At 46.9% G+C, this 1,153,433-nt stretch overlaps 1 pseudogene; it reads right to left on the reverse strand.

Moving 5' to 3' along the window:
- Positions 1 to 637,244: 637,244 nt before the first annotated feature.
- LOC144762190 (beta-1,3-galactosyl-O-glycosyl-glycoprotein beta-1,6-N-acetylglucosaminyltransferase-like) lies at positions 637,245 to 653,735 on the reverse strand (annotated as a pseudogene).
- Positions 653,736 to 1,153,433: the final 499,698 nt, after the last annotated feature.

A 1,153,433-nucleotide genomic window follows, 5' to 3' on the forward strand; every position in this document is an offset into this window, starting at 1 on the left:
TAGCTCTCGGTGATTGTACTCTTCCAGTTTTTCCATCTGGAATTTCTCTGCAGATCCGCTCTCTCTGGTCGTCATTGTGGATTAGTCGTAGGGTGAGTTACTCTCTGTACGGTTACGCGTTGGTTCGGATCGCGCCGCTGGCCACCAATGTTAGACGGGAACCTGGAGGGTCGGCCGAGCACAAGGGGAGAGGCCTCCGGGGAGGGCCGTCTCCAGCGATCGTACAGACAAGTAACTTCCCCCCCACAGATGGACACCACACGAAGATCAGCTTAACACCTTTTATAGGCAATTCTTGAGTAAGGTGGTACGATACAAGGAGATCAGGACACGATGATCCTCTCAATTCTAGTCTCTGTTAGGGAAAGGGGGTAGCGGGACAGTCTTGGTACCTACGGGTACTGAGGTGAAACGGGGGTAGCTCACAATCCTCGAGCTTGGCGTTCGGACGGGTCAGACCGCGGCAGCGCCAGCAGGTCCCGAAGAGGTCGTAGGTGGCAACGGGCCGCGGCAGCGCCAGCAGGTCCCAACGAGGATGACGGTTACACCGGGCCGCGGCAGCGCCAGCAGGTCCCACGAGGATGAAGGTTGCAGAAGGCCGCGGCAGCGCCAGCAGGCAGGACGATAGTTCTCAATGCAGGGCTGCGGCAGCGCCAGCAGGCAGGACGATAGTTCACAAGGCAGGGCTGCGGCAGCGCCAGCAGTCCGTCAAGGATGAGTTCTTCTCGGTGTCTCTCGACTCCAGGATACAACTGCCTTCCTGCTCTGGAGCTGCCTCGGTTATAGGTCTGGCGCCCTTTGATGTCCGGACCCTCGCACTGGGAGGTCGGGAGGTCCGGGATGAGGGAGTCCAGACACCCAGCAGGGGGGTGGAGCCAGCACCCGGGGAGGCTGGGGCGATCGGCACCTGGCGGGGGAGAGCCATCGACACTTCTTTCTCCCATTAACCTGCCAAGTGGTCCGTTCATCTCCTGGGTGGATGGTGGTGCCGGGATGTCGGGGCCCGGCCAGGCCCAGGGTTGGGGTCGAGCTGAGGCCACGCGGCCGCATGGTGCAGTGTCCAAGATGGTGGCTGGGCCGGGCAATGGGATTGCCGGGGGCCGGGGCCCGTGGCACAGAGATATCCGGAGCAGGCGTCCCGGAGGGGACGGGTTGCGGGTTGCTTCTGCGGGTAGCACCCGGAGAGCCGATGTCGGGGCCCTGTCATGCGGGGAGGGAGCGAGCCCTTCGTGGGGCCTGTCCAACACACCATAAATCAAACCAATTCCTATACACTGTTATGATGTATTTGGTATCTACAGTGCAGTATTGCTCGTGATTATATAAGGACCATGGGCACCAGTGGGCCACATATACTGTCGTCTCCAATCGAGGAGTGAAATGGGTCTATTAAGAACGCCTCTTCACAATAATGGTCATTGATGTGTGAGCATATCTATGTATATCAAAGTATGCTTTTAATATGAATTCCAGCGGTGGGGGCTGAAAGGACGAGCAGGCTGGGAGAGGCGATGTCAGAGGCTTCTGTGAGTTCCCAGCCTGTCGTTTCCAGTGTCTCACACTCACTCTGCACACACTCACTATGCACACACTCACTCTGCACTCACTGTAACTCTGCACTCACTTTGCACTCACTGTCACTCTGCACTCACTCTGCACTTACTTTCACTCTGCACTCACTCTGCACTTACTGTCACTCTACACGCACTCTGCACTCTCTGTCACTCTCGCACTCACTGTCACTCTGCACTCACTTTGCACTCACTGTCTCTGCACTTATTTTGCACTCACTGTCACTCTGCACTCACTCTACAGTCACTGTCACTCTGCACTCACTCTGCACTCACTGTCACTCTACACGCACTCTGCACTCTCTGTCACTCTCGCACTCACTGTCACTCTGCACTCACTTTGCACTCACTGTCATTCTCACACTCACTCTACACTCACTGTTGCTCTCACACTCACTGCACACACTCACTATGCACACACTCACTCTGCACTCACTGTAACTCTGCACTCATTCTGCACTCACTGTCACTCTGCACTCACTGTCACTCTGCACTCACTCTGCATTCACTGTCACTCTGCACTCACTCTGCACTCACTGTCACTCTACACGCACTCTTCACTCTCTGTCACTCTAGCACTCACTGTCACTCTGCACTCACTGTCACTCTGCACTCACTTTGCACTCACTGTCTCTGCACTTATTTAGCACTCACTGTCACTCTGCACTCACTCTACAGTCACTGTCACTCTGCACTCACTCTGCACTCACTGTCACTCTGCACTCACTGTCAATGTGCACTCACTGTGCACTCACTGTCACTCTACACTCACTTTGCACTCACTGTAACTCTGCATTTACTTTGCACTGACTGTCACTCTCACACTCACTCTGCACTCACTGTCACTCTGCACTCACTGTCTCTGTACTCACTCTGCACTCACTGTAACTCTCCACTCTGAATCTGCACTCTGAATCTGCACTCTGAAACTGCACTCTGAATCTGCACTATGAATCTGCACTCTCAATCTGCACTCTGCACTCTCAATCTGCACTCCGCACTCTCAATCTGCACTCACAATCTGCACTCTGCACTCAGAATCTGCACTCTGCACTCACAATCTGCACTCTGCATTCACAATCTGCACTCTTCCCTCTGAAACTGCACTCTGCACTCTGAACTCTGCACTCTGCACTCTACACTCACACTCTTCACTCTGCACTCACACTATGCACTCTGAATCTGCACTCACACTCTGCCCTCAGAAACTGCACTCTGTACTCATACTCTGCACTCTGAATCTGCACTCTGCACTCACAATCTGCACTCTGCACTCACACTCTACACTCTGAAACTGCACTCTGAATCTGCACTCTGCACTCACAAACTGCACTCAGAATCTGCACTCAGAATCTGCACTCTGCACTCACAATCTGCACTCAGAATCTGCACTTTGAATAATCTGCACTCTGCACTCTGATTCTGCACTCTGCACTCACAATCTGCACTCTGCACTCTCAATCTGCACTCTGCACTCTGAAACTGCACTCTGCACTCTGAACTCTGCACTCTGCACTCTGCACTCACACTCTTCACTCTGCACTCACACTCTGCACTCTGAATCTGCACTCTGTACTCACACTCTGCCCTCAGAAACTGCACTCTTTACTCATACTCTGCACTCTGAATCTGCACTCTGCACTCACAATCTGCACTCTGCACTCACACTCTACACTCTGAAACTGCACTCAGAATCTGCACTCTGCACTCACAATCTGCACTCAGAATCTGCACTCTGCACTCACAATCTGCACTATGCACTCACAATCTGCACTCTTCCCTCTGAAACTGCACTCTGCACTCTGCACTCTGAACTATGCACTCTGCACTCTACACTCACACTCTTCACTCTGCACTCACACTCTGCACTCTGAATCTGCACTCTGCACTCACAATCTGCACTCACAGTCTGCACTCTGCACTCACACTCTACACTCTGAAACTGCACTCTGAATCTGCACTCTGCACTCACAAACTGCACTCAGAATGTGCACTCTGCACTCACAATCTGCACTCAGAATCTGCACTTTGAATCTGCACTCTGATTCTGCACTCTGCACTCTCAATCTGCACTCTCAATCTGCACTCTGCACTCTGAAACTGACTCTGCACTCTGAACTCTGCACTCTGCACTCACACTCTGCACTCTGAATCTGCACTCTGCACTCACACTCTGCCCTCAGAAACTGCACTCTGTACTCATATTCTGCACTCTGAATCTGCACTCTGCACTCACAATCTGCACTCACAATCTGCACTCTGCACTCACACTCTACACTCTGAAACTGCACGCTGCACTCACAAACTGCACTCAGAAACTGCACTCAGAATCTGCACTCTGCACTCAGAATCTGCACTTTGAATCTGCACTCTGCACTCTGATTCTGCACTCTGCACTCTCAATCTGCACTCTCAATCTGCACTCTGCACTCTCAATCTGCACTCTGAATCTGCACTCTGCACTCTGAATCTGCACTCTGCACTCTCAATCTGCACTCCGCACTCTCAATCTGCACTCACAATCGGCACTCCGCACTCTGAACTCTGCACTCTGCACTCACATTCTCCGGATGATGCCATCATTGATATCATCAAGGATGTCACTTGATTTGTCATTAGTGATGTCGTTAAGGATGTCATTGACGGAGGGGGGGGGGTTGGGGGCATCTTATTACTAGGTGCAAGATGGCCACCACCTAGTGAGGCTCTGCTGGCTGGACGGTTCATCCACCATAAATCAAACCAATTCCTATACACTGTTATGATGTATTTGGTATCTACAGTGCAGTATTGCTCGTGATTATATAAGGACCATGGGCACCAGTGGGCCACATATACTGTCGTCTCCAATCGAGGAGTGAAATGGGTCTATTAAGTACGCCTCTTCACAATAATGGTCATTGATGTGTGAGCATATCTATGTATATCAAAGCATGCTTTTAATATGAATTCCAGCGGTGGGGGCTGAAAGGACGAGCAGGCTGGGAGAGGCGATGTCAGAGGCTTCTGTGAGTTCCCAGCCTGTCGTTTCCAGTGTCTCACACTCACTCTGCACACACTCACTATGCACACACTCACTCTGCACTCACTGTAACTCTGCACTCACTTTGCACTCCCTGTCACTCTGCACTCACTCTGCACTTACTGTCTTTCTGCACTCACTCTGCACTTACTGTCACTCTACACGCACTCTGCACTCTCTGTCACTCTCGCACTCACTGTCACTCTGCACTCACTTTGCACTCACTGTCATTCTCGCACTCACTCTACACTCACTGTTGCTCTCACACTCACTCTGCACACACTCACTATGCACACACTCACTCTGCACTCACTGTAACTCTGCACTCATTCTGCACTCACTGTCACTCTGCACTCACTCTGCACTCACTGTCACTCTGCACTCACTCTGCACTCACTGTCACTCTGCACTCACTCTGCACTCACTGTCACTCTATAAGCACTCTGCACTCTGTCACTCTAGCACTCACTGTCACTCTGCACTCACTTTGCACTCACTGTCATTCTCGCACTCACTCTACACTCACTGTTGCTCTCACACTCACTATGCACAAACTCACTCTGCACTCACTGTAACTCTGCACTCATTCTGCACTCACTGTCACTCTGCACTCACTCTGCACTCACTGCACTCTGCACTCACTCTGCACTCACTGTCACTCTACATGCACTCTGCACTCTCTGTCACTCTCGCACTCACTGTCACTCTGCACTCACTTTGCACTCACTGTCTCTGCACTTATTTTGCACTCACTGTCACTCTGCACTCACTCTACAGTCACTGTCACTCTGCACTCACTCTGCACTCACTGTCACTCTACACGCACTCTGCACTCTCTGTCACTCTCACACTCACTGTCACTCTGCACTCACTTTGCACTCACTGTCATTCTCGCACTCACTCTACACTCACTGTTGCTCTCACACTCACTCTGCACACACTCACTATGCACACACTCACTCTGCACTCATTCTGCACTCACTGTCACTCTGCACTCACTGTCACTCTGCACTCACTCTGCACTCACTGTCACTCTACACGCACTCTTCACTCTCTGTCACTCTTGCACTCACTGTCACTCTGCACTCACTTTGCACTCACTGTCTCTGCACTTATTTAGCACTCACTGTCACTCTGCACTCACTGTCACTCTGCACTCACTCTGCACTCACTGTCACTCTGCACTCACTGTCAATGTGCACTCACTGTGCACTCACTGTCACTCTACACTCACTTTGCACTCACTGTAACTCTGCATTTACTTTGCACTGACTGTCACTCTCGCACTCACTCTGCACTCACTGTCACTCTGCACTCACTGTCTCTGTACTCACTCTGCACTCACTGTAACTCTCCACTCTGAATCTGCACTCTGAATCTGCACTCTGAAACTGCACTCTGAATCTGCACTCTGAATCTGCACTCTGAATCTGCACTCTGCACTCTCAATCTGCACTCCGCACTCTCAATCTGCACTCACAATCTGCACTCTGCACTCACAATCTGCACTCTGCACTCACAATCTGCACTCTGCATTCACAATCTGCACTCTTCCCTCTGAAACTGCACTCTGCACTCTGAACTCTGCACTCTGCACTCTACACTCACACTCTTCACTCTGCACTCACACTATGCACTCTGAATCTGCACTCACACTATGCCCCCAGAAACTGCACTCTGTACTCATACTCTGCACTCTGAATCTGCACTCTGCACTGACAAACTGCACTCAGAATCTGCACTCAGAATCTGCACTCTGCACTCACAATCTGCACTCAGAATCTGCACTTTGAATAATCTGCACTCTGCACTCTGATTCTGCACTCTGCACTCACAATCTGCACTCTGCACTCTCAATCTGCACTCTGCACTCTGAAACTGCACTCTGCACTCTGAACTCTGCACTCTGCACTCTGCACTCACACTCTTCACTCTGCACTCACACTCTGCACTCTGAATCTGCACTCTGTACTCACACTCTGCCCTCAGAAACTGCACTCTTTACTCATACTCTGCACTCTGAATCTGCACTCTGCACTCACAATCTGCACTCACAATCTGCACTCTGCACTCACACTCTACACTCTGAAACTGCACTCTGAAACTGCACTCTGCACTCACAAACTGTACTCAGAAACTGCACTCAGAATCTGCACTCTGCACTCACAATCTGCACTCAGAATCTGCACTCTGCACTCAGAATCTGCACTATGCACTCACAATCTGCACTCTTCCCTCTGAAACTTCACTCTGCACTCTGCACTCTGAACTCTGCACTCTGCACTCTACACTCACACTCTTCACTCTGCACTCACACTCTGCACTCTGAATCTGCACTCTGCACTCACACTCTGCCCTCAGAAACTGCACTCTGCACTCATACTCTGCACTCTGAATCTGCACTCTGCACTCACAATCTGCACTCACAATCTGCACTCTGCACTCACACTCTACACTCTGAAACTGCACTCTGAATCTGCACTCTGCACTCAGAATGTGCACTCTGCACTCACAATCTGCACTCAGAATCTGCACTTTGAATCTGCACTCTGCACTCTGATTCTGCACTCTGCACTCTCAATCTGCACTCTCAATCTGCACTCTGCACTCTGAAACTGCACTCTGCACTCTGAACTCTGCACTCTGCACTCACACTCTTCACTCTGCACTCACACTCTGCACTCTGAATCTGCACTCTGCACTCACACTCTGCCCTCAGAAACTGCACTCTGTACTCATACTCTGCACTCTGAATCTGCACTCTGCACTCACAATCTGCACTCACAATCTGCACTCTGCACTCACACTCTACACTCTGAAGTTGCACGCTGCACTCACAAACTGCACTCAGAATCTGCACTCTGCACTCAGAATCTGCACTTTGAATCTGCACTCTGCACTCTGATTCTGCACTCTGCACTCTCAATCTGCACTCTCAATCTGCACTCTGCACTCTGAATCTGCACTCTGCACTCTCAATCTGCACTCTGCACTCTCAATCTGCACTCCGCACTCTCAATCTGCACTCACAATCGGCACTCCGCACTCTGAACTCTGGACTCTGCACTCACATTCTCCGGATGATGCTATCATTGATATCATCAAGGATGTCACTTGATTTGTCATTAGTGATGTCATTAAGGATGTCATTGACGGAGGGGGGGTTGGGGGCATCTTATCACTAGGTGCAAGATGGCCACCACCTAGTGAGGCTCTGCTGGCTGGACGGTTCATCCACCATAAATCAAACCAATTCCTATACACTGTTATGATGTATTTGGTATCTACAGTGCAGTATTGCTCGTAATTATATAAGGACCATGGGCACCAGTGGGCCACATATGCTGTCGTCTCCAATCGAGGAGTGAAATGGGTCTATTAAGTACGCCTCTTCACAATAATGGTCATTGATGTGTGAGCATATATATGTATATCAAAGCATGCTTTTAATATGAATTCCAGCGGTGGGGGCTGAAAGGACGAGCAGGCTGGGAGAGGCGATGTCAGAGGCTTCTGTGAGCTCCCAGCCTGTCGTTTCCAGTGGTGGGGGCTGCAGTGAGGAGCAGGCGGGGAGAGGCGATGTCAGAGGCCTCTGCGAGCCGGCATCTGGCGAAAGGCCAACACTTACACATGAAAGGATGCAGACGAACGCGCGCCCGCAAAACTCACGGCACACTGGTGAACGTGCCCCGACCATCTGGATTCTATTACCGCAGCACCCTGACAGCTCTAATTGATAATTTATTGCACTCCTGTGCGCATAACCAAACAGAATATGGCGGAAATGCCGAAGCGAAAATCCATATGGCCTATTGCGTGAAGGCTACTAGAAACACGGCACCGCGAGGACCAATTACCATGCAGATGGCAAAACAAACTACTGAAAAATCTCGCGCACTGAGGAATTTTTACTGCACGATTCGGAGCCCCTTAACAATACGGCTCGGAGCTCCGCCCCACTGCTGACACAGTGGTGACGTAAGCCGAGCCCTAAAAAGAGAGGTTTGACTTACTCTTCAACTTGAAGCTGTGGGAGCAGGCAAGCCCGGGCCTTCAATCTCTGTGATCTTACCGGTCAGGCTCAGCAGCAGTTTTCCCGAAATCCCGACCCGCTCCTAGTCTTGACAGTGTCACGGCCCTGGAAACAAACACCACTGTGGGGGCTGTGTGACCTTACGCGCGGCCGCGGTTCTTTGCAGCGTAAGATAGGTAGCGCAGCACTCTGTCATGATGTCATGACAGGGATTTGCTGCTGCTGCTTGCCGGCCTAAAATTATATACAATGAAGAGGCCTGCTCACAAAATTAAAAGATCCGATCATCCATGCTTTCTAACAATGGAAATAAAAATGGAAAATGCCTCTCAACAATTACATTTGAAAATACACCAGCACCACAGCACCAGATATGGCGGGCTGGTGATCGGGGGGGGGGGCACGTGCCCCCTCTTAACCCCCCCTACGAACACCCATGACCTCAGATGCATTCTTCTCAACACCCGCTCCGCCCGCAAACACGACGTTGAACTCTGGGACCTACTCGACTTAACCTTCCCAGACGTCGCTGTTAGACGGGGACCCTGAGGGTCGGCCGTCTACTGAGGGAGAGGTCCCCGATGAGGACCACCTCCGGCGATTGTACAGATATGTCACCTCCCTCCCCACAAACAGCCACCACACCAGGTTGAGTTCAATACTTTTATATAAGGTTTGTAGAGCACGGATATTGGCGATACAGGATATCTCGGACCCGAGGGTCCTCTCACTTCTAGTCTCTGTAGGGAAAAGGGGGTAGCGGGACAGTCTTGGTACCGGGTCGGTACAGGAGGTGGCAAGAGGTGAGCTCACAATCCTCGAGCTGGCGAGTCTGCAAGTCGGGCCGCGGCAGCGCCAGCAGGCCAAGACGATGGTTTCACGAGGCAGAGGGCCGCGGCAGCGCCAGCAGGCCAAGACGATGGTTTCACGAGGCAGAGGGCCGCGGCAGCGCCAGCAGGCCAAGACGATGGTTTCACGAGGCAGAGGGCCGCGGCAGCGCCAGCAGGCCAAGACGATGGTTTCATGAGGCAGAGGGCCGCGGCAGCGCCAGCAGGCCAAGACGATGGTTTCACGAGGCAGAGGGCCGCGGCAGCGCCAGCAGGCCAGTCGCGGATGAGTTCTTCTCGGGTCTCTCGACTCCAGGATACAACTGCCTTCCTGGTCTGGCCCTGCCCCAGTTATAGGTCTGGTCCCCTTTGATGTCCGGACCCTCGCGCCTGGGGGCCGGGAGGTCCGGGATGAGGGAGTCCAGACACCCAGCAGGGGGGTGGAGCCAGCGCCCAGGGCGGCCTGGGGTGATCGACACCTGGCGGAGGAGAGCCGTTGACGATTCCTTCTCCCATTGACTCGCCAAGTGGTCACTCTGCCTCCTGGGAGGAGGTTGGTGCCTCGATGTCGGGGCCGGCCGGGCCCAGGGTTAGGGTCGAGTTGAGGCCACGCGGCCTCGTGCTGTAGTACCCCAAAATGGCGGCTGGGCCGAGGCCGGGGTGCGGATGATGACCCGGGCCAGCTGGGTCCGGAGCTGGTGTCTTGTGGTGGAGGGATTGCAGGTTACTTCGGGTGGTCGCCGGGGACTCTGGGTGGGGATTCAGGGAGAGCCAGGGTCCGGGTCCCGTTGCGGGGAGGGGGGACAGCCCGACCATGCGGCCTGTCCAACATGCGTCCCCCCCAGCTGAAGGCGGGGAGAGTCAGCCATCTTCCTGGGGACTCTCCTCGCTGAGGCGGAAAAAGCGTGACAGGCCGTCTGCGTTGGCGTGGTCCTGGCCTGGACGATGTTCCACCGTGAAGTCCATCCCCTGTAGGGAGATGGACCAGCGCAACAGCTTCGGGTTCTCCCCCCGCATTTGCATCAGCCATTGCAGGGGTCGGTGGTCTGTTTGCACCCGGAAGTGGGTGCCGAAGAGGTAGGGCCGGAGCTTCTTGAGTGCCCAGACTACGGCGAAGGCCTCCCTCTCAATGGTGCTCCAGCGCTGTTCTCGGGGCAGTAGGCGTCTGCTGATGAAGGCCACTGGTTGGTCGACCCCTTCGGGGTTGAGTTGGGAGAGGACGGCCCCCACACCATGATCGGAGGCGTCCGTCTGCACAATGAATTCCCGGCTGTAGTCGGGAGCCTGGAGCACGGGGGCCGTGCACATGGCGGTCTTCAATTTCTCGAAGGCCGATTGGCAGTCCGGGGTCCAGTTGACTGTCTTGGGGCTCTTCTTGGAGGTGAGCTCTGTGAGGGGCCCCACGATGCTGCCATAGTCCTTCACGAACCGCCGGTAGTATCCGGTGAGCCCCAGGAAGGCCCGGACCTCCGTTTGGGTCGTAGGGGGTTGCCAGGCCTGGATGGCAGCAATCTTGAGCTGGAGGGGGGCCACCAGCCCGCTTCCCACTTGGTGTCCCAGGTAGGTCACGGACCCTTGGCCAACCTGGCACTTGCTGGCCTTGATGGTGAGCCCGGCTTGCTGGAGGGCGTGTAGAACCTCCCGCAGGTGGCGGAGGTGGTCGGTCCAATGATGGCTGTACACAGCAATGTCGTCCAGGTAGGCGGCGCTGAAGTCTTCCAGGCCCGCCAGTACCTGGTTCACCAGCCGTTGGAACGTTGCCGGAGCGTTTTTCATGCCGAAGGGCATTACTTTAAAGTGGTAGTGCCCGTCCGGGGTAGAGAAGGCGGAACGTTCTTGGGCCCTAGGGGTGAGGGCGATCTGCCAGTAGCCCGCCGTTAGGTCGAAGATGCTCAGGTAGCGGGCGGCCCCCATCCGGTCAATTAGCTCATCTGCCCGGGGGATGGGGGAGCGTCGGTCCTGGTAACTGCATTCAGCCCCCGATAGTCCACGCAGAACCGGAGCTCAGGGGCAACGCCCGGGGCGGCCGCCTTGGGAACCAGGACGACTGGGCTTGCCCAGGGGCTGTCTGAGGGTTCGATCACTCCTAGGGCCAGCATTTTGGACACCTCGGTCTGGATGCAGGCGCGCACCCGGTCTGGTACGCGGTACGCCCGGTGTCGAATAGGAGGGCTGTCCCCGGTGTCCACATCGTGAAGGCACCAGGGGGTGACTCCGGGTGTGAGGGAGAACAGGGAGGCGAACCGCCTCAGGAGGGCTTGACAGTCTTGGCGTTGCTCCGGGGACAGGGCCTCAGAGAGCTGGACCCCTTCCACTGAGCCATCCCGCTCGAGGGTCCTCAGTAAGTCCGGAAGGGGTTCGGAGTCTTCTTCCGTCCCGGTATCGGTAGCCATCAGGAGGCTGAGTTCGGATCGCACAAAATGGGGTTTGAGCCTGTTGGCATGGAGGACCCGTAGAGGGTTCCGGGCAGTCTCCATGTCGATTAAATAGGTGACGGGCCCCTTGCGTTCGATCACCTTGAAGGGTCCGGACCATTTGTCTTGGAGTGCACAGGGTTCAACCGGGGACATCACCCAGACCCGTTGTCCCGGTTCGAACTCAATGGAGGATGCGTGCTGATCGTACCATCTCTTCATGTCCTCCTGACTGGCCTCGAGATTGGCTTTGGCGGTTTCTCGGAACCGCCGGGTCTGGTTGCGAAGAGCCAGGAGATACCTGTAGATGTCTGGGGGAGTTTTCTGGGGAGGCTGCTCCCAACCTTCCTTGACTAGGCTGAGGGGGCCCCGGACGGGGTGCCCGTACAGGAGTTCAAATGGGCTGAAGCCGAGGGATTTCTGCGGGACCTCCCGATAGGCAAACAGGAGGCATGGAAGTAGCACGTCCCACTGGCGTCGAAGGGGTTCCTCTAGGCCCATAATCATTCCCTTGAGGGTGCGGTTGAACCTCTCGACCAGTCCGTTTCCTTGCGGGTGATAGGGGGTCGTGAATTTGTAGGTGACCCCGCATTGTTGCCAGAGAGACTTCATATATCTGGAGATAAAGTTCGTGCCCCTGTCGCTGACGACCTCCCGGGGGAACCCCACCCGGGAGAAGATCCCCATCAGGGCTCGGCCCACCACGGGGGCCGTCACAGTCCGAAGAGGGATGGCCTCGGGATAGCGGGTGGCGTGGTCTACTAGGACCAGGATGAACCGGTGTCCTTGGGCTGTTCGGGGGTCGAGGGGCCCCACAATGTCTATTCCCACTCGTCGAACGGGGTGGTGACGACAGGAAAGGGTTGTAAAGGTGCTTTGATTTTTCGGCCACTTTTTCCGCTGGCCTGGCAGGTGGGGCAGGCCCTGCAGTGGTTGGTGACATCCTTTCGCATTTGGGGCCAGAAAAAATGGGTCACCAGGCGGTCATAGGTTTCATCCTGTCCCAGGTGTCCGGCAAGGGGGACATCGTGGGCTAAGTTCAGGAGAAAGTCTCGGAAGCAAAGGGGCACCACCAGCACCCGACTGGCTCCTAGTTCTGCAATTTTCTGCTCGCTGTAGAGCAGGTCTTGGTCCCAGTAGATCCAGTGGGCCCCCGAGGTATCCCCTGTGCTCTGGGCCAGGGCTTGCTGCCGGAGTCCTTCGAGAGAGGGACATGTTTTCTGTTCGGCCCGGAATTGTTCCTGAGTGGGGCCTCCATCCTGACGCCATTGTGCCAGGTCAGGGACATCCCGAAGCTGGTCGGATCCTTCTTCTGTTTGGGTCGAGGGACTGGCTTCTGGGGCGGCCTCCTCTGGGACGAGCGCGGGAGGAGGTTCCGGCCACTCGGGCTCTTCTAGATTGGGGACCGCGCGGGCGGTCATGGACCGGGTCGTGACACAGACCCATTCGGGGAGGCCGAGCATCCCCAGGTGTTCTCTCCGTTCAACGGCTGCCCAGGGAGAGCTTTCGAGGTCGTTTCCTAGGAGGCAATCCACGGGGGCATCATCGCGGACAGTTACCTTTAACATCCCTGTTACTCCTCCCCACTCGAAGGGGACGCAGGCCATGCGACACAGACTTTCGGAGTTGTCTGCTGATCGGACAGGGCAAAGAATGTTCGGCAGGATTTGGTCTGGAGTGACAAGGTGGCGTCGGACCGCCGTTACACTGGCCCCGGTGTCGCGGAGGGCTTCCGCCCGGCGGCCATTAATGTTGACCCACTGGCTGTACTTCTGCGTGTTGGCGGGAAGGGGGGCCCGCGGAATCATCTCTCTCTCCCCCAAGCAGACCAGCGCCATGGCGGCTGGTGCCCACTCAGAGGGGTCGGTCTCGTACTCTTCTTGGTCGTCCGGGATTAGTTCTTCCCCTAGGGCGGCCGCTGCGACCTGGCGGGGGGTAGTGTTCGGATTCTTTGGGCAGTTGGGATCACTGGCGTAGTGGCCGGGTCGCTGGCATCTGTGGCACATAACGTTGGCCCGGAAACCGGCCCGGATGGCCGGGCTCCCTCGGCCGGCCGGGGTCGAGGGGCTGCTTGTGGGCGACAAGGGGCCGGGGTCTCTCCCCCGACCCTGGCCCCCTCCTCCTCCTCCCCGGGGGCGATGGGGCCCTGGGTACGGTCTGGATGATTCGCTGGGTCCGTTCCGGCCAACTCGGGTGCTTTCCCACCGGTCGGCTTCGGCGGCGAGTTGTCGAGGTTCGGTTAGTTTACTGTCCAAGAGGTGTTGCCGGAGTTCCACGAAGCAGTTGTTAGACAGGTGCTCCCATACGATAAGGTCAAAAAGTTGTTCGTAGGTGGTCACTTTGTTGCCCTTGATCCACCCTTCGAAGGCTCGACTAAAGAAGTTCACGTACTCCACCCAAGTCGTACCCGGAATCCGTTTGCAGTCGCGGAACCGCTGGCGGTACATCTCGGGTGTGAGCCCGTATCGAGTGAGGAGGGCGGCCTTCATGTGGTCGTAGGATGTCATCAGATGGTCCGGGAGTTGCAGCAGGGCGTCCCGCCCTTCGTTGACAAACCTCCCCCATAACCCGGCTCCCCAGTCGCTCCGTGGAATCCGGTGGGAGGTCATGGCCACCTCATAGGCTTTAAACCACTGCTGTATATCATCGTTCTTGTGGTATTCCCGGATGACATCTTTGGGGATGTGAACCTTGGGCTCGGTAGAGGCAGGCAGGGTCGGTCGTTCGGGGAACCCGAGTTCTTTATTCTGTTTCTGGATTTCCAGTTCCTTGAGATTGCGCTCATGTTCGTACGCTAGTTTCTTTTCCTCTAGCTCTCTCTGTTTTTGCTTCTCTTCTCGCTCCTCTCGGAGCCGTAAGTGTTCCAGAGTTATTTTTTGTTCCGCCAGTTTGAGTTCTCCATCCAAGCGAAGTCGGGCCAGTTCTAATTCGTGGAGTCTGCTTTTTTCTCTTTCTTGGATCTCTTCCAGGGAGAGACCCGCTCTTCTTTCTTCAATTGGTGCGGGGCCCGTCTCGGTTGTTCGTGTTCGGGGTACGGCCGTACCCGTTTCTGCCCAAGCTTCTAGGGCTCGTTTGAAGTCTTCCTTTGTGCTCAGACCTGTGGTTGGAAGGCCAAGTTCTATGCAATATTGCTTCAGTTCCCGGTGGTTGTAGTCTTCCAATTTTTCCATCTGGAATTTTTCCGTTGTTCCGCTCTCTGTTGTCATGGTGGTTGTGTGTCATGGGGAGAGTGACTCTCTGTACTATTATGCGTAGGTTCGGATCGCGCCGCTGGCCACCAATGTTAGACGGGGACCCTGAGGGTCGGCCGTCTACTGAGGGAGAGGTCCCCGATGAGGACCACCTCCGGCGATTGTACAGATATGTCACCTCCCTCCCCACAAACAGCCACCACACCAGGTTGAGTTCAATACTTTTATATAAGGTTTGTAGAGCACGGATATTGGCGATACAGGATATCTCGGACCCGAGGGTCCTCTCACTTCTAGTCTCTGTAGGGAAAAGGGGGTAGCGGGACAGTCTTGGTACCGGGTCGGTACAGGAGGTGGCAAGAGGTGAGCTCACAATCCTCGAGCTGGCGAGTCTGCAAGTCGGGCCGCGGCAGCGCCAGCAGGCCAAGACGATGGTTTCGCGAGGCAGAGGGCCGCGGCAGCGCCAGCGGGCCAAGACGATGGTTTCACGAGGCAGAGGGCCGCGGCAGCGCCAGCAGGCCAAGACGATGGTTTCACGAGGCAGAGGGCCGCGGCAGCGCCAGCAGGCCAAGACGATGGTTTCACGAGGCAGAGGGCCGCGGCAGCGCCAGCAGGCCAAGACGATGGTTTCACGAGGCAGAGGGCCGCGGCAGCGCCAGCAGGCCAAGACAATGGTTTCACGAGGCAGAGGGCCGCGGCAGCGCCAGCAGGCCAAGACGATGGTTTCACGAGGCAGAGGGCCGCGGCAGCGCCAGCAGGCCAGTCGCGGATGAGTTCTTCTCGGGTCTCTCGACTCCAGGATACAACTGCCTTCCTGGTCTGGCCCTGCCCCAGTTATAGGTCTGGTCCCCTTTGATGTCCGGACCCTCGCGCCTGGGGGCCGGGAGGTCCGGGATGAGGGAGTCCAGACACCCAGCAGGGGGGTGGAGCCAGCGCCCAGGGCGGCCTGGGGGGATCGACACCTGGCGGAGGAGAGCCGTTGACGATTCCTTCTCCCATTGACTCGCCAAGTGGTCACTCTGCCTCCTGGGAGGAGGTTGGTGCCTCGATGTCGGGGCCGGCCGGGCCCAGGGTTAGGGTCGAGTTGAGGCCACGCGGCCTCGTGCTGTAGTACCCCAAAATGGCGGCTGGGCCGAAGCCGGGGTGCGGATGATGACCCGGGCCAGCTGGGTCCGGAGCTGGTGTCTTGTGGTGGAGGGATTGCAGGTTACTTCGGGTGGTCGCCGGGGACTCTGGGTGGGGATTCAGGGAGAGCCAGGGTCCGGGTCCCGTTGCGGGGAGGGGGGACAGCCCGACCATGCGGCCTGTCCAACAGTCGCCTTCCTGACAGAGACCTGGCTGAATCCCTCCTCGGCATGTGACATCACCATAGCCATCCCGGACGGCTACAAGATCACCCGCGGGGACCGCACCAACGGAGTAGGAGGAGGTATCGCCATCGTCCACAGGAACACGCTCAGAGTCTCGACTAACACTAATGACACCTTCAGCACTGCCGAACACCTGCACACCAATCCTAACACCACCCTCTTAGGAACCCTCTTCTACAGACCCCCGGACTCCGACCACAGTTCATCGACTCCATTGCCGACTTTATCTGCACACACGCCCTCGCCTCCACGGACAACATCCTCCTCGGGCATCTGAACTTCCATCTCGAGAACAACAACGACACCAACTCCACCACCCTGATCGACAACCTCACCAACCTTGGACTCAGACAACTCGTCACAACATCCACCCACTCCGCCGGCCACACGCTTGACCCTATCTTCTCTGCAAGCTCCCACGTCTCCTTCAACCACACCACCGAGCTCCACTGGACCGACCATCGCCGCATCCACTTCACCTTCTGGAAACCCACCATGTACCACCGCACCCTACAGATCCCCCGCCGCTTCTGGAGCAAAGTCACAGAAGACCAGCTAACCACCACCCTCAACCGGAGCCCACCCGCTGACACCACCGACCCCGACACCGCCGCCCGCAACCTCAGACAGTGGATCGGCTGCTGCGCCAGCAACGTCACCCCGATCAAGAAACCATCCAACAGTCACACCAGCAAGAAAGCCAGCTGGTTCACTGAAGACCTTCAGGCCTCCAAACAATCCTGCCGAAAGTTAGAGAAGAAATGCACCGTGATCGGACACCAGACATCTACGCATCCCACAAGAACGCCACCTGCAGACGCCATCACCTCATCAGATCCGCCAAAAGAGCCTCCTTCAAAGACCGCCTAGACAACAACGTACACAACAGCAAATAGCTCTTCAGAATTGTGAAGGAACTCTTCAACCCCAGCTCCAACACCAACACATCCAACCCTCGCAAGACCTGTGCGACTCCCTTGCCACCTTCTTCCATCGCAAGATCGCAGACATGCATGACAGCTTCAATGCCATGACCTCCCCGACAACCACGAGACCTCCAACCCCACGACCACCACTCGCACCGACCACCTGCTCTCCTGGACCAACATAAACAACGACAACACCATCAAAATCATGAACACCATCCACTCCGGATCTCCATCAGACCCATGCCCACACCACATCTTCAACAAAGCCAGCACCACCATCGCACCACATCTCCGGAAAGCCATCAACATCTCCTTCGAGACAGCGACCTTCCCGGAGAGCTGGAAGCCCGCCGAGATCAACGCCTTACTCAAAAATCCAAGGCAGACCCCAATGACCTCAAGAACTTCCAGTCCATCTCACTGCTCCCGTTCCCGGTGAAGGTCATCGAGAAGACTGTCAACAAACAACTGACCCGCTACCTCGAGTAGGACAGCATCCTGTACCCGTCCCAGTCCTGGTTCCGCAGCAACCACAGCACCGAAACTGCCCTCATCGCCGCCACAGATGATATCAGGGCACTGCTAGACAACTGAGAAACCGCTGCCCTCATCCTCCTGGACCTGTCAGCCGCCTTCGACATGGTCTGCCACCACACCCTACGCACGCTGGGATCCAAGAGAAGACCCTGGACTGGACAACCTCCTTCCTCTCCGGCAGAACCCGGAGCGTCCGCCTCCCCCCTTTCCGCTCCGAAACCACTGAGATCATCTGCGGCATACCCCAGGGCTCATCCCTCAGCCCAATACTAATTAACATCTACATGGCACCGCTCGCCCACGTCGCCTGACTGCATGTCCTCAACATCATCTCCTATGCGACGACACCCAGCTGATCCTCTATCTCACCAAGGACCCCCACACCGCCAAAAACAACCTCCATGAAGGAATGAAAGCTGTCACAGAGTGGACGATGAACAGCCGACTGAAGCTAAACTCGGACAAGACGGAAGTCCTCATCCTCGGATCCACCCCCTCGGCCTGGGACGACTCCTGGTAGCCGACCGGTCTGGGATCAGCTCCAACACCCACAGCCCACGCATGCAACCTAGGGTTCATCCTCGACTCCACCCTCTCCATGACTAAGCAGGTCAACGCCGTCTCACCCTCCTACTTCAACACCCTCCACATGCTCTGCAAGATCTACAAGTGGATCCCCACTGAAACGAGAAGAACACGTAACCCGGCCCTCGTCAGCAGCAGGCTGGACTACAGCAACACCCTCTACGCAGGAGCCTCGGCCAAACTCCTGAAACAACTTCAACGCATTCAGAACGCCTCTGCTTGCCTGATCCTCGACATCCCTCGCCGCAGCCACATCACACCCCACCTGAGAGACCTGCACTGGCTCCCCGTCAACAAGAGGATAACCTTCAAGCTCCTCACCCACGCACACACCGGACCAGCGTACATCAACAGACGACTCAGCTTCTACACCCCCACCCGCCAGCTTTGCTCCGCCAACCTCGCCCTCGCTACAGTCCCCTGCATCCAAAGAGTGACCTCTGGCGGCAGATCGTTCTCCCACCTCACCACCAAGACCTGGAACACCCTCCTGATCCCCCTACGGCTGACCTAAGACCTGCTGACCTTCAGAAGACTCCTTAAGACCTGACTTTTCGAGCAGTAGCAGCATTCCTCCCCCCGCAGCGCCTTGAGACCCGCACGGGTAAGTAGTGCGCTTTGCAAATGTTTTTGATTGATTGATTGATTGATTGATTGTCACTATCAATAATACAGGTGCCTAGGCGCAGTATTCTGCGCCACGAGGTAATAGATCAGGACCCTTGTTTTACTTTTGCGTTAATAAAGCGGCTCAGCATTCCAGCTTAATGTATTCACCTGAACTCATTTTGTGCATGTAATCCTTCACTTGTTTAATTTCCTAATTTAATTTTGTATTTGTACCTTTTATTATTTACTTATTTATTTTTATGTGGGAGACACACTTAACTCCCCACAACACCATCCCCATCATTCCTTCCTATTCTATCCCTCCACACTTAACTCCCCACAACACCATCCTCCATCATGCCCCTTCTTAGGACAGGGTACCATCAAACTTTACTGGTGCCAGAGTCATGCCCTGTCATTACTTTCTCAACCCACCTTGTGCTAAGGCATTACAAGCCCCTCAACTCTGGCATATCGTGTGATGCCAAATTTTTCCAGGACATTATCTGAGGTGTGTTGGCTGGCCTCCCAAGGGTGTTAAATATCACCAACAACATTCTGATACATTCTATGACTCTGATCAATTAACTGACCCACCTGAAAGCAGCATTCCACAGGCTCATGGGCAGTGGGCTTGAATAGAAATGTGTGTTCCTGAGGAACAAAATCAGTTTCTTTGGCTACAGATTCTCAGCGACAGGGCTAGCCCCAGACTCAACAAAGGTCTGAGACATTCAATCTGCCCCAGCCCCCAACACAGTGACAAGTGTCCAGAGTTCCCTGGGCATTGTCACTAACTGTGGCAGTTTCATACAGAACTTGACCACCCTAACAGGGTGTTCACAAAAGAGGTCCACGATGTGGACCTGGGAACCACAGAAGGAACAAGCCTTCCAAGGCATGAAGAATACCCTGTCCGGGAACACAAAACAGGCATAATTCCATCTGAGGAAGGACTTGGATCTATCTGTGGACGCTAATCCCACGGGACTAGGGGCTGTACTGTCCCAGAAACAAGAGTTTGGGCCCCAGTAGCATATGCAATGAGTGCACTCACGACCACTGAGCAGCATTTACATATTAATAAGTAGGCAATAGCTATTCATTGGGGTGCAAGAATTTTAATTTAGCTCTGTATGGGCATCCATTCACAATGCACATAGACCCTCATCCATTTGTTCCAAGGGTCATCATCTAAACCACCCACTCGCATAGTGAAGTGGATATTTCAGGTGCAAGAATACTGATTCACTGTAGAATACAGGGAGAAAAAGAAAAATAAGCATGTAGTTTTAAAATAAGAAAAATATATTATCACCAGAAGAGAAACCAGTTTCAACCAGTGAGGTGCAGAAAAAAATGAGATTATTCTTCTTTTTCTCCCTTTCTTAGGTCCTTATGTCTTTCTGGACGTATAGGTATCCAGCGGTGGTTCTTAGCTCTTCTCGTTGTCGTCTGCATTTGTCTATTGATCTGAATTTTTCTTGTGTCTTTTTTCATGTTGTTCTGTTGGGCAGTTATTCTACAACATTCCAGTTCAGACACAAGTCTGACTTTTGCTCTGTTAATTCAGCCTGCATCTGGACCTAGGGTGATGCATCACAATGTGTTCCTCTTGAAAGAAAAATGTTTTTTTAATCTCCTTGTAAGTATTGTGTAAATAGACTGATGTATATGTCTTATATTTGCAGCCCTGATGAAGCTCTGTTTAGGGAGAAACGCGTTGGCTGCTTGTTTATCTGGTTCAAGCAAATAAAGAAGAATGTTAAACTTCACTAGAAGACTCAATATCTTGTGTTCTTGCTGGTTTAATTGAAATTGTGTGCTGCCACTCTGTTGTTATAGTTAGTGTATTATTGTATGGTCTGTAAGCAGCAGACTTTAGAGGTGGGCAACAGTCTTTTCTGACACTACTTTTGCAATTATACATTTGAGTGACTCTCTGGGCTGTGCAGCTTTAATTATCTTTTGTTGCTTAGTTTGGTTGGAAAAATATCGAAAGAAGACACTCACCATAGGGGTCAGGCGGTGCGTGTCAGCAGAAGCAAACCCGTAGCATGGGTGACTGGCCAAGGTCAGGAAGGTGTGATCTACCATCAGGCGAGTCCCATAACCAGCGAGGGGACACACAGGTACAACAGAAGGACTGACCCCACGACCTCTCAACAGTATTGGGATTTTGTGTAGGGTAGGCACAGGGTCTTCAGGGACTAATCAAAAGGAGAGGAGAAAAGTTGTCTTTTTTTATTCAAGTTTGGTTTCCATTTCTTTTTTTTGTTTATCTGCAGTTTAGGACGAATGTAATGTTGGGCGTCACAAATCTTCTCACCTGGACCCCAGGTCGGGAAGAGAGGCATATACGCTCTGCGCATGCTGGACCTCTTAGTAGGGGCAAGCACTATGTCATAAGGTTAATAAAAGGTCCTGGGAATGAGGTGGAGTCAGGCAAATAAACATATGCAATGTGTGGTGGTGGTTATTACCGCGCATGTGCCTTGCAGTGCTCCAGGTCGTCCTAGCAGGCTCCCTTCAGGCTTGATGGGCTTTTTCTCTCACTGTGGATCAGCCCACAGCGTATCACGGATTTTTAGCATGAAAAAATATTGGTGCACCTGTGGAGGGCGCATACTAACATGCATACACACCTAAAAATGTACTTTAGGTGCTACCGTGAAATGTCAGCCACAGAACCACAGAGACACTGGTGAAAATATGCTTCACTTTGAGAAACTACAGGGTGTTGCACTTGGTAAGACATACATCCTGGTCACCAGTCACAAGGTGGCTACTAACATTTGCCTCATAAGGTCTGTTACTAACAGCAGTTGTAGTGTAGTTCCTATATTCCCAATAGGCTCTGCGCATTGGAATAATATAAACTGCTGTGTAGACGTAGGACTGAGGTCGACTAGGTCTCTACTGACTATATTAGACTTAATTAGTTTTGCCAGCTATCTCAGAGGTCACTAGAAACGAGGAGTTTAACTTCCCTGGATAGACAAGAAGGGATTAGCTTCTGACAACCATATAACATGACAACTTTGCTCCCTCAGAATGAGTGTATCTCTAGAGTCGTGTGAAAACAATAGACAGTTATTTCACTCAGTCAATCGTGCGTACTTAGATTCACCAGAGTGCAGAGAAATAGAGAGACAGGCGTTTTCAATAAAATGTGTTATTTACTGAGCAGTCTTCTTTCTCATGCAAGAGAAATGAATTGCCACAATTGCAATACTTATCATAAAGTAAAGTGTGTACAGTAAAAGGAGTATTATGAAATAATACTGTAAAAGCATTGATATGGTTTCTTAGCCATATGATACTTTAAAATGGATAAAATATATACATACATAAAAACATTGACTAACGTACTCAACTGGTGCTTCTAAATACGCCTACCCCGGTGTACCTGACCTAAGCCTAATACGTGGGAAGGAGTAAGTAAGTAGCAGTTTAAGTTAAGTTGGTTTTTGCAAGGAATCTGAATCAAGAATTCTCTTAAGGGTTTAGTCAGCTCCGTACCTGGGTAAAAGAATGTAGGAGGTCTTGTATCTCTCTCTCAGGACTCGATATCCCAGAAACCCGCAAGGGTGGCTGGAAACACCGGAGCTGGATTTTCTCGGCTGGAGAAAAAGACAGCGTCTTTCTCAATGCGTCAAAAGGGAGGGGCGGCTTCCGTGGGCTCTCGCATCAGCTGGGCTCTCGGGTAAGTAGATAGCCGCTCTGCTCCAAACCACCGTGTGTTTGCTTAAGGCAATGTTGGTATATTTATACCTGAAAGGTGCCGGGTTTGACGTAAGGTTGGACATAAGACGTCAATGAAAGATGTCACTAAGAACTGGCCTTTCTTTCGGTGCTCGCAGGAGTTCTAGGACAAATCAAAACAGAAGCATGGGGAATTCCCAGGTTGCTGGAGATTTGGTTTGTTTAAAGAACGCGTTGTACTTTCTAGGAGTCTAGGGAAGTAGCCTTGCCTAATTTGGACTGCATGGGCTACGACTAAATATGGATATGATTCTTATGCCTTTATAAGGATATTATTTATTATAGCCATATAAGGGCATAAATTGGGAATATCAAATTAGGGTCCTAGATAGAAATACAACACAGTAATACTAGCGCTCCATGCAGGCATGACAATGGGATGTTATGAAGGGTGGGAGCGGTGTCTCTGGGGCTAGGGAAAGTGTATTTCCAACTCCACCTGGACATGCACAGAAAGCCCAAGTGATATATGATAGATGGATGAGGCAAAGTAAATACAAACGGCATCTACCATTATCCCCTAAAGTCATGTCAATAATTATAAATTCACAAATGAAAGAAGAAATTGGTGCACAGGTATGAGGGAACAGCCACCACAAACCAACTACCTGTCAAGGAATAAATCCCTGATATTTAAACTAGATAATGCTACAAAACATTGTCTACATACATCACTTCAATATATTAATAACCACATAATATTGGTCAGTATCCTACATTTGTTAATTTTTTTGATAATTTAACAGTTGTCCAAGATGCAGTTTATATTAGCTCCTTCCTTTTTCATTCTTCATAGAAATTTGATTTGATTGTAGACAAATGTAGCATCTATCCTGAAAGCCAATGCTTTTCGTCCCCTTGGAACTTCTTCAGGGATACAAAATGTACATAAGTACTCAGTATGTTTATGCAAATAAAAACAATTACATACAAGTTAAAAGTAAACAAATATGTCCCCGCCCAAAACTGACTGGTAAGGAATACACCAAAAGCTTCATTGAGCACTGCAAGTCTTTCGGGCAGAGGTCCAAAATTCATTAAAATGTCAATAGAGAATGGGTAAACATTACTTAGACCACAATGTTATGTGTACATCTAGAACCAATAGTCATAAATTCAAATTCAAGCATGATTGCAAGGCCAATGCTGAAACCCAACCCAAGAACATTCCACTGCATATTCCTTACAAATTATTGCAAGGTCCATAGAGTGACCCAACCCGTATACATGTCCACAACCTGTGTCAGAGAGTAAAACAATATAATAGAGAGCAATAATACCTTATACATCCATATCATTCTTGAAGTCTCACTGAAATATCCATCATGCTGCATTTGTATCTAAACAAAAATCATTTTGAAGATTCAATACCTGAAATTCCAATGATGAATAAATATTAACACGCGTAGATTGTAAGTGCCGCAGTTCTTGATAATGCAGAGTAGATCATATCTGTACACTATTACGAGTATTACTAAGTCTACAGCAGGGATTCCAAGAAAATACATTTACAAATCACTCCCCTTTATATATAATCGATAGAAAAAGCAATATCTTATACACTTATGCCATTATTTGTAGTCCTGTATGGGTAGTCTTCATGCTCCCTGTATAACAAAAGGCCACCAGTGCAGCCCTGTGGCAGGGGGCTGTCTCGCAACTGCTGGTGCGCTGCCTCTGTTACTTTTGATACCTCCGCTGATTACGAGCAGTATTTTAACATCACTTTGGTCCTGCTGACCGCTAGCAGTGACCTTTACTATTTTTAACCCCCTACCTTTCTCCGCTGAATACAAGCGGGGTTGCTCTTCTCCCGGTGACACCGCCTCCCGCCTGGTGCCTGGCCGCCGGCTGTGGTCGCCCCGCCTAACGGGCTTCCCAGCGGCCGCCATCTTGTAACGGGTTGGCTCGAGCTAGAGCCTCGCCACACCCCCTCGCCATCCTCCTATTTTAACGGCCCCCATGTGTCAGCGCAGCGGACGAGCGCAGCGGGCGCGTCGTAGGCGCGCCGGAGTTGCGCCTGAGTTAAGCCCGTCTGCGCCCGTCCGCGGCCGGCCGGGGCTAGGGGCGCTCCACTCTGCCCCTCTTCTTACGTATACCCGCGCATCACTCGTTGCATGTCATAATCCTGCGCTTCCTCCACCTGGATCTGTTCCTAGGTTGGTCTCTTTAGGCCTGCTTACCACCCGCAGCTCTTTTCCCGAAATAACACGGCCATTTACCATCTCGAGGCCCCTGGTCTCCGACCCCAGACCTGGTCCTCATTTACTGACAAAACCCCCCCATCATTCCCTTTCAGTCTTTTATCTCAATACCCGGTCTCTGGTCAGTCACCAACTCGACATTTTCCATCTTCTGGAGTCAGAACAACCTGACATCCTATTTTTGACCGAGACCTGGTTAACTGACGACTCCGCCCCTGATATTTTGGCTGCCACCCCCCCCGGTTATCATATATTACAAGCTAATCGCGCCTCCGGCAAAGTCGGAGGGGGAGTTGCCGCCCTTTTTAAGCACCCGATTCGCTTCTCCACAGTGCCCACTACCAGCATTCCCTCAGTAGACTGCCTGGTAATCCGGCTGGAACTGCCAGGATCCTCCCTTATATGTGCTCTGACCTACCGTCCTCCCTCATCCATGCCTAACTTTCCTGCTCAGTTTGGGGACCTCATCGCCCAGCTCTCCATTAATAATTCTAACATATTAGTCTTAGGCGATTTTAATTACTGGCCCTCGGACCCCAACGAATTTCCCAGTTCATTAGCTTTTACGGACCTCATGTCAGGTCTGAATTGCATTCAGCATATTTCCTCGCCTACGCACTCAAAAGGGCACATCCTAGACCAGGTGTGGTCATCTGGCTTGGACATTTCAGCTCCCCTTATTCTGCCATGCCTGTGGTCAGACCATTCTTTAATTACATTTACGCTAGGGATTCCCTGCCCCACCATTAAGCCTCAAGAGATGAACTTCCTGGCCCGCAATTGGAATAGGTCTGACTCAAATACTTTCCATTCTATTCTTGGCTCCTCTGCTCCTTTTACTTCTGATCCACCTGTCTCTATTGATACCCAGTCACTAGACCTTAATCGCTGGCTCACCTCCGCCGCTGACGCAGTAGCTCCGCTAAAATTAGTTAGAGCCAGACGTTGCCACGATGCTCAAAGGTGGTTCACCGAGGACCTGAGAGCCCTTAAATTAGGCCTCCGCCAAGCAGAACGACGCTGGCGTCGAGGTTATTCCCCTGAGAATAAGGAGGTATTCTCCTCTTTACTGAAAAAGTACAAAATCGCCATAGCTTTTGCTAAATCCTCCTATTTTTCCACCAAAATTATGGATTCTACAAATAAGTCGAAGGACATATTTGCCATTGTGGAGGAACTATCTAACCCAGCCAGACTTACACCAGGGCCACTTCCCTCCCAAATTCTGTGCGATTCCCTGAATGTTTTTTTTATTGAAAAAATAGCTAAAATTAAATCTAGTATTGCTGCCCAAACTTTACCTGTTCATTCCCTAACCCCTGAGCTCTCTAAATACTCCAACTCTCACACTCTTACTGCTATTCCCCCCATTCCGATGACTACTTTTCTTTCGCTTCTGCACAAAATTTCTTCTGGTTCTCCTCGTGATTGCTGCCCCCCTTTGGTCCTTCGAGCAGCTTTCATTTCCTGTCCTGAGCCCCCTCTGGCCCTCATTAATAGCTCTTTGGTCACTGGGGCTGTCCCCTGCTCTTTCAAACAAGCTGAGGTGGTTGCCATTTAAAAAAAACCTTCAGCAGACCCCTCCATCCTGAGCAACTACCGCCCTATATCCCTTCTCCCCTTCCTCAGCAAAGTTCTGGAATCACACGTGACTTCCACACTTAGTTCCTTCATCGAGGACTCGTGTGTCCTGGATTCTAAGCAGGCAGGGTTTAGACCTGCGCACTCAACGGAGGCAGTCATTCTCTCCGTGATGGATGAATTGCGCAGAGGGGCTGATGTTAACATCCGACAAGCCCTGGTCCTTCTGGATTTATCGGCCGCCTTCGACACGGTCGACCATGGGATCCTGGTCGACCGTGTCGAGGAGGCCGGCATCCGAGGGACCGCCCTTGACTGGGTTCAGTCCTTTTTGACGGGACGACAACAAGCTGTCAGGCTGTCTCAGTTCTCCGCCACTCAGGTTGAGCTGTCCTGTGGTGTTCCTCAGGGCTCTTCATTATCCCCTCTTCTTTTTAATTTGTATTTGGCCCCGTTACTCCGTGCTCTCCGCGGGTTGAACGTTATTGCGTTCAACTACGCGGATGATATCCAATTGATTTTTAATATTGACTCTTCTGAGGATTCCATCTCTATTTTTCAAAATACACTTTGCCTCATCAGTGACTGGATGAGCTCAAATCATCTGAAGCTCAACCCCGACAAGACTGAACTAATTCTTGTCGGGGGAGCCTCCAACCCATGGCAACCGTCCATCTGGCCTGCCAGTCTTGGAAGCCCTCCTTCTCCAGTCCACTCTGCCAAAAGTCTGGGTGTCATTATCAGCAATGATCTTTCAATGACCCCCCAGATCAGCGCAGTGGTGTCCGCCAGCCACTTCCAACTCAGGAAACTCCGGAAAATATCTCGCCTTCTTACCACCGAAGCGCTCACGTTAGCACTCTTGGCGTTAGTGATCAGTCGACTCGACTATGCCAACGTGCTATACGTCGGTATTCCTGAGTACCAACAGAGAAGACTCCAGCTGATACAAAATCAGGCTGCTCGCCTGATTTTTCACCAGCCCAGAGATCAGCACGTTCGCCCACTCTTAAAGAGCCTTCATTGGCTGCCGGTTTCTGCCCGCTGCCAATTCAAGTTAGGCTGCACCATTTATAAGTCTCTCTCTGGTTCAGGTCCTTCTTTTATCTCCTCTCTCCTTCACTCTTATACTCCGTCCCGTACCTTACGCTCATCCCAAATGGCCCTGCTATCCATCCCTAGGTTCAAGAGGAAAAAACATGGGGGCCTGAGGTTCTCTCTTTTGGCCCCATCCTTCTGGAACTCTCTTCCTCTTTCTCTTAGACTAGCACCCTCATACTCTGGCTTTAGATCTCTTCTTAAAACTTTCCTCTTTACTATCTCGTATCCTTAGATTCTGCTTCCTTTCTATTTATTTTCACCACGCCCCAGCACAGCGCCAAGAAACCTAATGGTGTTAGCCGCGCTTAACAAATTCTTTTCAAATCAAATCAAATCAAATCAACCCTGAAAATCATTAAATTAATATGCATTTTAATCTTAATTTCCCCTCTAAAACTTCTACACCAGCCTGAATGCAATGATGTTGCATGTATTTCTTCTCGTGAAACCAAATGAGGAGTGATCTAATCATTTATCAATTTGCCATTTAATCTAGTTTATGCTAAGAGTTTAATTACTAAGCAACTCTTTTAGTTTCTCCTTGTTGATGTTTTCATCCAGGGAGAAGTATTTTTACACAGAGACAAACCATTTCCACATCAGCTCCTAATTTTAAGTGGTGTTCTCTGCCCATCCCACACTGGGAAGGATTTACTAATGCCATTGACAGGAGTAAATTACCCGCCGTTTCCGTACAAGGAATGGGTTGGGGAGAAGTTTGTGAAGCCTCGCAAACAAGTACGTAACTGTGCACACACTTTCCTGGCATTTAAGCCCTGGAATTCCCACTCACCACCCCTGAGAATAGGTTTATCTACATAAAAACATTTGTATTGTACTTGTATAGCACTTTATGCCCTGATGAGGTTGCAAAGTGTGATTCAATCTTGTTATGAATGTAAAACCACCTTTTGTAAATAATAAAAGACTACTGGTAAAAGAAAGCTAATTTACTTCTTCAAAAGCTTCGTGAATCGTGTCTTTGGTCCTCCGTCTGTCAGGAGCTTGGAGTGGTCGAGCGCCCACCACTTCTCATCCCAGAAGTCCTTATTAAGAAGGTTTGGGAGATCCCAGGGTTTATGGGTTAGTCTGCTCTCCAAAGACTCAAATACTGTGATCTACCTTAGTGGAAGCACGAAATGGTGTGATCATCCAACCGACTGTCACCGGAAATTAACACAGACAATGGACCCACTTTTCACAGAAGTGAATGTCAATACAGGTATCCCCAGTATACAGGATCATGCACACCCTTAGCATGTCGCTGGCTATTTGATTGGTTCAGGAAGACGGTTGCTACATCAGTAGAGCAGGGCAGGGACCAGGGACTGGGACTTCAGAAAGGAGTTCCAACACACTTCTCACTCATCCACCTTATGCACATTGATTAAAATGATCCTGAGCCGGCCAGCGTCAGGGAGCACGCCATGTCATAATCTGGTGCCTCAAGACACCACAGAGGTGGAGAGATGAAGAAAACTGAAAGAGAACATAAGTAGCCAATCACAGAGTCATCAAACGCTAGACATATGATGGGGTGGACAAGCACTGGGGACACGTTCTGTCTACTCAATGAGCACTATCCAATCACATTCATCAGGAGATACTATTTCTCCCACAGCTGCTTGAGACTGTTGCCTACATTAAGCCTTGGTTCAAGAAGTGTAGGATGAGGTGTCATCGGCAGATAGAGTCTGGGAACGGAGGCTCGAGACTGGATGGTCTGAAGCTCAACTCGGACAATACGGAGGTCCTCATCCTCGGACAAGCCCCATCTGCTTGGGACGACTCCTGGTGGCCCACCACGCTGGTCACCGCACCGACACCCACAGACCACGCACGAAACCTGGGATTCATCCTGGACTCCTCCCTCACGATGACCAAGCAAGTCAACGCAGTCTCAGCCTCATGTTTCAACACCCTGCGCATGCTCCGAAAGATCTTCTGGTGGATCCCCACCGAAACCAGAAAGACGGTCACCCAGGCCCTCGTCACCAGCCGACTGGACTATGGAAACGCCCTGTATGCAGGAACCACAGCCAAACTTCAGAAACGCCTTCAACGCATACAGAACGCCTCCGCATGACTCATCCTCGACATCCCTCACCACAGCCACATATCCACCCACCTGAGAAACCTGCACTAGCTCCCCGTCAACAAGAGGATCACGTTCCGGCTGCTCACCCACGCACACAAAGCGCTCCACAACATGGGCCCCGAATACCTCAACAGCTGCCTCTCGTTCTACACTCCCACCCGAGAGCTCCGCTCCACCAGCCTCGCCCTCGCCAGCGTCCCACGGATTTGCAGAACCACCACCGGAGGAAGATCGTTCTCCTACCTAGCAGCCAGGACATGGAACTCCCTCCCCGCACACCAACGACTGACCCAAGACCAACTCACCTTCAGGAAACACCTCAAGACCTGGCTGTTTGAGCAATAGTAGGCACCTCCTCCTTCACTCAGCGCCTTTAGACCCTCACGGGTGAGTAGAGCGCTTTACAAATGTATTGATTGATTGATTGATTGATTGATTGATAGTGTAAACAGGTAACATGTCACTACTCTTGATCGATATGCCCACAGCAAATATTCCTATGGTTGCGTCTACCACTTCTAACTTGCTGGCAAGTTAGCTAGCCTCTGGAATAACAAGAATAGGGCCTCAACGAGCTTTGAAGATACATACCAAAGTTACCCATCTGTGCTCCTAAGACATGATGAGGGCTTATAAAGGATGAGTTATGCATGAACCTCACGGTAGCGTGTAGTCACAACTTTTAAGTGATGAATATTTCAAGAAGGTAGTTTATTCATAACGAAGCCCACGACCAGAATAGCATCCAGGTGATCTGAGGGATCAGCAGCAACTGACCCAGTAGATTCCAAACACATTCTAGAAGCAGAACACACTTTGAAACAACAACACATGTGTAATATAGAACATTACTATGGACATGTGGACCACAGAATGTGACTATGGAAATAAGAACAGCGCACAACATCACCCGCTTCATGGATGTCATTTGGAAGTAGTCGGGGTCGCAACTGAGACCTCTAGCTTCCTCCCTGCTACTTCTGGCACTTACTTTCCGACCTCTGGCCTCAGAGAAGGCAGATGTTTTGCCACCTTTGAGGCCAGGGGTTGCAAAGGAAGTACCAGGAGTAGCAGGGAGAAAGCTAAAGGTCACAACTGCGACCCCTGACTACCTCCAAATGAGGTCCATAACCCCATTTTCTCTAATTAAACACAAAAATAATTTGATATACTTATGACAAGTCATAATCAGCTAGTTTTACAGGCAACTTGATAACAGGACTAACACGGGTCTCCCCCCCCCCATGTGTCTTCAACAACTTCTTGAACTTTCCCAATCAAAGGTACTTCCTCCACATCAAATCTTGAGGATGGTGATGTAGGATTGTAAATAGAGCAGGGCAATGGAGAATCCTCAGAAACATTCCTCTTCTGTAATGAGGTGTTGCGAGAGAGGAAAAAGGAAGATTGTGTGGAGTGACGTGAACATGGGGAAGATTGCATGGAGTGACATGAACATGAGAAAGATTGTGTGGAGTGGCATGAACATGAGGAAGATTGTCTGAAGTGATAAGAACATGAAGAAGATTGTGTGGAGTGGCATTAACATGAGGACGATTGTGTGGAGTGGCGTGAGCATGAGGAGGATTTTGTGAAGTGACGTGAACATGAGGAAGATTGTGTGGAGTGGCATGAACATTAGGAAGATTGTGTGGAGTGGCATGAACAGGAGGAAGATTGTGTGGCGTGGCATGGACATGAGGAAGACTGTATGGAGTGGCGTGAACATGAGGAAGGTTGTGTGGAGTGACATGAACATGAAGAAGATTGTGTGGAGTGGCATGAACATGAGGAAGATTGTATGGAGTGGCAGTGGCATAAACATGAGGAAGATTGTGTGGTTGCATGAACTTTAGCAAGATTGTGTGAAGTGGCGTGAGCATAAAAAGATTTTGTGGAGTATCATGAACATGAAGGAGATTGTGTGGAATGGCATGAACATGATGAAGGTTGTGTGGTTGCATGAACATGAGGAAGATTGTGTGGAGTTGCATGAACATGAGAAAGATTGTGTGGTGTGGCATGAACATGAGGAATATTGTGTGGAGTGGCATGAACATGAGGAAGATTGTGTGGAGTGGCAAAGCATAAACAAGAGGACGATTGTGTTGAGTGGCATGAACATGAGGAAGATTGTGTGGAGTGACAAAGCATGAACATGAGGACGATTGTGTGGAGTGGAAGTGCCATGAACATGAGGAAGATTGTGTGGGGTAGCATGAACATGAGGAAGATTGTGTGCAGTAGCATGAACTTGAGGAAGATTGTGTGGAGTGGAAGTGCCATGAACATGAGGAAGATTGTGTGGGGTAGCATGAACATGAGGAAGATTGTGTGGGGTAGCATGAACATGAGGAAGATTGTGTGGGGTAGCATGAACATGAGGATGATTGTGTGGGGTAGCATGAACATGAGGAAGATTGTGTGGGGTAGCATGAACATGAGGATGATTGTGTGCACAGGAGGAAGATTGACTGTAATTGCATGGACATTTCACATCAATAGAAAAGGAGTAAAATCTGTCTCCCAACTCAAATAGAGGCACCTGAAACTTTGAGGATGCAATACCAACGTAACCCATCTGTGCTCCTAAGAAAAGATGAGGGCTTATAAAGGATGAGTGAGGTATGAATCTCACATTGCCAGAAACTCCTAAGGAACTCCAGCCTACATTTTCTTTTGGAAGGAAATAGTTGTGGCTAATTACGGCCAAAGCGTAGGGCATGGCGTTACACATCTTTCACCCGGTATGATGAGCGAGTGGGTGGGTTACAGCAGGCCCTATTGAGGTACTGACTCCATACACAGTGATGACACGTGTTGTGACTGTGAAGCCACTTCTGTCAGCCATGACACACAACCACAGATGCAAACGATGTGTAACTGAAAAATGGGAGATTTTGAAGAAAAAATGGGGGGGGGGGTGTTCTTTTCCCCATTGACGTATATTAAATTTAAGGGAATTTTAGGCAGGAGTTAGCTAAAGCACACTTTGGGCTTAATCAATTGGGAGATCATCGGCCTGAATCGGGTCTGTTGTGGTGTATGCTGAACAGACACGGACACCAGTCTTTGCCACAACGTAACTTTACAGCAGTGTTTATCAGCATTTTCCCCTCCCACAAGGCAGTGTGACTGGAATCAGCAGTAAGCAGCAGCACGCCACTGAGTGGTCACCCTGACACAGGAGGCTGCAGGGAAGCGGGCGAGAACATAGTGCCGATATTGGCAGCCACCCCCCTCCCCATTCAGCAGTAATTAGTCGCACTGCGCAAATAAACAGTCCACACAAGATTTTGTTGGAGAAAGTTTGCTGCAGGTTTATTGCATACAAGGAGTATGCCAACTTGGTGGGTTAACTTATGGGCGATCCAAGCTGCCCTGCCCACCCGATGAGCCAAACTGCACCGTGTGGGCAAACCAATTGGTACTACCATTTATGTGGGGGTTGTCCAGTGGAATCAGCAGTAAACAGCGGTTGCCACTGAGTGGCCGCCCTGACACAGGAGGCTGCAGGGAGGCGGGCGAACACAGATACTTGATACAGCTGCTCCATCAGAGGCCTCTTGGCGCTGACTGAACTGCCTCATGACGACAGGCTTTTAAAAGTGCATTAACATTAGCATTTCCCTTTTCTTTCTCTTTGTTGTGTTATCCAAACGAGATTGAGTGAAAAGTAAAAGCAAAGCATAAAAAGCCTGGCCCGTCAGGCATGGCTCGGCCTCCTCAGATGGCCCCCGCAGCCCGGCCCTGGCAGGGGCCCAGCGCGCTCGGGGCCCCCCGTGTGATGGCCGGCCAGGCCCTGGGAGAGCTGGTGCGGTGCCCTGCAGGCCTGGCCTCCGGGGAGCCGAGACAAGAGCTGCAAATGAATGGTTTATATGGAGTTTCCTCTGCTAATGCGGCCCTGCAAGGCCCGTGAGCCCGTAACGAGAAACACCTGCTTCCGGCCCTGCTGAGGGTCGGCTTGAACCAGTGCCCGCCCAGGGGGGCCTTACCTCCTGGGGCCTTTGGGTCTGTACATTTGCAAGGCCCCGCCTACGTCTGTCGACTGCTAGGCGACCTTCTACCAGTTCTGGGTTTTCAGCAAATAGCATGATGCATGCTGGGACTTGTAGGCTTATTCTGCAGCTGGTGGACACCAGCATTCATTTTTTGGGACTTACTTTTTCATCATCAGACTTTCAAACAAGTGGGAGAGAGAAAGGCAGAAAAGTGAGAAAGAAGGAGGTAAAAAGGTAGGAAAACAATGACAAGATGTGAAAGAAGAGATGAAAACTAGGCTGTGACAGATAAAGAGACAGGAAGTATAGGGTGGTGGAAGAAAGAGGTTTGAGGGAACTCCGGCACTTGGAACCAGTGCTTAATTTGATCCAGTGGTTGCTGGTGGGGGCCACTGGCACTCATTTTGAAGACCATCACTTATTTTTTGTCTCCACACTTAGACAATGAGCAAGAGAGACAAAAACACACCAGGGGGGAAGAAGGAGTGAGTTAAAGACGAAAATCATGTGACAAAGGTAGAAAGTAGTCACAAAAAAGAACCTGCAAGAGTGACATGAAGGGGCAGGGAGGGCCAGGTGGTGAATTAAAGAGGTATGAGGTTAAATCTCAACTCCGCAGCCTTGGTATTCAACACACCTTCCTCCAATGGTGCCAGCCGCGGGCTTCTAAGCAAACCTTCGGGCCTGCCACTTAAACCTTTACAAATTAAGTACTTGGGTAGCAGGCTTCTGAGAAAATAAATTCCAATTTATGGGAAGTTCACAAGGTGAAAAAAATCAGTATTACTTTCTACACTGAAAATCCTGGCACAGTTTCTGCTTCCACGCATATACTTTCAATGGGGTAGGCAAAAAGAAGTCCCAGCTTGCTCAGTAGTGTTGGCTGAAATGCAGGACTTGATAGTGGTTCTACTGTTGGCTGGTTGTCATTTGGTTAACTTGCCCATGTTTGAAAATATAGTAAAAACTGTAAATTACTTCATTGGATCTGGAAGGGCAATATTATTCTGCACCCGCACCCTTTGAACAGTGGGCGACTTAACCCCTTCGATGCTGATGACGGAGCGGTTCCGTCATCAGCATCGGTTGGGCTGTGCTGATGACGGAACCGCTCCGTCATCAGTACAGCCCTGGGGGAGAGCGCTGGCGCTCCCCCCCCCTGTGCAGCGATCTTGTTTTTTTTTGCTGGGGTGGCATCGGAAGACTTTCCGCTGCCACCCCCTGGCCCCCCCACGCTTCCTGGTGATGTCAGCGCGCACAGCGCGCGCCGACGTCATCAGGAAGCGCTGGACGCGCTGGAAGCCATTTGTTTCCAGCGCGTCCAGGAACAAGGTCGGTGTTTGGTGCTCCGGTGGGGCGGGGGGGCCATTTCTCGGTGCCTTGAGGCATCAGGGGGGAGGAAACACTGTTTCCTCTCCCCTGATGTCCCAATGCTGGGCATTACTGGTTCAGGATCGCGCACAGCGTCGCGATCCTGCACCAGTAATGCCCCCACTAGACACCAGGGATGTTTTTTGTTGGAAAGGAAGCGACCCCTTGGGCAAGGGTCGCTTCCAGGGGCAAATATTTTGCAATTCAGACTTTTCTGCCCCCCTTGGGTCGACATCGCTCTTTTTAGCGAGCGATCTCGACCCAGGGGGGGCAGAAAAGCCCACTAGACACCAGGGATTGTTTACGTTTGAAAAGGAAGCGACCCCTTGGGCAAGGGTCGCTTCCAGGGGCAAATGTTTTGCAATTCAGACTTTTCTGCCCCCCCCTGGGTCGACATCGCTCGTTTTAGCGAGCGATCTCGTCCCAGGGGGGGCAGAAAAGCCCACTAGACACCAGGGATTTATGTATAATTGCAAAGGAAGCGACCCCTTGGGGAAGGGTCGCTTCCAGGGGCAATATTTTTATAATTCAGACTTTTCTGCCCCCCCTGGGTCGACATCGCTCATTTTAGCGAGCGATCTCGACCCAGGGGGGGCAGAAAAGCCCACTAGACACCAGGGATTGTTTATGTTTGAAAAGGAAGCGACCCCTTGGGCAAGGGTCGCTTCCAGGGGCAATTATTTTATAATTCAGACTTTTCTGCCCCCCCTGGGTCGACATCGCTCGTTTTAGCGAGCGATCTCGACCCAGGGGGGGGGCAGAAAAGCCCACTAGACACCAGGGATTTATGTATAGTTGTAAAGGAAGCGACCCCTTGGGGAAGGGTCGCTTCCTAGGGCCATCATTTTTCAATCCAGACTTTTCTGCCCCCCCTGGGGGCAGATCGCCCATGTTAGTGCGTTATCTGGACCCGGGGGGGGGGGCAGAAAAGCCCACTAGACACCAGGGATTTATTTCTAATTGTAAAGGAAGCGACCCCCTTGGGGAAGGGTCGCTTCCTAGTGGCCCATAATTTTTTGTAGACTTGTCTGCCCCCCCCTGGGGGCAGATCACCCATTTTTTGGGCCACATCTGGACCCAGGGGGGGTAGAAAAGCCCACTAGACACCAGGGATTTTAGTATATTTATAACGGAAGCGACCCCTTGGGCAAGGGTCGCTTCCAGGGGGCATTATAAATATTGTAGACTATTCTGCCCCCCCCCCCCCTGGGGGCGGAGTGGCTGTTTTTTTTTTACAGTTTCTGGTCCCAGGGGGGGGGGTAGAAAAGCCCACTGTACTCAAGGTTTTTGTTTTTTATAGGGAGCGACCCCTTGGCCAAGGGTTGCTTCCTTGGGCCCATTTGTTTTCAGTATGTTCTGCCGTGTCTTTATTTGGCCTCTCTGCCCTCCGTAGGGTTGCTTCCAGGGGGCCCACGTTTATAATGATTTATAATCTTCCCCCCTTGGGGACAGACACCCCATTTGTGACATACCCTGTGACATAGCCTGTTGTAATGTGTGTTGTTTTTGTTTCTTCTAATGTGTATTGATTTTTTTTCTCTTTAGATTGTTGCAGTGTGCGGTTCTGTTGCTGGTGGTTCTGTTGTTCTGCTGTTTCTGTAGTTGCATGTGTTTGGTAAGAGACTTTTTTTTGTTCAATTGTAATGTAATTGTTTATTTTGCAAAGTGTGTAGTAATACGAGTATGTGTTGTTGCTGTTTGTTGTGATTGTAAAACATGTTTTGCATTTGTTTTTGATGTGTCCTTCTGTAGATGTAAGTTTTTTTTTTTCTTCTTTCTAGTGGGATATCGTTGCCTATTTGCTGTGTCTTTGCAGAGTAGGTGCTGGTGAGTGTAGTTGTGTCTTGTAAGTGAATTGTATATTTTTTCTAAATATATTTTTCGGTGAAAAAGTCTTACTTTTTTATCTTACTTTGCGCAGTGTTGGGGTTGTTGAGTTGTTTGTGCAGACTCCTTTATTTGTAAGGATAATGGCTAGCCGCCGGATTACTGCTCAGCAAGTTGTTGGAATGCTTTTTGATTCTTCCTCTGACCATGGTCCAGAGTCTGACTCTGATTCTGAGCCAGAGGTGGGAGGTGAAGATTCAGGTAGTGAGTTTTCTCTACACATGGCTTCATCTGATGATGAAGACACTTTGAGTGCTGATGAAGCTACTTTTGGTGTGGATGATGTGCCTGTGGTTGGGGAGGACATTGCTGTGTTTACGGTTTTGGAGGACATGCTTGTGCCTGTGGTTGCGGAGGACAGTGATGTGCCAATTGTGCGGCAAGAGACATCTGGGCTGCAGCCTGGGGCTGCTAGACTTCCAGTTGGTGGTGTGAGACAAGGGTTAGCTGGGCGGCGGCCTGCGGCTGCAAGACTTGACGATGAAAGTTCTGACCTCTGGGTTGCACCAGGCATGGTGCAGCCGGCATTGCCTGAATTTACTGGTGTTCCAGGGTGTAGGGTGAACACTGAAAACTTTTTGCCTATTGATTTTTTCAAGTTGTTTATGGATGATGTGTTTTTGGCAGAGATTGTAGAGCAGACTAATTTGTATGCTGAAAATTTTTTGAGGGTGAACAGTGCCAGCCTTAAGCCCCACGCTAGAGCTACCCGGTGGACTCCCACAAATTTGGAGGAGATGAAAAAGTTTTTGGGTTTAACTTTTTTGATGGGCTTGCTTAGGAAACCATCAATGGCTTCATATTGGTCTACTAGTCCCTTGATGGCAACAGCTATATTTCCGGCAGTCATGAGTCGTGATAGGTATTTGCTTCTGCTGCGGATGATGCATTTTGTTGACAATAGTCTTGCTTTGCCACGAGATCACCCTGATTGTGACCGTCTTTTCAAGATTCGGCCTGTCCTTGATCATTTGGTTGATCGATTTTCTGAGATCTTTTATCCTGGGAAAGAAATTGCAGTGGATGAGTCTTTGCTGTTGTTCAAGGGCCGCTTGGTATTTCGGCAATACATTCCTAGTAAGAGGGCACGCTATGGAATCAAACTGTATATGCTGTGTGACAGTGAGACTGGATATGTCTCTAATTTCAGGGTGTACACTGGTAAGGAATCCAGGATTAACCCCCCTGGTTGTCCGTCGACTTTTGGAGTGACTGAGAAAATTGTGTGGGAACTTGGTCGTGGATTTTTTAACAAAGGCCATCATTTGTATGTCGATAACTTCTACACTGGTGTGCGGTTGTTTAGGGAATTGGCCAAAGTGGACACTGTTGCTTGTGGCACAATCCGCTCAAACCGTAAAGGTTTCCCAAAAGAACTTGTTTGTCGAAAGCTTGCTCGGGGACAGTGCAGTGCTTTGCGTTGTGAGGAGCTTCTAGCTGTGAAGTTTACAGACAGGAGAGATGTCTACATGTTGAGTACAATACATGATGAAAGCACTGAACCGCGGAATGTTTGGGGTCAGGTTGCAGAAGTGCGCAAACCTGTGTGCATACTGGACTACAATAAGTACATGGGTGGTGTTGACAGAGTTGATCAGAGGTTGGAACCGTATGCTGCTCTTCGTAAGGCTTACATTTGGTACAAGAAGTTGGCTATCCATCTTTTCCACTTGGCAACCTTTAATGCTTTTATTGTGTTCCAGAAATCTTGTCCCCAGTCAAAGTTGACTTTTGTAAAGTTTCAGGAGTCTGTAATAGGCAGCCTTGTTTTAGTGGAACAGGCAAGTGTTCCTAGAGTTGGAGTGGTGGAGGATGTTGCCAGATTGAAAGATCGCCACTTTCCTGATACAATTCCTCCTACAACCTCAAAAGACTTTCCCAGTCGGAGATGTAGAGTCTGTTGGCGAAGAGGTTTGCGGAAGGAGGTTCGCATGTACTGCCCCGACTGCCCTTCAAACCCCGGGCTGTGTGTACCTGCTTGTTTTAGATTGTACCACACGCAAAAGAATTTTTGGGAGTATCAATGAGTGGTAAAGTGAACTGGTTGGTCTTTATTCTGTAATAGTTATTGTTCAGTTTCAAAGTTTGTATTTGTGTAGTCTTTTTAGATTTAGTTGTCGAGTTAGTAGATTTGTTTCAATTTGCAATTTGTTTTTGTTTCTCTTTTATTTAAAAAAAAAACTAATGTATGATGTTGGTTTGCGTGTAGTGTCCATTGTCTGACTGTGTGCATGGTTTGGCGCTTGACTGCCGGTGTCTGTGGACAGATGCTTGTCTGGCGGTGTCTGCGGACTGGTGCTTGACTGGCGGTGTGCGTGGTCTGGTGTTTGGTTGGCGGTGTGCGTGCTCTTGCGCTTGCCTGGTGTTGTGTTTGGATTTGTCTTTGGCTGGTGGTGTTCGTGGAGTGGTGCTTGACTGGTGGTGTGTGTGGAGGGGCGCTTGGCTGGTGGTGTGCATGGAGTGGTACTTGGCTGTCTGTGCACGGAGTGGTGCTTGGCTGGCGGTGTGTGTGGAGTGGTGCTTGGCTGGGGGTGTGTGTGGAGTGGCGCTTGGCTGGACGGTGTGCGTGGAGTGGTACTTGGCTGTCTGTGCACGGAGTGGTGCTTGGCTGGTGTTGTGTTTGTGGAGTGGCGCTTGGCTGGTGGTGTGTGTGGAGGGGCGCTTGGCTGGTGGTGTGCATGGAGTGGTACTTGGCTGTCTGTGCACGGAGTGGTGCTTGGCTGGCGGTGTGTGTGGAGTGGTGCTTGGCTGGGGGTGTGTGTGGAGTGGCGCTTGGCTGGACGGTGTGCGTGGAGTGGTACTTGGCTGTCTGTGCACGGAGTGGTGCTTGGCTGGCGGTGTGTGTGGAGTGGTGCTTGGCTGGGGGTGTGTGTGGAGTGGCGCTTGGCTGGACGGTGTGCGTGGAGTGGTACTTGGCTGTCTGTGCACGGAGTGGTGCTTGGCTGGTGTTGTGTTTGTGGAGTGGCGCTTGGCTGGTGGTGTGTGTGGAGGGGCGCTTGGCTGGTGGTGTGCATGGAGTGGTACTTGGCTGTCTGTGCACGGAGTGGTGCTTGGCTGGCGGTGTGTGTGGAGTGGTGCTTGGCTGGCGGTGTGTGTGGAGTGGCACTTGGCTGGACGGTGTGCGTGGAGTGGTACTTGGCTGTCTGTGCACGGAGTGGTGCTTGGCTGGTGTTGTGTTTGTGGAGTGGCGCTTGGCTGGTGGTGTGTGTGGAGGGGCGCTTGGCTGGTGGTGTGCATGGAGTGGTACTTGGCTGTCTGTGCACGGAGTGGTGCTTGGCTGGCGGTGTGCATGGTCTGGTGCTTGGATGGTGGTGTGGGTGGACTGGCGCTCGGCAGGCGGTGTGTGAGTAGTTACTTTCTGTTGGTCACTACACACACTGCTAGTTGAGTGACACTCCACACAGTCCATCATTTTGTGTAGTTGCAGTGTCCGAAATGTCGGCGTGTGAAAGTGATGGGCCCTTGAATGGCGCTGTTTGCTGGTGTGAGTGTTGGAATGTGATGGGTCCGCGGCTGGCGGTGTGAATGTTTTGTATGTGTCACGCGTACGAAAGGTGTATGAATGGCCTGTAAAGAGGTTGGTGCCTTGACGTGGCTTTACAGCTCACGAGCTGTGAGTCAGTGGTTCAGTTTATCATACTTTCAATTATACACAGTGTATTTCATTTTTGTGAAATTACTTGCGTATACAATTGTATGTACTGAATCATCACTCACCCTCGTGCCAAATCCAACCAGTATGTGTGTGTGCTTGCGGATTAGATGGGTGTGCAGTAATAATTGTTTTTTTTCTCTTTCTGCAGTAGGGTGTACCTTGCCCCTTATTGTGATTGTTGTTATGTGTTGCTTTTCCATTCGGATGGTGTCAATGGTCTGGTTTGTATCAGGTATGAAAGGTGCGTGAATGGCCTGTAAAACGGTTGGTGCCTTGTCGTGGCTTTACAGCTCACGAGTTGCGAGTCACTGGTTCAGTTTTTATGCATTTATTTATTGACAGAGCATTTCATTTTTTTGAAATATCTTGTTAATAAAATTTTATGTACTGAACCATCACTCGCCCTCGTGCCAAATCCAACCTGTATGTGTGTGTCTTTGAGGAATAGATAGCCGTGCTTGAATGTTTGACTTTTGAGTAACTCTGTTAAGGTGTGGTATCCTTTTACTCGGGAGAACAAGGGGAGCGCAGGGTGGTAGGACTTTTTTGCCGGCACGGCGATCCCACGCCAAAATGTTTGGAAAAGTGCTATTTTTACCTATTTTTAAGGTTTGCAAGGAGTTCTGGGTAGGAAAACATTGGTGGACCGACACATGCCATACCTCCCTGGACTCTCCCGGGTGTCTAGTTTTCAGAACTGTTTGGGTTTGCTACTTTCCAAAGAATACCACCCACCCCGGGCCAAAAACTCAGGTGCTTCTCCCCCAAAAAATCAAAGTTATATTGCTTCAGGGTATTTTATATTCACCACTGTTAGATTTGGACCTTTTCCTGTTGCAGCCACTATGGCTACCCATGCAAGTGAGGTACCGTTTTTATCGGGAGACCTGGGGGAACGCTGGGTGGGAGGTAATTTGTGTGAGCCCAGTGATGCCACGCTTTCCCAGACTACAATGTGTGAAAAAATTGATTTCTTTCTGCTAAAATTGAGGTTTGCAAGGGATTCTGGGTAAAGGAACGTTGGCGGATCCACGCAAGCCATACCTCCTTGGAAGCCCCCGGGTGTCTACTTTTCAGAAATGTGTGGGTTTGGTAGGTTTCCATAGATGGCTGTCTCGCACGGGGCCAGAAACCCAGGTAACCCCTCTTGCAAAAGCTGGTGAATGTAACAATGGTGAAAATCTTGAGTCCACCAGCTTTTGCAAGAGGGGTTACCTGGGTTTTTGGCCCCGTGCGAGACAGCCATCTAGGGAAACCTACCAATCCCACACATTTCTGAAAAGTAGACACCCGGGGGCTTCCAAGGAGGTATGGCTTGCGTGGATCCTCCAACGTTCCTTTACCCAGAATCCCTTGCAAACCTCATTTTTTGCATGGAAAAAATCAGTTTTTTCACACGTTTTAGTGTGGGAAAGCGTGGCATCACTGGGCACACACAAATTACCTCCCACCCAGCGTTCCCCAAGGTCTCCCGATAAAAATGGTACCTCACTTGCGTGGGTAGGCATAGCGGCTGCTTTAGGAAAAGGCCCAATTCATACTGTGGAGACGAAAACATTACCTTTAGCCAAATAATCTTATTTTTTGAGGGGGTCACCTGAGCTTTTGGCCCGGGGCTTGGCAGGCATCTTTGGAAACTACCAAACCCAAACAGTTCTGAGAACTAGACACCCGGGGGAGTCCAGGGTGGTATGGCATGCGTGGGTCCCCCAATGTTTTCCTACCCAGAAACCCCTGCAAACCTGAAATTTTGGTCAAAAAACCCACTTTTCCATACTTTTTTGGGTGGGATCTCGCTGCCGGAACAAATGTCCTACCACCCAGTGTTTCCCTTGTTCTCCCGAGTAAAATGATACCTCACTTGTGTGGGTGGGCCAAAGGCATGTGACTTAGGCTGGGGTGCTTAATTTGTAAAACGTAAATATGAGTAAAAACTACTTTTTTCAAAATTCATTTTTGGCGTGTTCTGCTTTGGGGCACCCACACAAGTGAGGTATCCTTTTACTCGGGAGAACAAGGGGAACGCAGGGTGGTATGACTTTTTTGCCGGCCCGGCGATCCCACGCCAAAAAGTTTGGAAAAGTGCAATTTTTACCTAATTTTAAGGTTTGCAGAGAGTTCTGGGTAGGAAAACATTGGGGGACCCATGCATGCCATACCTCCCTGGACTCCCCCGGGTGTCTAGTTTTAAGAACTGTTTGGGTTTGCTACTTTGCAAAGAATACCACCGAGCCCCGGGCCACAAACTCAGATGCCCCCCCCCAAATTCAAGGTTGTTTTGCAATAAGGTATTGTAAATTCACCACCGTACGATTTGAACCGTTTCCTGTTGCAGCCACTATGTCTACCCACGCAAGTGAGGTACCGTTTTTTTCGGGAGACCTGGGGGCACGCTGGGTGGGTGGAAATTTGTTGATCCACGCAGATTCCAGAACTTTCCACCACAGAAATGTGAGGAAAATGTGTTTTTTTGGTCAAATATTTATGTTTGCAAGGGATTCTGGGTAACAAAACCTGGGGGTAGGCAGGCGAGTCACCCCATCCTGAATTCCCCTGGGTGTCTAGTTTTCAAAAATGTATAGGTTTGCTAGGTTTCCCTAGGTGCTGGCAGAGCTACGGCGCAAAAACAAAAGGTAGTCTTTTTGTCCGAATCGTGCTAAATTTGACTGGGAAATTGAGGTGCGACCATGCTGCGTTTTGCGCTGTTTCATGTCGCAGCCACTATGCCTACCCACGCAAGTGAGGTACCATTTTTTTCGGGAGACCTGGGGGCACGCTGGGTGGGTGGAAATTTGTTGATCCACGCAGATTCCAGAACTTTCCACCACAGAAATGTGAGGAAAATGTGTTTTTTTGGTCAAATTTTTATGTTTGCAAGGGATTCTGGGTAACAAAACCTGGGGGTAGGCAGGCGAGTCACCCCATCCTGAATTCCCCTGGGTGTCTAGTTTTCAAAAATGTATAGGTTTGCTAGGTTTCCCTAGGTGCTGGCAGAGCTACGGCGCAAAAACAAAAGGTAGTCTTTTTGTCCGAATCGTCCTAAATTTCACTGGGAAATTGAGGTGCGACCATGCTGCGTTTTGCGCTGTTTCATGTCGCAGCCACTATGCCTACCCACGCAAGTGAGGTACCATTTTTTTCGGGAGACCTGGGGGCACGCTGGGTGGGTGGAAATTTGTTGATCCACGCAGATTCCAGAACTTTCCACCACAGAAATGTGAGGAAAATGTGTTTTTTTGGTCAAATTTTTATGTTTGCAAGGGATTCTGGGTAACAAAACCTGGGGGTAGGCAGGCGAGTCACCCCATCCTGAATTCCCCTGGGTGTCTAGTTTTCAAAAATGTATAGGTTTGCTAGGTTTCCCTAGGTGCTGGCAGAGCTACGGCGCAAAAACAAAAGGTAGTCTTTTTGTCCGAATCGTGCTAAATTTCACTGGGAAATTGAGGTGCGACCATGCTGCGTTTTGCGCTGTTTCATGTCGCAGCCACTATGCCTACCCACGCAAGTGAGGTACCATTTTTTTCGGGAGACCTGGGGGCACGCTGGGTGAGTGTAAATTTGTTGATCCACGCAGATTCCAGAACTTTCCACCACAGAAATGTGAGGAAAATGTGTTTTTTTGGTCAAATTTTTATGTTTGCAAGGGATTCTGGGTAACAAAACCTGGGGGGAGGCAGGCGAGACACCCCATCCTGAATTCCCCTGGGTGTCTAGTTTTCAAAAATGTATAGGTTTGCTAGGTTTCCCTAGGTGCTGGCAGAGCTACGGCGCAAAAACAAAAGGTAGTATTTTTGTCCGAATCGTCCTAAATTTCACTGGGAAATTGAGGTGCGACCATGCTGCGTTTTGCGCTGTTTCATGTCGCAGCCACTATGCCTACCCACGCAAGTGAGGTACCATTTTTTTCGGGAGACCTGGGAGCACGCTGGGTGGGTGGAAATTTGTTGATCCACGCAGATTCCAGAACTTTCCACCACAGAAATGTGAGGAAAATGTGTTTTTTTGGTCAAATTTTTATGTTTGCAAGGGATTCTGGGTAACAAAACCTGGGGGTAGGCAGGCGAGTCACCCCATCCTGAATTTCCCTGGGTGTCTAGTTTTCAAAAATGTATAGGTTTGCTAGGTTTCCCAAGGTGCTGGCAGAGCTACGGCGCAAAAACAAAAGGTAGTCTTTTTGTCCGAATCGTCCTAAATTTCACTGGGAAATTGAGGTGCGACCATGCTGCGTTTTGCGCTGTTTCATGTCGCAGCCACTATGCCTACCCACGCAAGTGAGGTACCATTTTTTTCGGGAGACCTGGGGGCACGCTGGGTGAGTGGAAATTTGTTGATCCACGCAGATTCCAGAACTTTCCACCACAGAAATGTGAGGAAAATGTGTTTTTTTGGTCAAATTTTTATGTTTGCAAGGGATTCTGGGTAACAAAACCTGGGGGTAGGCAGGCGAGTCACCCCATCCTGAATTTCCCTGGGTGTCTAGTTTTCAAAAATGTATAGGTTTGCTAGGTTTCCCTAGGTGCTGGCAGAGCTACGGCGCAAAAACAAAAGGTAGTCTTTTTGTCCGAATCGTGCTAAATTTCACTGGGAAATTGAGGTGCGACTATGCTGCGTTTTGCGCTGTTTCATGTCGCAGCCACTATGCCTACCCACGCAAGTGAGGTACCATTTTTTTTGGGAGACCTGGGGGCACGCTGGGTGAGTGGAAATTTGTTGATCCACGCAGATTCCAGAACTTTCCACCACAGAAATGTGAGGAAAATGTGTTTTTTTGGTCAAATGTTTATGTTTGCAAGGGATTCTGGGTAACAAAACCTGGGGGTAGGCAGGCGAGTCACCCCATCCTGAATTCCCCTGGGTGTCTAGTTTTCAAAAATGTATAGGTTTGCTAGGTTTCCCTAGGTGCTGGCAGAGCTACGGCGCAAAAACAAAAGGTAGTCTTTTTGTCCGAATCGTCCTAAATTTCACTGGGAAATTGAGGTGCGACCATGCTGCGTTTTGCGCTGTTTCATGTCGCAGCCACTATGCCTACCCACGCAAGTGAGGTACCATTTTTTTCGGGAGACCTGGGGGCACGCTGGGTGGGTGGAAATTTGTTGATCCACGCAGATTCCAGAACTTTCCACCACAGAAATGTGAGGAAAATGTGTTTTTTTGGTCAAATTTTTATGTTTGCAAGGGATTCTGGGTAACAAAACCTGGGGGTAGGCAGACGAGTCACCCCATCCTGAATTGCCCTGGGTGTCTAGTTTTCAAAAATGTATAGGTTTGCTAGGTTTCCCTAGGTGCTGGCAGAGCTACGGCGCAAAAACAAAAGGTAGTCTTTTTGTCCGAATCGTCCTAAATTTCACTGGGAAATTGAGGTGCGACCATGCTGCGTTTTGCGCTGTTTCATGTCACAGCCACTATGCCTACCCACGCAAGTGAGTTACCATTTTTTTCGGGAGACCTGGGGGCACGCTGGGTGAGTGGAAATTTGTTGATCCACGCAGATTCCAGAACTTTCCACCACAGAAATGTGAGGAAAATGTGTTTTTTTGGTCAAATTTTTATGTTTGCAAGGGATTCTGTGTAACAAAACCTGGGGGTAGGCAGACGAGTCACCCCATCCTGAATTGCCCTGGGTGTCTAGTTTTCAAAAATGTATAGGTTTGCTAGGTTTCCCTAGGTGCTGGCAGAGCTACGGCGCAAAAACAAAAGGTAGTCTTTTTGTCCGAATCGTGCTAAATTTCACTGGGAAATTGAGGTGCGACCATGCTGCGTTTTGCGCTGTTTCATGTCGCAGCCACTATGCCTACCCACGCAAGTGAGGTACCATTTTTTTCGGGAGACCTGGGGGCACGCTGGGTGGGTGGAAATTTGTTGATCCACGCAGATTCCAGAACTTTCCACCACAGAAATGTGAGGAAAATGTGTTTATTTTGTCAAAATCTTAGCTTTGCAAGGGATTCTGGGTAACAAAACCTGGTGGTAGGCAGTCGAGTCACCCCATCCTAAATTCCCCTGGGTGTCTACTTTTCAAAAATGTATAGGTTTGCTAGGTTTCCCTAGGTGCCGGCAGAGCTAGGGTGCAAAAACTACAGGTAGGCACTTTGCCAAAAAAGGGTCAATTTGTAACTGCTAAATTTAGGTGTGACCACGTTGCATTTTGCGCCGTTTCCTGTCGCAGGCACAAGGCCGACCCACACAAGTGAGGTACCGTTTTTATCGGGACACTTGGGGTAATTCAGATTTGTAAATCAACTGTTATTACCAATTGAGCTTTCATGCATTTCTCCCTTTCAATGAAAGACATTGTGTAAAAAAAAAATCTTTATGAAAAATGACTAATAATTCTCATGCTAGTATGAGTATTCCCAACTTTGAAAATGTGCAATTATATACTGTTTCTGAACTCTATAATTTGTACCCAATTCAAAAATACATAGGTGTCTTTCATACAGATTATTCCATGTATACATTTTCCAAGACAAAGTGCACTATACCCAGTAAATGAAAAAATACCATTGCAAGTTGCTGCTCAGTTTTTGGATCTGGGTTCGTCGGGTTCTTGGTGAAACTACAAGTCCTATATATCCCCACAACCAGGAAGGTCTAACAAATGTAACGGTATATTGCTTTCCAAGAGCTGTCAAAATTAGAAAAAGTTATAGGTGAAAACGTTGAGACAAAAGGCTGTTTTTTTCAACAAAATTTCAAATATTCCAATATCTAACTGTTAGTTTCTATAACGAAACCTTCATGGATTTAGACAAATGACCCCTTTCTGAATTCAGAATTTTGTCTACTTTTCGAAAATGTAAAGCTTTCCAGGATCCATTATTGCTTTCAAACTCATTTCTACCATTAACTGGAAGGAGGTGGAAAGCTCTAAAAATAGCAAAAATAGGCTATGTCCCAGAAAAATGCCAAAACTGAGTGAAAAATTTCGGTTCTCTGACAAAAGTCTGTCATTTCCTGAAAGCTGAGAAAATGGAGATTTCAGCCCCACAAACCCTTTTGTGATACCATTTTCAGGGAAAAACCCAGAGGCTTTCATTTGCAGCCCGTTTTTCCCATTTTTCTGAAAAAAACAAAAATATCACTATATTTTGGTTAATTTCTGGGACCCCTCCAAGGGAATCCACAAACCCTGGGCGCCTTTAGAATCCCCATGATGTTGGAAGAAAAGGACGCAAATTTGGCGCGAATCCCTTATGTGGTCAAAAAGTTACAAGGGCCTAAGCGCGCACTACTCCAAAACGCCAAAAAAAGGCTTAGCACAGGAGGGGAAAAGGCCTAGCAGCGAAGGGGTTAAAGAACAGAGTACCAGGAGTAAACTAATATTTTTGCTAACTTTGTGAAATTATTTTTATAAAGTAGGCGAAAGTAGTAAGTGAAAAATTCCTAAAATGGTAGATTTTGGTAGAGAAATAACTCACCAATCCTGTTTATGTGGGCAAATTCGCCTGTTGAAAATTCAGTGAAAACATGTTTTACTCTGAATTTAGCCTTCCGTGCGCACTGCTAACAACAATTTGCTTGTTGCCTGACAAAAGTCGCAAAGTCAATCTAAGCAAATCAGTTGTAAAGTTGGAACCTTTTTTACAAAGCAAAGTCTGAAGGAGTAAGGGCATGACCTGGTAGCAGATCAATCTAGGACATCAACTTTCTATTAGAGCTGTCAGTGATATTACCAGGAGACCTTGCTTCAGGCCTGGGCATTGATGGTACAACCTGCTAAGTTTTAGGAAGCCAGGTCCTAGTAAATGTCCTGAAATGGCTTAGATTCCATAGGGTTGAGAAAACAAAACTGGGACTGAAATATGATGTGGTTGACTATAGATTTGTGTATGTTTTTGACTGGGGTGGGATACACAAGGAATGCATAGGGAAACCCCACCCATGCCGGGGGGAGGGGGGGGTTTACTGTCATCGGAGGCACCATGTTCCAGTTCTGAGCTTGCCCCATACCAACCATTGTTTGCAGGTCAGTGGTTTATTTTGTAAAAAAACATAGGTGCCGGGCTCTCGCCAGGAGGCAACTTGCACCAGTCCATTTCCTACTAACCTTAAAAGTGGGGAGAGGATGGGACGTAATGGCCAGAGCTGCCAAATTTAATGCTGGGGAACCAGGTAAGAGTCTCAGCATTGGCTCAACATCCTGTGATTCTGGGCAAATCACTTAATCTCCCGTGCCTACCATAAACAAATGTGTCCTTAACTGGTGCTCCTGAAGAGTGCCCCAGTGTAGATGATTACGTACCGGTACTGAGCACTGGAAACCACTGGCTCAAATTAAGCACTGCTGTTAGTCTAGGTGGTTCAGTGAAAATGAAGCCGGGTTACAACTTATGGGGCACTGACATGTGAGTGACAGTGAGTGTGCAAAGAGGCCTGGGTAAAGAGCACTATCGTAAAGAGGGGGCATTGAAGGTCAGGTGTTACAGATGTATCAATGAGATGTACGAGTTAGCATCCTTTAATGACAGGTGAAGGATACAGGTGTTTTGAGAGGGGACAAGGTGTAAGTGGTGGATTACAGCTTATTTATGTCCCTGAAAGCAGTGTGCCACCTGCTGGGCAGGGTTGGGATTGGTGGAGGGTCTGCCAGGGGATGAGCAAGGGTCTAACAGCACTCATAAAGTATGTCTAGGGCCTCCTAGAAGAAAGCTTTTACCAGCTAGCTTGAGTGGTTCTGGAGGGAAGTTTTTGTTGGTGTGAGAGGTGGGTTGTGAATTTTTTACTCCAGCAAAGTTTTGAATTGTTCACATTTTTGCACTTGTTTCAGTTTGTTTGCCTTTGCCTATGTAAAGTTTTTCTGCACATTTCAAGATAGTTTTTACTCTAATCAAACCCAATCACGAAGGAAAAAGTAAGCAGATTTTATTTTTGCAATTTTAAGTTTTGTAGAATTTTCTAAGGACAATATCCAAGCTGGGCAAATTTTTTCTTCGCAAGTTTACCTTCTGCGAAATAAATTGTTGCAAAAGTCATAATTCTCACACAAATATAGTAAAGCATACAACTCCACAACTTTTTGAAGTTGTACAAACTGCAGCAGAACTTTGTGGAGTCCTTGAGAAAAAATACACTATGCAACTTAACACACCCCATATTGAGAAAGTTTATGGGAATTTAGATTTTTGTGGAGTTGACATTGGTAGGCGGATTCCCACCTCATCCAGAAAACAGCAAGAAGCTTGGTAATGATAGCAAGTGAAAGGGCAGGAATGGGGGAATGATGCACCTCTTTTGGAGAAAAAGGTGCAGCTACCAGTGAGGCGGCTCCCTATTCTTCCCTGGGGATCACACAGGTGTCGGCTCCTCCGTTTAGGCGGAGGAGCGTCGCCTCACTAACTAAATTGCCCCCAGAGATAAAAAATAAAACGGCATTTAAGTTAATTTATTATAACTCCGTCCTGCGATAAGCAACGGGACGGGGTGGGGTCGCTGCTGACTGGCAGCAGCAGAGAGCAGTGATGGGCAGAGTACTTTAAGTTTAAAGTGCGCATGTCTCTTTGCCTGGCTGTTTCGTGACGACCAGCCAGACATGCGCATTTTAAACCTCTCTAACCCAGCAGTCTAAGAACGCTGGGTTAGAGAAAGTATAGGGCTCCAGTGTCCATGGGAGCGCCAAAAAGGCTGCTCCCTCCAATCCTGGTACTGCTCTCATGCTGTATGAAAGCAGCGCCAGGATTGGTTAGTGCAGTTTCCTGGGTCGCGCATTGGAGCCTGCCCAAGAAGACCCGAGAGAAGAGGATGTCACGCCAGGAAGATACGTGTAATTAGATTATCACTTATTTATTTTTGTCCCACCCGCCTCGCCACCTTCCGTACATGTCAGCCACCATTTGATCACTCGGCTCAACTTCTCTCATTATGAGGGTCCTAGACTTTAACAAAGCGTGGGAATTCCCTGTAAGGGATACAGAGTAATTTCTCCAGGGGACATCTCAGTCGACCAGTTACATATGTTTTCTTTCACATCTACTGAACAGCAATGAAGGAAATTCAGGATTTTGTAATTAGAGTTGTGTTATTAAACTGCTTATTGGTGTCTAATGGCTTCATTTGGTAACTGTATTTAGTTACTAGAATTTCCTTAGTTTGTGCCACTGGTCACATATAGTAAATGTAACCCAAAAAATCTATATGCTACATTTTGATCCAGTAAAAACCATTTGTAACTGTTGAACTCGAAACTTGGCAAAGGCTGTACTGGTATCGTCACCAGTGAGGCTTGTTCCCGGTATCCTTTATCAGTCAGTGTCCACCGGGCATTCTCCAAGGTGGGAATGATGGCTTAATGGGTACCACTGCACTTCACATCCATAACCAAGTCACTCCCTTTGGGTGCTTGACTCTCCACGTGCACCGAGGTCAAACAGATGAGGTGTACTCCGGGAGGAGGTAGAGACGTTGGAACTCAGATACTGTACAGAACAAGTGTTTACACTCAACAAACTCAGGGTCTAGTCAGAGCTACATCTTTTTTTAATGAGATATTTTATTTATATCTTGGAAAAAAGGACAGCTAAATGATGTGTATTTGATTTACCCAACACTCACTTGCTAATAAGCAATTTTTTGAGGGACATACAACATGGATGCCGGGTGCAGTTACTTGATTATCCTGTAGCCTTTGTTTGAATCACTAAGTCATTACTATATTTTCTTTGGTATAATGAACATTGGACCAGCAGACATTGCAGGAACAAGTGAGTTCTACCCTGCAGGCCATTTCAGGTGTGTGGGGAGAGGCTATTGCAGAGGCGAGGGTCGCGACTGAGGCTCCCTTATTACTTCTGCTTTCACAGGTGATCCTGGGTGGTGGCCGGAAGGAGATGGCAGCGGGCAAAAGAAGCAGCTCAGAACCTAGAAGTGAATACATTGTTTTCTGATCGTCAATGTCTGTCCCACGTAGTTGTGGACACCAGAGTGTGGGGCTGTGTGCACTGTGCAGGCCATGATTTAAATACCTCAGGCCTTAATCGCCAGCCTGTAACTTTGCCCTAGAGGCGTGAGGTGTAACTGGGGTGCTCAGGAGTATTGTTTTCCCACCTTCAAGTCTAGATAGGGATAAGAGTTTAACTAGTACTTTCAAATCAATTTCCTGGATATAAAGTCTTCTCCAACGCAGGGGTCTTAGCTGGTTTGCGCAATTCTGGACAGATAGTTTCTTTGAGTACAGAGAGCAGGGCTCCTATAAAGAATGAACCTACAGGTTTCATGCTGTCATTGTTGTTTGGCTTGCAGTTAAGGAAGTTCAGGGAGTCAAACTATGACATGACCAGAATTAAAGGGTTGGGGGGGGGGGGTAAAACCAGTCAGGTGGTGCTCAATATTTGAAGTCGATAGGAGAGGAGACTTTCAAATAAAGTTGAACATGTGGAGTATAAAGAAGGTATGAACAATGTATTTACCAAACCAGCACTGTTTTTGCAAAGGTTACCTCATGCAGAACGCGCTGTTTGTGTTCAATAAGGACATATACAACATAAATTGTTTCAAATAAGCAAATATGGGAAAGCAAAAAAACTTTGTATCCTCCATAAAGTTGTAAAGTTTCCAGAGAACTTTGCAAAGGTTGCCAAAAATACTTTGCATATATACTGATGCTCCAATCCTTGATTTCTGCTCAGTGGGTGAAAATTGGTGGAATTACCCAGATTTGGAGCAGAGTGGGTCTCACAGAAAGGATAATCCCTGTCTCTTTAATAATAAAAAGTGAAATTTGTTCCACATTTTATTGGAAGGACCAATGTATGAGGGAGGAGGTGAAAAAATCTCAATAAACAATTGCCTAAACCCTCTTGTAATAGGAAGCTTTATCATGAAGGCAGAGAGGACACCCAGGCTAGCTGTCTGGCATGTTCACTACTGTTTAGGTAACAAGAACAATACATACTCATAACATAGTATGGTAAAAGATACCATAAAAATATATTGCCGTTCCTCAAATGTTTTTCTAGGTCTAGTTGCGAAACCACTTTGTTTTTCTCTAGGTGCTTTTTTCATGAGGCACTTTACACAGACTTTACCTTCTCTGTACTTTTCATCATTTCAATCTTACCTCCTTTTTTCCATTTACCACAACTAAAGCACATGACAAACCTTCAATGTCTGTGGAAGGAAGATGAGACTGGACTAAAGTTGCAATGCCGCTGTGGAGTGTCACTCAAATGCTTTACTTTATTTGAATTTGGTTATTCAATTCCCTCTTGTACATTGTACATTGACTAAAACACATCCCTATTAACAATATACAAATGAATTAGACAAAATGTAAGGCTGGTAAAATCAAAGACTTATAATTCAAGAAAAGAACTAAAAATAGAACCATATTTAGAAAAAGATAATAAAGGTAAACGTGAGAAAGAACCAAAAGCAGTAAAAAGGAGAAAAGATGAGAAAGTCGGGGTAAAAGAAAAAGAGCTCGAACAAGGTGTAAAGAAATAAGAGGAAGAAGAGGGAAGAAATAAAAGAACACAGGAAACGTATTTACAATTGAATTAGAAAAAAGCACATACATTCTAGTGCCTAATGGAGATAAACGACTTGACACAAAACAGCGAGAAAAGAGTAGGAAAATGGCTAGCCTGGAAATCTGTCATTATGGCCTGAACACAGCTGGTATGGGAGGGGAAGCCTGCTAGAACAACTAGGCCTCAGCATCGCCTTTGACACGGAAGACCATGACATGTAGCTTCATAGCTTCCCGGAAGTAGTTGTGTGTACTGCAATAGAACCAAAGCTGTTGTCTTCTTCAATGGACTAATGGACGCCGGTAGAACTACAGCTCTCGCGATACTTCTGCGTTTACACTCTTGGCAGGCCTAAGGAAGGGGGGTTGCAGGTTAGAGGTAACGAATAAACAGCTATGACCTTGATAAGCCTCACCACGTCGTACCAGGGTTGGCTTTATTGCCCACGGAATATTCCAATGTGAGACATGCAGTTTCACTTATTTTAACATTGTAAAATAAATCATGTAGCGTTAGTTAAGAAGCCAGAGCTGGCTGACGGTGGGGGCCCAAGCTGCTCAGTTTGCTGCATTCATTACCAACGAGTCTTTGTCGAATGCCCGGTCTGCTGCCCCCCTCTGCACGTAGGCAGGCCCTCAATGTCGGCTTTCTTCTCCCACCACTAAAAGTTAGCTTCTGTCCTGTGTAAACAGCTGCGTCCCCGTCACACCTGCCCTGTGCCGGCCATGCGCGAGGCTGCTTCAGCAAACATCATGGCCCGGCTGATGGGTGGTACAGCGTGCTGAGAGACAGTGATGCTACTGCCATGGCAACCGGCAGTCAGCCAAAGGTCCCGCTCCCGGCGCTTCCTTCGGCCGCATCCGGGGCAGGTGACGGGCTCCTGCTCTGAGACTGTGGTGGGTCTCACACGTAACTCAAGCAAACTGTCCCACAAAGCCTGGCTGCCCCTGCTGACTATATCTGAAGGCCTCTCACAGACTGTGCGCCCAAGTGGGCTACGTTTCTAGACACCATATTGCATACACTGCATGCACTCCATTAACTGTTGACTGTTTGAATTGAATTCCACTTATATAGCGCTTACTGCCCTTGACGAAGCGTCGAAGCCCGCTAGCGGGGAGCCCAAAGTTAGTGGTCAGTCCATTGGGGTTAGTGTTGCATGCTGAAGGAAAACATTACATGTACTACAGTTTATTTGTGGACATGACTGGCAGGTGTGGTCATTCGAGGGGGCTATGTGAGAAGCACATGATTGGGAAAAAAGCAATAAGACAGGCATGAAATTTAGAATAAAGCGTCCATACACAGGAGAAGCACATGGAAGGTAAGCAGAGGCGCATTCAAAGCAGAAGAGGGAAAAACTCATTCAAGGTCATGTCTTCATGCAGGGTTTGAAGGAATGTAGCGGGTGTAGGTGTTTGCAACAGCATGCAATCTGTGGATGTAAACCTATGGAAAAATCAGTTTCAACTTCAGCCTTAAAAGAATGTAACTTTTTAATGACATGGCAGTTACTTCCCTCACTGCAAAAAGCAAGCCAATGCTTGCTGAGACCCCGTTACCCGTGACCGTCAAGCAGTGCTATATTTAAGCACATCCCAGTACCCGTAATGACAGTTTGACACTGCCTTCGCCCCAATGTATGCATTGCAAGTAATACTTTTAAACCCAGAAAGTCCCCTATATGTACCTACTACAGCACTATGGAGGATATTCTCAAGAATGTGTGATAATCATCGCCAACCTAGGCTAATGCAATTTCACATAACGCCGTCTAACGCAGGAGATTAACGCCGTGTTAGCGGCGTATTCTGAAACACGCCGACAACAGGCGATAGTTCCTCGATAACGTGTCAAATGTCTGTGTTAAAATAACCAGGACGCCGATAAAAAAGGAAACCTGACGTGAAAAAAGTTGCGATGGGCCCAACAGTGATAAAAATATCTGCGATAATCAGAGCCAGGCTTGCTATTCCCACGTCAGGTGTGAAAATTCACCATAAAAGCTGTCAAAAAATAAAAATAAAAAACCAGAACCCAAAGAACTGAGAAACACTGTGGAGGAAGCTGGAGCAACTACAGAGGCCAACCAGAACCCCACAAACCCCCCAGAAGACCAGCCAGGAACTTCGGAGAAGGAGAAGGGCAAGGAGAAGGAGAAGAGAAACACGTGATTCAGTCCGCAGGAAAACAAGATCCTGATTACAGAGGTGATAGAACACCACCAACAACTGCTTATCAGCTCCACGGTGCCATTGGGAACTAAAAATGCAATATGGTAGTCCATCTTGGCCAAGGTGAATGCAGTCGGAGTGAAGAGAAGGGAAGTGGACGACTGCAAGAAGCGCTGGAATGATGTGATGCTCAAAATCAAGCTGAAACTCGCTAACAACTGGAAGGCAGCAATGCAGACTGGAAGTGGGAGTCCAGCACCACAGCAGGAGCTGGATGAGATGGAGGAAAGGGTGTCCACAGCCATCAGTGGGGAGACGGTGGCAGGAGTTGGGGGACCGGACACTGCTCAACATGACCTGACCGAACAGCAACAGGGTGAGTAACGACAAAGGACTGGGGGGACGGGGTAGATGGGCACAATGGCACACATGCACAATTAAGTACAGTACAGTGCACACCCACAATGACTCTGGATCATGTCTCCTTGGCATAGAACAGCAAGTAGGCCCCCGTCGACAATGTGCCCAGAGGGGGCCCTCCCCACACATCACTAATCTCACAACAAACCCATGCACATGTGCTGAACCCAGCAAAGCTGCGGGTCCATGAGCCACACTGACAATGCAAGTGACACTGCATGACGATTAGCATGACTGCAGTCCAATTATCATGAGATAGTGCACGCCACGACCCTGAGGTGGCTGAGTGTGGAGTCGGACCACATCCGTAAAGGAGCAGGTCACACTCTGACACATCCACAAATAACCCCTGATGTCAACAAGACATCTGTGGACAAACCATGCCCAAGAGTCCCAACTCCCACCAAGAGCCCAATTTATCCAAGTCTGCAACATCTCAGCACTGTATGAGCACAGAAGTGAAAGGCACACCGCCTGAAAGAGATAAGGGCCAGCAAAATTATGGCTCCGGGGGCTACTTTCCCACAATGCAGCACACACACATAAGAATCAGAGCACAGCAACATTGACAACAATGTGGTACAAACTGCAACACTTTCACAACAGAACAGAGGACACAACTGCTGCTGCTTGTGTGTAGAAACTGGCCAATTACATTTGGCATAGCAGGAAACTGCGAGATGATAATGTACAAGTACAACCTCACTTACCTGATGGTGTAGAAATGTCCAGTGTCCCGCATCAAATAGGCATCTCCTCCCAAACGGTCACAATGTACATTGTCATGCAGTCTGTCTAAACTTGTCCAATGCGTGAACATACATGGAACACACTGTTAAACTGCATCTCCCCTTTACAATGCAGAGGGAGAATCAGCACCTCCTGCAGAGCAGACCCAACAACACAGCACTGATGATGAAGAGGACCTCCCCAACATCGACACCGACGCACTCCAACAGCTTATGTACACACTCAGCACCCCACCCCCAGGAGCAGGGCAGCCCAGCTGCATCGAGGGGACCCCACCCCCTGCACAGACCACACAGCAGGAAGCACCCACCACCATGGCTGTCTCCCAGGACCCCCACGACCAACACATGGCATTCCAAAGCCGGGTGTTAGAGGGCCAGACGGAGATGGCTGATACAGTGCGGGTGGGGTTCGACCTCATGGCAGCCAAAGTAGATGCCATACATGGGTGTCTAAGTCCCATCAGGGACCACTTATAGACCCTAACGGACACCCACAGTCCGCTCCATGCTCTCCAACAATCCATGGCTGACATCGCTGGAGTCATGACTCTGAGACAAGAACAGCTAGGCAGAGGGGCTCCAGCAATGTCACCTGAGAGTTGGGACACATGCGGAAGATAATGGAGACCATGGAGCGGATGCAGGTGGACAGAATGGCTGCCACGGCTGCACACCAGCGCAGATGAATGCTGCTGCTACTACTACATCCATATCTCCGCCCCCTGATGTGTCAGTGCCTCACAGTGCGGCAGACAATCCACCTCCGGTCCCTGATGTGGTACTGCCACACAGTGCGGCAGACATTCCACCTCCGCCCCCTGATGTGTCAGTGCCACATAGTGCTGCAGACGAAACACCACCACCCACGTGTGAGGCACATCACGCATCAGAGGACGATGATGTGGATGTTTGTGCCATTCTAGTAAGAATGAAGCAGTAGCATTCATCTCCGCCATATGGCATGTTTCAGCTTGGTTCTGCCCTCTGCATCATGCCCTGGAATAACACCTTCCACTGTCCCTCGATACATTCTGCAACACTCACCTTGGTCCTCGACATGGACTGCCATATTTGGTTTGGTTACCAATGACACAGTAATCAGACTGCCGACTGAACTCTTCCTCTTCCAATGAACTTGCCAATCCCTAAAGGACTCTGGCTGGCCCTCCTCGGGGCAACAATGTAAAGTAGGGTTTGCATGGCCATGTACTGGTCCAGCTTCAACACTCCTCCGAATGTGATAAAATCATTCTAATTCACACAGATGTTTCATGTCTATGATCAAGCAAGTATGCAATTGAGGCTAGGCCTTTGGCTTTTGCTGCGGCAATGAAGACACACGGTATACAACCTTTACCACGCATTTTTTACCACGCAATACCATTACAACGCAGGCATTACAACGAAAACCATTACAACGCATTGCGCTGGGGGGCGCTCTAGGATAGGGAATAAGTTTAATTTTCTATCCAACACCTTCCCTAGTGTCCACGGGGACTGGAGTTGGAATAGAAAATTATACTTACCACTATCCAGCACCTCTAAGCGCTATGCGTTGTAAAGGTATGCGTGGTAAAAACCGCGTTGTAAAGGTATGCGTGGTAAAAGTATGCGTTGTAACGTCATACATCCAAGACACACACACAACAGTTGGCATGTATAAGCCAAGACCCCGAGTGTTCTTGCACTCTTTATTTATCCATTCAGTTGAGCCCGCCCTCAGGGTGCATGCTACATTGCAACATTGTCGATCAAGGTCCGGGTGGCGCTGACACTACAACAGAGGCACACACCATAGTTACTTTTGTGGCCAGCCCAGAACTGAACCATGCCCAGAGCCCAGAACTGAACCATGCCCAGAGCCCCGGGCCATATCTTCACACTCCTTACACGCCTACGCATGTGCCGGCGCCGCAGCACTGGGATGTCCTGCGCTTCGGAGTACATCTCCAGACGTTCCATCTAGGCTTTCTAGCAACCTGCCTGGGACGGGGGGTGGCCCAGTGACTGTAAAGGGCTCCAGTGGAATTACAGAGGACATGCTGTTGGCTGTTGGCTGCAGGAGGCGGACTTGTGGGGCAGCACCATGGGACGATGACTTGCGATGCACTGAGCTAGTCCCCCCGGAAGAGCTGAGTGGGTGTGCAGCCTTTGATGATGCAGTGGCCTGGAGGCTGGATGGTGATTTGTGGTGCACAGAGGTAGTGGCACCAGAGGCACTGCATCTGGCACGGGCCTACCGCCACGTAGCGATGACTTGCGGTGCACTGAGTTAGTTCCACTTGAAGAGCTGAGTGGGTGTGCATCCTGTGATGATGCAGTGGCCTGGAGGCTGGACGGTGACTTGCAGTGCACTGAGTTAGTCCCACTTGAAGAGCTGAGTGGGTGTGCAGCCTGCAAAGTAGGCCTGGAGGTCGGGACTGGATTTGATTTGTGTGAGACCTGCTGGACTGCAGTGTAGGCTGAAGGGAGCAGTCAGCACACACAGAACTCAGCTGTGCGGTGCCGCAGGGTGCGCTGGGGGCCTGTTGCGCGTGTGTGTAGGCCTATGGTTAGGATATGGTGGACACAGAGACACATGCAGTAGGTCCACTGTCTTGTTCTGTGCTACCTCAGTGGTAGTCAGGGGGGGTCTTGTGGGTGGGGGTGGTCCTGGGGGTGGTGGCGGTGGGTGTTGTGGCCCTCTTGGGACTCCAAGCTGCATGATTAGTAGCTCCATGGCATCTGATGGTCTTCAGATGTGGCGCTGGGCTGGGCTCCCTTTCTACTACGATCCCCGCCAGAGATGCCGCGTCCTGCGATTCTGCAACCGGCACAACTCGAGCCGTGATCTGGACGGTCTAATTGACTCAAAAGCGGGATAATCTGAAATACACGCTATCATTGCATGAAAGGCAATTGTTTATAATTCCAAGACAAACATGATTTATATATTTGTCCTGAAGATGATGCCATTTATCTTGTTTTTCGGCATCGAAACGTCATTGACACAATAGGATCATAATTACTGAATATGCTTGTGAATACTATGTACAATGGTCACTCAAACTACAATCAAGTCTGTTCACTGATTATAAGTATACAGACCGATTTGCTCGTTCTTGCCTATACTTGTTGTTTTGTCTTGTTCACTGTGGGTCACGAGCTGTGCCCCCTTGACATTACTTTCTGATTGTGTGCATCGCCAAATAAATTCCTGTCCGGCTGGACAAAGGACATAAATACTATTCCAGTTTGTGTCTATTCTTACCCTGATCACCCAAACTACTAGGGTCCACTGTTTTTTGTAATAAGCTAAACTCCCAAGGTCCCTAGTGTACTACCTTCGGGTTCCCTAGTTTCCTATAACTGGGCTACCTTTCTACTGCAGTTTTTCATCCTACTTAAGACCAGAAAAAAGTAGGTCCTAAGCCCTTGCTGCTAACGTGCCTTATCGCCTGTTTTCGGCCCGCATCGCCGTTCTGGCTGGTCGTTGAGAATATTGCGAAGTGGTGTTATCGTGAGTTTTTGGACGGGAACGCCTACTCAGCATATGATTAGCATTAGTTGTCGCTGTCAACCGTGGCGATGTTTATAGTGGCAGCTATCTCAGGTAAACTGACAATGTCGGCTGTTAGCGCAGGCTTGTGAATAGGCCGATAAATCTATCGCCACTTTTGTGGCGGAAAAGTGCCGCTAAATTGGCAATGTGTCCTTGAGAATATGCCCCTATATCTATACCATGAAGTATTTTTACAGTGTATGCAAATCATTTGACACCATACATAAACTACACATATAAAAGAAACATGTTATGCCTAACACCCACCAACTTAACATATACAAGGCAGCTGATAAAGGCATGACAGCAATCAAAATCCAGTACATGTCATGTGCCTTATTCACTACCTGGCTTGGAAGGTGCTGTCCCCAGTTCTCACTCAAACAGCAACGGGCCCCACAGAGCAGACACAATGTCCTGCAAGTAGAATGGATGTGACGGAGGCCACCTTGAGCATCCCACATCCACCTATGCGCAGAATGGTGTTACTGAATGTTGTGCATAGAACTGAGGATGCAGATATAGATCCTGTATCATAGTTGTCAACAGTCTGTCAGCAAAAGAGGTGTGATTTTTCAGGTTCAAAAACAGTCATTTTCTTTTTCATAGTGATCACATCACCAACCAGCATTGGCAAAGTCAATAAGTCTCGCCTATGTGTGAGCTAGTGGCCTTGTCAATGTGTTATAGCCATGTTGTGCAGCAGTGCAAATGCTCTTCAGCATGGCTTAATACTAGAAAAAAACACTTTTTTTCTGATGGGAGAGGGATGTGGCAAGCAACAGCATGGGAAGGGAAGGAGCCAAGAAGAGAAAGGAGCCAAGCAACAACGTTAGAGGGGGTGTGAGTGTTGGGGCAAGCAGGAACGTGAGAGGGGGTGAAAGGGACGGGTAAGCAACAATGGGGCTTTCAGGAAAGTGGAAGGAGTGGGAAGGACTGGGCAAGTACCAATGTGGGAGTGGGTAGGAGGGACAGAGCAAGCAACAGCAAGGGATGCTTGCGGGAAGGGCAGGGCAAGTAACAATGCAGGAGGGGGCAGGAGGGACTGCACAAGCAATGGTTATGGGCAAGCAGCAGCATGGGAGAGAGCAGGTGCAAGTAAAAGAAAAAAGTAACTCCAAAAGCACAAGCAGGGGAAGGACACACTTGGCAAAGAAGCAGTACTTGGGCCATTCTCCAGGGGACGGACAAACACACATAGAGGAAGTGGAGCTGCAACCAGCTGAGCAAAGAGAGGCAAGGAAATGAGAGTATATAAGGCCATCCAATGGTAAGCAATGGGCTCTAAGCCTCCTGGAAGTAAACAAAATGTCTCACAAGCCCTGTCTTAGGCGAGACATAGAAATGACAACGCTTCTCATTTGGCATGATAATTTACCCACAGAAAACTTTACAAGGGGAGTTGTAGCTTTTGACCCAGATGGCAAAATGTGAAATAAGTAAAATGAGGAAAATGAGTGACATTTTATCGCAATGGCTTTCTTAAAATAACAGATTTGTATCTTTAGTTACAAGCTTATCTCTGGTTAACAACTGCAGCACCTGTGCTTTTGTCTTGTTCTTCCTATTTCCCTGGTGTGTTATACCTATTCCGTTGATGACATAACAGTTTTTTTAATCCCAAGTATTTGTTTTTCAATTTGTACATCTGTGTGTACTCTTGTGATGGTGAGTGTGTTGACATATGACGCATATAACTAAACAATTATCTGTGCTGCCTGTAAAATCGTGCCTGATTGTACCAGCGCCATTACCGTCAGCTTAGCGCCATTCACGAGTGGTCAGCCCAATCCTGAAAGTAGAATCCCTGCGGCCATTTTAGTGTTGTTGTTGTGCCCCCCTGACCTGAGCTCCACCCCGCTCCCGCCTCCCAGCTGACCCCCCCCTCCCACGGATAGTGCTTTCCTCACTCCACCGTCCTTGCGCTGTGACCGCCCTGCTCCTCGCAGAAGAGGTCGCTCCAACGCTGCTCCCTGCTGATCCCTGCTTCGCTGCACCGCCAGACTGCTAAGTGCTTAACCTGCCGTGCTCGCATTAACCGGATTATTTATTTAATAATTGCACATAGATCGTAGCGCTAGACTGCCTCGCCTTGTGTATCATTATAATATCATTGCTTGCGCTAGACTGCCTCGCCTTGTTCCTCATAATTATTTCACTGCCTAGAAAATACTCGTAGCGCTTGTCTGCCAAGGTGCGCTTTAACTAAACAATTATCTGTGCTGCCTGTAAAATCGTGCCTGATTGTACCAGCGCCATTACCGTCAGCTTAGCGCCATTCACGAGTGGTCAGCCCAATCCTGAAAGTAGAATCCCTGTGGCCATTTTAGTGTTGTTGTTGTGCCCCCCTGACCTGAGCTCCACCCCGCTCCCGCCTCCCAGCTGACCCCCCCCTCGCCCTTCCCCTCCCACTATCCACTTATGACAAATGCTCCAGCGCGCAGCGGTGACGCGCAGCGGTCGCGCCGAAGGTGCGCCAAAGGTAAGCCCGTCTGCGCCCGTCCGCGCCTGGACCGCGCCCAGCGCCCGTCCCCCTGCCCTATGCCGCTCCCAACCCCCCAGAGTAACTTATGATGCCGCTACTCTCCTCGCCCTCAACGCAGGACGCACCCAACTATGCTGCGTAGCTACCCCAGGACGCACCCACGGCCCATTCTCCTGCCTCTCCTGTAAGTTCAACTGCTTCAGGACCCTCTCCAAACACACTTCCTCCACACTCAGCTCCGAACACAACGACTTGAAATGCATCCTACTGAACACCCGCTCGGTCCACAGACACGCAACCGAACTCTGGGACCTAATCGACACCGTGTCACCTGACATCGCCTTCCTCACTGAAACCTGGATGAACGCATCCTCTGCCCCTGACATCGCCACAGCCATACCGGACACTTACAAGATCATTCGAAAAGACCGCACCATTAAAAAAACTGGAGGTGGCATCGCCATCGTCCATAGAAACACCATCAAAATTACAACCAGCTCTGACGACAATCTTGCAACCGCCGAACATCTCCACTTTCAGATCCACACCGACCCCAGGACCACACTTAGAGGAACCCTCATCTACAGGCCCCCAGGCACCCGATCTCAATTCAGCGACGACATCACAGACTTCGTCAGCCCGCACGCTCTCGCCTCCGAGAACTACATTCTTCTAGGAGACCTCAACTTCCACCTTGACAACATCCTCGACAACAACACCACCACCCTCCTGGACAACATGTCCAATCTCGGACTCAAACAACTTGTCGACACCCCCACTCACACAGCCGGACACACGCTCGACCCTATCTTCACCTCCAGCAAGCACATCTCCTTCGATCACACTACAGCTCTCCACTGGACGGATCACAGCTGTGTTCACTTCAGCTACAAAACAACCATGACCCACAACCGCCCACAACCCATTCCCCGAAGAAATTGGAACAAAATCAGCACCGACCAACTCCTCGCATCCCTCAGCCAAAACATTCCCACCCTAACAACAGACCCAGACCTAGCGGCCACAAACCTCAGGCAATGGATTACCCACAGTGCAGACGAACTAGCACCCCTAAAACAACACCAGTTGAAATCATTCAGCAAAAAGGCTCCCTGGTTCAATGATGACCTTAAAAAATCCAAGAAAACTTGCCGCACCCTGGAGAAGAATTGGAGAAACGAACCAACCTCAGACAACATGACCTCCCTCAAATCAGCCACCCGCAAACACCACCAACTGATTCGTGCCGCCAAGAAATCAGCATTTAAGGACCGTCTCGACAACAACTCTCATAACAGCAAGGAACTCTTTAATATCGTCAAAGAATTCACCAACCCTCCCGCAGCATCCAACGACATCACTAACTCCCAAGACCTCTGCAATGCGCTATCCTCCTTCTTCTACAACAAAATTGCCGACATCCACAACAGCTTCAAGAACACTCCCAATGACCAACTCACCCCACCCCCTTCTGATCCCACCCCCCCAACTAACTACCTCAAATCCTGGAACCCAATCACCATTGAAGATACCATTCGCCTCATGAACTCAATCCACTCTGGTTCACCTTCTGACCCCTGCCCCCACCACATCTTCAACAAAGCCGACTCCATCATCGCTCCCCAACTCCGCGATGTCATCAACTGCTCCTTCAACTCAGCCACCTTTCCAGAAATTTGGAAACACGCCGAACTCAGCGCCCTCCTGAAAAAACCCACAGCAGACCCCTCAGAACTGAAAAACTACCGACCCATCTCCCTCCTCCCTTTCCCGGCCAAAGTCATCGAGAAAGCCGTCAACAGCCAACTCGCAGCCTTCCTTGAATCCAACAACTCCCTGGATCCTTCACAGAACGGCTTTCGAGCCAAACACAGCACCGAGACCGCCCTCATTGCGGCGACTGACGACATCCGAGCACTCCTGGACAACGGTGAAACAGTGGCCCTCATTCTTCTCGACCTCTCCGCCGCCTTCGACACTGTCTGTCACAGCACCCTCATACAACGCCTCAACAACATCGGCATACAAGGAAAAGCCTTGGACTGGATCATCTCGTTCCTAGCCGGGAGAACACAGAGAGTCCGACTTCCCCCTTTCTACTCAGAGCCCACGGAAGTCGTCTGCGGCGTACCCCAAGGATCCTCACTCAGTCCCACCCTCTTCAACGTCTACATGAGTCCCCTCGCCCCCATCGCACGTCGACACAACCTCAACATCATCTCCTACGCCGACGACACCCAGCTGATACTCTCCCTCACCAAAGACCCCAACACCGCCAAGGACAACCTTCACGAAGGTATGAAAGAAGTAGCCGAATGGATGAAACAGAGCCGCCTAAAACTCAACTCAGACAAAACTGAGGTGCTCATCCTTGGATCCTCCCCCTCAGCGTGGGACGACTCTTGGTGGCCTTCCGCTTTGGGATCAGCACCCACACCCACTGACCATGCACGTAACCTTGGCTTCATTCTAGACTCCTCTCTCTCAATGTCCAGACAAGTCAACGCCGTATCGTCCTCCTGCTTCAACGTCCTTCGCATTCTCAAAAAGATCTTCCGCTGGATCCCCCTCGAAACAAGAAAGACTGTCACCCATGCACTGGTCACGAGTCGACTGGACTATGGCAACACTCTCTACGCCGGAATCACAACAAAATTGCAGAAAAAGCTCCAGCGCATCCCGCGCCAAGAGCACATCACCGGTCACTTAAAAAACCTCCACTGGCTTCCCGTCAACAAAAGAATTACTTTCCGCCTTCTTATCCACGCACACAATGCCCTTTATAATCTAGGACCAGAATGCCTCAACTCCCGACTGTCCTTCTACTATCCCACCCGCCAACTAAGATCATCCACTCAAGCCCTCGCCGCAGTCCCGCGCATCCGAAAAACCACCATGGGCGGCAGATCCTTCTCCTTCCTGGCTGCCAAGACCTGGAACTCACTCCCCACCCACCTCCGCCTTACTCAGAATCACATCTCCTTCAGAAAAGAATTGAAAACTTGGTTCTTCGATAAACAATGAACCCCTCCCTCTAGCGCCTTGAGACCCTCTGGGTGAGTAGTGCGCTTTATAAATGCCTGAACTTGAACTTGAACTTGGTTATGTGGCCATATAATGAAGGGTGTGTGGATGTGTTGGAAATTGGGTTACTGGTGAGGGGGTCGAAACCATACTCATGCAGCAGTCACAATTTCTGTCGGGCTGAAGTCACAAACCAACTCAAAATTAACTTGTGCATTGGCCCTCATGTAGCTTGGCACATAGCAGTCAGGCTTAATTTCGAGGCAACGTGTGTAGTATTTATGAATCACTTGAGATAGTAATAAAATGAGAACACAACACGAGTAAAATCCCTCACCAATGTAGAACAGCAGAGCAAAGTTGTATAACCATTTTGACACAAAAAATACAAAAATCCAATCAGCAGAACCGGAGATATCCAATTTCAAAGGTTTAAGTAAAAATAGTGCCTAGAAGCACAAAGCGCCATCTGTGGTTATCTGGTCCGCCAGACCAGGACAAAGTCACAACTTTGTCCTGGTCTGAGACAAAGCTAGGCCAGTTGAACAAGAGTACCTTAAATCCTGGTTGCAAGATCCCATGTCGAAGACCCGTCGCGCAGCTTCAGTTCAGAGGAGGTGCAAGGCTGCGATGCCAAGCCCTGCATTGTCAAGGATACAGTCGCCAAGAGGCTTGCGATGCAAAGTCCTGCATCAAAGATACATCATGCAGTGATGGTTCAGAAGAAGGTCCTGGGCTGTGTTGTGAAGTCCTGTATCATCTGCAAGTGGCTTGCGAAGCGAAGGCCTGCGTCGAGGATGTGTCATGCAGCAGTGGTTCCAAGGATACTGCGGGCTGCGATGCAAGACTCTGCATTGGAAATACGTTGCACAGTGGCAGTTCTGAAGCTGAGCTGCAAGAAGATGCGTCGTGCTGAGTCCGTTCTGCCCACAAGGACCACACCTGGGCTGGCAGAACACCTTCAGGCTCACTTCCAAGGGTCCAGGACTGGAGTGGCACCACTTAGAGGGCAAGACTCACAGCAGCAAGTAGAGTCCAGGTGCTGGATTCAAGATGGTTGAAGCCTTTACTGTCCCTGAGGCTCTGATCAGGAGGCCAGCCAACTAGCGCTTGGAGTCACTCTGGTGGATATGGGATCAATATTCAGGTCCAGTTTTCTTGCTGAGGCAGCAGAACAGAACTGTCAGCAGAGTAGCAGTCCTTCTGGCAGAGCAGCACTGCCGTCCTTCTGAGTCTTCGACAGGTCCAGACTTCAGAGGTGTACTGAAAAGTTGGGTTTGAGGGGCCAATATTTATATCTGGTGCCCACTTTGAAGTAGAAGGTTCTGGAGGTTTCTACCCCCCACAGGTGTTTGGAATGTACTCCTTCTCTGCCCTGGCCCTAGCCGCTCTGGAGTCACAATAGACTAGTGTTAAACCCTTTGTGAGTGTGCTGAGGCAAAGTTCTTGTGATGTGCAAGTGTGGTAGGTGACAGTTCCTCCCACTCATCAAGTCAGAGATGGCCCATCCTGCCAACACCTATGCTCCAGATTCATCTGATCATGTAACCCAGGAACAGGCTGCATACACCAAATGATTAGGACAAGAAAATGCCAACCTTTTAAAAGTGGAATTTTCCAAATTGTGACTTAAAATCTTACCATTGAAAAGGACTCTAAATTACAATTCGGTAAACGCAACATTCCTACCTGCTCCCAATTGAAAGTTATCACTAATTAAATGTAATAAGTTAACTCAGTGTTATCCTATAGGAGAGGTATACCTTGCAGTAGTGAAAAACGAATTTAGGAGTGTTTCACTAACAGGACATGTAAAAGTTAAAAGTAAATGTCCAACTTTTTAAATGCACTGCTATCTGCCCTATGGGCTGTTTAAGGCCTACCCTAGGGGTGACTTATATGTGTTAAAAAAGGAAGGTTTCAAAATGGCAAAAGGTTATTGTGCCAGGTCAAAAGTGCAGTTTAAAACTGCATACACAGGCATCTTTAAAGGGCTACTGAAGTGGGTGGCACAGTGTTGCAGGCCCACTGGTACCATTTAATTTACAGGCTCAGGTACATGGAGTGCCACCTTACTAGGGACTTACAAGTAAATAAAATGTGCCAGCCGGGTGTAAGTCAATGTTACTATGTTTAACAGAGAGAGCACATACACTTTAGTACTGTTTATTAGTGGTAAAGTGCACCGAGTCTTAAGGCCAACTAAAACGAGATGAGCAAAGGTGGAGGAAGGCAAACAGTTTGGGGGAAGAGCATCCTAAGGCTGCCAAGTCCAACAGGATGTATGAAGATGTGTACTTGTATGATTTTTAACGTGCTGTTATGTGATGGTGGGTGTGTGGATGTCTCATGGTACTTGTGCTGGCAAATAATAGTGAGTGTGAACATATAATGGTGGCTGTGTGCATTTTTGATGGTAGTTGTGTGGTTCTATGATGGTGGCTGTGTGGCCATATGATGATAGTTCTATGTGTGTGTGTGTGAATGTGGGGTGCAGTCTATGGGTTATCCGTGTGTTGGTGTATTATGGTGGGTGGGTGGGTGCGTGGGTGCATGATGATTGGTGTTGGCTTGTATTATGGAAATGTGGTATGATGTGCGTGTGTAGGTGTCTTGTTGGTGGAGACATCTTTTAAAGTGTGTGTTTCTTATGATGGGTTGTGCGATGCATCTTTGGGTGCCTGATGGTGGTTGCATGGTTGTAAGCTGGTGAATGAATGGTCATATGATGGTGGATGTGTGGGTGTATAATTGTGCCTAATGGTGGGCGTGTGGGCATCTGATAGCGGGTTTGTTCAGTCATGGGGTGATGGTTGCTTTATTGGCATATGATGGAGACTGTTGGTGTTTTTAAGTTGGTTTGTGGGTATTTCATGGTGACTGTATGGGTGTCTGGGGTTGTAGGGGAGTATGATGGTGGGTGCATGGGTGTATGATGGTGGGGATGTTGGCATATGATAGTGTGTGTGGATGTCTGGTGGTGGCGGGGTGTATGCCATTGTATATATGATGGTGGGTGAGTGGCTGTATGATGGTGGGAGTGTCATTGCCTGAAGTTCGTTGTGTGCATAGTTAATGGTAGATGTGTTGGCATATGAAGGTGGGGGTGTGGCCATTTGAGTAGCAGGTGTGCTAGCAAATTATGGTGGTTGTATGGTCTTATTATGCAGGTGTGGGTGTCTGATAGCAGGCAAGAGGATGTCCGATGGTGGCTAAATTGTAATTTGATGATGGTCACTCAATGATGGGTTTGTGGCTGAGTGATGGTGGGTATATTTTTGTATGATTGTAGATTTGTTGCTGCATAATTTTGGTTGTGCAATCGCATGTTGTTGGTTGTGTGCACATTTGATGGCGGGTGTGATGGCATATGATGGGTGGTTTGGAATACAATGGTGGGTTTAATGGGTTTTGATCATTGCAGTGTTGGTGCATTATGATAAGATGTGTGCGTGTATGATGGAGCTGTCTGGGAGTGTGACGATGGGTGTGTGGCTGTCTAAATATTAGAATTATGAGATCTTTGTAACTTTTAATTTCCTCAATCTGTCCCATCCAAATGGAGTCTCAGGTGGCAATTTAGTTTTGGCATTGAATAAAGTGAAGTACTGCACAGTTTGTGTTTTGCAAACAGGTTTTTGCATTCTTCAAAGCACCTCTATTTACGCTTAATATTGACCTTTGTTCTATCGTTGTGTGTTTTTTCAAGATCCCCTATCAATACGAAAACTTGCTCTTTGCTTGCAATACCATCATTCTACCTTGCTATTATGATTGGTATGTTCAAATTTACAACTGATGACATTCATTCAATTATGACACTCAAGCGATTAGTTGCACACGCGTGCAAAAGTGGGTACCAACAAATGATACAACTGAAGAGAAATGTTATACTTGTTGACATCTACAAGTGAGGCAATATAACTTTTAAACACGGGACCCAAAATTGTCCTATAGATTATGTTTTTATGCCGGCATGGAATTTTGAACTAGTAAAAGACTTTAGGATTAGTCCTACGGAGGGTAGTGATCACAAAAAACTAGAGCTGGTAATTTCCCAACAGTCTGTCTGTGATAAAGTTCTTACTCTCCAGATGGATTACCCGAAGTGGATAACAACACGGTTAACTGATGAATTTATAGAAAGGTTAACTAGATTGCATCAAAACATTGAGTTAGGATGTGTGAGCGGCCTAAATTTAACTTGGTACGTTGAGAAAATAAATCAAGTGGTTCAATGTATAAGTGTAGAATTAAGAACTGATGCAAGGGCACCCAAGTACAAACAAAACATACAGGTTAAACAAGGAAATTGGTTCAATATAGAATGCTTAAATAAGAAAAGAGTATTAAGGAGAGAAGAGCGTAGTTTACGCAAATAAATTGACCAGGCTAGGGCCGACAGTCTGGCCAAAATAAAGAGAGAATATACCTCACTACTCCATAGTACTAAAAGGGCCCATAAAGTAACATGTAGGGGGAACTACTGGAGGTAATCGAAACTAAGAACATACGTCAATTCTGGAAGCTAATACAATCAGCAACTGAATCTTCGGTTGCCTCAATGGATTGTGTAGTGGAAGAGGGTGCATGGGAAGATTATTTGCAGAAACTATATACCCCCGGGAGAGAAACTGGGGAGGAGGAATTAAGGGATTGGAGGGGCCTGGTATAGGACCTAAAACCAGATTGTTAACAGTAAATGTGCTTAGTACAATAAGGACTCTGAATTTAACAAGAGCAGCAGGCCCAGACAACCTATCAGCCCAGAAAATAAATTCAAACTCGCCCTGGTGGGCAGTATTCTTCTCTCAAATGTTTTAGTAATCTTAGAATCAGGGATGATCCCCACAAAGTGGAAGGGTGCAATAATAAGGCCGATACATAAGAAAGTGGATGTTTATGCCCCTAAGAACTACAGACTAATTAACTTGCTAGATATAGGAGAAAATATTTTTGTTAAAATAATATTAGGCAAGTTAAAAGATTGACAGAACAAGGATCCATTGTGCCAGTTGAACTGGGAGGTTTTAAAGAAGGACACTACACTATAGATCATTGCTTTGCCCTGTGGGCACTGGCCAGGAAATCGATAGAGCAACTGTTTTGTTGCTTTGTCGATTTCCGGGCAGCTTTTGATTCTGTGGACCGTAACTGTCTCTGGGAAGATATGGAAAAATATGGAATACCTGATGGCATTCTGAATATTTTAAAAGAACTACATAGTGGGAATTGGGCCTAGGTCATTCTTTACCGGTATTTTATGGGTTAATGGGTCATTAACCCATAAAATACCGGTAAAGAATGGCCTTAGACAGAGGTGCGTTTTGGCACCCTTGCTCTTTTCAATTTTTTTAGCAGACCTCCCAGTAGTGCTAGAAATAGAAAGAAGTGCAAGTCCACGTATGAGTGGAAATAAAGTGTGCTGCCTTTTATATGCAGATGACCTTGTGATCCTGGATCAAACTGAAATGGGACTTCAAAGGAAATTAAATGTGTTTAAAAATTACTGTGACAAAAAGGTTTTAATTGTTAATATGGAAAAAACAAAGGTCTTATGTTTCGGGAAGAGAAGTACAAATTTTAATTGGTTTTTAGGACAAGACAAACTAGAAATAGTTCTTGAATATAGATAACTAGGCCTTTGGTTTGATAGCGCATTGAAATGGGGTACTCATCTGGAGGCTCAAGCAGCGACAGCCTTCTCGTCAGTCTGTGGACTGAAAAAATGTAACAAAGAATATGGCGATATGTCCCACAGACCTATGTTAAAGGCATTTGAAGCAATGATCCCCCCGCAAGTACTGTATGGTGCAGAAGTGCTCTATTTGAGTGGCAAAAGGGGGTGAGATTGTGAAGAAGGAAAGATTCTAAAAATGCTGTTGTCCTTACCAAACTGTACTATGATTCAAGCAATCAGAATGGAGGTAGGGCTAATAGCAAGGAGTGTAAAGACCCAAATGTCCTTATTAAGATTTTGGAAAAGCCAGGCTTTAGGTGGTGTGCAGAAGGACTCAACATGGTGCAGAGAGGAGACCCCAATTAGTAGCCTTGGTTGGGCCCTGGAAGAACCCTCCAGAATGTAGCAGCGCACCTTATGCTGAGCATTTCGCAACCATCCCTGGATGTAGTCTTCACAAAGAGAACGCTTAGAGACCAAGGGCTCTTATACTAAAGATCCACGATCTGGATTATTTCAGTGAGAAAAAATCTGTAAAATGGGTAAAAAGCGCATGGGAACAGGAAGCTTGGTTCCCATACTTGGACTTTTTGCCCAACAAATGGTTAAGACACGAAATTCTAATGGTTCGTGTGGGTATTAACCCTTGGAAGACGGAAGGAAAAATAAAGGCAGCATTGATCCAACCAGATGGTATCTGTAAACGCGGCCTAGGAATAAGAAATTATATCCTGCATATATTACTTGATTGCACACTGATTTTAGCAATACGGAAAGTATTTTTATGTCCAATATTTTTAAAATACAAGGTGAATTTACGTGTTCAAGCGGTTTGTCTTCTTACGGACATGTGATCTCTAGATATTACAATTGCTTTGGGGAAATTTTTGAAAGCAACAAAAGACTTTGTAAGGGAGAAATTAAAGGAGGGACATTGATTGTAAATCTTTTTAGAGGTCTCCCAATAACGAGAGTTTTATGGATTTACATTGTAAACTGTGTTAAATGAATTATGGTTGTTGTAGGGGGTTTTTCCCCCTGTGTTTTTCCTATAGGTGAAATTTTGTATTTCTTTTTTTATAGAATAAATAATGTTATCACTATGAGGATCCCAATCATGTTTTATGTATGGTTTAAATACTATGGTCTAAATAAACATTGTTTATCTCTCTCTCTCAGAGGTCTTTGTAACTTTTAATTTCCTCATTTTGTCCCATCCAAATGGAGTCTCAGGTGGCAATTTAGTTTTGGCATTGAATAAAGTGAAGTACTGCACAGTTTGTGTTTTGCAAACAGAACCCTGGTTTTTGCATTGTTCAAAGCACCTCTATTTACGGTTAATATTGACCTTTGTTCTATCATTGTGTGTTTTTTCGAGATTCCCTATCAATACGAACACGTGCTCTTTGCTTGCAATACCATCATTCTACCTTGCTATTATGATTTGATTGGTATGTTTCAATTTACAACTGATGACGTTCATTAAAGTATGACGCTCAAGCGATTACTTGCACACGCGTGCAAAAGTGGGTATCAACAACTGATACAACTGAAGAGAAATGTTATACTTGTTGACATCTACAAGTGAGGCGATGTGAAAAAAAACATTCTTCATTTTCCAAAGGAAAGAGAAAGGCTGCTGCATCTCTTTTTTCGGCAATGAGGCGAGCGCAAGTTTAGTGTTTTGTCTTTAATTTAATGTTACCTATTCTGTCATTGGTCGACATTTCCTCTTCACCCTGCCGCAAACCCGCCCCGCACACCCGAACTTGCCTGCTAGGCTTGCTGGTGCGATGGTTATTTATTTATTTGTTATTCCGAGCATGTATTATAAAAAGATAAAAACAAGAAAACATGCTGGCCTCAAAATGTGGCTGCCTTATGCTTGCAATAAACATTTTACATTAAAATAAAAATCCACTGATGTGTCTTTATGGCTGATGTTTTTAGACAACAAGCTTTTCTGTTGTGCAATGTATTTTATTATTATGTATGAAGAAGACAAGTTTTGTGGGCGGTAGTTCTCTTTTCCCACCCTAGGTTTGTATGCACTCCTGACCTTCACAACAGTTGTTGGGAGTTTTGCCAACTCCGAGAAGCATCCTTTCACTGAATGCCCCTTCCTGCCCATGAGAGCAAATTTACTTTCACCTAATAATCAGCCATATTGATTTAACATTATGTCAGAGTAAATCGATTACGAGTGCCTGTTCACATTTTGTACATTTTAAAATTATATTTGCTCTCATAAACATTGCCAGTTGTTCAAGAACATTGGCATATAAATAAATGGCTTTGTGAAGCGACATTACATCTTTCAGCTAGAAGCCATCTGTAACTAGTGAACTGGAATGTCCAAGGCAATAGGTTTTAGTTTTTTTTTAAACCAGAAACATATGTGATGATCCCCAGAAGATGGGACTGGAAGTATTTGCAGTTTTTTAGGTGCTAATGCAGCAGGGTTCTCACAATGCCAATAATGTTGCAAATTGAATAAAACATTATGCACTGGGTTTGCCTCTGAACTTGACCACTGGCAGCTGTGTGTGGTTTCTGCCCCCACGCCTCTTGTCAACGCCATTTTTAATTAAAAAAACACACTTTCTCCAGAGGGCTGTCGGATGATAAATGGGAAAGGAATGGTGTCTCTGCTGTCAGTCCTGGGGCAGACTGTGTGAACCCCCACCCGCCCCCTGTCTGCTGCTTTGTGCAAAACAGCTGTCGCTGTGGGTTTACATGTTTTCAATCGATCACTCACATCTTTATTGTATCAGTTAATTAACCACCCCACGCACACATCATGACATAGTACCCGCCCTCCACCGAGCCCTGAACCTCTGGGGGTCAGCAGGACTCAGTCACAAAGTGCTTGAGGTCAGGGCGCAGGGACAGCCCTATTAACATTCACGCATCAGGGCACTGAGTGACACATTCCAGTCTGAGCCTAATTGTAAGTGTAAATAAAGCTGTGAAGATGTGTGTCTGTGGGGGTCTGGTTAGAGGGAAGACAGGCAGCCCTGAAAATATGTTCATTCCGGCGTCCTTTGCTCTTTGCAAGCACGAATTCTCTTGAAAATGAGCACTGTCAAAGCAAATAGGTCTTGCCTTTTTAGCCATGCTTCACAACCCTGATGCAGGGCTGCATGGCTCAAAAAAGCTTTTGACATGGCCTGTCATAGGCAGGGCCGGACTGGCCATAGCGGGCACCGGGCTTTTCCGCGGTTGGCCGCCAGTGTGGGGGGCTGGTTTTGGGCCCCTGGGGGTCTGTTTTTGTTACAGGGGGCGGCAATATCGCCCCCCTGTAATAAAATCAGCCGAAACTGACCTCTGCAAACAGCTCGCCCCCGACCCACCCTCCCCCACTGGGTGGCCCGGACGAGCAGTTTGCCAGGGCTGGTTTCGGTTCCCAGTCGTAGGTGTGTACCACACATGCACAAGATACAAAATGGCATGCTCACTTTTTAGGTCTCGTCCTTTACCATTGCGAAGCAATGGGAAATGGGGGAGAATTATAGTGCTTGATCGGCTAGTGAAACCACTGGCGTTTCTTCACAGTGCATGTGAGGTCACGTGGCCACAAAGCGGGTCACGTGACCACACAAGCACGAGCATCTCCCTAATCCGCCTGCCCCCACCAGGCTCGCATTCCCGCCCCCTCACCAGGCCGCACATCTGCCTGCCACACTTCTCCTCCCCTCGCACGCATTCCGCTGCCCCTCCTTTCTCCCCCTGCCAGAAGCCTCGCAAAATCACCCCTCCTGCTCTACCTCCAAATAACGCCTCTCAGTCGTCTTCAGCGTCTTCTCTCTTGCTTCCCTCCCTCTTCCACCCTATCCCATTGCCAGGGCTCCCGCAGTCTTTTTTGTCTCCTCTCTCTCGCTGTATGTCCCCTCTCCCTCTTCTTGCCTTCTTGCCTTGTTTTTTACGCTCTCCTCCTCTCCTGTCGGACCATGCCTCCCTCCTCTCCTTCCGTACCGCAACCTCTCGTCCTTTTCAGCCCCACTCCTCCACTCTGTTTTCCTAAACCTTCCCTGCTCAGCTTTCTTCTCTCTTTCTTCCCGTCTCCGCTTCCCCCACCAGCTTCTCCTGTTCGTAAACAAGCTCGGCACACACAACTCAACTGCCCCGGACTGGTGCGAAGTAACGCACAGCATTGCTTCAAGTTACTTCATTCTCAAACTCCCATGGGCATGATGCGGCTGCCAGGCCGTGTTTCGCATTTATCCCCCTGCTTTCACTTTTTCTTTTCGCTCTCCTCCTCTCCTGTCGGACCATGCCTCCCTCCTCTCCTTCCGTACCGCAACCTCTCGTCCTTTTCAGCCCCACTCCTCCACTCTGTTTTCCTAAACCTTCCCTGCTCAGCTTTCTTCTCTCTTTCTTCCCGTCTCCGCTTCCCCCACCAGCTTCTCCTGTTCGTAAACAAGCTCGGCACACACAACTCAACTGCCCCGGACTGGTGCGAAGTAACGCACAGCATTGCTTCAAGTTACTTCATTCTCAAACTCCCATGGGCATGATGCGGCTGCCAGGCCGTGTTTCGCATTTATCCCCCTGCTTTCACTTTTTCTTTTCGCTCTCCTCCTCTCCTGTCGGACCATGCCTCCCTCCTCTCCTTCCGTACCGCAACCTCTCATCCTTTTCAGCCCCACTCCTCGACTCTGTTTTCCTAAACCCTCCCTGCTCAGCTTTCTTCTCTCTTTCTCCCCGTCTCCGCTTCCCCCACCAGCTTCTCCTGTTTGTAAACAAGCTCGGCACACACAACTCAGCTGCCCCGGACTGGCGCGAAGTAACGCACAGCATTGCTTCAAGTTACTTCCTTCTCAAACTCCCGTGGGCATGTTGGCAGCCAGGCCGTGTCTCACATTTCTCCCCCTGCTTTCACTTTTTTTCTTTCGCTCTCCTCCTCTCCTGTCGGACCATACCTCCCTCCTCTCCTTCCGTACCGCAACCTCTCGTCCTTTTCAGCCCCACTCCTCCACTCTTTTTTACTAAACCCTCCCTGCTCAGTTTTCTTCTCTCTTTATCCCCTTCTCTGCTTCCCCCACCAGCTTCACCTGTTCGTAAGCAAGCGCGGCACACACAACTCAGCTGCACCGGACTGGAGCGAAGTAACGCACAGCATTGCTTCAAGTTACTTCCTTTTCAAACTCTCGTGGGCATGATGCAAAAGTGCGCAAAGCCACCCAAGCAACCCTTAGCAATAAAACCTACACTGTCTCAGAGTGCTTTGAAGTGGCCATCAGGCACCACAACAGCACTATATACAACGAACAATATTGGCCATTATCTCTGTCCAACGCTCCCATCATTTTCACTATGTCATTAAGATGCTACTGTACTGTTTTCACTCATGTTGTTATTTTAATACTCTTCGCATGTCTAATTTGATTAAAGATGGGCGCATCATCTCTGAAGTCATTTGCACAATTTGTTTAGCAAACTGCATTTCGTGAATGGGCCGTCTGCACTCCAGCCATCTGGTTTCTCCTTCCCTCCCTCCTTCATGCACTCCTTTTTCAACGAGTGCATGAGGTCTCGTGAACGCGCTTCAATTCGCCCGAGCTGCCTGCCTCCACATCAAAGCCATCTGTTGCTTTGCGCTCGGCCTCAGGCCGGCATTTCTCCTCCCCTAATTATTCACTGCATGGCCGGCCGGCCGGCACATCAAAGGCTGCTGCTCCCCATGCGTCTCGTCAGCCCCCCAATAAACAGCACAAGCGTCAATCCTGGTTTCCTCTATGCAGCGCTTCTTCCCCTCAACATGCCATGTTGACCAGACCACCAAAACCTTTCACCACTGCCTCCTCTCCTTATTTATTTGGGAGTGATGCCACAAATTATATTTTTAGGGCTCGTCCTTTCCTATTAAGCGCAAACTCGACCAACGTAATTGGAGTGCTTTACTTGTCCTAAAATGCCGTGTTGTCTGTCCCTCGAGCTTGCCGTTTTTTTTCTCCGGGTATCCTCCCTTGTTATAGTAGTGTAGCGACGTGTCTCTTCTTTAAGCAACTTCCGGGCCCAGGCTTTACCCCCGTCCCCATGACATGCTGGAATCAACATGGTGCCAGTTACTGGTTCAACTTTATTTATTTTCTCCCCATTTTCCCCCGTTTGTACTCATCTTTTTTGCGATTCCCACTGTCCATTCCAGTTTATCCCTTCTTCTCTGTTCGTCTCACAGTCTTTCTTCCTTTCTGCCTTATCAAGCATGCATCCTGGTTCCCTAACAACCATCAACGGGAGACTCCGTCTTTTTATACTCTTCTCTCTCCGCCCTGGGCTTGGTCTCTCGTCTCTCTGTCCCTCCTTTCATCCTATGCTCTGTCCCCTCATAGTCTTCCTCTGTCCGTGGCGGGCTCGATCTCTCCTCTCCCTGTTTCCTCCCTTCATCACATCCGTTATCTTCTCATACTCTTCCTCTCTCCATAGCGCCCTCTGTCTCTCAGCTTCCTATCCTTCCTTTCATCACATGCTCAACCATCAACGGGAGACTCCGTCTTTTTATACTCTTCTCTCTCCGACATGGGCTTGGTCTCTCGTCTCCCTGTCCCTCCTTTCATCCTATACTCTGTCCCCTCATAGTCTTCCTCTGTCCGTGGCGGGCTCGATCTCTCCTCTCCCTGTTTCCTCCCTTCATCACATGCGCTATCTTCTCGTACTCTTCCTCTCTCCAAAGCGCACTCTGTCTCTCAGCTTCCAATCCCTCCTTTCATCACATGCTCTGTCTCCTCGTACTCTTCCTCTCTCCGTCATGGGATCTGTCTCCTCTCTCCCTGTCTCCTCCTTTCATCACATGCTCTATCTTCTCATACTCTTCCTCTGTCCATAGCGCCCTCTGTCTCTCGTCCCTCATGTTCACGAGCTGTCTGTCGTGTCGCTCTCTGTCCATCCACTCCTCGCAGGATCTGTAATGCCTGGCTGTATAGCGCCTAGATAGCTCGAGCTATATTAGTGGCTCTCCACAGCTACACACATTGTAGAAGGGTGAAGTGCGGGGGGTCTGCGGCTCAGTGATGAGCCTAATGCATGTAGCAGACTGCGGGAGGGGTGGGTCACGTGACAGGCAGATAGGGGTTCCAGTGTGTAATTCTGCAAGGTGCTACAGAGCCAGTCCTCATCAGATGTCCAGACTGACTGCTGCGAACCGTCAGTAGGCTGGTGGGGCTTTTGGTATTGTAAATAACAATGCCTTTTCATTTTTGTAAAGTAAACATTGATCAGCGTGAAGGGAACTATCATAGCAATTTATTTTTTGTTGCATTCTATGGGGGATTACAGGAAGTATAGAATCTTTTTGCATTTTTCTACCCGTTCACAACTTATTTTTTTCTTTTGGTTTCCGATTTTCATTAGGATGATTGTGATATATTTGGAGCAGATTACTAACTGCTTTTTGGTGTATTTAATTGTGTACTACAGATCAAAATTGTAATCTTCATGCATGCATCCATACTATCATTTCATCTGACAACACAAGACAACAAGGATGTATATGGTTTATGGGAAGTGTGATGGTATGACTTTGTATGATAAGCTATAAAATACCTTCTGCCATACATTAAAAGGGTATTAAAAGTCACCTCTGAGTTTCATGCTCTTATAAAGGAACTTGGCCTTCCGTATCGCTCATATGCACAGAATATGCCTGAAACAAATGTCTGCATAAAAATTATAAATTATGGACAATACTAATTAGATTTTAGGTAGCTTTTTCAACACACTTCTGCTGTGTCTATGCCTTGTAAGAAAGTTACTACCAAAACCAGTTTAATGGTACTAAACTCACTGACCTCAGAAGGATGAAAGGCTAAATTGGCCTTACCAGGATTCAAAAGTGTAAACTGCTTGCTATCTACAAGTCATGAATGGACATCTAGGGACACACAAGCATACGTTTCATTTCACAAGTTTTTTTGTCCCTATGGTCCAAAGTTGAAAATGCATTGAAAATGCAATAGGTCTCGCTTTTGATTAAGTTAAAGCGATTTGCTTTGCTAATGGTATTGTATAGCAAAGCAAATGGCTTTAACTTAATTAAAGGCGAGACCTATTGCATTTTCAATGCTTGTTTTTTCTTTCTATTTATTTATTTTTATTTTTATTTTTTATTTATGAAGTTTTCTATAGCGCTGTCAAGACCCAGAGGTAACAGAGCGCTTTACAGTAGAGAATAGCATATAATCAACAAAAGCAACAAAAGCATGACATATGACGGGTTTTCGACAATCCACGAGTGTCACAGTGAGCGCTGCATATGTGTACTGCAGAGCTTATTTGGTATCAAGGGTTCAATACACTTTACAAAATCGCATGTAATCCCCAAAGGCATGACATAGGAAAGGTATTGACAATCCACGAGAAAAAGTAGGAGCTGCATAAATGTACTGCAGAACTTCTTTGGTATCAGGGTTCCATGGGGGCACAAAGTTTTGGTGTTGCAGTCTGTTACATCTTATCCACAGCCAAGAGAACGGATGAGGAACAGGGACTTGAGTTGAGTTTTAAATTCCACAAAGGACGGTATGGTTCTGATGTGTGTGGGGATGGAGTTCCAAATTTTAGGGGCGTTTCCCGTGAAAGAGCAGTCCGCTGTTCTTTTCTTTTTGGTTTTAGGTATGATGAGCAGGAGGGAGTTAGAGCTTCTCAGATTCCTGGCTTGACCAGCTTTTTGAGTTTTTTTGCCAGGTATTCGGGTTTGCCGGTATGGAGGGCTTTGTGGGTTAGGCAGGCCGTCCTGAAGCTACTTCGCATTTCTACTGGTAGCCATTTGAGTTCTTTGAGTGCCGGGGAGATGTGATCAGATTTTTTGATGCCGGTGATCATTCTGGCTGCCGCATGTAATGTTCTTTTGATCGGTGCCAGGTGTGATTTAGGAATACCTGTTAGAACTGCGTTCCCATAGTCCAGTCTTGACAGTACCAGGGATTGAGTGACCAGTTTGAGATCCTTGTTATGAATGTAGGGTTTGATTTTGTTCAGAAGTTTGAGGTTAAAGAATGCGCTCTTGGCAGCGCTCTTAATGTGTTTCATCATGTTTAGTTTTGGGTCCAGGGTGACGCAGAGAGATTTAACAGAGTCTGCTAGAGTAAGATTCCCTTTGAGTGCATTGATTGCCTTTAGCGATTCAGTGATTTGAGGGTTGTCATCCTTGTTCGAGATGAGGAGTGTCTCAGTCTTGTCTGGATTTAGTTTCAGATGGTTGTTTGTTAGCCATTCTTGAACATCTTTCAGGACATCATTTAGTCTTTGGATGTCAGTGAGAGAGGAGGTTTCCAGGTAGATCTGCGTAGAGGTGGAAGCGGATGTTGGTTTTATTGAGTAGTTTGGCGAGCGGTTCCATATAGATGTTAAAAAGCTGTGGAGAGAGCACCGATCCTTGGGGGACACCCTTGTTAACTTGCTGGGTTTCGGAGGTGAAGTTCTTGATTTTTATTAATTGGGTGCGGTTGTTTATAAAAAATGAGAACCACTTGAGAACTACCTCGCCGAGGCCAGATCTTTCTTGGAGAGCCTTGATGAGGAGTTTGTGGTCCACTGTGTCAAATGCTGCAGAGAGGTCAAGGAGAATGAGGAGGCAGCATTTGTCTGAGTCTAGAGAACCATGTATGTCATCTATGATGTTCAGCATCGCGGTTTCTGTACTGCAGCCCTTTCTAAAGCCAGACTGGTGGGGGTCTAGAAGGTTGATGTTGTCCAGGTGCTGTGTCAGTTGATGAAGAACGCAGCGTTCAAGTGTTTTTGAGAACAAGGGGAGGTTGGATATAGGTCTGAAGTTGTTCAGATCTGTCGAGTCTAGACCAGGTTTTTTCAGCAGGGGGGTGACTTGTCCCATTTTTAGGCAATCAGGGACCACTCCATTTTTTAAGGAGCTGTTTATGATTTTGCCCCAAATAGGTGCAAAAGCGTGTTTTAATTTCTTGATTAGTAGGGGAGGAATGGGATCAGAGATGCGGGCTGATGGTTTGGAGGACACGATCAGCGAGATTATCTCTGTTTCTAGAACAGGACAAAAGCTGAGCCAGGGGGTGGGAGAAGAGCCAGGAGAGAGGGCAGAGGGTACAGCCGAGCTGCTCTTCTTAGGGAGTGATTCATTGATGTCTAGTGAAAGTTCGATTCTTGCTATCTTATCGTTGAAGAAGTGAGCAAAGTTATCACAGAGTTCTTTGGACGCCTGTACAGAAGAGGACACTGGTTTGGAGGTTTGTTGTCTGATGATGCTGTATAGTTCCTTCGGTCTGTTTTTGGCCTTGTCCAGTGACTCGCGGAAGAAGGTGGATTTCTTATTTTTGATGTGATTGTTGTACTTCCTAAGGGCTGATTTCAGTTGATCACGAAGGATGGCAGTTGGGTTATTTCTCCATTTTCTTTCTTTGGCTCTTAGGATTCTCCTTTCTGTGTTAAGGTCATCGTTGAACCAAGTTCTAGAAGGAGTGGTTCTGCTTCTTTTGAGCTTTAGTGGAGCTAGCTTGTTGAGAATGGCCCCTAGCTCGGAATTGTACCGATCAGTGAGATCTTTGGTGGAGAGGTGGGCTTTTTTGTCCGGTAGGAGTGAGCTTAACTGCGCTGCCAGGGTATCCAGGTGTACATGGGAGATGTTTCTCGTCCATTTTGGGGTGTCGTGAGGAGGTTGGTAGGAGATAGTGTGGTGGTTAATATGAAACAGGATCATGTGGTGGTCTGACCAGTCGACGGGAAGTATGTGGTTGATCATGATAGAGTTCTTTTGTGAAATGATGGCATCCAATGTGGCTCCTTTGTAATGAGTTTCCTCAATGCAGTGTTGTTTAAGGTTGTTATCCTCGTGGAGGCTAGATAGCGATTGGATTAGAGGGTTGTGTGTTTCGTTCCATCGTAGATTCAGGTCCCCAAGTATTAGGCTATTGGAGTCGCCGAGTGCACCTTGTGTTCTCAGGTCGGATAGTTGTTCTCCAAAAGTGTTGTTTCTGCCTGGGGGGTGGTAGAGCAGGTGACATGGTAGAGAGTCATTGTCTTTGGTCTTGAGGATGGCGGATAGACATTCAAAGGAATTGTATTCGAACGAGGTGGTTTCCGAGTTGGCCAAACTATCCTTGTGGATGATAGCTACCCCTCCTCCTCGCTGCTCTATCCTGTCTTTGGTGATGAGGGAGAAGCCAGGTGGTACGAGCATGTCTAAACAGGGAGAAGATAACTTATTCAACCAGGGCTCCGTGAAGAACGCAATGTCAATATCATGAGTGAGGATAGCCTCGGCTAGTTCCGTTGCGTGTAGTGAGGCCGATCTGCAGTTGATTAGTAGGCAGTTAGTGAAAGATGTCTGATTTCTGGCAGTTCTATCTTTAGTCGCCCTCGGTATGGCGGTCAGGACAGGATGTCTCAGTGGTTTGGTGCAGGGAAGGTCTTTCCGGTGTCCTGTGATCACTTGAATTTTGGATTTAGGAGAGTCTGAGGCGGGAGTGTGGTGTGCAGCAGCTAGATGGGCTGCTTCACAATCTGACATTGGTGCTTCTGTTCTGGAGGGCCTTGAGGTCGGGAGTTTTGTATCTGATAGAGTATGGATCTTGGTCTTAGGGAAGGGGGCTTTGGTTTTTGGGTCCTTAAGTGCATATGGTTCTGGTACCCAGTCGGGGGGACCGTGTAGATGGGTACTAGTGGATTCTGTGAGCCCAGGGGGACGGTTGGGGCTGACGGCGTGGGGAGACCTGGATGGGAGTTTCAGGTGTTTACGGGCTATATCTAGGTTGGAGAGGATTTCCGTTAGGCCCCGGGAGATTGCGTCTATCTGGCTTTCAAGAGCCGCGAGACGTTGTGGCACGGTATCGAGGGAGGAGTTGGGGGCATCTAGGGTGTTGTCGTTCAGGTTGAGGAGTTGAGGTCTTTTAATGGTGGAACAAGTCGGGTTATCCTTTTTCGGGAATGAGGGAGAGGTCGGAGATAGCGGAGGGGACGGGACAGTGAGATGTTTTGAGTGTCTGAGAGCTGGGATGAGGCTCGTGGGGAGGGTGGTCCCTGTCGGCATATCGTATCTGTGGGTTTGCTGGGGAGGGATCCCATACGGAGGCGGGGTATCGTTATCCGTACAGAGCTGAGGGACATGGTAGGTGTGGGAAGTAGGATGGCTGGCATGGGGAATTGAGGATGTGGTTAGAGTTTTCTGTTGTGGTCGGTTGGCTGTGAGCGTGTATTGGAATGTGGCGGGGAGAGGAGGAGTGTGACGGGCCGAGTCGGTATCGCGGAAGGGAGGGACAAAGGCTTCTCTGTAGGTAGTGGATGTGGGCGAGGTGTGGATAGGGGCGGGGTGCGGTAGGGATGGGAGGGCTGATCTTAATGTGGGAAATAGGGAGTCGAAGGCTTCAAGGTTCTTATTGTTAGCCTGAATGAGGACCATGCCGTTCGTGTAGATGGTCACGGAAGTGTACCCTCTTCCAACCGAGCTCATAGGGAGTATAGAGGTTAGTTTGCAACGGTGGGAAGTGGAGGTTGTTTTGGCAATATACAGTTGCCTTCTGATCAAGGAGATCCAGTCTTCCGGTCTCTCAGTGTGGAATATCAGGTCTATCTTAGTCGGGCCATTGGAGGCCGAGTGGTAGATGTCTGTGATTAGGGTTTCTTTGTGTTGGCGGATAAGTTTCTGTTTGAAGAGGCGTCTCATTTTTGTAGAGAGGTGAGGGGGGAAGAAGATGGTGAAAGAGTTCTGGCTGTAGGGTATTAGGTGGGGAGTTATGGCTTGGGTGGGAAGGGAAGGCGAGTCACGAGCCATCGTGACGGTATAGTGTCCGGTGGGGTGCACGTGTGGGGAGAGGTGAAGGGATAGGAACAGGGGGTGACAGGATGAGACGAGGGGCTGCTAGGGGAGGAGGGAGAGAGTAGAGTTCCAGAAGCCAGGGCTGAGCGCCGGCGTCTGGAACGATCCAAGTTGGATTGGTACCTAAAAGGGGGAAAAAAAGCATTAAAGTGTATTTTTTGGGGAGGGAGAGAGGAACATGGAAATCAGTAGAAGGGGGAGAGCACCACACGAGGGAGACAGCTGGAAAACACATGTACTCTGGCAGAGTGCTTAACTTAAAATAAGTTTGCGAAAAACGAGGAGATAGGTCCCGGGACACAGGGTCAGCTGGACCATAGAATAATTTCAATAAAAAGAGAGATGCCGGCCCTGCAGTTTTTAATGGCTACTTGATTCAAGCAACAAACCAAATCTTTGTTTTGATTTGTATGGTCTGATTTATTTAAACCATTTACTTTTTTATATAAATCTCATCAACTTAAGACATTAATTGCATGAGAAAAACACTACATCTATACAATAAACCATATACATATTTTGACAAAAAACATTTGACTAAGAAACATTTGACAAAAAGTATTTGACAAAAAACATGTAACAAAGTAACATACGATCATTCAGTGTACATAAAAATGTAAATACAGTAATACGAGAAACGTTAATCTTTATATGATGTTTGCAAAACTAAATTTTGAAAGTAAAGCTGTTCGCAGTAAGGAAAAAGAGACAAATAAATTGTAACGAATACAAATTTCTCAATGGTCTGGTTAATACACAGATCAGTTAAATCCTTCCTGCTTTTGCCGACGCGTTTCGAACTTGCTTTGTCATTTGACAAGTTCTCATCAGGGCTTTCTCGTTCTAATCGTCTGAAAATTATGTACAAAGAAAATGAGTGAGATATTATGTTCCTCATTTTCATCCCCTATGTAAATTGCCCTCTACCAAAACTTTTTCGAAAATATATGTACCTTTATTTTCGGGTTGGCAGCGAGTTTCCAAATATTCAAGAATTCTTTTTCAGTCAGTGTTGAATGTTTTCTAAAAAATTATGACAATCTCAATTAAGATATTGTAATGGTTGGGTCAGCCCATGCCTGTAATGCCACTGAACACTCTTGGAAATTACCTTAAAATCGATGGTCTGTGACTTTACTTGGTGTCTGTTCCAATCAGTAATGTGCTGGTCAACGATCTACTCCCAACCGCCAGCCGGCGGTGGTCACGTCTTTTTGCTCCTATAAAGAGGTTTAAACTAACTAAACTATTCAAATGCGTGTATCAAAGAGAGGTCAAAACGGGGAGCGGTACCAAGTGCCTACCTTATCCTTGGCGCTCGGATTGATTCCCTTGCAGTTCCCCTGTTATTCTGACCTTTGGCGGATCTGCGTTCGGTATTTCTAATTCTGAAGTGAAAAGCACGATAATGAGCGACCGCTGCTCTGTATTGTGAGGCGTTACTTAACATTTCATGTCTTTGCGCTTACCTAGATGTTGTAGATCTCAAAGTTTAACTCGCTCCCAAATGAACTCCACACCAGTTCGAAGAGTCACTCGGCAGACTGAGTCGCCATGTTAAAAAGGGACACGTGATCGATTGTTTGTATCACGTGACTCACCGGGCTTTGTGGGCAATGTAGTCCCACTTGACATTCCAGTATTTTTTCATGAAAGAATGCCTGCTGAACCGATTGCACGCGTGCACTGCATATTATATCAAGCGGTTATAGTCTTGAAATTTCAGACATCGAATTAAGTCCGGTTTGCAGACTATTGAAACGCAATATTAAGTACGCTTCTTTCCTCAATAAGACATCGTCCACATCTTTGGCATGTTGGGCTTGAGTCAATGTGTAAAGGACCGTCCACTTAAAATCAGTTTCAGTGTGTCCGCTGTCAAGGAAGTGTTGAACCATTGGGGCGGTTAACACTTTTGTTTTTATTCGCGACCTATGCTGTGTTATGCGGATGTTCACCTGCTGGTTGGTCTTTCTTATGTACAATTTTCCGCATCCGCAGATAATTGCGTACACGACATTTCGTGTTTTACAGTTCGAGAACCCTTGGTTCTTCCACCTAACATTTTTGTGTATGAATTCACTGCCCTCGATTGTTGTATCGCATGAGACACAGTTACCACACCTGTGGTGTCCCTCAATCGGCTTGAATCCCCACATTGACAGTAGGTCGTGTTTAGGTTTTTCAATAGTGACATCTGCACGCACTAGTTGTTGTCCAATACTGCGGTTTTTTTTGTATGCAAAAATCGGTCTAGGAAAGGGGCATTCTAGTCCCTCCAATAGGTGCCAATTTTTTAGTATGGTCTGTCTGATTTTGTGGGTATGGGGGCCAAACGTTGTAACACAGACCAGTTTTTCCAGTTCAGGCTTTACTTTGCTTTGTAATAGGCATTCCCTCGGGGTATAACGTGCTCTTTTGAAGGCATGTTTTAACAACTTCCTAGGGTAACCTCTGCTTTTCATTTCCTTACAAAACATTTTTGCGTGTAAGTCGTAGTCCGCTAGCTCAGAGCAGTTCCTCCTAATGCGAAGTAGCTGCCCGTAGGGTAGATTCGTTTTTAAATTGCGTGGATGCGCACTGCTGTGATGGAGAATGGTATTTTTATCCGTCTTTTTTCTAAAAAGAGATGATTTAAGGTGACCGTCAATGCAGGTAACTTCCACGTCTAAGAATGTCATTTTCGTGCTGCTTTGTTCCATTGAGAATTTGATATCACAATGTTTGTTGTTTAACCATTGGTGAAATTCCATCAATTCAGTGTGGCTCCCCTGCCACAGGAGCCACACGTCATCAACGTATCTTAGTCATTGTTTTATACATTTCTTGTAGGGGTTATTGTTTGCCACAAATTTCTCTTCATACTGGGCCATAAACAATATGGCCATCTCCGGCGCATAAGGACATCCCATGGCTGTCCCCTTGATTTGAAAAAAGAACTCGCCATTGAAGCAGAAATAATTCTTTTTCAAGGTTAGTTCAGCCAGTTGCAGAATAAATCTAGTGGGCACTCGATGGGGGCGGTCTCTTGTGTCAAGGTACATCTCCATCACCTCCAACGCTTCTCCTTGGGGGATTTGCGTATAGAGGGACGTGACGTCCATAGTTACCATTATTTCCTCGAGTGGATTGAATTCTAACCCCTCTATTTTATTCAGGAAATCGGTGGTATCTTTCAGGTATGATGTCACATTACAGATGAAGGGCTTTAGGAAAAAATCCACATATTTTGACAGCGGCTCTAAACAAGAGTCACACCCCGAGACGATAGGACGTCCGGGGGGGTCATTCAAATTTTTGTGGATCTTGGGCAGAAAGTACAGTATTGGGGTGCGTGGGAATTTTTTGACCAAAAAATCACCTTCCTTTGGACCCACAAAGCCCTCTTCAACGCCACTTGATATAAGTTGCGCAATTGTCCCTTGTATTTCTTTAGTTGGATCTGCGTTTACTTTTCGATACCATATCTGGTTATTGACCTGTGATTCACCTTCCCCAAGATATTGATCCCTTGGCCACAGAACAGTGGCCCCGCCTTTATCGGCAGCTTTGACTACAATAGAAGAATCTTCTTTCAGACTTTGTAATGCTTGACGTTGGCCTCTACTTATATTAGGTTTAACAAACATTTTGTTCTTTTCAAGTTTATTTATAGAGGACAATACCGCTTGTTCAAATGCCAAAATCTGTTTGGGGATATTATGGCTGGGAATAAAGGTGGATTTATTCCGCAATCCTGTTGTCTCAATCTCTAAAGGGGGCGGCTGGTTTGCAAAAAAGGCCTTTAGTCGCACCTTTCGACAAAAGGCAATGGCTTCCATTTTGGTTTTCGTGAAATCAGGTTGGTGGTTAGGGACAAATTTTAAACCCAGATTCAGGACAGACTCTTCGTCTCTCGTCAAGATTTTGTTTGACAAGTTGACAACGGAAGAAGACATCTCTATGTCTTGTAGACGTTTCTCCGGGTACGCATTTCCCATGGTATTTTGTTTCGTGGTTTTCCTTGTTGGCCCTTCTCTAAAAAAGAGACCTGTTTTTTGTTAGTGTTCCCTCTTGCCTCTGTGCCTGATGAATCAGATGAAGATGATGTCTCGGAGAATGTTTTAAATCGGTTGCGGGACCGTCCTTGATAATTATACAGTGCTCCGCGTGAATCAACTTGTGAATAATAATCCTCTTTAAGAAAAGGATAGGCTTTCTCTAATGTAAAGGACTTGGAGTCCTTCTCGTATTGAGCGGTCTTGTTGTTTATCGTATTATCTCTAAATGTAAGGATTTCTTTTTCAATTTTTTCCAAGAGTGCCTTGGCATCAGGCACCAACTGGCTGTCCTGAATACTTTTGGTCAGTTCTTCAATCTCTTCTAGTTCTTTTTTACAGAGACGTTGTGCCGTCTCAATTGTATGGACCATAAGGTCCCGGCTGCACTTGGTATTTATACAGCTAAAACCCTTTTTGTAGTCTGCATCCTCTGTGAAGATCACGGGTATATTCTTTACCTGAAGACCCCAGGGGATAGTGCCTCCCCTGAGATGTTTCAGCAAAAAATGCCCGTGGAGCTCTGTTCTTATGTGCTTCTTGCTCAATCTGATTAATTTGTCAGATTCGTTTTGCTGTTGTGCAGAGGTGCTCAAGGCAATATTGGAGAATGGGGATGATTCAATTAAAGACTGAATGTGACTTTCAGAGAACGATAATGTGTCTTTCTCAGACATGCCTTTCGAGGGATAATAGGTCCCTCAGTGTGCTTAATCCCACACGAATCCAGAGCTCGTATTATTCTGATGCCCTACGGACTCTCGCGGGTGTACTACCCGCCCTAAAGTTTGCGAAAAACGAGGAGATAGGTCCCGGGACACAGGGTCAGCTGGACCATAGAATAATTTCAATAAAAAGAGAGATGCCGGCCCTGCAGTTTTTAATGGCTACTTGATTCAAGCAACAAACCAAATCTTTGTTTTGATTTGTATGGTCTGATTTATTTAAACCATTTACTTTTTTATATAAATCTCATCAACTTAAGACATTAATTGCATGAGAAAAACACTACATCTATACAATAAACCATATACATATTTTGACAAAAAACATTTGACTAAAAAACATTTGACAAAAAGTATTTGACAAAAAACATGTAACAAAGTAACATACGATCATTCAGTGTACATAAAAATGTAAATACAGTAATACGAGAAACGTTAATCTTTATATGATGTTTGCAAAACTAAATTTTGAAAGTAAAGCTGTTCGCAGTAAGGAAAAAGAGACAAATAAATTGTAACGAATACAAATTTCTCAATGGTCTGGTTAATACACAGATCAGTTAAATCCTTCCTGCTTTTGCCGACGCGTTTCAAACTTGCTTTGTCATTTGACAAGTTCTCATCAGGGCTTTCTCGTTCTAATCATCTGAAAATTATGTACAAAGAAAATGAGTGAGATATTATGTTCCTCATTTTCATCCCCTATGTAAATTGCCCTCTACCAAAACTTTTTCGAAAATATATGTACCTTTATTTTTGGGTTGGCAGCGAGTTTCTAAATATTCAAGAATTCTTTTTCAGTCAGTGTTGAATGTTTTCTAAAAAATTATGACAATCTCAATTAAGATATTGTAATGGTTGGGTCAGCCCATGCCTGTAATGCCACTGAACACTCTTGGAAATTACCTTAAAATCGATGGTCTGTGACTTTACTTGGTGTCTGTTCCAATCAGTAATGTGCTGGTCAACGATCTACTCCCAACCGCCAGCCGGCGGTGGTCACGTCTTTTTGCTCCTATAAAGAGGTTTAAAATAACTAAACTATTCAAATGCGTGTATCAAAGAGAGGTCAAAACGGGGAGCGGTACCAAGTGCCTACCTTATCCTTGGCGCTCGGATTGATTCCCTTGCAGTTCCCCTGTTATTCTGACCTTTGGCGGATCTGCGTTCGGTATTTCTAATTCTGAAGTGAAAAGCACGATAATGAGCGACCGCTGCTCTGTATTGTGAGGCGTTACTTAACATTTCATGTCTTTGCGCTTACCTAGATGTTGTAGATCTCAAAGTTTAACTCGCTCCCAAATGAACTCCACACCAGTTCGAAGAGTCACTCGGCAGACTGAGTCGCCATGTTAAAAAGGGACACGTGATCGATTGTTTGTATCACGTGACTCACCGGGCTTTGTGGGCAATGTAGTCCCACTTGACATTCCAGTATTTTTTCATGAAAGAATGCCTGCTGAACCGATTGCACGCGTGCACTGCATATTATATCAAGCGGTTATAGTCTTGAAATTTCAGACATCGAATTAAGTCCGGTTTGCAGACTATTGAAACGCAATATTAAGTACGCTTCTTTCCTCAATAAGACATCGTCCACATCTTTGGCATGTTGGGCTTGAGTCAATGTGTAAAGGACCGTCCACTTAAAATCAGTTTCAGTGTGTCCGCTGTCAAGGAAGTGTTGAACCATTGGGGCGGTTAACACTTTTGTTTTTATTCGCGACCTATGCTGTGTTATGCGGATGTTCACCTGCTGGTTGGTCTTTCCTATGTATCCGAGCGCCAAGGATAAGGTAGGCACTTGGTACCGCTCCCCGTTTTGACCTCTCTTTGATACACGCATTTGAATAGTTTAGTTATTTGAAACCTCTTTATAGGAGCAAAAAGACGTGACCACCGCCGGCTGGCGGTTGGGAGTAGATCGTTGACCAGCACATTACTGATTGGAACAGACACCAAGTAAAGTCACAGACCATCGATTTTAAGGTAATTTCCAAGAGTGTTCAGTGGCATTACAGGCATGGGCTGACCCAACCATTACAATATCTTAATTGAGATTGTCATAATTTTTTAGAAAACATTCAACACTGACTGAAAAAGAATTCTTGAATATTTGGAAACACGCTGCCAACCCGAAAATAAAGGTACATATATTTTCGAAAAAGTTTTGGTAGAGGGCAATTTACATAGGGGATGAAAATGAGGAACATAATATCTCACTCATTTTCTTTGTACATAATTTTCAGACGATTAGAACGAGAAAGCCCTGATGAGAACTTGTCAAATGACAAAGCAAGTTCGAAACGCGTCGGCAAAAGCAGGAAGGATTTAACTGATCTGTGTATTAACCAGACCATTGAGAAATTTGTATTCGTTACAATTTATTTGTCTCTTTTTCCTTACTGCGAACAGCTTTACTTTCAAAATTTAGTTTTGCAAACATCATATAAAGATTAACGTTTCTCGTATTACTGTATTTACATTTTTATGTACACTGAATGATCGTATGTTACTTTGTTACATGTTTTTTGTCAAATACTTTTTGTCAAATGTTTTTTAGTCAAATGTTTTTTGTCAAAATATGTATATGGTTTATTGTATAGATGTAGTGTTTTTCTCATGCAATTAATGTCTTAAGTTGATGAGATTTATATAAAAAAGTAAATGGTTTAAATAAATCAGACCATACAAATCAAAACAAAGATTTGGTTTGTTGCTTGAATCAAGTAGCCATTAAAAACTGCAGGGCCGGCATCTCTCTTTTTATTGAAATAACTTAAAATAAGTATCACCTGAAAAAGAAAAGCAAGCAGTACAAAGACACAGTAATGCTTCCATGCTCCGTGGAAGGGATAAAGACAAGAGGAGGAAAGGAAGCCCACACAGCTGATGAATAACAAGCATATGTGACAATGAAGACAGCTAATGGTAAGCAATGTGCGGGCTCTAAGCCAACTGTAAGCTAACAATACATCTCACAAAAGACAAAGCAATTGCTGTCTAGTAGGCAACACCTAAAGAGGGATCAACTGAGACATTTTATAGCACAATCTCACAAATGTGTTTTGTTGCAAACCACAGCGGTTTGCTGCCATTTCTAAAAGAATCGAATGAAACATTACGGTGTTCCAGGATCTGCGGCAGTACAGAGAAGTAGTATTTTATTCTCCGTACCAGAAAACAATGTATGTATGGCCCTCATTACGATTGGCCTCTTAATTCTGATCCGGCCGGTAAGAGTATTTACTGATTCCTTCAGAATTGTGTGGTCTCCAGGAGCACTTCGGATCTTTTAACTTTCACACTTAGAAAAGTGAAGGCAGAGGGAAATATTAGGAATTACTGTAGGAATCGGACTTGGAATTATAAATTCCCCTGTACTTCGTCATTTCTCAGTGGGGGCCCATGACATCAACCAGAGATGGGCTAGATTTTCCCCAACCCTGTGTTACTGATACACCCCTGGTATTGGTAACCCTTGGATACTCTGGTCCGTTTCCGGGCCACATTTCATCGGGGCCTATGAGCTTATGAGAATACTATGGGGTGTATGCCATTGACGAAGCAGCACATATCCAACTCGCCTGGGAAACAAAGTAATTAAAAAATGCTATGTCAGGAAACAACACCAGCTGTAGATGACCATCACTATTCCTGTGACAAGGAACAGCTGCTTACATTTTCTGTGCCAGAAAATAAAATGCCATGAGAATTGATGCCATTATGGGTCAGGGTGTTGCCACTACAGCCCATGACTGTTTGCTCAAATATTCCTGTGATATGTTGTACTATTGCTCTGCTTAAACATTCTTGCTAATAATGTGATGACCAATGGGTCATTTCCAAAGAGTGCTGTTTAATGTATTGTATTGTATTGTTATTTATATATTGATATAGTGCAAGGCCCACAGTGCTTTCTGGCTTCATATGGTTTCAAAGCATAAAGTATCGATGTTGCAGAAAGTGTGAGAATAGATGTATTCACGCATCACAGAGTTTTTTTATAAGCAGACGTTGCCATTGATGGCCATGTCTGAACTGGGGTGGCTTGGTGAGCAAAATAACGATGGATTAAACCCAGATCTGTGACTGGGGGTGAATGTTTTGCCATTGTGCAACATTCCGTCCATTATCTTGTGTGTTTTGCCATTGATGGTGCCTCAATGACCCACATGGTAGATTATTACACAAGCCATGCCCAGTTGAGGCAAAGAAACTGAGGGGCTTATTTTCAAGCTTGTTGCGCCGCCATACAGTCACTTTTTTAATGCACCGTCAGTGCAGCGTGCTGGCCCATGTTTACAAGGCCCCGCAAAGCCGCCCTGCATGGTTTTTCATGGGCTTGTAAATACGTCCCCTTTTCTCGCAGCACTTTGCGTGAAAGGGGCGTGTGGTGGGTGTTGTTGTGGGTGTTCCCATGCAAAACACCCATGGATTCTGCCGAATTCCCAGATTTACAACATTTCATAAACCTGGGAATGCGTCAGAATCCGATAAGGCGTTAGGAGGCACAACAAGGAGAAATACTTTTATTTCTCCTCTTTTTTTCCTCTTTCTATGTGTGCTGCATTCGGAAGCACGCATAGAAAGAGGAAAACACCATCAAAGATTATTTTTGTGCCTGAAGGTGTCCATTCCTGCACAACAACAATCATCCCCGCAACACAGGTACCCTTGCATCATGGTGCAAGTGCCTCCCTTGGTGCCAGTGCAGGGGAAAGCTCAGGGATGCATCGTATTTTTGTAAATATGAGGTATCCCTGTGCTTTTAAAATGATGCAGCTAGGCACAGCAAAATGGGTTTCGGCACAGCACTGCATCATTTTGTAAATGTAAATGTATTGCGACTTATATAGCGCACGTATCACCCGAAGGTATCAAGGCGCTTGCTTAGGGAACCCGTCCTGGTATTCCCCTGTGAGATACCCCGGCAGGGTATCCACAAGGTGAAAGCCAGGCATCCCGCCGCGAGGGGCCGTAGTGGAGATTAAGCAAGCTATTGCCCAGAGTCGCAGAGTGTGACCCCGTGTGTCAAGTAGGCACCGGAGCGAGAATTGTCGAGTCCATGGAATTTTTGAGCCCGAGACCCGCCGAGGCGGGGAATCAAACCCTGGTCCACGGCCGATCTCAGCTTCCGGGTCTGCCGCCTCTAACCACTGAGCCACGCTTCTCCACATTTTGTTGTAAGTGAGGCACAAGATTCCTTGGATCTTTTTCTTGTCCACCCCTCAGGACTCTCTGTTTAACCCACTAGGACATGGAACACCGAGCGAGTAGCACTTTATATGATCTGACAAGCGATGGCACTAGGGCTGGTCAATGAGTCGATGCATGCCATGTCAAGAATGGAGAAAGAATAGGATTTTCTAGAAGCTGAGTCATGATTTGATGTTGATGATTGTCCACTTGGTTTGCAGGTCTGAACAAAGAAGGAGCAATCACCACTTTGGGTTCTGTTGATGGAGGAAGGATTAGCTGCAGATCCAATGCTGATCTAAGGTTCTTCCGTGGGTTTAGAGTTTGAATTTCGATCTTAAGAAAACTGGAACAGGCCTAGGAATAGCCCTGTTTCCGGTCTGCACAGTCGAGGGGCGTTTGCGTCTGGATCTCCGATCGGGCTGTACATCTTCTTTGTGCTACCTATTTGCAACATGATGCCCTGAATCAAAAGCTTCCGTTAGTTGCGCTGTTTTCATTTCCGGTACACTGATTTAACATGGTCTGGATCTCGCATTGACCTCTGGTGCCCCTCAGGTCTCGAATCCTTAACCCCACTGTGTACAGCTACCACTTTATCGTTTCCTGCATTCTGTCTTTACCTTTGAGTGATTGCATATTCAGGACTTATGACTAATATCTAAGCCTTGACCGTCTTCATCAATTATTTGTGGCTCCTCCGGATTTGAAATCCTGTTTTTTCCCGCTATCCGTGTTAAGACTGAGGGCGAACTTCTCTCGCCTTGAATACCCATGACTTATTAAGGGCCCTGCTTGCAGACATTCTGCATGACAAGTTTTGCCAGCCTTGAATGTTATTAGGACTCCTTCCCAGGATTGGGTTGTTGGATCTTGTAAGACCTCGCTTATCCATCCCATCAGTACCTTGCGCCCTGATGAAGGAAGCCTGTATTGGCACTGTTCCGAAACGCGCGTCGGCGCTTTTCTTGGATGATTCTTGTTTGAATGTGAGTGTGAGTTCCGGTATGGGTATGTTTTTGGGTTGACTGTAAGAGTGAGTGAGCTGTGTGCCAATTTTTATTTCTTCTTGTTGTCCTAAGGCTGTGTCTATATATCTTGTTTGTACTATTTATGATGACCTCATACAAAATTAAGACAAAGAAATGTACTGTATATTAAATTTCAATAACTGAATTATTTTTCTATGTTAATAAAAAGAAACATTTTGATATATACTTTAGGTCTTTTGTGGGCTTCTGGCTCCTTTTCTTTATTTAGAGAGTTTTGAATACCTCCTCCTTACCATTGGGAACCCCCCTTTCATGGTCTTTTGTCAATGAGTCGATGCATGCCATGTCAAGAATGGAGAACGAATAGGATTTTCTAGAAGCTGAGTCATGATTTGATGTTGATGATTGTCCTTATTTTCTTGGTTTGCAGGTCTGAACAAAGAAGGAGCAATCACCACTTTGGGTTCTGTTGATGGAGGAATGATTAGCTGCAGATCCAATGCTGATCTAAGGTTCTTCCGTGGGTTTAGGGTTTGAATTTCGATCTTAAAAAAACTGGAACAGGCCTAGGAATAGCCCCGCGTGTGAACCAGAGCTCAGTCTTGGCTGACAGGGAAAGACCTGTATTGATTACTGCCAGATCATGCAAAGCTGATGATAGCTGTCACAATATGTTGAGTCAAACAAAGCAATCCTCTTAGTTGCATTAAGTAACTAGTTGGCCTCCGATAAAGTGTAACTTCAGCAAGTTATTATTTGGTGGCACTCAGGTTGACCCTTGTTAGGCTGCTTTTGTTACACATAGGCCTTTGTAACTTGCTACTTGTAAAGCTGCATTTCTGAAGAACATGCAGTGCTTTGGATGAGAAGCCGTGGAAAACCATTGCCTCAGGAGATGACTAGACGCTTGCTTCAGAGCCCCTAAATTTATGTGACAATGCGAATATATATAAAGGTGCCCCTTCGTGTCTCATGATGGAAGTCTGCTTCTGCCTGGACAAAGGCATGCCACTCCTGCACGCAGCATCCGGATTGGAAATAATGGAGTAGCCACACAACTGAAGGCATTTTCAGCTTTTTTCATGCTTACTTCTTTTGGCTCCATAACTTGTGGCAGAATGCCCTCCTGGCAGTGCTTAATTTGTGACTGTGTTTTCCGGTGCTCGGCACTGGCTCTTATTTGTAAACACCAACACATATTTATGAGAAACCACCACATGGTGGCGATATGCGTATATTTTTAAGCAGGGTTTAGCAATTCAGGGTTAAATGATAAAACGTGAACTTAATCTGGAGTTTAAATGACATCTGTAGTGATTTAGAGAGTAGTACCTTGAGCCTTGGTATTAAATTGTTTACAAATTAAGCACGGCCTCCTGGACCCCAGGCACTTTCCATCCCCTTTAACCTCTTGCAAGCTGAGTGGTCGACTCCAGGCCATCTCTGTCACTTCAGATTTCCACCCATAAGACCAGAGTGAGGGGCACCTGAGTCAATCTCAGTGGTATAACGGGTCTTGCCTTTAGTATCTATTGAGGGTGAGGGCTTCAGTGCAGTGAGGTCATCAAGCTCCAAGTGGTGAGACTCCAGCACCAACTAATGGTCCTCCAAGAACAGAGAGTAGAGAAGGCTACTACAAGGAGCTGCTCCCATCTCTCCAGCTACCCGCGAGCATCTCTCCTGTGTCCAGCCCAGCCTACTAAACTGAAACTTTGTACTTGGTCGAATTAATATATGTGTATGCAAATATAAATACCAAAATTGCGAGTGTATATGCAAAACGAAAATGTTTGTATTTTCAGAACTCATAAGCTGAAGTTTGAGGAAAAATTGAAGAATTTCGAATATCTGTTTAAAGCCATTATCTGAGAGATAAATCATGCTGGATTAGGGTGATCTATTACTATTATCATTACCTTGGTACCAGTGGCATTGTGTGACTCTTACATAGGAATCACGTAGAGGGCATTCAAAATGTAATTAGGGGGCGTGACTTGGACGGCAAGGGGAATGGCTGCCTAAATCAATCGCTCCGTAAACCCGGCAGAAACAACAATACTTCCCGCAACACCCAGCGAGTGGCCCTAAGCAGCAAGAATGGAAAAGGAGGGCAGAAGGTCGCTGCAACGTAGAGGACAACTTTCGGGGTGACCCTGCCACCGGCGATACTTAAAAAACAACCTGGGCCCCTCACGAGCCCACCCCATCTGAAAATGGCGGAACAGAAGCGGCGCTCTGTATAAGAGAACCCAGGTCCGGTACTACTAACCGCAAAGTGAGAACAAGCGTAGAGCGGGGGAACCCTGAAAATGCCCGCCACCAGAAGCGACATTGCGCATGCAAGATAAAAGAATAAACTAACAGAAGGCGACACAAGAGGGCGGGTGAGTGAAGAGGGGAGAGAAGTGCGAAGGGATCCCCGAGCGCCAAGAGAGCTGTAAACCGAAGCCCTTAACACAGCAAGCGTCACGGGTGGCAGAAGAATCCAGAGGGGGCCCTCAGAGGAGATCGCGCAGACACACGCGCTCGGTGCAAGAATGAAACTGAAACTACGGTGACGAGAGAGAAGGGAGAAGCCATTTTAACGAGCGCACAAATCGAAAAGCGCGGCGCTGCATTGATCACTGTAGCGGACTCAAACCGAGTACTCAACTCATCAGAGTAAATGGCAGACGGGCCCTTGAGTATAATGTAGCGGCCCTTGAATCTAAGTCGAAATCTACACTAGCGAAAGCGGGAAGCCACCACGCCCATTAAAATTGAAACCAGAAGGAGGGTAGCATCGGGCGGAAGAGAAGCGCTAGCGGCCATTTTTAGAGAACTCTCGCTTCGCGGAGTGAGTCAGAAGCACGCTAAAACGGAGGGGTAGCGGACAACAGCCAACATCACACTACGGAGGAGCAAGAACTGTTACAACAGCGGAGGTCTCGCAATAGTAACAAAAAAAGCCAAGTTTTATTCGAATAGCCCGGGCTATGGAACAGAGTCCCAAGCTCGTCGGAGACAAGACAGAGGAGGCTGCTGCTTCACTCTGCAACTTACAGGCCTTATATACACATTTCCCAACTTAAGAAACCCGTTTGGGTGGGGGCCTGGCGCCCCAGATTCAAAATACAGTTACACCATTCTTTGTTCAGGCAGGACGGGGGCTGCAACAGATGGTATAAAAAATTACAGACAGGTCTTGCAAAACAGGATATGCACATGCGAGAACAGACAGATCTTGAACAACAGGATATGTGAAAGAAACAAGTTCTTTGACGGTGGCGTGACCAAGTCTTGCGAAACAGGGTGGAAGTGTGCAGGAGTTTAGTCCGAGGATGGTGAGGCCAATTCTTTGTTCCCTTTTTCGAAATTGGCTCAACCACAAGGAGCAGGAAGGGCAGGGTGGTCGTGACTGTTAGAATTTCATCAGACATCAGCAGAAATGACCAGGAGGGCCGTGCAGAGGTGTTTGACACGAAATGGCAATGCAAAAATAAAGGAGTCCTGACACAAAATAAATGCCGACAAAAAGGGCACTTTTCCTCAGGAGGTCCCGCAATAGTAAAACAAAAAGCCAGGCTAACGTGCGCACATTGCAACGGAAGAGAACAGAGGAGGCAGGCGCAACGGAGACAAGTGCCAGACACAGAACAGCAGCGGTTCTGAGCCCCGGGGGCTACACTGCCCCACACATCAACTCGGCCACACGGTGGAAACGGGGTGGAGAGGACAACAGACGGCACCTATCCAAAAGGCAGCGGTCCTGGAAGAATATAACAGGGGGTCAACAGGCCATCAAATGAGAAACTGAAACAAGGGCAGCGCAGCAGAGTGGAAAGCCATGAAGCGGTAGCAGGGCGCTAGTGACAGTAAGGAGAGGGCAGAGACTAGCGCAAACGACTGAGCGCACCAATTAAAGCAGCCACATTGCCCAAAACAAAAGCACATCACTGGCTAGGTAAATGCATATAAGGCACTAGAACTTCCATAGCTAATACCGACCAAGAACTTATGCACTAACCAACACACAGATTTACATAAAAGCACGCATGGACACTCTGCATGCAAATTGCGATCCCGAGTGAGCAAAGTGTGGGATCAAACCCAGGAAGGTTACTAATAGCCCAGTGGGGGACCACCACGGCTAGACCGAGAGCAGAGCGGCAATGTTGCACCCAAAAAAAAACACGAGGGAGTAACCAACCCGTACAGCCAAGCAGGTCTAGCAGCATAGATACTGGAGAGAAGGTCAACCAGCACATCGGAAGTGGCGCTCCCACAGACACTAAAACATGGCGGAGGGCAGGAAAAGGAGACACAGACCCCACGGGAAGTCTAACCAACTAAACGAATCGCTACCTTCACCCACCAACAGGCCTAACGCCTAGGATAAATCCGACCAGCACCCCAAAGCGGAGCCTAAGACAACAGAAACTAGAGGGGGAACACAAAGCACAGACAGCCTCCAATAAGGGAGAGGCCAGGTTCGAACTTTACCAGGCAAGAAGAGGGCTAGCGACCATGGCAGGCAATGAAGGAAAAGGACAGCAACTACAACAACAACAACAAAATAAAGAAGTTCTACTAACCGACTCTCCAATTAAACAAAAAGCGGACATGAACAGCACCCTGGAGTCAATCCTCAAAAAACTAGCCGACGTCCACGAACTAGCGAAAACGACAAAGAAAACCACCGAAGCCATTCAACTTGAGCTAGCAGCAGTAAGAGCGGATATCCATGTAGCGAACAACAGAATAGCGATCGCGGAACAGAAAATCAGTGACACAGAGGATGCTGACCTCACCATTAGCAAAGAAGTAAAGAAGATCGCCTCGGCAACAACAGCCCTACAGAGACAAACAGCTGAACTGGAAGACCGCAACAGAAGGGGCAACATACGAATCCTGGGAGTGCCGGATGGTGAAGAAGACAAAGTGCGCTCCTGCCTGAAACTGATCGAAGACATGATTCCAAAGATCACGAATATCAAATGTGATCAACCCTTGGAACTGGATAAAGGATACAGGGTTCCGGCCTTCAAAACTTCCACGGATAGGGGGCCACGACCAATAATCTGCAAGCCATTAGGATCACATCACACGGAAAGTATCTTCGCCGCGGCAAGGAAGAACCAAAATACTGCTTGGAATGGTCAGAAAATAATACTGACCCAAGACTGCTCTAAACCAACAGTGGACATAAGGAAGGGGTTCTTAGCCCAAAGGGATAAATTGAGAGGGAGGAACATCCTCTTCTCATTCACTGGCCCAACAAGATTCAGGATAAAAGATAGAGGAAGGTGGCAGATCTTTGACGACCCATGAGCACTAGCAAGATACCTGGACGGCCCGACGCACCAAGAAATGGAAACATCACAGACAACAACAACCAAAAGAACAGCGTCTCCAGAACGGACAGGGGAATAAATAGACAGAGACTGCCTGGACGTAGCAGGAAGGCACCGAACAGAGGAACCTGGACTGAGTCACTCAGGACTACACAGCAAGGCTACATCAACAAGAAACGCAAACTACCTCAACCAATATACATCACTCAGGAAAACTCATGAGTACAGCCACAAACTTTGCTGAGTAACTTGGGCCCATGCCTCGTGGACACAGTTCAACAAACGCGGGAGGATCCCATAAAGGAACTATGCTTACCAACTACAATATGCGGAGCAAGCGCAATACTCAAGATACCTCAGCCGCTCCATCAGCAGGTGACAGAGGAACAAGGAATTGAGACAATCATCAACACAGCATGGACTTTATATCCTTTTTGTACAAAGTAGATGAAGAAGAGGGAGTGTAATAAGTGATGATAGAGACTAACAAAAGCATGGACTCAAGACGAATAGTCATTAAGGGGAACAGTCAAATAGCGGGAGAGTATAGATGCCTTAACACAGAACATTCTCCCGGGGGACGGTGTGGCGATCTTGCCGTCGCACGTTCTACACACGAGAATATGTACAAGAGGGGCTGGGGGGGTGAGGAGGGGGTGTGGGGAAGGGGGGTTATTTACTATGCATAAAAGTCCTACTTCTTTCTATTCTTTTACATACTTCTAACACCAAACTACACATGCGCAGCTGCACAGGGGTTAACGGTTCAATAGGGGCACGCAGCCAAACACACACAAGCCGACAAAGAGGGGTCAACTCAATGGAAGTACAAGGAGGGCCAAGGCAGAGAGAGGACAAACACACGAAACATAAGGGGGAGCACAATACAAGAGTGCACAGCGACTACACCAAACATCAACGACACACACTAGCACACAAACCCTGGCTACAAGCTTAAAAATAGTCTCCCTACACGTAAAAGGCCTCAACCACCCAGTCAAAAGGAGGAGAATCCTAGAATACCTAGCTAAGACCAAAGGGGATATCATTCTACTGCAGGAACTTAAACTCTCCACAGAAGACTCAGAGAGAATGAAGGCAAAATGGATAGCCCAGGTAGCATGCTCACCAGCAGTAGGAAAAAAGCGCGGGGTAATCACCCTGGTAACAAGGAATTCTAGGCTATCTATTATAGCTCAAGACCATGACGATGAAGGGAGAACTCTAAGAACCCACCTGAAAAGGGGGGAAGAGGACATACACGTGGCAAACTTATATGGCCCGAACACGGATAACCCCGAATTTTGGGAGGGAGTAACACGTAAGCTGGGAAACATTCCGCAGGACGATCTCATTGCGGATGTCAGGGACTTTAACATTGCGCTCGACCACACGCTAGACAGACAAACACATAGCCACTCCCAGCCCCCGACGGCACAAAATACATTAAAGAACATGTGCTCCGACCTCAAAGACCCATGGAGACTCCAAAACCCAGATACTAGGGACTACACATTTTACTCCACCCCACACAACTCATACAGTAGAATAGACTACATACTGATTACAGGAACGCACACACACCTGATAGAGGATGCAACCATAGCTCCAAGACTAGTCTCAGACCCCTCTTGCATCAGCCTGAAGCTGAGTGGTTGCCACAACGAGTACACCCCCCACAGATGGAGGTTCAACAGTGATGTCCTGAAGGACCAAGGAAATAAAACTAGAATAGAAGAGGCAATACAAGACTACCTCTTACATAACGATACCATTGACATGGACCCTAGGGTTGTTTGGGACGCCCTAAATGCGACAGTAAGGGGGACAGTAATAAACATCAAAGCCAACATCAACAAAAACACAAACCAACACTTATCCGAACTCGAGACCGACATCAAAAGACTAGAGAGGACCCATGCAGACGACACACAAGGCACAGCAACACTACAAGAACTCACCAAAAAGAAATACGAATACAACAAAATACTAAGCGAAAGAGCGGGCATATGGGTGAATAAATACAAGGCTATTAACCTATGTGAGGCAAACAAAGCGGGGAAACAACTGGCCTCATACTTAAAATATAAGCAAAGGCAATTCACAATATCAGCTATCACAGACCCATACAATAATACCCACACCAGGCATAAAAAAAATCCTGCGGACATTCCAGGATTTTTACCAGGAGCTATATAAGGCAGACCAGATGCTTGATCGGGGAGGATGTGCAGATTTCTTAGACAAACTCAGTCTCCCTAAAATTATGAATGGCGAGGCACAGGCGCTGGGGCAGGACATAAACACAGCGGAAATAGAAATGGCGGTCAGGTCCCTGAAAGATGACAAAGCACCAGGACCGGACTGGTATACAGCCACCTTCTACAAGGCGCTACTACTAGCCTTGCTGTCACCCATGAAGAAGGTTTTTTAACCACTGTGCGGAGGAAGGGCTAGTTTCACAATCCATGTCGAGGCAAATATCATAGTGATACCGAAAGAGGGCAAAGACCCATTGCTCCCCAAGAACTACAGACCCATATCCTTAATTAACGTGGACTGCAAGATGTATGCAAAAATTCTAGCAACAAGATTAGCTAACATGCTGCCTAAGCTGATCTCCAACTCACAAGTAGATTTCCTAAAATCGCGCATGTCACACGATAACACTAGGCTCCTGTGCCACATAATTGAACGCACATCCATATCAGAAGAACCGGCAGTGGCCATTACACTCAATGCCGAGAAAGCATTTGACAGGGTGTCCTGGGACTTCCTGGAGGAATGCATGAGATCATATAACTTGGGAGAGGCTCACACTAGGAAGGTAATGGCACTCTACGGGGGTCCTAGGGCATGAATAGTAATAAATGGAGCTGTCTAAGAACCCTTCGACTTATAACGCGGTACAAGACAGGGATGCCCCCTTTCTCCCTCTCTCTTCCTGCTCGCAATGGAGCCTCTAATCAGGGACATCAAGGATGATAAAGAAATGAAGGGGATCTGCATCAACGAGGTAGAGGTCAAGGTAGCCGTGTATGCAGACCACATCCTCATTGTAACAGAGCACCCAAAGAGGTCCATCGAGGCACTGATTGGGGTAATTAATTCATACTCAAAACACTCAGGATACAAATTGAAAGAAGACAAATCAGAATGCAAACCCCTCAACATACACACACATAAGGATACCATAGGGGATTCAGGGCTGACCTGGCAAAGGGGGTCCATCAAGTATCTGGGGATCCACTTTGACACTGACCTGAAAGCGACACTAGACAACAATGAGGCCGGCCTGTTAACAAAGGTAAAATCCCTGTTAGAATCCTGGTCGCCCAAATTTACCACCTGGTGGGGGAGAGTGGAAACAATAAAGATGATGATCATACCACTGGTCAACTATTTAATGACCATGCTTCTGCTTACACTTACGGATGACTTCCACCGCAAGCTAAACAAACTGATCAACAAATTCATATGGAGAGACAAAAGAGCCAGGATACATAGCAAAACAGGGAGCATATTGGCTGACACCCCCCCAAGAGTACATGCCAGTATGGCTACAAATAGAGCGAGAAATTCTGGACACACTCGAACCAATGGCACTACTTACAACCAATAAATACACGCACAACAGCAACTCTATACTCAAGAACACAAAGGCGGCCCTGCTCAAGGTAGACAAAATGTTGGAACACAGTATAAAAGGCTCGAAGTGGGAATCCCTATGGGGCAATAAAAAGATTAAATACAAAGGGAAAGCCCTGGACATGGAGGTATGGAAAAAAAGCGGAATCTTATTCCCAGCGCAACTAGAAGAGGGGGATACCCCTGCAACATTCAGCACGCTAAAAGGGAAGCATAATCTCGCAGATATTGAGCTATACAGCTCCTAAAAATAAGAACGGCACTGACAAAGGCTAACCTAGGCAAGCAAACCCCCTCAAACATACACTATATGTCCAGGCTAAACAGACTAGGCCACCAAGTTTCACACCTCTATAAACTACTATGCCCTACCATGTGGCACCATGACAATAAGCGTATTGTCTAGTACCAATCCAGCAGATTGGCGAATAGAAACTGCTGCTGCTGCTGTAGCTTTCAGACAACTAGGTAATGCATTAGCTACAGGGTCTAACGTAGCCGAAAAATAAGCACATGGGCATTGCTTGTCACCAAATTGTTGTGTCAAAACTGACAACGCGCAACCTTCTCTCTCGTGCACATAAAGTGTGAAATGTTTGCTGTAATCCGGAGTACCCAACACAGGAGCAGAACACAAGGAAGTACGCAAATCAGTAAAACTTTTCTGGCATTCCTCTGTCCAAGGGAGAGGTTGGGGTGTATCTTTAAGGGTAAGTGCTAACAAAGGTTTCGCTAACAAAGAAAAATTCGGAATCCATTGTCTACAGTAAGACGTAATTCCCAAAAAGGCACGCACCTCTCTCTGTGTGCATGGTATAGACATTTGTGCAATTGCTTGGATTCTTTCTGGGGTCAATCGCCGTCCCTCCTTCGACAAGAGATGACCTAAGTAGGTAACCTCTTGGCAACAATATTGTAATTTAGAGGGCGAAACCTTATGATGAAGATTAGATAAATGATGCAACAGTGAAACAGTGACTTGTTTACAAACGTCCTCAGAATCAGCAGCAACCAATAGATCATCTACGTACTGAATAAGGGTGGCACCTGGAGGCAAAGTGAAAGCATCGAGCTGAGTTTTCAAAGCCTGACTATAAATGGAGGGACTTTCACAATAGCCTTGAGGTGCACGCGTGAACCGGAAACTTCGGCCTTCCAAAGAGAAACCAAAAATATCCCTACTTTCCTCAGCAATGGGAATGCTAAAGAAAGTATTCTTAAGATCAATGACCGAAAAACAGGCAGCCGAAGCAGGTATCATTGTCAATAAAGCAGTGATATCTGGGACGACAGGAAACTGGGGTACAACAATCTTGTTGACCTCCCGGAGAACGATCACAAAACGATAAACAGGTGGCTGGGAAGAGTCAGTACGTTTAAGGACAGGCAGGACAGGAGTATTGCGTACATTTCCTCTAGTCTCTTCAACCACACCTTTCTCAAGCAAATCATAAATGATAGCCATCAGTGCTCTCTCACCATCACTAGAAATTCTGTACTGAGGAATGCGAGGTAACCTAACATTAGACTTGAGGGTGACAACATAGGGTGGAATCTGCAAGAGACCAACATCATTGGGGCCTGTAGCCCAAAGAGTAGAAGGCAGGGAACGTAATTCAGAAGGGAGTTGGTCTCTAGACAAATTTGTTGGGGAAGTCAATCTCTTACCTAAAGTAAGATGTACACCAGAAGGAGAACAATGTAGGGTCGCATACAGTCTTTTAAACAAGTCCAAACCCAACAAATTCTCACCACAACCAGTCGTTAAAATAAGCGGAGCCTCCAAATCATAAGGACCAATCGAGATAGGCAAAGGACAAGAAATTGGGTTACGAACTGGGGCGCCAGATAATCCTACAGTAACATTTGTTAAGCCAGACAAAGGTGCCCCAGGGAGTTTAGAGTGGATGATAGAACTCTTCGTTGCACCAGTATCTAAGAGGAATGGCTCTGACACACCTAGCGCAACGACATCAACATAAGGCCCATTTTGGTCCACTGGAACTGAAATGACTCCCTCACTTTGTCTACTAGAGTTAAAATCCTGATTCTCATCCTCCATATAATAATCATCATTATAATAATGGGCAGACTGAGTATTTTGCTGATCAAAATAATTCATGGAATTTTGAGGCGGAAAGGAACGTTGATCCTGGGACATTGTACTTGGGCCCCTCCCCCTAGGTGTTGACTGGAAGCCACCTCGGCCTCGCGGCCCAGGCGTACCACCAGCACGCTGCAATAAAATCGGGCAATTATTCTTGAAGTGACCTTCTTCCTTACAATAGGTACATTGATTAGGACCCAGTGGAGGCCGTGGAACAAAGGGCTCAAGTTTCTGAAACACCTTCTGAAACTGGGGAGTCGGCTGAAACTGGCGCTGAGCAGGACGAGGAGGATAAGCCTGTTGCAAAAGAACCATCGTCTTTAAATCTTTAGTCTTTTAATCCAATTTGTCCATCTCCTCCTTATCCCTATTTTCATAATATTGGGCAGTAGCCAATATCTGGGCTAAAGAAGAAACAGCCCATGAACTTTCGGAATCTTTTAATTTATTAGAGAGTTCGGGAAGCAGATTAAATACAAATTTATCTACGAACAATCGCTGTCCCCCCTCTGTGCTCATATCCTGACCACTGTGATCAAGAAACGTTTCCTCAAAATGAGTAAAGAAGTCAGAGACACTCTCATCCTTCTTCTGCTTACAGGCAGCTAACTTATCCCAATTAACTCGCAGAGCGGGCATCATAGTTTTCATTAAGGTGATTATTCTACCAGGAAGTTCTGCAACTAAATTATCGGGTTTAGCACCACCCACTTGGAGTCTATCAGCAGCCAGTATAGCATTCCAATCACCTCCTAATTCTTGGGCATGGTTCTCTTTCCGAATCTTAACCCACAATGGTTGTGGGACAACATTTCCCATCAACATATCTATGTCAGCCAAATTCATAATACAAGCATCAACAGTCTGAGATAATTCTTTGTAGTAACTAGCAGGGTTTTTACGGGGGTCAGGTAAGGACTGTTTAAGGGCCAGCACCTCAGATCTCTTCCTAGGTACATGTACCCATATACGTTGGAAGTGAGCTGGTATAGGCTGATTACCATCCTGGGCTGTAACCGCTTCTCTCCACACTGGGGGAACCTCTCGCATAGGATAATGTTTCAGTTTGCGCCTAACAGAAGGATCAGGTTCAGACAAAGACCGGGAAAAGAACATTGATCTAAAAGTGATAAGTGTCCGTACAGCATTCTCAGCCTCAGGACCCACAATAATTCCTTTATCAAAATCCGTCCGAATATCCAGCAAACCCATGGGAGCTAAACCCAATCCCGTAGCCTCCCATTCCTGACCTAAAATGCCACACATGGCGTCAAAAACAAATCTCTGTGTAGGGGCATCCCACTGCCCAAACGTTTCCATGATATCTTGCACGGTATACTCTGGACCCTGCATGATCCATCTGCGAGCAAGGAGATCTAACTCATCTCGTTCTTGGGAATCAAGAAGTAAACTACGGGTCTGCCTACGGGGAAGAACATGAGTCAGACTTACTGACCCAGAGAGAGGAGAAAAGAGACCAGAAACAGTCTCAACCATCCGCTGACGGACAGAAGGGGAAGTTGGCAGAAAACAGGAGATAAGGTATGAGACGGAGCAGGAGAAGAGGCAACAGGTAGAACGGAGGTCGAGGGCAAAGGAGACTGAGGCAAAGAAGTCAGAGGCAGAGGAGCTGGAAGCAAGGGAGCTGGAGGCAAAGGAAATGGCGGGAGTGGTAGTGCCACAAAGGGCTGTGGTGGAGGTGCAGGAGCTGTAGCTGGTGGGAGAATAACAGGTTGCTGGACGGGTAACAAAAGCGGGGGTGCATTAGCACCTTGTACATAGGGCGGGGGCGATCTTAACAAATGAGACATTAAAGGATCCTTCTCAAGATCAGCATCGGGATTCGGGGAAGAAGTTGGCAGCACCGGGTAACATTTATCAATCGCCATGCGATGTTGCCTATCTGAGATCTCTATCGCATGATCTATTTCATTATCTTTAAACTGTTGGGCAGCCTGTATAACAGTCATGCCTCTTTCTTTCCTATCTCTTTTTGCCTGTTTAATTTCTTTCTGTTTGGCTTCCTTGCGCCAAAGGCAAAAAGAGTCAAACATAGCCGGCCGGGCTTTTCTTTTAAACAAAGTAGCTTCTAAATTGTCTAAAATATCAGGCTCAAAACTACCATTATGTGGCCACTGTAAAATACCATCTTTCTTCGTATAGCGGACCCATACTTCATTAAAAGTGATGGGGCCCACACCATGTTTAGAGTAAAGCTCATAAGTAGGAGTTCCAGCCGGAGGAATTGGACAAGAGTCCTCCAGTCAGGAGTCCATATCGCAACAAAAACAACACCATTTTTTAAACTTACTGAAACCAGGCATCGTTACTTCACTGGCTTCCTACAAACAACAAGGGGCTAATCAAAACAGCACAAACGTACTCACCCCTTGGCTTCGAAAAGTGCAATTGTCGAATCTAAGAACCCAAAAACAAAGAAGTGGGCGCTACCCACCAGTACTTAACCAAATGTCTTCTCACGCCAACAGAGGTCCGTCTAACGTCTCGCAATACCAGTCATCACCAAAAAGGGACCAAGGCAGGGCAGCAGTCACCAGCAGCCGTTGGAAAGGAGAAGCCACACTTCAAAAGACCATCAATCCACTTTTCGACATATAGGGGTCGCTGGTGTGGGGGCGCCTCCTCTGGAATTTTCCTGCAGGGCTCCTCACGATCCTTGGGCTCAACCGCTACCTCTGAAGCCGCCCCATGTTTGGCTGCCAAGGCGGAGCAGGGCACGCCTGAAATCTTCGAGTTCACCTGCCTTGTTGCACAGAGACACGGAATTCTCTGTTGGTGAAGAAAACCAAGTTTATTAGCTGCAGCTAATCACAGTTGTCCAAGAAGTACACCAAGTAGGTTCTCAGGAGACTGCCACTTTACTCCGTGGCTCACAAGCTTTTATCGCCAAAATACATCTGTACAACCATACACCCAATGCACAAAGTTTTAGCCAATCAGAAGAGTTTGAAAACAAGGTGTTGTGCAACCAGAATGCTCTCTGCTTACATGTTGTGTGTTATCCAGCCCCCAAAGATAATCAATACTGGTATCCATGGTTCAGTGTAGCAATGGCAGGACATGTCCGTATGCTTCAAAAGAAAGGTTGTGAAATAAGAAAACACAGAGAGAGAGGTGTGGCTCAATGGTTAGAGCGGCAGACCCTGATGCAGAGGTCTAGCCCGGGACCAGGGTTCAATTCCCCGCCTCGGCGGGTCTTGGGCTCAAACATTCCACGGACCTGATAATTCTCGCCTCGGTGCCTATTCCAATCATGGAGTCCCACTCTGCAACTCTGGGCAATAGCTTGCTTAATCTCCACAACGGCCTCCACAACGCTAAGGATGCCTGGCCTCCACCTTGGGGGTGCCCAGGAGTGGACATCTCACAGGGAAAGCCAGGATGGGTTCACACAGCGGTATTCGTACAAGCGCCTTGAGACCCTTGAGGGTGAGTAGTGTGCTATACAAGTATCAATTTACATTTACATAGCGAAGGCCAAAAGATAAGATATGGCGAGAGAAGAATACTAAAGGCTAACAGATAGTTGATACAAGGATTAGGTAGTCCAGACAAGGATTAGTTAGACCGGCTGGTGTCTGAGATTGGTTTAAAAACAAGGACGGAGGGGGGTTTTCGACACGTTGCAGTCCAAAAGGGCAGAGACACTTCGTTCATCGAGCAGCCTGTGTAAAGGCAACACAAAATGGCAGCGAATGTAAGATGGAGTCGAAATTAAAGAACCTCATAACCTATGCTGGAACTTCGAGAGGAAAATGGAGATGTAGCTCACCTCATCTCCCAATGCCATAAAGTTAAAACCTTCTGGGCAGAGATATTTATATTTATCCAAAAACTACTGGGGTGCACACTAAGACCAGACTTCCCAACCCTCACTACAGCATTTATAACCACTAACTTGAACTCACAACAAGACAGGGACCTTCTAGACCTCTTGCTAACGTCGGCAGTTAAGATGGTGGTCTCCAAGTGGAAGGATACAGGGAGGGCATCATTCAAGGGGTGGCTCAATTGGATAACTCACCTGAGAGGCGCGGACAGCATCGCACTTCACAACTTACCCAGGAAGTCAGCAACCAGGGGCATGTGGGATACACTAGATGAGTTCCTGGGACACTACGAAACCCCGTGAACACCGGAATTGCAGCCCAACCCACCAAAAGCAGGCTATGCCCACACACGAAGGTGTAATACGAGCATATCACCCCATGCACACCCCCTTCTCTTATTCTTTTTCTTTCTACACACACTTTTTCTCCTTTCTACCTTCCACTTACCTTCACAATTATAGTAGGACAGTACTAAGGGGGGGCATCCAATCAAATATAAGGTAACTTGTACCACGAGCAGGTACCCCCAGCCAGGGATGCTACCCCGTGAAGAACGACGTCTAAAATGTATGTGTAAAATTCTTAATTAAAATTATTTGAAATTATAAAAAAAATTTACTAAGCATTTTTTGGGTTTTACTGCTGGCGACCTAGCCTTAACCACTGAGAGGATCACTCCTGCTAATGTTGCACGGGGCAGCAGATGTAATCTGGCCTGCCTGGTGCGGTCACTAGTACAACACTAATATAGAAGCTCAGGATGATTTACATTGAATATAAGTAGCTCTTATTGCAGAAAAGGTTGCCCCCCATTTTTCCCCACTGTCACCTTGCACAGTGCCCGGTGCCATCCCCCGCTTTCCTCCACCCGCACCTCTTACAGTGCCCTGTGCCCTCCCCCGCTTTCCTCCACCCGCACCTTGTACAGTGCCCTGTGCCCTCCCCCGCTTTTCTCCACCCACTCCTTGTACAGTGCCCTGTGCCCTCCCCCGCTTTTCTCCACCCACACCTTGTATAGTGCCCTGTGCCCTCCCCCGCTTTTCTCCACCCACTCCTTGTACAGTGCCCTGTGCCCTCCCCCGCTTTTCTCCACCACGAACCTTGTACAGTGCCCTGTGCCCTCCCCCGCTTTTCTCCACCACGCACCTTGTACAGTGCCCTGTGCTCTCCTCCCATTTCTCCGCCCCTCACCTCGTACAGTACCAGTGCCCTCCCCGTGTTTCTCCACCCAGCACCTTGAACAGTTCCCTATGCCCCCTGCTTTTTTCCATCCCGCACTTTGTACAGTGCCCTATGGCCACCTGTTTTTCTGCACCCGTACCTTGTACAGTGCCCTGTGCCCTCCCCCGCTTTTCTCCACCCACACCTTGTACAGTGCCCTGTGCCCTCCCCCGCTTTTCTCCACCCACTCCTTGTACAGTGCCCTGTGCCCTCCCCCGCTTTTCTCCACCACGAACCTTGTACAGTGCCCTGTGCCCTCCCCCGCTTTTCTCCACCACGCACCTTGTACAGTGCCCTGTGCTCTCCTCCCATTTCTCCGCCCCTCACCTCGTACAGTACCAGTGCCCTCCCCGTGTTTCTCCACCCAGCACCTTGAACAGTTCCCTATGCCCCCTGCTTTTTTCCATCCCGCACTTTGTACAGTGCCCTATGGCCACCTGTTTTTCTGCACCCGTACCTTGTACAGTGCCCTGTGCCCTCCCCCGCTTTTCTCCACCCACACCTTGTACAGTGCCCTGTGCCCTCCCCCGCTTTTCTCCACCCACTCCTTGTACAGTGCCCTGTGCCCTCCCCCGCTTTTCTCCACCACGAACCTTGTACAGTGCCCTGTGCCCTCCCCCGCTTTTCTCCACCACGCACCTTGTACAGTGCCCTGGGCTCTCCTCCCATTTCTCCGCCCTCACCTCGTACAGTACCAGTGCCCTCCCCGTGTTTCTCCACCCAGCACCTTGAACAGTTCCCTATGCCCCCTGCTTTTTTCCATCCCGCACTTTGTACAGTGCCCTATGGCCACCTGTTTTTCTGCACCCGTACCTTGTACAGTGCCCTGTGCCCTCTCCCACTTTTCTCCACCCGCACCTTCTACAGTGCCCTGTGTCCTCCCCTGCGTTTCTGCACCCTGCATTTTGTACAGTTCCCTGTGCCCTCCCCGCGTTTCTCCACAACGCACCTTGTACAGTGTACTATGCCCCCCGTTTTCTCCACCCCGCACCTTGTACAGTGCCCTGTGCCCTCCCCCACTTTTCACCACCCCAAACCTTGTACAGTGCCCTGTGCCCTCCCCCGCTTTTCTACACCCACACCTTGTACAGTGCCCTGTGCCCTCCCCTGATTTTCTCCACCCCGCACCTCGTACAGTGTGTGCCCTCCCTGCTTCTCTCCATCCCGCACCTTTTACAGTGCCCTATGGCCCCCCACCCATGTCCCTCACTTTTCTCCATTCCGCTCCTTTTACAGTGCCCTATGGCCCCCCACCCATGTCCCTCACTTTTCTCCACTCGCTCCTTGTACAGTGCCCTATGGCCCCCCACCCATGTCCCTCACTTTTCTCCACTCCACTCCTTGTACAGCGCCCTATGCCCGCCCCCGTCTCTCGCTTTTCTTCACCCCATACCTTGTACAGTGCCCTGTGCCCTCCCCCGATTTTCTCCACCTCGCACCTCGTACAGTGTGTGCCCTCCCTGTTTCTCTCCACCCCGCACCTTTTACAGTGCCCTATGGCCCCCCACCCATGTCCCCAGGCCCGGACTGGCCGTTGCGGGCACCGGGCACTCCCCCGGTGTGCCGCAAGGGTGGGGGCCGGTTTTGGCCCCCTGGGGGCCGTTTTTGTTACAGGGCCGTTTATGCAGCATAGCTGCAAAATCCATGGGCGTAGGAAGTGTGGGGGAAACTGGGGATATATCCCCCCAGAATTTAAAGAGGGGGGGACACGGGGGACAAGCGTGGGGGGGACACGGGGGACAAGCGTGGGGGGGACGAGGGGACAAAAGAATTTCTCCTCTCCCTTCTGTTATTCGCAGGGCCATTAGCGCGCGAAAGCGCTACCCAATGGCCCTGCACTTGACCTGCCTGGAGTCATAGAGGCCACCGCCCTCTGCCCTTTCTTATGCTGCAGTAAGGCTCGGTGTCCTGAGAAGGGGAAAACAACCCTGTCTCCTTTCCTTCATGCCCAGAGAAAGCACAGTGTCAACTTCTCCTGATCTGCCTCTGGCACCGGCCCTCCTCCGGCTCTCTCTTTGCCAGTGAAAGCGCTACTTTCTTTTTTCTTCTTTCTTTGAACAACATTGTTTTTCCAGGGTGGGAATGTCAACCATTCCTAAAGGGACTGCAATACCTGGTTGATGAGTGGAGTAGAAACGTTTAATATGATCGTTTCAACTGTTTTAATTATTTTAGCTTATAAAATGTGTACTGCAGCTCTGTGTTCGGGGATGAGGTCTTTTTAAAACCAAACTGCTTAGATTTTGAAAAGATATAAGCAATGGACATTGAAACGGGTGCCTTCCTGCCTGGTCCTGTAGCCATGTCCTGAATTTTACAGGCAAAATCACTTACTGATTTCTGAATAATGAGTTTAAAACTGTTAAGGTAACCATGTTGTTCCTGAATACATTTCACATGCTTTGCTTATTCTTGCATTCCTTTTGAGTGTTTGCTTTTTCCAGGGTGTTATTCGTTTTTTTCAGGCAGCATTTTACTGTTGTCTAGTGCATAATTTTAATTTCGTCGCAGCACATTTGAGTTGTAGCTTAAGGCAGCGCAAATTACTCTCAGTGGGGCAGTATGGTGTTCAGTGTGGGAGAGGATGTGGCACTCTGGCCAGAGCTGCTGAATTTGGAACTTGAGCACCATTTTCAGCCTTCATGACCAGTCCACCAGACCACACACCTGACAGAGCTCATTCTGATGCTACACCTTAGAAGGCCCGATAGACCTTAGAAGCCCTGGTGTCTTAGCACCCGTAGGTGGACCCTAATGGCGGCAAGTGTGAGTTAACCTTTAAGGCCTGTCTACCACAATCCATACTGCAGTTCACCTCCAGTCTTGTGAGCAGGCATACAAAGAAGCACACCCTAGACACACCATCGACAGCGACTGTCACTGAGGTCACAAGATACTTGAGGCCAGTCCACCGCACACATTGGTACCTCCATTGTCCTTTTTCAGCAGTAGTGGTGCAACTCACCAGGGATCAGCAATGAAGGATTTGCATGCACACCAAACTTAGAGGGTGATTACAATGGAGGTGGGACTGCCACGTCACCCCGTCAGTGGCGGCTCCAACACCATCAGTGACTGCATTACCGCCAGCTATATTACAATGGCGGGTGGTTCCCTGGCGGTCGGAAAGACCACCGCCACACACCCAACTGGCGCCTTGAGCACGCCAGTGCGGCGGAGGGGCTTGTGGTTCCTACCATGCTGGTGGTGCCTACCAGCCACCACAGTAGGGATTACGATACCCTTCACCCGCCAGCCTATCCATGACGGTTCACCCCCCATGGAAAAGTTGGTGGAAAGGGACATTGGGGGCCCGTAGCAGGCCTATGTCCCCCCAATCCCCAGACATGGGACCCGGGGGGTATCTAAGATGCCCCCCTACATATCACTGCACCATGTGTCAGGCACCTCATTGTGCCTGCCACGTTGTGCAGTGATATATGTAACATGTCCTTTTTTACATTGCGGCGGATGATGCAGCCAGCAGCACCTGCTGCAATGTAAAAGATAGGCACTGCGAATGCCATAGTGGCGGTCACATTGTAATGCCTATCATGGGGCCGCCACCTTGAAGGCCAGCGGTCCCATTCCCCGATTCGATGGCGGACGGACTGAAGTCCGCCTGCCATTGTAATCAGCCCCTAAGTTTGGAAACTTCATGGCCTCTGCTTCATGCACAAACACTTTTAACATGTGCAACCTGCTTTCGGGCCACTGGAGTTATGCAGCAATGGAGGCCAAAAAGATGTTGCAGTGTTGACTAAATTATGCAACAATAAAAAGGCTGTAGCGTAATACAGTGCAATTTATGATACTTTATTATTTTTACATATTTATACATACTAACAGCCTCTGCAAAGCTTTTGCTCATTAGTACCTGTGTAACATACAAAAGCAGCAGTGGGAAAGGTGACAGTCAACCGTTGCAAAGGGCCCTACACTTTACAGCAACATAAGTCACATTTCTCTTAGTAATTTTTGATCCGTTCGAGCAACAAAATTGTTTTGGGTCAAATCGTTAGATTATGCAGCAAATGATGTATTATGTGGCAAATATGATACAGCCATAGTTAAGTGGAAAACATTTTTCCACTTAACTCAATTTTGCCCCAGCATTGTAGTTGATCAATTTGCAAGTTCCCCAAACCCAAAAGTCGAGTTTGGGTACAATTTACATTTTAAAAGCAGTCCTACAACACAGGGCTACTTTTAAACTGACCTCAGGCTTCAGCAGTGCACACATGCAAACGCAGAAAGGGCTGCTGGCCTCAAAACTGCCATGCCCTATCATATTCTAGGGACTTAAAGGTAGTTCTAATCCCCTGCCCTATTATGTACTAGGGCCTTATAGGAGAGGTCATGCCAATCATAGGGGTACCCTATCACATAGTGCACCCTAGTGTATGTAGGTGTTTTCACAGTATCTTTAGGTGTCTCTTTCAGAATAGCACTGGCCCTGTGCCTGTTCAGGCAGAGGCCAGGGTCAGGTACCACCAGTACCACTCAGCAAAACGTTGGGGAGTGCCCAGGGCAGAGAATGGCTTTGCAACACTAAAGAAGCACAAACTCAGAATTTAAACATAACACCATGGTTGAAGGGTTCTCTTTAATAATCAGAATTGATTTCTATCCTAATGAACCCATTTTCCAACATTAGGATAAGGAAAGACTGGGGAAAAATCATAACGTTCTAATCTATACCTTGAAGTTTTCATGCAGCTCTTTGATGACGTTTAATAGCTCACTGTTCTATGTTAGGATTTTAACTTATAAACTGCAAATACCGAAAGAATCTCTCAGACAAAAGCAGTAACTCACTGACCTATTTACATGATATGCATTTTGTGATCTGTGTGGTACACGTTCTTTGCAGCAGGCATATTACCCCACTGTGGCTACCTTACCATGAGTCAAGACTTCCACTAGACAAACCTCCGATCTCTCTCAATAAAGGACATTAATCACCAAAGTTATCTTCACATTTTTATTGTTGCATGAAAATTGCTGGAGACCAGGAATGCAGCAGCAGGTATTTTTCAAACCATAATGCACTTGCAAACACGACGCCCCCCACCCTAAGTCTGCGACCTTTGTTTGCTTGGTGCATGAAGATGCAAGATTCATATACATGTTTTTTTAACATTTGGTCTGATTACTGTATGAAATAACAAACAAGCATACATGCAGACTGTGATAACATGCCTGCTTTTCTCAATATTTCACTTTGAAGGTATGCAAATGTATTTGTTTAACAGGCGGTGATTTGTATAGGATCACTGGGAAGTCCACAAGGTTGTCCCTGTCCCCCCCAGAATTTTAGTGTCTCCTACACCCCTGGCAAAATCGGCCCTATAGCAAAATCGGCCGAAAACCGGCCCAGACAAAGAGCTCAGACCCCCCCCCCCGAAGAGGCCGGACGAGCACTTTGCCGGGGCCGGTTTTGGTTCCCAGTCCGGCCCTGCATGCCCCTCACTTTTCTCCACACCGCTCCTTGTACAGTGCCCTATAGCCCCCCTGTCCCATGCCCCTCACTTTTCTCCCTCCGCTCCTTGTACAGTGCCCTATGCCCCCCCGTCTCTCGCTTTTCTTCACCCCACACCTTGTACAGTGCCCTGTATCCTCCCTGACACCTGTAGCCAGTGATGGCCTCTGCTGCAGGACGCCCCGCCCACAGGACATCTTGGAGCCAGAAGTCCTCCGTAGGAGGGAGGCCAGTGGTTGGCAAAGCGGATGAAAGCAGGAAAGTGACTGCTTGGCAAAGGTCTGTATTTCCAGATTGCGCTCAAGGATGAAGGTGTAAGAAAACATGGGCCACTTTACCCATCTGCAGCAGTGACAGGAAGCCTGAGTGAAGCCTTCAGCAGACACAGGATGGGCCCGGGGATGCTAGAACTGTTATATCAGAACTGAGATCCCTCTCTAGACCTGCAGCTGAGGGCCCTGCTTCTCAGGGACAGTATCACAGCACTGCCAGGGTTAGTGATCTAAGTATCACTTCAGTGAACTTTTTTTTTTTCATTTCAAGAGGATTTTATTGAGAGAAAGAATGATCCAAATAATATCCAAAACAAAATACAAAGATGCGATACATTCCAATATGAGCAGAAATGTGAAAGCATGGGCAATATTTGAACAATAACAATCTCAATGTAAGTAAAATTGGAGAACAGGCACCTAAAATGAAGATAATGAATTGAGCCAAAAGAGGAATACATTGTTCAGAACGTAGAACGTATCAGTCCATAAGATGAGGACAGGGGCAGGGGGAGGTAAGAGGAACAACAGGAAGAAGGAAGGAGAGCAAGGAAAAAAGCAGCAGAAAGAGGGAACAGGAAGAGAGGACAGGAAAGAAGAAGAAAGAAAGAAGGAATCCCACAGGAACAACCCAATGTAATGTAACTCACGAAAAAAAAAAAAAAAAAAAAAAAAAAAAATTAGGTAGACATAACAGCAGGAAATTGAGGGACTACACCATTCGCAGAGAGTTCCATATATTCATCCAGAGTTGCCCAAACCCCACTAGAGATGGAAGGTGACAGATGTGCTAGATCTACTGAAGTGTGAGCACTGCGTAAGAAGGAAACCCATGCCCACCAAGTGTGATAGGAGACAGACGAGAAAGACTTCCACTCCATAACAATAACCTTGATCGCTACAGATAAAAGAAGGTCTAACAGCTGTAATTGTAATGGCTCAAGGGGAAGAGGCGTAGGAGCCGCCCAGGGGCCTAAAATAACTAAAGGAAAAGAGAGCTGGAGCTCAATTTCAAAGATAAGAGACAAATGTCGCTGAATAAGGTCCCAGAAAGATTTAAGTAAGGAACAATTATAGAACATATGAGGAAAATCACCTGCCTCAACGCCACAACTCCAACAGAGGTCATCCTCTTTAAGGTTGAGAGAATGAAGACGCACCGGAGTCCAGTGGAGAAGATTGATCGAGAAAAACTTGGACTGTATTAAGGAAGGAGCAATTTTGTGACGTAACGCTAATTTGCCAATGGATTGCCAAGCTTCGGAGGAGATATGGTCCGTAATATTGTGATCAAAATGACGCGACCATTTTTGCTGTGCAACCGTCTGATCAGGAAGCGAAGAAGAGGAGAGAAACCTATAAATGTGGGAAGCAACATGACCCGCTTTGAGCCAGATAGAAAACAGGGAGATGGTGGACGAGGAGGGGTGAAGACGAGTTTTCGAGATCGCAACCTTGATTTTAAGAAAAGTATAGAAGTCTAGATTTGTTAGAGAGTGTTTGAGCGCTAAGTTAGAGAAAGGTAAGGGCTCACCAGACTCATTATACAGATGTTGTACAAGAGAGACACCCTTCATTGCCCAATACGACATGAGTGCGGGAGCGATATTGATTTTAATTTTGGAATTACGCCAAATGGAAGACCATCTAGTCTTGTGTAGAGGAAATGCCATTTTCTTATCCACTTTCTTAATTGCGATGATTGTATCAATGATGATAGATCGGGAGAATAGAATATGTAGAGTGGAAGTAGTACACAAAGAGGCAAGTGGTAAGGGAGCAGCTAAGTCCTGTTCTATGAGGAGCCACATAGGGATATGACGGGTTGGGGGAGAAAACCAGAGGGCACCTTGAGAGGCCAAAAAAGCAGTCTGGTATTTTTCCCAATCCGGGAAGTTACAACCACCCATATCACAGGGTCTACGTAAATATTTGTATGCTAACCGAGCACGTTTCCCGCTCCATAAAAATTTGGAGGTGACACCATCGATTTCCCGAAAAAAAGAGTCAGATAATTTAATCGGAATCATGGAAGAAACAAAATTGATAATCGGCGTGATCATCATTTTAAGGGTTTGTAAGCGCCCCCACCATGAAATATGTTTGGGAGACCAAGTATCCAGAAGACGACGAACTTTAGCCAGAGTTTGAGACTCATTATACGTAACCGTGGTATGTAGTGACGAACAAAAATAAATGCCTAGATATTTAAGATGGGAAGCTTGCCATTTAAAGCCGGCCGAGCCCATATGCGCAGGAAAGCAGTAGGCATTTAAAGGGAACAGTTCTGTCTTATCTTTATTTAGGGTATATCCCGAAACTTTAGAGAATAAAGAAATGGTGTCAGAGATAGCAGGAATGGCTAATGCGATATCGTCCGAGAAAATGAGAACATCATCTGCGTAGGCTGCAGTTTTTAGACAATGAGGGCCAAAAGAGAACCCTTTGATATCGGGGTTTAAATCAATCAGCCGAAGGAGAGGATCGATAGATAACAAAAACAAGAGAGGGGATAAAGGACAACCTTGTCTCGTTCCCTGGCAGAGATTAAAAAAAGAGGATGTGGAACCATTAACTCTAATATTAGCTTTAGGTTGGGAATACAAAGACATTACCATGTTAATAAATGATTCCCCGAGGTTATGTGCATGTAAAACAGCTCGAAGAAAAGGCCAAGAAACCTTATCGAAGGCCTTCTCCGCATCGAGGGCCAAGGCCGCGGCCGGTAAGTGGGATCGCTTGGCCGCCCCAATAATATGGCAGAAAGTGCGAATATTATCTCTTGCTAGCCTACCTTTAACAAAACCAGTTTGGGAGGGATGGACTAAATGGGGAATAAAGGATTCTAGACGTTTCGCCAGAATTTTAGCAAAAATCTTCGCTTCCATATTGAGAAGCGAAATAGGGCGGAAATTCTTAGGGTCCGAATGGTCCTTCCCGTCTTTTGGGATCACCACTATGGTGGCTTCGGCAGCCGTACCAGAGACAGATCCATTACGAACAAAAGCGTCAAAGACCGCCTGCAACTTAGGAACAAGCAACGGGAGAAAGGTTTTATAAAAGAAGATCGGATACCCATCAGGGCCTGGAGCTTTCCCCGAACGGGTGGCCTTGATTGCAGAAACTATCTCCTCAGGTGAGATAGGTTCATTTAGAGTGGAGCGATCTTCCTCTGATACTGATTGAATCGGAACTGATTTTAAAAAATCTTGGCATTTGTCAAAAGAGGCTTGGTTAGAAGGGGTATACAATTTGTTATAAAAATCACGAAAAACTTCAAGAATTTCCTCAGTCTGGAATTTTTTAGAACCATTATGGTCCTTAATAGAAGAGATCTGAGAGGATCTAGAGGAGGAGTCTTGGAATTTTAATGTAGCAGCCAAAAGTTTGCCAGCCCGATTCTTTAAAAGTAATTTTTTGGACTTTTGTGCTTGGAAACCAATATGAGCTCTTTTAGTGACAATTGTATTATATTTGTATTTTAGCAGCTTAATTTGTTGTAGGACAGTCGGTACCTTAGTATGTCTAAAGGAAGCCTCCAAAGTCTTGATTTCAGATGATAACACAGTAAGTTCCTTTTTAATCGCTAAATTGCGTTTGGACATGCATGCAATAACTTGGCCACGGAAAGTACATTTAAAAGAATCCCAAAGAATTATTGGAGAAGATACAGACTCCTCATTTTCACGGAAAAAGGTATTTATATCCTTGGAAAATTCTTCCACTTGGGTAGAGTCATATAACACCTCCGTATTAAGTCTCCAGGAACGACCACGTGGTTTCGGAGCAAAGGATGAGAGCGTAAAAGTAACCGCAGCATGATCCGAGATAACAATGGGATGTATAAGCGGGGAGGAAGAGGCTGCGACAAGAGAAGAGTGAACTAGGAGATAGTCAATGCGAGAAAATGAGGAATGAGGGGAGGAAAAGAAAGAAAAGTCACTACCAGTGGGATTATGGAGACGCCAAATATCATGCAAATTAGCAATGGAGCACATGTTAAGCATCTGTTTGTGTGCTTTAGGCGGACGAAACTGAAAAGCGGAATTTCTGTCCAATAAAGGGTCCATAGGTAAGTTAAAATCCCCACCCACAATAAGATTACCAGCATGTGGGGTATCATGCAGTTTTTTAGAAATGGATTTCCAAAAAGCAGGGTTATCAATATTCGGAGCATAGATATTCATAACAAACAGATCATGTTGTCCATCTGATAATTTAGATAGAAGCCATCGACCATCAGAGTCATGCTCAGAAGAGACAATCGATAAACCCGAATTTCTCGAAACCAACGTAACCACACCATTGCGTTTACCAGAAGCATCCGAACAAGACACATCCGACACCCATTCTTTCTTCAAAAATAGCGCTTCTCTACTAGTGATCTTAGATTCTTGAAATAGGACTAAGTCCGCTGAGAGAGATTTACAATAATCTAAGATTTTAGATCGTTTGACCGGATGATTTAAGCCCTTAACATTAAGGGATAAAACATTTAAACCTGGCATCTACCTGAAGGGGATACACTCGAAGACAACAATGATAACAGAGAAAAGACGAAGTGCAAGACTATAGTAGACCAACCACAAAACAAAATAGATGTTACGGGAGCCACCATGTGGGAAAACCATGAAAAAAGAAAAGCCAGAAGGAGAGAAGAAAGATTAGAAAGGAGAGAGAAACGAGGCAGAGGGGGAGGTCTAAAAGAGACCCATAACATGCAAGGGAGAACGTGGAAAAGGCGAGTCGAAAACCCGTACTAGGAGCAAAAGTTGGTAAAGAAGAATAGCCCATTATGAAAAAAACGACTCACAGTGAAGTAAAAATCCATAGAAAATGCATACACATAGAAATACATTTTATAGTGAGATATTATAGTGCTATTAGAAGAAAAATACCACTCAGAGTAGATTGACATTACCCCAGCAAGCGCAAGAGCATGGCATAAAGAACAATACCATAAAATATAGGAAAAGCTGCATTATGTATGAAACATCTTAAAGAACATATACCATTTTGTGAATAGAGGAACAAAGAAGTGCTAAAATCGCATATGAATCAAACCAAAACACCTTAATTCTAACTATACTATAAAATGGAGTAACAGAAGAGGAAAGATAAAAGGTGTATGAGAACAGCCTGGAGACACGAGGAAGAAACCGAGAGGGAAAAAGAAAACGAGCATAAAGAAAAATGAGAAGTCTACACCACGATACTACAATGCTACATAGTATAATGCAAATATAATAAACAATGCTATCGAAAGGAATAATAATACTTGATTAAAAGATAATACATCTGCAACTAAGAACTCTAAAAAGTGCAGGTAATTAGTAGGTATAAACAGCAACAATATAAGAGAAACACACCGTAATAAAAAATTGATAGGAGCAAGAGAAACAAAAACAAGGAGTTGAAACAGAGGTACACACGAAATCAGAGAAGACGGGTAAAGGAAAGAAGAAGAAAAAATTGAAAGGATCTACCAGAAGTTTCTCGAAGAATACTGAAGAGAAAAAAGAAGGAGAGTACGGATACTAGAAAGAAAGGAGAACTATGAGATTGGTCTAGAAAGAAGAACAGAGATAGGACATACGAGAGCAGAGGAGAAGAACAACATGAAAACATGGCTGGAGAAAGAAGAGAAGGTAACCATGCAGAAAAAAGACATAACCAGAAGTAAAGAGAACAATAAATCAGGTCCCTGAGGCCCCAGGAGTCTGCGTCGTTGCACGTTGAATCTCCATCTCTATCTCCTCCTGGTTGTCCAAGAACGCTGTCAAGTCTGCCGGTTCATCGAAGATTCTGGAACGCCCTTTATGAGTAATGCGAAACTTGGATGGACCAGAAAAGGAAAAAGAGATGCCCAAGTCAGTGAGACGTTTTCGAAGATTCAAGAAACCTTTTCGTCTTATGACCGTATCTCTGGCAAAGTCTTGGGAAATGGATATGCGATGACCCTCCCAGTTGAGTTGTTTAATCTTGCGCATATGTGACAAAATCAGCTCAGTGTGTTGATGTCGTAAGGGCTTAAAAATGATTGCTCTTGGCTGGGTGGCTGCCTTAGAACGAAACGTTGGAACACGGTGTGCTCTTTCAATCTCAAAGTCTCTGTGGAAAGATAGTTGAAGTGTATCAGGAATCCAATGAGATAAGAATTCAATCATGGAGGAGGATGATTTCTCTGAGTCCTCCGGTAGGCCAAAAATACGCAGATTAGATCTCCTATTACGGTCCTCCTGCTCCGTGAGGTCTCTGCGCATCGCCGCCATAGACCGCTCCATCTGAGAAAGGGACCTGGATTGCTTTTGCATACCATCCTCTGCGGAACTTATCCGTGTTTCTGTTGCTGATACACGTAGAGAAAGGGCTTTAAAATCATTCCTGATGGCAGATACTTCCACTTGTAGTAAGTCAGTGTTAGTCTTGGTTGACTGCGCAATATCATGAACCTCATTGAGACGCGCCAATATGGTGTCCAATGTGGAAGTATGGTCTGCCTGAGGTGATTCAGGAGTAGGAGAGACCGACTTAATTCGCTTCAAAGAAGTGCCCGGGTCTTTAGAGTCTTTGCTGTTCAAGGAGCGACTCATAATGACAGTGTTGTAGCAGGAGACTAACAAAAATGTCACAAGGATAGAGTAAATCACCAGAGTTGCGCAAAATATCCAGCAACAGTGAAAACAGTGAAAAAAGAGACAATTCACGCTCCAAACACGCTATGGTAATCTAGCGGTTGAAAAATGAGCAAAAACAGGAAGACACCTCAGGATAACAACATGAGCATCTCAATGAATCATGGAGAGAGAAAAGACTGCGAGCACTTTTAAACCCAGCCAAGCAGCAAAAGGTAGCATTAGAAATAAAGCATAACTGTTACCATTGTATCCGTCTTGTGAAGAAACCCTTAGACATACACGAAAGGCTGTCAAAATGTATCCGCAGCGGCGCCTCAGAGAGCAGATGACAGGAACGTCATACGCGGCAAAATGGCGGCCGCTCCTCAGGAATGCGAGCGCCTGCGAGTATGGAAGCAGAACGCACAATTCCGGTATTTGAAATCGCGGAAAAACAGCGTCGTGCAGATCAGCGCATGTTCCGCCGTAGGTGTGTGGTTTTTCCGCTTAAAAGGGCATGAAGAAACGGAGAAAAACGCTCAACGGGATCAACTCACCCCGGAGTTCAAGCGCAACACGCCATATGACAGCGGCGCGCAAGCCACGCCCCCATCACTTCAGTGAACTTTAAAAGAAAGAAAGTGTTTATGGATGAGATCAAGCTATTTCCATACAATGGTTGCTGGTCAGAGGAGAACTCTACCACTGGACCACCAATGCTGGCCAGAAATGGCCATCATTTTGGCTAAATGTTACATTCTCACGCCTCCCCCACTGAACATTGTACAGCACGTCCACTCAGGGTATGCAGACACAGATGCATCACATCGCTACATGTCTCCCCTTCCATACACACAAGACAAACCTGATGCATGCACCGATGCAACCTGCCACTGCATCACCTCCGTTCCGTACACACAGGGCAATCCTGATGCATGTGGGGAGTTCTAGCAGACTGAGGAGGCAGGGGTGGACGTTATCGAAAGTGTGGAGGACTTCACCAATCACAGTGCAGATCCCCTACTGTGTACTGCTGTAAAGCCGGACTGGAACTTGTCCAATAGTGTATTCTCCTGAATATGATCAGCTTAGACTAAGTGCATTTTTCAATTACCTTGACTAGAAAAGGCGAGATAGGGCATTACTTTGCAACACTAGAGGGACCAAGGTTGGTTTCTTTAGAAGAGGTTTTTGGTACAATGCCATTCAGCAGAGACACATTTTTGAGGGCACGTCAATGAGGATGAATGGTCTGAGTAAGGCCTTTAACCACGGTAGAACCGATTCGATCAGCCAAGTAGAAGAAGCGTTTGGTGCGGGACCATGCTGATGGAAGGTTTTCTTCTGAAATGAGGGAGAAGGAAGTCTTCAGAGAGATGGGTTGTTATTGAAATGGGCAGTGGACTGGGGAGCAGTATAGTGGAGAGTTCAGGAGGAAGGGTGTGGCAGAGCTCCACCATGATGAAGAACAATCTATTGGATATGAAGAACAAATAAAGAGAATTTATTGCATCTAGATTTTTTAGGTGGGGAGGATGCAGTTGTTTGTGAGCAGATTATTTCAAACAGTTTCTTAGATCTGTTCTTGGAGTTGTTGATTTGAGAGTTGAAGCGAGAAACTTTGGCCAAAAGGACAGAGAATTTGTAAATTCTCCTTTACCAGTTGAGCTTGGAGAGTAACAGAGGAATTTTCTTAATCCTTTTTTAAAAAACTTTATTTATCATTTAAAAAACAGTAACAAAGCAGTGTCATCTTCAAGATTGTTCATTTACAATCAGTTAACATTCAACCAATATAGTGCCGTTATGCCATGATGTACACACAAAGAAATGTAGCGAAGCGGAACAGAAGATACAGTGGCTGACCAGTATATATTTGTCTCCTTACGACATACCCAACCTGAAGTGCACATGCATACATCTCCAAAGTAGACCTCAAATCAATAGAAACAATTACATATTGTGTCTGACCATTTATCCCACACCAGTTGGGAATATCCCTCAAGAATAGAGCTAGGAGTATGAGGTTCCAGGTTCTGTTGGTAAGTCCTGAGTGGACCCCATATGTCCTTTGGTCGGGACTTGTGTGTGAGCAGTGTAGCATACAATTCACAGTTCGTATTGCAATATGTAAGGCTAGCCAGTCATGCATTTGTAGTGGGGGTAGCTTGCTACCCCATCTAATGGCAAGCTCACGCTTAGCCAATAACAGCGCCAGCGCAATACATTTTTAGAACCATTTGAGATATTATACCAAAAATAGCTGTCCAAAATCCCCCTAACCTGGGGCAAGTCCACGTCAGGTGGGGAAAGTCGGCATAAGGACTACCACACTTGGTGAGGCCTGGATGAGTCTATAGCGTGTAGTTTAGTCGATGTCATGTACACTTACCATAAGAATGTTAAATGTATCAATTTAAAATGCCTGCTGTTGAGGGAGATTTCCCTGATCTGTGAGCAGCAGAAAACCCACTAGTCATCTAGAATAGGGTGACCTAGGTCTCGCTCCCAGTCATCACGAATCTTGGCATCGTAGCTCTGGACCATCGTCATACAAGCCCTATATAATCTTGAAATCAATTGCGTGCCGTCGGTGTTAGATATTGATAGGGATAAAGGCACAAAAAACTGTGGCTCCAGTGGGTACTCTAATATTTTAGCACGCACAGCTCTGTGGACCCTGCTGAAAATAAACTGATTCATGAAGGGCAGTCCGGCTCCCATGTCCCTCCCAGCGTTGTCAAAAACATGCCCATCTGGGAACAAGTCTCCAAATTTCAAAATAGAATGCGACCGAAGGACACGGAGTACTAATTTCTCTTCTGTAATAGGGAGCCATGGGTTATGTGCTAAGGAAATTTGGGACAAATACAGGGAACCACACCCTGTCACTCGCGAAACTTTGCGCCATGCCCAGCTTGGGGTGGACACCATCTGAATCTCTCTAGGGTCGCGAGGGAATCCCTGAGAGAGAATAGCATGTAGCGGGTTGAGGACACCTGATCAGATTCCAGCTTACTGTAAGGGATACGAGCATCAGGATGGTACCATGAGTGAGCAATTCTGCACTGCACCACCAAATAGTACATACTGAAATCTGGGGCCCCTACCCCACTCTCATATGGCAGAGTCATGGTTTCCCACCATATCCTATGTCTCCTACCACCCCACACAAGCCTGATAAGGTGTGATCTGAAGATCTTAAAAAAACTGTCTGGGAGTGGGATGGGGATATTGTGAAACATGTAAAGAAATTTTGGAAGAACTACCATCTTCATCAGTGCAATTCTGCCGGCTATAGAAAGCAGGAGCTTTATCCAACTTTCCACCTGCGTTTCTAAGTTTTGTATCGCTGGTCCATAATTTAGTCTCACCATCTGGTCCATTTCCCTATGAATCTGGATACCCAAATACCTGACCAAGTCCCAACACCATTTCAATGGGAATTCACAATCCCATTCGGTGGTGCTTGTCTTTGAAGGAAGCAATGCAGATCTGCCCCAATTAATATCCAGTCCCGAATTACCACTGAAGCGCAAACTCTCTCTAATGAGTGGATCTAGGTTGTCTTGCGGGCGGCGGACATATAACACGATGTCATCCGCATAGAGCGAGATAAGGAGGGGGCCAGTATTGAACTGGATACCTCTATGGAGGTGTTTCTCCTGAAATTGGCAGACCAGCGGGTCGAGGGCCAATATGAAAAGTAGAGGAGACAAGGGGCAACCCTGTCTGGTACCTCGTGTAAGAGTGAACAGTGTGGCTAGTGTACTGTTTAAGTGGAGTCTCGTGATTGGGTAGGCATAAAGCACTGCTGTGAGGACTATAAAACCTTTAAGGGTGCCTAACTTCCTCATCACGGCCCATATGAATGGCCATTCCAAAGAGTCAAACGCCTTTTCTGAATCCAGTAGGACCGCAGCTGCTGGAACCTCCGGCAAATTTTCTTAATCCTTTACAGTCTTTGAGCTCTTCTAACAGATGGTCTCATAAAACTGAGGATGGACAAGAACCATCCAGAGGCCTTAGTTTTGTAAGTTTTGTGTTCGGATTTCATGTTGGGAGGAGTGAATTACTGCTTTAATTAGCCAGGGAGAGGCAGGAGGATAGTGAAGATGGAGGTAGACAGGTCATTTCTTTCTAATATTCTGTATTCACTGCACCAAGTGTAGTTTGAGACCAGATGCTAGTGCTGGTGGGGCAAATGGAGACGGGATAAGGAAATGGTCAGACCAGTCCAAGATAGGTAGATCTAGAACTTGGACATCGTTTTGTTTGGAGATAATACTGTCTTGGATGGAGCCATCAGCTGAGACCCGACTCCCGCTCCATTCCTTTCTTTGTCTGGCACACCTGGGCAACATGAAGCAAGACCTCTTTCATCATTGGCCATTTGTACTTTCAGTCCTTTCTCCTACCATCCACTGCCATCACGGTATCACAGCATTCTGGAAAGTCTCTAAGGACACTATTACCGCTGCTAGCCTGTGCAGAGCACACCACATCGACCCGGTACCATCGACAGTCTGCCTCCTCATCGAGATATCTATCACCACAACCCCTGCGCCCCTGCTGAACCCCCTGACACCTTTGTATGTATCTCCCTTGGAATCCGTACATGTTTTGAAATGCACAGAATCATAATATAACATCTTTCTGAAAAGATCAGATCTCTTTTGGAATGCGATTGATAGTATCTTGGATTCTCTCTGCCCACTTATCAGTCCTAAAGCCCTCAAACTCAACCTCCAAAATGACCCAACAAATAACCCTGCAACACTGAAAAGTGAGGTTGAAAAATAACCCTCCAACACTGAAAAGTGAGGTTTACTAAATATATGTATTGTGGAATTTTCAGGTAGGATTTCAACCAGGCACACACATACTTAAAGTTACATGGTCAGAGGTACTTTCCACACTTGCATGTGGAGCAGAGGCTTTTCCTGCTAAACTGGGGTCCTTTTTTTAATGTATCGCAATGTTACATACACAGGCTCCAGTTTATGCTGCCATAGAACTCATCGCAGTCCCAGATCAGAAAGGAGTTAGGAGTGTTGAAACAACAACTTGCAGTGAAATTGGATTTCCTGAATTATTGTTTTAAACTGAAAAATTATCACAATGATTCCCTTAAATATTACATCTGGGAACAAATGGAGACTGGTCCTTGCCCGCTGAAAAACTCATGGTGCATTTTAATAATCCTGCCATAAAACCTCTAAAGGCTCACTGGCTGTGGGATTCTGACTTCAGGTTTACTGCATTCAAAAGTGCTATAAATAACATTACAAAAAACATTTCCCTTTCCCAAGACAAATCAATGTTTAAAAAAGATGTGACACGTGGCTACAAACCTCTTGCCCACGAACACCTCTATCTGAGCCTACTCGACTTATTACAAACTACGAATAATGCAACACGTTTCGGTCACGTTCGAACTTTGGACTTTCTCCCTTCCTGGGCGCAGCAGCCAAGCACACAGGAACGCAGGCCTAGCGGTGGCGCACACTGTGTGCACTTCAATCAGAAAGTGGCTAGCACTGCTTTCAACAAGTTTAATATCCGGAATTGTCCCCACTCTGCTATTTCCTGTTTGGAAGGAGAACACCCACAAGTGGTGACCAGATTTATTAAACTCGTAAACTAGACCAAAAGGATCTCGGATAAATCAAATGAGCTGTCGCCAATTTTACCCTGCTGTGATGGAAACAATTATTCTAGCGGGCTGTGAGGGCCTAAGTGGTTCGGTTTTTCACACAGCAATTTTTTGAACATGCCCTTTTCAAATTATTTTTAATCCCATTCTATGACCTTATGGGATCTTTTTATTATCTTGGCATTTTGTTATTTCCTTATTATTCTCGTTTACCCTGCCTAGAACGTCTTTCTTTCCGCCATAGCGGACTTGTGCATCTCCCAGACCCTCCTACCTAAGGTCGTAGTATCCATTCTCAGACCCGCAGTACGAGCCCCTCTCTCCATTAATGGCCCGGATGGGTTATAAGAAGGTCTGCTCTGCACAAGAACTCTTTCTGAATGTCGTTTTGCTGTCATTACCTGCAACAACATTTCATAGCGCCTATGGAGACTGGCCGGCACTCTGGCACTTTGGCACTTCGGCACTTTACATGCTTAATCCACTCGAAAACCCTGTGCAGACCGAGCAGCAATCATTAAGCACTTTCCCGCAGATGCATCAAGAACCCATTTTGCTATTCCTTAATAGCGAAAAATACCGATTCGCTATTAAGGAATAGCAAAATGCAATGCATGAAGAAATCACAAAAAAATAGCGATTTCTTAAAATTCCTTAATTGCGACTCGCAAATTGCGAGTCGCAATTAAGGAATACCTCCCCATTCATTCCTATGGGCCTAGAGGCCCATAGGAATGAATGGGAAGCCATTTTCGATTTGCGAATCGCAATTAGCGAATCACAAATTGAGAATGTGATTTCAAGGGTGCAGGGGTGTCCAAAGGACACCCTGTTGCACCCCTGAAATTGATCTGTGCACATATGTTGCACAGGGCATGTGTCTGCACAACATGAAACTTTTAAAAATGCACTTTAGTGCATTTTTCAAAGTTTTTGCAAATTACCATGAATTTCAACTTCATGGTAATTTGCGATCCCTTTTAGCGAAATCGCAATTTTTTAAACTTTAATGCATTGCATTTAAGGAATCTCAATTTGACATTCCTTAAATGCAAGTAATCGCAATTTTGCGATTTCTTAGTTTACGATTTTTGCATTTGGGATGATGCATCTCAAATGTAAAAATACCGGTTGGAAAGGGGCAGATTCTGAGAATCTGCCCCTTTGCAAGCAGATTTTTGTTTGATGAATCTGGGCCTTGACAGCCTGATTCATCATTCACCCGTTTTGCGAGCCCCTAATAGCGATTCATAAGGAATCGCTATTAAGGACTTGCAAAACGGGATTCATGTAGAAATTGCATAAAGAAATGCGATTCCTACACATTCCTTATTTGCGATTAGCAAATTGCCAATCGCAAATAAGGAATAACTCCCCATTCATTCCTATGGGCCAAAAGGCCCATAGGAATGAATGGGGAGTATTCCTTATTTGCGATTAGCAATTAGCTAATTGCAAATAGGATAGCGATTTAAAGGGTGCCAGGGGTGTCCAAAGGACACCCTGTAGCACCCCTTAAATGCAAATTGAAACAGGTGTTGCGCACACACATGTCCAAAGGACATGTGTGTGTGCAACATGCAACTTAGAAAAATGCTTTTAAAAGCATTTTTCTAAGTTTTTGCTATTTACTACGAGGTTTGACCTCGCGGTAAATAGCGGGCCGAAATTGCGAATTCGCAATTTTTAAATGGATGATGAATTGCATTTAAGGAATCTCAAATAGAGATTCCTTAAATGTAATTCCTCGCAAAATAGTGAAATCGCTATATCGATTTTTGCATTTGGGATGATGAATCCCAAATGCAAAAATAGCGCTCGCAAAGGGCCAGATTCTCAGAATCTGGCCCTTTGCGAGCCGATTTCGGCTTGATGAATCAGGCTGTAAGTCCACAGAATTCATGCGACCTGGTGAAATTCCATTAGCCAACTTGGCAGTGGTTAGTTTTATTTTACGGAATAAATTATCTATTTTTGAACAAGGTCACTATACTAGGAGGAGAAATTGCAAAAAAAACTTCTAGTAACTCAAGTGGCATTTGTACAGTGACCTTTGCATTCTAACTTCTAACCAACCATGAATTCTTGCTTGAGTAGATGCTAGTCACCTGCATTTAGCAATAAAACGCATTTTTAATGCTGATGGTCTAAGTCTGCTCTGTTTTAAAAATGTTAGAATGGGTTATTATTTTACCATTTTTGGTTTTACTTATCAACCAGTATTTGTGTTCCAGTAATATTCACATTGGCTTTAAACCAAATAAATGTGACTGAACTTGACATATGCACCCACACATGGACACAACACACACCACACACAAAAAAGAATAGCAGCTGAGGAAAAAGAAGACAGTCGGAGCCAGGGATTTAAGTGGGATAAAAAAAGTAGAGGGTCCCTTAAAGAAGCATGGGTTCTCTACTTATAGGCGTGACTTAACCAAGTAAACTACATTTCTTGGATTCCCATAGTGTGCCACCCAATCGGTATTTTGGTGTCTCTCTCTGAGCTTTCTGTTATTGACTCCAGATATAATAGCGCAACAAATGACATACACTTAAAACCAATGAGGACTATTGACTTTGACAATGCTTGTCTGTGTGTGCTCTGCAGAGAGAGGCCAAGGATTGGATGACCTTGTATTGTGAATACCTTTCTGGCCCACTGACAAGCACCGAGATAAACGCCTCTTGCCTTCAGCTTCGACTCTAGCCGTCTTAATCGTGGCTGTTATCATCACCGTGGGGGTACGGGGCAAATTTACAACAAAATGGTGTGGCGCTGCGAGCAATTTAGCTGCGCTGTATTATTTCAAAAACACAGGGATGCATCTTATTGACAAGAATATGGGGCACCTGTGTGTTTTCCCCTGTGCCAGTGCTAAAAAAGCTGCCTAGCGCCAGCGCAGGCACCTTGCACCATAGTACAAGGGGGCCTGCGTTGCAGGGATGATTGTGCTTGTGCAGGAAGATAAACCTTCCTGCACAAAAACAATAATTAATGGCATTTTGATCCTTCTATGTGTGCTGCAGAATGCTGCACACATAGAAAGAGAAAAAAACGAGGAGATATAAAATTATTTATCCTCATTGCGCCACGTTAACGCCTCCTTTTCAAAGGTGTCTGTTTGTGGTGCTGCCTCAGTGCCAAAAAGCTGTGGGTGTTGCGTGGGTATGCCCACAACAACACTCTTTGCATGGCGTGAGGAGGCCCAAATTTACAAGGTGGCGTTAAGTCACACGAAGTGGCTTAGCGCCGCCTTGTAAATATGGAGTAGGGCATTGGGCCACTGGAGTGTCCGAAAAAACAACGCTCCGGGTGCGCAATGCCCTTGTAAATTTGCCCACTGGAGGCGCCCCATCTCAAAGCATGTGCTATATAAGAGTAATATGCTGAATGTAAAAAAAACACACAACATCCGGGGAATTCGTAACACTCTATTTAAGTGCAAGAGTCAAAACACGTGTGACACATAAACTGAACGTAAATCATTTGATTGCCTGAATATTCATTACAATAATTGTCCATAAATCGTCAGTATTTTCCCACTGAAGTTAGGGACGTGAATATAGGGCCCGATAGGGACCTGTTTCAATGTTCATTCTAAAATACTAGAGTCTGAGGAAACAAAAAATTGGTAACGGAAGATTGTAGAGAAAAATTGTGAACAATTTTTGGTTAATATCTTCAAATGCACTGTTTGATATTGAATACATTTTCCACCCCGACCAACTCCCTGTTTTGGGATGAAGCTGCTGTCGTGAAATACCCTGCACATCCTCAGTTCTGCTTGCGGTTTCGATAGTTTACAAGTCGAGCAGCAAACTTTGTTCATTCGCCAAACAATAGTGATTTACAACAGACCCATATACACATCCCAGACAGACCCGCACCATAGGATGGGAAAAGAAAAGCAGATATGGCAATGGCGTAACAAAACAAGCATTGGTAAATGCAGGAAAATATGCTACAGCCAATAGAAATGGAGGAAAAGTAAGTGACAAGCACATAAACTAACGAAAAGCCAGAATAGAGAGGGAGGCAGGATGTAAGCCCCTTTTAAGTTTATATTAAAAGCAATAGATTGCATTATCAAGCGCTGTGCAGGTGAAACTTAATGATGGGGCCCCTTTGCAGAATGGGGGTCAGTGGGGGCCCCTGAACAGTTGGAGCAACCCTACACTGCAGGGGCCTGCTCGGGAAAGCAGAGTGGCGTTCCAGAGCAGTTAACTATTTCTTATTCCATGCCGTGGCACACATTCTGCAAGGCATGCAATGGCATGTCTCAGAGGATGAAGGGGGACCCCTCCAAAACAAGAAACCGTGGGTACCCCCGCTCCGCAACGGTTACGGGGGCCTCTGTTATGCCCCTAAGACATGGTAGTGGTTTGCAGGACACACATTTCTTTCTATCACATCGATGACAATGGTAGTGTAGCAGAAGGGTACACAAACACTGCACATGTGAGTGTGTTCTTTGTTTCCACACTCATGCAGTTTGTGTATCATTTATTTTGCTCACCATGCCATTCCAGTTTGGAACTAGCCATATGCAAATCAGTCTTGACCCTGCGCCCAATGGGAACAGTCCAGCTCGAACTGCCAAACCAAGTCCTCCCTGGACCATAAACAAGCATCCTGGGACTAGTTTCCGGGCTTCACCCCTCATCAACCAGGTTAGCTTGACTCCGGTGGCACAGTGAGCCCAGGACCCACGTCTGGGCATACCCGTCCCACTTGGGGCAACAAATGCAAAAATAACAGATGATGGACTGAATGGCGAACAAATCACACATTCATCCCCAGTCACAGGTCTGGTTTAAATCCATCATGTTTTTGCTTGCAGTGCCATTCCACTTTGGACCCCGCCAGCTCCATACAGTGCCACCGTTTGCCACACGATATTGGCTTCTGTTACATGATCGCTAGGTGAGGCCGATATCACATAAAAAGGAGGAGAAGGTGAAACCACTGCATAGAGTGGATTTCTGGCTGTCTTAGGAGGCTTTAAACAGCCAGGTCCATTAACGCCTTAGCTGCAGCCGTTACTTCGGCGCAGTGCTGGGCGTTCCAAAGAGTGGGCGGGGCCGCGTCGGCCGTTGAACGTTCGCAGCACCAGCCAGGTAGTGCTCCGAACGTTCAGCGGCCGACGGCAGCAGCAATGGGGTTAAGGGGTGTGAAAAACTCCCCACCACAACAACACCAGCAAGCTTGCTTTTTTCTTGGAGGAGGTAAAGAAGTTCTTCTTAGGTAGCTCTTGGCACGAGACCCCGCCCCTCCAAGGCCCCTCCCCCATGCTGTGTATTATTTTCTTAAGTTGGCAGCTCTGGACTCCAATTCTAAGATGCAGCTAGAATCAACTGGAACCCTCAAAGACCAGGGCCCCAACCCCTTCATGTGAGGACTGAGCTGTTTCCAGTCATTAACGGTGCGTTAATCTATGAAGGAAAGAGGGAAACTCCTAGAACGCACTGAGCTGGTAAATGATGTTTTAGGATGATAAACATGGTGTTTCCTAGCTTGAAGCAATCTGCTGGCACTGGATCTGAGCCCCAAGAACCAGGTTTGGAAGTGGCTTTCATCAGAGTGAAGACTCTCACCACAAGGAAGGAAAGTGAAAGCCAATGGCCGCAGGTGGGAGAAATTAAGAAACTTAAAAGGAAAAAGCAAAAAAGCGAAAACAGAAGTTACAGTACAAAACAGAGGGCGGTAACAATAACAACAAAGCCAGACAAACAAATAACACATGGGACCATGATGTGTAAAATATGTTTATTTAATGTGCACGCAATATGTCGCGCGCCCCGGGCAAGTGATCCATGCTGTTTTTGAGTCACGGCCCAACAAGCTGGAAAACAGCTGTCTCTGGGAAGCTCATTGGCTCCTGTCCAACTCGATGATGCTCGTTTTAGCAACCTTCAAATGATGAAAGGCTGAGCCTGCCCTGACTGGATTCTTCCTATGGCTTGATGGTCACACCAAGGCTTATTTTGTAGGGGAGGTCGGATCCGCAAAGCAGCATGACCGTGTATTAAAATAAATTGTAGAAAAGATTAAGAACAGAAAAAGAAGCGATGGTAGGCTGGAAGGCAAGGACCTGGCTGAGTCCACACTGAGGCAAAAACAAATATCATTCCTGCATGCTTAGACAAGTTTTAATTTCTCTTAGAAGTTCTTCTTATTTGTGGCCTCCACATTGTTTCACTCCACAGCCTCCAAACATGGACATTTCACCCACGTGTCACGCCCCACATCCTTACCTTCCCCAGTCACCCAATTGTTCATCTTTATATATGTAAATAACCTGCCCAGGAAAGGCTTCTTGCCTAAAGATGATAATGCATTTTGAATTGCAACTAGTGAAAACAATTAATGAAAACATTTAAAACACTTTAGGACTAATTATGAAGTCGGGCGGACTTAAGTTTGCCCAACACCGTCTCGGTCCTGGGACCGAATGACCTCTGGTCGGTGGTCCCGACCGATTAATTAGGATGCGACCGAACACTGTTTGGTTGCATTCCGACATTTCCCTATGGGATCATGAATTACGACCATAAACTGGCCGTAATACATGCTCCCAGAGGGAAATGGGAGGTGCTGTTCATCCCTGCATCCTGTGGCAGGCACCTTGGTGCTTACTACAGGGTACAAGGATCAACAGGGGAGCACCAAAGGTCCCCCCACGGCCCCCAACCATAGGCCCCATGCTGGGGGCTCCCAAACACGCTATCCGACATGGTTTCCATGTTGGATAGGCTGGCATGGAAACCATGCCGTAAACCATGCATCGTAATCCCAAGGGCAGAAATGCCCTCCCTTCGGGATTACGAGCCGGTTCTGACTGGCCGACAAGCTCTTTGACTGGCCGGTTTAGTTTCTGACCGCCATCACTGTAATGCGGCTGTCGGAAAGTAAACGAGGGTCCGATTACGACATGGCCTGGAAGGCTCAGGCCGCATCGTAATCGGCCCCTTTATGTATTTTCTTGTCCTGAAGTAAATGGCCTAAGCGGGATAACATAAAATACATCTTAAAGCCCATAAAACTAGGGCTGGGTGTAGTTTGAGGAGTAGCGCTACGCGTAGCTACGCGAAGTGCACTTCGCAAGCTACGCGTAGCACTACGTGAACTGCGTAGTAACCTGTTCGCACTGTGCAAGATGCCATTTTCAATGATTGCACAGTGCGGACAAGCATCTGGCACTGTGCAATCTTTGAAAACAGCAACTTGCACAGTGCGAGCTGTAGTTTTCTGGCTCTCAAAAAGATTTTTTCTCGAGGGGCAGCTTTCTCAACGCAGACTAGTAGTCACTCATCGCGAGCGGTCGCGAGCATACGCGACCACTAGCAATGAGATCCCTGACCTCTCCGCGTTGAGAATCTCGCCGGGAGGTTTATTTTCCACGCTCGCGATCGGCAACTTGATTTTGCTGATCGCAAACGAGGAAAAAGTCTCACCGGGATGTCATTTTGCTTGCTCGCGGTCGCCAACTTGACGTTGAGGACCGCGAGCAAGCAAAAAATGACCGCTGCACAACGCTACGAGTGTTTGCACTGTTCTTCGTGCAGTTCACGTAGTGCGAAGTAGCGCAAACTTCGCAAACTACGCAAGCGTAGCGTAGTGCTTTGCCCAGGGTTACATAAAACACAAAGGAAAATGCTGAAATATACTCAGGTTAGTTAGACAATGGGAAGGGGTAAGGTGCAGGTTGTTTGTTGAAAGAATCACATAATCCCACATCCCTCATTCCTCGTCCCTCATCCCTCACTCCTCATCACTCATTCCTCATTCCTCATTCCTCATCCCTCACTCTTCCTCTCCCAGTCTTCGTCCCTTATCCCCTTACTCCTCTAGCCTCACACATCAGCCCTGATTTCTCATCTCTCGGTCCTTAACCCTTGCTTTTGATCCCACACTCCTGATTCCTCTCTTCTCCTTCGTCGTGCCTCACTTTTCATTCCGTCCTTCTCACTCTTAATCCCTTGCTTCTCCTTCTTTATTCCTCACTTTACATTCCTTGCTTCTCAGTCCTCAGCCCTTACTTCTTCTTCTTTGTGTCTCACTTTTCCTTCCTGGCTTCTCAGTCCTCATCCCCCACTTCTCCTTCTTTGTGCTTCACTTTTCATTCTCCCTTCTCACTCCTCATCCCTCGCTTTCTCCTTCTTTGTGTCTAACTTTTGATTGTCCCTTCTCACTCCTCATTCCTCCCTTCTCCTTCTTCGTGCTCCTTTACTTTTCCTTCTTTGTGTTCCTCTTTTCATTCCTGGCTTCTCACTTCTCATCCTTCATTTCTCCTTTTTCGTGTCCCACTTTTCATTACCAGCTTCTCACTCCTCATTCCTTGCTTCTCCTTCTTCGTGCCTCACTTTTCATTTGCCGCTTCTCACTCCTTGTCCCTCGCTTCTCATTCTTTGTGCCTCACTTTTCATTCCCCACTCCTCACACCTCAGCCCTTCCTTCTTCTTCTTTGTGTCTCACTTTTCATCCCCGCTTCCCGCTTCCCACTCCTCAGCCCTTGCTTCTCCTTATTCGTGCTCCTCTTTCATTCCCACTTCCTACTCATCTCTCGCTTCTCCCCCTCCTGACTCACATTTCATCCCTTACTTCTCACTCCTCACCCCTCGCTACTCCTTCTTCACTCCTCATTCCTTAGTCCTTACTTCTCCTTCTTTGTGCCTCACTTTTCATCCCCTGCTTCTCCCTCCTCATCCCTCACTTCTCTTTCTTTGTGTTCCTCTTTTCATTCCCAGCTTCTCTATCCTCGCTCCTCGCTTCTCCTTCTTCGTGTCTCACTTTTCACTCCCCCTTCTCACTCCTCAGTCCTCTCTTCTCTTTCTCTGTGCCTTAGTTTTTACCCCCTCTTCTCACTCCTCATCCCCAGCTTCTGCTTCTTCGGGCTCCTCTTTTCATCTCCCACTTTTCACTCCTCATCCCTCGCTTCTTCTTTTTCGTGCCTCACTTTTCATTCCATCTTTCTCACTCCTCATCCCTCGCTTCTCCTTTTTCATGCCTCGCTTTTCATTCTGCACCTCTCACTCCTCACCCCTCACTTCTCCTTCTTCGTGCCTCACTTATCATTCCCAGCTTCTCACTCCTCATCCCTTACTTCTCCTTCTTACTGTCACAATTTTCATCCCCGCTCTCACTCCTTCGTCCCTCGCTTCTCCTTTTTAGTGCCTCTCTTTTCATCCCCACTTCTCACTCCTCATCCTTCGCTTCTTCATCTTCGTGCCTCACTTTTTATTCCTCCTTCTCAGTCCTCAGCCCTTGCTTCTCCTTCTTCATACCTCACTTTTCATTCCTAGCTCCTCGCTCCTCATCCCTCACTTCTCCTTCTTCGTGCCTCACTATTCATTCCCTCTACTCACTCCTCAGTCCTTGCATCTCCTTCTTTTTGCCTCACTTTAAATTCCCTGCTTCTCAATCCTCGTCCCTCGCTTTTCCTTCTTCGTGCTTCACTTTTCATTACTGGCTTCTAACCCCTCATCTCTCGCTTCTCTTTCTTCTTGCCTCACTTTGTATTTCCCCTTCTTGCTTCTCAGCTCTTGATTCTACTTCTTTGCACCTCACTTTTTACTCCTCATCTCTCACTTCCACTTTTTCATGCTCCTCTTTTCATTCCCAGCTTCTCACTCCTTATCCCCTGCTTCTCCATCTTCGTACCTCATTTTTAATTCCCACTTCTCACCCCCACTTCTCCTTCTTTGTGCCTCACTTTTCATCCCATCCTTCTCACTCCTCGTCCCTCACTTCTCCTTCTTTGTGCCTCACTTTTCACCCCTCACTCCTCGTCCCTCACTTCTCCTTCTTTGTGCCTCACTTTTCACCCCTCACTTCTCAGCCCTTGCTTCTCCTTCTTTGTGCCGCACTTTTCATTCCCCGCTTCTCATACCTCAACCCTCGCTTCTCCTTCTTCTTGCTCCTCTTTTCATTCACATTTCACACTTCCCACTTCTCAATCCTCATCTTTCGCTTCTCTTTTGTGTTTCAATTTGTATCCCCCACTCCTCACTACTCCTCCCTCGCTTCTCTGTCTTTATGCCTCACTCCTCACTCCTTGTCCCTCGCTCCTCCTTTTTCGTGCCTCACTTTCATTCCCGGCTTCTCACTCCTCATCCCATGCTTCTTATTCTTTATGCATCATTTTTAATCCTCCACTCCTCAGCCCTTGCTCCTCCTTCTTCATGCCCCACTTTTCATTCCTGGGTTCTCACTCCTCACTCCTCATTCCTCGCTTCTCCTTCTTTGTGCCTCACTTTTCATCCCCCCTTCTCACTCCTCAGCCCTGGCTTCTCCTTCTTTTTGCCTCACTTTTCATCTCACTCTTCAGACTCCTCATCCCTCTCTTCCCCTTTTTCGTGCTCCCCTTTTCATTCCCACTTCTCACTCCTCATCTCTCACATCTCCTTTTTCGTGCCTTACTTTTCATCCCCCATTCCTCGTCCCTTGCTTCTCTTTCTTCATGCCTCACTTTTCATACTCGGGTTCTCACTCCTCATCCTTTGCTTCCCCTTCTTTGTGTCTCACTTTTCATTCCCCCTTCTCACTCTTTATCCCTCACTCTCCTTCTTTGTTTCTCACTTTTCATTCCCCCTCATTATCCCTCGCTCTCTTTCTTTGTGTCTCACTTTTCATCCCCCACTCCTCATTCCTCATCCCTCGCTTCTCCTTCTTTGCACCTCACTTTTCATCCTACTTCTCGTCCCTCTCTTCTCCTTCTAGGTTCATCACTTTTCATTTCATTTCTCACTCCTCATCCTTTGTTTCTCTTTCTTTGTGCCTCACTTTTCATCCCCCACGTCTCACTCCTCATCCCTCGCTTCTCCCTCTCTGTGCCTCACTTTTCATCCTACTTCTCGTCCCTCTCTTCTCCTTCTAGGTTCATCACTTTTCATTTCATTTCTCACTCCTCATCCTTTGTTTCTCTTTCTTTGTGCCTCACTTTTCATCCCCCACGTCTCACTCCTCATCCCTCGCTTCTCCCTCTCTGTGCCTCACTTTTCATCCTACTTCTCGTCCCTCTCTTCTCCTTCTAGGTTCATCACTTTTCATTTCATTTCTCACTCCTCATCCTTTGTTTCTCTTTCTTTGTGCCTCACTTTTCATCCCCCACGTCTCACTCCTCATCCCTCGCTTCTCCCTCTCTGTGCCTCACTTTTCATCCTACTTCTCGTCCCTTTCTTCTCCTTCTAGGTTCATCACTTTTCATTTCATTTCTCACTCCTCATCCTTTGTTTCTCTTTCTTTGTGCCTCACTTTTCATCCCCCACGTCTCACTCCTCATCCCTCGCTTCTCCCTCTCTGTGCCTCACTTTTCATCCTACTTCTCGTCCCTCTCTTCTCCTTCTAGGTTCATCACTTTTCATTTCATTTCTCACTCCTCATCCTTTGTTTCTCTTTCTTTGTGCCTCACTTTTCATCCCCCACGTCTCACTCCTTGTTGGACAGGCCGCATGGTCGGGCTGTCCCCCCTCCCCGCAACGGGACCCGGACCCTGGCTCTCCCTGAATCCCCAACCAGAGTCCCCGGCGACCACCCGAAGTAACCTGCAATCCCTCCACCACAAGACACCAGCTCCGGACCCAGCTGGCCCGGGTCATCATCCGCACCCCGGCCACGGCCCAGCCGCCATTTTGGGGTACTACAGCACGAGGCCGCGTGGCCTCAACTCGACCCTAACCCTGGGCCCGGCCGGCCCCGACATCGAGGCACCAACCTCCTCCCAGGAGGCAGAGTGACCACTTGGCGAGTCAATGGGAGAAGGAATCGTCAACGGCTCTCCTCCGCCAGGTGTCGATCACCCCAGGCCGCCCTGGGCGCTGGCTCCACCCCCCTGCTGGGTGTCTGGACTCCCTCATCCCGGACCTCCCGGCCCCCAGGCGCGAGGGTCCGGACATCAAAGGGGACCAGACCTATAACTGGGGCAGGGCCAGACCAGGAAGGCAGTTGTATCCTGGAGTCGAGAGACCCGAGAAGAACTCATCCGCGACTGGCCTGCTGGCGCTGCCGCGGCCCTCTGCCTCGTGAAACCATCGTCTTGGCCTGCTGGCGCTGCCGCGGCCCTCTGCCTCGTGAAACCATCGTCTTGGCCTGCTGGCGCTGCCGCGGCCCTCTGCCTCGTGAAACCATCGTCTTGGCCTGCTGGCGCTGCCGCGGCCCGACTTGCAGACTCGCCAGCTCGAGGATTGTGAGCTCACCTCTTGCCACCTCCTGTACCGACCCGGTACCAAGACTGTCCCGCTACCCCCTTTTCCCTACAGAGACTAGAAGTGAGAGGACCCTCGGGTCCGAGATATCCTGTATCGCCAATATCCATGCTCTACAAACCTTATATAAAAGTATTGAACTCAACCTGGTGTGGTGGCTGTTTGTGGGGAGGGAGGTGACATATCTGTACAATCGCCGGAGGTGGTCCTCATCGGGGACCTCTCCCTCAGTAGACGGCCGACCCTCAGGGTCCCCGTCTAACATTGGTGGCCAGCGGCGGGATCCGAACCTACGCATAATAGTACAGAGAGTCACTCTCCCCACGACACACTACCACCATGACAACAGAGAGCGGAACAACGGAAAAATTCCAGATGGAAAAATTGGAAGACTACAACCACCGGGAACTGAAGCAATATTGCATAGAACTTGGCCTTCCAACCACAGGTCTGAGCACAAAGGAAGACTTCAAACGAGCCCTAGAAGCTTGGGCAGAAACGGGTACGGCCGTACCCCGAACACGAACAACCGAGACGGGCCCCGCACCAATTGAAGAAAGAAGAGCGGGTCTCTCCCTGGAAGAGATCCAAGAAAGAGAAAAAAGCAGACTCCACGAATTAGAACTGGCCCGACTTCGCTTGGATGGAGAGCTCAAACTGGCGGAACAAAAAATAACTCTGGAACACTTACGGCTCCGAGAGGAGCGAGAAGAGAAGCAAAAACAGAGAGAGCTAGAGGAAAAGAAACTAGCGTACGAACATGAGCGCAATCTCAAGGAACTGGAAATCCAGAAACAGAATAAAGAACTCGGGTTCCCCGAACGACCGACCTTGCCTGCCTCTACCGAGCCCAAGGTTCACATCCCCAAAGATGTCATCCGGGAATACCACAAGAACGATGATATACAGCAGTGGTTTAAAGCCTATGAGGTGGCCATGACCTCCCACCGGATTCCACGGAGCGACTGGGGAGCCGGGTTATGGGGGAGGTTTGTCAACGAAGGGCGGGACGCCCTGCTGCAACTCCCGGACCATCTGATGACATCCTACGACCACATGAAGGCCGCCCTCCTCACTCGATACGGGCTCACACCCGAGATGTACCGCCAGCGGTTCCGCGACTGCAAACGGATTCCGGGTACGACTTGGGTGGAGTACGTGAACTTCTTTAGTCGAGCCTTCGAAGGGTGGATCAAGGGCAACAAAGTGACCACCTACGAACAACTTTTCGACCTTATCGTATGGGAGCACCTGTCTAACAACTGCTTCGTGGAACTCCGGCAACACCTCTTGGACAGTAAACTAACCGAACCTCGACAACTCGCCGCCGAAGCCGACCGGTGGGAAAGCACCCGAGTTAGCCGGAACGGACCCAGCGAATCATCCAGACCGTACCCAGGGCCCCATCGCCCCCGGGGAGGAGGAGGAGGGGGCCAGGGTCGGGGGAGAGACCCCGGCCCCTTGTCACCCACAAGCAGCCCCTCGACCCCGGCCGGCCGAGGGAGCCCGGCCATCCGGGCCGGTTTCCGGGCCAACGTTATGTGCCACAGATGCCAGCGACCCGGCCACTACGCCAGTGATCCCAACTGCCCAAAGAATCCAAACACTACCCCCCGCCAGGTCGCAGCGGCCGCCCTAGGGGAAGAACTAATCCCGGACGACCAAGAAGAGTACGAGACCGACCCCTCTGAGTGGGCACCAGCCGCCATGGCGCTGGTCTGCTTGGGGGAGAGAGAGATGATTCCGCGGGCCCCCCTTCCCGCCAACACGCAGAAGTACAGCCAGTGGGTCAACATTAATGGCCGCCGGGCGGAAGCCCTCCGCGACACCGGGGCCAGTGTAACGGCGGTCCGACGCCACCTTGTCACTCCAGACCAAATCCTGCCGAACATTCTTTGCCCTGTCCGATCAGCAGACAACTCCGAAAGGCTGTGTCGCATGGCCTGCGTCCCCTTCGAGTGGGGAGGAGTAACAGGGATGTTAAAGGTAACTGTCCGCGATGATGCCCCCGTGGATTGCCTCCTAGGAAACGACTTCGAAAGCTCTCCCTGGGCAGCCGTCGAACGGAGAGAACACCTGGGGATGCTCGGCCTCCCCGAATGGGTCTGCGTCACGACCCGGTCCATGACCGCCCGCGCGGTCCCCAGTCTAGAAGAGCCCGAGTGGCCGGAACCTCCTCCCGCGCTCGTCCCAGAGGAGGCCGCCCCAGAAGCCAGTCCCTCGACCCAAACAGAGGAAGGATCCGACCAGCTTCGGGATGTCCCTGACCTGGCACAATGGCGTCAGGAGGGAGGCCCCACTCAGGAACAATTCCGGGCCGAACAGAAAACATGTCCCTCTCTCGAAGGACTCCGGCAGCAAGCCCTGGCCCAGAGCACAGGGGATACCTCGGGGGCCCACTGGATCTACTGGGACCAAGACCTGCTCTACAGCGAGCAGAAAATTGCAGAACTAGGAGCCAGTCGGGTGCTGGTGGTGCCCCTTCGCTTCCGAGACTTTCTCCTGAACTTAGCCCACGATGTCCCCCTTGCCGGACACCTGGGACAGGATAAAACCTACGACCGCCTGGTGACCCATTTTTTCTGGCCCCAAATGCGAAAGGATGTCACCAACCACTGCAGGGCCTGCCCCACCTGCCAGGCCAGCGGAAAAAGTGGCCGAAAAATCAAAGCACCTTTACAACCCTTTCCTGTCGTCACCACCCCGTTCGAACGAGTGGGAATAGACATTGTGGGGCCCCTCGACCCCCGAACAGCCCAAGGACACCGGTTCATCCTGGTCCTAGTAGACCACGCCACCCGCTATCCCGAGGCCATCCCTCTTCGGACTGTGATGGCCCCCGTGGTGGGCCGAGCCCTGATGGGGATCTTCTCCCGGGTGGGGTTCCCCCGGGAGGTCGTCAGCGACAGGGGCACGAACTTTATCTCCAGATATATGAAGTCTCTCTGGCAACAATGCGGGGTCACCTACAAATTCACGACCCCCTATCACCCGCAAGGAAACGGACTGGTCGAGAGGTTCAACCGCACCCTCAAGGGAATGATTATGGGCCTAGAGGAACCCCTTCGACGCCAGTGGGACGTGCTACTTCCATGCCTCCTGTTTGCCTATCGGGAGGTCCCGCAGAAATCCCTCGGCTTCAGCCCATTTGAACTCCTGTACGGGCACCCCGTCCGGGGCCCCCTCAGCCTAGTCAAGGAAGGTTGGGAGCAGCCTCCCCAGAAAACTCCCCCAGACATCTACAGGTATCTCCTGGCTCTTCGCAACCAGACCCGGCGGTTCCGAGAAACCGCCAAAGCCAATCTCGAGGCCAGTCAGGAGGACATGAAGAGATGGTACGATCAGCACGCATCCTCCATTGAGTTCGAACCGGGACAACGGGTCTGGGTGATGTCCCCGGTTGAACCCTGTGCACTCCAAGACAAATGGTCCGGACCCTTCAAGGTGATCGAACGCAAGGGGCCCGTCACCTATTTAATCGACATGGAGACTGCCCGGAACCCTCTACGGGTCCTCCATGCCAACAGGCTCAAACCCCATTTTGTGCGATCCGAACTCAGCCTCCTGATGGCTACCGATAACGGGACGGAAGAAGACTCCGAACCCCTTCCGGACTTACTGAGGACCCTCGAGCGGGATGGCTCAGTGGAAGGGGTCCAGCTCTCCGAGGCCCTGTCCCCGGAGCAACGCCAAGACTGTCAAGCCCTCCTGAGGCGGTTCGCCTCCCTGTTCTCCCTCACACCCGGAGTCACCCCCTGGTGCCTTCACGATGTGGACACCGGGGACAGCCCTCCTATTCGACACCGGGCGTACCGCGTACCAGACCGGGTGCGAGCCTGCATCCAGACCGAGGTGTCCAAAATGCTGGCCCTAGGAGTGATCGAACCCTCAGACAGCCCCTGGGCAAGCCCAGTCGTCCTGGTTCCCAAGGCGGCCGCCCCGGGCGTTGCCCCTGAGCTCCGGTTCTGCGTGGACTATCGGGGGCTGAATGCAGTTACCAGGACCGACGCTCACCCCATCCCCCGGGCAGATGAGCTAATTGACCGGATGGGGGCCGCCCGCTACCTGAGCATCTTCGACCTAACGGCGGGCTACTGGCAGATCGCCCTCACCCCTAGGGCCCAAGAACGTTCCGCCTTCTCTACCCCGGACGGGCACTACCACTTTAAAGTAATGCCCTTCGGCATGAAAAACGCTCCGGCAACGTTCCAACGGCTGGTGAACCAGGTACTGGCGGGCCTGGAAGACTTCAGCGCCGCCTACCTGGACGACATTGCTGTGTAAAGCCATCATTGGACCGACCACCTCCGCCACCTGCGGGAGGTTCTACACGCCCTCCAGCAAGCCGGGCTCACCATCAAGGCCAGCAAGTGCCAGGTTGGCCAAGGGTCCGTGACCTACCTGGGACACCAAGTGGGAAGCGGGCTGGTGGCCCCCCTCCAGCTCAAGATTGCTGCCATCCAGGCCTGGCAACCCCCTACGACCCAAACGGAGGTCCGGGCCTTCCTGGGGCTCACCGGATACTATCGGCGGTTCGTGAAGGACTATGGCAGCATCGTGGGGCCCCTCACAGAGCTCACCTCCAAGAAGAGCCCCAAGACAGTCAACTGGACCCCGGACTGCCAATCGGCCTTCGAGAAATTGAAGACCGCCCTGTGCACGGCCCCCGTGCTCCAGGCTCCCGACTACAGCCGGGAATTCATTGTGCAGACGGACGCCTCCGATCATGGTGTGGGGGCCGTCCTCTCCCAACTCAACCCCGAAGGGGTCGACCAACCAGTGGCCTTCATCAGCAGACGCCTACTGCCCCGAGAACAGCGCTGGAGCACCATTGAGAGGGAGGCCTTCGCCGTAGTCTGGGCACTCAAGAAGCTCCGGCCCTACCTCTTCGGCACCCACTTCCGGGTGCAAACAGACCACCGACCCCTGCAATGGCTGATGCAAATGCGGGGGGAGAACCCGAAGCTGTTGCGCTGGTCCATCTCCCTACAGGGGATGGACTTCACGGTGGAACATCGTCCAGGCCAGGACCACGCCAACGCAGACGGCCTGTCACGCTTTTTCCGCCTCAGCGAGGAGAGTCCCCAGGAAGATGGCTGACTCTCCCCGCCTTCAGCTGGGGGGGACGCATGTTGGACAGGCCGCATGGTCGGGCTGTCCCCCCTCCCCGCAACGGGACCCGGACCCTGGCTCTCCCTGAATCCCCAACCAGAGTCCCCGGCGACCACCCGAAGTAACCTGCAATCCCTCCACCACAAGACACCAGCTCCGGACCCAGCTGGCCCGGGTCATCATCCGCACCCCGGCCTCGGCCCAGCCGCCATTTTGGGGTACTACAGCACGAGGCCGCGTGGCCTCAACTCGACCCTAACCCTGGGCCCGGCCGGCCCCGACATCGAGGCACCAACCTCCTCCCAGGAGGCAGAGTGACCACTTGGCGAGTCAATGGGAGAAGGAATCGTCAACGGCTCTCCTCCGCCAGGTGTCGATCACCCCAGGCCGCCCTGGGCTCTGGCTCCACCCCCCTGCTGGGTGTCTGGACTCCCTCATCCCGGACCTCCCGGCCCCCAGGCGCGAGGGTCCGGACATCAAAGGGGACCAGACCTATAACTGGGGCAGGGCCAGACCAGGAAGGCAGTTGTATCCTGGAGTCGAGAGACCCGAGAAGAACTCATCCGCGACTGGCCTGCTGGCGCTGCCGCGGCCCTCTGCCTCGTGAAACCATCGTCTTGGCCTGCTGGCGCTGCCGCGGCCCTCTGCCTCGTGAAACCATCGTCTTGGCCTGCTGGCGCTGCCGCGGCCCTCTGCCTCGTGAAACCATCGTCTTGGCCTGCTGGCGCTGCCGCGGCCCTCTGCCTCGTGAAACCATCGTCTTGGCCTGCTGGCGCTGCCGCGGCCCGACTTGCAGACTCGCCAGCTCGAGGATTGTGAGCTCACCTCTTGTCACCTCCTGTACCGACCCGGTACCAAGACTGTCCCGCTACCCCCTTTTCCCTACAGAGACTAGAAGTGAGAGGACCCTCGGGTCCGAGATATCCTGTATCGCCAATATCCGTGCTCTACAAACCTTATATAAAAGTATTGAACTCAACCTGGTGTGGTGGCTGTTTGTGGGGAGGGAGGTGACATATCTGTACAATCGCCGGAGGTGGTCCTCATCGGGGACCTCTCCCTCAGAAGACGGCCGACCCTCAGGGTCCCCGTCTAACACTCCTCATCCCTCGATTCTCCTTCTTTGTGCCTCACTTTTCATCCCCCTTCTCATTCTTCACTACTCATACTGTCCTTCTCCTTCTTCATGGCTCTCTTTTCATCCACCCTTCTTACTCCTCATTCCTCGCTTCTCCTTCGTGCCTCACTTTTCTGCCCCACTCCTCATTCCTCATCCCTCGCTTCTCCTTCTTTGCGCCTCACTTTTCATTCCATCCTTCTCACTCCTCATCCCTCGCTTTTCCTTCTTTGTGCCTCACTTTTCATCCTACTTCTCATCCCTCGCTTCTCCTTCTTGATGCCTCACTTTCCATTCCTCCCATTTCACTCAGTATCCCTCGCTTCTCCTTCTTCATTCCTCACTTTTCATTCCCTTTCTCACTCCTCATCCCTTGCTTCTCTTTCTTTGTGCCTCACTTTTTATCCCTTCTCACTTTTCATCCCTTGCTTCTCCTTGTTCATGCCCCACTTTTCATTCCCTATTTCTCACTCCTCATCCTTCGCTTCTCCTTCTTCGTGCCTCACTTTTAATCCCCTTCTCATCCTTCACTACTCATACTTTGCTTCTCCTTCTTCATGACTCACCTTTCATCCCCCCTTCTTACTCCGCATGCCTCGCTTCTCCTTTGTGCCTCACGTTTTCTGCCCCATTCCTCATTCCTCATCCCTCGCTTCTCCTTTTTTGCGCCTCACTTTTCATTCCATCCTTGTCACTCCTCATCCCTCACTTCTCCTTCTTTGTGCCTCACTTTTCACCCTACTTCTCATCCATTTGGAGAAGTGTGGCTCAATGGTTAGAGCGGCAGACCCTGATGCAGAGGTCTGGCCCGGGACCAGGGTTCAATACCCGCCTCGGCGGGTCTTGGGCTCAAAATTCCACGGACCTGATAATTCTCGCCTCGGTGCCTATTCCAATCATGGAGTCCCACTCTGCAACTCTGGGCAATAGCTTGCTTAATCTCCACAACGGCCCCCACAACGCTAAGGATGCCTGGCCTCCACCTTGGTGGTGCCCAGGAGTGGACACCTCACAGGGAAAGCCAGGATGGGTTCCACAGCGGTATTCGTACAAGCGCCTTGAGACCCTTGCGGGTGAGTAGTGCGCTATACAAGTATCAATTTACAATTTTTATTTACAATCCCTCGCTTCTCCTTCTTCTTGACTTACTTTTCATTCCATCCTTCTTACTCCTCATCCCTCACTTCTTCTTCTTTGTGCCTCCCTTTTCATCCTACTTCTCATCCCTCGCTTCTCCTTCTTCGTGCTTTAGTTTTCATTCCTCACTTCTCACTCCGCATCCCTCACTTCTCCTTCTTCGTGCCTCACTGTTCATTGTTTACTTCTCACTCCTCAACCCTCACTTCTCCTTCTTCATGCCTCACTTTTTATTCCCCACTCCTCACTCCACATCCCTCGCTTTTCCTTTTTCCTGCTCCTCTTTTCATTCCCCACTTCCCACTCCTCCTCTCACTTCTCCTTCTTCATGCCTCAGTTTTCATCCTGTTACTCACTCCGCATCCCTCGCTTCTCTTTCTTCATGCTCCACTTTTCATCCCTCACTTCTCACTCGTCATCCCTCACTTCTCTTTCTTCATGCCTCACTTTTTATTCCCCACTCCTCACTCCTCATTCCTCGCTTTTACTTTATCGTGCTCTTCTGTTCATTCCCCACTTCCCACTCCTCCTCTCTCACTTCTCCTTCTTCATGCTCCACTTTTCATCCCTCACTTCTCACTCCTCATCCCTCACTTCTCTTTCTTCATGCCTCACTTTTTATTCCCCACTCCTCACTCCTCATCCCTCGCTTTTACTTTATCGTGCTCTTCTGTTCATTCCCCACTTCCCACTCCTCCTCTCACTTCTCCTTCTTCATGCCTCAGTTTTCATCCTCTTACTCACTCCGCATCCCTTACTTCTCCTTCTTCATGCTCCACTTTTCATATCCCACTTCTCATTCTTCACTCCTCAACTCTCACTATTCCATTCTTCTACTCATGTCAAATGATGATGCCCTAAAATGTGCCCTATGGGCATTCCTGAGTAAATGGAGGATCACTTCACGAGGTATGTTCATACATACAACACAAATTTCCTGGATAAAATTTGCTGACCCAAGGAGTGTTACTGTGTCCCTAAGAAAGAATCTGTTCTTGTAGGACAGAAGCCCTCGCCTACAGAAAGGTGCCATGCGTCATCATAGGGCCCTCCTCATGAAGGCGCGTCCGCTACAACCCTCCTTGGAGGGGAGCTGTCAGGAGGATGTAAGGCAGGGCATAAGTCCCCATGACAGTGGTATGGGTGGGGTGTATCAGTGGTGCAGAGGGGAGTTAGTGATAAAGGAAACAGGAGTACATCTTCTTCTTGGTGGTTTATTGTTGTCTCAAGTGGGCAGGATTAAAGAGTCAGGGATTCAACGCTTCCAGAAAGAGTGGACAACATGTTGCTGCCTTAGGCAAAAGCCCTCTCAGCAGTGCAGCAGGGTTCATCAGGACCATTCCCTCACTGCTTGCTTAAATATGTAGTGAGAAGAGTGAGAGAGCGCCAAACAAAAGTAACATTTGTAGGGGTGTATCATATGTACAAGTAGTTAACACCCGCATATATAGAGGATTTACTAATCGTGTTCAAATGCAATGTAGGGCTGAGAACTGATGTACTTGGTATTAGAAATACATGGAGAGCTAATGTTAAGAGTTTTGAAAATCAATAATGCCGTTTTAACATAGAGATGTCGTTTGATGTGAAGTCTTTCACTAATAAGAGGTGTGTTTTAATGGATCGCCATTGTGATTCTAGATCTGCTTATTAAAACTCATAGTTGTATCTTTTAATTGTGATGAAAATGTTTGAGGTAGAAAATGTATTTTGCTTTTAAGATGGAGGCTTAAAGAACGAAGGATATTGTCCATGTTAGGATGTTGGGCACATAAACGTGCAGAGGCCCAGTTCATGGAAATCGTGTAGGCCTGACCGAAGATGCTTTGCTTAGCATTAAATCGTAGAAATGTTTTGGAGAAAGCTGCCTTTAGCTAAAGTCAATTGCAACATTAAGAAATTGTGAGCCGATTCACATGCCTTCCTTTGCAGGTGCAGGACCAAGTAGATAGTGGAGTAGAAGGGCCCATTGTGTATGAGCGTTAGGATACTAGGCTCAGACGTGGAGGAGTAGTCGAGGAATTTAAGGAAGCAACTTGAAGCGAAGGAGAGCCTGGGACCCAAGGACGTTTTAACGGACAAGGATGGAGAAGTGCCATAATGGAAAAATCTGAAAACCAACACCTTCGAGAGGGGTGTACCGGAAGGCGTGTCGTTCGTATTGTGGGGTTTTGTATTAGGGACAGCACCCGAGGGAGAAGGCAGAGTAGATGAGCTGAGGAGCGAGAGGGAGCGGTTGACTAGGCAGAGAGTTTAGCTATGACTGAGGAGTCTTGAGACTAAGTCGTAAGAAAGTGAGTGAACTTCTTTGGAAGTCACCACTGCTGACACCTTAATTAGGTTGGGCTATTGTTGAGTAGGGATGTCACTTAGTATAGTGTAGGGACAGATTAACCTGAACTTATATCTTTTATCAATGCATACTAAAACTCAAGTTATAGCAATTCTTGTTAGCCTGATGATTCTTGAATTGATTTTTGTATTATTCTTGAGCCGTCTGAGACTCTTCCGTAGGATTATGTTTGTATTAGTGCCTGTTTATCTTCTAAACCTTTTGCTGCGATGTTTATACACTCAGTTGTTGTTGGCTTTGTAATAAATCTTCAAACTTAGTCCTTAGTCGGTGGTTCTTTGGGGGGAAACAGCGGGAATCGTTGAAATTGATTGACTATTGGTAGACAGATTGCCTAAATCATTCTATGACAGGTAAAAAGGTCCAGTCGACCTGAGACGGGATTCTGGAGAATGGTATGCAGACTCTAGAAGGAAAATCCCGCCCTTTCAGTGGGTAGCAGAGTAGGATGGTTTCTCTTCTGGAGTGAGGGCAATCTAGAGTAGGTTGAGATTTCCCCGAGGCCCATAGAGATCCAATGACGAGCGCCCAGAGGGTCCGGACGAAGGATGGCGTTCCTTGGAAACTGACAGAGAGTGACGGTGCGGCAGAAAGCAGCAGGTCGGGAAGAGAGTGAGTATGAAAAGGGTCATGCGTTGTTAGATTGCGGTGTTATGTTTTTATTGTTGTGTTGTATTGTCTTGCGGAGTTGAGTGCCTGTAGTGTGAAAGGAGATCAGGTTGTGAGCGCGCGCAACCAGTGAAAATCTTAAGCTCAAGGGGAGTTTAAGTGGTTCGGGTGTATCGAACACCCATAGTAATTGTCGACCATTGTTAAGGGGGTCATGAGGTACCATTGATCGCCCGCAGGACCGAGATAGGGGGAACGAATGTTTGAGTGCGTGGGTAACGGACGCTGGTCGGAAGTTGCCGTGTGTTTGTAACCTATCAGTTGAGGCGATTGTCCGGTCGTTTCGCGGACAGATATTTGCCAGTTCGGTGACAATTACAGTCAGACTGTGGACGTACAGTCAAGGAGGTGGTTGCTTGGTCGGAAGTGATCATTTCCAGTCTATGATTGGGACGCTTGCGTGACCGGGAGACGAGCTGAGAGAGGAGGGGAACTGCTGCGAAACGGAGGCGAGTGACGTCAGAAGGAGCCGCGCTGGGATAGGGCGGTTAGTGAGAAGCCGCGCTGGGATAGGGCGGTTAGTGTGGAGCTGCGCTGGGATTGGTGGATTGTCATTGGGAAGTAAAAGAGCGCTGTAAACAAAGAAACGTTGTGGTTTTCATCATAAAATGGTTAAAAGAGTTGCGAAATTGTTTCAAAGGTGAAAAGAAGTTAGAACCTCGGGGTGGGGAAGAGGCTCCACCCGAGGATACTCCAGCCCATTATATGGCTACGAATGTTGGGTTGCATACCATATTGTGGCTTGAGAATTGGTGTAAGATGACTGACGGAAGTGAGGAATTGACTTTTCCTAAATACGGAACATTTAGATTGGAGGTGCTGTATCAGTTAAAAGCGACTATGGCTTCTTTGCGGCCTTTGCCCAGAACAACACAGTTTGAAGCACTAAATGCATGGATCAGGGCAGCCTATGAAAAGAACAGAGATAGGAGACAAGAAAGAGTGAAAAGATCAGTTAGGGCAGTTCAAGATGCGAGATGGGATGCACTAGCCAAGAGGTGGAGAGTGCAGACCATCGAAGGGGACAGATTGTACCAGTTGTTGGTCAATACAGGGGAGGCGCAGAGAAGGGGTACTGAGGATGAGGACAGTGAGACAGACGACAGCCTAATAGAGAGACTGTTGTCGGAGAGACCACCTCCATATAATCCTGAGATGGAGGAAAGGCCAGCACCAGCAATGGGCAGGGAAGCCTCTGTCGTGGACGGTGGCGTCCCAATGGAGAGCGGCTTGGGCCCCTTAGGGGACAGGTTCGGCTCTGTGGAGGGAGGAAGAGCACCTCTACTTTCTCCAAGGACGAGAGTAGTGGGAAGATTTACGGTAGAAAATATACAGAACGAAGAGGGTGTCAATTCTCAGAGACTGCCAGACGCTCTTACGGTACCTGTTACCATAGGTCCCATAGTATCAGTGTACAATCCAGAACAGACACAAAGCGAGGGTCCGCCACAATCAGAGAGAATGGGAAGTGTCAGTGAAGGAAGGAGTAGTGTGGCGGACGGATGGAGCCAATTGCCAAGGCCTGTAGAAAGGAGCACCCCTTTGGCAGCATCGGCAGACTCATCTGGAGAGCAGGGGGGTTTGAGAGGACCAATGGACTTGAGAGGACCACGGCCAAGGTCACTTAGAGAATTAAGGCCTGATTTGAGAACTTGGGAAACGATCGCGGATACCCAGAGCAACAGGTCGAGGGATGATTTTGGCCATGGAAACCAGGAAGATAGGGGGGTGTCTCACTGCGCGCCTAGCGGAAGCAGGCAGGTATGGGATCGCGGGAGTGTGGAAAGTAGGGGGGCGTCCCACCACGCACCTAGCGGTAATAGACAGGAGTGGGACCGCGGAAGTTGGGAAAACTGAAGGGTTCCCCCAACACACCTGAAGAAGACAGAAGAGTGAGTCAGGACTGTGGCGGGAGGGACCCTAATGGAACTTCTAGCCAAGGTACATTGAGGGCGGCGATAAAGGCAAGAAGGATTGACGTGTTGAGACTTAAATCAGAAATGGAAGAAATAGTGGAAGGCAAATTGCCACTAGAGAGAATCGAACTCTATGAACCAGATGAACTGTTGTTTGTGGCGAAAGATGTTACTCTAAGGGCTAGGACAGCTCATGAGAAATTGTCTGAATTAGCGAATAAGTATGCTGTGGATTTGACAAGGACAAAAGCATTACAGGGTGGCCATAGGTTGCAGTACTCGGACCAAGATCTAGAAGAGAAGAGGGTTATCGGATTAAAAACTCACATCAGGGAATTGGTTGTGGGACTCCAAACTTGGATCCAATTGGACAAATGGGAGGAAAGGTGGTCAAAGAAAAAGAGCGTTAGGCGAAGCGCAATTGAGACATCTCCGGGAGGAGGGCTGATGCATGTGGAAGCGTACCCCTTGCGGGAGATGGCTCACGGGGGATATGTACATGTACCCTGGAGTAGGGGAGATTTGGCTGCCTTTACGAACTTGTTTCCGAAGTTGCGCGAGAGTCCAGTGGAGTGGTACAAACAGGTAGAGAGGTTTGTTAAGATCTCAAAGGTACTGTGGATAGATCTAAACACACTGTTTGACATTGTGGTTCCAGGAGACCTGTGGATAGCATGCAAGGTCAGTGTTGAATGGCCCACAGTGGAGCCAGAACGAGATGCTGCCACAAATGGACCCTCACCCAGGGTGATGATAAAGTATGAGCAGGCGATCACGTGGTTGAAGACTAAGGTACCACCACAGGACATTGACTGGGTGAAGATAGATCGGACTAGGCAGGAACTGAAGGAGACAGTTCACGAGTATTATGAGCGACTATTGCAGATTTTTAAGCAGTACAGTGGATTGGATGTGATGGATCCAAAGGACATGGGACAGTTTGTGTCTAAGTTTGTTCTGGGACTGAGACCTGATATCTGTCTCATGATACAACAACATTTAATTTGTTGGCAGAACAAGCCTCTGGACGAGATCTTGAGGTACGCGAGGTATTGCAGTGATGAGATAGACTCTAAGACAAAGAAGCTTAAGGATAAACTGATGTTAGTCCAGATGCAAACGGGAGGACAAGGTCAGTCAGGGAGTGGAACATTAGGGAGAAAATCGGGGGGACAAAAAAGGGACAACGAGGATGGCCCAAGACCCAGGATAGATCTGGCGACTCTGAAAAAGACGACCAAGTGTCATCAGTGTCATGGGGTCGGACATTGGAGACGTGAGTGTCCCCATAACCCAGAAAATCAAGGACAGGGAGAAGAGGAGGAGGAGGTTCAAGCCCCTCCGTTGCAGAAAGTAATAGTAACCAAGTTCAAGACGGCTAAAGGGGGGACTTCAGCCCCTAGGGCTCCGGTTCCCCAGCCACCGAAGATTTCGACAGGGAACAAGGTTTACAAGCAGATGCCTTTCATAGTCGAAGGGAACGAGTATTATTACTTTGACCCAGTAACAGGACGGTGCCTGAGCGAGGAGGAGGAGGACTGTACCCTCGGGGCAGTTCTGGAGGTAGACCAGAGAGGACCATTCGTAGAGGCTGATGTAGATGGACATCCCACCACCTTTTTGGTTGATAGTGGTGCTACCCGTTCTACTGTACGGTCTGCGGTAGTCCCCAACTTACCCCTCTCAGGACAGATTATCCAAGTTGTAGGCGTTGCAAACAGAAGAATGACGAACCCACTGACTGAGCCGGTCCCAGTGAAGATCGAAAGTTTCAGGGACAAACACCAATTCGTAGTGTGTGATTCCAGTCCTGTGTGTCTGTTAGGGAGAGATCTCCTGTGTAAACTCAATTGTACCATCTACTGTACCCCCAAGGGAGTGGAGTTGCAGACCAATGATGATGATGCTGACTTTAAGGTTGCAAATACGCGTGTGTGCATAGAATTGTATCCTGCTTTAACTGTGCAGGAACTCCCTTGGGATTTGAGGGATACAGTCTCACAGGAAGTGTGGGACTTTACAGGAGAGGAGATCGGTTTGATTAGAGGAGTAGAGCCAGTTAAGATTCAAGTAAGACCGAATTCTGAGTTCCCAAGAACACCCCAATACAAATTGACTAAGGAAACTATTGCAGGAATAAAACCTGTGATCGAATCCATGATTAGACAGGGAATTCTGAAGGAAGTCATGAGCAGTCCATGCAACTCCCCGATCATGGGTTTGCAGAAGCCTAGCGGGAAGTTCAGGATTGTGCAGGATTTGCGAAAGGTGAACAACATAGTTGTTCCATGCTGTCCAGTGGTACCGAATCCATCAGTGATACTGTTTCAGATACCGTTCCAAGCTGAGTGGTTTAGTGTGATTGATCTGTGTCAGGCTTTCTTCTCGATTCCCTTGCATGAGGAGAGCCAATTTCTTTTTGCGTTCAAGCTGGAGAGTCGCGTCTTAACGTGGTGTCGTATCCCTCAGGGGTACACGGAGAGCCCATCGATCTTTAATCAGTTGCTGAAAAGGAATCTTGAGAGTCTGGTACTGCCGCAGAACTCCGTTCTCGTACAGTACATAGACGATCTCCTTGTTGCGTCAGAGACAGAAGATGCTTGTAGAATTGACACCATTGCCTTGTTGAACCATTTAGCCGAGAATGGACACAAGGTATCTCCCAGCAAGTTACAGTATTGTTTGTCTGAAGTACAGTATCTGGGTCACAGGATAATAATAATAATTATCCACATTTGTAAAGCGCGAGCAATCACCCGTAAGGGTCTCTAGGCGCTGGGGGCCGTCAGGAAGATTAAGCAAGCTATTGCCCAGAGTCACATGGTGCTGGGCTAACCTGCCGCCGGACCCGGGGATCGAACCATGATCCCCAGATTCCAGCGTCAGTCGCCCTGGCCACGGCACCACACTAGAGAAGGGAAAGAGGAAAGTGTCGCCCAAAAGGATTGAGGCGATCATGAAAATGATGGTGCCTTCGACCCAGAGAGAGGTTAGGATGTTCCTGGGTATGGGTGGCTACTGTCGCCAGTGGATTGCCAATTTTTCCCTGAAGGCGAAACCATTGCAGAAACTGATGCACAAGGATGTGAGTGATCCGGTACCATGGGACAAAGACTGCATGATGGCTTTCCTTGGGCTGCGAGAGGACCTGTGTCGCGCTCCGGCTCTGGGAATGCCCGATTACACCAAATCATTTTCACTGTTCTGTTGTGAGCGGGAGGGGTGTGCTTTGGCAGTCTTAGCACAAGATCATGGAGGAGTCCGTAGACCAGTTGCTTACTTCTCGGCTACCTTAGACCCAGTAGCCGCAGCGTTGCCCGGATGTCTTAAATCCGTTGCCGCAACAGGTGTCAGCATTGAAAGGTGTGAAAGCATTGTGATGGGTCATTCACTGACGGTACATGTTCCCCACTCAGTGGAATTGTTGATGACCAGGACCAAGACACAGCACTTGACAAATAATAGGCTCACACGCTACGAGCAGGTTATACTTGCTGCGGAGAATGTGACCCTTAGGAGGTGCTCGGTCTTGAATCCTGCTACTTTGATTCCATTACCAAATGTCTTAAACGATGATTGTGAAGACCATGATTGCCTTGATGTGACTGAACTGTGCACCAAACCTAGACCGGATATTGTTGATGAGCCACTGATAGACCCTGATGAAATTTTCTTTGTTGATGGCTCATGTGTAAGGGACAATACTGGTCAGTTGAGAGCAGCTTTTGCTGTTTGTACTATTTCTGGAATAGTCGAAGCGGCCTGCCTGGAAGGAGTACACTCCGCGCAGGTGGCTGAGATAATTGTGTTGACGCGTGCCTGTTTGGCAGCCAACAAGATTCGGATCACCAGATATACTGACAGCCAATATGGGTTCGGTGTGGTTCATGACTTCGGTCAGTTGTGGTCTCAAAGGGGTTACATGACATCATCGGGTTCCCCTATCAGGAATGGAGAATTTGTCAGATTACTGCTGGAAGCTTTGCAGGGTCCAGCAGAGATAGCCGTTGTGAAATGCACTGCACATAGCAGGGGTTCTGACTTTGTGTCCCTGGGTAATCGTTATGCTGATGAAGTTGCACGTTACTGTGCCGAGCAGGGATACTCGTTTACTGAACAAACAGTCGAAGGGGCGCAGGGACGGACTAAGTTAAACATGATGCTTGAGGTGGCTGATACTTGGGAAGAGTTGAAGAGCATGCAGGAGCAGGCGTCAGATTATGAGAAAAAGGTGTGGGGGACAGCTGGTTGGTCAAAGGAGAGTTGGATTTGTGGGTTTCGGCTGATGGGAGAGCGGTGTTGCCGAATGAACTGGTGAGTCCTATGGCACGACAGATACATGGTCCTGTACATCTGGGAAGAGATGCGATGATGCGTGTGTTCAGACAAACTTGGTACAATCCGAAATTCCGAACAGCTGCGGAAGCAGTATGTCAGAGGTGTGTTACATGTCAACAAATGAATGTTGGGAAAAGAACACCAGTCACATTGAGTCACATTGGGAGGTCCGGCGGACCTTTCAATAGGATGCAACTGGATTTCATTGAGATGCCGAGGTGCAATCGCCTCAGGTATGTCTTGGTGATCGTGTGTGTGTTTTCCAGGTGGGTTGAGGCATACCCAACTCGTAGGTGCGATACACTCACAGTAGCAAAGTTATTGTTGAGGGAGCTTGTGCCACGTTTCGGGGTTCCGACCTCTTCGGAATCGGACAGAGGAACGCATTTTAATAGCGAAATTGTGAAAATGCTCTGCTCTGCACTGAACATTGACCAGAGACTGCATTGTAGCTATCGACCAGAGGCTTCTGGCATAGTGGAGCAAATAAATGGAACCCTCAAGGCCCGAATGGCGAAAGTGTGCTCATCTACGTCCCTGAAATGGCCAGATGCATTACCGTTGGTGCTAATGAGCATTCGTAGTACGCCAGACAGGAGACAGGTCTCTCACCTCACGAAGTATTGATGGGGAGGGCTATGAGGCTGCCATCTGTTCCTTCAACAGCCTTGCTAAATATCACAGATGATCTGATTCTTGATTATTGCAAAGGACTTTCTGATGTCATCCATTCTGTGTCCCTTCAGGTGCAGACTGCTGAAATTCCGGCTTCTAGAGACCTTTGTCACGACCTGTGTCCGGGTGACTGGGTCCTGGTGCGAAAACACGTAAGGAAAAGCTGCCTGGATGTACGCTGGAGAGGACCGTTTCAAGTTATTTTGGTGACGAACACTGCTGTGAAGTGTGGAGGATTGCCAAACTGGGTCCATGCTTCTCACACCCGACGAGTTCCAGCACCTCTGGAAGAAACAGTTCCTCTTGTAGACGAAAATCCAGCCGTGGAGGAAGATCCATTGGAGGGGACAAGTCAAGCTGTGGGGGTGTCTGAAGAGGCTGGTAACTCATCTGATCGAGCTGAAGGAAATCACGACGACAGTGACACTGAATCTGACTCTGAATGGGGAAGTTGCTGTGAAGGTGATTTGAGCGCAGAACAAGCTGAAAGCAGTGATGAGCAGGGTGTGCAAACGAGAAGCAGAAGAGTGAGAAGTGCAGAGGCTCATTGGCCTGAGAGGCGGAGGCGATTGAACGTACGACTGGCTTCCGAAAGAGATCTTGCTCACGTATCAGAAGAATCAGACCAGGAAGAGGGAGAACAAGAAATAGAGCAAGGAGGTCCAAGAAGGTCCAGGAGGGTGAGAGTACCTTGTCGAAGATACGCCACTCCTGAGTGGACTTATCCTGTGACAGATGCCCGGTGTACTGAGATCAGGGAGGGTGAGGGCTGTGACAGTGATCAGTACGACTCCCAATGTTAAGTTGGATGTGGTGCTGTTGGTACCAGGACTTGAGATCGAAGGCGTACTGACACTCACAGTTCCTAATCCCCCTTACCTAAGCAAGATACGTGATTTAATTCTGAATAGACTGATTTTTCCTACATTTGGTCCGGAAATACCATCTCACGAATCGATTGTGCTTCGCATGGAACTTCTGGAATACGTGCTAAGTGCAGTTGGAGCAAGTATTATCATTGATTACTAAAGACTTTTGTAAATAGCTGTTGAACTAACCTAGAGCTGAGTGGAAGAAGAAGAAATTTAGAGACTTTCCACAGAGGCCGGAGAAGGGTTAGGGTTGTCCGTCGTTGATGCAAGTGAAGAACAAAAACGGGGATTTCTGCTTTCAGAGGTGTGGTTCGAGAGACTCAAATAGCCAAGAAAGAGACTTTGGATTGTTGTTGAGAATGAACTGCATTGTTCCGAGACCATGGAGGCTGGAAACCCGACTCGTAGGGCTAAGTGCATTGTAGGCACCCTTATAGGAGGAGTGATATTCTTTATTTTCTTAGTAGTTATAGTTTCCTATTTAGTACCACATGAGCAGGCAGTGGAGATTGAGGGAACACCGACACCTACCACTCCTAGCAAGAAAGAGGTCAAATTAGGAGCAGAGAAGGTTTAGCTAGAAGAGAGTCGTAGGTTACATGCAGATCTGTCTAAGGGCAATTTTAAGCAGAATGCGTATGCAAAGTTGTTGTATGAATACATTGATGCGATGGATGTGAAAGACTGCTATTTGTGCATGCAATTGCCGGCTTCAGTAGATGAGGGTATTAGATACCATCACCTTCCATTGACATATGGAATTTCATGGAGTTTGCTGCTTAGCATATTTTATGGGCGAAACCATTTTGAGTATTTCTTTTCGAATTATGATGTTGTGCTACCAGAAGTTCCGGCTTATAAACACCTGAATACGTTCGATTATTATAAGTCAGAGGACAGACTTGGATATTTCTTCATTCCAACACAAGAGTTAGACACCTCATATGCTCACGGACACAATTTGACATGTTTGCTATCAGAGACGGAGAAAATGTTCATAGAACAAGTGGAGGACAGGTACAAAAAGCAAAAACAGTTGCAAGATTCAGGGCAAGGTAAAGTTGATTGGACGGATGAGGAGAAGCAGCACAGGTCAAGAGGGAGTTATGGTCCGATAGCTTTAGATGAAGTGCAGAAAGGGAAGTTGTGCATTCACAGACCACAGACGTATTATGAAAATGTGTATGTGGGTCATACTACATGTGAACACACTTTCACATTGGAGTATTACACGAAGGATTTCTTGCAGAGCGTGGTGCAGGTGATTCCTACAGTTTATTTTGTCTGCGGAAGGAATGCGTATGTACGATTGCCGGAGAAGTGGTATGGAACGTGTTATCTAGCGATTATTTTTCCCAAGATTTACCATACTGAGGATTTTGCTCTCCTGGAGGGAGGACATCAGACGAGGGTGAAGCGAGGTGCAATAGTTGGAGACGTGTTTAGAGCAGTGATACCCATGTTGGGAGTGATTTTGAATGACGTGAAGATACGGCGGTTGGCAACTGTGGTGGATGAACTGTCAATGAGTACAGCTAAGTCATTAGTGTTGGTTGAGGGTGAGATGTGGTCGATAAGGACAATGGTTTTACAGAACCGTCTTGCCTTAGACGTCCTTCTAGCAAAAGAAGGAGGAGTCTGTAAACTTTTGAAGGTACAGGAATGTTGCACGTATATTCCAGACAATTCCAAGGATCTGGAGAAATATATAAGTAACATTACTGCCATTCATTATGAGATTGAGGATCTAACGCAAGAGAACGTGTGGGAGAAGGTTGGCAAGGGATTTGGAAATGTTGGAAACTGGTTTGCAAATCTGGGAAGGAGTTTCCTTGGGTTTGTACTGAAACCCCTCATCATAGTTGTGGCATGTGTGATTGGGTTGTGGGGTTTGGTAAGAGTGTACAAGTGGTATAGGTCAACTAGATTGGAAAGATCGATGAGAGTGCAAGAGCAAAGAATGGAGAGACTGCGGGACAGTCAATATCGAAGCTTGAGAGCGATGGAGATGCTCAAACGGGGGAAAGTGGCAACAGGCTCTGTTTAACTCGGTTCTTACCCTCAGGGATGGTGTGATGATGGTGATGACACAGGTCATCAAAGGGGGGAACTGAGAGAGCGCCAAACAAAAGTAAAATTTGTAGGGGTGTATCATATGTACAAGTAGTTAACACCCGCATATATAGAGGATGTACTAATCGTGTTCAAATGCAATGTAGGGCTGAGAACTGATGTACTTGGTATTAGAAATACATGGAGAGCTAATGTTAAGAGTTTTGAAAATCAATAATGCCGTTTTAACATAGAGATGTCGTTTGATGTGAAGTCTTTCACTAATAAGAGGTGTGTTTTAATGGATCACCATTGTGATTCTAGATCTGCTTATTAAAACTCATAGTTGTATCTTTTAATTGTGATGAAAATGTTTGAGGTAGAAAATGTATTTTGCTTTTAAGATGGAGGCTTAAAGAACGAAGGATATTGTCCATGTTAGGATGTTGGGCACATAAACGTGCAGAGGCCCAGTTCATGGAAATCGTGTAGGCCTGACCAAAGATGCTTTGCTTAGCATTAAATCGTAGAAATGTTTTGGAGAAAGCTGCCTTTAGCTAAAGTCAATTGCAACATTAAGAAATTGTGAGCCGATTCACATGCCTTCCTTTGCAGGTGCAGGACCAAGTAGATAGTGGAGTAGAAGGGCCCATTGTGTATGAGCGTTAGGATACTAGGCTCAGACGTGGAGGAGTAGTCGAGGAATTTAAGGAAGCAACTTGAAGCGAAGGAGAGCCTGGGACCCAAGGACGTTTTAACGGACAAGGATGGAGAAGTGCCATAATGGAAAAATCTGAAAACCAACACCTTCGAGAGGGGCGTATATGAAGGCGTGTCGTCCGCATTGTGGGGTTTTGTATTAGGGACAGCACCCCGAGGGAGAAGGCAGAGTAGATGAGCTGAGGAGCGAGAGGGAGCGGTTGACTAGGCAGAGAGTTTAGCTATGACTGAGGAGTCTTGAGACTAAGTCGTAAAAAAGTGAGTGAACTTCTTTGGAAGTCACCACTGCTGACACCTTTATTAGGTTGGGCTATTGTTGAGTAGGGATGTCACTTAGTATAGTGTAGGTACAGATTAACCTGAACTTATATCTTTTATCAATGCATACTAAAACTCAAGTTATAGCAATTCTTGTTAGCCTGATGATTCTTGAATTGATTCTTGTATTATTCTTGAGCCGTCTGAGACTTTTCCGTAGGATTATGTTTGTATTAGTGCCTGTTTATCTTCTAAACCTTTTGCTGAGATGTTTATACACTCAGTTGTTTTTGGCTTTGTAAAAAATCTTCAAACTTAGTCCTTAGTCGGTGGTTCTTTAGGGGGGAAACAGCGGTAATCGTTGAAATTGATTGACTATTGGTAGACAGATTGCCTAATTCATTCTATGACAGGTAAAAAGGTCCAGTCGACCTGAGACGGGATTCTGGAGAATGGTATGCAGACTCTAGAAGGAAAATCCCACCCTTTCAAGAGTAATAGGTTAGGCTATACAATACTACATGTCTTTTCTGGCACAACTCCACAATTGCATATCCTGCATAAGTCAAGGTCAGTGCTCCAACTCACCAGCTAGACAAGGCATGGGGAGGGGACCTCCCCCATCCTGTATGAGAGCTCAGCGTGCCTTCCATAAAAGGTGAGGTCTCTTGCAAAAGACCCCATAAAAGGCAAGAGTGAAGGATGCGCTGAACTGTTTCTCTTCACAAAGGGAAAGACATAATACACTCGGTAATTGGGCAATTATCCCAGGTAGTTTATGAATATTCATTAACATCTTTGAGTCAGAACTGTAATGTGAACCCCATGCCCAGCCCAACAGGGCTCTCTGAACCAGGAAGTGATTAGTGCAATACCTTGATCATGACAATTAGCAAAACAACTGATCACAGTAATATATATGCCCTTGTGTAGGATTTTGACTTCCATGAAACCATAAATTCCTCCAGAAGGACAAGCATTGATTTAGAGAGAACCAATCTGCTCTCCCTTTAAAATTTCTCTGAAATTTCCAAAAGGGCTCTTTTAAGCATATCTAGTTTTCTTAGACATGGAAGTGGCAACCAATTTACTCAAAGCTGGGTACCAAACTTTGAAAGTTCTTCTGTGAAGTCTTCACATCACATATTGACATGCTAGCCTGTTGGATAGGCACATCTGTGTTTATTTGTGCCTCCCCATAAATTTGTGTCCACCTATACTATTTTCCTACTCCAAATCTGGGCATTTCCAAGAATTGGATGAGATGGCCTCACTCACGTAATGTGGCATGCTTCATCACAGGCCACCTCATCCCACCCTGGTAAGATGATACTACCAGGGCGGACTCAACCTCAAGTGGGACTATCTTGAGGGGGTTCTTAGAAATTGATCATCTGGATAATTATCTGAAATCAGTTATCTTGGCTAAAAATACCTTGGAGTAAACCACAAGAAATCCTTTATTAGATGGTACCCTAGGTATATATAAAAATACTTAAGAATCATGTTCAGCGGACGTTATTGGATACCATGACCCATTTGTACCTCTGTGGTGCCAACATGTTTGTGCACTCAGTTAGTCTAACTTGGTCTTGGGCATTCGTCAGGACTTGTTTAAGGATCCCTATATTAATCTATGTGGTAATGTAATGGAAAGGACCTACCTATCATTGTAAGATCAACGGTAATTTACCTTATTCAGAGAGATCCTTTACCTCATGGTGTGTTCAGGGGTGGGTGACTCCTTTTGTCACACTTTCATCAAGAAGATTTACCCTCTGTATTCCTATCCTGACCCCAAGTACAGCCGTCTGGTAGGTCTGCCATCACCTCTTCTGCTCCTGGGTAACATCTTTGGAATTCCTGCAGCTTAGAGTGAGACAAATTACTGCAGCATTGTTATATACACCTAGGATATACGTTGCTTGGAAATAAGTGTATTCATAGCCAAACACGACAACACTAGTCGATTCAGCAAGCCTAGCACAAACTTGCATGTGACTCCCTGCCTATTGAATGTTTCGACCACTAACATCTTGCCAGACAAAAGAATCACTCTCCTGTTTCTCAAAACCTTGGACCAAATGGAATGGACCACCACAATGGGAAACAATTCAAGGAAGGCTCTTTTCCTACCTAAGTCTGATTCCTGCCAATCACCCCGCACTTTTCTTCCCCCAAAGTTGCTCCAAAGCCAATACTACCCACCGCATCTGTTTGTAATCCCAAGGCAGTACTATATAATAAAAAACAAAGGAGGCCAGACGACTGAGCTACTGAATGGACTAAGGAAAGACCACCATATCAGCAGATTGACCTTCACCTAGCAGCCAATCTTGTATGATGATATCTACTCTTAAGCCCTGACATCGCCCTGGTTATGGACTTTGAAAAAAGACACCCCATCGGGATTATCCGGAGCGCAAAGCCCAACCAGAGTCTGCAACTGACTTTATTGTGACACAGACAGTACTCTACTGATTTGATGAAAGTACCTATCTTATCCAGGGAGCCAGCACTCTCCTGCCACTGAATCAACTTCGATATCAAGAAGGGTGTTGTATCACAGCATTTATATAGCACTTACTACCCCTACCTGGGGCACTACACCATGTAGGATATGTGGTTGAAAGGATCTTGTCTTTGCTTTGATCCTATGTGGGAAGTGTTTCCATGTCATGCGTGATGACCACTGAGGTGCGGTTATCGTATTTTGGGATGCAGGGCATGGCAGTATGTTGGAGGATCAAGTGTAAGAGACAGTATTATGGTTTTCAGTGCTCTGGTAGCTTAGAACATCTCTGCACATCCCTTCTAATGGTATTTCTTATGATTCAGTTTGCTTAGCTGCCTACTGCACTGGGCTGCGTGTTGTCCAATCTGAGATTTTGTGTATAGTTGTAGTGCTGAGCTGGCGCGGTTGGAGGGAGAGAGAAGTGGAGAGATCTGTTAGGATGGGTATTTTGATCACCATTCCATATCTGAATATCTTTGTGAGATGTACAAATGCTGTCAAATTGTATAGATATTGGGACCTGAAGGGGTGGATTCTATTTAAGTCCTCCGAACTATCCAGTTACAATTTGCTGCTGACTGCTAGCATTATAATCTGAGTATTATTGTGGGCCATATCTGTTATATATGCAAGTACATAACAATATGATGCCACAGTGAAGCATAGGTCAGCCCTTCTTAGCTTACCTGTATATTAACCCCTTCGCTGCGGCCACGATTTTTCCCCTGTGCTGTAAACAAACGAACAGGGCGGGGCCGTAACGAACCTCAGCCGTCATCAGCACACGCCCACTGCGGGGCGTGACGGCTGGGGTTCGTCACCAGCATGGGAGGGGTTAAACAGAAGTTTGCTGGTTGAATTGTTTCCAGCTTGTTGTCAGATTACAATCAGGGTCGGACTGGACATAGCGGGCACCAGGCATTTCGTCTGTGGGCTAGAGAGGTGGGGGGCAGTTTTGTGCCCATGGGGGGCGATTTTGTCACTGGGGGTGCTGCAATATCGGCCCCCACAAAAGCAGGAGCTGTGCTTATTCCTAACGCCCCTGTCTTCACTCACCCCACCCCGCTCCCAGGGCCGGTCAAGCAACAATCTGCCAGGGCTGGTTGCTGTTCCCAGCCCTGGTTACAAGCTGAGGGTTGCGCTTGAGGATGCAACTGATTGTGAGCTCTGCTGCCGGGGTGTGGGTGGTGCAGCTATCTAAGAAATGGCCATGTTTTCAACAGTCTTCTGAAGTGTATGCACTCCTGTGTTCTTCTAAAGTTGTCTGGTAGTGAGTTCCCGAGCTTGGCGGCTTAGACTGAGAAAGCAGGATGTGTTATGGTAAGGCGGCATGATGATAAGGGGTTCAAGCCTGGAGCTCAGTGTTCTATTTGGTTTGTATTGCTTGAATTTAACTTGTAGGTTGAGCGATCCTTTTCCTTGGGAGGCTCTGTGGACAATGCAAAGTGCCATCAAAATTGTCCTTCTAGCTATAGGTAGGCAGGATTCCCAGGTCTGATGGCTCAGTGGACTATTTCGTCCACTGTAGGGGCCTGTGTTTGACCTCATGGTCACAGGTTCAAATCCTGGCAGGTCCACCCAGCCTTTCATTCACCTTAGGCTGATAAAATGATTACCGTTGAGATGGGTAACAATAAACATCTGTTATTCAGCGCCAATATACACTTCTGGTTGTGCTTAATTTGTTAAAATATATGTGCCAGTGCTCTTTTCAGCAGGCCGCTGCAGCTTACACCACACATTTCCCCTGCTATGCTGCCAATGACAGTAACAACCCAACTACTGACAATCACACTCCTACAAGTGTGACAATTCAGACTATTTCTGGCCCCCAAAGCTTTAAAAATGGTTAGGGCCGCAGGTAATAGTCATTTAAAATGTATATGGAATTAAGAATAAACTGTTGTGATCATCTCTAAATTAGCAAGACAGCACCACCTTTTGGCAGACAGCCACCAGCACCGGTGTTGATGATTAAGTGAGCCTGGAAAAACAGTGGCTCAAATTAAGCACTGCTTCTGGGCGAAAACAAACTTTACAAATATACTTTAGGAGGTGATTTGAAAGGTGGTCAGTAGACGGGAAACAACCTTTACAACGCAACTTTTACAAAGCACTACCATTACAACGAAACATTTACAACGCAACATCCATTACAACGCATGCATTTACAACGCAACAATTACAACGCATGACACTACAACGCACACCACTACAACGCATGTCATTACAACGCAGTCTTTACAACGCATACCATTACAACGCATAGCATTACAACACATAGTACCCCTACACTATCCAACACTTACCCTACTGTTGCACCCCCTGGAGTTAGAATAGTAATTTTTACCCCTACACTATCCAACACTTACCCTACTGTTGCACCCCCTGGAGTTAGAATAGTAATTTTTACCGCTACACTATCCAACACTTACCCTACTGTTGCACCCCCTGGAGTTAGAATAGTAATTTTTACCCCTACACTATCCAACACTTACCCTTCTGTTGCACCCCCTGGAGTTAGAATAGTAATTTTTACCCCTACACTATCCAACACTTACCCTACTGTTGCACCCCCTGGAGTTAGAATAGTAATTTTTACCCCTACACTATCCAACACTTACCCTTCTGTTGCACCCCCTGGAGTTAGAATAGTAATTATTACCCCTACACAATCCAATACTTACCTTACATGCAAAGTAATATTATGCGTTGTAATGGTATGCGTTGTAAAGGTAGTATGCGATGTAAGGGAATGCGTTGTAAAGGTAGTTTTTAAAAGTTCGCTGTAAATGCATGCGTTGTAATGGAATGCGTTGTAATGGATGTTGCGTTGTAAAAAATGCGTTGTAAAGGTAGGCGTAGTAAAAGTATGCGTTGTAACATCATACATCCTCGGTAGACTCAACTTTGCTTGTCTGTGAGATAAGAAACAATCCACTATAAAACAGTTTCACAGATTCCTAGATTTTGATGTCTATATAATAGTGTGTGGTGGTTGATAGCATGAAACGCAGCTGATAAATCCAAAAGCAATAAGGCATCTAGTCTGTTCTTGACCACTGTGAGTTTTCGATCATCCCAGATGCATATGATGGCGGACTCTGTGTCACTGCCTGGTGTGGAGCTGGACTGTTGGTCTGACATCAAGCCGTACAGTTCAGTAAAGTTCCGTGAAATTAGAGACTTGAGTAAACACTGCTCTCACAAATGTTTTTCCATTTGATACAGACTTGTAGTTTTCTGGTTTGGATGGGTCAAGATTTTTCATTTTAAGGCGAGGTCTAATGAAGGCGCTATTCAGCTCAGGTGGGAACAAACCCAGTTGCAAGGACTTGCTGAGTAGGCATCTGGCTACGTACCACACACAGGGTGAGCGAAGGATAGCGTTAAAGGTTTTTGGCGGTGCTGGGTCTGACAGTGATCCTGATGGTCTGACTTCTATGATAATATTGAGGAAATCTTTTTCTTGCAGAGTATTGAAAGTATGAATTGATGGATAATTATTGCTGTCTTTTTCTACATGGTTAGGTCATGTGTTGTTGTGGTGTTGTCTGTGTTCTCCTTAAGGTAATGTTCGACCTTTAATTTTTTTAGATCAATTGACTTCATTGGAGATTTTGGCACAAAAGTCACGTGATTGTGGTAATGCATGTTCCTGAGCCGGCTGTCTGCTCAGCTTCCAAAGGGATGCCCAGCTCCTTCATCAGGGAAATGAAGATCCTCAGTGCAGTGTTACACTAATCAGGTCCCAACAAAGAGAAGATCATCCTGGTAGTAAATGACCCTTTGTGAACCAGACACTAGACAGAATATCCATTCTAGGCAAGAGCTGAATCTCTCCAAATAAGCAGACGAAATGGCACAACCCAGGGTAGACTGTACCTGCAAATTGAAAACTCAAAAGATTTAGGGGCATATTTGAAAGGAGATTGCGCCACTGGAATGTACATTTTTTTCATATTCTGGTAGTGCAATACCCTGCACCATATTTGCCTAGTGGTGAGAAGTCACTTTTTGTGGCTTAAAACTGCTTTGTAAATATGGTAACCTTTCACACAGGTGTATGCAGGAAAGGGGCGTGCAATGGGTGTTGCTGTGGGTGTTCCACTGCGACACCCATTGCTTTAGGACGCTGCCCAATATTTATAAGGATCTGTATATCTGAGGCAGCGCCAAAAACAAACGCCTTTCAAAAAGAGGCGTTATATATTATTATATATATATATATATATATATATTATACTTTTATTTCTCTTTGTTTTTGCTTTTTCTGTATTTTATTTATTTTATTTATGTTATTTATGGGTTTATATAGTGCCAGAATCGACTTGGAGGAGTATCTCTGCGCTTATATGGATGCATATTATTAAAGGGGAGACTGTTGGTTATTTACGGACACAAGAGAGTGGTTTTAAGTAATTTCCTAAAAACAAGATGGTTTGAACATTCTCTTAATGGAAGAGGGAGGTTATTCCAGTGCTTGGGTCCAAGGTATGAGAGAGATTTACCCCCCAATATCGCTCTCCTGATTCTGGGAACTGTTATCAGAAATTTGGTGCTGGAGCGCAAGGCTCTCGATGGATGATAAGGAATAAACTTTTCGAATAGATAGCTGGGGCTAAGATTGTGTAGTGCCTTGTGAATGGTACAGCATATCTTGAACTTTATTTGTTGGCGTATTGGAAGCCAATTCAGTTTTAAGAGAAGAGGGTGGGAGGCAGATCTGGGCGGCATATTTAAGACCAAACGTGCCGCCGTGTTTTGCACCACTTGTAATCTGCTAAATGATGCTTCATTAGCAGAGAGCAGCAGGCCATTACAATAGTCTAAGCGGCTCAATATAAGTGCCTGGGTCAGAGTCTACCGAACAGAGTCTGGAAGTAAAGGAAAGACTCGTCGAAGTAGGCCCAGGGTGTAAAAGCATACACCAACTGTCTGACCAACATGCTCTTTAAAAGAACGAGCTTGGTCTAACCGAACTCCCAAGTTTTTAACAGAGGTTTTGGGGATAGGGGACATTCCAAGATTAATGGGCCACCAATTTGGGGACCATAGTACTGGGGCCTCTCCAAAAAGTAGGAGCTCAGTTTTACCAACGTTGCATTGGAGGAAATTGCTCCTCATCCATTGTGAAATGGCATTCATGCCCCGAGAGTAGGTCTCCAGGATAGTCGGAGTGAGTACATCGAAGGGGAAGAGCAGCTGCGTATCGTCTGCATACGATATTGGAATAAACCCATGTTTTCTTAGAACATTAGCCAAGGGAGCCACATAGATGTTGAATAAAGTGGGGCCCAAACAGGAGCCCTGTGGAACTCCCTTGGTAAGTCCCATGGGTGCAGAACAATACGCGCCTAGAGTAACCGACTGAGTCCGGCTAGAAAGGAAACTTGCCAACCAGCAAAAGGCGGAGTCCCTTAATCCCACTTCCTTCAGCCTTCCGAGCAGTATTTGATGGGAAACAGTGTTGAATGCGGTGGATAGGTCCAATAGCACCAGCATCGTAGAATGGCCCTTGTCTCGGGTCATTCTGATGTTATCTGTGACCCCTAGCAGGGCTGATTCGGTGCTATATTTGGGCCTAAAGCCTGACAGCTGACTGGGAAGGGTCTAGGCTGCCTGAAGATTCGACAAAGCTAGAGAGATATTTGCTGACATGTCTCTCTAATACTTTACTCGGAAAGGGCAGGAGTGAGATGGGCGAAGATTGGTCAAGTCGGTCAGAGGGGCCTTCGTGTTCTTTCGAATGGGCATTATCTGTGCTGCTTTCCACTGCGATGGAACATGACCTTCCTTCAATGATAGGTTCAGGAGATGTTTAAACAATGGTGCAAGATGAGGGATAAGAGTGTTAGCTATTCTGGCAGAAATTATGTCACTAGGAGAACCAGACTTCACTTGGTGCATTAAAAACTCTACATCTGTGATGGAAAGTGGAGGAAAATTTTCGAGTGGCGTAGAGGTAATCTGTCCTAGTACATCTTCCGACACAGGTGGTTGAGAAGGCTACTCGAGGAAACGATACTGTCATAAATTGATTCAATTTTTTGCAAAAAATTTAATGCAATTTGGTTGCAAAGTAGTTGTGTGGGGGCTTCTGCGTTTTCACAAGCCTTAGGATTGATAAATTGCTTGAGAATGTTATATAGAACCTTCGGCGCATTACCAGCCAAAGAGAGTTGGGTGGAAATGTGATTCTATTATGATAGTTTGACATGGATGCTAAGAACTGGGTTTTGTCACTTTCCTTGTGGGAGATACGCCATCTCCTCTCATGTTTTCTACAAAGTTTTTTCAACAAGAGTAAGTGGGGTGTGTACCAGATGGCTTGCTGGTATTTTGAGTGAGTGGGAGAACATTTCGCTGGAGCAAGATGGTCTATAGTTTGAGTAAATACTAGGTTATGGTTTATAAGCGCTTCTTCTAGACTATCAGGAAATTTGTTCCAATGGACTTTCAGGGAGGCTTGGAAATTCTCTGGGGTGATCTTCTGCCATTGTCTACGGGTCTTGCTAGCCTCTTGATATTGGCCCCTATGTTCTATTTTATGAGTTTTAATTACAAACTTAATTAAAGCATGATCTGTCCATGTGAGTTGCTCTGGTGTCTCACAGTGTATGTTAGGGGAATTGGATAGGATGATGCCTAAAATATGGCCAGCCGTGTGGGTAGGGCCTTCATTCAGGTTTTTTATGCCCAAAAGTGCAAGATCGTTCAAAAAGGCAGATGCCTCCACATTGTTAGAACATTCACTGTGGATGTTAAAGTCGCCTAATAATAGAAAATTGGAGCTGACAAGTACATGGGGGGCTAAGAGTTCAATCAGTGTATTTGAGAGATCTGCCAAGGGGCCAGGGGGGTGATAGACCAGAGCCCCCTTCCAGGTGGCTTGCGCTGACAGGTCAATTCGGAAAATAAGAGCTTCCAACTTTGAGTCACAGTATTCATCTAAAACGGAAACTTTGATACTATCCTTATGTATAATAGCAATCCATCCCCCCGTCTTGGCTAGTCTATCTATTCTAATACCCTTATAACCATCTGGTATGGCCAAAGCGATGGAAGGCGTAGAATGGGGCTTAAGCCAGGTTTCTGTTAGAAACCCCAGTTCTGGCTGTGTTGAAGAGAGTAAATCCCAGATTTCCGTAGAATGCTTGGGTAATGAGCGAACATTACAGAGTATATTTTTCCATACCCTCTTGTTCCTAGTTGTAGGGTGTGTCCCACCTAGCAGGGGGGCGTGCATTGTATGGAGGGGAACCTTATGTAATAGGCAATGGTCAGAAGTAACCCAGATTTGCTTTAGATTGGCAAAGTTACTTTGATATTGACAAAATCTGCACGAAAAGGGTCCTTCTAATACTGGTGGGAGGTAGAATTGGCTGCCCGGGGTGTTGCTCTTCCTAAGATACAGTAATCCCTGTCTGGAGTATCTCTCAATTTTACCTGTGGTCTTAAAATCTGTATTGGCACGACCAGAGGTTCTGGCCTCCGGCGTCTTCCTGGCGTGGACGGGCCCAGGCGGGCTTGCCTTTGGCGCGCCGCCGGCACGCCCACTGCGCGTCGCCTGAAGCAGCCCTTAAATGAGGGTGGTTGGGGCACTAGAGCGCCAACCACCTTCCGCCGGAAGTGAGGAAATTAGCAGCAACAAGGTAGGTCTAAAACACAGTTAAAATAATAATCTCCCTCCACAGCAAACGAGCAATGCTCTTGGTTGACCGGGGAGTAAGCACACACACAGTAAGTTTAAAAAGATTCTATTTATAGCAGCAAAAGAGAGGTTGCATGAAAATCCAGCATGGAGTATCGCCCACTAATAATAGCGCATATGTATGTGCTCCTGAATGTGGGACACATAGAAGTAACAGATCGCCAACATTGATTGTTTATGTGCAGGAATGGACACCTTCCTGCACATAAACAATCATTACCTGCAATGCAGGCACCCTTGCACTATGGTGCAAGGGAGTCTGTGTTGACACTAGGCAGTTATTTTTAGCATCAGTGCTAGGGAAAACATAGGGGTGCACAGTATTGTTGTAAATATGGTGCATCCCTGCATTATGGAAATGGTGGAGCGTGGCGTTGCAATATTAGCAGCAGCTCTGCGCTCTGTCATTTCCTTGTAAATATGCCCCTTGTCTTCCTGGAGGACTGGCAACATCCTAAATGCAAACTCAGGGGCATATACATAAGAACTGCAGCTAAGTAATGCTAATGCTAGTTAGCTGCAGTTTTCTTAACACGGCCTATCACTAAAAACTATCGCCCTGCTGGCGATGTATTTACAATACGTTGCTACATGGCGATAGTTTCAGGTAGCTGCAGTGAAAATTGCTGGTAACACTGCTGTGAGGGCGATACAATTTCTGACGTTAGCGGGCAAAAACTGAAGGCCCATTAGTGGCAAAAAACTCAAGTTATTCAGCCCAACTTGAGTTACAAATAGCCTATAAGTCCACCTCCAATGAAAAATAGGAAATAAAACCAATGGAATGCAGAATGGAGCAGCCAGGGGTACGTGCAGCACAGATCAACACCTCCCCCAAGCCCCCCAACAGCCAGGATGACCAGCCAGAGTCCCAGGGGAAGGGGACATTCAGGGCTACATCTAAGAAAAGAGGTGCATCGCTGTGCCAAACCAGCCTCGCAAAGGCTCATCGGAGAGCCTTAGGAAGAGAGCGCCGTTGGACCAGCGTTGCAGCACGACGTGGACTGTAAAGTCCATGCCGTGCAGCAAGTGGGGATGCAGAAAGACAGGGGGCTCACCACGTGCCGCCCTGCATGCCCCCCTGGCATGAGAGGGCCCTGTAGAGCCCCTTATGCTTACTTACCACCACCCTTTTCATGGAGGGCTCACCGCCATGGAAAGGAGGGCAGAGAGGAAACTCTTAATAGCTGCACCGCCAGCATATTGTGGCCTCAGACCGCTGCAAGACCACTAGGGATCATGGATCCCTGATGGTAGCAGCGATCCTCTGGTGCTCTGACCGCCAAAGTCGTAATACGCGGGTTTGGCAGTCCGTCGGACCGCCAACCTCATAACCAGGCCCTTAAAATCCCACCTGCGATGTGAACACCCCTGATGTACCTTCCTGCGATGTTACATCCACAAAGATGAAACTGTGAATTAATGGTATCACGCCTTACAAAAGCTCGGCTAGGCCTGCTCCTTGCCTCCATTCTCTAACTCCAAAATGCAGTTTGGAAAAATATTTTTTCAAGTTCAGACTATTTACTTTTTATTTAGCTGTGGTGTCCTATTTATTCTCTCTTTTTTGTTGTCTTGTTCATTTATGTTATGTGATTTAGTGAAATGCGTTTAATGATACCTTTGTTTTATTTCTTAGGGTCCTCGGAGCTCGAATTTACTGTGTTTTGTTCATGACGTGTAGACAGATATAAATAGACCCTGTCCGTGTTTGCATAATGCTTTCTGCGGTCGGGATGGCTTCATGGCGCTTTCAGCGGTCCAGTAACACTCTACATGGCCCTGAGATCAGCGTCATCAGTTCTTGAGGGTGAGTGACAGGTGGCCGGGCTGCGGGCTCACGGGTTTGGTGTGCAGTTCTCACGACAGAGGACATTTTCGATCGCTGACATTTCTTCAAGATCAGCGCAAACTTAAGTAAACGAGGCCTGGCACGGCAACTTGAACTGGCATCATGGCGAGCAAAGTTAGCCTGGACACTGCCAAGGAGCTTCTTTTAGGATACCTGTTTTTAGAGGACCCTCTCTGACCTTCTCGACTGAGCAGATATTAAGGGGGTTGTGGCCAGTAAACACTCCTTGAAGTCGGCGCTGTATGGAGCTTGTCAACTCATCATACACTCCCCACACCTCTGCTGCCTCACCTTCCTCTCACCCCCCAAGGGTGTGACGCTTCGGTGGCATGCCGCTGTCCCGTGTCCTCCTAAGTCCTGCAAACACCTAAAGGTGTGCCGAGCAAACACTGCCTGAATGCCCCGTTCTGCCCCCTGAGAGCAGGCTCAGCCTCTGAAACGGGAGAGGCGCCGAGTGGGAAGGTGGTGAGCCTTTGTTGAGTCAAGGAGGGAAGACAAGGGGACAGGATTGCAGGGTGTTGAAAAGCGAGAGGTGATAAGGTGGGCGGGTAAGGTGAGACCACCATGGAGTGGGCCTCTTTGGCTCAGCGTCCAGGGGAAGTCGGCCATGACAGATGGCTTTTGTTCTCTTGTTGTTGGAGGTGGCGGGGAGGACCCCTGGCTCTGGGGGCATCTGTTGACTGTCGAGAGTTTCAGCCTCACCACCTTGTAAAAGCCTGTCATGCCCAAGTGCCTTCAGACAGATCCCTTCTAGGTGACGTCACTTCCTCTCGTGGTATCTCTTTGCCAATCGGATTCTCAAAGCATTCATCACGGATCAGAAGGGTGGTCGTTGTGGTGTCCATCTCTGTTGGCCGTGGGAACGAACCAGAAGCCGTCTGATACATTTAGCAGCACTTTTAGAAAACTTTTGAAAGACTATCCTCCAGATGCATCAACAACCCATTTTGCGATTCCTTAATAGCGAAAAATAGCGATTCGCTATTAAGGAATAGCAAAATGGAATGCATCAAGAAATCACAAAAAAAAATAGCGATTTCTTAGAATTCCTTAATTGCGACTCGCAAATTGCGAGTCGCAATTAAGGAATACCTCCCCATTCATTCCTATGGGCCTAGAGGCCCATAGGAATGAATGGGAAGACAATCTCAATTTGCGAATCGCAATTAGCGAATCGCAAATTGAGATTGCGATTTCAAGGGTGCAGGGGTGTCCAAAGGACACCCTGTTGCACCCCTGAAATTGATCTGTGCACATATGTTGCACAGGGCATGTGTGTGCGCAACATGAAACTTTGAAAAATGCACTTTAGTGCATTTTTCAAAGTTTTTGCAAATTACCATGAAGTTGCACTTCATGGTAATTTGTGTGCCATATTAGCAAATTCGCTATTTTTAAAACTTTCATGCATTGCACTTAAGGAATCTCAATTTGAGATTCCTTAAATGCAAATAATCGCAAATTAGCGATTTCTCATTTTACGATTTTTGCATTTGGGATGATGCATCCCAAATGCAAAAATACCGGTCACAAAGGGGCAGATTCTGAGAATCTGCTCCTTTGCGAGTGGATTTTTGTTTGATGCATCTAGCTGTATATCCGGTGCAGGTTCTAAAACCGCTGCAGCGTCCTGGTACATGGGATTAAGTCAATATTTAACAGTGCTGCGCTCCGATGCCTTTTGTCTAGGGTCACGCTATATATGTGGTACATGTTTGCACACATGTAACAGGCATATTGTTACAAAGTAAATACCTCTCAGGAGTCCAAGTAGTTATTCCATGAAGTATATTTATTCCAGTTGAAGTACCGAGGTGGTATATAGGTAGGTAGGTAAATAGTTGGTAGGCCAAGATGTAGATGGTATGAAGGCCCCACCAGGAGCTGTTTTCCTCAGCTCAGAGAGGAGTCAACTGTCCTACAGCAGTCACAGAACATTCTATGACATCAATGAAGATTCTAAGTGCTCCCAGGCTGAACCAGAAGGAAAGACAGGGTGGAAGAAAGAAAGAGGAGGAAAGACCTTATAACACATATATTCATCTTGAAAAATAGACATATAATCTTGGTTTAGTGGATGAAAAGCCACCCGTCTTCTGCACACTTGCATCCATTGCTAGATGGAATTTTTGCCAACATCTTATGACTCCTTGATGTATGCACAAAGGAGAGGTGTTTTCATTTCTTCACGGTTTCCAACTTTGCATGCTTGCTGCATTGTACAGCACACAGACAACGTGGCAAAACCTTAAAGCATAGCTATGTACTTGAAGGGATCCCCTCCACCACAAAGAGAACACACATCCCGTTCACTATGGTGCAAGGCTGCCAGGCTGCCAAAAGTGCAGCAGTGCACAGGGAGAGAAATAAGGCACCACATCTTAGTAGAGATGGAGCATTGTTTTCTCTCTCCCTTTGGCAGAAGGCAGGCAGCATCTTTGGTGCAGTGTTGCTGTGCGTCAAAGAATAGTAAATGTTGACCTCAGACTCACACAGTCTCACTCACTACTTGTCACTGACTCTCACTCACTTTCATTTACGCACTCATGCGTACACCTACAGACACAAGTGTACACAGACACATTCTATTTCCCGTAAACACACTCGCAAGCGCGCACACAACATACATTTGGAAGCATTTCTAGTTACCATAGCTTTCATCAAAGATCCAGTTCCAGCTAAGTGCACTCCATTTTTTTATTGCACTAATAGTGAATAATCTAATACTACTCACTATTAGTATAAAAAACATAGGCTGAAAATAAAGAATGTGGAGCTACCATGTGTTCTTGGCACTGATCTTTCCACCCTGAGGCCAGGGATCACAAAGGCAGTGCCAGAGGTGACAAGAGACATGCCAGGGGTCAGAACTGCGACCCCTGACTATATCCATGGGTCCTGCACCCAGATTTAGTGAGTGTGGGAACACCAGGTTTACCAGGTGCATTTACACACCCAATGCAAATACATTTGGATCCACTGGCATTTTCCAACTGTTGAGAGCAGGTGAAATGTCAGCCGAAGGTGCTTGGAATCTGGAATTTACATGCGGGAATGTCTCAGTGATCCTGGGTCTGAAAGTAACTCCCACCTTTCACGTGAAATGACTGGATGCAGGGCTGGGACATTGGCTGGAATCCTTAAGTCCGGCCCCAGTATCTGCGCCCTTTAATTCTGGGCAACTCATAATTACGCATTGGGCAAAACCAAAGTCTATTTTCCTACCATCACTATGACTGAGGCTGAAACATTAGTAAGCCAGGTTAAGTCTGGCTCTCCTTCCGATTGCATTCCTGCAATGTTTCCATCCTTATCTAATTATAAAAACAACGGGGTTGACCCTGTGTCCCTCAGAACCTGGGTAATTAATAATTAAAAAAGAAAATGGTTCTGTCGGGTGCGAACAACACTTATTTATCAAAAAGTATTTTACTTCTTGTTCAATTTTCAAACCAGAAAAAACAACAACAAAACAACTCAACACAACTCGAACCCCCTCTGAAAGAAAAGGCAAATTCTAACAATAAATGAAAAGAAAGCCTGTAAGTGACTATATATTCTCTTTATATATTTGTATAAGTCACACTCTTACAAAAAATCGTTTCTATACAAAGACTGTCAATATCTCCAATACAGTGCAAAACAGTGACAACAGTGAATAGTGATCACGTGACAGAGACAATATATACAAGGTTAATACATTCAAAAATAGACAATCTATACAAATATACAAAAAATACAAAATTCTTATTTCACAAAGGCCATCCGCTGGTATAGACTTCCTGAACCCTATTAATTTCTTTTAATTCTATGGGGTTCTAGAGTTATGAGGCCTTTAAGGAAATGTCGACGTTTCGACCCTGTTATGCGCCAATATTTAGGTCGCGGCGGGTCTTTCTCAAGACGAATATAGGCATGACAGTCTGCAAATAAGTCAAATGAGAATTGTATCAGAGGTTTTTTTTTATTAAGTGATTTAACTACTATCAAGGGCAGTTGGAGTACTCACCCTCGCTTCCAAGTACACGAATGTCACCTGGAATCACGATAGCATAGAATCCTCTAGTCTGTGAAAGGAGGAAGAAGAGTATATCAGTCTCTACAATGGCCTATTATTCGAGTTATGGTAATACATGGTGCACATATATGGTAGCAAATTTGATAAACAATATATGTCATCCTGTATGTGCACATGGCTGGAACGGTTTCAAAAGCATATTGAATTAAAGTGAATTGAAAATAAAGGACGTGAATACTATGGCAGCCCTACGTGGTATGTTAGTTATATGCAGCATGGATGGTGACAGTCTGTACCGTACGTTTGATGGTCTTAGAGGCAATCTGCGTATACCTAGAGTGGATTCTAATTTACAGGATGACACTTCATTGAGAATCCAGTACAATTAACACTGAAACTTGTTTACTCATAAATGATTATCGTTTAAAACACAATTTACTCTAGACGGAATACATTTCAAATAATATCATAATCCTTAATGGCAACTGTTAGATGAATTGTCAATAAAGCTTACATCCTGATAGACACAGCTGAAGGTGTTATGCAATATTGATGGTTACGTTCTACCCCATGTTTGATTCTATATGCCTTTGTACACAATCCTAATTTTTTTTTGTTTTTAAATTTTTTGGGGGGATAACAGAACTAAAGTTGTGTGATCTCAACATTCATGATTGTGTCTATTCTGATGCTAGAAAGGCTTGAGTGATATGGACAGATCAAGATCACAGTAGGACCATTTGCTTAGCGATCTCTTCGTGCTCATAAAGTCCACGTGATACCGAATCTAAAGTGTGTATCCATTTACATTCTTTTTTGTTTAGGACCAATGACATCGATCCACCCCTTGGATTAGCTGTGATTTTTTCCAGTATTCTCCACCTCAAACTTTCTGCAGGATGGTCATGGATCGTGAAATGTTCAACTAATGGGGCTCCTGGCGTTTTGCATCGGATGCGGCTCATATGTTGTAAAATCCTTTGTTTAGCTTTTTGTGTGGTCTGCCCAATGTATGGTTTGTTGCAAGGGCACATGATGATGTAAATTACATTGGATGTGTTGCAATTGGTCAGAGATGGAAGTTTGTATGTTTTGTTCTCATAGGAAAACGTCTGACCCTCCATACTCAGTGGACAGACCTTGCACGTACCACATTTAAAATGTCCCACCACAGGTGGTAGACCTAGTTGATCTCTCAGATTGGGTTGTTTTCGGGGTGCTAGGTAAGCTTGTACCACATTGTCTTTAAGATTGCTTCCTCGTTTGAAGGCAAACAGAGGGCCTTCATCCATCTGGAGTTTTAATGCTACCAAATTCCAATGTTTTTGGATGATTTTCTTGATGTTGTTACTTCTTGGATTGAATGTTGTAACGCATACAAGATTATCCGTCCCATCTTTCTTTTCTTTTTGGATGAGCAGCTGGTCTCTTGAGTAATACCAAGCCCTCTTTCTGGCGCGTTTAAGAAGGCCCAGAGGGTAGCCCCGTTCTCGGAGTCTTGTGGTAAGTATGTCAGTTTCCCTGAAGAAATCAGCTCTCCTAGTGCAATTACGTCTCAATCTAAGGTATTGGCCAAACGGTAGATTGTCACGTAAATTACGTGGATGACATGAATCGTGTTTCAATATCGTATTTCTCTCCGTCGGCTTCCTAAATAGGTAACAGTAGATGAGATTATTTTCCACTTTGAATGTTAAATCCAGAAAATCGATGGTGTTGTTGTTATGAGACATGGTGAATTGGATGTCTTCACTCCTCTGATTCAACCACTCGAATACATTTTGTAAATGGGATTCAAAACCTGACCAGATCATTATAACGTCATCTATATATCTTTTCCAGACAGCTATGGAATCGATGTACGGATTGTCATGTGAATAGAGATGTTCTTCTTCATAGCTGTCCATATAGATGTTTGCCAGGCTCGGTGCATATGTGGCTCCCATTGCTACTCCCTTGCACTGGAAGTAAAATTGCTGCTGGAATACAAAATAGTTTCTCTTCATGGCTATTTCCAATAGGTCCACTAGAAAGTTCGTTGGCACCCAGTGTGGTGCAGGGCGTTTTTTCAGTACATTTCTAATCACATCTATGGCTTTATTTTGTGGTATTGATGTATAGAGAGAACACACATCCAGTGTTACCATCAGTTGTGTATTACAATCGAATGGCTGATTTTCCAGTAACTGTTTAATGTGTGTGGTATCTCGTACAAAGGACTTGGTTTGTAAGACGAGGGGTTGCAAGAAAAAATCAATAAACTGATTCGCTGGTTCCAATACTGATCCGCAACCCGATATAATCGGTCTTCCTGGTGGTCTTTCCAGCCGCGTATGTACCTTTGGTAAGGTGTATATTGTGGGAATACGAGGTTCCTTTTTGATCAAAAATTCCTTCTTGGGTTGACTGAGGAATCCGTATTTCACACCCTCCTCCGCCAGGGTTTCAATAAGGGACTTGATGCTGTTAGTTGGACCTTTTGCAATGAGTTGGTAACTATCTCGTGCCTTCAATTGCTGATCGATCTAACTCACATAGTCACTAGTGTTTTGCAACACGATAGCCCCCCCTTGTCCGCTGCCTTCACTATGATTGATTGATTTTCTCGTAGTTCAGTTATTGCAGCTCTCTCCTCTTTTGTCACATTGTGTTTTATGTATTGTCTCTCGTTCAATGTGTCCATCACTTCTTGCATAACGATTTGTTCAAAGGCCAAGATTCGCTGGCTCATACAGTATGCATTTGGTGTGAATGTTGAGGGTGGCTTAAAAGGTGTGGCCGTGGGCTTTGGTGTATATATGTTTCTTCCAAAATGGTACTTCAACCTCACTTTTCGAAAAAACTTTTGTAGCTCCAGTTTAGTTGTAAAAGAGTCTGGTCTACAAGTAGGCACGAAAGACAGTCCCTTACTGAGCACTTCTCTTTCCGCTGCTGTGATCATGTGATCCGAAAGATTAATGATGGGGTCAGTAGGGTTCAGATCGGATAGCAACTGTCTAGTCATCCCCAATTGTTGTGTAGTCATCAGTTCTTCGGTATTCGATGTTGTAGCCGATATCGTAGTGGCTGATGATATCTCACTATTTCCATGTTCTGTCCGTTCATTCACTTCGTCTAGTCTTTCGATGGCCATTACCATCGGTACGTTTGTCTCCGAGTGGAGATCTCCCCATGTCCCTCCAAGGGGTAGAATCGTACTTGTGATGCACCTCTCCTGGGACCTCCTCCTCGGTTCCATCTCCTCTGGGATCCCTAGCCTTGATCGGCCGAACCACCCCGGCTGGTTTGGCGGTAGCCCTGATCTAAAAAATGTTGTTGTTGCTGGGGAGGTTGGAATGATTGTTTGCTTGTGGAGGTACCTTCACCTTCTGATTCCGAACCACTTCCAGCTGAAGAGTGCGAAAAAGTATAGAAGCATCTCGCTCCTTGTCTGTTCTTGTTAGTGAAGAACCCTTGTTGATCTTGATGGTAATGATCGTCGGATAAATAAGGATATGTTAGATTTTTATCATAGTTTTTAATATCCTTTGCCAATTTGTCTAATTTTCTATTGAGAGTGATGGTATTAAACTGTACAAGTGCTTTTTTAGCCCATTCTAATGCTTCTTTGGCGTTCGTTAGAGCACTATCCTCTAGGATTTCCTTTCTGAGGTCTGCTATTTCCTGTGTAAGCTTCTTAACGTACTCAATAGCTGTCTCCACACCTAACACCATCCAGTGTCTTGAACAGTTATTCGCCACGAAGCTGAATCCTTCTCTGAAGCGTGGCACCTCAATGAAAATTGCAGGTTCGTTTTTAACTTGCAAGCCCTTAGGAATTATGTTGGCTGTTAGATATTTTGTGGGAACATGACCGTGAAGTCGAGCCCTCACTAGTTTCTTTTCTAAACGCTCTATTTTTTGTAGTTTTTCATTGAGTGTGGTGTCTACTGAGGTGTGGTTTGCCCCTAGCAAAAAGTGTGATGTCCCCTGGTCTTGTATGAGTTTGGCAATGTAATCTTCACTATAAGATAGAGTTTCTTTTTCTGCCATATCAGGGTTACTATATCATAGGTGACAAACACTAAACTTGATATTCAATATCACCAATGAATAAGAACTCTCTAATCATTATGACAATACAAATAAATGAAGGTAAAGCAAACCCTCGCAGATCAGCACCTGCTAAATCAAATTATAAAAACAACGGGGTTGACCCTGTGTCCCTCAGAACCTGTGTAATTAATAATTGAAAAAGAAAATGGTTCTGTCGGGTGCGAACAACACTTATTTATCAAAAAGTATTTTACTTCTTGTTCAATTTTCAAACCAGAAAAAACAACAACAAAACAACTCAACATAACTCGAACCCCCTCTGAAAGAAAAGGCAAATTCTAACAATAAATGAAAAGAAAGCCTGTAAGTGACTATATATTCTCTTTATATATTTGTATAAGTCAGACTCTTACAAAAAATTGTTTCTATACAACGACTGTCAATATCTCCAATACAGTGCAAAACAGTGACAACAGTGAATAGTGATCACGCGACAGGGACAATATATACAAGGTTAATACATTCAAAAATAGACAATCTATACAAATATACAAAAAATACAAAATTCTTATTTCACAAAGGCCATCCGCTGGTATAGACTTCCTGAACCCTATTAATTCCTTTTAATTCAATGGGGTTCTAGAGTTATGAGGCCTTTAAGGAAATGTCGACGTTTCGACCCTGTTATGCGCCAATATTTAGGTCGTGGCGTGTCTTTCTCAAGACGAATATAGGCACGACAGTCTACAAATAAGTCAAATGAAAATTGTATCAGAGGTTTTTTTTTAATTAAGTTATTTAACTACTATCAAGGGCAGTTGGAGTACTCACCCTCGCTTCCAAGTACACGAATGTCACCTGGAATCACGATAGCATAGAATCCTGTAGTCTGTGAAAGGAGGAAGGAGAGTATATCAGTCTCTACAATGACCTATCATTCAAGTTTATGGTAATACATGGTGCACATATATGGTGGCAAATTTGATAAACAATGTATGTCATCCTGTATGTGCACATGGCTGGAACGGTTTCAAAAGCATATTTAATTAAAGTGAAATGAAAATAAAGTTAAAAATCGGGCTCCCAGGGGATATGGTAACACCGAGTGGTGGGCCATGCAGAACACGGCGAGGTGCTATCAAATTAATAAATGGCACTGCTCGGTGTCTTCCGTTTAGAACCACAGTGAGTGCTTACCGTTAGATTAAAGGCAGAGTAGCTCTATGTTCACCGGCGCGTCTACTAGTGAAGGGGCTGCAAACAGTCAGCTTGCTGCCGAAGCCGAGGCGCGAAATTTAATCGTCATGACGTATGCGTGCCTGCTCGTCACTGTTAGAACGTGGTTACTAGGGCAAACCTACGTTGTGTATTAATTCATTGTCGCCTACTGAATGCTAAATTGCAGATAAGTTTAAGTGATCGCAATGAGATTGACTCAAAACGTATTACGAATATAAGCATGGAGCAAATGCCAATGATCGGCCGCCAGGCACATAGTTTATCTCTCATGACATATGCACGCTTGCACGTCACCATTAGGACGTGAATACTATGGCAGCCCTACGTGATATATTAGTTATATGCAGCCTGGATGGTGACAGTCTGTACCGTACGTTTGATGGTCTTAGAGGCAATCTGCGTATACCTAGAGTGGATTCTAATTTACAGGGTGTCACATCATTGAGAATCCAGTACAATTAACACTGAAACTTGTTTACTCATAAATGATTATCGTTTAAAACACAATTTACTTAAGACGGAATATATTTCAAATAATATCATAAACCTTAATGGCAACTGTTAGATGAATTGTCAATAAAGCTTACATCCTGATAACACAGCTGCAGGTGTTATGCAATATTGATGGTTACGTTCTATCCCATGTTTGATTCTATATGCCTTTGTACACAATCATATATTTTTTTTTGTTTTTTAAAATTTGTTTTTGGATAACAGGACTAAAGTTGTGTGATCTCAACATTCATGATTGTGTTTATTCTGATGCTAGTAAGGGTTGAGTGATATGGACAGATCAAGATCACAGTAGGCCCATTTGCTTAGAGATCTCTTCGTGCTCATTGAGTCCACGTGATACCGAATCTAAAGTGTGTATCCATTTACATTATTTTTTGTTTAGGACCAATGACATCGATCCACCCCTTGGATTAGCTGTGATTTTTTCCAATATTCTCCACCTCAAACTTTCTGCAGGATGGTCATGGATCGTGAAATGTTCAACTAATGGGGCTCCTGGCGTTTTGCATCGGATGCGGCTCATATGTTGTAAAATCCTTTGTTTAGCTTTTTGTGTGGTCTGCCCAATGTATGGTTTGTTGCAAGGGCACATGATGATGTAAATTACATTGGATGTGTTGCAATTGGTCAGAGACGGAAGTTTGTATGTTTTGTTCTCATAGGAAAACGTCTGACCCTCCATACTCAGTGGACAGACCTTGCACGTACCACATTTAAAATGTCCCACCACAGGTGGTAGACCTGGTTGATCTCTCAGATTGGGTTGTTTAATCTAACGGTAAGCACTCACTGTGGTTCTAAACGGAAGACACCGAGCGGTGCCATTTATTAATTTGATAGCACCTCGCCGTGTTCTGCATGGCCCACCACTCGGTGTTACCATATCCCCTGGGAGCCCGATTTTTTAACTTTATTTTCAATTCACTTTAATTCAATATGCTTTTGAAACCGTTCCAGCCATGTGCACATACAGGATGACATATATTGTTTATCAAATTTGCCACCATATATGTGCACCATGTATTACCATAAACTCGAATGATAGGTCATTGTAGAGACTGATATACTCTCCTTCCTCCTTTCACAGACTAGAGGATTCTATGCTATCGTGATTCCAGGTGACATTTGTGTACTTGGAAGCGAGGGTGAGTACTCCAACTGCCCTTGATATTAGTTAAATCACTTAATCAAAAAAAAAACCTCTGATACAATTCTCATTTGACTTATTTACAAACTGTTGTGCCTATATTCGTCTTGAGAAAGACCCGCCGCGACCTAAATATTGGCGCAAAACAGGGTTGAAACGTCGACATTTCCTTAAAGGCCTCATAACCTTAGAACCACATCGAATTAAAAGAAATTAATAGGGTTCAGGAAGTCTATACCAGCGGATGGCCTTTGTGAAATAAGAATTTGTTATTTTTTGTATATTTGTATAGATTGTCTATTTTTGAATGTATTAACCTTGCATATATTGTCTCTGTCACGTGATCACTATTCACTGTTGTCACTGTTTTGCACTGTATTGGAGATATTGACAGTCGTTGTATAGAAACGATTTATTGTAAGAGTGTGACTTATACAAATATATAAAGAGAATATATAGTCACTTACAGGCTTTCTTTTCATTTATTGTTAGAATTTGCCTTTTCTTTCAGAGGGGGTTCGAGTTGTGTTGAGTTGGTTTTTTTCTGGTTTGAAAATTGAACAAGAAGTAAAATACTTTTTGATAAATAAGTGTTGTTCGCACCCGACAGAACCATTTTCCATCCTTATCCAAACAGCTCAGTCCCATGGTACAGTCCCTTGTTAACCTCTCCCTCACGGGGGGGGGGGGTGGGGGGGCGGGAGAGGGGAGGCCGCAGGAGTGGAAGGCGGCCCAGGTGAGACCCATTCGTAAGAACTCCAACGCTCCATGGACAGAGTTATCGAATCTCCGCCCCATCTCACTTCTCCCATACCTGAGTAAGCTAATGGAGAGAAGACATGTAAACACCCACCTGTCTAAATTTGTCGAACAAACTGGATGCTTAGATCAATCCCAGTCCGGATTCAGGCCCAAATACAGCACAGAATCTGCACTGCTTTCTGTGACTGATAACATCAGAATGTCCCTTGATAAGGGACATTCTATGATTCTGGTGCTGTTGGACCTGTCCGCGGCGTTCAACACAATCTCCCATGATGTCTTGCTCAGACGTCTGGAAGAGGTGGGGCTAGGGGGATCAGCCATGTCATGGATGAGAAGTTTTCTGTCTGGCCGCTCAAAGAGTGTAAGTATCGGCTCGTTTCGCTCAGCACCTCTGGAACTGCCAAGGGGGTACCACAGGGCTCTTGCCTGAGCCCTACACTTTTCAACATTTATGTTGCCCCCCTGGCCGGTCTCCTGATGTCAGACGGGTTTATACAAGATTGGGAGGGAAGGCCCTATCCTACCTTGGCCCTCTCCTTTGGAATGAACTTCCTGTTTCCCTCAGGTTATGCCTAGAACACCCCAAGTTCAGGAAACTATTAAAAACCTTTCTATTCCGCACTTACTAAGTATTCCAGAATCATCAGCTTCCTCAAGGGCCGCTCTAAGCGCAGAGATACTCCTTCGGGAGTCGATTCAAGCGCTATATAAACATAAATAAATAAAAAATAAATAAATGACTTTGGAGCCAAGACAGTTCCCTTGATCATGACTATGGAGTCCAGACAGTTCCATTGATCATGACTCTGGAGCCCAGGCGATTCCATTGGTTATAACTCTAGAGTTCAGATGGTTCTATTGATCATGACTCTGGAGCCCAGATGGTTCCATTGATCATGACTCTGGAGTCCAGATGGTTCCATTGATCATGACTCTGGAGCTCAGACAGTTCCATTGAACATGACTCCAGAGCTCAGATGGTTCCATTGATCATGACTCTTGAGTCCAGACAGTTCAATTGAACATGATTCTAGAGTCCAGGCGGTTCCATTGATCATGACTCTGGACCCCAGACAGTTCCATTGATCAAGACTCTGGAGTCCAGACACTTCTATTGATTATGACTTTAGAGCCCAGATGGTTCCATTGAGGATGACTCTGGAGCACAGGCAGTTCAAATAATCATCACTCTTGCTCGAGTTTGGCTCATATCATTAGGGAGACCAAAGTCAAACCCGTAGAGCTGATAGCCACTCGTCACTTTACAATATTTCCACTCGTGGACTGGGTGGGCCAAATTATCACATCAGCCGCGGTCTGTGCAGGTAACAGCGGTGGGGCAGGGATTCGAGGGACGATGCAGAGGGAAAATCAAATAAATAATTAATTTTCCCTCATAATAGTCCTTCGAAATCCCCCCCACCCGGCCCCACCGCTGTTACCTGCATGGGCTGCGGCTGTATCCCATTGAATTCTGCATTTTTAATTGGACATGTTATTCTACTACCGTAGTAAGCACCGCACAGCCTATGTAAAATGGTTCTGTCTTTGCCATTGGTGATAGCCCACAGCCAACACCTTGAGAACTACTGCATTGGACAGCCACCATCTTAATTGCTCCCATTAGGACAAGGGCTGACGCGTATCAGCTCTGACGCGTTGGTGTCCACCCTTGCATCTGATGGGTGGGGCTCGTCTGGGTCAGTCGCAAGGTTAATATTGTAAAGGGTCCCACCCAGTATGGCTGGTCAATTTGGCAGCACTCCTGCATATTTTAATTAATTATCTGTTTCCTGCCAGCATTTTGTCATAATTTATTCCAGTGATAATTATAAAAATAATACATCTTTTCTCCTTCTTCTAAATATTGTGTTACTCTTTTCTAATTTTGCTTTAATTTTTTATCAAAAGATCACAGGGCTGATTCACAGAACTAATCTGAGACAAAATCCTAACCTTACTACTTTTGGTATTCACAGAAGGCATTTAGTAGTCTTAAATTAGGATTTTGTCTTAAATTTGGATTTTGAAGTTTAACTTAAATTTAACTTAAGACAAAATACTAACTTAAGACAAAATACTAATTTAAGACTACTAAATGCCTTCTGTGACTACCACGTATTTTGACCTGTTTTGTTGGATACGGGTCAAAATCCACAGATTGTACCCTAAGAGCAGTCTGGGGTATGTGTCCTAAAACCTTTTTAAAAATCACCTACTGTAATATAAAAGGAATCATGCCCTATAATAAATACCTGAAAAATAATTTCATGTAATAAATGTTTCTTCTGAAATAAAAAGAAAATCATCAGTTTTGATGCACAAAAAAAATCATCTTCAGTAAACCAAATTCACAACAAATTACCTCCTGGAAAACACAAAGAATCCTACATTCTAATACACTACGAATCACTACAAATCCCCACCAGCGTTAGACACCAGTGTGCGTCCCACGCCCCAAAACGAATCATATGCTGTTATACACAAAAAAATCATGTTATAAAAAATCTCCTCTGATACTTAAAATATGGCTTACCCTTGCAGCATAGAGCAAAATATGCCCCTGGAACAGACAAAACACAGTGCCCTGTAATGCACACAAATCATACTCTGACATTTATACATAACAAACCACCTTCGAGACACACAAGTAATTTCATCCTGAGATACACAACACATCATGCCATCTAATCCACTATACAGCACCCCTTTATTAATTAACACATCTACGGCCAGATGTAGGTAAGTTCCATTTACCGATTCTAAAATACCGAATTTTACCGATTCGGTATTTTAGAATCGGTAAATGGTATATAGGTAAGTATTCGGTAAAGTTTACCGAATCGGTAATATTCGGTAATAACCGATTCGGTAAATACCGAATCGGTCATTCCCATACATTCCTATGGGCCTGGAGGCCCATAGGAATGAATGGGAATGACCGAATCGGTATTTACTGATTCGGTAATGGGGGAACACATTCAAGGGTGGCAGGGTGTCACATTGACACCCTGTTGGACCCCTGAATAGTGCATGGGTGCACATGTGGCACACATACATGCCCTAAGGGCATGTACGTCTGCCACATGGCACTTTTGAAAAAGGCACAAATTTGCTTTTTCAAAGGTTTTTCATATTTACCACCAACTTTTATTTGATGGTAAATACCGAATCCTTAACCATGCAATGCACTCATTTGAGTGCTCCCTACATTTCAGATTCGGTAATTTACCGATTCTGTATTTTAAGGAATTGGTAATTTACTGATTCCTTAAATTACCGATTCGGTAAATTACCGAATCTGAAATGTAGCCACCTACATCTCAATAGCCTAATACCGGTCGTTAACGGCTGAAATTCGGTAATTTCGGCCGTTACCGACCGGTATTGGGCTACCTACATCTGGCCCCTTATCAATGTGATACTTGTGGAGGTGGTTCATAACCAAGAAGAAGATACCTTTGACACAAAGATTTGTTTTCAAAACATCATTTTTAGTTTTAGGAGTCTACCCTAATGACTGAAATATATGGCCTTCTTTCAGTGACTGTGTGTGATAACAGTGATCATTTGACTCCTTTTACTAGAGCAAGGTGTGGTTGTGTGGCCCTATTCACCTCCATGAATATTGTAATGTGCACACTTTTCAATCTGCCAGTGTGTGTGTTAAAAATGTCTACAATAACAAAGGCAGGATCATCCCACAGTCCTTTTTCAGTTTTCAACAATATAAAAACTATGGACAAAGTGGCGTCTACCTGACTCTTAGCACTAACTCCAGATGTTTCCTTAACTAATTACTAGCACACATCTGACACCCGCCCAAGGACCAGAGAGTTCTCAAGATTTCTGTGAGTAATTAGGAATGGTTTTGAACATTTTCTCCACCGAAGGGTAAAAGGGGGTACTCGAGTCACAGTTTCACCTTTGCAGAGCGCCGGGTGTCAGTTTTCTATCCCAAGAACGGCAAAGATGACAATTTGGCAAACCACTGGATGAGTCAAAACAAAAACAAAAGAACAAAGGAAATCTATTAGAGTGTGTAATAAAAACACGAGAAAAAAAAGACGCAGAAAACAGTTAGGGTAGGGAGAGTGACAAGGAGAATTTAAAAAAAGAAATTAACAGAAAGCTACGTGGGTAAAGGAAAGGAGAAAAATTAGAGTGAGGGAGGTACGGATAAAGAAAGGGTGGAGAGGGGTAAAAGAAGGACTGAGAGAAGGAAGCAATAAAGGAAGGCATGAGGGAAGGAAGTAAAGAAGGAAGGGATAAAGGAAGAGATGAGAGCAAGCAGGGATAAAGGAAGGAAAGAGTGACAGAAGGATAGAGTGGCAGAAGGGGTAAAGGAAGGAATGAGAGAAGGAAGGGATAAAGGAAGATAGGAGAGATGGACAGAAGAAGAGAGGAAGAGATAAATGAAGAAAGGAGAGATGGAAAGAAGGAGAGAAGGAAGGGATAAAGGAAGGAATGAGAGAAGAAAGGGATAAAACAATTAATGTGAGAAGATAAGGGAAGGAATGAGAGAAGGAATGAGTAAAGGAAGGAGTAAAGGAAGGAATGATAGATGGAATGGATAAAGGAAGGAAGGAGAAATGGAAGGAAAGAAGGAAGGGATAGAGGAAGGAATGAGAGAAGAAATGAGTGACGGAAGGGGTAATGGAAAAATAACAAGACGGTAAAAGTAAAAGCAGGGGTGCGTAAGCGTGCGCCAGAAAACATGCGAGTGGTGCTCGTGCAGCGGTGCCAAAAGTGAAAGTAATCAGCTCCAGATGGCGCCTCGCACGCTGAAAGGTGGCAGCTGAGCACGTTCACGCTCGTGTGAACGCAAGCTTTAGGCCAGCAAAAGCCGGTGGGCAGCCCTTTGAAAACGCACTTACTAAATGTCTCGCCTGAAACAGCGCATGCACTGGCTCACGCGAGACCTAAAAAGTGGGAGGGATTAAACTGCTTTTTCTTTCGGCTGCTCTACTCGGGAGGCAGAGCCCGAGGCACACAGGAGGGTTACTGAGGGAGGGGCTTTGTGAAGGTGCAGTGGTTGAGGGGAGGGGAGTCTGAACAGCCAACAGTGCAGGCAGCATTCTGAGGTTCTTTAATTTTGACTCCATCTTACATTTGTCGTCATTTTTGTGTTGCCTTTACACAGGCTGCTCTATTCATGAAGTGTCTCTGCCCTTTGGACTGCAACGTGTTGAAAACCCCCTCTGTCCTTGCTTTGAAATCAATCTCAGACACCAGCTGGCCTAACTGCATACAGACATGTCCTGCCATTACTGATTGACCTATAGGTGCTGTAATTGATTTACTTGTGGGTTGGGCAGAAACACGACGTAAGGGGGACGTTCTGGTTATATGATGCCTTGTTCTGAATGTTTTCCTATTGGCTAATATTTTGCAGATCTTGTATGTCCATATTAGGTATTTTGCATGCTTGCAAAAGCTAGGGATGCCCCTTACTTTTGTGCTGAGTTTGTAACCCTAAGCATATAAAAGGCCTCTGTGTTTTGTACTCTTTAGACTGCCTCATTTAGTTGTTAAGGCTCCTGTGTGACGTAGTCTCACTTAATTAAGTTTAATAAAGATGACTTTTCACATTTCAGCTTCTGTGCCAAGTTCTTTGTATTAGTGAGACCCCTGAGAATGAAGAATACAGTTCTTCAAATGGCGCCCAACAACGCGGGCCTCATCAGAGAAGTGACTTTCTGAAGGAGTGATCTTGTCAGGAGACTGAAATCTACTGAGGAGGACAGGACGGGACTCTACTACTCTGTGCACAAGGATTCTGGAGATTCCTTGTCTTTGCAGCCCAGTATATTTCTGATCTTCCTGATTTTGATCCTCCACACGATGTCACTCCTGACTGAGAACCTTTTTGGCGTGAGTATTCTAAAAAGGACCGTTAGGTCATTTAGAACTTTGCAGTTAGAATTTGGACAACTTTTTGATTTGTAAAAGTAAGATAGTTTAGTAACGCTTACTGTAGCTTTGGAATTTTGGAATTTGTGTTGGCCAACTTTTGATTTGTATGGATTTGATATGCAAATTGCAATTTGTGTAGACAGGTAATAAAGGAGATTTTTCTCTATTTGGTTGGGTGCACGTACGAAAAGTACATTAAGCACTACTTTGATTATAATATTGTATATTCTGCAATATTTTTGGAATGCCTGTTTCAAAGCTCACATAGAAGAATGCGTTGCTTTATTTGGAAGGTACCATAGTGTGATGTGAAATTAATTAGCCGGCTCTCCTAGAAGGAATACCGAAATAGGTTTAGGTATACAAACATAATTCTTCCTTGGTGATTCTGTATCCCCAGGGAATTAAAATATGGACATAATACATACAAGGATCCTTTGTTCTGTGCAATTTTATGAATGAAGATATGCAGAGCGATTTTTGGTGTTCTGCTAGCCAAAGCTAGTGAATTGAGTGTATTTTCGCTTCTTGGACATACATCAGTCTGTTGGGCTGTTTTTGCAGTCTTTTGGAACAAAATTGAGAAGCGCTTCTTGTAAATATGACTTACAACTATTATTTACAAATGGTTTGGTTTAAGTACAGTCTGTGGGCTGTCCTTTGTTTCTGTTCTGAGTATTGGTTTGTGGGTTAAATGTGTGTTTAAATGTCTATGTGGTTTTCCCATTAGTACAATTTCTGTAAGTGAATAGCGATGGCGCTATTCACAAAATAAATGGCTAAAGCGCGCCGTATTGTGTGTCCTGAGTGTTTGACCCCTTTCAGTTTATGTCTGAAATGAGCTCAATGTCTGTTCGTGGTTTTTCTTGATGTTTTCAGTCTATTAAGGAAAATGTCTAAATGCTTAAAAACTAAAATGTAAATTCACATTCACTAGGAATAAAAAAAAGCCTCAAAATCGAAATTTTGTGTTTTGTAGAAAAATAAACTTATAGTATTTTTTACTTACATACATTGTGTTAGATATTAACAGGCAAACACATCAGCTGAAGTAAATTTTTGCTGAATTCAAACGCATATTATAGAATTAATATGTTTTAGTTTTAAATAGATTGCCACCGTGCTCATGTTATAAACATTGAGAGACAAGCTAAATAGACAGGAATATTTACTCAAGCCAGGACTTTGCCCTCAGTTGCACGGGTGAAACTTTGCATTTCAGAATGTTGTTTTAAAAAGGTTCCAAAACTAAGGTTCATTATTTTGTATTATAGGAAGACATTTCAATTAAGGGTTTTCCTCTCTTTAAGCATTTCTGTAAGTATATTCTTCGCTCTGTTGCTAAATAATAATTAACCTATGTAATGAAGAAACATTTTTAAAAAAAAGAAACAGTACCAGATGCTGAAACAAGATAAGGCATGTGCAAGGAAACTAAAAAGTTAACGATGTCTTGAACATTGATTGGCAATCTCAGATAAAGATCAATCAGGGAAATTGGCTTTGCGAGGTCAGTTTCTGGTGAAGAGGTCAGTTTCTTCCAGTACATTTTAGAGTAAACCTGGTTAATGTGTACCAACTTGTTCGCCAGGCTATCTTTGCAGGCCTACGTGGCACAGAGCAAAAAAAAATAAAGAAAATGAAGTCAGATTCGAGGAATTGCAGAACCTTAATGTGTGGAATTATAAAAAATGATTGGGTTCATTAAAAATTATTATTAATTAAGCAAAATAATTATTAAAAATAAGTGCTACAAAATTCGTTTTTTACTATTCATGAAGCTTAAAACTTATACTGTGACCTCCTAGCATTATAATTTAATTTAAGTTATGTTATACTGCATAATGAGGACATTAGCATATAGAATTTCACTTGGCGCAGGCGTGACAAACTCATTTTTCTAAGGAATTGCATGAGATATGTCTAATGTCCAATCTCTGCAATTTGTAAAGAACATTCTGAAGATGATTAATATGTATCACAATTATAGGATATTTATTTTTAAGTGCCCCAAATATTAAAGTCGAATTTGGTTAAAATTTGGGCATTTTTGCCATTTACAATAGCTTTAAAGTGCTTTAGGCTTCAGTAAATGCATACATTTAGGTATAATACAAATTTGCAGGTTGTTCCCATTTGAGTTTGCTTTTAAATGGCTCAGTGAGCCAATGTGTCCAGTACAGAGGTTTGAGTTTAATATCAGGGTGGAAGGTTTTAACTTTAGCTGGACCTACTGAGACCTTTATCTATTTAAGGTTGATGAAATAAGTACCATTGCAACAAGCATTTGTTCTCAATACATTAAAGAACTTAATTCCAAAGGGAAAATATGAAAAAAGGGTTTCTTTGAAAGTCTCAACATCATGCTAAATGCTCTGCAGAAATGATACATTTGTATCTCTGCTCTAAAAAAATAATGTCCGCTAGTTGCTTTTATTTGACAAAACAAATTAGGTATTGTATTAAGTCTTAGACAGAAAATAAGACAAAGCTCTTTATTAAAATTTTGAAGGCTACATGCCTAAGTGAGAACGATTTGCCAATTAAGAATTATTTTTCACAGTGGAAATTGTGGCACAAAGCTAACATGGAGTGTCAGTGAAACAATTTTACTTTTAGAAAGTTAAAATCGCTTAATGTTGCAAGCTGACTGACAAGATGGTAACAGTTAAGTAATGGAAATTTATTTTTGTGTTTATTAATGTGTATCATGTTTTATCTTCTGATTAAAAGTTATAAAGGATATTTGTTTGTTATGAGAAATGTCTTTCTTTTATGTGTTGTGTATTTTTTTGCTTCTGCCCACAGATCATTCATGGATTGTTCTGGGTGATTTTAAGGCTGACAAGACACGTGAGTTTGGTTGGTTGAAAAGAGATGTGTTTTTGCGTAATTCCTTTGGAAAGAAATGTTCGTGTGTTTTACATATTTTTGCATTTTATCCTTTTATGAATTGTTCCTGCTGGTCCTGTGTGTCAGAAGCGACACAGTAAGTTGTGTTTGACAGCCAAATCTCCACTAACTGGTGATCTGCTGTCAAAAGGAGGGTGAGGTTTTTAAACCTGACAAATTAAGCAGGCCCGAATATTGGGTTTTGGGCTGCAGGTTCACAGTGCATAAAGTGCATACAATGGTGTTGTGTGTCACCGCTTATTTACATATGCTATTGTACTTTGTCTATGCTTTTTGTGCTTGATATACAGCGCGTATATCTGATGGCTTGGCATGTGTGTGCTTTTTTAAATTTTATGCATGTTTTTGTTTTATATTGCTGCTTTAGATACTATTACAAGTTCACCTGTGTTGTGAAGGGTTCTACATGACGATGTATAATTGCTGCACAACAGTTGGGTGAATTTGCGCTGATACTAACTTTCACAGATATGATTTTTTATGCTGTGAACAAGACAGACAACACTTCACCAGTGTATGTCAAATTTGGCTATATAGTATTGAAGTAAAATAAAAGAGATATACAGGATCAAAGTGTGTCAACTGCTGTTAGTCACGCTACTGCCCCTCTTCCCTTAAGGAACAGGCAGCCCTAGATTTATGTTTCCTTGATTGGACCTAAGGATGAAATTATAGATTTGTGGCTCTTGCTAAAGGTGACCTAAACTTTTCATTTTTTCCCTGAAAAAGGAACTGGAACATTAGCTGAGATTACCGTATATGGTGTAGCGGCCAGCGGTAGAGCTAACATTTGTGAACTATTTTGACTTTTGTGCATCACCCATACTCTTGGTATTATGTCACAAACTTGACTATCACCAAGTAATTTTTTGTTCTTCCTATAGATTTTTCTTTTGCCGCTTCTCCCCTGACTGATGTTGCATTGTGCCTAGTTATTGGGGATTTTAGCTGTGTCCTACTCACATTTCCCTTTTCCGTATTCTTTTCACCAGTCAGCTCATTTATTCCTTTTGTATGACCAGACTGGTTTTCAAGAATTTTCTTTAGGCCTACTTTGATGTTTTCCAGCCTGACTGTCAGGGTAGTGATGGACTGGTTAACTGACTCAATACTATAGTAAGATAAGTTTTCCACCTCAATAGGAAATACCTTACATTTATTTTTTTGAACATGACAAATGTTCAATGACTGTTTTATTTGGATATTTACCCTTTTGTTCCTGCTTCTTTAATTTTTGGTGGGATCAGATGTGTTCCAAATAATCGAAATACCAGGACTCTCTAGTTCTTGTCCTTTGTTTCCACATTTGATCATTAGCCTGTGTATTGCATAGTCCACCTGATGCACAATTATTAAAGGGAGGTATCTACATGTCCCAGATAATATGTATTATGCGATTTCTCTTTTGAGGTGTTGTAGATAAGGAATTTAGGAACACCTATATGTAATCATTTAGAGAAACAAAATGTGTTTACCCCATTAGACGATGCCACCATATGTGAGGACATCCATTCAGATAGAATTACCATGTCGCTATCTACCCTTAGATGGTAGAGGATATGCTCTCACATGGAAACCAATTGAAGAGGCTAGAGGCACTGTTTTGCCTACTGCCTTTGTCTTTGTATTGCCTTTGAGAATTACAGTGTATTCTAGACCAGAAATGTCCCATGACGTATGGCCACTCGTTTAAAGATTGCAGGCCACCTGCTTGCAGTCCCCTTGTTATACAATGAACTGTTTTTGTACTTAATTGAAGGAAACTAACAACTGTGTCACATTTCCTACGTCACTAGGTTCTGCGGGATTAAGTCATAATAACCTGCGGAACTCACCCACAATTTCCATTAGTGACAGCTACAGATGAATGGCAGACGTCTTGGCCCTACAGTCCCAGCACCCAGAAAAGTAGCAAGACTGGACAGCGATCGCCAGCGTGCCATCAGTGGTATCTTCAACGTATTGTGCTTGCTTCATCAGAAGGGGTTGAACATCAGAAAAGAAGGAGGAGCTGGTTTTGCCACAGAACCAGAGTTTCAGTGCAAAAGAGCGAAAGAATTGAGGCTTCAGTTTTTCACCTGTCATGTGCTGGTAACCTCTGACAGTGTGCAGTCCCTTGAGCCCCTTGGCCTGAGTTTTGGCCACACACACCCTTTTCTTTGCACCAACGGAAAGGCAGTGCACCGGAGGATCCAAGATTGGCAACAGGCACTACATTGTGGTACCTATGATTAAATGAAAGAATAGCCCGAGCATCCTCTGACACTGAATAGAGAGTGTTGGAGCCTGAAAGTGTTGGTGAGTGTGAAAGTCTGTTGCTCTTTCCCGATTAATAGTACTTGGGTCTTCATGAGATGATCTGTATCCAAGACTAACGAAGAGCACAATATCTGTAGTGCCTGCAGCACAGGAAATATATTGGTGTACTACATTGAGACATTGAGACTTTCAAGTGAGCTGTGAGTGTTTGCCAGGAAGGCAATCCAACGGATACTAAGAAACACCATTTTCATGAAAGGCCTGCATGAAGAGGCCCATGCGGAAGAAAACAACAGAAGCAGATTTGATGGACAATAGAAACCTGCCAGAGAGGCTTCGACGGACTCTGGGTATTTCCCGTGCGATTGCATAGAATGGGTGTTTGGAGACTGATTCTTATTGTTTTACTGGCATTGTCTATAGTCACTGAAATAACTAGGAGCCCTGAAAATGTTTGCAAAATAATTTTAGGATTTGCTTTTGCCTAGGGTTGTGAAAAAATATGATAAACCTGTTTGTAATAGTGGTCATTACTTTCTTTTGCTATCTGAATGTTAAATGCTTTGTTCTCTTTGTATTCCTGCTGATAGTTTATATATACCTGTTTGTATAAAATGAGTAGAATGCTCACCCAGCAATGAATTAGGATTTGCCTTTGTAATGGCAAAAGGAGGGTTTGAGGTTCTTTAATTTTGACTCCATCTTACATTTGTCGTCTTTTTTGTGTTGCCTTTACACAGGCTGCTCTATTCATGAAGTGTCTCTGCCCTTTGGACTGCAACGTGTTGAAAACCCCCTCTGTCCTTGCTTTGAAATCAATCTCAGACACCAGCTGTCCTAACTGCATACAGACATGTCCTGCCATTACTGATTGACCTATAGGTGCTGTAATTGATTTACTTGTGGGTTGGGCAGAAACACGACGTAAGGGGGACGTTCTGGTTATTATATGATGCCTTGTTCTGAATGTTTTCTTATTGGCTAATATTTTGCAGATCTTGTATGTCCATATTAGGTATTTTGCATGCTTGCAAAAGCTAGGCCTGCCCCTTACTTTTTGCTGAGTTTGTAACCCTAAGCATATAAAATGCCTCTGTGTTTTGTACTCTTTAGACTGCCTCATTCAGTTGTTAAGGCTCCTGTGTGACGTAGTCTCACTTAATTAAGTTTAATAAAGATGACTTTTCATATTTCAGCTTCTGTGCCAAGTTCTTTGTATTAGTGAGACCCCTGAGAATGAAGATTACAGTTCTTCAATTCCCCCCCCACCCAAACACACACATGGACAAGTAAACATATCTGTTTGGAGTCTAAATTACTCGCGCCGCATCAGACTACAGAGTGCCCCTGAGGAGCATCCAGGCCCCAGAGCGTGGCGCAGGAGCACACATTGCGCTAACGGAGGCACTAACACCTCCGCCTGTCCCAGTAGCCGACACCTCTCTCGCCTCAGCCCGAGGGCACTGAGGATACTCTGGCTCATGACACTGAACTCCCGCTTCCCGTTTACCCCCCGCAGGACAAGCACTGAGGATACTCGGGCTCACGACACTGAACTCCCGCTTCCCGTTTACCCCCCCGCAGGACAAGTTCTTCGTTGTTCCCATTTTTCAGTGTTTAATGTTTGCAAACTCTCCAGGCTCCCCTCATGCGCAACCTCCAGGCTCCCCTCAAGCTCAACCTCCAGGCTCCCCTCAAGCGCAACCTCCAGGCTCCCCTCACGTGCAACCTCCAGGCTCCCCTCACGCGCAACCTCCAGGCTCCCCTCACATGCAACCTCCAGGCTCCCCTCACGTGCAACCTCCAGGCTCCCCATACACGCAACCTCCAGGCTTCCCTCACGCGCAACCTCCAGGCTTCCCTCACGCGCAACCAGGCTCTCCTCACACATAACCCACAGGCTCCTCTCACAAGCAACCCCCAGGCGCCCCTCGCGCATAAACAATGCTTAAACTTACCGCTTTGTTTAGCGGTTTGGGCATGGCTGGTGTTTACGAAGGCAGAGTGACTCGACAACATGTGATAGCACCCGTTCAGCGATGGCCGCCTCAGTACCTAGTAATTACGATCTTTCTTCATAGCACACCTGTCCCGAGTCTAAGCTCATTATTCAATTAATCAAACTATATAAGGCCCGCACGATTGTGGCATTCCACAACACGGAAGCCACGGACGAAGGAGGAAGCAATGAGCTGCTGGGGTTGAGTAAGTACGGCATAGCCGACTGGGAGAAACTACTGTGCATTTACCAATTAACCTCCTAGAGCCTGGACACCAGGGCTACCATTACAAACCAGGGAACTAGAATATATTCCTTTTTTTCCCTTTTTCCATCTGCAGTTGGACCCTAATATACCCTTTGTCCAGACTTGGCTAATGGGGCACTGACTCCATTCTCTCTCAGTATGTATTTTGACAATAGTACATGCATTTAAAGCTAACTTACTGTGTTTGAATGTTTGTGTGTTCCACTGTACCTTGTCCAAGACCCAACTGTCCCACTAATGGGTATTTTCCATTTGACAGGGACCTACAGTACTACTGTCTCTATGTGTGTTTGCCTTTTTTTCTTGCCTTTTTTCATCCCTTACAGGTGACATAAGTCAAGCGCAATGGGATTCGCGCATTAGTAATCACGTGCTCTTGTTTTTCAGGCTTATTACATCAGGATTTCTGACAGAGCTAGGGAAACTAATGATATAAACTATATATCAAAACACATTGATAATGACAATATTATCACACACCTTTGTACATACACTTTGAATTATTTTTCTGTGGTAAGACATTAGTGAGTGACAGGGGGATCTGACCCCGGTCCTGACGAAGGGGTACGGCGCCCCGAAACATGTTGACCCGCACAGGAGAGAAAGCCCATTAACTTGCTTTATCTCTCCGAATCACTTTTTTTAACAATACCAGCCAGTGTCTATTAAAAACAAATTCTACCACTAGGCCAGGTATTTTTTAACATCACCTTTTATATCACCCCTGACCCTACTGACACTCACTCCAATACACTCACATAGCACCCACATAAGAAAGGTGCTCCAGCGTAGTCGCTTGTTGCAGCACGCCCCGTCCCGCAGCGGGGCGGGAAGGCCCCAATGATGAAGCATGACACCAAGGGCCCTTTTGGTGTGTGAGGGGTATTTTAACACACATTGTGTATTCCACGAACATCTGGACACACATTAACTCAGTTTGAGGTGGACCTTTTTGATAAACCTCCCCTCACGCGCAACCTCCAGGCTCCCCTCACGTGCAACCTCCAGGCTCCCCTCACGTGCAACCTCCAGGCTCTCCTCACGCGCAACCCACAGTCTCCTCTCACACGCAACCCCCAGGCTCCCCTCACGCGCAACCTCCAGGCTCCCCTCACGCGCAACCTCCCGGCTCCCCTCACGCACAACCTACAGGCTCCCCCTCAAGCGCAACCCACAGGCTCCTCTCACACACAACCCCCAGGCACCCCTCACACGCAACCTCCAGGCTTCCCTCACGCACAAACTACAGGTTCCCCTCATGCACAACCTACAGGCTCCCCTCAAGCGCAACCCACAGGCTCCCCGCATGCGCAACCTCCAGGCTTCCCTCACGCGCAACCTCCAGGCTCTCCTCACGCGCTACCTCCAGGCTTCCCTCATGCGCAACCCACAGGCTCCCCTCACACGCAACCCACAGGGTCCCCTCACACGCAACCTCTAGGCTCCCCTCATGCGCTACCTCCAGGCTTCCCTCATGCGCTACCTCCAGGCTTCCCTCATGCGCAACCCACAGGCTCCCCTCCCATGAAACCCACAGGCTCCCCTCAAGCGCAACCCACAGGCTTCCCTCACGCGCAACCTCCAGGCTTACCTCACGCGCAACCTCCAGGCTTCCCTCACGCGTAACCTCCAGGCTTCCCTCACGCGCAACCTCCAGGCTCCCCTCACGCGCAACCTCCAGGCTCCCCTCACATGCAACCCACAGGCTCCCCTCACACGCAACCCACAGGCTCCCCTCACACGCAACCTCCAGGCTCCCCTCACGCGCTTCCTCCTGGCTTCCCTCACGTGCTACCTTTGCAAAGTATTCCTGTTCATCGACATGGCACTGCCTTCCAAGTCGGAAGATATATGAGATGTGAGAGAACTATTCTCTGGAAGTTCCCTTGTACTCTTCACATATCACACACAAAATCAACCTTTCAGTGTTAAGTAAAGATGTGACACACATCGTGGCAAATGTCAAGATGTTGACACAAATATGAGAAATGAAAAAAACCTTACAACTTTCACTAAATTGCAAATAACTCCACAGACCACAGCGAAGGTTCCACAAAAAAATCACAACTTTCCACTTAATTCCTGAAAGATTACTCAGTGGTTTAAGCGCCTGTTGCAAACTATTTATGTAATATGGGAGTTCAAGGTGGGTAGACTCGCCTTCTGCATTCTTACATTATCTCATCAGCACGGGACAAGTTATAAAGCAATCCAGCCCACCAACTCCATCTGCGGCTGGAAATTATCTCATGTTTTCCGCTCAATTCATTCCTGCCCGCCCCTGATAAACTGCATGTCTTTTAGGATGAAAGCAGTGCCTCTGATCAAAAGAGGTACTATTCGGGGTTTGCTGTCCTATTAATTTATTTCAACAAGATTGTAGAGCAGCCGGGGATCTAGTCTGATGCATTTTCCCTAATGATACCTTTGGGTAACAGATGGGCTTTGCACATAAATAAATGCACAAGCATATACATAAATACATACATACAGAAATAAACAAATAAATACATAAATAAAGTTGTCTGTAGCCTAGTAGTTGGGTAGTGCTGCCAGTTCTCACGCTACCCTGTGCAGTAGGGAGTCGAAGTTGTAGGTTTCAGCAATAAGCCACTTGAACGTAATACGGCATACAGGGGTAGCACACACACAGCAACACACTACAGTGGAGTGTAAGTTCTAAGAGACTGATTCAGCGCGGTTTCTTTCACAGATCTCATATGATTAATTTATTTCTCTCATGGGTGCTGCCATTGAGTTGCAATACGGCACAGCCGTCACGTGTTTCGCCCCGCACGTTGAGACTTCTTCAAGGCTGTAAGAATGTACATTGTAATTTTATTGAAGCGTTTATGCTTCATGATGGTAATATATTCACATCACCAATGCTATTATACTTAGAGAAGAAACTGAATTTAAAAAAAAGAGAAGAAACAATATTTACACATGAGCGTAGCTGAAATTAAAGAGTTTCCCTTATGGTGAAATAACCATTAGATAAGAATCCCAACATCATGAGAACTCAGCCAATCTTAGAACCGTTAAGCATTTCTTCTGTGGAGGGTGAGAAAGTTGGAAAATGTATAGTGAAAATGATAAAGAGACCTTAGTCACAGGAAATCACCCAATTGTATAAAGTTAAAGATCAAAGTTACATGTTTTAGTAAAATTAGCGCCCAAATCATGCAATAATTCTGGTCAGTTACCCAGACTTGCTGTTGAGAGGTCCTATTAGTGGCATAATGTCAAGTCTGTCTGCAGTACTTAAAATCTGGCCAGTAGAAAGCGAAAGATACAAAATCTGGAAAAGGTATGATAGAAGCACGGTGAATATGTACTCTGAAATGCATCTGGAGCCATCCTGTCAGGCATCTGACATTTGGGCATGGAATACGCTACAAGCCGTGATAGACCCTCTCGAGGGTCTAACTGTAGTCCGTGATATCCCCTGCTGAGGAAATATCTGGAGTCATTGATATACCCTCTTGTGGGGCTATCTGGAGTCTGTGATATACCCTCTCGAGGGGTTATTTGGAGCCTGTGATGTCCCCTATTGAGAGAATATCTGAAGCCTGTGATATCCCCTCTTGAAGGAATATCTGGAGTCCTATATACATCAGAGCATAGAGGTAAAGAGTAGGGACAAAGTCAGTAACATTAAGAACCCCAATATTTATTAAGGAGGAGAACTTTGAGACTTTTTTTGAAGAGAGGGTAAGAGGGGTTACAGCGAAGATCCTTGGGGAGTGAATTCCAAATTGTAGGAGCATTGCCAGAGAATGCACGTGATTGGGTCTTATTACATTTTAGTTTAGGAGGGATAAGGACAAGGGAGTTAGTGCTCCTCAGGGATCTGGAGCACCCTGCCTTCTGTAGTTTGCTCGAAAGGTAGGAAGGGGTGTTTTGGTGAAGGGCTTTGTGCGTGATGCAGGCGATCTTGTAGGTGGATCGACCTTCAATTGAAAGCCAGTTTAGGTTTTTGAGAACAGGAGAGATATGGTCAAATCTTTTACAGTCAGAAATAAGTCTGGCAGCTCAATCAATCAATCATATCAATCATAACACTTGTATAGCGCACTACTCACCCGGAAGGGTCTCAAGGCGCTTGGGGAAAGGGGTCCGCTACTGCTCGAACAGCCAGGTCTTGAGTTGTCTCCTGAAGGCGAGATGGTCCTGGGTCAGCCGAAGGTGGATGGGGAGGGAGTTCCATGTCTTGGCCACCAGGTAGGAGAAGGATCTTCCTCCGGCGGTGGCTCTTCGGATGCGTGGTACGGCGGCGAGGGCGAGGCTGGTAGACCGTAGCTGGCGGGTGGGCGTGTAGAAGGTCAGGCGGTCGTTGAGGTACTTGGGGCCCAGGTCGTGGAGAGACTTGTGTGCGTGGGTGAGGAGCCGGAACGTGATCCTCTTGTTGACGGGGAGCCAGTGTAGGTCTCTCAGGTGGCCGGAAATGTGGCTGCATCGGGGGATGTCCAGGATGAGTCGGGCGGAGGCGTTCTGGATGCGTTGGAGTTTTTTCTGTAGCTTGGCTGTGGTTCCGGCGTAGAGGGTGTTTCCATAGTCCAGTCGGCTGGTGACGAGTGCTTGGGTGACCGTCTTCCTGGTTTCGGTCGGGATCCATCGGAAGATCTTTCGGAGCATGCGCAGGGTGAGAAAGCACGATGAGGAGACGGTGTTGACTTGTCTGGTCATCGAGAGTGAGGAGTCCAGGATGAAGCCCAGGTTGCGTGCGTGGTCTGTTGGCTTGGGTGCGGTGCCCAGGGCGGGGGGCCACCAGGAGTCGTCCCAGGCGGAGGGCGATGGTCCCAGGATGAGGACTTCCGTCTTGTCTGAGTTCAGTTTCAGGCGGCTGTTCTTCATCCACTCGGTGACGTCTTTCATCCCTTCGTGTAGGCTGGTTCTGGCGGTGTCGGGGTCTCTGGTGAGGGAAAGGTTCAGCTGGGTGCCGTCGGCGTAGGAGATGATGTTGAGGTTGTGTTGGCGTGTGATGGCTGCAAGAGGTCTCATGTAGAGGTTGAAGAGGGTGGGGCTGAGTGAGGATCCTTGCAGTACGCCGCAGATGACTTCGGTAGCCTCGGATCGAAACGGGGGGAGGCGGACTCTCTGTGTTCTTCCGGCGAGGAACGAGATGATCCACTCCAGTGCCTTCTCTTGGATGCCGATGTCGCTGAGGCGTTGAACTAGGGTACGGTGGCAGACAGTGTCGAATGCTGCAGAGAGGTCCAGGAGGATGAGTGCCGCTGTTTCCCCATTGTCGAGCAGGGCTCGGATGTCGTCAGTGGCTGCGATGAGGGCGGTCTCGGTGCTGTGGTTGGCTCTGAAACCGGACTGCGAGGGGTCGAGGGATCCGTTCGTCTCGAGGAAGGCGGCAAGCTGTCTGTTGACGATCTTCTCGATGACTTTAGCAGGAAAAGGGAGGAGCGAGATGGGGCGGAAGTTTTTGAGGTCGGTGGGGTCCGCTGTTGGTTTCTTCAGTAGGGCGCTGAGCTCGGCATGCTTCCAGCTCTCCGGGAAGGTGGCGGTATTGAAGGAGGTGTTGATGATGTTCCGGAGTTGGGGTGCGATGGTGGAGTCGGCCTTGTTGAAGACGTGGTGGGGGCAGGGGTCGGTAGGAGATCCGGAGTGGATGGTGTTCATCGTGCGGGCTGTGTCCTCGGTGGTCACCGTGGTCCAGGTGCGGAGGGTGGTGGTGGGGGACGTTGGTTCGACGGTTGGGTGCGTGGATGGTGCGCTGAAGCTGTTGTGGATGTCGGCGATCTTGCGGTGGAAGAACGAGGCGAGGGAGTCGCAGAGATCTTGTGAGTGATGTCGTTGTTGCCGGTGCTGGGGTTGGAGAACTCCTTGACGATGCTGAAGAGTTCCTTGCTGTCGTGGGCGTTGTTGTCCAGTCGTTCCTTCAGAGATTTCTTCTTGGTGGTGCGGATAAGCTGGTGGTGCTTGCGGGTGGCGTGTTTGAGGGCGGTCATGTTGTCAGTGGTCTGGTCGAGGAGCCAGGCTTTCTCGAGGGTGCGGCAGGTCTTCTTGGAGTCCTTGAGTTCGTCGGTGAACCAGGATGCCTTCTTGCTTCTGGGTCTGCCGGGAGGGTTCTTCAGTGGTGCGAGGTCGTCAGCGCAGGCGGTCAGCCACTGCGTGAAGTTGCGGGCTGCTTCGTTGGGGTCCGTTGTGCTGGCGGGTGGGTTCTGGCTGAGGGAGGTGGTGAGCTGGTCGGCGTGGATCTTGCTCCAGCTTCTGTGGGGAACCTGTAGCGGGTGGTGGTGGGTCGTGGTTCTTCTGAAGCTGAAGTGGACGCAGCTGTGGTCGGTCCAGTGGAGTCCGGTGGAGTGGCTGAAGGTGATGTGCTTGCTGGATGAGAAGACGGGGTCAAGCGTGTGGCTGGTGTAGTGGGTGGGTGTGTTGACCAGTTGCTTGAGTCCGAGGTTGGCGAGGTTGTCCAGCAGGGCGGCGGTGTTGCGGTCCTTGTTGTTCTCCAGGTGGAAGTTGAGGTCTCCAAGGAGGATGTAGTCAGCGGAGGGGAGGGCGTGCGGGCTGATGAAGTCTGTGATGTCTTCGCTGAATTGTGTGCGTGGTCCTGGGGGTCTGTAGACGAGGGTGCCTCTGAGGGTCGTCTTTGGGTCGGTGTGAATCTGGAAGTGGAGATGCTCGGCTGCGGCGAAGGTGTCGTTGGAGTCGGTCGTGATGCGGATGGTGTTCCTGTGGACGATGGCGATGCCTCCTCCGGTCTGGTTGACGCGGTCCCTCCTGATGATCTTGTACCCGTCCGGGATGGCGATGGTGATGTCGGGGGCTGAGGAGACGTTCATCCAGGTTTCCGTGAGGAAGGCGACGTCTGGTGATGTTGCGTCGAGGAGGTTCCAGAGTTCCACGGCGTGTCTGTGGACGGAGCGGGTGTTGAGCAGGATGCACTTGAGGTGGTTGCTGCTGGTGCTTGGCTTGGCGGGTGCGGTGCAGGTTCGGAGGGAGGTGAACTTGCATGCCTTGCAGGTGAAGGGTCCGTGGATGCGTCTCGGGGTGGCTCGGCAGCAGGCGGGGTTCCGGCCGGCATTGAGTGTGTTGAGGGCGGCGGCATCGTAGGTCCGGCGGGTCGTCTTGTATCGGCGAGGGCCAGGGGTCCTGGCACTGGGCGCGGTCCAGGCGCGGACGGGCGCAGACGGGCTTGCCTTTGGCACGCCTTCGGCGCACAATCGGCGCACCCACTGCGCGTCAACGCTGCGCGTGCGTGGGGGCGACATAAGAAGGAGCCGGGAGGGAGGAGCAGCTGGGTGGCGGGAGCAGGGCGGCGAATGGGCAGGAGGGGGGCGGGGCCGCAGGGAGGCAGCGGCGGGAAAGGAGGGCAGAGGGCGGCTCAGCGGCGGCTGGGTCACCCTTTGAAAACGCTGGGAAAGGAAATAAAAAACGAATAAAAACGAAGGCAGCAAAATCCAAGTCAGCAAAAGGGCACAAGGGCACAGCAGATGGAGGCAGTAGCAGGGGTGTGTGGGGGCGACCTCGCCTGGTTACAGGCTCAGCGGTCGCTCCCTGCACCTCTGTGCTGTCTCCTTAAGAAGGAGCCGGGAGGGAGGAGCAGCTGGGTGGCGGTAGCGGGGCGGCGAATGGGCAGGAGGGGGGCGGGGCCGCAGGGAGGCAGCGGCGGGAAAGGAGGGCAGAGGGCGGCTCAGCGGCGGCTGGGTCGCCCTTTGAAAACGCTGGGAAAGGAAATAAAAAACGAATAAAAACGAAGGCAGCAAAATCCAAGGCAGCAAAAGGGCACAAGGGCACAGCAGATGGAGGCAGTAGCAGGGGTGTGTGGGGGCGACCTCGCCTGGTTACAGGCTCAGCGGTCGCCAAAATCAGCTAGGTTGAGAACAGATTTAATCGGTGCTAGGTGGACTTTAGGGGTGCCAGCAAGAGTGGCGTTACCATAGTCAATCCTGGAGAGGATAAGAGATTGGACAACGATTTTGAAATCATCTGTTGAATGAAGGGTTTAATTTTTTTGAGGTGATGAAGGGAGAAAAGAGCATTTTTGGCTGCATTTTTTATGTGGGGGATGAGAATAAGATTATGATCGATGCTGATACCTAGGGATTTGACAGAGTTGGAGGAGGAGAGGGAGCAATTAAGTGCATTGATATGGTTGATCCAGAGTTGAATGGGAAGGGAATTATTTTTGGGAGTGAAAAGGATGATTTCAGTTTTTTTAGGGTTAAGTTTGAGATGATTTAGATGGAACCATGATTGGACTTTAATCAGGGTGTCATTGATGTGGAGGATGTCATTGTGGGATTTGATCCTGTAGTATAGTTGAGTATCGTCGGCATAGAGGTGGTAACTGATTTTGGCTTCATTGAGTATGTGGGTGAGTGGTTCCATAAAAAGATTGAATAGGGTTGGGGAGAGGATAGACCCTTGAGGGACACCGAGTGAGACAGGTTGAGGTTTGGAGAGACAGTGACTGAGCTTAATTTGTTGTGATTGATTTTGAATGAAGGAGGAGAACCATTTGAGTACAGTGCCTTCAAAGTCAAAACGATCTTTGAGGGTGTTAAGAAGGGTGGGACGGTGGACAGTATCGAAAGCAGCTGAGAGATTGAGGAGGATTAGTAGTGAGGATTCACCTTTGTCTAAAGAGCGATGAATGTCATCTGTAATATTGAGCATAGCTGTTTCGGTGCTGCAATCCTTTCTAAAACCAGATTGGAAAACGTCAAGGAGATTGAAGAAGTTGATATGGTCATTTAATTGAGACTGGCCACATTTTTCAAGGGCTTTAGAGAGTAGCGGAAGGTTCGAGATAGGGCGTAGATTGTTCAGGTCATTAGGGTCAGTGGTTGGGTTTTTAAGAATGGGGGAGATTTGACCTAGCTGAAGGGAGGGAGGTACACAGCCAGTGGAAAGTGAGGAGTTGATGATTTCGGTCCATAAAGGGGCAATGATGTATTTGAGTTCCTGAACTAAATGGGCAGGGAGAGGATCTTTAGAGTGAGAGGATGGTTTGAGTTTAGAAATGATGTTGATGACAGTGGTTTCTGATATTGTACTAAATTCGCTCCATAGAGCCTTGTTTTTAGAGAGAGGATCTGTCCAAGAAGTATCAAGAAGGGGAAAATCAGGGAGGTGTTGAGATGAGTCGAGATGTGGGAGAGAGGAGGACAAAAGTGAACCAGGAATGTTCGGGAGGGTATGTTGGTTGAGGGGAGGTTGGAGACCGGGAGGGGGGGGGAGAGAAAGATAGTTCGATGTTGTTGATTTTATTCGAAAAGAAGCAGGCAATTTCTTCGCATCTTTCCACAGAGGTTTTTACAATAGGAGGGCCAGAGGAAGTTTGTTTTTTAACGATGTTAAAAAGTTCTCTAGGGCGGTTTCTTGCCTGGTCAAGTTGTGACCGGAGAAAGGAGGCCTTTTCGTTAAAGATATGTTTTTTGTAATGAGCTCTGGTGGTTTTCAGGAGAGCCAGGTTGTCTGACGAGGGATGGCTTTCATTATTGAGTTCAGCATTGAACCAGGATTTGGGAGGGATGTTTTTTTGTTTTTTGAGTTTAATTGGGGCAATTAGGTCAAGGGCACCTAGAATAGATTTATTATAATGGTCAGTAAGGTCGATGGTGCTATGAGAGGAAGGGGAGAGAAGTAAGCGAGTTTTAATTGCGGATTCCAATTAGCCAGGAGGAATAAGGTGAAGGTTGCGAGTGGGTTTCATAGGGAAAGTTCTAGTAGGGGCGGTGCGAGTAATGGGGTTATTCAGGGTGAAAAGGATGAGGTGGTGATCAGACCAGTCTACAGGAAGGATATTAGAGAGAGAGGCCAGATCCTTGCTCGTCACAATAGCATCGAGGGTGGCACCCTTGGTGTGAGTAGGGACAAGGCAGAGTTGAGTCAGGTCAGTGATGTACAAAGTTTCTCTAAATCGGATGACAGCAGGGTCATCACTTTTGTTCCAGTGGATGTTGTAATCACCAAGGAAGAGATTCTTGGAGTGGGAGAGCGATGCTTGGATAATAAGATCGGTCATCTCTTCGGTGAAGGGAAGACAATTTCCAGGGGGGTGGTAAATGGTGTGAAGTCGAGTGGTGGGAAAGCCAGGAAAGGAGAGGTCGGCGCAAAGGTATTCAAAGGATGAGGGATCTTGGAGCTGGACACGTGAGATGACGAGTTGATCCTTAAAGATAAGGGCAAGGCCTCCTCCTATTTGATCGATTCTGTCTTTCCTAATGATAGAGTAGCCTGGAGGGATGAGCTAGTCGAGGATAGGAGTGGAGTGGGTGGAGAGCCAAGTTTCAGTAAGGAATGCGATGTCTATGTTTTCATTGAGAATGGTTTCCGCAATCTTAGTTGCGTGGTAGGAGGCAGATCTGCAGTTAATCAACATTCAGCAGAGGGGAGAGGGGACAGGTAAAGGGGTGGGGGGGCAGGGAGGGATAGTTCTAAGTAGTTGGGGAGGTCTAGGAGATGTCGGGTAAGGTGGGAATCTGTTCGTTCCTAAGAGAACTGGGATAGAAGATTGACAGATAGGGGGGTAGTGTGCAAGGTTGGAGAGGGAGAGACAGGGAAGTTCCTAGAAAAGTTAGCTCCTGATGTAGTAGGGGAGGTATCCCGTTGCGGGGGGGAAGTCGTGAGGGTATCACAGGGTGGGACGCTTAAGGAGGGATCTGTGTGATAGGATCGGATAGTGTAGTTAGAGGGCAGGGCAGGAGTGTCAGTGTTGGTAACAACTTTAGGTGGTCTGGTAGTGGTGGTGGATTGAGATGAGTGTCGAAGTGCAAAGGTATGGTGCATTGTAAGGCAGTTGATGTGTGGTCAAGATCTGAGGGATGGGATTTTAGAAGGATTGAGATGTCTCTTCTGAGTGAGGAAAGATCTAAAACGAGGGATGAAAGGAGAAGTTCAATTTTAAGAAGTGTTTGAGTGGAAAAAGAGGAGTGAAGTGCATCGGTTATTTTAAGGAGATTGGTAGGGTTAGAGTTAACAAGGGGGGTATATCAAGGGGAGAAGGGGGGGGAAGCCTGGAGGAGGTGGGGGGAGTTATAATGAGGGGGAGGAGCATTTTTAGTCGGGGGTATACAGGAGGTAAACGTAGGAGAGGTGTTCAATTTAGGAGGCCTGCTAGGTGTATGAGGTGTAAATCCAGTAAGGGTCGATGTACCTAGTGTATTCTGGATTGTTAGAGGGACCAAGGGAGAGTGAAAGGGGGGTATCGGTGGAGGATGAGTAGCATCAGAGGATGAGGTGGTGTGGGAGTGGGAGTCGAAGGTAGGGAGGAGCATAGGAGAGAGAAAATTATTAGAATGGGGGATATCATGGGGTAAGTAGGTGAGGCTGGAGGAGTCACTGAGGCGTTGAATAGGGTGGAGGATGACGTGGGAATATTCTAGATGTGGTCAAGAGGAGGGGAGTGAGTAGCAGTGCTTCGGGAAGACGGGGTAAGCGAGGGAGCCTGAGTAGGTGTGCGGGAATCAGGGGAATTGGGCAGCTTAGGGGAATCATGTGGGGGGGTATGAGAGACACATGTTAAGGGAGACGTAAGGGGGACAGGTACATCGGAGGACTTGTAGACAGAAGGGGACTGAGAGATATTAGGGGACAGGGAGACAAGGGTGTCGTAACAAGTTATAATGTTGAGGGCGAGGGTAGTGAGTAGAGATTGAGAATAATCTGCTTGATTGGGGGAAGAGGAGTGTGAAATGGTGAGAGGGGGTAAAGGAGTAAGGAGGGGAAGGGAGTCGTTATTAGAAAACGCAATGGAGGCAGGGGGGGTCAAGTGCTGTTGGGAAAGGTTAATGATGTTGGGTGTAAAAGAGGAGGAGGGTGAGTCAGGGGGAAGAGATAGGGGGGTAGGAGAGACGATGAGAGATGGAGGAACTGAGAGTTGAGGAAAATCCAAGAGAGGAGACAGGGGGGCCGGGGACAAGATGGGGTTATCTGGGACTGGGGGTTGAAGGGGTGAGAGGGAAGGGTTCAAGGATTGTGTGAGGGATTGGGATAGAGAGCTGAAGTAGGATTCAAAGATGTGGAGATGGTTTTCAGAAGCTTGTATGAGAATGTTACCAGATTTGAAGATGGAGATATCAATTTCTCCCGGAAAGGAAGGGGAGGGAGTGGTGGAGAGTTTCAGACCATATGGGATATTGTGGGAATTAGTGACAGGGAGGTGTCGTAGAAAAAGGCTTTTCCATTTAGAAGTGCGTTTGGTAAAGAAGATGTAGTTGGTGATAATGGAGGAGTTAAGGTTATTATGGTGATCACCAAATAAGGTTTCTGGATGGAGACAGAGTAGTTTATGCTTAAAGTTTTTCTTACCATGTTTGGAGAGATGGGAAGGGTAGATGATAGACCAAGAGTTAGGGCCGAGTTTAGAGATGGGTGAAGCTGAGAAAGTGGGTGGAAGCGAGTGGGGAGGCATGATTAGGAGTCTGCAGAGAGAAAGTAGGAGCGAACAGGTTAGACTATATAAACCACAAAGCAAGACTGTGAAAGGAGGAAGTGTGGGGTGTCGGGTAGCGTTTTAGGCAAAGCAAACTCAGACGGTAAGAGGAGAGGGAGAGGCCAGACGGCGTGACAACGTGTGGGGGGGCAGCGTATAAGCTAAAATATACGGGACAATTCTAAAGAAGTGGATAACCAAAAGGTGTCCGGTAGCGTTAAGCCAAAGCAGACATATACAGTGAGAGGAGTGGGTGAAGCCAGACAGAAGGACAACGAGTAGAGGCGCAGCGTATTCAAATAAAATATACCGGAAAAAAAGGGGGGAGGTATGCAAAATTAAACTCACGGGGTATATCGAAATAATAAAAATAATATAATGTGTGGAGTACATTAATAAGGTTTGTAGTGCATGACAAAAAAGACGGGGAGTAAAAATATGTATAGTCAGGGGCAGATTACAATAATAGGGACTGGGGTGGGCTACATAAAGGACAACCTAAGGGGGGATAGTGTTGACATACAGAAAGTACAATGATAAAATGACAACAAATCGCAGCAAAGCTATAATAAAGAGCTTAAAATAACGTAATACAAAGTAAATATAGACAAATTACAATTAACAGATTACAGAGTCTAGAACGCAGGGAGCCAGCCTCGTGACAAGCTGAGCCATGGGGAGAAAACGCAGACAATATTGTAAATATGTTGGAGGCAGTTCCCCTTCATTGCAATTGAAAAGGTTCTGTTTTTGTAGAGTGATTGTCATGGTCAGCTCAGCTTCATTGATGTATTTCTTCTCTCTCTCTCTACTAACGTCAGTGCTGCAATACGTCCAGTTGTTCAATAATGGGGCATTATTGTGTCAGATACAAGCGCTGCGTATCTGCACTTCTACAAGTGTCTCCTTTCATGGTGTATCGCTAGGTCACAGAGAGATTAAATAGAATTAATATTGGTAAATAAACTGAAAAATCTCACAAAATGTCCAAAGCGGAAAATCCATAACTGTGGTTTTAAAACAATCATCCGGAAAATACACCAGTAACAAATCACAACGCCTACTTCCACTCAGAGTTCAGTACCTTTAAAAATGCTGCAGAACAGTCATGCACAAAAGGGAGAGATCAGCTCCTACAACCATTTAGCCCTAGGTAGCACCCCACAACTTTAGGGGCTACTAAAGGTGTGCTTAATTTGAACCTATGATTTCTGGTGCTCGGCACCGGTATTTATTTGTCAACAGCTGCACTAATGAGAGTCTACCACATGGTGGCGCTATTTGTATAATTTGGAGATGAGCACAACAGCAGTTGTTGAATAATTTGATAAACAATATAATGTCTAAAACCTGCCACTCAGGCCAGTCTTATAGCTTTGGATGGCCCTCTGTTTTGTCACACTTCTAGCAGTGCAATGGTTAGTAGTCGTGTTGGTACTGTCATTGGCAACTTGGCGGTGGCAATGAGTGGTGCAATCTGTTGCAGCCTCCTGACAATAGCCCTGGCATTTATATTTTTTCAAATTAAGCACTGGATTCAGGAACACGCCCACAGTCACCTGCTGCTAACTGTTGATAGCGTCATGGCCTAGCCTAAGGGGTTCTACCCACCTAGGAAGAAAGGGGGACCCCTACAACCCAATAGTGTGTAGCGATCCGTGAGAGAGCAAAAACACATATCAATGTAGAGCAGTGGTTCCCAAACTTTTGACTCCTGAGGACCCCCATTGAGTCACCACTGGAAGCTGGGGACCCCCAAGCAATTTGTTTGAGTTACATTTCAAACATTAAAACAGTAATTCGAAAAAAATACACACGTGTGCACACAAAACAAGTACTCAAAGTACTAAGGATTTTGGGGCCAGATGTACGACCATTTCATTAAGCGCCTCGCAATTGCGACACATTGCGAGTGGCAAATTGCGAGTCGCTAAATGAAATGTACAACAGTGTGTTTAACACTGTTTGGGATTCCCAATGGGGTCGCAAATTGCGAGGTTCATTAATATTAATGGGACTCTCGCAATTTGCGAGCCCCTTGGGAATGCCAGCCCTCCCAGCGATGGTGGCCTGCAGGGCTCTGCAGGCCACCATGTCTCGGACTGCTTTTAAATAAAGCAGTTTAAAAAAATAATGCAGCCTGTTTACCATGCATTTAAAAAAAAAAAGAAAATTAAACGTTTTCCTTTCATTTTCTAAGGGCAGGCAGAGGTCCCTGGGACTACTGCCTGACCTTAAAAAATAATTTTGCAAGCATTTGCAAAGGGGAATGGGTCCCCTGGGAACCCCTTCCCATTTGCGAATGCATTACCATCTACTTGAAGTAGGTGGTAATTGTGACTGTTTTGCGACCACAAAACATTTGTACATGGTTTTGAGACTCGCTATTTGGAAGGGAATGCCCCTTCCAAATAGCAAGTTGCTAAACCTATTTAGAGAGTCGCAAACAAATTGTGACTCGCGAAATAGGCTATGTACATGGCCCAACAGGTTTTTGCATGCGCAAACGGGTTCGCAAACCCGTTCGCGCATATAAAAACAGATCGTACATCTGGCCCGTAGTATTTTATATTGAAGTAATAGCCCCTCTGTCACATGTATTTCATTTGTTTTGTAGCATCTCTCATACCATTGTAGGATGTCAGAGCACTTTACATCACACACATATAGAGACATTGAATCATACATGTAAATCAGTGTGTATATAAAATGTTTAAAGAGTGCTTGGTCTGGAAAAGCACAAACTCAGGATTCAGAGCATAACACAGTGGCTAGCATTGGCTTTAACATTAAAAATGTATTTCCACCCAAATATATCTTTTTAGCAGCATCAGGATAATGAATAACTGGGACAAAATATAAGTTACTAACTGGTTCCATGCAGTTTGCAAGCGGCTCTGATGACAGTTTAAAGGTCCCTCTGCTAGATCACGATTGTCACTTATGAAGTGCACAGTAATAAAGGGATCTCTGTGACAAAAACAGTAACCACAAACCTAGGCGCATAAAATGCTGCTTTTTAAGATGCATGTTACACGTTCTTTGCAGTAGGCACATTAACCCTCTGTGCTACATTAGGTAAATCAAAGCTGCCACTGAACAAAACTCTCCTTGCTCTCCAGCAGGTACATTAATCACTGGCATTCTCTTGACACTTTTATTGTTGCTGGAAAGCTGCTAATTATACAAGAAATGTTTCTGTGCTTTTAAAATGGTTGCCTACGGACCCCTAGGGAATGTGTCATGGACCCCTGGGGGTCCACGGACCACAGTTTGGGAAACACTGATGTAGAGCATTTGTCAGGAGACTTGAGACACAGGTCTCCTACACGAGGAAACACACTGAGTCCGCCAGAATGGTGAAATGCAGAGAGGGTGGGACTTTAGACTCTAAAGCCTACAATATTCCTTTTGAACAAGCGTCCCAAGCACCCCCTCCTTCCCGGGGTCTGTCTATCCACTCATTGGACGCTCTGGCATCATCAGTGCATGCACCTTGCAACCCCTCCTTCCTGGGCTCAGTTGCAGTTCCGACACCTGCCTGGGGGCAGGGGCGTAGCTTGGTCAATAAGACTTGGGGGGGGGGGGGGGTGAGCTTCAGCATTTAGGGCAATCATGCTGGCATATCATGCAGGAGCGGCTCCTCCACTAAGGCGGAGGTGCGTTGCCCCACTGAGTAGGTCAAAAAGGAAAAAATAAAATGTTAATAACTCATTATTATGAGACGCGCGAGCGCGTCAAACAACATGGCCGCCGCCGTTTGAGCTCCGTGACATCGTCGGCCCGTTTTTCATAAAAACTACGATTTTTTGTCAGAATTTGAGTGCAAATGAGGTCCCTGGACTATTGAAGGGGTTTTTTACCTATTCTGCGCTTTTCAAGAAGTTCTGTTTGTCAGAAGCCTTGTTTCCTTCCTCCTGGTTCCTGCTCCCAGCCTCTCTCTAAGGTACTGCCTGCCTTGTGTGCTCAGGGGAAGGAGTGCTTCTAAGGAAAGGGCCTGGCTTGGGCCTAGCCACGCCCACAGTGCAACATACCTGCTGCACCAGAGTTTTTCATTGCTCTCTTCACATATTAACTCTAATTTCCCACATTTGTGTGTTATTTACGACTATTTGTGGAGTTTTTCACCTCAAAATGGAAAATAAAAATCCAGTCAACAATAAAAGGAGACAGCAAGTTTCTCCTCCTCCAGTTAAATCTAAGGTGGTAGAGTCCTCTGAACCTTCTCTTTCATTAATTTTGGAAGAAATTCAGGCATTACGTGTTAATACTGGCACTATTGCCTCAGAAGTTAAAAGTGTGCGTAAAGATATGGCTTCTCTGTCTATGAAAATTTCTGATAATTCCATCAAAATACAGGATAATAAAAACAAAGTGGACGCTTTCACACCATTAGTGGCTAAAATACGTCCTATGCATGCTCAACTTTTGGATATGGAAAATCGGAATAGACAGTACAACCTTCGCATTTTTAATTTGCCTGAAGAAGTTGAGGGTTCTAATTGTCTATTATATCTGGAATCTTTGCTGCCTGGCCTTTTGAATATTAAGTTCCCAGAAAAATTTGAAGTGGATAAAGCCCATAGAGTCCCTTCTCATCGTAACCCTTGCCATACGAAACCTAGGCAAATGATATTTAAAGTACTGCGTCATCACCATCTTGTCTTGATAAGAAAAGCTGCAAGAGACATTCCCTCACTAATGGTTAATGGTAACAAAATGTTTATTCACCAAGACTTTGCCAAGGAAACTGTTGCTTTACGCAAGGGGTTCTCTGCCTGTCGTCCACAGTTAAGAAGCCTTGGTTTCAAGTATGGACCTTTTGATCCTTCTACAATGCGCATATGGAAAGATAATTTTTCCAAATCCTTTCAACGGCCGGAAGAACTGCGACACTTTTTTGACCAATGTTGGACTTTGGCCCTTAGGGCAGGTTCACCGCTAGACTTTTTGCGTGAAATGGTGACCTGGTAATGGTGATTTTAGGGATTCTGCGCACTTTCACTGTGTCCCAGTGGAAAGTGCGTGCGCACTCTGAGTACATGTGCTGAGCTAGGCCTGCCCGCCCATAGGAATGCATGGGGAATGTATGTGTCCCTGGTAGTTCCTGATGCGTGGGGTGTACAGGCTTGAGTCTGGTATGTGTGAACTCGTGAGAGTGAATGCTGCGAGATGGTGTATGCAGCATGTATGTGTCTAGTGGGGAAGTATCATTCCTAGACATGGCTGTACGTGTGCAGTGAGGGTGCTGGCGTGTGATTGGCTGGAGCTGGCTGGCATGCCAGGCTCCAGGAAGTCTGGATGGGTCTGCCCGGTGGTGAGTGGGAGATTTGCATGAGTAATGTGTGGGAGGAGTGTACCTGTGTCCTGGATGGGCTGGGTTTTCCCCACACAATGCTGGCTCCGCCCCCCTTGGTGTGTCTAATGACCCAAGCCCTGCCAGTGAATAGAGAGGGTGGTTGAAGTAAACAGAGTACTCAAGAACCAGCTGCGACTGGTTCCGCCCCCACTCTGCACCTTCAGACAAAGGGAAGCACTGTATAAAAATGGGGCTGTGTCCCCACAGTTGTTGTTCTTTTCCAGGATCCTGAGGGGGCTGCTGCTGTCGCTGGGCCATAGGACCGCCACTTGGGGTGTCTCCCTGCCTGGAGGCCCAGTGTGCTGGCTCTGGGCCCAGCCTTGCCCCCCCCCTGACCCCCTAGAGGACTTTTGCTGGACTTTGGGCTGTCCTCTAGCGCTGGGAGCGCTGGAATTGCCTCTTAGCGCTTGGAAGCGCTTTTGTTCTGCTATAGCGCTTTGGAGCGCTTTCTTGTGGCTTGTAGCGCTGGGGAGCGCTTTATTTGAAGAGGCCGGTGCCCACCCGGCATTGGCCGCCCCAAGCGAGTGCCACCTCGCTTATTCTCGAGTGGTTCGTCGCCTGGCAGGTGCCCACCCTGCCAGGGACCTTGCCGCCCGTTTTTCACTTTTACTGCGAGGGTGCCGACCCCTCGGTAACTTCAGCCCCCGCCTAAAAGTGCCTGGAACGGGTCGCCGCGCTGCCTGCGACGACCCGGAAGTGGTTTGTCAGGCCGGCCAACCAGAGCGCGGCCCGACGGAAGTCCCGCCCCCGCAGCCGCGACCCGGAAGTCAGGCAGGTCGGGGGCAGGACAGAGAGGCAGGCGGAAGCTGCTGCCTGCCGGGGCTCCCATGTGAAGGGAGAGCCCCGGGGAGAAGTGCTGCAGGGAGCGAGGCTCCCGTGAGAAGAGGAGAGCCCCGCCCGTCCCGAGGAAGCCGAGGAGCGAGAGCTGCAGCACCCGGTGAGTGGGAGGCGTGAGGGTTCGAGAGGAGGGGGAGGCATCGGGGCACATTGCCGGTGCCCGCATCCCCCCCCCCCCAGTGCGAGGTCCAGGGTGTTTAGAAGCCCAAGGGGCCCTCCCTCAACACAGTGTTCCCCAGAGCAGGGCCCCTAGATCGCAGGGGCATCTCACCAGAGCCTGAGAGGCTCCATCCGGGGGCAGTGCTGCCTGTGTTCCGAGCCCAGCGAGGCTCCAACGACGGGGCATTTCTTTAACCCTGAGTGCCCCCATTTCTGTGGTCAAGAGCCCTGAGGGGCTCTGGGAGGGCCATTGTTGCTTTGAGCCCGGGGAGGCTCGGGGGCAATTATTTCACGAGCCCTGAGAGGCTCAAGGCGCCCCAGTGTTAAGGAGCCCAGAGAGGCTCAGGGGGACATTTTGTTGCTGCAGAGCCTGTGAGGCTCCCACATCGTGTTCGCCCCACCAGTGTTCTGAGAGCCCAGCGAGGTTCCCACATTGGCCCCCTTGTTGTTCTTGAGCCCTGGAAGGCTCAAACCTCAATTGCACCAGTTGCCCAGCACTTTGTGGGCAACTGCTACGTTTAGGACCCTGACTTTGGACACAGGGCGTCCTAGCCCCAACAAGGCCAGCTGGCCTAGGGACAGTCACAGGTGGTGACTTACGTGAGTTTGGCGCAATTGTACTTTCTATGCACCTCTGAATGTATTGTTTATGCGTCATGTGCCTTTACACCTCTGAATGAATGTTATGCATTGCATCATGTGTATGTTCTTACACCCCTACAGGTATTGTGATACATAGGTGGTTGTTTTCTCCCTAGTACAGGTGGTGCTAGTGAGTTCCTGGTTACCAGTGATTACTGGTTGTGTGCTATATTCTATGTACTAAGTGCTATTTCTGAAAGTGCTACTTCTGATTCCTGACAGTGGCCCAGGTGGCCCTGTCTTGTACATATCCCCTGTAAATTCTGCCCGTGCCTCTGGCACATTGTAAAGTGTGTGTTTTATCTAATGTGTTTTGGTGTAATACAAAGGCTATTTTTCTATAACCTTGTGTGGAGTTTCCTTTGTGGTGGGCCTTTGGGTGTTGTTGCTGGGGTGCGTGCGCAAATACTTAACTTACATCGCCTCCAAGTTTAGCCTTGCTGCTCGCGCCACGTTACCTAGAGGGTGAGTAGGGGTTATCTTGGCGTGTAACTCCCTTGCCCTGACTTGGGAGTGGTGGTCTCTGACTGACTTTGGCGAAAGCCCTGGCCAGCCAGGGATCCCATTTCCAACAACCAACAAGTTCCGCTTTCAATGGATACTCATGACCCTAATACCTGACTCCTTCTAATCAGAAATTTACTGGCAAGTCTATGAATAATCTCTATATTTATGGGCTTCAACGGTTCTGGCCATGCTTGTAGAACGTGTGTGCGTTTCTATGTTTCTATTTATGTATCTTGTTTGTCCTTTTTTCCCTCTTTTCTTTTCCTCCTCTCCTATTCTCAAATATAGAGTTACTATTTCTAATCTATTTCTCAACTATGCTTTTTTTCGCCTCTTCTTGTTCCAATACCTTTCTTCCCTGTTTTCTTATTCATAATGGCTACTGTTCACAATATTAAAGTTATTTCTCTTAATGTAAAAGGTTTGAGACACCCAGTTAAACGTACCAACATTTTGGATTATTTAGGAAGTTGTAAAGCAGATATTTGTTTTATTCAGGAGACTTATATTGACGATAAAATACTACATTATATGCAAAAAAGTGGGTTGATACTTGTTGTATTCTCTTACTCTTTTATAACTTGCTTTTCTCTTTAAATAAGAACATTCTAACTTCGTTGATGTCACGATGCAACTTGATGCTCTGGTGTTCTAAGTCTGCCAGTTGCTCCTCAGCCTTGGATGGGATCACCAGCTTGTACTCTGTTACTTACATTAAACCATCATTATAATTCATATAGTTTCCTTGACCATTTATCTTTGTTTATATCAATACTATTGTGTCTTCTCCTGCTAATGGAAAGAAAAATGGGGTTGCTATTTTCTTTGCGAAAAGATTACATTGTCAAGTTTTAAATAAAATATCAGATTCAGAGGGTAGATATATTATAGCTAAAATTAAAGTTCATGACTCTACTTTATTTTTGCTTAATATTTATGGTCCTACGGCTGATGACCCTACTTTTTAGTCTAATATCACTACTGAAGTTTTAAAGTTGAGTAAAGTTCCGATGATTGTTGGGGATGATTTTAATGTTATTGCAGACCCATTGTTAGATAGGTTGCCTACTACTAAATTTCGTCCTCCTAAGGTGTTTCATGCTTTTAAACCTTTTATTCAAACCACCAAATTAGCTGACATTTGGCGTTTACACTTCCCTACTGATAAATGTTTTACCTTTTTCTCCAACCCCCATAATTCCCATTCTAGAATTGATTATTTTTTACTTTCCCTGTCTCTTATCCAATCTGCAACTAATCCAATCATTGGTAATATTGATATATCTGATCATGCTTTAATTTCTTTTGTTTTAAATATTTCATCCTCTTTTACTAAGCAAACTAGATGGCGTATGAATACTGGTATTGCTCTCAATGAGCATAATAAACCTAAATTATTACAAACTATTCAAGATTATTTTTTGTTTAATCCGGAAAATTCTACTTCTGTAATCAATAGATGGGACGCATTTAAAGCTCACATTAGAGGTGCTACAATCTCTATTATGGCTCATGACAATAAATTATTCAATGCTAATATTAAAACCCTAGAGAAACAAATAGCTACATTTGAGCGATTATTTATTACATCCAATAATCCCCAATACAAAGTTAAACTACTAAAACTTCGTTATGAATTTAATTCTATCCTCAGTAAAAGAGCTGGTGTCCAACTTACTAAATCAAATGCTAGATTTCGTTTCAATGCCAACAGGTCTGGGAAACTCCTCGCAAATTATTTAGGCATTAAAAGAGATAAAACACAAATTACCTCTATTCTTGGTCCTCAAGGCAAGATTGCGTTGTCCCATAATGATATTGTTAAAGAATATCTGGATTTTTATTCAAACTTATATAACAATTCATTAATTGACGCTTTTTTGAATACTTGTGATTTACCCCAAATTTCTCAATCAGATAGACTTGGATTAGATTTACCCATTACTACTGATGAAATGCGGAAAGCCATAAAATGTCTTAAAAAAAAATTAGTCTCCAGGGCCTGATGGTATTCCAGCTGAATTTTATAAAGAATTCCAACCTCATCTTTTACCTTATTTATTTCAACTTTTTTCATATTTTGGCTCTTCTGGGACCATTTCAGGTTCTTTTGCTGATGCTTTAATTATTGTACTTCCCAAGCCTGATAAAGATTCTACCCTAGTTTCAAATTATCGTCCTATATCTTTAATAAATCAAGACTGTAAATTATATGCTAAATTTCTCGCCTCTAGATTAGCCCCTGTACTTCACTGTATTGTCCACCCAGATCAATCAGGATTTATGAAAAATAGATACTCCGCTAATAATACAAGAACCCTATTACATGTTATTGAGCAGAGTCCTACTCTTATTGTTCCTGCTGGGGTTATGGCTTTAGACGCAGAAAAAGCCTTCGATAAAATTCATTGGCAATTTTTATTTAGAACTTTAATGTCATTTAATTTAGGTCCCTCTTTTATTCGTATGATTTCTGCCTTATATTATGCTCCCACTGCTCGTTTATTTATCAATGGCCAAATATCGACTCAATTTTCCCTTTTTAGAGGAACACGACAGGGTTGTCCCCTTTCACCACTTTTATTTCTGTTGGGAATTGAACCTTTTTCTTAATTATATACGTAATTGTGATGATATTCAAGGTATTACAATTAAAAATTTTACTATTAAAACTTTAGCTTATGCGGATGACGTGTTATTATTTATCAGTAATCCCATTTCCTCTGTCCCGTCCTTATTAGACATTATTACTAAATATTCCGCAGTCTCAGGATATAAACTTAATGTTAATAAAACCGAATTTTTCCCCTAAATATTTTTTGTACCCCTGATATGTTACCTGTGGCAGATATTATTTGGCAAAAAAATAAACTGAAATATCTTGGTATTTTATTTTCATCCTCTATACCATCAACATTAAAATTAAATAGTAATTTTATTTTTGATTACGTTAAGACTAAAACTTCTAGATGGTCTACCCTTCATCTCACTTGGTGGGGGAGAATGGAATCTATTAAAATGAATATTGCTCCTAAACTTTTTTTTACTCCCTTGCTATGATCCCTACTCAATTTCCACTAAAATTCTATAAAGATATTGATAAATTGCTATCCAAATTTCTATGGAACAATAAACCACCTCGAATTTGTTAAAAAAATTAAAAATACCTAAATGCCATGCAGGATTTGGTCTTCCTGACTTTTTTCTTTATCATAAAGCATTCATATTGAAACAAAGTTCATTATGGTATAATGCCTCCTCTGTAGTTAAACCTCCTATTTGGTTTGATATAGAGAAATCACTTGTTTATCCTTTTCCATTACCCACCTTGCTTACAATGTCTCATAAATTCACTATTGTGCACCATTCATCTATAATCAAATCTTCAAGATTAATATTTAATGATTTAGATTTAAATGTTGCTTCTCCCTTAAATTCTACAACGGATTTATCATTATGGCATAGTTCTGTTATTAAATTAAAATATAAATGTGAATTTCTGGAATTCATGGATTAAGGCGGGCATATTTTATCTTAAAGATTTATTTTGTGATAATGCCTTTATTCCCTTTGACAGTTTACAATCAAAATTTAAGTTACCTAATACTGATTTTGTTAAATGTCAATCTTTATGCAACTCAATTCTAGACTCATTCCCGAATGGTATCCCATCTACTGTCACAACAGATCTGGTAATTTATCTTCAAATGCAGTATCTATTTTGTATACAAAATTTGCTACTTCAATAGGTACCAATATTAATATAATTTCAACATTTTGGAACACTGAGCTTTCCATTTCCATATCAAATGACTCTTGGAAGGAGGAGCTACGCTAGCAAGCAAGATGGCCGCATAAGCTCCCGGCTCCGCAGACCTCCGCCAGCAGCTCGTATATCCTGCAAGTTATCCTGTTTTCCAACCGGACTCCCGTATATATGAGGAGTGACTGACTCTGAAGGCGGAATTCCGAACTTTTTAAGACACCGGATGACGGAGATACGCCGTGTTTCATTTTCGGCCTACCTGGGAGTGGAAGCCGGGGCCTCGATTTCTAACCCATCCGGGCTGGAATTGAACAACATCGGCTGTGAACCTTGGGCTTTGTCCGGTCTCCCGAACGGGGACATAATCTACCTGTTTTAAACGGCGATTTTGTATCCTGCCTGCAACGCACACGCCACGGCGTGACACATCGGTTGCTGCGGCCCTGTATCCGACGCCCGGAGACATAGTAAGCTTGTCGGGGGGGGTGCGGACGGGAGCCCCGACCAGCGGCGAAGGTGCAAAATTGTGAGGTGAGAGCGCCCGTGGTTGGTGTCCGCTCCAGATTTGCCTGCTTCCCCGGAGTAGCCGGCCTCCGGGGTCTGCAACCTGATCTGTTGCTTACGAGAGGAGATGGAGGGGACGAAAGACACACCACCGCTGCGCGCCGTAATGGCGGCCATTAGAGCGCTCCACTCACAGATCATCGTCAACTACCAGGCACTGTCGGTGACAATGGATGATCTTTGCCGGAGACCGGACAGCGGCTTTTTGCCATCATCGCAGCCAGCGGTGCCACCAGTGAAACATCGTGTATCCAACTTCGAGGTCCCTGTGCAGACGCCGGATCCCTTTCGCGCTGCTGATTCCTATGAGACAGATCGCGCGCCCGTGGACATTGTCAGCGTCCCTTGCTTGAACCCTATCTCGCCGAATATCACTATGGACAACTTTGACTGCCTTAACAAGATCACCTGTGACTATTGGAAAGTTTTATCATCCTTCCACGCTTTTCCTCGCTTGCTCTGTGGAGATCGTGAACTTTTATCCTTTATTTGGCTTGCTCATACTGACTTGAACTTTCATGGAAACTTTACCTCTCTCATTGTTGCAGTGGCCTGGGTTATAAGTCCTCCAGTGGACATTCGTACTGGCCAGGGTTAACTTGTGGGACTTTTTAGGATACGTGAAAATAATTTAATCTGCTGCTGGGATTGTGACCTGTGAAATGCGGGAGTCGGGTGGTATGTTTCGTACTTCCCGGATTGATTGTCCATCTCGCTACATTTATTTTGCACTTGTTTCCGGGTGGTTGCGTCTGGTGGAGGGTAAGGGAGTCCGGGAGTGTGTTTTTTTGTCTCTCCTCCTCCGCTTCTTTCCTTCTCTCTTTTAGGGACGTTTCTGGGCGACAGGCACGCTGCTAGTGGGTTAGGCCGTAGCCATTGCAGGGGTGCAGGGTGGTTTGTTATTTTGCCTTTGTTTTGTTCTATGGCCCCTTCTTTCTTCTCTTTCTCTCTCTTTAAGGTATTCCTCTGGGCGACAGGCACGCTGCTAGTGGGGTAGGCCGTAGCCATTGCAGGGGTGCAGGGTGGGGGGTGCGGGGGGGGTTTGTTATTTTGCCTTTGATGTGTTCTATGGCCCCTTTTCTTTTTTCTCGCAGGGTCCGGTGGCGATACTTTCGATCTCATCCTGCAGCATATGAGTGGGCGGGGTTTGGGGTGGGTGGTTATGATGATAGATAGGTAGCTTTGTTCTTCTCCCTTAGTGAACATACTGGCGCTTGCATTTTTACTGTTGGTCTATCTTGATCCACGACTGCCTTCTAACGCCTACCCGCATTTTTATACCTCCAGTGTGTAGCTCCGGATATCCTGTATCTTCTTCTTTATCTTGTTTTTTGGGGGGGGGGGGTTTAAATATAAAATGAAACCTTAGGCATATCCTTGATCTCGAAATGTTTTCAATACATCGTCTATCCTCTACCGCTGCCGGACCCATGGGTTGTCGGCTGAAGAGCTGTGTTATTGGATTTCCTGATACGTTCTGCATACATGTGGTGATGCAGGGCTACTTCTGTAGTTTGTGTTGAACGATATAATAAAGGTTTTCAAAAACAAAAAAAACAACAAAAAAAATGACTCTTGGAAAGTTATTTGGCTTAATAGCATTTCTTTATCAGACAAATGCATATATTTTGTTTAATTCTTTATGGACACCGCTACGTCTACATCGTGCTAAATTACTTCCATCTGATATTTGTTGGCACTGTAACCTGCATCCTGGGTCCTTACATCACATGTTATTTGATTGCCCTATAATTTCGAAATTGTGGTCTGAAGTTTGGGACATTATATTGAAAATATTACCTCTTCAAGATGTTCTTTCTTATAAATTTTTAATTTGTAAATCAGTTGTTCTTGTACATCCTCTTAATGATTCAGAAGCAAAATTGTTTGGTTTCTTAATTTAGACTGCTTTAAAATCAATCACTTTTTGTTGGAAAGATGCTTCTTCTCTATCTATTCATGCTTGGTGGTCATGGATCATTTTTACAAGAAGAGGTGCCCAATTATCATTACATGGAGTTAATCATAATCTGCTTTCTTATCAATCCTTCAGCTCACCTATAGATTCATATTTATTGTTATGATAATAATTTTCATTATTATTCTGTTTAAATTCATAATTTGTATATAAGCAATATTCTTATGTTAATAGTAACTCTACTTTCCATATAATATGATATAATATGTACCCTCTTCCTTTACCCCTTTCCCTTCTCTTCACAAACATTTTCTTTTTCCCTTTGATTCATTATTATTTTATTGAAATCTAATGACCTATTCTAATTTGCTATTAATTTGTATTTATCAATTGATTAGGTGTTATTGCTATTTCACATATTTTTGAATTGTCTATTTATGTCACTTTTTTTGAAAATTCAATAAAATTATTCTGAACATAAAAAAAAGAACTCATTATTATTATTTTATTTAATCGTCCTTGCTCTGCTGGGTAGGGGCGGGGCTGCTCTGCTCTGCTCATAGAGCAGGGCAGGGGAGGAGCTGTTTGCCCACTCAAAGTGCGCATAAGGCTTTGGCCGGCTATCTTGGGCCAGTCAAACCGTAAAGCGCACTTTGCATGTTCTCCACCGAGAAAATGCCCAGGCTCCCATTACCTGGCTGAGCGCCGAACTACGGCGCCCAGACTAATCACAACGCTGCATTGCAGCATTGTGATTGGCTATGGAGAGCCTGGGAGACAGGTGCTTCTTGCCCTGAAGTCCTGGAAGCGGGTGAAGAGGACCGAGAGGCAGTGGTGCTACACAGATAAGTGTTCAATTTTTTTCTCATTCCCTCCCCCTCCTCCCACAACTTGCCCCCCCACCACCGGTAAATACCAGCCACCACTGATTTCATGTTCATCAATATATGACTGGTGTGGAGGGGTTTAAGGGCCAGTGGAAAGGAAAAGGAGTGTGGATTGTGATGGGGTACTTAAAACAAAGTATTTTGTAAAATAACCATGCTTAAGGCCTTCAAACCAGAGACAAGGGTGGGTGTGTGTGTTTTTGTCTGACTATTTAAAAATTCCAGGTGAAAACTGACAGATACCTTACTCCACCCGACTGAAAGCACCTGTCTCCAACTATTTACTAAATAATACATTTATTAGGGGAGTGTAACACCCCTTGAAGCTACACCCCTGCTAGAGGGGGAAATATGCCACAGGTCGGAGGTACCGTGGAAGAGAGGTAAGGTCCTCTAATCATTGCTGTAGTGCTTTGTTATTTCAATGTTGTTTGAGCTGGAGTTTTTGAAAATGTAGCATGGTGATTTTAATAAAATGTTTCACTGATTAGGCCTAAAGTTAAAGGGTCTAAGGATAAAGAAGCTGCAAAAGAGAAAAAAAATCAAAGAAAGTAGAACCCATTGGTTGTTGGGTTTTCATATCTTCCAGACAGTGTTGTTGAAGGAGAAGTTGGAACTGACCTTTGAGCTGCTATTTTATGCAAATGAAATCCTAAAGCAATAACATAATTAAAGGAGCAGTGTCTGGTTAGATCAAGACAAGGGTCACAGGTGGGAAAGTTTGATAATTCTGGCATCCTTTGGGATCAGACTGAAATTTCAGGGTGGGTAGAATCTGTTATATCCTAAGGTTTTCATTCATATGTGAATCAGCCTAGGTCCTCCTAGCTGCTCAGCCAGAGTGAGAGATGGTGACGGAATGTTGGTGTGACTCTGATGAATGGAATGCCTGGGTGCCTGTGTGGATGTGTGGTGACCGTTGGAGATGGGCTGAGCAGCTAGGCAGGCTGCTCCTGGTGGGGCTGTCGTAGGATATATTGGAGCTGGGTTAAGAGCTGTTAAATGGCTGATCCTTGTTTGATACCACTTGACATGGATTAATAAAGAAGACTTTAAGAACTTACAACCTGGCTACCAGTGTCTTCATGTACTGAGTACAACATATTTTTGGCGACGAGCGGACCTGGACCCAAGCGTACTTATGGATTGAACAGAAACCCAGAACCTACATAGAAACCAATGTAACCAGCGCAACTACAAAGAAAAAAGAAAGGAAAATACATGAAGAAGAATGGAGTAAAAGGCAAGCCCGCCCCACCAGTGTCCTGTCATCGGACGGCCCCAACCTGTGTCCTGCCTGATCTTACTCCATGGACTTGACCATAGGTATGGTCTGTATTTTAGGGTATGAATGTACTGACTTTCACCCTACCACTTCCCTTTGAACCTGCTGTATGGATGTATCCACTGCGCAAGGGAACTGTGGCTGTTCAAGATATGAGTTATGGTCTAACTCAGTGAATTTATTCACATGTACCACACAGGAACTATGTGGTTATGCCAAGTTTGGTGTCTTTATTACGTTTGGAGAGGTGTAATTACATCTGTCAACTCCGGCAGCTTGTAAATTTTGCTCTGCATATGGATTCAGTGAGTTGGAGATGAAGTAAAACTTTGGCCAGAAGTAGGTGTTATAGCCACAGTGTTTTTTTATTATAAAAAAAGGGATTAAGTGAGTTGTAGGAGTAGTTACCCTACAGCCTCATCTGGAGTTCCAGCCACAGTGTTTTTACAAAGACTACAGCAATTTTAAAGGAAATCCATATTTTGGAAATCTGATCTAATGTGAGTACATATCAGCGCCACACAGGGGTGTTGTGGTTCTGTCTAGATTGGTGTATTCTTCACATATGGATAGCAAAATTAAGTAGTTAGTTGCTTGTTGCTATCTGGAGGTGTACAAATACTGTGTTTGCCCTGTGTGAGATGTTCCTACCACAAGGAGTGGTTCCACAACGTGTGCTTATTCGCAGTCATGTCATTTTGTGATGGTGCAAGTTGAACTGACTGGCACGGAGACTATCTTTGACAATTTCTAATCGGTAAATACTGTTCTAATTCAACCTTTTGGAGAATCTGGAAATTCTGATGTGGAATACATTGACACAGCTAATGCTGTTATAGAGGGTGTCTGAGGTGAGCTTATTGATTGTTTTTTTCGATCTTGACTACAGATTACGTTTGCTAGTATAACCGCTATTTTGCGGTTTGAAAACCTTGGCGTGTGCTCCCACAGCCGCGCGTAGCCTTACCTGTTGGAATCACGCGCAGCTGCTGTGTGATCTTCTGTGACGAGCTGGTGCCTTCGGAGATGCCGGCTGCTTCTAAACGCTTTGTTACAGCAACGTGCCGTGAGCCATCCAGTATGACGACGAAAACGTGCCGCCATCTTGTGGTTGTCTTCTAACCACGTTGCCATTCACGCTGTTCATCGTAGTTTCAATAAAGTTTCAGTGACTCCAAATATGTCTGGTGACAACGCGAGGAATACTACATCGACGATTCTACTTTTCTGAAGAGATTTTAGTTGTGGCGCGGGATAATGTCAACTGTGCTGTAGTGTAGTTCCTATATTCCCAATAGGCTCTGCGCATTGGAATAATATCTTCAATAGTATAGATGTAGGACTGTGGTTAACTAGGTCTTCTACTGACGATATTAGACTTAAAGTTATGTGTGCCAGCTAGCTCAGAGTTCACTAGAAACTTTCTCGAATAAGCGAGGAGGAGTTTAACCTCCCTGGATAGACAAGAAGTGATTTAGTTTCTGACAACCATAGAACATGACAACTTTGCTCTCCCCTAATCAAGAGTATATCTCCAGAGTTGTGTGAAAACAAAAGACAACTATTTTACTCAGTCAGTACGTGCATTCTTAGTTTCACCAGTTTGTAGAGAAATAAGAGATGGGCGTGGTTCAATAAAATATGTTATTTATTGATCAGTCTCTTTTTCTCATACAAGAGAAATGAATCGCTATTATTGCAATACTTATAGTTAAGTAAAGTGCATACAGTAAAAACAGAATTATAAAATAATACTGTAAAAGCATTTATATGGTTTCTTAGCCATATGATACTTAAAATGGATAAAAGATATACATACATATATACATTGACTAATCGCTCTCAACTGGTGCTTCTAACTACGCCTACCCCGGTGTACCTGACCTAAGCCTAATACTTGGGAGGGAGTAAGTAAGTAGCAGTTTAAGTTAAGTTTGTTTTGCCAAGGATCTGACTCAAGAATTCTCTGTAAGGGGTTAGTCAGTTCAGTACCTGGGATTTAGAAGGCTGGAGGGTTGGTATCTCTGTCACAGGACTCGATATCCCAGTTACCCGCGAGGGCAGCTGGAAACGCCGGAGGCTGGATTTCTCGGCAGGAGAAAAGGCAGCGTCTCTCTCAGCGCGTCAAAAGGGAGGGGCAGCGTCCGTGGGCTTTTCTATATCAGCTGGGCTCTCCGGCAAGTAGCGCTGCTCCAAGCTCGTCACCACCGTGTCTCTGCTTAGGGCAGCTTTGTTATATTTATACCTGAAAGGTGCCGAGTTTGACGTAAGGATGGACATAAGGACGTCAGTAAGAATGTCATAAGGACTGGTCGTTCTTACATTCTTTGCAGGAGTTCTCGAGCGAAATCAAAACAATAGCTGCGGGGGATTTCCCAGGTCTGCTGGAGGTTTGATTTGTTTTGAGAACTCGGTGTGCTTTCTAGGGGGCTGGAGGGATAGTGCTTGCTTAATGTGACAGCATGCGCTATGACCTAATCTGAAAACGGGTTTCTGTGCCGGTGTATGGACATTAGTGAATTAATAACCGGACAAGGGTCAGAAATAGGAGTATCAATATAGGTACCTAGATAAACACACTACACCCGCTCCACGAATTTATGTACATATTTACTAAACTAAACAATAGTAAACATAACTAATAGTGCATGTGTATACCGAACCACCCCAAAAATAATTTAGTATGTTTTGAAAAATGGCGTATGCAAAATGCACGAAATGAGTATAGGTACTGTATGCATTCAAGCAGTATAATCATTCAAAAAGGAGATGCACATTTTATATCAGCATGAATGATTTGCGAAATTACACATGAAATGGCTCTTGATTACAGAAAAAAATTGCGAGACCATCTCATCACATATAAACACAATTAATTGTATGTAAGCTAGAGGTTGAGGTAATGTAATGTCTCTAGTATTCCTAAGAATAGAAGCTCTGTTCTCTAAGAATAGTTTTACTTTAAGCAGAAGATAAGTGCCAAAAAGGTAAATATTTTGAAATTGGAAAAAAAGTTTTCGCTTTTCAGGGGAGAAGAAAAAAAATAGTTCACAGTCACTTTGTTTTCAAAAGACTGAAGGCCAATTTTAGAGTTCAGGGATCGCCGTGTGCAAGTTTGTTTAAAGTTATTCTCTCTGTTCCGGTGAAAACATCATTTCTGACAGACTCTCGAAAAAACAGTCTACAGCTTCTGGTGAAAGTTCGACTAGGTTGGAAAATGTCGCTATCATGCAGTCATGCGCATGATTGCTTTCAATGATGGTTCGATCAGAACTGCTTACAGAAGGTCGTACCTGGTCGATGCTGCTTTCATCTTGTACTTCACTACCCTTCAATCGTAGTGGTGAAGTCTCCACGAATGCCGTCATCAGGATAGGTAGCCGCTGGGGACAGCATAATGCATGAGCCTTTACTGGACCCAACAAAGTATCTGCATCCAATGGTACTTCCGATTGTAGTGTAAGACAGGTGTCCAACACGCATTCTTCGCCGCATAGCATGCACCTTAATACAGGCATAACACAATTCTGCCAGATGGGTCTGAATGAAAGAAACCAGGTCATATTTAGATCTCGTAGCCGGGCTAAGCCAAGGACTTTAGTTATGCGGTCCCGGTAGCGGATAGCTAGGATCGTTTCTTCCATTGTTGCTGGAGTCTTGTCTGTGACATGGCTTGCCATAACAAATCATGAGTAGCAAGAATAAAATGCCTGCTACGAGTCCCAACAGGAGTGGAAGTCCGCCAAAGATGGAATGGACGAAATTTGGAAAAATACCCAGGATCGCTTTGAATGGTGTTAAAGCTCCTGAAAAAACTGTCTTAAATACACTTGCGATACCACTTGTATCAGAAATATTTAAGATTTCGTTCAGCATTTCTGCGAAGTGTAGGGGGTAATTTGTTGATAACATTGAATGAATCTCTGCCGTTGTCCTTGCAACTTGGAGATCATACATTTCTTTTGATGACGTCAACTGGGTTGGCGTCTGTAGGAGCACAGTCTTCATTCTGCTTAAAGTATCAATTCGAATAGAAGAGATTTTTAAACTGGGCCATAACCTTCCCTCCCTGTCTGGAGCATCATTCGGGAACAATACTCTTTCACAGCACATGACCCTGGAAGTCACGCTTACAAGATAAGGTTTTCCTGGCAGCAAGCCACAACATCTGTGATCTACAATTAGAATGTAACTCCCGTTCGAAAGTCTTCTAAAGAATGGTTCTATTTGTGTTGCAGGTGTGCCTAACTGGTGACATGAAAGGTTATTTGAAGTCCCTTCACAGGCCCCATGCAAACTAATACCCTGACACAGAAGTATGCCACTTAGTGATTTTTCACAATTATTACCACTAAGAAATACACTCTGTCCGTTATTACTGACACATGTGTGTGTATAGGGCAAGTTCCATGTGGACTTAATATATCCTTTACCCAACCTTTTATACTGGCCTGCCTGTATATATTTTTGGCAGTATTTAAACTGGAAAGTTGTTATCGGAATATTTATTATCCCATGTATTATCCATTCAATGACAGGTCGTTCTGACATTGTCAATGGTAATCTCTCAAGTTTTTCAATGCTCAGAATTGTATAGTCAGCACCCTTTTGTGCCAAACTGATTTGTTTATCAGTAAGGTTAAAGATATTAAATAGTGACGTTGTGTTGATTAGACGCCAAGGCACATAGCCTGAACGCAGATTCTGTAACGTCCAGCCAAGCTGTACAATAGAACGTAATTGAGACTGACCGTGTTGCAACATCAGTAAGTCTTGTTCTATTATATCGATTGCAGAAGATACAATACTGTCCAGTGAATATATTCTGGAAGACAGAGTCATTAACCCATTGTCTACAACAGAAAGTGATTTTTCCAAATTAACACGGTCAATTTCCCGTATTTTTTCTGCTGTCTCAATTTGCGTTACTTTCCAAGCTTCGTTGTAAGCTGCATATATAGAGGCCGCTATGAAACATTTTTGACGCTGTTTGCGTGGTCCCATGATGAAATCACGCAAGTCAGCACCTTCTTTAAGTAAAGTTAAGTGTTGCTTAATTTCTGACAGTGTGGATGTATGTAGCCATTGAAGGCAGAGTTTCCCCACACTGTAAGTAGTTACAATCCCTGGATGTTGTCTCTGGGAGTATGTTGGGTCTGGCCTGGTCAATGTGAACCCCTGTATTTTGTTCAGGAATCTGTCTTGACAGTTATTTGTGTCTGTGGGCCAGATCAACCATTGTTTCCAATCAGGATGTGTTCTGTTTTGGTTTAAAATATGGGATATGTCTATCTCAACATCCGTAGTGCTATTACTGTTAGGTGTTGGTTTTGGAATAGACGGTTTATTTAAGTCTTTAATTTTGGCTAGGCGAAGACAGGATGTCTGTTGAATTGTATCATTCAAAAATATAATTTGTTCCGGGATCATGCAGGCTCTAAATAATGATTCTATACCTTGCACTTGCCAATCTTTTGTGCCCCAGATCGTTTTTGTTTCGATGTTATTGTTCCAGAAATCAAAACCGAATGTATTCATTTTTTCAAAAAATGAGTCTGAATATATCAATTTTGTGTTTGTAAGCATGGTTTTCACTCCTGTCTTATTTAACATTTTGAAATAAAATGATTCTGCATTACTTGTGTTGAACCCTGAAAAGTATGAATATTTATCAAAAAATGTCTTTGAACTGCCTTTTGGTGGAGTTGCACAATGTTCCCATTGGTTAAAATTTAAAACATTTCTAGGTTGAGTAGATTTATGCAGATAATGGTTACCATAATGGTTGTAACAAAACATTTGATCGTAATTAGATGAACCTTGCAAATAATATTGTTCTGTAAATTTAGCTGACATTACTAGATCAGACATCATATCATTAATACTTTCAAAGTCCCAATCATCAGCAAACGTGCTTGGTTTTACAAAGTCACTTAATGAAATCTTGAATTGATGAGGATACTTCAGGAGCTCAACCGGACCATAGATTTCGTAATCAGTTTTGTCCCATGATACCCCACCGGGTATAGGATTGGCTGTGAAGTTTACTGAAGAAAGTTCTCTTTTCTCGATGTGTGAAGACTTGTGTGGTTTCAGGACCAAGTTGATATTCTGACTTGCTGTGTCCATTGTAGCATATTTTCCCTCAATGAAATGTCCCAAGCATAGTACCATGATGAGCCAAAGTATGAGGATGAATACTCCTAGTGCCACCCAAAGTTCAATCCATGGAGAAATCAGATAGGTTTCTTTTAGTTGATGATAGAGTTCCTTTGCTTTATCTTTAAAAGTTTTTATTGTCGGCTGTTCCTCAGGTTCACTCAGATCTTCAGAAAAATCATCGAAGTTGATGAAGTAGCCTGATGCTGTTCTGTCAATTGTTTCAATTGCTTCTGGATTCCTATTCGTTTTTTTAATTTTCTTTGTTTCATTAGTTAGTCTGTGGTTACATCATTGTGGACTGGTGTTTCTTGATTTAAGATTTTAATTTGGGTTTCAAGAGGTTTAAGTTCCAGGGCTTTGTTGCATAGTCCTTGTTGTTTCATTGTAGGTTGATCAATTGTGATTAGTCTTTCAGTTTGAACCTCTGTGTTTGTAGCAAACTTTGGTGTTCTACTACTTCTTGGGAGTCCACTTGGCCTACTACTTGTTATCGGCCACATGATTGTGGTTTAACCAGGTCGATGGATACAACTCGGTTCTCCTTTTTACCAGCAAGGGGCGGTAGTACTACTGATCTTGTCCCATTGACAGACAAGACAGGAACTGCTTTTCTGTAAGAAGGCCCAAATTCCTTCTTCACCGCGATCTTCTCTCTGACCAGATCCCCGATTTTTGGAATCCAGACAGGCCTTGCTGGGACAGGTGGTTTCTCTTCAGTGGTTATTGGCTGCTGTTTCAACTTTATGTTGCTCAGGTCTTTTCTTGTTTCGTTTAAGTCCTGTAAAATAGCCAAACGATCTTTGATATCAAAGCATTTTTCTTTAACCACTGAATTTTGACTATCAAGGTCCTGGATTAACATTCTAGTCCCAAACAATAGTTCGTACGGACTGAGACCTCTCAGAGAATTTCTTGGCAGATTATTAAGACTACGTTGGACACTTATTAAATGTTTGACCCACCCAGCTCCCTAACCTAATACCTTTGCTGTTATAGATTGCTCTGTGCCCTGGTTTTTTCTTTACACCATCCCGTTTCCCTCAGGAAGGAGGTGACAAGAGTACCGCAATGCTATGCCCATGCCGGCCATGTCCGCCTCTTAAGCTCGAGAGCTAAAAGCAGGACCCTGGTCAGAATGTAGCATGCCAATTGCGTATATGCCATTATAGACTCGCAAATCTTTGTATAACAGTTCAGACGTCAGCCGAGAGCTGGGGTCTACATTATAAGTGAAAATAGTCTCTACATGTTAATATGACGCATTATTCATACTGTGTATTTTATGTCGATAGCCTAATCCTTATTGGGTGAAACGCCATGGCAATACACCGTCTCGTTCACCACTGCAGTGTCTGTTGCAGTTTTGACAGTTTTTTGCAAATATGTGATGATGCAGGCTCATTCCTGGCCACCAGTATGTTGATTGTAATTCTTCTAGAGAATCCTTAAGTGTAAGGTGACTAAGACCCTTACCCATATGTGCGTCTGCTATTAACAAGCCTCTCCTGTCCATGTTTGGAATCACTCTATCCCCCACTCCAGGGATTCGAGCAAAAGGAACGGAGTTTGCATCGGTTATGTATGTATAATTGAGTGGATACATGAGGGGTAGCGCTGAGCAGTCGCCTTTTGTAGATGTTTTTACCGCCTGCATTGTTTCCCCGTCAATGTATTTTACTGAACGCTTTTTTGTAGCTACGGAAGCCGATTTAGTTGTTTCCGCTGTGGCTGTCTCAGCCAATGAATTCCCTGCAACGTGAACGCCATCACGCTGATGACTCAGTGAGTGTATCACGTGAGTCTTTGGTAGTTCTTTCTTTAAAAGAACTATTTGTTCCCAAAGCGATTTTTGCTTTATTGTGGCACCTGTGTCATCTTTGTACCCGTTTTCAACCCATTTCTGCAAGTCGTTATTGTATGATTTAACGCAGTAATATGAATCGCACACTATTAGTGTCGGGAATTCACGATCCGCATTATCTAGCGCCATTTTTAACGCTATTATTTCAGTTTGTTGTTCTGAATTATTTTCCACTGAGTGTGTTTTTGTAAACAGAGGTTTCAATTTACCTTCGCGCCACACGTCTTTTGTAATCTCGCAAGTGGCGTTATAAGCTTGTTCTCCCCAAACTGAGGGCTGAGCATGTCCGTCTGTATGTATTACACAGGTGTACTGTCGTATGGGCAGAATGTCGATTGGCAGAGGATATTCTCTTTCATATTCTAGATTTTTTAATTTTGTCATTTCTGGATCAAAATAGTATTTTACTTTGTCTGTAGCAAGAGAATCTTCCCATTGTATCCATTTTGGATTTAGTGCCATTGTAGGTAAATTACATGGGCTTGTTAATGCCTCAAAGGCCGATTCTGCTGTTCTGACTGTAATCTGTCTGCCGTCAGCTTGGTATCTTTCTCTTGCTACAGCTGTTTGAACCGCGTGTACAATGTTTTCCTTAATGCTCAATGTTTTTTCAGCTTCTGTGTACAAATGTGATTTGTATGCTATTGGTACCTTTTCTCCCTCATTAGAGGTTAGGTACGTGAATCCGCATCTTCCTGGGATGACTCTAATCACAAGGTTGCGTGTGTTATCGCGTGTTTGCAGTTTTGTTTTAACTAACATGTCTGTTTGTAAAGATCTCAAAATTTCTGTGTGTTTTTGAGTCCAATTGATTCTTTTAAAATCTGGTTTTATTAGATCATAGAGAGGTTTAACCCTCTCTGCATAGTTTATAATGTAAGTTCTTCCGAAATTCAGGAAACCTAGAATTGATTGCAAGTTTTTCAGTGTTCTAAGTGCTTGGATTACAGCACATTTCTCTAGGAAATTGTCAGCCAGGCTTTTGCCTTCACTTAATAATTCATATCCTAAAAATAGGACAGTCAGATGGGCTATTCTTGACTTCTTGAAGTTGAATTTGTAACCCTCTGCTGCGAACCCAAGTATTATGGTGTTCACTCTTTTCAAGTGAGTATCCAAGTCATCATCTGTTAGATAGATGTCATCGACATAAGATAATGCCTCATCATCATATATTTGTAGTAACTCTGTTACTCTCGCTGAGAATAATCCCGGGCTGTTCTTGAACCCTGCGAGCCATTTATTGAGAAAGCGGTCAAATATCTGCTTTCTGGTGCTATATTTTGACAAAAGAATCCATTAGAGATGTCTAATGTTGTTTTGTATTTTTTGCGCACTATGCTATTCATTAGTGCCGCACTGTGTGAGTTTTGTACTGCAAACGTTTTGCAGCATGAGTTAAGGTGTCTGTAGTCCAAAACTAGACGATATGAATCATCTGGTTTGGAGACAGGAAACAAAGGATTGTTCATTGTGAGGTGCATGTTTCAATCACCCCCTGGTATTCAAGTTGATCTTGTTGTTTTTTAGCTTCTTGCTTAATTGGGTACTGCCTCTGTGCAGTCGGTTGAGATTTTAACTGGATCTTGTGAGGAGGAGAGTCCTCATCCCATCCCACATGATTTTTATATAGTGCAGGAGCCTGGGCTACTGCCCACTTTCTTGCAAGTGTATATTTTTTATGAATTGGAATATGATTTGAGAAGGCAGGCATAATCATTTCTTCGCCATGAGGGCACTCCCTGACAAACTCTGGTGGCCAGTCTTTTTCAGCTAGAAGGATGTCATAGCCCTTGGAGATATTATCCCAAAATAGACCCCTTATCTCCCTCTATACGTAAAGTTATTTCATATATTTTATGAGGTTTGCTAACTCTGGTATCTGCAGTTTCCACCTGAATGTACTCATTCGTGTCCACTGTCTCCAGATGATTCATCAGGATCTTGCGAGCTATGCTCACTTCTGCTGCGCTGTCTAGCATTGTCTGAGCCCACTCTCCGTTTTTCAGCTGAGTCCTCAGGATCCTCGGCATGTTTGATTATTTTAATGCTGGCTACCTTCTTCTTTGGAAATTGTAACTTTTTACTTTGATGAGCAGGTTCTTTGTCTTTGGACTTGACGTGCTCTTCCCTGTGTTCTGACCGTCCTCTTCTTTCCGATTTCTGCGAGGAAGTCTGAAAAGATCGAGAGGGACGTGTATCAATATCTTGATATCTATCAGGTTTCTTCAAATTATCCCTATTTCTAAGGTTGTATTTTTTCTCAGAGGGCTCCCTCTGGGGAGACTTGTGTCCTTGGTCCAGAGATCTTTCTCTCCGCCGAGGAGACCTTCCTCTGGACTGGAATCTTTTTTCTTTTTTCTTTGGGAGTGGATTGTTTATTTCCATCCCAGTTCTTTTTTGAAGTGTTTAGATTATTTTTAATAAATACCTTTTCAGGATTTTCTATTACTTGGGGTTTCACTGGTTTCCCACCCAAACTATCTCTTCCTAGTTCTTCATAGGATTTTTCTATGATTCTGGCAAGTTCAAATGGTTGTTCTGCTATATCTGTTTCCTTCAATCTCTGGCGGATTGCCACATTTGCTGCTTCCCCCTTTATGTTTGCTAGTAATATTGCCGAGACCTGCTTTCAGTAATTTCATACCCAGAGTTAAAGCGGGTTCTGGACCGTATTCATTTTGAATCTGTTTTAGCATCTCTGGTATTACCGCCATGGACGGAACACCATGTGTTTTTGTGTAAATGGAAGCAAAGACTGTACCCCAAGTGTCACAGTCCTCCACATGTGGTGCGATCCCCATTGGAAGGCAGATAGTCAGAATTCTGTGTTTCTCCACAGGGGTGGTATCTGGAAATACCGCCTCTATTTGAGTGATTTTCTGTGCTAACCAGAATGGAATTTGTTCCCTTTTAATGGGTACTTTACCTAGACAGGACTGTATGTTCTGTGGTGTGATTTTATTTGTGTTCCCCTGATGAGGGGTCAGCTGTGGAATTGTAATAGCTGTTTGGACTGTTGAAGTCCGCATTACATATTGGACTAGTTGTCTGTGTATTTTAATCAGTTGTTTTAACTGTGTTAAAAGTTCTGGTATTGACATTTTTTCAATGTCTGGATGTGGTGTGTAGCTGGCTAGAACCGGCCACGTTGCTCCTGGTCTACCTAGTGGACCGAGCCTGGTGATGTGATCATTATTAGGGCGCCTTTAAACCAGAGCAGGTGCTCTTGGTATTTGAGTGGTATTTCCACCTCCTCGAAAGGGGTGTACTCATCCGGAGGTTCCTCTATCTTGTAATAATGGAACTCCTTTGTTACAGCGTTCGCTGCTGGGAAATTTATCCATGAATAGAATACCTCTGTCTGCCGATATTCGTGTGCCTCAATTACGAATATGACTGTACCACCTCTTGGTGTCAGTCCATTTTCTATAAGTTTTAAGGTTATAGTTTTTCTTATGCTGACCGGGATGAGTATTGCATCCGGGTCTTGTTGTACGAGACTTGTGCCATCCGCTAGGAGTTGAGCTGCTACTCTAGCTGTCTCCCTTTCTTCTTCAGTTTCTGACATTTTACTGTCAAGAAGGGTTTTTGTTGCAGATCAGGTTTCCACGGAAACAAAGATTAGGTGCACAATATTTTGGAACACTGTATCCTTCAACGTTGAATAAACCAAAAACCACACATAGGAGTCTCCTCCTACTAAGTTTGGCGGATTTAACCGTTCACCCACTCCAGACGTCTTTGGAGTTTTATGGAAAAAAGGGTCTGTGTGAAAAAGCACGACTGAGTTACTCTAATGTCTTGCGTTAGATTTATCGCCTATCCAAATCGTTGGGCGCCATGTAGTGTAGTTCCTATATTCCCAATAGGCTCTGCGCATTGGAATAATATCTTCAATAGTATAGACGTAGGACTGTGATTAACTAGGTCTTCTACTGACGATATTAGACTTAAAGTTATGTGTGCCAGCTAGCTCAGAGTTCACTAGAAACTTTCTCGAATAAGCGAGGAGGAGTTTAACCTCCCTGGATAGACAAGAAGGGATTTAGTTTCTGACAACCATAGAACATGACAACTTTGCTCTCCCCTAATCAAGAGTATATCTCCATAGTCGTGTGAAAACAAAAGACAACTATTTTACTCAGTCAGTACGTGCATTCTTAGTTTCACCAGTTTGTAGAGAAATAAGAGATGGGTGTGGTTCAATAAAAGATGTTATTTATTGATCAGTCTCTTTTTCTCATACAAGAGAAATGAATTGCTATTATTGCAATACTTATAGTTAAGTAAAGTGCATACAGTAAAAACAGAATTATAAAATAATAATGTAAAAGCATTTATATGGTTTCTTAGCCATATGATACTTAAAATGGATAAAAGATATACATACATATATACATTGACTAATCGCTCTCAACTGGTGCTTCTAACTACGCCTACCCCGGTGTACCTGACCTAAGCCTAATACTTGGGAGGGAGTAAGTAAGTAGCAGTTTAAGTTAAGTTTGTTTTGCCAAGGATCTGACTCAAGAATTCTCTGTAAGGGGTTAGTCAGTTCAGTACCTGGGATTTAGAAGGCTGGAGGGTTGGTATCTCTGTCACAGGACTTGATATCCCAGTTACCCGCGAGGGCGGCTGGAAACGCCGGAGGCTGGATTTCTCGGCAGGAGAAAAGGCAGCGTCTCTCTCAGCGCGTCAAAAGGGAGGGGCAGCGTCCGTGGGCTTTTCTGCATCAGCTGGGCTCTCCGGCAAGTAGCGCTGCTCCAAGCTCGTCACCACCGTGTCTCTGCTTAGGGCAGCGTTGGTATATTTATACCTGAAAGGTGCCGAGTTTGACGTAAGGATGGACATAAGGATGTCAGTAAGAATGTCATAAGGACTGGTCTTTCTTACATTCTTTGCAGGAGTTCTCGAGGGAAATCAAAACAATAGCTGCGGGGGATTTCCCAGGTCTGCTGGAGGTTTGATTTGTTTTGAGAACTCGGTGTGCTTTCTAGGGGGCTGGAGGGATAGTGCTTGCTTAATGTGACAGCATGCGCTATGACCTAATCTGAAAACGGGTTTCTGTGCCGGTGTATGGACATTAGTGAATTAATAACCGGACAAGGGTCCGTAAATAGGAGTATCAATATAGGTACCTAGATAAACACACTACAGTGCAGTGGACATTTCGTTTATGGACAGTGTGGCAGCAGAATTTTGCAGCGAACTATGGGAATATGTAAGAGGTGGTTTACAAGTCTTTTCTCTGTTTCATGTATGTCAGAGGTAACGGACAAGCCATTTATGCCTCGTTAGTAATGTATACTGCTATCACAACAGAATATTCTCCGTTTCATGTAAGATGGAGTACATTTTCTTTCTAGCTCTGAAATGTCACTTTTGTTTTGTTGCACTCATGACTGGCCTTATTACAAGTCTTGTGTATATTTCCACAATCTGTGATCTTTCTACAGCATCTGATTTTCTCTAGGTACTACCTGTTTTTATCTATTCTCTTGAATTTTGTCATGTGTGGGACTAGGACATGTCATTTTATTAGTACAAGTTGCACTTATTGAGTGTTAATAACATTATAGTGTTTCCACTGTGCAGCACAACTCGGGTGAGAGATCTCTCACCGGCGTGGGGCACAGTTCACTAGTTCTAGTGTTAGTGGATTTGTGTTAGGAATTAATACTATTTTCAGTTTAGTATGTAGTGATTTTTACGCTGTTTATTTTGGGATGTCATAGTTTCCTGGAGGGTGGACATCACATGTTATCCCCACTTGTGGGTGGTTCTGGTCTTGGTGGGTGGTTCCCATCTTCTTGTGTAGTGTTGGTAAGTCGCCTTGCACTGCACGTCTTATATGTTTGTATGTGTGTAAGTCGCCCTGCGCCTCACATGTTGTCCTGTGTAAGTCGCCCTGCGCTTCAGATGTTGTTGTGTGTAAATCGCCCTGCGCCGCACGTGTTGTCCTGTGTAAGTCGTCCTGCGCTTCAGGTGTTGTCCTGTGTAAGTCGCCCTGCGCGTCACATGTTGTCCTGTGTAAGTCTCCCCGCGCTTTTGTCGTGTGTAAGTCACCCTGCGCCTCACTGTGTGTACCCTCTATGTGGTCCATATTCTGGTACACGTGTATTTGTAGTGTTGGTTCACTCTTGTTGTCTGTTTCTGGCCTCGGGTGTTTGTTGTGGGGTGTGTGCTTCCTTCACTACATCACTTTCTTTTGTGTTATTGGGAAAGGATGGGGTTATTGCTAGTTTGAAATGTTTTATTGCTGTTTTTCCTTCCCAATTTGACATTGTTTGATGGTTTAATATCTAATTAATCTTAACAATTTTCATGAGGGAGGATGGGGGATTTTGATGCATGTTTTTAATATGTCATATTCTGCCCATCTTTTCTTGTTTGCTTTGTTCTCTCTTTGGTGATGTTTTGAATTCATTTTCATCCCTCAGTTATGAACATTATTGCCTTTTGTGTATAGTTCTTTTCTTTAAAATTGTATGTTTTGTTTTCATTTTAAAAGGAAAGGGATAACGTTATATCCTAAGGTTTACATTCATATGTGAATCAGCCTAGGTCCTCCTAGCTGCTCAACCAGAGTGAGAGATGGTGACGGAATGTTGGTGTGACTGTGATGAATGGAATACCTGGGTGCCTGAGTGGATGTGTGGATGACAGTTGGAGATGGGCAGAGCAGCTAGGCAGGCTGCTCCTGGTGGGGCTGGAGTAGGAGATATTGGAGCTGGGTTAAGAGATGTTACATGTCTGATCCTTGTTTGATACCACTTGACATGGATTAATAAAGAAGACTTAAAGAACTTACAACCTGGCTACCAGTGTCTTCGTGTACTGAGTACAACAGAGTCCGTTTTCAGTTCTTTTCTCAGGGGGTCACCCTTTCCCTCCCACCAACAGGAGGGGACAGGAGAGGGACTTTTAGTAGAAAGCTATGTATCTGGCCAAGTGTCACTTGCAAGCTCAAGGGCAAGTGCTTGTCGCATCCCAGGATCAAGTGCTTCAAAAAGAGGAGGGATTCCAGCCAGGGTTCTAGAGAGGCCAGTCATGCCCACCCAGTACAAGGTGTTATGGCTACCCCTATGGCTGCACCGGTATCCTAACCCAAGTGAGGCACGTGAACCTTACTGTGGCATCCAGGGTGGCAGCTGTGTCACACTGTAGGAGTCCTAGATCAGTTTTGAGACACCCTGGTGATGGAAACAAAGTTAACAACAGAACTGCATTTGGGCCACAATGTGTGTTTGTTACTCCTTGGGAGTGGCCCCCCCAAAAAAAAACAGGGCAATTTAGAATGATGCATAGTTTGCCCTCTCCAAAGAGTTATTCAGGCAATGATACCATGGGGCATTATCAGTGTTATGTCCAATATGTTTCATGTGATCAAGCTGTGCTCAAACTTGGAGAATTAGGAAAGGAGGCCTTGCTGGCAGAAGATGCCACTGAGGGCATATGCACAAGGAGTTAACACCGCCACAGCGTCAATTTTTTTTACATTACGGCTGCTTTTTTTTGATCACCTTATTTACAAGTTGCCGCTAACCTCAGTTAGCAGCAGTTTTCTGGCAAAAATGTGAATTATTAATATCGCCCCGTCTGTTAGTGGGAGCTAACGAAAATGAGATGCAAGGTAGGTGTTCCTGTGCAAAAAATGCCCCTAACCCCAATTCGATGTATTTACAAGGAATTCCTTGTATGGTGCAAATCCAAAAAACTGCAGTTATAGGCAGTTTTTTAAGACCAGAAAATAGATGGTCTTAAAAATGGTGCAAACACTTGGGGCCTCATTTCAGAAGGTTTTGGTGCTGGACAGCGCTGCAAGGAATGTTGCTACGATGCCCTGCGACAAAACTACAGGCAAGGAATGCGCACCATCAATAAGATAGGGCGCATTCCTGGGCCTCATTCATGTAAAGTGTTGCATCGCTATGACAAAACAGCGTTCCAACACTTTTCACTACGCCCTTCCTGCAACACCATGGATGCGCTGTATTCACTGTATGGCGTTCCATGTCGCAATTAATGACAGACATGTCGGGAATCCTTACGTATCTGTTAGCGCTAAAGTCACGCATTGCTGGAGTTGTGTCACAAGCATGACACAACTCCAGCAATGCATGGGGCCAGTCCATCTCTGTGGCACTGAGTTACCCTTACGCCTGCCAGGAGGCAGGAGTAAGGTACTGACGCAGAGGCATCCTACAATATGTGCAGCGAAATATGATGGATTACACTGCGCCACTCCCATGAGGCTTTGTTGCGTGAGAACACCCACCCTGCATACATCATACCTGATGCAGGTATAATGTGGCACAGGGCTTCACAAGGTCACGCATATGCCTTGCATGCAATTGCTTTTCCATAAGGGGAGCTGCATGTCATCAGCTCCCAGTGTGGAAAGCAATGCTGGCTCTAGTAGGAGGAGGCGAGCCGGCGGGACCTTGCGAAATTGGGTTACCCCCACTGTTCCCTGAAGTGGCCGGGGAGGGGGGCACCTGCCCCCTCCCCTAATTTATTTTTTTTTAAAAAGGAAAGGTCGGCCCTGGGGAATGGGGTCCCCGGGGACATAAATGGCCTAAGGAGGTGGGCCCCGTAGCCCCCTCCAAATAAATGAAAAAAATGTAATACCGGCCATGCCCCGGGGGATGTGGTCCCCGTGGTTGAAAATGGCCTCGGGAGGGGGGGCCCGCGCACCACCCTCCCAAAAATATATTTTTTTTAAGTATGGCCATGCCCCGGGGAATGGGGCCTCCGGGCCGAAATTGGCATCGGGAGGGGGGCCGCGTGGCCCCCTCCCGTTTTTTTAAAAAAGGAAGAAAAAGAGCCGGCCCTGGGGGATGGGGTCCTCAGGGCCACAATTAATGTAAAAGAAGGGGAGCCACACAGCCCCTCTTGTAAAATAAAAAAATGTATTAAAAAAGTTGGCATCGCTGTTAGGCCCCGCCCCCTCCCTGCAGCACTCAGCAAACGCGCCCACTGGCGGGTTGTAAGTTGGGGAATTAATTCCGCTTAAATACTGAGGGTCCCTGGGGGCCCACTAGCCCATCAGGTATCTCCAGTATGCGCCAGGGAGCTGTGTTGCAGAGAGGTGTTCAGAGGCCACGCCCCTTTTTACACCTTTCTGCAACGCAGCTCTGTGGCGCATACTGGAGGTACCTGGTGGGCTAGTTGGCCCTCGGGACCTTCAGGACTCAAGGAGATTTAATTCCCCAATTTACTACGCTCCAGGGGGTGCGTTTGCACAGTGGTGCAGGGAGGGGGCCTGGCATGATGTGACAAGTGTGCAAACTACCTGGGGTGCATTTTAAGTTGGGGGATTAAGTCCCCTTGAATCCTGAGGGTCCCTGGAGGCCAATTAGCCCACCAGGTACGTCCAGCAAGTGCCACAGAGTTGCGTTGCATACAGTTGTAAAAAGGGGCATGGCCTCAGACCACCTGTCTGTCTGCAACTCAGCTCTGTGGCAATTACTGGAGGTACCTGGTGGGCTAGTTGGCCCCCAGGGACCCAAAGGTTCAAGGGGAATTAATCCCCCAACTTAAAACCCACCAGGGGTACGTTTGCATAGTGGTGAAGGGACTGATGTGACATGTGTGTACTTATGCAATCACTCCACCAAAACCCAAGCACTTATACATTCACCATGCACTCTACTTGCTGTACTCTAACCTTCCAGTCAGTACCCATGTACTTATGCAATGACCCAGGCACTAACACATGCACTGCTACAATCCTTTAAGCACTACCCATGCAGTCCAGCCATCACCCTGTCAGTATCCATGCACTCTTTCAATCACCCAGCCAGCACCATGTACTTATCCAATCACTCCACCAAAACCCAAGCACTTATAAATTCATCATGCACTCCCCTTGCAGTACTCTAATCTTCCAGTCAGTACCCATGTACTCATGGAATACCCAGGCACTAACACATGCACTGCTGCAATCCCCTGTGCACTACCCATGCAGATCTCTAACCAACTACACAGTACTGATTCACTCCTCCAATTTCATTACAAGACAGGAGGCTACATTATGCATAAATTCTTTTAATGCAGCTCACAAACAGCCGCTTACATCACAAAGGCTAGAATAAGAATAAGTGACATCACAGTATCCATAAAAGGCATGTGCCAGAGAAGATCAGCCTCTTTTAAATGCGGCTCTCAAACAGATAAGTTGCCTTTACTGAAGTCTCCTTATACTTGCTTATCCTCTTTGATATTGATATTCTTTGATATTGTTTATTGAAATCTTTTGATATTTATATTCTTTGATATTGTTTATTGAAACCTTTTGTTTATACAATATGTTTAAGCTTTGTGATATTTTCTCTACTTATGGGCTTCCTTATGTTTGCCATGGCTGATTATTTGAATTATTTGTGTTCGTGTTACCCTCACTGTAACCCCCCTCCTTAAGACTTCCAATTTACGGTCGTCTTCCCCTCACCGTGCGTCTTTCTTTGTCTTCCTAAGCACACTCATTTACGTCCCCGTTTAAATGCGCGTTCTGCTCGCGACTTATGTTTAATTCTGAATACTCTAGTAGTTCGTCATGTGTTTAATTTTGTTTACTCACATTCCGCTGTAAAGTGCTGCTCTTTACCCCTCGCGCTCTGATGCTGATGCCTCCATACCGATGTCTTGCGATGCCTCGCGCACGCTCCTTCCCGCATTAGAGGAATGACCCTCGGCAGCGGCGGCGCCCCCTGCCTCCTAAGGGTCATTCCTCTTTCCCTCGCATCCCCACTGGCTCGAGCGTGTCGGTTTCTACGAGAAGCCGTCTCTCGTTACCGATCAGCTGTTCACCTGTTCTTACTCGCGCATAACTCATCTTTTGGCAATCGGAGGCTTGTACTATAAAAAAGAAAAAAAAAAGAAAGAGGGGTAAATCTTAATACAAGTAGTTTGACTGGACTACATTTAAAAGGGCAGTTTAAATAGGGAGTACATCGAATTGGAACTCCTAATTGAACTCTTGTAATATTACCGAATGTACTCTCACTTCCAACCCTCTACCCCCCTTTTATATATTGTTTTATACCTATCATACATTGCCATTATGTCTGATTTGGAATGTGACGACGCTGTCGCAAGTTCCCCTACCCACACTAGCGATTCTTTTAAGAATTTTCTTTAAAAAGAGATGAGATCATGCATGATTAATACTCTAAAGGAAGTCATGTCTCATAAAAGAGCGCTATGTACTGAAGGCGATACGATTCATGACTCTTCCATATCCAAGGCCACTAAAAAAGTCAAGCACAATCAAGGCACTACTGGTTTTATTCCTAACCCAGTTGACATGGGAGGTCCTAGCACCTCACGCAGTTTGGGAGGCCATAGCGCCTCAAAAGGTATTGGTGTCCCTTGCGACACAATAAGGATGGGTGCCCCTAGCGGCGCAGTTTTGGGAGGTGCCCTTAGCGGCACAATTGGTGAAGACGCCTGTGCTGACTCAGACTCCTACTCAGACGTAGAGGAAGTATATGATGAACCTTACGACGAGTTCGTTTTTGATCTCGATGATAAGGACTTGGATGACATAGATCTAAATGCGCTTTCTGAGGCGGACTCCTCCCCTTCCTTTAAAGATGCCATTCTTGACCCCTTAGGTGGTGAAATGTTCTCCCCTAACAATATCTCCCGTCCAAATAGCTCTAGATGGTTCTTTCACGACCATGTCTCTAAGTTTATTACAAAGTGGCTAAGGAATACTCTTGAAACAGACACACGCAATACCATGCGATCCGAATGTCCGAGACCATGGATTGACGACAAGGTCTGCCAGACCCCCAATTTAGATCCAGATCTAATAAAAATTTTATTTAAACTGGGGAAAGATCCCAGGAAAGGCCTGGAAAGGGCCCTCAAGGCTTGCCAAGACCGCCTCCTCGATGTCCTCGGCCCACTTACTAAAATCCTTGATTTAGCAGAGGAATCTCATATCTCTAACACACCCCTTGACATCGGGTTAATAAGAGGTTGGAGCCAAAGGGCGATTGTGCTCCTTGGGAACGCTAACTCCAGTCTTAATATGGAAAGAAGGAAAACTATCCTTAACAGGATTAACCACAAACTCGGGGACCTCGCCGAAAAAGAACCCTCTAATAGGCCCAAAGGTCTATTATTTGGCGAGGATATGATTAAAACAATTGGAAAATATGTCGCCACTTTCACTGCCCTAGATAGAGCCCAGATCAACATGAAAAAGTCTTCCCTACAGATGTTTTTGGACAGGCCGGAAGAAGGGGCCGCTCTTCCGGCCGTGGAACCTTCCGGCCCTTCTCATCCGGCAAAGGTAGAGGTGCCAGCGGTAGAGGCTTCTACCCTTCCAACAAACAATTCTACCCTCAACGAGGACGCAGTTCCCGTGGCAGAGGCTTCTCCCGTGGAGCATCAAACAACAATTCCCAAAGTAAGTGCCCTTTCTTCTCTCTCACCTCCCAGGGTCGGGGGAAGACTCAAACACTTCTTTCACGTTTGGAAAAGAGTTACACAAGACCCGTGGGTCTTAGAAACTGTTCGGGGATTCAAGATAGACCTCGTAGACACTCCTTACCAGACCGCTACTCCCAGACCTCTAGACCTCCCTTTAGAACATCTAGCGATCGTCAAAGAGGAGGTTTCCCCTATGCTCAAGAAAGGTGCCATTATCGAGGTGCCTTGGTCCCAAAAGAAATCTGTAAGTACCCTCTTCTTAGTCGAGAAGAAAGACAAAGGTTGGAGACCAGTGATAAACCTACGGGAAGTAAACAAATATCTTGTTTATCGACACTTCAAGATGGAAGGAATCCATCTTCTCAGGGACCTTCTCCTTCACGGATATCGGCTGGTCAAATTTGACCTAAAAGACGCCTATTTTACGATCCCTATGGCCCAGGAACATCAACCCTTTCTCCAATTTATTTGGGACGGCCACCTCTATCAATTTCAAGCTCTCCCTTTCGGTCTCTCGTCCGCCCCTTGGTGTTTCACCAAGGTCATGAGAACGATTGTCTCTATTCTGAGAGCAAGAGGTATTCGTCTAATTATCTACCTAGACGACATCCTCATCATGTCCCAAACTCATGCACAAGTTCTAGAGGATCTCAAGGTCTCCATGGACCTCATAGAGGATCTTGGCTTCATTATAAACAGGGAAAAATCCATCCTGACGCCCTCAAAATCCCTAGAGTTCCTAGGTTTTACTGTGGACACCTCCAGTTGTCTCCTCTTTCTTCCCAAGAAGAAGATTGCCAAAATTCGGAAAGAGATCAGGTTTGCCCTGAGACAAGAATCTCTCTCTCTCTGAGAATTGGCCAGACTCCTGGGTCTACTTTCTTCTTCGATCCAAGCTATCTTCCCAGGTCCACTGAATTATCGCGCTCTCCAGAGGGTGAAAGCCAATGCACTTCGCTCCGGTCTTTGGTACGGAGACCACGTCTCCCGAGATCAACAAGCGAAGCTAGAACTCTCTTGGTGGCTGGACAATTTGGACGCCTGGAATGGAAGGGCTATTTTTGGCTCGACCCCAGACTTTGTTTTGCAGTCAGATGCCAGCCTTCACGGTTGGGGAGCTCGTCTCCTCGACCAAGACACCGGCGGAGTATGGACCCCTTCAGAGTCTACTCACCATATCAATTTTCTAGAAATGACTGCTGGTCTCTACGCTCTTATGAGTTTCAGACACTCTCTTCAGGGCAGATCTGTCCTTCTGAAGATGGACAACGTTTCTGCAGTCTTTTATATCAACCGACTCGGTGGTACGAGGTCTGCGGACCTATCAGATCTGGCCAAGAAACTCTGGATGTTCTGTCTGGAACACAAGATTGCTTTGAAGGCGGAATATCTCCCAGGGAAATCCAATATCTCAGCAGATTGGAACTCGAGATTCCTTCAAGATTTCAGCGATTGGAAACTCGATACGACAATTTTCAAGTCCCTGAATCACTTCTGGGGTCCTTTCGACGTCGACCTTTTCGCCAACCGGTTGACCTTCCATCTCCCTCAGTATTTCAGCTGGATGCCAGACCCGGGTGCTCTGGCTGTCAATGCTTTTCTCCAGCCTTGGGCTCCTCTTCACCCTTACGCCTTCCCCCCGTTCGCAATGATTCAAAGGGTTCTACAGAAAGTGAGACAGGAACAGTGCTCTCTTGTCCTGATAACTCCTTTCTGGCCGTCTCAAGCCTGGTTCCCCACAGCTCTGGAACTTTCTTGCGACGTTCCCTTCCTGATTCCCGCAACTCAGGGCCTCCTCTTAAACGCAAACGCAGAAGATCACCACCTGGTTCTTTCAGGGAGTTTGAACCTTCTTGCTTGGAAAGTGTCAGGCAATCTAACCAATTGTCTGGACTTTCGTCATCTGCTCTCACTCTCCTTGGCGAACCATGGGCACCAGGAACCCACTACAGATATAATAACATCTGGAAGAAATGGTCTGGTTGGTGCATGGAGAGGAACTTGGATCCCGTGGAAGCTCCTATCGTTAACATAGTTAACTTTTGGTAGAACTCTTCGACAATGGTCTCTCCTATAGATCAATAAACTGCTTTAGATCTGCAATCTCAGCTGGACATTCTCTCGTCAATGGTAAGACGGTAGGTAAGAATGTTATTATTTGTAGAGTACTCAAAAGCATTAGACTTAAAAGGCCTCCTCGCCCTAAATATCAATCCGTTTGGGATGTTAAACTTCTGCTTGACCTTTTTTGTTCATGGCCTAACAATTCTCTCCTTAACAGGAAATGTCTTTCTATTAAACTTGCCTCTCTTCTTTGTTTAGTCTCTTGTCGCAGAGTTTCAGATGTTAAAGCTCTAGACATCTCTAATAGATGTTATGACATGTTTGGTGTTAAATTTGAAATTTTTAGGAGAACTAAAACCATGTCTGACTTTATCTTCTATCCACGTTTTGATTTTTGCAAAAAACTCTGTGTTGTTGATTGTATGAAGGAATACGACTCCAGGATGTCTAATCTTCGACCCCCTGATGCAAATCAACTTCTTGTTTCCTATGTCAAACCCTTTAAACCCATCTCATCCTGCTCAATCGCAAGATGGGTTAAATTGGCTATGAACTTCGCTGGTATCGACCTTTCTAAATTCCAAGCTCATTCTCTAAGGAGCGCAATGGCCAGCAAGTCATACTGGTCGGGTGGTAAGTTGGATGCTATCCTCAAGGCTGCTGATTGGTCTAATGCCTCTACCTTTGCCCATCATTATTGTAAGCCAATTGAACATGTTTCTGATGTTGTGATTCAAGGCTACCAACATGCATAATGTAGCCTCCTGTCTTGTAATGAAATTGCGATTCTCCTATTAACATGACCAGAGAATCTGGATTTCATTAAAGACACGGAGGCTAACATTATCCCTCCCGTCCCTCCCTGGAGGGAAATTGAGGATTGATGTGGTTTACAATGTTTTCAATGCTTCGTACCTTATGTTATGTTTTTCTTATTGCTTCTTCTGAAGGTTACTTCGTGCCCTTTTTTGATTTACTTTATTTTCTTACAGACAATTCAAACTGATGAATCTCCATGGATTTTCCAAGTTTCGACAATTCTTCCTTCAAGTTTTAAGATGTATTCTTCGTTTGCAGCTTGACCTGTCGTTCGAGGCATTTAAAAGAGGCTGATCTTCTCTGGCACATGCCTTTTATGGATACTGTGATGTCACTTATTCTTATTCTAGCCTTTGTGATGTAAGCGGCTGTTTGTGAGCTGCATTAAAAGGATTTATGCATAATGTTAGCCTCCGTGTCTTTAATGAAATCCAGATTCTCTGGTCATGTTAATAGGAGAATCGCAATTACCGTGGGTGTATCCATGCACTCCAGAAATCCCGGTCACTACCACTGCACTCCTCAAATCATCCATCCAGCATCATGTACTTATCCAATCACTCCGCCAAAACCCAAGCACTTATAAATGTACCAATCACTGTCCTTGCAGCACTCTAATCCTCCAATCACTACTCATGTACTCATGCAATGACCTAGACACTGACACATGCACTGCTACAATCCCCTAAGCACTACTGATGCAGTCCAGCCATCTCCTTGTCACTTCCCATGCACTCCTCCAATCACCCAGCCATACCCATGTACTTATCCAATCACTCTGCCAAAACCCAAGTACTTATAAATTCACCATGCACTCTACTTGCAGTACTCTAATCTTCCAGTCAGTACCCATGTACTCATGCAATGACCCAGGCACTAACTCATGACAAATACAGAGGAGGTCATGCTAATCACAGGGGTACCCCAATGCATAGTGTTCCCTAGTGTACGTAGGTGTTTTCACTGTATTCTAAGTGTCTTTTAGCATAGCACTGGCTCCGGCCCTGGTTAGTCAGTCAGTTACCACCAGCACCCGTCAGTAAAATGTTGGGGGCACAGTAGGTCTTTCTGCTCCTCTGTTGGTTCTTTCTGCACATCTCTTGCTTCTTCCTCCACTTTTCTTTGTCTTTCTGGACTTCTGTTGCCTCTTTTTGCATTTGTCTTGCTTCTTTCTGTGCTTTTCTTCTTCTTTCTTTCCATGTCCTACCTTTGTAGGCATAGTTAGAAATTAGCATCTAAAAAACCTTTGAAATTCACTGAAAAAAAACATAGGTTGCAGACATGTTATAGTTAGAAATTAGCTTGTCTCTCTTTTCAGAAACGCTACTCCCTTCTACAAATTCGGCGGCACTGGTTAGTTGAGGCGGCCACTGATACTAAAATTTAACTTCCTTTGGTCCTGAGGAAGCGCTTTGGATCTCCTTCCGAGGCCACATACAACGCGAAACACGTTGACCGTTATATATGTCCAGTAGGGACATATACCCAGCTACAGAGGGACAAAATATCCCCTAGAAGAGCACCATACACTTAATAATTAGCACCCACTCCCTGCAGTCATTTTCTAACACACCACTTTAGACTTCACTGCCACTTACACCCACGTACCCAAACGGCTTCTCATCAAAAGATCTCCGATAAAGTGACCCTTCGGGGGACCCGTAGGGCATTGCAGCGCTGGCCCGACAAGGAGCAAAGCCCAAAGGATGAAGCATGACATCCTTCGGGGTGTCTGAGGGCATTATGATGAGGACACACTGTCCCCAACAGACAGAGTAGCACACGACAAACGTTTCTTCCCCTTTCTTTCTCTGCAAGGAACAGTGACTCCCTTTGTGTACTACAGTGGCAGCACACCTGGGGATTGCTTCCTCCCACACTGCCACATGGCTGCAGTGGCAACACACGGGGGCTTGCTTCCTGCCACACAGCCAAAGGCCTGCAGGTGCAGCGCACCAGAGACCTCCATACTGCCACAGGGCTGCAGTGGCAGCACACCGGGGACTTCCATCCTCCCACACTGCCACAGAGCTGCAGTGGCAGCACACCGGGGGCTTGCTTCCTGCCACACTGCCAAAGGCCTGCAGGTGCAGCGCACCAGGGACCTCCATACTGCCACAGGGCTGCAGTGGCAGCACACCGGGGGCTTGCTTCCTGCCACACTGCCAAAGGCCTGCAGGTGCAGCGCACCAGGGACCTCCATACTGCCACAGGGCTGCAGTGGCAGCACACCGGGGGCTTGCTTCCTGCCACACTGCCAAAGGCCTGCAGGTGCAGCGCACCAGGGACCTCCATACTGCCACAGGGCTGCAGTGGCAGCACACCGGGGGCTTGCTTCCTGCCACACTGCCAAAGGCCTGCAGGTGCAGCGCACCAGGGACCTCCATACTGCCACAGGGCTGCAGTGGCAGCACACCGGGGGCTTGCTTCCTGCCACACTGCCACAGGCCTGCAGTGTCAGTGCACTGACCCTGGTCAAGGAGCTGAAAAACTGCCCCAAAACTGTGGGCACCACGACATGGGGTGTGAGATCTACAGAAAGAATCATTTTCAGTGCAAGCTGCACGCGGGGTGGAGGAGAACGGAGGGGTGGTGGGGGGGTGAGGGGCTGGGGGTGGTGAGGGGGAGGCGGCTGCCAATACCAGCAGGTGTAGATTCTTGCTGTCTTCCAGTGAGCCCTCTTCCCTCAGAAGCACAAAGGTGTGCCCACCACTGAGTGGAGAAAGGTAAGCTTTTTACTAAAGTCTCAAAGCTTCAAAGGATACTAAACAATGAAAACGACAAACTACAGAAGGAAGCGCACTCTAAAGCCAACAGCACAGCAAACAAGGAAGATAAAAGACAATACGGGAGGAAAGCAGAAACTGCGACAATGTGCCAGCAATATTTGTTTACATTGTAAGATCCTGCGGGATCCAAGAAAGTGTCTCCTTGCATTTCGAAGCCAGAAGCAGCTTCAAACGTTCAACCCTTCTCGACTTTGTGTTTATTTATTCTGGCCCTTGGTGCGCTCCGTACCAGTTGTTCAAACAAAGGTGCGCTGGGCCTTCTCGCGCAGCACCAGTGCCAAGAAGCCTGCGCAGGAAGGAAGGAGCGTTCTGAGGTACTTACCTTGCTGGTAAAAAGTTGCAACGCAAATGTGAAGAAAATACGTACTGAGGAACGAGAGAGGGCAGTTATGATACAACCTGACCTCACAGCTGCTTCTCCAACTGCAGGATAGGAGCCTGTGACGTCAAGGGCTGTGCAGAAAGCGCCTGGACATGGCTGTTACCTGCTAGCCTGAGCTGTAGGTAAGTTAAGTAACTGGTTGCGCTGGAAGGGCTGGCGCAGAGTCAGGTGCGCTGTCACGGTTCATGAAGGGAGTCTGGGAGCTTGTGTATGGTGTCTAAAGTGGTGTGAGGGCAACAGAGTCTCTTAAGACTCATAGGGGCATATTTACAAGAGGATACGTTTAGCGACGTTCTGGTGGCGCTATCCCCTTCTCCCTATTTACAAAGCGTTGTTAAGCCACTTAACGAGGCTTATCGGTGTCTTGTAAATAAGGCCGCTTTTCACGCTTCACTTAGAGTGAAAAAGGCATGCAATGGGTGTTGCTGTGGCCGTTACAACACAACACCCATTGTTTTTGATGCTGCCCCGTATTTACAAGGCTGGGAGAGCACCAAAAACTAAGACTTGGAAATATCTCATATTAGACTGCCAATATGGGGGCAGTTTATAGTCCTTTTTAATGGATTTTGAATTAATAATTCACTGTTGTGTTGGTCATCTGTGAATTAGCCAGATGGCACCACCTTGTGGCAGACTGTCACAAGCGCCAGTGTTGGCAATTATGTACTGGTGCCGAGCACTGGAAACCACCGGCTCAAATTAAGCACCGGAGTATTGAGATTGAGAAGAAGGAGATTGAATAACTCTGCATGCATGTAGCATCGACTGAGGACCAGTGCAGTATCTGAGTGCCAGCTGAGGGTGTCTGATTGTCAAGGTTTGGCCCATGAGGGGTTTCTCAGGTCTGGCTGATGGTACGTCAGGACTGGCAGAGGACGATGGCTGAAACTAGTATATCTTTGGCTGTAGCCAGTGCTTAATTTGTGAAAGAATGAGTGCCTGTGACTAGCTCTACTCAGAAGCACAGTAAGGTTTCTCCAACCCAGCTGTATTGCATAGCCCGCCTGGAGGAATAGCACAACTCCCTATGCCTGAGCGAGCGTTAAACCAGCCCGATCAGGGCAATCCCTGCGCTGCTCTCATGCAGCATGAGAACAGTGCGACGATTGGATGGAGTGTCTCTGATGCTGTCTCAGGGGCTGCTGTAAGCAGAGAAGCACCAGGGTGTGAGGCGGCAGAATCAGCATTAGGCACCTTTTATTCCTTTTTATTAAACCCCTCTGGGCCCTCCCCGTGTTCCCCAGTACCCTCTCCACCCGCCCACTACTTTTTATGTTTCATTCACCACTGTAAGGACATTTTGCAGAGCGGAAGGTACCACACTGGTCTGTTCGGTGTAAGAAGTACAGTACGGTGGAATTCCCCACATGCAAGACTCCTGCCCACACAATTCCTGGCAGCTACACACACTGGCATCTGCAAGCACAGCTTTGATCTCAAGGCAGAGACTGGCCAGTGACAACAATTCACCACACAGGCATTAATTGCTAAAGCACCTCACCCAGTGCCAAACTGGCTCCCAGATGAATTAAATGTGGTTTATGGTTTCTCTTTTTTCTCAGGATTCTTCCTGGCAGGGTAGCTGTAAAGAACTCTCTGACCTTTACACTGAATCACAAGTGCACAGTTGACAGCTTGAGCATACACTCTCCTCTCAGACAGCATGGGAGTGCAAACAGACAAACATCTGACCCCACCAAGTGGACCACAGTCTACAGCGATGCAAGGGTCTCTTCAACCCTAACATTAGGGCTGGAGAAACAGCAGGGAATACTAGGCAGCCGTTGAGTCCTGCTGCTTAGGCCTACGAAAGTACACCAAAAAAGTGATGGATGCAATGGTTGAATTAATCTCAGCCCCTTGGGATCTCTTGGGCCGCATCCCAGTCCATTGGTATTTTACCCACCATGCCACCTCAGTTTGGACCCACCATATGCAAATCAGTCTTCACCCTGCTCCAATGGGAACAGTCCACCCGAACTGCAGAGCAGGTCCTCCCTGAATAAGAACACAAGTAACCCAGGACCAGGTTTGCCCTAATTAGGGCTCATATAGCTTGGTTCCAGTGACACAGTGTCCCAGGACCCAAGTCTGGGCATACCCGTCCTACATAGGATGACACACTAAAGTGTGCAAAAAGTGATGGATGAAATGGTTGAATTAGTCTCAACCATTGGTAATCACATGGCACAGCACCCCCGTCCATCACACTGATTTGCATATATCTGGGTCCAGACCGAAGTGACATGGTGTGCAAATTAACGATGGAATGGGATGCAGGCTGTCACTGTTTTGTATACTTTAGAGCTCTGTCCTACCAAGCATCATATGCAAAGATGATTTTTCCTCTAACACCTTCTGACTACCATCCAGGGTCCCGCAGGGCTCTTCAATGAGCACTACTCTTTTAATAAAAAAAAACTATATTTCTTTTTATTGAAACAAACATCAGCAAAAAATGTTCATTACAGAGGGTCAATTACGGCAGCCGAGTATACATCGTGGGGTCACAGGATAAACAAAACTCGAAATTATAACGGAACTTCTCACAGAGGGGGAATCATCAGGGACAGCGTCCATGGGTGAGGTACAAATTTCTCCTCTGTAACTGTTCCAAGGCCCCCAAATCAATTACCATTTCCGAGGGCGTCCCCTCGCAAGGTAGTAGTTTTCTCCCTAAACATACACCAATCTAAATTGTTTTCCCACCCTTCCAAGGAGGGGGGCTGCTCCGCTTCCCACAACTGTGCGATATTCCGCTTGGCGATCATGTAACATAGAGTGACCCATTGCGTCTGTGAAGTGTTTAAGTCAGTAGGTTCCCATATGTTAAGTAAACATCTCCTTGCCTCCGGCGACAAGGAAACTCCAAGTAATCTATGTATAGTGTTATGTATGCTGCGCCAGTATGTGGTGACGTGCTCACACTCCCAGATAATATGCATAAAGGTACCAACTAGACCACATTGCCTTTTGCACAGCCCCGAGCCTGAAAGCCCCATATGTACCAATCTGGGTCCCGTAAGGTAGATCCTATGTAAAATCTTGAGTCGAACCAGTCTAAGGCGAGCTGGGATAGCAACCTCCCTATGAGAGGACACAGCTGTCTGCCAGTTTTCCTCATCTAGCTCTATGCCGTCTTGGGCCCACTTATCTCTCAGCGCCTCAAGGGAGTCAGTCCTATTATTAATCAGTTTTTTGTATATCAGAGAAATCGTTTTTGTCAGGTAGGTGTCCAACTAATATTCTATCTTCCAGAGGGGAAGCTTCTGAAGGTTCTGTCTCACCGGGCAATAATGAAAGGAGGGAATGCCGAACCTGTCCATACCGAAAGAACTCGGAGTGTGCGAGTTTATATTCCATCTGCATTTCTTCAAACGGTTTGATCTTCCCCTTCCCCCAGATGTCATGTCCCTAACCATGGAGATGCCTATGAGTTCCCACTTGTCAAAGCCTTTCGTCTTCCACAGCTTGCCAAGCTTTTCGGAGTCCCACAGCGGAGTAGCCATAGTCAATCTATTTCTCCAAACCAATGAGCCCGTGGCCACATGCCAGACATGTACGGAGTGTTTAGTGGGTCCTGTTAATGGCACCTTGTTAGGTCGAGAATATAGGGCTCTGTTATAGTTGTTACCGGGAAGAATCCATTTATCCATGGCATAGCCAGGATCATCGACCCGGCGATAAGTGCAGTGGTTAATTGCCACCAGGTGGGCCGCCCAATAATATCTTTTGATATCCGGGAGGGAAATGCCTCCATCATACCAAGAAAGAGTCCGTTTGTGCAATGCAAGCGAGGCCTGCCCTCCCACAACAGACTCTGCTGTAGGTTCTCAATTTCACGGAAATAACTTGATGGTACTACCTCCAAGGTATTTTGCAGAGCATAAATAAAACGTGGGAGAGCCATCACTTTAAAGAGGGCCGCTCTGCCCAATAATGAAAGAGGAAGCTTTTTCCAGTTGGAGACATCACTCCTAAGCTGATGAAGAGGGGGAAGAAGATTTCGAGAGTACCTGATTGAAGGTTCTATGGACATGAAAATCCCCAGATATTTAAAACCCTCTACGCTAAACTGTATGGGACAGTTTCTAAGAGGTACTGGGGGGTCACCCTTTACTACAAACAACATGGATTTCTACCATTAATTGAAAGTCATGAATTTCTCCTGAAGAAGGCCAGAACATCAACAACTACAATAAGAGATTTACAAGGAGAGGCCAAGTAAATCAAAATGTCATCCGCATATAGAGATATGCGGTCCTCCCAGTCAGGGGACCACTGCAGACCCCTGATCGAAGGCTCCCAACTTATCCAAGCGACAAGGGGCTCTATAGCCAGAGAGAAAAGAAGGGGTACCCCGTCCCAACAAGAAGCAAGCAGAGACTCTGTTGTTTACTACCACTTGATCAAGCGGCTCAGAGTACATCAGACGTATCCAACCAATGAACCCGGGCCCAAACCCAAACGTAGTCAATACCACCCATAAATAAGGCCATTCAATCGTGTCAAATGCCAGTGTTGCATCAAGTGACACATTTATAGCCGGTTCCTGCAAAGTCTGAGCCCTAGCCAAAACTCTGTGTAGTATACGTAAATTTAAAGCTGTATTTCTATGGGACATAAAGCCCGACTGGTCAGGGTGTACTAGATCAGTGATGACCTTGATCAATCTATTTGCCAATAGTTTGGCCAGAATCTTGGGCTCGGCATTGAGCAGAGAAATAGGTCTGTACGAGGCACAGTCAGTTTTGATCTTGCCCTCCTTGTGTATAAAAACTATCGATGCGACCCTCTGGTCTCTGGGGAGAGTCCCTCTGTCTCTGGATTCCAAAAACATTTCCCTCAGGAAAGGCGCAAGGCGATCCAGCTTAAGCTTATAAAGTTCTATCGGGAGTCCATTGGTGCCTAATGCCTTGCCGGAGTTTAAGGATCGGATAGCCAGGGCAATCTCATCAGCCGTCAGTTCACTGTCCATAAAATTTGCATCTTCAAAGGGAGAGCCGCGGAAGTTGTATGTCTCGGAGCAACAGATGAGAGTCAGTCTCTGGGCAAGAAGAGACCGAAGTATAAACCATCTGGAAATGTTTGGCAAATTCATCTACAATATCCTGTGGGTCTGTGAGTCTTTCCCCCTCCTCTGTTAGAAGCACAGGGACCAGTCGGCAGGCCCACTCTTTCTTATCCAACCATGCGATAAGTTTTCCTGCCTCATCTCCCAAATCGTAAAGCCTACCCTGCTGCTCCCTACCAATAGCTTTTGCCCTGTCCGTGACCAGCGCTTTGTAGTCATGCTGTTTCAGGCGCAAGTGGTGAAGCTTACACTGCGTCACTTCCCGTTCCAAGTCCCTCTCCAACCCCCCGATTTCAGTTTCTAACTCCATCACCTCCCTCTGCTTCTCCTTCTTAGAGCCCGCTATCAGTGATAGGGCGTGACCCCTGACAACGGTTTTAAAAGCCTCCCATAGGGACTCTGAAGAGGAGACAGAATCCACATTCGTAACAAAATATTCTTCTAATCTGGCAATAAAGTCTTTTGGAATTTTGGGATCGCGTAGATACCATGGGTTTATCAGGGCCACCCGCCCCGTTGAGCCACGATTTACAACTATATGGATCCACAGTTTAGAATGGTCCGAGATGCAAGAGCACTACTCTTTTTAATCTTTATCTTACCCCCCCTGGCAACGCAAATCAAAAACATAGGATTCTCAGTCGTTAGCTATTCAGACGACACTCACATAGTCGTATCAGTGGCCGGCAATCCGGAAGATTCAGCGAGCAGATTCTATAGCTGCATGCTGGAAATTAGTAATTGGATGTCCAATAATTGCCTAAAAGTAAACCCCCGGCAAAACCGAGGTGCTCCTGTTAGATAACAATACATCTTTCCGGTCCCCCCGTTGATGGCCACAGGAACTTGAAGCCCTACCCATGCCGGTCTCCAAAGCTAAAAACCTTGCCATTATTTTTGATGACAAATTGTTTTTTGACAAAAACATCAATGCTGTGACCTCATCGTCTTTTTTCTTCTTTAAATTTTTGAGGAAAACCTTTCCATTTAAGCCGCAAGCCATGCAGAAAATGGTTACCTCAATCGTGCTCTAGAAACTTGATCAATGCACTTTGCGTTAATTTACAGCAGAGACTTGTAAACAAACTACAAGTTCTGCAGAACTCAGCGGCACCTACGCTTCTTAGAAACCCCAAGCATCATTCTGGACCTCAAGACTTGGCTCAGCTAAGAGGCGCAACTAGAGCCAAATTTCAGGGGAGGCTCATAAGAATTTCGGGGTGGGGGAGGGTTAATTCTTCCGCAATAGGCAGAGTGGAGATGCAGGGACTCCAAGAAGGGATGAAAAAACAACAAAGCCTTGTTAACAAGTAAATGGTCTTTTAAAGACCTGTGAAGTGCTCGGATGTAGCTGCAGTAAGACGGACGCCAGACCAGGCAGCCCACAGCAGCCCCACAACAGTCTGTGCGTGTGCCCGGGAAGCTGTCCCAGCCCAGGCTGGCACACACGAGGGGGTGGTCTGAAGCCCTTTGAGCCCTATGGGCATTGCGTGCCTGTCTCAGCTCCACTGGCTTCCTATTCGTAAGCGCATTGACTTCAAAGCACCTTGTAGTGCGTTTGAAGCATTGAATGGTCTTAGTCGCACAGAATGTCTGAAACAGAAATTCATTAGGTACCGCCTGTCTGGAGTCCTACGGCCCTCCTCAGCCCACAATGCCATGGTTCCCAAAGTTAAGAGAGCTCCCTGCTGAGGCTTCATTCACTGCACAGCCAAAGATGGAACTCGCTTCCTCTTCCCCTGAAGAAATGCCCAAGTCTTCCTGCATTTTGGAAAGGCGTGAAACATGGCTTTTTAACCAATCATTGTTAACCTTTCCCCTTGTTAGGATCCCCTCCACTAACCTTATTATTTTCCCGCAGCAATAAGTGCCTAGACAGGGCCGGACTGACCGTAGGGGGCACCGGGCATTTTATAGGTGGGCCACCAGGGTGGCTCCTGGGGGCCATTTTGTGTACGAGGGTCAGCAATATCGGCCCCCTGTAACAAAATCAGCCGAAACCGGCTCTAGCAAACATCTCGGTCGCTCCCCCTCTATCCCCAGGGGGGCCGGCGGAGTGGTTTGCCAGGGCCGGTTTCGGTTTCCAGTCCGGCCCTGCGCCTAGACGCCTTCGGGCAGCAGTGCACTATACAAAAGTATTTTTAATTTAATTTTCAAGTAAAGCCCATTGCCCGAGTAAGTATGGCAAAGGGTGCCAAATCTGCTAACATCTACTCTGCTACAAGCCCAGCAGGAGGACTGAAGGGCACCCTCACACACAGAATAGTCAGTCAGTCAGTCAAAATGTCTTTATTCGACTCATTTACAAGTCATACAAAGAATTTAAAACATTTCATACATGAGTTTAAAAATATTTCATACCTATTAACATACGACACTAAAAACCATCTACGTTACAACAAATCTAGGCATACAAAATTTTAAAGGAAAATAACGATAAAACTAATGGGAATGCTTTTTCAACCTTGCTGCTGCTACCAAGAAATTAGCTGTACAAAAAGTGGTATGTATGTTGGTCAAAGATTGTAAAAAGAGCAGAGCCGGCCTCACTTGTGTGATACCACTCTCCTTCAGAAGTGGTACCAAATATTTTTTCCTTGGCTCTGCATAAAACCGACAAAACATAACAAAATGCATAGTATCTTGGACTGAAAAATAATCACAGCTGCATGGTAAAGCTAATTCCGGTTTTTCCCATTTTTTAAAAGTGCCTAAATAAAAATGTAACAAATTAAACCTAAATTTAATTAAAAGGAACCTATGGAACGGGATTGTGACAAAACCAAGGTAAGGTGCCAAGGAAAATGAGTTAACGAGTAAATAATGGCCCCTCACTGACGGTTTCGTTAATTCCCTCTCTTCACGAAACGCTCTTGCCCTCGCCATAAAGTTCTTTTTTACAAGATCAACGTCTTGGGCCTTAATGTCCTGAGGAGAGGTGAAGAGCTCAGGTCGTCCCAGTTCTGTAAATGCCTTCAGCAGGTAAGCCAACCAAGGGATCTTTTTAAAATGGTCAAGGGACAAAACGTCAGACATGATCCTATGGTTAAGTGGCTGGTCTTCGTTAAGCCACGTCTTTAACCAAAAGATCAAGGGGGCCATATTCAGCCCGTCAGTAACGAAATCTAGGCCCACCTCCATATGTATGGAGTAAATTGGTGTGGACTGTGGCACAGAGAGGAGTGACCTTATAAATCTGTTCTCAGCTCTCTGGATGGGTTCCAGATTTACATAGCCCCAGAGTGGTGAACCATATGACGCAAGAGAAACAGATTTACTCCTATATATTTTTAACAATGCTTTCATAGGCCTAGCACCTAACCTACCCGCCAAGCCCATAAGGGCGGACGACGATCTCGAGACCGCCAGCTTCTTCGCCCTCACCTGAGGACCCCAAGTTCCTCTTTGATCGAATAGGACCCCAAGGGAGGGAAAAGTGGAGACCCTAGATACCATGTCCCCTCTGCACCTAAAGGATTTTGTTCTCCTTTTGCTGCTTTCTTGGCCCACTACCATAGTATGTGACTTGCTGGCATTTATTTTCAAGTCAAGCTGTTCCATAAATGTGCCAAAGGCATTTAGGAGGCGTTGCAGGCCAGTGCCCGTGCGCGCAATTAGCACGGCATCATCCGCGTACAGGAGCGCTGGGATTTTAACTGCTCCTGCACGCGGGATGTCAACTTCCTTCTCCTCCAGATATCTACCCAAGCCGTTAATATAGATGGTGAAGAGCAGTGGGGCCAATATACAGCCCTGCCTTACCCCCTTCAGGGATTTGAAGAGAGACGTGCACCTACCCTCGTTTGTGACTCGTACGGCCGCAAAAGAGCTCCTGGTGTAAGGAGGCCATAAATCTCACCAGAGCCTCATCGATCCCCATCTCCAACAAAATCGACCATAACTTGGACCTATTGACCAAATCGAAGGCCGAGGAGAGGTCCATAAATGCTAAGTACAGGGACCCCCCCTTGGCCACCGTGTATTTTGATATGAGCAAGTGTAGGTTAGAACATTGTTCGATGGTGCCCTTCCTTTCTCTGAACCCGTACTGTATCTCAGACAACCCACACACAGAATAGAAGCAGCGCAGGTTTCAGCATGGGCAGTAGAACAGCGCACACTGCAAAGATCCCTCACACATAGCATAGGGACAGCACGGCTGGTGCACTTCAAGCATCTCTCACATCGCACAGGTGCAGCCTGAGCAGTTTTTGTTCATGCTACCATCACACAAGGCCTGTCACAGTGTGGGCAGTGGCACTGCAAGCATCCCTCACATACTGGATATGCACAGAATGGACAGCAGCACCACAAGCATCCCTCACACACAGAACCGGTCTCCGCATGGACAGAAGCACTGCATGCATCTCTCACACACAGAACCGGTCTCAGCATGGGCAGCAGCACTGCAAGCATCCTTCACACACAGCCTGTCACCTTGTGTGAGCAGCAGTGCAAGCATCCCTCACACACAGAACAGGTCTCAGCATGGACAGCAGCACTGCAAGCATTCTTCATACACAGCCTGTGATAGTGTGGGCAGCGGCACTGCAAGCATCCCTCACACACTGGATATGCACAGAATGGACAGCAGCACTACAAGCATCCCTCATGCACAGAACCAGTCTCAGCATGGACAGCAGCACAGCAAGCAGCCCTCACACACAGAACTGGTCTCAACATGGGCAGCAGCACTGCAAGCATCCCTCACACACAGAACAGGTGTCAGCATGTACAAAGGCACTGCAAGCATCCCTCACACACAGCCTGTGATAGTGTGGGCAGCGGCACTTGCAAGCATCCCTCATACACTGGATATGCACAGAATGGACAGCAGCACTGCAGGCATCCCTCATACAGAGAACCAGTCTCAGAATGGACAGCAGCACTGCAAGCATCCCTCATACACAGAACCTGTCTCAGAATGGACAGCAGCACTGCAAGAATCCCTCATACACAGAACCTGTCTCAGAATAGACAGCAGCACTGCAAGCTTCCCTCACACACAGAACAGGTCTCAGAATGGACAGCAGCAATGCAAGCATCCCTCATACACAGAACAGGTCTCAGAATGGACAGCAGCACTGTTCAGCGCCAGAGCTTAAATCCCCATGCCCACCACGACGGACAGCGGATGTGTGCAGCGGGCGAGCTGATGGGGCGCCGAAGGCAAGCCCGTCTGTGCCTGTATGCGCCAGACCGGGCCCAGGGCCAGAAGCCTATGCCCCAGCCTATGCCCCCCTCCCACCTGCCCCCATTACCTACACGCGGATAGCACTTCTACAATGGAGACCGGCCGCAAATCGTACATGCCTCCACTCACTTACCCCAGAGGGACCACAAAGTCCCTGTGCCTATTGCCAATACTCTTTGTCTACAAAGAAGACTCCGCCCCACACCGAAACCCTAGTTAGCATGGCCCTGCTGAACTGCAGATACCCGCCCAAACACTAATTGGAAATCTCCCTACTTCTCCATGACACAAAACTAGATATACTATTTTTAACAGAAACTTGGTTATCCACTAACTCCGGCCCTGATATAAATCAGGCCCTCCCCACGGGATACCTTATTCAGCGCCTCGATAGATCAAGTGGCAAGGGTGGGGGGATTGCGATTAGCTATAAAAACAATCTCTCCTGCCGTTTGGTAGATCGTCCCATCCTAGGCTGCGAGAACGCTCACTTTACTACCCAGCTCTCCCCTACAAAAACACTCTCAGGTCTCCTCCTGTACCGCCCCCCCGGGTGCACTGGGGCAATTCTGCAGTTCCTTATTAGAGACCATCATCTCTCGAGCCAGCACTTCCTCCGACTTTATGCTAGGTGATCTAAACCTCCACTTCGACGACCCCTCAGATAAAGTTGCAAGCGAATTAACACTTGACCTAATGTCTTACGAGCTCCACCTTAAAAGCCCTCAAGCCACCCATGTAAAAGGGCATCCCTTAGACCCGATCCTCTCAAATATCATTGCATTAGATCCCAGGGAGCCACTACCCATCCCATGGTCTGATCATTTCCTAATTCCATTCACCTGGAAAATCATTACTGAGACCCCCCAGGCACCGGCTACATGCAATCTAGAAACACCCTGGTCCAAACTCCCCCTGGATGACTGGAAACGCCAACTAGAGCTCACAGCCCCCACACACGACTCAGATCCCCTGGTAGCAGACAAGAAATTCACATACTGGATAGAAAACTCACTCGACCAAGTTCTGCCCAGGAAAATAATACCTAAAAAAAGTAGACCTTTCAAATCCCCTTGGTTCACCCCTGAACTCCGAGACTTGAAAAAACAATGCAAAAAGTTAGAGCGCTCCTGGAGGAAAAACTGGGCCACTAATAAGAAAACAGAATACAGAGCAGCCATCAGGTCCTACAAAGCCTCCTTAAAACCACCCAGGCAGCCTTCTTCTATGAGAAAATTCGAGCCTCCACAAACTCATCTAGGGAGACATTCCACATTGTTAAAGAACTCCTCAAAATCCCAGACCCGCTCCCCACCCCGACACCTCAGGCCATAGATGCAACGAACTTGCAGAATTCTTTTCAACGAAAATTCAAAATATCCTAAAAACCCTCCCAACCATCGATCAACCACAAGAACCTAGTTCCCCTGTCCCCCCAAACGTCACGCTTCACCTAGACTCATTTTCTCCTATCACTGTGGATCGGTTCCCCATAATTCTTGAGTCGATAAAAAGTGGCTCCCCTCTAGACTCTGCACCCCTTAACATCCTGAAGCTAGTGACACCAACTATTACCCCATCGGCCACTAACCTAGTCAATGCCTCACTTTCTCAAGGCACTGTCCCGCCAAGCTGGAAAATCGCCATAATAAGACCTCTATTAAAAAAAAAACATCTGGACCCCCTGGAGATGACCAGCTACCGGCCTATCTCTCTAATACCAGGAATTAGCAAGGTAGCGGAAAAAGTTGTCAACCAACAACTGTCCGCTTTCCTAGAGGCCGGTGAACTCCTACGCCACTCTCAGAAAGGCTTCCGCCCTGGCCAAGGCACAAACACCGCCCTGATAGCAGGGATAGAAGAGGCAAGGCAGATCTTGGACTCAGGAGGCTCAGCAGCTGTGATCCTCCTGGACCTAAGCGCAGCCTTTGATACGGTTGTTCACCGTATCCTCATTCAGCAACTCGACAGCCTGGGAGTCACGGGGTCAGCCCTCGAATGGCCAAAATCATTCATAGAAAACAGAACTTATCAGGTCTCCGAAGGCAGTGTGCGCTCCAGGGCAATCCCTCTCCAATGCGGGGTGCCGCAGGCCTCGTCCTTGAGCCCTACACTTTTTAATGCATACATGTCCCCACTGGAGGATATCGTCGCCCCTTTCGGGATCAAACTGATCACGTACGGAGACGACACACAACTGGTTGTCTCACTAAACCAGTCGGACAACTCTCATGTAAAATGACGGTCCTGCCTCTGAGAAATCTTCAGCTGGATGAACAAATCCCTCCTCAAACTCAACGGAGATAAATTGGAGCTACTGGTGCTGGGCTACAAAGCTACATCCATCCCCAATTCCATGTGGCCGACATGCATGGGACCAGCCCCCCTTCCAAAAAGAGAAATAAAAAGTCTTGACGTCTGGCTTGACCAGGATCTCACCTTTCATACCCAAGCCAAGAAAACCGCTGGTGTGTGCTTTGGCCTGCTTCGCACCGCACGGAAAATTCTCCCTCTCCTACCACCCTACTCTAGAAAACTTCTCATTCAGGGTCTCATCCTCTCCAGGTTAGATTACGGCAACGCCCTATACTTAGGTGCCCCGGAGACTGTCATAAACAAACTCCAACTCATCCAGAATTCGGCAGCCAGACTGTTCGCAGGAACAAAAAGTGATTTTCAGCTAAACCCACCCTGAGATCCCTCCACTGGCTCCCAATCTGGGAAAGAATCAAATTTAAGTCCCTATGTATATCGCACAAAATTCTCCAGGGCAAAGGCCCCCCCATTCTGAGAGCCTTGATCACTCCCTACCAAGCCATTAGAGTGTTAAGATCTGATCATCTCTTCCTGGCAAACACTCCCAGAATAAAGAAGGTGGACGTCTCTTCTCCCGAATCTATCTCTACTGATGAGGGAATCAATCCCGAAACACGAGCTAGGCTCGTGTCTAGAGATGACCACAATACAAGTACTTACTTGCACCGATTGAGGTGAAATACTTTGAAATTTGAACTTTGAACTGTTCTGGAAATCACTTGAACTGCACAGACCACGATGCAGTGGGGCGAAACGGCGGAAGAGGTCAGCGGTGTGCTCCCAACTCCGGTATCCACTTTTTCTTGGCTCCCGGTAGCCATGTAAGCTGACGATCTTGTAGATGCACCTGCGTGCCAGAGGGGCAATGAGGCCCGTGACGGATGTTTGGCGACCTGTTCTGCAACCCCGAATCTATCTCTACTGATGAGGGAATCAATCCCGAAACACGAGCTAGGCTCGTGTCTAGAGATGACCACAATACAAGTACTTACTTGCACCGATTAAGGTGAAATACTTTGAAATTTGAACTTTGAACTGTTCTGGAAATCACTTGAACTGCACAGACCACGATGCAGTGGGGCGATACGGCGGAAGAGGTCAGCGGTGTGCTCCCAACTCCGGTATCCACTTTTTCTTGGCTCCCGGTAGCCATGTAAGCTGACGAGCTTGTTGGAGATGCACCTGCGCGCCAGAGGGGCAACGAGGCCCGTGACGGATGTTTGGCGACCTGTTCTGCAACCCCGAATCTATCTCTACTGATGAGGGAATCAATCCCGAAACACGAGCTAGGCTCGTGTCTAGAGATGACCACAATACAAGTACTTACTTGCACCGATTAAGGTGAAATACTTTGAAATTTGAACTTTGAACTGTTCTGGAAATCACTTGAACTGCACAGACCATGATGCAGTGGGGCGATACGGCGGAAGAGGTCAGCGGTGTGCTCCCAACTCCGGTATCCACTTTTTCTTGACTCCCGGTAGCCATGTAAGCTGACGAGCTTGTTGGAGATGCACCTGCGCGCCAGAGGGGCAACGAGGCCCGTGACGGATGATTGGCGACCTGTTCTGCAACCCCGAATCTATCTCTACTGATGAGGGAATCAATCCCGAAACACGAGCTAGGCTCGTGTCTAGAGATGACAACAATACAAGTACTTACTTGCACCGATTGAGGTGAAATACTTTGAAATTTGAACTTTGAACTGTTCTGGAAATCACTTGAACTGCACAGACCACGATGCAGTGGGGCGAAACGGCGGAAGAGGTCAGCGGTGTGCTCCCAACTCCGGTAACCGTCTCTTCTCCCATAATGCCGCAAAGCTCTGGAACTCCCTCCCCCTCAACATGCGTAAAGAAACCAACATTCTTAAATTCCGCAAACTCCTAAAAACCTTCCTTTTTCCCTAGGTTACTCTTGCTCCTTAGTCATGTCCATACACTCAGCGCTGGGACGCCCATGGGTAGGCACGTGCTCTACAGATCCACTACCATTCCATTCCACTGCAAGCATCCTCCACACACAGCCTGTCACAGTGCGGACAGCAGCACTGCAAGCATCCCTCACACACAGAACATGTCTCAGCATGGACAGCAGCAATGCAAGATTCCCTCACACACAGAACAGGTCTCAGGATGGACAGAGGCACTGCAAGCATCCCTCACGCACAGAACAGGTCTCAGCATGGACAGAGGCACTGCAAGCATCCCTCACGCACAGAACAGGTCTCAGCATGGACAGAGGCACTGCAAGCATCCCTCACACACAGAACTGGTCTCAGCATGGACAGAGGCACTGCAAGCATCCTTCACACACAGCCTGTCACAGTGTGGGCAATAGCACTGCAAGCATCCCCGACACACAGGATATACACAGAATGGACAGCAGCACTGCAAGCATCCCTCATACACAGGACCGGTCTCAGCATGGACAGCAGCACTGCAAGCATCCTTCACACACAGAACCGGTCTCAGAATGGACAGCAGCACTGCAAGCATACCTGACACACAGGAAATGCACAGAATGGACAGCAGCACTGCAAGCATCCCTCATACACAGAACCGGTCTCAGCATGGACAGAGGCACTGCAAGCATCCCTCACACACTGGATATGCACAGAATGGACAGCAGCACTGCAAGCATCCCTCATACACCAGTCTCAGTATGGGCAGCAGCACTGCAAACATCCCTCACACACAGCCTGTCGCGGTGTGGGCATCGGCACTGCAGTCCTCCCTCACACACAGGATATGCACAGAATGGACAGCAGCACTGCAAGCATCCCTCATACACAGAACATGTCTCAGAATGGACAGCAGCACTGCAAGCATCCCTCATACACAGAACTAGTCACAGAATGGACAGCAGCACCGCAAGCTTCCCTCACACACAGAACAGGTCTCAGAAAGGGCAGCAGCACTGCAAGCATCCCCACACACTGGATATGCACAGAATTGACAGAGGCACTGTAAGCATCCTTCTCACACAGCCTGTCACAGTGTGGGCAGCAGCACTGCAAGCATCCCTCATACACAGAACCAGTCTCAGCATGGGCAGCAGCACTGCAAGCATCCCTCACACACAGCCTGTCACAGTGTGGGGAGCAGCACTGCAAGCATCCCTCACACACTGTAAATGCACAGAATGGACAGCTGCATTGCAAGCATCCCTCATACACAGAACCAGTCTCTGCATGGACAGCAGCACTGCAAGCATCCTTCACACACAGAACCAGTCTCTGCATGGACAGCAGCACTCCAAGCATCCCTCACACAAGCAGAACAGGTCTCAGAATGGACAGCAGCACTACAAGCCTCCCTCACACACAGAACCGGTCTCAGCATGGGCAGCAGCACTACAAGCATCCCTCACAAACAGAACCGGTCTCAGAATGGACAGCAGTACTGACCGTGTGCCTCTTGGGAACAGTCCAGCCCGAACTGCTAAGCCATGCCTTCCCTGGACTGGAATTAAGCATCCTAGGACCGGTTTCTGGCTATCAGCCGTCTTCAGCCAGGATAGCTGGACTCCAGTGGCTTATTGAGCACGGGACCCACGTCTGGGCATACCCTTCCCACTTAGGGTGAACAGCAAAACACACAAGATGATTGACGGAATGTTGCACAATGGCAAAACATTTACCCCCAGTCACAGATCTGGGTTTAATCCATCATTATTTTGCTCACCAAGCCACCCCAGTTCAGACATGGCCATATACAAATCAGTCTTGACCCTGTGCCTCATGGGAACAGTCCAGCCCGAGCTGCCAAGCCATGTCTTCCCTGGACTGGAATCAAGCATCCTAGGACCGGTTTCTGGCTATCGGCCGTCTTCAGCCAGGATAGCTTGACTCCGGTGGCTTATTGAGCATGGGACTCACATCTGGGCATACCCTTCCCACATAGGGTGAACAGCAAAACACACAACATGATTGACGGGATGTTGCACAATGGCAAAACATTCACCCCCAGTCACAGCTATGGGTTTAATCCATTGTTATTTTGCTCACCAAGCCACCCCAGTTCAGACATGGCCATTTGCATATCAGTCTTGACCCTTTGCCTCATGGAAACAGTCCTGATTGAACTGCCATATCTTCCCTGGACCAGAATCAAGCATCCTAGGAACAGTTTCTGGCTATCAGCCTTCATCAGCCAGGATAGCTTGACTCCAGTGGCCTAGTGAGCACGGGACCCACATCTTGGCATACCCTTCCCACATAGGGTGAACAGGAAAACACACAAGACGATGGACGGAATGTTGCACAATGGCAAAACATTCACCCCCAGTCACAGATCCGTGTTTAATCCATCGTTATTTTGCTCACCAAGCCACCCCAGTTCAGACATGGCCATATACAAATCAGTCTTGACCCTGTGCCTCAATGGAACAGTCCAGCCCGAGCTGCCAAGCCATGTCTTCCCTGGACCGCCAAGACGTGGGTCCCGTGCTCACTAGGCCACTGGAGTCAAGCTATCCTGGCTGATGACGGCTGATAGCCAGAAACTGGTCCTAGAATGCTTGATTCGGTCCAGGGAAGACATGGCAGTTCAATCCGGACTGTTTCCATGAGGCAAGGGGTCAAGACTGATTTACATATGGCCATGTCTGAACTAGGGTGGCTTGGTGAGCAAAATAACGATGGATTAAACCCAGATCTATGACTGGGGGTGAATTTTTTGCCATTGTGCAACATTCCGTCCATCATCTTGTGTGTTTTGCTGTTCACCCTATGTGGGAAGAGTATGCCCTGACGTGGGTCCCGTGCTCACTAGGCCACTGGAGTCAAGCTATCCTGACTGATGACGGCTGATAGCCAGAAACTGGTCCTAGAATGCTTGATTCGGTCCAGGGAAGACATGGCTTGGCAGTTCGGGCTGGACTGTTCCCATGAGGCACAGGGTCAAGACTGATTTGCATATGGCCATGTCTGAACTGGGGTGGCTTCGTGAGCAGAATATAGATGGATTAAACCCAGATCGGTGACTGGGGTGAATGTTTTGCCATTGTGCAACATTCCGTCCATCATTTTGTGTGTTTTGCTGTTCACCTTATGTGGGAAGGGTATGCCCAGACGTGGGTCCCGTGCTCACTAGGCCACTGGAGTGAAGCTATCCTGGCTGATGAAGGGTGATAGCCAGAAACCGGTCCTAGGATGCTCCATTCCGATCCAGGGAAGACATGGCTTGGCAGTTCGGTCTGGACTGTTCCCATGAGGCACAGGGTCAAGACTGGTTTGCATATGGCCATGTCTGAACTGGGGTGGCTTGGTGAGCAAAATAACGATGGATTAAACACGGATCTGTGACTGGGGGTGAATGTTTTGCCATTGTGCAACATTCCGTCCATCATCTTGTGTGTTTTGCTCTTCACCCTATGTTGGAAGGGTATGCCCAGATGTGGGTCCCGTGCTCACTAACTCACTGGAGTCAAATTATCCTGGCTGAACATGGCTGATAGCCTGAAACCGGTCCTAGGATGCTTCATTCCGGTCCAGGGAAGACATGGCTTGGTATTTGGTCTGAACTGCTCCCATGAGGCCAGGGTCAAGACTGATTTGCATATGGCCATGTCTGAACTGGGTTGGCTTGGTGAGCAAAATAATGATAGCTTAAACCCAGATCTATGACTGGGGTGAATGTTTTGCCATTGTGCAACATTCCATCCATCATCTTGTGTGTTTTGCTGTTCACCCTATGTAGGAAGGGTATGTCCAGACGTGGGTCCCGTGCTCACTAGGCCACTGGAGTCAAGCTATCCTGGCTGATGAAAGCTGATAACCAGAAACCGGTCCTAGGATGCTTGATTCCAGTCCAGGGAAGACATGGCTTGGCAGTTCGGGCTGGACTGTTCCCATGAGGCACAGGGTCAAGAGTGGTTTGCATATGGCCATGTCTGAACTGGGGTGGCTTGGTGAGCAAAATAAGGATGGATTAACCCCAGATCTGTGACTGGGGGTGAATGTTTTTCCATTGTTCAACAATCCGTCCATCATCTTGTGTGTTCAGAATGGACAGCAGCACTGCAAGCTTCCCTCACACACAGGAAATGCACAGAATGGACAACAGCACTCCCTCACACACAGAACCGGTCTCAGCATGGACAGCAGCACTGCAAGCATCCCTCTTACACAGAACCAGTCTCAGCATGGGCAGCAGCAATGCAAGCATCCCTCACACACAGCCTGTCACAGTGTGGGCAGCGGCACTGCAAGCATCCCTCACACACAGCCTGTCACAGTGTGGGCAGCGGCACTGCAAGCATCCCTCATACACAGAACCAGTCTCAGCATGGACAGAGGCACTGCAAGCATCCTTCACAGACAGCCTGTCCAAGTGTGAGCAGCAGCACTGCAAGCATCCCTCACACACTGGATATGCACAGAATGGTCAGCAGCACTGCAAGCATCCCTCACACACAGCCTGTCACAGCGTGGGCAGCGGCACTGCAAGCATCCCTCATACACAGAACCGGTCTCAGCATGGACAGCAGCACTGCAAGCTTCCCTCACACATGGAACCGGTCACAGCATGGACAGCAGCACTGCAAGCATCCCTCATACACAGAACCGGCCTCAGCATGGACAGCAGCACTGCAAGCATCCCTCACACACTGGATTTGCACAGAATGGACAGCAGCACTGCAAGCATCCCTCACACACAGCCTGTCACAGTGTGGGTAGCGGCACTGCAAGCATCCCTCACACACGGAACCGGTCTCAGCATTGACAGCAGCACTGCAAGCTTCCCTCACACACGGAACCTGTCTCAGCATGGACAGCAGCACTGAAAGCATCCCTCATACACAGAACCAGTCTTAGCATGTACAGCAGCACTGCAAGCATCCCTCATACACACAACTGGTCTCAGAATGGACAGCAGCACTGCAAGCATCCCTCATACACAGAACCAGTATCAGAATGGACAGCAGCACTGCAAGCATCCCACACACACTAGATATGCACAGAATGGACAGCAGCACTGCAAGCATCCCTCATACACAGAACCGGTCTCAGCATGGACAGCAGCACTGCAAGCATCCCTCACACACAGCCTGTCTCAGAATGGACAGCAGCACTGCAAGCATCCCTCACACACATCCTGTCACGGTGTGGGCAGCAGGACTGCAAGCATCCCTCACACACTAGATATGCACAGAATGGACACCAGCATTGCAGGCATCCCTTATACACAGAACCGGTCTCAGCATGGACAGCAGCACTGCAAGCATCCCTCATACACAGGACCAGTCTCAGCATGGACAGCAGCACTGCAAGCATCCCTCACACACAGAACCGGTCTCAGAATGGACAGCAGCACTGCATGCATCCCTCACATACTGGATATGCACAGAATGGACAGCAGCACTGCAAGCATCCCTCACACACTGGAAATGCGCAGAATGGACAGCAGCACTGCAAGCATCCCTCACACACAGCCTGTCACATTCTGGGCAGCAGCACTGCAAGCATCCCTCACACAAGGAACCGGTCTCAGCATGGACAGAGGCACTGCAAGCATCCTTCACACACAGCCTGTCCAAGTGTGGGCAGCAGCACAGCAAGCATCCCTCATACACAGAACCGGTCTCAGAATGGACAGCAGCACAGAAAGCATCCTTCACACACTTGAAATGCACAGAATGGACAGCAGCACTGCAAGCCTCCCTCATACACAGAACCGGTCTCAGAATGGACAGCAGAACTGCAAGCATCCCCGACACACAGGATATACACAGAATGGACAGCAGCACTGAAAGCATCCCTCATACGGAGCCTGTCACGGTGTGGGCAGCAGCACTGCAAGCATCTCTCACACAGAACCAGTCTCAGAATGGGCAGCAGCACTGCAAGCATCCCTCACACACAGGTTATGCACAGAATGGACAGCCGCACTGCAAGCATCCCTCACGTACTGGATATGCACAGAATGGACAGCAGCACTGCAAGCTTCCCTCGCACACAGAACAGGTCTGAGAATGGACAGCAGCACTGCAAGCATCCCTCACATACAGAACCGGTATCAGAATGGACAGCAGCACTGCAAGCATCCCTCATACACAGAGCCTGTCACACGGTGTGGGCAGCAGCACTGCAAGCATCTCTCACACAGAACCAGTCTCAGAATGGGCAGCAGCACTGCAAGCATCCCTCACACACAGGATATGCACAGAATGGACAGCAGCACTGCAAGCATCCCTCACACACAGCCTGTCACAGTGTGGGCAGTGGCACTGCAAGCATCCCTCATACACAGAACCAGTCTCAGCATGGACAGAGGCACTGCAAGCATCCTTCACAGACAGCCTGTCCAAGTGTGAGCAGCAGCACTGCAAGCATCCCTCACACACTGGATATGCACAGAATGGTCAGCAGCACTGCAAGCATCCCTCACACACAGCCTGTCACAGTGTGGGCAGCGGCACTGCAAGCATCCCTCATACACAGAACCGGTCTCAGCATGGACAGCAGCACTGCAAGCTTCCCTCACACATGGAACCGGTCACAGCATGGACAGCAGCACTGCAAGCATCCCTCATACACAGAACCGGTCTCAGCATGGACAGCAGCACTGCAAGCATCCCTCACACACTGGATTTGCACAGAATGGACAGCAGCACTGCAAGCATCCCTCACACACAGCCTGTCACAGTGTGGGTAGCGGCACTGCAAGCATCCCTCACACACGGAACCGGTCTCAGCATTGACAGCAGCACTGCAAGCTTCCCTCACACACGGAACCTGCCTTAGCATGGACAGCAGCACTGAAAGCATCCCTCATACACAGAACCAGTTTTAGCATGTACAGCAGCACTGCAAGCATCCCTCATACACACAACTGGTCTCAGAATGGACAGCAGCACTGCAAGCATCCCTCATACACAGAACCGGTATCAGAATGGACAGCAGCACTGCAAGCATCCCACACACACTAGATATGCACAGAATGGACAGCAGCACTGCAAGCATCCCTCATACACAGAACCGGTCTCAGCATGGACAGCAGCACTGCAAGCATCCCTCACACACAGCCTGTCTCAGAATGGACAGCAGCACTGCAAGCATCCCTCACACACAGCCTGTCACGGTGTGGGCAGCAGGACTGCAAGCATCCCTCACACACTAGATATGCACAGAATGGACACCAGCATTGCAGGCATCCCTTATACACAGAACCGGTCTCAGCATGGACAGCAGCACTGCAAGCATCCCTCATACACAGGACCAGTCTCAGCATGGACAGCAGCACTGCAAGCATCCCTCACACACAGAACCGGTCTCAGAATGGACAGCAGCACTGCATGCATCCCTCACATACTGGATATGCACAGAATGGACAGCAGCACTGCAAGCATCCCTCACACACTGGAAATGCGCAGAATGGACAGCAGCACTGCAAGCATCCCTCACACACAGCCTGTCACATTCTGGGCAGCAGCACTGCAAGCATCCCTCACACAAGGAACCGGTCTCAGCATGGACAGAGGCACTGCAAGCATCCTTCACACACAGCCTGTCCAAGTGTGGGCAGCAGCACAGCAAGCATCCCTCATACACAGAACCGGTCTCAGAATGGACAGCAGCACAGAAAGCATCCTTCACACACTTGAAATGCACAGAATGGACAGCAGCACTGCAAGCCTCCCTCATACACAGAACCGGTCTCAGAATGGACAGCAGAACTGCAAGCATCCCCGACACACAGGATATACACAGAATGGACAGCAGCACTGAAAGCATCCCTCATACGGAGCCTGTCACGGTGTGGGCAGCAGCACTGCAAGCATCTCTCACACAGAACCAGTCTCAGAATGGGCAGCAGCACTGCAAGCATCCCTCACACACAGGTTATGCACAGAATGGACAGCCGCACTGCAAGCATCCCTCACGTACTGGATATGCACAGAATGGACAGCAGCACTGCAAGCTTCCCTCGCACACAGAACAGGTCTGAGAATGGACAGCAGCACTGCAAGCATCCCTCACATACAGAACCGGTATCAGAATGGACAGCAGCACTGCAAGCATCCCTCATACACAGAGCCTGTCACACGGTGTGGGCAGCAGCACTGCAAGCATCTCTCACACAGAACCAGTCTCAGAATGGGCAGCAGCACTGCAAGCATCCCTCACACACAGGATATGCACAGAATGGACAGCAGCACTGCAAGCATCCCTCACACACAGCCTGTCACAGTGTGGGCAGTGGCACTGCAAGCATCCCTCATACACAGAACCAGTCTCAGCATGGACAGAGGCACTGCAAGCATCCTTCACAGACAGCCTGTCCAAGTGTGAGCAGCAGCACTGCAAGCATCCCTCACACACTGGATATGCACAGAATGGTCAGCAGCACTGCAAGCATCCCTCACACACAGCCTGTCACAGTGTGGGCAGCGGCACTGCAAGCATCCCTCATACACAGAACCGGTCTCAGCATGGACAGCAGCACTGCAAGCTTCCCTCACACATGGAACCGGTCACAGCATGGACAGCAGCACTGCAAGCATCCCTCATACACAGAACCGGTCTCAGCATGGACAGCAGCACTGCAAGCATCCCTCACACACTGGATTTGCACAGAATGGACAGCAGCACTGCAAGCATCCCTCACACACAGCCTGTCACAGTGTGGGTAGCGGCACTGCAAGCATCCCTCACACACGGAACCGGTCTCAGCATTGACAGCAGCACTGCAAGCTTCCCTCACACACGGAACCTGCCTTAGCATGGACAGCAGCACTGAAAGCATCCCTCATACACAGAACCAGTCTTAGCATGTACAGCAGCACTGCAAGCATCCCTCATACACACAACTGGTCTCAGAATGGACAGCAGCACTGCAAGCATCCCTCATACACAGAACCGGTATCAGAATGGACAGCAGCACTGCAAGCATCCCACACACACTAGATATGCACAGAATGGACAGCAGCACTGCAAGCATCCCTCATACACAGAACCGGTCTCAGCATGGACAGCAGCACTGCAAGCATCCCTCACACACAGCCTGTCACGGTGTGGGCAGCAGGACTGCAAGCATCCCTCACACACTAGATATGCACAGAATGGACACCAGCATTGCAGGCATCCCTCATACACAGAACCGGTCTCAGCATGGACAGCAGCACTGCAAGCATCCCTCATACACAGGACCAGTCTCCGCATGGACAACAGCACTGCAAGCATCCCTCACACACAGAACCGGTCTCAGAATGGACAGCAGCACTGCAAGCATCCCTCACATACTGGATATGCACAGAATGGACAGCAGCACTGCAAGCATCCCTCACACACTGGAAATGCGCAGAATGGACAGCAGCACTGCAAGCATCCCTCACACACAGCCTGTCACATTCTGGGCAGCAGCACTGCAAGCATCCCTCACACACGGAACCGGTCTCAGCATGGACAGAGGCACTGCAAGCATCCTTCACACACAGCCTGTCCAAGTGTGGGCAGCAGCACAGCAAGCATCCCTCATACACAGAACCGGTCTCAGAATGGACAGCAGCACAGAAAGCATCCTTCACACACTTGAAATGCACAGAATGGACAGCAGCACTGCAAGCCTCCCTCATACACAGAACCGGTCTCAGAATGGACAGCAGCACTGCAAGCATCCCTCACACACTGGAAATGCACAGAATGGACAGCAGCACTGCAAGCCTCCCTCATACACAGAACCGGTCTCAGAATGGACAGCAGCACTGCAAGCATCCCTCACACACAGCCTGTTCAAGTGTGGACAGCAGCACAGCAAGCATCCCTCATACACAGAACCGGTCTCAGCATGACAGCAGCACTGCAAGCATCCCTCACACACAGAACCGGTCTCAGCATGAGCAGCAGCAGTGCAAGCATCCCTCACACACAGCCTGTCACGGTGTGGGCAGCGGCACTGCAAGCATCCTTCACACACAGGATAAGCACAGAATAGACAGCAGCACTGCAAGCATCCCTCATACACAGAACCAGTTTCAGAATGGACAGAGGCACTGCAACCTTCCCTCACACACTGGAAATGCACAGAATGGACAGCAGCACTGTAAGCATCCCTCATACACCGAACCAGTCTCAGCATGGGCAGCAGCACTGCAAGCATCCCTCACACACAGCCTGTGATAGTGTGGGCGGCAGCACTGCAAGCATCCCTCACACACAGAACCGGTCTCAGAATGGACAGCAGCACTGCAAGCATCCCTCACACACTGGAAATGCACAGAATGGACAGCAGCACTGCAAGCATCCCTCACACACAGAACCGGTCTCAGAATGGCAGCAGCACTGCAAGCATCCCTCACACACAGAACCAGTCTCAGAATGGACAGCAGCACTGCAAGCATCCCTCACATACTGGATATGCACAGAATGGACATCAGCACTGCAAGCATCCCTCACACACTGGATATGCACAGAATGGACAGCAGCACTGCAAGCATCCCTCACACACAGCCTGTCACATTCTGGGCAGCAGCACTGCAAGCATCCCTCATACACGGAACCGGTCTCAGCATGGACAGAGGCACTGCAAGCATCCTTCACACACAGCCTGTCCAAGTGTGGGCAGCAGCACTGCAAGCATCCCTCACACACTGGATATGCACAGAATGGACAGCAGCACTGCAAGCATCCCTCACACATGGAACCGGTCTCAGCATGGACAGAGGCACTGCAAGCATCCTTCACACACAGCCTCTCCAAGTGTGGGCAGCAGCACTGCAAGCATCCCTCACACACTGGATATGCACATAATGGACAGCAGCACTGCAAGAATCCGTCTTACACAGAACCAGTCTCAGAATGGACAGAGGCACTGCAACCTTCCCTCACACACAGACCCGGTCTCAGAATGGACAGAGGCACTGCAAGCATCCCTCACACACAGCCTGTCACAGTCTGGGCAGCTGCACTGCAATCCTCCCTCACACACAGACCCGGTCTCAGAATGGACAGAGGCACTGCAAGCATCCTTCACACACAGCCTGTCACAGTGTAGGCAATAGAACTGCAAGCATCCCCGACACACAGGATATACACAGAATGGACAGCAGCACTGAAAGCATCCCTCATACAGAGCCTGTCACGGTGTGGGCAGCAGCACTGCAAGCATCTCTCACACAGAACCAGTCTCAGAATGGGCAGCAGCACTGCAAGCATCCCTCACACACAGGTTATGCACAGAATGGACAGCCGCACTGCAAGCATCCCTCACGTACTGGATATGCACAGAATGGACAGCAGCACTGCAAGCTTCCCTCGCACACAGAACAGGTCTGAGAATGGACAGCAGCACTGCAAGCATCCCTCACATACAGAACCGGTATCAGAATGGACAGCAGCACTGCAAGCATCCCTCATACACAGAGCCTGTCACACGGTGTGGGCAGCAGCACTGCAAGCATCTCTCACACAGAACCAGTCTCAGAATGGGCAGCAGCACTGCAAGCATCCCTCACACACAGGATATGCACAGAATGGACAGCAGCACTGCAAGCATCCTTCACATACTGGATATGCACAGAATGGACAGCAGCACTGCAAGCTTCCCTCACACACAGAACAGGTCTGAGAATGGACAGCAGCATTGCAAGCATCTCTCACACAGCCTGTGCAAGTGTGGACAGCAGCACTGCAAGCATCCCTCATACACAGAGCCTGTCACGGTGTGGGCAGCAGCACTGCAAGCATTTCTCACACAGAACCAGTCTCAGAATGGACAGCAGCACTGAAAGCATCCCTCATACAGAGCCTGTCACGGTGTGGGCAGCAGCCCTGCAAGCATCCCTCACACAGAACCAGTCTCAGAATGGGCAGCAGCACTGCAAGCATCCCTCACACACAGGATATGCACAGAATGGACAGCAGCACTGCAAGCATCCCTCACATACTGGATATGCACAGAATGGACAGCAGCACTGCAAGCTTCCCTCACACACAGAACAGGTCTGAGAATGGACAGCAGCACTGCAAGCATCTCTCACACACAGAACCGGTCTCAGCATGGACAGCAGCACTGCAAGCATCCCTCATACACAGAACCGGTCTCAGCATGGACAGCAGCACTGCAAGTATCTCTCACACACAGAACCGGTCTCAGCATGGACAGCAGCACTGCAAGCATCCCTCATACACAGAACCGGTCTCACCACTGACAGGGGCACTGCAAGCATCCTTCACACACTGTATATGCACAGAATGCACAGCAGCACCGCAAGCATCCCTCACACACAGGAAATCCACAGAATGGACAGCAGCACTGCAAGCATCCTTCACAGACAGCCTGTCACAGTGTGGGCAGCAGCACTGCAAGCATCCCTCATACACAGAACCGGTCTCACCACTGACAGGGGCACTGCAAGCATCCTTCACACACTGTATATGCACAGAATGCACAGCAGCACAACAAGCATCCCTCACACACAGGAAATCCACAGAATGGACAGCAGCACTGCAAGCATCCTTCACAGACAGCCTGTCACAGTGTGGGCAGCAGCACTGCAAGCATCCCTCATACACAGAACCAGTCTCAGCATGGACAGAGGCACTGCAAGCATCCTTCACACACTGTATATGCACAGAATGCACAGCAGCACAACAAGCATCCCTCACACACAGGAAATCCACAGAATGGACAGCAGCACTGCAAGTATCCTTCACAGACAGCCTGTCACAGTGTGGGCAGCAGCACTGAAAGCATCCTTCACACACAGCCTGTCTCAGAATGGACAGCAGCACTGCAAGCATCCTTCACAGACAGCCTGTCACAGTGTGGGCAGCAGCACTGCAAGCATCCTTCACAGACAGCCTGTCTCAGACTGGACAGCAGCACTGCAAGCATCCCTCGCACAGAGAACGGTTTCACTCCAGTCAGGAGCTGTATGTAGAATGTGTCCTTGCAGCTAGAAAAGCTACAGAATTGGAAGCAAGGGCACAAGCGTGTTTCACTCACATGTACAAGAAGGGCAGTTAGTGCAAGCGTCCCTCGCTTGAAGGCATCTGCAGCACAGACAGTAGCAGTGCACGGTTCACTGGCACACAAAGCAGGCAGAGAATGAGTCAAAAGAGTACCAGCTCCACTCACGGACAGAAATGGGGTCCTAAAGATACTGGGGTCAAGAACGTCAGCTTTAAACGAAGGAACGGGCAGGCTCCCTACACACGCGACACAGCACGCCAACAGCAGTGTTTCCACCAACACACGGTTGTTGCAGTTGTGAGCGTGAGCCTAGTGCAAGGGAATGACAGCGCTTTACACGAGCACCAGGTTACCTTTCACTTGGTCAGATTTGTCTATTTTTATTCAGAGGGAGATTAAGTGATGTGCCCAGAATCACAGGGTGATACGCCGGCGCCGTGACTCGAGCCAGGTTTCCCCGTTCCAAAGACAGCAGTTCTGGCCGTTAGGTCACATCTCCTCCGCCAGCAGTGCCTCGATCGCCTTCTCACACAGAGTACACACGGGACGGTCTATTTTAGGGCAAGCTTCAGCCACATGCACAGGAAAGCTTTGGAACTTGTGGCAGCCAAGCTAACTTTATTTACACATAGAGCAGGTATGTGATTGACAGCCGTGAAGCCCCCCAGCTCCTTCGCAGAGCCTCGAACACAGCAGCAGCGCGCGCTCAGTATATGCGAACATTTGAAACCGTTTCAATAGGATGAAATGAGTCACTAACATTTTGTTGGGAAACCGCTGGAGTCTGCTTCAAACATTGAAGTTCAAAAACAGCTCGATGGGGTGCGAGAAGGGCGGGTGTTGCAGGACACGGGCTCATCAGAATAGAGGCTGTGCTGAAGGGGACACCGTACCGCCGCGTACCCGCTTACTTCAGAGTCCTTTCTTCTCTGGCAAGGATTGTGTATAGGGGCTCGAAGTTTTTGTTAGGAGCTAGTTTCCAGCGCTGATCCTGAATCCCAGTGCCGTTGAGTACCAAGGGTGCCTTGGCCTGAATCCACCCCACACCACTTTCTCCCGTCACCCTCCACTTCCTGCCTCTTCCTCTTTCAGTTTTTTTCATATCAGCTTCCCCCGTATCGCTGTTTTCCTAGCTTTCTATTCACCTTCTGTCTCCCTTTTCTGCATTTCGATCTACGATCCCCCAAAAATTGGTGCCGCTCCCCACTACGGGCAAGCACCTAGAAACACCGGCACAAATTAAGCACTGTCCGGGCGCATCCTTGGTGCGGGCAGTGCCTTCCCTCCCATGCTAGGAAGGGTGGGGGTTGCTTCCGCAGCCTGGTCCTTACCCTGTAAGACGCGCCTTCATGGTCTCCACAGCAGCAGCCCTGATTTTGGACCCCCCTGGCAGCAGAAAGCTGAGTCAGCAGACACGTCCCGCCTCTATAATTCTCATCCTGTTTCCAGGCACTTTAATTAAAGGGGCCGCCCGAGCCCGCCTCGGCACACAATGGCCTCCGTGACGTGTATCTCAGGGACACAAAGAAGGCACTAAAAGATGAACTGCGCCGCCCTGCATAGCTCTGCGCTGCCAAGGCGATCGCCTTAGCGCGCGGAGGAGCGGCCCTGGCACCAGCAGTGCCCTGGGATGGACCTTCACAGACAACCTGCACGCGTTTTGTTTCGTTTCTTTCATGCATTGAATTTAATTACATTAAATAGCAGTTGAATTAAAAGACATCCTGTGCATTTGAAGGCTGCAATCACTGGAGGAACGACTGGCCCACCTTTCAACGCAACCAGGGCACAAGTTTAAACAAAAGAAGTGTGTGGGGACTAACCAGGTTAGGCAGTATGCAAGTGAGAGCATGACACGTGCCATCACAGAGCATGATGTCACGACGCATGACATTGTGCGTGACATAACAGGAAGGGACCTCACAGGAAGTAAAACCAAAGGGGATGCTGCTGGGACCGGTTTCGGATTCATAACCCTCATCAGCCAGGCTATCTTGAATCCAGTGGCAAAGTGAGCAAGGGACCCACGTCTGGGCATACCCTTCCCACTTAGGGCGAACTTAGCACAACCAAAGGGGATGATGGACGGAGTGTTGAACCTAGAAACCGGTCCCAGGAGGCTAGTTTCTTGTCCAGGGAAGACGTGGCTTGGCAGTTCGTGCTGGACTGTTCCCATGCGGCTCAGACTGATTTGCATATGGCCACGTCTGAACTGGGGTGGCTGAGTGAGCTAAAGGATGATGAGGGATTAAACCCAGATCAGTTGACTGGGGGTGAGTGCTTGCAATATTCAACACTCCGTCCATCATCCCCTTAGCTTTTGCTAACCTCACTGGATGTGACATCACAACATGTAACATCAGATATTAAGACCTCATGCATGTTTATCAGGTATATAACGAGTACATTTCAGCACTTAATGAGATTTGGCGTTGGGTTGTGCCAAAAAAGACGCAAAATCTGGGCCTCAACTAATATGTGTATATTTTTAAACCCTATCGCAAAGAAATTGGCATCAAGGAGAAGCTTGGCAGTAGATCTGTTCTGCTTAATTGGTTGCAAAGTCTGCATTTTAAAATGTTTTATGGGTTAAGTTCAGTTCAGTTCATATAGACTTTATTTCGGTCAAAATGACCTAAAGAGTGCAATACACAGTAATCGCACAGTTTAAAATACATCAAGAATTCACTAACGATTACGAATCACATTAATAATTAAACAAATATTATTCATTCAGAGCATCAAAGTTAGCGGTGTGATGCTTTTAGGCGAAGGACACAAAGTTAATTCCAGAAAGTGCGTAGAACATTAATAAATATATAAATTATCTATTATCTAAAACAAACAGAATAAAAAGGAAAGAGTACAATAAAACTCCGATTTGGAAAATATAAAAAAAGACTACAAATGATTAAACCAGCATACTGTAATAGGACTATTAGTTCATTGTGGCGGAATCAATACAGCATTTTCAAGGTTTCAAAAAAAACCTTCTGGTGCACCACATGGGGAACAAGAAGCCTGCAACTGAATAAACTATTGGGATACTCGAATCAGATTTCAGTATCCTAAATACTTCAAGGCAGCGCCTATCACCAAGATTTCTACACATCTGAACCAACCAGCGTTTCCTTGCTTACTGATAGCCTGGACAGCTCAGATTCCTCGGGGTGGGCACACACCGGGCACTGGAGCATTGGCTGATCTCTCCACTTGGATGTAACACAGCGAAGAGGTAGCACCTCAGACCTATACTGGAGGCAAAGCTTCCTAGCCATGGGAGGATTCATTAGAGCTATTACTGACTCAAAGCGAGGGATATCTTTTATTTCTAAGAAGACTCTAGTAAGTTTCCCAATACTGGAGGAGATGTGGATTATGGGTTAAGGCACCTGCTGTAAAGGTGCCCAGTAAATCAAATGGTGAGATAACTCTGGAGGTGAACGCATTTGTTAGAGAGATCTGTGTTTTGTGAAGTCCCAGATTTAAATCAAAGTAGCATAGTGGGTTAACGCGTCTCCTGCAAAGCACGTCATGTAACGTGGAGATGACAGATTTGTATTTTATGTAGATAGTAAAGTGGGTTACTGCTTTTAACACAGAGATTCTTTTGTTACCAGCAGTTCATAAATTGTAATCCTTGTAATATAGCACAGCGAGCTATGAAGGACATGTGACTCCTACACCTTGTAATCCTGTCTCATGTAACCGCCTTGTACATTGATTTACACCTGTACATGATTTATTGTCAATTTATAAGTATATAGCTCTGACACCCTGCAATGGGTTGCATAGCGCTATAAAAGAAATCAAATAGTGCTTTTGAAATTATTTGTGTAAATACTGGGAGAGACCAACACACCTGACATTCTCAAAGTGCCTGCATCTCTTATGTACAAGGACTGAACAAAGGTAAAAAGTGTCTCTCTTGAGTACCTGTGAAGGGATAACAAGTTGGGTGCCTTTGTTTCCCCTCCGTGGCATTTACATTTAAGTGTGAGGTTCCAGGCCACCTCCAGGCAGGATATACAAACAAAAGGAGGCCGGATGGTGCCTTAACTTTGGCCCAGCTGGAGGTGAAATAACAGCCCCCTCACAGCCTGCACCTTGCTGCTGGAAATGGAAAGCGCTGCTGAACGTGTGTACCGGTGTCTGAAAATTGCACTAGGACAAGTTCAGCTTAATTCTGTGGAGCCCACATTCTTGGCAGGGGGGACAGAGTCCACCCTGTGAAAATAGTGGGTGGAAGCTGTGTACCCATGAGTACCCCAGACTTGTGCTCGGAATACAACCTTGTAGCGCTCCATAGCCCTGGGGAGGCACCGTAGCGCTCTGAATTGGCACACCAGGATTGGCGAGTCCCAGGGCAGCAAACTCAAAGCATGTTACACTATCTACTGGTATTAACCGTGTCAAATGACGTCATTATTAAATAGCAGAGCCCTGCTTTAAATCTATGACAGACTGTGGCCCTGCCAGTTCGGGCCCTGAAAAAGAGTGGGGCCCGGGAACTGTGCTGCTCCCAGACCCCTCCCATTCCATTTGTGACTGGCCTGCTGGGCCCTGCAGAATCTGAAACTTCGCAGAAACTTGTCCTCCGATGCAGAGACATGCACCCCCAAAACTTTACAACACATTTTTCTTAAATGCTGATTTATTCTTAGCTCAACATAAGAAATTTATTTGATATTATAGGTGACAGAGGGAGAGAAAAATCAGTGCTTAAATAGAGCAGGAGGTTTCCAGCACTTAATTGTCAACACCAGCACTTATGACAGTCTCAGTCTACCACTTGGTGGCCCTGTTTGTCTAATTTAGGGACGAGCACAATCAAAGTTGTTTATTTATTCAATGTACTTTGAAAATGACTAGTACCTGTAGCCCAAGCCACTCTTATAGCGCAGGGGGCCTGTACTAGCCTCAAGTGTGCCCTCCTGAAGGAGTTGGGTCAATACAGGTATCGGCAGCGCTGGAGGGAGCAATGGGTGGTGGAGGCGCCAATGTATATATATATATAGATAAAAGAATAAAGCACTAAATACTTGCAACAACGCACGTTTGTGGTCTGTACCTGATTGTCGGAGGAGCCAGTAGTTCAGGACTGACGGTGATATATATATATATATATATATATATATATATATATATATATATGTATGCGTGTGTGTGTGTGTGTGTGTGTGTGCCAGGGCGCTTGTGCCCTCCAGGCAGGGATCCCCTCAGCCGGACTCCACCAAGGACCCACCAGCCTTTAAGAAACCTCTGACTGGGGATTTCAACACTTTACCTGGAATCAGAGGGTTTCCTGTTTCCATCCACTTTTAAGGATGGGCAAAGCTTTAAAGAAAGGCATGGACAAGAAAAGCAAAAATGGTAAAATCCTGAAATGTAAGAAGGCAAAAGTGATTGACTGGATAATAATGACTGTAATAAAGTACAGCTGGACGAGAGATGGAAGGGCAAAGTGACTAAGGAGGACTTCACTGCACAGAAAAGGCATGAAGAGAAGTGGAGGGTAAAGAAGGGAGGTGTAGAGAGAATAAAGTGAGAAGGAATGAAAAGGAGAAAGAAACGAGTAAGAAGAAAATAAGGGAATAGGTAGGAAGAATGAAGGAGAGAAAGGAGTGAGGAAGAAGAGACGGGGAAAAGAAAAGGAGGAAGGAGCAGAGGGAGAAGCGATGGAATGAAGGACAGGGGAAGGAAGGGAAAAAAGACACAGAAAAGGGCGGGGAAAAGAAATGAGAGCTGGGCAGACCCATGGAAGAGTAAAGGCGGAGTGAATCAAGGATATAAAAAAGAGTGAGGGGAAAAGACGAGATGAGAGAACAGGAAGAATCATAAAAAACAAGCAAAAGAGAAGAAAAAGACGTGATGAACAGAAGAATGGAAGCAAGAGAAAAGAGAGAAGGGATCATGTAGGGAGGAATGGAAAGTTAAAGGAAGGACGGGAAATTAAGGGCGCAGTGAAAGAACTGAGAAGAAGTCAAGAAGAGAGAGGGAAGACACAAAGACAGATGGAAGAAGCAGAAAATAAGTAAAGAATGGAGAGCAGGGAGAAAGGAAGGAAGAGAGGCGGTTCTACCACAGACCCCTCTCTGATGCCAGACTGCTGGGGGTCCTGATGACGTCACATTGCCTCAATGGCCAACGTGCTGCCAGGGCTTCCAGCCTTAGGACACGCTGCTGATCACAGCGCCCCCAGTGGCAGAGGACGGATCTCAGGGAGTTTGAGAAAAGGGGTGCGGTGATGTCATGAAACACTGCAATTGCTGGACACTGGCCAGAGGGGCAACATGTTGCCAATAAAGCCTGCAATTGGGCTCAAATACTGTTGAGGCATTGCGTTGGCATACAGTGCGATACCCCGCTCCAGACCCTACTGTCACCGTAGTCAAGAGCAGAGTAAGGCATGTTGGCCAAGTGCCTACCACGGACAATAGACATTGGAGCTGGCTGCAAGCCCCTCATCCAGCAAACAGATGTCCCAGGCCACAGGCTTGGCACCCTATGGGTCCAGGGAGCCAGGCACAGTGGCCTGCCAGGTCAGGAATTCTCTGCTCTGTAATCAATCTCTGTGTAATTAATGAGCAACGGGGAAAGATGCTGGTTCATTACTTAAGGCTGTAAATTTAACCCCGTTGAGTGCAGTGCGACAGCATCTCGGACCACCAGAACCGCTCCCATGTGTCAGCACGCGCCTGGCCGAAGGTGCAGAGAAGGTAAAGCGCAGAAGACTTATGGTGCACTGTCGTGTTCCATGGCCCCCAGGAATACACAGGAAACGATCGATGCTTTCAGGTACTCGTTTATTCAATCGTTGATACAGCATGTATGTTCTCTGACCTCTTGCCTCGAGGTCCTGCTCAGGAATGTCCCTTGTCCCTTCCTGTCCTCTCCCCTGACTGGAAGTGGTGTCCGGTGTTCCCTGGCCTCTGCCCTTTGCCCCAGAGTCCTAGTGCCCCTGTCCTGGGCATGACATGCACTTGAGAAGCATCGCCAAATCCCTGGCATGTTAAAGACATCATCCCACATGCATGAGCTGCTGGGGTTTTCTACGTTTGACACATGCAGATGATGGAGGTGAATATTGGCGGTCAGCTAGAATTGGAGCCATCTGTTTGAGCTGGGAACTACTGGAGACATCGGATGTATGACGTTATAACGCATACTATTACTCCGCATACCATTACAACGCGACTTTTACTCCGCATACTGTTACAACGCATAGCGCCTTGGGGCGCTGGATAGTGGTAAGTTTAATTTTCTATTCCAACACCAGTCCCCGTGGACACTAGGGAAGGTGTTGGATAGAAAATTAAACTTATTCCCTATCCTACAGCGCCCCCCAGCGCAATGCGTTGTAATGGTATGCGGAGTAAAAGTCGCGTTGTAATGGTAGTGCGGAGTAAAAAATGCGTTGTAACAGGTGTATACCCGGAGACATATGAAGAGTGTCGATGTAGTTGGGAATTAAATGGAGGTGCTGGAAGAGTGTTGATAATGTTTGGGAGTATTGGATATGTTTGAAGAGTGTTGATACAGTTTGGGAGCATTGAATAAGTTTGAAGAGTGTTGATAAAGTTTGGAGTATTGGATACGTTTGAAGAGTGTTGATAATGTTTGAGAGTATTGGATATGTTTGAAGATTGTTAATACAGTTTAGGAGTATTAGATATGTTCCAAGAGTGTTGATACAGTTTGAGAGTATTGGCTATGTTTGAAGAGTGTTAATATAGTTTGGAGTGTTGGATAAGTTCCAAGAGTGTTGATAAAGTTTGAGAGTATTGGATATGTTTGAAGAGTGTTAATCAAGTTTGGGGGTATTGGATATGTTCCAAGAGTGTTAATCAAGTTTGGGGGTATTGGATATGTTTGAAGAGTGTTAATCAAGTTTGAGAGTATTGGATATGTTTGAAGAGTGTTGATAACGTTTGGAAATATTGGATATGTTCTAAGAGTGTTAATAACGTTTGGGGGTATTAGATATGTTTGAAGAGTGTTGATAAAGTTGAAGAGAATTGGATATGTTCCAAGAGTGTTGATAAAGTTTGGAAGTATTTGATATGTTTGAAGAGTGTTGATAAAGTTTGGGAGTATTGCATATGTTTGAAGAGTGTTGATAAAGTTTGAGAGAGTTGGATATGTTAGAAGAGTGTTAATAAAGTTTGGGGGTATTGGATATGTTCCAAACGTGTTGATAAAGTTTGGGAGTATTGGATAGGTTCCAAGAGTGTTGATAAAGTTGGAGAGTATTGGATATGTTCCAAGTGTGTTGATAAAGTTTGGGAGTATTGGATATGCTGGAAGAGTACCGATACATTTTGAGAGTATTGGATATGTTTGAAGAGTGTTGTTCAAGCTCGGGAGTATTGATAAAGTTGTGACATATTTGTGACACTAAGGAGCAATGGAAAGTGTTCCTAGATATATTCCAGAAGTCCTGCGGAATCATGATATTGGATAGTTTACTGAAGTTGGTGATAGTTGGAAGAAGTTATTGGTTATGTATTGGTATAGCAATAACGTTTGGTTGATCCTCAGCATATTTCATAAGTTGTGCCGTGCTGATGAGCTCTTGGTGTATGTTAAAGGTGATGAGAATTGGTGATGTTCTGTTTTAGTTTTGTTTAGTTTGTTGGTGATGTTGGTGAGTATTTGCGATATTGGGTAGTGTTGATAAAGTTGGTAAGTGTTTTTGAGTTCTAAAAGACTTTATTGAGAAAACATAAAGTGAAAATATACAATACAATAGTTAAAATATATTCATATATGAGAATAATTAAATATTAAAATATAACCTTGTTTAAGTGATACTATCAAATATACATGACTGGAATGGAATTCCTGAATAAACAGAGAAAGATAATCACAGTGTTCATAAAGTACTGTAACCTAGCTTAAAGATATACAAAAATGACATGAAAAGTGGAAAACTAATGTTATTATAGGTTGAGGAATGTCACAGGGGTTGGGCAACATCTTGTTGTATGGGAGTCATAGAGAAAGATTGTCTAGCATTCGCCTCAATATGTCTTGTGACAGGTGACCATAAAATTAAGCGCTTAGTAGCTAAATTAATAGGATGAACAAGGGTCGTATCCAATCTATGGTTATAACACACGGCATACCACCATGCCTGTAAGGATAGCTAGGTTAGATCTTTCCAGTTTTTGGTGATTTGCTGAAAGGCAACTGCTATCAACACATCTTCAATCTTGATATTAAAAGTATGATTATCCCAAACAGGTGATATACTTCCTAAAAATAGGTGAACAATGGAAAAGGGTATTTTAGAACCAAAAATCAAGTTAATTTGAGACCAAATGTTTTTCCAGAGAGTGTGCACATGTGGGCATGTAAACAGTAATTGTTTGAAATCAGCAGACGGGGATGAACAAGTCCAGCAGGTATCAGGGACATTGGGATATCTCTTGTGAAAAATGACCGGATGTAATAAAAGTCTATTATAAATAAAAACTAATGTCTGTATTTTAGTTGCTGCTCTGGATGATTTCCTAAATTTAGACCATATTTAGACCATATTTTGTTCCAAAAGGAAGTTTGCCATTCCACCTTAAAATCCTCCTCCCAAGATAATTCTACTTTGGTTTTCTCTCTATGGTTGTGTAGATTACGGAGGTAAGTATAAATAGTAGATGCTTTAGGATACGAGTGTAAAAAAGTATGTAAACTATTGATCGAGTGAGATGTGTGGTGGCTGAGAGACAAAACATGAATATAGGCAGTCAGTAAGGCTTGCTTTAGGAGCATGTATTCAGGTTGGTAAGAAAGTGAAAAATCAAAAAGACGGCTAGCCTTTGAAAAGGCACAATTTCATTTTGAATAAAAAGCTGGTGTATCCAAATTAAACGTTTCTGTCTCCATGACTTCCAATAAAAAGGTTTACCACGAATTAGTAAAAAGTTATTATGTCAAAGTGTGAAATTGAGAAAAGAGTTTAAATATATGGGAGGTGTCTTCTTGTTAGATTCTAGAAGCTTATAGGAATGTTTAAGACTAGAAGTGGAGACAGATTGTGGTTTGCGGGTGAAGGAAAGATACTCTTTAAAAGAGAAAGGAGAGAGATATGATCTTTCAAGTTCCACCCGTAAAGGACAGTCCAATTGAGGATCAGATAGAAATGGTCCGGTACTGAGTAATTTGAAAAGGAGAGTACCTGTGCTTCTCAGTTCTGCTATAAAAACACTTTAGGTTAGAGTACAAGCACTTATCAGGAGCAAACATGTGCCAGCACTTCTGTATTTCCATCTAAAGCCAGCAAGAAAATGTTGCATAAAAAAAATAAAAATAAAATAGGTTGTGTTTAGTCAGCCCCAGTTTTGAAATGAAAACAAAAATGTTCATGTAACATGACAGGTCTGTTTACAGACCAACAGTACTGATACCCCTACATGTCCCTACGTCCCTTGACATAATACTGCAGACAGACTTACATTACTAACAGCTGTATTTCACTTAACACACCAACCTTATGTACAAACGTATGTTATACACACGTGCATGTCATTTAACATAACAAGACTGTGAACAGGCTTAAGTTACTAACAAATGTGCCATATCATGTCAGATCATAGTGCAGTTTTATGTTACAAGCAATGCTGCATGCCAAACCTAGGGTTACCTATATAGCACTACATCAATTACACCTCAAACTCTTGAAATAACTGGTGTTACTATTACACAAGGCAATGCAACTAGTTTTACCAACTTTGGGAGGATGAAAGTCAAGGCGGTGAGTCAGGACTCGAATCTCTGACTTTAAGGTTGCACACAGATTTTCTGAGCGGAAGCATGACCTTACTAGTGAGTAGAAAAACAATTAGAACAGCAGAAAAACACGCAAATGTGAAGATTGACAATGCACACAGTAAAGCCTTAAGATGAAAAGCAGGAGGACGTAATAAAAATAAAATCAACTTGGCCCTTGCAGATGGTCTTGAAACAGCTGCCAAGCGCTTGCTAAAAACCATTGGCATAAAACTCGGCTAAAATTGCTTGTAGATTAGGGAGAGAAGAACACCTGACCTTACAAAAGAGTCTTAATGCTCCATGGGGCTTCTAAAAATACCACTACCTCTCTCTGCTCGACTCACTGATTTAGGAGCTAGACACATATTGACCTACGTTGGCTTCCCTTCCCCTCCGTTAAACTAGACATCCTGAACCTACTCTGCTACCACAGACATTGCCAGAGAGGGTGATATACGGGACATTCATTTTCTAAGTGAAAAACAGAATGACGCATCTCTTAGAATAATCCCTGAATTAACGATTAGTGCTGTATTATGAAATTACATTTTTAATCCATAGTAAATGTCGAGAACGACATGGAAGCTGTTTATGATATCTTATGTGATCGTATAGGAAAAAAGGTAACTGCTCATTTTATGGTGAGGGGTTTGTTAAAAATAATGTTTCGATTAAACATTCGGTTAATGCGTCTTCTCCAAGTTTCCCGAAGTGGTCCATCATGGACGACATCATGGGCATGCCGATTGTCATGGGGGAAAATATTCATTTTTCTCCTGCTGCAGCACTGTGAATTGAAGTGTTTAAAATGTGCACTGTATGGGGCATGGGACAGGAGGAGTCAGGAGTGGCTATGGCATGGGGTGAAAGAACAATAAAGCCTTTTTAACAAGTAAATGGTCTTCAAAAGACCTGTGAAGTACTCTGGTGCGGCTGTGGTGAGATAACTTTGGATTCAAGCGCGGCAACATTTTCTAGTATTTTGCCACTTTTACATATAAATACAGACAAAGGAAAAATTATTTCCAGTCTGTATTTATATGTAAAAATCCGTTAAAACAGAAAACCGGGAGCCCTAGTTATGAGATAAAAAAAATGGTCTATTCGAGATTGTGATTGGTGAGAAGGAGAATAAAAAGTATATTCTCTTGTAACAGAGTTGCAAATTCTCCTGGTGTCAATAAGCTTATATTGTTGTATGACATCCAGAAAAATGTTATGGGACTTATGTGATTTAAAGGAGACTAATGATAACTATCTATAAAGGGGCCAACAATTTGGTTGCAATCTCCAGCGACGATAAAGTTATAATCAATACAAGATGTAATTTGTTGGGAAAGAGAAAACCAAAAAGAAGGCTCACCATTAGTGGGAGCATGTACAGTAAGCAAAGAAACCAGAGTATTCTCAATTTGCAATCTAGTATATAACCATCGTCCATCGTCATCAGATGATTGAGAGATTAGTTTAACAGACATTGATTTATGGCAAAGTGTCACTACACCATTACGTTTACCAACTCCTGGGGAAAAGAAAACCTCCCCCACCCAGTTTCTTATTAATTTTGAAGACTCAGTTGCTGTTAAGTCAGATTCTTGTATAAGAGCTATGTCAACTTCTAGTTTAGATAAATGAGTTAAAACAAGTTGTCGTCTAATGGGAGAATTCAAACCTCTAACATTCCATGACACAATTTTCAGAGACATGGAGACAATTATATGAATACATAAGAAAGATAGTGATCTAGGCAAACCAACCAACAACATAGAACAACTGTAACAGCAGCCAAGTCATGTGTAAACGTGATATGATTATATGCAGATCTTAAAAGAGAATAGTTCAAATACGAATGTGAAACATAAAATCGGATAAAGAAAAAAAGGGAAGGGACAGGAGACAGAAGAAAAGAAAAAGAAAGAACAAAAGAGAGAAGAGGGGGAGAAAGAAGAAGGCACAGCATTACAGAAAGAGCAGTAAGATCAAAAGTATTATTAAAAGAAACCAGAATGAAAAAGGGAGCAGAGATGAGACGAACAATACAAAAAGAACAGAGGTAGAGAACATACCTTTGAATCCAATTAGGAGTGGAGGGGGAGAAACCATGAGGAGTAGATGAGACGCCCAAGCATGACTGAGGTGAGGACGAGGGAAGATCTCGGCTCACAGAAAAAGGGGAAGGACAAACAGGAACAAGCATGAATAGATCTGTAAGGGAAGCAAAAAAAAGTTAATCAACATAAACAATCAAGTTATACGTAACAACAGCATTAGAGAAACAACATCACGTTAACCAACAACATCGCCTTAAGAACAAGAATATATGTGTTCAATTTAAAAGGATTAAGGTTAAGCAGATCATGCAGCACTACACAGCCCGAGATGTAGATGCTTCTCTATCTTGCATGAACTAATAAAACTTTGAAGTCTGATCGGGTCTTCATAAGTTGTTGTTTTGTTCTTGTAGGTGACTTTGAATAGGCAAGGGTGGAAAAGACCATAACGAGCTCCGAGGGACCTGAGAACTAACCTCAAATTGAGAAATTATTTTCGTCTGTCAGCTGTGTTTTTAGCATAATCCTGAGAGAAATATAAATTATTGCCAGACCAGACAACTTTCTTGGTTGACTTAGCTGCTCAAAGGACTTCAAGTAAAGTAAGTCAGTGTATTCAAATAAGTATAAGATAGCCCTGTAGGGCATCGTGAGTTGGCAGAGGAGGCTTATTGACGTCCTAGGCGATGAGCACGCTGAATATTAAAAGAGGTCTCAGCTGGCATATTTAGAACCATTGGAATGAAGGATTTGAAAAAAGTGAGAGAGTCATTTTCCATCGTGCCTTCCGGTAATCCATAAATGAGTAAATTACTTTGCCTATTTCAATTTTCCTCAACTTGTTTCTGATGAGAGGCGACTTGAGATTGGAGAGTGTTAAGTTTGCCGTCTGCGAGTCCAAGTGAGGAAACATTGTTTTCCACCATAGTTAGTCTTTCATCCATTTTTGACCAATTTTCTGTCAGGAATTGCAGTTTGGCATTAGTTTCCTCCATAAAGGGACGCAATGAGCGAATTTCTTCAAGCAACATGTCTAAAGAGACAGGCGAAGATGACTTTGGAGGAGACGTTTTGTGGAGGCTTTCCCTGCAGTGTTAGAAACAAATATTGAAGAAGTGGAGCCCTTAGATAAAGAAACTAAAGAGTCTGCCATTCTAGAGAATTTCAAAAAGATTGTTATGTTATGTTATGTTAATGGTATTTGTAATGCGCTCAGCTGCTCCAGCGAAGGAGCGTCCCGGCGCCCGACAAGGTAGCCACACAACATAACCAAGGAGCAGATTTATTTAAAAATTCGAGTTTTTAACAGGGCTAAGGAAACAGGAGAGTCTTAACGGCCTTGCGAAAAGAAAGCAGGTCGGCAAGGGTCCGAATTTCGCGAGGCAATGCGTTCCACAAAGCTACTGCCCGCACCTTGAAGGAACGTCCCCCAACTCGACTACGATTGAAGCGTGGAGCTGCTGCCAATTCGTGATCCGAGGAGCGAAGGGAACGGCCTGGGATATATGGGCGCAGAAGATTCTGCAATATGGGAGCAGACGGGCCTTTTAGGATTTTAAAAGCCAAACCAAGCACCTTAAAATGAATCCGCTGCCTGATCGGCAGCCAGTGGAGAGCACGCAGGGTGCGAGAGACCGAGCAGAACCTAGGGAGGCCTACAACTGCTCTGGCTGCTCTCCAGAGTAGAGTAGAGTAGAGTTCTTAACAAATGACTGCGTGGAGCGAACCAGCGGGGGACTTACCTTTTTCAACCTTCCCATAAAAGAGTTGTTGTAAAGTTTTGAGATAGCTCAAAAAGAATTAGGACCGAGTCAATAAACAGGTCTCGAAGTATATTGAGACACAGATGAAGACTCTAGCAGAAATAGGAGTTAGACGGTTGAGTGAAGCATCTTATCTGAGGCAATGTTCATAACATATTGTGCAAGTGAAGATAACGCTGACAAAGAAAAAAGAAAAACGTATAAGTAAAGAGACTGAACTCAGTAAGTCATAGGAACAGCCAGCAGTTTGGTTCCAAAAACCAGGATGAGAAAAAATTACTTCAAACATTCCAGTCGCATATCAGCAGTATTATGAGGTGAAAGCATAACCAAAATAGCGGACATTGGTGGCGCAGCTCCAAGGCAACAGACCTCAATAACAGGAGGCTGGATAGAGTTTCCTCAGATTAGAATACCAAGAAATAAATAAAAAAGGTGTTCCAAAAAGGAGGAGGAGGAAAGAACTGTCATTGCAAGGTTATTCGCGGAAAGCTCGCCTCAGGGAAACATCTTACCTAAAATGGCTGCCGCGATTATTGTGGAGCAGAGACAGGAGCTGTATGTGACAAAAACTGACTCCTGGGTCCCAGAAAACAGCCGCAAAAGCTGCCTCCCTGATCAGGCAAGCATCTGGGTTCAGAGGCGCCCTTCCATGCAGAAAGGAAAACGATGGAGCCGTGCGACTCACCGCGTTGTCCCACGGAGCCTCACTCAGGCGCCGCCATCTTCCTCCTGTTTTTAAAGTTGAGCACATTAGTAAAGGTGGGTAGCATTAGTGATGCTAGGCAATATTGCTAAAGTTGGTATGTGCTGGTAAAGTTGGTAAGTGTTATTAAAGTTGAGTGTTTTGGTGAAAGTGAGGAGTGTTTGTGAAGTGAGGGAGTGTTGGTGAAGTTGGGATGTGTTGATAAAGTTTTGATGTTTTGGTATAGGTAAATATATTGCTGAAGTCAGGATGTGCTGGTGGAGATGGCATGTGTTGGTAAAGTTGTGATGTACTGATAAAGTAGGGTGCGTTAGCAAAGTTGGTAAGTGTTATTAAAATTCGGTGTTTTAGTGAAGATGAGCAGTGTAAGCCAGCGGCGGCTCCTCTGTAATGGCGGAAGAGCGTTGCCCCGCTCAAGACCAGCAGATGGAAAAGAAAATGATAATAAAATAATTTTATTATCATTTTATTTTTCTCTGACATCCGCTCGAGTCTAGGGCGGGGCAGGGCCATCCTCTTGGACAGCGGCAGGGAGGAAGAGTGGTGGGCACTTATGTCCGCATGTCAGTTTGGCCATCTGTCCTAGGCTGGCCAAACAGACATGGACACTTATATTTCTCCAACCCCGGTGTGTTGCACATGAAGGTGGAGAAAAGGTACAGGTCCCCAGTCCCTGAGCAAGATTAAAACCAGCCACCTCAGGCCAATCCTGACACTTCTCTCATGCTTGGTAATAGCATGAGAGCAGCGTCTGGATTGGGTGGGGACTCTGGGAGCCTGTGCTGTGTGGTCCATTCACTGCCATGAGCAGAGGAGCACCGAGGTGGCAGGCTGCATCACGGAAGTTCTTTTTATTATTATTATTTGGCCCCTGCTCCCACCCCCCACCCCGCCACTTTTTATTTGTAGCAGCCGCTACTGGTTTAAGCTAACCCTGGGCGGAGACCTCTGCTCCGCCAGCAGAGATTTGCCTGCTCCACGTTCCGCGGAGAACACGGAGTAGGCAAATCTCTGCACACTCCGCAGCGGAGTGGAGTTGGCCAGCCCCCGCCTCCACCCCCATTAAACAAGTAAATATACTACTTTAAAACAAGTAAATTGAAACCACTTACATGACTTTTGGCCTCCCTGGGCTGCCATCCTCCTCTTCCTCACCGTCTCCGCAAATCCTTGGGAAAACTGCACATGTGTGCTCACCGGCGCATGTGCATTTCGTGTGAGAAATGCGCGGGCACACGCGCATGCGCAGTTTTCCCAGGGATTTGCAGAGACGGCGAGGAAGAGGGCAGCCCGGGGATGATGTAGGACAAGTAAGTGGTTTGAATTCACTTGTTTTAAAGAAGTATAATTGTTATTAATGGGGGTTGGAGGCGGGTGGCGTAGTGGGCTACGCAGAGGGCCACGGAGTTTGTTTGCAACTCCGTGGCCCTCCGCATAGCCCCACTATGCCCAGGGTTAGTTTAAGCAAAGTTAGGGAGTGTTGCTGAAGTTGGAATGTGTTGGTGAAGCTGTCCCGTTCCCCGCCAAAGTCATAGAGAAGACCGTCAACAGTCAGCTCGCCGCCTTCCTTGAGTCTAACAGTTCCCTCGACCCCTCACAGTCCGGCTTCTGAGCCAACCACAGCACTGAGACCGCCCTCATCGCAGCCACAGACGACATCCGGAAACTGCTCGACAACGGGGAAACTGCGGCCCTCATCCTCCTGGACCTCTCCGCAGCGTTCGACACGGTCTGCCACCACACACTTGTACAACGCCTCAGGAACGTCGGGATACAAGATAAGGCATTGGATTGGATCATCTCGTTCCTAGCCGGAAGAACCCAGAGAGTCCGCCTCCCCCCTTTCAAATCAGAGGCCACCGAAGTCATATGCGGCGTTCCACAAGGATCATCGCTCAGCCCCACCCTCTTCAACGTCTATATGAGTCCCCTCGCATCCATCGCACGCCAACACAACCTCAACATCATCTCCTACGCAGACGACACCCAGCTGATCCTCTCCCTCACCAAAGACCCAACCACCGCCAAAACCAACCTACACGAAGGGATGAAAGACGTAGCCGAATGGATGAAGAACAGCCGCCTAAAACTGAACTCCGACAAGATGGAAGTCCTCATCCTAGGTTCATCCCCCTCTGCCTGGGACGACTCATGGTGGCCCCCGGCCCTAGGCAGCGCACCCAAACCAACGGACCATGCTCGCAACCTGGGATTCATCCTAGACTTTCCCTCAGCGATTGTTCAGAAAGATGACCTGAAGTCCCAGAACACCATCTCTGAGTGTTTGCGCAAATTTGTTTTTCTCAGCCTCCCGCTGCGCTAGAGATGGATCGGCCTGTGCGACCATCATCCCGCGTAAGGAAGGCAGACACCGGTCTGTTCAGACCATAAGGAGGAGTTATAATGATGTCACTAGTCTCCTCCAAGCACTGCTTTAATTAGATGAGTGGTGAAACTTTCTTGTTACAAGTGTGTCCTGAAATCAAAAGATCCTATAATAAGAACATGATTTATAATGGATTATATATAGAATAGAGCACCCGCCTGTCCTACATTATAAGGATATTGCAAGTCACCTAGGAGTTCCATTACCGTATAGAGGAATGACGCCGAACGCCTAGATCCTTCATAAGGTTATGGAACTCGAAGGGGACTTGCAAATTATCCTGATAATGTAAGTCAGGGAGACTTTATCACTTTTCTAACAAACCACTTAAATCCCTGGTACATAGGTCTTTCATATACAAGACAGAGCACGTTTGCAAACATAGAAAATACAAATAGAATCTCTAGTGCAAAATTAAACACATCAAAAAGCTGTGAGATGTTTGTTGCATGAAGATATTAGAATCAGCTTAATATAGGGAGGTTTTCTTTTTTTCTTAAAAAAAGGCACTGTAACACAGAATGCATAGAAACATGCAGAAAGATTCTAACGTTTCTATAATTATCTAAGAAGTAGGACAAAAAATGCTGCCATAAATATCTTCTTCCTGCTTGTCACTGTACAGCTGGAAAAACAGAGCAGAAGAAAGAAAAAATGCATTTCATTTTTTATCCCATAAGCAGCTGTTTTAATTATGCTCTGTGACCTGACTTATTATGCTGTGTGCCTTTCCCCTTGGCTGCTGGCATTAGGCTGTGTGATGTCAAAACTCAACTGTAATAAGTTATTACAATTGAGTTCTGACGTCATTTTTTTATAATAGGCGACAGGGTGAGTCACAAACTGAGGATTATAAAGAAACTAGAGACATCCTTTTACACAAGGATTGCAAAATCCTACATATTATAAGCAGACATCAGTTTTAATTTTAGAATATATTTTTGTTCCCTAACTGTCTGGTCTCTCTCCGGAATTATCACCAGTCACTGCCTCTAGACAGTCGAGAATATCAAGGAAGGGACTTTCATCCACTTTCTGTTTATTGCTCAATTTTGGATTTACCAAAACTTTGTTGAATCATCGAATCATATGAACACAACATATTCTTTTGTGCTTCATTGAAATGTGATTAAATGATGACGTGGGGAGCGTACTTCGACAATATTAGCAAGCTATGATGCATCTTTATGCAAATGAGGCTAGCAGGAAATATTTCAAAGGTTTGCCAATTTGTACCCTGAAATATCCTTTGGGGAAGTTGAGGTTTAATTAGGCATGTGTGTTTCTTGGGGAATGTTAGGTGTCAGATTCAGAGAGATTTGTTGTGCTAGAGCAAGAACTTAGGGCGTAGATTTACTGATCTTTCACGCAGCGCAGCAAGGTAAGTTGCTGAGCTGCGTTGCATGAAGGGGAGAGAGCTGAACTCTGCGAGATCTGGTGCTGGTCAGCTCTCTCATGCGCTGGCGCACTTGTGGCTGCCATGCGCCAACGCAGGCACCCTTGCGCCACAGTGCAAATGTGTCTGTATTGTATTCAGCATAGTTTTCGTGCGGGTAGGGGTCATTCCTTGACAAAACAATACTTTAAGGCATTTTTCTCTTTTCATGTGTGGTGCAGAAAGCAACACACATGCTAAGAGGAACAAACAAGGAGAAATGAAAACATTTCTCCTCGTTACGCCTGCTTCAGGGAGGCGCAGGATTTTAGCACAAATCCCTGTGTGCCATTCATTGTAGATAGGGATTTGTTTCAAAACCCATGGGGGGTTGCATGGGCATGCCCAAGCAACAACCATGGGATGCCACCTTAATGCAAAGAAACACAAGGCTGTGCATTGTGCTGCCTTGCGTCAGTATGAGTTACAAACCAACGCAAATCGCCATTGGTTGGTTTGTAAATCCCAGAAGAAGAGTTTGCATTAGGAAATTGGATTGGGTTGCAATCTTTGCAAATCTGGTGCCCAGTTTTCTTCAACATACTCTTACATGCCTTTGTGTATTAGTCCCAAAACATCTCAAATGGGAATAAAAGGGGGATGTCGGGGGAATAGTAATGCACACTTAGTGCAACTAGAAGAACTGTGCCCACTATGCACTTTTATTAATAGGGTTTTGGAAGTTTCACGGCCGGTTACAAGTCTTTCGGAATTCCATGAGGAATTACTTGAAGAAATTCTGAGTGGACAGATATCAGCCAGAATATTCTCATGGACTTCCTGCAATTACTGGTTAATAACCTTGGAATGGGGAATAACTGTGCAGAGACAGTTTTACCGGGCAGAACTCCAAGCAGCATTCCCTTTTTTGCGGGGTTTACTGCTCCTATTTACCCCTGCTCTAGAGCAGCCCTTTCTCGACAACAGTTTTCCCATCTGTAATCAGGCCTTGCTGTTCCCATACTTGGTCAGAGCAGACTTCTATATGGGAATTCCAGTGGCGGCCGGTAAGTTTAGGAGCGAGTGGGTGGACGGTGTCATGATGTCACTGCCTGACCTCTGTCTGTGACAGGGCAGGCAGGAAGGGAAGGGGCGGAGGAAGAGAAAGGAAGTAGGAGGGAGAAGTTAGTTAGGAGGTACACACGCATGAATAAAGACGTGTTTACTTTACCTCCTCGGCTCCCGTGTTTCCTTTGGTGGAGAGCGACAATGGCGACGAGGGTGGGATTATCAGATTGAATCCCGCGTTGCTCCACCACCCTGCTGCTCGCGAGCAGCCGAACACCCTGAGCCTGCGACCCGCGTTGGAGCGGCGAGCGAGCGGATTATAACGCGCTCCCCGCTGCCTGGTCGCCTTCCATCAAAGCGGCAGCAACAAAGAGAAGCCGCCTAACAACTACAGCGACCCTGATTAGCCCGGCGGGTGCGGCCGGAAAAGAGCGCGAAAGACGCTGCGACTGCCTCGACTGCCTGACACAGACAAAAAGGCGCGAGAAGACGCGCGACCACGAGGAGGAGGGCGCGAGAGACGCTGCGGCCACAAGTGGATGGGGTGAGTCCCTGAAATGCAGCGCAAAGCCCCGGAGCCATAATACCCAAGCAAGCACCCTACAGCACGCTCCCACAATTAAACCTGCCTCACAGAAACAGAGCTACTTGTCACAAACGGCGGCCATCTTAAAGTCAGGCATCGCCCATAGAACTGCATGTGCTTCATCTGTGTCGGCCATTTTGAGGTCAGGCACCCAACACTAAGTACAGGATTCATCCAGAAATAGGCACTCACACCTGGGATGTCAGTGCAACCTACATCATCCAGTGATACAGGGGGAACCCCAGCGACACAAGCAGGTGGAATCCCAGCGACACAAGCGCCAACGCAAAATCCTGTAGTGATGAACCCAGGGCCCCCAACAATCATGGGACCATCGTACCTCAGGTCACCAGAGCCTCTGGAACTTACCTCTGGCAGCAGCATGGGCCCCAAATGGAAAAGTTGGTCCGAAGATTTTGAGGACTATATGACTGGGTCGCAAGTTCAGGACCCCAAGCAGAAATTGATTGCCCTGCGCAATCTGGTGGGAAAGACATTGCACAGATCAAGGAGCTGCCGGATGCAGCCACTGCCTCCTATGATGACGTCAAAGGAACCCTTGACCGGCAATTCTTACACAAATACAATCTCGACTATGAGCGATACACATTTAACCTAGCCACGCAGGAAAAAGAAGAACGAATGTGCGACTTCATACTGCGCATACGACGACTAGCTCGCCACTGCAATTTCGATGATTTCAACACTGAAGATGCCCTACGGCTTCGCATAATTGAAGGATGCCAGTCTGAGTCCCTACGGCGGCGTCTACTGAAAAAACACTACTCCTTGGCGGAAATCGAAGAAATGACGCGCATAAACGATCAGGCAGAAGATCACGCCAAGAAAATGGAAACAAACAAATCAGACAAGAAAGAACAAGCATTCAGGCTCCAAGCTCGTAAAGATCCAAAACACAAATCTGATCACCGAAAATCAAGCAAGTCATCATACCACACACCATCTAGGAGAAGATCTCGAGAAACACGACATACCAAACCTCACAAATCTGTGTCTGCGTGCTACAGGTGCGGACAAGACTATCCACACTCCGGCCAGTGTCCCGCTATGGGGCAACGCTGCCACCGCTGTGGCAGGGACAATCATTTCGAAAATGTTTGCCAGTCTAGATCATCAAGACAAAGTTCGCCGCGCTCAGGGCGCCGTTCACCGCGACCTCGATCTTCAGCACGTCATCATGCACGAGCAGTAAGGGAGCGGGAAAGACGCTCGACTAGCTCCTCCAGATCCAGCGACCACTCGCTCAGGTCACGTCGGTCACGACGATCAAGGTCGACATCCCGTGACTCAGCGACACACACACCGGTGTCCCAAGACAGTGACGAATACATCTGCATGGTCTCGGACCCGGACCGCCTGCGGAAATACCCAAAGTTGGACATCCGGATAGGTGATCATCCGGCCAAGTTTGTCCTAGACTCAGGCGCCTCGCTGAACTACATCTGCGCCCTAGAATACCAAAGCATGAAACCACGACCAACGCTAGAACCGGCAGCGGTGAGAATATTCACATGGATGTCCCGGAAACCACTGCCATGTCTTGGTCGTTTTCACACAACCCTATCATTCAGAGACCGAGCAATTCCAGCCTACATTCACGTAGTGGAGGGGCCTGATGTAGCCGACTGCCTACTCAGCTTGCCGACAGCGGAACGACTGAAACTAGTGGAACTCCTCTACATGACCGAGGATGCCCCGGACATCGTGGCTAAGTTCCCAAACTTGTTCAAAGGCCTTGGAAAACTGAATCACTTCAAAGTCAAATTACACATAGATGAACGGGTAACGCCAGTGGCACAACACCATAGGAAAGTACCGTTTCACCTGCAACAAGCAGTAGACGAAGAACTGCAAGAACTACTCCAAACGGACATCATTGAACGCACCTCTGGCCCTACTCCATGGATATCACCGGTAGTGGTAGTCCCCAAAAAGGGCCAAAACAACAAAGTGCGGCTGTGCGTGGACATGCGTGCGGCCAATGTAGCGATTGAACGGGATCGTCACCCTGGCCCACACATCAGTGACATGATTGCCCGTCTCAACGGAGCCACCATCTTCTCGAAGCTGGACCTCAACAAGGGCTACCACCAGCTTGAACTTCATGAAAAATCCCGTTACATCACCACGTTTACCACTCACCAAGGACTCTTCCGCTACAAACGCCTCAACTTTGGCATATCATCTGCCGCCGAAATTTTTCAAGAGACCATCAGGCGCGTAATTCAAGGGATACCCAACTCAAGGGATACCCAACTCCTTCAATTACAGCGACGATCTCCTGGTGTATGGCAAGGATCAAACCGAACATGACACTGCCCTCGACAGAGTGTGCCATGCCTTGCTCAATGCAAACCTGACACTGAACTCCGAAAAATGTGAATTTCACAAATCGCACCTCAAGTTCTACGGCCACATATTCTCCAAGGACGGCATGACTCCAGACCCTGAGAAAGTCTCCGCGCTGGCGGACACACCAACACCACAAGACGTGAGCGACCTTCGTTCTTTCCTTGGCATGGCCAGCTACTGTGCCCGGTACATTCAGGACTTTGCCACACTCAGTCACCCCTTGCGTGACCTCACCCGCCAAGGGCAACCATTTGACTGGACGGACGCATGTCACCACTCGTTCCTAAAGATCAAGAAGGCTGTCAGCTCTGCGATCAACCTGGCCTACTTCGATGCGAAGAAACGTACAGAACTCACTGTGGACGCCAGCCCGGTAGGCCTTGGTGCCATTCTTGCCCAGTACACGGAAGACTCTGACCAACGCCACATCATTGCCTACGCCAGCCGCAGCCTCTCTGATACTGAGACCCGGTACTCCCAACCTGAGAAAGAAAGCCTGGCAGTGGTCTGGGCCTGTGAACACTTCCACCTCTTTGTTTACGGTAAACATTTCACCATCGTCACAGACCACCAAGCCCTCCTCACCATCTTCGGCAATCCCAAGGCCAAAATGCCTCCACGTATTGAGCGATGGGGCCTCCGTCTTCAAGACTACATCTACACCATCGTCCACAAGCCTGGGAAGTCGGAGAATCCAGCCGACTATATGTCCCGTCACCCCGTAGTCACCACCGCTGCACCGCAATCAGTTGCGGAGGAATACCTGCACTTTGTCATTGACGCGGCGTGTCCTCCCACAGTCCCGCTCGCAGCCATCCTGGAAGCTTCTCTCCAAGACCCAGTCTTCCAGAGTGTGACTGAACGCATTCGCGCCAACTCCTGGCGTCACGTGACGGATGACCACGGCGCTCAGTCTCGTGAACTTCTGGCTTTCAAACACGTCCATGACGAACTGTCCATCAGCACCGACGGTCTGCTCTTGAGAGGGGGGAGGATTGTCATTCCTCAACGATTGAGACAAGGTGTGATCAACCTTGCCCACGAGGGCCACCGAGGGATAAGTGCCACCAAGAAAGCGCTACGGGAACGTGTCTGGTTCCCGTCATTAGACCAGATGGTTGAAGTCACCCTCAAAGACTGCATATCATGTCAACTGGTAAGCCGAGACGAACCACCAGCTCCACTACAAATGTCGGAATTGCCTGAAGGGGTGTGGCAACAAGTTGCCGTAGACTTCTTTGGACCCCTGATGTCAAGCCAATACATCCTCGTCATCATGGACGAATACTCCCGGTTTCCATTCGCACACCTCATATCATCCACCAAGGCCACTGCAGTAATTCCAACACTGGACGAGGTATTTGCGGCATGGGGCATCCCACTACGTGTCAAGTCAGACAATGGACCCCCATTCAATGGCCATGAATTTGCAGACTTTGCCAAGCATTTAGACTTCAAACACCAAAAGATCACACCACTCTGGCCTCAAGCAAACGGCATGGTGGAAAGATTCATGGGCACATTGAAGAAAGCTGTACAACAAGCGGAACTGGCCCACAGAGACATCCAACAGGCACTAAATGAAGTATTAAGAGCCTACCGCACCACGCCTCACAATACTACAGACCAATGTCCAGCTACTCTCATGCTAGGAAGGATCCCACGCACTCGACTGCCCACTCTAAGCAATGCGAGTCAGTCCAGACCTCCGAACATTGATCATGAAACATTAGTCAACATTGATCAGGAGAAGAAACTAAAAATGAAAACGTACGCTGATCAGCGCAGACATGCCAAGCACACCGACATCCGAGAAGGAGACTGGGTGGTAGTCCGACGGGATCGAGGAACAAAAGCAGACAGTCGCTACCTTGCCCATCCCTTAAAAGTCAGCCGCCGAAAAGGAACTATGATCACGGCGCAAGGTGATCACAAGAGAATCACACGGAATGTGTCACATTTCAAAAAGTATACTCCACAAGAATCTGAGGATCGCCACACTTGGGAATCGCCAACGGATTCCGAAAGCCAAAGCAGAAACAGCGATCACAGCCAGTCCAGCCCAGCTAGGCGTGCTCACCACTCGCCTCAACGACACACCTCGGAATCATCTGAGAGACCAAGACGTCAAACTCGACGGCCAGAACGCCTCATCGAAGTCATCTGAGATACAGTAAGACTTTATACAAAAGGGGGAGATGTCATGATGTCACTGCCTGACCTCTGTCTGTGACAGGGCAGGCAGGAAGGGAAGGGGCGGAGGAAGAGAAAGGAAGTAGGAGGTACACACGCATGAATAAAGACGTGTTTACTTTACCTCCTCGGCTCCCGTGTTTCCTTTGGTGGAGAGCGACAGACGGGAAACACATGCGCACGCAGACATACACACTCACTGCCATGCATTCACACACACGTACACACACACACAAAAACATCCATTCACAACACTCCTTAGCAAACATTCAGACACACGCACACAGGCACGCACCAAATATTAATTTTTAAAACCACACACACTTACCTGCAGCTCTGCCTCGGAGGTCCCAGGAGGCTTGGGACAGCTGCCTTCCCTCGTTATCTGATATAAGGTCAGCCAACGAGAGAAGGCAGCAGTCCCAACATCATCACATAGTGGGATGGAGTCTGTGAGACTGCTGACAACACCCCACTCTGTGGCGAGATGTCACTGATTGACACTCGACCCTGGGCGTTTCAGGGCTTAAAACCGAAGCACCCAGGTGCGAGGAAATCAGGTACCTTTGCTGAGCTAAGGATGTCACGCCCACAGGAGCCGTGACTTCCTCAGCTCAACAGAGTTCATCTCAGGCAGCCAGGAGCCTGAGCATTTAGCGCATGTCTGGCTCCTGGATGCCTGACATGAAAACTAACAGTGTCTGTCAGGCTAAACAAAGGTCAGCCTGACAGACACTGTTCATGAGGGGCAAAAGGTGGTTGGGCATGGCCCCACAGACCCAATGGACCGGCCGCGGCTGGGGAATTTGGTTCTGTATTAAAACACAAGCTGATGTCATCAGACACAGGGACGTCATAGAATGCCTATTCTTGGTGATTGACAGCGACAAAGGACTGGGTAAAGAAAAAATTTTTGTCTGTTACTGGATGCCCCCCTAAATCCTCCCTTGGAATGCATTGCAGAATCAGAGGCGGCTGCTCCATTAGAGCAGAAGAGCGCCTCCCCTGCTACCACCAGCAAACAAAGAGCTAATAAAAAGGGTTTTAAACCCGTTTTATTTTAATCTCCCAGACCCGCCGCCACGTCTCTGACGAGTCCTGGAGGTGGGTCCAGAGGATGACACCACTGGTGGGGGAGTGGTGGGCACTTCTTCCTTGCACATGAAGGTTTGGCAGGCCATCTTAGGCCGGTCAAACCCTCATGCGCAGTCAAACTCTCTCTAGCTGGGGCTGGAGAGAGCAGGCACAGGCTCCCAATTTGCCTGGAAGCGCAAGTTGCCGGCACTCAGCCCAATCCCAATGTTGCTTTCATACAGTGTCAGGATTGGCCACAGTGCATTCTGGGAGCCTGCGCCCAGAAGCAGGAAGACCGGAGACAGTGGTGGCATTAAGGTAAGTTTAGGTTTTATTTAATCTTTAATTTTTTTGCCCTGAATCCTCCCTACCTCTCTCCTCTGGCCCAATCCCACCCCACACCCCCACCTTGGCAGGGGAGGGACGCTACTGGATAGAATGCCGGGTCTGTGGAGACAGTTTGTACATAGTGACATCCATTGCCTAAAGTCACACTCTGACGTCAGATCACTCCTGGAATGACAAAAGAATTACCCAGAAATATAAGGTGCTACAGATGTCCTTGTTTCTGTCTCCTTCAATGTTTGACCCCAAGTGGTTTCATCCCAGGACTCTCACCTGGATCCATCTTATAACAGTCACTTCCGGGAGGAAGCGAGTCCCCCCTCGCTTTCAATTGTTGCTTAATGGTGGATTCCCCTAAGTAATCTTACAACATCAGATCAAAGGAAGAAAAGCTTCCCTTTCTTCTGCTCCATGAAACTGATCTTGAGGGTGACGTCAGGCGTGGTCCTCTGCAGGGAGGCGTCTCCCTACTTTGCTGCATTTACACTTCCAGGGAGGAGGCAGCCTTGATGTGAGCGAGTCTGACGCTTCAGGAGACAAATGGTGCTTCCATGGAAAACTAGTTGTGAAAGTTTGCCAGTGTGTCCTTGATATGTCCTGTTAGAAAAGAACGGAAAGAAATAGAGCTAAGGTTATTCAATGTGTAACCTGGTATACTTCTCAACAATATACGCAGTGGTGGTTGGTGACTTACAAAAAAGGTGGGGTGCTATACGTAAAAATACATACATAAAATACATATACATAATTATATAACAAATACAAATTAAAATGTCACTTATCTTAGCCTGCAGCACGTCCTCGATGTTCTCCAGTTCCTGGCTCCAGACTCCTCCGAGCACGAGGTCCCATAGCCAACTACCTTATCCAATCCAGACGCTGCTCTCATGCTGTTAACAATGTTAAGCAGCATGAGTGAATGGTGGTGCGCTATACGTAAAAATACACACATAAAATACATCAAAATAAACATTTAACAAATAAAAAATAAAAGTTTCACTTACCTTATCGCCATCGCCATTCAAAAGGATACAAGATCTCCAGGAAGGACCGCCCCACCAGCCCGGGAGGAGGAATCGCCATCGTCCACAAATCCACCCTTCACCTGAGCACACTCCCCGATGAGCCCACAGACCTGATGGAACACCTTCATTTCAAGATACTGGCCAGCCCTACTACCACCCTCCGAGGAACACTTATCTATCGTCCCCCCTGGACCCTGCAGACCTTTCGCCAACTCCATCACAGACACCATCTCCCCACAGGCCATCGCATCCACCAAATACACCCTGCTGGAGAGCTCAACTTCCACCTCGACAACCAACTGGACCCCAACACCACATCCCTCTTGGACAACCTCCACAACATTGGACTTCGCCAGATCGTGACCGAGCCCACGCACTCAGCAGGACACACCCTTCACCCCCTCTTCACCTTAGAAAACTCCATCACCTTCAGCCACACCACCGAACTCCCATTGACTGACCATTGATGCGTCCACTTCACCTTCAGAACACCCACCATCCACAAACATCAGCACCTGCTCCCACGAAGAAATTGGACCAAAATAACCGACGACCAGCTTACCTCCTCACTCAGCAACTTCACCCCAACCGTCACGGAAAATGACGACCCCAACATTACAGCCCGAACCCTGCAGAGATGGATCTCCAACAGCGCTAACACCATAGCCCCCCCTCAAGAAAAACAACAACACCCACGCCAAGAAAGCCAGATGGTTTACCACCGAACTTTCTGAGTCCAGACGCACTTGTCGCCACCTTGAAAAGGCCTGAAGGAACAAATCCACTGAAGCCCACAGCAACTTCAGAGCCGCCATCAACGCCCACCGCCAACTCATCAGAGAAACGAGAAAAAAAGCGATTGAAGACAGAATCTCCACGCACGCACACAGCAGCAAAGAACCCTTCAACATCATCAAGGAGTTCGCCCAACCCACCAGCGAATCTACTGACATCCCCGCTCACTAGACCTCTGTGACAAACTTAGCACCTTTTTCCACCACAAAATCAAGAGCATCTACGACAACTTCGACGAAGACAACCAACACATTGAACCCTCACCAACCACCCGACACCCTGAAGCCAGCGATCTACAACTGGGCAACCCTCTCACCAAAGATAAACTGAAGATAATAAAGTAAATCTACTCCGGGGCCTCCACAGACCCCTGCCCCCATCACATCTTCAACAGAGCCACCGACACCATTGCACCCATGCTCCTCCACACCATTAACCGCTTCCTGGTGACCACCTCTTTCTCCAATGACAGGAAACACGCCATGGTCGACCCCCTCTTGAAGAAACCCTTGGTAAACCCCACCAACCTCAAAAACTACAGACCCATCTCCCTGCTCCCGTTCCCAGCAAAAGTCATCGAGAAAGCCATCAACAGCCAACTCGCCACATTCATCGAAGAGCACAACATTCTCGACTCCTCCCAATCCGGCTTCAGAAAAAAACACAGTACGGAAACCGCCCTCCTCGCCGCTACAGATGACATCCGCACCCTACTGGACAAAGGAGAAACAGTAGCCCTCATCCTCCTTGACCTCTCAGCGGCATTCAACACAGTCTCTCACCGCACCCTAATACACAGACCCCAGGATGCAGGGGTCCGGGACAAGGCCCTCGACTGGATCCGCTCCTTCCTCTCTGGCAGCACGCAGCGGGTCAAACTCCCCCCTTTCCTCTCGGACCCTACACCGATCACCTGCGGAGTCCCCCAGGGTTCCTCCCTCAGCCCAACTCTCTTCAACGTCTACATGGCTCCGCTCGCCCCCATCGTCAGAACCTACGGACTTAACATTGTGTCATACTCAGACGACACCCAGCTCATCCTCTCCCTATCCAACGAACCCAACACCGCAAGACACAACTTTCGAGAAGGCATGGAAGCCATCGCCAAATGGATGAAAAACAGCTGCCTACAAATGAACACCAACAAAACAGAAGTATTCATCATAGGCCCAAACCCCAATGCCTGAAACGACACCTGATGACCCCCGCCCTCGGAAGCCGGCCCACCCCCTCGGACCATGCACGCAACCTTGAAATCATCCTGGACTCCGAGCTCAAAATGGACCGCCAGATCAACTCAGTCTCATCCTCCTGCTTCCACACCCTCCGCCACCTACGTAAGACCTTCAAATGGATCCCCCTCGAACACAGAAAGACCGTCACGCACGCCCTCGTCACCAGCAGACTCGATTACTGCAACTCACTCTACACTGGAATAAACAAAAACCTCACCTGCAAGCTACAGAACATCCAGAATGCTGTCGCAAGACTAGTACTCAACCTGCCGAGACACTGCCACATCTCGGAGCACCTGCGCACCCTTCACTGGCTCCCCATCGAGGCTAGAGTCACCTTCAAGATGCTCACCCATACACACAAGGCCCTCCACGACACCGGACCAGCATTACTGAACAGCCGACTCAAATTCCACTCACCCCAAAGGACCCTACGATCAGCCCAGCTTGGTCCCCGTACCTGAAAGACCAGATCGAGAGGCCGCTCCTTCTCCTTCCTCGTGGCCAGAGCCTAGAACGCCCTTCCGCTCCACCTCAGACAGACAACATCGCTCCCCATCTTCGCAAGAAACCTCAAAACCTGGCTCTTCGACAGACCCCATCCTTGATGGACTGGAGCCAGCATCCCCCTCACCCCCAGCGCCTTGAGACCCTTACGGGTGAGTAGTCGCGCTTAACAAAAGCCTGATTGATTGATTGATTTACCTTAGCCTGCAGCACGTCCTCAATGTTCTCCAGTTCCTGGCTCCAGACTCCTCCGAACGCGAAATCCCACAGCCAACTACCTTATCCAATCCAGACGCTGCTCTCATGCTGTTAACAATGTTAAGCAGCATGAGTGAAGAGTCTGGATTGGCTGGAGCAGGCTGGCTCAGTGCTCTGAAAGGCACTGGAGGCCTGTGCCTGCACTCCAACCAAGCTATCTAAAACAGCTGTTTTGGAGACGTTTGAATTGCGCATGTCGGGCTGGCCGTAGCAAGATAGCTGCCCAATCCGACATGCGCACTTCAAGCTGAAGTGGACACTCCTCCTTGCTGCCAATTAGTTGCAATGATGCACTTGCCTTGCCCTACCACTCCCGTTTGGCAGAGAGTAAAAAATAAAATCGTTACAAAAAGAGCATTTTATTTCCATTTTTTTTATCCTACTTTCTGCAGCAGTGTGGAGGGATGACGCTTAATATATGTGTTTTTGTATATTCATAAAACTGCGGATTGTATATGTCATAAGGTGGATAAAATGTGCTTAGCTATAATTATATAAAGGTTTTGAACATGTGTTGTTTAAAAGACCCTCAGTAGGGTTGTGGTCCCATAATGCCTCATTTTTCAGATGACTGGGGCAGTTTCAGCAGTTCTCCGAACTAACTGGTTCATGAGTACGATGGACAAGTGAACACAGGCTTGATACTCTTGGAAATTGATGAGTACGTCCTCCACCTCCCTCCAGATCATTGCAGTCACTGTTTCCAGTTCTGGACTTTTGTGTCATAGCCTAATGCATTATGGGTGCTGTAGTCTCGTTTTGCTTCCATTAACTCAATTAGACTAACCCACCTGAAATCAGTGATTTGTAGGTGAAAGTTCAGGGTGGAGACAGTGTCCCAATGACCAGGAGTGAGCTGGACTCCACTGTTTAGGAGTGAGTGTGAAGTGCTTCATTCCAACTCACAACATATCGCTGTGAATGATCCAAAAAGTCCTTTTTTCACACTCCGACTGAGGCGTGGGAATGGCTGGAGCACCCATTCCCGGATTTTCCTATCGACTGCGCCCAGCGTAGCTTTGAGGGGCCACTTCCCAGGAGGCGGCTGCAGCAACAGAGTCGTAGGGGGACCAGGAACCTGGAGGATGACCCGACACCGGAGCGGGTTTTGGAGGGCCAACGACGAGCCATCATTTCTGCTGCTACTTTTCATGAGTATAGGACAATAACTGACGAGGAACTTTCTACCGCGGACACGGTCCATTCGGGCCCGGACACCAGCCAGTTGCTTTTTTGTTCCATATCCTCACAGACAATCTCTGACCTGCTTAACTTACGACTATGTCCTCCGTACCTTGGTGACTGATGTAGAGGTATTGGGTGGTTCCTGGTAAGCCATAAGTGAGCTGCTGCCGCCTGGGACTGTGGCACCTCCGCGGGCCTCTCATTGGCCACTGCTCATTGTTGTGGAGAGGTGGGGCAACTGTTTGGGCTCAGCAGCAGCTGCGCTGGGAGGCCCTGAGGTCCGGCGGAGGCAGAGGTAAGACTGTTGCCACTATGGCACACCGGAAACGCTCATTGATAAGGAGCCTCTTATGGCTCTTCTGCGAACTAATTTGATAAACGGCCTGTGGTTTTGAACTTTGCTAATTGGCGGGATTTAAGAGGGTACCCGGGTCGGGGGTTGACGATTTTTCAACGAAGGGCCTGAGGAGGCTAATCAGGTCCCACCTTACTATAGTATCACCATGACCCCTATGGCAATAGCAGAATGTTAGATCATAAGATTGTTAGTATTTGTTTTTGGTTTCGGTTTTGTTAATTGTCGAATACAGTTCTGAAGTTGGACAGTGTATTGGGTAGTTTTAGTGGGCAGCTGACGTGTACTGGAGGGTTTTCCGATGGGCAATATACCTCATTAATACAATGTGACAGCGATACCTATGCATACTATACAGCAATATAAATGTCTCACTTGGAATGCATGGGGCATGGGTTCACAACATAAGTGCCACAGAATACATGCTCAGTTGGTTAGGTGTAAGGCACACATAGTTCTTCTACAGGAAACTGGATTAGAAGTACCTAAATTGCAGAAAAAGTGGAGGGGTCAAATATATAGTATGGTTTACTCCGCTTTCGCCCGAGGGGTGACAGTCTGGATACGCTCAGGAGTACCTTTGTGTTGCAGGAACAGCGCATCGATAAGGATGCTAGATATGTTTTACTGAGAGGCATGTTGGATGGTGGTCCAGTGGTGATCGGAGGTCTATATGCCCCTAATACAGATCAATAGCCATTCTACAGCCAGGTAAACACTGTGTTGGTGAACTGGACCAACCACCCATGGGTCTTGGGGGGGTACTATGAGGCGGTTTTAGATTTAATATTAGAACGTTCCCATCCCCCTCTAGATGGGGCTGATACTAAACGACTGTCAGCTTTACTAGATGACTGGGCGCAGGGCTGGTCCCTTATGGAAGTGTGGCCTAGTCACAATAAGGGGATGCGGGAATATTCTTATTACTCGTCTGTACACGACTTGCATACTAGGATCGACCATATATTTTGCAGTGCATCACTTTTAACACAAATGACAATCTCCGACTATGTGGGTAAAACTATCTCTGACTATAGCGCTCTGGAAATGATGTTTGAATGGGGTCTTGTTCCTTCCCCGGTGCCCACATGGAGACTGAATCCACGACACTTAGAGGATGGAGTATTTAAAGACGCAAGGGCCACCGCTATAACACATTACTTCATAGAAAATGCAGGCACAGCGGTGAACACTGCGACAGAATGGGAAGCATTTAAAGTAGTGATCCATGGCGCGGCTATTAACACCGTCACTGGAGCGCGACATCAGATTAACAGAGAGCTATGTCAAGTTGAGGATCAGTTAGGTGCCCTGGCGACACAGGCAGATCTGGATCCGGATGTGAAGCCGGCATTACAGGATGCCCGCATTAAATATGCAGAATTATTGGAACAGCTGCGGATTATTGACAACCGTTCCTACACACAGAGAATACACATGGAAGCGGACAGACCTGGTGCACTGCTGGCACACATCTTTAGGGATACTCCACCACCTACACCAATAGTAGAAATAATCACACCAGTCAATGCACGGGTTACCTCTCAAGTAGACATTAGCAACACTTTTTATCGTCATTACTAAGCCCTGTACAGGGACCCACAATGGGCAGACCCTCTTGAGCTGCACTCTTTCTTAAGCAAAGTGCGCCTACCCCGAATTACTGACGATGCCAGGAAAACACTTCCTAGCCCCACAACGACCGGGGAAATACACGCTGCAATAAAAAGTCTCCCCAAAAACAAGACTCCTGGTCTGGATAGACTACCAGCTGAGTTTTATGCTGCCTATGAGCAACAATTGACTCCACACTTTAAAAAAACTATATATGGCAACCTATGACACAGGTACTTACCATCTTCAACAGCGCAGGCACTGATCTCTTCCTTACCTAAACTAGGTCGTGATCCCTTGACACTGAATGCATATAGACCACTATCATTGTTGAACACTGAATACAAAATCCTTAGCAAAATTCTAGCAGCTCGGCTGAAACCACTCTTGACGGGCCTAATATATGTCGACCAATGTAGACTTATACCTACACACAACACATCCCTCAATATACGTCGGCTCTGCTCCATAATGTTTACTTGTGCTAGGGACCTACCGGATGCTGGGTGCCTATCACTGGATATCACTCAAGCATTTGATACATTGAGCTGGAGTACATGTTAGCTACACTAAAGAAATTCAGGATCCCTTTGGAATACGTTCAGTGGGCACAAGTACTACATCACCTTCCAACCGCTAGAGTGCGTACCGAGCTACACATTTCAAAACCACTGGATATACAGAGAGACACGAGGCAGGGTTGTCCCCTTTCGCCCCTTTTATTTGCGCTAGCGATGGAACCGCTAGCTTCCAGGATCCGATCCGCAGCACTTGAATGGGGCATCCCCTTATCTAATACACTCCATGCCATTTCTTTGTATGCTGACGACATTATACTGTACATCCGCAAATTACAGGATAATGCCCTGACTGCAGCACAGACCGTTCAACACTTTGAAGCCGTTGCAGGTCTGGTTATCAATTATGATAAATCCTGCTCATCCTCTTCCAATGACACTACAGAAGCTTTAGATATCTCTTTCGGTACTAATCACATAGCATTAGCCCACACCACTTTTCGATATTTAGGAATACAAGTATAGAGGGCCACACAAGATATTATAGATGGGAATCTCCTGAAAGCGATGAACTCTTTGAGAGCACAAACAGCATTCTGGGTGTCCCTATCTCTTTCAGTTACAGGTAGGTTCGCTATCTCCAAGATGGTGGTCCTGCCGCAACTGCTTTCTTTATCTAAATCTGCCAGTAAGGTTTCCAGCCACTGTGATGCATGGAATGTTGGTGTGATGGTCTTGAATGGAATGTTTGGGTGCCTGGTTGATTGAGTGTGTCAGTTGGAGTATGGACTGAGCAGCAGGCAGACTGCTCCTGGTCAGACTGCATCTCTACAACTCAACTACTTGGAATTACAACTAATAAATCTACATAAAACTCCATCTTGGATGCAGACCTCATCACTACAAAGACACTGGTGGAATCCCTAAGAAGAATGGGTTGGGCTGTGTTTATCTTACTGGGGAGAAGTGTTGAGATTGCCTACAGGGCAAACAATATCTAAACATCCTCACTTAGGCAAAACAGGAGTCTCTCATCTATCCACAGACAGGTTGCTGGACATATGGTCTCACCTATTGGATAGAAGGTGGGCATCTTTACTCTCAGGGTCTGTTGGAGGCTAGCGAGTCATGCATGCTGACGAGTGGAGGTCTGCAGAGACCTGTGCATGTCTTTGGGAAGAGGAACTAGAAAGACAGGTGGAGGTGAGAAAAGATCCCAAGCTACAGAGGATGTGGGTGATTGCACAGTTTTAAAACCTCTGGCTTCGCCCCTGGTAAAACATTTGCTTTTGTGTGTAGCCCAACCACTGCCTATCAGGAAAGGTGGAAGGAGACTGAGGAAGGTCGGCTCAGAGTGACATCAAAGCAAGGCATGGAAGGCTTGGTCTGGAGTCAACTTCCGCTAATGAGAGCTGGACCACGTCTAATTTGCTTATGACTGGTCCCTGTCTAGTCTCTGTTTAGCGTCCAACTAGCACAAGGTTCCCCAAAGCTGGTCCTGGAGGGCCGGATCCATGCCAGATTTTTAAGATAACTGCATTTATCTGCATGTGGATGTGCTAAAAATCTGACATGGATCCGGCCCTCCAGGCCCAATGTTGGAGATCCCTGGTCTAGTTGGCAAAAGTGGACAAAGACTGATCACCAGAGGTTGATCACGCAGGTCACCCATTATTTTTTGTTTTCTCAATGACATGCAGTGGTGGGGTTTGAGTGCCCAGATGTGGGCCCAGTTTTCACGGTGACACTAGAGTCCAGCTGCACCTCACTGATGAGGCCCAAAAAGTCTGGAACTGCTCTAGGATTGCATGTGCTCCTGTCTGAAGTTAACTGATCCTAATGGAGCTGCACCAAGTTGGATATGCACGTGTCTAGTCTCTGTCTGATGTGGCTCGGTGGGCACAAAATGATACACTGGAATGTGGCCTTGGGTAATTACCAGTGGCTGAGATTTATTCAAGCATTCAACCAATCAATGCATTGTTTTTCTAAATCCCACCAATATCAGCACAGTGCTGACAGGAGCACTGTCTGGAAGACAGTTTGCATCAGATGTAGAAGGAACACAAGCCACAAGTGACTCACATGATACATCTTCTAAAATCTAGGATTGCAGCACAGCACAGGGTGTGGTGCAGTGACAAACAGGATCCAGGGTTTGTGGGAGGCCATTTATAGAAACAGTATTGTTTAATTTACTTGGAAGCAAGAAACTCTACACCTGTTTCCTAAGCATTAGTGAAAAGATTTTCCTGAGCAGAGCATGGCTTCCCAGATGCTGTGTCTGAGCTGTCCTGACTCACCATCAGATAAGACCATTAAAGTTTACCACATCACTCCGAGGATCTGGCAACGAAAGGAGCCCTGGTCAGGGAAAGACAAATGTTGTTTTATGTTCTACATTAAGAAAAGCCTTGCGGTTTACCGTAAACGGCGTAAAGGAAATAACTGCTGGTAATCCAAGTTCTTCATTGTGGGAATCTTCATTGAAATCAGAAAAGTTTGAGCTGCCCTTCCCATGTATAAAATGTTATTTATAACCCCCCCCCCCAATTAAAAAAAAAACCTCTTTTTATTGAACATACAACAAGATGTACAGCAGTAGGTATATCTGAGCCGCCATGTGTTGATAAAGTTTTGAAACAGAGCACTGTATATTCCCACTCTCAACCTCACCTCCCCATTTAGGTCTCATTGCCAAGTTCTCCAAAAGCAGATCGTCCTGAGGCAGCACCACTGACCAGGGTGGATGGGGGATACATATATTTCCCCTGAAAGCGTTCCATTTTCCCCAGATCTGCTCCCATTTCTTGGGGCACCCCCTGCCTTCATAGACAACTTTCTCAGCCACCATGCACCAGTCCATGTCTTTCTTCCATTCCACTAGAGTGGGTGCAGTCAAAGCCCCCCCATCTCTGGGCAACGTTACGTTTAGCAATTGTCGGCCCCATTGTCGCCCATATTTGCTCTTTGCAGCGGAGATCAGTAGCATCCCATATATTGAGGAGGCACCACTTAGGGAGAGCTGTAGGTGTCTACCGCACACCTCTCGCAAACACTGTACTATGGCCTCCTAGTGAGTTTTGATATCTTTCCCATAAGACATGGTAAAAAGTTCCCTTTTGCCCACACCCTAAGGTGTTACAGGAAAGGTAGGATCTATGGAGTATTTTCAGTTGAATTAATCTGAGTTTTGATGACATAGCTGATTCTATTGGAGGAAACTAAGGCCTCCAACCAATCTTCGTCCTCCAATTTTCCTACGTCAGTATGCCAGTGTTCTCAAAGTCATTGGAGGGGGTCAGGGGAGTTATTTATCAGTTTTTGGTAAGTCAGGGGGATTGCTCTACAGTCCATGTTGTCATTTAGTAGCCTGTTTTCCAATGGGGATGACTCAGGGAGGTCGCTTACCTGCAGAATGGCAGCTGTTAGGGCGTGTCCTATTTCTAGGTATCTGAATGTTTCTATGGCCACCATGTCATATTCCTGTTGCAGATGTACAAACGGGATGACATCTCCTTTAGACTATAGGTCTCCCACTTTAAAGATACCTGTGAGGTCCCATTTGTCAAAACCTGGGCAACTACGTAATATTCTGAGTTTTTCAGCGTCCAAGAGTGGCGTTGCTAAGGTTATTCCAGCATGCCACCCCAACTTCTTGTGCACCTGGTGCAAAAGTATGACAGTGTGGTTCATAGGTTCCGTAATGCAGTGGCGTTTGGGGTTAGTATACAGTGCCCATGTGTATCCCTCCGGACTCAATATCCATCTTTAGGTTCACCGTGTGGTCGATGAACCCACTGATTGATGGCAGCTACGTGTGCCACCCAATAATATGTCTGGATGTTAGACAATGCAATCCAGCGTTATGCCACCCTTGTATGTGCTTTCGCATGGCTATTCTCTGAGGTTTCCCGTCCCAAAGCAAGGTTCTAACCTCGCTCTCTATGGCTCGGAAAATAGACTCTTAGACCAGATACGGTGTATTTTGTACTGCATGAAGAGAAACTTTGGAAGCGCCATCATTTTAAATAGGGCCGCTCGTCCCAGTAAGGAGAGTGGCAATGATCTCCAATGCTTCATGTCTCTTTGTAGTCTCTGTAGGGGGGTCAGGAGATTATGAGTGTGGAAGAGATCAGGGTCTGTGGCTACGTATATACAGAGGAACATGAAACCCTCTGTCACCACCGGTGCCTCACGTTGGTAGAACCAGGATCGGACTCCGCACTATGTACACCGTGGATTTGGATCAGTTTATCGTATCTCCGGAGTAATCACCAAAGTTTGTGAAGATATTGATAATCTGTGAATGGAGGAGTGTGGGGCTGCAACATGTAATAATACGTCGTCAGCATATAGAGATATTCTGTTGTCCCAGTCACCAGTCCAACAGAGCCCCCGTATCAACATGTCTCATCTAACCCACGTCACCAGCGGTTCGAAGATTAATGCCAAAAGGGGTCAGCCCTGCCTCGTACCCTGTCTGAAAAAGAACCACTGTGAAGCTCGTCCATTCACTACTACTTGCGCTAACGGGTCTAATTAAGCAGTCCAAGCATGCCAGAAATTTAGGAGGAAATACTAGTCCCTCCAGGATCACAAATAGGTATGGCCATTCAACAGTGTCGAAGGCCTACAGGTGTCTAAAGACAGCATTGGCGCCTCCTCGCGTATCATGTCTACCCTGCCAAGCACTCCATGTAGCCGGCACAAGTTGAGTGTCATGTTTCGCCCTGGCATAAAGCCGGACTGGTCTGGGTGAACTAGTTTGGATATAATTTGGACTAGTCAAGACGCTAGTAAGTAGCCAGGACTTTGGCCTCAGCATTCAGCAGGGAAATCAGGCGGTAAGAGGTGCATTACTCTGCTGGCTTTCTTTCCTTGAGGATCACTGCTATGGAGGCGAGCCACTGGTCTTTGGGCAGTATACCCTTCTGTGTGCTCTCTAGATACATTTTAAGGAGGTAGGGCGTTATGCAGTAGGCAGTTAGTCTATAGAACTCTATTGAAAGACCGTTTGGCCTTATTGCCTTTCCCGAATGAATACTACGGATTGAATTAGCCTCCTCGATGAGATCGCTCTCCAACAGTATCAATTCATTAGTTGAAAGTGTGGGGAGTGGGAGGCCAGCCAGTAGGTCTCTATTATTGTCTGTTGTGGCCATGGTCTTGGGAGAGTATAGGTGCTGGTAGTAGGTAGCGAAGGGCTCAGCAATGTCCTGAGGGTCCCTCAATGTCTCCCCTGTATCTGTGTGAATGGCGGCGACCCAGCAGTTCTCTCGCTCGTGTCTTTCAAGCCAGTCCACCAATGTTCACACTTTGTCTTCTAATTCATACATTTTGTACTCTGTCACTGAATGCTTGGTCTTCACCGCATCTGTGGCTAGATCTCGGTATTCCTGCCTCTTAGGTCTAAGGCGTGTCTTGTGGCCTCTGTGTTGTGTTCTAGTGGTTTAGTTTCTAGGTCGACTATATCACTTTCCAGCTTTTCTATCACCACCCTTTTGTGCCCAACTGAAATCGGGAGTGCCTGCCCCTTAATCGCCGATTTAAAGGCGTCTCAGAGACTCTTTGGGGGGGAGTCAACGGATGATTCACTGTCTTTGAACTAACAGTCCATTGCTTGCACCAGTCCCACTGTTATATGAGGAATTTTTAAGTAACAAAGGTTTAGTGAGATTGGGGCATATGTATCAAGCTAAATTGAGATCGCAAACGCTGAAATTTACGATTCCCTAGTTTGCGAATACATTTAAGGAATTGCAAATTGCGATTCCTTAAATGCAATGTAGGAAGCACAGAAAAATTACAATTTGGCATTAAGGAATCGCAAATTACCACCAACTTCAAGTTGGTGGTAATTTGTGATTCTTTTGAAAAATGCACTTTTGTGCTTTTTTCAAAGCGCTATGTGGCGCACATACATGCTCCTAGGGCTTGTATGTGTGCCACATGTGCACACATACATATTTCAGGGGTGCAACAAGGTGTCCTTTTGGCACCCTTGTAACCTTGAAATTGCATTCGCAATTTACGATTCTCTAATTACTAATCGCAAATTGAGGATGTCTTCCCATTCATTCCTATGGGCCTCCTAGCGAATTAATGCGAAGGTATTCCTTATTTGCGAATTTCAATTTGTGATTCACAAATAAGGAATATGAAGTATTTGCAATTTTTTTAGAAAATCCTACATACATTGCATTTTGCGATTCTGCGATTTTCTAAAAATCGCAAAAAAATTTTTTGATACATATGCCCCATGGTCTTTTGGGTGTATGGTGTGCCCATTGCGTAACACGCCCATATTGGTGAGTGGTTGTAGATCCCCCATGCCAGGTGTTGAACTTCCCTGAAGTTGAGTGCTCTGTCAGCCAAAGTGAAGATGAAATCTATTTGTAAATGGCTGTTGTGCACTACTGAGTGAAATGAGCATTGTTTCGTTAGTGGGTTGTGTGCCCACCATATGTCAGTTAGCCCCAAGGCCGCCAGGAAGTGGGATAACCAACCGTGGCGGTGCTGCGTGCATCTGGGGTGGCAGCGGTCCACTGCATCACACAATGTCATATTAAAATCTCCTCTTATGAGGAGCTTTCCAGCTGGTAAGTCTAGTAGCAATTTACTCAGCTCTAGCAATCCAATGCTTTGTAATGTTGGCGGTACGTAGGCAGACAATATGTTTACAGTTTTCCCTTCCCATGTGCCTGATATTGCCACATATCTACCATGTGTATCAGCCCAAGACTGTCCCACAGTGAAAGGAAAGTTTTTCTTCAAATGTATTCCTGCACCCCTTGACCCTGATGTGTAACGTGCTTGTGTTATTAGTGTTTATCCCCATCTGTCAAGGGCTTTACAGGAGTTGCCTACTAAGTGAGTTTCCTGTTATCGACCAGGTGAGTGTCGTTTGATGTATTGTAGCACTATTCCCACGGCCATTCACGTTCCATGAGACCAATCGTAGTGTAGGAATGTTCATTACCTTAGCCATGGTTTGGTGGTGGGGCATGTCTGACCGTTTCCCACTTGGAGGAAAGTAAGTCAACAATGGCTACCTGGTCTTGGTATGTCAACTGCTGCTCTATCTTGATACTCTGTGTGTTGAGAAAGTCTGTCTGCTGCCATTCCCGATCTAGAAGGTGGAGATCGATAGCAGACTTTGCCTCTATCCATCTCCTTCCTTCTCCTATGAAACAACTAAGTAACGCTTTCTCTAAACTTGGAGAAAAAAAACACTCCCCACCCTGCCTCCCTGCAAGACGGACTTAGAACTACCCACCTCCCCAACTCTGCAGAGTGTCTGTCCCCCCACCCACCCGAAGCTTAAAGGACTATGGCTCAGCTTTTTCACCCCACCCTTACTACACCCAAGTATTAAATCATGAGTGGTGCCAAGTTTTTTGGGAGACCTCAGTCCGGCTCTGTCAATCAGTCCAGTAGTTCCTTCTCAGGGCTCGGTCGTACACAATTCCTCACCTTAATGAAGTCGAGGCTCAGCAGTCTGTTTCGATGGTGAGTCATCCAGCCATGCTCATCGATCCCTAATGCATCTTAGAGGTCCATACCTCCACCCCCCATCCCAGCAAGACACTCCCTACCTGGTCCTCCCCTCCTGCACCTAGGTCTGTGTATTTCAGAGGTTTTCTCACTCATTTATCCCTCTTTGTTTTCGGGCTGGAGCCCTCGACTCACCGTCATCCATCCAGCCATTCCCATGCCTCATCGGGGTGAGTAAAGAAGCAGGCTTTTCATTCTGCTTCTACCCGTAGCTTTGCTGGGAAAAGCATGGCGTACTTCACTTCCTTTTCCCGCCTTTTTTACTTCCAAAAAACTTCTTCTCTGTATCTGGACTTTGATGGTGAAGTCTGGAAAGTAAGTGATTGTACTGTTCTCATATGCCACTGGTGGGGCACTGTGGTCTGTTTGCAGTATTACATCTCTGTATCGAAAAATGAAAATGAGGGCCAGGATTGGTCTCTGAGGAGCTCCCGGATTTGGTCTGCCACCTGGTACTCGGTACGCTCTTTCTACTGAGAAGTATCTGGAGAGTCCACAAGGTTGTAGGTGCTTAAGGATCAGTTCCTCTACAAAGAGATCAACTGCCGGTCCCTCTGCATGCTCTGGGACTCCAATAATCCTGACGTTATCAAGCATCAAGTAGTCCTTTAGTTAGACCATGTATGCATCATGAAAGCCTGTGTATGTTCTTTGATCTGTTTATTTGCTAACGTAATCGTTTTTTAATTACTAGTTTAAGTTTTTTACCAGTGGCGGCTACCAGCTGTGGAGAGTGGTGGGGAGGGCAAACCACTGCAGTGTGATTTTAGTCAGGGCCTCTTATGTCCCCGGCATACTCATTAAAAGTGCCAAGAGAACCCTAAATCTCCAAAACGGAGAAATGCCTTTAGCTCAATTTGAAATGCATTGTTTACATTCTCTGCTTTTCGTTTGTTTTGGTAGCCATCATACTGGTCAAAATGAGACCCCGAATACATCCACATACAATCCACAAAAAAAAAGAAAAGAAAGTAAGGCACTTACCTGACTGCACTCCTCGCTCCGGTCCGATCTTCTTCTTCTTCGTGCACCATGGGCCAGCCAACTCCCTTAACCAACCCTGGTGCTTCTCTCATGCTGTGAGAGCAGCGCTAGGATTGGATGGTGGTCCTGGCTGGACGTTCCTTCAGGCCCTTTAGGCCTGTGCTTGGTCTCCACCCAGCTGTCTAGCCAAAAGTTATTTTAAGTATTGTTAAGTATATTTTAGTAATTAATTTTTTATATTAATGTAATTAAACATTGTTTTTATTAAAGTCGATATTTTTTACAACTATATTTTTGTAAACGATATTTTTAACTCGATATTTTTGTACTTACCTGTTTGTAGATAGAAACTCGATATTTTGTCTCTCGATATTTTGTCAACGATATTTTTGTTGGTCGATATTCTGTCCCTCGATATTATTTCAGTGATCCCATAAAATTATATGGCGCATTTTACGTTTTGTGCTCCTGTGAATTTATTTAATCATGCTTTAAGTGACTGCAACTTGACCTTGTGGAGCCATTACTGTATTTTTTCTTTGTCACTTTGCGTCATTCACGCTGTTCACCTTAGCACTTGCACGTTCACCTATTGTATATATCACTACTCACCAAGTGCCCTCGGGTTGTCACATGATTTGCTCTGTACAGTGCTGTTTAACTGTATTGCCATGTGAAAGACCCTTCTTTTAATTGGTGAATAATAAGCCTCTAAAAACTTTTCCGAGACTCCTTGTTTCTTGTTGATGTAATGCAGATTGCATACATTGTTTAACTGACTTTTATTGATACCTGTTGGGAATTCTTTCTGTTTATACTACATACCCATCCCAACACGGTCTATGGGTTTACTTCTGTTTTTCTTACACATGCACATCTGTGCATGCACACTTGTGCAATGTGACACACAGACATGCCCTTAGGGCATGTATGTGTGCCACATGTCACACAAGCCTGTACTTGGGGTGCTAGAGGGTGTCAAAGTGACACCCCCTGCACCCTTGCAGGATTCGGTATTTACCGATTCTGTAAATACAGAATCGGTATTTCCTATTGATTCCTATGGGCTTCAAAGCCCATAGGAATCAATGGGAAATACCGATTCTGTATTTACAGAATCTGTAAATACCGAATTTTACAGATTCGGTAATTCAGATTTTAAAATTACCTACATCTGCCCCCTTCCCATTTACAGACTCTTAAATACCGAATCGGTAAAATTCGGTATTTAAGAGTCTGTAAATGGAAATTACCTACATCTAGCCTCTTGTTACAGGCTTAGGTCCTCATTAGGTCCTCATTGGGAGTTTGGTGGATGGCCTGTCCTCATCTAGGGTGGTAAATCCCTACTCTGGCGGCGTACTGCCCGCCATATTTAGAGATATCCGCCTACCTGGGAGCGATCACTCTGTCTTCAGAGGAGCCGCCACACAGTGGCTTCCCTGAAGGCACTGAAAGATTGCAGACCCCCTGCCTTGTTTTCATGCGGCCGCACCACAGTCTTTTTTGTTTTACAAAAACAAGCTCCCAAAGTTAGAGTTTGTTTTTGTAAAACAAAATACTAACACTCAGTGCTTAATTTGAGCTGGTGGATTCCAGTGGTGGGCACCGGCACTTAATTGGTTTCCGATGCTCTGCACCAGCACTCAATTATCAACAGCACACTTATAACAGTCTGCCACATGGTGGCGCTGCTCATCTAATTTAGAGATGAACAGAAGAAAAGTTGTTAATGAATACAATATACATTAGAAATAAATAATACCTGCCTCCCCAGCCATTCCTTTAGCTTAGGGGACCTGGAATAATCTAAACTCTCGCACTTGCAGGCGAGAGAGATGGTTAGAAGTTGTTTTGGCAGCAATGACAGGGGCAATCGGTGGTGCAAGCTGCAGTGGTCTACTCCTCAGGGCCCTGACACCTATTATTTTACAAATTAAGCACTGCTAGTACTAACTATCTAAACAAATTCTGCTCAATTTAAGTTCGTGGGAGAAAATCTACACCCCCAGGGACGATATATTTGCACATGATTTCTGTCAGACAATATTTCTGTAAATGATATTCTGCCATACAGCTTCTTGAGTACATTGCAACCTTTAGAAATATCTGGATACAGCAATCAGTAGCTAACAGGTGACCAAGTGACGCTCATAAAGTGCCAGGAACCGCGCCCTGTCTGAGTTTTAATCGCCTTTGTTATGGTCAACCATACAAACACATTTTTAGTCTGCGTAAAATGCGACAAATTATGTGCAAAGTGCGGCAAAGCCATATTTAAGAACGATGGCGGCTCGCACAGGTAATGCTGTGGGGCGGCGGGCGGGGCTGGGCGGGGGGTAGTGGAGTGTGAAATACGACGGGAAAGTGGAGAGTAAGGAAATAAATAAATAAAAGCACTTACTTTGCGCTCGCAGCATCGCCGACGCTGGCCGCAGCGCCTCAGGACACTTTCCTATGAAGTGGGAGTAAGGATGTTAAGATTCCAAGAGAAAACAGAAAGTGCAATGAAAAGAAGCTCAGAGGTGTCCAGACTAAAAAACTGAAGCCATTATGGAATGACTCCAAGAACTGAAGTGGACAAAAACTGACCAGACTTTGACCATAAAGAGTATTTTATCAAATTCTCTCATTTACTGTAGATTTATTAAATTCAAGTACACAGCAAGTGCAAGGCGACCTCTAAAAGGTATAAAACCCAGACGAGATACATGAGAAACTGCAAACAGTCCAATGACCCCAATGGTATGTTTAATGAAACACATCTGTCCACTTGTCAGTGAATCCCACTCTGATGGCTGCATCTGCCTTCACTCACTCCTGGAGCATCTGGAGTTCACATGCACTCAGTTGCATTTGAAGTTGGGGATGAGAGCTGGAGTTCACAGCAAGGGCCATCCTGGTCAAGAGACGTCTTAGAAGTCTTTAAATGTAACATTGGGGACTGCCTTGGAGCTATCAGGGATCATCGCACGCGCCCTGGCTCAGAAGACCATCTTTGGCCGGCAGAGCTGAGAGTGAACCCAGAACTCTATCACCTCTAAATGTGGCCCTGTGTAACCCTCATCCCAGAAAAGGGTGACTCTGTGAAAGGATTGGAAATTTGGATTAATAGGGCCATGTGTTTTTAATCCACTGCACTTGAAATAATCAGTAAATTTACTCATTCCCCTGTTAAATGACTTCCAGTAATATGAATGCTGGGCTCTCGTTGCCTTGGATAGAAGAAACGTAAACAGTAGTTCATAGGTTGGCTGATGTTTAGAGGTTGGGATGGTCCGCAGGGTCCGCCTCACCAGGGCGTATCTGGGCGCGTCTTCCAGTGGTCTTGAGCTGAGCGGCCTGCTCCCCTGAGCGCGCGTCTGCGCTGCATGCAAGCTGTTGGAGAATGGCTGACCTGGATCGTAGCCACATGTCCTCCTGGCATGAGGAGCCATGTTTACGGAAACCATCTGGCTCCTCTGCAGCACGGCGGACCATGTGGTCTACGGCTCTCCTGCAGACCGAGCCAGTATGGTCGCGGATGAGAGTTCTGATCATTTCTTTATAGACACAGCTTAGAGTTCTCAATGTGACGCCTACCTGAGGTGGACATGATTTGAAACCCGCGTTCAGTGCAAGGTACTTTGAACACTTAGTAATGCTCTTGGCCTATTAAATGTCCCATTGCATCCGTGACTTTGTCAATGATATATTTGTGGATCTGTAGGACACTTTTGTCATTATATATCTGGAGGACAACCTGTGTATTTGGAGGATCCGGTACAACATGGCACACATCTCAGAGTAGAACATTCCCATCTTGGGCACCATTCAGAAATGCCTCTTTGCAGTGTAAACAAACAATTACATAAACCTTCAACCCTCAGAAAAAAGACATTTGCATGGATTTTTCTACAGTGCTACCAGTTCATGAATGGCCTTGTCCCACTTCAGTCACAGATATTCAATGGTTTGTGGAATTTGCAACTTTCTATTGAAATTTTATCCCAGAGTTTGCCACCATTATTTACACTTTAAAGAAGTTAGCAAAAAAGGTGTCCTGTAGTGCCCTGATTGTAACTGTTGTGCCCCTGACTGGTTTGTCCGCTCCATCGCCGTTTTTCTCCCGCTGTTGTGCCCCTGACTGTTTTCCTGCGCCCTGTTTTGTCACTGCTGTGCCCCTGATTGTATTTCTGTTCTCCCCGTCCTCCCGCTGATCCACCCCGCTCCCTGCCGCTGCTCCCCTGCGGCCCCACCCCCGTTCCTTCAGCCTCACCTCGCATCGCTCCCCTCCCCACTCACCACCCCGCTCCCACCTCCAAGCTGCTCCTCCCTCCCACTGAGTACTTAAGGTGGGGTCCGCGAGGCGGGGGCTGTGACCTGACCTGACCTGGTCAGTGCCGGTCGCTCCACCCGCCGCGTGCCCACCTGCGTGTGCCCAGTCCCCGTTTGCCGCCGCCACTGCCGCCACTGCCAGTAACTGTTTTTGTTTTGTTGGATTGTTATTGTATTGTGCCAGTACTCTGTTTCTCCCGCTGTTGTGCCCTGTTGTGCCCTGATTGTAACTGTTGTGCCCCTGACTGGTTTGTCCGCTCCATCGCCGTTTTTCTCCCGCTGTTGTGCCCCTGACTGTTTGCCTGCGCCCTGTTTTGTCACTGCTGTGCCCCTGATTGTATTTCTGTTCTCCCCGTCCTCCCGCTGATCCACCCCGCTCCCCGCTCCCTGCCGCTGCTCCCCCGCGGCCCCACCACCGTTCCTTCAGACTCACCTCGCATCGCTCCCCTCCCCACTCGCCACCCCGCTCCCGCCTCCCAGCTGCTCCTTCCTCCCTCCGCCCCCTCCACTCTCCATTTATGGCAGAGTCCACGCGTACGCGCAGCGTTCACGCGCAGCGGGCGCGCCGATTGTGCGCCGAAGGCATGCTAAAGGCAAGCCCGTCTGCGCCCGTCCGCGCCTGGACCGCGCCCAGCGCCAGACCCCCTGGTCCCCGCAGATGCCATCCCACCCGTCGGACGTACGACGCCGCCACCCTGAGAGGACTCAACACCGGAAGCCTCCCCGGCTGCCACCAAGCCACCCCAGGACGCACCCATGGACCCTTCACCTGCCAATCCTGCAAGTTCGCCTGCATCCGGACCTGCAACCCACCCGCTCCCGCCAAGCCAAGCGCCAACCGCAACCACCTGAAGTGCATCCTGCTCAACACCCGCTCCGTCCACAGACACGCCGTGGAACTTTGGAACCTGCTCGACACCACATCCCCGGACGTCGCCTTCCTCACGGAGACCTGGATGAACGCCTCCTCAGCACCCGAGATCGCCATAGCCATCCCGGACGGATACAAGATCACCCGGAGGGACCGCGTCAACCAGACTGGAGGAGGCATCGCCATTTCCAGATACACACCGACCCCAAGACCACACTCAGAGGCACCCTCATCTACAGACCCCCAGGACCCCGCACACAATTCAGCGAAGACATCGCAGACTTCATCAGCCCACACGCCCTCCCCTCCGCTGACTACATCCTCCTAGGGGACCTCAACTTTCACCTGGAGAACAACAACGACAACAACACCACCACACTACTGGACAACCTCGCCAACCTCGGACTCAAGCAACTGGTGAACACCCCCACCCACTAAGCCGGACACACGCTCGACCCAATCTTCTCCTCGAGCAAGCACATCTCCTTCAGCCACTCCACGGACTCCACTGGACAGACCACAGCTGCGTCCACTTCAGCTTCAGAAAGACCACGACTCAGCACCACCCGCAACAGGTTCCCCGTAGGAGCTGGTACAAGATCACCACCGACCAGCTCACCACATCACTGAACCAGAACCCTCCCGCCAGATCAACGGACCCCAACCAAGCAGCCCTCAACCTCGCACAGTGGATCACCAACTGCGCCGACGACCTCGCACCACTGAAAACCCATCCCAACAGGCCCGGAAGCAAGAAAGCCCCGTGGTTCAACGACGACCTCAAGAACTCCAAGAAGAACTGCCGCACCCTCGAGAAAGCCTGGCGAAAGAACCCGTCCACAGACAACATGACCGCCCTCAAGTACGCCACCCGCAAACACCACCAGCTGACCCACACCATCAAGAAGACAGCATTCAAGGAACGACTAGACAACAACTCACACAACAGCAAGAAGCTCTTCAGCATCGTCAAAGAGCTCTCCAACCCCAGCGCCGGAAACAACGACGTCACCCCCTCTCAAGACCTCTGCGACTCACTCGCCACGTTCTTCCACAGCAAGATCGCAGACATACACAACAGCTTCGACGAACAGACCACGCACCCCACCACATAACCGACGCCTCCCACCACCACCCTCCGCGACTGGACCCCAGTCAACACCGAAGACACCATCCACATGATGAACACCATCCACTCAGGATCACCAACCGATCCATGCCCTCACCACGTCTTCAACAAGGCCGACTCCGTCATCGCACCCCAACTCCGGGACATCATCAACTGCTCCTTCTACACAGCCACCTTCCGGGAGAGCTGGAAACATGCCGAACTCAGCGCCCTCCTGAAGAAACCATCAGCAGACCCCACCAACCTCAAGAACTACCGCCCCATCTCGCTTCTCCCGTTTCCGGCCAAAGTCATCGAGAAGACCGTCAACTGACAGCTGGCTGCCTTCCTCGAGATGAACGGATCCCTCGACCACTCACAGTCCGGCTTCCGAGCCAATCACAGCACCGAGACCGCAATCATCGCAGCCACCGGCGACATCCGAACCCTGCTTGACAACGGGGAAACAGCGGCCCTCATCCTCCTGGACCTCTCCGCAGCGTTCAATACTGTCTGCCACCGCACCATAGTACAACGCCTCAGCAACGTCGGAATCCAAGAGATGGCACTGGAGTGGATCATCTCGTACCTCGCCGGACGAACCCAGAGAGTCCGCCTCCCCCTGTCCAAATCTGAGGCCATCAAAGTCATCTGCGGCGTACCACAAGGATCATCACTCAGCCCCACCCTCTTCAACGTGTACATGAGCCCCCTCGCAGGCATCGCACGCCAACACAGACTCAACATCATCTCCTACGCCGACGACACCCAGCTGATCCTCTCCCTGACCAACGACCCCGCCACCGCCAGAACCAACCTGAACGAAGGGATGAAAGAAGTAGCCGAGTGGATGAAGAACAGCCGCCTGAAACTGAACTCAGACAAGACGGAAGTCCTCATCCTTGGATCATCACTATCTGCCTGGGATGACTCCTGGTGGCCCCCGGCCCTAGGCAGCGCACCCAAACCAACGGACCACGCACGCAACCTGGGCGTCATCCTGGACACCTCCCTGCCAATGACCAGACAAGTCAACGTCGTCTCGTCTTCATGTTTCAACATCCTACGCATGCTCCTAAAGATCTTCCGATGGATCCCCACCGAAACCAGGAAGACGGTCACCCAGGCACTTGTCACCAGCCGACTGGACTACGGAAACACCCTCTACACCGGAACCACAGCAAAACTGCAGAAAAGACTCCAACGCATCCAGAACGCCTCCGCACGACTCATTCTGGACATCCCCCACCACAGCCACATCTCCGGACACCTGAAAGACCTGCACTGGCTCCCCGTCTGCAAAAGAATCATGTTCCACCTCCTCACCCACGCACACAAAGCCCTCCACGACCGAGGCCCCAGGTACCTCAACAACCGCCTAACCTTCTACACTCCCACCCGCCAACTACGATCGACCAGCCACACCCTTGCCGTCGTTCCACGCATCCGAAGAGCCACTATGGGAGGAAGATCCTTCTCTTACCTGGCAGCCAAGACCTGGAACTCCCTCCCCATCCACCTCCGTCCTACCCAAGACCACCTTGCCTTCAGGAAGCAACTCAAGACCTGGCTGTTCGAGCAGTAGCGGACCCCCCCCTCCCAAGCGCCTTGAGACCCTCCAGGTGAGTAGCGCGCTATACAAATTTCCTGATTGATTGATTGATTGAACCTTTCAAGTGGAGGGAGAAACAGGAGAAGGTGGTCCTGACGTTGAAGGGAGGAGTCACAACAGCTCTAATAACTAGACATCTCGATGGGCCTTCGCTGCTGAACCAGATGTCTTATCTGTCGCTGTTGGGGCGGTGCTATCACAGAGACAATCAGAGACTGATGCTTTGCTTGAAGTGCAACATTTCTGTAGACCACTATCTATGGTTGAACACAATGACACCATCTATGGTTGTGAATTGCTGGCAATAGAAGAAGCTTTTACACAATCGCAACATTACCTAGAGTGAATGGCTCATCCAAATACAGTACGGCATGCCACAATTTCGGTTACACAGGAGATTCCACAAATGGACCACCTCCCGCTTCTATTCTGTCAGTGGCTGTCCGTAGGTCGATACCATCCTCTACCTTTTTGAACCAGGTTCTACCAGCACGACAAGAGGTAGTCTCACATCAATGGGTTCATCAAAAACCAATGGAAGGAAAGCGAAGAAAGAACCGCTTATATCAAAGACAGGCTTTACATCTCCCTTCAGAAGAAATATAGCAGCAAACTTTCAGTCGATGGCATCCCTGTTCCACCACAGGACATCTCAGAAGACGAAACATTCTGGACTCTGTGAAAAAGTGTCTACAGCAGAAAATGATTTGTGCTGAAGTCAAGAAAGCATATGCTTTACCTACAAGCATACCTCAACCTTTATTGATGCCTCACTAAATTTGGATCACAATCTCAATAGATTTTATAGTGCAGTGGCCATCCTCCAGAGGCTACACATATGTTCTGGTGGTAATCGATTTACTTCACTGGACGTTTCATACCATTGGAAAACTTCCAAAACTCTGTCTTAGCAAAAGCCTTTTTAAACTGCATTTTAACCCGTCATGGTTTATCAGAGGCACTCAGTTATCCTGGGTCACAATTCACACCCCGTTTCTGGAAAGAACAGAAGCATAAAGTGCGGACTCTTCATTTCTGGTCCACAAGTTATCATCCTCACAGAGATGATCAAGTGGAGAGATTAAATCAGTCACTTGTGCAATATCTCCAATGCTTTCTCATCAACAATCAGATTGGAGATAGTGGTTGGCCATAACTACATATATGTACATCAACTCTGTTTGCTGTTCCTTAGGGACCTTCCTTTACGAGTTTTCCTATGCCACATATCCACATATATTTTTGTCCAAGATATCCCCAGCTATAGTGCCCTCTGTGAACACGAGGTTTACAAAATCCTTCACTTTGGAATAAGAGGGAAAGCTTCAGTATTTAATAGCTTAGAAGAGCTATGATATATGTGAACTGTCCTTGGGACCTGCCTCCAATGTGCATTCTCTGCCATGTGGCTGAGTTTCACAAGCACTTTCTAGCCAGTGGTGTCTTCTGAGGAGGGGGCTTATTATAAGGACTCGAGTCAGGATTTGCCATAAAAACACAACACCTGCCTGGCACTAGAGGTCACACATGAGACATGGTCACACATGTGACATGGGACAAAGTGAGAGAGGGCTTGGCTGGAGACTTTGGTGAACAGGAAGGTGGTGGCTTAGGGCGAATATCAAGAACTAGATCGTTAACATCAGTCATGTATCTTTTACACTTCTGAGTTATGCATTAACACTTCACGGGAAGAGCAGGTATCGTCAGCACAAAAGGTTGTCTACACCATTGCTCAGTGCCTGGCAACTTCTGGAGTGGGTGATTGCCATTTTCACTGGTGCTTCTACTTCGTAGCTAGCATTTCAATCCCAACACCTTTTAGGTCTCGCCTGAGGCAGTGCGCATGTGCTGTCTCTTCCAAATCTATTGTATATTAAACAAACCTGAAACGGGCTTAGAGCCCACCCATTACTTACCATTGGTTGTATCTTCGTCACTCTCACTTCTTTTGTCTTCACTGATCAGCGGAACCTGGGCGAGTTTAATTTTGTTGGTTAAGCTCCAAGCGGCTTTGGAAGGATTTGGGTTTACATACACACACACACACACACGCGTGCGCGCGTGCACGCGCGCATGCTCACACACACTTTTCAATCCGGCACAAATCAAATACATCCAGGGCCGGCTTTAGGGCGGTGCGACTGGTACAGCCACACTGTGCGCTGACCTGTCCAGGGGCGTTAAGCTCAGGGGAGGCGACTGTTCAGCAATAACTTATGATTGAAAAACACATGAGGCACAGTTCCTTCTGCGTCCAGTTTTCAGGCAGCAATAAAAATGTCAAGATAACTCTTGTGATTAATGGTCCTGCTAGAGAGTGTTGTCTAGTGGCAGTTTTCACTTGCCATAAAGTAATAGTTAATATGCCTGCTGCAAAGAACTCTTACTGTGCAGATCACAGATCTCCATTTTATGTGGATAACTGAGTGGATTACTGCTTTAGTCACAGAGATCCTTTTGTCACTGCAGTTCATAAAATACAACCCTAATATAGAACAGTGGCTGTTAAGAACTATCATCAAAGAGCTGCATGCAAACTGTATAAAATAGGTAAGGACATTATGTTTTTTCCTCCCAATTTTTCATTATCTATTCCTAATATTGCTGAAAAGGGTTTGTTTGAGGAGATATACATTCCTATTTGTAAAGTCAGCCTTTACCAGTGTTTTAAAATAAATTAAATGTATGTGTGTGCGAGATTGTCTATGGAGAGATGAGAGGCACTTTTGCCCGGTGGTCATGAGGGTTTCCGAGGAAGAGGTCATGGTGAGAGTACCAAAAATAATTGTCATACCAGGCACCAACAGCGCTAAAGCCGGCCCTCAATGCATCACTCCACTCACCACAATTCCATTCTATGCTACTTTACTCCACTCTACGCCACTCCACTCTATACCACTCCATTATACGCCACACAATTCAACTCTACGACACTCTACTCCACTCTCTGCCACTCCACTCTACCACACTCTACGCCCCTGTACTACCCTTTACATCACTCTACCCTATGCCAATACACACTACACCAATTTACTCCTCTCTACTCCACTCTACAACACTTTTCTCTACTCTATGACACTGTATTCCACTTTACACCACTCCACACTACGCCAATCCACTCTACGCCACTCCACTCAAGGCTACTCCACTCTACACCACTCCACTGTATGACTCTCTACTCCACTCTAAGTCACTTCACTCTACGACACTATACTGCACACCACTCTATGCCCCTCTACGGTGTGGCGCCGCGGCCAGGGCGACTGACGCTGGAATCTGGGGACCACGGTTCGATCCCCGGCTCCGGCGGCAGGTTAGCCCAGCACCATGTGACTCTGGGCAATAGCTCGCTTAATCTTCCCGACGGCCCCCAGCGCCTAGAGACCCTTACGGGTGATTGTGCGCTTTACAAATGTGGACTTTATGCCATTCTTTGACACTCTTTGCCACTCCCTTCTATGCCATTCCACTCTATAACACTCTACTCCACTTTATGCCACTCCACTCTATGCCACTTCACGCTACTTTAGCCCACTCTATGCCACTCCACTTTATGCCACTCCACTCTATGCCACTTCACACTACTTTAGCCCACTCTACGCCACTCCACTTTATGCCACTCCACTCTACAGCACTCCACTCAACACATCTCCATTTCACACTACATTTGTCCACTCTACCAGCCGCGGCCTGTGCAGGTAAGAGCGGTGGGGCCGAGTGAGGAGGGATTTCGACAGACGATGATGAGGGAAAATGTATTCATTCATTCATTCTCCCTCATCTTCGTCCGTCGAAATCCCCCCCCCTCCCCCACCCGGCTTCACTGCCTCAACGCTCTCACCTGTATGGGCCACAGCTGCACTCTACGCCACTCCACTCCACTCTATACCACACCACTTTACAACACTCTACTCTACTCCACTCTACTTCACTCTCCTCTACAAACCTCTCCTCCACTGTATGCCACTCCACTCTATGCCACTCACCTCTATGGCACTCCATTCTATGCCACTGTATGCCACTCCACTCTACGCCATTCAAGTCTAAGACACTCTACTGGACTCTACTCCACTCTATGTCACTATATTCCACTCTGCAACACTCCATTGTACGCCACTCTATTCCACTCTGCGCCGCTCCACTCTATGACACTCCACTGCACCACACTCCCCTCTGTTCTACACCACTAACTTTTACTCATGCTGAACAGCAGCCACACTGGTGTACAACATGGCTACACATTTGCAAAGCCAATAGCTCTCACATAGGTGAATCCTATTGGTTTTGCCAATGTTTTTTTGTCTTTTCACTTTCCAGTCATTTGGTTTAGGTTTCCTCTTTGTGTAGACCCTCTTTCCCTTCTGCGTTATTTGGTAGCTCTATTATACCTGTTTTTGTCTCCCTCAGTCTGTTGTTGACCCGGTATACTTCAGTGGATGCCAGGAAGATTCTTGGTATTTCTGATGTTTATTGTACAGGTACTTGCTGTGGTGACTAGTAAGCCTAGTTGCTATTACTTGTCTCCCGCTACATGCACGTGTTTAAGATTTAACATTGAGCTGTTATGCTCTGCTGCAATGTATCAAGCAAAGTCGTCCAAGTGGAAGGGTTTTGTGTGAGTGTGTTTCAGAGTGTATGCGTGCAAAGGTGTGGCTGTGTGTTTTCTCTCGTGTGTCATGGCCCCTCCCACACTCAATAATGGTAATGAATAGCATAATATACACTGTACAGATGCATATATATACTTTAAAAGTAGATAGTTGGATAGATAGATGGATAGATAGTTGGATAGATAGATGGATAGATAGATAGATAGATAGATAGATGATTAGATAGATAGATAGATAGATGGATAGATAGATAGATAGATAGATAGATAGATGATTAGATAGATAGATAGATAGATAGATAGATAGATAGATAGATAGATAGATAGATAGATAGATAGATAGATAGATAGATAGATAGATAGATAGATAGATAGATAGATAGATAGATAGATAGATACTAAGGGGCATATGTATCAAGCCGTTTTCCAGTTTGCAAACGGGCCGATTCTCAGAATTGGCCCGTTTGCGAATAAGAAAAGGCCTTTTGGGATGTATCATCCCAAAAGGGCATAGCAAAACAGAGAATCGCAACATTTGTGAGTCCCTATTTTGCGATAGCATTTAAGGAATTGCAAATTGCGATTCCTTAAATGCGATGCATGAAGCACAAAAGTTGTGCGACAATGGCATAAGAAATTGCAAATTACCACCAACGTAAAGTTGGTGGTAAATTGTGATTTCTATAGAAAAAGCACTTTTTTTTCCCAAAAAAAAAGAGCCATGTGGCGCACATACATGCCCTTAGGGCATGTATGTGCACCACATGTGCACACATGCACATTTCATGGGTGCAACTGGGTTTCCTTTTGGAACCATTGCACTTTTGAAATTGCGCGCGCAATTTGCGAGTACCTAGGGGCTACTCGCAAATTGCCTGCGCAATTCCCATTCATTCCTATGGGCCCTTTGGCCCATAGGAATGAATGGGAAGCCATTCCTTAATTGCGACTCACAATTTGCGAGTCGCAATTAAGGAATATGAAGGAATAGTATAATATATTTGCGATTTTTTGAATAAATCTTGGTTTGCGATTCTCAAATAGCGATTCTCTAAAAATCGCTATTTGAGAATTGCAAAGCCATTCATTGATACATATGCCCCTTGAAGGGAAAACAGAAAAAATATATATGAATATAGGATTCATTCTTAAATCAGACTGTTTAAAGGGAAAGAAAAAAGGGAAAAGAACTAAATAAATAAAACAGGAATAAATGTCATCACAATAAATAAATGTATAGGTACTTATCAGATCGACCAAATGTTAATTAAAAATAGAAGGCATGTGTTTTATTTTGCAAGAAGTTATGAAGAGGAACATGGGCCTTGAATCCTATAAAACTTAGGCGATCTTTCTGCCCTACATCAGTGTATGTTGACTGGTGTATTAATGCTGAAAGAGAGGGTAAATGAGGTACATCTGTTAGGTATGTCTTTGATACCCAAGATAGCAGAGGTAGAGCGTGCATTATCATTGCCTCTTATAAACTTCAGGAGGTGACCATTTTTCTCCCCTCCATCAGTATGTATTAAATGGTCCGTTAGTGCTGAATGAGAGGGTATGTGAGGTAAATATATCAGGGATTTCTTAATGTATTTTACATTTCAAGTGTAAATGTATATTCTTACATTTCAGTCTATATCCAATTAGCATGTTCTCAGAATTGACGGCAAGTATACGTTGAGCAAATTCCTTGGGGTACGTTTCGTTGCTGCCAAAATGATGTCAATCTCTTGCATGGCTGGCGTGAGTCTAACATATCAACACAAGAGATTGCTTCCATATGATCTGGAATTCTGCGTGGATTGATCGCGCCCTTTGCAGAGGGCTAGAGATGTTATTCTCATGGTCCAATTATGGTTTTAGGAAGCATATAGGGCGCGTTCTTAAACAAAGAGATTGGGGAAACCATGTTTAAAGAAAACATTATTAGTGAGCGTAAAGAACGTGATTTATATGACTCAGAAACAGTTGATGCCAACAATTGGTACCAAGAGACCTTCAAAGTCAACATTGCAGCCTTCCAAGGATCCATCTTGTAGAGCTGAAGTGGCGCCTTATGCACTCATTATAAGCAGGCTAGACCAGCATCTCCATGTCACCACCATCCTCACGGCATCTCCTTGGCAACCCAGCATCCGCGCCCCAACACTTTGGCCTCTCCGCTAACATGATAGGATATTTGTGGCTCTCCAACCCAACCATCAGATTTGATGAGCTCTCATGGACCAACACCTTTGGCTACAATCATTGTACACACCCTGGCAACCTCCTCAAAGGGGTTTGTGAGATCTTTAATTAATATATGGTCTGGGGTCGAACACACTATAAACTTTCACAGCCTAATCAAACTCCATGAACACACATTTACAGATACAATGAAAATGGTTGCTTACGGACACAATGAATACACATTTACAGATACAATGAGAAGGGGACGAGAGCCTGTTCCTGGCTTGGTTGTCTGTTTTGACCTACCGCTGATCACAAGCCACAAGTTCCAGAGGACATCGTGGCCGGCGCGCCATCATCACCGTCATTCAAGCGTGCCAGGAGGCGCATAAATTGTCTACGCGACTGCCGCAGTGCGGGCCGCATGTGGGCGTGCCCGGGCCATGCCTGGGCAAAGCTTGGGCCAGGGGCGGGCCAGTGTGTGCCCGTCAGAGCCTGGAGGAGGCTGGTCTGGGCCTACCCTTTTGGCCTGTACATCTCTGCTTCCAAACTACTCTGAATTCAACACTCTTCCAGCAGGACCAGAGTAGGACCAGTCACTCAGTTATCCGGCACCAACTCCAACCAGGACCCCCTTGACACAACTCATCGAGCAGTTAGGGACATATCATCCATACCCACCCAGTTTCAGTTTTGCTAATTTTGTCTGATACCTTTTAGGGCTGGTGACCAATTTATTAGCCGTGGTACTGTGGTAATATAATGGAGGCGGTTTCCGATGGGGAAGCGCAGGGTAGCGGCCCCGGTAGGTTCTTTAGGCTCCATAGTAACCATGGACTCGTTTTTACTGCGCGCTGTATCAATACTGGACAAGAAGATAGAATTGGTGAACCGGCGCCTTTCCAGATCCCCTGTCATTTCCCTTCCTTCTCAGCCAACATATACAGTTACTCAGGTGGATAGCATCGACGATTCTCTTAATATCTCAGGATCAAAAGATCTAGCTGGACTGAATGGCTCGATTAACCATCGACAAGTACCTCTTAGCCCTACCGACTTGATAAATTCCTCTGGGGGGCTAGCAAAGATCCTCCTAGTGGGCAAGTGGGGACTGCAGACACCAATCATTCTGTAAATGCATCTACCAACAGACCAATTACGCGAGGGAGGCCGGGAGATGTTGAGCGGGCTAATCAAGGTTCAGGAGTGAAAAGAAAAGGCCAGACACCTGGGGGAAGGCAAAAAGGCTAAGAGCCGAGACGATACCCAAGAATACATCTATTAGGCAAGAGTTGAGTAACGCAGACACAACACCTTTTTTAGAAACCATGCAGAATTCCTTGAAAGCCTTTTTGGATATTAAGCTTGGTCCAATTATTCAACATTGTCTCTGATTGAAGGCAGTATTTCTAGGCTTAACAGTAGCTCACTGCTGGGGGGTGACATGGATAAAGCTAATCTATCGATGGTTCCTTCAACAGCGGATGGCCAAAATCTGGAGCCCCAAACTCTATATCTAAGTCCTCTCTACTCCTTTCTTCAAAGCCCTCAAGTAATACAGTTGAGCCCCAACTGACCCTGCCCCCATCCACATCTCATCCTGTTAGGGCTTTAGACATGACTTCGGACTCTAGGGAAAGCTTGATCGTTGCTCCCAATCATCTCAGGAGAGCAAAGTACAAGTGGAGCAACAACTGGAAAGAGGCAAGGTCAATGGCCCTTTGAAAAATCTTATGAATACCCTTCCTGATATTAATTTGCCACCAGAGTCAACTCCATATGTTGTAGCCATCCCGGATGGCTACAAGATCACCCGGAGGGACTGCATCAACCAAACAGGAGGAGGCATCGCCATCGTCCACAGAAACACCATCCAAATCACGACCAACTCCGACGACACCCTCACCGCCGCCGAGCACCTTCACTTCCAGATACACACCAACCCCAAGACCACTCTCAGAGGCACTCTCATCTACAGACCCCCGGGACCACGCGAAGCCATCGCAGACTTCGTCAGCCAAAACGCCCTAACCTCCTCAGACTACATCCTCCTACGGGACCTCAACTTCGACCTGGAGAACAACAATGACAGCAACACCGCCGCCCTGCTGGACAACCTCGCCAACCTCGGACTCAAGCAACTGGTGAACACCCCACCCACTACGCCGGCCACACGCTAGACCGCATCTTCTCCTCCAGCAAGCACATCTCCTTCAGCCACTCCACCGGACTGCACTGGACAGATCACAGCTGCGTCCACTTCAACTTCAGGAGAACCACGACCCACCACCACCCGCAACAGGTTCCCCACAGAAACTGGAGCAAGATCACCGCTGACCAACTCACCACCTCCCTCAGCCAGAACCCTCCCACCAACACGAGGGACCCCAACGAAGCAGCCCGCAACCTCACACAGTGGCTCACCAACTGTGCCGATGACCTCGCGCCACTGAAGAACCCTCCCAGCAGACCCGGCAGCAAGAAAGCCTCGTGGTTCACCAACGACCTCAAAAACTCCAAGAAAACCTGCCGCACCCTCGAGAAAGCCTGGCGCCACGACCAGACAACAGAAAACATGACAGCCCTCAAGAACGCCACCCGCAAACACCACCAGCTGATCCGCACCACCAAAAGGACAACATTCAAAGAACGTCTGGACAATAACACCCACAACAGCAAGGAACTCTTCAGCATTGTTAAAGAGCTCTCCAACCCCAGCGCCTGCAACAACGACATCACACTCTCGCAAGACCTCTGCGACTCACTCGCCTCGTTCTTTCACCGCAAGATCGCCGACATACACAACAGCTTCGGCGCACAGACCACGCACCCCGCACCCAACCACCGAACCAGCGCCCCCCACCACCACCCTCTGCACCTGGACCACGGTCAGCACCGAAGACACCACCCGCACGATGAACACCATCAACTCCGGCTCCCCAACCAACCCCTGCCCACACCACATCTTCAACAAAGCCGACTCCATCATCGCACCCCAACTCCGGGACATCATTAACAACTCCTTCGCATCCACCACCTTCCCGGAGAGCTGGAAACATGCAGAGCTCAGCGCCCTCTTGAAGAAACCCACCGCGGACCCCACGGACCTCAAGAACTTCTGCCCCATCTCGCTCCTCCCTTTTCCTGCCAAAGTCATCGAGAAGACCGTCAACAAACAACTCTCCGCCTTCCTCAAGACAAACGGATCTCTCGACCCCTCGCAGTCCGGTTTCCGAGCAAACCACAGCACGAGACCGCCTTCATCGCAGCTACCAACGACATCAGGTCCCTGCTCGACAATGGGGAAACAGCTGCCCTCATCCTCCTGGACCTCTCAGCAGCCTTCGACACCGTATGTCACAGCACCCTGATACAGCACCTCAGCAACACCGGAATCCAAGGAACGACCTTGGAGTGGATCATCTCGTTCCTCACCGGAAGAACCCAGAGAGTCCGCCTCCCCCCGTTCTGATCCGCGGCCACCGAAGTCATCTGCGGCGTTCCGCAAGGATCCTCGCTCAGCCCCACCCTCTTCAACATCTACATGAGCCCCCTTGCAGCCGTCGCACACCAAAACAACCTAAACATCATCTCCTACGCCGACGACACCCAGCTGATCCTCTCCCTCTCCAACGACCCCTCCATCGCCAGAACCAGCCTCCAGGAAGGAATGAAAGACGTCGCGTAATGGATGAAGCTCAGCCGTTTGAAACTGAACTCAGACAAGACAGAAGTCCGCATCCTGGGAGCATCCCCCTCTGCCTGGGACGACTCCTGGTGGCCCCTGCCCTGGGCACCGCCCCCAAGCCAATGGACCATACATGCAACCTGGGCTTCATCCTGGACTCCTTCCTCACAATGACCAAGCAAGTCAACGCTGTCTCGTCATCCTGTTTCAACACCCTGTGAATGCTCCGAAAGATCTTCCGGAGGATCCCCACCGAAACCAGGAAGACGGTCACCCAGGCCCTCGTCACCAGCCGACTGGACTACGGGAACACCCTCTACGCTGGAACCACAGCCAAACTCCAGAAAAGACTCCAGCGCATACAGAACGTTTCTGCACGACTCATCCTGGACATCCCCCTTCACGGCCATATCTCTGCCCATCTGAGAGACCTGCACTGGCTCCCCGTCAGCAAGAGGATCACGTTCAGACTCCTCACCCACGCACACAAGGCTCTCCACGACATGGGACCCAAATACCTCAACAGCCGCCTCACATTCTACACACCCACCCACCCACCAGCTCCGATCCGCCAGCCTCGCCCTCGCCACCATCCCACGAATTCGCAGAACCACCGCCGGAGGAAGATCCTTCTCCTACCTGGCGTCCAAGACATGGAACTCCCTCCCCACCCACCTACGGCTGACCCAGGACCATCTCTCCTTCAGGAAACAACTCAAGACCTAGCTGTTTGAGCAGTAGCGACTCCCTCTCCCCCCAGCGGCTTGAGACCCTTGCGGGTGAGTAGCGCACTTTACAAATCTGCTGATTGATTGATTGTACTGGGGAACGTAGTGATCCTCCCCCAAGGGATGAGGGAGGAATATACTCAATTAAAGAATAAGGTACTACATTGGATATCCTGTAACACAACACTAGAAGCAAGGGCAGCGAATTATATAAACATGGTGCATAGGGTTAAATGGGTGGGAAGCTCAGGTAAATCATTTAATGGCGACTGAATCATCATCAATTTCAACCAACCAATGAGAATGGTTGGTTACAGACACAATGAATACACATTTACGGACACAATGAGAGTGGTTGTTTACAGATACAATGAATACACATTAACAGACACAATGAGAATGGTTGGTTACAGACACAATGAATAGACATTTACAGACACAATGAGAATGGTTGGTTACAGACACAATGAATAGACATTTACAGACACAATGAGTGGTTGGTTACAGACAGAATGAATACACATTTACAGATACAATGAATACACATTTAAAGTAACAAAGACAGTGGTTGGTTACTGACACAATGAATACACATTTAAAGTCACAAAGACAATGGTTGGTTACATACACAATGAATACACATTTACAGACACAAGGAGAATGGTTGGTTACAGACACAATGAATACACATTTACGGACACAATCAGAGTGGTTGGTTACAGACCCAATGAATACACATTTACAAACACAAGGAGAATGGTTGGTTACAGACACAATGAATACACATTTATAGATACAATGAGAATAGTTGGCTACAGGCTTAATGAATTCATATTTACAGACACAATGAGTGGCTGGCTACAGACTTAATGAAGACACATTTACAAACACAAGGCGAATGGTTGGTTACAGACACAATGAATACACATTTACAGAAACAATGAGAATGGTTGGTTACAGACACAATGAATACACATTTAAAGACACAAGGAAAATGGTTGGTTACAGACAGAATGAATACACATTTACAGTTACAAAGAGAATGGTTGGTTACAGACACTATGAATACACATTGACAGATACAATGAGAATGGTTGGTTACAGACACAATGAATAGACATTGACAGAAACAATGAGAATGGTTGGTTGCAGACACTATGAATACACATTTACAGACACAATAAGAATGGCTGGTTACAGACTTAATGAATACGGATTTACAGTCACAATGAGAATGGCTGGTTACAGACACAATGAATACACATTTACAGACACAAGGAATATGGTTGGTTACAGACACAATGAATACACATTTACATACACAAGGAGAATGGTTGGTTACAGACACAATGAATACATATTTACAGACACAAGGAATATGGTTGGTTACAGACACAATGAATACACATTTACAGACACAATAAGAATGGCTGGTTACAAACTTAATGAATACGGATTTACAGTCACAATGAGAATGGCTGGTTACAGACACAATGAATACACATTTACAGACACAAGGAATATGGTTGGTTACAGACACAATGAATAAACATTTACATACACAAGGAGAATGGTTGGTTACAGACACAATGAATACATATGTCCAAACACAATGAATACACATTTACAGACACAAGGAGAATGGTTGGTTACAGATACAATGAATACACATCTACAGACACACAGAGAATGGTTGGTTAGAGACACAATGAATACACATTTACAAACACAATGAACACACATTTACAGACAAAAGGAGAATGGTTGGTTACAGACACAATGAATATACATTTACAGACACAAGGAATATGGTTGGTTACAGACACAATGAATACACATTTACAGACACAATAAGAATGGCTGGTTACAGACTTAATGAATACGGATTTACAGTCACAATGAGAATGGCTGGTTACAGACACAATGAATACACATTTACAGACACAAGGAATATGGTTGGTTACAGACACAATGAATACACATTTACATACACAAGGAGAATGGTTGGTTACAGACACAATGAATGCATATTTCCAAACACAATGAATACACATTTACAGACACAAGGAGAATGGTTGGTTACAGATACAATGAATACACATTTACAGACACACAGAGAATGGTTGGTTAGAGACACAATGAATACACATTTTCAAACACAATGAACACACATTTACAGACAAAAGGAGAATGGTTGGTTACAGACACAATGAATACACATTTGCAGACACAAGGAGAATGGCTGGTTACAGACACAATGAATACACATTTGCAAACACAATGAATACACATTTACAGACACAAGGAGAATGGTTGGTTACAGACACAATGAATACACATTTAAAGTCACAAAGACAATGGTTGGTTACAGACCTCTTGTTAACAAAGTCAACTAAGCTTGTAGTAAGTCAGCCACAACAGCTTCTTTGGACTGACCATTATCAAATACATTTTAGCCTTCTTATGGGTGATCCTACGGTCAGTCGTGATAAGGACAGTAGTGTCATTAGACCTTGGCGGAAAGTTACTCTTGCCTCTTTCTCTACTCATTTTAATATTGCAGCCCTTCCTGACATGGATAACATAGATGAAGCAACTAAGGCTTTTGAACAGGCCATAACATCCACTCTGAATACAGTAGCGCCTATGTCAAGAGTTAAGACCAAGAGTAAACCATCCCCTTAGTTCACTGCAGCATTAAAAGTTGAGAAATTGTCCAATTAGGCGGCAGAACGTCTCTGGAGAAAAACACAAACTGCCAGTGATCGAACTAAATATAAAGAAAGACACCGCTCATATCTAAATAATATTAAACAGGCTAAAAAGCTGTATTTAAGAGAGAGGATTGAGAATGCTGCCAACTCCAGTAAGGAGCTGTATAAAATTCTGAAAGAGTTTACTACCCCTGAAGCTACCCAACCCTCCCTTGTTCCTATGCCAGACTTGGTCGACAAAATATCTTTTTTTTATGACAAAATAAAAGCTATCTATAGATCCTTTCCCCAAGAAAATAACAATCCTATGCATCCAGCTATGAAGAACAATTCACTGGTACCTCTGCTGACCAATTTTAAACCAGTAACTTGTGAACAGGTTTTAAAAGCTATTGTCAAACTCAAATCTGGCTCTCCTGCTGATCCTCCCCACCCCCCCGGATCTTTAGGAAAGTAGCCTCACGGCTGACACTGAGGCTAACAGAGATTTTTAATATGTCTCTGGATCAAGCTGTTGTACCAGGAAGTTGGAAGATAGCGCAAGTCAGACCCATTATAAAGAAGCCCACTCTAGATGCCAGCGAACCAGGCAACTATCGCCCCATTTCACTGCTGCCTTATTTCGGGAAAGCTCTCAAAGGCCTGGTAAATAAACAACTAACAAGTCATCTAGAAAGCCATAAGCTTCTTAATCCTTCTAAAGGGTTTCGAGCGGCACATAGTACTGAAACGGCGGTAGTTAAAATGGCAGACAGCATCAGGCGGGCCTTGGACAAAAAAGAATCAGCTACGCTGGTTCTTTTGGACCTGTCTGCCGCTTTCGACACCATCTCCCATGACATTTTGTAACAGCGGTTCTGGGAGATGGGGGTTCGAGGGAAGGCCCTGGACTGGTGAACAACTATCTAAAGGACCGTTCCACCACTGTGCATCTAGGTTCACTGGCTGCATGCAGGAGACCAGTATGTATTGGAGTCCCCCAGGGATCTATCTTGAGCCCTATGCTCTTTAATTTGTATGTCACCCCATTTGCCAAGATAATCAGGTCCTACGGGTTTGAGGCTGTCTCGTATGCAGACGATACCCAGCTGCTGATCACATTTGGCCCTGACCCTACTGACACAATGATCCGGTTTAAGAACTGTATGACCCACATTGACAGCTGGATGGGCCAAAATAAATTACAGTTAAAAAACAGCAAAACCAAGATCATTTTGTTCGGCAGGGCCGAAGATCACTGGTCAAGCAGCTGGTGGCCCCAGACACTTGGCCCCTGTCCATCGCCAAAACAAACTGTCTGCAATTTGGGAATTGCCATTGACAATAAGCTTTCTATGAAAGCCCATGTGAACCGAGTACTGGGCGCCTGCTATGGCATTTTACGGAAATTACAAAAAATCTTCAAGTGGCTACCAATTGAAACCCTGAAGCCACTGGTGCAGGGCCTTATTGTAAGTCGCATGGACTACGGAAATGCCTTATTGGCCTCCATAAACGAAGATATTTTCTCCAAACTACAGATTCTGCAGAACACCGCAGCCAGATTAATCTTGGACCTGCCTCCTAGATTGTCATCCTGTCCCAATCTGAAACTCCTTCATTGGCTTCCAGTTAGGAAGAGAGGGCAGTATAAAATCCTGTGCTTAACACATAAAAGCTTCTATGGCACCGGCCCTGGTTATCTCGAAAGAAAACTGAAAAAATACTAGCCCGCCAGAACCCTGAGATCCAGCTCCAAACCTCTCTTAATTCCTCTGCAGGTTCGCACTGTGCGAAACGGAGGTCACTCTTTTTCTTACCTCTGGAATAAGCTTCCACCCCACCTCACGTCCATCTCAGCCAACCTACGCTTTCGTACAGAATTAAAAACATGGCTGTTCTCTAAATGAAATGAGATAGAACCCAGGTAGTGGAATGTCTGCAAGCGCCTTGAGACCTAACAGTGATCTGTGCGCTATACAAGACTTTCTGACTTTGAATTTGACCAATCAGCATTCCATCAGAATATCGACTACAGAATCTCATTGGGCCAAAATATCACCGCAAAATATTGTGAGTTTACACAGATAAGCACAAGTAATGTAAGTTTGTATAGGGTAAACATAGGTAGGCGTGGGTTTACTATACTTAACCCAACATATGAATCTATATGTCTCCAAGGTATGTAGATGTGGAGTAAAGAATAGTAAATCTATACTTATCTATATCACTTACCTTCTTGTTATTAAGAAGATCCTCAGTATTTTGGCCGCAAGATATTTTTTACTCAATATTTTTCATAAAACAGACCAATCACGCCTCGCCCTAACTTTCGCAGTCGCTGACCATTACACTCGTACCAGGACACTAGTGGTTGACTCAAACCACCTCCTTTACAGACTCTAAATGACCTGTACTGCTTCCCTCTTCTCAGCCTTCATCTTGCTGGCTTCATACACTGCAATGTCCTCTCACCAGGATGCTAGCCACCTTCACGTTCACACTCCCAGTACTCAGAACTACCCTCATACTCTACTATTCATGTTTACCTCGCACCACAACAACAAATGCCTCCGCTCTGAAAAAATATGGACATTGTGTTATTCTGCTATAAGGCCTAAAGTGCTGAAACGTGTCATCTCCATTTGCAGCTTCCCTCATTTATGAAGGACGCACCCAATCAGTGCTTAATTTGTAAACACAGGCGCTCGATCCCATGCCTGATTGAGGGTTTGAGCCATGAGTTGAGTTTTCCTCTCCAGTGCTTAATTTGAGTTGGTGGTTTCAGTTGCTCGGCACCGGCACTTAATTGTCAACGCCGGGGCTTGTGCGCTGGCTGGTTAATTTAGAAATTACCACAACAACAGTTAGTTATTAATTCAATGTACATTATAAATGACTATTACTAGCCTTCCAAGCCTTTCTTATAACTTTAGGGGCCTGAAATAGTTCTAATTGTCACACTTGTAGTGATGGAGCAGGGGAAAGACAAAGATTTGTGTGTACCCCTTGTAAAGTCAGTCTCTCATAACGGTAACATGCATTAAACGTGTGAAGCATGAGAATCAATCAACCAAGTACACACAGAATTACCAAGGAGGTAAACAGAGGGGCTAGAATTCTATATCTAACGTCTGTTGTGTTTGTTTTCATATTAGTTCCCATTGAGGCCTGTGCGACCTAGTTAAAAAATGTCTGTAAGTGAGACTTCAGGAGAGATGGCCCCTACGCATGCGCAAGACATGCTAGTATTGAATGAAAGGCCTGTGCTCGGAGCAAAAGATGTCAAGGTCAGCCTGACCTAAGAGCAAGAAATGTGCCAAAAGGTGCTTGCATTGGGAAGCCTGGGAAACAGTATCATCAGTAGAAGGCTTATGGCAAGTAGTTGTGTTGTTACCATCACTGGTAACATGGCAGGGGCACTGGGTGGTGTAAGCTGCAGTACTCTCCCGACGAGAGCCCTTGCACTTATTTCTTTTAATAAATGAAACACCATTCCTCTCCCAATAGCCTCCCCTAAGCTCTCTATTTGACCTGGTACGACAGCAGCCTTTATTTTATTTAGATTATGGCTACTATTTTTGTCGGCCAAATGGAAGTAGAAGAAGCACTTCTCAGCTGTGTCCTGCTGTTCTGAGAACTCAATGAGCTATAAAGTGCAATGTAGGAGGTCCCAGTCCTGTGTAATAAGGGCTGGTGCTTCCACCAGTAAACACTGACACAAATTAAGTACTGGGCCAGTTCATGTATGTCTCACTACCATGCGTAAATTGCTAGAGATATGAGTTGCAAATCCAGGTTTGGAATTCACAAAAACAGATTTTCCACTCCTAGAAAGATTTATGCACGAGTAATATTACCAAAGAATGGTATTTTTCAAGAATGATATAACATTATGCATGTGTAAATCATACTCCAGGACTCATTAGGGTGGCGGGCAGACTTTTTCCGCCTGCCATCCTTTCGGGGATTGGGACCGCCCGCCATTGGTGCGGGGGTCCCGTTGCAGACATTAGGATGTGCCCGCCACACTGGCGGGTGCATCCTGCATTCCTGACATTGCGGTGGGTGGTGCTCTCAGCACCGCCCGCCGCAATGCCGGGAAGGCATGTCGTGCACTTCCATGCACAACGTGGCAGGTGCCTGCCATGTTGTGCATGGAACTGCAGGGGGGTACCATAGGTACCCCCCATGTGCACCCCCAGCCCCAGAATTCCTGGGGGCCATTACGGGCCCCCAATGGCAAACACCGCATGCCTTTCCAGGGCGGCGTTGCCGCCATGGAAAGGCACAACCCCGCACTAATGCTAATATGGATGGCGGTGTCTCACAGACACCGCCACCATTAGCTGCTTTTCCGCCCGGTCGACTCTGCGACCGGGCGGAAAACCGTCGGATGGTCTTTCCGTCCGCCGGGGTCCCCCCCGCCATAGTAATGTGTCGGGAGGAAAATGCAGAGCGGGCGGTGGTTTTTAGCGGGCAGATCCGCCCACTAACCTAATGGACTCCTAAGTTACTCAGGGCAGGGAGCTCTGGAAAGTTTGAGAAATGTCTCACAAATATGTGAGTTTGCAACTATTCACAAACTTGTTTCACAGCCTTTCCTATTCTGAAAATGGTCATAGATGTAATCTTGTCAAGGGCTGAAGGAAATAGCTTTCCAGGATGGCAATGACCTTTGAACCCTCCAGAATGGGTTAGGTTTTGGAAGTGGTGTTTCCATGGAGAAAATATTTCACATGTTCAGAAAATGAGGGGAAAAAGTTTAATTATGCAAAGTTATTTTTGGAGGCACAATTGAACACAATCTACAATTATGTACCTAGAAATCCCTTGCACGAATGCAAGTAGGAATTTGTGAATGTTATCCAGGTGTACAGCAGCTTGTCAGAAGTGCTCACGGAAATCTGTGTAAGCGCCATACACTGTATTACATGTATGGAACTCCTATCTTGAGCACGCACAAATAAATAACCAACTATCTAAACGTGTAAATAAGCCTTTTCTGCTTCGGTGGGCCTCCTGTGTTGAGAGCCACCATCCCTGTGGGTTTGCAGGGGGAAACCACCTTTACAACGCAACTTTTACAACGCACTACCATTACAACGACATTTTTACAACGCAAAAACCATTACAACGCATGTATTTACAATGCATGTTTTTACAACGCAGGTACCTTTACAACGCATACCATTACAACGTAAGTATTGGTAAGTATATAATTATATTTAAAATGTTATATGTTTGGGTTTTTTTAAGGGGTATTTTTAGGGTTCAGGGTCAGTTTTTGGGTAAAGGGGTATTTTTAGGGTTCAGGGTCAGTTTTCAGTTTTTGGGTAAAGGGGTATTTTTAGGGTTCAGGGTCAGTTTTCAGTTTTTGGGTAAAGGGGTATTTTTAGGGTTCAGGGTCAGTTTTCAGTTTTTGGGTAAAGGGGTATTTTTAGGGTTCAGGGTCAGTTTTGGGTTTTTGGTGTTTTTAGGGTTCAGGGTCAGTTTTCAGTTTTTGGGGAAAGGGGTATTTTTATGGTTCAGGGTCAGTTTTAGGTTTTTGGGTAAAAGGGTATTTTTAGGGTTCAGGGTCAGTTTTGGGTTTTTGGGGTACAGGGGTATTTTTAGGGTTTAGGGTCAGTTTTGGGTTTTTGGGTTAAGGGGTATTTTTAGGGTTCAGGGTCAGTTTTGGGTTTTGGGTAAAGGGGTATTTTTAGGGTTCAGGGTCAGTTTTAGGTTATTGGAAAAAAGGGTATTTTTAGGGTACAGGGTCAGTTTTGGGTTTTTGGGGTACAGGGGTATTTTTAGGGTTTAGGGTCAGTTTTGGGATTTTGTGGTACAGGGGTATTTTTAGGGTTCAGGGTCAGTTTTGGGTTTTTGGGGTACAGGGGTACAGGGTAAAAATAAAAAAATAAAAATTTAAATTAAATAAATGAAATTAAATGAAATTAAATTAAATTAAATTATATTAATTTCAAATAATTTAAATTAAAAAAACTAATATATACTTACCAATACTTACGTTGTAATGGTATGCGTTGTAAAGGTACCTGCGTTGTAAAAACATGCGTTGTAAATACATGCGTTGTAATAGTTTTTGCGTTGTAAAAATTTCGTTGTAATGGTATGCGTTGTAAAAGTATGAGTTGTAACGTCATACATCCGCAGGGGGAAACTTGCATATGGCTGTATTTATGACCCAGTTTGTGCCGCTCTTCCGCCACAGAACGAACTGCAAGCGTGACACAAACCTTAAGTCATATTTTTGAAGCCAGGCAAAGCTACTTCGCTGCATTACTCTGCACTGGGAAGACGTACCATGGGTGTTCCCATGCAACTCCCATGTTTTTTTTATGCATTCCCTGATTTACAAGGTTTCGTAAACCTGAGAATGAGACAAAAACTTGCGTCTCCCATGGAGAGGCATAACGAGGACAAATATCTGCATTTCTCACAGGATGCAGGAACGTGCCATAGGCAGGATGTGCCATATTAAGGTACACACCGCATTCCTGACTTTCCCCTGCGCTGGTGCACAATGTGCTGCCAAGCTCCAATGCAGGCACCCTTGCACCATGGTGCAAGGGTGTATGTTTTGCATTCAGGATTGTTTTTGTGCAGGAAGGCAGGAGCCCCTCACTCGTCATAGAGTGGGAGGGGGTCAGTGAGACTGCTGACCCCACCCCACTCTGTGATGAGGTGCCAGTCATTGACACTTGGCCCTGGGCACTTCAGGGCTTAGAACTGAAGCACCCAGGACCGAGGCAATCAGTGACTCTCCTCCTCATCACTGAGGGGTGGGCCTTGAGGTGCGTTACCATGCTGAAGAGGTCACGCCCACTGGAGCTGTGACTTCTTCAGCCCGGCAAAGTTCCGCTCAGGCAGCCAGGAGCCTGTGCATTGAGCCTGACTTGAAAATAAAGAGTGTCTGCCAGGCTGACCTTTGCCCAGCCTGACAGACACTCTTTATGGCGGCAAAAGGTGAGGGGGCGAGGCCCCTCAGCCCATTAGGATGGGCCGCAGCTGCTTCCTGCACAAAAACAATCCTGCTTACTGCACAGACACCCTTTCACCAGGGGCGGCCTTAGGCATGTGCAAGCTGTGCGCCTGCACAGGGCCACCAAACCCCAGGGGTCGCTACGCCAATATATATCCTTAATATAATAATCCTCTGAGGATGGAAACATATTTGTGTGGCGGCCCCTGGCAGGGATTTGGAGGCCTCCGGCTCTGTTCCACTTCCAAACACCCTGACCCCCCCTCTTCACTGGTGCACCGCCCCGCCCGGACTCCCTCTTCCGGGGCCCCCTACCTACGCTCCCTGCCCAGGGCCACCATGAGCCTAGAGATGCCCCTGCTTGCACCAATGTGCAAGGGTGCCCAGCGTTGGCGCCAGACAGCACAGTGTGCACCAGTGCTAGACAGGAACGCACTGTATGATGTTAAATATGATGCATTCCTGCCCTTTCCCTGTCCGGCAGCGCTACAAGGTGGCTTTGGATCATTGTGCCCCTCAGTCTGGGACTCAACTTTAGAACTGCTCTGTATCTCCCTTTGCGGAGGCCAGGCCTACTGACCTACAGCTCTGCTCCATGAATCTGGCCTACCTCACAGCGCAGTCTCCTGTAGTGTGACCTACATCATCACATTGGGTACTGAAGCCGGCTAGCGTTTGTTACCACAGCCAAGGGTGAGCTGAACGCACTAAGAATTCCAACATGTGGACTTGTGTATTGAACATGTATATATCAGGGTTTAAAGCCTCAGTGGTAAAGTTTTTATATGATGCTTTTCCGAGTGGTTCTTTAGATACACCCTCTCGCCACTGATGATCCAGCTTAGTGAGAAAATATCCCCTGCCTCTGACAGCGCGCATAAGCCCGCAATGAAGCTACCCGAAATCCTAAAGCACCGAAAAGCCATACTAAAAGCAATAGAGTGCTATATAAATATCTGTGACATAACATACCAAACTTGCCTCTTTTTTCCATGATAAGACAGTAGCATTTTTGATTGGCTAATATATCAGAGATGGCACTTGTTAGCTACAGATTACACAAGGATCTCTGTAGCCCATACATTTACCCACTGAGTTATCTTAATAGGAAAAACCTGTGAGCTGTGGACATATGCAACGCCCGGTGGCAGGCATAGTAATGCTAAGTATAAACCATTAAATGACGACTAACATCTGTGACCAACAGATTACACAGAGATCTCTGCAGCAAGAGCATTAGTCAAGAACGATCTTACCAGTATTATGCTCCAAGAATTGTTGGACACACTTACCTACCTACAGCAGGTGCGTTAGCACCCTAAGCTATCTTAAAACAGGGAAATGTGACAGAACTGCTTTCCTGCATTAATTGTTCAGGGACAGAGTTTGTAAAAATGATGAACTTGTAGTGACACGCCATAGGCTGGCTTGCACTGACTCTGCCTCTTATAGCTCCGCCCTGTGTGACGTCATGTCTTGCCTACTGACTGTCCTCCCTGTCCATGAGTTCTCAGAGTACTTTTTAGGTCGCGCCTAGTAGCACTCATGCGTTGCTCTGCGAGGCATGGTGTATTCAGTACATGAGCTTCAAGCAGGGTCATTGCTTGGCATTGGTTATTACTACTTTTCCCTCCCACCCACTGTTTCTCCATCTGTTCCACCTTAGCTTTCACTTATGATCTACAAAGCCTGGGTCACTAAAGGTTGAGTTGAGAAGTCACAAAGTTAGAATGTTCGAAATGTGTCTATACTCAAGCTGGCTTCCTTTCGCCCAATTTTTCATTTGTCAGCATTAATTATGTTTTACTCGCTTGGAGCTCCATCAGGGGCGTAACACAGGCCCCCCGAAGCACCCGCAGTGCGGGGGGGGCCTAAGCCCCAGAGGGCCCCCTGGCACTGCACTCTGCCCAGAGAGCTCCTGATTGAGCCTGGAGGGGGCCCCTCTGCATGCCGTGCAGGGAGGCCCCCTCAATTTTCACAAATGTGGCGGCTGTGTCTCTGTTCCCAGTGGTAATGCCTTGTTTTAGTCCTCTACACAGTCATGAAGCGGCTTCTTTCTTCCTGTCAGTAATCCCTCCATTCTAAGTCCTCTACAGAGTTCTGCAGCTACTTCTCTGGCCCCTTGGGTAATTCCTCATTCTTATTCCTGTAGACAGTGCTGCAGCTGCTTCTCTGATCCCAGTGGAAATTCCTCATTCTTAGTCCTCTACACAGTGCTGCTAGCTGCTACTCTGGTCCGTCAGTAATTCCTCATCCTCAGTCCTCTAGTCTACAAAGTGCAGCAGCAGCTTCTCTGGTCCCAGTGGTAATTGCTCATTCCTAGTCCTCTAGCCAGGGCTGCTAGCTGCTTCTCTGGTCCAGTGGTAATTCCTCATTTTAAGTCCTCTACACAGTGCTGCTAGCTGCTTCTCTTGTCTCATAGGCAATTCCCGATTCTAAGCCCTATGGACAGCGCTGCAGCTGCTTCTCTGGTCTCAGGGGTAATTCCTCATTCTAAGTCCTCAACACTGTTCTCCTAGCAGCTCCTTTGGTCCACTCAGCAATTCCTCATTCTAAGTCCTCTAGGCAGTGCTGCAGCTGTGTCTCTGTCCATACATCCACTACACTCCAAACCAAAACACACAGATAAAATACATTGCCATTTACAACGTCAATAGCTCTAACTCTGACAAATGCGAGACCTAGTGCATTGCAAATGCTTGTTTACACTTCCAACACGTCATTTAATAAGCCTTTTACGAAACTCGGCTTGAGAACATCCTGTTTTTCACAGGGTGAAAGTCACACAAGGTGTGTTTGTTGGCAGGCTGGATCTAGAAGAGAACACCCCCATGGGCGCCTCCTGTTTGGTACTTTCCCCAGCAGGTACCTGAGCCGGTGCCAGTTCCTTCCTGCTCTGCTTGTAAGTGATGCCCGGTGGTACACGCCCTTTGAACGGAACTTTTCTTTACGTACGGCCTTCACACTGTAAATTCTAGCCCTCTGGAAGAAATAGGGCACTTCTGCTGTGCTAAGGTCAACAGAGGTCAACCGATATTAATGGACGTAGTACTGTTGCTGGCCATGGGAAGTAAAACAGGACTACTGCCAGGGCCGGACTGGGAACAAAAACTGGCCCTGGCAAAGAGCTCGTCCGGCCCCCTTGGGAGCGGCCAAGCTGTTTGCGAGGGCCGGTTTCGGACGATTTTGCAGCTATGCTGCAAAAATGGCCGTGTAACAAAAACTGCCCCCAGGGTCCAAAATCGGCCCCCATCCCAGCGGCCCACTGGGGAAATGCCCGGTGCCCGCTACGGCCAGCCCGGCCCTGACTACTGCCCCAGCTTGGCGTGCTCGTCTCTCCGATATACATAGAGTCAACCTTCAGACAGCAAAGTAGAGGTGAGCGAGCCTTTTTTAACAGGGAGAGCCGAGCCAGAGCTGGCCAAGGGTCTGGCTCTGATCTTAGACCCGGTGCACGAGTCGAGCCCTGAAAAGGTTTGACATGGAAATCACACAACATCATGTAAAATATGATACATGTGCTTCAAAGTTCAAAAAGTGTATTCCTCTAACATGTGAATGCTTTAACATTAATATGTCACATTATAACACTGCACTGAGAAGTGCTGATTACTACTGCTATTATTATTTTTAAACATGAAACATCAGTGAACAAAAAGGCAAGACAGTTGTCAAGTAAATCCTGTATGTGGCCCAGATTATTAGACAGCAACTTTAGTCAATTAAATGAAGCACTGGTCATCCAACCTCACATATTTGAAAGGCGCTTGCATACGTGATAAGGAAGAAAAAGAAGCTTTTGTGAAGTAAAATGTTTGCCTAAGATCACACAATTCAAGTGGGGAAGAGGAGATGTTTTCTGGTTTCACTTCGTACAAATCCGCCATAAAATGGGTATCTATTTGCCTTTTCTTATGCTAGGGCTTTCTTTTTTCCTGTTTGTGCATTTTTTGCACTTATTAACAGGGTCAACTCGACCCAAAGGTAAAGTTGCGCTTTACATGAGCGCCATTAATAGTAAACAAAGTCACATGCATTGTTAATAGGCACGGGAAGATGAAGTGATTTGCCCAGAATCCGCGCATATTTACCTGACACGAGACTCCAGCGTGGGTCCCCAGTTCCCAAGTCGGCAGCTCTGGTCATAGTGCCACATCCTGTATGAAGGGAGGCTGGCAAATAAACGCCATATGAAAGCTTGGCTCGGAATGGGCTCGAGGTTACAACTGCACCTCGTGCTGAGCCGGAGCCAGGCTTCAGACTCGAGTCTGGCTCGAGCTTTCAGCGGCTCGCCCACCTCTACAGCAAAACCAGAGCTGCCGATCATGGACCTGGGAAACTGGCGGGCAGATTTACAAGCCCCGTGCGTGACGTTTGCGCCGCCGTTGCAGCATTAATGTTACAGCCCATTTACAACGTCAGGCATCTATGGAGACGCGTCACGCTGTAGAGCCCTGCGTGTGCACGGTGGGCGTTCCCACGTAAAAAGCCATCTAGAACTGACGGAGTGAAATCTACAAGATTCCACTGAGTCACTCTACGCCTTCACTGCATCAAAATCCCTATCCCTGCTCAGACCAGGCGTAAGGAATGATGCAGGGCGTTTTGAATAGGACTCGGTCGCATTGCTTGAGTTGCATCACTTTCATGAGCAACTCCAACAATGCGCCACTTTTCCACCAACAGATGCGTCAGAATTTCTGACGCATCTGTTAATCCCTGCACCATAGAGTACTGTATTGTAAATACAGCACATCCTTAGTGGCGCAAGGACATTTGGCGCTGACGCAAGGAAACTGACGCATCTACCCAGATGCGTCAGGTCCTTGTAAATCTGCCCCTGGGTTCGAGTTTCGCCATTAGCTCAATATCCTGTGATTCTGGGCACAACACAATCTTCCTGCGCATAGTAAATAAATCTGCTGTTGTATAAGTAACTGGTGCTCATATAAAGCGCCCCACTACCCTTTGGCCGAGTTCACGCTATGTAAAACTGCAAGAACAAACTAGCCTTTTTTAATGCAGACATCCGCAGGGACAACTTCTTCTAGTCTTGACATTACTTCCAAATAGCATGGAATACTGAGTGTTGGGAAGGGCCACCGACCCCTCGGTTTGTTTTTCCTAAGGAAAGTGTCTCAAGAAGATACATTTTCTAAAACTCAGAAGCAAGGCCATTACTGTTTTCTACGTGGTCTTTAGGACCACCAGCTCGTGACTGAACCCTCGTCTTTTGTAAGGGCAGGTTGTATGACACAATCACGCATGCCTAAACCACGCATGCCTTAACCATGTAGTCGTTAAAATGAATTTCGTTGTAAAGTCATGATTGGCAAAGGAATATGTGTGGTAAAGATCCCACCCCTAGGCCCCCTTCCCTGAGTCCTAAAATTCATCCCTCCTGCATTGTAATCTACCCATCCCAGCCCTATTAACTACCCCGACCCCCTACCCCTAACCTGAGCCCTAACATGTGTCCTCCTGCCCTAAAATCTACCCTGACCCCATTCCTGAACCCAAAAACTGCCCCAGCCCATAAAACTGCCCCCCTCCCTGCCCTGAGCCCTAAAATTCAGCCCACTGACCTAAAAAAAACTACCCTGACCCGAGCCCCAAAACCAGCCGCACCCCTAAAACCTACCCCTACTCATCCCAGCCCAAGCCGCGTCCCGGTCCTTCTTCCTGCAGCGATTCTTCCGGTTCCTCTACCCGCCCAATCAATCAATCAATCATAACATTTGTATAGCGCGCTACTCACCCGGAGGGGTCTCAAGGCGCTGGGGGAGAGGGGTCCGTTACTGCTCGAAAAGCCAGGTCTTGAGTTGCTTCCTGAAGGAGAGATGGTCCTGGGTTAGCCGGAGGTGGATGGGGAGGGAGTTCCATGTCTTGGCAGCCAGGTAGGAGAAGGATCTTCCTCCAGTGGTGGCTCTGCGGATGCGTGGAACGTCGGCGAGGGCGAGGCTGGTTGATCGTAGCTGGCGGGTGGGAGTGTAGAAGGTCAGGCGGTTGTTGAGGTACTTGGGGCCCTGGTCGTGGAGAGCCTTGTGTGCGTGGGTGAGGAGTCTGAACATGATCCTCTTGCTGACGGGGAGCCAGTGCAGGTCTCTCAGGTGGCCAGAGATGTGGCAGTGTCGGGGGATGTCCATGATGAGTCATGCGGAGGCGTTCTGGATGCGTTGGAGTCTTTTCTGAAGTTTGGCTGTGGTTCCGGCGTAGAGGGTGTTTCCGTAGTCCAGTCGGCTGGTGACGAGTGCCTGGGTGACCGTCTTCCTAGTTTCGGTGGGGATCCACCGGAAGATCTTTCGGAGCATGCGCAGTGTGTTGAAGCATGATGATGAGACGGCGTTGACTTGTCACCTGCATCAATCCTTGGCCAGCGAGGAGAGCCCTTACTTGTTGGAATACTGTTGCCTCTGCCTTGGAGCCCTTCTCTTGACACCGGCTGTGCAGCTCACCCCCCGCCGCCGCCTGTAACATCCTAGAGCGGCCGCCGAGTGGGGGCGAGCACTTGGAGGCTGCGAACTACATCTCCCAGCAGCCTCCTTGTTCAGAAGTGACCCACCCGGGAAGCGCGCCAGGAGGCGCTTAAGAACAAGCGTCACTCCCGGGTGAGTGGGACTACCTGCATCAATCCTTGGCCAGCGAGGAGAGCCCTTACTTGTTGGAATACTGTTGCCTCTGCCTTGGAGCCCTTCTCTTGACACCGGCTGTGCAGCTCACCCCCCGCCGCCGCCTGTAACATCCTAGAGCGGCCGCCGAGTGGGGGCGAGCACTTGGAGGCTGCGAACTACATCTCCCAGCAGCCTCCTTGTTCGGAAGTGACCCGCCCGGGAAGCGTGCCAGGAGGCGCTTAAGAACAAGCGTCACTCCCCGCCTCGCGGGACGCGTGCGGGCGGAGCCGGGCTAAGCCCGGGCAAAGGGCGGGCCCTCAGAGGCCTGAGGAGACTGGACTCTGCCGGACCCCCTGGTTGAGTGACCTCTCAACCCTATTAACTCTGAGTAAGTTGCTCTATATATCCCTTTACCCGGCACTGATCCGGTAAAAACTTATCATGTCTACCACTGTGTTGAGTCCGGATATTGTTGTGACTGAAAGAGCTGGGGGTTTATTGAATGGAACCTTGGACAACTATTTAATCAAAACTCCTGCTGAAAATTCCAAAGAACAATTCTTAGCAGAACGGCGGGCTGAGCGCCGCCGTTCGATTGAAAGCATTAAGAATAGGACTGTCATCGAGTTAACCCATGCTGTAAATTCTAACAATGAGCATTGCTCTGACACTATTAATGATATGCTATCTATGGACAGTGTGCCCTTCTTGCTTAGAGAATTTTTGGCACCCTCTATTTGTCCCATTGAAACCAGTGTTGGTATTTTAGCTCATAATTCCATCTGTACACCCAGTGCATCTAAGGTGATGATTACTCCTATGCCTATGCCTGGTAAGTCAGCGCGAGGCAGGACCAAGAGGACCATGCAACATAAAATGTATGGCCCACCGCCAAATAAAAAGAGACGTAAGAGGGTGGAGTTATCCAAACAGAAGCTGAGTCATTCCGATTTCGGGAAGAAGCTGAAGTCCACTAGCTCCAACGACATGGGTATCATAGCTGCTATGGACGGAGCAGAAATAGTGTCTGCTCCCTCATCAAAGTCACCATCTTTACATCCAGTTAGAGAGGCTAACATCGAACATGCACGAGTGGTCGATGGGTCACAACAAACTCATAATAGTGACCTATTGGATAGTATTGAACTGATAATGAGAAGCTATACACTAGCAATAGTAGAAAGGCTCAAAAGTATGGAGGATAGATTAGGGAAAATAGAGGCAGACTTGGGAAGAAAGGTAAATCCTATTATTATAGTAGAAAATAAAGAGTCAACTATTGTTTCAATCCCTTCTCAAGCTACTACATCTGCCCATAATCCTCGATTAGAAGTCACCAAAGCAGTACCTTCTACCACTATCCCACCTATCAACACGATACCAGCTATACCATCCACCATTAATAAAAATCAGCTTAAAGTACCTATAACAACGCCATCATTAAAATCCAACCGCATTCCCGCCATTCCCGTTAACAAGCCCTCAAGGGACATGGGTAATCCATCAATTGGGTTATTAAGAACGGAGTAGGGAAGCTCTAGGTACTCTAGGGGGGTACAAGGCAGGAGACCACCAACAGAACTTCCGCCGGAAGCTGCTCCATTTGTGGTGGTTCTCACTGGGGTACCAGAGTTGTCCGAGAATAAGCGGGAAGGTTTTTTTCAACTGAAGAATAAGGTAATGCATTGGCTGACCTTATACAGACCAATTGCAAGTAACATCAATGGAAATATAGTTCATGTTCGCCGCCTTCAGTGGTTAGGTGGTAGACCTAAGGATATCGGGGGAGATGTGGTTGTAGTCAACTTTAGGGACCAGAATGCAGTTCGATTTATATTAAACTGGCCACAGGGCAATGCTAACAACAGTATCACCCCCCGCCCTCTAACATACTTCTACCCGAGATCTGTAGTATTCTCATCCCAAACATCACATAGTCACGCCATCTCCACCAATCACTTTTTAAACATGGAGAACACCAGGAATCCAGCTTATATGTACTATCCAATACCAGCTCTCGACACACCAGGATGGGACACTATTCCCCCCAGATTTATTCCAACAGCATATAATAGAACGAACTAGCTCATGCCACTTACACCATTGGAGACATCAAACAGGTATGACATATTTAGTGGACTGGAAGAATGCGACTGAAGACTACAGAATAGAGGGGAGGGTAGTGGAGGTGTAATTATCCCCAGCCCAGATGGACCAGAGGTGGACGAAGGGAAAAGAGTTTCCAGGGTAGACAATCCAATTATTGCTTCTAGTCCAACAGAGGAAGCGTTAAACCCAGCCCATTATCCCCGGTGTGAACCTGGAATCCTTGTTTCGAAAAACGACCCCATTAGAGTGGGAGAGCTAGTGAATGTTACACCTAACTATTATATAGAGAACAACCATCAACTAACCCGTTCAGTCGAGAAAACAATGCATGATTTAACCAACAACGCTGTCAGCAATAGGGAAACACAGATTGTTATACCCAACATCTGTACAGGTAACGTCAATCCAACTAGTAGTTTGACTGAGGAAAGAGAAATAGTGACAGTCGGATTGCAGGATAGTAGCCAGAACGAGCCGGGGTATACTGTTCTTCATGGGGAAGCTCGTATGTGCAACAATAAGGTCCACAATTCATTACAGACGCATACGGGGGGGTCAGTTTTTGGTATCCTGGAATGTGGCAGGCCTTAAGAGTAAGATGGCGTCCAGGGATTGGGCTATCTTTATTGATAATTATATGATAATTACCATGCAGGAAACCTGGGCAGTTAAACCACAATACAGACCCGTGTATCTTCATTTCTCGATAGTGGCAACCCATTCAAGCAAGGGTAGACCAGTGGGGGGCTTGACTACTTGGGTCAAGCAGGATGACAGATACACAACAACCCAACTTGAAACCAATTCTAGGGACATATTGGTGGTCAAGTTAAAATCCCCCATTTTCGGTGAATTAATAATTTTTAATGTATATGCTAGGGGGAAACCAGGGGGGAAAACGTCAGAGGTAGTTGAGGCACTGGGACATTATGTCAGAACCTGGAGGGGAGGTGCTAATGTACTCATATGTGGAGATTTTAACTGCTCCTTTGAGCCCCTGGATCACAGTGATCTAGAGCTCTCCGAGGTTGAAGACACCTGCTGGCAAATTCCCCCACTTAATATACCCCCAATAAAAAAGTGGACCCAAGCAGCCCTTCAACTTAAGTCCTTTAGTCTTGAATGTGGGCTTAGAGCAGTAAACGGGAGAACGTGAGGGGACAAGCAGGGTAATCCAACATTTAATAATGGCTTGAGTTCAAGCAGAATTGACTATATATTAGTGAATCTTGAACTCTGGTCCTCTGTGTGTGACATGACTATAATTCAACAAATTGAGAGTGATCACAAGCCGCTTAGTCTTGAGATACTGCTCTTTAAGGGACAAGGAACACCGAAAGATGATATAGCAGACGATATTGTTATGACAAATGACACAAGGCGGTTAAGATGGGCCGAGTGTTTGGGTAATCCCCACTCTATTAATGAAATGGACGTTTTAGTTAAAGAAGCTACTGTAGAAATACAGGGACAGTTATCCTATGAAGATTACGACATCAGGGTAGTTCAAATTCATTCGACCCTTTTTCTTAAACTTGGTAAATTTTTTAGTATTCAAAAGAAGAATCGTTCTGGCAAAGTAAGACGGAAACCCGAGTCATGGTATGATAAAAATTGCAGGTCAGCATACAAATCCTTAGCCCTAGCAGTGCGATCTACTGATAGGGAGGGCATACAGGGCGCTAAGAAACACTATAAATGGACGCAACATGAAGCAAAAAAAGCATGGGACAATAAATACTGGGACGAGTTATACGAAGCTAGCAAGTCCAGAGATATGACGGGCTTTTGGCACCTGGTGAGGTGGGGTAAATGGAAACAAAAACCACTGCCCGAAAACCACGTCACTCCAGAATGCTGGACAACGTATTTCAAGACCCAGTTTGCTAATGAAAATTGTGCACCATTAACTGCTTCGGACTCTATCAGTTGTTCCTTACCTAGAGGCCTACTTGTGTTCACAACGAAAGAAGTTGAACATGCCCTCAACTTAATACCTAAAGGCAGAGCCCCGGGCCTAGACAAAATTCCAGCTGATCTCTTTTTACACAATAAAGAAGTCTGGGTCCCGTACATAGAATTGCTGGCAAATGCCATCGCGAGAGGCACTGCCTTGCCGGACACATGGCGGGGGGCAGAAATCATACCTATATATAAAAAGGGGGACCGCGCAGATCCAGCTAACTATAGGCCGATTAGCCTAATAGCTTGTATCCAAATGGTTGTGGCCAGAATAATACTTCTTAGGATCCAGAACAGGATGGAGGAATCGGGGGTCATGTCTAATTTACAGGCTGGCTTCCGACCCTCCACCAGTACAGTGGATCAAGTTTTTAGGTTTTCCACAATATACTGGAAATGGGTGATCCTGGGGGGCGGCACACTCTATGCAGCCTTTGTCGACCTGAAGGCTGCATTCGACCTTGTCCCACGAGACAGGTTGTGGCGAGCGCTCCATGAACAAGGTATGCCCTCCGAACTGCTCGCAGTCTTGATCAAATTACACGATGATAACTACGCGCAGGTGAGATGGGGTAACCAGAGTCAGGTGACCGATAGAATTCCGACGGCAAGAGGTGTCCGACAAGGATGTGTTTTGGCACCCACATTATTTACTCTATACATTAACCGGGTCACAGAATATTATAGGGACTCTTATACAGATGCACCTAAACAGAACGGTATTACTGTCCCCCTGTTAATGTTTGCCGTTGACACCCTTCTAATATCTAAAACCCAGGAAGGGCTTCAGAAAGCAATCGGCTGCTTTGAAAAGTTTTGTAATGACTATGGGTTATCTGTTAATGTATCAAAGGCTAAATTCATGCTTATGCACAAGCATAGGAACATCAGGGGTAGAGTCTTCATGAACGGGGAACTCTAAGAACAGACGGACAGCTTCAGTTACCTGGGTATAACACTTGGCTCCAGGCTCCAGTGGAAGCCACACATGTCATATTTAACCTCCAAGCATGCACAGTTGGCTGGCGTTCTACTAAGGGAGTTTAAGTCCTCATCTACCAAACCACTGGCCCCAGTACTTAAAATTTACGATACTAAAGGTAGATCCTCCATGCTGTATGGAGCAGATTTGTGGGGGGTTTCTGATATAACGGGCTTGCAAACAGCACATAACAAATTTCTCCGCTGTATAACAGGGCTTCCAAACTCAACACCACTTGTACCATTACGCCTGGATTTGGGGAGTCATAGCATACAGGACATTTGTAGGTTCAGACCAATTGCATATTGGAGGAGATTGTGGGTGATGCCTGAACTCTCACATTATGCGTCAGCACTCTTGGAAACGCGAAATATGGACTCTGGGGGTAAACTTTTATGGTTCAGGAAGGGTAAATCCCTACTCAAGGCCTTAGGTATGGGGGAGCTTTAGGATAATCCCCAGGAGAGCATATTCCCCTCAAAAGTTAAGTTAAAAGAAGCCTACTGGGCATTGATATCCCAAGAGGTGTTTCAGTCACATACTGCTCCATCGCTTACTAAGGCTTTTTTGGAGCTGAAACATACTCCCTCGTATGAGAGATATTGGGATCTCATCACAATGCCATTTGATAGGAAACTGTTTCATCAGTGTAGGGTCGGAACTCTCCCACTTAATACGGTTACTTGCAAATGGTCAACTAGCAAAAATGACCACATGTGCCCTTTCTGTATAACACACTCGGAAAGTATAGCTCATGTCCTGTTTGAATGTCCAGAGTACAAAGCCCCTCGCTACAAATGGATTAGGTCGATCTGTATCCAAAAGGGGATCCAGACTGGGACAGTAGCACTGAGGATATTTCAAACAGACTGTTCTGACACTATGGTGATTGCGCTAGCAACATTTTTAAAATGGATGTGGTCAATCCGAAGTGGTAAACTGAAAGTATTGCAGCCCCTATAAATTTACTGTGGTATAACTGTGGAATATTATTTTTATCAATTTTAAATGTTTTTTATTTAAACACAGTATTTATTTTTTTACCGGTCGCGTTGAAACACCATGTTCGTGGTAATCTTAATCTGAAGATCTTAAGATGTATTTCCCTGTAAATACCAATGTAATGCTAATGAAATGTAATTTTTATTATGTAAATGTGTGTCTTTTGTGACTAAAAGTCGAAATAAAGACTATGATGATGATGTTTTGTCTGGTCATCGAGAGGGAGGAGTCTAGGATGAAGCCCAGGTTACGTGCGTGGCCCGTTGGCTTGGGAGCGCTGCCCAGAGCAGGGGGCCACCAGGAGTCGTCCCAGGCGGAGGGCGATGATCCCAGGATGAGGACTTCCGTCTTGTCTGAGTTCAGTTTCAGGCGGCTGTTCTTCATCCACTCGGCGACGTCTTTCATCCCTTCGTGTAGGCTGGTTCTGGCAGTGGCAGGGTCGTTAGTGAGGGAGAGGATCAGCTGGGTGTCGTCGGCGTAGGAGATGATGTTGAGGTTGTGTTGGCGTGCGATGGCTGTGAGGGGGCTCATGTAAACGTTGAAGAGGGTGGGGCTGAGTGATGATCCTTGTGGTACGCCGCAGATGACTTCGGTGGCCTCGGATCTGAACGGGGGGAGGCGGACTCTCTGGGTTCTTCCGGTGAGGAATGAGATGATCCACTCCAGTGGCTTGTCTTGGATTCCGATGTTGCTGAGGCGCTGCACTAGGGTGCGGTGGCAGACAGTGTCGATCGCTGCGGAGAGGTTTGGGAGGATGAGGGCCGCTGTTTCCCCGTTGTCGAGCAGGGATCTGATGTCGTCAGTGGCTGCGATGAGGGCGGTCTCGGTGCTGTGGTTGGCTCGGAAACCGGACTGCGAGTGGTCGAGGGATCCGTTCGTCTCGAGGAAGGCAGCAAGCTGTCTGTTGATGGTCTTCTCGATGACTTTGGCGGGAAAAGGGCTCAGACGGCTAGAACGCAGACTGCCTTAACCACGCATATGCATCGCCAAGGCAGAGAGACGGCAAGCGTGCTTGAAGGCCATGTCTCATTAGGGCATCGCCTGTGCCATGTCCTCTCGCAAAGCCCCGTACAACGGTTGATTTGTCAAAGTATGCCCATTTGTTGTCCGAAGTTAGAGCAAAGCCAGAAGGTCTGGGTTGTGCCAATGCGCTGTGTATGACTTTCTCCCTGGGACACCCTCCCTGATAGCGTTTAGACGCAACTTTAGGTGACTTCACGTTGTGCATTTGAACCCATAAGATGGCATCGCCCATTAAACTGAGGCTGACAGTGGGTAGAGTTGAGTAGGGACTGCTTGTTCGTTGGCACCCCTGGCACTGCTCTTGGTACCCCTGACACAGCTCTTTGTACCCCTGGTGATGCTCTTGGTACCCCTGACACTGCTCTTGGTACCCCTGGTGTTGCTCTTGGCACCCCTGGCACTGCTCTTTGCACCCCTGGTACTGCTCGTGGTACCCCTGACACTGCTCCTGGTACCCCTGGTGTTGCTCTTGGCACCCCTGGCACTGCTCTTGGCACCCCTGGTACTGTTCGTGGTACCCCTGGCACTGCTCTTGGTACCCCTGGTGTTGCACTTGGTACCCCTGGCACTGCTCTTGGTACCCATGGCACTGCTCTTGGCACCCCTGGCACTGCTCTTGGTTCCCCTGGCACTACTCTTGGTACCCCTGGTGTTGCTCTTGGTATCCCGGAACTGCTCTTGGTACCCCAGGCACTGCTCTTGGTACCCCTGGCACTGCTCTTGGTACCCCTGGCATTGCTCTTGGTACCCCTGGCATTGCTCTTGGCACCCCTGGCATTGCTCTTGGTACCCTTGGCACTGCTCTTGGTACCCCTGGTACTGCTCTTGGTACCCCTGGCACTGCTCTTGGTACCCCTGGCACTGCTCTTGGTATCCCTGGCACAGCTCTTAGGTACCCTTGGCACAGCTCTTGGTACGCATGTGCATACACTAGGAGTAAAGAGGGAAGTACAGGACTAGGTCGCCCTCCCCTCAGTCATTCAATAATCACAAAAAGACCTAGTCCTAAAGGCAATTTATCTTAGGGACCTATGAACATCTATGGATTGCCAAAGATCGTTCCACACACCTCTCTAATCTTAGAGATTATTATCATGTTCCAGTCTCTTGCCAAGCTAAAAAGTAGCCATTTCTCTGATAGACACACAACACAGGACGTACATTCACTAGAAGGACAACATTAGAAAAAATGTGTGAATAGCTAGAAGACACCTCACGGGCGCACCACCAATGGGACCCCTGGTTGGTACTCACCAGGATGGCCCTGTTCTCATCATCGGTGTCATCTAGCTTAACGTAAACGTGTCCAAAACCCAAAGGAAAAGAGACAGTGAATGGTGCAGTGTACGCAGAACTTATATGTGACAAGGACTAACAACATTCAACATATAACGTAAGTACTACTGTGCAAACAAGATACAGAAACCTTTTACTCACATTCTCTTGTTGCAAACAGTAAACACATATACATAAAAAGGAGAGATGCGAATACTACCTATCGATTCGCACTCTGCTCACAGCCGACATGTTTCATTGCCTTGGTCTTTATCAGGCAATTTCTTCAGGGCAAATAGTATAGAGCTGCCACTGCCAACAGTGCTGTGTTTGGCGTGCTGTAAATCAAGACAGACATGTATATACATATAAAGGGCTGCCTGTAGTTCCACCGTGTAGTTAGCACAGCGCACATATTCTGAATTACACCGTAATGGACAATAGTTACCTAAATGGCCAATTTTTCTTTCATACAGCTCACGTTAACCGCTTTCTAAAATCAAGTACTAACCCCCGATCGGTGAGTATAGTCTTGTCTCCCTTCAATACTTTTATCTGGGGAAGAAAGGAAAGGGAACGCCAAACGGGCGTTAATTAGCAGCGGAATTTCTAGTCTCACCAGAGTTGTCTTCTATGACCCCTGCCGAGTTCGCGGTGTTTACCCGTGGAGAATACTCGTTCGGCGTCTTCTCGGCACCGAAACGCCGATTTAGTGGTGAGGAAACTATTTACTTCCTGGACGTCACCCTTGCTCAGCTCTGATTGGTCGATATCGTCACGTGGTATCCGTGACATTCGGTTCACATTATGCTTCAATATTTACATCTCGTTTCTCTAGTATTTAATTTTTCAGTGGTCCGTGTTCTAGAAATACAATAAAATGACAGGACCAACTGCTGACGCTCCTTTTCCTAACCAGCAGCACTTCGTTAGGTCTGCGGCCATCTTGGAACGGTCTTATCAAGAGTTCTCTAATTACACTACAGGCATTCTTGCTCGTTTCAATATTGTATTAAGAGAGTATGCTACAACGAGTGCACGTGTTTTTATTTCATAACGGGGTTCTTTACTTCTTAATGCATAATTTCAAATTACACAACCCCTTATATATTATAGTCATACCGATCATAGATATGATCACTGGGTGCTCGCCACTTTTATGGATTTTCATGACCAATTAAAGTTTGTCAGTCTAGATCATTTTTACGCTACTGCGTGTATATTTGGAACTCTAAACCTATGGAGGTGGAAGTTCAATGTGTATTCAGGTGTATTAATTCATGTGGTATAGTTTAAACGCAGGAAAGGGGGGACCTTAGATTATCTATATGACATTAGGTTGCTGAGCCCTGGAACATCTAGAAAAGTGTTTCAGCGTAGTTTATTCCATTCCAGAAGTTCATTTAATCCTTGCTGCTCGCTTCGTTCCTGGTATATCCAGCGTGCTTCTTTTGTTACCAGGCGTCTTTCCATGGATTGTACATCGCCTACCACTCTTTCCAACACCACCCAAGTGAAGGAGTGCTTATTACGGTGGCAATGCTGCACCAACTTGGTCGTAAGTTTGCCCTGTCGAATTGTACTCAAGTGCTCTTGGATGCGGAGCTTGATCTTGCGAGTTGTCAGTCCAATGTACTCAAGCCCACATTCACATTTCAGCCTGTATACTACATTAGTAGTATTACAATTGCTGAAGTGATTCAGTGTCCATATCTTTCCCGACTTTAGCACAACTGTAGTACTTTTGTTCGTGAGAGGACATACCGAACAATTCCCGCAGGGGTAATGTCCATTCGGTACAGTGGTTGTTTCAGTTTGCGTTTTCTCTATCATCCTTGTATGGACCAGTCTGTCTTTCAGGTTGTGGGCCCTTCGGAAGGCGAAGCGCGGCGGAGGCATCTTGTGGTCCGGCGTGGTAAGGATTGACCAATGCTTTCTGATGGCTTGGCGGATCTTTGAAGCCATCGGGTCAAAAGTCATGACCACTGGCAAACATTCTGATTTTTCTTTCCTTTGAGATTGTAAGAGGGCTGTCCGGGGTGTGTTTAAGGCCCTCTTGTTTGCCTGGCGGATTACTTTGCATGGATAATCCCGTGCTTTTAACCTACTACTCAGGTCCTTGGCTTGTTCTTTAAAGACTTCAGTGGATGAACAGTTCCTCCTGTATCGCATGAATTGGCCCACTGGGAGATTGTCCCTGAGGGCCCTCGGGTGGTATGATTGGTAGGTCAATAATGAGTTCCTATCAGTAGGTTTTTGATGTACGCTGGTGGCAAACTTTCCTTCGGAGGCCTCAATATCCAAGTCAAGGTAGACTGCACTTGTATGATGGTATTTCCACATGAAGCGTAGGCTCATATCTTGAGTGTTTATACGGCAAGGAACTGCAGGAGCAGATCTTCTTCTCCTGACCAGATGAGGAGCACGTCATCGATGTAACGTCTCCACAGGCGTAGATGGTCTTTATAGGGATTGTTGTCAGCCTCGATGACGTGCTCCTCAAACTGTCCCACATAGATGCATGCCACGCTCGGCGCCATTGTGGCACCCATTGATGTTCCCGTCACTTGAAGGAAGAGGTCGTTTTTATAGCAGAAGAAGTTTCTTGTCAGCGCCAATTCGACGCATTGTAGGATGAAGCTCTGTGGTGCATCGTAGAACCATTCCTGTTTTCTCAATGCTTTAGCTATTGCCACCAGGACCGCCTCCTGAGGAATACACGAGTATAGAGACTCGATGTCGATAGTTACGATATACTCAGTGTCCGGGTAATAGGACATGGAGTCCAGGACATTCAGAATGTCTGTGGTGTCCTTCACGTAAGAGTTTTGGGTTATCACCGATTCGCGGAGATAGTAGTCCGCGAATTGGGAGAGGGGTTCCAGGATGGATTGGATACCCGAAACAATTGGCCTGCCAGGGGGAGGCCTGGCAGGCTTATGTATTTTCGGTAGAATGTAAAAGGCCGGAGTCCTCGGGGTGGTGTTAATGAGGAACTCCGCCTCTTTCACACTTATCCATTTCTTTTCCTTCGCAGTCCCGATAAGCTGCGTAATGATCTCCTTCAGTTCCGGTGTGGGGTCTCTGGCAAGGGGTTGATAATTGGTTCTCACATCCAGAAGTTTACGAACCTCCGCTTCATAATCGGACGTATTTAGGATCACAATAGCGCCGCCCTTGTCGGCGCTCTTTATAGTAATCTTGTCGTTATTCTGAAGGGACTTGATGGCTTCCCAATTCTCTTTCGTCATATTCTTGAACCCCATAGATTTGTTCTTATTTTCTATGGTTCCAATCTCTTCTAAGACCTTTGCCTCAAACATGGCACTGCTCTTTATATCCCTGGCATTGCTCTTGGCACCCATGGCACTGCTCTTGGCACCCCTGACACTGCTCTTGGTACACGTGACACAGCTCTTGGTACCCCTGGCACTGCTCTTGATACCCCGGCATTGCTCTTGATACCCCTGGCATTGCTCTTGATACCCCTGGCATTGCTCTTGATACCCCTGGCATTGCTCTTGATACCCCTGGCATTGCTCTTGATACCCCTGGCATTGCTCTTGATACCCCTGGCACTGCTCTTGATACCCCTGGCACTGCTCTCGATACCCCTGGCACTGCTCTCGATACCCCTGGCATTGCTCCTGGCACCCCTGGCACTGCTCTTGGTACCCATGGCACTGCTCTTGGCACCCCTGGCATTGCTCCTGGCACCCCTGGCACTGCTCTTGGTACCCATGGCATTGCTCTCGGTACCCCTGGCACTGCTCTTGATACTCATGGCACTGCTCTTGATACCGCTGGCATTGCTCTTGATACCCCTGGCACTGATCTTGGTATCCCTGGCACATCTCTTGATACCCCTGGCACTGCTCTTGATACCCCTGGCATTGCTCTTGATACCCCTGGCACTGCTCTTGGTATCCCTGGCACTGCTCTTGATACCCCTGGCACTGCTCTCAATACTTCTGGCACTGCTCTTGATACACCTGGCACTGCTCTCGATACCCCTGGCATTGCTCTTGGTATCCCTGGCACTGCTCTTGGCACCCCTTGCATTGCTCTTGGTATCCCTGGCACTGCTCTTGATACCCCTGGCACTGCTCTTGATACCCCTGGCACTGCTCTCGATACCCCTGGCATTGCTCTTGATACCCCTGGCACTGCTCTTGGTATCCCTGGCACTGCTCTTGATACCCCTGGCACTGCTCTTGATACCCCTGGCACTGCTCTCGATACCACTGGCATTGCTCTTGATACCCCTGGCACTGCTCTTGGTATCCCTGGCACTGCTCTTGATACCCCTGGCACTGCTCTCGATACCCCTGGCACTGCTCTTGATACACCTGGCACTGCTCTCGATACCCCTGGCATTGCTCTTGGTATACCTGGCACTGCTCTTGGTACCCATGGCACTGCTCTTGGCACCCCTGGCATTGCTCCTGGCACCCCTGGCACTGCTCTCGGTACCCATGGCATTGCTCTCGGAACCACTGGCACTGCTCTTGATACCCCTGGAACTGCTCTTGATACCCCTGGCATTGCTCTTGATACCCCTGGCACTGCTCTTGATACCCCTGGCACTGCTCTTGATACCCCTGGCACTGCTCTTGGTATCACTGGCACTGCTCTTGGTACCCCTGGCACTGCTCTCGATACCCCTGGCACTGCTCTCGGAACCCCTGGCACTGATCATGGTATCCCTGGCATTGCTCTTGGTGTCCCTGGCACTGCTCTTGATACCCCTGGCACTGCTCTTGATACCCCTGGCACTGCTCTCGATACCCCGGCATTGCTCTTGATACCCCTGACACTGCTCTTGGTATCCCTGGAAAAGCTCTTGATACCCCTGGCACTGCTCTCGATACCCCTGGCACTGCTCTTGATACACCTGGCACTGCTCTCGATACCCCTGGCATTACTCTTGGTATCCCTGGCACTGCTCTTGGCACCCCTGGTATTGCTCTTGGTATCCCTGGCACTGCTCTTGGTACCCCTGGCACTGATCTTGGTACCCCTGGCATTGCTCTTGGTATCCCTGGCATTGCTCTTGGTATCCATGGCACTGCTCTTGATACCCCTGGCACTGCTCTCAATACCCCTGGCAGTGCTCTCGATATCCCTGGCACTGCTCTTGATACCCCTGGCACTGCTCTTGGTACCCCTGGCATTGCTCTTGGTATCCCTGGCACTGCTCTCAATACCCCTGGCACTGCTCTTGGTACCCCTGGCATTGCTCTTGGTACCCCTGGCACTGCTCTTGATAGCCCTGCATTGCTCTTGATACCCCTGGCACTGCTCTTGATACCCCTGGCACTGCTCTTGATACCCCTGGCACTGCTCTTGATACCCCTGGCACTGCGCTTGGTATCCCTGGCACTGCTCTTGATACCCCTGGCACTGATCTTGGTACCCCTGGCATTGCTCTTAGTATCCCTGGCACTTCTCTTGGTACCCCTGGCATTGCTCTTGATACCCCAGCATTGCTCTTGATACCCCTGACATTGCTCTTGATACCCCTGGCTCTGCTCTTGAAACCCCTGGCACTGCTCTTGGTGTCCCTGGCACTGCTCTTGGTACCCCTGGCACTGCTCTTGGTACCTGTGGCACCGCTCTTGGTATCCCTGGCACTGCTCTTGGTACCCCTGGCACTGCTCTTAGTACCCCTGGCATTGCTCTAGATATCCCTGGCACTGCTCTTGGTACCCATGGCACTGCTCTTGGTATCCCTGGCACTGCTCTTCATACCCCTGGCATTGCTCTTGGCACCCCTGGCACTGCTCTTGATAACCCAGGCACTGCTCTCGATACCCCTGGCACTTATCTCGGTACCCCTGGCACTGCTCTTGGCACCCCTGGCACTGCTCTTGGTACCCCTGACACAGCTCTTGGTCCCCTGGCACTGCTCTTGATACCCCGGCATTGCTCTTGATACCCCTGGCACTGTTCTTGATACCCCTGGTATTGCTCTTGATACCCCTGGCATTGCTCTTGATATCCTGGCATTGCTCTTGATACCCCTGGCACTGCTCTTGATACCCCTGGCACTGCTCTTGATACCCCTGGCACTGCTCTCGATACCCCTGGCACTGCTCTCGATACCACTGGCATTGCTCCTGGCACGCCTGGCACTGCTCTTGGTACCCATGGCACTGCTCTTGGCACCCCTTGCATTGCTCCCGGCACCCCTGGCACTGCTCTCGGTACCCATGGCATTGCTCTCGGTACCTCTGGCACTGCTCTTCATACCCCTGGCACTGCTCTTGATACCCCTGGCATTGCTCTTGATACCCCTGGCACTGCTCTTGATACCCCTGGCACTGCTCTTGGTATCCCTGGCACTGCTCTTGATACACCTGGCACTGCTCTTGGTATCCCTGGCACTGCTCTTGGTACCCCTGGCACTGCTCTTGATACCCCTGGCACTGCTCTCGGTACCCCTGGCACTGATCTTGGTACCCCTGGCATTGCTCTTGGTATCCCTGGCATTGCTCTTGGAATCCCTGGCGGCACTGCTCTTGATACCCCTAGCACTGCTATCGATACCCCTGGCACTGCTCTCGATACCCCTGGCACTGCTCTCGATACTCTGGCACTGCTCTCGATGCCCCTGGCACTGCTCTTGGTACCCCTGGCATTGCTCTTGGTATCCCTGGCACTGCTGTTGATACCCCAGCATTGCTCTTGATACCCCTGGCATTGCTCTTGATACCCCTGGCATTGCTCTTGATACCCCTGGCACTGCTCTTGATACCCCTGGCACTGCTCTCGATACCCCTGGCACTGCTCTCGACACCCCTGGCATTGCTCCTGGCACGCCTGGCACTGCTCTTGGTACCCATGGCACTGCTCTTGGCACCCCTTGCATTGCTCCCGGCACCCCTGGCACTGCTCTCGGTACCCATGGCATTGCTCTCGGTACCCCTGGCACTGCTCTTCATACCCCTGGCACTGCTCTTGATACCCCTGGCATTGCTCTTGATACCCCTGGCACTGCTCTTGATACCCCTGGCACTGCTCTTGGTATCCATGGCACTGCTCTTGATACACCTGGCACTGCTCTTGGTATCCCTGGCACTGCTCTTGGTACCCCTGGCACTGCTCTTGATACCCCTGGCACTGCTCTCGGTACCCCTGGCACTGATCTTGGTACCCCTGGCATTGCTCTTGGTATCCCTGGCATTGCTCTTGGTATCCCTGGCACTGCTCTTGATACCCCTAGCACTGCTATCGATACCCCTGGCACTGCTCTCGATACCCCTGGCACTGCTCTCGATACTCTGGCACTGCTCTCGATACCCCTGGCACTGCTCTTGGTACCCCTGGCATTGCTCTTGGTATCCCTGGCACTGCTGTTGATACCCCAGCATTGCTCTTGATACCCCTGGCATTGCTCTTGATACCCCTGGCATTGCTCTTGATACCCCTGGCATTGCTCTTGATACCCCTGGCACTGCTCTTGATACCCCTGGCACTGCTCTTGATAACCCTGGCACTGATCTTGGTACCCCTGGCATTGCTCTTAGTATCCCTGGCACTTCTCTTGGTACCCCTGGCATTGCTCTTGATACCCCAGCAATGCTCTTGATACCCCTGGCACTGCTCTTGATACCCCTGGCACTGCTCTTGGTACCCCTGGCATTGCTCTTGATACCCCTGGCACTGCTCTTGATACCCTTGGCACTGCTCTTGATACCCCTGGCACTGCTCTTGATACCCCTGGCACTGCTCTTGGTACCCCTGGCATTGCTCTTGGTATCCCTGGCATTGCTCTTGGTACCCCTGACATTGCTCTTGGTACCCCGGCATTGCTCTTGATACCCCTGGCATTGCTCTTGGTATCCCTGGCACAGCTCTTGATATCCCTGGCACTGCTCTTGATACCCCTGGCACTGCTCTCGATACTCTGGCACTGCTCTCGATACCCCTGGCACTGCTCTTGGTACCCCTGGCATTGCTCTTGGTATCCCTGGCACTGCTCTTGGTACCCCTGGCACAGCTCTTGGTACCCTTGGCACTGCTCTTGGTACCGCTGGCATTGCTCTTGGCACCACTGACATTGCTCTTGGCACCCATGGCACTGCTCTTACCCCTGGCACTGCTCTTGGTATCCCTGGCATTGCTCTTGGCACCCCTGGCATTGCTCTTGGTATCCCCCGCACTGCTCTTGGTACCCCTGGCACTGTTCTTGGTACTCCTGGCACTGCTCTTGGTATCCCTGGCATTGCTCTTGGCACCCCTGGCATTGCTCTTGGTATCCCAAGTACTGCTCTTCGTACCCCTGGCATTGCTCTTGGTATCCCCGGCACTGCTCTTGGTACCCCCCTTACTGCTCTTGGTAGTACCTGCACTGCTCTTGATACCCCTGGCACTGCTCTTGGTACCCCTGGCATTGCTCTTGGCACCCCTAGCATTGCTTTTGGTACCCCAGCACTGCTCTTGGTACCCCTGGCGTTGCTATTGGCACCCATGGCATTGCTCTTGATACCCCAGCACTGCTCTTGGTACCCCTGGCATTGCTCTTGGTACCCCTGGCATTGCTCCTGGCACCCCTGGCACTGCTCTTGCTACCCATGGCACTGCTCTTGGCACCCATGGCACTGCTCTTGGTATCCCTGGCACTGCTCTTGGTACCCCTGGCATTGCTCTTGATACCCCTGGCACTGCTCTTGATACCCCTGGCACTGCTCTTTATATCCCTGGCATTGCTCTTGGCACCCATGGCACTGCTCTTGGCACCCCTGACACTGCTCTTGGTACCCCCGACACAGCTCTTGGTACCCCTGGCACTGCTCTTGATACCCCGGCATTGCTCTTGATACCCCTGGCATTGCTCTTGATACCCCTGGCATTGCTCTTGATACCCCGGCATTGCTCTTGATACCCCTGGCACTGCTCTTGATACCCCTGGCACTGCTCTCGATACCCCTGGCACTGCTCTCGATACCCCTGGCATTGCTCCTGGCACCCCTGGCACTGCTCTTGGTACCCATGGCACTGCTCTTGGCACCCCTGGCATTGCTCCTGGCACCCCTGGCACTGCTCTTGGTACCCCTGGCACTGCTCTTGATACCCCTGGCACTGCTCTTGATACCGCTGGCATTGCTCTTGATACCCCTGGCACTGATCTTGGTATCCCTGGCACATCTCTTGATACCCCTGGCACTGCTCTTGATACCCCTGGCATTGCTCTTGATACCCCTGGCACTGCTCTTGGTATCCCTGGCACTGCTCTTGATACACCTGGCACTGCTCTCGATACCCCTGGCATTGCTCTTGGTATCCCTGGCACTGCTCTTGGCACCCCTTGCATTGCTCTTGGTATCCCTGGCACTGCTCTTGGTACCCCTGGCACTGCTCTTGATACCCCTGGCACTGCTCTCGATACCCCTGGCATTGCTCTTGATACCCCTGGCACTGCTCTTGGTATCCCTGGCACTGCTCTTGATACCCCTGGCACTGCTCTTGATACCCCTGGCACTGCTCTCGATACCCCTGGCATTGCTCTTGATACCCCTGCCACTGCTCTTGGTATCCCTGGCACTGCTCTTGATACCCCTGGCACTGCTCTCGATACCCCTGGCACTGCTCTTGATACACCTGGCACTGCTCTTGATACCCCTGGCATTGCTCTTGGTATACCTGGCACTGCTCTTGGTACCCATGGCACTGCTCTTGGCACCCCTAGCATTGCTCCTGGCACCCCTGGCACTGCTCTCGGTACCCATGGCATTGCTCTCGGAACCCCTGGCACTGCTCTTGATACCCCTGGAACTGCTCTTGATACCCCTGGCATTGCTCTTGATACCCCTGGCACTGCTCTTGATACCCCTGGCACTGCTCTTGATACCCCTGGCACTGCTCTTGGTATCACTGGCACTGCTCTTGGTACCCCTGGCACTGCTCTCGATACTCCTGGCACTGCTCTCGGAACCCCTGGCACTGATCATGGTATCCCTGGCATTGCTCTTGGTATCCCTGGCACTGCTCTTGATACCCCTGGCACTGCTCTTGATACAAGAAACAAACAAACAATGTACCCAAATAAAGTTACACAGGAAATAGTTATTAAACTATGCGAGTTCCCATCAGTCCACCATCGAGACCGCCCTTCATCATCTGGGATCTCTGGTGCATAATTTTTGTCACATTAAAGGGTAAAAAACCTGTGCTGGCAGATAACTACACCAGGCACAGGAAAAACCACAATGATATTTACAGATGTGAAACAGAAAGGCGTATCTAGATGGGAACTAAGTAGCAGTGCGTGAAAAAAGATGTGTGTTTGTGAAAAGAAAGAGAAAAAGCTCTAAAATTAGGTAGTGGTCGGGAAAAACAATTTAATAAACACCCTCACACTCCTAAATCAATAAAAACAGTGCAATAGTGGTTTAACAAATAGCCACTAAAGATGAAAGGTCGACATGTTTCTGCAGACGCATGGAGTCTAGTGATCTCCTGCTGCTTCTTCGAGACCATTAGTGCTACTGCTAGAGAAAATAAATAACAAGAACCATATCACCTGAAAGTGTATGTATGAACATCTTCTCATCCTGAAGATAGGGGAGAAAATTATAATATAAGGGTACAAAGTCATGTATACATATGAATTTTAACGTGCACGTTTAGTGCCATCATTATTATATGCTAGACATAAGCTAATATTGCCCAGCACTCAGACTAACAGACTCAGTCACAAATCACCAGTTCAGCAAATTTGTAGATTAGGGTTCACTCACCCACTTGATGAGAAGGAACCACTCCACCTCACCTGGCACGAGCTCAGGTAAATGGATGCACCGCACTAGAAAAAGACAACAAATCAAAAGATGTATCCACATCTAAATGTATTCCTAAACTGACCGGTCTTAGCATGCTCCACACCAAGCATCACATTCCTGCCAGTGCCGTGGAACAGCACCTGGTCGATTAGCTATATATTATAAATGGATAATTACAGGTCGGTAACGACGCTACAAAAAGTCACCACTGTTTCCAACACATGTAAGCATGCGTATGCACTTAACTAGAATGACGGAGTACCAAACGAGCGATCTTGGATGTCCGAAAGGAGCACAACCCCTCTCACTCACACACGCATGCCACCCGCCTTACCTCTCCGTCGGTGCACCGGTCGTCCCTCTAAGCTCTATCGTAGGGAGGAACCGACTCGGTGCACCGGCGAGGTAAATAAACCTCTCTCGCTTCCGCATTCAATGCGCAACGATGTCCGACGCCCCCTGTGCGTGGTGACGTCATGCGCCTACTCGCCACTGGATGCGCTCTTCGTGATGGGAAATGTAGTTCCCGAACTCTGTCTGTCCGCGATACTGGCTCCCTGGTGCCCCTTGCCCAGTACTTCATCAAAGCACAGTAGCACAGACAGAGTGTAATAAAAAGACCCCGCATTGTTAGTGGGAGGTATATTCAGTAGTTATCTGATGTATTACGAGGGTTGATATCAATGAACGCGGTCTGTTAGTGCAATCGCTTGGTATGTAAACCTCTCATGTGTGCTAGGACGGGTTACATTGTCACCCCAACAAAGATCTAATTCTACTATAGTGACAAACGTGCCCGTTTACCAAGAGCTGTATTTTGTTAATGAGATACGGGTCTATGAATGCGACACCCCTTATACCTAAAGGGACATCCACGGGATTGCGTCATTCAACCCACATTCATCACTACGAAGGCGATAGACCCACTTTTGTTCACATTTAAACAGAAATTTCGCCGTATCAGTAACTGACGGAGGAATCCACGGTTGATCTAATACTGTCCACATGATGTCCGTGGGTAGATGACCCACCTGCAAGAAATGGTTAGTCAGTTTGGTGGCTTGCTTGCAGCACCGGATTGAACTTTTATGTTCAGAAATTCTGAACTTTATCTTTCTGGTGGTCATACCAAGCGATTGCACTATGGTGTTGGATTATGCTTTGGTGCAGAGGACGAGTTTGGCCTTCTTCGCTGTTGGTCTACATATGTCTAGTTGTCTATTTAGCGGGATGATTAGCCTGCATGGATTCTTCCATATTAATCAGCATGGATTCTACCATATTATTCAGCAGCCTTTATCATATCGTTTTTCTTGCTTAATGAATTTAAGAGAAGGAAACTGTGGATAAATCTTTTCCATAATAGGGCAAAGCTTCAGCATTGTCATAAAATGATTATAAAATGATTATAAATCAACAAGGGTGATTATATGTCTTGAACGCAGCGTATTTAATAACAGACCGCGTTCATTGATATCACCCCTCGTAATACATCAGATAACTACTGAATATACCTCCCACTAACAATGCGGGGTCTTTTTATTACACTCTGTCTGTGCTACTGTGCTTTGATGAAGTACTGGGCAAGGGGCACCAGGGAGCCAGTATCGCGGACAGACAGAGTTCGGGAACTACATTTCCCATCACGAAGAGCGCATCCAGTGGCGAGTAGGCGCATGACGTCACTACGCACAGGGGGCGTCGGACATCGTTGCGCATTGAATGCGGAAGCGAGAGAGGTTTATTTACCTCGCCGGTGCACCGAGTCGGTTCCTCCCTACGATAGAGCTTAGAGGGACGACCGGTGCACCGACGCAGAGGTAAGGCGGGTGGCATGCGTGTGTGAGTGAGAGGGGTTGTGCTCCTTTCGGACATCCAAGATCGCTCGTTTGGTACTCCGTCATTCTAGTTAAGTGCATACGCATGCTTACATGTGTTGGAAACAGTGGTGACTTTTTGTAGCGTCGTTACCGACCTGTAATTATCCATTTATAATATATAGCTAATCGACCAGGTGCTGTTCCACGGCACTGGCAGGAATGTGATGCTTGGTGTGGAGCATGCTAAGACCGGTCAGTTTAGGAATACATTTAGATGTGGATACATCTTTTGATTTGTTGTCTTTTTCTAGTGCGGTGCATCCATTTACCTGAGCTCGTGCCAGGTGAGGTGGAGTGGTTCCTTCTCATCAAGTGGGTGAGTGAACCCTAATCTACAAATTTGCTGAACTGGTGATTTGTGACTGAGTCTGTTAGTCTGAGTGCTGGGCAATATTAGCTTATGTCTAGCATATAATAATGATGGCACTAAACGTGCACGTTAAAATTCATATGTATACATGACTTTGTACCCTTATATTATAATTTTCTCCCCTATCTTCAGGATGAGAAGATGTTCATACATACACTTTCAGGTGATATGGTTCTTGTTATTTATTTTCTCTAGCAGTAGCACTAATGGTCCCGAAGAAGCAGCAGGAGATCACTAGACTCCATGCGTCTGCAGAAACATGTCGACCTTTCATCTTTAGTGGCTATTTGTTAAACCACTATTGCACTGTTTTTATTGATTTAGGAGTGTGAGGGTGTTTATTAAATTGTTTTTCCCGACCACTACCTAATTTTAGAGCTTTTTCTCTTTCTTTTCACAAACACACATCTTTTTTCACGCACTGCTACTTAGTTCCCATCTAGATACGCCTTTCTGTTTCACATCTGTAAATATCATTGTGGTTTTTCCTGTGCCTGGTGTAGTTATCTGCCAGCACAGGTTTTTTACCCTTTAATGTGGCAGAAATTATGCACCAGAGATCCCAGATGATGAAGGGCGGTCTCGATGGTGGACTGATGGGAACTCGCATAGTTTAATAACTATTTCCTGTGTAACTTTATTTGGGTACATTGTTTTTTGTTTCTTGACTCTCTGTTAATTTTAGGTTGGTGTCACTTATATACAGGGGGCTTAACAGTAGGGTCTATAAACTTACCCCTGGGACCTTCTCTGTGTGTAATACTGCTCTTGATACCCCTGGCACTGCTCTCGATACCCCTGGCATTGCTCTTGATACCCCTGACACTGCTCTTGGTATCCCTGGAAAAGCTCTTGATACCCCTGGCACTGCTCTCGATACCCCTGGCACTGCTCTTGATACACCTGGCACTGCTCTCGATACCCCTGGCATTGCTCTTGGTATCCCTGGCACTGCTCTTGGCACCCCTGGCATTGCTCTTGGTATCCCTGGCACTGCTCTTGGTACCCCTGGCACTGATCTTGGTACCCCTGGCATTGCTCTTGGTATCCCTGGCATTGCTCTTGGTATCCCTGGCACTGCTCTTGATACCCCTGGCACTGCTCTCAATACACCTGGCAGTGCTCTCGATACCCCTGGCACTGCTCTCGATACCCCTGGCACTGCTCTTGGTACCCCTGGCACTGCTCTTGGTATCCCTGGCACTGCTCTCAATACCCCTGGCACTGCTCTTGGTACCCCTGGCATTGCTCTTGGTACCCCTGGCACTGCTCTTGATAGCCCTGCATTGCTCTTGATACCCCTGGCACTGCTCTTGATACCCCTGGCACTGCTCTTGATACCCCTGGCACTGCTCTTGGTATCCCTGGCACTGCTCTTGATACCCCTGGCACTGATCTTGGTACCCCTGGCATTGCTCTTAGTATCCCTGGCACTTCTCTTGGTACCCCTGGCATTGCTCTTGATACCCCAGCATTGCTCTTGATACCCCTGACATTGCTCTTGATACCCCTGGCTCTGCTCTTGGTGTCCCTGGCACTGCTCTTGGTGTCCCTGGCACTGCTCTTGGTACCCCTGGCACTGCTCTTGGTACCTGTGGCACCGCTCTTGGTATCCCTGGCACTGCTCTTGGTACCCCTGGCACTGCTCTTGGTACCCCTGGCATTGCTCTAGATATCCCTGGCACTGCTCTCGGTACCCCTGGCACTGCTCTTGATACCCCGGCATTGCTCTTGATACCCCTGGCACTGCTCTTGATACCCCTGGCACTGCTCTTCATACCCCTGGCATTGCTCTTGGCACCCCTGGCACTGCTCTTGATAACCCAGGCACTGCTCTCGATACCCCTGGCACTGACCTCGGTACCCCTGGCACTGCTCTTGGCACCCCTGGCACTGCTCTTGGTACCCCTGACACAGCTCTTGGTCCCCTGGCACTGCTCTTGATACCCCGGCATTTCTCTTGATACCCCTGGCACTGTTCCTGATACCCCTGGTATTGCTCTTGATACCCCTGGCATTGCTCTTGATATCCCGGCATTGCTCTTGATACCCCTGGCACTGCTCTTGATACCCCTGGCACTGCTCTTGATACCCCTGGCACTGCTCTCGATACCCCTGGCACTGCTCTCGATACCCCTGGCATTGCTCCTGGCACGCCTGGCACTGCTCTTGGTACCCATGGCACTGCTCTTGGCACCCCTTGCATTGCTCCCGGCACCCCTGGCACTGCTCTCGGTACCCATGGCATTGCTCTCGGTACCCCTGGCACTGCTCTTCATACCCCTGGCACTGCTCTTGATACCCCTGGCATTGCTCTTGATACCCCAGGCACTGCTCTTGATACCCCTGGCACTGCTCTTGGTATCCCTGGCACTGCTCTTGATACACCTGGCACTGCTCTTGGTATCCCTGGCACTGCTCTTGGAACCCCTGGCACTGCTCTTGATACCCCTGGCACTGCTCTCGGTACCCCTAGCACTGATCTTGGTACCCCTGGCATTGCTCTTGGTATCCCTGGCATTGCTCTTGGAATCCCTGGCACTGCTCTTGATACCCCTAGCACTGCTATCGATACCCCTGGCACTGCTCTCGATACCCCTGGCACTGCTCTCGATACTCTGGCACTGCTCTCGATACCCCTGGCACTGCTCTTGGTACCCCTGGCATTGCTCTTGGTATCCCTGGCACTGCTGTTGATACCCCAGCATTGCTCTTGATACCCCTGGCATTGCTCTTGATACCCCTGGCATTGCTCTTGATACCCCTGGCACTGCTCTTGATACCCCTGGCACTGCTCTCGATACCCCTGGCACTGCTCTCGATACCCCTGGCATTGCTCCTGGCACGCCTGGCACTGCTCTTGGTACCCATGGCACTGCTCTTGGCACCCCTTGCATTGCTCCCGGCACCCCTGGCACTGCTCTCGGTACCCATGGCATTGCTCTCGGTACCCCTGGCACTGCTCTTCATACCCCTGGCACTGCTCTTGATACCCCTGGCATTGCTCTTGATACCCCTGGCACTGCTCTTGATACCCCTGGCACTGCTCTTGGTATCCCTGGCACTGCTCTTGATACACCTGGCACTGCTCTTGGTATCCCTGGCACTGCTCTTGGTACCCCTGGCACTGCTCTTGATACCCCTGGCACTGCTCTCGGTACCCCTGGCACTGATCTTGGTACCCCTGGCATTGCTCTTGGTATCCCTGGCATTGCTCTTGGTATCCCTGGCACTGCTCTTGATACCCCTAGCACTGCTATCGATACCCCTGGCACTGCTCTCGATACTCTGGCACTGCTCTCGATACCCCTGGCACTGCTCTTGGTACCCCTGGCATTGCTCTTGGTATCCCTGGCACTGCTGTTGATACCCCAGCATTGCTCTTGATACCCCTGGCATTGCTCTTGATACCCCTGGCATTGCTCTTGATACCCCTGGCACTGATCTTGGTACCCCTGGCATTGCTCTTAGTATCCCTGGCACTTCTCTTGGTACCCCTGGCATTGCTCTTGATACCCCAGCAATGCTCTTGATACCCCTGGCACTGCTCTTGATACCCCTGGCACTGCTCTTGGTACCCCTGGCATTGCTCTTGATACCCCTGGCACTGCTCTTGATACCCTTGGCACTGCTCTTGATACCCCTGGCACTGCTCTTGATACCCCTGGCACTGCTCTTGGTACCCCTGGCATTGCTCCTGGTACCCCGGCATTGCTCTTGATACCCCTGGCATTGCTCTTGGTATCCCTGGCACAGCTCTTGATACCCCTGGCACTGCTCTTGATACCCCTGGCACTGCTCTCGATACTCTGGCACTGCTCTCGATACCCCTGGCACTGCTCTTGGTACCCCTGGCATTGCTCGTGGTGTCCCTGGCACTGCTGTTGATACCCCAGCATTGCTCTTGATACCCCTGGCATTGCTCTTGATACCCCTGGCACTGCTCTTGATACCCCTGGCACGGCTCTTGGTACCCCTGGCATTGCTCTTGGTATCCCTGGCATTGCTCTTGGTACCCCTGGCATTGCTCTTGGTACCCCGGCATTGCTCTTGATACCCCTGGCATTGCTCTTGGTATCCCTGGCACAGCTCTTGATACCCCTGGCACTGCTCTTGATACCCCTGGCACTGCTCTTGATACCCCTGGCACTGCTCTTGATACCCCTGGCACTGCTCTTGTTACCCCTGGCACTGCTCTTGGTATCCCTGGCACTGCTCTTGATACCCCTGGCACTGCTCTTGATACCCCTGGCACTGCTCTTGGTACCCCTGGCACTGCTCTTGATACCCCTGGCACTGCTCTTGATACCCCGGCATTGCTCTTGTTATCCCTGGCACTGATCTTGATACCCCTGGTGTTGCTCTTGGCACCCCTGCCATTGCTCTTGGTACCCCTGGCACTGCTCTTGGTACCTCTGGCACTGCTCTTGGTACCCCTGGCACTGCTCTTGATACCCCTGGCATTGCTCTTGATACCCCTGGCACTGCTCTTGATGCACCTGGCACTGCTCTCGATACCCCGGCACTGATCTTGGTACCCCTGGCATTGCTCTTGGTATCCCTGGCACTGCTCTTGGTACCCCTGGCACTGCTCTCGATACCCCTGGCACTGCTCTTGGTATCCCTGGCACTGCTCTTGGTACCCCTGGCACTGCTATCGATACCCCTGGCATTGCTCCTGGCACCCCTGGCACTGCTCTTGGTACCCATGGCACTGCTTTTGGCACCCCTGGCACTGCTCTGGGTACCCCTGGCACTGCTCTTGGTACCCATGGCATTGCTCTCGGTACCCCTGGCACTGCTCTTGATACCCCTGGCATTGTTCTTAATACCCCTGGCACTGCTCTTGATACCCCTGGCACTGCTCTTGGTATCCCTGGCACTGCTCTTGATACCCCTGGCACGGCTCTTGGTATCCCTGGCACTGCTCTTGGTACCCCTGGCACTGCTCTCGATACCCCTGGCACTGCTCTTGGTATCCCTGGAACTGCTCTTGATACCCCTGGCACTGCTCTTGATACCCCTGGCACTGTTCTCAATACCCCTGGCATTGCTCTTGGTATCCCTGGCACTGCTCTTGATACCCCTGGCACTGCTCTTGATACCCCTGGCACTGCTCTTGGCACCCCTGACACTGCTCTTGGCACCCCTGGCATTGCTCTTGGCACCCCTGGCACTGCTCTTGGTACCCCTGGCACTGCTCTTGGCACCCCTGGCATTACTCTTGGTATCCCTGGCACTGCTCTTTGTACCCCTGGCACTGCTCTTGGCACCCTTGGCACTGCCATTGGTACCCCTGGCACTGCTCTTGGCACCCCTGGCATTGCTCTTGGTATCCCTTGCACTGCTCTTGGTACCCCTGGCACTGCTCTTGGTACCCCTGGCATTGCTCTTGGTATCCCTGGCACTGCTCTTGGTACCCCTGGCACTGCTCTTGGCACCCCTGGCATTACTCTTGGTATCCCTGGCACTGCTCTTGGTACCCCTGGCACTGCTCTTGGCACACTCATCTACTAGGAGTACAGAGGGATTTACAGGACCAGGTCGCCCTCCACTCAATCAATCGAAAAGACAACAAGACCTAGTCCGCAGGGCAATCGTTTAGTGTATATCTGTGGGTATAAGTGGATATGTCTACAGATCTTTCCACCACACCTTTGAGTTTACCAATAGGTGTATTACTCCAGATGCTTGCCAATAAGTCATAAAAGTAGCCAATCTCTGATACATCTAACTTTAGACAACACAGGACATACATTCACAAGAGAGACGACACATGAAAAAATGTGTGAATAGCTAGAAGACACCTCACGGGCGCACCACCATTGGGGCCCCTGGTTGGTACTCACCAGGGTGGCCCTGTTCTCATCATTGGTATCAACTAGCTTAACAGAAACGTGACCGACTCCCAAAGGAAAAAGACAGTGAATGGTGCAGTGGACACAAACTTATATGTGACAAGGACTAACAACGTTCAACATATAACAAAACAAATACTGAGCGCACAAGAATATGAACCTCTTTATTTGTATTCTCCTGTCCGCTAACAGTAGACACATATATAAAACAAAGAGAGAAGCGAATACTCCCTATCGATTCGCTTACAACTCGCTGCCGACATGTTTCATTGCCATGGTCAACATTCAGGCAATTTCTTCAGGGCACAGATGTTTTTTTAAAAAAAGCCACTGCCAGCAAGGTACTGTGGTTTGGGTGCTGTAAATCAAAGAAAGAAAGCACGTGTAAGGAGCTAACTGTGTTTGCACTGTGTGCTGTTATATCATTGCCAACCAACCACACTGCGGGGATGTAAATTACCTGGCTATAGCATCGACTTTCATACCGATATATTCATTAGTTTTGAAAAGTCGGGGACTCACTCCCACTCGGTAAGTGCAGTCTGTCCTCCCGTGAAAATATATCTATCAAAGACAAAAAAGCCACGCGCAGGCGGGCATTAAGAAAAGCTAGTCTAGTCTCACCGGGAGCTCCGTTTCCACAAGCTTCGTGTGCTGCAAAGTAAAGTAAATACCACTGGCAAAGGACTCCTCGGCGTCTCCTCAGCACCGGATCGCCGAGTGTTTGGGGCGTGTGATATTTATTTTCAGGTACTAGTTTCTCATTGGCTCTCCGTGTCACGTGATTAGGCTCAGACCCGGCTGAGTCTAGAGCGAGCACCTGATTCGTTAAGGCGCTCGCTTGCCGTGATACCTCCGTTCCGATTGGTCATGGCCATTAAAGGGTAGCATAGGCAGCGCTACGAGAGAATTTATTTGTACAAGTAAACACGGACATAATATTGTTCTAAATAGCATGATTGAAAAGGGGGGCGCCGATGTTGTGGCAAAAGCTCAATAGAGTTGCTCAATTCAAAATATTATCTCCCATATTTATACCAGGACCTTTATGCAGTAGGTGGAATTTAATAAAGGACAATAGTAATCGCCCTGGTTGGGCTGGTACTCAGTGGAGATGCTCCATTCAAATATTTTGTCTCATGTGCTGAGTTAATGCAAATTAATAAAGACCAGTGGTCATGGCCCTTAATGAGATTGTATGTATATTCCTCTTGTTTATAGTTTCGTGGTGGGCAAGCAAATACTATAAACAGAGAAGAGGTTTTATTTACAACAGCTCAACCCCCATGAGATGGAATTAGTGTATCTAACTCACAAGGTAATTTTCATTCTCTCTACGTGTTTGACCATAGAGTACTGTGCCAAGGAACACCTATAACTGTGTATAAGGGGACCTGCTCAGCGCAGTTTGTTCCATTCCAACAATTCATTTAGCCCCTGCTGTTCACTCCGCTCTTGATATATCCAGCGTGCCTCTTTTGTCAACAGGCGTCTTTCCATGGTTTGCGCTTCACCTACCACTCTTTCCAAAACCACCCAGGAAAATGCATGTTTGTTACGATGGCAGTGCTGCACTAATTTAGTGGTCAATTTTCCTTGTCGTATGGTACTGAGGTGTTCCTGAATACGGAGCTTAATCTTGCGTGTTGTTAGTCCAATGTATTCCAGGCCGCATTCACAGCTCAATCTGTACACAACATTAACAGTGTTACAGTTACTGAAATGGTTTAGTGACCATATCTTCCCGGATTTTAATGTGACGGAGGTGCATTTTTCGGTAAGATGGCAGACTGAGCAACCCCCACAAGGGTAGTGGCCATTCGGTACAGTGGTTCTTTCAGTTGGTTTACTCTCTACCATTCTTGTATGGACTAATTTGTCCTTGAGATTCTGTGCTCTGCGGAATGCAAACCGGGGTGGAGGCATTTTATGCTCTTGTGTGGACAAAATATGCCAGTGTTTTCTAATGGCTTGCCGAATTTTGGAGGCCAACGGGTCAAAGGTCATGACCACGGGTAGACATTCTGATTTTTCTTTTGTTTGTGATTCCAAAAGGGCTGTACGTGGTGTGTTCAGGGCCCTCTTATTTGCTTGGTGGATAACTTTGTTTGGATAGTTTCGTGCTTTTAGTCTACTGCTTAGGTCTTTGGCTTGTTCTTTGTACACGTCCGTGGATGAGCAATTTCTTCTGTACCGCATGAACTGGCCTACTGGAAGGTTATCCCTCAAGGCCCTTGGGTGGTATGAATGGTAGGCTAATAGCGAATTTCTGTCGGTTGGTTTTTGATGTACTCTGGTGGTAATTTTTCCATCACTACCCTTGTGGGGGTTGCTCAGTCTGCCATCTTACCGAAAAATGCACCTCCGTCACATTAAAATCCGGGAAGATATGGTCACTAAACCATTTCAGTAACTGTAACACTGTTAATGTTGTGTACAGATTGAGCTGTGAATGCGGCCTGGAATACATTGGACTAACAACACGCAAGATTAAGCTCCGTATTCAGGAACACCTCAGTACCATACGACAAGGAAAATTGACCACTAAATTAGTGCAGCACTGCCATCGTAACAAACATGCATTTTCCTGGGTGGTTTTGGAAAGAGTGGTAGGTGAAGCGCAAACCATGGAAAGACGCCTGTTGACAAAAGAGGCACGCTGGATATATCAAGAGCGGAGTGAACAGCAGGGGCTAAATGAATTGTTGGAATGGAACAAACTGCGCTGAGCAGGTCCCCTTATACACAGTTATAGGTGTTCCTTGGCACAGTACTCTATGGTCAAACACGTAGAGAGAATGAAAATTACCTTGTGAGTTAGATACACTAATTCCATCTCATGGGGGTTGAGCTGTTGTAAATAAAACCTCTTCTCTGTTTATAGTATTTGCTTGCCCACCACGAAACTATAAACAAGAGGAATATACATACAATCTCATTAAGGGCCATGACCACTGGTCTTTATTAATTTGCATTAACTCAGCACATGAGACAAAATATTTGAATGGAGCATCTCCACTGAGTACCAGCCCAACCAGGGCGATTACTATTGTCCTTTATTAAATTCCACCTACTGCATAAAGGTCCTGGTATAAATATGGGAGATAATATTTTGAATTGAGCAACTCTATTGAGCTTTTGCCACAACATCGGCGCCCCCCTTTTCAATCATGCTATTTAGAACAATATTATGTCCGTGTTTACTTGTACAAATAAATTCTCTCGTAGCGCTGCCTATGCTACCCTTTAATGGCCATGACCAATCGGAACGGAGGTATCACGGCAAGCGAGCGCCTTAACGAATCAGGTGCTCGCTCTAGACTCAGCCGGGTCTGAGCCTAATCACGTGACACGGAGAGCCAATGAGAAACTAGTACCTGAAAATAAATATCACACGCCCCAAACACTCGGCGATCCGGTGCTGAGGAGACGCCGAGGAGTCCTTTGCCAGTGGTATTTACTTTACTTTGCAGCACACGAAGCTTGTGGAAACGGAGCTCCCGGTGAGACTAGACTAGCTTTTCTTAATGCCCGCCTGCGCGTGGCTTTTTTGTCTTTGATAGATATATTTTCACGGGAGGACAGACTGCACTTACCGAGTGGGAGTGAGTCCCCGACTTTTCAAAACTAATGAATATATCGGTATGAAAGTCGATGCTATAGCCAGGTAATTTACATCCCCGCAGTGTGGTTGGTTGGCAATGATATAACAGCACACAGTGCAAACACAGTTAGCTCCTTACACGTGCTTTCTTTCTTTGATTTACAGCACCCAAACCACAGTACCTTGCTGGCAGTGGCTTTTTTTAAAAAAACATCTGTGCCCTGAAGAAATTGCCTGAATGTTGACCATGGCAATGAAACATGTCGGCAGCGAGTTGTAAGCGAATCGATAGGGAGTATTCGCTTCTCTCTTTGTTTTATATATGTGTCTACTGTTAGCGGACAGGAGAATACAAATAAAGAGGTTCATATTCTTGTGCGCTCAGTATTTGTTTTGTTATATGTTGAACGTTGTTAGTCCTTGTCACATATAAGTTTGTGTCCACTGCACCATTCACTGTCTTTTTCCTTTGGGAGTCGGTCACGTTTCTGTTAAGCTAGTTGATACCAATGATGAGAACAGGGCCACCCTGGTGAGTACCAACCAGGGGCCCCAATGGTGGTGCGCCCGTGAGGTGTCTTCTAGCTATTCACACATTTTTTCATGTGTCGTCTCTCTTGTGAATGTATGTCCTGTGTTGTCTAAAGTTAGATGTATCAGAGATTGGCTACTTTTATGACTTATTGGCAAGCATCTGGAGTAATACACCTATTGGTAAACTCAAAGGTGTGGTGGAAAGATCTGTAGACATATCCACTTATACCTACTGCTCTTGGCACCCCTGGCACTGCTCTTGGTACCCCTGGCACTGCTCTTGGCACCCCTGGCATTGCTCTTGGTACCCCTGGCACTGCTCTTGGTACCCCTGGCACTGCTCTTGGTACCCCTGGCATTGCTCTTGGTATCCCTGGCACAGCTCTTGGTAACCCCAGTCTCGCTGCCAGTAATTGAAATTAAATAATTCTCCCACAGCCTTGTTTCCACTCCTGGCCCTTCCTCGCACCCTCAGCAGCAAAGCGAGGCTTTCGAGGAGCTAGGATGGGACATGAGTGATGTCACTGGTGGAGGTCAGATGGTGAATGATGTCACTTCCGCTAGCCCGTGCATGATTAAACCATGTGGGTGTTTTAGTTCTAGTTTATATTTCTTATCTCTTCCTTAATGTTGCATTCCCTAAGAGTTTAGGTATTTCGTATTTCGGTGTGGCAAAAAGGAATACATGTTCATACAATCTTTGGCCTCTCTGCAAAGCGCTAGAGCAGTGCTCACGGATTCCAGTTGCAGTTGTGATTCTGTGCAAATGTCCGTGTGGGAAGTATACAGTTGTCAAAATATTGACAATACGAAGTAAAAGAAAATGCAGTGCTTACAGGTGAGGGCAATCAAAAGAATGTAGTTTAAATGTGAATACCACACCCTTAATTACATAGGCCACGCCCTTCTTGGAGAACCCCACTTTTTTCATCCCACTTGAAGCTCTGCGTGCCCCTCCCACTGCGCACACCCAGTCCCGCCCCTCCCACTGCCTCCTGGAGGAAACACTCGCACAGCACAGGGCAGGCCTCGCGCGTCAGTCATCCCGCCTTCAGAGGCTGTTTCTGTTTGGGTTGGTCCTCTGCCCACTTGGCCATCAGCAGTGCCAGATCCGAGCTCTGAGGAGAAACAACTCTCAGCTCTCAGGGGGCTGATCCAAGACTGAACTCTGCGCCCCCTCCCTCCCTCCCGCTCCGCGAGGATCCCTGGCCTCTTCTCTTTGGGGTGTTTCTGAAATGTTTCCGAGTGTCCGTCTAAGTTAGCAGGACTCGGTCTTGCCAAGGGAAACTACGTACAGAGAACAAGGAGATGGATGGCTGGATGGATGGATGGATGAATGCATGGGTGGATGAATGGTTTGATGGATGGATAGATGGATGGCTGGCAAGGGAGCCTACACAGAGACCTATACAGAACCTACACAAAGAGAGTGAGAAAAGAGTGGGGATGATGGATGGATGGATGGATGGGTGGGTGGGTGGATGGCTGGATGGGTGGATGAATGGATTGATGGATGGATGGATAAATGGATGGATGGATGGGTGGGTGGATGGATGGATCGGTGGGTCGGTGGGTGGGTGGATGGATGAATGGATGGATGGATGGATAAATGGATGGGTGGGTGGGTGGGTGGATGGATGAATGGATGGATGGGTGGGTGGATGGATGGATGGATGGGTGGATGAATGGATTGATGGATGTATAAATGGATGGATGGATGGGTGGATGGATGGATGGATGGATCGGTGGGTGGGTGGGTGGATGGATGAATGGATGGATGGATGGCAAGGGAGCATATACAGAGACCTATACAGAACCTACACAAAGAGAGCAAGATGAGAGTGAGGATGATGGATGGATCGATGGATAGATAGATAGTAGCATGAACCTATCGCCAAGGGACCCTACATTGGCCTCCTACACAGAATCTACACAAAGAGAACTAGGAGAAAGGGAAGGAGTTAAAAAGACAGATGGACGGATAGATAGACAGGTAGGCAGAGATAGATAGATAGGTGAGTGCTGCATACATTACTGCCACTTGATTAAGAGGATAATGGATGAATGGATAAAGGAAGGCATTCTCAATGTATGGCTGGATGTAAAACGCTCTTGCCTCACCCTGCCCCATATTCTAATTATGCAGTATGGTGTGCGTCTCGCAGGCAGGCTACAAATCACCTTTTATGATTGTTTATGTGCAGGAAGATTCTGTGCAAATGTCCGTGTGGGAAGTATACAGTTGTCAAAATATTGACAATACGAAGTAAAAGAAAATGCAGTGCTTACAGGTGAGGGCAATCAAAGAAATGTAGTTTAAATGTGAATACCACACCCTTAATTACATAGGCCACGCCCTTCTTGGAGAACCCCACTTTTTTCATCCCACTTGAAGCCCTGCGTGCCCCTCCCACTGCGCACACCCAGTCCCGCCCCTCCCACTGCCTCCTGGAGGAAACACTCGCACAGCACAGTGCAGCCCTCGCGTGTCAGTCATCCCGATGACAATATGGTGCAACCATGAGTTTCTCCTTGTGCTGGCGCTAAATTTAGCTTCTAGCGCCAAGGCAGGCACCCTTGCACCGTATGTAAGGGTACCTGCGTTGTGGGAAATGATTGTTTATGTGCAGGAAGGGACTCCTTGCAACATTAAAGAAAGGGTCCTTGCAATATTATATAGCGTGAACTCGACAACATGGCATGAGCACAATTTACATTACAGAAGAACACATTCATTTGTGGTAGGCACGGGAGACAAAGCGATTTGCCTGGAATCACAGGACGTTGAGCTGATGCCGAGATTCGAACGTAGCTACCCAGCTCTAAAGTTCGCAATTCTAGAACTTGTGGCGGGAGGTGTGTCTAAAAGTGTATGTCGGTGCTGGCCATTAATGAGAGAGACCTGTGCATTTTTCAAATGGGTGGTATTTTTAGGGTTCAGGGCTAGGTTTGGGTTTTGGGGTACAGGGGTATTTTAGAGTTCAGGGGTAGGTTTGGGTTTTGTGGTACAGGGCTATTTTTAGGGTTCAGGGCTAGGTTTGGGTTTGGGGGTACAGGGGTATTTTTAGGGTTCAGGGGTAGGTTTGGGTTTTGGGGTACAGGGCTATTTTTAGGGTTCAGGGCTAGGTTTGGGTTTTGGGGTACAGGGGTATTTTTAGGGTTCAGGGGTAGGTTTGGGTTTTGGGGTACAGGGGTATTTTAAGGGTTCAGGGCTAGGTTTGGGTTTTGGGGTACAGGGGTATTTTAGGGTTCAGGGGTGGTTTTGGGGTACAGTGGTATTTTTAGGGTTCAGGGGTAGGTTTGGGTTTTGGGGTACAGGGGTATTTTTAGGGTTTAGGGATAGGTTTGGGTTTTGGGGTACAGGGTATATTTATAGGGTTAAGATGGGTTAGTGTTTAAGGGTGTTGGGGTATTTTAAGGAGTAAGGGTGGGTTATGATTATGGGTTGCAGGGGTATTTAAAGGGTGCAGGGTGGAATTAGCACACGATATGAGACATGGCATGAAGGGCGGAACGTACCACACGCCCCCAGCCTTTGTCAGGCCCACAGCACACGCCCACAGCACAACGCAGACACGCCCACAGGGACTACTTTGCTGGAACGGTTCTTTTTAAGTGTGAGCGGTAAATCCGTTACGCCCACGGATTTTTCGGATTTTTGGGGAATCCGCAATCCGCGTATTTTACGGATTTCCCACAAAATCCGGGAAAAAAAATCCGCGCGGACGTAACGGGTTCAAAAGTTGAACCCCCGCTCATGTAACTATTTTACAATGGCGCCAGCAAGCTGCCAGCGCCGTTGTAAAATAGTTACAAAGTTAGCTTGCACAGGAACCACTAGATAAAACGAAGCAGGTGCTGCTTTATTTTATCTAAGTGCTTCCTGTGCAAGCTAACTTTGTAACTATTTTACAACGGCGCTGGCAGCTTGCTGGCGCCATTGTAAAATACTACAGCAGCTCACTCAAGGGACCCCTGCGCCCTTCGGGGCGATTGCATAGTAACACACACATGGTCGCTCAGTGACTCATTCATTAGCCCAAAAACAATCGTGAGCGTCGTCGAGGCTGGACAGGTGTGCCTTCTTCCCAAATCTACCGTGGAAAATCAGCTGTAATGCTGGATAGACTTTGCATCCTTGACTTTCACAAGCGCAATACCCATGAGTAGGCACATTGTGTTCGCACGGGTTTCTGCACGTTCGCGAGCGTTTTGTACAATAAAACCCTCACGAACTTGCAGAAACCCGTGCGAACACACAAAAAAAAATACGCTAGGATCCGCGGATTTTGCGTATTTTCGAAATCCGCAAATCTGCAAATCCGCGGATTGCCAATACGCAAAATCCGCTCATGCGTATATGGTGGGCATCTGCATAGCCTATGTCCTTCTTCTGCAACTGCCCTTTCCAACGTTGTATTGGGTGTTGGGATTGGTGCTGTGGTTCCTGAGATTACCCGCCTCAAAGGTTTGGGCTCTCTCTTTATTATTATTAGTATAGATTTACAGGATAAATGTAGGTTTTATCAGACTCTCCAAAAAGAGAACTAACTCAAAAACGTAGACATGAAAGAGGGACACAGATCGAACCAGGGAGGAAATATCCAGCAGCAGGTAAGCTCGGTGGAGCGGTGGTGGGGATTGCGACAAGCTGCAGAATAGGATTTATTTATTTTTCCCTATTCTGTCGTCTGTCGACTTCCCCCCTACAGCCCCACCCCAACGCGCCTAAATACACGGACCGCAGATGCAAAAATCCTTATTTTTTTTAAAAATTTTTGTCTAGACAAGACCCCAATTTTCCTAAAGGTATTTTCTGAAATTGTAACCCACATTACCTCGAAGCTCAAATTCTCTATAAGTGGGTCAGGGGAAAGAAGGGTGCTCAGGGTTGGTGTGATGCTGGATATTCATCATTAAAGTAAGCTGGGATTAAAAAATGAAGAGAAGAAAATATGAACAAGGGGACCAGATAGATGTAGAGACCTAAAGGGCAGGAACAGGCCTGGGCTTCGCCTCTGGGGAGTATCGGAGCAGCAAGTATTGAGGAGGACACTTCCGTGTCTTGGAAACTGGTGCCACTTACAATGAAGTTAGGTGTCCAGAAGATTGAACAGGAAGCAAATGTTCTTCCATCTGTTTAGAGAGAGCCCTATAAGGGACTATGTCATGATCTGGAGCAGCTAATGGAGAATTACCTCCATATTAGAACATTGGAATGTTGAGCGCACCATTGAAGACAATGGAGCGCTCCGGGCTTCTAATGGCGAGTAGAAGCAGAACTGCAACATAACAATGTTGGTTCACAGCAACAGCTCTGAACAAGGACCTCACTGAGTACGAGTGGATTACAACCCCCTCAGGCTCTGTTAGGCCTTTGTTTTACAAATTAGAACATTCTGCCCTCTAGAGCGGAATGTACTAATAGCCTGAGAGCCCTCCGTAGCGGGCTCTACCAGCGGTTAAAGATCCGCTCCCCTGCTAAAGGTCCTTGCTTCAGCTCAGGCCTTTAATGCTGGAGCGGGCCTTTAATGGCTGGTAGAGCTCGCTACGGAGGGCTCTAAGGCTAAGGTATAGTAGAAGAAGGTGAATGTGCATTACATGCAAGGTGAAGGAGCAGAGGTGGCGCGTCTAAAGGGGTCCCAGTTAATCACGGAAGGAGGGAGCACACTGCCAGTGAGTCAGCAATAGTTCCCAATTGCATGCTGGGAGACACCGTTCATAGTGTTTTTGAACTACTCACAAGTAGAAAAGTGTTTGCCATTCTGACTTGCAGTGTGCTCCCTCCTAGTTTACAAGTCTTACAAGTGCTGAGCAAAAAAAAAAAATGTCATAATAGGCCACATGTATCAAAAAAGCATTTTGCAATTACCAAATAGCGATTTCTACTGAATGGCTATTTGTTAATCAGAAGATGCTATTTATGTAAGGAATCACCAAACATTTTGTGAATCCTTAATATTACCAAATAGCGAGATAATTGCTATTAGGCAATACGACTCCAAGCGTTCCTATGGGCCCATAGGTGCGAATGGTTTTGCATTAGCTAATTTGCCATTACCTAATTGGTCATTGCAAATTAGGTAATGCAAAGCCAAAGGTGCCCGGGAGCCTAAGGTCCCACTGAAGGACCCCAAAAATAAAATGTGCACATGTGAAGTGTACACCCGCGCTAGCCGCATGTGTGCGCTACATGGCATGCATGTTTGTACACTTTTGTAAATGTGCACATGGTTATCATAGACTTGGAGTCGATGGTAATACCATTTTCCTAAATGCACAGTTTGTATTTAGAAAATGCTTGGTACATGTGCTAATGGAATCCCAAATTGAGATTCCCCATTTGTAGTCGCACTTTTAGGTCATCATTATTTTTGTAATTACCTAAAATTGCTACCACAAAGCCTTTTATATGTCTAGGCGATTTTTCATTTGCAAACGGCCAAAACGACCGATTCGCACCGTTTGCGAGTGCACCATTGTTGATACATGAGGCCCAAATGGAGTTGTCGAGCTGCACGAATAGTTAGGGATTGGCTGGCCTCCCATCACTCTGGGACAGGTTGTTTCAGGGTCCGCTCTATGGGCAGTGTCTAAAGTTGTAGCACAAATTACAATCTTCAGTCCCAAGGTCTGTGAGCCAACAACCTACAAGTCATGTTTGCGTCTGTTCTGTTTTTTTATAGTTCCTGCTTCTGATCCTAATTTTGACTCCACTAGAAAGTTCAGTTGTTGTCTAGTTGGGGGATCCTGGGACTAGACATTAGACATTAAAAGAGTCTGCACATTCGGTTCCCAGGCCTCTCGTCGGAGACGGAAAGCAGAGACAGCGCTGACCTCCTGATGGTCGGATCTGATCATTCAGGGATGAGATGAATGCAGGGACACAGGACAGGGCTTCACGTGAAGAGGCCCAGGGGGCTGGGGCCTCTTTTCGGCCCCTGGTTACTCCTCACTGCAGCCAAGAACCCCTGCAGGGGCCTCTCACTGGAGGGAGCCTGCGTTGGTTTCCATGTGCTATGCAGAGGTACGAGCGTGTGATGTGTGGGGGCTTATGGGCCCCCCAGGATGGGTGTCAGAGAGCTAGGAATGTAAAACAGATAAAGGTCAGTCATATGTGCGACGGCTCGATGCCCCTCTAAAGTCTGGAATGACTCTGCCCTTCATTCTTATGACTCGAGTACTACTGAGCTGAGAGATTATACAATCTATTACCTAAGAACTTGGAGATGATTCATATGCAATCAAGATCAAGCGGGAATGAACTACAAGATAATCAGGAAAAGATAAGCAAAGCAAAAACAGTGCAATCAAAATGTGAAAAAAAGTTAATACAATACAATGGTACACAAATTGCACTTTAGAGGCCAGAGGACGCATGTAACAAAAATAATACAATCAAAAGTAATCCATGAAGTCTAGAAGAAACACGAGCACATCATCAAAGTAAAATACAAACAGTATATAAGTATTTAAAAAAATAAACAGTATTATAAAGGTACGGAAAATAAATTTAGAGGTTTTACATCAAAAAGCCAAAAACTAGTTAGTATAATGATTACAAATGGAAGTTGTATAACTAGAGTGGAAGGAGATGGGATTCAGGCGTGGTATCAGTCTGGGACTGAGAATTAAGGAAAAGAGACAGTGTGGAAAATAAAATGCCCAACTGTGATTGACAGAATCAGGAGTGACAAGCCTTTACCCTTTAACCGCAGGAGTGAAGGCAGAGCTTTCCCCAGTTCCACATGACATATGTACTGTAGGCGCTGCACTACCTGCCAAAAGGGTCATCTTAAATATGTCCATTCGTTCACTAAACGTTTTTGTAGATTTTTGTAACATGTGATAGATTACCACAATCCACTTCCAAGCAGTTTCTGTCCAGTTATGTTATGTCTTGGTGCTATATAGGACATGGTGGGGAGGCATACACCTGTGAGCACTTGGGGCGACTGAGGTTGGAATCTGGGGATCACGGTTCGATCCCCGGCACCGGCGGCAGATTAGCCCAGCACCATGTGACTCTGGGCAATACCTTGCTTAATCTTCCCGACGGCCCCCAGCGCCTAGAGACCCTTACGGGGTTTACAAAATGTGGATTATTGTTATTATTATTGCAGGTGCAGCCTGCCCTGCTCCTGCTCTTGAGATGTAAGTTACTCACTGTTGGCGATGTGAAAGAGAAGGCTACTGACACCGCCCGAAGGCTTCATAATGCCCGGTTCCATGCCACCCCCATGCATCTCACCTACATGACACCATTTTCCATATGGTCTGGCAATGTCCCCGGATTCCCCAGTATTGGACCCGCAGCCTGTAGTAATGTGTCAATGACATTATGATGTCATTAGTTCTAAAAGAATGTTGATGTACTAGGATGGATATAGAAGCTGATTTACAAGCTCCATTAAAGGATACCAATTCATTATATTCGCTGTGTCTGATGGACTTCTTTACACATACATGCCACCGCCCTACCTGCCATTTTCAATTGATTCGTTGAGCTGACCCCAAACATGGGTATTATGGATGAGCTTGAGGGGGTGCAGGGTGGAAGAATGCTGGTGGGGCTGGCGGTTCTGATAGCCAAGAGAGACATTGCACCTCCTGGAAATCGCCACAGCCCGCTAGCTTCAAACTGTGGCGACCCCGACTGGACTGGTGCGCCAAGCAAGAAGAACCCATCTATACTGCCAGGGGAGGTCCCGGGGCAAGTGGTGGGAACATTACGGCCTGTCTACTACATTGGAGACTGAACCTAGGAATGCTGGTCTGCCTGTGTAATGTGCTGAAACTGGGGTGGGTGGGGAGATGAGAGCTAGATCAGGATGCAATGTTTGTTTGTTTGTGTTGCCACGCATGCATCAAAACAAGCGTATGGATCATGGCAGCGAAGTTAGTGTGGACGGTCCCAGGCTTCTGAGCAAGAGTGTCTACAGCGCTTCGAAGTAGGAGGAGAAGCAATGGAGAGCGAGTAGGATGATCAAACCTTTCAAAGATAGATCATGGAATGGGAGGATCAATAAGAGGTGGTCATCTTGCCTATCTTTAGGTCTGGTCTCCATTGGGAGACCGCAGGAACAAAATTCTCTTGCCTGTGCCACCTCGAAGGCTCCCTGCATCTCTGAATAATCCAGTGGGGCTTTGAGCTCAAGTCTTGTGCAGTCTCTTATGGGATGTCGTGATTACACCAAGATTTCTGGTCCGGCGACCATATTTGGCGTGGTCCTATTTAAGCTGCACCCAGGACCAGCCCATCACTTGTCTTTAACTCTTCAGCGAGCACGTGCCAACCTGCTGCTGTTCCTGGGTTCAGGATATTTCTTTGATTCTCTTTCAGTGTCTCTACTACTAAGGTGGTCTTCTTGACCTCAGTTCTTCTATGCCTTCAGGTAAAAAAAGGTTTTTAAGAGTATCACAAATGAAAAGCTGGCATGCATTCTTGGACATTAAACAATATTCAATCAAAGGTATTGGGCTTTTACTTTGAACATATGCAGCAAAATAATGAAATCAAGTGAAAGAGTAAAAGAAGGAAGTACTGAGTCAAGCAAAAGTCTCGAGCAAGAAGTACTGCCAAGATCATTGACATAATAGCTGCATGCAAAGTGTTTTGAGCACAAAGTACAGCCTGAGGCAGTGGAACTTACTAGGAGGCGGCTCAGCACCACCCATGTGACTAAGTGCCTGCTTGATCATTCAGACGTAATAAAGGAAGGAGTATTTATAGCAGCCCATGCTTGTTCTGTTGAGTGTTTAGTATATTCATCTGGTGTGTGTGTGTGTGTATGTGGAGTAGTGTGGCTCACTGGTTAGAGGCGGCAGGCCTGAGAGCAGAAGTCAGCCTGGGACCAGGGTTCAATTCCCGACGCGGCAGGGTCGTGGACTTGGGTCAGCGGACTCGATAATTCTCGCTTCGGTGCTTACTCTAATCAGGGGTTCCACTCGGCAACTCTGGGCATTAGCTTGCCTAATCTCCACAACGGCCCCACCAATTCCGGGGATGCCTGGCTCCACCTTGGGGACTCCCAGCAGGGACCATCCCACAGGGAAAGCCAGGACGGGTTCCCCAGAGTTATACAGCGCCGGGACGCCCCGTTGCTGGGGCAGCTGTGCGCTTTACAAGTATACTACACACATTACAAGTATACTACATGTGTCTGTGATTGCATCATGGCTCCTCAGACGCCAAGGCGATGCCTTTACCTGAGGCCAGATTGGATCCAGCAGCCCTCCACAGGGCTTGGTCGCCCCACTCACTGCTGCCGCTCCTGCCTGCCTTTGCCGCCTCCTGCCTGCAGATTCCTTCGCTCGCTGCCCGCTGCTCCTGGGAATTTCCCGCTGCTCCTGGGAATTTCCCGCTGCCCGCTGCTTCTTGGAATTTCCCGCCGCTGCCTCCCCGCGGCCCCGCCCCCCCTGTGATTCCATTCGCCGCCCCGCTCCCGCCACCCAGCTGCTCCTCCCTCCCGGCTCCTTACTTATGACGCCCCCAGAGCGACCGCGCAGTGGACGCGCGCAGCGGGAGCGCCGATTGAGCGCCGAAGGTGCGCCGAAGGTAAGCCCGTCTGCGCCCGTCCGCGCCTGGCCCGCGCCCAGCGCCAGGACCCCTGACCCTCCCCGCCGAGGCAAGACGACCCGACGCCGCCACTCTCAACGCACTCAATGCCGGCCGGACCCACGCCTGCTGCCGAGCCACCCCGAGACGCACCCACGGACCATTCACCTGCTGCACCTGCAAGTTCACCTGCCTCCGAACCTGCCCCGCACCCGCCAAGACAAACACCAGCAGCAACCACCTCAAGTGCATCCTGATCAACACCCGCTCCGTCCACAGACACGCCGTGGAACTCTGGAACCTCCTCGACGCTACATCACCGGACGTCGCCTTCCTCACGGAAACCTGGATGAACGCCTCCTCTGCACCCGACATCGCCATCGCCATCCCGGACGGGTACAAGATCATCAGGAAGGACCGCATCAACCAGACCGGAGGTGGCATCGCCATCGTCCACAGGAACACCATCCGCATCACGACCGACGCCAACGACTCCTTCGCCGCAGCCGAACATCTCCACTTCCAGATTCACACCGACCCTAAGACGACCCTCAGAGGCACCCTCGTCTACAGACCCCCGGGACCATGCACACAATTCAGCGAAGACATCACAGACTTCATCAGCCCGCACGCCCTCCCCTCCACTGACTACATCCTCCTCGGGGACCTCAACTTCCACCTGGAGAACAACAAGGACCGCAACACCACCGCCCTGCTGGAAAACCTCGCCAACCTCGGACTCAAGCAACTGGTCAACACCTACACCCACTACGCCGGCCACTCGCTTGATCCCGTCTTCTCTTCCAGTAAGTACATCACCTTCAGCCACGCCACCGGACTCCACTGGACCGACCACAGCTGCGTCCACTTCAGCTTCAAAAGATCCACGACCCACCACCACCCGCAACAGGTACCTCACAGGAATTGGAGCAAGATCACCGCAGACCAGCTCACCACCTCCCTCAGCCAGAGCCCACCCGCCAACACAACGGACCCCAACGAAGCAGCCCGCAACTTCACACAGTGGCTGACCGCCTGCGCCGATGACCTCGCGACACTAAAGAACCCTTCCAGCAGACCCAGAAGCAAGAAGGCATCCTGGTTCACCGACGACCTCAAGGACTCCAAGAAGACCTGCCGCACCCTCGAGAAAGCCTGGCTCCTCGACCGGACCACCGACAACATGACCGCCCTCAAACACGCTACCCGCAAGCACCACCAGCTCATCCGCACCACCAAGAAGAAATCCCTGAAGGAACGACTGGACAACAACGCCCACGACAGCAAAGAGCTCTTCACTATCGTCAAGGAGTTCTCCAACCCCAGCACCGGCACCAACGACATCACTCCGTCACAAGACCTCTGCGACTCCCTCGCCTCGTTCTTCCACCGCAAGATCGCCGACATCCACAACAGCTTCGGCGCCCCACCCACGCACCCAACCGTCGAACCAATGCCCCCCACCGCCACCCTTCGCACCTGGACCACGGTGACCACCGAAGACACAGCCCGCACAATGAACACCATCCACTCCGGATCACCGACCGACCCCTGCCCACACCACGTCTTCAACAAGGCCGACTCCACCATCGCACCCCAACTCCGGAACATCATCAACGCCTCCTTCAACACCGCCATCTTCCCGGAGAGCTGGAAGCACGCAGAGATCAGTGCCCTCCTGAAGAAACCTACAGCGGACCCCACCGATCTCAAAAACTTCCACCCCATCTCGCTCCTCCCTTTTCCTGCTAAAGTCATCGAGAAGATCGTCAACAGACAGCTGACCGCCTTCCTCGAGACGAACGGATCCCTCGACCCCTCGCAGTCCGGCTTCAGAGCCAACCACAGCACAGAGACCGCCCTCATCGCAGCCACCGACGACATCCGGACCCTGCTCGACAAGGGGGAAACAGTGGCCCTCATCCTCCTGGACCTCTCCGCTGCGTTCGACACGATCTGCCACCGCACCCTAGTCCAGCGCCTCAGCAGCATCGGTATCCAAGAGAAGGCACTGGAGTGGATCATCTCGTTCCTCGCCGGAAGAACACAAAGAGTCCGCCTCCCCCCGTTTCGCTCCGAGGCCACCGAAGTCATCTGTGGCGACCCGCAAGGATCTTCACTCAGCCCCACCCTCTTCAACATCTACATGAAACCTCTCGCAGCCATCGCACGCCAGCACAACCTCAACATCATCTCTTACGCCGACGACACCCAGCTGATCCTCTCCCTCACCAGAGACCCCGACACCGCCAGAACCTGCCTACACGAAGGGATGAAAGACGTCGCCGAGTGGATGAAGGACAGCCGCCTGAAACTGAACTCGGACAAGACGGAAGTCCTCATCCTGGGATCTTCGCCCTCCGCCTGGGACGACTCCTGGTGGCCCTCAGCCCTGGGCACCGCACCCAAGCCAACCGACCACGCACGCAACCTGGGCTTCATCCTGGACCCCTCCCTCTCGATGACCAGACAAGTCAACGCCGTCTCCTCATCGTGCTTCAACACCCTGCGTATGCTTTGCAAGATCTTCCGCTGGATCCCGACCGAGACCAGGAAGACTGTCACCTAGGCACTCGTCACCAGCCGACTGGACTACGGAAATGCCCTCTACGCCGGAACCACAGCCAAGCTACAGAAAAGACTCCAGCGCATCCAGAATGCCTCCGCCCGACTCATCCTGGGCCCCAAGTACCTCAATGACCGCCTGACCTTCTACACGCCCACCCGCCAGCTACGGTCCACCAGCCTCACCCTCGCAGCCGTACCACGCATCCGAAGAGCCACCGCCGGAGGAAGATCCTTCTCTTACCTGGCTGCCAAGACTTGGAACTCCCTCCCCATCCACCTTCGGCTGACCCAGGACCATCTTGCCTTCAGGAAACAACTCAAGACCTGGCTGTTCGAGCAGTAGCATACCCCTCCCCCCAAGCGCCTTGAGACCCTCCCGGGTGAGTAGTGCGCTATACAAATGGCATGATTGATTGATTGATTGATTGATAAGAACCAGAACAGTAGGTCCTTGCGTAAGCGGCATGAAGATTCCCCCAAACCACCAATCGCCTTTCTCATGGTCATCGTAATTGATACATGTACCATGGTACCGACTTACCGAGGGACTGGTGGGCGTTGCCTCACTCCAAGGGTACAGATTCATGAATGAATGAACGGATGAATAGATAGCCACTTGTACAGTGCGCTACCTACCTAATGAGGGTATTCCGGCACTGACGTAAATCAGAGAGAGCACAATATGGGTTCAGGTGAGTTTGGTTAAACAGATCTAAAAAGCCATGTATTCAATTGTTTTTTCAAACAGACTTCTTTGCCAATGAACAAAGAGTGATAGGAAGGTCATTCGAGTGCTTAGCAGTGAGATGGACAAAGAAACCACACTTTTACTCATCTGCGTAACCTGGTAATTGTTGACAGTGGTGCCTCCGACAATCACAAATTCCTGGTGGGGTGGTAGTGTGTGAATTGTTCAATCAGATATCTGGGACACATTCTATGCAAAGCATGTATCTGAGGATTAAGGGCCCAACTCACAATGGTAAACTTAGACCTGAAGTCTAAGGGCCCAATTAACACAGGTACATTTAGGCCTCAAGTCTAAGTTTAGACCTGAAGTCTAAGGGCCCAATTCACAAAGGTAAATTTAGGCCTGAAGTCTAAGGGCCCAATTCAGACAGGTAAACTTAGGCCTGAAGTCTAAGTTTAGACCTGAAGTCTAAGGGCCCAATTAATAAAGGTACATTTAGGCCTGAAGTCTAAGTTTAGACCTGAAGTCTAAGGGCCCAATTCAGACAGGTAAACTTAGGCATGAAGTCTAAGTTTAGACCTGAAGTCTAAGGACCCAATTCACAAAGGTATACTTAGACCTGAAGTCTAAGGGCCCAATTCAGACAGGTAAACTTAGGCATGAAGTCTAAGTTTAGACCTGAAGTCTAAGGACCCAATTCACAAAGGTAAACTTAGACCTGAAGTCTAAGGGCCCAATTCAGACAGGTAAACTTAGGCCTAAAGTCTACGTTTAGACCTGAAGTCTAAGGGCCCAATTCATAAAAGTAAATTTAGGCCTGAAGTCTAAGTTTAGACCTGAAGTCTAAGGGCCCAATTCACAAAGGTAAACTTAGACCTGAAGTCTAAGGGCCCAATTCAGGCAGGTAAACTTAGGCCTGAAGTCTAAGTTTAGACCTGAAGTCTAAGGGCCCAATTCACAAAGGTAAACTTAGACCTGAAGTCTAAGGGCCCAATTCAGACAGGTGAACTTAGGCCTGAAGGCTAAGTTTAGACTTGAAGTCTAAGGGCCCAATTCATAAAGGTAAACTTAGACCTGAAGTCTAAGGGCCCAATTCCCACAGGTAAACTTAGGCCTGAAGTATAAGTTAAGACCTGAAGTATAAGGGCCCAATTCACACAGGTATTCTTAGGCCTGAAGTATAAGTTTAGACCTGAAGTCTAAGGGGCCAATTCACAAAGGTAATCTTAGACCTGAAGTTTAAGGGCCCAATTCACACAGGTATTCTTAGGCCTGAAGTATAAGTTTAGACCTGAAGTTTAAGGGCCCAATTCACACAGGTAAACTTAGACCTGAAGTCTAAGGGACCAATTTACAAAGGTAATCTTAGACTTCAGGTCAAAACTTAGTTCAGGACTAAGTTTGCCTTTGTGAATTGGGCCCTAAGCTTTTAAACTGGATTCTCTTGCTCACCAGGGATCAGTGTAGAGATCTGAGATATGATGTTACATGTTGATGCCGTGGTATCTTCAGATACCACGGTTTTGCACCAATTGAAGCCACCTGACCAAATCCTGAGCGAGACCAAGGTAGAGTGATTTAGCTTGTTCCAATCAAGACGCTGTCAAAGCATGAACAACTGTCTTTCTGACTGAGCCAGGCCGGATATCTTTATATCGTTTTAAAGCTTGTAACAGAGAGGAACAAGTGTTATCAACGGCCAGTATCTGGAGGCGGAAAGATAAATTGGGATATATTTTATGCCCAGATTTAGAACTGTGCTAGTAGGGTAGGAGGAATCTCCCAGTTCCCATGGTCACGAACCCGGCAATCAAATTGATTGAGAGACATCAAATATGAGGATCTCAGTTTTATCATAATTTAAAACAGCTAGTTTTAACTCCAGGTAGGATCGGAATACTTCCTCAGAGATGGTTGGATTTTTATCAATGGAGAACATCATCTATGTGTCGTCGGGATACGAAACCACACTAAGGCCATAAGACTGGATAATCGCTGCTAAAGAGTCCATGCAAACATGAAACAGTATTGGGCTCAATGAAGAGCCCTGCAGTACTCCATAATTCAACTCTTTACATGATAAGCTAAAAAGAGAAAGAGTAACTGATTGGATTCTGTTGGACAGAAAAGATTTTATTGAGTACTAGCGGCCCGTCCCGACGTTGTCCGGGTATGACAGAAATGTCTGCAATTAGAAAGCGCCCCAGCGATATGTGCCTCTTGCCGTCCTGCCGTGCACATCGTGCCCGGGCTCTGCATCCGCTGATTAAGGCGCTGACGCCTGTGTACCTGCTCTGAAGTTCTGGCCTCACAGTCTGCAAATGCGGCACAGCCGTCCTGCCGTGCTCATCGTGCCCGGGAGTCTTCTGTATGGCCTCTTCACGCACTTCACGGCGCGTACTAAACAACACGGCGTGGTGCACTGAGACGCCACACGCTGCGTCAACGTCATCCGATGGCGTACTCAGACGCCACACATTTCCAACGCGATAGAACGCTATTCTCACGCTCCAAACGTACGCACATTCCCACCTCCGAGCTGGTGCTAATTCCAATGGACTACTTTGTCCCACAACGTGCTTTGTCCCTTCCAAAGTATATGTTGCGCTGGTGTATAGCCTATGTCCATCTGCTTTGCCTCACCTTTCCAATGCTGTATGCGGTGTTCCAGTTGGCACAGTGGTTCCGGAGCTTACCCGACTCAAAGGTTTGGTCTCTCTCTTTATATTATTATTATGGACTTTACTTTGGCCAAAACCAGACGGGGTAATATGAAGACGCCGGTTTTGTTCCAGATATTTAGGGCTTGACAATTGGAATGAGGAGGGCTGGTAAAGGTGGCTACATATAAGAACATGTTCACCTGATTTAAGGAGGTTTATCAGATTATGAAAAGAAAGGTGTAGACTAAAGTAAAGAGACTCAAGATAACGTGTGCCAGAATCCAACCACAGCTAATGAGGTCCCAAGCAGCCGGTCACCAGCTGGAACAGCCGCCCACCAATGGAGAATGACCTGACGGTTACACGGGTGCAGGTTCCAGAGGTTCCTAAAGGCTCAGATGGAGTCCGGAGAGCAATATAAACACCCCAGAGACTTCTGGATAATGCCACATCCATGCTTTACTCCCATGAAGACCACAGCTACCTGACTCAACACACCCACTGAGTGTGTGTAAAGGGAAGAAGTAGTGGTTAAAAAGCTGCTATGACCTTCAGGGCGAGACAGATGCTGTTAAAAGTAGTAATGTCTGAACCTGATGTGGTCTGCACGTGAGGCAGACGTATCCTCATCAACCTATACATGGATGGAAGAACCCACAGGTAGCCTTTGATAGGGCCCCAAAAGAGGACCAGTTTGTTCCACCTACAGTCTGACCCTAATGATGCCCTTACTGTCAATATCCAGGAGATAGACTTCCCAACTGGCCCATACTTGCATTACCGCCACGTACCTGCCTTGTCTTACTAGTGGTAGTGGAACTGATGCAGCCACAGTAAATGTTGCGGTGGCGGTGTCTATTGAGCGGTATGTCAGTATGATGCGGCGCATCGCTCTGGTGTGGTTGTCGGGGTTGTTTTAGTCTTTGCGTAGGATGGTGGTGTGTTCACTTGCTTGTATGTTGGCACTGAATGTTCCTACTTACAGTCCTTTGTTGCAGTCATTCCCTGGCAGGCGTGGCCATGTTTGTGTGCCGAGGCCCATATATGGTGAAAGGTGTGCGTGTCAGCATGGCCTTCAGTGATGTAGTCAATGGGCGTGTTTGTGGGCGTGTCGTTGTTTATCTATGTTTTGGTGATGTCCACTTGGACTGCACAAGGTCTTTGCATGCACCTCTTTGATTGACGCCTGTGCAGTTTTCTACTGTGCTTACACTATGTATGTTTGTGGTCGCTGTTAGTCACCTTGCTTTGTTTGGACTCATTGTCAAGTGTAATCGGCAGAAAGACACGTGGAGCTGTGCTGGAGAAGGAAAATACCTGCAAGATTCGAGCCTAGCCCCAACAAGGAATCTCAGATCAAAACCAGCAGCTCTATTGGCTGTCCTCAACTGCTGAGACCGACATTTTCAATACTGAGCGCCCCCTACAGGAAGATTCACAACCACCCATCCTGGGACAACCATAGCGGGAAAGCCCCAGTGCTGGTGTGCATTAATTAAGCGCTATATCAAACCTCACACTCTTTTGCAGCACAGCCCTGCCGAGTCATAGCGCCAAATATGCTGCATCATGACAAAATGGAAGCAGCCTTTACCACGCAATGACTTTAGCACGCAGCCCTTACCACGCAATGCCATTACCACGCAATGCCTATTCCACGCAGCCCTTACCACGCAATGCCTTTACCACGCAATACCTTTACCACGCATCCCTTACCACGCAATGCCATTAACACGCAATGCCTTTACCATGCAGCCCTTACCACGCGATGCCTTTACCACGCAATGCCATTACCGCGCAATGCCTATACCACGCAGCCCTTACCACGCAGCCCTTACCACGCAGCCCTTACCACGCAATGCCTTTACCACGCAATACCTTTACCACGCAGCCTTTACCACTCAGCCTTTACCACGCAGCCCTTACCACGCAGCCTTTACCACGCAATGCCATTACCACGCAATGCCATTACCACGCAATGCCTTTACCACTCAGCCTTTACCACGCAATGCCATTACCACGCAATGCCTTTACCACTCAGCCTTTACCACGCAATGCCTGTACCACGCAATGCCTTTACCACTCAGCCTTTACCACGCAATGCCTTTACCACGCAGCCCTTACCACGCAATGCCATTACCGCGCAATGCCTTTACCACGCAATGCCTTTACCACGCAGCCCTTACCACGCAATGCCTTTACCACGCAATGCCTTTACCACGCAGCTCTTACCACGCAATGCCTTTACCACGCGATGCCTTTACCACGCAATGCCTTTACCACGCGATGCCATTACCACGCAATGCCTTTACCACGCAGCCCTTACCACGCAATGCCTTTACCACGCAATGCCTTTACCACTCAGCCTTTACCACGCAATGCCATTACCGCGCAATGCCTTTACCACGCAGCCCTTACCACGCAATGCCTTTACCACGCAATACCTTTACCACGCAGCCTTTACCACGCAATGCCTTTACCACGCAGCCCTTACCACGCAGCCCTTACCACGCAATGCCTTTACCACTCAGCCTTTACCACACAATGCCTTTACCACGCAGCCCTTACCACGCAATGCCTTTACCACGCAATGTCTTTACCACGCAATGCCTTTACCATGCAGCCCTTACCACGCAATGCCTTTACCACGCAATGCCTTTACCACGCAGCCTTTACCACGCAGCCTTTACCACGCAGCCTTTACCACTCAGCCTTTACCACGCAGCCCTTACCACGCAATGCCTTTACCATGCAGCCATTACCATGCAATGCCTTTACCACGCATCCCGTACCACGCAATGCCTTTACCACGCAATGCCTTTACCACGCAGCCCTTACCACGCAATGCCTTTACCATGCAGCCTTACCACGCAATGCCTTTACCACGCAGCCCTTACACGCAATGCCTTTACCATGCAGCCTTACCACGCAATGCCTTTGCCACGCAGCCCTTACCACGCAATGCCTTTACCATGCAGCCTTACCATGCAATGCCTTTACCACGCGATGCCTTTACCACACAACCCTTACCACGCAATGCCTTTACCATGCAGCCTTTACAACGCAATGCCTTTACCACGCAGCCCTTACCATGCAATGCCTTTACCATGCAGCCCTTACCACGCGATGCCTTTACCACGCAATGCCTTTACCACGCAGCCCTTACCATGCAATGCCTTTACCATGCAGCCCTTACCACGTGATGCCTTTACCACGCGATGCCTTTACCACGCAGCCCTTACCACGCAATGCCTTTACCATGCAGCCTTTACAACGCAATGCCTTCACCACGCAGCCCTTACCATGCAATGCCTTTACCATGCAGCCCTTACCACGCGATGCCTTTACCACGCAATGCCTTTACCACGCAGCCCTTACCACGCAATGCCTTTACCACGCAATGCCTTTACCACGCAATGCCTTTACCACGCAGCCCTTACCACGCAATGCCTTCACCATGAAATGCCTTTACCACACAGCCTTTATAATGCATGCTTTACCATGCACTGCCTTTACCACACAACAACGCATCCTTTCCCAAACATGTATTTATCATACAGCTGCCTTTACCACACAATGCCTCTATGATGCAATGCCTTCACCACATAGCCTTTATCACGCAATGCCTTCGCCATTGATGCCTTTACCACACATACCTTTTCCATGCAAGGTAAAGGCACGTGTTGTATTGTCATACATCCTACTTTACACAACATAGAGCTCTTGCATATGCCTAGGTCCAGACTTACTAAAATATTACGCATTGCAGACAGCAAGTAAAGTTGTTGCACTGCTTTGCACGAATGAGAGAGAGCAAAACAGCGCCATGTCGACTCAGTTGTGGCGCTGTTCTCCGTTCTCCCTGCACGGGTGCACCTTTGGCTGCCATGCACCAATGCAGACACCCTTGTGTCATAATACACCAGTGTCTGCATTGTGTTAAGCATAGTTTTTGTACTGAACGGGATCCCTTCGAGCACAAAAAGGATGCTTTAATGCATGTCCCGCCATATATGTGTGATGTAGAACGCAGTACACAAGCAAAGAGGGGAAAAAGTAATGACTGCTGTCACGGTGGTGCAGGAGTTTGGAGCCAATCACTGTCTACAATTCTTTGTTGATAGGGATTTGCATGAAATCCTATGAGTGGTTGCTTGGGAACGCCCATGTACCACCCATGGAGCACCCCCTTGACGCACCACAGCGCAACGCAAGGCGGAGCACTGTGCTGCTTTATGTTATTTTTGGTTATGATCCAACACAAATCACAAGGGTGCGTTGGATTGTAAATCCCACCACAACACCTTGCGTCAGGTTTGCATTAATAAAATAAGTAAAGTCTTTGTAGAACTGGGCGCTACACTCTACCAACTGTGCGAGCTATGAAAAGACACAGCACCTCGAGGCCACGCACAACTGTCACAGTGACACGCTATAAAAACGTAAATGCAATACAACTCAAACCAAGTAAAGCACATTTCTGAACCATTAGCCAGTTCCTGGATGCAACTGGAATTGTTTATTGCACAACCCACGTACGAGAAAATGTATAGTGTATATAAAGTATGAACTTTAGAACTCAGGTTTGAAAATTGAAAGCTCAGCCACTAGACCACATCTCCTTGCTAAACTGAATTCAGTAGAACCTCTTTGTGAGTCAGTAGATGTCTCCTATAGTCAGTCACTCGAGCTGGCTGGATGGAGGTTGTCCAGAGAGGAGGTAAGACCGGCTGCCGTGGAAAAAGGGGTAATATTGTGCCTCTATTTCACAGTATAGGAACCACATACTAAGGGACCTGAGAATCCCAAATTGGCCACCCCTTAACCCCACCCCCCACCCTCGCATCTCAACTACTGATTCCAACATGTGTGAATGGTACTACAGGTTTTCCCTTGCACATTTTTCACCACTCACAATCTGGTAAAAATCATGCACTGAAAAATCAGTTGGGGGCAGGGGAGGGTGGCACATAATATTACCTTATTACCCTCCATTGCAGGTGCAGCACTGTGATGACGTCGTCAAACCGAGCACAATGCACCAGTAAATACTAGGGGCCTCATTTATGAGGCTGTGCGTCACTTTTACGCCACCGGTGCGTCACTTTTTGTGACGCACCAGTGGTGTAAAAAATGCGCGTGTTGAGCCATATTTACAAAGTGACGCATCTAGGTAGATGCGTCACTTTGTAAACCCCTGCGCCACATTATACCTGCGCCAGGTATAATGTATGCAAGGGGGCGTATCGACGCAAGAAAGGGTCGTAGAAGTGACGCAGTGAAATCTATGTGATTTCACTGCGCCTCTTCTAGGACACAAATGCGTCAATTTCGTAAGCCTGCCTCACAGCAGGTGTAAGACTGATGCAGGCCCTTTCACATGGGGCTTGCTCCATGTGAAAGGATACATTGCTGGAGTTACGTCACTTTTGTGACACACTCCAGCAAAACGCCACTTTTGCGCCATACAGATACGTCAGAAATACTGACGTATCTGTAACTCCTTGCGCAATGATGCATCACACTGTAAATATGACGCATCATTGGTGGTGCAAGGAGGGTGCAGTGAAAAGTGACGCATCGCTGTTTTCACGGAGCGATGCGTCACTTTTCATAAATAAGCCCCTGGGTGCTCTAATACACTGCCAATAAAGTTAAGCTTATATCTGGGGACCACACTAGTATTCAGTCTACCGACCTGGGACTGATGGTCGACTGAGTCGTAAAGGGATTCAAACGCATGACTTTCAGATGAAGGCATATGTCAGCAGCGAGGGTTTAACTCAGTGAGCCATCCTGCTGTATATACCTGAACCCACATCCCAAAACCCAAACTGCAGGCTTCACACAAAAAGTCCCTGGCACAGCGCCAAGTGTGTGAACACGTTCAAACAGATTCATCACTTCTCTCTCAAAGCCAGGGCCCGTGAGCTGCGCCTCTGGGGCCCCTCTGTGGCCCCTTCCTGACAGCGGCTTGGCTCCGTTCACCCCGGCTTTAGCAGCAAAGGAAAAGCCCCTTAAACTCCAGGCACCTTCTGGGCTCCTTGGGAAGTACCCTTAGTTTCACGGCTAGCCCCGCCCACAGCACTCCCCACCCCAGGCCCAGACACCTGCCCACAGCACTCTCCACACTAGGCCCAGACACCTGTGTATAGCACTCTCCACCCTAGGCCCAGACACCTGCGCGCAGCACTCTCCACCCCAGACCAAGGCACCTGACCACAGCACTCTCCTCCCCAGGCCCAGACACCTAAACACAGCACTCTCCACCCAGGCCCAGACACCTTGCCCACAGCACTCTCCACCCCAAGCCCAGACACCTGCCCACAGCACTCTCCACCCCAGGCCCAGACACCTGCCCACAGCCCTCTCCACACTAGGCCAGACACCTCTGCGCAGCACTCTCCGCCCTAGGCCCAGCCCATAGCACTCTCCACCCCAGGCCGAGACAGCTGCCCACAGCACTCTCCAAACTAGACCCAGGTACCTTCCCACAGCACTCTCCATCCCAGGCTCAGACACCAGCGCAGCACTCTCCACACTAGGCCCAGACACCTGCGCGCAGCACTCTCCACCGCAGACCCAGGCACCTGACCACAGCACTCTGCACCCCAGGCTCAAACACCTGCTCATGACACTCTCCTCCCCAGGCCCAGACACCTAAACACAGCACTCTCCACCCAGGCCCAGACACCTTGCCCACAACACTCTCCACCTCAGGACCAGACACCTGCCCACGGCACTCTCCACCCCAGGCCCAAACACCTGCCCACAGCCCTCTCCACACTAGGCCAGACACCTCTGCGCAGCACTCTCCGCCCTAGGCCCAGCCCATAGCACTCTCCACCCCAGGCCTAGACAGTTGCCCACAGCACTCTCCAAACTAGACCCAGGTACCTTCCCACAGCACTCTCCACCCCAGGCTCACACACCTGCTCATGACACTCTCCTCTCCAGGCCCAGACACCTTGCCCACAGCACTCTCCACCCAGGCCCAGACACCTTGCCCACGGCACTCTCCACCCCAGGCCCAGACATCTGCCCACAGCACAGTCCATCCTAGGCCTAGACAGCTCCCCACAGCACTCTCCACACTAGGCCCAGACACCTGCACACAGCACTCTCCACCCTAGATCCAGCCCACAGCACTGTCCACCCCAGGCCCAGACAGCTGCCCACAGCACTTTCCACACTAGGCCCAGACACCTGCGCACAGCACTCTCCGCACTAGGCCCAGGTACCTTCCCACAGCACTCTCCATCCCAGGCTCAGACACCTGCTCATGACACTCTCCTCCCCAGGCCCAGACACCTTGCCCACAGCACTCTCCACCGAGGCCCAGACACCTGCCCACACCACTCTCCACACTAGGCCCAGGTACCTTCCCAAAGCACTCGCCACCCTAAGCCCAGACACCTGCCCACAGCACTCTCTACCCCAGGCCCAGACACCTGCGTGCAGCACTCTCCACCACAGACCCGGGCACCTGACCACAGCACTCTCCACCACAGACCCGGGCACCTGACCACAGCAATCTCGGCCCAGGCCCAGACACCTTGCCCACAGCACTCTCCACCCAGGCCCAGACACCTGCGCACAACACTCTACACCCAGGCCCAGACACCTGCGTGCAGCACTCTCCACCCCAGGCCCAGACACCTGCGTGCAGCACTCTCCACCCCAGGCCCAGACACCTGCGCACAGCACTCTCCACCTCAGGCCCAGACACCTGCGCGCAGCACTCTCCACCCCAGACCCAGACACCTGCGTGCAGCACTCTCCACCACAGACCCGGGCACCTGCGTGCAGCACTCTCCACCCCAGGCCCAGACACCTGCGTGCAGCACTCTACACCCCAGGCCCAGACACTTGCATGCAGCACTCTCCACCCCAGGCCCAGACACCTGCGTGCAGCACTCTCCACCACAGACCCGGGCACCTGCGTGCAGCACTCTCCACTTCAGGCCCAGAAACCTGCGTGCAGCACTCTCCACCCCAGGCCCAGACACCTGCGTGCAGCACTCTCCACCCCAGGCCCAGACCCCTGCCCACAGCACTCTCCACCCAGGTCCAGACACCTGTCCACAGCACTCTCCACCCCAGGCCCAGACACCTGTGCGCAGCACTCTCCACCCTAGGCCCAGCCCACAGCACTGTCCAGCCCAGGCCCAGACACCTGCACACAGCACTCTCCACCCCGGGCCCAGACACCTGCGCACAGCACTCTCCACCCCGGGCCCAGACACCTGCGTGCAGCACTCTCCACCCCGGGCCCAGACACCTGCCCACAGCACTCTCCACCCCAGGCCCAGACACCTGCATGCAGCACTCTCCACCACAGACCCGGGCACCTGACCACAGCACTCTCCACCCCGGGCCCAGACACCTGCGTGCAGCACTCTTCACCCCAGGCCCAGACACCTGCGTGCAGCACTCTCCACCCCAGGCCCAGACACCTGCGTGCAGCACTCTCCACCCCAGGCCCAGACACCTATGTGCAGCACTCTCCACCCCAGGCCCAGACACCTGCGTGCAGCACTCTCCACCCCAGCCCAGACACCTGCGAGCAGCACTCTCCACCCCAGACCCAGACACCTGCGTGCAGCACTCTCCACCCAGGCCCAGACACCTGCGTGCAGCACTCTCCACCCAGGCCCAGACAGCTGCCCACAGCACTCTCCACACTAGACCCAGGTACCTTCCCAAAGCACTCGCCACCCTAAGCCCAGACACCTGCCCACAGCACTCTCTACCCCAGGCCCAGACACCTGCGTGCAGCACTCTCCACCACAGACCCGGGCACCTGACCACAGCACTCTCGGCCCAGGCCCAGACACCTTGCCCACAGCACTCTCCACCCAGGCCCAGACACCTGCGCACAGCACTCTACACCCAGGCCCAGACACCTGCGTGCAGCACTCTCCACCCCAGGCCCAGACACCTGCGTGCAGCACTCTCCACCCCAGGCCCAGACACCTGCGCACAGCACTCTCCACCTCAGGCCCAGACACCTGCGTGCAGCACTCTCCACCCCAGACCCAGACACCTGCGTGCAGCACTCTCCACCACAGACCCGGGCACCTGCGTGCAGCACTCTCCACCCCAGGCCCAGACACATGCGTGCAGCACTCTCCACCCCAGGCCCAGACACTTGCATGCAGCACTCTCCACCCCAGGCCCAGACACTTGCGTGCAGCACTCTCCACCACAGACCCGGGCACCTGCGTGCAGCACTCTCCACCTCAGGCCCAGAAACCTGCGTGCAGCACTCTCCACCCCAGGCCCAGACACCTGCGTGCAGCACTCTCCACCCCAGGCCCAGACCCCTGCCCACAGCACTCTCCATCCAGGCCCAGACACCTGTCCACAGCACTCTCCACCCCAGGCCCAGACACCTGTGCGCAGCACTCTCCACCCTAGGCCCAGCCCACAGCACTGTCCAGCCCAGGCCCAGACACCTGCGCACAGCACTCTCCACCCCGGGCCCAGACACCTGCGCACAGCACTCTCCACCCCGGGCCCAGACACCTGCGTGCAGCACTCTCCACCCCGGGCCCAGACACCTGCCCACAGCACTCTCCACCCCAGGCCCAGACACCTGCATGCAGCACTCTCCACCACAGACCCGGGCACCTGACCACAGCACTCTCCACCCCGGGCCCAGACACCTGCGTGCAGCACTCTTCACCCCAGGCCCAGACACCTGCGTGCAGCACTCTCCACCCCAGGCCCAGACACCTTGCCCACGGCACTCTCCACCCCAGGCCCAGACATCTGCCCACAGCACAGTCCATCCTAGGCCTAGACAGCTCCCCACAGCACTCTCCACACTAGGCCCAGACACCTGCACACAGCACTCTCCACCCTAGGTCCAGCCCACAGCACTGTCCACCCCAGGCCCAGACAGCTGCCCACAGCACTTTCCACACTAGGCCCAGACACCTGCGCACAGCACTCTCCGCACTAGGCCCAGGTACCTTCCCACAGCACTCTCCATCCCAGGCTCAGACACCTGCTCATGACACTCTCCTCCCCAGGCCCAGACACCTTGCCCACAGCACTCTCCACCGAGGCCCAGACACCTGCCCACAGCACTCTCCACACTAGGCCCAGGTACCTTCACAAAGCACTCGCCACCCTAAGCCCAGACACCTGCCCACAGCACTCTCCGCCCAGGCTCAGACACCTTGCCCACAGCACTCTCCACCCAGGCCCAGACAGCTGCCCACAGCACTCTCCACACTAGGCCCAGGTACCTTCCCAAAGCACTCGCCACCCTAAGCCCAGACACCTGCCCACAGCACTCTCTACCCCAGGCCCAGACACCTGCGTGCAGCACTCTCCACCACAGACCCGGGCACCTGACCACAGCACTCTCCACCACAGACCCGGGCACCTGACCACAGCACTCTCGGCCCAGGCCCAGACACCTTGCCCACAGCACTCTCCACCCAGGCCCAGACACCTGCGCACAGCACTCTACACCCAGGCCCAGACACCTGCGTGCAGCACTCTCCACCCCAGGCCCAGACACCTGCGTGCAGCACTCTCCACCCCAGGCCCAGACACCTGTGTGCAGCACTCTCCACCCCAGGCCCAGACACCTGCGTGCAGCACTCTCCACCCCAGGCCCAGACACCTGCGTGCAGCACTCTCCACCCAGGCCCAGACACCTGCGTGCAGCACTCTCCACCCCAGGCCCAGACACCTGCGCACAGCACTCTCCACCCCAGGCCCAGACACCTGCGCACAGCACTCTCCACCCCAGGCCCAGACACCTGCGTGCAGCACTCTCCACCCCAGGCCCAGACACCTGCGCACAGCACTCTCCACCCCAGGCCTAGACACCTGCGCGCAGCACTCTCCACCCCTGGCTCAGACACCTGCGCGCAGCACTCTCCACGCCAGGCCCAGACACCTGCGCGCAGCACTCTCCACCCCAGGCCCAGACACCTGCACGCAGCACTCTCCACCCCAGGCCCGGGCACTTCTCTGAATGCTCCAAGCCCGCCCCATTAGATCATAAGGCAGTGTGAGGGTCCCAGCAGTAGTGACAGTCCCCGGGGAGCAGGGCTAGAAGGGGGCCACTGCACCCCCATTATGGCTGTTTTCACAACTAAGCAAGGAGATAGGGTCCTATTTTCCGTTTGTGGTTCAGAGCCCCGTGTCACCATTGCTATGCAGCCCCAGAAAGCACTCAAATAGCTCGTATTTCCTGATAGTTGTGCACACGTGCAGGAAAGCACCTTGGAGCTGCCAAAACCTTTACTTAATTAAGCACTATCTATTTCTCGTACTTTTGATTCTGAGCGGTACGGTAATTGGACTTATACCAGTTGAATCTTCTGACAAAAAAAAAAGAAAAAAGAGATAGGCTGCCTAACGAAGAAGACGTTTGGGAGGTTTCCTCAGAAAGATACAATTTATTAAATTAATTTGAATTAAAATGTGTTGCATGAACACTGGACATTAGAGAGCGCTGGATCCGAGCCAATCACAGCTCAGAGCGGGGCCGCGGGTGGACCGGGTAGGGTGGATGCGCCGTTCTCACGACCAGCCAAAGGATGGTAGGGCTGGGGCAGAGACAGTAACAGGTTAGATCGCAGCCGTAAAAGTGCACAGAAGACATCTATCGCCCCAGTGTTTCTCAGGGGCGAGTAAGGCTGCGGCAGGCCCAGACAACGTTTAGGCCGGTGGACCTGAAAGGCTGTCGGGGCTGGGCCTTCACCTGTACATTAGGCCAATGCTTGTGAATGGGAGGTGGTATAAATAAACAGCCAGAGACACTCGAACACGCTGGTAGGGTTGAGTCAGCGACAATCAATTTAGTCCAGACTACGAGGGCAGCCTCCTGAACCCTCCAGCAGAGGGCCTGCTCTTCCCAGACTTATTTGTAGCATGTGACACCATCCTCAACCACATGCTGACACCCACAAGTGACAAATACATTGCTGCACCTCTAATCTGGATCATACCATCCAGACAGGGGAGTTTTAATGGGAGTGCATAAAAGATTCCATCACAATCGATGAGCACTCATTATGTCTGTATCAATGGACACCCGTTATGTCTGTACCGCTGCACACCCATTGTGTCTGTATCCATGAACGCCCTTTATGTCTGTATCGATGTACACACGTTGTGTCTGTATCGATGCACACCCGTTGTGTCTGTATTGATGCACACCCGTTGTTTCTGTATCGATGCACACCCGTTGTGTCTCTATCGATGCACACCCGTTGTGTCTGTATCGATGCACACCCGTTGTTTCTGTATCAATGCACACCCGTTGTGTCTGTATCAATGCACACCCGTTGTGTCTGTATCGATGCACACCGGTTGTGTCTGTATCGATGCTCACCCGTTGTGTCTGTATCGATGCACACCCGTTGTGTCTGTATCGATGCACACCTGTTGTGTCTGTATCGATGCACACCCGTTATGTCTGTACCGCTGCACACCCATTGTGTCTGTATCCATGAACGCCCTTTATGTCTGTATCGATGTACACACGTTGTGTCTGTATCGATGCACACCCGTTGTGTCTGTATTGATGCACACCCGTTGTTTCTGTATCGATGCACACCCGTTGTGTCTCTATCGATGCACACCCGTTGTGTCTGTATCGATGCACACCCGTTGTTTCTGTATCAATGCACACCCGTTGTGTCTGTATCAATGCACACCCGTTGTGTCTGTATCGATGCACACCGGTTGTGTCTGTATCGATGCTCACCCGTTGTGTCTGTATCGATGCACACCCGTTGTGTCTGTATCGATGCACACCCGTTGTGTCTGTATCAATGCACAACCGTTGTGTCTCTATCGATGCACACCCGTTGTGTCTGTATCGATGCACACCCATTGTGTCTGTATCGATGCACACCCGTTGTGTCTGTATCGATGCACACCCGTTGTGTCTGTATCGATGCACATCCATTGTGTCTGTATCAATGAACGCCCTTTATATCTGTATCGATGTACACACGTTGTGTCTGTATCGATGAACTCCCTTTATGTCTGTATCGATGCACACCCGTTGTGTCTGTATCAATGCACACCCATTCTGTCTCTATCAATGCACACCCGTTGTGTCTGTATCGATGCACACCCGTTGTGTCTGTATCGATGTACACCCGTTGTGTCTGTATCGATGCACACCCGTTGTGTCTGTATCAATGCACATCCGTTGTGTCTGTATCGATGCACATCAATCAATCAATCAATCATCGCATTTATATAGCGCGCTACTCACCCAGAGGGTCTCAAGGCGCTGGGGGGGGTCCGCTACTGCTCGAACAGCCAGGTCTTGAGTAGCTTCCTGAAGGTGAGGTGGTCCTGGGTCAGGCGGAGGTGGGTGGGGAGGGAGTTCCATGTCTTGGCGGCGAGGTAGGAGAAGGACCGTCCCCCTGTGGTGGCTCTTCGGATGCGGGGGACGGCGGCGAGGGCGTGGGTGGTCGATCGAAGCTGGCGTTTGGGAGCGTAGAAGTTGAGGCGGCTGTTGAGGTATCCTGGGCCTTGGTTGTGTAGGGCTTTGTGTGCGTGGGTGAGGAGACGGAAGGTGATTCTCTTGCTGACCGGGAGCCAGTGCAGGTCTCTCAGGTGTCCGGAGATGTGGCTGCGACGGGGGATGTCCAGGATGAGTCGCGCTGAGGCGTTCTGGATCCGCTGGAGTCTCTTTTGGAGTTTGGCGGTGGTTCCGGCGTAGAGGGAGTTGCCGTAGTCCAGACGGCTGGTGACGAGGGCCTGGGTGACCGTCTTCCTGGTCTCGGTGGGGATCCACCGTAAGATCTTACGTAGCATGCGCAGTATGTTGAAGCATGACGAGGAGACGGCGTTGACTTGTCTGGTCATGGAGAGGGAGGAGTCCAGGATGAAACCCAGGTTGCGTGCGTGGTCTGTTGGTTTGGGTGCGCTGCCTAGGGCGGGGGGCCACCAGGAGTCATCCCACGCAGCGGGTGAGGATCCCAGGATGAGGACTTCCGTCTTGTCTGAGTTCAGTTTCAGGCGGCTGTTCTTCATCCATTCGGCTACCTCTTTCATCCCTTCGTGAAGGTTGGCTCTGGCGGTGGCGGGGTCGTTGGTGAGGGAGAGGATCAGCTGGGTGTCGTCGGCGTAGGAGATGATGTTGAGGTTGTGCTGGCGTGCGATGTCTGCGAGGGGGCTCATGTAGACGTTGAAGAGGGTTGGACTGAGCGAGGAGCCTTGAGGGACGCCGCAGATGACTTCAGTGGCTTCAGATCTGAACGGAGGGAGACGGACTCTCTGTGTCCTTCCGGCGAGGAAGGAGATGATCAACTCCAGTGCCTTCTCCTGGACTCCGACGTTGCTGAGGCGCTGCACTAGGGTGCGGTGGCAGACAGTGTCGAAGGCCGCGGAGAGGTCGAGGAGGATGAGGGCCGCTGTTTCTCCGTTGTCGAGTAGCGCTCGGATGTCATCGGTGGCTGCGATCAGGGCGGTCTCGGTGCTGTGGTTGGCTCGGAAGCCAGACTGCGAGGGGTCGAGGGATCCGTTCGTCTCGAGGAAGGCGGCCAGTTGCTTGTTGACGGTCTTCTCGATGACTTTTGCTGGAAACGGGAGCAGCGAGATGGGGCGGTAGTTCTTGAGGTCGGTCGGGTCGGCCGATGGCTTCTTGAGTAGGGCGCTAAGTTCGGCGTGCTTCCAGCTCTCCGGGAAGGTGGCGGTGTCGAAGGAGGTATTGATGATGTCCCGCAGGTGGGGTGCGATGACAGCGTTGGCCTTGTTGAAGACGTGGTGAGGGCAGGGGTCGGTCGGAGATCCGGAGTGGATGGAGTTCATCGTGCGGACGGTGTCTTCGGTGCTGATCGGAGTCCAGGCGCGGAGGGTGGAGGTGGGGGGCGGTGGTTCGGTCGTGGCGTTCGTCGGTAGAGAGCTGAAGCTGTTGTGTATGTCCGCGATCTTGTTGTGGAAGTAGGAGGCGAGGGGGTTGCAGAGGTCTTGCGAAGGGGTGATGTCGTTGTTTCCGGCGTTGGGGTTGGAGAGCTCTTTGACGATGTTGAAGAGTTCCTTGCTGTTGTGTGCGTTGTTGTCCAGTCGTTCCTTGAATGCAGTTTTCTTGGTGGCGTGGATGAGTTGGTGGTGTTTTTGGGTGGCGAGCTTGAGGGCAGTCATGTTGTCCGGTGTTGGGTCTCTTCGCCAGGTTCTCTCGAGGGCTCGGCAGTTCTTCTTGGAGCTCTTGAGTTCGTCGGTGAACCATGGGGCTTTCTTGCTACCGGGTCTGCTGGGCGGGGTCCTCAGAGGGGCGAGCTCGTCTGCGCAGTCGCTGATCCACTTCGTGAGGTTGGTGGCCGCCTGGCTGGGGTTCGTTGTGCTGGTGGGAGGGTTCATGTTCAGGGAGGTCGTGAGCTGGTCGGCTGTGATCTTGTTCCAGCTCCTGCGTGCAACCTGTAGCTGGTGGTGGTGGACCGTGGTCCTACCGAAGCTGAAGTGGACGCAGCTGTGGTCCGTCCAGTGGAGTCCGGTGGCTTGGCTGAAGGCGATGTCCTTGCTGGATGAGAAGACGGGGTCGAGTGTGTGTCCGGCGTAGTGGGTGGGGGTGGTCACCAGTTGCTTGAGTCCCAGGTTGGCGAGGTTGTCCAGCAGGGTGGTGGTGTTGCGTTGTGTCTCTATCGATGCACACCCGTTGTGTCTGTATCGATGCACACCCATTCTGTCTGTATCGATGCATACCTATTGTGTCTGTATTAATGCACATCTGTTGTATCTGAATGGAGGCACACTCATTCTGTAAACCACAATCTGGTGATGTTAGAATGAGCAAAATCATGAGCTTTCCTAATACGCAAAACAATAACCTTCAGTTTAGCAAAATGTTCCTGCCAAAGGGGCATGTTACTGAAACTATACAAAGAATGAAACACTTAGACGCTGATTTTGAGTTTGGTGGTGATGTTACTGCATCACAACTGTGGTGGAACAACGTGTGTGTGAAACTGATGGGTTGGGAGCTCCTCTAACTTTCCGTCAACAGATAGCTTCCTCCAACAGTCTGACAGAGTAGGGTATCATTCTGAGTGTTGAAAAACAAACCCTTTGTTAAAGTTTGGTGGCTGTCCGTCAAAACCAAAGGCGGCCACCCACCAAACTTTTTGTACCTTGACAGGAACTGCCAAATTAGACATCTTGGGCAGGAGGGCGCATTATGTAAGTGAGAGTGAGCCTAATGTCCGAAATTCCAGCTTTCAAGAAAATAAACCTCTAAAACAATCTTCAACAGGAAGTGCACATGGGATCTGGAAATCTACCCCACCAGCAGTTAAAGTTTTATCATCACAGAGAACCATAAGAACTTAGGGGCATATTAGCAAGAACCTCGTTAAAATTATCACTGTTTTAGCGGCAGGGAACTGCAGCTAAAACGGCGATAATGGGCTTGCTAATATGTGTTATAGAATTCAATAGAAGCCCAGGTTAGATGTCCTATGCAGCCCATTATCGCCACTGCCGCTAAAACGGCGATAATTTTAGCGAGCTTCTTGCTAACATGGCCCTAAAATCTGCTGTTCTAACGTCCCTTCCTCTGATAAAGTCAAAATCAATAGAGATGCAATATGGCTTATAATAGAGGAAGCCACTTAATTATTTACACTAAACCTTTGTAAGTCACTTTCTCACTTTGGACCCTCATGGTTCTCTCCTCACTGTTGGAGATAGTGTTTTGTGTATATACAATTCATCTCTTTAACATGTGGGGTTTTGTGTGTACAATTGATTTCTGTAACACATCTCTTGTTCCCTAAGCAATATACCTTGTGTTCTGTATCAAAAGAAACACGTTCCTATTTAAAAGTATGCGACAATGCAACCTGAAACCATGTTAACAAGGCTTGCCCATTATCTTAGGCTTAATTTATACTATAGAAGCCCGCTTAGAATGACATTTTTAAAAAGCACACAAAAAACGGTATCTGCATCCGTGCACACCCATTCTACCTGTAACTATGTACACCCTTAGTCCCTGCCACCCTGAATCCCTACAGTGTCTGTAACACTGGGCCCGATTCACAGAATGAACTTAAGACTAAATCCTAAACTTACTACTATTTGGTATTCACAGAATGCACTTACTACTTTCGGGATTCACAGAATGAATTTACTACTTTCGGGATTCACAGAATAAGCTTACTACTTTCGGTATTCACAGAATTGATTTAAGACTACTAACTCTAAGTCCGAACTTGGGGGCAGAGCTTCTGGCCCGAAGGCGGAGCTTCCGGGTCAGAGGCGGAGCTTGCGGCCTGGAGGCAGAGTTTCCAGCTCGGAGGTGGGGATTTTAGCCATGGCTGAAATCTCCACCTCTGGGCCGCAAGCTCCGACTCCGGGCCGGAAGCTCCGCCTCCGGCCCGGAAGCTCTGCCTCCGGGCCAGAAGCTCCACCCCCAAGCCGGAAGCTCCGCCTCTGGGCCAGAAGCTCCGCCTCCGGGCCGGAATTTCCGGCCCGAGTACGGACTTAGAGTTAGTAGTCTTAAATCAATTCTGTGAATACCGAAAGTAGTAAGTTTATTCTGTGAATCTCGAGAGTAGTAAGTTTATTCTGTGAATCTCGAGAGTAGTAAGTTCACTCTGTGAATCCCGAAAGTAGTGAGTGCATTCTGTGAATACCAAATAGTAGTAAGTTTAGGATTTAGTCTTACGTTCATTCTGTGAATCGGGCCCACTGTGTCTGTGGTGTCATGTGTCTTAAACGTAATGGTGAATCCACAACTGAGCACCAGATACATCCCTGTAGAACTTGACACTCAGGTTAGCCAAGTTGAGGTGTACAGGGCTTACTCAGGAGGTGGCTGGGTTTAAAGATTTGGAGCTGCATTAAAAAGAATACCAGTTAATCAATTTCTAGCCAATGCTTGTTCTTTTGAAAAATAATTATTTTACTCAAATCACAAACAGCAAGATACCATACATAATGTTACAGAAACAACCAATTATTCCAGGTAGTAATGATGCACTTCAGTAACTACTGAGGACATATCCCCTGCTAGCCCAGTGGGACAACCCCCTATAGTACTCTCTGTGCAATGGTGCGGATCTCCTGGGCACCCTGTTCGATGTGATCTGCACTACAAAGCTCAAAAATCCATATTTGTAAAGAGCGAACTACTCACCCTTACGGGTCTCAAGGCTCTGGGAGTCATCATGGAAATTAAGTGAGCTATTGCCCAGAATCACATGGTGCTGAGCTGAGCTGGCACCGGGACCGAACCATGAACCCTGTGCTCCAAAGTCAGCTGCCCTGGCCGCTACACCACACCTCTCCACATCAAAGAGGCTACAAGGGAGGCTGTCCTCCTTAACCACCTGTTGACCTCTCAGGTTAGGCCTTCAGGAGAACATTGGGCCAGGAAAGGCACAGGGAAAATTGACTAGATTTCAAGGCGCCCTTTGCTATGCTATGCGGATTTCTAAAGCGCATGGCTACTCAAAGGCTTCCCAGTGCTGGCTACGACGTAGCATTGCTCAGAATCAAGGGCTGGACAGTAGCAGGGCTTTAGTGGGGGTAGAGCCAGGCTTTAAGCACTTTCCTGAACCTTGGCTCATTGTCTAGGCATCTTAATTCTGTGGGCAGGGTGACCATCTGTGTCCCCTCATCTACACCTAAAAGTCTGATTCACACAAAGGATCCAATAAGACGGGAGAAGGACCTGGCTCCAGGGGACTGGAAGACCAATGTACAAAATGGTGGGAAAGGCCGGAAGGTGACCCCCCGGGGCTCAAGCAGGTAAAAGACCAGTCTTGCCAGTGTCATATGTTGCAGCCACCACTACTGGTCCTCTACAGCCTGGCGAGCTGATGGAAGTCACTGTTGGTTAAAGTAGAGTTGGCTTGGTGTGCCCCCCAGACCACAGAGCCCACTCCGGATCTCAACCCAGTTCACAACATTCCTCCAGTGCACATGTATGATTGTCTTGTGTGCGGATGAGGCGGTCAAAAACCTTTCGCTTGCTTTGCAGCAAACTACAACTCTATCTCCTGATTCTTTCGCTGATTGCCGGCACTCTGCGTTGGTTGCAGGTGGGGCTGTGGACGTGAGGCGGCGAGGAGAGGAGACAGTACTGGGATGGTGTTGGGTCGGGCGCGGAGGTCCAAGCTGGACTATGAGGTGGCAGGCCATAAGGTAGACACCCTCCACTGCGACCTGCATGGTCTGCACAGAGGAGCTGCCTGCGGGAGTGAGTCGGGGACACCGGGGATGTGGAGAGAGGATCAGGGCGGCGCAGCTGTAGGGGCGGCCGAGCGGGAGCCTGAGACTGCCCTTGCAAGTTGACTGCATCGGGCCCTGACCCGCACGCCCATTGGCTCCTGCCCCCTTTTCTCTGCATCAGACTCTCCACAATCACTCTCCACAGCTGCTCGCAGTATAGAGCCCCTTTGCCTGGACACCCCCCACCTGTGCCTGTAAAGGTCACTCACAAACCCCTGCTCTAAAACTCTCCTCCACCTGGTTTGGGAGCCAAGCAGGCCTTTTTGATACTTCAGCCCCACTGAAGTCTACTCACAAGCACTGATAAGCCCTGACAAGGAGACGTAGGATAAGGGGGAGGACAAACCAGGACACTCACTACTACAGCTCTGAGAGAGCCCTGACCTGCGGAAGCGGGTTCGCTGGGACGGGTGCGGCTTGCAGCTGGTCCCTCACCTCCACCTACCCTGGCATGAATCTACAATTGGCAATTATCGCCAACTTGCTGTCGGAGAATATAGAGAGGAGTCGGTGAGAACTGGGATGTGATGCATACCCAATGGGCCAGTCAACTAATACTCAACCCATGGGCGTGCTCGCGCCCCCTTCTGTCATCAAAAGACACATAATTGATGGATGGAATGCAGAACAAATCAAAACATTCACCCCCAGTCAAGAGATCTGGGTAAATACATTGTTCTTTTGCCCACTACCCCACCCCAGTTTAGACCTGGCCATATGCAAATCAGTCTTGACCCAGTGCCTCATGGGAACAGTCCAGCCCGAACTGCCAAGCCAGGTCCTCCCTGGACCGGAAACAAGCTTCCGAGGACCGGTTTCAGGGTTTCACCCCTCTTCAGCCAGGATAGCTTGAATCCAGTGGCACAGTGAGCCCGGGTCCAAGTTTGGGCATACCCAGCGCCCTTAGGGCGAGGAAACAAAAGACACACAATTAATAGACTGAATGCAGAACAAATCAAAGCTTTCACCCCCAGTCAAGAGATCTGGGTTAAATCCATCATTCTTTTGCTCACCATGCCGCCCCAGTTTAGACCCAACCATATGCAAATCAGTCTTGACCCTGTGCCCCATGGGAACAGTCCGAACTGCTAAGCCAAGTCCTCCCTGGACTGGAAACAAGCATCCTAGGACCAGCAGTTCGGTTTGGACTGTTCCCATGGGGCACAGGTTCAAGACTGATTTGCATATGCTGGGTCCAAACTGGGGTGGCATGGTGAGCAAAAGAATGCTGGATTTAACCCAGATCTTTTGACTGGGGGAGAATGTTTGAATTGTCAGCATTCCGTCCATCATTTGTTTGCTGTAACACTTTTTGCCCTAAGTGGGATGGGTATGCCCAGACGTGGGTCCCTTGCTCACTGCGCCACTGGATTCAAGCTAGTCTGCCCGAAGAAGGGTGACATACCCTGACACCGGTCCCAGGAGGATTCTTGTTTACGGTCCAGGGAGGACCTGACCGCAGAGTTCGGTTTGGACTGCTCGTGCCCCCCTTCTACCAGTGGCATCAGGAACTAACAGGGCGAGGGGGTGCAACCTTAGAGGACCAGTCCAATATATACTCAACCCATCTGCGTGGTCATGCCCCCCTCCTGCCACCAGCACAAGGAATCCACAGAAGGGGCGAGGCAGCGCTGAGAGGCCAGAGAAAAGCAACCCAGCTTTCTCCTTCAGAGAACGGCCTTGCCCATCGGATCATCCAGAAATTCCACAATCTGCCCAGGCTGCAGAAGGGACAAGGTAGCAGCAGCCCTACATGTCCCCGCAAAGAAAGGGGTGCTCGAGCCCTCCTCTCTGCCACAGTAGATATGGGGTGAGGCGGCGCCTCAACAGTTCATACAAGGCAATCTCATGAGGTTGGGGAAAGTCAGTGGAATGTCCCTCAGAGAACCTGCAAGGAAAGAAATGAGCTCTAGACAACAACTCCCCCGGCCAGGTGCTGAAGCAAGCCAGACCCAAAAGCAAGCCTATACTGCATCCTACAGAGGGGACCAAAACAGACCTTATGGGCTCTGGCCAAGAGGAGAAGAAGCAGGAGATCCCAGGGTAGTGTGTGACCTCGACCAAACAATCAAACACCTGCACCATCCTAATCAAGCTCCCACCTGCGTAAAACAGCCAAAAATATATTCAAAGTTTAGCTTTCTTAAAGATGCGGGCTCAGCCCTCTCCTCAAGTAGCGAAGGGCCACTGGGGCTGGAAAGTCCCCTATCCCCAGTGGGGACTACTAGTGCCGCTGAAACTACAGTGGATCAACTCTCCCTGCTTCAACCCCTGCCCTACATCCTAGACCTTCAGCTGAACCACCCAAAAACTGCCTACTAGGGAGCCCAGGACTAATTGGGCATCTGCCTTCTCCAGAGGCAAAAGGGCTTAATCTTGAGTTTCTGCGGCCTCAGAGGCTAGATCTATGGTGGTACTCCCCGCACTCAAGCCCACTGCGAGCCTACTAAGCTACAGTCTGTGGGAGGAGGCCCCTGGGTCCGGGGCAGGCTCCGTCTATCATATGAATGCAGATAACACTGGAGAAACTCAAACCCCCCTTCCCCCTTAGGAGCTTAAAGGCGAGGCCCACAGTGGCTGTGGCGGAACCAGAAGACATCCAGGAAAAGGATCCCGAGACACTCTCATACCTAAAAACACCAGTATGGGAAGAAATGCAGGCAACTTAGACGCAGGACCCTGAACAATCACGCGGGCCTCCTGGCTGTCCAGCACTCAAGGCAGAGAGGCAGAGTCAAGCAGGGAAAATATCATTGACAAGCTATCAACTCTCACCACAATGCTTAACAATCTCATTACCGACCTTAAACGAAACCCAACCCCACAAGCAGCCCTACCCAGTAAGTCGAAACCATCCTTCTCCAAGCCAAGAACATGTTTGGGCTATGCATGCCCTTTTTAGGTCTCGCGTGAGACAGCGCCTGTGCTGTTCTTCGAGACATTTAGAAAGTGGCTTTTAAAAGTGCCACCAGAGACTTTTGCTGGCCTCAAGCTTGCAGTTACACGCTCGAGCACGCGCACGCAGCTGCCAGCTTTCAGCACCTCATCACGATCAGTTTCACTTTCACAGGCGGCTGCGCGGCTGCGCGGCTGCGTCACTATTGCTTGCGTGCACGCGCGCTTGTGTTTAACTTGTTCACATTTGATTTTCAGCACAAACCCATACGTAATAACAGTTCACACCATCCCAAAAGAGAAGATTTATTCTTATTTTCTTGCAGTGTTGTAGAGTCTGTTCTCTTGTTTGTAATATTAGCCGGCTCTAATGTATACAGGTTAAGCTTTCTAATATTGGCGGTGGGGTGAGGCAATTGTGCTTGCTTCGTGTACATCTGATGTTGATAAGTTGTTGGCACTTACTGCCATCCTCTGAGGTGCCTCATATCATCTTATTAAGTATTCAATGTGGTTTATATTTAGTCACTACGAACCAGGTTATCCTTGCTTACAGTTATTCCGTTTCTAGAAGGTAAACGCTTGATGCAAAAAAAATAAGCTTAGGTTTTAAAATGTACTGTTCTCTCATACTCAGTCCCCATGGAACTGCTGACTTTTTTTTGCTCAAATCTTCCCAGCTATATGGAAGGAACTGTTCCTCGCTTATAGCTCTTTATTGCACTGATGTACTTTCCCCGTTGTCCCTTTATCAAGCCACTTGTCTGAATAATTTCAGATGTAAAGTGGAACAACGATCCGTTCCTTGCCCAAAAGTTAACTCTTTTTAAGTTTCTGGAGCTGGGACTCCCTCTTGTCATTTTTCTTACATACCTGCCCTTCCCTGCTCCACTTCCTATTTCCGTTTTTCTCCTCACTCTCCACCATTGGCCTCGCAAGCTCACCTTTACAGCCAAACCTCCCACATACCTTTCATTCAACCCCTTTCGACAGCCTGCCGAGCTTTAAAGAATGCTCTAGCAACTGAGGAGCCTGCCGGGTGTCACTCACTCCACCTCCAGCCAGTGGTTCACGTCCTCCCTGGGCTTGCTTTCTCTCTGTGTCAGCCTGGACTGCTCCCTCCCTACCGCCTCCTCCCCCTTCGTCTCACCATGCTTTTTTTGCCTCCTTTTCTGTCTGAAGGGAAATTCAAGGCATGAGCAAGGCGTGTGCACAAGTCTGTGATGACAACAGAGTGTGTTCAAAAACTGAACGGAGATTGGGTGGGGGGAGGAGTGGGTTTATTTACTGAACTGAGGTGAAACCGAGGTCGGTTATGGGTGACTTTATTGTTGAACGAAACAGGTGGGAGCCGTAGGAATCCTGTCACCTCAAACTGTTCGCCTCTCAAAGAATTAATCAGAGGTGACAGTTTGACCCGAAGGTAAAAAAGATGACGTATGCCACACACAGGAGTCGTTCGCAATTTGTATTGTCAGACTGAAAAGGAGCGTGAATGTGTAACAATTTCTCCTTCTCCTAAGCAGCCGGTGCTTCCTGAAGTTTCTGTATACTGGTCTTGGCAAGATGAACAGGCAACATGGACAGGTTCCGCTCTGTAGGAATGCGCCATACTTATTTGTTAAAAAGTGATTTTCTTTTAATACTTATCAGGCCTAAGAAGTAGTTGTTTGTATAGGGGTCCGTAAAAACTGCTGACAGGCCTGATGCTGCTAGACGATCCTCATGCTCTGCCTTGCACCCTTCTTGCCTTCCACCTTGCACCCTTCTCCCCCTCTGCCTTGCACCCTTCTCTGCCTTGCATCCCTCCCCCCTCTGCCTTGCACCATTCTCCACCTTGAACCCATATCCCCCTTTGCCTTGCACTCTTCTCCACCTTGAACCCTTATCCCCCTTTGCCTTCCACCCTTCTTTGCCCTGCACCCTTCTCCCCCTCCCCCTTGCACCCTTCTCCCCTCTGCCTTGTACCCTTCTCGCCCTCCCCCTTGCACCCTTCTTCCCTCTGCCTTGCACCATTCTCCCCCTCCCCCTTGCACCATTCTCCCCTTTGCCTTGCACCCTTCTCCCCTCTGCCTTGCACCCTTCTCCACCTTGAACCCTTATCCCCCTTTGCCTTGCACCCTTCTTTGCCTTGCACCCTTCTCCCCCTCCCCCTTGCACCCTTCTCCCCTCTGCCTTGCACCCTTCTCGCCCTCCCCCTTGCACCCTTCTCCCCTCTGGCTTGCACCATTCTCCCCCTCCCCCTTGCACCCTTCTCCTCTCTGCCTTGCACCCTTCTCCCCTCCACCTTGCACCCTTCTCGCCCTCCCCCTTGCACCCTTCTCCCCTCTGCCTTGCACCATTCTCCCCCTCCCCCTTGCACCCTTCTCCCCTCTGCCTTGCACCCTTCTCACCCCCTTGCACCCTTCTCCCCTCCCCCTTGCACTCTTCTCTCCCTCTGCCTTGTACCCTTCTCCACCTCCGCCTTCACCCTTTTCTACCTTGCACCATTCTTCCCTCTGCCTTGCACCCTTCTCCTATCTGTCTTGCACCCTTCTCCCCTCTGCCTTGCACCCTTCTCCCCTCTGCCTTGCACCCTTCTCCTCTCTGCCTTGCACCCTTCTCCTCTCTGACTTGCACCCTTCTCCTCTCTGCCTTGCACCCTTCTCCCCCACCCCCTTGCACCCTTCTCCCCCTCCAACTTGCACCCTTCTCTACCTTGCACCCTTCTCCCCTCCACTTTGCATCCTTCTCCCCTCTGCCTTGCACCCTTCTACCCCTCCCCTTGCACCCTTCTCCCCCTCCCTCTTGCACCCTTCTCCTCCTCCACCTTGTACCCTTTTCCACCTCCGCCTTGAACCCTTTTCCACCTCCGCCTTGCAATCTTTTCTACCTTGCACAGTCTTCCCTCTGCCTTGCACCCTTCTCCCCTCTGCCTTGCACCCTTCTCCCCTCTGCTTTGCACCCTTCTCCCCTCTGCCTTGCACCCTTCTCCGTCTCCCCCTTGCATCCTTCCCCCCCTCCGACTTGTACCCTTCCCCACCTTGCAACCTTTTCTACCTTGCACCATTCTCCCCTCTGCCTTGCACCCTTCTCCCCTCTGCCTTGCACCCTTCTCCCCAATGCCTTGCACCCTTCTCCCCTCTGCCTTGCACCCTTTTCTACCTTCCACCATTCTCCCCTCTGCCTTGCACCCTTCTCCCCTCTGCTTTGCACCCTTCTCCCCCACCCCTTGCACCCTTCTCCACTCCGCCTTGCATTCAAACATTGGCATAGTCAATAGGTCTCGCCTTTGGGACCTTATAAGTGTTTAGCCACGCAACCGTTGATGTTGTTGCACCAAGGATATTGTGCTGCATAGCTAAATACTTATAATGTCCCAAAAGCTAGACCTATTGGCTATGCCAATGCATGTTCAACAAAGGAAGGGCCCGGAGGAAACACAAGGCCTACCTCCACAGTAGGGGCGCCTGCTGCAACCTCAGTGGACTTGATCAGACTAAATGCAAATCCTCACACCAGTGGCACTGCATCAGACACTGTTACATCTGAGCAGTCGGTAGGCACAGCTGACGCGATCTCTGGCACGGACACAACTACGAAGACAAGAAACAATGCCACGCATAGGCGGGCATAAAGAATGAAGGGACGGAACAAAAAAAAAGTCGCTCAAGCAGGACGATAACCCCTTTTCAGCACGTCATCAAGTCAAAATGGGTCTGATCTCCAAGTGCACCAAAAGGAAGGGCAAGCCCCTCCCCCCGGACAAACACCGGGGGTTAAAAATCCACCTAGGGAAGAGACCAGAATAAAGCTATGGGACACCAATATCTCGCCCATATTGCATGTAACTCTGAGCAACAGTTTGCTTAAGCTTCCTGACGGCCCCCAGAGCCGGGACACCTCCGTTGGAGGTAGCTGTGCGCTTTACAAATACTGGCATTTACATTTACAACGGCCTTGGCCAGCATCAACTCCAGAGGTACAGAAGAATCGCTAATGGGTTGGGCCGATGCCACCTCTTGCCCCACCGCCTTTCAACCCCACCCGTGAGAAAGGAAACACTCTTGGGAACACAATGGCGTCAGTCCCCACAAACAACATCATGATGTGAGGTGCACAGCAACGGCACATGGGCACCAAGCCTCACATACCTAGGAGAGATAGTGAGCCCACAGTAGAACTAAGCACAGGGCAGGAACCTCCCTGCACCACCTGCACAGTCCATGTGGCTGATCCTCGAACCAGCGCTATTGAGCTTCTCCAACAAGAAAGCACATCAACGACTCTCCAAAGTATGGGGGAGCATGAACACTCCACAACTGAAAGGCCGCAACGCCGGTGGGTTGCCTCTGTTGATGTTTAGCAACGCCAAGTTAGCACCACAGTGCTAATCTTCATCGCAGAATACGTCGCTAGAGGAAATCATGATGTCCTGAACAGGGGAAACATTCTACGGCTATTTTCATCAGTCCCAAAGTTAGCCGATCTGAGATCAAGGCACTTTGCGGCAATTGAGATTGTTCTAACAGAAGAGGCACCGGGAAGGGAAGCGACCATGGCCACTTGGAGTTCGAATACAATCGCACACAGAGTCCTCCCGGACGGGTCCACCTTGGAGAGGTGGGGTACTAGAATCTACCCACATTATGACCCCGGATATCCTCTCCCTTGGTCAATCAAGAGGGCAAGTCGGGGCACAAATGCCAACTCCCTCTGTGCTCAAGGGTGCGAGGGGACCCGCACCAAGGGGACAAGCAGAACTTAGTGACCAATGGGAACTGGGAAGAGACATGACCAAGGCAGTGAATGACGGACCACGGTGGGCCTCAAGAACAATCATCTGCTCACCTAGGAGGAGATGGCAGTACTCACCCCAGGGACCACCTGACAAAGTTAATCACCACTCTTGGACCATCAATGGTGCCTTTGCAAAGCAAAATTATCCAGATTTCGCAAGTACATGGGATCATTTGACATCATCTTGTTACTGGAGACCTGGCTCACTGAACACCCCATATCTTAAGTTGTATGAACTTCTCTCCTCCAGCCATGAAAAGGGCCAAATATGGCACTCTCTTGGGCTGCCTGACAACTCATATTTCCACAGTGAGCCTAGCTTCTGCCACAGCTTTGAATGTCAAAGTCTCTGGTTAAAACTCAACCAAGTGCATCCTCTAGTTTAACAACGCAGAACTCAAAGTGGTTTTAATCAATGCTTACGTCCATCCAAAAAGCAAGTCAAAGGACTCTAGGAAACTGGTGCAGGAACTTTTGAGAATCACAAAAGAGGAGGGCTCTTCAAATCAGTTTTTTCCGGGGACTTTAATTTGCACCTACTGGACTCCTCTTCAAGAGACATCGCTAAAGCCCAATTCTCACATTGGGAGATTCCCACACAAGGTAAAAACACCCTAGGAGCTCAAACTAAAACAGGCAGCTGCTCGCTGGACGATCTCGAACACCTTAGCCTCAGGGCACTGAATGCCAGGTGTTTAGGAGACAATCCACCAGCCACCACATCACTCCAACAGATCAAGCTCAACCCTAGATTACACCTTTATCACTCTTCCGCTATTTCATCACGTCTCCACGTATCAAGTCAGTGACACAACTGGTAGCGATCACCTCCCGCAGGAGGTGACTTTCTGTTCTGGTTTATCAGTCTCAAGGCACATCAGGGCGGCACTGGATACCGCTTATACCATCAATTACAAGCGAATCAAGACTTCACCAGCCACTCTCAGACACTAGCCCCAGGCTGCGGTGGACAGACTACAAAGAACTAGGACACTGAAATGCGATGCGTTGTCCATGTGGGCGTCTTTCACCGGAACGCTCCTGGACACGTTTGCAACATGGGTTAAGGTCAAATTCGCCTGCACAAACCATCCCAGCAATAGATTCACACCACAAGTCTTACAGCCCAAGCTACTCAAGAAGCCAGCAAACAAATCCCTTAGATTATTGCGGAAAAGACCATGTGACAAAAGTGCCCATGCAGCACTAAGACAGCAGAAAACTCAGATAAAAAGCTGAAGTGGGCCATGAAAAGAGCACAGGATGACCCCTTTAGGCCAAACTGCACTCAGACCTAAAACATAATGACATTGCCAGGTTCTGGGCCTCCGTCCACAATCTTCTCTGGACAGAAAATGGAGGCATTGTGTAGTATTTAATGACACGAGTGAAGTCGAAGTAGTAGTTCCAACGTTGAATTTATTGAGCATTGAAGTTACACAGCGACATAAGAGAGCAGTCGGCATAAACTGTCAAACAGTCGACATTCCAATTCAAAACCCCAGAATGCCCACAACACAGTGTTCTACCTACAAGTGCCTGTGAGGCACAAAACAGAATACTACATTATCCTCTTTCCTACAAAACGAAAGAAGAAGGACTTAAAGAGAATAAGGAAGAAAGAATACGAAGAAAAGAAAAGAGAGAAGGAGAAATAAAAGAAAATAGCAAGAGAAAGAAACAAAACGTACAAGCCACGGAAACAGAAAACTGGAAGCTAGAGAACTACCTGAACCTGGCAGGAATCCTAGACACTCTCAAACTCCTGCGAAGTTCTGGTAACAAATTATTATCATTACATCTATTATCAGTATTAATGGTATTAGAACAAGAACCAGACAATTGGTTATGGTTATCAGAGTCAACGTTCTCACCATTGACTTTAACAACTTTACAAATATTCCACCAATGACTGTTGTTAACCCGCACAGCATTACCGCAAACCTTATCAACAACAAAAGGCTCCGAGAATTTACTTCTTCCCTTGGTGACATGAACAGGATTCTTAATACGAACAACATCACCAGCACAAATATTATGCGGTACAGCCCTTTTTCTTTCATCAAAATAAACCTTTTGCTTTGCTTGCGCTTTGGTAACCTTGTCCCTAACAAATCCATCAATACCATCCATAGCATTCATTTTGACCCATTTGGACATCCAACCCGGACAAATTTTGGTAGACGGTTTTCTCCCTCTTAGAAGTTCAAACGGGGACACTCCTGTTGATGAATGTGCTGTGGTGCGATAGAACCATACCATGGAGCGAACAGCATTCTCAAGTACGCACTTGCTAGCAATAGCCCATTGCACACAATTATTCAACACTCGGTTCATTCTCTCAACAAGGCCATTGGCCTGGGGGTGGTAGAAATAACTCTTCTTGTGAGAAACACCACCTTGTCTAAGAAAACACTCAAATTCAGAACTCACGAACTGCACACCATTGTCTGTCATGACTAACGAAGGGAATCCTTCCCTAAGGAAAATATCCTTTAAAAAAAGTATAATATTGGCTGAAGAGGGTTCACTGATAAACCGAACCTCCGGCCATTTGGAGTAGTAATCAATGGCAACAATGGCAAAACGTGAAGAAGAAGGTAAGAGATTAAAAGGACCAACTAAATCAACGCCAATCCTTTCTCATGCTCTCTCAGGAAAATGAATAGGCTCCAAAGGAGGAGTTCTCACTTTGTGGCTTTTGTCAGAGGATTTACAAATAACGCAACCATCAACTAAAGTATCGACACACACATCCATTTGCGGCCACCAAAACACATCCAGCAACCTACGTTTGGTGAACGTTTTCCCCAAATGACCTTCATGCGCGCCATCAATGAGACGTTTCCTTAAACTCTCAGGAGTAATAAGCCTACCACACCGCAACAGAATACCATCCTCAACTGTGAGCTCGTCAGCAACCTTAACAAAATGACCTGGGTAAGTACTTTATCTCTCAACAACTCCCTTCTCCATTCAGCTTCATTGACAGCACACATTCCCTCAAGGTCTAAAGCAGCAACAAAGCAATCCTCCTGATCATCTTCCTTCTCAAAATCAGAATCATTACCAGAAATAGGAAAACGTGAAAAGTAATCTGCCCTGACATTCTTCAATCCTGGTAAATAGACAATATCAAAATTGTACTGAGGTAACTTTGTTGACAGCCTAGCAATCCTTGGAGTATGCTCCTTAATCTTCTCACCAGAAAGAATAGAGACTAAAGGACTATGATCCGTACGTATTACAAAATGATTACCCCAGAGAAAAGAGTTGAATTTCCTCACAGCCCACCAGCAAGCTAAAAGCTCTTTTTCAATGACAGAGAAGTTCATCTCAGCACCTCGCAAAACTCTCGAAGCGTACGTAATGGTGTTGTCAACCTGACCACTCTTTTGAGTGAGAACGGCTCCAAGACCAAAGCCACTAGCATCCACAGTCACAACACACTCTTTATTAGGATCAAAAGCTTTTAGAATACTGTCACTCACCAACTGAGACTTAATCCATTGAAAAATTTCTTGACGATTCTTGTCCCACACAAATGGTACATTCTTCTTTAACATGTTAGTAAGTGGCTGAACTTTTGATGCATAATCCTTGATAAATCTAGAGTAGAACTCACTGAGTCCTATGAAAGATTTTAAACCAGCTTTATCAACAGGAGGAGAAGCATCAACAATAGCTTTTACCAACCCAGGACGTGGTTTTACCCCATTGTGTGAGACCACATGTCCAAGAAATTCCATTTTCTCCTCTAGGAAAACACATTTTTCTCGTTTAAGTACAATACCTTTACCCTGCATAATTTCCAAAACTTGATTCAATGAATTGTCATGATCATCTTTGTTCTCGCCAAAAATTAAAACATCGTCCTGGAAAACATTACTCCAGGGGTATCCTTAAACATTTGACTCATTAGTCTTTGAAAAACTGCTGCCGCCGACGCGAGGCCGAATGGCATTCTGCAGTATTGAAAACTACCAAAAGGAGAAACGAATGCAGTCAAATGTCTAGAAGATTCACTCAACACCACCTGATGGTATGCGGAAGCTAAGTCCAACTTTGTGAACCATTTTGCGCCCCTGGTAAGAGACAACAAATCAGTAATTTTTGGCAATGGATGTGAATCAATCCAGATGTTTTTATTAAGGCTGCACAAATCAACACAGACAAGCAAATCACCATTCCTTTTCCTGGCGACAACAAGAGGAGACAACCACAAGGATGACTCAATTGGTTCAATGACCCCTTTCTTGCATAACTCGATCAATTCAGCTTCTAGACTATCCCTTACACTAAAAGGGACACCCCTGACTTTATGTTTAATGGGGATGGCTCCATCTTTCACTCTGATTTCGTGATTAAAGCCTTTAACCATTCCAAGCCCCTTCCCAAAAACAGTAGGAAACTTGTGAGCTAAATTTTGAATGTAGTCATCAGATCCTACCACAGCTAGATTTTCAATACAGTCGTTAGATTCTGCCATACCAACCTGTTCTTTAGCGCCTGGTCTTAGAATCAATCGGAATAAACCCCCATGAAACCAACCCAAGATATTCAATCCTTTGATTGAAACATATATCTTACCAAAAAAATTTCTTCCCCTGAATTGTAGGATATCTTCAAAATACCCAAGTAAAGCTATTATGCGTCCCTCATAGGAAACAGGGGCTCTATCTGGAGGTTCAAGTTTCCTCTCAGGCCAAGTTTCATCAAATAGTTCTTGGGTGATCATGGTTACTCTTGCACCTGAGTCTACTAACAAAGAAATTACTTTGTCACCCACACCGAAATCTTCATAAGGATCAACACATTCGGAAGGGTCCCCAGTGATGACTCCATCTTCTCGTACAACTACAACCATTTCCTTAACGTCATCTTGGGTGTTATTAATATGATCAGAATTTTCTTGTACAACCACAACCATATCCCTAAGATCGTCTTGGATGCTGTTAATAGGATCTGGACTTTTACCTGTATCAAAAAACTCTAAAACATTTCCTACCCCAGTAACATTGCTTTGACCCTGAGACTTATTAACAAAGGTCGAATTTCCTTGTCTAGGATTTTGACAAATTTTCGCAAAATGACCATATTTCCCACAATTGCGACAAATAGAACTCCTTGCAGGACAAAATTTGTTATTCTTATTATGTGAAAGATTTCCACATCTATAGCAAATGTCACTTCTAGAAAAAGAATTATTTTCGAAACGTTGGGAATTAGGAAAACTGTTCTTCTCGAAACGTTGTTGACTAGGAACTGAGCAGCTCTCCTTGTTCTCTTTAGCTCTAACTATAGACACTGTTTCGTCACTTTTCTTCTCAAGCTCCTTAACTTCTTTCTTTGACAACTCAATGCTTTTGGCAGTACGGATTGTCTCTTCAAGTGTAGGGTTTCCTAAGGTAAGCAGTTTTTGTTGGATAGACTTGTCAGTGCATTTACATATATATTGATCTCTGATTAATTGTTCTCTGAAACCCTCAAACTCGCATTCTGCACTCAATTGCCTTAGACTGGATACGTAGGTTTCAACGTCTTCTCCAGGCAGTTGCTCTCTTTTGAAGAATTTATGCCTAATTACAACAAGACTAGGTTTGACATCAAATCTTAACTCCAGTCTCATCCTAGTCTCAACATATTCATCAACATCTTCCTCTGCGTTGTTCCTTACTAGAGGAGGCAAATGTTTGTAAATTTCTCTTCCTTCGAAACCTAATGAATGCAACAATAGACACTTTTTCCTCTCCGCGCGATATCTTGACGCGCCAATTGCACCCAAATAAGTTTCAAAAGCGTCAAACCACTTTCTCCAAATTATTGGTGGATTCCCTGGTGTCTCCAGAAAAGGAGGAGGAGGAGAAACTGATTGCATGACGCACTACTTTAATGTATGAAGAGGAGTACTAATCCCAAATCAAATACTTGTCTTGTCGCTATCCCACATCTCTGAAGCCACTTGGGTACAGTTTCTAATAGATCACTTTAACTGCCCAGTGACTGTCAGTGCCCCACAGGACACCCAGGTAGGCGTACATTTGTCCATTTCACAGGGATAAACACAGTCGATGTAGATGCAATTGAAAGGCAGATAGCCGAAGGGAAGGATCTCCAGGCCCAAATGGCATTCCTCCAGTGGTCTTCAAACAGGATGAAGTACTTTGGGCGGATACATTAGCCCCAGTATTCTCACAGAGCCTGGGCACCCTTGCCTGCCTCGGGACAAGCTCAATAAATTCACCAATCTTCAAAAGCAGTGACATAACTCTGTTAACAAGCTATCGTTTAGTAGCCCTGATCGACAACGAGCCTAAGTATTTTTCCGGTACTCTACTCGAAGAACTAGGAGTCTGGGCATCTAGCAACTCCATCATCCTCTTCAACCAGACAGGCGTCTCAAAGACATCAGGCACAACAGCAAACGTTTTGGCACTCTCACTTTTAATCAATGCAGCAAAAGTTGCACTTTTGCTTCTTCGATTTTGAAGTGGCCTTTGACCATGTCGACCAGGGAAAGCTGTGGAGCAAATTGGCAAACTGGAAAATACCTCAAGCTCTGCTGAACATGCTTATGCTCCACAAGGAGATCTGGGTATGGATCAAGCCGGACGTGAGAACGCACCTCTCAAGGGAAATTCCAATGACCCACAGGCTGAAGCAGGGGAGAATCCTGGCACCAACGATTTTCAACCTTTTTTTGTCAGACCTGACTCCGCAGTTGCAATCTTGTAGCTTTCATGCTCCAAAACTAGAGGATGAGGTTATTTCCAGCTTGTTCTATGCTGGCGATGAGGTCTTGGTCAGCCGAACTCAGGTGAGGCTGCAACGGCTGCTAAACGTCACAAGGGCCTATTCAACAGCCAATGGCATGACTATCAATCTCGGAAAAACCAAGACCATGACGTACAACAACAACAAAAAAGAAGTGCCAACATGGACCTGGGAAGACACCCGGACAGAAAGTATGAATGAGCACAAATATCTAGGTGTTATTATTGATAATAAAGACTCCTTCACCTCCCAGAAAGAAGCAATAAAGAGGAAAGGATTGGCTCTGGCTGTAATCCTCAAAATCCTAAAAAGAAAATTGTCAGAGCCCTCACCGACTCCCCTTACCCAAGTAGCACAGGCCAAACTCATACCGACAATTGCATCTGGGTGTGAACCACTAAGAGGCAGAGATGATAGAGTTCTGGATAATATATTAGCATACTCCTACAGAATTATCTTCTCACTGTCCCTCTTTACCTCACCGGCACAGATTCATTTGGAGTTTTACTTGCTAGAACAGTCCTCAGCCAGGCGAAAAGTCTATCTAATAACCTGGAATAAAATCAGGAATGCAGAGCCAAATACACTTAACCACCTGCAATGGAAGGAGCTACAGGAGCGCGGCTTGTCACCAACAAGGGCCTATCTTCATTAAATCCCTAGAAATCACCCGGCCGACACTGCTCTGGGACTTGCCAACTGGCCATCAGGTCTTCAAGAGGCTGGTCTGGAAAACACTTAAAACGTGCTCGCTTGAAGAAGATTAGGCCTCAATGACGCACAGAGCGCACGGATGGATGGCACTGAATAATTACAACAAAAATTTGCAATGCAATTGGTTTCGCCTTTGGGACCTTATATGTATTTAGCTATGCAGCACATTAGCCTGGGAGCTGAAGCATCTACTGTTCTTTAACATGGAGGGAGAGTAAGCACCAAACGGCGTGACACACCGGGTATGGGAACACATGGAGAGAAATATTGCCTTTCAGTGGGAAATGGTATAATCCAAAGCTCTGTTTTTACTATAAAATCAGGGCCTTCGGTGGTCATATCACTGAAAATACAGGATTTTTATTATTGTCTGCGGGTGCTCGTGGAAGCCAATTTCTATGAACTGGAATCTAGAGAATGCTAAAGTGATTCTGGTATTTTACTGACCTCTACTGATCGTTTTCTATCAAGAAAGTTAAATAGAGGCAGTTGAACAAGCAGAAAGCAATTCTGGTACTTTACTGGCCTCTACTGGTCGTTTTCTATCAAGGCAGTTAAATAGGAGTAGTTGAACAGAAAAAAAAGTCCCTACGCAGTAGCAGACAAGTCCTAGGGCTGATCTCCAGAGCCCACAAAGTACATACACATATAAGTATATACTAATTTATATACAAGAGGTCTTGAATGCTCGACCTAAAAACTTGGCACCACCAAAATATTTAAGCACCAGAGACTCAGCCTTTGTCAAGGTGCAGTTCCTAAGATATCTGCTGGGGATACTGCCTTTAAAATTCCACCTCCCTCTGTGGCTGAGGGGGGCCTCCCGGACACCTGACGCCTTGAGGGTGTTGGGGAGGAAGACTTGCTTCACCCAGTTGGCTCTTGTGAATCATTGCTGGACGAAAGGAGACAGCTGCTAGAAGCCCTCTTAACTAAAGTGTTATACGCACACCGAGGCAGGCAGTGCTGGCCTGCTTCGACCCGGGGTACCACCAGCGGAACTGTCACTTTGTTACATTTTTGCTGAAAGTGAAAAAAATTGTGCCACATAGCACTTCCAGTCACCTCACTGTGTCTGCAGCAACTTAAGGTAGAGCTGACCTGACATCGCCAGTGGACGGCTCAGCCGGGACCAACCCAACTATAAAGAATTAATCAGGAGCACAGCTCTGCGACTGGACATTTTTGATCATGCCTACTTTGTGAAGTGTGACTATTGGCCCTTTGCACTTCAAACTACGACACAATCTGTCAGATGAGATGTCGGCACCTGCATTTTAAATTATGGTATTAATGTAATGGTTTTAGCTGGTTCTGGTGGTTTAGTCGACTAATGAATCCACTGCAGGAACCTGTGTTCGACCTCATGGTCGTAGGTTCAATTCCTAGCGGGTCCACTCATCCTTTCTGAGGTCAATAAAATGAGTACCATTGATTTGGATAACAATAAACATTTGTTTTTCAGCGCCAAGATGCCTTTTTTGTGGGTGAATGTGCGCTTTAGAAATACATATGTTATGTTATGTTTTAAGCAGCCACGCACATGATCTATCAGCGGATGTGTAACTCCTTTTTCACCTTCTAAGTTTATGTTAATAATGAAGACAATCGGTACTTTGTGTTCTAAACCCTGTTTTTATTGCAATGGTTTTAAGTAACTATGCAAACAATAAATTCATTCATTCATTCATTTATATAGCTTACTGTGACGAAGTCGAGCCGGGAGTGCTCGCTCTCCAGAGACCTCGTATATCAGTTTCCATCTGCTCTCCTTGTGCACATGGGTACAGATATGATGGACAGCTTAGGGATTTTTGATTTGGTGGTTCATAATTAATCAACATAGGCGGTCAGTTAGAGTATGTTGGCCAATGGAGGGTAATTCCACTATTGGGTAACTGTGTCACTGCCATCAGTATTCATGGTATTCCAGTAAATGTATCATTACATTTAGAAAACCATGCAGAAATGGAGTTGTTCCACATTTAAATGTGCAGTGTTCATATTCCAAGCAGGCACAGGGATCCTGTGCGCGAAGCGGTACCACTGCGTTTGGGGTGCAGTAATACCGTTTTAGTATAAAATATAAATTCATGTTAAATGCATGGCGATGCACTTACCTCATATTTAACAAGATTTTTTAAACCTCCCAGTATTCTCTAAATGAAGATACAGTGTTTATAAAATATTAAAATGTAAGGTTTATAGAAAATCTCAATAATCTTTCATATATTGAGCAGTGAAATTGATAGGGCAGTCTGTGCTCTTAAGAGCTTAGGCTGTCACCATATAATGCACTTGTGGGGGCGTTAAATGTCCCACTGAGACCTCCACCACAGGACTCATATGGCCATCATGAGGGGGTAGGGTTTCCACTGTATTCGAGGCTTTATTTCCTCTTGGGGTATCAGACAATAAGACCATGTTTAATTTCTGAAGAGAGCTAAGTGACCTCATCCACAGAGGAGAAGACTGCCCAGAGGCAGGGTCTCTGCTAGACCTGGCATCGCCTGCCAAGAGCAGCTTCTGTACAGCTGCCAATATCTACAGATGTAAAGTTTGCAGATTTGCAACGCACAGGAAATAGCACGGACATATTGGCCCCCATTTATGGGATTTTGCCGTAGGGCAGAGCAGCAAGTCCCCTTGCTGCACTGTCCTACACCAAAGTGAAAGGCAGAAGTGCATCGTATTTATGCATTACGGTGCATTCCTGTCTTTTCACCCTGCGCTGGCGCTGTTTCGGCAGCCTAGAGCCAACGTAGGTGCTCTTGCATCATGGTGCAGAAGGTGCCTTTTATGCTGGCAGGATTATTTTTGTGCAGGAAGGGGCACCTTCATGCACAGAAACAATTCTCTGCAGCACACATAGAAAGAGGAAGAACCAAGGAGAAATAAAGATATTTCTCCTCTTTACGCATCACCTCTCAGGATTTAGTGCTTCACCAGGTTTACATGATTTTGTAAATCTCGGGCAGTGTCAAAATCCATGGGTGTTGCATGGAAACACTCACCACAATGCCCATAAAACGCCCCCAGAACACAGAGTAAGGCGATGCAGTGATTTGCTCTGTTACCTTATTAAAAATGTATGAGGCCACTCAACGCCATGCACGGTGACTTTGTGTGGCTTCCTAAACCTGATTCAGAGCCCTGCGTCATGCATGTACCACTTTACGTGGTGCAGCATAGGGTTGGGCGGAACTCACAGAGATCTACTCCATGGAATTCTCTGGAGTTAACTAAAAGCTCAGTGGGATTCCACGAAGTTCTGCAAACAGCAGAATTGACATTCCCAGGGCAGGCACAGAGTTAAGGTAAGCACATCGCTGTGTTCTCCATAAGTTTGAACACGACTCAGAACCATACAGGCCGCCCAATCAGGAGCTGTCCCCAGGGCCTTCTCACATGACAGAGCATGCCCTCTATGCAGCACAAAGATTTCTGAATTATTGGGGTTACACAAAGAACACTCATTCAGAAAAAAAGAGACTAAGGGCAGAAAACGCCCAGGCTGGGGCTGCGTGCGCTTTAAAAAAAGGCAGGAAACTCCGCACCCCACTCGGTCACCCAGATCTTGGCAGTCCAAGGATAAAGCGGGTGACTGACTGGCACATATGTCAAAAAGCCAGACTGTGCTCAACGAGTCCCACACAGCCACACACGAGAACTGTACATTTCTTTCTAAAAGTTTCTGGGAAAGTTTCTAAAGGTTTCCTAGCAGAGCATGTAGTAGCAAAAACCCAGTGAACTCCGCTGTCGTAGCAGAGTTTTCCGCACACCCCTACTGCAAAAGTGACGTAAGGCTCTCATAAAGAACCCCCACTGTTTGGGGATCCATTGCCACGTGGGAGGGCCCATCTCGCACTCCTGTGAAGGGGTGTCAGAAACTGTCCCTAGTAAGTAGCTTGACTCTGTGGAATGTCAATAACAATAAAAGGCCATGATGATCTGGAGCAACTTTTTGAGGGAAGGAAAACACAGGGTCAATGATATGTAAATCAGACAGTCCTGCTCCAATAGGAAGAGTCCAGGTTCTGAATGGTCCCAGAATTGTTTGGGCTTTGTCAATAGGGTGCAGCTTGAGCCCTGAGATGCATTGGGCATGGGTCCCATGTCAGGGCATACCTGCTGTACAGAGGAAATAAAAAATAGATGGGTGGGGGCATTTTGCAATTCATGTTTTTTAGGTCCACTGAAATAATTCAAACAGCAACCAGTCATATAGAAATTAACCACTCAAGCCCAAACTGCTAGGCCAGGTCCTCTCTGGAAGGCAACACAAGCAACCTTAGACTGGTTTAATTTATCGGTTGCTGGGTGCAGCGTGAATCCTAGGGCACAGTGAGCACAAGCCCCACGTCTGGGTACACCTGTCTCTCTTAGGGCGTTGCCTGGAGCAAAAGAAATGTGGTTGTTGGAACGCTTCAATCAATCTCAGGCACTGATGAGTACTCGGGGCACATTCCCATCCATCATTTTGTCCACCATGTTACCTCAGACAGGAACCAACCATGTGCAAATTAACAGTGGTTCTGCTAGAATTGTAACAGTTCATCCCAAACTGCCAAGCTTGGTTCCATTCGAGCTGGGAACCAACCTACCTCAGGCTGGTTTTGGTCCATTTGGGTGTTGTCAGTAGGACGCAGCTTGAGACCTATGCACAGTGAGCATGGGACCCACTTCAGGGCATACATGTCGCACCTGGGGTGTGGCACTGAGGAAAGCGAAAAATGATGTACTGGAATGTCACAAGTGGCTGAGATTAATGCAAGCATTCCTCTATCACCTTGTTGTTTGTCACACTAGAGCACTGCATTTGCACTCTACCATGTAGTCTTAGAGAACATATTCAGGAGTCTATTTGGATTAAATTGTATGTTGTTTTATTGCAATTTACATCATTACATTCCAGTAACCAGGCTCTGACTCAAAACTTGTAAGTCCAGGCAATGAAAGCTGACACAGGCTGAATGTGCCTGTAAGGTTTCGAAAGAAGTTTACAGCTATTAATGCTCACGCTGCAGGCTCCTGTAATGTCAGTGTGAGAAATAATTTCCTCAGGCCAAGAGCTAACAGCATGGGAGCTCAAGGTGCTGTCCTTGAACATTATATGCCCAGCCTGAACTCATCATGTTTTCACATACATCTGAGCAAAAGTGTTTGTCCCACTAGAACCACAGCCCCTTCCACAAGACCTAGCAAGTTGTTAATAACCGTTTGATAGTTCCATCCGGCCTGTCAGATATAGACACCATGTACAGCAACTAAGGACAACCCCTCAGCCTCCCTGGGGAGCAGAAGATATGGGAAAAACACAAGTGAAAAGTCAAGAAAAGAAGGAGACAATGCCACCCAGGAGCTGGGAAAAATGAGATAACACAAGTAAATACCTGAGTATCTAAATACATACACGTCCACTCTGACCTGAAGTTTCAGGACCTTCACTTCTACTATGAAACTTGGAGACTAAGGGAGTGATTTAGAACTTGGCAGACGGGTTACTCCATCACAACGGTGACGTATATCCTGTCCGCCAAAATATATGTAAAGAGGTGTGGTGCAGTGGCCAGGGTGGCTGACTCCAGGCCATGGGGTTCACGGTTCGATCCCTGGTGCCGGCGGCAGGTCAGCCCAGCACCATGTGACTCTGGGCAATAGCTCGCTTAATCTTCCTGAGGGCACCCAGCACCGGGAAACCATTTTGGAGGTAGCTGTGTGCTTTACAAATTCAAGGTTATTATTATTATTATAAATCACACTATATCCTATGGATTTATATTTCGGTGGATGGGATATCCTTCACCATTGTGATGGAGTAACCCGTCCGCCAAGATCTAAATAAGGCCTTGAATTCCTTATGGTCACATGAGTGTTTTAGATGCCAAAACCTTATCATGGGAGCATCAATACAGTGTGCATAGTACTAGACACGGTAGAGAAAAGATATCTCAATCAGGGCATCTATTGTGTTCGTAAAAGTTGAATCGAAGCATTAACTAAGAGATTGAGCGCTCCTTTAGAAGATTTTGAGTTCTATTGCAGGACTGGAGGCTTTACAATATGTATTCCTGTTGTTGCATTTATTAAAAGCAACCACATTGATCAAACATTAAGTCATATTAACCCCTTCGATGCTGATGACGGAGCGGTTCCGTCATCAGCATCGGTTGGGCTGTGCTGATGACGGAACCGTTCCGTCATCAGTACAGCCCTGGGGGGGAGCGCTGGTGCTCCCCCCCCCCTGTGCAGCGATCTTGTGTTTTTTTGCAGGGGTGGCAGCGGAAGACTTTCCGCTGCCACCCCCTGGCCCCCCACGCTTCTTGGTGACGTCAGCACGCACAGCGCGCGCCGACGTCATCAGGAAGCGCTGGACGTGCTGGAAGCCATTTCTTTCCAGCGTGTCCAGCAAAGAGGTTCATGTTTTGTGCTCCGGTGGGGCGGGGGGGGGCGGTTTTCGGTGCCTTGAGGCATCGGGGGGGAGGAAACTGTGTTTCCTCTCCCCTGATGTCCCAATGCAGGGCATTCCTGGTGCACGATCGCGCACAGTGTCGCGATCGTGCACCAGGAATGCCCCACTAGACACCAGGGATTGTATTTGGCCATAAATATTTGTGCAGGAAGCGACCCCTTGGGCAAGGGTCGCTTCCTTTGGGGGCTATAATGGTTCTCAGACTTTTCTGCCCCCCCCTGGGGCAGATCGGCCTTTTTTTTGGCCGATCTGCACCCAGGGGGGGCAGAAAAGCGTACTAGACACCAGGGATTGATATTTGGCCATATTTATTTGTCGAGGAAGCGACCCCTTTGGCAAGGGTCGCTTCCTTTTGAGGCATGAATATTTTCAGACTTTTCTGCCCCCCCTGGGGCAGATCGGCCGGTTTGTTTGGCCGATCTGCACCCAGGGGGGGCAGAAAAGCCCACTAGACACCAGGGATTGATTTTTATTTATAAAGGAAGCGACCCCTTGGGCAAGGGTCGCTTCCTTAGGGGGATGTAATATTTTTCAGACTTTTCTGCCCCCCCCTGGGGCAGATCGTCGTTTTTTTGGCTGATCTGCACCCAGGGGGGGCAGAAAAGCCCACTAGTCACCAGGGATTTGTTTGGATTTAAAAAAGAAGCGACCCCTTGGGGAAGGGTCGCTTCCTAGTGGCCCTAATTTTTTTATAGACTTTTCTGCCCCCCCTGGGGGCAGATTGGCTGTTTTTTTTTACCGTTTCTGGACCCAGGGGGGGAGGGAATAGAAAAGCCCACTAGACTCCAGGGTTTTTTTTTATAGGGAGCGACCCCTTGGCCAAGGGTTGCTTCATTGGGCCCATTTGTTTTCAGTATGTTCTGCCGTGTCTTTATTTGGCCTCTCTGCCCTCCGTAGGGTTGCTTCCAGGGGGCCCACGTTTATAATGATTTATAATCTTCCCCCCTTGGGGACAGACACCCCATTTGTGACATACCCTGTGACATAGCCTGTTGTAATGTGTGTTGTTTTTGTTTCTTCTAATGTGTATTGTTTTTTTTTCTCTTTAGATTGTTGCAGTGTGCGGTTCTGTTACTGGTGGTTCTGTTGTTCTGCTGTTTCTGTAGTTGCATGTGTTTGGTAAGAGACCTTTTTTTCGTTCAATTGTAATGTAATTGTTTATTTTGCAAAGTGTGTAGTAATACGAGTATGTTTTGTTTCTGTTTGTTGTGATTGTAAAACATGTTTTGCATTTGTTTTTGATGTGTCCTTCTGTAGATGTAAGTTTTTCTTCTTTCTAGTGGGATATCGTTGTCTATTTGCTGTGTCTTTGCAGAGTAGGTGCTGGTGAGTGTAGTTGTGTCTTGTAAGTGAATTGTATATTTTTTCTAAATATAGTTTTTTGTGAAAAAGTCTTACATTTTTTATCTTACTTTGCGCAGTGTTGGGGTTGTTGAGTTGTTTGTGCAGACTCCTTTATTTGTAAGGATAATGGCTAGCCGCCGGATTACTGCTCAGCAAGTTGTTGGAATGCTTTTTGATTCTTCCTCTGACCATGGTCCAGAGTCTGACTCTGATTCTGAGCCAGAGGTGGGAGGTGAAGATTCAGGTAGTGAGTTTTCTCTACACATGGCTTCATCTGATGATGAAGACACTTTGAGTGCTGATGAAGCTACTTTTGGTGTGGATGATGTGCCTGTGGTTGGGGAGGACATTGCTGTGGTTGTGGTTGGGGAGGACATTGTTGTGCCTGTGGTTGCGGAGGACATTGCTGTGCCAATAGTGCGGCAAGATACATCTGGGCTGCAGCCTGGGGCTGCTAGACTTCCAGTTGGTGTAGTGAGACAAGAGGCTGCTGGGCGCCGGCCTGCGGCTGCAAGACTTGACGATGAAAGTTCTGACCTCTGGGTTGCACCAGGCATGGTACAGCCGGCATTGCCTGAATTTACTGGTGTTCCAGGGTGTAGGGTGAACACTGAAAACTTTTTGCCTATTGATTTTTTCAAGTTGTTTATGGATGATGTGTTTTTGGCAGAGATTGTAGAGCAGACTAATTTGTATGCTGAAAATTTTTTGAGGGTGAACAGTGCCAGCCTTAAGCCCCACGCTAGAGCTACCCGGTGGACTCCCACAAATTTGGAGGAGATGAAAAAGTTTTTGGGTTTAACTTTTTTGATGGGCTTGCTTAGGAAACCATCAATGGCTTCATATTGGTCTACTAGTCCCTTGATGGCAACAGCTATATTTCCGGCAGTCATGAGTCGTGATAGGTATTTGCTTCTGCTGCGGATGATGCATTTTGTTGACAATAGTCTTGCTTTGCCACGAGATCACCCTGATTGTGACCGTCTTTTCAAGATTCGGCCTGTCATTGATCATTTGGTTGATCGATTTTCTGAGATCTTTTATCCTGGGAAAGAAATTGCAGTGGATGAGTCTTTGCTGTTGTTCAAGGGCCGCTTGGTATTTCGGCAATACATTCCTAGTAAGAGGGCACGCTATGGAATCAAACTGTATATGCTGTGTGACAGTGACACTGGATATGTCTCTAATTTCAGGGTGTACACTGGTAAGGAATCCAGGATTAACCCCCCTGGTTGTCCGTCAACTTTTGGAGTGACTGAGAGAATTGTGTGGGAACTTGGTCGTGGATTGTTTAACAAAGGCCATAATTTGTATGTCGATAACTTCTACACTGGTGTGCGGTTGTTCAGGGAATTGGCCAAAGTGGACACTGTTGCTTGTGGCACAATCCGCTCAAACCGTAAAGGTTTCCCAAAAGAACTTGTTTGTCGAAAGCTTGCTCGGGGACAGTGCAGTGCATTGCGTTGTGAGGAGCTTCTAGCTGAGAGGTTTGCGGACAGGAGAGATGTCTACATGTTGACTACAATACATGATGAAAGCACTGAACCGGTGACTGTTTGGGGTCAGGTTGCAGAAGTGCGCAAACCTGTGTGCATACTGCACTACAATAAGTACATGGGTGGTGTTGACAGAGTAGATCAGAGGTTGGAACCGTATGCTGCTCTTCGTAAGGCTTACATTTGGTACAAGAAGTTGGCTATCCATCTTTTCCACTTGGCAACCTTTAATGCTTTTGTTGTGTTCCAGAAATCTTGTCCCCAGTCAAAGATGACTTTTGTAAAGTTTCAGGAGTCTGTAATAGGCAGCCTTGTTTTAGTGGAACAGGCAAGTGTTCCTAGAGTTGGAGTGGTGGAGGGTGTTGCCAGATTGAAAGATCGCCACTTTCCTGATACAATTCCTCCTACAACCTCAAAAGACTTTCCCAGTCGGAGATGTAGAGTCTGTTGGCGAAGAGGTTTGCGGAAGGAGGTTCGCATGTACTGCCCCGACTGCCCTTCAAACCCCGGGCTGTGTGTACCTGCTTGTTTTAGATTGTACCACACGCAAAATAATTTTTGGGAGTATCAATGAGTGGTAAAGTGAACTGGTTGGTCTTTATTCTGTAAAACTTATGTTCAGTTTCAAAGTTTGTATTTGTGTAGTCTTTTTAGATTTAGTTGTCGAGTTAGTAGATTTGTATCAATTTGCAATTTGTTTTTGTTTCTCTTTTATTAAAAAAAAAAACTAAAGTATGATGTTGGTTTGCGTGTAGTGTCCATTGTCTGACTGTGTGCATGGTTTGGCGCTTGGCTGCCGGTGTCTGTGGACTGGTGCTTGTCTGGCGGTGTCTGCGGACTGGTGCTTGACTGGCGGTGTGCGTGGTCTGGTGTTTGGTTGGCGGTGTGCATGCTCTTGCGCTTGCCTGGTGTTGTGTTTGGATTTGTCTTTGGCTGGTGGTGTTCGTGGAGTGGTGCTTGGCTGGCGGTGTGTGTGGAGATGTGCTTGGCTGGTGGTGTGTGTTGAGTGGCGCTTGGCTGGTCGTGTACAGAGTGGTGCTTGGCTGGTGTTGTGTTCGTGAAGTGATGCTTGGCTGGTGGTGTGTGTGGAGTGGTACTTGGCTGTCGGTGTGCGCTGAGTGGTGTTTGGCTGGCGGTGTGCATGGTCTGGTGCTTGGATGGTGGTGTGGGTGGACTGGCGCTCGGCAGGCGGTGTGGTGCTTGGCTGGTGTTGTGTTTGTGGAGTGGTGCTTGGCTGGTGTTGTGTTTGTGGAGTGGTGCTTGGCTGGTGGTGTGTGTGGAGGGGCGCTTGGCTGGTGGTGTGCATGGAGTGGTACTTGGCTGTCTGTGCACGGAGTGGTGCTTGGCTGGCGGTGTGTGTGGAGTGGCGCTTGGCTGGCGGTGTGTGTGGAGTGGCGCTTGGCTGGACGGTGTGCGTGGAGTGGTACTTGGCTGTCTGTGCACGGAGTGGTGCTTGGCTGGTGTTGTGTTCGTGAAGTGATGCTTGGCTGGTGGTGTGTGTGGAGTGGTACTTGGCTGTCGGTGTGCGCTGAGTGGTGTTTGGCTGGCGGTGTGCATGGTCTGGTGCTTGGATGGTGGTGTGGGTGGACTGGCGCTCGGCAGGCGGTGTGTGAGTAGTTACTTTCTGTTGGTCACTACACACACTGCTAGTTGAGTGACACTCCACACAGTCCATCATTTTGTGCAGTTGCAGTGTCAGAAATGTGGGCGTGTGAAAGTGATGGGCCCTTGAATGGCGCTGTTTGCTGGTGTGAGTGTTTAAATGTGATGGGTCCGCGGCTGGCAGTGTGAATGTTTTGTATGTGTCACGCGTACGAAAGGTGTATGAATGGCCTGTAAAGAGGTTGGTGCCTTGACGTGGCTTTACAGCTCAAGAGCTGTGAGTCAGTGGTTCAGTTTATCATACTTTCAATTATACGCAGTGTATTTCATTTTTGATGAAATTACTTGCGTATCCAATTGTATGTACTGAATCATCACTCACCCTCGTGCCAAATCCAACCAGTATGTGTGTGTGCTTGCGGATTAGATGGGTGTGCAGTAATAATTGTTTTTTTTCTCTCTTTCTGCAGTAGGGTGTACCTTGTCCCTTATTGTGATTGTTGTTATGTGTTGCTTTTCCATTCGGATGGTGTCAATGGTCTGGTTTGTATCAGGTATGAAAGGTGCGTGAATGGCCTGTAAAACGGTTGGTGCCTTGTCGTGGCTTTACAGCTCACGAGTTGCGAGTCACTGGTTCGGTTTTTATGCATTTATTTACTGACAGAGCATTTCATTTTTTTGAAATATCTTGTTAATAAAATTTTATGTACTGAACCAACCATCACTCGCCCTCGTGCCAAATCCAACCTGTATGTGTGTGTCTTTGAGGAATAGATAGCCGTGCTTGAATGTTTGACTTTTGAGTAACTCTGTTAAGGTGTGGTATCATTTTACTCGGGAGAACAAGGGGAACGCAGGGTGGTAGGACATTTTTGCCGGCACGGCGATCCCACGCCAAAAAGTTTGGAAAAGTGCTATTTTTACCTAATTTTAAGGTTTGCAAGGAGTTCTGGGTAGGAAAACATTGGGGGACCCACGCATGCCATACCTCCCTGGACTCTCCCGGGTGTCTAGTTTTCAGAACTGGGTATACCACCCAGCCCGGGCCAAAAACTCAGGTGCCCCCCCCAAAATCAAAGTTATATTGCTTCAGGGTATTTTAAATTCACCACCGTACATTTTGGACCTTTTCGTGTTGCAGCCACTATGGCTACCCACGCAAGTGAGGTACCATTTTTATCGGGAGACCTGGGGGAACGCTGGGTGGGAGGTAATTTGTGTGAGCCCAGTGATGCCACGCTTTCCCACACTACAACGTGTGAAAAAATTGTTTTTTTTTCTGCTAAAATTGAGGTTTGCAAGGGATTCTGGGTAAAGGAACGTTGGAGGATCCACGCAAGCCATACCTCCTTGGAAGCCCCCGGGTGTCTACTTTTCAGAAATGTGTGGGTTTGGTAGGTTTCCATAGATGGCTGTCTCGCACGGGGCCAGAAACCCAGGTAACCCCACTTGCAAAAGCTGGTGAATTTGACAATGGTGACAATGTCAAGTCCACTAGCTTTTGCAAGAGGGGTTACCTGGGTTTTTGGCCCCGTGCGAGACAGCCATCTAGGGAAACCTACCAAACCCACACATTTCTGAAACGTAGACACCCGGGGGCTTCCAAGGAGGTATGGCTTGCGTGGATCCTCCAACGTTCCTTTACCCAGAATCCCTTGCAAACCTCATTTTTAGCTGGAAAAAATCAATGTTTTCACACGTTTTAGTGTGGGAAAGCGTGGCATCACTGGGCTCACACAAATTACCTCCCACCCAGCGTTCCCCAAGGTCTCCCGATAAAAATGGTACCTCACTTGCGTGGGTAGGCATAGTGGCTGCTTTAGGAAAAGGCCCAATTGTTACTGTGGAGACCAAAAAATTTCCTTTAGCCAAACAATCTTATTTTTTGAGGGGGTCACCTGAGCTTTTGGCCCGGGGCTTGGCGGGCATCTTTGCAAACTACCAAACCCAAACAGTTCTGAGAACTAGACACCCAGGGGAGTCCAGGGAGGTATGGCATGCGTGGGTCCCCCAATGTTTTCCTACCCAGAAACCCCTGCAAACCTTAAATTTTGGTCAAAAAAACCACTTTTCCGTACTTTTTTGGGTGGGATCTCGCTGCCGGCATAAATGTCCTACCACCCAGCGTTTCCCTTGTTCGCCCGAGTAAAATGATACCTCACTTGTGTGGGTGGGCCCAAGGCATGTGACTCAGGCTAGGGGGCTTAATTTGTAAAACTTAAATACTACTAAATACTACTTTTTTCAAAATTCATTTTTGGCGTGTTCTGCTTTGGGGCACCCACACAAGTGAGGTATCCTTTTACTCGGGAGAATAAGGGGAACGCTGGGTGGTAGGACATTTTTGCCGGCACGGCGATCCCACGCCAAAAAGTTTTGAAAAGTGCAATTTTTACCTAATTTTAAGGTTTGCAAGGAGTTCTGGGTAGGAAAACATTGGGGGACCCACGCATGCCATAACTCCCTGGACTCTCCCGGGTGTCTAGTTGTCAGAACTGTTTGGGTTTGCTACTTTCCAAAGAATACCACCCAGCCCCGGGCCAAAAACTCAGGTGCCCCCCCCCAAAAAATCAAAGTTATATTGCTTCAGGGTATTTTGAATTCACCACCGTACGATTTGGACCTTTTCCTGATGCAGCCACTATGGCTACCCAAGCAAGTGAAGTACCGTTTTTATCGGGAGACCTGGGGGCACGCTGGGTGGGAGGTAATTTGTGTGAGCCCAGTGATGCCACGCTTTCCCACACTAAAACGTGTGAAAACATTGATTTTTTCCAGCTAAAAATGAGGTTTGCATGGGATTCTGGGTAAAGGAACGTTGGAGGATCCACGCAAGCCATACCTCCTTGGAAGCCCCCGGGTGTCTACTTTTCAGAAATGTGTGGGTTTGGTAGGTTTCCTGTCAGACGAAGTCTTCCTCGGGGTCTGTCGTGAAGTAATAAGGACCCACCTCTCGATACCTCCAATTCCGAATGTAATAATTACACAGAATCTTGGAGTGATCAAGCGGGGGGGGAAAGGGAATTAGGAAGGGAACAGCCGGGAAGGAGATCTGAAAAGGAAAAGTTAAGTAACAAATACTTCTGAGCTTAATGCTTGGCTATTGATGTTTAGAACCATCTGGGATTTCGTAAATACAAGCCTCTTAACATATGATTCAAAGATTCCAAGAGGTTAACAGTAATTCAAAATCATTACCCAAACTCTTATTCACTTGTCTTTGTTTCATTCTTAGTTGTTGTGAATAGCGACTGATTCTTTCTTTCAAAAAGGAATAGAAACTCCCTTCAGTAAATTGACTCCTTTACCAAAGGTTTGAACTGAATACTCTATGAGTCTTTACCTCAAAACATCACAAAGTTATGTTTAAATTCACTCCAGAAAATAACCTTTCGCAAAAATACTCAATACAGAATTGCGCCAAAATATTCAGTGATTAACATTTTCTTTGCGCGCCACGTTTAGCTTTGCGCGCCACTTTAACAAGGAAAGTCATTGCCAGCAATGAAGAACATCTTAATGTGCAGAACAGCGTATGAGGAGATTAGGTCTTTGTGCAAACAAGAAATCAAGTTGTGATTAGATTAATTTTGTCTCTTTAAACATCAAAAAATTAACCTTAAAATAATTTGCGCAAAGAACAACGAGTTCTCTCCCCTACCTGTAGAGTACGACCTACTCTACTTTCTCTGAAGGTCCAAACTCTCTCTGGACTCGCGAAGGACACTTCTGGTCAGGAAGCTGCCAAAACGAAGGAAGCTGGAAGCTGCCACGCCCACCGGAACCTGCACCGAAAGCCTCCGGTGAATTCCTCTTCTTTAAATTCCAGGATCTGCAAATCAAAACCGGAGCAAGGGAAAACCACTGCTACCTCTTCAAAATACCCAGAATAGTGAGCGCAGAAGATTGGGCGCGGTCGCGTAAGTTAACGTGACAACGCCCAAACGAATGCTCACGCATGCGACCAGTCAGTGAAAGCTCACGCATTAGGCGGACGCTTTCAAAGTGCCGAATCTCACGCATTAGGCGGAGTAACAGCATACAGAGTATCAAAGAATAACAACTTACAGGCACAGTTTAACAACATCTTAGAGCAGATTGTTCAAGCAGTAGATGGGAAAATACTAGCTGGAACAATCTCTGGAGTTTCCTTTTGCTCACAGATTATACGTAGGCGTTGAGCAGTTTCTAAATCCACAAAATTACCTGTTGCTCCAGAATCAACTAGAACCTCCATTTGGCACGTTTCATGAGTTAACCGAATTTGGACAGCTAATCTGAAATGTGCTTTGTAGTTGGACACACATGAATTGACTGAAGGGAAGGCAATGGTTCCCAAGAGATCTCCCTTAAAACATCTTGGGCAAGTTAGTTTTCCGACTTTTGATCAGTTTTTTCTAATGCTGCTGTCTTACTGGCATTTGGAAACTTGCCTTTTGGTTTCGTCAAACAATCCTTCACAAAATGACCTTTGCGACCACAATAAAGGCATTGTCCATTTTTGCGCCTATTGTCTTTTTCTTCTTTTGATAAAGGTTGCCTTAGAGTCCCGATTTCCATTGGCTCAGAACTTGATTCGGAATGTGCGAATTGGGGTCTGGATTTAGTTTCCGTTCTCCAATTAGGTTTATCAATTCTTTTCTTGTCTGATCTTCGTTCAGAGAGTCTATGATCTAAACGTAGGGTTAGATTAATCAATTCAGAACAAACTGTTGGTTGCGGGTCAATTTGCGCCAAAACATCTTTTAAATCGTCTTTTAACCCTTGATAGAAAAGAGCCGCTCTCTTTTCCTCTGGCCAAGAAGTTTCAGCGATTAATCTGTTAAAATGTGACAAATAAGTAACAAGATCCCTATTTCCTTGTTTTAACTGAAGTAGTTCTCGATCTGCAGATAAAGTCACTGTACGTCGATCAAAGACTTTTTCAAATTCCTCTACAAAGCGTTTCCAATTATATAACAAGGTATCATCTTGTCTAACCAAAGGAACTGCCCAGTTTGCTGCATCTCCAGTTAAATAAGAAATTAAAAATGCTATTCTGGACTGAGGGGTTGGAAACGCAGCTGGTCTACAAGCAAAATGCAGTTCTATTTGAGTCAAAAAGATTTGTACCTTGGAAGAATCCCCAGAAAAACGTTCGGGAGCTGCTAAAGGGATCTGGGGAGGAACAGTGACTGCTATGTTTGTAGCTGCCCTACCAGCACCAGTGTCTTGAACATCTTCTGGAAGAGGAGTTTTCTGCAGTTGAATATTGTCTACTTTAGCAGCTAATACAGTGGTTGCATTCATGGTTTCTTTTAAGTCTGCTTGCATACGCACAATGGCCGACATTAAATCATTGATGGTAGTCATTATGACTTCACGGTCAGACCGGGAGGAAAATAATTCGTAGGCTCACTATTCTGTCAGACGAAGTCTTCCTCGGGGTCTGTCGTGAAGTAATAAGGACCCACCTCTCGATACCTCCAATTCCGAATGTAATAATTACACAGAATCTTGGAGTGATCAAGCGGGGGGGAAAAGGGAATTAGGAAGGGAACAGCAGGGAAGGAGATCTGAAAAGGAAAAGTTAAGTAACAAATACTTCTGAGCTTAATGCTTGGCTATTGATGTTTAGAACCATCTGGGATTTCGTAAATACAAGCCTCTTAACATATGATTCAAAGATTCCAAGAGGTTAACAGTAATTCAAAATCATTACCCAAACTCTTATTCACTTGTCTTTGTTTCATTCTTAGTTGTTGTGAATAGCGACTGATTCTTTCTTTCAAAAAGGAATAGAAACTCCCTTCAGTAAATTGACTCCTTTACCAAAGGTTTGAACTGAATACTCTATGAGTCTTTACCTCAAAACATCACAAAGTTATGTTTAAATTCACTCCAGAAAAATACCTTTCGCAAAAATACTCAATACAGAATTGCGCCAAAATATTCAGTGATTAACATTTTCTTTGCGCGCCACGTTTAGCTTTGCGCGCCACTTTAACAAGGAAAGTCATTGCCAGCAATGAAGAACATCTTAATGTGCAGAACAGCGTATGAGGAGATTAGGTCTTTGTGCAAACAAGAAATCAAGTTGTGATTAGATTAATTTTGTCTCTTTAAACATCAAAAAATTAACCTTAAAATAATTTGCGCAAAGAACAACGAGTTCTCTCCCCTACCTGTAGAGTACGACCTACTCTACTTTCTCTGAAGGTCCAAACTCTCTCTGGACTCGCGAAGGACACTTCTGGTCAGGAAGCTGCCAAAACGAAGGAAGCTGGAAGCTGCCACGCCCACCGGAACCTGCACCGAAAGCCTCCGGTGAATTCCTCTTCTTTAAATTCCAGGATCTGCAAATCAAAACCGGAGCAAGGGAAAACCACTGCTACCTCTTCAAAATACCCAGAATAGTGAGCGCAGAAGATTGGGCGCGGTCGCGTAAGTTAACGTGACAACGCCCAAACGAATGCTCACGCATGCGACCAGTCAGTGAAAGCTCACGCATTAGGCGGACGCTTTCAAAGTGCCGAATCTCACGCATTAGGCGGAGTAACAGCATACAGAGTATCAAAGAATAACAACTTACAGGCACAGTTTAACAACATCTTAGAGCAGATTGTTCAAGCAGTAGATGGGAAAATACTAGCTGGAACAATCTCTGGAGTTTCCTTTTGCTCACAGATTATACGTAGGCGTTGAGCAGTTTCTAAATCCACAAAATTACCTGTTGCTCCAGAATCAACTAGAACCTCCATTTGGCACGTTTCATGAGTTAACCGAATTTGGACAGCTAATCTGAAATGTGCTTTGTAGTTGGACACACATGAATTGACTGAAGGGAAGGCAATGGTTCCCAAGAGATCTCCCTTAAAACATCTTGGGCAAGTTAGTTTTCCGACTTTTGATCAGTTTTTTCTAATGCTGCTGTCTTACTGGCATTTGGAAACTTGCCTTTTGGTTTCGTCAAACAATCCTTCACAAAATGACCTTTGCGACCACAATAAAGGCATTGTCCATTTTTGCGCCTATTGTCTTTTTCTTCTTTTGATAAAGGTTGCCTTAGAGTCCCGATTTCCATTGGCTCAGAACTTGATTCGGAATGTGCGAATTGGGGTCTGGATTTAGTTTCCGTTCTCCAATTAGGTTTATCAATTCTTTTCTTGTCTGATCTTCGTTCAGAGAGTCTATGATCTAAACGTAGGGTTAGATTAATCAATTCAGAACAAACTGTTGGTTGCGGGTCAATTTGCGCCAAAACATCTTTTAAATCGTCTTTTAACCCTTGATAGAAAAGAGCCGCTCTCTTTTCCTCTGGCCAAGAAGTTTCAGCGATTAATCTGTTAAAATGTGACAAATAAGTAACAAGATCCCTATTTCCTTGTTTTAACTGAAGTAGTTCTCGATCTGCAGATAAAGTCACTGTACGTCGATCAAAGACTTTTTCAAATTCCTCTACAAAGCGTTTCCAATTATATAACAAGGTATCATCTTGTCTAACCAAAGGAACTGCCCAGTTTGCTGCATCTCCAGTTAAATAAGAAATTAAAAATGCTATTCTGGACTGAGGGGTTGGAAACGCAGCTGGTCTACAAGCAAAATGCAGTTCTATTTGAGTCAAAAAGATTTGTACCTTGGAAGAATCCCCAGAAAAACGTTCGGGAGCTGCTAAAGGGATCTGGGGAGGAACAGTGACTGCTATGTTTGTAGCTGCCCTACCAGCACCAGTGTCTTGAACATCTTCTGGAAGAGGAGTTTTCTGCAGTTGAATATTGTCTACTTTAGCAGCTAATACAGTGGTTGCATTCATGGTTTCTTTTAAGTCTGCTTGCATACGCACAATGGCCGACATTAAATCATTGATGGTAGTCATTATGACTTCACGGTCAGACCGGGAGGAAAATAATTCGTAGGCTCACTATTCTGTCAGACGAAGTCTTCCTCGGGGTCTGTCGTGAAGTAATAAGGACCCACCTCTCGATACCTCCAATTCCGAATGTAATAATTACACAGAATCTTGGAGTGATCAAGCGGGGGGGAAAAGGGAATTAGGAAGGGAACAGCAGGGAAGGAGATCTGAAAAGGAAAAGTTAAGTAACAAATACTTCTGAGCTTAATGCTTGGCTATTGATGTTTAGAACCATCTGGGATTTCGTAAATACAAGCCTCTTAACATATGATTCAAAGATTCCAAGAGGTTAACAGTAATTCAAAATCATTACCCAAACTCTTATTCACTTGTCTTTGTTTCATTCTTAGTTGTTGTGAATAGCGACTGATTCTTTCTTTCAAAAAGGAATAGAAACTCCCTTCAGTAAATTGACTCCTTTACCAAAGGTTTGAACTGAATACTCTATGAGTCTTTACCTCAAAACATCACAAAGTTATGTTTAAATTCACTCCAGAAAAATACCTTTCGCAAAAATACTCAATACAGAATTGCGCCAAAATATTCAGTGATTAACATTTTCTTTGCGCGCCACGTTTAGCTTTGCGCGCCACTTTAACAAGGAAAGTCATTGCCAGCAATGAAGAACATCTTAATGTGCAGAACAGCGTATGAGGAGATTAGGTCTTTGTGCAAACAAGAAATCAAGTTGTGATTAGATTAATTTTGTCTCTTTAAACATCAAAAAATTAACCTTAAAATAATTTGCGCAAAGAACAACGAGTTCTCTCCCCTACCTGTAGAGTACGACCTACTCTACTTTCTCTGAAGGTCCAAACTCTCTCTGGACTCGCGAAGGACACTTCTGGTCAGGAAGCTGCCAAAACGAAGGAAGCTGGAAGCTGCCACGCCCACCGGAACCTGCACCGAAAGCCTCCGGTGAATTCCTCTTCTTTAAATTCCAGGATCTGCAAATCAAAACAGGAGCAAGGGAAAACCACTGCTACCTCTTCAAAATACCCAGAATAGTGAGCGCAGAAGATTGGGCGCGGTCGCGTAAGTTAACGTGACAACGCCCAAATGAATGCTCACGCATGCGACCAGTCAGTGAAAGCTCACGCATTAGGCGGACGCTTTCAAAGTGCCGAATCTCACGCATTAGGCGGAGTAGCAGCATACAGAGTATCAAAGAATAACAACTTACAGGCACAGTTTAACAACATCTTAGAGCAGGTGTACAAGCAGGTTTAACACATTGCAGCAACCAATGCCCTCCCAAGGACGACCGATGCATTTTGCCACACAGGGGCATCATCCGAGTGCAGAGTGGGGCGGGCCCTAGACCGCAAGCCACCCTAGCCCTGACATTTCCATAGATGGCTGTCTCGCACTGGGCCAGAAACCCAGGTAACCCCTCTTGCAAAAGCTGGTGAATTTGACAATGGTGACAATGTCAAGTCCACTAGCTTTTGCAAGAGGGGTTACCTGGGTTTTTGGCCCCGTGCGAGACAGCCATCTAGGGAAACCTACCAAACCCACACATTTCTGAAAAGTAGACACCCGGGGGTTTCCAAGGAGGTATGGCTTGCGTGGATCCTCCAACGTTCCTTTACCCAGAATCCCTTGCAAACCTCATTTTTAGCTGGAAAAAATCAATGTTTTCACACGTTTTAGTGTGGGAAAGCGTGGCATCACTGGGCTCACACAAATTACCTCCCACCCAGCGTTCCCCAAGGTCTCCCGATAGAAATGGTAACTCACTTGCGTGGGTAGGCATAGTGGCTGCAACAGGAAAAGGCCCAATTCTTACTGTGGAGACCAAAAAATGTCCTTTATCCAAACAATCTTATTTTTTGAGGGGGTCACCTGAGCTTTTGGCCCCGGTCTTGGCGGGCATCTTTGCAAACTACCAAACCCAAACAGTTCTGAGAACTAGACACCCGGGGGAGTCCAGGGAGGTATGGCATGCGTGGGTCCCCCAATGTTTTCCTACCCAGAAACCCCTGCAAACCTTAAATTTTGGTCACAAAACCCACTTTTCCGTACTTTTTTGGGTGGGATCTCACTGCCGGCACAAATGTCCTACCACCCAACGTTTCCCTTGTTCTCTTGAGTAAAATGATACCTCACTTGTGTGGGTGGGCCCAAGGCATGTGACTCAGGCTGGGGGGCTTAATTTGTAAAACTTAAATACTACTAAATACTACTTTTTTCAAAATTCATTTTTGGCGTGTTCTGCTTTGGGGCACCCACACAAGTGAGGTATCCTTTTACTCGGGAGAACAAGGGGAACGCTGGGTGGTAGGACATTTTTGCCGGCACGGCGATCCCACGCCAAAAAGTTTGGAAAAGTGCTACCTCCCTGGACTCCCCCGGGTGTCTAGTTTTCAGAACTGTTGTGTTTGCTACTTTGCAAAGAATACCACTGAGCCCCGGGCCACAAACTCAGATGCCCCCCCCCCAAAATCAAGGTAGTTTTGCAATAGGGTAATGTAAATTCACCACCGTACGATTTGAACCGTTTCCTGTTGCAGCCACTATGTCTATCCACGCAAAAACAAAAGGTAGTCTTTTTGGCCAAAACGTGCTAGATTCCACTGGGAAATTGAGGTGCAGCCATGTTGCGTATTGCGCTGTTTCATGTCGCAGCCACTATGCCTACCCACGCAAGTGAGGTAGCATTTTTTTCGGGAGACATGGGGGCACGCTGGGTGGGTGGAAATTTGTTGATCCACACAGATTCCAGAACTTTCCACCACAGAAATGTGAGGAAAATGTGTTTTTTTTGTCAAATTTTTATGTTTGCAAGGGATTCTGGGTAACAAAACCTGGGGGTAGGCAGACGAGTCACCCCATCCTGAATTTCCCTGGGTGTCTAGTTTTCAAAAATGTATAGGTTTGCTAGGTTTCCCTAGGTGCTGGCAGAGCTACGGCGCAAAAACAAAAGGCAGTCTTTTTGTCCAAAACGTGCTAAATTTCACTGGGAAATTGAGGTGCGACCATGCTGCATTTTGCGCTGTTTCATGTCGCAGCCACTATGCCTACCCACGCAAGTGCGGAACCATTTTTTTCGGGAGACCTGGGGGCACGCTGGGTGGGTGGAAATTTGTTGAACCACACAGATTCCAGAACTTTCCACCACAGAAATGTGAGGAAAATTTGTTTTTTTGTCAAATTTTTATGTTTGCAAGGGATTCTGGGTAACAAAACCTGAGGGTAGGCAGACGAGTCACCCCATCCTGAATTTCCCTGGGTGTCTAGTTTTCAAAAATGTATAGGTTTGCTAGGTTTCCCTAGGTGCTGGCAGAGCTACGGCGCAAAAACAAAAGGCAGTCTTTTTGTCCAAAACGTGCTAAATTTCACTGGGAAATTGAGGTGCGACCATGCTGCATTTTGCGCTGTTTCATGTCGCAGCCACTATGCCTACCCACGCAAGTGAGGAACCATTTTTTTTGGGAGACCTGGGGGCACGCTAGGTGGGTGGAAATTGTTGATCCACACAGATTCCAGAACTTTCCGCCACAGAAATGTGAGGAAAATGTGTTTTGTTTGTCAAATTTTTATGTTTGCAAGGGATTCTGGGTAACAAAACCTGGGGGTAGGCAGACGAGTCACCCCATCCTACATTCCCCTGGGTGTCTAGTTTTCAAAAACGTATAGGTTTGCTAGGTTTCCCTAGGTGCTGGCAGAGCTACGGCGCAAAAACAAAAGGTATTCTTTTTGTCCAAAACGTGCTAAATTTCACTGGGAAATTGAGGTGCGACCATGCTGCGTTTTGCGCTGTTTCATGTCGCAGCCACTATGCCTACCCACGCAAGTGAGGTATCATTTTTTTCGGGAGACCTGGGGGCACGCTGGGTGGGTGGAAATTTGTTGATCCACACAGATTCCAGAACTTTCCACCACAGAAATGTGAGGAAAATGTGTTTTGTTTGTCAAATTTTTATGTTTGCAAGGGATTCTGGGTAACAAAACCTGGGGTAGGCAGACGGGTCACCCCCATCCTACATTCCCCTGGGTGTCTAGTTTTCAAAAATGTATAGGTTTGCTAGGTTTCCCTAGGTGCTGGCAGTGCTACGGGGCAAAAACTAAAGGTAGTCTTTTTGTCCAAAACGTGCTAAATTTCACTGGGAAATTGAGGTGCGACCATGCTGCGTTTTGCGCTGTTTCATGTCGCAGCCACTATGCCTACCCACGCAAGTGAGGTACCATTTTTTTCAAGAGACCTGGGGGCACGCTGGGTGGGTGGAAATTTGTTGATCCACGCAGATTCCAGAACTTTCCAGCACAGAAATGTGAGGAAAATGTGTTTTTTTTGTCAAATTGTTATGTTTGCAAGGGATTCTGGATAACAAAACCTGGGGGTAGGCAGACGAGTCACCCCATCCTGAATTCCTCTGGGTGTCTAATTTTCAAAAATGTATAGGTTTGCTAGGTTTCCCTAGGTGCTGGCAGAGCTACGGCGCAAAAACAAAAGGTAGTCTTTTTGTCCAAAATTTGCTAAATTTCATTGGGAAATTGAGGTGCGACCATGCTGCGTTTTGCGCTGTTTCATGTCGCAGCCACTATGCCTACCCACGCAAGTGAGGTACCATTTTTTTCGGGAGACCTGGGGGCACGCTGGGTGTGTGGAAATTTGTTGATCCACGCAGATTCCAGAACTTTCCACCACAGAAATGTGAAGAAAATGTGTTTTTTTGTCAAATGTTTATGTTTGCAAGGGATTCTGGGTAACAAAACCTGGGGGTAGGCAGACGAGTCACCCCATCCTAAATTTCCCTGGGTGTCTAGTTTTCAAAAATGTAGAGGTTTGCTAGGTTTCCCTAGGTGCTGGCAGAGCTACGGCGCAAAAACAAAAGATAGCCTTTTTGTCCAAAACGTGCTAAATTTCAATTGTGAAAATAATTGGGGGGGCACTACCAACCAGAATATAAGATCCTTAAGTATTGCCCGGCGGTGTCGCCTCTTGAACCCACAAAGACGTTAAACTATTGAAGAGGCAGGCGCTGGAGACTGGAAGGCAGGAAACAAGGTTTTTATTTTCTCCGGAGGAGAACACAACGAAACGGACAGAAGGTATCGTTCTGAGGTGCTCTAACTGCATCCCTGAGGCCTGGCCTCTTATACACATGTTTATCTGTTTATTGCATGTGACACATTCTCGTCGATACTTTGATGTACGGAAAGACATCCTCAGAATCCCCCCCCCCCTTTCCCAGCCCGTTCCCACGCAAGGTTACAGTGGAAGTCCCCGCCCCGTTCACAACAGGTGATGATCATCGCGCAGCTGGATATTCCGCCGATTCACGGAGTGTGTGGGGTTTGATCGGGTCTCGTAGGGCGGGGGGCTTTGATCAACCCGGGGATCCCTTGCTGGGGGGGGGACTTTCTATTGTACGGGGAGGGGCAAGGAACAGTATCGGCAGAGCTGGGTGTCGGCCTGGGAACGAGGAAGACGAACGGGCACACGGGGAAAAGGGGTTTGCATCAAAGGGCCGGGAATCATAAATGGGAAGAAGGGAGGTGTCGCGCTGGGAACAGGACGAGGGCCTGGGGCAGAGCAGCGCTGAAGAGGGGTTTTATGACTCGCGGCAGGTGCAGGCAGGGGGGTTGTCAGTATGCGGGGGGGGGATGCCGGCGAAGCTAGGAGTGGGAGAGAGGCGCGCTGGCTCTCGGCGGGAGCAGAGAAGCCATGGTGTTCAAAATGGCGGCTGTTTTACGCGCACAAAAAGGTTAAGGAGAGCAAGAGGGCGCCGATAATGTTGACGGTCTCAGTCCAACTTTCAACAGTCCCCCCTTTTCAACATATCTAGCCACCTTGCTTTACTCAATGTCAATTTTCATCAAATTCCTAACTTCGGTATCATACAATGCTCTCATATGTTCGCTTCCAACGTCCACAGTTTTGGAAAAAATACAACTCGCACATAAAGAACACATAGGTGGCAAACATTGAATTCCTAAGCATAGGCCACATATTATAACTACGGGAATCAGGATAATGGTGAGCAGTCTCCAGCCCCAGCTTTTGACGGTGTCCCAGAACCAACCACCAAGCGACCATTCTTCTTGCTCTTGGTGAACTTCCGAAGAGAGTCTGTGAAGATGTTCGATGGCTTTGTACACTGAAGGTGAGTTGTCCGGTATGTATGTACAACAGCTGGACCCAATAATGCGGCATGCTCCTCCACGGTCCGCCAGAACCACATCTAGAACGAGGCGGTTCTGAAGAGCCACCAAACGGACCGCTTGGAGCTCGGCAGTGTTGTTGGCAAAGATGCCCGCTGTGATGTTCATGGTTGTCTCGACTGCCTGAGTCAAATGTCGGATGGCACGGCTGTTTGCCATCGGGCCCCAGAGGGGGACGAGTCCTTTCATAGCATCGAGGAACTGCGCCCCGGTTGAGTCGGCTTGCTCAACGTCTTTGGCTCGTTTTTGCCTGTGGTGATTCGCTGGGGCCACATAAGTTGGAGGAAGGACGAAGGAGATGTAGCAAGTGCCCCCCCAGCCTTTGGGGAGCCAGGTGTAGGCCTTCGTGCCGCAGATGAAATACATGTTTGGGGATGACACAAAGGAAGGTGGATCCGTGGAATCCAGAGTTCTGGTAAAGCGGCAGGCGCTGCGACCCACCAGCTGTGTCCCAAGTCCTTCTACACACATGTGGCCTGTGACGTTGATGACCGTCAGGGCCACAGTCAGAGTGGCAGCCGTTCGTTTCCGCAGATAGGAGAAGGTGGGTCTGGTTGGATTGTTGAACACCTGCATTTCGATTCGTTCTTTAGCCGGGATGTCCATTTGGTTCGAGTCGCTGGGGGTCAGCGGGCAGAAGTGTGTCTTTGTCTTGTTTCGCCCGGCCCCATGAGAAGAATGTGCTGCAGTCCTGCTGGAGGTGGCATTGCCCATATAGCTCTCTTGCAGGAGGATCAGCCAGGCAAGGCAGGAGCCGTGGACAGAGAAGGGTGAAGGGATGAATGGTATTGAATGTCCAGTGGCATGGGGTAGCAACCCACAGATCCAGCAGTTGGTGGTATTGGTGGCAAGGTTGTGCTGGTGAAGTAGCTGCACGAAAGAGTTGTTCCAAAACTCCTTTCGCCTCTCTCTTAGTTGAGGAGAGAGCGAAATTAGATAATGTTCCTTCATGGTGGTAGGCTGAGCAGTGGTTAGGAATGTTTCGTGAGCAGGTGCGTGTTCTTCCATAATCCAGAGCGTAGTCATGAGGAGAAAACAGAGGAGGATTACGATGAAGAGTGCAATTGTCTTTGAGCTATGGAGTCTGTCTATTCTCGGATTTCTGTAGTGGGTATTTCCTGCTGTCTCCGTCGGCTTCTTTTTTTTGGCGCTTCCATCATCTTCTTATCTGGCGCTTCCATCATCTTCGTCTTCAAGGTGCTCGGTAGTGGGCAGGACCACAGACTTAGTTTTAGCTTCTCTCCGGGTAACCCTTGGTAGTTTGGGTCACCGTTCTGAGATCCTTTAACCTAGTCCGTGGCCTACTTAGCCGAAGCTCCCTCCTTTCGATGCAGGAAATACCCTTCTCGAGATGGCACAGTGGGGTCAGGATGTTTTGAAAGTTCAAGTGTCTCAGTATCAGGGTAGCAGTTCAACGATGGTCGGTCCTGGTTCAGGAGCTCTTCTTGGGTGTTGACGGTGTCTGTCGTGGCCAGGGCTGGAGAGACCTTTTTGCAGTGATGAGCGTGCAGCCAGTGTTTCTTCCCCTCCACTCGAAGTGCGGTCCGAGTGGTGATCAGCACTTGCCAGGGGCCCGTCCACCGGGGTTCCAAACTCTTTGATCGCTGAAAATTTCGGATCAGCACGAAGTCCCCCGGCTGGATGGCGTGACCCGGACCCCTGGAAGCATCGGGGATGGCCTGCTGCACCTGCTGATGAAGGACCGACAAAGTTTCAGTCAATTTGTACAGATAATCAGACATTAGGACATCCGGAACGTCATGAATGGAAGTTGGTTTCGGGGCAGACCAGACGCTCATGGGTCGACCGAAGACAACTTCATAAGGGGTTAAGTGATGTCGGGTGGGGGTAGAGCGCATCGATAGCAATGCCAATGGGAGGGCGTCTGGCCATTTCAGGCCCGTCGTAGCCACTACTTTGGCCAGTTTAAGCTTTAGTGTGGCATTGTGCCGTTCGACAAGCCCAGCAGATTGAGGGTGGAAGACTGCGTGGAATTTCTGTTTAATACCCAGCCCATTTAGGATGAGCTGGATAACTTTGGCTACAAAGTGGGGGCCATTATCACTCCATAAAACACGACAGAGGCCATAACGGGGGAAAAACTCCTTTAACAGAACCTTCGCAGTGGCCATAGCGGTGTTGTCACGGGTTGGATATGCTTCCACCCACTTGCTAAATGCGCACACCACGACGAGTACATATTTCAGGCCTTGGCATCTGTCTAGCTGGATGTAGTCCATCTGCAGGACTTCAAATGGGTGGTTTGGGACCCCAAATCCCCCCCGGGGTACTACAGTTCCTTTCCCGGGGTTGTGTTGCAGGCATATTAAGCATTGTTGGACCAGGCGTTTGGCGGAATCTGGGATCTTGTCATTGTGCCAAACCCTGGAGACAAGTTCGATCATGGGGGCTGATCCTATGTGGGCAGGGGAGTGTGCCATGGTTAATATGGGAATCAAGTACGAATCAGGTAGCAACCATCTGTTCGTGTCTTTTGTCCGCCAGCAGCCTTCATCGTCCTTCAATCCCACCCGTGTCCATTCAGTCAATTCGTGTTGTGTGCTAGCCGTTTGTATGTCTCTAATTGTGTCCTTGGCGTCAGTCCAGTTTTCTGCTTGTGACCTGGTCACGTACATATGTGTTGTCGTTCTATTTTCAGCTGTCGTTCGGGCGGTGATGTCGGCTAGTGCATTTCCCTGTCCAATAATGTCTGTCACTTTCTTGTGTGCCTGGCATTTGATAACGGCAAGTTTGTTGGGGAGGAGGACAGCTTCGATTAAGGCGGAGACTAAATCCCCGTGCAAAATGGGTGTGCCGTGTGAGGTCAAGTATCCTCTCTCCCTCCAGAGGAGCCCAAAATGGTGAACCACCCCGAAGGCATACTGGCTGTCAGTGTAAATGTTCGCTGTGGTTCCTGTTGCCAGGATGCAGGCTCGCGTCAAAGCAATCAGTTCCGCTGCCTGGGCAGATCGCTGGGTGATGCGGGCTGTTTCTACTACAGTTCGAGCCGTGGTGACTGCATAGGCAGCGGAAGTGGTACCATCGGAGAGTTTGATGCAAGAACCGTCCACCCACAACTCCCCGTCGGGGTCAGGGAAAGCTGTGTCTCTGAGATCGACCCTACTCCTGGTCTGTTCGTCCGTAAGAGTCACGCAGTCATGTACGGGGTGCACATTGGGATCGTTCTCTGGCAAGGGCAACAGAGTCGCTGGGTTCAGTGTGGTGCATCTTTTCAGGGTGATATGGGGGGCAAGCAAGGTCAGTTCGTATCCAGTCAGTCGTGCACTCGTCAGATGTTGTGTCTTGGTTTGGTTCAGGAGGGTGTCGACTGCATGGGGTACCAGTACCGTGAGGGAATTCGAGAGTACAATCCCCTCACTCTGTCGGATAGAGACTGCAGCAGCAGCTACAGCTCGAAGGCAGGCAGGCAAGGCTCTGGCGACAGGGTCAAGAGTGGCAGAGAAGTAAGCGCACGGTCGTTGCTTAGGGCCGATGGCCTGGGTCAGGACAGATAAAGCGCACCCCTCCCTTTCGTGAGTGTAAAGGGAGAAGGGCTTTCTGTAATCAGGGGTACCCAGGACAGGGGCTGAGCAAAGGGCATCTCGCAGTTCTGTGAAGGAAGTTTGACACTCAGGAGTCCAAGGGAGTGGGAAAGGGACGTCTTTGTTTAGCAGAGAAAGCAGTGGTTTTACAACGAGGCTGAAGTTTGGTAACCATTGTCGGCAGAAGGAGGTGAGGCCTAATAGGGAGCGAACCTGCTTCTGGGTTTTAGGGACAGGGGTATCTAGAATGGTTTGGATCCGATCAGGGGTGAGGTTTCTTCCATCTTTGGACAAAAGGTGGCCTAGGTAAGTGACCTGGGGTAGGCAGAATTGCAACTTCTTCTTGGAGACCTTGTGGCCATTTTCCGCAAGGAAGTGCAAGAGTTGAATGGTGGCGGTAACCGCTAGAAGGGTGGTGTCGGCTGCCAAAAGGATGTCATCGACATATTGTACCAACACCACCCCGTCGGGTAACTGGACTTGGTCTAGTTGTCTTTTGAGGGCCTGGCTGTAGATGCTAGGGCTTTCCGTGTAGCCTTGAGGCGCTCGGCAAAACCTATATGAGCGGGCTTTTAGGGTAAAGCCGAAGAGATATCGGCTGTCTGGGTGGATGGGGATGGAGAAGAATGCGTTCTTGAGGTCGATGACGGAAAAGGTGGTGGCAGTGGATGGAATCAAGGTCAGGATGGTGGTGATGTCTGAGACCACAGGGTACTGGGGTACCACCACTTTGTTGATCTCTCGGAGGTCGATGATGAAACGGTATGCTCTCTCATCTCCCTCTCCCTGCTTCTTGATAATGGGCAAGATAGGGCTGTTGCAAACGTTGCTAACCACTTCCTCTACCACTCCTGCGTCTATCAGTGACTGGATAATCATTACCAATGCCTTCTCGCCCTCTGGCGATATCCGATATTGTGGGAGTTTTGGGAGTGTTGCGTCTGGTCGGACAGTAATGTGCACTGGGTCAATTAACATACGCCCTACGTCCGAATCCGCTTTGGCCCACAGATACGGAGGTAGAGTGTCAAGCAGGGACGCGTCAACGTCGGTGATGGAAAACATGTGTCGGGGGGAACAATGTCTAAGCAGAACGGGGTTGTCGTAAAGAAACACTCGAACTCCATCTTGAGAACACCTAATCGTCGCTCGGAAGTGTTTCAGTAAGTCAAGTCCCATAATGGCGTCAGGGCTATTGGAGGAAAGCAAGAACGTGGTGTCGGTGGTGTTGTTTTCTACGTCAAAGAGAATCGGGGCAGACAAAGGGTTGGTGGAGGGCGTTCCATCGAAACCTGTCGATGTTATGAGTGAGCCAGACAAGGGTGCCCTTGGAATCAGTCGTTTAGATAACGCACTACGTGTTGCGCCAGTGTCTACCAGAAATGGAGACTTGGTACCCAGGACCTTAGCAGTGACATAAGGGCCCTGCTGGTCAACATAGAGCTCGACTGGATCCCTCCCTCGCCCTTGGCTGTCCTATGCGAAGGTGTGAGTGTCGTCATAGTCAGATTGTTGATATTGGTTCTGCCTGGGTCGGTCGAACGTATTTGGTCTGTTTGATCTGTCATTAGTTGCGTCATTTGGGGGCCCTCGTTGTTGTCCCTTAGGTCTCGGTCCGTTTGCTACATCCCTGGGGTCTTTGTTTCTGATCATTTCCAGAAGAACTGGGCACTGGGATTTCCAATGGCCAGTCCCTTTGCAGAAAGCGCACTGGTCTTCTCTAAGGTCTGTGCGTCCACTGTAGGAAGTCAGAGTGCGGTCCTGGGGAAATGTAGTCTTAGGGACGTTTGTCTGGTAGTTTCCCCGGTATTGGTCTCGTCCTATAGTCACCCCTTGCAGTTTGGCAATCATCACCCTCTCCTTTAAGTCCTTCTTCTTTTTCTCTGTCGCCCTATCGTTTTCATTTTTCTGATGTTCATAATATTGGGCCATTTGGAGAATCGCTGTAGGTTTGGAGGCTGCCCAACTACTCTCGCTGGCCTGTAGTTTCTGGGAGATTTCCGATGATAGGCCCTTAACATAATTCTGGACAAACAGATGGTGTCCGGTTGCAGTGGTCATGTCCTGGCCGCTGTAATCAGAGAACACCGTTTCAAACCGGGAGAAGTATTCCGATACATCCTCCTGGGGTTTTTGGCGACAGGCTGTTACTATCGACCAGTCCACTTTCTTTTCTGGGATTAGGGTTTTTAATTTCTCTACGATTTTATCTGGGAGGTCTAGAATGGATTTCAACGGCTTTTGTCCTGGTCCCCGTTGTTTGTCCAGGTCATCGAGTTGTGACCAGGTATGTCCAAACAGCTCAAGGTGGTCGACTTTCCGGATTTGCTTCCACACATCAGCTGGTAGACATAACCCGAAGAACAAGTCGATGTCAGCCAGGGTCATGATCGTTGAACCCAGGGCTGTACCCAATTCAGTATAGAAGGCAGTGGGGTTTTTACGTAGGTCGGGTAGAGATTTCCGGAATGTCAGTATCTCTTGCCGGTCCCATGGCTGGTAGACCCAGTTGTATACTACCCTTCCCTTCGCATCTTGGTTGTTTGCATCATCGTGAGTCCCTGTACCCCGAGGAGGAACCCAGTAAGGGGCAGCCTCACGTATCGGCATCATGGTGTTAGATTGCTCGGTTGGTGGTTCGGTCACTACGGGGGCTGCGGATTTAGCTCCCGGCTTTCGTTCAGTGAGGTGGCGGAAAACCTCAAGCGTACGCGTAAGGAGGTCCGACACATCACACTCGCCCTCATCCCCGATATCGACCTTCCGGTACAGAGTCCTTAGGCTCTCGGGACCTTTGTCTCGATATCGGTCCTCGTATGCATTCAAGACATGATAACACAGTCGTACGGTAAAATGTCGTCTGTGACTCCCTGTATACGAGCTGAACATATCTGTGATGTACTCTTCATCATCCTTCCTTTCTACCAGTGTCCTTGCTATTTTGTCGATCCCCGCTCGCTCATCTTTGTCTAGTCTGTTTGTTCTTGCAGGGCCAGCCCCTCGAGCCTCATGGTCGTCTAACGTTGTTGTTGATGCGGGTTTTAATACAAGGGGTTCGGCTGGCACAGAGGCCATTGGGGCCGACGCTGTGGCGGTACCTTCGTTTGTACCTGGGGGTGGCGCGTGCTGCGCCACGGGTTGAGAAGGGGCATATGGAGGGGGCATGTAGATGATAGGAGGACCTAACAGCAGGTCCTCATTGGCCTGTCGTTTCGAGGGTAAATCAGGGTAGAGCATGGAGGGGGTTCTAACCGGACACTGGCTTGGCGTTTCCATTTCTAGTTTCTGTTTAGCTTTCTCTCTTTCCTTTATCTCTTTTTCTAGTTTCTGAGCAGCTAGGTGGGCTGCTTTTCGCAGCTCTTTTTCCAACCTACTCTCAGTTTTCTTTTTACGTTGTTCAGTTTCTTTTCGCCACATGCCGAAGCTGTCAAGCATAGTAGGTGTTGTCTTGTTTTTACCCAGGGCAGTTTCTAGCGTTTTTATTTTATCATCATCGAAGGATCCTATCAGGGGCCATTGACTTTCTTGACCCTTTTTTGTATATTTATGCCATAGTTTACTATAGGCTATAGCGGTCAATCCATGCTTCATGAACATGTCCTTATTAGGGGTGCCTTCCAGTGGGGCTGGATGGTCCATCTCTAATAGGCGGTCCGGGCTAAACAGGCTACTAATCAGTGGGGAGAAGACAGACATGACGGCTCGTAACGAGGGACTAAAAAGTCAGCACTGCCTATCTTATCACTAGGTGCAAAGACTGGACAGAATATTTCTATTCTACGTTGTTTGCAGGCAGTGAATACCTCATGGATCAAAAATAACAAAAGACCAATAAATAACAATGGGGAGAATGAGCAGGTCCGCAAAGATCTGCGTTACCTACCCTTTTCACTATCTGCAAAAAGGGTGGTCTCTTCAGGGAATCTCCAGGAAACAATAGTTTTGCGAACAACAGTTCAGTTTCAAGTGATTATTGAGTGGGGGAGAAAAAATAAGCACGGCTGCTGCCCTACCTATCCTCCACTGCTTGCAAAGAGAGAGCCCGTTGTTTCTCCGTTTGCAGACAGTGAATCTCCAAATAAATAAAAAGAGCAATACTAGTATTTTTAAACAAACAAGCAATCAAGCAATTATTTCGCGACTTGTCGTGGTTACACGACCTTACCCGGACCGCATGGACAGTTTCCTGTCTTCCGAATCCAGCGCCCGATCGTCCTCTCTTCTTCGTTATCCTCGCGGCACTCCTGATGGTTCCCAGTCAGGACCGTAGATCACTCGAGAGAGGTCTGTTCGGAACCAGTGAAGTTCGGATGATCGGCTGTCAGACGAGGGTCTATCGGACAGACGCGTTCCCGATCGTTGCAGTCGTTCACTTTGTCGTCAGGACCTCTCCCACTGGATCCATGGGTCGCTGATGGGCCCCACGCTTGGGACGCCAATTGTGAAAATAATTGGGGGGGCACTACCAACCAGAATATAAGATCCTTAAGTATTGCCCGGCGGTGTCGCCTCTTGAACCCACAAAGACGTTAAACTATTGAAGAGGCAGGCGCTGGAGACTGGAAGGCAGGAAACAAGGTTTTTATTTTCTCCGGAGGAGAACACAACGAAACGGACAGAAGGTATCGTTCTGAGGTGCTCTAACTGCATCCCTGAGGCCTGGCCTCTTATACACATGTTTATCTGTTTATTGCATGTGACACATTCTCGTCGATACTTTGATGTACGGAAAGACATCCTCAGAATCCCCCCCCCCCCCTTTCCCAGCCTGTTCCCACGCAAGGTTACAGTGGAAGTCCCCGCCCCGTTCACAACAGGTGATGATCATCGCGCAGCTGGATATTCCGCCGATTCACGGAGTGTGTGGGGTTTGATCGGGTCTCGTAGGGCGGGGGGCTTTGATCAACCCGGGGATCCCTTGCTGGGGGGGGGACTTTCTATTGTACGGGGAGGGGCAAGGAACAGTATCGGCAGAGCTGGGTGTCGGCCTGGGAACGAGGAAGACGAACGGGCACACGGGGAAAAGGGGTTTGCATCAAAGGGCCGGGAATCATAAATGGGAAGAAGGGAGGTGTCGCGCTGGGAACAGGACGAGGGCCTGGGGCAGAGCAGCGCTGAAGAGGGGTTTTATGACTCGCGGCAGGTGCAGGCAGGGGGGTTGTCAGTATGCGGGGGGGGATGCCGGCGAAGCTAGGAGTGGGAGAGAGGCGCGCTGGCTCTCGGCGGGAGCAGAGAAGCCATGGTGTTCAAAATGGCGGCTGTTTTACGCGCACAAAAAGTTTAAGGAGAGCAAGAGGGCGCCGATAATGTTGACGGTCTCAGTCCAACTTTCAACAATTTCACTGGGAAATTGAGGTGCGACCATGCTGCGTTTTGCGCTGTTTCATGTCGCAGCCACTATGCCTACCCACGCAAGTGAGGTACCATCTTTTTCGGGAGACCTGGGGGCACGCTGGGTGGGTGGAAATTTGTTGATCCACGCAGATTCCAGAACTTTCCACCACAGAAATGTGAGGAAAATGTGTTTTTTTTGTCAAATTGTTATGTTTGCAAGGGAATCTGGGTAACAAAACCTGGGGGTAGGCAGACGAGTCACCCCATCCTGAATTCCCCTGGGTGTCTAGTTTTCAAAAATGTATAGGTTTGCTAGGTTTCCCTAGGTGCTGGCAGAGCTACAGCGCAAAAACAAAAGGTAGTCTTTTTGTCCAAAACGTGCTAAATTTCACTGGGAAATTGAGGTGCGACCATGCTGCGTTTTGCGCTGTTTCATGTCGCAGCCACTATGCCTACCCACGCAAGTGAGGTACCATTGTTTCGGGAGACCTGGGGGCACGCTGGGTGGGTGGACATTTGTTGATCCTCGCAGATTCCAGAACTTTCCACCACAGAAATATGAGGAAAATGTGTTTTTTTGTCAATTTTGCTGGTTTGCAAGGGATTCTGGGTAACAAAACCTGGGGGTAGGCAGACGAGTCACCCCATCCTGAATTTCCCTGGGTGTCTAGTTTTGAAAAATGTATAGGTTTGCTAGGTTTCCCTAGGTGCTGGCAGAGCTACGGCGCAAAAACAAAAGGTAGTCTTTTTGTCCAAAACGTGCTAAATTTCACTGGGAAATTGAGGTGTGACCATGTTGCGTTTTGCGCTGTTTCGTGTCGCAGCCACTATGCCTACCCACACAAGTGAGGTACCGTTTTTATTGGGAGACCTGGGGGAACGATGGGTGGGTGGAAATTTGTTGATCCATGCAGATTCCAGAACTTTCCACCACAGAAATGTGAGGAAAATGTGTTTTTTTGTCAAATTCTTAGCTTTGCAAGGGATTCTGGGTAACAAAACCTGGTGATAGGCAGTCAAGTCACCCCATCCTGAATTCCCCTGGGTGTCTACATTTTAAAAATATATAGGTTTGCTAGGTTTCCCTAGGTGCCGGCTGAGCTAGAGCTCAAAAACAAAAGGTAGTCTCTTTGTCTAAAGAGCGCAAGATTTCACTGGGAAATTGAGGTGCGACCACGTTGCATTTTGTGCCATTTCCTGTCGTAGGCACAAGGCCGACCCACACAAGTGAGGTACCGTTTTTATCCGGAGACCTGGGGGAACGCTGGGTGGGTGGAAATTTGTTGATCCACGCAGATTCCAGAACTTTCCACCACAGAAATGTGAGGAAAATGTGTTTTTTTGTCAAAATCTTAGCTTTGCAAGGGATTCTGGGTAACAAAACCTGGTGGTAGGCAGTCGAGTCACCCCATCCTGAATTTCCCTGGGTGTCTAGTTTTCAAAAATGTATAGGTTTGCTAGGTTTCCCTAGGTGCTGGCAGAGCTACGGGGCAAAAACTAAAGGTAGTCTTTTTGTCCAAAACGTGCTAAATTTCACTGGGAATTTGAGGTGCGACCATGTTGTGTTTTGCGCTGTTTCGTGTCGCAGCCACTATGCCTACCCACACAAGTGAGGTACCGTTTTTATTGGGAGACCTGGGGGAACGATGGGTGGGTGGAAATTTGTTGATCCATGCAGATTCCAGAACTTTCCACCACAGAAATGTGAGGAAAATGTGTTTTTTTGTCAAATTCTTAGCTTTGCAAGGGATTCTGGGTAACAAAACCTGGTGATAGGCAGTCGAGTCAACCCATCCTGAATTCCCCTGGGTGTCTACTTTTCAAAAATATATAGGATTGCTAGGTTTCCCTAGGTGCCGGCTGAGCTAGGGCTCAAAAACAAAAGGTAGTCTCTTTGTCCAATGAGCGCAAGATTTCACTGGGAAATTGAGGTGCGACCACGTTGCATTTTGTGCCGTTTCCTGTCGTAGGAACAAGGCCGACCCACACAAGTGAGGTACCGTTTTTATCGGGAGACCTGGGGGAACGCTGGGTGGGTGGAAATTTGTTGATCCACGTAGATTCCAGAACTTTCCACCACAGAAATGTGAGGAAAATGTGTTTTTTTGTCAAAATCTTAGCTCTGCAAGGGATTCTGGGTAACAAAACCTGGTGGTAGGCAGTCGAGTCACCCCATCCTGAATTCCCCTGGGTGTCTACTTTTCAAAAATGTATAGGTTTGCTAGGTTTCCCTAGGTGCCGGCAGAGCTAGGGTGCAAAAACTACAGGTAGGCACTTTGCCAAAAAAGGGTCAATTTGTAACTGCAAAATGTAGGTGTGACCACGTTGCATTTTGCGCCGATTCCTGTCGCAGGCACATGGCCGACCCACACAAGTGAGGTACCGTTTTTATCAGGACACTTGGGGTAATTCAGATTTGTAAATCAACTGTTATTACCAATTGAGCTTTCATGCATTTCTCCCTTTCAATGAAAGACATTGTGTAAAAAAAAAATCTTTTTGAAAAATGACCAATAATTCTCATGCTAGTATGAGTATTCCCAATTTTGAAAATGTGCAATTATATATGGTTTCTGAACTCTATAATTTGTACCCAATTCAGAAATACATAGGTGTCTTTCATACAGATTATTCCATGTATACATTTTCCAAGACAAAGTGCTCTATACCCAGTAAATGAAAAAATACCATTGCAAGTTGCTGCTCAGTTTTTGGATCTGGGTTCGTCGGGTTCTTGGTGAAACTACAAGTCCTATATATCCCCACAACCAGGAAGGTCTAACGGATGTAACGGTATATTGCTTTCCAAGAGCTGTCAAAATTAGAAAAAGTTATAGGTGAAAACGTTGAGACAAAAGGCTGTTTTTTTCAACAAATTTTCAATTGTTCCAATATCTAACTGTTAGTTTCTATAACGAAACCTTCATGGATTTAGATAAATGACCCCTTTCTGAATTCAGAATTTTGTCTACTTTTTGTAAATGTAAAGCTTTCCAGGATCCATTATTGCTTTCAAACTCATTTTTACCATTAACTGGAAGGAGGTGGAAAGCTCTAAAAATAGCAAAAATAGGCTATGTCCCAGAAAAATGCCAAAACTGAGTGAAAAATTTCGGTTCTCTGACAAAAGACTGTCATTCCCTAAAAGCTGAGGAAATGGAGATTTCAGCCCCACAAACCCTTTTTTGATACCATTTTCAGGGAAAAACCCAGAGGCTTTCATTTGCAGCCCGTTTTTCCCATTTTTCTGAAAAAAACAAAAAAAATCACTATATTTTGGTTAATTTCTGGGACCCCTCCAAGGGAATCCACAAACCCTGGGCGCCTTTAGAATCCACATGATGTTGGAAGAAAAGGACGCAAATTTGGCGCGGATACTTTATGTGGTCAAAAAGTTACAAGGGCCTAAGCGTGCACTACTCCAAAGCGCCAAAAAAAGCCTTCGCACAGGAGGGGAAAAGGCCTAGCAGCGAAGGGGTTAATATTGAAGAACCACAAAACCTATAATTCTTTCATGAAAAAACGACTGCTCGCAAGATGGGGGCTCCTCCACCATTCATAGTCCAGTATAGCAAATAAACACTGCTGACCTTTCATTTCACGGTCTAGAGTATCTTTGTGATCGTGGGCGCCATCTTGGACTGGGGACCTCCACATAGGGACAGGCTCCGGGAAGGTGACGTTCCTGAATTTTGGAGCTAATTGGAAGGGCACTTGCCATGAGTGCTTGGCTGCAGCCCTCCCTCTCCTTGCCATACCTCTAGGACACTCTCCCCTGCAGTAAGCCTTATTGCTGGTTTATGGGGTGCAATCACTTCGAGGAGGCTCTCAAACAAGGTAAAAGGTACACATGTAAACGGTCAACCCAGATCTTAAGCAACCACCCCCTAGTTCCCTATGATGAGGTAAGCGGCTCCACCCCCTTTGCATTCACATGCCAGGCATGTTCTGTGGCTGCCAGCACTGCATGTAATGGGCTTAAGGGGCCGGCAAGGAGACAATTAGGCTGATGTTTGCATTGAGATGTGCAGTGAGGAGCTCAGAGCTGTCAGCTTTGCAGCATCAAAGACAGCCTGACACAATCGATCCGGCTTCCGCCTGACCCCTCCTGACTTCAGAGGGTGGCGGGGGCTGCAGCCTCTGCTGAGCCACGCCCCCCAGCCATGCAAGCTCAGGGCCAAGGCTGCTGTCAAACCGAATAACGAGAGATGGCGCACATTTGCTGCTGAGCCCAGAGCAGACCTGACCATCTCTTGCCCATACCTTAAAACCTACCCCTGAAATAACTCCAGCTGTGCTGGGCCCACGGCAGGGCGTGGCCACTTGAAGGAAATCACACACGGAGACTGAGTTACTCTAAAATGAGACACAAATGCTACCGTGCACGAATGACAAACTGTCCCCTTTAATGCATTTATAACTGCGCCATGGCGAGCTGGGGAGTAGCAGGTGCGTGGAAAAGAGTCCCAGATGTCCTGTGAGTTCAGCCTTCGCTAGTCCATATCAGGCACTCAAGCAGCTTCACCTGAGGCTGTCAGTCACGTGCTCTTTATTTTAGGAGACTATGAAACACTCTCTTCTCTCATGTAAGCATCCTAGCCACACCCAACGCATTTAGAACATATCTAACAAAACATCTGGACCCAGATTTACCAAATCTTTGTGTTACTTTTGTAACACAAACCCGTCACAAGGTGATATGGTGGGATTTGCCTTGGATGATTTCACGAAGTAACGCCAACGTGCGTACTGCGCTTCTTTGCATTACACTTCATTAAGGGGGCGTTCAATGAGTGGTACATGGCAGAGTCGGACTAGGATAAAAAATCGCCAGGTACCAAATTGAAAGTGGCCCCATTAGTGAATCAGATAGCTAAAAAAGTGGCCCTTACTTGCAATTCAGAGTTATTTTAAAGTCGTAAAGACAAGCTGTATAGGTGTTTTGCAAGGTGTGGGAGACTACATGTGTTTGTGCTTGCTTCAGACAATGTTTGTAGTGGTATCACAGAAATGACCAGTAAAAACCGGCCCAACAGACCATAAATCCGCCCCACAAACAGCCAAAGAAACAGCTCATGCACTGATCTTGAGACCAGCCCTTCGGGCAGTACCTGATTGCCCTATAGGCCAGTCCGACTCTGGTACAAGCAACGCATCATGGGTTTTTATTCAAATTCCTAGAAACAAGCATAGACAGGGAGGCAGGCGCAATGAGGAGAAAGGTTTTCATTTATCCTCGGTTTTCCAACTTTGCATGTGTGCTTCAGTGTACTTACTGCACACACAAAAAGCAGGAAATCTATTCCTTAGAGAATGCACACGCACTTGCACTATGGCGCAAGAGTGTGTGTGCCTTAGGGCATGGCAGCCAACAGTGACCCAGCGCAGGGACAGAGGAAAACAGCACCACATCTTAGATATGGCGCTTATGTTCTGCTCTATCACTTTCCCGCAATGCAGCACAAGAATGTTAGTTGCTGCACTGCGTTGTGTTACTTTTTAGTAAATCTGAGCCAGAGTTCTGTACGTTGCCTGCTGCAGACTACAACCCACAAGCAACACCATTCTTCCACAGAGGTGTTACCACCGACAGTGTGAGAGGTAGTTGAGTGAGATAGTTTGACTCTCTTTGTCCTTTTTTCAGCCCCTGTTCGCACTGGAGAACAAAGATTGACAAGTCTGGAAGGGATACACAAATGTCAGGAACTAGCGAAAACTGGTCTCAACCCTGAACCTGTGGAGTACACATCTGTCTGCAAACTAGATATACCTAAGAAACAGAAACCACTCGTCGGTGCGCCCAGGTTTCCTATTAACCAGAATCTGTGGTCTCATAGCAGTGGCAACCAAGACACTCTGGGCAGATTTACAATCCCCTTGTGCCTCATTTACGCCGCCGTTGCGTCACTTTTGTGATGCAGCGGCGGCGCAAATCCTGCACCATGGTGCGGGGTACTTACAACGTGTTGCATCTGGGAGATGCGTTACGTTGTAAAGCCCTGCGCCACATGTAGGCCTTCCTGCACAAGGAGGGGGGGGGGTCGTTCCGGCGCAAGAACGCCTCCTAAAAGTGGCTGAGTGAAATCTACAAGATGCCCATGCAGCGTCAAATCCCCGCGCCTGCTTGAAGCAGGCGTAAGGATTGACGCAGCATTAACTAGATAGGGCCCCCACAGCATTGCTGGAGCTGTGTCACGCTTGCAACGCAACTCCAGCAATGCACCACTTTTACGGCACAGATGCGTCACGCATCTGTGCCGTTTTGGCCCCATGGTGCTGCGGCACATCCATGATGGCGGAGCTGTGGCGCACAATAACTGGCGCATCCCTGCTGATATGCAGGGATGCGCCAGGTATTGTAAATATGCCCCTCTTTGTGCACCAGGAAGTGGTCGCTAACTGACACCCTCACTTTCGAACGTGGACGTTCTGCAGCCAGCCTTGAGCCTGCCCCCAGGGGAGGGACAGACTGACTCAGGGGCGGCTCTAGGCTCATGGTGGCTCTGGGCAGGAAGCGTAGGTAGGGGGCCCCGGAAGAGGGGGTCTGGGCAGGGCAGAGGGTGGAGGCCAGTGAGGAGGGGGGGTCAGGGTGTTTGGAAGTGGAACAGAGCCAAATCCCTGCCAGGGGCCACCACACAAATATATCCAGACTCAGAGGATTATTATATTAAGGATATATATTGGCGTGGTGGGCCCTGGGGTTTGGTGGCCCTGTGCAGGTGCACAGCTTGCACATGCCTAAGGCCGCCCCTGACTGACTGCTGAGGAGTAGGACTGGAGTAATCCTAGCATGAAGGAAAGGCTGCTTAGAAAGGAGGACTTCAAGGAGCTAACAGGGAGTTCATTGGTTGTGAAGGAGAACAAAGGATAGAAGAGGTGGGATGTTCTTGAGCTCAGGAACTAGTGATTGCTCTGGGACTCATGAAAGGATCCCACACATACATTGAGTAAACAAACACCTCCACAGCGGGTCTTCACATACAGAATGACAATTGCTTACAAGTGGACTTACAACAAACTCACAAACACAAATTAAAAAACTGACGCATTTATATACAAAAGAAAACCCGAAGAAAACTCTACGAAGAGCATTCACTGAGGCGGAATGCGAGGCACGGGGATCCATAGAGAGCAAACCAATGGTGAGAGAGGGACCCGCTCCTGGAAGTGCGCAGGATGAAGGAATTATGTGGCAAACGTATGAATGGGAGCCAGGTGACGCCCAGGGGGTCTCACCCATGGCTAATGAGGTCCTTCTGTCCCCCAAAGATGGCCCCCTCCATGAACTCGCGTGCCCGGCGCCGCTCCGCGGAGCTTTCACCGCTGACAGTAATCGCTTGTGCTGTCACAATATTGATTGTGTAATCCGGCTAAAGGGCAAAGGTTTTTTTTCTTAATTAGTCTGCTACAAGCCCAGAGGAGAAATATGTCGTTCTTGGATTGTGTGGACTCCTGACCATTGAAAACAGGGATTTGGGCCTCCAAAAAAACATTTATGCTTCCTGCCCTCAACAGGGCATTGCAGTGACGCTAACATTCACCCCAGCTAAGGAAAATACTGTTTTGATGTATGTGTCCAAGACCGTTTTTCTGCAAGTTTATATAGCGAGAACTCGACCCAAAGGTATTGGAGCGCTTCACATGAGCACCCCGGGGCTTATTTACAAGCCCCTTGCGCCACCCCTACGTCAATTATTCCCATGTTAAAAGTGATGCACCAGCGCAAGAGACTTGTAAATAAGGTCCCAGGTCACATTCGTTTTTTAGGTACTGGGAGATTAGGTGATTCGACCAAAATCACAGGATGTTGAGCCGATGCTGAGACTCAAACCTAGGGCCTCATTTACAAGAAACTGACGCATCGGCATCAATGCACCTTTACCAACTGTCCTTACGACACCATGGATGCACTGTATTTACAATACAAGGCTCCATGGAGCAAGGATTTAGCAGATGCGTCAGAACTTTTGATGCATCTGTTGGCGCAAAAGTGACGCACTGCTGGAGTTGGTCGTAAGACTGACGCGACACCTGCAATGAATGTGTCAGAATACAGAGGCGAGTCCCATTGTAAAAGCCCTGCGTCAATCCTTACACCTGTTCTGAGTGACGTAGTGAACGTTGTAAATTTTACTGCGCCACTTCTACATGACTTTTTTGCGTGGCAAGGCCTACCCTGCATACATTACACTTGGCACAGGTATAATGTGATGCAGGGCTCTACAAACGGACGCATTGGACCCAACGTGTCACTTTGTACATATGGAGCAGTGTGGTACACTGATTGCATCGCAGCTGCGTAAAAACAAAGTAATGCAGAGGTGGCGCAAGGGGCTTGTAAATAAGCCCCCTAGTTCCTCAGTTCTAAAGTTGGCAGCTCTGGCCTTAAGTCACATACTCCCCTACACTTTCCAGTTATTATTTTGTAAAAAACAAAATAGATAAAGCCGCATTTTAAAGGGCATTTTGGTAACTATGAATGTGAACTATCTGTAAGCACATGAAGGGGCTCTGCATCACCTCTAAGCGCTACAATGGCCTCGGTGTCCTTTCGTTGTCTATGTCTATGCTGTACCTTCATATAGCACACGCAGGTGATGGCGTTGTGGAATGCTGTACAGCAGGGCATTCTGTTGAACAGGTCAGACCTGGACCAGACTATTGAACTGCACGTTAATGATAAACGTTTACTTAGTCATTCATCCTCCTTCTGTTGAACTGCATTTTAAAATGACCCACATGACTCCATTTTGTGTTGCCATGCTCTCGGCAACCTGGTGAAGAATTGCTTTCCACGTCCCTGTCAAAACCTGCCCAACCCTCCCTGCTCCTTGTGGTCGAGCCGATACCGAGAAGCTGTCTGTGTGCCTCACCCCCCCAGTTGTGCCAGATGATGAGTTCAGGCCTCAGCAAGGCCCAAAGGTACCGAAAGGGTTCGCCCTTCTGTGTACAAAGTCCTTAGACTTACAAATGAAGTTGGCAAGGAAACTGGAAATACAAAAACATAGTTTAATAAACCTTTAAAGGTGGTGATACAACCTCCACAACACTTCTACAGTATTGTACAGAGTAGCACACTGAATACAAGCACATGGCCCCTTTTATACACAGTGGAAGGGGTTCAGCTTACAGCTTAGACAGAGGTTGCAACCACGTAAGGACATTTCCAAATATATCAGTGGGTGGAGCTAACAGTATTTCTAGAACATGGGAGGGCTATGCTAATAAGGAACAACTGTTACTTCTGCTGAGCATGCGCTACACTCTCAAGAAGGACTAATAATAACTGTTGCTAGGTAGAATTCACAGTGTAACTGGCAGAGAGGTAGGACAATCAGAACATTGAGCACATGGCAATGTAGGGCATGAAAAATGGCGGACTCGAAATACAAAATGAAATCCCTATACTAGATATTTGGACTGATGCATTATGGCTTCAGCTAATGCTTAATAATACCGTTGTTTTATTTACAACAGACGACCCTTTCAGCGTTAGCTGAAGCCATTCCATTTCATAGGGTAGTCATCAAACTCATCTTGAATATCAATGCTCATAATGTTAGAAATCTCTTTAGTTAGACTCTTTTGATAAGCAGCTTCGGAAACAGCTTTCTTATTGGGTATACAAGAGGTAATGCAAAGGGAACATATCATAGGACCACATTGAATACACATACAGCAAGTAAAAAGAATTACTACTATTATACAAAGGCCAGTGAGGATCTTCCAACCCCATGTAGTAAATAAGGTCCAAAACCAACTAGAGAAGGTCCATGTACCATTATCTACATGTATGTCAGCAGCTATTTTATGCAGTTTATTTATGGCATTATAAACAGAAGGCGAGTTGTCTGGGATGAAGACACAACAGCTACTTCCAATAAGTCTACAAGCTCCTCCTTTTTCTGCTAATATGACATCTAACACCATTCTGTTTTGCAGGGCAACAATTCTAGTAATTTGCAACTCTTCAGTTACGTTTCCTAGTGCTGCAGCAGTTTGGTTGGTCACTGCCTCTACAACTCTAGTTAATCTTCTTATCTTTCTACTGTTTAGGGCAGCTCCAACAAAAAAGAATAACCCTAGGTTAAAATCTACATATTGCTGCAAACTAGTGTCGGTCTGGTCCACATCATCGATAGATAAAGTATGTTTGTATCTATTCACAGTGGCATTATTCAACAATTTCAAGTCTTTATGATAAGTGGCAGGTGCTAAAAACACTGGTGGTAATAAAAACGATACATAGCATACTCCTGACCAGCCAGCTGGTAATCGATAATATCCTCTATTACCGCATACAAAATATGTATTATGGGATGCTAAAAATGTGCTATTATTCAGACCATCTATATTTAAGACTTTAATACAATCACTAACACCTACAGGGATATTCCCAACACTTTGTACGCATAAGTCCGCTTGTGCTTGTGCAACTGAGATCACAAATTTTTCACTTTCGACAGTGTCTCTAGTGTTCGTAAAAATGTAGGGAGTAGACTCATTGTCTGGTCGATATTCTTCCCACTCCCATATTGTTCCATTGGCTTGTGGATAGCCTTCTTTATTCTGGTGACATTCTTTGTTTAGTCTAAAAAGTAATCTTCCAACAGCAGGCTTTCTTGTGGCAAATAGAAGAGTATACCAGGCACGACAAGAACCATTATGAGAGAAAGGGAGAGGTATAAACGGTGTTCCCCCCTTCTTCTGGTGCGCTGGCATCATACCACATATCCAGCAATTTGTTTCATTTGTAGCAGTGTGGGTATGATGTAGCATCTGAATGAAGGTGTTATTTACAAAGGACAAGCGGTGTTTTGATTCCTGATAGGGGAGCGTATAAAAGAAATGCTCCTCTGGCACCGGTGTAGAAACCACATATAGATCACGGGCAGGAATTACATCCTCAACAAACCACGTGATAATGGCAACAACTGCCACACTAGCAATAAATCCGAAGGCGCAGATCACTTTCTTTCTCTCCATGTTGAACAAATGTCTCGCAAATCTTCCTGAAACTAAAAAAAAGGCTGTCAGAACTCTTCCCCCAAGGCGGCTGTTGTTTTCTTCACCAACGGGCCAAGACGGGTGTCACTACTCTAATGCAAGGCTGATCCCCCCCCCTTGCCTCATCGGCTCTCCGTTGCACCAACCAAGAGGCCGTTCTGACAGCAGTCTAAACAGCAGAAAACTTCTTCCTGGGTCGAAGGTTGTATTTTCTTACTCCAGAAGTCGTCGGGTCCGGGAAGAACTCCTCTTGCTCATCAGGTACCACAGCAGGGCCTTTCTCTGTAGTCAGGATTTCTCGATGGTCAGTCAACACGGCAGGCTCCACCAATCCGGGTTGCACTCTGCGACAATGAAGGGAGTGAATCCAGTTCTTCCGGTTGGTCACTCGGACGGCCGTTCTTGTTGCGAGCAGAACCTGCTCGGGACCGCACCATCGGGGCTCCAGGCCACTCGTCCTCTCGAACGCCTTGATGAGGACGAAGTCACCGGGTCGGAGACTATGACCCTCACCTGTGGACCGGTCAGGGAGTGCTTCTCGAACCTGTTGATGAATAGAAACCAAGTTATCAGTTAATTGTGCCAGATAGTCATTCATCAATACACAAGGTACATCATATACGGAACTTGGTTTGGGCACTCCCCAAATATTCATGGGACGACCAAACACCACCTCATACGGTGTAAGGCCGGTTCGGGAGTGTGGTACTGATCTTATTGACAACAATGCCAAAGGCAAAGCGTCGGGCCAAGTCAGAGAAGTGGAAGCCTGGATCTTTGCTAGTTTAAGCTTCAGTGTTCCATTGTAGCGTTCCACCAAGCCAGCCGACTGTGGATGGAACACTGCATGAAACTTCTGTTTTATCCCCAGACCTCTCAGAACGTACTTGATAACGTCTGCTATAAAATGAGGCCCGTTATCACTCCATAATAGTCTACAAACACCATACCTAGGGAAAAACTCCTTCAGTAGCACCTTTGCTGTAGTCATTGCAGTATTGTCCTTAGTAGGGTAGGCTTCAATCCATTTACTGAAAGCACACACCACTACCAAGACGTACTTTAGATTATTACAGCGTTCAAGTTGGATATAGTCCATTTGCAGGACTTCAAAAGGTGCAGTAGGTATTTCAAATCCTCCTGCTGGAGTCCGTGTTCCTTTCCCTGGGTTGTATTTAAGACAGATCATACAGGTCTGTACCACTCTCTTGGCCGTGCTAGCAATCTCTGGATGCTCCCAAACTTGCGCAAGCAATTTCACAATCGCTGAAGCTCCAACATGTGCTAGCCCATGTGCCATTTGAACCATTGGTTGGACAAAAGCTGTGGGCAACTTCCACTTATCCATTTGTTTGTTGCGCCAACAACCTTCATCATCCAGTTCTCCATTTTCAGACCATTGCTCTCGTTCTTTATCAGAAGCAACTCTCTGTATTTCCCTCACTTCTTTCCTAGCATCATGCCATCGTTCTGCTTGTGACTTCACAACATACATTGAAGTGGAGTCAGGTCTCATTGCAGTTTCTCGTGCTACTTGGTCAGCGAAAGCATTTCCTTGCCCTACTTTGTCAATAACTTTCTTATGTGCACTGCATTTCACTATAGCTATCTTCTTAGGAAATGTCAGGGCAGTCAAAAGATTGTGCACCAATTCTCCATACATAATTTGTGTTCCGTGTGATGTCAGAAAACCTCTTTCCTTCCAGAGCAGGCCAAAGTCGTGCGCTACTCCGAAAGCATAGCGGCTATCTGTATAAATATTCACACACAACTCTGCACTAAGCTCACATGCTCATGTCAATGCTATCAACTCCGCTGCCTGGGCTGATTTCTGTGGAATGCGTGCTGTTTCCACGATAGTATACAAAGTAGTGATGGCATATGCTGCCGAAGTCGTACCATCCGGTAGCTTCAGGCAGGAGCCATCCACCCATAATTCTCCATCTACATCTGAGAAAGGCGTATCCTGGAGATCGATACGACCCTTTGTCTGTTCCTCAGTCACAAAAATACAATCATGTGCTTCTTGTGCCTCAGGCTGAGTCGTCAGGAATGGTAACAATGTTGCTGGATTTAACGTAGCACATCTCCTCAATGTGATATGGGGAGCCAGCAACGTTAGTTCATATCCGGTCAGACGGGCACTTGTTAAATGCTGCGTCTTTGTTTGATTCAAAAGGGCGTCAACAGCATGGGGAACCAACACTAACAGCTTGTGAGATAACACTATTCCCTCACTCTGACGTATTGACACAGCTGTCGCTGCGACTGAACGAAAACACCCCGGCAATGCCCGAGCGACAGGATCGAGCAATGCCGAGAAATATGCACACGGACGCTGCCTGTCCCCGTGCATCTGTACTAACACAGATGACGCACATCCATCTCTCTCATGTACATATAATGTGAAAAGTTTCGTGTAATCAGGAGTGCCTAACACTGGTGCTGAACAAAGGGCCTGACGTAACTGTTGGAAAGCGTTTTCACATTCATCTGTCCAAGGAAGGGGAATTGGAGTGTCTTTTGTCAATAGCGCTAACAGTGGTTTGACTATATGTGAAAACCCCAGTATCCACTGCCTACAAAAGGACGTAAGACCCAAAAATGCTCGAACATCTTTCTGTGTAGAAGGTGTTGGTGTGTCCAGGATGGCTTGGATACGATCTGATGTACGTGCACGCCCCTCCTTAGACAAAAGGTGGCCTAGGTAGGTCACCTTAGGTCTACAGAATTGCAATTTCTTCATAGATACCTTATGATTGTGAGAAGCCAAAAAGGAAAGCAAGGACAACGTACAAGTCTCACATTGCTCAGGGGTGTCAGCAGCCAACAAAATATCGTCGACATATTGAATAAGCACTACCCCCTCAAGCAAGACAAAGGAATCCAACTGTCTTTTCAATGCCTGACTGTAGATACTAGGGCTCTCAGTATAGCCCTGTGGAATTCTGCAAAATCTATACGATCGATTATTCAAAGTGAAGCCGAAAAGGTAACGGCTATCAGGGTGAATAGGGATCGAAAAGAAGGCGTTCTTCAGGTCGACAACCGAGAATGTTGTCGCTGTTGGTGGAACTAAGGTAAGGAGTGTCGTGATGTCAGAAACAACAGGGTATTGGGGCACCACTATCTTGTTCACCTCCCGCAAATCAATAATAAATCGATATACCCTAGTATCAGTGTCTTTCTTCAAGATTGGTAAAATAGGACTGTTACAAACATTGTATGGGACTTCTTCCACCACCCCCACTCGGATGAGATCCTGCACAATCTGTATGAGCGCCTCCTCACCCTCCTGTGAAATCCTATATTGAGGCAGGCGTGGTAACACAGCTCCCTCCTTCACACTAATGTGAACCGGAGGAATGACCATCTGTCCCACATCAGTGTCTGAAGTAGCCCACAACGTGTGAGGTAAAGAGGCTAATGCAGCACTTTCAGCGACCATACACACTCTCTCTTTTGCAGGGTAATTGTCATTTAAAATCACGCGTACTCCTTCAGGGGAGCAGCGGATTGTGGCTCTAAAATGTTTCAGCATGTCTAGACCCACAATGTTGTCAGGCGTGTTTGAGGAAAGCAAGAATGGACATGGTGCTGTAAATTTGTCGACATGAAATGCAAGGGGTTGGGATAATGGGCTAAGAGAAGGTGTTCCATCGAACCCTACAGATGTGATCGTTAAGCCAGACAGGGGAGCCCTCGGAACCAATTGTTTAGACAAAGCGCTACGAGTAGCCCCTGTATCAACCAGAAACTGATCAGTAGAACCCAAAACATGTGCTGTAACATAAGGACCCCTCTGATCTACTGGTACTTCAACTGATTCCTCCCCCCATCCTACGCAATCCTATGCATATTGGGAATCATGACTTTCGGGGTGCACATAGTCAGACATCTGATACTGATTTCGTCTATCAAAGGTATTAGACCCTCCTTGTTGTTGCTCCCTAGATTCGAATCTAGCCCTATCATTTAGGTTACCTCGTGGGCCAGAAAACCCCCCACGATTTCTCCCAAAACCTCTACCCCGTCCCATAGCCCTGTGTTCTCGTGCTAAAGGACACTCATTGGCCCAGTGGCCTCGTTGCTTACAATATGCACATTGATCTTTAGCCAAGTCTGTGCGGTTATATGTAGAATCATAAAAACCCCGACCACCTCTATTATTTCCTCTCTGGGGTGGTCCATACACTTGTGCTAACATAACTTTTGTTTTCAAATCCTTAGATTTCTTATCTTCATTACTTTTTGCTTCTAATTCCTGACGCTCGAAGTCGTCCAGGAGCTTTCACTCGCTTTCAACCGAGCTGCTACTCCCGGTAATAAATTTGAAACATATTTGTCTACAAACAGATGTCGACCCGTGTCATCCGTCAGAGACTGACCACTAAAATCATGAAAAGTTTCTTCAAATCGCGTAAAGAAGTCAGAAACTGATTCATCTGTCTTTTGCTTGCAAGATGCTAACATAGTCCAGTCAATCTTTTTAGGGGGAATAATCGTCTTTAATTTAATCAAAATAGCAGCAGGGAGGTCTAGAATGAGCTGGGGTGGTTTCTGCGCAGGTTTCCTAGCTCTGTCCTCCTCCTCAATGTCTTCCCATTTAGCTTTAAACGTCACTAAATCATCAATTTTCCGTACTGATCTCCACATGTCAGGGGGTAATATAAGACCAAAGAATAAATCAACGTCAGCTAATGTCATAGTACAAGAATTCAAAGCCCCCTCAACTTCCTCATAAAAGGCAGCAGGATTTTTCCGTGGGTCAGGTAACGCTTTCTTTAAGGCCATAACATCCGCTCTATTCCAAGGAGTATATACCCAATTATAGATAAAATACCCTCGGGCATCAGCTGAATCTTTATCTGAACTAGTACCCGCTCCTTTAGGAGGAACATACAAAGGCGCTGCCTCTCGCATAGGTTTAACATGCACAATATCGACCTTATCTGAAGAAAAGATAGGTGATTGTTTCCCGTCGCCACTCAAACCCGTCTCTTTGTCGTCCACCGTCTTTTGTCGCTTTTCTTCTCGTAACCGAGACGCCTCATCCCGCAATACGAATAACCATCGAACTGCATCAGCTGCCTGGGAAGGAGAAAAGAGACCTTTATGCAATTCTTTCTTATCTTGTATTATGTCATCAGGTTCAAGAACAGGAGAATATTTTCGAAAAGCCCCGACTACTTCATCAGAAAAGGTTTCAAGAAAATAAATTTTTTCCCTGTCCGGCCATTTTTCAAGAGACAACAATATTTCAGCAAGAGGAATTGTACCCTTAAGAATACGATAAGAAATTTGTCGGAGCTCCGCCATACGATCAGATGTTAGCTTAGACCGCGTGTCTACCTTATCTTTAAATGATCCAGAATCCTCATCTTCCCCTTTCGGAGCAGACGGGCCAGCATACGGAGGCGGAGAACGATCTAGTAATGAAAAATCATCATCAGAATTATTAAGGACAGGATAAAGAGGCCGACGAATGGGATATTGGCCAGATATCTGCAATCTACGTTCCTTTTCCCGTTTTTCTTCCGCGTCTTTTTGTTCACGTTGTCTCATTTCTTGCGCCTTCTCACGCACATTCTTCCTCTGCTCTTTCTCAATCAGCGCATGTTCACGTTTCTCACGCTCACGTACTTCTTTCACCCACATTCACCCACATTCGCACACTCTCAAACATATCTTGTCTCGCTCGGCGCTTACACAGGCACTGTTCCACATACTCAATTTTGCGCACATCAAACGAACCATACAAAGGCCATCTCAACTCAGGATCCTTCTTGGTATACTTCCTCCACAATGTGCTGTACATTATAGGGGAAAGACCAAACTTAATGTACATATCCCTATTCGGCGTCCCTTCTGGGGGAGCCGGCTGCGATTCTTCAAGACTTAACCGGTTTCCACAGCAGCACCACTTACGTAGTGCGCTAAAAGTAGACATGCTAGAAATAGTGCGAAATACGCAATATTATACAGAAAAATGGCACTTAATCGTTGCGCCGCTCACAACCATATGTTGGAGAAAAATCTCCACATTGCCTACCTATATGTGTTGCAACGCATATATACCCATATTCATAATCATAATATGATCGATCATCCAAACATCTCCATATCCATATCCATATCCATAAGCCACAGCAAGCGTAGCCTAAAACTGCCTTGCTAATCACTGGCTACCATAAACACTCACAGTAATTACCATACATTGGTCCTTACCAAGCACGAGCGTCCAGATTCCACTTGCCAAGTTCCACAATTTGCTCAAACAGCTTATCCACAGCAAACCGACAGAAGAGGTCTCAGTCGAAGACCGGCGCCACCCAGATGGTCAGATCGGAAGGAAGGAAGAAATACCTCAGGATGCCAGGACTAAAGACGCCGCTGGCAGTGATCACTTCCCCGGCAGAGTTCCACTCCTTTGTCACGACCAGTCCTTCGAGCCTCCGAGTCGCCGATGAGCCCCACGTGACGGGCGCCAATTGATGAGTTCAGGCCTCAGCAAGGCCCAAAGGTACCGAAAGGGTTCGCCCTTCTGTGTACAAAGTCCTTAGACTTACAAATGAAGTTGGCAAGGAAACTGGAAATACAAAAACATAGTTTAATAAACCTTTAAAGGTGGTGATACAACCTCCACAACACTTCTACAGTATTGTACAGAGTAGCACACTGAATACAAGCACATGGCCCCTTTTATACACAGTGGAAGGGGTTCAGCTTACAGCTTAGACAGAGGTTGCAACCACGTAAGGACATTTCCAAATATATCAGTGGGTGGAGCTAACAGTATTTCTAGAACATGGGAGGGCTATGCTAATAAGGAACAACTGTTACTTCTGCTGAGCATGCGCTATACTCTCAAGAAGGACTAATAATAACTGTTGCTAGGTAGAATTCACAGTGTAACTGGCAGAGAGGTAGGACAATCAGAACATTGAGCACATGGCAATGTAGGGCATGAAAAATGGCGGACTCGAAATACAAAATGAAATCCCTATACTAGATATTTGGACTGATGCATTATGGCTTCAGCTAATGCTTAATAATACCGTTGTTTTATTTACAACACAGAGACTCAGCCACATCCTGTCCATTGTTGGTAACTCAGCCTGTCACGACCAGCTGCCCTGTGACCACACCAACTGATAGAGGAAGCACGAGGCTGTGCCCTGTGACCACACCAACTGATAGAGGAAGCACGAGGCTGTGCACTGTGACCACGCCAACTGATAGAGGAAGCACGAGGCTGTGCCCCATGACCACACCAGTTGGACAAGGAAGCACGGGGCTCGGTACATTGTGCAATCAGAGACAGATGTCCCCTGGCCACGATTGCACTACACAAGACTGACGAAGAACTTGTCAGATGAGGAACTTATCTGAATAAAGAACTTGTACTGTGCAAATGGGCATGGTTAGCGCTATGAATATGTGTAGGCTGCGGAGTAAAGCAGCAGTCTCCGTAGAATTGTCTTTGTACCATTCTGGGACCTTGTCCTTAGCTCGAGCTAATAAATAACTTACTTCCCTCCATGGCTGGTTGTCCTGGTCTCTTTGGCAATGTATGATTTAAGCAAGAAGAACCCGTAGATTCTAGGTGTCCCCTGCACCACTGGCTTTGACTCTCCTAGTGGGGAGAGGTCTCCAAAAAGCTGGTTCTACAATTTGGCGCCCAACGTTGGGACTCTTCGGTGGTCGTCATTGAGCCTGGTGGTCGTGAGGAGTCCGTGATCGAACGCTAAGGGAGGCGCGCCACTACACTGGCTGAAAATTGTCTTTGTGGTCCCGAGGTCTCTGATTGCCTGATTCCTCCCTCCAGTGGGCTACCCGACTGCGGCCCCGACTGACGCCCCAGTTCTGGTTCCTAGTTTTGGGAGATCGGGACCTTTGTGACACCTGCCGTGGGATGTAAGATTAATGGTCAGGTAAGAGTGGGAGTGGCCCACTTCTTTAGTGATTTATATCTTTGTTTTGGGTATTGTTCGACTTTTGCAAAAGCCGAAATCCAAAGGGTGAGTACAGTTATATGCTGTAAACGTTAGATTTCACCCTTTGATGTTTGGAATCAGGATACACGTCTAGAGATGCCTGGATTTAGTACGTTTCGGAATTGGTGTTGTTGTTATTGTACACAGGACTCCGCATCGGAGGAATCTTGTCCGATTCCTCCTTTGGGGACCCCTAATCATGAAGTTTATGCTAAAGATGGCGTCGGCCCAATTATGTTTTGCTCGCTGTGGCACTAGTTTCAAAGAAAAGCTAGACCAGCGATGTTTGATTCCATTCGGGTTTGGCGCAAGGAGTCCAAAGTGAAAGAAATCAAACTCAAAAAGAACGAAGCTAAAATAATACGTATGAGTGTGAGTCAGAAAGCTCAGAATCACGATAATAAGAGAATAGAAGAGGATATAGTAATACATGACAGATTACATCGAATGCAGATAGATGGATGTTACATTACAAAGAAGGTTCCCGAAAAGCCCCGGGACAAGGAGGATGACCCTCTCATGTCCTCTATGTTGAGCACCCCTCCACCCTATACCCCCGCCATGTATCCGGCCCTTGATCCTGCGCAATTTACTCCCGCTACTGCTCCAGTTGTTGCCCCTGCCCATGCCCTGGTTTGTCCAATTCCTCAGCCACTTGTTCCCAACGCCCCGACTATTCAGGCCACTGTACCAATGCAAGTACACCCGTCCCTTCCCCTTGGTGCACCTTCTACTGGTCCCGTGCCTGCCCAACTTAATATGCCTTCAACTCCCGTTGCAACTAACACATTCCTTGTTGACAGTCGTCTGACACCTTCCCCTAGTGCAGGGCTACTAGCGAATGCTTGGTCAGTGGTCCGTGATTATATCCCTTATGTAACTCCGCCTAGGCCACCCCCTCCCAGATGACGCACTTTGCGCAGACTGATAGGGAATACACAGGAACAACTAGCTATGAGTCAAAAGGCTCGTAGGTGGATGGAAAATAACACTATGTACATCGCTCAGGATATATGGTTGACGATGGATCAGTGGACACGCATCCCACAGATTGATATTTTTTGTGAAATGTGTGACATACTGATCCAAATGTGGGAGGATTTTGTAGAATAAGATCCATCCCCAGGTCTGTCTGACCTTCAGCATAAGGTTGAAAAAGGGGACATACAGGGCCCAGCACTATTATACGATCTGATCACGCTAGTAGCCTACAGAGACTCTTTATTTGGTGTTCTGTTAAATAAGGCTTTTCCAATGAGGGAGGTACAGCCTGTCTGGAGAGATCGCGTTGTTGGCATAGATGGCAACACTGACACTCTGGCAGGTTTTAGACAAATGTGGGTTCATGGTTGCCTTCATTTAACAGAAAATAAAATGTTGCATTAGTCTTAGATGAAGCTCTTTCTTAGAATTTTGTGGGCTACACGCCTAGGTAAAAACGATTAGCAAATTCAGATTTATTTTTCACAGGAAAAATTCTGGCGCAAGGGAAACACAAAGTGTCTGTGAAAAAGTTTTGCTTTTAGAAAGTCAGAATTAAGGTGGCTTAACATGCTTACATGTTTAGTCATTGCAAGGTTGACAAGATGCTTACAGTTAAGTATATTTTCTATTTTGTGTTCCGTTAATGTGTATTATGTTTTACCTCCTGATTAAAAGCTACAGTTGATATTTTTATGTGTTATGAGAAGTGTTTCTTTTTTTTGTGTGTTGTGTATTTTTGCTCTGCCCACAGATCATTCATGGATTGTTCTGGGTGGTTTTAAGGCTGACAAGACACGTGAGTTGGTTTTAAAAAAATAAAAAATAAAAAAAGTCAAAGTTGTGAGAGAAAAAAAGGTGAAATGTGCGCCCTGAATGACTCTAGGTAGGAAATCAGGGTAAAAGAAGACTAGAACGGACCAAGAATGTTACAGTAGGTGTAGGGAAGTAGTGGAAAAGCAGAGGTCAACAGCAAACGCATCAGTGATGATCGATTCGACAAGGTGGTGGAACGAGTGTTCCATATGTACCTGTGGGACCTAATCAACATGCAAATTGCAAAAAGAAGGGTGCTGTCAGCAGTATGTTGAAAAAAGATGTGTTTTTTGCATAACTCCTTTTAAAAGAAATGTTTGTGTGTTTTTCTATTTTTGTGCATTTTGTCCTTTTATGAATTGTTCCTGCTGGTCCTGTGTGTCAGAAGCGACACAGTAAGTTGTATTGACAGCCGATCACCACTAAGGTGACCTGCTGTCAAAAGGAGGGTGAGGAAAGTAAGGAAATTGAATTTTGATTTTAAACCTAACAAATTAAGCAGGCCAAAATATTGGGTTTTGGGCTGCAGGTTCACTGTGCATAAAGTGCATGACATAGTATTGTGTGTCACCGCTCATTTGCATGTGCTACTATAATTTGTTTATGCTTTTTGTGCTTGGTATACAGCAAGTATACCTGATGGCTTGGCATATGAGTTTTTATCTTATGCTTGGTTTTTTTTTTGCGTTGTTTTGACAAATGTTACTTTTGATACTATTACAAGCTCCCCTGTGTTGTGAGGGGATGATCATGACAATGCCCATCGCTACGCAACAGTTGGTTGGACTTGTTCTGGTTACTAGATTCCACAGATATGATATTTCATGCTGTGAACACGAGAGACAACACTTCACCAGTGCATGTCTATTTGGCTATAATGGTATTGAAGAAAAATAAAAAAAGTTATACAGGATTAAATGTGTGTCACCTGCAGTTAGTCACATTACTGCCCCTTCCCTTAAGTGACGGGCGGCCCTTGATTACATGCTCCCTGATTGGACCCTAAGGAGGGTGGCTGTGGCTCTTGCTAAAGGTGACCTAAACTTTTCTCATGATATTGCACTAGTTAATCCTGTTCTGCTTCCTAGGTAGTGTATGGCTTTGTTCCTCAAAGGAAACCAAGTTTCATTTTCCCAGGGGAAGGAACTGGACCAGTAGCTGAGATTACAGTATATGGTGTAGCAGCCGGTGGGAGAGTTAAAATTTGTGTACTATTTTGGTCTTTTGTGTATCACCCGTACTCTTGGTGCTGTGTCACATGCCTGACTATCACCCAAGTAATTTCTTGTTCTTTCTATAGATTTTTCTTTTGCCGCTTCTCCCCTGATCGATGTCGTATTGTGCCTTGTTATTGGGGATTTTAGCTGTGTCCTAGTCCCATTTCCCTTTTCCGTATTCCTTTCACCAGTCAGCCCTTTCCTTATAATTGTTGATGTATTGTTCAAGTTCACACTCCCAGACTGCAGTGATGTACCAGGGACCCCCATATTATATATAAATCCCTTCTGTATGGCCAGGCTGGTTTTCAAGAATTTTCTTTAGGCCCACTTCGATGTTTTCCAGTCTGACTGTCCCATGGCGTCTGGTCACTCCCTTGAAGATTGCAGGTCACCTGCTTGCAGACCCATTGTTAAATACAATAAATTATTTTTTTGCTAATTTGAAGGAAACTAACAACTGTGTCACATTTCTTACATAACTAGGTTCTACGGGATCTTCCAGAGTAAAAGGAAGAGTCATAATAACCTGCAGAACGGTGACAAAGATGAGTCCTAATTCCCATCAGTGACAGCTACAGATGAGGGGCGGACGTCTTGGACCTACAGTCCCAGCACCCAGAAAGTAGCAAGGCTGGACAGCGATCGCCAGCGTATCATCAATGGAATTTCCAAAGTATTGTGTTTGCTTCATCAGACAGCGTTGGACATCAGAAAAGAAAGAGGAGCTAGTTCCCTGTTTGCCACAGAACAAGAATTTTAGTTCAAAGGAGCGCAAAAGAAGGATCCCTGTTGTTGACGGCAGGGCTGGTTTGAGGCTTCAGTTTTCTACCTGTCATGTGCTGGTAACCTCTGACAGCGCGCAGTTCTTTGACCCCCCTTGGCCTAGGTTTTGACCACACCCCCTCCTTTCCTTTGCTCCAACAGAAGGGCAGTGCACTGGAGGATCCAAGATTGACAAAATGCACTACATTTGTAATACCTATGTTGAAAGGAAAATTAGAATGGAGGAGCAGCCCGAGCGTCCTCTGACACTGAATAACAAGTGTTGGAGCCTGAGAGTGTTGCTGAACGTGAAAGCCTGTTGCTCTTTCCTGATTAACAGTACTTGGGTCTGCACGATATGATCTGAGCCCATGACCACCGAAGAGCATGGTATCTGTAGTGCCTGCCGCAGAGGAGAGATATTGGTGCACTGCCTTGAGACATTGAGACTTTCGAGTGAGCTGTGAGTGTTTGCCAGGAGGGCACTCCAACAGATGCTAAGACGCACTATTTTCATGGAAAGGCCTGGATCGAGAGGCCCAACGCGGAAGAATTAAATGGAAGCAGATTTGATGGACGATAGAAGCCTACCAAAGAGGCTTAGAACGGACTTTGGGCATAGTTGCACAAGCAATTCCAGTGCAATGATATAATGCGAATGTTAGATATGTTCCCATTTGACTAAATTGATATCGAAGAGGAAGTGGCTCCGCCTCTAGCATCCAAAATGGTCCAACAGAAGTGAATTTGTGTGACTGTTCTTACTGTTTGCTGGCATCATTTAAGAGTAGAATTCTGTTTAGTAGAACAGTATCAAGCCCGTAGTCAGACAAAGAGTATCACCATTTCACTTGCAAGCATTGATAATATCTATGGGCCGTTTGATACCACACAAGGACTGACACAGATGGAGTAATGTTAGTATCTACTAGCTGTAAGGCCCATGGATTGCTTCCCATTCTGATTAGTAAAAGATGATCTGGTTTTGTTCCTAATCAAGTTATATGTGTGTAGGTTGAGAGACCTAATTATGGTGGCATATATGTATATTTATTAAACTCCAAGTTAAGTAATTTAGGTAATGAAGATGTCCTGGAGTACAATGCATTGCAGATCGAGAGAGAGGTCCAGGAAATGATGGACATTGATCTAGATGACGATTGATTGTTGCCTCTGCATGGCAAAACGAGGGACTGTTGAACTGCATTTTAAAATGACCCACATGACTCCATTTTGTGTTGCCATGCTCTCGGCAACCTGGTGAAGAATTGCTTTCCACGTCCCTGTCAAAACTTGCCCAACCGCCCCTGCTCCTTGTGGTCGAGCCGATTCCGAGAAGCTGCCTGTGTGCCTCACCCCCCCAGTTGTGCCAGAGACTCAGCCACATCCTGTCCATTGTTGGTAACTCAGCCTGTCACGACCAGCTGCCCTGTGACCACACCAACTGATAGAGGAAGCACAAGGCTGTGCCCTGTGACCACACCAACTGATAGAGGAAGCACGAGGCTGTGCACTGTGACCACACCAACTGATAGAGGAAGCACAAGGCTGTGCCCCATGACCACACCAGTTGGACAAGGAAGCACGGGGCTGCGTACATTGTGCAATCAGAGACAGATGTCCCCTGGCCACGATTGCACCACACAAGACTGACGAAGAACTTGTCAGATGAGGAACTTATCTGAATAAGGAACTTGTACTGCGCAAATGGGTGTGGCTAGTGCTATAAATATGTGTAGGCTGCGGAGTAAAGCAGCAGTCTCCGTAGAATTGTCTTTGTACCATTCTGGGACCCTGTCCTTAGCTCGAGCTAATAAATAACTTACTTCCCTCCACGGCTGGTTGTCCTGGTCTCTTTGGTAATGTATGATTTAAGCAAGAAGAACCCGTAGATTCTAGGTGTCCCCTGCACCGCTGGCTTTGGCTCTCCTAGTGGGGAAGGGTCTCCAAAAAGCCAGTTCTACACTTCTCTGGCTTTCACTTGTTCAATGTACACTCAATGTTCATTGTTGTAAAATAAAGCCTTTCAGAGCACAACTGTTAAATAAATAAATGATGCAGGCAGTCTATGGAGTGAGCAATTATCCAATTGCCTAATACATTGTATAGTCTGTAAATATTACAATTTTGGGCAGCACTTGTCAGGTACCCCACGCTCTTTAGGATCCGGGCGATGCTCAATGGGTCCACCTCCAGACCTCCCCAAGCTAGGATCTCTTAGATACCCCAAGCTTAGAGGTGATCTGGTGAGGGAAAATGTGAAGGGCCGGGCTGGTGCGGCCAGGGAGAGTTACCAATCTGGAAAACAAAGAAAGAGCCCATTAATTCCACTCCTGGGCACCTAACTACCTCTATCAACTGATACTGTCGTGCTCCTACCTTGCTAAGAGGACTCGCGGGGAGGACCTCCCTGTCGCCTGACGCTCTCCTGCTGCGTGACACCCCCGGGGTGTTCCTATGAGAACATAAACACAACGTTATACCCCCTATCACTCCTCAAGGACTTGATACTCGGTAAACCGTTCCATGTACCTACCGGTGGCCCCCGCTCTGAGGACACCAAGGAAACCGTCAGGAATAAACAAATCCGTAGTCTCTTAGCAGTTTAACAATAAAACACCCCCTGTTCTGTTAATGGCACAGAAGCATACACGAGTATATGTAGTTCATACACCAGAGCCCGGAAACAATAAAGAGAATAAAGGAAATGAGAAGAGGAGGCTCCTGGAGAAGAGAACCTGCTCGCCTTACCCCAATAACACCGGATTCAACAATTTAATGGGCTCCTCAGTACAAGGTGAGCACTCTCCTCATAGGGTTCCGAAAAACTCCTCCTCGAGAGAAACTCTCCCAAAGTTCAAAGAATCACCCTGAGCCTTCGCGTAAGGACTTGCGAAGCACCACAGTGTCTCAACGGGACTCCAGCCGACCCGCTCCGCTGCGGTCTCCAGGTTCCGAGGACGGCTGTGTCTTCGCGTTAGGCACAGCGAAGCACCACAGCGTTTTCCACCACGCATCAGCCGACGTGTGTCTTCCCTACCACAGGAGATTCGTTGGGGGGCTGTGTCTTCGCATACGCAACCCAGCGAAGCACCACAGCGTCTCCCCGGCACAACAGCCGTCACGCCTCTCCAGCCAATTACTAGTTCCGACCCCGATGCGGGTCCTGCAACATAATCCGTGTCTTCTCACTAGCACAGCGAAGCACCACGGGTCCTTAGTTCAACGGGCATCCGCACCGCTCACATAACCGGAACAGACACAAATCCAATGCAACCCGACCTCCGGGTCCGCTGATTCTTTATAGGTCCCGCCTCTCTGCCACTAAGGCTTCTGGGACTCGTAGTCCCAATATTAGGCAGGCGCGCTAAGCCATGGTTCAACACCTGACAGTACGTCCTCCTCCCAGACGCCTCCTAGATCCGGGCTTGCCAGGGTTGCGGGCATGGAATGAACGCACCGCTCTTGGGGCATGCACCCCCGTACACGGTTCCCAGGAATCCTCCTCCGAGGTGTAACCTTTCCAGGAAACGAGGTACCAAAGCCGGCCCTGACGGAACCGGGAATCCAGAATCTTGTGCACCTCATACTCCAGCTGACCGTCCCGCACCATCGAAGGAACTGCCACGCGTCGGCGACCGCTGGCCGGTTTCAGCAGGCTGCAGTGGAATACCGGATGAGTCAGAAGGGAGGCAGGCAACTTCAACCGATACGCTACTGGATTCACCTGGCGGATGACAACATACGGGCCAATGAAACGAGAATGGAACACACTGCGGTATCTGAACCTGATGTTCCTAGTGGATAACCACACCCGGTCCCCCACCTGGTACTGGGGCCCGGCCTGCCGATGAAGATCAGCCCACTTTTTATAGGTGAGTTTAGACCGCCCTAACTCAGCCTGTATGCGTTTGTGAACCCTCAACAAGTCCTTGACCTGAGCGTGTACTGATGGATGGTTCAAAATTTCCCGAGGTATTGTCAATGGCAACGTGTTGGCGTGATACCCGGTATTTGCCCTGAAAGGGGTTTCCTTGATGGAAGTGTGCCATGAGTTATTATACGTGAGTTCTGCCAGCCACAGCAGCGAGACCCAGGATTCAGAGTCCCCCTTAGCATAACATCGCAGGTATTTTTTGAGAGTCTGGTTTAACCTTTCAGTCTGGCCGTCGGTCTGTGGATGAAAGCTCGTGGATAAGGCCAACTCCACTTGCAACGCCTTACACCATGCCTTCCAAAAACAAGCAACAAATTGCGGTCCCCTGTCGGACACTATGACCTTGGGCAGTCCGTGCAACCGGACCACCTGTTGTAGCAACATTTGAGCTGTTTGGGCCGCGGTTGGCAGGTTTATACAGGGAAGAAAATGTCCGGCTTTCGTTAAACTGTCCACCACTACCAGTATGGCATTACACCCTTGATCCATGGGTAACCCCACCACAAAATCAAGACTGATGGTCTGCCATGGACTGGAAGGCGTGGGCAACGGTTGCAGCAGCCCCTTTGCCTTACTGGTCCCCCCCTTGGCACGGCCACACGTGTCACATTGGGAAACCCAGTTTTTCACATCGCTAGCCATGTTCTCCCACCAGAAGGACCGTTGCAAAGAAGACAGCGTCTTTGTATATCCAGGATGTCCTGCCAATACCGCATTGTGGCACCAGTTGAATGCTTTCTGGCGAAGCTCATGCTGCGGCAAATACAGTCGGTTGCAAAACAAAGGCACCCCGTGCTGTAAGGAGCGACGTTGATCTTTCCTGACCCATTCCTGCCATTGGGCTACGGTCCTATGGTTTTTTACCTGATCCAGAAAGCCATCCACCGTGACCCCACATACCACCTTTTCGGAGGGTACAATGGCCTCAAGAGCAGCTGTACGCGTACCATCCACCTCACTTTGTCTGGACAGTGAGTCTGCTTTCCGATTGTCAACGCCAGGACGGAATGTTATCACAAAGTTGTATTCCGCAAAGAACAGAGTCCACAGCATCTGCCTCTGCGATAAGTGCAGAGCAGTCTTCATAAACTGCAGATTGCGGTGGTCCGTGTACACCGTGACAGGGTGTTGAGCCCCCCACAGGTAATGTCTCCATTCCTGGAAGGCTCGCTTGATCGCCAAGAGCTCCTTTTCTGCCACGGTATAATTGACCTCTGCCTGGTTCCGTTTTTTGGACAGGAAGGGCACCGGATGCAATTGGGCGGTCTCCCGTTCCCTTTGAGACAGTATCGCACCGATAGCCATATCTGACGCGTCAGCCTCAGCGATAAAAGGGATATCGACCTGAGGATGGCGTAAAATAGGTGCTGAACAGAACACCTCCTTGAGCTATACAAAGGCCTTGGTTGTCTCTGGGGTCCACCTAAAGGGGACCCCTTTTCTCAGAAGCCTGGTGATGGGAGTTGCCAACTGAGAAAAGTGTACGATGAAACGCCTATAAAAGTTAGCGAAACCAAGGAATCGTTGCACCTCTCTCACGTTATTAGGCGTCGGCCATTACTGCACCGCTGCCACTTTTCTATCCGCCATACTAAACCCCTGAGGGCTCAGAATCACCCCCAGGAACTCCACCTGCGGTACGCTGAACTCACATTTACTTAACTTACAATACAGATGGTTTTCTTGTAAGCGTTGTAGGATCATACAGACGTGTTGGGTGTGCTGAGCTGGAGAAGCAGAATAGATGAGTATATCGTCTATATATACGACCGCTATGCGATCCAAATAGTCCTTCAAGACATCATCAAGGAAGTATTGAAACGCCGCAGGGGCATTACACAGCCCGAACGGCATGACTAGATACTCGTACAGGCCATATCTTGTCTTAAAGGCCGTCTTCCGCTCATCTCCCTGCCGTATATGAACCAGGTGGTAAGCTCCTCGCAAATAGAGGCGAGTATAGATCGTAGCCTCACGCACCTGGTCCAACAACACGGGGATGAGCGGAAGCGGGTACCGGTTTCTTACTGTGTTCTTATTCAGAACGCGATAGTCAATACAGGCTCTCAAGTCCCCATTAGCCTTGGCCGTAAAAAAAAGTGGGGAGGCCGCAGTGGAGCGAGAGGGCGAATGAACCCTAAGGCACTGTAGTGGTCCAAATAGTCACGCAGATGTTTATTCTCAGGTTCGGAAAGGGCGTAAACCCTACAGGAGGGTATGACTGCGCCATCCACCAAGTCGATCCAGCAGTCATACTCGCGATGTGGGGGTAGTGACTCCGCCTCCACCGCGCTGAACACGTCCTGAAATGCCGCATACTCCCCAGGCAACTCGACCTCCTTTTCTGCCGCCGAGGCCACCTGATGAACCAGGGCAAGAGTCAGAGCAATGGAATCGTTCTCATGCATGCACTGCAGCAAACACTCCCTGGACTGGAAGCGTATACTTTTTTGTCGCCAATCCACGGTAGGGCTGTGTCGCCACAGCCATGGCATGCCCAGTATGATTTCGTACTGTGGAGCCTCTATGATATTGAGAACTATGTTCTCCACATGATCGTGTGGAATCCCAGGACAGGTTAATTCCAATGCTTCAGTATGTTCGATTATGGGGCCCGACTTTAAAGGAGTGCCATCCACTGCCAACACCGGTTCGGGTTTTTTGCTACGCACCCGCGTCAGCCCTAGCCGCTGTACCAACCCCTGGTCGATGAAATTCCCCGTGGCTCCCGAATCTATCATGGACCGGACGGGATATCTGGTTTGGAGTACCGCCAGTTGCATGTCCACTACGATATGAGCTTCCGAGTTCTTATGCTCCGCTATAGCCACGGAGGGTATCTGCCACTCGGGTCTCTGCGCCTCCTCCTTTCTCTCGTTGGAGGACAGAGGTTTCTCTTCGGTGTCTCCCACCACACTCACAGCCACCTTTTTCCCCGGGAAATAGGTATTTCTCCTCTTGGGTTTACCCGGACAATCACGGACATAGTGTCCTTTCTTGCCGCAGTAGAGGCATAATCCCTGAACACAACGGCTCTCCCTTTCTGCCCTAGTTAAGGGTGATCTAACAGCCCCTATGTCCATAGGTTCAGGTCCCGCCTCCTTAGAGGCCACCTGAGACCGGTTGTCTAGTTCTTTTACTGGGGAAGGCCTATCCCCCCTTCGACCTCCCCCGTGTCTAGCAGATATTCGATGGTCTAATCTCAGTGTGAGGTTAATAAGATTGATACAGGAGGCGGGTTGGGGATCGATTTGCGCCAACACGTCCTTCTTCTCATCACACAACCCCTGATAGTATAAGGACATCCTTTTTTCCTCCGGCCAAGCAGTCTCCGCAACCAGGCGGTTGAACGCCGTCATATAAGCTACCAGGTCCCTTTTTCCCTGCCTGAGCTCCAATAGTTCCTTATCTGCACTAAAAGTGGTTGCCCGTCGATTGAACACCCTCTCAAACTCCCTCCTAAAGTCATCCCAGTTAGACAGTAGAGGGTCATCGTTGCGAACCAACGGAACCGCCCAATCGGCCGTATCCCCTGTGAGATAAGAGATCGCAAAAGCGACCCTAGAGACGTTAGTTGGGAAAGACGCTGGTCTACATGAAAAATGCAAGGCTATCTGCGTGAGAAAAGCCTGTATCCTATGGGGATCCCCAGAATACCTCTCCGGGGTGGCCAAAGGAACTGGCGGGGGCACGGTCATGTGTATATGAGGGTTAGACGAAGACGCATCAAAAGGGTTACGCGCCTGCCTATCCACCCTTTCCCTCAAGGCCGCGGTCTCTGCTTTGGAATCCGCTAGTTCTTGCTGTACAAGCACTTGCCCTTGCAACACATCATCCAAGGACGCCATGATTGAGGAATCACCTGGACCAGGAAGAGCAATCATTCGTGGGCATTGGATTCTGTCAGGTACCCCACGCTCTTCAGGATCCGGGCGATGCTCAATGCGTCCACCTCCAGACCTCCCCAAGCTAGGATCTCTTAGATACCCCAAGCTTAGAGGTGATCTGGCGAGGGAAAATGTGAAGGGCCGGATGGTGCGGCCAGGGAGGGTTACCAATCTGGAAAACAAAGAAAGAGCCCGTTAATTCCACTCCTGGGCACCTAACTACCTCTATCAACTGATACCGTTGTGCTCCTACCTTGCTAAGAGGACTCGCGGGGAGGACCTCCCTGTCGCCTGACGCTCTCCTGCTGCGTGACGCCCCCGGGATGTTCCTATGAGAACATAAACACAACGTTATACCCCCTATCACTCCTCAAGGACTTAATACTCGGTAAACCGTTCCATGTACCTACCGGTGGCCCACGCTCTGAGGACACCAAGGAAACCGTCAGGAATAAACAAATCCGTAGTCTCTTAGCAGTTCAACAATAAAACACCCCCTGTTCTGTTAATGGCACAGAAGCATACACGAGTATCTGTAGTTCATACACCAGAGCCCGGAAACAATAAAGAGAATAAAGGAAATGAGAATAGGAGGCTCCTGGAGAAGAGAACCTGCTCGCCTTACCCCAATAACACCGGAGTCAACAATTTAATGGGCTCCTCAGTACAAGGTGAGCACTCTCCTCATAGGGTTCCGAAAAACTCCCCCTCGAGAGAAACTCTCCCAAAGTTCAAAGAATCACCCTGAGCCTGTGTCTTCGCGCAAGGACTTGCGAAGCACCACAGTGTCTCAACGGGACTCCAGCCGACCTGCTCCACTGCGGTCTCAGAGGTTCCGATGACGGCTGTGTCTTTGCATTAGGCACAGCGAAGCACCACAGGGTTTTCCACCACGCATCAGCCGACGCGTGTCTTCCCTACCACAGGAGATTCGTTGGGGGACTGTGTCTTCGCGTACGCAACCCAGCGAAGCACCACAGCGTCTCCCCGGCGCAACAGCCGTCACGCCTCTCCATCCAATTACTAGTTCCGACCCCGAAGCGGGTCCTGCAACATAATCCGTGTCTTCGCACTAGCACAGCGAAGCACCACGGGTCCTTAGTTCAACGGGCATCCGCACCACTCACATAACCGGAACAGACACAAATCCAATGCAACCCGACCTCCGGGTCCGCTGATTCTTTATAGGTCCCGCCTCCCTGCCGCTAAGGCTTCTGGGACTCGTAGTCCCAATATTAGGCAGGCGCGCTAAGCCATGGTTCAACACCTGACAGCACTCCTGTGCCTAGTAAAGGGAAGACAGAAACATGGCTACCAAATTCATATTTGTGTCTGAGATGTTGGGACGCCTCCTGAAGAACTGCAGGTGGTGCAGGACTGGTGAGTAAAACCCCTCTTTTTTCTTACTTTACTATGACTTTGGCTCAAACATGTGTTGAACCCTGGAGCTGCCTATCCTTGCGTCCGGCCATTGTCCTTCTCGTTGCTGGATTCCCTGCCCCTGGTCACCTACTGTCTAGTCTTTTGTCTCCCTAGAAAGTAGTGTAATGAGACTACTGGTGAGCTCACCAGCCTGACACCTATCCACTTGGGATGTTAGATGGCCATATGACAGCTCTTCCCCCAACCCCAACATACAACGCGAGAGAATGAGGAGAAGAGTCGTTCCAGGCTTTGGCCGCGTGGAAGGAGAAGGAGCGGCCTCCCGATTTGGTTCTTCTGGTGCGGGGGACCACTGCGTAGGAGAGCTGGGCTGATCGTAGGGTCCTTTGGGGTGTGTGGAATTTGAGTTGGCTGTTCAGGTATGCTGGTTTGGTGTAGTGGAGGGCCTTGTGAGTGTGGGTTAGCATCTTGAAGGTGACTCTTGCATCGATGGGGAGCCAGGGGAGTGTGCACAGGTGCTGGGACATGTGGCAGTGTCTTGGCAGGTTGAGAACCAGTCTTGCGGCGGTGTTCTGGATGTTCTGTAGCTTGCGTGAGAGGTTTTTGTTTATCCCGGCGTAGAGTGTGTTGCCGTAGTCGAGTCTGCTGGTGACCAGGGCGTGAGTGACGGTCTTTCTGTGTTCGAGGGGGATCCATTTGAAGGTCTTACGTAGGAGGCGGAGGATGTGGAAGTAGGAGGACGAGACGGAGTTGATTTGGCGGTCCATTTTGAGCTCGAAGTCCAGGATGATTCCCAGGTTGCGTGCGTGGTCTGTGGGGGTGGGCGGGTTTCCAAGGGTGGGGAGCCACCAGGTGTCATTCCAGGTGTTGAGGTTTGGGCCCATGATGAGTACTTCCATACTAGCTAGAAGATTGGGTGATGTTGCCAGCAGATCACAACAGGCTGCTCTGAGAATCTAGTCTAAAGTTCCTGTACTTTAAAACTTTGAACAACTACTATTGGTTCTCATGGAACCTTAAATGGGCCAGGCTCTTGCCCCATAAACGTTGTTGGAAATGCAATGCTGATGGCTGTAATCTTTATCACATCCTATGGTCTTGCCCTGGACTCACTGGGTACTGGGCACCAGAATGGATCAGGAGGCTCCTTCCAGATAAGGTCTTCCCCACAGTTAGCCATCTTATATGATAATACGGAGCCTCCAGCTCTGACGTCTCATGACCATCAGCTGACTCGCGACAGTGCTTGCGGACCAAGCGCAACGCTCTTCATCACTGGAGCGCGCCTACTATGCCTGGAGGGAGCATGGTTGATCGAGTTCCAAAGAGTCACCTGTCATGAATGTGAAAAATTCCTCAATAAAATTCTCCTGGAATTAATGAATGCATTGCATATTAACCTTATTGACAAACTCCATGACTCTAAAGCAGTTTGGGGATCTTTCTTGGTGAGCAATCATTCATTGGTTATCTAAGGCAATGCCACCTGTTCCACCCCTGAGATGTCACAGAGGGTACATTACTTGTGTCAGCGCTTAAACTTATCCTGAAATCCAACTCATGGGACACGCCAACGGCTAGGATCGGGAGCGATGTAGTCCCAATACGGACTTTGGTGTTCCCCGAATGGAGCTGTTGCTATATCTATTTATTTAAGTTCAATTGGAGATACTGAAAAATTTTAAGAATGACAGACTAGAGTTGTTATTTCAAAATATTATATAAAGAATTAATAAGCAGATTACATGAGACATGCCATGAATTTAGCAGCAAAGCATAAAGAACTCAGTACAGGTCTAAGTGAAATCCGTCGTAGATTCGCCTTCTAAAGGTGAAGGAAAGGGCTCTCTCACACCGAAATCCACATATCTCCTTATAGGATATTCATACATCCTACACAAGGACATGGTTATCAGGATGTGCGCCAAGGCAGCTCTGCCAAGTACCACACATCTTGCATTAGCCTAACACATTTTTGTCATTTTCTCACAACTTAAGATTCTCACGCAATTCGTGGTACTTGACACCGTCTCAAAGGATGAGAAATATATTCATTTAACCAGAGCACATCATGATTTTTTTCATTTTGCGGAATTATATCGCGAGAACTTTGCCCCAGACATAAAAGCACTTTGGAAAAAGGCAGAGTAGGTATGCATTATGACTAGGCACGGGGAGGTTCATTGGTTTTCTGCAGTGGTCGAAGTGCATTAAAAAAAGTATGTGAACTGTGTTGATGTGCGCAAAGAGGGGCAAAGTGAGTGAGTATAGGGGCGGGATCAAAGGCGTGGCTAACGAACAAAATATAATGTAGCTTCTTTTGTCCTTTCACCTTCAGATAAGCACGTATAAAATAAAGCACTGCTTAAATGAAAAATAATTGCAACTTAAGTTAATCAGTGGGAAATGCCCAATCGTACATTATGAGACCTCTATTAGTTAAGGCATGGTAGAGGTCAGTGTCTGAAACCGAAGAGTCACAGAAGAGAAACCTGGTTGGTGCAGTGGAAAATAGTGATTGGTGTATATTTAGTGCTACGAGGTCCCAGTCTGGGACAGAAAGCACTGTGGGAAACATCCTTTACAACGCAACTTTTACCACGCAGTGACTTTACAATGCAACTTTTACAACGCAAACCATTACAACGCATTGTGCTGGGGGGCGCTCTAGGATGGAGAATAAGTTTAATTTACTATCCAACACCTTCCCTAGTGTCCACGGTGACTGGAGTTGGAATAGTAAATTAAACTATTCACTATCCAGCACCCCAAAGCGCTATGCTAAAGGTTTGCGTTCTAAAAACCACGTTGTAAAGGCATGCGTGGTAAAAGCATGCGTTGTAATGTCATACATCCAGCACTGTGAATATCTAAGTCAATACTTTATACTTGCATTACACACTGTATAAGATAGACCACTGCAAAAGGTTTAAGATTTAAAAAGTGCTTTTAAAAATGTTTTTTTACTAATATTCAGACTGTGTATAGCGCAATTTGTTTTAGCATTTTCCTTTAAAAGCACACGCTTAACAGATCAACTGATAACTCCCTTGAAATACCACTCAAAAAGAATAAATCTGTGTCATCAACAGGGCCAGACTGGCCGTAGTGGGCACTGGGCGTATACCTGGTGAGCCAACAGGGTGGGGGCAGGTTTTGGGCCCTTGGCAGGCTTTTTTTGTTACCGGGTCGGCAATATCGGCCCCCGGTAACAAAATCGTCCAAAACCGGCCCTTGCAAACAGCTCAGCAGCAACCCCCGGGGCCGGCTGAGCACTTTGCCAGGGCTGGTTTTGGTTCCCAGTCCAGCCCTGGTCATCAAGCAGCTTTAAGTGATTCCATCAATTAAAGTCAATACTGGTTGCTAAGCACCCTTTATACTTGCAGATTAACCAGTTGTGCACATATACATTTCTTTCAGGCTCATTTAGCTGTCTCCTCCTCCATTGGTTTCACAGTTCAGGAGACTCCCAGCCTTCCACTGCAGCTGAAGCATTGAATCTCTCGGAATTAACTGTCCAGGGGTGGTTATCTTTTCACAACAAATAGGTAGAACTGTTTTTCTTAAATTAAAACAGTATGGGCTCGTCGGGCTCCTCAGATCCCGCCCACTTCGACCACTGGTTTTCTGACAACAAGACACAATACTGGGTCCCAGTTTCAAGGTCTGAAGCTCTAGCCTGTAAACCCTAGTTTCCACCCATCTGCAGCTCTAGCCTGTAAATCCTAGTCTCCTCCCACCTGCAGCTCTAGCCTGCAAACTCTAGTCTCCACCCATCTGCAGCTCTAGCCTGTAAACCCTAGTCTCCTCCCATCTGCGGCTCTAGCCTGGAAACTCAAGTCTCCACCCATCGGCAGCTCTAGCCTGTAAACCTCATCTCCTCCCATCTGCAGCTCTGGCCTGTAAACCCTAGTCTCCTTCCATCTGCAGCTCTGGCCTGTAAACCCTAGTCTCCTTCCATCTGCAGCTCTAGCCTGTAAACCCTAGTCTCCTCCCATCTGCAGCTCTAGCCTGGAAACTCAAGTCTCCACCCATCGGCAGCTCTAGCCTGTAAACTCTTATCTCCTCCCATCTGCAGCTCTGGCCTGTAAACCCTAGTCTCCTTCCATCTGCAGCTCTAGCCTGTAAACCCTAGTCTCCTTCCATATGCAGCTCCAGCCTGTAAATCCTAGTCTCCTCCCATCTGCAGCTCTAGCCTGTAAACCCTAGTTTCCCCCCACTCTGTAGCTTTAGCCTGTAAACCCTAGTCTCCACCCATCTGCAGCTCTAGCCTGTAAACTCTAGTCTCCACCCATCTGCAGCTCTAACCTGTAAACCCTAATCTCCTCCTATCTGCAGCTCTAGCCTGTAAACCCTAGTCTCCACCCATCTGCAGCTCTAGCCTGTAAACCCTAATCTCCTACCATCTGCAGCTCTGGCCTGTAAACCCTAGTCTCCTTCCATCTGCAGCTCTAGCCTGTAAACCCTAGTCTCCTTCCATATGCAGCAGCTCTAGCCTGTGTGAGAAGTGTGGCTCAATGGTTAGAGCAGGCAGACCTTGATGCAGAGCTCTGGCCAGGGACCAGGGTTCGATTCCCGCCTCGGCGGGTCTCTGGCTCATTAATTCCCCTGACTGGATATTCTCGCCTCAGAGCCTGTTCTGATCATGGGTCCCACGCTGCAACTCTGGGCAATAGCATGCTTAGTCTCCACAACGGCCCGAAAAGCGCTGGGATGCCTGGCTGCACCTGGGGGGTGCCCAGGAGTGGACATTTCCCAGGAAAGCCAGGAAGGGTTCCTAAGCGGTATACGGACAGCGCCGGGACACCTCCGGTGGAGGTAGCTGTGCGCTTTACAAATTCCGACATTTGACATTTGACATCTGCAGTCATAGCCTGTAAACCCTAGTCTCCACCCATCTGCAGTTCCAGCCTGTAAACCCTAGTCTCCTCCCATCTGCAGCTCTAGCCTGGAAACTCAAGTCTCCTTCCATCTGCAGCTCTAGCCTGTAAACCCTAGTCTCCTTCCATATGCAGCAGCTCTAGCCTGTAAATCCTAGTCTACCATCTGCAGCTCTAGCCTGCAAACCCTGGTCTCCTCCCATCTGCAGCTCTAGCCTGCAAACCATAGTCTCCACCCATCTGCAGCTCTAGCCTGTAAACCCTAATCTCCTCCCATCTGCAGCTCTAGCCTGTAAACCCTAATCTCCTCCCATCTGCAGCTCTAGCCTGTAAACCCTAGTCTCCACCCATTTATTTATTTATTTAAAACATTTATAAAGCGCAACTATCACCTTGCAGGTATCCTGGCGCTGAGATAACTCCTGAGAAAGAAGCACTGGGAGACAACAGTTGAATAATAGGCAGTTAACATTTTGGAAACAGCCAAGTTTTGACCCGTTTCCTAAAAGGGAGAAGTTCACTTATTTGATGGACATCCAAAGGCAGGCTGTTCCAGAGTTTTGATGCAGTAACCCTGAAAGATCTTCCTCCTGTCCTGACTTTTTAGGTCTCGTGACCTATCAATGCGCATGCGCATTGAGAGAAGCGAGACTATAGGGCTTTAAACAAAGCTTACCTAACTGTGGCGATTTGGTGCTGTGCCCGTGGCTTTTAGGTCAATGCGCAAGCGCATTGACCTAAAATGCGCGTGCACAGCACCAAATCGCCAGCCATCTGTTCCCCAGCTTGGATCTCCTGGCTGCTCATCCCCTAATTATCCGCACATCAAAGGCTGCTCCCGCCCCCTGCTTCACACTTCAAACGAATGCTACCGAGAGCATTTCCCGGCCGGCCGCTTTTAATTTCATTTCGCAAGCAGTTCCCCCCTCCTCCCTCTCCTCCCTCTCCTGACTTTCTCCTGCCTGCCACACCAATCCAAACTGAAGCGCTGCTGCTCCAGTCCCTGTATTACTCCCACTCATCTATGATTAGGAATAAAAGACTGTCGGTTAAAAACAGTTTCAAGATAAAAATGGTTTCCCATTACTTTTGCAGAATGTTCTGCATTTCCTTAACCGCCTCCAACTCTCCGACTTTCACATGCACATACCACTTTGCTGATACTGACCGAGACATGCGCTTTATAAGCAGGAAATAGAATTCTACAGGAAACAATACTACCGAAGACCATTCGAGGGTGTGAGCTCAATGCCACCGAAGAGTACGTACAATTATTATACTTAAAGTTCAGTCAACTACCCTTGATGCACGGACAACCTTTGAAGAAAGTGAAAAGCATGTACCCTCACCCTCACCCTCACTCACCCTCAACCCCTCACCCTCACTCACCCTCAACCCCTCACCCTCACTCACCCTCACCCTCACCCTCACTCACCCTCAACCCCTCACCCTCACTCACCCTCAACCCCTCACCCTCACTCACCCTCACCCTCACTCACCCTCAACCCCTCACCCTCACTCACCCTCACTCACCCTCACCCTCACTCACCCTCACTCACCCTCACCCTCACCCTCACTCACCCTCACTCACCCTCACTCACCCTCACCCTCACTCACCCTCACCCTCACTCACCCTCAACCTCACTCACCCTCACTCACCCTCACCCTCACTCACCCCCAACCCCTCACCCTCACTCACCCTCACTCACCCTCACCCTCACTCACCCTCAACCCCTCACCCTCACCCATCCTCAACCCCTCACCATCAACCCCTCACTCACCCTCACTCACCCTCACTCACCCTCAACCCCTCACCCTCACCCTCACTCGCCCTCACCCTCACTCACCCTCACCCTCACTCACCCTCACCCTCACTCACCCTCAACCCCTCACCCTCACCCTCACTCACCCTCACCCTCACTCACCCTCAAACCCTCACCCTCACCCACCCTCAACCCCTCACCCTCACTCACCCTCACCTTCACTCACCCTCACCCTCACCCTCACTCACCCTCACCCTCACTCACCCTCACTCACCCTCACCCTCACTCACCCTCACCCTCACTCACCCTCACCCTCACTCACCCTCAACCCCTCACCCTCACTCACCCTCACTCACCCTCACTCACCCTCAACCACTCGCCCTCAACCCCTCACCCTCACTCACCCTCAACCCCTCACCCTCACTCACCCTCAACCCCTCACCCTCACTCACCCTCAACCCCTCACCCTCACCCTCACTCACCCTCTACCCCTCACCCTCACCCTCACTCACCCTCAACCCCTCACCCTCAACCCCTCACCCTCACTCACCCCCTCACCCTCACTCACCCTCAACCCCTCACCCTTCACACCCTCACTCACCCTCACCCCACCCTCACCCTCACTCACCTCAACGCCTCACTCACCCTCAACCCCTCACCCTCAACCCCTCACCCTCACTCACCCTCACCCTCACTCACCCTCAACCCCTCACCCTCACTCACCCTCACTCACCCTCACCCTCACTCACCCTCACCCTCACTCACCCTCACCCTCACTCACCCTCACTCACCCTCACTCACCCTCACTCACCCTCACCCTCACTCACTCCTCACTCACCCTCACCCTCACTCACCCCCACCCTCACTCACCCCCAACCCCTCACCCTCACTCACCCTCACTCACCCTCACCCTCACTCACCCTCAACCCCTCACCCTCACTCACCCTCAACCCCTCACCCTCACCCTCACTCACCCTCAACCCCTCACCCTCAACCCCTCACTCACCCTCACTCACCCTCAACCCCTCACCCTCACCCTCACTCACCCTCACCCTCACTCACCCTCACCCTCACTCACCCTCAACCCCTCACCCTCAACCCCTCACCCTCACTCACCCTCACCCTCACTCACCCTCACCCTCACTCACCCTCACCCTCACTCACCCTCAACCCCTCACCCTCACTCACCCTCAACCCCTCACCCTCACTCACCCTCACCCTCACCCTCACTCACCCTCACTCACCCTCACCCTCACTCACCCTCACCCTCACTCACCCTCACCCTCACTCACCCTCACCCTCACTCACCCTCACCCTCACTCACCCTCAACCCCTCACCCTCACTCACCCTCAACCCCTCACCCTCACCCTCACTCACTCCTCAACCCCTCACCCTCACTCACCCTCAACCCCTCACCCTCACCCTCACTCACCTCAACCCCTCACCCTCACCCTCCCTCTACCCCTCACCCTCACCCTCACTCACCCTCTACCCCTCAACCCCTCACTCACCCTCACTCTCACTCACCCTCACTCACCCTCAACCCCTCAACCCCTCACTCACCCTCACTCACCCTCACCCTCACTCACCCTCAACCCCTCACCCACCCTCACCCTCACTCACCCTCAACCCCTCACCCACCCTCAACCCCTCACCCACCCTCACCCTCACTCACCCTCAACCCCTCACCCTCACTCACCCTCACCCTCACTCACCCTCAACCCCTCACCCTCACTCACCCTCTACCCCTCACCCTCACTCACCCTCAACCCCTCACCCTCAACCCCTCACCCTCAACCCCTCACCCTCACTCACCCTCACTCACCCTCACTCACCCTCACTCACCCTCACTCACCCTCACCCTCACTCACCCTCACCCTCACTCACTCACCCTCACTCACCCTCACTCACCCTCACTCACCCTCACCCTCACTCACCCTCACCCTCACTCACCCTCACTCACCCTCACCCTCACTCATCCTCACTCACCCTCACTCACCCTCACCCTCACTCACCCTCACCCTCACTCACCCTCACCCTCGCTCACCCTCGCTCACCCTCGCTCACCCTCAACCCCTCACCCTCACTCACCCTCAACCCCTCACCCTCACTCACCCTCACCCACCCTCACCCTCACTCACCCTCAACCCCTCACCCTCACTCACCCTCAACCCCTCACCCTCACCCTCACTCACCCTCAACTCCTCACCCTCAACCCCTCACTCACCCTCACTCTCACTCACCCTCACTCACCCTCACCCTCACTCACCCTCACTCACCCTCACCCTCACTCACCCTCAACCCCTCACCCACCCTCACCCTCACTCACCCTCAACCCCTCACCCTCACTCACCCTCAACCCCTCACCCTCACTCACCCTCAACCCCTCACCCTCACCCTCACTCACCCTCACTCACCCTCACCCTCACCCTCACTCACCCTCAACCCCTCACCCTCACTCACCCTCAACCCCTCACCCTCACTCACCCTCAACCCCTCACCCTCACTCACCCTCACCCTCACTCACCCTCACCCTCACTCACCCTCAACCCCTCATCCTCACCCTCACTCACCCTCACCCTCACTCACCCTCAACCCCTCACCCTCACTCACCCTCAACCCCTCACCCTCACTCACCCTCAACCCCTCACCCTCACCCTCACTCACCCTCAACCCCTCACCCTCAACCCCTCACCCTCACTCACCCTCACCCACCCTCAACCCCTCACCCTCACTCACCCTCACCCTCCACTCACCCTCACCCTCACTCACCCTCACCCTCACTCACCCTCACTCACCCTCACCCTCACTCACCCTCAACCCCTCACCCACCCTCACCCTCACTCACCCTCAACCCCTCACCCTCACTCACCCTCAACCCCTCACCCTCACTCACCCTCAACCCTCACCCTCACCCTCACTCACCCTCACTCACCCTCACCCTCAACCCCTCACCCTCACTCACCCTCAACCCCTCACCCTCACTCACCCTCAACCCCTCACCCTCACTCACCCTCACCCTCACTCACCCTCACCCTCACTCACCCTCAACCCCTCATCCTCACCCTCACTCACCCTCACCCTCACTCACCCTCAACCCCTCACCCTCACTCACCCTCAACCCCTCACCCTCACTCACCCTCAACCCCTCACCCTCACCCTCACTCACCCTCAACCCCTCACCCTCAACCCCTCACCCTCACTCACCCTCACTCACCCTCACCCACCCTCAACCCCTCACCCTCACTCACCCTCACCCTCACTCACCCTCACTCACCCTCAACCCCTCCCCCTCACTCACCCTCAACCCCTCACCCTCAACCCCTCACTCACCCTCACTCTCACTCATCCTCACTCACCCTCAACCCCTCACCCTCACTCACCCTCACCCTCACTCACCCTCACCCTCACTCACCCTCACCCTCACTCACCCTCACCCACCCTCAACCCCTCACCCTAACTCACCCTCTCACCCTAACTCACCCTCACCCTCAACCCCTCACCCCTCACTCACCCTCACCCTCACCCTCACTCACCCTCAACCCTCACCCTCACTCACCCTCAACCCCTCACCCTCACCCTCACTCACCCTCACCCTCACTCACCCTCACTCACCCTCACTCACCCTCACCCTCACCCTCACTCACCCTCACTCACCCTCACTCACCCTCACTCACCCTCACTCACCCTCACCCTCACTCACCCTCAACCCTTCACCCTCACTCACCCTCAACCCCTCACCCTCACCCTCACTCACCCTCAACCCCTCACCCTCAACCCCTCACCCTCACTCACCCTCACTCACCCTCACTCACCCTCACTCACCCTCACTCACCCTCAACCCCTCACCCTCACTCACCCTCAACCCCTCACCCTCACTCACCCTCACCCTCACTCACCCTCACCCTCACTCACCCTCAACCCCTCACCCTCACTCACCCTCACTCACCCTCACCATCACTCACCCTCACCCTCACCCTCACTCACCCTCAACCCCTCACCCTCACTCACCCTCAACCCCTCACCCTCACTCACCCTCAACCCCTCACCCTCACCCTCACTCACCCTCAACCCCTCACCCTCACCCTCACTCACCCTCACCCTCACTCACCCTCAACCCCTCACCCTCAACCCCTCACCCTCACTCACCCTCACCCTCACTCACCCTCACTCACCCTCACTCACCCGCAACCCCTCACCCTCACTCACCCTCACCCTCACTCACCCTCACCCTCACTCACCCTCAACCCCTCACCCTCACTCACCCTCACTCACCCTCACCATCACTCACCCTCACCCTCACCCTCACTCACCCTCAACCCCTCACCCTCACTCACCCTCAACCCCTCACCCTCACTCACCCTCAACCCCTCACCCTCACCCTCACTCACCCTCAACCCCTCACCCTCACCCTCACTCACCCTCACCCTCACTCACCCTCAACCCCTCACCCGCAACCCCTCACCCTCACTCACCCTCACCCTCACTCACCCTCACTCACCCTCACTCACCCGCAACCCCTCACCCTCACTCACCCTCAACCCCTCACCCTCACTCACCCTCACCCTCACTCACCCTCAACCCCTCACCCTCACTCACCCTCACTCACCCTCACCCTCACTCACCCTCACCCTCACTCACCCTCACCCTCCCTCACCCTCACTCACCCTCACCCTCACTCACCCTCACTCACCCTCTCACCCTCACCCTCACTCACCCTCACCCTCACTCACCCTCACCCACCCTCACCCTCAACCCCTCACCCTCACTCACCCTCAACGCCTCACCCTCACCCTCACTCACCCTCAACCCCTCACCCTCCCCCTCACTCACCCTCAACCCCTCACTCACCCTCACTCTCACTCACCCTCACTCACCCTCACTCACCCTCAACCCCTCAGCCTCACCCTCACTCACCCTCAACCCCTCAGCCTCACCCTCACTCACCCTCACCCTCACTCACCCTCACCCTCACTCACCCTCAACCCCTCACCCTCACTCACCCTCAACCCCTCACCCTCACTCACCCTCACCCTCACCCTCACCCACCCTCAACCCCTCACCCTCACTCACCCTCACCCTCACTCACCCTCAACCCCTCACCCTCACTCACCCTCAACCCCTCACCCTCACTCACCCTCAACCCCTCACCCTCAACCCCTCACCCTCACTCACCCTCACAACACATATTGTGTTACAATAGGTGTCACATTTGCGAAAGATAAAACTATTGGCATTGTAAATAACAAAGCTATTAATTCGCTATTTTCAAAACAAGCATATTGTAAAAATGTGTCCTTTACAATACCAATAGCTCAAACTTTCCTAATGCGAGACCTATTGCATTGCTGTGCTTCTCTCCCCTGCTGCACTCTCCTGCTCTCTAGAGATGTGGCCTAACGACCAGAGCTGCCATCTAAGTCACGTAAATATAAAACATGTTGCATTCCAAATGCTATAGGTGTCACATTCGCGAAAGTTGTAACTATTGGCATTGTAAATGACAAAGCCATCAATTTAGCAATTTTAAAAACCAACAAATAAATAAAATATGTCATTTACAAGACCAATAACTCCAACTTTTCTAATGCGAGACCTATTGCATTTCCAATGCTTGTTTTAATCTTGGTACTTTGACAAGGCAGGCCGTTGTAGATCGGAGGGCTCTGGTTGGAATGTACCAGTCAAACATAGATTGCAGGGGGCCGGGCCCAGCTCCATGCAAAGCTTTAAAAACAAGACAGAGATTTAAAAGCAACTCGCTGTTTCATAGGGAGCCAATGAAGCTCGGCCATTGCCGCAGTGGCCGAGGATCTCCTAGGCCAACCCAGGGCCAGTTTGGCAGCGGCTGTTTGAACTCTTTGGAGTCTGTCTAGCAGCACAGACGGGGCCTCGAGCAACAGCGCATTGCAATAGTCAAGGCGACTAAGAATGGTGCACCTGACTATTAAGGCCCGAGCCTGCAAGGGAAGGAGTGGGAAGATCTTGCGGAGTGAGCGAATAAGGGCAGTGCAGGTGAGCACTGTTTTTGCAACCTGGGCTTCCATGGTGAGCTTATTGTCCATCATGACACCCAGATTGCGAACGGTGGTGACCGGCTGTGGTTTTTCCAGAGTTTCAGGGGGCCAGAACTCCGCTGGGAACGGGCGAGGGATCCGACTTCCGGCACAGAACAGAACCTCGGTTTTAGAGGCGTTGAACTGTAAGGAGTTCTTGTGTAGCCAGCAAGCCGTGTCTCGCAGACAGTCATGAAACGACTCCAGAGGAATCGATTCCTCACCCTCCCCAGAGAGAATGAGCTGAGTGTCATCGGCATAGTTAATTGCTCTTAGCCTGTGGGATTTTATTAACGTAATCAGAGGTTTTAAATAAACGTTAAATAAAATCGGGCTGATGGACGAGCCTTGAGGCACCCCGTGGGTCACCGGGGAGAAGGCCGATTGATACGGGGGGAGGGACACAGCCTGCTTCCTATCCCGCAGGAAGGAGTGAAACCAATGCAGGACAGTGCCACCCACCCCGGCCTCTCTTAGTCTCTCCAGTAGAATCATATGATTGACCATATCGAATGCGGCAGACAGGTCCAACAGAATCAAGGCTGCTGCCTGGCCCCTGTCTGCACGCATACGAAGGTCCTCCATGGCAGTAAGTAAAGCTGTTTCAGTGCCATGGGCTGGACGAAATCCGAATTGTATATCGTCCAGGAAATGATTCTGCTCCAGATGTTTGGAGAGACACGAGCTCACCCAGCGCTCGGCAATTTTTGCCGGGAATGGTAGCAGGGAGATTGGTCGATAAGTCTGTAGACACTCAGGATTCAGAGAGGGTTTCTTCAACAGTGGCCTAATGAGAGCCTGCTTCCAGGGGGCAGGAACTAGGCCACTGCTCAGGGATTGATTGCAAATCCTGCAGAGAGTGGGAAAGCGTTCCTCTCCGGATACCTTCTAGTTTTTAGGGGGGATGGGGTCGAGAGGAGAGCCCGAGGAAATCCCTTGAGCCAGTCTGTTAAATTCCACCTCAGTAATGGAGGGAAACTCCCACAAGCAGTCCATAGGCTGGCACCCTTGGCTCGCTGCTCCATAGTCGCTAATAGCAATCTCAGGGCCAGTGGAGTCGACCAGAGTGGGAGAGATGCTTAAGTTTCGAATGATAGTCTCAATTTTATCATTGAAAAACAGCGCAAGATTGTCGCACAGATGTTGTGTGGGAGGGATAGATTTTTTAGCGCAATCAGGGTGGGTAAGGCTGTTCAGAATCTGGAAGATACTTTTGGAGTATACCCATCTGCAGCTCTAGCCTGTAAATCCTAGTCTCCTCCCATCCACAGCTCTAGCCTGCAAATCCTAGTCTCCACCCATCTGCAGCTCTGGCCTGTAACCCCTAGTCTCCTCCCATCTGCAGCTCTAGCCTGTAACCCCTAGTATCCTCCCATCTGCAGCTCTGGCCTGTAACCCCTAGTCTCCTCCCATCTACAGCTCTAGCCTGCAAACCCTAGTCTCCACCCATCTGCAGCTCTAGCCTGTAAATCCTAGTCTCCTCCCATCCACAGCTCTAGCCTGTAACCCCTAGTCTCCACCCATCTGCAGCTCTGGCCTGTAACCCCTAGTCTCCACCCATCTGCAGCTCTGGCCTGTAACCCCTAGTCTCCTCCCATCTGCAGCTCTAGCCTGTAACCCCTAGTCTCCTCCCATCTGCAGCTCCGGCCTGTAAACCCTAATCTCCTCCCATCTGCAGCTCTAGCCTGTAAACCCTAGTCTCCACCCATCTGCAGCTCTAGCCTGTAAATCCTAGTCTCCTCCCATCCACAGCTCTAGCCTGTAACCCCTAGTCTCCACCCATCTGCAGCTCTGGCCTGTAACCCCTAGTCTCCACCCATCTGCAGCTCTGGCCTGTAACCCCTAGTCTCCTCCCATCTGCAGCTCTAGCCTGTAACCCCTAGTCTCCTCCCATCTGCAGCTCCGGCCTGTAACCCATAGTCAACTCCCATCTACAGCTCTAGCCTGCAAACCCTAGTCTCCACCCATCTGCAGCTCTAGCCTGTAACCCATAGTCAACTCCCATCTACAGCTCTAGCCTGTAACCCCTAGTCTCCTCCCATCTGCAGCTCTAGCCTATAACCCGCATCTCCTTCAATCTGTAGCAGCTATATTTCAATTAAGGGCAAACCTGACTCCCCACGGGAGGCCTTGCAAGTGAAGGTGATATATCGGCGGGCAGGCTCTGGGATTAATGCTTCTAGAGTGCTGTGGGTAGGTTTTGAAAAGCGCCCTTTCAGATGTGCCACAGCTCTCGTTCTGAAAGGCCCCTGTACCTGGTGCTGTATAGGAGGTTTCCTTTGGTGTCTGTGCTGCTGTAGGTTTCTGTGTGGTCGGGAGAAGGGGTACTGACAGTATGACGAGTTCCAGGAGTGTAACTCTTAAGAGTGCAGCAGGTGCAGTGGCACCTGAGCCCTGGACGATAGAGCCACTGCCAGAGCCCCATCTGTCATGATTGCATGAGGGACATTTATTGCACCGCTGTGCCATCCTTAGCTTGTTAGTTGCCATAGTGTTTTTTTCAATGACACAGTTGGCTATGTTCAAATCACAGAAGTTTTGTTTTTTTGAACAGATGTTTTCAGTTCACTCTGTTGTTTAATTTCTTGTATTATTTTGTTGGCCTCGTGAGAGGTATCAGGTATTGTCAGAACGACACTAACGTCAATGACTGCTCCATCCTCTATACAGCTGCCGAGAACATTTAGCAATATTCTATAGATTTAGTTATGGTTTAAAATACCAATAATTCAAATACCTCCTTTCACTTTCTTTTCCTTTCATTTCAAGAAATGCTTTGCCGGATCTGGTTGTTCAGTGGGTTCATATAACCACTCCAGGAATCTGTGATTCATCTCATGATCATAGATTTGAATGTTAGTGCAGCCACTCAGCCTTTCATCTTACTGAGGCCGAGAAAATGAATGCCATTGAGTTGGGAGCATGTCTATTTTGTTTCCTTTCTATTTTCCTTCCTCACCACCTCCTTCCATGCCTCCTTTTTCCCATCTTTGCTTCCTTTAGTCCTCATTCATTCTCCGTCCTTATTCCCTTGGTACTTTTCTTCCTTCTTCCTCCATTATTTCCTTACTTTCGTCTTTTCTTGTTCCTTCCTTCATCTCTTAATTTCTTCTTTCCTGATCCTTGCTCCTTCCTTCTGCTTTTCTTCCTCCTTTCCTTTCTTCTTTCCATTCATCTCATATTTCTGACTTTAATCTTTCCCCTATCACTTAATTTGCTCTTTTCACATACATTTCTTATTCCCTCCTTTCATCCATTTCCTAGCTCCTCCTTTTTTTACTCCAGAACCCCCCATTCTTGCCAGCATTCGTTGCTGCCTTCCCTAATGTGTTTCATCCGTAATCATGTCTTTTCTTCCTTGTAAACACTTAAGGTCAGCACCTTCTCTGAAGTTCTCAAAGCTGTGTCAAGTCCTCAAATTTACGAGATGTTGCTACATTCTCTTATTTGAGGTACCTTTTGAGTTGTTGTTCTGTTGTCCTGTCCACAGTCACAGGGGATGCTTTTGATGTTTTCCTCTAAATCTCAGAGACATGGGTCCAGGACCAGGATCTCAGAATAGGTAAAGTTTTAATATAGCGTCCTTAAATTTTCCAATCTTGTATCTACCATTAATCCTGACCAATATCCTACATCCAGGTTTGTTGAAAGTGCATCATTTCAGTTCATGTGAAGGCCACTGTTTAGGAAGGGCAGGGATGAATGTCTCTGGTGTCCTTGTAATTTGAAAGTGCACTCAAAGACTCTCAAATTGTATTTTTTTTAGGGAAAGGCTCTTTATTGTTACTCACTCATATGCTTCTGAAGATGAATGGATAAGGCACAAGTACTGGGCTAGGGATGTTGTATGTGAGCATGTGTGTGTTCATAGACAGAATGAGGTGGGAGTCTTTGAGGGTTCAGAGGATATTTTTTATTCAGGCATTTGTAGCTGGTACAAAAAAGGAAAATAAAATAGCTAAAAATACAAGATGGTTTGAGCGTCACACATGATGTAGGCCACAGCTGCAATAAATGACACACCACTCTGGCCTAGAGGTTGTAATATGTGTTCCCTACTGTTTGCACTTGGTGCTGGGGCTCTGACTCGATCCACTGGGTATCAGGACTTCCCTGGTGTCTCTGAATACATTTAGATATTGCTTATGCAGGCACCTTTGAGGATGGGTGGTCCCTCAATCTTTCCTCTACTCCTAGAGAGTAGGCAGGGTTTCTGCCTATGTAGAGCTGTGATTGGGTTCTGACCTCAGGGAGGGTGGTGCTGGGAGTCTGCCCTTGTCTGATGAGATGAGGGCCCAGTCCTAATAATTCTGCAGCACGCAGACCACTGCCCGGCTTTCCCCAAAAGCTCTGCGTCAGAAGGTGTGAGTCAAGGCTAGGAGGAAAGAGCATTCTCCTTGTAATAAGAAGCAAGTGCTTTGACCTATGCAGCACTGTCAAGGGCTGTTGAACCCTCCCTTCTTATCTGTCTCTTTAACCCCTTCTGTGCGCCTGTCGGCCAACGCCCGTCGCGAGCACTACCTCTGTAGTGCTGCGCACGTCCGTTGGCCGACGCGGCCCCACCCACTCAATGGAACGCACTGCGGCAGAATTGCCGCCGCGGTTAAGGCGTTAATATTGAATTCATGAGGATTATGTTAGATAAGATTTTGACACTGCATAGAGAACATGTGTCATGGTTGCCTTGAAGGCTAGTCCAGATCGTTAAATTACACAAAAGGAAGTAATATCTGAGATTTATCCTTTTTCGTGGACATAATCCTTTATTCTACACTGAGCGATAAAGTGTCACTCAAAAGTGTCACACATAAGGCATTGAAGTGCCACACATATGTCAATGTCACTCATAAGAATATTGAAAACTTGGCAGCTATACCAATGAGCCAGAAGAAACATTCTACTACAGAATAGTCAAAGGTTCTCTCAGGGTAAATAATACAGTGGATTTGAGTCAATCTCACAGCTTGCCTGAAAGGTTCAATCGATACATTGTACAGCAATAGCCTGGGACAGTTGGATTGTCCTTGCTCGGGCACAGTGAGAAGGGTCTCATGGGAACACTCTCTATTTATTAGTGAGAACCCAGCAGTTCTTTATTTAGAACAGCAAAGACAGCAATAGTCATCACGTGATATATGGTGACGCTGGTGCAAGACAGTGTAAACACAATCTAAAGTGGTGTAATCTCAATTCATAATGCATTTCAATAAAAGGAGGAAGGAAACATCTCCCACAACCCCCCACTGCAGTTTTTAATACAAAACATAATTAATTACCTTTGGGTTCATCTTTTTGGGTTCTTCCAGGTCCTTCAAAGTGTCCTAGAGTTCAGTTTGCATTTCTTTGATGTTTACATCAGTCTCTTACTTATTCTTCCTCCCGTTGCTGGCAGCTTCTTATGCCCACAATCAGTACCATTCCATGGTGAAATTCTTTTGCAAACCTTCAGGGAAATAAGCACACATGCAATGCCAATTTGCATTATCAAGAGAGAGGTTTAAAGCAATTTGAGAATTCCTCCTATACTGCCATGCCATTCTCCTATCTTAGCAAACCCCTTTCTGATGGGCACAAATATAGATCCCAATCCTTCCCTGGCACTTGACTTTCCAGATAAATGAGTTCATGCTTTATGTTCTTAATGTTAATAGTGTCGCTGCTAAGATCCTATATACGCGCAGGATATACGTGCAACATTCGCAAGCATGAATGACTGCAAACTCCGATTTTCTTCGCGAGGAGTACATCCATCGAAAGGTGATCTTGTATAATCCTAGCTCTCATTGCAAGCAAGTTCCTATTTATCATGGTTAAGGTGCCTGCAGTAAGGTCTCTTTGCCTTTCCCAATGATGTGTTCTGCACTCGTTTCCTCATCTGTTCTTATCCTTTCGTTCAGTTCATCTAAAAAATAACCTTTCATCCTGGTGAATTTTGCAGGTTACATCATGCATGCCCTGATTAGTATTGCTCATGTTAGTTACAGGAGTAAAGTATTTCATCATATACTCACACTGCTCCCTTGCTTTAGGCCCTTTATAAAAGCAAGAAATATGTTTAATAGCCCACAAATACACATTTTCCTCACTGACAATTTGGCACATGCTCTGAAGGATCTGAGAGAGCGCAAACTGATATAAATATATGAGTACATCATACTTACCTATAGAGAGCATAATACATGAAGAGAAATGCCATGAGTGCTAATAGTATTTGAAATTATATTCTAAATGTATAGCTAATATAGAGATTTAAGTAGAAGTGGAATTAATACAGAAATGTGTGACATTATATGATTTTAGTAGACGTGATTATTTTGAATCTATGTCGTGTAGCTGTTAACATATAAGATGGTCTGTGGTAAAACGCAGAACGTGGTAGGCCTCAGGGCCAGAGCTGGAGCTAAAAGGGAAGGTGTTTCTTTTCACGACACAGATTGTTTAACGTTTTTGGTCATTGCATTAATGGGCCATGATTTAGAGTAATGTTTTCTAAATAATAGAATAAGAGTTTTAACATGCTTTAATTAAATGAAGAAATTGAATGCTATAATCATAATGTGAAATATTGTAGGCCTGAAATGTTTTAGCATTGATTTACACGTACATGTCTGGGCTGAGAAATGTTGCAAGCCTTTTTAGAAGTCTATGAGAGTTGGGTTCTTGGCGGCAGATATCTGTCTGCAACAGGAAAGGGGGGATCCAATTATAAGTGAATGAATAGAGGTCTGTTCAGTAGACGGCCCAGACATGGAGGAGGGTTCTGGAATGTTTAAGGGGTATCAGCGGGCCGGAGAAGAGACTGAGAAGCAAGGTCAACTCTAACGTCTGAGGCCCAATACAAAGCATCATGGAAAAAGCCTGAAGTTGCACCACGTGAGAGGCGTTTCGCAAGGGGCGTCTCAAATGTTGTTGACTGTTTTGTATTAGGGACAGCACCCCTGGGTGGAGTTAGAGCAGAGACCTGAGGACCCTTTAGAGAGCGGATGGGTAGGCAGTGAGGGGTCATGACTGGAGAATTTTAGGTTTTCACCAAGAGACTTAGAGTGGGTGACTTCCCTTGGGGGTCATTCATTGCTGACACCTTTGTTAGGTTGGGATTTGGTTAAGTAGGGATACCATCTAGAACAGGGTAGGGACGCCTAACCTGTGTTTGTTTTCCTCCAACCTAAATGAAGGAGAGATATGCGTCTATGCTGATAGCTTTGCTATTTTTAGAACTTGTGTTAGTGATTTCTGTTGCTCGTCTAAGGGCTTTTCGAGAGCACATGTATGTAATTGGACCTGTGTATCTCGTGAATCTCATTCTGAGATGCTTGTATTTGCAGCTCATTATATCTTTACAATAAACTTTTGAAACCTAGAAGTTGTCTGTGATCTTTGAGAGTAGAGTCCTTTCTTGGGTGAACTAATTTGCAGATAGGTGTACTGTTTCCTTCCAAGACAGGCAATAAAGGTTCAGTCGACCAGATCGAGGTTTGGATCAATAGATATAAGGTATCGATCAAAATCTCGCCCTTTCAGTTGGTAGCTATAGAGGATGGTTGCCTTCTTGAGGACGGTGACCTAGGCCAGGTTAGCTTACCCCAAGGCCCCTAGAAATCGATGATCGGAAGAACAGCCCGCAGATGAAGATCCGGATGACGTGAGACAGAAAAAGCAGCAGTATCGGTCGAGAGTGAGTATAAAGGGTTATGCGTGTTAGATTGCGGTGTTTTTGTATTGTATCTATGTTGTAATGTCTGGCGGAGTTGAATGTTTGTAGAGTGACTGTGGAACAGGTTGTGAGCGCGCGCAACCGGTGGAAATCTTAAGTTCAAGGAGAGCTTAAGTGGTTCGGGTGTATCGGACACCCAGAGTAATTGTCAACTAGTGTGAAGGGGGTCATGAGGTACCATTGATCACCCGAGAGACCGAGATAGGGGGAACGTAAGAGTGAGTGCGTGAGTAACGGACGCTGGTCGGAAGTTACTGTGTGTGTAAGTAACCTATCAGAAAGACGATAGACATCTCGTCAGTTGTGTTGACAATTACAGATAGACTGTGGACGTACAGTCGAGAGAAGTGACCGCTTGGTCGGAAGTAGTCATTTTTCAGTGTATGAATGGGACGCATGCATAACCGGGAGACGAGTTGAGAAAGGAGGGGTGCTGCTGCGAAGCGGAGAAAAGAGACGTCAGGTGGTGTCGCGCAGTGATTGGCTGACCGGAGAAAGACCGCGCTGTGATAGGCCAGCTAGCGAACACGTCATACAGGGTCGCGACGTGATTGGCCGACAGGAGAAAAACCGCGCTGTGATAGGCCAAGCAAAAAAAGCCGCGACAGGATTGGTGGATTGTCATCAGGAAGTAAACAGAGTAGCGAGGCTGGATTTTGTGCGCATAATTATGAAGTGTTTTAAATGGTTGAAAGCACTGTTTAAGAAAGAGAGGCGAGGATCGTATGAAGGGGAAGAAGCCCCGCCGGAGGGTACGCCAGCTCGTTATATGGCAGTAAATGTTGGGTTGCATACGATCCTTTGGATATCAGAGTGGAGTAAGATTACTGAAGGAAATGAGGAACTGACGTTCCCGAAGTACGGGACGTTCAGATTAGAGGTGTTACATCGATTGAAATCAGTCATGACCTCAAAGAGACCCTTGCCTAGACCAACCCAGTTTGAAGCCCTTGAGGCATGGCTTAGGGCAGCGCATGAAAGGAATATGAACAGACGACAAGAAAGGGTGAAACGCTCGGTAAGGGCAGTACAGGATGCCAGGTGGGATGCGGATGCTAAAAGATGGAGAGTGCATAATTTGGAAATAAATAAACTGTACCCAGTGTTAGAGGCGCCAGTAAATAAAAGCCCCCTAGAAGAAGATGATGAGAGCGAAACAGAGGACAGCCTGATAAACAGATTACTGACAGACAGGCCACCCCCGTATAATAGAGCAGGGGGAGAGGTCGAGAATACTGAAAGAGAAAAGGGGGGCAATGCAGGAGAGCATAGACCGCTTCCCAGTTCAGAGTGGGATCCTGAGCCAAAGAAAGAGTTGCTCCAGCCTAGTCAGGTGCAACAGGTGGTCGGTAGGTTTGTGGTACAAAGAGCGCCGGAAACGGAAAGCGCCACATCCTACCCATTACCAGATGCACTACAGGTACCTGTTACCATAGGTCCTATAATATCGATATATGACCAAGAGAGAGCAAAAGGGGAAGAACGGAAGCGGAAAGACAGAGAAAGAGCAGAGCAGGCAAGGAGGAACGATACCACTAATTCCCCAAGTCAGATGCCGATACCCAGAGAGTGGAGCACCCCGATGCACACAGCAGGGGACCCAGGAGGAGATCCTGGGGGCCCCAGATGGCCAATGGATCTGAGGGGATCTGGACGAAGATCCTTTCAAGAACTAAATGAGTACATGAAGCAGTGGGATGAGGCAGTGAAGGCTCAAAAGTGCATCAATGCTGCAGAAGCAGAAAGGGAAAGTCAGGACAGCAGAGCACGGACTCACTGCGGGGCTGGGGAGAGTAGCCCGGAGTGGGACTGTAGAGGGAGTAGGGGAGTCACCCATTGGGCCCGGAATGGAGGTAGAACAGACCTGGAAAACGGGGGCCCCGGGAGTGGAGGGGTGGCGTGCCCATTACTCAGTGAAGGGGAGAAGAGAGCGCAAGAGTACAGGAACAGCTTTAAGTGTCCACACTGTGTGCCTGGCACCAGAGAACAGAATGGGAGTTGTGAGAGGTCGCACCATAGTCCCTGTGATGACAGAAATGAGCGCAGCCCAGGGAATATGGGGAACCAGGAAGGATCGTATCGGATACTGAGCGATACGAGGCAAAGGGAGTGTAGCGACCAGAGGGAAAATAACAGAGAGATGTGCGGTGAGAGGAGAGAAGAAGAAGAGAGTGGGCAGAGAGAGAGTAGGGATAAAAGGCCCGTGTTCCATCACCTTCCAAGATCGGATGGCCGAGCATGGGACCTGGAGAGATGGGAGCAAGGGAGGTCACCCATTAATTCTCCTGAGCCCAAACGCAGAGCTCGAAGTTGGGATGGGAGGGAGACCAGTGAGCCTCCTTCAAAAGACATATTGCGAGCTGAGATAAAAGCCAAGAGACTTGATGTCTCCAGCTTAAGGTCAGATCTGGATGACATGGTAGATGGTACCCTGCCTTTGGAAAGAATGGAAATGTATGAACAGGATGAAATACTGTATATGGCAAAGGACATCACACGAAAGGCGAGAGCAGTCCATGAGAAGTTAGTCGAACTAGCAGGCAAATATATGGTGGACTTGTCAAGAACCAAAGCATTACAGGGTAACCACAGGCTACATTACTCAGATCGAGATCTAGATGAGAGGAGAACGATTGGGCTGAAAACACACATAAGGGAACTGATTACTGGAATAAGGACATGGAGGGCACTAGATAAATGGGAAGAGAGGTGGTCCAAGAAAGGGACCGGCAGAAGAAGCATGATTGGTATAACACCAGGACAGCAGGGAATAGAAGCTTACCCTTTGCGTGAAGTTGCCAATGGGAGCTATGTACATGTCCCTTGGAGTAGGGGAGATTTAGCTGCTTTTACCACATCTTTCCCCAAGTTACGAGAGAGCCCCGTGGAGTGGTACAAGCAAGTCGAGAGGTTTGTAAAGATCTCAAAAGTCCTATGGATAGATCTGAACACGCTGTTTGACATTGTAGTACCAGGAGATCTGTGGACAGCATGCAAGGTTAGCGCTGAGTGGCCCACAACGGAGCCAGAGAGAGATGCTAGGACTAATGGGCCGTCCGAGATCGTGATGGCAAAATTCGAGAGAGTGATGACTTGGCTGAAAGAAAAAGTGCCAATGCAAGACATAGATTGGGTCAGAATAGACAGAACGAGACAGGAACCCAAAGAGACAGTCCATGAATATTACGAGAGATTGCTGAAGGCGTTTAAACAGTATAGCGGCTTGGATGTAATGGATCCAAAGGACATAGGGCAATTCGTGTCCAAGTTCGTCCTGGGACTGAGACCGGATATTAGTTTAATGATTCAGCAACACTCGATTTGTTGGCAAAGTAGACCCCTAGATGAAATACTGAGATATGCCAGGTACTGCTGTGATGAGGTAGACTCCAAGGCTAAGAAACTAAAAGAGAAGCTGATGGTGGTACAATTGCAGGCAGCAGGAAAGGGGGGACCGCAACAACAGCAACAAGGGACAGGTACAGGAGGTAAGAAGCAGTACAGTCAGAACAAGGGTAATGAGGAGAGTACTACCTTTAGACCCAGGGTAGACATAGCTACCTTGAAGAAAACGACTAGGTGCCACCAGTGCAACGAGTTGGGGCATTGGAAACGCGAGTGCCCTTACAATGTAGAGATCGGAGAGCAAGAGATAGAGGAGGAAGAGGTCCAGAGCGCACCTATGAGAGGGGCGACGCCATACCAAGGAAAGGTGCTCAAAGGGGGGGGGGCTCCTCCCCGAGCCCAGTTCCCGCAACCTCCTCGAGTAGGGAGTATGGGTAAGACCTATAGACAAATGCCCCTGTTTGTGGAAGGTGAAGAGTGCTATTATGTGGACCCATTAACCGGACAGAGAGTGGAAAGAGAAGACTGCACCCTTGGGGCAGCCTTAGAGGTAGATCAGAGGGGACCCTATGTTGAAGCAGAAGTAGCAGGGTGCCCTACGACATTTCTGGTGGACACAGGAGCCACTAGATCCACGATCAGATCAGCTGCAGTTCCAGACCTGCCCATGTCTGGAGAGACCATACAGGTGGTAGGGGTCGCAAACAGGAGAATAACCAGCCAATTGACAGAACCGGTACAGGTGAAAATAGGGAAGTACAGCGATGAGCACCAATTTGTGGTTTGCGATTCAAGCCCTGTGTGTCTGCTAGGAAGAGACCTGTTGTGCAAATTGAATTGTACTATATATTGTACACCCCAGGGAGTGGAGGTATTGACTAATGATGATGATGCAGATTTCAAAGTTGCAAACTCAAGAATATGTGTGGAGCTGTACCCTACTTTGACAGTAGACGAGCTTCCCTGGGATTTGAGAGAGACAGTGGCATCAGAGGTATGGGATTTCACTGGGGAAGAGATTGGATTGGTCAAAGGGGTGGACCCAGTGAAAATTGTAGTGAAACCGCATGCTGAGTTCCCAAGAACACCCCAGTATAAATTGACTCCAGAAACGATTGCAGGCATAAAACCCGTGATCGAGTCCATGATTAAACAGGGAATACTGAAAGAAATCGTGGGTAGTCCATGTAACTCCCCGATTATGGGTCTGCAGAAACCAAATGGGAAATTTCGGATAGTGCAGGACCTTCGAAAGATTAATAACATAGTCGTTTCATGTTGTCCAGTGGTGCCGAATCCATCAGTGATACTGTTTCAGATTCCATTCCAAGCTGAGTGGTTCACTGTGATAGATCTTTGTCAGGCTTTCTTTTCGATCCCTTTGGACGAAGATAGCCATTTTCTTTTCGCATTTAAGCTGGAAAATCGCGTCCTAACATGGTGTCGTATCCCTCAGGGGTATACAGAGAGTCCATCGATCTTTAACCAGCTTCTGAAGAAAAATCTTGAAAGTCTAGTGCTGCCCCAGAAGTCAGTTCTGGTCCAGTACATAGACGACCTCCTTGTGGCGTCAGAAACAGAAGAAGCTTGCAGGGAAGACTCCATTGCTTTGTTAAATCACCTAGCTGCCAATGGGCACAAGGTGTCCCCGGGAAAATTGCAGTACTGCCTGACAGAAGTACAGTACTTGGGACACAGAATTGAGAAAGGCAAACGAAAGGTGTCACCAGACAGGATAGAGGCGATCATGAAAATGAATGCGCCTCAGACCCAGAGAGAGGTCAGGATGTTCCTAGGGATGGTGGGTTATTGCCGACAGTGGATCGTGAACTTTTCACTGAAAGCAAAGCCCTTGCAAAAACTGACGCACAAGGAGGTGAGTGATCCGGTACCGTGGGACAAAGACTGTTTGATGGCATTCTTACAGCTGAGAGAGGACCTGTGTCGTGCTCCGGCATTGGGAATGCCTGATTACAATAAACAATTCTTTCTTTACTGTTGTGAGAGAGAAGGTTGTGCGTTGTCTGTGTTGGTCCAAATCCATGGGAATGCCCGTAGACCAGTTGCTTATTTCTCAGCTACTTTAGACCCAGTAGCCGCAGCGTTGCCCGGATGTCTCAAATCCGTTGCTGCAACGGGTGTCAGCATTGAGAGATGTGAAAATATTGTTATGGGGCACCCGTTAGAGGTGTGCGTGCCACATTCTGTTGAACTGTTGATGACCAGGACCAAAACACAGCATCTGACCAATAGCAGGCTCACGCGCTATGAGCAAGTTATTCTTGCTGCAGAGAACGTGACCCTCAAGAGATGCTCTGTTTTGAACCCTGCTACCTTAATGCCACTTCCAAATGATATTGATGATGATGATGAATATACAGACCATGACTGTCTCGATGTGACTGAACTATGCACCAAACCCAGACCCGACATCGTAGATGAGCCACTGACCGACCCAGACGAAGTTTTCTTTGTCGATGGCTCATGTGTAAGAGACGAAGTTGGGCAGTTGAGAGCAGCTTATGCTGTTTGTACAATTGAAGGAGTTGTGGAAGCTGGGTGCCTGGAAGGAGTACACTCCGCTCAGGTAGCCGAGATTATTGCCCTAACACGTGCTTGCTTAGCAGGCAATCAAATTCGAGTCACCATCTACACCGACAGCCAATACGGGTTTGGGGTAGTTCATGATTACGGGCAGTTATGGTCTCAAAGAGGGTTCATGACTTCTTCAGGCTCTCCCATTCGCAATGGAGAGTTTGTGCGCTTGTTGTTAGAAGCATTGCAATGTCCAGCAAGTATCGCAGTTGTAAAGTGCATCGCACATACCAAAAATGAGGACTTTGTTTCGAAAGGCAATAGATATGCTGATGAAGTTGCGCGGTATTGCGCAGAACAAGGTTACTCTTTCACAGAGGTGGATGTGGGTGGAATAAATGTGAGAACTGAATTAGCCATGATACTGGAAACTGTTGATACTTGGGATGAACTGTCAACCATGCAAGAAAATGCTCCTGATTCAGAAAAGGAAACATGGGAAAAGGCAGGATGTGTAATGGGTGAGACTCATTTTTGGGTCTCAGCAGACGGCAGAGCAGTGTTGCCCAATGAGATGGTGAGCCCAATGGCTAGACTCATACATGGTCCCGTACACTTAGGGAGAGATGCTATGCTGAGAGTGTTTAGACAGACTTGGTACAATCCTAAGTTTAGAATAGCAGCAGAAGCAGTGTGCCAGCGTTGTGTGACCTGCCAGCAGCTGAATGTAGGGAAAAGAACACCAGTTGCACTAAGTCACATAGGAAGGTCTGGAGGTCCATTCAACAGAATGCAGATAGATTTCATTGAAATGCCAAGATGCAACCGCCTCCGCTATGTCTTGGTGGTTGTTTGTGTGTTCTCCAGATGGGTTGAGGCATACCCTACACGTAGGTGCGACACCCTCACAGTGGCTAAGTTACTGCTTAGAGAACTTATCCCTCGGTTCGGGGTGCCGGCCTTTTTGGAATCAGATAGGGGAACACATTTTAACAGCGAGCTTGTGAAGATGATTTGTGTTGCACTGAATATCGACCAAAAGCTCCATTGCAGTTACCGACCAGAAGCCTCAGGAATTGTGGAACAAATTAATGGCACGATCAAGTCCAGAATAGCGAAAGTTTGCTCCTCAACGACCCTGAGTTGGCCTGACGCCCTGCCATTGGTACTCATGAGCCTTCGTAGTACCCCAGACAGAAGAACAGGGTTGTCACCACATGAGGTGTTAATGGGGAGAGCAATGAGACTGCCATCTATTCCAGCTACTGCACTGTTAAATATCACAGATGATATGATCCTGGACTATTGTAAGGGGCTGTCTGACGCCATGCGTTCTGTGTCCCTTCAGGTGCAGGCTGCAGAGGTTCCAGCGTGCCAGGGCCCTTGCCATGACCTGTATCCGGGGGACTGGGTCCTGGTGAAGAAACATGTGAGAAGAAGCTGCTTGGATATTCGTTGGCGTGGGCCCTACCAGGTCATCCTGATCACAAGTACAGCTGTAAAGGTGGGAGGCCTGCCCAACTGGATACACGCGTCGCATACGAAAAGGGTTCCAGCACCTCTGGAAACAGCTCCTCTCTCGGATGGACGTCCAGCTGAGGACCAAGAAGCCATAGAGGGGGCTAGCCAAGCTGTAGAGGTGCCAGTGGAAGCAGGGAACGAGTCTGACCAAGCTGAGGACGGTCAGTACAACAGCGAAACAGAAGACGCTACAGAAGGAGAAGACAGCTGGGAGTACGAGTCTGACCCTGACAGGTCTGAAAGAGAGCGAGAACAGACCAGAAGGAGAAGGAGTAGAAGGGCACGTGGAGAAGCAAATTGGCCGCAAAGAAGAAGTTCTAGCCTGAGGTCAACTCCAGAAGCAACCCTTCCTCCGATATCAGAAGACTCAGACCCAGAAGAAGGTGCTCAGGGCGCTGAGGCACCGGACCGAAGAAGGTCAAGAAGAGTGCGTGTGCCTAACAGAAGATACTCCACACCTGAGTGGACATATCTGGCGACAAATGTCTGTGAAACCGGAGACAGGGAGGATCCGAGCGGTGGTGGTGTCCAGTTCTGAGCCCATTATCACCGTGGAAATACAACTGTTGGTACCCGGTGTCGAACAAGAAGGGTCACTAACATTCGTGCTCCCCAGACCTCCCCGCCTCAGCAAGTTAAAACACATGTTTCTTACAGAATTGAAATTCCCCGACTTTGGTACCACGATAACAGCACATGAAGAGCATACTCTTCGCATGGAAATATTGAACTATGCTATTGAAGCTGCAACCACAAATCTAATAGTCGATTGTTAAAGGACTTTGTAAATAAAGCAAGCAGAAGAAAAGAAGATTACCTAGCGCCCAGGAAGCAGAGAATTTTAGGGAACCCCTTGAGTGGATGGAGAAGGGCTAGGGTTGTCTTTTTGAACTGTGAAAGGACTTTTTGCGAAAAAGGCTGTCAGCCTCCAGCTGTGTGGATTCTAAAGACAAAAAAAGGATTGAAAGAGACTGTAAAGGAACGAGAGGAAAAGAACTTTTTTTGCAAAGAGAAAGGGAAAGCTAGATTGTCTGACGAAATGGAGGCCGGCACCCCGAACCGCAGAGCTAAATGTATAATAGGTACACTAATAGTAGGAGTGATAATATTAATAGCTTTAGTGGTAACAATTTCTTATGTAAAGGGACATGAGGAAGAGGTAAAGGTAACTGATGCGAATTCTGTAGTAACACTTACACCCACTGTTGCAGGTGAGAAAAGGGAAAACACTCAAGAGAAAGCGTTATTGGCTGCAGAAGCCCGCAGGTTACATGTAGACGAGTCCCAAGGAGACTTTAGGTCAAATGCTTATGCTAAACTTTTGTATGAATACGTGGATGCCATGGAGGTTAAGGATTGCTACGTCTGCATGCAGTTGCCTGCGTCTGTAGATGAAGGAATTCGATATCATCACCTCCCTCTGACATATGGCATTACATGTAGCTTATTGCTTAGTATATTTTATGAGAGAGATAGTTTTGAATACTATTTCTCCAATTATGATTCTGTGTTGCCAGAAGTCCCGAATTATAAGCAGATGAATAAATGGGATTACTGGAAGAGTGAAGACAGATTGGCCAAGTTCTTCATTCCTTGGATTACCTTAGATACTTCACATGCCCGTAGAAATAATCTGACATGCAAGGTGTCAGAAGTCGAGAAAAAGTTCATAGGGCAGGTGGATGATCGTTACAGGAGACAAAAGATTTTGAAAAAATCAGGACAAGGGAAATTAGATTGGACCGAGGAAGAGAAGTCACACAAGAGAAAGGGTAGTAGTGGTCCAATAGCTTTAGATAAAGCGCAGAGAGGAAAGTTATGTCTTCACCGAGCCAAAACGTATTATGAAAATGTATACGTGGGTGAAGTTGAATGTGAACATGCTTTTAATTTAGAGTACTACACTAAGGATTTCCTGAAGGGAATGCAAGTGATTCCAAATGTGTATTTTGTATGTGGAAGAAATGCTTACGTGAGACTACCTGACAACTGGTATGGATCATGTTACTTGGCAATTGTCTTCCCCAAAATATATCATGCACAAGACTTATTGATCATTGAGGGCCAGACATCATCGAGGGGAAGGAGAGATTTAGGCGATGCAGAAATGGTTGGAGATGTCTTTGGAGCTATGTTCCCTCTTTTGGGAATAATCCTTAATGATGTTAAAATTAGACGACTGGCAACAGTTGTCGACAGGTTGTCTGCCAGCACTGCTCAGTCCTTAATGCTGGTAGAAGGAGAGATGCAATCGATAAGGGCTATGGTTCTTCAAAATCGGCTTGCATTGGATGTCTTATTAGCAAAAGAGGGCGGAGTCTGTAAGGCTTTGAAGGTTCAGGAATGTTGCACTTACATTCCAGACCTTTCAAAACCCCTTGAGAAAGTTATTAAGAACATAACTAATATACACAAAGAGATCGAAGACTTGAGTAGAGAAAATGTCTGGGAAAAGGTGGGCCACGGAATGAGTACAGTTGGAGGGTGGTTTTCCACCTTAGGCAAAAGCTTTATTTGGTATATCCTAAAGCCTATCATCATAATATTGATCTGTGGGATAATATTGTGGGGATTGGTGAGGGTATTCAAATGGTACAGAGCAAGAAGGTCAGAAAGGGCCCAAAGAGAACAGTTGCAGAGATTGGCTGCCATACAAGATAATCAGTACAGGAGCCTGAGAGCTCTGGAAGCGCAGAGAATGCCAGCAATAACTGCAGTTTAAATGTTAGTGATGACCCCGAGAGGTCATCAAAGGGGGGAACTGAGAGAGCGCAAACTGATATAAATATATGAGTACATCATACTTACCTATAGAGAGCATAATACATGAAGAGAAATGCCATGAGTGCTAATAGTATTTGAAATTATATTCTAAATGTATAGCTAATATAGAGATTTAAGTAGAAGTGGAATTAATACAGAAATGTGTGACATTATATGATTTTAGTAGACGTGATTATTTTGAATCTATGTCGTGTAGCTGTTAACATATAAGATGGTCTGTGGTAAAACGCAGAACGTGGTAGGCCTCAGGGCCAGAGCTGGAGCTAAAAGGGAAGGTGTTTCTTTTCACGACACAGATTGTTTAACGTTTTTGGTCATTGCATTAATGGGCCATGATTTAGAGTAATGTTTTCTAAATAATAGAATAAGAGTTTTAACATGCTTTAATTAAATGAAGAAATTGAATGCTATAATCATAATGTGAAATATTGTAGGCCTGAAATGTTTTAGCATTGATTTACACGTACATGTCTGGGCTGAGAAATGTTGCAAGCCTTTTTAGAAGTCTATGAGAGTTGGGTTCTTGGCGGCAGATATCTGTCTGCAACAGGAAAGGGGGGATCCAATTATAAGTGAATGAATAGAGGTCTGTTCAGTAGACGGCCCAGACATGGAGGAGGGTTCTGGAATGTTTAAGGGGTATCAGCGGGCCGGAGAAGAGACTGAGAAGCAAGGTCAACTCTAACGTCTGAGGCCCAATACAAAGCATCATGGAAAAAGCCTGAAGTTGCACCACGTGAGAGGCGTTTCGCAAGGGGCGTCTCAAATGTTGTTGACTGTTTTGTATTAGGGACAGCACCCCTGGGTGGAGTTAGAGCAGAGACCTGAGGACCCTTTAGAGAGCGGATGGGTAGGCAGTGAGGGGTCATGACTGGAGAATTTTAGGTTTTCACCAAGAGACTTAGAGTGGGTGACTTCCCTTGGGGGTCATTCATTGCTGACACCTTTGTTAGGTTGGGATTTGGTTAAGTAGGGATACCATCTAGAACAGGGTAGGGACGCCTAACCTGTGTTTGTTTTCCTCCAACCTAAATGAAGGAGAGATATGCGTCTATGCTGATAGCTTTGCTATTTTTAGAACTTGTGTTAGTGATTTCTGTTGCTCGTCTAAGGGCTTTTCGAGAGCACATGTATGTAATTGGACCTGTGTATCTCGTGAATCTCATTCTGAGATGCTTGTATTTGCAGCTCATTATATCTTTACAATAAACTTTTGAAACCTAGAAGTTGTCTGTGATCTTTGAGAGTAGAGTCCTTTCTTGGGTGAACTAATTTGCAGATAGGTGTACTGTTTCCTTCCAAGACAGGCAATAAAGGTTCAGTCGACCAGATCGAGGTTTGGATCAATAGATATAAGGTATCGATCAAAATCTCGCCCTTTCAGATCTTTAAAGTCTGAATTAAACAATTTAATGGTATCCACTTGATAGAATACATTTAAGAAAATGGAGCAGAAGAAGGAGTAGGATGGGGTAGATGAAAACATGCTGCTCTCTTAGCTGCAGAAGCAGGAAGATAAGAACAAACGAAGCAACCCTCTACCTCCTTAACCTTTACGTATTCAGGCAAGTTTGGATAATAAACATTATAACTATACACACTCTTATGCTGCAAAATCAATCAATCAGGGAATTGTTAAGCACGCTACTCACCCGTGAGGGTCTCAAGGCGCTGGGGGAGCGGGTTAAGCAGCTCTGGTCAGTTGAAGAGCCAGGTCTTGAGGGTCTTCCGGAAGATGTGCAGAGAGGGGCGGGTCCAGTGCTTAATTTGTAAAATATTAGGTCCAGCTGCTCAGATTTTTGTAGGAGGCCACAACCACTTCCCCCGGGTACAACCACTTCTTCCACTGGCTCCACTCACATTAACATTACTCGGGTAGCACAGCAATCAGAATTGCAGGGCAGGTCATTTACATAAAAACAAACTAGGGCAACAAATAAGAAGTGCACTTTTCCGGGCACGTGCCTCAACCATTACACAACATACTTGCTTTGCAATACAGCACTAACGCATGTTAAAGTGAAATCATTACTTACTTTGCCTTCTGGTTTTAATTAGAGGCCTGTTACTGCGGGAGTCAACGTGACACACCCTGCTTGCTTCTTGAGTCAATTCGACTGATTATCGCTGCTGCAGCTGTGCAGTACGCTGGGGAGGGTGAAAAGTGGGGACACTGGACTGATCTGCAATGGTCCGACTTCTCGAGAGAAAAGATGATTCAACACCAAGGAGGAACGGATGGGGCGGCATGCTCAAAGAGGCGGATTTCATTTTTGTGTTAATCCCTCTTAATACATTTTGAAATCCTGGTTGCCTGAGCTTCCCACCTCTTGCCTCGTTCTGACAAGCTACCTTAGTCAACTAGAAGCCTATCTTTGATTGACCCATAGCCACAGTCTAGTCAGGCAGTTAACAATTTCCTTTCTACTTCGAAGTGGACCATACTTGCATCTTCTTTGCTAACTGGCCATATGTTTCTATTTGGTGAGCAAGACCTCTGTATCCGTCTTCTGATTAAGACACAGTTGCTCAGATGAACACTGTGAGTGCCAATAAAGTATTGAGGTCCCCATGAGGCAGCAATATGATCACTGGCATCCATATGAATACATTTGATGTTATTCGGATTACTCAGGGTCATTGCGAGGATCAAGAGGATCAGGTGGATCAATACCACACCCTCAGACAATTAAGTATTTCTTTCACAGCTTCCAACCGCTGTGACATTGCCCTGGCTGGATCATGCTATTCCTATAACAAAAAAGTCAACCTGGGTATTTCCTTGCTAGTGATACAGTGCACACACAGTTGACCCGGATCACTGAAATAATATCGACTGCCAAAATATCGACTACCCAAAATATCGAGGAAAAAATATCTACAACCAAAATATCGAGTTTGTATGTATAAACAGGTAAGTACAAAAATATCGAGTACAAAATATCGTTTACAAAAATATAGTTGTAAAAAATATCGACTTTAATAAAAACAATGTTTAATTACATTAATATAAAAAATTAATTACTAAAATATATTTAACAATACTTAAAATAACTTTTAATAATTAAATAATTAATGAAAGTAAAAAAATAATTTTTTTTAATCATATTTCTTAAAACATATATATATATAGTAACAAAATTTAATTAAATAATAGCCAATATTATTAACGTACAAATACAAAAGAGTAAAAATTACTATTCCCACTGCAAAGAGTGCAACAGTGGATATATGACGTTACAACGCAACTTTTACAACGCACTACCATTACAACGTAAGTATTGGTAAGTATATAATAATTTTTTTAATTTAAATTATTTAAAATTATTTAAATATAATTTAATTTCATTTCATTTCATTAAATTAAATTAATGTAAATTTAATTTTACTTAATTTTTACACTGTACCCCTGTACCCCAAAAACCCAAAACTGACCCTGAACCCTAAAAAAACCCTTTACCCAAAAACCCAAAACTGACCCTGAACCCTAAAAATACCCCTTTACCCAAAAACTAAAAACTGACCCTGAACCCTAAAAATACCCCTTTACCCAAAAACTAAAAACTGACCCTGAACCCTAAAAATACCCCTTTACCCAAAAACCAAAAACTGACCCTGAACCCTAAAAATACCCCTTTACCCAAAAACCCAAAACTGACCCTGAACCCTAAAAATACCCCTTTACCCAAAAACTAAAAACTGACCCTGAACCCTAAAAATACCCCTTTACCCAAAAACTAAAAACTGACCCTGAACCCTAAAAATACCCCTTTACCCAAAAACTAAAAACTGACCCTGAACCCTAAAAATACCCCTTTACCCAAAAACTAAAAACTGACCCTGAACCCTAAAAATACTCCTTTACCCAAAAACTAAAAACTGACCCTGAACCCTAAAAATACCCCTTTACCCAAAAACTAAAAACTGACCCTGAACCCTAAAAATACCCCTTTAATTTAACATAATTAGCAATGAATCAATTAAATTAAATTAATTACCAATTACATTTTAAATAATTAACAAATATTATTTAATTACCAATTAATTAAATATTACTACCAATTAATACATTTACATATTTAATAAATAATAATTAAATTAATTCCCACCCTATTCCCCTATAACCCCACAACCCGCTACAGGAAATACATTATTTTAATTTACATAATTAGCAATTAATAAATTAAATTAAATTAATTACCAATTAAATTTTAAATAATTAACAAATATTATTTAATGACCAATTAATTAAATATTACTACCAATTAATACATTTACATATTTAATAAATAATAATTAAATTACTTCCCACCCTATTCCCCTATAAACCCACAACCCGCTACAGGAAATACATTATTTTAATTTACATAATTAGCAATTAATAAATTAAATTAAATTAATTACCAATTAAATTTGAAATAATTAACATATATTATTAAATTACCAATTAATTATTACTACCAATTAATAAATTTACATATTTAATTAATTATAATTAAATTACTTCCCACCCTATTCCCCTATAAACCCACAACCCGCTACAGAATAAAATTACACAATAATTTAAAAAAAATCATTAATTAAAAATAATTGTAACATAAAATGACACTTTTCACACATATTATAACATAAAAACACTATAAATAATTACATATTATTTAAAAAACGATATTTTTTACTATCTAGATTATATACTTGGCTATTTTCACTTTCGATATTATTTTACAGTCGATATTACTTCACTTACCTTAAAAACGATATTTTGGCTGTCGATATTCTGTCCTGTCGATATTTTCTCCAAACGATATTTAAAACTCGATATTCTGTCCAAACGATATTTTGGAGTCGATATTATGTCTGTGCACCAGTTGACCCTTGACAATAGCCGACGGAAAGGAGTAAATGTTTACAATTGATGGTCCAAGTGCACGGAAGACCTATTTGAGGCAGTCAGAGGCTGAGAGGCTCTCAAATGGATGGAAATAACTGCCAATGACAAGAACAGCCTCAAAATCAGGACTATGTAATAAAACAGAAGCTGGCCAGAGTGACTGGAGCCTCCAAGGCTCTTTCAAGAGGTTGGCTCAGGGGACTTCCTGAAGACATTTCTTTGGGTTCTTGTCCTAGGACACAGTTACTATGAAATCTGAAGCTTTGTTATCAACTGTAGGGTTTTTTTCTGCCCAAACAAGGACGTATGCATTTGAAATGCTATGAGCTACCTTTAAAGCATCTATACAGATGTATATTGCTGCCACAGACTAGAAGTATTTGAACTCAGAATACCAGTCCCTTTTCTCAGATGGAGTCCCTATCCAATGAATATGTGAAAAAAAATCAACTAAATAGAGTTTCAGAAAATATGAGTCTGCCATACAGCCTCCCACTGGACTTTTTATTGCGGTCCTATGGTTTGACATTTATTTCTGACACTGTATCAAAAAACAGAGCTGACCACCACCTTAATGACTTAAAGGGGGGCGGGGGAGGCTCCAGTTGCAATGCTGAATGATGAGGCGCAATAATAGGTGATTTGGAGGGGGGGCAGAAGGCTCCTATGCAAACTCCCATCATCCTCCACTCTAACAGGAAGCAGACTCTCATAACAGGATATCTTGGATTCTAAACAAGGACGCAAACGTGCTTTATGCGTCTGTATATATACACTTGCAGTTGGCTCACAAAAATGACAAAAAGTAAACGTGGCGGCTAGAGGATTACGTGAGCAAAGATATGTGCTCCAGCAGTGAACAATGTATTTGGATGTTGTATACACAGGTTTCTTTTTCAAGCTTAATACACAACACTGTAACGACTGGTCCAGTCAACAGAGTGTGGGTTAGGTATATGCACACACACACACACCGCAGCAGCGCAAGCTTCCCTCCCATACACAAAGCAGTGCACACACAGAGAACACATAGAGCAGCAGTACAAGCGTTTCCCGCATATAAATACCAGTTACAGCACACGCTACAACAGTGCACACACCTTCACACACACACACAAAGCCATAGTGCGCCAACTGTCAGAGCTGGCCTCAGCGTATGTTGTGGTGCGACTTAGATTTTGTGGTGGTGTGTGGTACTGAGATAATATGATTTGATGGTGTGTTTGTGTGTGTCTCGTAGTGAGTGTAGGATACTGAAACGGTGTGTGTTTTTGTTGTAATGTGAAAGTGGTTGTAGCTAGTGCGATTCTTTTTACATGTATATAAAATATAGATACATCCCAGGGCAGACCAAGAGGCCAGTCAGATGCTCTTGGAATTTCCAAGTACAGAGTTGCACTGGAACAAGGGAAATCAACGATTTTCAGTCCCAGGCCCTTGAATATGGGGCTCATTACCAGAGGAAAGTTAAACCTTTCACGGTTCAGGAAGGCACGAAAAACGTTTTATTCATACTATGAATCTGAGCCCTCGTGAATCCCATGGTGGTGTCCACGGCAATTAATTGTACTTGCTGTAATTTTTTTTTGTAGTTTTTCTTGAGCCACGAGAGATTTGTAGTATTTGCATCATAGATCATTTACATAATTACAACGAGCAGCAAATGAGAGGTGCACTTTTCCCTGCACGTATCTCAGCCAATAAAAACAACATACTTCCTTCACACTACAGTACTATTAGTGCATGTTAAAATGAAAATATTACTTACTTTGCCTTTTGGTTTTATTGAAAGGCCTGCTGCTGCTCGAGTCATCGTGACACACGCTGCTCACTTTTTGAGATGACTCACTCGACTCATTTGACTGACTAGCACTGCTGCAGCTGCGCAGTACGGTATAGCGGGCGAAAAGTGGGAACACTGGTCTAAACTACATTTATCCGGCCCAAGAGGAAAGACGATTCAGCGCCAAGGAGGATCAGATGGGTCCGGGCTAATGCATTTTTCAATTGTCATTGATTGAGCACTAACGCTACTAATATTGCTATTTGTTCCTGTTAAGGCAGGGTTTTCACCCGGGCAGTTGAAGGCAGACGGCAGCAGTTCAAAATTTTAATATTTTACGCACAAATCGATTTCTGTGTAGACCCGGCCCTAAAAAATAAGTGCTGGTGCTAAACACCGGAAAGCACCGACACAAATTAAGCACTGGGCAGGTCTGATGTTGGTCGGGAGCTTGTTCCAGGATTTGGCCGCGATGTAGGATAAGGCTCTTCCACCCGTTCTGGCTATGCACGGGGTTTCGGTGAGGGCGACGTCGGCGGATCGGAGGTTTCTCTTGGGTAAGTAGAAGGAGATTCTCTTGTTGAGGTATTGGGGTCCGGTGTGAGGCATCTGTAGGCGTGAGTGTCTTGAAGGTTACTCTCTTCTCGACGGGGAGCCAGTGGAGGTCTCACAGGTGTTGGGTGATGTGTTCTTGTCGAGGGATGCCGAGGATGAGTCTGGCTGCGGTGTTCTGTATGGTCTGGAGTTTGCGGAGCAGAGACTTGTTGAGTCCGGCGTAGAGGGCATTTCTGTAGTCCAGTCTGCTGGTTAAGAGTGCATGGGTGACGGTCTTTTTTGATTCGGGTGGGATCCATTTGAAGGTCTTGCGAAGGATGAGGAGGGTGTTGAAGCAGGTGGAGACGATGGTGTTGACCTGTCGGGTCATGGAGAGGGAGGAGGCAAGTACGATGCCGAGGTTCCGGGCGTGGTCCATGGGGGTGGGTGGACTGCCAAGGGCGGTTGGCCGCCAAGTGTTGTCCCATGCGCTGGGGAGGGTACGAGGACCTCTGTCTTCTCTTAGTTGAGCTTCAGGCAACTGCTGCTCAACCAGGAGGGAACGTCCTTCATTCCTTCATGGAAGCTGAGTCTGGTGGTGATGGGATCCTTGGTGAGGGAGAGGATGAGCTGGGTGTCGTCGGCATAGGAGACGATGTTGAGTCCGTGCTGTCTGATGATGGCGGCAAGGACTTGCTCTCAGGCAGGGAAGATCGAACTATGAATTCAAGGTGAACTTTTTCGAAACATGAGGGTTATTCCCTCACAGCAAATAAACATCCAACAGCCATCCACACATAGACACAGTAATGGCAACTGCCAAACTCCACAAGCAATAATTGCAGCATAGCTTTGCGATTATCACTTAAATCAGATCAAGGAAGTCTCAGATAAAGGGTTAGTCCTTTAGGTGCAATCACATCATCTCTACCCTATCTTGCAAACTACTGAGATTTCTTATTCTCCGTCAACTGGAGTCCTAGGGGAGCCATCATCCTCTGACAGTTACCCTAACTTTCTGATCATTCATCCAACATTTGTCAGTAGTCTATGTGAATAGGCTCTTGTTGCAACAAACCTCAGTCTCATGGAGGCTTGGAGATGTCAGTCGAACAGTCGTCAGACTCAAACTTGATTTTTGCAAGATATGTCCAGTCTGGGCCTGAATATTTCCGGTTGATCTTTTTTCTCTCTTTTAGGTCATTTTGTACAGACGGTTCCATGTTAAAATATTGATATTAATAATGTAGATGAAAAAAATATCGATAACAAAAATATTGACTCCCTATACATAAATAGGTAAGTACAATATTAGCAACACAAAAATATTGATGTAAAAAATATAGAAGTCAAACATATCGACTTAAAAAAATTACGTAATTTAAATAAAATTACATTAATTAAATAATATTAATATTATTAACAAAAATAATTAAATGTTAGATATATTTTAACTAATCATAACAAATAAATGTAATTTAATAAATATAAATACAAACAAATGTGTATATACATATATTTACTTAAATAAATTTTATTAACTATTATCTTTATTAAATTTATAAACTTTTAAAAATATATTAAAATAAAGTATACACATATATAAATAATTAAACATTAAATAAAATATTCTATATTTAATTAAGACATTAAACTATTAAAAAAAGAATAAAACATACATTTAATAACAAAATAAACACAATAGTAGTGAAAACGTTGGATAGCGAGGGGGTACAAATTACTGTTCCCACCTCAAGTGAGTACAACGGTAGGGAAAGCACTGGATAGCTTAGAGGTAAAAGGACTATTTCCACTCCAGTGAACGCAACAGCAGGGAAAGCGTTGGATAGCGTAGGGGTAAACATTACTATTCCCACTCCAGTGAGTGCAACAGTAGGGAAAGCGCTGAATAGTGGAGGGGTAAAAATTACTATTCCCACTCCAGTGAGTGCAACAGTAGGGAAAGCGTTGGATAGCGGAGGGGTAAAAATTACTATTCCCACTCCAGTGAGTGCAACAGTAGGGAAAGCGCTGAATAGTGGAGGGGTAAAAATTACTATTCCCACTCCAGTGAGTGCAACAGTAGGGAAAGCGTTGGATAGCGTAGGGGTAAAAATTACTATTCCCACTCCAGTGAGTGCAACAGTAGGGAAAGCGTTGGTTAGCGGAGGGGTAAAAATTACTATTCCCACTCCAGTGAGTGCAACAGTAGGGAAAGCGCTGAATAGTGGAGGGGTAAAAATTACTATTCCCACTCCAGTGAGTGCAACAGTAGGGAAAGCGTTGGATAGCGTAGGGGTAAAAATTACTATTCCCACTCCAGTGAGTACAACAGTAGGGAAAGATCTGGATAGCGTAGGGGTAAAAATTACTATTCCCACTCCAGTGAGTGCAACAGTCGGGAAAGAGCTGGATAACGGAGGGCTAAACATTACTATTGCAACTCCAGTGAGTGCAACAGTAGGGAAAGCGCTGGATAGTGGAGGGGTAAACATGACTATTCCCCCTCCAGAGAGTGCAACAGTAGGAAAAGTGCTGGATCCCACAACAATGAAAAAAAAATCAACATTTTTATTAAATGTAATTTCCAATATAAACATAATTAATATATAAATTTAAATATATTATTATTAATAAAGATAAGAAAAAATCATTAATTACACATTAATTAACACTATAATATCCACACCACACACCTAAAATAATTACACAATTACAATTACTAATTACTAATTAATTAATGGAAATTAACTTAAAAATATGTAATAATTAATCAATAAGAAATTAATTACTTACCACCCTTCACACCATTTACACAGATAAACACCACAACACACACCTAATATTAATTACACAATTACAATTAATAATTATTAATTAATTAATGCAAAATGATTTTAAAATATTTCATAATTCATCAATCAAAAAATACCACCATTCACACCATTTACACATATAAACACCACAACACACACCTAAAATAATTAAACTATTAATATAATTAATTATTAATTGATTAATTGAAATAATTGACAACCAATTATTAAACAATTATTAATTAATCAATTAACACATTAATTATTCAAGAAATGTTATTTAATTAAATTACTTCCCACCATATTCCCCTATAAACCCACAACCCGCTACAGAAATAAAAATGCAAAATTAAACTTAAAATAAATTAATAACTAGTAAAATTTTAAAACATATGATAAAATGACAAACAATTCTCATTAAAAACAATAAAATACATAGCATTATTAATAATTCGATATTTTTGTCAACTATATTTTTGTAAAGAATATTTAAGACGTCCATGTTGTCGATATTTCCTCCCCACAATATTTTTTTCGGCGATATTTATGTCCCTTTTATTTCTGTGTCGATATTCCTGCTCTGCACTGTACAGACCAAGAACAAGCCCTTTTCCACAATATCAATCTGATCAGTCTGTTTTTATTCTTCTACCTCACTGTCTTCCCTAATCATCTCTAGCCTTTTTCAGGTAGTTGTAGTTCTTGGCCAAATTTCTTCTGCTGGACCATGATCCTTAGAAGTGCTTGCGATCTCTGGCTATGATGAAGCTGAATTGCTCTCCGAGGAAGAGCTTCCTTGTCCCAGTTCAAATTCCACTCCTTGTGAGATTTACTGTGGCAGGTTAGTTTCAGCCCTCCATGAGTTCTCGCAGTCCCAGTAAATGCGTATTTGTTGTAATCTTCCTTCTCTTCCTCTCTCCCTCTTTGGTACATTCCATTCCCCTCCTTCCTTCCTTCCCTTGGAATGTTCCTCCAGAGCTCGCTTTAGAATGTTGGCTAGCTTGACAGTTACGGAGAGTGGATGACAGAATAATGACGTTTGTACTCACCTCTGCCTCAGAGTACTTATTTACATCACTGGCGACGAGGATGGGATCAGTATTCTCAATCCAGTATTGGGTATCACAGTGGTTGCTGGAACAACAGCATTCTTTTGGCCTCTGGCTCTGGATGATGGAGACTGTGGACCCTCAATCTGGTTTCCCTCTTCACCTGGAGCCTCAGACATCTCAAACCTGGGGAGACTTGAGCAATTAGTAGATGTCGGCTCTGCTTCTTCCTCTTTGTGCCTTGCCCTCCTGGTATGGGGGCGTGGACCCAATTCAGCATACCAGCAGACTTGCTAGTTATGTTGGTGACCAATGTCACCTGGTAGATTCCCCTCCGAGGTTCACCTTGTTTTATGTAAAGAATACACACGTCAAGTAGTCATGTCAGAAAATGGGACCCCCTCCTTCAATGGATATGAATTTGCGATATTTGTAGCACACCTGAACTTCATACATTGCAAATCTTTGTGGTCTCAAACCAATGGGATGGTGGAGCGATTTATAGCCATCCTGAAAAGCACTTTTAACAAACTGAATACAATAGACAAGAATTGACCCCGGCCCTAAACAAAGTACTGAGAGCATACCGGAATACTCCCTAAAGCACAACAGAGGAGTGTCCAGCAACCATCACGCTTGGGAGGGAGGTATGTAGAGGATCCCCAGATGGAAGGATTCGGTCTTGACACTGTTGAAGCCAGAGAACGAAAACAACTACAGGAAAAAGACAAGCAGCAAAAGGATAAGGGGAAGAAATATGCCAAATGCATAGGAGAGTTCAGATCTCAAAGAAAGATACTGGGTTCTTGTCAAACAAAAGCAGCAAAAGGAAACAGATGCCTAATATGGAAAAAAATACCTATTCGAGTATCAGCCAGAAAAGGAACCATGGTCACAGCTGATGACAGAAGAGTGACATGCAACATATTCCACTTCAAAATGTATATCCAAAGGAAAGTGGTGTGGGACCAACGGGAAGAAAGAACACCTTGGGGGACGGAAATTAAAGGGGCTGATACAACATGGACGTGGTTGCCACTGACTTATCTACATTTCAATGGTCGTAGAGAATTGCTAGGAAAATAGCGCAGATCATCAAGAAAATGTAAGATACTCGCTATAAGGACAACAGGGACACGGGGAGCGAGAGCCTGTCATCAAGCGGGATGAGGGAGTGTTGGACTTGGCCCTTTCTGCAGGGTCATTCCCAAACTTTTTACTCCTGCCCTCCACTATTTGCTGAATTCATTTGTATCTGCCTTAGAACTCTGTGCGCTTTACCACTGCTAACCAGTGCTAAAGTGCTTGTGCTCTTGCCTTAAAGCATGGTAGAATTGGCTTATACCCAATTGGCATATGTAATTTACTTGTAAGTCCCTAATAGAGTAGCACTGCATGCGTCCTGGGCCTCTAAATTAAATGCTACTTGTGGGCCTGCATCAGTGGTTGTGCATTTAAGCAGCACTTTAAACATGTCTCAGACCTGCCATTGCAGAGTCTGTGTGTGCAGTTAAAACTGCCAATTTGACCTAGCAAAATAAACCTTTTCCAGTCCTAAACCTTCCTTTTTAGGTCTCGCCCTGGCGAAGCGCGCAAAGCGCGTTCTCGCCGTGAGACCTATAGTCGTCAGCTCAGCTTACAACGAGGCAAGAGGAGACAAGAGATGGGCACGCGCAGCCTGCCGTAATCGGATCAGGTTGTGCGCGCGTTCACCATTTCCTGTCTCCTTTAGCCTCCAACACACACAGGCACACCTCCCCCTGCTTTTTCACATGCACGCGCGCGCACACACACACACACACACAGAGACACACACACACAAGCGCACCTACACGCACGCACACACACAAGCGCACACATACAGAGACACACCACACCCCCTCGCCGCATACAGAGACACACACCACACCCCCCCCCGCCGCCGCCCCCGCCCCCACACACACACAAGCCCACACACGCACACATACAGAGACCCCCAACCCCCCACAACTAACCTCACTCACCGCATCGGCGCCATTCCAGACTCTGCAGCCTCCGCGGGGCTCTCCCTTTGGCATGGGAGTCCCACGTCACCACTGCTCCTCTCCGGGCCAGCAACTCCGTGGGCGCGGGCTTCAGAAGACGGAAGTCCCGCCCCACAACAGGTTTCGGTTTCGCTCACGTCTTGTTGATTCTGCAGAGTTCAAACAGGAAACCGAGCAAGGAGGAGATTAACAAGAGAGTTGGTTGAAGGGGGCGCTCCGCAGAGAAGGGGAGATGGGGGCAGCTGCTTCGGATGGAGGAGATCTAGAGAGCTTAGGCTGTCTCAGGGCGGTGCGAGAGTGTCTCACGGGGAGAGTGCCGGGCAGTCTCTGGGTTGTTTAGAGAGGAGAAGGAAGTACACTGCTGGCCTGACTGCAGAGCCACAGCTGAGGGGGTCGCCGAGGATCACACAGCTGCAAAAGGAGCGCCGAGAGCGCAATCCGGGTTTCAGTGGTTCTTGCAGCCATGGCCAGTACCTGGTGCCATGGAAACATCACCCACTCGAAGGCCGAAGACCTCCTGTCCAAGTCCGGCAAGGACGGCAGCTTCCTGGTGCGCGTCAGTGAGTCTATCAGCGGGGCCTACGCGCTGTGCGTGCTGTGAGTACACTCCACCTCGCCGCTTCTACCCACACAGGTCTCAGCAGGTGCAACCCTTCCAGGAACAGCCTGTTAGGAAAACTGTCAGACGCTTTCCCCACTGGACCCGTTACAGACTGTCACACAATGTCAGACAGACCGCGAGACACTCTCGCCACAGAGACCGACTGTCGCTGTGTCAGCAAACCTAACTGTGAGACCCTCTCACCACAGAGATTGACTGCTAGGCTCCATCCTACCGAGACTCCCCCACCTCTCCAACCGCTAGATGCCGACTGTCAAACAGATTGAGAGACCGACTCTCAACATAGAGATGGCCCGAGGGACGGACAGACGCACACTCACACATGCTTTGTCAGCGACATAGCTTCTGAAAGCCGAGATGGACTGTGAGACATTCTCATCAGATTGTCACAGTGAGCATCACTAAAATAAGACACAGAAACCTAGAATGAAAGGCTCCCTCCGAGAGGTAGAGACAGTGAGACACTCCTACCATAGAGAGGCAGAGACACTCTGTGAAATCGACTGTGAGACACTCTCATCACAGAGACAGACTGCAAGTCACCATCCCTCACCACCATCCATCGACAGGTGGGGAGGTAGGCTGTATGACACTCTCAACACAGCGAGACACCGACAGACAGGCGCAAACGGACCTAGACAGACTGTGAGGGCACTGTTTACAGTGGCACCCTGCCACACACAGAGGCCTAGAATATGAGGCCCCCTCTGACATTTAGAGACAGACTGTGAAACAGACTGAGAGATATTCTCACCAAAGAAACACACTGCAAGACACCTTCTTGCACACCGAGGCTTAGTCTGCGAGACAGCTGCAGAAAGCAGAGATGGGAAGAGAGACAAATTGTGAGTCACCCTACAAACACAGAGGTCTAAAATGAAAGGCATCCTCGGTGAGGCTGAGGCACATTGTGAGGCGCTTCTACTCACAAAGGCAGACTACAAGACACCCTCCTACCCACAGAGGCCTACAGTGCAAGACACCCTCATACCCACAGAGGCCTAGAGGCCTACAATGCAAGATACCCTCCAACCCACAGAGCCAGACTACAAGACACCCTCCTACTCACAGAGGCCTACAATGCAAGACACCCACAGAGGCCTACAATGCAAGACACCCTCCTACCCACAGAGGCAGATTACAAGACACCCTTCTACCCACAGAGGCAGACTACAAGACACCCTCCTACCCACAAAGGCCTACAATGCAAGACACCCTCCTACTCACAGAGGCCTACAATGCAAGACACCCTCATACCCACAGAGGCAGACTACAAGACACCCTCCTACCCACAAAGGCCTACAATGCAAGACACTCTCCTACCCACAGAGGCAGACTACAAGTCACCCTCCTACCCACAAAGGCCTACAATGCAAGACACCCTCCTACCCACAAAGGCCTACAGTGTAAGACACCCTCCCACCCACAGAGGCCTACAGTGCAAGATACCCTCCAACCCACAGAGCCAGACTACAAGACACCCTCCTACTCACAGAGGCCTACAATGCAAGACACCCACAGAGGCCTACAATGCAAGATACCCTCCAACCCACAGAGCCAGACTACAAGACACCCTCCTACTCACAGAGGCCTACAATGCAAGACACCCACAGAGGCCTACAATGCAAGACACCCTCCTACCCACAGAGGCAGATTACAAGACACTCTTCTACCCACAGAGGCAGACTACAAGACACCCTCCTACCCACAAAGGCCTACAATGCAAGACACCCTCCTATCCACAGAGGCAGACTACAAGACACCCTCCTACTCAAGAGGCCTACAGTGCAAGACACCTTCCTACCCACAGAGGCCTACAATGCAAGACACCCTAATACCCACAGAGGCAGACTACAAGACACCCTCCTACTCACAGAGGCCTATAATGCAAGATGCCCTCATACCCACAGAGGCAGACTACAAGACACCCTCCTACTCACAGAGGCCTACAGTGCAAGGCACCCTCCTACCCACAGAGGCCTACAGTGCAAGACACCCTCAGACCCACAGAGCCAGACTACAAGACACCCTCCTACTCACAGAGGCCTACAATGCAAGACACCCACAGAGGCCTACAATGCAAGACACCCTCATACCCATAGAGGCAGACTACAAGACACCCTCCTACTCACAGAGGCCTACAATGCAAGACACCCTCCTACTCACAGAGGCCTACAATGCAAGACACCCTCATACCCACAGAGGCAGACTATAAGACACCCTCCTACTCTCAGATGCCTACAGTGCAAGACACTCTCCTACCCACAGAGGCAGACTACAAGACACCCTCCTACTCTCAGATGCCTACAGTGCAAGACACCCTCCTACTCTCAGATGCCTACAGTGCAAGACACTCTCCTACTCACAGAGGCAGACTACAGGACACCCTCCTACCCACAGAGGCAGACTACAAGACACTATACTACCCATAGATGCCTACAGTGCAAGACACCCTCCTACCCACAGAGGCAGACTACAAGACACTATCTTACCCACAGAGGCCTACAGTATAAGACACCCTCCCACCCACAGAGGCATACAGTGCAAGACACCCCCCTACCTACAGAGCCAGACTACAAGACACCCTCCTACCCACACAGGCCTACAGTGCAAGACACCCTCCAACCCACAGAGGCGTACTGTGCAAGACACCCTCCTACTCACAGAGGCCTACTGTGCAAGACACCCTCCTACCCACAGAGGGCTACAGTGCAAGACACCCTCCGACCCACAGAGCCAGACTACAAGACACCCTCCTACCCACAGAGCCAGACTACAAGACACTATCCTACCCACAAAGGCCTACAGTGCAAGACACCCTCCTAACCACAGAGCCAGATTGTGAGACACTCTCAACATTGTGTGGCACCGTCAGACAGACAACGAGGACATTCTTGTTATTTATGTTTTAAAAATCCACAAGTAAATAAAAGGCAATGTCATTTACAATGCCAATAGCTCAAATTCTAGTAAATGCGAGACCTATTGCATTGCAAATGCTTGTTAATACATATAAGTCACCCCTAGGATAGGCCCTGAACAGACCAGAGGGCAGGGTGCAATGTATCTAAAAAGCAGCACATGTACGTTTATGTTTTACATGCCTTGGTAGTGAAAAACTCTTAAATTCATTTTTCACTACTTCAAAGTCTATCTCTCCATAGGATAACATTGGAGTTGCCTTATTACATTTTATAAGTGTAATTTCCAAATGGAAGATGATCATTAAGGGTCACACCCTAGACCAGGTTTGGACATCCTGCCTGGATATTTCTGTTCCTCTTGTCCTGCCCTGCCTTTGGTCAGATCATTCTCTAATCACTTTTACCCTAGCGATGCCCCTGCTTGTCACCAAGCCTCGAGAAACTAACTTCCTGGCCCGCAACTGGAACAGGTCAGACCTAAATTAATTTAGCTCTCTTCTTAGTTCATCAGTTCCCCCCACCTCTGATCCATCTGTTTCCATCGATTCCCAGACATTGAGCCTCACTCGTTGGCTCACTTCCGCTGCCGACGTGGTAGCTCCCTTAAAATTAGTTAGAGCGAGACGATGTCATGATGCTCAAAGGTGGTTCACTGAGGACCTGAGAGCTTTAAAATTAGGCCTCCGTCAGGCAGAACGGCGCTGGCGCCGGGGGTACTCCCCTGAGACCAAGGAGGTATTTTCCTCCTTGCTCAAAAAATACAAAACAGCCATAGCTTCGGCCAAATCCTTTTATTTCTCGAACAAAATTATGGATTCCGCAAATAAATCAAAGGATATATTTTCAATCGTAGAGGAACTGTCTAATCCGGCAAGACTCACAATAGGGCCCCAACACCTGTGTGATTCCTTGAACGAATTCTTTGTAGAAAAAATTGTTAAAATCAAAACCAGCATTGCTGCCCAAGTCCCGCTCGTCCCTTCCCCGCCCACAGACTCCATCAATTATCTTAATTCTCATATTTTAACTCTGATCCCCCCCATCTCGACAGCCAATTTCCTCTCACTCCTGCACAAAATTTCTTCTGGTTCCCCCCGCGACTGTTGCCCTCCCTCGGCCTTTCGAGCAGCTTTCACCTCCTGCCCCGAACCCCCTCTGGCCCTCCTAAACAATTCTTTGGCCACAGGGGAAGTTCCCTGTTCTTTTAAACAGGCCGAGGTGGTCGCCATTCTGAAAAAACCCTCGGCAGACCCCTCCATCATGAGCAACTATCGCCCCATATCCCTTCTCCCTTTCCTCAGTAAAGTTTTGGAGTCGCACGTAACCCACACACTCAGCACTTTTATTGAGGACTCATGTATCCTGGACTCCAAGCAGGCCGGGTTTAGACCTGAGCACTCCATGGAGGCAGTCATCCTCTCCGTGATGATTGAACTGCGCAGAGGGGCCGATGCGAACATTCGTCAAGCCCTGGTCCTTCTGGATTTATCGGCCGCCTTTGACACGGTCGACCATGGCATCTTGGTCGACCGTGTCAGAGAGGCTGGTATCCATGGGACCGCCCTGAACTGGGTACAGTCTTTTCTGACGGAACGCCAACAAGCCGTCAGGCTGTCCCAGTTCTCTGCCACCCAGGTAGGGCTGATCTGTGGTGTCCCCCAGGGCTCCTCATTATCCCCTCTTCTTTTTAATTTGTATCTGGCCCCTCTACTTCGTGCCCTTCGCGGGATGAGTGTCACCGCGTTTAACTACGCGGACGACATCCAGTTTATTTTTACCATCGATTCTTCTGATGACTCCATCTCCATTTTCCAAAACACACTTTGTTTCATCAGCAACTGGATTAGCTCAAACCACCTGAAGCTTAACCCCGACAAGACTGAACTGATTCTTGTCGGGGGAGCCTCCAATCCTTGGCAGCCTTCTATCTGGCCTGCAAGCCTTGGTAGCCCTCCTTCCCCAGTCAACTCCGCTAAAAGTCTGGGTGTTGTCATCAGCAATGATCGTTCCATGACACCCCAGATCAGCGCAGTAGTGTCCGCCAGCCATTTCCAACTCAGGAAAATCCGAAAAATCTCCCGCCTACTCACCACCGAAGCGCTCACCTTAGCGCTGCTTGCGTTAGTGATCAGCAGACTTGACTACGCAATCGCATTGTATGTAGGCATCCCTGAGTACCAACTGAAAAGACTCCAGTTGATCCAAAATCAACCTAGAGATCAACATGTCCGCCCTCTCCTAAAAAGTCTCCACTGGCTCCCGGTATCTGCCCGCTGTAAATTTAAGCTTGGCTGTATCATTTCTAAATCCCTTTCTGGTCAAGGTCCCTCTTTCATTCTTTCCCTCCTTCATCCGTATGCCCCTCCCCGCAATCTTCGTTCATCTCAGATGGCCCTGCTATCCGTTCCTAGATTTAAGAGGAAGAAACATGGGGGCCTCAGGTTTTCTTTTCTGGCTCCATCCCTCTGGAACTCCCTCCCCCTTTCTCTTAGGCTCGCACCCTCATATTATGGTTTCAGATCACTTCTTAAAACTTTCCTTTTCACTACATCCTACCTCTAGATTCTGTCTCACATTTTCTCCACCGCTCCCCCAGCACAAGCGCCAAGAAACCTAATGGTGTTAGCCGCGCTTAATAAATCCATTTAACATAACATAACATAACATCTGCAATTTAAAATCCTAACTTATGGTGAAGTCGGATTTTAAGACAATATCATCAGGGGTGAGTGCAAGACGGGTGAAGGATTTGGAGCTCACCTATGTCGTGTCAGCGTATATCACCTGGTAATATGTTGCGGTGCTCTAAAGGAGGAGGAAATCATCCCAGACCCTCTCAATGGGATCAAAACAATGAACCCTACTTAAATTAAACCATGTCCCTGAGCACACATTGTAATGTAAAAAAAACACAGTGTTATAGGTTATTACAAAAATACAATCAATATTTGTAATTTCCTTTATTTTCTGTCTTCTTTCAGCCAGCCAACACATGTTTTGTCATGTCAGGATTAACTCATGACTTCTTCAGAGCTGAAAAACACAACTGGTGCTAAGACGGAGAGAGGCTATGTCGATATTATGGCTGATTTTACATTATAATTTTGTAAATGCCACTTTTAGAAAGTTGGCATTTTCCTGCCTTACCCATTTGGTGACTTAGCCTATACCTGGGTCACACAGGGTGTAGCTGACAGGTGAGCTTTGGGAATGCAACCTCCTAGACAGCCACACACAATAGGGAGCTTAGGTCTGCCTGGATGGGCAATCACTGGCAGGATGGGAAAGAGGAGCTGGGCACAGCTCCACTTACACCTGAATAGGCTGTATTCTGCCTCCATAAAAGGGGATGCATACCCCCAGTAGTCTGGAGGCAGGACAGGGAAGGCAGGATGCCTGGGGACATCAAAGGGAAAGCACTAGAAGTTTCTCCCCACTGCAAAGGCACAACTGGGTATAAATACTGGGCCCTAGACACCACCGCATCAGTACACTTCTGGACTTGTGGATACTCTGAAGAAGGACTGCTGTGCTGTTACAAGGACTGCCACTCTGCTGGACTGCTGCTCTGAATGAACTGCTGCCCTGCCGTGCTGACCTGCTGCCCTCTCACCTGGGTGAGAAGGACTGGACCTGCATCTCTTAAACCCAGAAACCAGAGATACTCCAAGGGCTAGTTGGCAGGCCTTGTAATCTGAAATGCAGGGACATAACAGGCCTCCATCCTCCTTGCACCTGGACTCTGCCATCTGTGAGCCTACCCTCTGGGCCGGTCACACCACGCACCGCGCACACTCCCCGTGAGTGAGCCCAGGCTGCCCCGATCCCGCCGAGTGCCGCCGCTGCCCGCAGCTGTGCTCCTGACCACTGGTGTGCTCCTGACCACTGGTGTGCTCCTGACCACTGGTGTGGTATCCGCCTCTGTAGCGCAGCGCTGTTCTTCCCCTGCTGACTGTTGCTTTCTCCTCTGGTACCCGCATCGTGCCCAGCCACTGTCTCCTGTTATATTTAGTTTGTTTCCCCGCTGACTGCTGTTTTCTCCTCTGTTGCCCGTATCGTGCCCAGCCACTGTCTCCTGTTATATTTAGTTTGTTTCCCCGCTGACTGCTGTTTTCTCCTCTGTTGCCCGTATCGTGCCCAGCCACTGTTATCTGTTATATTTAGTTTGTTTCCCCGCTGACTGTTGTATCCTCCTCTGCTGCCTTTACTGTGCCCAGCCGTTGTCCTCTGTTTATTTAGTTGTTTCGCTGTTTTCCCTCTTGCTGTGCCCCGCCGCGTTTCCCGCCACCTCCCCGCTCCCCGCCGCTGCTCCCCTGCGGCCCCGCCCCCTTCCCTCTGGGACCCTTCCCATTCGCCGCCCCGCTCCCGCCTCCCAGCTGCTCCTCCCTCGCTCCGCCCCCCGACTCTCCACATATGGCAGAGCGGCAAACGCGCAGCGTTGACGCGCAGCGGGCGCGCCGATTGTGCGCCGAAGGTGCGCCAAAGGCAAGCCCGCGCCCAGTGCCAGGACCCATGGCCCCCGGAGACACCACCCCCCCCGCCGGACCTACGACGCCACCGAACTCAACGCACTCAACACCGGCCGGATCCCCGGGTGCTACCGAGCCACCCCGAGACGAACCCACGGACCCTTCAGCTGCCATTCCTGCAACTTCTCCTGCATCCGGACCTGCACGGCACCCGCACCCGCCAAGCCGAGCACTAACAGCAACTACCTGAAGTGCATCCTTCTCAACACTCGCTCCGTCCACAGACACGCCATCCAACTCTGGAACCTGATCGACACAACATCACCAGACGTCGCCTTCCTCACGGAAACCTGGATGAACGCCTCCTCAGCACCCGACATCACCATCGCCATCCCGGACGGATACAAGATCACCCGGAGGGACCGCGGCAATCAGACCGGAGGAGGCATCGCCATCGTCCACAAGAACACCATCCGCATCACGACCAACACCGACGACACCCTCAAAGCTGCCGAACACCTGCACTTCCAGATCCACACCGACCCCAAGACCACCCTCAGAGGCACCCTCATCTACAGACCCCCGGGACCACGCACACAGTTCAGCGAAGACATCGCCGACTTCATCAGCCCGCACGCCCTCCCCTCCGCTGACTACATCCTCCTCGAGGACCTCAATTTCCACCTGGAGAACAACAACGACCGCAACACCACCACCCTGCTGTACAACCTCGCCAACCTCGGTCTCAAGCAGCTGGTGACCACCCCCACCCACTACGCCGGTCACACGCTCGACCCCATCTTCTCCTCCAGCAAGGACATCGCCTTCAGCCACGCCACCGGTCTCCACTGGACGGACCACAGCTGCATCCACTTCAGCTTCAGAAAAAACACGATCCACCACCACCAGCAACAGGTGGCACGCAGAAGCTGGAACAAGATCACAACCGGTCAGCTCACCACATCCCTGAGCCAGGACCCCCCCGCCAGCTCAGCGAACCCCAGCCAGGCCGCCAACAACCTCACGAAGTGGATCAGCAGCTGCGCTGACGACCTCACCCCGCTGAGGACCCAGCCCAGCAGACCCGGCAGTAAGAAAGCACCATGGTTCACCGACGAACTCAAGAGCTCCAAGAAGAACTGCCGAGCCCTCGAGAGAACCTGGCGCAGAGACCCAACACCAGACAACATGACCACCCTCAAGCTCGCCACCCGAAAACACAACCAACTGATCCACGCCACCAAAAAACCGCATTCAAGGAACGACTGGACAACAACGCACACAACAGCAAGGAACTCTTCAACATCGTCAAAGAGCTCTCCAACCCCAACGCCGGAAACAACGACATCACCCCATCACAAGACCTCTGCAACTCCCTCGCCGCCTACTTCCACAACAAGATCGCAGACATACACAACAGCTTCAGCACACAGCCAACGCACCGCACCGGCACCCCCCACCACCACCCACCGTGCCTGGACCCCGATCAACACCGAAGAAACGCAACGCACGATGAACTCCATCCACTCCGGATCTCCAACCGACCCCTGCCCCCACCACATCTTCAACAAGGCCGACGCCGTCATCGCACCCCACCTGCGGGACATCATCAACACCTCCTTCGACACCGCTACCTTCCCGGAGAGCTGGAAGCACGCCGAACTCAGCGCTCTACTGAAGAAACCATCAGCTGACCCCACCGACCTCAAAAACTACCGCCCCATCTCGCTCCTCCCGTTTCCGGCCAAAGTCATCGAGAAGACCGTAAACAAGCAGCTGGCCGCCTTCCTCGAGACGAACGGGTCCCTCGACCTCTCGCAGTCTGGCTTCCGGGCCAAAGACCAGCACCGAGACGGCCCTCATCGCAGCCACCAATGACATCCGAGCCCTGCTCGACAACGGGGAGACTGCGGCCCTCATCCTCCTGGACCTCTCCGCGGCATTCGACACTGTCTGCCATCGCACCCTAGTGCAGCGCCTCAGCAACGTCGGAATCCAAGAGAAGGCGCTAGAATGGATCATCTTCCTCGCCGGATGGACACAGAGAGTCCGCCTCCCCCTTTCAGGTCAGAAGCCACCGAAGTCATCTGCGGCATTCCTCAAGGCTCCTCGCTCAGCCCCACCCTCTTCAATGTCTACATGAGCCCCCTCGCGGCCATCGCATGCCAACACAACCTCAACATCATCTCTTACGCCGACGACCCCCAGCTGATCCTCTCCCTCACCAACGACCCCGCCACCACCAGAGCCAACCTACACGAAGGGATGAAAGATGTAGCCGAGTGGATGATGAACAGCCGCCTGAAACTGAACTCGGATAAGACGGAAGTCCTCATCCTGGGATCATCACCCTCCGCCTGGGACAACTCCTGGTGGCCCCCTGCCCTGGGCAGCGCACCCAAACCAACGGACCACGCATGCAACCTGGGCTTCATCCTGGACTCCTCCCTCTCCATGACCAGACAAGTCAACGCCGTCTCCTCATCGTGCTTCAACATCCTGCGCATGCTACGTAAGATCTTCCGGTGGATCCCCACCGAGACCAGGAAGACGGTCACCCAGGCCATCGTCACCAGCCGACTGGACTACGGCAACTCCCTCTACGCCGGAACCACTGCCAAACTCCAGAAGAAACTCCAGCGGATCCAGAACGCCTCAGCAAGACTCATCCTCGACATCCCCCGACACAGCCACATCTCCGGACACCTGAGAGACCTGCACTGGCTCCCGATCAACAAGAGAATCACATTCCGACTCCTCACCCCCGCACACAAAGCCCTACACAACCAAGGCCCAAGATACCTCAACAACCGCCTCAGCTTCTACACTCCCACACGCCAGCTCCGTTCGACCAACCACGCCCTCGCCGCCGTCCCCCGCATCCGAAGAGCCACCATAGGAGGAAGGTCCTTCTCCTACCTGGCCGCCAAGACGTGGAACTCCCTCCCGACCCACCGCCGCCGGACTCAAGACCACCTCGCCTTCAGGAAGCAGCTCAAGACCTGGCTGTTCGAGCAGTAGCGGACCACCCCCCTCCCCAAGCGCCTTGAGACCCTCCGGGTGAGTAGCGCACTATATAAATGCACTGATTGATTGACCCTGCCAAATGGAGCCACCCCAGTCCTGGACCCTTGGAAGTGGGCCTAGGGCGCTTACCAGCCTCTGTGGATAAAGCAGTACCGACGCATCTCTTTGCTGCGCAGCGCAAACCCAAGCAAAAGTGACGCATCACTGCTGCTACGTGGATTGGACCTGTCGCAAAGACCAGAATCGCATCACAGCTCTTCAGAACCGCCATATCGCCCAGACTGCACGGTGCATCTTTGGTGCAGACATCACATCCCTCGTCGATAGCAGCCTCAACAACATTGCAAGACTCCACATCGCAGCCTCGCAGCTCTTCAGGACCAATACATCGCCCTGACTGCGTGCCACATCCTCGTTGCCAGACTTCACATCCCAAGCACTGTCAGCGGGATCCTCGATGACGTTGCAGGCCTTCACACCACAGCCTTGCCACTTCTTCAACGCTGATCCACCCAATGCTCCGCAAACCAGGATTGAATGTACTTTTGTTTAGTGGGCCTAACTGGGTCCCTGAAGCTCCGCTCTGCACTCTATCGTGTTCAGCCTGCACTTGTGAGTTTGTCCTAGTCCAGCTCGACCAGATATCCACAATTAGTGTAGTATGCCTAGTGCAGTATGCCTTCTGGCGCTGTTTTCCCTAAAAACTTTAAAATCCAATATCTCCGGTGCTACTAATTAGATTTTTGTTGTTCTGGTCTTGTGTTATTTATTACATTAAGCTCTATTTTTTCTAACCTAGGGTGGGACATTTTTGGGGGTGTTTTTACTGTTGCACAAATACTTTACACATTGCCTCTAAATTAGGTTCCAAGCTTCCAGGCGGTTGAGATAGGTTAATGTGAGGTTTGCTTGTGCCTTACCCTGACAAGGATTGTGGTTGCTGTTTGACTGGGGTGCACACCCGAACAAACTAGAAACCCTATTTCTTACACTGGTGTTCAGTGGTGAGGATTGGACTTGTGTTTGTGTAGTACCATACAGTTATTTGGTGTACATTACCATCCTCTATCTAAGACCAATGCTAACTTTTTAAATTCTCCTGGGTTCGCTCTTTAAATATTTCCAAATCTACTCTCAGCCTATCTGTCTGTCTGTGACCAGAGCTGCAGAAATTGAACTCAAGCTCATCAAACTGTAATGCGACAAGGTGGCTGAACTCAAGTTGTTCTTTCTGAATTGGAAACTTCCAACCAGAGAAGGCACCAGCAAACTGGAGCTTCAGAAAGCTGTGAGGGGCTTAGGGGAGATTCTCTAAAACTGGCAACAAGGATCCAGGATGAGGAGGATGATGTGGAGAAGCAGGAAGAGGACCTAGTAGCAGATCCTGAGATAAAGCACACAATGGAGGGGGATGACTTACCTCCAGAGTGGAAAGCAGAATGCCCTCCCAAAGTCTGTCCCCAGAGGATCATGCAGACAAGAAAGCAGATAGTTAGTTCAGACTGCAGAAGGCCAAACTGGAGATGGGAAAAAATAAACTGGCAAGTAAAGCTGAGGCAGATAGAGCCTTGGAAGAAAGAAACGTTTTGTTGGCTCATGGCCTGAGTCTTAAGGAGCTGGATGTGAAGGCCAAACAGCTTTGAGAGTCCAGCAGGAATTGTGGTAGCATACCTACAGATTCTGAGGGAGACAAGAAGGTCTGCATTCCCAAAGATCTGGTGCCCAACTATGTGGTAGAGGATGACAAACACAAGTGGCTTGCTGTATATGACGTAGCTCTAAAGGTACACCGGCAGTGCTTAATTAGAGCCGGTGGTTTCCGGTGCTCGGCACCTGCACTTAATTATCATCACCGGCACTTACGACAATCTGCCACATGGTGGCACTGTCTATCTAGTTTAGTGGTGAACACAATAAAAGTTGTTTTTTTTTAACTTCAAAGTACATTAAAAATGACATACCTGCCCCCAAGCCATTCTTATAGCTTTAGGAGCCTAGAATAATCTGAATTGTCACACTTGTCGGAGTGTGATTGTTAGTAGTTGTATTGGTACTGTCATTGAAAGTGCTGACGGGGGCAATGGGTTGTGAAAGCTGCAGTGGCCTCCTGACGAGGGCCCTTGACAATACTTTTCTTTTTTTTTTTTTACATATTAAGCACTGCTCACAGGATTCCACAGGGGTACTGGGGGAGGGGGGTTGACTTGTGGAAACACATGCCTCCAGTAGGGAGGGACACACTGTTTACAGGAGTGGAGGACCAAACCAGATATGCCCTCATGAAAGCCATCCTTGACTTCAAGTTTGGACTCAGCCTGGAAACATACTGCATCAGGTTCAGGGACAGCCAGAAGATGCAGAATCAGTATTGGGTAGACTTCTTGGCTATGCCAGCATGTAGGGGTGGGTGACGCATCCTCAGCGCAGGCCCTTGCATCTCTTGTCGACAGAGGCCTCGATGATGACACCAGACTCTGCATAGCAGCCTCGCAGCTCTTCAGAACCAACGCTTTGCCCTGACTGCACACTGCACCCTCAACACCGGACTTCGCGACAAAAGCCCTGTCAATGGGATCCTCGACGACATTGCAGGCCCTCGTAATGCAGTCTCACCGCATCTCGGAATTGACGCATCACTTCAGCTGTGCAACCCATCCTCCATGCAGATCCAGTCAAAGCTCTGCAAAGCAGGACTAAAGGTGCTTTTGTTCTGCGGGCCTAAGTGGGCCTCTGTAGTCTACCAGTGCTCCATCTGTGCTCCATCGCAGTCATTTTTGTAAATTTCACAGACCGGCCGTAATTTGGACCTCACATCCATTGTCCGTGAGGATCCCTTTTACGGATGCCTTTTGTCCGTAATTTTGAGCCTTGCACGGAGCAGAGGTGTTCCCCTCTAAGATACCTCAGCTCCCTGATGGGGCTGCCTCACACTCATCCTCAGAGCACAAGAGAAGCCCCACCCCCCTTGTCATTCTGTCTGCCGGCTGATTACCACATACAGAATGACAGTGGGCCAGTCTGGGATGTTACAACATGTGGTGGCCTCCTCCTGCCACGGTCTAGGGCAGGGCATTCTGTTAGGATTAGATGGACGAAATGTACAAAGCAAATGTACAAAGTTAAAAAGAAGAGGTTATAGTTCTTATACAGTCTCATCATTTCAGAGCTGAAGCATTTTTATTATTATATAAAACAAAGCCATAGTTGCTGCTTTTTATTTATTTTATGCAACTAACATCCATTGCCATAGCCAATAGTCATGGCTTGTTGTAGGTCTAATGTTACTGGATGCACTGATAGAAACATCAAAATACCAGTCGAGCAGCACATTATGCTCAGCACATATTTTTAACTGAGGTGTTTTAAGCCATGCCCTTAATTACATCAGACACGCCCCTTGGAAAGACACCCAGTTTTTTCATACCACTTAAAGCCCTGCAAACAACACCATGTCACAGTCACCTTGCGACCTGGCACTGTGCAGGATGCATGACTTTCAAGTTTTCAGATTGCCTATGTGCAGGGGCATAGTTAACCCTCCCCCACCCCACCCTTTGCTTTAGGAACTACAGCGAGGGGGAAGTTCTTGATTGGCCTCTTCTGTCTGCAACTGGATGGTTGGGTGGGTGGGTGGATGGGCGAAGGGTGGATGGAAGGATGGGTGACTAAGTGAAAGAGGAATGGAGAGAGAAAAGGAGGATGGATGGATGGATGGATGAATGAAAGCATGGATGGATAATTGACAGAATGGATGGGCGCATGCGTGCATGGATGAGTGAAAAGAAGAATGTAAAGATGGATGAGTGAAAGAATGCATACATGAGTGAACGGGAAGGTGGAGAGCTGGAAGAAAAGATGGATGGATGGATGAGTGAAAGGGTGAATGGGTGGGCGGATAAGTGAGTAGGTGGATGGATGAGTAAGTGAAAGTATGGCTGGATCGGTGAAAGGGTAAAACGTTGTATGAATGAGTGAATGGATGAATGGGTGGAAGAGTGGATGGATGAGTGAAAGGATGGCTTGGGTGAAAGGGTAAACGGTTGGATGGATGAGTGAAAGGATGTATGGGTGGAAGAGTGAATGGATGGATGAAAAAATGGATTGGGTGAAAGTGTAGATGGATGGATGGTGGATGGATGAGTGAAATGGTGGATGAAATGATGGATGAGTGAAATGATGGACGGAAGGATAGATGATGGATAGGTCTGTAAATGGTTGCAAATGTTTGGATATGGATGGGCACACAGATGGAGTGACACCCAACTGCTACTTGAATGTTATGAGTGTTTGTAGCAATAGGCAAGGGGTCAAAAATAAACTATGTAATAGTGTATAGACAGTGCCTTCTTTAAGAAAGCTGCAGGGGAAAGCACCTTTGTGACTTACGTCAGCCAGTGCCACTCTCTGTGAAGCCCCCATAAGCAAAGTCAGATTCCATATTTTAAGATACACTTGCTGAAACACCCATAATGCGTTCCCTATAGTGGGTTCATCACAGCACTCCTCCCTTTAGTTCACCTATGCATGCCGCTTTACATCTCACAATGGCACTCAGATATGAGATGCTAGTAACAAAGTCTATCTGAGCAGATCTTCCCTACCACTTCTCTCAACAAACATGCCTGCTCAGGACCATGAGTTGTGAACAAAATATCAGACTGGACTACCCAGTGCAGTAACCACATAAATAGATTATTATCATATGAAATACCGGTAAACAGCCATAACAACGCGGGCATTACCCCGCGCTGCTATTACAACGCTGCTTTTACAACGCAAGTCGTTACAACGACTTGCGCTGGAGGGCGCTGTTGGAAAGGGAATAGTTTAATTTTCTATTCCAACACCTTCCCTACTGTAACGTGGGCTGGAGTTGGAATAGAAAATTAAACTATTCCACTATCCAGCGCTTACAGCGCAAGTCGTTGTAACGGCTTGCTTTGTAAAAACAGCGTTGTAATGGCACGCGGGGTAAAAGCCAGTGTTGTAATGCCATACAACCGAAATACCACAAAAAGACCTGCACAGTTGCACAAAGCTGCACGCATACCGAAAAACCAGCGAAGTGCACGATGATCTCAACATAATATAAATTTATCTTGACGTGAACTAGTGGCATAGTCGGACTGGCCATAGCGGGCACCGGGTAATCCTCCGGTGCGCTGCATGGGTGGGGGCCGGTTTTGGGCCCCTGGGGGCCGTTTTTGTTACAGGGCCGTTTTTGCAGCATAGCTGCGAAATCGGCCCTGTACCAAAATCAGCCGAAAACCGGCCCCTGGCAAAGAGTTCGGCGGCACCACCAACCCCCACTAGTGGGGAGGGGGGGATGTGGGGTGCGGCCGAGCACTTTGCCAGTCCGGCCCTGATTAGTGGTTGCCTATTTACTTACTTTTATACTATCGTGCAACTTCCTCTGAGGTGTCTGTAAAACTTAGCTTTTGTCACGATGTTTTGCCCTGAATTTTGACCTTCTGGCCTGAATTTCTGTCCTAAATTTTGACCCTTCGCCCTGAGTTTTTACATACCGTCCTGATTTTTCGCCCATGCCAGTTGGTCACCCTATTTTCGGCTTCAATCGACTTTATGGGTGCAGTTTATACCTCGTGCAGGAGTACTCTCATTCCAGGTAAACCAGGCCACTCTAAACTTCAGTGTCCACCTGAAGTGTTCATACCTTGCTAGGGAAGGCAGGGGTTAACTTTCCTGATGTGGTCCCCGAGTACAGGCGCCAAAGGGGTTAACCCATTAACGTCACTGATGGCATCTTTAGGTATACCTGACCTGGACTACACGTGCTTGCCTTCTGGCGTAGGTGACCTGCGTAACGCAGCGTGGTGACGCAGCTCCGGCCTGGAGAAGGACAGAGACCTTGATATCTGTAGGTTTCCATGGTGATATGAGAGCAGCGCGGGACCCGCCTCAAGTACAGCCCTGTTCCCATGTTTTTCAATAATTATTAGCCATTTTAGATCCACCTCAGGAGTGACCTTCCCATGGACGTCCTCCAGGGGACCCATCACTTACGCAGCTGGCAGCGTTCTCGAATTTTCCTTCAAATCACTTAATAATCCTCCGTCATTCTGTGCTGCTCGCTTTCATGGGAACGTACATTCACTGTTTCTTTTGGCATCCACTATTCTGTTTACATGCTCTGTTTTAGAATCACTAACTCTTTAGATGTTGCTCTTTGCATCAGATCAAAACAACTCTTCCCATGAGGAAGTCCATTAAGTTTGTAGAGTAAAGTTTGTCTTTAAAATGCTCTCCAATTGATTAAGAAAAAACTGCAGGGATTACAGGATTGATTGAACACAGCACACAACATGTATCATGCAAACAAAAGCCATGTTGATAAAATCATTCTAGGTAGGTTTCAAGGGAGGTTTAACTCTCCGAATCCCAGCAACTCTATTGTCCTACTGAATATCGACCCCCAGAAAATCGGGGTACAACATTTTGAGCACAGAATATTGAAAGGTAAGTACATACAGGGAGGCATAGATTTACTTTTCCTAAATATCAACATCTACGCACCTTGAATATGTGTTTACCAAGAAGGTACATATATGTGGAGTTAGGTATATAAAATCTAGGCTTACTTATCTGTCGTCTTTTTTCGATACGTTGACCTACATATTGTGTCCCGTCGACATTCTGGAGTCTGGGGCAGGAGTTGGTGCACACCCAGCAACTCATCACGTAGAAGGTTTTTTTTTTTTTTTTCTAAAGCTTTATTTTTCAGTTTTATACATTCATGATCAAAATATAAAGCATATTGTGATACATAGTATTGGCACCAGCAGAAATAAATGCAACGTGATATGATCGACATGTAACAGTCCATGACATAAGTGGACAATGGAACGTGGGGGATAAGTGAAGGCACAACACCAATTATTCCACAGGGCACTAGCAATACAAGGAACGGTCTACTTCCCCCAGCACCCCCCCCCCCCGATACAAGCAGAGATGAAGTATGAGTGACATCCAGTAAAAACATTCCAAACCATGGGTGCTCACTGCTGTCCCATGCTCTTAGCCCACCCCCTCCGGGGCAACACCCTTAGCAATCTGAGAGTCAGACTCAGTGCGTTTGTTAGAGATGTATGCTTTGTACGGTCCCCAAATGTCTACAGGTCGCGAGGAGATATGAACTAATGTGGCGTATTCCTCGCAATTTACATTACAAAACGCTAAACTGCGAAGCCATGACTGCAACCTGTAACTATGATCTGATGCTCATGTAAAGCGCTCTGATACCTCCGGGTCTAGCCAGCGCTAATTAAAACTTTTTAAATAAAAATAAATAAAATAAAAATAAATGCAGTGAAGGGACCCTCATGCTACCCATAACCTCGAGTTTGGCCAACAGAAAACCAAGCACAGCTAATTTCCTGACCTTCTTAGGAAAGTTAAGCATATACCCCAACAGTGCAATCTCTGGAGTTGGGATCAATGTCATGGAGAGTATGTCCCCTAGTGTGGCGTGCACCTGAACCAGTATTGCTGTACTTTAGGACAAGTCCAGGAGAGATGGGCAAAATCGGCAAATGGAGCCGAGCATTTCTGGCAGTGGTGTGGTCTAGTGAGGTCTATCTTGTGGGACCATGCGGGGGTGTGGTACATTCTGCGGAGAAACTTAAAGTGAAGCAGCTTATGCCCGCTATTCAGGGACACCTCTCTAGTTGCCCTGCAGCACTGTTCCCACTGGTCATCCGTAATAGGCCTGGCTAAATCAATCTCCCATGCTGTGCGCGTTTTAGCATCAGAGAACGGCCGGGACATCACACATTGTTTGTACAGTTTGGAGAACAAATGTGCGCCTGTTGGACACTCTATAATTAAGGTCAGTGGTGAGGCCGGCTCAGGAACAGACAGAAAAGAAGGGAACGTGGCCCGCAACATGGAATACATACGTTTCAGTACAAAGGTATCCATAAAGGAGCGTTCACTGGACCGAGCTTCCTCTGACACAGAGAAAACATAATCACCTGGAAACAGGTCCCCAATCGTGCGGATTTGAAATTTCTCCAGTGTGCGCTGAATCAAGACCTCGCCCGTTATGGGGAGCAATGAAGGAATTGATAGAGGCAACGCCGGAGAATACAAGTGGACTAGGCCCAGCAGCCTTTGCAACCAGTCCCATGCCCAGCAAGTGGGATACAGTCTGGATGTCCCGAGGTTCTCTTGGGATGCCCGCGGGTAAAATGGCGGACAGTTTCTGTGGGATTACTAGGTCAGCTTCCGGCTTCAAGTAGAGGACACGTGCGTCTGGGTGATACCAGGCGTAGGAATAGCAACATTGTGCAACCAGATAATACAAATACATGTCTGGAACCCCAAAGCCTCCTCTCTCATACGGCAGGGTCAAGGTCTGCCAATTCACACGCTCCCTCCTGTCTCCCCAAACGAGTCGCAAGAGGAGTGTACGCAGCCGAAGAAAAAAGGTCTGTGTGAGAGGAATGGGTACATTGTTAAAAAGGTACAAAAATGGAGGGAGGACCACCATTTTAATAATGGCCACTCTGCCGGCCATCGACAAAGGCAGCCGTAACCAATTCACAACCAGCGTTTCCAGGGAGCTAATGGCCCGACCATAGTTTAGCCTGATAATAATGGCGGTGTCTAGATATATATAAACTCCGAGATACTTAATAGCATCTTGGCACCCCTGAAGCGGGAATTCGCATTCCCAGGAAGTAGTGCTAGCAGTCAATGGGAAAATGACAGATTTGTGCCAATTAACACTGAGACCTGAAAATCTGCCAAATCGAATAATTTCCTGAATAAGAGGCTCGAGGTTAAGATGGGGTAGTCTGACGTATAAGATTGTATCATCAGCATACAGGGACACCAGAAGAGGTACCATGCGAAATTGTAAGCCGCAATGTAAATGCTTTTCTTGAAAATGTCGAACTAGTGGGTCCATTGCCAAAATGAAAAGTAATGGGGACAGGGGGCAGCCCTGCCTCGTGCCACGAGATAAGCGAAAAGGCTCAGAAATAGTACCATTCAGGCATAATCAAGCTGTAGGTTCGGTGTATAAGAGAGCAACGGTAGAGACAAAACACTCGGGCATCCCCATACGACGCATGACAGACAGAAAAAAGGGCCACTCAAGGGAGTCGAATGCCTTCTCAGCATCAAGGAGCACTGCAGCGGCAGGTGTGTTAGGATCAATGCTATGTAACACCATAAACAGAGTCTGCAAATTGAGAGATGTGGATCTGTGAGGTACGAAACCTGACTGGGCCGAAGAAATGATGGATTCAATTAATAAAGATAACCGGATTGCGATCACCTTCGTCAGTATTTTATAGTCAAGGTTTAGCCGGGATAACGGCTTATAGGAGCCACAGAGTTTGGGGTCTCTACTCGGTTTGGGGAGAAGGATGAGGACCGCTTCCCTGAACGTTGGAGGAAGGATACCCACTTCTAGCGCTTCAGCATACACCTCCACCAATCTCGAAACTAATATATCCTTATACGCTCTATAAAAAACCGCGGAGAACCCGTCAAGACCGGGAGCAGAGGAGCCCCGCAACGCTTCTATTGCCTCAAAAATGCTCTCCTGGGATATGGGAATGGACAGAAAATCCTGCATATATCATTCTAGGTACACCAGTGCGATTTCCGCAAGGTATTCCCCTTGTTCTCAAAGGTCCCCGGTGACTCTGGAAGTGTATAATGTTTTGTAATAAGAAAGGAACGTGTCGCATATGTCCGGGGTGGAGTGCAACAACGTGTCATCCGGGCCTAGGAGCTCAGTGACGTAGGCTTTATCATGTAGGGGGCAGAGTGTGTGTGCAAGAATCTTACCGGGTCGTTCGCCCTCTCCATATCGTCTGGCGACATGCTGTTTGTTAAGGAATAATAACTCTCATTCAGTGGCCTCTCTAAATTCGAGCAACAAAGCTAATCGCCGGGCCTCCCCAGTCCCCGATGCAGTTTCCAATAAATCCTGATCTAAAGCAGCGATATCTATCTCAATGCCGCTCAAAGAGGAACGAAGATCTTTCAGGACCCCTGCATTTTTGGCAATACAGACTCCTCTGATATAGGCCTTAAATCCTTCCTAAAGCACAGCCCAGGTGTCCACCGACCCAGTGTTAATTTTGATGTAATCCTCAATAGCCTCTCTTAGTTCCTGATGAAAAACCTGATCTAGAAGAGCTCTCCCAGGGAAGCGCCACTACCTCTAATATCCTCCAGGTCTGGGAACATTATTCTTAAGCACGATCGGAGAGTGGTCTGAGAACATGCGTGGTAGGGTAACCAACCCACCCAACCATTTAGTAACCCCCGGGGAAACCAACCAGTAGTCTATTCTAGTCCAGGTGTTGTGAAACCCAGAACAATGCGTGTAGGCTGCGAGGTGCGGGGTGTTGTTTGCTTTCAATGTCTATTAAAGAGAAGTACCCACAGACGTCCTGAAGCGCACGGTGCGAGCGGGGTTTAGTGTCAGGTGAGGAGGAAGTGCTATCGCTAGTACGATCTAGCAATAAGTTGTAATCCCTCCCCAGTATCAGTAAGCACGGATCCAGTGCCAATAAGCACACCTGTAACGCATGATAGAAGTCAGGTGAATCCAGATTAGGACCATAAACACAGACCAGCCCAACATTATGTCCCATCAATGAGCCAGTCACAATCAACGTCCGGCCCTCCCCGTCCCCCACCATCTTATGCAGAGAGAAAGGAACTCTTCTATGTATAAATATGGCTACCCCCCTTGCATAGCTACTGTAATTGGAAAATATCGATGGGAACCCCAGCTCGCCGCCACAGAAGAATCTTCAGATTTGGACAGTGTGTCTCCTGCATGTAGACGATGTCAATGTTATGCCTTGCAATGTAACTAAGGATCTGCCTTCGCTTTCGAGTATTGTTCAATCCCCTAACATTCCAGGAAATCAGAGAGAGCCCGGAGGGACCGGGATGCCAGCCTAACTGTACCATTGGAGAGCTATCACAACAAACTTACAGCAATACAAATCAAACCGGTGCCATGTACCAGTAACCTGTGCAATGTTCGCTAAAGATCCATGAAAAACAAGAATATGTCCCCCCCCCCCACCCACCACCCACCCTCACACCAACCCATGCGAGGCAGAACCCAACTCCAATAACCAAATGACGGTGCAATATAAACAACCATATCAATGCAGAAATCAAATTTACACACCATGAACTTGGCATATTTAGTAAAGAAACCTTGGTTTTCACCATGAGACGCAGCAACGTCACGTCGGTCGGGCATTACTGAATGGTGCAGTAACTATCAGGATAGAATTGCACACATAATACAAACACAGCAGAACACAAATGATAAGTGCAATAACTGATCAACCAGTCCCGGGATTAGAGAAGAGCTCAATGCTGGCCTCCGACCCACTTCGAGGAGGGGAGGCGGCATGTGGGGTGGTCGTCGCTCTGTTGTTCTTTTTATAAGCTTGACAAAACTCCTGTGCTTCTGTCGGGGACTCAAAGATGCGGAACCATGATAGTGAAGTCAGGGAAAAATTACAACTTACTCCCTTGCCACTGGACCTCCCCACGGTCCTGAGCAGAGCGGAGGGCCAAGTCTCTGTCCCTGAAGTTCATGAGTCTGGCAATAATGGGTCTCGGAGGCTGACCTGGTTTAGTGCGAGAGCCCAACGACCTGTGAGCACGCTCCACCACAAATCCCTGCGTGAAGGCCTCCCTACCAAACAATTCCGTTAGTGGTTGCTCCATGAAGATATCCATGTGACCGGTAGTGGCAGTCTCCGGCACACCAATAATGCGGATGTTGTTCCATCGACTGCGGGCCTCCAAATCCTCATTCTTAATTGCCACCTCCTTAAGAATCCTTTCCACCCTCTCAAGCCATTTCTGCGATGTCGCCGCTCCGTCTTCAATATCTGAGACCCTCGCCTCCACCATATTTAACCGCCGGTCATGCGTCAGAACCTTTGCACCCATGTCAGCCAATTTCTTGTCTAGCGCATCGAATCTACCGTCCAGCGCCCTGAAACCAGTTCTCATCTCTTTAAGCATAGCCGCAGTGAGGGAGGCAGGGTCGTCTGTATCGTCGGAGCCTTACGCCCCATCCGCCATATCGGAAGGGTTGTCCGAGGTGGAGCTAGGGGCCTTTTCAAATTGCAGCGTGCGGTACTTAGGATCTTTTCTTCTCATACTTGAGGGAAAGCAGTTGTGCCTCCAGACGCAAACAGAGCCAAGCTGAGGTTGAAAAGCAGGAAGGCCAGAGGAGTGCAGAGTCTTCGTTTGGTACCACCCCAAGAGAAGAGCCTCACAGTGCAGCTTCACAGTGCTAGCCAGTCCAACAGATCGCATGTAGCAACACTGGCCAAGTGGTAGAATGATGGCAATGCCCCCAGAGGCGAGAGTCCAGCAGATCAGGCCAGGCTGCCCACCCAGAGAAGAGTGAGAGGGAGAGCGTATGCTGCTCTGTCCGCAAGTGAAGAACCAGTGGAAAATCCAGGCATGCAACTGCTCCGCTGTGCCTCCCGGGCAGGATGGAAAGGTGTCTGCTGGTCCAAATATCTCCTACATCGGGGAACACAGGCTGTATCGGTGCCCCGCCGGCGGAGCTTCAAGTACGGGCGGCCATCTCGGTCCCATGCGTGGCCACGCCCCCTAGAAGTGGTTGAAGCAAAGATGAAGTCTTTACTCGCTGTTTAACCTTGAGCAGAGGTCAGCAGGTGGCTTCAGGTGAGTGACCAAAACGCTAATTGCACTCAGTGGGTGCACTTTGTTTGAAAGCTGCGTCTAAAATATATTGCCTGTTACTCAAAGGAGATTCTGGCATCGAAACAGAGAGGTTTCTCAATCATGCAACAAATATTTTATCCGATCCTAAAGAATCACCTATGCAAGACCAACCATTGTGTGTCAACTTGTACATGCCTTGACAAAGGACCTTAGTTTTACTAGAGTCGGTTTTTTACTTCTAGAAGGAAGTGCCTTTCTGCTGACTGTCTTGTCCCTGCTTGAGAGGCTGTGACCGTAGCATCCCCTGCACCCCTTCACAAGGCTAGGTAAGAGTTTGGCAAATAGGCCTCATTAAGAAGGGCTTGCTCTAAAGTCCTTTGCATCTCTCTTGGGTCTCCTTGACGGTGCAGCATATCTCTCTCGTTGGTGTTGCACGCAGGCCGAAATGTGCAGAGTTTTGTATGGGTGTATGAGGCACCAGTAGGTATTTGACCGAATTATGATGTTTTGAGATGATGGCCACAGTTACACCTGACATACCTACCCCACTACACTGTATTTCTGAGCCATAGTCAAAGACATTATTGGTGGCAACTGTTTGGAGTTTGACCTTTCTGCAGGGTCAACCCGGATATTTTGGATTTCTTGCTGAATCTTGCATTGGCTGGCTATAGAACTCTGTGCACTTTACCTCTGCTAACCAGTGGTAACATGTGTGGGCTCCTCCATTCAACATGGTAAGATTTGCTTCAAACCGCTAATATGTGGGACCAAGCATACCCAAGGACTTTAAATGAAATGCTACCAGTGGATTGCAGCACTCATTGCACCATTCACTGCAGTAGCCCTGTAAAACCTGTTATGTTATGTTATTTTATTTTTATATAGCGCAAATTACCACTGGTCTCTAAGCGCTTAAAGAAGGGGCAGGGCCCTGCATGACTGCTGGACGGAGGACCTGTCTCCAGGCCTACCACAGTAGCCTGGTTGTGCAGCTCTAAACTGCAAATTAAACAGTCAGGCGTAACTCTTCCCTTTAAATATTATTAAGTCACCCTTAAGTAGGCCTTATTGCCCGTAAGGTAGGGTATATGTTATTTAAAAGCAGGACATGTAAAAGCTTAATCGTAAACATTTCCTTAAAGGGTAAAGGCCCTAAAAGCTATTCTCACAACAGCAGGGTTTACTGTTCCATGGGAAAGCATTGTAATACAATATTAAGTCTAATAAATGTTATATCTGGTTATGAAAAAGCTTCACATTTAATCATTGGACTATTTATTACTAGCCCATTTCACAGGTGAAGTTGGATTAGTAATAAATAGTTTGGAAAGATGACTTTTAGAAAGTTACCTTTGCCCTGCTTGAAGCGCTTGTAAGTTGAATCTGCATTTGGATCTCCCACTTCTGCTAGCCGTAATTAGGATTGGTTTATGCACGAATGAGGTGTGAACTTGCTCCCAGGAGCACACAATAGGCTGACCTAATTGCTTAGAGAAGATCCATCTGAACCTGAATTAAAATGCAGGCAAATATTAGATGACACTTGGGCAGGGCCCTTATTTTGTTCATCACCCCCATCCCAGCTAGACAATCCAAAAAAAGTGGACCTTACTTGTCAAAGCCTGTCTGACATGTCTGTTGAGTTAACATGTAACATTTCAGGCACATTTCCAATATTAGCCAGGAAGAACCTAAAGAAATCAAGGGAACAGACAGCACATCAGAATCAGGAATGGAGGAAACCAGGCCCCTGGTATTGACCACTTTCCATGGTCATGTTGAAATCCTACGAATTGAGCTCATCAATCCTCCTTTGTTTTTATAGCACGGGGCACCTTTTTCCTCAGGTGTCATAACCCAGTAATTGATTTGCAAGTTCCAAGTTTCTAATTGTCTACGCTGTATTGCCAAAAAACTGCTACTCGAGACCAATGGAATCACGTGTCAGCATTTAAAATGCGTCACCCTCCAGAAGGTATTAGTAGAACATCAGGTAAAGGCTGAAGCCGAACATCTTCTAGTAGCATATGCCAACCTCTCTGATTTGTTTATTAAGAAGACAGCAGTTACACACTCACTGGGTGTATGATTGTGCAATTGATTTGATTCCAGGAACATCCAGTCCACAACGGTGAATTTACCCTTTGAAGGTGAAGGAAGATGAATATCCGAAAGAAAACTTACCAAAAGATTTCATAAGACTTTCAACGTCCCCATTAGTGCCTTCTATTTTCTTCTTTCTTGAGGCAAATGAGGAATACCGGCTGTGTGTTTTTTAACAGGAAGAAATTCCAAGACACCATGGAATGGCTACCTTCTCCCAGCTATCTCCATTTTGGTGAATAAATAAAATCAGCAAAGGTTATTTTCCAAACTGGATCTATAAGAGGCTATCAATCTTGTCTGGTTTAGAGAGGTAGATGAATGAAAGACAGCTTTGCGTACACAGTATGGGCATTAGGATTATCTAGTAATGCCTTTTGTACTATGCAATGCCCCTTCTGCAGTTCAACATTTTGTAAATGAAACTTTAAGATACCACACAGATAAATGTATAGGGATGGTGGCCTGCTGGGGCCAGTAGACCACCATGTCTGTGACTGCTTTTGAAATAAGGAATTTTTTTATTTTTAAATGCAGCCCGTTTTCCTTAAAGGAAAATGGGATGCATTTAAAAAGAAAGATTCACCTTTTCAGTTTAATTTTTTAATAAATGGTAGTGGTCCCTGGGACCACTGCCTTCTCTTAAAAAATATTTTCTCACCCATTCACAACGGGGAAGGTGTCCCCTGGTAACTCCTTCCTGTTTGCTTACCACCTACTTGAAGTAGGTGGTAGACTGTGAGAGTTTTGCGAATGCAAAAGCAGTCGCAAAACAATGGTACATATTATTTTGACTCGCTATTAAGAAGAGACACTCTTGGCACACCCTTTCCTAATAGCAACTGGCAAAACGCTATTTTGCGAGTCTTCGACTCGCAAAATAGCGTTTGTAAATAACGCAACAGTTTGATTTCCCTTTGGCAATCTCAAAAAATGGTCTTACACCTGGCCCTTGGTGCCTGCAGCTTGCATCCTTGGTCATATGACTAGGTGTAGTGGGTAGTTGGCCTTTGTGTACTTCTCCTAAACAGTAACACAAAATGGGACTAGATGTTGGCAGAATGGGTCATCCTGAACGGATGGGAGAGGCAGAGCTGTGCACATCGCCACTTTCATTTCAAAGGAGTTGCCTCAGTACACGCAAAAAGGAATTCAAACTAGCCTTCTGTCACCCCAGACATCCTGGAACCAGGGTAAATAAGAAGGAAATTCAAGAACCATCTGTGGGGGGAAAAGTTACCTTCACTTCAACGCTGGCACCAGACATAAAAATAGAACTCTCAGACCCACCTTATGCCTACTCCTGGACCTGTTGATACAACAGAAGAAGGACTGCCATGTTGTAAGAGGACTGCCCTGCTGCTTGAGGCCTGCTCTGATGTCTGTGGAGGAAGACTGGACCAGCTCCCTTCATCCTTGGCAAAGAGACTCCAAGGGTCAGCTGGTTGACTCTTGTTTTGAGCCACAGGGAAACAACAAGCTCCAGAGGCCACCTGCAAAGGCCCAGCTGAAATGCTGTGACTGGACCTGCCTATTCCTGCAACTGGACCTCCTGTTAGCGAGTCCCTGAACCCCAAGAGGTGCCTTCCCTGGTCCTGAGAGAAATCCTGAAGATTTGGGCCCATTGCGACCGCGAATGGGCCCATTCACGCTGAGATTTTGCCAGCGTGAATCCAATTCTTCAAGCTAAAGAGAGCACCAGTGACAACCGGCAATGCAAGATTTGCACTTCATGCTGTAGTATCAACAGACCAAAGTGACCACCAATGCAAAGTTCCAGTAAGAGCCATTCACGATATCGGACAGAATCTTCATCCGACAGCAATGACTGTCCACACCATCGTGCCTGCTCTTTTTGATATTGACAACCATCCATGACGCTCTCCTTGCGGCCTCCTCTACAGCAAACTGGACTCTTCACGCAGGACTTTGAGAAGGCAACTTTTTCAGAGGAACTGACCTTGTCCCTGTATCCAGCCTGTGGTTCATCGTAGACAGCCGGAACTTGTAACTTTCCTCCAATCTAGCAAGACCAGATAAGCACAAGTGGTACTTTGTGCTTTTAGGCAGTATACTTACCTAAAATCTTTGAAATTGCATATCTCTGGTTCAAATAATATGCTTTTTGTCATTTTGGTGTCAAATATTTGATTACATTTGGCTCTATTATTTTAAATTAGTGTAATATTTTTCTTGGTTTGTATCTTCACTTTATTACTTCATAAATACTTTACACATTGCCTCTAAGTTAAGCATGTCTGTTTTGTGCCAAGCTACCAGAGGGTTAAGCACAGGTTAATTTAGTGACTTTTGTGCTGTTAAACATGACAGGGATTTTGGTTGTTGCTTGAGTAGGGTTAACACCTCCCTCAGCCAATAACCCAATTCTCATATGCCGCCAAAGTTATTAGCAGATTAAAAAAGCTATTTCTTATGGAACCCTGGTCCTAACCATAACTACACTGTGGTAATATTTATTTGTTCTCTTTTTTTGGAGATGGGCTCCCAAACAATCATGTTTTAATTTACTCCTAACCTGCCTTCACCACTACCCACCCCTAAACCCTACAATTACCCTTACCTCCCTTTACCATTACCTGCACCTAAACATAATGTAATAGTATTCTTCATCACATATAGAAAGAAGAACTTGTCTTCTGGGATTGTTTTCGTGCAGGAAGGGATCCCTTGTAGCATGGCCCTAATGCAGCCGCATTGGCACTACGCAGCACACAGTGTTCTAGCGCTATGAGAGAGCAGAAGTGTCCCATATCACAGTGGATATGGTGCATTTCTGGTCTTTCCTTTTCAAGCAACACAATCCAGCAAGTTGCCTCCTTGCTGTGTGATGTTGTGTGAAATATTAGTAAATGTGTCCTTCCATTTTTTAGGTCTGGCGTTTGCCAAGATCTTTTGATTTTACTAAAATTCTAAGTATAATTTACTAAAATAAAGGGGCTTTCAGCCACCTCACTTCATCCATTAGCCTGCTCATGTATCATTCCCATTTTGCTTCCGCCCACTACATCATATAACATGGGAGAAATGGGTCAGCCTACTTCAGCCATTGGCTAACTTCGCTTTGAGGGACTACATTCATTCCTCTCACTAGGCGCACATACACAAAAAATGTACTTCTTTTCAGTACCAATGTTTTTATTTTTACTTTATTATTACTAGGGTTGGGCACAACTGGTGTAATTCTCTCTAGCATAATTACTTTTAATTACCACATAATTGCTCGTAAGTATGAGTAATTACGTGAGAAGTGTAATCCAGTATTTAGCACTATTTTCTTAGTGCAAATGCACCCTGGCATCCACAAGGGGCCCAAGGATGCATTTTGAGATAAGAAAATAGCACGGAATGCTATAGGACATGAATAGCAGCAGCCAGCAGCCACTTGCTCTTTCTTAATTTGTTGTTCCTGTGCTCCTGAGGTAGGATTTTTGCCCCAAATTACTCTTATTTACTCTAGCAGACGTAATCGCGTGATTTCAGTAACTTTGCATCACTAGCTCAATGCGTAATTACTGAAATTATTCTGACGTAATTTACATTTCGTCCAAGCCTAATGTCTGTCTGCCATTCCTTCTTTCTGTCATTCTTTCCTCTCTCTCTCACGTTTCTTGTTTCTTTCATCTTTCTCGCTTCTTACTTTCCACTTTCGTTCTTCCCTTTTTTTCTTTTTTTTCTTCCTTCTTTCTTTATTTGTTATCTTCCTCTTTCTTTCTTTCTTCCTTTCCTTCTTTCTTTCTTTCGTTCTTTCTTTCGTTTGTTTCTTTTGTTTCTTGTGTTGCTTTCTCTATGCTTGTTTCTTTTTCTTTCTATTTCCTCTTTCTCGCTTCCTTCCTTTTTTCATTTCCTGTTTTTTCTCCTTTCTTTCTCCCCTTTTTCTGTTTTCATGTCTTCTTCTTTCTTTCTTATTCTGTCTTTCTTTTTTTGTTTTTTTTCGTTATGTCCTTGTTTCCGTCTTTCTTTCTCTACTTCTTTCTTTCCTTCCTTTCTTTCTTTCGGTCTTACAATATCTTTCTTTCTTTTTCTCGTTCTCTCCTTCCTTCTTACTTGTGTGCCTTTATTTCTTTCTCTATTGTGTTCAGGTTTCTTTCTTTCTTTCTTTTCTTTATATTTTGTTCTTTCTTCATTTTTCTCTTTCTTTCTTGCTGTCTTTCTTTCTCTTTCTTTCCTTCCTTCATTTTTCTTTCTTTCTTGCTTTCTTTCTTTCTTTCCTTCCTTCCTTCCTTCCTTCCTTTTTCTTTCTTTCTTCCTTTTTTTCTTTCTTTCCCCAAGACAAAGGATGGCAGCCAATGCCAGACCACCTGGCTTTTTTATTTTATTTTTATTTATTTATTCAAAGTTTTATATAGCGCGAACAAGATCCTTACAGATATCAGAGCGCTTCACAGAGACAGGGGTAGGGGCAGCAGGAATGAACAGAGATAATGGGAGCAGTATAATAGTCACTAACATAATAGGATAACAGTAACGTACAGAAAACATATCAATATACAATCAGGTAAATAAGTAATATAAGACGGCACAAGTCATTGATCCCACTACAGAAGGGTCCAGGTAAACCTTGGATGTGTGGATGGCTTATACCAATTTCTTAGGATAGAGAGAACACTGGGTGGGGGCATCGGGAGGGTGATTCAATAAACCAAAGTGTATCATATATTGGTCGGTAGTAAGAGAGTAGCGTAGTAATGTCACCATCAAGTAGGAGTATAGTGCCAAAGGACAAGGTGATCAGTGATACAAAGCGATGCAGAGTCTCTGATCCAGCACCTATAAAGTTCAGGAGATCTTGGCCAGAAGGATGGTTTTCACCTCTTTCTTGAAGAGTGCAGTGGAGGAGATAAGCCTGGTTTCAGGAGGGAGCGCATTCCAGATCCTGGGTGCCATTCCTGAGAAGGAGCACTTGTATGTTTTTTCTTTCCGGAATCTACGAGGTTTCAGGAGTAGATTTTTTGTACTTCTATTGGATCTCGAACCTCCTGATATAGACAACTTTTGAGCGAGGTAGTTGGGTGCATTGTGGTGCACGGCCGAGTGTGTCATAACTGCAATTTTTAGCTGTATTCTGGCTTCAAAAGGCAGCCATTTTAGAGACTTTAAGTCTGGGGATATATGCGAATGTTTTCTTGAGCCAGTAATGAGTCTCGCGGCAGCGTTCAGGGAGGCTCTTAGGGGTGCTGTTGTGGATAGCGGGAGTCCGCTGAGGGCCACAATTCCGTAGTCTATGCGAGGGATGACTAAAGCTTGTACAGCAGTTTGGAAGTCTTTGGCAGGGAGGAAGGGTTTAAGTTTCCTCAGTGTGTTGATTTGGAAATTAGCTCCTTTTGTGGCTTTGCTAACGTGCTGTTGCATGTTGAGCTTGGCGTCGAGTGTGATGCCTAGGGATTTCGCAGAATCCACGATGGTAGGTTGGACATTGAGTGCTGTTAGGTTATTGAGCCAGGTTTGGGTGGTGGAAATTTTCGCCGGGGGTGAGATGAGTAGGAACTCAGTTTTCAGAGCATTTAGTTTGAGGTGATTATCGGCCAACCAAGATTGAGTGTTACTAAGTGTGGAATTCAGAAGTTTGATATCTTCCGGGGATTGTAGCTTTAGGTAAAGTTGTGTGTCATCGGCGTACATATGGAATTGAACATTGGATGCTTGGAGCAAGGTGGCGAGCGGTTCCATGACGAGGTTGAACAGTGTGGGGGAGAGGGAGGATCCTTGTGGAACACTAGATCTGCAGGCACAGGTGTAGATAGCACATTGTCGATCTTGAACTTCTGAGACCGGTTATGAAGGAAGGAAGAAAACCATTTGAGAACAGTTCCCGATAGACCCATTCTAGTGCTTAGCAGCTCCAGTAAGTTCTCATGTTTGACCGTGTCAAATGCTGAAGAGAGGTCAAGAAGGATGAGGAGGCAGGACTCATTGCGATCAAGGATTTGGAGGGCGTCATCAATTATGTGTGTCATAGCTGTTTCCGTGCTATGTTTCGCTCGGAAGCCTGATTGATGAGGGTTGAGGAGGTCAAATTGGTCAATGTGTTTTGTTAGTTGGAGTTGGACACATTTCTCCAGCAGTTTGGCCAGGGTGGGGATATTGGTGATAGGACGGTAATTGTTCAGGTCAGACGGGTCAGCTGTAGGTTTCTTGAGTATAGGCGTGACTTGCCCCACCTTGAGGGAGTCTGGAATGAGACCTTGTTGAAGGGAGCTGTTGATGATTTTGGTCCAAAGAGGGAGGAGCAAGGGGATGAAGTCTTTTACAGCATTAGCAGGTAGGGGGTCTATGAGGTGATTAGAGGGCTTCAAGGTGCAGAGCAGTTTGTGTATTGCTTCTTCCGAGTAGGTGTCGAAGTACAGCCATGATGCCTTGTTTTTAGGTTGAGTGTTAGACATTCTGGTGTGGTTGGGGAATCGGCTTACATCCATGATGAGGTCATTTCTTATGTTGTCGGTCTTTAGCTTAAAGAAAGCAGAGAAGGCTTCACAGTGTGGGGTGTCGCTTGTTGTGCTGTTTGATTGTAAGGGTTGTGTCTTTGTTTGAGTCTTGATTAGTTCAAACAGCTTTCTTGGCCTGTTTTTTGCTTGGTCCAACTGGCGGCTAAAGAAGTCCGACTTTGTGCGCTTTATTTTCCTAAAGTAGGCATTTCTCTTGTTCTTAAGCGTTTTGAGATGCAGAGATGAGGGGTCAGATCTCCAGGTACGCTCTGCCATTCGCATAGTACGCCTGTCGTCATTGAGTCTGCCGTCATACCAGGGGTTAGAAATTTTGGTGGAGACTCTCTTCAGTTGCAATGGGGCGACTTCATTGACTATTGAATTCATAGGGTCAAGGTAGTGGTCGGTCAGTGATTGAACATCCGAGGCACCTGAAGGGGGAAGGAGGAGACTGCCGATGTGGGGAGGCAGGGTAGTGGGGTTAAGATTCTTCATGTCCCTTTTCCAGATTTTGGATTTGGTGGGTTGAGCCGGGTTAGGTTTAACTTTTTCGTTGATAAAGAAGGTGATAATGTGGTGATCTGACCAGTCGCAGGGTTGGATCGCCTCCAGTTGGGTAGAGTCCTCTTTGGCGATGATGAGATCGAGTATCGAGCCTTTGTCGTGTGTTGGTCTATCGCATATTTGGGTGAGGTCAAGCGCATTAAGGAAAGTTTTGAGACTATTCACCACTGTGTCATTCTGATCGTTTCAGTGGAGATTAAAGTCACCCAGGTAGACTTGGGTGGTCTGCCGACCGGCATTGGATGTGATCGTGTCCATGAGTTGTTGGGTGAATATGAGGTTGTCACCAGGCGGGTGATAGATGAGATGTAAAGCACAAACTTGTTTGCCCTCGCTGGTGATATCGAGGCAGAGGAGTTCACAGGAAGTAAGGGAGGGGGAGGTGGCTTTAGTAACGGAGAGGTTGCTCCTAAAAATGCATGCAATTCCCCCGCCCGTCTTGCCAGGCCTGTCCAGTCTAATGATGTGATAATTGGGGGGGACTAGTATGTCCATTATCGGGGTAGAGGCTTCAGTAAGCCACGTTTCAGTCAGAATGGCTAGGTCCAGATCCATTGCTGAGACGAGATCAGCGATGTCGGAGGAGTGTCTCTGGGCCGATCTGCAATTGAGTAGGATGCATTTGAGTTTGGGAGTGAGAAGGGTGGTCGAGCCTTCTAGAGAGAGGGGGACTTTTCTGAGGTTGTTAGGGACGGAACCTCTGTTGCTAAGGGTTGGGAGCCTCAGAGGATTTGTGAGAATTGTGGGTATGGGGATGTGTGTGTTGGATATGTGTTTTACCGGACCTGGGCCATAAGAGCGTAGGAGAGAGCATAGGTCGCGGTCCGACAGTGAGTTAAGGACACGACGGGGGCGGTGGGAGTTATTGCGAACGGGGATAGTCGGCCAGCGCGGGGGTCGTTGGAGGCGAGGGTATGTAGGGAGGGTGCGACGTTTGTAGGGTAGTGGGATGGTGGGAGGTAGACTGGGCTGTGAGAAGAGAAGGTCTTTGATTGCGTGGAGATCTTTTTTGACTTGTAGGAGATCCTCTTTGACTTGTTGGAGGGCGGATAAAGTCAGGTCAAAAGGTGGATTGGAGATGGGGTTGGTGGTGAGAGCCATTGGTGAATGGTTGAGTAGTGAGCTGGAAAGCGGGCAGGGTATCGAGGGGGGGGATATGCTAGCGTTGTTGGAAGGTTCTACGGTGATAATGAGTGGGATGGCATTCGAAGTGTGGGCGGGTTTGTGGGCGAGGGGTGTGGGTGGAGTAGGGGGAGGGTGGGAGGCATAGGTAGTGACGTCAGTGGGAGACGGTGCCGGTGAGTTGAAGAGTGAGTGAAGGCTGAAGACAGTGGGGGTGGCAGGAAGGTAGTGGGGGCTGAGAATGGGAGGGGAGAGAGGGGGGGGATGCTAAGGTAAGTGTGTGTTTTTCTGTTTTGTCTTCCTCTTTCTTTCTTTATGGCTTATCTTTCTCTTTCTTTCTTCCTTTCCTTCTTTCTTTCTTGCCTTGCTCTTTCTTTCTTTCTTTTGTTTATTTGTTTCTTTTGTTTCTTGTGTTTCTTTCTCTATGCTTGTTTCTTTTTCTTTCTGTTTCCTCTTTCTCACCTTCTTTCTTTTTTCTTTCCTGTTTTTTTCTCCTTTCTTCCCTTTTTGTGTTTTCATGTCTTCTTCTTTCTTTCTTTTTTGTTTTTTCCATTATTTCCTTGTTTCCGTCTTTCTTTTTTTACTTATTTCTTTCCTTTCTTTCTTTCTTTTTATCTTCAAATATCTTTCTTTCTTTTCCTCTTTCTTGCCTTCCTTCTTACTTGTGTGCCTTTATTTCTTTCTCTATTGTCTTCCGGTTTCTTTCTTTCTTTCTTATCTTCCTATTTCTTTCTTTCTTCCATTTTCTCTTTCTTTTTTGCTGTCTTTCTTTCACTTTCTTTCCTTCCTTCATTTTTCTCTTTCTTACTTTCCTCCCTTTCTCTTTCTTTTTTCTTTCTTTCTTTCATTTTTTTTCTTTCTTTCTTTCTTTCTTTCTTTCTTTCTTTCTTTCTTTCTTTCTTTCTTTCTTTCTTTCTTTCTTTCTTTCTTTCTTTCCTTTCTTTCTTTCTTTCTTTCTTTCTTTCTTTCTTTCTTTCTTTCTTTCTTTCCTAAAGACAAGAGGATGGCAGGCAATGCCAGACCAACTGGCTTTTTTAAGTGTGTGTTAACCAAGACCTTTTGCTTTTACTGTATAACATAGTTACTAATAAAGGTTTGCAGCCAGACTTTGGGCCCGATGTAGGTAGTACTTATTTACCGATTTTTAATTACCGAATTTTACCGATTCGGTAATTAAGAATCGGTAAATAAGAAGGGGGGGTATGTAGGAACATCCAGATGTTCCATTTACCGAATCGGTATATATCTGTATTTACCGATTCGGTAAATACCGACCGGTAATGCTCCATTCATTCCTATGGGCTTTGAAGCCCATAGGAATGATGGGGCAATACCGGTCGGTATTTACCGAATCGGTAAATACCGATTTTGACGAGGGTGCAGGGGGTGTCACTTTGACACCCTCTAGCACCCCCAAAAAAGGTGCGGGGGCCATGTGGCAGGCATACCTGCCCTAAGGGCAGGTCTGCTTGTCATATGGCACAGGTGTGCATGCACACATGTGCATGCACACCTGAATCGGTATTTTAACATCAAATTGAATTTGATGCTAAAATACCGAATCGGTAAGGCTTGTGGGACTCAGAAGAGTCCCACCTACATACCAAATTTACCTAATCGGTAGAAATACCGATTCGGTATTTTACAGAATCGGTAAATTTACCGATCGGTAAATTTACCGATTCTGTAAAATATGTGTCCCTACATACCAAAGCTCAAATACCGGTCGGTAACGGCCGAAAATACCGATTTTCGGCCGTTACCGACCGACCTACATCGGGCCCTTTGTCTGTTAGATAGTGGTTCTGTCATTCAATTTTTTCTTCCATCCACTCCAGCATGGATCAAGGGGCAGCGTCTCAGCCCACTACAGTCATTGGCTAACTTCTCTATGAGTTACAGCTAGCTTCCCTTTCACAAGGAGCACATCAACACACAAGGTAGTTCCCTTCAGTACCCAGGAGGACAATGGCAATGCGTACTTTTTTGAGACCACAATAACATGATTTATTTAGCTAATGTTTTTGTTGATATTGGTGAGGACCTGGTAGTTTCCCAAACAACAAAGTTTTGCAAAATCCATGAAAAAAAGACATGCCTGCAACTTCGGTCAGTTTCTATTCTGCTCTGCTCAACAGAGGCAGGCACCATTTTATCAGGAGAAGTGTGTGAAGGTTAGATGGTGGCACATGGGCTTCTAACTATTATTTTTTACAAGCAGATGCACATGAAGGCTTTTTTTTAAAACTCATATTCCCTTTGAATGATGGGTAATTCAGAATTTGGAGGGGTACGAAGACCCCTACGCCTAAACTCAGATTTGCGTACATTTAAAAAATGTATAGCTTTCCTTCACACCCGATTTCAAATCATTTAGGATCCTATTCACTGAATCAGTAAAACCTACTCCTGTAGTACTCTGCTAAGTACTGTTAAATGCCTTTTTAAATTATCCTCAAACATCAAAATCTAGAATATTCAGGAAATATTCATATATAGTCGTAAAAACGGAAATGACTGCACTCTTCTATATATATAAAAATGAAGGTATGTCTGTCTGTCTGTCTGTCTGTCTGTTCGTCCTTTATGCATTACTACACCATTCAACCAATCGCCATGAAACTTTGGGAAGTTGTTGAGTACACTCCCGCGAAGGTTTCTGGCATATGCATTACTACACCATTCGTCCGATCGCCATTAAACTTTGGGAAGTTGTTGAGTACACTCCAGCGAAGGTTTCTGGCATATCCATTACTACACCATTCATCCGATCGCCATGAAACTTTGGGAAGTTGTTGAGTACACTCCTGCGAAGGTTTCTGGCATAATTTATTTTTTAAAATATTGGCCCCCAGGGTCCTCATAATCTTTCGAATACTGATGTACGCACCAGATGGAAAAACAACAAGCACTCAAATAAATAAATAGAATTAAAACACCATTCATCCGATCACCATGAAACTTTGGGAAGCTGTTGAGTACACTCCCGCGAAGGTTTCTGCCATAACAATGTTTTAAATATCGGCCCCCCAGGGCCCTCATAATCTTTCGAATACTGATGTACGCACAAGACGGAAAAACTAAAAACCGTGTATCCACAAGCACTCGAATAAATAAATTGAATTAAAACACCATTCATCCGATCGCCAAGAAACTTTGGGAAGTTGTTGAGTACACTCCAGCGAAGGTTTCTGGCATAAATATTTTTAAATATAGGCCCCCCAGGGCCCTCATAATCTTTTGAATACTGATGTACGCACCGACGGAAAAACAAAAAATTGTGTATCCACAAGCACTCGAATAAATAAATAGAATTAAAATGACACTTTGAAATGTTTTCCATATTAAAATGAATAAGTTTCAATAAAAATGACACAATGTAAATTGAATGTTATCATGACGAGTTTCCTTGAATTTCCTTTCCTTCAGAGATCGCAGCAACGCGCGACGGGTAAGCTAGTTTAATAATAAGGATTTGTACGTTTCATGACTAATGTAAGAGAATATTCATATTAAAAAAATGCCTTTGGAAATAGACCCCAATTTCTTTTATTGTCAAATGTTGCCTGGTCAGTACACAGTGAAAGATCTTTGTAAACCAGGGTGCAGGTGTTGGCTCCTGGTGGGGCAGGTATTGGTGGACAAGCTGAGATGTTGTGTAACTCTGCGAGTGATTGAGTCTTGTGGCCGTAACAGTATATTACTTTCATTGATCAGCCTTCAAGGTAAAAATGTAGAGATGAAAACGTTCTCACCATTTTCTCATAGTTTCTAAGTGTAAACCATGAGACTCCTCTCCCTTTACACCTCTGTCTAGCTTTCAGAAATACATAGATTTCAGGCTCCACTCAGGGGCTTCACATCTGTTTCCCCACAATCTGCACTTTGCAAATAGGTAGAAAATTGTAAAAGATGAACTGTTATCTAGCAAATAAAGAGAGAACAAAGGGTGTTGAAACTATTTTGTTTGTCTATCTCTTCCTGAGAGAGAGGTGAGGGTGATCTTAGCACAGCAAACGTTTTGATGATTCCACTAATGAAAAAAGACTTTCTTGCACAACATATTATTTGCTTTTTTTTTCAGATAAATGTCTTTATATTTGGATATCTTCTGTGACGCACAGCCATAAGGAAGAATAAAGAGAAGTTATTGTCCCTACTGGGAGATCAATACAAAACAATGGAGACTGCAGAAGCCAGCTGGAAGGATTTGTACAATCAGCGTCATAGGTAGCATCGTTCAGGAGGGGCCAAGGACAGCTAGTTGGGTGCTTGCAACCCTCAAGCTGCCACTAACAGGTAAAGAAGACAGCCACGACCTGGGTTACAGACACTGTATTGCGACTTATATAGCGCACGTATCACCCGAAGGCATCAAGGCGCTTGCCTTGGGAACCCGTCCTGGCTTTTCCCTGTGAGATAACCCCTACTGGGTATCCCCAGGGTGAAAGCCAGGCATCCCGCAGCGGGTGGGCCGCCGTAGTGGAGATTAAGCAACTATTGCCCAGAGTTGCAGCGTGGGACCCCATGATTAGAATAGGCACCGAGGCGAGAATTATCGAGTCCGTGGACATTTTGGGCTCAGGACCCTGCCGCGTCGGGAATTGAACCCTGGTCCCGGGCCAGACCTCTGCATCAGGGTCTGCCGCTCTAATCAGTGAGCCACACTCCTCCACCTAGCACCAGCTCACCAGCAAGAGAATAAAAACATAGGGGCGTATTATCAAGCGGCAGCGATAATTATCGCTGGCCGCACTCACCGTGAAAAATGTTATCGCCGGCTATCACTGGTAATTATCACCATGCTAGCGCTGTATTAACAACGCATAGTGCAATGGTGATAATTATTCCAGTTATTGCGGTGTTTTCCATGGAACATCGCTGGTTTGTTAGCAATGTTCCATGGAAAACGGCGATAACCTTGCTGATATGACCCTGTGGTCATAGCCGCATAATCCACCCCAATGGTAAGTATACCTAAGTCAGCATTTTAGCAGATGTTAGTTTTTGGCGAAAATCGCGGTTTTCGCCAAAAACTAACGTCTGCTAAAATGTGTGGGCCTCCTTGTAAATATCGCAATGTAAACATCAGTGATAATTTACAAGGAGTACTGTCCAGTGACGCCCACTATGCATCTCATTAGAGATGCAAAGCGAGTCGTTGGGAAAACGGGTGTTAACATGCACTAATGCATGTTAGCATCCCTTTGTAGATAGGGTGATGTCATTTTCGCCGCTTTTTTGGCTTTTAAAGTAAAAAAAGCTGCGAAATAGCCCTTGATAATAAGCCCCATAACAAGTTAAAAGACCATTTTTATTGCATCTTTCATCCCCTACACAAAGAGGTGTGTCCTTTGGTCCTTGCCATTACTATAGCTTGCCCATCCTCTCCCTGTTCCCTGGCCACCCGATGGTGTCGGGCACTGCGTTCCTGCAACTAACAGGAGTTTTGTGTCAAGTTTTAACTTCTCTCTGCAACATTGTGTGCATTTAGGTGTGTATTCGTGTCTCAGTTGATGAATTCTCAACCAGAGCAGAGATATCAGTCCCTGCCTATGGGTTCCCTGCCAATTATATGTGACTTTATAATATCAAGTAAACCCTTAAGAAGAAAAAGCCTCAGGACTGAAAGGAGTAAATGGTGAGGCCATGCCTCCTGGCAACTTATTAAGCAGAATATAACAGCCCTAAATGGCTGCAGATTGCACTGTGTGGAATACACCGTTGCGTAAGCTTGAGCTGTGCAGACCACGTGTTCACTCCTAAAATATGCAGGATTATCTGTACTCTGGAATTATGGGAAAAATAAAAATCTTTAGTGCCCTCCGGATGCCAGGTTATTGTTGCTTGTTAGATTTGGCATCTTTTGGCTTGTTTCCCCTGAGTTTTTGCTTTCTGCCCTCCCCGTTTTGACTCTATTTGTGCTGGTATAACTTTTCTGCATGCTTTTCGCACTGCTGATCAGTGGTAAAGCGCTGGTGCTCCTGTGGTAAATTGTGTTATGATTGGATGTGTGGCTTACTTGTCAGTCCCCAATACAGGGCACTGCGGGTGCCGGGGCTTGTGAGTCAACCGCTACTCATGGGCCTGCAGCACGGATGATGCCACCCACGTATGAAGCCCGAAAAAGGTATAAGTGAATGAAGTTTGGTATGCCTGAACTCAGCGTCTAAAGACGCAGCTTTTAGCAAGGGTGCCCTTTTCATTCTTAGTTCATAGAGGCCACTTTTAGAAAGTGGGTATTATTTGGCTCGGTCATCCCGTGTGCCTCTGCTGGAATGTGGATTGCCTGTCTGGTTTTTGGACGACAGATGGCTAGGAAGCAGGTTGGCTCCCGATAGTCTAGGTAGGTCAGGAGAGGGCTAAATAGACCTGGGTTACGATGGGGGAAGAGTGAGGAGATTTCCTTGCACCTCAAAGGGCCTGGTCTGCCTCTGACAAAGCCGTCTCCACCTCCTACCAGGAATTCACACCAGAGAAGGCCCAACTGGTTCTGGCCGGACACCGACACCCTCTGCCTGGCAGATCAAACCCCTGAATTTTAGAACTCATCTGGATCAAGAAGACTGCACAGAAGAAGGGCTGGATAAGCTGCTAAAAGGAACGACCGCTTTGCTGCGTGCTTTGCTGGGCTGACCTGCAGTGACTGCTTCTGTCGTGTGCAGTTCAAGCCCTGGACTGGACTTTCTGCAAAAGAATTGGTGAGACTCTTGAAGGGCTTGAGGTAGAGCTTGCCCCCTGTTCACGAAGTCTCTGGAACAGCAAAGACTTCAGGTTCTTTGACCCACAGCACTGGGGACTGTGTGTTTTGTGCTGCAACCCGAAGAACACCACTCAACGCCGTCTACAATGACCCTGCCGAACCCGTGTCCTGAAGGCACACAGAGGGCCCCACCACCACGCCGCACCGCAACCCTAGTCTCCCCCATGATGCCTGCTGACACCATCACCGAGCCACTGCTCACACCGCGACCTGTGGGCACTGCACTCTGCAACGCCTTGCTTCACGCCGAAGCTTTGACACCGCAGAGGGCACCGCCGCAATGCCGCACCGCGACCCTGGTCTCACCGACGAAGCCTGCTGATGCCATAACCGAGCCGCTGCTCGCATCGCAACCTGTGGGCTCGCACGCATGCACCGCCTTGCTACACGACTACACCATGGTCTTCCTGACGCCACCATTTTCCGCCAAAATCGATTCCGCTGCTTGCACCGTGGTTCGAGGGCATGGTTTGTAAGTTAGACGACGCACCACCCTCATCCCGCACCACAGCCTTGGCCTACTGATGCCGGTGCCATCGACTCCAGTTCGTCAGCCGATGACAGCACTTCCAGAGCGATAACACTGCTGCTTGCACCGTGACCTGCTAGCACCTCAACGAGCACTACCCCATTCGTGCACCGCGACCCTGGTCTCACTGACGACGCCATCTAATGCCGCCACTGAGCCGCTGCTCGCACCGCGACCTGGGGACACCGCACGCTGCACCGCTGCGCCTCACACCGCAACACCCAACGCCTGTTGGCGCCAGCACTCCGGATCCCATCAGAAAGGAGCCGACCTGCAATGCAAAGTGACTTCAAGAGCCCCATCGCCCTGCATCTCTCACAGGTACTGTTTGTGGGTCTCCCCGACACTGTAGCTGGCCCGCGACCCCACGACCAGCCAGAACTGTTAATTTGTTGTTCACAATGCCGTGATAGCCCCGGATGGAGCTAATGACATCAAGGAACTATTTTGAAAGCATATTTTGATAAGTGAAAATTTTGAAGCATTGTATTGTGGATCTTTTATCATATTTGGTCTTGTCTTAAGTATATAAAAACGTGATATTTTCTAAACTGGTGTGGCATCCTTTTGTAGTGTGTACACTGTTTTACTGTTAGTTATGTGCAGATGCTTTACACACTGCCTCTAAGATAAGTCTGGCTGCTCTTGCCAAGCTACCAAGGGGGTGAGCAGAGGTTATTTTAGAACGGCAACTCCCTTATCCTGACTAGAATGGTGGTTTCTGCCTCACTTTGGCGCAAGTCTCAGCTAGCCAAAACTCCCATTTCTAACATTGCTTCTTCTAATTTTTGCAGGAATCCTGTTCCAGAGCTTCACTTTCTGGATGGAGGTGGGTCCACCAGTGCCCAGCTCTTTGAAACCAGTGGTGTTTCAAAAGAGGGACCAACTTAAAATATAATGGTCGGTGTGCCCCCTTAATACCCAAGACAGAATGCTGTAGTTTGGAAATATCGAGGACAGAATATTGAAACTGAATTATCAAAAGGTAACTAACTACTTATACAGATTTTCTATACCTAACTCCACATACATGCACCTTGACAATAGGTATATCTTCAAGGTGCATTAACTGTGGAGTTTGGAATAGCAATCTATGCGTCCTCTATCTGCCCTAACCTTTCAATACTTTGGTCTTCAATACTTTGTACACAATATTCTTATATCACAATATTTCTATGTTCGATATTCAGCAGTACAATAATAATTGTCTTGTTTAGTGACCGCAATGGAGTTTGTGTTGAAGGAAGAGTGGGATACTTTCATGGATTGCTTGAAGCGCAGTTGTTCTTCAGAGGATGCGTCTAGCTATGGGATACTTGAGTAAGGGTTTGAGGGTCCCAATGAGTAGTTTGAGGTGCCACCTGGCAACTGCCTTCTTAATTCTCTGTAAAGTTTGAAGTCTTAGGAGAGGAGCTTCAACATATAGTCAATTGACATGTTCTAGGCAGGAAAGCGTTCAGGCAATAGGCGCTTGAACTACTTGAGAGAAGTCTAGACCTAGGGAAATTCGGTGACGGCATGTAAAACATTGGTATGTAAACTTGGTTTAATATGGTTATGAGCAAGAGATTGTAGTCCATCATCAACCCTAAGTTCCACACCTTTAATTTTTCAAACTTATGAAGACTATGGTGAAAGGGGAAAGAACAGGCGGACAAACCAGTCCATTTGCCAGGCTCCAAATTAAAGAACCAGTGCACGGCAAACGCAAACATTATTCACACGTGTCTCAAAGTAACAAAGAAAAGCTATCCTGAGCAGAATGCACAAGAGCAAAAAAAAGGGAAGCTAAGGGTAGAATAGTAGGAAAAGACCAGAACAAGAAGAAACCGAGGAGTCAGGAAATTCTGAGGTAGAAGGCTGATCAGAACCAAGCACATCAGCAATAGAAAGTGAACCAGACTCAAAATATGCAATCATGAGGCAGCAAGGAAAGGCCCTAGCACCCATCCCAAGAACGTAAGGCATGCCTGCAGAACCCACGAGCTCCTTATAGGTCCGCAACCTGCGCCTGCAGAGACACAGGCACAACCATTGCGGGAAACATCACTTACAACGAAACTTTTACAACGCACTACCATTACAACGCGGTCATTACAACGCAAACTATTACAACGCATTGCGCTGGGGGGCGCTCTAGGATAGGGAATAGGTTAATTTACTATCCAATAACCTTCCCTAGTGTCCACGGGGACTGGAGTTGGAATAGTAAATTAAACTATTCACTATCCAACACCCAAAAGCGCTATGCGTTGTAATGGTATGCGATGTAAAAACCGCGTTGTAAAGGCATGCGATGTAAAAGCATGCGTTGTAACATCATACATCCCAACCATTGCATATAGGATTCAGGTCCCTGTGTTGCCACAGAGAAACAAGTTCACGCCTTCCTAAAGCAGTACAAACAGAAAACCCAGATGGTATTTTTGCAATCAAGGAACGGTCTGCACACAGCACAAGTGACCACATATAGGACTGAAGCATAAGCTGATGCAGGCACTGCCAAGAAAGAAGAAGCCGGCTCAGATGACGTCCATTTATAAGATGGCATTGGTGTCCCTGACAAGACTTACAAACCACCCTAGTCCTGGTCACGAAAATGATTAAAGAATCCTTTAGGAAATAGCAGGAAATAACATGGCAGCCCCTACAAAAGTTATAAAATTTACCTAGAAGGAGAACTGAGACGACAAGGAACCAGCCAAGACATGGCCTTAGAAGACGAGGAAGCACGCCCAAATGTAACTCGGAGAAGAAGAACACCAAGAAGTGCTGCTACAAAGAAGAAGCATCCCAAGACGCGGCGCCGGGAAGAAGCATGCCAAGACATGGCGTCGGAAAGAGCATGTCAAGACGTGGTTCTGGGAAGGAGCATGCCAAGATGTAGGGCCGGGAAGAAGCATGCCAAGACGTGGGGCTTAGAAGCAGCATTCGAAGACGTGGCTCCGGGAAGAAGCATGCCAAGACGTGGCACTGGCAAGAAGCATGCCAAGACGTGGGGCTTAGAAGAAGCATTCGAAGACGTGGCTCCGGGAAGAAGCATGCCAAGACGTGGCACTGGCAAGAAGCATGCCAAGACGTGGCACCAGGAAGAAGCATGACAAGACATGGCGCCGGGTAGAAGCATGACAAGAAGTGGCACTGGGAAGAAGCATGCCAAGACGTGGTGCCGGGAAGAAGCATGCCAAGACGTGGTGCCGGGAAGAAGCATGCCAAGACGTGGCGCCGGATAGAAGCTTCCCAAGAAGTGGCACTGGGAAGAAGCATGCCAAGACGTGGCGCCAGGAAGAAGCATAAATCAGGATAATGTAAGTACTCCACACCAAAATTCTTCCACACACTCGGTTTTGGATCAACTTAGAAAGCAATTTCTGCTCTGGTGCAGGCTTTCCGTCAACACAAAGGGTTGTAACCATGCATTTTGCCAATCTGAGTTTGCCTTGAAAATTAATGACATTTCTTTTTGTGGATACACTTTCCTTGACTACAGTTCTTTTTGCATGAATACTGTGTCACATTGTGTCATTTCCAGTTTAAAATTGTGTAAAGATTGAATAACTTTTTTGTCAGTAGTGCACTCGGTTCAGTCAAGCTAATCTGCTTATTTTTTTGCATAGCTGGGAAGAAGCATGCCAAGACATGGCACTGGGAAGAAGTATGCCAAGACATGGCACTGGGAAGAAGCATGCCAAGACATGGCACTGGGAAGAAGTATGCCAAGACATGGCACTGGGAAGAAGCATGCCAAGACATGGTGCCTGCAAGAAGCATGCCAAGGCATGGTGCCGGGAAGTAGCATGCCAAGACATGACACTGGGAAGAAGCATGCCAACACGTGGTGCCGGGAAGTAGCATGCCAAGACATGGCACTGGGAAGAAGCATGCCAAGACATGGCACTGGGAAGAAGCATGCCAAGACATGGCACTGGGAAGAAGTATGCCAAGACATGGCACTGGGAAGAAGCATGCCAAGACATGGCACTGGGAAGAAGTATGCCAAGACATGGCACTGGGAAGAAGCATGCCAAGACATGGTGCCTGCAAGAAGCATGCCAAGGCATGGTGCCGGGAAGTAGCATGCCAAGACATGGCACAGGGAAGAAGCATGCCAACACGTGGTGCCGGGAAGTAGCATGCCAAGACATGGCACTGGGAAGAAGCATGCCAAGACATGGTGCCTGCAAGAAGCATGCCAAGGCATGGTGCCGGGAAGTAGCATGCCAAGACATGGCACTGGGAAGAAGCATGCCAACACGTGGTGCCGGGAAGTAGCATGCCAAGACATGGCACTGGGAAGAAGCATGCCAAGACATGGTGCCTGCAAGAAGCATGCCAAGACATGGCACTGGGAAGAAGCATGCCAACACGTGGTGCCGGGAAGAAGCATGCCAAGACATGGCACTGGGAAGAAGCATGCCAAGACATGGTGCCTGCAAGAAGCATGCCAAGGCATGGTGCCTGCAAGAAGCATGCCAAGGCATGGTGCCGGGAAGTAGCATGCCAAGACATTGCACTGGGAAGAAGCATGCCAACACGTGGTGCCGGGAAGAAGCATGCCAAGACATGGCACTGGGAAGAAGCATGCCAAGACATGGTGCCTGCAAGAAGCATGCCACCAACACGTGGTGCCGGGAAGTAGCATGCCAAGACATGGCACTGGGAAGAAGCATGCCAAGACATGGTGCCTGCAAGAAGCATGCCAAGACATGGCACTGGGAAGAAGCATGCCAACACGTGGTGCCGGGAAGAAGCATGCCAAGACATGGCACTGGGAAGAAGCATGCCAAGACATGGTGCCTGCAAGAAGCATGCCAAGACATGGCACTGGGAAGAAGCATGCCAACACGTGGTGCCGGGAAGAAGCATGCCAAGACATGGCACTGGGAAGAAGCATGCCAAGACATGGTGCCTGCAAGAAGCATGCCAAGGCATGGTGCCGGGAAGAAGCATGCCAAGACATGGCACTGGGAAGAAGCATGCCAAGACATGGCACTGGGAAGAAGCATGCCAAGACATGGTGCCTGGAAGAAGCATGCCAACACGTGGTGCCGGGAAGAAGCATGCCAAGACATGGCACTGGGAAGAAGCATGCCAAGACATGGTGCCTGCAAGAAGCATGCCAAGACATGGCACTGGGAAGAAGCATGCCAACACGTGGTGCCGGGAAGAAGCATGCCAAGACATGGCACTGGGAAGAAGCATGCCAAGACATGGTGCCTGCAAGAAGCATGCCAAGACATGGCACTGGGAAGAAGCATGCCAACACGTGGTGCCGGGAAGAAGCATGCCAAGACATGGCACTGGGAAGAAGCATGCCAAGACATGGTGCCTGCAAGAAGCATGCCAAGACATGGCACTGGGAAGAAGCATGCCAAGATATGGTGCCTGCAAGAAGCATGCCAAGGCATGGTGCCGGGAAGAAGCATGCCAAGACATGGCACTGGGAAGAAGCATGCCAAGACATGGCACTGGGAAGAAGCATGCCAAGACATGGTGCCTGCAAGAAGCATGCCAAGGCATGGTGCCGGGAAGTAGCATGCCAAGACATGGCACTGGGAAGAAGCATGCCAACACGTGGTGCCGGGAAGAAGCATGCCAAGACATGGCACTGGGAAGAAGCATGCCAAGACATGGTGCCTGCAAGAAGCATGCCAAGACATGGCACTGGGAAGAAGCATGCCAACACGTGGTGCCGGGAAGTAGCATGCCAAGACATGGCACTGGGAAGAAGCATGCCAAGACATGGTGCCTGCAAGAAGCATGCCAAGGCATGGCACTGGGAAGAAGCATGCCAACACGTGGTGCCGGGAAGTAGCATGCCAAGACATGGCACTGGGAAGAAGCATGCCAACACGTGGTGCCGGGAAGTAGCATGCCAAGTCATGGCACTGGGAAGAAGCATGCCAAGACATGGTGCCTGCAAGAAGCATGCCAAGACATGGCACTGGGAAGAAGCATGCCAACACGTGGTGCCGGGAAGAAGCATGCCAAGACATGGCACTGGGAAGAAGCATGCCAAGACATGGTGCCTGCAAGAAGCATGCCAACACGTGGTGCCGGGAAGTAGCATGCCAAGACATGTCACTGGGAAGAAGCATGCCAAGACATGGTGCCTGCAAGAAGCATGCCAAGGCATGGCACTGGGAAGAAGCATGCCAACACGTGGTGCCGGGAAGAAGCATGCCAAGACATGGCTCTGGGAAGAATCATGCCAAGACATGGTGCCTGCAAGAAGCATGCCAACACGTGGTGCCGGGAAGTAGCATGCCAACACGTGGTGCCGGGAAGAAGCATGCCAAGACATGGCACTGGGAATAAGCATGCCAAGACATGGTGCCTGCAAGAAGCATGCCAAGACATGGCACTGGGAAGAAGCATGCCAACACGTGGTGCCGGGAAGAAGCATGCCAAGACATGGCACTGGGAAGAAGCATGCCAAGACATGGTGCCTGCTAGAAGCATGCCAAGACATGGCACTGGGAAGAAGCATGCCAACACGTGGTGCCGGGAAGAAGCATGCCAAGACATGGCACTGGGAAGAAGCATGCCAACACGTGGTGCCGGGAAGAAGCATGCCAAGACATGGCACTGGGAAGAAGCATGCCAAGACATGGTGCCTGCAAGAAGCATGCCAAGACATGGCACTGGGAAGAAGCATGCCAACACGTGGTGCCGGGAAGAAGCATGCCAAGACATGGCACTGGGAAGAAGCATGCCAAGACATGGTGCCTGCAAGAAGCATGCCAAGGCATGGTGCCGGGAAGACGCATGCCAAGACATGGCACTGGGAAGAAGCATGCCAAGACATGGCACTGGGAAGAAGCATGCCAAGACATGGTGCCTGCAAGGAGCATGCCAAGACATGGCACTGGGAAGAAGCATGCCAACACGTGGTGCCGGGAAGAAGCATGCCAAGACATGGCACTGGGAAGAAGCATGCCAACACGTGGTGCCGGGAAGAAGCATGCCAAGACATGGCACTGGGAAGAAGCATGCCAAGACATGGTGCCTGCAAGAAGCATGCCAAGACATGGCACTGGGAAGAAGCATGCCAACACGTGGTGCCGGGAAGAAGCATGCCAAGACATGGCACTGGGAAGAAGCATGCCAAGACATGGTGCCTGCAAGAAGCATGCCAAGACATGGCACTGGGAAGAAGCATGCCAACACGTGGTGCCGGGAAGAAGCATGCCAAGACATGGCACTGGGAAGAAGCATGCCAAGACATGGTGCCTGCAAGAAGCATGCCAAGACATGGCACTGGGAAGAAGCATGCCAAGATATGGTGCCTGCAAGAAGCATGCCAAGGCATGGTGCCGGGAAGAAGCATGCCAAGACATGGCACTGGGAAGAAGCATGCCAAGACATGGCACTGGGAAGAAGTATGCCAAGACATGGCACTGGGAAGAAGCATGCCAAGACATGGTGCCTGCAAGAAGCATGCCAAGGCATGGTGCAGGGAAGTAGCATGCCAAGACATGGCACTGGGAAGAAGCATGCCAACACGTGGTGCCGGGAAGAAGCATGCCAAGACATGGCACTGGGAAGAAGCATGCCAAGACATGGTGCCTGCAAGAAGCATGCCAAGACATGGCACTGGGAAGAAGCATGCCAACACGTGGTGCCGGGAAGTAGCATGCCAAGACATGGCACTGGGAAGAAGCATGCCAAGACATGGTGCCTGCAAGAAGCATGCCAAGGCATGGTGCCGGGAAGTAGCATGCCAAGACATGGCACTGGGAAGAAGCATGCCAACACGTGGTGCCGGGAAGAAGCATGCCAAGACATGGCACTGGGAAGAAGCATGCCAAGACATGGTGCCTGCAAGAAGCATGCCAAGACATGGCACTGGGAAGAAGCATGCCAACACGTGGTGCCGGGAAGTAGCATGCCAAGACATGGCACTGGGAAGAAGCATGCCAAGACATGGTGCCTGCAAGAAGCATGCCAAGACATGGCACTGGGAAGAATATGCCAAGACATGGCACTGGGAAGAAGCATGCCAAGACATGGTGCCTGCAAGAAGCATGCCAAGGCATGGTGCCGGGAAGTAGCATGCCAAGACATGGCACTGGGAAGAAGCATGCCAACACGTGGTGCCGGGAAGAAGCATGCCAAGACATGGCACTGGGAAGAAGCATGCCAAGACATGGTGCCTGCAAGAAGCATGCCAAGACATGGCACTGGGAAGAAGCATGCCAACACGTGGTGCCGGGAAGTAGCATGCCAAGACATGGCACTGGGAAGAAGCATGCCAAGACATGGTGCCTGCAAGAAGCATGCCAAGGCATGGCACTGGGAAGAAGCATGCCAACACGTGGTGCCGGGAAGTAGCATGCCAAGACATGGCACTGGGAAGAAGCATGCCAACACGTGGTGCCGGGAAGTAGCATGCCAAGACATGGCACTGGGAAGAAGCATGCCAAGACATGGTGCCTGCAAGAAGCATGCCAAGACATGGCACTGGGAAGAAGCATGCCAACACGTGGTGCCGGGAAGAAGCATGCCAAGACATGGCACTGGGAAGAAGCATGCCAAGACATGGTGCCTGCAAGAAGCATGCCAACACGTGGTGCCGGGAAGTAGCATGCCAAGACATGTCACTGGGAAGAAGCATGCCAAGACATGGTGCCTGCAAGAAGCATGCCAAGGCATGGCACTGGGAAGAAGCATGCCAACACGTGGTGCCGGGAAGAAGCATGCCAAGACATGGCACTGGGAAGAAGCATGCCAAGACATGGTGCCTGCAAGAAGCATGCCAACACGTGGTGCCGGGAAGTAGCATGCCAACACGTGGTGCCGGGAAGAAGCATGCCAAGACATGGCACTGGGAAGAAGCATGCCAAGACATGGTGCCTGCAAGAAGCATGCCAAGACATGGCACTGGGAAGAAGCATGCCAACACGTGGTGCCGGGAAGAAGCATGCCAAGACATGGCACTGGGAAGAAGCATGCCAAGACATGGTGCCTGCAAGAAGCATGCCAAGACATGGCACTGGGAAGAAGCATGCCAACACGTGGTGCCGGGAAGAAGCATGCCAAGACATGGCACTGGGAAGAAGCATGCCAACACGTGGTGCCGGGAAGAAGCATGCCAAGACATGGCACTGGGAAGAAGCATGCCAAGACATGGTGCCTGCAAGAAGCATGCCAAGACATGGCACTGGGAAGAAGCATGCCAACACGTGGTGTCGGGAAGAAGCATGCCAAGACATGGCACTGGGAAGAAGCATGCCAAGACATGGTGCCTGCAAGAAGCATGCCAAGGCATGGTGCCGGGAAGACGCATGCCAAGACATGGCACTGGGAAGAAGCATGCCAAGACATGGCACTGGGAAGAAGCATGCCAAGACATGGTGCCTGCAAGAAGCATGCCAAGACATGGCACTGGGAAGAAGCATGCCAACACGTGGTGCCGGGAAGAAGCATGCCAAGACATGGCACTGGGAAGAAGCATGCCAACACGTGGTGCCGGGAAGAAGCATGCCAAGACATGGCACTGGGAAGAAGCATGCCAAGACATGGTGCCTGCAAGAAGCATGCCAAGACATGGCACTGGGAAGAAGCATGCCAACACGTGGTGCCGGGAAGAAGCATGCCAAGACATGGCACTGGGAAGAAGCATGCCAAGACATGGTGCCTGCAAGAAGCATGCCAAGACATGGCACTGGGAAGAAGCATGCCAACACGTGGTGCCGGGAAGAAGCATGCCAAGACATGGCACTGGGAAGAAGCATGCCAACACATGGTGCCTGCAAGAAGCATGCCAAGACATGGCACTGGGAAGAAGCATGCCAAGATATGGTGCCTGCAAGAAGCATGCCAAGGCATGGTGCCGGGAAGAAGCATGCCAAGACATGGCACTGGGAAGAAGCATGCCAAGACATGGCACTGGGAAGAAGTATGCCAAGACATGGCACTGGGAAGAAGCATGCCAAGACATGGTGCCTGCAAGAAGCATGCCAAGGCATGGTGCCGGGAAGTAGCATGCCAAGACATGGCACTGGGAAGAAGCATGCCAACACGTGGTGCCGGGAAGAAGCATGCCAAGACATGGCACTGGGAAGAAGCATGCCAAGACATGGTGCCTGCAAGAAGCATGCCAAGACATGGCACTGGGAAGAAGCATGCCAACACGTGGTGCCGGGAAGTAGCATGCCAAGACATGGCACTGGGAAGAAGCATGCCAAGACATGGTGCCTGCAAGAAGCATGCCAAGACATGGCACTGGGAAGAAGCATGCCAACACGTGGTCACGGGAAGTAGCATGCCAAGACATGGCACTGGGAAGAAGCATGCCAACACGTGATGCCGGGAAGTAGCATGCCAAGACATGGCACTGGGAAGAAGCATGCCAAGACATGGTGCCTGCAAGAAGCATGCCAAGACATGGCACTGGGAAGAAGCATGCCAACACGTGGTGCCGGGAAGAAGCATGCCAAGACATGGCACTGGGAAGAAGCATGCCAAGACATGGTGCCTGCAAGAAGCATGCCAACACGTGGTGCCGGGAAGTAGCATGCCAAGACATGGCACTGGGAAGAAGCATGCCAAGACATGGTGCCTGCAAGAAGCATGCCAAGGCATGGCACTGGGAAGAAGCATGCCAACACGTGGTGCCGGGAAGAAGCATGCCAAGACATGGCACTGGGAAGAAGCATGCCAAGACATGGTGCCTGCAAGAAGCATGCCAACACATGGTGCCGGGAAGTAGCATGCCAACACGTGGTGCCGGGAAGAAGCATGCCAAGACATGGCACTGGGAAGAAGCATGCCAAGACATGGTGCCTGCAAGAAGCATGCCAAGACATGGCACTGGAAAGAAGCATGCCAACACGTGGTGCCGGGAAGAAGCATGCCAAGACATGGCACTGGGAAGAAGCATGCCAAGACATGGTGCCTGCAAGAAGCATGCCAAGACATGGCACTGGGAAGAAGCATGCCAACACGTGGTGCCGGGAAGAAGCATGCCAAGACATGGCACTGGGAAGAAGCATGCCAAGACATGGTGCCTGCAAGAAGCATGCCAAGGCATGGTGCCGGGAAGACGCATGCCAAGACATGGCACTGGGAAGAAGCATGCCAAGACATGGCACTGGGAAGAAGCATGCCAAGACATGGTGCCTGCAAGAAGCATGCCAAGACATGGCACTGGGAAGAAGCATGCCAACACGTGGTGCCGGGAAGAAGCATGCCAAGACATGGCACTGGGAAGAAGCATGCCAACACGTGGTGCCGGGAAGAAGCATGCCAAGACATGGCACTGGGAAGAAGCATGCCAAGACATGGTGCCTGCAAGAAGCATGCCAAGACATGGCACTGGGAAGAAGCATGCCAACACGTGGTGCCGGGAAGAAGCATGCCAAGACATGGCACTGGGAAGAAGCATGCCAAGACATGGTGCCTGCAAGAAGCATGCCAAGACATGGCACTGGGAAGAAGCATGCCAACACGTGGTACCGGGAAGAAGCATGCCAAGACATGGCACTGGGAAGAAGCATGCCAAGACATGGTGCCTGCAAGAAGCATGCCAAGACATGGCACTGGGAAGAAGCATGCCAAGATATGGTGCCTGCAAGAAGCATGCCAAGGCATGGTGCCGGGAAGAAGCATGCCAAGACATGGCACTGGGAAGAAGCATGCCAAGACATGGCACTGGGAAGAAGTATGCCAAGACATGGCACTGGGAAGAAGCATGCCAAGACATGGTGCCTGCAAGAAGCATGCCAAGGCATGGTGCCGGGAAGTAGCATGCCAAGACATGGCACTGGGAAGAAGCATGCCAACACGTGGTGCCGGGAAGAAGCATGCCAAGACATGGCACTGGGAAGAAGCATGCCAAGACATGGTGCCTGCAAGAAGCATGCCAAGACATGGCACTGGGAAGAAGCATGCCAACACGTGGTGCCGGGAAGTAGCATGCCAAGACATGGCACTGGGAAGAAGCATGCCAAGACATGGTGCCTGCAAGAAGCATGCCAAGGCATGGCACTGGGAAGAAGCATGCCAACACGTGGTGCCGGGAAGTAGCATGCCAAGACATGGCACTGGGAAGAAGCATGCCAACACGTGGTGCCGGGAAGTAGCATGCCAAGTCATGGCACTGGGAAGAAGCATGCCAAGACATGGTGCCTGCAAGAAGCATGCCAAGACATGGCACTGGGAAGAAGCATGCCAACACGTGGTGCCGGGAAGAAGCATGCCAAGACATGGCACTGGGAAGAAGCATGCCAAGACATGGTGCCTGCAAGAAGCATGCCAACACGTGGTGCCGGGAAGTAGCATGCCAAGACATGTCACTGGGAAGAAGCATGCCAAGACATGGTGCCTGCAAGAAGCATGCCAAGGCATGGCACTGGGAAGAAGCATGCCAACACGTGGTGCCGGGAAGAAGCATGCCAAGACATGGCACTGGGAAGAATCATGCCAAGACATGGTGCCTGCAAGAAGCATGCCAACACGTGGTGCCGGGAAGTAGCATGCCAACACGTGGTGCCGGGAAGAAGCATGCCAAGACATGGCACTGGGAATAAGCATGCCAAGACATGGTGCCTGCAAGAAGCATGCCAAGACATGGCACTGGGAAGAAGCATGCCAACACGTGGTGCCGGGAAGAAGCATGCCAAGACATGGCACTGGGAAGAAGCATGCCAAGACATGGTGCCTGCTAGAAGCATGCCAAGACATGGCACTGGGAAGAAGCATGCCAACACGTGGTGCCGGGAAGAAGCATGCCAAGACATGGCACTGGGAAGAAGCATGCCAACACGTGGTGCCGGGAAGAAGCATGCCAAGACATGGCACTGGGAAGAAGCATGCCAAGACATGGTGCCTGCAAGAAGCATGCCAAGACATGGCACTGGGAAGAAGCATGCCAACACGTGGTGCCGGGAAGAAGCATGCCAAGACATGGCACTGGGAAGAAGCATGCCAAGACATGGTGCCTGCAAGAAGCATGCCAAGGCATGGTGCCGGGAAGACGCATGCCAAGACATGGCACTGGGAAGAAGCATGCCAAGACATGGCACTGGGAAGAAGCATGCCAAGACATGGTGCCTGCAAGAAGCATGCCAAGACATGGCACTGGGAAGAAGCATGCCAACACGTGGTGCCGGGAAGAAGCATGCCAAGACATGGCACTGGGAAGAAGCATGCCAACACGTGGTGCCGGGAAGAAGCATGCCAAGACATGGCACTGGGAAGAAGCATGCCAAGACATGGTGCCTGCAAGAAGCATGCCAAGACATGGCACTGGGAAGAAGCATGCCAACACGTGGTGCCGGGAAGAAGCATGCCAAGACATGGCACTGGGAAGAAGCATGCCAAGACATGGTGCCTGCAAGAAGCATGCCAAGACATGGCACTGGGAAGAAGCATGCCAACACGTGGTGCCGGGAAGAAGCATGCCAAGACATGGCACTGGGAAGAAGCATGCCAAGACATGGTGCCTGCAAGAAGCATGCCAAGACATGGCACTGGGAAGAAGCATGCCAAGATATGGTGCCTGCAAATAGCATGCCAAGGCATGGTGCCGGGAAGAAGCATGCCAAGACATGGCACTGGGAAGAAGCATGCCAAGACATGGCACTGGGAAGAAGTATGCCAAGACATGGCACTGGGAAGAAGCATGCCAAGACATGGTGCCTGCAAGAAGCATGCCAAGGCATGGTGCCGGGAAGTAGCATGCCAAGACATGGCACTGGGAAGAAGCATGCCAACACGTGGTGCCGGGAAGAAGCATGCCAAGACATGGCACTGGGAAGAAGCATGCCAAGACATGGTGCCTGCAAGAAGCATGCCAAGACATGGCACTGGGAAGAAGCATGCCAACACGTGGTGCCGGGAAGTAGCATGCCAAGACATGGCACTGGGAAGAAGCATGCCAAGACATGGTGCCTGCAAGAAGCATGCCAAGGCATGGTGCCGGGAAGTAGCATGCCAAGACATGGCACTGGGAAGAAGCATGCCAACACGTGGTGCCGGGAAGAAGCATGCCAAGACATGGCACTGGGAAGAAGCATGCCAAGACATGGTGCCTGCAAGAAGCATGCCAAGACATGGCACTGGGAAGAAGCATGCCAACACGTGGTGCCGGGAAGTAGCATGCCAAGACATGGCACTGGGAAGAAGCATGCCAAGACATGGTGCCTGCAAGAAGCATGCCAAGACATGGCACTGGGAAGAAGTATGCCAAGACATGGCACTGGGAAGAAGCATGCCAAGACATGGCACTGGGAAGAAGCATGCCAAGGCATGGTGCCGGGAAGTAGCATGCCAAGACATGGCACTGGGAAGAAGCATGCCAACACGTGGTGCCGGGAAGAAGCATGCCAAGACATGGCACTGGGAAGAAGCATGCCAAGACATGGTGCCTGCAAGAAGCATGCCAAGACATGGCACTGGGAAGAAGCATGCCAACACGTGGTGCCGGGAAGTAGCATGCCAAGACATGGCACTGGGAAGAAGCATGCCAAGACATGGTGCCTGCAAGAAGCATGCCAAGGCATGGCACTGGGAAGAAGCATGCCAACACGTGGTGCCGGGAAGTAGCATGCCAAGACATGGCACTGGGAAGAAGCATGCCAACACGTGGTGCCGGGAAGTAGCATGCCAAGACATGGCACTGGGAAGAAGCATGCCAAGACATGGTGCCTGCAAGAAGCATGCCAAGACATGGCACTGGGAAGAAGCATGCCAACACGTGGTGCCGGGAAGAAGCATGCCAAGACATGGCACTGGGAAGAAGCATGCCAAGACATGGTGCCTGCAAGAAGCATGCCAACACGTGGTGCCGGGAAGTAGCATGCCAAGACATGTCACTGGGAAGAAGCATGCCAAGACATGGTGCCTGCAAGAAGCATGCCAAGGCATGGCACTGGGAAGAAGCATGCCAACACGTGGTGCCGGGAAGAAGCATGCCAAGACATGGCACTGGGAAGAAGCATGCCAAGACATGGTGCCTGCAAGAAGCATGCCAACACGTGGTGCCGGGAAGTAGCATGCCAACACGTGGTGCCGGGAAGAAGCATGCCAAGACATGGCACTGGGAAGAAGCATGCCAAGACATGGTGCCTGCAAGAAGCATGCCAAGACATGGCACTGGGAAGAAGCATGCCAACACGTGGTGCCGGGAAGAAGCATGCCAAGACATGGCACTGGGAAGAAGCATGCCAAGACATGGTGCCTGCAAGAAGCATGCCAAGACATGGCACTGGGAAGAAGCATGCCAACACGTGGTGCCGGGAAGAAGCATGCCAAGACATGGCACTGGGAAGAAGCATGCCAACACGTGGTGCCGGGAAGAAGCATGCCAAGACATGGCACTGGGAAGAAGCATGCCAAGACATGGTGCCTGCAAGAAGCATGCCAAGACATGGCACTGGGAAGAAGCATGCCAACACGTGGTGTCGGGAAGAAGCATGCCAAGACATGGCACTGGGAAGAAGCATGCCAAGACATGGTGCCTGCAAGAAGCATGCCAAGGCATGGTGCCGGGAAGACGCATGCCAAGACATGGCACTGGGAAGAAGCATGCCAAGACATGGCACTGGGAAGAAGCATGCCAAGACATGGTGCCTGCAAGAAGCATGCCAAGACATGGCACTGGGAAGAAGCATGCCAACACGTGGTGCCGGGAAGAAGCATGCCAAGACATGGCACTGGGAAGAAGCATGCCAACACGTGGTGCCGGGAAGAAGCATGCCAAGACATGGCACTGGGAAGAAGCATGCCAAGACATGGTGCCTGCAAGAAGCATGCCAAGACATGGCACTGGGAAGAAGCATGCCAACACGTGGTGCCGGGAAGAAGCATGCCAAGACATGGCACTGGGAAGAAGCATGCCAAGACATGGTGCCTGCAAGAAGCATGCCAAGACATGGCACTGGGAAGAAGCATGCCAACACGTGGTGCCGGGAAGAAGCATGCCAAGACATGGCACTGGGAAGAAGCATGCCAACACATGGTGCCTGCAAGAAGCATGCCAAGACATGGCACTGGGAAGAAGCATGCCAAGATATGGTGCCTGCAAGAAGCATGCCAAGGCATGGTGCCGGGAAGAAGCATGCCAAGACATGGCACTGGGAAGAAGCATGCCAAGACATGGCACTGGGAAGAAGTATGCCAAGACATGGCACTGGGAAGAAGCATGCCAAGACATGGTGCCTGCAAGAAGCATGCCAAGGCATGGTGCCGGGAAGTAGCATGCCAAGACATGGCACTGGGAAGAAGCATGCCAACACGTGGTGCCGGGAAGAAGCATGCCAAGACATGGCACTGGGAAGAAGCATGCCAAGACATGGTGCCTGCAAGAAGCATGCCAAGACATGGCACTGGGAAGAAGCATGCCAACACGTGGTGCCGGGAAGTAGCATGCCAAGACATGGCACTGGGAAGAAGCATGCCAAGACATGGTGCCTGCAAGAAGCATGCCAAGGCATGGCACTGGGAAGAAGCATGCCAACACGTGGTGCCGGGAAGTAGCATGCCAAGACATGGCACTGGGAAGAAGCATGCCAACACGTGATGCCGGGAAGTAGCATGCCAAGACATGGCACTGGGAAGAAGCATGCCAAGACATGGTGCCTGCAAGAAGCATGCCAAGACATGGCACTGGGAAGAAGCATGCCAACACGTGGTGCCGGGAAGAAGCATGCCAAGACATGGCACTGGGAAGAAGCATGCCAAGACATGGTGCCTGCAAGAAGCATGCCAACACGTGGTGCCGGGAAGTAGCATGCCAAGACATGGCACTGGGAAGAAGCATGCCAAGACATGGTGCCTGCAAGAAGCATGCCAAGGCATGGCACTGGGAAGAAGCATGCCAACACGTGGTGCCGGGAAGAAGCATGCCAAGACATGGCACTGGGAAGAAGCATGCCAAGACATGGTGCCTGCAAGAAGCATGCCAACACATGGTGCCGGGAAGTAGCATGCCAACACGTGGTGCCGGGAAGAAGCATGCCAAGACATGGCACTGGGAAGAAGCATGCCAAGACATGGTGCCTGCAAGAAGCATGCCAAGACATGGCACTGGAAAGAAGCATGCCAACACGTGGTGCCGGGAAGAAGCATGCCAAGACATGGCACTGGGAAGAAGCATGCCAAGACATGGTGCCTGCAAGAAGCATGCCAAGACATGGCACTGGGAAGAAGCATGCCAACACGTGGTGCCGGGAAGAAGCATGCCAAGACATGGCACTGGGAAGAAGCATGCCAAGACATGGTGCCTGCAAGAAGCATGCCAAGGCATGGTGCCGGGAAGACGCATGCCAAGACATGGCACTGGGAAGAAGCATGCCAAGGCATGGCACTGGGAAGAAGCATGCCAAGACATGGTGCCTGCAAGAAGCATGCCAAGACATGGCACTGGGAAGAAGCATGCCAACACGTGGTGCCGGGAAGAAGCATGCCAAGACATGGCACTGGGAAGAAGCATGCCAACACGTGGTGCCGGGAAGAAGCATGCCAAGACATGGCACTGGGAAGAAGCATGCCAAGACATGGTGCCTGCAAGAAGCATGCCAAGACATGGCACTGGGAAGAAGCATGCCAACACGTGGTGCCGGGAAGAAGCATGCCAAGACATGGCACTGGGAAGAAGCATGCCAAGACATGGTGCCTGCAAGAAGCATGCCAAGACATGGCACTGGGAAGAAGCATGCCAACACGTGGTGCCGGGAAGAAGCATGCCAAGACATGGCACTGGGAAGAAGCATGCCAAGACATGGTGCCTGCAAGAAGCATGCCAAGACATGGCACTGGGAAGAAGCATGCCAAGATATGGTGCCTGCAAGAAGCATGCCAAGGCATGGTGCCGGGAAGAAGCATGCCAAGACATGGCACTGGGAAGAAGCATGCCAAGACATGGCACTGGGAAGAAGTATGCCAAGACATGGCACTGGGAAGAAGCATGCCAAGACATGGTGCCTGCAAGAAGCATGCCAAGGCATGGTGCCGGGAAGTAGCATGCCAAGACATGGCACTGGGAAGAAGCATGCCAACACGTGGTGCCGGGAAGAAGCATGCCAAGACATGGCACTGGGAAGAAGCATGCCAAGACATGGTGCCTGCAAGAAGCATGCCAAGACATGGCACTGGGAAGAAGCATGCCAACACGTGGTGCCGGGAAGTAGCATGCCAAGACATGGCACTGGGAAGAAGCATGCCAAGACATGGTGCCTGCAAGAAGCATGCCAAGGCATGGCACTGGGAAGAAGCATGCCAACACGTGGTGCCGGGAAGTAGCATGCCAAGACATGGCACTGGGAAGAAGCATGCCAACACGTGATTCCGGGAAGTAGCATGCCAAGACATGGCACTGGGAAGAAGCATGCCAAGACATGGTGCCTGCAAGAAGCATGCCAAGACATGGCACTGGGAAGAAGCATGCCAACACGTGGTGCCGGGAAGAAGCATGCCAAGACATGGCACTGGGAAGAAGCATGCCAAGACATGGTGCCTGCAAGAAGCATGCCAACACGTGGTGCCGGGAAGTAGCATGCCAAGACATGGCACTGGGAAGAAGCATGCCAAGACATGGTGCCTGCAAGAAGCATGCCAAGGCATGGCACTGGGAAGAAGCATGCCAACACGTGGTGCCGGGAAGAAGCATGCCAAGACATGGCACTGGGAAGAAGCATGCCAAGACATGGTGCCTGCAAGAAGCATGCCAACACATGGTGCCGGGAAGTAGCATGCCAACACGTGGTGCCGGGAAGAAGCATGCCAAGACATGGCACTGGGAAGAAGCATGCCAAGACATGGTGCCTGCAAGAAGCATGCCAAGACATGGCACTGGAAAGAAGCATGCCAACACGTGGTGCCGGGAAGAAGCATGCCAAGACATGGCACTGGGAAGAAGCATGCCAAGACATGGTGCCTGCAAGAAGCATGCCAAGGCATGGTGCCGGGAAGAAGCATGCCAAGACATGGCACTGGGAAGAAGCATGCCAAGACATGGCACTGGGAAGAAGCATGCCAAGACATGGTGCCTGCAAGAAGCATGCCAAGGCATGGTGCCGGGAAGTAGCATGCCAAGACATGGCACTGGGAAGAAGCATGCCAACACGTGGTGCCGGGAAGAAGCATGCCAAGACATGGCACTGGGAAGAAGCATGCCAAGACATGGTGCCTGCAAGAAGCATGCCAAGACATGGCACTGGGAAGAAGCATGCCAACACGTGGTGCCGGGAAGTAGCATGCCAAGACATGGCACTGGGAAGAAGCATGCCAAGACATGGTGCCTGCAAGAAGCATGCCAAGGCATGGCACTGGGAAGAAGCATGCCAACACGTGGTGCCGGGAAGTAGCATGCCAAGACATGGCACTGGGAAGAAGCATGCCAACACGTGGTGCCGGGAAGTAGCATGCCAAGTCATGGCACTGGGAAGAAGCATGCCAAGACATGGTGCCTGCAAGAAGCATGCCAAGACATGGCACTGGGAAGAAGCATGCCAACACGTGGTGCCGGGAAGAAGCATGCCAAGACATGGCACTGGGAAGAAGCATGCCAAGACATGGTGCCTGCAAGAAGCATGCCAACACGTGGTGCCGGGAAGTAGCATGCCAAGACATGTCACTGGGAAGAAGCATGCCAAGACATGGTGCCTGCAAGAAGCATGCCAAGGCATGGCACTGGGAAGAAGCATGCCAACACGTGGTGCCGGGAAGAAGCATGCCAAGACATGGCTCTGGGAAGAATCATGCCAAGACATGGTGCCTGCAAGAAGCATGCCAACACGTGGTGCCGGGAAGTAGCATGCCAACACGTGGTGCCGGGAAGAAGCATGCCAAGACATGGCACTGGGAATAAGCATGCCAAGACATGGTGCCTGCAAGAAGCATGCCAAGACATGGCACTGGGAAGAAGCATGCCAACACGTGGTGCCGGGAAGAAGCATGCCAAGACATGGCACTGGGAAGAAGCATGCCAAGACATGGTGCCTGCTAGAAGCATGCCAAGACATGGCACTGGGAAGAAGCATGCCAACACGTGGTGCCGGGAAGAAGCATGCCAAGACATGGCACTGGGAAGAAGCATGCCAACACGTGGTGCCGGGAAGAAGCATGCCAAGACATGGCACTGGGAAGAAGCATGCCAAGACATGGTGCCTGCAAGAAGCATGCCAAGACATGGCACTGGGAAGAAGCATGCCAACACGTGGTGCCGGGAAGAAGCATGCCAAGACATGGCACTGGGAAGAAGCATGCCAAGACATGGTGCCTGCAAGAAGCATGCCAAGGCATGGTGCCGGGAAGACGCATGCCAAGACATGGCACTGGGAAGAAGCATGCCAAGACATGGCACTGGGAAGAAGCATGCCAAGACATGGTGCCTGCAAGGAGCATGCCAAGACATGGCACTGGGAAGAAGCATGCCAACACGTGGTGCCGGGAAGAAGCATGCCAAGACATGGCACTGGGAAGAAGCATGCCAACACGTGGTGCCGGGAAGAAGCATGCCAAGACATGGCACTGGGAAGAAGCATGCCAAGACATGGTGCCTGCAAGAAGCATGCCAAGACATGGCACTGGGAAGAAGCATGCCAACACGTGGTGCCGGGAAGAAGCATGCCAAGACATGGCACTGGGAAGAAGCATGCCAAGACATGGTGCCTGCAAGAAGCATGCCAAGACATGGCACTGGGAAGAAGCATGCCAACACGTGGTGCCGGGAAGAAGCATGCCAAGACATGGCACTGGGAAGAAGCATGCCAAGACATGGTGCCTGCAAGAAGCATGCCAAGACATGGCACTGGGAAGAAGCATGCCAAGATATGGTGCCTGCAAGAAGCATGCCAAGGCATGGTGCCGGGAAGAAGCATGCCAAGACATGGCACTGGGAAGAAGCATGCCAAGACATGGCACTGGGAAGAAGTATGCCAAGACATGGCACTGGGAAGAAGCATGCCAAGACATGGTGCCTGCAAGAAGCATGCCAAGGCATGGTGCAGGGAAGTAGCATGCCAAGACATGGCACTGGGAAGAAGCATGCCAACACGTGGTGCCGGGAAGAAGCATGCCAAGACATGGCACTGGGAAGAAGCATGCCAAGACATGGTGCCTGCAAGAAGCATGCCAAGACATGGCACTGGGAAGAAGCATGCCAACACGTGGTGCCGGGAAGTAGCATGCCAAGACATGGCACTGGGAAGAAGCATGCCAAGACATGGTGCCTGCAAGAAGCATGCCAAGGCATGGTGCCGGGAAGTAGCATGCCAAGACATGGCACTGGGAAGAAGCATGCCAACACGTGGTGCCGGGAAGAAGCATGCCAAGACATGGCACTGGGAAGAAGCATGCCAAGACATGGTGCCTGCAAGAAGCATGCCAAGACATGGCACTGGGAAGAAGCATGCCAACACGTGGTGCCGGGAAGTAGCATGCCAAGACATGGCACTGGGAAGAAGCATGCCAAGACATGGTGCCTGCAAGAAGCATGCCAAGACATGGCACTGGGAAGAATATGCCAAGACATGGCACTGGGAAGAAGCATGCCAAGACATGGTGCCTGCAAGAAGCATGCCAAGGCATGGTGCCGGGAAGTAGCATGCCAAGACATGGCACTGGGAAGAAGCATGCCAACACGTGGTGCCGGGAAGAAGCATGCCAAGACATGGCACTGGGAAGAAGCATGCCAAGACATGGTGCCTGCAAGAAGCATGCCAAGACATGGCACTGGGAAGAAGCATGCCAACACGTGGTGCCGGGAAGTAGCATGCCAAGACATGGCACTGGGAAGAAGCATGCCAAGACATGGTGCCTGCAAGAAGCATGCCAAGGCATGGCACTGGGAAGAAGCATGCCAACACGTGGTGCCGGGAAGTAGCATGCCAAGACATGGCACTGGGAAGAAGCATGCCAACACGTGGTGCCGGGAAGTAGCATGCCAAGACATGGCACTGGGAAGAAGCATGCCAAGACATGGTGCCTGCAAGAAGCATGCCAAGACATGGCACTGGGAAGAAGCATGCCAACACGTGGTGCCGGGAAGAAGCATGCCAAGACATGGCACTGGGAAGAAGCATGCCAAGACATGGTGCCTGCAAGAAGCATGCCAACACGTGGTGCCGGGAAGTAGCATGCCAAGACATGTCACTGGGAAGAAGCATGCCAAGACATGGTGCCTGCAAGAAGCATGCCAAGGCATGGCACTGGGAAGAAGCATGCCAACACGTGGTGCCGGGAAGAAGCATGCCAAGACATGGCACTGGGAAGAAGCATGCCAAGACATGGTGCCTGCAAGAAGCATGCCAACACGTGGTGCCGGGAAGTAGCATGCCAACACGTGGTGCCGGGAAGAAGCATGCCAAGACATGGCACTGGGAAGAAGCATGCCAAGACATGGTGCCTGCAAGAAGCATGCCAAGACATGGCACTGGGAAGAAGCATGCCAACACGTGGTGCCGGGAAGAAGCATGCCAAGACATGGCACTGGGAAGAAGCATGCCAAGACATGGTGCCTGCAAGAAGCATGCCAAGACATGGCACTGGGAAGAAGCATGCCAACACGTGGTGCCGGGAAGAAGCATGCCAAGACATGGCACTGGGAAGAAGCATGCCAACACGTGGTGCCGGGAAGAAGCATGCCAAGACATGGCACTGGGAAGAAGCATGCCAAGACATGGTGCCTGCAAGAAGCATGCCAAGACATGGCACTGGGAAGAAGCATGCCAACACGTGGTGTCGGGAAGAAGCATGCCAAGACATGGCACTGGGAAGAAGCATGCCAAGACATGGTGCCTGCAAGAAGCATGCCAAGGCATGGTGCCGGGAAGACGCATGCCAAGACATGGCACTGGGAAGAAGCATGCCAAGACATGGCACTGGGAAGAAGCATGCCAAGACATGGTGCCTGCAAGAAGCATGCCAAGACATGGCACTGGGAAGAAGCATGCCAACACGTGGTGCCGGGAAGAAGCATGCCAAGACATGGCACTGGGAAGAAGCATGCCAACACGTGGTGCCGGGAAGAAGCATGCCAAGACATGGCACTGGGAAGAAGCATGCCAAGACATGGTGCCTGCAAGAAGCATGCCAAGACATGGCACTGGGAAGAAGCATGCCAACACGTGGTGCCGGGAAGAAGCATGCCAAGACATGGCACTGGGAAGAAGCATGCCAAGACATGGTGCCTGCAAGAAGCATGCCAAGACATGGCACTGGGAAGAAGCATGCCAACACGTGGTGCCGGGAAGAAGCATGCCAAGACATGGCACTGGGAAGAAGCATGCCAACACATGGTGCCTGCAAGAAGCATGCCAAGACATGGCACTGGGAAGAAGCATGCCAAGATATGGTGCCTGCAAGAAGCATGCCAAGGCATGGTGCCGGGAAGAAGCATGCCAAGACATGGCACTGGGAAGAAGCATGCCAAGACATGGCACTGGGAAGAAGTATGCCAAGACATGGCACTGGGAAGAAGCATGCCAAGACATGGTGCCTGCAAGAAGCATGCCAAGGCATGGTGCCGGGAAGTAGCATGCCAAGACATGGCACTGGGAAGAAGCATGCCAACACGTGGTGCCGGGAAGAAGCATGCCAAGACATGGCACTGGGAAGAAGCATGCCAAGACATGGTGCCTGCAAGAAGCATGCCAAGACATGGCACTGGGAAGAAGCATGCCAACACGTGGTGCCGGGAAGTAGCATGCCAAGACATGGCACTGGGAAGAAGCATGCCAAGACATGGTGCCTGCAAGAAGCATGCCAAGACATGGCACTGGGAAGAAGCATGCCAACACGTGGTCACGGGAAGTAGCATGCCAAGACATGGCACTGGGAAGAAGCATGCCAACACGTGATGCCGGGAAGTAGCATGCCAAGACATGGCACTGGGAAGAAGCATGCCAAGACATGGTGCCTGCAAGAAGCATGCCAAGACATGGCACTGGGAAGAAGCATGCCAACACGTGGTGCCGGGAAGAAGCATGCCAAGACATGGCACTGGGAAGAAGCATGCCAAGACATGGTGCCTGCAAGAAGCATGCCAACACGTGGTGCCGGGAAGTAGCATGCCAAGACATGGCACTGGGAAGAAGCATGCCAAGACATGGTGCCTGCAAGAAGCATGCCAAGGCATGGCACTGGGAAGAAGCATGCCAACACGTGGTGCCGGGAAGAAGCATGCCAAGACATGGCACTGGGAAGAAGCATGCCAAGACATGGTGCCTGCAAGAAGCATGCCAACACATGGTGCCGGGAAGTAGCATGCCAACACGTGGTGCCGGGAAGAAGCATGCCAAGACATGGCACTGGGAAGAAGCATGCCAAGACATGGTGCCTGCAAGAAGCATGCCAAGACATGGCACTGGAAAGAAGCATGCCAACACGTGGTGCCGGGAAGAAGCATGCCAAGACATGGCACTGGGAAGAAGCATGCCAAGACATGGTGCCTGCAAGAAGCATGCCAAGACATGGCACTGGGAAGAAGCATGCCAACACGTGGTGCCGGGAAGAAGCATGCCAAGACATGGCACTGGGAAGAAGCATGCCAAGACATGGTGCCTGCAAGAAGCATGCCAAGGCATGGTGCCGGGAAGACGCATGCCAAGACATGGCACTGGGAAGAAGCATGCCAAGACATGGCACTGGGAAGAAGCATGCCAAGACATGGTGCCTGCAAGAAGCATGCCAAGACATGGCACTGGGAAGAAGCATGCCAACACGTGGTGCCGGGAAGAAGCATGCCAAGACATGGCACTGGGAAGAAGCATGCCAACACGTGGTGCCGGGAAGAAGCATGCCAAGACATGGCACTGGGAAGAAGCATGCCAAGACATGGTGCCTGCAAGAAGCATGCCAAGACATGGCACTGGGAAGAAGCATGCCAACACGTGGTGCCGGGAAGAAGCATGCCAAGACATGGCACTGGGAAGAAGCATGCCAAGACATGGTGCCTGCAAGAAGCATGCCAAGACATGGCACTGGGAAGAAGCATGCCAACACGTGGTACCGGGAAGAAGCATGCCAAGACATGGCACTGGGAAGAAGCATGCCAAGACATGGTGCCTGCAAGAAGCATGCCAAGACATGGCACTGGGAAGAAGCATGCCAAGATATGGTGCCTGCAAGAAGCATGCCAAGGCATGGTGCCGGGAAGAAGCATGCCAAGACATGGCACTGGGAAGAAGCATGCCAAGACATGGCACTGGGAAGAAGTATGCCAAGACATGGCACTGGGAAGAAGCATGCCAAGACATGGTGCCTGCAAGAAGCATGCCAAGGCATGGTGCCGGGAAGTAGCATGCCAAGACATGGCACTGGGAAGAAGCATGCCAACACGTGGTGCCGGGAAGAAGCATGCCAAGACATGGCACTGGGAAGAAGCATGCCAAGACATGGTGCCTGCAAGAAGCATGCCAAGACATGGCACTGGGAAGAAGCATGCCAACACGTGGTGCCGGGAAGTAGCATGCCAAGACATGGCACTGGGAAGAAGCATGCCAAGACATGGTGCCTGCAAGAAGCATGCCAAGGCATGGCACTGGGAAGAAGCATGCCAACACGTGGTGCCGGGAAGTAGCATGCCAAGACATGGCACTGGGAAGAAGCATGCCAACACGTGGTGCCGGGAAGTAGCATGCCAAGTCATGGCACTGGGAAGAAGCATGCCAAGACATGGTGCCTGCAAGAAGCATGCCAAGACATGGCACTGGGAAGAAGCATGCCAACACGTGGTGCCGGGAAGAAGCATGCCAAGACATGGCACTGGGAAGAAGCATGCCAAGACATGGTGCCTGCAAGAAGCATGCCAACACGTGGTGCCGGGAAGTAGCATGCCAAGACATGTCACTGGGAAGAAGCATGCCAAGACATGGTGCCTGCAAGAAGCATGCCAAGGCATGGCACTGGGAAGAAGCATGCCAACACGTGGTGCCGGGAAGAAGCATGCCAAGACATGGCACTGGGAAGAATCATGCCAAGACATGGTGCCTGCAAGAAGCATGCCAACACGTGGTGCCGGGAAGTAGCATGCCAACACGTGGTGCCGGGAAGAAGCATGCCAAGACATGGCACTGGGAATAAGCATGCCAAGACATGGTGCCTGCAAGAAGCATGCCAAGACATGGCACTGGGAAGAAGCATGCCAACACGTGGTGCCGGGAAGAAGCATGCCAAGACATGGCACTGGGAAGAAGCATGCCAAGACATGGTGCCTGCTAGAAGCATGCCAAGACATGGCACTGGGAAGAAGCATGCCAACACGTGGTGCCGGGAAGAAGCATGCCAAGACATGGCACTGGGAAGAAGCATGCCAACACGTGGTGCCGGGAAGAAGCATGCCAAGACATGGCACTGGGAAGAAGCATGCCAAGACATGGTGCCTGCAAGAAGCATGCCAAGACATGGCACTGGGAAGAAGCATGCCAACACGTGGTGCCGGGAAGAAGCATGCCAAGACATGGCACTGGGAAGAAGCATGCCAAGACATGGTGCCTGCAAGAAGCATGCCAAGGCATGGTGCCGGGAAGACGCATGCCAAGACATGGCACTGGGAAGAAGCATGCCAAGACATGGCACTGGGAAGAAGCATGCCAAGACATGGTGCCTGCAAGAAGCATGCCAAGACATGGCACTGGGAAGAAGCATGCCAACACGTGGTGCCGGGAAGAAGCATGCCAAGACATGGCACTGGGAAGAAGCATGCCAACACGTGGTGCCGGGAAGAAGCATGCCAAGACATGGCACTGGGAAGAAGCATGCCAAGACATGGTGCCTGCAAGAAGCATGCCAAGACATGGCACTGGGAAGAAGCATGCCAACACGTGGTGCCGGGAAGAAGCATGCCAAGACATGGCACTGGGAAGAAGCATGCCAAGACATGGTGCCTGCAAGAAGCATGCCAAGACATGGCACTGGGAAGAAGCATGCCAACACGTGGTGCCGGGAAGAAGCATGCCAAGACATGGCACTGGGAAGAAGCATGCCAAGACATGGTGCCTGCAAGAAGCATGCCAAGACATGGCACTGGGAAGAAGCATGCCAAGATATGGTGCCTGCAAATAGCATGCCAAGGCATGGTGCCGGGAAGAAGCATGCCAAGACATGGCACTGGGAAGAAGCATGCCAAGACATGGCACTGGGAAGAAGTATGCCAAGACATGGCACTGGGAAGAAGCATGCCAAGACATGGTGCCTGCAAGAAGCATGCCAAGGCATGGTGCCGGGAAGTAGCATGCCAAGACATGGCACTGGGAAGAAGCATGCCAACACGTGGTGCCGGGAAGAAGCATGCCAAGACATGGCACTGGGAAGAAGCATGCCAAGACATGGTGCCTGCAAGAAGCATGCCAAGACATGGCACTGGGAAGAAGCATGCCAACACGTGGTGCCGGGAAGTAGCATGCCAAGACATGGCACTGGGAAGAAGCATGCCAAGACATGGTGCCTGCAAGAAGCATGCCAAGGCATGGTGCCGGGAAGTAGCATGCCAAGACATGGCACTGGGAAGAAGCATGCCAACACGTGGTGCCGGGAAGAAGCATGCCAAGACATGGCACTGGGAAGAAGCATGCCAAGACATGGTGCCTGCAAGAAGCATGCCAAGACATGGCACTGGGAAGAAGCATGCCAACACGTGGTGCCGGGAAGTAGCATGCCAAGACATGGCACTGGGAAGAAGCATGCCAAGACATGGTGCCTGCAAGAAGCATGCCAAGACATGGCACTGGGAAGAAGTATGCCAAGACATGGCACTGGGAAGAAGCATGCCAAGACATGGCACTGGGAAGAAGCATGCCAAGGCATGGTGCCGGGAAGTAGCATGCCAAGACATGGCACTGGGAAGAAGCATGCCAACACGTGGTGCCGGGAAGAAGCATGCCAAGACATGGCACTGGGAAGAAGCATGCCAAGACATGGTGCCTGCAAGAAGCATGCCAAGACATGGCACTGGGAAGAAGCATGCCAACACGTGGTGCCGGGAAGTAGCATGCCAAGACATGGCACTGGGAAGAAGCATGCCAAGACATGGTGCCTGCAAGAAGCATGCCAAGGCATGGCACTGGGAAGAAGCATGCCAACACGTGGTGCCGGGAAGTAGCATGCCAAGACATGGCACTGGGAAGAAGCATGCCAACACGTGGTGCCGGGAAGTAGCATGCCAAGACATGGCACTGGGAAGAAGCATGCCAAGACATGGTGCCTGCAAGAAGCATGCCAAGACATGGCACTGGGAAGAAGCATGCCAACACGTGGTGCCGGGAAGAAGCATGCCAAGACATGGCACTGGGAAGAAGCATGCCAAGACATGGTGCCTGCAAGAAGCATGCCAACACGTGGTGCCGGGAAGTAGCATGCCAAGACATGTCACTGGGAAGAAGCATGCCAAGACATGGTGCCTGCAAGAAGCATGCCAAGGCATGGCACTGGGAAGAAGCATGCCAACACGTGGTGCCGGGAAGAAGCATGCCAAGACATGGCACTGGGAAGAAGCATGCCAAGACATGGTGCCTGCAAGAAGCATGCCAACACGTGGTGCCGGGAAGTAGCATGCCAACACGTGGTGCCGGGAAGAAGCATGCCAAGACATGGCACTGGGAAGAAGCATGCCAAGACATGGTGCCTGCAAGAAGCATGCCAAGACATGGCACTGGGAAGAAGCATGCCAACACGTGGTGCCGGGAAGAAGCATGCCAAGACATGGCACTGGGAAGAAGCATGCCAAGACATGGTGCCTGCAAGAAGCATGCCAAGACATGGCACTGGGAAGAAGCATGCCAACACGTGGTGCCGGGAAGAAGCATGCCAAGACATGGCACTGGGAAGAAGCATGCCAACACGTGGTGCCGGGAAGAAGCATGCCAAGACATGGCACTGGGAAGAAGCATGCCAAGACATGGTGCCTGCAAGAAGCATGCCAAGACATGGCACTGGGAAGAAGCATGCCAACACGTGGTGTCGGGAAGAAGCATGCCAAGACATGGCACTGGGAAGAAGCATGCCAAGACATGGTGCCTGCAAGAAGCATGCCAAGGCATGGTGCCGGGAAGACGCATGCCAAGACATGGCACTGGGAAGAAGCATGCCAAGACATGGCACTGGGAAGAAGCATGCCAAGACATGGTGCCTGCAAGAAGCATGCCAAGACATGGCACTGGGAAGAAGCATGCCAACACGTGGTGCCGGGAAGAAGCATGCCAAGACATGGCACTGGGAAGAAGCATGCCAACACGTGGTGCCGGGAAGAAGCATGCCAAGACATGGCACTGGGAAGAAGCATGCCAAGACATGGTGCCTGCAAGAAGCATGCCAAGACATGGCACTGGGAAGAAGCATGCCAACACGTGGTGCCGGGAAGAAGCATGCCAAGACATGGCACTGGGAAGAAGCATGCCAAGACATGGTGCCTGCAAGAAGCATGCCAAGACATGGCACTGGGAAGAAGCATGCCAACACGTGGTGCCGGGAAGAAGCATGCCAAGACATGGCACTGGGAAGAAGCATGCCAACACATGGTGCCTGCAAGAAGCATGCCAAGACATGGCACTGGGAAGAAGCATGCCAAGATATGGTGCCTGCAAGAAGCATGCCAAGGCATGGTGCCGGGAAGAAGCATGCCAAGACATGGCACTGGGAAGAAGCATGCCAAGACATGGCACTGGGAAGAAGTATGCCAAGACATGGCACTGGGAAGAAGCATGCCAAGACATGGTGCCTGCAAGAAGCATGCCAAGGCATGGTGCCGGGAAGTAGCATGCCAAGACATGGCACTGGGAAGAAGCATGCCAACACGTGGTGCCGGGAAGAAGCATGCCAAGACATGGCACTGGGAAGAAGCATGCCAAGACATGGTGCCTGCAAGAAGCATGCCAAGACATGGCACTGGGAAGAAGCATGCCAACACGTGGTGCCGGGAAGTAGCATGCCAAGACATGGCACTGGGAAGAAGCATGCCAAGACATGGTGCCTGCAAGAAGCATGCCAAGGCATGGCACTGGGAAGAAGCATGCCAACACGTGGTGCCGGGAAGTAGCATGCCAAGACATGGCACTGGGAAGAAGCATGCCAACACGTGATGCCGGGAAGTAGCATGCCAAGACATGGCACTGGGAAGAAGCATGCCAAGACATGGTGCCTGCAAGAAGCATGCCAAGACATGGCACTGGGAAGAAGCATGCCAACACGTGGTGCCGGGAAGAAGCATGCCAAGACATGGCACTGGGAAGAAGCATGCCAAGACATGGTGCCTGCAAGAAGCATGCCAACACGTGGTGCCGGGAAGTAGCATGCCAAGACATGGCACTGGGAAGAAGCATGCCAAGACATGGTGCCTGCAAGAAGCATGCCAAGGCATGGCACTGGGAAGAAGCATGCCAACACGTGGTGCCGGGAAGAAGCATGCCAAGACATGGCACTGGGAAGAAGCATGCCAAGACATGGTGCCTGCAAGAAGCATGCCAACACATGGTGCCGGGAAGTAGCATGCCAACACGTGGTGCCGGGAAGAAGCATGCCAAGACATGGCACTGGGAAGAAGCATGCCAAGACATGGTGCCTGCAAGAAGCATGCCAAGACATGGCACTGGAAAGAAGCATGCCAACACGTGGTGCCGGGAAGAAGCATGCCAAGACATGGCACTGGGAAGAAGCATGCCAAGACATGGTGCCTGCAAGAAGCATGCCAAGACATGGCACTGGGAAGAAGCATGCCAACACGTGGTGCCGGGAAGAAGCATGCCAAGACATGGCACTGGGAAGAAGCATGCCAAGACATGGTGCCTGCAAGAAGCATGCCAAGGCATGGTGCCGGGAAGACGCATGCCAAGACATGGCACTGGGAAGAAGCATGCCAAGGCATGGCACTGGGAAGAAGCATGCCAAGACATGGTGCCTGCAAGAAGCATGCCAAGACATGGCACTGGGAAGAAGCATGCCAACACGTGGTGCCGGGAAGAAGCATGCCAAGACATGGCACTGGGAAGAAGCATGCCAACACGTGGTGCCGGGAAGAAGCATGCCAAGACATGGCACTGGGAAGAAGCATGCCAAGACATGGTGCCTGCAAGAAGCATGCCAAGACATGGCACTGGGAAGAAGCATGCCAACACGTGGTGCCGGGAAGAAGCATGCCAAGACATGGCACTGGGAAGAAGCATGCCAAGACATGGTGCCTGCAAGAAGCATGCCAAGACATGGCACTGGGAAGAAGCATGCCAACACGTGGTGCCGGGAAGAAGCATGCCAAGACATGGCACTGGGAAGAAGCATGCCAAGACATGGTGCCTGCAAGAAGCATGCCAAGACATGGCACTGGGAAGAAGCATGCCAAGATATGGTGCCTGCAAGAAGCATGCCAAGGCATGGTGCCGGGAAGAAGCATGCCAAGACATGGCACTGGGAAGAAGCATGCCAAGACATGGCACTGGGAAGAAGTATGCCAAGACATGGCACTGGGAAGAAGCATGCCAAGACATGGTGCCTGCAAGAAGCATGCCAAGGCATGGTGCCGGGAAGTAGCATGCCAAGACATGGCACTGGGAAGAAGCATGCCAACACGTGGTGCCGGGAAGAAGCATGCCAAGACATGGCACTGGGAAGAAGCATGCCAAGACATGGTGCCTGCAAGAAGCATGCCAAGACATGGCACTGGGAAGAAGCATGCCAACACGTGGTGCCGGGAAGTAGCATGCCAAGACATGGCACTGGGAAGAAGCATGCCAAGACATGGTGCCTGCAAGAAGCATGCCAAGGCATGGCACTGGGAAGAAGCATGCCAACACGTGGTGCCGGGAAGTAGCATGCCAAGACATGGCACTGGGAAGAAGCATGCCAACACGTGATTCCGGGAAGTAGCATGCCAAGACATGGCACTGGGAAGAAGCATGCCAAGACATGGTGCCTGCAAGAAGCATGCCAAGACATGGCACTGGGAAGAAGCATGCCAACACGTGGTGCCGGGAAGAAGCATGCCAAGACATGGCACTGGGAAGAAGCATGCCAAGACATGGTGCCTGCAAGAAGCATGCCAACACGTGGTGCCGGGAAGTAGCATGCCAAGACATGGCACTGGGAAGAAGCATGCCAAGACATGGTGCCTGCAAGAAGCATGCCAAGGCATGGCACTGGGAAGAAGCATGCCAACACGTGGTGCCGGGAAGAAGCATGCCAAGACATGGCACTGGGAAGAAGCATGCCAAGACATGGTGCCTGCAAGAAGCATGCCAACACATGGTGCCGGGAAGTAGCATGCCAACACGTGGTGCCGGGAAGAAGCATGCCAAGACATGGCACTGGGAAGAAGCATGCCAAGACATGGTGCCTGCAAGAAGCATGCCAAGACATGGCACTGGAAAGAAGCATGCCAACACGTGGTGCCGGGAAGAAGCATGCCAAGACATGGCACTGGGAAGAAGCATGCCAAGACATGGTGCCTGCAAGAAGCATGCCAAGACATGGCACTGGGAAGAAGCATGCCAACACGTGGTGCCGGGAAGAAGCATGCCAAGACATGGCACTGGGAAGAAGCATGCCAAGACATGGTGCCTGCAAGAAGCATGCCAAGACATGGCACTGGGAAGAAGCATGCCAACACGTGGTGCCGGGAAGAAGCATGCCAAGACATGGCACTGGGAAGAAGCATGCCAAGACATGGTGCCTGCAAGAAGCATGCCAAGACATGGCACTGGGAAGAAGCATGCCAAGACATGGTGCCTGCAAGAAGCATGCCAAGGCATGGTGCCGGGAAGAAGCATGCCAAGACATGGCACTGGGAAGAAGCATGCCAAGACATAGTGCCTGCAAGAAGCATGCCAAGGCATGGTGCCGGAAAGAAGCATGCCAAGACATGGCACTGGGAAGAAGCATGCCAAGACATAGTGCCTGCAAGAAGCATGCCAAGGCATGGTGCCGGAAAGAAGCATGCCAAGACATGGCACTGGGAAGAAGCATGCCAAGACATAGTGCCTGCAAGAAGCATGCCAAGGCATGGTGCCGGAAAGAAGCATGCCATGAAGTGGTGCTATGCAGAAGCATTCCAAGACATGGCGCCGGGAAGAAGCATTCCAAGACATGACAATGGGAAGAAGCATGCCATGAAGTTGTAGCTGTGAAGAAGCATGACCAGACGTGGTGCTGTGAAGAAGCATGCCATGAAGTGGTGCTGGGAAGAAGCATGCCATGACGTGGTGCTGGGAAGAAGCATGCCATGAAGTTGTAGCTGGGAAGAAGCATGCCAAGACATGGTACTGGGAAGAAGCATGCCATGAAGTGGTGCTATGCAGAAGCATGCCAAGACGTGGCTGTGAAGAAGCATGCCAAGACGTGGTGCTGGGAAGAAGCATGACAAGACATGGCACTGGGAAGAAGCATGACAAGACGTGGCCCAGGGGTGATGATGTAGCCAGGAAGAAGAAGGAGCCGCCAAGACATGCAGCTAAGAAGGAGCACACCAACACTTGGCCCAGAGAAGAAGAAGCATGGCAAGGCACGGGTGAAGAGGATGCATGCAATGACGTGACCAGGGAGAAGAAGGAACACGCCAAGAGGTACTGCTAACAAGAAGAAAGAGCACACCAAAATGTGGCCCAGAGAATAAGAAGCATGGCAAGACGTGGCCGAAGAAGCATGCGATGAAGTGGCCAGCTATTCGAACGGACTAAGACCAAAATCACAAATAAGATGGTCTACATCATTTAATTATTCTTCTTTTTGAAAATTTATATGCGATTTATGAGTTCACAAGACAGATATGGACTACACATCACAATTTACACAATGTCACAACTGAACTAAAAAAAATAACAATATTGAAGCAAATTCCAACGCAATCAATTGATAAATTCACGAGATCGGTATGGATTACATTTCACAATTGCACATTGTCAAAACAAAAGTGAAAACATCAAAACGAAGTTCATCACATTTAATTGAAACTGTTACCAGTCAGACAAGGAAAACAGTCAGGTAACCCACATTTCCATCTAAGACTGTTTACGTGGAACAAACTCGGGTGACCAACCAACGGGGATATTACATTTCATGCAAGTGAGGATGTACATTTTCAAAACATTATTTCCCTAAGTTGCTATACTTAGTTTTATACAAACCAATCCCCTGTTGCTAATATATGCCAACGCGTTTCGAAACCCAATTTACTTCAAGGGATTCTCTTCAGGGCTGTGACTGGATTCTGTTTATATGTATAGGAATCTCTTCAAAGTTGTAGGGAGCCCGATTTACTCACGTAGCCGACCAGGAGGCGTGTAGCTCCTGTTGATGTAGATAAAGCTAGAAGATTTTAAACTCGGCAGGTTTTGTTGTTCATAGGAAGGGCCTGAAAATGCTGTTGCATCCGCTATAAGTCGTAACGCGAAGATAATGCGTTCTTCAAAAGGTGCTGCACTATTAAAAGTTTCTCTTTGCCTGTAGACACTTGAGCATTTCTGATTTCAAACGATGGCTGTAAACGCCGTGAGTCCCACTGCCAGCGGCAGTGTGTGATGACTCGAGGCTGAAACGCCAAGTGGTTTTCAATCGCGGCTAATGCTCACAAGTTCGTTGTATTTCAGTTCTCAAGCGGCCATCCTGCTATCTTTTCGGCTCACAGTCTACCGCTACTGTTATGCCACTGGCCAGCGGGCTCTTTGCGCAGTGTTGGATACCCCTGTGGGGTGAGGGGTACAAGGACTGACCTAGTGGACTGCTTATGAAGTTGCCTGTTAGTGGTCAGTGCATGGGAAATGTTACCTATCCCCAGGGCTTTAAGTGGGAAATAAAACTGGGGGTGCTCTAAAAGGGGTGTGGAAAATGTATCAGAGGGGTGTGGCCTATCCGAGTCGGGGCGTGGTCTAAATCAATTAACTAGCATTGTGCGCTTAAGAAAATCATGAAGTCGCACCCAGCAAAGGAAAATAAAATAGGCAAAAAAGTATATTTATTAAGTATAAGCCATAAAATACCAAACACATTTTTCTTTAATTATTCTCTTATTACACACTTAAGGGAAACTGTCTAATTTCAATTAAGTGTTATTTGGTATCAAAGTAGGAATTAAGCAATTTCGCTGAGACTGCATAGTTACCAAAGGCACTTGATGCTGGCTAATGGTTTCCTTTAAGATGTTTGATGTCATTTTTCAACAACATAAAATAAGGTATAATTCAAGCATTCCACCCATCACTTTTCCCTCACTGAGAAACCCAAGTGTAATGGATTTGTCAAATCACGCGTCGAAGCGAAGTTGCACATCAGCCTTATACCTGGTACCAGTCAGTGTGATTGTATATTCCCCATCTGTGTAGAGTGTCACTGTTAGATCTGGGGGTCTCTAGTTGGCAGAGGGAAGTACCTTTGTCCAAATAGGGACCCCTACTTCTAGTCAGGGTATGGGGGTACACACTGTAGATAACACCTGCTCACCCTCTTGGTAGCTTAGCACGAGCAGACAGGTTTACCCCCAAGGCAATGTGTAAAGTATTTGTATCAACACTCACAGTAACATAGCGCAACACCACAAATGGACACTACACCAAGTATTCATAAAAATATAAATTACTTTATATAGGTTAGGCAGATCAAAACATCATAAACAGCACATACACATCACTCTTGTTTTAGAAAATGTTCTCTTGAAAAATGTTCACTTGGGTAATGTGCTCTTAAAAATGTTCACTTGGTTAATGTTCTCTTAAAAAGGCTCACTTGGATAATGTTCTCTTAAAAATGCTCACTTGGATAATGTTCCCTTAAACCTGGTGAATAATGAAATTGAGTGAGCCCTTTGGCTTGGAGGACTCCTGCTCCTAGCGCGTGGAACTTTATTTCAAAACTAATGTGACTGAGATGTTTTTCAAAAATGCCCTAGCTGCACTTGTGGAGTCACAAATTCACCCAAAGTAGCGTTTTCCCATATATCACAACTGTAAAACACCTTCTTATTACACTACAATGGATTAGCTGGGGCAACTAATGTGTAACTAGAGATGGGGTCAGCAGAAGGTACTTAGGTCTCATCAGAGAGGTATAGCTTGGTTGCTATGACAATTGAACATCGTACCCACAACTGGGCCTAGCCTCTTCATTTAGGTAGTCAGCCGCAACAACCAACAAGGTGATGGGAATAATTCTAACATGAATTGCTGTCAAGTTTCAGACTCATGAATCCACTGAAAACCCGTGCCATCCCTCAATCTCTACACTAATGCACAGGATGGAAAGTGCCAACTGGTGCACAGATGGAAAGGGCCAAAAGGCCCAGAACTCAGGTGAAAAAGAGAATCCCTCTGTCTTCAGAGAACCAGGGAATGGGAGCAGAAGAGCATTGGCGAACTGGAGCCCACCTCCTTTGCACAGCACTGTTTCAAGAGACAGCATCCCCTGTCTTGGTGTTACAATGGGAGGAAAGCTGACTGGCTCTAGGACTGAGGGCTTGTGCTGTACAGATAATACTGGGCATATAACAAGGAATAGATTCCTTATGAAACAAGACGTACTGGTTTCAGCAGTGAGTGGTACAACAGTGACCCAGGGGGCGTGCCAGGAATCTGACTGAAGGACTCGGCGCACTGCTGCAAACACACTTGTAAGTCCCACCAAACAAAGTAGGCAAGAAGCAGCACTTCAAAGGGGCATGGCAGGAGAGGTGCTAACGGTGACCCAAGAAATAGAGAGGGCGACAATGAGCAACTGCCAGGGCTGCCAACCAGATGTGAACTGAATTATAAACTGGAAAGCGAGGGCAGCTATTGGGCTAAAGTCCAGAAGAAGTCTTGAATATGGATCTCCCCCCAGTGGTGTAACAAAGGCCCCCCGCAGCCCCCATTATGCGGGGCTCCCCAAGCTCCAGAGTGTGGTCAGAGGGGGCTTCTCGCAGGTACTTTGCAGGGGGGCCCCCTCAAGTTCGTTACGCCACTGACATGTAAGTAGCAACAAGGCGACCTGTAAAGAGAAGGCAGGCCCGCCGGTAGCGCGTGTGATCATAATCCCCCACCCTGTGCAAACTCTGGTTACCGGTTACCTTAGGATGTGAAGGGGGCTCTGCGGTCCGCACTGATCTCCGGTGAAGCCACTTTCGCCGGTGGGACGCGCCTCGGCCTCAGGTTCAGGTAGCTCCTTTTCGCGATGATGAAAGCGAGGGAACCCCAGTTGCTAGGGGACGCCTCGCGCCTCTCCAGACCCAACGTAGCTCCGCCTGACGAACCTCCGCATTGCTGGGGGAAATCCTCATTGCAGAGGCACACAGAAAGGTTGAACAGGAAAATAGCCACTTTCTAAAAGTGCTATTTCCACACTTAGAATTAAAAAAAACATCTTCACTAAAGGATGTGTTATTAGATTCTGAATTCAGGGATACCAGATTCTATGTGTCTATCTTGCCGTTATTGGAAGATATGCAGGTAAACATGTCACACAGCATTCCCCATGTTATCCTATGGGCAAGATAGCCTTTCAATAGTGAAAAAAGAAATTGGCAGTATTTTACTATCAAGACATGTTACCCACACTAGTAACACCAAACAAAAACCGGGACATCTGCTCACCCTACCTTTGACCTTTGAGGCCCGAAAATAGAGCCCCCAAGAGCCCCCTTTCAAGGCCCCCAAAAAATAACTGGGGGGGCTCAGCCCCCCACAGCCCCCCCCACTTAAAGCCCTGCCTATCCCCCTTAAGGGTAATAAAATGTGCACAGCTATCGCCCAGTTGACATTTACATCTGGGACTGAAGCCGGTCTAAGAAGGACAGACTGATTGTAGATGCACATCTGCCCTCCTTAACCTCAAGCCTCACCCTCAGGGCGGACTGGCACTGGAATCTTAACAGACACAAGGGCATCTTATGCGGCCCAGGCCTCACCCTGCACTCACCCCACTAGCTTCCATTGTTTGCTCCTTCGGGCCTCACCTTTGTGGACGGACTGGCACTTGTCCTTGTACCTTTGCTGTATCCTTTCCTTGCCTAGGTCCTCTCGGTGCGTGTGCCCCACAGGTACTTCAGTGAAGGCTCAAGGTCCTCTCCATCTCGGCAGTCTCCTGACACTCCCTCAGGCCTCATCCTCGGGGCGCTCGACCCACTCTCTGCTGCCCCACCGACCTCATACAAGGGCACCAGGCCTTCTCCCTGTCTACGTGTCAAGAAGGAACTGTGGGCCTCATTTACAAGCCCCTGTGCTGTGCGCCTCCCACAAAGTCAAGCCAATTTGTCTCGCCTCTTGGGATTGTTAATGCAGGCCTATTGGCTTTGACAAAGGTTTGTTTGGATGCTGTTCAACATCAGCAACAACAGTTTAAAAAATGCATTCCTGAACAATACCACCCCCAAAATAATCCATAAACAATAGCTTGCTGATATACACACATTTATGAGATCACTCAAGCATGCATGCTTCATGATGCAGAGGTCATTTTGTTCTTTTTATTGTACTGTTCCAAAATGGTGGACACCCTTGGAGTGGTAAATTGAACAAGATAAATTCATAAAAAGTGCACAAAAACAAGTTTTCAGAAAGGAGGGACCTGACAGCAAATTGGTGCTGCTGGGAACCAACACAGGTTACAAAAATTACATTTAAAAAAGGGACGGGCTAGGTGAACAATGGAGGGTAGAGGCAGAGGAGAACCACCAGTGGTGGCAAACAAAGTGAGAAGTTTGAGCAGCAAAGGGGCAAGGTGTTATAAAAAAGGAGACTGTGACAGTGAGGAGCCAGGAAAGCAACAACAAGCTAGCAATGGGAGAGCAGCATGGAGACCATGTTCCTTGGAAGATGTAAACAGGTAAGCAGCGAACAGGGGAGGGTGAACGAGGTAGAAAACATTTCCTTTTGGACAACTGTGGTGATTCAGGATGCATTCATTCTAAAGCACTATGAAGAAGAAGCTAAATGTATCCCGTATAACATAACACATGCATCATAACACTTCAATTAAGTGCAAACGCAAAAGAAACATGCGTTGGCAAAGCCAATAGATATGGCTTTAGCCTGCCAGCATTTTGGCAATTTGTTTTTGATGGAATACTCATTTATTTGACTTGTATCTTAGTTGCAGGGTGCTATAATTGTAAGGGTGTTGGGTGCGTAGTTAATTAGGTAATACTTAATTCGCAATTTATTATTAATTGTTAATTTATTATTTAATTTATTTTTAAATATGTAAAATATGAAATACTGTTTTTTTAACTTATATTTCTGTTGTAGGATTTTTGGCTTGTGGCGATAAAGGGTTCGAAGTTAATTAATAATGTACTATTAATCATTTCTCAATCCATTATTTGAATTTTAAATATGTAAATTGTAGAATACTTATTTAATTTCATTTTCTTATAGTGGCAGGATGTTAGGTTTTTTGGGGTCATGGGTGGGAAGTTGATTATCTAATAATTAATTAACAATTAATTATTTATTGTTTTTCAATTATTTAATTTATTTTAAATATGTAAGTTATGGCATCGTTTTGTTTTTAGTTATACTTTAGGTGCAGGCTGCTAAGTTTATAGGGGTATGGTGTGGTAAGTTAATTAATTAATATTTGGATTTTATATGGCGAACATAAAAACAATTAAATATGTAAATTATTAATTGTTTTTATTTTTTCAATACATATATGTTATGTTAATTAATATTTTTATTAACAGTTTAATATTTTTCTACATTAATGGGGTTACTCATCTATATAATGTGTTTGAAGTCAAGTATTTTTCCTACCCTTGCTTAGACTGCAGAAGGAATAGTAAAATGAACCTCTTCACAGTTCAACACTTTTCTTACTGTTTCACTGGAGTTGACTAGTAAATGTTTACCCCTCTGAAATCCAATGCTTTCCCTACTGTTGCAGAGACTGGAATGGGAATAGTACATTTTACTGCTCCAAAGTCCAACACTTTCCCTATTGTTGCACTGACTGGAGTGTTAATAGTACATTTTACCCTTCGAAAATCCACTGCTTTCCCTACTGTTGCCTTAATTGGAGTGAGATTAGTAAATGTCACCTCTCTGAAGTCGAACACTTTCCCTCCTATTGCACAGATTGGAGTGTGGATAGTAAATTGAACCCCTCCAAAGTCCAACGCTTTCCCTCTGTTCCTTAGACTGGCGTGGGAATAGTACATTTCACCCCATTGAAGTCCAATGCTTTCCCTACTGTTGCACTGACTAGAGTAGGAATAATACATCTAACTCCTCCGAAGTCAAACACATTTTCACTAATATTATGGTGACTGGATTAGGAATTGTAAATGTACCTCTCTGAAGTCCAATACTTTCCGTACCATTGCATAAACTGGAGAGGAAATAGTATATTTAATATTCTTAGACTCCAATAGTTTTCATAATATTGGTTAAATGGATTTTATTGCATTTTTTTCAAGTTTAGAAATGCTTTATTGAGAAATAAGTGTAATTACATCAAACATAATAATGATCTATAAAACAATCCAAGTAAATATATAATATAATAAATACAATATAAACAACCCGCTAAAACACGAAAAGTTTAAGTCATTAAAGATTGACAAGCTAAGCCTATCACATAATATGAAAATATATACTTGAAAAACTTGAATTGTAATGCGAACTTAAAGGTAGAGAGAAGAAAAGAAAAGAAAAGGAGAAAGAAGAGACAGAGAGAGAGAGAGAGAGAAAGGAGAGAAGGGAGAGGAAAGTGAAAATATATTATAAGAAGATTGAAACAGCGAGTGTTCAACAGCTATGCAATGATATAAACAGATAGTAATTAAACAATTGTAATTTAAGTGGGTTTGTAATTACAAACTTTAGAAATGGATCGGTTCATACTTCTAGATAGGAATGAAGTAAGAGGCAACCATAATAAATCTTTGTGAATTTTTAAAGGAATAGATGTGGCATGGGCGTGATCCAAACGATGATGTTGACATAACAGGTTCCACCATGCCACATAGGAAATGCTAGTTGTATCCTTCCAGTTAGAGGTAATTATTTGAAGCACTAAGGCAATCATTAAGTCAACTAGTTTTCCAACCAGACTTTGAGAAGTCCAAAAGGGGGAAATACTACCCAAAAGTATAATTGTAACATCAAAAGGTAAATATACTGATAGAATATCAGTCATTTTTGGCCAAATCTGTAACCAGAACTTTTTAACAAGAGTTCACTAAAAAACATATGCAAAAGACCACTCTTATCATGCGTACATGACCAACAGTTAGTGTTAGATGATACTTTAAATTTATATTAGCTTGTAGGTGTGATAAATAATCTGTTATAGAAATAATATAATGTTTGTGTTGTGCTCGCTGATGAGGACGAAGTATGAATCTTGGCCCATATCGCTTTCCAAGTGTGAGCTGAAAATTCTTGATGTAACTCTGATTCCCATATAAGTTCTATTTTAAGCTTGGAAACAGGTTTAGAGGAACCAGTCAATATATATTTGAGGCTTTCAATTGTGCAGAAAAATCAGTTGAGGGGGAAGGGGGCTATATGTCTGTATCTGGAAGAGTTTGCTGTGAGGTATATGTAATAAGAAGAGGTCTAGGAAGTTCAAATTGAGAAGCATATTTGTTAGATATATGAAATTTCTCTTGTATCTAAAAAAACATAAATTGTTATAATGAAAAAGTTGTGCTATGGTAATAATGCCTTTGTTAATCCATTCTTTCCATCCAATAATCCTATTATTTAATTTAATGTTTGTATTATACCATATTAGGGTTTGTAGAATATTATCAGAGATGGAATTTGGGGAAGTGATCAAAGGCTTGCTAATAGCTATTGAATGGGTAAGTATGGGGGAAATTAAACCCCATGGAGGTTGAGTGATACGAATCACATCCTTGAAGGTAAAAGGGGAGAATTGTGCATGTTCCAATTAACCCCATACCGTGGGTGGGTCGGCATAATTTTCAGAAAGAGAAGCCCAAATATGTTTCAGTGTAAAAGTGGAGTGATATGTTTTATTATTAGGAAAATTAACCCCACCAAGGTCCTTTGGCTGTTGAAGTCGAGCTAAAATGATGCAGGGTTTGTGTTTCTTCCATAAAAATTTAATTAAAGAGCGATTAATGATTTTAAAGAAATTAAGTGGGAGAGAAATAGGGAGCATTGACAAATAGAAATTAACAATAGGTAGTAACATCATTTAAATTGTGGCTAACCTTCCCCACCAAGAGATAAAAAGGGGAGGCCAACCCTCTATTAATGCATTAACCTTAGTATAAATGTTGTTCCTATTAATTTTAATGGTATCCCTAATATGGTTATTATAAAGAATTCCTTAAACATTTAATAGCATTTGAACTCCATTTAAAACCAGAGCCTTGAAACATATGTGGGTGACAATATTTGTTTAGCAGTAATACTTCTGATTTATCTATATTCAATTTATAAACTGAGACAACTGAGTATGTGCTTAATAATGAAAAGAATTCCGGCAAGGAGGTAGGGGGATTAGATACATATAATAAAATGTCATCTGCATATGCAGTGTATTTTATATTCAAATTTTTAAACTGAAAACCAGAAATAAACGGAGGATCGTTGAATCGTTTCTAAAAAGGGTTCTAATGCTAAAATGAATATTAGAGGGGACAGCGGATAACACTGTCTGGTACCCTTATGTAGGGAGTAGTATTTGGATTGATTGTTTACCATTGACCCAAATAGATGTAGAAGGATTAGAGTATAGTAACTTAATGTATTGAATACAATGGGGGATAAAACCATGCCACTTTGACAGTTCAGTCTGGACAAATGAGACAAAACTCTTTGTTTTTCAGCCGGATTACGAATACCCTTAACATTCCATGACACCAAACGTAAATTATTCATTAGGAAAATGACAAGAAAAAATACCAGAATAAAATTGTAAAACTTTTAACATAGCATAAATAAATAACCAAATAAATGCATGAGCTATATGAGCGAAATAGAGTTGATAACAGGCAATCCATGTCCAACAATAAGTAAGAACTGTCACAAATAAGAGACTTACGTAAAGGGGTGAAGAAAAAGAGAGGAGAGGAGTAGAATAAGAAATACATACTTCAACAGATTTGCCTAGATCAGTCAGGTCAAATAAGGAAAGGTATGAGACAACAAGAACCTTTTTAGAAAAGAGATAACTCGTCTTAATGAATTGTAGGAGGTGAGAGAAGGAAAAAAGAAAAAGAGCAAAAATATTAAATTGAAGAAAAAAATGGAGAAAAACAGGAGAACATAATCTCCTTTAAAATGTATTCAAAATAGATGACAAAAAGCCGGAAGACTTTAGCCATAAGTGATCAGAGAGAGAAGGAAAAATATAAATGACAGGGGGGGGGGTCAAAAAGGACAGACACCGCTCCAACAAGCAAAACCAAGAAAATACAATTATACAAATGTCAGCAAATAGTTGAGGGACAGTGTTAAGGAGAGAGGAACTGAAAACATACAGCGTAAAGTACCTTACCATACATTGGGATAAACAGTGAAACCAGACGGAAACATGGACAATGGAACTGATGTATGACGAGAACAGAGACAACATCAAACATTATATGAATGGATAACCTGAGAAGAAAAGAAGAGAAAAGAGCATTTTAGATTATACTCAGTTCCTTTCTTCTGTTTTATGCATATGAATAAAGTTCTTAAGGTTCGCATGTTCCTCAAAGGTCATTGTTTTGTCTTTGTATGTAACTTTGAAAAAACAAGGGTGAATGAGGCCATAACGAGCATTCATAGAACGGAGCATAGGTCTAATATCCAGAAATTCTTTCCGACAATTGGCAGTGGGTTTTGAAACATGTTGGCTGAAAAAAAAATTGCGACCCAGCCAAAGCATCTGCGTACGTTGTTTGGCTGCAGCAAGAGTCAACATTAAGTCGGAATATAAAAGAAAATATGCAATGATTCCTCTTGATTTATTTGAGGATTCTGCAGTGCAAGGACCTATTCTGTGGGCTCTCTGGATATTTAGACCCACAGATTTAGATAGACCGACGATTTGTGCAATGTGTAACTTCAAAAAGAGATCATGTCATTGCCTTCGGATCCTTCCGGAATGCCGTAAATTCTTAGGTTGTTACGTCTATTTCGGTTTTTCAAATCTTCTGTTGTTTTCTTCAGATGAGCAACCTCTTTAGATAAGGCATTGACTTTGGCGGGCACATCTTGCGCATTGCATATTCTTTGCTCAACATCAGTAAGCCTTGAATCCAAGCTAGACCATTTCTCATCAATTCTTTGAAGTGTTGCAGTGGTCTCTGCCATAAATGGACGGGTGTTTTTCAGTTCTTCCATAATATTCTCCAGTGTTAAGGGTAAAGGAGATTTAGACAGAGAAGAAGGATCTTTTTTAGCCCTTTTATTGGTATTACTAGCAATCTCTTTACGGCTGACAATGCTGGAACCAGAAGCACTTTGTGATTTGCTTGAACTCACAGACTCCATTGTTAAGGCAAACTAGAAAGAAAGAGAGAAAAAAAATACCACAGTAGCCTAGTAAAAATATTCTTTAGAAAAATTTGTAATACAAAGTCTTTGAGGCACCTCTTAAAGTTGAAAACAAAATAGCAGTCAAAAATAGAACTTCCTAGAAGTATGAGGTGAAGGTTCCACCAACTGTCACATTTGTCTTATAATAGGTGTATATAAGCCTTAAGCATCCTGGGGCTATCAATACCATTTGCAAATACTGTATACATTAGAGCATTCACATCAGGAAGCTGGTTCATTCAGAAACACCACAGTCCCTTCATAAACAACGATGACTAGGAGCTCTCACATCAAAAATAAAAGTAAAAGTAATACTGCCTGGCTGCAGCATCAATGAAAAAAAAAAGAGAAAAAATGCAGCATCTTATGTAAAAACGAGAGCTCAGACTCTCTGGATGTTTGAATTTGTGATGAAGTATAGAGAGCAAGCTCTCAAAATGGTGGTCGGGACACGGAGCAACCCGGGAGCAGGGAGAATATGACTAAAATTAGACTGTTATAAAGTCTAAAAAACTTGCCTTTCTGCTCCCGGGTGCTTCCAACATCCATTCATGCGTTCGACATGCTGCATGGGTAAATTTAAATGCCCCTCCAAAACCGAAGCTTTTCCCGATGTCACGGAGGTATTCACGGAGCGGCCATCTTGTTTTGCCGCCGCCTGCATCTCCCAGATTTTATTGCATTATTTGTTTTACTTTTTATATTTTATATAATGTGTTTTTATTTTTACATCAATAAGTTATATAATAAAAAAAGTATTTTACATGATATTAGTTTCGTTAATATTTTACATTCATCACTACAAATTTATATACAAATATACTTTCATATAAAAAACTTATTTAATGTAAAATAAATATTGGTTTTAATTATATTATATATATATTTATATAATCATAGTACTATATTTAAATTGTAAATGCAAAATATAATGTAAAATAAATAGTATTATATAAAATAAGTTTTTTCATTAATTATGTTTGGACAATATTAAAGTCAAAGATATTTTTTTCTGATATTTTTGTACTTACCATTATAAGTACAGGAGCAGGACATTGTGGTAAACTATATGATATTTTTGTCAAGGATGCTGTTTACTACAATAATGTGTCTGTGATCCAAGGATCAATTTGAGGAACAACTGAATTTGTTTCTGAAAAGATACAAAATACATCCATGGCCTTCTGGTCCAGATAAAAGCACCAGCGAAGCTGTGGAGACGTTGAGTCTGTTGCCGCTGTGTGATACTTTGAGAACATTACTGAAGAAGAGGCTTTAAGAGAACAGTGTTACTGGATCCCACATCACAAGCTACTATGAAGGTGGCTTGCAGTATTGAACAATGGTATGACTATGTGAAAGAGGTGAGACTTAATGTGGAGACTCAACCTGGTGCTGGTGGAGGTAAAGGAGCAGACGACAGAGGGTAAAGAAGAATCGGGATTCCCCTGGACTAAAGTGGACTGTAAAAGAGAAAAAGACAGTGGAGTAGACAGATAGGTGTGGCACAGCACCCAGAGTGGCTGACTCTGGAGTGTGGGGCTCACGGTTCGATCCCCAGCACCTGTGGCCGCTCAGCTCAGCATCATGTGACTCTGGGCAATAGCTCACTTAATCTTCCCGACCGCCCCAACGCCTGGATACCCTTAGGGGTGATAAGTCAAGCTGTACAAATCTGGAATTATTAATTATTACCGTGGGGAATGAAGGCCATGTGACTTCTAGTACCTGTCTCTTATTGACAAAACGTATAGGGTTTGTGGAAACAAGGGGCATGCTGGCCACGGCGTGTACAGCAAAGATTAAAACCAGCCTCAAGTGTGACAATGAAGTGTGTGGAAAGAAGGGATGATAGTGTACAGACTGTACAAGGTGGAAAGAGAAGTGAAACTGAGGTCAGGGTCAGTGGTAGCTGGAACAAGTTATAGTAAAAGTTGGATGAGAGACTCAACTAGCGTGCAATTACACATCCCAGGTGTATGTCCTGGTGTGCACAATGGACATGCCATTAACACAACAAATTGCTGCAAGTGGGCCTAGTTGGAGTTTACAGGGAGACAAAGCAAGGGAAGGTTTTTGCATCTGGGAAGATTTGATCATGTTGTAATTGGCCTTTACACAATTTCCTATGTCTGAAGTTAGATCTGTGGGTGTTTTCTGCATTACATCAGAGGGGTATGAGGGCGCGGACAGACTGAAAGAATAGTTTGGCAGCTGTTCATAACTTGTAAGGAAAGTAGAACGCGCTTTCGTATTAGATAAGGCTTAGGGCATGTGTTGTTCCGATGCAAACCATGTAAAGGAATATACCATTCACTTACAGGGGATAGGGGGCAATGTATAATTCCCATTCAAAACGCAGGATAGTCCAATTTGCATATTGACTGGATTGCGAATGGAAATGCAAATTACTACGAAGTCGCATCGCCTATTCACAGGTGGTCACCAAACGATAAGTCTAATGATTAATAATTAGGCAGGTTGCACTATTCAACCTGCTGTGAATGGTTGCCTATGCAGGGACGGAGGCCTGCAGGGGACAGCAGACTTCCATGTCTGCATTTGCTTCCCAAAACTATATTTCTGTTTTTTTAAACAGCCCATGTTTCAAAAAGGCACATGTGCTGCTTTTTTGTGTTCAAAATTTATTGTCAGTGCGTTTTCAGAAAGATGAATATACACTTAATGTGTGCACATTGAGAAGCTTCAGTTTTGGCATACTTTGTCTGCCATTTCCAGGCTGCACATGGGTGAGAGACTTCAGCCTTGGCATGCTTTGTATAAAGCTTCCAGGCAACACATGGGTGAGAGACTTCAGCCTTGGCATGCTTTGTATGCAGCTTCCAGGCTGCACATGGGTGAGAGACTTCAGCATTGGCATGCTTTGTATAAAGCTTCCAGGCTACACATGGGTGAGAGACTTCAGCCTTGGCATGCTTTGTATGCAGCTTCCAGGCTACACATGGGTGAGAGACTTCAGCTTTGGCATGCTTTGTATGCAGCTTCCAGGCTACACATGGGTGAGAGACTTCAGCCTTGGCATGCTTTGTATGCAGCTTCCAGGCTGCACATGGGTGAGAGACTTCAGCCTTGGCATGCTTTGTATGCAGCTTCCAGGCTACACATGGGTGAGAGACTTCAGCCTTGGCATGCTTTGTATGCAGCTTCCAGGCTGCACATGGGTGAGAGACTTCAGCCTTGGCATGCTTTGTATGCAGCTTCCAGGCTACACATGGGTGAGAGACTTCAGCCTTGGCATGCTTTGTATGCAGCTTCCAGGCTACACATGGGTGAGAGACTTCAGCTTTGGCATGCTTTGTATGCAGCTTCCAGGCTGCACATGGGTGAGAGACTTCAGCCTTGGCATGCTTTGTATGCAGCTTCCAGGCTGCACATGGGTGAGAGACTTCAGCCTTGGCATGCTTTGTATGCAGCTTCCAGGCTACACATGGGTGAGAGACTTCAGCCTTGGCATGCTTTGTATGCAGCTTCCAGGCTACACATGGGTGAGAGACTTCAGCCTTGGCATGCTTTGTATGCAGCTTCCAGGCTACACATGGGTGAGAGACTTCAGCCTTGGCATGCTTTGTATGCAGCTTCCAGGCTACACATGGGTGAGAGACTTCAGCCTTGGCATGCTTTGTATGCAGCTTCCAGGCTACACATGGGTGAGAGACTTCAGCCTTGGCATGCTTTGTATGCAGCTTCCAGGCTACACATGGGTGAGAGACTTCAGCCTTGGCATGCTTTGTATAAAGCTTCCAGGCTACACATGGCTGAGACTTCAGCCTTGGCATGCTTTGTATGCAGCTTCCAGGCTACACATGGGTGAGAGACTTCAGCCTTGGCATGCTTTGTATGCAGTTTCCAGGCTACACATGGGTGAGAGACTTCAGCCTTGGCATGCTTTGTATGCAGCTTCCAGGCTACACATGGGTGAGAGACTTCAGCTTTGGCATGCTTTGTATGCAGCTTCCAGGCTACACATGGGTGAGAGACTTCAGCCTTGGCATGCTTTGTATAAAGCTTCCAGGCTACACATGGGTGAGAGACTTCAGCCTTGGCATGCTTTGTATGCAGCTTCCAGGCTACACATGGGTGAGAGACTTCAGCCTTGGCATGCTTTGTATGCAGCTTCCAGGCTACACATGGGTGAGAGACTTCAGCCTTGGCATGCTTTGTATGCAGCTTCCAAGCTGCACATGGGTGAGAGACTTCAGCCTTGGCATGCTTTGTATGCAGCTTCCAGGCTGCACATGGGTGGGAGACTTCAGCCTTGGCATGCTTTGTATGCAGCTTCCAGGCTGCACATGGGTGAGAGACTTCAGCCTTGGCATGCTTTGTATGCAGCTTCCAGGCTACACATGGGTGAGAGACTTCAGCCTTGGCATGCTTTGTATGCAGCTTCCAGGCTACACATGGGTGAGAGACTTCAGCCTTCGCATGCTTTGTATGCAGCTTCCAGGCTACACATGGGTGAGAGACTTCAGCCTTGGCATGCTTTGTATGCAGCTTCCAGGCTGCACATGGCTGAGACTTCAGCCTTGGCATGCTTTGTATGCAGCTTCCAGGCTGCACATGGGTGAGAGACTTCAGCCTTGGCATGCTTTGTATGCAGCTTCCAGGCTGCACATGGGTGAGAGACTTCAGCCTTGGCATGCTTTTTATGCAGCTTCCAGGCTACACATGGGTGAGAGACTTCAGCCTTGGCATGCTTTGTATAAAGCTTCCAGGCTACACATGGCTGAGACTTCAGCCTTGGCATGCTTTGTATGCAGCTTCCAGGCTACACATGGGTGAGACTTCAGCCTTGGCATGCTTTGTATGCAGCTTCCAGGCTACACATGGGTGAGAGACTTCAGCCTTGGCATGCTTTGTATGCAGCTTCCAGGCTACACATGGGTGAGAGACTTCAGCCTTGGCATGCTTTGTATAAAGCTTCCAGGCTACACATGGCTGAGACTTCAGCCTTGGCATGCTTTGTATGCAGCTTCCAGGCTACACATGGGTGAGAGACTTCAGCCTTGGCATGCTTTGTATGCAGCTTCCAGGCTACACATGGGTGGGACTTCAGCCTTGGCATGCTTTGTATGCAGCTTCCAGGCTGCACATGGGTGAGAGACTTCAGCCTTGGCATGCTTTGTATGCAGCTTCCAGGCTACACATGGGTGAGAGACTTCAGCCTTGGCATGCTTTGTATGCAGCTTCCAGGCTACACATGGGTGAGAGACTTCAGCCTTGGCATGCTTTGTATGCAGCTTCCAGGCTACACATGGGTGAGAGACTTCAGCCTTGGCATGCTTTGTATGCAGTTTCCAGGCTACACATGGGTGAGAGACTTCAGCCTTGGCATGCTTTGTATAAAGCTTCCAGGCTACACATGGGTGAGAGACTTCAGCCTTGGCATGCTTTGTATGCAGCTTCCAGGCTACACATGGGTGAGAGACTTCAGCCTTGGCATGCTTTGTATGCAGCTTCCAGGCTACACATGGGTGAGAGACTTCAGCCTTGGCATGCTTTGTATGCAGCTTCCAGGCTACACATGGCTGAGACTTCAGCCTTGGCATGCTTTGTATGCAGTTTCCAGGCTACACATGGGTGAGAGACTTCAGCCTTGGCATGCTTTGTATGCAGCTTCCAGGCTACACATGGGTGAGAGACTTCAGCCTTGGCATGCTTTGTATGCAGCTTCCAGGCTACACATGGCTGAGACTTCAGCCTTGGCATGCTTTGTATGCAGCTTCCAGGCTGCACATGGGTGAGAGACTTCAGCCTTGGCATGCTTTGTATGCAGCTTCCAGGCTACACATGGGTGAGAGACTTCAGCCTTGGCATGCTTTGTATGCAGCTTCCAGGCTACACATGGGTGAGAGACTTCAGCCTTGGCATGCTTTGTATGCAGCTTCCAGGCAACACATGGCTGAGACTTCAGCCTTGGCATGCTTTGTATGCAGTTTCCAGGCTACACATGGGTGAGAGACTTCAGCCTTGGCATGCTTTGTATGCAGCTTCCAGGCTACACATGGGTGAGAGACTTCAGCCTTGGCATGCTTTGTATGCAGCTTCCAGGCTACACATGGCTGAGACTTCAGCCTTGGCATGCTTTGTATGCAGCTTCCAGGCTACACATGGGTGAGAGACTTCAGCCTTGGCATGCTTTGTATGCAGCTTCCAGGCTGCACATGGGTGAGAGACTTCAGCCTTGGCATGCTTTGTATAAAGCTTCCAGGCTACACATGGGTGAGAGACTTCAGCCTTGGCATGCTTTGTATGCAGCTTCCAGGCTACACATGGGTGAGAGACTTCAGCCTTGGCATGCTTTGTATAAAGCTTCCAGGCTGCACATGGGTGAGAGACTTCAGCCTTGGCATGCTTTGTATAAAGCTTCCAGGCTACACATGGCTGAGACTTCAGCCTTGGCATGCTTTGTATGCAGCTTCCAGGCTACACATGGGTGAGAGACTTCAGCCTTGGCATGCTTTGTATGCAGCTTCCAGGCTACACATGGCTGAGACTTCAGCCTTGGCATGCTTTGTATGCAGCTTCCAGGCTACACATGGCTGAGACTTCAGCCTTGGCATGCTTTGTATGCAGCTTCCAGGCTACACATGGCTGAGACTTCAGCCTTGGCATGCTTTGTATGCAGTTTCCAGGCTACACATGGGTGAGAGACTTCAGCCTTGGCATGCTTTGTATGCAGCTTCCAGGCTACACATGGGTGAGAGACTTCAGCCTTGGCATGCTTTGTATGCAGCTTCCAGGCTACACATGGCTGAGACTTCAGCCTTGGCATGCTTTGTATAAAGCTTCCAGGCTACACATGGGTGAGAGACTTCAGCCTTGGCATGCTTTGTATGCAGCTTCCAGGCTGCACATGGGTGAGAGACTTCAGCCTTGGCATGCTTTGTATGCAGCTTCCAGGCTGCACATGGGTGAGAGACTTCAGCCTTGGCATGCTTTGTATGCAGCTTCCAGGCTACACATGGGTGAGAGACTTCAGCCTTGGCATGCTTTGTATGCAGCTTCCAGGCTACACATGGGTGAGAGACTTCAGCCTTGGCATGCTTTGTATGCAGCTTCCAGGCTACACATGGGTGAGAGACTTCAGCCTTGGCATGCTTTGTATAAAGCTTCCAGGCTACACATGGCTGAGACTTCAGCCTTGGCATGCTTTGTATAAAGCTTCCAGGCTACACATGGGTGAGAGACTTCAGCCTTGGCATGCTTTGTATGCAGCTTCCAGGCTGCACATGGGTGAGAGACTTCAGCCTTGGCATGCTTTGTATGCAGCTTCCAGGCTACACATGGGTGAGAGACTTCAGCCTTGGCATGCTTTGTATGCAGCTTCCAGGCTACACATGGCTGAGACTTCAGCCTTGGCATGCTTTGTATGCAGCTTCCAGGCTGCACATGGGTGAGAGACTTCAGCCTTGGCATGCTTTGTATGCAGCTTCCAGGCTGCACATGGGTGAGAGACTTCAGCCTTGGCATGCTTTGTATGCAGCTTCCAGGCTGCACATGGGTGAGAGACTTCAGCCTTGGCATGCTTTGTATGCAGCTTCCAGGCTACACATGGCTGAGACTTCAGCCTTGGCATGCTTTGTATGCAGCTTCCAGGCTACACATGGGTGAGAGACTTCAGCCTTGGCATGCTTTGTATGCAGCTTCCAGGCTACACATGGGTGAGACTTCAGCCTTGGCATGCTTTGTATGCAGCTTCCAGGCTGCACATGGGTGAGAGACTTCAGCCTTGGCATGCTTTGTATGCAGCTTTCAGGCTACACATGGGTGAGAGACTTCAGCCTTGGCATGCTTTGTATGCAGCTTCCAGGCTACACATGGGTGAGAGACTTCAGCCTTGGCATGCTTTGTATAAAGCTTCCAGGCTACACATGGCTGAGACTTCAGCCTTGGCATGCTTTGTATGCAGCTTCCAGGCTACACATGGGTGAGAGACTTCAGCCTTGGCATGCTTTGTATGCAGTTTCCAGGCTACACATGGGTGAGAGACTTCAGCCTTGGCATGCTTTGTATGCAGTTTCCAGGCTACACATGGGTGAGAGACTTCAGCCTTGGCATGCTTTGTATGCAGCTTCCAGGCTACACATGGGTGAGAGACTTCAGCCTTGGCATGCTTTGTATGCAGCTTCCAGGCTACACATGGGTGAGAGACTTCAGCCTTGGCATGCTTTGTATGCAGCTTTCAGGCTACACATGGGTGAGAGACTTCAGCCTTGGCATGCTTTGTATGCAGCTTCCAGGCTACACATGGGTGAGAGACTTCAGCCTTGGCATGCTTTGTATAAAGCTTCCAGGCTACACATGGCTGAGACTTCAGCCTTGGCATGCTTTGTATGCAGCTTCCAGGCTACACATGGGTGAGAGACTTCAGCCTTGGCATGCTTTGTATGCAGTTTCCAGGCTACACATGGGTGAGAGACTTCAGCCTTGGCATGCTTTGTATGCAGCTTCCAGGCTACACATGGGTGAGAGACTTCAGCCTTGGCATGCTTTGTATAAAGCTTCCAGGCTACACATGGGTGAGAGACTTCAGCCTTGGCATGCTTTGTATAAAGCTTCCAGGCTACACATGGGTGAGAGACTTCAGCCTTGGCATGCTTTGTATGCAGTTTCCAGGCTACACATGGGTGAGAGACTTCAGCCTTGGCATGCTTTGTATGCAGCTTCCAGGCTACACATGGGTGAGAGACTTCAGCCTTGGCATGCTTTGTATAAAGCTTCCAGGCTACACATGGGTGAGAGACTTCAGCCTTGGCATGCTTTGTATGCAGCTTCCAGGCTACACATGGGTGAGAGACTTCAGCTTTGGCATGCTTTGTATGCAGCTTCCAGGCTACACATGGGTGAGAGACTTCAGCCTTGGCATGCTTTGTATGCAGCTTCCAGGCTACACATGGGTGAGAGACTTCAGCCTTGGCATGCTTTGTATGCAGCTTCCAGGCTGCACATGGGTGAGAGACTTCAGCCTTGGCATGCTTTGTATGCAGCTTCCAGGCTGCACATGGGTGAGAGACTTCAGCCTTGGCATGCTTTGTATAAAGCTTCCAGGCTACACATGGGTGAGAGACTTCAGCCTTGGCATGCTTTGTATAAAGCTTCCAGGCTACACATGGCTGAGACTTCAGCCTTGGCATGCTTTGTATGCAGCTTCCAGGCTACACATGGGTGAGAGACTTCAGCTTTGGCATGCTTTGTATGCAGTTTCCAGGCTACACATGGGTGAGAGACTTCAGCCTTGGCATGCTTTGTATGCAGTTTCCAGGCTACACATGGGTGAGAGACTTCAGCCTTGGCATGCTTTGTATAAAGCTTCCAGGCTACACATGGCTGAGACTTCAGCCTTGGCATGCTTTGTATGCAGCTTCCAGGCTACACATGGGTGAGAGACTTCAGCCTTGGCATGCTTTGTATGCAGCTTCCAGGCTACACATGGGTGAGAGACTTCAGCCTTGGCATGCTTTGTATGCAGCTTCCAGGCTACACATGGGTGAGAGACTTCAGCCTTGGCATGCTTTGTATGCAGTTTCCAGGCTACACATGGGTGAGAGACTTCAGCCTTGGCATGCTTTGTATGCAGTTTCCAGGCTACACATGGGTGAGAGACTTCAGCCTTGGCATGCTTTGTATAAAGCTTCCAGGCTACACATGGCTGAGACTTCAGCCTTGGCATGCTTTGTATGCAGCTTCCAGGCTACACATGGGTGAGAGACTTCAGCCTTGGCATGCTTTGTATGCAGCTTCCAGGCTACACATGGGTGAGAGACTTCAGCCTTGGCATGCTTTGTATGCAGCTTCCAGGCTACACATGGGTGAGAGACTTCAGCCTTGGCATGCTTTGTATAAAGCTTCCAGGCTACACATGGCTGAGACTTCAGCCTTGGCATGCTTTGTATGCAGCTTCCAGGCTACACATGGGTGAGAGACTTCAGCCTTGGCATGCTTTGTATGCAGCTTCCAGGCTACACATGGGTGAGAGACTTCAGCCTTGGCATGCTTTGTATGCAGCTTCCAGGCTACACATGGGTGAGAGACTTCAGCCTTGGCATGCTCTGTATAAAGCTTCCAGGCTACACATGGGTGAGAGACTTCAGCCTTGGCATGCTTTGTATGCAGCTTCCAGGCTGCACATGGGTGAGAGACTTCAGCCTTGGCATGCTTTGTATGCAGCTTCCAGGCTACACATGGGTGAGAGACTTCAGCCTTGGCATGCTTTGTATGCAGCTTCCAGGCTGCACATGGGTGAGAGACTTCAGCCTTGGCATGCTTTGTATAAAGCTTCCAGGCTACACATGGGTGAGAGACTTCAGCCTTGGCATGCTTTGTATGCAGCTTCCAGGCTACACATGGGTGAGAGACTTCAGCCTTGGCATGCTTTGTATGCAGCTTCCAGGCTACACATGGGTGAGAGACTTCAGCCTTGGCATGCTTTGTATGCAGCTTCCAGGCTACACATGGGTGAGAGACTTCAGCCTTGGCATGCTTTGTATGCAGCTTCCAGGCTACACATGGGTGAGAGACTTCAGCCTTGGCATGCTTTGTATGCAGCTTCCAGGCTACACATGGGTGAGAGACTTCAGCCTTGGCATGCTTTGTATGCAGCTTCCAGGCTACACATGGGTGAGAGACTTCAGCCTTGGCATGCTTTGTATGCAGCTTCCAGGCTGCACATGGGTGAGAGACTTCAGCCTTGGCATGCTTTGTATGCAGCTTCCAGGCTGCACATGGGTGAGAGACTTCAGCCTTGGCATGCTTTGTATAAAGCTTCCAGGCTACACATGGGTGAGAGACTTCAGCCTTGGCATGCTTTGTATGCAGCTTCCAGGCTACACATGGGTGAGAGACTTCAGCCTTGGCATGCTTTGTATGCAGCTTCCAGGCTGCACATGGGTGAGAGACTTCAGCCTTGGCATGCTTTGTATGCAGCTTCCAGGCTACACATGGGTGAGAGACTTCAGCTTTGGCATGCTTTGTATGCAGCTTCCAGGCTACACATGGGTGAGAGACTTCAGCCTTGGCATGCTTTGTATGCAGCTTCCAGGCTGCACATGGGTGAGAGACTTCAGCCTTGGCATGCTTTGTATGCAGCTTCCATCCAGGCTACACATGGGTGAGAGACTTCAGCCTTGGCATGCTTTGTATGCAGCTTCCAGGCTACACATGGGTGAGAGACTTCAGCCTTGGCATGCTTTGTATAAAGCTTCCAGGCTACACATGGCTGAGACTTCAGCCTTGGCATGCTTTGTATAAAGCTTCCAGGCTACACATGGGTGAGAGACTTCAGCCTTGGCATGCTTTGTATGCAGCTTCCAGGCTACACATGGGTGAGAGACTTCAGCCTTGGCATGCTTTGTATGCAGCTTCCAGGCTACACATGGGTGAGAGACTTCAGCCTTGGCATGCTTTGTATGCAGCTTCCAGGCTACACATGGGTGAGAGACTTCAGCCTTGGCATGCTTTGTATAAAGCTTCCAGGCTACACATGGCTGAGACTTCAGCCTTGGCATGCTTTGTATAAAGCTTCCAGGCTACACATGGGTGAGAGACTTCAGCCTTGGCATGCTTTGTATGCAGCTTCCAGGCTACACATGGGTGAGAGACTTCAGCCTTGGCATGCTTTGTATGCAGCTTCCAGGCTGCACATGGGTGAGAGACTTCAGCCTTGGCATGCTTTGTATGCAGCTTCCAGGCTACACATGGGTGAGAGACTTCAGCCTTGGCATGCTTTGTATGCAGCTTCCAGGCTACACATGGGTGAGAGACTTCAGCCTTGGCATGCTTTGTATGCAGCTTCCAGGCTACACATGGATGAGAGACTTCAGCCTTGGCATGCTTTGTATGCAGCTTCCAGGCTGCACATGGGTGAGAGACTTCAGCCTTGGCATGCTTTGTATAAAGCTTCCAGGCTACACATGGGTGAGAGACTTCAGCCTTGGCATGCTTTGTATGCAGCTTCCAGGCTACACATGGGTGAGAGACTTCAGCTTTGGCATGCTTTGTATGCAGCTTCCAGGCTACACATGGCTGAGACTTCAGCTTTGGCATGCTTTGTATGCAGCTTCCAGGCTACACATGGGTGAGAGACTTCAGCTTTGGCATGCTTTGTATGCAGCTTCCAGGCTACACATGGGTGAGAGACTTCAGCTTTGGCATGCTTTGTATGCAGCTTCCAGGCTACACATGGCTGAGACTGCAGCCTTGGCATGCTTTGTATAAAGCTTCCAGGCTACACATGGGTGAGAGACTTCAGCTTTGGCATGCTTTGTATGCAGCTTCCAGGCTACACATGGGTGAGAGACTTCAGCCTTGGCATGCTTTGTATGCAGCTTCCAGGCTACACATGGGTGAGACTTCAGCCTTGGCATGCTTTGTATAAAGCTTCCAGGCTACACATGGCTGAGACTTCAGCCTTGGCATGCTTTGTATAAAGCTTCCAGGCTACACATGGGTGAGAGACTTCAGCCTTGGCATGCTTTGTATGCAGCTTCCAGGCTACACATGGGTGAGAGACTTCAGCCTTGGCATGCTTTGTATAAAGCTTCCAGGCTGCACATGGGTGAGAGACTTCAGCCTTGGCATGCTTTGTATGCAGCTTCCAGGCTACACATGGGTGAGACTTCAGCCTTGGCATGCTTTGTATAAAGCTCCCAGACTACACATGGGTGAGAGACTTCAGCTTTGGCATGCTTTGTATGCAGCTTCCAGGCTACACATGGGTGAGACTTCAGCCTTGGCATGCTTTGTATGCAGCTTCCAGGCTACACATGGGTGAGAGACTTCAGCTTTGGCATGCTTTGTATGCAGCTTCCAGGCTACACATGGCTGAGACTTCAGCTTTGGCATGCTTTGTATGCAGCTTCCAGGCTACACATGGCTGAGACTTCAGCTTTGGCGTGTCCTTAGGCAGCTTCCACGTTGCTCATGTCTGAGCCTTCGGCTTTGGCGTGCCCCGTAGGAAGCTTTGAGGGTGCACATGGCCGGGACTTCAGCTTTGGAGTGCCCCGTTGGCAGCTTCCAGGCTGCACATGGCTGGGACTTCAGTTGAAAGCCCTGGCACCAAACACACAAATCAGTGGAACATGAACCCGCTGCAGTGCAGGTACAGAGCTCCCCACATACTGCTGTTTTACAAATTTGCCAATGGAACTCATGTCCCAAACCCCATATTCCTCATTCTTGGCAAGGGAGCCTGCAGCTTTGGAAATCACTGACTTGTAGCCCCCAGGTGTTCTTCCGGACTATAAGTGTCTTTTACCCGTTCAATACGTTTAAGGATTTCCTCATCTTCCAAGACATACTCAGCCAATCACCAGCTGAGGACGAAATTGCCTGACAAAACAGCCATCCCTAAAGGAGGCGCTTGCTTCTCAACTCCTGCGGTCTGGACGTTTCCATCCATGACTTCACAATGCTTTCTCCATCTCCACTCATTATTTTAAGGCATTTTTTCACTCTCTGTGCTCTATTGCATAATCTATGACTTTGGCGTAACTCTACAAGTAGTGCTTTCCCACCCATGGGTGACATGGGTGAACTCGATTCAATGCACCAGCGATGAATGTGATACACAGATTATTGTAGCCCTGGAAGACACTATCTCATGTGTAATTTACATAGAAACATTGCATTTGGGTTACTAACACTCCCATAAAGGGATTGGGGCACAGGGGAAAAAGCAACAAACCTTGTTTCGTTATTTACAGTATCACACAAATAGTACTTACTAAGAATGAATGCTTTTAAATTAAAAGTATTTATTACTAAAGGGACAATCAGTTTCTCAGTACATCTATAACAATTACACAGAATATTATAAAACAGTAAGACACGTTATAAAGAATAAGGATGATATAAAAATGTCTAGGATTGTTAAAATGTAATTTAAAATGTAATTTGTGCCTAAATACCCTGACGTCTACTTCTATGCGCTATACTAGGAGAGAATGGAAGGCAGAGAAACTTGCAGTCTAGAGTTTCTTATGAAGAGGAGAAGCACTGCATACCTTGTTGACAGGAAAGGCTATTTTTATCAGCAGAGGCGCGAAGACCGTGTTCCCCGCGAAGGGCAATCGCACACTGTGGTAGCAGTCAGTCATTCTTCCTCCGGGACTCAGCATTCTTTGCTTCAGGTGACATGTTGCATCCACGAAGTGTGCCGGCAATAGGTGAGATTGTCTTGGGCAGAATCTTGGGTGTTAATCTGGACAATGGTCCTCTCCTCCCAAGTGGTAAGTGGTCATCCTTATACTAAATCTTATTAGAAATTGGATTTTCTAACATAACTTTAATAATGTCTGCCATAGAGTAGGTGCATCAAGGTGTACATCTTATACGTTTCCATATTAATATAGAAGATAAAAGTATGTCAATTCAGACTACACTATTTTGGTTATATGTCTGTATGTATTCTTAAATATCCTTGACATGTTGAAAAGTAGACTTTTGACTAGGACAAATGTTGCGTCAATGGTCGTTTCGGTGTCTTGAATGGCTTGACGATTTCACAGTTCTTAGAAAGATATTGGCAGGCAACATCTGCGTTGAATGGCAATCATGACAATGATTCTGCATAAATTGAGAAAGATGGCGCCTTTTATTGTTTAAAAGATGAAAGATGGCAGCCTCCATTAGTCAAGATTGAGTTGAGGCCTACATAAGATGGAGTCGGACCATAGCTACTCCACGTCAGCCATCTACACCCTTCAAAGCTTTCTATTTATCCACCATTTTCAGGTTGGGTTTATTTGGGAAATGCATGCCGCAAGCGTTTATCAAATACTTTCACTCTGATCTTTTCCAGTGCTGGTCCTTCATGCAATATGGGGCATATTTATCAAGTAGTTGTGTCACCCTTGTGCCACGCAATGAAGCACAAGATCGACGTAATAACTACGTCAGATTTATCAAGCAACACATGGACACCGTACTAGGCCCTGCGTGACTTAAGGAGTCAAGACTAATGCAATGCAAATCATTGCGGTGCGTTACTCTGTCCCAACGACCGTTTCATGGGTGGAGCATGGGTGTTCCCACTCATTAACCTATATATTTTAGCAGATTTCCAGATTTACCATTACTGGTAGGCCTGGGAATGCGTCAAAATGCTAAGCCTTTCCAGGTGAAGTGTAACAAAGAGAAATATCTTTGTTTGTCCTCGTTTTTCCTCTTTCTATGTGTGCGGAGAGGAAAAAGCCTCTCCAAAAACGATTCTGTCTGCAACGCATTGGCGATAGGCAGCCAAAAGGGTGCCAGCACAAGAAAAGGGCAGGAATGCCCCGTATTATGTTAAGTATGGTGCATTTCTGCATTTACACGCAGCACAGCAAGGTCACTTGCTGACCTGCGTGAAATATTGATAAATGTGCACCTTTATGTCTTCCTGAACACGAATCCAGGAGGCATACACCACACTCTCCATCTGACTCGCCAGAAAAACATTTTCAAAACATGAAGCAATACCTGTTACTGCAGCCAAGAAGGATTCTGTGGTTTTATTGTCCACAAGAATGGAGTAATAATTCTGTGCGGCAATGTGGAACACAAAAGCTTTTCAAACATAGCTACAAAGCCACTTTGTGATGAATGGCGATGGGGTATGCAATGGGGAATTCAGCTTCCAGCTTGCTCCGTGGCTGTGGTTATATTTATGTGACTTTATAAAGGAGTTTCACTCTCTTTTCATATTAATATGGTCATTTGTGGTGAGCCTCGGCTGATTCCTGAATGATATCTTTAATGTTTGAAGCTTGGCTGTTCAGTTGCATCTGTGTTAGAATATTGGTAGTTGTGCCTGTATTTTTAACAAACCCAGTTTGATTCACAGGGACCAGTGAGCCTTGCTCTGCCCTGACTATTAGTGTGTTTTGCTACTTTTTAAATTTTTGAGAGTCACTTATTGCCTGTTGTATTACCTACCTCTCTCCCCCTCCTGGCACTTTGTTTCTAGGCACTAGCCTCACCTTGGTCAGGCTGCGCAGCGGAGTTCAGCGCTGCCGCCATTCCGGCGTTCATTGAGGCCACGATCCCCTTCTTGAGACCACGCCCCCTTCTTGAGGCCACGCCCATCGCCGAGCATACATAAGACACTGAGTACAAGCGCCGGTTGATGCATTTTAGTTCGCCTGAGGCGGAAGCCGGGAGTGTGTTTTGCTACTTTTTAAATATTTGAGAGTCACTTATTGCCTGTTGTATTACCTACCTCTCTCCCCCTCCTGGCACTTTGTTTCTGGGCACTAGCCTCACCTTGGTCAGGCTGCGCAGCGGAGTTCAGCGCTGCCGCCATTCCGGCGTTCATTGAGGCCACGCCCCCTTCTTGAGGCCACGCCCCCTACCTTTGTCATCTACAGCTATAAATCATGTGCTTCTTTCGGAAGCGCAGCGGACGAGCGCAGCGGGAGCGCCGTTTGCTCGCCGAAGGCACGCCTAAGGCAAGCCTGTCTGCGCCCGTCTGCGCCAAGGTAGCGCCGTGCGCCAGCTATGCTGCCTGTTTCGGTTTATCCGACCCTGTACTGCTGCCTCCTGGCCCCCCTTACTCAAGAGAGGCGCTTCTTCTTATTGGTGAGCACTTTGCGGACAAAGGTACAGTTGCTTTGTCACACACGGCACTTCCACGAGTCGACTTTCTGAGTAATGGTCTTTTAAAGTGTGGGCTTTTGAATGTGAGGTCTTTACCTAGGCACAGCCCCTAAATCCAGCTCCTGATTGAAACTCATGAACTAGATATTCTTTTCATGACAGAGACATGGACTCGTCTTGATTGCGCGGTGGACCCTGGATTTGCCTGTCCTCCTGGGTTTAAATTTCTTCACACTCCTAGACCAAGTGGAAGAGGTGGGGGGGTAGGCGTCATTTTCAGTGCGGCCTGCAGTATTAAGGTGGTGGTTTTAGACCCTATTGCGGGCACAGAGCTTCTTGGCTTATCCATTCTTGCCCATTCTGGCACGGCGGTTACGGGGGTAGTTTGCTATCGCCCGCCTGGGGCGCTTAGCCTTCAACAGCAACAAGACTTGCTGACTACCCTCACCGACATTGCCTCCTCCCACCAGAAGCTGATCATCCTTGGGGACTTTAATCTCTGGCGCAACGGCGCCCTTGACTCAGGTCTTGGCAACCTATTCCAAACTTGTGAAAGCTTTGGCTTTCACCAGCTGGTGACCGGGGCTACTCACAAAGCTGGACACCTCTTAGATTTGCTGTTTGCCGCCCCTGACTTGGTGATGATGGGTGAAACCTTACCTATGGAGTGGACAGACCACTCACTGGTTAAATTTTTTATACACATGAACGGCGGTCTCCACAAGGGCCCTGCAATGACCAAGGATTTTAAGTGCAGAGATTGGAGGGCTCTTGCCCGTTTGCACTCCTCTGGCAGGGTTTTCCACACTGACCAGTTTTTCAATGGGGAAAAGCAAATAGAAGACAACTATGCCTCTCTCTGCAGTGGCATCACAACTATCCTTGATGCACATGCTCCGCTAAACATACGTAGCTGTAAAAGGTAAATATCTGCTCCCTGGTTTAATGAAAATCTAAGAAACCTAAAACTGGAATGTAAACAAGCGGAGAGAAGATGGAGACGGGACTATAATGAAACTTCTAAAGAAATGTGGAAAAATAAGGTCTTGATCTATAAGAGTCAGATTAATAAATCTAAGGCAGAGCACTACGCTTCTGTGATCTGCAATTCCACCAACAACTCTAGGAGCATTTTTAACATACTTAACAGTGTTACTAATCCTGAGTGCTCTAGAAACGCTATCGTCCCTTCCCAAGATTTATGCGACAATCTTGCCGGATTCTTCAAGGATAAAATTGACCTTATCCTTAAGGACTTGAATACTCCAGATCACACTCCGTCCTTTGACACAGGATCGGGGCCTCTCATGGCATGGGCGACTGGCCCTGTCATGACCACAATAGATTTCTTATGTGAGTTCCCGCCCCTGACATATGAGGCCTTTACAAAGCTAGCCAGAGGGATCTCCTCTGGGTCTCCTTTGGATCCTGTACCTCCTAAAATTTGGAAGGAATTCGAGGAAGAATTATTCCCCTCACTCCATCTTATATGTAACCAGTCTTTGGTGACTGGTACTGTCCTAGTTCAATGGAAACGGGCATTAGTCTCTCCTTTGCTAAAAAAGCCCTCCCTGGATCCAGACTGCTCAAAAAAATTTCGGCCCATTTCCCTGTTACCCTTCCCGGCCAAGATCGTCAGGCGTTTGGTTAGTAACACCCTGTCTAAACACCTGGAATGTCAACAACTACTGGATAAGGATCAATTCGGCTTCCGGCCTGCTCACGGTACCGAAACAGCTTTAATCACCGCTATGGACGAGCTTCAAAGGCGGGCAGACAGAAGGCAGGCAGCGTTTTTGATCCTGCTTGATATGTCTGCCGCCTTTGATACGGTGAATCATAAGATTCTGCTTAGGCGGCTGTCCGAGGCAGGAGTGAGAGGAACAGCGCTGCAGTGGTTCCAATCATTCCTGCAGGATAGGCAGCAGGCAGTATCCATGCTCCCTTTTCAGTCAGCCTTTTCATTAATATCGCATGGGGTACCTCAGGGTTCGGCAATTAGCCCGATTCTTTTTAATCTGTATCTCAGACCGTTGATCTCTCTGATTAAAAGTTTTAATATCAGGATTGTCAACTATGCTGACGACACGCAGTTGATCCTCTCCTTAGAAGGGGAGGAATCTACATCTGTGGAGATGTTCCACAACTGCCTGCGTGTCACGTCTCGGTGGCTAAAGGACAACTCCCTCCAATTGAATGCAGGGAAGACGGAGGTGCTCTTTAGCGCCGGAACTAAGATCTCCCGGCCATTTCCAGACAACTTTTGGCCCCCGGAAAGTGGGTCCATAGTACGACCTGTGAAATCAGTCCGCAATCTTGGGGTCATGATGGATCAAAGGCTCAGTATGGAGACGCACGTGCAAAAGACGTCCGCCTGCTGCTTTGCCATTCTTCGATCCTTGAGGAAAGTTTTGCCTTTCCTACCTATCCATGCCCGTGCCCAAGTAGTTAGGTGTACCATCCTCAGCAGGTTGGACTATTGCAATGCCCTCCTGCTTGGCTCTCCTGTTTTTTTGCTGGACAGGCTCCAGAGGGTCCAATCTGCGGCGGCCAAGTTGGCCTTAGGGCTTCCGAGAAGATCTCATGGACCGTCTGCCCTGGGCAAACTTCACTGGCTGCCGATCAGACAGAGGATACAATTCAAGGCCCTCTGCATAGTCTTCAGGGCTCTCCATGGATCTGGCCCAGCCCCTTTGCAATCAAAGTTTGCCTGGTATTCTCCAACCAGACGACTTCGATCCTCAGATGCTAAGCTGGTAGTGGCCCCCAGATTCAGGAAGGTCCGAGCTGGAGGTAGATCCTTTGAAGTGGCAGCCGCCATACTTTGGAATACTCTCCCGGTTGAGATTAGACACATCACTGAACTCCTTCCTTTTAGAAAAATGATTAAAACCTGGTTATTCCCCAAGGCAACTGCCTGAAGCTCGCATTCCCTGTGCTCCTCTTTTCCGCCTCATCAGATCTTATCAGCGCCAGGATGCCTGCAATGGTGACAGCTGCGCTTTATAAGTTTGAAAAAATAATAATAATAATATTAGTTCAGCCAGCAGAAGCTTGGCGTAGTATTTTGCCTCCTCATCTAGAAGAGCGATCAACTGGTAATTTTAAGGTAATGCTTCATTCCCAGAGTTATAGATCGGGCTATGATCGACCACCGCCATCTGCCAGGGATAACTTGGTTCAGAAGGACATGGCTATACAGGTAGCTTGTGTTAGGCCGTTTGGACACGTTGTGCCATCGTAACGCCCTGAAATGATTTTTTTCCAACTTCAACCAGGAGAATTGCATCACAAGGCCATTCAGCTGCTAGGATTATTAGCTTTATTTCTTGGCTCCCTTACATTGTCTTGGGGACCCCAAACATTTCCTGTAGATAAATTATCCTAGCAGCTTCTGAGATGTTTGAGAATGAAGGGGACAGCCGAGGACCTAAGGCGTTATTTACCAATCTCCACAACTCTCTGGCATCTTTTCTTAGAGTGGCTCTGAGCATTTTGTGCCAGTACCAGTCTGTCTCTGACTTCGCTGACTCACATGTGACTTTTTTATATAAGGATCTCGGCTTAGGCAGGACTGCCCTTCGTAGAGTCGGATATGAGGAGTTTCAGAGTATCCGAAGTGTGTGATTCAGCTTATTTTTTGCTGTGATGAGTTGGTCAGTGGACCTCTTGGGATAGGCTGCAACTGCAGCCTTTGGTTTTCCACAGGGATGTCTTTGTTCATCCAAGAGGAGTGAAGGAAGCTGGGCTCATGGTTCCAATGGGCCTGAGGTCGACTTGCAAATGAGCTCTCATTTTCTCCTTGCTTTGCATGTGATCTGCGCAATAGATCCTGAAAAAGGCTCCTATAATTGATAGTGGAGACTGTACCATTGGCCGGCTGTGCATGATCATATGTCGATCAGTGTAGGTTTAACAGGGTCTTATGGGGTTGGTGGTCGCTTTCCAGGTGGGTTCCCATTTCGTAGAGGTTGACCATATGGAATAGGGCAAGGGGCACAGGGGTATAGTCAAGGATTGAGTTGTTCATTGCCGAGTGGAATGTAGGCTCTGCAGGAACATCTGGATTGATACGACCATTTAGAGATTTAAGTCCTAAATACACTGCATCATTGGCAAAAGATTGACCCCCCCTTGTCCTTCTCATGTGTGCATGGTTGGAACAATGAGACATGCTATATCTGATCTTGAATTTCCATGATTTGGCCACGTGTTACTGACGGCAGGAGGTTCATGTTGAAATTGTCATCATAAGAATGAGCAGAGTAGGATTTAAAGATGTTTGGTCAGAAATGAAGGCCAGTTAGATGTCAATTGTTTCCTGTTTCCTAGCGGGAGAGGGGTGGATGTAGACATTTATGATCAGCAAAGGTTGAGCACTGGCTAAGAAGCATTCCAAGAGTTTTACGACTTGCAAGTTTGGATCGCCAATGGGAATCTCTTCTCTTTTTGCATTGTTTGAAGTTGATACATAGATGGCAAGGGCCCTAGCAGAGTAGCCTAACATATGTGTTTTGATGGCCCGTTTACTAAATCCAGGGAAAGATCTAATGCCTTTAGGGCCCAGATTTCCTGGAATATTGCCAGATATAAGGACTTGATGTAGTCTAGAAAATGCACATCTTTAATTTTGCTTGACCCTCGACATTCCACAAGCAGAAATTACATGTTGACTTAAATACATATAGAGAATAATACAGGGATGATGCAATAAGTGTAATTACATTTTTTGAAGAAAGTGCATATTTGAAACGGTTGTTAGATGGCACAAGAACACCAGGCATGCCTGTTTTGTTTTGTTGATAAGCCTTAGAATCAAATAAGCTAATGTTATTATGCTGCAGGAGGGAACTGCTGCCATCAGTGAAGAGTCCATGGACTGCATAATCCGACGTTGGTCAGACATCGTTGATGACATGCCCTCCATGAAAGACATCAACTGTGTCAGGATTTGAGTGTGGACATGGAGTACATTCAGCATCGATGTCTGACCAACCTGTAACTGGCGGAGTAAGTCCACAGACTCCGCACTGAGGGCAGCAGGGGTGGCAGTGGCAGGGGCTGCGGTGCTGGGGCTGAAGGAAACATGGGGGGCTGCACGAACAGAAGGGACGGGAGCAACTGGGAGGGTGGAGATGGTGCTGGAGGAGGCGGGGACAGACTCGGTGTTGCTGCAAATTCACCATCCTCATGGGAGTCAGAATCAGATCCATCGGCGTGGGAAGATGTGTCGCTTCCCAACAGGTCCACAGACTGACTCCACTCACCCTCCGTGCCACTGGCTCCCTCGGACTCCTCCACGCTGGTGGCACTGTGGCTGGGTCCCTCCTCCTGTTCCGTGCAGCTGTCTCCTCCAGTTTTGGGTGATGATTCTGTGGGCAAGGAGAAGAAACAGAAATGCATCAGTCACCTGTACACATCTGACACATGAGCACAAAATCAATAGGTCACACTGCAAATCATGCCATGCATCATGAGTAACAGCCAGATAACTCTGCACATATTTGAGCCTTGTACTGCCCAGTTGGTATAGACACAATGCTACTTGGACACAAGGATCGAAAGAACACACCAGGCCACAACTTGAAAGAGAAATACACAGAGAAGCTAGTTTTTGTTTACAGGAGAGCAGATCAATACAATGAAGTGATGTCACCTCTTGTTCACCAAGAAAGAAACAGTAGTGGTGCCTCTCAGGGAAAACTAACCCACCTCACTCCCCAAGGTGTGAAATGAAAGAAAATGTTGGTACCTTGGGACTCACAATACTTTACACAATCGACATGTATTGAATGTGGTAAATCGCCATTTTGCGAAAAGAACACTTATGTGCCTGCATGAAAGATGTCTCACAAGGAAATGCACACTAAAAAACATTTCCTCCTTCATTGAAAAAGCGGGCACCCTTCAAAATAAAACACTGTTAGAAACAAATGGCGTTGCAGATTGTGCATATACATGGGCCAACGGAGGTCTTGATGTCTTGAAACTCCTTAGTTTGTATCATCGACAACAAAGGAAATTCAAGACCTCAAGACCACTGTGGGAACATGTATATGGAGATCAAGCCACACCATTTATCGCTAACACTGGCCTCTTTGAAAAGGTGCCAGCGTCTTCCATGAAAGTGGAAATGTCGTTTTGTGTGCACTACCTTGTGAGACATCTATCATGCTGGCACATAAGTGTTATTTACACAATTCGTCATATTAACACATTCTAAACATGAAGAACTTTTAACAAGTGTTGTGAGTGCCAAGGTACAATCATTTATGTGACACAACTTGAAATATGTCAGTCCTCACATGGGCATCCATTCCCTGATGACACATTTGCCTGCACATAAAACCTACTGGCTGTCATGTGGAGTGGCACCCATGTCCCAACTCAGGACAATGCTTAAGCTAATGGGCTTGCAATTGTGATTAACAAAATCATTGCTGCATTGTGGACACACCATTATCCCCAGGCAAAATGTCGACACAGATGTCTGCACACAAAGACAAAACAGCGTTGCATCTGAACAACATACATGTGGCAAAAATGTATGAGCTCGAATCATGTATGGAACAAAATGACATAGGCTGCAAAGCCCAAACTGAAATCACTGGCCACCATCACAGGGGCAGTGCATGGTGAATCATTGTTCAGCCAATTCTCACCCACAGGTCAGACCTGGCAAGGCTCAATCAGGCGTGCCCATGCAGACCGCTCCCGCACAACACCGCCATACCTCAGTCAATGTGATTGATACAGCTCAAGAAGTGAGACCTCTGAATCGGGGTAACAAAACCAGTGCAGCAACAATTCCAAAAGTAACCCAACCTCACCTTGTGGGGCTGGCAATACATATTTGTGACAAACAACCATCAACAGATTGTTGAGAATAGGCACACAGGCACTGCCCAGTGTGAGTACGCACAAGCCAAATGTTGTATCCCTGTCCAGTGGACACATGTAGCAGACACAGGAAAAATACAAACTATGAGAGGGACCAATGCCACAGAGGCAGACCTATGATGAACCCACATAGAATGGGCACAGTGTTGGATGACACACATGAGTAGGAGGCTGTTGGACTTGGCCCTTCTGGCAGGTTCACCCCTGAACTTTTTGCCTTTTAAGGTTACATCTATATAGTGATTCCTGGTCTTTGCGCACTTTAGCACTGTGGCGCAGTGTAAAGTGCGTGCGCTCTCTGAGTGTGTGGGTGAGATTGGCCTGCCCTCCCATAGGAATGCATGGGGGATATGTGTGTCCATGGTAGTTCCTGATGTGTGGGGAGGGCAGGCTCGAGTTTGGTATGTGCGAACTCGTGAGATTGAATGCTGCGCGATGATGTGTGCGGCATTCATGTGCCTAGTGTGGAAGTGACACTTCTAGAAGTTGGCCTGCCTGTGCAGTAAATGTGATTTGACTGTCTGGCTTGTGATTGGCTGGAGCTGGATGGTGTGCCTGGCTCCAGGAGTCAGGATGGGTCTGCCCCGGTGGTGAATAGGGAGATCTGCATGTTGATGGCAGGGAGGGGCTGCACCTGGGACCTGAATAGGGCTGGGCTTTCCCTCCACAATGCTGGCTCTGCCCCCTGTGGTGCAACTGATGACCCTAGCCTGTCTTGTGAATAGGGAGAGGGGCTGAGCAAAACAAAGTACTCCAGAACCAGCTGCGTCTGGTGTTCCCCCACCCTGCACCCTAGAGACAAAGGGATTTGGTGTATACAAAGAGGCTGTGACCTCATGTTAAATGTTCTTGTTTACTGACTAGACTCTACCAGGGGCGTGCTGCTGCTGGGGCCCAGGGGGAAGGCTTGCCTCCCTGGGCCCTGCCCAGCCCCTGGATGCCCTGGATGATGGAGGATTCTGTGGGACCCCCTTTTGATGGCTTTTGGATTTGGCCCCGGCTTGTACAGCCTGGCCAGCACCATGGGAGCGCTTTATCTTGCTTGTACCCCTTTGCCCAGCTGATGGAGAGCGCGTGGTGTACTTTGGGAGCGCTCCTGTCTCCCCCTGGCAGCGCTGGGCTGCGATCGCCACTGAGAGAATCCCGGCGTAGGGATTCCCCCGTTTTGTCCCGGTATTGCAGGTGCCCACCCTGCGTTGCGGTCGATCTTGCATTATTGCCTTGATATTTTTACTGCGGGTGCCCACCCCGCTTATTGGTGTCCTTAATGGGTGCCCACCCCGTTTCTGCTTTTGTTTTATGCTTCGAGGGTGCCTACCCCTCGTGAAATACCCCGAAGGATGCCGCCGCCGCCCGCGGCCCGCCTGACTGTGGGCGGGACCGCCGGACAAAAGTGACGCGGCAACCAGGAAGTGCGGCCGGAAGAGGAGGTCGGGAGCCCACCCCGCCTCCTTGAGCCCCAGAGAGAAGGAGAGAAGTTCTCCCGTGGCCCGGGGGTCCCGTGAGCTGTGGAGAGCCCCGGGGCCGCCAGCAGTGAGAGAGAAGCGTTGCCCCGAAGAGACACGAGCCAGCAGCAGTTCCCCTGCGGAGGGGGCGCGAGGCACATGGCCAGTGCCTGCCCCCACCGCGAGCACAGTAGATGTCCTGCCGCCTGCTCAGAGGAGCCCCGCCGGAGGACAGCAGCCCCGTGAGTGGAAACGGGCTCGGGGCTCCAGGCGGGTGTTAGTGCAAGCGCGAGGCACAGTATGTTGGTGGCATGTAAAACGGCCCCGGATGGCAGTGGGCCACCCACCGTTTTACAAAGCCGCGAAGGCTCCAACGAGGGCATGTTTTACTTCAAAGCCGATGAGGCTCCCAGGGGCATTATTGTATTTTGAGCCCACAAGGCTCACAGGGGCATTATTGTATTTTGAGCCCACAAGGCTCCCAAGGGCATTATTGTATGTTGAGCCCACGAGGCTCACGGGGGCATTATTGTATTTTTAGCCCACGAGTGCTCCAATGGGCATAGTGATCCTAGAGCCAGAGGGCTCCCATGCATATGTTTGTTCCAGAGCCAGAGGGCTCCAACCTATTGTGCAGCCTTTGTTCCTAAGGGCCAGTGAGGGACCCCTGCCACAGTTTGAGTTCCCAGCTGCCCAGCAAGTAGTGGGCAGCTGCTACGTTTAGGTTTTTCCTTCCTAGGGACATGTCTTTGGACTCAGGAGTGAGCCGCCCTCCTTCGCCCCTACTTTGGCCTTCCACAGCTGCGCAGCACTTAGTGCCAGCTGCAGCGTTTAGGCCCTGTTTCTCTCCTCAGCTCCCCAGCAAGTAGTGGGCAGCTGCTACGTTTAGGTTTTGGCGCAGTGGCGCAACCTGGACCCTAATGTGATTTATGTGCTATGCTGATTTATGTGCTGATGCTTTTGGGTGTTAGGAAATGTACTGTGTGTAGTATGTTTTGCGCACCCTGTCTTGATACCTCTAAATGTATGTTTTTGCTTAGGAGGTTGGGTTTCCTAGTATAGTGATGCTAGTGAGTTCATGGTTCCCTGCGTGATATTTGCCTAAGGTGTTTAGGATTGCGTAGGTGGTACTTACCTTTTACCAGTGGTTATTGGTTGTGTGCTACATTTGTTGATTGGTACTACAGGTATTATATGTGCTATGTGCTAAGCGTTATTTCTACAAGTGCTAGTTCTACCAAGTGCTTATTCCTGACAGTGGTCCATGTGGCCCTGTCTTATGTACATAATCCCCTGTAAATTCCGCCCGTGCCAGTGGCACAGTGTAAATTGTGTGTTTATTATCTAATGTGTTTGGTATAACACAAAGGCTATTTTTATATATAACCTTGTGTGGAGTTCCTTATGTTGGGGGCCTGGGATGTTGTTGCTGGTGATGCGTGCGCAAATACTTAACCTACATTGCCTCCGGGATTAGCCTTACTGCTCGTGTTATGTTACCTAGAGGGTGAGCAGGGGTTATCTTTGGGGTGTAACTCCCTTGCCCTGATTAGAGTGGTGGTTCCTGCCTGGCTTTGGCGCAAGCCTTAGCCAACCGGAAATCGCCATTTATAACAGAGGCCAGGGTGTCTCAGGGGACTGTAGTGGGCACACTTCTCCGTTGGTCTTGAATGAGCTGACTGTCCCATGAGCAACCGTCATGGCACTATGCATATCTCCCACTGATGTACATCATGTCTGGGGCCCCAACATTGGTCATGCATGCTGCAAGGGTGTGCAGTTGAAACCTCACACTCCTATGTTGAGACTCATCATCAGTACCAACAAATATGGAGCCCCAACACAGTGCACAGGTCATGGCACAGGCAAGGTCCCAACACATGTCACAGACCACCCTCCCACATGATGCGGAAATCAATGTGCAGTCTGATTTTCTAGCACCCTAGATGAACAGGTGCAAATGTGATTACACACAGAGCAAGGGACACATGTTAAGGAGGGGAAGGGATGAAAATGAGCACCAGGTGACTATGGGGAACCCAAAAGGCACTGCGCATATAACCTGTCTGAGCAGACACCCCAACTGTGGGAGTGTAGCCAGGCTTCAGAGCACTTCAAAACAGCAGGTGATACACAATACAACAAACAGCCATGTACCTACCCCCTCCTTGCTGCTGTCTCTCCTGCAACTGCTCATCGAGGTCTGGGATCACCACCGCCAGGACACGGAGCATGTGGGGGGTCAGGTGATGGCGTCCACCATGCCGGCGTTGAGGTGACAACTTCAGCTGGACCCGGGCGATACGCTGGGTCCAGCACCGGATGTCCTGCCACCTCTTTTGCACGTTCCGTAGGTGCCGGCGAGGGCCCCCCGCGGACTTGACGGCCCTGACCATGTCCTGCCAGATTTCCCCCTTCTCGTAGGGTGTTACCTGTCAGGAAGACACAGTGAGACAACATCACTACACCTGCTCCATGTCCCAGAGACACACACTTGCACATCTTTGATAATGTGAATAGGGCATAGGATGCTGACAGGAAATGCATCATTGTCCATGTGTTTTTGGCCTGTGTGCAAGCTCCAATGCACTACATGGCATTGAAAGCCAACAGATGGTGTAACGGGTGCAACACACTCACTGATTTTGGTACACACTGGGCAGCACATGCAACTGCAGGGTGTCGGACAGCACGTGCCAAGCAGTCACATATCCCACTCCACTGACGAACCCTCAGCAGACCAGACAGACACACCCTGGCACAGATCACTCGCCTGTCACTGACAACAGCGGATACAACCCTTACTCTGCACATGTGCCACTTGCCTGTGGGGAGCCACCGGTGTTGTGCTAGCTAAGCAAGTCAGGCACACAGCACTGCTTACTTGTCACATCAGATGGGGAGAGCTGCTGCATACGCCATGCAGCTGTGGTGCAACACATCACATAGACACTCACCCACATGACAAGGCACATTCACACACATCAATGTCCATGATGTTGTACACATCATTTGGACAATCTCACCACAGGTCCTCTCAAGTCATAAACATCTGTGAGTACAGTCACCTGTCACTCCGGGGGGGAGACCACTGTTCCACCTCAGGACATTTGGAAATAAAGCCACCAAGGTTTGTCACATCTGAATGTGTCATTCACTATGCAGTGAATGTCACAGTAAGCACAATGCAAGTGAGGAGTGAACACACATGAACAACATCATGGTCTGCATGAGAGACATCAGCATGTACACCCCCTGGGACTCACACGATGCGAATGCAGGGGTACGGTGCGTTTCACACGCTGATGCGAATGCAGGGGTAGGGTGCATTTCACACGCTGATGCGAATGCAGGGGTACGGTGCGTTTCACCCGCTGATGCGAATGCAGGGGTAGGGTGCGTTTCACACGCTGATGCGAATGCAGGGGTATGGTGCGTTTCACATGCTGATGCGAATGCAGGGGTACGGTGCGTTTCACGCGCTGATGCGAATGCGGGGTACGGTACGTTTCACACGCTGATGCGAATGCAGGGGTACAGTGCGTTTCACACGCTGATGTGAATGCGGGGGTAGGGTGCGTTTCACACACTCGTGTATGGTACCATTACAATAGTGATACAAGGCGCACACACGCCAGGGATGTAGGGGTATGGTCCGCACAAGGATGTCTATCAAGTACTTGTCATTGCATACTTTCATGTGCTGACCCTAGGTGTGGCAGCCAGTGATATAGCACAGGGCGTCTAATCTTGTTGCACAATCGAAGTGTGATGACCTGTGGACACGTCATGTGTGATGGGGCACTATGTGGCACACATCACCTTGACACTTGTCACATGTGTATCATTAGTCCGATTTTGTCATGCACAGCAACACTGGGATGGCACAGTCATCACTACCGGCACCTGTCTCCTGATGCCAGGGACTGGGGCACTTTGTCATATGACATGTCACGCTCAGCATGACCCTATGTGACTATGTCAGGTGTGTGTAATATGTTATATTGAGCTTGCTGTTTGTGTACCGTAAACTGCATCTGCTGTTGGTGCTTCTAACATGTGTCTGTGTTGAGATGGGAATGGTTTCACATCTACGCACAACATGGCACATGTGGATTCCCACGGCTGTTGGGTCTGTGTGAATCAGACATCATATTTCCCCAGGCATACATGTCTTCATCGTGTCAATGGCTGTGTTGTTTTGTTGTCACGTGTACACCTTCATCGCAATGTGTTTCATATGTACATTTGACATTCCATATGACCTGTGCATGTGCCTTGCAGTCAGTTGTCTGGATGGGATGACATCCTTCCACTGCAGGTATGGTGACGTGTGTCACTCTGGTGATATCTCGGGCTGTTCACTCAGACCGACCCAGCAGCTTATTTCTGGGCATGTCATGTTGATTTGTCAATCAACAGGTGTGTCTGGCTTTTCGTAGGAGTGCCAGCAAGCTGGCATATGTGTTCTGGATGTATTGCACACGCCAGACTCCATAGTGACCTGATGTCTAGTAGCAGTTTTGCATGTGCTATGTATATTGTCATTCAGTGGCGTCACTGGGGTTGGTGTCACCCGGTGCGGGTAACTCATGGTGTCACCCCCTCACGACTTACCGCATGGACCACCTCTGTCGAAATGTACGGCGCTAGGTACTGTCTTACTCCCTCTAGCTCCCTCTCTCTGTCTAGCTCCCTCTAGCTCCCTCTCTCTGTCTAGCTCTCTCTAGCTCCCTCTCTCTGTCTTACTCCCTCTAGCTCCCTCTGTCTCCCTCTCTCTCTGTCTTACTCCCTCTAGCTCCCTCTCCCTCTGTCTTACTCCCTCTAGCTCCCTCTCTGTCTTGCTCCCTCTAGCTCCCTCTCTCCCTCTCTTACTCCTTCTAGCTCCCTCTCTCTCTCTCTCTCTGTCTTACTCCCTCTAGCTCCCTCTGTCTTACTCCCTCTAGCTCCCTCTGTCTTACTCCCTCTAGCTCCCTCTCTGTCTTGCTCCCTCTATCTCCCTCTCTTACTCCTTCTAGCTCCCTCTGTCTCTGTCTTACTCCCTCTAGCTCCCTCTCTCTCTGTCTTACTCCCTCTAGCTCCCTCTCTCTGTCTTACTCCCTCTAGCTCCCTCTCTCTGTCTTACTCCCTCTAGCTCCCACTCTCTCTCTCTTACTCCCTCTAGCTCCCTCTCTCTCTTACTTCCTCTAGCCCCCTCTCTCTCTCTTACTCCCTCTAGCTCCCTCTCTCTCTTGTGTTACTCCCTCTAGCTCCCTCTCTCTCTCTGTCTTGCTCCCTCTAGCTCCCTCTCTGTCTTACTCCCTCTAGCTTCCTCTCTCTCTGTCTTACTCCCTCTAGCCCCCTCTCTCTTACTCCCTCTAGCTCCCTCTCTCTCTCTTACTCCCTCTAGCCCCCTCTCTCTCTGTCTTACTTCCTCTAGCTCCCTCTCACTCTGTCTTGCTCCTTCTAGTTCCCTCTCTTTCTCTTACTCCCTCTAGCTCCCTCTCTCTGTCTAGCTCCCTCTCTCTGTCTTGCTCCCTCTAGCTCCCTCTGTCTCCCTCTCTCCGTCTTACTCCCTCTAGCTCCCTCTCTCTGTCTTATTCCCTCTAGCTCCTTCTCTCTGTCTTATTCCCTCTAGCTCCCTCTCTCTCTGTCTTACTCCCTCTAGCTCCCTCTCTCTGTCTAGCTCCCTCTAGCTCCCCCTCTCGCTCTCTCTCTCTTACTCCCTCTAGCTCCCTCTCCCTGTCTTGCTCCCTCTAGCTCCCTTTCTCTATCTTAATCCCTCTAGCTCCCTCTCTCTGTCTAGCTCTCTCTCTTCCCGTCTTACTCCCTCTAGCTCCCTCTGCCTCCCTCTCTGTCTTACTCCCTCTAGCTCCCTCTCTCTCTGACTTACTCCCTCTAGCTCCCTCTCTCTCTGTCTTACTCCCTCTAGCTCCCTCTCTCTTACTCCCTCTAGCTCCCTCTCTCTTACTCCCTCTAGCTCCCTCTCTGTCTTGCTCCCTCTAGCTCCCTCTCTCTCTCTCTTACTCCCTCTCTCTCTGTCTTACTCCCTCTAGCTCCCTCTCTCTTACTCCCTCTAGCTCCCTCTCTCTTACTCCCTCTAGCTCCCTCTCTCTGTGTCTTACTCCCTCTAGCTCCCTCTCTCTTACTCCCTCTAGCTCCCTCTCCCTGTCTTGCTCCCTCTAGCTCCCTCTCTCTCTGTCTTAATCCCTCTAGCGCCCTCTCTTTGTCTAGCTCCCTCTCTTCCTGTCTTACTCCATCTAGCTCCCTCTGTCTCCCTCTCTGTCTTACTCCCTAGCTCCCTCTCTCTCTGTCTTACTCCCTCTAGCTCCCTCTCTCTCTCTGTCTTGCTCCGTCTAGCTCCCTCTCTCTCGGTCTTACTCCCTTTAGCTCCCTCTCTCTCTGTCTTTGTCCCTCTAGCACCCTCTCTCTGTCTTGCTCTCTCTAGCTCCCTGTCTCCCTCTCGGTCTTACTCCCTCTAGCTCCCTCTCTCTCTCTCTTACTCCCTCTAGCTCCCTGTCTCTCTGTCTTGCTCGCTCTAGTTCCCTCTCTCTATCTTACTCCCTCTAGCTCCCTCTCTCTGTCTAGCTCCTTCTCTCGCTGTCTTACTCCTTCTCTCGCTGCCTTACTCCCTCTAGCTCCCTCTGTTTCCCTCTCTCTCTGTCTTACTCTCTCTAGCTCCCTCTCTCTCTGTCTTACTCCCTCTAGCTCCCTCTCTCTGTCTTATTCCCTCTAGCTCCCTCTCTCTGTCTAGCTCCTTCTCTCGCTGTCTTACTCCTTCTCTCGCTGTCTTACTCCCTCTAGCTCCCTCTGTTTCCCTCTCTCTCTGTCTTACGTTCTCTAGCTCCCTCTCTCTCTGTCTTACTCCCTCTAGCTCCCTCTCTCTGTCTTACCTCCTCTAGCTCCCTCTCTCTATCTTACTCCCTCTAGCTCCCTCTGTCTCCCTCTCTCGCTGTCTTACTCCCTCTAGCTCCCTCGCTCTGTCTTACCTCCTCTAGCTCCCTCTCTCTATCTTACTCCCTCTAGCTCCCTCTGTCTCCCTCTCTCGCTGTCTTACTCCCTCTGGCCCTGGGACCCAAACTGCTGGGCAAGTGTCAGTGAAAGCAAACTGCAAGTCAACGATGCCATTGCCTGCCTGCCTGGTATATGCATAACTGGGTTTGGTTTGGCTTCGGTTTCGTTTCGACTTTCGTCACAGAACAACAATGCAAACCCAAACCCTTGACTCTTTGACTTCTGTGACCCATCCATTCCGTGCACGTGCAGAAAGCAGATGGCGGATGGTGCCCGTAGCTACGGCGGGCCGGGGTGCCGTGGTGGCGCGCTTCTTGCACTAAAGCAGGACGCAGGTAGACTCGTCAGTGTAAATTGGTGTCACCCCCCAGATGGGGTGACACCCGGTGCGGTCCGCACCCCCCGCACCCCCCCTAGTGACGCCACTGTTGTCATTGATGTTGGCTGACTGTCAATCTTCATTATTTCAAAATATGTCCTGCAGGGCACCACCTGTACCAAGGACATTCCCAGACTTGGCTACCATGAGGGAACGTGCCTGCATCAGACGTTACAGATTCACTCAACAGTTGATTCAGGAGTTGACGAACAAGCTGGCACCACACCTCCAACCGCAACACAGGTATCCTACTGCGTTGACCCCCAAGATAAAGGTGATGGCAGCCATACATTTCTTTGCTACAGGTGCGTTTCAATTAACCATAGCTGATGTTGGTGGGATGTCACAGACGATGTTCAGCCGTGTCCTGCCTGATGTTTTGGCAGCCACGTTGGAGCACATTGATGAATTCATCAAATTTCCTACTCAGGAAGAGTTGACAGATGTCAAGGGTGATTTCTATGCCCTGGGAGGGATGCCACATGTCATTGGGTCGATTGATGGGACACATGTGGCTTTGGTGCCACCACAGGCACAGGAGCAGGCTTACCGCAACCGTAAACATTACCATTCAATGAATGCCCTTGTTGTGTGTCTTGCTAACATGCTGATTTCCCACGTTTGTGCACGTTTTCCAGGATCAGCACACAATGCATTCATCATGAGGCGTAGCAGGGTGCCACAAATGATGCTGCGGCTGCACAACAAGCGAGCATGTCTTGTTGGTGGGTAAACTCTGTTTGTCCTGTGTGTTTCAGTATCTTTTGCTCTTACGGCATCTCCTGACCCACTTATTTACATGATGTATCTATGTAGGGGACTCAGGATATCCCAACATGCCATGTCTAATGACACCTCTCCGCAACCCAAAAACAGCTGCAGATCAGCGGTACAAAAATGCACACGGGCAGACCAGGCGAGTGATTGAGAGGACGTTTGACCTCCTGAAGAGCCGATTCCGGTGCCTCGATAAGACCGGCGGATCCCTCCCATATGCACCAAACAAGGTCTATAAGATCTTCATCGTGTGCTGCATGCTGCACAACATGGCAGTTGAGAAGGCAGTGCCACTCATCCTGGATCCTGAGGAGCAGGAACATCCACCCATTGAGGATCAAGGGCTTGGTCACGATGCAATTGATGAGGAGGAGGAGGATGATATCTGGAGTCAGCTCATACGCAACTTCTTCTCATAATTGTGAGTCACTTGGTATGAGTGAGCAAGCTTGTAGCATTGAGTGGCATGTGTTGCAATGTGTGTGTCCAGCTGACTGTATGCAAAGTCTTCTTGACCCTCACTGATTCCCTGGGGGAACTACGGATTGTTGGCTTTGTGTGAGACGGGCAGCAGCGCTTTTGAATTTCTGTTTATTGGACTTTATTCAGACACTGTGAATTTCTGGATTACCGCAAGGCTTTAATTGCGTTGAAGCAGCCTGCAGAGCTTGATACCCCCGTCATATCGCTGCAATACTCTGCTACTTTTTATGTTTCCTCTGTGATCCCTGTGCTAGTTGCACAATCCTTGGAACAGGATCATAATATTGGCTATTTCTTTTGCAACTCGTACAACATTTTAGGCTGTGGGGTTTTAGGTTTAAACCTATAATAACTGATGAAACCCCACTGAAAGAGAAATAGCCCTCACCAGTGAAAACATATAAACACTGAAAAAAGACCTGCACAACCACAAACTAAATGCCATTCAAATAAAGGAAAGAGAGTGAAAGAGTCATTTTTTTCTTCCTGAAGGGCCAATACAATGTAACTTTGTTATACAAGCTAGCAGTAAGAAAAACTGGGCTAACATTATTCTGCTTGAGTTTTGATGTTTGGGGATGCCACTAAAATATTGTTTCTTCTTCCTTTTTTCAGTTTTTGTGGTCTTTGGTCTAAAGATGCAGGGTTTAGAAGCATGTTCTAGGTCTCGTTTAATTATTTTATAAACTGTTTGGCACCAGGAAATATCAAAATCATATTTGATATTTTGGCTGCATTTGATTCTTTCACTGATAGGTAAAATGGCTGGTTTCATAAGAATCTTTCCTAATATGTGTCATCACATTTACCTACAGAGAATGGGTAAAAACCCTTAATACGTCAGCCCATAGTTTCTAGTGGGTCAGTATTGATAGTAGGTGAATTGCCAACACCTCAGGCTTTAAACATTCAATCCAAGGTATAGTGACAAGTATATGTATAAAGAGCGCTATACCAAGCATCTGGGATAGTGGTAAAAACATGACACTAGACTTTTGGAAAACATGGAAAGCAGTGTCACTTGGAATGCTCAGCAAAAAAAGGTTCTTTCCAAGTTCAACAAAGATTGGAGTGATATTTGTATTTGTATTTGCAGTGATTCAGCTATGTATATGAAAAAGTTGTGTGATGACCTGTCAAAATTGATACCCGAGCTGAACTGATTCCCTGTGGGAGATCCTTGCCACTTATTAGATGGTATGCTGAAAGCATCTTTACATTCTTCAGAGTTAATGAGGGATGCGGTTTACTTTTTAGTCCATTCTGGTACACTGTTTTCTTATGCACATGAACTAAAACACACATATTTATCATTTCTTGCTTTGTGTGGCATCAAAGAAAGAGTCATCCCAACTGTGTCCTTTAGCTGATTGTTCTCAGTCCAAGGGGCTATGAATGCTATATTATCCATGAGGCAACCGTTTGCAGATTTTTTGCTGAGTGATGATGCCAAAGGCAAGAAATGTGAGGATCTTTGGTCGCACATTGATAATGATGTAAAAAAAGTACACTCTCCTGCATTATTAGATTTTTACAGGAAAACATAACTGCTGTAGTGGACTTGATAAAAAAACTACAGTCTGAAAAAAACCTTGTCTGACAAGTGTTCAGCATAATTGGTGTAGATGTGAAACATCTCCTTGAGAGTAGGCTGGGTGACACCTTTAGTGACGTTTGCACTGCAACATATTCCATGTTAGAGTACTTGGCACTTGGTAAGCAAAGCAACGTTGAAGAGCAATTCAGGAACGTTTATTTTACAATGTATGAGAGATGGCTTGCAATGATGCATAGAAATGTCCCTTCACCACCAATGGCATTTGAAGTCAATGAAACCTCACTGTGGTACTCTGTACAAGTTCTAGATCCCTTCCATAAAGGGGAATTTCCTCTGTAGTTTCAAAAGTGCTGTATCATTTTTGACCGCTTCTATAACTCTGAGGGCATAAGCGCCCAGTTCAAGCAAAATGTTGCAGAACCTGCCATGAGAATCACAATGTTCAAGTGCACCAGTATTGGCATGGAAAGCTATGTCAGTGGCCAGAGTTAACAAATTGTATACTGGAGTTGCCCATCTCAAGTGCCAGTGTTGAGAGGGCCTTTTCACAGAAGTTTACATGGGAAGGAAAGAGCAAGCACACATGACCAAAGACTCACTGAAGAAGTATTGTATGGTGTACTACAATAAGTTTAATTTGCAAAAATCTTTTGGGGCCTCATATCTATACATACGCTGTCTATATACCATGTTCTATCAGTGCAGAAAGCAAGCAATAATAAAAGCAAAATGTTCCATAAACACCGGAAAAACACTTTTTTGTTGTTTTTAGTGGCACGCAAATGTGTAACCACTGATAACAACTGTTTTTTAAGGTATTAAAACCACTGAAAAAACTCCACCAGAATTTACCAAAAATAGAAACTGAAAACAGGAAAGCCTAAACATTATCTTTGTTGCGTTAAGGATGTTTCATCAACTTTCCATGTGCTATGAATTCATGTGGATTGTTCACCACTGTTTTCATAGCAGGGGCTTGTAGAGCTTGTCCTGAAGAAAGCTCCAATTCCCCAGTTACTTGGCTCTTAATTTTTTGGGGGGTATGTTGCTATGGCTAACTGCTGGATAAATACATGGAAACGTATAGAACAGCCTTCTTTGTAAGTGTGTAGTAATGTCCTTGTTCGATCCTCAGATCCAGTAGCACTTTCATTACTGTGATCCCAACTAGGATACAGTGGCTGTTGTTTTCCTTTACAGGTATTACTGTTACAGTATAGGTCCTGAGGTATTCTGTGATTCAGTGACAAGAAGTGTTGAATCCTTATACTTGTTTACCTTTGTTTCAGATCTCCCTCCCTGCTGTACCCTTCCTTTCCTTCCCTCACCTGATCACCCTTTTGAGTTTGTTATTTCTACTCAGACCAAGGGGCTATTGGGAGATGGACCCCTTTGAGCATCGCACGTTTCCAAGGATTCAAGGCCCTGACAGTCGCAGGCTGTCCTGTACACATTGGTTCACCAGCAGTAACGGTAGACTCATTACATGACTGTTATTTTCTGCAGAGCAATGGCAATGGCCATGGACATTGGTTCATGTAGGATGGCCTCAACACATACTTGATCCGTTTGTGTAGTAAATGTGTTCACCACAGTACAATGTGCCTCATCTCTGTCACTGCAGATCTCTTGCCACTTTGCAAGTGATCCAGCGGGCTATAGAAAATATATCATAAACTACGCTACCCAATTTCATAACCTATAAACAAAATTCTAAACTATACATGGACCCATTTATGAACCTGATATATTTTTGGGCCTACTGAATCAGGTGGTCAAATAAATCTATATACACATTATTTACAAACTATAAACATTTTATACATTTGCAGAAAGAATATTGTCATTAGAATAAAACCCAATCATTTAAATGACCACCATAGGCGACGTGATCTAGCTAATGGTAACCTATACTTCTAAATAACCAAGACCAGCTTGTTTGTTAAAAGTAAGATTTTATTTTCTAAATAATAGTATATATGTTGTAAGTTTTATGAATGAAATTTATTTGCAATAAAGCAAGCATAATGGTAAGAAATAAGAAAAGTACAATTTAAGCAATTGAATCAATTTAAAGAAATTATATGAAGTTTAGCATTTCTAAAACCTATTTCCCTAACTAAGCTAAATAGACAGAAATTAAAGTAAAGTTCTTTGAGGATTCTTACGTGCTCCACGCAAAGTCCAGCAGCACATCACCCTCATCGGAAAGTCAGAAAGCAGCAGCCAGCCCAACCCTAAGGGCATGACTTTTTATACCTTTCTACGCTAACTAAACTAGCAAAGGAAAATTTTCAGAAATACTCGACGTCCCATTGGCTGAGAGTGACAAGTGACATGTCACCCGATTCTTAAAAAGTTCCACAAAATCATGTCTTACAAAGACCATTGTCTCTTCCACTTGAAGCCAGAGGCTTCCTGCGATTGCAACTTTGTTTTAAGTCATCCTCGCAGCTTCCATAGTCTTACAGTGCAACTTCCGCGGATGCCAAGTTAAGGACTGACAAAAAGTTCACTTTCGACCTTGGCCATGTCCGACAGAATGATGTCAGCTCATCAGTTTTTGCTTTGTGAATGCATCTTCAATAAACGTTTTAATTCAGAATGGGCGTCTCGTGACTTTCTGCAGAAATATGAATTAGCTCTTTTTGTGCGGCTCAAATAGTTAGGCCTCAAAGCAGGCAACTTATGAATTCTAGTATAAAACAAACACAAGAAAAGTATTAATGTAAGAAATAAAGTATATTCTGTATCCACCCCATGGTTTACTAATTAATTAACCCACCCGATTAATCAAATGTTACCTAGCCATTGCAAACAAATAAAGCAGCGTTTATATTTACCAGTCTCCGTTTTTCTATGAGACCCATATGCACCTAGAATAGTAGAAATGACATCACACAGACAAGAATAAGCAAAACAAGCACATGCTTAATTTAAATATGCAGCAGTTAGTAATGACAAAAACGAAAACAATAAATTATTTTATTATTTTGCACGAACAAAAAGATGCAACATTTATGCACGTTTATGAGCACACATGTTAGTCCCCCCACGTGTAAAGTTTAATCTAGGTTGTATTAGCACGACATATCACACATCATTAATAATTTTATTCATGTTATGGAAATGTGACTTTGCGAGTTTAAACAAAATTTTGTTTTCTATCTCGCTCCATCAACTCCCTCATCTGGTGATTAACAAATCACCACACCAGCACTCAAAATTTTGGTAAATTTATTTTATAAGAAATCGATTCAAATTCATTGTATTAGTAAACCTAAAAGTCTGTTTCAGCATAATCCTTGCAATTAACATGACGCTCTCTATGTAACTCCTGCAACTCAATCTCCCTTTCCTCTTCTTTTCTGAGTTTATAAATTCTCTTCTTTTCTCTTAAATGCTTCTTTCTTTTATGCAACAGACAACCTACTTTAGTCAAAATAAAAATGAATATAATTATAATCAAAGGTGCCAGAATCTTGCCAAGAATTGAACTTCCGATATTATGAAACCAGTTTTTAATTGCTTGAAACCTATTTGAAAGTTTCCCAGTAAAATCTTCTTCTTCTAAAGGAATTATTTCAGAATGCATTTGTGTAATATTCTTAATATACATTTCAATATTTTTACTTTCATCCGGTATATATGTACAGCAATGTTGGATATGTAAAATGCCACAGACTCCTCCCTCTTTTGCTAGGAGTATGTCTAAAGCAAGACGATCTTGAATTACCATGGATCTAATTGCAATAACTTCAACATTCACTAATTGAAACCCATCAGCAGTGTCAGTTGATAATCTATCAACTATAGTGGACAATTTTCTGATTCTCCCTGCATTTAGGGTTATACCAACAAAAGGTATTACAGCTTGGAAAATATCTCCCAGAACTTCAGTAAAAGTTTCTCTTTTAGCTCTATTTACATAATTATGAATTTTAAATAATCCTTCTGAATCTCTGTCAACATGAAACACTTTAGGAAAAACAATTCCCACATAACAAGTTCCATACCAATGGTCTGGAAGGTTGTAGTAGGCTTTGTCACCACAAACAAAATAAATTCCAGGAAAGATAGGATCTTTTCCACCTTTAAATCCCCAACCTCCCAAAATCTGATAAGTATCTTCACAGTTGCTTGCACCTACAAAATAATTATCAAAAAGTGTGTTATCTCTTCTAATGCAAAGCTTTCCACTAACAGGTTTGTCTATGTGAATTGCAATATTTTCAAGCATTTTGCCATTTAGTTTCTCATCCTTTTTTTGCCAGAATGATGACTTAGTCTGCTTGACTAATTCATTTCTCTTATAAATTGCTCTTCTCTCCTCAACCATATTCAGAAATTTCTTCCCTTCAGCACTTAATTTACATGTTAGATTATTCTTGTAAGCATACTCATAAGTGAGTTCGTTAGTAACAAGGAAATATTCTCTCAATTGTTTAGCTTTCTTATGCTTATTTAAAGCATTATCAATTTTAACATTAGCAAAAATCTCATCATAATTTGAATAGTAATATTCTAAACGACCAGTTTGATAAAATAAACTAGTTAATACACTACATGTAACAGCATAAGTGAGAGGAAGCATATTATATGTTACTCCCTCAGAAACAGAAGCGGGCAACTTAACGCACACATAACAATCCTTTGCATCCATTACCTTTACATATTCACTCAAAAGCTTTGTGAATGTATTGCTTGAAAAATCACCTATTGATTTATCTTGATGAATGTTAGGCTGATGATCAATTACTTTTGCAGATGCACTATGTTTAGTTTGGCTAACCAGAGCTTTGCTTGTTAAATTAACTTTGTGTAATTCTCTATTCATTTCTAAAGGTATAATCACAGCTAGTACCAACCAGAGCAGAACTAAAATGAGCAGACACACCAGAGTCATCTTACAGCATCTTTTAAAAACAGAGCATTTTGAAGTGCTCTCCTTGATGTAAGGCATTTTTAGGTTAGTTTTAGCCTCAAAAATAAAATTAAAAATAAAAATAAATTTTAAAATTTATATACACCCCCCTTTTAAAATATTTTTCTTTTTATAACCCTAAACAAGATTTCTTCGACCTTATGTCATACATAAGTTTTTCTTCTACTAGACAGTTTTTCTTCGACCTTGTGTCAACTAACAGGATTTCTTCAGCCTTATGCCAATTTAATAAATTTGTATTTCAATCATTGTCACTAATTTCTTGGATTTCGTTTTCTTCTTCACTACTATCATATATGTCAATAACAGGTGGAATTACTAAGTAAGTCCACTCAGGAGACTTATATTTCTGGTTTGGTCTAATTATTCTCTTCCCTTTTCTTGATATCACTTCTATTTTCCTTCCAACTCCAACCTCTTTTCCAGGACTCTTTTGACTACTGATTTCTTCAACTTGTTCTATTGGCTTTTTAATCAATCTGACTCTCAATCTTCCACCAGGCCAGTAGTCTGCTTTTCTCACGTACTTTTTCTTTGGTTCAGAATTATTCGATTCTGATTTCCAAGTCCTTTTCTTTCTGTTTTCACTTTCACCTTCCACGTCACTTTCCTCAGTTTCGTAGTCTGAAATTTCAATTGACTCAGGAACTTCTCTATTCGGCAATTTTACTCCTTCAGGAACTTCACTTTGTCTTCCATCACTGGTACTCGGTAATTCGTTCTCCTCCTCTTCCTCAATTACCTCTAGCTTCCCAGATTTCGGATTTTTGTTCCTTACTTCAGAGCTTGTTCTCTGCCTTTCGATACTCTCCTGGTCTGAAACTTCTTTTGGTTCAGCTTCTCTGTCTTCAACATAGACAACCGAATCCTCAGTTATCTTTCCTTTTAGCAGATTCTCTTCACCTTCAGAATCTATTTCAATTATTTCTAAGTCTTTTCTTGTCAGATTTCCATTCACTGGCACAGTTTCCAGATGTCGACTTTCTTGTCGATCTTCAGAATCTGGAATTACTTCACCTTCTGTTCTGTCTTCTGCTTCAGAATCAGAGTCATCTGTGGTATCACTTTCAACATCAGAACTCTCAGGAGTTGGTATTGGAATAGTATGACTTGGATGAATCCAGCGCTTCAATCCTCTGCACTTTACAGCATTAGTAGTGATCAAGATTACCTGCCTAGGTTTCTGCCATCTAGGAGATAGACAATTCCTCCTCCGATGTACTTTCGTTCTGACCCAGTCTCCAGGTCTCAGATCATGTGTCAAAACTTTGTCATTTGATTGTGCTTCAGTTCCCACCTGATTAGACACAGAAGTTACCATATCAGATAACCTTTTACAGTAATCCAAAATTGCACTGTCATTTATGCTCAACAGTTTACCTACAGGTACAAAAGCTTGCCTCATAACTCTTCCCATCAAAATTTCATGAGGACTCAAACCTGTCTTTTTATCTGGTGTACTTCTTATTGACATCAAAACAAGTGGAAGAGCATCAGTCCACTTAACTCCTGTCTCTAGACACATTTTCCCAATTCTGTTTTTGATAGTTCCATTTATTTGTTCAACTACACCTGATGCCTCTGGTCTGTATGCACAGTGTATTTTCTGCTCAATACTCATAGCTTCGCAAATTAATTTCAACAGTTTGTTATCAAAATGACTTCCTCCATCACTCTCAATAGTGACTGGAAAACCGTACCTTGGGATGATTTCTCTGAGCATTAGTTTTGCTACTGTAATTGAATCACAATGTCTTGTAGGAAAAGCTTCTACCCACCTTGAGAACAAGCATACAATTACAAGTACATATTTCAAACAGTTGTGTAAGGGCATTTCAATGAAATCTATTTGTAACCTGGTGAAGGGACCACCTTCTCGACCAATTATTCCTGTCCCCACCACTGATTTTCTGTTTGGATTCATTTGTTGGCATGATAAACACCTTTGACAAAAAGATTCTGCAATGGTTCTAAATTTGGTATTGAACCATGTTTCTTTAAACAGTCTGACCATAGAATCTCTTCCTAAATGTGCAGGACCATGATATAATCTGGCCATGTCAGAAATCATGCAATTTGGTAAAACTACTCTCCCATCTTTGTAAACCCACACTCCATCTTCATCACGTTGTCTACAATCTGATCTTAACCACTGATCTTTTTCTTCATCATCTGCTTCGTTTTGTAAATCTCTAATCTCATTCCATGTTTCTACAATAGTTGTTAGCATTAATGAATTTGAATCAGTTTCTGTGCTTCTATTCCGATTGTAAGAATAATTTTTCCTTGCGCAGTACTTTGCTGTTTCATCTGCGAAGGCATTTCCTTTGGAAATATAATCAGTTCCTCTAGTGTGCGCTGCACACTTGACTATGGCAATTTCTTTTGGCAATTGTATTGCTTCAATTAATCTTCTAATGAAAACTGCATTTTTAATTGGTGACCCTGTTGATGTCATGTATCCTCTCTGTGACCAGAGTTGTCCATAATCATGCACAACTCCGTACCCATACTGACTATCAGTAATGATGGTAACTCTTATATCCTTTGATATTTCACATGCACGAATTAAAGCAATCAATTCAGCTACTTGTGCTGAACGAACTCCTTCAAGACATGATGCTTCTTTAATGTTTTCGACTGTACAAACTGAGTATGAAGCTTTCAAGACACCACCTTCGGATCTTAAGCATGAGCCATCTACAAAGTAGACAAAATCCGATTCAGGCAAAGGTCTGTCTTTGATGTCTTTTCTTGGTTTTGTGCAGAATTCCATGACATCTAAACATTCATGTTCTGTCTCAATGTCATTAACGATTTCAGAATCAGGCAGTAATGTAGAAGGATTCAGATTCAAACATCTTGAAATCGAAACATTATCTGCTCCCAGTATGATTTTCTCATACTTTGTCAATCTGCTACTTGTTAAATGTTGAGTCTTACCTCTTGTCAGTAATATTTCAACTGAATGAGGCACAAAAACTTTGACAGGAAATCCCATAATGATTCCTTCACTTTGTTCAAGACTGATACTTGTAGCTGCAACTGCTTTCAAACAACCTGGTAATGCTTTTGCAATTGGATCAAGAACTGCAGAGAAGTATGCAATAGGTTTCTTTAAATTTCCATGTCTCTGAATTAACACAGATAATGCACATCCTTCTCTCTCACTGCAATACAGTTCAAAATCTTTCTCATAATTTGGCATACCCAAAGCAGGAGCTTGGCATAAGCTCTTTTTCAGGTTCTCAAAAGATTCCATCTCAACATCATTGAGAATAATTGGATCTTTTACATCTGATTTGGTCAGTCTTTGTAGTGGTTTCGCAATTACTGAAAATCCACTTATCCATTGTCGACAGTATCCTACCATTCCCAGGAACATTCTGACCTGTCTTTGTGTTCTTGGCGGTAACATTGCTTGAATCATTTTTATTCTCTCTATTGTTACTTGTCTTTTTCCCTTTGCAATTCTGTGACCAAGATATTTCACTTCCTGTTTGCAAAATTGTAGTTTTGCTGGGGACACTTTGTGTCCTTCTTCTGCAAGGCGATTTAACAGAATTATTGTGTCTGTTACACAATTTTCTCTTGTCTTTGCAGCTATTAACAAATCATCAATATACTGCACCAACGTTGACCTACCTGGTAAGTCTAAATCTTCTAATGATCTTTTTAACAGTTCGTTAAAGATTGAAGGACTTTCTGTATAGCCCTGAGGGATTCTTGTCCATCCAAGGGTCTTACCTTGGAATCTGAAAGCAAAGATTTCATAACTGTCTGGGTGTAGAGGAACAGTAAAGAATGCATTGCAAAGGTCAATGACTGTGTACCATTCAGCATCATATGGAATCTGAAATAGAATCACTGCTGGATTTGGAACCACAGGACAACATGGAATAACAATTTGATTAACCTTTCTCAAATCTTGTACGATCCTAAATGTTCCGTTAGCCTTTTTAACTCCCATAATTGGTGAATTACAAGAGCTACTCTTCATTTCTTCCAATACACCTTGCTTGATTAATTTTTCAATTACAGGTGTAATACCTTCAATTGTCTCTGTTTTCATTTTATATTGTGGAGTGTTTGGAAATTCTATTCCCTGCTTCAATGCAATTTTAACAGGATCTACGTTTTTCATCAGACCCATCTCATTCCCAGTAAAATCCCATATTTCAGATTTCACTGTTTCTTTTAGCTCTTCAGGTAAATCTTTTTCTTCAAATGCAGGAAACAATTTTGTTTCTTCTGCTTCCATCATCATCATTGTCATTCTGTACAAACCATCTTCCTCCATTGTTTGTAATTCAACTCCTTCAGGAGAACAATATATTCTGCAATTCATTTTACATAGGATGTCCCTACCTAATAGATTTACTGGACTACTATTACAAACCACAAATCTGTGTTTGTCTCTGTAATTTCCAATTTCAACTGGTACTGGATCAGTTAAGTCTGTTTTAATTTGCTGATTACTTACTCCGACAACTTGGATGGTATCCCCAGAGAGAGGTAGGTTTTCTATTTCCACTGATCTAACAGTAGAACGGGTAGCACCAGTGTCCACTAGAAAAGTGATGTCTACATCATTAACTTTCCCGTTTACATAAGGACCAGACTGGTCAACCTCAAGAGTGGCTCCAACAACACACTCTTCCTCCTCTCTCGGGCACCGTCAGCAATAATCATCAGAATCACTGTCTTGGCTTTCTGTTAATAAAAATTGTTGTGAAGCATTTTGCATTTGAACCCTTTGCTGCTTTTGCTGTTTTTGTGGTTTTATTACCTGTTCACATCCCTGAAATCCCACGTTTGGATTATATTTTTGAACTCCCCCACAATTCGGAAAAGGTGGTTGTGGCAACTGGTCTTGACGATTATTCACCTGTTGTTGTTGCTGTTGTTGTAATTGTCGCTGAATATTAAATTCATTTAACCCCTGTTGCATCTGTAGCTGTTGCTGCACGTTAACACCATTCTGCATCTGTGGATTCAATAAGGGATTCTTTAAGTTTCTAGGAGGATGAGGACACTCGTCCCTCCAATGTCCAATTTCGCCACAATTAAAACAAGGTAATCTTTGTTTCAGCTCTTCTATTTTTGGGCTAAATTTCTTTTGGAAATTATTACCTTTAAACTTTCCTTGTATCTGGTTCGTATTTCCAGTTTGAACAAAATTAGTGTTCTTATTTCCCATGCTGGCAATCTGTTGCTCAGCCACTTTTACCTGTGCCCACATGGCTTTCTCCTTCAGCTTCTTCTGTTTTACTTCTAATTCATCGCTACAATATTTTGCTTTTCTCAGAATATCATCAATAGATAGTGCTTGCCATCCGACAATACTAGTTCTGATCATTTCTCCAATTTCAGGCTTTAGTCCATAAACAAATCTATAGATAAAATGACTCATGTCTTTCTCATCTAATTTTTCATAACCACTGTATTGTTTAAAGATTAACAGTAGTCTTTCATAAAAAGAATGAACTGATTCTTTTGTTTCCTGCTCTGTTCTCTCTATTTTAACCCAATCAACTTCTTTGGGTGGAATTTTGTTTTTCATCCAAACAATTACTTTCTCGTAAAAATCCATTACGAGTGGATTTGGGGCACCTGTTTCTTTAATTCGCTCAGGTTCTGTTTTTGGCCAACTAATAGAAATTTTACATTCTGTCCAAAGATCAGATGGAACAACAATGTCAAAAAATCCATCCAAATCAATCCACAGAACTTTTGACACTTTGATAAATCTATCGACTTGTCTGTACCACTCAACAGGTTTCTCTCTTAATTTTGGAAAATCATTTGTAAATAACAGAATGTCCTGTCTCGACCATGGGACATGAACATATCCTCCACCTGCAACTTCTCTCATTGGAAATTGTTTTGACATTCTTTCTAATCTTTCATCTTCCTTCCTTTTAGTCCATTTCACTCTCCATTTGTTCAGTTCTCCTAGCTTTTTGATATAGACAATTAAATCTTTAATGTGAACTATTCTTCCCATTGAGTTCAAACTCTCAATGTCGCTTTCTGAGAAATCTAATCTGTAATGTTTTGCAAAATTCTTTTGTTTACTCACATCGATTTCAAGTTCTGCAGCTAGATCCTCTAATTGATCATATTTATTTTTCGTTTTCCATTGAATACTTTTGCAAATGAATAGTAGTTCATCATCCCGATAGTAATTTAAACTATCTGGGCCAATTGTTCCAATTATTAATTCTTCAATATTTGCTTTTAATTTGGCCACATCAAGCTTTGGTGTGGTTACCCTAACTTCAGGACTTCCTACATCTGACATAGCACCCATTGGTGTTTTTGGAGATAAATCCTCATTAAAGGTTAAATCAGGCATTCTCGATCTAGAAGTGTTTAATTCAGTCAAGTCTGAATAAAATTTTCCAGCAGGCTTTTGAATTTCTGTATTTAAAGGAATAGATAATCCAGTTTTGTTTGTATTTCTTTGATCAAATACAGGCTGAACAGGACCTATTGTTACTGGAACTGTGACAGCTTCCATGCCTTTTGTCATTCTTTTGATTAATTCTTCTTTAGACCTTAAGTATTCATTATAATCATCATCCTCAACATTTCTTGTTTCTCTTGTATAATCTTTTGGAGGTTCCCTTGCTCTTGGAGTCATTGAAAAATGTCTACCCTCATTTCGAGCATTCTCAAATTCTGGTCTTCTAGGAGTTTCAGTGATTTCACAATTATTTGGATAAAGTTTAGGAGCTTCACTAATTGGAGGTGCACTCGGTGAAGTTTCAGTAGAAACCACCGGAGTAGACCATGATCTAGGAGGTCTCAAAGGCTGATTAGGCTGTTTATTTCTAGCAGTTGTATATATTTCTTCCATAACTGCATCTTCAGATTCACTTTCCATAGATTTTCCTGTAGGAGAACCCATTACCATTTCATGAATTAAATACAATCCTTCACTCATGTTTCCCTGTCTCCACATTCGTAATCTATCTTCATGAGTTTCTCTTTTCCATGATGGATTTTTAGAAGGTCTTTTAATTCCACTAGCTTCTCTTTGTAACTGATACATCTCATCTTCCCACTCAACTAAAGCTTCAAATTGAGTTGGTCTCGGTTTAGGAACAAGAGCATTCATTTTCTCTCGTAAGTTTCTTAAAACTCTTACATTAAATGAACCATCATCAGGCCAAGCCAAAACACCATCGTTTTTAGTATAACGTTTCCAACTGTCGAACCATAAGACAGTATGATATCCGTATTCACCTTCCATGTACGCTGCAGGTGTTTTATACTTATGAAGTAGTTTACCACCTCGCGTTTCGATTTTCTTGTCAGGTGAAAATAAATTCTTAAATTTCTGAAATAATGTTGTCTTTTTCTCAACATGTTTAAAATGATAACTCATTTTTAAAAGTTAAATTTAATTCACAAAATCGTTCGTAAAATATTTCCGGGATGTTCCGCAAAACAACCAATCCGTGCGCGAAACACACCAACAAGCCAATGGCAGTTGAGCTACGTCAGTTTCCTGCTCAACCAATAATTTTGGAGATTTTCCTAAGGACCAATCAGCTCACAGGCCGTCAGAGACTCAGGAGCCAATCAGAATACAGCTTGTGACGTAGGTCACCCAATCCCAGCGCGGCTCTGTGACGTACACAGCAGCTGCGGTTTCTCGCTTCTCACTCCTGGCGCTTACCCCTCCTTCACAAAATCTTTTCACAGCGCCATTTTAAGAACACTTTTCAGTGTAAATTAATTCTTAACAATGACTTATAAAGACAACATCTGTTCGTTTCACTAATTAGGATAGTTTACACACATTCAAGTATCCACACTTCGGAATAGACGGCGCTATTCACACTAAGGATAATATTCAATTGTCAGTAGAGTAACCTTACCCCACCCTTCTAACACGTATAATTATGAACTCGCTTTGCTCTGAACCCACCGCGAAGTGAAAGTTCTAAGAGTTCCACTTGAACATAAAATACAATTCAAACTCGCACTTTTACACGGAAAATTCCCTAAATTCAAACACACACGAAATCCGTACAGGACTCTCACCTGTTTATAGAAATCATGCACCGTTAGCAAAATAACGACGTTATCCGTACAGGGCTCTCACCTGTTTATAGATATGAAACATGTACCCGTACAGGACTCTAACCTGTTTATAGATAATCATGCACCGACGTTAAATTTTACCCTTCATTCAAGCTCGGATATAACTATTACTCTCATCACAGTGAGTTTTATGGAAGGCGCTTTGTCCCTATTCTCATGCTGCTTTGATTTCTTAGAAAATCCTCACTATACAAGATTCAGACCTAGCCCTAAAACTGTGCTGCTCGGCGACAACACTATGGTACACGGCGATACCTCTTGTGATACTCGGCGATATCACTACAAACGAACAGATGGCTTGCGTGACTAATTTCTCGCCACACAATCTATACCGGTATAGCTTACAGATAGGCACGAAAAACGAACTTAACGAGTGTTAAAACATTAATCCTATTTGCATACCATGACGCAATCCTTAGCAACCAACATGTTACCTTGGTTACCCCTTAGCAACCATCAATTTCTGCTACCAGATAATTGATCCAGCGGGCTATAGAAAATATATCATAAACTACGCTACCCAATTTCATAACCTATAAACAAAATTCTAAACTATACATGGACCCATTTATGAACCTGATATATTTTTGGGCCTACTGAATCAGGTGGTCAAATAAATCTATATACACATTATTTACAAACTATAAACATTTTATACATTTGCAGAAAGAATATTGTCATTAGAATAAAACCCAATCATTTAAATGACCACCATAGGCGACGTGATCTAGCTAATGGTAACCTATACTTCTAAATAACCAAGACCAGCTTGTTTGTTAAAAGTAAGATTTTATTTTCTAAATAATAGTATATATGTTGTAAGTTTTATGAATGAAATTTATTTGCAATAAAGCAAGCATAATGGTAAGAAATAAGAAAAGTACAATTTAAGCAATTGAATCAATTTAAAGAAATTATATGAAGTTTAGCATTTCTAAAACCTATTTCCCTAACTAAGCTAAATAGACAGAAATTAAAGTAAAGTTCTTTGAGGATTCTTACGTGCTCCACGCAAAGTCCAGCAGCACATCACCCTCATCGGAAAGTCAGAAAGCAGCAGCCAGCCCAACCCTAAGGGCATGACTTTTTATACCTTTCTACGCTAACTAAACTAGCAAAGGAAAATTTTCAGAAATACTCGACGTCCCATTGGCTGAGAGTGACAAGTGACATGTCACCCGATTCTTAAAAAGTTCCACAAAATCATGTCTTACAAAGACCATTGTCTCTTCCACTTGAAGCCAGAGGCTTCCTGCGATTGCAACTTTGTTTTAAGTCATCCTCGCAGCTTCCATAGTCTTACAGTGCAACTTCCGCGGATGCCAAGTTAAGGACTGACAAAAAGTTCACTTTCGACCTTGGCCATGTCCGACAGAATGATGTCAGCTCATCAGTTTTTGCTTTGTGAATGCATCTTCAATAAACGTTTTAATTCAGAATGGGCGTCTCGTGACTTTCTGCAGAAATATGAATTAGCTCTTTTTGTGCGGCTCAAATAGTTAGGCCTCAAAGCAGGCAACTTATGAATTCTAGTATAAAACAAACACAAGAAAAGTATTAATGTAAGAAATAAAGTATATTCTGTATCCACCCCATGGTTTACTAATTAATTAACCCACCCGATTAATCAAATGTTACCTAGCCATTGCAAACAAATAAAGCAGCGTTTATATTTACCAGTCTCCGTTTTTCTATGAGACCCATATGCACCTAGAATAGTAGAAATGACATCACACAGACAAGAATAAGCAAAACAAGCACATGCTTAATTTAAATATGCAGCAGTTAGTAATGACAAAAACGAAAACAATAAATTATTTTATTATTTTGCACGAACAAAAAGATGCAACATTTATGCACGTTTATGAGCACACATGTTAGTCCCCCCACGTGTAAAGTTTAATCTAGGTTGTATTAGCACGACATATCACACATCATTAATAATTTTATTCATGTTATGGAAATGTGACTTTGCGAGTTTAAACAAAATTTTGTTTTCTATCTCGCTCCATCACAAGCATCATCTATGGCATAATTGTCAAAGATTGTGCATATGGGTGTATGTGTACTTTGGCAACATGCATGCAGGGCCGGCCTTAGGCATGTGCAAGCTGTGCACCTGCACAGGGCCACCAAACCCCAGGGGCCACCACACCAATATATATTTGCGTGGCGGCCCCTGGCAGGGATTTGGCGGCCTCCGGCTCTGTTCCACTTCTAAACACCCTGACCCCCCCCCCCTCTTTACTGGCCTCCGCGCTCCGCCTCGCCCGGACCCCCTCTTCCGGGGCCCCTACCTACACTCCCTGCCCAGGGCCACCATGACCCTAAAGCCGCCCCTGATGCATGCAGTTCTTCATGGCTAATGATCCCTATTGTGCATGAAGTACTTGGTTGTGTATGTATTTGTGCAGGTTGCTACCCACAATGGGCAGGCAACACCGATGTGTGTTCTGATGTGTCACTCGAGTGCTGATGTCATGCCACACAGTAATGCGCAATGACTTTGTTTGAAATTTGCATGTGTCCTACATTGTTCATGTTTCGTAACTGCCCATGTCAGCTGCAAAAAATGTTAATGGTGACCTCTTGTGTGTCTGTCATTCCCAGGTTGCTGTGCCTGTTGTCTACTCGTGTCATCTTTATCCTCCTGCTATTCCTCATGATGATTGCAATGTGGGCTGAATCAGCGTTCCATGCACGGACATGTGTAAATGTCAGTTCGGGTAAGAGACCCAAACAGGCTTTTTGGTGTTGGTACGGTTTGAGAATGTGTGGGAACTGTTTCTCTGCATGTTGTAGTACCATGCATACATGTCTCATCACCATGGATCAAATAACATGTAGCACCACTTCCATGACATGACAGTCACCCTTCTTGACAGTCATCTGTAGTGGAGTGTGGACTCTGGTGAAGGCATCAATGTGTGTAAACCTTGCCCATGACACATTGCGGATGCCACGGGTTGAGATTGTGTGGGACATCACAACAACAGGCTCTATGTGGAATAGCAGCCTCTCCGTGTGCAGCAGGATGTGTTTCCACTTAATCTTGTGTGCCAGTACATTTGGATTTCCAACATCCATGTTGTGAAGGTGGGGGCCAGCGTATGTCCCACATGTTCTGTCAACTGTCCTGTGAGTTTGTTCGTATGGATGCATTGCCCTTTGTGCCAGTATGTCATGTCACTGTCACATCGCATCCTCAGGGCCGGTGGAGAACACTGCGGTGCAAGCCTTCTCGGTAAGGGGATGAGAAATTAGATTTCCCATGAAGCCAAGAACGTGGCGCTGATGACGTCACGATGTTGCGCGGAAGGGAATGCAAACGCTTCCGTGGCGCCAGTCGGGTGCCGTTAAATCCAGGATTCTCTTGTGGCGTGCTGCATATCCTGTTCACGGTAGGGGTGCTTTTGCACCATCGCTCCTCGTTACTCTCTGTTGAGTTCCGACCCAGCAGCTTGTTCTGTTTGGCATTTCAAAGCCCAGTTGGACGAGCCGATGACTGGCTCTTGCGGGGCTTCCGTGTGTTTACCTAGTTCCCTCCCTCGTTGGATGAGCTTCTTAAGGCTCTTGCGGGGGCAGTGTAATTTCCCTTCTTGCCCGCGATTATAATGACCCCCTAAGTGTTGATGGTTTTCTGTATTTTTTAATAACATTTTTACATTTTAATGTATTTTAATATTGTTAAACATGTAACTGTAGATATTTAGATGTAGTTTAGAATAGTTTTGTTAATTACATGGTTTAAAATGTATATTTTGCTGATTGTTAGATTACTTTACACATTAAGGGGCCAATTAGAATGTTGGGTGGACCGTCTCGTAAATGGGACCAACCGACGTCCAGACGGCGGTCCCGCCCACCTCATTAGGATGTGACCGAACAGTGTTCGGTCGCATTCCGACCCTTCCCTATGGGAGCATGCATTACGGGCGTAAACCGGCCGTAATACATGCTCCCATAGAAAAATGGGAGGTGTTGTTCATCCCTGCAAGTTGTGGCAGGCACCTAAATGTGCTAGTATATACCAAAGTCTATGTGTTTAATTAAGTGCTTAGTAAGAATATATAAGTTTAGATATTAGTATATGTTAATGGGGAAGGGGGTGATATTGTGTGATTATAGTAATAGGATTAGATATGTTAGCTTTAGTGTAGAATATAGTTATTGAAGAACAGTTTTGGTATTTTAGTGAAGTATTTAGCATAGTGGAGATTGTTTGTATATTTAACATCGTTTTTACATTATTGTTCATAAATATATTTTATAAAAATTCGAAATAAAGAACATTATTGTCTGTGAATATAGTTATAAAAAGTAAGATTAGAGAAAGAATGATGCATGGATGTGATAAAGGAGGGCAGAAAGGCTGACTGGTAGAAATGGTGTGTAGATGGGTAAATGAATGCATGAGTGAGTGCATGCCAGAAAGTATGCTTGTAAATGTTAAAACATTTGGTGACATGAAGTGTTGGTTTTCAACTTCCTATTTTCATTTACTAAAGATGTTTTTAATTACAATTACATTTTATATATATTTTTTAAATAGAATTTTTTTTTAAGTGGATATTCTCGGGGTATGGAATAGAGAAATCTTAAGTGGCCCATTTAGAAAAATGTTTTTGAACCCAACACAGCAAGGCAACATTCTGTCCTGTTTAGTGTCAAATGTAGAGAGATGGCCAACAATATATGAATATATGGTGTAGAAAGATTCCATCCTTGCACTTGGGCACTCTGTGCTTGCTATCACAAAAACACCCAGCTTTGCTTTACAGTGCAAGTGTGCCAAGATTTGTTTTGTGTAAGAAGATACAACTTTCAGTACAAAAACAATCTTAAGAGGCATATTCGCTTCATGTGTTTGCTTCACAAAACAGAAGACAGGGGAATAATAAGTTAAAATGAGAAATAAAGTGCAATGTAGCTGTGATGCCAGTACATGTTAATCCTATTTCTTTTCAGAAATATATGTTTGTAACAAACGCCCTGGGTGTGTCAACATGAACGAACATGGCCCACCCATGTAATTCAAACACAAGGAGATGATGGACGGAGTGCTGAAACTTTTCAAACACTCACTCCCAGTCACAGATCTGGGTTGCTTGCATCATCATTATTTAGCTCACTTCGCCACCAGAGTTCAGACACAGTTATGGCATGGGGAGCAAAATAACGATAGATTTAGGCCCAGATCTCTGTACTGGGGTGAATGTATGACTCTTTTCTGCATTCTGTCTATCAACTGTTCTTTTTGCATTTGTCACCCCGAGTGGGACGGGTATGCCCAGGCGTGGGTCCCGTGCTCTCCATGCCACTGGAGTCAAGCTATCCTGGCTGATGAGGGGTGAACCCCTGAAACCGGTCCTAGGATGCTTGTTTACAGCCCAGGGAGGACCTGACCTGTCAGTTAAGGCTGGACTAATCCCATTAGGCGCAGGGCCAAGACTGATTTGCATATGAGATATGACTAGGTTCAAACTGAAATGGCACAGGGAGCAAAATAACAATGGATTTATGCCCAGATCACTGTACTGGGGTGAATGTATGACACTGTTCTGCATTCTTTCCATCAATTGTTCTTTTTGCATTTGTCACCCCGAGTGGGAAGGGTATGCCCAGACGTGGGTCCCAGGCTCTCCGTGCCACTGGAGTCAAGCTATCCTGGCTGATGAGGGGTGAACCCCTGAAACTGGTCCTAGGATGCTTGTTATCAGCCCAGGGAGGACCTGACCTGTCAGTTAAGGCTGGACTAATCCCATTGGGCGCCGGGTCAAGAATGATTTGCATATGGCTGGGTTCAAACTGAAATGGCACGGGGAGCAAAATAACAATGGATTGAGGGCCAGATCACTGTACTGTGGTGAATGTATGAGAATGTTCTGCATTCTTTCCATCAATTTTTCTTTTTGCATTTGTCACCCCGAGTGGGAAGGGTATGCCCAGACGTGGGTCCTGTGCTCTCCATGCCACTGGAGTCAAGCTATCCTGGCTGATGAGGGGTGAAACCCTAAAACCCATTCTAGGATGCTTGTTTCCAGTCCAGGGTGTACCTGGCCTGGCAGTTCAGGTTGGACTGTCCCCATTGGGCACAGGGTCAAGACTGATTTGCATATGGTTGGGTTCAGACTGGAATGGCATGTGGAGCAAAATAAGGATGGAGGCCCAGATCACTGTACTGGGGTGAATGAATGACATTATTCAGCATTCTGTCCATCAATTGTTTTTTTTGCATTTGCAACCCATGTGATGTGTCATAGATGCAGTCTAACAAAACACATTGCACGGTCCAATTTGCAAGTTAAAACAAAATAGTAACAACTCACATAAGGCTGGCTGAATTAATATTACTACACTGAGGCTGGTGTGTTTACTTACAATTAGCCTGCACACTCAGCGCTGTTGTAAATTTGCTGCCCCTGTCTCCATTAGCCTTTGACCCTCCATTTTGTTGTTTGTTTCCCCTGGTCCGCCCCTCCTCCCGCCACCGCCTCCCAGCTGATGCCCCTCCCACGCTCCGCCCCTTCACTATCCATTTATGACCAATGTTCCAACGCGCAGCGTCCACGCGCAGCGGTCGCGCCCCAGTTGCGCCGAAGGTGCGCCAAAGGTAAGCCCGTCTACGCCCGTCCGCGCCCGGACCGCGCCCAGCGCCAGACCCCCTGGTTCCCGTAATGCCCAGCCCACTCGCTTCACCTACGATGCCACCACCCTCCTAGCCCTTAACCCCGGCCGATCCCCCAACTGCGCCCAAGCCGCTCCTGGACACACCCATGGACCCTTCTCTTGCAACTCCTGCAAGTTCGACAGCACCAAAACCAACTCCTCATCCGCCAACACCATACAGAGACCTGACACCAACCACTGTTGGACTTGGCCCGCAGGGCAGGTTCGCCCCTAAACTTTTTGCCTTATGTGTGACCCTGTGTCAGTGATTTTTGGGTCTCTGCGCACTTTCCCCTGGGTCCCAGAGTGAAAGTGCGTGCGTGTAGTATGGCTGGCCTGCCCTCCCATAGGAATGCATGGGGAATGTGTGTGCCCTGGTAGTTCCTGATGTGTGGGGAGTGCAGGCTCGAGTTTAGTATGTATGAACTCGTGAGAGTGAATGCTGCGCAATGGTATGTGCGGCTTGTATGTGTCTAGAAGGGAAGTGTTACTTCTGGACATTGAGATATGTGTGCATGTGCTGTGAGGGTGATGGAGCGTGATTGGCTGGAGCTGGCTGGCATGCCAGGCTCCAGGAAGTCTGGATGGGTCTGCCCGGTGGTGAGTGGGAGATTAGCATGAGTGATGTGTGGGAGGAGTGTACCTGTGTCCTGGATGGGCTGGGTTTTCCCCACACAATGCTGGCTCCGCCCCCCTGTGGTGTGTCTAACGACCCTAGCCTCCCCAGTGAATGAAAGGGGTGATTGGGCCATCAAGGGTACTCCCAAGCCAGCTGCAACTGGTTTCCCCCCACCCTGCACCTCCTAACAAAGGAATTCGCTGTATAAAAATGGGGCTGTGTCCCCACAGAAATTGTTCTACTTTTGGATCCTTGCCAGAGGGGGCTGTTGCTGCTGCTGGGGCCAAGAGGACCGCCACTTGGCTTGTCTCCCTGCCTGGAGACCCAGTGTGCTGGCTCTGGCCCTGCCCTGCCCCTCTGCCTGCCTCCAGTCCCTGCTGGAGCTTTTGCTTTGACTTAGAGTACCTGGAGGCGCTCTTATTTTATTTATAGCGCTAGGAGCGCTTTCCTGGTGCCCCCAGCGCTCAATAGCGCTTTGCTGACATTTCTAGCGCTAGGAGCGCTTTTCTTTAGCCCCCAAGCGCTGGGTGCGCTTTATGTCTATTATAGCGCTGTGGAGCGCTTTCGCCGCTTTTTGGCATTAGCGAGTGCCACCTCGCTTTATCTTTATTTTTGAAGGCCGGTGCCTACCCGGCATTGCCCCGTACTTGAATTTGTAAATACCTCGAGGGAGCCCACTCCTCGGGTACTGGGAGCCCGCCTGCCTACCTGGAACGGGCCGCCGCGCTGCCCGCGACGACCCGGAAGTGTTCGGGCCGACCGGCCAATCGCAGCGCGGCCCCTGAGAGGCCGACCGGAAGTCCCGCCCCCGGAGCCGAGCAGCGAGGAGAAGGGCTGCCGGCCGTGTCCCCGAGGCGCCTGGCGAGAGAGAGGAGCCCCCGCTGCAGAGACCGGTGAGTGCCTGAAAGTAGGGAGGGGCGCCGGGACACGTTGTCGGTGTCCGCCCCCTCTCCCCCCCGGTAGCGCGATCTCGCGCCCAATGATGGAGTGAAGCCACGAGGGCTTCAAGGCGGCATACCTTTGTTCCCTGAGCGGCCCCGGTTGGCAGCGGGCCGCTCCAACGTGGGCAGCATTCGTTTTAGAGCCACGAGGCTCTGAGGGGCCATTCTATTCTCCGAGTCCCAAGGAAGGACTCCACCATTTCGGGGGCATTGTTGCTAGTCCGAGTTCCCCAGAGAGGGACTCCAACGGCGGCCATCGTGGTTACGAGCCCAGAGAGGCTCACTGGGCATTGGTTGCGTTGCGAGTCCCTAGAGGACTCAGGGGGCATTGTTAATTAGGAGCCCCGAGGCTCCAGGGCCCCATTGTTGCTTTAGAGCCCCAGAGAGGCTCAGGGGCCGTGATCTGGGTTGAGAGCCCAGCGAGGCTCCCAGAGGGGACAACCAGTTGTGCAGAGCCCAGCGAGGCTCTTGAGAGGGGCTCAAGGGGCCTTCATTGATTTCGAGTCCCCAGAGGGGGGACTCCAACGTTGGTGCCACATTTGCAAGAGTCCAGAGAGGCTCTAGGGGGGCATTTTGATTTACTTCTGAGCCCGAGAGGCTCCACAGTGCCCTAACTTTCCCTGCACCAGTTGCCCAGCACTTTGTGGGCAACTGCCACGTTTAGGCCCTGACATTTGGACACAGAGACAGTCACAGGTGGTGACTTATCTAAGTTTGGCGCAATTGTGTGCTTTTACACCTCTGAATGTATTGTGATGCATCATGTGTTTTCCCTTATACACCTCTGAATGAATGTTATGCATTGCATCATGTGTTATGTTTGTACACCCCTACAGGTATTGTGATATGTAGGTGGTTGTTTTCTCCCTAGTACAGGTGGTGCTAGTGAGGTCCTGTTACCAGTGATTACTGGTTGTGTGCTCTATTTTTATATTGTGTGCTATTCTGATTTTACTTTCTAAAGTATTATTTCTAAAAGTGCTGATACCCCTGACAGTGGTCCAAGTGGCCCTGTCCTGTGCAATATCCCTTGTAAATTCCGCCCGTGCCTGTTGGCACAGTGTAACAAGATGTGTGTTTTATCTGATGTGTATTTATTATAATACAAAGGCTATTTTTATATAACCTTGTGTGGAGTTTTCCTTTGTGGTGGGCCTTTGGTTGTTGTTGCTGGGGTGCGTGCGCAAATACTTAACTTACATCGCCTCCAAGTTTAGCCTTGCTGCTCGCGCCACGTTACCTAGAGGGTGAGTAGGGGTTATCTTGGCGTGTAACTCCCTTGCCCTGACTTGGGTGTGGTGGTCTCTGATTGACTTTGGCGAAAGCCCTGGCCAGCCGGGGATCCCATTTCCAACATCCACCTTAAATGCATCCTGCTCAACAACCGCTCAGTCCACAGACACGCCATCGACCTCTGGAATCTACTAGACACCATCTCACCAGACGTCGCCTTCCTAACAGAAACTTGGATGAATGCCTCTTCAGCCCCAGACATCACCATTGCCATCCCGGAAGGATACAAGATCATCCGCAAGGACCGCATCAAGCAAACAGGAGGAGGCATCGCTATCGTCCATAAGAATTCCATCCGCATCTCAACCAGCTCTGACGCCAACCTTGCCAGCGCCGAACACCTCCACTTCCAGATCCACACCGACCCCAAGACCACACTCAGAGGCACCCTCCTCTACCGGCCTCCAGGACCCCGTGCACAATTCAGGGACGACATCACTGACTTTATCACCCCACAGGCCCTCCCCTCCGAGGACTACATTCTATTGGGAGACTTCAATTTTCACCTGGAAAAGAGCAATGACAGCAGCACCACCACCCTTCTGGACAATCTCGCCAACCTCGGACTCAAACAACTTGTCACTACCCCCACCCACAATGCAGGTCACACACTCGACCCTATCTTCACCTCCAGCAAACATGTCTCCTTCCGTCACACCACAGCTCTCCATTGGACGGACCACAGCTGCGTTCACTTTATCTACAAGAAGACCACAACCCACAACCATCCTCAACCTACTATGCGAAGAAACTGGAACAAAATCACCATCGATCAGATCTCTTCATCACTTCTTCAAAACCCCCCTGCCCACTCCTCAAACCCCGACCAAGCAGCAATTAACCTCTCCCAATGGCTATCCAACAGCGCCGACATCCTAGCACCGTTGAAAAAACGTCAAATCAAACTAGGCAGCAAAAACGCCTCCTGGTTCAACGATGATCTTAAGAAATCGAAGAAACTCTGTCGCTCCCTTGAGAAGGCCTGGAAAAAAGACCCAAACACCAGCACCAGGGACGCCTTCAAAAACGCCACCCGCATACACCACCAACTCATCCGAGCTGCCAAGAAAGCCGCATTCAAAGACCGACTAGATAACGCCCACAACAGCAAGGAATTATTCAACATCGTCAAAGAATTTACCAACCCATCAGCCAACTCCAACGACATCACCCCCTCCCAAGCCCTCTGCGACTCCCTAGCTTCCTTCTTCCACAACAAAATCGCAGACATCCATAACAGCTTCGACAACCGACCCGGAGACCAACCCACCCAACCTTCTGCAGGACCTTCACCCCCCTTGAACATCCTTAACGACTGGAACCCAATCTCTACCGAGGACACCATCCGACTGATGAACTCCATCCACTCCGGATCCCCCACAGACCCTTGCCCTCACCACATCTTCAACAAAGCAGACTCCATCATAGCACCACACCTCCGAGATGTCATCAACTGCTCCCTCAACTCCGCCACCTTCCCGGAAAGCTGGAAACACGCAGAACTTAGCGCCCTTCTCAAAAAACCCACAGCTGACCCCACCGAACTCAAAAACTACCGCCCCATCTCGCTTCTTACATTCCCGGCAAAAGTCATCGAGAAAGCTGTCAACAACCAGCTCGCCACCTTCCTCGAAGCCAACAAATCCCTCGACTCCTCACAGTCTGGCTTCCGAGCCAAACACAGCACCGAGACCGCACTTATCGCAGCAACAGACGACATTCGAACTCTACTGGACAATGGAGACACAGTCGCCCTCATCCTCCTCGACCTCTCCGCTGCCTTCGACACAGTCTGTCATAGCACCCTCCTGCAACGCCTCAGAAACGTCGGAATCCAAGGAAAAGCACTGGAATGGATCACCTCGTTCCTTACCGGAAGAACCCAGAGAGTCCGCCTCCCACCATTCAAGTCAGTGGCCTCTGAAGTCATCTGCGGCGTGCCACAAGGATCGTCACTCAGCCCCACCCTCTTCAACGTATACATGAGTCCCCTCGCGACCATCGCACGCCAACACAACCTCAATATCATCTCCTACGCTGACGACACTCAACTGATCCTTTCACTCACCAAAGACCCTAACACCGCCAAAACCAATTTACCATTTGTCACCCCGAGTGGGACGGGTATGCCCAGGCGTGGGTCCCGTGCTCTCCATGCCACTGGAGTCAAGCTATCCTGGCTGATGAGGGGTGAACCCCTGAAACCGGTCCTAGGATGCTTGTTTCCAGCCCAGGGAGGACCTGACCTGTCAGTTAAGGCTGGACTAATCCCATTAGGCGCAGGGCCAAGACTGATTTGCATATGAGATATGACTAGGTTCAAACTGAAATGGCACAGGGAGCAAAATAACAATGGATTTATGCCCAGATCACTGTACTGGGGTGAATGTATGACACTGTTCTGCATTCTTTCCATCAATTGTTCTTTTTGCATTTGTAACCCCGAGTGGGAAGGGTATGCCCAGACGTGGGTCCCAGGCTCTCCGTGCCACTGGAGTCAAGCTATCCTGGCTGATGAGGGGTGAACCCCTGAAACTGGTCCTAGGATGCTTGTTATCAGCCCAGGGAGGACCTGACCTGTCAGTTAAGGCTGGACTAATCCCATTGGGCGCAGGGTCAAGAATGATTTGCATATGGCTGGGTTCAAACTGAAATGGCACGGGGAGCAAAATAACAATGGATTGAGGGCCAGATCACTGTACTGTGGTGAATGTATGAGAATGTTCTGCATTCTTTCCATCAATTTTTCTTTTTGCATTTGTCACCCCGAGTGGGAAGGGTATGCCCAGACGTGGGTCCTGTGCTCTCCATGCCACTGGAGTCAAGCTATCCTGGCTGATGAGGGGTGAAACCCTAAAACCCATTCTAGGATGCTTGTTTCCAGTCCAGGGTGTACCTGGCCTGGCAGTTCAGGTTGGACTGTCCCCATTGGGCACAGGGTCAAGACTGATTTGCATATGGTTGGGTTCAGACTGGAATGGCATGTGGAGCAAAATACAGATCACTGTACTGGGGTGAATGAATGACATTGTTCAGCATTCTGTCCATCAATTGTTTTTTTTGCATTTGCAACCCATGTGATGTGTCATAGATGCAGTCTAACAAAACACATTGCACGGTCCAATTTGCAAGTTAAAACAAAATAGTAACAACTCACATAAGGCTGGCTGAATTAATATTACTACACTGAGGCTGGTGTGTTTACTTACAATTAGCCTGCACACTCAGCGCTGTTGTGAATTTGCTGCCCCTGTCTCCATTAGCCTTTGACCCTCCATTTTGTTGTTTGTTTCCCCTGGTCCGCCCCTCCTCCCGCCACCGCCTCCCAGCTGATGCCCCTCCCACGCTCCGCCCCTTCACTATCCATTTATGACCAATGTTCCAACGCGCAGCGTCCACGTGCAGCGTCCACGCGCAGCGGTCGCGCCCCAGTTGCGCCGAAGGTGCGCCAAAGGTAAGCCCGTCTACGCCCGTCCGCGCCCGGACCGCGCCCAGCGCCAGACCCCCTGGTTCCCGTAATGCCCAGCCCACTCGCTTCACCTACGATGCCACCACCCTCCTAGCCCTTAACCCCGGCCGATCCCCCAACTGCGCCCAAGCCGCTCCTGGACACACCGATGGACCCTTCTCTTGCAACTCCTGCAAGTTCGACAGCACCAAAACCAACTCCTCATCCGCCAACACCATACAGAGACCTGACACCAACCACCTTAAATGCATCCTGCTCAACAACCGCTCAGTCCACAGACACGCCATCGACCTCTGGAATCTACTAGACACCATCTCACCAGACGTCGCCTTCCTAACAGAAACTTGGATGAATGCCTCTTCAGCCCCAGACATCACCATTGCCATCCCGGAAGGATACAAGATCATCCGCAAGGACCGCATCAAGCAAACAGGAGGAGGCATCGCTATCGTCCATAAGAATTCCATCCGCATCTCAACCAGCTCTGACGCCAACCTTGCCAGCGCCGAACACCTCCACTTCCAGATCCACACCGACCCCAAGACCACACTCAGAGGCACCCTCCTCTACCGGCCTCCAGGACCCCGTGCACAATTCAGGGACGACATCACTGACTTTATCACCCCACAGGCCCTCCCCTCCAAGGACTACATTCTATTGGGAGACTTCAATTTTCACCTGGAAAAGAGCAATGACAGCAGCACCACCACCCTTCTGGACAATCTCGCCAACCTCGGACTCAAACAACTTGTCACTACCCCACCCACAATGCAGGTCACACACTCGACCCTATCTTCACCTCCAGCAAACATGTCTCCTTCCGTCACACCACAGCTCTCCATTGGACGGACCACAGCTGCGTTCACTTTATCTACAAGAAGACCACAACCCACAACCATCCTCAACCTACTATGCGAAGAAACTGGAACAAAATCACCATCGATCAGATCTTTTCATCACTTCTTCAAAACCCCCCTGCCCACTCCTCAAACCCCGACCAAGCAGCAATTAACCTCTCCCAATGGCTATCCAACAGCGCCGACATCCTAGCACCGTTGAAAAACGTCAAATCAAACTAGGCAGCAAAAACGCCTCCTGGTTCAACGATGATCTTAAGAAATCGAAGAAACTCTGTCGCTCCCTTGAGAAGGCCTGGAAAAAAGACCCAAACACCAGCACCAGGGACGCCTTCAAAAACGCCACCCGCATACACCACCAACTCATCCGAGCTGCCAAGAAAGCCGCATTCAAAGTCCGACTAGATAACAACGCCCACAACAGCAAGGAATTATTCAACATCGTCAAAGAATTTACCAACCCATCAGCCAACTCCAAAGACATCACCCCCTCCCAAGCCCTCTGCGACTCCCTAGCTTCCTTCTTCCACAACAAAATCGCAGACATCCATAACAGCTTCGACAACCGACCCGGAGACCAACCCACCCAACCTTCTGCAGGACCTTCACCCCCCTTGAACATCCTTAACGACTGGAACCCAATCTCTACCGAGGACACCATCCGACTGATGAACTCCATCCACTCCGGATCCCCCACAGACCCTTGCCCTCACCACATCTTCAACAAAGCAGACTCCATCATAGCACCACACCTCCGAGATGTCATCAACTGCTCCCTCAACTCCGCCACCTTCCCGGAAAGCTGGAAACACGCAGAACTTAGCGCCCTTCTCAAAAAACCCACAGCTGACCCCACCGAACTCAAAAACTACCGCCCCATCTCGCTTCTTACATTCCCGGCCAAAGTCATCGAGAAAGCTGTCAACAACCAGCTCGCCACCTTCCTCGAAGCCAACAAATCCCTCGACTCCTCACAGTCTGGCTTCCGAGCCAAACACAGCACCGAGACCGCACTTATCGCAGCAACAGACGACATTCGAACTCTACTGGACAATGGAGACACAGTCGCCCTCATCCTCCTCGACCTCTCCGCTGCCTTCGACACAGTCTGTCATAGCACCCTCCTGCAACGCCTCAGAAACGTCGGAATCCAAGGAAAAGCACTGGAATGGATCACCTCGTTCCTTACCGGAAGAACCCAGAGAGTCCGCCTCCCACCATTCAAGTCAGTGGCCTCTGAAGTCATCTGCGGCGTGCCACAAAGATCGTCACTCAGCCCCACCCTCTTCAACGTATACATGAGTCCCCTCGCGACCATCGCATGCCAACACAACCTCAATATCATCTCCTACGCTGACGACACTCAACTGATCCTTTCACTCACCAAAGACCCTAACACCGCCAAAACCAATTTACACGAAGGAATGAAAGAAGTAGCCGAGTGGATGAAGCACAGCCGTCTGAAACTGAACTCAGACAAAACAGAAGTCCTCATCTTAGGCACCTCCCCCTCCGCCTGGGATGACGCTTGGTGGCCAGAGGCCCTTGGAAAAGCACCCATCCCGACGGATCACGCACGGAACCTGGGCGTCATCCTGGACTCCTCACTCTCGATGACCAGACAAGTCAACGCCGTTTCATCATCTTGCTTCAACATCCTTCGCATGCTCAAAAAAACATTTCGCTGGATCCCCACCGAAACTAGAAAAACGGTCACCCACGCACTGGTCACAAGACGCCTGGACTACGGAAACACCCTATACACCGGTACCACCGCAAAACTCCAGAAAAAACTACAACGCATCCAGAACGCATCAGCCAGACTCATACTAGACATCCCGCGTAAAGAACACATCTCTGGTCACCTGAAAAACCTCCACTGGCTTCCCGTAAATAAGAGGATTACCTTCCGCCTCCTAACCCACGCACACAAAGCACTTTACGAACTTGGACCCGAATGCCTCAACACACGACTGTCCTTCTACACTCCCTCCCGTCAGCTACGATCCTCCAACCAAGCCCTCGCCGTTGTACCTCGCATCAACAAAACTACGATGGGTGGTAGATCCTTCTCCTACCTGGCAGCTAAAACCTGGAACTCACTTCCCACTCACCTTCGCCTTACTCAGAACCACCTAGCATTCAGAAAGCAACTCAAAACTTGGATATTCGACAAGTAATTCCCCACCCTTTCTCAAGCGCCTTGAGACCCTATGGGTATGTAGCGCGCTATATAAATCCTGACTTGACTTGACTTGATAAGCCTACGCAAATCATCCCATAGCTGCTTTAAAAATGTTTACATTTGTTTTTTTATGCTGGATGAAAAAAAGAGACAGAACCACAACGCAAGCAACTTAAAAGTCAAGGACATAATAACTTAACATTTCCTTAAATATAATTTCATAATTAGATAGGTTCCTGCAACCAATGCCAAAAGGGATGCTGTAAGAAGGTGTGAAAAGCTGTGGGCGGCAGTGGGTGGAGAGTAGGCATGACACGGAGAAGCGGCTGCAGGAGTCAAAAATGCTGGAGTTTTAACTGGAGCAAAACATGGTCAGTAATCTACTGCTGTAATTGTTAAAATAGATAATGTCAATAAAAACATCTTCCAAAAAATATTTATACATTTTGTATACAGAAATCAAGGATAACAAATTCCAAACACGTACAAAAAATGTAATTCATTAACTTTAATAATTACTCATTATTTGTAAATTAATATATATAAATAAAACAAAGAAATGCCTAAACTAAATCTGTTTTATCTCATATGTACTTAAGCTTAGTCAAGTTTTTTAATAATCGCTAAATAAGAGTCAATAATTTACCAATCACACAAGCTGCATCATTGTTTTTAATGATACAAAGAATAAATCTGTTTAAATGAAAACTTTTCGCTGAAAAAATTGGCAATTCATTTCTTCTTCTAAGTCCTTTAGTAGAATTATGGAAAAGTTCAGGCCCGTCCATATATTTGTTAGATGATTCTTGTGTTTTGCATTCCCATGCAAACTAGTCTGCATCGAAATTTTATGTGGTACAAAAGGGGGTGGTGATGGACGGAGCATCAAAACCAATCAAACACTCACACCCAGTCAAAAGATCTGGGTTTGATCCATCACCGTTCTTTAGCCCACTCTGCCACCCCAGTTCAGACATAGCTATATGCAAATCAGTCTGACCCTGTGCTTCATGGGAACAGTCCAGCCCGAACTGCCAAACCATGCCTTCCCTGGACCGGAAACAAGCTTCCGAGGACCGGTTTCTGGCATTACAGCCGTCTTCAGCCCGGCTTGCTTGAATCCAGTGGCAAAGTGAGCAAGGGATTCACGTCTGAGCATACCCTGCCACACTTATGGCAGCCAAAGCGGTACAAAAGGGGGTGGTGATGAACGGAGCATCAGAACCAATCAAACACTCACACCCAGTCAAAAGATCTGGGTTTGATCCATCACCGTTCTTTAGCCCACTCTGTCACCCCAGTTCAGACATGGCTATAAGCAAATCAGTCTGACCCTGTGCCTCATGGGAACAGTCCAGCCCGAACTGCCAAGCCATGCCTACCCTGGACCGGAAACAAGCTTCCGAGGACCGGTTTCTGGCATTACAGCTGTCTTCAGCCCGGCTTGCTTGAGTCCAGTGGCAAAGTGAGCAAGGGACTCACGTCTGAGCATACCCTGCCACACTTATGGCGGCCAAAGCGGTACAAAAGGGGGTGGTGATGGACGGAGCATCACAACCGATCAAACACTCACACCCAGTCAAAAGATCTGGGTTTGATCCATCACAGTTCTTTAGCCCACTCTGCCACCCCAGTTCAGACATGGCTATATGCAAATCAGTCTGACCCTGTGCCTCATGGGAACAGTCCAGCCCGAACTGCCAAGCCATGCCTTCCCTGGACCGGAAACAAGCTTCCGAGGACCGGTTTCTGGCATTACAGCCGTCTTCAGCCCGGCTTGCTTGAATCCAGGGGCAAAGTGAGCAAGGGACTCACGTCTGAGCATACCCTGCCACACTTATGGCGGCCAAAGCGGTACAAAAGGGGGTGGTGATGGACGGAGCATCAGAAGCAATCAAACACTCACACCCAGTCAAAAGATCTGGGTTTGATCCATCACCGTTCTTTAGCCCACTCTGCCACCCCAGTTCAGACATGGCTATATGCAAATCAGTCTGACCCTGTGCCTCATGGGAACAGTCCAGCCCGAACTGCCAAGCCATGCCTTCCCTGGACCGGAAACAAGCTTCCGAGGACCGGTTTCTGGCATTACAGCCGTCTTCAGCCCGGCTTGCTTGAATCCAGTGGCAAAGTGAGCAAGGGACTCACGTCTGAGCATATCCTGCCACACTTATGGCGGCCAAAGCTGTACAAAAGGGGGTGGTGATGGACGGAGCATCAGAACCAATCAAACACTCACACCCAGTCAAAAGATCTGGGTTTGATCCATCACCGTTCTTTAGCCCACTCTGCCACCCCAGTTCAGACATGGCTATATGCAAATCAGTCTGACCCTGTGCCTCATGGGAGCAGTCCAGCCCGAACTGCCAAGCCATGCCTTCCCTGGACCGGAAACAAGCTTCCGAGGACCGGTTTCTGGCATTACAGCCGTCTTCCGCCCGGCTTGCTTGAATCCAGTGGCAAAGTGAGCAAGGGAGTCACGTCTGAGCATACCCTGCTACACTTATGGCGGCCAAAGCGGTACAAAAGGGGGTGGTGATGGACGGAGCATCAGAACCAATCAAACACTCACACCCAGTCAAAAGATCTGGGTTTGATCCATCACCGTTCTTTAGCCCACTCTGCCACCCCAGTTCAGACATGGCTATATGCAAATCAGTCTGACCCTGTGCCTCATGGGAACAGTCCAGCCCGAACTGCCAAGCCATGCCTTCCCTGGACCGGAAACAAGCTTCCGAGGACCGGTTTCTGGCATTACAGCCGTCTTCAGCCCGGCTTGCTTGAATACAGTGGCAAAGTGAGCAAAGGACTCATGTCTGAGCATACCCTGTCACACTTATGGCGGCCAAAGCGGTACAAAAGGGGGTGCTGATGGACGGAGCATCAGAACCAATCAAACACTCACACCCAGTCAAAAGATCTGGGTTTGAAATTTTATGCATCACAGCATACACCATAATAACCTTACACATCTTTTTTGGACTATAAAGTCTTCTCCCTGCTGACTGGTCCAAACAACGAAGGGCCTTATTATGATGTCGGGCAGGTGCGTGTCCATCCGACACCGTAGCGGTCTATAATCACCAAACTATCGGTCGGCAGTTCTAACCTTAGGATTAGGATGCAACCGCCCATAGGACGGTCGGAAAAATCAATTTCCCTATGGGAGTTTGTGCGGTAGGTGGAATAGGCCCGCAGTAGTCGCTGTTATATGAAAATGGATGTTTGGAAACATCCATGCAGAGTATGACAGGCACCTCCTGGTGCCTGCCACACAGTGCAATGATGATGGTGCCCCCTCAGGCCCCATAGCGGGCCCCCAAAGTCATTTTCTGACAGACTTTCCATGTCGGAAATGCCGACATGAAAAGGCTGTCGGACAATGACATCATAATTCTGAGGGCGGAGCAGTGGCTTGCTCTGCCGTCTTTAAGGGATCATGAGCATTGCCAATGCTCCAGAACAGAAGCAAACGGTCCCTCTGCCCCCCGCATCATAATGCGGCAGACGGACCGCAATGTCTGATGACAGTCCGACATCATAATCAGCTCCTAAATGTTGATTTCAGCACTCCAAAGAATCTCTCTACAATATTCCTAGTTTTTAAGAGTAGTGTTCAATCTCTTTTGAGACTCATTTGGTGGGTTAGCAAATGAAGTCATGAGCCATAGCATTATTCCATATCCCTGATAACCTGAAGTAAAAACAAGCATTGGAAATGCAATAGGTCTCGCAGCATTAGAGTTAGTGCTTTTAGAATTGTTTATGGGTTTTTTTTGTAAATCTTTAGCATTTTTGTTTCCTGTAGGCAATGCTAAAGAATTACAAAGAAAAAAAGCCATAAACAAATGTAAAAGCTCTAACTCAAATGCTCCGAGACCTATTGCACTGTGTGAGGGTGAGGGGTTGAGGGTGAGTGAGGGTGAGGGTGAGTGAGAGTGAGGGTGAGTGAGGGTGAGGGTGGGTGAGGGTGAGTGAGGGTGAGTGAGTGAGGGTGAGTGAGGGGTTGAGGGTGAGTGAGAGTGAGGGTGAGTGAGGGTGAGTGAGAGTGAGGGTGAGTGAGGGTGAGTGAGGGTGAGGGTGAGTGAGGGTCCTGACCAGACAGTGGATGTAGGTGGATAAGTAAATAGAGTGGAATCATAAAATGGGGAGCACAGTTGCTTTACGACTGGTTAGCATGAGTAAAGTGCACAGAATTTTACAGCCAGCAAAAACAGAGCAACAATCTGGAGTACACCACACAATAGATGGTTATTCCCTACATCGACCCTATAAGTATCAAACAAGTGATTAGTAGCACTATATGCATTAAAAAAAATACAGCAGTGCAGTGCGCTTTCTACAAGAATTTGTTTTGTAATTTCTTTTTAAAACAGCTTTTCCCTTCCACTCTGGAAATTTCTGACCAACAACCCATCGGACAAAATTTAAAAATTTACTTTTGAAGTTTGTATTCAGCACTATATTAACATGGGATGCTGGATATAGCACGCACAATGAAAATGGCTTAAAACTGTACATCAAATTTAACAAAATTTAACATGAACCTAGAATCTACCGAGGCTGTGCCTCAAAAAGGTGAAAAGTGACTTAGAAATAATGTGGGTGCGTGCAGACAGAACAAAGTCATATTCAGCGAATGCGCGGAAAACACAACAGAACGTACATCATGCACAAAGCTATCATGAATACATATTCGGATGCTTTGCGAACCAAACAGGACGCACAGTAAATTGTCAAAAAAGTCAGTACAAAGCTCAATTCCTTATCCATCGCAGACTAGTGAACCTGATTGAGCTAGCGCTATTAAGCAATAATGATGGTATTGCGCGCTATACAAATGCCAGTTACAAACTGGTCTCAAATGTACTTTCACACAGCTGAATGCGCATGGATGAGAAGAGTACTTCCAAAGCTCTAGGAGAGGCCTGGTAAGAACAAATTAAGAAGTCATTTACAGAAAGGTCATTTATGCATAGAAAAGCCTCCCAGAAGGAACTGTAGTGGTTACATCAGTAACAGAAAAAAAACAAGACAGACACAGGAGGTTAATCATAGCAAAACAACAAAAAAAGCAACCGCAATAGTAAAGAGGCCTGCATCTCCAAGTCGATTGTCAAAACCTGACTTCAGCTGCGAGGAAACCCCTCCACTCGATAGAACAGTCACCAAGTCAACAGGCATTGGAAAACCAATAGGCTTCACCGGTCAATGGCTTTACCTGAAGTTTTGGCATTGCTAAAGTCTTCCGCTGATGTTTTTCCTCCTTTGTCAAAAAAAGAAAAGAAAAACAAACAAGCTCTCGGCATTGCGTGGCGGGAGGGGGCGGGGGGAACGTCGAGGGCAGGCAGGATGACTCAGGGGAGGGGGCGGAGCGGGGCAGAGCGGCATGTGGGTGTGAAGAAGCCGGGCCTTTGAAGTGAAGCTAAGCTTCACTTCAAAGGTGTCGGAGGAATGCGGGCGGCTGTGCACGCGCTTTTAAGCTCAATGCACATGCGCATTGAGCTTAAAAGTCACGGGCACTGCAAGGAATCGCCACGATTCCTTGCAAGTTAGATAAAGAGTCGATGAGCCCCTATAGTCTCGCTTGCTCGATGCGCATGCGCATCGACAGGCGAGACCTAAAAAGAGGTATACAATTAACAGAAATGTATAATAAAACAAAATAATTCTAAAATATATTAAAAAGAAATAACAACCTTCTACTTACTTTACAGTTGTAATCGAAACGTATAATGACCCTATATGACCGTGCACTAATAATGTGAAAAAAAGACAAAACCAAATACAAGTTAGATATTCAATAAGTAACACAAGGTAATATGAACAACACCTTGCATTACTTTTTCATAAAATTGAGCCCTTGGCAGCAACTTTAACAACATTATGAGTTATGTATTACTGCTGTGTGCTCCATGGGTGGAGCACGGCCATTAACACACATCCACTCATGAAAAATTACCACTGTTCTATGTTAATGAAAGGATGACGACTTGTGTATTTTAAAAAATGTGTGAAAAGTCCATAAGACATATAGGGCCTCAGTTATGAGAAATGACGCATCGCTGCGTGAAAGCAGCGATGCGTCACTTCTCCATGCGCACTCCTTGCGACATACCTGATGCGTCATATTTAATGTATGACGCATCATGTTGCAAGGAGTTACAGATACGTCAGCATTTCTGACTTATCTGTAGGCGCAAAAGTGATGCATTGCTGTAGTGTGCCACAAAAGTGACGCAACTCCAGCAATGCGTCCTTTCACATGGGGCAAGCTCCATGTGAAAGGGCCTGCGTCAGTCTTACACCTGCTGTGAGGCAGGTGCAAGATTTTGACGCAACGGCGTCCTAGAAGTGACGCAGTGAAATCTCATAGATTTCTCTGCGTCACTTATACGAGGCTTTTTGCGGGGGAACGCCCCCTCTGCATACATTATACCTGACGCAGGTATAATGTAGTGCAGGGGTTTACAAAGTGACGCATCTGCTTAGATGTGTCACTTTGTAATTAGTGCGCAACAGGAGGCATGTTTTACGCCGCCGATGTGTCACAAAAAGTGATGCATCGGAAGAGCAAAACTGACGCAAGGTCTCATAAATGTGGCCCATAGAGTTCTTAACAATTATAAATGCTTAATCCATGTTCATCAGACAGAGATAAAGAAGCCATATTACAAATGTACTTACCAATCAGGAGGGATTTTCCAAATAGGTCATCCTGAAAAGGATGGTTAATCATCAATGCTGCATTTCCGAGAAATTTGGCAACATTAATTAATTTACAACACACAAAAGAGAAGATCAAGTCTAGAAGAGGTGTGTGTCTGCAACAGCAAACGTGTAGTGCTAAAAGTGAGTCGTGGAACAAAGAGTGCCAGACACAAAGCCTATTGGCGGCAGGAGGCTGATAAGATTCCCATCAGACCACCCATGTGGTGGAGTTTGCGTCATGTGGGAATTGATAGTCATGCCATCCCAAATCCGACCAAATAGTGCCGGTTCAAGGCAAGATGTCAAAAAAATGTATGTGATCATGATGTGCATCCTACCAGTGATGCAAACTAAGAAAGTGCAGTGCTCAAAATTAATTTAAAATTGGCTACCCAGACTCCAGAGGACGTTTTAAACTGGAGATCCGAGTGCCAAAGGTTAAAAACACGCTAGGTAGAAAGACTACCCTATGGCGCTAGGCAGTGTGGTCGACATGTTTCAGCTTTCAGGGCATCTAACCCAGCTTTCTTCAGGACCTTTTATAACAAATCTTGCTACTGCGACTACCGATAAGATGTCATAATGAAAAATCATTCATAATAACAAACATGTACTTCAAAGGTTACATCTATATCAAAAATTTGAAATACTTGAATGTCCACTGAAAGAAAAGTAGTAAATCTTCTTCCTATCGAGAAACCAAAAGGACAAAATGTTGAAGCAACACCAAGTACCACATAAACACCATAGCACACACGTAAAGAGATTACAGACACACCTGCATGAATAATTTACATTCTGCATTCAAGAAAAGCATAATAGCTTAATCACGTTGAGGAATTGCCTCACAGTGATACTCACCCAGCTTTGTGTGGGTGATGGCCTCACCTCACCCGGCAACCGCTCGGGAGTATGAGGCCCCGCTCTGTAGTGTAGAAAAAAGCACAGTAAGCACACTACTTTACCGTGCATAGCCAATTGCTCTACACTTAAAATCCAACAGACATATGGTAGTTAACCCTCTCACGAGCCCAAAACTGACACACATCAGAGCCTACAAGATGGATATGATGTAGATCAAAATCCTAATCCTACTATATGTCTCTTAGTTATTCTCTTTGACATGATACACTTATAACCATGGCATATTATTTGACCAAAGTGTTTGTGTGTTGTATCTTGAAGACTGGGGAGCGAGCAGACAGGTCATAAAACAGTCCCCCTGACCCTCCACACACCCTTTTCGTTTCTTTACATTAATTAATTACCTTTTCTAGTCCACAATTGCCTGCACATTAATAGAATAGTCGTGGTTTTGGTTGCGGTATACGTGTGCTGTTTCAGATGGTGGCACCGATTGTAGGTGTGTACAGACTATTGCTTCAAGTGCATGTGGGAAAGCCAGCAACTTCATAGAATCCTTGCTTGGTGCCTGTTTGTTCTTTCCTGCCATTTAGGAAGACAAGCCACTGAGGTGTGAGCCTCGCAATGGCATCAAGAACAGCATGAAAATGCAGACTGAGAAATACCTGCCAACCGATGCAATACTCCATCATTTCACATGTGGTGGGATGGCATTGGACCATGATTTTGTTGGTTCAAGATATTGAGAAATATTCGGCAATAGCTGCAAGATGCTGCCCTTGTTGAAACGATATAACAGGATCACATCCTCATCCCCCATATCAGTGATGGACATCTTTCGCCTAAAGATCCCCTCCATCCTCCTGCGTTGAATATTGCATGTGCGCAGACGATGAATCAATCTCAAAATAACAACCTCCATGGCTGCAAAGTGTTTGTATAATACTGTTTTGTGGTACCTACTGATGCCATTTCATGGATTTCAAGCTTGCAAGGACCCTACGTAGTATTCGGATGCAATAGCAGTCTTGAGATACATTGCGTAAGGCTGGGTGACGCAGCATTTACTTAGTAAATGACAATGCATTAACCTTTCATTTAGATTTGTGGGGGAACTCCCACCTTGCATACATTCAAATCTGTGTGATTTGAGGCAAAGCACATCTTGCACTATACAGGACAATAAAAACGACGCAGAAGAAACTATTTGCTGCACGATAAATATGACTTAAGCTCTTACGCTGCGTCGACTTGCACGATACAGGGCTTAGTATATCTGGCCATGGTGTCCAAGAGCTTCCAGGAGAAGACCGTAGAGCACTGTTGTCTATTGTGACAATAGATTCAAGCGGTGGTGAACACACAGCAGCCAGCTTTGGCTTCCTCACAGGGGCGCTTAACGATTTATGGGGCATATTAACAAGCTGCAGCAATAATTATCGCTGACCACTGTTAGCGTGAGTAAATCTATCGCCGGCTATTGCTGGCGATAATCTCCATGTTAGCATTTTATTAACAAAGTTTAACGCCATGGAGATTAAAATCCAAGCAATAGCGGGGATTATCGCCGTTTTCAAAGGAATATCGTTGGTTTTCCAGCAATATTCCATTGAAAATGGCGATAACCTTGTTGATAGGGCAGGGTAATCTTAGCCATGTAATCCACCTCCCATTGGATTACATGGCTACGTCAGGTCACCAGCAGGCGTTAGGAAAGTAGCGTTAACTGTGGTTAGCGCTACTTTTCCTAATGCTCTGCTTGTAAGCGTGCAGCTTGATAATAGGAGAAATGTCGCTTAGCGACATTTCTCCTATTCTTTTGCTCTGGAACGCCCACTTTGATCTCATTAGAGATGCAAAGCTGGGCGTTGTTGAAAGGCTCGCTAAATCAGCAAAACACGCGATAGCATCTCTTTGCTGATAAGGCGATGAAATTATCGCCACTTTTCTTCCGAAAACGGCCGCAAAAGCGGCAATAATTTCATATCGCCTCCTTGGTAATATGCCCCTATATGTTTGTAAAATACCAAAGATCAGTCTGGTGGGTGAGCTACTGAAAGCTCTCAAAACAGGTGCCTGGTGCTGGCTTCCCTTGAGGCCTACTTGAGCCTCAAGCTCAAAACAAGCCGAAATTCCACTGAAGGCCAAGTGGCTTATTGACTACAAATAGCAAACATGCAGGGCTTTAAGTGGGCCGGATCCTGCTGGTGCTCAAAACTGGCAGTTCTAAAAAGCAGGTGCTTAGACGGGTCCCTGTAGGGCTCTCCATTTTAGCTCTCACTCTCATTGTAAAAAATAAATCCTACCTCTGCAGAAGGACCACCCTTCACTGACTTTGGTGTAACTTCAAAGAGACTCAGTATAGTTCCTTCACAGTCTCATCACGTCAGAACTGAAGCATTTTCAATGTTAGATACGAAGAAGCCGTAGTTGTTGCTTATTTATTGTACGCGCAACTAACAACCACTGACAAAGCCAACAGTCCTGTCGTGTTGTAGGTGTAACGCTACTTGTTGTATTTTATATCTGGATGCAAGGGCAGAAGCTGCAAAATACCAGTCGGGCAGCACACTATTGTCAGCACAATATTTTAGATTATGTGTTTTTAAGCCACGCCCGAATTACATTGGCCACGTCACTTTGAGAGACCCCACAGTTTTTTCATCCCATTTAAAGCCCTGCAAACATGTAACTTGGGGAACCACGTTTGAATTGTGGCCTGTGTCATAAAAGAAAAAAGTGTGAAGTAGTCTATGTCTACTTTGAAGCGCTCATATTTCTGGGGGTGCAGTTTGCTCTATGTGACACAGCTGAAAATATAAAGTGGGTTCTGCTTGCCACCAATGTGTTGCTCTCCTCGTCCAAGAATTAAGGACCAAACATTAACTTTTGATGTCAGTAAGGGATACCCATCTAGAGGCTGAATTGCTTGGTGTAAAACTGGAAAACCTGGGATCAATCCTGGCTTTCCTGCTGATCAAATTGTGTGATCCTAGGCAAATACTTGGGGGCAGATTTACAATTACTGGCGCATCCCTGCATATCGGCAAGGATGCGCCAGTAATTGTGCGCCGCAGCTCCGCCACCCATGATGCGCCGCATTTACAATGCGGCGCACCATGGGGCAAACACGGCACAGGTGCGTCACGCATCTGTGCCGTTAAAGCGGCGCATTGCTGGAGTTGCGTCGCAAGCGCGACGCAGCGCCAGCAATGCTCTCGGGGGCCCTATCTTGTTAATGCTGCGTCAATCCTTACGCCTGCTTCAAGCAGGTGCAGGGTTTTGATGCAGCATGGGCCCAAAAGTGACTGAGTGAAATCTTGTAGATTTCACTCAGCCGCTTTTAGGAAGTGTTCCTGCGCCGGAACGCCTCCCCCTGCGATGGTACGCCTCTTCTGGCGCAGGGCTTTACAACGTGACGCATCTGGGAGATGCGTCACGTTGTAAATACCCCGCACCATGGTGCATCTTTTGCGCCGCCTCTGCGTCACAAAAGTGACGCAACGGCGGCGTAAAAGCGGCGCAAGGGGCTTGTAAATCTGCCCCTTGGTCCCCGGGCATTGCGAGTTCATGAAGTGCGCTGTACAAAAACCTTTTGGTGTTTGATTTAATAAACTATACGTTGCTCATTGTATAGTGCAATCTAATAAGGTAGAGATGACAACTGACGTGCCTCTCCGTTTATTAATAGCTTTGTCATCATGGCGGGGGAAGAACTATTTCTGAGTTTCTCTTTACAAATTACCACCTTTAATAAACACACCTTTCCATACTCTGACATGAGGTCTGTTTCATGATATACATGCCAAATGTTCTCAGGGCTCGGTTCGTGCACGGGCTGTTAGAGCCAGAGCCGACCCGTGACTCGCTGCGGCTCAGCTCTCTCTGTTAATTAGCGGCTTGCACCTTTACAATCCTACCTGATTATTTTGTAAATGTCATTTTACGCAACTATTGCAATCTTTGAACAGGTGCAACTCTTTATAGAGTCTATTTGTTTCCGATGCTCTCCTGAGAACTACGGTAGAGACCAATCAGAATGTCACTTACAGGTAGTGACGTTTAAAATGCAGCTTTTCATTTTGTCGCTTTTTTTAAGTATGACGCAACATCGCCCCCTGGAGGCGCAGCTAAGTAAACAAAGTACAAACGAGGGAGAAAAAAAGACAAATGGGAAGCAAAACGAACAGGTATTTGTGTCAGTGGCAGTGAGATCAGTAAACAGAGTGAAACAAGCATTTGCAATGCAATAGGTCTCGCCTTTGCCAAAGTTAGAGCTATTGGCATTGTAAATGACAAACTTTTTATTTATGTGTTGGTTTTGAAAACAGATAAATAAATGGCATTGTCATGTACAATGTCAATAGCTTAATTCTCGCAAATGCGAGACCTATTGCATTTGCACCCCCCCCCCCACACACACACAGTCACCCACACAGAGCCACACACACAGAGCCCCCCACACACACACAGAGCCCCCCACACACACAGAGAGCCCCCCACACACACAGAGAGCCCCCCACACACACAAAGAGCCCCCATACACACACTGAGCCCCCCCCACACACAGAGCCCCTCCTACACACACAGAGCCCCCCTCCCCCACACACACGGAGCCCCCCACACACACAGAGCTCCCCCACACAGAGCCCCTGACACACAGAGCCCCCGACACACACATAGCCCCCCCACACACACAGAGCCACACACGCAGAGCCCCCCCACACACACAAAGCCACACACACACGCAGATCCCCACACCCACACACAGAGCCCCTGACACACACACACAGAGCCCCCCACACACACAGATCCCCCACACACACAGAACCCCCCACACACACAGAACCCCCCACACACAGAGAGCCCACACACACACAGAGCCCCACACACACACAGAGCCCTACACACACACAGAGCCCCCCCACACACAGAGCCCCCCCACACACACAGAGCACACACAGAGCCCCCCACACACCCAGAGCCCCCCACACACAGAGCCCCCCCACACACACAGAGCCACACACACAGAGCCCCCCACACAGAAAGAGCCCCCCACACACAGAGCCCCCACACATACACAATGCCCCCCACACACACAGAGCCCCCCACACACAGAGCCCCCTCCACACACAGAGCCCCCTCCACACACACAGAGCCCCACACACACAGAGAGCCCCCCCACACACACACATAGAGCCCCCCACACACACACATAGAGCCCCACACACACAGAGAGCCCCACACACACAGAGCCCCCCTCACACACAGGGAGCCCCCCCCCACACACACACAGAGAGCCCCACACACACACAGCCCAACACACACACACACTGACCCCCCCCACACACAGAGAGCCCCCCACACACAGAGAGAGCCCCCACACACACACACAGAGCCCCCCCCACACACACAGAGCCCCCCACACACATAGAGCCTCACACACACACACAGAGCCCCCCACATACACAGAGAGCCCCCCACACACAGAGAGCCCCCCACACACACAGAGAGCCCCCCCACACACACAGAGAGCCCCACATACACAGAGCCCTCCCACACACAGCCCAACACACACACAGAGCCCCCCACACACACACACAGAGCCCCCCCTGACACACACACAGAGCCCTCCCACACACACAGAGCCCTCCCACACACACAGAGCCCACCACACACAAACACAGAGCCCCCCACACTCACAGAGAGCCCCACACACACAGAGCCCCCCACACACACAGAGAGCCCCCCACACACACACAGAGCCCCCCCACACACAGAGAGCCCTCCCCACACACACAGAGCCCCACACACACACAGAGCCCCCACACACACACACACAGCCCCCCCACACACACAGAGCCCCCACACACAGAGAGAGCCCCCCCCCACACACACAGAGAGCCCCCACACACACAGAGAGCCCCACACACACAGAGAGAGCCCCACACACACACAGAGACTCCCGCACACACGCAGAGCCCCACACACACACACACACAGAGCCCCCCACACACACAGAGAACCCCCCACACACACACAGAGAACGCCCCACACACACAGAGAGGCCCCCACACACACAGAGAGCCCCACACACACAGAGAGAGCCCCACACACACAGAGAGAGCCCCACACACACAAAGCGAGCCACACACAGGGAACAGAGGCAAGAAAAAACGATCACTACGAGGGAATAGGTGGGGGGGCAGAAAAGCAAGCACAACGAGGGAACGGGGGGGGCAGAAAAGCACGCACAATGAGGGTCCAGGGGGGCAGAAAAGCACGCACAACGAGGGAACAGGGGGAGGGCAGAAAAGCAAGCACAACGAGGGAACAAGGGGCAGAAAAGCACGCACAATGAGGGAACGGGGGCAGAAAAGGACGCTTAAGGAGGGAACCAAGGGGGCAGAAAAGCACGCACAACAAGGGAACAAGGGGGGGCAGAAAAGCACGCACAACGAGGGAACAGGGGGGCAGAAAAGCAGCAACAACGAGGGAACGGGGGGCAGAAAAGCACGCACAACGATGGAACAGGGGGGGCAGAAAAGCATATTGGGCACCTGAGTCTCATGTAAACCCTGTCCCATGGTGGGCTCTATGATGGCGCAGCCACCGTTATGCTGCTGGGTTCCCCTTTCCCACCATCCTCCCTGCTTGTTTATGCATCTGGCCCCTCCTACCACTGAATTCCTATGTGCTTCTATTTAAATCACTTTGGCCTCCGCACCCTGGACTTCCTTGCACCCACTCTACCTGCGGAGGCCAGATGCATGCTCTGCACGTGCCACGCTGCCTCTGAAAGCAATGGGGCCTCCCCTGGACACGCAACCTCGCTGCATGCTGTTAGTGCGAGCCATGCAGGTGTACAACAGCCCACCCCATGCACTCCCGGGGCCGCTCACAGCACTAGGAGCAGCCCCGCCTGGTTACCGCATCTATCGCCCTACATTGCGGTGTGGTGGTGCACACGCCAGCCTAGCTACTTCCACACCATTGGAAGCACATCGTATCGGGTGGCCTCTCGACACTGCTCCCGCACACAACAAATCAGTGTGCTCCACCCTCTCCGGCAACCGCAATGCAAACGCCACCTTATCCTCTGCCATTCTGACAAATAGCAAACACCGCACAACCGCAATTACTACAAAACACAAAATTCTCACAAACCCTACACCAGGCTCAGTGTCACCTAAGACGAAATGGTGACCAGTGAGCAAAATGGCCTTCAGGGAACGGGGGGGGGCAGAAAAGCAAGCACAACGAGGGAACGGGAGGGCAGAAAAGCACGCACTCACCGGCTCACCGGCTGGGGCGGAGGACTCGGCAGCTTCTCTACTTCTTCCAGCGGCGGTCCAGCAGAAATGGCTCTCCGAAAAGCCCCGAAATTTTCGGACTGGGGGGGCGTGTTTTTCTTTCTCTCCTCTTCCCATTGGCTGGAAGGTAAAATTCCAGCCAATGGGAAGAGGAGAGAAAGAAAAGAGAAAGAAAGTAAAAAACACCCCCCCCCCCCGAATCCGGCTTGTGACGCACCTCTCCTCCAATGGCTGGCCTCCATTTAGGAAGCCAGCCAATGGAGAAGAGGGGCGGGTTCAAGCCCCACTCTGTAAAACATAAGATCTCCCCAGCGAGACTGCGCAAGCGCAGCCTTCGCTAGGCGGAGACCTAAAAAGGAAAGGAAGTAAAAAAGAACAGTGACGCGTCGCACGTGCTGGTCACACAAAACGGCACAGAAATCAGCATCAAGTGGAGGACAGAAAATGAATAAATGCATTAGTCACTCTATAAGACTGGAAAGAACCGTCACGGAGGAGTGAAAGTTTCCGATCGCTCGTGTGATTTACGCGACGCGTAATCAAACATCACGTCAAATTTCCTTCACTTATTCAGGGGGGAGAGGTGGACAAAAATAGCAGGAACGAATGGATGTCAGCCTTTGGAAACTACTCCTTTGATTGAAAGGCAGATGTAAAGGTCATTCGATTGTGGAAAAGGGAGTGGATTTCTCTCTAAAAGAAAAAAAATCTGTGTGGAGAAAAAAAACGTACAGGAAAGAATTTCTGCATTATTTACTGCTGTAGCGTTTTCTGCTTGATAGGAATGCTACGAGGGTGAATTTTGCGAATTAGAGTACTGGAAATCTGTTACTGTGGTAGGTTTACAGGAGAACCTTTAAGGTTGTTTCATTGCTAGCCATTTTTAATGTATATCGAATTAATAATTGACTGTTATTGTGGGCATCTCTATAGTGGCCAGACAGCGCCACCTTGCGACAGGCTGTCATAAGTGCCGGTGTTAACAATTAAGTGTCGGTGACGAGCACCGGAAACCTCTGGCTCAAATTAGGTACTGGGATGTTTCCGAATCCATTCCAGTCAGACACTTACACCAAAGGCAGAAGTAAATGTATGGGAGTAGATGCCTGACATTTACGTACTACCTGAGGTAGGTACGAAATGGTGCAGGGGACAGGTTCAAGAGACACATATAGACCCGGCCCCCTCAAGAGTTACACCACATTAACACGGCATCTGCTCCCAATGGGGACATGAGAGGGAGGCCTTGTAGTCTCACACACACATCAAAGGCCCATCCCTGTCTGCGACCTACTGTGTGCTCTGCTCCCCTGCTTGTCCTGTACAGATAATTCCTCTTGAAAACAGCCGCAAGTATTAGACTTGTTCCAAAACAAGATACCCTTTTACTATCACACATGCAAGTTGCTTGCTCACGTTCACTCACGTCTTCAGGGAAGTGACTTCATCGCATCCCACCCTGACGAAATCCCAGGACCTTTTGTAGGCCACTAGGAAGAGCTGAAACATGTTGGTGTTCTAGTCTAGGGTCATAGGACCATTACAGACTTTAGGCCTCCTATTTCTTTTAACATTAACACGAATAAAGGATACTTTAGGAGTGGGGGAGGAATTTTATTTTTAAAGTTACGCCGCCATACACAAAGTCTTCACAAGTGCTCCCTGGAATATGGTTGAGCCCACCCCGACCTTTAGGAGTTGGGGATTTGACCGCCAGACCCCTCGGTGGATCTGGCCACTTCATCAGCAACCTCAGGACTCCCAGTTGAGCAGGAAGGGCCCTGCACTAGACCTTGCTGCCTGGGGGCCCACTGAGGTATACTCTGCCCTGATCCTGTGCTCCTGCATCCTTCGTATGGGCCTGCTCCTGGGCTTCCTGTCCTCAGCACCTGCTCCCAGCGACCTCATCTTCGTGAGGAGCGGGAGGACTTGACTTTGCTCCCCTTTCTATTGCCCGAGGCATGGCAGCATCCCCCTTTGGAAACAGACTTACCTGGCAGTGAGGCGGGCCCCTCCATATCCAATTCCATTATTGGACTTTGGAGATGGTCTGGTGATAGAACCCCACCGTTGTAGCAGTCTTGGATGGGCCCGGTACCAGCAGATTAGTGACCCATGTCTGCTTTTGATCACATGTGGAACAGGCCCGACACGCTGGGCCCTGACACCAGGAACATTCCTTGGCCTACATGTCTGTTTGGGCAATAAGGTAGACCTACCCTTTTATCGTACTGTGCTCTCTGATGGGGAGCGGTGTTGACCGTGCCTCTCCTTGCACGCCAAGCCAGGCGCATCTTTGGGGCCGAGGGCCCTGATCTGTCTGGCTTCAGCCTGCCACATGAACTCGGGCTCGGTGGCCTACTAGTGCTCCAGTTAATGAGTTCTTTGAGGGCGAGTATTGGTGAGGAGAGGTCTGACCCACCATTGCTTAGGCTGCACTGTCTTCTACAGCTTACATCCCTCTGGTGCTCACCCATGCCACATCCTCCACATGGCTGGACTTCACTTTTGGATAGGAGTGCTGGTCCCCTTTGGTGCTACTGGGGGGAGCATTCCCCCAGAACCCGGCTGCTCGTGCTGCCCCACCTCAACAGCAAGTGGGATAGGTTGTCTTTGGGTGGAGTTGAGGGGAGTGACCCAGCATCAGAACCCTTTGGTTCAATGGGCGAGGACAGATCTCTTCGCCCACAAGTGTCCCAGAGGTGCCTGGACGAATAAACTACAGTACCGGGCTCGGGACAGGTGGGGGTTGGATGCGCAGAGAAATTATCCTCCTTGGAGGGAGACCGGGCCATGATACTCCAAGCCATCCAGACGTCCCAAAGCATTGTGGAAAACAAGATCAGTTAGGTACAAGTAGATGTCGGCATTTTGCACCAGGACTTGCACAAAGCTACGGCCAGGATCACGGATGCCAAGACCCACCTGTTCACAGTGGAAGATGAAGTGATCACCCTGAAATCCCACGTCTCAGGCCTCCTCGCACGCACAGCAGCGCTCCTTTACTGCGCAGAAGAAGCGGAGAATCGGTCTTGCAGCAATAATGGCTGCCTCGTTGGGATCATGGAGGGCAGCAAGCCACCACAGGTTGCAGATTTCCTTGAGACATGGATCAGGTCCTGGATGCCCTTGGACCAGCTGTCCCCCTGGTTCGCGACTGAGAGACCACACAGAGCCTTGGTTCCTAAACCTCCTCTAGGGCGCTACATAGGCCAATGATTGCCCGAATTCTCCATTTTAAGGACAGAGATGCGATCTTGTGGGAGGCCCAGACCTGCTCAGACCTCAGGTGCGGCGACGCCAAGGTGCTAATTTTTCCTTATTACACGAAGGAGGTACAGCAACAGTGTGGATATTTCTTAGCAGTCAAGCAGAAGCTCCGAGCACTCGTCCTCCCTTACCAGCTCTTGTTCCCAGTCAAACTTCAGGTTGTCTATGCCAATAAATCAAATTTTTTCGAGACCAGGGAATTGGCCTGGACATGGCTCACAGAGAAATGCCCACTCGCTGAAAAAGGTGGATCCCCCCATCTGGTGGGGGGCCATCCAAATCGACCTGGACAGCTGTGGCTACTAAGCCAAAGAGGAATCACACCCACTCACGGTGAGGACGAAGCACAAAAACATGCAAATCATCCTCAACTGCAGCCACTAATGTGGAGTAACTCCCATCAAATCAAATCAAATCAAATCGTGAGGACCTTCTTGCCGCAACTTCTACACCTCCTGTTAAATTGCTGGCTGATACAGACGTTTCACAAAGCCCCAAGCCCCAAGAGCTAAATCTCCAGTTGTGGGTGCTCATAAAATGGAAGTACTCTTCACAAATTGGGAATTGTGATGTGTACTATGGCAGTATTTCCAGACAGATTTTATTAGTGACTTCCTCATGGTTGTAGTTGATCCTACAACATGGAGGGCTCCACCACTCTATTCCCAATTTCAAGTTGTATTGGGTCTTAGTTATTGATTTATGGGTGACAGATGCTTCTGGAGTGGAACTATGGGGTGGGAATTGTGTAAAGTTACGTTTTTAATGCCAGTTTTGCATTGTTTGTAAATCTGCTTGTTTTCCACTGCACTCAGATACAAATGTATGTCCTATCCTCGGCAGTTTGGCTCAGGTACACGGTCACTTAGCATGCGCCACCAGCGCACACTTTGGCTGACTTCCTTGAAGGAGCAGGACACCCCTTGGCCCTGTCTGCTTGTACAAACTCCCCTCCCAGAGATGGCATCCTCCTGAGTCTTGTCCTGGTATGTTAACGGGCTGCTGGATCACGTAATGCAGGCCGACCGACACGTCCCGCAGGGGACACAAGTAAGTGGGCGGCCCCCATAGTGCCACAAGATGGCACACGGAGCAGCCCAGCGCTAAGAGATCCCGGAGGGTCCCGCGCGTCACTTCCGGCCTGGTGTGGGCGGGGGAGAGTATTTATTCCTCCCCCGTCCACCTAGCGGCCTCTTTGTCCGCTGTCCCCTCACCCTGACGCCGTTTGGGTGCCCTCTGTGTGCGCCATTCAGAGGGCCGGTGGTCCGGCGTCGACGTGCTGTTTTCTCGCCGTTTGCCGACTTTGTCTCTTGCGGTGAGTCAGGTTGTGAAAGGGTGTTAATTTTCGCCGCCTTCAGGCGAGGGGACAGCGGGGGTGCAGGGGCCGGCCGCGGGCACTATGCCCCTTCCCCGGAACCCTGGGAGGTCCTCCGGTGCAGGGCATCGGGAATGTCCGGTGGCATGTGAGGTCGCTTGTGCCCTCGTTTCCGAGAAGTGGGCAAGGGTGCTGGTTTCCATGGAGAGGCCATGGATGGTGGGATGCGGCTTGCCCAAATGTATGAGCGCAGCAGTTGTGATTTGTTTATTTCCCTGGAGCCCAAACAGTGCTGTGGTGCTTTTGTGAACGAAGTTATATCGTGCTTTCATTTGGAAAGTTAGGAGGCAACTTTGTATTGATAAGTGAGGTAGGACTGGATGCAGTTATTACATTTCACTTGCGTAACGGGTATACAGAGTGGCGGCTGCGTGGCACATCCGCCATGTTACCGCAGTCAGAACTGGTGATCCAGGTTCTACTCGGCAGTCGGCTCAAAAGGCGATAGGGGTGGCAGCTAACCCAGCCCCCCAAGTTTGAGAGGAATCCGTTTTGCTTACGTCAGGAGTGAATCATAAGTGTTATTAAGATTGAGCGCAGTCATTCATTCCTCATGTGGAGTTTCATACCGTTGTCGAGGGAGCTGCAAGTGAGGGTGAGACGTCTGTTATGCCCCCCCCCCTCTATAGCCTCGTGGGGTAGGCAGTGTCCGGCCTTTGCCTTCCATCACTCCTTAGCGCGAACGGGATCCCACCTGTAGTAATGTCCTTGTACGGGACGTTGATTTGAGGAATGCTCATTATTTTGGCCTCCCTCTGGCTCAGAAAGCTTACAAAGTCACCGTTTTCTCTGTCGTTGGCCCCGGGGATGTATTTTCGGGCGGGGGGTCTCATCTTGGCCGGTTGTTGGATACTGCCGTGGCAGTGGGGGTAGTGGTGTATGCTGGTCTCAGCAGGGGCCCGGCTGGAACCGTGCTAGTTTTGGAAACCAGCCTCCTCTTGGTGCAGGTTTTATTTGTTTACACGGCCCGAGGTGTTGTTTAGGTGTTGCCGGGCACGGCGTTTTGGGGGTCACTGGTTGTTCCTCCAGCTCCCTGCTGTACCCCTCCCTGGCAAAGTGCATACCGGGCCGGGTATCTACTGGGAGCAACACTACCTTTGCTCCTCCTTTACCGAGTATCTCGATGTATTGATCATTTTGCTCCTGGCTTACTGTGTTCGCTTCAGCTGGCCCCGTGGAGGGCTCGGCTTGGGTCCGTGTTCTAGGCCAGGTACCCCCCCCCCCCCTAAGCATATTGTAATTTTTGTACCGTCATGCCCTGTCTCACGCACACGGTGGCATGTGCGTGGGGGGGGGGGGGCGAATTTGTCGGGCACGGTGGAAGGAGGTGATTTGGCTCCCCACTCAGCGGTCTTCGCCCCAGTTTTCGGCGGTGGGGAAATGGCGCCCTTTAGGCGGTGGCCATGCTCCTCCCCCCACCCCCTCCCCTCCCGGGGGCCATTTTGTGCAACTGGGTCGGGCCGGGCAGGAAGGCACTATGACATAACATTTTCTAGCTTGCTGTTATGTTAGCGCTGACTTAACCAGAAGGTGTCTGTTTGTTTCTCATTGGATTCACTTGTTAAGTGATGCGATCGCTCCTCGTGCATAGTTTCGATGGCTTTGATGTGCCTGATCCCGGGCCCTCGTTTCGGGGGGGGGGGGGGGGGGGATCCGGCTTTCTAGCGGTCTCGCGTGATTCATAGGGGACGTTGTGCATCGCTAGGGGTACCTTGTGTCCTCCTGGGCTGCTTGGAAGTTCCTTTCTCCGAGCATTCAACTTTAGAAAGACAATTTGATTTCGTCGGTTGACTAGGCCCGACTCGATCCGCTTTCTGCACTGGTAGGACGGGCTTAGTTAAGCGTCTTACTTAGTTTAAGAGAAGGTTGCAGACAGTTTTCTTGGGAAGTGCCTGGGGATTTCAGAGTGCCAGGACTCGCATGGCTGTGTACCGGTGGGTGTTTCCCAGGTGTGCCCGCAGGCAGTGTGTAGTTCCTTTGGTTCTCTCCGGGGCCAGCAGCGACTCTGTAGCCATGCTGCTGTATATGCAATTAGTATTGATGCTTGTCCTCTAGGAAAGAATGGTACCAGCTTTGACACGGCGTTATTTCCGTAGTGTAGTGATACTGCATGGGCCAACGTGCTAGGTTTTGGTCGGCCTATTTTAAGGCCATTGTGGGGTCCATTATTGGTTTCCTGACAGGGCTCGCGGGGATGGCGGTCGACCGAGCCATGTCAGCTGCCTGGGCCTCCTGTGCGGCGGAACCTTGGCGTGCGCTTGGCAATGGGGAACTGTAAAGAGGCACGGGGGTGGCCCGCATACCTGAGGTGCTCGACCACTCCATTATGCCATGGAGTTGCAGTGTCCGGGAGGAGAGTATCACGAGCTCACTGTGTGTTTTTCGCTCGCCGCAGCTTCCGAGTATGCCGTAATCTCGACCATGGCAGAGTTGTTTTTTTCATGGTTATCCAGTGCATGGGGGGTGCAGCGTGTACATTGGAAGCTTTTCCTCTTATGAGCTACGTCCCGGCGGGGGTCGCGCAGTCTGGTCTTTGCCGCCGCCGCTTTGTACTTGGCCCGTTGTCCCTGTAGTGGACATCTCGCCCCTCCTGCCGGCCACACATGTGTCTTCGGCCCGGTTCAGTTACAGAGAGCTCTCTATTCGCTGGGCCGACATCTCGCAGCCACCAGCAGTGGTGGCATTCCAGCACTCATGGGTGCTGAGGCTTGTGAGGGGGCGGTCGAGTGATCCATGCCGGCCGCCTGGCCCATTAGGGGCAGAGCGATAGAGACTCGCTTGTAGTCCCCGCTGTGCACGGTTTTCAGCTTGTTGCGGGGGAACATGGTTCGAGGCTATTTTCGCCTCGCAGCCCGCTGCTGTTCATCCTCCCGTACTCGCTCTTTATTATGCCTTTTATAGCGCAGACTTTACCAGAAGGTGTTAGGCGCTCCACAATAAGGACAGAACGGGTACATGGGAGCACTTTTCGTGAGCGCCCTACATAAATCATGCACTAGTTACATGGAGCTATGCGACATACGTGGGCAAAGTATTCAAGAAGTAGCTGTAGCGATATCAGGCCGTCCTACCTGGTGTCAGGAACGCTGCCGCACTACATCTCCCAGAATCCCCTGGGCCGAGGCAGTACGGATATTGGGGGCGGCTGGGTTACATAAGCACCTCCCAGGAAGAGGAGGGTGCTTGTCAATCCTTCCCGAGACTCAGGTCCAAGCCGGATGTCAAAGCGAGTCCCGCTGTGGAAAACGACGCAGAGAAGCCGAGACTGACGCTTGAAGTAAGCGGACGCTTGCTTTCCCGCCAGAGAGGACGCCGTTGGAAGGTAGCGGACGCTTGCCTTCCCGCTTCAGAGGACGCCGTTGGGAAGTAAGCGGACGCTTGCCTTCCCGCCTTAGAGGACGCCGTTGGAGCACCGCGGACGCTTGCCTTCCCGCAGGAAAGGTAGGGGTAACGCGCAGCTGTGCGAGCGAGACTTTATATTTAGGTTTTTGTTTCCCAGAGAGAGTGCACCCACTTTCATACTTCATCCCCCAGGGGGCCGTAGTGAAATTAACTACGTGGACCCTTCCACGCATTATTCCTGATACGCCTCAAACCTTTTGTCTTCGTATCACAACTGCCAGAGAGCGGTGACTTCAACCGTCTAGAGCAGTGCTTTGATACTAGGAACACTGGCCTTGCAACAGAAAGGGAGGAAGATTCCCAACGTTCTGAACATTGAGTAAGTGCTCCTCGATATCTTCCTTGATCACGTGGGAGGAGCTCAAACCCTGTGTGTGGTAATAACTCTCCTTTTTATTTCCTTAGCTGTTCATGGTACGGAGGCCATTCCCCTGAGACCAGACTGAGAGAGGTGCTCTTTCCACACGAGACGACTATTGTTTCTCCCCTTCCCTTTTCCCTGTGGTGCGTTCTCCCCCAGTAGTGTACCTCACTTTGGGGGAGTTTGCGTTTAAGGGAACTGGGAGGTTTCTCTACAAGCCGTGGTCCCTGCAGGCAATACAATCCAAGGTTAGTGGCAAGCATTTCTAAACGGGGCTACAGCCTTCTGACTAACCTGACAGATTGACAAGCCCACGTTAAACGCCTGCCCGGACCATGGATACCGGGGCGGTCTTGGCCTCGCTCCTTGAGAGCTTTAACGCTCTACAACAAGAAGTCCATGCTTCTAGGTTGGAAAATCAGGAACTAAAGCGCGACATGAATTCCATGCGTAGAGAAGTCGCAGGGATATCGCGCAAAGGTATGGGGGCTGGATCCTATATCAGAGAAGCGACTCTTCCCCCTCCAGGCCAACCAACAACCCTTCCTTCATCTCCAGGCCCATCAGGGGGTGGGTTTTTTACAGCCACTACCCTTACTCCTCCTTCCCCTTCTACGACACCTACCGTCCATGTCATACAAAACACAGGCATACCATTGGCCCCTCCTGAGAGATTCTATGGGGACCCCAAGAAATTTGAAATGTTCCTGAACCAGTGCCGCCTTCATTTCCTCTGCAAACCCGCCGTATTCCAAGATGACGCAGCAAAAACTGCTTTTATGATGTCCTATATGGGGGGAAATGCCGCAAGCTGGACGATCCCTTTAATGGAGAGGAACGATCCGGTACTTCACCAATTTACTGACTTCTGCTCCGAAATGAGAAAATTGTTCAACCGCAAATCACATATGCTGACACTTGATCGAGAACTCCTAACACTCCGTCAAGGATCACAGGATCTGTTGTCCTATATCACTTCTTTCAATCGCCTAGTGGTTGAAACAGACTGGCCTCCCGCAAAGAGGATCTCCTTGTTTTATCAAGGTTTGCGAGGAGAACTCAAGGATGTTCTTTCCCAAGTCGTACAGTTGCCAGCCACCTGTGAGGAGTTGATTGACCTCACTGTCCAGCTGGATCATCGTTTGTTGGAAAGACGAGGGGAGAAGAGCAAGAGTGAGGCGCGAGGATGGTACCCCAGACCAAAGACCTCTGCGGAGGATGTTCCCAAAACCACAGAAGGGATCGAGCCTATGCAGATAGGAGGCATACGGGGCCCTCTTATGACGGAAGAACGTGACCGCAGAAGAAAACTGAAGCTCTGCTTATACTGCGGGAAAACCGGTCATTTGATCAGGGAATGTAGAGCCCGGGCCCAACAACCAGAGAGGAATCCACCTCCCCGAAAACCAGCCGTGTTGGGAACAAAAGAGGCGGCGGAAAACTACAGAGCCTGAGCCAGACGGAGATTACTGGATCGGGCGAGCGACGTCTTTCGATCTCCTCGTGCATTGCTAACACACTACTGCCAGCGGTGGCCCATCTTAACATGACCGTGTCCTTGTGGGTTTCTTCGGAATCCATTATTACAGTGGATGCCCTGTTGGATTCCGGAGCCACCGGGAACTATATGGACATCGAGTATGCCTCATCTTTGGGAATCAGCTGGGAAAATAAGAAGGACCCAGAAAACGTGAAGGCAGTGGATGGATCCGCTTTGTCTTCAGGACCAGTAACGAAACACACGTACCTCTTCGTATGCAGATCGGACCAGACCACGCGGAGCATATGCAATTCGACTTAATCGCTGCCCCGCAGTTCCGCCTAATCCTGGGTATGCCATGGCTGACTTTGCAATACCCTACAGTGAGTTGGACTGCACGTACCGTGTTATTGACCTCTGCCTATTGTCTGGAACATTGCAGACTTCCTCTCCTTTCGCCTGCTGACACCGATGAGGTACCGACCTGTGCACGTTATATAGCCTCGGCATGCTCAACAGAGAGCGCTTGCGGCGCTACCACCCTGCCAATCGAATACCAGGAGTACCAATCTCTCTTCAGTAAACAGCAAGCAACCCGCTTACCCCCGCATCGGGTTTATGATTGTTGTATTGAGTTACTTCCTGGAGCGACCATTCCTTGCAGCCGGGTTTACGCCCTTACCGAAAAAGAAAACCAATATCTGAAGACTTATATAGATGAAAAATCTGGCTTCTGGTTTTATTCGACACTCCACGTCACCTGCCTCTTCGCCCCTCTTCTTCATACCGAAGAAGGACTGCGCCGAGTTAAGAACGTGTATAGACTACAGGGCCTTGAATAACATCACGGTGAAGAATAGACATCCCTTGCCATTGATCTCGGTACTGATGGACCAATTGAGAGGGGCTCATTACTTCACTAAGCTGGATCTGAGAGGGGCCTACCATTTGGTCTGAGTTAAACACGGGGACGAATGGAAGACTGCCTTCCGGACCAAGTACGGCCTTTTCGAGTACCGAGTGATGCCCTTTGGGCTCTGCAACGCCCCCGCAGCCTTCCAGTATTTTATGGATGAAGTATTGAGAGGATTGCTAGACACCATCTGCATGGTTTACATCGACGATATCCTCGTCTACTCTCCTACCCGTCACGAACACATCGAACACGTCAGAGTTGTATTGGATAGACTTCGGCATCACTCCTTGTACGCTAAGCTAGAAAAATGCCTATTTCACGCGCAAGAAGTGACCTTTTTGGGATATGTGATCAACGCCAATGGCTTTCAGATGGAGAACGGCAAGGTGGAGGCCATCACAGGATGGAAAACCCCCCAGTGTGTCAAATCAGTGCAGAGTTTCTTGGGCTTTGCCAATTATTACAGACGTTTTATACGTGATTTCTCCAGGATCATCCATCCTTTGTCCTGTCTGTTACGAAAAAACGTACCCTACATCTGGAACGAAGAAGCGGAACGGGCCTTCCAGTTCCTGAAAGAAAAGTTCACTCAGGCTCCCATCTTACGCCATCCGGATCCACAACTCCCGTTCATTCTCGAAACCGATGCGTCCCAATACGCATTGGGAGGAGTCCTGTCACAAAGACATCCAACAACAGGTCAAATCCACCCAGTGGCCTACTATTCCAAGAAACGAAGCCCCAGCGAAGTCAATTACTCCATTACCGATAAAGAGTTGTTAGCAATCAAAAGAGGGTGCGAAGAATGGCGTCACTACCTGTTAGGAGCCCGCCACACCATTGAAATCTACACCGACCACCGGAATTTGATGTTTCTGAAGACAGCCAAGGCACTAACCCCTCGACAACTTCGGTGGACTCTTTTCTTTTCAGACTATGATTTCGTCATAAAATACCGGCAAGGTTCGCAACACGGAAAGGCCGATGCCCTCTCCCGGAACCAGGATGTCCTTGAACATCAAACAAGGGATGACAATGAGCCGCCTTCCATCGTGTCCGACAAGGCATTTACAAGAACCACGATAGCATTGCTCACGTCTACGGATTTTCTCGAGGATGTCAAGGTAGCATTGGCGGATGTCGATGTCGCAGCATGGCTCCAAGAAGAACCTCTGTGGCGAACACAGAAGGACGAGCTGTTGTATTACCATCATGCTTTGTATGTGCCTGACCCCGGACTTCATCAGCAAATCCTTAAATGGGCACACGACTCCATGTTAGGGGGGCACTGGGGTGTGTTCAAAACCATCGCCACAATTGAACGTTCCTTTTGGTGGCCCACCATAAGAGATGATACCAAGAAGTATATCAGGAACTGTGCGGTGTGTGTACAGAGCAAAGCGCCACACACCAAACCGACGGGACTGCTCCGCCCCATACCTATACCACCAAGACCATGGCACACGGTGTCCATGGACTTCATAGTGGAAATGCCCGTGTGTCAGGGGAAAACCGTGATCCTGGTGTTAGTGGATCATTTGACCAAAATGGGTCATTTCGTGCCTTTGGAGGGGTTGCCCACATCAGCGGAATTGGCAATAGTAGTGTTACAACATCTCGTCAGAGCTCACGGCCTTCCGAGCGTATTCATCACGGACAGAGGGTCCCAATTCACATCCTGCTTCTGGAAGTCATTGTGTAGCACTTTGGACATTGACGCCCGACTTTCGACGAGCTATCATCCCCAAACGGATGGTAAAACAGAACGCCTCAACCAGACCGTCGAACAGTACTTGCGGTGTTTTACTCTCCAGAACTCTACTGACTGGGTTACCCTCTTGTGGTTGGCCGAATTCACCTACAACAACACTGACCATGACCATTCTACGTTGGGGTGCTCCCCTTTTTTCTGCCTATTGGGTTATCATCCTAACATTCTACCCTTCGAATGGCCTGGTGTCTCTAACCTTCCTAGCATCCAAGAACACCACGCGCATTTGCAGGCAGTTCTACGAGATGTGAAACACCACCTATCAGCCGCTCAGGCTTCGCAGAAACGCTTCGCTGACAGGAAACGCAGTCAGGAGCCGGTTTACCAGGTGGGAGACAAAGTATGGCTGTCCACTAAACACATACATCTCAGGGGCATAAACAAACTGAAACCCAAGTTCATTGGCCCTTATAGTGTAGAGGAGGTCATCAATCCGGTAGCTCTGAGACTAACTATTCCCCGCTCGTGGCATATACATCCTGTTTTTCATGTGTCCTTGTTGCAGCCCTGTTCCCTAGACACTAGGCTGCCCACTCACCCCCCACCTGTACTAGTGGAGGGTCTGGAGGAGTACGAAGTGCAGGAACTGTTGGATTCTAGAGTGCATCACGGCAGAGTGCAATACTTGGTGAGCTGGAAGGGCTACGGGGTTGAGGATAGGACATGGGAACCTGAGCAGAATCTCCATTGTCCAGACTTACTTGAGCAGTTTCATCAGGTCCATCCAGGCAAGCCCGGACGACCGCCGAGTCGGCGGTCCTCGAGAGGGGGCTCTGTAGCGATATCAGGCCGTCCTACCTGGCGTCAGGAACGCTGCCGCACTACATCTCCCAGAATCCCCTGGGCCGAGGCAGTACGGAGATTGGGGGCGGCTGGATTACATAAGCACCTCCCAGGAAGAGGAGGGTGCTTGTCAATCCTTCCCGAGACTCAGGTCCAAGCCGGATGTCAAAGCGAGTCCCGCTGTGGAAAACGACGCAGAGAAGCCGAGACTGACGCTTGAAGTAAGCGGACGCTTGCTTTCCCGCCAGAGAGGACGCCGTTGGAAGGTAGCGGACGCTTGCCTTCCCGCTTCAGAGGACGCCGTTGGGAAGTAAGCGGACGCTTGCCTTCCCGCCTTAGAGGACGCCGTTGGAGCACCGCGGACGCTTGCCTTCCCGCAGGAAAGGTAGGGGTAATGCGCAGCTGTGCGAGCGAGACTTTATATTTAGGTTTTTGTTTCCCAGAGAGAGTGCACCCACTTTCGTACTTCATCCCCCAGGGGGCCGTAGTGAAATTAACTACGTGGACCCTTCCACGCATTATTCCTGATACGCCTCGAACCTTTTGTCTTCGTATCACAACTGCCAGAGAGCGGTGACTTCAACCGTCTAGAGCAGTGCTTTGATACTAGGAACACTGGCCTTGCAACAGAAAGGGAGGAAGATTCCCAACGTTCTGAACATTGAGTAAGTGCTCCTCGATATCTTCCTTGATCACGTGGGAGGAGCTCAAACCCTGTGTGTGGTAATAACTCTCCTTTTTATTTCCTTAGCTGTTCATGGTACGGAGGCCATTCCCCTGAGACCAGACTGAGAGGGGTGCTCTTTCCACACGAGACGACTATTGTTTCTCCCCTTCCCTTTTCCCTGTGGTGCGTTCTCCCCCAGTAGTGTACCTCACTTTGGGGGAGTTTGCGTTTAAGGGAACTGGGAGGTTTCTCTACAAGCCGTGGTCCCTGCAGGCAATACAATCCAAGGTTAGTGGCAAGCATTTCTAAACGGGGCTACAGCCTTCTGACTAACCTGACAGTAGCTATCAGTGCCTCTCAGGGGAAAAAAGTGACATGAGTGCTAGTTACATGGGCATACATTGCCCAAGCAGAGGTGTAGGCTGCATTTCAGGGCAGTAGTCTAACCCAAGAGCAAATGTTACGTAATCAATGGTGGCAATTGTGCAAGTACAGGAAGCAAGCACGATGATGATGTAGCAAACAGTGTGTTACAAGATAAACACGTGTGTACTTGCTCAAAAGAGTCCCAATTAAGGGAGAAGGATATTAACACTATATATGGCAGACTCTCAAACCACAAGTCACGCGGAAGACACTTCCATAGTTAGGAGAATAGAACTTGCTATAATTAGAGGTCCTCCATCAGATTATAGAGAGGGCACAATCTGCTTTTGAAGTGTCTTTATAGGAGGAGAACGTTGTGGTCAGTTTAAAGGCCCGGGATGAGGAGGTGTTCCTGTGTAGAATGGTAAGGGGACGAGGTAAGTTGTGTGTTGCAGTCTTGCACAACAATGTGCAAGGGTCAGTATCAGTCTCAGCAGTTGGATTCTGGCTTATTTCAAGACACGAGACTACATTTCTGCCTCTGGAAGTACGCAAGTGATTGCCCCACCCAACTCCTTATGAGAAGGTATTTTGGTCACATTAGTTTTCAGAACGAACTTACGGGCTTGGTCGGGGTAGCGTGGGGGCATTGATGGCCCCTGCCTCATTGTCGAGATTATACATTGGTATTGAAGGGGGCAGGGCCTTCTAATTGATTTTGCTGTTCCTGTTGATGGGCAGCGCAGGTCACGCACCATGGAAGTAATACATTCGTAGTTTGTTAAATTACTAGGAAAATTATTGGGGGTTCGCTCGGTAAGCTATGGCAGACGGTGGGCAAATCTGCCATCCCCTGTGGCAACATGTAATGCTTGTCTTTTAAACAATTGGCTTGTCCTCAACATGTAGTTGGATTCTGCAGGTGAGAGACTCATTCCCACCTTCTCTTGCCTTAATAGACCCAGCATTTGCACATTTGGTCATCCGTACGGGCCTGGTAGTTCTGCCTCCGGGATAGCAATTATTTCATTGCCTTGGCCCAGATGCACCTAGGAGCCTCACTTCAGGGGCTGGATAAAGATTTCACTTTATATTACTATGAGTTATGTCCCTCTGACATGTACATAAAGGTTACTACATGTAGACAGTAGGATAAGTGTCCCAGGCTTATGCTACTACCAGGCTATGCTTCGCATACACTTGATAGGGCTCATAGGAGTGCACTTAAGCTACGGAGTACAGCTAGCAGTTTTGTGTTAACAAGCTTTGGTTTGCTCTAATCAGCTATTTGTGAACCCCGTTATGTTGCTGTGCGAAAAGATACCTGGTCACTATATAAATATTATATTACATCTTTCTGGGCATAGCAATTCACCTGTTCACATAAGGGGGAGGGGCCTTACCTTTTTTCCTGCCTAGGTTGCGGGGTACACACTTGTCACCTGGTAAACTTGCTAACCCCACAGGGTGAGAGAGTCTGCCTGGACTTCCGTAAGTGCGGCTAGGGCCCGCCACTGCTATTTTCAGCAGCAAGTTCACCAGCGCTCTAATTTTCTAGGTGGTAGGTTCTGGTGCGTGGCACCGCCCCTCATTTGTCGCTACAGAGCACTGTCTGGCTTTCAGAGAAGACCGCTACTACATCCACGGGGTAAGTCAAAAGCTTCGGTGACTTTTGCCTTGGTTTCATGGGTTTGCATGAAAGCGTTTGTAGCTCCTTTATTCTGACGCAACGAGGAAGCATGGACGACGCCAGCAGGGGGGCTGGCAGTAGAAGTAGTGCTCCTTCTGCGGTAATTATAGTGAGGCCAGGGTATAGTTGGGAATGTCCAGGCAACCTTTTGGCATTTGCCTGTGCACGCTGGGTAGCCCTTTTGATGTGTTGGGCTCGCTTTAGCCACACTTTTTCCTCCATAACCTGGCCCACGCTGAGACATTCACTTTGTTGTTTTCAGACTCACCAGTTTCCCGCGCAGGCCCATTCGCTCCAAGGTGATTCATGAGCGTTTTACACAGAATTTGGGACTGGCATAGGCGCACATATCTGGCTAAGTCCCCTGGTAAGCTCCTAGTGGCTCTTTCAGGTTATTCAGTTCATAGGGTACTTGTCCTACTGCTTAGGCCATCGAGTGCCAGTGAAAGGAGGACGAATAGCACATGTGTTAACACGGGGAGACTCTGCGTTCATTGTTAGAAGGGCGTTGGCTGGGCATTTATCCCTTCCTGGCCTTCTCCCTTTCTGAGAAGTTAGCGCCCAGACAGTGGGCGGTCCAACAATGTATTTGTTAAGGTTTGCAGACATGCTCCTAGAGATGGTTCCTCTAGATCATTCTAGACAGTCTTCAAGTCCCCCCCTTTGGACAGGTTTTGGCAAACGCGACCAACTGTCTGGCTTGGTGGGGTGCATTATGTTGAGGGAGCTTGGAGGGAGAGCTTAGTTTGGCACATCTTGACGGAAGTAGGCTTGTTGGGCATTCTTTGCTCTCTTAACAAGCATGTATTCGGTCACTGACCCCCCCCTTCGGGTTTTACTGCAAGTTCACCTTCCCCAGGGTTAGGTAGTCAACTAGGTGGGGGGGGGGGGGGGTTGGCCTCCGTCAGGCCTTGCAAGGTCATGGGTAGCCAATCTTTAGCTAGAGCATGCGGTGGTGATAGTGATCGAATCTCAGTCTGGGGGTTCCGGGCCAGTTTCCCTCGCCTGCCCTGTGGGGGGCAGCGGCCTCTAGGTGCCTCTGAGGATCAGGCAAGGTTATTCTGGACTGAGGTGCGGGTCACTGCATCTACACTTGCATAGACTGGTTCCAGCAGATACTCCTTATCCACCAATTAGGGAACCTTGTGACACACTATCTTTAGTCGACACAACTCGGTGTAGATATAGGGTCTCAAGAGGTTAGCAGGGTCCAAGCATCTGTGACCAGTCGCTGGTTCAGCAAGCAGTGTAGTTTAAAACTGTCCAAAATTTTGCAGTGTTCATGATCGGACTATATACTCTTATGCCCCATTCCTGAACGTGGCACCTGGTGCGTGCACCAAGGATCTTTTCATCATGTTTTGCGCTGGTCAGTACGGCATTAGATGGCACCTGATAGAACGACCACAATGAACTTACGGTGGGCCTTGCCACAAGTGGGGGACAGGGTTTTTTCAGTGGTCAGACATGTCTCTATCTCTGTAGGCAAGGCGCTCGTCAGGGGAGGCGCTGGAGCCAATGTGCAGGAAGTCCTGCGCTGTGTGTCATTCAAGGGGCAGAGGAGACAGGACGTCATTAGACTTGGGAGCCTTATACCAAGCGCAAGGGGCTTTGGGAGGACATTTTGGCACTCCTGCCCGATTTAAACTTGGACCTGTTCAGGCTGGTTAGGGGAGAGGCCCTAGTAATAACGCGCTAGAAATAGTAGGAGGAATGCCGGCCTTGGTGGGGGGCCCTGGGTGCGACGGTCGCCACACCCAGGGCTGTGGCGGAGTTACAGGGCGATCCAGAGACCGAAAGGTACCCGGGAGTACCCTCTTCAGGAGCACAAAGGATGCTGAGGCCTAATATCCCCAGGAAGTCTGTGCGGTGGACCCTGGTGTGCGACGGCGCCCCGCTATCCTACGGGCGGTTGGAAACCTGTACAACCGGGGGTCGCTTGAACGCTCCGCCCCTCGTACGGGGGGCGTGAGCAAGAGGGTGGACCAATGGTTCACCGGAAATGGGAGGGGCTATCTCCTCACCACAACCGCTAAGCAACGATTGGCTAAGCCCACGTTGCAAATTGGCTCATCAGGTGGTAGGCCGTGAGGGGCGGCTTGCCTTTGGATCATCTGTAAGATAACCCACCTTGTTGGCATGTGTATATGCTAATAAACCTGCAGCTACTTTTCTCCAACAAAAAAGTTGTCTTGTCTGCTTATTTCTGCGACATGCATGTTGCTGCGAGTGGGCTGGTGAGTGGGCCGATATTGGCACTATGCAGGCCGACCGACACGTCCCCGCAGGGGACACAAGTAAGAGGGCGGCCCCCCATAGTGCCACAAGATGGCACACGGGGCAGCCCAGTGCTGAGAGATCCCGGAGGGTCCCGCGCGTCACTTCCGGCCTGGTGTGGGCGGGGGAGAGTATTTATTCCTTCCCCGCCCACCTAGCGGCCTCTTTGTCCGCTGTCCCCTCACCCTGACGCCGTTTCCCTCCCTACCGCATACCCGGCGCTTTCAGGCTGGGGGGGAAATGTCTTCTAATCTTTTCTCATTTGTGTTGCAGGCGGAGTTACAGGGCTATCCAGAGGCCGAAATGTACCCAGGAGTACCCTCTTCAGGAGCACAAAGGATGCTGAGGCCTAATATCCCCAGGAAGTCTGTGCGGTGGACTCTGGGGTGCAACGGCACCCCGCTATCCTACGGGCGGTTGGAAACCTATACAACCGGGGGTCGCTTGAACGCTCCGCCCCTCGTAGGGGGGGGCGTAAGCAAGAGGGTGGACCAATGGTTCACCGGAAATGGGAGGGGCTATCTCCTCACCACAACCACTAAGCAACGATTGGCTAAGCCCACGTTGCAAATTGGCCCATCAGGTGGTAGGCCGCGAGGGGCGGCTTGCCTTTGGATCATCTGTAAGATAACCCACCTTGTTGGCATGTGTATATGCTAATAAACCTGCAGCTACTTTTCTCCAACAAAAAAGTTGTCTTGTCTGCTTATTTCTGCGACATGCATGTTGTTATGAGGTGCCGGGTTTTTAGGAACCCGGTGGTGCCAGGGGATAACACCCGAAGACCTCTGAGTTCTCCCTTGTTCCGGACCACAGAAACAATGAGTCTTCTAGTCGCAGTCAGAGATCAAGTTTTATTGGTAGCTACCAAGTAACACGTGTCCTAGAAGCACGACAAACACGGGTCATGTATTCTCAGGAGACTGTTCGTGTTCGTTTTTACAGAACCAGCCTTCTCCTTTTATACAGACAAAATGGCTTCGAGCAAGAATTCTTGAGTTTATGATATGGCTATAAACATATTTCTGCAATAATACAAAGTGCGGAGTCATGTAAGCAAGCCCACATTTTAGATGTCCAGTTCGTGATACATTACCCAGTTAGACCCGGAACTCCCATCAGATATCGATGAAACCTCAATAAAGAAGGGCACCTCCTAGTCATAAAACTGGCCATAAACAAGGAACGTGGACAGGTGCATGTTTGCAGAAAGCATGGTCTGTATGTAGTGAATGGTTTGTGGAATGTTATGCATTGATGCTATCGTATTCGGCCACTGGGCGAGGAGCTGCCCAAACAGGTTTGGCTTAAGGCCATGGAGTCAGTTGGGACAGGTCAGGGAGAAGTCAGGGAAGGTGGACGTGTCCCTTTGGATCAGGCTCGACCTTTAACATGAGGGCAAGACGTAAGATGGATGCCGTTCACAAAATGGAGTCTAAGGGATTGGGACGGAAACTACGATTTAGGGGTGTTGGCAACCCTCGATTGTGACGCAAATACATAGGAATGATATCCTAATCATTATCGGTTCATGGACACCAAAATCGTCATGGTACGTTGATATTTTGTGACACGGGTATTGGACCTCGATATTGGGATAACAACAGGGTCCAGATTTTCAGAACCACAGACCCTCCTTTTGCCCTTATGTAAGGCAATAACTCATGTTAATCCGAGTCCAAATCTGTATGAAGGAATTCGTGGAGATGCTGCTGTAACATCATTCTGTTGCTCAGTTTGTCCCTTGACACAGGCTTCCGTACACATAGAGTAGCACAGAGGCCACAGAGTGCAGGAGCGCACTGTACACACAGGCAGAACATAAACAGAAGTGTTAAGATCATCCCAATGAAGATCAGTGCTTTCCATCCCCAGGCAGCGATCAGTCCCCAGAACCACCCTAGCAAGGACCAATCCCCTTTCTCAACGTGAAGGGAACCAGATATTTCATGTAGTTTAGAGATGGCCTGGTATACTGTCGGCGCATTATCAGGGATGAATATGCAACAACTGGATTGGATGATTCTACACACACCACCACGATCGGCGAGTATGATATCAAGGGCAATTCGGTTCTGAAGGGTCATAAGTCGGTCCGACTGAAGCTCGGTTGTCAAATTGCCAAGTGCTCCGGCCGTTGTAGTCACGGCGGATTCAACTATCCTTGCTAACTGGCGAATATTCCTGCTGTTCACCATAGGCCCCCAAAATGGCAGAAAACCTTTTGCGAAGTCAGCGAATTCCTGACCCGCGGTGTCGTCTTTACTCACGACACCTCTAGCTGTCCTTGTCCGATGGTAATCTGCTCGGGCCGTGTAGGTGGGAGGCAGCAGAAATGAGATGAAACAAGTGCCTGAGAAGTCAGGGGGTAACCATGTATAGGCTTGGTCGTGGCAGCTAAGAGTATAGGGGAAGTTCGGGAGGCGAACACATATGTTTCTGTGCAAATGCTCTTTCCTAACTGTGCTGTGGGTGATAAAGATCAATTCAAAATGGTCAGGCGATTTCAGTTGATGTTTCCTAAGTTAAATTTGCCCAGCGTAAAACGCCTCTAATACCATACGAAGTTATCCAATAAAGAGGCAGGCGCTGGAGACAGGAAGACAGGAAACAAGTTTTATTCCGACGGAGTAGAACACATCAGATCGGACAAGGTATCGTCTCGAGGTGCTCTCCCAGCCTCTTTGAGACCTGGTCTTTTATACACTGGTTTAAGACATGTGAACGTTCTTTATTACAACAAGGACATTGTGAAGTATGAGAACGACATCCCCGGCACCCCCCAGTTCCGGCCCCTTCCAACACATGACAACAGTAGAGGCCCTTTCCCCTCATATGATTGGGAGGGGGCTATCACGCAGCTGAGTGTTCTGCCGATTCCTTTGGAATGTGTGCGCCTGATCGAATCTCAGGGGGTGGGGAGGTCGTGATCAATAGTGGCTCCTTTCAGGAAAAGCGAGTGCATACAGTAGTGGGCAATAAACTGTATCCTCGGGCTAAAGGATGACCAGCGGTTCGTACAGGCAGTCGGGCTCAGAGGAAGGGGTCATCAAAGGAGGGGTATTCATGGACGGAAAGGAGGTGTTGGTCAGGCGCGGGGTGTGATTCCCTGAGACAGAGTCATGGGAGGGGAGGGTTCATGACTTGTGCATGTGAGTGCGGGGGCAGCCAGGGTGCGCGGGGAAGGCTTGCAAGGTTCAGGGAAGTGTGCTGACGGGCGATCGTGAACAGGGAGACCATGGTACCTAAAATGGCTGTCGTGTATGCTCATATGTGAGTCTGCAAGATGGCGTAGATGATGTTCAGTACACGAACTAAAATTCCACCTGGGATCCCTACCAATACCTTGTAAACATAAGTGACCTCGGTGGGGCACTATCCAAACTGGGCGGGATTTCTTTGCTGCTTGGCTCTTGATCAGGTAAGCGCCATGTTTGGTTACGTTCCAACGAGTGTATGGAGTCAGTTCATCTTTGGGGATAGTCAGATATGTGTCGATATCCCTACTCATATTTCTTATCCCTGCTATTAGTGCCTTGTTACTGGAATCGCTCTCAGTGGAACGGGTCGGGTATGGTTCTAGGGCGAATAGGAACATGGTCTGAAAAGCCCACAGAGAACCATAATAACTAAATGGCAGGATGAAGTATGGGATACCCTTATCAGTTGTGTGTGGCATGAGTCCGCATATCCAACAGTTTGATGTGTTCATTATAGACTGGTGTTGGTGTAGGAGTTGGATGAAAGAGTTATTTACAAATTCGAGTCTTCTGGCAGACTCGTGTTCAGGTAGAGGGTGAAAAGAGTGTGGGGAGAGAGTGGGAGGAGGCGTTGGCAGAGTGTCATTTGAGAATAGGGAAACTCGAAATACGAATAGAGCATACCCAATCAAAAGCATCACAGTGCTACACAGCATTAGAACACATATTATTAAAAATCTTCTCTTGGACAGTATAGCACACAATTGTTTTTCAAAGTTCGTAGGTTTGACAGGTCTCTCTACCCTTGGAAACTCCATCCTCTACTTGCTGCCCGCGGTGGTAGGTTGATTCCGCCAGGGAGTGCGCTCCGTTCGGTCCGGGTTGACTCCCTCGGACCAACCAGAACCGTGGACCTAAGACTTCCTTGGTTGAACTCCCTACACTTCAACCGCGACCCTAGCAGCGGAACCGGATGACGGTTCGAAAATCAAAAAATGAGCTAGTTCCCTGGGACGAGAGAGCTGAAAGATCAAAAATAGTTCTTGGGGGGGGAAAAGGGAAATCACATTAGATCAAGTTTTATTAGTCTCTGGGGCTAGATCTCAGGTCGTACCGTCGCTTCTCGGGTACGGTGTGGTCTTTAAACAATGTCTCAGGTTCGGTAGTGTCCAAAGGCATAGACGGTGACACAAGTCTTTGCAAAATACGATCACTCTCCTTTTCGGTACCAGTCTCTTTTAAACGTGCATCGCTGAAAGGGATGAAGCGAGGTACGGATTCAGTCTCAGAGTCGGCAAGTCCTTTATCGACCCACCGGTCGTATGGAAGGGGCAGAGGGACCCGTTTGCAATGGGTCCCATGCACCCAGTTCTTTTTGCCGTCCACCGAACAGCGGACCTCGTGGAAAGAAGCACCAAATATGGTCCGGTCCACCTCGGCTGTCCGTTGCTGGTGCGCTGGAAGTTCCGCACCAAGACCCACGTGCCGGGTTTGATTGTATGACCTGGATCGTCAGAGGCTGGCGGAGAGGAACTGTGAACCTGTTGGTGTAAAACACGCAATTTAGCTGTCAATTCGCACAAATAATCAAGCAGTACGGGGTGTTCTATGTCACTGAGTTTCTTTGGTCTCGGCACGCCCCAGACATTGGCTGGGCGGCCAAACACTATCTCGTGGGGGCTAAGACCTAATCTGGAATGGACAGTCATCCTAGTTGACAGGAGTGCTAGGGGCAAGGCGTCAGGCCATTTAAGACCCGTACTGGCTTGGATCTTGGCTAGCTTGAGTTTCAATGTGCCATTGTAGCACTCTACTAATCCAGCTGATTGGGGGTGATTTGCAGCGTGGAATTTCTGGTGTATGCCTAGACACTCACACACTCTCTTCATCACTCGTCCTATGAATTCACTTCCATTATCACTCCAGACAATTCTAGGCATACCGAATCTCGGGAAGAACTCTTTGACAAGAGCTTTGGCAGTTGTCAAAGCGGTATTGTCTTTAAGGGGGTACGCTTCCACCCACCTTGAAAAGGCGCAAACAACAACAAGCACATACTTTAGATTGTTGCACCTCTCCATGTGGATGAAATCGAGCTGCAAAACCTCGAACGGATACGTAGGAGGCGCAAAATGACCAGCTGGAGTTGGAGTTCCTTTACCGGGATTGTGTTTCAGGCATATCATACAGTTTCTGACCACATTTTCTGCATATTTTGGGATATTGCTATTCTGCCATACTGGGGCCAATAGCTTACATATACCTTTCGAACTGATGTGTGCCATGCCGTGAGCCATTGTTACTACTGCAAGTACGTATGCATTAGGTAGTAGCCATCGCTGGTGTTCCGATAATTCGACTCAACAACCATTCGTATCCAATCTACCCTTACTTTCTCTCCACTCATTCAACTCATTCTCAGTTGCCTCAGCTTGTATAGATTTCACGCTTTCAATGGTGTCCTCACACATTCCCACATCAGCAATACATCTAGCGGGACTCGCTACATACATTCGACTCATCGTGTTCCTTGCGGTCTCTTTCGCAACCTCGTCTGCAAATGCATTCCCGCGGCCAACATCGTCTTGAATTTTCTTGTGTGCACTGCATTTTATAAAGGCAACTTGTAGTGGCATGGTCAGTGATTCAAGGAGCTCATTAACTAGCTGACCATGTTGTATCTTTGCACCATGTGATGTAAGGAAGCCACGTTCACGCCATAATCTCCCAAAACTGTGAGCCACGCCAAAGGCGTATTGGCTGTCAGTGTACACATTCACTCGCTTTCCTTTTGCTAACACGCATGCTCTGGTAATTGCAATAATTTCCGCAGCTTGTGCAGAGTTGTGGGAAATACGTGCGGTCTCTATAATGGTGTGTAATGTTGTTACGGCATATGCGGCAGTCGTATCACCATTCGATAACTTGAAACATGAACCATCAACCCATAAAGTATCGTTGCATTCAGGAAGGGGAGTGTCCTGTAAGTCTACTCTCCCTTTTGTCTCTTCTTCTGTCCTGAAGCAGCAGTCATGGTTATCAATTTTGTCTGTGTCTGTTTCTGTCGGGATGGGTAATAGTGTAGCAGGGTTGAGTGTATCACACCTCTTTATGTGTATGTGACTTGCTAGCAGGGTAAGTTCGTAACTGGATAGTCGAGCGCTAGTAAGGTGTTGTGTCTTTGTCCTGTTTAGTAAAATGTCTACTGCATGTGGAACCATAACAATCAGAGTATTATTCATGACTAATCCAGCAGACTGTCGAATGCAGACAGCTGCTGCGGCGGTGGCTCTCAGACAACTTGGTAGTGCCTTAGCCACAGGATCTAGAGTTGCCGAAAAATACGCGCATGGGCGCTGTTTGTCCCCAAAGTGTTGTGTTAAGACTGATAATGCACAGCCTTCCTTCTCATGGACATATAATGTGAAAGGCTTACTGTAGTTGGGGTTTCCCAACACAGGAGCCGAACACAATGCATCACGCAACTTGTGGAAACTTGTCTGACAATCTTCAGACCAGGGCATAGGATTGGGCGTATCTTTACGGAGTAGTGCCAGCAAGGGTTTAGCTAGTAGTGAGAAATTCGGTATCCATTGTCTACAGTACGATGTAATGCCCAAAAAGGCTCGAACTTCTCTCTGTGTCCTTGGGGCACTCAGTTCTGCAATTGCCTGTATTCTTTCTGGTGTCAGTCTCCTTCCCTCCTTCGACAAGATGTGACCTAAGTAGGTTACTTCTTGTCGGCAAAATTGTAGTTTGGAAAGGGATACTTTGTGCTTCATGTCACATAAGTGACGTAATAATGACAATGTAGCTTGCTTGCAAATTTCCTCAGTGTCTGCGGCGATCAGCAGATCGTCGACATACTGAATCAGAGTCGAACCATCTGGTAGAATAATCGTGTCCAGTTGTGTTTTCAGGGCCTGACTGAATATTGATGGGCTTTCGCAGTAGCCTTGAGGAGCGCACTTGAAGCGGAAGCTTCGTCCTCCTAAATTGAAGCCGAAAATGTCTCTACTCTCCTCAGCAATCGGGATGCTGAAGAAAGCGTTCTTCAGGTCAATCACCAAGAACCAATTTGCTGAAGCTGGAACCATTGTCAATAAAGCAGTAATGTCGGGGACGACTGGAAACTGTGGAATAACTACCTTGTTCACTTCTCTGAGGTCGATCACGAATCTGTATGTAGGCGGTTGTAAATGATCAGTGCGTTTTAAGACGGGCAAAACCGGACTGTTACAGACATTTCCTGTCGTTTCTTCGATGACGTCTTTATCAATCAAATCATAAACAATTTTCAACAATGCTTTTTCGCATTCGCTAGATATTTTGTATTGGGGAATACGTGGCAACCTGACGTCGGCTTTCAAAGTTATGACATATGGTGTTATCTCCAAACGACCTACATCATTAGAACCATTAGCCCAAAGTCTATCAGGAAGTGACAATAATTCAGTTGGAATATTTTCCTTTGACAAATACATCGAAGAAATGACCTTCTTACCTAAAGTAAGTTGTACTCCCGAGGGAGAACAGTACAAGGTCGCATATAACCTTTTTAGTAAATCCAAACCTAACAAATTTTCACCACAACCTGTTGTCAAAATGAGGGGTGCTTCTAATTCACATGGGCCAACAGAAAGAGTTATAGGACTAGAGATCGGGTTTCTAACAGGGGCGCCAGAGAAACCTACTGAGACATTCATTTCGCCAGACAAAGGTGCGCCAGGAAGTTTCGAGTGCATAATAGAACTTTTTGTAGCACCAGTAGCCAGCAGAAATGGCTCTGACACTCCTGAGGTAATCACCTCGACATAAGGTCCATTCTGATCTACCGGAACTGAAACAACTCCCTCTCTTTGTCCATGGCTGTCCTAGCAATCATTACCCTCATTCTCGTGTTCGGCGTAATAGTCGTCGGCATAGTACTGAGCTGACTTAGACGATGAATTATTCTGTTGGTCAAAGCTATTCATGGACTTCTGAGGCGGAAAAGAAGTCGTATTCTGAGTGAAATTTCCACGGCCTCTACCTCTAGGGGCATGCTGAACACCTCTTCCCCTTACACCTTGAGCACCGTTTAAACGTCGCGCAAGAGCCGGACAATTACCTTTAAAATGACCCTCTTCCTTGCAATACGCACATTGATTCGGGCCATATGTAGGACGCTGATGGAAAAACTCGTTACCTTGCGCGTTCCTCGAATACTGCTGTCGTGGTTGATAGTCGGGCTGACTAGCCGTGCGAGGCGGATAGGCCTGCTGGAGGAGAACCTTAGTTTTCAATTCTTTCGTCTTTTTATCTGCCTTGTCTAGCTCGTCCCTACGCCTATTTTCATAGTACTGGGCCGTAGCTAAAATCTGCGCTGACGTAGAGACAGCCCAAGCACTCTCAGAGTCTTTTAGTTTATTACATAGTTCAGGGAGCAAATTATGTACGAACTTGTCCACAAACAATCTTTGGCCACCCTCGGTAGCCATATCTTGACCACTGTGGTCGGTGAATGTTTCCTCAAATCTTGTGAAAAAGTCAGACACATTCTCATCTTTCTTTTGTTTACATGCTGATAGCTTGTCCCAACTTACGCGTACTTCAGGCATTATTGTCTTCATGTACGCTATAATTCTACCGGGAAGTTCGGCTATTAACGGCTCAGGTTTAAAACCACCGATTTGTCTAGCATCTGTAGTCGCAATGTTCGCCCACGAGTCACCTAGTTCCTGATCGTGATCCGTATGACGTATCTTGCTCCATAGAGGATGTGGAACAACGTTTCCAAATAACATGTCTACATCCGCTAAATTCATTATACATGAGCTTGCAGTTTGCGATAACTCCTTATAATACCCAGTTGGGTTCTTACGAGGGTCAGGTAGTGACTGCTTGAGTGCTAATACTTCCGATCTTTTCCATGGGACATGTACCCATACACGCTGGAAATGGGGCAGAATTGGTGGATTAGCATTCGCATCACCTTCCCTCCAAACTGGAGGAACCTCTCTCATGGGGTACTGTCTCGCTCTTTTCCTACCAGACGTACCACATTCAGACGATGACCCAGAGTTACCACCTGTACTTCGATATGATAATAATACCTCAACTGCTTTGTCGACATCGGGACCTACAATCATGCCTTTCCCAAATTTAAATCGTACATTACACAACTCTCGAGCGTTGCTCTCTTGACCATTATCTTCCAAATCTTCACACAGAAAAACACACATCTGTTCAAAAACATATCTTTGCGTCGGTTCATCCCATTGACGGAAAACGTTTATGACGGACTCTACATCATATCTGGCTGTATCCAGAACCCAATTCCGTGCTAACTTATTCAGGCATTCCCTCTCTTGATAATCAGGCATTTGGCTTCGTCTTTGTCCCGTATTAGGGGTCGTTTTAGGCGACCGAAACAGTGGTGAAGGAATGTTAGTAACAATGCTGGCCATTTTATGCCAGACGAAAGGTGAAAGCGGAGGAATAACTGGTGGCAGAACAGAGTCACGCAAAGCAGAAACAGAAGCGTTCGCAGAACTAGTATCAGAAGAAATAGAAGGTGCGCTAGGCGAAGTTGTAGAAGGAACAGTAGGAGAAGTAGATGTGATTGGTGAGCCTTGAGGAGGCTGCACTAGAGAAATAGAAGCCAGCTGAAGAGTAGCTGGTGAGTGCTGTAGAGGAGCTGGTATAACAGCTACCAGAGGTGCAACTAAAGGTTACGGAGGTGCTGTGGCATTTTGCGCATAGGGTGGTGGCGAACTTAGCAAATGAGCCATTAATGGATCTTTTTCACGCTCTTTTACTGTCTCTTGCTGAAGAGAAGGTAAAACAGGATAGCATTTATCTATTGCCATTTTACGTTGCCTGTGCAACTGCTCACTTATTCGATCCTCTTCGTTGTCTTTAAATTTTATCGCGGCTTGCATTACTGAAATACCTCTTTCCCTCTTATTCTTCTTTTCTAATTTAATTTCCTTCTGTTTGGCCTCTTTACGCCATAAGCGGAAAGAGTCAAACATCGCCGGTCGGGCTTTCTTCTTGAAAAGTTTGACCTCTAGGTTATCTAAAACTTCTGAGTCGAAACTACCATATTGGGGCCATTTTAAAACACCATCCCTACGGGTGTATTTTATCCACACTTAATTATATGTGATCGGACCTACGCCATGTTTTACATAGAGCTCATACGTTGAAGTTCCAATTGGAGGAACCGGACAAGAATCCTCTAATCGGGAGTCCTTATTATAACCAAGACAAAACAAGTTTCCAAGTCTGCTAAAACCAGGCATCTTCGCTCACTAGTCTAGCTTCAAACTTCAAAGGTTTTTCTATTACGATATTTCTCGTGAAAACACGAGTCCTTCGGCTTTGGGGCTTGCAAGTACCAAATCAAGTCGTATCTCAAGGATACCAAAAACTAAGGACTGGGAGACGCTCCACTTATACTTAACTGAAGTATTAGAAGATCGGTGACGTCGCTAGAAGACTCGTCTATCGTTTCGCTCTACCAAGGATCACTGGGTCCAAAACAAGGCGATAGTCAGGGCAGCAGTCCTTCGTAGCCGTCGGGACACGGGGAACCTCCCAGCAAAGACCTTCGGAACCACGTCGACATACAGGGGTCGCTGAAGTGGCTGGCCGTCCTCCGGAATTTTCACACGAAGCTCCTCACGAACATCTGGCTTGGACCGTCGCCGCTTGATATCGCCCCGAGTTGGGCGCCAACTGAGGTGCCGGGTTTTTAGGAACCCGGTGGTGCCAGGGGATAACACCCGAAGACCTCTGAGTTCTCCCTTGTTCCGGACCACAGAAACAATGAGTCTTCTAGTCGCAGTCAGAGATCAAGTTTTATTGGTAGCTACCAAGTAACACGTGTCCTAGAAGCACGACAAACACGGGTCATGTATTCTCAGGAGACTGTTCGTGTTCGTTTTTACAGAACCAGCCTTCTCCTTTTATACAGACAAAATGGCTTCGAGCAAGAATTCTTGAGTTTATGATATGGCTATAAACATATTTCTACAATAATACAAAGTGCGGAGTCATGTAAGCAAGCCCACATTTTAGATGTCCAGTTCGTGATACATTACCCAGTTAGACCCGGAACTCCCATCAGATATCGATGAAACCTCAATAAAGAAGGGCACCTCCTAGTCATAAAACTGGCCATAAACAAGGAACGTGGACAGGTGCATGTTTGCAGAAAGCATGGTCTGTATGTAGTGAATGGTTTGTGGAATGTTATGCATTGATGCTATCGTATTCGGCCACTGGGCGAGGAGCTGCCCAAACAGGTTTGGCTTAAGGCCATGGAGTCAGTTGGGACAGGTCAGGGGGAAGTCAGGGAAGGTGGACGTGTCCCTTTGGATCAGGCTCGACCTTTAATTGACTTAACATGAGGGCAAGACGTAAGATGGATGCCGTTCACAAAATGGAGTCTAAGGGATTGGGACGGAAACTACGATTTAGGGGTGTTGGCAACCCTCGATTGTGACGCACATACATAGGAATGATGTCCTAATCATTATCGGTTCATGGACACCAAAATCGTCATGGTACGTTGATATTTTGTGACACGGGTATTGGACCTCGATATTGGGATAACAACAGGGTCCAGATTTTCAGAACCACAGTTGCGAGCGGGCTGGTGAGTGGGCCGATATTGGCACTAAGCACACTGCAGTCCTGGGGCGCTCTCGCCATTTCCTACCCGAGGTCCTGATGCTCCAAGGAATCCACCTCCTGGGGAGTCATTGTCCCTTCCTGGCACACAGGGGGTATGACACAGTGTTCCACTCGGGCTTTGTTCGGGGTTCCCGGAGGGAGACTATTCTATTCCGTCGCTCCTTCCCAGTGGCCGTCGCCCAAGAAGTCAGAAACCCTCAGGGACGCTACTTTACTCTCGCTAGCACGGTTGAGGAACAAATTGTTAATCTTCTGGGCATTTTATATCCACCAGCAGTACTAGATACCTTCCTCTGAGACCTATCCGAGGTCCTTTTGAATCTCCCACAGGGGCTGACTCTGCTAGGCGGCGACTTCAACGTAGTCTATTACTGTACATTGTAGGCCGCAGCACTCCATGGCTGTACATTACTGTGCGATGCAGGCCGCGCCTCTTCATGGGTGCACAATACTGTGCAGTGCAGGCCACGGCGCCCCATGGGTGTACATTACTGTGCGATGCCGGCCGCGGCGCTTCATGGGTGCACAATACTGTGCGGTGCAGGCCGTGGCTCTTCATGGGTGCACAATACTGTGAGGTGCAGGCTGCGGCGCTCCATGGCTGTACATTACTCTGCGATGCAGGCCGTTTCGCGCTTCATGGGTGCACAATACTGTGCCGTGCAGACTGCGCGCTCCATGGCTGTACATTACTGTGCGATGCAGACCGCGGCGCTTCATGGGTGCACAATACTGTGCGGTGCAGACTGCGGCGCTCCATGGCTGTACATTACTGTGCGATGCAGACCGCGGCGCTTCATGGGTGCACAATACTGTGCGGTGCAGACTGCGGCGCTCCATGGCTGTACATTACTGTGCGATGCAGGACGCAGCGCTTCATGGGTGCACAATACTGTGCGGTGCAGACTGCGGCGCTCCATGGCTGTACATTACTGTGCGATGCAGGACGCAGCGCTTCATGGGTGCACAATACTGTGCGGTGCAGACTGCAGCGCTCCATGGCTGTACATTACTGTGCGATGCAAGCCGCGGCTCTTCATGGGTGCACAATACTGTGCGGTGCAGACTGTGGCGCTCCATGGCTGTACATTACTGTGCGATGCAGACCGCGGCGCTTCATGGGTGCACAATACTGTGCGGTGCAGACTGCGGCGCTCCATGGCTGTACATTACTGTGCGATGCAGGACACCGCGCTTCATGGGTGCACAATACTGTGCGGTGCAGACTGCGGCGCTCCATGGCTGTACATTACTGTGCGATGCAGACCGCGGCGCTTCATGGGTGCACAATGCTGTGCGGTGCAGACTGCTGCGCTCAATGGCTGTACATTACTGTGCGATGCAGGACGCAGCGCTTCATGGGTGCACAATACTGTGCGGTGCAGGCTGCGGCGCTCCATGGCTGTACATTACTGTGCGATGCAGGCCGTGGCGCTTCATGGGTGCGCAATACTGTGCGGTGCAGGCTGCAGCACTCCATGGCTGTACATTACTGTGCGATGCAGGCCGCGGCGCTTCATGGGAGCACAACTGTGCGGTGCAGGCCGCGGCGCTCAACGGCTGTAAAATACTGTGCAGGCCACGGCGCTCCATGGGTGTACATTACTGTGCGATGTAGGCCGCGGCGCTTCATGGGTGCACAATACTGTGCGGTGCAGGGCGCGGCGCTCCATGGCTGTAAAATACTGTGCAGTGCAGGCCACGGCGCTCCATGGGTGTACATTACTGTGCGATGCAGGCCATGGCACTTCATGGGTGCACAATACTGTGCGGTGCAGGCCGCAGCGCTCCATGGCTGTAAAATACTGTGCAGTGCAGGCCACGACGCTCCACGGGTGTACATTACTGTGCGGTGCAGGCTGCAGCGCTCCATGGTTGTACATTAGTGTGCAGTGCAGGCCATGCCGCTCCATGGCTGTACAATATTGTGCAGTGCAGGCCACGGCGCTCCATGGGTGTACATTACTGTGCAGTGCAGGCCACGGCGCTCCATGGGTGTATATTACTGTGCAGTGCAGGCCACGGCGCCCCATGGGTGTAAAATACTGTGCAGTGCAGGCCACGGCGCTCCATGGGTGTACATTACTGTGTAGTGCAGGCCACGGCGCTCCATGGGTGTACATTACTGTGCGGTGCAGGCCATGGTGCTCCATGTGTGTACATTACTGTGCGGTGAAGGCTTCAGCGCTCCATGGGTACATACTGTGCGGTGCAGGCCACGGCGCCCCATGGGTGTACATTACTGTGCGGTGCAGGCCATGGTGCTCCATGGGTGTACATTACTGTGCAGTGCAGGCCACGGCGCTCCATGGGTGTACATTACTGTGCAGTGCAGGCCACGGCGCTCCATGGGTGTACATTACTGTGCGGTGCAGGCTGCAGCACTCCATGGGTGTTACATTACTGTGCTGTGCAGGCCGCAGCGCTCCATGGCTATACATTTCTGTGCGGTGCAGGCCACGGCGCTCCATGGGTGTACATTACTGTGCAGTGCAGGCCACGGCGCTCCATGGGTGTACATTACTGTGCAGTGCAGGCCACAGCGATCCATGGGTGTACATTACTGTGCAGTGCAGGCCACGGCGCCCCATGGGTGTACATTACTGTGAGGTGCAGGCTGCAGCGCTCCATGGATGTACATTACTGTGCAGTGCGGGCCACGGCGCCCCATGGGTGTACATTACTGTGCGGTGCAGGCCATGGTGCTCCATGTGTGTACATTACTGTGTGGTGCAGGCTGCAGCGCTCCATGGGTGTACATTACTGTGCAGTGCAGGCCATGGTGCTCCATGTGTGTACATTACTGTGTAGTGCAGGCCACGGAGCTCCATGTGTGTACATCACTGTGTGGTGCAGGCTGCGGCGGTCCATGGGTGTACATTACTGTGCGGTGCAGACGGCGGCGCTCCATGGGTGTACATTACTGTGCAGTGTGGGCCACGGCGCTCCATGTGTGTACATCACTGTGTGGTACAGGCTGCGGCGCTCCATGGGTGTACATTACTGTGCGGTGCAGGCTGTGGCGCCCCATGGGTGTACATTACTGTGCGGTGCAGGCTGCAGCGCTCCATGGCTGTACATTTCTGTGCGGTGCATGCCACGGCGCTCCATGGGTGTACATTACTGTGCAGTGCAGGCCACTGCGCTCCATGGGTGTACATTACTGTGCAGTGCAGGCCACGGCGAGCCATGGGTGTACATTACTGTACAGTGCGGGCCACGGCCCCCTTGGGTGTACATTACTGTGCGGTACAGGCTGCAGCTCTCCATGGGTGTACATTACTGTGCAGTGCGGGCCACGGCACCCCATTGGTGTACATTACTGTGTGGTGCAGGCTGTAGCGCTCCATGGGTGTACATTACTATGCGGTGCAGACCACGGCGCCCCATGGGTGTACATTACTGTGCAGTGCGGGCCACGCTCCCCATGGGTGTACATTACTGTGTGGTGCAGGCCGCGGTGCTCCATGTGTGTACATTACTGTGCGGTGCAGGCTGCAGAGCTCCATGGGTGTACATTACTGTGCAGTGCGGGCCACGGCGCCCCATGGGTGTACATTACTGTGTGGTGCAGGCCACGGTGCTCCATGTGTGTACATTACTGTTCGGTGCAGGCTGCAGCGCTTCATGGGTGTACATTACTATGCGGTGCAGGCCACGGCGCACCATGGGTGTACATTAATGTGCGGTGCAGGCCATGGTGCTCCATGTGTGTACATTACTGTGCGGTGCAGGCTGCAGCGCTCCATGGGTGTACATTACTGTGCGGTGCAGGCTGCAGCGCTCCATGGGTGTACATTACTGTGCGGTGCAGGCTGCAGCACTCCATGGGTGTACATTACTGTGCGGTGCAGGCCACGGCGCCCCATGGGTGTACATTACTGTGCGGTGCAGGCCATGGTGCTCCATGTGTGTACATTACTGTGCGGTGCAGGCTGCAGCGCTCCATGGGTGTACATTACTGTGCGGTGCAGGCTGCAGCGCTCCATGGGTGTACATTACTGTTCGGTGCAGGCTGCAGCGCTTCATGGGTGTACATTACTATGCGGTGCAGGCCACGGCGCACCATGGGTGTACATTAATGTGCGGTGCAGGCCATGGTGCTCCATGTGTGTACATTACTGTGCGGTGCAGGCTGCAGCGCTCCATGGGTGTACATTACTGTGCGGTGCAGGCTGCAGCGCTCCATGGGTGTACATTACTGTGCGGTGCAGGCTGTGGCGTACTACGAACGGATACGCCTCCGAGCAAAGGTTACTGTTTATGTTCAGCCGACAGTGCTTCTTAAATAACCATCCCTGTCTACCATTAATGTTGTTATGTAAGTGAAGAGACATAAACCCCCGCTTTAGCAGTAGAATAGTTTCACAAGATAAAATATGGAAAAAATTGTGTCAGGAAATACTGAATATTCAGAATTTGGAATCACGGATGGGGGGGTATGACACCAAAGCAAAACTGCACCCTACGGTATCTGCATTACCCTGATCGGTATTATCTCCCAGATGATCACAGGTCATCACACGAGGGTCCTAAGAGGAGGCATTTTTTTAATTGGATAATCATCGGGGGCAAGGGAATAGAGAGCTGGGTTGAGGGAATAAAGAAGTGGGATTAAGGTTGGGGGTAAATTGTTGAATGCAAAGAGTTAGGGACTATATGGGAGGTGCTAGGGTTTAGAAGTTTGAGATATGTAGATTGAAGATAGCCATTAAGGGCTAGAGGTCAGGGTTTTTGAGTTAGAGTGTAAGGGAACGAGTTAGCTTTCCCTCTTGACCACCCTACTCCTACTCCAGTTGAGGACATTTCTGCAAACACACCTCTTTATAGAAGACTCTGTAACCATACAGCAAAGGTCGAGTTCTGTTCCCACGGTCCATCTACCTCTTCAGATATCTGTTGACTGTATCTGTGCCGCTGCCCACACTGCCCTTAGCTGCAGTTTGGTTAGTTGTATGCTATATAAATATGACACACACATGCATACCTAGATTAGGAAGGTGTGTTGAGGGGGAGATTACAGTGAAGACTAGAGTGTGGTTTAGGAAGAGAGAAAAATGATGTGAATCAAATGCATATTCGAACCAAATGATTTAAGCCAATGGCTATTCCAGTGTAAATTGAAATTCACATTTATGAACTTTTTGGTTTGAAACCAACTGATTGAAATAATATTGAAATGTTTACACAGTACGATCTGCTAAAGAGTATGATCTTATGTGAATGAATCTATTGGCTTCCACAGTCCTATTGTATCATAGTGACAAAGGGAACCAAGTTCTGTGCCAAAACATTATCTAGTAATATAGAAATACGTGTTAACCTGTACACTAAACCACTTCAAACCGAAGTCGTGTGGGCTTGGGTGCACCGATTGAGTTTTGGGGCAAGCTAACATGTGGAAAATGATTAGAACCCCAGATGTGGTAGATTTCACATCTGTGAGGAAGGGGGTGGGGAAATTCAAGGATTCTGTAGCAGAATGCACCATTAGAATCTATCCTGAGACCCCCCGAAACATCATTCTTCCTAATGCCAAGCGACCCATGTATTGTGTGACACTTCAAGAAGCTCATGCTTTTTCCCAACTTCCCCCTTTTTAAAAAAAAAGTTTTATATCGCGCGAACTACACCCAAACATATCGGGTATCAGAGCACTTTACATAGCACCAGTTTCGTTACACAAGGACACATTCATTTTTGTTAGGCACGAGGAGATTACGTGATTTGCCCAGAATCACAGGATGTTGAGCATCGTTGCCGAGACTCAAACCCAGTTCCCCAGCTTCGACGTCGACCGCTCTAGCCTTAAGGCTACATTCTCTCCCCATTTGTTTGCTATCTATCTATCTATCTATCTATCAATATGCCTTTATTTCCATGCCTTCCACAAACACATCTACATTCAGTAACTCTATGATGTATTTAGCTATGGAGTTATCACTGATAGCATCTGTGACATAATGAATGATGCCAAATAACATGTCATGAGTGATATAACATGTGAGGTCATGAGCAATGCATGGTAGGGCCATAAGTTATAGTTAGCTAAGTAACCTATAACTGGTAAAGTCCAGTGTTTGCTTACGATTTTAAAATTTAGTTAGTTCCGCCCCTAACTATAACGTCTCTTTAACTTTTGTGGTTGTCAGTGAATTTCTAGTTGTTTTTTTTTTAACATAAGCTAAAACCTTAATACCGTACATAACTATAACATCAGTGTAACTTTTCTTTTTTTCAGTTATACTTTTTTTAACTCTTTGAAACTCTCTCTGAACAGCTCTTTAAACGCACATTTCTCAAAAATAACTAAATAGATTTACACCAAATCATGGAAAGCAGGCTTAATGAGTAAAGTTCCAACTTTCTGCTAAATTTGGTGTCATTTTTTTTCTTTTACAAAAGTTTTGTGAGGATTTGTCAAATGGTGGCAAGGTTATTAGCAAAACAAAAAACACTTTCTTGGTTTTCCAATAACTTTGGTGCCGTTTGATGAATTCTCACAAAAATATCCAAAAGAGTGTTCTTTTTGCCTAGCTTCTACATGAAATGTGGTGACCCATCAAGCGAGGTCTGAGAAAAAGGGGGTGTCTGAAAATGCAAAATCCCTATGCACATTAAATACTAAAGTGCAAAGGTCAAATTCACATGTATTACCATAAGGACTCTTCAATATGATTTCAATGTATTGCCTATATTTAACCCTTTAGGTGCTTGATTTAGTTAAATGTTTTATTTAAACTAACAAATATGAGAAACAGGATATGCCATACACCATATATGCAGATGCACAGAGTATTATATTCTATTTATTACCAGTAATTAAATAGCAGGGTATTATGACTCACTCGAGGCTTCTTTCACGATTTGTGCCCCCCCCCCACACACACAACAATGTATATGCATCTACCTACTACTGAAGAGAATAAAGTTTAAAGTGAAGTTTTGCTTAGCCGTGGTTATAACACCTTAATGTGTGTCTAAAAAACCCTCAGAAATTCACTTAAAAAAACAAGGGTAAAGTGTGGTTATGGTTACAAATGAAACAAAAACAAGAAAGCTATGGTTATGACTGTAATCCATAACTCACTCAGCAGCTATTTCAAACCACATCTTTTCGAAAACATTCACGCCTCACTGCTGCCATTAGATTTCATGTCGGACATTGTCAGCCAGATCTGGCTTCTATCCGCATCATAATGATTTTATATCCGATTGCTTTCACCCTACACATTACCATGACCACCTCACCCCCAGTCATTGCATACACTGTCTCCAGTTCTGAACCAGAATGCATTTGGCTATCACACAAAAGTCTAGGTCTTGAAAGTTTGCAATGGCTGTGAGGGAGGTGGTCACCCCACTACACTTCTGGTGCTACCAGATTATTTCATCTTGCCAGAACACAACTTTTCTATATCAATGATTTCCGTTTACAAATCATTGTTTTGGTATGGGTTAGTCCAAGTGATTCAATTGAACTGAGCTAAAATTACAGGTGACAGAATGTTAATTGAAAGCCAAAAAATGGAAACGGGGTGTCCCATGGTATATGCCTTTATTCATATTTCTTTCTTGTACATAGCTATCCATTTCACAGGTTTAATATCTCACTTTCGAATAGGCGTCTTTCCCTCAGACCCAATACTATATGTTATGAAGCTGCCGATCGACGCCACTTCCTGCAGAACAGATTCAGCTAGTTCTCTAGCTTCTTAGTTAACAGCGAACTGGACTCTGGGACTTGTAGTTTCGTTTTTAGCATTGAGTACGAGCTCAGACCTCTCAGCATGTTAAGTGCACTTCCCTAAAACGCAAGGCCTGCTGAAGGACAAGCAGGTGCCTGACAGCTATGTTTTATTGACCGTTTGTGCAATGAAGGGTTCTATCTTACCAGACTCTTTAACTGAACAAGCTGTTAAAGCAACCTGAAACCCAGAGTCTTGGCAATCCTAATGGTGACTATCACATCATTTTCACGCCGTATTGCCCTGAGAGCAGAGATGCCATGAGGAAACATGCCAAGCTAGACACCCACAAGTAAGCCCTAATTTTCTAGCAAATGGAATGATGCATTCTGGGACTTGTAGTTTGTGTTCATTGAATTCATGGCTATTTCAGTCCTACCATGCAAACTACTTACTGTTCGATATAAAAACAGAACTGGCTTAAGGCGGTTTACAAATCATGGGAGTGGCAGTAAATAATTACAAACGACGTTACTCTGAGCAGAGGGTTCCTTTTGAGGGCTGCTCTGCCTTGTCATTGGCCCTCGTTGTCAGTTCCTCGTGACCGCAGGAGCATGCAGGCCTGCTTTGAAGCGCCGGCAGCACAGGCTTCAAGGAGCTGCACCTGCTGGCCCCTGACGTGTTCTCCTCCTCCATCAGCTGCTCGTCCAGGTGTTTCCGTCAGGACCCATGCTGGCTGGCCTCCTTTCAAGCACACAGCAGAGAGGACGAGGAGGAGGGCTGCAGCCCTGATGGGCCCTTACCGAAGAAACCTGCAATTAGCACCTGTCGCCCTTCAGCAAAGTGCCCTGACGCCGTTTGATGCCAGAGACAAAACACAAGGTCACTTCACGAGGAGCACAACACCTGGCACGGCTCGCGCGCGGTAGAGCCCCCTGACCAGAACCACTTCCGGAGCACTCCCTGCAGGACGCTGGTCTTCGAGGAAGTCACTGGCAGTGTGATACTGTTGATAGGCCCCAGGACTCTTGGCATGGTCAGCTTCATATTGGCAATTCAATGGGTAAGAGGATGGAAGAGATAGGCACACTCAGTGTGTGTGTGTGTGTGAAGGGGCTATACCCACTGCCCATGGAAGACTCCACACACACTGGGGACGTGGGGGGCTTCCTTATGCATCAACCCCCAAACTCACATTCTGCCACGTGTCACAGTAAGAGAGACAGGTCAGCATTCCGAGTAATAAGCAAGGCAAAGTTGGGAGGTGTTTGCACTGAAGGAACTTCTCCTGAATCACATAAACAGCTGTATCTGAAATGAATTAATGCTAATAAAAAAAACAGCTGGTACTCGCCTCCCTACACTGAGACTTACACTTAGTTATACTAACCATTGAACTCAGATATTGTTTCTATCTTTTGTCTCTTTTCCTAAATGAGGAGACAGCTCATTCCAAGCGGACACAAAAAAATCACTGCGAAGCAAGGGCCAACACTTACATAAATCTATATCTATACTAATATAATAAAGAGAGAGCCCAAACCTTTGAGGCGGGTAATCTCAGGAACCACAGCACCAATCACAACACCCAATACAGCGTTGGAAAGAGCAGTTGCAGCAGAAGGACATAGGCTATGCAGACGCCCACCACATACATTTAAAAGGTAAAAGAACAGTGCCAGCAAAGTAGTCCCTTGTGGGCGTGTCTGCATTGTGCTGTGGGCGTGTGCTGGGGCGTGACAAACGCTGGGGGCGTGTGGTACGTTCCGCCCTTCATGCCATGTCTCATATCGTGTGCTAATCCCACCCTGCTCCCTTTAAATACCCCTGCACCCCATAATCATAACCCACCCTTACTCCTTAAAATACCCCAACACCCTTAAACACTAACCCATCTTAACCCTATAAATATACCCTGTACCCCAAAACCCAAACCTATCCCTAAACCCTAGAATACCCCTGTACCTCAAAACCCAAGCCTAGCCCTAAACCCTAAAAATACCCCTGTACCCCAAAACCCAAACCTAGCCCTGAACCCTAAAAATACCACTGTACCCCAAAACCACCCCCGAGCCCTAAAATACCCCTGTACCCCAAAACCCAAACCTAGCCCTGAACCCTTAAAATACCCCTGTACCCCAAAACCCAAACCTACCCCTGAACCCTAAAAATACCCCTACACCCCAAAACCCAAACCTGAACCCTAAAAATAACCCTGTCCCCCAAAATCCAAACCTACCCATGAACCCTAAAAATACCACTGTACCCCATAACCCAAATCTATATCTGAACCCTTAAAATACCCAAACACCCCAAAACATATACCTCAGTACCCCAAAACATATACCCCTATACCCATTCTTACCTTATCCAAACATTAAAAAAAAACATGCTTTTACCATTCATGCATTTACAACGAATTTCGTTGTAAATGTATATGTGGTAAAAGCATATAAAATGTAATGCCATGCTTTATAATGGCATGGCGGAGTCATGGTACTTTCGTAATGAAAGTATGCGGAGTGATGGTATGCGGAAAGAAAGTTGCGGAATAATGGGTGTTTACCCTTCCCCGGTAGGTACATTGGTGGCACGGCGGCCCACTTCTCCAGCAACATACTCATATTTTTTCACCACCCATTTGAAAAATGCACAGGTCTCTCTCATTGATGGCCAGCACCGACATACACTTTTAGACACACCTCCCGCCACAAGTTCTAGAATTGCGAACTTTAGAGCTGGGGAGCTACGTTCGAATCTCGGCATCAGCTCAACATCCTGTGATTCCAGGCAAATCGCTTTGTCTTCCCGTGCCTACCACAAATGAATATGTTCTTCTGTAATGTAAACTGTGCTCATGCCATGTTGTCGAGTTTGCGCTATATAATATTGCAAGGAAAAATAAAGTAGGGAAACTCGAGTTCACACACTACTGAACGCGCACTCTTAAGTGCATCAGCAGTGCACTGTGAATCGAAGCGTTTCACAGGCCTGTCACAGATAAGAAATGCTATCAAAACGAAATCCTACAAAACAATATACTACTGGCCGGCAGCAATTTACCCGGACAACGTCGGGACGGGCTGCTAGTACAGTTATAAAGATGAAAACGTTCAGGAGAACTTAGCCATGCCTTTAGCCCTTGATTCTACAGGTTCTTCTCCCCCCCCCCCCCACTCTGGTCTCTGCAAGTGTGGGCTGACAAACCCCCCATCCGAGGAAGGAAAAGCAGGAAACTTGATCAGTAGGTTCACTTCAAACCTTGGTTCACTATCATTTACGCTCACTCACTGGATAGCTTCTCTGATTGGTTCCCTTCTAGGGTTGTTTCTCTTCCTGCCTAGCTCAGTTACAGGATGGCTTCTCTGATTGGTTCACTTCTAGTTTTGGTGTTCTTCCAGCCTAGCTCTATTACTTTATAGCTTCTTTGATTGGATCATTTCTAGCCTTGTTTCTCTTCCAGCCTAGCTCAGTTAATGGACAGCTTCTCTGATTAGTTCACTTCTGCTCTTATATTTAAACAAAGAAAGCATTTCAAGTATTGGACTTGTTCTCTGCTTTATTTATATCTAGCCTTATATGTAAAACGGGGAAGGCAGCTCAGTTACTTCTCTGGTATGTTTACTTCTGGACTTATGTGTAAAATGAGGAAAGTAGATGTTAGTGGTCAGAATCTCTGATTGGAAGACTTTTAGCTTTATATTTAAAATTAGAAAAGGAGCTCATTTACTAGACAGTTTATCTGAATGGTTCACTTGTAGCCATAGAATTAAAATGGGAAAGGCAACTCAAACAAGCATTGGCAAAGCCAGTAGGTTTCTCCTATGATGAGCTATTGGCTTTTGTTTAGCCATATTCTACAGCATGCTACATGCACCTACTGCGTAGCATGACTGAAAGCATAGAAACAAAGCGCTATTATGTGGTTGGCGAAGTCCGCGTCATAGCACTTTATTTTCCTTTCATTTCAGCTATGCTGCACAGCAGTCACATTGCTGTACAACATGGCTAAAAGTCAATCTCAAAGCCAATAGCTCTCCCTTATGTGAGAGCTATTGGCTTTGCCAGTGCTTGTTGACGCATACTGTAGGAACACAATATAGAAGCAAGCCACTTCAGTCAGTCCTAGCCCTTCAAAACCTAAAATGATTATTCAATCTGACAATCGAGCATGTTAAACGGTTTGCTCAAGAAAGTAATACAAATCTGCAAACTTTCAAAAAAACACTATAATGAAACTAAACATCAAACCAGGGGAGCAGGGTTTCTGCGTGCTGCACGCACAGAGTGAACACACTGAAACAGAAGCAGCAAACATGTCAAAACAGCACCGGAACCATCTAAATGACATAAGGTGCACAATGTTTAGTTTAAGAACTCATTCACTAAAGAGATCGCCTTCCCACAGATCTTCCCAGGAGGGAACTCAACAGTTCAAGAGCAATGGCAGTATTTGGAACAGAAGATGGAATAAAAGTTCAGCAAAACTTTTTTTTAAAAGTGACAGGAATTAGTGCACTTGAGTCACTACAGGGAGAAAAACATTCTTAGTGATGATGTATCGCTTGAGATGATTCGCTACATCCCTCATCATTGGTATCTCACCATAACAGTGAATATGCTGGGCCTTAGAGACTTACCTTTTTTCCATGGAAGTGGATGACTGTATTTGGCACGTATGGCTATGGACCTTGTAGTATCGTAGGTGGCAGGGCTGCCTAAAGGAGACACGGGCACACGTGTGTAACAGTAGTGGCCAGATACTAACTGAACCACGCCCAGAGCCCTGGGTTATTTATCAGAACACTTGCGTGCTGGCCGAGCGGACGCTGGCCCAGCCCATTATTTGCACGCCCTCAGGGTCATCAGCTGCCGCCCCCCTCACATTGCATATCAAGTGGGCTCATCCTCTTCACGGATGACATTACATTCCTCCTTTACCCAAAAGAGCAAATACCACCAACAGGGTAAACACTTCAAAACTATGAAACAATACTCATCAGTCTCTGACAACTAAAACATTTGTGGAACAGTCTTACTTGGTTCGCCGGGGTTCTTCGTTCGCCAGCTCATAGAGGTCGGCAGCAGGCAACAAAGTCTTGGTACCTCTGAGACGGCCGTGGATGGGGCCGCAGGTTGTACCGGCGCTGACTGTCTCTAATTGGAGGGGTCAGAGACATGTCCGCCGAGCCATCTGCCTCGGGTACCACCTGACTGTTTGGCGCTTCTTGGTGCAGCAGTCCCCCCGTACTCGGGCGGTTTAGCCGTCTTCTACACTTGGGGCCAGGCGATGGTTGCTGTCTCCCCCGGACTCCTGCGGGCAGCTCAGCTCCTCGGGGTTAGGCTCACTAGGTGCTGGGAATTCTTCAAGGTCGTCCAGGGGGACCTTCTTGAAGAACGATACGTTCCTGGTCACTCTCTCTCTTCCTCAGGAGGTAGTGACCATGGTGCCCTTGACTTCAATCACTGTTCAAGGGTCCAACTCAAAGGGCATTCGGAACTTCCCGCCGGGGTGGCGGTCCCGCACTAGCACTTGGTCGCCGACCACGATAGGGCTGTCCTCCGCCCTCCTCCTCTTGGACACGTCTGGGTTGGTCTTTGTTCGCCGGGCCATTGACTGATTTGAAGGGATATGAGACGTTGTCCATGCCGGGTGGTGTGGGATGGTATCCGTCACGGCTCTGCCGAAACAAAGGCGGCTTGGGGGGATGCCGGTGGTGTAGTGTGGTGTGAGACGATACTCCCGGAGGAATCGATACAACGCCAGCTCCAGGGTTTGGCCATCGGCGATGGCTATTTAGATTGTCTTGTTTAGCGTTCGCATCAGTGGCTTCACCTCCCCGTTCGCTTGGGGCCACCTGGGGGTCACCCGGCGGTGCTTGATTCGGTGTGACAGCAGGTACTCGGAAAGTTCAGTACTGGTAAAGGGTGGGCCATTGTCGGTGCGAAGTTCTCCGATGAGGCCATGGGTGGCTATCAGCTTTTCCAGTTTGGGTATGACGTCAACTGCTGCTGTAGAGGATAGAATCTCCCCTTCCAGGTACCATGAGAAGTCATTCACAACTACCAGCATGCAGGCATGGCCTGTGTAGGGCGTTACACCGGGCGGTGATGTCAGACGGGGGAGGTGCATGGTGGGGGGTTGTAAAATGCGGGATATGAATGATTTCAGGTAAGTCCCGAAAAAAAAAAAAGAATTTTGCTGCGCGCACTGCATCACTTTTGGCGATGCAGCGCACGGAACGAAATTCGTTTTATTTATTTTTTCCGGTACTCACCTGAAATCGTCCATATCCCACATTTTACAACCCCCTACCCTGCCCCTCCCCCGCCTGACATCACCACCTGGTGTAACGCCCTACACGGGCCGTGCCTGACCATATCTAAGCAACTTAAAAGTAAAGGAATGTGCTTAAACTGCAAAACCTTCCTCCGCGCGATGTGTAGTGTATTTGCTTTGTGCATAAAGCGCGCGCACCCTGCTGCTTCACGGACGAGGTGATGAAAACCCAAACAAAGCCCGATGGCAGCAAAAATCAAACCTCCACTAATCTCTTCTCCTCTTATTACATCCGCTGCTGCCGTCGACAAGCAGTGGATATTTCATCTCCGGATGTCTTCATCCAGGAGAAAGTGGATTCGGACCCACCCCTTCTAAGAGACATTCCACAGAGAGTGAGGTTAGGGTCCCGAAGACAAAGGGGAGATTAGGCGGGCCCCCCAGTGCTGCAACCCCATTACTGGATGTAAACAAACACCTCCCTTGTCCAGGCACAGCCCGTGTAGGGCGTTACACCGGGCGGTGATGTCAGGCGGGGGAGGGGCAGGGTGGGGTATTGTAAAATGCGGGATATGTACAATTTGAGGTGAGTACCGGAAAAAATAAATAAAACGAATTTCATTCCGTGCGCTGCATCGCCAAAAGTGATGCAGCGCGCGCAGCAAAATTCGTTGTTTTTTTTTCAGGACTTACCTGAAATCATCCATATCCCGCATTTTACAACCCCCCACCCTGCCCCTCCCCCACCTGACATCACCGCCCAGTGTAACGCCCTACACGGGCCGTGCCTGCCAGCATGTATCTTCCGCCTGGGAGGCTACCAAAATCCACTCTGGCCTTTTCCCACGGGGAGCTGGGGCCATCCTCGGTGATCACTGGCGCAGGACTATTTGGAAGGCAGGTCGCCAGACACACAGGACACTGCTGGACAATGGATTCGACTTGTCGGTCTAATCCGGGGAACCAGACTTTACTCCGAAGGCGATTCTTTGACTTCACTATTCCTTGATGTGCACGTGTGCTAGGAGGGCTGCTTGATGAATCCGGCGTTCCGGTAGGACAAGGCGAGGGCGTCTTAGGAGGCAACCTTCTGTGGAGACTGACAGTTCGTTGCGCACTTGGTACAGGGCTTTCAGCGTGGCTTGTGCTTCTGTGGTGCGAAATAGCGTTGGACTTTGAAGTGGCTTCCAATCTCCCGAGGAGAGCGCTTGGATGGCGATCTGGAGGCAGTCATCGTCTTTCGTAGCCTGTAACACTTCCTCCAGGGAGATAGGGAGTGGTCTGGACCTCTTGATGATCATCCTGACATACTCTTCTGTGGCCGTGGCTTCCGCCGCTTCTGGCTCTGTAACTGGGCGGGCATGCCGCAATAGTTAATCGGCTGGGTTGCGAGTGCCTGGTCTGTATTCCACCATAAACTGGAATTCCTGGAGCTGTAACACCCACTTCTCTATCCTCGGGGCGAACGTGAAGAGGATCCTTGTAAAAGCGGGATAAGGTGTTTGTGATCAGTTATTACCACAAACGGGTGTCCGTACAGGTAGATGTGGAAATGACGGCACCCCCACAGGATCGCAATGGCTTCCTTCTCAATTTGCGAGTAGCGTTGCTCTGTGGGTGTGAGAGTTCTGCTCGTGTAGGCGACTGGGGCCCACTCACCACAGGCTTGCTGCTGAGCCGGCAGAGCCCTTAGGCCCGTTGGGCTGGCATCCACCACCAGTTGTGACTCGTGCCGAGGGTCAAAGTATGCCAGTGTCGTATCGGCCGAAAGGGCGGCCTTGGTTCTCTGGAATGCCTCCTCCTGCTCCGCTTCCCACTCCCAGTGACTGGTGGACTTGGTGAGGTCACGAAGGGGGCCAGTCAGATCGGATAGGTTTTTGATGCAACGCCCGCACTACGTGACCATGCCCAGGAAGCTGCGGACTCCAGTCATTGATGTTGGTCCTTGACCTTGTCCGGGTCTGGGCCTATCCCTTGGTCCGAGAAACGGTATCCAAATAAACTGATGTCCCTGTGCAGGGACTCGCACTTTTCACGGTGGAGGGTGAGGCCGTTGTCTTGGAACCGAGAGAACACAGTGTGGAGGTGTCGGACGTGCTCTTCCAATGTGGGGGCATGTACGAGAATGTCATCACTGACGTTTAGGACCCCTTCTAGCTCTTGAAGGACGTTCTTGATGATGTTCTGGAACACCTCGGCAGCGCTCGATGTTCCGAAATTGAGGCGAGTGTAGCGCCAGAGCCCGCCGTGTGTGGAGAATGTTGTGATGGGACGAGAATCCGGGTGGAGTGGAATTTGGTGGTACCCTGAACGAAGGTCCATTTTAGAGAACCGTCTGGAGCCGGACAGCTCTCCGATAATGTCGTCCACCATTGGGGTCAGGTGGCGCTCGCGTTTGATGGTGAGGTTAGGGATTCTCATGTCCACACTGATGCGGACGGCATCGGGTTGCTTGGGCTTCTTTGCGACAGCGATGGGCGACACCCATGGGGTGGGGCCGCTCACTTTCTCAATGATTCCTGCCCGCTCCAGGAGGCGCAGTTCCGCTTCTACCTTGGGCCGAAGATGGAAGGCGATCCTCCAGTGGCTGAGGGCAACCGAGGCGACCGACTTGTTGATATGAAGGCGAATAGCTGGGCCTTTCAAGATTCCGATCCCATCAAAGAGGTTTGCGAACCCTTGTAACAGGTGATCAAGGTCGTTGGCCCGGACTGTGAGAGCAAAGTGGATCAGGCTGAGGTCTTGCGCCGTCCTGCACCCTAGCAGGAATCCCGAGCCTTCTTGTGAGACATACACCTTGGCTCGCTGGTGGGCTGCGTCGTGGGAAAGATCCGCCTGGAATACCCCACACAGTCGGATCGGGCGCTGGGTGCCGTAGGCGTAGACTTGCACTCTGGTAGGGCGAAGCGTCGGAGGATTCGGCTGGGTTCTGTATACGCTGGCAGCCATTAGGTTAATGGTGGTTCCAGTGTCTGAGGGCTGCAACCGCTTGGTCTTGCACATTGACGGTGCACATGGGCACAGCAGGCTGGGCGGCCGACAGAGTGTTCAGCATCTGGACTACATGGACGGTAGCGGCGTCAGTTTTGTCGTCATCCATGTCACTGCTAGCTGGGCTGTCGGGGGATGGTTCTATCGCACGCACTCTCCGGGGCGGGCTGCTCTGCTTCTTTCTTGGCTTTGATCAACACACTTTTGAGAAGTGGTTCACTTTCCCACAGGCACTGCAGGTTTTGCCTTGCGCCAGGCTGGCGCCATCATGAGGCGTAGGGCCGACGCACCATCCACACGGGCAGCTTCGAGACAATTGTGCAGGCTTGGAGGGAGCTTGCCGGGCAGTTCTGGGACAAGACTCTGTGGCATCGGTCCGAATGGCACACACTGGTTCTTTCTTGACAGAGTTGACAGGTTTAGGATCCATATACGCAGCTCTGGCCTTCGACAGTTCTTTGGAGCGACCGAGCATTAGGATTTCCCTCATTGGCATATTGTTTTCTTGCAGGACCCGCTCCCGTAGTTTGGAGGATGCACAGCCCTGGGTGAACTGGGTGCGAACCTCATCGTCCTCATCTGGGAGTGTGCATGTGCTTGCTAGCTCTTTCAACCTGGCGTAGAATACATCCACCGACTCTTCTGGGAGTTGGCGAGCTTGGCGGAGCAGGAACCATTCATAGTCGGGGCTGGCGAAAGGCTCAAAGTAGGCGGTGATGGCGTCGCGCATCGTGGTGTAGTTCCTGGGTGGGCCGGCTTCTCTAATCCGCTTTGAGATCTTGTGAATATCTGCCCCGCCCAAGTGGAGCAGCATGGACCGTCGCCGCGGAGCCGCGATCTCGGTGGCCTCGAAGAAGTTTTCTAGTCGCTCCACCCACTCCCTCCAGTGTGCCACCTGGGACGGCGGGGTTCCGGTGACCGTGAAGGGCTCCAGCGGAGGCACCGTGGTCATGGTGATGTGGAACCAGGCAGGACCAGGATGGTGGAGACCGGACAGGTAGCGGTGTTCCTCAAGACCAGGTTCAGAGCTGACCGGACACGAAGTAGCAGCCAACCGGTGGCGCAATTACCAAAAACCTTGTTGGGCGTGGCTGTGGGGCCTGTGCTGGGAGGAGCGTGGGGCACCACGTGGCCGCACCTAGCAGGCAAAGGGTAGGGCCGGGCGAGCCTTCACAGTCACATGGGGTAGAGCACGATGCCCTCGCACCCCTGAAAGTTAAGCAGCTGCAGCAAAAGATCTGATTGTGGCTTCAGCAGGAGGGTCAAGAGAAACGGCATCGGACGTGCGCTACAAGGGCTTGAGGTTTCCTCGGTGGGCGTGTGGGAGAAGATTCACCGGCAAGCATCGGGGAGGCACGGAGAAGCTGGAGTTCAGGCAAGCGCGCGCATGCGCAGCCGGCTTGGAGCGGCTCGGCAGCAGCTGCGGGACACACGCGGCCCGGCGCCGCACCGGGCAGACGTGGCGGGCCTCAGCAGCGGGCGCAGCCAGGAAGATGGGCGCACCACAGGGCTCACGTGCGGCCACAGGCTCCGTCCAGAACACCATAAGGCTGTGAGCGCCGAGGCCGGGCGCTGAGGGCAAGGTAGGCCGGGTGAGAGACGCGGCTGGGGGGGCTCTCCGAGGGACAAGCCGGCAGCAGGCACACCAGCGAGGGTCGGTGGGGTGGCGAGACCACTTTGTCTCCAGTGTAGTATCATAGGTGGCAGGGCTGCCTAAAGGAGACACGGGCACACGTGTGTAACAGTAGTGGCCAGATACTAACTGAACCACGTCCAGAGCCCTGGGCTATTTATTAGAACACTTGCGTGCTGGCCGAGCGGACGTTGGGCCAGCCCATTATTTGCACGCCCTCAAGGTCATCAGCCGCCTCCCCCCTCGCAATGCGGGTCAAGTGGGCTCATCCTTTTCGCGGACGACATTACAGACCTCTTTTGGATCCGAAGTCAAAGTCAATTAATCAATCAGGATTTGTAAAGTACTGCAAATCACCCAAGAGGGTCTGGAGGCGCTGGAGTTGCTAGCTGCTTCATGGAGAACGTGGTAACAAAAAAAGGCAAAAACAGGAGAAAGTACTCAGAAAAACGTGGGAAAAGAAGTTAAAAGCAGTAAAAAACGAGAGAAAAGCAGCAGAAAGCACTCAGAAAAAAGGGAGGAAGAATAGTGGTGCAGCAGCATGGGAGTGCCGGACTCGCAGAAGTAAGCCTAAGGAGCAGATGATCTCCGTTTAACTCCATGAAGCTTTTTATCATTGACCCTCGCACATGCAGGGGAGTTCTGAGCTCCTGCTTACAATGTTAAAGAAACACTGCATGTCCCAGAATGCAATGTGCTGGGGCTACATGAAAGAGAGAAGTCATGTGTCGGCCTTGGCAGCTTTGTTTGCTGTATCCTAACAAATAGAGATTTTTGTTATCAAGAGGCAGGCATTATTCAATTGAACATAAATGAAAAGGTGTTCTAATAATACATTTAAAATTGCTTCCAAGACACTGTCACTTGTGGATGGAAAGGGCAAGCGAGGGACGAAGTGGACGGATTTATTGCAATAAAAGCCTGATTTGTAAACCAACAGTGCTAAGCATTCTGGGACTTGTAGTTTATGTTTTCTGATGTATTTTTTACGTCTCTGTTTCATTTATTTAGGCAAGGGGCTCTAAGCAAATACAAATAATAGGGAACAGGGCCACATCTCCCAGCACCTGCGCACACTCCACTGGCTCCCCATCGAGGCTACAGTCACCTTCAAGATGCTCACCCACGCACACAAGGCCCTCCACGACACCGGACCAGCATACCTGAACAGCTGACTCAAATTCCACGCACCCCAAAGGACCCAACGATCTGCCCAGCTCTCCTACGCCGTGGGCCCCTGCACCAGAAAGACCAGATCGGGAGGCCGCTCCTCCTCCTTCCTCACAGGCAGAGCCTGCAACGCCCTTCCGCTCCACCTCAGACAGACAACATCGCTCCCCATCTTCGCAAGAAACCTAAAAACCTGGCTCTTCGACAGACCCCCTCCTTGATGCACTAGAACCTGCACCCCCGCGCCTTAAGACCCTTTCGGGTGAGTAGTTGCACTTAACAAACGCCTGATTGATTGATTGAGGGGAAAGTGAAAACAACAGACACAGGCCAAACAAGGAAGCAGGTTGGGAAAAGGGCGATGGGGAACAAGCACAAACGGAGTAAGATGTTACAAAAAATCGAATAAAGAAGACAAAAAAGGCACTTACATTGATGCCTTGACAGGAACCACTATTTAAGTTTAAAGGAGGGGAAAAAAGCACCATGCTGAAGGGTTAGTTGGAGGAGGGGGAGAAGAAATACTACCTCAATCCCAGTGAAAGCAGAAGAAAGACACTAAGGGGCATATTATCAAGCAGGGGGTTAAAATCATCGCTGTTTTATCGGCAGAAAATTGATGCTAAAGCGGCGATAATGGGCTTGATAATATGCCCTGGAGAATTCCAATAGAAGCCCAGGTTCACACCAGAACATGGGTTTCTATTGGAATTCACAACAGGCCATATTATCAAGCCCATTATCGCCGCTTTAGCGGCAGTTTTCTGCTGCTAAAACAGCGATAATTTTTAACGCCCTGCTTGATAATATGCCCCTAATTAAGTTAATCAATCTGTGCATGGTTTATGCTTCACAGAGAGGAAAGAAAGTGATGCTTGGCATGTGCAGGCCAATTAGGAGGCAGTACAGCAGAGTGACAAAGAACCCAATGCATGGTAAGCAATGGGCGGGCTGCTAGCCCCTTATTGTACACAATAGTCTCAAAAGCGAGAACGAATGAACAAGCAGTGCATGCGTGGTTGCAGGCAGGACCTAACAAGGTAATCGGTGCAGTTACTGGACAGCTTCTCTGGTTGGCTCACTTCTACATTTGTATGTTAAGCTTGAAAGGCAGCCCAGAAGGTATACATAGTCTATTCATATGACAGACATGTTGATTTGGGACGAAAGTGGTCACAAGAAAGATTTTTAGCTAGGAGCTGGCCAAATCACTCAACCTCTCTGGGCCTAAAAACAAAAAACCCTGACCTTATGTAATGTCCTCTGGTGCTCGCGCAAAGCGCTTTTGGGCCAAGCGCTATCTAAAACTGCAAAAAAGAAATGAAAAAATGCATGAGCATAAACGGAACACAGAGCACTTCTGTGATCTGGATCCCGAGTAATGTCACTGTAGTAGAGTGGTCCCAACGCAGACATGGAACTGATAGAAGTTCTGGGCTAGCGCAGATGGAGAGCTGCATTAGCGCTGTGCATTTTTTTTAAACAAGTGAAAGCTTAGGCATAACCTGAAATTTGTACCTGGGGTGTCAATTTCTGTTCTCCGTCACTTCTTATTCTTTAGACTTGATTTAAACAGTATATGCCCTGTTGGAACACTGAAAATGGATTTGTGGGACAGCCACGCGCTCAATTTACAGAAATTGGATGGACATTTGAGCAGCTCGAGAAAATAGGGTCTTCGGAGTAGGACAGCATAGTGAACGTCCTGGTTTTCACGAGCATGCCCCTACACATAATATATGTAAAACTTGGACTTCTCACAAGAATTACAAGAATTGGGCAGAGGAGTTGGCCTAACGGTTAGGGTGGTTGACCTCGAATCTGGGGAACAGGGTTCGAGTTTCGGCAGTGACGCCGAACATCCTGTGATTCTGGGCAAACCACCTAATCTTCCCATGCCTAAAAAAAATGAATGTGTCCTCATGTAACGCAATTGGTGCTATGTAAAGTGCTCTGATACCCGATACCGGGTCAAGTACGCGCTATATAAAATTCAGGGAAAAAAAGAATTAAGCATGTAACAAATTACATGATTCTGCCTCACATTAGCAGCCTTAGGGATACCAGGACAGGTGAGTGATCCTCTTTCTTGGAAAGGTGAGAGGTCTTGTAGTGAACACAGATCAGGACACGCATCCTGACTCTGACTAACATAAGAGGTGAGAGCAGAAACACATCATCCGTGCAGTAGTACGAATAGCAGTTCATGAGCTGTGCACATACAGGCAAGAAACAAATGGCGTCAAAATCCAAAGACTTTGAAAGGCTTCCAATCCCTCCATGCCCCTGAACCAGCCGTTTGGCAGACACCCCTTGTTACAACAAGCACTGGCAAAGCCAATACACCGAGACAGAAAACCGCTCTTGGCTGAACAGACTACATTAGCAGAGTTATGTTGTCCCTCGAAGAAGAATATTGCAAGAAGGAGTCAGAAGGTGAGCTTTGCATTGTAAGTGGTATACTGAAAAGCCACACTCAGTATTGTTGAAAATGATCAGTGTTTTCATTGCATCTTTAAGAAAGCCTGTTTGTATACGTGTCTTTACAGTAAAATTTTAGTAAGCATTACATTGAACAACATGTTTTCATGACAGCAAAAAAAAAACATGTCAACGTGAGAGGCTTAGTGAATAGAAAGGTTTCCCTAGGATAGGTTAAGCTTCCAAATAGCCATCCCTTCTTAATCAAAAAAGCTGTACGTCGTTAATTAAAATGTTGAATCAGCAAGTCAGCACATTAAAGAGCACACATTGATCATGTCGCATCTGCAGTCTAACAACAGGACTACTTGATTAAAAAAACTAACAAACACTGGCAAAGCCAATAGGTCTCAGCAAAGGCTGAGCTTTTGCCGCTGTTGAAGTGAACGTTTTTAGCCTTATGTTTGTGAGGTTGGAGATGTGTTATGTGCGCATGTTTGCATAGTAATATTTGTAGTCCTTTCTGTGGCACTCTGTGCACTTGTGAACAGCGCTCACAAAGAAAATCTGGCAAGTAACAGGGAGTAATTAAATAGCCAACTGCAAGAAGGAAGTTAAGGAAAGATGGTTAGAATAAAGCATGAAGAAGGAAACGGCTAAAGTATGAAAGCAAAGAAGAAAGAAAGAAAGGAAGGGAAGGAACGGAGAACAAAACGATGAAAGATGTTATGGACTAATTAAAAATAAATGGAAGTGAAAAAAGAAGACCTTGTTAACTATAATTAAAAAGAATCAAGAAAAATAAGAGTCAATAAAGGGGGTAAAAACTGGGTACAGAAAGGGAGATGGAAAATAAGATAGAGCTCAAAGGATGATATGGGAACAAATTAGATGAAGGGAAGGAAACATTAAAGGAAAGAAATGGATAAGGAAGGGGGAGCTAGAAGAAAAGAAATGTTAAAATGGAGGCAAAGAACGATTAGGAGGGGGCAGATTGAAAGCAATGTTGAGGTGGAAAGGAGTAAAAGAGGAATGGAAATGGAAACATAAAGGATGCTAGAGAAAGGAGGAAAATGAAACGGACGTGGTACGAATCAGAGGAAAGGGGGCAACCGGAGTTAAAAGAAGAGTTAGGGAAAAATGGAAACAGGGCTCAATAAAGAAAGAATGATCAAAAAGAGAAGTACAAAAATGTCCGCGGTCTAACAAATTAAATAAAGTGCGAAATAAATACAAAAAGAATCGGGAGAAGAAAATAACAAGTAAAAGCAGAGTAGTACAGAAATAAAGCAAGAAGGGAGAAATGGAGCCGAAAGCAGTGGACTGAGGCAGGAGAGGAGTGGTGGAGTTATAGGATGGTGGAACAAGAATGGATAAAATAAAGAAGGTGAAGAAAACTGAAATAGAAGGACAGTAAGCACCATTGAAGAGATCAGGGTGAGAAGTGAGGCAGAAAAGGGTGTGAGAAAACTTGAGGTGGAGTAAAAGGGATAGAGAGGATTCCAAGTTTGGAGCATGTCAGTTAGTGCGAGATAGACAGAGAAACAGTTGGAGTGGAGGGCTGAAAATAAAACAGATAAAGGCATCGATGAGATGACGTGGGTGTGTGGAGAAACGCTGCCCCGGTATCACGGTGTTGGGCGTGTGTATCAGTCTTAGGGAGGCTTTTTCGTTTTGTTTAAGATGCTCTATTGAAGAGAATCATAAAACAATACACGAATATAATGATATACATCGCCTGAGCACTGTGAGTGCATCAGATATAGAACACTAAAACAACAAACATAAACAAAATAATATAGATTAGTGAGCGGAACCATTGAAAGCCACTATGCGCATCATCAAAATAGTCAAAACACTTGAAGGAATTCTAGCTATTTTTAGTTTCTTAAGAGTAGAGAAGAAAAGAAGACGGAGAGGGAAAGAAGAAAAAGAAAGAAGAAGAGAGGAAAAGAAGATATCAATCATAAGATATCTAATAAGATAGCGTTACTACAACCATCTCTTAGTATCTAAGCATCCAAATATAATGATAATTACCTCATGGAGAAACATTGGCAGTGCTAACAGGTTATGTTAACAAATTTCTAAAGCGCACGAATACCCGTGGGTGTCTTGGCGCTGGTAGGTTTAGCAGTTTGGGAGGAAGAAAGGGGATTAAATGTTAGAGAAAAGTTTTGAGCACGCTCTTAAAAATCAATAAGGTGGGAGCTGCTCTAATACTTATAGGCAGGCTGCTCCGAAGTGCAGGGGCTACTGAGGAAAAACAGCTGCTCCCCCATTTGAGTCTCTTAAAATTGGGGCGGTAGACCCTCATGGTGTTTTTAGATCACAAGTCTCTGCTGGGCACATACCAGGTTAGGGAGTGTTTGACAGGATCTGAGTCATGCAAAGCCTTATAGGCAAGGCACAACGCCCTAAATTTAATATGGGTTCTCAGTGAAAACTAGCGTAGTCCCCTGATGGAAGCAGAAACAGGTTGGAACTTGGGGAGATCAAGAATAAGTCTTGCCGACGCATTCTGTACACTCTGTAACTTTTTCCAATATTGTTTTTGAAGTGTGAAATAAAGTCCATTACAATAATTCAATTTGGTAAGGATTAGTAATGAGATTACTGTTTTTAAGGTAAGTGGAATGAATGGAAGGATCTTGCTAATAATTTTTAGTGCTGTCTCTGTGCTATGCTTGGCCTTAAAGACGAATTGTCTAGGGTACAGTTACTGATTTACCTGAGTGAACTCTGGCAATTGTGTATTTGTAAATATTTCTATTTTTGAAAAAAATGGTACCCTGGAAATGGGACAATAGTTTGCAGGATTATCTGGGTCTAGATTAGGCTTCTTAAGCAGTGGCAAGATGGAGGCCGTTTTCCACATAAGAAAGTCCCCAGTACTGAACATCCCATTAAATATGTTAGTTAAATATAAGGCAATAAGAACAGGGATATGTTTAAGTATGGAAGGAGGGCAAGGGTCCAAGGGTGACCCTAATTTGGTGGAATTAATCAAGTTAAGAACTTCTAGAACCGTGGTAAACAGAATTGACTGAGTGGGGATAGGGAGCTACTACCAGGAATATTGGGATCATTAGTAGAGAATTGAGCTATGGGGGAACTAACACTAGAATAAACAGAAAAGCTGTTAATATGGTGGCGGTGTCTGGTAGACACTGCCATCTATATTATGATGCATGTGGGGGTTTGCCTTTCCGTGGCGCCGTTGCCGCCACGGAAAGGCAGGCGGTTGTCGCCATTGGGGGTCCGTAGCGGGTCCCCAGGGATTCTGGGGGGTGGAGGGTGCACATGAGGGGTATCACCTGCATTTGACAGTACAACGTGGCAGGCACCGCGCAATGCCTGCCATGTTGTACTGTCAAATGCACAACTTGCATTTCTGGCATTGTGGCAGACAGTGCTTTCAGCACCGCCCACCGCAATGTCAGAAATGCAGGATGCGCCCGCCAGTGTGTCAGGCGCATCCTAATGGGATGTGCGGGACCGCCGCATAAATTGTGGGCTGTCCCATATCGAGGGGGCCGCCCGCCAATGCTAATGACCCCCATAGACGTTTGTATAAATAGGACGCCTTAACGTGTGTGGAGAAGTCAAAGAAGTAGGAGAAAGATGAAATAATTAGGCTTGGGTGGTGAACTCTGCTCTGTTCGTGGAGTTTGCAGAGTTTTCTGCACTCCACGGAGCTCACAGAGTGCCGAAAACTCCTCTCCATGTAATGCAGTGGCGTTTTTATCCCACTCGCGACCGCTCGTGTAGAATTTCTACCAGAGCGGCAGGAAGATCAGCGCGAATGGCAGTTTGCACTGCACTCCGCCACTTGTGGAACTCCGCTGAGTTTTTTTGTCATTTCGCAGAGTTCCACATAGCGAAACTCCCCACACTACGCCCAGGGCTGGATAGGATGTGGAGGAGACCTGTGAAAAAAGCTGTAGAAGAATAGGCCAAAGGCGCTCCTAATTGGCTGCATAATAGGATGAAACTCCATATTTAGATTGAATGTCTTTGAATTCTAGCACAGAATCATTGGAAATAATATGGTCCATACCAATTATTATTATTTTTTTTTTAGAGTTACCTAACTAGACCCAAAGATATCAGGTATCATAACGCTTTACATGAGCACCAGTTTCTATACACAATGACACATTCATTTTGTTAGGCACAGGGAGATTAAGTGATTAGCCCAGAATCACTGGATGTTGAGTGTCATTGTAGAGACTCGACCCCGGTTCCCCAGCTTCGAGGTCGACAACTGTAGCCGTAAGGCTACATCCTCTCCCCACATTATTCCTTTGTCGATCCATTCCTTACAAAAAAGAGCTTGATTATTTAATTTAATCTGTTTATTATACCATAACGGAGTTTGTAAAAAGAAATTGAGTGGGGAGTTGGATTGGAGCAGTGGGGTGGGGGGGGGGATGACAATAGAAAAAGAATGCAAATGTAGAGGTGTAAAAAAAGCTCTAGGGGCTTGAGAGATGTGAACCGACTCCTCAAGTGAGAACAGGGCAGTTTGGGCTCGTTCCAGGAGACCCTAGACTGTAAGTACCTCTACAGAATGAGAAGAAAGAGAGGTCCATAAAAAAAATATAATTAAACGATTAATGGACTTAAAACAACTAAGAGGGAGCTTGAACGGAAGCATGGACAAGTAAAAATTGATGATTGGTAACATCATCACTGTAATAGTAGCTAGTCTCCCCCACAAAGACAGACAAAGAGGAGACCAATTAAGGGACAGATTAGTAATTTGTTCTTTAACCTCATCTAGATTGAAAACAATAGTTAATTTTCTCGTATTAGAATAAAGAATGCTTAAAAATGCCTAAAAATGTGATGCGCTTAGAATTCCAGGCAAACCCTGTATTTTTTATTTTTTTATTTTTTGGCCTCATATTTCGCCCTTAGTAGCACGTGGAGATGGACTTACTGTCACAGGTAAACTGGAAGGGGCTCAAAGTGGAGCAGCGCAGATTTCCCCTCAGTAAGTAGTGCCAAACTCCAACTAGACCACATTGGAACAGCCGACAGGGTCATATGCTGCATTCATATACCCATTTCTATACCAATGTCAACTTTATAGGGTATAAACAAACATGGAAAGAGGTGCCAAGCAGCGTAATCATTGGACCTTGGGGGAAAAAAAAACCATGGACAATTAAAGAACCGTTACCAATTTAGTAATATCCAGAAACTTTTCTTGCGTGAGTTGCCTGATCTTAAAAGGTCCAACTTCGATGTTTGTAGCACAGAATTGCGCCAGTCCAGCAAGGAAGGGGGTAGCGAGTCTTTCCATCTCCTACATATTTCCCTCCTGGCCAACAAAATATCATAAAAAAGTAAATTTTTTGCCAGCCCATGAAACACTGGAGAAATACCAAAGATAACAAGAGCAGGTCATAATATAACTTGGGATCCCAGGGAAGTGGAGAGTGATAGGCAAACTGCATTCCAAAAGGGTGATAAAAGAGGGCAGTCTAGGAACATATGTAAATCAGAGGCTGCCATCAAGCCACATTTAGGGCATGAGACATGTGAATTATCTGAAAACTTTGACAGACGTTGATGTGAATAGTAGGCCCTATGCAGTGTGAACAGATGGTTTCGGCGTAGCCAAGATGGTTTCACAATGTTCCACATGATCTTAAAAGACTCAAACCACAGGTCCTCCACGCTGGTGTTAGTAATATGTGCGGTCCACAGCAAATCAGGCAACTGGAACTCACCCTCGGTTTCATCCAATAAAAGATTGTACCAGAGTGAGACCTCTTTCTTAGTTGGAGGTTTATCTGTTAAAAGGGACATTATTTTGCTATCACCCCCTAACTGAAATCTACCTTTAACAGAAATCTGTGAGTGTGCCCAGCTTTGTATTTGTAGGTATTTAAACCTAGAAAACCTAGCCCCTATTTTTGAGCTCAATACCTCCCACGGCAGTAGGCAACCATCAACAAAAAGATCCCCCCATACCACCAATCCTGCCTCTCGTAGCGGTGCTGCAAGGCTATCCAAGAGCCAACTCGGGGATCCAGGTAAATTCCATAATGGAGCCTTACAGGAATGATAGTCAATATTAATGGAACGCCTAAGTTTAGCCCATGTTTTACATATGTCTCTCAACAGCTTCAGGTTTACTTTTTTTTAAAAACTTGGGATCCCCAAACTTAAACAAAAATTTGTGCTCAGCAACCTTTTCCCCTCTAAGTAGTGCAGCAAACATGTGCCCACAACCCGAGTTTGTCGGAGATTTTAACAGCATCCTGGCATGGGAGATCTGAAAAGCCCACCCATAGAGCTGTAGGTCAGGCGCTGCCAGACCACCCTTGTCTCTTCGGCGCCTGATCTTCTTCCAAGCAATTCTAGGGTTGCGATTATTCCAAATAAAAGAGCATATATCACTTTGGAGTTTAGTAATCATTGAAGGTTAAAAAAAAGGGGAATGGTATTAAATAGAAATGTAACCTTCGGAAGAATAGTCATTTTAACTAGGTTGGATCTGCCCAATAAAGATATCGGAAATGAAGACCATGATTTCATTAGCCTACGACACTCTTTGGCTATAAGCGAGAAATTTGATGGAAGTATCTCGTTTATATCCTTGTATATATTTAGGCCCAGGTAACGAAGGACTGGACTTAACTGTACCCCTGCCACCGGCACAGGGTCATTCCAGACCCTTATATCCGTCTTGGCAGTATTGACTTCACAGCCAGAAACGGATCCAAACTCCTCAGCCAACACAATTACTGCCGGAAATGCCGAACGTAGTTCCCAATGAAAAAATGAGAACGTCGTCCGCGTACAAGGGTACCTTCCTTTACCATCCTTCAAACACAAAGGGCTTGACGTTACTACTGTCTCGAACCCGTTGAGCAAAAGGCTCTATATACAGATCGAACAAAAGGGGGGAGAGGGGGCAGCCTTGACAGGTACCCCAAGTGATGTTAAATGGGTCTGATAATTCTCCGTTGACAAGTATAGAAGCTTACGGGTTCCTGTACAGGAGTTTGACTACGCGCCTACATTTTTCGCCGATGTTAAATTTTCCCAAGACCTCCAATAGGTAAACCCAGTTAACCCTATAGAAGGCGTTGGTGGCATCCAAAGTCAGAACTGCAAGAGGAAGTGACGCCGCTGTCGCCCTATATCGATGGCACCTATGAGATCATAGGTCAACTCGTACAGCTGACGCCCCCTTACAAAGCCCTTTTGATCTTCATGCAAGATGTTTGTTGCGACTGCCCCCAACCTATTTGCCAATACAGAAGTGAAGATTTTATAATCTGTGTTTAAAATCCAAATTGGTCTATAGGACCCACAATTCATTGCTGATTTTCCTGGTTTTAAAATCAGTGTTATTGAGACACTATCCCATGAGATGGAAGGGGGCATCCCTTCCTGGAGGATCTTATTAAACAACTCCGTTAAGAAAGGAAGGATTGTTGGAATCAGGGCTTTATAAATTTCAGACGGCAGACCGTCTGGACCTGATGCCCTACCTTTTTTGCTACTAGCAACTGCCAGCCTAACCTCCTCTTGAGAAATAGGGTCTTCTAGTACAGTGCTTTGTTCTAATGAGAGTGCCGGAAGAGAGACCCCGCCAGCCAATCTTCAACCTGCATTGACTCGATGTTCCTATCTTCACAGTATATTTCACTAAAAAAGTCTCGGAGCGCTCTCCTAATGTCGACATCGGTAGAGAATGTTATATCACCGACCGTAATTGAATTTATGTTATTGCGAACTTGCTCAGTCTTCGTCTTCCAGGCCAGCAACTTACTGGCCCCCTCGCCATACTCAAAATGTGCCAACTTACTGGCTTCCCATCTCTCTAGGACCCTAGCATTTAAAACTGAGCTTAGCTCTCCTTTTAAGGTAGTTACTTTATTCTGCCACTCATGTACTGTGGTCGAAGGGGTGTCCGGATGCCTAGCAATTTCTGTTTGGGTTTTAATCAACTCCAGTTCTAAAGAGGCCACTGCTTCCCTATAGATCTTGTTCTTATGTGAAGCTTTATTAGTTATATAACCCCTTAAGAATGCTTTAAGTGCATCCCATATAACACCTGGGGAGGCAGAACCCAAATTTTCTTCCAAAAAGAACTGCACCTCCACATTGAGAGCATCGATGATATTAGGTGAGGAGAGCAATGAACGATCAAAGGACCAATTTCTTGATCGACTCTTAGGAAACCCTTCCAAGTCTAAAAGAATCGCCGCATGATCTGATAAATGAAATGGTAGATGGAAGACCGATTTAACTAGTTTAACTAATGATTGGCTAATTAAAAGAAAATCAATTCGAGACTGGTGATAATATCTATAGTTTCGAAATGTGACTCCTCTTTGCAGCCCATGAATTGATCTCCAGATGTCAATATATCCTAGCTGCTTCATGCTATCTTGCAGGTAAGACCTGGTTTTAGATAGGACTTTAGCTCTGTTAGAGGGTGATTTATCCACTAGGGGATCCAGGACTATGTTGAAATCACCTGCTAAGATGACTGGTTCGGGGAATAGATACAAGTGTGAAAAAAGGGTCTTGAGAACCGATGGGTCATCCTGATTAGGACCATAGTATCCCACTATAGTAATTGGAGACCCTGATATTATAACTGATGCTATTACCCACCGGCCACCAGAGTCAATCAACTTAGAGACCAATCTCGCTTTGGTAGATTTTTTAAAAAGGATTGCCACTCCTCTAGTCTGCATTGATTGCGAAGTTGTTATGCAAATGTCGATCCACCTATTCTTTTTAACCAGGGCAAGCATTTCAGACTCAGCCAAATGTGTCTCCTGGAGTACTATAATCTGTGCAGTTGAATCTCGGAGATATTGCATAATGTTATTTTTCCTTGGACTAGTTCGCAAACCATTAGTATTCCAGGAGAGAATAGCCAATTTACTCATTTATACTGATATTTCCACATCACTACTTTTTCAATACACCCAAGTTTATAAAGGCTGTTCTGTAGTAGGCCCCCAACCAGAAGAAAAAATTGGGCAGTCATGTGCCCTTTTGACAGCAATAATGACAACATTGAGCATAAAGCGAAATTAAGACAAAAATGAAGACTTTTTTTTATTTTTTCCCCTGCCACCCCCCCCCCCCCCCCCGTGTCCCTGTCTAACCCCCCACCCCCCATGGGAAACCCTTGCTCTATCTATCTGGAATAACCAGAGGATAGCACTCTATCATGGACTCCCGCCTTAACTGTGACCGGGTAAAAAACAAGGAAAGAAAGAAAAATGCCAAAGGAGAGAATGAGGAGAAGTAGACCTATCCTATATGCCCTGTACTCTCCCTACGAGATCCATGTTATGTTGTGTTATGTGATATATATTGTCTGTTATATGTTATTGTGTTATATATTTAGCTAATTTGACCTCAAACATAATTACACCCTTTTTTATCCCCTTTTTTCTTCCGCTCTCTCCCTCCATCTCTATATCTCTTTCTTTATGTTTTTTAGTTTTCCAAAAATTATTGGTTAACCACTCAGGGATGCATTAGCCTATCTGGACGCTCCTTTTTCTTTGCCCATAGTTAGCAGTAACTCGTCCGCTGCCTGCACTGATCTAATATTATGCATACTATTGTTAAACATAACTCTCAATGCTGCCGGAAAAACTAGTTGAGCCACTGCACCATAGCTTCTAAAAGCCTCAAGCCTTTTTCCAAACTCCCATTGTTTGTCCAGAGTAATCCTGGACAAGTCAGATCGAATTTGAAAGTTGAATCCCTTCGCACTGACAGATTTCTGCTTTAAGGCCAGATTTAAAATGGTTTCCTTAAGGGAGTATGTATGAAAGTTCACCAAAACTTTTCTGGGTTTGGTTCTTTGGGGATTCTTTCTAAAAGACTCTCTGTGAATGCGTTGGATGTCTAAGGCTAATTCTTCCTCTGACTCGTCTAATCGCAACGCTTCTTTCAACAGTGAGATGACATATTGCTTGATGTCCGAGCCTTCTTTATCCTCAGGGATATTCAAAATGCGAAGATTATTCCTTCGGGCATTGTTATCCAACGTCTTCATCCTTTCTGCTAGGATTTGATCGTCTTTCCTAAGCATGATGATGTTCGTTTTAACTTCATCAAGATGTAAGGACATACCTGTTACCCTGTCCTCAAGTACCTCTGTCCTCAGTGTTAAATCACTTAATTTTTTATCCAGAGTTTCGCAAAAAAACCTGATATCCGCCTGATTAGCTGCAGAAGTCTCAAACCCTTTTTTGATATCGGCCGACAAAGATGCAAACATTCCCTGGAAAGAAGTCTGCAAAGTGGCAACCAGGTCTGCATTAATGCCGTTAGACGACATAACACTGGACAGGGGAACTGAAGTAACTGATGTGGCTGATGTAGCTCCTTGCATAGTTTCTTGTGAGCTCGAACCAGCTGTTACAGATAGGGGGGGCCAACAGAAAAGGTGGAGCCAATGGGGGCGCCAGAACCAAAGCAAGAGGTGGGGGGTGACCCGATGTACCAACAATAGAATCACCAACCCCACTCTCTGTATCCCCAACTTGATTTATTCCAACATCTACGCTAGCTCCCAGCTTTACTGAGCCTTCTGCATCACCTGTCGCCATATCTATCGAGGTATTATTGTTATTAGGCAAAACCTCAATGCTCATTGGCCCCTCAAGACCTGTATCCTCTGCTGATGACTTTTCAAAATTATCCGGGGGAGGACTTTTATCTGATAGTAGTACTGATAGAGATCGGGGGTCACCTGACCAATAATTTCACCATATAGTTTTCGGGCCCATAAATTTCAATTCACCATATACATTAATCAGGCGACCTCACAATCTACGATCAGCACCCAGATTCCTTCCTGTTGTATTCTAGTGTACCCGACTTACCATCCACCGTTACGGGTACCTATGACCACAATGGATCAGGGAGCTAGCTGTGAAGAAAGGCAGGCAAAATACAAAACCCCAACTTTAAATACCTTAGATATTCATCAAATGACCACGGACAACTGGGAAGTTTTAAGAATTTTATCTAAAAATCAGTTTCAGAAATCATAAGGTTTACAGTCAAAAGACAGTCGATAATCAGGATAACGAAATTAACATAACCATACAAGAAAAGTGTAAGGGCAATCATTTAAGTTTCTAAAATAGTGAAACAGGGAACATGCTAAGTAGAGAAACTTTTGAATTCAAGAATGGACCTCTATTAAATGGGCAGGGTTATGCACGTACTAAATTATACTATTTGGACATATTACATGAATATAAATGGGAACTTTGGAATCCTTAAACAACTATAAAGGGTAAAGTGGAACACGCTATGACTCTAATAACGTTACTTCCAATCAGAGTTCAGGAGGAAATTATAAACCACATTTATAATTCATAGACAGTATGGAAATAATGAGCTCTAAAGGTAGGGTAACATAGGAACATACTATGAGAATAAAATGCAATAGGTTATCATATGGAAGACTGCGGAAAGCATGGAAAATATAACATGTGCAAGATATGTCTTTATTGAAGCAAAGACAGATTATTAGGAAGGTGCAGTATAGAGTTTCAGCCCCATCTATATATTTACCTAGAATGGTGTGAAAACCAACCCTGGCCACGGATCAGTCAAGGACAGGAAATACCCCAAGGAATAGCAGTCATCAATGGGACAGCAGGTGCAGAATGGACACCCCAGGACAGGACAGGAAACCCAGATTAGGATCAGGGCAGGACCACCAAGGCACAACCAGCACCCGCAGTTCGGAAGCAACGCCTGCGCTCCACCCTCTCTGCAGCTATCAGTCAGAACCCCGATTGGGTTAGCGAACTCCCCAGCAAAGTGCTCCGCCAGCACTTAAGGTTTAGTAAAACCTTTAAAAGTCTATGGTCAAATTCGGACAGAGTGCTCCGCAGCACCTCTGTATTCAGTCACCTATTGCGTGCATTGGGTCAGTGACAGGTCAGCTATTCAGACAAGTCGGACAAATTCTATATCTAAACCTAGGCTAGATATACTGTTTTCGGGTCAGTGTACCACCCCCCAAAGTTGCAAAGTGTCGGAATCCCCAATTTCGATTGGTCCCAAAGTAGGCTAGGTTAACACACCAATCAGAACAGACTTTTCTAAGGCCTGATTTACATTCTAGGGTACCGCCTAGCCAGTTTAGGTTTCCCACAGACAAGTAACACAGAAGACAATGGAGAGTTTACAATGTAGCAAGTTAGGAACACAATTTCTCCATCCTCCTGGGTCAGAGGTGGCTTTCTCAGGAGCATCTTGTCTGTGGCTGCCAGCTGGCTGAGTTCCACCGCTCAAGGCTATTGCTCCCTGGGCTGCGCGGTCATGCGCGGAAGAGACCTTCAAGATGGCTTTCGACCCATTCGGACCCCCCGTTTATCACGGTACATGAAAAGTAAACGAAAACAAATTAGAACATAGAAATAAATGAATAAACTACATAACATGATTGAGTACTTATGCCTTATTACTATAAAAATATACTATGCAGTTATGGTTTAGTGCAATACACAATAACATGAGAGCATCTGCACAAGCTTCACCATGTTATTACACAGCATCCATCTTATGGCTATTACGCATGCGCACCCTTTCCCTCCAAATCACAATTACGTCACATCACGTGAGTGTGACTAACGCATGCGCAGAAGCAATATTCTAAACGGCGGCCATTTTTAGAAACATAAATTAATCGTATTAGTAAAACACATAGGCAAGCATCACTAAGATACACGCACATTCAAAAATAAAGGGAAATTAGTACAACATAAAATTTTTGTTACCGGGTTATGACAGATCCGAGGTTCATGACTCAAGCAAGTTGCGTAACATGCAAATTCTTGCTCTATCAATCCCCTCTTTGATGATATTTACTATCATCACAAACAAAAAAATGGAATCAGATGCCAACTTTTCTCACACCTTATGCATCTCAATCTCTTCCAACAAGCGATTCAATTTCTCTTTCACATCTTTATCAGGGTGAGAATTTTTCACCTTTTTGTAAATCTGATTATTCATCTCTTCCAATTCAAGCTCATCCACACTCCGCTTCACACCTCTTCTATCCACCATGTACTTCTTTGTGTGTTTGCGACATTTGCAACAGACAAATATGAGGAAAATGAGGAGACCTATCACTCCAATTGGCATCAGTACCTTAAACAATAAACTTCTACCTAAATTGGCAAACCAATGACCTACATTGGAGAGACCATCAACAAGTCTCTTCCAGGCACTGTCAACCTCCAGTGGTTTGAGTTCTTTTTCCAAATTAGTAATGTTTTTCACATATCTTTTGATCTGTACACTTTTGTCCGGTATGTAAGTGCAACAATGTTGCGCCTTCAGCATCCGGCAGACTCCGCCCTCTTTTGCTAATAAGGTGTCTAGCGCAAGTCTGTTCTGCAAAACCATTGATCTGATCGCAACCATTTCGGTATTGACCAGCAGGAATCCATGAGCTGTGTCAGTAGACAACACATCCACTATTGTGGATAATTTGCAAATTGTGTGAGTGTTCAGAACCACTCCCACTCCAGGTATCAGTGCACTAAAAATACTACCCATTATTTCACCTACACTTTCTCTTCTACTACGCACTAAGCCATTAGTGTTTTCATTGCTTCCAGCAATTTCTTTCACATGGTATATTTTCGGGAAAACAATGCCAAAGTAGCAGCTTCCATACCAGTGATCCGGCAATTTGAAATAAGCCTTGTTTCCACATATATAATAAATTCCGGGAAACACAGGTTCTGACCCATTTTTGAAACCCCAACCTCCAATTACCTTGTAATTGTGTTCACATTGACTGGAACCAATGAAAATGTTATTATAATAACTAGTCTTCTTGCGATGAAGACAAAGTTTCCCTTTCCTTTCGAAATCCAGCAACAAAGCAGGACCACTCCCACCATTTGAGGTGCCTTCCATATTTTCAGCCCATTTAGGAGTTTTCTGTCTCTTGTCATTTGCCTTTCTTTGGAAACTCTCCCTTCTTTTTTCTGCCATGTTCAAAAATATGTTTTCTTGTTCATGTAATGAACAGGTCAAGTTGTCTCTGTGTGCTAAGTCTATGGTACCTATAGTCAGAAAGTATTCTCCCATATATCGTGTAACGTCACTTTTAGTATGTACAGAATTCAGATTTCCACGTATAGGAAGTTCAGAAAATATCACGTCAGAATTAGAATAGTAATACTGTAATGGTCCTCTTTTGTAAAATAAACTAGCTAATATGCTACAGGAAATTCCATAGGTCAAAGGTAGGTGATGATAAGTCACGCCTTCAGCTACAGAAGTAGGTAGCTTCATGCAGACATAGCAGTCTTCTATTTCCATAGTTTCTACATAGTGCACTAAAAGATTTGCGAAAACATTTAATTGTGTCTGGTTTCTAACTCCATGATAATGTAGTCCTTCCTCATCTGATGCTTCTAAGTCTCGTTTTGTTTGTCTGAGTGCTTTTTCACGTCTTTCTACACTTCGTGTTGTCAGTTCTTCAGTGTCAGTGGTCACAGTCTGAGTAGGGTCAATATTAGTATTTTTGCTTACCATAAAAGGAATGAGAACTGTTAGTCCTATCCAAATTATTATCACTATAACTATACTACATATACATACTTTGCAGCATGTTTTGCAACAACTGCGTCTAGGCCTTCCATTCACGTTTGAATCAGACATTTTCGCTCAGAAGAAGATTTGTCAACCCCTCTCTGTATCTTTGCGCAGTCAGCTTACTTTGTGCAACTTCAGGTTAATTCGTCTTCCTCTTCTGTGGACTGATCAGCAATCGGTTCTCCGTCACTTTCGTCAGTTAAATCAAGATCCTCAAAATCCTCCAAAATTAAAAATGTCCATTCAGGATCTTGGTATTTTTCATTCAGTCTTTTTATTCGGTCACTCCTTCTTTTGGAGCTTTCTCCAGCTTGTTCTACAATTCGAGGACTTTTCCTTCTTTCTGCAAGTTTTTCTTCTACTGTTTTTATTCTCAGTCTCAGTTTCTTAATAAATCCTGGTTCAATATTTTTCTTTTTCTTGAGTCTTTTAGCTGGCACTGTGATTTGGCTTTCTTCTAATACTCTTTTATTTTCGTTTGTTTGTGGCACTTCTGTCTCTGTCTCTTCCCTTCCTATCTGACTAATCCCAGGTCTTGTATCTATTTCTTCTGCCTGGTTACTAAGCTGGCCTGGTTCAGGTGAATTTTGATTTTGGCTTTCGAGTGTCTCTGTTTCTGTTTCCTGAACACATTCTTCTAATTCTATCTGATCCTGTTCAAGCACTTCGATCTCTTGATTTTCTTCTGCTTGAACTTTTGTACTAGTTCTAGTCTGTCCCTTTTCAATTTCAGGAGTCAGTGGAGGAGTATCGATCACTTGTTCTGTCCCTGTCTGACCTCCCTCTTCGTCCTCAGATTTGATGTGAATCTCAATGATCTGAGGGTCTTCGCCTGTGCCTATCTCTTCCTCTCTATTCCACTCTCTATCTTCTTGGGTTCGCTCTCTTGTTCTTATTGGGTCTTCAGTTAAGTCGATTATGGGTATCCAATCATCTTGGCTGGTGCTCAGTTGTTCGTCATCAGCTACTTGAGAACCAACATCTGCAGACCCCTCAGCTGGACAACCTTCAGCTCCAGGTTCCTTGTCCGGAACTACTTTCTGTGTATGGCTGGCATGGATCCACTTGGGAACGCCTGCACACTTCACTGCTGTCGTGGTCACCAGTATTATCTGGCGTTTTTCTCCCCACCTTGGTTCAAGGCAACTCGAACGAGTATGCTTCTTGATTCTAACCCAGTCACCAGGAACCAATTTGTGAACTGGAGTTGTCGGGTTGGCGACGGCGTCTTCCCCAATCTGGCGAGAGATAGAACGCACTTGGTCACCCAGTTGCTTGCAGTATTCGAATACCAAATCATCAGTAATGCTTAACAGTTTGTATCCTGGTACCCATGCTTGTCTCATCACTCTTCCCATTAGGATTTCATGGGGGCTCAGGCCTGTTTTCCGATCTGGAATACTTCTGAGTCCCATCAGAACAAGAGGCAAAGCAGTAATCCAAATTATACCAGTAGAGTCACACATTTTTGCTAATCTCGATTTTATAGTGCCATTTATTTGTTCTACTACTCCAGTAGCCTCCGGACGATGTGCACAGTGCAGCTTTTGTGTTATTCCAAATGCTTTACAGAGCTTAGCCAGTATCTCATTCTGAAAATGTCCACCTCTATCTGATTCAATCATGACTGGAACCCCGAACCTAGGTATCAATTCTTTCAGTAACAGTTTGGCTACGGTTATAGCATCATTCTGTGTGGCAGGGTAAGCCTCCACCCATTTTGAAAACAGGCAGACAATGACAAGGACATATCTTTTTCCCTCACAACGAGGCATGGTGATGAAGTCAATCTGAATTCTTACAAAGGGACCCCCTGATCTTCCAATTTTCCCCAGTTCAACTACGGTTCTTTTACCAGCGTTGAACTGTTGGCATGTCAGGCAACTCTGGCAGAGTGATTCTGCTACCTTCCTGAACTTCGGGTTATACCAAGTCTGCTGAAACACCAGAACCATGGCATCCCTGCCAGTGTGTGAACTGCCATGTATCAATCTTGCCATAGAGGAGAGCAGGTGTCTAGGTAACACAGGCATACCTTTTGGGCCCACAATGACACCATCCTCACTCCTTGGTCGACAACCAAGTTCCTTCCACTTCTCTTTCTCTTCCCAAGGCACAGCTTGCTGCCATTCTCTCACTTCATCCCAGGTAGGTACTTCTTCAAACATCATAAGTTGGCAGCTGTTTCCAGTCCCTCCCAGTCTGATATTTATTGACATGCAATCCATAGCACATTGTTTTGCCACTCTATCAGCAAAATCATTTCCCAAAGATACAGCGTCAAGGCCTCTTTTATGGGCAACACATTTGACTACTGCCAATTCTTTTGGTAATTGGATTGCTTCCAGTAAATTCTGTACAATCCCTCCATTCCGAATGGGGGTACCTGATGAAGTCAGGAATTCTCTTTGCAGCCATAATTGGCCAAAGTCATGCACAACCCCATAACAGTACTGACTGTCAGTATACACTGTTATCTTTTTGTCTTTTCCCAATTTGCAAGCTCTTATCAGAGCGATCAATTCGGCTACTTGTGCAGACTTTACTCCAAATAAACATGATGCTTCTTTAATGCTGTCTAAAGAAACTACAGCATAAGCAGCACTTAGGCCTACAAGTTCGAGTCTCATACATGAGCCATCCACAAACCATTCTTCATCATGTACAGGCAAAGGTGTTTCTTTAATGTCTGGGCGAGGTTTGGTACTGAATTCTGTCAGGTCAATGCAGTCATGCTCGTTTGCTCCTTGGTCTTCTACAATCATTGAGTCAGGGAGTAGGGTGGCTGGGTTCAGTATATTACACCGAGTAATAACTACATTTGCAGCACCCACGAGAATCCTCTCGTATTTAGTCAGCCGACTAGGGGTGAGATACTGGGTCTTTGTTCGGGTCAGTAAAATTACAACTGCATGTGGAACATACACAGTTACAGGATGTCCCATTACAATGGATTCACTTTGCTCTAAGCTTGTGCAGGTGGCAGCTACTGCTTTTAGACATCCAGGTAATCCAGCAGCCACTGGATCCAAAGTGGCAGAAAAATATGCCACTGGGCGTCTAATCAACCCATGCTCCTGGGTTAAGACTGACAATGCACAATTGTCTCGTGTGTCACAGAACAGGGCAAACTCCTTAGAATAGTCAGGCATCCCTAAAGCAGGAGCTGTACACAGGCAGTCTCGCAATTTAGTGAATGCTGTCAAACTTTCATCATCCCATTCAACTGGGTCCTTTGCTCCTTTCTTGGTCATGTTTATCAAAGGCTTTGCTAGGACTGCGAATCCCACAATCCATTGCCTGCAATAACCTACAACCCCAAGAAACATTCTGATCTCTTTCTGAGTACGGGGTAACTGCATCTTTTGAATTATACTGACTCTCTCTGAAGTGACTTTTCTGATGCCTTTTTCTATCTGGTGTCCTAGATATTTCACTGATTTTGAACAGAATTGTAATTTCTCAGGGGCTACTTTATGTCCCTTTTCACCTAGGTGATTCAGCAAGGTAATGGTGTCAATCACACAATCCCCATGACTTTTAGACGCCACCAAAAGATCATCTATATATTGTACCAAAACAGACTTTCCAGGTAAGACTAGGGATTCAAGGCATTTTTTCAGGATCTGATTAAAGATAGAGGGGCTTTCTGTGTACCCTTGGGGGACCCTGTTCCAAACGTACACGTGACTGTTGAAAGCAAATGAGAAAAGAAATTTGCTATCTGGATGCAATGGGATCGAAAAGAATGCATGACATAGGTCAATCACAGTGAACCACTCAGCATCCCAAGGAATCTGATACAGGATTACTGCGGGGTTCGGGACAATAGGACAGCAAGGAACAACGATTTTGTTTACCTTTCTCAGGTCCTGCACTACTCGGTACTTGCCACTAGGTTTCTTGATTCCAATTATGGGAGAATTACAAGGGCTGCTCATTACTTCTTGTATGATGTTTGCTTCTAGTAATTTCTGTATTTCAATGGCAACTCCTGCTCTCACTTCAGCACTCATTCTGTAAGGCTTGGTATTGGGGTAAACTGCCTTTTCTTTCATGGCTATTTGTATGGGATCTACATTTGCCATTAAACCTACATCCTTTCCAGTAAAGTCCCATACTTCTGATTTCACTGTCTTTTGAAGTTCTTCGGGTAAGTCTTGTACAGTCATTCGTTTAATTTCTGAGTCAGGCCTGATTAACATTAACTTATAGATGCCATCTTCGTCAGGGGTCTGAATTTCGACGCCCTTTGGTGTGCAAAAGATAGTACAGTTCATTTTGCACAACAAATCACGTCCCAGTAAGTTTACTGGACTAGTGTCACAAACGACAAATCTATGCATTTCCTTAAAGTTCCCTATTGTAATCTCCATGGGCTCAGTAACTGGGGTACTAATCAATTGATTAGATACACCTACTACCTGGATTGCTTCTCCCGAGAGGGGTAGGTTTGGAACGTCCGCTGTTCTCACAGTAGAACGGGTAGCACCAGTGTCCAACAGAAAGGTGACATCATTTCCATCAACCTTTCCTTCAATGTATGGCCCTGACTGGTCTACCGGCAAGGAGGCGCCAAGTACACACTCCTTGTCCTCCCCTCTCAGGCCCCGTCAGTACTCGTCGTCCCAGAGAAAAGTATCATTTAACAAATACTGCGAAGTTGCTGCATTTCTGTTCTCATTACCTCCCCAGATTTCTATGTCGTCACCCTGCGGTGATTTTCCCTTAAAATTAGGTGTTGGCGCTCGGGGCACTTGGATTGTTTTTACCTGCTGCTGTGTCTTTCTTGGTCTTTCATTCTGCGTCTGTGGAATTAAATCAGGGGTTTGGGTATTATCATGCTGTAAATACGGACACTCGTCTCGCCAATGTCCAATTTCCCCGCACTGGTGGCAGGGGAATTTCTTTTTAGCTTCTTCTCTGCTCATTTTTACTTTTGGCTTTCCCCCACCCCCAGGGCCTTGATTTTGGGTATTTTTACTCAATTTACTGAATTGCTTTTCCTGTTGTTCTAAGAGTTTTACCTGTGCCCACATCACCTTTTCCTTGAGGGCCTTTTTCTTATCTGCCATCTCGTCCTCACAGTATTTTGCATACCGTAGGACCTCGTCTATTTTCTTGGACTGCCAACAGATTTTGTTATCTTTTATCCACTGACAAATTTCGGGTCTTAAACCGTTTACAAACCTGTAAATGAAGTGGGTCATGTCCTTCATCTCGATGTTATCTATACCGCTGTACGTTTTAAACACCTGTAACAGTCTTTCATAAAAGGAGTGCACAGTCTCATCTCTTTCCTGCGTGGTTCTATCTATTTTTGTCCAATCAGTTTCCTTCGCGGGCACCTTTAGCTTCAAATGTTGAATCACTTGATCATATTTTCTCATCACTTCTTTAGAGGGTTCCCCTGTTCTAGAGTCCCTCGGGTATTCTTCACTAGGCCAAGCTATGGCTATTTTACACTCGGTCCATAAGTCTACCGGAACTACGATGTCAAAGAACCCATCCAAATCTTTCCACAGGCATTTTTGAACCTTTACAAACCTTTCCACCTGCCTGTACCAGTCCACAGGCTTCTCTCGTAATTTTGGAAAATCATTTGTAAAGGATACAATATCCTGTCTGGACCATGGAACATGTACGTATTTTCCACCTGGCACTTCACGCATAGGACACAACTGCTCTGGTTTATCAGCTTCTTTCAGAACGAACTGAGGAGTTACTTGTTTAGATCTAGCCTCATCTTGCTTCTTGGCCCACCTGGCTTTCCACCTGTCCACATCTCCCCATTTCTGTAATACTGTCAATAACTCTTTGACCTGTGCTTTCTTCCCTGACATGTTCAGGTTTTCCAGATCCTTGTCTGAGAAATCTGCTCTGTACGGCTTTTGTAAAGGCTTTGATTTCGAGATATCTATTCCCATACTAGCTGCAGTGTCAGTTAGTTTTTCATGGAGTACTCTGGCATTTCGAGTAAGGCTTTTGCAAATAAACAACAGCTCTTCTTCTGTGTAGGTAGCTAATCGATCTAATCCTACATTTCCTGCCATAAGTTCTTCTATTTCTACTCTCAGTTTGTAGAGATCTAGAGGTTTTGACTGAAGAGTCTGTTTTTCTAATTCTCGACTCCATCTTTCAATTTCTTCAGGAGTTACTACCGTGAGACTCTTAGTACCCGAAGTTGATTCCATTTGAATCTCCCTCGCATTGAAAGGATTATGTCTTTTCTGCATCCTTTTTCCTGGTTCCCTAATGGGCAGATCCATTAGTGAAACTTCAGACTCACATTCACTCGTTAAGTCGTCTACAATTAAGGGCTCTGATCTCGGTTGGGCTACAACTGGGGTAATAACTGGAGTTCTCGGACTTCCCTGTCGGTCCCCATACAATGGAACCACTGGTCCAATAGTAACCGGAATTGTTAAAGACTCAGGACTTGCATTTAACTGAGAAATCCTCTGAACTATCTCAGCTCTCTGCTTAGCTAGTGCTTCTTGTTCTCTGTCCTCCAATATCCTTTCGACGGAATTGTCATGTAATACTTGTGGGGTTAAAGTTGGAGCACAACTCGGGGCAGTGGGAGGTGTCTCTCTGGGTCTTTCACCATAACTAGGTCTAGGGTGCAAAGTACTTGTGCCTAGGGATCTTGGTTCTTCCTCATATGGAGGGTTTAGGAACGGCATCCCTGAACCGGATGGTCTTGCCTCACCTTCATAGGGAGATCTAGAGCAAAAGTCTCTTTCCCGGGAGTATCTTGCATCCCCACTAGCTGGCATTCTTGGATAAATATCCCTTGCATCTACGGGACCTAAACTCTCGGTATAGGGAGGCATAAAGCAACCCCCTCCCACACTGGTAGATCTGGCCTCTTCCTGGGGCGGAGGTCTTTGAGTATTATCCCCCTCACTAGAAGGTCGATGTCCTTCATTATAAGGAGGTGGACTTCTTAAAAACAGATCATCTAACAATTCATCATCCGACTCTCCAATAGGCACCCAATGTTTACACTTTTCTGTCTTCTTTTCCCCTGTGGGAGTACCACCCGCTGGCATCATTGGAAACAGGGTCAAAGGGAAATCCCTGGGAATACACTATAGCACTCTAAATTGCTATGTAGGTTCTAAACAGTCATACAATCATACATTCCAGAATATTGATACGGGCAGAATTCTCCCACAGCGGGAAACAATGGGTAAAAAGTTCCACACTAAAAAGTGAACGTTCACAGTCTGTTTATTTATTGTATAAAGTAAAAAAAAAAAAACTCTGGTTACACAAAAAGTTGCACAGTAATTGATTAAAAAATTCAAAGAAGGAACTCTTTGAACGCAAACAGTAAAATTAAAACAATTAAATAACAATTTATTGCACAGGAAAAACAATATTACAATAAAAAAAAAAAAATTTGCAGCAGAGTAGAAGAATAATCATCACAACTACAATACAAAGACAAATAAATCCTATTCACAAACCCCCTAACACTGTGGCCTAAGGATACTTTCGCCACTTTTTGAAATCCCCTGGCCTTTTCTCAGATATTGGAGGGATAGTAGACAGTATTAATGAAAATCGTGTTTATACTTTAACATCTGTTACTCCCTTGGCCTTGTTTGGATTTAGTAACAAATGCGTCGACGCGTTTCGGTGTTATACTACTCGATGTTGTAACACCTTCATCAGAACCTGCCGTTTCTTTGGGGTCACCGGCTTGTGGATATATATTTAAAAGTCTCCCATTCCTTTTGTGGACAAACCCCTGGGGAAAACACAGCCGTCCGTGCACCTTCTCTGGACTATAGCTGTAGATTGTTTTGGTGTACCTAAGGGGTAATGCCACTTCCCACAGTGAGTGAGTCTTTCTTTCTCTGTATGATGATCGAATTGATTTGGATCCTCTTCATAAGTCGGATTCCTCTTTAAAATTTTAAACAAAATCTTGATATGAATTAAAAAGTTCTCATGAACGGGCATATGAGAATTGTTCTCTCTCGTGTAGGAGCTGGATATGTCCTGTTAACGAGTTGTGTCGTGCTTCTGCCGCGTTCTTCTTCCTCTCATTGGAAACAGTCCTTCTACAATCATATTCTGTCTCCACTGTTTCATCTTTTTGTTACGGGTCTCTTGTTTCAGTTCCGGATAAAATTTAGTTAACCCTTTATCCATTCGGGGCTTATCCCTTTCAAAAGCTTCGATTTCCCATTCCTCTAGTGCTTCGTACTGCGTTAATCTAGGTCTGGGATGTAAATCATTCATTCGGGTTCTCAAATTAAATAGAATTCTGCCATTAAATGTACCTTCTAACGGAAAAGCCAATACTCCGTCATCTTTCGTGTACTCCACCCAATTTTCCAACCATACACACGAGTGGTACCCTTTATCAAACATCATGAAAGATGCGGGAGTATTCGGTTGCGGAATGACACACCTTCTCTGGTTCTAATCGGTTTGTCCTTTTTGAAGTAATTCTTTACTTTCTTTACGAGAGACACTTTTCTTTTATTTCCGTACATAATGTCGTTTTTAACACCTTTCCACTGATCGTTCTCAAATCCCATATGCCGTGGATCAGGTCTAGTATGTGGTCTGTACGAATGCCACATACGATTTCTGCGAGCGGCTTTGTTTACAAGTCGCTCCCAATCCTAGTGCGTTTCTTATTTTCGTGCGACCAATGAAATGCACGAATTCAAATATTTCGACCAATGGGTGCGCGGCCTTTCGCGAGACAGGTTCTCACGCTTCGGCACTCACCCCTCCTTTACAATTTCAGCTCCGCTACACACCCGCTGCGTCTACCAATCCCAGCGCGGCACAGAGTGACGTCAGAGCAACTTCGCGACTGACTCCCTCCTTTACAAGGTAACGGAAACTTTATTTCTTTCTAAAGTGCTAGTGCTTGGTTATTTTACAACGAATACACATTCGCCACTGTACTCAAGTGTCTAGACAGGAAAGATTTGTTTCACTGCAAGTAAACTACTTCCATTTACTTTTCACACACTACGGATAGATCTCTTCCGCCTATCCTTCACACAAGCATTGGAGAACCTGCTACTTCCCTAGACTCATCCACCTTTCCGGGATATATTCTAAGTCTAAAGTTTCACCAGTGAGCCCCTTTGCTTTCATCCAAGCTCCGATGAACCTGCTACTTTTCCGGTGTGACCCTCACTAGGTTATGCCACACTAGGAATTTTGCCAATGAACCTCGTTGCTAACATTTATTCATAGATACATTCAGAAAAACCCTAGTTAGTGCTTCCAGTTCTACCTAACCTGCACTAACCTTCCTGGAGTAAGTGACCTCAAAGCAAGTGGATTCTCTTCACCACTCGCTATTCAATTCCCCAGGGATTCCCAACAACACTTAAGACGTTTTACTAATGAATGGATAAATACATATAACAGTATAATAACAAGAATAACAATTTTAAAACATTTCATAATTTTTCAAAGCAAACATTTCAAGTGAGCGATCAATTCACCCGAACTGCCTACCCTCTTAGCAGCAACAAGGTTTGTTACTTAGCAGCATCTAACTTATCTAGCTTAACTAGTCCTACCTAACTTTAACTAGTCCCTAACCATCCTCTGCTACCAGAAATACTGATAGAGATCAGGGGCCACCTGACCAATAATTTCACCATATAGTTTTCGGGCCCATAAATTTCAATTCACCATATACATTAATCAGGCGACCTCACAATCTACCATCAGCACCCAGATTCCTTCCTGTTGTATTCTAGTGTACCCGACTTACCATCTACCGTTACGGGTACCTATGACCACAATAGATCAGGGAGCTAGCTGTGTAGAAAGGCAGGCAAAATACAAAACCCCAACTTTAAATACCTTAGATATTCATCAAATGACCACGGACAACTGGGAAGTTTTAAGAATTTTATCTAACAATCAGTTTCAGAAATCATAAGGTTTACAGTCAAAAGACAGTCGATAATCAGGATAACGAAATTAACATAACCATACAAGAAAAGTGTAAGGGCAATCATTTAAGTTTCTAAAATAGTGAAACAGGGAACATGCTAAGTAGAGAAACTTTTGAATTCAAGAATGGACCTCTATTAAATGGGCAGGGTTATGCACATACTAAATTATACTATTTGGACATATTACATGAATATAAATGGGAACTTTGGAATCCTTAAACAACTATAAAGGGTAAAGTGGAACACGCTATGACTCTAATAACGTTACTTCCAATCAGAGTTCAGGAGGAAATTATAAACCACATTTATAATTCATAGACAGTATGGAAATAATGAGCTCTAAAGGTAGGGTAACATAGGAACATACTATGAGAATAAAATGCAATAGGTTATCATATGGAAGACTGCGGAAAGCATGGAAAATATAACATGTGCAAGATATGTCTTTATTGAAGCAAAGACAGAAAATTAGGAAGGTGCAGTATAGAGTTTCAGCCCTATCTATATATTTACCTAGAATGGTGTGAAAACCAACCCTGGCCACGGATCAGTCAAGGACAGGAAATACCCCAAGGAATAGCAGTCATCAATGGGACAGCAGGTGCAGAATGGACACCCCAGGACAGGACAGGAAACCCAGATTAGGATCAGGGCAGGACCACCAAGGCACAACCAGCACCCGCAGTTCGGAAGCAACGCCTGCGCTCCACCCTCTCTGCAGCTATCAGTCAGAACCCCGATTGGGTTAGCGAACTCCCCAGCAAAGTGCTCCGCCAGCACTTAAGGTTTAGTAAAACCTTTAAAAGTCTATGGTCAAATTCGGACAGAGTGCTCCACAGCACCTCTGTATTCAGTCACCTATTGAGTGCGTTGGGTCAGTGACAGGTCAGCTATTCAGACAAGTCGGACAAATTCTATATCTAAACCTAGGCTAGATATACTGTTTTCGGGTCAGTGTACCACCCCCCAATGTTGCAAAGTGTCAGAATCCCCAATTTCGATTGGTCCCAAAGTAGGCTAGGTTAACACACCAATCAGAACAGACTTTTCTAAGGCCTGATTTACATTCTAGGGTACCGCCTAGCCAGTTTAGGTTTCCCACAGACAAGTAACACAGAAGACAATGGAGAGTTTACAATGTAGCAAGTTAGGAACACAATTTCTCCATCCTCCTGGGTCAGAGGTGGCTTTCTCAGGAGCATCTTGTCTGTGGCTGCCAGCTGGCTGAGTTCCACCGCTCAAGGCTATTGCTCCCTGGGCTGCGCGGTCATGCGCGGAAGAGACCTTCAAGATGGCTTTCGACCCATTCGGACCCTCCGTTTATCACGGTACATGAAAAGTAAACGAAAACAAATTAGAACATAGAAATAAATGAATAAACTACATAACATGATTGAGTACTTATGCCTTATTACTATAAAAATATACTATGCAGTTATGGTTTAGTGCAATACACAATAACACGAGAGCATCTGCACAAGCTTCACCATGTTATTACACAGCATCCATCTTGTGGCTATTACGCATGCGCACCCTTTCCCTCCAAATCACAATTACGTCACATCACGTGAGTGTGACTAACACATGCGCAGAAGCAATATTCTAAACGGCGGCCATTTTTAGAAACATAAATTAATCGTATTAGTAAAACACATAGGCAAGCATCACTAAGATACACGTACATTCAAAAATAAAGGGAAATTAGTACAACATACAAATTTTGTTACCGGGTTATGACAGATCCGAGGTTCATGACTCAAGCAAGTTGCGTAACATGCAAATTCTTGCTCTATCAGTACCACTTGTGGGATCACCTTAAAAAATTACCTCAGTGACGGAGTTATTTTCGACACAGAGCTGTAGTTTTTGCCCTTAGACCCCTTAGCTGATTTACATGTATAGGCGCGCTTCGCCTTAACTTGGCCTGTCAAGTATGAGGAAAGCTTCTTTTTGCTGTTCGTGCTGGCGTTATCAAAAGTAGTATTGCTAGCCCCCACAGATTCCAACGATTTATTCACAGGCTCCGCCTCGCCTAAACATGTAGCAGTGGGCAAGCTTAAACCGACATCCACAGACAGCCTAGTGTCTCGAGGCAGAGTTTGTTTATTCTTCACTTTATTGGCCTCTCCTTTGCAAACTTTATACTTATTTCCTCTCAAGTTGTAAGCTCCCTCTACCCCATTACCACCATTGTTGCAGCTTCTACCTCCTTCACTCCGTTCTTGTTCCGACGTCAGCTCCCCCACCTCTGATGTCTTCCTAGCGGTGTTTCCAGTCACCTCCACCTCTGAAACTGGGCGCGCAGCAGCACCGCGACGTCCAGGGAGAAGGCTTCGAGTCCGGCGTCCCCGTCGGAGCTCCAGGGCGGCCAGGCTCCACACTGAAAAACTAGCTGATGTCTGAATGGATCCCCGGCGTACGTCCAAAATCTCCGGCCAGCACACAGATTCGGCAGCCGGGATGTTCACCGCCGCGGCAGCCTTCATAGATAGACACGCCCCTTCCAAACACATGGAGTAATGATGAGCGGGTGAGCAGACGAGGGAAAATAAACGCTGACTTTTTACAAAAGTAAGCTCGTTTGTTTGGCATCTGCAGGATGTAATATTACATAACAGCCTAACATGTCCGAAAACCGCATTGCAATCTGGCCAGGTAATGTTTTAATTACCCCCGAACGGGAGTCCATGAACAGAGCGCCGCAGCAGCTCAAGCGGCTGCCGCCATGTTTCCCCTCCCCCCACCAGGCAAACCCTGTATTATGAAAAATGGCAGGAAGTTAATACTTATTTAATGGCAATACTGCAGATTTCAATATATTGAAAAAGAGAAAAAAAGGCTGGAAATGTGGTTTGTGGGTTGGACACATAAAGTAAAAGATCATCCGCATAAGCAGTGAATTTCACTTCGATTTGTTTGTTTTTAAATCCAGAAAAAGCACACGACCTATGGATATTCTCTAGAAAAGGCTCCAAGGCTAAAATAAAAAGAAGGGGGGTTAAAGGGCATCCTTGTCTGGTTCTTCGATAAAGGGGAAAATAAGAGGACTGTTTGCCATTAACTCAAATAGTAGTACAACGTTGAGAGTATAAATGATGACTGTAACTAATAATACTGGAGCCAAACCCATACCATTTCAAGGTGCTAAACTTGTAATCCCAGTTGACCCGATCAAAGGTTTAATCAGCATCTAAAGTTATAGCAGAATATGGTATATTAGATTTGGACGCCATATGGATTATATTGAGAAAAGTTCTGGAATTATCAAGCAACTGTTCACAAATCCTGATTGAAGAATGTCAATCAAGTCTGTAACAACCAGTGTAATACGTAAAGCAAGAGCCTCTTAGAGAATATCTTGAAGTCAGTGTTAATAAGATAAATAGGCCTATAATTCCCGCACTGTAATAGATCTTTACAGTTTTTGGGGAGTAAGCAAAGCATAGCTTGAGAAAACGTTCCTTGTGTACATTATTGTGTAGTAAAGTGGGGAATTAAAAGTAAACGTTTTGGAAGCAAAAGATGTGAGAAATGTGCATAAAATTGGACAGAAACCCATTGTGACCTAGAGCTTTATCTTTAGGAAGTTGAAGTAGGGTATGTTTAAGTTCCTTCTCTGGTATCTCAGAATACAAGATAGAAATGTCACATGTATGATCCGATGATTTGGGGATAGAGTGAAAAAAGTGTCTAATTGATCAACTGTAGGAGAGAGTTGTGAAGAATATAGTATAGTACAATAATGTAAAAATCAAACTAATATTTAGTGTCGCTAGTATGACTAACTCTATAAGTATCCGTAATGACTTGTATTTTAGATTTCTGCTTCTTTATTTTTAAATAATTAACTAATGCTTTCACAGCTTTATTGCAACAGCCATACATTTTTGTGTTAATTTTAAGTAGAGCACCGCAGGCATCATTCCAAGATTGTTTGTTATACTGTAATTTTTAATTAATTTAGACAGGGTAACAGAATTATTAGAGGAGTCCTTAAGTCGTTTTTTAGGTCTCGCCTGTCAATGCGCATGCGCATTGAGCTTGCGAGACTATGGGGGCTTAAACAGACTTTAACCAACTTGCGATTCCATGGCGATTCCTTGCAGTGCCCGTCAAATTGAAGCTCAATGCGCAAGCGCATTGACCTTAAAAGCGCGTGCACATGAAAGCGACAAGGCTCCCTCCCACGGCAATCCCCAACCTCATCCGCCAGCACCTCCCCTCTCTCTCGCACATGAAAGCTACAAGGCTCCCTCCCACGGCAATACCCACCCCCAGCCGCCAGCACCTCCCCTCTCTCTCCCCGCACACAGACAGGCTCGCATTCCTCCACAGCCAGGCTGCCATTTCTCACCCCCCTCCCCAGCCACCAGCTCCTCCCCTCTCTCTCCCTGCCGTTTCACGGACGTGTCTCGTCTTAAACCCTTAAACATGCACAACTCACACACTGAAACACACTATTTTTTTAAACAAAAATCGGCAGCCTTCGACATCTGTTCCCCAGCTCCCAGCCGCCAGAACCTCCCCTCTCTCTCCCTGGATACAGCCAGGCTCGCAATTCTCCTCCCCCTCCCCTCTCTCTCCCTGCAGTATCACGGCCGTGTCTCCAAGTTGCAGCCCCTTCCTTTCTGCTGATACTATTGCCCCCATCCGACAGCACCTCCCCTCTCTCTCTCTGCAGTATCACGGCTTTCTCTCCTCTTAAACCCTTAAACTTTGTCTCGTCTTAAACCCTAAGCTGCACAAATCCTTTTTGGGACACTGAAACAGACTATCCCCAGCCACCAGCTCCTCCCCTCTCTCTCTCCCTGCCGTTTCACGGACGTGTCTCGTCTTAAACCCTTAAACATGCACAACTCACACACTGAAACACACTATTTTTTTAAACAAAAATCGGCAGCCTTCGACATCTGTTCCCCAGCTCCCAGCCGCCAGAACCTCCCCTCTCTCTCCCCGGACACAGCCAGGCTCGCAATTCTCCTCCCCCTTCCCTCTCTCTCCCTGCAGTATCACGGCCGTGTCTCCAAGTTGCAGCCCCTTCCTTTCTGCTGATACTATTGCCCCCATCCGACAGCACCTCCACTCTCTCTCCCTGCAGTATCACGGCTTTCTCTCCTCTTAAACCCTTAAACTTTGTCTCGTCTTAAACCCTAACCTGCACAAATCCTTTTTCGGACACTGAAACAGACTATTTTGTAAACAAATTTCACCAGCCTTCGACATCTGTTCCCCAGCCCACAAACGCCAGCACCTCCCCTCTCTCTCGCCGGACACAGCCAAGCTCGCAAATCATACAGCCTCTGTCCCATTCACAAAACATTCACAAACATAACACATGCAGTTTATGCAAATTTTTACACACGCCACACACAACTGCAGCTCTTACTGCATGCCTCAAAAACGCACATACAAACAACTGTTAATGCATATTTACAACACGTACACACACAGCAACAACAACGATTCCAGGATTTAAAAGTACCCACACACACACATTTAAGGGCTGCATCCGCACCAATGTTCTGTATTTTCCTAATAAACATAACGTCCCAACTTTGAGGGCAAATATTGCATCCAGCCTCTGTCCCATTCTGCAGCATACATCAGCTCATACCATTTTGCCACACCTGTGTCTACATTTCGGTCTTTACACACAAATCATCCAGCATCTCTCTCATTCAACATCATACATTGGATACATTAATTTAATTACTATTCATCCAGCCTCTGTCCCATTCATCAGCATACATCAGCTAGCTTTACTTTCAAAATACTTATGTATAAACGAAATAAAAGACACAGACTCACCCCCATTCAGCAGGCCTACTATTCCCCCCCCTCCCTCTACAGCGTGCTACGCAAATGTACCACTTCGCCACACCCAAAACAGAAAAATGGGAGCAAGTTAGAGGCACAGGAGTGATGGCTAGCTTTACTTTCAAAATACTTATGTATAAACGAAATAAAAGACACAGACTCACCCCCATTCAGCAGGCCTACTATTTCCCCCCCCTCCCTCTACAGCGTGCTACGCAAATTTTTGCGATTGTATCTATAGGCTTGCACCTAAAAAACATTTCCTATTTTGACATCATTGGGATTACGTTATTCTAACCTTTACAATGCTTGCGAACAATAAATACATGCAAAAATTTACTGTATGTCTGTTGGTTGAGAAGGGAGATTTATTTTTACTAACGAATCAAACACAGAGCCTCTCTCACATCCACTTGACTAAACACTCCACCCAACCCCCCCAAACACCCAACAATACGTCAGTACCGCTCGGACCACTCTTCAATTCCATTAACATAAACACACAGGCCCCAGACTCCAAGGCTTTTCGTCAACAAAACTACAGGATGCTAGAGTACTTTAAGCGCCGTCGTCAAGATTGTAATCAGTTGTCAAGTTGCTTTTGGGATATGCTAATTTGAACAGCAGGATGCGAGCCGGTTGTTAGCCCGAGAACCACAACAAAACAAAAAAAAAAAAAAATCCCACTGAAAGAAAATACTAACACTGGAAACGTGATGCTTTTTTTAAGAAAACTCCTATAGTTCACAGCCTCCCTCTAGAGCGTGCTATGGAAAATTGGGGGATTGTACGTCTAGGCTTGCACATACTAAAGATTTCCTAGGTTGCCTTCATTGGGATAACGTTATTAGAACTATTCCAATGCTTGGAAAAAATTGATCCATGCGGAAAATTACGGTATGTATTTTGGGACATAATGGAGATTGCTTTTTACAAACGGAACAAAAACACAGAGCCTGCTGGTTGTGCACATTTACCCGTTAGGCACACACAACAGCTCTGGTGAGTACATGCTTCTACAAAAACATACACCAATTATTTTAAATGCCCGCAACACGTACACACACAGCAGCATTACCTAAGCACTTCCTTCACAACCCACAGCATTACATCTATCTTACACCAAACTAACATAACACATGCAGTTTATGCACATTTTTACACACGCCACACATAACTGCAGCTCTTACTGCATGCCTCAACAACGCACATACAAACAACTGTTAATGCATACTTACAACACGTACACACACAGCAACAACAACAATTCCAGGATTTAAAAGTAGCCACACACACATTAAGGGCCTCATCCGCTGCAATGTTATCTATTTTCCTAATAAAGATAACGTCACAACTTTGAGGCTGAATATTACAAGAGTTGTAGGTTAAAAAGGCCAACTTTGTATACTTTGGAAGCTTTATATATCGAATTAGACATAGGGAAAAAAGAATGGCGTTTGCTTTGTCAGTTGAGAGCAAACTCTTAGGTGCGATTAAGGGAGTTGCCCAGGGAAGTCTACTGTCGCGCCAATGTCGAAACTCCATCTGCATACACATTCAAACTTTCACACTTCCAAGTCGCACACATCATCTAGTGTGACTTTTCCTTGGGGCAAGGGAAGGACTAAAACCTTTGATCCTTTCTTAAACCAAAAACAAAAAAAAAGTTTCTTTCAACGTTACCCCCTATTTAAGCAGGGGGACGGATCATTTTAAGTCAGACTCTGTTTTTACCTGCGAGAACAGAACTCGGACTTACAGAACGACGCTGTACTTGCTGCTAACGACCAACAGCCACTGAAAAACTCCGCCATTCAATCTTAGAAAGTAAGTGCATGGAACTTTTATTTCAATACCCCAAAGGGACAGCATTGATACATTAACTTCAGTTTATTATAACGATTACTATATCAACATTGCACCTGTGTCAAATTATTGTGCAACATGTTATTTTGGAAAACTAAATGTTCTCTGATAATACTTTTCAAAGGAATACGTAATTTCTCAAGCAGGTCATACCTTTGTTTGGACATACCGATACATATTTGGTTTTTTTTAATCGTTATATCTTGTAGGTTATTCGGACACATTCAACATTTCCTTGAAAGGGGAAAAGAAACGGCGCACAAACATCTATCATGTAAGTACATCCAACTGTTCACTCTGCTACACAGTTTGCCTTTCGTTCATAACACTTCAACTCACCACACAGAACATTTCTTCCACTAATTCAAGGCACAACATCACTTTTTACACACACCCTCTCGTACGGCTCCTTGTGTTACCTTTTGACGCACACACAAATAACAACACTTACTAAATTACAAGCACGACATATTCATTGCAAGCACGACTTCAAGTTACTTTACACTATCAACCGGATCGACAGTGCACACAGCTTCAGCTTGCACTTAACACACAAAATCGCACACACAATCTCACATTCAGATGCATAGGAACAAACATCCCCGTTACATCCCCATGCGTACCTCATTCTCTACATTGTTTTACAAAAACATACTCGACACACACTTTCGGAACATTCGGACGCTATCTCATATCATAACACTTCGCCACACTCCCAGGAACATTTCGTTCTCAACTTCTAGTAGCTAAATTACTTGCACACTAACTGGGTACACTTTCAATATTACACGCACAACGCATTCATTCTCTGATTCACTGCAACACAGTAACCAGTCCAAGTTACAAGATGACACACACACACACCTTCTTTTACGTCTCTTTGTTTTAACTTTTCACGCACACACGGTTAAGAACACATACTATATAACACGCACGCCGAATTCAGTGCAACCACAACAGAACACTCATAACGCTTTCATTCACAGCTTCACAGCAAGACAGTTAACAGGATTATCGGACTCAAGAGTGAACACAGCTTCAGCTTACACTAATCACACACACACTGGAACATTAGGCAAAACACTAACAGCCACCCCTATACAGCACGTGCGACTCCAACGCAATCTAAGATCATACCACTTCGCCACAACAGCACCAAACTTTCAGTCACAATTTCAAATTGCACATTTATTTGCACACTAACAGGCAACACTTTCGAAAATTCACGCGGAACGTATTCATTCGCAGCTTCACTTCAACACAGTCACTAATCCAAGGTACAAGCTTACACACGCACACACCCTCTCGTACGTCTACTAGTATTACCTTTTCACAAACACACATTGAATAACACATTAGCCAGTATTAGCTGCCTAAAATACAAACACTTCACCTTACACTTAGTACACTAATCACAGGCACACTCTAACATTAGGCAAAATAGTTACAGCCACACTCCGTTCTGACCACTTCGCCACACCACAACAAACTTTTCATACACACATTCCCGGATCAAGGGGACTTTCACACACACCCTCTATTACATCTCCTTGGGTTGCTTTTTTACGCACACACAACACACAACACATACTAAATTACACGCACAAATTATGGATTGCTAACACAGCTTATGCTTACTTAACACTACCAACCTGCTAGACAGTGGCCACAGCTTCGATTTACACTTGGGACACAAATCTGGCACACTCATACACTCGGCATCTATCACCCACTAATGATCTATCACCCACTCTACATCTATCACCTCTGCAGCTTTCACGCACTCTAAAGTATACATACAGACTCGCTAGAAAGGTTGCTCGTTTAGCAACGGATCCTTTCTTACAACACACACTCCGTTCAGACCACTTCGCCACACCACAACAAACTTTTCATACACACATTCACCAATCAAGGGGACTTTCACACACACCCTCTATTACGTCTCCTTGTGTTGCATTTTTACGCACACACAACACACAACACATACTAAATTACACGCACAACATATGGATTGCTAACACAGGTTCTGCTTACTTAACACTACCAACCTGCTAGAAAGTGGCCACAGCTTCTAATTACACTTGGGACACTAATCTGGCACACAATCTCTGATTCATATGCATAGTTACAGACATCCCTATACACCAGGCGTACCTCCTCACACACTCGGCATCTATCACCCACTAATGATCTATCACCCACTCTGCATCTATCTCCTCTGCAGCTTGCACCCACTCTTCAGCTTGCACCCACTCTGCACCTTGCACCCACTCTGCAGCTTGCACCCACTATGCAGCTTGCACCCACTCTGCAGCTTGCACACATACACACAGCAAAACACAACTCACAGAGAATACTTTAGTGCTGAACAGTATACATACAGACTCGCTAGAAATGTTGCTCGTTTAGCAACGGATCCTTTCTTACAACACACACTCCTTTCAGACCACTTCGCCACACCACAACAAACTTTTCATACACACATTCACCGATCAAGGGGACTTACACACACACCCTCTTTTACGTCTCCTTGGGTTGCATTTTTACGCACATACAACACACAACACATACTAAATTACACGCACAACTTATGGATTGCTAACACAGCTTCTGATTACTTAACACTATCGACCTGCTAGACAGTCGCCACACCTTCTAATTACACTTGGGACACAAATCTGGCACGCAATCTCTGATTCATATGCATAGTAACAGACATCCCTATACACCAGGCGTACCTCCTCACACACTCGGCATCTATCGCCCACTAAGCATCTATCACCCAATCTGCATCTATCACCTCTGCAGCTTTCACGCACTCTGAAGCTTGCACCCACTCTGCAGCTTGCACCCACTCTTCAGCTTGAACCCACTCTTCAGCTTGCACCCACTCTGCAGCTTGCACCCACTCTGCAGCTTGCACCCACTCTGCAGCTTGCACCCACTCTGCAGCTTGCACCCACTCTGCAGCTTGCACACATACACACAGCAAAACACAACTCACAGACAATACTTTAGTGATGATCAGTATACATACAGACTCGCTAGAAATGTTGCTCGTTTAGCAACGGATCCTTTCTTACAACACACACTCCGTTCAGACCACTTCGCCACACCACAACAAACTTTTCATACACACATTCACCAATCAAGGGGACTTTCACACACACCCTCTATTACGTCTCCTTGTGTTGCATTTTTACGCACACACAACACACAACACATACTAAATTACACGCACAACATATGGATTGCTAACACAGGTTCTGCTTACTTAACACTACCAACCTGCTAGAAAGTGGCCACAGCTTCTAATTACACTTGGGACACAAATCTGGCACGCAATCTCTGATTCATATGCATAGTAACAGACATCCCTATACACCAGGCGTACCTCCTCACACACTCGGCATCTATCGCCCACTAAGCATCTATCACCCAATCTGCATCTATCACCTCTGCAGCTTTCACGCACTCTGAAGCTTGCACCCACTCTGCAGCTTGCACCCACTCTTCAGCTTGAACCCACTCTTCAGCTTGCACCCACTCTGCAGCTTGCACCCACTCTGCAGCTTGCACCCACTCTGCAGCTTGCACCCACTCTGCAGCTTGCACCCACTCTGCAGCTTGCACACATACACACAGCAAAACACAACTCACAGACAATACTTTAGTGATGATCAGTATACATACAGACTCGCTAGAAATGTTGCTCGTTTAGCAACGGATCCTTTCTTACAACACACACTCCGTTCAGACCACTTCGCCACACCACAACAAACTTTTCATACACACATTCACCAATCAAGGGGACTTTCACACACACCCTCTATTACGTCTCCTTGTGTTGCATTTTTACGCACACACAACACACAACACATACTAAATTACACGCACAACATATGGATTGCTAACACAGGTTCTGCTTACTTAACACTACCAACCTGCTAGAAAGTGGCCACAGCTTCTAATTACACTTGGGACACTAATCTGGCACACAATCTCTGATTCATATGCATAGTTACAGACATCCCTATACACCAGGCGTACCTCCTCACACACTCGGCATCTATCACCCACTAATGATCTATCACCCACTCTGCATCTATCTCCTCTGCAGCTTGCACCCACTCTTCAGCTTGCACCGACTCTGCACCTTGCACCCACTCTGCAGCTTGCACCCACTATGCAGCTTGCACCCACTCTGCAGCTTGCACACATACACACAGCAAAACACAACTCACAGACAATACTTTAGTGCTGAACACTATACATACAGACTCGATAGAAATGTTGCTCGTTTAGCAACGGATCCTTTCTTACAACACACACTCCGTTCAGACCACTTCGCCACACCACAACAAACTTTTCATACACACATTCACCAATCAAGGGGACTTTCACACACACCCTCTATTACATCTCCTTGGGTTGCATTTTTACGCACACACAACACACAACACACAGCTAATTACACGCACAACTTATGGATTGCTAACACAGGTTCTGCTTACTTAACACTACCAACCTGCTAGAAAGTGGCCACAGCTTCTAATTACACTTGGGACACAAATCTGGAACAAAATCTCAGATTCAGCTTCTGCTTACTTAACACTATCCACCTGCTAGACAGTCGCCACACCTTCTAATTACACTTGGAACACAAATCTGCCACGCAATCTCTGATTCACATGCATAGTAACAGACATCCCTACACACCAGGCGTACCTCCTCACACACTCGGCATCTATCACCCACTAAGCATCTATCACCCACTCTGCATCTATCACCTCTGCAGCTTTCACGCACTCTGAAGCTTGCACCCACTCTGCAGCTTGCACCCACTCTGCAGCTTGCACCCACTCTGCACCTTGCACCCACTGTCCAGCTTGAACCAACTCTGCAGCTTGCACACATACACACAGCAAAACACAACTCACAGACAATACTTTAGTGCTGAACTGTATACATACAGACTCGCTAGAAATGTTGCTCGTTTATCAACGGATCCTTTCTTACAACACACACTCCGTTCAGACCACTTCGCCACCCCACAGCAAACTTTTCATACACACATTCACCGATCAAGGAGACTTTCACACACACCCTCTATTACCTCTCCTTGAGTTGCATTTTTACGCACACACAACAAACAACACATACTAAATTACACGCACAACTTATGGATTGCTAACACAGCTTCTGCTTACTTAACACTACCAACCTGCTAGACAGTTGCAACAGCTTCTAATTACACTTGGGACACAAATCTGGCACGCAATGTCTGATTCATATGCATAGTAACAGACATCCCTATACAACAGGCATACCTCCTCACCCACTCGGCATCTATCAACCAATAGGCATCTATCACCCACTCTGTCTCCATCACCCACTCTGTCTCCATCACCCACTCTGTCTCCATCACCCACTCTGTCTCCATCACCCACTCTGTCTCCATCACCCACTCTGTCTCCATCACCCAGTCTGTCTCCATCACCCAGTCTGTCTCCATCACCCAGTCTGTCTCCATCACCCAGTCTGTCTCCATCACCCACTCTGTCTCCATCACCCACTCTGTCTCCATCAGCCACTCTGGCTCCATCAGCCACTCTGGCTCCATCAGCCACTCTGGCTCCATCAGCCACTCTGGTTCCATCACCCACTCTGGCTCCATCACCCACTCTGTCTCCATCACCCACTCTGTCTCCATCACCCACTCTGTCTCCATCACCCAGTCTGTCTCCATCACCCACTCTGTCTCCATCACCCACTCTGTCTCCATCACCCACTCTGTCTCCATCACCCACTCTGTCTCCATCACCCACTCTGTCTCCGTCACCCAGTCTGTCTCTATCACCCACTCTGTATCTTTCACCCACTCTGTATCTTTCACCCACTCTGTATCTTTCACCCACTCTGTTTCTTTCACCCACTCTGTATCTTTCACACACAGATTTCGTACAAGAAGAATGCTAATAACATTGAAATAACATGCTCACAATCAAGAACACTCTCTGCCACTCTCTCCCTCTTTAACTCTGTCCCACCAAACAAAATCTCTGTCACCACGCGTTTTAACTCACACACTGTAACACATTTTACCACTTTACAAGATTTGCATTTACAAAATGTAAAGTACTTTACGGGAAGACTTACAAAAGATATATTATAACCAACATTTCTTTCTTCTCCTTTCAGATTATTAAAACAACAACGAAAGAAACACAAGTTAAGGTAAATACTACTTTGCCACTTAGGGGAAAGATTGTCAAAAGTTCATACCTTACAGTCCCCCCAAAAAATTAGGTACTCGGAAAAGGTTATTAATTTAAATTTTGTGCAAACATACTTTTATTATAACATCTAAGATGCAGAGATGCTTGAAAGCAAGTTACCATCAAGGGAATAGAAAATTTAATAGCAAATCACAAGGTAAGCAATGCTTACCTAATAGTGTTTTTGCTGTCTTGCACAATTTATGCAAACCAGTAACTACTTGGAACTCTAATGATCTGCATTATATAATGGACCGTGGGGACGCTTTATATCTACAAATGCATTCTATTAACAAAGAAACACTTATGCATCCAGATGACTTGCCAAGGTATATAGACCACAATCAAGAGATATATTCACTCACGCTACGGAACGCTTACTACGGTGATGTCCTTAAACGTTTTGATAAAGCCTACCCAGATATTAGCACAGCATTAAATGTTACTCTTAATAAGCACTGTGGTGTTATACTTTGTATGGATGTATATGTTATAGCAATTTTCAAACATATGCAAACATACTTTGTATTTGATTCACATAGCAGGGACGATGAAGGCATGCCTCATTCTAACCGAACATGTGTTACAATTGCATTTCATTCTTTTGAAGGGCTGATTAAATATGTTGTGAAACTAGCATATCAGTTTACACATCAGCCTGAGCAATGTGTCCAATTTGAATTAACACCAATAGATATAAAAGTCATTAAGAGGAAATCATTTACAAAAGCAGTTACAGGGCACAAGAAAAATAGTCACCTACCGCAAGAAAGAAAAATTTGGGTACATACTACTGAATGTACTCCTAATCAGACTATAACATCAACTACAATGTCTTCAGATGATTTACAGAATCAAAGTAAGGGAGGGAATAGCAATACTAATAATTTATCACAATTACCAGGAAATAGTAAATCTATACAGGGAACAAATAAACACTCTCTGAAAAGAAAAAGGGATTCAAGTACATGTCCACAAAAAGTTGTAAAAAGGAAACAAATTAATGCAGCTGAACAAGACATTACCAACAGTAAACAAATTTGTCTTGATAAAAACAGACCAAAATTAACGCAGGGCCAAAGCCAGAAACCAGGTAAACAAATCCATACAATCATTCGCAAATTCCACCGTGAAATATTGCATGGCCCAGAATACATTTGTACTCTTTGCAATCAATTGTGGCATAAACCAACGGTGAAAAATACACGCAGTGTTAGCCAATCCGAAATTTTCAGAAAGTGTAACATTAGTAACAAGAAAACAAATTTAATTTGTATGACTTGCTACTATTACATTCGCAAAAATAAAATACCACCATGTTCAATTCTAAATGGCATGGGGTTCCCAAATGTACCAGCTGAATTACAATTATATGATTTAGAAGAAAGATTAGTTTCACCTAGGATACCATTCTTACAAATTCGGACTCTGCCACGCGGTTTTCAAAAATCATTATCAGGTGCAGTAGTTAATGTACCTGCAGATGTTATGACAACTGTTACCATTTTACCAAGGCAAATTAATGACGCCATGACAATCCCAGTGAAATTAAAAAGGAAATTAGTCTATAAATCATATACACATTATGAAAATATTAGACCAAATACTGTAAAAAAGGCAGCTACATGGCTAGCTAAAAATAGTACAATGTTTAATGAATATGGTGTTACTATTAACCATGACTGGGAGTATATACCTCCAGAAATAGAATCTCACAATGAGACTTCGGAGACAAACAATTCATCTGATAGTTCAGACAACATAGAAGCTGGAAATTTGGATACTATGTTAACAAATGAAACAATTACTACTAATTCGGTGAATGTGTTAAGTTTAGCTCCAGCTGAACATAACACGCCAAGAGGTTTATATGAGGATAAAGATTCTGAGTTTTTGGCTTTCCCTACTATTTTTTGTGGTGAACGAAGGCCAAACAATAAGGAAAGGCACATACCGGTACATTATAGTACTATTTGCCAAACAGAGTTAAGAAGTTATGATAGAAGAGTCGCTAAATCTATTAGTAATGTCTTTTTTAAACTGAGGAAATTACATATTAAGCAGATCCAGGGTAAAATCAACATTTCCATCCGGAAAAATTTGACAGATGGAAAGAAAATAACTGCTAAAGACATAAAATATAATATTGACAATGTTTTACAGTTTAATGAGGGTTACAAAGTATTAAAAACTATACGCAGTTCACCTCCATATTGGGAAGGTTGCAAAAAAGATATTTTTGCAATGATAAGGCAACTTGGCATACCTACTTTCTTTTTGACTTTATCTGCTGCCGAAACAAAATGGCACCATTTAATAAATATACTATTGAGAGTTAGAAACTTAAAGGAATGCACAGAGGAAGAATTCTTAAACATGTCTTGGGAAACTAAAAGTAAATTAATACAAGAAGATCCAATAACATGTGCAAGACAGTTTGACTATCAAGTTAGGAAATTCTTTAATTGTGTTTTGATGAATGGCACTAATCCTATTGGGGAAATAGTAGACTACTTTTACAGAGTCGAATTCCAACAAAGAGGTTCTCCACATATACATGCATTACTCCGGGTAAACAAAGCACCACTGTATGGTGTTTCACCAGTGGAAGAAGTCAATAGCTTCATTGACAAATATATCACTTGTCATAAGTCTGAGAACTCTGTTTTACAACCGTTAATCAATCTACAAAGGCATGGTCACACAAAAAATTGCAGGCGTAAACAGCAAAGGACATGCAAATATCAGTATCCTAAATATCCAATGTCAACAACGCTCATATTAGAGCCATTAACACTTGAGGTGACAAATAAGCAATGGCAAGCTAATATTAAAGTAATACATGAAGCTATGAATGATACTACTTTTAATACACTTTCTTTTGAGGAATTTTTAGACTTCATTAAAATGGATGATAAAGAATATATTACTTCAATACAAACTAGCTTACAAAAAACAACGATTTTTTTTAAACGAACACCAGCCGAATGCTTCATCAATAACTACAATAGTACTCTTTTAGAAGCTTGGCGAGCAAACATAGACTTGCAGTTTATACTGGACACTTATGCTTGTGCTGTCTACATTATCTCATATATCAGTAAATCGCAAAGAGGAATTAGCAAACTTCTAGCGCAAGCTGCTAAAGAGGTAACAAGCAATAGTAATATCAAAGATCAACTTAAACACATAGGGAACAAATTCCTCAACTGCTCAGAAATTAGTGCTCAAGAAGCTGCATATCTAATTCTTCAAATACCATTAAGGAAAAGCTCACGATCATTTGTATTTATTAATACTAGCCGTCCAGAAAAAAGAACTTATTTAATGCGTGATATCGAAACGATTAATAACTTGCCAGAAAATTCAACTGACATTCAATGTGAAAATAATATTATTAAGTACTGCAAACGGCCACAATCATTAGAGATGTGCACGTTAGCAGACTATGCAGCTAATTTTAACTATGTGAAGAAAAAAACACATGGGAGAGAAATCAATGATTGCGAAGATTTACTTGCAGAACGAAACTTTTACAGCTCAGATGAGGAAGAATTAGAAATAGCATGTAGTAACGGGAATAAAGAACAACAGAAACAGAATTATGATTATGCTTTAAATAAGCGCACACAAGGGAAAATAATACGCTTTTGCAGATTTAACAAAAATAATGAACCAGAAGAGTATTATAGAGAGATATTAATGTTGCACTATCCATGGAGGGAAGAACATAAAATACGAATAAACAAGGAAACTTACTATGACAGGTATCTGGAAGTTAAAACATTTGTTGACGCGCAACTAAAAATCTATAACAAACAGCATGGCGAAGTTACAAACATCCTTCATGAACAGTGTCATGAAAATGTAATTTCACCACCTCTATCACCAACAGTAAATATACAGACAGAAGACCAAAATCATGAAATAACCAATATATATGATTTGGCTCTAGATTTAGGAATTAGAACTACCACCGAAGAACAAAGCTCAACTAACGTTATTTTGCCCAATGATAAATACCAACAACTTATGCAAAACTTAACGGAAGAACAACTAAAATTTGTTTACCATTACTTGCATTGGTTTAAAACTACAAGCACTCCATGCTATACGTTTTGCACCGGAGGCGCTGGTGTTGGGAAAAGTTTTGTAATATCTGCACTATATCAAACTTTACTACGGTACTATAACACAAAGGCAGGTGAAAATCCAGATAATGTTTATATCTTACTTACTGCTCCAACAGGAAAGGCTGCCCATAATATTAATGGCAAAACACTGCATAGCACTTTCAAAATACCTGTGTCGCAAAGTTTGACTTATAAACAACTGAGTCATGAACATAGAACTGCTCTACAAATGGAAATGATGCATGTTAGAGTTGTTATTATAGATGAAATTTCAATGGTAGGACACAATATGTTACATTTTATACATAACAGGCTACAAGAAATAAAATCATCTAATGAACCATTTGGAGGAATTTCGATTTTAGCCATTGGTGACTTTTACCAATTAAAACCTGTATTTGACAGATACATTTTTCAGGATTCTACACAGTTGTATGGTCCTTTAAGTGCAAACTTATGGAAAGAACATTTTAAAATTTTTGAATTAACAAAAATTATGCGCCAAAAAGAAGATCTTCAATTTGCTCAACTACTAAACCGGTTGAGAGAAGGCAAGCATACTGAAGAAGATATTTCACAAATTAAGCAAAGGGAAATACAACCTGATGAGAGTCTATTAGAAACAATCCCATATATCATGTCAACTAATATAGAAGTTAATGAAATTAACAAAAAGGTTTTGGAAAAACATAGCAAACATTATCCAGTCTACATAACAGTAGCAAGCGATAGCGTAAGTTCAGATTTGGCAGAAAATTTGAAAAAAACAATTCTTAAGCAACTGCCCAAAGATCCACAGAAAACAATGGGGCTTTCACATACATTACACATAGCCTTACAACTTCGTTATGATTTAAGTTGCAATGTGGATGTAAATGATGGTTTAACAAATGGCGCAACTGGTGTGGTACAATTAGTTAACAATACACCTATTATTGTTTGGTTGTTATTTGACAATCAGAGTATAGGACAAACAACCAGACAACAATATAAACACTTATATCATTCACAAATTCAAAACACATGGACACCAATACATGCTATAGCTAGACATTTTCTATACACTAAGAAATTTATTACCATTATACGGAAGCAATTTCCTTTACGCCAAGCATCAGCACGGACTATACATCGCACACAAGGTGCAACTATCGAACCACTTTATATACACTTTAATAACAGCAAGAATCATCATTTGCATTATGTTGCTATTAGCAGGGCCAAATCAATACAAAATGTATATGTACACAATTTTGATGAAGGTAAAATTTTAGTACATCCACAAGTTAATGAGGAAATGCACAGATTAAGGACAGAAATGCCACTTGAAATACATATTCCACAGTTAGATACATACACTGCACATTTCAATATCATTGCACACAATATAAGATCACTACAGAAAATTTTTACTTCTATGATAGCTGATAGGAATATATTACAAGCAGACATTATTTGCTTAACTGAGATCAACACTACAAGGAAGGCTACAGCTACTGTTTTTACGATACAACAATACCATCACATTATATTTGATAAATTTCATACATACAACACAAACCATGGAATGATCATGTACTACAAAAAAGATTTATTTATATTGCCTATTTATGAGACACATGAAGGGATAGACATTTTACATTTTACTGTACATATTCATAACACGGATTACCTTATTATTATTTTATACAAACCACCACAAAAAAGTAAAACTTCTCTTTTGGATTTTATCACAAATATTACAAATTTTTACCCCACACACAAATTTATCATTATAGGGGATTTCAATGTGGATCTATCTCAACAAAATTCATACACTAAGCAATTAATTGGATTCTTTGAAGCTAAATTACAATGTAAACAACTCATTACCAGTTACACAACTAACTACCAATCCATTTTAGATCATATATATACAAATGGAAAACTGCACAACTATGGTACTTTAGAATGCTATTACAGTGATCATAAAGCAATATGGGTTTGTAGTTAACATGTTATAACACATTTTATATTTCAGATGATGTCTATTCAAGAAATCATTAACATTAATACCGATGACAACAAACCATATCAGAAACCCATACGAGTTAATGTAATCAACTGCTCTGGAAAAACTACTTACAAAAATGCAAAACAAGAACAAAAAAATCTATTTCATTTGGCTCTAGCAGATAAAACTGGAACTATGAAATGTACTTGTTATCAAGAAGAATTATACGAGCAAACTACAAGTAACTGTGGACTACTGATACGCAACTTCATCATCAAAAACAAAACAATTTTAATTACTAAGCAAAGCAAAGTAACAAAATTTCCTGCTATGAAAATTGAGGAGGGCCTTATCCAACAAGCGAAGAACATTTTACATCCGCCTGCACCAGCTGCTTCTCCCATTAAGGAAATCAAACGTGCAAGTCTAAAAAGTATTATGACCGTTTCAGGGACAATATGTGGCGTAAGTATAAACGCAAACATGTCATCAGGTCACAAAAAAAAAAGCCTAGTTAGCTTACACACACATTACACCTTTGCTAACTTCACTAACAAGCTAAAAACACATAGCATTAGACACTCTGTCACACTATGTAGAAAGTACGAGGTTTTAAAACCATAATATGCCAGTGTTTCGCTGTGTACTATAAATACAAGCACTCTCTACAAATCCATTTTTAGACATAAACAATGCGATCTTTTCTAAAGGAGGTTCAGTTGGGTCCTTAAATATGACACCTTATATTGCCATTCATACAACGCACTATTACTAAGTGTTTTTCCATTCACAATTTAATACAATGCTTCTTTTGTGTAGGAAGAGGACGTAAAGACTGTCTTTATCAATGGACAAGATACTCCACTCAAATCGATTACTTTAAAAGATGCAACAGATGACATCAAAGTGACACTGTGGAGAGAAGCTACACTATTTAACATACATCTTGGAGATTATGTCACGCTAACTCATGTAACTGTCCATGAATTTAATGCACAGAAAATATTGAATACAACGAGGCACAGCAAAATAGAGGTAAGCACAACAAACAAAAAACTTTGGGAATAAGAACTACTATTTCACTACCTATATACAACTTTCTCACTTTCGCACCCACTCTGGACATATCACCCACTCGCAACATTTCAAGCACTCTCTATCTTTCAAGCACTCTCGAGCTTTCAGGCACTCTGTCTCTTTCAGACACTCTGTCTCTTTCAGACACTCTGTCGCTTTCAGACACTCTGTCGCTTTCAGACACTCTGTCGCTTTCAGACACTCTGTCGCTTTCAGACACTCTGTCGCTTTCAGACACTCTGTCTCTTTCACGCACTCTGTGCCTTTCACGCACTCTGTGCCTTTCACGCACTCTTTGCCTTTCACGCACTCTGTGCCTTTCACGCACTCTGTGCCTTTCACGCACTCTGTACCTTTCACGCACTCTGTACCTTTCACGCACTCTGTACCTTTCACGCACTCTGTACCTTTCACGCACTCTGAACATTTCACGCACTCTGAACATTTCACGCACTCTGAACATTTCACGCACTCTGAACATTTCACGCACTCTGAACATTTCACGCACTATGTACCTTTCACGCACTATGTACCTTTCACGCACTCTCTACCTTTCACGCACTCTCTACCTTTCACGCACTCTCTACCTTTCACGCACTCTCTACCTTTCACGCACTCTCTACCTTTCACGCACTCTCTACCTTTCACGCACTTTCTACCTTTCACGCACTCTCTACCTTTCACGCACTCTCTACCTTTCACGCACTCTCTACCTTTCACGCACTCTCTACCTTTCACGCACTCTCTACTTTTCACGCACTCTCTACCTTTCACGCACTCTGTACCTTTCGCGCACTCTGTACCTTTCGCGCACTCTGTACCTTTCGCGCACTCTGTACCTTTCGCGCACTCTGTACCTTTCGCGCACTCTGTACCTTTCGCGCACTCTGCATCATTCACCCACTCTGCATCATTCACCCACTCTGCATCATTCACCCACTCTGCATCATTCACCCACTCTGCATCATTCACCCACTCTGCATCATTCACCCACTCGGCATCATTCACCCACTCGGCTTCATTCACCCACTCGGCTTCATTCACCCACTCGGCTTCATTCACCCACTCAGCATCTTTCACCCACTCAGCATCTTTCACCCACTCAGCATCTTTCACCCACTCAGCATCTTTCACCCACTCAGCATCTTTCACGCACTCTCTACCTTTCACGCACTTGTGGTAAATAAATAAATAATACCCTATTTTTGAATGTATAAATGAATAACAGATAGCTCAATAAATAATAAGAGTCAAGATTCGAGGTAGTAGGAGTTTCGCAGGTTTATTACAGCATAAAGGACAGGAACAGGACAACCTGCATAGGAATAGGATGGCAGGGCCCAGCAGCTGCCGGGGCTGGATCTGGGATGAGCGCGCGCTAGCATTTAATAACAATACACAAGCATATATAGTAAAACAGTTGCATTACAGTACATATGATAGGCGGAGCAGTGGGTGGAGCAAAGGGTGTGATGCGTAGCAGTCGCGAAAGATAAGGGTTAAAGTGGGTGTAACAGGGCGTATACATAGACATGTGATGCAAACGTAACAGAATATGTCATGAATGGGGCGGAAACCATGGAGGGGGCTACCTAAGGAGCCGGGACCTCTAACCTGGTGGTGCGCGCAAACTGGCAATGACGTATCACTAGGAGAAACTGGGGGCTATGAACTCTGTGCTAGGAGCAGAGACTGAAGTCTGGAGAGTCAGGGCGACATGTACCTAAGCAGTATCTAGTATCTGATGTTTAGAGAACATGTTGATATAAACTAGAAGTCAGGAGGGGAAAGGCTAACTTGATTCTAAAACTGGACCATGCATTATTCTACATGTAGTGCGTGATGAAGAATATTAAATGACCATTAAATGCAGTATTTCTCTAACGTGGAGACGTGAAGGCTAGACAATGACGGAAACTATTGATGCAGTTCAGTAGCTTAGGAATGCAGAGAAGGAGGACTGAACTGATAACTGGAATCATAACATTTTCTTGGCAGACTCAGAGGCAGAGCCAGCCTGAACCGGGCACTGTGAGGCAGGAAGTAAGTGAAGGGTCGAGGATACAGGTGGGGGCTGTATCGCTCCTCAGCGAGGGCTCAGGAGACAGGAGCTGAATCTGGTGTCCAGGCCCTTTTGAGGCCTAGAAACGGGGACTTTATAATGGAATAACGTGCACACTGAGAAACGTGGCAACGTAGCTTTACATAGACCTGATATTCGTAGTATTCACGAGAACTGGAAACTGGCATACTAGAGGTGGACACAACTATAATTGCGTCTTGAATCGAACATAGGGAATACATATGCATATTTAATCATGCACACATAACATATGATGGATGACACGTAGGGACACAGAACATGGCAGAATTTACTTTTCCACATTCCCTCCTTGTCACTACGTTTCCATCAGGAAACATCAATATTCATGATACCATCTATCATTTCATACAGTATCATTTGCTTGTCTCGAATTATCCTGGAACGGGATTTAGAACGGGGCTTGGGATTAGGAATACAAGAGGTAGCACAAATGCCGCAAATCGCAGGGCCACATTGTATACAGAGGCAGCAGCTGAATATGATCGCTACTGCAATACCTAGGAAGGACAATATTTTCCATCCCCAGGCGGAAATTATATTCCAGAACCAACCGGACCATGTCCAGGTGCCTGGATCTTGGTGTAACAGATGGGCAATTTTATGGAGTCTGGTTATAGCTGAATAAACAGACGGCGCGTTATTTGGAATGAAAATGCAGCAACTAGATCCGATGACTCTACAGGCCCCGCCCCTATCGGCCAGTATGACGTCAAGGACGAGACGATTCTGTAAAACGACAAATCTCATAGCAGATTGCTCTTCGGTTAAGTTACCTAGAGCAGAGGCAGTCTCATTTACTACAGCTTCGAGGGTTCTGGTTAACCTACGGATCAGTTTACTATTCTGGATAGGTCCTATAAAGAAGAAGAAACCTCTATTGAAATCTGTATACTGTTCTAGAGCAGTTTCAGTATAATCGACAATTGGGGACTCCCTTCTATGTCTAATGTGTACTAGATGTGTGTTTCTGTGATAATCAGATGGGGCTAGGAAAACTGGTGGCAGTAGGAAGGCAATGTAACAGGTTCCCTCCCAATCGAGGGGCAGACGAACATATGCAGTTTGACCACAAATAAAATAAGAATGACGTGAAGCTTTGAAAATAGATTTCCCACTGTTACTATACTTGACAATAGTAGTACAATCACTATGTCCTACATGTACAGAACCATAATTTCGGACACATAATTCGCCTTTGACTGGTAATACTGAAATAGCAGGTAAGTCTGGAGTAGTATCAGACTGAACATTCAGGACCATGAAATTCGAAGAATAGTTACCTAAATTATACACTTCATTTTCTAGATCTAACCCGGTTCTGTGGGGGAGACCTTGCTTGTCTGGGAAACATGTACTGTTAAGAAAAGACATATCTGTTGAGGATGACGTTAACGTGGACCATGCTCCACACGAACCATTATGTGAAAATGGATAAGGAAAAAGTGGCAGAACTCCCTTCGGTGTCTGGAAAGGGGGGAGTCGACCACACAACCAACAATTAGTGGCATTGCTGGTCTGGTGTGAGTAATGTAACATGCGGATAAAGGAATTATTTCGCATAGCGAGGCGGTAAGAGAGTTCATGGGGAGGTAGGTCACTAAACATGTGCTCTACAGTAGCATTAGAAGACATATTTACATGAAGAACTGGAAGATACAGGTAAAATGCATAACTGGTGCAGGAAATCATAATGCTGAGAAATAATATGAAACATAGAAAAACGATACATCGAATTGAGTTTTGACTAACTCTCTCACTATGGGGGTCTATTTTATACATGTCAGAAACAGTCTAACCGTTTCACCTAGGGGAGGACTTAGACAATCAAACTGACTGACTTATTTTACTAGACCGGAGTTTTAACTTATACTCCTGTTGCGGAGTTTTCTCTAACAGGGGGGGTGTAGTAACATTGTCTTTTGCGGGACAGTCCTTAAAAATGGTGCTTTGGCAATCCTTCAAATCCTGGGAAATGTTCTTTGAGACGGGTTTCAGTCCATAAAACTTTTTTATATGAGAAAGGTGCACCCAGCCTTTGCGACCTTCCAACTTCACGGCTGTACGGGTGGTGAGGAGGACCTGTCGGGGCTCCTTCCAGCGAGGCTCCAGCGGACTTGATCTGTCAAAATTCCTCACCAACACCATGGATCCTGGAACGATTTCATGCGGTGCCACCTCGGTATTGTCTGGAAATGCGGCGGCAACCTGTGAACGACATGAGTTGAGGGCAGACATCAAGGAAGCTAGGTAATCTGTCAGCATATTACTTGAAACATCGGTAATACTTCGGGGTCTAGGAGTACCCCACATGTTAGGGGGGCGGCCGAAAACGACCTCATACGGGGACAGACCTGATCTGGAATGTGCGACCATGCGCATATAAAATAAAGCAACTGGTAGAGCTACCAGCCAGTCCACACCTTTTTCTTTGCATACTTTGGCGATACGGATTTTCAGAGTCTGATTATGTCTCTCTACGAGACCGGCTGCTTCAGGATGGCGTACACAATGAAACTTCCACTGGTACCCTAACAACAGGGAAACGTGCTTCATGAGTTCAGATGAGAATGGCTGGCCGTTGTCAGAATATACGACTCTAGGGAGTCCATAACGGGGGAAGAACTCACGAACCAACTGCTTGGCAGTGGTCGCGGCTGTGTAATCTGGGACTGGATATGCTTCTGTCCACCTGGACAAAGCGCATACAACTACAAGGACATACTTGAAACCTCGACATCGCTCCATCTGAATATAATCCATCTGGAGGACTTCAAAAGGGTGGTCAGGGGGCTGGAATCCACCTTGTTCCACCGGGACACTTTTACCTGGATTAAACTGACAACATATCATACAGGTACGGACTTTCTGCTTGGCTGCAGCTCGTAAATGCTTGTTGAACCAAATATTCTGGATACTGTCTAACATAGCTTTTTCTCCTAAATGTACTGGACTATGTGCGGTATTAATAATGACTTGAACCATAGAGTCGGGGAGAAACCATGTTGCTCTACCCTTCGTTAACCATCCTTGATCTGTCTGGACCCCTCCTTGTTCGGACCATTTCTTAATTTCTTCGGGAGTAGCATGTAACTGTATGTCTATGACATCTTGAGTAGGGTCCTTAACTGTCATACATGTAGTCGGATCTGGAGTATGTGTCTGATTAACTGGAATGTCTGGAGTCTGTGCTGTAAGCTTGGCGGTGCGATCTGCTAGATCATTACCTTGGGAAATAATGTCAGTAACTTTCGTATGTGCTTTGCACTTCATGATAGCGATAGATGTCGGTAAGTGTATGGCATCTAACAGAGCTTGAATAAGGAGACCATGCTGAATCTTTGTTCCATGAGAAGTCATGAAACCTCTCTCCTGCCAGAGCACTCCGAAGTCGTGTACGACTCCAAATGCGTAACGTGAATCCGTGTAGACATTAACTTTCAAGTTCTTGGCATGTATGCAGGCTTGTGTCAGAGCAACTAGCTCTGCTGCTTGAGCGGACAGGGTGTCAATACGGTGTGTCTCAATAACTTCAGTGTCAGTAGTCACTGCATACGCGGCGACTAGTTCTCCTGTACTAGTTCTCATACATGAACCATCCACATAAAGTGTCAGGTCGGGGTCTGGTAACGGAGTATCTGTCAGATCTTGTCTTGGCTTTGTCGTAATGTTAACTACTTCCACGCAATCATGTGTGGCTGGATTTGAATTAACTGATGGTAACAGTGTAGCAGGATTAAGGATGTTGCAGCGTCTGATTTCTATGTGTGGCTGGAACAGTGTCAATTCATAACCTGTTAAACGTGCAATTGTCAAGTGCTGAGTTTGTGTTCGGTTCAAAAGAACTTCCACAGAGTGTGGAACCTGTACTGTCAGGAAATGTCCTAAGACTATGGAATCACTTTGCCTGATAGCTAGTGCTGTGGCTGCAACTGACTTGAGGCACGCAGGCAGAGCCTGGGCTACAGGATCTAATGTGCTCGAAAAATAAGCACATGGCTTGTATTGTCCTGCTTGATCTTGTGTGAGAACAGATAATGCTGTACCTTCGCGTTCAGTAACGAAAAGTGTAAAAGGCTTACTGTAGTTCGGTGTCGCCAGAACTGGAGCTTGGCATAAAGCTTTCTTTAACTCATTGAAACTAAGTGTATGTTCAGATGTCCAAGGGAGAACAGTCGATACGGCTGCCTCCTGTGTCGTTAACTGTATCAGTGGTTTGGCTAGAAATGCATACTGAGGAATCCATTGTCTGCAATAAGAAGTAAGGCCAATAAAAGCACGTACCTCCTTCTGGGTCTTGGGCTGAGGAAGACTCGCTATTAACTGGATACGGTCTGGTGTCAACTGCCTACCCCTCTTGGACAGTAAGTGTCCTAAGTATACCACTTGCTGGACACAGAATTGAAGCTTAGAAGGGGACACCTTGTGCCCCATCTCGGCTAGGAAATACAAGACTGTAAGGGATGCTTGCTCACAAGCACGTTCAGAACGGGCTGTGATCAGGAGATCATCGACATACTGGAGCAGGGCAGTGTCAGTTGGCATGTGAATGTTGTCTAGTTGTCTTTTAAGTGCTTGACTGTAAATACTAGGACTTTCTGTGAAACCTTGAGGAGCTCGTGTGAATTTATAGCTCCTTCCATTTAAACAAAATCCGAAAAGGAACTGGCTGTCTGGATGAATAGGGACACTGAAAAATGCGTTCTTGAGGTCTATGACAGTGAAGAACGTGGCTTCGGAATCAATGGCCGTTAATAGGGAAGAGATGTCTGGGACAACTGGGTACTGAGGAATAATACACTTATTGAGCTCTCGTAGGTCAATCACTAATCGATATACTGGGGGTGCATTTGGATCAGTACGTTTCATGACTGGAATGATCGGAGAATTACATACATTGGAGTCAGTTTCTACAACCACTCCTTGAGCAATAAGCTCGTCAATAATTTTGGACAAGGCTGCTACAGCCTCAGGTGGCAATCTGTACTGTCTGATTCGTGGTAACACCACACCTGGCTTGAGAGTCACACGATAGGGTGTGATTTGCATATAACCAACATCAGTTGGACCTTGCGCCCATAGATGCTGCGGGACATTAGACAATCTGGAATCAAAATCTCGTAATACATAGTGACCCTTAAAGTCACGTAGGAACAATCATATTCCCTCTGGGGAACAGCATATAACTGCACCTAACTCTTTCAGTGTCTTAATGCCTAATAGATTTTCTGGACATGACTTAGTAAGTAACAGATCAGTAGTGCGGGACAATGGACCTACTTCTAGAGTAACTGGCTTTGATATTTCATTTACAATGGGTTTTCCTGAAAATCCAAGGGAAACATTTCTTGAGCCTGAGAGCGGAGCCCCTGGAACTTCGGCGTGACTAATTGTGGTCCTACTTGCCCCTGTATCGATCAAAAACTTTCTGTCTTTCCCTAATACTTGACTATGAACATAGGGACCTTCTTGATCTACAGGTATCTCGATGAGAGGCAAGCCTACCTCCCTCTCTAGGCTGTTTCATGAATACTGTTGGTACTCTGGATACTCAGACTGTGCATACTGGTACATCTGCTGTGTGACATGCTGTGTTGCAGCGATAGGCTGCGGTGCTGGAACTGTCTGTGGTGCATTCTGTGGCTGAGGAATCTGTAAAACTTGTTCTTGTCTAGGCGGACGTGATCTTTCTTTAGTCTTACCGGTAGCTATGTTATGTTTCAGAACTGCACACTCGTTTATAAAATGACCTGGCTGTTTACAATAATTGCAATTCCCTTTAACGGGAGCTGCAGGATGACTGGCTTGATTTGGACCCCTCTTCTGACTGTCTTGAGGAACAGATTGTGCAACTAGTACTTTCATTTTCGTGTCTTTCATACGTTTTCTCTCATGTTCTTGCTCTTCTCTGATTCTATTCTGGTGGTATTGGAGCATCTGCAACATCTGGGACGGGGTATTAGCTTGCCAGGTACTTTCGACTTTCAAAACTCGATTTTTAATTTGTGGGCTTGAATTCTCGACTAATTTAGTAACAAAAAGGTGAGGGTATGACTCACTACTTGTCTTGAGGCCACTGTTGATGCTAAAACATTTCTCGAATCTAGAATAAAAATCACTAATATCTTCGTCTTGTTTCTGTTTACAGGCTGAGATTGCATCCCAGTCTTCTTTTCTAGTTGTCAATAATCTGGGTAAAACTTGAATCAATAATTCAGGTAATTCTTTACATTTATCTCCGAGACCGGTACCTGGTACTCGTATCTTATCTTCAGCTTCTAGGACTGCCCAATCGATCTTTTTCTCTCCCACCTCCCAATCTTTTTCCTTGAGCTTTTCATACACCCCTGCGGGCAACAGAACCTTTAACATTTTAATTATATCTGGATACGTGTATTCTCCCATACGGAGCATGTCTTTTAATTCTCTATGGAACCCTGCTGGATCTTTATCATGACAGGGAATTAATTTCTTCATCTCCAGAAGTTCCATCTTTGTGATCGGAGTGTATACAAACACTCGCTGCATTTCGCCACCCGTTCCTCTAACTGGGTGGACTTCTCGTAACGGATTCTGTCTGTCTATGTAAAATGGTTTACTTTCTGGGGGTGAGACATGAACAAATTGCGGGTTCAGAAACGTTCTATATTTGTGGCACTGTTCTAGAATGACACTAATTAAATCGGTACCTAGACCTCTCCATCTATACTGGAGTAACTCGTTCAGGATATCATGTAACGGACCTGGATCAGAATGTTGACCCTCATACAGAGTAATGAGGTGCTGAATCATATACATACCCACCAGTCGTTGCTCGGCTGGGGGCATTTTCAGAAACATTTGTGCCACTATTTCGTCTGGAAAAGTGGTAGAATCAGTAATCCATCGGACTGCTGATCGGGCTAGTTCTTGTTCATGCATAGTACTTAACTCACTGTAACCGATTCGTGATTTCAGAATGTGATCGGTAGCTTGAAATACTTGTTCTAGAGAACCTTGGTCTGGTACTGGATGATGGAACGTAGACTTGGGTTCTAGACGTAAATGGCGATCTGGAAATCTAGGTTGTCCTACATACGCTATTCTGGCGGAATTCTCGTCGTCTAACTCTTCAGTATCAGAGTTACTTTCTTTCTCGTTTACTTGTGCTGCTTTACGTTGTTCGTGTAACTTTATTATTTCTTTACGGATTTTCTTGTACATACTCTCCATAGCACCGATAGTCTTGTGCTTACCCTCGGCTATACTATTACTCCACTTCATCAGGGCTTTCATTTCGGCCTGATTTTTGGACGGGTAATCTTGTTCTCTTATTAGACAATTAATCAGAAACTTTAATATCATGAGCTGGGTCTCAGCTTTCCTTTGGGACATGACATCACTAATACTTTCTGGATCTTCCCCTGTACGGATGAAACGATATATTCTGTCTAGATCTTCCTTCATATCTGGTAGGGTGACTAGATACTCGGCCACATTTCTTACGCGTAATGAATATAAAACCATATCATCTTCGCCTGGGACTGGGTCATAGCAGCATTCGGCAAGGGATTTTCTTATTTCTACAACAGACAGTCTGGGCGTACGTTGTGACGCTTGCATATGTAATTCGGCTGCCGTTAAACGCTTATGTGGCGGCGGGGTTCGAGGAGGACCTCCTCCTGCGGCCCCTAGACTAGAATCATCAACTGATGCTTTTCGTCCTGGCAGGGTGGGAAATTGGAATGTGGGCTGGACTTGTATGGCGGGCTGGACCGGGGGAACCGTAGCAGGTGCTGCAAAGGGTGCCCCGGTGTCTGGAGGAACGGGAAGTGCCTGATTTACAGGGACTGGTGGAGCGGGAACAGGATTTGCATATTCTGGGACTGTGTCGTCCAAATAGGACGAGATGAAAATATCAGCTGCGGTTGGTTTGTGACGTAACTTGATCGGAACTAATGGTGGCGGGAAATTACTGGATGCCTCCGGGGTCGCTTTTGGCAAGCCCTCGGCAAGAAGAGGATACATACCCTTAATGAGGGCATTCCTCTGTCTGTCTGACTGTTCGGCTTTGACTTGTTCACCTATCTCGATTAGTTCTTTTTCTTGTGCTCGTTCCGAGGATTCTCTACTTAATTCTGACTTTCTGATTTCTTTTTCGGTTCTTTTATGAGCTTCTTTACGCCATAGCTCGATGGCATCTTTCTGTGATTGTCTGGCTTTCTTTTTCCATAATGCCTCTTCTACTCGCATGATGCACTCGGCATCCCATGTACCCGATACGGGCCATCTATACTTTTCTTCTAACTGTTTTGTATACTCTACCCATAAATCTAGATATAGTATGGCACTTATGCCATGCTTCTGATACATAAAGTGACCTGGACTGTCCCTAGGCGGGACAGGAACTGCTTCCTCTAACAAACCCTTTCTAGTTTTTAACTGACGTAATTTTGAAAACAGCGGCATGACTGAACTATAATCTGGACACAATACAATACACAATAAACACGAAAATCACTTCTCACTCATACCACAACATCAAGATACATGAAGAACATTATGAATAACAGTTCGAACAGAATACCACCTGGAATACTGGCTACAGGAAAACAGAATGCATGAATTTTTCTCGAGAACTGAACTGACTAGAACAGAAACTAGATGCACTGCTGAAACAGTACGAAATTTACCGGTCTCATAAAGAGACACGTCAGGACCCGCATCCACCGAAGTGGACACTTCGTTTGTGTGTCTGGGTACCACCAACCCACGGACCAGAGTCAATTAGATTGACCCTGTCTAGATACTACCCCAGTAATGGTACTCACCGGGCAGCAAGAACGGAAGGCCTCGGACTGGACTGGACTGCTTCGACGACGGACAACGAACTTCGGACTTAAGTTACGGGTGGACCTCCGGATACCTCGGACCTTGGACTCTTGGCTTGGGCTCTGGTCGGGACTCGCCGCATTCCTCCACCGCCTCGTCTGGATGCTGGACCGCCTCCTCCGTCTCCTCCGTGGGCCTGAGGGATACTTGAAGCAGAAATATCTGCACGTGCACGGTATGGTTCCGTCACGGCTGCAGAGGGTCAGGGGGCCGGCGTGGCTTCACCGGCGCGTGGGGAAAGGGCAAGTCCCTGTTCGGGCGCCATTATGTGGTAAATAAATAAATAATACCCTATTTTTGAATGTATAAATGAATAACAGATAGCTCAATAAATAATAAGAGTCAAGATTCGAGGTAGTAGGAGTTTCGCAGGTTTATTACAGCATAAAGGACAGGAACAGGACAACCTGCATAGGAATAGGATGGCAGGGCCCAGCAGCTGCCGGGGCTGGATCTGGGATGAGCGCGCGCTAGCATTTAATAACAATACACAAGCATATATAGTAAAACAGTTGCATTACAGTACATATGATAGGCGGAGCAGTGGGTGGAGCAAAGGGTGTGATGCGTAGCAGTCGCGAAAGATAAGGGTTAAAGTGGGTGTAACAGGGCGTATACATAGACATGTGATGCAAACGTAACAGAATATGTCATGAATGGGGCGGAAACCATGGAGGGGGCTACCTAAGGAGCCGGGACCTCTAACCTTGTGGTGCGCGCAAACTGGCAATGACGTATCACTAGGAGAAACTGGGGGCTATGAACTCTGTGCTAGGAGCAGAGACTGAAGTCTGGAGAGTCAGGGCGACATGTACCTAAGCAGTATCTAGTATCTGATGTTTAGAGAACATGTTGATATAAACTAGAAGTCAGGAGGGGAAAGGCTAACTTGATTCTAAGACTGGACCATGCATTATTCTACATGTAGTGCGTGATGAAGAATATTAAATGACCATTAAATGCAGTATTTCTCTAACGTGGAGACGTGAAGGCTAGACAATGACGGAAACTATTGATGCAGTTCAGTAGCTTAGGAATGCAGAGAAGGAGGACTGAACTGATAACTGGAATCATAACATTTTCTTGGCAGACTCAGAGGCAGAGCCAGCCTGAACCGGGCACTGTGAGGCAGGAAGTAAGTGAAGGGTCGAGGATACAGGTGGGGGCTGTATCGCTCCTCAGCGAGGGCTCAGGAGACAGGAGCTGAATCTGGTGTCCAGGCCCTTTTGAGGCCTAGAAACGGGGACTTTATAATGGAATAACGTGCACACTGAGAAACGTGGCAACGTAGCTTTACATAGACCTGATATTCGTAGTATTCACGAGAACTGGAAACTGGCATACTAGAGGTGGACACAACTATAATTGCGTCTTGAATCGAACATAGGGAATACATATGCATATTTAATCATGCACACATAACATATGATGGATGACACGTAGGGACACAGAACATGGCAGAATTTACTTTTCCACACACTCTCTACCTTTCACGCACTCTACCTTTCACGCACTCTCTACCTTTCACGCACTCTCTACCTTTCACGCACTCTGTACCTTTCACGCACTCTGTACCTTTCATGCACTCTGTACCTTTCACGCACTCTGTACCTTTCACGCACTCTGTACCTTTCACGCACTCTGTTCCTTTCACGCACTCTGTTCCTTTCACGCACTCTGTTCCTTTCACGCACTCTGTTCCTTTCACGCACTCTGTTCCTTTCACGCACTCTGTTCCTTTCACGCACTCTGTACCTTTCACGCACTCTCTATCACACACACACACTCTCACTCACAAACAAAAAGTCTCTCTTTCACACTGTACTTCCAAAAAACATAAAGTATAAAAATGTAAGGACTAATTGTTGCATTTGTTTTCTCTCAACAGGTAACACCCCCACCACAGGAAAATATTGACATACGAATTTATGGCGTCGAAAGCACCAAAGATGAAACAAGTATTATAACTATTAGGGTGACAAACATAGACGTTTATCAATCGATGCCCATACAAAATGACATACTAATTAAATGGTTTATGTTGGATGATGAGGTGGACAACATGTCGCATGCGGTCCTCGCCCAAACACTCCACTCCCTGGGCATCCGTGGGGCAGCTCTCAACTGGATTAGATCATTATTGGAAAACCGCACGTTCCAGGTCTTCTCACAAACTGCCTGCTCCGATACCATGACATTCAAACACGGAGTTCCACAGGGCTCTATTCTTAGCCCGTTGCTTTTCAACGTGTATATGAGCCCCCTGGCCAAAATAGTGGAGGAAACAGGGCTTTTAATGTTTTCCTACGCTGATGATTCCCAGCTGCTTTTTTCTTTATCAGCTGCAGATTCTGATAATTCCTCCACCCTACAACTCGGACTCTGTAAAATCGCCGACTGGATGCAAAAAAACTTCCTAAAACTTAACGGCGAAAAAACCGAGTTAATCGTGTTGGGCAAAAATAAAGAACTTTGGGGACCCCAACATTGGCCAACTGAAATGGGCACCCCCCCTACCCCGGTTACTCATGCTCGCAACCTGGGCGTCATTATTGACGACTCACTCAGTTTACATCAGCAAGCGGTAAAGACTTCAGCCACCTGCTTTGCCATATTAAAATGGCTAAAAAAGATCTGTTGGATGCTGCCTGAAAACACCAAGAAAACAGTTGTCAATGCCCTAATAACATCTAGGCTAGATTATGGCAACGTTTTGTACCTGGGGGCGAACAAAGCTACTGTCCGCAGGTTGCAATCAGTGCAAAATGCAGCAGCCAGACTTCTCTGTAAAATTCCCATCTCTACTCCAACCACTAAATACATCAGGAAGTTACACTGGCTAAAAATTGAAAACCGAGTTAAATTCAAATCTCTATGTTTTATGCACAGGATTTCCACCAACACCGCTCCTAAATATCTGCAAAACCTGGTGCGCCCCTACCGTCCTTCCAGATCTCTTCGGTCTTCCACGGCAAATCATTTTGAAATTCCAAGGACCAGGCTGTCACGCATGGGTGGCAAGTCCTTCTCATTCCTAGGACCTTCGCTCTGGAATTCAATGCCACATACATTGCGGTCTGAGTCGAATTACATCACATTCAGAAAAGCCTTAAAAACATGGCTCTTTAACATCTAGTTTCTGTAACCGCATTGCTATTGGGATCTGCCGCGCCGGGAAACCCTTTGTTGGGTAGCTGTGCGCATTACAAATGTAAACAAATAAATAAATAAATAAAACATTGGAGATGCGCTTGTACATTATTTGCCGCAAACTTGTGAAGTGGTGTTTTGTAATGCGAAAATCATAAACATTGTAAAAGAGAAAGACGATGAAGACATATGTTCAGACTAAAAATCTCATCTTGCCATGCTATCACATTTTTGTACAAAGTTTCAAAATAAAATTTTTTGTGTTTAAAGGAAATAAAAAGGTGTGAAATAAGAATTATAAACCTCAATGGTCTTGTTTTGCGGAAGGAAGGATACATACAAATACAATAATTCACCCACTCTGCATCTTTCACCCACTCTGCATCTTTCACCCACTCTGCATCTTTCACCCACTCTGCATCTTTCACCCACTCGGCATCTTTCACCCACTCGGCATCTTTCACCCACTCGGCATCTTTCACCCACTCGGCATCTTTCACCCACTCTGCATCTTTCACCCACTCTGCATCATTCACCCACTCTGCATCATTCACCCACTCTGCATCATTCACCCACTCTGCATCATTCACCCACTCTGCATCATTCACCCACTCTGCATCATTCACCCACTCTGCATCATTCACCCAATCGGCATCATTCACCCACTCTGCATCATTCACCCACTCTGCATCATTCACCCACTCTGCATCATTCACCCACTCTGCATCATTCACCCACTCTGCATCATTCACCCACTCGGCTTCATTCACCCACTCGGCATCATTCACCCACTCTGCTTCATTCACCCACTCTGCATCATTCACCCACTCTGCATCTGTCACCCACTCTGCATCTTTCACCCACTCTGCATCTTTCACCCACTCTGCATCTTTCACCCACTCTGCATCTTTCACCCACTCTGCATCTTTCACCCACGCTGCATCTTTCCCCCCTTTCACGCACTCTGGATCATTCACGCACTCAGGATCTTTCACGCACTATGGATCTTTCACGCAATACAAACATCATACTATTATTCTGCAAGGAAAACACAGCTAATACTAATGCTTGCTTTAACGCCATGCAAACACAATAATACGTCCATCCATGCAAGCTTACACAGGTCAAACACACAACAACAGACACAGGCACACTCCGTTACACACACTCAGCAAAATACCCCCTCACTAAACAGCACCCTCACACTACCTCTCACTCACAACACCTCACTCTCACACAACTACGCTCCCCACACAACACTCACAACAAACTGACTCACTACACCTCACACCCTCACCCTCACACACCCTCACACACACTTACAACCCTCACACACTCTCACCATCAACACCCCTCACCCTCATACACCCTTACACTCATTACATCACCCACACACACATATTTGGAGTCACACACACCCTCACACAATATTACTATCAACATCACGCATTCATTCCCTCATACTCCCATGCTCACCCTCACACACCCTAACACACACACACCGTCACACCACTCAAATAACTCTCACACTAACTACACCGCACACCTCACCCTCACACAATCTTACCCTCATCCCCTCACCCTCAATAACACTCAGTCACCCTCACAACCCCTAACTCTCGTACTCACCCACTCACACACCCTCACACTCCCTAAGTCACCTTCACAGAAACTCACCCTCAAAACACCTCACACACACTTGCTCCCCACAAACACTCACATCCCTCACAAGACTATCACAATCAATATAACGCTCACCCTCACACTCACCCCCCTCACCCTCTCTCACCATCAACACACCTCAGCCTCACACACCCTTACCCTCATCCACTCACCCTCACACACCCACAGTCACCCTCACACACTCACCCTCAAACACCCTAACTCTCACCCTCACCCACTAACACGCACTCACCCTCCCACCCCCTCACCCTCACACACTCTCACCATCAACAACCCTCACCCTCATACACCCTTACACTCATTACATCGCCCACACACACATATTTGGAGTCACACACACCCTCACACAATCTTACTATCAACATCACGCACTCATTCCCTCATACTCCCTCGCTCACCCTCACCCCCACCCTCACTCACCCTCACCCCCACCCTCACTCACCCTCACCCACCCTCACACCCTCACTCACCCTCACACCCCTTCACCCTCACCCTCACACACCCTCACTGACCCTCACACCCTCACCCTCACTCACCCTCACACACCTCTCACCCTCACACACCTCTCACCCTCACACACCTCTCACCCTCACACACCTCTCACCCTCACACACCCTCACCCTCACACCCTCACCCTCACACCCTCACCCTCACACCCTCACCCCCTCACCCTCACACACCCTCACCCCCTCACTTACCCTCACCCCTCACAACACTCACACCCTCACCCACACAACCCTCTCGCCCTCACACACCCTCACTCACCCTCACACCCCCTCACCCTCACACCCTCACCCCCCTCATCCTCACCCCCTCACCCTCACACAGCCTCACACCCGCACACCCCCTCACCCTCCCCCCTCACCCTCACACAACCTCCCCCCTCACTCTCATACCCCGCCACCCTCACTCACCCTCACCCCCACCCTCACTCACCCTCACCCCCACCCTCACTCACCCTCACCCACCCTCACACCCTCACTCACCCTCACACCCCTTCACCCTCACACCCTCACCCTCACACACCCTCACTGACCCTCACACCCACACCCTCACTCACCCTCACACACCTCTCACCCTCACACACCTCTCACCCTCACACACCTCTCACCCTCACACACCCTCACCCTCACACACCCTCACCCTCACACCCTCACCCTCACACCCTCACCCTCACCCTCACCCCCTCACCCTCACACCTTCACCCTCACCCCCACACACCCTCACCCCCTCACTTACCCTCACCCTTCACAACACTCACACCCTCACCCTCACACACCCTCACACCCCTTCACTCACCCTTACACCCTCGACCTCACCCACCCTCAGCCCCCTCACCCTCACAACCCTCTCACCCTCACTCACCCTCACTCACCATCACACCCTCACCCTTACACCCCCTCACCCACACAACCCGCTCACCCTCACTCACCCTCACACCCCCTCATCCTCACACCCTCACCCCCCTCATCCTCACCCCTCACCCTCACACAGCCTCACACCCTCACACCCCCTCCCCCTCCCCCCTCACACTCACACAACCTCCCCCCTCACTCTCACACCCCACAACCCTCACTCACCCTCACCCCCACCCTCCCTCACCCTCACCCTCACTCACCCTCACCCACCCTCACACCCTCACTCACCCTCACACCCCTTCACCCTCACACCCTCACCCTCACACACCCTCACTGACCCTCACACCCTCACCCTCACTCACCCTCACACACCTCTCACCCTCACACACCTCTCACCCTCACACACCTCTCACCCTCACACACCTCTCACCCTCACACACCCTCACCCTCACACACCCTCACCCTTACACACCCTCACACACCCTCACACACCCTCACCCTCACACCACCTCACCCCACGATCGCACACCCTCACACACCCTCACTCACCCTCCCACACTTTCACACACCCTCACCAGCATATGATAGCAAAAAATAGCATAGCATAACAAAACAAAGCATAGGATAGCAAATAAAAACATAGGCAAACAAAACAAAACATAGCAAAACACAACAAAGCATAGCATAGCATAGCAAAATATATTTGATACATTTCATACATACAACACAAACCATGGAATGATCATGTACTACAAAAAAGATTTATTTATATTGCCTATTTATGAGACACATGAAGGGATAGACATTTTACATTTTACTGTACATATTCATAACACGGATTACCTTATTATTATTTTATACAAACCACCACAAAATAGTATAACTTCTCTTTTGGATTTTATCACAAATATTACGGATTTTTACCCCACACACAAATTTATCATTATAGGGGATTTCAATGTGGATATATCTCAACACAATTCATACACTAAGCAATTATTTGGATTCTTTGAAGCTAAATTACAATGTAAACAACTCATTACCAATTACACAACTAACTACCAAGCCATTTTAGATCATATATATACAAATGGAAAACTGCACAACTATGGTATATTAGCATGCTATTACAGTGATCATACAGCAATATGGGTTTGTATTTAACATGTTATAACACATTTTATATTTCAGATGATGTCTATTGAAGAAATAATTAACATTAATACCGATGACAACAAACTATATCAGAAACCCATACGAGTTAATGTAATCAACTGCTCTGGAAAAACTACTTACAAAAATGCAAAACAAGAACAAAAAAATCTATTTCATTTGGCTCTAGCAGATACAAATGTAACTATGAAATGTACTTGATATCAAAAAGAATTATACTAGCAAACTAAAAGTAACTGTGGACTACTGATACGCAACTTCATCATCAAAAACAAAACAATTTTAATTACTAAGCAAAGCAAAGTTACAAAATTTCCCGCTATGAAAATTGAGGAGGGCCTTAGCCAACAAGCGAAGAAGATTTTACATCCGCCTGCACCATCTGCTTCTCCCATTAAGGAAATCAAACGTGCAAGTCTAAAAAGTCTTATGACAGTTTCAGGGACAATAGGTGGCGTAAGTATAAACGCAAACATGTCATCATGTCACAAAAAAAAAAAACTTGTTAGCTTACAAACACATTACACCTTTGCTAACTTCACTAACAACTAAAAACATATAGCATTATAGACGCTGTCACACTACGTAGAAAGTACGAGGTTTTAAAACCATAATATGCCAGTGTTTCACAGTGTACTATAAATACAAGCACTCTCTACAAATCCATTTTAAGACATAAACGATACGATCTTTTCTAAAGGAGTTTCAGTTCGGTCAATAAATATGACACCTTATATTGCCATTCATACAACGCACTATTACTAAGTGTTTTTCCATTCACAATTTAATACAATGCTTTTTTTGTGTAGGAAGAGGACGTAAAGACTGTTTTTATCAATGGACAAGATACTCCACTGAAATCAATTACTTTAAAAGATGCAACAGATAACATCAAAGTGACACTGTGGAGAGAAGCTCCACTATTTAACATACTTCTTGGAGATTATGTCACGCTAACTCATGTAACTGTCCATGAATTTAATGCACAGAAAATATTGAATACAACAAGCCACAGCAAAATAGAGGCAAGCACAACAAACAGAAAATTTTGGAAATAAGAACTACTATTTCACTACCTATATACAACTTTCTCACTCTTACACCCACTCTGGACATATCACCCACTCGCAACATTTCAAGCACTCTCTATCTTTCAAGCACTCTGGAGCTTTCAGCCACCCTGTCTCTTTCACACACTCTGTCTCTTTCAGACACTCTGTCTCTTTCAACAACTCTGCAGCTTTCACCCACTCTGCAGATTTCTCCCACTATACTACTTTCACCCACTCTGCATCTTTCATCCACTCTGCATCTTTCACCCACTCTGCATCTTTCACCCACTCTGCATCTTTCATCCACTCTGCATCTTTCACCCACTCAGCATCTTTCACCCACTCAGCATCTTTCACCCACTCTGCATCTTTCACCCACTCTGCATCTTTCACCCACTCAGCATCTTTCACCCACTCTGCATCTTTCACCCACTCAGCATCTTTCACCCACTCAGCATCTTTCACCCACTCAGCATCTTTCACCCACTCAGCATCTTTCACCCACTCAGCACCTTTCACCCACTCTGCATCTTTCACCCACTCTGCATCTTTCACCCACTCTGCATCTTTCACCCACTCTGCATCTTTCACCCACTCTGCATCTTTCACCCACTCTGCATCTTTCGCCCACTCTGCATCTTTCACCCACTCTGCATCTTTCACCCACTCTGCATCTTTCACCCACTCTGCATCTTTCACCCACTCTGCATCATTCACCCACTCTGCAAATTGATAAATGTTATGCCATTTTCAGAGACATAAACAACTTTTAGGACGGAAATAAAAACAAAGGGGGTCAACCACACCAAATCTACTTCCCAAAAGTGAGCTACAGCATGCAAGGATGTTGATCAGGCTTCAGGCCAAAAAACAAAAATCATTCGGACAATATAACACCAACAAAACAACGAAAAATATGTGGCAGGAAGCGAGGACGAGGATGTACAAACACAAATGTGAAACAGCCAACTTTTTATTGGGGCAATAAACAAGCATTATTCACCCGGGGAATGGGACGGATTAAACATAATGGTCAAGAGTTACACAAAAAGCCGTACGCATATAACAATAGCATTTATTCACACGGAATTACATCAAATATAAAAAACATATTACGCAACTTGGATTCAGCGCTAACAACAGCATCAATAAACATTACATAGGTCTCTTAGCTTCAGAAACAAGGCGTCACAACATTAATACTTTTGAAGTGTACAATATTCATGGCGAAAATAGTACTTAGAAATTCAAAGAACAGCTCTTGTAAGTCAAATAACAAACACCAGCTAAAAATACATTACATGACACTTTACGAAAAAATATACATTACATATCGACGAATAAAAACAAGACTTTAATTTACATTACATAATATTCATTTAGAAATATTGCGATAGAAAACAAACAATGTCAACATTTATAAAAAATACACTCCTATTCATTTGTTTAGTTAAACATACTATAGATACTACTTTACATTACTTATAAAAAAAATTAGGAATACATTCTTACCTGTCAAACGACGCAGCAACAGCACAAGAACAAGAACACGCCTTCCGCGATTCAACATTCTCGATCTTCTGGGGAATTCCACCGTTGACGTAAGCAAATCAGAATGCAACGTCAAAAACGTCGCATTCCGATTGGCTACAAATAAACGTCAAGGGAACGTAAACACTCACAACACAAAAAAAACTAGAACGCTAACGTAGGCAACGTCAAGGTGACGCATTGCGTCGGCCATTTTAAACATAATACTATTAATACGGGACTCCACTGACACAAAAAGCACACATAACACCACACATTAATTAAAACACACACACAGTTAAATTACATAAAAAAATACACATAAGGCAGGACACTGACAAAGGGAAGCTCGATCACGCGTTTTTCCACACAACACATATTACAAAATTCTTATTAACATACACACACTCATAACATCACCCTCACAACCAAAAACTCTCACACACCTTCACACACCCTCAATGACCCTCACACAACATCACCCTCACACCCAATCACACACCTTCAGCCTCACACACACTCACTCACAATTACCCTCACACACAATCACACCCCCTCAGACACACACACACTCACACACCCTCACTCCCCTCAAAAACTCACACACCTCACAACAAGCTCACAATGACTACACCGCACAAACTCACCCTCCCACACTCACCCCCCTCACACTCTCTCACCATCTACATCCCTCTGCCTCACACACCCTTACCCTTAACAGCACCCTCACACTACCTCTCCCTCACAACACCTCACGCTCACACAACTACGCTCCCCACACAACACTCACAACAAACTCACTCACTACACCTCACACCCTCACAAACGCTCACACACACTTACAACTCTCACCCTCACACACTCTCACCATCAACACGCCTCACCCTCATACACCCTTACACTCATTACATCACCCACACACACATATTTGGAGAAACACACACCCTCACACAATCTTACTCACAACACTCACACCCTCACCCTCACAGGCCCTCAACATCACACACCCTCACACACCCTCACCCTCACACCCCTTCACTCACCCTTACACCCTCGCCCTCACCCACCCTCAACACCCTCACCCTCACAGCACTCTCACCCTCACTCACCCTCACCCTCACTCACCCTCACACCCCCTCACCCACACAACACTCTCACCCTCACACACCCTCACTCACCCTCACACCCCCTCACCCTCACACCCTCACCCCCCTCATCCTCACCCCCTCACCTTCACACAGCCTCACACCCTCACACCCCCTCACCCTCCCCCCTCACCCTCACACAACTTCCCCCCTCACTCTCACACCCCCCCACCCTGACTCACACTCACCCCCATCCTCACTCATCCTCACCCCCACCCTCACCCACCCTCACCCTCACTCACCCTCACACCCTCACTCACCCTCACACCCCTTCACCCTCACACCCTCACCCTCACACACCCTCACTGACCCTCACACCCTCACCCTCACTCACCCTCACAACACTCTCACCCTCACACACCTCTCACCCTCACACACCTCTCACCCTCACACACCCTCACCCTCACACACCCTCACCCTCACACACCATCACCCTTACACACCCTCACCCTCACACACCCTCACCCTCACACACCCTCACACACCCTCACCCTCACACCACCTCACCACATGCTCGCACACCCTCACACACCCTCACTAACCCTCCCACACTCTCACACACTCTCACCATCAACACCCCTCACCCTCATACACCCTTACACTCATTACATCACCCACACACACATATTTGGAGAAACACACACCGTCACACAATCTTACTCTCAACATCACGCACTCATTTCCTCATACTCCCTCGCTCACCCTCACACACCCTAACACTCACACACCGTCACACCACTCTAATAACTCTCACACTAACTACACCGCACACCTCACCCTCACACAATTTTACCCTCATCCCCTCAACCTCAAGAACACTCAGTCACCCTCACAACACCTAACTCTCCTACTCACCCACTCACCCTCACACTCCCTAAGTAACCTTCACAGAACCTCACCCTCACACCGTAACACACCCACACACACACACTCCCTCACTCACCAGCAAACACACTCACTGACGCTCACACACCCTCACACACCGTCACACACCCTCAGCTTCACACACCCTCACTCACCCTCACACACACACACACACAAATCCAGCATCCAAAGGAAGAATAGAAATAAACCATCCTAATCCACACTCTAACTCCAACATAGAAATCCAGAGTCCTAATCCACCCTAATAAACTAACAGCCGAATCCACCCTCCAAATACACCCTCAAGATACGCAACAGAAATACATCCTACAAAACAAAATTCAAAGGATAAATACGCCATCCTAATCCACCAGCCACATCAACAATCTAATTAAACTATACAAAACACAATATAACTAAAGACTCAAAAAATAGCCTCCTATTCCACCCTATTAAAAAAAAGCTTGTGCATTTAACAAATTGATAAATGTTATGCCATTTTCAGAGACATAAACAACTTTTAGGACGAAAATAAAAACAAAGGGGGTCAACGGAGTCGTGCATCAAATACGTTACACACAAAATCTACTTCCCAAAAGTGAGCTACAGCATGCAAGGATGTTTATCAGGCTTCAGGTCAAAAAACTAAAATGATTCGGACAATATAACACCAACAAAACAACGAAAAATATGTGGCAGGAAGCGAGGACGAGGATGTACAAACACAAATGTGAAACAGCCTACTTTTTATTGGGGCAATAAATAAGCATTATTCACCCGGGGAATGGGACGGATTAAACACAATGGTCAAGAGTTACACAAAAAGCCGTACGCATATAACAATAACATTTATTCACACGAAATTACATCAAATATAAAAAAAAAATATTACGCAACTCTACAGTAATGTTGACATAAGTCAGAATTCTGATAGCAACATGGAGAAAGCATATATAAGAAGAAACTATTGCTTTAAAAATACATCGTAACACAATGCGGAGACATTGCATTCATTATTAACGAAGAGGAAGTATCACAAAACACAGCACGAAATTTACATACACATCAAAATAAAATGATATACAAACATACATTTAATAATAACTGAAATAACAGAACGTAGGGTTGAAACAATATAAAATATTCACGCACATATACAACATACTACACAATTACACAAAAAAAAACCTCTTCTAATTATTAACACAACTACTAACCAAAAAACAAACATTTTTAAAATTAGATCTGAACAATAGGATACAATGCATTACATACATAAAGAGCCGACATTTCAAAATAAACATCCTTCGTTGCAAAACAAAGACACTACTATGCAAATAAAACAATAGGAAACAACAAATCAAAAAATTCATTACACTACACACACACAAAACAAACAAAAATAACAACTTACCTGTCGAACGATGCACGGAACGGACAACGAAGCCAACACTCCTTACACGGGACCCGCTTTCAACAATATGGGGATTTCCAATTAGACGCGAGTAAATTGTTACGCAACGTGAGAGGATTTTGAAATCTCATTGGCTGACAGGGACGTCAATCAAAATAGTACGGGATTAAAAAAAAAAACTAGAACGCAATAACTTACATACGTAAATATAATTATGGGACAGTCACACTTCTGCTATTTAACATTTCCCAAACATATAATACAACAAAGATACACAAACAACTACACACACAATGAAAACACCACATACACACACACACACAAGCACACACACCACAATCACACAAATACACAACACACAAACACCCTCACACACCCTCACCCTCACACACCCTCACACTCACACACCCTCACCCACCCCCACCCTCCCTCACCTTCACACCCTCACCCTCACACATCCTCACTCACCCTCACACCCTCACACACCCTCACTCACCCTCATGCCCTCAACCCCACACCCTCACACGCCCCCACCCTCACACACCCCCACCCTCACACACACCCGCCATCACACACTCTCACACATCCTCACACACCCACACACATTCTCACTAACCCTCACACCCTCACCCTCACCCACCCTCACTCACCCTCACACCCTCACCCTCACCCGCTCACAGCCTAACCCCCTCACCCTCACACACCCTCACCCCCTCACTTACCCTCACCCCACACAACACTCACACCCTCACCCTCACATGCGCTCAACCTTACACACCCTCACACACCCTCACCCTCACACCCATTCACTCACCCTTACACCCTCGCCCTCACCCACCCTCAACACCCTCACCCTCACAACACTCTCACCCTCACTCACCCTCACCCTCACTCACCCTCACACCCTCACCCTTACACCCCCTCACCCACACAACACTCTCACCCTCACACACCCTCACTCACACTCACACCCCCTCACCCTCACACCCTCACCCCCCTCAACCTCAACCCCTCACCCTCACTCACCCTCACCCTCACTCACCCTCACCCTCACTCACCCTCACTCACCCTCAACCACTCACCCTCACCCTCACCCACCCTCAACCCCTCACCCTCAACCCCTCACTCACCCTCACTCTCACTCACCCTCACTCACCCTCAACCCCTCATCCTCACCCTCACTCACCCTCACCCTCACTCACCCTCACCCTCACTCACCCTCAACCCCTCACCCTCACTCACCCTCACTCACCCACACCCTCACTCACCCTCAACACCTCACCCTCACTCACCCTCAACCCCTCACCCTCACTCACCCTCACTCACCCTCACCCTCACTCACCCTCACTCACCCTCACTCACCCTCACTCACCCTCACCCTCACTCACCCTCACCCTCACTCACCCTCACTCACCCTCAACCCCTCACCCTCACTCACCCTCACTCACCCTCACCCTCACTCACCCTCACTCACCCTCAACCCCTCACCCTCACTCACCCTCAACCCCTCACCCTCACCCTCACTCACCCTCAACCCCTCACTCACCCTCACTCTCACTCACCCTCACTCACCCTCAACTCCTCACCCTCACCCTCACTCACCCTCACCCCCACTCACCCTCACCCTCACTCACCCTCAACCCCTCACCCTCACCCTCACTCACCCTCACTCACCCTCAACCCCTCACCCTCACTCACCCTCACCCTCACTCACCCTCAACCCCTCACCCTCACTCACCCTCAACCCCTCACCCTCACTCACCCTCACCCTCACCCTCACTCACCCTCAACCCCTCACCCTCAACCCCTCACCCTCACTCACCCTCACCCTCACTCACCCTCAACCCCTCACCCTCACTCACCCTCACCCTCACTCACCCTCACCCTCACTCACCCTCAACCCCTCACCCTCACTCACCCTCAACACCTCACCCTCACTCACCCTCAACCCCTCACCCTCAACCCCTCACTCACCCTCACTCTCACTCACCCTCACTCTCACTCACCCTCACTCACCCTCAACCCCTCACCCTCACCCTCACTCACCCTCACCCTCACTCACCCTCACCCTCACTCACCCTCAACACCTCACCCTCAACCCCTCACCCTCACCCTCACTCACCCTCAACCCCTCACCCTCACTCACCCTCACCCTCACCCTCACTCACCCTCAACCCCTCACCCTCACTCACCCTCAACCCCTCACCCTCACCCTCACTCACCCTCACCCTCACCCTCACTCACCCTCAACACCTCACCCTCAACCCCTCACCCTCACTCACCCTCACCCTCACTCACCCTCACTCACCCTCACCCTCACTCACCCTCACCCTCACTCACCCTCACCCTCACTCACCCTCAACCCCTCACCCTCACTCACCCTCACCCTCTCCTCACTCACCCTCACCCTCACTCACCCTCACTCACCCTCAACCCCTCACCCTCACCCTCACTCACCCTCAACCCCTCACCCTCACTCACCCTCACCCTCACTCACCCTCACTCACCCTCAACCCCTCACCCTCAACCCCTCACTCACCCTCACTATCACTCACCCTCACCCCCTCACCCTCACCCTCACCCTCACTCACCCTCACCCTCACTCACCCTCACCCTCACTCACCCTCAACCCCTCACCCTCACCCTCACTCACCCTCACCCTCACCCTCACTCACCCTCAACACCTCACCCTCACCCTCACCCTCACTCACCCTCACCCTCACCCTCACTCACCCTCAACCCCTCACCCTCACTCACCCTCAACCCCTCACCCTCACTCACCCTCACCCACACTCACCCACACTCACCCTCAACACCTCACCCTCAACCCCTCACCCTCACTCACCCTCAACCCCTCACCCTCACTCACCCTCAACCCCTCACCCACACCCTCACTGACCCTCACCCTCACTCACCCTCAACCCCTCACCCTCAACCCCTCATCCTCACCCTCACTCACCCTCACCCTCACCCTCAACCCCTCACCCTCACCCTCACTCACCCTCAACCCCTCACCCTCACTCACCCTCAACCCCTCACCCTCACCCTCACTCACCCTCACCCTCACTCACCCTCAACCCCTCACCCTCAAACCCTCACCCTCACCCTCACTCACCCTCAACCCCTCACCCTCACTCACCCTCAACCCCTCACCCTCACTCACCCTCAAACTCTCACCCTCACTCACCCTCAACCCCTCACCCTCAAACCCTCACCCTCACCCTCACTCACCCTCACAACACATATTGTGTTACAATAGGTGTCACATTTGCGAAAGATAAAACTATTGGCATTGTAAATAACAAAACTATTAATTTCGCTATTTTCAAAACAAGTACATAAATAAAAAATGTGTCCTTTACAATACCAATAGCTCAAACTTTCCTAATGCGAGACATATTGCATTGCTGTGCTTCTCTCCCCTGTTGCACTCTCCTGCTCTCTACAGATGTATCCTAACGACAAGAGCTGCCATCTAAGTCACGTAAATACAAAACATGTTGCATTCCAAATGCTATAGGTGTCACATTTGCGAAAGTTATAACTATTGGCATTGTAAATGACAAAACCATCAATTTAGCAATTTTAAAAACCAACAAATAAATAAAATATGTCATTTACAAGACCAATAACTCCAACTTTTCTAATGCGAGACCTATTGCATTTCCAATGCTTGTTTTTTCTTCTTAGCAACAAAATCTATGATAAAACCTCTGGCGGTTTGAAGGCATCCCATATATAATTAAACCGTGAATCAACAGTAAGGTTAACCACAAAAAAATTTCATTGGTGAAGCGTGTAAAAGCATCACTGAAATCTTTACCAACAGTAGTGCATTGTTGAATCTCCATCTGTTTGAGCGACAAATGTCATTATAAGTGTCTAAGTCTAAAATGACAGGAGCATGGTCACGAATTAAAATAGAACCTATCTCAACATTAGATGCCAACTGGAGAACATTTTGTGTGACAATAAACAAATGTATTCTGGAATGTGAGGCACGTACAGGGGAGAAATATGTGAATGTTAACACGTCAGGATGAGCTATTCTCCAAGCATCAATTAGACCTCTGGAGGAGATAGCCCTTTGAAAGGATTTTTGCATTTTATTGGGGATATATCTGACCTGGAAACAACAGCCTAAAAAGGGGTCTATTAGTTGATTACAATCCCCTCCTAATATAAAATTATCCGAAGAGAAAGCAGATAAGAGAGAAAAAACGGTTCCGGAATCAGTAGTTAACCCCTGTCGGGCCATAGACATCACATAGTGAGAGAGGAAATTCATACTTTTTTATATTCAAACATAACCATCTACCAGCATCATCCTTAGTTTAATTGAGCTGCTAAAAATGCAAAGATTTATGTAACAGAATTAGAACACCATTCTTGTTGTTAACAGCAGAGGAATTAAATACAGAACCCTCCCATTGTCTGTGCATCCCTTCAATATTGTTGTCTTTAAGATGCAACTTCTGTAAGAAGGCGATCTGACATTTAAATTTGGACAGATGCGTGACTACCCTCTGTCTTTTAAAAGAGTTTCAGAGACCTTTTACATTCCAGGAAACAACACGTAGACTGGCCATAAAAAATGGAAAAAATAATTGAAAACCTTATTAAACATGAATACATTCAATACAATAAATAGGTGGAAGAGCAAAAACACTAAGGGCCTGATTCTGATGCGAGTTGGAAGGCTTTCCCACCTAGGGCCTGATTCTGATGCGGTTAGGAAGGCCTCCTAATGGCATTTGCCCCTTCCAAATTGGATCGGGAATGACCCAGGGCCCAATTATGATGCGGTTAGGAACATATGCTCCCATTGAAGTCAATGGGAGTCCAACCAAATCGTATCGGAAGCATCCGGATGCATTGTACTCCGTCGGTCGGACTGTCCCGATCCGAGTGGGTGGGAAACATTTTACAACCCGATTAATTCGGGAAGCATTTCCAACCCGCATCAGAATCAGCCCCTTAGTGGTAAATAAAAGGAGAATAAAGCAGCATGTGATTGATGAAAAGGAGAAGGACAGAAGAAAAAGTAGTGAAAGGACACAAAACAGTAGGGAGAAGACAAATGTGAAGAAAAATGAAAAGATGACGGAAGTTGAAGGACTTTAGTCATGATCATCTTGGTAAAGGAGAAACAGAAAGTTAATACAGTGGAACGGGGGAACGAGACAGAAATGATGAGGGTTAAAATAGAAAGAACAGAACAGGAAACAAAAGAATCAGTTCATTCTTTTTATGAAAGACTACTGTTAATTTTTAAACAATACAGTGGTTATGAAAAATTAGATGAAAAAGACATGAGTCATTTTGTCTATAGATTTGTTTATGGACTAAAACCTGAAATTGGAGAAATGATCAGAACTAGTATTGTCGGATGGCAATCACTATCTGTAGATGATATTCTAAGAAAAGCAAAGTATTGCAGTGATGAAATAGAAGTAAAACAGAAGAAGCTGAAGGAGAAAGCCATGTGGGCTCAGGTAAAAGTGGCTGAGCAACAGATTGCCAGCATGGGTAATAAGAACACTAATTTTGTTCAAACTGGAAATACAAACCAGATACAAGGAAAGTTTAAAGGTAATAATTTCCCAAAGAAATTTAGCCCAAAGATTGAGGAGCTGAAGCAAAGATTACCTTGTTTTAATTGTGGCGAAATTGGACATTGGAGGGACGAGTGTCCTCATCCTCCTAAAAACTTAAAGAATCCCTTATTGAATCCACAGATGCAGAATGGTGTTGACCTGCAGCGACAGCTACAGATGCAACAGGGGTTAAACGAATTTAATATTCAGCGACAATTACAGCAACAGCAACAACAACAGGTGAATAATCGTCAAGACCAATTGCCACAACCACCTTTTCCGAAATGTGGGGGAGTTCAAAAATATAATCCAAACGTGGGATTTCAGGGAAGTGAACAGGTAATAAAACCACAAAAACAGCAAAAGCAGCAAAGGGTTCAAATGCAAAATGCTTCACAACAATTCTTATTAACAGAAAGTCAAGACAGTGATTCTGATGATTATTGCTGACGGTGCCCGAGAGAGGAGGAAGAGTGTGTTGTTGGAGCCACTCTCGAGGTTGACCAGTCCGGTCCTTATGTAAACGGGAAAGTTAATGATGTAGACATCACTTTTCTAGTGGACACTGGTGCTACCCGTTCTACTGTTAGATCAGTGGAAATTGAAAACCTACCTCTCTCTGGGGATACCATCCAAGTTGTTGGAGTAAGTAATCAACAAATTAAAACTGACTTAACTGATCCAGTACCAGTTGAAATTGGAAACTACAAAGATAAACACAGATTTGTGGTTTGTAATAGTAGTCCAGTAAATCTATTAGGCAGAGACATCCTATGTAAAATGAATTGTAGAATATATTGTTCTCCTGATGGAGTTGAATTACAAACAATGGAGGAAGATGGTTTATACAGAATGACAATGATGATGATAGAAGCAGAAGAAACAAAATTGTTTCCTGCATTTGAAGAAAAAGATCTACCTGAAGAACTCAAAGGAACAGTGAAATCTGAAATATGGGATTTTACTGGAAATGAGATGGGTCTGATGAAAAACGTAGATCCAGTAAAAATTACATTGAAACAGGGAATAGAATTTCCAAATACTCCACAATATAAAATGAAAACAGAAACAATTGAAGGTATTACACCTATAATTGAAAAATTAATCAAGCAAGGTGTATTAAAGGAAATGAAGAGTAGCTCTTGTAATTCACCGATTATGGGAGTTAAAAAGTCTAACGGAACATTTAGAATCGTACAAGATTTGAGAAAAGTTAATCAAATTGTCGTTCCATGTTGTCCTGTGGTTCCAAATCCAGCAGTAATTCTATTTCAGATTCCACATGATGCTGAATGGTATACAGTCATCGACCTTTGCAATGCATTCTTTACTGTTCCCTTACATCCAGACAGTTATGAAATATTTGCTTTCAGATTCCAAGGTAAGACCCTCGGATGGTCAAGAATCCCACAGGGCTATACAGAAAGTCCTTCAATCTTTAACGAACTGTTAAAAAGATCGTTAGAAGACCTAGACTTACCTGGTAGGTCTACACTAGTGCAGTATATTGATGATTTGTTAATAGCTGCAAAGACAAGAGAAAATTGTGTAACAGACACAATAATTCTGTTAAATCGCCTTGCAGAAGAAGGACATAAAGTGTCCCCAGCAAAACTACAGTTTTGCAAACAAGAAGTAAAATATCTTGGTCACAGAATTGCAAAGGGAAAAAGACAAGTAACAATAGAGAGAATAAAAATGATTCAAGCAATATTACCACCAAGAACACAAAGACAGGTCAGAATGTTCTTGGGAATGGTAGGTTACTGTCGACAATGGATAAGTGGATTTTCAGTAATTGCAAAACCACTACAAAGACTGACAAAGTCAGATGTAAAAGATCCAATTATTCTAAATGATGCTGAGATGGAATCTTTTGAGAACCTGAAAAAGAGCTTATGCCAAGCTCCTGCTTTAGGTATGCCAAATTATGAGAAAGATTTTGAACTGTATTGCAGTGAGAGAGAAGGATGTGCATTATCTGTGTTAATTCAGAGACATGGAAATTTAAAGAAACCTATTGCATACTTCTCTGCAGTTCTTGATCCAATTGCAAAAGCATTACCAGGTTGTTTGAAAGCAGTTGCAGCTACAAGTATCAGCCTCGAACAAAGTGAAGGAATCATTATGGGATTTCCTGTGAAAGTTTTTGTGCCTCATTCAGTTGAAATATTACTGACAAGAGGTAAGACTCAACATCTAACAAGTAGCAGATTGACAAAATATGAGAAAATCATACTGGGAGCAGATAATGTTTCGATTTCAAGATGTTTAAATCTGAATCCTTCTACATTACTGCCTGATTCTGAAATTGTTGATGACATTGAAACAGAACATGAATGTTTAGATGTCATGGAATTCTGCACTAAACCAAGAAAAGACATCAAAGACAGACCTTTGTCTGAATCGGATTTTGTCTACTTTGTAGATGGCTCATGCTTAAGATCCGAAGGAGGTGTCTTGAAAGCTTCATACTCAGTTTGTACAGTCGTAGATGTTGAAGAAGCATCATGTCTTGAAGGAGTTCGTTCAGCACAAGTGGCTGAATTGATTGCTTTAATTCGTGCATGTGAAATATCAAAGGATATAAGAGTTACCATCATTACTGATACTGACGGAGTTGTGCATGATTATGGACAACTCTGGTCACAGAGAGGATACATGACATCAACAGGATCACCAATTAAAAATGCAGTTTTCATTAGAAGATTAATTGAAGCAATACAATTACCAAAAGAAATCGCCATTGTTAAATGTGCAGCGCACACTAGAGGAACTGATTATATTTCCAAGGGAAATGCCTTCGCAGATGAAACAGCAAAATACTGCGCAAGGAAAAATTATTCATACAATCGGGAGAGGAGTAAAGAAACTGATTCAAATTCATTAATGCTAACAACTGTTGTAGAAACATGGCATGAGATTAGAGATTTACAAAACGAAGCAGAAGATGATGAAAAAGACTTGTGGTTAAGATCAGATTGTAGACCACGTGAAGAAGATGGAGTGTGGGTTTACAAAGATGGCAGAGTAGTCTTACCAAATTGTTTGATTGCTGACATGGCCAGATTATATCATGGTCCAGCACATCTAGGAAGAGATTCTATGGTCAGACTTTTCAGAGAAACATGGTTCAATACCAAGTTTAGAACTATTGCTGAATCTTTTTGTCAAAGGTGTTTGTCATGCCAACAAATGAATCCAAACAGAAAATCAGTGGTGGGGACAGGAATAATTGGTCGAGAAGGTGGTCCCTTTACCAGGTTACAAATGGATTTCATTGAAATGCCCTTACACAATTGTTTGAAATATGTACTTGTAATTGTATGCTTATTCTCAAGATGGGTAGAGGCTTTCCCTACACGACATTGTGATTCAATTACAGTAGCAAAACTAATGCTCAGAGAAATCATCCCAAGGTACGGTTTTCCAGTCACTATTGAGAGTGATGGAGGAAGCCATTTCGATAACAAACTGATGAAGTTAATTTGCGAAGCTTTGAGCATTGAGCAGAAAATACACTGTGCATACAGACCAGAGGCATCAGGAGTAGTTGAACAAATAAATGGAACAATCAAAAACAGAATTGGAAAAATGTGTCTTGAAACAGGTATAAAGTGGACTGATGCTCTTCCACTTGTTTTGATGTCATTAAGAAGTACACCAGATAAAAAGACAGGTTTGAGTCCTCATGAAATTTTAATGGGAAGAGTTATGAGACAAGCATTTGTACCTGTAGGTAAACTGTTGAGCATAAATGACAGTGCAATTTTGGATTACTGTAAAAGGTTATCTGATATGGTAACTTCTGTGTCTAATCAGGTGGGAACTGAAGCACAATCAAATGAAAAGGTTTTGACACATGATCTGAGACCTGGCGATTGGGTCAGAACGAAAGTACATCGGAGAAGGAATTGTCTAGCCCCTAGATGGCAAAAACCTAGGCAGATAATCTTAATCACTACTAATGCTGTAAAGTGCAGAGGATTGAAACGTTGGATACATCCTAGTCATACTATTCCAGTACCAACTCCTGAGAGTTCTGATGTTGAAAGTGATACCACAGAAGATTCTGATTCTGAGGCAGAAGACAAAACAGAAGGTGAAGTAATTCCAGATTCTGAAGATCGACAAGAAAGTCGACATCTGGAAACTGTGCCAGTGAATGGAAATCTGACAAGAAAAGACTTGGAAATAATTGAAATAGATTCTGAAGGTGAAGAGAATCTGTTAAAAGGAAAGATAACTGAGGATTCGGTTGTCTCCATTGAAGACAGAGAAGCTGAACAAAAGGAAGTTTCAGACCAGGAGAGTATCGAAAGGCAGAGAACAAGCTCTGAAGTAAGGAACAAATATCCAAAATCTGGGAAGTTAGAGGTAATTGAGGAAGAGGAGGAGAACGAATTACCGAGTACCAGTGATGGAAGACAAAGTGAAGTTCCTGAAAGAGTGAAATTGCCGAATAGAGAAGTTCCTGAGTCAATTGAAATTTCAGACTACGAAACTGAAGAAAGTGACGTGGAAGGTGAAAGTGAAAACAGAAAGAAAAGGACTTGGAAGTCAGAATCAAATAATTCTGAACCAAAGAAGAAGTACGTGAGAAAAGCAGACTATTGGCCAGGTGGAAGATTGAGAGTCAGATTGATCAAGAAACCAATAGAACAAGTTGAAGAAATCAGTAGTCAAAAGAGTCCTGGAAAAGAAGTTGGAGTTGGAAGGAAAATTGAAGTGATATCAAGAAAAGGGAAGAGAATAATAAGACCAAACCAAAAATACAAGTCTCCTGAGTGGACTTACTTAGTAATTCCACCTGTAATTGACATATATGATAGTAGTGAAGAAGAAAACGAAATCCAAGAAATTAGTGACAATGATTGAAGTACAGAAATATTAAATTGGCAAAAGGCTGAAGAAAATTTGTTAGTTGACACAAGGTCGAAGAAAAACTGTTTAGTTGAAGAAAACTTATGTATGACATAAGGTCGAAGAAATCTTGTTTAGGGTTTTAAAAGAAAAAGAAAAAGAAATTTTAAAAGGGGGTGTAAATATAAATTTAGAATTTATATAGAATTTTAAAATTTATTTTAATTTTTTGAGGCTAAAATTAACCAAGAATGCCTTATGTTAAGGAGAGTACTTCAAAGTGTTCTGTTTTTAAAAGATGCTGTAAGATGACTCTGGTGTGTCTGCTCATTTTGGTTCTGCTCTGGTTGGTTCTAGCTGTGATTATCCCTTTAGAGATGAATAGAGAATTACACAAAGTTAATTTAACAAGCAAAGCTCTGGTTAGTCAAACTAAACATAGTGCGTCTACAAAAGTTATTGATCATCAGCCTAACATTCATCAAGATAAATCAATAGGAGATTTTTCAAGTAATACATTCACAAAGCTATTAAGTGAATATGTTAAGGTAATGGATGCAAAAGACTGTTATGTCTGTGTTAAATTACCTGCTTCTGTTTCTGAGGGAGTAACATATAATATGCTTCCTCTCACTTATGCTGTAACATGTAGTGTATTAACTAGTTTATTTTATCAAACTGGACGTCTAGAATATTACTATTCAAATTATGATGAAATTTTTGCTAATATTAAGATTGATAACGCTTTAAATAAGCATAAGAAAGCAAAACAAATGAGAGAATTTTTCCTTGTTACTAATGAACTCACTTACGAGTATGCTTACAAGAATAATTTAACATGTAAATTAAGTGCTGAAGGAAAGAAATTTTTGAACATGGTTGAGGAGAGAAGAGCTATTTTTAAGAGAAATGAATTAGTCAAACAGACTAAGTCAGCCTTCTGGCAAAAAGAGGATGAGAAATTAAATGGCAAAATGCTTGAAAATATTGCAATTCACATAGACAAACCTGTTAGTGGAAAACTTTGCATTAGAAGAGATAACACACTTTTTGATAATTACTTTGTAGGTGCAAGTAACTGTGAAGATACTTATCAGATTCTGGGAGGTTGGGGATTTAAAGGTGGAAAAGATCCTATCTTTCCTGGGATTTATTTTGTTTGTGGTGACAAAGCCTACTACAACCTTCCAGACCATTGGTATGGAACTTGTTATGTGGGAATTGTTTTTCCTAAAGTGTTTCATGTTGACAGAGATTCAGAAGGATTGTTTAAAATTCATAATTATGTAAATAGAGCTAAAAGAGAAACTTTTACTGAAGTTCTGGGAGATATTTTTCAAGCTGTAATACCTTTTGTTGGTATAACCCTAAATGCAGGGAGAATCAGAAAATTGTCCACTATAGTTGATAGATTATCAACTGACACAGCTGATGGATTTCAATTAGTGAATGTTGAAGTTATTGCAATTAGATCTATGGTAATTCAAGACCGTCTTGCTTTAGACATACTCCTAGCAAAAGAGGGAGGAGTCTGTGGCATTTTACATGTTCAACATTGCTGTACATATATACCTGATGAAAGTAAGAATATTGAAATGTATATTAAGAATATTACACAAATGCATTCAGAGATAATTCCTTTAGAAGAAGAAGATTTTACAGGGAAACTTTCAAAAAGGTTTCAAGCAATTAAAAACTGGTTTCATAATATCGGAAGTTCAATTCTTGGCAAGATTCTGGCACCTTTGATTATAATAGTATTCATTTTTATTTTGACCAAATTAGGTTGTTTGTTACATAAAAGAAAGAAACAGTTGAAAGAAAAGAAAAGAATCTATAAACTAAGAAAAGTAGAAGAAAGGGAGATCGAATTACAGGAGTTACATAGAGAGCGTCATGTTAATTGCAAAGATTATGCAGAAACAGACTTTTAGGTTTACTGATACAAATGAATTTGAATCGATTTCTTAAAAATTTAATTTACCAAAATTTTGAGTGCTGGTGTGGTGATTTGTTAATCACCAGATGAGGGAGTTGATGGAGCGAGATAGAAAACAAAATTTTGTTTAAACTCGCGAAGTCACATTTCCATAACATGAATAAAAATATTAATGATTTGTGATATGTTGTGCTAATACAACTTAGATTAAACTTTACACGTGGGGGGACTAACATGTGTGCTCATAAACGTGCATAAATGTTGCATCTTTTTGTTCGTGCAAAATAATAAAATAATTTATTGTTTTCGTTTTTGTCATTACTAACTGCTGCAGACTTAAAAGAAGCATGTGCTTGTTTTGCTTTTCCTTATCTGTGTGATGTCATTTCTACTATTCTAAGTGCATATGGGTCTCATGGAAAAACGGAGACTGGTAGATATAAACGCTGCTTTATTTGTTTGCAATGGCTAGGTAACATTTGATTAATCGGGTGGGTTAATTAATTAGTAAAACTTGGGGTGGATACAGAATCTACATTATTTCTTACATTAATACTTTTCTTGTGTTTGTTTTATATTAGAAATCATAAGTTGCCTGCTTTTGGGCCTAGTCACTTGAGCCGCAGAAAAGAGCTGACATATAATTCTGCAGAAAGTCACGAGACGCCCATTCTGAAATAAATTATTCGTCAAAAGCTGCGTTCACAAAGCAAAAACTAATGCTGTCATCATTCTGTCGGACATGGCCAAGGTCGAAAGTGAACTTTTTGTCAGTCCTTAACTTGGCATCCGCGGAAGTATAATGAAAGTCAATGGACGCTGCGAGAATGACTTAATACATTTGTTGCAAACTCAGGAAGCTTCTGGCTTCACGTGGAAGGGACAATGGTCTCTATGAAACGTGATTTAATGGAACTTTTTGAAAACTGGGTGACATGTCACTTGTCACTCTCAGCCAATGGGACGTCGAAGATTTCTGAAAACTTTCCTTTGCGTAGTTTAGTTAGCATAGAAAGGTATAAAAAGTCATGCCCTTAGGGATGGGCTGGCTGCTGCTTTCTGACTTTCCGATGAGGGTGAAGTGCTGACGGACTTTACTTGGAGCACGTAAGAATCCTCAAAGAACTTTACTTTAATTTCTATCTATTTAGCTCAGTTAGGGAATTAGATTTTAGAAATGCTAAACTTTAAATATTCACTTTGAATTTGATTCACTTGCTTAAATTGTATTTTCCTCATATTTCTTTACCATCATGCTTGCTTTATTGCAAATAAAATTCTTTTATAAAACTATCAACTTATATACCATAATTTAGTAAATAAAATTTTACTTTTGACAAACAAGCTGGTCTTGGTTATTCAGAAGTGTAGGTTACTATTAGCTAGATCACGTCGCCAATGGTGGTCATTTAAATAGTATAGTTTTATTCTAATGACAATATTCTTTCCGCAGATGTATAAAATGTATATAGTTTGTAGATAATGTGTATATAGATTTAATTTGACCACCTGATTCAGTAGGCCCAAAATATATCAGGTTTATAAATGGGTCCATATTTAGTATAGAATTTTGTTTATAGGTTATGAAGTTGGGTAGCGTTGTTTATGATATATTTTCTATAGGCCGCTGGATCAGGAGCCAAGGAAGAGAATAAGTACAAAACAAATAGAGTCGGGCAGCCATAAAATAGGAAACATGTAACATAGAAGAGCTACGTCCAAATAGACAGAAAATAATACATCAAACGAACATACCATACAGGAAAATCTTTATATGACAATTACAGAAGGCGGAGACTGAGAATGGATAGAAATCAAAGGACACTATACCAACTCCAATGGACCCAGGAAAAGTAGAACATGAAAAGATACATTGAAATCAATAAGAAGCATAAGAATATGACAAAGCTAATCAAGTTTTACTAAGTTCCATGTCTTCTCCTTTATGCTCTTGGATGACAAACTTGAGTTCCTTTGGATCTTCGAAGGTGGTCGTCTTTTCCTTTTAGATGACTTTAAAAAAGCAAGGTTGAATGAGCCCATACCAAGCATTCATGGATCTTAATGCTTGTATCAAGTCCAAAAATTATTTGCCCCTCGTAGCAGTGGCTTTAGAAACATCCTGACTAAAAACCCTATAGAGCCAGCCCAGAGCATCTGCTTGCATTATTTTGCTGTAGTGAATACTTCTATAAGGTCAGAATACTGAAGAAATAGAACAATAATCCCTCTAGGTTTAGTGGATGATGCAGAAGGGGAAGGACCAATCTGATGGGCCCTCTGGATATTCAAATCAACAGAAGATTTCAGACCAACAATTTTTGGAATGTGACATTTCAGAAATGTAATCATGTCCTGACCTTCCGACCCTTCTGGAATACCATGAATGCGCAAATTATTCCAACGGTTATGATTTTTTAAATCTTCAGCCAGTCTTGAGCTGCATCACTTCCTTGGTCAAATATGAGACTTTCGCAACGACATCCTCTGCATCACTAACCCTCTGTTCCTCCTCAGTGAGTCGTAAATCGTAAACGGACCACTTTTCCTCAATCTGCTGTATGGATGCACTTGTCTCCACTATGAAGGGTCTTATATTTCTTAATTCCTCCATAATGTCTTCCAAGGTCAAGGGTAGTGGGGATTTTGTAGGTGAGGAAGGGTCTTTTTTAACTCTTTTATTAGCACCACCATCTGACTCTTTTCGCACAGCAGTATTAGAGACAGAGGAAGTCAAAGACTTAGAGGAGTGCGCAGCATCCATTTTGAATCACAGTTTGATGAAAACAGTCCTAGAGAAAGTGGCAGCAACTACACAGCAAGAGGCGCACCCAGGCGTAAAAAGTGGAGCACAAATGTGTGTATGACGGCGTACCCCTCAGCAGAGAACGGTGTGGGCCATTGAAAAAGAAGAAAAAACTTCCAAGAGTCACTAATCAGAGTAATGAGTGAACTGCCTAAAATAGCAGCAGCATTTCCTGACAAGGCGTAAGCGGCAGGCACAAAGCCTAAAAGACATGATAAAGACCAAATTCAAGTCTATAAAGCTTGCCTCGCTGCAACCCGCCCCATCTGACACCTCTTCTGACAGAAAGAAATGCTAATGAGCAAGAACCGCTGGACTGTGAGGAGATATTATCCTCAGCTACCGCAGAGGAAAACTAGCGGGCGGCCATTTTGATTCATTGCTGCTGTGCACTCAGTCTTAGGGGGTCTTTGCACCTCCCCGCTGTCAGGCTTACTCCCCTCCGGCCAAGTCTGCAGCGGGGGCAGAGCATTACCAGTAAAAGCTGCCCTTCTAGAGTTGAAGACCACTTCGATTTCCAGTGTCGCGTATACGATCTTCCACCCAATCTGAATTTACCTTCTGCTTCCGGGTTCACTTACCTCATGTTTGGCGATTACGATGGGCTGCTGTTCAGCGGCTCTTGTTGTTTCCTGCTTGGCGATCTCTCCTGCAGCGTCTCTGCTTTAGATCACATCTCTGGAATTCCTTCAAAGAGAAAACATATTTAAGCACCATGACTTTGGCTACAACTGCGGTAACGCACTTAGCGCTTATCTACAAAAAATCCTGAAGCTGTACTTATCTAATTTTGGGTTCCCTTAGCATTGTGGAAATGTCATTCCTTGCCAGATTCTGGCTTATTGAGTGTCTGACAGAAAAAAAGATAAAAAACAAGTTATTGGTTCCTGCATTTCAATATACACAAAGTTTCGAGGACATAAGAGCCCTACATAATTTTTGTGTTTTCTTTTTCTTATTTGATTACAGAGAGTATACAAGACTCTATTGTATATACTCTTACAGTGTTTGGAATGGCATTCTTTTTTATGGGGGCTTACATTTGACGCATGTTACAGAATGCTTTTAGGTGTGTTTCATCGTATTCCATTCCTTTTTACATAGTGCCATTGATATACTATTGTGGTCTGGAAACCTATGCTCTCTCTTTTCTGTGTCCATAGATTGTATACCATTCCCAAGTATGCAGTCATTTCCTTAAAGTGAGATCTCAAATAGGTGCCAATTAGATTTCAAGTATGTGTCACACATTGACTGTGTGATCTTGTAGAGCCGAGATCCAAAGATCATCTAGATTTTTAGCTTCTTTTCTTTTCTCTTTTCCTAGAAATGGAGAGTTATTGGTGGTTCCTTGTACAGTTCTGACCATTTATATATTCACTGCTGGAGGGCAAGATTCTATCAACGTGATATTTCACATCCTAAACTCCAGTACAATTGTAGCAACATACATCATACTCCTTAAAATATGTTTGTAAAAAATTACAAGCTGCATATGAAATATTTTCACAACATGGAATTTTCATTTATTCTTCTTACATGCAACCAGAAGAACTCTTTGTTTCAATGGACCAGGAGACGAAAAATTTAAAGAGGGTGGGTAGGAGCGGGATTCAGAACAAGTGACTAGGTGTAAAACGGAATAAAATACCACCCCCTCGTGCGTTTTAAAAGGATATTGTAAGCCAAAGAGGAACCCCCATCCTTCTAGAATGAAAGTCTACTTTCAGTCTTGTTGGATGGTCATGATACTCTGCAGTTGCCTGAAGCATTCTGAAAATGTACAGAAGGGGTGTTTTTTCCCCTATTATAGGCCTATCTCTACTCTGAAAATTCTTTTATTTCTTCCTTTTTTAGAATGTGTATCTTTACTATGTGTTTCTGTGGCGCTACCTAGTATTTTACTGTGCATTAATACATCCTTGACTTCGTGAATTAAAGTTAGTAATTCGAGGACCATGCCCCCGTAATAAGAGTTGGGCAAGAGATCGTTGTGATGAAGTTTTTCCCTATGGGTCATTTGGTAAATTAGCTGCACAAAACCGATTGACTACAAAACAAAGGCATTCTAAAATATATATTAATTCATCATGCAAGTAACATTACACTTTGAATAAGGATATGGCATTTATTTAAAAGAAATTAGGTTAAATTCAATGCGGTGGTGAGGGAAAAAAGTAAACAACGATTCACTCTCTACTAGCGGTGAGAAGAGCAGACCCCTTAAAAACTACATTCCGCAAGCCAGTCAGGCAAGTTTTTACCAAAACCCAGAAGGATCATCAGAAGTGGTCTCATATGCACTCTATCACTAGGGAAAGCCCACTTTGTAGGTGACATCAATAAGGTGACCTTGTCAGTCAAAGACTGACACGTCTCAAAACACATTAACAATCATAGGCACATGTTGTCCCGTTGGGTGTTCAGTGCGAGCACTGGTTATGCCTCAGTGATAATGAAGTCTGAAGAGCGTGCAATACCACAAATGTTTAAACACAGCTGAGTCAAAAATGAACGAGCGCACTACCCACTGAGCTATTGTTCCGAATGCTAACGATGCATACCCGGGTGGAATGATACGAGTGTTTTACTTATTTTGCATTTGTTTAATAGTGAAACAGATTGGATACCAGCCCGTGAGTGCCGTACTACTACGCAGTATTACAAAAACATGATCTTTGATGCCATGCACAATTGGTTTTACATGGGGCTTATTTACATAAAACACACACAAAAGGGTAACTGTTCAATGTGATCCATACCGCTGCTGAGGGCATAACCCACGCGTAAGGACATGTGACGTCAACATGTCACCAGAACCCCGAACCGACATGATTGGACCATAAAACGCGCCCCACTCGCATATTTTTTAAATTATACATTAAGGACCTGCTACGCATTACCTACCTTGCCACTATTGAGTCACGGGGAGGACTTCCCAGCCGTTGGAAGACCAGGTCGGAGGTTGCGACGTGCATCGTGGCAGGACCTATCACCCATTTAAAATAAATATATAAAAATTAGTCCCGAAACCAAGCATGATAATGGCTGCTGCGTATGTTTGGCAGTAGTTGGCCGGTGCTCTTGGGAGGGCTAATCAACAAACATGCCCTTGACAAATGGGGAGCACGTAAAATTGAGCAACGATGGTGCCAGCAAATGGCAAGCCTATGGGTGGATAGAAGCCCATAATCTAGATACAGCATGCCTCTCTTCAAGACCGAGCATGTGCGCCATCTAGAGCCGAGAGGTGCGGTGCAGAGGCCAGGGCAGCTGACTTCGGAACACAAGGTTCACAGTTCGATCCCTGGCTCCGGCGGCAGCTCATCTCAGCACCATGAGACTCTGGGCAATAGCTCACTTAATTTCCACGACGGCCCCTAGCGCCTTGAGACCCGTAAGGGTGAGTAGTTAGTGCTTTACAAATACGGATTTATTTATTTACATTTACAGACCTAAAAACGAATGACATAAGGTCGTCGTCAAAAGTAAAGTTGTCTGTAGCCGGATTTGTAAAGATCATGTACTTCCACATAGGTAAGCGAGACTGGAAGGGTTCTTTAGGCGATTCAAGGGCAGGCTTGGTCAGACTGTTCTAAAGACAGAAGACTTCTCACTGTTATGGGCCACAGAGCCTTCACGTTTGCTAGGTACCACCACAACCTTGTGGGTGCCCTGGAAGAGCTTGTTCCTCGCTGATAACCTCTGGTAAAGATGCAGGGTTGTCTCTTCGCTCCATAACTACAACCAAGAGTTGTAGTCTTTGTTCTGTTCTACTGAATCAGTCAAATGAATGTGCCATGATAACTATAATATATCTATGGGCATATTACCAACGATTAGCGATATTTATCGCTTACGAGGCTTAGCAACTAATTTTTTATCGCTAAGCCTTGGCAGAAATTATCGCAGAGATAACTTGCTATTAGCAAGGTTGATCTCAGAAGTGATAAAAATCCTCACGCTAACTGCCAAATGAGAGATTATCGCTGGAAAACCAACGATAATCTCTCGAAGTTTGGCGTTAGCTTGATGATAGGGGCTAACAAACTTGATTTCCACCTTCCATAGGATATCATTGCTAAGTCAGGAAAATACCAGGTGTAAAAAAAGCAGCGCTAACCGCGGTTAGCGCTGCTTTTTTATCACTAACCGGGTTAGCGAAATCCTTGATAATAGGAGAAATGTCGCTTAACAACATTTCTCCTATTATTTTTCTCTGGAACGCCCCCTTTGCATCTTATTAGAGATGCAAGGGGAAGCGTAGAGAAAAAGGGTGCTAACATGCGAATTTGCGTGTTAGCACCCTGTTGCTGATAGGGAGATAATTTTATCTCCACTTTCTTGGCTTTTAAAGCCAAAAAAGCAGAGATAAATCCCTTGATAATATGCCCCCGAGTTCGGGTTGACAGCAAAAAAAATCTCCTGTATCGCCTACCATTACATCGTCAAGGTAAGTACGTAACTGCTGTTCTTACTGCCCTATTTATGTACCATATGCTGGCACCATCGTTACTCAAATAGGTGTAAATGTACTCCATCCAGGCTTAGAGTAAGTGAAGCACCATACTTGACCACTCAGAAGTCCTGCACTATACTCTATGGAAAATGTTGGAGGAAAGGAAATAAAATAGTACACCTCAGGAAGTAATATTAAACTAATTCAATTCTTTAAACTTTGAAATTCTATACATTTTCATGTTTAAAAATATCCAAGTACTAATTCATTATATTATTATTTTGAAAGGTAATACAAATATATAAAAAAATACTTTAAGCTTTAAAGCTTTCATTAAAAAATAATTTACAATAACCTAACATAGTTTTCAATTAATTCCCCCCCCCCCCTCCCCACTGCAGTCACTGTGACTGCTGCACCGAGGAGCACTAGAAAAAAGTATATGTGCCTGCAGTGTCTTGTTGGCATGAAGCAAGGGGAAAACCCTACTCCTTTGCCAAGGGAGAGAAAATAGAATCTACAAGATAAGTGGCATGTGTGCACATGGTAGGCAGCAGAGAAATATAATGTGAAAATGCCAGCTGGCAAAGGTCAGTAAGAGTTGTTGAACTGCCATGGTAAAGAAATGAGTGTGTTGTAAATGTATTGCAATATGTATGGAAAATTGCAAAGCAAAGGAGTTTGTAAAGGTTTTTCTGTCGTCACTTTCTATGAAGCAACATCTGGGGATTCCCAAAACTGCTGTCTGTGAAGATGAGCTGAGATCCACGTACAGCATCCCCAGGCCCTGCTGAGGAGAGCATCATTGGGGGGTGTGTGTGTGGGGGGGGCTGTGGAAAAGCCTGTCAGAGGATGGGACTCATGGCCTAGTCACTGAGAAGTGAAATGAGATTGTGCAATGGTAAACAGTCTGGGCCGGTGTTTACTTCCAGTGATCGAAAGGTCCCTCCGGGCAAAGCTCATGATTACACACAGACATCTAAGCAGTGTGTAAAAAGCTGCTGTAATTGGACAGGTCTGAGCTCACAAACCCTGTCACCCCTGGGTGTTGCACAAAACTGCACCAGCAGATAAATTGATCAATAAAAAATGTTAACGATGCCCGATGCGCCATAGCAACATTCTCTTGGTCATACCACCACCAGATTCTGATTGATTAGTTATATGAACAAGCAGTGGCAAAGGAAATAGCACTTTCCTTTGATACCAGATGTCTACATATTGGATTTCAAACAAACAATAGGCAGTGGGACGGATGCTTGCTCTAAGTCTAAACAACTGTTAATCGGCAAGGGAAGCAGTCCAACACACCATTCTTTTGCCCACCATGCCCCCTCAGTTTGGACCCAGCCACATGCAAATCAGTCTTGACCCTGCTCCTCATAGGAACAATCCCACCCGAACTGCCAGGCCAGGTCCTACCTGAACTGGAACACACGCAACCTAAGACTGGTTTTGTCCTGTTTGGGGCTCATCAGGGAGCACAGGACCCACATGGAGAAGTGTGGCTCACTGGTTAGAGGAGGCAGACCTGGAAGCAGAGGTCAGCCTGGGACCAGGGTTCAATTCCCGGCTCGGCAGGGTCTTGAGTTCTAAAATGTCCATGGACTCGACAATTCTCGCTCCGGTGCCTATTCGATTCACAGGTTCACACTCTGCGACTCTGGGCAATAGCTTGCTTAATCTCCACAACGGCCCCTCGCGGCGGGATGCCTGGCTTTCACCTTGGGGATACCCTGCCGGGGTTATCTCACAGGGGAATACCAGGACGGGTTCCCTAAGCAAGCGCTTAGAAACCGCTTGGTGATTTGCGCTATATAAATTCCTGTACATTTACATGTGGGCATACCCTTGCCACCTAGGGCGGTACATCAAACACACAAAGGGCAATTTGAGGAATGCTTGTATGGTGTGTTTGATGTACCACCCTAAGTGGCAAGTGTTCGCCCAGATGTGGGTCCTGGACTTCCTGTGACACTGGACCCAAGCTACACTCAACTGACGAGCCCCAAACAGGCTGAACCCAGTCTTGGGTGGCTTGTGTTCTGGTTCAGGGAAGACCTGCTCTGGCAGTTTAGGCTGGACTGTTCCTATTGGACCAAGGTCAAGACTGATTTGCACATGACTGGGTCCAAATCAAGGTGACTTGTTGGGCAGAAGAATGCTGGTTGGAATGCTACCCCAAGTGGTTGCCAGTGGTTGGACTTATTGAAAGTATTCCTCTCACTGCCCTTTGTGTGTTTGGCATATTGGATTTGTCAAAGTTTTTTCCAGATAGCTGCCAAGTATGTGTACATATGCATGTCGGCTATCTTGTACGGTTTTTTCGTTATGATTTGTGAAAAACGTTACAAGATGGCAGCTGTGCATGCTCGCGGACGCTTGTGAATAATGTTTCTTAAACTTTGGTTAAAACGCCATCTTGTATTGGTTCTTCATAATGCATAAGAAAAACTATTACAAGCAAGTTGAGGTGTGAAGGCGTGCAGGCATTCACATGGGCGGTCACTCACAAATGGTAGCCAGCTGCTGTATTAACCGTGAGCAGTGGACAGAGCACTGTGACAAGAGGACTCGGAAGAAATAAAGGAAGTGGTGCAGGAAATGGAAAGTGCAAGAATGAAAAGAGAGAGCAAGGAGAGAGAAAAATAGTCCCACTTGCACTACAAAGAAAGGTCCTGATGGCAGCAATAGAAGGAAACACCTCACTGTTCAATCAAAACACAACGAGACCAAAATGCTACTTGATTGAGACAAAAAAAGAATAGGGTGGAAATTATCAAATAAGGAGCAGGGAATGGAGATAGACAAGAAAACCATCCAATCATGTGGAAGAGGCAGGCATGAAGTTCACTTTAAGTCTATATTAGATACAATAGTCTCTTGCCAACAGACAGGTAAAGCTGTCTGTAGGTGAGAACTAAAAATGACATATTGGCCTTCCTACCTCCTATTAGCCCCTAAGTTGCCCATCCTGCTAAAAATACTGGACCTACCTCTCCCCCCTTCTAAATTGATGTACGCACAAATCTTTCTTCAGCCTTATGGACCTACCGGCTCTCCATCACTAGCCAAAACTTGCTTTCCTTTGGAGGCTACTGACAGCATTCAAGCCTGCGAGTTAGCCTGTTGTCATTGAAGGGCTGACCTTGCTGTATAAGAAGCAACTTATCCGACCAGTACATTCCTATACCCCCTATGCCACATTTCCAGCTGGCCCTTGTCCCCAAAGGCTTTAGAGTGCAATTACATCAGTACCCCTATTCTCAATTCTGTCACATCCTGTGACCCTTAAAATGTTCACCTACATAATAAAGCCTGCCAAGCTACTAAAAAACTGCCCAGTGCTGGGTCAATGTGGAACACGTTCTCAACTAAATTAGGAAGTAATGGAACCTTGATTCCTGTTTACACCTGATACCCTAAGTCCTACTCCTCATCCCAATAAAAACATGCCAGCGCCGGACTGCCCCTGACATTGCCTGCACCATTTCCCCACATTCTCCTTGACTTCTCTTCCCTCAGGCTCCATTGCCAGAAAAGGTGAGGTCAAACACCAGCATGTAAGCAGTGTGTGAAAGGTTGTTTTAATGTGAATGGCCTGAGCTCACGCCCATTGTTACACCTGCCTGTATCAATCTAAAAACCTCACTAACTGGCAAACTAACCCTTGAAAAGTCCCAACCTCACATCTTTCTATGAAGTACCACCTGATGAACACAAACAGGCCCCATACTCCTTTTTGATCTACTCGTCACCACAAAACCAGACTCCCTGCCACCCTCTAGCGTCTTGTTTGTACCACCTGCCTTGCATTTTCAACATTAGGTATTACTTTCCTTACAGTTCCCACCAGTCATTTATTGTATTGTATTGTAATTGCATTTATATAGCGCTTACTACCCGTGACGAGGCGTCAAATTGTTTCGGCGAGTAGCACGCAACTCCTGAACCAATAAAGGATTAGTGTTGAGTTAGTAGAGTGAAATATGAAAGTAATTTTAGTGGTGGATATGTAAGTCAGTTATTTGGATTCAGAAGAATAGCTGAGGGATAGAAGAGGGAAAAAGGTTTGCATTTATATAGCGCCTGTTACCCTTATGGTTCTTGCAAATGTTATCCTTATATTTAAATAAGTATAAAGTGCATAGAAACCATAAGGCAATCCAATATAGAAGCACAAAATATTTCACCCAAAAACTGGTCATTTAAGGAGTCAGTGCAAACTTCAGAGCTCGGACATCCTTGGTCCTGAACCCCATCCTTCAAGACGTCAAAGACAAAGCAAACCATTTCGCGAGTACACCCAGGCTGTGGAACTCTAACCCACTAGCCAACGTGACAAAATCTTACTACAATAGATTGAAAAAAAGCGGAGATATTTGTTGTGTCAACATCACTCCATCCTATAAAGGAAAGGGGCATGCCTTTGCCAGGTCATATCTAGTTTGAAAATGCCTTGCTAATGCTGTACATCAGTACCAGCACTTATATAAAGAAGGTTGCTGTACCTCCCTATGTTTACACGCTGTTCATTCCCATGTATGTTACATGTGCCCGCACTGTTATTTCTCCATGGGAGAGAGTGTGTCTGTGTGTATATATATATATATACATATATATATATATAGATAGATAGATAGATAGATAGATAGATAGATAGATAGTGATGTAGTGTTATCCTATTTTGTACCATATGCAGTCGTGTCATATGCAGCAATGGCTCTTATAACCAGTAACCTGAGTATATTATGTGATATCCTGTAAACCTATTTTTTGCATTATAAATCTAAAGCAGGTGTAGGATCTTATTTTATTGCTTTCAATACCCAGGTATAGGTTTCATTCCATTTGCTGCAATAAAATATCCGTATTACTTCACCTCATCAGTTGTGACCCCTAGTCTTCCAGTGTGCTCAATAACTTTCTGGCTATGATGTTCCTAACAAATGTCCTCAAGGGGGGAGGAGCCAAGCTCGCGATCGTAATGGTCGCTCTCTAGCTCGGCTCCGTCAGCCTGCCGGCCTGACTCGTATATCCTGCTGCATATCCTGCCCCGAAACGACACACTCGAGCAGAAACAGAAACGTAAAGTGTTGCTCCTACTCACCGTCTGACCTGGAGGCTCCTGCGTGCCGCGGTTCCGAAGTTATGCCCCGGTGGGACCGTGGCCTCCGCGGTGATGCGACCGGGGCCTCGCCTATTGGACCCAGCCCGGCGTTGATGTAAACGTCGCCCCGGCCGAGAACGTGAGCCACTGGCGAGAGGCCATTGTGCGAACATCCTGGTGGTCCTGATTCGGGCTTGCCTTGGCGGCCGTGAGGCTGGTGCGGGGCGCGGTGCTCCGAGGACTGATCGTGTGAAGGGGTCCCCCCGCCGCTGCTCCGTCCATTCACCCTGGAGCCTCGCGCCCGGACTCTGTTCGTCAGACACGCCAGCGATAGTACAGGCGGACCCCCGACTTTGGCGGCTCTCCTTTCTGCACCAAGGCTGCCATTGCTGGGACCCCCTTAATACCTGCGGGGGTCCGCATCTGCGGGACTGCTCCGAGAGTCGCGGAGGGTGGTGACGAGGCTGAAACTACAAAATGGCGTCCGTCGAGCTAGGCCGCGGATATCCTCAAGACGGCGGACTTGGGTTGCTGGACTGCACGGGGGCCTGGACATGTGTACGTGAGCCTACAATTGGCGATGTTCTTGGCGCACTACGATCCTTGCTTGCGGCCTTGGCCCCTGGTGCCCCTGGGGGATCGGTGCGGTCCGCCGCCATCTTAGATGGACGGTTCTTTATGGTTCCTTCTCGTCTCAAAGCTGCCACTGCCTCGCCCCCCTCGATCATGACGAGGGTTCATGCCGCTGTCCGTCAACAGGTATGCAAGCAAGTGGTTTCGGAACCTCCTGCGCTTCAATGTTTGGAGTTCGGGGACTTGGATATGGTGCTGGGGCCCGATCCTACCCGAGTGCCCGAGAAGCATGGTGGACTGCTGCATATCTCTGCCTTGATGAGGTCGTGTTTCTGTACTGCAAGAAAACCCCCGCTTTCCCGGACGGCGAGACTGAACTTCTGTCTTTTATTGCGCTTGTTAACATTGTTGGGACACCTGAACTGCATGCCCGGACCTTTGTTCTCTTGCCTATGGATTGACCTCCCTGGCCTACGTTTTTATCGGAATCTTTCTCATTCGCATGATTGCCCCGCACCATGTTGCTCACTTCCCGCTGTCATGTGGTGGGTGGTAATTGTGGCTAAGAAAGGCCTGGGGTGAGATACTATGCTCCCGGTAGACTGCTGGTGTGTTGATCCGTGGCGCAGTTGCCCGCATACATAGTGCTGTGGGTGACCCCCTTGTAAGTTCTCTGACGCTCGAGATTGTGTCGTTTTCATTTAAACGTATTACGATTGTATGGTTGGGCGGAGGGCTGAGGCCGACCGTTTTGTCTCTGCTCCTTTACTCCTCCCTCCTATGTCTTTCTGTCTTCATGTCCTTCTTTTTGTCTCTTTATTCCTCTTCTCTCTCTTATCTCTGCTACATTTCGGGTTCTGATTTAGGGCGACAGGCACGCTGCTGAGGGGGTAGGCCATAGCCTTCTGCAGGGGTGCTGGGTGGGATGGGTGGGACTGGGTCTTATCTGCGGGTTTTATTTTTCTTAGTTCTATGGCCCTTTTGTGTCTCTTATAGGAGCGCCGCGTCTGTCCCTGCCTCCCTTGGTATGCTAGGGATGGGGTCATTGTCATCACTGCTCTCCTTCTTGTGATTATGCCGCATTTCAATTGTGACTCCCATCCCCTCCTCGTTGCTAATAATCCTGCTCTTTTATGTGTCCTTGCTACGGGGTGCTTGTATCGGCGCGGCGTTCTTCTTTTTCAGTCTGTATTTTTCCTTTTCCCCTCTTCCTTCCCCTCCCCTCTTCCTTTTTTCTCTCCCAAAGGTTAGTATGACGGGTTAGTTCTACTGCTGTCGATATTCTGGTTCCTTTGTTCTGTTTCCGATGTGCTACTGGGTGGTGGATGTGTATACGATGAGTCTAATTGAATATTGATTTGTGTTAACCGCATCTGTTTTCATGCTGATGTATACTGTAGTGCCACTCCTCCGCGTTGCTGCCCTTTAGCCTTTTTGTAGCCACTGATTTGCTTTGGGGAACCCGGATTCATTTATGCTGTAACCGAGCCTGTTATACTCCTTATTGTAATATTATAAAAATTAACCTTCTTTGTTCCTGTTTGCGGGCCGTCCAGATCCTCCCCCCCTCCCCCTTTTTTGGGCTGTATTGATTGCGCTCCATTATGATTGATTCTGTATATTTTCCTTCTGGATTTCTTGATTGCTATATCGTGTCGTGGCCGGCCGGACTGGTTGTAGGCCCAGATTTGTATATCCTTTCTGTACAAATAAAGGTTTAAAAAAAAAAAAATGTCCTCAAATATTATCAAATCTTCAGGAAAGTCCACTATTCCATCTCATCCTTTACAAATGGTATGTATCAGATGCCGGACTACAGTTGTTGTGGATGCCAATACAAGTGGCCTTCTCTTAAAGTGCCAAACACCATGCAGGGTGATATGATACAAATCTTCTGGCAGCACAGTTTGGTAATAAGCCTACGTGTGATCTGGCTTAGGGAAACACCTACCTTTTCAAGGCTATCCCAATCCTCTCTGTCTGTCTTGGGTAGCTGAAGACCACCTACACAAACTGCCAGTTGAAAAAGGTGTAGGTCAATGTAGAGTCTGAGACATTTCGTCTTGCACACCATCACTATGGGTGACAGCCAAAGGGATGATTCAGTTGGGTCAATAATATCTTCCTGGCACATTTTACTAACACGTCCATTAGGTCTTTCATAATACTCAACTGAACTGATTGACTGTTTCCTTTCAACTAAATTGGATGTTGGTAAGATAAACTTTGACCTCACCCATTTCTTTCTCAAACACCTTGTCCTGGTCTCAATAACGCATTGAAATGTTTCCCTTCTCCCTTACTCATACTGTGTTTTGTATCCATTTTCTTCCCACCACATTCACACAACTCACTTTCAGTCGTGACCTGTATTTCTCCTCCTGGTCTCAAAGCCATCACCAATAAACCTTGGTCAAACCATCCCGGTTATGTTCTGTCCGACATACATCTTCCCATCCTCCATGTTTCCTTTGAATCTAATGCCAGTATCTATGTATCTCATTAAATTAATACTGAGCCCACTAAAAACTTATGATGCCACATATGGTGGTTAAGCGCCACATGCTTCCAATTCTTGTGAAAAGTATACCCCAAATAATACTGATACGAGCACCCATATCAATCCCCAAACTCAGCACAGCACCTTCTACACTAACTTCCATAACTTGATCCCTGAAATGCTGTGCAGACACCACCAACACACCTTATGCTACATCAGTAGCGAGCACCAAACCTTTCACGCTTTCCTACAAATCACACTCATCCATCCCTCAGGACATTCACCCTAACGTCATGTTACTGCCACTAGACACCCGGGTGAAATGACCAGTCATACCACACTTTTCTACCAGTTGTATAACACTCACAGCTAGCCAAAAGTCTTATTGACCTGCATCTGTAGCATACATCATCGCCCACGCCCTCACCTGTACATATGTTACAATTCATTAATCTTCCAGCACCCTTTCCGACATTCTTTTCTGCTCGCACAGCACACAGTCTTGTTCAAAACTCGTTTCCACTTGAAAACTTTCCACATTATTAGCTATTTCCACCTCTTCTAACGATGTAGAATTTTCCATGTTAATGGTTTCTCCTGAATCTTGCCATCGTGCCTTCTGAACGCTAATAAGTTGTTCTGTAAAATTCTCTCACTGACATGAAGCTACTTAAACGCTCAGCTCTGCCATGCGTGCTTCCAGTGTCTCACTAGCACGTTTTTCCTTGAAATCAATCTGTGTTTCTCCACCACAATGCTCTTTGGAACATTAAAATGTGTTTCTAGTCCGTGACTGTTTCATTACTCATCTACCGCCGGCGCCTCTCCATTAGATATTCACAAATTCTCTGCCTCTCCATTCCCAGACTGTGCTTCAACCTGCTTCTTTTACTGGTCGCGTGGAAGTGGAAAACCCTCTATAGCTCCCAGAGGCGCTTGAAAAGTGGAAACCCTCTATAGCGCCCAGAGGCGCTTGAAAGTGGAAATCCTCTATAGCGCCCAGAGACGCTTGAAAGTGGAAAACCTCTATAGCTCCCAGTAGCGCTTGAAAGTGGAAATCCTGTATAGCGCACAGAGGCGCTTTAAAGTGGAAACCCTCTATGGCTCCCAGAGGCGCTTGAAAGTGGAAACCCTCTATGGCTCCCAGAGGCGCTTGAAAGTGGAAATCCTGTTTAGCGCCCACATGCGCTTGAAAGTTGAAACCCAGAGGCGCTTGAAAGTGGAAATCCTGTATAGCGCCCAGAGGCACTTGAAAGTGGAAACCCTCTATGGCTCCCAGAGGCGCTTAAAGGTGGAAACTCTCTATAGCTCCCAGAGGCGCTTGAAAGTGGAAATCCTCTATAGTGCCCAGAGATGCTTGAATGTGGAAACCCTCTATAGCTCCCAGATGCGCTTAAAAGTGGAAACCCTCTATAGCTCCTAGAGGAGCTTGAAAGTAGAAATCCTCTATAGCTCCCAGAGGCGCTTGAAAGTGGAAATGCTGTATAGCGCCCAGAGGCGCTTGAAAGTGGAAACCCTCTATGGCTCCCAGAGGCGTTTGAAAGTGGAAATCCTCTATAGCTCAGAGGCGCTTGAAAGTGGAAATCCTCTATAGCTCCCAAAGGCGCTTGAAAGTGGAAATCCTCTATAGCTCCCAGAGGCGCTTGAAAGTGGAAACCCTCTATAGCTCCCAGAGGCGCTTGAAAATGGAAACCCTCTATAGCTCCCAGAGGCGCTTGAAAGTGGAAACCCTCTATAGCTCACAGAGGCGCTTGAAAGTGGAAATCCTGTATAGCGCCCAGAGGCACTTGAAAGTGGAAACCCTCTATGGCTCCCAGAGGCGCTTAAAAGTGGAAACCCCCTATAACTCTCAGAGGCGCTTAAAAGTGGAAATCCTCTATAGCGCCCAGAGATGCTTGAATGTGGAAACCCTCTATAGCTCCCAGAGGCGCTTAAAAATGGAAACCCTCTATAGCTCCCAGAGGAGCTTGAAAGTAGAAACCCTCTATAGTTCCCAGAGGAGCTTGAAAGTAGAATTCCTCTATAGCTCCCAGAGGCGCTTGAGAGTGAAAATGCTGTATAGCGCCCAGAGGCGCTTGAAAGTGGAAACCCTCTATGGCTCCCAGAGGCGCATGAAAGTGGAAATCCTCTATAGCTCCCAGAGGCCCTTGAAAGTGGAAATCCTCTATAGCTCCGAGGCGCTTGAAAGTGGAAACCCTCTATAGCTCCCAGAGGCGATTGAAAGTGGAAATCCTCTATAGCAACCAGAGGCGCATGAAAGTGGAAATCCTCTATAGCTCCCAGAGGCCCTTGAAAGTGGAAATCCTCTATAGCTCCGAGGCGCTTGAAAGTGGAAACCCTTTATAGCTCCCAGAGGCGATTGAAAGTGGAAACCCTCTGTAGCGCCCAGAGGCGTTTGAAAGTGAAAACCCTCCATAGCTCCTAGAGGCACGGTAAATGCTCCAAAGCAGTCTCTGCAACGGACAGGTGGTACCCAGGAGACTGGTGACATGGTGGTGGTACAACAGATTCAATGTCAGAAGCATTAAGTAAAATAATAACGATTTACAGAAGACATATATTATTAGATTTAAATAAGAATGAATATTCACAAAACAGCTAAGTAAAACTACCAAAAAAGTGCAGTGGGTGCATTTCAAAGGGTAAATAACTAGGTGATGGCACCTTTAATTTCTTCATTAATAGGTCCTATCAAAGTGCCAGAAGCAGAAAAACTTCAAGAAAAACCGGGGGTTGACGATACCAAATCTCGGTTACCTGGAATATCCTAGCACTCAAGTTCCAGCTGGAGAAATTAATCAAAATACCGGTTTATTCTAGTTTACTGATGAAAACAATGTTGTCCAAGTAGCTTAAAGCAATGATCACTTTCCCTACTTCCCAAAATGGCAGCATGTAAGGGATGCTGACATCACAAAGGCCACCTGGACAGTTGCATCGAATGGGCATCCAAACGACAGTGTACAATTTTATCCACCTCCTAGTATGGCGGCAAGTATATGTGCTGACATCATTTGCGCCGCATCACCTATAAAAAAGGCACAGTGTTGAGAGGTGGTGACATAACGGAAATGAACTGTCGAAATGTTTACAAACCTAAACAAAATAGATGTAAACTCAACAACATGTTAACATAGCCACAAAGTGAAGTAATAGCATTGCTTCTTTATGATAGGCTCAGGCATCCAAACAGCAAGCACTTACTAAACAAAAAATTCATAAATACAGCATTTAAAATATTGATGTGTTAGTAAAATATGTACATCAAAAAACCGACTTGCGACCGGGCAGAAAAGGCTGCAATATGGTGGCGGTATCTGTTTGACACAGCCAGCCATATTACAACGTGCTTTGAGGAATGCCTTTTGGAAAGGCATGCAGAGTCTGCAAGGGGGGCCCGTTGCGGACCCCCAGGGACTCCGGGGGGTAAGGGGTGCACATGGGGGTGCCTATGGTACCCCCCAGCAGTTCCATGCACAACATGGCAGGCACATGGAAGTGCACAACTTGCCTCCCTAATATTGTGGCGGGCGCATCCTAATAGTACCCACGGGACTCCCGCCCTTATGGTGGGCGGTCCATTTACACGACAGGATGGCGGGCGGACTTTCCTAAGGGGCCCCTTAGTGTGAACCCAAATGGTCAGTGCGATCCACCACGACATGCCTTTGCCTCGATGGACAACCCATCCAAACAATTTACTTAATGTACTTTTGAGGAGCTGATGACAAAAGGACACCCACAAGGCTAAAACTGTCTATAACAACACCTAAAAAGCTATTGGAATTGCACATACCTAAGGAAGTGAGAGGATGTGGCCTAAAGGGCCAGGGTGGTCAATCTCAAATCTAGGGAACCAAATTTGAGTCTCAGCAATGACGCTCAACATTTTGTTATTCTGGGCAAATCAGTTAATCACCCCGTGCCTAACAAAAATGAATGTGCCCTTGTGTAACGTAACTGGTGCTCATGTAAAGTGCTCTGATACCTTCGGGTCAAGTTTGCACTATATAAAACTCCGAAAGAAAAAAAAAGAGCAGAGTGCCTCCCACTGGCCTCAGCCTAGACTCCCATTATAAGGTCCCTCACTAGCTGAAGATTTACCCTGAGGAGACAGGAGAGCCTGTCCTGGACCTTAACATTTAGTTCAGTTCGGGTTAACATCTCTTTCTGGGAAGCACCATCGCTCCATCACTACAGCTAAGAGTTGTAGTAAAATCTTACTTACTTCTTTTAATAAAACATTTCCTGCGTGTGGAGCGACAAAGAAGGCTATGATATGCCTATGAAAGAGAGAGAACAGAGATTGTTATAATTATATCTGGTCTCCACTATTTTGAGGACCGAAAAGGAGATGGAAAAACCACACAACGTAGTCCAAGGAATTATACAATGAATAGTCCAATTTTAATTTAAAAAATCATTTTACCGAGTGCCACTTGTATTGCCACATATCGTCCTTCGGAATGCAGTGCAGTGCTCCCAATTTAAACCAAAAGGGGCACACATCAGATAACCAGACACACACCTCTTTCATAGGCATATCATAGCCTTCTTTGTCGCTCCACACGCAGGAAAATGTTTTATTAAAAGAAGTAAGTAAGATTTAACTTATATGCACACCCCAAGCGGTAAATGATATTTAGATGTCATTTATTATTTATATATACACAAATATTCTTTATATTTCAGTTATTCTCTCCACATCCTTTGGAATAACTAGCTTATAACAGGACTTACAGAGACATGCTGAAATACTCTTTGTACTTTGGCTCTACTACGTTCTTCTCACCTTTGTGACTAATGTGCTAACTAACAGGTAGGGCCCATCAGTCTAACCATTGATTGGTTGAATCTGTATGCAGGATTTACTTGCTAATGGTGTACCCCCTTTTCTTATAATTTCAATAGAACTTTCTGGTGTGAAACGTACTGGATCATGTAATACAGGCGGTTTTTTGAAAATTGGGAGGATCTTGAAATATTATCACAAAGTGAGTTGTCCCTTTGATCACAACTCGGGAAATTATTTTTTCCATCAGTAAACCTGGATGGACTAATTATTATCTTCTTTTGTGTGCTCTTTACTATAGACTCTTACTCACTGCCTCAACCGCTTGATTCTCTTTCGAAACCATATTGTACCATTGTATCTAATATCCCTTGGAATTTGGGACAAAGGTCAGTGATTTTTGAACCAACACTAATCCAGTGGGTTTCTAACTCACTTAATTTGCGTGGTAACTTGCTCTTTCGGCACGGTGTGGATGTGGGTTCTATTTTTGTTCTTGTTTGGTAGAATACAGTCATAACTCATGTAGTAAAGTCTGTTGGGATCTTACTCTTGGGATCTCTACTTTCCTCATTATCTTCCGCTTCCAACTTTTTACTTCATATGGTGTACTCTCTTGGGATCTTCTTTTCTAAGTATACAATGTTGGTGACAAAGATTTTAAACGTATCTTTGTAAGAATTTTTTTTTTAAAGTTAAAATATATGTACGCACAAATCAATGATAAGAACATTATTACTTTTGCAGCCTTGAGAAAGTCACTTGACGTGACGAAACACGTGTCGGCTGTTGCTCAATGTGGACCAGGATGAAGAGGACATAACTACCATTCTTAGTCTTTTGACTAGTTCTCAAAATTAGGGGACACTTGCCCTCTTTTGGTCTATGTATTTGAACTCTTTTTGAAACTGTACTCTTTGTGTGTTTTAAGAATCATCATGACTCATAAATATTAATGAATTAAAAACTCATTTGATTTTGAGAACCAAAACTTGTCTGTTGCCAGTAGTATTTGGGTCAACATACAGAACTTTTTCGCTTTGTACTAAATACACAGAATATAAATCACTTTAGAGTGCCGGGGTATCCGTACTTATATATATTTACTATTCTTACCTCCACATCGACTTACTTAGACCTATCGTGCAATGTAATGGTTAGGTTGATGTAGTGAATGTGATTTTTTGTCATGCAATATAACACATGCGATATAATAGTGGCACGGCAATGGGCCTGATAGCACTGATCTGCACCAGGCACTCCCAGGGCTTGAACTCTGGTGTGCTATCTTCATGGAGAGTCAGCCCTACTCCTTGCACATGGGAGAGAGGGAAACTCTAGAAGACAAGTGGCATGTGTCAATGAGGCAAGCATCACAGAAATAGAATGTGACAGGTCCAGCTGGCAAAGGGCAGTAAGATTTGGATGGCAGCCCAGGTAAAGTCGAGGAATGAGTGCGTGTAAAGGTCTTATAATATGTGCGGAAATGTAAACAAATGAGTTTGAAAACGTTTTATGTCGTCACTTTGTATGAAGCAACATCCTGGGACACCGCCTTGCCTTCAGTCACATGTCTCTCCGGGGATGAGCTGACATCCACGTACAGGATTCCCAGACACCTGCTGAGGTGAGTTGCGTGTGATGGGCGTGGGGGTGTGGAAAAGAACATCCGAGAATGAGAATCACAGCTCAGTCACTGCAAAGTGAAAGGGGTTGTGCAATGGGAAACAGTCTGGGCTGCTGTTTACTTCCAGTGATCATAAGGCCTCTTGGGCAAACACATGATTAAACACAGACACTAAGCAGTGTGTAGAAAAAGGGCTGCTTTACTGTAACAGGTCTGAGCACACAGCTGCTGATGTAGTTAGAGCTCTTCAGAGAGGTACAGCTTTGTCCAGACACAAGGGAGCACCCAGTGTAAGTCCACCCAATACCCTTTCAGGTTTAGAGTACAGCATGAATGATGGCACCCAGAGTTTGTATATATATTATAGAGATAGATAGATAGATAGATAGATAGATAGATAGATAGATAGATAGATAGATAGATAGATAGATAGATAGATAGATAGATAGATAGATAGATAGATAGATAGATAGATAGATAGATAGATAAATAGATAGATAGATAGATGGATAGATAGATGTTTTTAAGTAAACACCCTCTTCATTTTAAAAGAGAAGGGTGCATTTGCAGAGTCACGGTCAGAAATTGTGGCTTTAATCAGGCGAAAGCCGACTGACACATTTCGGCTCCTGCAGGCCTTCTTCAGGATAAAAACCCATTTGCAACCATGCCCGATATAAACATACAGTCATGTGACTGCAACCAGAAAATGGGAGACAGAGAAAAAATATTGTGATGCGACCGCAGGATTACATTTTTTAATCATTTGATATTAGTTTCTTAAATTCTTAATCTTAACATGTAATCACACCATCTTACAAACTATTACATATTCTGAATTTCAATGTCATATTCACACTAGACCCACCAGTTATATCATATACATAAAAGAAATACTCTTTTTCCATAAAGGTTATTTATGTGTAGTCAAATAAATCATATATGTTGTGGTGGTTTATTATAGTTTGTATATAAAATTTATTTTGTGCAGCTTACTTCTCAGTACTGACATGGTGTATTATTCCACAAAATATTTTGCATATTGCCACATCATTATATAACATATTCATTGTTTATATCATCTTCCGAAAAATGTAATCATGTGCAGTGCTCAAAACCCACCAACGAGTGCAAACCCATAAAACAAGTTTCCTGTGGTCAATAAATGTAATACAAAGTAGCAACAGGAGAGAGAGGAATAGACTGTAGTACTTGTCCTTTTCCCCAACCAATATATTGGAACAACTTGGACAAGACCTCAAGCAGGTATAGGTTAGGGATATTACCCTGGCACCTGGTCATTTGATGATAACAACAGGTTATTGTTGTTAAGAAACCCCTCACCCACCTACCTGGTAGGTGGCATGCTTCATCATCGGGGCCCAGCTGGATCACCGAGTGCGATCCAGCTGTGCTGCAACGCCTGTCTACAGCGGAGCGGGATTTCGTGTGTAAGTGAACGTGAACGTGCTATGTGCAGTGAATTATGAGCTAAAAAGTCCTATAGGAAATGCCCTTTTAAAAGTTTTAATTGAAGGGTCCTATGGCACGGGTAAAAACATAGGCAGGATATAGTTGAGGAAAAAATGTCCCTCTATATCTCAATCAAGAGGTGTAGGTCTACTAGTTTCAGCCTTCTAAGTTAGTCGTGAGGCTTTCTTCAGGACCATATCAGGCGCAGCGTAAACATCATAGCTTAGACCATCTCAGGACAGCGTCATCACCATAGCTTGGACCATCTCAGGGACAGCGTCATCACCATAGCTCGGACCATCTCAAGGGCAGTGTCATCACCATAGCTCGGACCATCTCAAGGGCAGTGTCATCACCATAGCTCGGACCATCTCAAGGGCAGTGTCATCACCATAGCTCGGACCATCTCAAGGGCAGTGTCATCACCATAGCTCGGACCATCTCAGGGACAGCGTCATCACCATAGCTCGGACCATCTCAAGGGCAGTGTCATCACCATAGCTCGGACCATCTCAAGGGACAGCGTCATCACCATAGCTCGGACCATCTCAGGGACAGCGTCATCACCATAGCTCGGACCATCTCAAGGGCAGTGTCATCACCATAGCTCGGACCATCTCAAGGGCAGTGTCATCACCATAGCTCGGACTATCTCAGGGACAGCGTCATCACCATAGCTCGGACCATCTCAAGGGCAGCGTCATCACCATAGCTCGGACCATCTCAAGGGCAGTGTCATCACCATAGCTCGGACCATCTCAGGGACAGCGTCATCACCATAGCTCGGACCATCTCAAGGGCAGTGTCATCACCATAGCTCGGACCATCTCAAGGGCAGTGTTATCACCATAGCTCGGACCATCTCAAGGGCAGTGTCATCACCATAGCTCGGACCATCTCAGGGACAGCGTCATCACCATAGCTCGGACCATCTCAAGGGCAGTGTCATCACCATAGCTCGGACCATCTCAGGGACAGCGTCATCACCATAGCTCGGACCATCTCAAGGGCAGTGTCATCACCATAGCTCGGACCATCTCAAGGGCAGTGTCATCACCATAGCTCGGACTATCTCAGGGACAGCGTCATCACCATAGCTCGGACCATCTCAGGGACAGTGTCATCACCATAGCTCGGACCATCTCAAGGGCAGTGTCATCACCATAGCACGGACCATCTCAGGGACAGCGTCATCACCATAGCACGGACCATCTCAGGGACAGCGTCATCACCATAGCTCGGACCATCTCAAGGGCAGCGTCATCACCATAGCTCGGACCATCTCAAGGGCAGTGTCATCACCATAGCTCGGACCATCTCAAGGGCAGCGTCATCACCATAGCTCGGACCATCTCAAGGGCAGTGTCATCACCATAGCACGGACCATCTCAGGGAAAGCGTCATCACCATAGCTCGGACCATCTCAGGGACAGCGTCATCACCATAGCTCGGACCATCTCAGGGACAGCGTCATCACCATAGCACGGACCATCTCAAGGGCAGTGTCATCACCATAGCACGGACCATCTCAAGGGCAGTGTCATCACCATAGCTCGGACCATCTCAAGGGACAGCGTCATCACCATAGCTCGGACCATCTCAAGGGCAGTGTCATCACCATAGCTCGGACCATCTCAAGGGCAGTGTCATCACCATAGCTCGGACCATCTCAAGGGCAGTGTCATCACCATAGCTCGGACCATCTCAAGGGCAGTGTCATCACCATAGCTCGGACCATCTCAAGGGCAGTGTCATCACCATAGCACGGACCATCTCAAGGGCAGCGTCATCACCATAGCTTGGACCATCTCAAGGGCAGTGTCATCACCATAGCTCGGACCATCTCAGGGACAGCGTCAACATCAAAGCTTGGAACATCTCAGGGGCAGCGTCGATTTCAAAGCTTGGACAATCTCAGGGGCAGCGTCATCACCATAGCTTGGACAATCTCAGGGGCAGCGTCATCACCATAGCTCGGACCATCTCAAGGGCAGTGTCATCACCATAGCTCGGACCATCTCAGGGACAGCGTCAACATCAAAGCTTGGAACATCTCAGGGGCAGCGTCGATTTCAAAGCTTGGACAATCTCAGGGGCAGCGTAAACATCATAGGTCAGGCACCCTTCTTCTTGAAATGCCATCCCTCGACAAGACAGTCTTGCTACAGCACCGACATCATAGGGGAAGAGCACAGGTATGCTTGGCTCAATATGAAGGCATCCAGAATGACTTAAGGGCGAATATCTCTGCCCCCGAAATCCATCTTCTTTTGCAAGGGCCAGAGAGCAAAATGCTGCTGCGAGTGGCACATGCGAACGAGGTGGAAAGCAAATACAGGCATTGGCAAAGCAATATGTCTATGTGAAGGCTGTGCAGTCAAAACCCACATCTAAAACGAATGATAAAATACCAGCTGATAAAAGGAAGTAGGTAGGCGGAGGAGGCTGTCAGGGTAAAGCTGTGTGCTGTACCAAGAAGGATACATGCACAAATGTGTCTTTGACATGTTAGAAGGGTGGAACCCACTGGTGTCTGGTCAGAACGCCAAGCAGACAGGGAGTTTAGATTTTTCACCACAGAAAGTCTTCTGCATGGATGTGAATACTTTAACACTAAAACGTGTATACAACTATATGTAAATTTTTGGATTATTTTACTCAAATTGTATCTAGTGATTTTAGTTGCTGCTAAAAATGGCAAATCTATTGCGTTTCTGGGGCATGGTTTATGTTAACCAGTCATAAGCGATTAATACATATTAGATTAGAGTAAGTATGGTGCAACGCAGCTGTGTATGGTGATGCCGAGTGGATGAGCCCGGGCGCACGTCTTTCCCTGGAGCAAACACATGCGGGGATTCCCCCAGAGCGCTGATCTGCCTCCAGTCACACAGCCTTTCGCCTGGCTGGAGGAGAGCCGAGATCCAGGTAGGGCGCCTCCAGACACCTGCAGAGGGGAGCACCGGCGGGAGCTCGCGTCAGAGGCGCATCAGGGCCCAGACACAGGTAGGAGGGCAGTGAAAGGAGGTGGCGCAATGGTGACCGCCGGGGCTGTGTTTACACCGGCAGCCGTGGGTGGGTGCCAGCTGTGGGTCACCGGGACAGGGGGCAAGGCAGTGGCTGTTAGTCAGCGGGCAGGGCAGGCAGGGGGACACAGGGGAGACTGGCACGGCAGTGCCAGGGCGCACCAGCACCGGCCCGGGCGTGAGTCACTCGACTGCACACCTCACAGCTACCAAATCAATTCTACCGTGTGAGGAGGGGGCGGGGCCTCATGTCAAGAGCTACCTAAGGCTAAGAGGCACTCTCCCCTGACCAAGGTCCCCACACCCCCCTGCCTCTCCCAGAAAAATAACAAGTATTGGCATCACCAATGTCTCTCTCCTTTGGGATCGTATCAGTGTTTAGTCTGAGCTATTGGCTTTGCCAATGTTTTTAAGCTATGTGGCAGAGCATGGTGGTTGCTGTTCAGCATGTTGAAAAGTTATAATAAACAAGCATTGAAAATGCAATAGGTCTCGCAATAGAAGAGTTTGACCTTTTGGTTTTGCAAATGGATGAGTGGCGTTGCGTGGATGAGTGGCGTTGCGTGGATGAGTGGCGTTGCGTGGATGAGTGGCGTTGTGTGGATGAGTGGCGTTGCGTGGATGAGTGGTGTTGCGTGGATGAGTGGCGTGTGTGAGTGGCGTTGCGTGTGTGAGTGGCGTTGCGTGTGTGAGTGCCGTTGCGTGTGTGAGTGGCGTTGCGTGTGTGAGTGGCGTTGCGTCGATGAGTGGCGTTGCGTCGATGAGTGGCGTTGCGTGTGTGAGTGGCGTTGAGTGTGTGAGTGGCGTTGCGTGTGTGAGTGGCGTTGCGTGTGTGAGTGGCGTTGCGTGTGTGAGTGGTGTTGCGTGGATGAGTGGGGTTGCGTGTGTGAGTGGCGTTGCGTGTGTGAGTGGCGTTGCGTGTGTGAGTGGCGTTGCGTGTGTGAGTGGCTTTGTGTGTGTGAGTGGCGTTGCGTGTGTGAGTGGCGTTGCGTGTGTGAGTGGCGTTGCGTGTGTGAGTGGCGTTGCGTGTGTGAGTGGCGTTGCGTGTGTGAGTGGCGTTGCGTGGATGAGTGGGGTTGCGTGGATGAGTGGGGTTGCGTGGATGAGTTGCGTGTGTGAGTGGCGTTGCGTGTGTGAGTGGCGTTGCGTGTGTGAGTGGCATTGGGTGTGTGACTGTGCTGCCTGTGGCGAGTGCAAACTACAATCAATTGGCACAGATTAAAATAATATTTTTAAAACATGATTTTATTATGCCAGTTTCAAAACAACTAGTAGTTTCACTTAACCTGCATTAACAGTAGCACTTGGAATATAGGTATTTAAACTCTTTGATGTCGCACATACGGCATTGAGTTGGGAGATCAACAGCTGAGCTGTACATTTTCAGTTTTGCGTGTAATTGTGTTATATCTAGGGAGACGGACGGACGTGAAAGTGATCGGGGGAGGAGGGGGGTGGGGAGCACGTGAGTGGTGTATGTAGGTGCCTAAGCGAGGTGCTTGGGAGAGCGAGGCTGTCCAGGAGGGAGGGGGAAAAGGGAGGGGTTATGGCAAGCAGGGGGCCTGATTATGGCCACAGCTTGAAGTCTTTGAAGTCTCCGCATGCTGGCAAATGGTGATGAGGCAGAGAGTCTTTGATTCAGAGTTGTACTTCTGGATTGCTTTACTTAGGGAGGAGCCAGACAAGCATGAGGGCCTTTGAAAGTCGGTAGTATAGACGGTATGTGAATGGCGACTTTGGGTGATGTTATCATACATGGTTCATGGCCCTGCACTGCAGAGCCGGCATAGCGGAAACGCTTTATTATTTACTGTCAACGAGAACTGAAGGCGAGGGTGCTAGGCAAAATGCAAATCTGGCGGGCGAGACAGTGCAGTGGCCCGAAGATGGGGGGTTGGGTAGTGTGGGGTAAACAAGAGCCACCCAGCAGCACGTGAGCGGGAGGCACCACTTGTAGGGGGTGGATGTGAAGAGGACTCGTCCCTGTGCACGCGAAAGTGAAAGCAGCGGCCGCATCAAAAGTGTGCAAATTTAAAATACAAACTGCAACGAAGTAGAGCATCAAAAAGAACCCGCTGTAGACTTACTGCAATTTGAGAGATGCTGTCGCGTGAAGGGACAAACTGAGTGTGTTACTGCAGTAGAAAGTGAAGAAGGGCAAACCAAGATGAAAAAAAAGTTAAAACAAGAATAAGACCAAAAGAGATAAGACGGAGGGAAGGCAGAGAAGGGGAGGGGGGAGGAGAAATGCGACACGGCGGGCAGGGGAGGGGGCGGAGCGGGGAGAGGGTGTGAAAGCAGCAGGGGCCTGGAGTGAGGCTGAGGGAACTGAAGAAATGCGACACGGCAGGCAGGGGAGGGGGCGGAGCGGGGGTGTGGGAGGAGTGCGCCTAAGGGAAAATACATGCAAGGCAGGCGGCTGGGGGCATGTGCACGCGCTTTTAAGCTCAATGCGCATGCGCATTGAGCTTGAATTTCACGGGCACTGCAAGGAATCGCCACGATTCCTTGCAAGTTGGTTAAAGACTGTTTAAGCCCCCATAGTCTCGCAAGCTCGATGCGCATGCGCATCGACAGGCGAGACCTGAAAAGTGCCATAAGCATTTTTTGTTACCGTATACATAACCAATAACACATTATGTACAAGTGAAAGATCCTATTAAAAATGAATTAACATAATAAATCTCTTCTAGTTATCTTGTCATTGCAATGCTTTTTGTGAAGAAGTGAAATTAAAAGCAAATAAAACAGCGCTACGACGCAGCCAGCACCGGCCACGTTATAGCTTTTTGTTGTTGTTATGGAGTGACATAAACAATGGGGGAGTGGTGTGGAGTGGTGTAGAGTGCAGTAGCGAAGAGTGCATTGGTTTTGTACTAGTGTTGGGTAGAGTGCATTGGCATAGAGTAGAGTGAAGTGGTGTAGAGTAGAAAAGCATAGAGTGGAGCGGTGCAGATAAGAGTGCAGTGATGCAGTGTGGAGTAGAGTGGTATAGTGTGGAGTGGTGCAAAGTAGAGTGGAGTGGGGTAACTTGGAGTATGCATGGTATGGTAGCGTACTGCCATTGCAGACAACACATCTTCAATTGAAAGGATCATTTCATTATTTACAGTGGTTTTGATTGATATCTTAATATCTGTCACATGTATTTTAACCAACCGGCTACAGATCGAGTTGTGGAAAGGAACCCTAGCCATGTATACTTTCTCGGCAGCTTTATTCTAATATAGATATTTTAATTTTTCAATGTAGGCACAGTGTATGGCCGCAATTATTACATTTGAGAATGTGTAATAGGATAACTCAGAAGGATGAGATCTTTTTACAGAGAGCTGGTGCAGATTGCAGGCAAAACGGTTTGGGCTATGGTAGGGCCATCTCACCATTTCATCCTTGTGAAATTGATAATCTGAATGTTTTTCTACAACACCTAATATTAGGTAGCAGCTGTACCCAAAACCCAGTTTGTGGCGTGCACGTGTAAATGGCCAAAGAAAAAAGCCAATTGGTTTTGCCTGTGGAAGAGCAGGTTGGACCACAGAGGCCCAGTACTCTGGTGTCTGGCTTTCCCTGGATGCACCATGTCCGTCTCTGGGTGGGCCCCATGGACCCACAGTCCTGTCGGGGCCAATCAATCATCCAATGTGGTGCATAACAATGCCTGCGTAGAATGTGAGATAAACAATGGATAGGGTGTGGCCTGGGGTGTGCTCCTTGGTCATTCTTTGAGAACCCATGACGGAGTACTCATAATGATAGATTATTGGGGCACTTGGAGGAGTCACTTTTGTGGTGAATAGTTGGGTTGACGACAAGGGACGAGATATATTTGGGGACGATCACTCAAGTTACGACTGGGGGAGGAACACTGATTTGGGGACTTATCACGGGTCAGCACCACCCTCCTTCCTCCTCACCTTCTAGCCCTACAAGGTCCAGCTGCACATGCCGGGATCCAGCTGTGTAGCTAGAAAATATTAAGCTTGCCACCCTTTTACGCCACAGCTGACCATTGGGAGTTGTAGCCCAGGCTATATTCTGTGGATCGCACGATCGAGCACATTCCATTCTGCTGTTTGGAACCCACAACAGAAGGTAGCTTGTGCTCCATCAGCATCTTGATCCAATTAGAGGAATATCCCTCTTGACGTCCCTTCACCCATGCAGGCTCATGTGATCTGCATGTCAAGTCAGGTCTTTGGCTACTCACAGATTTTTTTTGGGTTCAGAGGAGTGAGGCGGGAGGTAGTTTAATGTGGTGGGCATCGGATTTAGTGGGGGGTGTGGCTAGGATGACAATGCAGCGGAAAGAGTCACTGGGACCACATAGTGGATAGCCAACTTTTAATTACCGCTTCAATAGTTGTAGGACACAGCGCATGCAGTCACACTGTGTGGGAGGAGCTATGAAAAAATGTTTTTTATGAGGGGCAGGAGTAGTTTTGCTACCTTTCCTTCATCAAATAAAAACAAGCAATGGCGGGGGGAAGGGAAAGGGTCGGTGAAGCAGCAACAAAGAAGGGCGCGGGGATGTAAACCGCATCGGGAAAAGTGAAATGTAGTGGGGGCAGCCAATGCTGTATTGGACTGCAATCAACGTGGAACAAAGGTGCAGAGGGACGCATGTTCCAAGCACATACAGCACAGTGCTTACCGTAATGGAGGCCCCTTTCAAAACGTCCATCCACTGCCGTGTTAGAGGACACTTGTAATGGCAGGATCAGAAACGGGGAGGGAGCAATTCAAAGAAAGAAACAAGTTGCATGGGTTACTGTTTCCCTTGTTAATACCACAAATGCATGCTGGCCAGCAACGGGTGCGGGCATGAGCATGAAAGGTAGAGTCCGGCAGGAGGTGGTGGGGGCTAGGGCACTGCTAGCTGAGACAAAACAAAAAGTAGTGCGCCAAACCTGCATAAGTGGTCAAAAGTGAACTGATCCATGCATCTGGGTCAGTCGCCAGGGTAGAAAAACAGCCAAAAAGCAGGACAAAGGCAACAAAGGCACCCTAGGAAAGCAAGATTATACATGGGCCACTACAAGGAACTAATTGCAAGCGGTAGGCGTGGCCAAAGACCCTAGACTGAACGCAACATGCCTCGCAGAGCAAAGCATGCTCAATGCCTCTAGGCTTGAACGAAAAAATAAAGGGTCATTGAGGCTGTCGCTGATGTCCTGGGGTGCTTTCACGCCTTTTAATGGACAGAAAACGAGCTGAAAATCCACTGTTTTCCTACCACCCTGTGATTTAGGCTCCTCACAAGGGTGCAAGTGTGAAGCAAGCCGTAATCGTGTGACACACAGTGGCATCATGTGAGTTGGAAGGTATCAGACTGCGCAAAGCACGCCTGCCTCTGCGGCACGCAGCGTGGGAGTTTAAAATCAATGCAGGAGGACAAGTCGCCTATGTGGAGCACTTCCTCAATTCAAGGGATAACGGTGTCATCTGGGAGACAGAGCAGGGCCACTGGAATTATGCGACAGGAAAGGAAGAAATTATGTGGCAGATTTGTCTACATTTTGTAGCAAGAAATGGCAAATTATGTGGCGTAATGCAGCACATCTTGTGACAGTATTACTTCATTGTTTTTTGTGTCCATATTAACACTTTATTAACACAAAATTAATGTCAATAATGCCACTTCAAAACCCCAAATACACAAGCAAGCTACTGAAAAGTGACCAGTCAACGTTTGCCTATGGTGAGTTTTTAGTAACATTTGATCTGCTAGAACTAGAAACAACTTTTTTGGGCTAAAATCTCCAAATGATGCTGCACATGATGGATTATGTGGCAGCGGCCACAAATCCATAATTATGCAAAAAAAACAGCAGCTATAGAATCACATTCTTCCATTGGCCCTGAATATGACTTTAAAATACTAGCGTCTCCACTTGAGCAAACCATGATATCCTGGGAGAATGCGTTGTGTGGCACATGCTTCAAAGGCTAAAACGCCCTGATTGTACATCTTCATATTTTCACTACTCCATTGCTTTGTAGCTAGCCTCGCGGTTTATGTCATATATACACATATATGTATTCCCTGATTGTCTCCATCGGGGGCTCTCTTGCTTCTGTTATTTATACCTATAGATCTCATTCTCGGATCACTGAGCTCTCGGTATCAGAGTGGCCCTCATCCATCAATCCATCCATCCATCCACCCATCCATCCATCCATCCATCAATCCATCCATCCATCCACCCATCCATCCATCCATCCATCAATCCATCAATCCATCCACCCATCCATCCATCCATCAATCCATCCATCCATCCACCCATCCATCCACCCATCCATCCATCCATCCATCAATCCATCCATCCATCCATCAATCCATCCATCCATCCATCAATCCATCCATCCATCCACCCATCCATCCATCCATCCATCCATCCATCCCACGCACTTTGATCAGCTTCCATTAGTGTCTGTTTTTCATTCTTTTCTTTTTCTCTGCTCTCTTAAACCAGGTTTGAACTGAGATCAGGCTAGCACTACCTGTGGTATCTGCTTTGCCACTATGGATCTCCTTAAAAAAGTCTTCCCTTGACTTCCTTCGACTTCTAGAAAGACATTGTTCCAGGCACTAATCACGAGTCGGCTTGACTATGGCAATGCTTTGTTTGTGGCAGTCAATGACGCACTGATGTCCACATTGCAGGTAGTGCAGAATGTGGCCACATGCCTGATCTGCAACCTCCCTTCTCGGTCTTCCTATGCACCTATTTTAAAAGCTTTACATTGGTAGCCCATTAGAAAGAGTGTTATTTTCAACCTTTGTAGTCTGACCCATAAAGTTCTGAGGCACACACCTTTATTCTAGAATATACCAACCCTCTAGGTCACGCAGGTCCGCAAATTAGGCATTCCTAAAGATCCTGCATATCTGCACAGTCTTTTTGTTACCTTACCCTATTATACTGGAGCAAACTTCCCCTCCATATTCGCACATGTCATGACCCACCCCATGTATAAAGTTGTTTTCTTTAATTCCTCTGTGCCACTGTCCAGTAGCAAGCACCTAGATACTCCTTCAGGAGTGAGTTATTGCGCCGTGTTAGAGCTTTTAACATTACATAAAATAACATAGCGAAACATAACATAACCTGTCTTCCCTGGTCTCATCTGTTTATCTTACTTGGTTTCCTCTCCATCTCCTGTTCATCATCTCTACCTCCTCTTTCTTTAGTCCTCCTTCACTGTTTTAACGTCTAGTAGATCCACCCTATAATTGCTTCTAGCCCCCACTCCTCTCGTTTTGCTCTTCTTTCCTTAGGCCTGGAGGCCCCCAGTCTGGGTCCTGCCCTCCCCCTAATCAACTGAGTCAAAGACAAGACAACTTGTTTAAAGTTTACTTTGGGTACACACAGGTCATGTTTATCCAGCAAGTCGTTCCCCCCTCCCCTACCCCTAATAAAAAAGGCCAAGTTACATATGGAGCCAAATTTAGGTGGAGAGCAGCTCCTTTATATGGAACATCCTAAAAGACCACTGACAATCTTAATATGCTCACCTCAAATGTCTGATTTACTGGCCGAGTTTTTAGGCATAGGATTAGCACAGTGCTATCCATGCAAAGCTTGAAAGCGACAAAGCCTTTTGCCATTTTTACAGACAACTCTTTAAGCATAGGATTGGCTAGTGCCATCCAAGCCGAGCTGAAAAATGACAAAAGCCTTTTACTACTCCAGGCACAGTATTACAGTTTTGGATTGGTAAAATACTATCCAAGTCAACCTGGAACAAATAAAAGCAACCCCTGACATGTGTTTCACTTAAATTAGAGCTCATCAGAGAGGTATAGCTTTGTCCAGACATACGTGAGCATCAGTTTAAATCAAGACAATACCTTTTTAGGATTAGAGTGCCATATAAATTATGTAAAAAAGCGATCAGGGAACTCTGGGTAGTTCCCAAGTTTAGGTGGTGAGCAGCTACTTCATATAGAGTACCCTACAACACCAGCAACACTCTAAATTTGCTGATGTCAAATGTCTGTTTTTCTATTAGAATTTTCAAGCATAGCACAGTGCCATCCATACTGAGCTTGAAAGTGACAAAACCTTTTGCCATGTTTGCAGCAATCTCTCAAAGCATAAGATTAGCTAATGCCATCAATGCAGCTGAAAAATGACAAAAAACCTTTTACCACTCCATGCACAGTATTACAGCTTTGGGTTGGTCAAACTCCATTAAAACCAACCTGGAATAAATGAAGGCATACCACGATGTGTGTTTAGCTCAAATTACAGCTCATCAGAAAGGTATAGCTTTTTTCCAGACACAAGAGAGCATCTAGTTTAAGTTAAAGCATTTCAGGCTAACCAGTGGCACATAATGTACGCAAAAAAAGGGAGCAGAGAACTGAAAAATGACTATATTGGCCACCCTCCCTTAAAGTAATTGACCTGGGGGTGGACCCCAGGGGACCTTTAATGGCTCGGTGGCAGCGCCCATCTCTCTCACCATTTGAAGTAATTTCCATCTCTGGGGTAAGCTCCCCTTGGCCTCTAGAGGCTCGGGGGGGGCACATGGCCCTCATCCTCATATTTGCAAATTTCAGCCCTGGGGTGTGTTCCCAGGGGCCTTTATTGGCTTGTAGAGGGGGGCTGCACGGCCCCTGTCCCCATTTTAAGGAGTTTTGGCCAGAGGGAGGGGGTCCCTCCGGCCTCTGGAGGCTCGGTAGGGGAGCTGCACTGCCCCTCCCCTTATTTGCAAATTTCAGATGCAGGGTGGGCTCTCTGGGGCCTTTAATTGCTCGGGAGGGGGTCATGTAACCACTGTCCCTTTATTGAATACAGGGACTCCCTGGGCTCCCTGAAACATCTAATTAGTAAATGCGAGCCGGCTGCCATATTGTTTTTTCTGATCCTGTTGGAGTGCACAGTTTTTGCCAGATTTTTTTGTTTTGTCCCCTGGGTGGTCCCTTTGGACCAGCCAGAGTCTGAATTCCATGGAAGCGAGATGGGCCAAGGGAAACAAAGCACTCCGGGTGTGGGAGGCTGGCTTAGTATATGGTGCTCACTTATATGACACCCTGCACTTACCCAGACAACCCTTCTGGTGATTTAAGTGGTCATAGACAACCTTCAAAAGCTCTCTAAGTGATAGCTGTGGAAAGCAGCCTTCAGGCTTAGTCCAGAAGGAGTGTAAAGCAGCTTGTTTTACCAGATCCTAATCTTATTGGTATAGGTTAAGGGAAAAAGAACCAGACAGTGTATTTATAAAAAAATATGTATTTATTACAAGACACTCACTAACAAACAACAATGGGGCATATGCATAAAAAATCGGTATTCCATGTCCTTATTAGCGAAAAATAAGGAATCGCTAATAAGGACATGCAAACCGCGATGCATCATGAGATTCGGTATTAATTACCGAATCGGTAAAAATCGTTATTCCACAGCGAAACCACGATAGCGAGACACCATTAGCAAATACCACATTAGCAAATACCGAATCGGTATTTGCGAATTCGGTATTAGCGAAATCGGTAAAAAGACGCAACGCATCGGAAGCAGCCTGATGACATCCCAACCAGGAAGTAGGACAGCCCATGCTCCATTCAGTGCCCGAGGAGCTCAGAGGAGGAGGCAGAGCACAGAAGCTGAGGAGCTACACTGAACCAGCAGCAACCAGGACCAGCTAACCATTTGATGATGGAGAAGGAGGCACCCCAGCAGGGAAAGGACACACCCAGGAAGAGAAAGCGCAAGTTCTCTGATAAGGAACTTGAAATACTTATTGAGGGTGTCACCAGCAAAAATGATAAGCTGTTTGGGAAGCTGTCCCTGAAGGTGCCTGAGGCAGAAAAAAGAAAGATGTGGCTGCGCATCACGGACAGGGTCAATGCTGTTGGAGTCACCCACCGCAGCATTGACGACTTAAAGAAACGCTGGTATGACCTCCGTAAAAGGGCAAAGGAGAGGATTGCTCAAAGGGTCAAGGATGCAGCAGGCACAGGTGGGGGGTCATCCAATGTGACACCAAACACAGCCCTGGAAGACCTTGTGGCGGCAACAATTGAACCTGAAGCTGTTGTGGGGGTCACCCAACTGGACACCTCTGGTGCTGCGGAAGGAGGACAAGGTAAGATGCATGGCAGCGTAGATATGCAGCGTGTTGTCAATCCCTGCCCACTCCCCCATGCCAGACACAGTGCACATGTAGCCGTGCCTAAAGCACATACCCTCACCATAGTGTTGCATCATGGGAGTTGTAGTCATAACATGAATGAGTGCATGTCTGACCTCAGAGGCGAATGATATGAAAACAGCAGCAAAGGGCCAAATGTCAGTCCAAATATGTACTTTATATAGACAAAATAATGCAATATCCACATATAATGACAAAATAATAACAATGCACTGTTTCACACACCTATGCATCCCCCATGGAATCTGATGACAGCGGCTGCCTCGTCATCTCTGAGACCCCAGTGGTGACCGATGCGGAGTACACACAGGGACATGAAGCCATGTCCTCTCCTTCACCACCACCGCGGACACCACCTCCACCACCGCCATCCGTGCGGACAAGAACACCACCTCCACCACTACCACATGTGCGGACAACTCCGCAGAGCCGCAGGGCAGATGTCGCCTCCCTGCACGAGATGGAGACGGAGCAGAGTACAGCAGCCCCAAATGTTCCACGGCAGGCTGTCGTCACTCCAACCACCCTAACAGCAGCACGTCAGCGTGTCAGACAGAGGGCCGGGCCTCTGGGTAGGGCTGCAGCGAGACCAGTGGATCCAGCAGATGTGTACGGAGTCGTTGAGACCCGGATGCTGCATGTCCAGCGCCTGCAGGGGAGACACATGGGTGCAATTAATCTCAACATGACAAAACTGTCCAACAGAATTGGCACCATGACTGACGCTGTGTGTGAGCTCACCACAGCCGTAGCTGAGGGCAACAATGACATTAAGCTATGCCTGCAGGAACTGACACGTGCTGTTGTTACAGGCCAACGAAGTGAGCGCCGGAGGCACAGGCAGAACATGCAAAATACTAATTCCACCATTAGGGCCATCACTAAGCTGTGCAACAGCACAGCTGTGCTCTCCCGCAGGTCCGTGTCCCTACAGGTGGACTTAGGGCATTATTGTGGGGATGTGGCAAGGGCCCGAGAGAGAGTGACCACTGCAGGGGATCATCTGCAGTCTGGAACTGTCAGTGTCAGCAGTGTGGGAGTGAATGAGGGGAGTGAGGCAGCCTCAAGTGTGAGCAGTGTCTCCTTGCCGGAGACCAGCGGGAGGAGGCGCAGTGAGCGCAGCGCAACAGCCGCTGACACTCATCGTGGAGATGTTGAGGAGTCACGGGACAGGAGACTGGGGGTACGTGGCAAACGCAAGTAGCCATGTGGCAATGTCTCCCTATCCATGGTGACGTAACCATGGGCCAACTATAGTGCCACATGCAGCACCCGTGTTGACAGCAGACAATTTAAGTTTTGCTTTAATTTCTGCTGCATCATGTTTGTGTTACATTTATCTGCACCAGTCAGGTGTGCATGTCCATTAAACCCTTGCAAACCAGATTATGTTGTCAAGGCTCTTTCTTACCTGTCTCAGAAATGATGCTGTGTGATATATGTCCGCCTCCGTTTCCCTTCTGCTGTGTTGGGCACATGTGCAACAGCTCCGGACCACCACCTCCTCCCAGGCCTTCAAAACTAACCTCAAAGTTCTCCTCCTTCAAAGACACTTCCAAATGTAATCCATGCCCTCTCTATTATCTGAAGGAAGCCCTTCCATTATAGAATAATCTACTGTACATGACTATGGTAGTGTCTTCCCAATGTGTTCTTGTGGTTTGAGAGTCTACCATTTATTGCGGTATTATCTTTTTACCTGTGTTTGGTACTCGTGTGTAACATGCATCCGTCACTTTCTCATGTAACACACTGTTTCCTACCTCTTACATTTGTTTTTTTTTCGATACCTGCACAAGTGCCACCATGGCCTACGTAACGTTTGTTCGTGTGCTTGAGAGCCCTCCATATATTGCAGTATTATACCTCTGTTTACTTTGTACGCTTTTGTAACCTGCACACGTCACTTTTTCCTCCTGTAATGCACCGTTTGCTACCTCTTGTATTTGGTTGGTTCACGATTGTCACTTTTGTAATGCACCGTTTGCTACCTCCTGTATTTTGTTGGCTCACGATTGTCATTTTTGCTTCATTTACTGTAACGTTTGCTTTTGTATCTTTTTCACTTGTAATGTTCTCAGGTATCAGTTCTGTTCCTATTGTGATGCGCTCTAACACCTTCGGGTAAAGTCCGCGCTATATAAAAACGCACAAATAAAATAAATAAATAAAATAAATGGGCCTGTTGGTGTTGGGGGGGGGTTGCTGTGCACGTAGTTCATCCTCTCCGTCCACCTCTATGGGTATCCCCTTACGGGTGGCGACGTTGTGCAGGATGGCACAGACAGCTATGATCTGGCAGCAGGTCACTGGGTCGTACTGCAAGGCACCTCCTGTCTTGTGCAGTATTCGGAAGCGACTCTTAAGGATGCCGAATGTACGCTCCACCACATTCCTTGTGCTGATGTGTGCTCTGTTGTAGCGCTGCTCTTGAGGTCTTGCTGGGTTGAGGTAGGGAGTGAGTAGATACTCTTGCAAGGCGTAAGCGCTGTCACCTGCAGGATGGGGAGAGAATGGTCAGCAGTATGAATGCAATGATACATGTGGGGATGGAGTAAACGATGATGCATCAATATGTACCTAGTAGGTGTCCCTCTCCAAATTCACCGTTGATCAGGCACCTGTGGATGCGACTGTGACGGAAGATGTATGCGTCGTGTGTGCTCCCTGGGAATTGGGCTACGAGGTCCGTTATGATGTGCTTAGCATTGCACACGACCTGCACATTTATGGAATGATATGACTTCCGGTTGCGGAAGATGTATTCGATGGCTGAGGGAGGACAGATGGGGACATGCGTGCAGTCAACACACCCTATCACATGGGGGAATTGTGCCACCTGGTAGAAATCCCTTTTGGTGTGGGTCAGCTGCTGGGGGGTTGTGGGGAAGGTGATGTGGCGATGTATGAATGTCAGCATGGCCTCTAGGAACCGGTGGAAGAAGCGTGATAATGCGCTTTGCGACACGCCTCCGGTCTCTGCTATTACCCCCTGGAAGCTACCAGACGCCAGCAGGTGCAGGCTGCATAGGACCTGGACATGGGCTGGTATGGCGTTGGTCCTACGGGTCTGGTGCTGCAGTAATGGTTCCAGATCTGCTATTAGGCGCATGATCATGGCACGATTGAGTCTGTACTTATCGTACACCTGTTCCTCTGTCTGCCCCAGCAATGTGATGCGCACCCTGAAGACCCTGTCCTGGATCATCCTCCTGCGCTGAGCCTGGGCGTTGATCCTCCTCCTCCTAGCAAGCACGTAGGGGGCAGCCATTTTGGTAGACTTGTGGGGTTTCCAGGGGCCTTTTTAAAGGGTTACTGATTGTCAGCACCTGGTAAAAAAATGTATATATATATTTTTTTTGTTCCATCAAATAACTTTACCTCCAGTTTGAGATTCCCCTTATTTTGCTCATGCAAAATTGCGATTTTGGGCATTTTCGGTATTTGCGATTTTTCATGCATTCCATTGCGATTCTTTATTAGCGATTCAGTATTTCCGAGGTCCGCTTTAGTGTTCCTTATTTCCTATTGTCTGAATTGCGATTCGGTAATTTACCGAGGGGATTTTTTAGCGATTCTTTATTTTTTACCGAATTGGGGTTGATGCATTGCATTTTCTGGTTTTGCGTTCAGTATCGGCCTGTTTTACCGATTCGCTATTTTACCGGGAGGTATTTTGCTTGATGCATCTGCCAGAATATCTCCTACCCAGAGATATGACACAATGCACACAATACTTTGCAAAAACAACAGCTAAGTACGGGAATACAAAGTGGTCGCCCGGGGGAGACCAAACCATATACTAAAATAGTGGGATGTGAAGCATGACTGGAGTTAGGATTATACCCAGAAGACGTAGAAATTCTGGGGACCCAAGGAACCAACCGAGGTAAGTACTCAGGAACCCCATGGAGGCCGAGTGGAAACACAACTGCGTGCTCAATTCAAGTCAATGGGTAAGTTGCGGTTGCAATTTTAAGAAGAATTATCCTTCCTAGCGGGCCCTGAAGAAACCCCATGGAAGACAGAAGGTTGAAGAGCCACCCCACCCGTGGATACCCTAGGAACCAGGATACCTACACCAGGGAAGCCGGGTGCATAGGTGTTGGAAATCGCCGTCGAACTCAAGAAGATGCTACTGTTGGAGAAGGTGAAAGTGTTCTCCAACACTGTTGGTGGAACCCAAAGGAGGATTCAAGTTGAGAAGGACCTACAAGCAGAGGGGACAGAGTCTATGCCACTCAGGAGTAACCAGGAAGCACGGAAGACAAATGCCCATTGATTTTGGGAGATGCTGAAGAGTTGACTATGACCATGGAGCTGCAGCTGTGTGGATCAGGCGATGTAGTGGAAGACCAGGAGCCATTCATGAGCTCTCCCACGCCGAATGAGAGCAGAGGGGTCGGTGTCCATCTGGTGCACCAACACGCCTTGGCAACTGCAAACAATGTTGAGGTGGGAGCGTCTTGGAGACCGAAGATCTCTTAGGAAGAGAGCCAACAAGCCTTGCCAATGGCAAGTTGATGCAATGCACAGGGGTTTGGTTCTGGCGGTTCCGACGAGGGATACTGGCCTCAAAATTTATGAGAGGACAGTACAGGCCACAAGGGAGTTGCAGAACCACCACCTGTGTTGTTGAGCCTTTCAGAGTCCGTGGCAGCCCAGGAGCAGCAGACTGGTCATCTTTGTTGTGGTGCCTGCAGATGCAGGGAAGTGACTCCTTCACTTCAAGGGAGATTCCTTCAGGTGTCTTGGATGTCCACGGGCCTTGTGTGGAACCTGTATGGAGCACAGCCACAGACGTTGCAGCAGACGAGCAGGACGACAAGACCAGGAGCAGCAGGAGTTTTTCCAGTTGCAGTCTCGGGGCCCAGAGCAGAGATTAGCGAAGTCCATAATGCCCAGACGGTCGTAGATGAAGCGGTGTCTTGATCTGAATCTTGTCCCACGACGAATCTAGGGAGCCGCCCATAGGTAAGCCTTTAAGTACCCTAAGGAAAGTGTTTGGGACAATTCAGGGGTCCCTCCTAGAGGAGGGGCTGGACAGTGGGTAGGATACTCCCATGTCCTTTGTCCAGTTTCATGCGAGAGGGGGATTCAACAGCTCCCTGAACTGGTTTGAGCTGGAGTATGCAAGAAGGGTACACAATATGCCCTTCTAGCAGTCTCAGTGGTGCTGGCAAGCCCCCCGACCCTGCCCCAATACACTAAACCCTGTCTGGGAGGTGGCCACACCTCCCTGTGACAGGATATCTATTGTTTTGCCTTCCCCTGCTCGAACTTGGCTCAGCAGCAGGAGGGTAGACATGTGTCTCTGGTTGGCAGCAGCCCTAGCTTGCTGGCCGTTTCTGGAAGACTGGTACTGGGAGCACTGAGGGGTGTCTTGCTCATGCAGGGGCACTCTCTCACTTAGAACCGAGCACCCTGCCTTCAGGCTTGAAAGGCCTGCCTTACTGATGACCTATAGGTTTTAAGTGCAGTGACCTCAGACATAAGAAAACTTATATCTGTTGTAAGTGGTGCAAGCACCAGCTTAGACAGGCAGCAATGGCAGGCCTGTAGTCACAATTTGAGTGGTCTCTCACTGGGGGCAGTATACATGCTTTAGCCAAAGGGAGACCCCTGGTGTACCTATGCCCTGGGTACCTTGGTACCATATACTAGGGACTTATAAGAAGTACACCAGTAGCCAACATGGGGGGGAACCTAAGTACTTTCCATAGCCAATTTAGGGGAGAAAGCACAGAGACTGGGGTCCTGGTTAGCAGGATCCCAGTCAGACTAAGCAGAAACAGCATAACACCAGGCAGAAAGTGTGGGTAACCATGAAAGCAGATCCTACTTTCCTACACAGGGCTAATCAGAACTCTCTATTTCGCTAGCCATTCGCAGACCCAACCGTCCAGATATACAATTATTTGTTAACCTTAAGTTCTCAAACTATACCAAACAAATTTACACCGAATCACAAAAAGCACACTCTGCAGACCAAGATCTAGCTTCCTGCGACTGGTGTAGAATTCACTTGTGTAGAGTGTTGTAAAGTGGTGTTGAGTGCAACAACTGAGAATTCAACATTGTGAAATGAAGCGCCGTAGAATGCAGTGGCGTACATTGCAATCCATGCCACTCCACTCTACTCCTATCTTTGTTATTCCACTCTATGACACTTCATCCCACTCTCCTCTATGCCACTAACCCTTAGCCATGCTTTACAGCTGCCAGTCTGATGTACAACATGGCTAACACACATTGGCAATGCCAATAGCTCTTGCATAGGCAAGACCTATTGGCTTTGCCATTGCTTGTTTACTAAGGACTGTTTTTGCAGGCTTACTTAACTGGGTCACAAACAGGTTGAATTTCAAAATATCTTACATACTGAAGGAACCTGAAACAGAGCTCTTTGGGTACCCGACCACCTTCATGGGATAAAAATAACAGCAAGATTACTCTAGTAACTAATATACTTGCTGGAGAGATTTGTGTTTTGTCTAGTCAGCTTTTTAACTCTTCATAAAGTTGCACAGAGGGTTTATGTGGCTGCTGTAAAGCACATGTAACATGCAGATTGCAAATTTTCATTTTATGTAGGTTGCTTAGTGTGTTAATGCTTTTGCCACAGAGATCTTTTTGTTATTTGCAATTGATAAATTTCAATCATCCTAATATAGCACAGAGAGCAATGAACTGGCATCAAAGAGCTGCAAGCACACTGCAAGGCACAGTTTTACAACTTTATTTTCTTTCTCACTCTTTTAGATTTTAAGGTTGCCACAATGGTTCTTTTGGGTTTTAATACATTCTTTCTAGAGTAGATAACCCCAACCACCATCTTAATTTTAAATCCTGAGTTTGTGTTTCTCCGGACTAAGGGCACCTAACTTGTAATGCCCACCAGTATGGATGACATATGACTCCTACACCTTGTAGCTATCATTGTCTAATGTATTATTTCCTATAAAATGATGTGCACACTTGTATAATTCATTGCTTCTGTATAATATGTGTGTGTGTGATGTAAAGTGCCCTGACACTCATGCATTGGGATGAGTCATATTATAAATTAAATTAAATACATATGAGCAAGAGGATGTGTATAGATGAGGGCGCTGTTGGAGGGTAGTAGTTAGGGAAACTGTGGAGAAGGTGGTCTGGGGAAAGCCAACAAGGACTCTAGCACTGGCCCAGTCCCAGGTGTGAAGCTTGTCTCTTACAAGCATTGAGTCAGGGAAGGAGTTCAACATACTCCCACTGATGAGGAGCTGAGCTCTGAAAGCTCTCCCTTGAGCAAAGAGCTGATCTCTTACTCACACTCCCTCAAATGAGTAACTGACCTCTACACATTCTTCCTGGGGTGCGGAGATGACCTCCTGCATGTAGGCTAAAGACTCACAGCTGTGTTGAACTCATTAACCCAAGACAGATCCCTCCATGGAGGCCTTCCCTTCACTGTCTGGAAAATTTTCTACCACATTCCCTGTAGTGCAGAGAACAGAGGCTTCCTCTGAAGTCATCGTCTGCCCACAGGAAGCCATCCAACGTCTGAGATTATGATCCCGGTACGGCATCATAGTGATATTCATGTTATGTTATGTAATGCAGATTTGTAGAGCACACTATCACAAGGAAGTACCTGGCACAGAGCAGGTGTGAGTTTAGACAAATTATTGGCTTAGCAGGACTTCTCGAAAAGCAATGTTGCAGCTTGCGGAGTTCAAGAAGTGGGGAGGAGGGTCTTATGTGTAGCAGCCAGTCGTTCTCTGCTTTAGGAGTGATGTAGGAGAAGGATCTACCACCATATCTGCTTTTCAATATGTGTGGTATGTGTGCAAGGAGGAGTCGGATTAGCAGAGGTGTCTGGAAGGCTTGTGAAAGCAGATGTAATTGCTCAGGTATGCTGGGCCAGTGTTATGTAGTGCCTTGAAAGTGTGGGCAAGGAGTTTGAATTGTGCTCATTTGTATATGGGGTGCCAGTGGAACTCGTTCAGGCGTAGTGTGATGTGAGTGCACCATGGGAGACTGAGAGTGATCCGGGCCAGCAAGTATTGAATAGTCTGCAGCCTTTTGTGAGTTATTTGTTGATCCTGTCATAGAGGGTGTTCCCACAGTCCAGCTTACTTGCAACAAGGGCATGCATGAGGGTTTTCGAGGTGCTGATTGGAAGCCATCTGAAAATCTTCCTCAGCATCTTCAGGGTATGGAAGCATGAGGTGCTCACAGCATTGACTTGGGTGGTCATGTCGAGTTTGCTCTTGATGAAGATCCCGAGTGTCTTGCCGTGGGTGATCGGGATGGGTGTTGGTCGCAGCTCTACTGGTCACTAGGTAGAGTTCCACGGGGAACGGCTGTTCTCAAAGATCACAATTTCGGGCTTGTCAGTTTTCAGCTTCGGAAACAGTTCCTCTTCATCTAGTGTGTCATTTCAGTCATACAGCCTTTGAGCTGACGAGCTCAGGTAACGCCCTACGCGCCCGGAGAGGTACCAGACCTGAGAACACTTTGGCAGCCTGCACAGCAACCCCTGTAAATCTTCCTACACTCTGCTGATGAAGGACAATAATCCTGAAACACCGGTGTCCAGAGTTGGCTTACATTACACTTCGGAACTTTTGAATAAGCGCACCCGCTTTTGGAAAAAACTGCATTTACCATGATGCTCTTGGGGATACCCGCTGGAATGGTGGAGTAGCGTGCGACCTATGGACCTTTTACTTAATTACGGCTCCCTTGAGCCTTTGAGCTGACGAGCTCAGGTAACGCCCTACGCGCCCGGAGAGGTACCAGACCTGAGAACACTTTGGCAGCCTGCACAGCAACCCCTGTAAATCTTCCTACACTCTGCTGATGAAGGACAATAATCCTGAAACACCGGTGTTCAGAGTTGGCTTACATTACACTTCGGAACTTTTGAATAAGCGCACCCGCTTTTGGAAAAAACTGCATTTACCATGATGCTCTTGGGGATACCCGCTGGAATGGTGGAGTAGCGTGCGACCTATGGACCTTTTATTTCAGTCATACAGGCATTCAACTTGATACGGCTACTGGGCGTCTTGTCCGTGAGGGAGAAAATGAGCTGTGTTGTCGGCGTAAGACAGGATGCTCATATATAGAGGGCATAATGCTGGCTAGAGGGATCATGTATGCGTTCAAGCACAGCAGGCTCAGAGAGGATCCTTGCGGAACTCCGTAGGTGAGGTTGCAGGTGTCCGAGGTGTTTGATGTCAGTCTAACTGACTGGGTTCTTCCAGTCAGGAAGGAGCAGATCTATCCAAGTGCATTTACCAGGATTACGATGGATAAGCGTTAGATGAGGTTGGGGTGGGAAACCATGGAAAATACTGTGGAGAGGTCCAAGAGGATGAGGGTTGCTGCATCTCCTACGTCCTGAATCATGTGGCCGTCATCCGTGGTAGCAATGAGGGGCCCTGAGTGGATGGATTTCATGACGGGCCATGTGGTTAGCATTATTTCTTTGGGTAAGATTGTGAGGGGTCTGGCAAGGTCTATCAAGTCTCATTGTGGGTTGAAGTTGCTATAAATGGTGATTTTACTGCTGAAAAATTGATAAACATTGTTGTATAAATCCTGTGAGAGGGTGATCAAGTTGGCGGTGGCTGCTAGTGAGGTGAAATCCTTCACAATGGTGAAGATTTATTTGCTTCTGTTGGTGATGGCATCAATGTGGTTTGCCAGAGCAGCAAGGTTGGTGGGCCCAATTCATTTAGTGGTAGCGTCTCATGGCAGATTTGAATGTGCTCCTATCTTCATTATCCTGACTCAATCTCCACTAGAGCTCCAGCTGTTTGCAGTGGTGTTTCATCAGTCTGAGTTCCCCTATGTACCAACTGGCTTGGGTCTAGATCTTGTTGTTTTGCTGTGTTTAAGGGGGCTAGAAAGTTGTTGCAGGAGGTGATCCAATTGTTGAAATTCGTGATGGCTTTGAGTAGGCTGTTGCTGTGCTCATGCCAGTAGATGTTGAGAGGGGTATTCCAGTCATTGTCAATAATACTGTTCTAGTTTCAGTGGGATGGTCTGGCAGTGGTGTGTGTGCATTGGACCGGGACAGGGATGCTGAACTTGATGAGGGCCTGGTCTGTCCGAAAGGCTGGTATGGGCTCCTTGATTTAGGTGGGAGGTGAAAATCGGGTCCGGGAGATATCTGGTTACATGGGTAGGTCTCTTTAGTCATTAGGTGAGGCCCAGGCTTCCAAGGTCTTCAATGAGTGACTTTAAGCTGTGGTTGGTTGTGGTCTTGCAGGTGAAAGTTCAGGTCTCCAGGTTGTATGTAATTACTAGAGTCAAGGGCAAGTAGTGCGATGAAGTCCATGATGGTGTCGATAAAGTTGGTGTGTGGTCCAGTCGATCTGTAGATGGGAGTACCACTTAGGGAAAACTTGGCTTTGATGTGGAGCTAGAACGACCGGTGTTTGAAGTTGGAGAATTGCATGTCTGTGAAGATGGTGCAGATGATGGCATTCTTGTCAATGGTGGTGATCCGGCTCAGGGCTTGTGAATTTTGTCCTGCAGGCGATCTTGTAGCCAGTGTTGTGGCTGCTGTGATGTTGGATGGTGATGCAGGCCTCAGCCAGGTTTCCGTGAGGAAAAGTTGGTTTAAAGGATTGTTGTGCAGCAGGTCCCAGATCTCTGTGGCATGTTTGGTGAGTAAGTGGGTGTTGAGAAGTATGCGTGTGAGTACAGAGTGTTGTGTGGATGGTTGCAGGACTGTGCGAGTCTAATAGAGTGGAGTGTTGGGTGCTGTTGTTGCAGGTGCGGTGAGTGTATATATGTGCATGAAAACATATAGAAAGTGCAGGAGAATGCCCCCCTGCTGTTGGTTGGTGTGGCGAGGTAGCAATATAGGGAATGGCATCTGGGGTTGAGGGTGTGGTCCAACATGGATAGGCGTAGATTGCTTTGCCTTTGGCGTGCCTTCAGAGCACCAGTGGTGCACCCGCAGCATGCGGCCGCCATTAAGTAGGATTCATCAGCGAACAATACTCATGTTAATAATAACATGTGATTTATATAGTGCTATATACTGCAATTTTGCCCTGCAGGATTAGTCCTTGGGTTGCACATTTTGGTTTTGGTGATGCCTCATTACATAAAAGCTTACTATATTATCGGGGTACCTGTTTTCCAGTCTTTGCCACTCCGGAGAGCCCAAGCATATTAATGTACAATGGATGGTAGGGATGGTTGTAGGGTAAAGCTATACTAGACAGAGTTTTTACTACATTTTTGTGCTGTGTTGAGCATGGAGGAGAAAGCCATATTTACTAAAAAAGCATTGGCACATCCAATAGGTCTCGCCTTTAGGAGCTACTCACTTTGCCAATAGTTATTAGTGAATCTGTTTGGCTCCCCTCAATTTGAAACAGTAAACAAAAAAGGGTGCTATGATGTGTCTGCCATATCATCGTGTAACTGCACACAAGAGGTAAGTATGTGCCTACAAAATGACGCATGCACATTTTATTAAATTAATGATCCAAGTTTTATCAGTAAGTAATAAAAAAAATCAAACAAGTATTGCTAAAGTCAATAGGTCTTGCCAATGTGACATCTGTTGGCTTTGCTGGAGTGGAGTGGAGTGGAGTTGTGTGGCATGCAGTGGAGTGGCTTTGTGTGCCATGGAGTGAAGTGGGATTGTGTGGCATTGACTGGAGTGGCATTGTGTGCCATGGAGTGGCATTGTGTGGTGTAGATTGGCATGGAGTGGCATTCTGTGGCGTGCAATGGATTGAAGTGGCGTTGTGAGACATGGAGTGGAGTTGAGTGATGTGCGGTGTGGAGTGCAGTGTCATTGTGTAGAGTGGAGTGAAGTGGCATTGTGTGGCATGGACTGGAGTGGCATTGTGTGCCATGGAGTGGCATTGTGTGGTGTAGATTGGCATGGAGTGGCATTCTGTGGCGTGCAATGGATTGAAGTGGCGTTGTGAGACATGGAGTGGAGTTGAGTGATGTGCGGTGTGGAGTGCAGTGTCATTGTGTAGAGTGGAGTGAAGTGGCATTGTGTGGCATGGACTGGAGTGGCATTGTGTGCCATGGAGTGGCATTGTGTGGTGTAGATTGGCATGGAGTGGCATTCTGTGGTGTGCAATGGAGTGAAGTGGCGTTGTGAGACATGGAGTTGAGTTGAGTGATGTGCGGTGTGGAGTAGAGTGACATTGTGTGGAGGGGAGTGCAGTGTCATTGTGTAGAGTGGAGTGAAGTGGCATTGTGTGTTGGGAAGTGGCATTGAGTGAGTGGAGTGCCATTGTGTGGAGTGGAGTGGAGTGGACTGAAGTAGTCAGATTAATGTGTCCACTGAGTGGGACTGTGTTTGGCCTCATGTCACAGGTTCAAATCCAGTGGGTCCACTCAGCCTTTCATTCTGCTGAGGTCGATAAAACGAGTACCATTGAGTTGGGTAACAATAAAACATCTGTTATTCAGTGCCAAGATACCCTTCTGAGGGAACGTGTGCTTTACAAATACTCATTATGTAGCGTTGAGTGGAGTGGAAAGGCATTGTGTGGTGTGAAGTGGATTGGCACCATGCGGAGTGGAGTGGTATTTAGTGGAATGGAGTGTCATTGTGTGGAGTGGAATGTCATTGCCTGGGTTGGAGTTCCACTGAGTAGCGTGGAGTGGAATGGCTTTGAGTGGAGTGGAGTGTCATTGTGTGGAGTGGAGTGGCATTATGTGGCTTGGAGTGGTATTGTGTGGCGTGGTGTGGAGGTGGGTGGCATTGTGTGGTATGGAAAGTTGCCCGAGTTGAACCTCATGCTACATAAATGCAATTATAATACAGTATGTTACCGATTATCTCAACTTACGAGCTATGTAAACATCTAATGCCTTTGGTCTGATTCAAACGTTTGTTAGTATATATAATGCTTCTGCAGGAACTAGTTTGTTAACAAATAAATATGTTTTAGACCGGGAGGGACTAGTGGATGAGGAAGCAACATATATTGAACCAGCTGGGAATAAGGGAGATGGAGGTGGTGCCACTGTAGTGGAGCTATAAATGTTAAAAGCCTTTTGCAAAAAGGAGCAGCAGACGTGCTGAGAACTCAATCATTATAGAGAATGATAGTAGCAATCACCTTATTGTGAGAAGTGGTGAACAGAACAGACTGTCAGAAGTTTTAAAACAGAGATATTCCAGAGGGGAGTTTTTCGACAATTCTCTTAGAGTTGGATGGAGGTGTTAGGGAATGAAGCAACACAGAGAAGGGGTGGGTGAGAGGCGGAAGGAGTACCATGTACAAGGGGGGGGGGAGAAGAAGATACAGTACCTTAATCACAGCTGGGGCAGCGGACAGGCACAAATTAAGATGAACCAATCTGTGCTTGGTCCATGCGCCACAAAAAAAAAAGGAGCTGACGCCTGGCGTGTGCTTGCCAATTAGGTGGCAACAAAGAAGAGTGGCAATGATGGCTGTAGGAAAGTGCCTCTTTTGACATGGTTAACCGCCACTTTTTGCCTGGTAAAGGATGTAATTTCGACTGGATGTGCACAGGGTCCCTGCCAACCCGTTCTCCTGTGCCAGAAGGTGTTTCCCTGAACTGTACCTTTTGTTTCCCAGTTGACACAACTTCAGTACCCCTTGTAAGTCCCTGGAAAACAGTGCCCCCGGTGCCAAGGGCATTGGCGCTGAAGAGGGAACCCAAGGGTAGCAGCATGAATTGTGCCACCTTAGGGTCCCCTCACCAAGGCCATGCACCCTGCCATTGCGGACTGCATGCCTGGGAGCACACAAAACAGAAGTCGATATGACACTCAACCTAGCGTTGCATGCCCACAGACACTGCATGGAATATAGGTATGACACCCCTACAGCAGGCCTTGTAGTCCTAGGGCAGGGTGCACTGTATCTCCTGTGATGACATATCTGCCTGAGTAGATATGCCCCTGCAATACCCATGTCGATTCTTGGATATTGTAAGAGAACAGGGAAGCCATAATGAGTGCATTGGCTAAACACTCGTCATTATAAGTTCCCCATCTCCATGATGGCTCCACTGTATTATGGGATGTTTGGTACCAAACATCTCGCCTTAATAAACCTGCACTGATTCCAGTGTCAGATTTATTAATAACTGCACACTGAGGACCCCTTACAGGGGCCCCCTGAAACCTACCAACCCTTAGTGTGGACACTGACTGGCCTAGACCAGCCTGTCACCCCCAGACAGAGGTCTGACCTCAGGGGGTGGGAGCCTCTGCGCTCAGAAGTCGAGAACAATGCCTGCCCTAGGGTAAGGGGCCCATTAGCCACTACCTGTCACTCCCTTGAAAACGTCACTAAATTTAGTATTTATGTGGCATCCCCACACCCTGAATTAGATCATCCTTGGACACAAGGAAAAGACGAATGAAGAAACAATGTTGAACTGTAGACCTCGTGGTGGACTTTGGGCTCAAACTCCTACCTGCCGCCTCAGAACTCGACAATCGTCATCCTCCAGCTTGTCTTGTCACTGTGTGGCTTCCACAAACCTAGGAGATTCATCAGCACTTCGCAAACTGCCAAGGAACTCCCTTGAGATAGAGGAGCTATGTAGCTGTAGCCGCAGCCACCCAAAAAACAGCAAAGTCCAGTCCAGCGTTGTCTAGTTCCCAAGCCTGGCTAACGTCTCCGAGTGCCAGACGAAACGTACACAGGCTCTGGGGGGTCAGCTGGGCCTCTGCAAATGTTATAACCCCAATATACCCCAATGTAGGCCTAGGTAGTTGCACTAAATGTTACCTTCATTTGCCCTACCATTGTTCTACATAACGGTTCTGGCCCTGACCTTTTACCTAGTTAAGTGCTGCATAAATGTTGTGTGGTTTTCTCTGAAAACTAGCCTAACTTATTATGCATGAAGATTCTCAGTATCACAGTAGAATTACCATCTTCTGCATAATAACTCTGAATAAGGGTCACCACTATCGTCATCCTTGGCCGACATGCCCACAGTACCATGACACATCTAGGTAGAACCCCTGAGGGTATCTTTCGGGTATATAAGTACCACATCTTCACTGGGCAAACCAGAGGGAAAGAAGCTTCAATGCTGACATGCTAACATAAGACGCTGAGGTACCTGCACGCAGACACTCCAGCTCGCAGTTCTCTGACATTCCTCGCGGGGTGTCCAACTCGAGACCAAGACGGGGTTCTTTGTTCTCTCATATCAGGTAATGGGGTTGACTCTTTCCTAGGGGTATTCTTGGCTATACACCTATATACATGCAAGGTACAATCAGGTACATCTAGTTAGGGCTTGCATCGTAGGAGTACGCATTATGATTGTCATGTATCTATATGCCTGCATATATTCATTGTTTTAGCACTATGGTAGAATTCTACCTTCTATTTACTGTATTAGTGCTTATAAACGTATACATCTGTTTCTGTCTAATGGTTGTTGCAGCACAAGTATTTTATACTAGAATGTCGCTGGATCAATAAATACTTATTGAAAACGTTCCCATCATTTATTCTGTATTTCTCTCTGCGAGCAAATAAGCACAAGCGAATGAGCCAAAAGTACTGTACTGTTTTCAGGATCCCTGAAGGGTTAGCATTGTCATGTTCGATAGTTGCCAAAAACTATTCGCTCCTTGGTAATTTTGTGGGGCTTGTAGTGGCACTGTGAGCTAGCTGGTCTACAGACTAACATATCCTTTGGGGATGTCTGGAATCAGTCTGGACACCAACCCCTTAGTTTATGTTGTCTTAACGCGCAGATCTTATATAGATTTGTAGGAACTACACGACACAATTACCCCCTGGGTTGAAAAGAACGAATCCATGATACTGGACCCCCTGCTGAAAAAACCTACAAAACCGAGTCCAGGCAGACTCCAACTTTAGAGCAAGCCAGTACCCGACAAGGGACATAATGGGCCTCATTTATGAGGCTGTGCGTCACTTTTACGCCGCGGTGCGTCACTTTTTGTGACGCAGCAGTGGTGTAAAAAATGCGCCTTGTTGCGCCATATTTACAAAGTGATGCATCTAGGTGGATGCGTCACTTTGTAAACCCCTGCGCCACATTATACCTGCGGCAGATATAATGTATGCAAGGGGGCGTATTGACGCAAGAAAGGGTCATAGAAGTGACGCAGTGAAATCTATGTGATTTCACTGCGCCACTTCTAGGACACAAATGCGTCAATTTCTTACGCCTGCCTCACAGCAGGCGTAAGACTGACGCAGGCCCTTCCACATGGGACTTGCCCCATGTGAAAGGATATACTGCTGGAGTTGTGTCACTTTTGTGACACACTCCAGCAATGCGCCACTTTTGCGCCATACAGATACGTCAGAAATACTGACGTATCTGTAACTCCTTGCGCAATGATGCGTCATACTGTAAATATGCCGCATCATTGGTGGTGCAAGGAGGGCGCAGTGAAAAGCGACGCATCGCTGTTTTCACGCAGCGATGCGTCACTTTTCATAAATGAGGCCCCAGGACTCCAGAGACCCACCTCAGTAGTGACCCAGCAGCTTCAAAATCACAGCTCCAAGGTGCCTGCTCCTGACCGGCATGCCTTTGCCCAGCTGCACATCTCCACAGCACCCAGCCCGCCCGGCCCGGGCATCTTCAAACCAGCTGTGCTCCCGAGACCCCAGATCCCTTGCAACCTTTACAGTCCCTTGAGAGCCCTCAGACTTGACTACAAGTCCCTCTTTGCTTTGCTTTTATAGGTGCCCCCCTTCCTTCACAGCGCGCCAGCTGCAAAGCCCCTTTGCGCCTTGCTCCCGGTGAAATCCGGGAAGCTCCTGAGAACTTGTCCTTGGAACTTTGGACATTGGCCCCAAACCTTCAGATTTTCAAAAGGTGAACCACAAAAATAACTGTACTGCATTGCTTTTTCGATTGTTTCTTTCCTTCCATAGGTAATGTATTGTGCGTAATTGCGCTCAACTGTGAAACTTGCGTTTACTGTGATTTCCTATATTGTGAAACGTACTTTACCCGAAGTTCTTGGTCTAAGTATTTATATAAAAAATAAGTACTATTTTTCTAATTTAGTCTCGACTGCACACTCATTGAGTGTGTGTATCATTTATTGCCTCTGTGAGTACAACAAATGCTTAGCACTACCCTCTGATAAGCCTGACTGCTCGCCCACGCTACCACAAAAATAGAGCGTTAGTATTATCTACTTTTGCCCCTATAAACCAATAAGGGTCTCCTCGTCCTCTCTGCACAGTGTATCCCATTGTGGTGCACTATATAGAGAGATGGATTTCCTACAATGACAATGAATGGTAAACACTGGGCGGCTGCAAGACCTTTATTGCATACAATACCCCTCAAACCGACAACTCATGTGCTATTGGCAAGCGAAAGCTAAAAAGTAGTGCGAAAACTTTTTACTTTTTCTTTTTTTGAGGTGCAGGTGGGATAATCCACATGAAGGGTGTGTGTGGGTAAGGATGCAAAATAGGGGTTTAAAGCAACGTGGGGGCAGAAGCCACGTGGAGGGTGGGAGATTTCAGTAAAACTATGAGTATAGGTGGGGGAAGTAATACGGAGGGTGTGGGAAAGCAAGGAAAGAGAGAGGAAGAGAAAGGGAGAGGAATGTGGAGTGCAGAGGGAAGAGAAGGACACGGGCTAGAGAGAGAAACGTGGAGCTGTTGGGTGAGAGCACATGGTCAAGAAAGAATTAAAGATGGAGAAGCATAGGGGGCAAGCACAACACTGAAGGGGGCTGTTGAGAAGCACACAGGTGAGAGGGATCAACAGAAATGCAGTAGATGTAGAAAGAGCAGTACATGAGGGAGATAGCTGGAAAACACATGCACTCTCGTGAAGGGCTTTGCCAAAACGAAAACAATTGGGCTTCAAAAGTGAGCAGTGAAAGTTATGTGTCCATGCTCCAGGAAAGGGACAAACATGAGAAGAGGGAGTAAAGCCCACACAAGCTGATTACTAAAAATCAAGGAAATTAAAGCAACAAAAAAGCCACCAATGGTATGCAATGGGCGGGCTCTAACACAACTGTAATCTGACAATAGGTTGTTTCGCCAACAGCTAGCTTGTGATGCCTTGTAGGGGAGACCTAGAAATGGCCTCCGCTTATGCACAACTAGGCTGCCTAGCACCATACACACACCTTTCCACCACAATGTAAATGTGTATGTGTGATGTGTAGCATAGGTTTTGTAATGTGTAACTTTGCAGTACAAAATTCTACGCCTGAACAATTTTCATAACATTTTACACATTGTGTGTATTCTGAAGAGTGCAGCACACATGCAATGTGCACAATGTTTGTAGAAATAAAAACAGTTCTCTAACTTTACAACTGCTGGAAGGAGGTGCTATTTTGTTTACACAAATCCTGGTGTGACTATTCTAGTAGATCGAGCTTTATGTCAAACAACATAAGTGCTTGCACTGTAACGCCAAAGTACCACCCATGTAGCTCCCCATTGTTAAAAATTATAACAAAGTGCTATTCGCATTTTTTAAAAAGGCAGCAGTGTAATTGTAAATGTACTTATATAGCACTCACGACCCCGTACGTATGCAAAATACTATTGCACTGGAAAGTAAATCCTTTGCCCAGACTTTGCACTGCTTTGAGTGACTTTGCGGCAGGGCAAAGTCATTATGTTAAGTTATGTTACTTAGAAATTCTGAACTCTGCTAGGAGGGGTGCTGCACTCTCTATCCATAGAAGGCGACAACTACTATAGAAGGAGAAGTTATGAGTGCACCTCTGCAGGAGCAAAACCTGTCCAGAGGAAGAGATCACAGCCCACAATGCTCTGAAGAACCTGCACATCGATGTGGGATAAGAGGATAAGAGGAGGACCAGACATGCAACAAACTGTGGTGAGCCCCCTCCATCACTCTTAGATGCCCTCAATAGGACCTCACACTTTCCTGGTACAGGTAGTTTTCTTTGGGTTGCAAGGGAGGTTTTAAGCTTTCCACTTCCCCAAACCACATCTAAAACTGTCAAGGAGCTGTGGGGAGATTCATCTTCAAATTTCTGCTTCAGGGTCCCTTTGTGTGAGCCTCTCACACCCCTTGTGGCACTGTATGTGCATAGGGTGTGACAAAACCTGGCCGCATTCACCAGGTTGCTAAATATGCCCCACCATAAGTGCTTGGCATCAAAACATGTTATGTGATTACATGGTTCAAAGTTAAGTGCCTTTGAAATTGTTGGTTTTTAATTAATCCAATTGCGTTCATCGGTTTTTAGAAAGATTGTGACTTCTTTTTGGCCCCTCTCAATGCTGGGTGGCCATCTTCACACTCCCATCAAGGACCCCCTCATATCTGTAGTCGCCCCAAAAGCCAGAAGAGCAGCCCTGACCAAAATGTTCATTCCAGCCCGCTCCATTTGTCTCCTCGTACACTCTCTCTTTCCATCCATCTATCTATTCTCTCTCTCCTCTAGCTCTGATCCCTTTCTCTCTACCCTACCCCTCCCTCCCTCTCTTTCTTGAAGCCGCTCTGCTGCATTTAACCTCTCCACCTGGGTTCTTGAGGAGTGTCAATGTGTGTGCCTAAGCGGGCTCTCCACCTGGGTTCTTGAGGAGTGTCAATGTGTGTGCCTAAGCGGGCTCTCCACCTGGGTTCTTGAGGAGTGTCACCGTGTGTGCCGAAGCGGGCTCCCCACCAGGGTTCTTGAGGAGTGTCACTGTGTGTGCTGAAGCGGGCTCTCCACCTGGGTTCCGTAGGCGTGTCACCGTCTGTGCTGGAGCCGGCTCTCCACCAGGGTTCTTGGTGAGTATCACCGTGTGTGCTAGAGTGGGCTCTCCACCTGGGTTCTTGAGAAGTGTCACTGTCTGTGCTGGAGCCAGCTCTCCACCTGGGTTTTTGAGGAGTGTCACTGTGTATGCTGGAGCTGGCTCGCCACCAGGGTTCTTGAGGAGTGTCACTGTGTGTGCCAAAGCGGGCTGTCCACCATGGTTCTTGAGGCGTGTCACTGTATGTGCCGAAGCGGGCTCTCCACTTTGGTTCTTGAGGAGTTTCACCGTGTGTGCTGGAGCGGGCTCTCGACCGGGGTTCTTAAGGAGTGTCACCGTGTGTGCTGGAGTGTGGCTCTCCACCATGGTTCTTGAGGAGTGTCACCTTGTGTGCCGGACCTGGCTCTCCCCCAGGGTTCTTGAGGAGTGTCACCATGTGTCCTGGATAGGGCTCATCACCTGGGTTCTTGGGAGTGTCACCTTGTGTGCTGGAGCTGGCTCTCCACTTTGGTTCTTGAGGAGTGTCACTGTGTGTGCCAGACCTGGCTCTCCACCTGGGTTCTTGAGGAGTGTCACCATCTGTGCTGGATAGGGCTTATCACCTGAGTTCTTGAGGCATGTCACAGTCTGTGCTGGAGCCGGCTCTCCGTCTGGGTTCTTTAGGAGTTTCACCGTGTGTGGTGGGGCAGGCTCTCCACCTGGGTTCTTGAGGAGTGTCACCGTGTATGCCGGACCTGGCTCTCCATATGGGTTTTTGAGGAGTGCCACCATGTATGCTGGAGCTGGCTCACCGCCAGGGTTCTTGAGGAGTGTCACTGTGCGTGCCGAAGCAGGCTCTCCACCAGGGTTCTTGAGGAGTGTCACCGTGTGTGCTGAAGCGGGCTCTCGACCTGGGTTCTTTGAGGAGTATCACTGTGTGTACCGAAGCGGGCTCTCCACCAGGGTACTTGAGGAGTGTAACTGTCTGTGCTGGAGCCAACTCTCCACCTGGGTTTTTGAGGAGTGTCACTGTGTGTGCCGAAGCGGGCTCTACACCAGGGTTCTTGAGGAGTGTCACCGTGCGTGCTGGAGCGGGCTCTCGACCTGGGTTCTTGAGCAGTGTCACCTTGTGTGCTGGAGCTGGCTCGCCACCAGGTTTCTTGAGGAGTGACACTGTGTGTGCCTAAGCGGGCTCTCCACCAGGGTTCTTGAGGAGAGTCACTGTGTGTGCCGAAGCGGGCTCCCCACCAGGGTTCTTGAGGAGTGTCACTGTGTGTACTGAAGCGGGGTCTCAACCTGGGTACTTGAGGAGTGTCACTGTGTGTGCTGGAGCGGGTTCTCCACCTGGGTTCTTGAGGAGTGTCACCGTGTGTGCTGGAGTGGGTTCTCCACCTGGGTTCTTGAGGAGTGTCACAGGGTGTGCTGGAGCGGGCTCTCGACCTGGGTTCTTGAGGAGTGTCACCGTGTGTGCTGGAGTGGGCTCTCAACCTGGATTCTTGAGGGGTGTCACTGTGTGTGCTGGAGCCGGCTCTCCACTTTGGTTCTTGAGGAGTGTCACCGTGTGTGCTGGTGCGGGCTCTCGACCTGGGTTCTTGTGGCCTGAAGCTGGCTCTCCACTTTGGGAGAGAAGAAGCTGGGTAAGTGGACGCCACAGGGAGTCTCTTGAGAAGTGGGATTTCTCTACAGTCCATGAATCCAAGAAAGGACATTGAAAAGGTGGGGCTGGTGCATTCCAAAAGATTAGGATAAAACAGAACACTGTAACCAGTGTCATTTTAAGGATTTGAGGGTATCAGGGCATTCCATATTTCATGGGGGCCCTGTACAAAACACATTTAAATTTGACTACCCATTTCCTCCTAATTCATATTCACATGATGACGAACAATACTAAATTATATGTTAAACTTTAATAGAGTCACAAAAATACTGCTGAAATTTGTCTTGCCGTGACTCTAAAAAACCTCAAGATGAACAGGGTAGAGAGAAAGAGTCAATGGTAGCAGTAGACAGGGAGGGCCAGCTGTTTAAATAGAGAAATGCAACAGACAAGGAATAAATAGAAAGTTCACTTTCCCATGGCATCACTTAGAGGATGGAACCCTGGGTAATTGCCAACTTTGCCCATACCTTAAAACGTCTCTGACTGTAACAGTGAGACAGCTACACTGTGCTGGGCCTGACTCTTCTGTAGAATCAACAACACTCACTCAAGAGACTTTATATTTACACATTAAAGCTACATTCTCCAACTGAATATGTAATGATGTATTAACTGTGCATACCATGTGACAAAGTTAGTGGACAGCATCTGGTACTTATGAAATGTTTTACATAGCTTTTTATATACTTGTGCTATTAAATTTTTGTTGTATTTCACTATGCGTAGTACATTTTAAGAAAAGCAGTGGTTTCATTAGTATAATTATTGAGTGATACTATTGTCTCTACTGATTTCGGTGTGTTCCTCCTTGGGTAACCCTGGACTGCTCAGCCTCGTTACTTTAAGTTTAAAGTGCTAAAGGGATATACTTGGTGCTCTGGGGGTTAGTGTCTAAAAAGATTCAGCACTCCATCCATCATCTCCTTGTGTTAGCTTTGTTCACCCTAAGTTGGCAGGGTATGCCCTGATGTGTGTCCCTTGCTCATGAAGAAAATGAGTTTTCACTAGGTCCTATTAATTCCTCCATTCCTTGCCATCTCATGACTAAACCCTGCCTACAGTCTCCATTTCTGCTGACGCTAAAAAAGATCACATACCCAAACCCCCCATTCTTTGCAGTTAGCCAATTCCTCAACAGAAGGCCATGAGATACCTACGCCCTGTGTAAACAAGCTTGTTTTTCATCTTCTGCTCCCTGCTTGGTAAACATCCTTGACACCGTGATCAGGTTTTCTGGACAATGGTTTGAATGCCGAGCCTTGATCAAGCTGATTGAACAATGGTTTGAATGCCGAGCCTTGATCAAGCTGATTAAACAATGGTCTGAATGCCGAGCTTTGATCTAGGTCAGTGGTTCCCAAACTTTTGACTCCTGAGGACCCCCATTGAGTCACCACTGGAAGCTGGGGACCCCCAAGCAATTTGTATGAGTTAAATTTCAAATATTAAAACAGTAATTCGAAAAAAATACACACGTGTGCACACAAAACAAATACTCAAAGTACTTAGTGGCAGATTTACAATAAGTGACGCATCCATGCATATCAGCAGGGATGTGCCACTTATTGTGCGCCATGCCTCCGCCACCATTGATCCGCCGCATTTACAATGCTGCGCCTCATGGGGCAAAAAAGCACAGATGCATGACGCATCTGTGCCGTAAAGGTGACTCATTGCTGGAGTTGCATCGCAAGCGCGACACAGCTCCAGCAATGCTCTGGGGGGCCGAATCTTGTTAATGCTGCGTCAATCCTTACGCCTGCTTCAGGCAGGCGCAGGGTTTTGACGCTGCATGGGCCCCAAAGTGACTGAGTGAAATCTTGTAGATTTCACTCAGCCACTTTTAGGAGGCGTTCCTGCGCCGGAACGCTTCCTTCTGGCGCAGGGCTTTACAACGTGGTGCATCTCTCAGATGCGTCACGTTGTAAATACCCTGCACCATGGCGCATCTTTTGCGTCGCCGCTGCATCACGAAAGTGAGGCAACGGTGGCGTAAAAGAGGAGCAAGGGGCTTGTAAATCTGCCCTTAAGGATTTTGGAACCAGATGTACGACCATTTCATTTAGCGCCTCACAATTGGCGGCACATTGCGAGTGGCAAATTGCGAGTCGCTAAATGAAATGTACAACAGTGTGTTTAACACTATTTCGGATTCCCAATGGGGTCGCAAATTGCGAGGTTCATTAATATTAATGAGCCTCTCGCAATTTGCGAGCCTATTGGGAATGCCAGCCCTCCTAGGTATGGTGCCTGCTGGGCTCTGCAGGCCACCATGTCTGGGACTGCTTTTAAATAAAGCAGTTAAAAAAAATGCAGCCCATTTACCATGCATTTAAGAAAAAAAAAAGAAAATGAAACGTTTTCGTTTCATTTTCTAAGGGCAGGCATAGATCTCTGGGACCACTGCCTGCCCTTAAAAAATAATTTTGCATGCATTTGCAAAGTGGAAGGGGTCCCCTGGGGACCCCTTCCCATTTGCAAATGCATTACCATCTACTTGAAGTAAGTGGTAATTGCGAGTGTTTTGCGAACGCAAAACATTTGTACATGGTTTTAAGACTCGCTATTTGGAAGGGAATGCCCCTTCGAAATAGCAAGTTGCAAAACCTATTTAGTGAGTCGCAAACAAATTGCGACTCGCGAAATAGGCAATGTACATGGCCCAATACGTTTTTGCATGTGAAAGCGGGTTCACAAACCCGTTCACGCATATAAAAACGGATCGTACATCTGGCCCGTAGTATTTTATATTGAAGTAATAGCCCCTCTGTCACATGTATTTCATTTGTTTTATAGCATCTCTCATACCATTGTAGGATGTCAGAGCACTTTACATCACACATATATAGAGACATTGAATCGTATATGTAAAACAGTGTGTATATAAAATGTTCAAAGAGTGCTTGGTCTGAAAAAGCACAAACTCAGGATTCAGGACATAAAACAGTGGCTAGCACTGACTTTAACATTAAAAATGTATTTCCACCCAAATAAAACTTTTTAGCAGCATCAGGATAATGAATAACTGGGAAAAAAGTAAAGTTACTAACTGGTACCATGCAGTTTGCAAGCAGCTCTTTGATGACAGTTTATAGGTCCCTCTGCTACATTATGATTGTCACTTATGAAGTGCACAGTAACAAAAGAATCTGTGACAAAAGCAGTGACCACGAACCTATGCACATAAAATGCTTCTTTTTAAAATGCATGTTACACGTTCTTTGCAGTAGGCACATTAACCTTCTGTGCTACATTAGTTAAGTCAAAGCTGCCACTAAACAAAACTCTCCTCCCGCTCCAGCAGGTACATTAATCACTGGCTTTATCTTGACACTTTTATTGCTGCTGGAAAGCTGCTAATTATACAATAAACTTTTCTGTGCTTTTAAAACTGTTGCCTGCGGACCCCCTGGGAATGTGTCACGGACCCCTGGGGGTCCGCGGACCACAGTTTGGGAAACACTGATCTAGGTGATTGAATAATGGTCTAAACACCGCCTTGATCAGGTCATCAATTACAAACAGGTTTCCGGGTCCACTTTATTATATAAGGAGGGTAAGAGTAGACTCGGGTGATTCCCGCACCGCCAAGCCCCCACTCCTCTTTGAGGTGGGCTTTTCTTGGTTCTACAGATGGCGCCTGAACAGGAACACCACGGAGACGTAGGTCTGGCCCGGTGGTCGTGAGGGGGACCGTGGTGGAAGTCTGATGGAGGTACCCTACCCGAGGGACCATCTTTTGAGTCCGGTAGACTAGAAGTCTTGCACACGGTCTTCCCCATCCGGTCTGGGCTACCTGACCGCGTCCCACTGGTGCCCCCTTTAGTGCGGTCTCTGTCTGGATCTGGACTCGTGCCTACGTCTGCAGAAGAGATCAACATTTTCGGGTAAGGGTGGACTGATCATCCACCACTTTTGCTCTGTTTTCTGTCTATATTGACTTTTGCAAAAGCCAAGCCAGTGAGGTGAGTGTTTTTCTCCCACTGTTGTCTGCCTGCAGTAAAAATATGCCAGTCAGTAGTAAGTTCCGAAAGTTATGTTGTTGCGTATGTACAGAGGACTTCCTTCTGGAGGCAGCCTGCCCGCTTCCTCCAGAAGGAACTCCAAGTTATGAGATGTATGTTAAATGTGGGCCATCTGCTATCATGTTTTCTTCCTGATGAGTAAAATATACGAAACGAAGCAATGTTGAATTACAGTGGCCACAGTTTGGCTCCTTTGATCTCCAGGTCCTTTCGAGCCTGGAGGAGCAGCTGCTCCGCAAACGGTCTCGTCCAGCCATGTTTGACGCCACTGCGTTGTGGAGGAAAGAAATAGATCAATAAATGAAAAAAAGCAAGCGTTGAATAAAAAGAAAGAGAGGATGTCTATGGCTTATCATGCAAAAGCGCATTTAGAAAATAAGGTTCAGGAAGGGGTTGAAATGGCAGATAGGCATCATAGGGCTAAGGCAACAAAATGTTACCCCGCTCGTTCTCCCAGGGACCTTGAGGTTGAAGGAGAAGAGGGGGACTCATTGTTGAATGCTATTCTTTAAGGTACACCTCCTGCCTATGCTCCAGCTCCTATGTATCCCGCTCTTCCTCTAAATGTTCCTAACGCTCCACCTCCACCAGTGGTGGTTCAGGCTGCCCCACCCATTATACCACTGCCTGATCCTTTGAGTCCTGTCATCCTGCCAGCACCCCTCCCTCCGACAGTTCATACCGCCCCACCTATTGACCCAACCCCGACCATACATTCCCGTCTGCTTGATAATCAGTCTATTGGTACCCCTGTTGGTGACTCGTATGCCACTCCAGACCGAACGAGATGATCCTCCCTTATGCCCAATACCCTGTTTGGATTCTTCGGTACCCCTAGAAAGGAGTCTTTAAGGTCTGCTGAACTCGCTGGGGGTAGTGAAAGGGACGCTATGCGAAAACAATGCGCATTTTGGGTAAATAATGGTAATATTTATGGCGTTAAAGATATCTGGTTGACGTTTAGACAATGGACGGCCATACAACAAACAGACTTGACCGAGTATATGTGAACACTTAGAATGAAAAGATACAAAGTATTGTTCATAGATACTCCCCGGGGATTGATTTATTTAAAACTAACTATTGCCAAGGGTCATGCTCAAGGAGATGATATGCATGAAGCCCTTGTTACCATGATTGCGTTCAGAGACACAACGGCTTTTCCGCCATCTCCGAATGACAAAGCTATGCCTATGATAGAGACAGCTCCCGTCTTTATCCCTTCAGTGCTCGCCAATAACCAGGGTGTTGGAGCAGCCCCAGCCCACTGGCGTAGGATGTGGGTGCATGTCCCATGGAAAAGAGCGGATGTTCTTCAATTGAAATCCCAATTACCAGACCCCCGTAAGAATCCGGCTCTTTACTATCAGGAATTAGGTCAGATTCCCTTAGAGGAATTAGTGTCCTTACCTTAGAGGATATTGACTTATTATTCGGGTCAGTAGTACCACCCGACATATGGGACAAAATACGCCGTGCTAACCATAATACCGCTTTGCATGGTGACTGGACCGACTTTGAAAGGATGGAGAATGACAGAGAGGGAGGGACTAAGCCTGATCCGGCTATTCTGGCTCTCCCAGGCCATCTGTTTCAACTCATGAACACCCTTTTGCCTGAAATAGCTGTTAATTGGGATAAGATAAATGCATGCAAACAACGTAAGGATGAGTCTGTTGCTGATTTTTTCACCCGCTTCAAAACTGAGTACAAAAGTCACAGTGGATTGGATCCTAGAGCCCCTGGCTCGGGCTCAGTGTTTATTGATAAATTTTTATCTAATTTATTACCGGATCTCTCGGCTCACCTAAAGAAGGTTGAGAGTACGTGGTCAGCTCAGACTATGGAAGGCATCCTTGCCATGGCCCAATATCATGAGAATAGAGAGAATGAAGATAAAGACAAAGAGGTTAGGAAGAACAAGGACCTTAAAACGAAAGTTTTGCTACAACAAGCTTTCCCACCCCAGGGACCAAATTCTAAAGGCCAAGGTTCGCCTTCGGACCAGTTCCAGGGGCTGCCCCAGGGCCCCTTCAGTCTCCTTTACAGAAGTTCATCAGTTTGGCAGGTCCCGTTGATAAAGACCAGTGTTCCTACTGTAAGGCTTATGGCCACTGGGTTTGTGAATGCCCGGTATTAGCCCAGAATATTCAGTCAGGAAAAACTAGGCCCTGAACCCAAAGGGAAGGAAATATGGGACCTCCTAGGCAGAGGCGTGCACCAGATCCTAATGTTCGAACCCGTATGGGTCCGCCCCAGGGTACAGTTAATAGATTTGGCCACTAGGACATACTTTAACGATAGGTATGATGAGACCGATGAGACAGGTTTCTACCAACCATAGGAAAGCCAGGAAAGGGGTAATGCAAGAGTGCCTATTCCTGTGGATCCGCGAGGTCCTTATGTCCAGATGTCGGTTGCAGGGGATAAAAAGACGTTTCTCCTAGACACCGGGGCTACTAGATCCTCTGTTGCACACACCTTGATACCAGAGGCACCCCTTTCTGGCTCTCTCAATGTCTCCGTGGGTTTTTCTGGGGTCCCTGTTACCAACCCCATCTCTAAGCTTCTCCCGCTGGATCTCGGTCCAGCTCGTATGGATGCTCCTTTGATTCTCACGACTGGATGTAGTGAAAATTTGCTGGGTATGGATTTGTTAAAGGCCGTACATGCTACCATTTCTTGTAGTCCTGATGGCGTGTCCCTTACCATATCACCAGATTCCTCCGCCACTATGTTCCTCTCTGGACCCCTCCCTCCCGTTCTGCAGGCCTTACCCCCATCACTTTGGGCCACTTCTGACACTGATGTAGGACTTCTCGACATTTATCCGCATACTGTCCGTATCCAGCAAGGTGCCCAACTGCCCCGGCTTCCCCAGCATCGCCTTCCCCAGGAAGGTGAGGCTGCCCTATTATCTATAATATCAGATCTCATGAAGGCAGGAGTAGTTGACGAGACACGAGGTAATGAGTGTAACAGCCCAATTCTTCCAGTTCTTAAAAAATGTATTAATCCCTCTCCCTGCGGCCCCCAAAATCTATCGGTTTGTCATCGATCTGCGGGCTCTGAACAAAATTACGGTCTCACAGTATTCAGTTGTCTCTGATACCACAGCCCTCTTGACCATGGTCCCAGTGACCGCCACTCATTTTTCAGTTATTGACCTAAAAAATGCGTTTTTCAGCATTCCCATACATCCGGACAGTAGACATCTTTTTGGTTTCTCTCTTGGAGGGCAGAGTTTCCGGTTCTAACGCACCCCCCAAAGTTTCACTGAAAGCCCCAGCATCTATAGTCAGGCTCTCAAGAATCAGTTGGACTCCCTGATGCTCCCAGCAGGAGCCACTCTGTTGCAATATGTAGATGACCTCTTAATTGCAGCAACTTCTGCTCCACTTTGTGTACTAGCAACTGTAAGTCTGCTTCACCACCTTGCCTCCCACAATCATAAGGTTTCCTTGAACAAATTACAATTTTGTCGAGAGAAGGTGACCTACCTCGGCCCCCTCCTCTCGAAGGAGGGAAGACAACTTACTGCTGACCGAGTGTCCCTTATTACCTCCATGCCTCCCCCTTTGACACAGAAACAAGTACGTGCCTTTATAGGCCTCACATCCTATTGCAGACAATGATCCCTAACTTCTCGGCCATTGTCAAACCTCTTTTAGCTCTCACTACTAAAGATGTGCCAGAAATAGGTTTTCCATGGACTAACCCTGGGCGGAGAACTACGCTCTGCTCGCGGAGTTTGCGAATTTTCGGCAACTTCGCGGCGAGCGCGAAGTTGTCGACTACTTCGCAATCTACAGCGTAGCGTAGTAGTTTTTCTTCCTCGCGCGCTCAGTAGCATTCTCGCGTGCGCGGTAATGACTTACCGTGGTTCTGCGTTCGCTTTCTCGCTTTTCTCTCCCGGTCGCATTCGCTACGATGTTTGGAATCCGGCCGCACAATCCCATGCGACTGTGTGAACGCGATAACGTCATTCGGATGCGCGAACACGTCATTAGGGCGCGCGATCTTCCTTGCAGCGCCATGTTGGTAAGATCGTGTTTCCGAGCACGCAGAAACTGCATTCTGGCACAGAATATCTCTCAATCATGTTAAGATCTTCTCAAAAATGTTCATTTTGCTCAGGAAAACTCCTCAGATTGTGATTTGGCTGTATTTTTTTGGGCTAGGAGTCCTCTTTTTGTTTCTACTCTTTTTTTCAAGAGAAAGGAAGTGCCCCTGAGTCTTCAACTTTCTGTTCCTGTCCACCAGGCTCCTCCCAGTGATTTGTCCATGTGGTGTTCACTTTCATTTGGATTTGGAGCTGGAAGGATCACTCTTTGTGTATGTCTGCTGCATTATGGCATTTAATTGGATTTATTGAGGAATTTGGGATTTGAACTTTTCTTTTACAAGTAAGTTTGAGAATTGAGAATTGGTGTACTGTAAATGTTTGTTTGGTTGGGGGTTTTTTAACTACAGTTTTCTGTGCTTCTCAATCTTTCTTAAAAATTATTATTGAGGGAGGCCTGTACTTTCATGAGGGGCCAAGTTGTATGTCTTTGAAATTACATCCAGTAGGCCTAGAGGTACCCACGGGTCCAACCATGTTTCTGTGGTGTCTGTAAAACATCATGGATGGCATTGGATTTAATTGCATACTCTGTTGTAGTGGAATTTCCTTTTTTTTAACTAAAATTAGGTAACCCTAGTAGCTCATGTAGTTAGTGTAGGCCTGCTTGAGTTCATTTACTTTCTGTGGGTAGCTTGGCCAGGTGGTGGCGGCCATTTTGTGTTTGTAGCCACTGTGTTTTTGCCATAGGCCTTCAAGCTTGTGGCCTACTCTGCCAGAAGGCCCAAGGGTACTACTAGAGTCATCATCATGGGTGCATGAAAGTTGTTCAACTGTTATTGTGGTGTTTAAGTTGTAAGTGTAACATTATGTAGGTCATGGATGGCTTTGGATTGATTAGCAAAATGTGTTTTTGGTGTTGAATTGCAGGTTTTGGGTGTGTGTTGAATAATATGGCTTTTTCTGCGCACTAGGTAACCCTAGAATTCAGCTCGCGTAGTTTTGGTAACTTTGCACAGTGCGCCAACGCGACCTTACAGTTTTTGTCTTCTTCGCGTGCTCAATGTGCGTGCTCGGGCACGCGATAACGACGTTTTGTATAATTCGCGCTGCCGAACACGCCGAATTTGCAATCTCGCGAGCAATATGTCTCGAGTTGCATAAAACCTTCCCGAAAATGTTGATGCTGTTCATTTTGCTAAAGAAACTCCTCAGGTTGTCATTTGGTTGTAGTTTTTGGAGCATGGACCACTTACTGTTTCTGTCCTCTATGTACTTTGTTGTTTGAGGGTGGCCTGACCATGTGGGCGGCGGGGCGGCCATTTTGTGAAGCCAAGCATTGTCCTTTTGCCATAGGCATGTATTGTCTGTCTTCTCTTTCTTTTCATGTTGTTGGGGGTGGCCAGGCATGTGGGAGCGGCCATTTTGTGTGACCTTCCATCGTGCTTTAGTTTTGTCGCGGGCCTACAAACTTGTGATTTCTTCTGCCAGTAAGCCTAGAGTCCCAGAGGTAGTCAGCGGGGATGCTTGATGTAGCGGTTTCCATTTTGTCTGTTGAATTTAACATCATTTAGGGCATGGGTGGCAATGCATTGAATTTCCAAAGGTGGTGTTTGGGGTGTAGTTAACTGTTTGGGTGTGTGTAAAAAATTGTAAATGCCTTTGTTGTTTGTGTTGTTGTGTAACTTTCAAACCTTTTAGCCATGGGGATTTTCTTTTTTGCATTAACCTGTGATGTTTAACAGGCATCCTCCTTTTTCTGGCCATATAGGGATATAGGCCTGCTTGAGTTTATAGTTTTCTGGCCTTTACCCATGTACCTGTGATGAGAGTGCCCATGTGGCTGGGAGCTGTGGTGGTAGTAGTAGTGTGCTGTTTTGTTTTTGACAAATTGCCATTGTTCCTGTTGGCTTACTACTGTTCACATCCCCATTGCTATCTGCTGCAGGTCACTGATGCTGCATCCATCCGAAATGATGAACACATTAAGGATAAACAAGTTCCACTTCCACTACATTTGCATTTTAGTTATTTGCTATTCTTACTCTTACTGAGTGTACTAATACTTGTTATGTTATGTGTTATGTTATGTTAAATGTTTGTAGAGCGCTCACATCACCCAGGGGCATCGCGGCGCTATCCAAAAATACAAGTATCCTAAGGAGCAATAAAGGAGCAGATAGAACTGGCCAGAATTAAAACAGGTGTGCTTTCAGCCGTTTCCTAAACGCACTGTAGCTAGTTGTTCCCCATAGATCCAGAGGGAGCTGATTCCAGTACTTGGGAGCCAAGAATGAAAATGATCTACCACCCGTACGGACCAGCCGAATCCGGGGGATCTGAAGCAGATCCTGGGCCCTCGATCTAAGGTTCCTGCTTGGAATATATTTACGCAGTTTATTCTGTAGGTACACTGGGCCAGTATTGTTCACAGCCTTATACGTTAAGCAGCAGATCTTAAAACGTGACCTTTTTTTTTACTGTCAGCCAGTGTAACTTCTTTAAGAGAGGAGCAGAGGGAGAACCTGCCGGCTGGTTAAGAATCATTCTAGCAGCAGTATTCTACACCACCTGCAGTTTGGCCATTAGAGTCTCTCCGACTTCCGCTAACAGAGCGTTTCCATAGTCCAAGCGAGAAACTACCATTGCTTGTACCAGGGATCTCCGGTGGGAGACAGGAATATAAGGAAATATTTTCCTCACCAGTCGGAGAGCATAATAACATGCACTTATCATGGAGGAAACTTGAGCTTTCATGTTTAGACCTTGATCCAGCTTTAATCCTAAGCTCTTTACTGATCCTTTACTTCTAGTAGTAATTAAAATTAAAGCTAAAAAAAATCCACATTCGACTGATGTTATTCTGCCTTCTTTGCTTGTAGGTGCACAAAAGACTGAAGAGGAGGTGTCTGTCATCATTCATCGCCTGTTCTACTGCCAGACGGACGTCCTTCTGTACTACGTCACGTGTGGTGTGACTCAACTGACCAAACATCATTCTCAGCAACTTGTGCAACTGAGTGCTGCTGCTAACATCTGAAGAAGATGGGTGTTGACCCGAAAACCTTTTTTGGGGAAAAAAAATACGCCTGCAGCAGCGGTGACCGGGGTCCAAGCTGGGCCCAGCACCTCCACATCAGTGGGCCCAAGCCACTAACCTAGGCCCAAGCAGATGAGTGGGGAAGAGGTAGCCAGCCTAATGGTGGAAAGCAGTGATACTGAGCCTGACCTGAACTTATCGCTATCTCAAAGTAGTACACATTCCACGAAAGAGGGAATACAGCAGAAAAGTGGTGAACAACAACCAACGCCCGCAATAGTAGATGTTCAACCTGAGCCACCGCCCGCAATAGTAGATGCTCAACGAAAAGAACAACCACAACCACCGCCTGCAATAGTAGATGCTCAACGAAAAGAACAACCACAACCACCGCCTGCAATAGTAGATGCTCAACGAAAAGAACAACCACAACCACCGCCTGCAATAGTAGTTGTTCCACAACCACCGCCCGGAATAGTAGATGTTCAACGAAAACAACAACCACAACCACCGCCTGCAATAGTTGTTGTTCAAGAACCACCACCCGCAATAGTAGTTGTTGTTCCTCCCGAAGTCGGGGCAATTCAGGAAATTGAGCCTGATGCAGAGCAAGAAGAAGAGGAAGCACCTCATGCAGGAGATCTATTGTTTTCCAAATCCCCACCAAGGAAAAGGAGGGTTAGTCCATCGAGTTCTTCGCCAAGCATCCCTTCTGATGATCTTAATCTCAATTGGGAGCCACAACAATCTGAGCATGAGAGGGAGAGACATCCCAAGAAGACCAGGCTAGGGAAAAGGAAGGTTCCAGGAAGCCTTACACTTATGGAGTGCGATGTTGAACAGCCGGATAATGATGGCGATGACGAGTCAGACCCAGTCATCACAAGCATTACTCCTGGGCCTGAGGACATGGAGACCAACATTTTAACCCTATCGAGAATGGCTGCGACTAGTAGGGATGTAGCACGCATATCACCAACACAGGCCACACCAAAACTACCTCCAGCTTCCATTTTTACATTTGCACAGAGCCGGCAGCGTCCTACATCCAGCACAAGTTCCACCTCAGCAGAAGTAGGTAGTGGTACTACTGCGCAGCCACATAGTGAAATTCAACACACAACCTCCAGTTCATCCGGCATTGGAAGTGGCACCTCTAGCAGGAGACAAACGTTAAGCTCCCCAGTGTGGGACTTCTTTACAGTTAGCGCAAATGAGGAAAACATTGCTATATGCTCCATTTGTCATTCCTCTGTTAGTCGTGGTAAGCTTGGTACAAACTATGATACCGGAGGCCAAATGACCCATTTGAAAAAACACCACGCAATCAAGTGGGAGGACCACCTACGTAGCATAAAAGCAGGAACCCTTAATGTTGGTGGGGAAGCAGTAGAAGGTCCACGGGTCGAACAGGAAGTAGAGGGAGACATTCTATCTGGTAGTGGTACACTAAGTACCCCTGTCCCCAGAACTGCAGTGGTAGATCCCACATCCTCCGCATCAGCAACATCTCAGTGGCACCAGAATAAGAGTAACCCGGAGACACCAAGGAGTACGGGTGCGAAGTCTGCGACGCCAAGTACTGCATCGAGCATAACTGAAAGAAATACCAAGCAGCGTACCATTATTAGCATGTTTAGGCTGGAGGGAAAGTACGAGCGCAACCACCCAATAGCACGTTTGTACAATGCTAAGCTTGCTAAAATGTTAGCACTGGACCTTCTCCCCTTTTCTTTTGTTGAAGGGGTGGGTTTCCTGGAATTTGTGACAACCCTCTGCCCAAAATGGAATGTTCCCAGCCGCTACTATTTTGCCAGAGTTGCTGTTCCAGCACTACACCACGGCGTGCTGGAATTGCTTGGAAAAGCCTTGCAGCAGAGTGCTGTGCATAGTATCCACCTGACAACAGACATATGGACCAGTTGCCAAGCCACTGATTACATGTGCATCACTGCACACTGGATCTCTTTTTCAGGTGTTAGAGACAAGATATCTGCAGGCATTGAAACTGAGATTTTTTATGATACTCGCAGACATGCTACTGTAGCCATGTTTGCTATGGAGAAATCGCATACTGCTGCAAACATTTTGGATGAGTTTAACAGCAAGGTCTTTGAATGGCTGCGACCAAGAGGCCTGAACATTGGTTTTGTTGCCACCGACAATGGCAGTAATGTAGTTAAGGCCATGCAAGATGGTCGCTATTTCAGGGTCCAGTGTTTGGCACACTGCATTAACATTGTGGTCAAGACTTTCTGAAAAATGAAAGCAAAGCCAGCAACTTACTGACCATTTGCAGAAGAATCTGCACGCATTTCAACCATTCTTTTAAAGCCCGGAAGCAGCTACGGGTCATTCAACGTGAGTATAAAATGCCAGTCAAAGCACTCATCCAGGAGGTAGCAACACATTGGAACTCTACTTATTACATGCTTGATCGTCTGTTTGAGCAGTACATACCACTTAATGCTTATGTCATGACAATGACAAGAAGATCAGGGGATCCAACTGTTATTAAAGCCATGACAGTTGAGATGTGGTAATGGGACCTCATTAAATGCCTGACAGAGATGCTACTTCCTTTTGAGGTCTTCACACGTGCAGTCAGCAGGGAGGACTGTACTATGGGCCAAGCTATCCCATTGTTGTACATGCTAGAGCAAGAGCTGAAGGAGGTGTCTGAAACATACAAAGGTGTTGAAGGAATACTTGAAGCATGTTATTTGGCGAAGGCCTTAGCCGGCCGCTTATCTGAGAATACAAGGATTCAAAATAAGATTTTGTCACATCAACATTACATTACTGCCACAATTTTGGATCCACGGTACAAATTATTTGTGAACAGTAATGCAGTAATTCCTCTTTCAGAAGGGGATGTTGCCAAGTACAAAACTGTAATAGCCGAGGAAGCCACTGATTTAGAAAACGAACGGCTCTCAATTAGAGGCCTGCCAGTGCCAGCCCAGGACAATGCAAGTACTACTGAGCATCCTACAGAGTCAAGTTCTTCTTCACAGCATGAGAGCAGTGCGTTTGCTTCCCAGCAGTCACCAACACTACCAATAACAACAACAGCACCAACAGGATATGATTCATCATCAGAGACAACCAAAAGAATAGCTGCTTGGTTTCTACAGAAAGGGATGGGTAAGTCCGTTGCTGTCGCAAAGCCAAAAGAGGTCGAGCAAACCGGAGCACCACTGAACATTGAGCGGTTGGTCCAGGCCTATCTGGATGACACAACAGAGGTGTTCATGGAGCAAAGCCCATTGGTGTATTGGTATAGGACAAGAAACCAAAGGCCAGTGCTCAGCAGGCTGACGATAAAGTATCTAGCTTGCCCTGTTGCAAGTGTCTCTTCTTAGCGTGTTTTCAGTGATGCTGGTGACATTGTAACTGTGAAAAGGACCAGTCTCTCGCCCAAAAGCGTGGAGAGGTTAACCATGATCAAAATGAATCAGCACTTCATACCACCAGACTACAAAATACGTGAATCACAGCTGGAAGAGGAGAGCGAGTCGGAAGACATAACTAGTGGGTTACATGACCTACTTCTGTCAGAAGAACCACCAGGGTTTGAGGACGAGCTCCTCTTCCCTGACAACTAGGCTTTTAAATTGTTACATTCTCCCTTCCTTTATTTGTGTGTATCTGTCTTTCTGGTTCAAACTTCAAAACCAACACCATCTTCCTTTCTCTTTTAATTACCTATTGGAGTTGCACATCTGTGCATTTACTGTGCACTCCACTCATCAGAGTCCTGCTCCATCTTCCTGACTCACCCTAAATACATTTCCATCTTGCCATACATTGGATGGAGATGGACAATAGTGCAATAATGTAGCCTCTAACAGTCCCTCCGTAACAAGTGAAACATACCTGACTATAGCCATCTTCTGTTTTGTTTCCAATCTGAAATGCATCACTGTCTTAAGGCTACACCTCTGTCTGCAGGCATACACAACTCTTCAATGTCAGAACTTGAGCAGGGCTCCAAAATTAAAGTAAACTCATCCTCACTTTCAGAAGGCTCTGCTGCATCTGTGATCTGACAGCCACAAAGAAGAGAAAGACGGGTATATGAAATGAATGATGCCATACATTGCATTGGATGCTTGCTGACTCAGAGCAAATGTGCATGAAGTAGAACTATACTAGTAGTTTAATATAATAACAAAGTACTTGTGTCTCAAGTGGTCAATATTTCCATGTTGTTTAATAATATGTATCCAATTGTACTCCTACTACTGCAGGTGCAGTCTGGACTTAATCGTAGTCACTCACTACAGACTGAGTTGCTGTTGGTGATCTGTTGGAGAACACGTACACGTGCCACACCGGATGATGATGACCGCCATACCATCTTTGCACGCTGTCAGTCAGTTTGATCTGAGATGATTGATGGAACATGTTCAGGAAGTGGAATACAAGGTAAACACACAACCAATCAACAAGAACCACAGCAGACCTAGGCTACATGTGTGTGCACTGTAGTGGTGGAATAGAATAGTGGTATGATTGACTGACAATGGCGCATTGATTTAATCACTTGTTTTGGAAATTGCTAGGTTGCTGTATATGCCTTTTGTCTGAAACTGTGAAAAATGTGGTGCTGATCATGTAATAAATAATAAAGAAAGAGAAACATTGAGTGCTGTGAAACAAATAAATAATTCAAAAATCCTCTCAAACATTTTAGGAAACAACAATTGCAATAAAATTGACTTCGAAGTCTAAATGACTACTTGCTTGCAGGATTCACAGACCGTCTACTTATAGAACACTAATCAAATGTTCCATAAACATTCTGATTGCAGAATATACTAACGAAGCCAGTACCACCTGACCTACACCACCTATTCCAGAATCCAAACGGGCCAATTGTTCAGTAAGTCGGCATTTCCATTTTATTTTGTGCCCGCAAACATGCATAGATGAGATGGAGGACACATGCATAAATTTGTGCATACACGAAATTGTTGGTTGCTTGCGTCATATGAACTGCTACTGACTGACGTGACAATGCTATTGCTGCTAAGCCTACCACTCAGTAAACAAACTTCAAACCGGTTCTATGGAGGGGTGGGATAAATAAGAACCAACTAAGCATTCAGTGACAGAGGAGGTGCCGCGTCATGCAGACCGTTAAAAAAACATGAACTAATACTATCCATCCACCACTATTTCACTAAAGGACAATGTAAGGACTAGACTCTAGCAATAGCATTAACTAACTTCAGTTCTCTAAAGTAAACTCTAACATCAATAATCACCAGCCTAAGCCAGCGCAAAGTTACAAACCAGTAAGAGAAGTGGCGAGCAGCACCTGTGTCATACGGTAACAGAAGATTTTGAGACAGAATTGATCTGCAATGTAACTAAGCGCACGAGTAATCGTGTTACTTATTCGTCCAAGAATTATGCTCGGCGCACCTTCACCCACCGGCGGTGACGCTCCTCTGGCAGGTAACGGAGCCTGGCCTGCCGCCTGCTGCCAAGGTCAAGGGGAGGTGGCGCTGGATGAAAAAAAACAGGGCGGCCACCTCCGCCTCCCCGAAAAGTTTCCGGGCCTGCACCCCTGCAGGTCGCATTCTGCCGCAAGGCAGCCGGCTCTTGGGTGCAGGTGCCTTTCCCTTCGAGCCGGTTCTGCTGCTCCCCTTTGCCATGGTTCTGGGGTGGAGGTGGAGGTGGAAAAGAAGTTAGAACAAAAGGAAAAAAGTTAGGGGGAAGAAGTAGGAGCTTAAATAAAGAAGTAAAATAAAACAGTAGAAAAGTAAAAAAAGGTGGAAAAGTAGAAATAAAATGCAAAATATAAACTTAGGGACAGAGAGAGATAGATGATAAGTAAAAAAAGTAAGAAAAACTGTGAAAATAAGTAAGGATTGCAAAGATAAAAGGTGGATAGGAAAACTAGGCCCAGAACCATAGCATATAGTGTGAAAAACTAGATGGCCGCGCCCATCGCGACCACGTGGGTAAGTTCGCGCACGATTTCACGCGAACATGCACTTTGTCAGCGTGAACAAGTAGTTGTGTTCCCGAACATGACGTGCACAACGCAAACACGTTATGCGCGTCACGGAAGAGGAAAAAGGGGACGCGAGCGAGCGGGACAGTTGATAAAACAAGATGGCCACGCCCATAGCCCACCGCATGGGTATGGTCGCATGCTACAATCCCCAGAGCACGCAGACAGCGCCCCGAACACGTACAACGTGCTCCCGAGCAAGAAAAACGGCTCGCGAACGGGTCCAGCAAGCTACTACGCACGCTCGCGAAGGTACGCGAAGCTCACGTAGTAGGAGGACGTCTTCGCGTAGCTTCGCGTAGCGCGACTACGCGCACTACGCCCAGGGTTACCAGGGACAACTGAACATGTGGCTGCCTTTCAGACACTCAAAGATGCCTTATGTACAGCTCCAGTGTTAGGCACCCCAGTCTACGGCAAACAATTTTTTCTTTTTTTCCATGAGGCACATGGCTGCGCTTGCGCGGTCTTAACTCAGATTTTTGGAGACAAACATCGCCCTTGGGCTTATTTTTCCGCTACACTTGACCCAGTAGCCCGAGCCCTCCCTGGATGTTTACGCGCAACTGCTGCTACTGCACTTATGGTCCGCCAGAGCGCAGGTATTACTATGTCTTAACCCTTTACCTTAATGGTCCCACGTGCAGTAGATGCCTTGCTCAACAACACCAAGACACAACACCTTACCAGTGCACGACTTACAGGTTATGAGGTCACTCTTTTTGCCAGTCACATTGACATTAGGGGATGTAATATTCTAAACCCAGCTACACTACTCCCCTCTGAGACACAAGGGAAAAATTCTGACCCTCATGACTGCATATTACGGACTGAAGACGAGACAAAGGGTCGTGTGGACCTACAAGACACCCCCCGAACAGACGCTGAGGGAACACTATACATAGATGGTTCATGTCTTAAAAGATCGGATGGAACTACATCTGCTGCATATGCCCTCACCACTCTTGTTACAGTAGTTGAGACAGCACAAATTCCACAGGCATCGGCCCAAGCGGCTGAATTAATGGCCTTGACACACGCTTGTGAAATCAGTAAAAACATGACTGTTAATATCTATACGGACAGTCAATACGCCTTTGGGGTGGCTCACAATTTTGGCAGACTCTGCAAGGAAAGAAATGTTCTCACCTCACATGGGACTAGACTACAGCATGGCCCCCTGATACACAGACTTCTAGATGCCTTGACATTACCTAGAAAAGTTGCAGTGATTAAATGTAAAGCCCACCAGAAAGTGACTGATGATGTAGGGGAAAGCAATGCCCTGCAGACCAAACAGCAAGACAGACTGATCTAAGTAAATCAGATGGAATGTTTGTGACAGGACCAGCGAAGTGGGTGGTGGAAGGAGGAATGTTGGAAAATACTAGTCAGAGTGTGGTCAAGATTCAATCTCATGCCACTGCAAAAGAACTGCACACATGGGAGGAACATCTGGCAGAGAAAGAGATAGAGGGATGTTGGGTGCGTATATCCAAAGGGAGGCAATGGATGTTACCAGACAGTCATGTCCCCCCAGTTGTCACTATGGCCCATGGCCCTGCCCATACCAGTGCAAAGGGAATATGCAAGTTACTAGAGCCAACATGGTATAATGAAAAAATACCCCTATATGCTGACCGGGTGGTTAAGTCATGTATGATCTGCCTTATGCACAATCCAGGAAAAGGTACAGTTAACCTCGCTGGTGGCTTCTCCCCACCTACATTCCCTTTTGAGGCCATCCAGATGGATTATATCCACATGGACAGGTGTGAGAATTTGAAATATGTCCTTGTAGTAGTCTGTGCCTTCAGCAGATAGGTGGAGGCCTACCCCACCAAGGATGGCACAGCTATTACAACGGCCAAAGTTTTGTTGAAAGAATACTTTCCCCGATTTGGGTTGCCCCGTTTGATTTGGAGAGACAATGGCCAACATTTTACAGCCAATGTGGTCCAGTTTGTGTGTTCCCGGCTTGGTGTTAGACAAAAGTTTCATGCTGCTAATCACCCCCAGTCAGCCGGATTGGTGGCGAAATACAATGGGGTACTAAAGTTAAAATTGGCCAAAATAGTGGCAGAAACAGGTATTACCTGGGTAGATGCCCTACCCCTTGCTCTCCTGTCAGTAAGGACGACTTCCCACTCAAGGATAGGATTATCTCCCTACGAATTGGTATTCGGTAGACCAGCTAATGTATGGGGCATACCAAGGCCAAAGAAATTGTCTGATGTCGAGTACCCAGTATTGACTGACTACCTGTACCAGTTAACCGATTATTTTCCTACTCTTTATCATCAGGTACACGCTGCTATCCACAACAAGAGCGAAGGCCCAGGTCACACCATTCAACAAGGTGACTGGGTGGTGATCCGAAATTGTCAGCGTACCAAGTGTCTGGAGCCCCACTGGTCGCACCCCGACAGGTTCTACTGGCCACCCGCACTGCTGTAAAAGTCGAAGGGAGAAAGAACTGGACACATGCTACCCATTGTAAAAGGGTGCCTCTCCCCCTCCCGTATGACCAATGGGTGAAAGAAGGACTGACGGATTGCGACACAGAAGTAGTACCGACCTTTGTCCCTTTCAGTGATGCTCAGCTTCATTACACCACTACGGAAGCCGAAACTGATCGACTCTTAGGGGGTCAAGTCATCCCTCCTCTGCAGGATCAGAGGAAGGAACAAGAAGCTCTCTTTCCAGACCACTCCATACGTTCTTCCACTCGCTACAACTTGAGACCAAGGAAAGGGGCTGGCCCTTGCCTCTGTCTGGTGTCTAATAGGCTGTAGGGCTGTGATATCTCCGGCTGAGAACGGTGCTGGTATGCTGGACCAATGGGAAGTCCGTAGGACACTTGGTATTCACATCCAGTGAAGCAACCACCAATCACAGACAGCCGCTAGTGACAACAGGCTGAGCACAATGGCAGCGGTCTGAGGGTCTGAAGCACACAAGAAATATGTCAAACTTCTGAACAATAAATGCTTCTTTTCCACGATAGTTATACTTTTTGCTCTCCTCATCCTACTGGTTGTGGGATGGTTTCTGCTGCTGACCTCTGCCCCAGCTCCTCTGGCTACGACACCGACACCTGCAGAACATCTTCACACCACCTTGTCATCCCATGAACTACCACGATGCCTGCAATTCATGAACAATACTTTTGTACAATTATTGCACCAGCATCAGCTTGTGATTAATACTTCGAACTGTTGGGTATGTGTGCTCAGGCCACACTCTATGACACACACTGTCCCCTATTTCGTCTATCCATTTTCTGTTTTTGGATCCTGTCTGGCTTGGAGGATGCTCGTCACCGATGCATATACGATCAATGGAACAACGAGCTCCATCATTGGCAATTTTGATGACACTTTCACTCAAAATAGAACAGGCAATATCAGTAATCCTTTCTGCCATACTACGACATCTGACATCTTGAACATCTCTAGTGCTGAACGCAATGAGATGGTTGTGTTCAACACCTCTAGTAGAATAACCTTCTCCCGCTTTCGGTCCAGACACTAAGGGGCCCATTTGGATGGCGGGCAGATTGCCCCCGTCAGGCTGGCGGTAGCCAACGCCGGCCTGGCGGGTGCAATCCGCCCACCATCCTCACATAGATGACCCCCCGCCATATTAGTATGGCGGAGGACCACGACAGACGGAAAGACCGTCCGCCACTTTTCCGCTCCGGTCGCCTTGCGGCCGGGGCAGAAAAGGTTTAATATGGTAGCGGTGTCTATTAGACACCGCCAGCCATATTACCATGGACTTAGTTGGATGCCTTTCCGTGGCGGCGATGCCGCCACAGAAAGGAATGCGGTCTTCACTCTGGGGGCCCCCTGCGGGCCCCCAGAGTGAAGGAGAGGTGGGGTTGCACACGGGGGTACTTGTGGTACCCCCCTGCATTTGCATTAACAAAGCAGCAGGCACCGCGCGGTGCCTGCAGCTTTGTTAATGCAAATGCATTTGTGCATTTTTAGCATTGTAGCGGGCAGTGCTGAGAGCACCGCCCGCCACAATGCTAAAAATGCAGGGTGCGCCCGCCACAGTGGCGGGCGCATCCTAATATCCCCACGGGACCCCCGCCCTTATGGCGGGCGGTCCCAATACCCGATAGGATGGCGGGCGGAATAAGTCCGCCCCCAATCCTAATGACCCCCTAAGTTCCCACCAAATTGCAGGATTTCAATGTGATCAACATGCATGGCCAGGTATGCATGAAAGGACTGTGGACCCGGGAGGTCAGTAACTGCGCAATAGTCAGTACACTGAATATTACCTCACCACCACTCCTAATTGCTTCTCCAAATACCTATTTTGTTTGTGGACAGTCTGCTTATACCTGGCTTCCGGGAAATTGGTCAGGTGTGTGTTATTTGGCTTTTCTTCTTCCCCCTACCTTTACTGCTGTTGAGACACATCACTTGACCAATCCAACCTCCACCATCGTATGCCTAGGGGAGTAATTGAAGCCGATGACACTGCAGGACAGGAGGCGGGGGACTTCTTCAAAGTTTTCCTGCCGTTCTTGGGACCTATGGTTGACAGATGCAACATACGACACCTTACCCGAGTGGTGGAGGCAACAATTAATGAAACAGCAGGGGCATTGGGCAACATCACTGCCGAGCTTCAGGCGGACCGCCTGATGACACTACAACATCGAATGGTACTTGACATTATCCTTGCTGACCGTGGTGGTGTCTGTAAACTAATCGGCTCCTACATTCCTGATAACGCGCCATCAGTCTATCAAGCTATCCAACGTCTGCATAAACTTTCCTCTGAGATTCATCAACAACAACACGACTGGTCCCTCATAGGCTGGATTTGGGGCCTCCTTTCCAGATGGGGATGGGGGATCCTCATCTTTTTTGCCTTGGGAATAGCAGTCATCATATCATGCTGCCTGTGTATCCAGTGCTTGCCTATGCTTTGTGCTATGTGCACACAGGCCCTTAAAATTTCCCCAGTCAGTACACGTGACACCAAGGTAAGAATAATGCTTCAACAAGAGATTGGCGACCTAATGTAGATAGACATTTCCTGAGAACATGTTTTGCCACTCAATGGCAAAAGGAGGGTCTGAAGAAAATGAGTTTTCACTAGGTCCTATTAATTCCTCCATTCCGTGTCATCTCGTTACAAAACCCTGCCGACAGCCTCCCTTTCTGCTGACGCTAAAAAATATCACATACCCAAACCCTCCGTTCTTTGCAGTTAGCCAATTCCTCAACAGAAGGCCATGAGATACCTACGCCCTGTGTAAACAAGCTTGTTTTTCATCTTCTGCTCCCTGCTTGGTAAACATCCTTGACACCGTGATCAGGTTATCTGGACAATGGCTTGAACCGAGCCTTGATCAAGCTGATTGAACAATAGTTTGAATGCCGAGCCTTGATCAAGCTGATTGAACAATGGTCTGAATGCCGAGCCTTGATATAGCTGACTGAACAATGGTCTGAACACCGCCTTGATCAGGTCATCAACTACAAACACCGCCATGATTGAACAATGGAATGAATGCCAAAGAGGGGAGTAAAAATGTGTATAAGGCTTGTTCGCTGTGGAGTAAAGCAGCAACTTCCTGGGTTTTGTCTTTGTCTAGCTTGGGACTCTGTTCCACAGCCGGGGCTATTGTAATAAAGGTGGTTCTCTCTGCAGACAAAGGTTTCCAGGTCCACTTTATTATATAAGAGTAGACTTGGGTGATTCCCGCACCGCCAAACCCCCACTCCTCCTTGAGGTGGGCTTTTCTTGGTTCTACACACATTTTGCCACTGGATTCATGCTATCCTGACTGAAGAGGGGTGTTACCACGAAACCAATCCCAGGATGCTTGTTTCCAGTCCAGGGAAGACATGGCTTGGCAGTTCGGGCTGGACTGTTCCCATGAGGCAGAGGGCCAAGAATGATTTGCATATGTGTCTGAACTGGAGTGGCACAGTGAGCTACAGAATGATGATGGATTCAACCCAGATCTGTGACTGGGGGTGAGTGTCTGAAAAGCTTCAGCGCTCCGCCCATCATCTCCTTGTGTTTGCTTTGCTCGCCCTAAGTTGGCAGGGTATGCCCAGACGAGGGTCCCTTGCTCACTTTGCTACTGGATTCAAGCTAGCCTGGCTGAAAAGGGGTGTTACCCTGGAACCAGTCCCAGGATGCTTGTTTCTGGTCCAGGCAAGACATGACTTGCCAGTTCGGCTGGACTTTTCCCATGAGGCACAGGGCCAAGACTGATTTGCATATAATTGTGTCTGAACTGGGGTGGCAAAGTCAGCTAAAGAATGATGATGGATTCAACCTAAATAAAATAAAATAAAAACCCAGATCTGTGACTGAGGGTGAGTGTCTGAAAAGTTTCAGCGCTCCCTCCATCATCTCCTTGTGTTGGCTCAGATTATGCCCAATAGTAAGATGCCGCCGGACACCAGAGGGAAAAGTCTCCAGTTAACACAAATGAAGCTCAGCAACCCTTGATTGCCCTGAGACCCAATGACCCAGCTCCTTTGCTCAAATTTCAAAAGTACTCTACAAATAGGACTTTACATAGACCTTATTATTACGCCAGTTACCCAAGTCCCATCCTGCTTGTAACATAGTTCATGGATTAATTGGTCTGCGGGTCATCCTTTCATTGCTGTTATTAGTACAGTTCAGTGAAATATTGAGAATAGTTGATATTAGCTGCCAGGAAGTATTTCACTTTATACATTCTGTGAGCCACGCAGACGTGCACATGCACATATACAGACTCACACAATATTTTATTGCGATAACTGAAAAGAGATAAATCAGGGTACCCAAGATTTGTTAGTTTGAGGCCCTTTTTATCTCTCACTGTAACAGGTTTTTATACCATACTCCACGTAGCCAATCCGTGCTCAAGATTGGATGACTTGCATGTCAGTCTTAGTTAACTTGCTCCTATTTGTTGCCTTCCACCCTTTCTGTGTTTGACCCTCTCACAAGAGAGTTTTGGATTCATTGTCTGTAGATTCATCATTCTTTCTGTTGCAAAAACAGTATCGCAAACAGACGACGCTTTAAACAGCACCAGTATGATGACTTTCAGTGCCACTTAAAAGTCACTAGAAAAATTGCAGCAGAAATGTAGAAGATACAATATCGATCCTGACAGGCTACTATAAACAAGCATGGGCAATGTCCATCAGTCTTCATGTAAAAGTAAGTGAGACCGATTGACATTGGCAATGCCTGGATACTTCTATGTTTCCTCTGGTCCACTTATTGAGCTATGTACTGAAGCTGGCCAGCTTCAGCTCCATCACCATGGCAATTTCAATGTTCCACAAGCATGAAGAGGTGTTTGGAATGATGGGTGCAGGATAACTGGTGTGCCTGAATGGTGACTATGACCACCTTACGGCATCAGGTTAGCAATATTGTTAGTCTACCATTGCTGACCAAATGTATCTAGAGTAGCAGCCCTAATGCATGAATTGATTTTAAATCTTGCACCGGACATACCTGGCAGGGCTAACTGATTGCAATCCTCCCATCTAGGCAGCTGAAGCTGATGATGAGAGGCTGACAAGAAAACCTGTGTGTCAAATTGCTTAATGTCGTTTTCACACATTTATGAGCTTCTCTTCAATTAAATGTATAGGAGACATTTAGGGCCAGATGTAGGTGTCCAAATACCGGTCGGTAACGGCCGAAAGTCGGTAATTTTGGTAGTTACCGACCGGTGTTTGGAATTTGAGATGTAGGTGCCAAAAAGTACTCGAATCGGTAAATAAGAGTCGGTATTATTCCGAATCGTTTTTTTCCGAATCCTTATTTACCGAGTTCTTATTTACCGAATCGGTAAATAAAAAATGGTAAAAATGGCCCATCGAGATGTAGGAAAGGCAAAAAATACCAACATCCATTAAATTCGGTATTTAAGAGTCGGTATTTACCATGGATTGAAAGCAGGTGGTAACCAGGTGCAGGCTATAAAAAAGGGACAAAAATGCAACAGTTTTGAAAGAATGGCGGCATTCTACGTGATTGCGAGGCGGCTACGTCTAAAGGCAGCAGGAGAGAGGGTTTGGAGAAGGGAGGAGCAGGTCTACAGGCAGAGGATCACCCTATTCCAACTGACTCAGCCAAAGATACTGCAGAGGTACAGGCTACACCCCAGAACAATCCTGGACTTGATTAGGGACCTCCACCCATACCTGGATCACCCAACACCCAGGGCCCACGCCATCCCACCCCATGTGCAGGTGCTGTGTAGCCTACACCTGATTGCCTCTGGGAGCTACCAGAGTGTGATTGCTGCAGTTGGTGGTGTGTCCCAGAGCTGCCTGTCACGTTTTTTCCGGAAGATCCTGGATGCCATGACGCAGAGAATGGAACATTACATCCGGTTCCCTGACACACCTGTGGAACTTGCAAAAACAAAAAATGATTTCTATCAACTGGCACACTTCCCTTGAGGTTCCATGAATTCTGACCCTGGGTCATAATGGTCGTGGTTCTGTTACGAATTTGGTAACAGCGAACTGTAAACAGTGAGATCAGCAAGCATGACTGTTTCCGTCATGTTACATTGATGGATTCACTGTGTATTTGACGATTTTGTTCTGAAACCCTTGGGTTCCATTTTGTGCATGGCAGCCATTTTGTGGTTGCCCTCACATAGGCCTATGACTGTGGCTGAACAAGTCTCTGGGACACGTACACCTTAGCTTGAGTTTTTACTGACTCCTGTTTGACCTGAAGTGAACTGACCCTGCTCCCTGAAGCTGACCTCGCCAAACCAGTTCTTGCCCTTTAGCTGGTCAAGATAGAGATCACAAAGCAGGACATTGCTGAGTTTATGGTACATGCACACACCCTTCTATCTTGCCTCTCATCTGTTTCTGTTCCTTCTTTTATGGCCTATTTATGATTTGGGTTGAGGTCTTTTATTATGAGTTCTTGTCCAGCTTGTTAGAAAGAAGAATGTTTATTATGATTAATTTTGGGCTGGACAAACTGAAAAATGGGCTTGTCATCATGCTCCTGCTTTTGTCGTGGAAACATGTGAGTGGTCAAACTGTAAATAAGGAATGTCTGCCTGAAGCATAATTTTTTGTATAAAAAGGGATGGCTTGCTTTGTAAAGTTGAGCAGTCTCCTGAGAACATACACCGTGTTGTACTTCTGGGATCTCTGTTACTGGCTGCAGCCAATAAATTTGATCTTTGACGTCACCAAGAAGTAACCCGTGTCTCTGTATTCTAAGACAGGTGGACCCGGAGACTTTGGGCGCTTCCCCTGGCGCCGCTGGGTTCTAAAAACCCGGTTCTTCAATTGGCGCCCAACGCAGGGCGACTTCAGCGGTACCGGTCCAAGCCTGAAGATCGTGAGGAGCTTCGTGTGAAAATTCTGGAGGAAGGCCTGCCACTTCATCGACCCCTGTATGTCGTCGTGGTCCGAAAGTCTTTGCTGCGAGGTTCCCCGCTTTCCGACGGCTACGAAGGACTGCTGCCCTGACTGTCGCCCTGTCTTGGAGCCCTTAGACGATTTGTAAAGCGAGACGATAGACGGGTCTTCTGGTGACGTGATCAATACCTCAGTTAAGTATGAGTGGAGCGTCTCCCAGTCCTTAGTTTTGGGTATCCCTTGGGATCTTTGATTTGGGACTTGCAAGCTCCAAAGCCGAGGGACTCGTGTATTCACAAGACTATCGTATTCGATATTCCCTTGAAGTTTGAAGCTAGACTAGTTAGAGAAGATGCCTGGTCTTAGCAGACTTGGAAAGTTATTTTGTTGTGGTTGTAATAGGGATTCCCGATTGGAGGATTCGTGTCCGGTTCCTCCGATTGGAACTCCAACCTATGAGCTCTATTTGAAACATGGCGTGGGCCCCATCACGTATAATGAAGTGTGGATTCGCTACACTAGAAAGGACGGTGTCCTAAAGTGGCCCCAATATGGTAGTTATGACACGGAGATTTTAGATAATTTAGAAGTTAAACTCTTCAAGAAGAAAGCCCGGCCGGCGATGTTTGACTCTTTCCGCCTCTGGCGAAAGGAAGCCAAACAGAAAGAAATGAAATTAGCGAAGAGAAATAAAAGAGAGAAGGGTATTTCGATAATGCAAGCTGCTATACAGTTTAAAGATAATGAAGAAGAACAAGCGAGTGAGCAGTTGTACAGGCAACGTAAAATGGCGATTGATAAGTGTTATCCAGCTTTGCCACCTCATCAGCAAGATGCGACGAAGGAACTTGAGAAGGATCCTTTGATGTCCCATTTGTTGAGGTCGCCACCCCCTTATGTGCAGAGTGCTACAGCACCTCCGCAACCTTTAGTTGCGCAACCTCCGGTTGCTTTGCCTCCGGTTATTGCACAGCCGCCAGCTCCTCTTCAGTTGGCTCCCATTCCTCTGGCGCAGCCTTCTCAAGGGCCGCCGACTTTGCTACCTGCTCCGTCCCCAATTTTTACGACTTTGTCTCCTGTTCTTGCTACTTCTTCTGCTACTGCTCCTATATTGGTTTCCTCTCAGTCTGCCTTGTCTCTTGTCCTTCTGTCAACTTCTCCTTCTGTTCGACAGAGGATGACTGATACTGTTACTAGTCTCTTTTCCCCTCTCTTTGGGTCACTAGGTATGACCCCTGTTTCAGAGCGTAAACAATTACGTAGCCAATTGCCTGGTCCCGACGAGCGGACAGTGCTGGATAATTTAGCACGTAAATGGGTTACTAATACTTTGAGGTATGATTTAGAATCTGTTATGGATGTCTTCCGTCAATGGGAAGCACCGAAGCAGAGGTATGTTTTTGATGAAATGTGTACTTATCTTCGTGAAGAATGGGAAGATGGTGAATTGGGACAGACTCCGCCTGAGTTGTTCCGTGTACAGTCCGAGTTTGCGAAGGGAACTATAGTGGGTCTCGATGTTGAGAGGGCAGTTGCGACATTGTTGTCGTTTAGGAGCGAGTCTCCTTCTCAGCCGTTGTTTGAGCCTGATCCTTCTGTTAGGAGGAAAGTGCGACAATATCCAATGAGGGAGGTTCCTCCGGTGTGGAAAGAGGCCGTTCAGGCCGATGTAAATGCTGGTATTGTAGCTGCACCAGCCCATTTTCAGCGTGTTTGGGTAAATGTTCCATGGAAGCGAGCTGAAGTTTTGGCTCTTAAACAGACTTTGCCTGACCCCCGTAAAAATCCTGCAGGGTATTATAAGGAATTATCACAGACTGCAGACTCATGTATTATGAATTTAGCTGATATAGACATGTTGTTTGGAAATGTGGTTCCACAGCCTTTATGGGGATTGATTCGTCACACGGATCATGCGCAAGAGTTAGGTGATACCTGGGTTAATATTGGTGCTGCGGATGGTTGACAAGTTGGTGGTGCTAAACCTGTGCCTCTAGTTGCAGAACTTCCTGGTAGGATCGTTACTTATATGAAGACTTTAATGCCTGCTATGCGAGTAAACTGGGACAAATTGTCTGCGTGTAAGCAGAAGAAAGATGAAAGTGTGTCTGATTTCTTCACTAGGTTTGAAGAAATGTTTATTGACCATAGTGGTCAAGACATGAGTACGGAAGGTGGTCAATGGTTGTTTGTTGATAAGTTTGTGCATAACTTACTTCCCGAGTTGTGTACTAAATTGAAGGATTCAGAGAGTTTTTGGGCTGTTTCCTCATCAGCACAGATAGTGGCTACTGCACAGTACTATGAAAATAGGGATAAGGATGAGAAGGATAGAGAAGACAAGAAGACTAAAGAATTGAAGACAAAGGTTCTTTTGCAGCAAGCGTATCCGCCTCGTAGTAGCCAACGTGATTATCAGCAGCCTCAGCAGTTTCAGAGAAACCCGCAAAGGTTTGAGCCTCCTCAACCGCGTTTTCCTATAGGCCCTAATCAGTGTGCATATTGTAAAGAAGAGGGCCATTTTAAAAATAGTTGCCCGGTTCTGTTACAGCGCACGAATGGTGTTTCTGGTGTGAGAGGTCGAGGTGTTCAGCAAGCTTCTAGAGGTAGGGGACGTGGTGTGTTCCCCCAGAATACGCGTTCCTTTCCTCCACAAAATTCAATGAATTGTTTTGATCAGCAAAATGGTGCGTCTGGTAGGACGACTCAGTACTATGCTGACGACTACTATGTTGAAGGTGAGAATATGGACGGTAATGATTGCTAGGACAGCCATAGACAAAGAGAGGGAGTTGTTTCAGTTCCAGTAGATCAGAGTGGACCTTATGTTGAAGTGATTACATCAGGTGTGTCAGAGCCTTTTCTGTTGGATACTGGTGCTGCGAAGAGTTCTATTATGCACTCTAAACTCCCTGGCGCACCTTTGTCTGGCTTGTCGAATGTTTCAGTAGGATTTTCTGGCACCCCAGTTAGAAACCCGATTTCTAGTCCTTTGTCTCTTTCTGTTGGACCTTGTGAATTCGAAGCACCCCTTATTTTGACGACAGGTTGTGGTGAGAATTTGTTGGGATTGGATCTATTGAAAAGATTGCATGCGACACTACAATGTTCTCCTTCGGGAGTACAACTTACATTAGGTAAGAGAGTGATCTCTCCGATGTATTTGTCAAAAGAGCAACTCCCGGCCGAATTGTCTTCTCTTCCTGATATTCTTTGGGCTACTGGTCCTAATGATGTGGGTCTTTTGGAGATACCGCCATATGTTGTGACGCTGAAAGCGAATGTTCGAATGCCACGTATTCCCCAATATAGGATCTCTAGTGATGGTGAAAGAGCGTTGCTAGCGATCATTCATGACCTGATTGAGAAAGATGTGATTGAAGAAACGAGAGGTAATGTGTGCAATAGTCCGGTTTTACCTGTTCTGAAACGTACTGATTCTTCACAACCGCCTTTATATAGGTTCATGATCGATCTTCGCGAGGTGAATAAGATTGTAGTTCCGCAATTTCCTGTTGTTCCAGATATTACTGCCTTACTGACCATGATTCCAGCTTCAGCCACTTGGTTTTCGGTGATTGATTTGAAGAATGCTTTCTTCAGCATCCCGATTGCCGAGGAGAGTAGAGATATTTTCGGCTTCTCTTTAGGAGGTCGAAGCTTCCGGTTCAAGCGCGCTCCTCAAGGCTATTGTGAGAGTCCATCAATCTATAGTCAGGCTTTGAAAACTTAGCTTGATACGATTGTCTTACCTGATGGTGCTGCTCTTATTCAGTATGTCGACGATTTGTTAGTTGCTGCTGACAATGAAGAGATTTGTAAAGAAGCTACTTTGTCGTTGTTGCGTCATTTGGCTAACTTCCATCATAAAGTGTCTCTTTCGAAGCTGCAGTATTGTCGACAAGAAGTGACCTACTTAGGTCATCTCTCATCGAAAGAGGGAAGAAGATTGACCCCAGAACGAATCCAAGCGATTGCAAAAATGAGTGTGCCAACTACTCAGAGAGAAGTGCGTGCTTTCCTGGGTATTACGTCGTATTGTAGACAGTGGATTCCGAATTTTTCGCTTCTTGCTTTCCTTTGATAGCTCTTACTGTTAAGGATACTCCGAATCCTATTCCTTGGACTGACGAATACCAGAAGAGTTTTTCAGAATTGCGTGATGCGTTGTGTTCGGCTCCTGTGTTGGGTACTCCCGACTACAGTAAGCCTTTCACACTCTATGTCCAAGAGAGAGAGGGATGTGCATTGTCAGTTTTGACACAGCAGTTCGGCGATAAGCAACGTCCATGTGCGTATTTCTCGTCGACTTTGGATCCGGTAGCTAGAGCGTTGCCGAGTTGTTTGAGAGCCACAGCGGCAGCGGCTGTTTCTATTCGACAGTCTGCTGGCTTGGTGATGAATAATACGTTGATTGTAATGGTTCCACATGCAGTGGATACATTGTTGAACAGGACAAAGACACAGCACTTAACTAGTGCTCGATTGTCAGGTTATGAGTTGACACTCTTAGCGAGTCATGTGCATATAAAGAGATGCAACACGTTAAATCCAGCTACGTTGTTGCCGATTTCAGTGGAGACAGATGTCTCTGAACAGCATGATTGTTTTCTTAGGACAGAGGAGGAATCGAAAGGGAGAATAGACCTTAGGGACACTCCTCTTTCAAAATGTGATGGTACCTTATGGGTAGATGGTTCGTGCTTCAAGCTTCCGAATGGTGATACGACTGCGGCATATGCTGTTACGACTTTGCACACGATTGTTGAAGCTACACGTATCCCACATAACTCAGCTCAAGCAGCAGAGTTGATTGCATTGACAAGAACGTGTGTGTTGTCGAAAGGGAAACGAGTGACTGTGTACACTGATAGCCAGTATGCGTTTGGTGTGGCTCATAGTTTTGGACGATTGTGGAAAGAGCGTGGGTTTCTGACTTCGCATGGAGCTAAGATTCAGCATGGTCAGTTGGTAAATGAGCTTCTTGAGTCACTTACTTTGCCGTTGCAAGTTGCGATCGTGAAATGCAGTGCACATAAGAAGGTTACCGATGACGTTGGTCGTGGTAATGCGTTTGCAGATGAAGTTGCGAAAGAAACGGCAAGGGATGTGATGAGTCGAATGTATGTTGCGGGTCCGGCGAGATGGGTTCCGGATAGAGGAATGTGTGAAGATACGATAGAAAGTGTGAAGTCAATTCAAGCTGAAGCTACAGAGAAAGAGTTGAGCATATGGAGAGAGAGTACGGGTAAATTGGATTCGAATTGTTGTTGGGTTGAGTTGTCAGAGCATCAGCGATGGTTGTTACCCGATGCGTACGTGCTGGCAGTGGTTACAATGGCGCATGGAATGGCTCATATCAGTACGAAAGGGATTTGTAAGTTGTTGGCTCCAGTATGGCAAATGCTGGAATTCCTAAGTGTGCAGAGAATGTGGTCAAGAATTGTATGGTTTGTCTGATGTACAATCCTGGCAGGGGAACTCCAACTCCAGCGGGTCATTTTGCGCCTCCGACGTATCCGTTCGAGGTTTTGCAGCTAGATTTCATCCACATGGAGAGGTGCAACAATTTGAAATATGTACTCGTGGTTGTTTGTGCCTTTTGAAGATGGGTAGAAGCATATCCCCTGAAAGATAATACTGCCTTGTCCACAGCTAAAGCCCTTGTTAAGGAGTTTTTCCCTGGGTACAGTTTGCCGAGAATGGTCTGGAGTGACAATGGGAGTGAATTTGTGGGTCAAGTGATGAAGAGAGTATGTGATGGTTTAGGAATTCATCAGAAATTCCTTGCTGCAAATCACCCCCAATCAGCTGGTTTAGTTGAGTGCTATAATGGCACCCTTAAGTTGAAATTGGCCAAGATACAGGCGAGCTCTGGTTTTAAATGGCCTGATGCTTTGCCATTAGCACTTCTGTCAACAAGGATGACTGTACATTCTCAAGTGGGACTTAGTCCATATGAGATAGTTTTTGGTCGCCCAGCAAACATATGGGGAGTGCCGAGGCCGACAAAATTCAGCGAGATCGAACATCCTGTACTGCTTGATTACCTGTACGAATTGACGGCTAAATTGCGTGTCTTACACCAACAGGTTTATGATACATTGCCTCAGGCTTCTGAAGATTCAGGACATGCCATCGATACTGGCTCCTGGGTCCTAGTGAAGAACTTTCAGCGGACAAAGAATGATCAGCCCCGCTGGACGGTCCCTACTTGGTGATATTGTCTACGCGATCTGCAGTACGAGTGCAAGGGAAGAAAAACTAGATCCACGGCGTACATTGTAAGAGGGTTCCTTTGCCTCTGCCGTATGACCGGTGGGTCCAGGAGGGCATTCCTGATTCAGAAACTGACACCGTGCCTCGTTTTCTGCCTTTTAGCGATGCACGTTTAATTGGGAGGAGTTCTGAGCGTGAAAGTGACGATCTTCTGCAAGAAGCTGTGCCACCGTCAGTTCGACTGGACACTACCAAGCCTGAACTCTTGTTCCGTGATCAGACATTGCCTGGAAAAGACCGTTATAATTTGCGACCAAGAGTTGTGGGACTAATACAGTGAAAATCCTTTTTTTTGCTATTTCTGAAAGTTCAGCTCTCCCATCTGAGAAACAGTTTTGACCGATTTTTGTTTTTCGAACCGCCATCCGGGTTCTGCTGTAGGGTCGCGGTGCAAAGACTTGGGAGTGCAAGCCGAAGACATAAGGTCGACGGTTCTGGTTGGTCCTAGGGCGTTCCCTGGACTGACAGATGCATTCTTTAGCACGGAACACCCAACCGCCGCGAGCAGCACGGTTAGAGGATGGAGTTTTTCGAGATGGAGAGACCTGTTGAAGAAATTAGTTTTAAGAGCAAAATGTGCCGAATTATGAGTAGAAAGTGTTTTTTGATATTATGTCTTTTTATGTTACTTAGCTTGATGATGTTCTTGATGGGATATATTATATTCTCTTTCCAAGTGACGTTTGCACCCACTACACAACCCATACCTTCTTCTACTGTTTCTTCGCATTCTTTTCATCCTCTGCCTGAACATGAGTCCATTAGGAGATTGGAATTCGTTATTAACTCCTTTGTTCAGCTTCTGCACCAACACCAGCTAGTAGTGAACACGACAAATTGTTGGGTGTGTGGCCTTATGCCCCATACTACCGATAAAGGTATTCCTTACCTGGTCCTGCCATTCAGCTATAAAGGTTCCGTGTGGGCATACAGAATGATGTTCATCTATGCTCGTGAAGTCTACCCCCTACGTTCTGTGAAAGACAATCCAAAGAATAGTGCTCTAGTTAAGGGAATAGTCGATATGATTGAAGGAGCTAGTTCCTATGAGATTATCCCGAGAGATGAGACACTATCATATATTGGATGGAACGTGACCGGATATGGAGCTAGTCTGAGAAAGAACCAGCACGCGAAAAGATCCTCTCCGATTTGGATTGTACCCCATCAGGGTCATTTTTGTCTGCAAGGTAATGGCAAGAATCCGAGAGCTCAGTTAAGGAAGAGTATCTGCACTGAGACGTATGTTTTTGCATCCCAGACTTCCCCATCGTTCCTAGCAGCTAAGGGTACCTATTTCGTCTGTTACGATAGAGCATACACATGGTTGCCCCCTGATTTCTCGGGCACATGTTTTGTCTCGTTCCTGTTGCCTCCTACGTATACAGCTGCGGCAGATTACCACAAGACGAGAGTTGTTAGAGGTGTCTTCAGTAAGGAAGATACTGCAGAACAAGAATTGGGAGATTTTCTGAAGGATTTTCTGCCGTTTTGGGGACCTATGGTTAACAGCAGGAACATACGGCAATTGACGAGAGTGGTTGAGGCCACCATAGTTGAAACTGCCGGTGCCCTTAGCAACTTGACTGCTGAGCTCCAGTCGGATCGCCTTATGACTCTTCAGAACAGGGTTGCGTTAGATGTCATACTTGCAGATAGAGGAGGGGTATGTAAATTGATTCAATCAAGCTGCTGCGTTTTTATTCCAGACAACACTCCGACAGTGTACCAAGCCATTTCCAAGCTACATAAGATCTCCGAGTCTGTGCATGTGGACGAAGGAGATTGGTCATTGATGGGATGGTTTTGGGGATTGTTATCCACTTGGGGATGGAAGATTCTGATGGTCAGTGGGGTGGTATTAGCTATCCTTTTCCTGTTCTGTCTTTGTGTACAGTGTGCTCCTGCTATATGTAGCCTTTGTGCTACCTCGTGTGCAAGGAGACCTGTATCAAGAGACGTGCTAAGTAATAGGATGATGCTACAGCAACATCTTGATGATCTGATGAGTATAGACCTGGATTCAGATTGACGTGAGTTTAGGTAATTGCCTATGTAAGGGCAAAAGGAGGGTCTGAGGTTCCGTGAATTCTGACCCTGGGTCATAATGGTCGTGGTTCTGTTACGAATTTGGTAACAGCGAACCGTAAACAGTGAGCTCAGCAAGCATGAGTGTTTCCGTCATGTTACATTGATGGATTCACTGTGTATTTGACGATTTCGTTCTGAAACCCTTGGGTTCCATTTAGTGCATGGCAGCCATTTTGTGGTTGCCCTCACATAGGCCTATGACTGTGGCTGAACAAGTCTCTGGGACACGTACACCTTAGCTTGAATTTTTACTGACTCCTGTTTGACCTGAAGTGAACTGACCCTGCTGCCTGAAGCTGACCTCGCCAAACCAGTTCTTGCCCTTTAGCTGGTCAAGATAGAGATGAAAAAGCAGGACATTGCTGAGTTTATGGTACATGCACACACCCTTCTATCTTGCTTCTCATTTGTTTTTGTTCCTTCGTTTATGGCCTATTTATGATTTGGGTTGAGGTCTTTTATTATGAGTTCTTGTCCGGCTTGTTAGATAGAAGAATGTTTATTATGATTAATTTTGGGCTGGACAAACTGAAAAATGGGCTTGTCATCATGCTCCTGCTTTTGTCGTGGAAACATGTGAGTGGTCAAACTGTAAATAAGGAATGTGTGCCTGAAGCATAATGTTTTGTATAAAAAGGGATGGCTTGCTTTGTAAAGTTGAGCAGTCTCCTGCGAACATACACTGTGTTGTACTTCTGGGATCTCTGTTACTGGCTGCAGCCAATAAATTTGATCTTTGACGTCACCAAGAAGTACCCCGTGTCTCTGTATTCTAAGACAGGTGGACCCGGCGTTTCCCCTGGCGCCGCTGGGTTCTAAAAACCCGGTTCTTCACCCTCACGTGATAGGCTGCATAGATGGCACCCACACTCCACTCTGTCCACCTGCAGCCACTGAACACATCTACAGAAACCGTAAGTCAACGCACTCCATCAATGTGCAGGTGATATGCAATGCTGGCAACATCATCACAGACATAGTGGCCACATTTCCTGGTAGCACCCACGACTCCTACATTTTCCAGAATAGTGGGATATACACACGGCTTGTTGCTGGAGAGTTTGGGGACAGATATCTGCTAGGTAAACAACTGTGATAGACCCTGATAGTCATGGCAGATGTATGTGTCATGGACCTCTCTTTACCACCTAGGCAATAGTGCATATGCCCTGCGTTCCTTTGTGCTCACACCCTACCTCAATCCAACTACCAGGAGTGAGAGGCGTTATAATGTGGCTCACAGGTCTACTCGCAACGTAGTGGAGCGCACATTTGGACTCCTCAAGAGCAGATTCCGCTGCCTCCACAAGAGTGGAGGTGCACGGCAGTACACCACCATACTGTGTTGCAAGATAATAGCGACCTGTGCCATGTTGCACAATCTTGCCACCAAAGAAGGCACAGAGGTGGAGGTAACACATCACGAGGACATTGATGATGATCAAGAACAGGCAGAGCTCCAAGCAACAGGAGCAGCAGCAACAGATGGTAGATTGAGACGGGCAGAGATCACACGTCGATATTTCTAGGTAATGAATGAGACACAGACAGGTGTAGTATGTGAAGTATGTAGTTTAATTTTCACTACATCCTGCAAATGTTCAAACGCCATTGTCCTACAATGTCTGTGTCCATGACTGTGTGCTCACAGTTACCCTCACTGTGACCAGTCCTGTGGGGTGTGGGCAATCTTTAACGTTTCCGGCCACGCACTACAGTGCGGGATGCACGTGTCTGGGTATCCACACTTTGGGTGGTGGCTGGGTCAGAAATGTTGTGCCTGACGCTCCTACGCTTCTCAGGTACAGGTGTGCTGGAGCCACTCCTGCTGGTGGACCCTTCTGTTTCATCCACACCTGTGTCACCAGTAGGGCCTGTCTGGTTAGTGAGCATCTGCACCATTGCAGAGGTGACTCTCCCCATGCCCCTTGATAAGTCTGTGCAGCAGTGCACTAATGCATCCTGCATTGATATTGAATGCCGGCACAGCAGTGACGTTGCTGTGGCAAAGCGGTTCAGGGTCTTAGACTGCTGCCTCATACACTGCGCGCTCTCTGCGATGCTCTAAGTGGGCTCTGTCCAACTTGTCAGACAGAGCACCCATGTACTGTGAGATGTCTGTCATCCCCTTAGCAATTGCCTCCATGCTCCCAGCAATGCTGCCTATTCCATGGTCAATGTGTGAAAGTTTGTAATTGATGCTGGGCACCTGCCTGTGCACTGCCAACATTGCCTTCGCCTGCAGGCGCTGCACCTTAACCATGGCGGCCTCCAGGCCACAGAAGACCCCCTCTCCTTCCTGCCCTTCACCACTCTCCCGTGCCCTTCTGCCAAGGACACTGGCCCACACAGCGCCTGCAGAACTCTGCTGCCTGGCCTTGTCAGCCAACGGTGGATTTCCCTGCATTTCAACCTCCTCATCCTCCTCATCTGATGTTTGCAAAATGCTCAGAGGGGGCACATCAGGCCTCCTGCTCTTCCCTGCATGGATGACTGTGTTGTTGGTGTTGGCGAAAGTGCTGCTGGTTCCAACTCAGGTATTCCAAACAATAGAGGAGAATGCGGCTGAGGTGTTGTGGCTCGCTCAGGTGTTGTGGCTTCCTGGGATGTGGTGTTCTCTTTTTCAACAGCGCTGTGACCTGCACTTTGTCTTTCATTTTCCCTTCTTTTAGGTACTGGTGCCCTCTCCTCCCTTTCTGGTGCTGTACTGCGTGAGGACTCTCCTGTGAAAAGATATGGACATAGGGTCAGTGGTGTCGTTCACCTGTGTGTCTTTATTAAATACATTTATATCACACATTTGCCTAGTCTGCATCAGCTGCTCGAAGTTGTTTGTGGCATGCCTTGCTGGATTCTATGGTGTATGCATTGCATGTATGTAGCTATGACTACGTCTCCCATGATGCATTGCTGGCCATCAGTTAAAGCTGTTCTGGAGTGTTATGCTTACACACAGTGGGGAAGGGGACAGGGTAATGTGTGGGGATTACTTTCCATGCATCTTACCTTGTTTCTTTGAAGCTCTGGCAGAGCTATCCATGTCCCCAATTCCATGGATGATTTCTGGCTCCAGGGTGGATTCTACTAGCTCCTCCAGTTCTGTAAGTCTTGGAGCTCGGTTTTATCCCCCACCTGTGACGCCAGCTTCTTTTCTTTGGGCAGCAATTTTCTTCTTTGTGATGATGCGCAGGTCGAACCATCTTTTCTTTAGGTCATCGATCTCCCTGTGCGTCACCCCAATGGCATTGACCTTTGTCTGGATGTCAAGCCATGTGTTTCTTTTTACAGACTCTGCAACATGCAGAGACTGTTTCCCAAATATTTGGGTGTTGTGCTTTACCACTTCTTCCACAAGCACCTGCAGTTCTGCTGGGCTAAATGTTAATTTCCTTCTGCGCTCTCCTGCATCCTTCTGCCCTTCCTGAGACTCCATTCTTATGAACAGGTAAGCTCTGGAAAGCCAGCTCCTCTCTGTTTCCTCCTGCTCTGCAAACTGTTCAGTTGCTCTGCACCTGCATGGGTGTGGCCACTCCCAGGTACTGGGGAGGGGTGCTTGATTCTGATTGGTTGGTTCCTCTGTGCCTTTGTTGTGGGGTGTGGTGGGTGTTCCTGATTGGTTTACAGGGTCACATGTCATTTTTTGGAACTCCCGATTCGGTATTTACCGATTCGGTATTTACCGAATCGGTATTTTGCGAATCGGTAGATGCCGATTCGGTAAATCCCATTCATTCCTATGGGCCAGAAGGACCCTAGGAATGAATGGGTATTTCCGAATCGGTATTTACATATTCGGTATATTCCGATTTGAGATTCCGAATTATACCAAATCGGTAAATGTTTCCGATTTTTTATCTACATCCCGTTTTCCGAATCTAAAATACCGATTCGTATGAGTCGGTATTTAAGAGTCGGAAAAAAAGATTTACCTACATCTGGCCCAATGTGTCTTCCATATTTAAACGAAGGCTGAAGCTTTAACTTCTTTCTAGTGATACCCTATTCTATATTTTGCATTCTGTATCAAAAGGTAGCTTTCACTCATAGTTCAAAGTCATTTTATTTCTGTTTCACACTTTATACCTCTAAATTCAAATACTTATACGTTGATATAATCCAAAAACCAAACATCGTAAACAAGATTTGTGCGTTTCCTGAATGGGGAATCAGACACACTTTTAAATGATAAAGTGAGAACCTGGAAAGACTGGAATCGAAGACAAGTCGTAGGCGCATACATGGCACCCAGGACCTCCACGGATAGCCTAGAAGCATCTATCTACCTAGCATAAGTAGCTCAGGGGACAGGTCACTGGGCAGTTACTTCCTGGACTGAAACAGCCAGTAGAGCTTCCACAATACATCAACGGACTCCAGATAAACCTAGCTATTAGAAGCAGACAGCGCTCGCTAATCACAACCGTGGACACGGGCTGGAAGAGTGGAACCTCCTCTGCAAACAACCAGGCAGAGAGGACACACCACATGATCCACACACAGGCTAGTCTGGAATGTTGCAAGCCTCCTTTTCTGCAACACTTCCAGGGGACACACACACACACACCAAATGTGGTTCAGCAATAGTTTCCTTCCATTGAGAAAGTACTGTTGGGTGAATCATAACTGCAGGCTGTATAAAGTGCCAAGAGGTCAAGTAATGACGAACCAGGAGCTTTAGAGATCACCAAAAACATTATGGAGTGTAATGAGAAGACTGGATATCAGATGTGAAATCACCTTCCTGTCTAGACAGAATCCTCACAGAGTAAATACTAAATCGATGGATGTTATATTGTCAGAGAGCAGATACCAGACCCAGGTCTACTAAACTCAGGGGCTTGAAAGGGTTGTGCCTCTACTTCATAATAATGTATTTAATGTGATGTCATTGAGATTATTTGCAGTAATATTAGTGAGCTGCTGCTGTGGTACAATATTGAAACACACATCACTATCCCTGAATATTAGATTAAACACGTTTAGAACTTGGACGAGTGTGTGTGCACTGTGCACTTTCGTGCCCAAAGGGGGCACGGAAGAGCTGGAACTGGATCATAAATTCAAAGCTGATCCGCTGTGGCCCCCAAAAACACGATTGACCAAGTGCCCTCAGAATTCTTAAAATGTCCTTGCTATTGTCCAAACCAATTGCATGGATTTTACCTACCTTAGGAGGATGAAAGGCTGGAATTCGAATTTGTGGCCTACGCCTGATAGATAGACAGACATCGGGGGCACAAACCCCCTGAGCAATGTTTCGGTTGAATGTGACCATATCTAAGCAACTTAAAAGTAAAAGGAATGTGCTTAATCTGCAAAACCTTCCTCCGCGCGATGTGTAGTGTATTTGCTTTACGCATAAAGCGCGCGCACCCTGCTGCTTCACGCGCGAGGTGATGAAAACCCGAACAAAGCCCGATGGCAGCAAAAATCAAACCTCCACACTTATCTCTAAATCCGCCGCTGCCGTCCACAAGCAGTGGAAATGTTATCTCCGGATTCCTGTCTTCATCCAGGAGAAAGTGGATTCGAACCCGCCCCCCTCCAAGAGACATTCCACAGAGAGTGAGGTTAGGGTCCCGAAGACAAAGGGGAGATTAGGCGGGCCCCCCAGTGCTGCAACCTCATTACTGGATGTAAACAAACACCTCCCTTGTCCAGGTCCCTGCCCCCCGGGTAGTCAGAGGTATCTGTTCCCTCTGATCTCCCCTGTCGCGCTCTGTTTACCTCTGCTAGATCATTATCAGGGCAATGGATGCGGTTAACTCTCTGATGGGGGGGCGAGGGGGAGGGTGCCCCTGCTGGACTGATGTACAACTTAATCTCCTCGGACACGGCTCCCTGTCACCTTCTGAAATCCTCTGCAACCAGCAGCCCGTGAAGGGCCTAAGCCTGGGATTAGCTCCGGGGTCAAAGGTTAACAGCTTGAAGAGGTAGACACAAAGGTGTGCTGATGTGTCTGAGAGGGCAGGGGTCCGAGGGGGAGCTGGTCAGCTCCAGTGAGGTATCATGAGAATGCCAACGTCAGCAAGCACTATGATTAACCCTCTCCTCTCCCCTGCACAGAAATGAGTTCCCTGCACTGCCCTGCATCACCCGGGTGGATTGGCTACTCGGGTCCAGAGAGGGTAGCAAGAGGCCCTACCAGTGGGTGAGGCCTCACAACCCTAAACCAGAGGCCCTAGTTTTAAAGTGAGAGAGTGTCGCATTGCATCCAGAGCTGCTCCTTTTTAACTAGTAAAACCCTAAAAAAAATCACTTCCATGTAGTCTCAGTACACGTTTGTGCCTGTAATAACAATAAAATGTGCCTTGAAGGTGGAGCCATATTTTCGTAGGCAACACTGAGCAGCATCAGGTCGCCCTCGAATCTGGGGAACTGGGTTCGAGTCTCGGCAACGACGCTGAACATCCTGTGATTCTGGGCAAATCACTTAATCTCCCCGTGCCTAACAAAAATGAATGTGTCCTCATGTAGCGTAACTGGTGCTATGTAAAGCGCTCTGATACCCGATTCTGTTCAAGTTCGCGCTATATAAAACTGCAAATTAAAAAAAAAAAAAAAATATATATATATATATATATATATATATATATATATATATATATATATAAATAGTTTGAAATGCTATCAGTACTGCACACCATCTGAACTTTTTGCCATAAGAAGGCTCAGCAGCGCATTTGCTGGAGCGAAACATGTTGGTTGTGGCTATGTACATAGGATTTATTGACAATATTTAACTTGAAACTACCACTAATGAATCATGAGTGATTTCTTGTGAATTACCAGAAATGGTATAGTGTCAAGATGCTTCCCATTTGAGAGACATAAATGAACTGGGCTAAGGGTACTATCATAGTAGCAATATTTGGCACACTTATCTAGATGAATACCTGGGGGCTATCAGGATTTCACTGGAACTCAGATACTATCCCCACTCCTTCCCATTTCAGTCAAATAAGACCTGTAATAAACTCCAGAATCTGAGGTGGTTGTGTAGGAGGACAAAGGGTACAGGAGATAGAGAGAGAAGAAATACTCTATAGGAGTCCTGGCCCGCTGACCTTGGGAGCACAGGCCAGTGGAAGGCGTGGGGCACGGAGCCTCCATCTACAATGGACTGACTGGTGACCCCTGTAACCGGGAAACAGCCTTTACTACGCAACCGTTACAACGCATGCCATTTGTTGTAACCAGTGCTTTAAATGGGAAAAATGAAGTGCAGGTACTCATCAAATTGGGCGGGACTTTGGGTGGGGTTAGGGGCGGGCAAGGTGCCAGCATCCAATGAGATCAAGATATTCTCGGAGTACATCTGGGAATGTTGATGGAGAAATAGATATTGTTTGTATATTACTTCACTGACACTGGCACTGAAATAGAAATTATATAAACTCCATAGTTGATATAAGATATATGGTTGCATTTTCATGGTAAGTATTGATTTATTTATGTAGGAGTTTTATGTAGCAGTGTGCATAGCGTCACTATAACTTCACTGTGCAAATATATGAGTAGTATTCATATTTCTATTGGGCATGCCCTATTCATTATGTGTTGATGAGCAGCCTACGCAGCACAGAACTCTATTGCACTGAAAACTTATCAGCATAATCTGCTGAAATAGAATAACTTTTTTCCATATCAGCTCATAGTTCACGTCTGTGACACACATACACCTAGGTACTCACACAGACGCTTACTTACACGGACATCATTCGCTAAAACTGATTTTTACAAATGCAATATCCAAGCTGTACTTTAAATGCATGTGTTTACCCTGATGATTAGTGGCATCCCCCTCCACTCTCCGCTTGACAACAGGCACTCAGCACGCCACGTCATCATTTCCCATGTTTCATAGAGCCCTTTTATGACTGCAAGAGAAAGGCACACAAACTTTTCTCAAATTCATAGCAATTTGGGATTTTGTGGGTAGCACTACCTGCTGACTGCACAAAAGTAAAAGGAGTCCTGACCAGAAAGTTCCTTGAGATATTATTTTGTTTGACTAGCAAATCTTCTGAAACTGCTTTTCCCATGATTGCCAAACAACTACAGGACGGCCATTCCACCTCGAGGTTCTGTGCTGTAATCCCCCGCATCTCCAGGTGGCGAAGCTGAAGAGTGAGAGAAGCTACGGAAATAGGAATCTCAGCAGGTTTTGATTTCAATTGGGGCCTTATCGGTACTGGCCGCCATCTAGGATCGTCTGTCAATGCATACATACATACATTCACGGCTCCTTTGGTAAAGTAAAGTCGTAGCCAGCGGAGGGAGGCGCAAGTAGAGCCAGAATTCGGGACGGGGGTCTGATTCTTCAAGCAGTATGCAGAGTGTCGACGCAGGGGCTCTAAAAGGGGTGAAAACACAACAAAGCCTCGTTAGCAAGTGGGGGGCGTGGCTTGCGCGCCGCTGCAGCATGGCGTGTCGCGCTTGAGCTCCGAGGCGAGAGTGTCCCGTCGGATTATTTCCTCCGCTTCCTGACTGCCCCTTCACGAACAAACGGCATTCGTCTGCGGCGGAACATGCAGGGAGTTGTTTGAAGGCATTTTCGGCGACTTCTGCCAACAGCTGAATGTCTTCTCTGTCAGGCTCCTGTGACGCTCGATTCCTTCGCGGGTGGCCGCCATTTTCCCGCCTCTGACGGAGCTGGCATTTCTCTTCAGAAGTGCCGCCTTGAATACAATATTGCCGGCTATGGTGGATGTCCAGGTTATTTTTTTCTACGGTGCCTGAAGTTGGTAACATTTCTTTCTTTTTTCTGCTATTTTTTGCTGCTTGGCTGGATATTATGTTGCATACGCTCTGATTTTCTCAGTACAGCTGTCTCTTGCTGCTGTTGCTCTTTTTCTTACGATGTCTTTGCTGTGACTTCCTGCTATATATGAACCTTTATCATTCAATTTGGTGTCTGCCCTGCATATAAGCCCGCCGCTATTATTTACTTGGCGCCCAGTACGCTCATTGTGCTGTATTTCACTTTTTGGGTGCAGTCTACGCAGTTTTTACTCTCCTCTTTTCCTCAAGTGGCTGTGTATTTTTTCTTGAGGACTGTTCCTTCATGGCTGCAAATATGGGCCGTTCCTCGAATAACAAAGACTCAAAGGATGTTGGCGCTTCGCTTAAGAGACTTAAGTCATTGTCCCCTACGCCGGAGTCCGCTCAGTCAGACACTAAATCCACTCTGGACACAATATTAACACGCCTTAATGAAGTGCATGATATTGCGCAGTCAACAAAAACTAATGCAGATTTACTGCAAGTGGAGGTGTCTGCTATTAGAAATGACTTCAAAGCCCTCTCTCTTCGTGTATCGGCCACTGAGTCACGTATCAGTTGTGCAGAGGATGGTATGCAGAAACAATCCAGGTCCCTCAGCCACTTGGAGCGCTCAATGGCGGCATTGCGGAGAGATCTCACTGAGCAGGAGGACCGTAATCGTAGATCTAACCTACGCATTTTTGGTCTTCCGGAGGATGCGGAGAAATCATCTTCGTCTATGATTGAGTTCTTATATCATTGGCTTCCTGACACCTTACAAATCTCATTCCAGAGAGAATTTGAGATAGAAAGAGCACATCGTGTTCCGACGTTTCGTTCTAAAGCGGCAACCCAGCCAAGAGCAATAATTTTTAAGCCACTGCGACATCAACATACAGAACAGATTCTTTCTCATATGCGGAAGGCTAAACATGTCGTCTGGGAAGGTCATCGTATTTCAATCTCTCAGGACTTTGCCAGAGATACGGTCATAAGAAGAAAGGGCTTCCTTAATCTTCGGAAACATCTCTCTGAGATGAACATTCCCTTTTCGTTTTCTGGTCCGTCGAAGTTCCGCATTACTTACAAAGGACGTTCCAGAATTTTCGATGAGCCGGCTGACTTAGCTACATTCCTGGACAACCAGTTGGAGATAGAAATGGAGATTCAAAGAGCGACATCGCAGGATCCTGGTGCCTCGGGCACTTGAACTGTCTCCTTGTGTCTCCTTGATGATGGGTTTCTGTATGCCTATTTTTTTCTCATCTGTTTACTGTTGATCCTATATTTCGTTATTAATCTCTAACTCCGTTGCTGGCGTTTTTCCGTTCTCCTTATGTCCGCACTGTCCTCTCTTTGTATCCTTTTTCTTTGGATTGCTCCTTTTTAGATTTCTTATCTGTTTCTCTTTCCACTATTGTTGATACTTATTTCTCTATAGGTTTCTTGGTCTTCCATTTCACTCCTCTCCTTAATATGTCTCCTTTCTATATTCTCTTTTTCTTTCAGAGTCATGATGTTTACTCTACTTATCTATTTCATCTTCTCCTCTTGGTATTCTTTCTAATCTATTTCTTTTGCTGGATTTTTAGTCGGTCATTCTTTCAACTTCATTATCTTGTCTTCAGCCCTAGTAGTCTATACTCCATCTCAATACTCATTTCAGGTCAGTTTTTCCTTCCTTGATTCTTATCTATTACTAATAGTTACCTGTTTCTATTCTCCTATTTTCTTCCCTTCTTTTCTTATATGTTTATATGTTCCTGCAGTTTCAATTTCAATTTTAATTACATATTGTTAACCTTATGCAGTTAAGGATTGCTCATTAATTGAATATTTATTTTTAGGATATACATAATTATCTTTATGTTTATCTAGTTCTCATGCTTTACCACATTGCTTTGTTTCATTATCCGATTGTCTGATATTATTACATAGTATAACTATAACTCTTGCTATTAGATTATTAACTTAGTGTGATTGTACAGATTTACTGGTTACAGTGTGCTTATTTATAATATTAGGCTGATATTCGTTGCTAGTTTGATTGTTCACAGTTTCTACTTTGATGCCATCAGTTGGCTATATTCTTGGGGCTATTGATATCAATTACTATTCCTCCTTGTACGGGTCCCTTGCTCGCCTTTCCACGTTCTCCCTAGTATGACTTTGGTCTTTTTTAGGCCTCCCCTACTGGTTATTCTCTCTATTCTCTCTTCTCTCTTTCCTTCTTTTCTATCTTTTTTTCTATTTTGGATTCCCCACGTGGATACTCCCTTTTCGTTCCTTAGGTGTGCTGGTTGGTTCCTTGTCTCTGTGAGATTGGTTGTTTCTCTGTCATCCATGGCGTCTTTTTTCTTTTTTTATGTATTTCCATGCCGGGTTTGAATGTATTATCCCTTAATGTTAAGGGTTTAAACCATCCGGTGAAGCGGTCAAAAATCTTAGATTATTGTAAATCTCTTTCTTCAGATCTGGTCCTTTTTCAGGAGACCAAGGTCTCTACCAGAGAGGCGTTGTTTTTGAAGAAGGAATGGGTTTCAGATGTTTGCTGCTCTGATGCCTCTGGCAAATGAAATGGAGTCGTTACCTTAATTTCGAAGAATTTAGGTTTATCTATAATTTCTTCTGATCATGATTCTGAGGGTCATTGGTTGTTAACTAAACTGTCGGATGGACATAATGATCTTTATGTGATGAATATCTATGCTCCTAACATTGACGATTCGACTTTTTGAAAATCGATTACCAAGAAATTAAATGATACCCCGCATTCTGGGAATCTTATTGTTGGCGGCGATTTTAATTTACCGATGGACCCTATTTTGGATAGGAATTCCGCGTTTCAGTTTCGCCCTCCAAAATCCCACAAACAAATGCTTAACATGTGTTCCTTCACTCAGCTTCAAGATATATGGCGTCTTCACAATCCCACTGGTAGTGATTTTTCTTTCTTTTCTTCACCTCATTCTTCCTTTTCTCGTATTGACTATCTCCTTGTTCATTCTTCTCTTGTTTCGTCCTCCTCTTCTCCGCTTATACATCCTATTTTGATCTCTGATCACGCTGCGGTTACTTTTACGCTGTTATCCTTTGCACCTAAATCAGGTGCTCGTTCCTGGAGATTGAATACGGAAGTTTTGCATGATGCTACTCAGGTTACTGAATTCTCTAAGGCTATAGAAACTTTTTTCCATGAGAATGAAGGTTCTGTCTCTTCCCCAATCATCCTCTGGGATTCGTTTAAATGCACTTTCCGTGGTCAGGTTATTAAATGTATGTCCAAACGGAATTCTGATATTAAAAAAGAGCTTTCAGATTTATCAACTGAAATTAAAACTCTGGAAGCCACCTTTAGGCAATCTAAGGATACATCCTGCTTACAGTTGATAAAACAACTAAAATACAAATATAATACTATTGTTACTAAAAGAGCCCATATTGGAGTACAAGCGCAGAAATCCAAGAAATTACTGTTAAAAAATCGAGCTGGGAAGATTCTTGCAGCTACATTAAAATTTCAGGATTTCTCCTTTAAGTCCTCGCAAATTTCTTCTATTACTGACCACTCGGGATCTAAAAAATTCCAAACTGGGGAAATTCTTGAAGTTTTTCGTGATTTTTATGATAAATTATATACTCCTTCTAATCAATCAGCTTTTGACCAGTGTCAGGATTTCTTAAAATCGGTTCCGGTGCAGTCGGTTTCTGAGGATGATCGTACTTTTTTAAATAGGCCGATTTCCCCTGAGGAAATTGTTACCGCAATTAAAGCTACTCGTTCTGGTAAGGCCCCGGGCCCTGATGGTTATCCTATTTTATTTTATAAAACCTTTCTCCCGGGGCTCGTTCCCAAATTGCAATCTGTCTTTGATTCTTTAGTTAAAGATGGGTCTGTTTCTGGTACTGCGGCTGAAGCTACTATAGTAGTGATCCCAAAAGAAGGGAAAGACCATTTGGATCCCAAAAACTTCCGTCCCATTTCTCTTCTCAATATGGAAGCTAAGATTTTTGCAAAAATCCTGGCCAAAAGATTGGAATCCTTTATCCATCATCTTGTTCATCCCTCTCAAACCGGTTTTGTGAAAGGACGTCTTGCGCGAGATAACATACGCACTTTTTGTCATATTCATGGTGCAGCTAACCGGTCTCAACTTCCTGCCGCGGCCTTGGCCCTTGATGCTGAAAAAGCCTTCGACAAAGTTTCTTGGCCGTTTCTTCGTGCTGTTCTATGTGCACACAACCTTGGCGACTCTTTCATTAATATGGTAATGTCCTTATATTCTCAACCTAGAGCTAACATTAGAGTCAATGGTGCTACGTCGTCATTTTTTAATCTTCGTCAAGGTACTAGACAAGGTTGTCCCTTATCGCCGCTTTTATTTTTACTATCTATTGATCCTCTTCTTAGACTAATTGAGTTACACCCAGACATTAAAGGTTTTTCTTTTGGGCCTCACTGTATCAAAACTGCTGCCTACGCAGATGATGTTCTTATTTTTTCAGACGATATCGCTTTGGCAATACCTGCTATTTCAAATACCATTTCCCTCTTCTCAACGGTTTCAGGTTATACCCTAAATAAAGATAAGACGGAAATGTTCCCTTTGAATGCCTACTGTTTCCCGTCTCATATGGGTTCTGCGGGTTTTAAATGGCAGTCTACACATCTGAAATACTTAGGCATTTATTTCTGTTCTACCCTTTATGCCACTACTGCCTATAACGAATCCCAGACTCTTCTTAAAGTGCGTCGTCTTTTGGATACATGGTCCCCGAAACATATTTCCTGGTGGGGTCGCCTCCAGACTTTTAAAATGATGATCACACTCATTATTAACTTCGTTTCATCCATGCTTCCGGTTAAGTTATCGGATTCCTTTTTTCATGAAATTGATGTTCTGACATCTAAATTTCTGTGGAATGACAAACGTGCTAGACTTGCATATAAATTCTTGCGACGTCCTTGTGATATGGGAGGTTTCAATTTTCCTGATTGGGAAAAGTACCAAATTGCCTTTTTGGCCTCTCAAGGTGCTTTATGGTTCTCTCCTCCGCCTCTTCATGTTCCTTCTTGGTTACTAATAGAACAAGATTTAGCATCTCCTTTGCCTACTGCCTCTTTTTGCACCACATCTACTTCGCATATCCTGTTTTCTCGTTCTATAATTCTTGATACAATTGCTGCGGTCAAGAGAATAGATAAGAAAGTGGCAATCCCATTACATAAAACTAGGTGGTCGTCTATTTGGCGGAATTCTAAAAATAAATGTTATGTTATGTTATGTTATGTTAAACCAGGTTTATATAGCGCACGGCTACTCTAGAAGAGTGTCCCGGCGCTTTCCACAGGCAGCTCAATACAGAATGACATAACAACAAAAGCAAATACAGGAAACAAACAGAGCAAAGCCCACCCAAAAGAAACTAAAGATTAAAAAGCCACGTTTTCAGACTCTTCCTAAACTGAAGCAAATTGGGGGTACTGCGTAGCGCCAGTGGAAGAGTGTTCCACAGCTGGGGGGCCTTACAGCTGAAAGAACGGCCCCCAGTGCGGGCCTTCCTCACACGCGGAACCACAGCTGTGAAAAGAGATTCAGACCGTAGCGAACGGGTTGGGCGATAGAAGGCCAACCTACGCCTTAGGTACCCAGCCCCTGAGCCAAAGAGTGCTTTGTGCATCAGCGTCAGGGATTTAAACATAATCCGCTTCCGGATGGGCAGCCAATGGAGCATTTGCAGCAGCCCGGACGCTCGTGCTCGCCTATGCAAACCGAAGATTGCACGGGCAGCGGAGTTTTGAGCCACCTGCAGGCGCTGGACAAGGTAGTCAGGGAGGCCAAGAAAAAGGGCGTTGGCATAGTCCAACCTGGATCCGATAAGCACCTGGACGGTTATCCGCCTATGCTCCGCAGAAAGCAGTGGAAGAAACTTGCGGAGCATTTTCAGAATGCCGAAACAGGTGCCGGCCAGACCCAGGACATGCGCCCTCAGCGAAAGCTTATTGTCCAGTTTAACCCCAAGATTTTTGGCGACCACTGATGACTGTGCGGGAGGGCACATTTCAGACGGCCACCATAGCCGCCACTCAGGGTCGGTGACACAGCCGAAGAATAACACCTCCGACTTACTGGAGTTAGCCTTCAGGCTGTTCCGCTGGAGCCAATCGAATACCATGCCAAGACAACCCCGGATATTCTCCCCATCAAATGCTAGATCTTTACCGCATGTGAAGAGGAGTTGCGTGTCGTCGGCGTAGGACACGATCTGGGCCCCATAAGCCTCCACCGCCGCCGCCAGAGGGGACATGTAGATGTTAAACAACGACGGGCTCAACACAGAGCCCTGTGGAACCCCTACTCCCAAAGGCGGCATCTCGGCGGAGCTCTGAGAGACCCAGACCGTCTGGCGGCGGCCTTCCAAAAAAGATGTAAACCATTTGAACACCGTCCCCCTGATGCCGATGTCATGGAGCCTGGTGAGGAGCGCCTCATGGGGGATGGTGTCAAAGGCCGCCGACAGGTCCAACATGACTAGCATGGCCTTGCCACCAACATCCAAGGTCTCCCTGATGATCTCAGAGACCTCCAGCAACGCCGTTTCCGTGCTAAAATTAGGACGGAATCCGGATTGGGAAGGATGGAGCAGATTGTTAGTTTCAAGAAAGCTCGACAAGACGCCATGAACATGTTTTTCGGTGATCTTTGCCAAAGCCGGAAGAAGTGAAATTGGCCTATAATTGGCCAAAACATCGGCATCAAGACCAGGCTTTTTCAGGAGGGGGATCACCATCGCCCTTTTCCAGGTGCGAGGAACACTCCCCTCCCTCAGAGAGGTATTGAGGATGGGATTAACCAGGGGATTCACCACCGCCGCCATCTCTGCCAAAAATTTGGCAGGACAGGGGTCAAGTGGCGAGCCTGATTTGAGGCTGGCCAGCAACACCCGGGGCGCCTCGCTAGAGACAGCAGGGAAATCTGCCAGTACTGCGACAGGCGTGGGCGATGACTCATGTCCCGCCCCGGGGCCGCAGCCGCCCTCCTCCACACTCTCCGAGAAAGAAGCCTGAATTGCCTTGATCTTGTTGGTAAAGAAATCGGCGAGATCACACGCCCACGCATCCGATGATACTGGCGGGGGTGAGTGGGAACTGGGGGTGGTGAACTCCTTCACCACGGTGAAGATCTCCTTACAGGAGTTCGCCGCCGCCTCAATCCTCCTAGCAAGGTATTCTTTCTTGGCACCTAAGATGTCCCGGTGATAAGCCTTAACAGCCGCTCTATAGGCCAATTTGGCCTCCCCGTTATACTGAAGACGCCAGGCCCGCTCCGCAACCTTGCATTGGCTGCGGGCCAACCGCAGTGCCTAAACTCAACATTACTCCCACCCTCATGTCCTATTGGGCGGCTCAAGGGATTTCTCTTGTTAAACATCTTTATGGTGCTTCTGATGAGCCATTACCCTTTTCCACCTTGGCTCACAAGCATTCTTTATCAAACCTTGATTTTTATACTTTTCTTAAAATTAAAGTGGCCCTTGCTAAGGTACGTCTTCATCCTACCTCTTCTACCATTTCTCTTTTTCATATTTGGGCTAAATCTGGTCACGTTGCCTCCAAGATTTATAAGTTTTTATCATCTGCCTCACTACCCGCACATACGGTTGCTCAACAAAAATGGTTACACCATTTTGATCATGACGTTACGGATCATATTTCCTCTGATACTTGGCAATTGATTGGTAAACTCTCTCTTCGCAATAAAATCGCACCATCTTTAATGCAGTCTAAATTCTTTTCTGCCAACCTCCTTCATTGGACGCCTGTTCGTCTACATTCGCTCAATCTTAAGGATGACAATTTATGTTGGAGTTGTGGATTGTTGGCGGGTGATTTTCAGCATATGTTTTTTTAATGTTCCCTGCTTCAGCCTTTTTGGAACCTCATTCATAAACATCTCTCTCTCATCTTTGATTGTGATGTATTCCTATAGGTTCTGAATCGATCCCCCTATTCCTGACCCTATTCTGGTTAGTAAACTAACAAGTTAACTAGTAATCAGCCCATGAGGCAGAAAATCCCCACGATGCAGATACCGTTATCTGACGCAGTCACACTACGGCACAGGAACGTGTTATCTGATTAGGTCATAACGCTTGCGATCTAATTAGACAAGCGATATTCCTCCAGCCCCTGATAAGGCATACGGAGTTCTCATAACAAATCAAACCTATGACAACCTGGGCAAAACCCTGCGGCCATTGTTTTGATTTCACCGAGAACTTCAGTAAAGGAATGTGCTAACGAGCAAGTCGTATGACATCCTTATTGACGTATCTATGTCCATCCTTACGTCAATCTCGGCACCTTAAAGGTATAAATATTACCGATCTTGCCCTATGCAAACACACGTGTGGTGACGAGACGGAGCAGCCATACTTGCCGAAGCCAAGAGCAGAGCAGACCCCGCTGGCAGCAGCCCCGCCTTCCTGACGCGCTGAGAGACGCGCTGACTTCTCCTGCCGAGAAATCCAGCCCCGGCGTTTCTGGGTAGCCCTCGCAGGCAGCCTGGAATATCGAGACCAGAGAGAGAGATACCATCCCTCATTCAACCTAGATTCCAGGTACAGAACTGAATAACCCCTCACAGAGAATTCTTAAGTTATTCACTTGGCAAAAACAAACTTAACTTAAACTGTAACTTTCTATTCCCGCCCTCGTATTAGACTTAGGTCAAGTACACGGGGTAGGCGTATCTAGAAACACCAGTTGAGTACGTTTAGTCAAATGTATATGTGTATGTAATATATTTTATTCATTTTAAAACATCTTATGGCTTAGAAACTATATCAATGTTTTTACAGTATTATTTTATACTATTGCTTTTAATGTATGCACTTTACTTAACTATAAGTATTGCAATAATATCGATCCATTTCTCTTGTACGAGAAAAGAGACTGATCAATAAATAACACCTTTTTATTGAACACGCCCGTCTCTTCCTTTTCTCTACATTCTGATTAGACTAAGAATGCACGTACTGACTGAGTAAAATAAATTGCCTTTTGTTCACACGACTCTCGAGATATACTCTTGATTAGGGGAGAGCAAAGTTGTCATGTTCTATGGTTGTCAGAAACTAAATCCCTTCTTGTCTAATCAGGGGAGTTAATTCTTTCCTGAACATTCGAGAAAGTTTCTAGTGAACTCTGAGCTAAGCTGGCAAACCCAAAACTTTAAGTCTAGTATCGACAGTAGTAGACCTAGTTAACGTCTGGTCTAGGCCTTTACTGCTGTAGGTATTATTCCAATGCGCAGAGCCTATTGGGATGATAGGAACTACACTACATGGCGCCCAACGCGTTTGGAAAGGGCGATAAAACTAACGTAAGACATTTAGAGTAACTCAGTCGTGCTTTCTCACTCAGACCCCTTTTCCCATAATACTCCAAAGACGTGTGGAGTGGGTGAAAGGTTATATCCGCCAGACCTCGCAGGAGGGAACTCCTATGTATGGTTCTTGGTATAGTCAACGTTGAAGGATAAACAGTTCCAAAATATTGTGCATCTAACCTTTGTTTCCATAAGAAACCTGATCTGCAAACAAACAGAATAACCATCCTGTCGGTAAAATGGTAGACAGTGATGAAGAAAGAGAGGCAGTTAGATTAGCAACTGAACTCGCAGCAGCTGATGCTACCATGCAGGAAGCAGACCCGAATATAATACTCATTCCGGTCATCAAAAGGAAATCTATAACCATAAAACTTATAGAAAATGGACTGACACCTAGAGGTGGCACAGTCATATTCGTAATTGAGGCACACGAATATCGGCAGACAGAGGTATACTATTCATGGATACATTTTCCAGCAGCAAATGCTGTAACAAAGTACTTCCACTATTACAAAATAGAGGAACCTCCTAATGAGTACACTCCTTTCGAGGAGGTGGAAGTACCACTCAAATTTCAAGAGCATTTGCTCTTATTTGATGGCGCCCTAAAACATAATAATCACATCACCAGGCTCGGTCCTTTAGGTAGACCAGGAGCAACGTGGCTGGTCCTAGCCGGATACACACCACATCCAGACATCAATGAGATGCCAGCAGCAGAGCTGTTAACACAGCTAAAACAATTAATAAAAATACATAGACAATTAGTCCAGTATGTGATGCGGACTTCAACAATTCAGCCAGCGATTAAACTCCAACAGCTGACCCCTCACCAGGGGAACACAAATAAAATTACACCACAGAACATCCAGTCCTGCCTAGGTAAAGTACCGGCTAAACGGGAACAAATACCATTCTGGTTGGCACAGAAAATCACCCAAATAGAGGCGGTGTTTCCTGACACCACCCCATTAGAAAAACACAGGATTCTGACTATCTGTCTTCCAATGGGAATCGCACCACACATTGAGGACTGTGACACTTGGGGTACAGTCTTTGCTTCCATCTACACAAAAACGCACGGTGTTCCATCCATTTCGGTAATACCAGATGTGCTAAAACAAATTCAAGATGAATATGGTCCTGAACCCGCTTTAACTCTTGGTATGAAATTACTGAAAGACTTCAAGCAGGTCTCGGCTATATTACTAGCCAACATAAAAGGTGAAGCAGCAAACGTGGCGATCCGCCAGAGGTTAAAAGAGACAGATATAGCAGACCAACCAGCGGAAATTGCCAGAACCATAGAAAAATCCTATGAGGAACTAGGTAGAGATAGTTTAGGTGGAATACCAGTAAAACCGCAACTGATTGAAAGTCCAGAAAAAATATTTTTTAATAATAAATCTACATCACCAAAAAAGAACTGGGATGGAAACAAACAATCCAATCCTAAAGAAAAGAAATTCCAGTCCCGAGGAAGGTCTCCTAGGCGAAGAGAAAAATCTCCGAACCAAAGACACAGGTCACCCCAGAGTGACCCCTCTGGGAATAGATATAACCTTAGAAATAGGGATAATATAAAGAAGCCTGATAGATATCAAGACATTGATACACGTCCCTCTCAATCTTTTCAGACTTCCTCACAGAAATCGGAAAGAAGAGGACGATCAGAACAAAGAGAAGAGCACGCCAAGTCCAAAGACAAGGAACCTGCTCAACTAAAAAAGAAATTACAATTTCCAAAAAAGAAGGTAGCCAGTATCAAGGTAGTTAACAATGCCGAGAATACTGAGGACACAACTGAAAAACGGAGAGTGGGCTCAGACAATGCTAGACAGTGCAGCAGAAGTGAGCATAGCTCGCAAAGTCCTTATGAATCATCTGGAGACAGTGGACACGAATGAATATCTTCAAGTGGAAACTGCGGACACCAGAGTTAGCAAACCTCACAAATTATACGAAATAACATTGCGTATAGAGGGGGATAAGACTAGGAAAATAAGGGGACTATTTTGGGATAATCTCTCCAAGGGCTATGACATCCTTCTAGCTGAAAAAGACTGGCCACCAGAGTTTGTCAGGGAGTGCCCTCATGGCGAAGAAATAATTATGCCTGCCTTCTCAAATCAAATTCCAATTCATAAAAAATACACACTTGCTAGAAAGTGGGCAGTGGCTCTAGCTCCTGCTTTATATAAAAATCACGTGGGATGGGATGAGGATTCTCCTCCTCACAAAATCCAGTTAAAATCACAACCTACTGCACAAAGGCAGTACCCAATTAAGCAAGAAGCTAAAAAACAGGTAAATGAAATACTAGATCAGCTAGAATACCAGGGGGTGATTGAAACTTGCACCTCACAAATGAACAACCCTTTGTTTCCGGTCTCCAAACCAGACAATTCATATCGTCTAGTTTTGGATTACCGACACCTTAACACATGTTGCAAAACTTTTGCAGTGCAAAACTCACACAGTGCTGCACTAATGAATAACATAGTGCGCAAAAAATACAAAACAACATTAGACATCTCTAATTGATTCTTTTGTCAAAACATAGCACCAGAGAGCAGATATATTTAACTGCGTTCTCAATAAATGGCACTCAAAAACAATTCTGTCGGTTAGCCCAGGGGTACAAGAACAGCCCGGGGGTATTCTCAGCGAGAGTAACCGAATTACTACAACTATATGATGATGAAGCATTATCTTATGTCGATGACATTTACTTAACAGATGATGACTTGGAGACTCACTTGAAGAGAGTGAACACCATAATACTTGGGTTCGCAGCAGAGGGTTACAAATTCAACTTTAAAAAATCCAGAATTGCCCATCTGACAGTCCTATTCTTAGGATATGAGTTATCAAGTGAAGGCAAAAGCCTGGCTGACAATTTCCTAGAGAAATGTGCCGTACTCCAAGCACCTAGAAAACTAAAAAACTTACAGTCGATTCTAGGCTTCCTAAACTTCGGAAGAACATACATTGCAAATTACGCAGAAAGGGTCAAACCCCTTTATGATCTGATAAAACCAGATTTTAAAAGATCCAATTGGACTCAAATACACACAGAAATTTTGAGATCCCTACAAACAGACATGCTAATTAAAACAAAATTAGAAACACGTGATAACACACGCAATCTTGTGATTCGAGTCATCCCAGGGAGATGCGGATTCACATACCTGACCTCTAATGAGGGAGAAAAGGTACCAATTGCATTCAAATCACACTTGTACACTAAGGCTGAAATGAAATTTAGCCCAACGGAAAAAATTCTTACGGCAACACAGACAGCAATAGCAAAAGAACGAGCCCTGGCACAAGGTAAACGAATAATAATCGTGACACCAATACCAGCCCTAGAGGCGGTAACAAAGGCAAGCATTCCAAATGCTAAAGCACTCCATCCGAGATGGATACAATGGGCTAATTCTCTTGCTGCAACAGACGTGGCGTACGAATTTGATCCTTACTTAAAAACACAAGAATTTCTCCAATATGAATTTGAATGTCCTCCGCCGACCGAAATTCTGCCTCTAGACCACTACGGCTGTATAATATATACAGACGGATCAGCACAACCCGCAGTGGGGGGTAAGCAAGCTTACAGTGCTGCGTGCGCGATCGTTAAAGGTCGCTGGCACGAAGGAAAATTTAAACCAGCAATCACTAAAACACAATCTTTAGGAGATTGTACAGCTCAGCGAGCTGAACTACTAGCGTTCAAGATGGCGCTTGAAAATACCGATCGAGAATTCCCCACACTCATAGTGTGCGATTCGTATTATTGCGTTCAGTCTTACAATGAATACTTGCAGATCTGGCTTCAGAATGGTTTCAAGGATGCGAAAGGTGGCACAAACAAGCATAAAATGCTCTGGGAACAAGTAGTTCTTTTACAAAAAGAACTACCAAAGACTCACGTGATACATACACTGAGTCATCAACGTGATGGCGTTCACGTTGCAGGGAATTCATTGGCTGATGAGGCCGCGAAGGCAGCTGTGCAAACGGCTTCCGTAGCTGCCATCACCCGGTCAAAAACAAAAATAGACAGCGAAATATTACAAGCTGTCAGCGCTTCAGAAAAGGATTCGATAGAAACACTCCCGAAAGGCTTTCCAGTAAAATACTCATACATAACTGATGCAAACAATGTTCCTTTTGCTCGAATCCCTGGAGTGGGGGATAGGGCAATTCCAAACATGGAACATAGGTTAGGACTAATAATAGCGGCACACGAAGGGCTTGCTTCTATCCATGCTGGCGTCTCAGCCACAGTATCATTATTAAAACAGAGATACTGGTGGCCACAAATGAGAAGACAAACAAGGAACTATGTGAGATATGTCAAAAAATGAAAGTATCAACTGTGAGACGTCCAGCTCAGACGCCCCTTCTAATCTCGGATAAACCATTAGCCTGTGTTTACCTAGACCACTGTGGTCCCTTACAAAGGGATGGTAACTATAAATATATCCTGGTCGCAGTGGATTCATGCACGAGATTCATATGGATGTGGCCCCAGCGAACGGCTGACGCCAGAACTGTTATAAAAGATTTGCGAGTCTTTATCGGCACATACGCAATTGGCATGCTGCATTCAGACCACGGTCCTGCTTTTAGCTCTCGGGCTTATAAGGAGGCCATGGTCAGCATGGGCGTGCAATTGCGGTACTCTTGTCCATTTCACCCTGAGGGGAACGGAATTGTTGAAAGAAAAAAACGTGACATAAAGCAATCTATAACGACGAAGGTACTAGGTTCGGGAGCTGGGTGGGTCAAACATCTAATAAGTGTCCAACGTAGTCTCAATAACTTGCCAAGAAATTCTCTGAAGGGATTCAGTGCGTACGAATTATTATTTGGAACTAGGATGATGATCTCTGACATTGATAGTCAGACTTCAGTGGTGAAAGAAAAAAGCTTTGATATCAAAGACCGTTTGGCTATTTTGCAGGACTTAAACAAAACAAGAAAAGACCTGAGCAACATAAAGTTGAAACAACAGCCAACAACCACTGAAGAACCACCACCTGTCCCAGCAAGACCTGTCTGGATTCCAAAAGTCGGGGATCTAGTCAGGGAGAAGATCGCGGTAAAGAAGGAATTTGGGCCTTCTTACAGAAAAGCAGTTCCTGTCTTGTCTGTCAACGGGACAAGATCAGTTGTACTACCGCCACTTGCTGGTAAAAAGGAGAACCGAGTTGTATCCATCGACCTGGTAAAACCACAATCATGTGGCCGATAACAAACAGTAGGCCAAGTGGACTCCCAATAAGTAGCAGAACACCAAGGTTTGCTACCAGTACAGAGGTCCTAACAAAGAGGCTCATCACATTTGAAACGCCTACAGAAGAACAACATGGACTATGCAACAATGCAATAGAACTAAGACCTCTGAAATCCCAAATAAAAACATTTAGCAGAGACACGCCAATCTATAATGAAGTACCAAACGAAAATGCAAGAAACAGAAATCCTGAAGCAATTGGAACAATTGACAGAACTGCATCCGGCTACTTCATAAACTTCGATGATTCCTCTGAAGGCTTCAGTGAATCAAAGACACAGCCATCATCAAAAACCTTTAAAGATAAAGCTAAGGAACTTTTGAAACAACTGAAAGAAACATATCTGATTTCTCCATGGATTGAATTTTGGGTGGGTTTTGGTGCATTTATCCTCATACTTTGGCTCATCATGATACTAACATTGGGACGCTTCATTGAGGGAAAATATGCTAAAATGGACACAGCAAGTCAGAAAATCAACTTGATCTTCAAACCACACACATCTTCACACGTCGAGAAAAGAGAACTTTCTTCAGCCAACTTCACAGCCAATCCGATACCTGGTGGGGTAGCTTGGGACAACACTGACTATGAAATTTATGGTCCGGTCGAGATCCTGAAATATCCACACCAAATTAAGATCTCCTTGAGTGACTTTGTAAAACCAAACTCATTTGCTGATGATTGGGACTTCGAAAGCATTAATAATATGATGTCTGACTTAGTAATGTCTGCTAAATTTACCAAACATGATTATTTGCAGGGTTCTACAAATTATGATAGTATGTACTGTTATAACCACTATGGTAACCATTTTTTACATAGATCTGCACAACCTAGAAATGTTTTAAATTATAATCAATGGGAACATTGTGCAACACCTCCAAAAGGGAGCTCAAGAACCGTTTACGACAAATATTCATATTTTTCAGGTTTTAACACAAGTAATGCTGAAACATTTTATTTTAAATTGTCAAACAAAACAGGGACCAAGACCATGATAACCAACACAAAATTGTTATATTCAGACTCATTCTTTGAAAAAATGAATACTTTTGGTTTTGATTATTGGGACAAAAATGTTGAATTGAAAAGTGTTTGGGGTACAAAAGAATGGCAAGTACAGGGTATAGAAGCTTTGTTTAGAGCCTGCATGATCCCAGAACAAATGATATTTTTAAATGACACTGTTCAACAAACCACCTGTCTTGGCCTAGCCAAAATCAAAGATTTAAATAAACCGTCTATTCCGAAGCCAACAATGTTTAGCAACACTTCTACAAATGAAGAGATAGACGTAAACCATATATTAAACCAAAACAGAACACATCCTGATTGGAAACAGTGGTTGATCTGGCCCACAGATACTAATAACTGTCAAGACAGATTCCTGAACAAAACACAGGGGTTCAAAATGACCAGGCCAGACCCTAGATATCCTCTAAGACATCACCCAGGGATAATAACAACCTACAGTGTGGGCAAATTATGCCTTCAATGGCTACAAACTTCCACACTGGCAGAAATTAAGCAACACCTAACTTTACTTACTGATGGTGCTGACTTGCGTGATTTCACTTTGGGACCACGCAAACAGCGTCAAAAGCGTTTCATAGCAGCCTCTGTATATGCAGCATACAATGAGGCCTGGAAGGTTACTCAAATTGAAACAGCAGAGAGAATACGGGAAATTGACCGTATTAATTTGGAAAAATCACTTTCTGTAGTGGACAATGGGTTAATGACTCTGTCCTCCAGAATTTTTTCTTTGGACAGCATTGTGTCTTCAGCAATCGACATATTATCGCAGGACTTACTGTTATTACAACACGGTCAGTCACAATTGCGTTCTATTGTACAGCTTGGCTGGACGTTACAAAATCTGCGTTCAGGCTATGTGCCTTGGCGTTTAATCAACACAACGTCACTATTCCAAATCTTTAACCTTACTGATAGACAAATCAGTAAGGCACAAAAGGGTGCTGATTATACAATCCTGAGCATTGAGAAACTTGAGAGATTACCAGTGACAATGTCAGAACGACCTGTCAGTGAATGGATAATACATGGGATAATAAATATTCCAATCTCAACCTTCAGGTTTCAATACTGCCAAAAATATATACAGGCTGGCATGTACGAGAAATTGGGAAAAGGATACCTTAAAACAACATGGAACCTGCCCTATTCACATGCATGTGTCAGTAATAAAGGACAGAAAGTGTTTCTTAGTGGCAATAATTGTGCGATGTCACTAAGCGGCACGCTTCTGTGTAACGGAATTAGTTTGCATGGAGCCTGTGAAGGGAATTCATACAACCTTTCATGTCACCAGCAAGGCGCACCTGCAACAGAAATAGAACCATTCTTTCAAAGACTCTATAATGGGAGTTACATTCTTATTGTAGACCGCAAATGTTGTAGTCTTATGCCCGGGACTCCTTATCTAGTAACTACGACTGCGAAGGTCAAGTGCTGTGGACGCTCATTGTTCCCCAGCTCCTTCCCAGACAGGGAGGCAAGGGCATGGCCCGATTTGAAAATTACTTCTATTCGAATAGATACTTTAAGCAGAATGAAAACAGTGCTTCTTCAGACGCCTACCAGGCTCTCGTCATCAAAAGAAACGTATGATCTACAAGTCGCAAGGACGACTGCAGAGATACATACATTATTATCAACTAATTCCCCCGTACATTTCGCGGAAATCCTGAATGAAATCTTAAATATTTCTGATACCAATGGGGTCTCAAAGGTATTTAAGACAGTATTTTCGATGGCATTAACACCATTCAAAGCCATACTGGGTATTTTTCCAGATTTCGTCCATTCGATTTTTGGCGGACTTCCCCTGATCCTGGGACTAATTGCAGGAATCCTATTCTTAGTCCTTATTTTTCGTTATGGCAACCCATGTCACAGACAAAACTCTTGCGACAAGGGAAGAAACAATCCTAGCCATTGGATACCGGGACCGGATATCAAAAATCCTGGGACTCTCCCAGCTTAGAGACCTGAACATGACTTGGTTTCTATCATTTCGACCAATGTGGCAAAGATGTGTTTTACCTGTATTGAGGTGTCTGCTATGCGGAGAAGAATGCGTGTTAGACACCTGTCTGACGCTACAATCGGATGCGCCAATGGATGCAGAAACATTGTTGAGCCCGATCAAGGTTCATGCTTTGTGCTGCCCTCAAAGGCTACCAATCCTGATGACGGCATTCGTGGAAGCTTCACCACTACGATTGATGGGTAGTGAAGTTCAAGATGAAAGCAGCATCGAACAGGTACGACCTTCTGTCAGTAATGCAAATCAGAATGTCAATGGAGACAATCATGCGCAAGAATGCATGATTACACCTATTTCCGAGTTAGTGGAACTTTCCCAGGAAGCTGTTGACAGTTTTTTCGAAAGCCTGAATGATATGATGTTCTCTCCAGAACAGAAATAGAGACTTTTGAGCAAGCTCGCACACGGCGTTCCCTGAATTTCGGCCTTCAACTTTAAAAATAAAGTCACATGAACAGATTTTCCTCCAGTTCACGGACAGCAATTTTTCAGCAGCACCAAATATTTTTGCATATTTTTCGGGACACTATCTTCTGCTTAAAGTAAGAACTATTCTTAAAGAACTAAGGTTTCTAAATTTTAGATAGCTTATAGACATTAGCTGCCCGCTGATACGTTCATAAATATTTTATTCTGTGATGGAATGGTCTCGAACTTTTTTTCTGTATTAAGAAGCCATTTCATGTGTAATTCTCATATACCAAATAAGCAATAATGTATACAAATGCGATTACTTTGGCATTATTCTACAGCTTGAGTGCATACAATACATATGTCTGCAATTTTTCCGTATATTTGAAAAATTTCAAAATACATTTATGTATTTTGGGGTGGTAAGGTATACACTATACTCTATAGTATGTTGTACTATGTTATACTATGCATAGATTAGTAAATATGTACATAGTTAGCGTGGAGTGGGTGCGATGTATTCCTATAGGTTCTGAATCGATCACCCTATTCCTGACCCTATTCTGGTTAGTAAACTAACAAGTTAACTAGTAATCAGCCCATGAGGCAGAAAATCCCCATGATGCAGATACCGTTATCTGACGCAGTCACACTACGGCACAGGAACGTGTTATCTGATTAGGTCATAACGCTTGCGATCTAATTAGACAAGCGATATTCCTCCAGCCCCTGATAAGGCATACGGAGTTCTCATAACAAATCAAACCTATGACAACCTGGGCAAAACCCTGCGGCCATTGTTTTGATTTCACCGAGAACTTCAGTAAAGGAATGTGCTAACGAGCAAGTCGTATGACATCCTTATTGACGTATCTATGTCCATCCTTACGTCAATCTCGGCACCTTAAAGGTATAAATATTACCGATCTTGCCCTATGCAAACACACGCGTGGTGACGAGACGGAGCAGCCATACTTGCCGAAGCCAAGAGCAGAGCAGACCCCGCTGGCAGCAGCCCCGCCTTCCTGACGCGCTGAGAGACGCGCTGACTTCTCCTGCCGAGAAATCCATCCCCGGCGTTTCTGGGTAGCCCTCGCAGGCAGCCTGGAATATCGAGACCAGAGAGAGAGATACCATCCCTCATTCAACCTAGATTCCAGGTACAGAACTGAATAACCCTTCACAGAGAATTCTTAAGTTATTCACTTGGCAAAAACAAACTTAACTTAAACTGTAACTTTCTATTCCCGCCCTCGTATTAGACTTAGGTCAGGTACACGGGGTAGGCGTATCTAGAAACACCAGTTGAGTACGTTTAGTCAAATGTATATGTGTATGTAATATATTTTATTCATTTTAAAACATCTTATGGCTTAGAAACCATATCAATGTTTTTACAGTATTATTTTATACTATTGCTTTTAATGTATGCACTTTACTTAACTATAAGTATTGCAATAATATCGATCCATTTCTCTTGTACGAGAAAAGAGACTGATCAATAAATAACACCTTTTTATTGAACACGCCCGTCTCTTCCTTTTCTCTACATTCTGATGAGACTAAGAATGCACGTACTGACTGAGTAAAATAAATTGCCTTTTGTTCACACGACTCTCGAGATATACTCTTGATTAGGGGAGAGCAAAGTTGTCATGTTCTATGGTTGTCAGAAACTAAATCCCTTCTTGTCTAATCAGGGGAGTTAATTCTTTCCTGAACATTCGAGAAAGTTTCTAGTGAACTCTGAGCTAAGCTGGCAAACCCAAAACTTTAAGTCTAGTATCGACAGTAGTAGACCTAGTTAACGTCTGGTCAAGGCCTTTACTGCTGTAGGTATTATTCCAATGCGCAGAGCCTATTGGGATGATAGGAACTACACTACATGATATTGAGTTTCAACTCTCTTTTCCTTTAATTTTATTGGGTCCATTGGCTGCCCCTACTCCTCTCCCCTTAGATCCAATGGAATTACAATTGATGGATCTCCTTTTGACTGTTGCGGTGAAAGTCATACTTATGGAGTGGAAATCCTTTTCTTCGGTTTCTTATCATACATGGTGGGCTTGGGTCTCCTTTTTGCGCAGCGCTCACACTTCGGTTGATCAAGCTCATCTCTCTCCGTCTATCTCTAGTGGGGTTTGGAAAGCGTTGGATGATTATATGGATGTGTCGTCAAAAGGGTTGGTTGCTCAGTTTCCTTTTAATCTGTCTGTCTAATTGGAGTCTTATGTTTTTACGTGTTGGGTTCGTCCGGTGGGAATCCTTCTTCTTTTTTCTCTTTCCTGTCCTCTGTCCCTTTCCTTTTTTTTCTATCGCTCTTTCTTTCTTTCTTCTTTCTTTTATTCTATTTCCTCCCCTGTCCCCGATTATAAAATTTGATAGTGATACTTTTGTTTATTGCTTTGACAGTAGCCTTACCCTAATTAGTTCCTTTATTTATAACAGGCCATTCTTATTTTTGAATGCATTTACTTTGCTTACACCTCAATTTTAGCCTCTGATTGTGTGGTTATGTACACTTAATTGTGTCACTTTTATTATATTATGTACCTTTTATTCTTTGTCACTTCTTTATTAATAAAATACTTTGAAAAAAAAAAAAAAAGCCTCGTTAGCAAGTAAATGGTCTTTTAAAGACCTGTGAATTGCTCGGGTGCCTCTGTCTGTGTGCCCAGGAAGCTGTCTCAGCCGGGCTGACACACACGACAGGCTGGGGGGGTTGGGGGGTTGGGGGATGGGCTGAAGGCCTCTGAGCTCTATGGGCGTTGCGCGCCCGATAGCCAGTCTCATCAGAAACAGCAACGCCTGTCCAAGCAACGTTGCTACACGTTCGTAATATAAGCCTGGCTTCTGCCCCAGAGTACCAGTACTCTCCCTGGCTACGGAGAAGTTCCGGTACTCAAGGTGGAACAATTTGGAAGTGCCGGTACTCAGTACCGCTGAGTACCGGCCCATTTAAAGCACTGGTTGTAACGTCACATATTCCCTGTAATCCTATAACACTAGGATCCATTCATCTAAGTATACTTGTGTACAACAGAACGGAGGGGCAAATTATCAAGAACGGAGTTAAGATTATCGCCGCTTTAGCGGCAGGAAACTGCCGCTAAAGCGGCGATAATGGGCTTGATAATATGCCGTAGAGAATTCCAATAGAAGCCCATGTTCACACCAGAACCTGGGCTTCTATGGGAATTATCAAGGGAATATTATCAAGCCCATTATCGCCGCTTTAGTGGCAGTTTCCTGCTGCTAAAGCAGCGATAATCTTAACTCCGTTCTTGATACTTTTAACGCCGTTTCTTGATAATATGCCCTGCAATCTCTTGTGAGTATCAGTAGAATGGCTTACCACACTGCTGAAGCAGAGAGGCTGTGAATAACTCTCAGAAGGCCAGGATACTGTCCGGTAAAAGAATATGAAGGTCCACCTCTAATGGAGATGCTGGGAGCCAGGATGCTCTGGAGTGTTCGAAGTTAGAGCAAGAATTCCAAAATGACAGCAAGCAAAGCTCAGTATTTGTAGACGGAAAAGTTAACCAATTGCCGAATGAGGTGACACCCCCACGACTGTGGGTCCTTCGCCACGAGTGTGGAGTCCCTTTGTGAATCAGGCCCTAAGTGTGTATTCTTTTATTCACATATTCAATCTTGATTTATTGATTAGGATATGTAACTCAAGAAGGGGAATACCCAGAAGAGGAAAGACATGTTTACGACAACATACCTCAATTACAAGAACAGTCATAAAACTATTAAAAAAAAATAATAATAAAATAACTAAATGAAAATAAATAAATAAATACATAAACATGTTACAAAATAAAAGCCTTCAAAATCAGCAGCTACTCAAATTTCAAAATACACATTGATACAATTTACCAAAATGTATTCCATGTTAATGTGAATATTTATATTCAATTTCATTGCTCCCGGTTTGAGTCATGTCGCCTGTCTAAAAAACAAGATTAAGAAATGCAGATTAAAATGTTTATGCATCTGTCAGAAGCACTAACCTTGCACCTTAGATGCTACAGTAGTGATGAACTCTTCTACCCGCTATCACAGCCACTACGGACCTATTTCATGTCCTGGAGAGAGGACTGCATTTTCTCCCCCAGTGGATGGATTAAAACGTCTACACATTTCAAGAGGTGTTCCAATATTGATCCAATGCCCAAAACTATCGGTCTCTCTGGAAGTGGTGCCCTTTGTTTGTGAATTTTCTGTAACATATAGAAGTAGGGAATCCCTGGATTTTTTATTTGTAAAACTCTGCTTCACGTTTCGTGTTCCAATTGTGAGATGAGGCATTGGTGACCATTGATTTAAGAGCCGTGCTCACAATGGGGCAGATTTACAAGCTACTAATCACAATGAGAAGGTCCCAGGGGTATATTTAAAGACCCTTCCTGTTAAATCCCCTGAACAGAAATGACACCAACATAAGTCAACAGTGAGTCTACACAAACAAAGTACCCAAATATACAATATAATAGAGAAAAGTTTAACAAAAACGAGTTCCCATCAGTCCACCATCGAGACCGCCCTTCATCATCTGGGATCTCTTTTGACACATATAGCTATTGCTGTTGAAGGTGAAAAAACCTGTACTGGCTGTTAACAAACCATGTGCCAGGAAAAACCACAGCAATTATGTAGATGTGAGAAAATGGCGTGTCTAGTGGAGAACTGAATAGCAGTGCATAGAATAAAGTGTGTTGTGGAAAGAATAAGAAAAGGGTTCTAAAATTAGGTCGTGATCAGGGACAACAATTTTAATAAACACCCTCACACTCCTAAATCAATAAAAACAGTGCAAATTAGTGGCATAACAAATAACCACTTAATAAAGATGTAAGGTCGACATGTTTCTGCAGTCTAATGGAGTCTCGAGATCTCCAGCTGCTTCCTCAGGACCATTAGTGCTACTGCTAGATAAGATCAAGAAATAAACCATATCACCTGGATAGTGTATGTTACTGTACAATCATCTTCTCATCCTGGATATAAGAAGAAAAGTGTATAAGTAAGAAAAATATAAGTAAAAGATAAATGGGTACAATGTAAAGCATTAAATTATCAATGATAACATGCAGTATTATGCATACTATATAATGTTATGCCAGTCATATATAGTTGTTGACCGACAACTGGACCGTCTAAATCAGTCACCAATCACCAATTCGTGAATATGCACATTTGAATTCACTCACCCACTCGATGAGAAGGAAAAGCCCCACCTCACCTGGCGCAAGCTCAGGTAGTGGATGCACCGCACTATAAAGAAAATAACACACAAATCGATGTAAGCTACACCTATATGTATTCCTAGGCAAACCAGTCTCAGCATGCGCCACACATTGCGCCACAATCGCATGCCAATAAACCCCGACCTGTCCGCGTTCATCCCTTGTAACAGAGAGTATTGACGCATGTTTAGCGAGCTATCAGCTTAAACATCCACTCATCAGTGACCCCAGCGGCTGCACACACACTGGTACCATTCTTTGGGGGTAAAATAAAGTAAAATAAAGCAAAATGCAGCTCACCTCTCCGTCGGTACACCGGTCGTCCCTCTAAGCTCAATCTTGGGGAGGAGCCGACTCGGTGTACCGGAGGGGAATAAATCCGAAACCTGCTTCCGCGTCAGGCATGGGGCGTGTGCAAACGTGCACAACGCGCGATGACGTTCACCAGTTCACCAGTGTGTGTGCAGCCGCTGGGGTCACTGATGAGTGGATGTTTAAGCTGATAGCTCGCTAAACATGCGTCAATACTCTCTGTTACGAGAGATGAACGCGGCCAGGTCGGGGTTTATTGGCATGCGATTGTGGCGCAATGTGTGGCGCATGCTGAGACTGGTTTGCCTAGGAATACATATAGGTGTAGCTTACATCGATTTGTGTGTTATTTTCTTTATAGTGCGGTGCATCCACTACCTGAGCTTGCGCCAGGTGAGGTGGGGCTTTTCCTTCTCATCGAGTGGGTGAGTGAATTCAAATGTGCATATTCACGAATTGGTGATTGGTGACTGATTTAGACGGTCCAGTTGTCGGTCAACAACTATTTATGACTGGCATAACATTATATAGTATGCATAATACTGCATGTTATCGTTGATAATTTAATGCTTTACATTGTACCCATTTATCTTTTACTTATATTTTTCTTACTTATACACTTTTCTTCTTATATCCAGGATGAGAAGATGATTGTACAGTAACATACACTATCCAGGTGATATGGTTTATTTCTTGATCTTATCTAGCAGTAGCACTAATGGTCCTGAGGAAGCAGCTGGAGATCTCGAGACTCCATTAGACTGCAGAAACATGTCGACCTTACATCTTTATTAAGTGGTTATTTGTTATACCACTAATTTGCACTGTTTTTATTGATTTAGGAGTGTGAGGGTGTTTATTAAAATTGTTGTCCCTGTTCACGACCTAATTTTAGAACCCTTTTCTTATTCTTTCCACAACACACTTTATTCTATGCACTGCTATTCAGTTCTGCACTAGACACGCCATTTTCTCACATCTACATAATTGCTGTGGTTTTTCCTGGTACATGGTTTGTTAACAGCCAGTACAGGTTTTTTCACCTTCAACAGCAATAGCTATATGTGTCAAAAGAGATCCCAGATGATGAAGGGCGGTCTCGATGGTGGACTGATGGGAACTCGTTTTTGTTAAACTTTTCTCTATTATATTGTATATTTGCAGATTTACAAGCCCCTTGTGCAACTTTTACGCAGCCGTTGAGTCACTTTTGTGACGCAGCGGCGGCACAAAAGATGTGCCATACTGCGGGGTATTGACAACGTGATGCATCTGGGGGATGCATCACGTTGTAAAGCCCTGCGCCAGAAGTAGGTGTTCCTGCGCGGGGGGGGGGGCGTACCGGCGCAGGAACACCTCCTAAAAGTGGCTGAGTGAAATCTACAAGATTTTACTCAGTCACTTTTGATCCCATGTTGCATCAGAACCCTGTGCCTGCTTGAAGCAGGAGTAAGGATTGACGCAGCATTGTAAAGATAGGGCCCCCCAGAGCATTGCTGGAGCTGCGTCGCGCTTGCGAAGCAACTGCAGCAATGCGCCACCTTTACGGCACAGATGCGTCACGCATCTGTGCCGTTTTTGCCCCATGGTGCGCCGCATTGTAAATGCGGCGTATCCATGGTGGTGGAGCTGTGACGCACAATAACTGGTGCATCCCTGCTGATATGCAGGGATGTGCCAGTTATTGTAAATCTGCCCCTAAGTGCAGTGCTTCATGTGTGGTTTGTAGTATCATTTGAATCACCCACATAGTATTTCATATCATGAATTGCATGGTTTTGTCGCTTATTCTAGGATTGATTTTTTTTCAAGTTAATTGTACTTCAAGTGCAAAGGGAGAATGCAGTACTCAGGTTCCACAACAGAACATACACACACAGTGGCGTTAGTTTAGAGAGGGCAGGTCCTGATGAAAGCCCACCGCACCGATAAGGGCATGTAAGTAGGGCTGAAACATGTCGGCCTATCTAAAAAGGGTTACAAAATTGCTAATTAATTTCTAATCTTATCCTCTCAGGATTGCTTCAATAAAAGAAAAATGTGGCTCACCAGCAGGTCGGTTTGACCTTTTTCCTTCCCTGTCTTTCACTCATTACTCACCTACACCAAAACATATCCACATCATAGGCCATCCTCAAGAGCCCCCCTGACTAGCTATGACTGTGTCTTGTCAGAGCAGTCTGAGAGAGGGCCTGGTGATGAAACATGCCACCAGTGGGTGACAGCTTTCGTCCTGTAAGAGAAATTCTACTTGACTCATTTGTTAGGATTATTCTCAACATATAATTTTGAAGGGAGGAAGATTTTGAGTTTATTCTAATTTCTCTCATTAAATTTAGAAACCTATGTCAGTAGAATTTTCCAGGTCTGTGAGAGCCCAGTCCTGTACCATCCCCACACTCACCTAGTGCCAGCCGCATCTCTTTGGCTAATGGCAGCATGGAGTATGGCAGAATCACCTTTAATGTGCCAGTTTTGTCATTAACGGAAAGAAAGGCAATCTCTGGAAAAACTGGTACATAGTGATAATGTATAATATTGGCAGATGAGCAACAGTGACCTGGCGAAATAACACTGTCCACTGTTATTCACAGCTATGGAGATGGGTGATACATCACTTTTCAACAAAATCGCACTGCCTACAGCACGCTCAGTCATTATTTACAGGCTTGGGGTAAATTCTGATCTCAGCACAATCTCTGAGCGCAGGGATCAGAATTCCGAAATTTGTGGTAAAGAATGAACCCCAACAACTTTTCCTTGATTAATCTCAGCACATAGAACCTGGCAGTGTGTTCCAGGGGGATAACGTGCTGGAAATCCACGTACATGAGGTATTTGCTGCAGAAAACAAGAATTTCTAATGTGATTCTTAATTTTCTAGAGAAAAACTTGTAATAGGAGGTATTTACCATGCAAGTAAATGTACCACCCGCAGTCTCAGTATCTCCAGGGTGCAGTAGATTCCTGCCTCACATTTATTCTGGGGTAACTCCCTATCACTATGAGTAAGTGCATGAGCTGCAGAGAGCACTGCTCCAGAGGTAATACATTCTATTAAACAGCAGTGGAAGGGCATGAGCCCGACCGTCCTTGTTCCATTGCCGCCACTGCCAGGAATGCTGAAGAAAGGCTGATTCAGCTCCACCACAAAAGCTGGAACAGACAGCAGGCAGGTAATGCACTGTGACTGTAGGGCGGGCCAACCTGACCCCAGTGCTGGTGCCATTGAGAGAGCCACTTAGAAAGGACAGGATCTTGGAATCACTTCAAACTGCTGGGTTTGGAAGCAGCAGTGCAATGCAAGCAAGAAGAGATAGAGTGAATACAGCAGGCAGTGATGTAAAACTGCAGAAGTGAACTGGTTAAGTTCTGGGATAAGGTACTAATCAGCACAACCATTAGTTGCAGCAAAAGCCCCCATTTGAGGAGATTGTGGGCTCATCACTATGAGTTTTACTTGATGTGCTCGGCTGCCAAAGTCATTCATAGTGATATATTGATGTTCTACAGCACTATGTAGCAAACATACTGGGTGCTCTACCTTTCAACGACATCTTGTGCCTGATAATTCTATAAATGAGTGCCTCTCCCTGGCAAAACATACTATGCCCCAACCTGTGGAGGGCTTCCACCATTAAGACTAGGGTTATGCAAAATTCACACAATTTGCTTTTATGTAGTTATGCCAAATGTTGGGAAAATGATTTAAAAAAATGAAATAAATTGCAAAACTGTCATTCAGCACAGCATGTTATCTGAAAACAAATAGTGCAAAAGCACTATCATCATGAGTACCAGTCGCTCCTGTTGTACCTGCGCTTGTATACTACATTCTTAACCGTAGTCGTAGTTACACAACTAACATCATGGCATAATTTCAGGAATTTTGCATAACAAGCATAACGTGAAATTTCTGAAATTACATGAATTACACCAGTATAATTAACATTTCTCCTGGGCTTTATTAAGACCTCTGTTTAACTCCACCTCCAGCAGTTGCCACCTGCGTAAGAAATAGATAAGAAATTCATTAGTTTAAAAAAATGCCAATCTGGATAGCAGTAATGTTGTCAACTACTTTCCTATTACGCTCTTGCCCTATCTCGGTGAAGTAACTGAGAAGATTCTGTCTTAGCAACTCTCAGCATATCTGAAGTTTAACATTCTCCTAAACCCCTTGCACTAGGATTTAGATCAGGAAGAGACACAGAATCAGGTCTCGCCCTTGCTATGGAGGAAATCAGAGTAATCACCAATCAGAGAGGCGAAGCAGTAGTGTTGTTTTTCGACCTCCCTGCAGCCTTCGATACAGTGGACCATAGCATCCTTTCAGCCCGCGTACAAGGCCGCGGAATCACAGGGCCGGTGCTATCATGGTTCAAGTCTTTGGAAAAGGATCCCAATCAGGCAGTGGTTCTACCCTAGCATCACTTTCAGGAAACAAATCATCACATGTGGAGTGCCGCAAGGATCTACATGGTCACTTCTCTAGTTTAATATCTACAGTCAACATGAGATGGCCTGCTCTTGTATGCTGATGACACAGAATTAATAAATGGGCTGTAACAAGGGTCCTACAGGCTCGGCCAAGCAGATGCCCAAGTGCCTACGAGCTAGTCAAACATGCATATCTCAACATTTCCTTCAATAAAGAATGATTAAGACTGAGCTCCTGTTAGTGAGATCATGCCTAGAAAGATGGAATGGCGAGCTCTGGCCTATGGAATTAGGGGCCAGATGTAGGAGCCCTAATACCGGTCGGTAACGGCCGAATTCGGCCGTTACCGACCGGTATTATGGTTTTCTGATGTAGGGGGCTTATATTTTACCGATTCTGTATATTTACTGAATCGGTAAATTTACAGATTCGGTAAAATACCGAATCAGTATATTTACCGATTCAGTAAATCCATATGTAGCTGACACTCCTAAGAGTGCCACAGGCCCTTAAGAGTCGATATTTTACCACCCAATCCTATTGGGTGGTAAAATACCGAATTCAGGTGTGCATGCACATCTGTGCATGCACACCTGTGCAATGTGACACACAGACATGCCCTTAGACATGCCCTTAGACATGCCCTTAGACATGCCAACTCAAGTTGGCAGAAGCGCACGTGAATGACATTTTGACCAATTATTTGGAGAGCAATAAGATTCTAGATGAGTCACAAAACGGGTTCCGGCCTAACCACAGCACGGAATCCGCCCTGCTGGCCGTCACTGAACAACTGAGGGTGACACAAGATCTGGGTGGCACGTCAGCTCTAGTCCTGTTGGATTTGAGTGCGGCGTTCGACACGGTCTCCCATAGGATTTTACTCAGAAGACTATGGGAGATCAGAGTCCGAGATGGAGCCCTGGATTGGTTCGCGTCTTTTCTATCAGACCGTTCCTTTCAGGTTCATGCCCCACCGTTCTCATCCAGCAGGTTTCCATTGAGTTGCGGTGTTCCGCAGGGGTCAGCCCTCAGCCCCACGTTATTTAACGTATACGTCCGCCCTCTGGCAGTGCTGGCCAGAGAACGTAATATCAAATTAACTTCGTATGCGGACGATACGCAGCTTATCTTTTCCTTTTCAAATGACATTGAAACAGATCAAACCAAATTTCAAGATGATATTCTGGCTATCTCTAGTTGGATGAACACGAACTGCCTGCAGTTGAATTCATCAAAAACTGAGGTACTTCTGATTGGCAAGGAAACACACAAGTGGGATGATCACTGGTGGCCCTCCATTTTAGGTCCTTCCCCCATCCCTATGATGGAAGTAAAAAACCTGGGTGTGACTATGGACAACTCCCTCAGCCTAGAGTCACACGCAAAAAGAGTGGCTGGCGTGTGCTGATGTGATGTGATGTGAGACGGCTCTTATATAGCGCACTACCACTCCAAGGAGTACCTTGGCGCTTGGATTCCATAAAGGCAATAAGGTGGTAAGAGTGGTAGAAGGCTACCTGACTACACAGCATATCCCAGGAGCCTCATGCATTCGGAGTTGGGCAGGGTGTAGATCCAAGTTTTTAAAAGCTTTCTAAATTTTAGTTCGGTAGTGGGTTGACGCATACAAGGGGGTACCTTGTTCCATGCTTTTGCTCCAATGACTGCAATGGACTTACCTCCTCTGGTTGTCATTTTGAACCTGGGGACATGCAGCAGATTAGCAGTGGAGGACCTAAGAGATCGTGGGGGCTGGTATTGTCTAAAAGGTTTGCACAGGTAAAGTGGGCCATGATGGTAAAAGGCTCTATAGGTGATGGTAAGAACCTTAAACAGGATGCGTTTATGTATTGGAAGCCAATGTAGTGTGTTAAGGGCTGTGGAAGCTGAAGATTTCCTAGGCAGTCTAAGGACCAGTCTGGCAGCTGCGTGTAGGACCATTTGGAGCTTATGCAGGGCAGATTTGTTTAGTCCTGCATAGAGGCTGTTACAATAGTCCAACCTAGATGTTATAAGGGCTACAGCTACCGTACGTCTGGCACTCAGAGGGAGGAAGTAAAAAAAAATTCTAAGGCTTCTGATGATGCCGAAGCATGTTCCTGCTACTTCTTTGGCCAGCTGGTTGAATGTGAGGGTATTATTAAATTTTATGCCAAGGTTTCGGGCAGCATTAATAGTGTTGGGGGGTGGTTCAGCTTTATCAGGCCACCAGACTTGAGGGGAAAAGGAATTGTTGGGACCAAAAGGGATGATTTCAGTCTTAGATGAATTACATTTTAGATGGTTGAAAGACATTCATTTGAAAGTTGCTGACAGACAGTCTTTAAGTACTTGCTCTGCGTTGGAATGATACTTGTCAAGAGTCAGAACAAGCTAAGTGTCGTCAGCGTAAGCGACAGTACTTATGTTAAAGGATGAGATTAGCTATAGTAAGGGGGCCATGTACAGATTAAACAGGGTGGGGCTTAAACTAGAGCCCTGGGGGACCCCTGTTATAGTTTTTTCTTCTGAAGGGTATTCACCCAGCCTGACAATCTGACGCCTGTGTGCAAGATAGTCTTTGAACCAATCGAGCACGGTGCCTGCTATGCCTGCATTAGTAAGGCGATGTGAAAGGATAGCATGGGACACAGTGTCGAAAGCTGCAGAGAGATCTAAAAGGATCAGGACAGCAAGTTTGCCCTGATCCAATGCAGCGCGTATGGTTTCCGTGGACGATAGAAGTGCTGATTCAGTGGAATGGTGGGTCCTGAAACCTGCTTGACAGGGATGCAAGATGTCATTTTCTTCAAGATATGTCATTAGTTGTTTATTGGCAAAAGATTCCGTAATTTTGCGAATGGCAGGGAGAAGGGAGATGGGACGTAGGTTTGATAAGATGGTAGGGTCTTGTAATGCCTTTTTCTGTAAAGGTTTCACTGTCGCTACTTTCCACTGAGAAGGAATCTCCCCTGATTGGAAGGATGAGTTGATAATAGCGTTGATGTGGGGGTTGACTTCCTGTATTATGGATTTGAGAAATGCAGGTTAACAGGGGTCGAGAGGGGAACCTGATTTAAGTACAGAGATTCCCCGTAGTGAGTCTTCAAGGCTAATGTGGCTGAATTTTTCCCATCAGGGTTGATGAGGGTTGGGAACGGTATCAATATCTGGTTCTACTATAGGAGAGTGGGGGAAGTCTTTGATAAGCATATCTACTTTTTGAATAAAGTACTTGGCTATTTCGTCACACAAAGATTGAGACGGAGGGATTTCTTGAGTTGCCATTTTGGGTTTTGTGATGGTATTGAGGATTTTAAAATTTTCTTTTTGTTTATTGTTAGCTGCCTCAATTTGGGAGGTGAAGTAGTTGGTTTTAGCAACTTTAATGGAGGCGTGATAAGATTTCCTAGCTGTTTTGTATATGACTTCAGAGTCAAAGTCATAGTTTCGTCTCCATTTACGTTCCAACAATTTAATTTCTGCCAGTTGTTCTTTTAAAGTATCTAGGAACCAGGGCGCTGAATTTGTCCTTTTAGCTAAGGGGTGTTTAGTTTTTTCTGGATATCTAATTTTACTTCCGATTTCTGTCATCCATCCTTCAAAGTTTTGATAGTCTATGAAGGTATTGCCTGATAGGGAGGGTTTGCTATCTTTGGCCCAGCTAATGAGATCAGGATGATTCATAATTTTGCCCCAGTTGGGAGAGGGGTTTCCTTTGTTTACTATTCTCTTAGACGAGGTTCGGCTTCCTGTAGGTTCTATATTAAATTCGATAAAGTAGTGGTCCGTCCAGATCTGAGGTAGGGGATTGAGCTATGGTCGCCTTCGGTCGCTTAAACCCATTTTTGTCTTTTTTGACCCTTCTGTACGTCAAACAATAGTCCAAGCCCTTGTTCTATCACATATAGACTATTGTAACGCACTAATGTTAGGTTCCAATCGGACAGCTATCAACAGACTCCAAAGGGCCCAAAATGCAGCTGCTCGTATTTTGTTTGCTCTGCCCATACACTGTCATGTGTCTCACATTCTGCGGCGTTTACACTGGCTTCCGGTGACACAACGCATTCAATTTAAAGCCCTCTGTCTACTTCATAAAATCCTTCATTGCTCTGGCCCCCCAATCTTGCAGGGTCTGTGTTCCTCCTATGTTCCCACACGTGCTCTCCGTTCAGCGGATCTCCACCTCGCCTGTACCATCAAAATCAGGAGCAGAGATGGTGGCCGTTCCTTCAGGTATTTGGCTCCGAAACTGTGGAATTCAATCCCCCTGGAGATGCGTGCCACTAACAACTACCTGTCATTTAGAAAGCAAATTAAAACATGGCTGTTTCCGCTTACTTAAGGTTCCTAAGTATTGCTACACGTTCTCTCCTGGGGCCAAGTTGTTTTGTTTCAAACTGTCTGCAAGCACTGGGACGCCCTGTTGCTGGGGTAGCCATGCGCTATATAAGCGTTTTTAACATAACATAACATATGTGTGCCACATGTCACACAAGCCTGTACTTGGGGTGCTAGAGGGTGTCAAAGTGACACCCCCTGCACCCTTGCAGGATTCGGTATTTACCGATTCGGTAAATACCGATTCGGTATTGCCCATTGATTCCTATGGGCTTCAAGGCCCATAGGAATCAATGGGCAATACCGATTCGGTATTTACCGAATCGGTAAATACCGAATGTTACAGATTCGGTAATTCAAAATAAAAAATGACCTACATCTCCCTCCGTCTAATTTACCGATTCATAAATACCGAATCGGTAAAATTCGGTATTTATGAGTCGGTAAATTAGAGTTACCTACATCTAGCCCTATGTCCTGAACGCTCTCCAAAACAAACTATGACATGCTAGGATTTTTTTGGCCACTCACCTCCTCGTTTTTCTCTCAAAGAATCTGCGAAGACTGGTCATCACCTCATGCATTCATTCAAACATCGATTATTTTAATCTTCTGTACACTGGGCTCCCATATTCACCTCTAAAACAAATGCAAGAGTCCTCTTTAGACTTATGAAAAGGGTCTTCTTGTCTGCCATTCAGTTTCACCGGTACAACTATCCTAGCGCTAATATGCCCTGTAGGTTTTATGCCCGCTCCTTACAAGTGTAATATTCATTTATTCATCCCACTAGGTTGATGGGCCGAATGGTCAACCAGAAAGAAGCAGCCACCCACTGAAAAGCCTGGTTGCAGCAGGCCGCGTACTTTGAATCCACATTGCCTACCTTATCCCTGAGGTATATACACATTGGTGAGCAAGGAGCCTGACAGAGGTGCCCCCTTCAGAACATTCCCCAGCATTGGAATGTCCAGGAGATCTCCCGTGGGTTCGGTGGCGCCTCCTGCTGGCTGGAGATGCCTTCCAGGCCTAGTGCTCCACTTGACTAGAGGTGCCAAGGATTATCCACGCGTCATTGGTCTTGCACAACAGGAAAAAGGGCCCAAATGCAAAGCAACTGCCCATGGGACTGCCTACTCAGGGCAGCGTGCATAACTGCAATGCTCAGCACAGCTAAATAGAGCAAAGGAGAGGAGAACAGAAACTCCAGAAACAAAGAAGGAATGATAATCAAAATTCCAAAACTCACAAAGCATAAAACACCCCTCCAGAGCTGAGGAAGGCCCCTTCATACACTGTGTTCAGGGCAGGAATGAAAAACAAATTACACCAAACCTAAAATATGCTTGTCCCTCCATCCACCCACTGGATAGCCTCACTCCCCATTACTAAACCCCACCCACACTCTGTCACCTCGAAGGGCATGTGGTACCAGCTTAGAACGTGACATGTATTGGATTGGATTGTTGCTGCTCTCCATTATCCTCTCTGCTCAGTGGCCACTGCTGTATGCACGTCAGCTGAGCCGCACCCCCTCCCACTCACAGTGCTACTCGCAGGCACCCCTGCCTCCAATGACAAACATGAACTTAAGCTGGACGGACGTGCACCGTGACCCTGGACCCAGACCCTGTCACCAGTGTGACGAGCGAGCGTACTTTTACCAGCAGTGACTGTCCAGTGAACTCTGGGGGTACTGTTCCCATTGGTATCACTGAGCATTTGCTCTAGGAATTATGGCAGGAGTTTTGGTTAGTTTTGTGAAAAGCAATAAAGTAGAGTTCTTTTTATAAATCAAAGTGTTTTGTTGAGTCTTTAACCCCACACCACTTCCCTGAGTGAGCCTTGGAATTCTCGACATCACTAACCTGGGAGTCAAGTGATAAAGGGGCATACTTGGTTACTTGGTACCAATTTTGGGCCTAAGAGCAGGTTAGGACCCAGGACATCAGTGGTAAATGGTTCTGATTCACGTGAACGGATCCTAGTAACCCTTGACTGCGCTGGGACTGAAAAGGTTCTCACAGCATGCATAGACTCATGTTGCCTATAGTCATAAAACTACCCTCTACTCTGACGTCAAGTCCTAATGAAGTTGAGATAATGTGGTTTGCACTATAGAAAATCTCAAATAATTGAAATACATTGTTTCAGCTTTCCCAGACAGGTTGTTGGGGGACACTCCATTCTCCCACTGCTTAAGGCCCCTTGGGCCACAGGAAGAGGTAGTGTGTTAAGGGCAGTAAAGTGTCTGCCTTTCAGAGGCCGTGTGGTATTCCACTTGGTGAGGAGAGACTGAAGAGGGTTCTATGAGGTGGGCTCTGATGTGTGTGAACTGGCTGTGTGTGAGTCACACTGAGTTCATGTGTGTATACTGTATGTGCATGAGTGCCACTGAGCCCAGATGTCGGTCTACCAACTGTGTATAGAAGGCACCCAGTTCAATCGGTGTGCACCACATGTGTGAGCGACACTGAGTTCATATGTGTGCACACTGACTGCTTGTGAGAGCCACTGAGTTTGGTTGTGTGTGAGTCACTCTCAGAACCAATGTCGGTATGCCAGATGTGGCTGAGAGGCATGCATGTGATGTGTGTATACAGCAGGCTGTGTGAGTTGCTCTAAGTTCAGATGTTTATACACTAGTGCTGGCATGTTGCCGCAACATGCAGGATTCCTGTTTCGGCAGGTATTATTGCTCGGGAACCGGTTTCTTGGCTGGTGCCAGCACATTCCTCCTCCTCTGTCCCAGTACAGAGACACAGGCTGTCTTTGGCCAATGCACCAGCCTCTCACATGCAGTGTGTGGATGTTGCCCAACAGCTCTCTGAAGGGGGTTGCTGAGGCGCTCTGCCTCCTCTTGGTGGTGGGTGCTGCATTGTTAACCAAAGGTGCTAATATTGACACATAACTACTTTCCTTTCAATCTGGGATGGACTGAGCTCTCCGCATCCGCATAGTTCGTAGTTAATTAATTCTATGTCAGGACCGGAGGCGAGGATTATGCTTTACTTTCTTTGGTTTTATTAACAGCAGCCAAACACTCAGCCAAACACTTAAACATTTCACAGACTTTAATTCCCATAAACCCAAGGGAATAAGTCACAGTTCAATTAGTATAAGCGTCCAATCAGATAATGCCAGGACCCCTCCAAAGTCCTAAATGCTGTACTGCCTCCTCTTTCTTCGCTTTTCAGCTGCTGAGTTAAGTGCCTTAGGGCACTTGGTCTCCTTTATTTTTTTTTAACTGAGTTTTATATAGCGTGAACTTGACCCGAAGGTATCGGGCATCAGAGCACTTCAACAAGAGGATTTCCTTCAAGCTCCTCATCCACGCACACAAGGCACTCCACAAGACCGGCCCAGCCTACCTCAGCAGACGACTCTTCTTCTACATCCCCATCCGCCAGCTCCATTCCACCGACCTCGCTCTCGCCACTGTCCCTCGCATCCGAAGAACAACCACCGGCAGGTGAACCTTCTTCCACCTCACCACCAAGACCTGGAACACCCTCCCACTGAGCCTACAACAGACCCAAGACCTGCTGACCTTCAGGAGGCTACTCAAGACCTGGCTGTTCGACCAGTAACGCCCTCCTTTTCCCCCCCAGCGCCTTGAATCCCTCACGGGTAAGTAGTGCGCTCTACAAATTCTTGATTGATTGACATGAGCACCAGTTGCGTTACATCAGAACACATTTATTTTTGTTAGGCACGGGGAGATTAAGTGATTTGCCCAGAATCACAGGATGTTGCGCGTCCTTGCCGAGACTCAAACCGGGTTCCCCAGATTTGAGGTCGACAGCCCTAGCTGTTAGGCCAACTCCTCTCCTATTTATTGCTGTAATTACTGTATTTGTCAAGGATTTTTATTGCCTGCTACTTTTTTGCATTTGCCCTGTTGTGTGTCACTGCGTGGCCGAGTTAAACCCTTGTCGCTCCTCCGTGGCCGCTGTCAAATTGCAGTTTTGTACTTTAACAGAGGTTCGGCCCTTGGAGCAAGTGAGGATCTGCCCTCCAGCCACAAGGTGGAGTCGCATGACAAGCGTGCTCTGCGTGTATCGCTGACCGATGCAGGCGCGCTCATTCACATCTTACAAAACGGCCAGTAGGGTGTAATTCTATCTTGTGCTCCCAAGCCTGGAGCCTTTACGCCCCCCAGGAGGTCAGTATAAACTGCACATATTGCATTCTCCTTCCTCTACCAATAAGGACAACGGCCCAGGTGTAGTCCATCAGCCCAAAGTGTAAGTGGACGAGCGTTGCCCTGCATGGTCTGCCCCTGTCATTAGCCCTCTGGGCTCCCATATCTTTTTGGGATAATCCCCCCCCATAACCCCATTACACAGCTGGGTACCCAGCATATCTTGCTCCTGTCAGTAGTTCTGCATTCCCCTGGGTCTAGTGGTAGTGGTGTGTGTGTGTGTGTCAATGGGCTTCGTGTGCATAGAGGTGTATGTGTGTCAATAGTATAGTTGTGTATCCACGTACGTGGTAGTGGTAACCACTTGTGCGCTGCCTTGAGAAGGTTCTCTAGGAAGTGTTGACTACAGACCCTCTGACACCACTGTGGGGGTATAGTGGGACAGAGTGAGCCCTATGGACCCAGCAATCAGTTGTCCTCTGTGGCATGAACCATCCTTTCTCCATGCACAACTTTTATTTTTTTATTTTAAAAGTTGTATATAGCACTAGCTTGACCTGTGGGTATCAGAGCACTTTACATATACACAGGAGATAAAGGTTGCATTACATAGCATGATCTAAGGAAGCACAAAACGATATAAGCAAAAGCATAATAATTAGGCAAAACAGTGGGAGATAAAGGTTGCATTACATAGCATGATCTAAGGAGGCAAAAATATAATAATTAGGCAAAGGGTGAGGGGGAGGGAGACTAAAAAATAAAGTAGGTGGTTGGCACAGTCCAGTAACCATCTGTCCTTGATGGTCAAGTGAGGGGGGAGTCAACTAGGTTATAAGAGACTAGGTTAGTTGACCTTGGTCGGTAAAGAATTTGTTGAGGAGATGAACCACTTGTTGTTGTTGTTGAATGGTTGCACAGATTGATGCGGTGGTGGCGCGGAGTGATGTTGTGGTGGCGACGAGTGATGCTGTGGTAGCGCATAGTGATGTTGTGGTGACCCTGAGTGATGCTGTGGTGGTGCGATAGATAGATAGAGGGAGGGTGATAGATAGATAGAGGGAGGGGGTATACAACCTTTACAACGCAACTTTTACCACGCAGTGCCTTTACAACGCAACTTTTACAACGCAAACTATTAAAACGCATTGCGCTGGGGGCGCTCTAGGATAGGGAATATGTTTAATGTACTATCCAACACCTTCCCTACTATCCACGGGGACTGGAGTTGGAATAGTAAATGAAATAATTCACTATCCAGCGCCTAAAAGCACTATGCGTTGTAATGGTATGCGTTGTAAAAACCACGTTGTAAAAGCATGCGATGTAAAAGCATGCGTTGTAATGTCATACATCCAGGGAGGGCGATAGATAGAGTGAGTGCGATAGATAGACAGATAGATAGAGTGAGGGCGAAAAATAGATAGATGGAGTGAGGGCGATAGATAGATAGATAGAGTGAGGGCGATAGATAGATAGATAGATAGATAGATAGATAGATAGATAGATAGATAGATAGATAGATAGATAGATAGATAGATAGATAGATAGATAGATAGATAGATAGATAGATAGATAGATAGATAGATAGGTAGAGTGAGAGCGATAGATAGATAGCTAGAGGGCGATAGATAGATAGAGGGCGATAGATAGATAGAGTGAGGGTAATAGATAGATAGATAGATAGATAGATAGATAGATAGATAGATAGATAGATAGAGTGAGGGCGAAAGATAGATAGATAGATAGATAGCTAACTAGATAGATGGATATATAGATAGATAGATAGATAGATAGATAGATAGATAGATAGATAGATAGATAGATAGATAGATAGATAGATAGAGTGAGGGCGATAGATAGATAGAGGGCGATAGATAGATAGATAGATAGATAGATAGATAGATAGATAGATAGATAGATAGATAGATAGATAGATAGATAGATAGATAGATAGATAGATAGATAGATAGATAGATAGATAGATAGAGGGCGATAGACAGATAGAGTGAGGGTGAGAGATAGATAGATAGATAGATAGATAGATAGATAGATAGATAGATAGATAGATAGATAGATAGATAGATAGACAGATAGATAGATAGATAGATAGATAGATAGATAGATAGATAGATAGATAGATAGATAGATAGATAGATAGATAGGGGGTGATAGATAGATAGATAGATAGATAGATAGATAGATAGATAGATAGATAGATAGATAGATAGATAGATAGATAGATAGAGTGAGGCAGATAGATAGATAGATAGATAGATAGATAGATAGATAGATAGATAGATAGATAGAGAGTGAGGGCGATAGATAGATAGATAGATAGAGTGAGGGTGACAGATAGATAGATAGAGTGAGGGCGACAGATAGATAGAGTGAGGGCAATAGCGATAGATAGGTAGATAGCGTGAGGGCGATAGATAGATGCTTGTGGTTGTGTGTGTGTGGTTGTGTGTGTGGTTGTGTGTGTGTGTGGTTGGGTGTGGTTGTGTGTGGTTGTGTGTGTGGGTGTGTGTGGTTGTGTGTGTCGTTGGGTGTGTGGTTGGGTGTGGTTGTGTGTGTGGTTGTGTGTGGTTGTGTGTAGTTGTATGTGAGGCTGTGTGTGTGGTTGTGGTTGTGTGTGGTTGGGTGTGGCTGTGTGTGTGTGTGTGATTCAGTGTGTGGTTGTGTGTTTGTGGCTGTGTGTGTGGTTGTGTGTGTGGTTGTGTGTGTGGTTGTGGTTGTGTGTGGTTGTGTGTGGTTGTGTGTGGCTGTGTGTGGTTGTGTGTGTTGTGGTTGTGGGTGTGGTTGTGTGTGTGGTTGTGTGTGGTTGTGGTTGTATGTGTGGTTGTGTGTGCGGTTGTGTGTGTGGTTGTGTGTGTGGTTGTGTGTGTGGTTGTGTGTGGTTGTGTGTGTGGGTGTGTGTGTATGGTTGTGTGTGTGGTTGTATGTGTGGTTGTGTGTGTGGTTGTGTGTGGTTGTGTGTGTGTGCATGGGAGAACAGAACAGGGAGTTAAAGAAGGAGGCGGGTGGAATAGAGCAGCAGATCAGCACAGGAGAAGAGAAGAGAACAGGGAGTTGAAGAAGGAGGTGGGGTGGAAGAGAGCAGTAGATCAGCACAGGAGAAGAGAGCAGGGAGTTAAAGAAGGAAGCGGGTGGAAGAGAGCAGCAGATCAGCATGGGAGAAAAAAACAAGGAGTTAAAGAAGGAGGTGGGGTGGAAGAGAGCAGTAAAGCAGCACAGGAGAAGAGAACAGGGAGTAAAAGAAGGAGGTGGGGTGGAAGAGAGCAGCAGATCAGCACAGGAGAAGAGAACAGGGAGTTAGAGAAGGAGGTGGGGGGAAGAGAGCAGCAGATTAGCACAGGAGAAGAGAACAGGGAGTTAGAGAAGGAGGCGAGGTTGAAGAGAGGAGCAGATCAGCACAGCAGAAGATAACAGGGAGTTAAAGAAGGAGGCAGGGTGTAAGAGAGCAGCAGATCAGCACAGGAGAAGAGAATAGAACAGGGAGTTAGAGAAGGAGGCGAGGTGGAAGAGAGCAGCAGATCAGCAGAAGAGAACAGGGAGTTAGAGAAGGGGCAGGGTGGAAGAGAGCAGCAGATCAGCACGGGAGAACAGAACAGGGAGTTAAAGGAGGCGGCGGGTGGAAGAGAGCAGCAGATTAACACAGGAGGGGAGAAGAGAACAGGGAGTTAAAGAAGGAGGTGGGATGGAAGAGAGCAGCAGATCAGCACAAGAGAAGAGAACAGGGAGTTAAAGAAGGAGGCGGGTGGAAGAGAACAGCAGATCAGCGCGGGAGAAAAGAATAGTGAGGTTGATAGAGTGAGGGCGATAGATAGATAGATAGAGTGAGGGCGATAGAGTGAGGGCGATAGATAGAGTGAGGGCGATAGTTAGAGTGAGGGCGACAGATAGATAGAGTGAGGGCGACAGATAGATAGATAGACAGAGTGAGGGCGACAGATAGATAGAGTGAGGGCGATAGATAGATAGAGTGAGGGCGATAGATAGAGTGAGGGTGATAGATAGAGTGAGGGCGATAGAGTGAGGGTGATAGAGTGAGGGCAATAGATAGATAGATAGATAGATAGATAGATAGATAGATAGATAGATAGATAGATAGATAGATAGATAGAGTGAGGGCAATAGATAGATAGATAGAGTGAAGGTGATAGATAGAGTGAGGGCGATAGATAGAGTGAGAGCAATAAAGTGAGGGCGATAGATAGAGTGAGGGCGATAGAGTGAGGGCGATAGATAGAGTGAGGGCGATAGATTGAGTGAGGGCGATAGATCGAGCGAGGGCGATAGATAGAGTGAGGGCGATAGATAGATTGATAGAGTGAGGGCGATAGATAGATTGAGTGAGGGTGATAGAGTGAGGGCGATAGATAGATAATAGATATAGTGAGGGCGATAGATAGAGTGGGGGCGATAGATAGATAGAGTGATGGCGATAGCTAGATAGATAGATAGATAGATAGATAGATAGATAGATAGATAGATAGATAGATAGATAGATAGATAGATAGATAGATAGATAGATAGATAGAAAGATAGATAGAGTGAGGCCGATAGATAGATAGAGTGAGGCCGATAGATAGATAGAGTGAGGGCGATAGATAGAGTGAGGGCGACAGATAGATAGAGTGAGGGCGACAGATAGATAGATAGATAGAGTGAGGGCGATAGACAGATAGAGTGAGGGCGATAGATATATAGAGTGAGGGCGATAGATAGATAGAGTGAGGGCGATAGATAGATAGAGTGAGGGCGATAGATATATAGAGTGAGGGCGATAGATAGATAGAATGAGGGCGATAGATAGATAGATAAATAGATAGATAGATAGATAGATAGATAGATAGATAGATAGATAGATAGATAGATAGATAGATAGATAGATAGATAGATAGATAGATAGATAGATAGATAGATAGATAGATAGATAGATAGATAGATAGATAGATAGATAGATAGATAGATAGATAGATAGATAGATAGATAGATAGATAGATAGATAGATAGATAGATAGATAGATAGATAGATAGATAGATAGATAGATAGATAGATAGATAGATAGATAGATAGATAGATAGATAGATAGATAGATAGATAGATAGATAGATAGATAGATAGATAGATAGATAGATAGACTGAGGGCGATAGATGGATAGAGTGAGGGCGATAGATAGATAGATAGAGGGAGGGCCATAGATAGAGTGAGGGCCATAGATAGATAGATAGATGGTTGTGTGTGTGGGGGGGGGTTGTGTGTGTGGGGGGTTGTGTGTGTGGGTCTGTGTGGGGTGGGCTGTGTGGGTGGGGTTGTGTGTGTGGGGTTGTGTGTGTGGGGTTGTGTCTGTGGGGCTGTGTGCGGGGTTATGTGTGTGTGGGATCGTGTGTGTGGGATTGAGTGTGGAGTTTTGTGTGTGGTGGGTTTATGTATTTGGAACACCTTCCTCGACATCTCCATTTAGCAGAGTTCGCTGGCACTGAAACGCAAACACGCGCATCGAAGCAGTGGCAGTTCAGAGACACGCGTGCCTTGTCCCGGTGGGAGCTAGCCACCTGTTAGACGTCCTGAGAAAAAGCTGCCAGTGAGCAACAGCGACAGTCCACAGCAAAATGCACGGGTGCCGCCCACCTCTCTCTAAGGTGCCAGATGCCCAGGGGGCCCTGCAGAACGCACACAGATGGAAAGCAGAGGTTAACAAAATCTGACGGATGCCTCTGCAATCAATGCCACGAATTTGACCTAGAAGCAGGTTTGATTAAGCATTGAAGGGGACGGACGCTGGCTGCCTCCCCCCTGCCCCTACCCAGAGGTCAGGTACACGCACTGCAAGTCCCGAGGGATCACATACAAGCAAGTGGTACCTGCAGGAAGCGCGGTTCCCCATTGGAAGAGACGCAGCTGGAGATACAGCCTCAGCCCCGGAGAGAGCCATTAAAGATGATCCGGCAGTGTGCGGGAACCAAGGTGCGCACACACTGCAGGCATCGCTCACTTCCTGGACCAAAACAGGACTGTTTGTTACAGTAGGCGGAGAGGGAGGGAGACCGACAGGAAATGAGAGGGGGAGGAAGAAGAGAAAGGAAGGAGGAGTACACAATGGGAAGATTGAGAAGACACGAGCAAGGGATGTATTAGGTAATGAGTGGTGTGAAATAAACATTACAGTGACCGAGCAATCTAGTGTATTTGATCACCTGGATCTGTGCACTGTTAAACATGTCAAATCTGACTTCCCATCTTTACATTGATTAGCGCGGTACATGGACCAGTGTCCGTCCTTTTCAGATGAACAGTGACCCGGTTAATACTTAATAGCCGACTCGGATTGGGTGGTGGTAGGGGGGAAGGGGTAACGATGCTCTATGCAGATGAAGATTAGTTTTGTGGATCGAAACCATTTCCCCAATATAAGAGCCCATCGTACATCTGTACATTTTCATTGCGTCATCTGCGCTCTATACGCAGGTCGGGGAGGCACTTGCAACACGATAACATGTTTTTTTTTAAAAAAGGTCTGGGCTCCCTAATACAGTTGGCATTGAGGGGCCGCAAGTGCTTGTCACTTTTACTACTGCAGAGACAGCCTGGTCTCTTGTCTGTGAGGAAATGAAAGGTAACGCAGTTGGGATTTTGTCTGATCTGTGGAAAAGTAAATTTTGCCATGCTATATGTGCCTACGTGTTCCCCATCTTATGCTATATGTGCATGATCGATATGCATGTATCCCCCTATGATCGATTAAAGACGCAATTATAGTTGTGTCCAACTCTAGTACACCAGTTTCCAGTTCTCGTGAAAGCAACGAGTATTAGGCCTATGTTGCCACATTTCACAGTGTGCACGTTAATTCATTGAATTGTCCCCGTTCCTAGGCCTCAAAAGGGCCCGGACATCAGATTCAGCTCCAGTCTCCTGAACCGACTCCGAGGAGCGATGCAGCCCCCACCTGCATCCCTGACCCTTCACTTACTTCCTGCCTCACAGTGCCCGGCCCGGCCTGGCTCTGTCTGACTGTCTGCCAAGAGTATATTATGCTTCTAGTTATCAGTTCAGCCCTCCTTCTCTGCATTCCTAAGCTACCGAATCGTATCAACGGTTTCAGCCATGGTGTAGCCTTTCTGTCTCCATGTAAGAAATGCTGTATTAATATTCATAGAATATTCCTAGCACACGCAATACATGTAGAATTATGCATGCACCAGTCTTAGTGTCAAGTAGCCTTTGCCCTGATAACTTTAGGATTATATCAACATGTACTCCAAACACCAGATACCAGATATACTATAGGTACATGTCATTCTGACACTGCAGACTTTAGTCTCCTCTTCTAGCGCAGAAGTCATAGCCCCCAGTTCTCCCTGGTAACACGTCATTACCCGTTTGCGCGCACCACTAGGTTAAAGGTCCCAGCTGCTCAGGTAGCCCCATTTATGACACTTTTGTGACGTCTACATCACATGTCTATGTATACGCCCTGTACACGCCTTCTTGTTACACCCATTTTACTCTTATCTTTCGCGACTGCTACGAGTTACGCCTACTGCTACGCCTACTGTATTGAATGTAATGTAATTGTTTTAGTATATATACTGTGTACTGTTACTGAAAGTTACCCTTATTCCCATGCCATTCCCATTCCCTGGCAGCTGCCTTCATTCTATTTCCGTGCAGGCTATCCCGTTCCTGTCCCTTCCCTTATGCCTGATTAAAGCCTGTAAGACTCCGATACCTCGAATCCTGTCTCTTATTTATTGAGCTATCTTTTTTATTCACTGTATTCAAAAATAGTACCGGTAATTAATTATTTATTTACCACATAATGGCGCCCGAATAGGGACTTGCCCTTTCCCCACGCGCCGGCGAAGCCACGCAGGCCCCCTGACCCTCTGCAGCCGTGACGGAACCATACCGTGCACGTGCAGATATTTCTGCTTCAAGTATCCCTCAGGCCCACGGAGGAGACGGAGGTTGCGGTCCAGCATCCAGACGAGGCGGTGAGGAACGCGGCGAGTCCCGACCAGAGCCCAAGCCGAGAGTACAAGGTCCGAGGTATCCGGAGGCCCACCTGTAACTGAAGTCCGAAGTTCGTAGTCCGACGTCGTAGCAGTCCAGTCCAGTCCGAGGCCTTCCGTTCTTGCTGCCCGGTGAGTACCGTTGCTGGGGTAGTATCTAGACAGGGTCAATTAATTTGTCTCTGGTCCAGTGGGTTTGGGTACACAGATCCAGTCCGAAGTGTTCACCTAGGTGGACACGGGTCCTGACGTGTCTCTTTATGGGACCGGTATGTTTCGTACTGTTTTAGCAGTGCATCTAGTAATTCTAGTAAGTTTCGTTCTCGAGAAATTCATGTGTTCTGTTTTCAGTATACCAGGTAATATTCTGTCCGAACTGTTATTCTAAATGTTATTTAATGTGTTTTCAATGTCGTGGTATGAGTGATTTGTTTTTCTATTCATTACTGTGTTTATCGTGTATTGTATTGTGTTCGGAGTCAAGTTTAGAATGCCTCTGTTTTCCAAGTTACGTCAGTTAAAGACCAGAAAAGGGTTACTCGAGGAAGCAGTTCCTGTCCCGCCTAGGGACAGTCCCGGACATTTTATGTATCATAAGCATGGCTTAGGTGCCATATTATATCTAGATTTATGGGTGGACTATACCAAGGAGTTAGAAGAGAAATATAGATGGCCCATATCAGGTACATGGGATGCCGAGTGCATCATGCGAGTAGAAGAGGCATTATGGAAAAAGAAAGCCAGACAGTCCCAGAAAGATGCCATCGAGTTATGGCGCAAAGAATCTCATAAAAGAACCGAAAAAGAAATCAGAAGAACAGAATTAAGTAGGGAATCCTCAGAAAGAGCCCAAGAAAGGGAATTAATCGAAGTAGGTGAACGAGTTAAAGCAGAACAGTCAGACAGACAGAGAAATGCCCTTATTAAGGGTATGTATCCTCTTCTTGCCGAGGGCTTGCCAAAAGCAACCCCGGAAGCACCATGTAATTTTCCGCCGCCATTGGTCCCGATAAAGCTACGTCACAAACCGACCGCAGCTGATATTTTTCTCTCGTCCTATTTGGACGATACAGTCCCAGAATATGCAAATCCTGGTCCGCCTGCTCCCGTAAATAATGTAATTCCTGCTCCTCCAGCCATCGGGGCCGTGGGTACAGTTCACGTTACAGCACCTGTTACAGCATCTGTTACAGCACCCCCGGCCCAGCCCACAGTACATGTACCCGCTACATCAGTCACTCTCCCAGCACGTACAGTACCCACCGACGATTCTAGTTTAGGAGCCGCGGGGGGAGATTCTCCTCGTACCCCGCCTCAACACAGACGTATGACGCTACATGAACTAGCGTTACAGCGTACGCCAAAAGTTCATACATTCACAGATATCAAGCGAGCACTTACCGAATGTCGTTATGATCCAGTTCCAGGCGATGGTACTATGGTCATATATTCATTACGTTTAAGACGGGTGACCGACTATTTGGACACCCTGCCCGATATGAGAGAACATCTAGACAGAATATATCGTTTTATCCGTACAGGAGTGAATCCAGAAAGTGTTCGCGAAGCCATGGCTCAAAGAAAAGTCGAGACTCAGCTCATGCTTTTAAAGTTTTTAATTAACTGTTTAATAAGAGAACAAGATTATCCGGAAAAAGATCAAGAAGAAATGAAAGTCCTGACCAGGTGGAGTGACCATATAGCCGAGGGAAGACACAAGACACAGAACTGTATAGAGAGTATGTACAAGAAAATTCGTAGGGAAATAATAAAGTTACACGAGAAACGAGAAGCAACACAAGCAACCGAGAAAGAAGACAACTCTTCTACTGAAGAGGTAGACGACGAGAATCCCTCCAGAATAGCGTATGTAGGTAGAACTAGATTTTCCGACCGACATTCACGCCCAGATCACAAGAAAGTTTTCCCTCCTCCAGCACCAGAACAAGGTTCTCTTGAGCAAGTATTCCAAGCTACCGATCACATTCTGAAATCACGAATAGGTTATAGTGAGCTCAGTACAATGCATGAACAAGAACTAGCCCGATCAGCGGTCCGGTGGACTACTGATTCTACCACTTTTCCAGACGAAATAGTGGCACAAATGTTTCTGAAACTGCCCCCAGCCGAGCAGCGACTGGTGGGTATGTATATGATCCAGCACCTCATTACACTGTATGAGGAACAGCATTCTGATCCAGGTCCGCTACATGATGTTTTGAACGAGTTACTCCAGTACAGATGGAGAGGTCTAGGTACTGATTTAATTAGTGTCATTCTAGAACAGCGCCACAAATATCGAACGTTTCTGAATCCACATTTCATTCACGTCTCATCTCCAGAAAGTAAATCATTTTACATAGATAGACAGAATCCGTTACGAGAAGTACACCCAGTTAGTACAACAGGTGGTGACCTAGAACGAGTATTTGTTTACACCCCCATCACAAAAATGGAACTCTTAGAGATGAAAAAGCTAATTCCCTGTCACGATAAAGATCCAGCAGGGTTCCACCGTGAATTAAAAGACATGCTCCGTATGGGAGAATACACGTATCCCGATATCATTAAAATGCTAAAGGTCTTGTTGCCCGCGGGCGTATATGAAAAACTCAAGGAAAAAGAATGGGAGGTGGGGGAGAAAAAGATCGATTGGACAGCTCTAGAAGCTGAAGATAATACACGAGTACCAGGTACCGGTCTTGGGGAGAAAGCTAAAGATTTGCCCGAGTTATTGATACAAGTTTTGCCAAGATTACTAGCCACGAAAAAGGAAGATTGGGATGCCATTTCAGCTTGTAAACAGAAACAAGATGAAGATACTAGTGATTTTTATTCTAGATTTGAAAAATGTTTTATTATTAACAGTGGTCTGAAGACAAGTAGTGAATCGTACCCTCATCTTTTTGTTACCAAACTAGTCGAGAATTCAAGTCCACAAGTTAAAAATCGAGTATTGAAAGTAGAAAGTACCTGGCAAGCTAATACTCCGTCACAGATGCTTCAAATGCTCCATTATCACCAGAACAGAATCAGGGAAGAGCAGGAACACGAAAGAAGACGTATGAAAGACACGAAAATGAAAGTATTAGTTGCACAATCTGTTCCACAAGACAGTCAGAAGAGGGGTCCGAATCAAGCCAGTCATCCTGCAGCTCCCGTTAAAGGGACCTGCAATTACTGTAAACAGCCAGGTCATTTTATAAACGAGTGTGCAGTTCTGAAACACAACATAGCTACTGGTAAAACTAAAGAAAGACCACGTCCGCCTAGACAAGAACAAGTTTCACAGACTTCTCAGCCACCACAGAATGCACAACAGACAGTTACAGCACCGCAGCCTATCGCTGCAACACAGCATGTTACACAACAGATGTACCAGTATGCCCAGACAGAGTATCCAGATTATCAGCCGTATTCATGAAACAGCCTAGAGAGGGAGGTAGGCTTGCCTCTCATCGAGATACCTGTAGATCAAGAGGGTCCCTATGTACACAGTCAAGTATTAGGGAAAGACAGAAAGTTTCTGATTGATACAGGGGCAAGTAGGACTACCATCAGTCATGACGAGGTTCCAGGGGCTCCGCTCTCAGGCTCTAGAAATGTTTCCCTTGGATTTTCAGGAAAGCCTATTGTTAATGAAATATCGAAACCAGTTACTCTAGAAGTCGGTCCATTGTCCCGAACTACTGATTTGTTACTCACGAAATCTTGTCCAGAAAATTTGTTAGGCATTAAGACATTGAAAGAATTAGGAGCAGTCATTTGTTGTTCCCCAGAAGGGGTCCGCCTGTTCTTGCGAGATTTCAAAGGTCATTATGTATTACGTGATTTTGATCCAAGATTATTGAATGTACCACAGCATTTATGGGCGCAAGGTCCAACTGATGTAGGTTGTATGCATATCACACCCCATCGTGTGACTCTAAAGCAAGGTGTGGTTTTACCACGAATCAGACAGTACAAATTGCCACCTGAGGCTGTAACAGCCTTATCCAAAATTATTGACGAGCTTATTGCCCAAGGAGTGGTTGTAGAAACTGACTCCAATGTATGTAATTCTCCTATCATTCCAGTCCTGAAATGTACTGATCCAAATGCACCTCCAGTATATCGATTAGTGATTGACCTTCGAGAACTTAATAAATGTATCATACCCCAGTACCCAGTAGTCCCAGATATTTCATCCCTCTTGACAGCCATTGATTCTGAAGCTACGTTCTTCACAGTTATCGATCTCAAGAACGCATTCTTCAGTGTCCCTATTCATCCAGACAGCCAGTTCCTTTTCGGTTTCTGTTTAAATGGAAGAAGCTATAAATTCACACGAGCACCTCAAGGCTTTACAGAAAGCCCTAGTATTTACAGTCAAGCACTTAAGAGACAACTAGACAATATTCACATGCCAACTGACACTGCCCTGCTCCAGTATGTCGATGATCTACTGATCACAGCCCGTTCTGAATGTGACTGCGAGCGAGCGTCACTTACAGTTCTGTATTTTCTGGCCGAGATGGGGCACAAGGTGTCCCCTTCCAAATTGCAATTCTGTGTCCAGCAAGTGGTATACTTGGGACACTTACTGTCCAAGTGGGGTAGGCAGTTGACACCTGACCGTATCCAGTTAATAGCACGTCTTCCACAGCCCAAGACACAGAAGGAGGTGCGAGCTTTTATCGGCCTCACTTCTTACTGCAGACAATGGATTCCTCAGTACGCATTTCTAGCCAAGCCACTGATACAGTTAACGACACAGGAGGCAGCCACATCGACTGTCCTCCCTTGGACCCAGGAACATACACTTGTTTTTAATGAGTTAAAGAAAGCCTTATGCCAAGCACCTGTTCTAGCAACACCGAACTACAGTAAGCCTTTTACACTTTTTGTCACAGAACGTGATGGTACTGCATTATCTGTTCTCACACAAGATCAAGCAGGACAATACAAGCCCTGTGCTTATTTTCGAGCACATTAGATCCAGTGGCCCAGGCTCTGCCTGCGTGCCTCAAATCAGTTGCAGCCACAGCTCTAGCTATCAGACAAAGTGATTCCATAGTGTTAGGACACTCCCTGACAGTACAAGTTCCACACTCCGTGGAAGTTCTTTTGAACCGAACACAGACTCAGCACTTGACAATTGCACGTTTAACAGGTTATGAACTGACACTATTCCAGCCACACATAGAAATCAGACGCTGCAACATTCTAAATCCTGCTACACTGTTACCGTCAGTTACTACAAATCCTGCCACACATGACTGTGTGGAAGTTGTTAATACTATGACAAAGCCAAGACAAGATCTGACAGACATTGCATTACCTGATCCCGACCTGACACTTTATGTGGATGGTTCATGTATGAGAACAAGTACAGGAGAACTAGTAGCCGCGTATGCAGTGACTACTGACACCGAAGTTATAGAAACACATCGTATTGACACCCTGTCTGCTCAAGCAGCAGAGCTCGTCGCTCTGACCCAAGCCTGCATACGTGCCAAGAACCTGAAAGTAAACATATACACAGATTCACGTTATGCATTCGGAGTCGTACACGACTTTGGAGTGCTCTGGCAGGAACGAGGTTTCATGACTTCTCATGGAACCAAGATTCAGCATGGTCTCCTCATCCAAGCTCTGTTAGATGCAATACATTTACCGACAGCTATTGCTATCATGAAGTGCAAAGCACATACGAAAGTCACTGACATCATTTCCCAAGGTAACGATCTAGCAGATCGAACAGCCAAGCTCACAGCTCAGACTCCAGACATTCCAGTTAACATGACCCAGACACTCACTCCAGATCAGACTACTTGTATGACAGTTAAGGACCCTACACAAGATGTCATAGACATACAGTTACATGCTACTCCTGAAGAAATCAAGAAATGGTCCGAACAAGGAGGGGTCCAGACAGATCAAGGATGGTTGACGAAGGGAAAAGCCACATGGTTTCTCCCCGACTCTATGGTTCAAGTCATTATTAATACCGCACATAGTCCAGCACATCTAGGAGAAAAAGCTATGTTAGACAGTATTCAGAACCTTTGGTTCAACAAGCATTTACGAGCAGCAGCCAAGCAGAAAGTACGTACCTGTATGATATGTTGTCAGTTCAATCCAGGTAAAAGTGTCCCGGTGGAACAAGGTGGATTCCAACCTCCTGACCACCCTTTTGAAGTCCTCCAGATGGATTATATTCAGATGGAGCGATGTAGAGGTTTCAAGTATGTCCTCGTAGTTGTATGCGCTTTGTCCAGGTGGACAGAAGCATATCCAGTTCCAGATTACACAGCTGCGACCACTGCCAGGCAGTTGGTTCGTGAGTACTTTCCCCGCTATGGACTACCTAGGGTCGTGTATTCAGATAACGGCCAGCCATTCTCATCCGAGCTCATGAAACAAGTTTCCCTTCTGTTAGGGTACCAGTGGAAGTTCCATTGTGTACGCCATCCTGAAGCAGCCGGTCTCGTAGAGAGACATAACCAGACTTTGAAAATCCGCATTGCTAAAGTGTGTACAGAAAAAGGTGTAGATTGGTTAGTAGCCTTGCCAGTTGCTCTTTTTTATATGAGAATGGTTGCACATTCCAGATCAGGTCTGTCTCCTTATGAGGTCGTATTCGGCCGCCCTCCAAACATGTGGGGTACACCTAGACCCCGTAGCATTACAGACGTTTCCAGTAATATGCTGACAGATTACCTAGCTTCCTTGATGTCTGCCCTACACTCTTGTCGTTCACAGGTTGCCGCTGCATTTCCAGACAACACTGAGGTGAAACCGCATGAAGTCGTTCCGGTAGAATTCGTCCTGGTGCGCAATTTCGATCGTTCAAGTCCGTTGGAGCCCCGTTGGAAGGAGCCCCAGCTGGTGTTATTGACAACAAGGACTGCCGTCAAGCTTGAGGGTCGCAAAGGCTGGGTGCATACCAGTCATATCAAGAAATTCCATGGATTACGACAAAAGACATTTATCAAAGACTGCCCTATTCTTAAGGACTGCCCAAAGACAGACTCTGAATTCAAACTTCCCCTGTTAGAGAAAACTCCGCAGCAGGAGTATAAAGCCAAACTCCGGTCTAGTAAAATAAGTCAGCCAGTTTAATTGTCTAAGTCCCTATCGGGTGAAACGGTTAGACAGGTTCCTGACATGTATGAGACAGACCCACACAGTGAAAGAGTTAGTCAAAACTCTAAAAGATGTATTATCGTTCTATTCTTTTTATTATTTTTGAGTCTTATGGTTACATGCATAAGTTATGCTTTACATTTATGTTTTCCAATTTCACATGTACATATGTTTTCTAATGTTACAGTAGAGCACACATTTAGTGATCTGCCTCCTCACGAGCTATCCTATCGTCTTGCTATGCGTAACAACACATTCATCCGAATGTTGCACTATTCACACCAGACCAGCAATGCCACTAATTGTTGGGTGTGTGGTCGACTCCCCCCTTTCTAGACACCGAAGGGAGTTCTGCCACTTTTTCCCTATCCGTTCTCACATAATGGTTCGTGTGGAGCATGGTCCACGTTAGCATCATCCTCCACTGATATGTCCCTTCTGAATCGAACATGTTTCCCAGACAAGCAAGGTCTTCCCCATAGAACAGGGTTAGATCTAGAAAATGAAGTATATGATTTAGGTAATTATTCCTCGAATTTCATGGTTCTGAATGTTCAGTCCGATACTACTCCAGATTTGCCTGCTATTTCAGTACTACCAGTCAAAGGCGAATTATGTGTCAGAAGGAATGGTTCCGCACATGTAGGACATAGTGATTGCACTACTATTGTCGAGTATAGTGACAGTGGGAAATCTATTTTCAAAGCCTCACGTCATTCTTATTTTGTGTGTGGACAGACCGCATATGTTCGTCTGCCCCTCGATTGGGATGGAACATGTTACATTGCCTTCCTACTGCCACCAGTTTTTCTAGCCCCATCCGATTATCACAGAAACACACATCTAGTACACGTTAGACATAAAAGGGAGACTGAGTCCCCAATTGTCGATCAAACTGAAACTACTCTAGAACAATACCAAGACTTCAATAAAGGTTTCTTTTTCTTTATAGGTCCTATCCAGAATAGTAAGTTAATACGTAGGTTAACCAGAACCCTTGAAGCAGTAGTGAATGAAACTACTTCCGCTCTAGGTAATTTAACTGAAGAACAATCTGCTATGCGTTTTGTTGTGCTCCAAAATCGTCTCGTTCTTGACGTCATACTGGCTGATAGAGGAGGAGCTTGTAGAGTCATCGGATCTAGTTGCTGCATTTTCATTCCTAATAACGCGCCGTCTGTTTATTCAGCTATAACCAGACTTCATAAAATTGCCCATCAGTTACACCAGAATCCAGGCACCTGGACATGGTCCGGTTGGCTCTGGAGTATCATATCTGCCTGGGGATGGAAAGTATTGTCATTCCTAGGTATAGCAGTAATGATCGTATTCAGTTGCTGCCTCTGTTTACAATGTGGCCCTGCGATTTGCGGCATGTGTGCTACCTCTTGTATTCCTAGTCCTAAATCCCGTTCCAAGACAATTCGAGACGAGCAAATGATGCTATATGAACAGATAGATGGTATCATGAATATTGATGTTTCCTGATGGAAACGTAGGGCACAAGGAGGGAATGTGGAAAAGTAAATTTTGCCATGTTATATGTGCCTACGTGTTCCCCATCTTATGCTATATGTGCATGATCGATATGCATGTATCCCCCTATGATCGATTAAAGACGCAATTATAGTTGTGTCCAACTAGAGGGAGAAACCAATGAGTGGCTATCTAAAAAGGAAGCAGAATTCTTAATCACCAATGATCCAGTCACACCCTATTTTTACACCCTTCCAAAGATACACAAGGGGGTCACCCCGGTACCGGGTAGGCCCATTGTGTCTGGGATTGGGTCCCTCCTGGAACCTCTATCCCAATTCTGTGACGCTTTTCTGCAACCCATTGTTAAGAAAATTCCTTCTTTCCTTCAGGACACGAGAGACGTCCTGCGCCTCATTGACGACATGGATGGCGCCCGCCTGCGGTCGGTGGTAACAGCCCCCGCCGGGTCTAGCGGCCACGCCTGCCTCGCGGCCCGGGCCCGCCACCTCGCAGGCACTCTCCTGTTACTAACGTGGCTGCCTGACAGCTCCCCGCCCATCCGCCCTGAGGCTCTCGTGGGTGGCGCGGACGGGCTGCAGCGAGCGGTACCGCGGACTGTGGCTGGGACTCGGCCATTCCGACTAGCATGGCTTGACGGGACGTCGCCTCTAACGGCCCTCTAGTGATCCCGTCCTCCCCTATAATTAATTTATCATCCAGTAGGGTCAGAAAGGTTGATCCTACTTTTCTTTGATACTGATTACCTCCACAGGTCAACCCCTCTAGCACACACCCCACTGGAACCAGCCGCGCAGATAGAGACAACCTTGAGATTGGTAAGCCCATTTCTACTGCAAGCACCAGTGCTGATAAACCACCTGCTAAGCACAATTTAGATGCACTCAGCATATAGAAACTCTCTATTGTGCTCTCTCTCTCCCACCCTTATTGGAGAGTTTCTTTATATTGTTCAATGTTAACTACCCTTGCACGGTTGACACTAGAGGCGCTATTACTTCTTTGTATGATTCCTCTTGTAAATATCAACATTCCCTATGTTTTGTTTTGTTTTGTTTTGTTTATGTTTTTTTACGGGCTGTCTTTGTATAATCACTCCAAAGACGCCTTGATCCCAGTTAAACTTCCTACCTGGGACCACTTGGTTATAATGAGTCTCCCTCTCGTTTTTTCGCACACGCCCTGCACAAACCCAACGGTCCTGCGACCGATTGAATCACTATGGCTTGGGTGTTACCCTTTCAGTTTGATCTATATTCGGGGATAATGAAAAAAGCTTAGTTTCTGAGCAATTAATGACAGACGATTCTGTTGTTTCCTGTTTGTATTCCCAGGTCCGACGGTGTGACAGTACTTTTTTGGCTGAACTCCGGGCATTGGCCTAACAAGGTTGTATTAAGCGTACTCTTGAGGTTTCCCCAAGGGTACTTTTTAAGTATATGAGCACTATATAATTTTTGGTCCTGAAGAATTGCCCCTTGTGGGCATGAAACATGTTGACCATGTTGGAGGGTTGAAATGAGGCCATACTAATGGTTAACTTGGTCCTCTATACCCCTCTTTTCACTTTTTAATCAAGTAGCTAGCCACACCATTAAAGTTTTCTTAGTGGACTACCTAACTTATTTTAACCCACATTCCGCTCACTACTTCACCTATTTTTTGTACCTCACAAACCAAAACATCACGGCAAGGAACAAAAGAACTTCGACAGAGAGTAACACATAGTGTTACCCGTCAGGCATTGCAGCGCCGGCTTGACGCAGGAGCAGGAAGCCGATGATGCAAACAACATCACAAAGGGCTGAATGAAATATGTCATCCAGCCTTGCAGTTGTATGAGGTTTCTTAGTTCCGAAAAGGGACCCTTTGGCTCCTTTCTCTCCACCACCTACACTGAGAGCGAGACTCCCTTATAGACCTTTACTAGGGGAACTCTGTACAATCCCTTGTGTTACATCCAACTCTAGTACGCCAGTTTCCAGTTCTCGTGAAAGCAACGAGTATTAGGCCTATGTTGCCACATTTCACAGTGTGCACGTTAATTCATTGAATTGTCCCCGTTCCTAGGCCTCAAAAGGGCCCGGACATCAGATTCAGCTCCAGTCTCCTGAACCGACTCCGAGGAGCGATGCAGCCCCCACCTGCATCCCTGACCCTTCACTTACTTCCTGCCTCACAGTGCCCGGCCCGGCCTGGCTCTGTCTGCCTGTCTGCCAAGAGTATATTATGCTTCTAGTTATCAGTTCAGCCCTCCTTCTCTGCATTCCTAAGCTACTGAATCGTATCAACAGTTTCAGCCATGGTCTAGCCTTTCTGTCTCCATGTAAGAAATGCTGTATTAATATTCATAGAATATTCCTAGCACACGCAATACATGTAGAATTATGCATGCACCAGTCTTAGTGTCAAGTAGCCTTTGCCCTGATAACTTTAGGATTATATCAACATGTACTCCAAACACCAGATACCAGATATACTATAGGTACATGTCATTCTGACACTGCAGACTTTAGTCTCCTCTTCTAGCGCAGAAGTCATAGCCCCCAGTTCTCCCTGGTAACACGTCATTACCCGTTTGCGCGCACCACTAGGTTAAAGGTCCCAGCTGCACAGGTAGCCCCCTTCATGTTTCCGCCCCATTTATGACACTTTTGTGACGTCTACATCACATGTCTATGTATACGCCCTGTACACGCCTTCTTGTTACACCCATTTTACTCTTATCTTTCGCGACTGCAACGAGTTACGCCTACTGCTACGCCTACTGTATTGAATGTAATGTAATTGTTTTAGTATATATACTGTGTACTGTTACTGAAAGTTACCCTTATTCCCATGCCATTCCCATTCCCTGGCAGCTGCCTTCATTCTATTTCCGTGCAGGCTATCCCGTTCCTGTCCCTTCCCTTATGCCTGATTAAAGCCTGTAAGACTCCGATACCTCGAATCCTGTCTCTTATTTATTGAGCTATCTTTTTTATTCACTGTATTCAAAAATAGTACCGGTAATTAATTATTTATTTACCACAGATCCACAGACCAGTTACTATCGCTGATGAAGAGTCCGCGAGTAAGAGTGCTTGAGCTAGCACTGTCTAGTGAACCGTCCATTGGCAGAGCGGTATAAACGGTATAGGGAGTAAAAAGTGTGATCGTAGTATGAGAGCAATAAAGCAACAAGCTCTCGGCATTGCTGTGGCGGGGCGGGGGAGCACATTGCTTTGAAGTCTGAAGTGGGGGGCGGGGGAGCACATTCCTTTGAAGTCTGAAGCAGGGGGTGGGGGGAGCGCATTCCTTTGTAGTCTGATGGCAAGACCGATGGTGTTTGATGTGCATGCGCCTGGCTCACATGAACTGTACCGAATACGCAGTTTGGGGAGACTTTTCGCAAGCCTTACTATAATCTCACCGAACAATGCTTACGCATTAGTTCAGCGAGACCTAAAAACACTGTAGCAGGGTTAGAGAATGTAATGGTATTATGACCTTAAGCTAGACACCAACATGTTTCAGCCCTTTCTAGTGGCCTAATAACGGTCCTGGGCTTTTGTCAGGGTGGGATGCGATGAAGTCACTTCCCCCAAAGACATGGGTGCACACTGGGCATGCAATTTGCCATGTGAGACATTAAAGAATATTCTTAAAACAAGTCTAATACTTGCAGCAGTTTTTTTTTTAAAGGAATTACCTGTAGGAGAAAGAAGACAAAAACAAACACAAAATACAGATTGCAATAGATGTGCTGCAAAACCAAAACGGAAGCATTCTGCTGCCGTGAAACTTCACAGTGTTGTCCCACTGGAGAGAAACTATGGAAGTGTCTGGTATTGTGTGGGGTACAACAGAAATGAACATTGCTATGTTCAGGTGGCCAGAATAAGTTATATACCAGTGGTACTCAAACACTCTTGTTTTAAACACCATAAGTCTTATCGGATGAACATGCATGCTTTTATTAATTAACACTTGTCATTTGCAATGTGTGCTGTTATGTAGTGCCACACATATACACATCGTCCTAGTTGTGCGGACAACGTCAGTCATAGGCGGTAAAAGGCACTCACCCCACATTAACAGGGCATCAGCTCCCAACGGGGCATGAGGTGGAGGACTTGTAGTCACAAACTGTAGGTGGGGAAAACATGATGCCAGGATATATATATATATATTTTTTTTTTTGCAGAGTTTTATATAGCGCGAACTAGACCCGAACCGAATCAGGTATCAGAGCGCTTTACATATTTTTCCAGTTACGTTACATGAGGACACACTACTTCCACTTGAATCCACATTCATAAACTGCAGGTCTGTAAACCCACCCTATACACCGACAGCGCAATTCCTCACCACCACCCCCTCAGTTCTTTGCTTACAGCCTAAGTGTCACAGGGGACTGCCCTGCATTAATGTAAGCCTGGGTTGAGTGATGCTCTCTGCTCAGACGTAGATTCAACACTAAATACTCTAGACACCGTACCCCGTCCCTTCCTCTTTTGAGAAGCAGACTGACAAGTTCTACCCTGTTTTGGCTCTGCAACCTTCACTGGTAGGATGACGCCGATAGCCTCACCAGCGGATGACAGTGAAGGCCCTGAGAGAGGGAAGTGATGGCCTCACTGGATTGCAGCTGCACTTTGGGAACGCCACTGAGTTGTAAGAAAAAAGGCCTTTTTAGTCAATCAATGAGAATTTTACATGAGGTGTTTTTGTATGCCAGGCGCCTCGATGTAAGAGAATCAGTCACTTACTTTGTTAAAGGTCCATTCCTGCTTAAGACCTACTTTGTGCTCTACTCCCTTGCTTGTCCTGTTTGCGAGTGCGGTGCATTGATTAAATACCCTTACTCCGCATGTACGTAAAGCCCCTGAAGTCAAGAAACTACGCGTAACAGAGCGGGTCGAATTCAAATTCAAAGTCTTAGTTATAGCTCATCGCGCACTTTATGCCATAGTTCCAAGCTATCATCTCCTTTTATACCCCTGAAAGACAACTGCGCTCTACATCTTAACTGAAAGACAACTGCGCTCTACATCTCAACTGAAAGACAACTGCGCTCTACATCTCAACTGAAAGACAACTGCGCTCTACATCTTAACTGAAAGACAACTGCGCTCTACCTCTCAACTGAAAGACAACTGCGCTCTACATCTCAACTGAAAGACAACTGCGCTCTACATCTCAACTGAAAGACAACTGCGCTCTACATCTCAACTGAAAGACAACTGCGCTCTACATCTTAACTGAAAGACAACTGCGCTCTACCTCTCAACTGAAAGACAACTGCGCTCTACATCTCAACTGAAAGACAACTGCGCTCTACATCTTAACTGAAAGACAACTGCGCTCTACATCTCAACTGAAAGACGACTGCGCTCTACATCTCAACTGAAAGACGACTGCGCTCTACCTCTCAACTGAAAGACAACTGCGCTCTACATCTCAACTGAAAGACAACTGCGCTCTACATCTCAACTGAAAGACAACTGCGCTCTACATCTCAACTGAAAGACAACTCCGCTCTACATCTCAACTGAAAGACAACTGCGCTCTACATCTCAACTGAAAGACAACTGCGCTCTACATCTCAAACGAAAGACAACTGCGCTCTAAATCTCAACTGAAAGACAACTGCGCTCTACATCTCAACTGAAAGACAACTGCGCTCTACATCTCAACTGAAAGACAACTGCGCTCTACCTCTCAACTGAAAGACGACTGCGCTCTACCTCTCAACTGAAAGACAACTGCGGTCTACATCTCAACTGAAAGACAACTGCGCTCTACATCTCAACTGAAATACAACTGCGCTCTACATCTCTACTGAAAGACAACTGCGCTCTACATCTCAACTGAAAGACAACTGCGCTCTACCTCTCAACTGAAAGACGACTGCGCTCTACCTCTCAACTGAAAGACAACTGCGCTCTACCTCTCAACTGAAAGACAACTGCGCTCTACATCTCAACTGAAAGACAACTACGCTCTACATCTCAACTGAAAGACGACTGCGCTCTCCCTCTCAACTGAAAGACAACTGCGCTCTACCTCTCAACTCAAAGACAACTGCGCTCTACATCTCAACTACATCTCAACTGAAAGACAACTGCGCTCTACCTCTCAACTGTTGGCCCAGATTCCACGCTTGCGCTTGCAAAGAACGGGTGGCAGACTCGCATGCGTCACAGGTAGGGTTGACCCCTGGATGGTTTGTGACCGGTATTTTACTGCCCCTGCTTGTACAAAAATTTGAAAAATCACCTAAAGCGGGTATTTTCAGTACATACTTTAAACAGTAACTGTTAGAATTGCTTTACAGCTGCTCTAATGACGCCTCACGGACAATTAAAGTAAACAAAAGTAGAAAGGGAATGATGATTTCATGTAATGTTCTACTTCACAATCATTGATGGATGGCCGGCATTTTTCTCTGGTGGCATGCGGCAACCCTTGTTATAGGAGGTCAGGGCTGAAAGTCCTGGAGGGAGCCATTGCTTAATTTGAGCAGGTGGCTGCAGGTGGGGTCCACCTGCACTTATTTTATCTCATCATAATATGACCCAGAACAAGAGTGAGAAAAACACAAAAGGGGGAAAGAAGGAGGAAGAGAAAGATAGAAAAAAACTGTGATAATGGGAGAAAGAAAGCATGAAACGCACCTGAAAGTGTGAGATAAATGGGCAGGGAGTACAGGGTGCTGGAAGGAAGAGGCAAGAGGTGGAATCGAGACTACGCTGCCTTGGTATTCAGCAACCTCGGCATTCGGAAGGCACCGCACTTGTTTTACAAGTCAAGCACTGGAGGGAGCTGCGAGTTGGCATGTGTTTGTAGCCATGTGTCTACGTCACAGTCCACTTTCTACCTCCAGGCGGACGGACGGAAGCCTCATTAGGCCAGGCTGGTGACAGCCTGAAAGTGAGATCAACATTAAAGAGCTTGTAACTCAGTCTGAGCAGATGTGAGACCTCAGGCTGGGCCCAATAAAGAGGGTGGAAAAAGGGCCTAACTGACAAGTGGAACCAGACATGTTTCCAAAGGAAAAGGGAAGCCAGAAGGAAACATTTTACTAGTCGTTGAATTGTTGAAATGCGCAGTGAGTGCAGCCGAGGGGCTCGTGGGAGGTGAGGTGCTGGCACGCTGCAGAGGGTGGCTGTTCGAATTGCCACTGGGATAAGCAAAGAGGAAGGTGCAGTGCACAGCTAGGGGCACTGAGGGAACTGATACATACCATGCAGAGCCCTGATGCACACAGAACCATGTGCCCGCCCCTTCCCTGGAGGACTATGGGTTCAATCCTCGCCAAGCACTAGATTTTATTTTATTTTTCGGTCTGAAATTAGCCAGGACTTTATCATTTTCATGAAATTGTTAAAAAGATTTTCAGCCACCTCTCTTCATCCACTGGCTTATTGTGGCATTCAGCAGGGGTCAGCCCACTTCAGTCAGCGGCTAACTTCACTGTGAGTAGCAGCATTCTGCTTTTTCACAAGGAGCACATCCACACACAAAGTAGTTTGCTTAACTGCCCAGGACTACTATGGCAATGTGTGCTTTTTGAGATGAAAAACATGTTGCTTTTATCCAGTTTCTTATACATATATATATTGGCAAGGTACACTGCTAATCCCCAACCAAAAAATGTTTATGAAAACCATCCGAAACAAAAAACATTGACAAAGCCAAATAGTTGGCAGCTAATGTCAGACCTATTGGCCTTGCCAAGGCTTATTTGTTTTAGATACCCCTTGCAGGTCTCAGAGCGTTGTCCATCATGTAGTTTTATGGTTTTGATATTCAGTAATGTAGGGACATTTATAAAACGCTGGAGTAGCGAGCAAGTTTTATAACTGCATAGCAAATTGAACATTTTGCTCTTCAAAGTAATTGAGTCATATTTAATGGCACAGTGCGGGGCAAGGTCAGAGGTCATGACAAAGGCATAATAGATTTGGGAGTTTAATGTTTAGGGCACTTTGTTATTTTTCACAGCTGTGTGGTTTTATTTCATAGACATAGCAAGCGCTATATAAACACAAACTTTTTTCCCTCACCTATCCCTCCACTATCCTTCTCAATCCAAATAACTGACTAACATATCCACCACTCAAATCACTTTTCATATTTCACTATACTAATCCACCACATGCATGCAGTCTAGCCCGAACTGCCAAGACAGAACCTCCCTGAACCGGAACACAAGAAATCCAGGACCGGTTTCACCTTCTTTATGGGCACATCAGCCCGATACAGCCTGAGTCCAGTGACACAGCATGCGTGGGACCCACGTCTGGGCATACCTGTTCCACTTACGTCGACAAATCAAAGTACACAAAACAGTGATGGATGCAATGCTTTAATTCATCTCAGCCACTGGTAATCACTACGGGCCGCATCCCAGTCTATCATTATTTTGCACACTTTGGCCCCTCAATTTGAACCCAGCTATAGGGAAATCAGCCTCGACCCACCTCCAATGGGAACAGTCCAGCCCAAACTGCCAAGTCAGGTCCTCTGTGAATTGTAACACAAGCAAACCAGGTCCGGGACGTAGTCCCGTGCACACTGTGTCACTGAAACCAAGCTATACCCAGCTGATGAATCCATAACTAGAACTAAAACGGTCCTGGGTTGCTTGTGTTTCTGTTCATGGAGGAGATGGCTCTGTAGTTCGGGCGGGACTGTTCCTATTGGATCAGGGTCAAGACTGATTTGCATATAACTGGCTCAAAACTGAGGAGGCATGGTGGGTAAAATAACAATGGACTGGGATGTGGCCTGAGTTATTACCAGTGGCTGAGATTATTTCAAGCATTCCATCCATTACTGTTTTGTGTATAAATCACTAGTGAGGACACGGCCCACGGAGTATCAGAGCACATGACATAGATGATACAGAACAGAAGTACTTCATTTCAGCTGATGGTTGCTGATAGGGCCCACCAATCCTGTTTTTTGGGGGCGGGACACTGGAGGTCTTCAAGAATTTGAACAGGTGCAGCACCGAGGATGGGATTGCACAACACATGGTGTGTGCATATTCAAAACCTGTTTGTAGAGATTGGCACCTGCCTATCAAAGTTACTTAGGCTGTGTGACTGCTCCAAATAGCAATGACCTTCAAACCAACATCTAGTTCTCGGTATGTGGGAAAACCAAAGAATCAGCACAGACTCAAGTAATTTGTAAATGGCCTCAATCTCTAACTTTGAGCCAATTTCTCAACTAAATATTTATTTTTCATCTTGAAGTCTTCACTGCCTTGACTGAAGTCTAAAATGGCGCATAGGATTTTCTCTTTAGAGCTTATCAGCGGGCCTCTGTTTTGGTGTTGCCAAAACTGTGGAAAATAGATTTGCTTTCAACAGGATAACTTTCACGTGCTGCTGCTGTGGCTGTGTGGTGATGTGAATTTTTAAAACTGCTTTTAAAAAAGAAACTGCTCTCTGTATTTCTACTTCGCTTGCTCACAGCTGATCTATAGCTGTTTTCTATACTTTGCACGCATTTGCTCCCTTACCTCCCCTGAGTGTGGCTGTGCCTCTGGACTCCCCGTTCCACCGCGAGCTGACTACTAGCTCGATTGATGTGGAGGGAGCCCATTGGCCGCGACACTTACTAGGGGTTACTCACTTCCGGTTCAAGGAGGTGAGCGGTCTAGTGCTCCGACCTCCTCCTCCTCAAAAGCAGGCTTGGAACGGGAACACGCCGGACGTGCTGCTGCTGTGGCTGTGTGGTGACGTGAATTTTTAAAACTGCTTTTAAAAAAGAAACTGCTCTCTGTATTTCTACTTCGCTTGCTCACAGCTGATCTATAGCTGTTTTCTATCCTATACTTTGCACGCATTTGCTCCCTTACCTCTCCTGAGTGTGGCTGTGCCTCTGAACTCTCCGTTCCACCACGAGCTGACTAACTAGCTCGATTGATGTGAAGGGAGCCCATTGGCCGCGACACTTGCTAGGGGTTACTCACTACCGGTTCAAGGAGGTGAGCGGTCTAGTGCTCCGACCTCCTCCTCCTCAAAAGCAGGCTTGGAACGGGAACACGCCGGACGTGCTGCTGCTGTGGCTGTGTGGTGACGTGAATTTTTAAAACTGCTTTTAAAAAAGAAACTGCTCTCTGTATTTCTACTTCGCTTGCTCACAGCTGATCTATAGCTGTTTTCTATCCTATACTTTGCACGCATTTGCTCCCTTACCTCTCCTGAGTGTGGCTGTGCCTCTGAACTCTCCGTTCCACCACGAGCTGACTAACTAGCTCGATTGATGTGAAGGGAGCCCATTGGCCGCGACACTTGCTAGGGGTTACTCACTACCGGTTCAAGGAGGTGAGCGGTCTGGCGCTCCGACCTCCTCCTCCTCAAAAGCAGGCTTGGAACGGGAACACGCCGGACGTGCTGCTGCTGTGGCTGTGTGGTGACGTGAATTTTTAAAACTGCTTTTAAAAAAGAAACTGCTCTCTGTATTTCTACTTCGCTTGCTCACAGCTGATCTATAGCTGTTTTCTATCCTATACTTTGCACGCATTTGCTCCCTTACCTCTCCTGAGTGTGGCTGTGCCTCTGAACTCTCCGTTCCACCACGAGCTGACTAACTAGCTCGATTGATGTGAAGGGAGCCCATTGGCCGCGACACTTGCTAGGGGTTACTCACTACCGGTTCAAGGAGGTGAGCGGTCTAGTGCTCCGACCTCCTCCTCCTCAAAAGCAGGCTTGGAACGGGAACACGCCGGACGTGCTGCTGCTGTGGCTGTGTGGTGACGTGAATTTTTAAAACTGCTTTTAAAAAAGAAACTGCTCTCTGTATTTCTACTTCGCTTGCTCACAGCTGATCTATAGCTGTTTTCTATCCTATACTTTGCACGCATTTGCTCCCTTACCTCTCCTGAGTGTGGCTGTGCCTCTGAACTCTCCGTTCCACCACGAGCTGACTAACTAGCTCGATTGATGTGAAGGGAGCCCATTGGCCGCGACACTTGCTAGGGGTTACTCACTACCGGTTCAAGGAGGTGAGCGGTCTGGCGCTCCGACCTCCTCCTCCTCAAAAGCAGGCTTGGAACTGGAACACGCCGGACGTGCTGCTGCTGTGGCTGTGTGGTGACGTGAATTTTTAAAACTGCTTTTAAAAAAGAAACTGCTCTCTGTATTTCTACTTCGCTTGCTCACAGCTGATCTATAGCTGTTTTCTATCCTATACTTTGCACGCATTTGCTCCCTTACCTCTCCTGAGTGTGGCTGTGCCTCTGAACTCTCCGTTCCACCACGAGCTGACTAACTAGCTCGATTGATGTGAAGGGAGCCCATTGGCCGCGACACTTGCTAGGGGTTACTCACTACCGGTTCAAGGAGGTGAGCGGTCTAGTGCTCCGACCTCCTCCTCCTCAAAAGCAGGCTTGGAACGGGAACACGCCGGACGTGCTGCTGCTGTGGCTGTGTGGTGACGTGAATTTTTAAAACTGCTTTTAAAAAAGAAACTGCTCTCTGTATTTCTACTTCGCTTGGTCACAGCTGATCTATAGCTGTTTTCTATCCTATACTTTGCACGCATTTGCTCCCTTACCTCCTATGAGTGTGGCTGTGCCTCTGGACTCCCCGTTCCACCGCGAGCTGACTACTAGCTCGATTGATGTGGAGGGAGCCCATCGGCCGCGACACTTGCTAGGGGTTACTCACTTCCGGTTCAAGAAGGTGAGCGGTCTAGCGCTCCGACCTCCTCCTCCTCAAAAGCAGGCTTGGAACGGGAACACGCCGGACGTGTTGCTGCTGTGGCTGTGTGGTGACGTGAATTTTTAAAACTGCTTTTAAAAAAGAAACTGCTCTCTGTATTTCTACTTCGCTTGCTCACAGCTGATCTATAGCTGTTTTCTATCCTATACTTTGCACGCATTTGCTCCCTTACCTCCCCTGAGTGTGGCTGTGCCTCTGAACTCTCCGTTCCACCACGAGCTGACTAACTAGCTCGATTGATGTGAAGGGAGCCCATTGGCCGCGACACTTGCTAGGGGTTACTCACTTCCAGTTCAAGGAGGTGAGCGGTCTAGTGCTCCGACCTCCTCCTCCTCAAAAGCAGGCTTGGAACGGAAACACGCCGGACGTGCTGCTGCTGTGGCTGTGTGGTGACGTGAATTTTTAAAACTGCTTTTAAAAAAGAAACTGCTCTCTGTATTTCTACTTCGCTTGGTCACAGCTGATCTATAGCTGTTTTCTATCCTATACTTTGCACGTATTTGCTCCCTTACCTCCCATGAGTGTGGCTGTGCCTCTGGACTCCCCGTTCCACCGCGAGCTGACTACTAACTCGATTGATGTGGAGGGAGCCCATCGGCCGCGACACTTGCTAGGGGTTACTCACTTCCGGTTCAAGGAGGTGAGCGGTCTAGCGCTCCGACCTCCTCCCTCTCCTTATAGTCCGATGCAGCCCACGACGCGCCAAAGGCGCACCTAAGGCAAGCCCGCCTGCGCCCGTCCGCGCACGGCCGGGACCAGGGGCCAGTCCCCCTGTTCGTCGCCTCTCCACCTGGGTGTACTCGGCGGAGGAACTGCTGGCGTTACGTGGCAAAGTACCTCTTCTCACGCCTACGCTGGGTCAGACAATCTGGCATGCCCCAGCCTAGCGCCACCCCCCCATCTCCACCCCTGTCACTGCAACGCCGCCTCCCGGGGACTCTGACACGGACCCTTCATCAATCACTCTGCCCTCAGACAGGCCGGGTGCCAGACATGACTGTTTGTCTATCTGGTACCTCAATACGAGATCGCTGGTCAAACACCAGGTCGAGATATTTTATCTACTCGACACAGTCAGGCCTGACATACTTTTATTGCCTGAGACTTGGCTCACGGCAGAGTCCTCCCCGGATATTTTGGCAGCTGTCCCTGACGGCTACTATGTCCTTTTGGCAAACCGCCCCCAAGGTAAAATTGGAGGGGGGGTGGCTGCCATCATTTCTCACTCCTTAAAATCCAAGTCGTTCGCTATGCTCCCTATACCCTCAGTTGACTATGTTCTCTTTAAACTAGAGTTCGAAACCCTCCCCCTTACTTTTGCCCTATTTTACCGTCCCCCTGCTCAGTCGCCCAACTACCTGCACCACTTTGGCAGCATGATAGCTGAGCTAGCAATAAATCACGCCAGCATCCTCGTAATTGGGGACTCTAATTTCTGGCCCAATGCCCTGCACGAAAGTGCCCATTCCAGGGAGTTCACTGACCTGTTAGCTGGTCTTAATTTTTCTCAGTTCATTCATGCACCTACCCATGTTAAGAGACATATCCTTGACCAAGTCTGGTCACTGAATCAGGACATCTTTGATGTGCAGATTTCCCCATGTGCTTGGTCGGACCATTTTTCCATCTCCTTCACGGTCTCCAAATCCTCTATTACGACAACTTGCCCCTGTAACCCTCCATTAATTCGTAGTTGGGGCCGAGTCGACCTCCCTTTTCTCTGTCTCTCGCTTGCCACTACGACTCCTCCCTTGACTGGGGAGGCTGGCCTTCCCCTGCCCGTCAATGCTCAGGCAGAGAACATTCATAACTGGCTGGCAGATGCTCGGGACACTTTTGCTTCATTAAGGAAACTAAGGACTAAACGCCCCCAGGACGCTCAGCGTTGGTTCACTACTGACCTCTCCAACATGAAACTTGCACTACGCCAAGCCGAGCGCAAGTGGAGGGCTCACTATTGTCCTGACAAGAAGCTGATCTTCTTGACGGCACTGAAGGAATACAAAGCCGCCATTCTCGTTGCAAAAACAGAATATTTCTCGCAGAAAATTCTCAACTCCTCAAATAAATCGAGGGAGATTTTCACGATAGTCAACGAGCTCGCAAAACCTGACCGGGTCAAGATGCATCCTCTGCTCTCCCAGACTCTCTGTGACTCTCTCAACAACTATTTTGTTGAGAAGATAGATCTTATCAAAGCGAGCATCCCTAGCCCTGACCCCGGACTCGACTTAGGCAGCCCCCCAATTAACCCTCTTTCACTGTTGAATTGTCCCCCTGTTACCACTGATATGTTTCCCCTGCTCCTTTGTAGAGTTCGTTCTGGCTCTCCCTCCGACAGCTGCCCAGCTCATGTTGTTCGGAAGATCTTTCTTGACCTCCCTGAGGTCCCCCTTGCCTTGCTTAATAATTCCCTCAGCCAGGGTATGGTTCCCAGCCCCTTCAAATCGGCCATTGTTACACCTATTCTGAAAAAACCAGGGGCGGACCCGGCCACCCTCAGTAACTTTCGGCCAATATCCCTGCTTCCATTTCTGGGCAAACTGCTGGAGGCCCATGTCTCCAGCTGCCTTGGCTCATTCATCGAAAATTCCGGGTGTCTGGACCAGCACCAGGCAGGATTCAGACCTCAGCACTCTACTGAGTCAGTCATGGTAGCAGTCCATGATGAACTCAGGAAGGGAGCGGACCGGAACATCTCCCAGGCCTTGGTGCTCCCTGATTTGTTGGCGGCATTCGATACCGTTGATCATTCCATTCTTATTCAGCGGATCGAGAACGCCGGCATCAGGGGCACCCCGCTCAGATGGCTTACCTCATTTTTACATGACCGCAAGCAAGCAGTTCGTCTTGGTTCTTTTATGTCCGAGGCGAAGGACCTGACTTGTGGGGTCCCCCAGGGCTCCTCCCTTTCCCCCTTATTATTTAACCTTCATATCCTCCCACTGATTGCTAAACTTAGGGAGAAACCAGTGGTCATTTTCAATTATGCACATGACATGCAGCTCATCTTCAATATTTACTTCTCCCCTTCCTCATTAGAGAACTTTCAGAGCACAATGGTATTCTTCAGTAGCTGGATGAATGCTAATCAGCTTAAACTCAATCCAGACAAGACTGAGTTGGTGCTCACTGGTCCCCCTAACAATCCATGGAATCCCAGCTTCTGGCCACTCACGCTGGGCGGAGCCCCCTGTCCAACGAGCTCGGTTAAGAGTCTTGGAGTTACCATCAGTAATGATCTGTCTATGAAACATCAAATCAAATCTGTGATGTCGGCTTGCTTTTTACATCTGCGCCGCATCAGGAAGATTAGCAGATTTCTTACCCATGATGCCCTGGTTCACATCGTACTGGGCTTAGTAGTGTCCCGCATTGATTATGCGAATTCCCTCTACATCAGGATCCCCCTCTACCAGTCCCACCAACTCCAACTTGTCCAAAACCAGGCTGCCAGACTGATCTTTCGGCAGCCTAAGTCTTGTTCTGTGAAACCGCTCCTGAAAAGCCTACACTGGCTCCCAGTAGTCCAGCGCAGTCTCTTCAAAGTTGGCTGCACCACGTACTTAGCCCTCACTAATCAAGGTCCCTCCTTCATTGGTGCTTTGCTCGATCGATATACTCCCTCCCGAACACTTCGGTTGTCTGGACTCAATCTTCTCTCCACCTGCACGTTCAAGCGTAAAAGGCTTGGGGGCATAAGATTTGCCACACAAGCCCCCCACCTGTGGAACTCTTTTCCGCCCGACCTACGCCACATTCCCTCCTACCAGGTGTTCAGGAGAGCCCTGAAGACGTGGCTGTTTGCACAGGCATTTGATTAAATTCCTCCTGCTCTGTTGTTAGTGTCAGTTAAGTCTCAAAGCGCCATGAGGCCGCTGGTGTACGTGCGCTGGACAAATGTCTTTTTCATTCATTCATTCATTCAACAAGCATTGGCAATACCAATAGACTTGGCTTATAAATGACAGTGCCTTTGTGTCATTGAAGGGTTTAGGCACTCGGCGTTCCATCAGACATGCACTCTGTCACTCATCTCGGTTTCACGCAGTTATTTATTCATCCATCCACTGACTCATCCTTGGGTTCACACTCTGACACGACCACAATACAACTCACAAAAAAGAATGGCAGCTTTCAAAGAAAAACTATGCAATGCAACTATGCCCAATGCAACCTGCTGTTAGTTGAAAATCCAGAAAAGGCTGATGGTATGATATGCAGGGCCACTGGGATTACGAAGCAGTAGAGGACCCCATTTAACAACATGGTTGACAAATTTCTGCAGCTAGCCAAGGCAAATAGTGCAGCATAATGTGGTACAATTCGTAGCAGTGTCATCTCTTTGAGATTTTAGCAAGCCTTGGAAGTGCCTGGGTGAAGCTGCACCACATTAGTACCATTTTAACACCGGGTTACAACATCAGCAAAGGAAAGGTGACCAAATAAACTTTGTAAAGGGACTGCCGCTGCTCAGAACTACATGCAGCGCTTTTTGTACAATAACATTTGCCAAGCACGACGCTAAGGGAGTGTGCCCATAGGGCCCGGCCTCCCGGCTCCGGCCCCCCCCGTAGACTGTGGGCGGTCAGATGGCCCTAGAGGCCACCGGCCACCCAAGTACTTCCGGGTTAGGAGAATGACGCACTTCCGGTGTGGGAAGGGGCGGAGACCGGGGTCTGTTTAGGTTCTGGTTGCTGTGGCCCCGGTCTCTTTGTCCCCTTCTACACCGGACCGGCTGAGCTCGCTGGAGGCGCGCCCCCCCCTCCCCTAGTAATTTTAAACTTAACATCCCCAGTGCCATCGGCGGGAGCTGGAGGTGGAGGCCGGCTGTTCTACGTGTGTCGAGCCAGCGAAGCCGAGTCCGGGGAGTGAGGCGGCGAAGAGAAGCGCGGCGTCGAGTCAAGGGCCGTCTAGCTTGTCAGGTAAGGGGTCGGGTGTGCTTGGGGGGCCTGTGGGCAGCCGTAAAGAGTGGGAGGGGTGTCGTGATACGGGCGACTGTGCCAGGGCTGCTCTGGTGCTCTGCGGCTGCTGGCGGCTGCTGGCGGGGCCCCCGGGCTTACAGATCTCCTTCCCAGGTGACGTGGATAGGCCGGGAGGGACCGGGTGCGGGAGCGCTTCCAGCGCGAAAGTTAAGAGTCGGGGCAGCATTCGTGGAGCAGCAGGTGGAGCACCATTGGAATAATCGGGAGGGCCTGAGTTCGTTCCAGATAGGGCAGTTATTTCCTCCTTCTTTGGCGCGCCGGCGGCACCACGTGGGGGGCATTACAGTGCGGGTCACAGAAGGTGAAGCACAACAGACAGCCGTTCAGCGCGATAGGCGGGGGCACTATGCACATTACTAAGGGAGCTAGGAGAGCAGTCCGATCATGCCAGCTAGGAAGATGAGCCACAAATGGAAGGATAAAGATCCTGAGATTGCCCAGCTCCTTAAATTGGTGCTAGCTAAGCTAGCTAAGCTGGGCAATGACCATGAGGAGAGTAGCGATGAGGAGACACCAGCCCAGGATGAACCAGCACCGGGGGGCATGGGGGACCGCCCACGCAGAGAGGGAGTGCCACCCAGAGCAGCCTTCCCCCCGTTAGTGAAGAAGCCTAGGGTGCAGCGCAATGCGAGGGGGAGGGCCAACCGAAAGAAATACAGAGACCAGGTTACGCAGGGGTCAGGAGAAGGGGACGCGAGACCAGTAGGTCCCATTCTCCCTCCATCCTAGGTGTTAGCTGCCCCCCTCCTCCTTCACCACAGGCGGGGACACAAGGGATATGGACCCTCCCCGTGGCGGAGCAGGTGAAGGACGCCCACCTCACACCGGCGAATAGGGTGGAGAGCGCACCGGTTGATCTGGTAGGGTCAGTCCTGGCGGAGATCAGGGAAGCCCTGAGGGCGTTAGCGCCAGCCCAGAACCCAGTAGAACAAGGCAGTATGAATCCGGGGGGGATGCCCGTGTCTGCACCTACGGTGGGGGTACCAATAACGGGGACATCCCCCGCACCCCCGCCCCAACAACAACCCAAGGTTCAGGCAGGGGGTACGCAGGATCCTACAGCTAGCATTTTGGCATCAGTGGCCACCCTTGTGGGACAGCTGGCAGCTCCAATAGTTAGCCCCAAGCCCAGTAGTGTAGCAGCAGCCCCTTGGGCTCCCCTGAGGTCAGCAGAGCAGGGCGCGCTAAGCGAGATTCAAAGGCAGATAGCCCTCTTGGTGGAGACCCGAGGCGCCGCCAGTCTGACGGCAGGACTGAATTCCCCCGCGCCAGCGATAACTGCAGCACCTACGGGAGGTAAGCCATGTGAGGCAGCAACCAGAAGTAGTTGCTATGGTAGGGAGAATTCATGGTAATGTGTTGTCTAAGCCAGGAATGTTAGCTACACATGTTCCCATAGAGATGAGGGAAAACATCTGGAAGGGGGAATATGTGGACATCTTCGCACTAATCAGACCCAAAAGGAGGGACGTTGAATACAAAGAGAAGGAAGGGAAAGAGGGTTCCTTAAGGGATAGAAAGTCAAGGGTAGAGGAGTCCATAACAAATTGGCTGTTTGGTTTTCATGTATTTACAACGGTGATGTTGGAAAAGAAGCCTGAATTGGCGATATCATTGGTGTTTTACACAAATAAGATTTTGAAGGCACATGCTACACATGGGGGAACCGCATGGTTGGATTATGATAGGGACTTCCGTTGGGCTAAGGTTGAGAATCCAAGCATAGGGTGGGATCAAGTTGAAATTAATGTGTGGTTGGAGAGTGTTAACAGCAGGGAACATCACACCAAGCAGTCCTTTCGGACATCGCAAGGGGGGCCAGGGGAGAAGAAAGGAACGTGCTGGGCATTTAATAAGAAGGTGTGCACTTGGCCCACGGGGCAGTGCAGATTTAGGCACACCTGTTCATTCTGTGGCCACTCCTCTCATCCCGAGTTTAAATGCAACAAGAAATCCAAGAAGCGGGGGGGGCTGGAGGTAGAGAGAACAAGCCCCCGCAGCCATAAGTTGCCCACGCCAGTGGACATTGGGAAACTGATATTTTGGCTCAATCAGTATCCGGACAGGGCAGCGGCCAAGGTAATCTATCAAGGTTTTTCTGCGGGGTTTCGCATCCCAGCTCAGGGCGTGTGTCCTGTCAATCAATGTAATAATCTGCTTTCAGCACGCATGCACAGTAGTGGCACAAAAAGTAGAGAAGGAGCGGGCCCTGGGCCGGGTTGCCGGCCCTTTCCCAGCCCCCCATTGGAAAGATATGTTTGTTCTCCTCTGGGGGTGGTACCTAAGAAAGAACCAGGACAGTTTAGGATGATCCACAACCTCTCGGCACCCAGGGGGGCGTCAGTGAATGGCGCCTTTGATCCTTCTGTGTGTTCAGTAACTTACTCCTCCTTTGATGCCGCTCTACAGAAGTTAAGGGACTATCAGCCAGATTCATCATTGTCCCGTTTTGCGAGTCCTTAATAGCGATTATTAAGGAATCGCTATTAAGGACTTGCAAAATGGGATTCATGTAGAAATAGCAAAAAAAATTGCGATTCCTACGTCTTCCTTATTTGCGATTAGCAAATTGCTAATCGCAAATAAGGAATAACTCCCCATTCATTCCTATGGGCCTTTGGGGAGTTATTCCTTAATTGCGATTAGCAATTTGCTAATCGCAAATAAGGATGCGATTTCAAGCACCCCTGAAAAGCAAATGTACACAGGTGTTGCGTACACACATGTCCAAAGGACATGTGTGTGTGTGTGTAACATACAACTTAGAAAAATGCACTAAAGTGCATTTTTCGAATTTTTTGCTATTTACCACGAAGTCAGACTTCGCGGTAAATAGCGGCCAAAAATTGCAAATTCGCAATTTAAAAATGGTTAATGAATTGCATTTAAGGAATCTCTAATAGAGATTCCTTAAATGCAATTCCTCGCAAATTTGCGATTTTGCTAATAGCGATTTTTGCATTTGGGATGATGAATCCCAAATGCAAAAATTGCGCTCGCAAAGGGCCAGATTCCCAGAATCTGGCCCTTTGCAAGCGCAATTTGCAATGATGAATCTGGCTGCTAGGACCCAGTGCTATCATGGCTAAGACAGATATTGAATCAGCTTTTCGCCTTTTACCTGTACACCCCGAGGATTACCATCTGTTGGGCTTTCAGCTGAATCACCAATTCTACTACGACATGTGTATGCCGATGGGGTGTGCGGTTTCTTGCAAGTACTTTGAGACTTTCAGTTCCATGCTGTAATGGGTGTACACACACAGGACTGGTTACAAGGAGGTGGTGCACTATTTGGATGATTTTATGGTAATGGGTCCTGCCGCCTCAGAGGCTTGCGCACAGGCCCTAAGGGACCTAGTGGCCATGTTTCAGGAGTTTAAAGTGCCCCATGCGCCAGGCAAGACAGTAGGCCCAGATACATGCATGTCCTTTTTAGGAATTGAGATCGACACTGTGGCGGGGGAGTGTAGACTGCCACACGACAAGGTTCAGGCTTTCTCCCAGGCTATTGACGCAGCTCTGGCAGGACCTAAGGTTACTCTGCACCAGTTACAGGTATTGGTGGGACTGCTCAACTTTGCTCTTAGGATCATTCCCATGGGGCGCCCATTTTCAAGGTCAATAGCCAGGGCAATGGTCGGGCTGACACAGAAGCACCATCGTGTGCGCCTTAAGGCTGAGGTTAGGGAGGACCTCAAGGTTTGGTGCAATTTCCTGAGTGATTTCAATGGGAAAATAGTGTGGCCTGCTCCCCAAGTTTCTAGTGCAGAACTGGGCCTGTTTACGGACTCGGCCGGCAGCATCGGTTTTGGCGCCATTTTGGGTCCAGCCTGGTGCGGGGCGGAATGGCCAGCAGAGTGGCATGAGGCCGGCTTAACTAGGAATATTGCTTTCTTGGAACTCTTCCCAATTGTAGTGGCAGTATCAGTGTGGGCGGACCGCTTCAGGAATAGGTCAGTGGTGTTCTGGTCTGACAACATGGCAGTAGTGGAGGCCATCAACAGGCAAGGTGCTACTTGCAGACATGTTCTGAGATTGTTGAAGCACATGGTGTTGGAGTGCTTGAGGCTGAATTTAACGTTCAAGGCTGCGCATATACCAGGGGTTGACAATCACGCTGCTGATGCTCTGTCTCTTTCCAAGTTGCAGGACTTCCGGAGATACCACCCGCAAGCAGAGGAGCAGATGACAGGGTTCCCTACATCACTGTGGATGATTGGAGCCCCGCACTAGCGGGGCTGGTAGGTGCCTCTCTGAGCTATCGCACCAGGAGATCGTACCAACAGCAGTTTAATTCTTACAGGTTCTTCGTGCAGGAGGCTGGTATTCCGAAGTTGTTTTCACCTGAAGCGATATATGTGTTTCTGCAAGGACTAAGGGATCAGGGCAGTGCCGTGTCTTATGCTAGGGCCCACTTGACGGCAATAAGTTTCTTTGCAAAACTAGGAGGGGAGCGCGACCCAGGTGCCTCTTTTGTGGTGAGGAGGGCCTTGGCTGGGTGGGCCAAATTGGAGGGGCCCAGACGTGATTGCTGGAGGCCTCTGGATATTGCAACCCTGTCTAACATCTTAGTATCCCTTCCCAATATTTGCAGTTCACACTTTGAGTGCCTACTGTTTGGGGCGGTGTTTACATTGGCCTTTTATGGAGCCAAATTGTAGGGTCATCCAGGTCTGATTAGGGGAGGGGCATACAATTCAGGGACACCAGATTATCCCCTGGGGGCTAGGAAGAGACACTGAGAAGATCCAAAACCGACCAAGGGGGTAAGGGGGCCACCATAAGGCTAAACCCAGCGCCCGGCATTATGGCCTGTCCAGTAACCCGAATGCGAGCATATTTGGCGCTGCGCCCAGCGGGGGGGGGTCCGGCCTTGTTCATACATGAACAGGGCGACTGTCTTTCTCAATACCAATTTAAGGCGGTGTTTGGGTTGGCTCTAGCAGAGATAGGATTAGGGGCTTCTGGGTACTCATCACACTCATTCAGGATTGGGGCCGTGACCTTAGCAGCAGGGGCGGGCTTGCCAATCAACACGGTGAAAGGGGTCTGACTGTTTCAAGAGATACATAAGGCCCGAGCTGTTGTGACTGAATGCTGATAATCTGTCAATGATTGTGTTTGACTTTCCATTTCTCTCCTGTTCAATAGTATGCCCGCAAAGGTGGTGTGGGTACTGGGGCACTCGTTCGTGCGCCGCGCTATGGTGCGGTTACGGCAGCAGCGAGTGGAGAAGACGGCAGGCTTAAGTGGGACGGAATTCCTGTGGCGGGGTGGCGGGGCATGCGAATTCGGCACCTGCGGCGGCTCTTGGAGGAGACAAGAGATCAGGAGGGGCAGAGGTCCCCGGATTGGATCATCATCCACTTAGGAGGGAATGACATGGTGGACCGGGGACGCCTGGCAGTCAAGGAAGCACTGTTGACGGAGTTTGCTTGGTTAGGGCGAGTCTTTCCTTTGGCCAGAATTGCCTGGTCATGCATGATACCACGCAGGACGTGGGGCCCCGGAGTGCGGGCTAGATCCTTGAACGTGTCAGTAAGGCGGCTCAACGGGGAATTGGCCAAGTTGTGCTCAGTGAAGGGCCGCTTGTGTCAGATTCCACACAGAATGATCTCAGGAGAGGCGATGCATCATCACGATGGAGTACATTTGTCGGACTTGGGCACGGGTACATGGATCAAGGGACTATGGTCTTTCGTGCAGAACGCAGGTGGGAAGGGTGACAGACCTGAGGGCCCGGGTCACCCTTGTGGTGGTAAAGAGACCGACGAACAGTGACATTGACTTACAGAATGGATGGGAGTACGCCTTGCGTACTCCCTAGGCCAGCACTGAGGGGGGAGACTGTAAGCTCTCCGCTGGGAAAAGGTGGCCACCGGCTGGGGAGGCTAGGCCGACAGGTTACGAGCCTCCTGGGTTCCTGGGCAGCCTGGTGGTCGGGGGTGGGCCCCGGAGATGGCGGACAAGGATCGGAGGTGGGGCCCACCACTCAAGAGCGCAGGTGGGTTGCACCTTGCGTGGGAGGCTCAGCATAGGAGATGCGAGCCAGAAGGCCCCTTAGTGCTGGGGGATTAGAATCTTGCTTGAAGGTCAATATTAAAAGTGTGTTGTGAATTTTAATTATGCATGTGAATTTCCTTGTCATGTTTATGAGATGTTTTTATTAAACATGGCCGTTTTACACCCACGCAAATCTCTGTGGATGATTTACCTGTGGATCTCCGGGTACCTTGGGGGGAGGCGGGGACTATGCTGGGGGATCCGGGTCCTATGCTCTATTTGATCTACAAGCAAAATTGATGTTTGTACTGGGAAAGAACGCACTGCTCCACACCGCATAGATAGGGTTCTCCAATTGTGCTTTATTGGTAACACCACCTGGCGTCAGTCCTTCTCAAGATCCAGGCAGCAACTGCTGATCTTGGAATTCCTTCAACCTCACAATCTAACATAGAATACAACACATGGAACATATGTAAATGAATGGAACCACATGATGATGTGTTCACATCATAACACTTTTCTGGCGGAATATACAAATTATGCAGCAGTTGGTGCCTTATTATGGCAAATTAAGTAAATTCACAATTATTTGGAAAACACTGCATCAACTAAACCGCGTAATTCCCAGAATATATGTCAAAGTGGCAATTGTGAGACTTTTGAAGTGCATAATAACATTTAGTTCTTGTCTTTCTGCCTTTTTTTCTCATTAGCAATCATGGGTTAAGCAGTGGCAGGAAAGGCGGCGTGAGCCTTTCAAACGCAGATGCCAGCATTCAACTGCTAAGGGGGTAACATTAACACTCCTTGATTAAACATAACATAACGTGTATTTGTAAAGCGCACGTTCACCCTTAGTCATCTTGGTGCTGAATAACAGATGCTTATTGTTACCCAACTCAATGGTACTCATTTTATCGACCTCAGATGGATGAAAGGCTAAGTGTACCCGCCGGGATTTGAACCTGTGACCATGAGGTCGAACACAGGCCCCTGCAGTGGATGCATTAGTCCACTGAGCCACCAGACCCAAACAAATATGCGTGTACAAAATATTTTAAATGGAATACTACCAGTGGCAGTATCCTAAAGTGTCTGAAGAGAGACTGAGAAAAGAAAAACAATGTGGTGTGGTTGAGGTGGCGCACCTGGAAAGGGCTTTACCTTGGAGAAGCGCAGCACGTGCTGCTGGTGCTGCACCCGCGACGTCCCCAAGTGGGAGCAAGACATATATATATATATATATATTTTTTTAATTTTATTTCTTTCTTTATTCCCCGAAAGTACGTAAGATAGTCATGAGACGCTGAATCGATTCCGCCGGCCTCCGGGTGTATAGCAGGACATCATCGGCGTATAGCGAGATACGCTCCTCCCAGCCGCCATCCATTGCTATCCCCCACACCCCCGGGTCCATCCTCACCCAGTGCGCCAGCGGCTCCAGTGCTAGGGCAAAGAGCGTCGGGGACAGGGGGCAGCCCTGTCTCGTGCCGCGACCCAATCGAAACTCACGCGACGTGGCCCCATTCACTCGGACCCGTGCTAGCGGTTCCGCGTACAGCAGTTTCACCCGTGAGCAGAAGTTCGGTCCGAAACCCAGTTTTTCCAGTACAGCGTATATATAACACCATTCGACACTGTCGAAGGCCATATGGGCGTCAAGGGAAAGTATGGACGCCGGATCTGCCTCCGGTACCGCAACCGTCTGCAGGACCCCAAACAGCCGGCACAGGTTAAGTCTCGTGCTCCGGTGGGGCATGAAGCCCGATTGGTACGGGTGGACCAGCGACTGGATCACCGCCCCAGGCGCGTAGCTAGGATCTTTCCAAGAACCTTTGTCTCGTAATTGAGGAGGGAGATAGGCCAGTAGGAACCACAATCACCATGTGGTTTTCCCGCCTTGTGGATCACCACGATCGTGGCCAGGCGCAGATCCCGCAAAAGGCGACCCGCGTCTTGCGCTTCAAGGAGCATGTTGCATAGGTGCGGTGCAACCCGGCTAGCCACACAGCTAAATGCCTCAGCCGGAAACCCATTGGGTCCCGGGGCCTTCCCCGTCTGTAAATCCCCCATGGCCTCCTCCACTTCCTTGACTGTGATTTCTGCCTCCAGCACATCCCTGTCCACCGCCTCCAGGACCGGCAGCGGCAAGGGGGCAAGGAAGTCGCGGCATTCTTGGCCATTGCGAAACGTGTGGGAGTGGTAGACCTCTTCGTAATAGCGTGCAAAGTCCTCCGCTATTGCCCTACTGGTGGTGCTCACCGATCCATCTGGGTGCTCTATATTTGGCACCCAGCTGCGGTCCCGGTCTCTCCTTTCCAACCAGGCGATCATTCTGTTCGCCTTATCACCCATGTCATACACTATTTTTAATCATCTGACTTGGACACAGCACAAGAAAGAGAAAAGCAGCAAAAGGGGGAAAGAAGAAGAAAGAGAAAGACACAAAAACAATGGCAAAGGGAAAAAGAAGGGATGAAACGATATCCACAAGAGTGCAATATCAATCAATCAATCAATCAATCAAACTGGATTTGTAAAGCACTGCTTATCACCCGTGAGGGTATCCAGGTGCTGGGGGAAGCTGCTGCAGGGTGTAGTCAGTCGAACAGTTATGTCTTTAAACTGTTCTTTTTATTCCTACAGGGAGGGGGAGATTCGGAGGTGGAGGCCGTTCCAGGTCTTGGCGGCCAGGTGGGAGAAGGCGTCGCCGCCGCTCCTGCTTCGGTGGAAGCGGGGAGTGTGGGCAAGGAAGAGGGAGGCAGAGCACAATTGTCTGAGGGGGTTGGTGGAAGTTCAACCTGTGGTTGAGGTATGCTGGTCCTTTGTTGTGCAGGTCCTTGTAGGCATGTGTTAGCATTTTGAACGTGCACCATTTGTGGACGAGCAGCCATTGAAGTGTTCTGAGGTGAGGGGTGAAGTGGGCCCACCTCGGGAGATCAAGAATGAGCCTGACTGCTGCGTTCTGAAGTCTGTTTAGCAACTCTGAGGTGAACCCATGTACAGGGTGTTGCCGTAGTCCAGGTGGCTGATGACTAGGGCCTGGGTGACGATGCATCTGGTGCTGATGGGGTGCCAACTGAGGATTTTCCAGAGCATGCGGAGTGAGGAAGCAAGCTGAGCACACTGCATTTATCTGTTTCGTCATGGTGAGCTTGCTGTCAAGTATGATGCCAAGGTTCCTTGTGTGTTCTGTGAACACCGCAAGTCGTCCCTCAGGGATGTGTTGCTTCCGAATGTGATTACCTCCATTTTGTCGGTGTTGAGTTTGAGGCAGTTGTTTTGTATACAGCAGGTGACACTGGTCATGCACATGTAGAAGTTGGCTTTGGCATTTGTGGGGTTTGCGGATAGGGAGAGGTTGAGCTGAGTGTCATCTGCATATGATATGATGTTCATACCATGAGTTCTGACTGACTAGGGTGGCCAGAGGTGCCATGTATGTGTTGGAACAGATGGGGCTCAGAGAGGACCCCTGGGGTACACCACGGATGATGCTCTTAGGGCCCGAGGTGTAGGGTGGAAGACGGACACTCTGTATTCTTCAGTGAGGAAGGATGCGATCCATTTGAGGACGTCCCCTTCTATCCCCATCTGGGGGAGACTTTTTAGGAGGGTGTAGTGAGACAGGCAGCTGAGAGGTTGAGGAGGAGCATGGCTGCGGTTTCTCCCTGGTCTAGGAGAGACCTGATGTCATTGGTGGCTGCGATTAGGATGGTTTCTGTGTTGTGATTTGAGTGGAACCCAGATTGGGATGGGCCCAGCCCTTTGCGAGCCGATTTCGGCTTGATGAATCAGGCTGATTGTGTTTTAGGTCATGCTGGTATGCTATTCCTTTCTCTGTTATTATGTTGATCTCGGCCCTTACTACGTCACAGGTGCAAGTTCCCTGTTTAAGCCACAACACACCAACCGCGAACAGGGATAGCGCGCCCTATTACAAGTAATGCCCTGCCTCCAGGGTAGCTGCAAACCTGTGCTGCCTTGAGTGCAATAAGAACAAGCATTGGCATAGCCAATAGGTCTCGCCTTTGGGGTGTTATAAGTGTTTAGACAGAGCTTTAAGAGAACCTTTACGAGAATGACCCAAGGTAGCACTTGTAACACAAAAGGTAGGGGGGAAAGAAGGACAGGCCGCTAACGTATTAGGTGCACATACATAGAAGACTATGAGCACATAAAACATGCCCATTGTGGGTCAACATAGAGAAGACGTACGGTAACACTTCCAGACCACATAACAACTAACAACATGAACCTCAGTTTGCTGTAAGTAGATCTCCATCCACTGTTTTGGGAGGAATGTTATGCTTTTCTACATATATTATATCAACCACTTTGAAAAAGCTTAAAGTATACGTGCACATGTGGGGGGGGCATGCCCAGCAACATGGCGGAGTAGACATGTTTCACGAGAGCTCTGCTGGCCCCGCTCGTGATCATGTTGTTATCCTGCTCCTCTTCGCTGTCTGAAAGGCTGCCCTGCAGGAGGAAGCCCATAGGAGTGAGGCGGTGCCACAATCGGGACCTCCGACTCTATCCTGTTCACGAACTGAGTGGTTTATGGATGCCTGGGGCCGCAACGCGACCGACTCCAAAATGGCGGCGCTGACGCATTGAATTAAGCCCGGCACCGAGAGAACGCTGTGAGGAAGGAGCGGCCACTGAGGGAAGAAACAAGGTGCTGCCGTGTACACCTGTGCCTGGTCCGAGATCCCCCAGCGGTGAGCGGCGCAACGGAAACTGAGTGGAGGTGTGGCTGTGAGGTGACGTCTGCTTCAGGGCCCGGGACACGGAGGTGGCGCCTGCGTCCGCATTGTTGAGCGTGACGCTGCCGACTGGCCACCGCAGTCTGTTCAGGACGGTGAGGGCGCGATCGGCGCTCCAACGCTCCCCCGGGGGGGCACCACCCTGTGCGGTTGACGGCGCCGTGTCCCTCTCCTGCGACCTGATTAAAGTTGGGCCCGTATAATCTGCGAGGAACCCCTGCAGCCCGTGGTGCGACTTTTAGAGTTTGCAGTGAGGTGGGCTACCCCTCTCGCCCCGAACGGGCATGGTGACCGGTACCCCCGGTGGGGGTGACTTGTTAAGAGGGGCGCCACTTGGACTTTGAACCCCGCTCGTCTGGGCTGCCTCCCTGGCGCTGCTGTATTGTGACCCTCCCCCTTTCACACCTCCGTTGGACCGTGTTGTGGGGGTCGGCCAGTCTCGGAACACTGCAGGCATCTCCTGAAAGCTAAGTGGGGGCATTGACGACATACTAGGGAACCATCCGGGCGCTTGAGCTGACGCGCTTCTCCCGGAGGGTCAGTCATCCTGGTTGGGCCCCAACAGGGTCTGAGTTCCGCCCGCTTCGCAGTACCCTGGAGTTCAGAGAAAACACTATCTGCGAGTGGCACCGCTGTACCAGGCTCTAAGCACTGTTTGATGAAGGCTTGAGGGACGCAGCTGCTACTCCTGGCCCCTCTTCATTGCTCCCACTGCGGTGCGCTCGTACCACTGCCCCCTCTTGGACGGCTCCTACACCCTTGGACCCGCCTTCCTGAACTGCTGAAGGTGTTTGCTCCCCCTGCTTGAGGAGCCTTCGCTTGTGTCGCGAGACAGAGCTATAAGGGGGGGCGCATTGCTGCATCGATTAATCTGGGGAGGTACCGGTGGACCCTTACATTGCCCTGAGATTCTTCGCAACTGCTTGTCCGAGGTTTCGGCCACCACTGCCTGTCCCCGGACCCGGCCGGTGCAACACCTGTTGCCTGGCGGTGAGCGTAGCAGTCCCTGCTGATGTTGGCTGGACTACCCCCTCTTCCGTGCCTTCTCATCATGGCGAAGGACAAAGACAAATATAAAAAACCCCGTCAATCCCGACAGGGAAAATTGGATCGCTTCGCCAAGGCACTACCAGCTGCGCAGGGTACGGCGTCCATCCTGCAGGTAATCCGCGAGTCCAGGGAGAGTTTGAAAGGGAGGATAGCAGAGGTCCGCTCCGAAGTGACGTTGCTGCGTCAGGATCTCCGCAAGGTCTTGGAACGGGTGACGGAGACCGAACACAGCATCTCGGACCTGGAGGATACTTCCCAAGTCAAAAACATCTTTATTCGGTTTTCGTAGAAGACCATAAAAGTACAATAAAAAGAAACATTTTTCTTATTTGAAAATTCAGTAAAAGCGTGATAAAATACAAATTTAGTCACAAAATTCATTCATTAAAACATATCAATCACTCAAAATTCAGGTTAGGGCGATGATTAATACAGAATTTTAAAAAAGAAGCAATAGATTTGGCGTACATTTCATTTTCCAACATTTGCAGAGCTAGAAAGGCTGGACGGCATGTTAGAAGCCCCATTATTTTTACTATTGGAATTATCCAACGAATACGCGGGTTTATACGCGGGTTTATAAAGAACTTGCAAAACAGTACAGTGGATAGTAGTTTGGGCGGAAACAGAGTCACCAGGGCAAGTTGAAAGATAATTAATCCAATCATTTTGTTTGGGAAAGGAAATAAGCCGATGGAGATTGTCCAATCTAAATCTAGTCAATATGAATTTTTCAAATTGGTTCAAATTGAATTTTAAATACGGCTGTATCGAGAAGGTGGTTTGGATGGACAAAAATGTTGAACTGAACTTTTACCCGCTTCTTGAGCCTGTCTGAGGTCTCCCAGATGTGACAGGCATATCCTTTTTAGCTCTTTTTTTGGAAGTTTGGAAATCGTGGTCGGGTCGGTGAAAAAACTCGAGGCTCCCAGATCATGAAAGAACATTTTTATGTATTCCAACCATCTTATTTTGCGAGAATTGTCTAGTAACATACAGTCCTCGATAAGGGCTCTAGTTAATAGACATTGCTCATTAGTCCAGATACGTCTCCACATCATTATCGGTTGGATCTTTATAATGTCCGAGATGTGGTCTATGCCTAATTCTAAATGGCACCTGTATGTCGTGGTGCTTTTGGGGACTGAGAGGAGATAACAAAAGAAAGGAATTCTCTACTCTCTGTAGCTCATCTATATTTGAGTATCCCCATACACCCGCGCCGTAACTGGCAACACTAATACATTTGGCTTGGAATATTTTTAACATTTCTTCTGGAGATCTTTTCCCTAATTTTTGTGCAAATGCGATTAGCGCTGATGTAGCCCTAAGAAAGGACAGTTTCCTTGTGTCAAAAGCTTTAGACCACGTTATTTTACTGTCTACCAAAATTTCTAAATAGGGATAAGAAGTGGTAGTATCTAAGACAGAATTATTGATACATATTTCCTTGTTTTTTCTTGCTTGTCTGGACCCACATTCATGGTAAAAGTTTTTTTTATATTTACTTTTAAATTCAGAGAGGACATATACTCACAGTATCTGTCTACCGATCGCTGAAGTTGGACAGGGGTTCTCGCCAAAATAACAGCGTCGTAGGCGTACAGTAATGCCAGTATCGGACGACGCTGGATGGCTGGCAGATCTTTACTGTCTCTAACCATTGCTCGTTCGAGCCCGTTGGTGTACAAGGTAAATAAGAAGGGGGCCAGCACGCACCCCTGTCTGACCCCCCTCTCTACCTTGAATGGCTTGGTGAGATCTCCATCTATGCCATATCTCACCCTCGCTGTTGCATTGGAGTAGAGTTCTCTAAGAAAATTAACTAGTGCGGGTTCGACTCCTATATCCAAGATTACTGCCCAGAGTTTTGAATGGCTTACACAATCGAATGCTGAACTGAGATCTACGTACACCATGAAGATTGACCCACCTTTTGCTGAAACATACTTCTCCATTAACAGAGTGAGGTTTAGTACTTGGTCAACTGTCCCAAGCCCTTCCCTGAAGCCATATTGTAGGTCTGAGACTGTGCTGTTTTCTACTGCCCAACCTTGGAGACGATTTAAAAGAATACGGTCAGCTACCTTGCCAAGAGTATCCAGAAGTGATATGGGCCGGTAACACGCGGGGTTGTTGCGGTCACCTTTTTTAAAAATAGGTACCAGGATCGATGTTGACCAGGACTCAACTAGTCAAACCCTGGTGGTCGCTTCCAAAACTCTTGTCAAGATAGGGGACCATAGATCCGGTTCAGACTTGAACAGGTCCACTGGAACCCCGTCCGGACCAGGGGCTTTACCCGATTTAGAAGTTTTAAGGGCCGTGATAACTTCTATACGGTTAAAACGTATCTGTATTGGGTAATTTGGTTGTTTCGGCTTATCAGGCAGGTCCAGTACCAATTCTTCGTCTTGTTTAAAGATGGTTGAGAAATGGTCGACCCAAGCATCAGCGTCTTTGGCTACTTCTAATTTTGGGTAGTTCTTCTCTACACAGAGGTGCTTTAATTGTTCTCCAGAAGATGATAGAATCCTTCACGGAGCAGCTATAGTGCAATTGCTTCCATAAAGAATCTTTAATTTGGGCTTTGCGTTTCTTTTGTGCTAAGTGGTAAGCCTTCCTCAAATCGGCAATCTCTTGCCTATCCCTTATAGTTCTAGCTAGTGCTGCCTTCAATTTGATGAGTGCTTTAGTGCATTACTTCCCAAGTCACACGCAAAGATGTTGCGGGGCTCTTGTCATCTGTAGCGTAGGTGGCCTGGAGAGTCGATGATGCGGAAAACAGGGCCAGGAGGAATAATCTCCGATTCGTTGGCTTTCCTGAAAAAGTGGAGGGGGGTAGCCCAGGACAGTTTCTTCTGATCTTCTGACGTTCCTAAAAGATATGCTACTTCAAGCGCCGTTCTCAACCTGTTGCGTTATAGGGTGCATAGGATGCCCAGCTTCAATACTCCGCGGGGGCCCTTCACGCCCCCTGATAGTGAGCTTTCTGAACTTTCATGATAGAGACTTAATATTGAGAGAAATCCTGAAAAAAGGGGAGATCTGCTACGAGAACACTAAGGTGATGGTCTTTCCTGACTATTCTCACGACATACAAAAACAGAGGTGGGCCTTTGATCAAGTCAGGATTAAACTGCGTGCTATGGGGATCCAATATATGCTATTGTTTCCGGCCAAACTGAAGGTCATCTTCCAGAATTCTACGTTGTTCTTCCACACGCCGGAAGAGGCATGGTCCTGGGTGGAGGAACGACCACAACTGCGACGGCCAACACCAAGGAGTTTCACTAACTGTCCGCTAAAACGAGGGGCCCGGTTCCAGGATAGACCTAAAGAAAAACGCCGAAGGCGAGGCTTGCGGCCCAAGAACTCAGCGGGTGGTACACCGGGTAGAGCACTGCGATCTGGAGGTACAGACACACTCCTATCAGACTCTGGGGATGATGTGCTTCGCTCGAGATCAGCAGATCCCCCGAACAAACCGAATGATACGGGCCAAACCGACTTGTCTGAACGTGAAGACTCTGACAAGATGCCCAGTGCCCACCCGCTACTTAACACTATCCTGCGCTTAGAAACGACGGACCAATATCTCCAGGTTCCCGATAAGCAGACCGGGCAGCCTCATGTGGTGGGCGAAGAGACTTGAGAGGCGAGGCCCGCTGGCCACTGCCGGACAGTAATACTTCCCTGAGCTCTAGTGACTATCCACTAGTTTAGATTTGAGCTGGGAAGGTAGTTGGTGTGTTGTGATTGTATTGGTATTGTTTAGTTAATTGGGTGGGAGGGAAGAGGGGGAGGAAACAGACCTTTTAGTGGACGATCTGCTACAAAGTTGTCATGTTGACGAGTGGGAGGGTGGGGAGAACGTCAAAAGAGTGTGGGGAGGGGGGTGTTGTGGTGTTTTGAGTAATGTTTGGAGATTATTCAATGGGAACAGAGCTTGTTTAATTCAAGATTGTGATCACACTGATGTGGAGGGTGGGGTGCAGACACTGCGATAGATTTCACGGTTACAGTATTATGCCAGACGGTGAATATGCAGTAATGACATGGAATGTCAATGGTTGGGGTAATAAGGTGAAGCGGAGGTTGGTAACCCGATATCTAAAGAGACATAGGCTTGATATAGTATTCCTACAAGAGACACACCTGTTGGGATCGACTTGCTCTTTTCTGGGATGGGGTGCTACACACCTTTGGCACACGCAGGATTTACCAGAGGATGCCGTGGGGTGGCGATCCTTATTAGGAGATCCCCTCCCTTTCATGTCACGCAAACATGAGTAGACTCTGAAGGGACATATGTGGCAGTCAGGGTGGTGTGGAAACGCAAGACATACCTCTTAGTAAGTGTCTATGCACCACCTCGGCTCCAGCAACGCACGTTAGATAAATTGACTGCGCTCCTCTTGCACTCTGGCCCCACCATACACATCCTTGGGGGAGACTTCAATGATGTATTGAATCCCCTGCTGGCCCGCTCCTTATCTCGAGGGGACACCCCTGATGTCACGCCTTTGGCCCGGTTCTTAGAGTCGCTAGGACTGTCTGACCTGTGGTAGCGCCACCATCTGCATCAGCGGACGTATTCTTACTTCTCCGGCACCCACAGGGTGTTCTCCCGCTTAGATTATCTTCTCGCCCCGGCGGGGGAGATACAGCGGGTGAACGATATAGATTATTTGGCATGGGGCATATCGGACCATTCTCCCCTGCCCATGAAAGTAGGTGGTGGAGGCGGTCGTCGAATACCACAATAGAGGCTCAATGCATGGGAACTGCGAGATGAGACAGTTGCTGAGGAGCTCCGTGTCGAATCTCAGCTATAGTTCACTGAAAACAAAGGTTCTCTCGCATCGGCGGTCACTTTGTGTGAGGCCTATAAGACGATGTTGCGTGACAGGGCACAAAATATACTGGTCCACAAAAAGCAGCGCGCGACCCAGGAGCTTGAGGAGTTAGAACGTACACTCCTGGACCTAGAGGGGGCCAGCCCGGCCATAATAACTGAACAGGATATGCATCAGCTTGAAACAACCAGACGAGAGTATTTAGCGCTTGCGATTGATGAGGTAAAAACGCACCAACTAGCAACCCAGCATCGACTTTACGAAACTGGAGATCAGGCGGGGAAGCTGTTTGCGTGGCTGGGGCAGAAGGAAATTGAGTCACAATGGGTAATGTCTATAGAGGAACAAGAGGTTGTCCAGACCACTCCAGAAAGTATTGCGGGAGCCTTTGAGCGATATTACAAGACTCTTTACGAGTCCCGCACACAGGCAGGAGACTCTCAGATACGCCAATATCTCCAAGGTATTAACCTGCCCTCCCTTACACCCGATGAACGAGACAGTCTAGAGGGTGACCTGACATTGGCATAGGTTACGGAGGCCATGGGCCAACAGAATGCAGGTAATACTCCGGGCCCTAATGGCCTGCTGGGTGAATTTTTCAAAATAAACAGTGCATTGCTGGTGCCCCATCTCCCTAAGATGTTCCTGGACTCAAGGGAACAGGGGTGTCTCCCACCAGACCTTCGTCTGGCCACAATGGTGGTTATCCAGAAAGAAGGGAAACCCCCTGAGGACTGTGGGTCCTATCACCTCATATCCCTTCTTAATCTTGAAACAAAGATCCTGGCCATGATTCTTGCACATCGGCTGCTGAACGTGATTGTTCCGCTGGTGCACAAAGACCAGTCTGGCTTTATGCCTAAGCGTGCTACACGTCTCAATTTACGCCGCCTAGCTAGTTGGATGGACACAGTATGGCAGTGGTTCCCAAACTTTTTTTCCCGTGGCTCCCTTGACCTAATTGGCAGTTGGCCGTGGCCCCCCACCATATTTTTACCGTCGGACCGGAGTGCCGCGGCGCACACTTTGGGAACCTCCGCAGTAGACCTTTGTACTCTCTACCATTTCTATGTGACTCTTAGTGTTTATCCATTTGTATCTCTTCCTTGAGTGACTTTACAACCTGTACAGTTGCAATTTTTTCTATTTGTCTCTTCCCTGTGTGACTTTACTACTTGTACATTTGCAATTTATTTCTGTTCATATCTCTTCCCTGTGTGACTTTATAACTTGTACATTTGCAATTTTTTTCTACTTGTATCTTTTATGTAACGCCTGTAATCCTAAGTCATTATGTATCGCAACTGGTTCTTATGTAAAGCACTCTGACACCTTCGGGTGATGACCGCCCTATATAAAATCGCATTAAATAAAAATAAAAATAAAAGCAAAGGGTGTACGTTCTGATATATATCTTATTGTAGTGATTTTTCTGCTTGGTTTTAATTGCAATTACGTTTCACTGTCTCTCATGAAGCACACTTAAACCCTAGGAACCATGTGATATATGCAAAGCGATTCTCTTTTGCGTCTTGTCCCATTTTGTAAAATTGCACACACAAAAACACAGTGTGTTTTTCAAGCACTTTCGAAGTACTTTGCATTCTTCCGTCACAAGGAGAGGAAATGTGTTGCAATGTTTATGGTGGTATTTACACTTTAAAACTAGGCACTTCCATGCTGTACGGTTAGGCTATTTGGGGACCCTGCCCGCTTAGCGTTGTTTATTGTTTTCCACTTCTTTTGTACATTAAGGCATGGCCAAAGCTACTATGTACGTAGTATTTTTTTTCTCTTCGTCTTTGTGTGAAATCTCGTCTGCAAATATCCGAAAATGAATAAAGCCAGCCTGACTAAATCAGACTGAGGAAACTTAATTTTGTCGAAATGCAGTGAAGGATTATTTGTTTCACTTTTTTTAGTAATGCAAAATGAAGCAGTCTTGTAGCTTGGTTAGCACTTTTGCATTCCTCACGAATACCCATTACTTTTGGGTGGCTTCCTCGCCAATTCGGGTTCCCTAGAGGAAGAACTAATTTCATAATACGCGGATGATGTTTTGTTCTATGTCACGCAACCCGCTGAAACACTCCCTTGACTTTTGCACATCTTTGAGGAATATGGCAGCTACGCTGGCTATAAGATCAACTGGACAAAGTCCACCCTCTATCCGTTAAGTGGAGACCCAGTATCTTGCAGTTACCCCAGCAGCCTGCAGCTGGCCACAGAGGGATTTCTTTATCTGGGCCTCTATATCATCACCGACCCCGTGCTTCGCCTGGATCACAATATACGACGAGTGTTGCTTAATTTTTAGGCCGATGGGAAACGCCAGAGAAAGCTTCCTCTTACTATTATGGGAAGAGCCACCATGTACAGATTCTTTACCTTCTCCAGAACACACATCACAAACTACCGACACTATTTTTACTCTCATTGATAGTGAGTAGCGCCTTCTTCTATGGGATTTCAAAGATAGGAGACCTCCTGGAGAGAGGCTCTCTGGCTTCCTTCTCTTTCCTTCAATCCAAATACCAACTTCATAATTACCAAGCTTACGCATATTTTAGACTTTGACATGCCTGGCAGGCGGAAGGGTTGGACGACGTGACGCAGCTGGAATATGCCCCCCTTGAGGGCAGACTCCTTCAGGAGGAGATCCCGATTCAGGCGATATCTCTGACATACAAAACGCAAATTAATAATATGCCTGACAATCTTGGCTCCCTTCGCGCACCCACGAGAGGCAGCGATCAAATTAAGATTGCGCCTTATTCAATACAAGATCCTTCATAGAGTCTACTACGATAGGGAACGATTACACAGGATGGGGAGGGTAGAGGCAGGGCCGGCGCTAGGCATGGGCAGTGTGGGCAGCTGCCCAGGGCCTCGCGCTCAGCACAATAACAGGGGGCCCCGCTTTCACACTCTCACAGGCAGCTCACCTACTCGCCGAGGCCCCCCTCCCCAACCCGATCACATTGCTAAAGTATTTGTGAGCAGAGCGAGGTGTCTTGACCTCGCTGTTCAGGGCGGCATTCCTGGGTGTGAAAGGAGGGGGGAGGGTAAACAAGGGGTAGAAGACATGAGAGCAACAAAGCCAATAATTAAGGCAGCTCTCCAGAACAAGGGTGAACAGCACCTCTGTTAAAACCCTGTGGTGAAGAACTTGTCTGCCTTTGTCTATTTCCTCTCCAGGCGATAGATGGCCCTTTTGTTTCCACGATGAGCCAGACATCAGCAGATAAGGAGAGGTTGATGAGGGGAGGGGGGAGCATCTAGCTCAGACTGCCACAGTAGGGCAGTGTTTATTTATTTTATTCGTTTTTATATAGCGCTGACTTTACCCGAAGGTGTCAGAGCGCTTCACAATAGGTACAGAACTGATACATGAGGAGAAAATTCCAAGCGAACAAATTACAAAAGTAAACGTTAAGAAGTTACATGAGTCAAAAGTGAAAATTGTGAGCAAACAGAATACAAGAGGTAGCAAAGGGTACATTACAGGAGGAAAAAGTGACATGGGTGCAGGTTACAAAAGCGTACAAAGTACAAGAAGAGGTATAGTACTGCGATAAATGGCAGACACTCAAAACGCAAGAACAAACATTACGCAGGCAATGGTGGCACTTGTGCTCAGCAAAGTGTCTCACTATTGCTTTCAGGCACAGGAGAGGTGGTCCTTATCCCCTGGGCCTCAAAGCACTAATTCAGGCTGCAAGGTTAGGCGTGAGGCCCCTTTCACTGGGACGTGGTCATTATCTAGTGCTTCGAAGTGCAGGGCAGGGGGCCCTCACAGCTCTCGACCAGGCTGCAAGGTGCTGATGTGGGGCCCCCTTTCCAGGGCTTTGTAGATTCTTTTGTGCTGGGAGGCCCAGGACAGGGGGCCCCGTCCTTGGTCTCACAGTGCTACTGTTATATCATTCATTTATATTTCCCAGAGAGACTAGCATGATTGCTTCCCAGTCTAGGCCACCAGTGATAAACTTAGAGGGCTGTCTAGTAAATACAGCTAAGTGCGTAAAAATGGATTACCACCCAATTTCCCCAGCAGGAAGCTCCGTTTCTTTTATTTTGCCAAGTCTTTTCTTACTTCTCACTAATGTTTTCTTTTGTTTTTGCTTGTGTACACTGTTCTCAAATATTATTGCAAATTAACAATGTTTTTTTTTCGTATGTGTTTTTTAAAAAAAAATGCATTAACACATAATAGTTCAGTACACCTCCAATTGGGCCCACTCTAATCCACGCCAATCCATCCCACATCACCCCACACCAGTCCACCAATCCACCCTAGACCAATCCAAACCACCCCACTCCACCCCACTCTAATCCTCCCACTCCACACACCAATCTGCCCCACTTCAATACAAAACAATCTGCCCCACTCCAATCTCTGTACTCCAATCTGCCCCACTCCAATCTCCGCACGAAAATCTGGCTCACTCCAATCCAAAACAATCTGGCCCACTCCAATCTGCCCCACTCCAATCTCCGCACGAAAATCTGGCTCACTCCAATCCAAAACAATCTGGCCCACTCCAACCCAAAACAATCTGCCCCACTCCAATCTCCACACTCCAATCTGCCCCACTCCATTCCAAAACAATCTGCCCTGCTCCAATCAGCACCAATCCAAAACAATCTGCCCCACTCCAATCTCCACACTCCAATCTGCCCCACTCCATTCCAAAACAATCTGCCCTGCTCCAATCAGCACCAATCCAAAACAATCTGCCCCACTCCAATCTGCCCCACTCCTGTCTGCCCCACTCCTGTCTGCCCCACTCTTGTCTGCCCCACTCTTGTCTGCCCCACTCTTGTCTGCCCCACTCTTGTCTGCCCCACTCTTGTCTGCTCCACTCTAATCCAAAACAATCTGCCCCACTCAGTTCCATCCCAATCCAATCCACCTCACCCTTATCCAATCCAACCCACTCCAATCCAATCCACCCAACTTCAATCCAATCCATCCAAATCCAATCTACCCCACTCCAATCTGCCCCACCACACTCCAACCCAACCCACCCCAATTCAATCCAAGCCACCCCACTCAATCCAATTCACCCACTGCAATTCAATCTAATCCACTCAAATCCACCCCACCCCATTCCAATTCACCACAACCCATTCCACCCCACCTCACTACATTCTACCCCACTACATTCTACCCCACTCTAGTCCACCCCACATCACTCCAGTCCACCCCACTCCTGTTCACTCTTCTTCACTCCAATCCACCCCACCCCCCCATTTTAATCCACCCCACTCCAGTCTAATCTACAACATTCATTCCACCCCACTCCACCCCACTTTACTCCAATCCACCCAACTCTACTCCAATCCAATCCTCCTGCCCCAGTTGACCACCCCACTAAATCCAATCCCTCCAGACAACCACACTCTAATCCACCCCACCACAAACCAAGCTAACACACCCTACTCCAATCCACCTGACCCCATTTCAATCCATATCACTCCAATCCAATCCACCCCACCTACCCAGTCCAACTCACTCCACTCACTCCAACTCGCTCTATCCCAATTCAACACAATCCACCCAAATCTACTCCAATCCACTCACTACCTCAGTCCACCCAACCCACTCAACCCGATTCCACCCTACTCCAATCTACGACACTCCACTCTATGACGCTGCACTTGATGACACTGCACTCTACGACCCTCTTGGACACTGAACGACTAAACTCTACTCCCCTCTACTCAACTGTATGACACTCTACTCCCCCTATTCCACTCTACAACTACTACTCTAACAAATCCAGTCAATTACACTCTATTCCTATCACTTCACTCAAGGACACTCCATGCCACTAACTTTTAACCATGCTGAAAAACAGCCACACTGGTGTACAACACGGCAACTCAACATTGCCAAAGCCAAGATTTCTTCTAGGTGAGACCAATTGGCTTTGCCAATGCTTATTAATGGTGATGTTATTTGAGCCTTTGCTTAAAATATTTAGCATGAAAAGAGGCACACAACACATTCGATATTAACTTAGTGGTGAAACGCACAATACCTATATGGTGGTGTGTCAAAGGTATTTTTAGCTGTCATTTGAATTATCACGTACATATAAAGTTGTTTCATTCCACTTTTTCTAAGGAGTTACTATTATACTATTTAATGATGCTCAGATAATAGATCCTGGAAGAACGATTGTGTCTTGCATAGAGTCAAACTGCTGCTCTGAAGTTATACAGCCAGGGTGCAACTCACAAAACTATTCTGCTATCAACTGTGAACAAACTGAGGCCTTTGCTCGCCTCCTCTCCATGCTTTGTGTGCCAACAGATTTACTATCCAATCCTAGGCCCCAATTATTAGCGACACCATACAATGATAAATGCCCGGCAAGTATTTAGCCATATTTGCTGAATGTACGGAGTACAAATCCACTTTACAGAGAGATCAGAAAGAAGATAGACATTGTGCAAGGGATTTCTATTGGCCTCACATGTAAAGGTGTAGCCATAGTATTGCAATGGTGCTCACTAACTCATTCCTTATTCCCCATCTTCAGACTTTGGTTTTAGTACATTGGCAAGATGGCAGCAATTTGTAGTGTTGCGAAAAGCATACATTACTGTTACCCAGTTTAAGGATAAGTTAATCGTAGGCTGGACAGCCTGTTAAGTGAGTAATTAAATAGGTACACTTCTGAAATTCTACATGAAAGATGAGAGGTCTGAACTTCCATGCCAACCTTATGTCAGCTAGCCTGTTCGAGGTTGCACACTGATTACAACAGACATTACGTTACCCCACCAAGCAGCCTTAAAGATTAATATTCAATGCTGTGTAACCCACAGCAGCAATTTGCAAGCAGTTCTAATTCATTTGAATGGGCTTTTAGCTATTCAAGTGTCTTACTTCGATGTGTCGAAGTAACAAATTGTATGGTATTGTAGCATTTGTTTAGTTCTTACTACCCATATGTGAGGAGCTGAAGCACTTACCAACATAGATAGCAAGCTACAACATGTGTGTGGTTGGAAGGGTGTTGTGTTGTTTTGAGCTTATGTGTAATGTGTTTTATGTCCTGCGAGATAGCCAACGAGGTACAGCTTACTTTGTGGGACGCAGCACCAGAGGATGAGATGGGTGAGGGTATGTGAGAGGGAGACTCACAAACTGTAATTATAAGAAGGAATTCCAGGCTTAGCCATAGCGATAGCGAATGATGTGCGTCTGTACCCCAGGGTGATGATCACAGAAGGCCCAGTAATCCACATGGTGACATGTGCCTGGCAGCAAAGGCTTTCAATGAGTAAAAAGATGCCCAAATTGCTACAAAATATTAATTGGTGACATAAGCTGTAGCCATGCACTATTTTATTTATTTATTTATTTATTTAGAAGCAGAGATACGGCCTAATGCTAAAAAAGTACACCTAATGAAGGAGGAAGGAAGCCAAAGAGAAATCAAGGCTGACAACCGCAACATAAGCAACACAAACTTTAAAACATCCAAATTCCACCGACTTCTAAGGGCCCGAAGGAAGCCAGCATTTTAGCAGGACTTCACACAAGCCTCTCAGGCCTCTCAAGCTGCAGAAGGCTGTCAAAAGCAGATAATCACCAGTTGGACGGGTCTTATTTGGATTGTGGTTCAGACCCCAGACACACTGGTACCCTGCACATGGAAGGGTGAGTGACAGAGCACTTGGCGGATTTTTGCCCTAAGAGCACAAGAGAAATTGTGCTGCTTAGTGTTGCCTTGCTGGCATCACCCCTCCATGCAAGCCCAATATTTTACTTGGAGTCCCAGGTACTTTGTTCATTCTAGCTAATATGAGGAAACATTCTCATGACCTTTAGGAATTTCCTCCCAGAAATGTTCACCTTCATTATTAGTAGTGAATGACATATCAGGGTAAAAAAGACACAATTGAAGCAATAAGACTTGCCTTGCTTCCATTATTTTGTCTAGGAGAGCATTGTGGCACAGATTTGTAGTTCTCAGTTTTTCAATCTTGCCCCTGCTCTTCTCTGATCCAACAAGAGTATGCAGTTCCTTTTAAAGACAGTGGAATACGTGTGTAGAAATACCGTTTATTAGAGGGGAGATATGCTGCAATAGGAGCAAGTGCCCGACACACCTGTATGCGTGTCATGCTTCATCATCGGGCACGCTCCATTTCAGGCCAGCATTGCAATGTCCAACGGGCACCCACAAGGGGGTACTTTACCCGAGATCTTTTCATAGAACTTTTGGATCATTATATATAGTAAGGAGCTTGTATGCTGGACCTAACCGCACCTACCCCCCCCCCACCCAAGAGCCTTGTAAAAAATACTTTTATGTGTCTCCACAAGTTAACCTTACTTCTGATCTCCAATGTCTTGAGGAATATGCTGATCAGCTCGGAAGGCAGATTCTAACAATAACTTCCAGATGTGTACAGGACATGATACGAAGATGGCAATTTCTTTTTTTTTCACATTCCTGCCCTGCCCATATTTTTCTCAAGTTGGACTTCCACATAAAGTTGTGAATATATAGAAGAATAGTACTATCTTTATGGGGCGATTGAAGGAACGTCATCAGAATAGTGCCATTCTGCCACTATCACTTTCAACAGTTCTGACACAAAATGAAAAACCTTGGTATGAAAACCCCATAAATCTGCAGCATACCTTTACTTTAAACACACAGATACTAAACTTTACATAATGAATCAATACCAGGGAGTCACCCAATGAGAATAACCTAGAACTTTGAAGTTACTCTATTTATGTTTCACTGGAATTGGCTTTTTATTTACTTATCTCCTCATTGTCAGATTGCAATGTTTCCTTTTATCTGCTTTTTATAAGAAATGTAAATTCCTTCACATGGCTTACATCCCCTGTGAGGAGAATATAATCATTCTGAATCCTAAATCCGAAAGCTTTTTTTCTACCGAACTCTGCTGTCCTTTTTTGTTCTAGTCTGATTTATGAAGCTCTCAAAAAGAATGAAAAAGTTATATGTATCTGAATTCAACTTCATCTCGCTATACCCTGTTGCATATTTATCTAGGATTTAGAATAGCCATCTTTGTTAGATCTGCGTCTAGCTTCCAATGTGACTAATGTAATCCACTTAATACAGTTTTAAAATAGACATATTTCATTTGGATATTTATCTTTTAGTTCATGTTACTGGTATCAACAGTATGTCTCTTCAGCAATGACAAAGATCAATAGTCTTGTGATGTCAGTTTTATATGATGTCACTTCTTGTGATGTCACAAGCAAATTAGAGGGGCCTCACATCTTCCCTTTCGCCCAGGGCCCCACAAGTCCTAGGACCGGCCCTGGGTAGAGGACCCTGCATGCCTCAGAAGCTGTGCGGAACATGGCATGTACATCCACACTCTCTGGGAATGCAGTCACATCCAGCCCTACTGGCACGCAATTGTGGAGGAACTAAACATAATACTCGGGGCAAACATGGGGATGGTCGTGAAATTCTTACTCTTAGGAATTCCCACAGATATTGGCCTGCCACGCTATGGGCTCTTACTGGCCAACCTTGGGTTGGTGGTGGCGAAAAGGGATGTAGCCAAATACTGGGGTGCACAACACCTTCCTACACTTACGGAATGGAAGTCCAATATGGATCTCTACATGGCAGCAGAGAAAGTGGTTTATAAGGCGAGGGGCTGCCCACGTAAATTTCTGAAAATGTGGTCCCCATGGTTGAAATATTATAAGTTGGATCTCGATGCAGAAAAGGGAGCCCTTGCACTGTCTCATGCGAGGTCTGATTCTGGCCCGTAAGAAATGTTTTCACACTGTCTGTTTGAGATCGGAATTCTAGAAGGTTTTCCCTTAGGTACTTACTGGACTGCCACTGTCGATGTGAATGTATGTTTTTTTTTAGCAATCTTCAGCACTATCCATTGTCCATTGCTGTACCTCCATGCCCATTATTGATCGTACTTTTTGTAGTGATGATTTCTTTACCCATCTCTAAGTTTTGTTTTTTATTTGTACAGAAAATGAAAAATAAAGTTATAAAAAAAAGTATACGTGCACGTAGGCATTTGGGACATACTGTTGTGCCCAAGTTAACAGTGTGCTGCTTTGCAGCACACTGCTCAATGTCAGTCTTTCATTTATGCGTCCACATGCGACTCAGTCATGATACCAAGAATGAAAGAACATCAAACAAAAGTGTAAAAACATGTGCATTTATTATTCACATAATTATTCAGCATTTAATAATAGATTCATTTCACAACATTCGATTACCAATTCAATATTAACATACTACACTAGTCAGCCACGTCATATTTAGTGAGATGTATCACCAGCAATAAAAATAACCAATGTCTTGTGAAAATTATTTTCTGGACAGCTCAACAAAAATGTGGATCCCTTTGATCACTCTGCGGAAGGGTTATTGCATGCATACAAAGGTAGTAAATCAGCTAAATGTTGAGGCCAAAGAACGTAGCTGCCACATTTGTGGCTATAGTTGAAAACTATTTATCAGAGCATTTACTAACTAAAAATTTGAGCAACTCTAAAAGAATCGACCAAGCTTACTTCATTTTACATTTAAGAATTCAGGTATAATGGTGCCATTTTTGCCGTGATTTACGTGCAATTTTTTTTTAATTAACACCAAATGAGACGATCACAAACCGTGAGCAGTCTGGGCTGAAAAGTAAACTCACGACTCACATGACGTTTGAACGAATCACAAATAATGGCATCTGACTAGGCATCGGAGTATTAATAGGTTTCATTTTCCGATGCCCCGCCCACTTACACTTACGCTTATGAGTTAGCATAATGTGTCTAACTAATGATATATTCATTTATGCATTTACATTTATATTCTCCACCTTTTTATTCATTTATGCGTGTGATGTTATTCAGTTTTCTTATCTTAGCTTAGTGCCATCATTTTGGAGTGTTTCCCTCTGCGTGCGAGTCGCACTCGCTCACTCCCCCTCCCGTAGGAATAGGAAAACCCTAGACGCAGCAGTTTTCGTTTCTTGGCTAACTGTGATCCAAACTAATAACAAAACTTCTAATTAGTACTGTTCTCATGCGCTCGAGATGCTGAGGCCTGGCTCCGTGGCCTTGGGCAGAGATAACCAAATGTTGCTATTGCAGGTGCAGATGCCTCTTGTGTGAGGCCATTGTTCACCCTCTCCGGGGTCCAGTACTTTTCCAGTATGGGCGTGTTTTACTCTGCTGTACCATGTTATAATGTATTGCTGTGATGAGATGAGTCAGTCCTCTCGGCGCACTCTTAGGGGTGAGGTCGGACAGGGCCCTCTCTTATGGGAGTTTGTGGCCTAATAAAATACTTTGTTTATTCTTCTCCACTGTCCGGCTGACTTCTTATTTGGTAATTACAGGTGAGTGCGGTAAGTCACTCGGGTGGATTTGAGCACGCTTATCAGAATTCAGGAACACGCTTTCACGCTTCTAGATAGACACGAGGTCATATTCCATATTATGCGTACAGATAAACACCAGCATCCAATTAAAAGATAACTGCACAATGATTAAGCAACCATGGGATATGTTAACAGCTGCGAGTTTTCAGTTCTAATATGATAAATCAATACAAGCAGGGCAACAAGTAAAACAAATATTTTAGAGGGGCAGTAGCACAAACATATGTATGTACACACTTGCCTATAACTTTAGCCATATGACAATGAAGCATAGCAGCCCGCATACAGATATATTGAAGGTCTGCAAAATGGTGCTACCAAGTAAAAAGAATGAGTGCTTCTGGTGTAAAGAGTTAATCTTGTCTACTACAGGTCCAGCGAAATTATTTATGAAAGCTTTACACCTACATCTTACCTCTTTTCTGGTGGAGGCTCTTAAAATTCCAGTTGCTCGTCTGCCTTGTTTTCAACTTGTTTACTACTTCAAACAAACGCAGCCGCGAAAGTTAAAGCGACGCACACTCTTGTGGAGGTGAGGTGGAGGGGACGCACCTTTGAAACCTGACCCAAAACAGATGGCGCCTGCGGGCCTCTACTGGCTCCCGAGAGCCAAACGCTCTGAGAGTAAACATTTCACGAAAAGCTGCGACATCCATACGCCTTTGGCCAATTGCGTGCTAAAGCCAGATGCAAAGGCCAATAGCGTGTGAGCACCATGCGCACAAGCTTCTTCAAAAGCTGAGGTGATTCCAAGAGGCCGATTCTAGAGCAGCGCATACATGCTGCACTAGGCTCAATCTAAAAAGATGATGGACGGAGTGCTTGAATTAATCTCAGCCATTGGCAATCACTCAGGGCCACATCCCAATCCATCGTTTTTCGCTCACCATGCCATCTCAGTTTGGACCCAGCGGTATGCAAATCAGGCTTGATCCTGCTCCTCATGGGCACAGTCCAGCCCAAACTGCCAAGCCAGGTTGTCTCTGCACAGGAATACAGCACCCTAGGACTGGTTTTGCACTGATAAGGGCTCATCAGCCCGGTATAACTTGATTCCAGTGACACAGTGAGCACAGGACCCATGTCTGGGCATGCCCATCGCACTGAGGGTATCAACTACAACAAGAACAAGGTGATGTATGGATTGCCTGAATTAATCTCAGCCATTGGCAATTGCTTGAGACCACATCCAAATTCATCCTTTTTTGCCCAACATGCCACCTCAGTTTGGACCCAGCCATATGCAAATCAGGCTTGCACCTGCTCCAATGGAAGCAGTCTAGTCCAAACTGCCAAGCCATGTCTGCTCTGAACCGGAATACAAGCAACCAAGGACTGGTTACGCCCTGCTAAGGATTTATCAGCCAGGTATAGTTTGATTCCAGTGACACAGTGAGCACAGTACTGACATCTGTGGCCCCCTTTTACCTCTTGAAGCTGTCGTGTTCAGGGGCGCACTGCCTGTGCGCCATCTTTTTGTGGCACACACTCCATGGGCCTCCTAATGGTCTCTTTTCCTCTGCACTCACAACCATAAAAGGGCACAGCTAAGGATTTCCCTCATAGCATGGGACCATGCCCCTGTGATAATGACAGAGCACCTTGTGAAGATATCGTCGGCGTTCTATGTGCACCATTGTTATTTGTACTACAGAGAGCGCACAAGCACCTGCGCCTTCTACTACTACAGTTCCCCAGGGGCACAGAAAACAGGCACATACGTCTGTTGCGTCTCCATGGCACTGTTTTTAAAACGGCCCCTGATATGCTATATGGTATATTATATTTGGTGATTATGCTCTGTTAGTAAACATCAACCAAGTTAAGTTATGTCATGGTATAACTAGATATGTTATGCTAAGCTGGGGACAGAAGAGTGTGGTAATTTATTGCATACTGTCCTGGGCTGTGATCCTACCCTCTTACAAGAGGGGGCACTCTCTGGCTCAGCTCCTTTCTAGTCTCTTCCACAGATCCCTCCTAAGTTTTAAAGGCTGTAGCTGATCTGGGATCATCTTGAGATCCTGATAGACCTGCCCAGAGACCTGTCCACCTCTGCAACCCAAGAATTTTAATGTTAGGACTGTCGGGAATGTTTCAACATATTTTTTTTTTTTGAGAGTTTTTTATATAGCGCGAACTTGAACCGAACCGAATCAGTTATCAGAGCGCTTTACATAGCACCAGTTACGTTACATGAGGACACATTTTCATTTATTTTTTTTTTTTTTAGGCACAGGGAGATTAAGTGATTTGACCAGAATCACAGGGGGTTTTTGGCGTCGTTACCGAGACTCGAACCGAGTTCCCCAGGTCCGAGGTCGAGCGCCTTAGCCGTTAGGCCAACCCCTCTCCCCAGAGATATATATATATATATAGATATATATATATATATATATATCTATATATATATATATAACATATATACCAAGTTTGACAGCAGAATAAAAAATTAGCTTGCTATCGCGCCAAGAGTTTTCAATTCTATTAAAGACACGGAGGCAAGGATTATGCTTCTCTTTTATTTTAATGCTACACACAGCAGTCAATGATATCTTTGTTTAACATATCAAAACTACATTTCCCATGATGCAAACACCACATCACTTCCTGCAACAGCCCATAAGAGCCAGTCAATACTGGATATCCTCCTCTTTCTTTGCTTTGAACAGCAAGTCATTAAATAACTGAAGTCCAACATAAACATACTCCAACGTGGAAGAACAGCCAACAGGAAAGAATTCCGGTTCAACAGGAAACATATTCAGTCCATCTTCTTCTCGGAACCTGGAAGAATGAGAAAGAACGCACGTAAAATCTGAAAAATCCGACTATAAAGCATGGGTGGGCAAAATATTACAATGCATGTAATATAACCGGGTGGGATAATCCTCGCCTCTGTGTCCTTAATAGAATTGAATATTCTTGGCGCTATAGCTAGCTAATTTTTTATTCTAATACAGGACCGGAGGCTTCGTGTTATGCTAGTTTAACGCTTTTGCAAACACTACAGAGGAAATATCACCCACCGGTTTGTAATAAAACTGCTTGAAAGTAGATTCTGAGGACCAATCAGCTGAATGCATAATGTCCTGAACAGTAGATCCTAACATAAAACTCTTAGAGGCCATGGCACCCCGAACAGAGTGCGCCCCAAAAACCTGGGTATCAATACCCGCTTCCTGCATCACATATTTTAACCATCTGGCTCTAGTAGCCATAGTAACAGGCTTGAACGGCTTTTGCAGAGCAATAAATAATTGCGTTACACCTGTAGGCCGAAATGACCTCGTACATTCCGCATAGGCCTTAAGGCATTGCACCACACAAAGTTTAACATTGCTTGGAAAAGCATGATAATCAACACTTCTAGATATCGTTTTGGTTCTGGCAGTAATATTAAAAGAGACCCCTTCCGGAGTAAATACTCTACCTGTAATGTCCAAGGCCTTGACATCCGAAGACTGTCTACATGCCGCAAGACATAACAGCATTGCCAACTTGGCTGAGAGTTGTTTCCTTGTTAGCGTGTCATTTGGGGGCCACAGATTGAACAGGGAAAGAACAAGAGAGACGTCCCATAAAGAAGTATATTTAGGTTTAGGTTCATTTGCTTCTCTAATACCTTTCAGAAGCTTACAAACAAGCGGATGCATACCCACAGGTTTACCTTCAATTTGAGAATTGCCCGCCGAAATCGCGGAACGGAAATTATTAATAGACGGGTATGCTAAACCCTCCGAGGCTTTCAGAGAAAGGAAGTTCACAATGCAGGGTAATCCCGCCCCCACGGGATCCACGTGTTGTTCCACGCACCAATGAACCCAGCATTTCCAAGCTGAAGAGTATCTCTTTCTGGTGGAAGGAGCCCAAGCCTAATTGATAAAGTTTGAAGCCTGCTCCGAAAAGCCCGGCATTTGCCAACGTTGCCAGAAAGTCTCCAGGCCATCAGCGACAGTCGCCCCGACATTACCATTGGATGTGTCTCTCCATGAGGGCCCTGGAGTATCGTCGGGGACTCTGGAATCTTCCTGGGGAAGTCGCAACTCACCTCCAGAAGGCTCGGGAACCAAGGTTGCGACTTTCAGAGGGCAATCACTAAGATCAACTCCGCCCCCTGGTGCATTATCTGTGAGTACACTCGGGGAATCAATATGAACGGGGGAAAGGCGTAATTCAGAGACTGAGCCCAGTTCTGAGTGAAAGCATCCGTTGCCAGGGCTAACGGACCCTGCCTCCAGCTGAAAAACTGAGACATCTGCCAATTCAATTTGGATGCAAAGAGGTCGATCTGGCAAGAACCCCAGATTGTCTGTAACCAATGAACTACCTGTGGCTGGAGTTGCCAGTCGCTGTAGTCCCGGAGGTGGCGTGAATGCCAGTCTGCCACCAGGTTCGATTGTCCCGGAATATATTCGGCTATGACTGATATCTGGTGACTTAGGCAATAGTGTCAGAAATCCTTCGCTATCTCCATTAACATGGAGGATCTTGTACCTCCCCGCTTGTTGATGTAACGAACTGCCGAAATGTTGTCCATCCTTAGGAGGATGCAACATGACACCTTCTTGGGTGATAGAGTCTTGATCGCGAAAGAGCGGTCAAGCAGCTCTAGGCAATTGATATGGAAATCTAACTCTTGGAGAGACCACCGTCCTCCTGTGGAAATATTTCTGCAACTCGCCCCCCAGCCCCAACGGCTGGCGTCGGACTCTATGACAACTTCTGGACGGGAGCTGAAGATGGCCCGATAGTTCCATGCTTCTACGTGACTGAGCCACCACTGAAGCTCCGGGCGAACCTCCAAAGACAGAGGAACAAGGTATGTATGAGAGACCCTTCTGTTGATGCTGAATCTTTAATCTCTGAAGGGCTCGATAATGGAGGGGCCCGGGAAGATCGTCTCAATAGACGATGCCATGAGCCCCACTATCCTGGCAATCGTTCGTAACGAGACTACCTGTTTGGACAACAGAGAGCGGAGCTGCTTCTGAACGTTGTGCAACTTGGAATGGGGAAGGCTCAACAGAGCCGCCCGAGAGTCTATGGCAAACCAGAAATTCTACTTGCTGTGATGGACACAGTACGGATTTGGTTTCGTTGACCACAAACTCGAGGTTCTGCAGCGTAACAATGGTCATGCACAGATGTTGTGCTGTCATCTCCTGCGTCTGCGCCATGATCAGGATATCGTCTAAATACACTATCATGCGAATCCCCTGCTCTCTGAGGTAGGCTACCACTGGTTTCAACCCCTTGGTGAAACACCATGGAGCTGAGGAAAGACCAAAAGGAAGGACCAAATACTCGTACCACCGGTCTCTCCACTGGAACTGCGGAAACCTCCGATGAGGAGGAAAAATTGGGACAGAAAGATAGGTGTCCTTCAGATCCAGACGAACCATCCAGTCCCCCTGTTTCAGAAGATCCGCTAAGAGATGGATGCCCTCCATCTTGAAATGTTTGTAGACCATATATTGATTGAAATCGTTCAAATTAAGTACCAACCTGTAACCTCCGCCTTTGTTCTGAACCAGAAAAATATTGCTGCAAAAACCGCGATGGCCCTCGTCGCAATGTGCTATCGCATGTTTCTGCAGCAATTCTCTGGTTTCTGAATCTATGAAAACACATTCTGTTTGGGAAAAAGACAGCTGCCTGGGCTGACTGTACTGAGAGGGGACCTGAAAAAAATCGAGATGAAAACCCTGAACAGTTTATAAAACCCAAGCGTCCTGAGACAATTTAGCCCAATTGTGAAAGAAATATCGAATACGACCCCCCAGAGGAAGCGGGAAAGTATCCGGAGCGCTCACCTGAAGATTCTGATGCCTGGAAACCACCACGGTAGGTTCCTTTGTTGAATCGCCGTTTGCTGCAATGATGCCTGGTGGGGTAAAACGTGTCCCCACGGGTGGAGTTCCAGTCACCTCTGCCTCTGCCAAAGTCACCTCTCTGGGGGCCTTGGAAAGCTTGACGGCCAAACAAGCGTCCCCGGCCTCCTCTGGCCCTGTTAAAAAACACCAGCTTGGAAAACTCGCTTTATTCCTGACTGGGCTTTATCGAGGGTTGTGAAGGTACCCACGTACTTAGCCACGTCTTTCACAAACTGTTCACCAAATAGATTGCCCTCCGCCAGAGGGCCAGGTTCTGCTGCTGCTAGTTCAGTGAGGTTAGAGTCCATCTTCATAAGGAGAGATTTACGTCTCTCCGTGGAAATTGCACAATTAGCATTGCCCAAGAGGCATATCGCCCTCTGGGTCCAGCCAGCCAGAACATGTGGATCCTTCGTGCCACCTGATTCTTGCGCCTCCAAGGCCATCTCTAAAATCCTTGCGAGGGGTCCCGCTACATCCAGGAGTTTGTCCTGGCACCCCCTCCTGGCCCGATCAATGCCCTTCTTCGGGTCCTTGGTGAACTTTTTAAAGAAGGTCAGCATGCTAGAGTCAATGTCAGGGGGTTCTGCGACCTTATCGGCGATATCTGGTCTAGGGCACTCTGACCGGAGTCTGTTTCTCACCTCTTTGTCGAAGCTTTTACGTAGGTTGTCATGTAAATAGGCGGCGACCTCCAGTGCCGGGAGCCAATCGGACGATCTCGGATGAACAATGTCAGCCGGATTGAAGGTAAAAGGAGTGGACACAGGAGTCGCCTCAACATTCTTGGACTTCCTAGTCTTCTTCCTAGGAGGAGACTCGTCAGGGGTATCAGTGGACGTAGTGTCAATATCGGTATCCGTGTCCGGATCCTTGGACCTTTGGGGTTCTTTAGCAGGCAGAGAGGACAAAGAGTAGGAATGAGGGCAAGATTCAGTGTGAGAACCAGAAGAATCCCCGTCCTTCTTAGGGGGGTCAGGTTTCGATAAACCATGGCGCTTGGCAAATCTTTCTAACTGCTTAGTTATATTCTTTAACGCAGTCGCCAGCGCTAACTGTACAGTTCCCGGAACTGTCTTCTCCAGTGCCTTGTTGAAGGAATCCTGGACGGAGGCATCCAGGGCCTTAACAATATTATCCTCAATGGAAGGATTAGGCACTTCCTCTTGATAAACATCATCACCCTCCTCATAAGTAACCCAATCATCCATGGTTGTGCCAAATTTGTAAATAGACCTGTTCATGAGGTAGGATAAATATATAGTAAGAGGGGGAGCCAACCCACAGCACAAACCAGTCACCCGTACCTAGCTCCTCAGCAATGCTGTAGAGAGTTATTGCAGCCCTTAGGGCGTAAATGGGGCAAAAGCAGTAGAAAATACAAGGAGGTGTGCTCCCTCCAGGCCCCTATCGTTTTTTCAGCCAGTCAGGCGTAGGAGGTCTGCTCAGGACAAAATCCTGCAACAACTGGGCAGTAGCAATGTGCGTAGCCCAATCCTACCAAAAAGTAGCCCAATTGGGCTAGGCACATCGAAACTTAGGAATAAAAGTGAAAGCAACTCAACCCAGCGCCTTCGGCCGATCAGGGGAGGCCCCCGCTCCTATAATATGCTAATTTAAGCCCGCCGATGGCAGGCCGGTACCGGTGACAACAACCGATCACTGTTGCAGCAACGCTGCATTGACGGGACCCGCCGTGCGGGTAAATGCGAAGTGCCCGCCGGGTCAAGAAGACAGCGCATGCCTCCCTGCTAATGGGAGAGGTGCTGAGAGCGCGCGCACCCCCCCCCGATGACAGCGGGGTATCGCGACTAAATAAAGACTCGCCCCAAAAACAAAGCACCAACAAGCATATGAATCTGAAACGCGAGAACGCGTAGAACAAAGCGCTGAAGCGGCGCAAATATAATGACAAAGCCACAACACAATTAGCATATAATAGCTAAGTAATATTAAAAGCACTTAACTGGCTGCATGAGCAGCAAAGAAAGAGGAGGATATTCGATATTGACTGGCTCTTATGGACTGTTGCAGGAAGTGATGTGGGATTTGCATCATGGGAAATGTAGTTTTGATATGTTATACAAAGATTTCATTGGCTGCTGTGTGTAGCATTAAAATGAAAGAGAAGCACTACCCTTCCTTTGCCCTAATTGTTTGAGTTTACTATTGCTACCCAGCATCCCCTGCGTGCTTCGGGGATTCCACTGTCGCTACCCAGCATTCCTTATGTGCTTTGGGGATTCCTCTGCGTGCTTTGGGGATTCCACTGTCGCTACCAAGCATCCCTGCGTGCTTGAGGATTCCGTTGCTGCCACCCAGAAGCCGCGATGCTTGGGAGATTCCACTGTCGCTACCCAGCATCCCCTGCATGCTTGCGGGATTCCTCTGTCGCTACCCAGCATCCTCAGCGTCCTTGTGGGATTCCACTGTCGCTACCCAGCATCCCCTGCGTGCTTGCGTGATTCCACTGTCATTACCCAGCATCCCCTGCATGTTTTGGGTTTCCACTGTCGCTACCTAGCATCCCCTGCGTGCTTGCGGGATTCCACTGTCGCTAATCAGCATTCTCGGCATCCTTGCGGGATTCCATTGTCGCTAACCAGCATCCTCGGTGTGTTTGGGAGATTCCATTCCCACCCCCCTGGACCTCCCTTCTAGACAGAGAGCTACATGCTCACTTATGGCCCGAATTACACAAAATACATACATTTACTCCTTTGGGTTACTTCACCATTTATGGTAAATTTAGATATTTTTGGGAGTCCCTCTCGGAATGACCCTTCACGCTAGTTGTAAAGAATTAATGTAATAAGAGGAACACTGGAGTGAATTTTATTATAGAATAACTTTTCACCCTCCAAATGGCTGTTCGTTATATTCTTCATTGTGAACATTCACAGCTGACAGTGACACGTGTTTCTCTCTGGCAAATTAGGTCTTTTTCAAAGCAGTAACAGAAATTAATGTTGCGGTCCATTTATAACAGTGGAAGAAGTATTGACTTTGTCTCATCAGTCACTTAGGGCCAGATGTAGGTAATCCCCGATTACCGATTCTTAAATACCGAATCATACGGTATTTAAGAACTGGCAATCGGGATGTAGGTATATTTACCGAATTAATTACCGAATCGGTATGATTCGGTAATTAATGAATCGGTATTTACCGAGTCTGTAACTGCCATTGTTTCCTATGGGCCTTGAGGCCCATAGGAATCGATGTCAATTACCGAATCGGTAAATACCGATTCGGTAATTGGGGGAAATATTGAAGGGTGGCAGGGTTGCATACCGGTTGCATACCGGTCGAAAACGGCCGAAAATCGGTATTTTCGGCCGTTTCCGACCGGTATTTGGACACCTACATCTGGCCCTTAATGTCATCTTATATGTCAGGCAGGCTAGTCACAAGTTTTTTTGTTTTTTTTAGAGTTTTATATGGCGCGAACTAGACCCGAGACATCAGGTGTCAGAGCGCTTCATATGAGCACCAGTTTCGTTACAGATGGACACATTAATTTTTGTTAGGCACGGGGAGATTAAGGGGTAGATGTATCAAAATTCCATTTTGCGATTTCTAAATAGCGATTTTTAAGGAATTGCTATTTAGAATTCGCAAAATGGAATGTATGTAAAAAATCGCTATTTTTTAGCGATTTCTTAGTCTTCCTTATTTGCGAATTCGCACTTTGTGAATTCGCAAATAAGGAATAATTTCCCATGCATTCCTACGGGCCAGGAGGCCCATAGGAATGATTCCGAAATATTTCTCAATTTGCGAATCGCATTTTGCGAATTCGCAAATTGAGAATAATTTCAAGGGTGCAGGGGTGTCTGAAAGACACCCTGCTGCACCCCTGAAATTTACATGTGTGTGCATATGGCGCACATACATGCCCTATGGGCATTTATCTGCGTCACATGCCACCTTCACAAATGCCAAATAGGGCATTTTTGAATGAAATCGCAAATAAGCACCAACTTTAAGTTGGTGGTAATTTGCGATTTCTTAACCAAAATTCGCAAATTCGGAAACCCACATACATCGCATTTAAGGAATCGCAAAATTTGAGATTCCTTAAATGCTTAAGAAAAATAAGGAATCGCAAATTATTGCGATTCCTTATTTTGCGATTTTTTTTATACATGCCAAAAAAATGCAAAAAAGCCTTTTGCGATTCGCAAACGCCGAAATTTGGCGAATTTCGGCCTTTGCAAATCGCAAAAGGCTTGATACATCTACCCCTAAGTGATTTGCCCAGAATCACAGGATGTTGACTGTCATTGCCGAGACTCGAACCCGGTTCCGCAGCTTCGAGGTCGACCGCTCTAGCCGTAAGGATACATCCTCTAAGTCACTAGTTATACTAGTTCTGTGATCAAAATAAGTAGACTTTGCAACAGGGTTCCCCTTATTATGGACATTTTCATATGAGTTACCGTTTCTCTCTGTGAGGTGGGATGTGGCCCAGAGACTTCATGCTGGTCAATGTTCAAACAACTAGGGTCCCCAACCCATGAGCCCTACACAGAAGTGAACAAAGATGGACAGACCATATCCTGAGCCATGTGTGTGAACCCAATCAATGTGTGGACCGGGAACTTTTGGACAATTACCTTTTCCATTAATCTAGGAGTAATCATATGTGTGTGTGTGTGTATACACATAAGAGGTCAAGTGATTGGTGAGTGTGCTCTATAGAAAAATTGCAATACAAGGGTAATGTGCACCCTGGAAGACATTCCCATGCGACATGTCTATTCATCTGTATTGACTAACACATAGTTGTCAGAGTGAAGTACATTATATATGTGATAAGGTACCCCTGCCATATATTATAAGGCTACTGCAAGTCATCGAGGAATTCCATGGCCATTTAGAGGAACAAGCTCGAAGGCTGAGTCCCTTTCTAAGGTTATGGAAATCCGAAGTGGCTTGCAATCTCTTTCTCATGTATGGCAGGGGGCACTTTATTCCATTTAATAAATGGTCCCCCTATCCATCACCTTTCCCACAAACCACTTAAATCCTTGTGCATAGCTCTTTCATATGAAAGAGAGAGCATGTTAGCAAACATGAGAAATAAAAATGGAATTTCTAATGCAAAATCAAACACATCACAAAAGATGTTAGATATTTTGTTCAGAAAGCTATTAGAATACAAGTATATTTGTAGTTAAAAAGGCGCCAGTAGCTCGGAATGTGTGGAAACATGCAGAAAGGTTTCAACTTTTATATAATTATCTAAGGAGTGTAAACAATAAACATGTTCCCATAAATATGTCCTTTCTCTTGTCTTTCATTATGCTCTGTGACCTGCTTTTCCCCTTGGCTGCTGGCTCTGGCAGCAGGCATTGCGAGTAAGAACTCAAGTGTAATAAGTTCTGATTTCATTTCTTTATAATGCGTGACTGGGTTTGTCATAAGTCGCCTATTATACAGAAATTAGAATCTGATTTTTATACAAAGGTTGCAGAATCCTATGCCTTATACATGAATAAATATTGTAATATTCATTCCTGTCAGAAAGCATGGCTTTTCAAATGGTTCCCCAATTTTATGACTAGGTCCTGCTGGTATTTTTGACTCTGGGCAGATTGATATCCAGACTCCCAGTGCATGTGCTCTGACCCCAAACCTTTCTGAAAGATTGCCACTCTCTACTGCTTTGACTAGCTTTTGCATAAGTCCACAGTGGAAACAGAACCAGCAGCATAAAGGTTAGCTGTCCCATGAGCTGCAGTATATATTTACACCACTCACATTTCAGGTGCCATTGCAGCCCTGGCCTGCTATGAACAATGCTGCTGCAGACACAGGTCAGAGGAAACTATGTTTGACAAGTATAAAACCCTGGATTCCGTTGACATTAGCAAGGTCACCTATAAGCAGTGCCTTGAGGAGCTCACGTCTGGGTGCATAATGTGCAAAGGTAGAACATGCCTAATATTTAAACTAGTTAGGGGCAGAGTTACAAGCCCCTTGCGCCACTTTTGACATGGGAAAAGTGATGCGAAAGTGGCGCAAGGGGCTTGTAAATCTGCCTGTTAGTCTCTACATTGACAGGATACATAAGGTCTCCGTCACTGCATAGGCCTTGATAGCTATTTACTACACTAAAAGCCTGTCTGTTGAACAAAAGACATAGGGGCATATTTACAATAACTGGCAGATCCCTGCATATCAGCAGGGATGCGCCACTTATTGTGCGCCATGCCTCCGCCACCATGGATGCGGCGCATTTATAATGCGGCGCACCATGGTGCAATAACGGCACAGATGCGTGACGCATCTGTGCCGTAAAAGTGACGCATTGCTGGAGTTTCGTTGCAAGCGCGACGCAGCGCCAGCAATGCTCTCGGGGGCCCTATCTTGTTAATGCTGCGTCAATCCTTACGCCTGCTTCAAGCAGGCGCAGGGTTTTGACGCAGCATGGGCCCCAAAGTGACTGAGTGAAATCTTGTAGATTTCACTCAGCCACTTTTAGAAGGCGTCCCTGCGCCAGAACGCCCCTCCCTGCGCAGGAACGCCTCCTTCTGGCGCAGGGCTTTACAACGTGACGCATCTCCCAGATGCGTCACGTTGTAAATACCTCGCACCAAGGCGCATCTTTTACGCCGCTGCTGCATCACAAAAGTGACGCAACGGTGGCGTAAAAGACGCGCAAGGGGCTTGTAAATCTGCCCCATAATATCTGTGTGCCTGGCTATGGAGTTGCTCCAGAAATTATCCAAGCGCTCTTGTTAATTTAATTTTAAAAATCTATTTCAATGCAGAGTATAGAAATGAAAATATGCCACACATGAATTTATTAGATGTTACTTTTATTTTTCTGAAAAAGGGGGTTTGCCTGCTGGCGTGAAGGCTTGGGCGAGTTAATGGTTTCATTGTGGAGTGTGGGAGAAGTGACTGGACAGGTACAGCTGGTAACCTTGAAAAGAGTTGGTTGGAATCTTCCACAGAAGCATGTTTATGCTGTACTGTGCTTTAGTATGAGGAGTGCCTTTAATGCTCTTCTTCCGACCAGGACGTCATCGCAGCCGCGGACCCCAGCTCAGAGCACCCAGGGTTTATTTTCTAGGGGGGGTTCTTCCTCTACAACCCACAGTCCCTCTTTGGGGATTCAGAACTCTGCCTAAGGTCACAGTGATTCCACCATCTCCAAAGACCCCTAGAGGAGGGTTTTCAAGGACTATGTGCAGTAAAGTGGACAAGAGCTGCTACAAACGATGGCGGGGTGAACTGTGGGAGCTTCCATGCAACGGGGCTCGGACATATCACTGATCACTGTCTTGTTACCGCTCTGAGAAAGGCTTCCCGCCACCAGCTCCTCGGAACTCAGATGGACTTAGTGGAGATCCTAAGAGGAGAGTCCGACAGTCTGTCTGTGTTGTAAATGGAAGATGTCCAGTTCCAAGGTAGATTATGTAAGTTGATTTATTGAGTAAGATGTTACGATAACGACAGATGGTATGAAGCGTCCCACCAGGAGTAGCCTTTCTGCTGCTCAGCCCATCCTCCAACTGACACCACACTCATCCAAAAATTCCACAACATCACACACCAACCAACATTCCACAAACCCAGTCACACTGGCTGAGAAGCAGGTGTAAGAGTCTGCCAGGGGATAGACTGAAACCTTTACCTAGCACCCACCTGTATCCAAGGACATGGGGTGATTCTCATGAGAAAGACCAGCTGGCCTCCTGCAGTCCCTAGGACATAAAAGATAGAAAGGGACTTCTCTGTAGAAGAACAGGCTGACCAATGGAAGTGGACTGGACTGGACTGGACTTTCCTCCAGCCCTTGCCTGAGTGACTGACCGAGCTTGTCTACCACTGCCATGGTATGTTTATTGACTTTAATGTTGTTCTATTGTTGCTTAGATATTTATCACAACATTTTCTCCTGAAACACCTGCTGCTTTGTGCCACTGCTTCCAAGGCTCATGCAAAAATGTTCCCACTGAAACAGTGTTTTGGCTTTGCATGATCCTAGGTGACTAATTTTGTAGAATGCTTCCCCAAATTAATGGTACAGAATCTCACAATAACCCAAGTTTGTTGACAACTAATTTGACCACCAGAAGACAGACTATGATACATCCCCTATAAACACCACCTTAGTATGTCAATAACATCATAAAAGACACTTCCACAACACTAATGTCACACACTCACTGTGCCCCACCTATGCAAGGCAATATGTCCCTTTTAATACAAGCCTCAGTGCAAGTCTCGGATGCAATGATCTTCCCCTACCAGACCGCTGTGGTCTCTATACCTGGTCCCTATAGCCAGTGGCAGGGATCCTGTTTGTATCTCACCTTTGACTCTGTTGCTGGTTGACCTGCACATTCCAGTGGCCATCAATGACTGAGCAATGGGCTGTCCTGGGTTCTGGTGGGATGCTTTGAATTGTAGAGGCAGATTGAACTGAAATGCTTCTGGGGCTGGTGGTTTGTGTACAGCAGCCAATAAATACTTGGAATTAGACACCATGTACCTGTGGTTTCAATAACTCATCACAGACCTTTTCCAATACTGTGTGCCCCAGCCAGGTGCCAATGACAGAGATGCAAAGACAGATGGCGAGAAAGTGAACAAGACTGACAAAGCAACAGAAATGTTTTAAGAAATGAAACAGATCTCATGGTTTTACCTCCTCACAAGTGTTCTAGAGGTGCTCTGTTGATTGTGACAAGAGTAGCCTTGTGATAACTATAGCTCGGAGTCCACAGACTGTATCTATGAGCAGCAAAGGATGGATTGGGTGTACCTTCTCCAACCCCCCAACACTGTTTCCTTTTTAATAACCCAACCAAGTAAATGGCCTAATGATGAGTCAGGAGAGCACAGGACAGTGATTGCCACCCTGCATGGGTCTTATATTTTGTTGTTGCAGATTTTGACCCAAAAATATTGGAGCGCTTTACATGAGCACCAGTTACATTACACAAGGACACATTCTTTTCATAGACAAGGGGAGATTCAATGATGTGCCCAGAATCACAGGATTTTGAGCTGATGCCAAGACTTGAACCTGGCTCCCCAGATACAAAGTCAGCAAAGCTTGTCGTAGCGACATATTCTCTCCCCTTCTCCCTGTTCCTAAGTCTTTCGCTGGACTACCTGATGCACCCCATGTTGCTTCAGCTATCTCTGTTCTTGACCTACCCATAACACTTTTTGACGAGTTGGTCTATCTTTCAGGATAGGGTCTTAGGTATGGCTCTTTCTGTAGGTAAATTTGCCCTACTTCAGTGACTCAGTGTTACAGAAACGAAGTGGTCTATTTATGAGGCTGTTTGCGTCACTCGTGCACCACACAATGCGGTACAAGAGCGACGGAAACTGTAAGACAAATTTTGCAGCCACACAAAGCTACTTTGCATGGCTTTGAGTGGCTCCAAAAAACTAGAGTAACGAAACGCATCACAAATCGCTGCATTATTCTGATCTGGGAAGGCCTTCCAGGGGCGTTGCATGGGTGTTCCCATGCAACTCCCGTGGTTTTTGATGCATTCTCAGATTTACAAGAACTTGTAAACCTGGGAATGTGCCAAAATCTTACACCTTCCCAGAGAAGGCATACCAAGGAGAAATATTTCTATTTCTTCTCATTTCTTCCTCTTTCTGTGTGTGCTGAATTCTGCAGCACATATAGAAAGTGAAACATGCCGCTCAGGATTGTTTTTGTGCAGAAACATGCCCCTTCCTGCACAAAAACAATCCTGCATGCAACGGAGGCACCCTTTATACCCCTATTGTAAACCAGACCTTACAACACTGGCCGCCTATCACAATCGATACTCTTCAATCCATCATGAAGACAATCAAATCTGGCTCTCCGCAGGACCCCATCCCTATGATTATTATGAAATTACTGGACTCCCCCTCCCTTGGAATTATTGTTGACACATTGAACTCGTCGTTGGAGCTCGCCACAGTACCCACCCTATGGAAACATGCCATAGTGACTCCACTTTTAAAGAAACCTACAGCAGACCCGGAAAAACTAGCTAATTATAGGCCCATCTCACTCCTCCCAGCTTTTTCTAAATGTCTGGAGAGACATGTGCATTCTGCTCTAACTTTATTCTCGGAAGAAAATTCCCTTCTCCATCCAACCCAATCAGGATTCCGAGCAGGTTTCTCTACGGAAACCGCTCTGTTGGGAGTTTTCAGAAAACATTCGGAAACACCTTGACAACGGTCAAACAGTTGCGCTTATTCTTCTCGACTTAAGCGCAGCCTTTGACACTGTGTCGCACAAAAGGCTGCTCACCACGTTAGAAAAAAACTGAATTCGTGGTGATGCCCTGAATTGGATTAGATCCTTTTTGGACCAGCGGACTTTCCAAATAGCATCATCCGCTGCGTGCTCTGGACCTGTCAACTCCCCTCACTGAGTACCGCAGGGCTCTATCCTCAGCCCGCTTTTCTTAAACCTTTACCGTAGACCTCTGGCGGACTTAGTGGAGAAATCTGGACTTACATTTATGACGTATGCAGATGATTCTCAGATCATCTTTTCGCTGTCAGATTTCCGCCCTTCATCTCCGTCTCTCCTTAAACAAGGTCTCCAGAACATCTTCAACTGGATGACTACAAACCAATTGAAATTAAATGGAGACAAGACGGAGATTCTTCTCATGGGTAAGCAGCCAGATCTATGGAACGCCTCACACTGGCCTTCCCAGATGGGAAATCTTCCCACACCAGTCACCCATGCTAGGAATCTGGGGGTAATTTTGGACAATTCTTTGTCCATGAAGCAACAGGTCAGCAAAGTAGTTGGCCTCTGTTTCACCATCCTAAAATGGCTCAGAAAGATCCTATGGATGCTGCCCGTCTCCACGCAGAAGACCGTAGTCAACGCTTTAGTTACATCCCGGCTTGACTACGGGAACATCTTGTACCTAGGTGCTAATAAAGCAGTTATAAAGAGACTACAGATGATACAGAATTCGGCTGCCCGGCTTCTCTGTCACATACCAAGAAACACCTGTGTGTCCCCCTACTTGCGTGAACTTCACTGGCTCAGGGTGGAAAACCGCATTAGATTTAAGACCCTAAACTATATGTTTAAAATAAAAGCAGGCACTGCACCCAAATACCTTCAGGCATTAGTTCATCCCTACATCCCAAAAAGAAACCTACGGTCACTTTCAGCAGCACATTTCTGTGTGCCCAGATTCAAGCTTTCTAGGATGGGAGGGAGATCCTTTGCCCACCAGGGTCCATCTATCTGGAATGCACTACCACTCGATATACGCAAAGAGGAGAGTTACTCCAGGTTCAGAAAAGAAATAAAAACCTGGTTGTTCGATCAATAATCTTGAATGACCTAAGCTGATCATTATCCATCTTTGTGTTGTGTTTTTAGGCGCCGGGAAACCCTTTTTGGGTAGCTGTTGCGCCCTACAAGTTTAAAAAATAAATAAATAAATGGTGCAAGGGTGCCTGCATTGGCGCTAGGCCGCTAAAAGGGGGCCAGGGCAGGGGACAGGACAGGAATGCACCATATTGAATAAATAAGGCACATTCCTGCCGTTTCTCTAAGATGCAGGGCAATGACGCAGGGAGGCGCAAGGACCACTGACTGCCAGAGTGAAGGAGAATAGAGGGAATAACTTACCGACACGACTTCGCCTCGGGCCGACGTGAGTGCTGCTCACCAACAACAGACCGGAGCGGACGTCCACTGACCAGCAACGGACCGGAGCGGACTCTCGCCGTGCCGAGCGGAGGAAACGGGGCTGCGTGGGAACTACAGAGAGGCTGAGAAGATGCGAGGCGTCCTGGATATGAGGACCGAGCCAATGCAGTGAGACACGTCCGAGGGCACGGGACAGAGGTGAGTTACCAGATCCTCTGCCCGCAACGCCCCCAGGCTGTCGGCATCACCAGGGACCTTAGCCAGCACCAAAATACGTGCTGCACTCCCAATACGGTGCGGGGGCCGACGATACAAACTGCAACCAGGAATCGCGGCCCGGGCGGGGGCGGTCCATGCAGAGGAGAGAGCCCGATAGGGGGAAGCAAGACGTATGCTCGCAGGACCACCGCAGGGGCTAAATGAGAGCACGGAGCCGAAATACGCCAAATACTCCGATGCAAGTGTGATATAAAGTGCGCAAGAGAACCCCTGGGAACTAAAAAGCATAGAAAGCATAATAAACAAAGAAGAAGAACCGGAGGAGTCAGTGACCGGTCTGCCTGACCTTAAAATGGCGGCCGCCGCGGACATCAATAGCCTCAGTGAACAGGTATAACAATCCACACTGAAGGAACAGCGAGCTACATCTCATACATCTCATACATACTACTAGCTGCAGACACTATCAAAGCCCTACAGATTGGGGCCCCGAACATCTTGAGCAAAAGTTGAAAACACCACCCAAAAATGATAGCAGCAAGTAAGAGAAAGTAAAAGAGGACAACCAGTCTAGGGAAAGAGAAAAGAGCTTCAGGACTAGGATAGCTGCAGCAAATAAAGGCAACTGAAAGAGGACTTTCAGGCTATTTGAAAGTGAGAAGGGCATACAGCTCTCATATAAGCGAGATAACAGGCGGCCATCTTGAAATAACCATAATTAAAAACAGATATTGGATGAAAGACTGGAGAACACTAAAAGGACAACACAGACTAAGTAGTTAGACAAGAAAAAACATTTAAATATAAATATATATATATATTATCACCAGGAACGGGGGGTGGCCATGGGTTCATGCTTCTCCCCCAGCTATTCCTGCCTCCATGTTGGCTGGTGGGAGAAGCATGTTCTCCAGGTCACTCACACACATTGGCTTCCTCATCTTGTGCATTATTGGCGCTTTATCGATGATATTTTTATCATCTGGCGAGGCACCCAAGATCAGGCAGCGGCATTTGTGAGAGATGTCAACGTCAATGATAGGAATCTGAGGTTCACGGCCAGCATCACTTCTGACGCGGCCGAATTCCTGGATGTCCAGCTTTACATTGATCAGAACACCATTCAGACTAAGCTTCATAGAAAAAGCACTGCGGGCAATTCCATCTTACATGCCCGCAGTGCTCACCCGACCCATACTATTAACAGCATACCCTTGGGTGAATTCATCAGAATAAAAAGAATCTGTAGTAGCCCTGATAGCTTGGAACATTGTTTGAGGGAATCTAGGACTAGATTTCTGAGGCGAGGTTATAGTGGAACCATTCTGGATCAGGCATTGGCAAAGGTTGGTGCTCGGTCTCGAATGGATCTCCTTATTCCCAGTAACAAGGAGAAGAGGGACACCACCGAACAGGGCTCTGTTCGGTTTATCACCACTTTTTGTGCCCAAATCTCTAAGATCAGCCAAATCATTCGATCTGAGTGGCCAATTGTATTAACCGACGTCATCTTAGCACCATTTTTGCCCAAATCACCGGCCATTACTTTTAGGAGGGCGCCGTCTATGAAAGACGCATTAGACAGAACACAGCCAGAACTGCCACCTAAAACTAATTGGTTAAACAAACTAGGTTTTTTTAGATGCACGTCGTGTCGTGCCTGTACATTTGCCGAGAATGGAACCCACTATACCTCGGCTTTCAATGATAAATTGATCCCAATAAAAGAACATCTGACATGTCGCAGTGAATATGTAGTGTACCAACTTACCTGCACATGTTCTTTATCCTATATAGGGAGTACTAAACTCCCAGCTCATCAGCGTATCCTGCAACATATCCGAGCAATTGTCAACTCGGATATGACTTATCCGGTGGCTCGCCACTTCAAAGCTGTACATGACAAAAAATTAAAAGATCTAAAGTACACTTTGTTATGTTCGGTGGCTAACCCAGGCAGAGGGGGGGATCGTGAAAAACTGCTTCGTCAAAAAGAGGCGTTTTTCATTCTATTACTTGACACCCGGGCCCCTAATGGGCTTAATGCCTTTGATGAATTACACCACTTTCTATGATGTTTAGTGACGCATTATCTATCTGACCGTAAGTTTAACATCTTTTAAAAAATGATTAGAAAGACAATGAATCTGTTTGATGTATATATATTTTTTGCACAGTATTAAGGGTAATGGTTCACATTGGTTCCTCCGCTGCTATTATTAAAGTTTTATATTGTACTATACAATGAATTTTAGGCATTGGCATTTTAGCATGAAGGCACTTTTTGTATTCACTCGTCTGAGAGGGCTTGCATGACAAGAAGAATTATGTATTGACTTGAGCAAAAATATTATTAAGACATTTGGACGTAGATTAAATAGACCATCATATTTGCACTGGCAATGAACTGTTTTCACATTTTTGATCTGTCATTGATTTTTGGTTATTTAATCATGTTTGATATTGATCTTGTGACATATATGTTTTGTTTGGCATTGTTTAATCGTCTATGTCCTCAAGTTTTAAGCTTTGAGATCTAATTTGGTTTGAGGTCTCATTACTACTGTTACATGGATAAAAGACCAACTTGATTTTTAATTCTTATTGCACTATGCAGTGATATTGTGCCCCCCATCTCTCAGTGATGTTAATAGACAATTTTCAGTGTAATGAATGCTATTTCAACGTTCATTTGCTTTCATGCCACCCTTGCGTCCTGTTTTTTTAGGCGCTTGGGCTTTTATTGTCAATTTAATGCTCGTCCTACTCCTGACGCGTCATGTGATCAAGCTCCGCTTGCGGAGCGAAACGCGTCAGGGAGGGCACAGGCTCTTACATTTTCTGCAATTAAATTAAATGGATTTGTGAAAACATCTTTTGTCTGCTGTGGCTTTGGTTCGCGTTCTGAACTGCTGTTTGTAGAAGAGGTCCACGCCTGCTGTTCCGCCACGTTTGGCGGTCAGGATTCAATTTCATATATATATATATATATATATATATATATATATATAGATATACAATAAAACATACTCCATACCAATCAACAATTATGACGGACAATTACTTAGAGCGGGAAGGCACGAACGTTCATGTCATAAAATACCCATCCAAGTTATCCAAGAACGCAGCCAAAAAATTCAAACACAATCTATTGAGGAAAAAAACAGACACGCTAATCTTGGACCCCTCTCTTAGCACAGATAAAGGTATTATCGTGAATGACTTGATATTCTTCACTAGAAGAACGGCGATCTGGCGCAATACCATTACAGAAATGCTTAACATAAACAGTATAACCAACATCCCACATGGCACAAAACTTATGAGCCAACCATCACCAAGGTGTAGAGCGGACCTATGCATAACTATATATAAGAACGGTATAGTGCTGATACAAGCAGCTGACAGTGAATTAGAAAAATTCAACAACTTGTTCTCAACCTTAAAAGGATGCGTAGAAAACTCAAGATCTCAACTACACCTGACTACACAAGAAGACACCATAGACCCCTACAGTACTACCAACACAGACTGCGCACCAACTATAAACCTTCAGGGCCCACTACATCCAACACATCAAGGAGACATAATCGGAATAGGAGGATCGAAATCGGGGAATGACACCGTAAGAACCGAATTGGACACACAATATGCAAATATAGCCCGGGAACTCTCTCAGAAGGAAGATTCAACGCATCTCCACAATAACAGAAAGGATACAGGAAGAATTGTATTGGATACACGATATGCGAATGTCATCCTGAAACCTTCTCAGAGGGAAGATTCGACACCTCTAAACATGGACAGGTCATCGCCGACGAGTATGGCACCCAATGAAAACATGGAAACAACTGATATAGAAGATAACACGACTTCCTTACCCCACGCTACCACAACACAAAGGACATCTAGAAAGGCACAAAAGAGTTATCCCCCAAACTTGGTATTAAGAGCACTAAGCAGAGAGAGCATCTTGAACAGAGGCGGAGCAGACAACCGAACTAATGACAAAAAGAGAAGATGTCCGATGAAGAGGACAAAACTCAAACACGGGAATGCAAAACAAGGATATAGAAATAGGAGGGTGAACACACTTAATACCTCATCCCAGACTCTAAGAGAAATCAAAGAGCTTCAAACACTAGTGGACAATATTCTAAGCATGTTACAAGCGATGAAAAAGGTGCTTGAAATCACAGTAAGCACCCACACCAAAGTCGAGCACATCCGAGAAGTTCTAGTTAATTCTCAAAGAAAGGGCAATAAGATGGCATTGCCCTTATCAAACAGGCAAAACCGACCTGATAGGAACCTTAATTACCTATCGGAAGAAGAAACGCTATCCTTACTACGGGAATATGAGCCTACAGACCTCGATATAGGGGAAAAAATTAGAACAGTCCAGATCGATGCTAATAGAACATCAAGACAAAATGAAAGGAAAACCAATCTTAACAACTTACAGCAAGTCCAACTAATCTCCGACTCACAGAACATGAACACAAGGAACACAGCGAAACCTCTGAAATGCCTACTTCTTAACTGTCGGTCCGCAGCAAAACATGCATCAGACATAGCTGACCTCATCATGAACAAGGAAATTGATGTGACAATCCTGACAGAAACGTGGCTATCGGAATCCTCGTCTCCGTGTATGGACGTACTAGTACCCCCACAGTATAGTATTGTGAGACTTGATAGACTAAAAAAGACAGGGGGTGGGGTTGCCTGCATTTACCGATCGGATATAGAGGTCAGCCACTCGAATCCTGTGAACACCTAAGTCTCAAGATAAGATCAGCAGATAATCAAAGATGCAATCTGCATGCGCTTTACCACCCTCCAGGTAATAATATTACTTTCATAGAACAGTTAATGGAAATCATCACCACCAACGCCAATACTGAAACTAATAACATTGTTCTAGGGGATTTTAACTTACACTGGAATGACAACGATGACAAACAGGTTAATGCTCTGAAAGACCTTCTAACGGAGTTAAACCTTAACCAAGCATGCATACAGCCAACACACGCGAAAGGAGCCACGTTAGACTGGATAATCTCAAAAACCAACAATACCTCAATTCTATCAATTGAGCCGTGCGACTGGTCAGATCACCATGCAATAACCTTCCTGATAAACACTATGAAAAAGAACAAGACCATACAACCTACCAGACACAAGAAATGGATGCGAGATACTAAAGATCCGAATATGGAAATAATAGTAGAAAGCTGTGAGAAGAACCTGAATCCACCAAACAACTTACAGAATGTAGAGGATCTTACAGATCATTACACTAAAACAGTAATGAATATAGTCAACACCACGATGCCACTAAACCTGAAAAGAGTCACAGAGAAGGTTAAAATTCCATGGTTTAGTGAAACACTGAATGAAGAAAGGAGGAAACTAAGACTAGCTGAAAGAAAATGGAGACAACACCCATCATCTCCCGAACTGAAATCACTCAGAAGAATCAGGAGCGAATACAACAAAAAGATCCTAAATTCCAAGAAAGAATTTATTAGATCTGAACTAGATAACGCCAAAAAACAGACCTCGGAAACTATTCGAGATTCTAAAACAGCAGTCCAATAAATTGTCCAAAACCACCCAAGAAACTACAAAAACTCAAATAAGTTGTGAAGAGTTCTCAACATTCTTCACAGACAAGGCCAACACGCTGGAAAGAGAGCTCAGGAAAGAAGCTGACAACATTGGCAATACGGACAACCAAACACCCAATATCACCTTGGAAAACACCCACAATAGGACAAAAAACCAGACACAATGGGTTAACTTGAAACTACTTGACCAAAATACCATCGCCAAAACACTATCAGACATCAAACCTAACAACCACTAAAGTGATCCACTACCCTCAAAATGCCTCAAAGAAATAAACCATATTGTGATTCCCATTTGGACGAAAATAATAAACGCCTCTCTATCCCAAGGGATCCTTCCAGATTGCCTAAACACAGGTCAAGTCGTCCCCATCATCAAAAAACCTACAGCGGACCCTGAAGATCCAAATAACTTTCGCCCAGTGACCAACATCCCTATCCTTGCCAAACTAATAGAGAAATGTGTACAAAACCAACTAAGCCAACACATTGCTAACTTCTCGCTACTAGACAACTGCCAGTCAGGATTCAGAACAGGACACAGCACAGAAAGAGCGATCCTACATATTGTCGATGATGCACTATAGGCATTAGACCTTAATCAGACATGTCTACTAATCCTCCTTGACCTATCATCAGCATTTGACACTGTAAATCATGAAAAATTACTGGACAGGCTTCATGACAGGATGGGACTGTCTGGAAATGTGCTAAAATGGTTTGAATCATTCCTTCGGAATAGAACGCAAAGATTCCTGGTCAACCAATCACTGTCACCAGCAAGCCCTAACTCAATTGGAGTCCCTCAAAGTTCTACATTATCACCATCACTGTTTAACCTTTACATCGAACCTCTCACAGAAATCCTTCGAAAGTCTAAAATATACTATCACATGTATGCGTATGACATGCAGATTTACATCAAGATCACATCCAGGGAAGACATCAAGAGAATGAATGAGGCCGTAAAAATGTCACCACAATGGCTAACTGACAATCATCTGAAACTAAACGCACAAAAAACGGAATTCTTACTAATCTCACCACCAAAGAAACACACAGAAGTGAAGGAATGGTCCAATATGATCACAGCATTAAACTGCACCCCTACCCTAGTCGGCTCAGCGAAATCACTAGGAATCACACTAGATGAAAACCTAGATATGAAAGCCCACATCAATTCAATGGAAAAAAGTGCCCGCTATCATCTGAACTACATTAGAAAAGTGAAACCATTCATATCTAAGGCGGATCTGAAATTGGCAGTTCAATCACTAGTTATCGTGAGGATTGAATATGGATGAACAACGCTAGCAGGTCTACCAAAAATTTTAACAGCACCACTGAAGGCATGTCTCAATGCTGCTGCAAGACTGATCACCGGATCGAGGACATTTTACCATATATCACCACACCTGAAAGCATTAAACTGGCTACCTTACGAAGCCAGAATCCAGCTAAAAATGGCATGCATAACCCACAAAGCGCTCCACTACAATACACCCAGTTACCTTGCGTAGAAAATTAAACTATCTGGAGGAAACAGACCGGCCAGGAGTGCAAAGGAGCTGGTGTTGAGACCAGCCATCTTCCGGAAGAAGAAAACTTACGATAGAGCTTTCTCAGGAGCAGCCCCCAGAATCTGGAATTCACTTCCTCCAAACATTAGAAAGACACCAGACACAGCATCCTTTAAAAGGGAAACTAAGATCTTCCTAATGAGTAAGTTCCTTCCATAAGGCAAGGTTCGGGACTATAAAATACATGATCAAGGACTGAAACTGAAATATGCACAGGAAATAGACACTTAGGATGGATCGATTCTGTTACACATTATATTTAGCTATATACTAAATCTATGTCATACTCTATATATATATTTTTGGTATAAATGTAATTGATATTATCATTCTATTGCTGTATATTTACCTACCTCATATTACTGTGAAAGTTGACTATAACAATGCTTGTCTATAACTACCTCATGTATTGTGAAGCGCTCTGATACCCAAGGGTCATGTTCGCGCTATAGAAAACTCTTACAATAAATAAATAAATAAATAAAGGGTTTTGCTGCGCTTGGCTGCATGACTTACGCATAAGTAGGTCCCCTCAGTGTTTTTGTCTGCCCAGGTGCACTATAGTGTCTTGTGAAGTTTGTTCTGTGTGTTTCCTCTTTATGTCCTCTCTCCCATATGTGTGGAGTTTATCTATGTGAGTACTCTTGGGAATCAGTGATTGTGGTAGATTCCTGTGTCTACTCCTGAAATTCCTTCAGTATTCCATGGAAGCCAGAGTCCGACACAGGTCGTGTGTCAGTCTGCACAGATTCTGATTTTCCGTTCCTGGGTTTCAATAATATGGCCTTGGATGAGTGCAGAAATACTGTCTCCTTTTACTATCAGAAATACCAAAGGCCTGTGGCCAGCCTGGTTTTAATGACCAGCACCAGGAGACTTATCTCAGAATCATTGAGATGGAGTCTGTAGAGAGATGCCCACTGTTGGGTACTTGGAAGGAATTCAAGCTTCTATGCTCCCATGTGTTGTGGAGTCACTGACATAGTCAAAGCCTGAAGCATGATGGGAAGGCCACTGGAGTCTAGGGTTTAGGAATGTGGCAGACCCCGCACCCAAGGCTGAGGGCCGAATGCAACCGGGTGCAGTGCAGGAAAAAGCTGCAAAAATTACTTTTTCAGCTCACCTCTAATTAAGCTTAGGGGGTGCAATGAATATCAGATTGGGGGCTCCCCTTCACGGATTGTACTCTAGCTCCTCGCTCCACCAATGCACAGTTCCACCCGCAAGGCAACTTGCAGCGCTATACAAAAACGATGGAAAAGCTGCGTGCCCAGCTGAGATCTCCATTATTGCGGTGGTACTTGTGCCGCATCAGTGTTGCGTGACAGATTACTAGGAATTACTAGTAGGACGGCCTTCTGAGCAGTATTCTCTTGGAGCAGCCCGTTAAGAACTAACGGCGTGATGTAGAGTTCGGCAGGCGGCTTATTCCGATATCCCATTCAGTGCCTGGATACCTTCACGGGTGATTAGCCACGCTTTACAAATCCAGCCTGATTGATCGACTGATCCGCTGTATTACAAGTGCATTATATCCTCTGGCACTTGTAATACAGGGGATGAGATATCCATCACATTTATGACAAAGTAACCCGTCGGCAGAACTCTAAATCAGGCCCTTATCCAGTCGAAGTGACGGACTCAAGTCTAGGGCTATACGTCCGATCTGAGCCGGATATAAAATTAAAGTCTAACATGAAGCACAGTTGATAATGTAGGTTACAACATATTTCCCACAGACATTCATGTCATATGTGTGCCAGTAATGCATCACAGATAAAAAAAACAGCTTCCTTATATTTGCAGACCGTTGTAGGGCACAGTAAATCTATCCACACAAGAGTTTAGAGATGAAACAAAGGGCTATATCATTATCACGGCTATGTGTAAAATATGACATCCCCTAAATTCAACATACGAAATGAAAACATACTAAATTAATTGTCCCGCAGGACTAATTTGGGGAAGGCACAAAAGGCTGGGATTGCCAAAGAAGATTGTTTCTACATACTCACATATATTGTGTGGAAGCCCCTTGTTACATGACTGCAGACGGGTGGTTTACAGTACATCCTACTCAGAATAGAGATAGTAGAAATTTTTAAAGGCAAAATCGTTGAAATAGACAAAAGACTCATAAAGTGAGGTCTAATTACAACAACAGTGTTCTTATTCAATTATGGAGTGTGTTACTCAGTGCATTTGTAGTTGGCTACAGGTTTCCACCTCGGGTGTTCATGTTGTTGTGCAAGTTACGACTTTGGCGTAACTCTACAAGGGGTGCTTTCCCACCCATGGGTGACACGTGTGAACTTGGTTCAATGCAACAGCGATGAATGTGAAATACAAATTATTGTAGACCTGCAAGACACTATTCGATGTGCAATTGCTATGGCAGTATTGCTTTGGAGTTAATAACAATCCAAGGGATGAGGGGCACCGTGGAAACAGCAACAAACCTTATTTCGCTATTTGCAGTATCACACACACACTGCACTGAGAAGAATGAACACATTAACGTTAAAAGTATTTATTACTACAGGAACAATCTGTTTCTCAGTGCACCTAAAACAATTTCACAAAATATTATAAAAACAGCAACAAGACAAGTTATCAATACCGAGAATAAAATGAACATTTCTAGTATTGCTAAAATGTCAGTATAATGTAATCTAGAACCTAACCCCCAATGCCTACTTCTGGGTGCTTTACTTTGGCAGCATGAAAGACAGAGCAACTTGCATTTTAAAGTTTCTTAGGAGAAGAGAAGCACTGCATACCTTGTTGACAGCAAAGGCTGCCTTTATCAATGGCGCGAGAAGACAGTGTTCCCATTGAAGGGCAAAAACCCACTCCGGTAGCACCTAGTCGGTCTTCCTCTGGGACTGGCTTTATCAGCTTCAGTCTTCCTGCGAGATGTATCATCCGCAAAGTGCGCTGGCAGCAGTTGTGACCATCTCTGGCAGAATCACTGGCGATAATTCGGGCAAAGGACCTCTCCTGACAAGTGGTCAAGTGGCAGTCCTTATATCCTGAATTTTATCAGAAAGTGGAATTTCTGACATAATTTTAGGAATGTCTGATATAGATTAGGTGCATCAAGGTATGAATCCCTGGTGTTTTCCTAGGAACATATAAGGCAAAGGGACGTCGATTCAGACCACATTATTTTGATTATATATCTGTATGTGTTCTTAGTAAACCTTGACATGAGACATTTGACCCAGACGAATGTCGCCTTAGATGTTGTATCTATGTCAATATTCGAAGAACTTGACAATATCACAGTGCTTAAAAAGATATGGTCTGGCGACATCTGCGTTGCAAGGCAGACATGACAATGATTCTGCATTAATCAGGGAATATGGTGGTGTCCACTGTCTAAGTTGATGAAGATGGTGACCTCCATGGACCAAGATGGACCAAGATGGAGTCGGGTCTACATAAGATGGAGTTGGTACGTCAATGCGATCTCTTGTGTGGCCTCTCCTTCATTATGGCTTTTTTTTGCAGAGAGCTTGCATAGAGATGGCAATCTCCAACATGAGTTATCACAGCTTCATCATTAGACATATGATGCGGGTATGTATCTGTGGAATTTATATGGCGTAACCATAGCCAAAAGGCAGTGGAGCGTCATAGAGGGTAAAAGGCAAAGATAGTCATCATGTGATAGAAGGGGTAGTTGGTTGATGTTATTGCATCAAGATGTAGTGTTTATTAATATAGAAGATATTCAGTTCTTTAATAAATTAGAGCAGATTTAATTCCAGATTCTATTTGCAAAGACAGGGCTGCATGTCTCCTTGTTTTTTTACTTTTTGCACTTTTTCATTTATTTATTTATTTGTGTATTTTATAAAGCGCATAGCTGCCCCAATGGGGCATCCCGGCGCTGATAAATCTGGGGACAGGGGGCGTAGGAACAGAGGAGGCCATTAAGAGGAGAAAAGGTGAGTCTTCAAGGACTTACGAAATGCCGATTCTGTTTGGCAAGCACGTAAGGCAACCGGGAGCTTGTTCCAACACTGAGTGGCGCAAACCTCGAATGTTTTTCCTCCTGCACGAGTTCGTTTGAATCGTGGAGTTTCCAGGAAAAGTAGGGAGTTGGAACGTAGTGTCCTGGTGTTGACATACGGCTGCAGAGTGCTTTTCAAATGGGCAGAGCCATTGCCCTTAGAAGCACGGAAAGCCAACGTCATGGCCTTGAATACGCATCTCTTAGCAATGGGTAGCCAGTGCAGTTTACGGAGGTGTGGAGAGATATGATGTCTAGCAGGGATTCTCTCCACCAGCCGAGCGGCAGCGTTTTGGACTGTCTGAAGTTTATGACATAGGCCTGCTGTGATACCAAGGTATAGTGCGTTGGCATAGTCAAGATGGGATGTTATCAATGCTTGGACCACAGTCTTACGGCAGTCCGCCGGCAGATAATTAATAAGCCGGATAATAGTCTTGTTCTTTGCGAAGCAGGAAGCTGCTACTGTTTGTACCTGAGCGTTAAAACTGAGGTGGTTGTCCCAACGTACTCCTAAGTTTCTCACCGAGTCTTTGGGCGTTGGGGCTTGGCTCAGATCCTCTGGCCACCACAGACTGGAATCCAAAGGGGATGGTGAGTTAAAAAACAGGATCTCCATCTTTCCTGCATTGAGTCGGAGGGAGTTGGCGTCCATCCAACTAGAGATGTCTCTAAGGCAGGATTTCAACGGATCAAAGGCAGAGGCGGAGGGAGTGTCAAAGGTAAAAAGTAGCTGAATGTCGTCAGCATAGGAGGTGGATTTAAAAGCGGGCTCAGGGAAGAGCCCTGTGGGACTCCCCATTTGAGGGTCTAGCGGAGGAGGTATAGGGAGGGGTATAAACCTGCTGTGTGCGGTCAGAAAGATAGGAAGAGAGCCACTTCAGCACAGTGCCGCCTATACCCAGGTCCTCCAGCCTTCTCAGCAAGATCTTATGAGAGACGGTGTCAAATGCCGCTGAAAGATCCAGCAACACTAACACCGCCCTTGACCCCAGGTCCAGCGTCTATCTCACCGAGTCAGCCTTTTCGATAAGGGCTGACTCCGTGCTGTGGCCCGACCGAAAGCCGTGCTGAGAGTCATGTAGGAGCCCATTGGATTCGATGTAATTCGCCAGCTGAGAGTGTACCAGTTTTTCCAGGATCTTAGCTGGGGCAGGCAGAAGAGAAATAGGCCTGTAGTTACTGGGGTTGTCGGGGTCCAGATTGGGCTTCTTCAGGATGGGGACCAGGGAAGCATGCTTCCATTTGGCGGGGAAACTGCCCGTTCTCAAGGATTCATTCCAAATATGGTTCAAGTAGGGATTGAGCAGAGGTGCCAGTTTTTTATATTTTTTGGCTGGCCAGGGGTCAATTGGTGAACCAGATTTGCATTTTAGTAATTCTGCCATGGTGTCAGCTTCAGAGATGACTGCAAATTCTAACAGAGTGGACGGCTGTGGTGTGAGAGTAGTGGGTTCCTCTTCCGGTCCTTCTCTGTTGGAAATAGGGAAGGAGGAGTAGAAAGTCTCAATTTTGTCCTCAAAGAATTGCGAGAGTTTATCGCATGGAGACTGGGAGGCAGGCTGAGTCCGAGTCAGCGCGTTAGGGTCTGTGAAGGATCTGACTATGTTAAAGATCTCCCTGGCGCTATTACTAGCGAGTTTGATTCTAGAGGCCAAAAAGTCCCTTTTGTGCTCCTCAATCATTCTACGGTATTCTTTGAGGGCTACTTTATAGGTGGTTTTGCTATTCGGGAATAATTCTGTCTCCAGGAGCGTTCGAGAGATTTACATGAGGCCTTTTTCTGACGAAGCTCGTCAGAGTACCATGGTGCTGATGGTGCAGCCCTATAGGTTTTAATAGGTTTGAGGGGGGCTAGAGCCTCTAGGGCCTGACCGATCCAGGCATCTAGATGGTCGATACCCCGGTCGGGGTCAGACGACGGGCTGGGTTGGGAATTTTTTAGGTATTCCTGGAGCGCTTCTGGGGTAATGCGGCTCCAGTTTCTGCCTGATGTTTTAGGGGTGATAGTGGGTCTGATGGAGCAAGGAACGCCAATCTCAAAAGGGATGAGGAAATGATCCGACCATATAACCGGGATGGGGGGAGCTGCCAGAATATATGGCAAGTTGGAGCAGATCAAGTCTAGTGTATGTCCCGCTTTGTGCGTGGGTACAGCTATTATTTGAACTAGATTGCAGGCCGCCAGCGTAGAGATGACGTTTTTGCTGTGCGAACAAGATTCATCATTTACGTGGTGATTGAAGTCTCCTAAAGCAGTGAAGTTGGCGTATCGTGTGCTAAGCTGAATAACATAATCCGCCAGAGCCGGTAAATGTGAAGTATTGGAATGGGGGGCGGTAGATGAGTATTCCCGAGCAGGAGGTGGACGGGGAGATTTGAACACTGAAAGGCAGGCCTTCTATGCAGTCAATTTGTTCATATAGAGGCAAGGTAGCCGTCCATTTGGATTTGTGGATTAAGGCAACGCCACCTCCCTGTTTACCATTGGGTCTGTTGGCACAGATGATACTGTAACCCTCCGGTAAGGCAAGGGTGATGATAGGATTCGTGGTATCGTTCAGCCAAGTTTCTGTTAAAAAAAGCAGATCCCAGTTGTTGTCCCGAAGGGACTGCCAGATGTCGATGGCATGTTTGCTCAATGATCTGCAATTAATCAGCGCAGCTCTGAAGGTCAGGGAGGGGTAGGCTCCGCAGGTGGGGGCAGGATTCAGAGCGTGGGCCGGACTGTTTGTTAGATCAAAAGATGGAAGCGAGAAATGGCAAATTTTACAAACGTAATCCTGGCTCCGAGCGTCAGAGATGGACCATGGGCAGGTCGAACAAAGGGAGGGTCTCTAAGACATCATCTCAGTCCGAGTGTATGTCGCGGTGATATTGCTGGTGAGTCGGGCAGGGGGACAGGCCCCGGCCGCGTCCTGATCGCGGACGAGCGCAGACGAGCTTGCCTTAAGCGCACCTTCGGCGCGCAATCGTCGCGCCCGCTGCGCTCGTCCGCTGCGCTTCCAGTAGATGCACATGTTTATAGTGGGGGGGTGGGTACAGGGGGTTGTGGCCTCGAAGTAGGCGTGTCCCAGTCTCGGTGTGGGGAATAGCGGGTGAAGAAGATCGGCGATTTCGCCTTTTCCAGCGCTCGTTTTGCTACGTGAAGGGTGCCTGCACACTGTAATCGTGTGTCAGGGAGGGTAGGTGAGTGAGTTTAAAAAGCTATATTTTACAAGTAAAAACAATGAAAGCGCGAGCTTCTGCCTACTCCCGGCTGTGCCTCAGGAGGTTCCAAGAGTTATCTGCTGCGCTAGTGAGTCAGCGCGCCTTTGTAATGCTTGCAGGGGGCGTGGCCTCGAAGTGGGCGTGTCCCAGTCTCGGCGTGGGGAATGGCGGGTGAAGAAGATCGGCGATTTCGCCTTTTCCAGCGCTCGTTTTGCTAGGTGAAGGGTGCCTGCACACTGTAATCGTGTGTCAGGGAGGGTAGGTGAGTGAGTTTAAAAAGCTAAATTTTACAAGTAAAAACAATGAAAGCACGAGCTTCTGCCTACTCCCGGCTGTGCCTCAGGAGGTTCCAAGAGTTATCTGCTGCGCTAGTGAGTCAGCGCGCCTTTGTAATGCTTGCAGGGGGCGTGGCCTCGAAGTGGGCGTGTCCCACACTCGGCGTGGGGAATGGCGGGTGAAGAAGATCGGCGATTTCGCCTTTTCAGCACTCGTTTTGCTACGTGAAGGGTGCCTGCACACTGTAATCGTGTGTCAGGGAGGGTAGGTGAGTGAGTTTAAAAAGCTATATTTTACAAGTAAAAACAATGAAAGCGCGAGCTTCTGCCTACTCCCGGCTGTGCCTCAGGAGGTTCCAAGAGTTATCTGCTGCGCTAGTGAGTCAGCGCACCTTTGTAATGCTTGCAGGGGCGTGGCCTCAAAGTGGGCGTGTCCCAGTCTCGGCGTGGGGAATGGCGGCTGAAGGAGATCGGCGATTTCGCCTTTTCCAGCGCTCGTTTTGCTACGTGAAGGGTGCCTGCACACTGTAAACGTGTGTCAGGGAGGGTAGGTGAGTGAGTTTAAAAAGCTATATTTTGCAAGTAAAAACAATGAAAGCGCGAGCTTCTGCCTACTCCCGGCTGTGCCTCAGGAGGTTCCAGTCTGTTGTTGTTTCTGATGTTGTTCTGCCCTCTGATGTGCAGAGTACAATTAGAGACTGTCAGCTTCTCAGTTAGGTTGGCAGGATGCTGTTGGAGATGTCTAAGAAGATGATACTACAGGTTATGAAGATGGTGTGGAGCAGTAAGGGGAGCCAATGGCATTCCGCAGGACGGCGCTGATGTGATGTGATCGTATTTCTTCAGGCCATTAATGAGGTGTGCTGTGGCGGTATCAGAGCACTTTAAATGAGCACCAGTTGCCCTACAGACAGACAAATACATTTCTAGGCACATGGAGTCTAAGTGATTTGCCCAGAGTCACAGGATGTTTACACCTCCTGCCAGACTCAAACCTGGCTACCCAGCTTCAAAGTCGCCCGCTCTAGCCGGTATGCCACACCCTTAAGGGTAACCAGTGTGGAGTCTGGGAGGTCATGGAGCAGGGATTTACCACCATCCAGATGTGAGAGCAGGAGGGCGAGTTCTAGGAGGAATGGCTTCACTTTCTTAAGCAGAGAGAGGGTACCACGCGATGTTGGTTTTGTTAGTGATGGATTCCTTGTGGGTCCTGAGTGAATCAAATATCTTGGCTTTAGGAGATTTGATTTGATTGATTGATTGATTGATTTGATTTGTCAACTTATAAAGCGCGCGATTGCCCGAAGGCGTCTTGGCGCTATGACAGACCCTCGACTATCGAGAACAGTAGCTAGAGCTATGCAGAGAACAGCCAGGTTTTGACTTCCTTTCTGAAGGACTCCAAGGATGGGCTGATTTTTATAGCATGCGGCAGCTGGTTCCAGGTTCGCGCTGCGTGTACCAGGAAACTTCTTCCACCCCAGCTGGCTCGCTTAAATTTTGGGATCCCAATGAGTTTCAGTTGGCTGGATCTAAGAAGTCTGGTTGGTTCGTATTGTTTTAAATGTGACTTCAAAAATTGCGATCCTGTTCCACGGAGAGCCTTGTAGGCCAGGCACAATGATTTAAATGTCACTCTTTTCGCAATTGGCAGCCAATGCAGGGTTCTTAGTTTATGGCTGATCGGCTGAAACTTAGGTATGCCGAGTACCAGCCTTGCCGCTGCGTTCTGCAGGCGTTGTAGTTTAGCTAAGATCTTTGTCCTGGCTCCAGCATATAAGGCATTCCCGTAGTCCAGTCTTGACATGGCTAAAGCTGTCACAACTGTTTTACGCGAGTCCTGTGGTAGGTAGGGCAGTATTTTCTTTATCATTTTTAAGATGAACCAGAATGTTGATGCCAGCTTGCTAGCTTGGGCATCAAAGGAGAGATTGGTGTCTAAAGTGATGCCCAGATTCTTCACTTTTTCTGATGAATCTGGACAGCTGCCCAGATTATTGGGCCACCATGCGGGGGACCAGATGTTTGTGTCGCCCCCTAGTATCATCACTTCGCTCTTGTCCCCGTTGAGCTTTAGACAATTCTTTTTCATCCATTGGCTAACCTGTAGCATACATAATTGAAATTTTTCTGCTGTCTCCTTCACATCCTTGCTGATGGATACCACGATTTGGGTATCGTCAGCGTAGGATATTGGGTGAAGCCACAGTCCCTTATGATTTCTGCAAGAGGGGCCACATATAAGTTAAAAAGGGTAGGGCTCAGCGAGGACCCCTGCGGGACCCCGCAAGGTGAGTGAAATGGTTTAGATTTAGCTCCTCCTAATTCTACCGAAAAGGTTCTGTTATCTAGGTAGGAAGCGATGAGGGTACATGCTGAGTCGTGAACTTTTGCTGCTCTCAAGCGAGTTAGGAGAATCTCGTTGCTAACCGTGTCGAAGGCCGCCGATAGGTCTAATAGCACCAAGGCGGCCTTCGCTCCATTATCTAACACCTTCCTAAGTTCTTCCACTGCTGTAAGTAGAGAGGTCTCCGTTCCGTGTCCCTCGTGGAAACCGAACTGAGAATAGTCCAGCCAATTACCATCCATCAGGTAACGGGATAGCTGTTTGTTTAAAAGTTTCTCAAAAATTTTCGCGGCGAAAGGAATCCTAGCTATTGGTCTGTAATTGCTTGGTTCCGCGCAGTCTAAATTTGTTTTTTTCAATAGAGGCATAATCAATATAATTTTCCAGTTATCTGGAAAGGTGTTAGTTCTTAGGATTTGAGCAAATAGTTTTTCTAGAAGCAGGCTCAGCTGTTCTGGACAGATTTGCATTATTTTAGGTGGGCAAGGGTCCATTGGGCTGCCTGAATTGGTGGTGAGCACCTCTTTCCGAATTTGATCTGCAGTAGGAGGGATGAAATGGAACAATATGGGTTGGGCTGATAGTTCCGCTGGATTTGTTGGGCATGAGGTAGCCTGGGCTGTCATATCTGTGTGGAGAAAGTTAAGGTTTGGATCCATTGAAGTTCGTGTTGTTGAGCCAGGTTTAGACTAGTTGTTAGTAGGAGCCTGTCCAATGCATTCACTATTCTTTCAATGAAAATATATTTTCTGTTTTATCTCATGAGCCTCTCCCATTAGTCAGATATCATGCTCTCTAAACAACAATTGCCTAACATACTCTGTTTATTGCCTTCGGAATATCTCTGCTCTGTCTTCACCTTCTGGAGAGCAGGTCTACAGAATGAGGCACAAAACGAAACTGTTCTCAACCCACCACCCTAGCGTAACGCAGTGGATCCAATTAACCACTCCAATATGGCATCCTAAAGTATACTGTAGAATGGGCCTGAATGTTGTGTTGTCTGAACTGTGGTGAATGGAGCTCTACAGTGTGAACAACATATGGTACAATCCTACCTGCCTCGTTTATCCCTCTTCCTTTGCTGGTATAGCGCCCCCCTGCTCTGGGTGTGAGAAGTAGCAACCCTCTGTCTTTCACTTTACTCCCTTGTCCTGCACCCCTCTCGTTTCCTGTTACCATAGGTTGGAGCATGTGACCCCAACTCCAAGTTCAGTGCATGCCAGCATTTGTATCTATGTCTAACTAGAACTTCAGGACCTGCTTTCAGATTGGCTGATCCTCGTCGCCAATGGCATATTCCATCAGGGGAAGCCCCGTTTGTAAACCACGCCCACAACTCTTGAAACTGAAGGAGGGCTGCTGCACCCAGGAGCCCTGCACGAGGCCTAGGTAGGAGGCAGGCCAAAGAGCACAACGTGGAATGAAAAGCTGAGTGTGGTAGAGGAGGAAGGCTCATACATCTTAAACGGACTTTAGCTGGAGAAAGCACAAGAGAAGAGAAAAAAAGAAAACCAGAAATACGGAGAAACAGTAAAATGAATATGAAAAGACAGACTTGTGACGGTCCTAAAATATAAAGGACAGTAAACGGCAGCGAGGTAAACTTAAGCAACGAAAGAAATATACAACAAGGAATTAGGCCCAAACAAATGGTCTGCGTCACACAGTGAACGTCGGAAGTTTTTCCATGGCCCTGACGCTGTAGATGAACCTTGCTGACCAGATATCCACATTTCCTCACCACAGCAGACAGAATCTGATGTATGGCTGCAGACTGAATCACCCTGGACTCTGACGTGTCGCAAGAGGCGAGCTGGAGGCTGGAGATAAGCATCGATCGAGCCGTGGATAGCGCCTGTCTGCTGTGTGGGCGCTGTCCAGGGCAGGAAGTGATATCTGATTAACTCCGAGTCCTCATTCATCATATCGGGGATGCCTGGCTGTGCAATCAATAGACTTGCAGCAGAAGCGTTCTCTTCATGATCTTCCAGAACTTTCGAGGCTTTCCCGTTGTAAGAGCCGTCACTCCCCCTATCCACACTGCTGGAGCTCACGGCGGCTTCGTCGCCAATTGTGTGGCTGTCCCTTTGCATGTATCTTGCCTATGTTTCGCCACGCAGTGCTCAGAAGCAAATCTATCGAGGCACTTTACATAACGGAAGGTGGTTCTCGGCGGCCCACGCCCTGCAGAGATGCTCTGGAGCTCCCGCCATCTTGTCTTGATTTGGTCCCAACAGGTGCTAAAGCCTCTCATTGTAACGTAAGCAAAGAAGAGGCCCTGGCAGAGCTCAGAGGGAACTGAAACTTCCCCAATTTCTGGAGGAAAATGTAAATATTGAGTACAAGCCGCCTGCGGAATTTCCACCAACATAGATATATCATTGGGCAAAGCCAATAGGTGCAACCTGCCCACAGATTATATTGACCACATCTTGGGACTCTAAACCGATGGCCTCAGTAAACAGTGACCTTGGAGCACACTTCTTCAAAGTTATCTATAAGTAAAAACATAGCATGGTCTAGAGAGATAACTCTCAATTAAACCCAAGGCACGCCCACCAATGGACCTTAAATGTAGACTGCCCATTGGAGCACGTGTAGCAAATGGCCAAGTAGAGCTCTAATCTGTGGTCAATGCACCTGAGAAAAGGGCCGGAAAGAGATCAGAGCCCATTGTGTGCTCTTCTGCACATTGGCAGTGGCCCCCTCAGGTAAATGTTAACCCTATTACTAAGACAAAGTGGAGCGAGGCCCAGAGGTGAAGGCATGACCGCGTGCCAGCGGTCGCATACGTCAGAGATCTGTATTTGCGTGGGTGCATACATCCGCGTAGAATGGCATCCGACAACCTGCTAATGACATGTAAAAGGCTTCTTTTTGTGTTACTATTGATCCTTTCCCTTCCCGATTTTTAATACCCAACGCTTATTAGTATTTTTTTTTAAATGTTAAACTGGTAACTTATTTGTATTCATGTTTGTTCTGATCATTGCACGGATTTAAGGCTGAGACAATAAATAAAGATACAAAACTACAATAGGACTGTTTTGCATTTTGAGCCCCAAAGAAAGTATTGCACAATCAGCAGTAATGAAATAAAAGATTATTGATTGTATACCATGCAGTTAAGCCATAAATAATATAATGTTATGATTGACATACTTTTGAGAAGTAAATTCCCTGATGCAATGTACTGAAAGCATGCTCCAGGCGGTGGAAGGGTACATCAAATAGCCAATAGTATGAGGTGTGTGGGATACATACTCTTCTGGGCGGAGTCAAAGCCCCACTGTGTGTGTATTGTACGGAATCAGTAGAAATGGTCAGGCAGAAAGCAAGTATGCCGATTGTTAATGGCCACTGCTTTTCCCCAGCTGACACCTCATCTTATACCTGTTGCACACAGTAGGAAGGCGGGTGAAGACGGTACTCTAAAGCCTTTCCAGTTAAGAATTATGTGAAAAGCCAAAGCGTGTCTGAGCTGACCACAACCGCCTCACAATTTCCGTTTTTTGCCATTAGCTCCAGACCTTATGCATTACCTAAGACCCTTTGCCATGCTGTAACTCTTACCTCATCCAGTTCTCTGAACCCTAACGTCGACCTTAGTCCTAAATCTATCCCTAAACTTAGTCTCAACTATCCTCGCCTCCTTACCATTATCCCCAACATTAACCTTACGATTAATCTGTACCCTCACCCAAACATAGCCCTTACATTTCCATTACTCCTGCCCTAACCGTAACCCTAGCCTTTGTTTTACCCTAACCATAAAAACGTGGCTATTTCAGAACTTGCAGTAAACGACCCTAGTCTGTCTGCTGTTGCGTAGCGCTGGGATGCCCAAGGGTAGCCATGCGCTTAACAAGAATTCAACTAATAATAATAATAAACCTCCCTATAACCATTGCTCTAGCCGAAATCAAATCTCTTACCTAAACACATCCATTACTCTTATCATAACCATCTATCTACCCCTTACCCTGAGGCTAACCCTGCACCTCCTGCTGACCTTTGACCTTACCCTTTCCTTAGCTCTAAGGTCCTCCTCATTGCCCTTACCTGTAGGGATGGTAAGGTGTGATAGTGACGGTAAGCGACGGGTTAAACCTCGACACTAATGCAGAGGAAGTAATGGCAGGTTAACCCTTTCAGCACTCCGGACAGCTCCAGGGTGATCTTTGGCGCACACAACATTGGCTGGTTGTTTCCTGTGAGAGAGGACTGAGTACATTGTGACTGAGGACTGCGGTATATTTGGAATTGTAATTTCATCACATTTTTATGTTAGAGAAATCAAGTTTTCATTACCTGGTATAGGTTTTAAAGTTTAATTTTAAAGTATTATTAAATTAGTCCCCCTGGCTGGGCATTCCTCCTGCTAAAATGATGTGCCTAGTTTCAGCCAGGTCCTAGGAAAGACGGCGCTGACAGCCAGACCCTGATGGCCAGACCCCGATGGTTCAGACCCAGGCCCGGCTCCAGGAATTTTTATTTGGGTGGGCCAAGAGTGCATTTGGGTGGGCCACTGCAGGCTCGATTTGTCGCATGTATGTCTGGGCAGGCCTGCTTCAGGGCTCCCCTTTATCTCTTACAAGTCTTTCAAGGCCCAGTAAAACGCACTCTTTACCAAATTTCTTTCTAAGTATTATCACTCTCAAAAAGTGTTTTTCCATACAATGTTCCTTTGATGGGAAGGGGAGGTTTCTGAGGTAGGAGTATCAGGCAAGTGACACTTCTCTGGCTCCCTCTGTGTGAGCCTTCAGGGAGAATTCCTCTTCATTACTACCTCCACCTGACCCTGGACTCTGTAGCACACTCCCTTACAGGCTTGATTATCCACTTTTCTGCCACCCCTCTCCAGTGCACCTTATCGCACAGCTGACCTTGGGCCCCAGCCCCATCGGGCTCCACTTTTATTTTTCCTAGTAAAAACATTAGTAAAATCACCTTCAAACCTAAAACATTGAATATAGCAGTAAATATAATTAGCACACACTTTAAAGTATGCTCCACAGTAGCCCTTATGACCCGATTGCTAATTAAATAAACAAAAACAGAAAGGCCATGACAAGGCTGGCTTCAGCGCTGATGCGAAAGTCTTTTTTGGCGCCACACCAATAACCTCTTTCTTCATAAATACCTTTACTACCACCTTCCATCAGTGCCCCTTATCCCTCCATGACACCCCTATTGACCTCTTCCTTGGATTCCCTCACTGCCACACGTAACAAGTGCCCTTCATCTCCCCATATCCCCTGCCCCTTATGCCCTCCTCCTCGGATTCCCTTACTGCCACCCTCCAGCAGTGCCCCTCATCTCTCCCTAGCTCCCACTCCACCCCATGACCTCTTCCTCGGATTCCCTCACTGCCACCCTCCACCAGTGCCCCTCAACTCTCTCTCGGCCCTCCCCCTCCCCCTCATGACCACCTCCTCAGACTCCCTCACTGCCACACCCCACCAGTGCCCCTCATCTCTCCGTAGCCCCTCCCCCTTATGACCTCCTCCTCGGATTCCCTTACTGCCACCCTCCACCAGTGCCCCTCATCTCTTTGTAGCCCCTCCCCTCATGACCTCCTCATCAGACTCCCTCACTACCACCCTCCACCAGTGCCCCTCATTTCTCCCTAGCTCCTCCCTCTACCCTATGACCTCTTCCTCGGATTCACTCACTGCCACCCTCCACCAGTGCCCCTCATCTCTCTGTAGCCCCTCCCCCTCATGACCTCCTCCTCAGACTCCCTCACTGCCACCCTCCACCAGTGCCCCTCATCTCTCCCTCCACCCCATGACCTCTTCCTCGGATTCCCTCACTGCCACCCTCCACCAGTGCCCCTCATCTCTCTGTAGCCCCTCCCCCTCATGACCTCCTCCTCAGACTACCTCACTGCCACCCTCCACCAGTGCCCCTCATCTCTCCCTCCACCCCATGACCTCTTCCTCGGATTCCCTCACTGCCACCCTCCACCAGTGCCCCTCATCGCTCCATATCCCCTCCCACTACCTCCTCCTTGGATTCCCTCACTGCCACCCTCCAACAGTGCCCCTCATCGTTACGTAGCCCTTCTCTCATATGCATTTCCTTTGTTGTATAGTGCTACTCATATCAATGTAGTGTGTGTCAGTACTTTACACCACGCACACATTATACAGAGATAATCAATCATACAAGTATGTAAATCAGTCTACAGGGAATGTCACATTAGCCAATGAGGATTACAAGGTGTATGAATCACCTGTCATCCATACTGGTGGGCAGTATATTTTAAGAGGATTTGGTCTGGGGAAACACAACCTTAGGATTTAAAGAGTATTCCATGGGCGTCAGCTTTACTGATAAAAATGTATATCTGCCCAAACATACTAATTTTAGCAACATTAGAATAATGAAAGACTGAGGAAGTTCTAACTAAATCACAAAACAAAAAAAGTGAAGTTCTAACTATACCATTCATGTTTGTATGCAGCTCTTTGGTGACAGTTCATTGGTCACTGTCCTATGCTAGGATTGTAACTTCTGAACTGCAAGTAACACAAGGATCTCTGTGACAAAGGCAGTAACCCACTGAGCTGCCACATAAAATACAGTTTATCTGCATTTAAAAACTACTAACAGACAAATGATTGCTCTCCAGCAGGATCATTAATCACCAGTGTTATCTGGGCATTTTGTATTGTCTTATTGTTGTCCTGCATCAGCCTTGATAATGATAAAAACTGTTTAAATGAAGCACACACGAAGTATGTGTCCTGCTGGGCCTGTGCAAATTTTAAAAAAAGAAAACCAAATAGTAACACATTATCTTACCTACTACTTACTCCCTTAGTCAAACTGTGTGTCACAGGCAGCCTGATGTGATAAGCAGCTGCAGGGGTCAGGAAAGGTGAATAGGAATAAAACTTATTTTCTCCTGTGCTGCCTGGAAAAATAAATTTCCACGCACAGAACAGTAGGCAAAGGATACCGTTAACAAAGAAAGGATTTGCCGCCTTTGCCATGTGGAGATGTAGGGGTGAAAAAATAAACAAAGCCTCGTTAATATGTTAATGGTCTTTTAAAGACCTGTGAAGTACTCGGGTGCGGCTGCGATAATCTCTAAAACTGTCTGTGTGCGCCCAGGAAGGTGTCTCCCAGCCCGGGCGCACACACACACACAGACAGCCCTTTGAACCCGATGCTGGTGCGCGCCAGCCTTCAAGCACTCACTGCGAGGGCCAAGGCTCCTGTTTGGGTGGGCCAGGCTCATGTTTGGGTGGGCCTGGCCCACCCGCTAGAACCGGGCCTGTTCAGACCCCGATGGCCAGACCCCCGATGGCCAGACCCCGATGGCCAGACCCCGATGGCCAGACCCCAATGGCCAGACGTTTCATGGCCAGACCCCGATGGCCAGTCCTCATGGCCAGACCCCGATGGCCAGACCCTTCATGGCCAGACCCCGATGGCCAGACCCCGATGGCCAGACCCTTCATGGCCAGACCCCGATGGCCAGACCCTTCATGGCCAGACCCCGAAGGCCAGACCCTTCATGGCCAGACCCGATGGCCAGACCTCATGGCCAGACCCCGATGGCCAGACCCCGATGGCCAGACCCTTCATGGCCAGACCCTGATGGCCAGACCTCATGGCCAGACCCCGATGGCCAGACCCCGATGGCCAGACCCCCCATGGCCAGACCCCAATGGCCAGACGCTTCATGGCCAGACCCCGATGGCCAGACCTCATGGCCAGACCCCGATGGCCAGACCCTTCATGGCCAGACCCCGATGGCCAGACCCCGATGGCCAGACCCTTCATGGCCAGACCCCGATGGCCAGACCCTTCATGGCCAGACCCCGATGGCCAGACCTCATGGCCAGACCCTGATGGCCAGACCCCGATGGCCAGACCCCGATGGGCAGCCCCCCATGGCCAGCCCCCGATGGCCAGACCCCCGATGGCCAGACCCTGATGGCCAGACCCTTCATGGTCAGACCCCGATGGCCAGACCTCATGGCCAGACCCCGATGGCCAGACCCTTCATGGCCAGACCCTGATGGCCAGACCTCATGGCAAGACTCCGATGGCCAGACCCCGATGGCCAGACCCACCATGGCCAGACCCCGATGGCCAGACCCTTCATGGCCAGACCCCGATGGCCAGACCCTTCATGGCCAGACCCCGATTGCCATACCCCGATGGCCAGACCCTTCATGGCCAGACCCCGATGGCCATACCCCGATGGCCAGACCCCGATGGCCAGACCCTTCATGGCCAGACCCCGATGGCCAGACCCTTCATGGCCAGACTCCCATGGCCAGACCTCATGGCCAGACCCCGATGGCAGACCCAGTACTCAGAATCCACAGGGAGACATGCGACCTCACTTTAGTCACTTCTAGGAAGTCCCGACACCTCCGGGAACTGCTGGGAGGTCTCATTCCCCCTAGCACTCTCCCCAGAGGTCCCACGGCACACCATAGCGCTACGAAGTGACCCTAAGTTGTCACTCCCCTCAGCACTACATGTCTATATCTGGGGAGATGTCTTTCAGGAAGGAGTCCTTCTGGAGACCGAGGCAGCCAGAGGGGGGTTGGGGTGGAGGGTGGAGGGTGAGGGGGCGGGGGGGGGGAATCTCCGGCGCTGCTGCTGGCGGGACCCCACATTATTATTCAGCAGAACTTGGGGCCTTGGACGACGCAACAGGCACGGAGAGGGCGCAGCGGTTCGAATCCTGAACTCAATATACACTGATGTATTGACATGACTACAGGAGAGTCTGGAAATGGGTGAACCGAGTGTTCATCACAGGGAGGAAGAGCGCGGAGTGAAACTGACTGAGAGGAAAGTAGAGTAAGAGGAGGGGTGAAGTGTAAAGGTCACGAGACGTCCTGCTTGCTTGACCTTGAGCCGGAATGATGCGCCTTTGAAAGAGAGTCAGGGCTATTGCCACAGACTTTCCGAAGTAATGGGAAGGACATCACTTAACGCCACAACTCGTAGGCGTTTCACCACATGGGCCACGTCTCCTCTGAATCCAGCAGAGAGTCAAGATGCACATTCTGCAAACTTCGTGAATCATGTCCAAAACTTTGCAAGTCCCACAAAGTTAAAAAAGAATGCAAAAAAGTTGCAAAGTTTAATAGTGGGGAAAAAATCCTGCAGAAGGTGGTTTAAGGGGCAGATCTCAGAAGTGGGGAAAGTCTTTCACAAACCTTATTTTGCAAGAACTTTCACTCAGTGACGAAATTTCGGAATGTTTACAAAGTTTGCAACATTCGTAAAGTGCGAGGTATGTATGTATCTTTGAATGTAGATGGCGTCCCCTGGATTAGGGGGCGTCCCCCTGAGCACAGCCGAAGGCCCTCAGTGGACTGAGTGAGGCTCTGTGAACTGTAGACATTTGTGGCAATAAATAATACCGAATCTTCTGTGGGTTTAAATTATATTCTGATTTGTATTCTTGTATTGATAGGTCATCCTTCATATCTAATACAAATGCATAGAAACGCGTTTCTGGTTTCCATTTTACTTTCGGCAGTAGTCTTTGCGCAACAAATGAAAACAAAATGAATCAAGGACTGTTGGGGCTGCAGGGCGGGCGGGGACCTGATCTGAAGGTAACGGAGGAGTCCCGAATTGGAGGACAGACATTTCTCCCCTGACAAAGGGCCTTGTGGTTACCCGAAATGCACCGGGAGACTCGTTTCAAGAGATGTTATGTTATGTTATGTTATGCGAATTTATTAAGCGCACAGATGCGCCAGCGAAGGAGCGTCCTGGCGCCCAACAAGGTAGCAGCATAACACAACTAAACAGCACAGGATAAAAAGAGAGCACTAAGGGAACAGAAAAGTTTAACCGCACGGCAGAAGGAGAACAGGTCCCCAAGGGAGCGAATCGCCGGGGGAAGGGATGAGATGGGATGAGAAATTAGATCATCCATATTCTATGCATTTGTATTTTATATGAAATATCAATACAATAATAACAAGCATTTGCAATGCAATAGGTCTCGGGTTAATTAAGTTTGAGCTATTGGCATTGCTAAATATTGCAACACCAACTGCAACAAAAGTCTATGAATGTGCACCGCCTACAGCACCACTCAACCCCCAACGCCTACAGCACCACTCAATCCCCACCACATACAGCACCGCTCAACTCCCAACGCCTACAGCACTGCTCAACCCCCAACGCCTACATCACCACTCAATCCCCACTGCGAACAGCAACACTCAATCCCCACCGCGTACAGCACCACTCAACCCGCAACGCCCACATCACCACTCTACCCGCAATGCCTACATCACCACTCAACTCACAACACCTACATCACCACTCAACCCGCAACGCCTACAGCACCACTCAATCCCCACTGTGTACAGCACCACATTCAACGTGCTTTCGGAAATTCCCATGCTCGTAGTCCATTCTTAATACAGTACTTATTCCATCATTTCTACTACAATGTGTGTCTCAATGTTGCATCTTAATTCACTCTCTTTGAAATAAACCATTAACTTGAACACCCCTCCTTCCCTTCCGGTAGTCCTAATATTGTACATCTTACAGTCAATAATAGTCGGGTGGTGTCCCATGTCAATCGGTCTTGGGTGGCTGGGTCTCTCTCTCTGGGTCTGTCAAGCGCAGCACTCTCTGGTATTAGCATTTGTTGTTTTTTTAAAGATGTTTATCAAATGACGCTCAATACTTGAGTGTTCACACAGTGCAAGTTAAGTATTTGTATATACAAAGTGAAGCAGGGCAGAAGACCAAGATTTTGGTACAAAATCAAATATGTATCTCCAAATGCTGGATCTCGGTGAGACGCGCGAGCGCGTCAACCAAGATGGCCGCCGCCGAGTGAAGCTCGTCCCGTTTTCGGCCCGTTTTGGCCAAAATACGATGAATTTCTGTCATAAACTTTAAGAAAATGGGAGCGCTGGCCTGCTGATGTAATTATTTACCTGTGTGACGATTTTCCTGCAGTTCCCTTCGTTGGAAGCCTGTTTTTCTGCCTCCTGGTTCCTGCTCCCAGCCTCTCTTCGAGGTAGAGCCTGCTTGGTATGCTCAGGGGGAGGAGTGCTTCTCAGGAAAGGGCCTGGCTTGGGCCTAGCCAAGCCCACAGTCCGATTTAGCTGCTGCACTAGTGAATTTTTTGAGTTTTTCACTTCTTTCTTCATATTATTACTCCTGTAACTCACTTTTGGTCTTATTTTCGATTTTCAATGTATTTTTCCCTCTCACAATGGAAAATAAAAATCCAGTCAGCGCTAAACGAAGACAGCAAGTTTCCCCTCCTCCAGTTAAATCTAAAGTGGTGGAGTCATCTGAGCCTTCTCTTTCCTTAATTTTGGAAGAAATGCAAGCACTTAGAATTAATACTGAAGCAATTGCCTCTGATATTAAAAGTGTGCGCAAAGATATGGCTTCTATGTCAATGAAAATTTCTGATAATTCCATCAAAATACAGGATAACACGAATAAAGTAGATGCTCTCGCTCCTCTGGCAGCTAAAATTCTTCCTATGCATGCTCAACTTTTGGATTTAGAAAATCGAAATAGGCAATACAACCTTCGCATTTTTAATTTGCCTGAAGAAGTTGAAGGTTCTAGTTGTCGATTATATTTGGAATCTTTGCTTCCTGGTCTTTTGAACATCAAGTTTCCGGAAAAATTTAAAGTGGACAAAGCCCATAGAATACCTTCTCGTCGTAGCCCTCACCTTACTAACCCAGGCAAATGATATTCAAGGTGCTGCGCCATCATCATCTTGTACTGATAAGGAAAGCTGCAAGAGACAGTCCTTCACTTATGGTGATTGGTAACAAAATTTTTATTCACCAAGACTTTGCTAAAGAGACGGTTGCTATCCGCAAAGAGTTCTCTGCTTGTCGTCACAGCTTAGGAGCCTTGGTTTCAAGTATGGACTATTTGATCCTTCTACAATGCGCATATGGAAAGATAACTTTTCCAAATCCTTTCAACGTCCTGCAGAGCTGAGGCAATTCCTTGACCAACAATATCCATCTTCAATGGATACTCATGACCCCAACACTTGACTCCTTCTAGTCAGAAATTAAATGTCACATTTATGACTCTCCTTATCTTCTGGGCTTCAACGGTTTGGCGATGCTTGTAGAACGTGTGTGCGTTTCTCTGTTTCTATTTCTGTATTTTGTTTGTTCTTTTCTCCCTCTTTTCTTTTCCTCCTTTTCTGTTCCTACTTATGGAGTTACTATTTTAAGCTGTCTCTCACTTCTGCTTTTCTCCACCTCTTCTTATTCCAATGCCTTTTTTCCTTGTTTTTCTTTGTCTAAATGGCTACTGTTCATAATATTAAAGTTATTTCTCTCAATGTGAAAGGTTTGCGACATCCAGTTAAACGTACTAAAATTTTGGACTATTTAGGTAGTTGTAAGGCTGATATTTATTTTGTTCAAGAGACTCATGTTGAAGATAAGGTTTTACATTATATGAATAAAAAATGGGTAGACACTATTGTTTCCTCTCCGGCTACTGGAAAGAAAAATGGAGTTGCTATTTTCTTTGCAAAACGGCTACATTGTCAGGTCTTTAATAAAATTTCGGATTCTGAGGGTAGATATATAATATTTAAAATTAAAATTCATGATTCTACCTTATTTTTACTCAACATTTATGGTCCCACAGCGGATGACCCCGTTTTTTGGTCTACTATCACTACTGAAGTTCTGAAGTTGGGTAATGTTCCATTGGTTGTTGGGGGTGATTTTAATGTTATTTCTGATCCATTGCTAGACAGATTATCTGCAACTAGATTTCGTCCCCCTAAAGTGTTTTATGCCTTTAAATTATTTACCCAAACTACTAAATTGGTTGACATATAACGATTACACTTCCCTACTGATAAATGTTTTACCTTTTTCTCCAACCACCATAATTCTCATTCACGAATTGATTATTTTTTGCTTTCTCCTTCTCTTATTCAATCTGCAACTTCCCCGGTTATTGGTAATATTGATATATCGGATCATGCTTTAATTTCTTTTGTTTTAAATATCTCCTCCAATTTTACTAAACAAACCAGATGGCGTATGAATACTGGTATTGCCCTTCTTGACCATAATAAATCTAAACTATTGCAGGCTATTCAAGACTATTTTTTGTTTAATTCAGACAACTCTACTTCTGTGATCAATAGATGGGACGCATTTAAGGCTTATATTAGAGGTGCTACAATTTCTATTATGGCTCATGACAATAAATTGTTTAATGCTAATATTAAACACTTGGAGAAACAAATAGCGAAGTCTGTGAGGTTATTTATTACTTCTAATAATCTCCACTACAAAACTGAATTACAGAAACTTCGTTATGAATTTAATTCTATTCTTAGTAAACGAGCTGGGATTCAGCTTGCTAATTCAAATGCTAGATTTCGCTTCAATTCTAATAAATCTGGAAAACTCCTTGCAAATTATTTGCGCATTAAAAGAGATAGGACACAAATTACTTCAATTCGTGGTCCCCAGGGTCAGATTGCGTTATCACATAATGATATTGTTAAAGAGTTTCTAGATTTTTATTCAAACTTGTATAACAAACCTGATATTTGTGACAATTCGTTAATTGATACCTTTTTGAATGCATGTGATTTGCCACAGATTTCCCCCCTCGATAGAACTAAATTGGACCTACCTATTACTACTGATGAAATTTTGAAAGCCATTCATTCACTTAAAAATAATAAATCTCCAGGCCCTGATGGTATCCCTGCGGAATTTTATAAAGAATTTCATCCTCATCTTTTACCCTATCTATTCCAGCTTTTCTCCCACTTTAGCTCCTCTGGGACCATTTCCGGCTCTTTTACTGATGCTCTGATTGTTGTGCTTCCCAAACCTGACAAAGATCCTACCCTAGTTTCTAATTACCGTCCTATATCCTTAATAAATCAAGATTGTAAATTATATGCTAAAATACTTGCCTCTAGGTTAGCTCCAATACTCCATTCTATTATTCACCCCGATCAATCTGGATTTATGAAAAATAGATATTCCGCTAATAACACTAGAACCCTTTTACATGTTATAGAACAAAGTTCTACCCTACTGGAACCTGCTGGAGTCATGGCTTTAGACGCAGAAAAAGCCTTTGATAAAATTCATTGGCAATTATTATTTCAAACCCTACTGTCATTTAATTTTGGTCCATCTTTTATTCGTATGATTTCTGCGTTATATTATGCTCCCACTGCTCGTTTATTTATCAATGGCAAAATTTCTACTCAATTTTCCCTTTTCAGAGGCACTCGGCAGGGTTGTCCCCTTTCACCGCTTTTATTTCTGTTAGGAATAGAAAACCTTTTCTTAATTATATACGAAATTGCAATGCTATTCAAAGAGACAGTAAGTAATTTATTTATTGTTTTTAGGTTAATAAAAACCATTACAAAGAGAAGAATACATTAAAAAACAAGTCTCACGAGAGAAATTAAAAGAGACCTTTAAAAACAAGGATTTTGAATAAAAGGCAAAGATAAAAGACAGTAAAAAGTGCAGATAGGATATATTGTTCATGGCAACATGTCCCTGTCCCAAGATTTCCTCTTAGCCAACTGCCTGGGTTGTTTGTTTCCGATCCGCTAGTTTAAAAAATTTCACCAGCTTCCCATTCAGTGACAAGAGACCAGGGTCGAAGCAGGCGAGGACGGCTTGTCTGCGTGAGCGGACTCCTAGTTCGTTAAAGGCTGTTTTCAACAGAGCTGCCCTTTCCTCGATCAGCCTCGAGCATGTGCATAGTAGATGTTCTAGATCTTCAGTCCCCGTTCCGCAAAGCCGGCATTTAGTCTCATAGTTCTGTCTCAGCCACGGTGGTAAGTGAGGAATGGCGGGTAGGATTCCTAGCCTGTGTTTTAAAAAGGCTTCCTTAATTTTCCAGCCATACCCCAGACCAAAATATGCTTGGAGGCCCGGTGTTTTATAAGTAAACAGGGTCATCCAGGCATGGTGTCTGTGAGAAAACGTGGCTTTATCCTCCACATGCGAGTGTCTCTTTAAGCTCTTGTTCACTGTGAGCTTGAATTGCGCATGTGATAGAGGAGACTCCCATAACTCTTTCAGTCCTGTTACGGTCAAGGACTCCTCTAAGTATTTTTTTGCCGGCATTCTGGATGAGCTATTAATGTCTTGCCAGAGCTGTCGATTCAGGGTATTTTCTGGAGAGTTCTTTAATTTGTGCCAGCATTTGATGTAAGACCCTCTTCGTGCAAGAATTTGGCTCGTCAGCCCAAATTCCAATCGAATCTGGGCTTGCGAAGTATACGATGGCAGGTTAAAGAGAAGTCTATAGGCCTTGGAAATGGTTGCATCCAGAAGTTTTGCGTCAGTTCCTCTTAAAGCCTCACTGCCATACGTAATTGAAGACTCTATTTTGATTTTGGCTACTCGAAGTAGTGGCAATAGAGTTTCGCATCTCAAGTTGGGCTTTAGCTGTTTCAGCGTCGTGGCTATTAACATGCCTTTCCTCTTGATAGCCGCTAGTTGGTTTAGATAGTGGCCACCTTTGTCGACTAGGATCCCCAGGTATTTGTATTCGGAACAATATGAAATTTCTTTTGTGCCAAGCGACCAGGTGTGCGACTTTTTGTTCCCTGTTATGGACAGAACTTTTGTCTTACTGATGTTCACTTCTAGTAGGTTTTCAGTGGCGTAACCATAAAGCGTGTTAATAAGGTTTTGTAGGCCAACTTTCGTGTGGCTGACCAGGACCACGTCATCTGCATAGGAAATGCTGGGCAACCCTTTTCCCCCTAACCGGGGGCGTGGGAGTTACAAGCCTCTAAGGCGGGTGGCAGGTCAGCTGTGAATAGATTAAAAAGAGTTGGAGCTAGCACGCACCCCTGTTTTAGGCCCTTTGTGGTTGGAATACGCCTAGAGAGGTGCGAGCCGTTCCCAAGCTTTACCTGAACCCACGTGTTCGTGTGCAATTCAATCAAGAGGCTTAGTAAAGGCGAGGGAATCCCCCAGGCGGCCAGTTTTCGCCAGAGAATTTCCCGGTTGACATTGTCAAAGGCCGCCTTGAAGTCCACAAAGCAGAGGTGGAGAGCCTGCTTGGTCGCCCTAGCCTTACCGATGAGTAACGAGATGGCCACCAGGTTAGTTGTTGTTCCCATGTCTTTGCAAAAACCTGTTTGGCTAGATGGTATTAAGCTTTGGTTTGTAGCCCATTCTCGCAACTGAGTCAATAGGAGGCCGGCGAAGTATTTGGCCTCAATATCAAGGAGTGCAATCAGGCGATAGTTTTTTGGAAGGAGTCTGTCCCCTGCCTTGTAAATTGGTGAAATGGTTGAGCCCCTCCATGAGGCAGGGAGGCGTCCAGAGTTGTTGACGGATGAGTAGAGGGGGATCAACATATCGGCCCAGTATTCCGGTTCGCGTTTGAAAAGTGCAGGCGGAATACCGTTAGGTCCAGCTGCGCCATCTTTCCTACCTTTGGAAATTAGTTTCCTGATTTGGACCGCAGAGGGTACCATAGTTTCATCTTCACTTGGTGAGCTTGTTAGAGGATATCGGCTCTCAAGAAGATTCTGGGGCTCGCTTGTTTTGCCGTCCTGATGATTGAAATGTTCTTCGAGAAATGATTCCCAAGACGATTTTGTTATGTAAGATGTTATTCCAATATTTTTCGGATTTAACAGTTTATTTATAATCGACCAGAATTGGGCGCTGTTGCTGTCCTTGGAAGCGTGGTGAAGTTTTGCCTAAAAGTCTTCTTCATTCTATTCAAGGTATTACAATTAATGATGTCACTATTAAAACTTTAGCGTATGCAGATGACGTATTGTTATTTATTAGTAATCCCATTTCATCTGTTCCTTCATTATTAGATTTTATAACCAAATATTCTGCTATTTCAGGTTACAAACTTAATGTTAATAAGACAGAATTTTTCCCTTTTAAATGTTCTCTGTACGTCTGATATGTTACCTTTATCTGATATTGTTTGGCGAAAAGACAAGCTGAAATATTTGGGTATTTTATTTTCGTCCTCCTTACCTTCAACGTTAAAATTGAACAGTACTTTTATACTTGATTACGTTAAAAATGAAACTTCTAGATGGTCTTCTCTCCATCTTAGATGGTGGGGGAGAATGGAATCCATAAAAATTAATATTGCTCCTAAAATATTTTATTCCCTTGCTATGATTCCCACCAATTTTGCATTAAAATGTTATAAAGATGTTGATAAATTGTTGTCTACATATTTATGGCTTCACAAGCCTCCTCGAATTGCTTATAGAAAATTAAAAATCCCTAAATGTAATGCAGGATTTGGCCTTCTTGACTTCTTTCACTATCATAAAGCATTCATATTAAAACAAATTTCTTTGTGGTTCATTGTTTCTCCTCTAGTTAAACCTCCTATCTGGTTTGATATAGAAAAATCAATTGTTGCTCCTTTTCCATTGCCCTCCTTACTCACAATGTCTCATTAATCTACTGTTGTACATCTTTCATCTATACTCAAATCATCAAGATTAATTTTTAATGATTTGGATGGGAACTTTGCTTCTCCTTTAAGCTCTACTATGGATGTATCGTTATGGCATATCCCTGGTATTAAGCTGAATAGAAATATCAATTTTTGGAATTCATGGATTAAAGCAGGCATATTTTACCTTAAAGATATATTCTGTGATGATGCCTTTATTCCTTTTGATAATTTACAATCACAATTCCAGTTACCTCAGACGGATTTAATTAAATATCAATCTCTATGTAATTCCATTTTAGACTCTTATCCAAATGGTGTTCCTTCTACTGTTACGACTGATTTGATCATTTATTTACATGCTGTTTCGTCTTCATCAAACGCTGTATCTATTTTATATAAACGATTTGCTGCTTCATTAGGTACCAACATTAATATAATTTCCTCATTTTGGAACGCTGAACTTTCCATTTATCTCTCTGATGACTCTTGGAAATCTGTTTGGCTTAATGGTATTTCTGGGTGGTTACCGGTATCGCTTTATCAGACCAATGGGCATATTTTGTTTAATTCCTTATGGACCCCAATACGCCACCACCGGGCTAAATTACTCCCATCTGATGTTTGTTAGCACTGTAATTTACAAAAACAACAAGTGATGGACTGAATGTGGATCAATGTCACACACTCCCCCAGTCAAAAGATCTGGGCCCAAATCCATCGTTTTTTTGCACTCCACACCACCCTGGGTTAGACAATGGCGATATGCAAATCAGCTCTGACCCTGTTGCCCCATGGGAACAGTCCAGCCCGAACTACAAAAGCCATGTCCTTCCCAGAACGGAATCAAGCATCCGAGGACCGGACCGGTTTCGAGGTAACACCTCTCTTCAGCCCGGCTAGCTTGACTCCAAGTGGTGTGGAGTGCCTGGGACCCACGTCTGGGCATCCCCAGCGCACTTAGGGCGGCAATTGCAAAAACAACAAGTGATGGACTGAATGTGGATCAATGTCACACACTCCCCCAGTCAAAAGATCTGGGCCCAAATCCATCGTTTTTTTGCACTCCACACCACCCTGGGTTAGACAATGGCGATATGCAAATCAGCTCTGACCCTGTTGCCCCATGGGAACAGTCCAGTCCGAACTACAAAAGCCATGTCCTTCCCAGAACGGAATCAAGCATCCGAGGACCGGACCGGTTTCGAGGTAGCACCTCTCTTCAGCCCGGCTAGCTTGACTCCAAGTGGTGTGGAGTGCCTGGGACCCACGTCTGGGCATCCCCAGCGCACTTAGGGCGGCAATTGCAAAAACAACAAGTGATGGACTGAATGTGGATCAATGTCACACACTCCCCCAGTCAAAAGATCTGGGCCCAAATCCATAGTTTTTTTGCACTCCACACCACCCTGGGTTAGACAATGGCTTTATGCAAATCAGCTCTGACCCTGTTGCCCCATGGGAACAGTCCAGTCCGAACTACAAAAGCCATGTCCTTCCCAGAACGGAATCAAGCATCCGAGGACCGGACCGGTTTCGAGGTAACACCTCTCTTCAGCCCGGCTAGCTTGACTCCAAGTGGTGTGGAGTGCCTGGGACCCACGTCTGGGCATCCCCAGCGCACTTAGGGCGGCAATTGCAAAAACAACAAGTGATGGACTGAATGTGGATCAATGTCACACACTCCCCCAGTCAAAAGATCTGGGCCCAAATCCATCGTTTTTTTGCACTCCACACCACCCTGGGTTAGACAATGGCGATATGCAAATCAGCTCTGACCCTGTTGCCCCATGGGAACAGTCCAGTCCGAACTACAAAAGCCATGTCCTTCCCAGAACGGAATCAAGCATCCGAGGACCGGACCGGTTTCGAGGTAACACCTCTCTTCAGCCCGGCTAGCTTGACTCCAAGTGGTGTGGAGTGCCTGGGAACCATTTGGAGTCAAGCTAGCCGGGCTGAAGAGAGGTGTTACCTCGAAACCGGTCCGGTCCTCGGATGCTTGATTCCGGTCTGGGAAAGATATGGCTGTTGTAGTTCGGACTGGACTGTTCCCATGGGGCAACAGGGTCAGAGCTGATTTGCATAAAGCCATTATCTGACCCAAGGTGGTGTGGAGTGCAAAAAAACGATGGATTTGGGCCCAGATCTTTTGACTGGGGGAGTGTGTGACATTGATCCACATTCAGTCCATCACTTGTTGTTTTTTGCAATTGCCGCCCTAAGTGCGCTGGGGATGCCCAGACGTGGGTCCCAGGCACTCCACACCACTTGGAGTCAAGCTAGCCGGGCTGAAGAGAGGTGTTACCTCGAAACCGGTCCGGTCCTCGGATGCTTGATTCCGGTCTGGGAAAGATATGGCTGTTGTAGTTCGGACTGGACTGTTCCCATGGGGCAACAGGGTCAGAGCTGATTTGCATAAAGCCATTATCTGACCCAGGGTGGTGTGGAGTGCAAAAAAACGATGGATTTGGGCCCAGATCTTTTGACTGGGGGAGTGTGTGACATTGATCCACATTCAGTCCATCACTTGTTGTTTTTTGCAATTGCCGCCCTAAGTGCGCTGGGGATGCCCAGACGTGGGTCCCAGGCACTCCACACCACTTGGAGTCAAGCTAGCCGGGCTGAAGAGAGGTGTTACCTCGAAACCGGTCCGGTCCTCGGATGCTTGATTCCGGTCTGGGAAAGATATGGCTGTTGTAGTTCGGACTGGACTGTTCCCATGGGGCAACAGGGTCAGAGCTGATTTGCATAAAGCCATTATCTGACCCAGGGTGGTGTGGAGTGCAAAAAAACGATGGATTTGGGCCCAGATCTTTTGACTGGGGGAGTGTGTGACATTGATCCACATTCAGTCCATCACTTGTTGTTTTTTGCAATTGCCGCCCTAAGTGCGCTGGGGATGCCCAGACGTGGGTCCCAGGCACTCCACACCACTTGGAGTCAAGCTAGCCGGGCTGAAGAGAGGTGTTACCTCGAAACCGGTCCGGTCCTCGGATGCTTGATTCCGGTCTGGGAAAGATATGGCTGTTGTAGTTCGGACTGGACTGTTCCCATGGGGCAACAGGGTCAGAGCTGATTTGCATAAAGCCATTATCTGACCCAGGGTGGTGTGGAGTGCAAAAAAACGATGGATTTGGGCCCAGATCTTTTGACTGGGGGAGTGTGTGACATTGATCCACATTCAGTCCATCACTTGTTGTTTTTTGCAATTGCCGCCCTAAGTGCGCTGGGGATGCCCAGACGTGGGTCCCAGGCACTCCACACCACTTGGAGTCAAGCTAGCCGGGCTGAAGAGAGGTGTTACCTCGAAACCGGTCCGGTCCTCGGATGCTTGATTCCGGTCTGGGAAAGATATGGCTGTTGTAGTTCGGACTGGACTGTTCCCATGGGGCAACAGGGTCAGAGCTGATTTGCATAAAGCCATTATCTGACCCAGGGTGGTGTGGAGTGCAAAAAAACGATGGATTTGGGCCCAGATCTTTTGACTGGGGGAGTGTGTGACATTGATCCACATTCAGTCCATCACTTGTTGTTTTTTGCAATTGCCGCCCTAAGTGCGCTGGGGATGCCCAGACGTGGGTCCCAGGCACTCCACACCACTTGGAGTCAAGCTAGCCGGGCTGAAGAGAGGTGTTACCTCGAAACCGGTCCGGTCCTCGGATGCTTGATTCCGGTCTGGGAAAGATATGGCTGTTGTAGTTCGGACTGGACTGTTCCCATGGGGCAACAGGGTCAGAGCTGATTTGCATAAAGCCATTATCTGACCCAGGGTGGTGTGGAGTGCAAAAAAACGATGGATTTGGGCCCAGATCTTTTGACTGGGGGAGTGTGTGACATTGATCCACATTCAGTCCATCACTTGTTGTTTTTAGGTCTCGCCTGTCGATGCGCATGCGCATCGAGCAAGCGAGACTATAGGGGCTCATCCACACTTTATCCACACTGCAAGGAATCGTGGCGATTCCTTGCAGTGCCCGTGACTTTTAAGGTCAATGCGCATGCGCATTAAGCTTATGCGCATGCGCATTGACCTTAAAAGTCACGGGCGCGTGCATGTCCGTCTTTGTTTACCCGCACCGCCCCCTCCCGCCGTGTCGCCTTGCCTACTCTCTTCCACAGCCTCCCCCAGCTCCGCCCCCTCACTACTTGCTAGGCCGTGCCTCCCCTACTCTCCTCCCCCCTCCTCCTCTCCTCCCCTGCCTGCCTGCCGCTAGCCTTGTTTCCAATTATTTCTACACGCAGGCTCCATATCCAGTAGCGCTGCCTGTAAATATCGCGAGCGTTCCTTAGTCCGCCACTGCGGCTGTCCAGGTAAATAAATACAAAATGGTTGCTTGGGCGGGATCGTTAATGGGGCTGCATAGTACAGCCTGCATCTCTCCAATCCATGCATCTCTCCCCTTACCCAGTCTTCGGTTTCCAAACACGCCTCTACTGGTGCTTGCTTTTACTATTGTGCCGAAGATTATTGTGTCGCCGATTTCACGAAGCGCCTTCTGATTTGTTTTTAAGGGTCAGCATTCTAGTGTTGCCTGCTGTACCAGCACGCACGCACCATAGAGTCTGGCACTGCGTAGACTTGAATGCCCTGATCACGTGACCCAGAAATACCGAGCAATCTGGTTTGGCGCGCTCTGGCTTACCTATTTAAAAATAATCGGCCAAGACAAGCCCGTGTACACATCGAGGGAAGCGGGCAGACACTTTTGGTACCAGCGGCATGTAAGTAACCCTCCAGATTTTCCAGCTTGCTAATCTCCATTTTACTTTGAGGACATAGTGCGAAGCCGCATCACTCAGTTAAATTACCCGCTATTCGTTAACACCCTATCTTGGATGTATTTGAGTATATGATCTAGCTGCACTTATTGTTTGCGCCACGTCCCCACCACATTCCACTGCTTTACAAATATTGTGTTAATCTCCTGTTGATTTGGTTCAAAATCAATTGGCGCTCCAATCTTATTAGTGATCTGGTCAATATTCCTCGGTGTTGTGCCTCGTTTTATTAACCAGCGTGCGTTAGAGGGGTGTTTCAGTCTGCCGTGACAGCTGGTGTTGTGTGTTTTCGTTATCAGGGTCAATAGTACTTACTATCGACAATGGTTGTAATTTAAACAGTCTATAAGCAGTCCTCTGAAGTCATTAGATGTAGCTCACTCACCCTCACCCACACTCACCCTCACTCACCCTCAACCCCTCACTCACACTCACCCTCACTCACCCTCACTCACCCTCACTCACCCTCACCCACACTCACCCTCACCCTCACTCACCCTCACTCACCCTCAACCCCTCACTCACCCTCACTCACCCTCAACCCCTCACCTACCCTCACCCTCACTCACCCTCAACCCCTCACCCTCACCCTCACTCACCCTCAACACCTCACCCTCACTCACCCTCAACACCTCACCCTCACTCACCCTCAACCCCTCACCCTCACTCACCCTCAACCCCTCACCCTCAACCCCTCACTCACCCTCACTCTCACTCATCCTCACTCATCCTCACTCACCCTCAACCCCTCACCCTCACTCACCCTCACTCACCCTCACTCACACTCACCCTCACTCACCCTCACTCACCCTCACTCACCCTCACTCACCCTCAACCCCTCACTCACCCTCACCCACACTCACCCTCACCCACACTCACCCTCACCCTCACTCACCCTCACTCACCCTCAACACCTCACCCTCACTCACCCTCAACGCCTCACCCTCAACCCCTCACCCACCTTCACTCACCTTCACTCACCCTCACTCACACTCACCCTCACTCACCCTCACCCACCCTCAACCCCTCATCCTCACTCACCCTCAACCCCTCACCCACCCTCAACCCCTCACCCCCACTCACCCCCACTCACCCTCAACCCCTCACCCTCAACCCCTCACCCTCACTCACCCTCACTCACCCTCAACCCCTCACCCACCCTCAACCCCTCACCCTCAATCACTCACCCACACTCACCCACACTCACCCTCACTCACCTTCACCCTCACTCACCTTCACCCTCACTCACCTTCACCCTCACTCACCCTCAACCCCTCACCCTCACTCACCCCCACTCACCCTCAACCCCTCACCCTCAACCCCTCACCCTCCCTCACCCTCATTCACCCTCAACCCCTCACCCTCACTCACCCTCAACCCCTCACCCTCACTCACCCTCAACCCCTCACCCTCACTCACCCTCAACCCCTCACCCTCACTCACCCTCAACCCCTCACCCTCAATCCCTCACCCTCACCCACACTCACCCACACTCACCCACACTCACCCTCACTCACACTCACACTCACCCACCCTCACTCACCCTCACCCTCACTCACCCTCACTCACCCTCACTCACCCTCACTCACCCTCACTCACCCTCAACCTCATGCTAAAGATTTACAAAAAAAACCATTAACAATTCTAAAAGCACTAACTCTAATGCTGCGAGACCTATTGCATTTCTAATGCTTGTTTGCAATTGCCGCCCTAAGTGCGCTGGGGATGCCCAGACGTGGGTCCCAGGCACTCCACACCACTTGGAGTCAAGCTAGCCGGGCTGAAGAGAGGTGTTACCTCGAAACCGGTCCGGTCCTCGGATGCTTGATTCCGGTCTGGGAAAGATATGGCTGTTGTAGTTCGGACTGGACTGTTCCCATGGGGCAACAGGGTCAGAGCTGATTTACATAAAGCCATTATCTGACCCAGGGTGGTGTGGAGTGCAAAAAAACGATGGATTTGGGCCCAGATCTTTGGACTGGGGGAGTGTGTGACATTGATCCACATTCAGTCCATCACTTGTTGTTTTTTGCAAGCACTGTAATTTACATCCTGGATCCTTGCGTCACATGTTATTTGATTGCCATATCATTTCAAAATTTTGGTCTGAAGTCTGGGATGTTTTACTGAAAATTTTGCATAATCAAGATGCTCTTTCTTATAAATTGGTGGTTTGTAAATCAATTGGGCTCCTTCATCCCCTTCCAGATTCTGAAGCAAAATTGTTCAATTTCCTAATTTCAGCAGCGTTGAAATCCATTACTTTTTGCTGGAAAGACGCTTCCTCTCTCTCTGTTAATGCCTGGTGGTCCTGGATCATTTTCACAAGAAGAGGTGCTCAATTGTCATTACATGGAATCAATCATAACCAGCCTTCTTATCAATCCTTTTGGTCACCTATTGATTCATATTTGTTATTAACGTAATAGTTTTTATTATTTTTCTTTTTCTGTTTATATTCATAATTTTCTGTTTATTCAATATTTTGAAGCTAATAGTAACTCTAATCGTCCTTATGCGATGATTTAATATGTTCCCTTTTTCCTTTTCCCTTTATTTGACTATTTTACTTATTGTGACTTCATAACCTATTTTGTTTTTTAATTCTTCATTGTATTAATCAATTGATTGGTTTTATTGCTATGTAATATTTTTATGTATTGTCTTTCTTGTTTCTATTTTGAAAAAAATTTCAATAAAATTATTTTGAACACAAATGCTGGATCTCGACCAAGTATTTGTCTGGTCAAATTGCCTAGCGTTTCAGCCATGAATTATCTTAGGGTCCTTATCAGGATGGGCAATAAAGGCAAAGTTTTCTGAACAGGGATCTCAAAATGTCTTGTCCAGGTCCCAAAAGCCTTAAGGTGGCACTGTGAAGTAAGTCAAAAAGTGGGGACAATAGAGAAGCCTCTTTGTTACAGCAGCACACACTGCATGGCTTTAAAACGAAAGATGCCAGGAACAAGTTAGAACTAACTCTTTGCCCATGGCACAACTCTTCCTCGAACTTGAAGTTGCACCTGTGAACCTCAAACCACCAGGCAGGTTTTAATCTCCTTTGGCCAAATTGCATTTTGCACTGTAATCTGTTCCACCTGAAACTCCTGTTTTTGGCCTAAAATGAATTACATGTGGTGTGATTGTGCTGCACCCGGTGCAAACAGGTGCAGTAAAACCCAGGTCCGGTTCCATCTGCCAAAAGCAGGCGGGTGTGTCCACAGACAGCCCAGTGACGGGGAAGGCATGCAGAGACAGCTGCAGCTTGTAATTGGACAGACAGGGTGGGTTGCTGCCACATCCAAAGGTAATTCCTGGTGTCAGAAGGCAACGTGTTCAGGTGATAGCAGATGGAGATATCGCCTTCTGGGCGCTGCACAAACTGAGGGAAACAAAAGGGGATGATGGACGGAGCGTTTGAGCAAATCAAACACTCACCCCCAGTCAACTGATCTGGGTTTAATCCACCACCATTCTTTAGCCCACTCAGCCACCCCATTTCAGACATGGCTATATGCAAATCAGTCTGACCCTGTGCCTCATGGGAACAGTACAGCCCGAACTGCCAAGCCATGTCTTCCATGGACCGGAAACAAGCATCCTGGGACCGGTTTCGGATTCATAATCCTCATCAGCCAGGCTATCTTGAATCCAGTGGCCAAGTGAGCAAGGGACTCACGTCTGAGCATACCCTGCCACACTTAGGGCGAACAAAGCGAAATAAAAGGGGATGATGGACGGAGCGTTTGAGCAAATCAAACACTCACCCCCAGTCAACTGAAGGGCATATTACCAAGGAATAGCGATATTTATCGGAAAATGCGCTTAGCGCCTTTTTTTATTGCTGCCTATGGCTGGATATGTTAGCGGAGAAAACATGCTATTAGCAAAGTTTTTCTCCATTGTGCTAAAATATCCAGCGATAGCGGTGAAATGCGTGAATATCGCTGAGAATACAGTGATATTCACGCATTAGCGACGAAATGCTCTTAGCCATGTTATCCACCTCCCATTGGATAACATGGCTAAGAACTGGTCTGCGCAGGTGTTAGTATTTGGAGATATTCGCGCTTAATGCGAACATTTCCATCGCTACGCCTGCCTTGCTAATAGGCGTTAGCGACGTTAGCGACTGCTTTCAGTCGCTAACTGGTTGGGTACGCCCACTTTGTATGTCATTAGCGATAAACATAGCTGATATGCAAAGCGGGCCCCAAAAGGGTCGCTATCGCCTAAAAGCTGTCGCTAACATCAGTTAGCGACAGCTTGCTAATAGGGCGATAGAATTATCGCCGCTTAGCGGCCGAAAACGGCCGCTAAATCGGCGATAATTGCCTATCGCCCCCCTTGGTAATATGCCCCTGAATCTGGTGTGATCAGCGAGTGCATAGTGGGTGTGAGCAGGTCATTAGGTCAGTAAGTTAGTGGGCCGAGCCACTTAGAAAAAACAATCGTCTAAAGTTGATAGATGACCCTGTTTATAGTAGAGAACCTCCCAGCTTTGAGGAGAAAGGCAAAGAGTTTGACTGGGCAAGCTTAATAAAACCCTGTTTGCAATTGGGAGTAGGAATATTGCGGAAGCCCCCTCGCAGGCTGTGGCATTAATCTCATGATAATGTTATCGGTTCTTTATTAGGACAAGTAAAAACAGAAAATGATTTACGGTTTCGGCTGGTTTCGGCTGTCTCTCGCTTTAAGCGGCTGCAGGTTTTACTGTTGCTGGCTCTATAGACCGGGCATTTCACCCCGCTGCCTGATTTTTATGAAGCAAGGGACAGGCAGAATGGAGGTAAATGTAGTATTCACTGTATTGTGCCTTCCTGGCACCTGTAGTTGGAACCCCTGTGCTTGTTAGCTTTGCCTGTTCCCTGTCGCTGTGCTTCTCCTAAGCTGAATAAACCAACTCTACAAGCTATCCTGTTGTCCTGTCAGCTTCAATACTACAAATTTGTTGGCGACGATGCTGCTTAGGAGAAGGTAAAAGAACCTGCCTTACCTCTTCTCTCCTCGTATTTCTGTGGACAGTACACTGTGGATCGAGTGTACATGAAGAGCAGCTGTTTCAACTCTCTGGTGAAGACCATTGGCAAGATAAGTGGTCCGCCGCTTTCTCTGCGCGTATTTAATTAATTTATGGCTCATTAATCTACTTTATTTACGTTGAGGCTACAACGTCATTCCAGCGCGAGCGCACCATGTCATTGGTGTTTGCGCGAGGCTTTTGACGAGGAGGCTCGAGGAAATTGCTACGTCTTTCCCAGCGCGAACGCGCCACGTCATTGATGTCAGCGCGGGACTTTGCTTAGCTCCGTTGCCAACGCAACCACCAGACGCGCTCTACTCAAACCATACGCGTCTCCTTGACAATCACCTGACGCGCGCTCTTCCAGCCAGACGCGTCTCCTTGACAAAGCGTCTCTGAGCCTGTTCGCGTTTTGCCGATTTCAGTCCATTTCATAGCGGACTGACAACACGTTTTTGAACTTGCTTGTGTCTTGCCGGTCTAAAGTCTTTGGAAGCGCTCTTCACCATCCTCATGCTGGCGCCGTCTGTTTAAAAAGAAAAAAACGCCTAACATAAGGAAAAAAAGAAGGCATTGCATTGGTGTTTATTTGACATTAACTCTACACGTCGGTGCCATCTAGTGGCGAAAAAATTACTACATGGTCCTTTTTCAAGGAAAATCTTTTCTTTTTGCATACTCAACTTCATTTGCACAGCGACAGAGTCAATAAAGGGTAAAATCCCTAATCTTTACCAGTATGCAATCTGTTTCTCCTCCTCCTCCTTTTCTCGAGACCCCAGGCAATCCTCCCATAATCTGGAGAAAATGGTTTGATGCCTTTGAGACTTATTTGGGGGCTATAGGCGCGTCCAGATATCGCGCTGAAAGGAAGAAGTGTCTTCTACTGCATTCTTTGGGCTTCGAGGGTAGAGAAATCTTCAAGCATTTACCTCCCTTAGTAAGAAACAACGCAGAAGAGGATGTAAATGAATACACAGAGACAAAGTTGAGACTTGAGTTACGATTTGATGTCAAGCCAAGTCTCGTTGTCATAAGACACAAATTCTTCAAAAGAGAACAACTACCTGGGGAGGATGTTGAGACGTATGTTTCTTGTCTAAGACAACTAAGTGCTGAATGTGAATTTGAAGGTTTTCGAGAACAATTAATTAGGGATCAATATGTTTGTAAGTGCTCTGATAAGTCTATTCAGCAGAAACTTCTAACTTTGGGCAATCCTACTCTTGAAGAGACTATTCGTATGGCGAAGAGTATAGAACTGTCAAAAAAAGAAGTAAAGGAACTTGAAAAGAAATGTGATGAGGGAGTTTCAATTGTTAGAACCAAGGAGAACAAAGACAGTAAAGTGGTTAGCAGTCAACATTTCGATAGAAACAACACTCCTGGTTCTCAGCGTTTTGAGAGAAATGCTTTTTCAAGAAATGACATTTGTTACAGATGTGGAAATCCTTCCCATAATAAAAACAACAAGTTCTGCCCTGCCAGGAACTCTACATGTCGGAACTGTGGAAAGTTTGGGCATTTTGCGAAAATTTGCCAAGTCTCTAAACAGGGAAATCCTGCTTTCAGCAACAAGTCCCAGAGTCTGAGTACCGTCAACACTATTGGGAATATCTCAGAGTCCTATGGAAATACTGCTGACGACTCCGACTCTATGAACGGCATCCAAGATGACCTTAGAGACATGGTCGTAGTAGTACGGGACGATGGGGGTCATTATTGGAGATCCTTCTGATTGTGTTGATCCTCTTGAAGACTTTGGTGTGGGTGACAAGATAATTACCCTTTTAGTAGACTCTGGGGCTAGAGTAACTATGATTACACAAGAATTGTTTGATGTAACTTGGCCTGAAAGGAACCTCCTACCACCTGACAGGACTCCTGTTTCTTATGAAGGGCGTAGAATTGCTCTTCTTGGGTTTTTTGAAGACATTAGTCAGTTCAGGGGAAGGAGGATCTTTGGTAAAGTATACGTTTCATTGAAGGGCCTAAACATTTTGGGTTGGTTCCACCAGGGTTTGTTCAAGATGATCCTTAGACCCGGGTCCAAAGAACAGATCAGTATTGAGGAATCTTGTGATAATGTAGAGAGTTTAGCAGTTATTGTCTCAGGTGACAATATTGAGAATTTAATTTCCAGATTCCCCAGAGTCTTCGGAAACAGCCTTGGCATCATTAAGGGTTTCAACCACGAAATTAGAGTAAAGGATGGTGCCATTCCCGTAAAACATAAGGTGAGGAATGTTCCTTTCAGCGTGAGGGATGATCTAGAAAAAGAGTTGATGGGTTTATGCAGAAAAGGAGTCATAGAACCCATTGAGTCGTCCTTGTGGTTGTCTCCTCTTGTTGTCGCCAGAAAAAGGAATGGGGATTTGCGCGTCTGTGTAGATTTGCGCAGTCTCAATAAGAACATCTGGATTGATTCACACCCCTTGCCAAAAATTACAGATTTGTTGTCCCTTACTAGAGGGGCAAGGTGGTACACAAAGCTGGACTTGGCCTCCGCTTACCACCAGGTGGTGTTGAGTCAATCTTCTAGACATCTGACTGCGTTTGTCTCTCCTTTTGGCAGTTTTCAGTACTGTAGGATGCCGTTTGGCCTTGCGTCAGCGGCTGCAGTTTTCCAAAGGTTGATGAGTCAGATGTTTAGGGACACCCCTGGAGTAATTGTCTTCCAGGATGATGTTTTAATTTTTGGCGAGAACAAGGCGGATCATGACTTTTCCTTGAATCAGGTCCTGGAAATCATGCAGGAAAAGGGAATTGTATTGAAGAAAGAGAAATGTGTTTTCTTGAAAGAAAAGATGGAGTTTCTGGGGCACGTTGTTTCTCATGCAGGTGTAGAACCACGTCCTGGCTTAGTGAAAGCCATTGTTGATGCTCCTCCACCTGCCGACAAATCTGGGTTAAAATCTTTCATTGGACTCAGTGAATTTTACTCAAGGTTTATCAAAGACTATGTGTCAAAAGTTCAACCTTTGACTAACATGTTAAAGAAAAGTGTGCCTTTTGTTTGGGATGAAAATTGTCAAGAAATGTTCAAGTGGATCAAATCACAGCTTGTTGGGGAAAGCATTCTCAAACCCTTCGATCCCAACAAGGAGTGTGTTGTGACTGTGGATGCAAGTGGATTTGGACTTGGGGCCGTTCTTACTCAGAGGAATGGACAGGTTGACAACACTATCGCATATGCCTCAAGGGTACTGCGTGGGGCAGAAGTTAACTTCTCTGTAATTGAGAAAGAGCTCTTGGCTTGTTGGTGGGCGGTCAGGAAGTTTAATCCAGATCTCTGGGGTAGTCATTTCACCATTCGCACAGATCACAGTCCCCTAGTCTCTATTTTGTCCGGGGAAAAGATTAAGGAGCATACCCCTAGAATTGCAAGGTTGTCCACTAAGCTTCTTCAGTATGACTTTGAGGTTGTTTATCTGCCGGGCTCAAAGAATGTCAGAGCCGACTATTTTTCTCGTTTTCCATTAACTGATAATGACTCCGAGGTTGAAAAAGATGAAGATCTTGAGGATTGTTTTGTTGCGGCTTTGGATCTTGAAGGAATATGTGCAATCAGTGAGGTTGAGTGGAAAAAAGAGTTATTGAAGGATGTGGTTCTCCTACAAGTTGTCGACTATCTGAAGTCAGGGTGGCCCAAAGAAAAGAATGTTTCTGGTCTTTTCCAAACTTTTGTCAAGGTTGCTGATGAACTCACTGTTGAAGATGGCATTCTCATGCGGTGTGGCAGACTTATTCCCCCTGAGAGCTTGCGGAAGCGTCTGGTGGATGGTGCACATGAAGGGCATTTAGGGAAGACTTTCACCAAACGTAGGTTGAGAGATGTGTTCTGTTGGCCGCAGATGGACGTGTGTGTTGATTCTCTGGTTGACAACTGTGTCATTTGCAAGTCCTCAGACAAAAGTCATAAGGTTAGGTCTCCCCCTATGGAGCCTGTTCTACTTCCGGAAAGGGCGTGGGAAAAGATTGGGGTCGACCTGGTTGGTCCTTTTTACCTTTTACCCCCTTGTTCCCGTTTTGCCATTGTTGCCATTGATTACTACTCCAAATGGCCGGAAATTCGCTTCATCAGTGAAGCCTCCTCTACCAGTGTAATTTCCTTTTTGAAGGACATCTTCTTGAGAGAGGGGTTTCCTTCAGTTGTCATGACTGACAATGGTGTCCAATTTGTCAGTTGTGAATTTGAATCTTTCCTTAAACAAGGTGGTGTGACACATAAGAAAAGTTCCCTTTACCACCCCCAGGCCAATGGCCTCGTTGAGAGGATGAACCGCGTTCTCAACAGCTGTATCCAGTGGGCCATTGCCAGCAAGTGTGTGGTTGAGAATGCTGTGCGTTCCATGTTATGGTTTTATCGTACAACAGCTCATTCCTCTACTGGGGTTTCCCCTTTTGAGCTCCTGAGGGGTAGGAAACCCTCTACCAAAATTTGTCCGGGTTGGATGTCGAAGTGGGTAAAAATGAATGTTATGGATGGAATTGATGATTTTGTCAGAGACAATGTTTCTGAAGCTCAAAAGAAGCAGAAAATCTATTTTGATGAACGGAAGAGATCTGCTGCCCATGACATTTGTGCTGGTGATGTGGTTCGCATTAAGAATCCTGTTCATGTCACCAAGGGTAGGAGCAAATTCTCTCAGCCACTTGTAGTTGATAAGGTCTGTGGAAATGCTGTACGTGTGAATAATAAGGATTGGTGGAACATCTGTAAAGTTGTTAAAGTTAGTAGTGATGATGCTTCCACTGGTGTTTCTCAGCCCAAACCCAGCTCTGTTTCAAGTGACAAACGTTTCAGTACTGTTGCTATTAACGAAAATGGCAGAAATGTTGTTGATGTTTCTGTACCAGGACCTCGCAGGAGTCATAGAGTGTGTAAGATTCCTGCCAGGTTCAGATAACCTTTTGCTTCTGTTCTTCTCCTTCACAACCTGTTGTGTTTTCCTTCTCCTCTTACTTCCCATCCTAATTTTCTAGTTACTTCTTTTCTCTTTTCCTTTTCCTCCTCTTTTCTTTTCTTTTCTTTTCTTTTCTTTCTTTTCTATCCTCCCTCTTCAGGTACGAACTCTACTTCTTTTGTTTTACAGAAAAGAGGATAATGTAGTATTCACTGTATTGTGCCTTCCTGGCACCTGTAGTTGGAACCCCTGTGCTTGTTAGCTTTGCCTGTTCCCTGTCGCTGTGCTTCTCCTAAGCTGAATAAACCAACTCTACAAGCTATCCTGTTGTCCTGTCAGCTTCAATACTACAGTAAACCTTCCTTCCTTCCTGGTGCGCGCCTCCGCAGTACATGGCGGAATAAACGTGCATCATTTGTCAGCCCTTGGATGGGCCTTGTCAAAGCACGGTTTCAGTGCGAAGTCAACAAGCAGACCTATGGTATGGTCTGGGACTACCGGCCACCCCCTCCCTGCCCCGTGCACCACACATCAACCTTTACAGTAATTAGACATGCAAAGAGTTTTCTTTGGAAGGCAGGGGGTCTCACGACCCCCCGGCCGTATTTACTAAAATATGAAAACAAATAAAAATGGTTGAAAATAAAACATTATTTACACAATCATTGATATGCAAAATTCTGACATTAGATTTACAGCAATGTAGAAAGGTATGAAAGGGCTAACCTTAACACATGTCTAATACAGCGTGTTTCCTAACCAAATCTAACATCCTACGTATGAATTTTGCATCCTAACATTTTTGGGCCTACGGCAAGGTCGCTAACCGGTGTCAGATCCTTATTATCCAGCTATGCCCTCATGTCTGAGTGCGCATGCGCGAAAGGGCACCGTTACCGGGAGAGTACGTCCCTCTCCTGGTTACCCCGTACGTTCCGTGAACTCCATTAAACCAAAAGGAGGGCCCTTTGACTCTACGCCATATGATGAAGTCATAGTGTACGTGCGGGGTGGCTAACAGCCCAAGAAAAGCTTGACTCCCTCCCCAGCACCCTTCCAACCAAGCGGATATCCTGCCCCTGAAGTTCTAGGACACACCATTGGCCCCTCCCCCTGGGCGACCCCATTCGAGAATGGTAACGCCCCCTAAGGACCTTAAATTGCTGCTCACCAATCATGACCTTACCGCCACAGGCCAGCATAGTTGACCGACAATCTGGCCCCCCCAAAACAAACTCATACTCTGAAAGGACAAACCTACCTCGCAAAACTATCTAACCATGCTAAAATAGTCTTTGTTAGTAACTTATTGCCTGCCTCAGTCAAGTGGACCCCATCCTGCAAGTAAAATTGGTCCCCCCAGATGCACCCATGTGGAATACTCTGCAATTGGGGTGTTCGGAACAGTTTCTCTATCTTGTTGTTGATCCTCTTTACCGAGTGATTCAACGCCCTAACAGAGTCCCCCTCCTCCACTGCAGCCTAGGTATCAACTGCGACCACACTATGATGCAACCCGGACACAACTTCGTCAGTCAACCTGCTACTGAGATAATCTCTTCCAACAGGACCCTCCTGACCAGTTTTACCAAATCGTTTCCACCCAGGTGTAGGATAACCACTGAGGGCGGCGGGTGTGTTTGTCCAGTAACTCTGAAAAGAACCCCCACGCCGATTAAGGCAGAGCCCCCCCTACCATGAAAGGAGACCCTGAAACCCATCTACTCCGCCCTCCATCACCATTCGCCTGAAACAAAAACTGGTTTAGCGCATTTAACATATGAATGACCAACAACCCAAACTACATATGTCCTCTTTCTGTCTTCTTGTGTTCGCCGTGCTGTTGAAGGATGCTGCAGATGACCCAGTATCAGTTTCCGCCCTGCGTCACAGGCAAGAGAAACTAAAACATAAACAGAACAAAAAGGCAGGTGTCAGGGTGATTTAGTTGTACCCTACAACATGTGCAGCCGCACATAACGTTTATAGCAGTTGGAAGCCCATCCCCCAATCCTCATCACACTGTTGGCATGCAACCTTCTGGCTGTTGCTTCAGTGGCCGCTCCTATTCTGAATGAGTGTGTGCCAAAATCCCTGGGATTTAAACCCGCCTTGCTGATTGCCATTGCCAGCACTCTTTTGAACAAAAAACCTGGTCAATGGGGTACCGTCTGCGTGAATCAACAATGTTTCTACTGCCGCACTTGCTCATTGCCTGATGAATGCTTCTACATGAGACACCGGGCAGCAAGGGTTAGTCCATGCCCGGTGTAGTACCAGGCTATCTCCCGGGCCTCCTGATCAGTTTTTGATTTCCTTATGGTTACACACATTGTCTTGCCCCTTATCTTTGTGTTGTCGAGCCGGAGACCACCTAATGTGTCCAATTTGTTGTTAGTCACCAATTCGCTTACCCTTAAAGCCCCATAAAAAGCCAACGAAAACACGGCTTTAAATAGGAGTACCTCCCCTGTGGAGCTACAAATGTCAGCCAAGGCATCCAATAATGTTGCCAGCCGCTCCAAACCTATTGGTTGTCTGCAGTCAGCGGTATTCGCTTGTAGGCGCCGCCACCCCCTCAATGCCTTCCACACTATGAAACTGTTTGTGGGATCTCTAGCATCTTTCAGCTGCGCAAAGAAAGAGACGGCCACCTTGTGTCTGCTAGCTGTCGCCGCTGAGCGCCCCTCTTTGTGCAATGTGTCCAAGTACCAGGTAAAATTGACCTCTTGGTCCCATTTATCCTCCCAGTCCTGCCCCAAAAAAAAGAAATAAGACATAAACGCCCCTTCGTATGCTGTCCTGGTCCTGGGCGCTAAGCTGGCTGGCACGAGGTCCTGTAATTTGGGGCACCAATTTGCCAAAGTTTGTTGGGAAGTGTGCCGGTGTAGCCTCTGCAGATGGTAGATGTTCCCTGAATACCTGCATCTTAAAGCAAGAGAGTGTGTCAGCAGCATTATTCAAAACTCCGGGGAGGTGTTTGGCCCTAAACTGCACATTCAATTTCAAACATCTCAACACAATCTCCTTCATGAGGCGGAGTATAAACTTACACCGGGCAGCCTGTTGATTGACACATTCAACTACGGTCATGTTGTCTGATCAGAAGATCACTGATTGATTGCGCAGGTTGTCAGGCCAGACCATTAATGCAACCCATATTGGAAACAGTTCCAAAAATCCGTTGTTTGCTGACAAACCGCACTCTTCCCACCAAGCCAGCCACCGTTGCGCCACCCACTTGTTTCCAAGTATGGCACCAAATCCCACACTGCCTGCAGCGTCGGTCCAAAGACCTAACTCCGCCGAGGAAGTGGGGGGGCCGCCCCACACTACTCTGCCGTTGAAATCCTCCAGAAATGCCATCCATATCCCCATGTCCTGGCGAACCTCACCTGACAGTCTAGTGCGATGGTGCTTTTCCCGCATGCCCTTCATGGCCTGCGCGATTGAGCGGAAAAAAGGGCGTGCCATAGGTATCACCCTCAGTGCGAAATTCAACTGCCCTACTACCTGCTGCAATTGTTGTAGCCTCACTTTCTCTTTAGCCAAACATTGTTGGAGGGCTGTTCTAAATCTAGTGATCTTTTCCATGGGCAACCTGAAACAACCCTCTACTGAGTCCAGTTCAATGCCTAAAAATTCCAAGCATGTTGCTGGCCCCACCGTTTTTCCAGGTACCAGCTGGACGCCAAAAGCCCACACGAGCATGCAAAATTCCTGCAATACCCACGCACACTCCTGTGAACCCGCTGCGCCCAGAAAGAGAAAGTCATCCAGATAGTGCATGACCTGATGGTGCCCCGTTGTCTGCCTCCAAACCCATTCCAGGAAAGAACTGAATGTCTCAAAGTACACATGTGAAACACAGCAACCCATAAGCATGCACATATCCTTATAGAATTTGCCTTGGAAGGAAAAACCTAGCAAGTGTTGATCTAGGGGTGTACTGGCAGCAGCGGAAAAGCGGATTCGATGTCTGATTTCGCCATCAATGCTCCAGGCCCAAGTGATCTCAACATATCCACTGCCTGGTCAAAAGATGCATACTTCACACTACAAATTCCCTCATCAATAGCATCATTTAATGATGCACCCCTAGGTGCTGAGAGGTTGTGGATGAGTCTGTGCTTGCTCTTCTCTTTCTTTGGAACCACCCCAAGGGGGGAGCAAACAAAATTAGGTACCAGGATTTCATGAAAGGGGCCGGCTATCCTACCTAGGCGTAGCTCTTTCTCAATTTCTGTAGCCACCACAACTGGGTTGTGCCTCACAGATAGTTGATTCCTACAGTCGGGCATCCCAGTATATCCCACCACTGGGATCCGGAAGCCATGAGAGAAGCCTTCCTGCAGCAGTCTTGCTGCAGCATGGTCTGGGTACCTGTTCAGCCAAGGAATCATAGCCAGCACGTCAATGGGTGAGTGAGCGACTCTCAAGCCTATCCCCCTATTCCTGTTTCCTTCTTCCCCTGTTTCCAGAGGTGTTACCTTTTGAGCGGCATGCTGTTTCTGGGTGGGAAGAGTGGCCACATATGTAACATGCGTGTTTGTACTCACAAGTGCCCGCTGCCCTGGTGCATGTACGTCTGTTAAAGTCCCAACACACGCCTTTTCGATCCACACTACCTCTGGCCCTCCCGACCGCGTCACCCCCCTGCGCTGGGGTTTGGAGGGATAAAATTTGCACCAGCTTGTGCCTGCTCCCGCTGTCTGCACGCCTGAGAACTTCCCATACCAAGAAATGGAATCAACCTTATCCCAGGATAATAATAATAATAATAATAATAATAATCCACATTTGTAAAGCGCACAATCACCCGTAAGGGTCTCTAGGCACTGGGGGCCGTCAGGAAGATTAAGCAAGCTATTGCCCAGAGTCACATGGTGCTGGGCTAACCTGCCGCCGGAGCCGGGGATCGAACCCTGATCCCCAGATTCCAGCGTCAGTCGCCCTGACCGCGGCGCCACACCTCTCCCCTATAATGAGTGGTCGAACTCTTTCGCTTTCCTGAAAGCTATGTCATACTCCTTCCACCCATCTCCACCATGCTTGTCACTAAACATTGTAATTCTACTCTGGTAACAAGCCATCTCTGCCTGCAAGTTGGGGGAACGTTCAGCCGTGATTGCCATAAATACAGAAAAGGCTCTAACCCAATTAATTAGTGTCTCTTCCACCCTGAACGTAGTCAATTGTGCCCGCCATTCGCTAGACAACATCCATTCCTTCTGTGACTTGGCATACTCCATCTCCCTGTTATCAACCAGTAATGAAAATATATTCACATATTTCCCCGCCCAGATCAACTCCTTCACCCCTTGTGAAACATGTTGGGCTAGGCTTTCCCTCCTGGAGGGTATCGTCCCTTCCCCTAGTACCGGCAAAGCTACCTCCTTACCATTGTCTGCCACTCGCGTTAGTTCAACACTCTTGTCTGTCCCTGCATTGCTGCCCGTACCTATTTGAGGAGAAATCGGTACGTTTGGCACGCCACCGCCACTTCTGGCCACCAATATTTTTTCCACCATTTTTTGTGCTTCTGCGGAGGGATTGCCCGAGGAAGGTAATACACCCCAATTCCCAGCCAGGGGAGTACTGCCGCTATTTGTGCCGCCAGCTCAGGGGGCACCAGCCCCACCGGGTTCCCTACTGGTACCTCTGTAATTGCCACTGGGACCGCCGCTGGCGTTAAATTAGGGGGTGTCAGTGGTGTGGCCAGGGCCGTCGCCACAGGCGCACTTGCCGGGGATGGCGGAATAAGCATGGGTGCTGCAGGAGGTGTGGGCACTCTGTCAGGGACTGAAACCCGGGACCCCCTACCACCCGTGTCTTGGGGGCCCGACCATAACTCCTCTTGGCTCTGCCCCTTTTGGGCCCCGCATCCAGTTCCCCCTGGGTTGAGGAGGCACTATTACCCGTTTGGGTCTCCCCGATGGCCCTGCTTGACTATCTAACCTCTGATTTATCTCCGCCACGTTCTTCCCCAACTGATCCACCTTCCCCAATTTCCTGTCCATAGCTGACATTCTGCGCATCATGCCCTGAAACATGAGCTCCATGCGGGAGCGCTTAGCGCCGCGTACACTAGACATTACTTTCTTTTGCTTGGCAAACAACCTACACTGAAACCAAATTCACACCTATGGGTACGATGTGCCTTGTACCTGTATCCAAGTAGGAGACTCAGGGGCTGGCTGTAAGCACCACGCAACTGTGACCACAACACACCAGCTAGCCTGGGTGCTTCGGCGAGCGCAACCTTACTTTCTGAGCTGCCACACCAACGATCGGGGTTGTGTCCTGCACTCGCGCTGGATAGATTCTCTTCCCTGCACTCGCAGATGCCTTCGAATGGCCCACCTTCACCACGCGACACTCCTCGCTGTCCCTGGCAGCGCAGCACACTTAGAACGCGAACATCCGCTTTCACCGGAACCTGAAACCACAAAAGAGAATATTACTAGGGCGATGCCCTTCCCCTTTGTTCGTCGGTCGTGGCGTGCTCCTAGCCTCCCTGGCGATGGTGATGCGGTAAAACCTGTAAAATACAAATGAAAACAAATTCTTCTAAATTATTCAGCCCCTTGCTGAGGGGCCGTAGCGGGCGTGGAGAGTGCGGGGGCAAGAGGGTGCCTCCCGCACTCTCCCGGCCTTTTATTTCTTTACCTACCTTGGGGGCTGACCAGCTCGCGCTGACGTGCCTCCCCAGGCCCCTCCCCTTGACCCAGAAGCATTTTTCTGCTTCCGGGTCAATGGTGAGCCTGCATTTATCTGTGGTGAGGTGCCCTCGGCCGTGTCATCATGACGCGACACCAAAGGGGGGCCACGCCTCACCACCGAGGATACGGGGGGGGCAAGCCGGGCCCAGCCATACGTGTGAGGGGGCCGAGCGACCCTCCCTTTCCTTGTGGAACTTTATAATGGTATTTTACTGCAATGTATTATCCCTCCCAGCCCCTTCGAGGTGAAATAACTTTGCACAAGCTATGTATGGCTTAGCAGTTCTGTATCAGCCCTAGTGATAAACAAGGCCTCCCTTCTCCTGGGCGCCCTGGGCTCTGCAGTCCTGCGGTTCATCAAGGCGCAGGTAGGGGAGTCCTTTGCGGTGTCCATCCGCTACCTCCTGTCCTGCGTCTGATAGGGTGCCTGCCTCGTAGGTGAGAAATCCGCTAGAAAAATGTCATTGCACAAATGCCAAAACATGTCCCAGGGCGTGACGTAAATCAGATGCAGTTGCAAAACCGTGTCAAGTTATGAAAGCAGATGCATGTGTCCGCGTGAGCACCAGTGAAGTGAGGACACGAGAGTGTGATATTGTGAAGCCAGCTGACACTCACAGGCCAGTTTCAATAGCCCCACCCCGCGAATATTCTGGGTTTGCCTGTAATGATAGAGATGTCAAGCTGTTACAAAAAGGCAGACCGGTGTGTAGTAATGTCAGCCGCACACACGGCATGCATAATGCATGCACCTTGCATAGTAATAAGTGGAACAGCCGGGATGCAATGTTGACCTATCCTGAAGTCTGCGATTGCTACAATAGTTAATTGTGATGCGTTAACAATTGATGTGTGCACTGATGGCTGGTGGTGTGTGTGAATGTAGAAATTGTGCACTGATGCTGTGTGGTTGTGGTTGTGTGTGTGGTTGTGTGTGTGGGGTTGTATGTGTGTGGTTGTGTGTGCTTGTGGTTGCGTGTGTGCTTGTGGTTGTGTTTGTGCGTGTGGTAGTGTGTATGCTTGTGGTTGTGTGTGTGGTTGTGTGTGTGGTTGTGTGTGTGCGTGGTTGTATGGCTGTGTGTGTGTAGTTGTGTGTGGTTGTGTGGTTGTGCGTCTAGTTGTGCATGTGGTTGTGTGTGTGGTTGTGTGTGTGGTTGTGTGTGTGTTTGTGAGTGTGGTTAGGTGTGGTTGTGTGTATTTATATGCATGTGGTAAACAGTTGTTTATTAATTCAATGTGCATTGAAAAAGACTACACCTCACCCAAGCCATTCTTATAGCTTCAGTGGCTGGGAACAGTCTAAATTGTCACACTTGGCAGCGCTGGCAGAGGCCATGGGTGGTGCAAGCTGCAATGGCCTCATGACTAGGTCTCTGGCACTTATTTATTTACAAATTAAGCACTGAGCTAAATATTACCTATCCTGTAATATGATGAACAGGAGCACTGCCTTAAAAAGGGCCGAAGAAATCACCCAGCACTTGCATTCCGTTTTTTCTCGCTGTGTTGGTTGATGGTCCCTAAAAACCACAGCCTTCACCACATGGGGTTAATTTAGGACTGAGCACTAACATCTAGAAGGAAAGTGGAGTGGGAATGCCAAAAAAAGGTAGAACCCAAGCTGAACTCTCGTTATTGCATGGGTCACCTTATGAAACCCCGCTCCAGTGGATGAGTAGAATTCTTTCTTCTTTATATGCAAGCATGCATAATCCCGCAGGCAGGACGGAACCATAAAGTGATAATCCAAACAAGCAGGTGGCAGCAAGGGATGCCACAACCTGTCAGCCCCTGGTGCCGCAAGAGGTAGCGGGCCAGTCGGGTGGTCGTGCGCGCACACAATGCCGGGGATGCGGAGACCCCCCTGCCTCCCAAAGGTCCCCGAAGCTGTGTGTGTGAGGCCTCGGTTACTCCCTTTAGGGTCTTCTCCGCTCGTGAAGCAGCAACCCTCTCCAATTGCAGGGCAGAATCCTACCCTACACACCCAGTCTGGTCCGATGCACAACTCAGAGCCATGCAGGCACAAGATGGCATGGACGCGCGCGAGAGCCGACCATTCAATCCGCTCTAATGGCAATGCGGTGTGTGTACGAGCAGCGGATTCACGGGCTTCCCCCGGTTCCTAGAGGGCACCCATTCGCTGCCTGGTCGGAACGAGGCACAGCTGACAGCTAATACAATTATCACAACCTGTCAACTGGGATTGGCTGTCCGCCTGCCAGCCTAGCTGGAAACAGCTCCCGCAGTCCAAGGGATAAGGCGAGGCCCGCAGTCAACATTAGCTCAATTGAATTGCCTCTGAAATAGTGTTTACTGTTGACAAAAAATTGTTTATTATGCGGCCGTGAGCCCGTTCAAGCAAATCGGCATTCATGATCGTGTTTTGTCTATTTGTATGTGTTTTAATTAGCAGGCGAAAGTGATCCTATTGTAAAGAAAAAAAAGCGACACTTCAAGCGATCCTGTACTGGGAAAACGCTTGTGGTCACTGAAAACAAAACGTCACATAGCCGCATCATGTTATTTCAAAGCAGCATTGAAAGCGATCGCTTTTGCGATCGCTATTGTAAAAAAAAAAACGCCCGCGAGTTCTGCGCGCGCCACTGCGAGCATATGTCTTTAATTATCGCGGCCGTATCTGGCCGCGATAATTGAAGACATATGGCCTTTGGTACACGTAACAGACACCAATAGGCCATGGGCGGAGCTACGCGACCGCCCATGGCCTATTGCTTGTTCTGTTTTAAAAATACACGCACACAAAGCCCAATGAAAATGGACCTAGGAAGTGACACGCACAACTGTGTGGAATTTCCAGGTCCATTTTTAAAACCCCGAGAAAAGGACTCTGGCTGCGCGAACACTGCTGCGCAGTGTACGCTAGGCCGAGACCTAAAAATAGATGACGCTATCTACATTCACTATTGGTTACACTCACTGATCAGAGTGTGATTCCCTGGAAGCACACTACAACACATCAATTTGAAGAACAATCTTTAACAAAAAGCTGTGTGTGTTCTACTACATAAAGTAAGGTATGTATCTTTCTCAAAATATCAGCCTTAGTTCAAACCATGAGCCATGTTGGCAGACACCAGGCTTTCGGAAATGGGTTTTTGAGAACCCAGAGGATTCTGGGAGTTGTAGTCTTGTGTTCTTGGCTCAACTGAACCAATTCCTTTGACCAATGATGTATAAGGCCTTGCAGGCTTAGCGCGAGGAGCCAGCTTTAGAAGGCCACACTGGCTTTTCTACTCGTGATGCTTTCCAGACTCCCTCCATGCCAAGGGCTGGGTGTGAGGGCGCAGCCCCTCGGTAGCATGTGACATCTTATAGATGCAGCATTGGTAGATACTTAGGAGGGTTATGCAAAAATAGGGGACCCGCCAAAAGAAATATTTGGAGGTCAGGGAGAAGAGGTGAAAACAACTACACAATATAGAATACTCCCTCATGACCTATATTTCTTTCACAGATCTGCAATTAAATTCAGCATGGGCTAGCCAACTATGTCATGACAACAACAAGGTTCAAAAGAAAAACTTTTATAATTTTATCATTGTTTATTTAGCTTCTTTATTATATATCAACCATTTCTTTACTATTTTTCTCCTTTTTTTATAGAGAAATATTTTTGTATACATGTACATACAAATAAGCAAAAATGGTTACATAGAATTTAAATACAATACATTCATAAATTGATGACCCCTGAATGAAGAATCATAAAAGAAATTCATACATACTACACCACAAACATCCAACCTCATGCAAACTCATACAGCATTCACAAATACACATATCAGGAAAGTGGGAGACAAAAGATAGCACAGTCTCCACGACCATATAGAATGGATGCGTTCAGCAGGTTCTGAACAACATTGGTCGACGCGCGTTTCGGTGGCATAAAGGATGGTAGGACCACCTTCCTCAGGACCGTAGCCAGATACCAGAAAAACTCTATGACACCCAGGGGATACTAATGATATTGATTCAAAAGTCGTCAGCAGAGGAGGACACTAACTGTATATATCACACGTGGCCGTATTTTTTTACTGCTGATACACGTTCTAGGACCCTCGGGGGTAGTATGCGCTGCGCTAGGCTAGATATGCATATATAGTGCGTGTCAGCAGGGGTTAGTCTCCTAATAGCGTAGGGCCAAGCACTATTCAAATTAGTAAATCTCGTTTGGTCGTACTATGCCGAGCAGCTTAGTGAATAATCCATTATGTTTTATAATCATATAATGATATATATCATCATCAAGGTCAGTGCTGAATAGGCTCGGTGCTTGCAACCACAAAGTCGTCTGTCGGTCGGGTACGTGAGGACCATCGGGTAACCCTGCGGGGGTTTATACCAACTGTGAGCTGGTGACCTCAGTGTTGGGGTGCAATGCAGCCGGCTACAAGTTCTTGGCTTGAATTAGTGGGGAGCAAGATTCAGAGATCTCTAGCTTCCAGAGTTTATAATAGACAGCCAGAGTGCACATAAAAACCCTTCACCGGAGGCTACTCCGGCCTGAACCCCAGTCGTCGTTACTCCCAGCAGGGTGTGTACACTCAAGCAGAGGTGTCTGACCTCGGCTCCCATCTCTTCCTGAGGCCGGCAGAGATATCTCAGGGTTGCTCTATGTGTTTACTCTCAGTGACAGTCTTGCTGCCTGGCTCTGCAGTCTTTGCATCCTGTCTGAAACTCTTTTTTGGGGAGCCCATTGTTACAGATGGGAAACACCTGCGCTATAGTCAGCTCCACCTGGTGGGCAGCTTGTAGCCTTGTGCAGCATGGAGAGCTGCATAAAGAAAACCCCACAATGCACCGCGGTGCTATTTAGCAACATGGTATGGGTGTGCTTCTTGCGCTGCATCCCTTTTTGCAGCTGTCAGTGCTGGTTTGCCGCAGTAAAACTGCATGTTTGCATGTACTGTTGAAGTATATTTCTTTCTCCCACACAAGCACACTGACTGCTGCACAATGCCTGGGGGGAGAGCAGTGAGAATGAATGTTTGGGCACATCAGAGCTTTCTAGTTGCCAGGGCTCATAAGTGAACAGCTCATGTATCCTCGGCTTTTGATATGTAGTCTGAGGCTTGCAGTCCTGTTTAATCCCATAAGCAAATCAGGACTGCAAGGGCCAGAATGCAAAGCAAACACACTGACGGGATGAGCAACCACACATGGACCTGAGAAATTTGAGAACGCTAGATATATATGCATAGTTTCTAACTCGAGGAAACGAGAGGTGATACACAGCACCAGTATAATAAATCGTTGTTCATTCACTTAATTATTGAGAACCGAGACTACAACTCCCAGAATACAATGGTTTGTTACTTAAACAATACCACACAGAGAATAATATCTCAGTTATCAATCAGTCCACTATATGGGGATTCATATCATGCCCAGCAGGAATGTGATAATAGAGGAGACACCTCACCAGCCATATGGCTTCATACACAGGTGTCACCTCTCACCTCACACCCAGATGGGCTCAACCAAATCTGAGGAGATTTTAGGGGAATGTTTTGCAGGGTTCCAGTAATAAATGACTATGGATAATTGTTGTAACTTAGCTTGACCCTTTTCCCTTGTTACCTATTTCCCCCCCTCCCGTTCCCTGCTCGTTGGTTTAACCCCCTGCTGTCAGCTTGGAGGCAGCATTGGAACGTTGTTGATCTGAATGCGACCCAGCTGGGTACACCGGAGAATTTATGACGAATAAATACTCTTATCTTCCTCATCGTGTAGTGTCATTTTACTACACTTTATGGCGACCAGGGTCAAGGTGCTGAGCCAGGGTCAGCGTGGTGTACCCCCCTGGAGTGAATTTTGCTGGGTGAAGTAAAAAAAAAAAATATCAAAGATCATTCACCTACCTGATCTCGTGAACCTCTGCCTTGCGCTTTCCCCGTGAGTCTCCTCAGCTGCTTTTCTTTTGGTCGGCGATCGGAAGGAGAAGCTTTATTGGTTTAAGAGGAGGAATCCTGTATTTTTCGGGAAGGTTGCTGTGATCCCAGTGATTGGCGGCGGAGCTGTCTGGAAGGTCCCGACTCCATAATCGAAGGTTCGTTTACATGTTGAAAGGAGCCGTATGACGTTTGAGTTGGATCGTATGGAGCAAAGTGTCTGATTCCAGCCGAGGCGTTCAAGGCTGTTTAATGCGTGTGGACATCTACTTTTCACCGTTTCCTGGCCGCGCAAGAGGTTCGTGTCCCACATTGACTCTGTGCTTGGTGTGGGAGTGATTTATGAGACGTCGTCTCAGTCGAGCCCCGAGGTGGAGAGAAGCCGCGATTCTGAGAGGGGCGGCGACTTGGTGGAGCGAGACAATTTAGGTGCGGTGCCTTCTTTCCCCAGTCCCAGGCTGATTGCTGGCGGAACGTTTTCTATTCTCTTCAAGTTTTCCACGTCAGCTTGGTGAAGGAGATCAGTGAACGGCGGTCGCGCTTTCAATCACGGTGAGGCAGAAGGAAAGCGACGGCGCACACCTCAGGAAGTTCCCGCCCATTTCCTTTTCTGACTAAAACCAAGGAAACTGAAAGGGGACTTGAGGGATTATTGTAGCCTGGTGTTAGTGATAGTTTCAGGGTTAAGTACTGGTTCATTTAATCCTGGGGAGCATTACATCGTTTTTCTTCCAGTGTCAAGCATATGCAAGTGTGTGCCTATTGATTTTATTTGGGGAAACATATATATTTTTTTTTTACATTTACTTCCTCAAATTTGAGTTCAGTGACAATTTGCTTGAAGGCAAGCATTTTTAGCCCTCCACTGTATGGCCATGGCAGGTGCAGGTATGAGCCAGCCCCCACCTTTCCTAAATGAGCTAGGAGAGCCGGAAATACCTTGGAAGAGATGGGTGGGGATTTTCAAGTCGTATCTCATAGCGATAGGGGGAGCTAATTATAACAATGTAAGGAAACAACACATATTGTTACACAATTTGGGCATACAAGGAAGAAAAGTGTTTGAAGACATATCAGGAAGGCTAGTAGATGACGAGCAAGAAGAGGTAGAAGGGGTGAATGTTTATGATTATACCTTGATAAAATTAGAAGAACATTTTAAAATGAAGCTCAATGTAGTGCTGGAAAGGCATAAGTTCTATAAAAGGGTCCAGAAGAAAGATGAGAAAGTCACAAACTACGTAGCTGTTCTTAAGAGCTTAGCGGCTACATGTGATTTTGGGGCATTAACAGACTCTATGGTAAGGGACCAGATTGTGAGGTGCACGAATGACTCAAGGATTCAGGAGGAGCTTCTTACAAGAAACCCTGACCTGGAAGAGGCTTTGAGCATAGCTAAGGGGTTAGAGCATACAGCCATGTGTATGAAAGAGATGAGAATACATGATGGGGCTTCAAGGGAAAGGAATGAGAGTAAAGGGGCACAAGAGGGGGAGACAATTTGCAAGGTGGGAGAGAAAATTAAGTCTGGTCAGCGCAATAACCCACAGGGATGGTTATGTTACAAATGTGGTAGCCCCAATCATCTGGCTAACAGCTGGAAGTGTCCTGCCAGGGACACCCTATGTAGGAAATGCAACAAAAGAGGACATTTTTCGAAGGTGTGTAAAAATGTAAACCAGAAAATACACATGGTGGAAAATGTTGAAATTGAGGATGCTAAGGAGAAGACGTTTATTTTCCAGGTGGGGGATGAGGAGGAGAGTGAATGTAATGAACATCCAAAATGTGAGATTACCTTGGATGGGAAAAAATTTGAAGTTTTTGCTGATTCATGTTCCCGATACACACTCATAGATAAGAAGGAGTTTGAGGAAAAGTTTGCGGGACAAGGGGTAGTTTTGGAGAGAGCAGATATAAATCCCGTAGGATATTACAAGGAGCGCATACCGCTAGAGGGAATGACAAAAATGAAAATAACTTTTAAAGATAGGCACACAGTAGGGACAGTGTATGTAGCCAGGAGGGGTTCTAATCTGTTGGGTTGGAAGCACCAGAAGGATCTTGGTATCAAATTGGATCCCAACAACAAGGAACAGGTACTCTTGGTGGAACCCTCTACTGTTGCCGATGAGGTTATCCAGGAGTTTGAGGAAGTATTTAGTGAAAAGTTAGGGGTGTTAAAGAACTATATGCACAGGATTACACTGAAGGAGGGGGCAAGGCCTGTGATACACAAAACACGTTCCATACCCCTACGCATGAAAGAACCATTGAAAGCCGAGTTGGACAAACTTGTAGGTCAAGGAGTGATCAAAGAAATAGAGACATCTTCATGGTTGGCTCCAGTCGTGATCACGACCAAGGACGGTGGTAAGAACATCAGGTTATGTGTGGACCTGAGAGACTTGAATGCAAACATTCTTGTAGACCGGTACCCCCTCCCAAGAATTGGAGAGATGTTAACCACCATACAGGGGGCGAGGTATTTTAGTGTGCTGGATTTATCCTCAGCCTATTATCAGATAGAGCTACATCCAGATTCACAGTCCCTGACAGCGTTTACAACACCTTTTGGCAATTTCAAATTTTTAAGGATGCCTTTTGGCTTGGCGTCAGCGGCAGCAGCCTTCCAAAGGGTAATGCAGCACGTACTAAGGGAATGCAGTAAAACCATGTGCTTCCAAGATGACATTCTCACCTATGGCTCAAGCGAGGAAGAACACAGTGAGAACTTGAAAGGAGTTTTAAGGAAGCTTAGAGATGTAGGATTCACCACCAGGCTGAGCAAATGCAAATTAGGTGTGAGCTCCGTGAATTACTTGGGGCATACCATCTCCGAAGAGGGAATTAAACCTAAATGTGATTTGGTTAATGCGGTCAGAGATGCACCAACGCCCTCCAACAAGGAGGAATTGTCGTCATTCCTTGGTCTGGCAGAATACATGGCTAAGTTCATTAAAGACTTTGCAATCAGAACACATGCCATGAGAGAATTGGTGAAGAAAGACAGCAAGTTTGAGTGGGGTGAAAGGCAGGAAGAGGCCTTTAGAGACATAAAGTATGCCATAATTCAGGCCCCTTTCATTGGCAAATTTGATCAAGAAAAAGAAATAGTAATAACCACAGATGCAAGCAACAAGGGAATAGGAGCAACATTATCACAGAAGATGGAAAAACAACTCAAGGTGATAGCTTTTGCATCTAGGACACTTACTTCCCCAGAAGCGAATTATTCTACAGTGGAGAAGGAGGCTCTGGCAGTGTACTGGGCCATCAAACACTTCAAGTTCTACGTGTGGGGGGTACCATTTGAGGTACACGCGGACCACAAGCCATTGATCCCACTATTCAGCAAGAAGAATATGGAGGATATGACCCCACGCATAGCCAAGTGGGTCTTGGGCTTACAGGGGTATAATTTTCGAGCAGTTTACATTCCTGGACAACTTAACAGAGTGGCGGATTTCCTCTCAAGGGCTCCGGTCTCCGAGGAAGCAGCTGAAGAGTGTGTGCAAGATGAAATCTTGGAGATAGGTGTAACGGCTGTGATGAAGGAAGAGTGGGAAGAGAACTTAAGAAAAGATGAGACTCTGAAGAAAGTCAAGGAATACATTGTCAAGGGATGGCCGAAGAAGTGCAAGGAGCTGGAAAGAGAAATCCAACCATTTTGGAATGTAAGAGAGGATCTCTCTTTTGATGCTAACAATGTCATGAAGTCAGGGAAACTAGTGCCTCCTGAGGGAGTGAGGCAGCAAATCATCAACTTAGCTCATGAAGGCCATCTGGGCAGAAGTTTGTGCAAGAATAGATTAAGAGCAGACTATTGGTTCCCAGAGATGGACCGTGAAATGGAAGAGAAAGTTCGTGACTGTTATGCTTGCAGCATCAGCAACAAGTCAAAAATCACCAAGCACGCTCCATTAATACCAGTTAAGGTTCCAGAAGCGCCATGGAGTAAGCTTGGATTTGATATCACAGGACCGATTCATGGAAGAGGATCACAGGAGATGTATCTATTGGTGCTGATAGACTATTTTACCAACTGAATCTCTCATAAATTCGTGGCTAACATCAACACCAAAGCTTTGATAAGTTTCTTGAAAGAGGTGTTCACGAGAGAGGGGTTTCCCGCTACAATAATAACAGACAACGGGGTCCAGCTGGTTTCGGAAGAAATGACTGAATTCTTGAAAGACTGTTCCATTTCCCACGTCCGCACACCGTTGTACTGCCCAAAGGCCAATGGCAAAGTGGAAAGGGCGAATCGGCTACTAAAAGAAAGCATCAAGTTGGCAGGAAGATCAGGGAAAAATATTGAAGACGCGATTGTGGAAACTTTGTGGGCTTACCATACCACCCCTAATTCTACAACAGGGCATTCACCTTTCGAACTAATGAGAGGGAGGAAAGCAGGATCTAAGCTGTCCCCACAGTGGATGGAGAGAGGAAGTCGTCTAGAAATAGACTCTGGAGAAGTGAAGAAGAGAATTGAAGACAAGCAAGACAAATATAAAGAGTGGTATGACAAGAAATGGGGAGCGAGAGAAAAGAAACTAAGCAGTGGACAAATGGTGTACATCAGGAAGCCTGACAGAATGGGGAAAAGTGAAGACAGGTTTTACCCTCCAGGGAGGATAAGAGAAGTCAAGAGCAATGTGGTAGTTATGCAGGATGGGAGGGTGTGGAGTCAGGATAGAGTGGTTCCTACTACAACAGAAGGAAACTGGTTAAGGGAAGACAGGGCAGGATTAAGCGACAGAGCAAGGGAGATGGGGCACCGCAGGGAGAGCCAAAGGAAAAAATACGTTCCTGCATGGCACCGTCAGTATAGCATGCGGTGATCCTGTCCATCCTGCAAAAGCTTTTCCTGTTCTTTTCCTTAGATACTGTAATTGTTGCATTTACTGTTTTCTGGGACACATGTTATCCATTCATGCCTTACCCCTTTGTTTTTCCTCTTTCCCTCATTTTGTTCCTTTAGGGGAAAAGATGTGTTGTAACTTAGCTTGACCCTTTTCCCTTGTTACCTATTTCCCCCCCTCCCGTTCCCTGCTCGTTGGTTTAACCCCCTGCTGTCAGCTTGGAGGCAGCATTGGAACGTTGTTGATCTGAATGCGACCCAGCTGGGTACACCGGAGAATTTATGACGAATAAATACTCTTATCTTCCTCATCGTGTAGTGTCATTTTACTACAATAATCCTTTGAATTCTATTTACTAAGTGGGTATCCATTTAAAAATAAACAAGCATTTACAATGCAATAGGTCTCGCATTATTAAACTTTGAGCTATTGGCATTGTAAATGACAATGCCTTTTATTCATTTGTTTTTAAAACCTGCAATCGGTGCATAAACACGCACTTTGAGCGTATAGTCCTTGCTTACGATGAGCAAGGCTGGCAGTAAAAGGGACTGCCAGCCTTGCTTCTCATAAGCATGGACTATAAGTACAAAGTGCTTGTTTACGCACCGATGCAAATGAATAAAAGGCAGAGAGACACTACTTGGTAAACACTGAGAGAGATGCTACTTGCTAAATACAGAGATAGACTCAAATGGTAAATACAGAGAGAGACGCTACGTGGTAAACACAGAGGGAGCCATGACTTAGTAAACACAGAGAGGCACAACTTGGTAAACACAGAGAGAGATGCTACTTGGTAAATACAGAGAGAGACACTACTTGGCAAACATAGAGAGCAGACACCACTCAGTAAACACAGAGAGAGACTCTACTTGGTAAATACAGAGAGAGACATTCTACTTGGTAAACACAGAGAGAGACTCTACTTGGAAAACACAGAGAGAGGCTCTACTTGGAAAACACAGAGAGAGACATTCTACTTGGCAAAAACACAGAGAGAGACTCTACTTGGAAAACACAGAGAGAGACATTCTACTTGGAAAACACAGAGAGAGACTCTACTTGGAAAACACAGAGAGAGACTCTACTTGGAAAACACAGAGAGAGACTCTACTTGGAAAACACAGAGAGAGACATTCTACTTGGCAAAAACACAGAGAGAGACTCTACTTGGAAAACACAGAGAGAGACATTCTACTTGGAAAACACAGAGAGAGACTCTACTTGGTAAACACAGAGAGGGACTCTACTTGGAAAACACAGAGAGAGACATTCTACTTGGAAAACACAGAGAGAGACTCTACTTGGTAAACACAGAGAGGGACTCTACTTGGAAAACACAGAGAGAGACATTCTACTTGGAAAACACAGAGAGAGACATTCTACTTGGAAAACACAGAGAGAGACTCTACTTGGTAAACACAGAGAGGGACTCTACTTGGAAAACACAGAGAGAGACATTCTACTTGGAAAACACAGAGAGAGACTCTACTTGGTAAACACAGAGAGGGACTCTACTTGGAAAACACAGAGAGAGACATTCTACTTGGAAAACACAGAGAGAGACTCTACTTGGTAAACACAGAGAGAGACTCTACTTGGAAAACACAGAGAGAGACATTCTACTTGGAAAACACAGAGAGAGACATTCTACTTGGCAAAAACACAGAGAGAGACATTCTACTTGGAAAACACAGAGATAGACTCTACTTGGTAAATAAAGAGAGAGATGCTACTTGGCAAACATAGAGAGACGGTACTCTATAAATACAGAGAGAGATGCTGCTTGGTAACTACAGAGAGCGACACGACTTTGTAAACACAGAGAGACACTACTCGGTAAATACAGAGCAACACTACTTGGTAAATACAGAGAGAGATCCTGCTTGGTAAACACAGAGAGACCTTACCTGGTAAATACAGAGAGAGATGCTGCTTGGTAACTACAGAGAGCGACGCGACTTTGTAAACACAGAGAGACACTACTCGGTAAATACAGAGCAACACTACTTGGTAAATACAGAGAGACATTACCTGGTAAATTCAGAGAGAGATGCTATTTGGTCACTACAGAGAGAGACGCTACTTGGTAAACAGAGAGAGAGATACGCTATTTGGTAAACAAAGAGAGAGACTCTACTTGGTAAACAGAGGGAGAGAGAGAGAGAGAGACGCTGCTTGGTAAACAGAGAGACGCTACAAGGTAAACGGAGATAGAGAGAGAGACGCTACTTGGTAAACAGAGAGAGAGAGAGACGCTACTTGGTAAACAGAGAAAGAGAAGCTACTTGGTAAACAGAGAGAGACACTACTTGATAAACAGAGTATCCTACTCTCACCTGTTTCTGCTCCTTTCTTTATGGTCTATTTACGATTGGGTTGTGCCCTTTTTTATTATGGGTTCGTTCGACCTGTCTAAAGAAGAATGTTGGGTTTGACCGATGATTGATCATGGGCTGGGCAACTGAAAAGTGGGTTTTACTGTCATGCGATACCTCTGGTGTGGATACATGTGATTGGACAGTTTGTAAATGTTAGGTATTTGTCTGGAATGTGATTTTTGGCATAAAAAGGGATGACTTGCTTTGTAAAATTGAGCAGTCTCCTGAGAACTCATACCGTGATGATTTCTAGGACTTCTGTTACTGGCTGCAGCCAATAAATTTGATCTTTGACGCCACTCAGAAGTATCCTGTGTCTCTGTATTCTAAGACAGGTGAACCCGAAGACTTTGGGCGTGCCCCTGGCGCCGCTGGTTCTTAAATAACCCGGTTCTTCAGTTGGCGCTTCCAACGTGGGGCAACTTCTGAGGTACCGGTCCAAGCCTGAAGATCGTGAGGAGCTTCGTGAGGAAATTCTGGAGGACGGCCACCACTTCATCGACCCCAGCATGTCGAATGTGGACTTAAGGTCTTTTCTGCGAGGCTTCCCGCTTTCCTGACGGCTACTGAGGACTGCTGCCCTGACTGTCGCCCTGTCTTGGACCCATTTGTGATGCTTTGTAAGGCGAGACGATAGACGGGTCTTCTGGTGGCATGACTGATACCTCAGTTAAGTATAAGTGGGTCGCTCCCAGTCCTTAGTTTTTGGTTCTTTGGTTCTTAGTTTGTTTGGTCCTTAGTTTTGATTTGAAAATTGCAGTTTCCAAAGCCGAGGGACTCGTATATTTGCGAGACTATCGTTGTAGATAATCCCTTGAAGTTTGAAGCTAGATTAGTGAGCGAAGATGCCTAGTCTTAGCAAAATTAGGAGAATATTCTATTGTGGTTGTAACAGGGATTCCCGATTGGAGGATTCATGTCCAATACCTCCAGTTGGAACTCCGACTTATGAGCTCTATTCTAAACACGGCGTGGGCCCCATTTCGTTTAATGAAGTATGGGTCCGTTACACTAGGAAAGATGGGGTTTTACGATGGCCCCAACATGGTAGTTTTGATACTGAGATTTTAGATAATCTAGAAACAAAATTGTTTAGGAAGAAAGCCCAGCCGGCAATGTTTGACTCCTTTCGCCTTTGGCGTAAAGAAGCCAAACAGAGAGAAATCAAACGAGCTAAACGAGATAGGAAAGATAGGAATATGTCGGTACTACAAGCTGCTAGGCAGTATAGGGATGATGGAGAGGAGCGAGCGAGTGAAGTTTCAGATAGGCAGTGTTGTATGGCCATAGATAAATGTTATCCGGCCTAGCCGTCTCCTCCTCCAAAAGTGACTGAAGATCTTGAAAAAGATCCCTTGATGTCTCATTTACTGAGATTACCACCTCCGTATGTGCAGGGTGCTACTGCACCTCTATTACCTCCGGTTGTTCCACCCTTTGTGGTTCAACCTCCTGCTGTTGCTCAGCCACCCGGTACTCCACAGATGGCTTTACCTCCTCCTGCGCAACCCGCTCTAGGGTCGCAAGCTTCACTACCAGCTTTGCCTCAAACTCCTTTGCCTTCCGCTTCTGCATCTGAGACTCCTACTGTTCTTATTCCTACACCTTCTTTGCCTCAAAATACTTATTCTCCTGTTCTTATGTCTGCTTCTTCTCCTTCTGTTCGAAAACGAATGACAGAGACTGTTACTAGTTTATTGTCTCCATTGTTTGAGTCATTGAATATGACCCCTGTTTCGGAACATAGGCAGAGTCGTAGTCAGCTTCCTGGTTCCGAGGAACGGGCTGTGTTGGATTTGTTAGCTCGTAAATGGATTATGAATGCCTCAATGTATAGTTTGCCAGCGGTTATGGATGTTTTCTTTCAGTGGGAACCGCCCAAACAAAGGTATGTTTTTAATGTAATGTGTATGTTTCTGCGACAGGAATGGGAAGATAATGATTTGGGTTTGATCCCGCAGGAACTACTTGAAGTTTAGTCGGATTTTGCTAAAGGAATGATAGTAGAATCTGATATTACAGATGCCGTAGAGATGATACTGGCTTTTAGATCTAGCCTTCCGCCTCAGACATTGTACGAACCTGATTCCTCTGTTAGAAGAAAAGCGAGACAGTATCCCATGAGAGAAGTTCTTCCTGTATGGAAGGAAGCAGTTCAGGCAAATGTAAATCAGGGTATTGTTGCCGCACCTGCTCATTTTCAGCGAGTATGGGTACATGTCCCTTGGAAGAGAGCAGAGGTCTTGGCTCTTAAGCAGACCTTACCTGATCCTCGTAAGAATCCTGCTGGTTATTACAAAGAATTGTCTCAGACAGTAGATGCGTGTATTATGAATTTAGCCGACATCGACATGTTGATGGGTAATGTAGTTCCGCAACCTTTGTGGGCGAAGATTCGTCATGAGAATCATGCAGCAGAATTAGGAGATACTTGGGCGAATATTATTGCTGCAGATGGTAGACAACAGGGAGGTGCTAAACCTGAACCTTTGGTTACGGAATTGCCAGGTAGAATTATTAATTTAATGAAGGCGATGATGCCTGCTTTACGAGTGAATTGGGATAAGTTAACAGCATGTAAGCTGAAGAAAGATGAAAGTGTATCTGATTTCTTCACTAGGTTTGAAGAAACATTTATAGATCATAGTGGTCAGGACATGAGTACGGAAGGTGGGCAAAGATTATTTGTGGACAAATTTGTCTTTAATTTGCTCCCTGAACTTTCTAATAAGTTGAAAGATTCTGAAAGTTCTTGGGCTGTTTCATCCTCGGCCCAGATATTGGCGACTGCACAGTACTATGATAATAGGGATAAGGACGAGAAAGAAAAAGCAGAGAAAAAGACAAAAGACTTAAAGACAAAGGTTCATTTACAGCAGGTGTATCCGGCTCGCTCGAATCAGCAAGAGTCACAGCAACGCCCACAGTTTCAGCAACCTCCACAGTTTCAGAGACCGCAACAGAACGCTGGGTATTTTCCTCCAAGACCCCCCTTGGGTTTGAATCAGTGTGCGTACTGTAGGTAGGAAGGTCATTATAAAAATGAGTGCCCTGTTTTACGACAACGCGCAAGTGGTATGCCGGCCCCAAAAGGCCGTGGTGGTTTTCAGCAAGTGTCAAGAGGTAGAGGACGTGGTGCGTTTCCTCAGAACAAACGTTCCTTTCCCCCACAAAATTCTATGAATGGCTTTGATCAACAGAAAATTGCATCTGGTCAGTCGACTCAGTACTATGCTGCTGACTATTATGTTGAGAGTGAGAATGCTGACTATAATGATTGCTAGGACAGCCATGGACAGAGAGAGGGAGTAGTGTCGGTTCCAGTAGATCAGAGTGGGCCTTATGTTGCAGTAGCCACATCGGGTGTAGAGAGCCTTTTCTTTTGGATACTGGTGCAGCGAAGAGTTCTATCATGCACTCTAAACTCCCTGGCGCAGCTTTGTCTGGCTTAACTAATGTTTCAGTAGGATTCTCTGGCGCCCCAGTTCGTAACCCAGTTTCTAGTCCCTGGTCTCTTTCTATAGGGCCTTGTGAGTTGGAAGCACCTCTCATTTTAACGACAGGTTGTGGTGAGAATTTTTTGGGTTTGGATTTGTTGAAAAGGTTGCATGCAACATTACGGTGTTCTCCTTCGGGGGTACAGCTTACATTGGGTAAGAAAGTGATCTCTCCGATGTATTTGTCTAAAGATCGGCTTCCACCGGAATTGCGTTCTCTCCCTGATACTCTTTGGGCTACTGGTCCTAATGATGTGGGTCTTTTGGAGATTCCACCTTACGTTGTAACGCTTAAAGCGAATGTTAAATTGCCGAGCATCCCCCAATATAGGATTTCTAGCGATGGTGAAAGAGCGCTTTTAGCGATCATCTATGATTTGATTGAGAAAGATGTGATTGAAGAAACGAGAGGTAATGTGTGTAACAGTCCCGTTTTGCCTGTCCTGAAGCGCACTGACTCTACTCAGCCACCTGTTTATAGGTTTGTGATCAATCTTAGAGAGGTTAACAAGATTGTCGTGCCACAGTTTCCAGTTGTTCCGGATATTACTGCTTTGTTGACTTTGATTCCTGCTTCAGCTGCCTGGTTTTTGGTTATAGATCTGAAGAACGCTTTCTTCAGCATTCCAATTGCCGAGGAAAGTAGAGGTATTTTTGGCTTCTCTTTAGGAGGCCGAAGCTTCCGGTTTAAGACAGCTCCCCAAGGCTATTGCGAAAGTCCTTCTATTTATAGGCAGGCTTTGAAGACTCAGCTTGATACTCTTGTGTTGCCTGCTGGTGCTGCTCTTATTCAGTATGTGGATGATCTGTTAGTGGCCGCTGATGATGAGAAAACTTGTAAAGAAGCTACTCTTTCTTTGTTGCGACATTTGTCAGACTTGCATCATAAAGTGTCACCTTCTAAGTTGCAGTATTGTTGCCAAAAAGTGACCTACTTAGGTCATCTCTTGTCAAAGGAGGGAAGAAGGTTGACCCCAGAACGAATTCAAGCGATTGCTCGAATGACTGTGCCAAGTACACAGAGAGAAGTGCGTGCTTTCTTGGGTATCACGTCGTATTGTAGACAGTGGATTCCGAACTTTTCTTTATTGGCAAAACCTCTATTGGCATTGATTTGTAAGGATACACCGAATCCTCTTCCTTGGTCTGACGATTGTCAGAAAAGTTTTTCTGAGTTGCGTGATGCATTGTGTTCTGCTCCTGTGTTGGGTACTCCCGACTACAGTAAGCCTTTTACACTGTACGTCCATGAGAGAGAGGGTTGTGCATTGTCAGTTTTGACTCAAAAATTCGGTGATAAGCAACGTCCATGTGCGTATTTCTCGTCGACTTTAGATCCGGTAGCTAGAGCGTTGCCAAGTTGCTTAAGAGCTACAGCGGCAGCGGCTGTTTCTATCCGACAGTCTGCTGGGCTGGTGATGGATAATACGTTGGTCGTGATGGTTCCACATGCAGTGGATACTCTGTTAAATAGAACAAAGACTCAGCACCTTACTAGTGCGAGGTTGTCGGGTCATGAGTTGACGCTTTTGGCTAGTCATGTGCCCATCAAGCGGTATAATGTATTGAATCCAGCAACATTGTTGCCGATTTCTGTGGATACAGATGGTCAGGAACAGCATGATTGTTTTTTGAGGACGGAGGAGGAAACGAAGGGGAGAATCGATTTAAAAGATACTCCTCTTTCGGATCCTGATGATACGCTATGGGTTGATGGGTCATGCTACAAGCTCCCAAATGGTGATACGACTGCAGCATATGCCGTGACGACATTGTGTACGATTGTTGAAGCTGCACGTATCCCACAAAATTCAGCCCAAGCAGCAGAGTTGATTGCACTGAGAGCGTGTGTGTTGTCGAAAGGAAAGAGAGTGACTGTGTATACCGATAGCCAGTATGCGTTTGGTGTTGCTCATAGTTTTGGGCGTTTATGGAAAGAACGTGGACTTCTTACTTCGCATGGTACGAAGATTCAGCATGGTCAGTTGGTGAATGAGCTTCTCGAGTCACTTACGTTGCCGATGCAAGTTGCGATCGTGAAATGCAGTGCACATAAGAAGGTTACCGATGATATTTCTCGTGGAAATGCGTTTGCGGATGAAGTTGCGAAAGAAGCGGCGAAAGATGTGACGAGTCGAATGTATGTTGCGGGCCCAGCAAGATGGGTTCTGGATAGAGGAATGTGTGAAGATACGATAGAGAGTGTGAAGTCAATTCAGGCTGAAGCTACAGAGAAAGAATTGAGTGTGTGGAGAGAGAGTAAGGGAAAATTGGATTCGACTGGTTGTTGGACTGAGTTGTCAGAATATCAGCGATGGTTGTTACCTGATGCGTATGTGCTTGCAGTGGTTACGATGGCGCATGGAATGGCTCACATTAGTGCGAAAGGGATTTGTAAGTTGTTGGCTCCAGTATGGCAGAATGCTGGAATTCCTAAGTGTGCGGAGAATCTGGTCAAGAACTGCATGGTTTGTCTGATGTATAATCCTGGCAAGGGAACTCCAACTCCAGCTGGTCACTTTGCGCCTCCGACATATCCGTTCGAGGTGCTACAATTGGATTTCATACGCATGGAAAGGTGTAATAATCTAAAATACGTCCTTGTAGTTGTTTGTGCCTTTTCGAGATGGGTAGAAGCATACCCCCGAAAAGATAACACTGCCTTGTCCACAGCTAAAGTCTTGCTCAAAGAATATTTCCCTAGGTTTGGATTGCCAAGGATGGTGTGGAGTGATAATGGAAGTGAGTTTGTGGGCCAGATCATGAAGAAAGTGTGTGAGGGTTTGGGCATCCGTCAGAAATTTTATGCTGCAAATCACCCCCAATCAGCTGGCCTAGTTGAGTGCTATAATGGCACTCTGAAGCTGAAAGTAGCCAAGATTCAGGCGAGCTCTGGTCTTCAATGGCCCGATGCGTTACCGTTGGCACTTTTGTCAACAAGGACTACAGTGCATTCCCGAATTGGTCTTAGTCCCTATGAGATCGTGTTTGGCCGACCGGAAAATGTATGGGGAGTGCCGAGGCCAACAAAGTTTAGCGAGATTGAACATTCCGTGCTGGTTGACTACTTGTATGATTTGACGGCTAAATTGCGTGTCTTACACCAACAGGTTTACGATACACTTCCTCAAGCATCTGAAGATTCAGGACACGCCATTGACCCTAGTTCCTGGGTGTTGGTGCACAACTTTCAGCGGACAAAGAATGATCAGCCCCGCTGGATTGGACCATTTCAAGTCCTTTTATCGACGCGTACCGCAGTGAGAGTTCAGGGCAAGAAGAACTGGATCCACGGCGTACATTGTAAGAGGGTATCATTGCCTCTGCCGTACGACCAGTGGGTCCAGGAGGGTGTTGGTGATTCAGAGACTGATACAGTGCCACGTTACGTTCCATTCAGTGACGCACGTTTGGTTGGGACAACTTCTGAGCGCGAGGATAACGATATTTTGCAAGAAGCTGTGTCTCCACCTGCACGATTGGACACTACTGAGCCTAAGTTGTTGTTCCGAGATCAGACAGTGCCTGGTAAAGCCCGCTATAATCTACCACCGAGAGCCGATGGACTAATAAACAATTAATTCCTTTTTGCTTTTGAAAGAAACGCTCTCTCATCCGAAAAGCTGTTTTGATCTATTTTTCTTTTTTCGAACCGCCATCCGGGTTCAGCTGTAGGGTCGCGGTATGAAGCCTTGGAGTGTACAGCCGGTTCTGGTTTGCTCTAGGGCGTTCCCTGGACGTACCTCTGAGCCGAAGAGAACCACCTGCCGCGAACAGCACGGTTAGAGGATGGAGTTTTTTGAGATCGAGTGAGCTGTTGTAGAAATGAACTTTAAGACGAGACTGTGTAGACTTATGAGTAGCAAATGTTTTTTGATAACATGTCTTTTAATGTTACTTAGCATAACGATGTTCTTAGTGGGATATCTTGTTTTTTCTTTCCAAGTGACTTTTGCACCCTCCATACAACCTATGTCTTTTCCTACTACTACCTCTTTGCATTCTTTTCATCCTTTACCTGAACATGAATCTATCAGAAGATTGGAATTCGTTAATAATTCCTTTGTGCAGCTTCTGCATCAGCATCAGTTAGTAGTGAACACCACTAATTGCTGGGTGTGTGGTCTCATGCCTCATACCACAGATAAGGGTATTCCTTATCCTTACCTGGTTCTGCCATTCAGCTATAATGGATCTGTATGGGCACATAGGACGATGTTTATTTATGCCCATGAAGTTTACCCCCTGCGTTCTATGAAAGATAATCCAAGTAATAGTGCTCTAGTGAAAGGAATAGTAGATATGATTAGAGGAATCGATTCCTATGAGACTATCCCTAAAGATGAGACACTAGCTTATTTTGGTTGGAACGTGACTGGATATGGTGTTAGTCTGAGTGAAAAGCAGCGAAGGGAAAAATCATCACCGATTTGGATCGTGCCCCATCGTGGTCATTTTTGTCTGCAAGGTAATGGCAAGAATCCGAGAGCTCAATTAGGGAAGAGTGTTTGTACTGAGACGTATGTTTTTGCGTCCCAGACTTCCCCACCGTTTTTAGCAGCTAAGGGTACGTATTTTGTGTGCTATGATAGAGCATATACATGGTTGCCCCCTGATTTTTAGGGAACATGTTATGTTTCGTATCTGTTGCCCCCTACGTATACTGCAGCGGCAAATTACCACAGAACTAGAGTAGTTAGAGGTGTCTTCAGTAAGGAAGATACTTCAGGACAAGAATTGGGAGATTTTCTTAAGGGTTTCCTGTCGTTTTGGGGACCTATGGTTAATAGTAGGAACATACGGCAATTGACAAGAGTGTTTGAGTCCACCATAGTTGAGACTGCCGGTGCCCTTAGTAATTTGACTGCTGAGCTCCAATCGGATCGTCTTATGACGTTGCAGAATCGAATTGCGTTAGACGTCATACTTGCAGACAGAGGAGGGGTATGTAAATTGATTCAATCGAGCTGCTGCATTTTCATTCCAGACACTGCTCCTACAGTGTGGGAGAGGTGTGGCGCCGCGGCCAGGGCGACTGACGCTGGAATCTGGGGACCACGGTTCGATCCCCGGCTCCGGCGGCAGGTTAGCCCAGCACCATGTGACTCTGGGCAATAGCTCGCTTAATCTCCCCGACGGCCCCCCAGCGCCTAGAGACCCTTACGGGTGATTGTGCGCTTTACAAATGTGGACTTTACTTTACTTTACAGTGTACCAGGCCATTTCCAAGCTACATAAGATCTCTGAGTCTGTACACATGGACGAAGGAGATTGGTCGTTGATGGGATGGTTTTGGGGATTGTTATCCACTTGGGGATGGAAGATTCTGATGATCATTGGGATGGCTTTAGCGATTCTTTTTCTGTTCTGTCTTTGTGTGCAGTGTGCTCCTGCTATATGTGGCCTCTGTGCTACTACGTGTGCAAGGAGGCCTGCCCCAAGAGAGGTACTAAGTAATAGGATTATGCTCCAGCAACATCTTGATGATCTGATGAATATAGACCTGGACCCAGAGTGACGTGAGTTTAGGTTATTGCCTACGTAAGGGCAAAAGGAGGGCCTGAGGTTCGGTGAATTCTGAACCCGTTCCATAAAGGTCATGGTTTCGTTACGAATTTGATATTAGCGAACCGTAACTAGTTAGTGCGGCAAGTATGAGTGTTTTCATCATGTTAGACCGATGGATTCACTACGAATTTAGGGATTTCGTTCTGAACCCTTGGGTTATATTTGGTGTATGGCAGCCATTTTGTGGTTGCCCTCACATAGGCCGATGACTGTGGCTGAACTGGTCTTTTAAGGACATGTACACCTTGGCTCGAGTTCGTGCTGACTCCTGATTGACCTGGGTGAGCTGACCCTGTTGCCTGAAGCTGACCTTGTTAAACCAGTTCCTGCCCTTTAGCTGATCAAGATTAAGGATCAGAGCACAGGACATCATAAAGTTTTACTGCACACAAATATGCCTTATCCTACTCTCACCTGTTTCTGCTCCTTTCTTTATGGTCTATTTATGATTGGGTTGTGGCCTTTTTTATTATGGGTTCGTTCGACCTGTCTAAAGAAGAATGTTGGGTTTGACCGATGATTGATCATGGGCTGGGCAACTGAAAAGTGGGTTTTACCGTCATGCGATACCTCTGGTGTGGATACATGTGATTGGACAGTTTGTAAATGTTAGGTATTTGTCTGGAATGTGATTTTTGGCATAAAAAGGGATGACTTGCTTTGTAAAATGGAGCAGTCTCCTGAGAACTCATACCGTGATGATTTCTAGGACTTCTGTTGCTGGCTGCAGCCAATAAATTTGATCTTTGACGCCACTCAGAAGTATCCCGTGTCTCTGTATTCTAAGACAGGTGAACCCGAAGACTTTGGGCGTGCCCCTGGCGCTGCTGGGTCTTAAATAACCTGGTTCTTCAGCACATAACAAGATACTTAGTCATAATACGTTAAATTGCACAATTTACGGTTAGGACCGAGGGGCGAAGCAAACCATATATTAAGAAAGTGGTATAAGTACCAAGTCACGAGAAAAGGAAAGGCCTAGGGCCTAGGGAATCGCTGGGGCTACACTATCTGAACCTTAGTTTAGAAGTAGGAGGCCCACAGACGGCGCGTGCATTGTCTTTACACACACGCGGGAGTCAATGTAAAGTCAATGGGAACTAAGAAGTTAGATTTAGAAGGATTTAGGACACTTCCGGTTTAGCTAGGAGGAAACAACTAAAGACTTAGACACTTGGATAGTCAATACCCTTGCGAGCACCGAAGTACTCGCATTACCTCACCCACAGACGGCGGATGCATAGGTGTGAAGATGTGTCGGGTTTCGTCGTTGAGTCAATGGAGCCTTGAAGAAAAGATGCTGCAGGCGACCAGGAGGAAGATGTCCGGGTGGATCCAAGGGTGGATCGAGGATGAAGAGGACCTGAAAGCAGAGGGGACAGAGTCTGGGTCACTAGCCAGTGACCGGGTGGAACCAGGAAGGAACCAGACGACGTCGAGAAGCAATCAGGTGCTGTCTTGAAGCTTGTCTTTGCAGCCACGTGGACCAGGAGGCGCCGACGATGACCAGGTGCTGGAGACGAGCTGTCCCACGAAGGTTCTCGCAGATGGAGGGGGCGACTTCCCGATTGGAGTCAACAAGCCTTGGCAAAGGCAACCCACGCAGGATACAACAAAGGCTTCTGGTGCAGACCAGCAAGGTCTGAGGTGCTTCACCTTTGCAGGGAAGCAAGGGCCAGTCTGGAGCAACCAGACCAGCGATTTGATTCAAAAGGATTGTCGTCACAGAGGCTACTAGCCAACGGGCCAGCAACTGGACAATGCGTCGAGAAGAACACAAGCACAAGGGCCGCACGCAGAACTCGTGGAGTGTGGAGGGCTGATCTTTGGTGCAGGTGGAGCTCGGGTTCGGCGTTTCTCAATCCCCTGTGTACAGCTTCAAGGAGGCCTCAGGAGCTGCACAGTTAGCAAGTTGCAGGCTTTCAAAGATGTCCGGTCCCACGTGTCTCGTCGCCTCCACGGATCTCAGCTATGCTGCAGTCGTGAAGAGAGGGTCAGAGAGGTCTGGAAGTCTGGGTCTTGTCAGGCTCTGTGCTCGGGTTCCGGCGGGAACGAAGACAAAGCAAGCCCTTGATTTGCTGGATGGTGCCTGGTTGCCCAGGGTGGTCACTCCTTGGCCACAAGGGAGATTCTTCAGTCTTTAGCTTCAGCAGAACGTCGAGGGTCTAGAGTTTCATGTCAAGTTTTGGTTCAGGATTAATCTAAAGTCTCAGGACTCAGCTCCTACCTTTATACAACTAAAAGGGGCTGGATTACTTTCTAGGTCCCTCCTATGTGTGGGACCAGGAAGGGGGGTGGTTATACCCCCTCTCCTTTGTCCAGTTTCGCGCCAGAGCTGGGGCTGGAGTGCCCCAGCAACCGGTTTGAACTGGGGTATGCATGGAGCACCTAGTGTGCCCCAGGCAGTGTCTCATTCTATTCAGCCCTCCCTGTCCCAATACACAAAGTCCTGTCTGGGGTGGTGCTTGCACCTCCCCAGGCAGGAAACCTATTGTCCAAACCTCCGTGACTGGAAGGACTCCCAGCAGCAGGAGGTCAGACTTGTGTCGGTGGCAGCAGCGTCCATTTTGTGACGCTGGGGCTCTGGTTAACTTTAACCGGGATAGTCATCAGCAACATGTCTTCTCCCTCTAGAAGGGTGGAATGCTACCCCCGTCGCCAGAATTGGCGAGGGGGTAGTATTTAAAAGCGTATGACACCTTACACGACATGTTTGGATAAAGCCAAACCAAAGTTAGCGTTTAACCGCGAGGTTCATAATGCATGTAAGAGTATATGGTATGGCATTATCATAGAACAGCTATAAGACATGGTTCCGAAAGCTGCAGACAGGCTCAGCTCGTGCTAGAGCACCATCTCACACATAACCAAGCACTCTGCCTCCAGGATTGTTAAGGCCTGCCATAGGAGTGACTTATAGGTTACTATGTGTCTATATATAAGTAGGTATAGGAATACTATACCTAAGCAAGGGGTGATTACACGACCTTGCCCCAGCTGAGTGATCAGCCAGTTGTGTCTATTTGAGTGGCCAGCCAGGGGTGGCATAATACATGCTGCAGCCCCTAGTAGGCCTTGGTTACACCTATGCCCTGAGTACCTAGGGTACACTTCTACAGGGGCTGACAAGGTGAACCAATTCCCAATTGTGTAGGTACCTAGAGTACATGGTGTAAATTTAGAGAGAGTGCATCTGGGCTGTGGGTCTGATTAGCAGGCCCACAGCCACATCTAAATCGAAAACCAGAGAAGCAAAAGCAAAAAGTGAGGGTGACCATAGGAAGCAGACCCTACTCTCCTACACTAATGACAACTTAACTTCACTGATTTTAGACAGTATGGTGGTGGGCTATATAGGATGTATAATCTGGTGATTGTCTTATTGATGTTCAGGTAAGGATGATCTGGCATTGATGGGTATTCTTGTTTGAATCAGTTGAGCTATATCACAGCACAGTGATGGATAACATATCCAATTATTTCAGTCATTATGGAGTAGGGCTATATAGGACATATCATTCGGGCATTGTTTCACTGATGCTTAGGCGTCGAAGTTTAAGTATTTGTGTGGATTCTTGTTTAAATGATTTGACTGCACTATAGTATAGAGATGGAGAATACACTCTAACACAGAACCCGTTTAGGAGGGCTCCGCGAGTTTTCGGGAAATATTTGACATTGCTGTAGTTCAGTGGTCATTGGTCATACAACTAACATGAGCCTAGTTACTCTTAAAGTCTCACTACACAACTGGTTACTATGGCGTTAGTGTCTGGTTTTGGTCACAATTTCATTATGGCACTAGATGTCATGCATTGTATTAGTGTAACAAAATGAAGAATAACACATTTCAAAATGGCGATAGTTGCGGGTGCATTCCAGTACATCAGGCAGCAGTCCGATGTTGTTTTCGATTATCTACTGTTCAGTTTTCGGCATTTAATCAGGATCAGGCTGGTGAGGACAAGCACGTTGATGGTGGTATTTGTGCAGCAAGAGAAGGTAAAGTATGTGCGATTTAAATAGGCAGTTTACATCGACTTGTATTTTTTGTGATGACCAGGTTCAGCATACATTGGGCGTTATGTTTACAGGTTGTTGCTGGCATCTAAGAGGAATACTCATAGAGATGATTACCGGTGATTGTGAGAGTGGGATCACCAAAGTAAGAGCAGCGGGTGAGAATGTGTATTGTATAGTGTGCATAACATTACGTGACTAGGAGTCTGAATATATTCTTGGTTGTTTCGTTTCAGTAGACCGTGAGGTATCAACACACATGAATCTTGAGCTCATGCAGTAACGAGGAAGTAAGTAGATGGGTAGGGAGCAAAACAGATCAACGCCACCATTATTTACCACAGTGGCTTGCAGCATTTCACTTTGGGAGTTTTAGAATCCTTGACAGCATGATAGCATGGTGACTAAGCACAGATGTGACTAGCATCCATGTATTTATGATTATGAACACAACAGCATGACCGATAATGGCATGAGCACTAAAGGCAACATGAAGCATGTAAGCAGCACTGAAAGCGATCGCTTTCGCGATTGCTATTGTAAAAAAAAAAAACTCCTGCGAGTGGTGCACGCGCGCGCGCCACTTCGAGGCATATGTTTTCAATTATCGTGCCCGTGTCTGGGCATGATAATTGAAAACCTATGGGCTTTGGTGCACGTAACAGACACCAATAGGCCATAGGCGGAGCTACACGACCGCCCATGGCCTATTGCGTGTTCTGTTAAAAAACAACATGCACGCAAAGCCCAATCAAAATGGACATAGGAAATGAACACGTACGAGCGTGTGGAATTTCCAGGTCCATTTTGAAAACCCTGCCAAAACAGAGAGAGAGAGACGCTACTTGGTAAACAGAGAGAGAGACAACGCTTCTTGGTAAACAGAGAGAGAGAGCCAACTTGGTAAACAGAGAGAGACGCTACTTGGTAAACAGAGAGAGAGACGCTGCTTGCTAAACAGAGAAAGAGACGCTACTTGGTAAACAGAGAGACACGCATCAGCCATTAAATGGGAGCATTTTGAAAAACAAAACCACTGGAAGTGCATTTCATTGTTTCTGTTCCTACTAATGACAACTTAACTTCACTGATTTTAGACAGTATGGTGGTGGGCTGTATAGGATGTATAATCTGGTGATTGTCTTACTGATGTTCAGGCAAGGATGCTCTGGTGATGGGTATTCTTGTTTGAAAAGGTTGAACTGTATCACAGCACAGCGATGGATAACATATTCAGTTATTTCAGTCATTATGGAGGAGGGCTATATAGGACATTAATTTGGGCATTGTTTCACTGATGCTTAGGCGTTGAAGTTTAGGTATTTGTGTGGATACTTATTTAAACCATTTGACTGCACTATAATATAGAGATGGAGAATACATTCTGACACAGAATCCGTTTAGGAGGGCTCTGCGAGTTTTCGGGAAATGTTTGACATTGCTGTAGTTCAGTAGTCATTGGTAATACAACTAACATGAGCCTAGTTACTCTAAAAGTCTCACTATACAACTGGTTACTATAGCGTTAGTGTCTGGTTTTGGTCACAATTTCATAATGGCACTAGATTTCATGCATAATATTAGTTTAACAAAATAAAGAATAACACATTTCAAAATGGCGATAGTTGCGGGTGCATTCCAGTACGTCAGGCAGCAGTCCGATGTTGTTTTCGATTATCTACTGTTCAGGTTTCGGCATTTAACCGGGATCTGGCTGGTGAGGACAAGAACATTGATGGCAGTATTTGTGCAGCAAGAGAAGGTAAGGTATGTGCAATTTAAATAGGCAGTTTACATTGGCTTGTATCTTTTGGGATGACCAGGTTCAGCATACATTGGGCGTTATGTTTACCGGTTGTTGCGGGCATCTAAGAGGAATACTCATAGAGACTATTACCGTGATTGTGAGAGCGGGATCACCAAAGTAAGAGCAGCAGGTGAGCATGCGTATTGTATAGTGTGCATAACATTATGTGACTAGGAGTCTGAATATATTCTTGGATGTTTCGTTTCAGTAGACCATGAGGTATCCACACA

Source organism: Lissotriton helveticus, chromosome 6 (assembly GCF_964261635.1).
Source record: "Lissotriton helveticus chromosome 6, aLisHel1.1, whole genome shotgun sequence".
In the NCBI taxonomy this organism is placed as follows: domain Eukaryota; kingdom Metazoa; phylum Chordata; class Amphibia; order Caudata; family Salamandridae; genus Lissotriton; species Lissotriton helveticus.